The 1025814-nt window shown below is 42.9% G+C and overlaps 2 protein-coding genes, 2 non-coding genes and 2 pseudogenes across 7 annotated transcripts; 3 read left to right on the forward strand and 3 right to left on the reverse strand.

Annotated features, from left to right (window-relative positions):
• Positions 1-158128: 158128 nt before the first annotated feature.
• Positions 158129-851412, forward strand: LOC126094912 (myogenesis-regulating glycosidase). 3 transcript variants are annotated; one of them, XM_049909552.1, is made up of 12 exons: positions 158129-158202; positions 627686-628057; positions 740038-740171; positions 755408-755561; positions 758377-758514; positions 768351-768619; positions 781807-781968; positions 787686-788116; positions 800271-800521; positions 812646-812846; positions 830873-831184; positions 849531-851411. In XM_049909552.1, exons 1-12 carry the CDS (start codon positions 158173-158175, stop codon positions 849846-849848), a joined length of 2772 nt encoding a protein of 923 aa, XP_049765509.1. In that variant the 5' UTR covers positions 158129-158172; the 3' UTR covers positions 849849-851411. The 3 variants fall into 3 exon arrangements, with proteins under 3 accessions (XP_049765509.1, XP_049765508.1, XP_049765511.1); XM_049909551.1 differs by lacking the exon at positions 158129-158202 and adding an exon at positions 555299-555418 and having other exon boundaries at positions 849531-851412; XM_049909554.1 differs by lacking the exons at positions 158129-158202; positions 627686-628057 and adding an exon at positions 693559-693700 and having other exon boundaries at positions 849531-851408.
• Positions 398556-398672, reverse strand: LOC126096114 (5S ribosomal RNA; annotated as a pseudogene).
• Positions 548891-549008, reverse strand: LOC126095860 (5S ribosomal RNA; annotated as a pseudogene).
• Positions 851413-870893: 19481 nt separating the features above from the next.
• On the reverse strand, positions 870894-870968 carry Trnat-ugu (transfer RNA threonine (anticodon UGU)). Its single transcript has one exon. It is a non-coding gene; the product is annotated as a tRNA-Thr (tRNA).
• An 899-nt stretch (positions 870969-871867) lies between these two features.
• On the forward strand, positions 871868-871942 carry Trnat-ugu (transfer RNA threonine (anticodon UGU)). The gene has a single exon. It is a non-coding gene; the product is annotated as a tRNA-Thr (tRNA).
• Positions 871943-939184: 67242 nt separating this feature from the next.
• Positions 939185-990435, forward strand: LOC126095050 (amphoterin-induced protein 1-like). 2 transcript variants are annotated; one of them, XM_049909730.1, is made up of 5 exons: positions 939185-939247; positions 968593-968951; positions 977454-979032; positions 979143-979219; positions 990351-990435. In XM_049909730.1, the coding sequence occupies exons 1-3, from the start codon at positions 939209-939211 to the stop codon at positions 977992-977994; spliced, it is 939 nt and encodes a 312-aa protein (XP_049765687.1). In that variant the 5' UTR covers positions 939185-939208; the 3' UTR covers positions 977995-979032; positions 979143-979219; positions 990351-990435. The 2 variants fall into 2 exon arrangements, with proteins under 2 accessions (XP_049765687.1, XP_049765686.1); XM_049909729.1 differs by lacking the exon at positions 979143-979219.
• The last annotated feature ends 35379 nt before the right edge of the window (positions 990436-1025814 follow it).

Below are 1025814 nucleotides of genomic sequence, written 5' to 3' on the forward strand. Positions count from 1 at the left end.
GAGTTCAAGGCATCCACAGGATGCCTGGACAGTTTCACAGCTAGCCATTGCATCATGCGGAATGAAGTGTGCAAGGAAGATAAGGATGTGTGGAAAAATGCATCAGCACAATCTGTCTGTTAACAATCACCCAAATGATGTGTTCAGTGTCAATGAAATAGCATGATGTTAGGAAGAACTCCTCTTACAGCCAGTTATAGTAAGTACTGATGATATTCTCTGAGTGGAAAATTTTGCCTAGGAATGATGGGTATGCCTATGATCTTTTAACATTGTTCACCTGATGGTGTGGTTTAAAGCTTCAGAACCAGTGATGTTTTAATAAACAACAATTTTAACAATCAGAGTTCTTCCTACCATCATGCCTTTCAGCAGCTGTGGTTGCCTGGAGTATAAAATAGTTTTCAATGAAATAGGACTGTTTTATCACACACTGCCTTCAAAATCTCCAGCAGTTCAAGGTGAAAGGGCATTGGCGGAAAACTGTCGAAGCTTATACTCGCTGTACTGCTGTGTGGAAACATCTTAGATGAAATCGAGAAGCCACTGGTGATTGGAAAGTTGGCAAAACCCCATTGTTTTAAAAATGTAGATGTCAGTAAGCTTCTAGTCACATGGCAAAGCAATAAAAAGACATGGATGGTGAGTGGTCTTACAGAAGAGTGGCTGGGCTCTTTCAACCCAAAATTAAAAAAGGAAATTGGCAAGTTCTCTTTTTTTTCTAGAAAATGCAACCTGCCACCCAAAAGTCAAGTTATCAAACATGAAATCGGCTTGGTTCCCATCAGGTTCAACCAGCCTCACACAAACAAAAGACCAGGACCAGACTGGTTATTTACACATTCAAGTCCCGTTATAAGTGGTTGCGATGGAGTATCATATTCTTAGTGCTGCAGAAGCTGAAAGCTAATTTGCTGTTGCACAGTCAGTTTCTGTCCTGGATGCAGGAAATTGGATTGACAGTAAGGGAAATAAAGCTCAAAACTTTCACCGAGTGCTACAACGAAGTGGGGTTCGGAGGTGGTGAACTTCTGTCCTCATCAAAGCTCAAGAAAATGCTGCTGCTGAATTAATTGAAATGCAGAATATTTCATGTAGTCCAGATGACTACATTTAAAGTGATGACTTCCTGTCACCTCATCCCACTTTTACTTTGGCAATCTAATAGAAATATGCAAGACATGAGGAGGAGGAGGAGGAGGAGGAGGAGGAGGAAACAGAATGATGATTATTACTCCTGAAGAAACTATTGCATGCATAAACAATGTTACACAATTTGCAACACGCACTAATTCTTCCAAGTTGTTGAAACTGTTGTATAGTGCAAAAAATTATCTAGAAAAGCAATTTTGAAGAGGAAGTTCAAATAGGTTTTCCTCCTTCATATGGGGCAAAAAAGTAAAATGTTAAACGTATAAATACAGGCGTAATATTTACGTAAACAACACAGGAATTTAAGTTCCAGTAAAAATACAGACGTGCTGTATTAGGTACCAATAAGTGTAATAATCTAATGTTCTGTTGTACAATGAACAGTAAATAAACATCTACTGTACAGGAGTACAGGTATATGTGCATAATTATAGATTTATCCAAAAACAAAGATGATGAGACTTACCAAACAAAAGCGCTGGCAGGTCGATAGACACACAAACATACACACAAAATTCAAGCTTTCGCAACAAACAGTTGCTTCGTCAGTAAAGAGGGAAGGAGAGGGAAAGACGAAAGGATGTGGGTTTTAAGGGAGAGGGTAAGGAGTCATTCCAATCCCGGGAGTGGAAAGACTTACCTTAGGGGGGAAAAAGGACAGGTATACACTCGCGCGCGCGCGCACACACACACACACACACACACACACATATATATATATATATATATATATATATATATATATATATATATATATATATATATATATATATATATATATATATATATATATATATATATATAAAAAGAAAGATGATGAGACTTACCAAACAGAAGCGCTGGCAGGTCGATAGACACACAAACATACACACAAAATCTAGCTTTCGCAACCAACGGTTGCCTCGTCAGGAAAGAGGGAAGGAGAAGGAAAGACAAAAGGATATGGGTTTTAAGGGAGAGGGTAAGGAGTCATTCCAATCCCGGGAGCGGAAAGACTTACCTTAAGGGGAAAAAAGGACAGGTATACACTCGCACACACACACATATCCATCCATACATACAAGACACAAGCAGACATTTGTAAAGGCAAAGAGTTTGAGCAGAGATGTCAGTCGGGACGGAAGTACAGAGGCAAAGATGATGTTGAAAGACAGGTGAGGTATGAGCGGCGGCAGATTGAAATTAGGAATTAGCGGAGATTGAGGCCTGGCGGATAGCGAGAAGAGAGGATATGCTGAAGGGCAAATTCCCATCTCCGGAGTTCTGACAGGTTGGTGTTAGTGGGAAGTATCCAGATAACCCGGACGGTGTAACACTGTGCCAAGATGTGCTGGCCGTGCACCAAGGCATGTTTAGCTACAGGGTGATCCTCATTACCAACAAACACTGTCTGTCTGTGAACATTCATGCGAATGGACAGTTTGTTGCTGGTCATTCCCACATAGAACGCTTCACAGTGTAGGCAGGTCAGTTGGTAAATCACGTGGGTGCTTTCACACGTGGCTCTGCCTTTGATCGTGTACACCTTCCGGGTTACAGGACTGGAATAGGTGGTGGTGGGAGGGTGCATGGGACAGGTTTTACACCGGGGACGGTTACAGGGGTAGGAGCCAGAGGGTAGGGAAGGTGGTTTGGGGATTTCATAGGGATGAACTAAGAGGTTACGAAGGTTGGGTGGACGGCGGAAAGACACTCTTGGTGGAGTGGGGAGGATTTCATGAAGGATGGATCTCATTTCAGGGCAGGATTTGAGGAAGTCGTATCCCTGCTGGAGAGCCACATTCAGAGTCTGATCCAGTCCCGGAAAGTATCCTGTCACAAGTGGGGCACTTTTGGGGTTCTTCTGTGGAGGGTTCCGGGTTTGAGGAGATGAGGAAGTGGCTCTGGTTATTTGCTTCTGTACAAGGTCGGGAGGGTAGTTACGGGATGCAAAAGCTGTTTTCAGGTTGTTGGTGTAATGGTTCAAGGATTCCGGACTGGAGCAGATTCGTTTGCCACGAAGACCTAGGCTGTAGGGAAGGGACCGTTTGATGTGGAATGGGTGGCAGCTGTCATAATGGAGGTACTGTTGCTTGTTGGTGGGTTTGATGTGGACGGACGTGTGAAGCTGGCCATTGGACAGGTGGAGGTCAACGTCAAGGAAAGTGGCATGGGATTTAGAGTAGGACCAGGTGAATCCGATGGAACCAAAGGAGTTGAGGTTGGAGAGGAAATTCTGGAGTTCTTCTTCACTGTGAGACCAGATCATGAAAATGTCATCAATAAATCTGTACCAAACTTTGGGTTGGCAGACCTGGGTAACCAAGAAGGCTTCCTCTAAGCGACCCATGAATAGGTTGGCGTACGAGGGGGCCATCCTGGTACCCATGGCTGTTCCCTTTAATTGTTGGTATGTCTGGCCTTCAAAAGTGAAGAAGTTGTGGGTTAGGATGAAGCTGGCTAAGGTAATGAGGAAAGAGGTTTTAGGTAGGGCGGCAGGTGATCGGCGTGAAAGGAAGTGCTCCATCGCAGCGAGGCCCTGGACATGCGGAATATTTGTGTATAAGGAAGTGGCATCAATGGTTACAAGGATGGTTTCCGGGGGTAACAGACTGGGTAGGGATTCCAGGCGTTCGAGAAAGTGGTTGGTGTCTTTGATGAAGGATGGGAGACTGCATGTAATGGGTTGAAGGTGTTGATCTATGTAGGCAGAGATGCGTTCTGTGGGGGCTTGGTAACCAGCTACAATGGGACGGCCGGGATGATTGGGTTTGTGAATTTTGGGAAGAAGGTAGAAGGTAGGGGTGCGGGGTGTTGGTGGGGTCAGGAGGTTGATGGAGTCAGGTGAAAGGTTTTGTAGGGGGCCTAAGGTTCTGAGGATTCCTTGAAGCTCCGCCTGGACATCAGGAATGGGATTACCATGGCAAACTTTGTAAGTGGTGTTGTCTGAAAGCTGACGCAGTCCCTCAGCCACATACTCCCGACGATCAAGTACCACAGTCGTGGAACCCTTGTCCGCTGGAAGAATGACGATGGATTGGTCAGCCTTCAGATCACGCATAGCTTGGGCTTCAGCAGTGGTGATGTTGGGAGTAGGATTAAGGTTTTTTAAGAAGGATTGAGAGGCAAGGCTGGAAGTCAGAAATAGCCCTTGTCAAAGATTTACTGTCCTACACCCGTACTCTCTGCTGGAAATATCACTTTGCCACGAAGAAAAATGATCCTAATCCTACTCCGAATGATCCAACTCCCCAAGATACTATCCAAATTGAACCATGCCTGGAACAGTTCCGTCCTCCGTCACAGCGGGACCCACCTCCTCTTCCTCAAAATCACCCTCTCCTAACCTTCCAGGAATTTCTGACTTCCAGCCTTGCCTCTCAATCCTTCTTAAAAAACCTTAATCCTACTCCCAACATCACCACTGCTGAAGCCCAAGCTATGCGTGATCTGAAGGCTGACCAATCCATCGTCATTCTTCCGGCGGACAAGGGTTCCACGACTGTGGTACTTGATCGTCGGGAGTATGTGGCTGAGGGACTGCGTCAGCTTTCAGACAACACCACTTACAAAGTTTGCCATGGTAATCCCATTCCTGATGTCCAGGCGGAGCTTCAAGGAATCCTCAGAACCTTAGGCCCCCTACAAAACCTTTCACCTGACTCCATCAACCTCCTGACCCCACCAACACCCCGCACCCCTACCTTCTACCTTCTTCCCAAAATTCACAAACCCAATCATCCCGGCCGTCCCATTGTAGCTGGTTACCAAGCCCCCACAGAACGCATCTCTGCCTACATAGATCAACACCTTCAACCCATTACATGCAGTCTCCCATCCTTCATCAAAGACACCAACCACTTTCTCGAACGCCTGGAATCCCTACCCAGTCTGTTACCCCCGGAAACCATCCTTGTAACCATTGATGCCACTTCCTTATACACAAATATTCCGCATGTCCAGGGCCTCGCTGCGATGGAGCACTTCCTTTCACGCCGATCACCTGCCGCCCTACCTAAAACCTCTTTCCTCATTACCTTAGCCAGCTTCATCCTAACCCACAACTTCTTCACTTTTGAAGGCCAGACATACCAACAATTAAAGGGAACAGCCATGGGTACCAGGATGGCCCCCTCGTACGCCAACCTATTCATGGGTCGCTTAGAGGAAGCCTTCTTGGTTACCCAGGCCTGCCAACCCAAAGTTTGGTACAGATTTATTGATGACATTTTCATGATCTGGTCTCACAGTGAAGAAGAACTCCAGAATTTCCTCTCCAACCTCAACTCCTTTGGTTCCATCGGATTCACCTGGTCCTACTCTAAATCCCATGCCACTTTCCTTGACGTTGACCTCCACCTGTCCAATGGCCAGCTTCACACGTCCGTCCACATCAAACCCACCAACAAGCAACAGTACCTCCATTATGACAGCTGCCACCCATTCCACATCAAACGGTCCCTTCCCTACAGCCTAGGTCTTCGTGGCAAACGAATCTGCTCCAGTCCGGAATCCTTGAACCATTACACCAACAACCTGAAAACAGCTTTTGCATCCCGTAACTACCCTCCCGACCTTGTACAGAAGCAAATAACCAGAGCCACTTCCTCATCTCCTCAAACCCGGAACCCTCCACAGAAGAACCCCAAAAGTGCCCCACTTGTGACAGGATACTTTCCGGGACTGGATCAGATTCTGAATGTGGCTCTCCAGCAGGGATACGACTTCCTCAAATCCTGCCCTGAAATGAGATCCATCCTTCATGAAATCCTCCCCACTCCACCAAGAGTGTCTTTCCGCCGTCCACCCAACCTTCGTAACCTCTTAGTTCATCCCTATGAAATCCCCAAACCACCTTCCCTACCCTCTGGCTCCTACCCCTGTAACCGTCCCCGGTGTAAAACCTGTCCCATGCACCCTCCCACCACCACCTATTCCAGTCCTGTAACCCGGAAGGTGTACACGATCAAAGGCAGAGCCACGTGTGAAAGCACCCACGTGATTTACCAACTGACCTGCCTACACTGTGAAGCGTTCTATGTGGGAATGACCAGCAACAAACTGTCCATTCGCATGAATGTTCACAGACAGACAGTGTTTGTTGGTAATGAGGATCACCCTGTGGCTAAACATGCCTTGGTGCACGGCCAGCACTTCTTGGCACAGTGTTACACCGTCCGGGTTATCTGGATACTTCCCACTAACACCAACCTGTCAGAACTCCGGAGATGGGAACTTGCCCTTCAGCATATCCTCTCTTCTCGCTATCCGCCAGGCCTCAATCTCCGCTAATTCCTAATTTCAATCTGCCGCCGATATATATATATATATATATATATATATATATATATATATATATATATCCGCACATACACAGACACAAGCAGACATTTGTAAAGGCAAAGAGTTTGGACAGAGATGTCAGTCGAGGCGGAAGTACAGAGGCAAAGATGTTGTTGAAAGACAGGTGAGGTATGAGCGCCGGCAAATTGAAATTAGAAATTAGCGGAGATTGAGGCCTGGCGGACAGCGAGAAGAGAGGATATGCTGAATGGCAAGTTCCCATCTCCGGAGCTCTGACTGGTTGGTGCTAGTGGGAAGTATCCAGATAACCCGGACGGTGTAACACTGTGCCAAGATGTGCTGGCCGTGCACCAAGGCATGTTTAGCTACAGGGTGATCCTCATTACCAACAAACACTGTCTGCCTGTGTCCATTCATGCGAATGGACAGTTTGTTGCTGGTCATTCCCACATAGAAGGCTTCACAGTGTAGGCAGGTCAGTTGGTAAATCACGTGGGTGCTTTCACACGTGGCTCTGCCTTTGATCGTGTACACCTTCCTGGTTACAGGACTGGAATAGGTGGTGGTGGGAGGGTGCATGGGACAGGTTTTACACCGGGGGCGGTTACAAGGGTAGGAGCCAGAGGGTAGGGAAGGTGGTTTGGGGATTTCATAGGGATGAACTAAGAGGTTACGAAGGTTAGGTGGACGGCGGAAATACACTCTTGGTGGAGTGGGGAGGATTTCATGAAGGATGGATCTCATTTCAGGGCAGGATTTGAGGAAGTCGTATCCCTGCTGGAGAGCCACATTCAGAGTCTGATCCAGTCCCGGAAAGTATCCTGTCACAAGTGGGGCACTTTTGGGGTTCTTCTGTGGGAGGTTCCGGGTTTGAGGAGATGAGGAAGTGGCTCTGGTTATTTGCTTCTGTACCAGGTTTGGAGGGTACTTGCGGGATGCGAAAGCTGTTTTCAGGTTGTTGGTGTAATGGTTCAAGGATTCCGGACTGGAGCAGATTCGTTTGCCACGAAGACCTAGGCTGTAGGGAAGGGACCGTTTGATGTGGAATGGGTGGCAGCTGTCATAATGGAGGTACTGTTGCTTGTTGGTGGGTTTGATGTGGACGGACGTGTGAAGCTGGCCATTGGACAGGTGGAGGTCAACGTCAAGGAAAGTGGCATGGGATTTAGAGTAGGACCAGGTGACTCTGATGGAACCAAAGGAGTTGAGGTTGGAGAGGAAATTCTGGAGTTTTTCTTCACTGTGAGTCCAGATCATGAAAACGTCATCAATAAATCTGTACCAAACTTTGGGTTGGCAGGCCTGGGTAACCAAGAAGGCTTCCTCTAAGCGACCCATGAATAGGTTGGCATACGAGGGGGCCATCCTGGTACCCATGGCTGTTCCCTTTAATTGTTGGTATGTCTGGCCTTCGAAAGTGAAGAAGTTGTGGGTCAGGATGAAGGTAATGAGGAAAGAGGTTTTAGGTAGGGTGGCAGGATGTGCAGAAATTTAACGAGCTAATAAAGGAATCAAAATACAACTACTTTGTAATAGGAATTTATGGTCTTGAAAGTAATCCTGAGCTAGTGAAAGGTTTGGAGTATCAGGAACAACAAGGGTAATCAGTTCATTTGCACCTTAAGATCAACAGAGATAATGTACTGTTTGCTCAACAATGTTGTTACAGAAAGTGTTCAAAATGGCGACCACCACTTGCATAACATCATAATAGAAAATTCTTGTATTAGGTCCACCAGGCATCGCGTGAACCTCATCAACTGCTGCAGGTATCCTATTGAGAAGTGTTTCTTTGTCAGAAACAATGTCACATTCACGAGTCTTTTGATATGCTTCTAAAAAATGAAAAGAAATAAAAAAGGTACCTCCCCTTCCAATCCAGTGTGTAGGTGATCCGGCATTGTGTGGTCACTTTGCTCCCCTGAAGTGACACTGTTGGTATTCCGTTTTTTCTTTTTTTTTTTAATTTTTATTTATTTATTTATTTATTATGTGAAGGTGGAGGCATAACACAAGATCATGTGCGTGCTACCAGTTTTCGACGAAGATACACTTCTTGCTAGGATATTTGCAGTATCTGATGAGGTTTTGTGTGATGTCTGATGTACTTGGTAGAGTGCACTACGAAGATGTTATGCTTGTATTGAAAGTGGTGGTTGGCATTGTTAATGTTGTCTGTAATGAACAATGTTGCTGAGTGAACAGTAAATTAAGGCATTGTTAACATTGTCTGTAATGAATAATGTTGCTGAGTGGACAGTAAACTATCTTTAGTGAACTTGAGTACATAGCAATGGTTATCCTTGTTGTTCCCGACGTTCCAAAGCTTTCTCTGACTTATTATTACTTCCAAGACCATGAGTTCCTGTTCCAGAGTTTCTGGAACCTGAATACCCTGTCAGCTCCTTCAATTTTAAGTTACAAAGTTTATTGAAGTAACTCTTTCAAGCTAAATCACGTACTTTGCTTAGCTCAGAAAAAATAAGCCACTTACTTAATTTGTTCAATATTGAGCATGAAATGGTGTGAACGTTTTTAGTAGTAATGTGCACAAATGGTGTGGCTCTGTAAATATAAGTGCCAGAGTGGAAAACCAGAGGTATGGGGGTTCAGTTTCTATTTGGTCTAAGGATTTTTTTCTGTCACTTATCATTTCTTTCACCACTGACAACAATTTGTTAAACTAAAAAAATGCTGAGCTGCACCGTGGTTCGGAGTCTTCTTTAAATTTCAGGTCATCCTATTAATGGTTGGGTAGGTCAGTAAAGGTTAGAGGGAGGTAAGACGTGGAGATTAGAAATGGAGTGAGTACAAGCTCAGTATTGAGGGCTGCCTACATTACAATTAAAGGCACTGCTGTTACATCATTGCTATACTGGCTTCCATTTTTCTCGCTGTAGCTTCCATGAGTATGATATGTCTGAGAACGGTGGCACTGCAGTCGCTCCCTACTCACCTACTGGTTCCCTCTTACTAAAATGTGCAAGAGTGTAAAGCTGAGACATAGCATGAAAGTTGCATGCACACTCTTGCTGTTTTTGTGTAGTGCTGTAAAATGCCACCTTTAATTGTACAAGAGGAGGAAATTACCACTGACGCTGAGTGAGAATAAAATATACAGCTTCTGTAGTTCTGTTTATAATTGGACAGTGGTAATAGTGAATTCTCAATCATACTATCGGAGCAACTTAATAGTTTGGGGCCTCACCATTCACAAGTATGAAGACAAGTGAAAACTAAAATGTTAATGAACATTCACACAGTAACTTAGCTGTACCTTACAATGAGATACTCAACTTTGGTCTCCTCGGGGATGGTTGCTTCAGAAAGTCCCAGCATTCAACATTGCTGATGTACTACTATTTCAATAAAAAACAAAACAGAGTACATCACTTTTCTTGATTTTTAGTGTGACCAATTAGGATGTACAGTGATGATACGTACTTTTCTGACAGCCTCCGAAAGACTGTGACACAAATGGCTTCCAAAAGATGATAATGCAGGCTCATTGACTGACTGACTGACTCCCTCACTGCCTCTGACTGTCTCTTACTCTGCCTGACTACCGCAGCTCTGGTGCCACTTCCTTTTATATAAAACTAGACAGTTGAATACATTGTTAAATGTAAAATTTACAAAATAAAGCCATGAGATGATTTTACTTCCATCAAAAACTGGGCCACATATTGCCCTACATGTTCTGATACCGAGCGAGGTGGCGCAGTGGTTAGACACTGGACTCGCATTCGGGAGGACGACGGTTCAATCCCGCGTCCGGCCATCCTGATTTAGGTTTTCCGTGATTTCCCTAAATCGCTCCAGGCAAATGCCGGGATGGTTCCTTTCAAAGGGCACGGCAGACTTCCTTCCCCGTCCTTCCCTAATCCGATGAGACCGATGACCTCGCTGTCTGGTCTCCTTCCCCAAACCAACCAACCAACCATGTTCTGATATTCTGTTTGGAAAAGTTTACTTAATTTAATGCACAGTTTCAATGAATTTCACAGTACAATAATTTAAATTACAAATTCAGTTAATTATAAACAAATTACTGTGAATAAAATATTGTTAACGGTAATTTCGTTTGCTCTCAAGTAGAGCCGTAATTTTAAATAATCATAATGAATAAATGTTGTAGCTTTCCAGAAACAGGGAAGTAGTAAATTTTCAAGAATATGAGATGCAGCACGGTTGCATAGTTCATATCACGAAGTTTCTAAGTTGGATTATTAACAAATGGCTTATTCCCCTTACTTGCTAATAAAAATTGGCTAACATATTAATGTGAAATTTAATCTGAGATAATAAACTCATTTGTACTAATTCTTTAAAGGGCAGTTTACTACTGGAAATGGGTGTAGACATAACAGTATAAAGTCCAGGAAGTTAAAAATTCGAGCTAAATTGACATCTTCAGAGAATGTTGATATGAGGAAGGAATTTCAGATAGGGATGGGAAGGTAGTCACATTTCAGATGACAGGGTGAAAATGAGTGACTCTGAGGATCAAATATTCTCCACAAAGTTGTCTTTAGTGAGACTGTGAAGGGTGTAAGGCGCAAGTTAATTGATGCACTGTATAGAACTGCAGATTTGCTCCATAAGAGGAAACATGATGCATGTAAAAAGTTCAAGGTTACAGTCCACACTTGAGACAGAAAACATCAAACTCAAATGGGCAAAGATGGAGATTGGTGAGTTGAGTCTCAGAGTGCAGACGGCAAGTTTGAAATTGATGTTGTAGGACCTGCTGGTGAGTTTTAAGGAAGTATACAGACATTATATCTGATCCGAAGTAAGGGTATATCTCCTCTCATATACACTACTATTTAAACAAAACTTCAGGCTCAGGTCAACTTTACACTTTTTATGTGCACAAATACATATGATAGTTGTATACATTATTGCAGTTTGTGTTGTGTCATGCTATTCTTGACCTGATATTTGAAGAGATGTGATGCTGATTGAAGACAGACAGGGATGGACATGCAGCAATTTCCTCCCCAGTGCGCTTCAACAGTCAGTATAAGTGAGCTGTGGAGGCTGATGAAAACAACCTGGATATTCACTTATAAATACAGCCAATGCTTCTTTGGTCTGAAGGACGGTTGGCTCATAATTAAAAGGTCTGAGGTGGAGCCACTCCAAAATAGATATTAGAATGTATTTCTCACTAATGTACTACAGAATTTAAATTATCAGGGTGCATTTTGAATATTTCCCACACTGATAATGGCAGTTAACATTTTTGGAACTGTAGATGTCAAGTGAACTTTTCTGAACAGGTAGTAGCTAGTCTTAGACTGTACTCGAAATGCCTGTTCTATGAAGTAGGGACTCAGAGGCACAGAGAGTGGCTTCTGCAGATTACAGATTCATGGGCCTCCCGAAGGTTCAGCTAACAGAGCCTAAGGGTGTCCTCCGAGCTTCCACACGACTTTCACATTCCACTGCTTGCTTAAACAGGAAATGAACAGAGTGGCTGAAACTTCACTTTCGAATCCCTGTTTCTGTATATCATTATTATGCCCTGATACATCATTAATCAGTGTTTAATATTAAGGTTTCAGATAGTTTTTTTGTTTCTGGCATTGGCAATTTATCCATTGTAGGAGTATGTTTGTAAGTTTTTCATCATAGTGCAGTACAGTATGATAACATAAGCGTCACCAATTAATGAGACACTCAGTATGAATACAGGAAATTCGAGCAGGGAAAAAAGTTCTGTTACTGTTCTAGCAAGTTTCTTGTTGTGAGTGTATTGTGAACAATTTCTAGTGAGTTTTCTTTTTTTCGTAAAGAATTGCAGCATACTGTGAGACTGAAAACAGCATGATATGAATTCAGTGTGCAATTTATAAGACAAAAATTTGTAACATGAGAATGAAAAAAATTTCATGAAATGGCCATAGACTATTTTGCAGGGCAAAAGTGGAGATGAGCTGATTTCTTCTATAAACAAATAAATTAAAGTAAGTAAAACATACATCAATAAGTGACAAGAGCCAATACCTTTGTTGTAACTGTCTGTTTTGTGTATTAAATGAAGTGCTTCAATATGGGTGGTAACATGCTATTATACTGACGTAACATTTTACAATAGTTCAGCACAACAAACCATACTAAAAATGACATGTTTTGGAGAGATTTTTAAATGTGATGTATCACATATTTTCATAATACACAAATGTAAAAGTGAAAAACAAAAAATGCAGTATGTTAGTTTCACAAACACAATATGGGGGTCATTGGTTTGCTTATGCGTGCCAATCACAGTACAAGACCTGTCACATCATGTTTGGTTTTGTGAGCTCATAAACTCCACATATTGAACACACACTAAGTGTTAAATGTCTCTGGCTTAGAACTGAAAATGCAAAAAAACCTTAAGCATTCAGCAAAGCCAACATTAACTGCATTAAAAATCTCTGCAGAAAATACAACTTTTAGTATCATTTGTTCTGATAAAGTGTTGGAAAATGATGTTGGTGGATAAATATGCTAGCTATCTTGAAGTTAGCTTTTGCTGTTTTTTAGTAGTTGATTATGAAACTGAAAGGAGATACACTGTGCAAACTTTTGCCCAGAGTGTGTTACTGCTTCCCCCACCCCAGAAATCTTCAGTTTGGTGAGAGACTACATAGTGTAGCCCGAGATGTAGGTTAGTTCTGATTGGTAAATGTCGCAGCCTTCCTCAGCATGGAAACTATGAGCTGCTTCTAGTCTGAGTGAATTGAAAGTAGAAGCTGTTTGTTATCACTGTTTATGTTTTCACAAAATACTGTATTCTTCCAGTAAAGCATTCAGAAATTTTGTTCGTCTGAGTCACTGTGAGTAGTTTGTGAACGTTTCTCTGCCAGACACTGTTTGTATAAAACTCAATTATGCAGGAAAATAGTTAAAGGGAAAAAGAAATTATAATTCTTAAGACATGAGCTTATGAAAGTTTAGTGGCATTATTGTGATACAAATGAAACAACAGAGATTTACTTTTAAATGCTGTACATATTCTGTAAAGAAGTGTGATATGCATGGCAGAGGGTACATAGCATGGCACCACATGTTAGAATTTCTTCCCCTTCCAATTGCATGTGGAGTGCAGGAAGAGCTACAGCTTAAATGCCTGTGTGCTTGGTGTATTAGTATAGTTTTGTCTTCATGGTTCCTATAGCAGTGAGAAGTGAGCTGCAGAGTATCTCTGACTCTCCATTTCTCACTGTTTCAAGAAAACATTTTGTAAGTAGTGTTATGCAAAATAACTTGCCCGTGTCTCAAAGTATCTGCCAATTCTGGCTTCTTAACATTTTCTTGGTGCACACTTGTGAGTAAAACAGAGTTTTGTGAAAATTATAATTTTACCGTCTTCAACTTTAGAAGTCCTGATGTCCTCAGTTACATGTAATATTACAGTATGTTGATACTGATTAGTTGATTACTTTAGAACCATCCAGGCACAACTGAACAACACACAATGTTTGTGCCATATGCATTTCACCTTTATTCTTTGTAAGGCATCTTCAGTGTTCTGGAAAATGTACATATTTTTATTTATACTGTTTAGTTTGCATGTAGGATGTTGTTTATATAGGTTATAAACACTTTTGGCACTTTTTGTTTTTCTGTGATGTAGCAATAATATAAAGTTCTACTCGCAGTTTTCTGGAATGTTGATCTACATGCTGTATTTTGTTCCTTTGTTACAGTTGTTCTTCATATGATATTGCCATTTGAAATTTCAGTTTTTACACTTCACTGTATTAGCAATTGATTACACATTTTGTTGATACGTTTTGGATGCTCTTGCCAGTAGTCAAATGTTACTGCCAACTATTGAAAGTGTAAGTCTAATAAGTTGTCAGTCTTCATACCCAGTTGAAATTGTATGAAGATCTGACTGAATATATCTGCTTCTTTCTTTCTTTCTTTTTTTTTATTTTAAGGCAGCACTTCATTATAGATAACTGTATCATCTTCAAAAAGTCTTCCAGGTTGTTAATAAGCAAAGAGGGACAAGAAGGGTGCCAATACATTTCCCTGGGGTACACTGGAAATTACTTCTACTTCTGTTGATGACTCTCCATTCAAGATGTTAAGTCCCATAGTGCTTAGAGCCATTTGAACCATTTGAATCCATTCAACACAACATGTGGTATCCTGCCTACAAGAAATCCTCAACTCAACTTAATTTTGTACCCAATATAATCACTAGTGTGGTACTGAGTCAAATGCTTTTTGAAAGTCAAGAAATACTGCATCTGTCTGATCTCCTTGATCCATGATTGTAGGGATACTGTGCTAGAAAACCACAAGAAATACAACAGTGAATTGCAAGGTGGCTAGTATTCAGTGCCCCTGCATATATTAATGACCTAAAATTGTTACAGTGTCCATTAACTGCAGAGATAACTTTGGGAATATCTCAGTCCTTTTAAGGGAAATGGAATTTACACAATTGAAACGGTATCTCAAGTAGGTATGCATTCACAGTAGCAAACTGATAGAACAGTTAAAGTGGTGGTTCATTACATGATAAGTCTGCTATGAAGATGTGTATTTTACAAAATCTGCTAAATTGGCACCTATATTAATGGTACAATTGTGAAAGACTGTAAACCAACATTTATTTATTTAGGAAAACACAACATAAATTTCAGTTTGTTCTCTGAATTTTTGCCAGCGAAATGGAAGTTTATTGATGCTGTGCTCTAAATATTACTGGAATATGTACACAATCAACAGCACACCAACTGTTCCGCCTGTATATAGATGAAATTGGAACTGCTATCCTCCCAAGGACTTACAATGTAGAAACTACATGGTGAGAGAGCTTCAGTATAGTGAAGGTAATCTAAAACAGTACAACTTTACTGTATCACATCATGAGGCCTGATGTTACAGAGGAGCAATACTGCTCAGATGCAGAATTGCTGCCTTTTAGGTTAACAGCTCCCCCCCCCCCTTTTTTTTATTTTATTATTATTTAAAAAAGTACAGGATGCCCCTAAAAATCTGTCTTTGAGAAGATGAAGAATCTAAAAATAACATGTTACTATCAATATTAACTGGACAATGCTCCATCTTCATTTACTATTGGGTTGCCTCTTTGCTCCCACAAAATGACTTTGGTATGTAGCTGTGTGCCTAAGTTCGTAACACATAACAATGGATTGCATTAACTTGTCACCTGTTTGATGGTGTGGAAGGGGACTTCGACAAACAAGACATGCTGATTTTTGACATTCACTAGCATTTTGTGTTATGCAGTGAGCAGCAGTTTTTTTTTTTTATTGTGGGCAGTACTTGGTACTTTTACTTACGTGGAAGAATTCATGGGGGCACTTCGAAAAGTAACCACTGTTTTAGCAAGGTGTTAGTACTTGTGTGTGGAGTGCCACCATTGTTGTATCTGCATTTTCTCTGATTCAGTAATCATCTAGCTGTGTAAATATGAACCTTGTTATTTTGCGCATTCACTTGTAATCTCAAACCATGAGTGCTGTAATAAAAATGGCACAAAATGCAAAGTGCCAGAAGTAATAATATTTATTTCTGTGCTAAACATTTCAGCAACAGACATTAGTCACCAGTCTTGTACTGTATATGGTCCATGCATTATGAGTAAAGCTGCTGTGTGGCAATGGGTCCAATTTTTAAAAATTGGTAGAACAGACAGTCATGATGAAGAGAGGAATGGTAGGCCTTCTGTTGTGCCTGAGAAACTCCTATGAGGTTTTGAAGCAATCCAAATAGGATGTGTTTGATCACCACCCATACAGCCCAGCCTTGACATGAAGTGATATTTAGCTCTTTGCTCACATGCAAAAATGGCTTGTGTCACAGCAATTGGATGACAATGAACTTCAAAATGCTGTGAAAGATTGGTTATGCATCCAGGCAGTAGAATTTTAAGAAGAATGAATTTGTGATTTGGTGAAACACTATGACAGATGCTTAAATGTAAATGGTGATTGTGCTGAAAAATAGCAAAATGCTGTAGTTAAGAGACGTATATAATATTTTTTTCTGTGCATGTTTTTTGTGTACAGTCAAATGGGGGTTACTTTTTCAAATCATCCTCATTAGAAACAATATTTTTCAAATCATCCTCATTAGAAACAATATTGTCCAAATGACACCAGACACCATTTTCTTATATTTTTCCTACTTTCATTCTTAGTACTCAACAATTTTTGGTTGAATGTTGTGGTCATGTAGTTTGGTCTCTTATTGTAGTCCCTCCCCCTCCCCCCCCTCCTCTCTCTCTCTCTCTCTCTCTAGTTTTTTAACTGTTGGTTGTTATGTGATCGTGTCAGTGGAAGATGACTTTGGACTGAGTTTGTTGTATGGAGGCGAAGGGGGAATTGAGCGCTGTTGAAAAGCAGCTAGACGCTTTGTTGACTGCAGCTGTCAGGTTACAGAATGTTGCCCTTGCCTGCTGCACCTATGCTTCACCTGATCCAGGGGCTGTGGCACTTCTGGTGCCGCCTCTTTCCCCTGGCCACTGTGCCTTCCAATGCTAATGACCTGGCTAGTTCACTTCATCTAAGAGCACATGCAAACAACAGTTTGTTTGAAAATTTCTATGTTGAAACAGGATGTGAGTACTGGATGCCCAAAGTCGCCTTACACATCAGCAAGAGTTACGAAGGCGGTACCCATTGTCGAGAGACAGACAACGTAGCAAGCCTCATCAATTGGAACTGTGCTGTGCGCATAACACAGAGGTCTGTGAATCATAACCATGCTCTGCTACCTCTTCCCAACTCGCCACGCCACCACACACCCCATCCCTATCAACAACCTCGAGCAAAGATCGTAGTGGCCTCAAATTGGAGGGACAGCACGTGACAGATTGAGCTAGTGGCACCAGAAATTCAAAAGGCGATGCCAGCAACCATGCCATTTCTCAACTTCTTTTGTATTTTATGAAATAGCTCTTAATTTAACTAAAGGGGAACAGGCAGGTCTTCAGTAATAACAGCTTCAGTTTAGTCAAATTACCAAATTGGAAGGAGGCAGGCCTCCAATCATAACAGCTTCAGTTAAGTGAAATTACCAAATAGAAAACAGGCAGGCCTTTGGTGATAACAGCTTCAGTTAAGTAAAACTACCAAGTTGAACCATGGCAGGGTTGATGGCATCACCTTTCAAATTCCTGTTGCCAGTAGCTCGATCTACCATGTGATATCCCTCTGGTTTGAGGCCACTAAGATCTTTGCTCAAGGTTGTTGATGGGGATGGGGCGTTTGGTGGCTTGGCAAGTTGGGCAGTACTTTTTGTTTTTAACAACGGCGACGCAGTTGATTGGCAGCAACGGAGCTTCCCGTTGCTGACAGTATGTACGTGTCTGCAGCCACCACATCTTCTTGACCATGGCATACCAGACATCAGAATACAACAATCATCAGACACTGAGACCTACAGCTACAGGATGGTGGTGAGCTCGTCACCTGGTGGCTGGCTATGCCACCACAGCCACGGCTCCATTGGAGACCTGCCCGCAGCCTCTCCCCTTTCACCACAGGGGGCTCGGGCTCTGATCTCCGTAGCTGCCCATTAACTGTGTTGCCATTGTTAAAAATAAAAAAAAGCTCCCAAACTTGGCACACCTCATCCCCATCAACATCCTTGAGCAAATATCTTAGTGGCCTCAAACCAGAACGGCATCACATGACAGATTGAGCCACAAATTCAAAATGCGATGCGAGCAACCCCGCTATGGCTCTCTCTGTGGCTGATCTCTCTAGCAGGTCTTGACTGTCACAGAGGATGGGTGTGATAGGAAGCTCTAGAGTGAGGTGTGAAATGTAACCTTCAGGAAATTATCTGGCAGCTTTAGAATGGAATTAGCTGGCAAGCAGGGAAGGAAGACAAGTATAGACTTGGTGTGCTTGTTGGTGGTGAAGATGGCTAAGGTTATCCCTCTTAAATGCAGTGAATGCAGAGGGCTGTAATTGTAGCTCATGCCACCATGTCCCTGATGTCTGGGTTTAGAGGTCATACTCAGTACGTTTACATGACCGGCAGAATTGGTGATGACACATAGCCTTGCAAGCTGGGTGAAATCATGGTTCAGAATTTATAGCTTTGTTCTCAGAAACGATAGTAGTCCTAAGATTTAAATCAGTTTCTTAAAAAAATTCTGTGATGGTCTCGAATATGGATTTATTGACCCTCGCTAATTGGTGGAGAATTGTAGAGCCCTCTTCAAAAGTTCAGGCTTTATATACTCAATTTGACACTGCTGAAACAACATTCCAGTTAAGCTATATTTATTGCCACAGAACACTTTATCAATCATGATCGTGCCAATGAAAAGGTTCAGTATTGCTACAAAATAGGTCAGTGATCTACAAAGATTTAGGGTCTAAACTGCATATACAGGTAGGAATATTATTTAATCAGAATAGTTACTGTAGAACCCTCACTCAGTAACTGCTTAAGCCTTAAATAGTTGCATGATATTTTAATATGCAAACACTTGTGTTGGGTCTATGTGACTTAAAACTAAAACAATAATTATTTAAAATATTCCTTTTTATTCCCTTTGAATAGGAGAATAACAATAGTCATACTTTGATTCATCTTTTTTTTACAATTGATTTTTAAACATGAAGTTTCAGTAACTTTTCAGAGGAGGCGTAACATCGTTCACATTATGTGGTAGAAAATGTTAATGGCTTGTTGTCATCTTTACAAGACATGCAGATTACTTCAGAATGCTTTTTACATGGACGTTTGGAACAAATCGCACACAGTGTGGAGTGCTTGCTGTCATTCATACCAGGGCTAGAGCAACACCACCTTCTTTCACTAGGCAGTGGTACATGGTCTTGTTCTTCACATCCTTGTGTGCTAGCACCATTCCATTTCTCTACTAGATAAAGCTTTATTTTTTGTCATAGATTTCAATTTGTATAAGAACTGTTCATCCTTTGGACAATATAGTCGATAAGTAAGTCCTTATCCATCTTCTTCAAAAATTCACATCTTGTAACTTCATGACCAGAGCTTAGTTTGTAAAGTATATATGAAGCCAGAGCAGACATACTTACTCTCCCCCCCCTCCCCCCCCCCCCCCCCCAAAAAAAAGAAAAAAGCCACTGGTTGTCTACTCCACCTTTTGTGTGGGTGTATAACATCATAGCTTTTGATATTTTCTGAGAGCCTGTGTCTTCATTGACCTTTCCATCAGTGTGTAACATGGAGAAGAGTTCTACAGATTGTGATTTTGCTGGAACGTATGACACCACTGTTAAATCTTGTGTAAAAGCAAAAAGGCTTGAAGCTACAGTTCTTTGTTTATTGGGCAAAAATTGTGGGGGAATATCTTGTTTGTTCTTTCCTAATGTTCATGCTAATGTCAACCTTTTTCTACTAGAATTGTTGCAAGAGGCACTCCTGTGAATCAGTTGTCAGTAGTTATATTTCTGCCAGTACCTTCTAGAGGAATAACAAGGCATTGCACTGTTTCTCAAGTCTTATTTGGTTTGTTGAAAAGACCATGTGGCTGTGTGCCTAAATATGATTCAATGTTACAAGATAAAGTGTTCTGGAGTCTACTAAAGTAGAAAACGTTCGTGTCATATTTCTTTTGTTTTCTTGGCAGATATTGTCGGAAAGAATATCATCCTCAAAATTCAAGTAATTGCACGTAAGTTGTCACATATTCTCCAGGGATATACAGCTTCAAATAATTAATGTTGCAATGCTGTGACACGTTCACACTTAGCAGCCAACTTGTCAGTCTCTTTCCTCTCATTTCTAGTCTCTCTTTTTTTTCCATTGAAATGAGTACACAAAAGTAAAAGCAGTATCTTCTATAAGGCTTAGTAACTGCAAATACATTAGGCCAACCTATATCCCAAATCTCTTTGAAATGGATACGGAAAGCTTTTTAAGTTCCTGCACGCTACAGCAGACCCAGAAATGCACTCATCTCCACAACGTGTTATCTTGAGCATCACAGGATCTGTCAAGCTGGCCACGAATCCTCATTAAGTGCATATTAGTGTACATAACACTGTCATCCATCAGTTTATAACCAAAATAAAGAGAGAAGATCCCGATTGCTTCTAGAGCCATTGCTAAAGTGCCTGGCTTTGAGAAGCAATGAAGCAATGCTTTGGCTTTTGGGTCTTTCTCTATGACTAAATGGTTTTGTATGCCATTTAGTCTGCCCTTCTGTCCCCACATACCAATCTTTGCTAACAAATTAACTTTATCTACATCTTCACGGGTATTCTGCAAATGACACTTAAGTGCATGGCAGAGGGTTCATCGAACCACCTTCACAATAATTCTCCATTATTCTACTCTTGAACAACATGTGGCAGGAATGAATGCCTATATCTTTCTGTGTGAGCTCTGATTTCCTGTATTCTATTATGATGATAATTCCTCCCCATGTAGGTCGGCATCAACAAAAATATTTCTGCATTTGTAGCAGAAAATTGGTGAGTGAAATTTCTTGAGAAGGTCATGCTGCAACAAGGAACGCCTTTGTTTTAATGATATCTGCCCCAAATCCTGTATCATGTCCAGGACACTCTCTCCCCTATTTCTCAATAATAAAAAAACAAGCTGCCTTTCTTTGAACTTCCTCGATGTACTCTGTTAATCCTATCTAGTAAGGATTCCACACTGCACAGCAGTACTCCAAAAGAGGATGGTGAAGCCTAGTGTAGGCAGTCTCTTTAGCAGATCTGTTTCATCTTCTAAGCATTCTGCCACTAAAACACAGCCTTTGGTTTCGCTTCCTCCACAACATTTTCTGTGTGTTCTTTCCAATTTTAGTTATTCTTAATTGGAATTCCTAGCTATTTAGGAACTTCTCATCCCATTTTCTTAGCAAGCACGGAGACAACAAGAAAAACTGCACCACAAGATGATTATCCTAGCTATTTAGTTGAATTTACAGCCTTCAGATTTGATTTATTTACTGTGTAACGGAAGATTAATGGATTCCATTTAACACTCATGGATGATCTTACACTTTTCATTCTGTAGCGTCGATTGCCAGTTTTCTCACCATACAGATATCTTTCCTTAATCTTTTTGCTATTTATTTTGATCTTCTAATGACTTCACTAGATGATAGCATCATCTGCAAACAACCTAAGATGGCTGCCCAGATTGTCTCCTACATTGTTTATATAGATAAGGAACAACAGAGGGCCTATAACACTACCTGCAGAACACGGAATTTGTCACTTGAAGAGGCAACCCCATTTGACTCAATATCCCTCTCACTTATTTCAACATTGTCCTCTCCATATTCCGAACTTTTCTGAGAGAGAGAGAGAGAGAGAGAGAGAGAGAGAGAGAGAGAGAGAGAGAGATTGTTCAGCATCAGTATCAGTTTGTAGCAGCTCTGACATAATTTCCTCATCTGCGACATCTTCTGAAAGGACGTGTGAACCAAATTTGGAACCTTTTGCGTATTCAATGAATACTTCCTAAAGCATGTAACGGGTGAGAAAAGTGATAATAAATTAAGAGTTGATGTATACAAAAGACAATGATGGTAATCAAAAGCAAATGCTCATGTCGGGTCACTTCAATGAAATGGTAAATTAGCACAGGTGTTCACACTGGGCCACGTGGCTGACATATGGAGAAACACAGTTAAAATCAAACACTGGAAAATCCAGGATGGAATGTAACAATATAATCAAAAGGATAGCTAAAACTCATCATATAGCGGAGATGCTGAGTCACAGGAAGGCACAACAAAAAGACTGTTGGAAAGTTAGTTTTCAGCTAACAAGTTCTTTATCAAAAATAGAAATGACATGACATGACATCACACACACACACACACACACACACACACACACACACACACACACACACACACACAACCACAGGCTATGCCAGCTGGAGCCAGACTGCGAGCAGCAGCGCATTATGGGAGAGGCAACCGGGTGGGGGTGGGGAGGGATAGCAGGGTAGAGGTGGGGAATGGTAAAGTGCTGCTGGGAGCATGTAGAGACGAGGTGGAGAGTAGGGCAGCTATGTGCAGTCAGGAGGTTAGACAGAGGGCAGGGGAGATGGTGGGGGGGGGGGGGGGAGATAGTGGAAAAGAAGAGAAGCAAAAAGACTGGGCGTGTTGGTGGAATAGATGGCTGTGTAGTGCTGGAATGGAAACAGGGATGGGCTAGATCGGTAAGGACACTGACTAAGGAAGGTTGAAGCCAGGAGGGTTGAGCAGGATCCAGATGGCACAGACTGTGAAGTAATCATTGAAATGAAGAATGCGTTGTTGGGCAGTGTGCTCTGCAACAGGGTGGTCCAATTGTTTCTTGGCCGCAGTTGTCTATGGCTATTCATGCGGACAGACAGCTTGTTGGTTGTCATGCACAACACCACCTCAAAAAACTCTCCAACTTGCTCACTTCCTATTACCACACTGGACTTCTGCTGTGCACCATCTCTACAACAACTTCCAAACGTGCCCCACATCCTCTCACAGCTGACAAACCCTGTCTCGTATACCTACTTTATTTAGCCCTCCCTCCAAAATTCCCTCCCACCACCACACAGAATCAGAACCTAAACAGACCTCAAACATGGTCATGAACCTTTCCTCCAAAAGCCGTAGCCCTGCAGAAGTATCAGTCCTTTCCAAAGGCCTCATTTTTTGCTCACCCCCAAATTTAGTCATGCAGGGCTTGTTAATTACCTTCTCTCCTTCTCCCAGTACCTACAGTGAAAACACTTTATCGCAATCAACCCTACCAATCTGACTCAACCAAAGACCTATGTTGAATGCTGCGTGACTCAGTTGACTCCTCCATCCAAGCTTGATCCACCCCCACTGCCTCCATATCACCCTGTTGCCTTTCCAGAATTTCTCAACCTCTAACCTTGCCTCACCATCATTCCCCAAATTCCTAAACATGCAAACTAACCTTACATCCACAGAAAGATCCACAGCCCACCACCTAAAAACTGGTCCTGAGCTTATAATCCTACCTGCTGACAAAGGCTCTGCCACTGTTGTTTTGAACTGCAAGGATTACCCGACAGACTGACTCTGCCAGCTATCAGATTCATCCACCTACGTACCCTGCCACAGTGACCCCATTCCAGAAATCCACTCCTACCTTCTAAATGCTTCCTAAAGTCCATAAACCCAACCAACCAAGAACGCTGCATTGTGGCCAGTTACTGTGTCCTCACTGATAGAATCTCTACTGTCATAGCCCAACACCTTCAGCCTATTACCGACAACCTACCCCCTATATAAAAGATACCAACCGTTTCCTCCACCGACTCGCCACAGTTCCTGTTCCTTTACCACATGGTACCCTGCTCATCACTACTGATGCCACCTTTCTTTTCACGAACGCCTGTAATGGTTGGTTTAAAAGAGAGGGGAAGGGGCCAAATGACAAGGTCATTGGTCCCATCCCTAATGCCCAAGACCCTACAGCTATTGAAAACTACCTTTCCCAATGCCCGACGGATTTCAAACCAACCACCTCGATCTTAGTTGCCATGACCAGCTATATGCTCACCCACAATTACTTGTCCTTTGAAGGCATTACTTACAAACAAATCTGGGGTATGACTGGGCATCTGCATGGCACCATTCTATGCCAACCTATTCATGGGCCATCTAGAGGAATCCTTCCTAAACACTCAGAATCCCAAACCCCTCATTTGGTTCAGAGTCATTGATGACATCTTCATGATCTGGATTGAGTGTGAGGACACCCTATCCACATGTCTCCAGAACCCCAACACCTTCCCCATTCGCTTCACCTGGTCCTACTCAAGCCATCTTCCTCAATGTTGACCCCGCAAAGTCCCACTGTCCAGCCAAAGATGAGCATTCCCCTCGTGACTCAGTGTAACCCAGGACTGGAGCTACTGAATTACATTCTCCTCCAGGGTTCTGACTACCTCTTGTTGTGCCCTGAAATGAGGAATATCCTACCCACTGTCTCACAGTGGTATTCTGCCACCCACCAAACATACAGAATATCCTCGTACGTCAACACAACCCTTGTCTCCAACCCTTTGACTCATGGCTCATATCACTGTAATAGAGGCAAGACCTGTCCCACACATCTTCCCACCACAACCTGTTCCAGTCCATTCACAAACATCACCTACCTCATCAAAGGCAGGGCTATCTATGAAACCAGTCATGTGATTTACAAGCAAAGCTGCAGCCATTGTGCTGCATTGTACATGGGCATGACAACCAGCAAGCTGTCTGTTCGGATGCATGGCCACTGACAAACTGTGGCAAGAAACAGGTGGACCACCCTGTTGCTGAGCAAGCTGCCCAACAAGGCATTAATTTCAATGACTGCTTTATAGCCGGTGCCATCTGAATCCTTCCCACCAACGCCAGATTTTCTGAATTACAATATATCGTATGTTTCTGTAACCCTCTTGGCCTCAGCCATCGTTAGTCATTGTCATTCCCCATCTAGCCTCTTCCTTGTTCCTATCCAGCACTACACTGCCCTCTATTCCACCAATGTACCCAGTTCTTTTACTTCTCCTTTTCTGCTACCCCTCCTCTCTCCACTGCCCTCTGTCTAACCTCCCGACTGCACCTAGCTGCCCTACTCTCCAACTCATCCCAGCAGCACTTTACTGTCCTCCAGCCCTACCCTGCTATCCCTCCCACTCCCTACCCCCAGCTTCCTCCTAACCCCCTCCCATTTACCTCTCCCATAAAGTGCTGCTGCTCACAGTCTGGCTCCAGCTGCCAGGCACTATGGTTGTGGATTTTGTGTGTTTGTGTGTGTGTGTGTGTGTGTGTGTGTGTGTGTGTGTGTGTGTGTGTCTTTTTTACTTTAGCTCGAAAAAGGATTACTCTGAAAACTAGCAAGTTTTGTTTCTCATTCCATTTATATTTCTTTATATAATAATTATACAATTGTTACCAACTATGTGAGGAACAACCTATCCACAATCACTCCCACCATTCCTAAATCTGGTATCCTGCTTCCCACAAAATCTATGCAATATCTTATTCCATCATTATGCCAATTTACTTCTAACCCATGCTACCTCACATTCGTCTGCAGCTCGTGGTCTAGTGGCTAGCATTGCTGCCTCTGGATCACGGGGTCCCAGGTTCCATTCCCGGGCGGGTAGGGGATTTTTCTCTGCCCGGGGTCTGGGTGTTTGTGTTGTCATCATCATCATCATCATCATCATCACCCCCATCATCATCATCATCATCATCATCATCATAATTTGTGACAATGGCTACAATGTATTGTGAAAAAAATTGGGCTGTGTGAAAATTGGGACTTCATACAGGCACTGATGATTGCGCAGTTGAGTGCCATGAATGACATAGTTTCAAATCACGAAAATCTGCTGTACGAAGACCAAAAAAACCGACACAAGAAGCTATGGAGAAACTGAAACCAACGAATGTGTGGATACATGATCGATTCCAGTTTCTGCTAACATGAAAGGAGAAGCAGTTGCATCAGAACGTGGGACGAAGAACACAGAGTACTGACGGCAATGTCTAGAAAAGTCATTTTTAACCCTTTGTTACTGTGGTCCGATAATTTAACGTAGTTAGTGATAGAGAAGCCCCAAAATAAATTTATTACTTAGAAATAATAAGAACATTTATTGTGCCTAATATTGGTGAAAACATGTTTAATGGGCCTTAAAAACACATAGGAGGTCTGTACAAAGAATTTGGGACATTTGTCCACAAAATTTTTCCGCGCTTATCTTTTACCCATTACGCATGGTCTCCATCGAAATACTGTCTTCTACAATTGATACACCGCTCCCAACGCCGTTTCCACTTGTGGAAGCAGATTTGGTACGCCTTGCTGGGAAAGCGCTCTCTACGAATTTTCTTTTATCTCGTCTATCGTTGCAAATCTGTCATTTCCACGGTGTTTTCAGCGTTGGAAATAAAAAAAAAAAAATGTCCGCAGGGGCCAGGTCTGAAGAGTACGGAGTATGAGGCAGCATCAGTGATTTCGTTTTTGGGGCAACAGTCACGCACCAACTGGGGTGAATGTGCGGGTTGCATTACCTTGATGCAAAAGCCAGAATTGTCTCGCCACATTTCAGGTGGGTGACCATACGTCCCGATTAATCGGGATTGTCCCGTTTTTTGAGGCTCAAAAATTTGTCTCGACCTTTTTTTAAAAACAAGCAATTTGTCCCGATTTTCAAGGATTATTTTCAGACATTTACAAAGTGGTTAAAATATTTTCTGAGTGTCGATTTTATAAACTATCAATTGAAACTGACATTCCGTACCTTGGTACCCCCCTGATAATGTACAGCTTAAGCACTATAGTTGTTGCGTACTCTTATTTTCTTTGCTTTTGCTTGCCATTGTTGTCAGCACTCAGTTTAGCGAAGTGCTAGCACGTCGTGGCGATGCCGAAACAAAAATCAAAGTTTTCGGAAGAGCTTCAGAGGAAATTTCCTTGCTTCACTGCTACGGACAGTGACTGTTCAGCAAAATGTAACGTATATAACTGTGCTGTATCCGTGCCTCATGGTGGTGCTGCAGATCTCAAGCATCACATGGAATCAGAGAAACACAGGAAGAATCTTCGATCGGCAGGTTCCTCGCAAAAAAATGACGAGATACGTTGTAACTTTGAATACACAGGAACAGAAAAACGTAGCTTTAACAGAAGGAACCTTGTCATTCCATGTTGTTAAACACCACCAAAGCTATCTTTCTAATGACTGCAGTGTTCAACTAAACAAAAAATTTTTTCCTGATTCTAAGATTGCAGAAATGTTTCGTGCGGAAGAACAAAGTGTGAAGCAATTATCAACAATGTTATAGCTCCGCATTCCCAGAAACAGGTAATAGCTGCTGTAAACAGTGAAAAATACTTTTCAATATCTACTGATGCTAGCAACCATGGGCATCAGAAAATTTTTCCTGTGATGGTTTAGTATTTTTCTGTAAGTGAGGGTGGACTGCAGACTAAATTGCTTGATCTTGATGAATTGCAGAACGAAAAGTCCGAAACGATTTCCAATTATCTTTCTCATGTTATACAGTCATTCAGTATCATCTCAAAGTGTGTTACATTTGGTGCAGACAATACTAACTGTAATTTTCGGGGATTAACGAAGAAAGAGGGTAATAATGTTTTCACACATCTGAAAGAAAAATTAAAAAACTCTAACATTGTTGGCATAGGTTGTCCAGCACATGTTGTTCATAACACATTTCAAAGTGCTTGTGATGTTTTACCTGTTGACATTGACTGCATTGTCATGAAGTTGTACAACCAATTTCATATTTTTTCTATTCGTGTTGCAGAACTCACTGAATTCTGTGAATATGTTGGTGTCACTTACAAAAATTTACTTTCCTTTTCCAAAACAAGGTGGCTTTCATTGTTGCCAGCCATAGAAAGGATCTTGAAAGTGTATGAACCTTTGAAATCTTACTTTTTGTCATAGTCTAACTCAAAGTGCCCTGCAATCTTGGAGTTTTTTCAATGATCCAATAAATGAATGTTATTTACTTTTTGTTCATTCACAAATGAGTGTTTTCCAACAATCCATTCTGAGCATTGAGAAACAGAATAATTCCATATGTGAAGTACACTCCTGGAAATGGAAAAAAGAACACATTGACACCGGTGTGTCAGACCCACCATACTTGCTCCGGACACTGCGAGAGGGCTGTACAAGCAATAATCACACGCACGGCACAGCGGACACACCAGGAACCGCGGTGTTGGCCGTCGAATGGCGCTAGCTGCGCAGCATTTGTGCACCGCCGCCGTCAGTGTCAGCCAGTTTGCCGTGGCATACGGAGCTCCATCGCAGTCTTTAACACTGGTAGCATGCCGCGACAGCGTGGACGTGAACCGTATGTGCAGTTGACGGACTTTGAGCGAGGGCGTATAGTGGGCATGCGGGAGGCCGGGTGGACGTACCGCCGAATTGCTCAACACGTGGGGCGTGAGGTCTCCACAGTACATCGATGTTGTCGCCAGTGGTCGGCGGAAGGTGCACGTGCCCGTCGACCTGAGACCGGACCGCAGCGACGCACGGATGCACGCTAAGACCGTAGGATCCTACGCAGTGCCGTAGGGGACCGCACCGCCACTTCCCAGCAAATTAGGGAGGTATCGGCGAGGACCATTCGCAACCGTCTCCATGAAGCTGGGCTACGGTCCCGCACACCGTTAGGCCGTCTTCCGCTCACGCCCCAACATCGTGCAGCCCGCCTCCAGTGGTGTCGCGACAGGCGTGAATGGAGGGACGAATGGAGACGTGTCGTCTTCAGCGATGAGAGTCGCTTCTGCCTTGGTGCCAATGATGGTCGTATGCGTGTTTGGCGCCGTGCAGGTGAGCGCCACAATCAGGACTGCATACGACCGAGGCACACAGGGCCAACACCCGGCATCATGGTGTGGGGAGCGATCTCCTACACTGGCCGTACACCACTGGTGATCGTCGAGGGGACACTGAATAGTGCACGGTACATCCAAACCGTCACCGAACCCATCGTTCTACCATTCCTAGACCGGCAAGGGAGCTTGCTGTTCCTACAGGACAATGCACGTCCGCATGTATCCCGTGCCACCCAACGTGCTCTAGAAGGTGTAAGTCAACTATCCTGGCCAGCAAGATCTCCGGATCTGTCCCCCATTGAGCATGTTTGGGACTGTATGAAGCGCCGTCTCACGCGGTCTGCACGTCCAGCACGAACGCTGGTCCAACTGAGGCGCCAGGTGGAAATGGCATGGCAAGCCGTTCCACAGGACTACATCCAGCATCTCTACGATCGTCTCCATGGGAGAATAGCAGCCTGCATTGCTGCGAAAGGTGGATATACACTGTACTAGTGCCGACATTGTGCATGCTCTGTTGCCTGTGTCTATGTGCCTGTGGTTCTGTCAGTGTGATCATGTGATGTATCTGACCCCAGGAATGTGTCAATAAAGTTTCTCCTTCCTGGGACAATGAATTCACGGTGTTCTTATTTCAATTTCCAGGAGTGTATTAGCAGTCTTTGAAAGTCTAAATTCAAGGAAACATGAACATTTTGTACCACTAAGTGTAAAAAAAACTGCTGAATGATTGTGATGACCAGTCTGTTAAGAAATTTGACATAGCAGTATCAACGTTTTATGATGCTTCAGTAGACTATTTATCCTCATGGTTACAGGGAACAGCTGAGTTTTTTGTATTCTCATGGATCATGCTCACAAAACCACCAGAATGGTCAGTAGTTGAAAATGCTTTAATGTGGCTAAATGAAAAGGGCATTCTAGTAAATGACAGCCTCTTATTTGATGAAATAGTTCTTATACAGTCATTTGTAAAACAACAAGTGGAAACAGACTGTGAATAATGGAATCAGTTGATGGCACGTGAAAAATGGTGTAGGTTTTTCAGATCTTGCCAGTGTAATGAACAGTTCAGAGAATCGCATAATATAGCGCAGTACTTCTTTTCTCTCCCTGCCAACAATGCAAATGTTGAAAGAGTTTTCTGCTTACTATCGTCACAGTGGACAGATGAGAGGAATAGATTTACGGTGAGGAGCGTTAAATGTATTTTACTGACCTGTTTAAACTTCAGTAAATACAGTTGCACTGACTTCTATTCATACCTATTAGGCAAACCTGAGTTGCTGGATGAAATTTCATCTTCAAAGAAATATGATTGCAGTGTGGAATCCACAAAACCATAAATTCCTTGTGTTCACTAAGAACTTTTTTGTAGTAATTTTTACTGTATGTCTTTCTACATTCTGTGTTATAAATATTACATTTCTTAATAAGTAAATTTCTGAATACTTGAAATGTACTTCTTTCCAGGGGAAGAAGAAATGTTAGCATTAAAAGTGATATTTAACGAGAAATAAAAATTGTTCCACTCTTTGGCCAAGAAAATGTATGAAAGTCCCACTTTTGTCCGAAGAAAATATGGTCACCCTAATTTCAGGCCGTTTCTTCCCACATTTCCACACAGGCGTCTTAAAACGTCCCGATAGTACCATAGATTAACAGTTTGTCCCTGTGGTACTAACTCACGATCCAATCCTTCCATAGACGCAAAGGGCATCCTGAAGGAGCATCATCTTTAACTTCCGTCCGGCCATTTTAAAACATGTTACCCATTGGTAACACCGAGTATAGCTTAAGCATTCATCACTTTGCCGTGCGTCTGTTAAGGTTTTCTTGAGTTTCATGCAAAATTTAATGCAGACGCGTTGCTCCTCTAACTCTGCCGTCTCGAAATTTGCAAAAATGCGACTCAACGTTCTACTCAATACAGCGCTGAACAATAATAATTAACAGACCTACTACAATGAAACTTCCCGCAGTTATGCATTAAACTCGGGCATGTGCTGGGATGTCAACCGCATTTCGCCCCAACACACCATTGGCCTGAAATTACGAATGTTCCGGATTTTTTTTTCTACAGATCTCATATAAAATACAAACTAGCTTTGATTTATCTGTAAGAACATTATTGTCTTAAAGTTTTGAAAAGTTTTGTTATTTTCAATCGTAATGGAGAAATTTTCAGGAAGAAGAGAAAGAATAAGTATTTTCATATTGTCCTAATGTTATTAGTAATTTATAGTTGATTGTAATATCAGGAGCAAACAATGTTCATTCAATGTCTTCTTCATTGCTGCTGAAACAGACTACATATGTTGGAACAATGTGTTGTGAGCACAAAAATTTACTGCACATACGGCAGCAGTGTTTAATTTCCCTGTCTTCGGATCTAGAACAAGCCATTCAACTGCACTGTGATGATGTTTTCTCAGGGCAGTTTCATTGGATCATCCTCCACCCCCTGCAGTAGTTTTCTGAGACGTTCTTCTCGTTCTTCGTGTGACATCTCTTAGTAAAACCACAGAAAATTAAAAATATGAATTTGAAAATGAGATAAAATTTTAGATGAAAATTGCGTACATCTGGGAAACTTCCAGTAGGCCTATATCGCAACTTTCCCTGAGATCTACTTTGACAGTTGACAACTAATGTTTTAACAGCTGAGTAATAAAAAATTCATAGACTACATATAGAACAGTTTCTATTGCAATTTCAGGTTACCACAATTGTGAAACCAGAGAGACCCCTGTACTGTCGTGGGATTTGAGAACCCTCAGCAACCAAAACCCGTTTATCTCCCTCTACAAACGAAGGGAAACTCCTAGATCACAGATCAGATTACATATTAATTATGTGGTCTGAGTTAAACTCTCGTGAAGTACAAAACGCCATCAATAGAGTGTAAAGGTAAGCTACCGAAACGTTGAAAGCGAAGTTAAGTGCTATATCGTGGAAAAATTGAGGTGCGTGAAATTCCAGCGCAGTAACGAAGGGTTAAGAAAAACTGTCATTTGGTCTATAAATACTGAAGGAACGGAAAGAATCATCTAATCGTAATTACTGCAATGTAACAGGGTTGATACTGTGCCAATAAAAACGTGAGACGCTAATGTTGAACAGCTTCTCGACTTGCAGTCTAAGAAAAGACCTTCGAAAAATAAATAATCCCCGCTTATATCCATTTCAGCACTGTTCTACCGCTGTAGAGCTTCTGGTACTACGTTTGTAGCCTGGCTGCCGTTGTTCGAAAGAAGTGGTTGAAAACTGCGTTCATCATAAGAATAAACGTGATTTAAACATTACACTAAGGGACTTATGACCTAAGATGTTGAGTCCCATAGTGCTTAGAGCCATTTTTCCTCAGTTTTTCTGGAATCTTATTGGGTTTCATTTCACGTGGACTGGAAGCCAAGCTGTCTGAGTACAGTCAAGTACGATGATAAGGATACGTTTTACGCTGTGCATTACACGCATATCAACTCAGCGTTAATACTGAACAACAGTTTTTACAGCGCACTTAACTTGGATAACACTGTAGCTGCAGTGATGTGAACAGCTGCAGTTAAGGAGTAAGAAGCGACGAGCAGAGCAACAGTACAGCATCAAATGTCATTTAATTTGTAAACAGAATCAAATAATATACTGCAAAACACCAGCAGTACGCTTCTTAGGAGACCAGACGGAAAACATAACATGCTCTCCTTCATAGCTAACACAATATTGCAATTAAAAACAAGAGTGATGAAAATTCTTAACTTAAACATAGGTAGCTACCCTGTTTGAGGTATGTGTGACGTGAAAGGGATTTCATCGTACAGTCAAATACCGAAGCCACAGAAGATATTGCCGGCAGGTGTGGCCGAGCGGTTCTAGGCTCTACACTCTACTGTCTGGAACCGCGCGACCGCTACGGTCGCAGGTTGGAATCCTGCCTCGGGCATGGATGTGTGTCATGTCCTTTGGTTAGTTAGGTTTAAGTAGTTCTAAGTTCTAGGGGACTGATGACCTCAGAAGTTAAGTCCCATAGTGCTCAGAGCCATTTTCGAACAGAAGATATTACACTATTACACTCGTCCGGTAATGTCTATACTCCAGCCGTATCCGAATTCGAGGAATACATTTCTGTACTGGAGGAACTGTTATCTGCTACGTTGATAACGAATCGATCAACAACATAATCCACGAAGCCACCAAAGCGACACATTTTCTCCTCTTCTTTTAAAACGTAAACATTCTGTGTTAAAGATGGGCAAACTCGTTCATCCTTGGGAACTAGTTCACTGGTGATCGCTCTTTTTTTGGGAACAGTTCATTTTTACTTGTTCACCGTTCATTTATGCTTGTTATATGGTTCTTGTGAAAAAATTGAAAATTAGTGGCATAGGACGCCAAGAGAGGGGCACGTGCCTCCCGCCTGGAGTACAGAGTTTTTATTCATAACAGAATTCTCACACGCTTGTAATTTTCGTGATTCTTGAAACCCTCTCGTTTAGCCAACTAATATAAGGTGGCGCACGAGAAACCGGCCCCGAGTGCAGACTGCTCGCCAGTTACACACGATTTGTTAACCGCTACAAGCAGAATAGATAAACATGTAGTAGGCAGTGAAGAAATAACAAATAAGCTAATGCAAACAACTTCGAAACTTTAGATGACGACTGGTAAGCGACAAGGAGCAGTCTAGTACTCGGGGCCGATTTTTCGTGCGCCACCCTGTACCACTGAAATAATATTGTAGGAGTTACCATATTCTCTTTACAAAATTGACATCAGACACTCGATTATGAAGCACGGGCTTCATTCGGTTGTAAGTCGGTCTGCCTTCCATAACAATGAACACGCTCTTTTACCTTGGATAAAAAAAAGACGGAAAATGGTCACTCGTTTGTGCCGTGCTGACTTCCTTTGCATGTCTAATAACAAAAAAATCTTGCCTTTTTACAAGTATATTTTCTGCTGTTTATCGTAATAGTGAAGTAAGCCGATCCGCTGTTTTGTTACCTGAAAAGATGTATGTATTACATATCACGTAATTTTTATGTAATTTACGTAATTGTAAAATACATTTTAACTGCCGGTCATGGACGCTGAATGGAATACGAAATTGAGAGTTCAAAAAAGGTTTGAAATAGATCTAGAATGGGCGTGCGCAGCGAAAGAAACTAACAAGAAGTCGATAGTCGATACTGAACTATGAGCAGTCGGCAGTGGAACGGCGACGAGTGGCCACGCGAAGGACGAGACCGAGACCGGGATAGATGGGAATGGGAACTATGGTGGAACAAGCCTGGCCGACGTGCTGTTGCGAGAACGAGATCGACCGTTTCTCGTTCCCGGGAACTACAAGTAAAAAGCTGCGACCGAAGTGAGCTATGAAAGACCGTTCCTTAGCATTCGTTCCTCGCTCACTCCGTTCATCTTGATGAACCGTTCCTCTGTACCCGTTAGTTCTCGAACGACCCATCTCTATTCTGTATCCCGCCTGTTTTCTACAGTAAGTACACTTCCTACATTAGTTCCAGTACGTCTGGCAGCAATAAATGTCTATTATTTCTCGCGACAAAGCCCTTAAGTTGGGTCCAGATCAGCTCCATTGGGTTCACACTGCAGTTGTAGGTTAGCAAATGTAAAAATTCAGCACCTGTACGTGTATTCGACGCCTCGAAATTTTTTTCCCATGTTTTTACGATGATCATCACTCTGGCTCGTATGAGACCACATCTGTAGTATAAAACAGTGGACACCGTCCAAATAAAGAGTATCTAATTTGTCATTTTCATTCCAGAAATTTGACCTATAAGGTAGAGGAAGGCAGAATTTGGAATACATCCAGCAAATCAGTGAGGACAGACTGCAGTTACCACTACGAGATGAAAAGGTTTGCACAGGAGAGTAATTCCGTCAGAAGACTGTAATAATAATAATAATAATAATAATAATAAAAAGCTTCATTTAAGCAGTCGCAACTATTAATTTATATTTGCAGTGGAAGCTGGAATTTTCTTATGATACATAATTAGAAAAAAAGAATACGTGCATTTTAATAAAAAAATTATGATTAGATGCGTGTTACTTAGCATATGTTTGATGAATTTTTATGTAAGATGGTTAAGGTATTCGAACTGAACGAAAAAAAAATCGAAAACGAAGCAGACACCACAGCAAGATTCGAGTCAGTGACAAGTGGGATACCTAAGTATAGTTCTTCAACACTACCGACTAACCCACGCACTCGCCTGACATGAACTGCTAAACGAATGTACTAACGTTCCCCGGAAAATTTCAAAGCCGATTTTCTTAGCAGACTTGTGATAAACATAAGAACAACCCGTTTCTTGCCATTTTTTAACGGTGTATAACGCGCGTGTTCCACGGAGCAGGAAGCAGCGTCAGCTGTCTTCCCTGTACCCATTAACAGCGCAACGATCAGAAAGAAAAGAGAGAGAGAGAGAGAGAGAGAGAGAGAGAGAACAAAGCAGAACTAGCGTTTACAGAGACTGCGACGGTATACGATTTTTGGAATGGAAACTACATACTCTAAAGTACGATCATGCTAAACGTTGATGGCATACAATGTCTTAAAACTTCATTTACATCATGTATTAATACGATATGTAATACGTAAGGACCCATTTCCAGGAGCTTAACATCATCAGCGTACGTGTGCTGCGGCTACTGACCAATCACCGCATTTGTGCTTCTTTACATCGTGTTTATTCTTATGATGAAGTGTAGATATTGTCTTGACTGTATGCAGCTTTGGATACGCGTCAATAAAACACGCACATTCAGACTTTCTCTTGTATTTTTGTTTGAGTAATGCATTCAGAAATGGGTAACTACAGTGATCCTGAGTTTGTCATTTAATTTAGCAGCTCAGAAAGTGAAGAAGAATGTGGTATTACTTCATTAGAGACTGAAAATGACAAAATTTGTCAAGTGCTCGCCAGTGGTACGAGAAAAAATATCCATTGCGCTCCAGCTAGCTCCTCCAGTTTCCATGTTCACAGGAAACTGTAGTGAAACACATGCTTATACTTCATAGCTGTACAGAAATTGAAAAATAACTTAATGTTTCAGGATATTTTAGTCAAAATCTAGAGCATGATTATAATCGGGAATTTATTACTGGTGATTTTCAAAATTCTGTAACTCGTTATTTTGAACTTTAAAAGCCATCTTTATATGTCTATACATAATGTCATTCATTACAGGATTTTTGCATTAATAAAAAAATATTTTTTTTGAACATCATTTGAAAAAAAATCGTAAAGGGGTTAACATAATCGACGCCATGACGTCTTTGAAAAATCTTGTTTGCTGATGGATGGGCTGGTTATTAACAATATACTCTTAAATATCATTGTGAAGTACAAGGCTTGCTGGCCGGGATGGCCGAGTGGTTCTAGGCGCTACAGTCTGGAACCGCGCGACCGCTACGGTCGCAGGTTCGAATCCTGCCACGGGCATGGATGTGTGTGATGTCCTTAGGTTAGTTAGGTTTAAGTAGTTCTAACTTCTAGGGGACTGATGACCTCAGAAGTTAAGTCCCATAGTGCTCAGAGCCATTTTGAAGTACAAGGCAGATTGGAAAAGGTCGGTGCAGGGTTTCAGAAAATAAAAGAAACAAGAGTTACGAGCAAAATACCTTTACTGGCCTTCAAAGTAATCACGATTACCTAAATGTTCCAGGTGCACCCTGTATTTTAATCTAGCAGCCAGTTAAAAAATTGATTTTAACTCTGCTCGTGCCCTCCATATGAAGTTTATTAAATATTTGACATATTTCGTCTGTAACGTATCTAGTACAGACAGAATACTCTTGAGGTACTGTAAGGATGAAGCCAGGATTTTATCAATCATGGGGCCCAATTTGTTAAAGATGACCTTAAAGGGGCTCATGTTTTTCGTTATTCTATAAAATATTTATTTATTTTTTTAAATTTTATGTATGTATATAATTTGCTTTCCGGAGACTTTCTTACAAATAGCAAGTAAAGCTTTTCTTAAAACAGTGTAACAAAATATATTCTCAACAGTATTATTTATATGAAACCAAGTTAGAATGTCTTCAGCACATCAGAGCATCAAAAGTTCCCCAATATAGTCTCAAATAATATTAAAGTATCTTTCATTTCATAACAATTCAGTTTCCTTAAGTGATCAAGACCTTTTTACAATTTTTTATTTCAACAGTCAGCTTGAAACTACAGCAACAAAATTTATTTATAAAAAAGGAGAATACACAAGAACTGTGAACTATAGTTTTGGGATTCTAACACTGATTCACATAATGATTTCAATTACACTTGTAACACATGCAACCTCATAAATGAGTTTCTGTTTATCCATGATAATATCGTTATACAGACTTTGATGCTAATAAGATCCTCTACAATATATAACATAAGTTGTTGTTTGTATGACTTTTATTTGCAAATGAGTTAGAGCTGTGACAGTTGAGCTCACTTTTCCAAGGATATAACGAATGAGACATTACACAGTAGAACATGGTTCTTGAGGACATGATAAAACGCAGTTCCACAAGTGAGCCATCTTTACGCACAAATACATAGAACAAAATGTCGATCCCTAGCCACCTTCCAATTTAAATATCGCTGAACTACGCAAATCGCCGAAACCTTACTCAGAAAAACTTTGTAGTTAAATACTGTCTTTCTGAGAGATAAATAACTTCTCCGCAAATCAAGATAAATACAGTTACAAAATTAACGAAAAAATTCTTTTTTGTATCATTGCTTCTACAACTTAAAAACATTGCAGTTTTAGGATAATAATAGAACATCCGAAAAAGTATAAAAATTACTAAACAAAAGTATATGGGTAAAAATAATTAATTTGAATGATTTTAAATAGATTAAAGCAATGTTTAATCCATAGTTCAGTCACACCAGTCGTTGTATGAATATCTTATATATCGCTTATCTTAACTTTATAGGAGTGGGCAAATTATAAATTGAGTTAACCAATTTAACTAAAAATATTTTAGTATAGAACAACAAAATGAAAAAAATATTTCCTTATGCTACCTCTGTGATCAGGATGGTTTGATAACTGGGGTAAAAGTCTTCGTTTCGCCTGTCTTGCCAACAAGTTTAAGAAATCTTGATTATTGCTGATATTGTTGTTGGAATAAACAGATGTGATGTTGTTCTGCCGTTCGAGACATTAGAACAATTTTTGGTAGGGAAAATGCAAAAGACCTGGAATTATTCAAGATTACACTTTCCAAAATATCCTCAATTTAACATTCATCTGTCATTTCTGCCAATGTAGAAAGATCATTTTCTGCATCAAAGAATGTACTCGCAGTTAAATACATGAGAGTAAATAAGAAGAACTGGAATTACTATTTATTTTTAATATGGCTTCTAGTGCCACAATTCTCTGAAGAGGTGGTTTGACTTGCCTTCGATGCGGCTCTTTTCATTTAAGCAGAGAGGCTGCATCTTTAAAGGGAACTGGAATCTGTCAGGAAAGAAAGGATTTCGGAAGGTGTAGACTGTGGCCATAGTAAGGTACTGTGGCGTGCCGTATCGTGGTTTGATTGCGTGTTGTACAATTTCAGCAAGATTACAATAAAACTAGTTACTTATTATTAATGTAACCTGAGGTTTTATTTAATCACTGCTTTTCCCGGCTAATGATAGATATTTGTTAAAGAAATCTTCACTTGGGAACGTGTAGCAATGTTGTCTGTCAAGCAGTGTAAATGACACTAAGTTCATGCACAAAATTAATATACAGGGTGTTACAAAAACGTACGGCCAAACTTTCAGGAAACATTCCTCACACACAAATAAAGAAAAGATGTTATGTGGACATGTGTCCGGAAACGCCTAATTTCCATGTTAGAGCTCATTTTAGACTCGTCCACCTACGCTCAATGGAGCACGTTATCGTGGTTTCATACGGGATACTCTACCTGTGCTGCTAGAACATGTGCCTTTACAAGCACGACACAACATGTGGTTCATGCACGATGGAGCTTCTGCACATTTCAGTCGAAGTGTTCGTACGCTTCTCAAAAACAGATTCGGTGACCGATGGACTGGTAGAGGCGGACCAATTCTATGGCCTCCACGCTCTCCTGACTTCAACCCTCTTGACTTTCATTTATGGGGGCATTTGAAAGCTCTTGTCTACGCAACCCCGGCACCAAATGTAGAGACTCTTTGTGCTCGTATTGTTGACGGCTGTGATACAATACGCCATTCTCCAGGGCTGCATCAGCGCATCAGGGATTCCATGCGACGGAGGGTGGATGCATGTATCCTCGCTAACGGAGGACATTTTGAACATTTCCTGTAACAAAGTGTTGGAAGTCACGCTGGTACGTTCCGTTGCTGTGTGTTTCCATTCCGTGATTAATGTGATTTGAAGAGAAGTAATAAAATGAGCTCTAACCACGAAAGTAAGCGTTTCCAGACACATGTCCACATAACATATTTTCTTTCTTTGTGTGTGAGGAATGTTTCCTGAAAGTTTGGCCATACCTTTTTGTAACACCCTGTATATAACCAGCAAACAAGCTGAATGTATGATAATTAATTTGAACTAAGCAAGATTAATGATTTTTAGTAATTTTCAGTGTTGTTGCATAATAGTTTCTTTACTAGTTGCAGATCGTTTATTGAATTTAACTCTATTGTTATTCGAGGTGACAACACTTTTCTTTAAGCAAAATGAACAGTTTTGTCACACAGTACGACACGCACACAACATTAATGTTTTTGTTCCTGACAAAATATTTCATAAAAGTTTTTACGAAATAACAAGGCTTCATACATCAGCATATAAGGATTTGTATCACGTAAGATGCTGTTTGCATTCATAGAATTTCGCTATATTTAGAGATTATTCACAGTCTAACTGGAATTTATTACCCCAAAGTGAGTTCTAGACCACCAATACACAATTATCGTCGCACTTATGACCAACAACATTTATGTCTGTATAGAAAATCAATTTAAAACTGCTGCTCAATATTCCACTAAGATAGCGGCTAACATAAGACAAACACTTATCGATTCTCCCTCAGGCACCTTTATACTACTAACACATAATATTTATTAAATCTTTTTGTGCCTTCACTATGTGCATTAATTAATCGCTTATTATTCAGCATTTACCAATAAACCGCGCTGTAAATCAATAGCACTAATTGCTCCGCGCCTTTGTAGCTGGTCAGAAAACTTAACATTTATATAGGCCGAGAATTACAATGAAATAAAACTCCAAACAAAGTAGATTCATTTCAGTGACACATAAACTCTACTTTTTAAATATTAAATTAGTAACGTAATATAGTTTTTTACAGACCGTTGTGTTATGAGTCATAAGTCGCATCCTATCAGTACAACAGTTCGAACAAGAAGAAGGATTATTCTAGAAGAATCATAGATAACAAATGATTGAGATTTTCATTATCTTTTTCCATGGGTACTGTCTGAGATATTATTTTTTACACAATATTAAATTATGTCATTGACAATAATTATTATTTTATTAACTATAAAGTCGTTTTTATTAATATCACGAGAATGTTCATTCACATTCCACACAAAGTGCTGTCATGAATATTATTCTGAATAAAATATAGGTGTTGATATTACAGTACCAACACTAGCATTTGCCTAAACTGAAAGTGGGAAACCAAGTTGTAGAATTTTGGAACACGTATTGTGTTCGAGTATAATGACTTTTCTGGAGACTAGAAATCTACTCTGTAGGAATCAGCATGGGTTTCGAAAAAGACGGTCATGTGAAACCCAGCTCGCGCTATTCGTCCACGAGACTCAGAGGGCCATAGACACGGGTTCACAGGTAGATGCCGTGTTTCTTGACTTCCGCAAGGCGTTCGATACAGTTCCCCACAGTCGTTTATTGAACAAAGTAAGAGCATATGGACTATCAGACCAATTGTGTGATTGGATTGAGGAGTTCCTAGATAACAGGACGCAGCATGTTATTCTCAATGGAGAGAAGTCTTCCGAAGTAAGAGTAATTTCAGGTGTGCCGCAGGGGAGTGTCATAGGACCGTTGCTATTCACAATATACATAAATGACCTGGTGGATGACATCGGAAGTTCACTGAGGCTTTTTGCAGATGATGCTGTGGTGTATCGAGAGGTTGTAACAATGGAAAATTGTACTGAAATGCAGGAGGATCTGCAGCGAATTGACGCATGGTGCAGGGAATGGCAACTGAATCTCAATGTAGACAAGTGTAATGTGCTGCGAATACACAGAAAGATAGATCCTTTATCATTTAGCTACAAAATAGCAGGTCAGCAACTGGAAGCAGTTAATACCATAAATTATCTGGGAGTACGCATTAGGAGTGATTTAAAATGGAATGATCATATAATGTTGATTGTCGGTAAAACAGATGCCAGACTGAGATTCATTGGAAGAATCCTAAGGAAATGCAATCCGAAAACAAAGGAAGTAGGTTACAGTACGCTTGTTCGCCCACTGCTTGAATACTGCTCAGCAGTGTGGGATCCGTACCAGATACGGTTGATACAAGACATAGAGAAGATCCAACGGAGAGCAGCGCGTTTCGTTACAGGATCATTTAGTAATCGCGAAAGCGTTACGGAGATGATAGATAAACTCCAGTGGAAGACTCTGCAGGAGAGACGCTCATTAGCTCGGTACGGGCTTGTGTCAAAGTTTCGAGAACATACCTTCACCGAAGAGTCAATCAGTATATTGCTCCCTCCTACGTATATCTCGCGAAGAGACCACGAGGATAAAATCAGAGAGATTAGAGCCCACACAGAGGCATACCGACAATCCTTCTTCCCACGAACAATACGAGACTGGAATAGAAGGGAGAACCGATAGAGGTACTGAAGGTACCCTCCGCCACACACCGTCAGGTGGCTTGCGGAGTATGGATGTAGATGTAGATGTAGATAGAAAACCATTTTCAAGGTTGCTGGTAGATGGATTCGAACCACCTCGCTTCCGAAATTTATGGCGGAGAATTTGGAGAACCTGGTTGCTGTACATCGTTTTAAAAATAAAATAAAATGTTTCACAACAAAATATGGAATTCTGATAGTGCATGATTTTACTTTAATTGTGCATGTCTGGTGATTTGATAGTGCATGAATGCACACCTATTCTAAGATTTAATTGTGCATAGGATTCCTGGCTTCAGTTATTACACTATAACAAGAGCGTAAACAGATTCTGGGCGAGAAGTGGAGAGCGAGTGGGGATGTAGGGCGCCATCAACTAGGACGAATTCAAGCAAACCACTGAATTTTTTTACACGCGAACTATAGTGTGTTTTGTCATCAAATACCCCTTCTGCTCTCCACAAATCCCTCCCCATCGTTACATAACTGAACTGATTTTCATAATAGAGCTTCACCCAGTTTGACCAGATTGGGAGATATTTTGCTGTTTGGGCTACTAATGATAGAATAATGAACAAGTTTTTTTTTAGAGAAATGCAACCATCGCCGTTTGGGCGATATTTTTGTGGATCAACGCTGGCAAATCGGAGTGTATTTTTATACGCTGATTTTAATTTAACGTAATTTGTAAAGATGTTTATAGCTCCGCTGCCTTGTGAAATACTGAAATACTGGAACTTCAGAAAATTCTGCCAGTCTGCAGACAAGACTCTAGTGCTAACATTTAACTGTTATAGATAGGTGCTACTATAGTAGTGTGTACATTTTTTAAATCTTGTTACACTGTCACAACAGCACGTGGCACAAAAATAATAAACAACAGTACTTACAATAAATTCAACTGCAAATAAGAACTGAACTGATTAACGAAACAACAACCAAGCTCAATTAAGGCCAACAACGCTCAGTAGTTGGTCTTAGTTAAGGTTGGGGAGGGGTGATAGTCAACAGCTTTCTCGATATATCGATAGTTTAAATCTATCGATAACCAACTTGAATATCGATAGTGCATATCTCTTTTACGTCGCATCATTGAAAATCGAAATGTCTTTCACTGTCACTACGTGGCAAATAGGTCGTGTGTAATTTCATTCAGGTGATAGGTGAGATCCGCCGGACCCCCTGGATTCCTCCCTCATTGGCTACGTTCTTGGGTCGTGACTCATTAAGTGACGCGATGAACAGTACACAGTGCTGGCGAGGTTTGCTTGAGGACCATTGTGGCAGATGCCAATGAAAGGCTACAACTTGGCTCTGAATGCAGTGTGCATTATCTGCATGTTCTTTGAGTAGCCAGAGCGAGGCTCAGTTCATAGATTCGATGGAACAAGTGGAGCAATATCGTGTCATTAATCATCAGAAAATAAACCAGCGATACACTCTGCCCTGCATTTGGATCCAAAGAAAAAAAGAATCCTCTCACAGAAGCAATATCAAAATTTATTCGATATACAAAGAATTATTAAGGAACTTACCTGTAATTGAAAGTAGCACATAAATAAATATAACTTCTGAGGGGCTTATAGTTCATTTCCCGTTCTTATGCCATAGCAATTGTTTTAGTATGAAGTGAGACCACAGCATTTCAGGATCCCGCAGCACTGATATGAGATTATCATCGTTGTCCCCAGTGGAAAGGTTCTAAAAAGTTGAGAGCGCTCCATGCTTCTGCCCAACAGTCTGATACTGTTTCTGTTGCTCCCAGATTCTTATTTAAGTACTTGCTGAGGTTGAGTTTTTCAGCACGTCGAGCCCTACGTTATTTTACTGATTATGGCATGGGGAACATGCAACTAAGAAGGGTTACCCCCACAGTAGTAAAGATGTTTGTACTACATGTCTGCATTCAGCAGTGACTGCCAGCTGTCACGACATTTCACAGCATTCATGAGGAAGGCAACACAACTGTCAGAGCAGTTTGAAAATCCTTCAGTAATGGTCAGGAAGAGAACTAAAAGTGAAATTAACTGAGATGCATTCGATTTATGGCGCGGCCAACTGCAATGGACGAGAAGCTACGACTTAATCGTGCGAAATATTCTCATAGAAATACACTCCTGGAAATGGAAAAAAGAACACATTGACACCGGTGTGTCAGACCCACCATACTTGCTCCGGACACTGCGAGAGGGCTGTACAAGCAATGATCACACGCACGGCACAGCGGACACACCAGGAACCGCGGTGTTGGCCGTCGAATGGCGCTAGCTGCGCAGTATTTGTGCACCGCCGCCGTCAGTGTCAGCCAGTTTGCCGTGGCATACGGAGCTCCATCGCAGTCTTTAACACTGGTAGCATGCCGCGACAGCGTGGACGTGAACCGTATGTGCAGTTGACGGACTTTGAGCGAGGGCGTATAGTGGGCATGCGGGAGGCCGGGTGGACGTACCGCCGAATTGCTCAACACGTGGGGCGTGAGGTCTCCACAGTACATCGATGTTGTCGCCAGTGGTCGGCGGAAGGTGCACGTGCCCGTCGACCTGGGACCGGACCGCAGTGACGCACGGATGCACGCCAAGACCGTAGGATCCTACGCAGTGCCGTAGGGGACCGCACCGCCACTTCCCAGCAAATTAGGGACGCTGTTGCTCCTGGGGTATCGGCGAGGACGATTCGCAACCGTCTCCATGAAGCTGGGCTACGGTCCCGCACACCGTTAGGCCGTCTTCCGCTCACGCCCCAACATCGTGCAGCCCGCCTCCAGTGGTGTCGCGACAGGCGTGAATGGAGGGACGAAAGGAGACGTGTCGTCTTCAGCGATGAGAGTCGCTTCTGCCTTGGTGCCAATGATGGTCGTATGCGTGTTTGGCGCCGTGCAGGTGAGCGCCACAATCAGGACTGCATACGACCGAGGCACACAGGGCCAACACCCGGCATCATGGTGTGGGGAGCGATATCCTACACTGGCCGTACACCACTGGTGATCGTCGAGGGGACACTGAATAGTGCACGGTACATCCAAACCGTCATCGAACCCATCGTTCTACCATTCCTAGACCGGCAAGGGAACTTGCTGTTCCAACAGGACAATGCACGTCCGCATGTATCCCGTGCCACCCAACGTGCTCTAGAAGGTGTAAGTCAACTACCCTGGCCAGCAAAATCTCCGGATCTGTCCCCCATTGAGCATGTTTGGGACTGGATGAAGCGTCGTCTCACGCGGTCTGCACGTCCAGCACGAACGCTGGTTCAACTGAGGCGCCAGGTGGAAATGGCATGGCAAGCCGTTCCACAGGACTACATCCAGCATCTCTACGATCGTCTCCATGGGAGAATAGCAGCCTGCATTGCTGCGAAAGGTGGATATACACTGTACTAGTGCCGACATTGTGCATGCTCTGTTGCCTGTGTCTATGTGCCTGTGGTTCTGTCAGTGTGATCATGTGATGTATCTGACCCCAGGAATGTGTCAATAAAGTTTCCCCTTCCTGGGACAATGAATTCACGGTGTTCTTATTTCAATTTCCAGGAGTGTAGTATTCACCACCCTGCATCGCCGATTGTGCGACACCGGCTCATTCCACATACACAAGCGGGATGCTGGTCGCCTGCGAACATCACAGACAGTTTCGGCGGAAGAAAGCGTTGTCGAGAGCGTGCAGCATACACCTTCACCACGCACACGAGATGTACCCCACCCTTCCGTCTGGAACATTGTACACGTTGAAGGACTGCACCCGTTTTATTCGTGGGGGAGGGGGCTACAACGAGCGCATTGGATCTGTGCCACGGTTTCTGCTGCAATCTTCTGCAGACACAAGCTTCACAGCGAGTATTTCTTCTCCACCTGCCCAGTTAGCCGAGCTGCCCAACGCATGGCTTTCCGGAGCGGTAGGAGCGCCTGGTCCCCGGCTCGAATCCGCCCGGCGGACCAGCGTCGAGGTCCGGTGAGCCGGCCAGTCTGTGGATGATTTTTAGGCGGTTTTCCATCTGCCACGGCAAATGCGGGCTGGTTCCCCTTATTCCGCCTCAGCTACACTATATCGGCGATTGCTGCGCAAACAAGTTCTTCACGTAAGCGTACACCACCATTACGCTGCCACGCAAACATAGGGGCTACACTCGTTTGGTGTGAGAGGTTCCCTGAAAGGGGGGGGGGGGGTCACCGCGGGCAGAACGGCACAGTAATCCTAGGTTCGGTGTGGGGCGGCGGAGGGGTGAAGTGGTGAAGTGGACTGCGGTAGTCGTCATGGGGTTGTGGACCACTGCAGCTGCAGTGGGGACCGAACCTCTTCGTCGTTTCTAGGTCCCCGGTTAACAAACAACATACATCCTCATCTCCGATGAGGCTGTGTTCTCACTCGAGGGTTTGATGAACATTCACAATCTGCATACGCGGGCGGATGTAAACCCACGTGTTACACATACGCATAGCTCACAACGCAAATTTACCATTAACATGTGGGCTGGCATAGTCAGAGACGTTTAATAGGGTCACATTCTCCCGGATCGACGAGATGGTCGCACGTATCTCGTGTTCCTGCGAGAGGTCGTGCGGGACATGCTGAATAATGATCCAACGCCTGTTCGTTGCCGCATTCGATTCCGGCAACATGGAGCCTCTGCGCATTTCAGCAAACAAGTGGGGGCACATCTGCAGGCAATATTTTCCAGCCGCTGGATTTTTCGCGGTGGACCAGTCGCATGGCCACCACGATTACCCGATTTGTCTCCAATAGTATCTGAAGGACCTTATGTATGAAACACCTAGTACATCGCCGGAGAACCTAGCGGACATGATTGTTACGGCAGTAGAATGTTTCCGAGATACATCAGGTGTCTTTCAGAGGGTGCAGCGTTCAATGCAGCGTCGATGTCAAGCGTGTCTCGATGCATCTGGACAAAACTTTTATCATCTCCTCTAGGAGTCGTTCATGTGGAGCATATGACTAAATAACTGCAACGCCATTTAGTAGTCCTGGGTGTCCTTTGCGACTTCCAGTTCCTGTGTGATTACTAATCCTTTTTGTTTGCCTGATATGTCATGTCAGTTAGTAAACGTTTTTTTGAATCAGCTGTGAGTGTGTGGGTGCTATTTTGTCATTCTGCGCAACGGATTAATCTGAGATGTACCCTTTACCCTGTGGCTCCTGCAAGATGCAATTTCCACCCCCACACTACTACAGAAGTCAGACAGACGCTCCTAACGTTCTAAAGAGAAATGACAGAAAAACTTTCATCAGTAAATATATTCTGGAGTGGCCCCCTGTAAGGAATGTTGTTGTTGTGGTCTTCAGTCCTGAGACTGGTTTGAACCAGCCCTCCATGCTACTCTATCCTGTACAAGCTTCTTCATCTCCCAGTACCTACTGCAACCTACATTCTTCTGAATCTGCTTAGTGTATTCATCTCTTGGTCTCCCTCTACGATTTTTACCCTCCACGCTGCCCTCCAATACTAAATTGGTGATCCCTTGATGCCTCAGAACATGTCCTACCAACCGATGCCTTCTTCTAGTCAAGTTGTGCCACAAAAGTCTCTTCTCCCCAATCCTATTCATTACTTCCTCATTAGTTATGTGATCTACCCATCTAATCTTCAGCATTCTTCTGTAGCACCACATTTCAAAAGCTTCTATTCTCTTCTTGTCCAAACCATTTATCGTCCATGTTTCACTTCCATGCATGGCTACACTCCATACAAATACTTTCAGAAACGACTTCCTGACACCTAAATCTATATTCGATGTTAACAAATTTCTCTTCTTCAGAAATGCTTTCCTTGCCATTGCCTGTCTACATTTTATATCCTCTCTACTTCGACCATCATCAGTTATTTTGCTACCCAAATAGCGAAACTCCTTTACTACTTTAAGTGTCTCATTTCCTCATCTAATTCCTTCAGCATCACCTGACTTAATTCGACTACATTCCATTATCCTTGTTTTGCTTTTGTTGATGTTCATCGTATACCCTCCTTTGAAGACACTGTCCATTCCGTTCAACTGCTCTTCCAAGTCCATTGCTGTCTCTGACAGAATTACAATGTCATCGGCGAACCTCAAAGTTTTAATTTCTTCTCCATGGATTTTAATACCTATTCCGAATTTTTCTTTTGTTTCCTTCACTGCTTGCTCAATATAGAGATTGAATAACATCGGGGAAAGGCTACAACCCTGTCTCACTCCCTTCCCAACCACTGCTTCCCTTTCATGTCCCTCGACTCTTATAACTTCCATCTGGTTTCTGTACAAATTGTAAATAGCTTTTCGCTCCCTGTATTTTACCCCTGCCATCTTCAGAATTTGAACGAGAATATTCCAGTCAACATTGTCAAAAGCTTTCTCTAAGTCTGCAAATGCTAGAAACGTAGGTTTGCCTTTCCTTAATCTAGCTTCTAAGATAAGTCATAGAGTCAGTATTGCCTCACGTGTTCCAACATTTCTACGGAATCCAAACTGATCTTCCCCGAGGTCGGCTGTAAGGAAATGATACAGAAATTCACAAAATTTCTTACATAACTAGTGGGATACTTGGGTACTGGAGTAGTGATAGTTAGTGTAAGAAAAACATGAAACTAACGAAAGTTATTATTTATTTTGCAAAAATTATGAGAAATTACAATGGCACTTTTAGTTATGAACTGAACAATTATTTTCCGGGCTCTTTTCGAAATGTGAAGTTACCTCTTAAGGATAGGATTCGCTAATGAAATTTCTGTAAAAAGTTTAAGATTGTTATTGACTTGGCAGAATGGCTGAGAGCTGCACCTACTCAACTTGAATAATTATCTGTTAGAATGTTGCTAGGTACGGTCGAGGCTGTCACGTGTGAAATGCAGTGAAGTGTACTGTTGTGGAGGAAATATGGGGCTTGCAAGAGCTGTAGCGCACAATACCGTAAGCTGTGATGACTGCTGTCTGCGCCACTCGCTGCTGACAAATAAGATAACTCTCATTCTATCTGGATTGATCTTCGCCAATCAAACTCTCCCTATGCCTTGATAAAGTCAAGGACTCCTATTCGCCCCTAGTCTAACTATTGGCGTGCTACACCGGTCCGATAACCAGTCCACCATGATGCCACTCAAAAATTCGCTCGCAGGCATTTAACTATAACTCTGTCACACGATGCCACTCAAAAATTCACTCGTAGGCGTTTAACTATGACTCTGTCCATTCACACCGCACAATAAGTGTGGTGGACAACACAAGGACTCAATATAGAGTCGCACTCTGATTTGCTCTTGACAGAGGTGCTCTCCCAGTGAAGTACTGAGGAGAGACTTGTTCCTCGCTCTGTGAGTACATGTACAAGCGCACATGCTCTCGTTACGTGCTTTCACTCCAAGAGCGACAACGGAATGGCCCCTCTCCATGCCAGAGATGAAGGGGTATATCTTTCGGTCTCTTCCATTACTCCTTCAGCTCAAGGCGTCAGGAATATCATCTGCCAATCAGCATTGCTCTTCTAAAACGGGAGAACGACGTTTCATTTAAGGCGACCAATCCAAAAATCTGTAGCATTGGCGTTTGGCGTTTGCTGTCTCCCTGTGAAAACCTCTGAAACTGCTTGCCATGTTTGTAAAGAATGCATAGGCTGGGCGCTCCCACACAATGTAGCGGAATTTGCTTTTAAGCCGAACACGGGGTCGTTCTCTCCTTTCACTCAGGCAAATGCTGTCCGCTTCACGGGCGGTCGCCGTCCGACGTAGATAGGCTGAATCGTCCTCTGAAGGGACCGGCCTCTTGGCGTGTGGTCCACCTCTCCCGAACTAAAAGCTCTTGTGGCCGTCGTGTCTTGAATGTGTGTGTGTATGCCAGCCTTGAGTATCTCAACCCCGGTGCGCACTTGTTATTTGCTTATCATTTACATGAATTCATACAACATTGACTTTATCTTATCGAGTTTGGGTTCGAATGAAGCGTCTTGATGTGCGGAATATGATTGTGAGGGCGGAATATGTATGCAATGAAGGCCATGAGACCACGACGTATTACACAGCCTGTAGAGTGTTCCAGCAAAAGCACTTCGATAACTCCCGAACAGATAATCTGATGGTCTAAAGGAACTGTTAGTGTGAAACTATCAGGAACTAAATAAAGATCAAACTGTAAGAACTCGAGGAGTTTGGTGGAACTATTACTGTTATTTTGAATCTTTTCTGTCTTAAGCATATTGCGAATAGAAAAAAATCATTGTTTTTCTGGGCAAAGTATCAACAGCAATTATATTGTCATCACTGTGAGAAGAAAATACTACTAACTATTTGATCAGAACGGTGCGAGTGTCTTTGAATGAGGTGGTGTTACACCAGTGTTGCCAGATTAAAGCGACATTTGCCATGGATGAGGGAAAAACAAGCAAAAAATTTCGTCTTTTGGGGAAAAGGGAAAAATAATGAATAATTCCAGAAAATGTGGGAATTTTAGAAATGCTTAACCAAACAGGTAAAATGCGAAAAACATGTACCTATATTACAAACAAATGCAATGGTTTTCGATATTTCCTGCAACGTGAAGCAGCAATTCCTTCACTTACGGGTTGTTTATCTTTCCATATCATCTGAGGAGGATGTTAATAAAACTTCAGTATCTTCTAAACCATGTGAAAAGAGTATCTTCAGTGCGTTCGTTCCTCCGTGCAACTGCGTTTTTTCAATCTGAGTGAAAGAGTATCTACGTAGTAAAATCGGCCTATATTAACATTTCAGTATATAGTGTACGTGTAAGAAGTGTGTAAAACGAATGGCAAACGACGTACTCCTAAAAAGAAAAAAAACCTGAGGTAATTAATACCAGGAGTCAGTGAGAAAGTTATGAGAAAGAAGAAATTTTAAGACCAATGACTAAGTGATCATACTTTTAAGTGGTGGTTAAGACAGCTTCCTAGTAATGAATTCAAATGCAGAAGTGCTGTATATAACGTGGAAATTCTTGGAGAAAGTGAACTGTAAAAGCATATTCGAAGTCAGAAGCACATAAAGTTCGTCACTACCTTCATGGCCACTCCATTCGTAAGTGGATACATGTTTCAAATAGAAATAATGAAAGTGTGAGTAACAGATCAGTCGAAGAAGCAGATATTAAACTGCCAACAAGTAACGAAAGAGTTTTAGGAACAGGGAGAACCAATTGAAGGGAAATGGTAATTAATGTAAAGGGATGATGATTTTTATAATTGGAAAACATGAGTCTGTTCAGTGACGAGATCACCAGATAAATTCGTTAATGATGTGCATCCGCGTGTTCTGCTGTTTTGCTGTGCAATTTTATACACACTATTTCGACGACCGACACAGCCATCTTCTTCAGGTGCTGCGAGTTTTACTGTTACGTGTACTCGCTGCCTGCCCGACTGCAACCAGACTGTGAACTATTGTTGGTCTCACGTCACTATTTACAACCGAGTTCGACTCCCGACGCTCACTACGGCCTTTGATGCTCTTTTGTTAGGTACAACTTGTTTATCTCGACACCTTGTTAGGAAGGCAAGTCTACTGAGAAGTCAACCTTTCTTCCGGCGGAGCTTATCCAAAATGTGTAGTTTATGAAATACACTCCTGGAAATTGAAATAAGAACACCGTGAATTCATTGTCCCAGGAAGGGGAAACTTTATTGACACATTCCTGGGGTCAGATACATCACATGATCACACTGACAGAACCACAGGCACATAGACACAGGCAACAGAGCATGCACAATGTCGGCACTAGTACAGTGTATATCCACCTTTCGCAGCAATGCAGGCTGCTATTCTCCCATGGAGACGATCGTAGAAATGCTGGATGTAGTCCTGTGGAACGGCTTGCCATGCCATTTCCACCTGGCGCCTCAGTTGGACCAGCGTTCGTGCTGGACGTGCAGACCGCGTGAGACGACGCTTCATCCAGTCCCAAACATGCTCAATGGGGGACAGATCCGGAGATCTTGCTGGCCAGGGTAGTTGACTTACACCTTCTAGAGCACGTTGGGTGGTACGGGATACATGCGGACGTGCATTGTCCTGTTGGAACAGCAAGTTCCCTTGCCGGTCTAGGAATGGTAGAACGATGGGTTCGATGACGGTTTGGATGTACCGTGCACTATTCAGTGTCCCCTCGACGATCACCAGTGGTGTACGGCCAGTGTAGGAGATCGCTCCCCACACCATGATGCCGGGTGTTGGCCCTGTGTGCCTCGGTCGTATGCAGTCCTGATTGTGGCGCTCACCTGCACGGCGCCAAACACGCATACGACCATCAATGGCACTAAGGCAGAAGCGACTCTCATCGCTGAAGACGACACGTCTCCATTCGTCCCTCCATTCACGCCTGTCGCGACACCACTGGAGGCGGGCTGCACGATGTTGGGGCGTGAGCGGAAGACGGACTAACGGTGTGCGGGACCGTAGCCCAGCTTCATGGAGACGGTTGCGAATGGTCCTCGCCGATACCCCAGGAGCAACAGTGTCCCTAATTTGTTGGGAAGTGGCGGTGCGGTCCCCTACGGCACTGCGTAGGATCCTACGGTCTTGGCGTGCATCCGTGCGTCGCTGCGGTCCGGTCCCAGGTCGACGGGCACGTGCACCTTCCGCCGACCACTGGCGACAACATCGATGTACTGTGGAGACCTCACGCCCCACGTGTTGAGCAATTCGGCGGTACGTCCACCCGGCCTCCCGCATGCCCACTATACGCCCTCGCTCAAAGTCCGTCAACTGCACATACGGTTCACGTCCACGCTGTCGCGGCATGCTACCAGTGTTAAAGACTGTGATGGAGCTCTGTATGCCACGGCAAACTGGCTGACACTGACGGTGGCGGTGCACAAATGCTGCGCAGCTAGCGCCATTCGACGGCCAACACCGCGGTTCCTGGTGTGTCCGCTGTGCCGTGCGTGTGATCATTGCTTGTACAGCCCTCTCGCAGTGTCCGGAGCAAGTATGGTGGGTCTGACACACCGGTGTCAATGTGTTCTTTTTTCCATTTCCAGGAGTGTATTTACACCCTGTAGAGCACCTGACGAAGACGGCCGTGTCGGTCGTCGAAATATCGTGCATGAAATGGAAACAGTACCTCGGCAGAACATGCGGAAGCTTACCATGAATCAGTCACGCCGAGAATATCAGAGAGATCAGATAAATTCGTGTCTCTGCTTTGCAGTCGTGTTTAAATCTTGCCCAAAGGTAGCGGTTGGCGGCTGGCCGAATTTTATATGAGGCGCGTCTTGAATATTAATCAGGAGCGCCGCATAATTAATTAGAGTAGGACCAAGCGGTCAAAAACGACTAAACTGAAATCCATTTATACAGTAATACCTAGAGTGCTGGTGTGTAGCAGGTTTTGCCAAACTTTCCCTCTGGCGGATCACTCTGAGAGTTTTGGTGTTTTTTGATGGCACACCTTGTTTATTTCGAAGGTTAATATTTTTTAAATGGGAAAAACTTGTTTTATTCAGTTATAAGTTCAATTTTAATTCATGACTAATAACGCAGAAATCATAATAAAATAAAAAAAGACAATTAGTGTCGTCCATACGACGAATAATAAAAATGCAGTGGTATTAATAGTCTTTCGCGGATCACTTATTCACTTCCCACGGAGCACCAGTGTTCTGCGGAACGCAGTTTGGGAAACCGTGGTGTATGGCCACCATAAACTTCCCCAAAAGTAGTTTGCATCTGGATTGCAGACCTCGATTTGAAATAAACACGCTTTTTCAGGACGGGATAGTTGTCTTCATTCATTTACACGAAACGTGAGACACGAGTCACGAAAGGTAGCTTGTTGCCCTATGAAACGAGTTCTTTTGTTGGCTCGCCACTGAGTGTCGGCTAACTGCTCGTCTTCTTACATCAGGTTTCTGAAAGAAACGCCAGGTTATCTCAGACTACCCATTCGAGTTTGCTGTTGGATACAAGAATAGCCGGGCTTATTCCCTGAATAAGCATGCTTGGTTCTTCCTCATTACATGCAAATGTTGATTAGTAAGAGGCAACACAGTAACGTAAAAGGGCGTGGAGGATACATAGTGTCAGAAACAAGAAATAAATCTGAGAGTCCCTTTCGACAATCACTTGTACTCTAAGCACAGGAAGTGCATACAAGTTTATGGCACGATTTAAGGTGTGCACAGAAATGGCGGTAAAGAATGCAAATAATTCAAATTAAAACCAAAACAAAACGGACAACATTTCGTAAAGCAATGCTGAATGGAAGCAAGGCAGGAAATAACTAAAGTAGATTGAATCTGTCACGTGGTCGAAAGTGTCTGGGTACTTGGGGATGTTCCGATACAAGTAAATATAAATTAAGTATTCTATACTTTTGTTTCGATACCGATTACTTTTAGAATCGAATCATTCTTCCGATAGTTACTCGCTAAAAACGAATCGATTTTACGCGCATACCTTTCCACGTCGTTGTTCTCTGCAATCGTGCAGTACGTGCTTCTTGTCAAGAGTTCGTTAGCTTTTTTTGTGTCATGGCACCGCTGCAATCTAAAGTATGAACATATCTTACTAAAATGGGTGACACCATGGCAAAGTGCAAGCACAATTTGTGGCATTGTGTCCAATTTATTTGAACACGCCAAGAGTCACGGAACTGTTGTAGAAAGAAAACAACGAAGTTTGCGGTGCCTCTGAGCCTGATGAAACAAGTGAAGAGTATGCATGAATTTAATTCTAATTCTCTTATGATATTCTCTGATACATAAGCGTTATATCTGTGCAGGCTTATTTTTTTTAGGTTACGAGTCATTTTTTAAATGTTTATCAATAATTTAATTCCATTCAGTATGTAGTTATGAGTAACGATCATTTCGAGTTTCGGAGTTGCAAGATGTTTTGAGAAAATAGTGTGTTGAAAACAAAATGAAAACTTATAGTGCAGGGAATTGTCGTTTTCGACAAATACAGTGAAGCTTTTATTTAATATATATTCTAAGAATAAAAAGCGAAGCATCACGAAGCAATTATTGCAGTGGGACGAAAGTCAATAGATGTGATGTTCATGCACAGGTCAAGAAAATGATTACAATTTCAGAAAAATTGGATGAATTAGTCAAGATAAAGAGCTTCACATATTGAGCAAGTCAATAAAGCACTGGTCCACCTCTGGCCGTTATGCAAGCAGTTATTCGGCCTGGTATTTGTTGACAGAATTATTGGATGTCCTACTGATGGATGTCGTGCCAAGTTCTGTCCAATGGGCGAGGTAGATCGTCAAATGTCGGCCTGGATGGAGAGCCCTGTCCATAATGCTCCAAACGTTCTCAACTGGGGAGAGACCCAGCGATTTTTTTGGGCAGTGTGGAGTTTGGCAAGTACGCAGAAAAGCAGTAGAAACTCTCGTCGTTTTCTGGCACGCATTTTATGGCTGAAATCTAAGCCCAGGATAGCTTGCCATGAAGGGCTACAAAGCAGGGCATAGAAAATCGTCGACGTACCGCTGTACTGCAAAGGTGTCCCGGATGACAAACAAAGGCGTCTTGCTATGAAACGAAATGGCATCCCAGATCATCACTCCTGGTTGTCAGGCCGTATGGTGGGCGTTAGTCAAGGTGGTATCCAACCACTGTCCATTACGTCTCCAGAAACTTCTTCGGCCTTGAAACTTACTGACTGGAGTAGTATCGTCTTCAGTGATGGGTTCCAGTCGAACTGAGCCCTTATGACCAGAGGAGGTGGTATTAGAGTTTGGGGGCGACGTTGTCGTTAGGGTGTGGTCTAATTATTGGGCTTAGAGAAAAGGTTAAACACGGGTGGATATCAACACGTTTTACAGCATTGTACACTGCGTTCAGTAGGGCATCAGTTCGGAGACGATGAATGTATCGTCATTGTACAAAATACCCTACCACAAACTAGCATCCATAAGGCAACGGTTTGTGAACAATAACGTTCCTACAGTGGACTGTTCTGCCCAGGGTTCCGAAATGAACCCGATGAAGTACCTTCGGGATGAAGCAGAAGGTCAACTTAGTACCAGACCTCTGTGGCCAACATCACTATGGTTTGGACTCTTGAGGAAGAATGGGCTGCTATTGCTCCACACAAATTCATTCAGCTCACTGAAAGTGTCCCCAGCACAGTTCAAGCTGTCATAAAGACGAAAGGTGGACACTTCCCATATAAACGTCCGCGATAAGGCTCTAGATATTTTTGATCAGATAGTGTATGAAAGAGGGTTGTATTATTTGACGTGGGAGTGGATGAAGTCTGAGATCAGAGACTAGACACAATGTTGAAAAGACTGCTGGGTAACGCTTGCAGGTTCGGCATTGTGCTGTGCAGAAATGAAACAAATGAGAGCCGACATTCATAGGCATTCAAAAGGGTGAGAGTGGGGGCGGCATTCCCCCAAACCATGGAATCTGGAGTACAGCGATTTTATTTTCATACATTTGCGCTAAACCTCTCGTTAAGCCAATTGTAACATGCGACTGATGACAGTGAGAAGTTTCAAAAACTGACCGAATAATTTATCTCAGAAACGGCAATTTTATTCCCCTCCTGATAAATCTCACTGGACACCCATGCTAACTAGGTTGTCGTGACTTTTTACACGAATTTGAGGAGACCGCTGGTCGACAACGTTGCCGCTCATCTGAGACATATTTGGCTTTACACCCGACCCCATTCACGAGAGTAATTATAAAAGACTGTCATGTGACTGAAATAAAAGGACAGGATGAGGAGGAGACGACCTCGCTGGTTCTGTAAATCACCCCGATGCCAACAAAACACAAAGGCAGGTGGGGCCAAGTTCCACCCTCTGTATTCAACCCAACATTTTTTTCTTTGAGTCATCAATCATCTGTCTTGTTTGATGCGGCCCACTACGAATTCCTCTCCTGTGCCCTACTTTTTATTTCAGAGTAGCACTTGCAACCTACGTCCTCATTATTTGCTGGATGCATTCCAATCTCTGTCTTCCTCTACTGTTTTTACCCTGTAAAGCTACCTCCGTTACCGTGGTAGTTACTCTCTGCTGTCTTAACACATTTCCTGTTATCCTATCCCTTTCTTTGTGTCAGAGTTTTCCGTGTGTTCCTTTCCTAGCCGATTCTGCGAAAAACCTCCTCATTCCTTGCTTTATCTGTCCACCTAATTTTCAACGTTCTTCTGTAACATTACATCTCAAATGCTCCGATTCTCTTCTGTTCTGGTTTTTCCACAGTCCATGTTTCACTATCATACAATGCTGTGGCACAAACATAAATTCTCATTAATTTCTTCCTCAAATTAAAGCCTATGATTGATGCTAGTAGACTTCTCTTGGCTGGCAGTGCCCTTTGATACGTCCGCTAAACCAGCTGGGAAGAACAGGTAATTAGGATTGTGGAAAGGGCCAAATAAAGTTGGGGTCAGATTCACCTTCTAACTGTAATTTATTGTAATTTAATAACACTTTTACAACCCAATGAAGTACCTTCGGATGAAGTAGAAGGTACCGAATGCAACTCTTTCACGGCTGAAGACCTCCAAACAAGAAATCTTAACAAATCAACAAGATAAAATCCAATTAAGATAGCAATAAAATAATTAAAAAACCATCACAGCAAAGTAGATAGAACAAACATATTCAAGGTGCAATACCAATGGCTGAAGGCCACAATTAAGGTTCAAAATTTAAAAATATATTACTGTAATCATTTAAAGACAGAAGGCCACAATGTTTAAGCTTGAAAGATAAATTTAAGAATTAATTTTGCAAAATTTTTAGAAAAAAGGAAAATAACCATAAGCCTTAAATTTTAAGTAGCTGAAAACAGATAATTAAACACCAGTGGCACTCAGAAGTCTCCAGGGAGGTCAGTCTGCCCTCGTTCACTTAGGCGAGACAGGTGGTGAGCCAAACTACACTTGATCCGTTGGAACCCAACAAGGGGACAGCCACGGACCGACCGACACAACGACTTGCTTCCCATCAATCAGTACATAACTCAAACAGAAAATGTTACGGACGCAATTATCGATAATCCCGATATGTTGGTCACAGGAAAACCTCCCCAACAGCGAACCACCGAAAAGAACCACAACATGAATGGACGAGGCTTGGGTACTTAAAACGACACTCAACTTTGACGTCCTGGGTCGGCGAACGGCGAAGCTCGTAACGACCGGAGATCTCCACACACGCTGCGACACTGCGCAGGGACCAGCAGCGGACCCAGCGACTGCACCACGCTGAGATATCTTCCCTGGTCCGCAGCAACCGACCGACTGTCTGCTGGTCCGTCGCGACTGCTGCTCCGTCGCGACTGCACTGCTGGTGCGTCTCCCACTCACTTCCAGACACACTACGGCGGAAATACTGGCTCGGACCCAACCATGCAGAAGAAACACGACCACTGGCTAAACGACATCCCTGCACCAGGTATGGGCCGACCCAAGTTCCACAAGATGATAATAGAAGCGGCCCAGAAGCGCTCTGAGAACCAGTAACGTGTCGTCCGATGAGACGACCGACCTCTCAGAGATAACTTGTCAAGGAAATAACGCCAACTACACACACAACCTGACAAACACTTGCACGAAGACTTGAACGATACCCAACAGTAACTAAGCACGCACGAAGACAAATCGGTAGTCGATGCGCACACACACACACACACACACACAGCCGACTCATGAACGATCGGCGAGCCAAAACGCGTCGTCCGGTTGAACGACCGACTGACGATTCACCAAGACCATGACCCGGCTCAAGTGATGCGTGGCGGCAATAGTCGGGCGAGCCATATCGACACAGACCTCACTGCTGCTCCAACCCGACTGCACTAAGGCCGCATTGCAACTCCCGACAGGCAGGTTCGGACTGCGCACCAGACACGTTCCAACTAATTGGCAGCCCGAACTCGCAACCCGAACTGGCTACGACAGACAACGACCGGGAAGTAATAGCAGTCGAGCAAAGATACTACGCGAGGGGATATATCGATACGCGCTGCTAGCGCCAGTCACGGTTAGGCAACTCAGTGACAGTAGTAATTTAAATTAACATGATGAGATGGAAGTACGTTAAGAACAGAGTGGTGGGAAGATGAGCCACGCACAGCTCACCCTTTTTGTCCACGGCTAGGCTGCTTTTTATGTCCTCTTCATCCCTTCCAACATGGGTTATTTTGCTGCCTGAATAGCAGACCACCTTAACTTCATCTACTACGTGACCACCAATTCTTATGTTAAGTTTCTCGCTGTTCTCATTTCTGGTACTTCTCGCTACTTTCGTCTTCCTTCGTCTTACTCTCAGTCCACATTCTGTTCATTCTATTCATCCACATTTACATCTACATACATACTCCGCAAGTCACCGTACGGTGCGTGGCGGAGGGTACCCTGTACGATAACTAGTTGTTTCCTTTCCTGGTCCACTTGCATATAGAGCGAGGGAAAAACGACTGTCTATATGTCTCCGTATGAGCCCTAATTTCCTGTATCTCATCTCCGTGGTCCCTACGCGAAATGTATGTCGGCAGCAGAAGGATCATTCTGCAGTTAGCTTCAGATGCCAGTTCTCTAAACTTTCTCAGCAGTATTCTTCGAAGTGAATGTCTTCTTCCTTCCGCGGATTCCCACTTGAGCTTCTGCAGCATATCCGTAACATTTGCATGCTGATCGAACCTACCGGTAAAAAATCTGGCAGCTCGCCTCTGAATTGCTCCGATGTCTTCTTTCAACCCGACATGGAACGGATCCCAAACACTCGAGCAGTACTCAAGAATGTAACACTAGCTTCCTATATGTGGTCCACAATCCTCACTTGCTCCGTCCATTTCATACCGCTTCGCAACGTTGCGCCCAGATATTTAAACGACGTGACTGTGTCAAGCAGGACACGACTAATGCCGTATCCGAACATTAAAAGTTTAGTTTTCCTACTCATACGCATTAACTTACATTTTTTCTACACTTAGCAGATCCTGCTTGTAATTCTTCTTCACTTTCAATTACAACAATGTCATCAGCGAGTCTCCGACATTCTTTCGCTTTAAATTTTAATCACACTCTCAAACATTTCTTTATTTCCGACATTGCTTCTTCGATGTATAGACTGAACAGTAGGGGCGAAAGACTGCATCCCTGTCTTACATCCTTTTTAATCCGAGCACTTCGTTATTGGTCTTCCACTCTTATTGTTCCCTCTCGGTTCTTGTACATATTGTGTGTTATCCGCCTTTCCCTACAACTTACCCCTATCTTTCTCAGACTTTCGAATTTCTTGCACCTTTTAACACTGCCGATCGCTTTTTCTAGATCAGTAAATCCCACGAGCGTATCTTTTATTCAAGTGCAACGTCAGAACTGTTTCTCTAGTGCCTTTACCTTCCTAAATCCAAACTGATTGGCATCTAACAGATCCTCAATTTTATTTTTTAGTCTTCAGCATATTATTCGTGTCAGAAACTTGAAATCATGAGCTGTTAAGTCGATAGTGCGATAATTCTCGCTCATGTCGGCTCTTGCTATCTTCGGAATTGTGTGGATGATGTTTTGCATAGAGTCTGGTGGCATACTGCAGTCTCGTAGATTCTGCACTACAACGTGAACAGCCATTTGGTTGTCACTTCCCTCAATGAGTTTAGAATTTCCGATGGAATGTTATCTGTCCATCGTGGCTTCTTTGAACTCAAGTCTTCCAGAAGTCTTTTAAATTCTGATTATTATACAGGATTCTCTATCTCTTCCCTGTCGATTGCTGTTTCTTCTTGTATCACATTATCAAACAAGTCCTCCCCATTACAGAGACCATCAACGTACTGTTTCCACATATTCTCCGTCCCCTCTGCGTTTAATTAACGTTACCACCCTTGCTTTTGATTTCACCGAAAATTGTTTTGATATGCTGAATCATTCTTTCCGACAACCATTTTTTTATCTATTTCTTCACATTTTTCATGCAGCCACTTCGCCTCAGCTTTCCTGCACTTCCTATTTATTTCATTCCTAAGTAAGTCCTATTTCTGTATTCCTCAGTTACCTTGAACATTTTTGTAAGTGCTTCTTTCATCTATCAACTGAAGTATTTTTTCTATTACCAATTGTTTCTTCGCTGTTACCTTCTTTGTATCAATTACCTTCTCTGTACCAACGGCTTTCTTTCCAACTTCTGTGACTGCCCTCTTTAGAGATGCCCATTAATCTTCAACTGAACTGCCTACTGAGCTATTCCTTATCGCAGTATCTATAACCTCATAGAACTCTCTCCATTCCTTAGCACTTCCGTATCCAGCTTCTTTGCGTACTAATTCTTCCTGACTTATCTCTTAAACTTCAGCCGTACCTAAGCGTGCCAAAAACCAGCTGTCCCTGTCAAACAAGGGACTCCACAAAAAAGGCAACAGAAAATCAAATTGTTACCTGCTGTTATTTTCACCCTGAAAAAGTGTCTAGTAAGCTCACCAACCCCAACCCTCTTTCAAATTCTGAAGGTGGCAGAGGTAAAATACAGGGAGCGAAAGGGTATTTACAATTTGTACAGAAAGCGGATGGTAGTTATAAGAGTCGAGGGACATGAAAGGGAAGCAGTGGTTTGGAAGGGAGTGAGACAGGGTTGTAGCTTCTCCCCCATGTTATTCAATCTGTATATTGAGCAAGCAGTAAAGGAAACAAAAGAGAAATTCGGAGTAGGTCTTAAAATCCATGGAGAAGAAATCAAACAAGTTTTTCTCAATTTTCAAAGTTATATTATCCTTCGAAATGAACAACGTGTTCCATCAGAGTACCAAAATTTGCAAAGTTTTCCGTCCGAGGAAAAGTGTGGGAACCCCTGGTTTAGAGGGCCAGTAGAGATGCAGCAGGGTACCTAAGTGTTTGTCAAACAAGGAAATTTTGTGCGCAGCCCTCTGAACACGGTGGTGTCCACACAACACATCTGTAGCCAGCTACTCTCCGATACCTGCGTTGTTTGGCCCATTGGATGCGTGCAGTTTTTTTGGGTCTCTGTGATGGATATTCTGCCGCGCGGGATTAGCCGAGCGGTCTGAGGTGCTGCAGTCATGGACTGTGCGGCTGGTCCCGGCGGAGGTTCGAGTCCTCCCTCGGGCATGGGTGTATGTGTTTGTCCTTAGGATAATTTAGGTTAAGTAGTATGTAAGCTTAGGGATTGATGACCTTAGCAGTTAAGTCCTATAAGATTTCACACACATTTGAACATTTTGATGGATATTCTGCCTTATTAGCAAGGTACCCGTCTCCGAACATCCTTTCCATGCAAGACCCTTCCTAAAGTTCGCTCGGAAACTGGTTAAGATGGACCTACATTAGTTGACAACAGTTACTGTCGAGTCTGAAACAGACTGTCATTGGTGTCGTGTCGTCTCACCTCCAGGCCCTGTCGTTTATGACGTTTTTACGAACATGGCACACTATTCCTCGTAGACACGTTGGACAGTCCACGTTGATACGCTAACAAATAGGACATCTTCATTCACGGTATATCTCCTTCCTGCTGTTCTCTTACGTTTCCACGTCGACCTATCTTACCAGGCTGAGCAACTGATCGGTTCGGACATACTCTTCATTTCCATGATTTACCTCACCAGCTGAGGGTCACTTGGATGCCTGGTAACAGTTGTGCACCATCTGCTGCGGTCCAAAGAGACTAATGTACTCTTACCAGTGTTACTAATACAAGGTTATTATACACTGTCCAGTCACTTTAATGTAATCACTTGTCAAAAGCCTGAATAGCCACCCTTTGCAGGATGGAACCACTACGAGACGTGCAGGAAGAGAGTCAGTGAGCTTCTGGAAGGTCCGACAGGGATATGGAGACCAACCGAAAAAAATGGTTCAAATGGCTCTGAGCACTATGGGACTTAACTGCTATGGTCATCAGTCCCCTGGAACTTAGAACTACTTAAACCTAACTAACCTAAGGACATCACACACATCCATGCCCGAGGCAGGATTCGAACCTGCGACCGTAGCGGGCGCGCGGTTCCAGACTGTAGCGCCTAGAACCGCTCGGCCACTCCGGCCGGCGGAGGCCTACCGACTCCAGTGTCTTGGCCAGCTGCACAAGGTTTCTTGGTTGGGAATCCAATGGCGCGAAGATCCCGATGGAAATGCCCCCAAAGATTCTGTATTGGGTTTAAGTTTGGGTTGTTTGTAGCCAAGGGAATACCATAAACTCATCCTGGTGCTCTTATAGTCACGTACGCACACTGTGAGCTGCGTGAGACGTTACATTGTCCTGCTTGTAGATGGTAGATGGTGCTGAGAAAAAACAAGTTCCATGTAGGGATCGACATGGTCCTCAAAGATAGATGCATACTTGTGTTGATCTATTGTGCCTTCCAGAATGACGAGATGATCCAAACCACAACCCTCCTTGCTGTGGCCTGGACCCATCTGAGGATTGCTATAGGATGTTTGCTTTCAGGCGTTGCACACGGATGCAGCATATAACGTGGTTCATCTGAAAGGCCACCGGTTGCCACCCAGTGGACGTCCAGTTGCGGTGATGCCTCGCATAGTCCAGCTTTCGTCGCCAGTGAACAACAGTCAGCATCAGTGCATGAACCAGGCGCCTGCTGCAGAGGCCCATGTGTAAATATGTTCCCTAAACTATCGTTGAGCAGACACTATTGGAGGACCAATGGTTCGTCTGGGCGTTCAGTTGCTCAAAAGTTGCACGTCTCTGTTCACCCATACACGTCTCCGCAGCTGTCGTTTACATCTGTTATCTACGGCCCGTGGTGCACAGTAGTTGCTTCAGTTGGATAGGACCATTTTGCCACGCATGATATACTTTAACTACGGCTGCATTCTGCACTTGTAATACATCAAAAATACTTTTTGAGTTTTCTATGTGTGTTTGTGCAAAACCTTGTGACGATATGTCAAGTAATATAGCTACAGCAAATCTATTAAATCGGTTCAGTCATTTATGATAAACCTATGTAGAGTGTCGATTACAGAATTTTCCAGTTTCAATGGTATATTTCAAGTCATACATCAGACTCGAGGTAAGCTGACCTAATTTCTGTCACACATGTTCAGTACGGTTACCATCAGTCATACGTCACACATCCAACCTGAAACTCAATTCTTCCCACACTTCAGTTGGCCGATGTGGCCGAGCGGTTGTAGGCGCTTCAGTCTGGAACCGCGCGACCGCTACGACCGCAGATTCGAATCCTGCCTCGGGCATGAATGCGTGTGATTATCTCAGGTTACTTAGGTTTAAGTAATTCTAAGTGCTAGGGGACTGATGACCTCAGATGTTAAGTCCCATAGTGCTGAGAGCCATTTGAACAATTTGAACCCACACTTTCGTTTACAAGTCTGGAGTGATGGAAACAATAGCGTCTTCAGTTCTGTGTCTCAAATCTGGCAATAAGTACTGGCGGAACATGGACAAGATCTTTTGTATAGCTCCAAAGAGAAAAATCGCGTGGCATGTGGTCTCGTAAACGTGGAGGCCAGCGGAAAAGAGCCCTGTCTCATTGACCATTATGACCAATCAAACAGCCAGGGACTTCGACATTCAACCACTCTCGTACAAGGAGATACTAATGGCGAAAGACGCCATCTCGATGCCAAAATAAAGCTTTCAAGTTTATCTTCTAATTGGGGAAAGAGCCACTCTTACAACGTATCCAGATAGGCCATCCTTATTATAATAGGTTCAGCGAAAAAACATGGTCCTTACTCTTGACTTCGGGACACAGTGCGGAAAAAGTTTAATTTTGGATGATCTCTTTGATATTGTACTGGTTCATGAGGATGTTCTGACCCCCTGATACGAACATTATGGCCGGCCGGAGTGGCTGAGCGGTTCTAGGAGCCACGTGACCGCTACGGTCGCAGGTTCGAATCCTGCCGCGGGCATGGATGTGTGTGATGTCCTTAGGTTGGTTAGGTTTATGTAGTTCTGAGTTCTAGGGGACTGATGACCTCAGGAGTTAAGTCCGATAGTGCTCAGAGCCATCTGAAGCATTTCAACGAACATTATGGGTACTTTCCTCCACACTTAGATGAAAAGTTGCCTTATCACTGAACACCACACGATCAAGAAAGTCATCTTCCTGCTGCAACACTTGACTTGCGAAGTTATAGCACTGTATATACCTTAGTCATGTAACTTTAACGCACATACCATTTGTAAGAGTTTGGAGGCTGTGTAAAGCTCTTTTCAAACCTTCCACACTGTCATATTTAGGAACTGAAGTTAAAGACTCGCTTTCCGAAAAGACTTCTTAAGACTACGAAGCTAAGGATGTTCTGACACAGTCAGTGGCCTCTTCAGACTCTTTTGGTCGTCCCATGCTTTTCCTTTTATATACACATCCTACCGTTTCGAATTGACCATACCATCCGTAGATGTCTTTGCCACATGGGCTATCATAATCAAAATTTAAATGAAATGTCCGTTGAACTGAAATTACGGATTCACTCTTTGCAAACTGCAGAATACTAAACGCTTTACGCTCAGGAGTCACCATTTTGTGTATGTGGCGCTACAGGGGTGAAAACAACAAAGCAGTACTGGTGCATGCACTTATCTAAAGCTGTTTGAGTGACTTTTAATTGTGAACTTGAGCCACCGCACTACGACGCTTAAAGTTGATATTACGAGGCGTGTTTTTTAAGTAGGGTCCGTTTTGTTGTAGACACGAGTAGTTCGCGCGCATACCGCAACGAGCACGTGCGTCGTGTACCGGCATGCCTCGGGAACAACTGTGCTCAGTTTCAGCTCTGTAGCTAACCTGTACCGTTCTGTTCTGTGCTTTCAAAATGTTTAAGACTATCAGCTCGCCCGCCGCGTGTGAGGTTCGCTCAGTGATACGATTTTTGTCAGCAAGGAACCTGTCTGCTGCGGAAATTCATCGACAGATTTGCGAAGTGTACAGTGATACTATCATGAGTGACAGCAAAGTGTGTAAGTGGGTACGAGAATTCAAATATGAACGTGACAACGTCTATGATGATGACGTTCTGGTCGCCCTTTTTTGATTACAGACGATTTGGTGGCTTCATTCGAAGTGAGGATTCGTGACAACAGGCATTTCACAATAACAGGTCTCTCAAACGAATTTCCTGACGTATCGAGATCAGTACTTTACAACACTGTTTCTAAACACCTATAGTTTAGGAAACTGTGCTCCCGTTGGGTCCTGAAACTCCTAACAGAGGACCACAAAAACCAAAGATTTGAGTGTGCAATGAAGTTCTTGACTCGTTATCACGAAGAAGGTGACGGCTTCTTGAGTCAGATCGTAACTGGAGTCGAAACATGGGTTTCGCATATCACACCCGAATCGAAGCAACATAGCATGGAATGCAGGCACACACACTCGCCTGTAAAGGTGAAGGCCAAACAGTCTCTGTCCCAGAACAAAATCATGGCGTCTGTGTTTTGGGATAGGCGTGGTGTTTTGTTGATCGACTTGATGCAATCAGTGCAGAAGCATATTGCCAAACCCTGAGAAAGCTACGCAGAGCGGTTCAAAACAAAAGACGCGGCATGCTGACAAAGGAAATTGTCCTTCTCCATGACAACGCAAGACCTCACACTGCAGGTCAGACCTGCGATTTATTGGACAGTTTTGGCTTGAAAGTTACAGTCCTGATCTTGCGCCGAGCGATTACCATCTATTCCTCCACCTCAAACAACACCTCAGTGGCAACCATTACAATGATGATGACGACGTGAAAACGGCAGTGAACTCTTGGTTACCGGAGCAGGCGGCAAGTTTTTATGAAGAGGGTATTTTAAAGTTGGTTGAGAGGTATGATATGTATTTGAACAAAATTGGCAACTATGTCGAAAAACAGAGTGAAGTATGTAATTCCTGAAAATATTTTTTTTTAAATAACCTTTCGTTGTGTACTTGTGTTCAAACGGACCTTACTTAAAAAACACACCTCGTATTAAAATTTACATCTGGGACATTCTTTTATGGACTCACTGTATTTTGTCCAGTGAACTTATTGCTCTGTGTGTGAGAAGAACTGTGAGTGCTCAGTGGAAGTTCACGTGATACTATATTTACACCATCTACGGCGCTCCAAAGTCACCAGTGTGGTCTTTTAAATGGGGGACAGGAGTATTATTTAGTAAGACGAACGAATAGTGCGTTCCTGCACTGGATAGGAATGACATTCAAAAGTCTTAGTTGTTACACAAATTTCCCAAAACACGGATAATACCACAGAAAAAAGGGATACAGTATTCACGAAGCAAATGGGATAGCTTTCCACCATCGTTTTAAGTGGCAAGACACACAATAGCATCTTAAAAGTTAGAGGACTAATGGAAAATTAACATTGGTTATCTAATTTCCGCGCGTTATACTAATAAATTATCTTTCTGAAAAAACATGTACATCTTAAAGCAATCAGTCTTTCGGATGTAATACAGGATGTCTACACTGTAATGCTCTAGTTTAAATATGTTTCCAACACAAAATTAAGTGAAATGAATTTATTTCGTTCTCCAAAATAAGTTTATGCCAAGATGATTTAAAAAAGAATTACGGCGTCAAATGAAAACACTTCCACGTGAGCCCCTGTGGTGGTGCAAATAATATGTAGTCTGTATTCAATAACCATCCAGGTCCGCTGCAACACATCCAGAGGAATGGTACTGATGACTTCCACAGTCCGAGTGCGGAGGTGTTAAAGGTCCCTTGCTGCATTGGAAAACACCCTGTCCTTCACGTAGCCACAGAGAAAAAATGCAGTTCACAGGTCCATCTCATTCAATCCCCTGTAATGTCCCCACAGAAAATACCCCCTACCACGCACCAATTAATCATTTTCAATCAAACCATCCACATTCATTCACTTTGGAAAAGTTATCTGATCTGATTTTCTCGTAATATATGCGGCGACAGCTCGACGACGCCAAAGTATTTTCTAGTGCGTTTATTCTTTGAAATAACAGAGATGCATATATGCATTCTCCATGGTTGTTAGAGTGGTAACTAGAGCAGCTTCTGGAGTACCTGTTGAGGGATTGACGTGTTTCTGAGAGATACATATTTTGCTTTTCTTCTTGCTAAAGCGAGCCAATTAACATTTGTGCCGCTAGCGGTTTGTTTGAAGAGAAAGAGACTGTAAACGGAAAATAATTAACGTGTGGAATCACCGGAGATCTGGACATGTAATGGAGATCCTCCATAAATAAGGTTTGTGACTTTTTTGCTCTGGAGTGAATGAACGAATGAGTTTTTTCTGAATCATTTGATGATCACGTTGGCCCTGTAATTAGTGGGGAAGTTTCAGCTGTGTCGAAGAGAGCCTGCAATTACTGAGTCTGTGTTAAATCGTCCAAAAAGGCTTCGTACACATCTGGAATTCGCAATCTTTCGTAAAAGGAAGAAGTTGTCCAAACGATTGATTCTCCCGACTGACTGCAGTGTTTAACAGTAATAATAAATGTAAAGATCTCTTACAGCTAGCCAGCCGCTGATTACCAAGACGAAGGACTCCACCAAAGATCCTATTTGGCTGATTTCACGTAATGAAATATTATATTAAAAACTGCACATAGATAAAGGAGAGAAAGAGAGAGAGCGAATGAAAATAGAGATAATACTAATAATCCTCCATTAGTCTAATTTTTCGCCTGTCTTATCACGGATCAGCCAAGAACGGGGAGGGCCTTACTTTACTGTATATATTTATGTGCGAAGGTGAAGAGATCTTAAAGGCAACAGATACACGTCTATACAGACAAGACATTACACAGAGATAGCGGCTAGCTGCATTCATCATCTGTTCTTAGATAAAGAGACGGCAACTTATTATCCGAACATTTAAAAAGGTTAAACACTGTCCTGGAAATGTTCGATTCACTGTTGTCCAAACATCCAATCACCAGTGAGGTGGAGCACCATCTTGATGAAACTAAAGGTTTGGTTGCTGGTCTTGAAGCTGGGAAAAAGCAAGGATTCTCCATCATATCTAGGTACATTGTTCCTGCTCAGCAAATAAGTATGATCCAATCATCTTGTCACACAATGGGCTGAAACAAACATTCATTTTCAGGCTGTCTTGTACCTTCACCCTGATACTGTGTGGGTTCCATATGCGAACGTTATGATTGTTCAGAGTTCCAGAGACATAGAATGTGGCCTCATAGGAAAACATTACACTTGACAAAAAAAAAGAAGAAAAAAAAAGGATTCTGATACATTCGGGTAAACGGTTATACATGGAATCCAAATGGGCTTTATGGTCTACAGAATCTGCACCTTGTATGAAAACAGACGCATCCGCTTTTTGAGGGCTTTATGAGTGGTTCCGCGTGACGCATGAAATTTCTGTGTAGCCTGAGGAATTGATTTGCGGGGACTTTGTTGGAATGTTTGGCGGACATTCTAAACTTGTTCTTCAGAGACGTGCCGACTCCCTGCACGCCGCTTCAGAATGCTTCCGTTATCAGGAAACAGTCAACGCCATGCTTTTATCTTTATTCGCGTCTGGTGCTACTTTCTTGTAAAAAGAACGAAACTGCCTTTGCACCATAACAATGGATTTCAATTCTGCCTAGCAAAGCACAGTTTGTGCCTGCTCCTGAACTGACGCCATTTTCGCTTGGACAGACAACCATGAAAATATTAAAGTGCTCTAAATGTTCACAATAGTCAAGCAGCAACTTTAGGGTCTTCTGGACCCAACGGACCAGTCAACTCAGTCCTGAAGTAAAGAAAGATTCACTATCATAAACCACGTGAAAAAAACAGGACATTTCGGTGTAGACACCCTGTATTATGATCGACGTGGGTGACATAGAGAGTATGAGATACGATTTCTATTCAACAGGATGATGGTTCAAATCACCATCTGGTCATACGGATTCACAGCGGCGGCCGGTTATAATTTTCAAATGTGCTAGAGCACACTGTAAATATCGCACTAAAGTTATATCATTTCTTTTCAAATATGAGCTGAAAATAACACTAAAATTACGCCATTTCCCTTCGAATGCAAGCTGGAAATTGCTCTAAAATTACGGCGTTTCTCTTCGAATGTATGCTGGTGTGCAAATAAAACAAAAAAAAAAAAGTTTATTAGCACTCTGTCTGCGACAACTGGGAATTGACGTCGAGTGCTGAAATGATAGACAAGCCATGATCAACTCAGAGAAGGGATGTGCTGTCTGTTTTCGACTGCGCATGCTCTGATGTGACATCGTCTCTTCCAGCACTATGAGCCTACATTGCTTACAGCACCACATGAGCATTTTTCTTAAAAAGTGTGTGTAACATATTGCTCAAATGTAGAGTATAAGGGATTTTTGATGTAAAAGCGTTGTGGCTGAGTGGGCAGCCTGCCTTTGACACCCAAGTGCCCAAGGCTCAGTTACCATGTCACTCTCTGTGCACAGATCTTGCCACAATTGTCAATAACCTTCAGCTTGTGGACTTGTGGGAACACATTAAAGGCGATTGGTCTTGTTTTATGTACTATACTAGCCCTTCATCTACCTGCATCGATCGGGTTTATATCTCAAGCTCCATTACCAGGGGGGACGAGAGTTACTTAAATTTGGCCAGTAGCGTTTTATGACCATGCAGCTTACATCTATGCTGTCACCCTTAGCTCTCAGTGAGTATGGCTCAGCTGTGGTCCATGGAAGTTGAATGTGGCCAGTCTCGCTTTTCTGGAATGTCAGCAACTCATGGAGGACACAGGGTACTCCTGTACTCAACAGTGCGATGCCTATGAGTCTGCCTTTTCGTCCTCGTTACTCTGCACCAGAAGACTCTGCCTCCAGAAGACCTTGATTCACTATGATAAAGATGTGGCAGCATGGGGGCGACATTCTACAGACTTCTATTAGAGCATTCTATGGGAACGTTCCACATGGCTGCACTCGTGTGCATGGCAGATGATGGTGAGATGTGCCAAGACCCAGATCACCACACTCACATGCCGCCACCTTAAGAGTGGCTCAGGAGGGACTGTCCATGTATCACATTATTGCAGAAAGACAAGGCCAGTGAAGGGCCTTGATCCATGTAGTCACCATGGAGTTGGACGATGCCTAGATGCTCAGCGTAATGTGGGAAATGCCCTTCATAGCCACTAAACAAGGACTCTTCTTGGAGCATCATCGCCCCTTGGAGGTGATTGTGAAGGTCTCACAGCTCACTTTTGGCATGATCCCCCTGGCTGCAGCAACGGATTTGACTGAAGGTGTGACGCAGGCGAAGGTCGTTGAAGCAATAGAGACTTGAACTGCTCGTAAGCCGCTGGGACCTGACAGCTTCCCTCTGGAATCCTATTAGGCTTTCCACCAACTGCTGGTGCCAGCCTGGACAGACGTCTGCCATGATCTACTGCCTCCCATGGTACAGTTCGTGGGAGCTTCTTTGAAAGACTGACGTACCCATTCATAAATCACAAGGGGGATCCAGGATCTGCAGTTATCACCCCTTGACATTACTCAACAGTGACATGAAAATTTTCTCTCAACTGGTGGTGGTGCGTCTCAAGCCGCCGCTCCGTTATGTCTTTTCATGGGAACAGGCATCGTTAGTGGGAGATCATAACATCGGCACTGCACTCTGTCAGTATCACGACATGATTGCACTTACCCAGGCGCGCCAAATACGTGGGATCTTGGCCTCTCTTGACTTCAGCCGAGCCTTTGATAGGGTTCAGCACGCGTTTTTGACGGTGGTACTACGACTCATCGGTACCCACACACAATCGTAGAGATAGTGATGTGTCTCTTTTACGGTGCGGCGTCCAGGGTTTTGTAGAACGGCAGTCTCACCACGCCGATCCTCATCCTGCGGTGGGTGAGACAGAGCTGCCCTCTCTCAGCGATATTGTACTCCTTTGCTTTGGAACCGCTGCTCTCTGGCCTCAGTCAACGCCTGGCCATACTTTTTACTGCATTGCTTATGGCAACGATCTGGTACTGCGCAGCATTTGCATGGGTGGCGACCTACAGTGCGGCTTTGGCAGTAGTATTTATGTCCAAAAATCGCATGCTCTGTCTATAGGTAAGAGACTGCCCAACAGGTGCGCCACCCCCTCACGGGTGCCTATACATTGCTTTCGGGATTGATTTCATAACTGACCGGTGGCACTCGGTTGTCTTCAACTGCTGGGGTGTATTAAACCAGATCAGATCAGGTCTAACCGATCACCGTCTTAGAGCTCTAGGCATCCTGCAATGGACGCAATACACCAATGTCTATTTGGTGTGTCCCACGCCCGGGTTCCCGGGTTCGATTCCCGGCGGGGTCAGGGAGTTTCTCTGCCTCGTGATGGCTGGGTGTTGCGTGCTGTCCTTAGGTTAGTTAGGTTTAAGTAGTTCTAAGTTCTAGGGGACTGATGACCACAGATGTTAAGTCCCATAGTGCTCAGAGCCATTTGAACCATCTTTTTCTATTTGGTGTCGCGCATTGTTCATGTAGCGCAGATGCTTCCAAGCCCGCCATCTGTGGCCCATTACATGCTGGTGGCTTTGGGACCCTTTGTTAGCATGGGCATGCTGTTTTAAGATCCGCTATGAGTCTTTCACCCTCGCAAGGGACAGAGGGCGGAGGGGGGGGGTGAGGTCTTATTTCATTTTGTTCTTGCTTTCGAGTACATTAATTGAAATTCCGACACCAAGCTTGCTTATAAATTATGTAAACTTGCATATAATAGAGGTCAGAATTCCGTAGGCAAGCCAACGAAATAAGATTATATAAAGAGAATAAAATACTGGCCTTGCGTTTATTGTTTGTTGGTGGGTTTCACTTTTATCATACAAACAATTTAAATGCTTTAATATTCTTTCGTTCGTAGTGAAGGCCAGAGCTGCTGTAGCTAACTTGAATCCAAAATATTGTAAATACTGACAGTGTAATAAAATAAACTCTTTGATATGCAAGCTATTATAATGCTTTAAACTGCTTTGCAGCTGCTGCTGTGGAAAGAGACATGAAATACGAGGGGATACCCCCCCCCCCCCAAAAAAAAATAAAACACCGGAATAACATTGCCATGGGCGGAGCTTGTGTAGTACGCATTCCTGTTGCTAGGCATGCATAGCGCAACTCGTTGGCAGCTCAGTGACGCCTCTGTTGTCAACCACGCCTGTTCCGCTCATCTGCAATGACTATTTTTGCTAGCGCTGTTTTGTTCTTGTTTCATTTTTTATGATGGCAACTTTAAGTGAACAACGTACAGCTGTGAAATTTTGCTTTCTACTAGGTAAAAGTGCTGTTGTAACTATTTTAATATTGAAAACAGCTTACGAAGATGACGCTGTGGAAAAAGCTCAGGTGTGCAAGTGCTTTGCCAGATTTAAAAATGGCGACATGTTGATTGATGACAAATCGCGTTCTGGACGTCCATCGACTGATGGAATCGACGAAAATATTGAAACAATTCGAGAGCTTGGGCGCATAGACCGTTGACCAACAATGCATCAACTGTCGGAAATTAATGGGTTATCTTAGAGCTCGGTTCAGCGAACGGAAGATCTGGGATTGGAAATAGTTGATGCCAAGTTTGTTCCTCGGGTTCTGACTGATAATCAAAAGGAACATCGAGCTGAACCATGCCAACAGCTTGAAACTCATCCGATTTCCGGTCAAAGGTCATTACAGGTGATGAATCTTGACGCTATGGTTACGACCCAGAAACAAAGCAACAGTCAAGTCAATGGAAGACGTCATCGTCACCCCATCCAAAAAAATGACTTCAAGCCAAATCAAAGATCAAAATAATGCTGATTTGCTTTTTTGATGCCAAAGGCGTAATTCATTCAGAGTTTGTTGCCTCAGTTCAGACAGTCAATCAGACATTTATTTGGAAGTTTTAAGAAGATTGCACAACAGTGTTCCTCAAAAAAGATCCCATTTCTTGCAGACATGAGACTGGATGTTCCACCATGACAATGCACCTTCACACACAGCGATTTCTGTTAGTTTTTGGCTAGAAATGGCATGGTTCCGGTGACCTACGCACCTTACTCACCTGACCTGGTTCCGTGCGACGTTTTCTTGTTTTCAAGCATGAAGAGTGGCGTGTAAGGACACCTATTTGACAACATTTATGAAGTCAAGAAAAAAACGATGAAGGAGCTCTCAGCCATTTCTAAAGATGACTACTAGAAATGTTTATAACAGTGGGAGCACCGGTGGGACAAATGTATTCGTTGTAATGGAGAGTATTTTGAAGGGGATAAGATGCTAAGGACAACACACACATCCATGCCCGAGGGAGGACTCGAACCTCCGACGGGGGAAGCCGCTCGAACCGTGGCAAGGTGCCCTCAGACCATGTGGTTACCCCGCGCGCCTGGATAAGATGGGTTTGTAAACAGCTACTACAATGAATAATGCAAAAGATATCATCTCTACATCACATGATATTACATGGCACATGACAAAAAAGTTTTCGGTTTACAATGTTAAGATTTCATTTTTCTTTATTTTTGTTTTTGTTTTGGGCAGAAATGTGATCACTATATTTCCAAATTAAAGGTTTTTTATTGTTATTTCTTTTCAAAAGTTCGTGTATGGTGAAAGAGTCCAATTTTGTCTGTGAGCTTCTGCACAGTAGCGTATTTAAATATTTTCTTGAATGCCGTTGCCTTGATGCGTCGTTGCAGTCAGAAGTCATATGTCTACGCCGAATGGAGTGGCCGTGCGTCGGCTGGAAACCGACCGATGTCGTCGGTGAGATCAACTCTCGGCCGGAAGACGCGTTCAGGTCTCGAATTCCGAACCCGCAGACATGCTGCTGCTGTTCTGGAAAGTCGCCGGTCGGGGTCGTGTAGAACCACGCCCTCCGCTCCGATACTCAACGTGACAGATCGACTCGCCACGAACAGTTTTATAAAAATAAATTTAAACATAGTACAGAATTCTGACTACACGCATATGTTATTTTGATGCAGGATATAATTTGATTAACTTGCTATTTATTGTTCCGTACAGGCCCATTTTCTGTCAGTGTCTCTTACACTACATTCGCGTGAGCATTTACTGCCTTCATTTTCTAAAACACGGTTGCTTTAATTCTTACGACATTATAATGGCATCCGTCCATCCTTGAGCGATGATGGTGTAGCATGCTTGGTTTAGAGTCTGCAGCGTCTGCTGTGGCTAAAAAGTCCCACTCGAGAGTGGCAGTCCAAAAAAATGGTTCAAATGGGTCTGAGCACTATGGGACTTAACTGCTGTGGTCATCAGTCCCCTAGAACTTAGAACTACTAAAACCTAACTAACCTAAGGACATCACACACATCCATGCCCGAGGCAGGATAGTGGCAGTCCCTACTACAGTTTGGACATGTGAAATTTGAGGGACTTCAGAAGCCGCTCTGTCTCTTCGCTTTGTTCTCTTCCTGATATGTTCCTGTGTGCGTTCGTCCTCTGAGAGCTTGACGCCGTTGCGCAGTTACTCGGCACTTGACACGGTCATCTGCAATGCTTTCCCAGCGACTTAGATTGATTCTGGTCTTGGTCAAGTCTCTCTTGCAGACATCCTTGAAACTAAGATGCGGTCGTCCCACTGGCCTCACACCTTCCTGAAGTTCGCCGTACAGGAGCTGTTTCAGTATCCGTTCAGGATCCATGCGCCTGACATGTCCCAACCATCTTAGACGTCGATGACTCAGGAGTGCAAAGATGCTGGTTGTGCTTGCACGATGAAAGACTTCGGTGTTGGGTACTCTATCTCTCCAAGAGATCTGAAGGATCTTCCGGAGACAGTGGAGATGGAAGCTGTTGAGTCGAGATTCACGCCTAGAAAGATTTGTCCATGTCTCACAGCTATAGAGAAGGGTGCTTATAACACAAGCGTTGTAGACTTTTAATTTAGTTTTTGTGGTAAGCAGTCCGTTGTTCCATACTCTGTTTTTCAATCTAGCCATGACAGATGATGCCTTTGCGATTCTGTTAGTAATTTCAGTGTCCATGGACAAATTGCTACATATTGTAGATCCCAAGTAGGTAAAGTCATCAACTATCTGGAAAGGATTGCCATCAATGCTAATGGATGGAAGGTTGGTAGTGCCCTGCGCCATTGTCTTAGTCTTTTGAAGGCTGATGAGTAGACCAAACTTTTCACAGGCATTTGATAATTAGTTGATTATATACTGCAGCTCATCTTCTGTGTTCGCTACTAGAGCTGCATCGTCCGCATATAACAACTCACGGATAACAACTGTGTTTACTTTGGTCTTGGCCTTGAGGCGAGCAATTTTGAAAAGATTTCCATCAGACCTCGTATGTAGATACACTCCCTCCTCACACTCTTCAAAGGCAAATCTGAGCAGAAAGGAAAAGAAAATCCCAAATAATGTAGGAGCTAACACACACCCCTGTTTCACACCGCTGTTAACAGGGAATGCTTCTGATGTTTTACCGTTGAAGCAGATTGTTGCTTGTGTTTTCTCATGGAAAGAGACAATTATCTGTAGTAGTTTAGGTGGGCATCCAATCTTCTGCAACAGTTTGAAAATCCCATTTCTGCTCACTAAATCAAACGCTTTAACAAGGTCAATGAAAGCAATATAAAGTGCCTCTGCTGCTCACGACATTTCTCTTGTAGCTGTCTTAAGGAGAAGATCATATCTACGGTTGATCGGCCGGGCCTGAAGCCACACTGAGATTCTGGGTAGATTCTGGAAGCTAAGATCTGTAATCGCATTAGGATGACTCTTGCATAAGCTTTCCCGGCTACACTTAGTAATGAAATGCCTCGGTAATTGTTACAGTCACTTCTGTTCCCTTTCTGTTTATATAGAGTAACTATCGTCGAATTCCTCATACTCATCGGGACATAACCTTCTTCCCAGCTGGTTGTGATAAGTGAATATAAATGTTTGAGAAGAACAGAGTTGTTATACTTAATAACTTCTGCAGGGATCCCATCTTCACCTGGGGCCTTTCCGTTAGCAAGAGAATCTATTTCTCTACTAAGTTCTTTCATAGTAGGCATTACATCTAGTTCTTCCATAACTGGCATTTGTTTGATGGCGTCACATGCATCCTTGCTAGCTTCATTCTCGGCTGCATACAACTCGAGGTAGTGTTCAACCCAGCGTTCCATTTGTTTGCCTTCATCAGTAATGACTTCACCCGTCTTGGACTTCAGAGGAGCTGTTTTTCTAACAGTTGGTCCAATTGCTTTCTTAATACCATCGTACATTGCCTTAGCATTCCCAGAGTCGGCCGCTTTCTGTATACCTGCACATAAATTCAACCAGTAGTTATTTGCGCATTACGACATTAGCTGTAGCCGAGCGGTTCTAGGCGCTTCAGTCCGGAAACGCGCTGCTGCTACGGTCGCAGGTTCGAATCCTGCCTCGGGTATGGATGTGTGTGATGTCCTGAGGTTAGTTAGGTTTAGGTAGTTCTAAGTCTAGGGGACTGATGACCTCAGATGTTAAGTCCCATAGTGCTTAGAGCCATTTGAACCACAAATGATTCACAAATAGTTTGTAAAACAAATATTAATTCGTCTGGTTTGTGAAATTATGTTGCACCTCACTACGGAGGTACTTAATAAGCGTTCCTCTACTTTGACAATTTGCATCCTACACACAGTTCCACGAACATTTCCACTCGCACCTGCTCGCCATTCACTTCAGCCAAATTCCGCAGCGAAGCAGAAAATTCTATTGTTGATGCGCTTCAACTCCCGTCCATTCCAAACGCATTGACGTCAATGTTTTTGTTCTGCACTCATATCAGCGTCTTAACGTATCGCTTTTTTCCGTGCATACTGACGACTTGCCACTGTTTTACATAGTACAGCTAATCTTTAATATTATACTCCCTTGTCACTAACAATTCACAGTCACCGTTACCACAAATGTTCGTTTTTTAACTTTTTTCAGCAACATACTTTGTTTTAATGTTCATGTCAGCTTAGATGGTTTGATTGCAATGACTTAGCAACGCTATGTTCCTTTGTGTGCCACAGTTCAAATTTTTAGTACATTTTGTTCGTGAACATAGGTACATATTTATTTGTATTTTCTTTTTATTATTTATAGCACCCCATGTGAAGGTTTTGTGATCAATTGACCAATAAGACTGGTAAAAAGTCTCTGGTCTGAGTTTACAATATTTCTAATTTATTTTCAAACCAGGTAATATTTTTATGATTACATTTATCTTCGTAGGACCGCCAAGCATGTTCTTGTTTTGTGCTCAAGTAGCGAACTGCGGATCCTATTGTGGAGTTAAATTTAGATCACAGGGCCAAAACTTAGCAAATACATGTTCTCAAATGGCATGAGACGACTAAAACGGATAATCCTACGTGTTTTACTATGATAGCATCATAGATGGTTGATGGTGTTTGCTATTTCCACTGCACTGCACACATGATCATTTCATCCACTGATTTCATTAAAGACTCTTTCATGATTGCAACGCAAATACTTATAACTACAAGCAATGAAAATCTGATGTACCTCCTTTATCTGTTGTTTCAAAGAACTAGAATCACATTTGAAATTGAAATTTATCTATTTATCTTGTCAAAAGAACAGAAATACAATATATATATATATATATATATATATATATATATATATATATATAAGTGTTGACATAATTTTACACAAAAGAAGACCAAAAACTGGACACTTGAAGTGCATTTGATGTAGCTCTCATAAAGTCTTGCATGGTTCAGTTGGTTGGTGATGAGGAACACTGGAGGAAATGGCTGTTAGTCTGCTCAACGCCATACTGGCGAAGAACTGTGTCCACAGAAAAATCCCAAGTCCGCAGATTAGTCTTGCATCTCGTTGTGTTTGATCGTAATCTATTGAGAGACCTCCATATTGACCACTTCCCCGAATGTCCAGGAGGAAGTTCTTCCGTTGGAGTCATCCATTCTCCCAAATACTGACATTTCTCCCGCCATCGCGAGATCCTTGCCACATGTGGATTCTCGATGAGAGCCTCAGTAGTTGTCAAGAAGCTCTTTCTTGGTTTCAGCGTAGGATGTGCGGGCTGACGACCATATAGTGGTGGGGTTTCCTTCGTTGTGGCCTTACTTTTTCATATCTCGCAGCTACCTCACGTCTGATTTCAGGAGGAGCTATGCCAGCGAGGCAATGGAGTTTGTCCACAGGAACAGGTCTTAAGCAACCCGTGATAATCCGGCAAGACTCATTTAGAGCCACATCGACGTTCCTGGCATGACTGGACTTGTACCATACCGAACACGCATATTCAGCTGTGGAATAACATAGAGCAAGCGCGCTTGAGCGCACAATGCATGGATTAGCACCCATGATGTACCTGTCAATTTTCGCTCTATGTTATTTCTGTCTGCCACTTTCTGTTTGGTGTTTAGGCAATCCTTTTTATATGTTAGCGCGCGATCCCGAGTCACTCCAAGATATTCATGAACTGGAAATAATAAGCAAAGAAACTTTAGGACAAACATGAGATCCCTTTCACTCAACGACTTATTAATCCTCAATAATAACTACTACTCTCGAAGGTAATATGCGAGTAATTCTCTAAAAATGATTAGGCCTTATGCCCAGCTCTCCATTGCCAACTTATCTGCACAAATACAGTAGACAGCCACGCGGGATTAGCCGAGCGGTCTTAGGCGCTGCAGTCATAGACTGTGCGGCTGGTCCCGGCTGAGGTTCGAGTCCTCCCTCGGGCATGGGTGTTTGTGTGTGTTTGTCCTTAGGATGATTTAGGTTAAGTAGTGTGTAGGCTTAGGGACTGATGACCTTAGAGCCGGCCGGAGTGGCCGAGCGGTTCTAGGCGCTACAGTCTGGAACCGCGCCCGCTACGGTCGCAGGTTTGAATCCTGCCTCGGGCATGGATGTGTGTGATGTCCTTAGGTTAGTTAGGTTGAAGTAGTTCTAAGTTCTAGGGGACTTATGACCTCAGTAGTTGAGTCCCATAGTGCTCAGAGCCATTTGATTACCTTAGCGGTTAAGTCCCATAAGATTTCACACACACAATACAGTAGACAATTGGCACAAAGCAGTTCATGAATGTAATACTGAAAAAGAACTCATAAGTGCAGTCAAATGACGAAGTTTCATTGTATACATATGTACTAACACATAAAAAGAGAAAAATTTTCTAAATCTACTGTACAAATTTCATTGTATATACATTTTAAGATCCTTATACGGATCCAAGCCCTTGCCCATCTCCACATTTGCTAGCCCATAGCTACAGTTGTGTGGCATCTGTACGATTTTGTACGGTATTGCACTTCTTATTTCTCTTACTTGTTAAGGACGACTTAGGGTAGCTTCTAAGTAAGAGTAAGCCGCCTGCTTGGTAATTAATAGTCTTTTTCGCAGTCTTATCATATTTTGCTTACCTCTGTTGAGCACAACTAGTCAAACTGACTAGAGCTTTCTCAATTTTTCATCTCTTAGTTTGTTTGCTCTTGGTAATTCTGGTAATGGCCTTAGCCAATCATTTGATTGAATTACATTAAACATAATCTCATTGGGTGTGCAACCCGTCAATGGGTGTGCTATTATATTGTTTATGCTTTCGAATACAGACACCAATTCAGACCACCTGGTATGTTGTTTAGAAGCATAAGTGCGTACAGAGCGATTGAATTCAGGAATATTCGTTCCACCAGGTTTGCTTCTAGGTGGAATCTGGCAACTGGAATGTGCTTGATGCCTTATTCATCAAGGAAAGATTTCCATTTGAAACCAGTAACGTATTTGGCATTCTCAGATAAAATGGAACGAGGTTTACCCACTTTTAGGATATAATCTCTCGAGATTACCTTAATTATTGGGTTCGCTGTGGTGGTTTTCATGGGATAAACTTTCAGGTACTTGGTGAAAGTATTATAGACGGCCAATATTACTTTAAACAAACACGCCCCTAAGCCATAGAAAGGCGCGTCTGTTGCAAGACAAAAGTCCTCTTCCATATCACGCGGGTACATTATGTTTGAATTTATCAATGCCTGTTAAATACACGCAAAAACTTCTTCGCATTCCTCCGACCAAAACCATGATGTATTTTTACGTGACATGTTCAGTAGAGCATCGCTGTTAAATAATTTGTTTGGCACGAATCTTCTAAAAAATGATACAAGACCAACTTTAGTTGTTTCTTAGTTCGCGGCCTTGGGAGTTCCTCAATTGTTCGTATTTTCTTACCATCGGGAAATATTCCTAAGGAAGAGATTTAATAACAGTGTGGGCAGTCTGAAAATTTTGTACAGCCCTCACAAGGTTACTAACCAAATCTGGTAACTAGCTAGACGCTTTTTTCATTTCAGATTCCTCTGAATGAACTTATTCAAACTCCTTGTTAATCTGTTTGGCAAGTTCCTTATCTCTCTCTTCATCTCGTTCCTTTTCTCTTTCGGCTCTTCCTTTTTCTCTCTCTGCTAATTTTTGTTCTAATCGGGTTCTCCTTTTGATCTCTCTGCTAATTTTTGTTCTAATAGTCTATCTCTTTCTTCGAGCTTTTGAAAAAAATTTAGCAAAAGAATCTGGCAGTGGTGAACACTTCGGTGCCGCTGTCGTTCTATGCACTTGCAGCCTGCTACTCATTGGTGTGTGTGTACTGGCTGACCCGTTTGATCTACATCCTGGTTAGTCATCGGTAGAGTGATACGCAACTGACTATCGTCACTAGCTCTCCGCATGTTACTGGCTGCTATAGGGGCTACACTCTCGTTTCCTACATTGCTCAGTTCTTGAATGTTTTCATGCATCACTAAATCTGAACTAGACTGCGTGAGCCGTCAGGTATCGTTGAGATCGACTGTGGTTGAGGTAAGCTATCTTTGTTTTTCGCATGTCTTATCTTGCGGCTTGGCAGGCGAAGCGAATTGGTTGTTAGCATTCGACGGATAATCCTCGAGATCTGGTGACATCCGTGGGGAGACGAGGGTCTACGGCTGCCGAACGAGCGTGATGACCGTTACGCGTTGTGGTGTGAAATTGGTTGGGCGTTTTGCCGACATGGGCAGCTTGGAGATACAAGTTCTGTGACCGCTGGGAACAAAATCTGAAGGGAAGTGGTGAAGCTGTGGAACCCGCACCCTCGTATTGTGTACCTGATATGGAGTAAGTCGCCGTAATTGTGTTTGTTCACCGACTCACTCAGAGATTTTAAACTTTATTATTATGGTGAGACTTTCATAGTCGAACCTTAAGACGGTGTGGACGGTGGCCTAGTTAAATGGTGGACGTTATTTGAAAATTTTCTCAGACGTTTTACTAGTGATTTGTGTCTCTTGCAATCAAATGATTTTATGTTGCCACTTTTAAAGGTTGTCGTCCATGTGTACGTGAGTCGAAGCTTCTGCCGAGTGTTTATATGTTTCAGAGTTATTGAAATGTCTTTGTGACTTGGGCAAAAACTTTTGATTGTGCCAGCGCCTTGGCGGGGAGTGAAATGTCATCCGAGGTCTAGGCCTGGCAGTGTTTAAGAACCTGGCCACTACGGGAGTTGTTCACATATCGCCATCCAAAGTTTAGTATTTATCTCCCTTCCGTCAAGGCGGTGTTACAAAAAGGTAGGGCCAAACTTTCAGGAAACATTCCTCCACACAAAGAAAGAAAATATGTTATGTGGGCATGTGTCCGGAAACGCTTACTTTCCATATTAGAGCTCATTTTATTACTTTTCTTCAAATCACATTAATCATGGAATGGAAACACACAGCAACAGAACGTACCAGCGTGACTTCAAACACTTTGTTACAGGAAATGTGCAAAATATCCTCCGTTAGCGAGGATACATGCATCCACCCTCCGTCGCATGGAATCCCTGATGCGCTGATGCAGCCCTGGAGAATGGCGTATTGTATCACAGCCGTCCACAATACGAGCACGAAGAGTTTCTACATTTCGTACCGGGGTTGCGTAGACAAGAGCTTTCAAATGCCCCCATAAATGAAAGTCAAGAGGGTTGAGGTCAGGAGAGCGTAGAGGCCTTGGAATTGGTCCACCTCTACCAAACCATCGGTCACCGAATCTGTTGTTGAGAAGCGTACGAACACTTCGCCTGAAATGTGCAGGAGCTTGATGCTAGTACTGTAGAGCAATGAGTCGCATGTCAACACAAGCACCGAAGTCAACATTACCTTCCTTCAATTGGGCCAACTGGCGGTGAATCGAGGAAGTACAGTACATACTGACGAAACTAAAATGAGCTCTAAATCAAATGGCTCTGAGCACTATGGGACTTAACTTCTGAGGTCATCAGTCCCCTAGAACTTAGAACTACTTAAACCTAAGGACATCACACACATCCATGCCCGAGGCAGGATTCGAACCAGCGACCGTAGCGATCGCTCGGTTCCAGACTGTAGTGCCTAGAACCGCTCGGCCACCCCGGCCGACAAAATGAGCTCTAACATGGAAATTAAGCGTTTCCGGACCCATGTCCACAAAAAATATTTTCTTTATTTGTGTGTGAGGAATGTTTCCTGAAAGTTTGGCCGTACCTTTTACCTGTTTGTGTATGAACTTGTTTTGTTAAATATTAGGGACTGGCAACTGGCGAAACCTTAAACTGCATAGCATCTACTGAGTTCCTTGTGTAGCTTTTTCTAGTAATTTTTTTACTAATACGTCTGATCACGTAAACATTTATTTTTTAAAGATCAGTTTTTCTGTTGCAGTTTTTTAAGTGGTTCTATCATGTTATGTAATGGCATCTTAGCTTGGCACTGAAACGTCCCCTTAGAAAAATTGTACAAGACTGTGCTTAAACTGACACACAATATTTTTTAGCGCAACGCAATCTGACTTTCAGAAATCCCTACAAAGGAATGGCCCTGACTAACATTAACCTGTACCTTTCACAAATCACTTACCTCACCAAAAATCTTCGTTACTCGAACTACTGCAATACAGCGAGCGCCACTACTGCCAGCTAAATAAAAGATTCAAACTACTGAAGGCACTAACTACTGATAGGCATAGTTAGCAAATGAAAGATTTTAATAGAGAACAAACAATGTATTTACCTTAATAGTCATCAAAAGTCATAATATATACAGCAGTTCATGATATCCAGTATTGCAAATTTCAAAACTCCGCCATCTCTGTCCTCATATCCACCACTGCTGGCGGCTCACCTCCAACTGCGCAACGCTACGCGCTGTTCACATCCAGCTGCCGCTGCCCAACACTACAATGGCAGACAACAATGCAAACTAGCTACAGACTGCACACAGCACAGCCAGTGATTTTCATACCGAGCGCTACGTAACGTTGCCGATAAGAAAACATAAACAGCCTACTTACATAGCCCCCATGCTCCCCACAAAAAATTTTACAAACTGTTTTGGGCAGTGGCCAATAATGATTTGATAAAATTTTTCATAATTACAATAACAAAGATATCAAATGCACACACTTATTGATATAATGTTGGTCAAAAGCTAAAATTTTCTCACAGTCCATAAAGATAGTCCTGATCATTCATCATAATAGTAATTACAGTTTTTTCACAAAGTCTCATTAGTAAAAGAAATTGCACACAGAAGTAGTGGATTTCCATGCAGTCTTGAAGAAGTAGTGTTGTCCTTCCAACGGAAAGACACTGCTGACTCTTGACATGCTGACAGGTAATGGCCTACAACAGAGCAAACCCACAGCAGAGTCAGTCGAAGTTTTGAACAGTATTGGTAGGTAGGTCATCACAGAGTAGACCCCACTGTAGTCCTGGTAGAGATTGTGATATTGGTGGGCCACCAGAGGTGCAGTCCCACTGCAGTCCTTGTAGAAATAATGGTACTGGTGAGTCAGCAAAGGTGTAGACCCACTGTAGTCCTTGTAGAAATAATGGTATTGGTGAGTCAGCAAAGGTGTAGACCCACTGTAGTCCTTGTAGAAATAATGGTATTGGTGAGTCAGCAAAGGTGTAGACCCACTGTAGTCCTTGTAGAGATGGCCAGCAGCCATCTGCTGCGACTGTGCAGGTGCACAATCACCATCGAAGAGTCTTGCAGAGAAGATAGCAAGTCAATAAACCACCACTTGTGTACGCACAAAGTTTTTGGAATTGTCCTTAGAACCAGCAATGCTGTTATCCAGTCCCTTGCTGAATTAGTAACACACGTGCAAACACTAGCAGTCCCTACTTCTCACATATTGTGCATTACTATGACCAACAGAAATGTGTGCAGTGAAATGATGCTTACAAGTTACTTAATTTGATGAACTGGTGTCAATTACAATATTATAACATGAGAATACAATTACAAAGGTACAAAATACATCATTAAAAACATAACAATACAGATAACATTTGTAGTACAGGCTTTAAAATAGGATCGAAATAACATATACATCAGTGTTACAGGAATTATGACATGAGTACATACATAAAAGATCAGAATAACTTGTGAAACATCAACTTCACACATGAGCATTAAAACAAAACAGAATAAATAATGTCTAAGCATATTTACAAGGTAAATAACGTATTATATTTGAGGATAACAGTATTCCTCATCATAGTGAATATAGCTTAGTATTAGAATAAGAAAAAATTCTATGAAACTACACAGAGACAGGAAGAAAACAAATACACAAGGGTACACAAAAACATAGTGGGATAACACAAAAGGAAAGGACGGGCTTTGTTTTCAGTGTAACATTTGGTACTGCAGTCCAACCCAAAACTTCATTCCATAGATCTTTCGTCTTATTTCAACCTTTGCTTCCACCAAAAAAAATCCTATCCAAGCACTATTTCTGGATTTATTTCACATATTTCTTACCTCATTATTTATTTCCAAGAAAATCCTACCTATACCTGTACTTTGTTTGTATAACTTCTCAGTGCATTTCTTCAAATTCATTGCAACTCATTCTCTTATAGGCTACCCCCTCTTAAGCTAACTTAAATCTACTGAGCTCAAATGCTAAACTAAGGGACGAGGCAATGCAGCAGCACAAAACAATTAACACGAACAGCAATGACAAAAAAATTCAAATTGGCAAAGTAAGCAACAATATTACAACTAATATAAGGCAATGAGCAGCAAACAAGAAAAATAAATCAGTAATAAACTGGCTTAGCAAAGTAACACAAAGTCAAATTCAGTAACACAATGCCTGGCAAACAGCAGCAGCAAAAGCTATAACTTATACCTAAACATGACATAGCTCAAGAAGAAAAAATATTACAGTAAAAATGGCCATGTTTAATACCTATGTCACATCTTAACACTAGAGTGATGCATCACAATTTATTCTACAAAAGAAATTACCAAGTACTTGAAAAGAAAATTCTGTATGCAATTCCTGTGAAGGGAAATGTCTTTGTGCTCCCCCATTTTTGGGAAATGTATTACAAAATTAGTATTTACTGGATCTGTAGACAGAAAATATTTATATTAGTACATCTATAAAATTCTATTTTAACCAATGCTGCAGTGCAGCTAGAAACTAGATATTAAAAAAAATGAAAATATGTACAAAGGAAGTCATGAAACATCATTCATTAGCCATATGGCATTTCACAAGGTAGTAAAAAATCTCTCAACTATAAAGACAGTAGTCATAATCAGGTGTATAGACATAAAATATTTCTTGTCATTTCATTAGGCATTTCAGTAAATCATAAATTAAGAGCTCCACAGTGTAATCATATGTTTTGAAGTTTGAGCATGTCGTATTCGGGATGCTTTCTACAAAAGAATGTCAATAGCGAGGATAAGGGCCTCCCTTTTTTTCTCTACCTGTGCCTCTGAAAACGCACACACTAATGGCTTTTTCTCCAGGCGTCTGACACAGCTGGGTGCCCATGACGCATTACGTGCAGGTGGTCACTTAACTTTCTTACGGAAATATTTACGACAGCAGTTTCCGCTACAGTGACAGTCTCATATACAAAATTTCACGGGTCGAGAATTTGCGTTGCAAATCTGTAGAAACAAAATGCTATTGATATAACAGTGTCCAAAAAATTTTCGTCAGCATTGTAATACATTCACTCATTTACATACATTTCATAACTCTTAAAGTACGATTCTTGCTTTCCAACAACCTTTTTCACAAACCAGAGTCCCTAACCACTACTCATTATTCCTTACCTTATTCGTCGACACTTCTTCAATATTTTATCATAACAGATACGTAGCATAATCAAATAACTCATACAGCATCAGCTTATTAATCATAAACATACCGCAACAGCATAATACACATAGTCATCGTAATAATATCATAACACCTCAGTCAACTCTCAAAATCGTCGTAGCTTCCTCCAATAATTTCAAAACCTAAAAAAAATTCTCTGCTCATGTCAAAAGTGTCATCTGCCTCAAACGTACTTTAAAAATCGTGATCCCATACCAAATATATCATTCAAAGCTCTCATAAAATCACAATGGGTCCGAAAAAATATGAACAGTTCACAAAGTACAGACAAAATACAATTTCGTAAGTGTGAAGTTATCCAACGGTGTAATTGAGTAAACATGTGTCACTGACGTAGTAAAAAAGTTTGTCTCTCTCAGTTAAATGATCAGATAACTGTGTAATTATGTGTTAGAGAAATATGGTACCGATGTGTAAAGTTGTGTAAGCAAATACCATATTAGCTAGGGCTCCTTGTGCTTGCCAAACACATGATACACAAAGTAAGCGTGTACCCCCCTGAGGATTAATGTAATTATACCCTCAGGTGTTACAGATTACAGCAATGGAATGAAATGTATCACGGAAAACTTTCTTTGTAATTCAAAAATCTTTAAAAATAAATGTTTTAAGTACAAAATTAATCACTGAAATGCGTGTCCTGTAGCGCTAAATGTGCATCTTGTTGTAAGATAATCTCTGTGGAAGTGTCGTAGTTATTTTCCTCTGAAAGCTAAGTTCTGCAGAAGCCAATGTACTTACCTCATGATAAACAAAAGTGAAATGCTTTGCGTAGAGATATCTTAGTTATTACGCTTATTGTTGTGATGATGAAAATACTGTGCTGTAACGTATTGTTGTGCTATGGAAAAGGCTGTCTCCTTGTAGCTATACCACAAAAGTTACTACTAAAACATGTTTTACTTTCCAGAATAATACAGAAAAACTGTGCAGATATAAAACAGATACACCGCAATAGCAACACTGTAAATTGTCACTCATTAGTAACGTCGTGATATAATCGTGTAGCTGTCACATAAACTAACCACTGTGTCATCTGGTATCTCTCAAAAAGTACTGTAATTCAGAATGTATTTTCAAGTAAACCAAAATGTTGCATTAAAATCTCATTAGCAGTACTGGTAAATGTTCTAAGTATGTGAGCCTTATAGTCGTTACGTAATCGTGCAACTAACAAGCAAGAATGTACACACACAATAACACTGTGTCGTCTGTTCGCAATAACAATGCATTCGTAATTTCTGTTTAAATAAGTTCTCTTGGTTCTTGACTGGATATTTAACTTCAAACATTGTTGCATGGTAACAGTTTCTAAAGCATACTAGTAACGTGAAGTGAAACGTTTTATGGCAAAGACAAAGTTAAAAAGCAGATTATCTTTCAATAAACGGTTTTACATGTGAAATGTGGTGTAAACCTTTACTCTTCCTAGTACGCAGAGTTTCAACTTCAACGCAATTATCATGTGGTATACGTCGGATTCTGTAAGGTCCATTGTAAACTAGAAAGAATTTGTGACTCAAGTGTTTCTTCTTATGTGACAATGAATGAGCTTTAATGAGAACTTTCTGACCAATATATAATTTCTTTGCATTTGCTTTACTGTGTATTTTTCTCCTTTTATCTGCTGCAGATTTGATATTTTTAAGAGCCAAATCAATTATGTCTTTGTGTTGAAGTTTACGTGTATTCGGGAAAGGTACAAGCTCTCTGATTCTGTTCGGTGGTTCTTCATTCTTCAGTACAAGAGTAGGTGGTAAAGCAGTGGAATCATGAGGCATTTAATTCAGCACATTTTGAAATAAGTGTAAATATCTGTCCCAATGCTGATGCTTTCTGTGACAATAAAGTCTGCAAAGCTTATTGATTTCTTTCATAATCCTTTCAGACAGCTTCCAATGTGGTGAGTACAATGAAATAAAAACAGGTTTGATTTTATGGTTCCGATGCATGCGTGACCAAACAGCAGATCTGAATTGCGGCCCGTTATCTGAAATGACTTTACTGACGTGTCCAACTTCACGTAAGAAATTTTTAACAAAGGTGTTGGATACAGACCGTCCAGTGGCATTACGTAACGGTGTGAAAGAAACAAATTTTGAAGTAAGTTCAACAGTGACTAGAACGTACGAAAATCCATTAGATGTTCTGACAAGCGGTCCCAAGAGATCAACAGCAGAAAATTCTTTTAATTTAGAAGGAATAATAGGAAACAACGGAGCACGATGTGAGATAGTAGATGGTTTCGCCTTTTGACAAAGTTTACAAATAGACAAGACTCTTCGAATTCGCTTTTCCATATTGTTAAAATAACAAGTCGTTCGAAGAATATGATAACATTTTCGTGGGCCAAAATGTGCGTAGCTGAAATGAATGTACCAAATGACCTTATTAACAAAATCGTCTGGAATGCAAAGTACCCATAGCTTGTCATCAACAGTGAAGCGTTTGAAGAGTATGTTGTTTCTAACCAGGTAATAATGCCGAATCTGAGTGTGTGTCTTTTCATGCCATTTACTTTTGATGTCTTTCCAGATCGGATCTTTAGAGATGTGGTGATGAAGTTATCAAAGGCGACTTTCTGAATGTAAAGAATACTGAAATTTTTCTCAAGGTTGCCTTCTATGTTACTTTTCTCAAGCCCCGCCGATGCGCGTGACAGCGCGTCCGCAACAATGTTCTCCTTGCCGGGAATGTAGACTATTGTGAAGCGGAATTCTTGCAGAAACAATGCCCAACGTTTTAACCTGTCATGATTTAATTTTGAAGACATAAGAAATTGTAATGCACGATGATCACTGTATACTTTTACGTGCTTGCCAGAAAGAAAGAAACGGAATTTGTTAAATGCCCAAACGATAGCTAAAGCTTCTAATTCAGTAACGGAATAATTTTTTTCAGATTTTGTTAGCACTCGGCTAGCAAAAGCAATGGTTTTCTGAATGGTAGTGTTATTTTCTGTGGCTTCTTGAAATAAATGGGCACCAAGACCGACTTTAGAAGAATCCGTGCTAAGGCAGAAATCTTGTGACAGATCTGGATGAGCTAGTATTGGCGCGTTAAGTAGCGATTCTTTCAAAGAATTGAATTCCAACTGTGCTTGTTCGTCCCAGTTCCAAATAGTATTTTTTCCAGTGAGAGAACAAAGTTTTGGTGTAACAAGAGTTTGCATATTCAGAAAACGACGGTAAAAATTTACGAGACCTAGAAAACTGCGGACTTGTTTTTTTGTGGATGGAACTGGAATGACTCTGATTGCTTCTAACTTTTCAGGATCCAGCTGAATGCCTTCAGAAGAAATAATATGTCGCAAAAACCTCACCTTTGACCTACCGAATTCAGACTTTTCCAAGTTAACTGTAATTCCAGATTCTGCAAAAATACGTAACAAACTGTTGAGGATGCGGTTATGTTGTTCCCATGAAGCTTCTGCTATTAGAATATCGTCCACATATAAGGTGATGTGACGTTTTAAGAACTCAGGTAACATGGAATTCAGTCCGCGAATGAATGCTGCCGAAGAAATGTTCAAACCAAAAGGAAGTTTCCGAAACTGATAACAAACGCCGAAACAAAGGAAAGCTGTGTATTTTCTACATTCTGGATGAAGTTCGATCTGATAAAAGCTGGATCTGAGATCAATGGAAGGCAACACTTTTACACCATTAAAATTTTGAAGAAGTTCTTCCATCGTCTGCGGCCTGTCTGTTTCAGGAATATCGATAGTACTGATTTGTCTCGAATCTAAGACAAGCCTGATCGATCCATTTTTCTTCTCAACAACATGTAACGGATTGTTGTATGAGCTTACTGCAGGCTCAATAATGCCCTCGTCAAGCATAGATTGTATTTCTGTTCTAACATGCTCCCTATAATGTGCTGGAATTACGTATGGTCTAACACAAAATTTAGTATGCTCACGAACACGAAATTGGTATTGAAATCCCTTGATTGTTCCTGTTTTGTGAGTAAAAACTGTGGAATGTGCTTGTAAAATCTCAAAAAGGTCCTGCCTATCAGTGTCATTACAATTCTCAATTGTTTGAATTTTATTCTGAATTAACTCATTAGTTTCAAATATGCCATCGATATCATCCCTGTCAGTACTTGCAGAGTGATTGTTAGTGTCTAGTTCCGTAGAAAATTCCGAACTGTTGTCTAACAGAAGATAAAGCCGATTAATTTCCTCATCATGGTTTGAGAGCCAGTCTTGAAATTTCAAAGCTATTGACTTACCTTCTTTCTCTAAACTTATTTCAGCATCGTGAAAGCTTAAGATTGCTTTGTATTCATTCAAAAAGTCAACTCCCAGTATAATTTCCGTCGACAATAATGGAACAATAAGAAAGTTCATAGAGAAGCTGTGGCTTTGGCAAAAGAATTCTAAATTGGTTTGTTGGCGTACATCTACATTTTTTCCAAAGATTGCACCTTGTAATTTAATCTTACATAACGGAAGTGTGGGACAATCATTCGATTTGTTGCATTTGCTAAAAGCTGTTTCACTAATTACTGAAATGGGACTGCCAGAGTCAAGTACTGCCGTAAATTTTACGTCATTTACAGTAATGTGAATCACAGGATATGCAATGTTGTTATGTTTTACGTCGTGTTCCTGGAGTAAGATGTCCCTAATGTCTTCCATTTTTACGTAATTACTAGCTACGGCAGCTGCGTCGTCAGTTTCATAAGTACGTTTTGTGGCTGCCAGCGGTGTGAGTCATTGCCTATTATCTCTTTGTTGGCACGCGTCGTTATTGGGATTTGGAGACCTAACTTCTACAAATTCACCGTGACGAGAGGGCCCTGCCCTGTTTAAATCCCGCCAGTTCTGATGCAGTTCAGGTCTGTCGTTACGATCATATCGTCTGTCGTCATGTTGGTAGATTCCATAGTTTCTTTCTTGTCGGTCACGTGGTGGAGAATTTCTCCCTGAGTCGTAACTGCGCGCTGGACCGTTGCATCTAAAGTTATTCTGTCTCCCTTGTTAATAATTATTTTGGTTCCCATATTGTCTGTTTCTCTGATTGTCTCTGTGATAGTCATTACCACGGAGAGGTGATCTTTCCCTGTAATTATTACTACTCTGCCAATGGTTGTCATACGGGTGGTGTCTGTTTCGATCACGATTTACATTGAAAGAATAGCCTTGTCGTATATTATTTCTGTCATCGCGGAATTGTGACGGATGTGATCTGTAATTGTTGTGCTCCTGTTTTCGCGTTCCGCGATTGTCAGTGTCAATTTCCAGTTCTTGTAACAGTCCCTGAAAAGCTTCAATGTCGTCTTTGCAACGTCCTGCCAAAATAATATGTCATAAATGTTCAGGTAATTTGATTAAGTAAATGCGTATGAGTTCTGAGGGGCTGTATGGGTTTGACAGGTACTGATTCCTGTGCAACATGTCTTCAAAATATTTCACAAGACTGGAAAATACAGATTGTTCGAAATGTTTCATCATTATGATGCTATGTTTTACTCGGTCTTGTGTAGCTTGAGACCAATATGCTGAGAGGAACGCATGGTAAAATTCTCCTTCACTGTGACAATCGTGAATGACCGATCGCATTCTTACAGCTGGTTCATTCTCCAAGTAGCCACACATAAATTCTAACCTGTGCTCCAATGACAAGTTGGGAGGAAAACAATGAGAGAATTGATGGAGCCACGCTTGTGGATGAATGTCGTTGGCAGAATTCTTAAACGTTTTGAATTTACGTGTAGTAATGAACAGCTTATAGTCAAAATCATTGTGTCGGCGAGTAGCATATCGGTCATTGTTACGTCGTGTCGGCGGTTCCATCTCAAAATTCGGTGTACCTTGCCAATTTCTTTCATAATTTCCAAAGTGCCCTGAGTTATTATTTTGTGGCTGTTCCGTATTTCTATGTCCCTCTTCCCGTATTGGAGCTTGAGTGGCCTCTGAAATACGTAATTCTTGTATTACCTGTGTCAGCTGATCTTGTACTTCTTGGATTTCTCTTTGGTGTTGCGTATTAATTTGATTCTGATTTTGTTTGAATTTCCTAATTTGTTCACACTCTTCTGTGTCAGTGATGGCTACAGGTCTTGTGTCATTCAGATCATCATCTACCTTTGCAGATAAGTTAGTGAACTGATCCGAAAGTTCGGCTACTTTCTCCGATAGTGTACTTATTTCCTCAGTGTGTTTTTCTGAACCAAGTTTCAGAGTGTCCATTTGTGTTGAAATCGTATCTACTGTGTCCTTTAAGTTTTCTTGAGTTTTTGCAAGTTGCATAACCGAATTGGCAGATGCAACTGAGTCAATTTTAGCTTGCAAGGTGTCGTGATTTTCATGAACAATAGTTTGGAGTTCTTTTATGGCTGCTTCGTGATTCTGAAATGCATTTTCATGCCGCGGAAAATAGGTTGAAAATGCTCACAAATTTGTGTTTTTACATCATTACAGACTTTTTGACATTTCGATTCAATGTTATGTAACTCAGTAGTTAAATCTTCACGTGTTTGTTCAAGCTTATGTTCCACTGAGTCTAACTTTTGAAGCTTTTGTTCCATTGTGTCTAACTGTTGCTGTGTTTGCCTCTGGTGTTGTTCCATTGTCTCTAACTTTTGAAGATTTTGTTCCATTGTGTCTAACTTTTGAAGCTTTTGCTGTGTTTGTCTCTGATTTTGTTCCATTGTGTCTAACTTTTGAAGCTTTTGTCCCATTTGTTGCATTAATTGTAATAACAATGCACTGGTGTCTGAAACATGTTCCTCAGTGCTATTCGGCAATACATTTGAACCGGCAATATTCGCAGTTTGAAAAGCAGAAAATGTGTCTTGACTTATTTGAGAAAAGGGTGAGGACGCAAAACCTGAATCTACAGTATTTGCAAGATTGTGTCCTGTCATTTCGGATTCCTGAGGCAAGCTGTTGCCGACCGATCGATCGATAATGCTTCCCTGTTCACTAATTGTTTCACTGTCTACACCATTGTTTGCAGCCCGCTCCATTTCCCTATGTACAATTACCAAATTACTACTTTGAACATTAGTTAATTCATTACTCGGTGGCGCTAACACACTGCTTTCGTCTTCACTGTCATTTCTCAGTTTACTTTGTAGCCTAGTATTACGTTTTTCACACGCCATTATTGTCACAATATTTCACACAATAACACAGAAAAACACAATTTGAAGAGCAACAATAAGAGAACACATTAACATAGCACTGAAAATAATATCTCGTTAATTGCAAGCGCAGCTGCGAAATACTTGGTGCAAATCTACATGCATGCCACAACTGTTTTACTGTACAACAATGAAAGGCGGCAACTATAAAGGAGATTCTCTCTACAATTACGCAATAGCAATAAACAAAATCTACACTAATTACACAAACTACAAGAAAAAATCAGAAGTGTACAGTGAGGTATCCTCGGCTAAGGGTCGACATATGAAACGTCCCCTTAGAAAAATTGTACAAGACTGTGCTTAAACTGACACACAATATTTTTTAGCGCAACGCAATCTGACTTTCAGAAATCCCTACAAAGGAATGGCCCTGACTAACATTAACCTGTACCTTTCACAAATCACTTACCTCACCAAAAATCTTCGTTACTCGAACTACTGCAATACAGCGAGCGCCACTACTGCCAGCTAAATAAAAGATTCAAACTACTGAAGGCACTAACTACTGATAGGCATAGTTAGCAAATGAAAGATTTTAATAGAGAACAAACAATGTATTTACCTTAATAGTCATCAAAAGTCATAATATATACAGCAGTTCATGATATCCAGTATTGCAAATTTCAAAACTCCGCCATCTCTGTCCTCACATCCACCACTGCTGGCGGCTCACCTCCAACTGCGCAACGCTACGCGCTGTTCACATCCAGCTGCCGCTGCCCAACACTACAATGGCAGACAACAATGCAAACTAGCTACAGACTGCACACAGCACACCCAGTGATTTTCATACCGAGCGCTACGTAGCGCTGCCGATAAGAAAACATAAACAGCCTACTTACAGCACTAGTGTTATAAGTCATCCTTTACCCGTAATTGTTTTCATTATATCTATTTTGAGGGAAGTCCTATATGGTAGTTTGAAGTTCTCAAGTTTGTCAGTAATCCTTTTTTCTTAACTTGGAGTTGTTTGTTACAGTACTGAGTATGTTGGGTTTCTAACTGTATTTGCAAAGTTTTATCTAGTGGCCCATCCACAATTTGTAATTGTCAATTTTTTGTTAAAAGGGGTAATGTTAATAAACTGTCTTAATTATATGTTGTAACTACCTATCATGATTCCATCCCGCTTCCTCTTTTATGGTATTTAAGATATGGTGTGTAAGTGTGGTACGATTAAGAAAACACATATCACTGTGAATTCACATTCAGTCCAGCCCTAACCATAACTGATGAAAAATTACGCACTAACTTCACACGAGTTACATACATATAATCACTTGCAATACATTAACATTAAATAGTATCAGTGACCAGTACACAGAAATTCATCAGCAGACATGCACTTTTATGTTTCCAAAAGAAGACTAGAGTTTGGGAAAAACTGAACTACTTACTTAATTGCTTATTATTTTGAGTGTAAAACTGCTCTGGAATATTGCTACACACAATGACTCGTTTACTGTACTATGTAACTTGAAAAACTCCTTCGAAAACAATAGTCCATGCGCAGAGGTCCTTAACTTATGCGTTTCTTTATTCGTGTTTGTCTGTAAAATATTTCGTCACTCTCTCTCTCCTCTCAGGGTAATTTATGAAGTTTTTATATTCTTGTTCTCAATTTAATTGAGCACGAAGGAAAAATATACATAAATACATTTATATATCTATATTTGTTTATATTTGCTTATCAGTTGGTTCTGGTCCCATTAAAAGGGTGCCAGTCATTGCATTTTATTCTTGCTTATGGGTCTGTTAATTGTTATTCCGACACCAAGCCTGCCCATAAATTACGTGAATTTGCATGTAATAGAGGTCAGACTTCCGTAGGCAAGCCAATGAAATAAGAACATATAAAGAGAATAAACTACTGTATTTGCGTTTACTTTTTGTTGGTGTGTTCACTTTCATCATAGAAGGCGCCTAAACAATTTATGTATTTTAAGATTCTTTCGTTCGTAATCAAGGACAAAGCTGTTGTATCCAGCTTGGATCGTCGCGCGGGGTAGCCGCGCGGTCTTGGGCGTCTTGTCACGGTCCGTGCAGCTCCCCCAGTCGGAGGTTCGAGTCCTCTCTCGAGCATGGGTGTCTGTGTGTGTGTGTGTGTGTGTGTGTGTGTGTTGTCCTTAGCATAAGTTGGTTTAAGTTAGATTAAGTAGTGAGTAGACTTAGGGACCGATGACCTCTGCAGTTTGGTCCTATAAGACCATACCACAAATTTCCAAATTTTTCCAACTTGGATCTAAAATATTGTAAATACTGACACTGTAATAAAATAAACTCTTTGCTATGCAAGCTTTTATTAACTGAAATGCTTTAAATAGCTTTGTGGCTACTGCTGTGAAAAAAAGACATGAAATATTTCGTAATATTTGAAATTGTCATGTAATGGCCTCTGATTGTTGCACAGTAGCGATATTCTGTTTCCTGTCAGCGCGGCAGCTATAAATTCCTAGTAATTGTTAAAATGTTCAAACAATGACATGAGGGATCGGAAGGTTTCTTTAAGTAATAACAAGGCTAACATTTCATACATATATTAACAATTACAACGTACACACCTCCTCGACGTAAATGACTCTTCCTCCAAGAACAGCGAAAACAAAAGTAAGAAAGAGAGAAGACGCAGTGGCTATGACCGCTTCTTTTATAGTATAAGAAAAAAATATTTTTATGTATAATTGCAGTTGTCTGGGATGGTAGCTATATTGTTCAGACTATGTATCTGATGAAAAATAATCACCGCATACAGATATTTTAGTATTAAGTTACAAAAATCACGTATTCTTACGCTTAGAAGGTGCAACAGGTCTACCAAAGAGACTGCTTACACCACGCTTGTCCACCCTATTCTGGAATACTGCTGTGCGGTGTGGGATCCGCATCAGGTGGGACTAACGGATGACTTCGAAAAAGTACAAAGAAGGGCGGCTTGTTTTGTATTATCGCGAAATAGGGGAGATAGTGTCGCAAACATGTTACGTGAATTGGAGTGGCAATCATTAAAACAAAGGCGTTTTTCGTTGCAACAGGATATTCTCATGAAATTTCAATCACCAGTTTTCTCCACCGATTGCACCCTCCTACATAGGGAGAAATGATCAAACGATAAAATAAGAGAAATCAGGGCTCACACAGAAAAACTTAGGTGCTCGTTTTTCCCGCGTGCCGTTTGAGAGTGGAGCGGTAGAGAGATAACTTGAAGTGGTTCATTGAACCCTCTGCCAGGCACTTTATTGTGAATAGCAGAGTAATCACGTAGATGTAGATGCAGTCTTTAATGTCCAGATCTGGAGTCGTTATGTATAGCCTTTACATGTTCCGGACGGAGGGAAGGTCCTATTTCTAAGCTCCGACAAGATGTGACGACGTTGTCCGACATTTCTTACAAGCCTGGTGCTGGAGGCCTTGGTGCCGATCTCTCTCTGTCCCGTGCTGTTATCGGACATCCCAGCACCTTTGTTCTACACTGCTCGATTCTTCCTTCAACGAAGTTGCATTCACGCCGCAATATTGGCCACATGCTTGACATCGGCGAGGGTGATATACACCGTTCTGCAACTAAGGAGTGCGACGAAGGTGACTGAAAGGAAATGCCCCTATATAGAGAACGGGTTGAGTGACGGGCAGTGACCGCCGCCACTCTTGATGCGGACGTTCAGTCCGCTTGGTACATAACGGTTATCGGGAAGCAGTCTCGCCTACATCATATTCACCTCGCCGGCTCTCCAATGTGTGTCACCTGCGCAATGATGGGTAAGGATAAACATCGCCTTACCTGCGGATTGGCGAAGGATGTTTGTCATTTGGTATGGCAGATGTTGGATTTCCTCACATGCGTGACTCGTGACCGGATAACTGTACAATCGCTCCTTTTCCCGGATGAGGTATATTTTTCGAGGGCAAAAACGAATTCTGTGACATGTATACAGCTCCCTACGATATTTCCGAACCGGGGAAAAAGCTTTATAGTGACCCCCCCCCAGTCAAGCATTTCAGATAGGACGACAACAATTTAAAACGTTTGATTTTTCAAAAATATGTTCATTTTGTAGCACACATCTTTCTAAATAGTTTGGTACTATAAACATATATGTTCGATGAATTGTAAGATATGTTACCTGGTCTTAAGTGTGCCAAGGTGCAGCGCCACGCCTCTTCACACGGCATACTTCTGTCCCACGTCACTGTACGCTCTGTGGAATTCAAACGTGTATATTTTGTAATGGGAGCCATCAAAAATATATTCAGGGCAGTGGAAATTAAAATGTACTGTGGTGCCTCTCCTGCTCCAAGTCGGTCGGTTTGAGATCCTATCCCCCTTAAAAAAAAAAAAAAAACCTCGAAATTAATACTGGGTAGGAAGTGTGGTATGATTATTTGTAACCGGGAGAATAAGAACTCTTCAGAAAATTTGTATTCTTTAATGCCTATTGGCTAATATCTTTCTCTTTTGTACGACGTAAAATTGAATATGGGAAACATAAAACCAATAAAGACAAGAGACAAGCAAGACAGTACACATTTCTTCAATCCTTATGTCCCAGCATTTTTTCTCTTGAATCTTGCTGCAGCTTTACATGGCGTGCTTTCCTTTCCGCGAAAGGAATTAGCTCATCAAAGTTCGTCAAACATTTTGATGCAAGAAAAATCAAAATGCCGTACTGATAACGCTGTAAATGCGAATAGTATCCAAGACTGATGTGGTTTCTCAATTTGATTACGTCTATTTTGTCACTGTCTGCTAGATAAAACGAAATAGGCCTTTCTAGTATTGCAGCAATTGTAACACACGTCAAATAAGCCAGACTGCTTTGGGACAAATTGTCATTTTTGTCTACCTCATTTACATAAATAACACGACAGCACATAATTCACGAAGTACCAATATCAAATGCCTACTAAAAACTAAACTAAACTCCGTCCGAACAGGCCATGAAGGCCCAATGGTGCCGACCGGCCGCCGTGTCATTCTCAGCCCACAGGTGTCACCATATGCGGATATGGAGGGGCATGTGGTCAGCACACCTCTCTCCCGTCCGTATGTCAGTTTCCGAGATCGGAGCGGCTACTTCTCAATCAAGTAGCCCCTCAGTTTGCCTCACAAGGGCTGAGTGCACCCCGCTTGCCAACAGCGCTCGGCAGACCGGATGGTCACCCATCCAAGTGCTAGCCCAGCCCGACAGCGCTACTAGGCCTACTACAAGGAAAAAAAATTATGTTAGGAGATAGTTGCATATTTCATTCACACGCTCCAGTTTCTCAAGGAAGAGATCGAAAATAAGTAGTACGAAATTTTTATACAAATTTGGAATCGCATATTTTTCCACATAATTTGTGCGATGTCCCCATTTCTTCTCTTTCCTCGTTCCAACAAAAAATCTTGTCATTACTAATTCTGTAACAACTCCTGCCATTGTCAAAATTTATTCTCCGGTTACCTTCACTAACCCTGCCAGAATCACCAGTTTAGTTATCCCTCCTTTATTCTCCGGTTAGGCGTTATTACGTGTTCGTACAACGCGTTTCCCCGCTATTCTAAGAACAGAACTAAAGCGGCTGCTAAGCGGGGACTGAACAACTGGCTCTTGGTAGTCTAGCGATCTGGCAAATATTTTCTGCCAAAATTTCACCACGATAAAATAAGGGATATCAGAGCTCGTACGGAAGTTCGTTCTTTCCGCGCGCTATACGGGATTGGAATAATAGAGATCTGTGAAGGTGGTTCTATTAACCCTCTGCCAGGGACTTAACTGTGATTTGCAGTGTATCCATATAGATGTCGATGTAGAAAGTTTCATTATATTGGATACACCGAGACGATTAATATGTAATCTTTCTTGCATGTTATTCTTGTTAGTCTTTTATTTCCACACTGGTAGTCTGAATCTACGGATTTCGCTAATAAACACTGATCATTCGCACACCCAGTCAACCACATAAATAAACAGCGATTGGCGTTAACTCCTTCGGGTTTATTTGGCTCAGCTCGTATAGCCCTGTCCTCTTTCGACTGCAGGAAAATTTTTTATTTCTAGATGCGACGGGGATTCCCTTGTCAGAGATCTCACGTACACTGTGCTCACATTCAAAAATTATCTTATGATTCATATGTCTTCAAAAATGTTCAAAAACCAACAGGGATGCGTTTCAAAATCATATGAATAATCTATAGACAACGTGCGCTGGATTCTAGGCGCTTTTTTCTTCAAGAATGTGCATTTGGCGCCCCCTGAAATCCCGCCCCCCCCCTCGCCCCGTCCCCCACAACCCCCGCCGCCTATAGATCCGGGCCTGTCATTCACTACTTGTTGGGTGACGGTGAGAAGACAGTTCTCGATTTTTGGCACTACTTCAACCAACGACACTGTGCGATCGTACGGAAGTACAAGTGTTAACAATTCATTTCTCAAGTTTTCTGAGGATCGCGTTCCATAATCCATCTCACAGCTGGATTATACTTCACAGGAGAAGTCGAATCACGAATCCCTTTCTTTGTTAGGACTGAACTACCAACGGTGACAACATTGCTACGGGAAGACGTGCATCGATAATTCCGCGTCGTGACGAGACGATATTTTTTGTTATTCTCCCTGTTTGATAACTGACGAAGACCGGCTTTCATTTGCATTGCCTTCGGTATTATGAGGCATGCCATAGAGCTTTCGCAACACATTGTTGATGGTATAAAAAAAGTTCTTTTCAACTTTTCCTTGATGTATTTAAGCCCACTTGGATCCTATGCCCTCCGTCCTTCTTAGTTCTGAGGGGCAGTGTGGGACATCTTGGCCAATGACTCGGGTTGCAACCTTTGCCAAGATCCCCGCCCCCCCTCCCCCCTTCGAACCCCTTTATCGATGAAGACAAAAAAACAAGCGAGTAAGCGCGTGGTTTCATAAGCGCTAGATCTGTGGCTCGAAACTCGCTGCTGGTTCCGTCTTTCATTCACACATAATTCCAATATCAGATTTATTATTTAAAAAAAATTAAAAATTAAAAAAAGTGGACAAGGGCAGTGACTACTAATTCAGTGGCTCGGGTTCAATTCCTGCTGTTAATATCAGTTTTTTCAATTTTATTTTATTCCTTGCAATTTTAAACGATTAACTATACAATTTAAATATGTTTTAACAGTTCAGTTTAAATATGTTGAATTAATATAGTCAATTAAGTTACGATTACTACTCTTGTGATTAAAACGGGCCATAGGGTGCCACATTGTCGCACATTGGTAAAATTTTGCACTAACGGCCACTGCAGACTCAGTTTTTTTTTTTTAGTTTTCTTAAATCGCTTAAAGGAAATGCTGAAGTACTTTGTAGTAATGACCTCAATGTCGACGGACTGTTAAATCATGATAGTCCGTTTGTAGTGTAACGATTCTGACAACTAACAGTTGCTAGTGTCATCTGCTTTAAAGTCTGAACATTTGCCTTTATAAACACTAAGTAAACTTTTCTGCTGTGTTGCAGAAATTCACAAATTGCTATCGCACATCTTACAATATTTTTTCGTAATACATCTTTTGTGTTATACAAGCAGACCTAAAACAAGTAAATGAAACAGTTGTTCGAGCCAAGAGTTAGCAGTGACACGTGCAGAGTCAGAATGTGTCGAAGTGGATGAAAGAACCTAGCGACTGAACAGTTGGGGAATTACGGGCATGATGGTCAGTGCGGGCATAGCAGCGATTTGAATTTTTGAGTTCGTACAGGACTGCAACCGTACGGTAACTGCGTAAAGGTGCCACTTGAAACAACTTTTGTTACACGTAATAAGTTGCAGGAGCCAGGATGTCACGTTCTCTCGCAGTCACCTTTTGTATCTTTTTGTATCACCTTCTGATCTAATGTAAGTTCCCATTTCATGTAATTATGACAAGTTTACACTAGAAGTTAGGCTTTTCTGAAATAATTGTCTAGCAAGATAGGGTACCTAATGACAAATTCCCACATCGACCACTGCTTAATCAGGGGCTGTCGCCGACTAACAGCTTCTGTGGAATGCCTTCTAGGTTGGCACAATTACCACTCAATGCTTAGTATGTCCACCCTGTTTCTATAATAAACTAAGAATATATAACAATAATAGCAATAGTAGTAATAATAATAATAAATAGTAAATACAATAATTACCTAACAATAAGATTTAGTGATTACTATTGAATAATAAAAATATTTTATTGATGCTGTACAGATATAATCACCAAGGAGAGATTCAGTCGTGGCATGCACCTGACACTTAAATAGAGAAGGAGGGCATGATTTTCAATACTGCTGTAACCAGCTATTGAATTCCAAGGAATACGATGACGAGGAGAGTTTTGAAGCCGCTGCAACAAGACGATGTTGAAGGTTGTCAGTCCGTTTTTACCTCAAAACAAGAAAAGATATCGCTTGTTGTTGGACAGAAGAATTTTCGTTTTGAGAGTTAAAGACCTGCGAAGCGCTGCATTTGAACTGTGCAAGAGAAATAGTTCTCTTCATAATTTTAATAAGGAAACCGGAACTACTGGAAACGGGCGGATTACTGGTTTCCGAAAAATGTTTCCAAATTAAGGTTGAGGTCAAGTGCCCAGGATATACGATGTGGGCCTACAAACAGTGCACGGCTGGAAGTGAGGACGAAAACGACTATTTGTGCGAAAACTGTGTCTAAATTATTTTGAATCATTTCACGTTAGTTTCTATTGGACGTAATAATACACTTTCCTTGAAAAAATGATATAGCATGTAATTCATATTTTACTTTCAACAAGTAGTTTGTTCTGTAAATAAGCTCTTTTCTTCTTTCAATATACTTTTTCAACGTTAAACGTGATTATTTTTCTCAATTTTTGAGCTGTTTGACCATATCCCTTGGCCCGTCGGGAACAATGATCACATGGATAATTTTCACGTTATTGAATAGTTAATTGTTGTCGTTTTGTACAATGAGAGTGAAAAAAATGAGTCAGGTAGAAGGAGAACCTGACTATGCACCCTTTGATTTTGAACTTTTTAGATCGATTGCTATTTATATAACAAATCGTCAAGTCTTAGGGTAGCCGTTATGTCCGTCTTTCCTCAACGAGAAACATTGGCAGTGGAGACAAGGATGCCTGGGATGTGGGCCGTGAACGCAACCAGAAATGCTCAGGACAACTTAGTAGAGAACAGAGTCCGGCACCTGCTACTATGCAGTTAATTTTGCCATTGCAGACCTACAGTAGTCTCTTTGAACTGGATGCAACAGACTACGGAGACAGATAGGTGAATCTACAAGGGATCTGATAGTGACCATCCCACAACTTTGTTCTGTGCTTCTTGCAATTGAGCATCCTTTTGTCATGTACTTGTATTTCTCTCTTGTTTTTCGGTTGATCATTATGAGAAATGGGAGTTGGCTGTTCCTTCTCTTGAACTGTAGTATTTTTGTCAGGAGAAACTAGACAGGACTGACTGTGACACAAAAAGGAGTCATGTTCTTAATTAATTTCCAATAAAATTGTGTGCAACGTTTTATCTGAGGTGGAAATATTCTTCCAAGCAATTAGGCGCTCTTAATGCTACAGTTGTGACGAGCGGGCTGCTCCAGTTCTGGAATCGCTCTTTTTCCTGGACTGCCGTAATGAAATCTCGCGCGTGTCTTCGGACGGGTCATTACCAGCCACTCCATCTTCCTCTCTTGTAGACTCGTGTTCGGGGCAGGAAATGCCAACTATTTGGCTTCGTGCCCGATCATAAAATCGAACGACCGTCTTCGGGACGGCTATAAACAAGAATTTGCGAATTAATTAACTGGTGCTGCTTTTTTCTTTAGAACTCAAATGAGAAGTTGTTGCCTATATGCACGAGGAGACGCGTCAATTAACTCTTGAAATGTTTATAAAACATTCAGTTGCTAATGAACTCTAGGTGTATAGGGTAAGGCAGTAAGACAGGCCATCCCATATGTAATCAGCACGAGTTAATGTATGCAGGTGCGGTTCTCGCTAAGTTTATCGAAAAATGTGATGAATTTTCTGACCTACACAAGCTACTTTCACGTTCATAGCTGCCAAATTACGACGTCGGCTCTGTTTTGGTTTTTAATTACACTGCATATTTTCCCTGTGGTATTGGAAAGAGCCTTCGAAGAGGACTTCAGCGACATAATATGTGTGGAACTTCATTAAATAATAATAAACAGCACTGCAATACGCTGACATGTCGCAGGGAAAGGTCCCATAAACCTCTGCTTCAATGTAGTAAATGTAAACAAATGACTAACTCGGATACGGTTCATGGCTGTCATACCAAGGCCTCAAAATGTTAGCCTTCAGCACCGACAGGTGCTGTGAAGCGATTCTGGACAGACAATATGCGGCGGCGCGGTTCTTTCCGTCCCTTTACGACGAACCTGCACCTACCTGTGAACATTGTCTCAGCAGATCATCAGTAGGAAAGCCGAGCGAAACCTACTGTACTTCGACGTGAACCAGTCTGCAATTAAAGTCACTAAATCTACGTTTCGGGAGAAAGTTTTCACACTAAATGAAAGGTTGGAAATTTTTTCCTTAATTAATATATTCTGAAACTTAGGTGAACAAGTATCACTGCCAAGCCCGTGCTAGTCTTAACGCAGTCACTCACTATCCCTTTCACTCACGTTAACAAGTTGATGGCGTTGCATTTCCCGAAAACGTAATAGCTACAAAAATACGTATTGTTTTTGGTTGAGAATGCTCGCCAAATATTAAGTCTGTCGGTACCTAATGCAGTCACAGTTTTAGCCACCGACCTACACAATACGCCACGCGGAATATATGTCTTTTTCTCGTCACAAAATTCACTTAAAAATTCCGAAATTTCTACACACCCATCGGAATAATTATGTCGTCACTTTACCACACTTTGAATGTATGAAACACAGCTAGATCCGGCAACTTATCATTTCCATCGGAACTACTACTACACATGTCCGAACTGTTTCATGGCTAGGCTCCGACTCTTCTCTAGAATACTCTAACTCTTCTCTACCAGCAGAGAAAGGCGCGCGAAGAATATTGCTGTACCATTGGTCAGTTTACTCAACAGCCAATAGCAAAACAACATTCTCCTGCGTCAGTCAGCGGTTTTCATCAGTAACCAATCGCAAAATAGTAAACCTAACGACTGCACTTTTTACCGACGTAATTATCTAACATGCTGAAGTTTTGTTTATGCATAAAGTTATTTACTATTGTTATTTATACCTGAATTAACTTTCCCTTTATCATAAACTTACTTTACAAATCTATTCTACAAAAATCCTCTTTGTCCACATCCATACTTCTTCGAAATGTTCCCATACTAAACCCCACAACATAACTCGTTAAATAATTATCTTCATATTAACCTTAAACCACACTCACGCGTCATTCATACTGCTAAAACACATTTTACATACACAAAAAGACATAACAACACTTTATGAAAATACTAGAACATTTTATGAAAAACATTTTATTACTTTAGTGCACTCTACTGGGAACAATCGAAACTAAATCAGTTCCCTCTCCAATATTGTCCTCTATCAGCTGATACATAAACTATGTGCGCGTCCAATCTCTCGTCACCATCTGTCACTATCCAGCTCTGAGAGACATCTCCCACTTAACCGCCTCCAAGGCAGGATCGGTATACGGCGCTACGCCTCAAATACAGCTTGTTGAAATTCATTTGCACTTATCGCAGTGCAGGTGTGCCACAGGAGCCGGTCCTGGGCTCACTATTATCTTCTTGTGCATCAGTTATTATCTCGTTGGCTCTGTCTTCCTGTAAATGTCGTTTTTATGCTGACGTCCTCCCGGTATACTTAAGTCCCAGACCTGAAGATATCAGTACTGAAATCGTCCAGATGAGTGATGATCTCTCTTCAATGGCAGGATGAGCGCGAAATCTGAGACTCAAAATACGAATAAATGTGGAACAGTCCCAAGTAATTTTAGTATCACATCAGTAATTGTGAATTCCGCAAACAATTGCCTCCTATTCTCCTCGACAGTATTCCAAAGCCATATCAGAAATCATTCAAGAACTTCCGCTTAGTTCTATGCATTTGAAAAGTTTGGGAACATTCGCTGATGACCCAAAACATTATGACTACCAGCTTAATAGCGTGTTGGTCCCACCCTGGAACGCAACGGAGCAGCGATTCTGGGTGGCATGGATGTGACAAATCCTAGGCATGTTTCTGGAGGTATGAGTCACCAGGTGTCTACACCATTCCTGTGCATTACGGGCCTGTAGCTTGTGGGCACAGGACTCTGACGCACAATAGTGTCACAGATGTGTTTCATTGGGTTCAGTTCAGACGAGGGCATCAAGGTGAGTTGGCTATCACGTTGAAACTACCTGGCAGATTAAAACTGTGTGCCAGACCGAGACTCGAACTCGGGACCTTTGCCTTTCGCTGGCAAGTGCTCTACCAACTGAGCAACCCGAGCACGACTCACGCTCCGTCCTCACAGCTTTAATTCCGCCAGTACCTCGTCTCCCACCTTCCAAACTTCACAGAAGCTCTCCTGCGAACCTTGCAGAACTAGCACTCCTGGAAGAAAGGATATTGCAGAGACATGGCTTAACCACATATCAGCGCACACTCCGCTATAGAGTGAAAATTTCATTCTAGAAACATCCCTTAGGCTGTGGCTAAGCCATATCTCCGCAATATCCTTTCTTCCAGGAGTGCTAGTTCTGCAAGGTTCGCAGGAGAGCTTCTGTGAAGTTTGGAAGGTAGGAGACGAGGTACTGGCGGAATTAAAGCTGTGAGGACGGAGCGTGAGTCGTGCTTGGGTAGCTCAGTTGCTAGAACACTTGCCCGCGAAAGGCAAAGGTCCCGAGTTCGAGTCTCGGTCCGGCACACAGTTTTAATCTGCCAGGAAGTTTCATATCAGCGCACACTCCGCTGTAGAGTGAAAATTTGATTCTAGACACTATCATGTTGCTCAAACCACTGTAGCACGCTTATGGCCTTGTGAGACGGACAGTTATCTTACTGGTAATTGCCAACGCCCCTGCAGAAGACATCAAGCACGAAGAGTGCAGGTGGTCTGCATTAATGTTCATGTAGTCGACAGCTAACATGGCGACTTCGATTACCACCGGAGGTTCCATGCAATTCCAGGTAAATGTCCCCCAGAATGCGTTCACCAGCCCACGTCAGTGGCGCGGTGAATATTTCGAGCAGCTGTTCAGCTGGATGATGGCGCATTTGGAGTGATCACCAACTGAATTGACAGGTAACATGATTCATTCGACCAGGTGACACATTTCCATTGATCCGCAGTAAAATCTCGGTGATCCCGTGAGCGCTGCAGTCGTAATTGACGATTCAACACGAGAACATGTAGCAGTCGTCTGCTGCGATGGTACGGGTACAATAATGTGTGCTAAACGGTGTTCTAACAAAAACTATTGTCTGAACCGTCTCTGTACTCTGTTGCCAGACCTGACACAAATTGCCGGACTATCCGTAATTCAGACCTGACAAGCGTCCGACCTCCACCTTCTGTGATGAAACGTAGACATCCATCACCTTGTTGCCTGCTAGTGGTCTTACCATACTTCAACTGCTTTCCATAACTGCTCACGACAGTAGCACGCTTAGGTGGCCAGTTTTTCGGTTTCTGCGATGATCATTTGCAGGCGCTGGGTCATGATAATCTGCCTTTTCTCAAATGTCGCTGACGTCAATGGATTTTCCCGGCATTAGTCTCTACTCTATTTACATATATTCCTTACCATATAACATGCCCACAGCGTCACCAGGCAATTTTAATCTCGTGTTGGGTGGTGATAATAAGGTGTAACTGAACTGGGCACTCCAGCCACGTGCGGGAACCTCTATGCCGGAACGTTTTTTCACAGGATGTGAAACGTAAATTTGTGCAATCACTCGTTGTACTGAACCTCCACTATCGCGATGTAATCCGGCATGGCACGATTAGAGAGAACACCAGATGGTTAGAGCTAACCATGAGCACTTGTGTACATTCCAGTTGTAAATTCTGTTTATTTGACCAAGTCACTGCACGTCATGCCAGTTGTGGCTAGTTTGTGTGTTCATTTTTATGTCTTTATTTTGCAAAGAAGCAACTTATTTTGTAATACTTCCCTTAAAACAATTTGCTATTATTATCATTTGGCTTCTTTGGCTTACTTTTAATACTAAATAAAAAAATTTCTGTTCAATTTCATACTTCCAATGCCAATATAATTCGTTATATCACTATTACTGCTCTATCCTCAAAAGATTCTGATTCAGATGATTAATTTATTGCCGAGAATTCTTCCGGGTTGTATGGCCGTGATCCACGGAACTCTTCTGTCCCTGATGTTTCGTCCAAAGCTACGTTGGACATCTTCGAAGGTGCTCCTGGTTGTGCTGAGTCTTGCACAGGAGCACCTCCGAAGATGTCCAACGTAGCTTTGGACGAAACATCAGGGACAGAAGAGATCCGTGGATCACGGCCGTACAACCCGGAAGAATTCTCTGCAGCTGAAACATCCGGTCGTGAAAGCCTTCATTGTATGATTAATTGCCTGCCTTACTTCCATTTTTGTTTAGCAGTTGTTATAATATTATTTATTTTACTCTTCATTAGAATCATTACTAGTACACTCGGTTTTCATTCCGCTTATTTTGGTTTCAGTTGCACATAGATTATTCTAGCTCTGGTTAGTGAGTTCCTCTCGCTGTCGCCAATCGGCTGTTTACCGACCGCTGAAAAGCCTGCTGGCCTTGTCCACAAAACCTCCCTTCTCCCTGAAAATAGCTGCCGCTTTCACTTCCGGGAATCCTCACCCCCCTTCCTCAGTGTGCTCTGTTCATCAGCAGCATCCTGATGAACTTAGACCCGAACGCACTAAGCTTCACATTGCACACGCAAACGTCCAATCTCTGCCAGCTCATCACGACCAGTTCCGTCACATATTTCAAGACATAGACATTCATCTACACTTCTGTCGGAGACCTGGCTCAAACCAGGCATTCTCACACTTTCGGTAAATCTAGATGGGTATCTCTTTCTGAGACACGACAGATGTAACTGACGAGGGGATGGAGTAGGGGCGTACATATGCTCTCATTTATCACCTGCTTCACTACACACATCTAACAATAATGAAAATAAACAAGTGAAATATATACTCCGAGATATCGAATCCCTTGACAGAAAGTGTCTGGTATGTGTCCTCTACAAACCTCCGAAAGTTTCGGTATACGAGCATATAATTGTAGGTGGAGACACTAACATACATTTTCCATGCAACATGATAGTCAAGTGGATAACTTCTTCTTCTTCAGAAGGGTCGCTACTTCAGCTTGCTCCCATCCATCATACGAACAATAGTCACACTCTCATAGATATATTTGCAGCGGAGTACCCGAACAGAGTAATTCGTACCTCTCAAATCTCAGCACCTTGTACATCTGCTCGTGACATAATTTTCGTGAGGTACATACGAGAGAGTCCCAGAAATAAACCGCAGCTGACTATATACCCAGGCCGCGCGGGATTAGCCGAGCGGTCTTAGGCGCTGCAGTCATGGACTGTGCGGCTGGTCCCGGCGGAGGTTCGAGTCCTCCTTCGGGCATGGGTGTATGTGTGTGTGTGTGTGTGTGTGTGTGTGTGTGTGTGTGTGTGTGTGTTTGTCCTTAGGATAATTTAGGTTAAGTAGTGTGTAAGCTTAGGGACTGATGACCTTAGCAGTTAAATCCCATAAGATTTCACACATATATACCCAGACTTCTAACTCATCAGTTTACCTAAACTTGCAACTGAGGCTCAGGAAATGGTTAGGGGAACGTCTTCTATTCCCTTATCGAACATAAACGAAAAAATTCATGGATTTACTAACAAGCTTACTCAGCTATGTGACAAATATGCACCCCTAAAGACCACAAAAGCAGGAAGAAAACATGCGCCTTGGGTAACTGAAGAATTAAAACAGCTTATGAATCTCAGAGACGCTGCGCATCGGTCATACAAACAATGCCCTATGCCTGAAAATCGTATTTCTTACAAGCTGAAACGGAACAGTCAGTCAAGCACTGAGAAATGCGAAACTCAGACGTGCCCATACATTAACCCGCAACAGAAACAGAGCAGCTGTCATGTGGAAAAACCTGCATGGTCTTGGTACAGGTTAGCCGCGTGGTCTAACGCGCTGCTTCCCGAGCGGGAAGGCGTGCCCGTCCCTGGCACGAATCCGCCCGGCTGATTTGTGTCGAGGTCCGGTGTGCCGGCCAGCCTGTGGATGGTTTTTAAGGCGGTTTTCCATCTGCCTCGGTGAATGCGGGCTGGTTCCCCTTATTGCGCCTCAGGCCTCAGTTACACTACGTCGGTGATTGCTGCACAAGCACTGTCTCCATGTAAACGCACACGATAATTGCTCTGCGACGCAAACATTTAAGGTTACACTCGTCTGTTATGAGACGTTCTCCGGGGGCGAGGGGTCCACTGGCGGCCGAACGGCACAAAAACCTTGCGTTCAGTGTGGGGCGGCAGTGGGGTGGGTGGACTACTGTGGCCTGTTGTGGGGTCGTGAACCACTGAGGGCTACGGCGGGACGAAGCCTTTCTGTCCTTTCTTGGTCCCCGGTTCAATACACAACAAACACACACACAAAAGCTGCAACTGATCCTATATCCCAGCCAAAGAACTGAACCCGTAACTCACGTTACCAACAATCACAACTTAACCTCAAACGAAACAGACTCATTGATAGTTTCATGGGGGTAAACGACGCCAGCCATGAAAAATTCTATTTAAAGCATGTTGCTTGCAATACCGTCAAAAAGCTATCGTGCATATCAGATCAGCATATACTGGACATTAAGACATCACAGTCCAAATGATGAAGCTTATTTTTGACCCACTACTGCCTACCACAAAAGATATATTCAACCACGTCTTAACCACAAGTGTTTTCTCTGAGGCCTGGAAACATGGACTAGTTAAGCCGCTATCGAAAAAGTACGTTGCCACAGCACCCTCTGATTACCGATATATTTGCATTCTTCCTGCACTGTCCATGGTCTTAGAATATAGAGCCCACGAGCTGCTAACGAACTAAACAATTACAAACAACCTACTGAACGGATAAAAGTCAGGTTTCCGTAAACATCAGAGAACCATATGTTCCTTAGCAAAGGTAACAGATGACCTGAAACTTGCCATGGATGCACAATAGGCAACTGTCATGTGCTTCTTATAGTTTAGCAAAGCCTTTCACAATGTCGACTTCAACATTTTACTTGCAAATTAGCAGCCTACATTTCCCACCAAATGCAGTGCAATGGTTTTGCTCATATCTGACGTGTCACCAGCAATGTGTCAAGTCCGGCACCATAAAGTCATAATGGAGGCAGCTAATGTCAGGGGTCCCCAGCGGTCGGTATTAGGTCTGATACTCTTTTCACCGTATGTCAACGATGTTTTATCAATTTTGTACAACTGCAAATACCACCTGTAAGCTGATGACCCCCAGTTGTATCTAAGTGTAAGTGTAAAATAAATAAACCTGAAGACAGCTATTGAGAATCTCAATACCACCCTGCATGCGCTATCAAATGGGTGCAGGATATAGGGTTAAAGCTCAGTCCATCCAGCCAAAGCCATACTATTTGTTCAATCTAGGCTCATTAGCCCTAAATATTGGGAATCCCTAACATGTTTGTTCTTAAATGTCACAAATATCAACTTCTCTCCTTCAGCAAAGAGTCTAGCAGTAGATGAAAAATCTAAATTGGACTGAGCACAAAATTGTAATGTGCAAGAAGGCATCAGCATCTCTTCATGCCCTACAAAAATATAAAAAACACTTCCCTCTTGACCTGAAAAAGAAACTTGTACAAACACTTAAACCAATTACTGATTACAGCGATCCTATTCTCCGAGGCATTTCTTAAAAAACGCTCGGCGCCTGGAACTGTTTATAAATGCCTGTGTTCTTTACATCTGTAATGTTCGTCTCTTTGATCACGGTTCATCATCATATGAACAGCTATCCTGTCTGCGCGCAGACAAGCACAGAGTTTTCTATACCCCCTCTCTTCTCTACTGTTTTACCAACGAAAAAATTCCCTCTTATGTCTCCTCGACTTTAACGTTCTTGTCTGAAGAACATGACAGGACCACCGGTTCCCATCAGAGCAAAATCCGTGCCTCGCTCCACTGTTCAGCCACTTTCTCGACGTCCTTCTCAGAAGCAGGTGCCCGATTTTAGAACAACCTCCTGCATTATAAAAAAAAAAAAAATGTTCAAATGTGTGTGAAATCTTATGGGACTTAACTGCTAAGGTCATCAGTCACTAAGCTTACACACTACCGAGCGGGGTGGCGCAGTGGTTACACACTGGACTCGCATTCGGGAGGACGACGGTTCAATCCCGCGTCCGACCATCCTGATTTAGGTTTTCCGTGATTTCCCTAAATCACTCCAGGCAAATGCCGGGATGGTTCCTCTGAAAGGGCACGGCCGACTTCCTTCCCAATCCTTCCCTACTCCGATGAGACAGATGACCACGCTGTCTGGTCTCCTTCCCCAAACCAACCTAACACACTACGTAACCTAAATTATCCTAAGGACAAATACACACACCCATGGCCGAGGAAGGACTCGAACCTCCGCCAGGACCAGCCGTATAGTCCATGACTGCAGCGTCTAAGACCGCTCGGCTAATCCCGCGCGGCTCCTGCATTATATTAGAGGACTGAATAACATCTGCGGTTTGAGAAGACAGTTAGTCACATATCTACTAAAGCAACGATAAGGATTACCGTTGTGTCCGTATGCACTCGTTACTCTTGTATAGCTTTCTTTCCAACCGCATTTTCATTTCCCAGCATTCTTAGCTGGTGCAATCTTCTTAAACGTACTCTCCCCAGAACTCGCTGCATCAGAAAACATCTATTTTGGACACCTATAAACTCTTTTTATGTTTGCCACTACCATTATTGATATTATTGTCGTTACTATTATCGCTATTAGTGGAAGCAGCAGTGGTAGTACGAGTACTGCCAATATTATCTTTATGAGTTCATAGTCAGTATTATGTACCGTAATCAGAATGTCACCGTAGACGTTAAAATCGTTCTAATACTACAAAACTGTTAAGGCTTTCGTGGACACTTGTTGGAAAACTGCCTGCTGGCTTCTGTGTCGGGTTCTTTCGCCGACGTTCGTCTGATGATTCTTCTGACGTTTCGCTTGCACGAGTGGCTGGTATTGTCAAAGTTTCACCCTCCATTGTTGGTGGTGGACTGGAGCCGAGTTCGCGGCCGCAAACTATACGTACTAGAGATGGGTAAACTGAAACACGTAAATGTTTCGAAAAAATGAAACAGTACAATGTAATGTTTCGATACGGTGTTTCGAAACAGTGAAACAGTTTGTGTTTTGTAATCTAATAAACCTACACATTTTATCATCTTGAATGTCTACTGTATAAGTATGTCCATATAAACACAAATGAGGTGCGAGAGCGCTAATCATAACGCAGAAAGTATGAAACTATCACTTAGGCGTCTTGGCAGTTTCGTATTTCCTGCAGCAAATGCGCTGCTTTTGTGTCATGTGACTTTCATACTTTTCAATTGGCTGAGGAAAGCCTTAGCTGAAGACAGAAGAACCACCACGAACGGAACTGGAGGTGGGAGCAAACTGCAGAAACAACAGATATGCTACTGGGATTCCCACATTCCATTAGTATGGCTATTATACTCATCCTGCTAATTTCCATGCACACAAAGGGAATCATTGTGGATAATAGACACAGTGACTATAGACTCACAAATAACGCCAAATAATTTGAATAAATAACAAAATATAACAGAAAAAAATTTTGTGTTTCAAGGTGTTTCGAACCGTTACTATAAATTTACGATGCTTCCCGTTCACCATTACACTATCAGTGAAATGTCAAACAGATTGCTTGCAATTATACCTACATCAAATTTATGTACATGTCTAATAACTGTCACTCTACGCCTTTTTTTATTTAAAATGTTGTAGTCTTACTTGCGTTTCTTAATATGATTACTGTACATGAACAGAGAAGCGTATGTTATAAAAAAAGTGTAATTTAACTGAATGATTTTCACATATTTATTATTTTGAATGCGAATAGTATGCGTTGTTTTATTGTTTGGTTAGTGTTTATAAAGCAGATGTTACGCCATTTGGGAATAGGACAGTCAGCTAGAAACGAAGCTTTATTTTCGGATATCTTAAGCTTCATGCTATTGCTTATCAAAAGATTTCGACACCCTTGAAAGTGTTTCATGAAGTGGTATGTTGTGTTTCAGTACCTGTGCCGAGCCCGAATCTCGTCCGACACAGAGCGGAATGAAACATCACTGTTTCGATACAATTAGTCCGTTCCAGGCGCAGGTGGACTGAAACAGTCTTATTTTGAAACAACGATACAGTTTCTGTGTCTGGCTCGAGATCCGAGACAGGGGCGGAATGAAACACCACTGTTTCGAAACAGTGAACCATAGCCGTTCCGAAACACTGAAACAGTTCCAGGTATCGATACACTGTATCGAAACATAGAAACAGTGGCCAAGTCTAATACGTACCTGGCGCGCCAACGTCCAAGGGCTTCTCTGCGATCATTTCCGGTGCGGTTCTCCTCTTGCTACCTGCAACGGTCGTTCGCTGCAGCACGCGAAGCCAGAATCTGGTTACCTTGAGGCTTCCTTCTTGTTGAAGCTATTCTCGGTGAACTAGCGGGTGTGGTAGCTCTTCTCTACAGCCAGAACTTCCGTGTCAGCGTGTTTTTTTACGTGGTCGGTCTCAGACAGCGTGTGCTCTGCCACGACCGATTTTTTCACCTGCCGCAGCCTGCAGTGTCGCTATGTTCTATGATCCTGGCGTATAAACTGGCAAAACACTTGACCTCTCTGCTCCAGCCGCATGCGTGCAAGACTGACACATAGATAATGGACTCAGGATATTTGATTGAGAAGCTGAAGAAACTAAAACTTGCACCAAACGACATCCTAGTCAGCTTTGATGTTGTTTCTTTGTTTACAAAAGTGCCACTTAGTGACTCTGGAGCTCATTGGTTCCATTTTCCCGCCAGACATCACAAAGCTTTTTCATGGATGTCTCACCACGAACTATTCCACGTGGAATGGCAAATTATACGAATAGCTGGAAGGCGTCGCCTTGGGCAGTCCTCTTAGGCTCGTCGTGGATAACTTCTTCATGGAACATTTCGAAGCACAGGCACTGGACCTGGTGTGTACCGATACGTCGATGATATCTTCGTTCTGTGGAGCCATTGTGAGAACCAGCTCGATGACTTCCTAAAACACTTGAAGAGCCTCCATGACAGCATTAAATTTACCATGGAAGCAGAAAAGGACAAAAATTACCATTTCTAGATGTGCTGGTCACAAGGTATGGTGAAAACCTGGGACACAGCCTGTGTAGAAAGCCGACACAAACTATCAAATCACCACCCGAGCCAGAAAAGAGGCACGATTAATACGCTCGTAACGCGAGCAAGACGAATATGTGAGCTGTTGCACCTCAGAAGCGAAATGCAGCACCTGGAAAGTGTTATGAGGGGCAATGGATACTCCATAAGTTCTATTAGAAGTATACCAGATTCATACACTTGGCGAAATGACAGATCAGGAAAAGAAATGTCCGGTACGGCCTTTCTGCCATACATTTCCAGAGTGACGCACAGAATTGGCCATATATTGTGCAAACACGGCGTAAAGACTATTTACAAACCGACAAAGAGGATCTTTGTTTTCGTCAAGTAAACAGTCCAAAGTTATTTTATTTAGAAACTTTCGAACTAGTCTTTCTTTTTCATACAGTGTAAGTACTCAAGGCTGTACCAAAATGTGTTTAGGACAAGTACTTCGACGATTGGAAGAAGCGTTGGGACAAGTGTATTGTATCTGAGGGAGTTTACTTTGAAAGAGACAACAAGAACACTGATGAACAAACAAATATTTTTTCATAAAAATACACACATCAAAAAAAATTTTGCATCACCTCGATTCTGAGAGTTCCGGAACCTGCACAGAAAATTGGAATAGAGATCAATAACACATCATTTCTGCTCCTTTTTTTTTATTGCTGTATACACCGGTACCTCTAATGCCCAGTAGCGCGTCCTCTTGCACTGATGCGTGCCCGTATTTGTCGCGGCATACTATCCACAAGTTCATCAAGGCACTGTTAATCCAGATTGTCCCACTCCTGAACTACGATTGGGCGTACACCCCTCAGAGTGGTTGGTGGGTCACGTTGTCCATAAACAGACCTTTTCAATCTACCCAAGGCATGTTCGACAGGTTTCATGTCTGGAGAACATGCTGGTCAATCTAGTCGAGCGGTGTCGTTATCCTGAAGAAAGTCATTCAGAAGATGTGCACGATGGGGCGCGAATTGTCGTCCATGAAGACGAATGCCTCGCCAATTTGCTGCCGATATGGTTGCACTATCGGCCGGAGGATGGCGTTCACGTGTCGTACAGCCGTTACGGCGCCTTTCATGACCACCAGCGGCGTACGTCGGCCCCACATAATGCCACCCCAAAACAGCAGGTGGTGGTTACTTTGCTGCACTCTCTGGACTGTGTGCCTAAGACGTTCAGCCTGATCGGGTTGCCTCCAAACACGTCTCCGACGATTCTCTGGTTGAAGGCATATACGACACTCATCCGTGAAGAGAAAGTGATGCCAATCCTCAGTTGTCCATTCGGCATGTTGTTGGACCCATCTGTACCGCTCTTCATGGTGTCTTGGTTGCAAAGATGCCCCTGCCATCGACGTCGGGAGTGAAGTTGCGCATTATGCAGCCTAGTGTGCACAGTTTGAGTAGTAACACGACGTCCTGTGACAGAACGAAAAGAATTATTCAACGTGGTGGCGTTGCTGTCAGAGTTCCTCTGAGCCATAATCCGTAGACAGCGGTCATCCACTGCAGTACTAGCCCTTGGGCGGCCTGAGCGAGGCATGTCACCGACAGCTCCTGTCTTTCTGTATCTTCTCCATGTCCAAACAACATCGCTTTAGTTCACTCCGAGACGCCTGGACACTTCCCTTGTTGAGAGACCTTCCTGGCATAAAGTAACAATGTGGACGCGATCTAACCGCGGCATTGACCGTCTAGGCATGGTTGGACCACAGACAACAAGTGCCGTGTACTTCCTTCCTGGTGGAATGACTGGAACTGGTCGGCTGTCGGGCCCCCTCCGTCTAATAGGCGCTGCTCATGCTTGGTTGTTTACATCTTTGGGCGAGTTTAGTGACATCTCTGAACAGTGAAAGGGACTGTGTCTGTGATACAATATCCACAGTCAACGTCTGTCTTCAGGAGTTCTGGGAACTGGGGTGGTGCAAAACTTTTTTTGATGTGTGTATATTGTCACCATACTTTTTGAACACATCTCGTATAGAACATTTCACTGTCTTCCCTTGAAGATATGTGCAAGATAGACTGTAAATGAAATGTGGAACACATAAATGCCTTGTCTGCTTTACATTTTTCTTTATCAGCCGTTTTTGATGGTTGCATTAATTTTTTCTTGCAATATGCTCATTATAGTCTGTTTCCAATATTTAATTTCTTCATATTTCTTTGCGTACTCGTAACTCACACATGTTTGACATTGACCACTTTTAGGTTTGTGGAAGGCGAAGTCGTAGGTCTGACAAAATATTCTTCTATAAGTTAGTTTGCTGAGTGGCTTGAAATCTTTAAGTTCTTCCTTGAACAGATTGCCTCTCTTATCACCTCGTATGAGAAGTCCATTAACACCTTTCCCTTTATGTGCAGTATATAGTATACAGACATCAGCCGAAATATATAAAGTTTTAATAAAGAAGATGTTACAGACTCTGACTCTTTTATTGTCTTTATTTACGTAGTAAACCTTAGAATCCTCACGTTATTTCAATGCCTGATCAGTATTTTCTCTTTGGGCTGGAGTTAGACTCACTGTGTTACCAAAAATGAAATCTTTCTGCCTTGTATAATCGCAATCCGAGAAGGCTGATAAGATTCTACAAAAGGACTACCTCATTTCAACTGAAATTTTTTTGTTGCAGTTATCTCTACATTTTTCACAACTAACTGGCTTTAGTATTTTAGATTCAATTTTGTACCCTTCTTCCATCTCTTTGGATCACTTTTATTCAATCTTGACAGTTTAGTACTGTTACTCTCTTTTACAGCATTGATTTCTTTAATCAGGTGATGTGTATCACTGGAACCTGGTTCCTAGTCAGGATCCTTGACGAAACGAGACCATTTCACTAAAAGTACTTCCCCCAGGCCCATCTGATACTGCTTTGGTTTAACTTGTGCTGTTGTCTGTGTGGGGCTTCATCGTATAATCTGCTTGCATCATCTGCTCTGCTACCACCTGATGCCTTTGTAGATTAAAATTCATTTCCTTAAAATAAAAATACGAAAATTATTTCATGCATTTTAAAATGTCAGTGAATTGCAAGAATTAAGTATGGACGTTTATCTGTTCGTGCTCGTCAGTTACAATAATCTACAATAATACAGACGTCATATTGTTGAGGTAATGTGATATTATTAGAATGAATTACCTGCATTGTCGCTGGCTGTTGATAATAATACGAAACACAGATCTATCACACAGTCTGCAAACAAAAATTATCTTCGATATCTTTCAAATAACGAACAATAATATTTCTGTCACACGATTTACGTAATGTAATATTATTGTACACCAACTTCAGACCACTTTTGTGGAAGCTGAAGCTAATAAATAAAGCATACCACAATCTACTTATAAAATTTATCTCCGTTACATCGTGTACCTTTTTCTGCTGAAATTCATTGAGTGATGTTGATAGGTTGTTGTTTTTCAAATAATTTCACCAAGCCTATCGATAAAGTGCAGGAAAAATCATATGGGAACACCTAAGTGATTTTTGCTGTACAGAATATTCATCTATGCACTAAACAGATTTTTATCACATCTGTTTAACTTCTTAGACTAAGAGCTACACTGAACTGCATTCTCCAGACGAAATATATTTATTTTCTGTTACGGAATGCATACATAGCACAAAGATGACAAAATTTGCACTTAAGGCGCTTTATGATGATGGAGTGAAAGATACCGTGCCTCAGTACAGTGTGGTTATAATTAAACTTGCGCTACTTGAGAGTGTCCCCATGTAAAACGAGTGGGCGTAGCATAATGAAACTTCGTGCAAACATTTGTAAGGACATGCGGAAATTCGAACCATGTTCTTCAACACCGGTGGAGAAAGAGGATCTCTCCGTATTCCTCTAAACCTGCAAAGAACAGCAGCACTATTCCTGTTGTTTTGATAAAACTGTTTTACGAGTAACATCCTGCTCACCTTGTCCAGACTGATGTTGACTGTCTGCGACTGCAGTGAACGCTGATGCTTGCGTTTAAACCTGTGTCGCTGTATCACTTCTGGCGCCTAACGGCAAGTCATGACACTAACATTATTAACAACGCAAATGCTGCAGCACACAGCAGGGTGACAGCTGCAAAACTAACCACAGAACTGAATGTCGCACTCTCTAATCTGTTAACAACAAAACAACAGGAATGGAGCTTAATGAACAGGGAACTGCAGAGCGACGTGGAATTCCAAAACCACTCATCAGTGACGCAAATGCCTGTAAGAGGAAAACGTAAACTGGGCTGTGGGGAAACAGAAGAAAGTCATTTGGGCGAATCAGTCTTGTTTCACACTGTTTTCAACATCTGAATCCTCTTACGTCTGACGTACACCGTTCCAAACCTGCGATACAGACTGCTTGCTGCCAAGAGTGAAACTTGCGACCGCCCCGGAACGCCAGCCGAAAACGAGGCAGAGGAAGCCTGCGATACAGACTGCTTGCTGCCAAGAGTGAAACTTGCGACCACCCCGGAACGGCAACCGAAAACGAGGCGGAGGACACACTTCTGCATCCAAAAATGGAACGTAGTCTTCAAGGTGTTGACCCACAACGGCGCCGTGATGTGCGATGGCGGTCCCTTCGTAGGCAGTGGCTTGTAGTGGACCATGCCCGGAAGATGTCGTCCACTCGGTGCTGGCTGAGCAGTCGGGTCCAGGTCCATGGATTTGGGGCCTGTAGTGGTGATGCAGAAACCCAGGCCACTGGATGGAGTACAGGCTGCAGACAATGAATCTCTAAACAAAGACTTAGCGGCAGGATCACGCAAAGTACAATGGCGAAGTTGGTTCTGGTGCTGCCACTGCAAGCCTTCTTGACACTGTGGAAGACACTTGGGCGCTATGCCACGAAATGCGCGGCCTCTCCCGCCGGGTGTTGGAGTCCTCCCTCAGGCATGGGTGTGTGTGTTGTTCTTAGCATAAGTAGTGTTTAAGTCTAGGGACCGATGACCTCAGCAGTTTGGTCCCTTAGGAATTCACACACATTTGAACATTTTTTGAAGAAACCTGGATCTACCTAATGAATTTACGATACTGCCGTGCTCCCAAGTCTTCAGTCTGCCATACAATCTCTAAAAAGTGTGTAGATTAGCTTTGTACAATGCCTGAAAGGGGGAGTAGGCGCCGGCCACTGTGGTGGGTGCAGCAGTTGAAGCAATGCGTCCGTGGAGCAACTCTGCTGGTGAAGAGCAGTTGCGGGAGCTTTAAAACGAGAGGAAGAGCAGCAAAGCTTGTTCCCAAGTGTGGTGGGTCGTTGTTTGTCCATCTGCTATTTGAAAGTGAACACGAAGCACGCCGCTTCTCCATTTGCTTGAGGGTGGAAAAGTGCACCGGTGATGTGATGGATGCCATTGTTCGCACAAAAATCCTCAAATTCTGCCGATACAAAATGAGGTCCTTGTCGGTCACTAGTAACTCCGTAAGACCTCCAGTGTCATTGTCAGTCACTAGCAACTCCGGAAGACCTTCAGTGCAAAATATGGACTGCAAAGACTGGAGTGTGGAACGTGTCGATGTTGTATTAAAGGGGACGACAAAAGGAAACTTGCTGTATGCATCGATGACAATCAGCCAACAAATATTTCTGTAGGATCCAGCGAAGTAAAAATGAATGCGCTGCCAAGGCGCTTCTGTTTCTGGTCAGTCAAAGAAATGTTGAGGAGAGGCTTTCTGGTGTTACGCACAAGTATGGCAACGTACCATTATCGGTTCTATTTGAGTGTCCTTCCTGAACCAAAAGTAGTGTCTGCAAGATAATTGTTTTGTGCAGACCCTTCCCCAGTGATACTGGTGGAGCAAGCTGTGTACATGTCTGTGGAGAGCTTTTGGGATCACCACAAGCAATTGTTCTGATTCAGTGCATAGCAAAATAACACCTTGAAGTACTGACAAGTCATGTCGGCATGCAAAGTATCAGCGGATCACCGGCTAATGATTTGTTTCACTGAGCGAGGACAACGCATGCAGACGTAGCACAACAAAATCTGCAAGTCCAAGTCAGCTTCCATTGCCTGGCCGACCTTCTGGTGATCTAAGGGGAATTGTTCCAGAGCATCTAACTCCTGGGCATCAACGTGACAATATGATGCTTCCAATGTCAAAATCTGTATCCAGTCCCATGGCAAGACGCGAGACTGTCTCTGCATTGGCACGCTTGGATGTGGGCCTGTAAATTATCTAATACTGATAATGCAAGAGAATAAGAGCCCATCACTGCAATTTATGTGAAATATGGTTTTGAACAGGATTGGCTGGGTTGAAAAGTGACTGCAGCGGTTTTTGGTCAATAACGAAGTATTGTTTCCTTCCATACAGGTATTGGGGAAATTTAGTCATTCCATAAATGATTGCAAGAGCCTCCTTCTCTATCTGCGAATAATTGGTCTGAGCCTTGTTGAGAAGGTTGAAGGCAAAAGCTATTGGTCTATCTGACAGCTGATTTGCCAGGATCGAAATGGATCAGACAACGACTGCTGAGCAAAGCTTCTTTCAGTTTGAAAAGCAATGTCACGTTTGTGGGACCTCACGAAAGGTACATTCTCACGTCCAAAACAATGTAAGGGCATTAGCGATTTGAGCTGCTTGAGGTATGAAGCGGTTGTAGTAGGTCAGCTTCCCTAGCACGGATTGCAATTCAGAGAGATTTCTTGGAGGACTGAGCTCATGAATATCCTGCAAGTGCGACCCCGTCGGATGAAAGCCTTGGGAATCGATCGTATGACCCAAGTACTCAATTTCAGTCTGGAAGAACACACACTGGTCTTTGTTACATTTGAAACCTGTCTCTGACAACACTTTGAACAGGGTTCGCAAATTACTAGGTGCTCTTCTGCTGTGCGGCCTGATACCAGAATGTCATTCAAGTAATTTGAACATGAAGGCACAGTTGCAGTTAGTTGTTCCAGAGAGCATTGAAAGATCGCTAGTGCGGATGCGCTACCGAGAGGCAAGCGAAGAAATTTGTAGAGTTCCATGTGTGTGTTAATCACAAACGCTTCGTTTGATTGTTCATTCAATGTAATCTGTAGATGTGCATCGTGTAAATCTATCTTGGAGAAGTAGCGACCTGCTCCTAAGCGGTCCATAAGCTCATCAGGTCATGGCAGTGGTAATGAAATAACTGGTGCCTCAGGGTTCATTGTCGCCTTAAGTCTGCGCAGATTCTCAATTTGCGTGGAGCTTTCTTCTCGAAAACTAAGAGGGGATGCCCGCAAACTGGCTGTGATGGGCGCAGTGACACCTTTTTCCTGTCACTGCTCAAGTTCCTTTGCAACTTGTCCATGGAGCGCCTATGGTACCGCTCTGCAAAAGCATTTCTGTGCGTTGTCTTTCATCGTCACATGAGCAACAAAACTGGTATCTTTACCTGAGCCCTCAGCAAACAAACTTTAAATTCGTCACACGACTGAGTAACACTGTCTCTAGAATCAAACGAAGTTACTGTTTGCACATTGTCTACAACACGCAATCCAAACAAGTCAAACACATCAAGGTCAAATACGAGGCGCGACAATAAAGTAATGAGACTGATTTTCCTTGCAAGATGTGGCAACCCTGCAGGCTTGCATAGGCACAATATCTTTGACCTTGGTCTATAAGCCGCTTCTAGTCCAAGCGGCATATCGATGCAACTGCTCAGTCTTGAGTTGTGCTGTAATATGTTAACATGTGTTTGGGACTCGCGTCACGGAAATGGAACTACTTAATATTGCGCAACTGTATGTCATTTCTTTTTGCGTTAAATTAGGTGAAAACGCGACGACAACTTACAGTAAGCTTCAGAAGGCTTTTGGAGAAGAGGTTATGTCAAAAGCTCAAGTTTTTCGTTGGCATAAAATGTTTAGTGAAGGTAGAACGAATGTTGAAGACGAAAACCTTAGTGGACGACCGTCAACCTCATGGACGGATGTCAACTTGGCCAGAGTGGATGAACTCGTACGATCTGATCGAAGATTATCCGTAAAAATGATTGCAGAAGAACTGAACATCAATCGAGAAATGGTTCATCTAATAATAACTAAAGATCTTGGTATGAGAAAGATTTGTGCAGAAATGGTTCCCAAAAATCTCACAAAACAGCGAGAAACATGGAAAAATGTGGCAGCCAATCTGTTAGAGCAAACGGAAATCAATCCAGAATTGTTGAACCGTGTTATCACTGGTGATGAAAGTTGGTTTCTTCAGTGCAATCCAGAGACAAAACGCCAAAGTTCGCAGTGGTGCTCAAAGGGATCACCCAGACCAGAAAAAGCTCGCATGTCAAAGTTAAAAGTGAAATGCATGCTTGTGTGCTTCTTTGATTCCAAGGGAATTGTTCATAAAGAGAGGGTGCCTCCTGGACAAACAGTTAACCAATATTACTACAAAGAAATTTTAGAAAGACTTCTTCGTGTCCGTGCCAACATTGCTGATAATTGGATTCTGCATCACGATCATGTGCCATCCCATACTGCTCTGTCAGTACAGCAATTTTGAACCTCAAAATAATTTTAGTTCTACCGCAGCCTTATTCACCAGATATCGCTCTGTGCGACTTTTTTCTATTTCCAAGAGTCAAAACGGTGGTCAAGGGACACAATTTTCAAACAACACAAGATATTCAAAAAGCTGTGACGAGGGTCTTGGAGGATATTACAGAAGATGAGTTCCAGAAATGTTACCATCAATGGCAGAAGCGCTGGAAAAGGTGTGTGCAATCAGAAGGGAACTACTTTGAAGGAGACAACCCTATACTTGACTAAAACGGTAAGCAAAATTTTTTTCACTTCAGTCTCATTACTTTATTGTCGCACCTCGTATATTAGCACTTTCCCGTGAATGCAAAACTTGGAAGGACACAGTCTTTTGCAAATTTTGATGGACGACAGGAAGGCTACAACATTCTAGTACTGGAATACCCTGTCCATTATACGCTGTCAGCGTAGCTGCTGACTTCTATAACTAGGGTTTGCCAAGCAGATCATGAGTATTACGATTTAACAGTGACATTCTAGCACTCGTATCTAACTGAAGCGGAGCACTCCGGCCAGCAGTGACAAGTCACAAAAAGTTTGTTTGAGTGGCATTACGCTGAAGAAACTACTGATTCTTTGTGTTGCACAATTTCACTGTTATGTTCTGCACTAGCATCACAGCTCGGCTCAGAATGAACAACGAGCGCTCGAAAGTTCTAGTTACATGTGCGTTTGTTCTGAGCGGAAGTCTTTGTCACCTGCAGGTAAACACCTTGAATGTGCCCGTTCTTACCACATGCGAAACAAGTCGTGTAACGCGAAGAGCACCGTTCTCGTGTGTGAGATTTGAAACAGCGCGAGCAAGATTTCACGCCGGTAGATGTTTACATGGCGAGCTGTAGCGTACCAAACTGGGCCGCTGTGTGTTTGCCTTCGAAGTGGGCTGCTTACGTCGCCGCGCAATGTTACCTCTTGGGGCTACGCTCGAAAACTATCAAGTTCACTGTCACGCGAATCTTGAAAGTCAATAATCTGCAAAATATATTGCAACATAGGATCGGGCTATTTTAAGGATTGTTCACGGATTCTACTGTCTGCCACGATTTGAATAATAGCGTCACGAATCATCAAATCACTACAGTATTTTCCACATTCACACTTTAATTTGCACTGTCTCGAAAGCCCTTGCAAATATATCACCCATTGCCTGTACGTTTGATCTGGTTGTTTCTTGAGCCTAAGGAATTTAAATCGGCAGTCGCCACATTGATCTTATCGTCGTAATATGTTGTTAATGCTTGAATAAGCTCCTCATAGCTAACTGGTTCGGGCCTCGTAGTAGGGAATAACTTCGAACGACTGCTTCACAGTACCTTGAATTTGGTGAGAGGCCAGGTGGGCTTAAAATTGTGGCAAATACACTACTGGCCTTTAAAATAGCTACACCAAGAAGAAATGCAGATGATAAACGGGTATTGATTGGACAGATATATTATACTAGAACTAGCATGTCATTACATTTTCACGCAATTTGGGTGCATAGATCCTGAGAAATCAGTACCCAGAACAACCACATCTGGCCGTAATAACGGCCATGATACGCCTGGGCATTGAGTCAAACAGAGCTTGGATGGCGTGTACAGTTACAGCTGCCCATGCAGCTTCAACACGATACCACAGTTCATCAAGAGTAGTGACTGGCGTATTGTGACGAGTCAGTTGCTCGGACACTATTGACCTGACGTTTTCAATTGGTGAGAGATCTGGAGAATGTGCTGGCCAGGGCAGCAGACGAACATTCTCTGTATCCAGAAAGGCCCGTACAGGACCTGCAACAAGCAGTCGTGCATTATCCAGCTGAAATGTAGGGTTTCGCAGGGATCGAATGAAGGGTAGAGCCACGGGTCGTAACACATCTGAAAAGTAACGTCCACTGTTCAAAGTGCCGTCAATGCGAACAAGAGGTGACCAGGACGTGTAACCAATGGCACCCCATACCTACACGCCGGGTGATACGCCAGTATGGCGATGACGAATACACGCTTCCAATGTGCGTTCACCACGATGTCGCCAAACACGGATGCGACCATTATGATTCTGTAAACAGAACCTGGATTCATCCGAAAAAATGACGATTTGCCATTCGTGCACACAGGTTCGTCGTTGAGTACACCATCGCAGGCGCTCCTGTCTGTGAAGCAGCGTCAAGGGTAACCGCAGCCATGGTCTCCGAGCTGATAGTGCATGCTGCTGCAAACGTCGTCGAACTGTTCGTGCAGATGGTTGTTGTCTTGCAAACGTCCCCATCTGATGACTCAGAGATCGAGACGTGGCTGCACGATCCGTTACAGCGATGCGGATAAGATGCCTGTCATCTCGACTGCTAGTGATACGTGGCCGTTGGGATCCTGCACGGCGTTCCGTATTACCCTCCTGAACCCAACGATTCCATATTCTGCTAACAGTCATTGGATCTCGACCAACGCGAGCAGCAATGTCGCGATACCATAAACTGAAATCGCGATAGGCTACAATCTGACTTTTTATCAAAGTCGGAAACGTGATGATACGCATTTGTCCTCCTTACACGAGGCATAACAACAGCGTTTCACCAGGCAACGCCGGTCAACTGCTGTTTGTGTATGAGAAATAGGTTGGAAGCCTTCCTCATGTCAGCACGTTGTAGGTGTCGCCACCTGCGCCAACCTTGTGTGAATGCTCTGAAAAGCTAATCATTTGCTTATCACAGCATCTTCTTCCTGTTGTTTAAATTGCGCGTCTGTATCACGTCATCTTCGTGGTGTAGCAATTTTAATGGCCAGTAGTGTATTACAGCTTGGAACGGTGGGTTTGACATGGTAAACAAATGCTAATACAAATATACAAGGAATTTTAAAGTTAACTTATGAACTATGGCAGCACGGCAAATAAACAGCAAAAACGAGGAGCACCAGTCTAACGGAAAATTTCCACAAGCACGAGAAGTTAACGAATAAGCAAGCAACGAATAGTAAAGCGACACAGAAAATGACGCTGTGCAGTTAGCTCGGAACTCTCATCGCCAGATGAAGTGTATGAGTCGCCTGAGTGGAATCGCTCGCACACGTCCTGTTAGGCTTAGGTGCTCCGAGATGGACGGAGGAACTGTGACTGTGCAAACAAATTAATGACACACAAATATATATTTTATTTCGCTGCGATACTTAAATTGTACAGCAGCTCGTTGCATGTGCTTGCGCACAGATCCAATTAAGCAGTGGTCTCTCAATGGCGTGCGTCGCTGAATGCCGTGTCAATAACGTCACACTGTCAACCACTGTAGTAAACACTTGACGCTATGCGGAGACTGTAGGCGACTCGACTTGTGGATTAAGTCTCCCAGGCTGGTCTCCACTACGAACTGTAGTTACAAACAGTAACCCTGGGACTCCGTAGTAGAACCGTTGTGCTCCAACGCCCAACATGAATCGTCACTGCCTGCGGCCGTCATTTATCACAGGGCGGAAGTCCATCTCACTGGCGGCAGCGCGGAGTTTGCTGGTTGGACCGTATTTGTGGTTGGCGGCGAACTTCAAACTGTCTCAGAATACCAGCTCCGGTTGCGTCCACTGACGAGGACACAACACTTTCTTCTATATCTACATCCATACTCCGCAAGCCACCTGAGGTGTGTGGCGGAGGGTACCTTGAGTACCTCTATCGGTTCTCCTTTCTATTCCAGTCTCGCATTGTTCGTGGAAAGAAGGATTGTCGGTATGCCCCTGTGTGGGCTCTAATCTCTCCGATTTTATCCTCATGGTCTCTTCGCGAGATATACGTAGGAGGGAGCAATATACTGATTGAATCCTCGGTGAAGGTATGTTCTCGAAACTTCAACAAAACCCCGTACCGAGCTACTGAGCCTCTCTCCTGCAGAGTCTTCCACTGGACTTTATCTATCATCTCCGTAACGCTTTCGCATTCCGTTGGATCTCCTCTATCTCTTCTATCAACCCTATCTGGTACGGATCCCACACTGCTTAGCAGTATTCAAGCAGTGGGCGAACAAGCGTACTGTAACCTACTTCCTTTGTTTTCGGATTGTATTTCCTTAGGATTCTTCCAATGAATCTCAGTCTGGCATCTGCTTTACCGACCATCAACTTTATATGGTCATTCCATTTTAAATCACTCCTAATGCCTACTCCCAGATAATTTATGGAATTAACTGCTTCCACTTGCTGACCTGCTATGTTGTAGCTAAATGATAAGGGATCTTTCTTTCTATGTATTCGCAGCACATTACACTTGTCTACATTGAGATTCAATTGTCATTCCCTGCACCATGCGTCAATTCGCTGGAGATCCTCCTGCATTTCAGTACAATTTTCCATTGTTACAACCTCTCGATATACCACAGCATCATCCGCAAAAAGCCTCAGTGAACTTCCGATGTTATCCACAAGGTCATTTATGTATATTGTGAATAGCAACGGTCCTATGACACTCCCCTGCGGCATACCTGAAATCACTCTTACTTCGGAAGACTTCTCTCCATTGAGAATGACATGCTGCGTTCTGTTATCTAGGAACTCTTCAATCCAATCACACAATTGGTCTGATAGTCCATATGCTCTTAACCCGTGTCTATGGCCCTCTGAGTCTCGTGGACGAATAGCGCGAGCTGGGTTTCACACGATCGCCTTTTTCGAAACCGATGCTGATTCCTACAGAGCAGATTTCTAGTCTCCAGAAAAGTCATTATACTCGAACATAATACATGTTAAAAAAATCTACAACTGATAGACGTTAGAGATATAGGTCTATAGTTCTGCACATCTGTTCGACATCCGTTCTTGGAAACGGGGATGACCTGTGCCCTTTTCCAATCCTTTGGAACGCAACGCTCTTCTAGAGACCTACGGTACACTGCTCCAAGAAGGGGGGCAATTTCCTTCGCGTACTCTGTGTAAAATCGAACTGGTATCCCATCAGGTCCAGCGGCCTTTCCTGTTTTGAGCCTCTTCTGTCTGCCTCTCTAAATAGTTGCCACTCCAACTTAGACATTTGTCGTGTCGTTGTACAAACTTCCTAGTACTCTTGTCACAGAAATCAACCACCTGTGCTTTCTGCCAATTCCCTACGTTGGTCTGCCTTTCGTTGTTTGTGCCAAAATGTTATCTTCGCAGCCAGCGGTTCATGTGAGCAGAGATGAACAACAGAGGGAGCCAATTAAGGGCTGTATTGTGGGTGATCAAACACTTCCCATCGAAAACGCTAGGGCAGGAGTTTCTTTATTGCCCCTGCAGAATGCGGCTGAAAATGGTCTTGAAGAAAGAAACGCATGACATTTATGTTATGTAGGCTGCAGAGCTTCAGGCGAAATCTCTTACCAGATCCACATGCTTGGCGGGAGACACTGTTGTTTTAGCCATTTCTACGTGATCACTTTGCGCTCTGAACTGGTAAGAGCGACGTAAAGCGATCGACAGACACGCTAAATACACTGCCCAGCACATCTGTGCAAAGTTCGAGCAGATTTTCACAGTGGTTTTCATTTCGCGCCTAATCGGACCTTACTTTCCGAATATGCATCGTACTTTAGTAGTTCTTGAATAATAACTTATTTTCGAGACAAAACTTTCACCCAATATTTCACCCCCATAGAAGTTAAATTTTCAACAATGTTGAAATATGTATTTCTTTGTTCCTACCCAAGAAATCAAAAACCAATTTTCGTAGGTCTGTCTTCAAAATTGCCATAATAACGACATATTTTTATAAAACTTTACAGCCTCTATTTAACCCCCTTAGGGATGGAATATTGAAAAATCCCTAAGGTATAAGATCAACAACCTCTGCAAATTTGAAGTTTATATCCTTAGGTGTTTGGTCTGGACAATGATGAGTCAGCGAGTCAGTGAGTCAGTCAGGACATAGCCTTTTATATACAGGGAGTACAAACATGTTTGCACGAATTTGTTGTAAATAAAAATTTAGGTATTACTCCTGTGTTTAAAAATTGAGCAAATGTTCCTTTTTTGCTAGTAGTAAAGAGAAATTGTTTAGTTATGATTTAAGAAATCATTTTTTTGTGATTGTTGATGACCAAGTAATGTAACCATTGAAGGCTAAATAAAAAAAGCTGTTTTTCTTCTTTCTGAGCTATAGTAATTCCTAAATGCTTTATTCTGCATTTAACTTATAAGACGCTTATTGTAATGAATGTTATGTAAAATATGTAGAATGTATAGAATCCCTGGTTAAATATAATGGAGAGTCTGATGACCGTAATCTTGCGAAGATAAATGAATCAATAAATTAAAAAAAGCAGTTCATGTCTTCGGGGTCGACAGCACATTGAATTTCCTTCCTTTTTCAAGAGATGTATTGCCTGGTGTTGGCATGTTAGAGGAATACAGAAATTTCAGAACAGCGTCACTGAACTAAGCGATTGACGAAATATTGTACGGATGTCGGTTCTTTATGTTTTCAAGATCTACAATGTGTCCATTTTACTGTGTAGCTAGGAACTTCGTCGAGGTATCGCGGGAGGAATAGAGTTGGGATACCGAGTAAAGCCGAGTTTAATGGGACACTACGGAGATTAGTGTGTCTTTACTCTGTAGTGGAAGCTTTCGAAGTGGGAGATACTGCTCCGAACAAATATTCAAATATTCGTTCTGCGAAACGCAGTGAACAATACATATAATTCAACTGTTCACTGCATTAAAAAATACTTTATGCAGATTGGAGTTCTGTATAAGAACAGAACATGGGAAAACCCCTTTCTTTAGAATTCTGGCAGGCGCCAGACGTGGATGCATTTGGCACCATTCTTTTTCATATTAATCGTAGATTTCATAATGAGAGAAACTGTGGGCAACTCCAACATGGGCATACGTTTGAATGAGCAACGTAGGCTTACGGATCTGGATTTTGCTGAGAGCAGAAACACCACAAAGTTTATAACTTATGACTTCTAAGCTGAATGGAAAGATGGAATGGCCAGTCCTATAGGGCTAAAAATAAAGTGACAAAAAAAAGTGGAGATGTATCTACTCAAACTAGAGCGCAACAGTAGGCAGTAAGGGATGTTGATCGGTTTCCACATCTGGGCAGCCTTATGTGTAATAACGGGGACATCGATGAAGGCATCACCAGCAGAATTTAGAAAACGTATACAGTCTTCCAACGAATGTGGTCCGTATGACAATTAGATTTCATCTGTACTCCTCTGTCATCCTACGGATGCCCTTATAACGCTTGTGAGACCTGGAGATGTCAGCAAAGTCGGCACAAAAGCTCAGTGTTTTTCATAAACGATGGCTGAGGAGAATTTTGAATATCAGCTATCGCGACCACGTTTCACATGATGAAAGTCTGAGAATAAATTGCTGAGAATTGGTGCTGAAAGAAAACTGAAGCTTGCATGGCATCTTCTACGCACTAGAGATGGAAGAATCCTCTACTCAGCACTGTTGTGGAAACTAACAGATGGATGCAGAAGTAGAGGAAGATCTCGTAACACCTGGAAACGAACTTTTCCAAAGGATCTTCAGTGCGTGGACTTGAACTGGGAAGAAACTGTAAACCTGGCAGTTCATAGAGTTCGTTGGAGGCAATATATTGTCCGAAGTGCTACCTAACATTGGAGGAACTAAGTGTTCAAATGGCTCTGAGCACTATGGGACTTAACATCTGAGGTCATCAGTCCCCTAGAATTTAGAACTACTTAAATGTAACTAACCTAAGGACATCACACACATCTATGCCCGAGGCAGGATTCCAACCTGCGACCGTAGCGGTCACACGGTTCCAGACTGAAGCGCCTAGAACCGCTCGGCCACAGCGGCCGGCAAACTAAGTGAAAGTGCAGTATAAGTTGCAATGACTATTTCTGACGAGTTAAGACTGTGCTAGGTGGGTGTTAAGAAGCTTGTTCCTTGACTCTGAATTCTGTGAAAAGATCTAGTGGACCAAATCATAGCCCCTTCTGGCTATTATTTCCTCTCCATACCTTTCAAGGTCCAAATAGCATCTTTCACTAATACTTCACGATGTAAATGCCTCCAAGAAGTAAAAACACGTAATCTTAAAAATACCATGTCCCTTTCCCAATCGGTGCTAAATCCTCATCGTCATCCGATGGTTCTGTGGATCTTAACACAGAAAAATCAGCTATTTTAGTATCGCCGAGATCAGGTTTCCCTTCACAAATGCTGCCATAGAATCATTACAAACATAATAAATTGAGAAAGTCAAGGAAAACAATGAACAGAGTGGATAAAATATCCACTGCAAGGTAAATGTTACAAGAAGGAAACTGATAAAACAGGAAGATCAGCCATACAAGTGATCTGATCAAAAGTGTCTGGACATCCTTACATAATGCAGAATTGTGTGCTGGTGTAAGCACAGTGGTCGTGAAAAATGAATTGCAAAGATCGATTAATAGGCGCTGAATCAAGCGCGCCAATCACGAGAGAGGCCAGAGACACCCACAAGCAACTTGTCGCAAACGCCCTCTCGACAGCATGTATTTAGGCCGCCGCCGCTGACCAGAGGGCCTCACTCAGTCATCCAGTTCGGCGTCTGTCAGTTACAATCTTTTTAAGGCTGCCAAAATCGTGTGTTGGAGATGTGATTGTGAAGAGGAAACGTGAAGGAACAACTGCGGCTAAACGAAGACCAGGAAAATCTCATTGACTGATGGACAGCTACCTTCGAACATTTCGGAGGAAGATTGGAAAAAATCGCATGAAATCAGCAGAGTGAGCTACAAACTCCTACCAGGAGTCCAACTAGTACAGTGACTGAGTGTAGGCAGTTAAAAAGAATGAGATGCAATTGTCGAGCAGCTCCTCATAAGCCACACATTTCTCTAGTCAGTTCTAAGCGATACTAGAGCTGGTGTAAAGACCGACGCTGCTGGACAGTGGATGACTGGAAACGAGTGATTTAGAGTGGTGAATCACGCTATACCCTGTGGCAATCCGATGGAAGTGTTTGTGTTCGACGAAGCCTGGAGTACATTACATGCAACCATGTCTAGTGCCAACAGTGAGGTAAGGAGGAAGTGGTGTTACTGAATGCTGGTATTTTTTGTCGTTAGTGTGTCGTCTCAGTATCGCACTTTAGAAAAGGCTAAATATCGAAAGATATGGGCATATTTGATAGCACTGAGCATTGCGTACAATAGAGGAACAGTTCGGAATCGATCAGCATGACAATGCAGCCTGTCATTAAGCAGCAAATGTGAGACAGTGATTTGTGGATAATACCAGTCCTGAAATGGAATGGTCTGTCACAGAAAGGCGAAAGGTGGGCACATTCCGTGTTAATGTCCCCCAACTTTTGTTCAGATAGTCCAGACTGTGTCAAACAGTCAATAAACGATTGAAATCGTCGCCATAGCACGATGACGCAAACTGATGTGACTTACATTTAACGTCCTTCTTACTTGTAAGTAACAATCAAAATCTGGCACGATTTTGCACGGATTTCACGATAATCTACTGTTCTGTTCTACCTGAATGAAAGTTTTTCTAGCTATTTCAGTACATAAGAAAACTACAGAGTTGTTCCAATGCGATGGAGACATCCAGTAATATTCTTGTAGCGCAGACCTATGTGCTTTTACATTAGGTAATTTGCCAAAGCATTTCTACCGTATTAGTCGATGTACATAAACTATGTGATCAAAAGTATCCGGACACCCCCAAAAAATTACGTTTTTCGTATTAGGTGCATTGTGCTGCCACCTACTGCCAGGTACACCATATCAGCGACCTCAGTAGTCATTAGACATCGTAAGAGATCAGAATGGGGCGCTCCGCGGAACTCACGGACTTCGAATATGCTCAGGTGATTGGGTGTCACTTGTGTCATACGTCTGTAAGCAAGATTTCCACACTCCTAAACATCCATAGGTCCCCTGTTCCCGATGTGATAGTGAAATGGAAACGTGAAGGGACGCGTACAGTACAAAAGCGTACAGGCTGACCTCGTCTGTTGAATGACAGAAATCGCCGACAGTTAAGAGGGTCGTAATGTATAACAGCCAGACATCTATCCAGACTATCACACAGGAATTTCAAACTGCATCAGGAGTGGCTGCTCAGAAGCCACACATCTCGCCGGTAAATCCCAAACGACGAATCGCTTAGTGTAAGGAGCGTAAACATTGGACGATTGAACATCGGAAAAACGTTGCGTAGAGTGACGAATCACGGTACACAATGTGGCGATACGATGGCAGGATGTGGCTATGGCGAATGCCTGGTTAACGTCATTTGCCACCTCGTGTAGAGCCAACAGTAAAATTCGGAGGCAGTGGTGTTATGGTGTGATTGTGTTTTTCATAGAGGGGGCTTGCACCCCTTGTTTTGCGTGTCACTATCACAGCACAGGCCTACACTGATGTATTAAGCACCTTCTTGCTTCCCACTGTTGAAGAGGATTTCGGTGATGGCGATTGCATCTTTCAACACGATCGAGCACCTATTCATAATGCACGGCCTGTGGCGGAGTGGTTACACTACAATAACATCCCTGTAATGGACTGGCCTGCGCAGAGTCCTGACCTGAATCCTATAGAACACGTTTGGGATGTTTTGGAACGCCGACTACGTACCAGGGCTCACCGACCGACATCGATACGTCTCTTCAGTGCAGCACTCCGTGAAGAATGGGCTGCCATACCCCAAGAAACCTTCCAGCACCTGAATGAACGTATGACTGCGAGAAGGGAAGTTGTCATCAAGGCTAAGGGTGGGCCAACACCATATCGAATTCCAGCATTACCGAAGGAGGGCTGGGCTTCACGTACTTGTAAGTCATTTTCAGCCAGGTGTCCGGATACTTTTGATCACATAGTGTATAACCTTAAGCACGTTAATGTCTTCTGGCGTTTAGACTGTGACACGGATCACCAGAAGTAAAAGCCCTCTTGTAATAACTCTCAAGAATAATTTTTCCAGTGAAGCTGTATGTTTATGTCGTGAATCGGATCGTGTGGGAAGAGAAAGATGAGGTGTCAGACAAGCTGAAGTACTCATATTAGTTGGCAAGAGTAACATAATTATCTCCCCAGTAAAAGTGGAGGAAGCAAGTTACTTCAGGGGGAAACATGACTGACATACGAGGGCGTACTGAAAAGGAATGCCTCTGACTTCTTCATGTGAAAACGCCTATAGCTTTTTAAATAGAACAAACGTTATCAACATTCTACATCTTTATTCCTCACGTTTGCATATTTGCAGTCCTCTGCCCCTAGAGGGCTCCGACCTGTAGAGTGTAACACGGTGGTGAGTAACGCAACTACGCCGGTGCATGAGAAACAGGGTGCTATAACCGAGTATCGAATTCTAAGTTTACTCCACACATGAAGCACCCTCTCCTTCACCTTGACAATGTCAGACCACACAAGAGCATTGCACCATCAGCAGCAGTCCGACGCCTTGAGTTCCCTGTCATCGATCATCCCCCATATATTTCCGAGTTAGCCCCATTCGATTTTCATCTGTTTCCAAAACTTAAAGAACCCTTTCGAGGGCTTCCCTTTGACAGTGATCAAGCGGTACAAGAAGAGGTGAGGTTGTGACTCCTCCAACAAAGCCAAACATTCTAGAGTAGCGGTATCAACAAACTGGTCTGGGAGAAATGTGTTCGTCGTCAGGGTTACTACGCTGAGAAATAAATATGTAGACAAGAGGAACAAAGATGTAGAATGTTAACAACGTTTGTTTTAATTAAAACACTTTTCACATAAAAAATTCGGCCGCATAAGTATTCAGTACGTCCACTAAGATGATGCCATGCAAAATGATGCTTCTTCTATGATTGAATGTACAGAGTAGATATAACTTTCAATGTAGCTGTTCAACGTCACAAGGATCTCAACAACACAAATTGCATAGTGTTGTCATTCGATAAAATAGGTGCGGCTGTTGCTTTTATACATATCTACACACCCAAATAAAATACGTTCTTCAAAATCTGAGCACCCAGCGTTGTTCGAGTGTGTATTTATTCTATTAGTCCATCTCCTCCTTCACCACCTGTTCATTTCCTCCAATCCCTGTCCACCCCCTCCACCTCTCTTCCACTCACTGTCCATATATTCGTGTCCTCTCATAGTCAGTCTCCCCCTCCCCCTCTGTCTGTCCATCTGCTCCTTTCCTCTCTGTCATCTCCTCCTCTCCTAATTATGTCTCATCTTCTCTCCTCTCTTTGTCCATCTTTTCCTCCTTTTATCTGTGTCCATCTCCTCCTTTCATCTGTCTGTCCATCTCCTCCTCCCCTTCTCCCTGCTCATTTCTGTCGTATCGGCCGCCGCACAGCAGCCGTCAACTCGGCGCGGCGTGCTACAACACGCGCGGCACACAGCGAGTACCGCTGGCGCCGCACACGATGTCAACAACTGGCGCAAGTGAACGCGTCGTCGCGGGGCTAGCGGCAGCGTACACACCACTATCGATGCGGATTACCCTGGCGGCGCTGCCCTTGCCACCAGAGTGAGCAACCGTATAAGGGCGCCATCTACCAACACTCTGATTGGCCGGACCTGCGGATGTAAGCGAGCTCCCTGAGCCCGTTCAACCAGTTCAATCTTCGCCGATGACTGTGTTACAACCCGGGTTCACGACGACCGACCCGTACTGTGGCCTCCCTGGCTGGAAACTTGCGACGCGTCGCTATCGACTGGTTGGCAGTGGTCTGGACTTGTATTCTCTACTAGTGACTCTGATTTCTCCTTGGCACTACAGCCAGCGAAGTGTTGTGTAGTCGAACTTAAGTTTTGTGTTGAGTGACAGAAGGTCAAATAAATTTATTACGGAATATTTGTTGTGTTATAGTGCTGACATAACAATTTCCTACTCTTTCCTTCCTTTGTACATCTCCTCCTCTCCTCTCTCTCTGTTCATCTCCTCCTCCTCTCTCTGTTCATCTCTTCCTCCCCCTCCCTGTCCACCTCCTGCTCTTTCCTTTCTCTGTCCATCTCCTCCTCTCTCCTTTCTCTTCCCATTTCTTCCTCATCCCACCTCTGTCCATCTCTTCCCCTCCCTGCCTCATCCGTCTCCTACTTCCCCTCGTTTCCTGTTCGTCTGCTTTTGCCCCCTTCTCTCTCCATGTTATCATGTCACCTCAATAGGAGGCAGATAATTCTTATCCCTATAGTAGTTCTTTCCAGATCGTAAGTAATATGTGTACTAAATTTAATTGAAATCGTTTGAGGGGTTTAGGATGAGCGTTTTAGGTGTGGCTTTCCGGAGGCAGTTTTTCACGCATCTCAGTGTTTATGAACTAGGTGTCGCATAATGATACATTTTTGTAATTACATTCAGCGGCATATTTGAGTACTTCCTACGAAATGTGTTGAGAACAGAGTTACTAGTAACGGAGTAATAAATTTAAACGTCTTGCATGATGCGGCATTTTTCCACACATCTCAGTGTTTATGACGTCATATCTCCTGAACTATGTGTAATACAATAACAGAAATATGTTGTTATATCCAATGGCGTATGTGAATACAGTCTGCAAAACGTGTTGCGAATATAGTTAGTAGTAAAGAAATAACAAGTTAAAATGTTTTGCTTTATGCGGCAGATTTACTGCATGAACAGCGAAAAAGTAGTAAGCGATTAACTATTTTCCTTTCAGCATTTTGTGTGGGTTGTCAGCAAGAATAAGTTTCGCCAGGTTTGAACTTACGTGCACAGCTTGTTACAAGTCGCCAAGTGCTCTCATTCTCAAATATTGGATGAATATAGTCTGGCTATTTGCACGTTGTGAAGTACACTAGTTTTTCACCTTCACACCTTTGATAGCAAGGTGGTTCTTACACCTACAGCGATTCTTTTCAGGCAATAAGTGATATGTGCACCAAGTTTGGGTGAATCGGTCCAGTGGTTTAGGAGGAGATGTGGAAAGCCATTAGTTTCCCGATTTGTACAAATAGTACATTTGTACATATAGATAGGAGAATGATTTCTCTAAATCGTCAGGGTGATTCCTCTGGTCTCATCCATTCCGAGCTAATGCTTTGTTCGAAATCCTCGTTTTGGACGAGGCATTATATTCTCATCTTCATTTCTTGCTGCTGTGAATAGGCTTCATTTCAACAAAACTTTGCAAGAAAAACTTTGTAGAGTGCGAATCGCAGTGACAGAATATTGCCAGCGTCGGCTATTTAATGTCTACTGCTGGATGGGGGTCTCCTCTGGACATTTACTAGCAGGGTTAACTGCATGCATGTTGTTCCTTGATGTTTTCCATTATCATCGGTCCTCCTGCTGCTATGACGGCGTCGTAGTATTTTTTTACCTATCGACTCTAGAGGAATGGGACCGTCTTTTGTTTAACACTGGATGTGAAAGGCTTGTGCTTTGGCTCGAACGCCTTTCACACAGCATATTCTTGCGGATTGCAACAGTCACTTATTGTAATGTGAATACATAAAACTGCAACCAGTTACTTTTTTTGAATAGTTATTTATTATTCCATGAACCGGTTTTCGAACCTTTTAACGTTCATCTTCACATGGTTTTCTGGAAGCTACATCACCATTTCTAGCATAGTAATGTAACTTCCAGAAAATCATTTTAAGATGAACCTGAAAACCGGTTCATAATTAATAAATAACTATTCAAAAAGGTGACTGGATGCAGTTTTATGTATATACATTCAATTAACAGTCAGGGTTCTAAAATATCCGTAATGGTTAAGCTTCATCAGTGACGTATTGGTCTCAAAGATCTGCAGCCACCTATCTGTCTGCTGGCGGGGTACATCTCTGGCTTCTCTTGACAGGACGAGTGACTTTTAACTGGCTCTAGCCAATCAGAATTGTGGGCAGCATAACTGGTTACAGCATAAAGCGACACTTCAAATCCTGCTGCCGCGACGACTTCCCGTGCCGATGTTCCCCCGTAGTAGAGACACTTCGTCTTGTGATATAAAGTTCAGAATTCTGGTGAGATTCGAGCTGCATTTGCTCAATTGTAAATTAAATGGACTGTCAAATGACGGAGACCTATTAAACTCGTATTTGGCGCAAGTAGTTATCGGAACAATCGAATGCAAGCAATCGATTCGGAGGTGGCGCAGTGGTTAGACACTGGACTCACATTCGGGAGGACGACGGTTCAATCCCGCGTCCGGCCATCCTGATTTAGGTTTTCCATGATTTCCCTAAATCGCTCCAGGCAAATGCCGGGATGGTTCCTTTCAAAGGGCACGGCCGACTTTCTTCCCCGTCCTTCCATAATCCGATGAGACCGATGACCTCGCTGTCTGGTCTCCTCCCCGAAACAACCAACCAACCAACCAATCGATTCGGTCGGTTGCAGTTTCACGTATCGCTGGGCTTATTATTCATTCATTTGTTTCACGTGCAAATTTTCACTGGTGGCCACCGCATGAAAACAGTTGACACAGTGCGTTGTAATTTTGCATACTGAAAACCGGTCGGTAGTCTTTCTGTCGGGTGAGTCATGTATTCGTTCTTTTAACTCAAACTACTCTTTATTTTTTAAGTTGACTAAGTTGTCCATTTGAGGCGTGGAGAAAAATGCTGTTTTTAAAAGCGTGCCGTAGCGCGTAGTGTGAAGCAGCCGCCCTCCGTTTCTAGTGGTGGCGCCGCTGTGGCAATCGCAGCTTTGGTGTCTCCCTCTGGTGGGAAAGGGGAAAGGTAGCCTGTTCACGTGCATTTAAGGGGCGGATGAGCTCGCCAGTTGGCGAGTCTGGTCAGTTGGTGAGTCGGAGTGAGTCTGGGTCAGTCACTCGTCACCAGTTGCTGGTCTCTCTCTCGTCCGCATTTGTGCAGCAGTTAGTGTCTATCTGTCGTCTGGAGTGTCAGTATGTCCGTCGTTCGGATCGACCTTTAAGGCCGAATGCATCGATCGGTTGGTCGGTCGCGCACTGAGACACAAGATTGCTTGTCCGCCTTGAGCGTCGACGCATGTGAGGTCGCCACGTGAGTCCAGTGGGCCGCGCCGTATAGCGAGGGGTAGTGGCTTCGCGGCCTACACGAGAGCTACAGGAGTCAACCCACGACATCAGTATGGCCGGTGCGAGCTGCGACGCCATGGGAAGGGAGATCGGCGCGCCTTCCTGCGTCCGTTGAAGCGGCTGGCAGCGGACGGTTCGGGAGAGCGTTTTGGGGATGCTGCGCCAGGTCTTCGCCAGAAATCGCGGTTTATTAGAAGTTAAGTGATTGCTGATATGTTGTTTCATTTACTTGTTAAATTCCATTTGTTTTCTTGGTCAGTCTCTCGTCCCCAGTTTGCTCGTATGTCTCTGTCCGCATTTGTTAGGCAGTTAGTGTCCGTCTGTCTGTCTGTCGGTCTGCCATACGTTAGTAGCTGCCTCTGTCATGTTTGTCGGATTCGGTGTTAACGGATTTATTGCTTGCAGTGTAACGGCCGGATTCTTGAAATATGATTTTATCTTGCCTGTCATCTTGAGAGGCGGTATATGTGTAATGTAGAGCATGTTTGGCCAACGTTGTATATTTTATGTAAGACTGCGTTTCATGAGTTTTTATTTAAATGGTCATTTTAGTATATAAAGTTACCACCCTTCCACCGTAAGAGTTTTTTTTTTTTTTAAATCAAGTCGCGCCTTCGGTGGCAAGTTAATCTTTTAATGTTAGTGTTTTGTACCATTTCCATCCCTCCTACGGAGTGCACAGTTTATGTGCTTGTGTGACTTGTTGAAATTTTTAATTTAAAGTGATCTGGTGTGTTGCAGATTTGCACCAGTGTAGTCTTTCAGAGATTGTTGTGAGCGGTTGTGACTACGGCCGTATCAAAAGGGAGCGGCAAGGTTCTCAGCCCGAAAGCTCATACAGACAAAAGAAAAAAAAAATTCTTTCTGCCTCTGAATAAATTGTAACTTGATATTCAGAGGGTGCTTTCTGATTATAATTTTAACTCTGTTTCTAAAAAAAGGAAAAAAGGCCTTTTAGGAATAAAATTTCCATTTGTTGAAAGAAATTTGATTTGTTTTCGTCAGTTACCCACTGGCAACTACTCCCACGCTCACATAGTGTGATTGTGTTAATGCCCACATCTCGTGGTCGTGCGGTAGCGTTCTCGCTTCTCACGCCCGGGTTCCCGGGTTCGATTCCCGGCGGGGTCAGGGATTTTCTCTGCCTCATGATGGCTGGGTGTTGTGTGCTGTCCTTAGGTTAGTTAGATTTAAGTAGTTCTAAGTTCTAGGGGACTTATGACCACAGCAGTTGAGTCCCATAGTGCTCAGAGCCATTTTTTGATTGTGTTAATGTTCTTGATGAATCGCCAGTAAATAAAGTAAATTCTTAAGAAACGTTCTGAAAGTAAATTCACGGTTCACCATTCATTCTTCTGAGTGAAACTAATCTCTCATACTTTCATAAATTGAACTAAAGCAATGGTATAAAATTGGGATACCCAGAGGGTAGCACTACCTCCGGGGATGTATGAATGCATCTCAGGGTGTACACAAAAGTTACATTAAATGTAATATATATTCATTTAATTACGTAGTGAACAGTCTAATTCGCCTTTTCATCATTTAAATCTGATTAATATATTGCCGCAAATTAAGTTATTCTACATGCAACTAACATGAAACTCTATTAAGGTGTGTATCGTTGGAGAACAAAGTTAAGCATAAAAGTTCCCACAGGGGAAAGCGAAGAAACTTGCCAAATTTTAGCGACTGCGTTCCGTTTGTACTGAAACAGTGTGATAATGTCCATTAACTAAAAATCACTTGAATCCAATCCTTAAACACTTATTCAGTCATTTATCTATGTAGAAGCTAAATATATACGCAACTGAATTAGTTAATCTGTGAGAAATGCAAAACGCTGGTATGCCCACTCGCTAAATGAGGACTTTCACAGACTCGCCGTCCTGGGGAAAAATCTGCGAGGTCTAAGAATAGGCAAACCTAGATCTGCAGCTGAACCTCTACTTCCTATTGAGGACCTAAGTGACTGTTTCACCATGCCGACATCTTTACTTACCAACACACTTGGGCGCAAATGATCGATTCCCTTGAAGTATCAATATTTAGTGCAGATGAAAAAATTTTTATGCAATCCCTACCACGATCAGAAGTCCATTACGTGAATTCCTTCGGCAGCTGCAGGATACTATAGTACAGCAGTGCAAATGCTCAGTTTTCTCGCCGATCCACTATTGTCCAATATAACGTACATGTTTACACTTTCTCTAACCTACAGTATCTTACCAACAGCGTGGAAGCAGGGACTCACAAAACCTTACTCAGGAAGGACTCTGCCAAATAGTGTTCTGACTACAAGCCCATTTGCTTTCTACCAGCAGCATTCAAGGCTTTGGAATACATAGTCCTCGAACAGCTTAATAATTATTTAACATCAAATAACCTTTTACATGAATAACAACCAGATTTACGGCTAAATCGCAGCACGACGACTGTTTTTATAAAAGTGACTCACGAACTGAAACAAGCTACGGCCAAACAACAGGCGACTAATTTGCGCTTTATGGATTTCTGTCGACTTTGTCATTCTACTTGCGAAACTCACAAGTCAAAATTTTCTTCAACAGCTGTACACTGACTCCACGCATATCCTACATCCCGCCACCAATGTGTAATGATTAGAACTAAATATCAACGTGCAAATATGTAGCATCAGAGGTCCCATAAGGATAAGTACTGTGTGCATTACTTTTCTCATGTTAACTATTCTCTCCCATTGCAAACATCACCTACACGCTGACGAGCCTCCGTTACGTTTAAGTGCAAGTCCAACAAACTTGTGTACAGCCATCAGGCATGTAAATGCTGATTTGCTTGTGGGGATGGCCAATTGCATAATTTCAGATCATGGCCGATCGTCGAAATTTTTACCATTCGTACCTAAAAGATATTGTCGGGGAAGTCTGAAACTTTCTATGTCATTATCCGTTACGGAGATCCAGAGTTTCAGATTTACCACACTTACGCAGAATACAGAAAAAAAAGTTTTCAGCCGTTTTTTCACCATGGGCCGCATTTATATAGATAAATAAACATAGAAAACAGCTCTCTTTAGACTTCCTAGAAACGCCATTTTTCCATATCTATATCTTTTACAAATACACACCCAAAAAAACATGATTTTTGGGTATCAAAAGTATCAGTTGTGGGGATGGTCACTTCTTTGATTTATATTTATGGTAAATCGTAGAAATTTTTACCATATGTTCTTAAGATGATGTTATCTCTGAAGCTTGAAACTTTTTTTCTTCATCATTATGAATTACCGAACTCCAAAGGTTCAAAGTTATCGAATTTACGGACATAAAATAGACATGCAATATCCGGTCAGAGACGTAAATTTAGTTTTGACTGATGTATTGAACACATGACAAGGATTCTAGGGTTATCGTAAGGATTCTTAAGTAGCCAAGCTATGTTTCTAGTCAGTACTTCTTCACCAATAAAATTTCAAAGCGCTGTCTCTGTATAATGGGCGCTTCTCGCCTATGTACATATACCCAAAGCGGTGTTGCCGTGACAATGAATCGGCTGTGTAGGACCTAAACATGCCTGAAAAGAAGTTAAATGACTGCCAAAAATTATGCGTAATTGGAAAGACTGAAAATTCAGTAAAATATTTCTAATAACATTTTTACTCTTTTAAGATCGGAATCATAAGTCGGGCGCTTTCGATTAATTGGTTTCAATGAGCAAAATATCCAGAAAAAATGTAAACAAACTATTTTGTGCTAACCTTATGTTATGCGTACTTATTTGCTGTTTATATGTGTCAAAGCATATAAATCTACCCAAGTATATATGTAAACTGTACTGATCTATAGAAGTCCTGTGATATAAGCAGCAAACTCTGCTGTAGCAAGGAAAACAATGGAACTAGCGGAAAAATGTTCCCGTCGGAGCACAAAAAAGGCCAATATGATCCTCTTTAAAAGCCTCTGACAGAGAAATGGGAAACCAGCGGCGTCAGTCCTCTTTCCGCCTTCCTCACCAAAAATGTTGGAATGTGAACATATTCGCGCTTTTTTCTGTTGAAAGAGAATAGGAGAGTGACGGAGGAAGAGGGGGAAGAAAGTGCCGGTGAGAGAAAATTATAGGGGAGACAGTGATGGTAGGAGGTAAAAAGTGGCAGTGATAGAGAAAGAGACAAGGATTAAGACTATAGCAGTTGTAGCCAAAGAGAGAGGAGACATTGATGATAGTGTGGGATAGTGGCAGTAAAAGGGAAAGATGGACTGGGATAGAAGCAGTGGGAGCAAAAGAGAGAGGGGGCAGTGGAAATGAAAAATACAGGTAAGTGGAGACCGTATATATGTTTGGGAGAACTGGACCCTCCCACATTGGCGAACTTTGACACGTAGGTGTAGGGGAGGGTGCATTTTAGACCGAAATTGTGAACTCTTGGGTACAGGGGAAAAGTAAGAGGAACATATTCACCTTTTTTGTTCTCAGGTAGGAGAATTTCTCCGCTGGTTATTGTTCTACGAAACAGGGATTTATTTACGCTAGGTTCCTACTTTTCTGGTGTCGCCGGCTACAGTTGGGTGCTGCATTATCCTTCTGCTGGTGGAAGAGATCATCACAATCGGCGACAAGTGGCTGCCCTCGGCGTCCAGTATGAATAAATTTCGATGAAAATTTGTGCAACCAGAACCTTGCTATGGAAATTAGTCCATTCAAAACGATATAAATAAAAGTCTTAAGAAAAAAGGGCGAAAACTTCTGGATGGTATTTGACGGGCATGTTAGCGAAAACACGATGTCTTACAAGTAAAGAGTACACGACCAATTATGTTTAATTTATTCACTTCACACAAAATTCGTGCTGCTAGCCTTCAGCTATTTATTTCCATTCTAATGTTCCTAAGCCCAACATGTTCACGTAAAATTTGATGTTTCCGGCATAAGACATTCACATGAGACAGTCTGTACACGCGTTTGCTCTTTCTCCAGTAAGATTACCAACCCTTGACAGTAAGTTTTTCTGTATTCTTCCACCCGTACGACTTAATTCAGTGTTCAACTGCCACTGACCTTGTCGTATTTAACGCAGACAACATCGGTCACTACACATTTCCAAAATACCATCGGCTCTTCCCTTCTTGCTCGTGGATGCTCACCAGTAAACGCCTCTGGCTACTCTTAAAGCTATTTAGTTCTCTTCTTTGACTTCCTTCTATGAATCCACAGTTCTTTATACATTAAATACACGATAATTCGATGTAAAGTCCACCAAATGGCTCTAACGCATCGTCATTATGCAATGATAAAACATTCCGCTGTATCTCTCAAATCCAATTCCTATTTATTCTACACAGGTAAAGTATTTCTTTCAACAGTCTTTTCAAAATACCACTTCATAACATTGCCTCCTTAGAACTGTTCATAAAAATGTTGAAAGAGAAATACAGACATCAGGCCCACGATGGTCCTGACAGAATCCAATAGCGACAAGGGAAAATTTGTGCCGAACTAGAACTCAGATTCAGATTTTTCGCTTTACGCAAGCGATTCCCTTAACTGCTTCTGCTATCCGAGCACGCTTCTGTCCAACCCAAAATCCCAACGTGTTGCACACTACTTCTGTAGCGCCCCTCTGACCATGATCCTTTTCAGCAGTATGTCGGACCTATGGTGCTCCCACGCTAAAGATGTCATGAAATGTCGTCAAGGCGTATTTATTACCATTATATGGGTGCTGGTTGTTCTCTCGGACACGTCAGAAAGAACAGACACCAAACATACAAACATATTCGCCTTGACAGTAATTAACGATCATTCGGTGCGGATGTACTATTCGTCGGGCCTCTTGCAGCAATAAGTGTGAGGCTGCGAGCAACGAGGGTAAGAGGCAGGGGATGCTATCTACACTATGTGATCAAAAGTATCCGGACACCTGGCTCAAAATGACTTAAAAGTTTGTGGCGCTCTCCATCGGAAATGCTGGAATTCAGTATGCTGTCGCCCCACCCTTAGCATTGATGACAGCTTCCACTCTCTCAGGTATACGTTCAGTCAGATGCTGGAAGGTTTCTTGCGAAATGACAGCCCATTCTTCACAGAGTGCTGCACTGAGGAGAGGTATCGATGTCGGTCGGTGAAGCCGGGCACGAAGTCGGCGTTCCAAAACATCCCAAAGGTGTAGTATAGGACTCAAGTCGGGACTCTCTACAGGACAGTCCATTACAGAGATGTTATTGTTCTTTATTTTATTTACACGTCAAGTTCCGTAGGACCAAATTGAGGACCAAATCTCCAACGTCATGGAACATGTTAGTAAATGAAATTATAACATAACAGTAATAACAGAAAAAAATAAAACGGTTTGAACCCGAAAAAATTCAATCCATAAGTTTAAGTAAACACAATCAACAGTACAACAAGAAACAGCTTAATTTTTCAAGGAACTCCTCACAGCATAGAAGGAGTGACCCATGAGGAAACTCTTCAGTTTCGATTTGAGAGCGCGTGGATTACTGCTAAGATTTTTGAATTCGAGCGGTAGCTTATGGAAAATGGATGCAGCAGTATAATGCACACCTTTCTGCACAAGAGTTAAGGAAGTGCGATCCAAATGCAGGTTTGATTTCTGCCGAGTATTAACTGAGTGAAAGGTGCTTGTTCGTGGGAATAAGCTAATACTGTTAACAAGAAATGACAGTAAGGAATATATATATTGAGAGACCAATGTCAAAATACCAGACTCGTGAATAGGTTTCGACAAGAGGTTCGTGAACTTACACCACTTACTGCCCGAACTGCCCGTTTCTGAGCCAAAAATATCCTTCTAGAATGGGAAGAGTTACCCCAAAATATAATACCATACGACATAAGCGAATGAAAATAAGCAAAGTAGACTAATTTTCGTGTCGAACGATCACTCACTTCAGATACCTTTCGAATGGTAAAAATGGCAGCATTAAGTCTTTGAACATGATCCTGAACGTTTGCTATCCACGGCAGTTTACTATCTATCTGAACACCTAGAAATCTGAACTGTTCAGTTTCACTAATCATACGACCATTCTGTGAAATTAAAACGTCAGGTTTTGTTGAATTGTGTGTTAGAAACAGTAAAAACTGAGTCTTACTGTGATTTAGCATTAGTTTATTTTCTACAAGTCATGAACTTGTCATGAACTGCACTATTTGAAACCGAGCCAATGTTGCACACAACATCCTTTACTACCAAGTTAGTGGCGTCCGCAAACAGAAATGGTTTAGACTTACCTGTAATACTAGAGGGCATATTATTAATATAAATAAAGAACAGGAGTGGCCCGAACACTGATCCCTGGGGAATCCCCCACTTGACTGTAACCCACTCAGACCCCACATCATAGCCATTCTCAACAGTATGAATAATGACGTTTTGTTGTCTGTTGCTAAAGTAAGAGGTGAAACAATTGTGAGCTACTCCCCATATTCCGGAATGGTCCAATTTCTGGAGCAATATTTTGTGATGAACACAATCAAATGCCTTAGTTAAATAAAAAAATGCCTAGCGTTTGAAACGTATTGTTTAACCCATCCAGTACCTCAGAGAGAAAATAGAATATAGCATTTTTAGTTGTTAAACGACTTGTAAAGCCAAACTGTATATTTGATAACAAATCGTGTGATATAAAATGATCAATTATCCTTCCATACACAGCCTGTTCAATAACTTTAGCAAACACTGGTGGCATAGAAACAGATCTAAAATTGTCTACATTATCCTTTTCTCCCTTTTTATAGAGCAGCTTTCCTACTGAGTACTTTAATCGTTCAGGAAACTGACCATTCGCCGGCCGTAGTGGCCGAGCGGTTCTAGGCGCTACAGTCTGGAACCGCGCGACCGCTGCGGTAGTTCTAAGTTCTAGGGGACTGATGACCACAGCAGTTAAGTCCCATAGTGCTCAGAGCCATTTGAACCATTTTTTGAAACTGATCATTCCTAAAGGAAAAGTTACAAATACGGCAATTTTCATTGAATTAATTCAGTGCTCTGATGCAGCTGACGTCAGTGTTTCTCTTTGATTATATATATACAGGGTGTTACAAAAAGGTACGGCCAAACTTTCAGGAAACGTTCCTCACACACAAAGAAAGAAAATATGTTATGTGGACATGTGTCCGGAAACGCTTACTTTCCATGTTAGAGCTCATTTTATTGCTTCTCTTTAAATCACATTAATCATGGAATGAAAACACACAGCAACAGAACGTACCAGCGTGACTTCAAAAACTTTGTTACAGGAAACGTTCAAAATGTCCTCCGATAGCGAGGATACATGCATCCACTCTCTGTCGCATGGAATCCCTGATGCGCTGATGCAGCCCTGGAGAATGGCGTATTGTATCACAGCCGTCCACAATACGAGCACGAAGAGTGTCTACATTTGGTACCGGGGTTGCGTAGACAGGAGCTTTCAAATGCCCCCATAAATGGAAGTCAAGAGGGTTGAGGTCAGGAGAGCGTGGAGGCCATGGAATTGGTCCGCCTCTACCAATACATCGGTCACCGAATCTGTTGTTGAGAAGCGTACGAACCCTTCGACTGAAATGTGCAGGAGCTCCATCGTGCATGAACCACATGTTGTGTCGTACTTGTAAAGGTACATGTTCTAGCAGCACAGGTAGAGTATCCCGTATGAAATCATGATAACATGCTCCATTGAGCGTAGGAGGACGACGAAACTAAAATGAGCTCTAATATGGAAATTAAGCGTTTCCGGACACATGTCCACATAACATTTTTTCTTTATTTGTGTGTCCGCAGCTCGTGGTCGTGCGATAGCGTTCTCGCTTCCCACGCCCGGGATCCCGGGTTCGATTCCCGGCGGGATTTTCTCTGCCTCGTGATGACTGGGTGTTGTGTGCAGTCCTTAGGTTAGTTAGGTTTAACTAGTTCTAAGTTCTAGGGGACTGATGACCATAGATGTTAAGTCCCATAGTGCTCAGAGCCATTCTTTATTTGTGTGTGAGGAATGTTTCCTGAAAGTTTGGCCGTACCTTTTTTGTAACACGCTGTATATATATACCCGTGGAATCATGAACGTGTTGTGACTGTTCTTTCATACATGTCCGGATGAACAGCCACCACAAATACAATAGTTAATAAACAGCTCACGGGAGCGTCCTTCAGTTACAGCTATTGTAAAAGAATTTCGATACACGCACAGTTATCCCCTTAGACAGCCTGTTAACATCTCCGTAAAACATTTTCGGAAATGAAAAGTGTTTCTCCATGCCCGATATTTATCAAACTTTGTGGAGATGTTGATCATATAAAATGTATACTGCGTCAGTTCATGAACATAGTTGGCTGGAGGCTGGCTTGGATATTACATCTTCCTATCGCATCCCAGAATTCTATGAGTGACATTACAGGGGAACACGCAGGCCATTAAACGATCCATACACCCTTAAGGTATTCGTGGTGTTGACTGCAGTCTGGGGTCTTGCTTAGTTTGCTGGGACTTGCCATTTGATAACCTGTTCATGAAGGATATAACAACGGGATTTACTACTCTTACCACATACTGACGGCAATCACCCCTCCTTCGACAACTTCCAAATCAGGACTGTTTTCATGTCAAACTCCGTCCCGCATCATGATTCGTAGTGTTGGAGAAGTATGGCTCTCGAGAATCTCGTAATCAAATGGCTCTAAGCACTATGCGACTTAACTTCTGAGATCATCAGTCGCCTAGAACTTAGAACTAATTAAACCTAACTAACCTAAGGACATCACACACATCCATGCCCGAGGCAGGATTCGAACCTGCGACCGTAGCGGTCGCTCGGTTTCAGACTGTAGCGCCTAGAAGCGCACGGCCACTCCGGCCGGCAATCTCGTAATCCTGCGTCATTTCACCAGGTCGTCTACGAGCACGGTAGCATCGACCTGACCGCCTAATCGGAAGGGAGAGTCATCGCTGAACACCACAGAACGCCACTCAGTGTCCCTTTTGTATTTGGCTCTACATCAGGCAAGACTCTGTTTCCTGTGGCATGGCGTCAGCGTGAATGACGTACGCAACCCCAAATCTCAAACTTGCTTTCAGTAAAGTTCCGTACAGCTGTTTCCTCCGGAAGGTTTGAGACCCAGCTATATGCAGAATTGCACCGAGCTGTCTGAGACCCAGGTGCAATTGAGTTAAGGTTAGCCTCCACATAGGGCGTCAAGCAGCAAAGACTATTTGCTGCCTCCGTTGTATGTCACTCAGATAGTTCTTGAGTAGACATTGATCCGCCAAGCTCGGATATAAGACAACACTTGGCTCCACTCAAGACAGTATAGCGCATTATAAACAGAACCTTGAGATATCATCACTACCAAGGACCAAGACTACAGTCACCGCGAAGAAGAGCCAAACTGAACATTCCAGACGTGATGGTGACTATCGTTCACTGGGTTCAAGACTTGAGCTGAGTTAAAGACAAATCAGTGGTAGGGAACATTGAACTATTGTGACATACCGGTCTTGTGAAAACCAATCTGTGGTGGAATTAACTCTGAGACAGGTCCACACTTAAGAATCAGTGAAGGACTGAATGAGCGCAACGGGTTAAATTAACATTTTAGAAGTTTTTGGCCATACCAGTGAAACTTAAGTTGGGGTATTCACAATTCTTTTCGTCAAAAACATAGACCACGATAGAGTGTTTGATAACTGTATTGTGTGACTCTGCATTCATTATCAAAATTTAAATGCACATTAATAACTGTGACTGTGTGGCCCGAAAGGGATACTGAAGTTATTCATGCAAGTGTTGCGCTCTGTTAAGGTTCGGTAGTTTTGGTACAGGACATAAATGACGTAGTAAGTGGTAGGATTACTTGTTGAATTGGTAGCTTTAGTGGGGAAAGAAACATGAATGAATGTGTTAGAGACATAATGGGAGCCGATGACTTCAATTTGTTTTCTTGTTTGTTTGTTATGCATATAATTAGAGCCGCATATTATTCAGTATTTCTCCAGTGTGTATTTTATGTCTTTCCAAAATGTAAAATGGTTCAAATGGCTCTGAGCACTATGGGACTTAACATCTGAGGTCATCAGTCCCCTAGAACTTAGAAGTACTTAAACATAACTAACCTAAGGACATTACACACATTCATGCCCGAGGCAGGATTCGAACCTGGGACCGTATCGCTCGCGCGGTTCCAGACTGAAGAGCCTAGAACCGCTCGGACACACCGGCCGGCTCCAAAATGTAAATTGCATTTTATAGGCACGGTACAAAAATTAACTTATCCTGAAACTTCTGCGCTTTTATGTAACCAAAGCAGTTACTTTTGATGCAAGTGCAGTTTGCACGCACAAACATAAACAAGTGTACATATAAATAATTATTGTTGGTTTTTGTAAACAATTCAAAGTTTTTCATCATGATAAAAGGCAATAGTTTCTTGTTTTTATTGATAAATGTGAGGCTGTTTATGAATAACGGAAACATGTTTTATGTAAGCTTGACGATGTACATACTGAAGCAATTTTTTTTTTTTTTAAACTTTACTTCTTCTTAGGAAATTCCGTTCTCTAGCACTGTATGATACATCAATATTGTTTTTTGTTTTTGCTACACCATCCGTTTCACGTTGCAAATCAACGATTTCGAATAACTGAAATATTGACATTGTCGAGTTTGCCATAAAAACTCTTTATTTTTAAGTAACAGACAGGAAGAGATATATGTGGAACAAAACGTTCCACAGGTTACGTGGCGTTATACGTATTCTCGCTCAATTTCTAGACAGTCGACCGCCTCTGGTTTCTAGGGGTATCTAGTAAGACACTGATCACGTGCACAAACAAAGCGATTGAAATGAGGCGACGCCCAGAAGGTATGCAACACACTTAACGTACAGGTAACGTGGTTAAGATTGTAACTGATCAAGGCTACCAGGGAAACTACCTCAGTCTACACTTACTTGTTATAGTCTACGGTAGCTTACGATAGTTTTACAACTCTAGACTGTACGGTCGACCATGGGAAGTCTAGATCGAAAATGATATTGAATTCCTAAGTTCCCTTTGACCTAAGGTGCCAGTACAGCGAGTTGCTTTCACCATGCTCTTTGATGCAACGTGAGTGAATCGCTGATGGCGTGTCTGGCTGCCATCAAGTGTGCACCTCTAAGTGCCCTGCTATGAAATCGCTCACTGGATTCTGTCAGTCTCCGCCGCCGAGGAGAGCTGCCTTCAAAACCTGCCGACCCGGATGGGAGCGATGCGAACCGTGCTGTACTGCCTCGTAAGGCGAAGTTCTCCTCCTCGATGTGCGTCCCAAGCCTGAGTGTCTTTCGTTTTAGAAGTTAGAACGAAAGTCTCCTGCGTTTTGCACCTAGAAAATTTCGTCTTCCAGTGCTTACAAAGCTACATTTTCTGCGCCAATGGCATAATGATTTTGTTGTTAAAAATCTCCCACCACAATCCGGCTAAAACGTCAATTCGAATAAGCTCCCTTCACCCCCCTCTATTGTTGCAAATCTCAACTCTAATTCCACGACATTAGCCGCACTGTCCTAACAAATAAGTTCGTCTTACGTCCGATGTTGATTTGTTGGTGGTGGTGGTAAGTTCTTACGGGACCAAACTACCGAGGTCATCGGTCCCTAGGCTTACACGCTACTTAATCTGACTTAAACTAAACTTACGTTAAGGACAACACACACACACACTCATGCACGAAGAAGGACTCGAACCTCCGACGGGCGAGCCGCGCGAACCGTGGCAAGGCGCCCGAGACCACGCGGCTAACCCACGTGGGGACATTGATTTCTACGGTTATTTCAAGCAGTGTTGCTTGTCTGTTAGCACTAACAACTCTACGCAAACGCCCTACTCTCGGTCGTTAAGTGATGGCCGTTGTCCACTGCGTTCTCCGCGGTGAGAGGTAAGACCTGAAATTTGGTAATCTTGACACGCTTTTGACATTGTGGATCTCGGAATACTGAATTCCCTAACGATTTCCAAAATGGAATGTTCAACTACTATTCCGGATTCAAAGTCTGTTAATTCCCGTCGTGCAGCCATAATCACGTCTGAAACATTTTCATACGAATCACCTGAGTGCAAATGAAAGCTCCGCCAACGCATTGCCCTTTTATACCTAGCGCATGCGATTTTGTCTCCATTTGTATACGTGCATCTCGCCATCCCATGAGTATTGTCACCTCAGTGTATGGGCATACCCTGACAGCAACCTTACTGGTACGCTACCTGGACCGATGACTTGCCCTTATTAAGTGCTTTAAGCTGCTTCACTACACCGAGGATAGTTATTTCTAAGTTATTCATGTAATTTCTGTAGACTCTTGCCGGTATTTCTGGTTCCTTCACAATCCCACGACCACCTATCTCAATACCTTGCAGGAATTGCTCCGCCTCCTGTTCGAACAGAAATAGCAGCAAACAGGGAAAGAACGAAGCTGGAGCAGAAAAAACGCATCCCATACGAGGGCGACAACCCTACCCACAACGACTAAGGTCAAGGAAAAGTTCTCTCAGAATATCGGAGAAACTAACAACCGCTGCGAAGAAGCCAGGCTGCAACTATGGGGGGCTGAGACATCCCACCCTCCTGATTGAAAAAGATTCAGAATCTTTACCTCCTGATCATAATGAGAATTTTCCTCGAATATGCTGAGTGTACAGAACATGGGTTAACCTGGTAAAATGGGGATACGTTGAAAAAACCTAACCCAGTGTGACTGCGGGGAAGAGCAGACTTTTCAAGATACGGTTCAGTGTCGACTGTGTCCAGCCCCCTGCACAGAAGACGACCTTCACCAGACAGCGGAAAATGCATTGGAAGTGGCCAAATTCTGGTCAAAGATTATGCCCTAAAGAGCCAAAGAAACTGGTGCATTTGCCTAATATGGTGTAGGCCCCACGCGAGCACGCAGTGCCGCAACAAGACGTGGCATGGACTAGAGTATATCTGAAGTAGTGATGAAGGGAATTGGCGCCATGACTGCTGCAGGGCTGTCAGTAAATCTGTAAGGGTACGAGGGGGGGGGGGGAGATCTCTTCTAAACAGCACGTTATAAGGCATCCCACATATGCTCAATAATGTTCATGTCTGAGGAGTTTGGTGGCCAGCGGAAGTGTTTAAATTCAGGAGTGTTCCTGAAGTCACTCTGTAGCAGTTCTCGACGTGTGGGCTGTCTCATTGTCTTGCTGAATTGTCGACGTCCATCGGAATGCGCAATGGACATGAATGGATGCAGGTGATCAGACAGGATGCTTATGTACGTGTTACCTTTCAGAGTCGTATCTAGACGTATCAGGGGTCCCATATCGCTCCAACAGCACACGCCTCACACCGTTACAGAGCCTCCACAGCTTGAACAGTCCCCTGTTGACTTGCAGGGTCCATGGACTCATGAGGTTGTCTCCATACCTGTACATCTACATCTACATCATATCCCCCCCTCTGTTGCACTCGCGGATCGCGCGAGGGACAAACGACTGTCTGGACGCCTCACTACGAGCTCTTATTTCCCTTATCTTTGACTGGTGATAATTGTGCGATTTGAAAGTTGGTGGTAATAATATATGATCTACATCATCTGTGAAGATCGGATTTCGGAATTTAGTGAGCAGCCCCTTCCGTTTAGCGCGCCGTCTATCTTCAGGAGTGTCCCACTTCAAACTTTCTATGAGATCTGTAACGCTCTCGCGATGGCTAAATGAACCTGTCACGAATCTTGCCGCTCTTCTTTGGACCTTCTCAGTCTCCTGAATCAGACCCAACTGGTAAGGGTCCCATACAGACGAACAATACTCCAAGACTGGAAGAACTAACGTATTGTAAGTTATTTCCTTTGTTAAAGGAATGCATCGCTTTAGGATTCTACCAATAAACCGCAATCTAGAGTTCGCCTTACCCGTTACTTGTGTAATCTGATCATTCCATTTCAGATCATTTCTAATAGTCACACCCCGAATACTTGACGGACGTTACCGCTTCCAAAGACTGGGCATTTATTTTGTACTCGTAAATTAATGAGGATTTTCGCCTTGTTATACGCATTAGGTTACACTTACTAATATTGAAAGATAACTGCCAGTCATTACACCACGCATTAATTTTATGCAAATCCTCATTAATTTGTTCACAACTTTCGTGTGATACTACTTTCCTGTAGACTACAGCATCATCGACAAACAGTCTAAGACTGCTGTCAATACCATCAAGCAGATCGTTTATGTACAGGTCTTCCGCTCGATACAATGTAAAACGAGACTCGTCTGACCAGGTAACATGTTTCTAGTCATCAACAGTCCAAAAATGGTGGTGACGGGCTCAGGTGAGACGTAAAGCTTTGCGTCGTGCAGTCATTAAGGGTCCACGAGCGGGCCTTCGGCTCCGAAAGCCCATTTCGATTGTGTTTTGTGGAATGATTCGGACGCTGACACTTGTTGGTGGCGCAGCACTCAAATCTGCAGAAATTTGCGGAAGGATTGCACTTCTGTCACATTGAACGATTCTCTTCAGTCGTCGTTGGTCCCGTTCTTACAGGATCTTTTTCAGGCCGCAGCGATGTCGATTTGATATTTTACCGGATTCCTGATACACACGGTACACTCACGAAATGCTCTTGCGGGAAAATCCCCATCTAATCGCTACCTCGGACATAATGTGTCCCATCGCTCGTGCGCCGACTATAACACCACGTTACTTCTGATAACCTGCCATTGGAGCAGCAGTAACAGATCTAAGAACTGCGCCAGACTGTTGTCTTGTATAGGGGTTGCCGACCGCAGCGACGTGTTCTGCCTGTTTACATATCTCTGTATTTGAATTCGGATGCAGTATCTTTGGCGCTTCAGTGTACCGGGTGATCAAAAAGTCAGTATACATTTGAAAACTTAATAAACCACGGAATAATGTAGATAGAGACGTAAAAATTGACACACATGCTTGGAATGACATGGGGTTTGATTAGAAACAAAAAAAAGTTCACAAAATGTCGTTTGGTGATGATCGTGTGCTCAGCCGCCACTTTCGTCATGCTTGGGCTCCCAGGTCCCCAGACCTCAGTCCATGCGATTATTGGCTTTGGGGTTACCTGAAGTCGCAAGTGTATCGTGATCGACCGACATCTCTAGGGATGCTAAAAGTCAGCATCCGACGCCAGTGCCTCACCATAGCTCCGGACATGCTTTACAGTGCTGTTCACAACATTATTCCTCGACTACAGCTATTGTTGAGGAATGATGGTGGACATATTGAGCATTTCCTGTAAAGAACATCATCTTTGCTTTGTCTTACTTTGTTATGCTAATTATTGCTATTCTAATCAGATGAAGCGCCATCTGTCGGACATTTTTTGAACGTTTGTATTTTTTTGGTTCTAATAAAACCCCGTGTCATTCCAAGCATGTGTGTCAATTTGTACCTCTCTATCTACATTATTGCGTGATTTATTCAGTTTTCAAATTTATACAAAGGCAATGTAGTTAAGGACAATATTATGGAAATGGAAGAGGATGTAGATGAAGATGAAATGGGAGATATGATACTGCGTGAAGAGTTTGACAGAGCACTGAAAGCCCTGAGTCGAAACAAGGCCCCCGGAGTAGACAACATTCCATTGGAACTACTGACGGCCTTGGGAGAGCCAGTCCTGACAAAACTCTACCATCTGGCGAGCAAGATGTATGAGACAGGCGAAATACTCTGACTTCAAGAAGAATATAATAATTCCGATCCCAAGGAAAGTGCTGACAGATGTGAAAATTACCGAACAATCAGTTTAATAAGTCACGGATGCAAAATATTAACGCATATTCTCTACAGACAAATGGAAAAACTGGTAGAAGCTGACCTCGGGGAAGATCAGTTTGGATTCCGTAGAAATATTGGAACACGTGAGGCAATACTGACCCTACGACTTATCTTAGAAGCTAGATTAACAAAAGGCAAACCTACGTTTCTAGGATTTGTAGACTTAGAGAAAGCTTTTGACAATGTTGACTGCAATACTCTCTTTCAAATTCTGAAGGTGGCAGGGGTAAAATACAGGGAGCGTAAGGCTATTTACAATTTGTACAGAAACCAGATGGAAGTTATAAGAGTCGACGGACATGAAAAGGAAGCAGTGGTTGGGAAGGGAGTGAGACAGGGTCGTAGCCTATCCCCGATGTTATTCAATCTGTATATTGAGCAAGGAGTGAAGGAAACAAAAGAAAAATTCGGCGTAGGTATTAAAATCCATAAGAAGAAATAAAAACTTTGAGGTTCGCCGATGACATTGTAATTCTGTCGGAGACAGCAAAGGACTTGGAAGAGCAGTTGAACGGAATGGACAGTGTCATGAAAGGAGGGTATAAGATGAACATCAACAAAAGCAAAACGAGGATAATGGAATGTAGTCGAATTAAGTCTGGTGATGCTAAGGGAATTAGATTAGGAAATGAGACACTTAAAGTAGTAAAGGAGTTTTGCTATTTGGTGAGCAAAATAACTGATGATGGTCGAAGTAGAGAGGATATAAAATGTAGACTGGCAATGGCAAGGAAAGCGTTTCTGAAGAAGAGAAATTTGTTAACATCGAGTATTGATTTTAGTGTCAAGAATTCGTTTGTGAAAGTATTTGTATGGAGCGTAGCCATGTATGGAAGTGAAACATGGACGATAACTAGTTTGGACAAGAAGAGAATAGAAGCTTTCGAAATGTGGTGCTACAGACGAATGCTGAAGATTAGATGGGTAGATTATATAACTAATGAGGAGGTATTGAATAGGATTGGGGAGAAGAGAAGTTTGTGGCACAACTTGACAATAAGGAGGGACCGGTTGGTAGGACATGTTCTGAGGCATCAAGGGATCACCAATTTAGTATTGGAGGTCAGCGTGGAGGGTAAAAGTCGTAGGGGGAGACCAAGAGATGAATACACTAAGCAGATTCAGAAGGATGTAGGTTGCAGTAGGTACTGAGAGATGAAGAAGCTTGCACAGGATAGAGTAGCATGGAGAGCTGCATCAAACCAGTCTCAGGACTGAAGACCGCAACAACAAACAACAACAACTGACTTCTTCATCACCCGGTATATGTCTGCCGCCTCTGTGGTGTGGTGCCCCTATATGGTGGAAAGTGATCCGGAGCGTGGGACGGCGCCGCGAGCGGAGTGCGCGCTCGCGGCGGGCGTCGCTTGTTTATCAGTGGCGGCCGGCGCCCTCCCCACCACCGGGCCGGCCCGCAGCCACGCGACCAGCACCAGACGCCCGGCGTGACGTCGGCCTCCTCAGTCGCCGGCGACGCTCAGCGCGTCGCGTACAGCCGCTGTACGCTCCCGCTCGTGGTCCCACTACCGGTCTCCGCTCGCCTGTCGGCGTCGCGACATACTGCTTCCGTCTGTGCGGCGACGCCGCCTCCGCCAGCATGGCCGCAGCGCTGATGATGGAGGCACAGGTGAGAGGTGGCAGTTCAGTCGGTGCTCGCCAGCGGCGAATAGTGACGCTCAAATCCGATAAATCGCTACTGACAGCTTCGGCGGGTGATTACATATACATACAGGGTGAACATTAAGAAAACCTACAAATTGAAGGGACGAATTGTTGACGGGAAATGGAGGAAAAAAGACCCTATGAACGTGTGTCCCTAAATGCATTGTTGCCACTATAGATGGCACCGACGAATGAAATTTTCTCTGACCTGATGCCGTGTGTTCCTTGTGTGCTACAGGCTGTATCACTGGCGTATCGTACTGTAACCAGAAGGATAGTCCTGCGTTGAATTCGGGAACAACCTGAGATTATATTTGTGAACGGCCAAGCAGATGGAAACGGTCGAGAGGCGCCACGGTTATACCACAAGAAGTACCCTCACGGACCCCAACCACATCACAAAACATTTAAAGCCTTTTCTATGAGTTTGTATGATCGTGGGTCCTTTCAGACAGAGGAATGTGCAAGGAAGCGACGGACTGTCCATACACCAGATATGAAGCACCACGTTCTATAGGAAACTGAGACGAACCCTAGTACATGCTCCAGGCAAGTGGGCCACCAGCATGGTGTAAGTCATAGTATGATTATGTGTAGCCGGAGCGATTTTGCATCCCTGGAGGGCACTTTGAACATCTGTTGTGATGTGGATGCGATGTAGCTCTGTATTCTGTCCCGGGACGGTGTGTTGTTGCATGTATATCGTCCATTTCTGGACATAGATTTACAGGACCTCTTTTTCCTCCGTCTCCAGCCAGGGATGCGTCCCTGCAGTTTGTTGGTTTTATTAATGTTCCCCCTGTATATATATATATATATATATATATATATATATATATATATATATATATATATATATATATATATATATATATATAGCTTGAAGAGGGAAACCAGATGGCGCTGTGGTTGGCCCGCTAGATGGCGCTGCCATAGGTCAAGCGCATATCAACTGCGTTTTTTCTTTAAATAGGATCCCCCATTTTTTATTGCATATTCTTGTAGTATGTAAAGAAATATGAATGTTTTAGTTGGACCACTTTTTTCGCTTTGTGATAGATGGCGCAGTAATAGTCACAAACATATGGCTCACAATTTTAGACGAACAGTGGGTAACAGGTAGATTTTTCAAATTAAAATTTAGAACGTAGGTACGTTTGAACATTTTCTTTCGGTTGTTCCAATGTGATACACGTACCTTTGTGAACTTATCATTTCTGAGAACGCATGCTGTTACAACGTGATTACCTGTAAATACCACATCAATGCAATAAATGCTCAAAATGATGTCCGTCAACCTCAATGCATTTGGCAATACGTGTAACGACATTTCTCTCAATAGCAAGTAGTTCGTCTTCCGTAATGTTCGCACATGCATTGACAATGCGCTGACGCATTTTGTCAGGCGTTGTCGGTGGATCACGATAGCAAATATCCTTCAACTTCCCCCACAGAAAGAAATCCGGGGACGTCAGATCCGGCGAACGTGCGGGCCGTGGTATGGTGTTTCGACGACCAATCCACCTGTCATGTTATTCAATACCGCTTCAACTGCACGCGAGCTATGTGCTGGACATCCAACATGTTGGAAGTACATCGCCATTCTGTCATGCAGTGAAACATCTTGTAGTAACATCGGAAGAACATTACGTAGGAAATCGGCATACATTGCACCATTTAGATTGTCATCGACAAAATGGGGGCCAATTATCCTTCCTCCCATAATGCTGCACCATACATTAACCCGCCAAGGTCGCTGATGTTCCACTTGTCGCAGCCATCGTGGATTATCCGTTGCCCAATAGTGCATATTATGCCGGTTTACGTTACCGCTGTTGGTGAATGACGCTTCGTCGCTAAATAGAACGCGTGCAAAAAATCTGTCATCGTCCCGTAATTTCTCTTGTGCCCAGTGGCAGAGCTGTACACGATGTTCTAAGTCGTCGCCATGCAATTCCTGGTGCATAGAAATATGGTACGGGTGCAATCGATGTTAATGTAGCATTCTCAACACCGACGTTTTTGAGATTCCCGATTCTCGCGCAATTTGTCTGCTACTGATGTGCTCCAATTCAGATAATACAGTTGTTGAAGGGTTCAAAGAAAACTTGACTTAAATTTCAAACATGTACCCGACTCATACATTTATAGTTGGTGGTGACTTAAATTTACCCTCGATATGTTGGCAAAAATAAATTTTTAAATCCGGAGGTACGCATAACACATCATCCGAAATTGTGCTAAATGCATTCTCTGAAAATTATTTAGACGATTTAGTTCATGAGCCCCCACGAATAGCAAACGGTTATGAAAACACACTTGACCTCTTAGCAACAAATAACCTGAGCTAATAACAAGCATCAAAACGGATACAGGGATTAATGAACAAAGGGTTGTCGCAGCGAGACTGAGTACTGTAACCCTCAAACCCCCGAAAAATAGAGCAAAAATATACCTATTTAAAAAAGCAGATAAAAATTCACTTGACTCATTCCTGAAGACAATCTCCACTCCTTACAAATTAACAATGTAAGTGTAGACGAGATATTGTTTGAATTCAGAGAAATAGTATAGACAGTAATTGAGAGATTTATACCAAATAAAATAACAAACGACGGAGCTGATCCTCGTCAGTACACAAAAGGCGTCATAACACTGTTGCAGAAACAACGGAAAAAATGCCAGATTTAAACGGACGCAAAATCTTCAGAATTTGCGATGTTTTACATAAGCTCGAAATTTTGCGCGGACTTCAATGCGGGATGCTTATAATAGTTTCCACAACGAAACTTTGTCTCGAAACCTGGCAGAAAATCCAGAGAGATTCTGGTCGTATGTGAAGTATGCTAGCTGCAAGACACAGTCATTGCCTTCTTTGCGCTGTAGCAAAGGAAATACTATCGACAACAGTGCTGCCAAAGCAGGGTTACTACACACAGTCTTCCGAAATTTCTTCACCGAAGAAGACGAAGTAAGCATTCCATAATTCGAATCAAGAACAGTTGCAAACATAGTAAGGTAGAAGTAGATAACCTACGAGTAGTGAAGCAACTTAAACCACTTAACAAAAGTAAGTCTTACGGTCTAGACTTTATACTAGTTAGGTACCTTTCAGAATATGCTGATGCAATAACTCCATACTTAACAATCAAACACAACCATTCACGAAAGATCCGTACCATAAGACTTGAAAGTTACACAGATCAACTAACGTGCAAGAAAGGTTGTAGGAATAATCCACGAAATTACAAGTCCATATCATTAACGTCGATATGCTGCAGGATTTTGGGACATATATTGTGTTCGAACATTGTCAATTATCTCGAAGAGAACGGCTATCGACACACAGTCAACAAGGATTTAGAAAACATCGTTGTTGTGAAACACAAGTAGCTCTTTACTCACACGAAGTGTTGAGTACTATTGAAAAGGTATTTCAAATTGATTCCGTATTTTTAGATTTCGAGTAGGCTTTTGACAGTGTACCACACAAGCGGCTTGTAGTGAAATTGCGTGCTTATGGAATATCGTCTCAGTGATGTGACTGGATGCGTGATTTCCTGTCAGAGAGATCACAGCTCAGTAATTGACGGAAAGTCATCGAGTAAAACAGAAGCTGTGTCTCGTGTTCCCCAAGGTAGTGTTATCGGTCCTTTGCTGTTCCTCATCTATATAAACGATTTAGGAGACAATCTGAGCAGCCGTCTTAGGTTGTTTGTAGATGACTCTGTCGTTTATCGACTAGTAAAGTCATCAAAGGATCAAAAGAAATTGCAAAACGATTTAGAAAAGATATCTGTATTGCGCTAAAATTGTCAATTGACCCTAAATAGCGAAAAGTATGAGGTCATCTGCATGAGCGCTAAAAGGAATCCGTTAAACTTCAATTACACGATAAACCAGTAAAAGCCAAAGGCCGTAAATTCAACTGCATACCTACGAATTAAAATTGGAGACAACTTAAGTTGGAAGGAACACATAGAAAATCTTGTGGGGAAGGCAAACCAAACACTGCGTTTTTTTGGCAGGACACTTATAAAATGTAACAGATCTACTACAAAGACTGCCTACACTAAGCTTCTCCGTCCCCTTTTAGAATACTGCTGCGCGGTGTGGGATCCTTACCAGATAGGACTGACGGAGTACATGGAGAAAGTTCAAAGAAGGGCAGTACGTTTTGTATTATCGCGAAATAGGGGAGAGAGAGTCACTGGAATGATACAGGATTTGGGGTGTACTTGATAAAAGCAAAGGCGTTTTTCGTTGCGGCGGAATCTTCTCAGGAAATCTGAATCACCAATTTTTTCCTCCGAATCCGAAAATATTTTCTTGGCGCCGACTTATACAGGGAGGAAAGATCATCATAATAAAATAAGGGAAATCAGAGTTCGCACGGAAAGATATAGGTGTTCGTTTTTTCAGCGCGCTGTACTTGATTGGAATTACAGAGAATTATTCTTAAGGTGGTTCAATGAACCCTGTGCCAGGCAGTTAAATGTGATTTTGCAGAGTACCCCTCAGAAGAAATTGCAACATTCACTCAGCGAACATTAGAAGGAAAAACGATATGGACATGGATAAGACTTCCTTAAGCATTGTACTGGAAAATGTACACTTACAATTTGTCCATTATATTTGGACTGTTGAGCTCCGTGGCCGTGGATAATGATATTTCATATAAAAATACAGCAACCAGCCACTTTTTAATGCCTTTTTATTTATCCCAATATGCATTTCGGGTTTGCACCCATCTTCGGCTGGCAAATTACATGGATTTTCAGTTACTACAGTAGTACAATCTCGACAGCAGTTTGGATGCTGCAGCAGGCATTCTCCTCTCCTTGTTTTTTCTTGGCTTTTCTTCTTTCTTGCAACAACGCAAGCACTTTTTTATCACATATTTTACACAGGCGCACTGCGTTATCCGCCATGTTGTCGACTATAACGCAGTGCGCCTGTGTAAAATATGTGATAAAAAAGTGCTTGTGTTGTTGCAAGAAAGAAGAAAAGCCAAGAAAAAACAAGGAGAGGAGAATGCCTGCTGCAGCATCCAAACTGCTGTCGAGATTGTACTACTGTAGTAACTGAAGATCCATGTAATTTGCCAGCCGAAGATGGGTGCAAACCCGAAATGCATATTGGCATAAATAAAACGCATTAAAAAGTGGCTGGTTGCTGTATTTTTATATGAAATGTACACTTCCTTAAGCATTGTACTGGAAAATGTACACTGTTCAGCAGCTTTTTTTTTTTAATAGGCTTCCAGCAGAACTGAAAAAAATTGAATGATAAACCCCAAGTACTGAAATCCAATTTGAAAAGTTTCTTTGTGACTCCGTCCTTTTCTGTATAGGGGTTCCTAACAGTGGTTGAGGATTTTTCTCTGCAGGGTTATCTATTGATACGAGTATGCTCTCCGTTTATTCGTGTTTTACAATGTTTTTAATCTTTTTGTTTACAACGTTGCTAAACAGAACTCTGTGATGTAACGACTCGTCCCATGATGAAGTAGCTTTGGCTCGTATAGTTCTGGGAGCGAGCATCTCGAAAATGGTTAAGCTGATCGGCTGTTTGCGTTCTTCTACGGAAAATGAAGGAAGGACGGTAAAACAACTTGTAGGCGATAAGTTGTTGGTTGCCCGTCGCTCATCTCAGTAGTCGGAGGCTTGCGCGCTTATAGAGCAGGACAGGGCGAAGTGCGGCGTTTCTCACGACAGGGTGCAATGCTAGTGCAGGCACGACTGTTTCGAGCAGACCGTTCAGCGCACACTGTTGAACTCCTAGGGCTTCCCATGTTGACCCAGCATCTCACCCTTTTGGCTGAGCTCACTCACACAGTCAACTGCTTCGTAGTGACCTATGGAGTGTGTGCTACCACTGCTAAAGCATTAATAGTATTCCTCTGTTCTTTATCGTTGGTTTTTTTTATTCTTCACACTTTTAGTTCGTTGAAATTATATTTTATAAAGTTTGCAAAGCCAGATCGTGAGGGCTTGGGTCTATCAGGATGTACAGGGTGTATCAAAAAAGAATCGTCCGATTTGGCACGTCTATATTTCTGAAACTAATAAACATATACAATAAATTTTGTTTTTTGGTGAACTAGAAACTCAAAAAGTTTTTTTTCCGTACGTTTTCATAGGTGTTCAATATGCTCCCCTTAGGTGCACGCCATATGTCAAAGTGGTATTTATGTTGTTCCCACATTACAGCGAGCATATGTTGAGTTAAAGCTTCCACAGCTGCTGTTACGCGATGTCCCGGTTCACTCATTGTTGTTGGTAAAGGAGGCACGTAGAGTCTTTAATAAGCCCCTACAAGAAATAATCACATACAGTCAGGTCCATCTGCCTCAATTAAACTGTGTCGGTTGTTGCTGCGCAAACAGTTTCCACGTACTCGTACACCATCATTACTCTACCAAGCAAACATTTGAGGCTATACTTGTCCCGTATGAGACGTTCCCGGGGGCTCCATTGGGGGCCGAACCGCACAATAACCCTGGGTTCGGTGTGGAGCGGCGGTGGGGTGGTTGGACTGTTTTGGCCTGTTGTAGGTTGTGAACCACTGAGGGCTACGGCGGGACGAAGTCTCTCCGTCGTTTCCAGGTCCCGGTTTAATAGATACATATATACATACAAAGTTCAACAGAAAAGCATTTGAGATATCTGTGTCGTCATTCCCTATGGTTTGGATGCGACAGGCAAGTGCCATGTAAGATGGGCGGTCACGATATTTGCCTACCCCCGTATGCTGCATTCATAACACTTTTTTTTTTTTTTTTTTTTTTTTTTGCTTTCGGTACGCGCTCTTACAGCTATCCCAAACACTAGAATGTCAATTATGACGATACGAACGTCAGTCTCCGCGCAGAGAAAAGTTCCGACCCGGCCGGGAATCGAATGCTGGCCCCTTTGGTTAGTATTCACAGCGGATTACGACGGACCAGTACTTCGAACTGTCCAAAACGGGGACGGTACAGGCATTCGCATGTTATGACGTCATTAGTTGTTGAATTTCGTTGCAGTTTTCCTTAAGTACAGAAATTCAAACATAGAACAACAGTATCAAATGAATTTTGCAGCTCGTGTTGACACGCCGTGTTCTAAATCGCAGCTAGTGTCTGCCTTCTTCTGCAGCGTCTGCTGTGAGTGGCTAAGAAAAGTGTTCAGTATGTACCTACAAAAATCTTTGATATTTTCCCTATAATATAAAATGTCTGATCGGTAGAAAAGCAAATTTTAAATCTAACAACACATTTTTTCTTCTAGACCTCTCAAATTCTATAGATGGATAGTTAATTAACATTGGTGACATGTTTGGTAAAGTAGACAAATAATTTTTCTAGGTGCTTTTCTTGTTTATTCTCTCGCGCAAAAAGGTCATAAAGTTGCAGGAATTCATCAGTGTTTGTATTTTGAACACAGGAGTTGAGACTTTTAAATACTGCGAAAGTGGGCTGCAACAGCAGGAATGAACAGACAGAACTACGAATCAAGTATGAGTGACACCAGTTGCAGGGGCGAATGGAGAGGCAGCAAAAACACACACAAATTAAAGCAGTCCATGACGCCAGCTGCTGCTTTCGACAGCTCAGCGAGGATATTTACGAGACGCTACGCGCAGCGATTTATATAGCGACCTTCTGTTTATTAAATGAATGAATCAGTTGAACATTGCCGAAAATAGCTCTATGAGAACTATCTGCGACTGCGCCCTGATTTTCCTGGGCAAAACTTCGAACCATTCAGTTTCGAGATATACTTACAGATAATATACTTACCATGTGACGATATGAAGTACATTCACTGAAGTATTTTAGCTAACTTCGTGATGTTCGAAGTGATTAACTATTTTTTTAAAAATCAATATCTGTACAATGCTTTGTTGTGGATTTTGTCACATCTGAAAAGGGGAATTGTTTGTGGAATCGGTAATGTGAATATTTTATATATTTTTAAGCGACTGTTCGCGTAGTAAATTATTATACAAACATGTACAAAGGTAGCATACTTTAATTGACAATACGTCAAATTTCAATAAACTCTGCACTCAGCTCTATATGCATCTGCTAGCTTCACGACGTATGTTTGTTGTCTTCGTCATCGTATCTATCAGTCTGGGCATTGTGTGTGTGTGTGTGTGTGTCTGTGTGAATCGGCAAAGAAACTCATATAGGCATGCTTATTCAAATAAAGAGATACGTAAATAGGCAGAATACGGCGCTGCGGTCGGGGATGCCTATATAAGACAAGTGTCTGGCGCAGTTGTTAGAACGGTTACTGCCGCTCACGAGCGGTTGGACACAGCATCACCGAGGTAGCGATGAAGTGGGGATTTTCCCGTACGACCATTTCACGAGCGTACCGTGAATATCAGGAATCCGGTAAAAATCAAATATTCGGCATCGCTGTGGCCGGAAAAAGATCCTGGAAGAACGGGACCAACGATGACTGAAGAGATTCGTTCAACGTGACAGATGTGCAGCCTTTCCGAAAATTGCTGTAGATTTCAATGCTGGGCTATCAACAAGTGTCAACGTGCGAACCATTCAACGAAACATCATGGATATGAGCTTTCGGAGCCGAAAGCCCAATCGTGTGCCCTTGATGACTACATGACACAAAGCTTTACGCCTCGTCTGAGCCAGTGAATGCCGACATTGGACTGTTGATGGTTGGAAACATGTTGCCTGGTCGGGCGAATCTTGTTCCAATTGTATCGAGCGGATGGACGTGTACAAGTGTGGAGACAACCTCATGAATCCATGGAACCTGCATGTCAGCAGGGTACTGTTCAATCAGGTGGAGGCTCTGTAATGGTGTGGAGCGTGCGCAAAAATGGTTCAAATGGCTCTGAGCACTAAGAGACTTAACATCTGAGGTCATCAGTCCCCCAGAACTTAGAACTACTTAAACCTAACTAACCTAAGGACACCACACACATCCATGCCCGAGGCAGGATTCGAACCTGCGACCGTAGCGCTCGCGCGGTTCCAGACTGAAGCGCCTAGAGTCGCTCGGCCACTTCGGCCGGCGGGCGTGTGCAGTTAGTGATATGTGACCCCTGATACGTCTAGATACGACTCTGACAGGTGGCACATACGTAAGCATCCTGTTTGGTCATCTTCATCCATTCGTGTCATTTGTGCATTACGACGGACTTGGGCAATTCCAGCAGGACAGAGCGACACCCCACACGTCCAGAACTGGTACAGAGTGGCTTCAAGAACACTCTTCTGAGTTTAGCACTTCTGTTGGCCACCAAACTCCGCAGACATGAGCATTATTGAGCATGTTCAGGGTGCCTATCAATGTGCTGTTCAGAAGGGATCTCCACCCAGTCGTACTCTTACGAAATTGTGGACAGCCCTGCAGGATTCATGGTGTCAGTTCCCTCCAGCCCTACTTCAGACATTAACTGAGTCCGTACCACGTCGTGTTGCGGCGCTTCTGAGTGCTCGCGGGGTCCTACAAGGTATTATGCAGGTGTACCAACGTCTTTGGCGCCTCAGTGTACATAGAAAAGGAAATCAGACAAAATACCTTTTTATTTGTTCAAAAGTTTGTGTAATTGACTGATTCTTGAGTGTTACAGAATGCAACACTACGTATGACGCAATCGTACTGTGAGAGAAAATTGCCACTCCACACTTTTCAGCTTGTGAACCAATATTGCGTAGATCTTTTCCTTATTACCAGATTTTGGTAGAGTCTGTATTTTTTTATGACATGGCAATTATTTATTCTGCTTGATATAGCAATTATTTAGTGTGCTTGTTTATGATATGAGAAGTACTTAGTCTGCTTTTTCATGATATGGAAATCATTTGATTCTGTGTTGCTGGATACCACTCCTGCCGCAACATTGTTCAGCTATACCAGTCCTGGCCATGATTAGGGCTCCTGGAGCACGCTTGCGCTCCGTGAGCGCAGCTGAATTTGCGTAACACTGTGGCTCCCTCCCTTCACTGCGTTATTCCGAGAGGGGGTGCATGTGATATGGCTATATGCTGAATGGTGGATGCCCGGGAAACTTAAAAAGAAGTGTTTGCAACGCAGTGAAACTACTTCTAAGAGGCGAATACTGCAGCATAGTGTTTGTTATAAACCTTTTATTTTACTGCCAAAACAATACATTTCATTATTTGATTAAATAAGTACATTAGATAGTGCTAATACAGTGAACAGAACTACAAAGAGCTTTTCATACAGAACTTAACATTAATTGCCATGTTTATAAATTTATACATATTTAGATTTAGGTGTGTCACAAACCTGGAATTATGGTTCTTGAAATAGTCAAATACATGGACCTATACAGATTAAAATCTGTTAAACCTGAACTTTAGTGGAAATTCGTCGATTTCATAATGGAAAATAAATAGTTCGCGCACATGTATTGAGACAATCATTGAAATAACTAAATGGCTTTTGTGAGGAGTCAAGGATATTGCTCTCGGGGTAACATTTTATAAACGTCTTGCAAATTCTTGGATTGGACAGTTAGTTCGATGAGCTGGGTGCTATACTGTACGTCGGTCAGCTCAAGTTAGAAGTAGTGAGGTGCATCATCAGCAGCCGAAAGCAAGAACGGTCTGACAAATAAATAGAAATCAGTCTTCGGTCGTGCAAAATCTTCGAATTTCTTTGAGAACTCATGATGAAATGTTTGAATTGCTGAGATGTAGTTAGTCATGCCTAGGCCACAGATTATTGCCTTCAGTTATGGTAAATGTTCCATGTCACCAACTGCAGCTTATTTTTCCATAGGTTTGATTTCAGTTTGACAGCATCAATTTTATTCTCCTTTTATGTTACCAAGCTACTCTTCCCTTGCACTGAGACAAAAAATTCAAATAACTGGTGGCGTCGGCCATAAAAGGTTTTGCCACCTCAGTTTTTTCTCCAATGGTCGTCTTCCGTTTAGCCAGCATTCACTGTCGCTCGTTAGAAGACAAGTGTATCATATCACCCCGTTCCTCCTCACCACTCAGCCCTACACGCCACTGCGCTCGGAATGCTAGGCAGGCGGCCGGAGCGCTGTTTGGCCAGGTCTGAGCTAAACAAAGAGAGGATAGTCATGTCCACCACCTACCAGTGAACTGTGTTATCTTTGATTGCTGTGTTACCATAGTTCAATTGTTTATATGCTGTATTTCCGAAGACGGAGATTAGCAAGCAGTGGTTTCCTAAAAGAGTGTCGGAAATCACTTAACAGTTAAGGCCGGGCTGCCCGATGGCTAGTTTGCTTAACTCTCCGGCTTCCCCCCATCACTGCGCTATTCCGAGAGGGTGTGCGCGCATTCGACAGGCGTCTCGTTCTCGTCCCTGTCTCCTAAGTTAGCGTACTGTGCATTAAGTTATACAATAGTTGTTAAGCCAAACAGTAGCTACGAAACTTCCTGGTAGATTAAAACTGTGTGCCGGACCGTGACTTGAACTAGGGACCTTTGCCTACCGCGGGCAAGTGCTCTACCTCTGAGCTACTCAAGCACGACTTACGCCCCGTCCTCACAGCTTTAATTCTGCTAGTATCTCGTCTCGTCTCGGTAGAGCACTTGCCCGCGAAAAGCAAAGGTCCCGAGTTCGAGTCTCAGTCCGGCACATAGATTTAATCTGCTAGGAAGTTTCATATCACACACTGGACTCGCATTCGGGAGGACGACGGTTCAATCCCGTCTCCGGCCATCCTGATTTAGGTTTTCCGTGATTTCCCTAAATCGCTTCAGGCAAATGCTGGGATGATTCCTTTGAATGGGCACGGCCGATTTCCTTCCCCATCCTTCCCTCACCCGAGCTTGCGCTCCGTCTCTAATGACCTCGTTGTCGACGGGACGTTAAACACTAATCTCCTCCTCCTCCTCCTCCTAGTTTCATATCAGCGCACACTCGGCTGCAGAGTGAAAATTTCATTCTGCATACCTAAGTTCTTTACTAATATTGTGTGTATATTCTTTCGAAAATTGTACGGCGCTATTTGTATTTCATTTTAAGTACCGATCATTGATTTATGACGTACACGTAACAACTGGGAAGTACTGTCGCACAGTAGCGTTTAATCGAAGGTTTCTGACTTTTTTTTTTTACAGCAAAGAGTGATTTGTGACGGCATCCTAAACGTATATTTTCAACAATCTGTGTTTCGTAGTAATAAACATCTTCGCAATTACAAAACAGAATGAAACGTCAGACAGTGGACAGAGACAAGTTCCATGTGCGGCAGAGCACTGTCCGGTGGAAGAATGGCAGCAAGATACTGTCGCATTAGAGATAACATATGAGGATGGAAGATGTCTGTGACATACAGTTATGCCTTGAGAGTTCCCTGAATCTCTATTAGCCGTGGCCTGAAGTTATACCTGATGGTTTCCCAAAGCAACACCGCTGTGCCTTTCCAAAACATTGAAGGATGGCGCCTACTCCCTCTGGGACGGAATTTGTACACACCATCTGTCTGCGTCTACAGTAAATCTCAACTTCAAGGGTGAGAACTAGAGTTGTAAAACTGCTGTAGACTATCATTAGTAAGTGTAGACTACGGTAGTTTTCCTAGTAGGTTTGTGTACCTACATGGATACTCTGCAAATCACGTTTAAGTGCCTGGCAGAGGGTTCATCGAACCACCTTCACAAATCTCTATTATTCCAATCTCGTAAAGAGCGCGGAGAAAACGAACACCTATATCTTTCCGTGCGAGCTCTGATTTCCCTTATTTTATTACGGTGATAGTTTCTCCCCAAGGAAGGTCTCCATATGTAGCTTTGGTCATTTAAGATCGTGTCAGCATTATCTGTGCGTTACACGTTCGGTGTGTTGCATACCTATCGGGCGTTACATAATAACGATCGCTCTCTTTACGCATGCGATCAGTGTCTTACTAGATTCCCCTAAAAATCGGAAGTAGTATTCGGTCTAGAAACTGAGTGAGGGCTTATAAAGGGCCAGGTAACCTATGGGACATTTTTGTCCCACATACTTATCTTTATGTCTGTTACTAAAAAATAAACAGTATTTATAGCAAAATTGAAAATATCAATGATTAATTCAGGTATTATTGTAACACTTGTGACATGTTACTTGGAACAGAAGGATGTTGTAGCAGAAATAAAGAAAACAAAACAAATTTATCATACAGCGCTAGAAAACGCTATTTCCTCAACAAAAAAGTGAGATAAAAAAATTGCAAAACAAAAATATATCGAATATAGCTTCAATACTTCGTCGAACTTATACAAAGGGCGTTCAAAAAGTTTTGGACAGTCGTCTCTAATTTTTTTATTTTTTTCAGGAGGAGAATGAAATTATTTGCGAACATACTTGGAACATTTAGCTATACATTGAGCCTACTCAATGTAGCCTCCACCAGCTTTGACGCATCTGGCCCAACGTTCTTTCCATAATGTAAATGCACTTTGGTAAAGTTCTGGGGATTGAATTTTACACCATCGCTTGACACAGGAAATAGGGTCTTTCTCACTATCAAATGTTTTACCGCGCAGGTGGGCCTTCAGACGACCAAAGAGGTAAAAATCAGACGGTGCGAAGTCCGGACTGTAGGGAGGATGAGGAACAATTTTCCAACCCATTTTCCTGATTTTCTCCTGCGTCATAAGGGCTGTATGGGGTTTGCCATTGTCATGGTGTAGTCTGATAAGCTGACGCAGAAGCTGTGGTCTGTAGGTCTTGATGGCACGTCGCAGCTTGTCCAATGACAAACAGTAAAGGCCCCGGTTAATTGTGGAGTCAGGTTCCAACAAGTCAATGAAAATGACATCACACTGATCCCAGAAGAAGGAGGCCATCACCTTTCAGTCTGCTGTTCGTGAAAGTCTTGATTTCTTCTTCCGAGCGGACCCCGGATGATACCCTTCATGGATTGGGTTTTGCTCTCAGGTTCGGACAAAAACAACCGTGTTTCATCCTGGGTAATGACGCCGTCAAAACACTGTTTCCACTCTTCAGTAAAGGTCTTCATGAGACCCTCGCACATATTCTTCCTCATCGTTTCCATTTCTCTTGCCAATAATCTAGGCACCGAACGTGCACAGATTTTTCAGTATCCTAGTGACTGTACCAGTGATACCACACTATTCAATGACAAACGAGTCATTTCAGCAAGCTGTCGTGTCGTCACACATCTATTATTTTGGATGATTTGATCAATGGTCTCCTTATGCACATCACTCACTGCCGTCGATGGTCTAATGCATCGTGGATTGTCCAGTAGAGAGAAATCACCTTCTTTAAACCTCTGTAACCACCGCTGGATACTGCTGCGATCAACTGTGTCCTCCGCCTAAACAGGGAGCAGCTTCCTGTAAATCCATGTAGTAGAGTCATCGCCGGTCTTGAAGAGGAACTCCATCGCCGACCGTTGTCGCAACCTGACATCTGCTACTTCACGGTCATTATGGCTCATCTGTTAATAAACGAAAATACTTTTATATACCAACTTATAGCTAAATGTTCCAAGTATGTTCACAAAAAATTTCATTCTCGTCTTGAAAAAAAAAAAAAATATTTGCTGACTGTGCAAAACTTTTTGAACGCCCTTTGTATAAAATATATTTCTGTTATTCATAAACAACTTTCAAATTTATGAATAATAGTAGAAATCTCTTGCCTTTGATCATGACGAACAACAATAATTATTATATACTTTTTTACGTCTATGCATGTAAACTGTATTTGCATCAAGAGTAATTGCTTCGATTACATTAAAGCGGAGAAATTGTGCCATCAATGAATTTTTGTTACTTTTAAACTTACTGGAGCGATATAAAGTACACAAAAGACTAACTCTGAATGAAATGAAGTTTTAATTACACTTAAAACAAATAAAAACCAAAGCGATGTCGTCGGCTCCCATTTTCTCTTACACATTCATTTACACTTCTTTCCCTACCAGTGCTACCAATACTAACGTTAATCCTATCATTTACTACCTCATTTATGAAGTGTACCAAAAGTTCTGAACCGTAGTTTTGGTAGAGTGCAACTTCAGTGAGAACTTTTTCACAATGTTTACGTAACTTGTATCTGAAACAAAACATCGGTCCAGGCCGATATTTACTTATTTGGATGTGGGAAACCGCCTAAAAGCCACACAGAGACTGGCCGGCTCACCAGCCCTCGTCGTTAAACCCCGACGTGTATGCCATCCGAGGCAGGTTCAGCGAATCACAGAGTGGCGCGTTAACGCAGTCAGCTATCCGGGTTCGTTGCCGAGTGCCACTGACTGCCGAACAAAACGTAGCCACATACGTCTACAGAGAGTTTCGTCGTATGTTATTATAATTTTTTCTCTTTAAATACGCCTTCTGCACCATAGACGAATTTCTCAATGCAAATAAAATCGTTAAAAGTACTGAAAGACCAGTGTTGGCTTTGTTCTTTTTTTTAATGTGGAACTTTAGTTTAAAAGGGAAATTGTGTATTACAACATTTAGCATATGTGTGATGTATGGAACAGGCAATCAATTAACTTCCAGTTAGCCATGACGTAATGAAGTGCAGCACCAGCTGTGCTGTTAGTTGAGTATTTCCGTGCTGGTTCACTGTGGCTTTTTCGATTCTTAATCTCTTACTTTCTCCCTCCTCCCCCTTACCGCCCCTGTTTCTTTTCATTCGTCACATTTTCTTCTTTGCTTGATGCAAGACATTAAATTATTTTACAAGTCTGCAGTGCAGTCACCGATTAGTCCGCAGACCTGCTCAAATGTTTCAATTCGTGACGTTGGGCATCGTTTGTACAAAACGAACGCATTCAAATTATAAGTTCCGACTGTGATTGATTTTAGTGTTTGGTAGCATAGAACGATTTGCTGATAACCTAGTGATCTTAATCTATATTTCTGGCTGAAATTAAGCAAAAATGTTACAGTAATCCGTTAATCACTGATTTCTGTTGTTCTTTTAACACATCCATTAATGATGGTGTCGCGTCCTGCAATGGCCACACTGTGGTTAATTAAAGCAGGAGAAATTTCTGCACTGTAAACCATGTAAAACAATTTCTTTGACCTAATGCAACGGAAACAAGCAGCATAGTATGGCCTTATGGAGATAAACACAATGTGTAGCTGTAACTCATATATTTGTGACTCTGTTGCTTGATGCATCTGAAAATGACCTGAGGGCTCGAAATAAAAGATTAATTTCAAACATTTTTTGGCTTTCTTATCAGTTGCTTCTACATGAAAGAAATTTGAATTGGATAACAAGCAATGTTCTTAAATGTTACTGTCCCTTACGAAATGAAGACTTGACAATAACTTAGCAAACAAAATGGGCAGCCTGGAGGGGAAGGGGGTGTCTCTATGTGTACAAAGCAAAGGATTTTAGAAGCTTGTGCATGATCCAATGTGCTGCAACAAAGATAAGCGTTGATGAGGGTAAAGAACAAAAGAGAAACTTGCTATTACTCGTTCACAGAGATTCGCGTGACTGAAAAACTTTCAGTTTCGTTAATAGACTTGCATGAGACGAGAGCAGAGTGAGAGAAAAATGGATATGATTTACAGTAATTGAAGGAAGAGAACGAAGATACTAGTCAATCTAAAACGCGACGGTGTAAAGAGTTTCATATACGACACATGTGGCAAAGATTTCTGCAATTCGGAAAGATTTTGGAAAAAATTGTGACAACTTACAAGCTCTGATCGCTACGAAATCCAGCAGTACGCCAGCAAGCAGCGCCTGGCCGTCATTGCCTCGTGGTTCCGTTGCTCAGCGTGTTCCACCGCCTCAAAGAATCTCTGAAGTCCAGATTGTAGATCGACCCGTCTTCAAAGGCCCACCGTTCGTTCCTCAGCATCCCCGCACCTTTTTGACACACATTCTGGCCAATCACGAGCCTAGCTTCCAGGCGCAACACAGCGCCCCAATCGGCTCGCATAAAAAAAAAAATGGTTCAAGTGGCTCTGAGCGCTATGGGACTTAGCATCTGAGGTCATCAGTCCCCTAGAACTTAGAACTACTTAAACCTAACTAACCTAAGGACATCACACACATCCATGCCCGAGGCAGGATTCGAAACTACGACCGTAGCGGTCGCGCGGTTCCAGGCTGATGCGCCTAGAACCGCTCGGCCACACAGGCCGGTCGCATCAAAATGCGAGGCCTTCGCATCCCTTGTTCAACCGTTTGAACTGACAGATTTTCTAGAAAGAGCTCGAAGCTTCTACTGCGAACTTCCAGCAACCAATGGAAACACACGCCCACGTTTGGTGTTTTCTGGTGAAATAACTTCAGAAGAACCTTTTGGGGACTGTTTTCAGTTTCGTTACTGTGTCATTAGACGTTTGATTCTCTTTCTGTATTAGTCTTTTGTTATATTCTCATTTGTTGTTGATTAATACTGTTAATAATAGTAGTTACTTCCCTTGTAGAGTAAGTTTGTGATTATTGTAGTCAGGTTTTTAACATCTTCTTATTGTAGGAACTTAGATAAAGTAGTTTTCTTGTTTCAATAAGTGTAAAATTTAACCATGAGTGAGAAGTGTGGGCTTTGCCGTAGGTTCGTGAGTAGTGGATTGCGGTATGATACTTGTTTGAAGTATTTTCACTGGGGGGAATGCAGTGGGGAAGCCAGTGGGCATTCTGGTGAGATCCTCTCCTGGAACTGCAGGTTATGTAGCAAGAGTAAGTTGATAAAGGAGCAGGAGCGTAAGATCTGTGCCCTTCAGGTGCAGTTGAAAAACGCACAGGAGGAGCTAGATAGGATGAGGAGGGGGAAGGGGGTTGGGGAATGGGAGCTGGCTGTTGGCAAGAGATCTGCTAGGAGAAGAAGATTTTCAGATAGTTTTACTATTGGTGTTTGCAATAGATAGGACGAACTGTCACAGTCTAGTGGAGAGGAATCTCTAGTAGCTGTAGATGTAGGAAGTATGCTGTAGATGTAGGAAGTATGCAGCAGACCTCAGCAGTTACGGTGGCTAGGACAGTTGAAAAGTCGAAGAAGAAGGTTCTGCTGTTAATCAGATGAAAAACAGCCGACCAGTTGCAAAGGATAAAGTAATCTTTACCTAGGTTTCAACCTATCTTCTTCAGAAGACGGCCTGAGGAAAATGAACATCATGTTTTATATGAAAGGTATACACATAGGTCAAGTTTAGAGTTTAACATATATTAGGAGGCACTTGTGTTACAAAATATGAGATAAATTTCTTGTACTTACAGTATTACATTAACATGGCATGATACGTCGTTGCAATTTTTACAAACATCTCCATAGCTCCATTAGTTCAAATACAATATAGCCCTACGAGTAGGGTTCGTCAAATTAATAAAATTAAGTACATGGAGGTCGGAGCGCGTATAAGCAACTGAGTAAAATCGGCCTGCGTGGTAGCAATGCGGCCAGGGCAGGTGGCGCTCAGGTCGCGTACTATGTGCCGATTGGCGTACTGAAGCAACATGTAAAATATAAATATTAGTTGCGTCTTTAGAAGAAGTGACAGTGAACAAAATGAAAGCGTTTAACATTCCCATTATAACAATGTGGGAGCCTTAGAAATAGTAACGTAGAAACATACATCAAAAAGGCAGGTGGCGCATACGCCATGAGTTACATGCAGTGGCATATACAGCCAAAATAAAATTATATTACCATATTAGTGAAGCACACAGAACGCATATAAGTCAAAACTTTAAGCATAAACAGTAATGGCATCTTAAGACATAAATTACGAAACCTGGTGCACAATTTAGTTATTATACATTCACTGGGATCCGAGGCTTTAAGATAAGCGAGAATTACATGAGGGCCGGTGTAGTGGCAGCCATACATCATGAGTAAATCACATTGCATAAAAGGTAGTGAGCTTAGAGATATAAAAGTGCATTATAGCTTCCTGAGGAAAAAGACTACTGAGGTTATCAACATTAATGTTATGAATTAAATAATACGGGTTTAAAGCCTTCCAAAAATTGTCTACAGGCAAGGTTCAACTGATCGTTGAGTATATTGCCGTCTTTTAGCTCTAGATGTTTAAAAATAAATAGCTCTTCCCACAGATCTAATCTCCGTCCTTTAACTTGTCTGTGTAGGATAACCGTGTCTTCTAACTGTTTAGGCGTATGGCCGGCTATCCAGAGGTGTACAGCAAAAGTAGAGTTGTGAACATTAGCTCCTTTTTTTCCTAATAGATGTTCTTTATATCGTGTTTTAACAGCTCTGCCTGTTTGACCAATATAATATGAGGGGCAGTTACTACAGGTTATTTTGTATACACCTGAATTAGAAAACCAATCGTTAGCAATTTCTACTGAATGTATAAGATTTCTTTTTAAACTGTTGTCTGTAGAAAAGGAGACGTTACAGTTATATTTTTTAGTTAGAAGACGTTTAATCCTATATGATATGTTACCCAAGAAAGGGATGGAAATAAATTTTTTAGTTTCTGTGGTATCAGTGGGGAGGTTATTACTCAAAGTCGAACAATTTTGGGAAATTTTCTTATTAAGCAGGTGATCGATCATGTTCTGGTTGTATCCATTATTAACAGCGATCGTTTTGATGACATTCAATTCTTTTTGTTGATCCGCAGGTGATAAAGGCGTGGTTACCATTCGGTGAATGGCGGAATGAAAAAATGCCAATTTGTGCGCTTTAGGATGAGTCGAGTCAGCAGGAATGACATTATCTGAATATGTTTCCTTGCGGAAGATATTGAAATGGAAGGTATTATCTTGTATAGAAATTGTTAAATCTAAAAAATTAAGTGCACGTTTATCATTTTGAAGTTCTTTTGTGAAGGAAATTTTTTCCATGCAGACCATTGAAAGTGTTGAAGAGCTGCTCTAACTCATAGTCAGTGCCATCAAAAGCAATGAGAATGTCGTCCACATAACGTGTATAATAGCGGATTTTTTGTTGTAATTCTGAACTAGACTTGAAAAATGCAGTTTCCAGGGCGTTAATGAAAATCTCTGCTAGAATACCGGCAAGGGGGCTGCCCATAGCTAGACCATCTGGCTGTATATACATTTTCCCATTAAATGTAAAATAATTGTATTTTAATATGACCTTAAGCAAACCAATAAGTTCAGCAATCTGAGTTTCACTTAGTTTTTTATGCTTAAAAAGATTTTCTTTTACAAGGCCTATGGTTTCATCAACCGGGACATTTGTATAGAGGCTGACGATGTCGAAGGACACCAGTCTAGTATCAGGTGTACATCTTACAGATTGAATATTGTTAATTAATTCCTTACTATTTTTTATAGAAAAATTATTTTCAAATGTGAAAGCATCTTTAATTTTAAAATGGAGGTGCCTAGCAAGCGTGTGATGTGGACTACCTATACCATTCACTACAGGGCGGATCGGATGATTTTGTTTGCGCAGTTTAAACTGGCTTCTGAGCACAGGTGGTTTCGGGTTCATATTTATAAGCCTTTTCTTTTGAAACTTATTAAACAGGCTGACGGAATTAGAGTACGCCGGATTTCATTTTGCAGTTCAGCAGTTGGATCTACGGTAACCTCAGTGATGTCGTTTTCCTCAAAAAACTTTACAGTTTTCTCTATATATTCATTTTTATAAGCCACGACAACGGTGTTACCTTTGTCGCTCTTAGTGGCTAAAGCGTCATGCTCTCTAAGTTTATGATTAATGCTTTTTACTATACTATATTCACGCGACTGACAATTAGGAGATAATTTAATTTCTTTCTCTATTATGTTATTACATTCGTAAGCACATTTAACTTGCTCCGTTTTCTCTAATTTCAGAGATTCTAAACCAGTTTTTAGATCTACAATGAGGTTACAAATAACTGGATATTTATCGAGTTTAGAAGGCAAGTTATATTTAAGGCCTTTACACAATAAGTCATTCTCAGCCTGCGTAAAAGTAATATTAGTTTTATTTAGTACTCTTTCGTAAAATAGGTGCTTGCCACTATTATCTGCTGTATTAACACTTTTACTTGTGGTCCTGTTACTAAACTTCAAAAGCTTTCTTTCATGTCTAGCCTTGATTTCTTCTTTACGATTAGAGAGCCATTCAGTAATGCTATTTAATATATAGTCAATTTGAAAATTACAATGATCTTTAAAAGCTTTAGTTAAAAATAGGTATATACAGTAGGCTTCACTATTAAGAACATCATTTTTCTTGTACAGATTCACTATGCTATCTGAAATGACTAGATGCACTAACTTCTTTTTAATAGAAGGCACTCTGTTACACTGTTTAAAGTTTATGTACGCCTTTAGGCTAGACATGAAAGAAAGCTTTTGAAGTTTAGTAACAGGACCACAAGTAAAAGTGTTAATACAGCAGATAATAGTGGCAAGCACCTATTTTACGAAAGAGTACTAAATAAAACTAATATTACTTTTACGCAGGCTGAGAATGACTTATTGTGTAAAGGCCTTAAATATAATTTGCCTGCTCAACTCGATAAATATCCAGTTATCTGTAATCTCATTGTAGATCTTAAAATCGGTTTGGTGTCCCTGAAATTAGAGAAAACCGAGCAAGTCAAATGTGCCTATGAATGTAATAACATCATAGAAAAAGAAGTTAAATTACTTTCTAATGGGCAGTTGGGCGAATATAGTTTAGTAAAAAGCATTAATCGTAAGCTTAGAGAACACGACGCCTTAGTCACTAAGAGTGACATAGGGAACACCGCTGTCGTGGCTTATAAAAATGAAAATATAGAAAAGACTGTAAAGTTTTTTGAGGAAAATGACATCACTGAGGTTACCGTAGATCCAACTGCGGAATTGCAAAATGAAATCCGGCGTACTTTAGCTAGTTCTGTCAGCCTTTTCAATAACTTCCAAAAGAAAGGGCTTATAAATATGAACCCGAAACCACCCGTGCTCAGAAGTCAGTTTAAATTGCACAAACAAAATCACCCTATTCGCCCTGTAGTGAATGGATTAGGTAGTCCACATCACACACTTGCTAGGCGTCTCCATTTTAAAATTAAAGATGCTTTCACATTTGAAAATAATTTTTCTATAAAAAATAGTAAGGAATTAATTAACAATATTCAATCTGTAAGATGTACACCTGATACTAGACTGGTGTCCTTCGACATCGTCAGCCTCTATACAAATGTCCCGGTTGATGAAACCATAGGCCTTGTAAAAGAAAATTTTTTTAAGCATAAAAAACTAAGTGAAACTCAGATTGCTGAACTTATTGGTTTGCTTAAGGTCATATTAAAATACAATTATTTTACATTTAATGGGAAAATGTATATACAGCCAGATGGTCTAGCTATGGGCAGCCCCCTTGCCGGTATTCTAGCAGAGATTTTCATTAACGCCCTGGAAACTGCATTTTTCAAGTCTAGTTCAGAATTACAACAAAAAATCCGCTATTATACACGTTATGTGGACGACATTCTCATTGCTTTTGATGGCACTGACTATGAGTTAGAGCAGCTCTTCAACACTTTCAATGGTCTACATGGAAAAAATTTCCTTCACAAAAGAACTTCAAAATGATAAACGTGCACTTAATTTTTTAGATTTAACAATTTCTATACAAGATAATAAATTCCATTTCAATATCTTCCGCAAGGAAACATATTCAGATAATGTCATTCCTGCTGACTCGACTCATCCTAAAGCGCACAAATTGGCATTTTTTCATTCCGCCATTCACCGAATGGTAACCACGCCTTTATCACCTGCGGATCAACAAAAAGAATTGAATGTCATCAAAACGATCGCTGTTAATAATGGATACAACCAGAACATGATCGATCACCTGCTTAATAAGAAAATTTCCCAAAATTGTTCGACTTTGAGTAATAACCTCCCCACTGATACCACAGAAACTAAAAAATTTATTTCCATCCCTTTCTTGGGTAACATATCATATAGGATTAAACGTCTTCTAACTAAAAAATATAACTGTAACGTCTCCTTTTCTACAGACAACAGTTTAAAAAGAAATCTTATACATTCAGTAGAAATTGCTAACGATTGGTTTTCTAATTCAGGTGTATACAAAATAACCTGTAGTAACTGCCCCTCATATTATATTGGTCAAACAGGCAGAGCTGTTAAAACACGATATAAAGAACATCTATTAGGAAAAAAAGGAGCTAATGTTCACAACTCTACTTTTGCTGAACACCTCTGGATAGCCGGCCATACGCCTAAACAGTTAGAAGACACGGTTATCCTACACAGACAAGTTAAAGGACGGAGATTAGATCTGTGGGAAGAGCTATTTATTTTTAAACATCTAGAGCTAAAAGACGGCAATATACTCAACGATCAGTTGAACCTTGCCTGTAGACAATTTTTGGAAGGCTTTAAACCCGTATTATTTAATTCATAACATTAATGTTGATAACCTCAGTAGTCTTTTTCCTCAGGAAGCTATAATGCACTTTTATATCTCTAAGCTCACTATCTTTTATGCAATGTGATTTACTCATGATGTATGGCTGCCACTACACCGGCCCTCATGTAATTCTCGCTTATCTTAAAGCCTCGGATCCCAGTGAATGTATAATAACTAAATTGTGCACCAGGTTTCGTAATTTATGTCTTAAGATGCCATTACTGTTTATGCTTAAAGTTTTGACTTATATGCGTTCTGTGTGCTTCACTAATATGGTAATATAATTTTATTTTGGCTGTATATGCCACTGCATGTAACTCATGGCGTATGCGCCACCTGCCTTTTTGATGTATGTTTCTACGTTACTATTTCTAAGGCTCCCACATTGTTATAATGGGAATGTTAAACGCTTTCATTTTGTTCACTGTCACTTCTTCTAAAGACGCAACTAATATTTATATTTTACATGTTGCTTCAGTACGCCAATCGGCACATAGTACGCGACCTGAGCGCCACCTGCCCTGGCCGCATTGCTACCACGCAGGCCGATTTTACTCAGTTGCTTATACGCGCTCCGACCTCCATGTACTTAATTTTATTTATTTGACGAACCCTACTCGTAGGGCTATATTGTATTTGAACTAATGGAGCTATGGAGATGTTTGTAAAAATTGCAACGACGTATCATGCCATGTTAATGTAATACTGTAAGTACAAGAAATTTATCTCATATTTTGTAACACAAGTGCCTCCTAATATATGTTAAACTCTAAACTTGACCTATGTGTATACCTTTCATATAAAACATGATGTTCATTTTCCTCAGGCCGTCTTCTGAAGAAGATAGGTTGAAACCTAGGTAAAGATTACTTTATCCTTTGCAACTGGTCGGCTGTTTTTCATCTGATTACGTGGAACCGTTGCTGTTACGCAGCTATGTTTAAAATAATGAAGTTCTGCTGTTACATAGTTCTCATGGCAGAGGTGTAGGCCAGCAGTTGCAGGAAGTGTTGGCGAGTGAGTACCAGGTCATCAGCATTGTGAAGCCTAATGCAGGATTGGGTCAGGTGACTGTTAACATAGGGGGGTTATGTAGGGAATTTAGGATCAGGTAGTGATTGTGGGTGGGGCTTGTAGTAGTATTGATGGGGATGGGGAGTGTGACATAGATGGTGACCTGGAAAAGATAGCCACTCAGACTGGCAACACGAATGTGCATTTCGTGGAACTGTTTCAGCGTCACGATCGGCCTCATCTTAATACAGCCGTCAGGCGTAATAACATGAGACTTGGGGATGCGCTGATGACAGAAAGCATGGGTCACATTTCAGTGGTGTCGGTGGAGTCTATCAGCAGGACAGGGTTCAATAGACATGGCCTGCACCTCAAGAGGTATGGGAAGGGGAGGTTGCCAAAGCTTATAGGTGACAGCATAGGTGGGGGTTGTGGGATCACTCATGGGAAAATTCCTGTACTAGTGGGTGTTAGAGCTGCACCTTTTTTAGATTGAAGTCAGCTGATAGGTATTCCTGCTTAAGGGAAGTCTCTCTAACAAAGGAACAACTTTTGACAAACCTTAGGTATCCGAGTAATGAGGGAATTCCCGTATTTCATCAAAATATACAAGGTATATTACTGTTGAACTGCTTATAGATGTTGACTCTGAAATTATTGGTGTATCTGAACACTTCTTAAATAAGGAGATAATTCAGAGGCTTCCTTTACCAGGATACAGGTTGGCTGGCAGCTTTTCTAGGAGCTCTTTGCGGTGTTGGGGAGTAGCCATGTATGTAAAAAACGGCATCCGATTTGAGTCAATTGATGTTTCAAAGTACTGCACTGAAAAGGTGTTTGAATGTTGTGCAGGTGTGGTTAAATTTAATGGAGCTAAACTTCTAACTGTTGTTATTTATAGATCCCCAGACTCCGATTTAACAACATTTTTGCTAAAGCTAGAGGAGCTTCTTGGTTCACTTTATAGGAAATACAAAAAGTTAGTTATATGTGGTGACTTCAACATTAATTGTATAAGTGATTGTGCAAGGAAAAAGATGCTGGTAGACCTCCTTAATTCATATAATCTTATGCAAACCGTATTCTTTCCAACGAGAGTGCAAGGGAACAGTAGAACAACCATAGACAACATTTTAGTTCATTCCTCATTACTAGAAGGGCATTCTGTTAGCAAAAAGGCGAATGGCCTTTCAGATCATGATGCACAAATTTTAACTCTATAAAGATTTTTGTGCTGCAGCAAATGTTAAATATAGTTATCAACTGTTTAGGAAAGCTGATCCAGTTGCTGTAGAGACCTTTGTAAACCTTATCAAGGAACAAGAGTGGCAAGATGTTTATAGCGCTGATACAGTAGATGACAAATATAATGCTTTTCTCAAGACTTTTCTCGTGCTCTTTGAAAGTTGCTTTCCGTTAAAACGTTCAAAACAGGGTACTAGCACAAATAGACAGCCAGGGTGGCTGACTAGAGGGATAAGAATATCTTGTGGAACAAAGTGGCAGTTATATCAAAACGTTAGAAACAGGCAAAATCTAAATGCAGTAGCCCATTACAAACAGTAATGTAAGGTGCTTAAAATGTTATTACGAAGGCAAAAAGTATGTGGTATGCAGATAGAATAGCTAAGTCTCAGGATAAAATTAAAACCATATGGTCAGTCGTAAAGGAAGTGGCTGGTCTGCAGAGACAGGTCGAAGATATAGAATCAGTGCGTAGTGGGAATGTCCGTGTTACTGATAAGTCGCATATATGTACAGTAGTCAATAATCACTTTCTGAATATAGCAGGTGAACTAAATAGAAACCTAGTCCCAACAGGGAATCATATAGCGCTCTTAGAAAAAAGTGTTCCGAGACTGTTACCTGAAATGCTCCTCCATGATACTGACAAGAGGGAAATTGAGTTAATAATTAAATCACTAAAGACCAAGAACTCTCATGGATATGACGGGGTATCTAGCAGAATAATGAAGTATTGTTCTATGTATGTTAGCGCAGTACTTAGCCACATCTATAACTTTTCCTTTAGGAGTGGTCGGTTTCGTGACCGATTAAAGTACTCGGTAGTGAAGCCACTTTATAAAAAGGGAGTCAGGTATAATGTTGACAATTATAGACCTATTTCTATGCCATCGGTGTTTGCTAAAGTTATCGAGAAGGTTGTATATACAAGGTTACTGGAGCATTTAAATTCACATAATTTGCTGTCAAATGTACAGTTTGGTTTTAGAAATGGTTTAACAATTGAAAATGCTATATTCTTTTCTCTGTGAGGTTTTGGACGGATTAAATAAAAGGTTGCGAACGCTAGGTGTTTTCTTTGATTTAACGAAGGCTTTTGACTATGTTGACCACAAAATATTACTTCAGAAGTTGGACCATTATGGAGTAAGGGGAGTAGTTTACAGTTGGTTCGCCTCTTACTTTAAGAACAGAAAGCAGAAGGTAATTCTCCGCAATATTGAGAGTGGTAGTGATGTTCAGTCCCAATGGGGCACTGTTAAGTGGGGCGTTCCCCAAGGGTCGGTGCTGGGGCCACTGCTGTTTCTTATTTATATAAATGATATGCCTTCTAGTATTAAAGGTGATTCAAAAATATTTCTGTTTGCTGATGACACCAGTTTTGTAGTGAAGGATCTTGTGTGTAATATTGAAACAGAATCAAATAATGTAGTTCATGAAATAAGTTCATGGCCTGTGGAAAATAATTTGATGCTAAATCACAGTAAGACTCAGTTTTTACTGTTTCTAACTCACAATTCAACAAGAACCGATATTTTGATCAGACAGAATGGGCATATTATAAGCGAGACGGAACAGTTCAAATTCCTAGGCGTTCGGATAGATAGTAAGCTGTTGTGGAAAGCCCATGTCCAGGATCTTGTTCAGAAACTAAATGCTGCTTTATTTACCATCAGAACAGTATCTGAAATAAATGACAGTTCAACACGAAAAGTAGTCTACTTCGCATATTTTCATTCGCTTATGTCATATGGTATTATTTTTTGGGGTAAATTCTTCTGATTCAAAAAGGGTATTTTTGGCTCAAAAACGAGCTGTTCGAGCTATATGTGGTGTAAGTTCGAGAACCTCTTGTCGACCCCTATTCAATAGTCTGGGAATTCTGACATTGCCCTCACAGTATATATTTTCTTTAATGTCGTTTGTTGTTAGCAATATTAGCCTATTCCCAAGAGTTAGTAGCTTTCACTCAGTTAATACTTGGCAGAAATCAAATCTGCATGTGGAATGCACTTCCTTGACTCTTGTGCAGAAAGGAGTGCAGTATTCTGCTGCATCCATTTTCAATAAGCTACCACAAGAACTCAAAAATCTTAGCAGTAGCCCAAACTCTTTTAAGTCTAAACTAAAGAGTTTCCTCATGGCTCACTCCTTCTATTCTGTCGAGGAGCTCTTGGAAGACCTAAAAAATGAATCAAATTCCAGTGTTACATTGTTGATTTTCTTTATTTAAACTTACGACTTGTCGCCTGAATATGTTTTTTATATTTCATTATATCTGTTTCTACTATCGTGTTATAATGTCATGTATTGACTCGTTCCATGACCATGGAGACTTCTCCTTAATTTGGCCCCACGGAACAATAAATAAATAAACGAATTCACTGTGAAATATCGTCCCACCTACGCGCTCCAAGTCACATACGCCAAGATAGAAATTGTTGGGATCCTCTTCCACTATTTCTCTCCTTGTTCTTCGATCGCCCCCCCCCCCCCCCCCCTCTGCTCTTCTCCTGTGCATTCCGACGGTTCAGCCCTCCAAGCTTTGAGGCACCAAAAAGATCGCCTTAGCCCACAGCCAAACTAACTGGATTTCATACAAAACAGAGAGTGTTCATGAAATAGAAGCTGCTGATCATAAAGTGAAAGTTAGGCTTAAAGGAAACACATCCCACACAGTTCGCTTCCTGAAGGAATTGGTCCGAGTAGAATTTGGTAAAGATGGCCTATGAAAATGATAAAATACCGTACCTAGTTAACAGGATAAACTCTAATGAAAGATTTACTAAAATAAACTTACGTCTTTCAAAATAAAGTTGATAAACTTATTATTGAATGTGTTGATACGTTTATTCGTCTTCTTCTTAGTCTGAACTCCGGGTAGTCTGCATTTTCTGTTACTCCGTCCATCTCTCACTTCGTTCTCCCAGACCTATTCGGTTTATTGGATGATAATTTCTGACTTTGCAAGGTAGTCTGCCTCTGTTAAATTTGTAGAGATGTTCACTTTAATTTCTTCTCTTCAGATTTGTTTCTTACGTTAAATATGTTTATTTCCTCCTGATGTCGCCGTTTCTTCATTTGTCTACTCTGGTACGCTCTTTCACGGCCATAAGATGGTTCATTTCAACTGCGTGTATTTTACTTTCTTGTCGTTTGTAAACTACCTACGAATCACTTCCGTCACACGATTCACTGTGGGGACGGCTATTAGTTAATCAAACTTCATACGTGTGATTTATGTCTCTTATTTCTAAAAGGCTTATGTATTGTATCACACATGCTGCCAAATTGTGCTACTTAATTGTCTATATCTCTGTGGTACCCGTATGTGATGCCACATCCCGGATAATTAAAATGACTGACAGGTTCTACTAACGTACTGTTCACAATTAAGTTTGATGTTATTGGGTTAAAAGCTACTGTCGTTGTGTTTTTTTGTGGGTGCAGTAGTATTGTAATCTTTGATGAATCTGCCTCTTTTGTGGAAACAAGTCCCTCAAGGGAAATTTGATCGTATCTGATCAACAACTTGCTCTAATTGATTAGGAGGGATGGAAATAACCTAGTATTCGACTACACAAAATGCTGAAATGTGTGTGAAATCTTATGGGACTTAACTGCTAAGTTCATCAGTCCCTAAGCTTACACACTGCTTAACCTAAATTATCCTAAGGACAAACACACACATCCATGCCCGAGGGAGGACTCGAATCTCCTCCGGGACCAGTCGCACAGTCCATGACTGCAGCGCCTCAGAGGGCACGGCTAATCCCGCTCGGCGACTACACAGAGTTGGGAAATTCATAAACCGTGTAAATCACAACAATTGGACAGAACATTAAATGGCAAGTGTTCTCAAATTATAACTCCATCTAACTGTTCGATTACCGTATTTGTTGAGTTACGTCAAGGGTATTACGTTGTTGCTAAGACGAATAGCAGAGAGATATTTATGGTCAGACAAAATTTAAAGACTAATTCACTACCATAATCTTTCATATCTAAGTGCCGTAAATTAGCAAAGGATGTGAGTCTCTGAGAGTTTGGTGAATGCAGCGTCATTGCGAGGCTAGAAGCTGTGTGTAGCCAGAGGGGATGGAGTGTGGAGTGTGGAACTGAAGCGCTGACTTCAACTTGGATCCAGCGCTGCCTCATCATGGGCAGCGGCTGACAAGTCTTTCGGCGTGTCGCCGGGGCCATGCATGGTGTGCCATCCGACCTTGTTTGAGCATCAGCGTGGCTGGACCACCGAGTTCTGGTGTCAGAGCGGTCCCTTGCAGACGGAAGACGGGCGGGCTCTGTTACCATCGGAGACAGACAGCCGCAGTGGGTAAGAGCGAGCTGGAATTGGCCATCGAAAGCATAAACAGCCAGCCAGTTTGGGCTAGGCTAAAGACGGAGCTGGTAGAGCAGCACTGCAGTTGGGCTGACAGCGGGCCAATCTTGGTACGGCTTGCTGTGAACGCGAGGCATCGATCCAGCTGGAGCAATGTTTGGTGTTTACCTTCGTCCTTCTAGAGAACGCAACACTGTTAGGCGTGAGGAAGTGCTAACTGAAGTGTGGTTTCCGTTATGTGGCACTATGTATTGATGCCATGAGCTATCTTATCGTACAAACCGTTGAGATTGTACGGGCATAATTAAGTAACCAAAAGTTTATGTTGGTGGAACATGGTGAGGCCATTGTTAGGCCTGTAATTCGTAGAGTAGTGCTTTACCTGAATGAATCGTGTTTTAGAGATAAGTTTGCCTGTTACTGATGTGCGTTTCCTTTGTGTCGTTGCTATAGCATATACTTTTGGTTAATGTGTTTCGGTATACTGTATCTGTCTGTCTGGCTATGTTGTCTGTTTGGTGCTTGCTTAAGGTGTCGGCCTTGGTTAGATACATTTTATGATTAGTTTCTGTAAAAAGTTCTGTGATTGGGTGTCTTGCATCTGACGATATGTCTGTTATTTTACATCGTAATTCATACCACCTTCATTGTACGGTTTTGATCTCAGTGGGTGAAATACCGATACCTAATGCTGCGTGTTAAGTTAAGGCTTTCTGATTTTGTATGTTTGTTTGTGACCCTTTGCTGATTATTCCAGTGGGCCAAGTGTTTTGTATTATTTTATTGCAACAGAAGTCAATGTCATTTGGTAAACTGAGAGTTAGTTCGTGGTTTGCATTTTCTCGTGCAAGAGTTATGATTTATTACACTGAAGCGCCAAAGAAAGTGGTATGGGCATACATATTCAAATACAGAGATATGTAAACAGGCAGAATACGGTGCTGCTGTTGGCAACGCCTATATGACAACAAGTGTCTAGCGCAGTTATAAGATCGGTTACTGCAGCTACAGTGGCAGGTTATCAAGATTTAAGTGAGTTTGAACGCGGTGTTACAGTCGTCGCCCGAGCGATGGGACACAGCATCTCCGAGGCAATCATGAGGTGGGGATTTTCCTGTAAGTTAAACATATCTTCTACTTTTCCGATTTCAACCGAATTTTAAAATAATGTCCATCGCGTAAACGTATAGTAATATGCAAACTTTGAAGTCCACACCTTAATTTTCGGGTTTTGAAGTTTTACTACGATTTCTGTTGGTATTTTTGAAAACCAACTTTTGGTACTAAGATCCAAATTTTTACATTCCAGAGTTTTGAGGTACATCAAGACATTCTTTAACAGTTCTATGTATTTATTTGATGAGAAATGTTATTAATTTTCTTTCAGTACCTTTTTCAAGTTTCAGACTTAAATTTTCTTTAATTATAGTTACAAAAATGTGATAATAAAATAGAAATACTAGCTTTTCGATCATTTTAATGCGTAGACGTATGCTGAAATGTCAATACTACTTCCCGCATAAATTTCCTTGAGATTGGCTAATATTTAGGATTAAAAAGCTGACATTGAAATTAGAAAACGTACTCAGAGGAAAACGAATTGTAAAATTTTATAAACAATGAAAGCTAATATAAGACATATCCATTAAAATTCTCCAGCACAGTACGTTTCCCCGTCTTGGACCTCTAGGTTTTCTTCCTGTTGTAATTTCAAGACAAGGATAGCCTTTTTCTTGAATTTTTCGTTCTAATGGCAGCATTTTGTGATCTGCTTGATACGTCACTGATCTCTAGATAGGCATATATTCTTCTAGGACGGTGATAAAGGAGTATTGGGAGTCCTTCTTTCTTGAACCTTCAGACATCTTATAATGGACTGAGAAACAGAACTTTTACAAGACTGAAAAATATATATTTGTTTTCTTTGGGACACTTGGACCAAATGACGCTATGCAGACTTCCATTTGCATGTTGTGTGTCTTGCCATCAGTGCAGTTTGCCAGTAGTGCATCAGATGCAAGTCTCTTATAATCAGGTACTATCTCGATCCTGCCACGGCTCCCCGCGCCGTCCTTATTTCAAATATTTCTTATACGTACTTGTAATTCGAATACAGCCAAGCCGTTTTGGGACCTAAGAGTAAATACTCCTAAGATGTGAAATAGCAATTAAAATGTTTTGAAACAAATTGAAGTTTTAGGGTGGCGTCTCCCCCTAACAGATTGAGAACTGAAGGTAAAGTTAAGCATACGCCATTCAAAACAAGTAAAAAGTTTCTCCAAGCCAATCAGAGTTCTTTCAAAATACTACGCATGGCAAGTTGCTTTCTGATATGAAGTTCCTCACTTATTTCGTTCCTACAACACTACTCTCGTGTTTCGCTCCTAGACAATAATCGTGGATGTAGCTGTTTAATTTGCGACGCCGTTCTTATTGCCTCAGTATCACCTAAGCATAAAATGAGACGGAAAATACTATATTTTATTGACTTGTAGATAGTATACATACACTACAGGCCATTAAAATTTTGACATAATAAACACAGGATACAAGAAACGTCAAACTGTCATGAAGTGTAATACCTGCTTGGATATGCAGATGATCAGCATTACAGCTCAGTCACACTACGTATACATGTGTAACGCCAGGGCGTTTCAGTAGGAATGGTAAATATTTTAGGAGGTGGTACAATGCCGCGCTGAGTGGCCGCGCGGTTTGAGGCTTCATGTCACGGATTGCGTGGCCCCTACCGCCGAAGGTAAAGAGTCCTCCCTCAGGCATTGGTGTGTGTTGTTCTTAGCGTAAGTTAGTCTGAATAGTGTGTAAGTCTAGGCACCGGTGACCTCAGCAATTTGATCCCTTAGGAATTCACACACTCAGGTGGTACAATACAGTAATTCGAATTTCTATCGGTTACAGAGATACAGCTCGTTACAGAGATAAATTTTCATTTCGCTTGTTGGTACTCCAGTTGCTATGGGTTTATTTATCGGTTGTCATTATTGTTTTGAAGATCAAGATGTGACGTTGTGCTTGGATTTACGTAGTTGAAATTTTCAATTATAACTGTGATTTTTTTGCCTAAATCTACTTTATCGTTTAAGTATGCCCCACTTACAGACGATGAGTATGCCGACATGTTACTTGTGTACAGCTTTTGTAATAAAAACGTTGCTGTTGCTTGTAGGGAATACTGAAGGCGATTTCCTAACCGCAGAGAACCAGGTTCAAGAGGGCTTACTCGTGTTTACACTAAACTGCGTGGGGCTGGCACAGTGCCCAGCAGGCTTATCTCATCTGTACGTGCAAATGAACAGAGTGTGAATGTAGCAGAAGACGTTATTCAGCTGGTAAAACGCAGTCCTGGCAAAATCTCTGCACATATAGGTATTCCATATAAGAGAATATGAGGGACAGCACGTACGCAAAGGCTCTGGCCTTGTCGTTTACAGCTTATTCAGGATCTTTCGAGAAAAAGATGAAACTAGACAACTGGGATTTTGTCGCTGGAAAGTCGCAAATCGTCAAGTAATTCCATTAATATTATTAGCCGATGAAATTTTCATTCGTGACGGTAGGAGCTAGTCTCGTAACTTACATCGGAGGTTCGACGAAAATTCACAAGCCTTTATGGAGACACAGTACCAACACTTCTCCGTAAATACATAGAGTGGTATTATAGACAGTCAGTTCACTGGACCTGTTACCACATCATCTTCCCGGGTCCCCTTACCTACATTTTCTTGGAAAAGGGCTTCCAGCATTACTGGAAAATTTTCCTTTGGCCACAAGGATGGATATGTCCTTCCAGCATGACGGGACCCCTACAAATTATAGTCATCAGGTGACACATCATGTAAATGAAACATTCCTTGTAAGATGGATCGATAGAAATGTAAAGTTTCTTCCACCGAGGTCCGCAGACCTTATCCCTTTACATCTTTGACAATGGGAATTGCTGAAAGCCTAAAGTCTACAAGAAATAGTATACACAAGAGACAAATTGATCTTTCGGAATATGAATAGCGCTTTCTTAATAAAAGAACGCCATGTCGACGTCAAAAGATCTCATCTAGTGTTGTAAAAGAAAGTGAAATCAGAGATGAAATTTACGAAAATCAATTTCGAATTTAATCATTTGCTATTGTTGAAGACCTTCTGTGAATTTAAGACCTTCTGTGAATTTAAGACCTTCTGTGAATTTAAGACCTTCTGTGAATTTAAGACCTTCTGTGAATTTAAGACCTTCTGTGAATTTAAGACCTTCTGTGAATTTAAGACCTTCTGTGAATTTAAGACCTTCTGTGAATTTAAGACCTTCTGTGAATATTCTAACAGCTGCGTCTCTGTATGAGTAAAAACTGGACATATATTATACGGAATATTTTAGTCGAATTAGTCTCCAATAACACCTCCTAAAACACACTCTAAGACTATAAAGAAAAAAGAAGAAACGACGCACCACAAAGGAATAATCCGAATGGATGGGAAATCGGTAGATGTGATGTGCATATACAAAATAATAAATGATTACAATTTAAAAAAAAATGGTTGATTTATTCGGGAGAAAGAGCTTCACAAATTGAGCAAGTCAATAATGAGTATGGCCATTATGCAAGCAGTTTTTCGGCTTGTCACTGATTGATAGAATTGATGGCTGTCCTCCTGAGGGATAGCTTGCCAAATTCTGCCCAAATGGCGCGTTAGATGGTCAAAATCCCGAGCTGGTTGGACAGCGCTGTCCGAAATGTTCCAAACGTTCTGTAGAGGAGTCAGATCCGGCGACCTTTCCCTTAGGGTGGAAGCAGAGTGGGGTGTGCGGATATTGATACATGCAATTACAAAACTAGACACAGGAATGGAATAATTTCGTCTTTTCCAACGAATCCCATTTCAGCATACAGCATCTGTTTGCAGAGGCCATGAGGAGAAACGGTTTGACAGACCCTTTTTGTCATACGGACATTGCCCCTACTGTGATGATATGGAGTGCCATTGGGTACTTATCTGGACAGCAGATGTTACATTTCTGATGTCATATTTGTGAGGTGTCCGTGATGTCATCTTCCCACAAGGTATCGCAAGACCACGTGTTGCCTATGGTGCTCTGACCTCTTCGACACAGAGCGTATACGACTATTGCTCTGGCCAGCACATTACCCATATCGCTCACTCACTGAAAACATCTGGTCATGAGTTGACAAGAGACTGGCACTCCGGCACTCGCCAGCCACTATGACTAACGGACTCTGGCATAAAGTCGAAGCTGGATGAAATGAAGTGCCTGTATCTGTCATCCAAGCTCAGTTTCACTTGATGCCCATCTGGGAGGAAGCCGTGTTTGTTACGAGTGATAACTCTGTGTATTAAATTTCGCACCCCACATAACCTCAAATCACGTACAAATTTAATCGTGCGTTCTTCCTGCAGGTTTCTTTGTTTTCTGGTTGTCGTGATGTTGCAATTGTAATGTCCAATAGTGTATTGTTGTCTGCGTCTTTGCTGTTTGTATGTTGTAATTCTGAAGCGCAGACTCCGAACCTGCATGGCATCTACACTCCTGGAAATTGGAATAAGAACACCGTGAATTCATTGTCCCAGGAAGGGGAAACTTTATTGACACATTCCTGGGGTCAGATACATCACATGATCACACTGACAGAACCACAGGCACATAGACACAGGCAACAGAGCATGCACAATGTCGGCACTAGTACAGTGTATATCCACCTTTCGCAGCAATGCAGGCTGCTATTCTCCCATGGAGACGATCGTAGAGATGCTGGATGTAGTCCTGTGGAACGGCTTGCCATGCCATTTCCACCTGGCGCCTCAGTTGGACCAGCGTTCGTGCTGGACGTGCAGACCGCGTGAGACGACGCTTCATCCAGTCCCAAACATGCTCAATGGGGGACAGATCCGGAGATCTTGCTGGCCAGGGTAGTTGACTTACACCTTCTAGAGCACGTTGGGTGGCACGGGATACATGCGGACGTGCATTGTCCTGTTGGAACAGCAAGTTCCCTTGCCGGTCTAGGAATGGTAGAACGATGGGTTCGATGACGGTTTGGATGTACCGTGCACTATTCAGTGTCCCCTCGACGATCACCAGTGGTGTACGGCCAGTGTAGGAGATCGCTCCCCACACCATGATGCCGGGTGTTGGCCCTGTGTGCCTCGGTCGTATGCAGTCCTGATTGTGGCGCTCACCTGCACGGCGCCAAACACGCATACGACCATCATTGGCACCAAGGCAGAAGCGACTCTCATCGCTGAAGACGACACGTCTCCATTCGTCCCTCCATTCACGCCTGTCGCGACACCACTGGAGGCGGGCTGCACGATGTTGGGGCGTGAGCGGAAGACGGCCTAACGGTGTGCGGGACCGTAGCCCAGCTTCATGGAGACGGTTGCGAATGGTCCTCGCCGATACCCCAGGAGCAACAGTGTCCCTAATTTGCTGGGAAGTGGCGGTGCGGTCCCCTACGGCACTGCGTAGGATCCTACGGTCTTGGCGTGCATCCGTGCGTCGCTGCGGTCCGGTCCCAGGTCGACGGGCACGTGCACCTTCCGCCGACCACTGGCGACAACATCGATGTACTGTGGAGACCTCACGCCCCACGTGTTGAGCAATTCGGCGGTACGTCCACCCGGCCTCCCGCATGCCCACTATACGCCCTCGCTCAAAGTCCGTCAACTGCACATACGGTTCACGTCCACGCTGTCGCGGCATGCTACCAGTGTTAAAGACTGCGATGGAGCTCCGTATGCCACGGCAAACTGGCTGACACTGACGGCGGCGGTGCACAAATGCTGCGCAGCTAGCGCCATTCGACGGCCAACACCGCGGTTCCTGGTGTGTCCGCTGTGCCGTGCGTGTGATCATTGCTTGTACAGCCCTCTCGCAGTGTCCGGAGCAAGTATGGTGGGTCTGACACACCGGTGTCAATGTGTTCTTTTTTCCATTTCCAGGAGTGTATTTAGACATGCGTGGGAAAAGCCTTAGATCCATCTGCACACTGGGGCCAGGTTCATGTGTGTCGCTTGTATATGTGTTTCACATTCCCGTGCTCTGCAACATCTTTGCATTTGTTTGAATGTCTGTGTATGTATATGTATATTATAGCGCCCTCTGATCTGGATGGGGTGGCTATGAGCCAGGTTAGTGCGAGCACGTGGTGAAGGCGCGTTGGGAGCCCAGGTGGCTCCAGAGAAAGGCAGTCGCAAATGTAACAAGTTCTTTTATCGACGCATCAGCAGTGCTTGATCACACTGCGGCAGTGGCTGGCTGGCCGCTTAATTCTACTGTGCTAGCTGCCCGCTCACCCCACAGTAGTACGCCAAACCAGTGATCACATAATGGTAAGCTGGCTGAGCGAACCACGCGCCAGTGGTATCTGATCTCGATGCTGCTGTGGCCGCTACAGCCGACGGCATCGTCTGGTGGCATCAGAAACACACGGCACTGAGGCGCCCATCTGACAATGGTGGATGGCACGGAATATGACCAACTGTCCCCTGGGCAGGAGTTGGGCCTGCTACTGGAGATGGTCTCGTGTGGCCAGCTGCACGTTGGCACTAACTCTCTGTATGGACTTGGTGCACAGAGCTGTTGCCCTGCCGTGGTCTCGAACCAGTTACTTCCACTGGCAGGTCCATGTGGTGTCCTCGTCCAACACAACCCTGTCCTCCTGGTTGGGCTGCGAGGCGCTGGATAATTCTTTTACAAAAATGTCCAGAACTTATAGTTGACAGTGGCGCACTTGTGAATATGCGCCACTACCAGTCATGTACCTTAAAACACTACTGCCACTATCAGTATGGAAATCTGACTCGCCCCTTGCTGCACTGCTCAGTGCTGTACCACTGAGTTCACAGTTTTCAACAAGCTAACCTGCCTCGCACCACTGCACTGGCCTGGGTGAATTTTTTAAATGCCAAAATCCCACACTCACTTGCCATCAGTGCTGTTAAAATACACTGTCCAAATTCCACTAACATACCCATACGATATGTGATCAAAAAGTAACGAGAATCTTTGTTTTTCTTAAGAGTCTTTATTTATTCATCAACGTCAACTTTTTCGCCTTCACAGTAATCCCCTTCAGATATAAAACTTCTGTGCCAGCGGTTTTTCCAATCTTGGAAGCACTTCTAGAACTTATTTTTCAATTAAGACGATTCTCATTTATTCTTCCGTCTCAGTTGCACATTTTTAGTTAGGTTACACGTTTAGATCAATGTGGATCATTTTCACATCTAAGCAATTTGTAAGCTTCTCCCTACTATATGTTTCTTTATGAAACTTAGCCCAAATTTAGCTCCCACTCTATAAAAACTCTACGCATTACCAACACTACGCACCCAAAACTGTTATTATCCAATTTAATCTCGTCTACTAACCTTTGGCTAAACAGAACCTAATTTGAATTGAACTGTAACTGACCCGAACACAACTTGCCTCTACATTAAATGCGCAACTCAAGTAAAATAATTGTCTGGCCCTAATCGTAACTTCCACTTACATCGCGTATTCACAACATTGTTGAGGACTTTTCGAATGCGCAACAGCAAACAGCAAGCAGGCAGCGGCTAAGCCAGATTTCTATTTTTAAATAAAAGTTCCAAACAATATTCAAACTGTCGCATACCAAATGGTACAATGTGGTAATGCATAATGCTAAACCTTCTTTAAACAGTAGGATAGGGAGTGTAACTATTCCTATGAAATTAGACTCCAAGTTGACAGTTTAGAATTAATTATGTGTTCAAAAAGACAGAGTAAAATTTCGAGTGATGTTCACATACGAGGGCTGTCCCGAAAGTAAGTTCCGATTGATCGCGATATGGAAACCACAGTGAAAATCAGAAATGTTTTATTTGTAACAGTTAGCTACACCTTCCAGCTACTTCTCTACGTAGTCGCCGTTCTGACTTAGACATTTGTCGTAGCGTTGTACCAACTTCCCAATACGCTCATCATACATGGCAGCCGCCAGTGCTTTCCGCCATTTCTCAACGCTGGCCTACAGCTCGTTGTCTGTGCCAAAATGTTGTCTTCATAGCCAGCGGTTCATGTGAGCAGAGATGAAATTCAGAGAGAGACAGTTACGGGCTGTTTTGTGGGTAGTCAAACATTTCCAACTGAAAACGATGCAGGAGCATCTTCATTGCCCCTGCAGAATGCGGCTGAGAATTGTCTTGAAGAAGAAACCGCACGATAGTTATGGAACATTAGCTGCATAGCTTCAGGCGAAATTTCTCACCAGACCCTCGTACTTGGCGGGAGGTACTATTTTCTATACATCTTTATGCGCTCACTGTGAGCCCAGAAATGAGAAGAGCGATGTGATGCTATCTAGGGTCATACTAAAGACACTGCCCAACACATCTGTGCAAAGCTTTATCCGATTTTCATAGTCGTTTCCATTTCGCAAGCGATCGGAACTTACTTTCTGAACACCTCTTCTATAACATTGATCTGAACAATATTATGCTTAACAAAGTGAACAATCGTATGAAAAGGGTACAATGTTAACAGAGAATTTCTGTAAAAACCAAACATCTTAATTAGTTGATATCTTAACTCATGACTCAGGGAAGTGGCGGTGGTCTTTGTCTCAGCTCTGAGGAAGTTAACCAAGTTAATCATTCCGACAAACTAGCTGCGCAGTGCTGCAGTCATACTTCAAATTTCTCCTCTTCAAAAATAATAACATTATTCAAAATTTACATTCTTTCACCTTCCAATATAGACATCACATTCATCCTTGTTGTCCTATACAATGAGTCTTTCTTCATCTAAGAAATACAATCACAAGTTAACGGAGCGACACTGAATACGTCCGTCACCTACCACACTTCAACTAAGAATGTCTCAGACTGCGCAGAGGCAAACTCTGTGCCGCAGCAAGACCAAAGATTATTTGACAGTAACATAACTTGCTCGCTCTCTAACGTGCACATCGATAATTTACAAAAACCAAAATGACATGCACACCTTACAACTTGCATCAGCAACCCATCTTGTCTACTAAGAACCATATACCTAAGCAGTTGTTGAATCTCTCAAAACTATTATGTCTAGTATAGTGAACTCACTTTTAGTTAAGATGTCCAGCTCCTTCAGCGATTCTGTTTTTATCTCATCAATGGTGGCAAAACGACATTATTTCACGGTTCTCTTCAGCCTCAGGAATAAAAAGAAGTCACAGAGGGCCTTATCCGATGAATACGGTCGCTGAGGCAACATAAGGTTTTCGTTTTTTGCCAAAATATCATGCACAAGCGTTGAGGTGTGAGCGGGAGCATTATCGTGATGCAATTCCCACCAGTGGCTTTGCCACTATTTTGATCGTTTCCTTCGAATTGCTTCATTCAAACGGCGCGTAACTTCTGATAGTATTCCTCATTGACCATACGAGCATAAGGCAGGAACTCAAAAAAATGGCTCTCAGCACTATGGGACTTAACATCTGAGGTCATCAGTCCCCCAGAACTTAGAACTACTTAAACCTAACTAACCTAAGGACATCACACACATCCATGCCCGAGGCAGGATTCGAACCTGCGACCGTAGCGGTCGCGCTGTTCCAGACTGAAGCGCCTAGAACCGAAGGCAGGAACTCATGATGCCATATCCATTGTAATCGAAGAAAAGAGTGAGGAGAACCTTCGCATGTAATAGGACTTGCCGAATTTTTTCCGGCCTTGGCTCTTTAGGCAGTTCCCACTGGGACGAGTGTGCGTTTGTTTTCTGAGCGATGACTACACGACGTCGATTTTGGTCGAAATTGAACAGTTTCTGAGAAAACTTTGCTGCTGTACGTTTCATGCCAAAAACATCCTAAAATATAGCTTTGCATGACCTAAAGGACATACCAGTATCATCATCGACCTCTCTGATGGTGATTTGACAATTTTCCAGAACCGTTTTCTTTACTTCTTGCACATCAGTAATTGATGTGCTAGGGTCCCTTCTTCAATCTCTTATGGACCTTCTTTGAAACTTTTATACCACTCGAGAACTCTTGTGTTACTCATAGTAGATTCGTCAAACTCACAATCAACAGTTCTAATGCGGTGCTGCACTTTATTCCATTTTAAAACAAAAGTTAATGGAAATTTTGTGATTCATCTTTTTCGCAAGTAAAAATTTGCTCAGCACTTCAATATCCATATAACCATTTCGACTATCAATAATAAAGTAAAGTTCAAAACAGGTGAAAATGCAAACATGCATCAGGAAAGGTGGACTAACAAGTTTAAAAAAATTGAAAATCGGCTGTATAAAGTCCGCGAAATTAAAAAGTTGCCATTAGTTTTTAATCACAGCTCCAACATGGTGACAATTATTGAACTATATGAAATAAAATCCTCATAGCTTCTGAACGGTTTGCGTTGAGACATTCAAACTGCACGATTGGCCGCGGGGCATGATGGGAATCAGTGTGCGCTGTATGGTTTTGTATAGCGACGAACTCCTCTTCCATTCGGATGTGTTCGTCAGTAAGCAAAATTGGTGCATTTGTGGAACTGAGAATCCGTATTTTGCGACTGAGAAGTCTCTTCACCCTCAACGGGTGACTGTATGGGGTGCCGCATCCAGTCATGGTGAGGCATGCTGCGGCTCGCGTTGGTGCTGTTTGTAGGTTTCCGCCCTCTGTTGGAGGCCAGACCGTATCCTTTAGTTGGCATGGTTGCGGTTGTTTGTCGTTTTCTCGTCTTGACTGGCGCCACTCGTTTCGCAAGCGTTGCCTGTCCGCTAGTGGCAGCAGCGGCGGTTATCGATATGTAGTAACTGTTTCCCTATCTTTGGAGCGACGTTGTTGTTTTTCCGGGCCGCGTGAGTGAATGAGTTCGGTTGGGGACTCAGGAGGAGCCAGGTCCGCACAGTGCGGTAACACGCCGGGACTGCTGGCGGCAAGCATGGACTACCGGATGGAAGGGCTGTGGTCATGAGGGTGCTCGACCTCGTCGTAAATCGGATACTGGAGGCTTTAAGATGAGTACATTTCAATTCAAGTAGAGAAACCTCCACCATTGTGATATCTCGCGATTCTCCAGTGACTCGGGTTCGTGTTGCTGTTTGTAGTGTCGTCGAGGCGAAGAGCAGCGAGTGGAGTGCTTGGGGAAGGCGGATCTGATTAGCTTTCCTCGACTTCTTATTACTATTTACTGCTTTCATCTTGTTACAATTTGTTAAGTTCAACCAGCGGTTATTTTTCCTCCCTGGTGGCTGCTAACGCCCCAGTTACCTGCCCTGGGGGTTGGTGTATGTAACGACAGTGTACTTTTCCTCGACTTGCCGATGCTGTCCGGTAAGGCGTGTAGTTTTAACAAGTTCCTTGATTGTAGGCCGGTTGGCGATTTTTTTCTACTCTGGTGGTAGTGATTCCTTTCTCGTTCTGGGCGCTCTAAACACTGTATTCTGGGGACGTGGTGTAGACCACCGGTTCCGGCTTTGGCGTATTGTTCCATCGTTGTATTTGGTTTGATGGACGTCAGGTAGCTTCAGCAAGTTATCATTCGTCATTCGTTAGACTGCCACTAGTCTGTGTTACCATCTTACAAAGTGAATGCTACTCTTGGCTGCCTGTCTCATCACTCGCAAAAGTGTTTGTTGCCGGACCTTCTCAGAGGTCGATTCCTGGAGCACCGTCTGGATTAGTTTTCTAAAATTAACTTTTGTTATTGTATTTGCTGTTTTACAGAAGGTTTTAAATTTTTTAATATCGTTACCGTTCCTTGAGTGTAAGGCCTTCACCCGCGATTGTGGTCATTTGCCTTGAAATTCTAATATGTATTTGTGTTTTAGCACATTCCTGGCGTCTGATATCTTCTGCTGTGTTTGCGGCCACTTACCCTTTAATATTTCAATACCTGTAAGTTGTAATTGCAGCGAGTTCTTAAACATTCTTAATTTATTGCCATTCTTGGGGCGTAAGGCCTTCAGCCGTGATCACAGTGACTTGTTTTCTTTTTTTTAATTATCTGTATCTGTATTTTATGGTGATTTTCTAAATTGTAACGCACTGAAAACACCATTATTTACATAGTTGTTTATTCCTTCATTAATAACGTGTGGGATATTTTTATTTATTGTTGAGTCTGGAATTACTGTTTTGAAAAATAAATGTAACTGAAAAAGAAAACCGATAGCAACTGATTACGGCCCCGTCCACAATCGTAACCGAATCCTGCCTTCCTTTTGAACCAGGTTTCACACGGAATAATCGGTGCGATATTCCTTGATGGCGCGGTGACTATCAAACGGTACATGAAGGTTTTTGATGATGATTTGACCCCCATTATCCAAAGATATCCTGATTTCGGCAAGATGGGGTTCATGCAAGACGGAGCTAGACTTCATCGAAACAGGAGAGTTATTGATGTCCTGGAGGAGCACTCTGTGGGCCGCATTCTGGCTCTGGTGTACCCAGGACACTGGCATGGGGCTCGATTGGCCGACATATTCTCCGGTTCTGAACACTTGCGACTCCTTTTTGTGGGGCTATATTAAAGATAAGGTGTACAGCAATAACTCCAATACCATTTATGAGCTGAAAACAGCCATTCAGAAGGTCATCGACAGCATCGATGTTCCGACACTTCAGCGGATCATGCAGAACTTCGCTATTCGTCAGCACCACATCATCGCCAATAATGGCAGGCATATAGAACATGTCGTAACCTAAATCCAAATATCTGTAGTGACGTTTAGATGCTGAATAAAGTGTGTGTACGACGTAGTTTGTAACTATATTAGTTTTCTATACATTACTCATTTATATGTGAAAAACACTGTGGGAGCAAGGTACCACTACCTCTAGGGGTGGTTGTGGGAACGAGAAGAAGTGGCACATAAAAATGTGCGAAAATGATTTGTTGATATTTCGTCTCCGAATTTCGAAAAGTAGAAACCGCAGTTTATGTCTTATTTGCATTGTTTAGTCTCTCAGTCTGGTCGTGAGAAAGAGCACTGCAGTAAGCCAATAATTTCTTCGGTGTCTTTTGCAGTCTAAGACGATGGCACACGAGGAATATCATACATACATTTCCTCAGGATTCAGATGAAACTTTAGGGTGAAATACACTACAGATACAGACGATCATTACATAAGTATTTATTTATTACATCAGTATTTACTTGATTTGCAGACTAATAATTATAGCTGTTACAAATTGTATATTCTTAGGTTGGTTAATACCACCAAGTACATGTGGCAAGAGCAAGCCATTAATGCTCATTTTTCCCCTGGACAGCAGGTCATGTGTTGAAGTGTAAAGCATGGAAGCAAAACGGTTAGTCTATAGTGACAGGCATAGTCTACTTAGTGGTGCAGTTAAGACAGTACAGAAAACGTCAAATAGTAAATTATGTGATGTGTTTGTGGGAAGACTGTTAGACACAGGAAAAAACAACTAACACACTGAAGTGGGTACATAAAAAGTACCACTGTTCACATCTGCACTTACGCCCCTAGCACCCTGTGTGTTTGGGCTTCAGTCCAGAGACTGGTTTGATGCAGCCCTCCATGCTACTGTACCCTGCGCAAGCTTCTTCATCTCAAAGTACGTGTTGCAACCTACACCCTTCTGAATCTGCTCAGTGTATTCATATCTAGGTCTCCCTCTAAGATTTTTACCATCCACGCTTCCCTCCAATACTAATTTGATGATCCCTTGATGCCTCAGGACATGTCCTACCGACCGATTCCTTCTTCTAGTCTCGTTGTGCCACAAATTCCTCTTCTCCCCAACTCTATTCAGTACCTCCTTGTTAGTTACGTGATCTACCCATCTAATATTCAGCATTCTTTTGTAGCACCACATTTCGAAAGCTTCTATTCTATTCTTGTCTAAACTAGTTATCGTCCACGTTTCACATCCACACATGGCTACACTCCATACAAATACTTTCAGAGAAGACACTTAAATCTATACTAGATGTTAACAAATTTCTCTTCTTCAAAAACGCTTTCCCTGTCATTACCTGTCTACATTTTATATCGTCTCTACTTCGACCATCATCAGTTAATTTGCTCCCTAAATAACAAAACTGCTACTTTAAGGGTCTTATTTCCTAATCCCCTCAGCATTACCTGATTTAATTACACTACATTCCGTTATCCTCTTTTTGCTTTTGTTGATGTTCATCTTATATCCTCCTTTCAGGACACGGTCCGTTCCGTTCAACTGCTCTTCCGGGTCCTCTGCTGCCTGACGGAACTACAATGTCATCGACAAACCTCAAAGTTTTTATTTCTTTTCCTTGGATTTTAATTCCTACTCCAAATTTTTCTTTTCTTTCCGTTACTGTTTGCTGAATATACATATTGAATAACATCGGGGATAGGCTACAACCCTGTCTCACTCCTTTCCCAACCACTGCTTCCCTTTCATGCCCCTCGATTCTTATAACTGCCATCTGGTTTCTGTACAAATTGTAAATAGCCTTTAGCTCTCTGCATTTAATCCCTGCCACCTTCAGAATTTGAAAGAGAGTATTTCAATCAACATTGTCAAATGGTTCAAATGGCTCTGAGCACTATGGGACTTAACATCTATGGTCATCAGTCCCCAAGAACTTAGAACTACTTAAACCTAACTAGCCTAAGGACATAACACAACACCCAGTCATCACGAGGCAGAGAAATCAACATTGTCAAAAGCCTTCTCTAAGTCTACAAATGCTAGAAACGTAGGTTTGCCTTTCCTTAATCTATCTTCTAAGATAAGTCGTAGGGTCAGTATTGCCTTGCGTGTTTCAACATTTCTACGGAAACCAAACTGATCCTCTCCGAGGTCGGCTTCTACCAGTTTTTCCATTCGTCTGTAAAGAATTCGTGTTAGTATTTTGCAACCGTGACTTATTAAACTGTTAGTTCGGTAATATTCTTCTTGAAGTCTGGGGGTATTTCGCCAGTCTCATACATCTTTCTCTCCAGATGGTAGAGTTTTGTCAGGACTGGCTCTCCCAAAGCTATCAGTAGATCTAATAGAATGTTGTCTACTCCTAGGCCCCTGTTTCGACTTACGTCTTTCAGTGCTCTGTCAAATTCTTCACGCAGTATCATATCTCTCATTTCATCTTTATCTACGTTCAAATGGTTCACATGGCTCTGAACACTATGCGACTTAACATCTATGGTCATCAGTCCCCTAGAACGTAGAACTACTTAAACCTAACTAACCTAAGGACATCACACAACACCCAGTCATCACGAGGCAGAGAAAATCCCTGAACCCGCCGGGAATCGAACCCGGGAATCCGGGCGCGGGAAGCGAGAACGCTACCGCACGACCACGAGCTGCGGACTCATCTACGTCCTCTTCGATTTGCATAATATTGCCCTCAAGTACATCGCCCTTCTATAGACTCTCTATATACTCCTTCCAGCTTTCTGCTTTCCCTTCTATGCTTAGAACTGGTTCTCCATCTGAGCTCTTGATATTCATACAGGTGGTTTTCTCCAAAGGTCTCTTTAATTTTCCTGTAGGCACTGTCTATCTTACCCCCTAGTGATATATGCATCTACATCCTTACATTGGTCCTCTAGCCATCCCTGTTTAACCATTTTGCACTTCCTGTCGTTCTCATTTTTGAGACGTTTATACTCCTTTTTGCCTCTTCATCAATTAGGTTCAATATCCCTTTTGTTACCCAAGGATTTCTACTAGCCCTCGTCTTTTTACCTACTTGATCCTCTGCTGTCTTTACAATTTCATTTCTCAAAGCTACCCATTCTTCTCCTACCGTATTCCTTTCCCCCGTTCGTGTCAATCATTCCCTAATGCTCTCTCTGAAACTCTCTACAGCCTCTGGTTCTTTCAGTTTATCCAGATCTCATCTCCTTAAATTCCCACCTTTTCGCAGTTTCTTCAGTTTTAATCTACACCATGTAAATATGCGAAATATGTGCAATAGGCCTATTTGCGTATGCGGGCAAAGCTGCTGGAAAATAAGCTACTTTCTGATGCGAATAATACGGATTAAAAAATAGTTTGCTACAACTGTAGTGGAATCTTGGAGAAGTAATACAGCGTCAGTTCTTTTGAACTTAAAATACACGTAAGAGAAAGAGTAATGCAACTATTATGAGAAAAAACAACAATGTTAGTATCAACAAGTACAGTATTCTGTAGCGAACATGGAAAAATAAGTCCATTGCACTCCTACGCATTAAGCAACAAGCTGAATCGCCGCCTGGAAGAGAAGTATGTACGCAAAAATATGTAATAGTTAATGCGTCTCATCAGAGTGCTGTACTCTGAGACGCTGCTACCACTACAGTGAGACCGGGGTCATATAAGTCAGGTGGAAGCTATATCGCTCAAAGTGAGTTTGGGGTAAGGCTGTAACATGAGCAAGGTACTATGGATTGCAAGAATTTGAAAGCAGTGTCCACCAGAAATGGAATGCATCCGCAAAATGCATTTAGAAATGTTTAGCTTGAGAATGTACAAAAGGCTGAAATTTGATTTCATCCACCTTATAATAGATTAACACGTTAATAAAGGCAGTATCATTGAAGAAAGGGCTTATACTTCCTTAGATCCTTCAAAAACATTTCAAGGAATTACTGATTCATCTGCATCCTTCGTAACAAAGTTTAGTCAATGAAAAAGTGCGCAATGACTAGTGTATGATACGGAGATGCGTTCTTTCGAACAGGCTTTTCTTTAGAGGTGGTACAACCAGCAGACTTGTCAATCGGAATTTGAATCAGAACTTGTCGAATTAACGTAGTGGAGCTGCTTCCCGTCTCGCTAAAACTTGTTTGCTCGAATACCTTGCCCTACCGGTCCACCCATCAGGATCTTTGGAAGGCGAGCATCTTATCTGGGAAGTTCTACTCAATACTTAATCAGCACCTGCTGTTCCGAACGCTTTAGTGTGCATCTTCCACATTTCTTTCGCCAACTAAAATTTACAAAACCTGTACTTCGTAAGAGCACATTTTAGTATGGATGTTCAATTCCATTTTCGGATTACACCTACTCGAGTATCAATACATTCAAGGTTTCCCAAAAGGATTGACACTTATCCACCTTTCGCCATTGTCTAGCAAAGCGAATGATTAAGTTCGAATCTGATTTTCATAATTTCAACCTCCGACTTCAAAGCACTTTCAATTTCTCTTTACAGTACCAAGTGTAATCTTCTGTGATCGTCTTGTTGGCGCTCTTTTATTTTTTCAGCATTACGGAGCCCCCACACATTTTGTTCGTCAGGTGGCACATCATTTAGACCTAACATTCTCCGGAAGATGGATCGGAAGAAATGGCCAGCAAGGTGTCGGGGTCCTACACCTTCAGATTTTCGCCTGCGAGTATGGTTGAAAGATAAAGTTTGCAAAGAAAATATAAACACAAGAGACTAATTGATCGCATTGTGAATAGGTCTGCCCCTCATAAAAGATGGCCAAGACGATGGCAGAAGACCTCTTGTGAATACTTTGTTTGGGTTACAGCTTTATCTCTGTAAACAATAACAAATACACTCCTGGAAATTGAAATAAGAACACCGTGAATTCATTGTCCCAGGAAGGGGAAACTTTATTGACACATTCCTGGGGTCAGATACATCACATGATCACACTGACAGAACCACAAGCACATAGACACAGGCAACAGAGCATGCACAATGTCGGCACTAGTACAGTGTATATCCACCTTTCGCAGCAATGCAGGCTGCTATTCTCCCATGGAGACGATTGTAGAGATGCTGGATGTAGTCCTGTGGAACGCCTTGCCATGCCATTTCCACCTGGCGCCTCAGTTGGGCCAGCGTTCGTGCTGGACGTGCAGACCGCGTGAGACGACGCTTCATCCAGTCCCAAACATGCTCAATGGGGGACAGATCCGGAGATCTTGCTGGCCAGGGTAGTTGACTTACACCTTCTAGAGCACGTTGGGTGGCACGGGATACATGCGGACGTGCATTGTCCTGTTGGAACAGCAAGTTCCCTTGCCGGTCTAGGAATGGTAGAACGATGGGTTCGATGACGGTTTGGATGTACCGTGCACTATTCAGTGTCCCCTCGACGATCACCAGTGGTGTACGGCCAGTGTAGGAGATCGCTCCCCACACCATGATGCCGGGTGTTGGCCCTGTGTGCCTCGGTCGTATGGAGTCCTGATTGTGGCGCTCACCTGCACGGCGCCAAACACGCATACGACCATCATTGGCACCAAGGCAGAAGCGACTCTCATCGCTGAAGACGACACGTCTCCATTCGTCCCTCCATTCACGCCTGTCGCGACACCACTGGAGGCGGGCTGCACGATGTTGGGGCGTGAGCGGAAGACGGCCTAACGATGTGCGGGACCGTAGCCCAGCTTCATGGAGACGGATGCGAATGGTCCTCGCCGATTCCCCAGGAGCAACAGTGTCCCTAATTTGCTGGGAAGTGGCGGTGCGGTCCCCTACGGCACTGCGTAGGATCCTACGGTCTTGGCGTGCATCCGTGCGTCGCTGCGGTCCGGTCACAGGTCGACGGGCACGTGCACCTTCCGCCGACCACTGGCGACAACATCGATGTACTGTGGAGACCTCACGCCCCACGTGTTGAGCAATTCGACGGTACGTCCACCCGGCCTCCCGCATGCCCACTATACGCCGTCGCTCAAAATCCGTCAACTGCACATACGGTTCACGTCCACGCTGTCGCGGCATGCTACCAGTGTTAAAGACTGCGATGGAGCTCCGTATGCCACGGCAAACTGGCTGACACTGACGGCGGCGGTGCACAAATGCTGCGCAGCTAGCGCCATTCGACGGCCAACACCGCGGTTCCTGGTGTGTCCGCTGTGCCATGCGTGTGATCATTGCTTGTACAGCCCTCTCGTAGTGTCCGGAGCAAGTATGGTGTGTCTGACACACCGGTGTCAATGTGTTCTTTTTTCCATTTCCAGGAGTGTAGATACACGTTAGACGGAATGTTTCATTCGTACGAGCCTATACTGTATAGTATTACCTGCCCAGATACCTCTGCCTTTAAAGCTCCGCTTTTGGGTTCAGGAGGCGTGCCGACCTCGAATCGAATCCATCCGGCCTCTTAATGGCGAGTGTCGTTGTGCAGGCCATCCTGGGTGTGGCCTTTTGCGCTGCGTCTCACAACTCACTAGTTGAATGCCGGGCTGGTACTCAAGATCAGCCTAAGTTACACGATTCGCAAACTTTTAAAACTGTCGCTCGCTTTCACATGAATAACGCTTTACATAGACAGCTGGAGTAGTAGAGCGATCTAAGGCGCTGCAGTCATGGACTGTGCGGCTGGTCCCGGCGGAGGTTCGAGTCCTCCCTCGGGCATTGGTGTGTGTGTTTGTCCTTAGGATAATTTAGGTTAAGTAGTGCGTAAGCTTAGGGGCTGATGACCCTAGCAGTTAAGTCCCATAAGATTTCACACACATTTGAACAGTTGGAGTACACATATTCGGCGCTGGGAGCAACGGGGTGGTGACAAGGGCATCCGGCGATCCCTTAAATTATTCATGCAAAACCGATGAGGGATTAAGGCACGGGGAAGAAAATGGTTCAAATGGCTCTGAGCACTATGGGACTTAACAACTGAGGTCATCAGTCCCCTAGAACTTAGAACTACTTAAACCTAACTAACCTGAGGACATCACACACATCCATGCCCGAGGCAGGATTTGAACCTGAGACCGTAGCATTCACGCGGTTCTGGACTGAAGTGCCTAGAACCGCTCGGCCACAGCGGCCGGCCACGGCGAGAAGAAGAAGAATTAGTCTATAGTGGTAAAAATCTGAACTCTGTCCGAACAGGCCTCGGAAGGCCTAACGGTAGCGACCGACCGTCGTGTCATCCTCAGACGATAGGGGTCACTGGAGGGGCACGTGGTAAGCACACCGCTCTCACGGCCGTTTTCGTGACCAGCTTGACTCAGTCAAGTAGCTCCTCAATTGGCCTCACAAGAACTGAGTGCATATTTTTTGCCAACAGCACTTGGCAGACCAGACGCCATCACAAACAGAGCTCGGCAGACTGGACGGTCACATATTCAAATGCTAGCGAAGTCCGACAGCTCTTAACTTCAATGATCTGATGGAGACCGGTGTTACCACTGCGTCAAGGCCGTTGGCAGTATATACACTCCTGGAAATGGAAAAAAGAACACATTGACACCGGTGTGTCAGACCCACCATACTTGCTCCGGACACTGCGAGAGGGCTGTAGAAGCAATGATCACACGCACGGCACAGCGGACACACCAGGAACCGCGGGGTTGGCCGTCGAATGGCGCTAGCTGCGCAGCATTTGTGCACCGCCGCCGTCAGTGTCAGCCAGTTTGCCGTGGCATACGGAGCTCCATCGCAGTCTTTAACACTGGTAGCATGCCGCGACAGCGTGGACGTGAACCGTATGTGCAGTTGACGGACTTTGAGCGAGGGCGTATAGTGGGCATGCGGGAGGCCGGGTGGACGTACCGCCGAATTGCTCAACACGTGGGGCGTGAGGTCTCCACAGTACATCGATGTTGTCGCCAGTGGTCGGCGGAAGGTGCACGTGCCCGTCGACCTGTGACCGGACCGCAGCGACGCACGGGTGCACGCCAAGACCGTAGGATCCTACGCAGTGCCGTAGGGGACCGCACCGCCACTTCCCAGCAAATTAGGGACACTGTTGCTCCTGGGGTATCGGCGAGGACCATTCGCAACCGTCTCCATGAAGCTGGGCTACGGTCCCGCACACCGTTAGGCCGTCTTCCGCTCACGCCCCAACATCGTGCAGCCCGCCTCCAGTGGTGTCGCGACAGGCGTGAATGGAGGGACGAATGGAGACGTGTCGTCTTCAGCGATGAGAGTCGCTTCTGCCTTGGTGCCAATGATGGTCGTATGCGTGTTTGGCGCCGTGCAGGTGAGCGCCACAATCAGGACTGCATACGACCGAGGCACACAGGGCCAACACCCGGCATCATGGTGTGGGGAGCGATCTCCTACACTGGCCGTACACCACTGCTGATCGTCGAGGGGACACTGAATAGTGCACGGTACATCCAAACCGTCATCGAACCCATCGTTCTACCATTCCTAGACCGGCAAGGGAACTTGCTGTTCCAACAGGACAATGCACGTCCGCATGTATCCCGTGCCACCCAACGTGCTCTAGAAGGTGTAAGTCAACTACCCTGGCCAGCAAGATCTCCCTATCTGTCCCCCATTGAGCATGTTTGGGACTGGATGAACCGTCGTCTCACGCGGTCTGCACGTCCAGCACGAACGCTGGCCCAACTGAGGCGCCAGGTGGAAATGGCATGGCAAGCCGTTCCACAGGACTACATCCAGCATCTCCACGATCGTCTCCATGGGAGAATAGCAGTCTGCGTTGCTGCGAAAGGTGGATATACACTGTACTAGTGCCGACATTGTGCATGCTCTGTTGCCTGTGTCTATGTGCCTGTGGTTCTGTCAGTGTGATCATGTGATGTATCTGACCCCAGGAATGTGTCAATAACGTTTCCCCTTCCTGGGACAATGAATTCACGGTGTTCTTATTTCAATTTCCAGGAGTGTAGTACTAACTCCTCTCCATAACGACGTCCAGTTGCGGTACTGAAGTAGAAAGTCGAGCCTTCGTCAGCATGGGAGTAGGAACCAGGAGGCCGTCGCTCGCTCCTGTCATCTATGGCCCACGGTGCACCACAATTGACCTGGCGAATGAATTTGTCAGCGCCATTTTTCTATGCAAGGTATAATTTAATCACGGTACATTTTAACCACCGCGACACGTGAACGTTTTATAAACTTACTCATTTCGGAAATGCTTCCACCCTTTGCCCGAAACCCAATGACCACGCCCTTCCATGTCACATAAACTGCTCCGTTTTCGCATTACGACAACGACCGCACTGTTGTTCTGCGTCCCCCCCTCCCCGCGACACGCTTTATGCACCCTGCACCCTCCACAGTCCGTGCTGGCGCCTGCCGTATGCGAGTGGTTATTGCAAGTTGTCGTCGAACATTTTTGGATCCATAAAAGTGTTTAGAATCCACCCCTGAAACGGTTTTTCCGAATACGGAACGGAAACGTTTGTTATTCGCGGTTGAACAAAAAAATGCACCTGCCTGAAATCGGCCATTTTCACGCACCAGTTTTTTTTTTCTTTCGGAGGACGAGTTATTGTATCGGTGCTTGGGAGGAAACACACAAAATTCAAATGAGAGTTTGAACGCGTGTGCTTGGAAGTTAGCCCCTAAGCATTTGCCGTGGGACTCTATTCGACGCAGTTCGCTAAGCATTCGGACGACCACCGGATTCAAGCGGCCGAAAACAGCTTGTCTCCGGCCGTACGAGCGACTCTGGAGCAGCGCAGGATGGCCCAGATCGAGCAGAACGCCCTCTATGAGGAAGAGGAAGGACTAGTATGGACCCGCAATAGCAGATTCAACGTAAGTTGCATAATATTGCATTTATAGGTAGTCAAAACTTCAAACGCGTTTTTTTCGAAATGACATTTTTTTTATTGCGCAGTATGGTAACTTCAAATCTACTGAACCGATTGGCATGATTATTTGTTTCAGACGAAGCTAACTAAATTGTCTAGGAGTTGTGCCACTTTTATTCCGATCCATCAACTATAAATATTTTTACTTGGTCGACGAAGTCGAAACATCGATGAAAAAACCCTATTCTTTTTCAAATGGTCGCCATTTTGTTTCCTATGGTACAAATAACTTAAACGAGGTACAACTCCTAAATAATCTTATATACTTTGCTAACGTCAACTTAATTTTGATTTCAGACGAGCCGGCTGACCTGTGACATACCGCGCGTGGAGGTCTACATTGAAATTTTGTTTCGTCCCGACGGCACTTCTGCCTTTGATCTTCGACATTTCCGGTCGAAAAAATTCCATTTCGTAGAGGAAATATCAATAAACATTTTGACCAAATTTGACACTGTTATCTATTACAGATCCCGAGAAAAAAATTCTCAAAGAATTGCTTTTTTCGGGACAGAGACAGTAAACCTGCCCTTAATGTGACTGGACCGTGTAGTTTACCAAATCTGTCTTACTGCAGTGTAAATGTTTGATACAGCAGCTATCTACGTCTGCTACATATACATCCATACTCTTCAGACCGCTTTGAAGTCCTAGGCAGAGAGCACGTCCCTTTGTACCCGTATATTAAGACTTTTTCCTGTTCCATTCGCTAATGCATCGCAGGAACAATCGATTTTACACACTCTATCCACGCTGTTATGGGACTAAATGTTGTCTTTACGTTCCCTGTAGGAGTGCTATGTAGGGGCCTTAGTACATTGCTAGATTTTTCTGTTCTTGTAGTTTTCTAAGTATGCTATTGATGTGTTGGCAGAAGTGCCAACATCTTGTATTTACAGGAGGAGGCCGAAATGTACGCTAAGCTCACGCAGGATGGCGTGAGGTCTGGAACAGGTCAATGTAATTTAATGTAGCAAATAAAGTACGGAGTTGAAGTAATACTTAACTTTATTCCATAATTGGAATACATCGGTCTGATTGTTCATGCTTCATTAGATACATAGCAAAGGATAAATGGCGCTTGCTAGGTCGTAGCAATTGACGTAGCTGAAGGCTATGCTAACTATCGTCTCGGCAAATGAGAGCGTATTTGTCAGTGAACCATTGCTCGCTAAGTCGGCTATACAACTGGGCGAGTGCTAGTACGTCTCTCTAGACCTGCCGTGTTGCGGCGCTCTGTCTGCAATTACTGACAGTGGCGACACGCGGGTCCGACGTATACTAGCGGACCGCGGCCGATTTAAAAGCTACCACCTTGCAAGTGTGGTGTCTGGCGGTGACACCACAGCTATTGCGGGATAGTTGGAGTATTCCTTCAAACATCTGACACTTCAAGTTATTTTCGGCATCTCAGCTCTCCCAGAGGTCAAACAAACCTGTGGCCGTTTAGGTCGCCCTTCTTTTTGTCCGCTCAGTATCCCCTGTTAATCCTGTTTGGTTTGTGTACCACAGACGTGAACAGTGTTGTGGGAAGGGTCGGATGAGTGTTTTTTAAGCAATCTTTTTTGTAGGCTCATCTTCTGTTTTAGATATACAGGTGTCCCAAGAAGAATGGTCAATGTTCAGGGATATGACAGGAACGCTCATTTGAAGTAAAAACTTCATTTGGACATGTGCCGTATTCCAAATAATTTCGGGGGCAGAACACACTTACTTTACTCGTATATATGTTTTTGGGCTAGTGGTGCGCTCATTTGTGTCTTACCCACCCAACCTTTTTGATCTTTTATTGTAGCCGAACCTCATTCCTGTCAGCCTCTTTGCTCGGATGTCTTTCTGCCATTAAACTAACCCGTTGAGCGCAGAGTCGTCCACAGTGTGTTGTATTGTAATGCGAGGGACTCGTAGCGTATCAGCGACAAGTGTCGGTTAACTGTTTTTATACACGCTGTGGCTAAAACGCCACACATCAACACTAATGAAGTATATGAAGAGATGGTGTACGTTTACGGTTCCTGCGATGTTCGTGCTCCTGCTACTGTTGAAGAATGCCGCCGATGCTTTCCGAGGTGTCGAATTACCGATCGTAGAGTCTTTACCAGAGTTTTCCGCACACTGTGTGAAACAAGTATTCTTCCAAGTTCCCATTTTTCTTCTGAACGTGTAGTTCAACAACGTGTGCAGGAACAGCAACATATTATTGAAAAGATGCAGGGTAGTACTACTACAGGCACACGGCGAATTTCTGCACGTAATACTGATTCACCGAGACGTGTATGGCGTACACTGCTTGCGGGAAAATTGTACCTCTTTTGCATAAAGCGTGTCCACAATCTTCGCATTGGCGACACTGCCGCACTAATTGATTTTGTCCCTAATTAAATGGATATTGATTGACGAAGCGTTTACAATGAATGCATTCAACACACACGTAATAATCATCGACAGACGCACGAAAATCCACTCGCTACAGTGGAAATCAATCTCCAAGTTCGTTTTTCGATCAGTGGATGGCGCAGCATGATTAGTAACATGTTGATAGCTGCAGTCATTTTAAAAGAGCGAATGACGGGACAGAATTACTTCTCTTTTTTGAAAAATTCGTCCGTTGTACAACTCGAGGACGTTCCTTTGGCCACGCGGGCTGTAATGTATTTCCAGTATGACGGTGCCCCTTCACATTTTACTAGACGTGTGAGGAAACATCTCAACGCATTTACCCTCTTAGCTGGATTGCTCGTGGTAGTAAAGTTAACTGGCCATCAAGATCACCATTAGATTTTTGTTTATAGGGTTGCTTATTCGCATCATGGATGCTGCAGCCTTCATCAGGGAAGGTGCAGAGGCACTCAGTCAAGTAACACAACATGTTTTCCTAAGATTGCACAAATGCACTAAAGTTGAAGGTGAGATATTGGATCATTTATTGTGAATTGTGCAACTGCTGTAAAGTCATGTGCACGGTAATGCGTAAATGAATATGTTAAAAATACGTATTTTTCATTCGATACTTTGTAAAAATTATTTTGTGATGTTTACTAACTGTTGTTTATGTATACATGAGCAAACCTATCAATGTATATAATAACAGAAAAAATAATTAACGATATACATTAAATATTTCTATTTCGGAAACCATTTGAAATATGGTTTACGTCCATATGAATTTTTTTTCACATGGTGGTCCCTGTTATATCCCTGAATATTCGCCATTCCTTCTGGGATACCCTGTATACAGGTCCATATGGTTTAAGACGTAGAATTATTTGTCAGCACAGACACAAATGGTTACCCGCATTTTGTATGTTTTCTGAGCTTCAAGTGCTATAGTAATTTGAAGCAAATCAAATCCATAAACAACTTACTTTTGAATTCATCAAGTAATTCATTATTAAGTTTTTTATGTACATATTTCCTCAGGGTAAAGCAATCCCACGCACTCTATAATTAAAACTTTTCTAGACATATCTACCATGTTACTGCATTATCTTATCAAATACTGTAAGACGTACAGCCTGTTTTAATATTTCATTTACTACTTTACAATAATTCTCTGATTTCGAAATAAATATGTTGTGTAGGTTGTAAATATATGTAGTTACAGAATGAATACTAACGACGACATTGATTTATTTCCTTCTTATTTTTGCATACCGCAAGCACCCTATAGTTAAAATTTGCATATGTAGATTAACTTAGCCGCATCAACAATGTTGCTGCATAATCCTGCCAAAAAAGGTTACAGTCTATAGTAATCTTTCATTTACTATTCCCTGATTTCGAAATAAATATACTGTGTAGGTAGAAAATACGAACATAATTACTGAATGAACATGAAGCATGAAATGGATTAATTTCCTTGTTATTTTTGCAGACCAAATCCAACATAAATTCACGTTCTTAATCATTCATCAACTTTCCACTGTTTGTAGCTCATACGACAAAATAACCGGCCACAAAGCATTATTATTATGCATTCAGTATCATCAAAACTTACTATATTTTTACAAATATCCATCATAAACTTCTGCATCATTATTATTTCACTACATGACTTAGTAACATCATCAGTACTACAATACTTTTTCACTATTTCAGTCTACATATATCGTCACAAAGTAAAGATATAATATCTTCAATTGTCCTCTGCTTGCTACATCAACCAGTTCATTATCTACTACCTCACCATCATGTCTTTAATTAATAACAGTATATGGAGTGCACAGAGTCCTTTAACTTCTTTAAGCAAACATCCAATCTCCTATAAATCTTTTTCGTTGCCAAAACTGTACATCACGTTTCACTTTAAATAGTTTACAATTCTATGTTCTCAGTAATAATATTTTCCCAGATTTATGCTGTGGAAATGCCATGCATGTTATTCTTCAGGCATTGCATATTAGTGTAAAAAGTTTACTCTTCAGTTTTTGGTGGATACAATGTGCTATTTTATATACAAGTATATATGGTGATTCAGCAGCCCCTACTCACGGGCTTATGCAACATGCAACGCCTTCAAATACCACATGCAAGATTTTGATATTCTCTCATTTGCTAAGTTCAAACTATTAACCTTCAGAAAAAACGAAGAAGATTTTCTTGATAAGAAATTTAATGTAGTTAAATTTTGTACTGAGATACGTTTTCGCTAGAGGCCACAGTTTTCGAATTATTCAAGAGAAACCCACCGAAGTGACCTTCAGACGCGTTTTTGTTGAATAGCTCGAAAAGATATCGGAGCACAAAATTTAACTAAATTAAATTTCCTACAAAAAGGACCTGTTAATTTTTTCTGTCTGACTAATAGTTTGCGCACTGCGAGCAAACGAATATGAAAATGTTGCGCATGGTTTCTGAAGGTCTTGCGGGTTGCGTAAAACCAATAGGTAGGGGTACCTGAATCACCCTTTTTGTCATTCTCTTTGTGCTGACTGTACGGTATACATATAAGAAGAAAAAGATGGAAAACGAATAATAACGACATTGATAGAATCGAAGGTTGTAAATCAACTGCAATAGCAAGTGCCAAAAAGATAATAGCCAACATATTCAAGTCATACACTGATGAACCCAAACATTACGTCCACCTGCTTGTAATGCTTTGGGCTGCATTTGCTTAAGGACTTACAACAGTGAATATGCATAGCATGAATTCTAAAAGTCCTTGAACGGTTTCTGGAGGTAAGTGGTACCAGATGTTTATGCAAACTTCACACTATTCTTGCAAATTACGAGCTGTGCGTTTGTGGGCTCAGAGCTGCAGTTTGATAACATTCCAGAAGTGTTCCATAGGGTACATTTCAAGAGAATTTGACGAGCACATCAACGCGACTTAACAGTCATGCTCCTTGAAGTACTGTAGAACCATTTTGGCCTTATGATATGCACAGCTAAAGTGCTGGAGGATGTCATCGCCGTCGGGGAAGAAATTAAACATAAAAGGATGCAGGTGATCCGCAACAATCTCCATGCAGTCCACAGCTGTCACTGTGCATTTGATTACTACCATGGGTCTCCCATGGCATAATACTGCCCCCACTGGGCAGTATCCTTGGTGTAGTATGCATATTCAGCAGCCTTTCGCGAGAATGATAGCGTATCTAGACATGACCACCGATCTGGCGTACCAAGAAACGTGGTTAACGAATACTGAGCCATTTCCATATGCATCACTTTCCTATTTTCGAATTCCAGCAGCTTGAAGCGATGCGGCTGCGGCTTTGTTGGTACTGATTTGATTCCTTTTCTTAATATTTTTTTCTTATATACACACATCAAAAAAAGTTTTGCATCACCCCGGTTCCCAGTACTCCTGAAGACAGACGTCGGCTGTGGATATTTTATCACAGACACAGTCCCTTTGACTGTTCAGAGATGTCAGTAAAGCCGGCGGGTGTGGCCGAGCGGTTCTAGACGCTACACTCTGGAACCGCGCGACCGCTACGGTCGCAGGTTCGAATCCTGCCTCGGGCATGGATGTGTGTGATGTCCTTAGGTTAGTTAGGTTTAAGTAGTTCTAGGTTCTAGGAGACTGATGATCTCAGAAGTTAAGTCCCATAGTGCTCAGAACCATTTGAACCATTTTTTTTTGTCAGTAAACCCGTCCAAAGATGTAAACAACCATGCGTGAGCAGCGCCTATTAGATGGTGGGGGTCCGCGATAGCCGATCAGTTCCAGTCATTCCACTAGGAAGGAGGTACACGGCTTGTGTTGTATGTTGTTCAACCATGCCTAGACGGTCAATACCGCGGTTCGATCGCGCCCGCATTGTTACTTTGTGCCAGGAGGGGCTCTCAACAAGGGAAGTGTTCAGGCGCCTCGGAGTGAACGAAAGCTACGTTGTTCGGACACGGAGGAGATACAGAGAGACAGGAACTGTCAATTATATGTCTCGCTCAGGCTGCCCAAGGGCTACTGACTATTACCTACAGATTATGGCTCGGAGGAATCCCGACAGCAACGCCACCATGTTGAATAATGCTTTTCGTGCAGCCACAGGACGTCGTGTTACGACACGAACTGTGCGCAATAGGCTGTATGATGCGCAACTTCACTCCCGATGTCTATGGCGAGATCCATCTTTGCAACCACGGCACCATGCAGCGCGGTACAGATGGGCCCAGCAGCATGCCGAATGGACCGCTCTGGATTGGCATCACGTTCTATTCACCGATGAGTGTCGCATTTGCCGCCGGAGACGTGTTTGGGGACAACCCGGTCACGCTGAAGCCTTAGACACACTGCCCAGCGAGTGTAGCAAGTTGGAGGTTCCATGCTGGTTTGGGGTGGCATTATGTGGGGCCGACATACGCCGCTGGTGGTCATGGAAGGCGCCGTAACGGCTGGACGGTACGTGAATGCCATCCTCCGATCGATAGTGCAACCATATTGGCAGCATATTGGCGAGGCATTCGTCTTAATGGGCGACAATTCGCGGCCCCATCATGCACATCTTGTGAACGGCTTCCTTCAGGACAATCACATCGCTCAACTAGAGTGGTCAGCATGTCCTCCAAACATGAACCCTATCGTACATGCCAGGGATAGATTGAGAAGGGTTGTTTATGGACGACGTGACCCACCAACCATTCTGAGGGATCTACGCCGAATCGCCGTTGAGGAGTGGAACAATTTGGACCAACAGTGCCTTGATGAACTTGTGGATAGTATGGCACGGCGAATACAGGCATGCATCAATGCAAGGGGACGTGCTACTGGGTATTAGGGGGACCGGTGTGTACAGCAATCTGGACCAACATCTCTGAAGGTCTTTCTGTATGGTGGTACAACATGCAATGTGTGGTTTTCATGAGCAATAAAAAGGTCGGCTATGGTGTTTATGTTGATCTCTATTCCAGTTTTCTGTATAGAATCCTGAACTCTCGGAACCGAGGTGATGCAAAACTTTTTTGATGTGTGGATAAAATCTAAATTATACGGGGTGTTGGAGGTGTAAGTGCAGTAATTTTTGTTGATTTCTGAGGACAGTGTACTGAACAATCTTACATCAGCATTGTGTAAACCAACAATGAAGCCATAGAACGAGTAATGTGTCTGTAGTTATGGCAGCTGAAGACAACGACTGTATGACAACAGGTAAACAGAAAAACGAGAGCTTGGAAAGTTTACAATCAGTGCGAGTTATCGCTTTTGGATTATTGTAGTGTGGCATGGGTTTTAAACCATTCAAAAATTGTGATTTCCTCACTGAATATTAGAGATACACTTCTCCAGAATAGCTAGGAGATCAGGTAACCCAACAAACGGAGGTGTGCGGGACGAGCAACCCTCAGAGTGGATGGTACATGGACTAAGGAAAATCTTCACAGGTTTATAAGACATGGTACAAGTCAGGTGTGATAACTTACTAGACAGAAAACGCGTTGATGTCATTGGAAAAACTGGATGAGAAGATGGATACGTACAGCTGCAAAGAAGTCTAGACGAGGTCTCTATACGGCAGTCGATGTCAAATGGCTGGTAATGAATGCAGCGTCTTTGTAAAGCGCGTTAAATACTGATATAACGCAGGGCCGTAACAGTGGGGGTCGACATTATGCCTAACGGTAACGAGTATATATTTCAATATGAAGAATGCACAGATTAAAGTCCCACTCATACCCTCGAACTGGCGTTCCTCTCTTTTGTATCCCGCCTGGAAGGCGGCGCGTGGTTCTGCTCCTGTAAACTGAGGGGTAGACCGAATGTAGGAAGCACATTTAATAGAGAATATTAGTCAATGACTTAAAAGTAACTTTTGGTAAAGATGAGCACGTAGGTGCGAAGCTGGATGTATCAAAGCTAACACAGGCAAAATCTGTATTGGCTCGCCCACGAGGAAGATGAAACTATATTGGTTGGTCGTCAGCTCGCGAACAGATTGGCTGAATCTGGAGCGGCGCTCGTAGAGCTGCACAGCTCCGGCTAGAGGGCGCTGTCGTCGGTGTCTGTGTCGTAGTGCCAACCTAAGAACTTGTACCTACACCGTGGCACCGTAGCTATCGATACCACACTCTCAGTTGCCGGTTATTCATATTAGACAGCGTCATTAACAGAATGAATAACACAGTTCTCCGAAAATGCAAATTATGTTGATAAACTCCTCGAGTTATTCTCGTTGTCTAGTAGCTTCCGCAGTTATTAATGCCTAATTCGAAATGTTTCACTCTTCCTGCATTTGTAAGTAGGTATTTGCATATGGTAATCCCTGGGGTTACTGTACTCGATCCCGAGGAAACGCTGTCGAATTATAAGTAATACTCGGTACACTTTCCATAAGTCAGTGCTGCCATCTTGTACCTGCGTACGCTAAATACTCCTGTAGTTGACAAATGTTTGGAATAAGCACTTTTTAACATAGACTTCAATTATCTAGAGTTTAGTTTCGCTCGCTTCTGCCTGCGAAATCCGAAACTCAATTCCCGCGCCTTCGATGTTTGTAAGTTTGACAGTTCTGGAGCGGAGCCCACTGTGTTTCCTGAGGCCAATGAAGACCTGGCACACTAAATGAATAGGGAAATAGATACACAATCCGTTGGAATAACGTCATATAAAACGTATTACACCAAGCTGGAAGTGAGATGATATTTACTTATCCAGATTGTACGCTAATTAGGCTCCTTTGTAGTATGTTGGTGAAATAGCTCAGTTTTAAGCAGTCTTATACAACCGCTCGCTGGTCGAAAGATTCGTGCCTAAACACTGGAAAGTTGCACTGGTCACACCAATACACAAAAAAAGGAAACAGAAGTAATCCGTTGAATAATAGAGCCTTATAATTGCCACCGATTTGCTGTAAGATTTTATGTTCCAACATTATGAAATTTCTAAAAAAAAAAAAAAAAGATATACCGACACGTAATCACCAAGGATTCAGACGATATCGTTATTGTGAAACATAATTGGCTTTTTATTCACGCGAAATATTGCTTGCTATCGGCAGGGATCTCAAATTTCACCTCTATTTCTAGATTTACAGGCCGGCCGATGTGGCCGTTCGGTTCTAGGCGCTTTAGTCTGGAACCGCGTGACCGCTACGGTCGCAGGTTCGAATCCTGCCTCGGGCATGGATGTGTGTGATGTCCTTAGGTTGGTTAGGTTTAAGTAGTTCTAAAGTCTAGGGGACTGATGACCACAGATGCTAAGTCCCACAGTGCTCAGAGCCATTTGAACCATTTTGAACCTAGATTTACAGGAGACGTTTGACACCATTTATCAGAAGCGGTTGCTAATCAAACTGCGTGCCTTTGGCGTACCGTTTCAGTCGTGTGACTGGATTCGTGATTTCCAGACAGAAAGGTCACACATTTGATAATAACTGGCGAGAAGTCATCGAGTGATCGAATGAAACGAAAGTGATATCTGACACTCCCAAAGGAGTGCGCTACTGTTCATAATCTATGCAATCAGTTTAGACAGCCAGAACAGCCTTCTTAGATTATTCGCAGATGATGCTGTCGTTTTCCGCCTAGCAGTAAGAAGATCAGAACAAATGGCAAATTAATTTAGACAAGATATCTGCATGTTGTGAAAAGTGGAAACTGATATTGAGACACCCCACACGTTCACAATTGCTACAGGGTGGCTCCAGGAACACTCTTCTGACTTTAAACACTGCCGCTCGCCACCAAACTCCCCAGACATGAACATTATTGGGCACAACTGGGTTGCCTTCAGAAGAAATCTCCACCGCCCGTACTCTTACGGATAGTCTTGCAGGATTCATGGTGTCAGTTCCCTCCAGCACTGCTTCAGACATTAGTCGAGTCCATGCCAAGTCGTGTTGCGCCCGCCTCTTCTGCGTGCTCGCGGAGGCCCTACACGATATTAGGCAGGTGTACCAGTTTCTTCGAATCTTCAGTGGTTCAAATGGCTCAGAGCACTATGGGACTTAACATCTGAGATCATCAGTCCGCTAGAACTTAAAACTACTTAAACCTAACCAACCTAAGGACATCACACATATCCATGCCCGAGGCAGGATTCGAACCTGCGACCGTAGCAGCCGCGCGGTTCCGAACTGAAGCGCCTAGAACCGCTCGGCCACCGCGGCCGGCGCTCTTCAGTATATAATACAACTACCAACAAGGAGACGCTATCCAGGCTCATTCTTTCAGGAATTGACGTAAGCAAACAGCTAAGTCTTAAGTCATGGTTTGTAACTAGGATCAAGGTTCGTGTCCAGGATCACAGCACTACAGCCACTCCACCAGATCTACATCTACATCTACATGATTACTCTGCAATTCACATTTAAGTGCTTGGCAGAGGGTTCATCGAACCGCAATCATACTATCTCTCTACCATTCCACTCCCGAACAGGGCACGGGAAAAACAAACACCTAAACCTTTCTGTTCGAGCTCTGATTTCTCTTATTTTATTTTGATGATCATTCCTACCTATGTAGGTTGGGCTCAACAAAATATTTTCGTATTCGGAAGAGAAAGTTGGTGACTGAAATTTCGTAAATAGATCTCGCCGCGACGAAAAACGTCTTTGCATGAATGACTTCCATCCCAACTCGCGTATCATATCTGCCACACTCTCTCCCCTATTACGTGATAATACAAAACGAGCTACCCTTTTTTGCACCCTTTCGATGTGGTCCGTCAATCCCACCTGGTTAGGATCGCACACCGCGCAGCAATATTCTAACAGAGGACGAACGAGTGTAATGTAAGCTGTCTCTTTAGTGGACTTGTTGCATCTTCTAAGTGTCCTGCCAATGAAACGTAACCTTTGGCTCGCCTTCCCCTCAATATTATCTATGTGGACTTTCCAACTGAAGTTGTTCGTAATTTTAACACCCAGGTACTGAGTTGAATTGACAGCCTTGAGAATTGTACTACTTATCGAGTAATCGAATTTCAACGGATTTCTTTTGGAACTCATGTGGATCGCCTCACACTTTTCGTTATTTAGCGTCAACTGCCACCTGCCACACCATACAGCAATCTTTTCTAAATCGCTTTGCAACTGATACTGGTCTTCGGATGACCTTACTAGACGGTAAATTACAGCATCACCTGCGAACAGCCTAAGAGAACTGCTCAGATTGTCACCCAGGTCATTTATATAGATCAGGAACAGCAGAGGTCCCAGGGCGCTTCCCTGGTGAACACCTGATATCACTTCAGTTTTACTCGGTGATTTGCCGTCTATTACTACGAACTGCGACCTTCCTGACAGGAAATCACGAATCCAGTCGCACAACTGAGACGATACCCCATAGGCCCGCAGCTTGATTAGAAGTCGCTTGTGAGAAACGGTGTCAAAAGCTTTCCGGAAATCTAGAAATACGGAAACAACTTGAGATCCCGTGTCGATAGCGGCCATTACTTCGTGCGAATAAAGAGCTGGCTGCGTTGCACAAGAACGATGTTTTCTGAAACCATGCTGATTACGTATCAATAGATCGTTCCCTTCGAGTTGATTCATAATGTTTGAATACAGTATATGCTCCAAAATCCAACTGCAGACCGACGTCACTGATATAGGTCTGTAGTTCGATGGATTACTCCTACTACCCTTCTTAAACACTGGTGCGACCTGCGCAATTTTCCAGTCTGTAGGTACAGATCTACCGGTGAGCGAGCGGTTGTATATGATTGCTAAGTAGGGAGCTACTGCATCAGCGTAATCTGAAAGGAACCTAATCGGTATACAATCTGGACCTGAAGACTTGCCCGTATCAAGCGATTTGAGTCGCTTCGCAACCCCTAAGGTATCTACTTCTAAGAAACTCATGCTAGCAGCTGTTCGTGTTTCAAATTCTGGAATATTCCATTCGTCTTCCCTGGTGAAGGAATTTTGGAAAACTGCGTTAAGATAAGTGAAGTTAAAGAAGATCACTTAGTAGGGGTAAGATGACCAGTGTGGGCAATGATCCCTTTCAACCGGACGAAAACATCTGCGGACCTATCTTTCTGAAAAACGATGGGGCCGTTTCCTGTCTGTTCTGGCAGTCACGTCCTGACTCCTGCTTGGCTACCTCCGTTTGGCCGGAGCCACCCCGCCCGACTGCCCTGCATCGATTGCTCCATCCGCCACACTGCCGATCGCGTCCTCTCCACCATCGCTGAAATCGAGCTGTGGTCGCGAGACGAGCGCCTCCACCGGTACAAGGACGTCTCAGAAGCGAACAAACAAAGGACAGACGGACCCCGGGGAATTCGAAGGAAGCTGAGCTGCGCGGCTCACCCAGTATTTTGTATTGCCAGGTTCACAATGGCGACAGCTGACAACTGGTTCAGTGATGTCACACCTTGTCAACACAATACTTCTGTGTCCTATGTGGGAACTTTGAAACAGAACAAATGGCAAATTCCAAAAGAAATGAAAGATCTGAGAAAAAGAGAGGCATTATCCAGCGTTTCTGCTTTCAATAAAGAATGCACCATGGTTTCATATGTGCTACACAACAAAAAGAATAAAACGAATGTGCTCATGATTTCAAGTACGCACTTGGATGGAGCAGTTGACGAAGGAAGTGGAGAGAAAATAAAACCAGAAATGGTTACGTATTATGATAAACATAAGCTTAGTGAGGACTTGGGTGACAAAATGTGTTCTGCCTACAATGTCCCAAGAGGCACGAAAAGGTGGCCAATAGCAGTGTTTCCCACCATTGTGAACGAAGCTGGTATCAACAGCCAAGTCATTTGCCTGGGGAACGGACAAAACGTGCCACCACGCCGAGTTTTCCTTCGTGAGCTGGGTAAAGAACTCATATAGGATCACTGGATTAGGCGATGATACCTCCCACGTTCTATGGCCTCACATCTTCGAGAAATTCTTCGTCAACGCCAAATACCACAAACTTCAAGAAATTCTACAACTGATACTGAAGCCCGTAAACGAAAACTCTGCCAACGCTGCCGGGACGATGAAAATAAAACGACAAGACTCACCAAATGTACACACGAAGGATGCGGCCAATATTTCTGCCTTCAACAATGCAGCTATTTTTGTGTCGATGGTTGTAAAATCGATCTTGTCCGTCCTCTTTTAGAATACTGCTGCGCGGTGTGGAGTCCTTACCAGGTAGGACTGAGGGAGTACATATAGAATGGTCAATGAAGGGCAGCACTTTTTGTATTATCTCGAAATAGGTGAACGAGTGTCACTGAAATGATACAGTATTTGGGTTGCACATTATTGAAACAAAGGCGTTTTTCGATGCGGCGGAATCTTCTCACGAAATTACAAACACCAATTTTCTCCTACGAATGCGAAAATACTTCGTTGACGCCGACCTACACGGACAAAAACGTTCATGGTAATAAAATAAGGGAAATCAGAGCTCTCACAGAAAGATAAAGCTGTTCTTTTTCCCGCGTGCTGTACGAGGTTGGAGTAATAGAGAATTATTGTGAAGCTGGTTCGATGAACCCTCTGCCAGGCACTTGAATGTGGTTTACAGAGTATTCAGTACATGTGGATGTAGGTCCAGGTTTCAACGTCCAATGTTAATCAGTAGTAAAACATCATGCGAATGTTACTTTCGTCCTTTTGTTTAGGAGACCAGTGTATATTACCCATTCCTCAAGTACAGGATGCTTACGATTCAACGTGAAAGTATCTTGTAATTAGCGGTGGAGAAAGAGACCTACAATTACTTCCAACAGAATGGGGCAACTACCTGTACAGCTGGCCGAAACTTGGAGCACATTTACACAGTCTTCACGTTTGACAGACTTGTTACCAGAGGACACTTCAATCGGGGGCCTAGCTGACTACTTCCACATCTACATCGTACTCCGTAAGCCACCTAATGATGTATGGCGGAGGGTACTTTTTGTACTGCTAACTGAGCCCTCCAACACTGTTCCACTTGCGAATAATGCGTGGGAAGAATGATTGTCGGTAATCCTCTGTATTGGCTCTAATTTCTCGAATTTTCTCCTCGTGGTCATTACGTGAGAAGTATGTGGAGGGAATTAATATGTTGCCCGACTCTTCCCAGAAGTGCTCTCTTGAAATTTCAATCGTAAATCTCTCCGTGATGCACAACACCTGTCTTGTAACGGCTGCCAATGCAGTCTGTTGAGCACCTCCGCAACGATCTATCGTCGGCAAAACGAATCCGTGAGGCTCGCCGGTCTTCGTTGGATTTTCCCTCTGTTTCTTCTATTCGTCCTACCTGGTGGGGATTCCAGACAGATGAACAACACTCAAGAACCGGTCGAACAAGCGCCTTATAAGCCACTTCCTTCGTGGATAAGTCTCATTTCCTTAAGACTCTTCCTATGAATCTGAGTCTGGTGTCTGCTTTCCCAACTATCTGTTTTATATGGTCCTTACACTTAGGGTCGCTCTGGATAGTAACTCAGATATATTTTAGGGTAGATACTGCTTCCAGAGGTTTGTCGTCAACAGTGTAGCTGTATGCGCAGTATGTTACATTTATTTACGTTCATGGCCAACTGCCAGAGTCTGCACCATTCATCAGTTCTCTAGAGGTCATTCTGCAATTCGTTATTATCTTCTGGCGTTGCTACATTGTTATAGACAGCCGGATCATCTACGAACAGCCTTAAAGAGCATCCGGCGCTTTCTGCTAGATCATTTGCATACAGGGTGATGCGAAATTCGCGCATTCGGGCTTCGTAGCGCGACTTCTCACATGCCAGCGCTAAAAAAATGCCTGTCACAAAATTTCGTCTGGCGAGTACATCCGGCAGAAAAAGGACGTTAAAGAGTGGCAATCTGGCAACACTGTAAGAACACATATTGTAACTACCTCTGACAGCACACTTTAATTGTGCTGCGCAATTGGCGCAGTGGATGCACGAGGTCAAGGGTTCAATCCTGGGTTGGGGGTACATTTTTTTTTTGTTTGCTAATTACATTCTAACATTTCATACTGTAATATACACCGTTTCTTATGTCAAATGTATCCTAAATTTACAACATTTTGTACCGCTGAACACAACAAATACATGGTTAGACAAATAAGAAACAGACAGTTGAAACAGTTAATGGGACCACAGTGATAACACATACAAATAGTAACCGAGTTTGGACATTATTCGCAAAGCACGTTGCTAGTCCTACTGGTAACGTAAGGCCCTAACGAAAAGTAATGGACCTGCCGGCCGGGGTGGCCGAGCGGTTCTAGGCGATAGAGTCTGGAACCGCGCGACCGCTACGGTCGTAGGTTCGAATCCTGCCTCGGGCATGGATGTGTGTGATGTCCTTAGGTTAGTTCGGTTTACGTAGTTCTAGGGGACTGAGGACCTCAGAATTTAAGTTCCATAGTGCTCACAAGGGAACCTCCCCATCGCACCCCCCTCAGATTTAGTTATAAGTTGGCACAATGGATAGGCCTTGAAAAACTGAACACAGATCAATCGAGAAAATAGGAAGAAGTTGTGTGGCACTATGAAAAAATAAGCAAAATATACAAACTGAGTAGTCCATGCGCATCATAGGCAACATGAAGGATACTTCAAACGTAGGAGCGCAGTGGTCCCGTGGTTAGCGTGTGCAGCTGCGGAACGAGAGGTCCTCGGTTCAAGTCTTCCCTCGAGTGAAAAGTCTAATTTTTTTTTATTTATGATCTGTCCGTTTGATCATTGACGTCTCTGTTCACTGTAATAAGTTTAGTAAGTTTAGTGTCTGTGTTTTGCGACCGTACCGCAAAACCGTGCGATTAGTAAACGAAAGGACGTGCCTCTCCAATGGGAACCGAAAACATTTGATCGCAAGGTCACAGATCAACCGATTCCTCCACAGGAAAACACGTCTGATATATTCTATACGATACTAGTGACGGCATATGCGTCACATGATAGGAATATGTTGCCGACCCACCTAACATGTAAACTTGGCGAATGGGTAAAAAGATTCTTCTACCTTGCCCGATACTATGGCGCAGTTACCTCGCACAGACGGACGGACGGACAGATAATAATTGTCTGAAAATAAAAAATTAAACTTCTCACTTGAAGGAAGACTTGAACCAAGGGCCTCTCGTTCCGCAGCTGCTCACGCTAACCACGGGACCACGTTGCTCCTGAGCTCACACTCTCCTTGATGTTGCCTATCTTGCGCATGGACTACTCAGTTTGTATATTTTGTTTATTTTTTTCCTAGTTCCACAAAACTTCTTCCTGTTTTCTCGATTGATCTGTGTTCAGTTTTTCAAGGCCTATCCACTGCACCTACTATACAGCACAACTAGTGTGTGTTCACAGAGGTAGTTACTATACACGTGGTTACGGTGTTGCCAGATTGCCGCTCTTTAACGTCATTTTTCTGCTGGACGAAATTTTGTGACAGACATTTTTTTTATCGCTGGCATGTGAGGAGTCGCGCTGCGAAGCCCGAGTGCGCGAATTTCGCTTCACCTTGTATATTGTAAACACTAACGTTCCTATCACATTTCCTTGGAGTGCTTCGGAAAATACATCTGTCGATTTCGTACCATTAAGAGCGATGTGTTGAGTTCTACTGCGAGGAAGTGCTGAATCCAGTCGCAGATCTGCTCCGATACTCGATAAGCTCGTATTTTTTCACTAAGCGGCAGTGCGGGATCGTGTCGAGTTGCGTTCCTAAAGTCGAGGAACATGACATCAACCTGAAAGTAGTTGTCTACGGCACTGTGGATCTCATGGAGGAACAGAGCGAGCTGGGTTTCGCGGGATCTCTGTTTGCGGAATCCATGTTGAGTTTTGTAGAGGAGATATTCATTCTCCAAAAACGTCATAATTCTTCAGCATAAAACATATTCCATAGTTATACAACAGATTGACGTCAACGATGTAGGGCTACAATTGTGTAATCTGTGTGCGGCACTTCTTAAATGTAGGAATGACCTGCGATTTCTTACAGTCGCTAGATACTCTTTGTTGCTAAAGCGATCTACGATAAACTACTGCTAGAAGAAGAACAAGTTCTTCCGCATAATCTTTGTAGAATCTTATAGGTATCTCATCTCGTCCTGACGCCGAAGCGATTGTAGCTGCTTTTTTATTCCGCGATCGATCATCACAATATCTGCCATTTCGACGTTCGTACGACGATTGGAAGAGGGACAGTGTCACGATCTTCCACGGTGAAACAATGTCAGAAGATCGAATTCAGTATTTCGGCACTCTTTCTGTTATCTTCCGTTTCGGTGCAAGAATGGTCACTGAGTGAATGAATAGATAATTTTGACCCACTTACTGATTTTACATACGACCAGAACCTCTTAGGACTTTACTCAGATCGGTTGACAAATTTTTACTTTTAAAGTCATTGAACGCCTTTAATGCAGGTCACCTGATCTCTCAGCGTGCGATTTCTTTCTGCGGAGAGCCTTCAAGTCTAAGGCTTATCACAACAGCCCTCATAGTCTTCAAGAACTGCTGCAGAACGTTTCAGATGAGACTGCAGCAATGCCAGCAGTCCATCTTCGATCCGCCTTCAGCAACTTGCTGACCAGGACCCAAAACTGGCAAGAGATGAATGGTGGTCACCTTCAACGTCTGCTGTAGTCAGGCTAGTACTGTATTTTCTTTCCTCTGCTGTGTTCCCGGGCCATATTTATTTGCCTCACCCTGTATACCCAAAATCATTCCCTTAGGTGCTACATGTAAAATTTCCGTTGTATATTGGATACTACCTGGTACACCATTTGTACTTCGTAAATGATGTCCAAAAGCAGTCTTATTGTTTGGCCTGATATGTACCTTAAAGCTACTCTTTTATCTGCTTTGGCAACTACTGGTTTTACATGTCCCATCTTTTTCATGTTGCACAGTACTGTTATGTAAATGATGAAACTAACTCCAGGCGTTTTCCACAATGCTGTAATAAGATATTACTGCTCTCTTTCTCATGCTTTTAGGCGTATTGTCTTGTATTTATCGACATTTAAAGAGAGGTGCTATCCTTTACACAGATTTGAAACACTACCCAATAGTTCTGCTTCTTCTCACAACCACATAACGACACTACTTTTTGTGGGCAACAGTCTCGTTTGCGAATAATCTCTGTTGTTAGATGTACATCAGACATAGCTTCTGTACATAATACACAAGATTGCAAGAAGATCTCGATAGGAAGATGGAGCACTAATTTTCCGGTATCTGGTCTTCCATGTAATCGTGTAAAGCACTTCACATTGCCCGAAAAGATAAAAGCCCAAGTTTATAGCATATACGAGTGATAGCTAACATCAACCAAATCATACAAATGTGAGGGACTAGGAGTCTTGGTACCAGCAACAATCCTTCGTTGCGGCACGGGAATCCTGGATCCGTTAACTCTGAGGCTTTCTTTCTTCTTGTTAAAAATATTAGTATGTTTATCAATGCAATGGCTTCCCTGAACAAACTGGCCTGGTAGCTTTTTTCCACAGCAAGAACCTCTATGTCACGAATTTTATTATGTGGTCGGTCGCACACAGCACGAGATCCGCTGCAGCCGATTTCTCCACCTGTCCCAACCTGCAGTACTGTTTATGTTCTGTGAACCTGGCATTGATGGATCGATCCCAGCTTACAGTTTTCCACACGTACACGGTATGCAATATACTCCCGACATCGCCGATGTGACAAGGGCAGGTCACAACGTTCAGATCACGGATTTACTTCAGACTCTGTACACTTTTTGTAGTCCATTAGTCCAACATAATGAGCAAGTAACAAGGAATACTACTTAGGCAGTATCGAGGGGATCACAAGAAAAGTTTTACGCGTCGAATATGTACCGGTGCGTTGCGATTCTAAGCACGAGATGGCAGCGGTAAAGTGTTTAGGGTTCTAACTCTCTAGTCGGTAGATTGCTGGATCAGGTACTGCTGAATTTGTTTTTAAATGTGTTTCAACACTGATCATATTATTTGATATATGTATGTCATTTGATAGGTAACGTAATGAAGAAACACATGTACTTTTGGTGAATTACCAATGTTATTTGGCTCTTTACTAATTTTAATTATTAGAACGGATGATATAATTATCGACAAGTGAAAGACCAAACTCATGAAGTGCTCCTGAAAATGTAAAAAACAGCCAAAAAACGTCGGAAACCCAATAAAAGTTCACGCAAATAAGCGTGGTTTTTCGTTATAATACCTTTCAAACGTCATATATACGAAACGATATGACCTGTGTTGAAAGATATACTTTTGAATGACAAAACTAAAAATATAAGTGCGAGGTGAATCACCTAAAACTTGCACCGCAAATACTGCGGAAATGGAAAGTGGTACTGATGTGCGATTTTCACAGAATGGATTGATAGTCAATGGCTCGTATCGTTATCCAGTCAACAGATTGTAATAATACGTAGAAAGCGTATTTTTTGTGCAGACATATACTTTTTTAAAAGTAGGGTAAGTTGGAATGTCAGTGGTGTCTGTTGCAATTTTCTAGTGAGAGATATCGTATTTTAACTTGTCTGTGCCATTCAACCTGCGTAGTTGCTAGCTACGATGTTGTTAAGTTTGCTTACAGTGTGCTTGTGTCTCCCCTGTTAGCACTACGACTTGCTAGCCTGTTGGTGTGTGACAGTCCAAGCAGTAGGTCGTGAGTGGACGATGTCTGCACAAAGTTATTACACTCTGTTTATTGGCTAACAGTACGAGCCCCTGACCACCAATCTATGCTGTGAAAACTATGCATCAACAGCACTTTCCATTTCCGCAATGTCTGCGGTGCAACTTTATGTGATTCACCCTATACAGGGTGTTACAAAAAGGTACGGGCAAACTTTCAGGAAACATTCCTCACACACAAAGAAAGAAAATATGTTATGTGGACATGAGTCCGGAAACGCTTACTTTCCATGTTAGCGCTCATTTTATTACTTCTCTTCAAATCACATTAATCATGGAATGGAAACACACAGCAACAGAACGTACCGACGTGACTTCAAACACTTTGTTACAGGAAATGTTCAAAATGTCCTCCGTTAGCGAGGATACATGCATCCAACCTCCATCGCATGGAATCTCTGATGCGCTGATGCAGTCCTGGAGAATGGCGTATTGTATCACAGCCGTCCACATTACGAGCACGAAGAGTCTCTACATTTGGTACCGGGGTTGCTAGACAAGAGCTTTCAAATGCCCCCATAAATGAAAGTCAAGAGGGTTGAGGTCAGGAGAGCGTGGAGGCCATGGAATTGGTCCGCGTCTGCCAATCCATCGGTCACCGAATCTGTTGTTGAGAAGCGTACGAACACTTCGAGTGAAATGTGCAGGAGCTCCACCGTGCATGAACCACATGTTGTGTCGTACTTGTAAAGGCACATGCTCTAGCAGCACGGGTAGAGAATCCCGTATGAAATCATGATAACGTGCTCCATTGAGCGTAGGTGGAAGAACATGGGGCCCAATCAAGACATCACCAACAATGCCTGCCCAAACGTTCACAGAAAATCTGTGTTGATGACGTGATTGCACAATTGCGTGCGGATTCTCGTCAGCCCACACATGTTGATTGTGAAAATTTACAATTTGATCACGTTGGAATGAACCCTCATCCGTAAAGAGAACATTTGCACTGAGATGAGGATTGACACATTGTTGGATGAACCATTCGCAGAAGTGTACCCGTGGAGGCCAATCAGCTGTTGATAGTGCCTGCACATGCTTTACATGGTACGGAAACAACTGGTTCTCCCGTAGCACTCTCCATACTGTGACGTGGTCAACGTTACCTTGTACAGCAGCAACTTCTCTGACGCTGACATTAGGGTTATCGTCAACTGCACGAAGAATTGCCTCGTCCATTGCAGGTGTCCTCGTCGTTCTAGGTGTTCCCCAGTCGCGAGTCATAGGCTGGAATGTTCCGTGCTCCCTAAGACGCCGATCAATTGCTTCGAACGTCTTCCTGTCGGGACACCTTCGTTCTGGAAATCTGTCTCGATACAAACGTACCACGCCACGGCTATTGTCCCGTGCTAATCCATACATCAAATGGGCATCTGCCAACTCCGCATTTGTAAACATTGCACTGACTGCAAAACCACGTTCGTGATGAACACTAACCTGCTGATGCTACGTACTGATGTGCTTGATGCAAGTACTGTAGAGAAATGAGTCACATGTCAACACAAGCACCGAAGTCAACATTACCTTCCTTCAATTGGGCCAACTGGCGGTGAATCGAGGAAGTACAGTACATACTGACGAAACTAAAATCAGCTCTAACATGGAAATTAAGCGTTTCCGGACACATGTCCACATAACATATTTTCTTTATTTGTGTGTGAGGAATGTTTCCTGAAAGTTTGGCAGTACCTTTTTGTAACACCCTGTATATGAGAGGGAGGGGAGAAGAGAAACAGTCGGGGCCATACATTCGTCCGTCAGCGGAACCCGAGGGCAAGGAGGGCGTTGTCGTAATTGAGGCTTGGCCACGGTGCCCCAGGATTTGTCCATTGTCGGATGCATAGGAGGGGAGTGCATGTTGCAAGACACAGTTGAAGTCGCCTCCAAATACGCAATTAGGATAACGCCCTAAGAGCAACTGGGAGTCGAATGTGGCTTTCTCCTGCCAGCGAGTGGAATCAGCCAGGGCTTGGATGTTGATGATACACATGTCCATAATGATGAAGCCCATACCTCATGCTGTTGGGAGAATGATAAGATTCATAACAGATTCCTTCATGAATGTATGCAGTCACGCCCCTGCCAAGAGGTTCACTGGTAGAGGTGTAAGGTGTATATCGGGCAAAGTGAAGCAGAGCTGCCAGTTGTGCTTTCTGCAAGACTGTAATGGCTGGTCGGAGTAGCCGAGCGGTTCTAGGCGCTACAGTCTGGAACCAACGACCGATACGGTCGCAGGTTCGGATCCTGCCTTGGGCATGGATGTGTGTGATGTCCTTAAATTAGTTAGTTCTAAGTTCTAGGGGACTGATGACCTCAGAAGTTAAGTCCCATAGTGCTCAGAGCCACTTGAACCAAGACTGTAATGACAGCTTCAGATGCCAAGATGATCTCTTGTAACAGAGCTAATTTCGGGGACGAACTGATGTGGCTGGTATTGATCATTACAGTCCTGTATGATTGGCGACGCGTTAAGGGGAGCTTCGGTATCATGTTGCGCGTAATTGAAGGTGAACAAAGAAATCATAGACTGTCCCGTCCAACCCCCAAAGTTGCAGCCTAGGTACGCTGTTCGTGGCCACTGGTGGCGTCGCTGCCGACCGGGGGGCTGGGTCAATTTCGATGTCGTCGCTCGACGCGGAAGTGTGGAGTCCCAGCAAAACATCTGTTCGCTCTGGTGGTATAGAGTACTTGACTGATGAAGAACTATCCAAAAGGACGGACGTGTCCTCCGATTCTACAACCCTTGGACTTCCTCTCCGGGCAGGTGGCTGTTTGTTTGTGGGAGTCAGGGCTACATTGGTGTCCTCAAATTCAGTTGAATCGTGGTCGTCGTCCATGGAACTGCAAGCAAGGCGTCATCGAGAAGCGGGGTATCCCGATCTGAGACCGTGCAACGCCTTTGTTTATGACGGTTGAATGACCGCTGCTTCCGTGACTGGTCTTCCACATCAGAAGACGGGAGTGAATCGTGTCCTTCCGGCACAAAGGCTGACACCAGTATTATCGTTGATGTGATGTCCATCGGGTCTTCTGAGATACGATTGGCTTCCGCAGGTGATGGTGCTAGTGGTGTCGATGTGGCCGTTTCAAGCCTTGGAGGTTATGCAACGACTGTATCGGTGGCGTTTGATAAGGCGCCGATACAGGATCCAGGCGGTAGTGTGAAGTTGCAGGGGCAACGTCGCTTAGGAGACTGGAAGTATCATCGCTTGTGGTGCGGACGTCACGTCAGAGGCCGGCAGTTATGGTTCAAAAAATGGCTCTGAGCACTATGGGGCTTAACTTCTGAGGTCATCAGTCCCCTAGAACTTAGAACTATATCAACCTAACTAACCTAAGGATATCACACACATCCATGACCGAGGCAGGATTCGAACCTACGACCGTAGCGGTCGCGCGGTTCCAGACTGTAGAACCGCTCGGCCACACCGGCCGGAGGCAGTTATGTGATGCGACGCTGGAGACAGTCTAATCGAATGTTCCGCTCCTTGTCGCATTCCGAAATAGACCGCAGTGGGCCGTCGTAAATGGCAGACTGTGCGTCAACTGCATATCTGGAGGTAGGATTGCATACGACGATAGAGACCTATTGTTATCTGGTGAGCGCAATAGAGAACTGGGTATGTTCGAAATTTTGCCCATCGTTCAGCTACATGTCCATGAACAGTGTCATAAGGATGCAAGGCGTCCATTACATCAGCAGCCGGGAGTTCGAACGGCAGTTGAAAGACCCGAATGGTCCACAAGGAGTCCTGCTTTGAAGACGTCACGGGCCCAATATCACCGTCAGTGTGGCAGAAACGAAGTCCCTGCTGCGTGTTCCGCAGGGCCTTATTGCAAGTTGCGTCATTGATGAGTTTAACATACATCGTGCTATTCAGTTTAGATAAGTGGATGCCTGCTATGTCGTATGCCCTGATGTTAGCTACATCACGAACAAAGTGCTCTACTTGGAGCGCCTTTGGTCTTGCGTAGCCATTGCAAAACGTGAAACGGAGTGTTGAGTTACGGAATCTTTTCGCCATTGGTCTGGAGTACTAGACGGCACGTAAGTAAAGGCGGCAGTAAAGAAAACTGTCACGCGCGCTCTGCAGGCGGAAATTCGGGACGTCCGCACTGCTCAGCTACCAAAGCCACACTGTTTGACTGCTGCCATCTCGTGCTCAGAGTCACAATAATCGAAAAACGTCTCTTACGATTTTCTTGAAATTACCAAAGTAGTATGCCTTACTACTTGCATCTTACATTTTCCTAAAGAAACACTAAAACTGCATAAAGTTTGAAGCAAATCTGTGATCTGAACGCCTAGGCCTCTCCTGTGAAACACGCTTTGATCTATTTCGTTGGCTTGTAAATACTCTCTGTGCCGTGCAATTTACGGCCGAATCAGACCCTCACCCTGGGGTGACACTTCGTATCCAACTGATGGACTACCCATTGTCTCTCAGTACGCATTACAGGTGTTACACCTCGCATCTGACGTGCTGTGGTCCCCATATTTGTCTCGAGTGCGTTACGAGTAAATTAATCATACATCTTTTCCGGCACGGGAGATGATTTGAAAGTTTGTCCAAGTATCGGTCTGCGTGAGTCCGTTTTCGATACACTCTGTGGCCAAGGTTCTTACCATTCCTCGTAAACAGTACATCTAGAAAGGGGGATTGTTTATTTTGCCTTCCTCCATAGTAAATTTAATGTTGCTATGCAGGCTGTTCATATATCTTGGGATGTCAAGGAACTGTTCCTCACCATGGCTCCACACGACGATGTCCTCGACGTATCTGTATCACATTTGAATGTACTAGGTACCAAGACCAGCGCCTGTCTTTCGAAATCCTCCACGAAAAAATTGGAAGACACCGGGTTAAATGAACTGCCCACGGCGATGGCTTCCAGCTGTTCGTAGAAGTCGCGATTCTACGTAAAGTAGCTCGTGGTAAAACATGTACGAAACGGCTTGGTGATGTCCTGCGAGAAAATGGAACAGATATATTCCAGAGAGTTACTGACTGACACTTCAGTAAACAAAGAAACAACTTCAAAGATGACCAAGTTGTCGTTTGGCCCAAGTTCAAGTAACATGAACCTCTCAATGAAATGTCCCGAGTCCCTGAAGTATGTACGGTCGGCTACTGCAAGCAATAAGTTCTTGTCAGCGCTAACAAATGGGCACGATACCAGCAATCTGTTTGCACGTCTGTTGCAACCTGCTCGCACATTGGCACTGAAATGACCGATTATGACGAACCTAGTCGCAGGGGCACAAAGAAGCCGCATCTAATACTTCCTCATTAATGAGAGCAGTTCGTATATCTTGTGTCGAGGTTGTAGTGCTTCAATCTCGCCTCAGCAATAATAGAAAATATAAATGTATGAGATATCTGATGTTGAGTCCGTAATGTGGAGTGTAAGCGAGAAACCCTTCATGCTTTACTTGAAGAAGCTGAAATTCGAGGAGTTCTGTGATGAGCGTTGTCAGAAAGCAAGAAGGAAATGCTACGTTTCGACGTCCCGTTCACAAAAAAGGTTCACATCTCTTTAAGCACTATGGGACTCAACATATGAGGTCATCAGTCCCCTGAACTTAGAACTACCTAAACCTAACTAACCTAAGGATATCACATACATTCACGCCTGAGGCAGGGTTCGAACCTGCGACCGTAGCAGCAGCGCGGTTCCAGACTGATGCGCCTAGAACCGCTGGGCCACAGCGGCCGGCTCCCGTTCACACTGAGGCAATTACAGACGAAGTATTCGATCAGCTAGCTTAGCGCCCACTGTTTCGCTAGCGTTTGCGTAGCATTTACAACAAAATAATTTTACAAACATATATTTGGCCAACAATTTTACAAACATATATTAGGCCAACAATGAAATTAATATATTAAAGAGTTGGTGCTTTTTTCTGTGCAATTCTGACAAATAGCGCTCTCTGATTCAGTTCACTAATTGCAATATCTAAAATTTTCGACTAATTAGGTCCGCAGAAACATGGTCGTTTCCGAATTTATCTCCGATCGAAAATCAATTCTGGTAGCTGGAGTCGGAGGTTTTTATTATTTCTACCTTTTGAGTTCTTGTGGTAATATTTCTATAGAAACTTTTATATCCTGACACATATTTCCGTATTTCTAACGAGAAGTCAAATACCAATTTTCATAGATGTAACTTAAAAATGCTACAGTAGTTCTGTAACAATGGTTTATCTTAAAAAAAAATCCTTCACCCACTATTTCAGCCTCTTAGGTGTTGAATCTCCAAAAATGGTGAAAAACGAGTCTTTTTTTGATTTTGACCGAGAAAACAAAAACAAATTTTCGTAATTCTAGCTTCAAAATTGTCTTAATTGCGGCATATTTTTTAAAAAAAAAAACTCTTCACCCCCATTTCACCCTCCTACGGACAGAACTTCGAAAAATGCCTTCATAAACGACGCCTACAGGATAAGACCAACACCCTCTCCAAATTTCAAGTTTCTGTCCTTTGCTGTTCGGTCTGCGCGACGATGAGTCACCCAGTCAGTTCCTTTATATATAGAGCTTGGAAATAGAACAGGCACGGAAAGTAACTGCGACCTTGGTGAAGCAAACTGTGCGCCATTCGCAGATGCCGTTTAGGAAATCGCTGAAATTGTCAATGGCCAGATGGAAATCTAAACGTCTCTTCTCGCGAATACGAGTTCAGGGTCTTAACCACTGCGTCGCCTCACGTATCGGTGAATACTGAGACAGAAGGCGAGCATTTGACGTGGTGCCCTTTCCCAGTGCTCTGTTGCTGTGCTTATTCCGTCCGTCTGCCTTGCCGCGCGTAGCTTTTATTGACGGCGGCCACCGTAGACCGTGATCCCTGAGCAGCTGAGCTTGCATCATCCCTGGCAGTCGTAATCTCGACGCCTGCAGATACACTCACAACTCACACAATGACAGTCGATCGGCCTGTTGACGCTTCGGAAGACCTTCTGCCGGAGTCAGTGATCCACAAGGACGACGTGTATTTGACTGCATGCAACGTCTCCGCTCTTTCAGACTCATTATAATACGTGATCAATTACGAGGAGCGTTGTGTCCAAGAGTTCCGAAACGCTACTGAATTTACTGAAGTATTAGGTCTACAACTTTGTTTTACAATAGACGGCAATAGCGTCAAGTGGGGTTCAGGTGGTTGGTCATAGGTGTAATACAATAAGCTTAGGCATCTGTAAACATAATGCCATAAAAATATTAGTCTATTTGTGAGTGCATCATAAGGTTATTGTCGATTTAGTAGGCCAACTTACGTACCCATTTCTCGCCATTTGCGGAAAGTTTAAATATTCTGCTTTAATATCAAGAAATCTGCTGCTGTGGCTCTTAAAGTGCTGGGTAAGACCAATGGTGAGGGAGCTATTAGTGGAAGAAAGTGCAGAGAATGTTTTCAACGCCTTATGAACGTTGATTTTAATGTCGCAGACCGGCATGGCGGTGGAAGACAGAACGTTATCGTAGCTACTAGAAACAGACGAAGACAGTCACAGGACGTCATTATCGAAAGCAATTGATGCATTCGAGCCCAACACTGAAACACAAACGGCCACAATACAGCGATAGACACGGAAAGGTAATTTTGCAGCAAGTCAGTGCTCGACCCCATGTCGCAAAACCCGTCAAAATATACATGGAAACGTTGAAATGAGAAGTCCTATCCCTCCCGCCGTATTCTCCTCACGTTGCTCTCTCTGACTACCACCTTTTTCGACCAGTGGCGTACAGTCTAACTGACAAGCACTTCAGATCACATGAACGAGTGCACAATTGAATCGAGTCATGGATCCCCACAATAGACGTCCAGTTCTTCCGCTACGGAATTCGTACGCTATCCGAAAGATGGGAGAATGTAGCGGCCAGCGATGGACAATACTATGAATCCAAATTTTTTTTCAAGTTTTTCGTCGGCCGCGGTGGCCGAGCGGTTCTAGGCGCTTCAGTCCGGAACCACGCGACTGCTACGGTCGCAGGTTCGAAACCTGCCTCAGGCATGGATGTTTGTGATGTCCTTAGGTTAGATAGGCTTAAGTAGTTTTAAGTTCTAGAGGACTGATGACCTCAGATGTTAAGTCCCATAGTGCTCAGAGCAATTTGAACCATTTGTAAGTTTTTCACAATAAAGCCCCGAACTTCGAGAAAAAACTGCCTAAGCAAAGTTGTAGACCTAGTATCTTTTGTATTTTTGACATTTATGAGACAGGTAAAAATTTGTGTACTTTCAACATTGCAGCATTGTAGTCCAGAGACGACTTCATCCTTGTCCATTTATGGCATGCACACGGGCAAATTAGTAGCTATATTTTATTTCTTTTTAATTCTTCCCTGTGAAGAACATGCCGTTTTCCCACTTCAAGTGTCCATAAAATTTTTCTATGTGTCTTTTCGGGTCAAGCACGTTTTATCATATCTATTTAACAATAGCCTTTAATATACGAGGCGATAATTCTCTTTTGAAGCGCGTAGTAAAATTGACCTCTGTCGGTCGATGGTGTATAAGGGCGATGAAAGGGCGTTGCACGTCCGTTCACGCAATTACCATATTTTTTACATGTAAAACATAATTTGACCTTTGCTGGTCATTTGCTATTACATGGCGATGAAGTGGCGTTGTTCGTTCACTCACGCATTATTTTTAGTAATAACATAAAAAATTAATCTTGATGATATTCTTCATTCAGTGCGTCTCAGCAATAAGAAGTATACCTACATCAACTGATAAAAACACCTACTCGACCGTCTGTGTACAGGTTAACCGAGAGTATTGCATTATGGCCTTTACATATTACAGTTTCGCTGTTTTATGTCCTATGTCATTTTTCATTAATAACGATAGGTGATCAAAAAGAGCTCTGAGCACTATGGGACTTAACATCTGAGGTCATCAGTCCCCTGGAACTTAGAACTACTTAAACCTAACTAGCCTAAGGACATCACACACATCCATGCCCGAGGCAGGATTCGAACCTGCTACCGTAGCGGTCGCGCGGTTCCAGACTGAAGCGCCTAGAACCGCTCGGCCACTGCGGCCGGCAACGATGGGTGCGTTATGTAGCATTTGTTGTGAAAGGGCCGATATATTCTAACAGTATAAGTTGGGGTAGTTTGTTCGAACTTATATAAATGCATAGTTTGTTACATTTTAGTCATAACCTGGTGCAGAGGCTTTATCTTTAAGATTTTCAACCTTTCTGTAAGTTACAAATCAGATATAACTGAGACCGTCATGGTCTCAGTTAGACATGCGCAATGTTCCCCGCCATGTTGATTTGCAGCGCGTTATCTAGTCCTACTTAGTCTCACATGAGCTCCCGAGGCCCACCGCACGGCGTCCATGGAGAGGTGCCCGCCAGAACTTAAGTCAAGTCTTGGTGTTGACTTAGTACTTATGTATCGCATTTTTAAAATGTGACTACACCTATTCAGGCTGTTTTAGTTTTAGTTATAGACCATGTCCTCTTAGACAAATTATGGATTCGGGTATATCTTCTGAAGAACGCTCAATTGTTTGTGCTGAAACCTAGGTAAAGGTTGGTTTCGTTACCACAGTCGAGGCTGATAGTTTCTTATATATTATTTATGAGACATATTTACTTTTTATTACATTATAATTATTAGACAACTATCACCCAAAAATATTTTGACTACTCGCATCGTTGTTCGTGAAGTTGATATTTTACGCCCTGCAATTAAATATTTGACTCACTTATTCAACAGAGCCTAGTCAACAACCCAGCTTAATAATCGCGTCCGGTAAATTGCATCGTTGATGATCCGTGACAATCGTCGCGTATCAAGTGGAGGTATGCAGAACTACCATACCAGATGTCAGGAAGGGATAAATATATTATATTTTTTACTTTTTACAGATATTGGCCTTCACTCATCTCAGTGATTTACGATTTTTTAAGGATTTTACAAAGTAAGGGTACATTAATTAAAAATTCAGAGTTTGGATGAAGGAGAGCTGGTAATGGTTGTTGAGAAATGATTAACGGCTGTGTAAGATCAATTGGTAGTTAACACACATATTACATTCGAATAAATGTGATTTATACACTCTAGAAAAAATAAGCTACGCTCTACGAAGGAATTATCCGAATAGGACGGAAATCGTTGGACGTAATGTACACGTACAGACAAAGAATTGGTTACAATTTCAGAAAAATTGGATGGTTTATTCAAGAGAAAGAGATTCACAAATTGAGCAAGTCAATAACGCGTTGGTCCACCTCTGGCCCTCATGTAAGTAATTGTTCGGCTTGGTACTGAGTGACAGACTCATTGGGTCTACTGAGGGATTTCGTGCCACATTCTGTCCAGCTGGCGCGTTAGATAGTCCAAATCCGGAGCCGGTAGGGCCCTGCCAATAACGTAGTCAGGCGAGTCTATTTCTACATCATCTGCCGCTGATTGTACGAGGGCAAGAGTGCAGATGAACTATGTGATCTAAAATATGTAGACACCCCTATGTAATCTGAAATCGACCACTAGATGTCACGAGAGGCAGACCCGCAATAGAGAGCCTATATAGGGAGAGAATGGCCAGTCGGTCCGTAGCCGCCATGTTTTTACCAGATCGCGCGCGGGACGTGCAATTAGGTAGCTACGTAAGCAGAAAGCTAACCACTTCACGAGTAAAATAAGGTATGTGTTTGACGCATGAGACCAAAGCAGCTCTTCTAGCTTAATACTCGGTACATGATTAAAAAAATGCCGTTCGTCTATGTTTAAAAAAAAATGGTTCAAATGGCTCTGAGCACTATGGGACTCAACTTCTGACGTCATTAGTCCCCTAGAACTTAGAACTAGTTAAACCTAACTAACCTAAGGACATCACACGCATCCATGCCCGAGGCAGGATTCGAACCTGCGACCGTATCGGTCTCGCGGTTCCAGACTGCAGCGCCCAGAACCGCACGGCCACTTCGGCCGGCAGTCTATGTTCATATAGGCCTAATAAATATGTGAGCAAATGGAAGTATCGTGAAGCAGTGTGTATGTCTGCCAGGTTTCAACAGTTGTATTTTATAATGATATATAAACATTGACAACTGATTAATGAGAAAAAGAAGTTTCATTTAATGTATCCCAGAGTACATGATGATATTTCAGTTTTTTTCCGTGCGGATATTCATCGCTGAAATTGGTAAACTCTTGTCTCTTTCCGTCCCCTCATAATGCGCTTTAAGTGTGTGTCGATCTTATAACATTTTCTTGTGCTGGCAGAAGTAAAGCTGTGAGTACCGGGCGTGAGTCGTGCTTCGGTAGCTCAGTTGGTAGAGCACTTGCCCGCGAAAGGCAAAGGTCCCGAGTTCGAGTCTCGGTCGGGCACACAGTTTTAATCTGCCAGGAAGTTTCATGTCATTCTGTTCACACTTTTAGGAACTCTATACCACAGAAAATCGGAAAAATATCAATACTTAGGTACTCTACTGAAACAGGAGAAAGTAATTCAAAATAGGTAACTGAATATCCACACGATAATTATAATTTACAGGAATGTGAGTAGCCAAGACTACAGAGCCAAGTGCGAGTCGCCAGTAGGAAGTACGTAGACTTATGGTTCCGTATAGATGTTAAAACACATTGAGTAGCATGAATTGTCACTCTAGAACCATTAAAAGTCTAGAAAATAACGTTGAAAAAAACCTGGATTGAGCAGGATTCGAACTCACGACCTTTGGATTACTAACTTCAAACTCTACCCTTTTTTAAATTCATTGTTGATCTCATTTATGTTCTATTTTGTTCGTTGTATATGATTGGGGCGGACGCCTCGTGACACCCGTTCAGGTTGTTCGTTGATCCGTTTACTCAGGTTTTTTATTACAGAGGGTAACTAAAACCGGTGACCGAACACGCTGAGCTACGCCCCTCTGCTACAACGCCACGTTAGAAGTACTGCAGTAAAAAGGTTGTTCTCTAACTTTTTAATTTCGTTTTGTAGGCATAGTAAGCATATAGAAAGAAATTGATTGTTCGATACACAAAGAAACCAAACGAGCTTTCTAACAGTTTTTTCATTTCTTGGGAAAACGAGCATCTTCACTCCGGTTTTTGCACACAACAGCGGAGCCACCAGGCATTCCTCTTAACTGTTCTTGATGATTTTGTAATTCATATTATCAGTGACGCTCAGTAAACCAATTTAAATAAAAATTTTGCTTTTAAAATTGCTGTGAAATTCTGAGAGTATCGTCATAGGTCCGATCAACAGAGTGACTGTAAGGTAATTTACGTAAATAGAACCGACAGAGAACATGCAAAAGTCCTTCAATATTACCGTATTACAACCTGTACATAATTGTACAATTGATGTGGCGTTCGAAACGTTGAAGAGAACCAATGGTACAGAGTCACACACAGTATTTACTTATACTCGTACCAAGTCAGCGTAAGTTTGGTAAAAAACATGGCGTCCTCGGCTGTTAGCCAATCAGCGACGCTATCACCATTGGCCACTCTCTCCCTCTGAATAGGCCCTCTAACCCGAAGTATTAAAGTAGACGGGGAGTGTTCGGTAGTCCGTAGACAAACAGTAACAACAGGATGAGGTTAGTCGGGAGAGCACTGTGACTTGGAAAGTGGATTAGTAGCTGGCTGACACCTGGATGATAAATCTATCGCCGGCCGGAGTGGCCGAGCGCTTCTAGGCGCTACAGTCTGGAACCGCGCGACCGCTACGGTCGCAGTTTCTAATACTGCCTCGGGCATAGATGGCCATTAGGTTAGTTAGGTTTAAGTAGTTCTAAGTTCTATGGGACTGATGACCTCAGAAATTAAGTCCCATAGTGCTCAGAGCCAATAAATCTATCCATAACATTTCGACCCTTCTAGAGGCGCCCAAGTCGGCTGTTGGTGATGTGACGATGAAGTGGAAACGCAAAGGAATAACCACAGCTAAACGAAGACCACGCAGACAATACGTACTGATGGTCAGGGACCGTCTAACATTGCGGAGGGTGGTTGTAAAAAATCGAATGAAATCAGCTGAGTGTCAAGGTGCTACCAGCACTCCCTCCAACTAGCATTATAATTGTGAGTTATGAACGAAAGAGAATGGGGTACGATGACTGCAGCTCCTCGTAAGTCTTACGTGCCTGTAGTCAACGCTAACAACGTTTGACGTTGTGTGAAGAGTGATTCCACAGGACAGTGGATGACGGGAAAGGCCTACAACCGTCCTTATGATTTTATGTTGAAGGTTAGAGTGCTGACACCTAAGTTTTCATATTATCTGCGTATCCAGTTACGTAGGCCACTGGTGAGATATACACTACTAGCCATTAAACTTGCTACACCAAGAAGAAATGCAGATGATAAACGGGTATTCATTGGACAAATATATTATACTAGATCTGACATGTGATAACATTTTCACGCAATTTAGGTGCATAGATCCTGAGAAATCAGTACCCAGAACAACCACCTCTACCCGTAATAACGGCCTTGATACGCCTGAGCATTGAGTCAAACAGATCTCGGATGGCGTGTACAGGTACAGCTGCCCATGCAGCTTCAACACGATACCACAGTTCATTAAGAGTAGTGACTGGCGTATTGTGAAGAGCCAGTTGCTCGGCCACCATTGACCAGACGTTTTCAGTTGGTGAGAGTTCTGGAGAATGTGCTGACCAGGGCAGCAGTCGTACATTTTCTGTATCCAGAGAGGCCCGTACAGGACCTGCAACATGCGGTCTTGCATTATCCTGTTGAAATGTAGGGTTTCGCAAGGATCGAATGAAGGGTAGAGCCACGGGTCGTAACACATCTGAAATGTAACGTCCCCTATTCAAAATGCCGTCAATGTGAAGAAGAGGTAACCGAGATCTATAACCAATGGCACCCCATACCATCACGCTGGGTGATACGCCAGTATGGAGATGACGAATACATGCTTCCGATGTGCGTTCACCGCGATGTCGCCAAACACGGATGCGACCATCATGATGCTGTAAACAGAACCTGGATTCATCCGAAAAAATGTTTTGTCATTCGTGCACCCAGGTTCGTCGTTGAGTACACCATCGCAGGCGCTCCTGTCTGTGATGCAGCGTCAAGGGTAACCGCAGGTATGGTCTCCGAGCTGATAGTCCATGCTGCTGCAAACGTCGTCTAACTGCTCGTGCAGGTGGTTCTTGTCTTGCAAACGTCCCCATCTGTTGGCTCAGGGATCGAGACGTGGCTGCACGATCCGTTACAGCGATGCGGATGAGATGCCTGTCATCTCGACTGCTAGCGATACGAGGCCGTTGGGTTCCAGCACGGTGTTCCGTATGACCCTCCTGAACCCACCGATTCCATATTCTACTAACAGTCATTGGATATCGACCAACGCGAGCATTAGTGTCGCGATGCGATAAACCGCAATCGCGATAGGCTACAATCCGACCTTTATCAAAGTTGGAAACGTGATGATACGCATTTCTCCTCCTTACACGAGGCATCACACCAACGTTTCGCGAGGCAACGCTGGTCAACTGCTGTTTGTGTATGAGAAATCGGTTGGAAACTTTCCTCATGTCAACACGTTTTAGGTGTCACCACCGGCGCCAACGTTGTGTGAATGCTCTGAAAAGCTAATCATTTGCATATCACAGCATCTTCTTCCTGTCGGTTAAATTTCGCGTCTGTAGCACGTCATCTTCGTGGTGTAGCAATTTTAATGGCCAGTAGTGTATATAGGAATCTATCAAGCCATTCCGCATTAACTACAGCCTGAAGGTGGCGCACTGAAGCGCTGAAACTGGTTGCAATAAAATAAATAAAATCATACTGACGACTCTAGGCGTTATATTTTCTCACAAGAGATAATGATATGGTATGGGAGTGTTTTCGTGGTTAGGATGTGGTCGCCTTATTGAGCTTAAGGAAAGGCTAAGTCCCAAGGGACTACAGCTTTGGGTACTGCATATAGTAGAGGAACAATTCAGAGACGACAATTCTGTCAGCATGACAATGCTCCCTGGTATAGAGCAGTATTTGTGAGCCAGTGGCCTGTGCACAATAACAGTCCTGAAATGAAATGACCTGCCCAGTGTCCCGAACACTTTTGGGACGAGTTAGAACGTCCACTTCCCTCCAGATTCCAGCGTCCAACATTACTACCTCCTCTGATTTCGGCTCTTGAAGAAGAATCTATTGCCATTCATTCACAAACGTTGACACACATTTGAAAGTGACCACAGCAGAGTTCGAGCTAAAATAAAGGTAAATGGTTGACACTCACAGAAATTAACGTCTACTAATAAGTGTCAGGATGGCTAAGATCAGATAGTGCATCTTTCGCCTGTAAGAAGCTAATTTTGTAATGGTTTGGGAGTCTATATTCCGGTTTCCAGTGGATCCTTAATTGGCGTCAAAGTTAGAATATATGAAATTATGTTTCGTGAGAATGTTCGTTCAGTGATGCAGAATCTGTTTGAAACTGGCTAATATTTGTCCACAGATCAAAATAATCCAGAAGACGCGGCTGGAAAGGTTAAAAACTGGTTCATTATTTGCAAGCATGACAATAAAATAATTATTCTCCTGGACTTCTAGAACCATCGTGTTTCGGTGTTATCGAACCAGTGAGGTCTATACTGGGCGCAACCCTCAAGGAATTGGCAAACTTTATTTTTGAGTAAACTGTTTGGAGTTTCGCTGACTCTAATTCAGGACTACAATAACACTTCAGTTATATACACACATAAAAAAAATTATTGCATCACCTCAGTTCCGATAGTGCCGGTGCATGTACAGAAAATTGAAATAGTGATCAACATAAACATCATTTCAGTCCTTTTTACTGCTCATGAAAACCACACATTGCATGTTGTACTACCATACAGGAGACTTACAGGTGGTGGTCCAGATTGCTGTATACACCGGTACCTCTAATACCATACCCAGTAGCATGTCCTCTTGCATTGATGCATGCCTCTATTCGTCGTGGCATACTATCCACAAGTTGATCAGGCGCTGTTGGTCCAGATTGTCCCACTCCTCAACGGCCATTCGGTTTAGATCCCTCAGAGTGGTTGATGGCTCACGTCGCCCATAAACAGCCCTTTTCAATTCATCCCAGGCATGTTCGATAGTGTTCATGTCTGGAGAATATGCTGGCCACTCTAGTCGAGCAATGTCGTTATCCTGAAGGAGGCCATTCACAAGATGTGCATGATGGGGCCGTAAATTGTCGCCCATTAAGACGAAAGCCTCGCCAATATGCTGCCAATATGGTTGCAGTATCGCTCGGAGGTTGGCATTCAGGTATCGTACAGTCGTTACGGCGCCTTCCATGACCACGAGCGGCGTACGTCGGCCCCACATAATGCCACCCCAAAACACCAGGGAACCTCCATCTCGCTGGACAGTGTGTGTAAGGCGTTCAACCTGACCGGGTTGCCTCCACACGGGTCTCCGACGATTGTCTGGTTGAAGGCATATGCGACACTCATCGGTGAAAACAACGTGATGCTAAACCCGTGCGGTCCATTCGGGATGTTGTTGGGCCCATCTGTATAATGCTGCATGGTGTCATGATTGCAGAGATGGACCTCGCCATGGACGTAGGGAGTGAAGTTGCGCATCATGCAGCTTATTGCGCATAGTTTGAGTCGTAACAACGTCCTGTGGCTGCACGAAAAGCATTATTCAACATGATGGCGTTGCTGTCAGGGTTCCTCCGAGCCATAATCCGTAGGCAGCGGTCACCCACTGCAGTAGTAGCCCTTGGGTGGCCTGAGCGAGGCATGTCATCTAACGTTCCTGCCTCTCTGTATCTCCTCCACGTCCGAACAACATCGCTTTGGTTCACTCCGAGAAGCCGGGACGCTTCTCTTGTTGAGAGCCTTTCCTGGCACAAAGTAACAGTGCGGACGCGATCGAACCGCGGTACTGACCGTCTAGGCATGGTTGAACTACAAACAACACGAACCGTGTACCTCCATGCTGTTTGAATGACTGGAACTGACCGGCTGTCTGACCCGCTCCGTCTAATAGGCGTTACTCATGCATGGTTGTTTACATCTTTGGGTGGGTTTAGTGACTTCTCTGAACAGTCAAAGGGACTGTGTCTGTGATACAATATTCACAGTCTATCTTCAGGAGATCTGGGAACTGGGGTGATGCAAAACCTTTTTTGATGTGTGTATATAGAGAAATATGGAACTTCTATTCCAATAAATGTATTATATCATTGTCTTTTGTTATCTAATCTTTAATTTCTATTAATAACAAAGAAACTTTAAATAATTAACAGATTTCACAATATAGAAAAAATATTTTAATAAAATTACTTTTATATCAAGTTAATTTAAATATTAACCAATCTAATTGATATAAATATAACTTATATAATTATAATAATTAATTTATTAAAATAATGATATTATTAATTAGAAAATTTTATATGTTATATCCTGCAATTATTATATAAAATATTTGGCTACATATAATTAAATATTTTAGTATATAATAAGTTGTTTCTCTCTGAAAACATGAGTAGGTATCGATTACCAGCAGAATTCAGGTGTGCGCTCCCAACTCACAGCAGTTTGTGCTGCTGACGGTGCCGAGTGGAGTTTTAAACCTCTTCGTGTACCCTCTGGGCAATATCTGAAGATACTTCGATGGCCAAAGCTAATAATAAATCAAGTAACAAGCGGCCTGTGGCGGTTACTGCAATAAATTGAATCACATCAGCAGTGAGTAATAGTCCTAACGACAGTTAGTATCGCTGTAAAGTTCGACCAAGTTCGAGGCTGTGACTGCTGGTTTCTACTTTCCTTGCTGCAGTATTGTCTTTTGCCCTTACAGAGGTCAACAAGAGCAGCCATTCAAGACTGTGAAAATAGCTGTAAAAATCGCGCTACCGAGAAGGTTGGGTTGCAACCTCTCGACCGACAACGACTTCTTACTCTGCATTTGAGATCACTGGACTGCGGTGCTAGAGTTGCCTTGGAGTAGCGTGGCGGTTTTCTGCATGATTAACTTTGTCATCCAATAATACTACACAAGAATCTTACTGCTATATGAGTGATGTGTGTTCTTTCGGACATGTCTGGAAGAACGGACACTAGACAGTCATGATTCTACGGCCCTATATATATATATATATATATATATATATATATATATATATATATATATATATATATATATATATACGATGAAACAGAAATACCGATGTCAGTCTCGTGAGGGAACTGAAGTAATGCAATGGCAACAAGTGAAAATTTGTGCCGGAGCGGGACTCGAACCCGGATACCCCGATACAACTCAGCATCTCGTTTGGTTTCCGCAAGAGATCGGACCTAGGGTGCACCACACTGAAGATATCATAAACTGCCGTCAGGGCTTAGAAACGACTATTAGTGTTTCACTTGTCGCCAGTGAATTATTTCAATGCCCTCATGTGGCTGACGTCGGCATTTCACTTTCATCATACCGTGAAACCACTTGTTTTATAAGGACACTGACCCTCCGGGAGTGAGTTTGAACTTGTTGTTATATTCAACGCATGAGGATGGGACACTGCATCTCCGACGTAGCAACACCACATTTGATAAAGGTCCAGCCCGGCAGGGAAGACTCTCAGCGAGTTTCTTCAGGTGTGCCGTATTTCGGTGAAGCCATACATTGACGATTACATCCCGTAGAGCTACCAAATTATGGAGTTGTTGGCTGCTACACTATGTGATCAAAAGTATCCGGACACCTGGCTGGAAATGACTTACGCAGACGTAACGTTGCAAAGCGATGTGGAATGGAACGAGCAAGGAAGGCGAATGATCGACTTCGGTTTATTCAGAGAATTTTACGGATGCGTGTTTCATTTGTAAGGAGCCCAAACATAGGACACTAGTGCGACCGATTTTTGAGTTCGAAGGTATGGGATCCGCATCAGGTCGAATTAAAGGAAGGCATTGAAGCAATTCAGAGTCGGGCTGCCAGATTTGTTACCGGTAGGTTCGAACAACACGCAACAATTACGGAGATGTTTCAAGAACTCAAGTGGGAAGAAGGTAAAGTTCTTTTCGAGGAGCACTACTGAAAAAATTTAGAGAACTGGCGTTTGAGGCTGACTGCATAACGATTCTACTGCCATCCGCTTACATTTTGTATGTTGACAACGACGATAAGGTAAATTAGGGCTGGTACGGGGGCATATACACTGAAGCGCCAAAGAAACTGTTTAGGCAAGCGTTTCTAACACAGAGATACGTAAACAGGCAGAATATGGCGCTGCGGTCGTCATCGCCTGTATATGAGAACAACTGTCTGGCGCAGTTGTTTGATCGGTTACTGCTGCTACAGTGGCGGTTCATCAAGATTTAAGTGAGTTTGAACTTGTTGTTATATTCAACGCATGAGGATGGGACACTGCATCTCCGACGTAGCAATGAAATGGGGATTTTCCGTTACGACCAGTTCACGAGTATACTGTATCAGGAATCCGGTAAAACATCAAATCTTCGACATCGCTGCGACCGGAAAAAGATCATGCAACAATTGGACCAATGACGACTGAAGAGAATCGTTCAATGTGGCGGAAGTGCAACCCTTTCACCAATTGATGCAGATTTCAATGCTGGGCCATGAACAAGTGTCAGAGTGCGAACCATTCGACGAAACATTATCCATATGGGCCTCCACAGCCGAAGACCCACTTGTGTACCCTTGATGTCTGCACGATACAAAGCTTTACGCCTTGCCTGTGCTGTCAGCACCGAAACTGGACTGTTGACGATTGGAAACATGTTACCTGCTCGGACGAGTCTCGTTTCAAATTGCATAGAGCGGATGGACGTGTACGGGTATGGAGAAAACCTCGTGAATCCATGGATCCTGCATTGCAGCAGGGGCTGTTAAAGCTGGTGGAGGCCCTGTAATGGTGTGAGGCGTCTGCAGTTGGAGAGATCTGGGACCCCTGATACGTCTATATATGACTCTGACAGGTGACACGTACGTTAGCATCTTGTCTGGTCACCTGTATCCATTCATGTCCATTGTGTATTCCGACGGACTTCGGCAACTCCAGCAACACAATAAGACACCAGACACGTCCAGAATTGCTACAGAGTGGCTCCAGGGACACTCTTCTGAGTTTGAACACTTCCCCTGGCCACCAAATTCCCAAGACATGGACATGATTGAGGATATCTGTGATGTCTTGCAACGTGCTGTTCAGAAGAGATCTCCACCCCCTCATGCTCTTAGAGATTTATGGACAGTCCTGCAGGATTCATGGTGTCAACTGCCTTCAGCACTACTTCAGATATCAGTCGAGTCCATGCCATGTCGTGCTGCGGCACTTTTGCCTGCTCGCGGGGGCCCTACATGATATTAGGCAGGTGTACCAGTTTCTTTGGCCCTGTGATGTAGAGAAACGTTTTCCTCTCGCTCAGTTTGCGGATGGAACAGGAAAGGGAATGACTGGTAGTGGTAGAGGGAAAGCAAATGGCTAGTTGTGGTATAGTGTACACTCTGCCGCACGCCTTACGGTGGCTTGCAGAGTAGTATTAGTTGTAGAACACTAGTGCACTCTGGTGGTCTTTCTATGTATCGTAGAGAACTGAAACTCTAATCAGTGACCTACCGGCAAGTATGTGTACGATGTTATATTGACATCCGACCATGTCTCCGTGGTGCTTCGATTTGTTTGTCGGGCAGTTTGTTTTGGTTGCCGATCTCACTGCCTGAGTGTGTGAGGAGAGCCGTTAGCGCTCCGCGACCAGAAGATTGCGACGGCGGCAAGCGTGCGCCTTTCGCCACTCCCCTGGACGGCCGTTGCCAGGCGCGGACGCAACAGGTCTCCGGCGCTGGGGCGCCGCCAAGTCACGCCGCCTCCACCTGCTGCGCCTCACCTTCACCTGCCGCTGGCCGGACCGTGGGTGTGCCACCACCTCGTCTCAGCTGCGATATTTCCACAGAAAGCAAGATCAAGGTTTAGCGTTACGTTGATGGTGAAAGACGAGGTCGGGAAAGGGAATCGGCCGTGTTATTCTTGATGAAACCGGCATTCGACTCATTTAATTTCGGAAAACCATACAATGTTAGTAGGATATACCTAGAGAGTAGAACATCGCTTTTATTAGTAACAACTACACTGAAGCGCCGAAGAATCTGGTATAGGCATGCCTATTCAAATACACAGATATGTAAACAGGCAGAAGACGACGCTGCGCTCGGCACCGCCTATACAGGATGGTCCATTGATAGTGACCGGGCCAAATATTTCACGAAATAAGCATTAAACGAAAAAACTACAAAGAACGAAACTCGTCTAGCTTGAAGGGGGAAACCAGATGGCGCTATGGTTGGCCCGCTAGATGGCGCTGCCATAGGTCAAACGGATATCAACTACTTTTATTTTTAAATAGGAACCCTCATTTTGATTACATATTTCTGTAGTACGTAAAGAAATATGAACGTTTTAGTTGTACCACTTTTTTCGCTTTGTGATAGATGGTGCTGTAATAGTCACAAACGTATAAGTACGTGTTATCACGTAACAATCCGCCACTGCGGACGGTACTTGCTTAGTGCTTAGTGATAAGTTACCCGTGTTAAAATGGACCGTTTACCAGTTGCGGAAAACCACCCTATATAAGACAACAAGTTACTGGCGCATTTGTTAGATCGGTTACTGCTGCTACAATGGCAGGTTATCAAATAAGTGAGTTTGAAAGGGGTGTTATACTCGGAGACCGAGCGAAGGGACACAGCGTCTCCGAGATAGCGATGAATTGGGGTTTCCCCGTACGACAATTTCACGAGCGTATCGTGAATATTAGGAATACTGTAAAACATCAAATCTCCGACATCGCTTCGGTCGGAAAAGATCCTGCAAGAACGGCACCTACGACGTCTGAAGAGAGTCGTTCAACGTGACAGAAGTGCAACACGTCCGCAAATTGCTGCAGATTTCAGTGCTGGACCATCAACAAGTGTCAGCGTGCGAACCATTTAACGAAACATCATCAATATGGGCTTTCCATCTGAAGGCCCACTCGTGTACCCTTGATGACTGCACGACACAAAGCTTTACGCCCTGCCTGGGCCCGTCAACACCGACATTGGACTGTTGATGACTAGAAACATGTTGCCTGGTCGGACTAGTTTCGTTTAAAATTGTATCGAGCGGATGGACGTGTACGGGTATGGAGACAACCTCAATTTTATTTATTTATTTACACTCCAAGTTCCGTAGGATTAAATTGAGGAGCATATCTCCAAAGTCATGGAACGTCTCAGTACATGAAATTACAACATAAAAGTAATAGCAGATAAAAATAAAATGTTTATCAACCCCAAAAGAGTCAATCCGTAAGTTGAAGTGAACGCAATCAACAATACAACAAGAATAAGCTTACTTTTTTCAGAACTCCTCGACAGAATAGGAGTGATCCATGTGGAAACTCTTCAGTTTCGATTTGAGAGCGCGTGGATTACTGCTAAGATTTTTGAATTCGAGTGGAAGCTTATTTAAAATGGATGCAGCAGTATACTGCACACCTTTCTGCACAAGGGTTAAGGAAGTCCAATCCAAACGTAGGTTTGATTTCTGCAGAATATTAGCTGAGTGAAGGCTGCTTATACTTGGAAATAAGATAATACTGTTAACAAGAAATGACAGTAAGGAATATATATATATATATAACGCTAGACATATTTTTTGATTTAACTACGGCGTCTGACTGTGTTGATCACAATATATATATATATATATATATATATATATATATATATATATATATATATATATATATATATATATATAATATATTGAGAGGCCAATGTCAAATTTCCCAGACTTGTGAACAAGGGGTCGACAAGAGGTTCGTGATCTTACACCACTCATTGCCCGAACCGTCCGTTTCTGAGCCAAAAGTATCCTTTTAGAATGGGAAGAGTTGCCCCAAAATATAATACCATACGACATAAACGAATGAAAACAAGCAAAGTAGACAAATTTTCGTGTCGAACGATCACTCACTTCAGATACCGTTCGAATGGTAAAAATGACTCTGTGAAATTAAAACGTCAGGTTTTGTTGAATTGTGTGTTAGAAACTGTAAAAACTGAGTCTTACTGTAATTTAGCATTAGTTTATTTTCTACAAGCCATGAACTTAGGTCGTGAACTGCACTTTTGGAAACCGAGCCAATGTCGACACAACATCCTTTACTACCAAGCTAGTATCATCAGCAAACAGAAATATTTTAGAGTCACCCGTAATACTAGAGGGCATATCATTTATATAAATAAGGTACAGGAGTGGCCCCAACACTGATCCTTGGGGCACTCCCGACATGACCGTACCCGCACTCAGTCCCTACATCACAGCCATCCTCAACATTGTGAATAAAGACATTTTACTGTCTGTTGCTAAAGTAAGAAGTGAACCAACTGTGAGCTACTCACCACATTCTGTAATGGTTCAACGTATGGAGCAATATTTTGTGATCAACACAGTCAGACGCCGTAGTTAAATCAAAAAATATGTCTAGCGTTCCAAACTTTTTGTTTAACCCATCCAGTACCCCACAGAGAAAATAATATAGTATTTTCAGTTGATAAACGGCCTCTAAAGCCGAACTGTACATTTGACAGAAAATTGTGCGATATAAAATGATCAATTATCCTTACATACTCAGCCTTTTCAATAACTTTAGTAAACACTGATGGCATAGAAATAGGTCTAAAATTATCTATATTATCCCTTTCTCTCTTTTTATAAAGCGACTTTACTACTGAGTACCTTAATCGTTCAGGAAACCGACCATTCCTAAAGGAAAAATTACAAATATGGCTAAATACAGGGCTAATATGTACAGCACAGTACTTTAAAATTTTGGTCAGCACTCCATCATAACCACGAGAGTCCTTAGTCTGCAGTGATTTAATTATTGACTCAATCTCCCTCTTGTCTGTATCACAGAGGAGTATTTCAGTCATCAATCTCGGAAAGGCGTTTGCCAAGAAAGTTATATGATTCCCTGTAGAAACTAAATTTTTATTTAATTCTCCAGCAATGCTCGTAAAATGATTGTTAAACACTCCACATGTAACTGATTTATTTTTTCTATTAACTGACTTTATATTGTCGACCTTGTGCTGCTGAACAGACACTTCCTTCACAACTGACCACATGGTTTTAATTTCATCCTGTGAATTAGATATTCTATTTGCATACCACATATTTTTTACCTTCCTGATAGCATTTTTAAGCACTTCACAATACTGTTTGTAATGGGCTACTGTAGCTTGATTGTGACTACTTCTAACATTTTGATATAATTGCTGCTTTGTTCTACATGAAATCCTTATTCCACTAGTTAGCCACTCAGGCTGCCTATTACTGTTAGTACCCCGTTTATAACGTTCTAATGGAAAGCAACTCTCAAAGAGCATGAAAAATGTCTTAAGGAAAGCGTTATATTTATCATCTATGTTATTGGCACTATAAATATCCTGCCACTCCTTGACGAGGTTTAAAAAACCCTCTATTGCTTTTGGATTAAGTTTCTTATATAGTTTGTAATTATATGTGCCATTTGTTTGAGTACAAAAGTCTTTTAGTATTAAAATTTGTGCATCATCGTCTGAAAGGCCATTCACCCTTTTACTGACAGAATGCCTATCTAGTAATGAAGAATGAATAAAAATATTGTCTATAGCTGTGCTACTGTTCCCCTGCACCCTAGTTGAAAAAAAAACACAGTCAGCACCAGATCATATGAATGTAAGAGATCTACCAACATTCTTTTTCTAGTACCATTATATACAAAATTTATATTGAAATCACCACATATAACTAATTCCTGCTACTTCCTACAAAGTAAATCAAGAACCCTCTCTAGCTTGAGCAGAAATGCTCTGAATTTAGAGTTAGGGGACCTATAAACAACAACAATTGGAAGTTTAGTTTCACTAAATTCAACTGCCTCTGTCAACATTCAAATATCTGTTCAGTGCAGTGCCGTGATACGTCTTTGGACTCAAATGGAATACAGTTTTTTACGTACATAGCCATTCCCTCACCCTGCAAGGAACTCCTTGAAAAACAGGCAGCTAACCTGTATCCTGGTAAAGGAAGCCTCTGAATTGTCAAATTATTTAAGTGTTGATCCGACATACCAATAATTTCAGAGTCAACATCTATAAGCAGTTCACTAACTTTATCTCTAATACCTCTTATATTTTGATTAAATATGCTAATTCCTTTTCTGCTTGGAAATATGACGTCCTCTGAAGGTGAGATCTTAGTTAGAGGGACTTCCTTTAAGCAGGTGTACCTATCAGCTGACTTCAGTCTAGAAAACGTGCAGCTCTAACACCAACTACTACACGAATTTTTCCGTGAGTGATCCTCCCACCAACCACTACACTGTCACTATGAGCTTAACCAGCCTCCCCTTCCCACACCTATTGAGGTGCAGGCCATGCCTAGCGAAACCCGATCTACTGATGGAACCAACTGGAACCACTGAAATGTGACCCATGCCCTCTGCCATCAGCGCCCTCCACAGCCCCATGTTAATGCGCCTAACAGTCGCATGAAGATGAGCGCGATCATGACGCTGATACAGTTTCACATTAGTGCCACCAGTTTGAGTAGCTATGGACCCTGCATGTCAGCAGGGGACTGTTCAAGCTGGTGGAGGCTCTGTAATGGTTTGGGGCGTGTGCAGTTGGAGTGATACGATGATGATGATGATGTTTGGTTTGTGGGGCGCTCAACTGCGTGGTTATCAGCGCCCGTACAATTTCCCAACCTTTGCTCAGTCCAATTTCGCCACTTTCCTGGATGATGATGAAATGATGAGGACAACACAAACACCCAGTCATCTCGAGGCAGGTGAAAATCCCTGACCCCGCCGGGAATCGAACCCGGGACCCCGTGCTCGGGAAGCGAGAACGCTACCGCGAGACGGAGTGATACGGGACCTCTCATACGTCTAGATACGACTCTGACAGGTGATACATACGTAAGCACCCTGTCTGATCACCTGCATTCATTCATGTCTATTGTGCATTTCGAGGTATTTGGGCAATTCCGGCAGGACAACGGATTTAGTTCTTAAAGACAAAACAATTTTTTAAAATGTAAAATTTTAAATATTTAGATTCTGTTACATGTGGCGAAAAAAGTGAAATGTGAAGCAAATAAACATGGGAATAATATTTACGTACATACAGTAATAAACGAATTTAAAGTTCGAGTAAAAGTACAGAAGTGCTGTGTTATTTATCAAGTATTGTATTAGTCCAGTGTTCTATTGTCCAATATACATTTAATGAACATCTACTGTGCAGGAGTGAAGGAAGGTAAATACAGCATAATTAAACGAATTTACTTTATTTTTGTGTATGATACTTGACAAATTTTACGTAGCCCAGTGAGTTTGGTGTAATCAGGTAAATTGTCCAATTTGGAAAATTATTTTAGTCCCAGGCGATTCCGTTTTCAGCAAGTTTCACTGTGTATGTGTACCATAGCTCACATAGATATGATGAGAAAGGGTTCCATCAATCTATGGAATGAAACTAAAGATCATAATAAAATGTTATTTATTACAAAGATGCATTAACTTGATTCCAATCATTGAATACGCAGTACAAATAATTATTAAGTGCACAAAGGTTCAAATGAATTCTTAAAGATGTACGATAACACCTTGGCACAGGTGGGTGGAAATGGATACAGTCAGCTATGTGTGTGTGAACTGCCAATAATTGCTGAATCACCTAACAGATTAAAGGAAAGAGACAAAAATACATATAAGCACCAGCTCCAAAGCTCAACTAGCCGAATGACTAAATTAATTCAAAAAAAGCAAAACTCTAACTCGAAACAAACGACTTCGTGGTTCCCTCGTCACATTGTGCACAAATGCAGCTCGTGATTACCATCGTTCTAAAAGTCAGGTGCAGAGGTAGCTGAGAGATCAAAATTCAGCCCCAGCATCTATGACCAGCTGTAGGACGAAGTCCTCCCTCTCTGCGGTCCTAAGACGAAGATATCTCTCCTTCTGACGATCCAAGACGAAGTGTCCATCTGCTCTCCCTCTCATAATGTTGCTGGTCCTGCAAAAAACTCTCATTAGTCAGTCACTGTAGACCTTCCAAGTTCAGACCAATGAAAAATTTATAACAGTGACACCAATCTCCATTCTTCTAAAGAATCTGCTGTGATTCATATACATTTCTCACTTCGAGAGGGACAGGAAGCAGAAATTCTCTCCCACTACGAGGGTGGTTTCACGTTTCGGTCAATAATTACGGATGCATATATGCGCTCGCTAGTCATCATCCCCACTACTAAAATAATTTTGGTGACCCAAACTGGGGCTCCCTCACATAATTTAAACGCCAGTTACTGCCGGCTTCCTTTGGGTTCAACAGATTCTTCACGTTCTGAGTACCTCGTGTTTTCCCGTCCCCTTCCAGATTTCTAACCTTTTAGAAAGCATTCTTTACGCTGTTTCTCACAATAGGAGTTTGCAACCTGCCGAATATCCCCTCCTGCCATGTGCGAAGTTCTTTTCGGAACCTGGAAAGCCGTCTCGATAGCACTCATCCATTCAATGTGTACCTGGTTGGCCTTTCATCGAGGAACAGTTTTGTGAATCACTTGCAGCTGTACCCCTGAGTTCCTCACTCTCCCACAGCCAACCAGCGGATCCAGCTTACAGAAAAATATTACACGTATTCTTCACCATGTCGAAATGAAATGAAGTAGTACTTATTAGACTCACAATCACTGGTGTTTGCTTTAATTACATCCCTTCTTTCACGGATCGCTAGAAATATGAACTTATTTGGTAATGTAACTTGAATAGTAGGTTATTAATTGTCAGTTTTGGGAGAAACTGCACAATAACAAACCATGAAGATATATAAATGATTTAACTAAAATAATTTTTTTGAAGATTTATGACCCCTACGAAGTGCAACACAATTTATTTGCCAATGTAGCAAACCTAGTCATGTCTGTTTTACTTGAGTAATTCCTGCCTACTTTTTAAAAAATATTTACTGCAATACCCTCTACTTTTTTCTAAACAATGAAACTAATACATGAATGCTGCCACTTACTGGTTAAATTTTAATTATGTCCCTTGAATACCTCCCTTCCACTTTCCACGCCTACAGGACGACTACAAACAGTAACTACGCATCTTAACTGCATCTCCGCAGTTTCTCCTGCAACACACTTTCGCCTTCAAAATTATCTATTGCAGGACACTGATACAACCTTTCCTTGCCCGATAGTACGCCATATCTCTCTGTTTCACTTTACTGGCAAAGGAACATTGTTCAAAACTATGCTTGTCAGCTAATCGGCAACACAATAAAGGGAACTGTCGTTTTTGCTGCCTTCTCTCCCACTTATTTAACTTCTGTACTTTATGTTGTTTTTTTGGCAGGTCCTTCCTGGGCCTTAATCATATATAAATGCTCGTAAAAGTTTTCATTGGTATATTGATAAAACAAATGCCATTTAAGTTTCATCAAAAGATCCTGCAAAAAAAGGACGTTACTATTACTGGACCTTTCCTAAAGTCCTCACATAATTACGGATAGCTGCGAAACCCCGTACATAAAAGTAAATTAGTGTGTATAAACGGCCAATCAGTCACTGAAATGAGTCCTAACTGTATAACATCTTCTGTGTTACTTAGACTTCCCATGCAGTTAATGTAACTTTCTGTTTTCTCTCTCTTCCTCTCTTTGCTTGCAAAACAAACAACATATATACTGCTAGCTCATATGTGCTACTATAATGAGTCGGATGAAGACTCCCAATCCCGTGTTTCGTTACTGGATTGTATGGCATTTCAATACCTCAGACACAGTAATCGTAACAGCTCGTTAGGAAATGAACGATCCCGTGTTTCTAGCGAGAATCAGTCTGGCATTCACCGAAGTGTCTTGGTAAACCACATAAAAAGCCGAAACTAAGTTATGTAGAATAAAGTTTGGCTCACGATCTACCGGGAGAGTGTCTTGGCTCTCTGTGACGAGCAGCTGGTTAGTGTGTCCCGGAAGCTTTTCCTCTACCAAGTCCCGCGAAGGCCACATAATTTCTTCTTCGTCTGTCATGGGCGACTGCTATCCCGTTTTTTGTGTTTTCAGACCGTTCTCTAACGACCTTACTGCTTCTACAGACGGAAATTAAATTGTTTTCAGAGCCTACTCAGAACTTGATTGAAATACGTCTGTAGTGTCCGCAGTAGGCGTAAAACCCAGTATTCATGAGTATCAGAAAGTACGTTGCTTCTGAGCACTTGCCATGGACATGAAACTGACATTATCTGAAAAACGTAAGTTAAAGGAATTGAACCCAGTTTCCGTGAGTTAAATAATGTGGTGTAAAGTCTATCATATTTGTAAGTACAATTCTTCATAGAACTACGTGACTGTCATCAGAAGGCAATTTATGGCGAATGCTACACCGAGGAATGTGGCAGACAATTTTCATTTCATTTTAATCCATCGCCATTTTTAATTAAAATGTAACTGGCTCCAAACTAAACCCGCCACAGTATGTCGCAATACTTAAGAAGGAAAGAGATAAACGGCAATTAATGCGAGAATAAGAGAAATAATAAACCTGCGAAGAAACAGAATATAAAGGAGAATAAGGAATCAATCGATAATCGTGTAAATTATTCTGAATTTGTCTTTACCCACACAAAACTCACCTCAACTATGAGATTGTCAACGGATGTCTACTTACTTTTTTTGAAAGTATAGGTACAGAGAATGTGTGAATTTGGAATCTGTAGACACTAGGGTTACCAATATTATTTATGTTATTCTTTTGTCTATCACGAACTAACTTACACAACGAATGTCCCTTGTGTCTGTCAATCTATTTAAGCCTCAGTTCTAAACTAAACGTTTTATTCCACAAGTGCTTAGACAGTGTCTTCATCGGAAGTCAGGCCCAAACCGTAACCTCGAAAAATATATTTCAAATTAAGAAGTGACAGTTACTTTTCCTATAGCGCGCTAGATTTGACCATGTTGTTAGATGGCTGTTTGCAGTTTTGTGATGAATTATCCCAACTATTATACTTCGGCGATTTGTGGAAGTAATGAACATCGTTTTTGTAGATCGCTGAGAAAATCAAAGTTCATCATGATGACTTAGATGTGCAGCTTTCGTAGAGCTCTAGCGGCGATCAGTTATTTTTTTACGATTTTAGCTGTTCCAAGGTTGACGTACGATTTTTAAACCCGCTTCACTGCAGTTTGCGTTAGTACTGATCAACTGACAGCCTTTTGTTCGGCCATTTCGTTTGCGATCGTCGCCCGGCTTTTAGTACGTGTGTGTGTGTGTGTGTGTGTGTGTGTGTGTGTGTGTGTGTGTGAGAGAGAGAGAGAGAGAGAGAGAGAGAGAGAGAGAGAGAGAGAGAGAGGGGGGGGGGGCGGGGGGAAGTGAACTGGAAGCGGTGTGTGTGTCTGGATATGTGAAAACTCGCGCTATGTGCTGTTCGTTAACTCACTTAGGATGTTGAACAGCCGTTTATGGCAACGTTTTGTCTAGGCATTGATACGCTTTTTGTCCATTTATTTTATGTTCCTGGGTAATTATCGGATATAGCATAAACGAATGTTATCTTGGGACTGCTTAGGATGGGGTAGAGTTGGATGTGGGCCGTACGCAACTGTTTGTCACAATCTGCAGGACAGGTCGAACTGAGACAGCCGGTCAGTGAGTCCTCTATTGGTACCTTCCATTCTATCCAGATGCTTCAGAAATCGCCTTAACCAAACGCTGCACAGCTTTCCGTACCGGTTAACTGCTTAAACAGCGATTCATCCGCCAGCCAGCTGCGATAACAGCTTATCAAGTAACCTTTGCAAACCTCTTACTCATTTTTAAATCCCAGGTCTTTAAGTGTACGGCTTAACTTTGCCAAGGTTTAGTCTGTGTTTTTCTCGATTAATGCTCGCAGCGAGTTTTTCGGAACTGCTTTAATTTTATTTATTAATTTCAACTAGCTGGTCGTCACTGTGTCTACCCACAGCCGCTGCTCCCTCTCTTCCTGTTACCACATTTTTCAGTTCAGATTTCCAATATTACGACACTTAAATGGGGTATCATTTTTTCCTGTTTGATTCACAGCAAACTGGCGTACCGATTGACAAACTACATTTACAATTAGTTGGCTTGAGATTTATATGCATTGTCTGTCGTCTTTATTTTATATTTCAACAGTTCTTCTAAATTATTTCATGTGATTGTCGGAGTGGTTTATTAAAAGGCAACAAAAGTGTCATTGTGCCTATCGTTGTCCAAATGCGCAAGTACAGGGTGGCACATGGGAGACGGACGGTTTTGAACTGTGTGGTACTGAGGGCGCGGTGGTGGGAGGTGGTCGTGGTGGGGATAGTTCTGATCCACACAAGACGCCATTTCATTTACTCAGTCACTATGGAGCAGTGGGACTTGCAACGTCGAGTGTTTGTCTATGACAGTTTCGTGAAAAGTGGTGAGTCTATTATTACTACGCAGCGATTCTTTCGTGTGCGGTTTAATGTCGGTCGACATGGAGCTGTTCCGAGCCGCAACACAATCCTGAGAGGGGTGGAAAACTTCAGATCGACTGGAAACATACTGGATAAGAAGCATCCTGGCCTGAGACGCAGAGTAATGACACCAGAAAATGTTGAAAGGATAAGGCAAGTGGCAGTCAGAAGCCCAGGACGGTGAGCTAGACGTCATGCTATTGAGTTACGAATCAATCGTGAATCGGTCAGACGAATTTTGCATAAAGAATTAAAATTCCATCCCTACAAAATGCTCATTGTCCAACAACTTAAAGAAATTGATTTTGCTGTACGAGAAGACTTCACTTACAGAATGCAAGTGATTTTGGGATCGAATGAAAATGAAATTTTATTGATGAACGATGAAGCTCATTTTCATTTAAACGGAACCGTGAATGAGCAAAACCTACGTTACTGGGCTCCAGAGCATCCACACCTTATCCACCAGCGTCCTCTACACTCAGAAAAAGTAACAGTCTGGTGAGCTCTTGGCTTTGTTGGCATTATTGGACCTTATTTTTTTTTAAGATAACGGGGCCACAGTTACTGTTAATTTGGTTCGTTACATACGTATGCTTGAAACATTCTTGAAACCAGAACTAAGAAGACGACGAATCCCTTTAAAACGCGTTTGGTTTCAGCAGGATGGGGCAACATTGCACACCGCAAACACTTCAATGACAGTTCTTAGACGCATGTTTCCTGGCCGGATTATCTCACCTTTTGGCAAAGTTCCTTGGCCTCCCAGGTCTCCCGACTTTCACTATGTGACTTTTTTCTGTTGGGGGTACCTTAAGAACTGTGTCTATAACCACAAACCATGAAATTTGGACGAGTTGAAGAATGCAATCATTCAAGAAATTGCTGTCATCCCTGCAGAGATTTTAGTCCGTGTGATGGAGGATTCTGAGAAGAGACTTGAGTCCTGCATTCCAAATGATGTACATCACATTGACGACATTATTTTTCACAAATAACTTTGTTAACTAAAATGAAAAATAATGAGCTTTGATTTTGTGTAAATAAACATGCATCAATTTTAAAGTTGGCTGAGTATTATTTCATTAAAAACCATCCGTCTCCCGTGTGTCACCCTGTACTTTGCCCAATGGCATAAGCGTTGATATGTCGAGAGACTGTTACCTTAATTTCCTCCCTCGAGACTGTGTACACCAATAAATGTTGAAGCTTCCATCTAAATGACACAATATGTTTCCAGCCCACGTCATCGTCGTGATGGGCCTTTACCTTAAAATTGTAAATAAGTGAGGAACGCTGTAACTACAAGTGCTGCAAAGCCGCTTGATAGTAACGGCGAACCCTAGAAAAGGGCTGTACCACTCAAATGATTTACTTGCACGGAATAACCATTCATCACTCAGCTGAATAAACAGGCTCGTCAGCTAAGACGTTCACTACAAATATTTCCAAAACCATTTTAGATATCGTAATTCTGTTCAAAAATGTTCAAATGTGTATGAAATCTTATGGGACTTAACTGCTAAGGTCATCAGTCCCTAAGCTTACACACTACTTAACCTAAATTATCCTAAGGACAAACACACACACCCATGCCCGAGGGAGGACTCGAACTTCCGCCGGGATCAGCCGCACAGTCCATGACTGCAGCGCCTTAGAGCACTCGGCTAATCCTGGGCAGTGGTAATTCTGTTTTCACCCAGGTGAGTTGTATGAAATCCCTCACTAAACGATGTATAGTCTCTTTACATAACTGTATTACCTATTGAAATATCGATCTCAACTTCGGTTTTTCTACTGGAACTATAACAATTTCTGAAACTTGTGTACACGGATTATGACCACCCGCATAATAGCTTGTTTGTCCGATTTGGAACGAAATGCGGCACTGATTCTACGTATCATGGTTTCGACAGCCTGTTTGTAGGTTTGTGGAGGCATGTGGCATTAGATGTCTATGCACAGGTCATGTAATTCGAGTAAATAACGGGCCGCTAATTTGCGTACGCGGTGATGGCGCCCGATAACGACCCAGATGGGTTCCATGGAATTTAAATCAGGCGAATTTTGTTGCCGAGACATCGAAGGAGTTCACTATAACGCTCTTCAAACCACTATAACACGTTTCTGGCTCCGAGACACGAACACTTGTGCTTCTGGTGGTGGCGATGATGATGATGATGATGATGATGTTTGGTTTGTGGAGCGCTCAACTGCGCGGTCATCAGCGCCCGTACAAAGTCCCAATTTCTACACACTCCAACTTTTTTTCACAATCCAATCTAGTCACTGTCACTAATGATGATGATGGTGGTGATAATGATGAAATGTTGAGGACAACACAAACACCCAGTCCCCGGGCAGAGAAAGTCCCCAACCCGGCCGGGAATCGAACCCGAGACTCCCGGATCCAGAGGCGTACTGCTGAAAGATGATACGGGCGTTAGGGAAGACATCAAGCATGAAGGGATGCAAATCGTTCGCAGATGTCAGCGTGTATTCATTTACTACCACAGGTCCGATGCAAGCGCAGGAGAATGTCTCCCATAGAACAATACTTCTCCCACTATCCTGTGTCCATGGGGCGTTGCACGTTTTGTGCGCTGTTCACCTAGATGACGGCGTTTTTGGAGACGACCGTCGACCTAGTGTGGCAAAAATGTGATACAACCGAAGAACCGATACGTGTCCGTTAATCGACGGTCGAATCCCGATCGTCCCGTGCCCATTGCAATCGCAGTTGCCGGTGCCGTTGGGTCAACATGTGAACACGTAGGGGTGGTCTGCTGCGGACCTCCATGTTCAAGAATAAACAATGAACGGTGAGCTTCGAAACACTTGTACTTGCACCAACATTGTGCTCTTTCGCCAGAGATGCCACAGGTCACCACCTACCCTTCTTTACGGAGCAGACAAGCCTCCTAACCCGACGTTATGTGAAGAGTTTTGGACGTCCAACCATTTAGCGCCTAGTGGTAGTTTTACTGTCCTACCTCTTCCCGTAGATGCTCACGACAGTAGCACTCGAACATTCGACTAACTTCGCCGTTTTCAGATACTCGTTCGCAGCTTCTATGTAATAATAAATTGCACTTTGTCAAAGTCACTTGTCTGAATGAGTTTCCCCATTTGCGGCCCGTAGCTTTGCTAGGGTGATCCCTCAACCGTGTCTGCTGCTCTTAGATACCTTTGTTACCGCGTCACGTGGCCGCCACGCCACCAGGCGGTGTCCAACGTCGCGGTGGGCAGTGGTCATAATGTTTATGAAACGTCCCCTTAGAACAATTTATACAAGACTGTGCTTAAACTGACACACAATATTTTTAGCGCAACGCAATCTGACTTTCAGAAATCCCTACAAAAGAATGGCCCTGAGTAACATTAAACTATACCTTTCACAAATCACTTACCTCACAAAAATCTTCATTACTCGAACTACTGCAATACAGCGAGCGCCACTACTGCCAGCTAAATAAAAGAATCAAACTACGGAAGGCACTAACTACTGATAGGGATAATTAGCAAATGAAAGATATTAATAGAGAACAAACAATGTATTTACATTAATAGTCATAATATATATAGCAGTTCATGACAAATTACAAAACTCCGCCATCTCTCTCCCCACATCCACCACTGCTGGCGGCTCACCTCCAACTGCGCAACGCTACGCGCTGTTCACATCCAGCTGCCGCTGCCAAACACTACAATGGCAGACAACAATGCAACCTAGCCACAGACTGCACACAGCACAGCCAGTGATTTTCACATAGAGCGCTACGTAACGTTGCCAATAAGAAAATATTAACAGCCTACTTACATGTTTTGGCTTTTCAGACTATGAGACTTAAGAGAGACGAATTCCACGGCGTTTCGCACTAAGAATCCGATTATTAGTTTCATAGTATTTACTGTAGTGGCAGGAGTCGGAAAGAACTGTCTTGTTTCTCCAGTGATGTCTGTGTGTTTGAAATAAAATATGACTGTCAGTATTCTCAGACAAATTGGTTATACAGTTGTGGATAATTTCGATACGGCTTAGCTTCAAAAGAATATGGGATGTTTTCAACTAATCTATTGTACCCTACATGCAGGATGATGGTTAATAACCGAAACCGATAGATGACTAATGGAATCCGGCCTCTGTGGCTGAGCGGTTCTAGGCGCCTTAGTCTGTAACCGCGCTGCTGCTGCGGTCGCAGGTTCGAATCCTGCCTCGGGAATGGATGTGTGTGATGTCATTAGGTTAGTCAGGTTTAAGTATTTCTAAGTCTAGGGGACTGATGACCTCAGAAGTTAAGTCCCATAGTGCTTAAGGCCATTTGAACCATTTTTTGACTAATGGGACAATAAACAGCTGATGATTAATTTTTTTATATAAAAAATAAAGTACTTAAGAGCTTGGCTCCAAATAAAAATAACACGCAAGTACAAGCCCCCCGGTCAGATGACTGCTTCTTTGTTTTTTAAAAAAAATATATGTCATCAAGGTGGCTTTTAAACTGCGGTAAGAAATAAGGGCACACCTGAAACATAGATTTGTTACAAAAGTAAACAACACAACTAAAACGTAAGGGATGGCTCTTATTGACTTTTTACGTGCAGTAGCTAAACAAGCTTTGACATGAGAGTAAACATAAGTTGGCTTTCAGATGCAACCAGGACGCGGAACAGTCATAGAAGTACAACAATTTTCACCGTTTTCTAGAAGTCTCGGTAGAAGGGAACCACCGGTCCATAGCGTAGCTCTCTATATCAGCGAGAATTAACATGGTGGCGACGGGATACTAAGGTATGGATAATTGACAACACTCCCACAATAGTCTGCCACAGTGTCACCAGTTCATTGGAGACTCCCCAAAAGCCCGCTCCACAGAATTCCAAAATAGCACACAGCCTCCTGTTCTGCTCTTCAGACCGCTAATAGAGCCCTTCGAGACACACGTGCCTCTACAATGAGGAGCCGGACCACACTACTATACAAGTTAACAGCTACCTTAGACAGCCGACTGCCCCGGCGCCTGTCGTCGCCATCCGCGTCACTCGCTACACCTCGCGAATGGCCACGACATAATACACGGCGCTACTCTCGAAGACAATTCCACAGCAACGCGCACGAACCCAAACAGCCTCCATCTCACTGCGCAGGAAACCCTCTGACGGAAAAATTTCGTGAGAACAATCGAATTATCCAAGAAGTTAGAAGGTTACATCAAGCCGGATGACTAAATTACAATTCTTACAATTTATCTGTTTCGAACATGATAGCAATTGTTATCTTATGCTGCAGCTAGTGATTTCATTCCCAAATAAGGAAATACATCACTGCGGATAATGAGGAAACACTGTGTGGCACTGCCGCGATATCTGTATAAAAGGGACACAGAAGCTTTCTTTATGCCAAATCCTTAATCCGTCCCATCCTCTGTTATGCCAGTCCCGCCTGGATATCCGCCACCCCTCCCCAAATTCTATAAGTCCCTCCAGATCCTCAAGCGCCATGCACTCCACCTCGCCTTCTGTATACGCCTCCCGTCCCCCACGCGGATCCTCTACGACCTGATCCCTTTCCCCCATCTGCTCCTATTCCTCGAACATATCCACATACTCTGCACCTTCTGCCGCCTTGATACCCCTCAACCGCCGGTTGCTCCTCTCCTCTCCAACCCCCGCCCTCTGCCGCGCCTTCACTGTTGTGTCCTCCCTACCCTCCATCTCTACACCCTTCATTGCCTTTCCCAAGTTGGCTTCCGTCAACACCCCCTCCAAGATGATGCCTTCTGTCCCTCCATTTATCCCTCCTATCAACTCTGATCCTCACCTCCCCCTCCTATCCTCTGCCCTTTCCCTGGGCTCCCGCTTCCCCCCCTTCCATCCTGTTTTTTCCCATCTACCCTCTTTCTGCCTCCCTTCTCTCCCCTATGTCTTTTCTGCTCTCTCCTCCACTGCCTTTCCCACTCCTTCTTGTGTCTGCCCAGTCCCCCATTTTCTTTGTCCCTTCCCTCCATCGGCTCCCCCATTTTTTCTTTTCCTCTCCTTCCCCCTTTTCCCCTTCATAGGTCCGGATCCTCCCCCCCCCTCCCCATCTGCCCCCATGTCACCTGTAAAGTGCTCTTATAAGTGAGTGTTCAGTGTTGTGCAGACAGCCGCCATACTGTCGCTAGTTGTGTTTTTATCTCGTGCGAACAGGAACCAGACTATCGCCGTGTTTAAGTGTGCCTGTCTACTTCTTGTGTGTCTTCATCTGCATCGTCACAGCAGTGTTTTTAAATTTTAAATTCCACACCTTACCGCCATTTTACAGTTTTTTTACAATGTCACCGTTTTATCGCCTGTTTTTCTTGTTTGTTTCTATTCTCATTATGTTTTTTAATGTTTCTGTAGGCTGTTGGTTGGTTGTTTGCGGAAGGAGACCAGACAGCGTGGTCATCGGTCTCATCGAATTAGGGAAGGATGGGGAAGGAAGTCGGCCGTGCCCTTTCAGAGGAACCATCCCGGCATTTGCCTGGAGTGATTTAGGGAAATCACGGAAAACCTAAATCAGGATGGCCGGACGCGGGATTGAACCGTCGTCCTCCCGAACGCGAGTCCAGTGTCTAACCACTGCGCCACCTCGCTCGGTGTTTCTGTAGGCTGTAGAGCAGCATATTACGCTGCTGCCAGCCCGACTCCCTCCCCCACTCTGGGGGGGATTGAAATCCAATAAAGAAACAAAAATTCTTTATGCCTGTGTCGTTCACGCATGTCGAGTGCTGGTTAGACAAATGTTGATGCTAACCACGTCTGAAGATTGCACTATTGTATATTTTATCACAACAGCAACTTTAGAATGTTCTCAATACTTTGCAAATGTCAGTCATGGTCAGAACTTTGTTGTGTGGAGTGAATTCGAACGTGAGCAACTTGTTGGTGTTTATATGGCGGGTGCCTTCGTAACCATGGTAGCTTCTGGCGTTTCGAGAGGTACCGCATCGAAGATTTACGAGGGTGGTTTGAAAAGTTGTCGGAATCACCACGAGAGGTCAGCGCTAGCACAACGATTTGTTCACGTGATATTCATTGGACTGTTGCCTGTAAACACGTACCACGTCATTGCTTTTAGAAGAGAGATGGGACGGTGACGTGGCTCTGTTGTTGTTCCCGCGTAGTGGTTTGCGAAGATGGAAAAAATTGAGATTCGAGCAGTGATTAAGTACTTCGTAAAGAAAAGTATGAAAGCAAAGGACATTCGTGCCGATTTCCAGAATACACTGGGGCACTCTGCTTCTTCATATTCAGCTGTTGCCAAGTGCACAAATGAATTTAAATTTGGCCGGGAGAGCTTAGGTGATGATCCACGCAGCTGTCGGCCAAGATGTGTCACTACTCCCGGAATCATTGCAAAAGTGCACAAAATCGTCATGGAGGATCACCGACTTAAAGTGCATGAAATTGCTCACGCTTGCCAGATGTCATCACATTTTAACTGAAGCATTAGAAATGAAAATAAAAATCTGCAAGATGGGTTCTGCAACTCTTGACGCTGGATCAAAAATGCATGAGAATGGAAATGTCGGAACAATGTTTGGCTCGTTTTAGGAGAAACGAACAAGATTTTTTGTGCTGGTTTGTGACAACAAATGAAACTTGGGTGCACTGCTATACCCCAGAGAGAAAACAACAGTCAAAGCAGAGGAAAAATGCTTTTTCTCCACCACCAAAGAAAGCAAAGACAATTCATTTGGCGGGAAAAGTTATGGCATTAGTGTTCTGGGATGCGAAGGGGATTCTGTCTCTCTCCACTGGGCAAACAATTACTGGAGAATACTATGGTAACCTCCTGGACAAGTTGCAACAAAAGATACGTGAAAAAAGGCCAGGTTTAGCAAGGAAGAGAGTCATCTTCCATCAACTAAGGTACGAATTGTTGCCACACCCGCCTTATTCTCCTGATATGGCTCCGTCAGACTTCCATCTTTTCCCAAAACAGAATTTTTTTTTTTTTTTTTGGTGGACGAAGAGCCACTTCAAACGAAGAATTGATAGCCGGAGTTGACAACTATTCTGCAGGCCTGGAGGGAACTCATTTTCGAGATGGGATCAAGGCACTGGAACATCATGGACCAACCGCATAAATCTACAAGGAGACTACATTGAAAAGTAAAAACAGTTTCAGTGATGTAAGTTCTTTTTTTTCTATTCCGTTCCGAGAACTTTTCAAACCATCCTCGTATACTGCCTAGAGGGAAACGGAAAAACATTGTCCGATAAGTCACAATGCGGACGGAAGTATTTGTTGAGTGATCGTGACGAACTGTCATTGTAGAAGATTATGACGAAAGATAAGAGGGCGACAGCCACAAAAATCACTGCAGAACTGAATGTCGCACTCACGAACCCCTTCAGCGCGGAAACAATTCGAAGGGAACTCCATAAGAGGGGAACTGCAGGGACTGTTCTCTTCAGAAGTGCTGTTGTTTATTTGGTTGTGTAACTGTTGCTCCATCTTGCGTAAGAATAGCATTGTCTGGATTTCAAAGAAGACCGTTGTGGTCCGCTTGAGCGTAGATAAAGACAGGAACAATTCTTTCCCGATAATAATCACCACTGAATGTGCTTTACGCATTGTCTTTTCCAGTTTTTCCATAGCCACAGACGCCGCCAGCAACCATTATCTTCGATCCTTGCTTTTGTCTGTGGACTGGGGAAAGTACGGTTTCGGGGCTTTTGTTTGTTGGGCTCTACCGAGAGTCCGTAGACAAAATGTGCATCCCTTTCCTCTTTCCTTCAGGGTCGGTATCGCAGAAACCTGCACACATTATTCTTTCAAAATGCCGCACGATCAACAATATTCTTTTTTGACAGCATGGGTTTCGTTGGCTGGACATAAGCCCGTTTTCCGCAGGGTTTTCTGCGAATAAAGATTGTAAAAGTTGCCCTGCTGTCTTCTGTCTCTGCTGGTAATCATCCGAGAAATTAAGACGTTTGGCAACTGTAAGAGTACCGACGCCAATTTAATCCTTTGCTACACATCTGGTTTTGTTTTTCGTTTTTGGTGTGAGTTTTGTCGGTCGTCGAACTCTGTTGCTGCCACTGACATTACTATCATCTCTATTAGCCCATAGCCTAACGGTTTTCGGAATCAACATCCAATGTTCGAGCAGTTTTGGCATTAGACATTCCAGTGGCTTGGAAGTCTTGAATCTGGGAACGAGCACGTTCACATTTCGATCCCATGGATCGGCGACACCTTTAAAAAAGATAGAAAACGCAAATAACCCAAGAGCAGTAAACAGACAAAGTTAAAAATTAAGTAAGAAATGTGGAAACCTTTAAACTGAAGAAATTTAAACTTTAACAAGACTGTCTTTTTTATCTCCGTAATTAAAATTTAGACATAAAATTAATTATTTTGATGTTCTTTCACTAGGTGAAAACATAAGTATATGCAAGATTTCTAGAATGATAAATTTTTATTAGCTTACGAAGTACAGGTGAGTTAAATTTATGAAAATAAGCTGATTGAATGCCGCAGAAAGTTCACCAGTACTCTTCCCTTGATTCTAATTTTTTGAAACTCTCCTCAAAAATCATTTAATTTGGGATCATACCACAAATTGGTCATTACGATAATCTACACCTACATCTACATATATACTCCGATAACCACCAAGCGGTGTGTGGCGGAGGGCACAATTCGCCACAAAGTAATACTCCCCCCCACTGTTCCACTCGCGGATCGCGCAAGGGAAAAACGACTGTCTTAACGGCTCATTACGAGCCCTAATTTCCCTTATCTTTGAATGGTGACCATTGCGTGATTTGAAAGTTGATGGTAATAATCTATGCTCTACATCCTCGGTGAAGATCGGATTTCGGAACTTAGTGAGCAGCCCCTTTCGTTTAGCGCGCCTTCTATCTGCAAGTGTGTCCCACTTCAAACTTTCTATGAGATTTGTAATGCTCTTGCAATGGTTAAATGTACCAGTCACGAATCTTGCCGCTCTTCTTTGGACCTTCTCAATCTCTTGAATCAGATCCAACAGGTAAGGGTCCCATACAGACGAACAGTACTCTAAGACTGGACCAACTAACGTATTGTAACCATCAACCAGATCGTTTATGTAAATCGTAAAAATCAGCGGACCTATTACGCTGACCTGGCACACACCTGAAGTTACGCTTGTTTCTGTTGAAGTCACCCCGTTCAGGTCGACATACTGCTTCCTGTCTGTTAGAAAACTTTCTGTCCAACCGCATATGTCATCGGGCGCGCTTTCTGGAGCAAACGACAGTGCGGAACTGAGTCGAACGCCTTTCGAAAGTCGAGCCTATTGTATATCATGCACAAAGAGGGCCAGCTGTGTCTTGCATGACTGCTGCTTCCTAAAACCGTGCTGGTTTCTGCAGATGAGCTTCTCAGAGTCTAGAAAGGTCATTATGTCTGAACACAGAATATGTTCCCTGATTCTACAACAAATCGATCTCAATGAAATTGGCCGGTGATTTTGTGCATCCAATTTTCTACCCTTTTTATAGATTGCTACGACCTGGGCCTTCTTCCAGTCCCGTGGAACTTCCCGCTGTTCCAATGATCTCTGATAGATGATGGTTAAGAATGGTGCTATATTTGTAGCATAGTCAACATACACTCCTGGAAATTGAAATAAGAACACCGTGAATTCATAGTCCCAGGAAGGGGAAACTTTATTGACACATTCCTGGGGTCAGATACATCACATGATCACACTGACCGAACCACAGGCACATAGACACAGGCAACAGAGCATGCACAATGTCGGCACTAGTACAGTGTATATCCACCTTTCGCAGCAATGCAGGCTGCTATTCTCCCATGGAGACGATCGTAGAGATGCTGGATGTAGTCCTGTGGAACGGCTTGCCATGCCATTTCCACCTGGCGCCTCAGTTGGACCAGCGTTCGTGCTGGACGTGCAGACCGCGTGAGACGACGCTTCATCCAGTCCCAAACATGCTCAATGGGGGACAGATCCGGAGATCTTGCCGGCCAGAGTAGTTGACTTACACCTTCTAGAGCACGTTGGGTGGCACGGGATACATGCGGACGTGCATTGTCCTGTTGGAACAGCAAGTTCCCTTGCCGGTCTAGGAATGGTAGAACGATGGGTTCGATGACGGTTTGGATGTACCGTGCACTATTCAGTGTCCCCTCGACGATCACCAGTGGTGTACGGCCAGTGTAGGAGATCGCTCCCCACACCATGATGCCGGATGTTGGCCCTGTGTGCCTCGGTCGTATGCGGTCCTGATTGTGGCGCTCACCTGCACGGCGCCAAACACGCATACGACCATCATTGGCACCAAGGAAGAAGCGACTCTCATCGCTGAAGACGACACGTCTCCATTCGTCCCTCCATTCACGCCTGTCGCGACACCACTGGAGGCGGGCTGCACGATGTTGGGGCGTGAGCGGAAGACGGCCTAACGGTGTGCGGGACCGTAGCCCAGCTTCATGGAGACGGTTGCGAATGGTTCTCGCCGATACCCCAGGAGCAACAGTGTCCCTAATTTGCTGGGAAGTGGCGGTGCGGTCCACTACGGCACTGCGTAGGATCCTACGGTCTTGGCGTGCATCCGTGCGTCGCTGCGGTCCGGTCCCAGGTCGACGGGCACGTGCACCTTCCGCCGACCACTGGCGGCAACATCGAAGTACTGTGGAGACCTCACGCCCCACGTGTTGAGCAATTCGGCGGTACGTCCACCCGGCCTCCCGCATGCCCACTATACGCCCTCGCTCAAAGTCCGTCAACTGCACATACGGTTCACGTCCACGCTGTCGCGGCATGCTACCAGTGTTAAAGACTGCGATGGAGCTCCGTATGCCACGGCAAACTGGCTGACACTGACGGCGGCGGTGCACAAATGCTGCGCAGCTAGCGCCATTCGACGGCCAACACCGCGGTTCCTGGTGTGTCCGCTGTGCCGTGCGTGTGATCATTGCTTGTACAGCCCTCTCGCAGTGTCCGGAGCAAGTATGGTGGGTCTGACACACCGGTGTCAATGTGTTCTTTTTTCCATTTCCAGGAGTGTATAATCTTACAGGGACACCGTCTGGGCCAGATACCTTCCTGGCGTCTAAGGATCTTAACTGTTTTACAATCCCAGATACACTAAACACTATGTCAGCCATCCTTGCGTTTGTTCGATAATTGAAAGGGGGAATGGTGATGCAGTCCTCTACCGTAAACGAGTTTTTGAAAGCTAGGTTTAGAATTTCGGCCTTCTGTTTATCTTCATCAGTTACATTACCCGTACTGTCAGCAAGAGAAGGTATTGAATTATTTGTATCGTTCATAGATTTTCCGTACGAACAAAATTTTTGGGGTTATTTTTAGAATTTGCAGATAAAATATTGCTTTCAAATTCATTAAAAGAATCTCTCATTGTCCTTCTGATAGCTGCTTTCACTTCGTACAATTTCTGTTTGTCAGCGGGGCAGTGACTACGTTTGAGATGACTGCAAAATTCTCTGCTTTCTCAGCAACTTCCTAATGTGTTGCTAAAGGGTGGAAATGAGGTCGAAGAACTCCATTTTTCGTGTTTATTTGTCCATTTTCAAGGGCTACAGCAATTGAACAGAATGAAGAGTGTTTTGAACGGAGGATATAAGATGGACATAAACAAAAGCAAAACGAGGATAATGGAATGTAGTCGAATTAAATCGGGTGATGCTGAGGGAATTAGATCAGGAAATGAGACACTTACAGTAGTGAATGAATTTTGCTATTTGGGGAGCAAAATAACTGATGATGGTCCAAGTAGAGAGGACATAAAATGTAGACTAGCAATGGCAGGAGAAGCATTTCTGAAGAAGAGAAATTTTTTAACATCGAGTATAGATTTAAATGTCAGGAAGTCGTTTCTTAAAGTATTTGAATGGAGTGTAGCCATGTATGAAAGTGAAACATGGACGATAAACAGTTTAGACAAGAAGAGAATAGAAGCTTTAGAAATGTGGTGCTAAAGAAGAATGCTGAAACTTCCTGGCGGATTAAAACTGTGTGCCCGACCAAGACTCGAACTCGGGACCTTTGCCTTTCGCGGGCAAGTTCTCTACTAACTGAGCTACCGAAGCACGATTCACGCCCGGTCTCACAGCTTTACTTCTGCCAGTATCTCGTCTCCTACGTTCCAAACTTTACAGAAGCTCTTCTGCGAACCTTGCAGAACTAGCACTCCTGAAAGAAAGGATATTGCGGAGACATGGCTTAGCCACAGCCTGGGGGATGTTTCCAGAATGAGATTTTCACTCTGCAGCGGAGTGTGCGCTGATATGAAACTTCCTTGCAGATTAAAACTGTGTGCCCGACCAAGACTCGAACTCGGGACCTTTGCCTTTCGCGGGCAAGTGCTCTACCAACTGCCCGCGAAAGGCAAAGGTCCCGAGTTCGAGTCTTGGTCGGGCACACAGTTTTAATCTGCCAGGAAGTTTAATATCAGCGCACACTCCGCTGCAGAGTGAAAATCTCATTCTGGAAAGATCCCCCAGGCTGTGGCTAAGCCATGTCTCCGCAATATCCTTTCTTTCAGGAGTGCTAGTTCTGCAAGGTTCGCAGAAGAGCTTCTGTAAAGTTTGGAAGGTAGGAGACGAGATACTGGCAGAAGTAAAGCTGTGAGACAGGGCGTGAATCGCGCTTCGGTAGCTCAGTTGGTAGAGCACTTGCCCGCGAAAGGCAAAGGTCCCGAGTTCGAGTCTTGGTCGGGCACACAGTTTTAATCTGCCAGGAAGTTTCATATCAGCGCACACTCCGCTGCAGAGTGAAAATCTCATTCTGGAAACATCCCCCAGGCTGTGGCTAAGCCATGTCTCCGCAATATCCTTTCTTTCAGGAGTGCTAGTTCTGCAAGGTTCGCAGAAGAGCTTCTGTAAAGTTTGGAAGGTAGGAGACGAGATACTGGCAGAAGTAAAGCTGTGAGACCAGGCGTGAATCGTGCTTCGGTAGCTCAGTTGGTAGAGCACTTGCCCGCGAAAGGCAAAGGTCCCGAGTTCGAGTCTTGGTCGGGCACACAGTTTTAATCTGCCAGGAAGTTTCATATCAGCGCACACTCCGCTGCAGAGTGAAAATCTCATTCTGGAAAGATCCCCCAGGCTGTGGCTAAGCCATGTCTCCGCAATATCCTTTCTTTCAGGAGTGCTAGTTCTGCAAGGTTCGCAGAAGAGCTTCTGTAAAGTTTGGAAGGTAGGAGACGAGATACTGGCAGAAGTAAAGCTGTGAGACCGGGCGTGAATCGTGCTTCGGTAGCTCAGTTGGTAGAGCACTTGCCCGCGAAAGGCAAAGGTCCCGAGTTCGAGTCTTGGTCGGGCACACAGTTTTAATCTGCCAGGAAGTTTCACATCAGCGCACACTCCGCTGCAGAGTGAAAATCTCATTCTGAAGAATGCTGAAGATTAGATGGGTAGACCACGTAACTAATGAGGAAGTATTGAATTGAATTGGGGAGAAGAGAAATTTGTGGCTCAACTTGACTAGAAGAAGGGATCGGTTGGTAGGACATGTTCTGAGGCATCAAGGGATCACCAATTTAGTATTGGAGGACAGCGTGGAGGGTAAAAATCGTAGAGGGGGGCCAATAGATACACTAAGCAGATTCAGAAGGATGTAGGTTGCAGTAGGTACTGGGAGATGAAGAAGCTTGCATAGGAGAGAGTAGCATGGAGAGTTGCATCAAACCAGTCTCAGGACTGAAGACCACGACAACAACAGGCAGATAAAGGCGTATTATGACGACAGGCAGCAGGTCAGCTACTTTCTATTCTTATTGTATACCATGAAGGAAGTGTTAAGTTTTCAATTTCTTACTGTGACCATAATTTCGACCCACTTTTATTATTTCATATAAATAGAAGACTAGTCTTTAATCTTTTAGAGCAAATGAAGCTTTGTTCTTTATTGCTACATCACTTCGTAGAAATATTTCCTCACTAGGATTGATGCCATTCCGCTATACAACAGATGTCCGGCGACGACAGCGAGGAACTACCGTATAGACCAGATGGTGCCAAGTCTCTCACTCTGCACGTACATTCGTACCTCAAGCCGCGGCGCGCGGCAACAGGAATATTATTGTCTCAGCAATGCTGTACCAATTCTCTGACAACTGTGTCTGCACAACATGTTAGTGCGTAAACTCCGCTGTATTTTGGCAAAAAAAGCAAATTTTAACATGGCAACAAGAGAAGTGTGTGAGTTTTATAATTCGCCACTCATTAAGCTTCTCTGAAAGATACAAATGGTTAACAAGCCAGGAATTCTTTTTAGATATTAACCAGAGCTAAAATGACAGATCTTTTTGAGCGGTCACCACGCAAGTGTGGGTGTGGTGGAGCATCACTTATTATTTATAAAACATGTGAGCATAGGCGTCAATTTAGAATGGCACCTCCCCTCCAGCGCTCAGCATTTCGCATACAACGCCACTTGTAACCCTCACCATTACTGCTCTCACAACACGTGCCCTGCCGAATACACATCTAACGGGCACGTTATTCTGTGCAGACTGTACCTCTGCAGTAAGTCAGACCATTGTTGTTTGCATTTTGCACGAGAACAGCTCCCATCTGTATCATGTGTTGCTTCACCAGCAGTTAACCAGCGGGCACTACAGAAGGCACATGGAATTCTTCCGCTTGTTTTTGCTGTGACATCAGGACAACAGGTTCTTCCTTCAAAGAATTATCTTCACTGACGAAGCTACCTTTACAAATAATGCAAAGCTGAATGTAAGAAATATGCGTTGTTGTGCCGCAAAGAATCCACACTGGCTGAGACAGGTTGATCATCAGAGACAGTGAATTGTGAAAGCTTGCTGCGCGATTATTGGAAACAGCGTGATGGCCCCTACTTCATTGAAGAAACCATAATGTGTACAGTTTTTTACTGAAGAGTAATCGGTTCACCTAGATCAAGTATCGTTTGAACTTTGTAGACGTCATGGGTGCCCAGTCCATTGCTCACTTGTGACTAGGAAAACGCTCACCTAGCTCTTCCTAGATCGCTGTGTAGAACTTGAAGGGGTTGTCAGTTGACCTGAATGTTCACCTGATTTGACGCCACTGGACTCTATTCTCTGGGGTAGATAAAAAGATGAAGTCAAAGCACAAGTTCCAACGACCCCAGAGGATTTAAAACGCTGTTGGACGTTGCAGAGTTCTGACAGACACAGCTTAATACTTCCCATCTTCTAAACGTCACTTAGTCCTCTCAGTTTTTCATTTCATCCCACACTCTCTGCTCCTTCACAGTCCCCCTTTTTCCTGTACTCGTTTAATTCTTTTATTTTATTGAAATTGCCAATGTAATCCACATACTTTGTAGTTACAATTTTTGTCTTTCTTTTAATTCGTACTTGTATTACTTTCCATATTTAATAGCGCTTAAAGTTGTCTCGTAAAGTACTGTTTTTATTTTTCTTACTTCATTTATTTATTGTAAATTGTTAAATAGGCACATTTTTTAGTGTAGTGTTAATGTCTTTCCTGTTTGATTCCTTTGTATTTGTATTCTTCAACTTTTTACAAATTAAAAAGCAGCAACACCACACACTCAAAGATAGCATTTACTGTATGTTCCATCACATTTCTCCATTTTTCTGCATTTATTCATTTCTTTTTGTCTTATTGATATTGCTTAAGTTTTTCATATATCGTATATCTGTGTTTACAATTGATAATTCTTTCCTTTAATTGGTTTGTGTATCACTCTCCATGTGTTATAACTCTCGCAATAGCCTTGTCAAATACTAATTTTATTTATTTTTTTGGTTTTGTTTATTAATTTAAACTGTTATGTAGGTATGATTTTTCAGTATTTGTTCAATTATTTTCCTGTTTACTCCCTTTACATTTATTGTTCAACTTCTTACTTTTTTTCATTGCATTACCACAACACAGTCAAAGATGTCATTTACTGTGCGTTTGAGCTTCAATCTAGATGTGTAACTTCTTTTCCATTGTCGTTTACAAATATTGTAACTTCTTTGGCAACAATAGTCAATAAATGTCTGATGATGGCTTTGTAAGCCGAAAACCGGTTAACAGATTATTACTACTATAGAACGAAAGCAAACTAGCCCTTTTCGTTTATTATATTGTTGTTCTATCATGAGCTGACGGAAGATTCAGTTAACAGGATTTAAAACGTCTGACTGTTACAGCCTATGTACAGATATCTAAGGAATGTATTCTGTCTGACCAGAAGTTATTGCATCAACGACTGCAAACGCGTATTGCGGTACATCGTGGCATTTCGAGCACTTGATGACATAAATGGAATTTCAACAGATAATAACGGTAGACCACACCGCGATTGCACAACGCCTCTCTGGCAGTGTCTGCCACTGGGGTTAAAAGAGCATCTCCTTAACGGTTTCGAGCTTACTAATTGAACCTGTGGTGAAACGTGCTGCTCTTCCTTGGGTAATCTCTATTTCCGTTATCAATCCTATCTGCTAGAGGCCCAGGACTGAACAGCAGTATTGAAGTAACGGTCGAACGATGGTTTTATCCGCTTCCTCCTTTGTGAACTACATTTCCTGAGGATACTTTCAGTGAATCTACATTTCCTGCAACTACTTTTATGTGGTCATTTCGCTTAAAATTGCACCGTTCGTATACCGCTAGATATTTAATTGATGTAACTCCACTCAGGCACTGTTTTGAAATCGTCTAATGATACACTAATGTGTCTTACTTTCTATTTATGCGAAATGTATTTTATTTCATTATGTCTGCATCTACTCCGCAATCACAATTAAGTACCCCGAAGAGGGTTCATCTATCCACCTTCAAGCTGTTTCTAAACCGTTCCACTTTCGAACAGCGCGATGGAAGAACGACCACTGAAATATTCCCGTGCGAGCTCTGATTTCTCTTATTTTATTACGATGATCATTTGTAGGTGGGCACCAACAAAATATTGTCACACTCTGAGGAGAAAGTTAGTGTGATGATTGAAACTTTCCCGGCGTATTGATTGTTCCATAAAAACACGGGAGAACTGCCGTAAGTCAGTAACATCTTGCCACGATATTTCGTCACGAAGTCTTTTGCCATATTCAGGTGAGTGCAGCTGTAGAAGTACTTCTTTTTTTAGTAGCAATTTCTAAGTGTTTTACCAATAAATCGCAGTGTACTTCTACAGCTGTACTCACCTGAAGATGGCCTAAAGACTTCGTGCAGAAATATCGTGGCAAGATGTTACTGACTTACGGCAGTTCTCCCGTGTTTTTATGGAACGAGAAAGTTAGTGCATGCAAACTGCATGAGAAGATTCTGCAGCAGCGAAAAATGCCTTGGTTTAAAGATTTTCGTATCAAATCCGTGGCTCTCTCTCCTTTATTCCTCGATAACATAAAACGAGTTGCCTATCTTTGAATTTTTTCAATGTGCTCCGTCAATCCTGTCTTATGCGGATCCCGTACGGCACAGCAATACTCCAGGAGAGGATAGGCGATCATAATGTAACCATTATATTTAGTAGCGTTTTCTAAGTGTTCTATCAATAAATCGCAGTGTTTGGTTTGTTTTCCCCAAAACGTTACCTATGCGATCGTTACAATTTAAATTATTCGTAACTGTAATCCCTAAATATTTAATTGAACTTACAGCCTTTAGATTTGTGTGTTTTATCCTGTAACCAGATATCTTTCAGCATTCATGTGGATGACTTCACACTTTCCAGCATTTAGAGTCAATTGCCACTTTTCACACTATACAGCTATCTTGACTAGACAAAGTTGCAATGTGGTTTGATCATCTGATGACTTTACAGGAAGACAAATGACAGCAGCCTCATCTACGAACAATCTAAGATAGCTGCTCAGATAATCTCGTAAATCGTTTATTTGGAGCAGGAACAGGAGGGGGGCTGTAACATTTCCTTGGGGACGCCAGATATCACTTCTGTTTGACTCGATGAATTTCCGTCAACTAATACGAACCGTGACTTTCCTGACAGGAAATCACGAATCCAGTCGCACAACTAAAACGATACTCCATAGACACGCAGTGATTAGAAGTCACTTGTGAGGAACAGTGTCAATAGCCTACTGGAAATCTAAAAATATTGAATCAATTTGACATCCCCACGTCGAGTGTCATCTGTCAATTCCTGCTCCGAATGTTCATCCTTGCAGGTCTTCCTGCATTTCGCTAAAAATTTATAGCGATGCAATTTCTCAGTATACAACAGCATTGTCCGCGAAAAGCTTCGTGGTGTTTCCGACTTATTTTTACTATGTCATTTCTATTGCTTTTTATTGTAGGTACAGACGAACGGGGCGACATGAGAGCATAAAGAAAGTAAACATAGGTCCGGAAACCGATAGTTTCGTTGGTAGCACGTATTCCGACTGGGTATATGAACACCTTATAACAAGGTCCCCGAGGATCCAAACTCTCTTGAGGACAAGCACATTGCGACAAATGTTCTACGTGGCTACCATTCATGTGGAGGCAGGCTTCAGCACGGCTCTTCTTCGATTCTCGTACACATTACAAAATTCCAGGCGCGTTCCAAATGCATTGACAACAATCCACAATGCGATTCTAGCGTTCATCTAGACTGACGCTATTAAGAGGTCTTGAACACACAAAAGCTTTTAAATATCGCAAAAATAAACAAAAACAAAATATCCAACGGGTTCGAGTCAGGGAACCTGTGAGGCGAGCCGCGACAGATACACTTGTTGTCGAAGATTCGTGCTATATATTTCCGAACAGCCACATGAAACTGCGCCGGTACACCTGAAATGAGTGTGTCTGTACTTAAATTGCAGAATGACTGAGAAAATGAAACTTCTATGTTATTTGATTCTGAAACAGCTGAGTAATACTTAACGTACTGAGCCTACTTTCTCTACTATTTCTTATCATGTCAACACTGGCCCACAATATTCCAGCGCAAGGCAATCTGATTGCTCAAAAAAATTACAATATGACTTCAAATAATTAATTCAAAAGAATGGCCCTGACTAAAAAGAAATCTTAACAATAACCTACACATTTCATTAAGCACTTATTTCACAAAAATCTTTAATACGCGAACTACTGCAATACAGCGAACGTCAATACTGCCAGCTAAATAAAAGATTATAACTATTAAAGTCACTAACTACTAACAGGCATGTGTTTAGCAAAGGAAAGATTTTGTTGCAAACCAAATAATGTATTTTTTACCTTAACAGTGTGACATCCAGTTCTAACAAGAATATAAATCGTGAGTGACATGTAGTACAAATGTATATAATCATGAATAATATTCAGTCTCCAAGTCGAACATGTACAGATCGTTAGCCTACGCTAACACTTCAGACCTCTACCCCCCATCAATGCTAACTTCTCACATCTAACATCCATCACTGCTGGCTGTTCGCCTCCAACTGCCCAACAGTACTTCCATCATTGCTTGCGACTTGACTTCCAACTGCCCAACACTACTGGCGATTAACTTCCAAGTACAACAAGCCACAGAGTCTCTTACAAAGAAAGCGCAGTCAGAGATCCAATGCAAAGCGCAACACAGCGCTACCAACATAGTAGCAGGCCACTTACACACCATCATGCATGTACCACACACGCACCATAAGGAACATCATCCAAGCAGTAGATTAGCTTGTGCGTGACTGTACCTGTGCACCTGCCGTATAGGGGCAACTATTGGTTTCCGAACCAATGTTTGTTACGGTTATTTGCTTGTTTTATTCACCTTTACTCGTCCCCTTCGTTTCTACCTCTAACATCCCGTTGGGATACGCCTGAAGAACTTCTTTATCCGAAGTTTTCTCTCAGTTAAGAGAGACATCCGGCGTTCCATTGTTAGCAGCTCTTCAATTCAGTCGCAAAACTGGACTGATATTCCGTATATCGACTTGTGTTCATCACACAACAGTGCAGAACGGTATCGAGCGCCTTCCGGAAGTAAAGGAAGACGGCATCAACATAGGCGCCAGTATCTATAGCTAGAGAGAAATGTGTTTCACACGATAGTTGATAGCTAAATCTCTGCTGAGTCGAACAGAGGAGACTTTCCAACACGATAAGAGTCATAACACTCGAGCATAAAACGTGTTCCAAAATCTTTTGACAGACTGACATTAGCGAAATAGGGGTATATTAATACATCTACGTACGTACTCCGCAGACCACAATGTAGTGCGTGGCGGGATGTACCCTGTAACGCTACTAGACATTTCCGTCCCTGTTCCACTTGTAAAGAGAGCGAGGAAAAACGGCTGTCTGTATGTCTCCGTACGAGTCCTAACCTCTCTAATCTTATCTTCTACACCTATATCTACATGGTTACTCTACAATTCACACTTAAATGCCTGGCAGAGGGTTCATCGAACCATTTTCATACTACTTCTCTACCATTCCACTCTCGAATGGCGCGTGGGAAAAAGGAACACCTAAATCTTTCCGTTCGAGCTCTTATTTCTCTTATTTTATTTTGATGATCATTTCTCCCTACGTAGGTGGGTGTCAACAAAATATTTTCGCATTCGGAAGAGAAAGCTGGTGATTGAAATTTCGTAAATAGATCTCGCCGCAAAGAAAACCGTCTTTGTTTCATTGACTGCCACTCCAACTCTCGTATCACATCAATGACACTCTCACCCCTATTGCACGATAACACGAAACGAGCTGCCCTTCTTTGCACTTTTTCTATGTCATCCGTCAGTCCTACTTGGTGAGGATCCCATACCACGCAGCAATATTCCAGCAGAGGACGGACAAGTGTAATGTAGGCTGTCTCTTTAATGGGTTTGTCGCATCTTCTAAGTGTTCTCCAACAAAGCGCACTCTTTGTTTCGCCTTCCCCTCAATATTATCTATTTGGTCTTTCCAATTTAAGTTGCTCGTAATTGTAATTCCTAGGTATTTAGTCGAATTGACAGCCCTTAGATTTGTGCGATTTATCTTATACCCAAAATTTATCGGATTTCTTTTAGTACCCATGTGGATGACCTCGGACTTTTCTTTGTTTAGTTCCAATTGCCACTTTTCGCACAATACATAAATTCTCCCAAGATCATTTTGCAATTGGAATTGATCGTCTGATGATTTTATTAGACGGTAAATTACAGTATCACCTGCAAACAATGTAAGGGGTCTGCTCAGATTATCACCTAGATCATTTATGTAAATCAGGAAGAGCAGAGGGCCTATGACACTACCTTGCGGAACGCCAGATGTCACTTCTGTTCTACTCGCTGATTTACCGTCTATCACTACGAACTGTAACCTCTCTGAGAGGAAATCACGAATCCAGTCACACAACTGAGACGATACTCCATATGCACGCAATTTGATTAATAGTCCCTTGTGAGGAACGGTATCAAAAGTCTTCTGGAACTCTAGGAATATGGAATCGATCTTAGATCCCTTGTCGACAGCACTCATTACTCCATGGGAATAAAGAGCTAGCTGTGTTGCACAAGAAAGATATTTTCTGAATCCGTGATGGTTATGTAACAATAAGTCATTTTCTTCAAGGTGATTCATAATGTTCGAGTACAGTATATGCTCCAAAATACTACTGTAAATTGAGGTCAGAGATATGGGGTCTGTAATTCAATGGGTTACTCCTATTTCCTTTCTTGAATATTGGTGTGACGTGTGCTACTTTGCAGCCTTTAGGAACAGACCTTTCGTCAGGTGAGCGGTTGTATATGATTGCTAAGAAAGGCGTTATTGTGTCTGCATACTCTGAAAGGAACCTGATTGGTATACCGTCTGGACCTTAAGACTTTCCTTTCTTAAGTGATTTGAGTTGTTTCGCAACACCTAAGGTATCTATTTTTATGTCACTCATGCTAACAGCTGTTCTGGTATCCTTACGCGCAATGTATGTTGGCGGCACTAGAATCTTTCTGCAGTCAGCCTCAAATGCCGGTTTTCTAAATATTCTCGATAGTGTGCCTCGGAAAGAGCGCTACCTTCCGTCCAGTGATTCCCATTTGAGTTCCCGAAGCATCTCCGTAATACCTGCTTGTTGTTCGAACCTTACCGGTAACAAATCTAGCAGCCCGCCTTTGAACTGTTTTAATGTCCTCTTTTAATCCGACCTGATGTAGATCCCAAACGCTGGAACAGTACTCAATAATGGGTCACACTGGTGTCCTATATGCGGTCTCTTTTACAGGAGAACCGCGCTTTCCAAAAATCTCCCAATAAACTGAAGTCGATATTCGTCTTCCCTACTACAGTCATTCCATGCTCATTCCATTTCATATTGCTTTGCAAAGTTACGCATAGATATTTAATCGACATGACTGCACTCTGAGCACTATGGGACTTAACATCTGAGGTCATCAGCCCCCTAGACTTAGAACTACTTAAACCTACCTAACCTAAGGACATCAAACACATCCAGGCCCAAGGCAGAATTCGAACCTGCGACCGTAGCAGCAGCGCAGTTGCGTACTGAAGCGCCTAGAACCGCTCGGCCACAGCAGCCGGACATGGCAGTGTCAAGCAGCACACTTCTAATGCTGTATTCGAACATTGTGGGTTTGTTTTTCCTACTCATCTGCATCAACTTACATTTTTCTACGTTTAAGGCTAGCTGTTATTCATCAAAAAACTAGAAATCTTGTCATCTTGTATCCTCCTACTGTCACTCAACGTCGGCCGGTGTGACCGAGCGGCTCTAGGCGCTTCAGTTTGGAACTGCCCGACCGCTACGGTTGCAGGTTCGAATCCTGCGCCGGACTTGGCTGTGTGTGATGTCCTTAGGTTAGTTAGGTTTAAGTAGTTGTAAGTTCTAGGGGACTTATTACCTCAGAAGTTAAGTCCCATAGTGCTCAGAGCCGTTTGAACCATTTTGAACAGTCACTCAACGGGTCGACACCTTCTCACACACCACAGCTTCATCAGCAAACAGCTGCAACTGCTGTCTACCTTATCTGCCAGATGATTTATGTACATAGAAAATAATAGCAGTCCTGCATGGAAAATAACAGCCTCGCTGTGGCACTTCTGACGCCTGTGATGAACACTCGACGTCGAGTACAATGTTCTGGCTTCTGTTACCTAAAAAGTGGCCGCGCGGGATTAGCCGAGCGGTCTTAGGCGCTGCAGTCATGGACTGTGTGGCTGGTCCCGGCGGAGGTGCGAGTCCTCCCTCGGGCATGGGTGTGTGTCTGTTTGTCCTTAGGATAATTTAAGTTAAGTAGTGTGTAAGCTTAGGGACTGATGACCTTAGCAGTCAAGTCCCATAAGATTTCACACACATTTGAACATTTTTACCTAAAAAGTCTTCGAGCCACTCACTTATCTGGGAACCTATTCCGCATGCTTGTACCTACTCTAACAGTCTACAGTGGGGCACCGTATCAAATGCTTTGCGGAAATATACGAATATGGGATCCGTCTTTTGCCCTTCACCCATAGTTTGGAAGATATCATGTGATATCAAGCAGACTTCAGCACGGTCTGTGCTTTCTAAAACCGTGCTGATTTGTGGACAGGAGCTTTTCCCTCTCAAGGAAATTTATTGCATTCGAACTGAGGATATGTTAAAGGATTCTGCAACAAACTGATGTTAAGGATGTGCGACTCTGTTTGACGATCCTTCTTGAAAACTGGAAAGCCCTGCGCATTATCAAAGTATCGGTTCTCCTTTATCAGCCTACGGTATAGTAAGTTCCGGTAGAAGAGGAACAAGTTCATTGCAATACTCTCCGTCAAGTCGTATAGGGACCGCAACCAGGTCCAGTCTGCCTTTCCTCTGCCGGCGTCGGGTAGCAGAGATTGCGGAAGCTGTGAGCGTCTGGAAGAGATCAGCCGGCGCCAGTGGCAGCGCGCGACCCTGAAGCGTTCGATGAAACAGTGAGTGACGCAAGCGAAGGCTGACGGATCGCACCTCCGTCGACAATTAGAGACGGTAGGGCGAGCGAGAGATGCGTAGCAACGCGCCACTGCGGGCAGCGTGCGGTCGCCGGGGCGCCATGGAGAAGCAGCGACTGCTCGGAAAGGTAAAGTCTGTCTCTCTGCGCTTCTCTCTGCTCTGTCTGCTGTTTAGTGTCAGTGTCGTAGCATGCGGGGAGGACGCTGGTCCAGTTCGTAAACAGAGTAAAGTACCCGGAAGCCTGTGCTGCATCTGACCTTTAGTCATTGCTCTCTGCATTGAGAACATTGGAGCCATAAATGTCTAAAGTATCCGGGGCTTTTCCTTTGCGTGCTGGTGTTGCAATTGGTTGTCGTTTGACGCAACCAATAGGATGACAGCATACGGTACGTTACACAACGACATTCGCTGAATCTAACGATTTCTTTCGGCGGAAGATAATCGATTCCTTTTGTTTTCGATATGGAGAGGGCGAGATTAACTGTTATTGTCTATCTGTTACGAATTTTAAGGTTGGTTTCTAATTTTCGTCTCTATTTGTTTTATTGTACAACACTCGCTAAATGATGGGATTTACTGGGATATTGTTGCCTGTTCGGTTCATTTCCTAGCAGAAAGGTCACAGTTCTTAGTAATTGACGGAAAATCATCGAGTAAAACAGAAGTGATATCTGGAGTTGGCGAAGGAACTGTTAGAGACCCTTCGCTGCTCCTAATTCGTATAATGCAATGAAGTGATCGTATGGCATTGTTGGCCAGGAGGCCCCATGCGGGGGAGTTCGGCCGCCGTATTGAAAGTGCTTTTTAGTTGACGCCACTTCATCGACTTGCGAGTCAATGATGATGGACACACAACACCCAATCATCTCGCTGGCCGGAGTGGCCGAGCGGTTCTAGGCTCTACAGTCTGGAACCGCGCGACCGCTACGGTCGCAGGTTCGAATCATGCCTCGGGCATGAATGTGTGTGATGTCCTTAGGTTAGTTAGGTTTAAGTAGTTCTAAGTTCTAGGGGACTGATGACCTCAGCAGTTAAGTCCCACAGTGCTCAGAGCCTTTTGAACCATTTGAACCCAATCATCTCGAGGCCTGCCGGGAATCGAACCCGTGACCTCGTGCGCGGGAAGCGAGAACGCTACCGCAATACCACGAGCTGATTCGTATAAATACGAGGGTTGGAGCTTAAATAGTGGCAACTATTTATTCACAACCGATACAAAAGAGTTACATGTTTGCACCTCTTACTGTCCTTCAAAGCCGGCCGGAGTGGCCGTGCGGTTCTAGGGGCTACAGTCTGGAACCGCGAGACCGCTGCGGTCGCAGGTTCGAATCCTGCTTCGGGCATGGATCTGTTTGGTGTCCTTAGGTAAGTTAGGTTTAAGTAGTTCTAAGTTCTAGGGGACTTATGACCTCAGCAGTTGAGTCCCCTTAGTTGCTCAGAGCCATTTGAACCATTTTTGTCCTTCAAAGTAGTCACCAGCGTTGTGCACAACCCGTTGCCAGCGATGTGGAAGGCGTAGTATACCGTTTGCAGAGCATTTTCTGTTGATGGTGCGAATGGAGCGGTCTACTGCCTGTCGAATATCTGGAACAGTTCTGAAGCGAATGCCACGGAGTGGTTCCTTCATCTTCGGAATCAAATCAAAGTCACAAGGACTAAAGTCCGGGGAGTATGGTGGGTGCTACAGTGCTTCCCAGTCCCACTGACCGAACAGAGCAGCCACAGCTTGCGCTGTATGCGCTCGCGCATTGTCGTGCAAAATGATGGGTGGATTGCGCAGAAAGTGTCGCCGCTTCTTTCGCAAAGCTGGTCGCAGGTGATGTTGCAAAAACGAACAGTAATACTGTGCACTGACGGTCTGCCGCGGAGGAACGTAATGCATTAGGATAACCCCATCACAGTCGTACACGAGAATCACTATTAACTTTAGACCGCTCCATTCGCACCATCAACAGAACAGGCTCTGCTAACGTCTTCCACATCGCTGGCAACGGGTTCTACACAACGCTGGTGACTTACTTTGAAGGACAGTAACAGGTGCAAACATGTAACTCTTTTGTAACAGTTGTGAATAAATAGTTGCCACTATTTAAGTTCCAACGCTCGTAATTTAGGAGACAAATTGAGCAGCCATTTTAGATGGTTTGCGAATGATGCTGTCATTTACCGTCTAGTAAAGTCATCAGAAGATCAATCCCAATTGCAAAATGATTTAGACAAGTTTGCGAAGTTTGCACAGTGAAGTTCGCCTTTTTGTTGCATTTTGTCCTTTTTTACTAGTACAGTAAAATCTTTTTACGTAATTTTTTTATATTTACAATCACCTTTTTTTTCGAAATATCTCGATTTTCGAGGTTGTGGTTAGGATGGGACCTGATAGAACAGCTTTACTGGCTGCGAGTGAAACGAGCAACAATCCCATTTGAAGCCATGACTGTCAGCTAGAGTGCAGTACTGCTCCTCTGAAAACTTCGTTGTGGTGACAGGTAAATCTGTAGCTCAGCCTGAGTATGGCTTGAGTTGGCATGCGATAAACTGGTTATGGGTTGACGAGACCACTGAATGTGAATACCAGAATATGACCGTGCAAACAGACTGATACGCATCTTAGCCCGAAATCTTCGTTTGGTGTTGCAATCTGCTATTTGCATGTGTTAGGAATTTGCCGCTTTTTCCGAGGATGTATTAAACTTGCGACCTAATGGCAAACAAATACCAGGTAATCATTTACGAAGCACTGGAAGTCACTAACGTACAATGTGATTGGCTACCCACATCCAACTCGTGATCTGTAACATCGAGGACACAGCAAGTATACTTGAACCGTAATGTGCATAACACTAAAGGAAACTCTTGAAAGCAGCAAAAACGAAAAATGAAGAAAGGGCCGTCTATGCAAGGCGAATAATTCTTGTCATTTTGTCACAACAAGCAAGAGTCATATTTCAGAGGAAATGGTTTATAATATTTCAGCATAAAAGATGCAGATGTACTACGTATATTGTAACCTCCCCACAAAATTTTACGTGACAATGTTATATAGAAATGGAGCCAAGAAGCAATATCGTCCCCACAGAAATATTTAATTAAAATAATATAATAATAAATGGGAGCCAAGCGTAACCTCCCTAGCAATTAAATATAATGACAATAAAAATGTGAATCGCAATCTGACTGAAAGTATAAGCTGTCACGAAAGTGATGAAAAACAATTCAGTGCTAATGAAAATCTCAGTGATAATGAAAATTCGATTAAACCGAAATATCGGTCTTTGGCCCTGTGCAAATCAGAATTAAATTCTTACCTCATTGTACCTGCTAGTCACATTTCTGCTCTTATTCTTGCGCACAGCTTGGAGGAACTGCATTGCAAATAATAATATTCCTTTTTTTTTTTTAATTTAACTGAGACTTTTGTTTAAGGGAAGTGGAACTTCAATTAAATAAATTTTTTTTTGTAAAATTGCTTTTGAAATCAAAATTATTATTGGGGCCTTTGTTGGAAATTAATTACAATAAATAAACTTTACATTATCTGATGATTACCTTAATTAGCAATGTACCTCATTCAGCATCTTGACCAGTGTTGCCGACAGACCACATCACACAACCGCACTGGGCTGCTACTACTGACCGACTGCTCTGCATGACGACTACTCCATAACTGCTCTCAACGACAACTAACTGAGTACTGCTCTCAACTAGACAGAGCTACAGACTCGCAACGACTGACTGACAGACTGAGAACCGCTCGCAACACTCGCGCGGTCAAACGCATACTCTCTGGTCACAGATGCTACAATGCCTCGCCATCGCTGCTATGTTACATACGTGTTTCATAACCCTCCACTGGGGGGGCAAAAATTTGGCAGCGATGGTGAGTCATTTGGACTTGCCAAGCGCGGCAAAATTTTTCTTTAACTAACAAACTTCTACAACTTACAGAATATTTAGATGTAGTACATGAATTAAATGTTGTGCACACGCACAAAGTACAAAATATATCAGACAAAGACAAAATGTGAGTACAAAACATAGTAGTAAATCAGAAAACTGTATATACAAATTATTTGACAGATAACAAAGTGCACAGGCACTGAAAAAATTCTTTAGCATATTCAGAACAAATAAACAGACTGGCAAAAAATATTATGTTGACAAGTGACATGAGTGTACATGCACTGCAGTTGAGAACATATCAGTAAATGATGAAATGTATATACAATTAGTAACAAATGACATAAGTGCATACGCATTGAAGTATTGAATATACAGAATAGTACAAATCATATTGAAAAATGAGAAAAGTGCACAGGCACTGGAGTTCAGTAGAAAACATATTAACACACAACATAAGTGCACATGCACTGTAGTTCAGAACATCATTAAAATAAAATACTAAAAAATTGTATATACAATATAAAAGACAAGAGTGCACATACTGTACTTGAGAACAAATTGAAAAAATGTCTTAGGTATTTTTGCAATAAATAAACATAATGGCAAAAATCATATCGACAAGTGACATAAGTGTACTCGCACTGGAGTTCAGCGAATCAAAAAAAAATGTATAACCCATGAACATAAATAATGTTAGCAAAAAAATGATTTTCACTGTGTGACAAGAATTAGGATAGGAAAGGGAAGGATTGCATCATGGTTGTAGCACTTTAGATTGCACACAGCTGTTCTGAAAGTCCATATCTTTCCACAGAAGTACAACACCAAGTGACACAATTTGCAGTTCTTTTCCCATCAGAATCCATCAGTGTAGCCAAGACACTGAACTCTCGTAGTAATATTTCATGTTCTCATTTTGGCAATACATTAGGTACACCAAACAGTGGAACCATAATAACGACTTCATCGCTCATGGTGGTGGACAGCATGTCGTGTCAACACCACGCTTTTACAAGACACACCAACGTAGAAGTAGTGCAAACCCAAAGGTAGTGCCCCATGATCACTAGGATAGACAGGACAAATGGACATTGCAGTAATTCAGGGTAGTTGGCTCATGAGGTGAAGGACATTAAGTCACATAATATTGACAATTACAGTTTTCATTTGGGGCATTCATAGCCCAGTGTTGAACATTTCTGTACCATGAATGTAGTATTACAGAAAAATGTTCACAAAATTAAATTATTGGCATCATGGGTAATCGTATTACAATAAACAGTGGCAGTCCTTGGACGGTTACAAAGCCTATTTAGTATGACAGAATAATGTTAATTATTGGCACTCAGTGGCCAGCAAGTATTGAATAGTACAGAACATTACACTAATTCTTGGCACTCAGTGGCCAGCAAATACTGAATAGTACAAAACATTACACTCAATCATTGGCACTCAGTGGCCCAGCAATTACTGAATAGTACAAAACATTACACTCAATCATTGGCACTCAGTGGCCAGCAATTACTGAATAGTACAAAACATTACACTCATCATTGGCACTCAGTGGCCCAGCAATTACTGAATAGTACAAAACATTACACTCAATCATTGGCACTCAGTGGCCCAGCAATTACTGAATAGTACAAAACATTACACTCAATCATTGGCACTCAGTGGCCCAGCAAATATTGAATAGTATAAAACATTGTTCCTCATTCAGTATTATTCAGATCATTAAGAAGTAATAACAATTCATTGAGTCACATTCAGATCATTACGAAGTCATTATTAAAAAATCAGCTAATTACAGTCATATCATTAATAATCATGGGCATTATAAGTAGTCTCATTACAATAAACAGTGGCAGTTATTAGCCAGTTACAAGGCATTATTTTATATATATATATTTTTTTTTGTATCATTACGAAGTCATCACTGAAGTGACATACTATTCAGAGTTGATCAGTATTATTCAGAACTTTCTCCAACTGGTATCACTATTTGGGAGTGGTAATACATTTTTTTGTTAGCAATGCATTGCGTTTGGTAATTATAAGAGAAAGCCAGAAGAGAAAAAGAGAGAAAAAAAATAATTGGTAGTGGGTTGTTCCTGTAAATGAAAAATGTGTAACGTCATTCGTCATGAGTCAGCTGTAGCAAGATTGTGAAACAAGGCAGTAATGTGATCACATGTATAAATGATAGACACAAATGGGTAAAAATAAATGCAAGTACTAGAACAGGTATAATAAGTAATAGGTTTAGTATGTATCATGAAAAACTTCTCCTGGAAAAAATACAAAATGGATTATTGACCTGAAAGAAGAAACGCACACTATGCTGAAAAGTAGTGAACTTCGAATTAACAGGTAGTGAAATGTGTATAAAATGTGTTCCATAGCTGTCCTTTCCAAAACTTTCCGTCATCCTACTATGCAATATAACACCTGCTGTCAAAACAAACTGCAACACATACTTAAATAACTACGTAGCATAAATACATGACTTCAACATTATCCTCATCTGTAAAGAAAAAACTTCATTATTCATAACAGCATTATCCATATTATCATAACTTCTTTATTATCATCACCTGTAAAGAAAAACTTCATTATTCATAGTAGCATATTCTTCATCATTATTCATCATCACTCATTATCATCTGCAAAAAATCACTTCATTACTCATTACACTACTATTCCTTATCTCTAGCATATTTCATCACTAAAACTAAGTGTGTAGTTCTGTCTGACAGCCTGCATCAATCGCCTTGTATTCTGAAAGAAAAAATTAGTTAAGACTGCTATTCTGCGATGTGTATTGTATATTCTTGTTAATGCTTGTTAATCCTGATCCATTTACTCTTCCTCATAAAGTTATTGCATCTTCTATCGTTTATTCCGTAGGTGAAATTCCCATTTCCGTTTAATTTATTTTCTTTACACGTTATTTCTTTCTGAAAATGATGAACAGAAATTAACGTCTTGCATTTAAATCATATACCCACTAAATAATTACTGATTAACGGTAACATACTTAAGCATACAGCCTAACATGACAGAAAACGTAATATGTCAAAAGCATAGACAGTGTTCAAAGGCAAAAAAAAATGTACACGGAATATCACAATGCAGCAGCAAAAAAAAAGTAAAGTAGTCATGATGTTGAGATTTCATAAGGCAAAAATGTCAAAGTCAACTGGTGTGTGTTATATCTTAACTATTTCATAATGCATATAGACAAAACCGGAATACAATCGTACATAAAAAAGTGGAAAATGTGCATGGTCTGATGTGTAACGACAAGAAAAGCGACCTGCTAACCTTACCTTGCCGGGCACTTGCCAAGAAAAAATACGATAATCATCAGTAAGTATTCATGAGAGTATAATTGCATACGTGATCATAAAATTAGCAAATGGCATTATAGCTTGTTAAATCATTAAGTGATTTCATTCAATAAACGGTTTAATGTTTGAGATATGGTGATTGCCTTTCGATTTTCTGGTTCTCAAAGTTTCGACGTGTACAACATTGGGGTGAGGGATGCTGCGAATCCGATATGGACCTGCGTATAGAAGTTCAAATTTACTGCACTTACCTTTTAATTTACTGGATAAATGGTATGTACGTACTAATATCTTCTGTCCAACGTGAAAGTCTCGACGTGTACAAACCTGTTTTTGCTGTCTTCTCCGGCGCTCTGCGGCACGTTTGATGTTGTTCAGCGCAATGTCAATTATTTCGTGGTGTCGTAAGCGACGAGATGTGGGAAAATTTACAAATTCTTTAATTTTGTTTGGTGGTTCAACATTTTTCAGTATAACAGACGGAGATAGCATAGTGGATTCATTTGGAATGGAATTAATTACATCTTGGAATGAGAGTATGTGTGTATCCCAATCAATATGTCTTTTGTGGCAGTATATTCGGCACAGCTTACCAATTTCTTTCATTAACCGTTCACAGGGGTTCGAAGAAGCGTGGTACTTGGATATATAGATCGGAGAAATGTTTCTGGCTCGTAACATGCGTGTCCATATGCTACTACGAAATTGAGATCCATTGTCAGAAATTACTTTCATCACATGCCCTACATGAAATAGAAAATGTTTTACAAATGCTTTCGAAACAGTTTTAGCAGTAGCTTTGCGTAACGGAGTGAAAGTAACAAATTTTGAAGTGAGCTCAACAGCGACAAAGATGTAGCAAAAACCTCTGTTAGTTCTGGGAATCGGACCAAAAATATCTACTGCGGCCATGTGTCTTAATTTAAGAGGTACAATGGGATATAATGGAGGAATATGTGAAGTGGTGTCTGATTTAGCTTTCTGGCAAATTTTACAAGACGCTAAAACTCGTCGTATACGTTTCTCCATGTTGTTAAAATAACAGTTCTGTCTCAGTATAAGAAAACATTTTCGTGCTCCGTAATGTGCGTAACTTAAATGAGTGTACCAGATCAATTTGTTAACAAGTTCGTCAGGGATACATAATAACCAATTGTTGCTGTCAGGGTGAGAGCGGCGAAACAAAATGTCATTGCGTACAGTGTAATGGTTTCTAATCGTAACATTATTCTTATCTTGCCAAAGCCGTTTAATTTCTTTCCACACGTTGTCTTTACTTTGCTCTTTTGCTATGTCCTGTAATGACGACGAAATAAAATTTTCAAATGCAACTTGTTGGATGTACATTACGCTGAAATTTGCTTTACAGAAGTTGGTTGCTACGTCTTGCTGATTGTTGCCGAGAGAACGCGATAGTGCGTCTGCTATAACATTTTGCGTACCGGGAATATGAACTATTGTAAAATTAAATTCCTGTAAATAAAGTTTCCATCTGCTTAATCTGTCGTGCGTGAATTTGGCCGAAAGTAAAAATTGTATCGCTCTGTGGTCTGTGTACACGGTGGTATGTCTGCCATAAAGAAAGTGCCGAAATCTTGTAAAAGCCCATACAACACATAATGTTTCCAATTCTGTAACGGAATAATTTCGTTCAGCAGGTGACAGAATGCGGCTTGCAAATGCGATGTTTTTAATTACTATTGAACCATCTTCTTCAATTTCCTGAAAAATATGTACGCCTAAAGCTGTGTTGGAACTGTCGGTGGCAATGGAAAAATTTCTGGTAAGATCTGGGTGCGATAAAAGTGGAGCATTCAACAAAGCATGTTTCAGGTTCACAAATTCAGAATGTGCTTGCTTATCCCAAGACCAAATACTGTTTTTACCTGTCAGTTGACATAATCTAGGTGTGTCTAAAGCAGAGTGATGAATAAATTTACGAAAAAAGTTAATTAAGCCCAAAAAACTGCGTAGTTGCTTTTTTGTCGTAGGAACAGTAATGTCACGTAGAGCTTGAAGTTTTTCCGGATCAGGTGCAATACCTTCCGCTGAAATTACGTGTCCAAGAAATTTTATAGAAGTTTTGCCAAAATGCGATTTACTGAGGTTAACTGTGAGTCCTTGCGCATGAAAAGTTTGCAACAGTCGTTCTAGAATCAGATTGTGTTCAGTCCAGTTAGCTTCTGCGATAAGAATGTCATCTACGTACGTCGTAATTCTGTCTTTAAGTTCTGTCGGAAGTATTGTGTTCAAACCGCGAATAAAAGCTGCAGAAGAAATAGTTAACCCGAATGGTAATTTGCAAAACTGATAAGTCCCCGAAACAGAGAAAAGCTGTATATTTTCTGCAATTTGGATGAAGTTGAATTTGCCAAAATCCCGATTTCAAATCTAATGTAGAATAAATAGCAGTACCGTGAAATTTCTGTAGAAGTTCCTCTAGTGTCTGTGGTCGATCTGTTTCATTAATAATAATGTCATTAATGTGACGTGAATCAAGTACGAGGCGAAGTGAGCCATCTTTTTTCTTAACAATATGTAGCGGGTTTATGTACGGACTAACTGCCGGTTCAATAATTCCTTGGTCAAGCATATCCTGCAATTCTTTTTTAACCTGCTCTCTGTGAATATATGGAATGGGATAATGCTTTGCTTTAAATGTGTCGTGCTGTTTGACTTGAAATTCATACATAAAGCCGGACATAGTACCAGGAACATTGTCGAAAACTGGAGCTTGCTGTAAAAGAATTTTGTGTAGTTGCGTTCGTTCGTCGTCTGTAGTTGCACTGCTCTCTTTAACCTTATCAGAAATCATCTGTATAACGTCGTAGTCAGCTTCGTCTGGAGTATTGTAGTTGTGTACGTACGTATCCGTGAACAATGTGGGATTACAGTCTATGTTACGTGACACGGAAATGACCTCTGTGCGGTTAATTGTTTGTTCTTCCGCAGATAATGAGTGCTGAAATTCTAAAGCCAATTGTGCATCCTCATCCTTTAACATTAAAAAGGAATTTTGAAAATCAATAATAGCGTCGTGTTGTACCAGAAAATTATTACCTAAAATTACGTCTGTTGTCAGTAAAGGAACAATCCAAAAATTAGAGTGGAAAGTATGACCTCCAATACAAAATGATAAATGTGTCTGCAATTTAACGTCTACTCCTTTACTCGATACTGCTCCTTTCACTTTTGTTTTGCCTAAAGGTAATGTCGGATAAGTATTCTCTTTGTTGCACACGTTAAAAGTCTCCTCATTTATTACTGATATAGGTGATCCGGAATCAATTACTGCTGAGAATTTTGATGAACCAATTTTAATTTCGATGACAGGATGTGAAATAGTTTTCTGAACAAATGGTCTTTCCTGCAAGAGAGTGTCTCTGATATCGTCAAAAGTAATTACATTTTCGTGAACAACATTTTGCTTGTCAAAGGTAGTGCTTGTGTTATTGGAAGATGCGATCTGTACATTATCTAGTCAGATTCTATCTGACGTGTTATTATTATTAGGAGGATTTTGTGGCATTTCTACTATTTGAACAGTTCTATTACTTCTTCCAGACGTGTTACGCTCTGGATGATACCTACTGTCGGGTTCATTCATGAGAATAGGTTCTCGTGCATAATTTTGCTGTTGGTATGACCGACTGTTGTTAGATGTACGCTGAAAATTGTTCTCATTATTTTTACGTCTGTCGTAATAGTCGTTCCTATACGGTGTATTGCGATGGGAATTGAAATACTGTCTTCTTTGTACATAGTTGTTTCCTTGCTCCCGTGCGTTACTATTTGTTGGATCTTGAACTATACGTGCACGCGGCGGAACATTAAAGCCTGGTTGACCTTGTGCATTCCATTGTTGGTTAGGTGTGCTAACCGGCTGGTTTTGATGTTGTTGTTGTGAAATACCTCTATTGTTACTAAAGTGTGGTTCCTGTTGCTGAAAATTTTGACGATATTGATAATTAGAATTTTGGCTGTTACCAAAGTTCTGGTAGTTGTCGTTTCTAAAGCGTCTGTTATCTTTTCTATTGAAACTACGTGTCTGATCATAATTCCTGTACTTTTGTTGACCTTGATTATTATACGAAAAATTTTTGTTTACAAAAGAATAATCAGATTGTTGTACTTCCAAGAGCTGTAAAAGATCTCTGAATGCTGAAATGTTTTCCTTTTGCTGCCCCGTTAGAAGTGACACTCGTAATGACCGTGGTAATTTAGAGATGCATAATTGTATAAGTGCTGATTCACTGTACGGTTCACTTAGGTACTGGTTCTGTTGCACCATGTGTTCAAAAAATTGAGTGACACTAGGAAAGTTTGAGTTCTCATAATTTGGTAAACTAATTAATTGATCTTTAATTCCGCGTTGCGTCGTCTTCGACCAATACGCTGACAGAAATGCATTCTGAAATTCTTCTACTGAATAACATTGCCTCGCGATCGGTCTCATACGAGTTGCCGGCTCGCCTTCCAAAAAACTGCAAATAAATTCAAGTTTGTGTGTTACAGGCCAAGTCGGTGGAAGAGCAAAGCTAAATTGTTGAATCCAATCCAGTAGGTGAATCTGCGTTCTATCGTTTTTAAAAATTTTAAACTTTCTCACTGACAGAAAATGTTTGTAATCGAAATTATCATCTCTGTGTGATGGAACATGTTCAGGATCGTAAGAGTATCTATTAAACTGTGGTTGTTCGGAATCTAAGTCCCGTACTCTCTGCAGATTGCCCAAATTATACGCGCTGCGTGAGTCTGACAAATGTTCATTAACTGAAATATTTTTAATCTCTGTTACCTCTTGTTGTAAACTCGACAATTTTCTACGTAACGTGTTGTTAGATGAATCGATCTCATTAATTGTCTGCTGTAAATTCTGAAATTCTGGTGTTTGGTTAAAGGAAACCGGTGCAGTATCGTCTGATTTATTGTCATTACTACTTTCAATAGCATCAATACGACTGGCTAATTCATCATATTTTTCAGTCAGTATTTTTGCCTGTTCATCGGTTTTAGAATCGGATGCATTAATCTGTTTTTGCAACTTACGCGTAGTTTCGCTCAGTTTTTTAACATCAGCTTTGAAGACATCGCAATCCTGTGTTAGTTCTAATTGTTCGAATCTGTCTGTCACTGTTTGAATATTTACTGTGTGTGTATCTGTTTTTGATTTAAGATCAGAAATTTCATCCCGTAATTCCGCGTTCAACTGTTCTATGGTATTAATTTTGTCGGACACTGTAGTAATGTTATTGTCTACATACGTCTTCGCTTTCGCGAACATTTTACGTTTGTCTTCTTGTCTCTGAGCCGTGATTGTTTCCATGACTTGACGTTTTACTTTGTTTTGATCTTGAATAAATTTGCGAAAACGCGTATCACTGTTCTGTATGTGCTGATTAAAGCGTTCGTCAATCTGAGTGTTCTGTTGTTCGAATTTCGCGTCGATCTTTTCATCCATTGTGCGCGAAAGTTCTGCTGTCATTGCTTTAAACTCGTCGCGTAATTGTGTAGCTTTTTCAGAGCATTGTTTAGCGACTGTACTAATTTCCGCTCTAAGTGTTTCTGTTGCAGCTGTTTGCAATTCCCTTAATTCCTGAGCAACAGACTTAATTTCTTCGCTACTTTTTTTTGAACAAGCCTCAATTTCCACGCGCAACTGTTCCTTAGTGTCATGGCACTGCGCGGCAACGGCTCTAATTTGTTCACTAAGCTGTCTGGAATTGTCGTCTAATTTTTCATTCTGTTGTCTGACCTGTTCACTAAGTTGTTTGAAATTTTCATCAATTTTATTAAATTTTTTGTCCTGTTTTTCATTCTGTTGTTTAAATTCTTCCCTAAATTGTAGCAGTATTGCCAAAATTGGATCCGAGCCTAAATTAGCATTTCTATTATCTGTGCTGTTTAATGGTGGATCTGAAATTGTTTCGCTTTCAGTAACCATTTGGTTATTCTGAGACTTATAAAAAGGTTTGCCAGTCAAATGTACACTGTCGGACACTATTTCGGAATTAAATAGATCCGTCGTACTTTGAGTATCCTGTTCATTTTCATTAGACAAATTTGTCTGTACGTTACTTGAATTTTCCAAATCGGGTATATTAAGCTGGGCAGCGCTCATTACAATAGGGCGCTCCGCATCATCGATTGTCGTCAAATCAACAGAAGACACAATCGAGTTCGTTCGTTCATCATTAAGGTAAAAGTCATCATTAGTGGTTGGAATACACTGATTGTTAGTGAACGCAGGATTGTCATCACTACACTGCGTGTCACATGTCCTATCGGTCACGTTGTTTAAGTCGGTAATTTCGTTCATAATACCTCGCGATACACTATTCACAGTCTTTCGCGGCATTTTTACAATAGTCACAACTATTCACAAAACAATAAACACAAATGCAAAAACAACACACAAATACAACAGAGCAACGAATTGCCGTTGACCTGTAGAAAGAAAGTCACAAGATTAGTAAAAGCGTAGCGCTAAATCCTAATTATATCTAAGCAAATAAGAGCAGATATCTGACTGTTGTTCAAAAGATTCTCAACGAAATACGATCCTGGACTGGGTGTCGCCAAGTGTAACCTCCCCACAAAATTTTACGTGACAATGTTATATAGAAATGGAGCCAAGAAGCAATATCGTCCCCACAGAAATATTTAATTAAAATAATATAATAATAAATGGGAGCCAAGCGTAACCTCCCTAGCAATTAAATATAATGACAATAAAAATGTGAATCGCAATCTGACTGAAAGTATAAGCTGTCACGAAAGTGATGAAAAACAATTCAGTGCTAATGAAAATCTCAGTGATAATGAAAATTCGATTAAACCGAAATATCGGTCTTTGGCCCTGTGCAAATCAGAATTAAATTCTTACCTCATTGTACCTGCTAGTCACATTTCTGCTCTTATTCTTGCGCACAGCTTGGAGGAACTGCATTGCAAATAATAATATTCCTTTTTTTTTTTAATTTAACTGAGACTTTTGTTTAAGGGAAGTGGAACTTCAATTAAATAAATTTTTTTTTTGTAAAATTGCTTTTGAAATCAAAATTATTATTGGGGCCTTTGTTGGAAATTAATTACAATAAATAAACTTTACATTATCTGATGATTACCTTAATTAGCAATAGTGTAACCTCCCCACAAAATTTTACGTGACAATGTTATATAGAAATGGAGCCAAGAAGCAATATCGTCCCCACAGAAATATTTAATTAAAATAATATAATAATAAATGGGAGCCAAGCGTAACCTCCCTAGCAATTAAATATAATGACAATAAAAATGTGAATCGCAATCTGACTGAAAGTATAAGCTGTCACGAAAGTGATGAAAAACAATTCAGTGCTAATGAAAATCTCAGTGATAATGAAAATTCGATTAAACCGAAATATCGGTCTTTGGCCCTGTGCAAATCAGAATTAAATTCTTACCTCATTGTACCTGCTAGTCACATTTCTGCTCTTATTCTTGCGCACAGCTTGGAGGAACTGCATTGCAAATAATAATATTCCTTTTTTTTTTTTTAATTTAACTGAGACTTTTGTTTAAGGGAAGTGGAACTTCAATTAAATAAATTTTTTTTTTGTAAAATTGCTTTTGAAATCAAAATTATTATTGGGGCCTTTGTTGGAAATTAATTACAATAAATAAACTTTACATTATCTGATGATTACCTTAATTAGCAATGTACCTCATTCAGCATCTTGACCAGTGTTGCCGACAGACCACATCACACAACCGCACTGGGCTGCTACTACTGACCGACTGCTCTGCATGACGACTACTCCATAACTGCTCTCAACGACAACTAACTGAGTACTGCTCTCAACTAGACAGAGCTACAGACTCGCAACGACTGACTGACAGACTGAGAACCGCTCGCAACACTCGCGCGGTCAAACGCATACTCTCTGGTCACAGATGCTACAATGCCTCGCCATCGCTGCTATGTTACATACGTGTTTCAATATGTATATACATATACGTAATTCGAGAGTGGAATAATAGAGAATTAGTGTGAAGGTGGTTCGATGAAACCTCTGCCAGGCACTTAAGCGTGATTTGCAGAATAGTCATGCAGACGTAGATGTTTTTGGTTTGTGAGGTTTTGTGCTTTTCATTTCATGTGTGCTATCTTTTTGCAGTGTGTATAATGTGTTATCTGGTATATTATGATTCGTATCTTTTGGTTTTTGATGGATATTTACTGCGTCATTTATTATAATCTTCGGCATGTCGAAGGAATATATGTTTAATAAATTCAACCTGCGACTTCCATGCAGTTTTGAATTCTCTTAACAACGCGTGTAGCTGTTCTGGCTTCGTCTTGTTTTTCTTTTATGGGGGCATTATAATCCAAACGATCAATAGTCTCTTCTGTTTACTTTTTCTTTGTAGACGATACTATTTAATCACCCCACAGGCAAAAGTCTAAAGGGGCGGTATCCGGGGTCCATGATGGCTAAGAAACGTGAACAGAACTGCCGATTCGTCATTTTGGGAATCTTAGATTTAGAAGCATATGTCACCTCACGACTACAACGTACAGAGGCCGGAAAAAGCTGGAAGAACACACCCACCTTTTTAGTCGAAGGAACCACCTCCAGTAATGCTGGAATCTCGTTTTCGAGGCAGTTTGTCTAACAAGGCGCTGTAAGACGATGCGGTAAGACAACAGGCTCAATCACAAGATTGTCTGTCATACTACTCTACACATTTTCAGAAAAGCGTTCTTGAAAATGTACACAAAGCATTGTAGGGTTTCGTAGCACCACCGATATGAGTTAAGAGTGGTATTGACAGCGTTACGAGTGAAAGTAGCTTCATCAGTGACAATGTTAATGGAATTATTCGCAGATCTGCAGTTGGCCAACGACAAAGCTCCAATCGCCTGTATTGAATCCCTTCTCCAAGGTTGTGAATCCGCTGTAAATGACCAGGATGGGGGCCGCGCATACGTAATGTTTGCAATATTCTTTTATGATTAACAACGATATGTATGTAAATTCTTCTTGTGCTTGTCAAATGGCGGCGTGTTTCCACCAGAATAATCTCGTCTACTTCATCCACACTGTGTTCATTCGCACTTGCGGTAGAGAAACAACTGCTGGGCATTGCAATGGTCTCACACACTTAGTGAAAACATTAATAAACAGTCCCGAATGTGGAACTCAACAAGAAACAACAGTTTTGTAAAGGCCTCGTCGTTATTGCTGTGGAGGCCGAGGTGACACTGTTGTTAAGATAGGCCGATTTTGTGAGTTCGTGAAAAGGCTACTGGTGCAGTACACCGCTAAGACAATTTCTCCCTGCCACTGTTACACAGATATGCCCTGGGGTCAGGTAACAGAATAGGAGAACTAATGTTCTGCAATACTTCAACAAATTAGTAACAAAGTCACACAAATGAGTTAAATCATTTACTTATCTTTCTGTCTTGGCGAATAACAAGTCTACAACACAACTTCAAACATTATACAAAAAAGGCCCTCAATGGCTAAGTGCAAATAATCGTAGGTAGACTTCACATTACAAAGTAAATGCAATTTTACAACAACTGTCTGCTCACTTCTAAGAGTTCGCTAAGCGACGTTCCCCGTCTAAGTCAGCCCTCGACGACGATCTATAACCAAGTGGGAGAGAGCTGCTCTTCTACCTTCCGAGTAGGCTTCTGCCCGTTGTCGTCCCGTCATGAGGGGATTGTACTCCGCCGGCAATTGGCAGAGGCGAAGTCGATATCTTCGTCGTCAGCGTCGCCCGTGGCACTGGTGGAACTCTCGCAAGTGACGAGTCTCTATGGCACTGCCACCAGCTCGCACCTTTGCACCTGTGGTGCTTTTTCCCTGGCTGTGTCTTATTCGGATGATACAGCGTATCTACACTACTGGCCATTAAAATTGCTACACCAAGAAGAAATGCAAATGATAAACGGGTATTCATTGGACAAATAAATGATACTAGAACTGACATGTGATTACATTTTCACGCAATTTGGGTGCATAGATCCTGAGAAATCAGTACCCAGAACAACCACCTCTGGCCGTAATAACGGCCTTGATATGCCAGGGCATTGAGTCAAACAGAGATTGGATGTCGTGTACAGATACAGCTGCCCATGCAGCTTCAACACGATACCACAGTTCATCAAGAGTAGTGACTGGCGTATTGTGATGAGCCAGTTGCTCGGCCACTATTGACCAGACGTTTTCAGTTGGTGAGAGATCTGTAGAATGTGCTGGCCAGGGCAGCAGTCGAACATTTTCTGTATCCAGAAAGGCCCGTACAGGACTTGCAACATGCGGTCGTGCATTATCCTGCTGAAATGTAGGGTTTCGCAGGGATCGAATGAAGGGTAGAGCCACAGGTCGTAACACATCTAAAATGTAACGTCCACTGTTCAAAGTGCCGTCAATGCGAACAATAGGTGACCGAGAAGTGTAACCAATGGCACCCCATATCATCACGCCGGCTGATACGAAAGTGTGGCGATGACGAATACACGCTTCCAATGTGCGTTCACCGCGATGACGCCAAACACGGATGCGACCATCATGATGCTGTAAACAGAACATGGATTCATCGTAAAAAATGACGTTTTGCCATTCGTGCACCCAGGTTCGTCGTTGAGTACGCCATCGCAGACGCTCCTGTCTGTGATGCAGCGTCAAGGGTAACCGCAGCCATGGTCTCCGAGCTGATAGTCCATGCTGATGCAAACGTCGTCGAACCGTTCGTGCAGATGGTTGTTGTCTTGTAAAAGTCCCCATCTGTTGACTCAGGGATCGAGACGTGGCTGCACGATCCGTTACAGCCATGGGGATAAGATGCCTGCCATCTCGATTGCTAGTGATACGAGGCCGTTGGGATCCAGCACGGCGTTCCGTATTGCCCTCCTGAACCCACCGATTCCATATTCTGCTAACAGTCACTTGATCTCGACAGACGCGAGCGATACGATAAACCGCAATCGCGATAGACTACAATCCGACCTTTATCAATGTCGGAAACGTGATGGTACGCATTTGTCCTCCTTACACGAGGCATCACAACCACATTTCACCAGGCAACGCCAGTCAACTGCTGTTTGTGTATGAGAAATCGGTGGTAAACTTTGCTCATGTCGGCACGTTGTAGGTGTCGCCATCGGCGCCAACCTTGTGTGAATGCTCTGAAAAGCTAATCATTTCGTATCACAGCATCTTATTCCTGTCGGTTAAATTTCGCGTCTGTAGCACGTCATCTTCGTGGTGTAGCAATTTGAATGGCCAGTGGTGTATTTCAAAGCCCGCGCGCAAATATTATATCAGCGTACTGAGAATCGGTAAATAGTTGCGGCTTGTTTGAACGGCACAGTTAAATCGACCGACAAATCAGAATTAAAATCGCATTTGAAAGATTCAATTACGTTAACTCAAAGACGTCACAACTTGAACTTCAAAACAAAAATGAAAATCGATAAATAAACCCATAGCAGCTGGTGTACCAACACGCGAAATGAAAACTTATCTCTGTAACCAACTGTATCTCTACACGCCGATAAAAAAAATGGATACGTATTGTACGCAACGTTTTATTTGAAATGATTTATGTTACCAGTTCCTAAAATATTCACTGCTGCTGTCGAAACATTCCGTACAAAAGAAGTCGAACGCCAAACGTTCGGACCTGTAAGGTCTGAAGTATTGAGCCAGACTCGCGGCTACAGAAGAGAGACTTGCCTTGCTGGAGGGGTCGCTTTATTGTCAAACGTGGAGAGCTTCGGTCAGTTGACCGGGATGGTTACAGCTTGCGAGATGAGCTTAGCGCCGGTGACTTCACTAGCATTAATACGTGACGTCGTAGCCCGAAACGTAACCTGCCATTGGAGGCTCACGGTGCCGTGTCGTTCCGTAGCGCAAACCGTGAATTGCCTCTCAGCGAGCGTCATAAACGCAAATAGAGACAGCTTGAGAATGGGGACGGGCAGGGCGACTCACACGCTGTCTGCAGCCAGAGGCACGTCTGACGCAGACGACGTCAACCAGCTGAGGGTAATTTATGTCATCGGCTCCAGACAACGACGCTGAGATTCTCTAGGAGAAAGACTGTATAGAAATGTTGAATAAATTTCTTTTCTTTCGGTCTACGATCACAAAATTATTAGAGACTTAGACTACCGGTTTCGGTCAGCGATGACCGTCTTCAGAATTGTAACAAAACATGGGAAGAAACACAAATACGACTGGTGGATTGTCCACATCTTAAAACAATAAAATGCACCATAAGGAAAAGTGTTGCTAACATACATGTGGAAAACATGCGCTTTAAATATAAAGAGGCGTACCTGTTTTAAAACACGCCCTATTACAATGAAACCATAGTGGTATCGTTAAAAGATAAACACAAAATCAGCTGAGCATCGTCTCACATGGTTAAAATACGGTCTATACTAGGCCACAGTGTCGACGCAGTCATCTTGTTGACAGCGGTAGTTTGTTTTCATCCATTAGGCGTCTTTCCCTATTTATTTTGCCATTTTTATATTATTATTTTAGTTCGGTAAGATTCTTTTTATGAATGTCAACATATTTTTATCTAAAATCTCCACAAGAGCGTATTAGATTTATTGTCACTTAACCACATCTTTTCTAACAAAAAATGGCTCTGAGCACTATGGGACTCAACTGCTGAGGTCATTAGTCCCCTAGAACTTAGAACTAGTTAAACCTAAGGACATCACAAACATCCACGCCCGAAGCAGTATTCGAACCTGCGACCGTAGCGGTCTTGCGGTTCCAGACTGCAGCGCCTTTAACCGCACAGCCACTTCGGCCGGCTCTTTTCTAACAATCTAAGTTTAACTTTAGTCGCGTTTTTAATTGATTGCACTTTTTTGCTGTAATAACGTATACACCTGGTAAGCCCACTATAGGCTTTACCTATAGTATTTTTTTTATACCATATCGCAGAGCCACTTTACAGTGGCAAGTTCTAACGACCTTACGACACAAACATTTTATATCTTCATATAGTTACGGCTAACCGGCCATTGACCTCCTTCTGTGCATATGCATACGTATTTTCCGAACTCTTACGGGACTCGGTAAGATTGTTTGCAGTGAGTAATGAGTGTAATGGTCAGGGGCCCTACGAATGTTGTGTGTGGACATTAAGTTGGGAATGAGGGTCTCACGGGGACCGTGCAAGGGAATAATCCCTGCAGTCGCACTATCCTCTGTGCCCTCGGTGGCTTAATTGGATAGAGCGTTTGCCATGTAAGCAGGGGATCCCGGGTTCGAGTCCCGGTCGGGACACACATTTTCAACTGTCCCCGTTGATGTATATTCAACGCCTGTCGACAGCGTAGGGTCTTGATTTAATTATCATTTCAATCTACCTAATACGGTAGTGTAACGACTTAACAAATTTGTGATCATAGAAGGAAATAAAAGAGATTTATTCTACACTTCCTGGATCACTATTCTATTCGCGACCATGTTGCAGCTGTGAAAGTGTATAGAAAACACATATTCGTATTTAGATATCGTTTTACATTGCTTCCAGCCCAGAAGCAAGCAGTAATCAACACTCCATCTTTGCGTGTCTTCCATTTAACAGCTTGGAATCTGAGTTGAATTTCTTAAGGGAAACAGTCAAAGGCAGCTGTTATGATGGTTTGTCCACACATAGGGCTTCCAAAGGAAATATTAGGAAATGTCACTGTGTCAGATACTGAAACAAGTAACCGTTGGATACAAAGGCAGCTTAAATCGCCAAGCAAAGGAAAGGCCACAGCTGAAAGTATACCAGTACGTGGAGGTGCAAAATAGGTTGTTCCTCTTGCAACAATCGTATACCATAGGTCGTTGGAGAAGCAGTCGCAAAAAAGAACAGGTCATATCCTTTTTCAAGAAGGGTCCTGAAACAGACGCACAAAACTAGAGTCCTATGTCTCTAACGTCTCTCTATTGTAAAACGTTGCAACATGTTTTGTGTTCGCGTATTTGACATTCCTGGAAACCGAGAATCTCCTCTGTAGAAATCAACACGAGTTCCAAGGACAACTACCATGTGAAACCCTGCTCACTTGCTGCAGCACTCCTTGACTTCCGGAAGGCATTACATGCAGTTCCGCATTGCTGCCTAAAAACGAAACACGTATTTAGGGAATATCGAACCGGCTGTGTGAATGAGTTGAAGAGTTTCTAGCAAACAGAAAACAGCATGTCATTCTCAGCGGGGAGAAATCTCCCGACGTAAAAGTTACTACTGGTGTACCCCAAGGAGGATTATAGGATCATTATTTTTCACAATGTACATAAATGACCAAGAGGATAACTTCGGCCGGCCGAGGTGGCCGAGAGGTTCTAGGCGCTACAGTCTGGAACCGCGCGACCGCTACGGTCGCAGGTTCGAAACCTGCCTCGGGCATGGATGTTTGTGATGTCCTTAGGTTAGTTAGGTTTAATTAGTTCTAAGTTCTAGGGGACTAATGACCTTAGAAGTTAAGTCCCATAGTGCTCAGAGCCATTTGATAACTTCGTAAGTTCCATGAGACTTTTCGCGGATGATGCTATTATATACAGAGAAGTCGCTACACTAGAAAATTGTACCGAAATGTAGAAAGACGCGCAGCGGATCGCCGCCTGATGCAGGGAGTGATAACTGACCCTCAGCGTAAACAAATGTAACGTACTGCTCGTAAATAGGCAGAAAAACCGATTACTGTATGATTACATGTCTGTAAAACAATCGCCAGAAGCAGCCACATCCATTAGATATCCATGAGGTGCATGGAGCAGTTTAAAGTGGAACGATCACATAAAACTAAGCAAAGGTGATGCTGATGCCAGACTGACAGTTCGTTGGATGAATGTTCAGGAAACGTAGTCCGCCCTCTAAGGAGGCAGCTGACGACATCATCTTGCAACGAATACTTGAATACTGCTCGTCAGTCTGAGATTCGTGCGGGAGAGAATTGATAGAGGAAATGGAGAAGATCCAAAGAAGAGCAGCGCGTTTTGTTACAGGTCCATTTAGTAAGCAAGAAAGCATCGAGCCAACTTCAGTGGCAGACGATGCAGGAGAGACTTTAACAGTAAAGTTCCGAGAGGGTACGTTCGTAGAAGAGACAACCAATATATCGCTTCCTCCCACGTATATCTGGCAAAAAGGTAAAACCAGAGAGATTAGAGACCACACGCAGGTGTATAGGCAGTCTTTCTTCCCGCGAACCATTCACGACCTGAACAGGAAAAGTGGGAAGTGACACCGCCACACAGAGTACCCTCCAGCATACACCGTAAGGTGGCTTGCGAAGAACAGACGATATTAGCTAACCTAATAAAGACCCCTCAAGAATCATGGTCCTTGACGTTGGTGGGGAGGTTTGCGCGTCTCAGCGATAGAGAACGGTACCGTAGGTGTAATCACAACGGAGGGGTATCTTTTGAGAGGCCAGACAAACGTGTGGTTCCTGAAGAGGGGCAGCGGCCTTTTCAGTAGTTTCAGGGCAACAATCTAGGTGATTGACTGATCTGGCGTTGTAACATCACCAAAATGGCCTTTCTGTGCTGTTACTGCGAAAGGCTGAAAGCAAGGGCAAACTACAGACGTAATTTTTCCCGAGGGCGTACAGCTCTACTGCATGATTAAAAGATGGTGGCTTCCTCTTGGGTAAAATATTCCGGAGGTAAAATAGTCCCCCATTCGGATCTCCGGGTGGCGACTACTCAGGAGGAGGCCGTTATCAGGAGAAAGAGAATGCGTTCCACGGATCGGAGCGTGTAATGTTAGAGCCCTTAACCGTGCAGGTAGGTTAGGAAATTTAAAAAGGGAAATGGATAGGTTAAAGTTAGATATAGTGGCAATTAGTGAAGTTCTGAGGTAAGAGGAAAAGGACTTCTGGCCAGGTGAATACAGGGTTTGTAAATACAAAATGAAATAGAGGTAACGCAGGAGTAGATTTAATAATGAGTAAAAAATAGGAACGCGGATAAGCTACTATCAACAGCATAGTGAGCGCATTATTGTAGCCAAGATAGACACGAAGCTCACAACCACCATTGTAGTACAAGTACATATGCCAACTAGCTCCGCAGATGAGGAGGAAATTGAGGAAATATATCACGAGATAAAAGAAATTATTCAGATGGTTAAGGGAGCTGAAAATTTAATAGTCATGGGAGACTGGAAATCGATAGTAGTAAAAGGAAGAGAAGGAAAAATAGTAGATGAATATTGGCTCTGTGAAAGGACTGAAAGAGGAAGCCACCTGGTATAGTTTTGCACAGAACATAATTTAATCATCGGTAACACTTAGTTTAAGAATCATAAAAGAAGGTTGTATACATGGAAGACACCTGGAGACATACGAAGGTTTCAGATTGATTATATAGTGGTAAGACAGAGATTTAGAAACCAGGTTTTAAGTCGTAAAACATATCCAGCGGCAGATGTGGACTCCGACCACAATGGAACTGTAGATGAAAACTGAAGAAACTGGTAAACGGTAGGAAATTAAGGAGACGGGATGTGGATGAGTTGAAAGAACCAGTGGTTGTTGAGAGTTTTAGAGGGAGCATTAGACAACGTTTCACTAGAACACGGGAACGCAATACAGTAGAAAACGAATGGGTAGTTTTAAAAGATGAAATAGTGAAACTGATGAAAGGAGAAAATATAAAAATCCAGCAAAATGAAGCAGGCGAAAGGAATACAAACGTGTAAAAAATCAGATTGACAGGAAGTGTAAAATTGCTACGCAGGAATAGCTAGAGGACAAACGTAAAGATTTAGAAGCATATTTCCATATGGGAAAGACAGATACCACGTACAGGAAATACAGGAAAACTGAAGAGGCCTATGGGGGAAAGTGGAACAGCTGCATGAATTTCAAGAGTTCAGATGGGAAATCAGTCCTAAGCAAAGAAGGGAAAGCTGAAAGGTTGAAGGAGAATATAACGCAACCTTGGGGAGCGCCAGAAATCACTTGTTTCAGTCGGTGACTTTCTGTCAATTACTGAACTGTGATCTTTCTGACAGGAAATCGCGAATCCAGTCGCATAACTGAGACGATATTCCATGAGCATTCAGTTTTACTAAAAGGGGCTTGTGTGGTACAGTGTCAAAAGCATTTTGGAAATCCAGAAATACGGAGTGAATTTGAAATCCCTTGTTTATAGCACTTAGCATTTCGTGTTTGTGAAGAGCTAGTTTTGTTTCACAAGAACGATGTTAAATCAATATTGTCTGTAGGTCAATAGATCGTTGTCTTTGAGGTAATTTATAATGTTCAAACACAATAAATGTTCCAAAATCCTGTTGCACATCCACGCTAATGGTATGGGTCTGTAATTTAGTGGATTACTCGTATTACCTTTCTTGAATGTTGGTGTGATCTGTGCAACTTTCCTGTCTTAGGGTACGGATCTTTCTTAGAGGGAGCGGTTGTTCAAAATGTTCAGATGTGTGTGAAATCCTATGGTACTTAACTGCTAAGGTCATCAGTCCCTAAGCTTACACACTACTTAACCTAAATTATCCTAAGGACAAACACACACACCCTTGCCCGAGGGAGGACTCGAACCTCCGCCGGGACCAGCCGGGAGCGGTTGTGTATGAGTGTTAAGTAAGGAGCTATTGTTTCAGCATAATCTGAAAGGACATTGCTTTGGAGGAAACAGAATCTTGTTTTGTGAAAGGCATTTTCACTCTGTAGCGGAGTGTGCACTGCTATGTGTCTTCCTACAGATTAAAACTGTGTGCCGGACTGAGACTCGAAAACGGGACCACTGCCTTTCGCGGGCAAAGCGACTGAGCTACCCAAGCACGACTCAGGACCCGTCCTTACAGGTTTACTTCCGTCAGAACCTATCTGCTATTTTTCAAACTTCACAGAAACTCTCGCGCAAAATTTAAGAATTAGCACTCCTGGAAGAAGGAATACTACGGAGACATGGCTTAGACCTAGCCAGGGCGTCTTTCCCAGAAAGAAATTGACAATCTGCAGCGGGGTGTGTCCTGATAAAGTGAAGCTGTAAGGACATGTGGATAGCTCAGTCGGTTGAGCACATGCCCGCTAAAGGCAGACGTCCCGATTTCGAGTCTCGGTCCGGCACAGAATTTCAGAATCTTGATTTCTTTTTCGTATCTTGCATCCTTAGCAACTCCACATCAGACTGCACTTTTATGTTGTTGATTGTTACTGAGTTTCCACTTATAATTTTCGACGGTTTTTACTCACAGTTCTCTTCAGGGATTTCTTGCACGTGCTATCGAACGAGACGGTGAGATGGTTAGCACGCTGGTGTAGTGTTGAAGAGGGGTAGGTACCAAATCCTTGACCAGCCATTACGGTTTAGGTTTTTCGTGCTTTCCCTTAATCTGTTAACGCGAATTCAGGAAGGATCCACCACCGATTTCTTGCTCCGTCTTTGACCCATTCGAGCTCGTCGTCAGACTGTAATGACTTCGCATTTTTTCGAAAACATTTTGATAAAAACAGCGGTCGATTTTCACAATCGTACTCAGACAAACAGTTTAGATCGCATAAATCACAATTATTGGTGACCAGTTTCAGTTCAAAGGTAGTGACAAGTTTCTTCAGACCGTATACCAAAATACAGAGTACTATAAATATATAGGGAAATACAGAGAATATATGTCCTATATTTATAGTTCAGAGTACGGTCTAGGGATAGTGCGTCTTTGGACCGAAACTGGTCACCAGTAAAAGTAATTCGTTTGATATAGGTTGTTTTTATAAGTATAATTGTAATGACTGCGATATCGTTGCAACTTTAATCCGTAATATTCCTTCCTTGACGATGTTCATAGGACTATCATTACTTGCTGACAAGTTTTGCCTTCTTCGTTGGATGTTTTACTTTATATTCAGTTATGTTTTCTGCTTGCGATCTCTCTCTTTCCTAGGTTGTAAGCCATCGTACAAGATCTGTCGTCATCATGACCTGTCAAATTTATTTTAACTTTGTGCGCAGATGCCTTCACTGTCGTCCCAGCAGCCAATTAACCGTTGGAAGGGAAGTTGTGTGCACCATCTGTTTTTGAATCTCCTATCAAAATGTGTGTAATAAAATAATTTTGTTTATATTATAGACTACTGTGGATGCCTAGCACGAATGGGCGAAACGTTTTTGGTAAATACAAATAAAACATTCAGTTACAAAATATGAAATTTTTTAAATTACAATGAAATTAATACCCCTAGCTCCATACAGGCGTTGATATAAGTCAACGGGGATAGTTGAAAATGTGTGCCCCCACCGGGACTCGAACCCGGGATCTCTTTCTTACATGGCAGACGCTCTATCCATCCTGTTTTAATCTCATTTTGTTCGTTAATGTTCGTTGTATTTGTTCGGGGCGGACGTCCCATGACGCTGGTTCAAGGTCATCGTTGATCCATTAGCTCAGTTTTTTTTTAATTACAGAGTGCAGCGAACCCTCTGAATCCATCTGAGCCACTGAGGATACAGAGGACAGTGCGATTGCATGGACTTATCTCTGGCTCGCCTCCCGTGAGACCCACTTTCCCAACTTATAGTCCCGCACTATATTCATAGTGCCCCTGCCCATTATACTCATTACTCGCTGCTTTTTGCCGATTCCCGTAAGATTTCGGGCACTGTTTGTGCATCCACACGGAAGAAGATGGTCAAATGGCCGGTGAGCCTTAACTCTCTCTCTCTCTCTCTCTCTCTCTCTCTCTCTCTCTCTCTATATATATATATATATATATATATATATATATATATATATATATATATGAAGAAGGTATCTGTTCTTTCGGACATCATACCACCTTCAAATATATATGAAATGTTTGCTTGTCTATACTGATGGAAACAAAAATCGCAATGCCAAAAAATACGAGTAATTAATATAGACTAATGAAATTTTGGGATTGCACTTGTCTAGGTAACGTATTGAAGTGATTAACATTTCAAGATCACAGGCTAAAATGAGCACGACATAAGCCATTGAAAGTGTGAAATTCTGGTACATCAATAACTGGTGTAAACGCCAGAATATTGAATACAAGTTTGCAGGCGTGCATGTATTCTGTTGTATAGTGCTGGGGATGTCAGTTTGCTGGGGGGGAGTTCCATGCCAGTTGTCGGCCACTACAGGGACGGTTAGTCCTGCTTCTGGATGACACTAGAGTTGTCGTCCAGTGATGTCCCATATGTATTCGATTACAGACAGATCTGGCGATCGAGCAGGCCAAGGCAACGTGTCGACACTCTGTAGAGCATGTTGGGCCACAACAGTGGTATGTGGGCGAGCGTTATCTTGTTGGAAAACGCCCCCTGAAATGCTGTTGCTGGATTGCAGCATGACAGGTCGAATCACCAGATTTTTTTTTGCACTCAGGATAACACGTGAGGGTTCTTACTGTCATATGAAATTGCACACTAGACAGTAACACCAGGTGTAGATCCAGTGTGTCTAGCACGCAGACAGATTGGTTACAGGCCCTCAAGTAGCCTCCTTCTAACCAACACGCGACCATCACTGGTACCGAGGCAGAAAACACAACAGACCTCCATCGTGCCCTCCAATGAGCTCTCGCTTGACACAACTGAAGTCGCAATGGTGATGGTTTGGGGTCGGTGGTATGCACGCCACAAGGCGTCTGGCTCGGAGGTACGGGGTGTTCAAAAAGTCTCTCCGCAGTGCCGTATGATTGTTAGCCGCAGTGAATATACCGAAATGAAACTCAGTAAAATACAAGTTATTAATTTATTGAATATTCATTTTTACTTACAGCTTTTCACATTAAATGTTGAAAGTGTCCCCCCTGTTGTTGAGTACACAATTCAATATTTCACATACAAGAATTTTGCGAGTTCATGTACGCGGATATATGAAACCACGCCTCATCAGTGAGAAACGTTTCATTAAGAACATCCCTTCCATTTTGTTGAACGAAATTTTTGAACGATGGACAATAATGCAGTCTCCTGCCATTATTTTTCATTTCTTGCACGACTGTCACTTTGTATGGGAATAGTTCTATTTTTTTCCGACAATAACATCGATTTCCTGGGCGAGTTTTCTTACTGACTTGTTCGGACTCATGGACACTTTATCGAAAATATCGAGTAGTTTATCCTCAGACAAAACGCTAGGACGACCACTTCTCGGTGCATCTGTCACTGAACCCGCACTTCGAAAATCGTTATTGAAATCTCGCAGAGTATGGCGATGTGGGAGTGTTGTCTCCTGGAAAACTGAATTAAATGTTTAACGAACTGAAACTGTGTATTTACCGCCAGCTTTGAACACTTGTTCGACTGAAGACACACGTTCTGCAATGGTTAGCATTTTAACAGTGACAAAAACCGCAACAAACGAACAAAGGAACTAAACTTAAACGTTCACGTCAATACGTAACGACACACACCAACGATACTACTGACGCTGGCTGAGATAAACGAAACAGTGGAAGGTTGGGAGAGTCCACTTGAAGGGAAGTAACTCAGGCAGGGGAACAATCATACGGCACGCGCGGCTAACAATCTTACGGCTCTGCGGAGAGACTTTTTGAACACCCCGTATTATTAAGTACCGATTTGTAACAGTTCGCCGCGTCGCTGTGGTGTCAACTGCTGCTCACATTGCTGCTGCAGATCCAGTCCGTTGCGCCAGGGCTATACACTGAACGTGATGGTCTTCCGTCTCGGTAGTGCCACGTGAAGGTCCGGAGCCCGGTCTTCTTGCGACCGTACGTTTCCGTGACCACTGCTGTCATCAGTCACGTACAGTGGTTACATGCCTGTCAAGTCCTTCTGCAATACAGCAGAAGGAGCATTCAGCTTCTCATAGCATTATTACACGACCTCGTTCAAACTCAGCGAAATGTTGATAATGGCATCTTTATCCCCTTCAACTTCAACTCACTCCTAGCAATCTCAAAGGTAACTAACGCTCACGACCGTTACAGCATGTATATAAAGCCACTAGCGCCACTCTTACGCCATTTGCATGAAATTTGAACAGACATCATCTTTCAAAAAAATGGTTCAAATGGCTCTGAGCACTCTGGGACTTAACTTCTGAGGTCATCAGTCCCCTGGAACTTAGAACTACTTAAACCTAACTAGCCAAAGGACATCACACACATCCATGCCCGAGGCAGGATTCGAACCTGCGACCGTAGCGGTCGCGCGGTTCCAGACTGTAGCGCCTAGAACCGCTCGGCCACCGCGGCCGGCCATCATCTTTCAGATGTAGAAACACGCTTACCAACTTTCGTTTATGTCGCTCAACTCCTTCTTGGTGCTGCGAATTTTTTTGTCAGTGTATATGATAAAGCATACTTGCTTGCATATTGTACTTTCTGAGGGGAAGGATGGGCGACAGTCAACATCTCCCCTCATTGAACGTGGAAAGCCACCTAAAAATGGCATACAGGCAGTGTGCTGTTCGGGACGACGGTCGTTAATCCATTGCGCAGATTCTATACGGATAATGATCACCTCCGTGTTTCGCAAGATAACGCTCTGCGGGTTGAGCCAAACGAGCGTCTGTTGATGATCTGTCGTGATAACCTGATATTGTGCCGTGGCTGTCGTTTGCCTGCTGCTGTATAGTTTTTGTTCTTTTTAACTGCTAATTTAAATATATGTGTTTTTATGCGATCCATGTTACACTAATCTACATTTTTCTTGTTCGTGTCCAGAATAGAGCATCCAAAGCCCATCTTGTATTTTTCTTTTGTGTAACTTAGGTTTTGCTGATATTAGTTTTAGTAGAGTTTCGAGATTGCGGAGCCGTATACACCAGGCGCTTTGCATAGTACAATTTTAGTTATAGCGTCCAGCTATTTACCAATGAATTAAAGGTTTAGTGATTTAAGCATCGTCGTAGCTAGCGTCCTTTTTATCCATTCCACGGTGTCACATCGAGGCCATGCTATGAGTTTCAATACTGTACACAGTAATGACGTTTTCCTTGTGAAGTAACGTGTGCTTATATACTGAGCATTAAGGACCATCAAATTCTGAAGCCAGTTGTCCGTACATCATCGGGGGCCGCATAGTCCAGCGCCGGGGTCAGAGCCGTGTGTGGGCAGATGTTTGTGTCGGAGTGTTCCTGGCACGCTTGTCGCAGCAATTAAAACGCCTCCTCCCCACTCCTCTCAACTGGCACCCGCTGCCTGTGCAGAAAGAAGACAAAACAACCACGTGGCTGTGGAGAAGGGCAACGCCGGATGGGCCATGTGTCACCAGAGAAACGAAAGCAGCAGCGAACGAATTTACGGTAGCCTGTTGCACAGAGAGGACTGTTTTTATGTTATTGGTGCTGATGTAATCCCAATAGCTATTAGACCGACGTCAGTGCACGATTAAGCTAGCTGGACAGCTGGTACTACTTTGGAGCTCACGAGTGATCTCTTCTGATGATTCGTGCGATTTCTTACAGTCACTATCCGCTATGCTAGACGGCCCTGTTCGTCTCTACATGATGTCTGCTTGGTCTTGCTTCAGCTGCGGGTGTTCCTTCGCATTTCCACATCACATTCACATCACTAACGGTCTACTTGGGCTGGTTTAGAACAGTTGAAATGTTCATGATGAGTTTGTTACTCAGGTGATATCCAACGACTAATCAATGTTGGAGGAACTGAGTTCTCCTGTCCGATCCGTTTTGTCGTTCCTGCTTCTCTACCGACGACACAACGCTCCCCACCTCCTTTTAAACTGGCAGATCCGCTTCTCGTGACATCTAGCGGTAAATACCGCGTTACATAAAGGTGTCCAAATACTTCGATCGCATAGGGTATGAAGTGTTTTTCGCATATGTTATCAGCAAACTCATAGGGCGACGTACGCAGAACTGCTGTGACATAATATAAAATGTAACTGAAAGAAATTCCTAATGAGACGAACTGATATGACACTTTTATTAAAAGACAAGCATTACACTGAAGTCACCACGATGTACACTGAAGAGCCAAAGAAACTGTTACACCTGCCTATTATCGTGTAGGGCCCACGCGAGCACGCAGCAGTGCCGCAACACGACGTGGCACGGACTCGACTAATGTCTGAAGTAGTGCTGGAGGGAAATAACACCATGAACCCTGCAGGGCTGTCCATAAATCCGCAAGTGTGCGACGGGGTGGGGACCTCGTCTGAACAGCACGTTGCAAGGCATCCAAGATACGCCCAGGAATGTTCATGTGTGGGTAGTTCGATGGCCAGCGGAAGTGTTTAAACTCAGAAGGGTGTTCCTGGAGCCACTCTGTAGCAGCTCTGGACGTGTGGGGTGTAGCATTGTCCTGCTGGAATTTCCCATGTCCGTTGGAATGCACAATGGTCGTGAATGGATGCAGGTGATGAGACAGGATGCTTAACTACGTGTCACCCGTGAGAGTCGTATCCAGACGTATCGGGTGTCCCATATCACTCCAACTGAACACGCCACACAACATTACAGAGCCTCCACCAGCTTGAACAGTCCCCTGCTACATGCAGGGTCCATGGATTCATGAGGTTGTCTCCATCCATGTCTGCACACGTCCATTCGCTCGACACGATTTGAAACGAGACTCGTCAGACCAGGCAGCATGTTTCCAGTAATCAACATTCTAATGTCGTTGTTGACGGACCCAGGCAAGGCGTAAAGCTTCGTGTCGTGCAGTCATCGAGGGTACACGAGTGGGCCTTCGGCTCCAAAAGCCTACATCAATAATGTTTCGTTCAATGGTTCGCACGCTCACACTTGTTGGTGGCCCAGCATTGAAATCTGCAGCAGTTTGCAGAAGGGTTGCACTTCTGTCACATTGAACGATTCTTTTCAGTCGTCGTTGGTCACGATCTTGCAGGATCTTTCTCCGGCCGCAGCGACATCGGAGATTTGATGTTTTGGCTCAAATGGTTCAAATGGCTCTGAGCACTATGGGACTTAACATCTGAGGTCATTAGTCCCCTAGAATTTAGAACTACTTAAACCTAACTAACCTAAGGACATCACACACATCCATACCGTAGGCAGAATTCGAACCTGCGACCGTAGCGGTCACACGGCACCAGACTGAAGCGCCTAGAACCGCTCGGTCACACCGATTTGATGTTTTATCGGAGTCCTGATATTCAAGGTGAAATGGTCGTACGGGAAAATGCCCACTTCATCTATCGCTGCCTCGGGGATGTTGGGTCTCGTCACTCGTGCACCGAATATAACACCAAACTCACTTAAATATTGATAACCTGCCATTGTAGCAGCAATAACCGATCTAACAACTGCGCCAGACACTTGCTGTCTTACACAGGCGGTGACGACCGCAGCGCCGTATTCTGTCTGTTTATATACCTCTGTATTTGAATACGCATGCATATACCAGTTTCTTTGTCGCTGCAGTGTATGACACCCCAGACAACACAAAAGGTTGGACATGGTTGTTAATACGGTGTGTTATCACATCAGACGGCACTGCATGCTCTTCAGGGTGCTCACATTCTGGCCACAAGTCTGGTAAACAATTCTTGGGGTACGGCCTTCCATTTCTCCATCAGTGCGTATGATAATTGCTGGTTGGTCGTTAGTGCAAGTGGACTAGCCGCAATACGTCTTTCCAACGCGTCCCACACATGCTACATGGGATTTAAATCGGGGGAACGGCCAGGCATGTTCATCTGCTGATAACCCTCTCGTCCAACAGCGTCTTCAACTGTGCTGTTCGATGCGCTCGTGCATTCTCATCCACACCAAACGCACCCCTGAAAAAACTCACATGTGCGAGGAGTACCGCGTCACAGTAACGTTGACCGGTGTGTGTACCGTGTCCAGAGATTGGATTGGATTGTTTGGGGAGGAGACCAAACAGCGAGGTCATCTGTCTCATCGGATTAGGGAAGGACGGGGAAGGAAGTCGGCCGTGCCCTTTCAAGGAACCATCCCGGCATTTGCCTGGAGCGATTTAGGGAAATCACGGAAAACCTAAATCAGGAGGGCCGGACGTGGGATTGAACCGTCGTCCTTCCGAATGCGAGTCCAGTGTCCGTGTCCAGAGTTTTAAATAAATACGCTCATGTAACGTTATGCCTCCCCAAACCGTAACACCTGGACCGCCAAATTGATCATGTTCTACAACGTTCCTAGGTGGATTACGTGTTTCCATCTTTCGTTATAGGACGGCACGTTCAGTATCGTCTTCAAGGCTTATGTTGATGGTGTAGGCTTCCTAAGCGATGGGCTTAGACATTATAAAGAAATACAAGATAGCTCGCGGTGCAAAACTGAACAGCAACTAAAGGGAAATAAGCACCTTGGATCCAGAATCACAGCATCAGAAAACTCAGCGAATTACAAATAATATACCTGGTGGATGTGTATCTAAAATCCAAAGTTAACTACGTAGCGCAAGTTCTGCCACCACCTTGCGACATCATCAATAAAATTATGTCTGCGCTATGTCATTGCAAAAGCCGTGGTCATTTTTGTAAAATCTAGTACAACGCTAGCAACCGAGAATGTCGATCTCAACGTCAGCTAAGTTTCCAACAAAATGCTGAACTTGTATGTCAGCAACACACTTAAGCAGTAGAGCGACATGCCTTCTAGTCTCACCGCATACAGAGTGTGTTCCATAAGTAATGCGACCAATTTTTTTCTGACGCAACGGCACACCACAGCGTGTTGTAACGGGCTGGGCTAAGTGGAGGGGGGTCTTAGCTTCAAAACGCTCTTTGTCTCATTCGGCTGCGAGCTGACGGAGACTCAGGACGTGCGTTTCCGTCATCCCCGTTTTGAGTTTATGTAACACGGCACAATGGATCATTCTGTAGAGCAAGGTTACGCTATCACATTGGCGTTAAACTTGGGAAGTCCGCCACCGAAACATTTCCATTACTTGAGCAAGCCTTTGGAAATGATTGCGTGTCTAAATCACAAGTTTTCCGATGGCACAAGTCGTTCATGGAGGGCCGAGAGGGAATCGCCGACGAGCCTCGCAGTGGACCGCCGCCAGCCGCACGATTCGACGAAAAGTGACGCGTGTGGGCGAATGTTTGAACTCTGACAGACGGCTGAGCCATCAATTGACAGCACAAACTCTAAATATGTCAAAAACAACCGTTTTCCTCATTGTGACCGAAGATTTGAACATGAGAAAGGTGTGTGCCAAACTCGTCCCAAAAGTGTTGACCGACGAATGCAAGCACATGCGAGTGCTTCAGTGCCTAGAAATGTTGGAAAGGTGTGAAAATGATCCTCACTTTTTAAACTCAGTTATCACTGGTGATGAGCCGTGGATTTTTGAGGACCACCCTGAGACAAAAAGGCAGAGTTCAGAGTGGCATACCCCAACGTCGCCCCATCCCAAGAAGGCACGCATGAGCAAGTCCAGGATGAAAACCATGCTCACTGTCTTCTTTGACGTCAGAGGCATTGTCCACCACGAATTTATACCTACCAGGACTACAGTGAACTCAGCTTTCTACTTGGAAGTATTCAAAAGACCGAAAAGGAGGGTCTCACGCTGCCGAAGCGACATCAAGGACGGGTGGAAAGTTCACCACGACAATGCGCCGAGTCACAGCGCCTTCATTGTCAACGACTTCCTGGCCAGGACGAAGACCCCATTGGTTCTGCAGCCTCCCTACAGTCCTGACCTGGCTCCTGCTGACTTTTTTCTGTTTCCTCGGTTTGAAGGAGTCATGAAAGGAGAACATTGGGACACGATTGAAAGCATCCAAGCGCATGTTACATCAGCACTAAGGGACATACCGGAAAAGGCATTCCAGGATGCCTTCCAGGCATGGAAACACCGCCTCCAGAAGTGTATAGATTTATGATTATTTGTACGAATATATTAAATAAATGATTTTTAAGAATTTTGTCACATTACTCACGGAACGCACCTTGTATTTATTAAGCGAAATAGCACCTTTCATTTCACCCGCCAAAGTCAACCATATACCGAATGGACTCCGTCATTTAAAGCAATTTTTTTCGTTGGGTACAGTTATATGGAAGTGATAACACCCGAGAACAAATTTTCAGACGTAAAGCAATTACAGCGTAAATTAATGGAACACAAAGCTGGAAACATTATAAAAGAGAAATACGAGGGCACAAACTGGCAAGCAATATGGAACAACAATCATGACCGACACTCACCAACGTGTGTGACGGCCCAGTGGTACGCCGCCATCAGTCAGAAACTTTCAACAATTCCAAACGATACACCATATAGCTCGCTGTCTCACCCTTGTGCTGCACATGTACTCTTATCGGCAGTGAGGATCATAGATTTATATGTACAAAATTGAGAGCAGTGTGGGCCACAGTTAGAACAATGCTGGCGAGTACCAAGAGGACTGCACACCATGACATAACAACAGCGCACTTTCTCAACCCAGACGATGTGCCTCTTCCCAAAAATGAAGAGAAACGCATATTAGACTCTAGCGAATGAAGCAAAGAGTGAGAAAGACTTTTGTGCGTACCTCATGACGGAGCACCATAAACTTCCATGGTCGAGAAAGTATAAAGAAAAAATTGCCAATTTTTGCTTATTCTCTTGCTTATTATTATGACTATTATTTTAATGGCGCCCGCCTTACTGGCATTCACTATATTGCTTGCCAAAACAATGTTGCTGGTCTGAATTACAATCACTTACTTTTGTACACTCTTTTAAATGTTCTTTGTTCATGACCGAACCAATCTTATAGCACAGAACACATAATGGAGACGGCAGGATGGAGATCCTACGCGGATGGACTGCCAGTAATGTCCAATAGTCAAGCGGAATGTGGCTAATGCTTCTCTTCTTGTTCCATCTGGTAGTACCGAGTCGCGCATGACGTTTTTCCAGAAATTTCCCTCACGTAAAATTTTATTGGATCGTTTTAATTCTTGTTAAATGTGTTGTTAATAATGTGTTTTACAGCAAAATAAGAAGTGTTAGCTCTTCCAGTCTGTTTAATTTTTGTGCAATTTTTGACTACAAAATCTACTTTGTCATTACCATGTGACCACAGTGAGATGGCATTTACTGAATTGCAGTTGTCTGGTTGTTCTATTGTAGACATTTAATACCAGCTAAACATAATGTATAATTACTAAAGAAGTGAAACAGATAAATTAATAATGAGAGCTACAGCATTGCAAACAATAAATCTGAGATATCCTGAAGAAGAACGGCTCCACATCTATACTGATGGTTAATTAATGGAAAACAAAACAAAACGTTGGCTTAGGAATATACAGGGAAATGTTCTCTTTCGATTAAACTTTAGGACAGCACCACTCAAATTTTGATGGTGAAGTTGAAGCCATCACAACTGCAACAAGTCAGCTAGACAACTATGTACACAAAATCGACAAAGCATCTATATTCTGTGATTCCAGAACAGCAATGTCGGCTGTTTTCAACATTCACAACCCAAAAAATCGTTGAAATTGAAAGAAAAGTTTTATGTAACAAAAATATTAAAGACAACTATTTTGTATGCTAGATAATAATAATACGCATTTCCTGTAATATTAGTGTGTTCTTAATGGCAGTAAAGTTTGTTCCACTGTTCGTCACGTGATGAAAGCAACGTACCGAAGTTGCATATGTAAGCTAACGTATGTGCTTGTGAAACAAGAAGTGTAGAATTTCAAATGTATTATCAATAAAGTTATTTAAAAAAATATGGTAGAAAACTTGCCCGCCAAAGACAAAGGTCCCAGCTTCGAGTCCCGATCCGGAACACAGTTTTAGTCTGTCAGGAAGTTTATAGACAGCACACACTCAGCTGCAAAGTGAAAATTCATTTTTTTGTAACAGGAAGCTTGAAGTGAAGAGGCGGAACGACTGATTGAGCGTTAGAAGACCTTTACTTTTCATATAAATCTATTTGAAAAAACAAAGACACTCCAAAAATTTATAAAACACGCAACAGCATCTGGAATCATTCATTATTTTAGAAGAACACAACAGTAAACACTTCTCTATTAAACAATAGACTTGCAGCCGTCAGCCTCCTCAACATACGCAAACGTTAAATGAGAAAATATTCCAGCTGTTAAGTATAAACTGGTACCTCATGAAAGATCGCCAGCTGGCAATTGGAAAATTATTTAAGTCCTCCTCGAAATGACTTGGCAACTTCTGTATAACCAGACATAATAACAGTACAAAAAGTGACAGAGGAACGGGTCCCCTATGCTAATGTCACACAATCAGTAGGTCCGTTCAATGATACCATTAACAGCACTGCATAAAAGACAGAATAGCATTCAATTATGGTGGGTTAAAATCAGCTCTTCGAGAGGAACAGTATCATTAGCATTGAACAAAAAGAAATCTTGCAGATAGGCACATCTAAAAAAAAAAACAGTATACGTCTATTATTGATTAAATAAAGCAACGTGTCTTCCCTTCTAGCCGTGTACTGCTGCGGAGTCAAATACTTCCACACGACGTCAATCTTCCTTCTCGGTTCTTGCTTCTCCCGCTAGTAATAACACTCTGATACACACCCGCTTTAGTGCTTGCGGAACAATACAATGCAATAAAACGCCACCTGTAACAAACTCGAGTTAATAACGTGCAGGGACATAACTGAAAGGCAGTTTTTCCACAGTAATCCACAAGGCCACTTCGTCGGAAGCGAGATAAGCATTATGAGTGGTTTACTATGACACTGCGACCGGTCACAATCTCCGATATCAGAGATACTTAGCATCCTCGGCGACAATGCCTATCCTCTTGGACATAATGACAGCTTGGATAGGTAATCCACAATGCATGTTCCAACCTAGTTGCCGTCAAACGTGAACAGTCCCGAGTTCGTCGAGGCGCCACAGTAACTGAGGTCGGAGCGCACCGTCTCGCCGCCCTCCTCGCCTTGTGGCATGCCTCGAGAGCACCAGGTAGTCAGTCTCCTGGCAGCGAATAGTCGAGTCGGACACGAACCAGATGCCCACCGGAGGTGAAGCCGCTAGCGGCAAGCGGCACCAGTGCCGACACGGCACACATTTTACACTACGGGACATTAAAATTCCTGCACCAATAAGAAATGCAGATGATAAACGGGTATTCATTACACAAATATATTATACTAGAACTGACATATGATTACATTTTCACGCAATTTTGGTGCATAGATCCTGCGAAATCAGTACCCAGAACAACCACCTCTGGCCGTAATAACGGCCTCGATACGCCTGGGCAGTGAGTCCCAGAGCTTGGATCGCGTGTACAGGTACATCTGCCCATGCAGCTTCAGCATCATACCACAGTTCACGAAGAGTAGTGACTGGCGTATTGTGACGAGCCAGTTGCTCGGCCACCATTGACGGACGTTTTCAATTGGTGAGAGATCTGGAGGATGTGCTGGCCAGGGCAGCAGTCGAACATTTTCTGTATCCAGAAAGGCCCCTACAGAACCTGCAACATGCTGTCGTGCATTATCCTGCTGAAATGTAGGGTTTCGCAGGGATCGAATGAGGGGTAGAGCAACGGGTCGTAACACATCTGAAATGTAACGTCCACTGTTCAAAGTGCCCTCAATGCGAACAAGAGGCGACCGAGACGTGTAACCAATGGCACCCCATACCATCACGCCGGATGATACGCCAGTATGGCGATGACGAATACACGCTTCCAATGTGCTTTCACCGCGATGTCACCAAACACGGATGCGACCATCATGATGCTCTAAACAGAACCTGGATTCATCCGAAAAAATGACGTTTTGCCATTCGTGCTCCCAGGTTCGTCGTTGAGTACACTACCGCAGGCGCTCCTGTCTGTGATGCATCGTCAAGGGTAACCGCAGCCATGGTCTTCGAGCTGATAGTCCATGCTGCTACAAACGTCGTCGAATTGTTCGTGCAGATCGTTGTTGTCTTGCAAACGTCCCCATCTGTTGACTCAGGGATCGAGACGTGGCTGCACGATCCGTTACAGCCATCCGGATAAGATGCTCGTCATCTCAACTGCTAGTGATACGAGGCCGTTGGGATCCAGAACGGGGTTCCGTATTACCCACCTGAACGCACCGATTCCATTTTCTGCTAACGGTCATTGGATCTCGACGAACGCGAGCATCCATGTCGCGATACGATAAACCGCAATCGCGATAGTCTACAATCCGACCTTTATCGAAGTCGGAAACGTGATGGTACGCATTTGTCCTCCTTACACGAGGCATCACAACAACGTTTCACCAGGCAACGCCGGTCAACTGATGTTTGTGTATGAGAAATCGGTTGGAAACTTTCCTCATGTCAGCACGTTGTAGGTGTCGCCACCGGCGCCAACCTTGTGTGAATGCTCTGAAAAGCTAATCATCTGCATATCACACCATCTTCTTCCTGTCAGTTAAATTTCGCGTCTGTAGCGCGTCATCTTCGTGGTGTAGCAATTTTAATGGCCAGTAGTGTACTTACGATTGCAAGACGTAGGATTTGCATATTGTTATTAAGACTAAAGAATGAATTTTGTTATTACAAGGGTATTTCAAAAAGTAAGTTACGCACTATTACGGCAGGCCAAGTAAGCTTTATTGAACGCTGCACTACACTCCAAAGTGACACGGATACTTGGCTCTATGTTTCAACGTAGTCGCCAAGTTTCTGTAAACAATGGTCGGAACGTTCTTTTAACTGTCGTTCAATTCCTTGACGATAGAAAGTCCCCCCTTGGTTACGGGACCATGCGAGGACCGTCGTGTGAACATCCTCATCGTTGGGAACTCTCTTTCCGCTCTAGATATTCTTTCAGCCTGTCAGAAAGATGGAAATCACATGGTGTATGATCTGGACTTCCCAATCAGCCTAACACAGGTCTGTGCGGCCTTGGTGAAATTGAAGGCACAATTTCAATACGACTGGACGCATCACTGCATTTGGTTCAATTGGGCGGTGCATCTGTTTGCAATGTAGACGTATTGTCAACAAGAATCGTACTGCCCCAGTGTACGACTTTGGAGCGCATTGCCAGCTACCGCATCATTTCAGTCGCTCGCTGTGATGCATTGTTACCAGTACCGGGGCAAAACTGTATCTGCAGGAAACCCGGAACGTGTACTCCCCTTTGATAATGCAGCACTCTTTTCGCTCAGTGGTCTTAGCGTGGACGACATGCATAGCTTATTGTTTGAAGTCCCTCTTAGCTTCACGCATAACAAATGCAGACATTTTAGATATCGTAGTCTTTGGGCACCTAAACATTCTTTGCCTCCAATGTAGAAGATGTACTGATGTACAGGGTGGCGCTGGTAAACGATAATCTTGAACTGCAGTACCTCTGTAATAGTCCGTTTGTTTGTATAATTTACGGTCGCCGTAGGTTACAAAGTTTATCTTTTTGCCCTTGGAGGTAGTTGCAGACGTACTGTGGTCGAGATATCTTGGCTTCCGACTCCGTACTCTCCGTTCCGATGCCTGCGTCAGTCTGGAAAGTTACTTAAGAGACCATCTATTGCTGAATGATTTCGAACTCTGCTTCTTCACAAAACGTGCATTCACTTTCACTATTTGTGTTTCGTAGAGAGTTCAGCGAACCTGTTTTGGACGCCAATTTCTTTAACAAGGTATAGATGTCAGTCGAAGCCCACTAATATCTTAACGGATATGTTAACGACCAGATGTTCCCTTACTGGGCACAGCAAAATCCTTGCGAAGTTTACGAGCGCCAGTTACATTTGCGTCTGCTTTACAATATGGTATGATACATAGTGACGTGGTGTCATTTCATGCAGGTGGGGATGACATTGTAACAAAAAATTTACTCCGAGATTGCACGATCATAACATCGAAAACGTGTTTTCACCAGGACTTATTGTCAGTCACGCCATATACTGCTCGAAAATGAATGGAAGCCCTTCGCCAATTATTTGGATGGCACGTCATTTCAGGTAACGGTGACATTCCATGGTCTGTGAAATCCAATAATTTTAATGCGTGCGATTTTAAAATCAGTGTGTACTGCACGCGTCCTGCAACTATCGCTGAAACAGGAGATTGAAGACGAAATCACCGTGGCATTTTATAGTGAAAAGATAAATGGATTTCCAATATGCTGAGTTAATGACGGGATAGCAACTTTAACCATTTTTGACAGAGAAACAACGAAAGTTGCTAATTCAGTTCTTCTATTTACTTGACGACTAGTTTCGCGTTACCTGAACCCATTTTCAAAACATATTTTCAAAACAGCCAGACAGGCAAAACAGTATTTTACCTATTATCATGCAAACGATGTTAAATTGTACATATGACTGTATCAAAGTCAAGTTGTTTTATGAAGAGTGAAAGGACAGACATACATAGTATGATTTAAAAATGGGTTCAAGTAACCAGAAACTAGTCATCAATTAAATTAAAAAAGCTGAATTTGCAACTTTGGCTGCTTCTGTACAAAAATTGAAAACATAAATGGCCTACTGTATATATGCAATTCCGTGAGCAAAAAATGTTTTTCCCTTGTTTGTTCAAGCAAATTACGTCACTTCAAAAGTTTGTTTCCCTGCGACAACCTGCATCTGTTTGTTAAACATGGTACCATGAGCATTTGTAACATTTCAGTTTAAGAACGCCCTAACCGCTGATTTCAAATGTAACAATTATTCGTCATACTCCCCTGTACAAATTGATGGAGGAAGAGTTTACATCCCTTAAGGTTACGAAAGCGACGTCATTCTACATTCCGTACGCGTTTATCGCAGACAAGCACTCAAAGTTCCAGCAACAATAAGAAATTCCAGTTCTCTTCAGTTATTGTCCCGTGATATGTAAAGACAGAGGTTCCAACACCAAAAGGTACTTGCTGTGTGTTAAAATCGGATATAAGATTCCCATTAGGCATAGCATACGAGGATAAATAGACTGCATTGATTTAAAACTGAAAACAATGGACGTTTATTTAGTAAAGGACAGCCAATGTAAATATACGTGGGAGAACATGAAAGTAGGTAGAAGATATGTGAAAGTGTGAAAGGATAACGAACATCTGGAAACACGCCACTGAAAGTTGCTTGTGGAAGGAATATAAAAACTCTGACGAGGTAAACGACTTGTCTCAAAATAGAATCACTCTAAGAGGTGGCGTAGTGGCAAGATACACATTAGGGAGAGTGGCCTTTCAGATCCCCTTCCGGTCACACAGGGTCAGGTTTTGCGTGGTTACTTTACACAGTTGTTTCACAATTCGTGTTTTGCATACGAATCCATGTCTGGAAAAGTAATCCAACGACGCTGCAGAGCGTCATAGGCACCGGCACCTGTAAACGTATCTACATGCTGGGTGATTCCGTGATGATGTTACAAGCTTTCTAGAATGATGGAGAATGATATATTTATCGAAGTGAGGTTAAGCGTCGCTGTACCGGAAACGAACGAGTCAAAAGTTACAAGCAAGAACCATTCTGATACCTCTGACAGTGGAATGCATATGCTGGTGCTGTTATTGCTAAGATTGTAGGGTAAGCAACATCCCAGAGGTGGTTGTATGGACCAAGACAAGGAAAAAAGTCAAGTAAACATCGGACTTAAAATACATACCTGAGGAGCTATGAGCACTTACTCATCTTCGCTACTGTGAAACACATCTCATCTACTGAACAAGTGCTCTTAACTCGTAAGGTGAGCATTTTGGAGCCCATGTTTACGAGACATTTTTTCTTCAAAAAAAAAAAAAAAGGTTCAAATGGCTCTGAGCACTATAGGACTTTACATCTGAGGTCATCAGTCCCCTAGAACTTAGAACTACTTAAACATAACTTACCTAAGGACATCACACACATCCATGCCCGAGGCAGGATTCGAACCTGCGACCGTAGCGGTCGCACGGTCCGAGACTGAAGTGCGTAGAACCGCTCGGTCACACAGGCCGGCGACATTTTTTTCTTGTTTTGGTCCATACTACCACCTCTGAAACTTGACAACCCTACGATTTAGCACCGGTACATGTATTCCGGTGTCAGAGCTATCAGAACGGTTTTCGCTTCAAATTTTCGACTCGTTCATTTCCGTTAGAGGGACCCTTACATCAAATTGATACATTTATCCTTCTCCATCATCCTTGAGAGTTTGTAACATAATCATGGAATCACACTGTACATACAGATATTTACAGGCGTCGGCGCCTGTAACTGTGAAGCTCTGTAGCGTCATTTGATGACTTTTCCGGACATGGATTCCTATGTGGAACTTGATCTACTAAGTCCCCACTAAAACCTCCAGAAGTCTGTAGTATGAATTGTGAAACAGCGCGTGTAACATAAGGAAAATGCCAGGATGCTTCCTTTGAAGAGGGCATTGTTGATTTCCTCCCAAATGCACGTCAGCCCATGATGGTACTCCACCTCTGATAACCTGATCATTGACTGAAGTTTAAGCCGTAATCTCCCCTGCTTCCTTCTGAAAATAGAAGAAGCAAAAAGAATTTCGTGTACGTCCAGTGTTTCGGCATATTCTACAGAAGCTGATGATCACGATGCTAACCTTAAGACAACCGAGATCTGCTGTGAACTTGTACTGGGACAGTGAATAGCACACGATGTCTGGAGATGTTTTGTTCAGATCGCATTGACTTAGTGCAACAGTCACGAAGTTTCTCCATGAAAAAAATTCATGAATTCGTAAGCAACTCGTTTCGTCGTTAAACGGCTGTCTTCGACAAACTGACAGCCTGTGCGGATAACTTTATGAAACGTGCTAAGCGCACTTACGACCTTTCTTATCTTCTTACTTGCGTGCCATATACTCATTAATTCGAATCTTAATCGCACGCATACATGAGTCGTTAATCCTTTACAGATGGCGCAGCGATCGAGTCACGTGTTCAACCGCGCGCACTGCCTCTGCATGAGCATAAGGCGGTAGCGGTCAGTGAGACATTAATGTTTCAAGCGGAGATTGTAGATAAACATGGGTAAAATATGAAGATGTGATCGGGTGGCAAAATAGCAAAAAGGGACAATCTTGTCTGGCCGTGCCCGGGTCCATGCGGTATGTGAAGTTGCTGGATTCGTTGGTATTTTGCGGCGGACTGCTCCACATGTCTGCAAGCAGTGGTGTAACACACGTGGCCACGAAACAAAACGTCAGAATTGTGGTCGGGGAAAGACAGTGACTAAGAGGTCATCCTCATGAATGAGAAAAGGAATCCGTTAAAACTTCGGTTACACGATAAATCACTCAAATCTAAGGGCCGTAAATTCAAGTAAATACCTAGGTATTACAATTACGAACAACTTAAATTGGAAGGAACACACAGAAAATCTTGTGGGGAAGGCAAACCAAAGACTGCGTTTTCTTCGCAGGACACTTAGAAAATGTAACATATCTACTAAAGAGACTGCCTGCATTACGCTTGTCCGTCCTTTTTTAGAATACCGCTGCTTCCGGTTGACACAGTACATCGAGAAACTTCAAAGATGGGCAGAACGTTTTGTATTAGCGCTAAATAGGGGAGAAAGTGTCACTGAAACGATGCAGGATTTGGGGTGGACATCATTAAAACAAAGGCGTTTCTCTTTGCGGCGGAATCTTCTCACGAAATTTCAGTCACCAACTTTCTCCTTCGAATGCGAAAATATTTTGTTGACGCCGACTTACATAGGGAGAAACTATCATCATAATAGAATAAGGGCAATCAGAGCTCGCACGGAAAGATAAAGGTGTTGGAATGATAGAGAATTATTGTGAAGGTGGTTCGATGAACCGTCTGTCAGGTACTTAAATGTGATTTTGCAGAGTATTCATGTAGATATAAATGTAGAAGAGTGGTCGGAGACGCGTTTCGCGGCTTGTGAATCAAAATCGCTTGCAAGCCCGAAAGTAACTGCTGAATGAAGTCTATCCCAACCCGTTAGTGATAGAACATTTCGACATCGACTGCATGAAATGAACATTCGGAGTCGTCCACCTCGCTAGAGGCCATTGCTCACACAGGAACATAAAGCTGCGCGTCTTCAATGGGCTTAAAGACATCGAACGTCGATAGCAGCTAACTGGTGGAACGTAATGCGGTCTGACGAATCATGGTTTTGACTGTATTCAAATGAAGCACGTCGTCAAGTGCACCGAAGATCAAATAAAGCATTTCATCCTGAGTTTGTGCAAGGTCAGGCGCAAGCCGGAGGCGTATCTGTGACGTTTTGGAGGTGTTTTTCTTACCATGAATTGGGCTCGCTCACTGAAGCGACCACTATCACGAACCACCATGTTTATCTAAACATGCTGAATGATCAGGTGTTGCCTATGTGACTGGTTTTCTGAACATTCTCCCACTCTATTACTTCTCGACTGACCTGCAGAATCACCTGACTTGAATTCTGTAGAAAGTCTGTGGGACCTGTTGGAACAGCGGGTAAAACACCGTCAATATATCTCCCCCCCCCCCTCCGTCACCCCCTCCACCCTGCAATTTTGTGGAACTGCCCGATCAAATAGTCAGCGAGAGCTTTAACCTAGATGCAACATACCTTGTGAACTCATTTCGTATTCGAATCCAGGCGGTTATCAAGTCTAGGGGCAGAATGGCACGGGGTTAAATTGTGCTTGTAATGATTTCTGAGGCGGTGTCTAATTTTTTGTGTGGTGAGTTTATGATAAGTGCTTGCAGAGTGGCGTATTGTTAGATTCAGGATTCGGAAAGGAGAGGACGGAAGTGGTGTCTGCAAATAGTCTACCCATCGAGTAACTCATGGAGTTCGTACGCATTAGCGTCAACAGTGTCACGTGCTCTTACTTCAGTGTGCCTGTGAGGAAAGATTTTTCATACAACCTGGTACATGTGTGCAAGGTCTGGTGATCAAAAACCTTATAACGCTACCATACCTCACGTTGCCGTAGCTACTATAAGAAATTTTCACAGAGCAAAAGTGCCATAACGTAAATATTCAAAACGGTAACAAACTGCGTTATGACAACAAACTGCTCGTATATCGTAACACGCAACACGCTGGACTGCTAGCCAAGATGGTGAGCCATGCTGGGGTCGAAATCATGTTGTAATTAAAAACCGTTGCTGGTGCTCCGACCAGCCCGAATGTGGTTTACAGGCGGTTTCTCACGCTTGTTCAGCTAAATGCTGGTCTAGTCCACACTTTCCGTTTCAGAAAACATAATACACAAACAGTTAAAATTCGATGACTCACAAAAATAAAAATTATTTGCCGGGAGAACCCATCTGGCGTTGTTCGGCCACCTGGTGCAAATCTTACTATTTGACGCCACTTCGGCGATGAAAATGAGATCACATGATCGGGGCAACACAAACAACCAACCTCCGAGCCAAAAAAAAGAACCTTCGACCCAGCTCGGAATCGAACCCGGCACACCATAATTCGAGGCAGCAACGCTTGACCGTGAGCGGCAGACAATTACACACAGAACAAAGTTTACAAAATTAACAGCAGAGTCACTCGTGACTTGCCTTCCTTATAGCCCTGAACATTCAGTGCTTACCCTCTCTTTGGTAAGTGTCGACTGCGGCGATAGGAAGTGCATCTACCTGCGGAGTTAAATATAAATATATTTGTCACACTTTGAGTACAGTGGAGTCCGCATTATATGGGGAAAACCGCTTATGGAAAGAAGAAGAAGAAGAAGAAGAAGAAGAAGAAGGAGGAGGAGGAGAATTAAGTTATGACAACGATGAGCCATGTCTTAGGAGAATCAGCAGGTCTGCAAATGAAGTAGCTTACGGAGGACCGTTAAATGGATCAAAAGGTAATAACAAAAACGAATTATCAAGGGTTGTCCTTAAGGTTCGATATATGCACCAGTGATATATGACAGGGGTCTTTGAGGTTTGCAGGCGGAAGTCAGATGAAAATGGAAGCAATGTCAAGTCACATTAATGGGACCGCCCGTAAAACGCCTGAATAACAATTTTTTGCAGTTCGGACAACAGCGACACGTGTAGGAAGAGAGTCAGCGAGGTTATGGAAGGCACCGATAGGGATGTGGAGACATACCGACATTGGTGCCGTGGCAGACAGCGCTAGGTTTCTGGAGTGATGATCCACGACGCGTACAGTTCGATCGAGATGTTCCCATAGATGTTTGACTGAGTTTAAATTTAGAGGGTCTGGTGGTCAGGGTAGTACAGTAAACTCATCCTGGTGCTCTTCGAACCACGTGTGTACGCTGTAAACTGTGTGACACATTGCACTGTCGTGCTGGTGCCGGCGGCGGTAGTCTAGTGGTTCTAGGCGCGCAGTCCGGAACCGCGGGACTGCTACGGTCGCAGGTTCGAATCCTGCCTCGGGCATGGATGTGTGTGATGTCCTTAGGTTAGTTAGGTTTAAGTAGTTCTAAGTTCTAGGGGACTGATGACCGCAGAAGTTAAGTCCCATAGTGCTCAGAGCCATTGTCGTGCTGGTAGCTGCCATTGTGCCGGGGAAGAAGAAACTGCAGTAGCGGTGGACAGGGTCTCCAAGGGTTGATGTATGGCTGTGATGATCCATTGTTCCTTCCTGACGAGAACCGTCAGGGATGCCACGAAAACATCTCTTTCGACGACTGCTGCAGAGTATTTGCTTTCACAAGTTTCACTCCTCATACGCCAGCGGCCGTCTGTCCGATGGATCATAAAATGTTATTCATCCGAAAAACCCACCTGTCGCCACTCAGTGGCCTGCAAATTCCAACTTTCGGCACCAATGAACAGCAGTCAGCATGGATGCACGGACCAGGTGCATGCTGCAGAGGCCCATACGCAGCAACGTTCGCTGAATGGTTGTTGAGGAGATGATGTTGGTAGACCCTTGGTTGCTCAATGGTTGCACGCCTATATGTCCGTACACATCTCTGTAGCCGCTGTTCGCCCCTGTCATCTATGGCCTATGGTGCATCACAATTATTTCGGCGCCGTGTTGCGATAGGGCCTTTCTTGCCATGCACCTGTATACTTTAACCAAGGCGGTGCGTGAACAGCCTTTTCGGAAATGCTTCCACCGTTGGCCCGAAAGCCAATGATCAAGCCCTTTTGCATGTCGGATAAATCGTCCCGTTTTCGTATTACAACACAGCGCTGTTTCTGCGTGCACGTCCAATCATTTAGCGTCTAGTGGTAGTTTCACTGTCGCTTTCCGTAGATGCTCACGACAGTAGCACGTGAACATTGGACCAGCTTAGCCGTTTTCGAGATACTCGTTCACAGGCTCTGTGCAGTAACAATCTGCCCTTTGCCAAAGTCGCTTATCTCAATGGATTTCCCTATTTTCAGTCCATATCTTCGGTAGGGTCATCCCCCCGTCCCTGTCTGCTCCGCTTACATACTTTAGTTACCGCGTCAGGTGCCCGAAACGCCACCAAGTGGCATCCAAAGTAGCGGTCGGCAGTGGTCATAATGTTTTGGCGGATCAGTGTATATATATATATATATACACGTCTCCATAACAAATGAAATCTAAGCTGACCTTTACCTGACGTGAACGTGATAACAATTTAGAAATGCAACATATGAAGGTGAAAGACTTACCTGAAATTTTAAATTGGCCCTAGCAAATTTATGTCGCTTACCGGTGGTAACTGAAAATCGGTATTGCTCGAAAGAGATGGACAGGAAAAAAAATAGCGTATCAGAAAACCAGCTAAATAAAAACAACCCTTGAACAGTGAAATGCAACTATTATAAGCAAATTAAGCTTTGACTTTAGCCACTGTTTGCCGCTCAGTGCAGTGCTGTGACCACATATTCAGAAAATAAAATTCGCGTGGAATGGTCTTTGATACTGCATTTACTGTCTGATGCAAAAGAGACTAGCATTCAGAAACTATACTGAATTACTGACTCCTTCCTTGACAATTACAGTCATTTTTATAAAATTTGCTTCTTATTGTAAATATGACTCTGCCATGAAATTATGGTAACTCTGTAATTATGAGTGCAAGCCATATGGACAGATAATTCTACTTATTCGCAACTGAACAATGAAATTAAGTAACCCGAACTAGTAAAGAATCGTTCCATTAAAACCTCCCGTCTTCCTAACCTAAATTAAGTGCAGGCATTCAATGCGGTAACAAGATTACCTGAAAATCTTCACACTTCTCAGTTAATCTTTACCAAATCATATTTCTCGAGATTCATCGTTCTTTGTATCTTTATCTCTATGGTCTACAATCTATTTCCAGACCGCTGAGTAGTGTGACCAGCGCCACACATATTGACTATTGTAGACTACTATTTTTAATGTCCAAAGTACAGATAAGAAGTTGGACACATCGGATGAAAATATACTTGTAGAATTCACACCACATCCCTTGAATACTAAAAATAAACTAGAAGCCTTACACTGGATACTGTTCAAATTTCTAGGTGTTCGGACAGATAGAAAACTGTCGTTGAAAGCCCATGTTCAGGATCTTGTTCAAAGACTTAATGCTGCGGTTTTTACTATTAGAAAAGTATCTGAAGTAAGTGATAGTTCGACACTAAAAGTGGTCTACTTTGCTTATTTTCATTCGATTATGACGTATGGTGTTGTATTTTGGGGTAACTCTTCCCATTCTCAAAGGGTATTTTTGACTCAGACGCGAGCGGTTCGGGCAATGAGTAGTGTGAATTCGCGGACCTCTTGCCGACCCCTGTTCATGAGTCTGTGTGTTCTGACACTGGCCCCTCAATACACAGAATGTTTCTGTAAGAGCGTGCAAAAATGTAACAGAACAAAGAGAACGCTACACTGAATAATTTGAAGTAGAGAACCTGGGGTCGAGATTTTTTTTAAAATCTCGTTTTGTTCACTTTTGCTCGTTACAACTGCTCGGGGCGGACGTCGTAAGACATCCGTTTATGTTCGTTGTTGATCGATTAACTCAGTTTTTTTTGTTACAGAGGGCACGTAACCCTCTGACCGAACACGCTGAGCTACCGTGCCGGCAAAGACTCGAACTCGGAACCTTTGCCTTTCGCGGGCATGCGTCACCCAAGCATGCGCCACCCAAGCATGCGCCACCCAAACACGACTCACGCCGCGTCCTCACAGCCTTACTTCTGCCAGTACCTCGTCTCCTACCTTCCAAACTTTACAGAAGCTCTCCGGCGAACCTGGTTCGCAGGAGAGCTTCTGTAAAGTTTGCAGTGAGGCTGATGGCCGTCAGTTTCAGTACATTTTGTAAGATACGTACAAACATTACGTTCATTGTGCTCGCGTTGGTAGAGATCCAATGACTATTAGCAGAATATCGAATCGGTGGGTTCAGGAGGGTAATACGGAACGCCGTGCTGGATCCCAACGGCCTCGCATCACTAGCAGTCGAAATGACAGGCATCTTATCCGCATGGCTGTAACGGATCGTGAAGCCACGTCTCGATCCCTGAGTCAACAGATGAGGACGTTTGCAAGACAACAACCATCTGCACGAACAGTTCCACGAAATTTGCAGCAGCATGGACTATCAGCTAGGAGACCATGGCTGCGGTTACCCTTGACGCTGCATCACAGACAGGAGCGCCTGCGATGGTGTGTGTATTCAACGACGAACCTGAGTGCGCGAATGGTAAAACGTCATTTTTTGGGATGAATCCTGTTTGCATCATCATGATGGTCGCATCTGTGTTTGGCAAAGTCGCAGTGAACGCACATTGGAAGCGTGCATTCGTCATCGCCATTGGTTACTCGTCTCGGTCACCTCTTGTTCGCAATGACGGAACTTTGAACACATTTCAGATGTGTTACGACCCGTGGCTCTACCCTTCATTCGATCCTTGCGAAACCCTACATTTCAGCAGGATAATGCACGATCGTATGTTTTTCCTGTACGGGCGTTTCTGGATACAGAAAATGTTTGACTGCTGCCCTGGCCAGCACATTCTCCAGATCTCTCACCAATTGAAAAGTCTGGTCAATGGTGGCCGAGCAACTGGCTCATCACAAAACGCCAGTCACTACTCTTGATGAACTGTGGTATCGTGTTAAAGCTGCATGGGCAGCTGTACCTGTACGCGCCATCCCAGCTCTGTTGACTCAATGCCGAGGCGTATCAAGGCCGTCATTACGGCCAGAGGTGGTTGTTCTGGGTACTGATTTCTCAGGATCTATGCACCCAAATTGCGTGAAAATCTAATCACATGTCAGTTCTAGTATAATATATTTGTCCAATGAATACCCGTTTGTCATCTGCATTTCTTCTTGGTGTAGCAATTTTAATGGCCAGTAGTGTATCCCCCCCCCCTCCCCCGCATCTCTCTCTCTATCTCTCTCTCTCATGGGAACTTGTCAACTGAACAAGCCAAGGGAGGCGCTGACAGTCTGATCATACTGTGCAAATAACACGGTACTACCCATTGCGTAAACAAAAGATGCCACACCAAACACCTGCCTTTTAAGTGACTTCAGCTGGATACCGAGAGGACGACAGGAGTCGGTGGTGCGCTGGACGATCGGCGTCCTGGACGCGTGCGTGTCTGCCAGGCGCCATTAGCCTGTCTGGAGGCTGGTTCCATAAGTGGGCGAGGCGCCTGCGTCGTGACTGGGGCCGCCACTATCTCCATCAGGCGCAGCCGTGAGCCGCTCTCGTCCTGCCCTCAGCTACGGCTGTTCGCTGGCACGAACCGCATCCTTGTCAGGGCGGAGCCGGTGCACACCGTGAGGAAATAGTGGTAGATTAGGAGGCGAAATAAACCACGCGGTAATGACGTTGCGTCTAACGCTTACACTGTGGCGGTCAGTAAACTACGTCAATTGACAAAAATTTGTCACAATTCATGAGGCAAATGCTGTAGAAGAAAGAAGAAGTTGACACAAACAACAAATGATGAAGCAGTGTGATAATTACAACCTCTGGCCAATTGTACGAAATACTCTATCTGATAAAAAGTACCAGCGTTCAATAAGGAAAGCAGCAGATTTTTTCTTGGCTAGTTGCGGTTGAGAAAATGGGGAATTTTTTGTGGAACTTAGTGGAATATTCCCGCTTCAGCCCTATAGTTTCATGAAATTCCGATAGGTATATATACATAACTTTCAGAATGGCATCTATAGCGGAGGAGCAGTCCAAACAGAGAGCTGTCATTGAATTTCTTTTGTTGGAAAAGCAGAGAATCACAAGTATTCATATGTGATAGGAGAACGTCTACGGAGATCTGGTGGTGAACAAAAGCATGGTGAATCGTTGGGCGAGGTGTCTATCATCATCGCAACAAGGGCCTAGCGGTTCTAGGCGCTTCAGTCCGGAACCACGCTGCTGGTACGGTCGCAGGTTCGAATCCTGCCTCAGGTATGGATGTGTGTAATGTCCTTAGATTAGTTAGGTTTAAGTGGTTCTAATTCTAGGGGACTCAGATGTCAAGTCCCATAGTGCTTGGAGCCATTTGATTTTCGATCTCCCTCATGCCAGCCGGATGCACACAGGTATGAGCTCGCTGCTCAGTTGCCCAGTTGGAACGTCTCTGTTGGCAGCGACCAGTTGGGGTACTCAAAGGTGGGCGCCGACTGGGTTCCTCTACGGCTAACGGAGGACCATAAAAGAGCTTTCGTCTGTTTGGCCTAATGAAGGATGCACTCTGCGAGGAGCAGTACGTGAATGATGGGGTGATTATTGATGCAGCAAGTCGTTGTCTCTGACATCGACCAGTAGAGTGGTACCATGCTCGCATACAGGTCCTCCCAGTAAGGTGGCGTAATGCCGTCGCATTGACTGAGATTGTGTTGAAAAATAAGATTTTGTAGCCAAAACAAAGGGGAAAATATGACGCATTCCTGAATAAAACTAACCTGCTTTCAGAAAAAAGACGTGTTGCAGTACCTACTGAACTCCCCTCGTTTCTGGACACCGCTAAATGATGCGGAATTGACAACTAGATGTGAAGCGGGGCAGTCGCCCTCTCATAAATGCAGGCGGGGAATACCGGGTTTCCGGTAGAGAAGTAATAACAGCAGAGAGAGACGGTCAGGAGGGCTCAGTGATATCGTACATCGACTGATCATTGGACGTCATTGGACTGATCAAGGACATTCCAACACATCTAAAGCTGTCCAAGTCGACTGTTGGTGATGTGACTGTAAACTGAAAACGGGAAGGAGCAACCACATCTAAACTAAGACCAGGCAGACCTCGTATACTGACGGACAGGGAACGTCCAGCGTTGCGGAGAGTGACTGTCAAGAAGTTTCATGATATCAGCGGAAAAAATCACTCGCCAATTCCAAAGTGCTCCCGGCAATCAAACTGGCACAGTGACTGTATCTAGGGAGGAAAACGATTTATTGATACATAGTCAGCACGGTTTCAGAAAATATCGTTCTTGTGAAACACAACTAACTCTTTATACTCATGAAATAATAAGTGCTATCGACAGGGGATATCAAATGGATTCCATATTTTTAGATTTCCAGAAGGCTCTACACCGTTCCTCACAAGCGTCTTCTAACCAAACTGCGTGCCTACGGAGTATCGCCTCAGTTGTGTGGGTGGATTCGTGATTTCCTGTCAGAAAGGTTACAGTTCGTAGTAATATACGGAAAATCATCGAGTAAAAAAGAAGTAACATCCGGCGTTCCCTAAGGAAGTGTTATAGGCCCTCAATTGTTTCTGATCTTTATTAACGACGTAGGAGACAATCTGAGTAGGCGTCTTAGATTGTTTACAGATGATGCTGTCATTTACCGTCCTGTAAAGTCATCAAATGACCAAAACGAATTGTAAAATGAATTAGATAAGATATCTGAGTGGTGCGAAAAGTGGCAATTGACCCTGAATAAAGAAAAGTGAGAAGTTATTCACATGAGTACTAAAAGAAATCAGCTAAATTTCGATTACGCGATAAGTTACACAAATCTGAAGGCTGTAAATTCAACTAAATACTTAGGGATTATAATTACAAATAACTTAAATTGGAACGATCACATAGAAAATATTGAGGGTACAGCAAACCAAAGACTGCGATTCATTGGCAAAACACTTAGAAGGTGCAAAAGGTCTATTAAAGAGACTGCTTACACCACGCTTGTCCGCCCTGTTCTGGAGTATTGCTGTGCGGTGTGGGATCCGCATCAGGTGTGACTGACGGATGACATCGAAAAAGTACAAAGAAGGGCAGCTCGTTTTGTATTATCGCGAATTAGAGGAGATAGTGTCACAGACATAATATGAGAATTGAAGTCGCAATCATTAAAACAAAGCCGTTCTACGTTGCGACGGGATCTTCTCATGAAATTTCAATCACCGGTTTTCTCCTCAGATTGCGAAAAAATTCTGTAGGCACCTGCCTACATAGGGAGAAATGATCATCACGATAAAATAAGAGAAATCAGGGTTCGTACAGAAAAATTTAGTTTATCGTTTTCCCCGAGTGCCGTTCGAGAGTGGAACGATAGAGAGACAGCTTGAAGGTGGTTCATTGAACCCTCTGCCAGGCACTTTATTGTGAATAGCAGAGTAATCACGTAGATGTAGAACAAAAAATAATGGGGTACAACGGTCGAGCAGCTCCTCATCAGCCACACAATTCTGTGTCGTTGCTAAACAACTCGTGAGGTGGCGTAAAGAGCGACGCTACTAGAGAATGGATGATTGGAAACGAGTGATTTAGAACGACGACTCGTGCTGAAACTTGTAGGAATCCGACGGAGAGATTTGGTTGTGGCGGTTATCTGGAAAACATTACCTGCCATCAAGTGAAGTGTCAGCAGGGAACTACAGAGGAGGAAGTGTCATAGTACTGGGTGTTTTTCGTGGTTGGGGATGTGGTACCCTTATTGCGCTCGACAAAACGCTAAATGGCGAGGGATATGAGCAAGTTTTACAGCACTGTACGCCGCGAGCAGTAGTGTGTGTGAATTCCTAAGGGAACAAACTGCTTAGGTCGTCGGTCCCTAGAGTTGCACACTACTTAAACTAACTTATGCTAAGAACAACACACACGCCCATGCCCGAGGGAAGACTCGAACCTCCGGCGGGAGGGGCCTCGCAGTCCGTGACAGGACGCCTCAAACCGCGCGCCCACTCCGCGCGGCGAGCAGTAGTGGAACAGTTCGGAGACCATGATTTTTTGTATCAGCATGGCCATGAACCGTGTCCTAAAGCCTTATCTGTGAGGCAGTGGTTTATGGAAAATAACAGTCCTGAAATGAACTGGCCTGTTTAGAGTCCCGAAATGAACCTAACGGAACACATCTGGGATGAGTTAGAGGCTCGACTTTACTCCAGATACCAGTTTCCAGCATCACTACCCTCCCTGGTTTCGGCTGTTGAAGAAGAATGGGCAGCCATTCCTCCACAGAAATTGAGGCACCTCATTGAAATTATCCGTAGCAGAGAATCAGCTGTCATAAAGGCGAATGATGGACACACCCAATATTATTGCCACCTAGTAGGTGTCCATATACGAGGGTGAGTCAAATGAAAACCTTAAATTTATAATAACAAATCGAAATTTCGCGCCGTTATCCTGTACGGCGATAAGCGTGCTACAAACAGCGTGCAGAATGGCAGCATAGTGCAGATGCACACATACCGTCGCAGTATCAGTTTAAAGATGGCCGCCCCACTTGCGACTTGTACCAGGGAAGAATAGCGTTCTGTTATTCAGTTTTTGCGTAGTGAAGGTGTGAAACCTATTGAAATTCATAGCGGAATGAAGGTTCAGTACGGTGATGCATGTTTGTCACAGCAGCAAGTCTACGAATGGAGTAGGAAGTTCGCAAATGGCGTGACTTCAGTGGAAGATGCTCCTCGTCCAGATCAGGCACAACGAGTTGTGACTCCACAGAACATTGCAGCAGTTGAAGCCATAGTGAAGGAAAACCGCCAAGTGACACTGAATGACATTGCAGCATGTTTACAGATTAGTCATGGGTCAGCACCCCACGTTGTGTGATGTGCTCCAGGTTTCACAAAGTGTCTGCAAGATAGGTGCCACGGCAGCTGACTCCTGAAATGAACGAACGACGTGTAGATGCTTGTGAAGAACTTCTTAGGCGCTTCGAACGAGAAGGTGATGGCTTCCTTGCAAGAATCGTTACTGGGGACGAAACCTGGGTTCACTTCCACCAACAGGAAACGGAAAACCACCATACTCACCAGACCTTGCCCCAAGTGATTTCCATATGTCTGGACCACTCAAAGACGCAATGGGAGGAAAGAAGTTCCGTTCTGATCAAGAGGTACGCCACGCGCTGCATGAGTGGTTGCGCGGACTACTAAAAGAATTTTTTTCTAAAGGAATTTATACACTTTGTAAGCGTTGGAGTACTTGCATTGAGCGTGGGGGAGATTATGTTGAAAAGTGATACAGCTTTGTACCTCTTCTGCACAATAAATAATATTAAAAAAAATTAAGGTTTTCATTTGACTCACCCTCGTACAGTTGATTAGGGAGCGTAAATACACTCCTGGAAATTGAAATAAGAACACCGTGAATTCATTGTCCCAGGAAGGGGAAACTTTATTGACACATTCCTGGGGTCAGATACATCACATGATCACACTGACAGAGCCACAGGCACATAGACACAGGCAACAGAGCAAGCACAATGTCGGCACTAGTACAGTGTATATCCACCTTTCGCAGCAATGCAGGCTGCTATTCTCCCATGGAGACGATCGTAGAGATGCTGGATGTAGTCCTGTGGAACGGCTTGCCATGCCATTTCCACCTGGCGCCTCAGTTGGACCAGCGTTCGTGCTGGACGTGCAGACCGCGTGAGACGACGCTTCATCCAGTCCCAAACATGCTCAATGGGGGACAGATCCGGAGATCTTGCTGGCCAGGGTAGTTGACTTACACCTTCTAGAGCACGTTGGGTGGCACGGGATACATGCGGACGTGCATTGTCCTGTTGGAACAGCAAGTTCCCTTGCCGGTCTAGGAATGGTAGAACGATGGGTTCGATGACGGTTTGGATGTACCGTGCACTATTCAGTGTCCCCTCGGCGATCACCACTGGTGTACGGCCAGTGTAGGAGATCGCTCCCCACACCATGATGCCGGGTGTTGGCCCTGTGTGCCTCGGTCGTATGCAGTCCTGATTGTGGCGCTCACCTGCACGGCGCCAAACACGCATACGACCATCATTGGCACCAAGGCAGAAGCGACTCTCATCGCTGAAGACGACACGTCTCCATTCGTCCCTCCATTCACGCCTGTCGCGACACCACTGGAGGCGGGCTGCACGATGTTGGGGCGTGAGCGGATGACGGCCTAACGGTGTGCGGGACCGTAGCCCAGCTTCATGGAGACGGTTGCGAATGGTCCTCGCCGATACCCCAGGAGCAACAGTGTCCCTAATTTCCTGGGAAGTGGCGGTGCGGTCCCCTACGGCACTGCGTAGGATCCTACGGTCTTGGCGTGCATCCGTGCGTCGCTGCGGTCCGGTCCCAGGTTGACGGGCACGTGCACCTTCCGCCGACCACTGGCGACAACATCGATGTACTGTGGAGACCTCACGCCCCACGTGTTGAGCAATTCGGCGGTACGTCCACCCGGCCTCCCGCATGCCCACTATACGCCCTCGCTCAAAGTCCGTCAACTGCACATACGGTTCACGTCCACGCTGTCGCGGCATGCTACCAGTGTTAAAGACTGCGATGGAGCTCCGTATGCCACGGCAAACTGGCTGACACTGACGGCGGCGGTGCACAAATGCTGTGCAGCTAGCGCCATTCGACGGCCAACACCGCGGTTCCTGGTGTGTCCGCTGTGCCGTGCGTGTGATCATTGCTTGTACAGCCCTCTCGCAGTGTCCGGAGCAAGTATGGTGGGTCTGACACACCGGTGTCAATGTGTTCGTTTTTCCATTTCCAGGAGTGTATTAGTCAACATGCTAATAGCAATTATGCACTGTTGGTCGTTTTCACAAGATTGTATTTTCGGCAACAATGAAAGTAAATACACGATCTTACCAATATCTCACAGTCGTAAGTTCGATTGTTTTCACCTCTTCATTTCATCATATACTCGATGTAAACTGTTCAAACTAAGTTGTGCGCCATCAACATGACTTGCATACTACTCGTGCAAACTAAGTTGACATCGGCGCGGTGTCTGACAGTGAATGGGAAATGCCTTTACGACCCCACCCATCAGCCACAACGCCGAAAGTCGACTTATTCTGCGCGAATAGTAATTTGTGTCTTTTTATCTTCATATTGACCAATTTGTAACTCTCAACTGCTTCAGTTCGTCCTATTTCGTGTTGTTTCCTATTTTTATAGGACTCATTTTCTTCCTACGTTGTCTTCCCCTTTCTTCTGTCCAAGTTATTCGTAGTTTATTATTTCTTCTGCATTGATAGCATTCTATATTTAATATTTTCTGCTAAAAAAGTATCCACTTTGTTATTTCTGATTCATTGATGTTGTGTTTTCTAGCTTTTTCTTATTTCTGCAGTCCATGCTACTGTCTTTTTTTTTTCAGAAATACAGGAATATATGTTTCGTCAGCCTGTTCTCATTCATTTGGTGGAGATGTCCAAAAAGCATTAACCTTGGCGTTGTCGTTGCTTTTGATGTTTTCTGTGTATTTTGCTAGATCTCCTCATTACCTCTCATGTTTCCACCGTCTGTAGTTTGTATTGCATCCAATATTTTTCTAATAATCCACCTTTCTAATTTCGCTATTCTGTCCATGTTATAGTTCATCGCTAAGCATTCACATGCAGATATAAATTCTAGCATTTGCATTTTATTTTATTTAGTTTTTGATCAGAAACCTCTTCTTCCATACGCTTTCCACGACAGTAATCCACTACGTGCAGCAGCCTGCGTAATGGGGCTACAAAATACGTCTATTCTCACAAGGGAAGTGCGTGACCTCAAACGCTCAGCACCGCACGAATATGTGCTTGGAACATAAATAGCTCCTCCCAAAATAGTGGCATGAGCCATTCACATGCAAAACGGGACATCTATTCAAGGTCGAAGAGAGGAATTTAGGTAACGCGAAGAAACTAAATATCCATATAATAGGACTAAAACCACACTGAAGGCAACAAGATATTGCCAAACTCTTGGTGTCTGTTTCTTTATACAATATAAGTTCTACATAAGAAGAAGAGTTGATTTTGTAAGATTGTAAAGTTATACGTTCGTCATTTCATCATGAGACTTCACTCTGCGGTGCACAGTGTACTTTCTGCACCGAAATACAAGCCGATGTTACAACATATTTGCCAAAAGGCATGTTATGACACTGACATACCAGTATCATAGCTTGAAAATGTAATTTGGAGTTCGATATTGGACTGTTTCAATGCAAAAGTTACGCTGGATTTGAAAAAATAGCTTTGGTCGTATGTGCATATTTTTCTTTTCCATTTTGCTTTGACCACTTTGCTGAAGTCTCACTCATGCTCTTTGAAGACTGAACAGCTTTGCAACACTACCAGGTCAATAGGAAACGTTTGCTGTCCAACGAGCATACTTATTCCAAGCAGAGGAAAATATAGCAATAAGTCACGACGTAGAAATACATTTGTTTTTGGTACTGTTACATGGATATTTTGCTTCGTCATGTTACCAAAGCAGCTGTCTTAGATTTTGAATACGCGATCATTCAAAAGCCTGTCGTGATACGTTGCGCAGTTTTGCATGTGAATGGGTCGTATAACTGTAGTCCGCCGCTCGTGGTCTCGCGGTAGCGTTCTCGCTTCCCGAGCACGGGGTCCCGGGTTCGATTCCCGGCGGGGTCAGGGATTTTCACCTGCCTCGAGATGACTGGGTGTTTGTGTTGTCCTCATCATTTCATCATCATCCAGGACAGTGGCGAAATTGGACTGAGCAAAGGTTGGGAATTTGTACGGGCGCTGATAACCACGCAGTTGAGCGCCCCACAAACCAAACATCATCATCATCATCATCATCGTATAACTGTTTTGGGATACCATCTTCATATGGCTCTGAGCACTATGGGACTTATCATCTGTGGTCATCAGTCCCCTAGAACTTAGAACTACTTAAACCTAACTAACCTAAGGACATCACACACATCCATGCCCGAGGCAGGATTCGAACCTGCGACCGTAGCGGTCACGCGGTTCCAGACTAAAGCGCCAAGAACCGCACGGCCACACAGGCCGGCCATGTCCATATACTTCCAGTTGTTGCTCATCAGCCACCGTGTGATGAGCTGACCCTCCAAAATCGGAGTCGGTCTTCTGCCGCGTCTCCAAAGTGAGAGTGTCCTCTTCCGGCCTCAATCCAGGATTTCCATCCCTCCACGTCTCCAAAACTCGAGTGTCCCAAAAAATCTATCTTTCCTCCCCGCTCCGAACAAAAAGCCACAGAAAAGATACCTCATCAATGAGGAGGCCCTGTTAAACATTGGTCAATGATATTATTTTAAAACAGTGATCCAGTACTCCACCTAGCAAATTTTTTATAACTTAAACAATGAGCTGTCTTCCCGCGTACGTAATTCTGAGGAAACATAGTTCCTAACTCCCACTTCTCACATAAATTCTAATGTCACCCAATGAGCTGCCTTCTAGAAAACAACGTCCTACACTCTCTCTTACAGATTGTTTCTAGTGAAACATCCCCTTAGAACAATTATACATGACTGTGTTTAAACTGACACACAATATTTTTAGCGCAACGCAATCTGACTTTCAAAAATCCCTACAAAAGAATGGCCCTGACTAACATTAACCTATACCTTTCACAAATCACTTACCTCACCAAAAATCTTCGTTACTCGAACCACTGCAATACAGCGAGCGCCACTACTGCCAGCTAAATAAAAGATTCAAACTGCTGAAGGCACTAACTACTAATAGGCATAGTTAGCAAATGAAAGATTTTGATAGAGAACAAACAATGTATTTACCTTAGTAGTCATAATACATATAGCAGTTCATGACATCCAGTCTTACAAATTTCAAAACTCCGCCATCTCTCTCCCCACATCCACCACTGCTGGCGGCTCACCTCCAACTGCGCAACGCTACGCGCTGTTCACATCCAGCTGCCCAACACTACAATGGCAGACAACAATGCAAACTAGCCACAGACTGCACACAGCACAGCCAGTGATTTTCATACAAAGCGCTACGTGGCGTTACCAATATAAAAACCTAAACAGCCTACTTATATAGCCCCCATGCTCCCCACAAAAAAAATTTCAATTTTTTTTGGGCACTGGCCAATACATATTTGTTAAAATTTTTTTCACAATTACAATAACAAAGAAATCAAATGCACACACTTATTGATACAATGTTGGTCAAAAGCTAAAATTTTCTCACAGTCCATAAAGACAGTCTTGATCATCCATCACAGTAAAATTGCAGTGTTTTTTTTCTCAAAGTCTGAGCAGTAAAAGAAAATGCACACGGAAGTAGTGGATTTCCATACAATCTTGAAGATGTAGTGTTGTCCTTACAATGGAAAGACAGTGCTGACTCTTGACATGCAGACAGGTATTGGTCCACAACAGAGCAAACCCACAGCAGAGTCATTCGAAGTTTTGAAGAATATTGGTAGGTAGGTCATCACAGAGTAGACCCACTGTAGTCGTGGTAGAGATTACGGTATTGATGGGCCACCAGAGATGCAGACCCACTGCAGTCCTTGTAGAAATAATGGTATTGTTGAGTCATCAAAGGTGTAGTCCCACTGTAGTCCTTGTAGAGACGGCCAGCAGCCATCTGTTGCGACTGTGCAGGTGCACAATCACCATCGACGAGTCTTGCGGACAATATAGCAAGTCCATAAACCAACACTTATGCACTCACAAAGTTTTATTTCTAATTGTCCTTAGAACCAGCAATGCTGTTAACCAGTCCTCTGCTGAAATATTAACACACATGCAAATACTATCAGTTCCTACTTCTCACATATTGTCCATATACTATGACCAACAGAAACGTGTGCAGTGAAATGTAACTTACAAGTTACTTAATTTGATGAACTGGTGTCAATTACAATTTCATAACATAAGAATACAATAATAATGGTACAAAAAACATCATTAAAAACATAACAGTACAGATAACTTTTGTAGTAACACAGACTTAACAAAAGAATAGAAATAAACATATACATCTGTGTTACAAGAATTATGACATAAGTAAATAAATAAAACAATGAGAATAGTTTTCGAAACATTCATTTCACACATGAGAATGGAAACAGAACAGAATTAATAATGTCTAACATCTTTACAAAGTAAATAACATATTATTATTGGAAATTATATTTGGGGATAACAGTATTCCTCATCATAGTCATGTAGCTAAGTATTAGAAAACTTCTACAACATAAGTCTTAACAGATAAACATATAAAGACAGGAAGAACGTAAATATACAAGGGTACACAAACACATAGTGGTGTTTTGTTCACGATTTGCGTTGTAAGAATAGCCTTGTCGTGTCCAGTTATTATTTCTTTCATGGCGGAATTGTGACGGATGTGATCTGTAATTGTTGTGTTCCTGTTTTCGCGTTCCGCGATTGTCAGTGTCAATTTCCAGTTCTTGTAACAGTCCCTGAAAAGCTTCAATGTCGTCTTTGCAACGTCCTGCTAAAATAATATGTCGTAAATGTTCAGGCAGTTTGATTAAGCAAATGCGGATGAGTTCTGAGGGGCTGTATGGGTTTGACAGGTACTGATTCTTGTGTGACATGTCTTCAAAATATTTCACAAGACTGGAAAATTCAGATTGTTCGAAATGTTTCATCATTATGATGCCATGTTTTACTCGGTCTTGTGTAGCTTGAGACCAATATGCTGAGAGGAAGGCATGATAAAATTCTCCTTCACTGTGACAATAGTGAATGACCGATCGCATTCTTACAGCTGGTTCATTCTCCAAGTAGTCACACATAAATTCTAATCTGTGCTGTAATGACCAGTTGGGAGGAAAACAATGAGAGAATTGATGAAGCCACACTTGTGGATGAATGTCGTTGGCAGAATTCTTAAATGTTTTGAATTTACATGTAGTAATGAACAGCTTATAGTCAAAATCATCGTGTCGGCGAGTAGCATATCGGTCATTGTTACGTCGTGTCGGCGGTTCCATCTCAAAATTCGGTGCACCTTGCCAATTTCTTTCATAATTTCTGAAATGCCCTGTGTTATTATTTTGTGGCTTTCCTGTATTTCTAAGTTCCTCTTCCCGTGTTGGAGCGCAAGTGTCCTCTGAAATATGAAATTTTTGTATTACTTGTGCCAACTGATCTTGTACTTCCCGGATTTCTCTTTTGTATTGCGTATTAATTTGATTCTGATTTTGTTTGAATTTCTTAATTTGTTCATACTCTTCTGTGTCAGTGATGGCTACAGGTCTTGTGTCATTCAGATCATCATCTACCTTTGCAGATAAGTTAGTGAACTGATCCGAAAGTTCGGCTACTTTCTCCGATAGTGTACTTATTTCCTCAGTGTGTTTCTCTGAACCAAGTTTCAGAGTGTCCATTTGTGTCGAAATCGTATCTACTGTGTCCTTTAAGTTTTCTTTAGTTTTTGCAAGTTGCGTAACCGAATCGGTAGATGCAACTGAGTCAATTTTAGCTTGCAAGGTGTCGTGATTTTCATGAACAATAGTTTGCAGTTGTTTTATGGCTGCTTCGTGATTCTGTAATGCATTTTCATGACGCGAAAAAATAGTTTGGAAATGCTCAAAAATTTGTGTTTTTACGTCTTTACAGACTTTTTGACATTTCGATTCGATGTTATGTAACTCAGTAGTTAAATCTTCACGTGTTTGTTCAAGCGTGGTGTCTAACTTTTGAAGATTTTGTTCCATTGTGTCTAACTTTTTAAGATTTTGTTCCACTGTGTCTAACTTTTGAATATTTTGTTCCATTGTGTCTATCTGTTGCTGTGTTTGTCTCTGGTGTTGTTCCATTGTGTCTAACTTTTGAAGCCGTTGTCCCATTTGTTGCATTAACTGTAATAACAGTGCACTGGTGTCTGAAACATGTTGCTCAGTGCTTTTCGCCAGTGAATTTGCACCGGCAACATTCACATTTTGACAAGCAGAAAATGTGTCTTGATTTATTTGAGAAAACGGTGAGGACCCAAAACCTGAATCTACAGTATTTACGAAATTGTGTCCTGTCATTTCGGATTCCTGAGGCGAGCTATTGCCGACCGATCGATCGATAATGCTTCCCCGTTCACTAATTGTTTCACTGCCTACACCATTATTTGCAGCCTGCTCCATTTCCTTTGCACAATTACCAAATTACTACTTTGAACATTAGTTAATTCATAACACGGTGGCGCTAACACACTGCTTACGTCTTCACTGTCATTTCTCAGTTTACTTTGGAGCCTAGTATTACGTTTTTCACACGCCATTATTGTCACAATATTTCACACGACAACACAGAAAAACACAATTTGAAGAGCAAAAATAAGAGAACACATTAACATAGCACAGAAAATAATATCTAGTTAATTGCAAGCGTAGCTGCGAAATACTTGGTGCAAATCTACATGCATGCCACAACTGTTTTACTGTACAACAATGAAAGACTGCAACTACAAAGGAGATTCTCTCTACAATTATGCGCTAGCAATAAACAAAAGCTACACTAATTACACAAACTACAAGAAAAAATCAGAAGATTCCAGTGAGGTATCCTGGCAGGGTCGCCATATGAAACGTCCCCTTAGAACAATTATACATGACTGTGTTTAAACTGACACACAATATTTTTAGCGCAACGCAATCTGACTTTCAAAAATCCCTACAAAAGAATGGCCCTGACTAACATTAACCTATACCTTTCACAAATCACATACCTCACCAAAAATCTTCGTTACTCGAACTACTGCAATACAGCGAGCGCCACTACTGCCAGCTAAATAAAAGATTCAAACTACTGAAGGCACTAACTACTAATAGGCATAGTTAGCAAATGAAAGATTTTGATAGAGAACAAACAATGTATTTACCTTAGTAGTTATAATACATATAGCAGTTCATGACATCCAGTCTTACAAATTTCAAAACTCCGCCATCTCTCTCCCCACATCCACCACTCCTGGCGGCTCACCTCCAACTGCGCAACGCTACGCGCTGTTAACATCCAGCTGCCCAACACTACAATGGCAAACAACAATGCAAACTAGCCACAGACTGCACACAGCACAGCCAGTGATTTTCATACAGAGCACTACATAACGTTGCCAATAAGATAACATAAACAGCCTACTTACACTAGTTCAACCAAAGACCTACCTTTCCATCTTGCAAAAGAGAGAGAGAGAGAGAGAGAGAAATTCTCACTCCACATGGAGTGGCACCTGGGCTGTGGGAATTCTACTAACGCAAGGGCAGAAGAAAAATTTTTTAGCAATAAACAGCCACCGAACTTCCCACGGGAAAGCAAAGATGAATAGCTCTTGATGAGCGTAGCATGCCCCAGTTTTCTAGGGAAAGCATGCCAGCGAAAACAACATTCCACCACACTGTTCTTTGAGCAGAATGGTCGACTTGTAAAAATAGTTTATCTGCACTAGATAGCCGAACGACACAGTTCATTATACTGGCCTTTTTTATCGAGACTCTCAGACCGTACAGCACATGAGCCGCAGTTTTTTGAAATCCTGACGATCGCGCCTTGCCAGCGCTGTGGCAGACAATACGAGACTCGTAAATTCCTACTTGGTGGTCAGTGCCTGTGTAACTGTCTCTAGCGACGTGTGGCCTTATCTTTAGAAATCGAATATTCACTCCAGAGAGCTCCAGGGGCTACTTAACATCAGCTCTAGTTGCTCCTGACGTGTGGCCTATTCATATTCCATCAGATTTGTACAACACAACAAATACTGGACATGCAGTTAGCTACAAACGCAGAAACAAATTAATATATGCATTACCAATGACTTATGTCACCCATGTTATTAGCATCAGATGTTTATCAGTCGGTAGAAACATGATACAGATTGTGTTAAATTGAAGCAATAGCAATGATACATGAGATGTGTCGGTCCACCATTTGACTGATGCGTTTCAAGGGTTGTCAATTAAAAAGTTGCCTGCTGCATTGGCGTACACTGCAGTGACGTCATTCGAACATTCTACTGTCATAAGGGTACACAAGACACTGGAGTCAGCGTAGTGTTAATCTTTACACATTTTCACAAGCTGCGACGTGGGCGCGATTTGCACAGTGGCCCGAATATAGAATAAATTTCTTTAAGTTGACGTCTATGGTCACAAGCTTTTTGGCATCCGACTACCGGTTTTGGTCTATAATGATGATCTTCAGATCTGTTTTATAAAAACATGTCCTAATGTACTGGAGCCATAATGCCGTCGTAAAATTCTAAATACAAAATCAGCGCCAGCATCGTCAAATATACGAGGGTTGGAACTTAAATAGTGGCAACTATTTATTCACAACCGATACAAAAGAGTTACATGTTTGCACCTGTTACTGTCCTTCAAAGTAGTCACCAGCGTTGTGTAGAACCCGTTGCCAGCGATGTGGAAGGCGTAGTATACCGTTGGACTGGAGGCGTGCTTGGCTAGCCGAACGGCCAGCGTATCCACTCGTGATAAATCCGTACTATATACGGATGTTATTCGCCTCTCGTTGTTGTCGAGAACAATTTGACGGTTGTGCTAGATTGAGACAGCACCGTGCAATCGATCGTCCATCCTTACAGCCGATGGGTTCGTCTTAGAAGGCGATATAGTACGAGAAGTCTTCCACCACCACGTGGACTCCTTCCACCATGGGCAGGAATCAACACGAGTGGAATTGCATGTGACATCTGCTGACGAGGAACCCTCTTCACGCACTAATCGTCTCAGGAGCGCCACCGAAAGGACTGAAGACATTGTAGAAAGCATTCCAAGGAGGATCCAAGAATGTTGCAATGCAACACGATATTGAATGTTACCAAAGAGCCGATTTTGATTTCACAGATGATCAGTAGCTTGTGTATATGAAATTGGCACAAAACTCTTTTTTGCAGCATTTAATACTTATATACACTCCTGGAAATTGAAATAAGAACACCGTGAATTCATTGTCCCAGGAAGGGGAAACTTTATTGACACATTCCTGGGGTCAGATACATCACATGATCACACTGACAGAACCACAGGAACATAGACACAGGCAACAGAGCATGCACAATGTCGGCACTAGTACAGTGTATATCCACCTGTCGCAGCAATGCAGGCTGCTATTCTCCCATGGAGACGATCGTAGAGATGCTGGATGTAGTCCCGTGGAACGGCTTGCCATGCCATTTCCACCTGGCGCCTCAGTTGGACCAGCGTTCGTGCTGGACGTGCAGACCGCGTGAGACGACGCTTCATCCAGTCCCAAACATGCTCAATGGGGGACAGATCCGGAGATCTTGCTGGCCAGGGTAGTTGACTTACACCTTCTAGAGCAGGTTGGGTGGCACGGGATACATGTGGACGTGCAGTGTCCTGTTGGAACAGCAAGTTCCCTTGCCAGTCTAGGAATGGTAGAACGATGGGTTCGATGACGGTTTGGATGTACCGTGCACTATTCAGTGTCCCCTCGACGATCACCAGTGGTGTACGGCCAGTGTAGGAGATCGCTCCCCACACCAAGATGCCGGGTGTTGGCCCTGTGTGCCTCGGTCGTATGCAGTCCTGATTGTGGCGCTCACCTGCACGGCGCCAAACACGCATACGACCATCATTGGCACCAAGGCAGAAGCGACTCTCATCGCTGAAGACGACACGTCTCCATTCGTCCCTCCATTCACGCCTGTCGCGACACCACTGGAGGCGGGCTGCACGATGTTGGGGCGTGAGCGGAAGACGGCCTAACGGTGTGCGGGACCGTAGCCCAGCTTCATGGAGACGGTTGCGAATGGTCCTCGCCGATACCCCAGGAGCAACAGTGTCCCTAATTTGCTGGGAAGTGGCGGTGCGGTCCCCTACGGCACTGCGTAGGATCCTACGGTCTTGGCGTGCATCCGTGCGCCGTTGCGGTCCGGTCCCAGGTCGACGGGCACGTGCACCTTCCGCCGACCACTGGCGACAACATCGATGTACTGTGGAGACCTCACGCCCCACGTGTTGAGCAATTCGGCGGTACGTCCACCCGGCCTCCCGCATGCCCACTATACGCCCTCGCTCAAAGTTCGTCAACTGCACATACGGTTCACGCCCACGCTGTCGCGGCATGCTACCAGTGTTAAAGACTGCGATGGAGCTCCATATGCCACGGCAAACTGGCTGACACTGACGGCGGCGGTGCACAAATGCTGCGCAGCTAACGCCATTCGACGGCTAACACCGCGGTTCCTGGTGTGTCCGCTGTGCCGTGCGTGTGATCATTTCTTGTACAGCCCTCTCGCAGTGTCCGGAGCAAGTATGGTGGGTCTGACACACCGGTGTCAATGTGTTCTTTTTTCCATTTCCAGGAGTATATATATATATATATATATATATATTCATGTTGCAATTCACCGCTTCAGTTCTGACATCATGGCTGGAAGTATTAAGCTGTAAGCTTTGACCTTAAGAAAGCCCCATGTAGTAACTACGCTCTGTGAGACAGAGCGGTGATATGCAGAAGAAATGGAGGAAGAAAGGAGAAGCAAGGAAGATAATTAGAGTGTAAAGACTCGTTGACGACATGGTCATTAAAAACAGATCACAAGCTCGGGTCGAACAAGGGCGGGAATAGATGCCGACCGCGTATTTTTCAAAGGAACCACGTGGAGTTCGGCTTACTTCATTTCGGAAAACCATAAATAAACTCCATCTTTTTTGTAGACCGTAATTTGAACACCGCCACTCCATTCTACCTTCGCTCGCCCCCGTCCCTTCCCTAAAAAGGCGTGTTTAGAGTCTTGACGTTTGTGCAGCTGTGCTACGTAATGTGAAGACATCAGTGTGTGCAATGGAATGGAGACCAGTGTACGGCGCTGTGTGTGGTAATTGCTGGGACTGCCGTCGTGAAACTGGAGACTCAGGAATGCTGAGATGGCTGTTGGCTGACTAGTCGTACTAAACCGTAGCTGATTCTTACATGGGCCATACTCTTCACCTACTGGGATGTTAATTTATTAGGTGAGACACGCTATCCGATTAATGGGTATGATGCCAGAAGTTTGGGCGTTGAGTAACTGGAAAAGGCAGTGTTCTACTAGCATTAAAAATTCGGAGCCCCTAATAGACTTAATCACAACCAGTTTGTCAAGTCTTCCCCAAAATGGTATTCTGTTGTATTATATTGTGTTTTGTATGTTAACTGGGGGCCTATAAACGACGAAGAGGCTCCATTCCTGCCGCAGCCGCAGTGGTCCACAACCCCACGACGACTATTGCAGTCCACTTCACCCCTCCGCCGCCCCACACCAAACCACTCTTTCAGGGTTATTGTGCGGTTCGCCCCCCCCCCTCCCCAGGGAACGTCTCACACCAGACGAGTGTAACCCCTATGTTTATGTGCTAGAGTAATGGTGGTGTACGCGTACATGGAGAACTTGTTTGCGCTGCAATCGCTGACATAGTGTAGCTGAGGCGGAATAAGGGGAACCAGCCTGCATTCACCGACCCAGATGGTAAACCACCTAAAAACCATCCACAGACTGGCCGGCTCACTGGACCTCGACACAAGTCCGCCGGGTGTATTAGTACTGGGGACCAGGAGCTCCTTCCCAATCCAGAAAGCCATGCGTTAGACCGCATGGCTAACCGGGCAGGCCCCAAAATTAAATTACACAGTTGGACAACTATTTGAATGTCAACAGACTAATTAACACAGCTCTCTTGATGTTTAGAAATAACACGGATACAAGTGCTTGGGAACTCGCTCAGCCACATGGTTGGCAGGCGTGAGCAGTACCAGATTACTGTGGAACAGTAAAACATAGTTTCTGCAAAGGAGAACGTTTAATAAGCGAGGAGGGGGAGGGAGGGAGTGACGGGGAGAGAGAAAGAGAGAGAGAGAGAGAGAGAGAGAGAGAGAGAGATCTTTGTTGTACGTGTCGGCTCGATTATCTGTTGACAGTTTGTTGTACCAGTTGCTGACATGTTCCTCCCTTAATGTCCATGACAGTAATCACGGTTGAGGCATTTCATTACATTGATAAACATTTATAGATGACTGAACTACCCCTTTGGCTGGTCTCGGCTCGTGAGTATCGGTAAAGTCCAACATAGGTCAAACATGGAGCCTTTGTAGAGGCCATTGTGAGTGCCACATATCTGCACGTCATTCACATTTGAATTGGGCATTTTCAAACGATTATGCAATAGTGACTGAAGTGAATGAAGTGAGCGGGATCTACAAAATGATACGAAGCATGTTTGATGGACCCATTAAAAAGATACATCACCAGCACTAAATAAGAGACAAGCACAGATTGCAACGTTTTTTGTAAACATCCTAACTTTATTTATTTATATTCCTTCTTATGTAACATTTACCGTATAGTGACTGTGGCAAACCGTGCAACTACAACATGAAAAAGAAAGGTATACCAGAACATCATAGTATAGCAACTACTCTTACATAATATTGGTGTTACGAAACCATAGTGACAAACTTCCTGGGGGTGTCGTGAAGAACAAACTGAGGACAGGAACCAGAGTCCAGAAACGTCACCTAACGACGCTGCAAAGCATTGAAGTTGTAGGCGCCGGCGCCTGTCGCTAGGCCACCACTTTGGCAGCAAAAGTGACTTTGTATGCTGACGGACCATTGGCGGAACTTCCCGCAATGTGATCGCGACTGATTGCCACGATCGTCAATGGAGAAGATGAAACTAGCTGCAGCTTACAAAGGCCTTGTCTCTTATGAATCTTGTGGAATCGATAGCTACGATGCCACAACGTAGGTGCGCTCTGCTAGGCTGGCACTACGACAGACACCGACGACAGCGTACTTTAGTCAGCGCTGTGGAGCTCGTAAGAGCTCCACAGCAAAGTTATGTATTCAGTCAATATTGTGATATAGTAAAACCATTTCTAAGAGCAGTACCGAGAAATTTTCACCTTTTCCTGCTCCTACTCACTTCCTGCATTCGGCCAACCTTTCAGTTTTCAGGAGCAGACCCACGCGCCGCCTTCAAGGCGGGATGCAAAAAATCTGATGCTATATTAACTTGGTGGATAACGGCTTTGAACACAGGTTGCCATCCGCGTTTTTTTTCTCCTGGAACCCCCTAAAATCCGCAGTATTGCTAGGTATCGTTTTGTAACACAGTGTATATTTCTGACTTACAGGATATTCCGAAACTATTCCTCCAAATAAATACAGGACGTACAAATCATTAAAAGAAATAGTATATTTAGTAATGGTAAATATGGTCCCTGGCGACAATTTCTGATGCAAGTGGCGATTTACAGAGGAGGTAGTTTAGCATGCTAATTAAAGCAGTGGCATTCACAGGAACTGTTCGTCTGCGTAATCAATGGCTATGTGCACGCAGAACATCGTCGGTCCTCTGACTGCCATGTCCGCAGTGGTACAAGCAGCGACGGCAATTCTAGCGACGAAGTCTTATGTTCCCACAACGATTTCACACAGCAGCTGCTGCAAATGCCACCAGAGGAAGAAATCCAAACGCGTGAGGTGAGGTGACCTGGGTGTCCAAGCCAGAGGGTCACCTCTGCCGTCCTTCGACACCCGAAGGTGGCTCTCAGATGATGCCGATGTGCACTGGCGCCCCATCGTGTTGGAAATGCATCCTTTGAATCGGTGTGTTTCAAAGCAGACCTCAGAGCCAACCGTCCGTACACAGAACAGGTTTGTATCCCAGTACACATTCCCAGTCAGCGACAGCGACACAACAGCTTACCCGTCAGCACCACTAACAAAATGTTCCCTAAAATTACAGATTGATTTCAGAGGCTATGTTACTTACCGAAATATATTTGTTTGATGTTCTCTACCCCCTGTGCTTATTTGAATGAACAGTTTCAGAACACCCTGTATTTCAAGATATGCATTACAAATTTTTTGTTAGAAGTTGAATTAAAATTACATACCAGATGTAGAAGTATGAAACCGGACTTTCTCTATAGATCGAACTAGCCGTCAGGGTAGGGCCCACGAGACCGCGTCTGCATCGCCATCTGCTTCCCATAACGGCTGACGAGGAATGTCAACACAAAGTAACCCAAGTTCCGTGCATCGGTATCTGTTTCAAACCTGTAAACATGTCGAGTTTCGCGCCTACGAACTACGATTTGCGGACAGCATTGGTTTTCTGTTATTATTTGGAGAAAACTGCTGCAGAATCGCATCTAGTGCTTGTCGAAGCTTTCGGCGAACATGCGCTTGGGAAAACACATTGTTTCGAGTAGTTTAAGAAATTGAGAAGTGGTTATTCTGACGCGAGAAAGATGAGCGCGGGAAACCACCGAAAAAGTTCGAAAACAACGAACTGCAGGCCTTATTGAATGAAGATGACACTCAAACTCAACAGGAACTCTCGGAACAATTGAATGTGACACAGAAAGCCGTTTCTATTCGGTTGAAAGCTATGGGAAAGGTGCAGAAAGTCGGAAATTGAGTTTCGCGTGAACTGAATGAAAGACACCAAGCAAATCGAAAGACTAATTGTGAAATGCTGCTCGCCAGATACAAAATAAAGTCATTTCTCCATCGAATACTGACAGATGACGAGAAATGGATATATTTTGAGGATCCTAAGCGTCGTAAATCAGTAGTGAATCCAAGCAAACCATCGACATCGTTCGAAAATCCTAGGAAGTTCTGGTCTTACGTTAAATCAGTAAGTGGATCGAAACAGCATATCCAGACACTCCGGGATGATGAAGGCATTGAAACAGAGGATGACACGCGTAAAGCTGAAATACTAAACACCTTTTTCCAAAGCTGTTTCACAGAGGAAGACCGCACTGCAGTTCTTTCTCTAAATCCTCGCACAAACGAAAAAATGGCTGACATCGAAATAAGTGTCCAAGGAATAGAAAAGCAACTGGAATCACTCAACAGAGGAAGGTCCACTGGACCTGACGGGATACCAATTCGATTCTACACAGAGTATGCGAAAGAACTTGCCCCCCTTCTAACAGCCGTGTACCGCAAGTCTCTAGAGGAACGGAAGGTTCCAAATGATTGGAAAAGAGCACAGGTAGTCCCAGTCTTCAAGAAGGGTCGTCGAGCAGATGCGCAAAACTATAGACCTATATCCCTGACATCGATCTGTTGTAGAATTTTAGAACATGTTTCTTGCTCGCGTATCATGTCATTTCTGGAAACCCAGAATCTACTATGTAGGAATCAACATGGATTCCGGAAACAGCGATCGTGTGAGACCCTACTCGCTTTATTTGTTCATGAGACCCGGAAAATATTAGATACAGGCTCCCAGGTAGATGCTATTTTCCTTGACTTCCGGAAGGCGTTCGATACAGTTCCGCACTGTCGCCTGATAAACAAAGTAAGAGCCTACGGAATATCAGACGAGCTGTGTGGCTGGATTGAAGAATTTTTAGCAAACAGAACACAGCATGTTGTTATCAATGGAGAGACGTCTACAGACGTTAAAGTAACCTCTGGCGTGCCACAGTGGAGAGTTATGGGACCATTGCTTTTCACAATATATATAAATGATCTAGTAGATAGTGTCGGAAGTTCCATGCGGCTTTTCGCGGATGATGCCGTAATATACAGAGAAGTTGCAGCATTAGAAAATTGTAGCGAAATGCAGGAAGATCTGCAGCGGATAGGCACTTGGTGCAGGGAGTGGTAACTGACCCTTAACATAGACAAATGTAATGTATTGCGAATACATAGAAAGAAGGATCCTTTATTGTATGATTATATGATAGTGGAACAAACCATGGTAGCAGTTACGTCTGTAAAATATCTGGGAGTATGCGTGCGGAACGATTTGAAGTGGAATGATCATATAAAATTAATTGTTGGTAAGGCGGGTACCAGGTTGAGATTCATTGGGAGAGTCCTTAGAAAATGTAGTCTATCAACAAAGGAGGTGGCTTACAAAACACTAGTTCGACCTATACTTGAGTATAGCGCATCAGTGTGGGATCCGTACCAGATCGGGTTGACGGAGGAGATAGAGAAGATCCAAAGAAGAGCGGCGCGTTTCGTCACAGGGTTATTTGGTAACCGTGATAGCGTTACGGAGATGTTTAACAAACTCAAGTGGCAGACTCTGCAAGAGAGGCGCTCTGCATCGCGGTGTAGCTTGCTCGCCAGGTTTCGAGAGGGTGCGTTTCTGGATGAGGTATCGAATATATTGCTTCCCTCTACTTATACCTCCCGAGGAGATCACGAATGTAAAATTAGAGAGATCAGAGCGCGCACGGAGGCTTTCAGACAGTCGTTCTTCCCGCGAACCATACGCGACTGGAACATGAAAGGGAGGTAATGACAGTGGCACGTAAAGTTTCCTCCGCCACACACCGTTTGGTGGCTTCCGGAGTATAAATGTAGATGTAGATGTGGAAATCGCTTTGAAAAGAAGACCTGCTAAAACCTAGTGAAACAGTTAACACTGATGGATGCAAAATGCAAATGACAGGTTTAAATCGAATATTACGTGAAAAACGGCCGGAATATGGAAAAAGGCAGCACGAAGTCATATTGTTCCATGATAATGTCCCATCACACACTGCTGACGGGTCAGAGAAACGATCGGGGCGCTCAGTTTAAGTAGTTCAAATTTCTAGGGGACTGATGACCTCAGAAGTTAAGTCCCATAGTGCTCAGAGCCATTTGAACCATTTTTGAACTTGTATGAATATCAAGAGCTCAGATGTAAAACCAGTTCTAAGCAAAGAAGGGGAGCGGAAAGGTGGAGGGAGTACATAGAGGGTCTATACAAGAGAAATGTACTGGAGAGCAATATTGTGGTAATGGAAAAGGACGTAAATGAAGATGAAATGGGAGATATGATACTGCGTGACGAGTTTGACAGAGTACTGAAAGACCTAAATTGAACCAAGGCCCCGGAAGTAGACAACATTCCATTAGAACAACTGGTAGCCATGGGAGAGCCAGCCCTGACAAAAATCTACCATCTGGTGAGCAAAATGTATGAGACAGATGAAATACCCTCAGACTTCAAGAAGAATATAATAATTCCAGTCCCAAAGAAAGCAGGTGTTGACAGGTGTGAAAAATACTGAACTATCAGTTTAATAAGTTACAGGGCATGAGGCTTATTCTCCAGACTTGATTCCGTCCGAGTATCATCTATTTGCATCCCTGGAACACGCTCTCGCTGAACAACGCTTCAGTTCGTATGAAAATGTCCGAAAATGGCTCGCTGACTGGTTCGCTTCAAAAGAAGAACTGTTTTTTTGGTGTTGCATTAGTAGCCTGCCGGAGAGGTGGGAGAGATGTATAAATGGCAATGGAGATTATTTTGAATAAAATATTTTTTACCAGTTTCAAACAACAGCCGTGTAATTATTGCAACCAAATTCCGGGTTCATACTTCTACACCTGGTATAACTGACGAAATCTTCTCGGGCTTATATTCTGGTGGTTGCGTTGAAATCCCGCTGACACGAATGTCTCAACGAAACGTCGCGAAATTTCAATCCAGCCTCCCAAATGGAAGTCCGAGAAGATCTTGTAAGCAATATAGGCTGGGAAAGTCTATCTTCATGCATAAACTACATCTAGTTTCCAATTACACTTCTTATCTCTAATACGTCTCGTATCAGCAGACTCTGATGTGTGCGTCCAGAGCAGACATAGTTGAATTACTCTGTTGACCGCATCGTCCATCACTCCTTCCATGACATGCAAAAAAATCCTAACGTGTATTGCCTAGTAGTATCTAATAGCCAATTCTTAATAACAGATATAAAATTTGTCTCATAGGCTGATCTGCCCTCTTTTTTTAGCCTCATTTATAAATGTAGCTTTGCAGCGGTAAATTACTTCTATATCTTGATCACTAAAGCATAATTTTTTCACAGTACCTTATGAGTACCACATCATGGTATGAGCGTAAGAAACGTGTAAACCAAGAGCAAACCTATACGAGCACTCCACTCTGCTTATCTCCTACGCTCTGCTTCCTCGATGTGACACTACCTGGAATTATCTGTTAGGTTACTGACAGTTTACAGAACAAAGGATTGGTGGATCAATTTTTTGGGGACGTGCAGTCAGAGTCAGACCAGAAAATCTCATAGAAATACACTACTGCTGAGATACGGGTAGAAATAACGGTAAAAAATTAGGTTACTATCTCCAAAAAGCTCCAATCAGCGTATCATTTCGGTTAGGAACGAAGGCAGTCTTACAAACACAAACGTTCATTGATCAACCACCATTTTAATAAAATATGGAATGCAAGGAATGTGAACGATGCACAAAGAACTCCCGTGTCTCACTCTTTTTGAGGAAACTCCATAAAACAGACCTTAAAGTTTATGTCTTGGTAATTTTTAAGCTACAATAACATATAACCTAACTATTACAGACAGTTCATCCTTATTTAATCTCTGAAAAAGAGTATAGTCTTGAACGATATCTGTCTCTTTTGGACAAAGTTCTGTAACTATTGACCAGAATGACACGCGGAATAACCTTTCTTTGCAGAATCTTTAAATATTAAGGTGCGATCTACAAGACTTTTTCCACAAATTTAAGACTGTGTACGAACTTTAGTGAGTCCAGGCAACAGTCAAAACCTTAGGCGGAGAGGTTTGTGAAAGTTCATCAAATGGTTCAAATGGCTCTGAGCACTATGGGACTTAACATCTGAGGTCATCAGTCCACTAGAACTTAGAACTACTTAATCCTGACTAACCTAAGGACATCACACACATCCAAGCCCGAGGCAGGATTCGAACCTGCGACCGTAGCGGTCGCGCGGTTCCAGATTGTAGCGCCTAGAACCGCTCGGCGACCCCGGCCGGCGAAAGTTCATCGATGAAGATGTGGATCATTTTCTTTTTCGAGTAGGAATGTGATGGCATCTGCTTTTTGAATTACCATGATGTAAATCTCGAACAAAATAGAACCATAAATGATTCTTATTCTTAAATCTTTTGAAAAGAGAGTTGCTGAAAAACAGCGGGGGGTGATGCACAATAATGAGATGTTTCACTAGCACACCGTTCCAGCCAATAATGAAACAAACACAAAGGGGAAAATGCAACGGATGGTGCGCGAATTTATTCCTTTTGTGCCATACGCTTAAAGCGTGATTCCATCATATTCCCTAACTCGAGACTTTGGTTTGCTTGGAGGCAAGTTTCATAAAACTAAAAAGTGATCGCTTCCTGAATGGAGTATTCCGAAGAGTTTGTCTAAACGTAGTTCTCCAATGGGATGAAATTGGAATCTGTCTGAATCAAGTAATTTTAGGATCGTTGGAGAGGACTAAAACGTATCATTTTAAAGGCTCTATAGATTATAAAATTATTGAGGATTTCGTGGCCACTCATTTGTTGGTTTCTGTCTCGGGTTCGTCGGCCGACGTTCTTTTAACGTTGCATTTAGCTAAATGGATTTTGAATATACGTGCCTACTCCTACATTGTGTTGTTTGATTTTTCCTGTTAAATTCATGGCTGTAGTGCGAGAAGAAGCATAGCTACGTGCAACTTATTAATAGGCTTTTGTCACCGTGTTATCGTCAGGTTTTTTAATCTGGTCTTCTTAAATATAATTATTTCCTGGCAACAGAGCAGAAGCTATACTGCGTTGTAGTTTCGTAGCCCTATGTTAATAACACGTGGCTTCGGTTTGTCCTGAAGCAAAATACCACATATACTCGTACATGTCATTGACTATCTACGTCTGACTATACTGTAGATCCTCCTTTCTAATTCCTTTATGGTAACAATCTGTAGAGGCAGTGTTATAATCAAGTATTGCTGGTCGCATTGTGACGTGAAATGCGGGCTTCGTAATCAGTCGGTTCCACAGCTCATAGGACGCTACCGATACTGTTCTTCCCAACATAATTGGTAATTTTATGATACTGTTTCTCTAGTTTTTGCATTAAAAACTTAAATATAAATACATAGTTTTGATGTTCTACAACAATATTTTATAGTTCGTTATCATCTGGCTTTCGGTTTTCACGTCATCCCTAGGTAACTTAAAAACTAGATAGTCCACACAATATCAGAGGGGGTTTACAGCCGTACAAAGTTATCTGAGGATGGCTCATAAGGTCGACAGCCGGTTCATAACGAACTATGAAATTAATATCATTACGGAACATTAATGCTGAGTATTTAAGTTTTTAACATGTCTATGTTCCTACAAGTACTGTGAGAAAATTCTTTTAAATATGTTTTTCTTGAAAATACCACCATCACTGCGCGCGGAGGAGAGAGTGAGTGGAACCAGTCTTGTTTTCGGTATATCAAACGGTCTTAAAAATAGTAAACCATTGCTTGAACGAACATGTGTAATATTATTTTGCTTTGGGTTGTACGGCTTCTTTGGGTAAACTGTTTTTGAATCCCTGCAGAATAATATAAACGAAATATTGTTTGGGGTTTACATATTTTGATGTAAAAAGTCCCAGTGAACTATATTAACAATAAATTTGTTTGTTTTTATTTCAGGTAAGCTGGCTAAAAGTTCGAGCACTGCTAACACTGATGTTCTGGTAAGTGTAAGTGCGTTACTAGTTTCGAGTGAAACTTGCGTTTTTGTATCTATTGCCTCCAACTCAACGTAAAGGCATAAAATGGGGAACACTGCAAGAAAACCAGCCTGGGTTTCAAAGATGGAGGATTGGTGTAATGTTTCAAAAGTAGTAATCGATTTCATACAAGATTCTTATGAATTTGTAGTAATCCTTACCGAAATAATGGCACAGGGAAAAGTTACTGCAGCCACATAGAAAATTACTTGTTTCGTTGCTTTATTCTAATTTCTGTTTTAAGAGGGTGTATACTTTTCGTAAATCAGTAACACGTTTGCTGCTGAATCACTGCGTGTGTGAATATTCAGATTGTTGAGTCCACCACTCTGAAACGTGTTTAGCGCTGTTGTCTTGGTGTCAGCTGTACGGTCTCATTCGTACATATACACTGAACAGCCTAAGAAGCTGGTACACCTGCCTAATATTGGGTAGGGCCCCCGCGAGCACGCAGAAGTGTCGCAACACGACGTGGCATGGACTCGACTGATGTCTGAAGTAGTGGTGGAGGGAACTGATACCATGTACCCTGCAAATCCGTAAGAGTACGAGGGGGTGGAGATCTCTTCTGAACAGCACGTTGCAAGGCATCCAAGATATACTTAATAGTGTTCATGTGTGGGGAGTCTGGTAGCCATCGGCAGCGTTTAAACTCAAAAGAGTGATCCTGGAGCCACTCTGTAGCAATTCAGGACGTGTGGGGTGTCGCATTGTCCTGCTGGAATTGCCCAAGTCCGTTGGAATGCACAATGGACATGAATAGGGTTGGGTTGATTTGGGGAGGAGACTAAACTGCGGGTTCATCGGACTCCTCTGCCTTTTTAAAGGAACCATCCCGGCACTTGCCTGAAGCGATTTAGGGAAATCACTAAAACCTAAATCAGGATGGCCGGACACGGGATTGAACCGTTGTCCTCTCGAATGCGAGTCCAGTGTGCTAACCACTGCTCCACCTCGCTCGGTGATATGAATGGATACAGGTGATCAGACAGGATGCTTACGATGGTGTCACCTGTCAGAGTCGTATCTAGACGTATCAGGGTCCCATATCACTCCAATTGCATATTCCCCACACCTTTACAAAACCTCCACCAGCTTCAACAGTCCCCTGCTGACTTGCAGGGTCCATCCATTCATGAGGTTGTGTTCAAACGGTACACGTCCATGCGCTCGATACAATTTGAAACGAGACTCGCCGACCAGGCAACATGATTCCAGATATCAATAGTTGTGATGTTACAAAATAAAAATGATGTTATTCAATTGAAAAGTTGGAGTTTGAGATTTCGCTTACTGTTTTATCAATCACAATTGGCGTAAGAATCATGGATTGACCATTGTCATAAAATATTGCATTATGAAATGTGAATAGTTTTTACTTGCAGTTTCGCGTGGCTGGTAGCAGTCACAGCTAGCGTGCTATTGATTAAGAAATTGCATTATCGTCTTTCAAATTACTTCATGATCATAGGAACGATCATACCCGGTTGTGAAGTTATTGTTATGACAAAACAATTTCCTAAGGGACCAGAAAGTTCTTAAGGGCGCAAAAAACAACTGTAACATCACACAAAAGGGAAATACAATATTAGAGCTGATGCAAGATGACGATAAAACAGTTTTCTTTTTATCAATGTAACACGCACATTGGACTGCTGATCTTGGTGTCTGTAATCTTAGCAAAATGCATAATTAAAATGAAAATAATACTGAGGAGATGATAGGAATGAGCACTGCTAAATGATTCAGTATTCCCAGAACAAATATTTATTATAACTAAAACATATATCGTACCTTAAGCTTAGTACTACATTGACGGTAGATTTTTATGTCCGTTTCATATCCATTGAGCGCTCTTTTATATAACCATTGTCCTCTTTGAGTCGCTCGTGCGTCGTCACGATAAGTTATAACAGTTCTTCGTTTTACACTTCACTCAAACTTAGACATAACACGTTTTTATACATTTAGTAAAAATTATATCGGACTGCCACAAATCTGCGTCCGTCTTACTTGAGAAAAACAGTACAAGTCTTTAGCGCTCAAGGCTTCATTTGTTCTCCAGCGAACAAAATAGTGAAGGATCGCATATCTATCCGTATTCTTCTGTTTATATTGCCGTCAAAAGACGACGAATTACATTGTTTAGGAAATTCCACCCACGCCTCATTATACATTAATCATTCTTTATAAACAAGTATTTGCCTTCTGGCTGAAAGTATTATCTATTTGCTGTTTTAATGAAGTCAAAAATAGCGAATATCACATTGCCTCCCATGAGGAGAGAGGGAATGGTGAAGGATTACCTGCCGGTCGCGGTGGTCTAGCGGTTCTATGCGCTCAGTCCGGAACCGCGCGACTGCTACGGTCGCAGGTTCGAATCCTGCCTCGGGCATGGAGGTGTGTGGTGTCCTTAGGTTAGGTAGGTGTAAGTAGTTCTAAGTTCTAGGGGACTGATGACCACAGATGTTAAGTCCCATAGCGCTCAGAGCCATTTGAACCATTTTTTTTGAAGGATTACCTCGATCCTCATGTCCTCATGAGATATTCGTGATTTTTGGTGTGACATTTACATAATGTTACTGGCGTACGAAGTACATAAATTGAAATTACATTTATAAAAAATATATCAGATATTTATCATTTTTCAAAATAAAGTTTTTCACTCTTTGTTCATCAGTCACTTCATTCCATAGTACCAAGATTAACATTTATGTGCATATTTAAGTTTGGTCCATATTTGCTTATAACAATAAGTGAACGTTCATTTCACACTTCAGGGGATAGAATTGAGAAATTACATTCTCTTGAGCTTAACAACTAATACATGAGTACAATGAGTGCTTATTTTTACTAAACTAGAGTGGACAATGTTCGAGCTTCTGTTAACTCATTGTGGTTCAATTACAGCTTAATAACATAGCACTACACTTCGTGATGCTTTCACTTTCTGTGTTAGCTGTCTACGGCATTCATCATGCAGTATATCTGTCCTTTCCACCGTGGTGCTAGGAATTCAAACCTTTTCTTTTGTGCTTTCCTTTGTGCTTGCATAAATTTTTATACTTGTGGGCAGACAGGATAACAATAGGTCTCTCTCTTCGCTTCATGTACTCAGCAACCGTTCTCTGTAAAAAAAAAAAAAAAAGAAAAAAAAAGAAAGAAAGAAAAAGGGTAACTCGTGTCTACTATTTTTCGCATGAATCGAATTACCCACATTTCACTGGATTTACGCAACCTGTCCATAACAAGCATTACCAAAGCTAGCGAAGTTCATCGCGCTAAGTGTATCATTTCTCATAAGCACTGCTTTGCCTCCAAGCACACGTGCCTTTTACAAGTCGACCCTTGGTCTGGGTTAATGAACCAGGATCAAAAGGAACGGGCACAATGGAAATGGATTTCATAAGAGGAGTGTCTTAGGAGACATTTTTACAATAAAATCTGCATGTAAATAACATTATCATTATAAACATAGACACATATATAAATTTTTAACCTCTTTCATTACAGTATGCTTTGCTACTTCTACGTCTTACTCTCGTTATAGTCAGTATTAAGTTTAAACATCACTGCATTGCTTTTTCTTTAGAGTAGCCTTCAATTAGAGTATTGAATGGTTGCTAGATTACACTACAAAACTTCTGAAGATCTTTACTTGGACTTATTTATGATACAGGGGGCTTGCTGTGTGGTTACTTAGTACCTTGATTCTACTGAAATCAATTCGTCAGCTAATATTCCTCATATACTCTTTAAGATTGGGCTCAGATCACAAGGAAACAGTTTACTTTCATAGCAATTAATGGCCTCGTGGAGTACTTACGCTACATTATTCATACTTCATGGTTTGCCTCTCTTTTTGTACTGTACTTCAACTATCATAGTTTACTACAGCTTATTGTCTCCTTGCGTGAACACATGTGGGTTACCACTTGTTTTCTCATTTAACATTACGCTTTAACTGAACTTTAAGCTATTTCCTCCACTCCTGTTCACTGTCTGGACGTTTTGAACATGGTTTTTTTTCTTTTTTTTTTTTTTAAGCAGGTAATTTGGACCTTTACAAAAGAACTTCAAATACTTACATTACTAAATATAAATCTACAAATCTTCTTGTACCTTGAGAGAAGTGCTTATTTACGCATCTTCCTCCATTTCTCACCTTTACATATTTTATTTATATAGCTCCGGTCAATCACCTCGCAACATTCTTTTTTTTTTTTTGTACACTAACTTAAAGTTAAATTGAAATTCTTGCTGCAACCTTAATTTCCTGCTTCAGCTTGTTGAAGATGTCCATCACTATGAACAATTTCTCCATACTTAACATTTAATACTTAAAGTTTACATGTAATAGCCGTTACCATGTAGTCAGTGCGCTGTTCAACACAATACTTATCATTAACAGTTCACAGAAGGAAATTTCCAGTACGCAAGAGGCAAGAAACCAAAACAGATTCTATTTGCAGTTGAGGCTGTGTCTGTAAACTAACTCTCTGTTTCAATGGACCAATCGCTCCCGATATGGAGCAGCCCTGAATCGGCAATGATAAAACTTTTGAAACAGAAGACACCTGTCTGAAGAGACATGATGACATGACATTGATGTTTGCTCTTGTATCAACAATGGCTGTGACAGGAATGTTGGCAATGGAAATCATAATCGAAGCCTGGTCCTGTTCATCATAAATGTCATTAATGTCTTGAGCTTCTATGTCAGGTGCAAGGTCATCTCGTAAGTCGGTCTCATGGTCGTACCATATCGCATTGACATACTCAGAATCAGAGTATTCGTTAGTACCCCCACTCGAACCGGCAGCGACCTCTAGGAGGCTGAAAGGCGCTGCCTCTAATTTTCCGCAGGATGTTTAGTCTGTTTGTCATTCATGGCCTTAAGCCTTTGTTCCGTTTCATATTGGTGCTGGTTATGTGGTACAAATGCCGGTGTAAAGGCGTAAAATCCACTGGGTGCATTCACTTGTGAATAGAATACTTGAGACGGCTGCTGTCGTCCGATCTTTTGGTTGCCGGCAAAACCATTTCCTTGTGAAGGAAAGTTCGCATTTGGTGCCGTTTGAAAATTGTTCCGCGGTCCTCCATCCTGTGAAAAGTTGTTCTGATGTTGTGTTGGGTGGCCTCCGCCTTGCGCCGGCCAGGGTGGCCGAGCGGTTCTAGGCGCTACAGTCTGGAACCGCGCGACCGCTACGGTCGCAGGTTCGAATCCTGACTCAGGCATGGATGTGTGTGATGTCCTTAGGTTAGTTAGCTTTGAGTAGTTCTAAGTTCTAGGGGACTGATGACCTCAGATGTTAAGTCCCATAGTGCTCAGAGCCATTTGAACCATTTTTGGCCTTCGCCTTGCCCATGCCACTTGCTATTTTTCGACCTATAACTTCGATTGTACACTGGCCCATTTGAAAAATTACCAATCGTTTGTGGAGAATTTCCATACTACTCAGGCGCAGAATTAAAGGGTGGGTTTCCGTACTGATGTTGTACCTGGTGGTTGTAAATTGGGTGGTATCTCTGTTGATTACTGTAATTGGTTTTCTGCTTCCGTTTAAAGTTATTGCCGTTTGTGTTTTCATAACGGCTGGCAGGTTGGTAACAGCGATCGCAGTAGTGCGCTCTCTCCTTCGGCTCATTGTTGTCCGCGTGCGATGCGTTCTGCTGGCTGCCAGGGAAAAATTTGCCGCTGCCAACCTTGGAACGCACATCCTCGCTAATTAAATCTAAGGAATCCAGCACAGAAAGGAATGCATTCGTGTCTTTTTCGGACAAATTTACTAGTTTCTCTCTAATAGACACAGGGAGTTTGCTTTTGAGGATCATAATTACATCCTTGGAAGAAATCGGAGAATCCCAGAATTTAATTTTCGCTAGATACTTCTCAAAGTATCGCCGGAGACTTCCATGCTTCTCATTGAAAACTTCCGCACCATACACCTCCTTCCTTAATCTTTGCTGTACCCCATTACTCCAAAATTTTGCCAAGAACATTTTCTCAGACTCTTTATAATTCCTACACGTGTCTACCATTTCCGTTCTCCATAATGCTGCATCACCGGAAATAAATCCAGTGACGAAATGAATACGCTGTCTGTCTGTCCAGCTCCTGGTAAATATGCCGTAAAAATTCTTTAGGAACACGATGGGGTGTATTTCTCGCTTCTGCGGATGAAAAACAGGAAAAGTGCGATGCTTAATCACACTTTCCTCTTGCATTAAACTCACAATTGTGGCCGGATCATTTATTTTCCCCACTCGGGGCTCAACAGGACTGTTGGTTTGGATGTAATCAGGCGGTGAACGATAAGGAGTTGACTGACATTCGTCACCGTCTAAAGAGTTGTTCCCCATAGTTTGCGTCGGGAAGATCCCGTGTAAGTGTCCTCCGAATCTGTCCCAATTCAGAAACCACTGTGTCTCCCGACTTACCAGGAGCAGCTAAGATTTCATATGTTACCTCCTTGACAGTCTTCCTAAGCTCCTCCCTGACCTTTTCGATAAAAATATCTTTACCCTTTATCCATTCACCGTAGTGTTCCGACAATGCCTCCGCGTGTGCTTTCACGGTGCTCTTAACCTGTTCTTCAATATTGATTGAGTCTATCTGGCTCGACAGATCCTCTACTACACCTTCAATTTCAGATATCGCATTTCTAACTGAGTTTATTTCTTTGGTAGCCGCCTGAATTTTTGTGTTTAATGTTCCAGATACTTCAGCTATTTCACTTTTCACCTGTTTCTGCATTTTCTGAATTTGATCACTGATCTTAGTTTGCACCTCACCAAATGGGCATTTAATTCAGCCGTAATTTCTTTATGCAGATCTGTTTTAATTGTGCCTACCGGTGTTTTTACTGATTCGCTTACAGCATCTAATCGGGCGTTAACAGCCTCAATTTGTGTTTTTACTGATTCGCTTACAGCATCGAATCGGGCGTTAACAGTCTCATTTTGTGTTTTTACTGATTCGCTTACAGCATCTAATCGGGCGTTAACAGTCTCATTTTGTGTTTTTATAGTCTCATTTACTGCGTCAAACTGTTGTTTCAGCATTTCCATTAACGCACCGAGATCATTTGTAGCTGCAGCGGGAAGAGTTTGGACTTTAGGGTCACTTTCCCCTGTTACAGACATGGTTAGTTCAGTTTCCACATGGGAACCTACTGTTCGCGATCGTAAAGGGTGTGGAATACTGTTAACGCTTCACTCCCGTCTCCTGTTGTCACCTGTCTCTGTTTACTATTTGCCATTTTCGTCAGTAAATCACGTGCTACGCAAAGCTTTCGTCTATTGTCAGTGACATCGTGAGTCCGCTAAGAGCACCGCACTCGCGTGAGGAACAAATGAAATTATATCTGGCGAGAAGACAAGATCTAACCGTTTCAGACAAATGAATGAAGATGCTCTTCACTGCAAATTGCACAAAATATCAACCCTGTTGAAAATGTAATACAGCTACACTAACAATGAAAAAAATTTCCATTATCAGACTACGAAGAATTTTACTTTGAAAGATAAAATAAAGCAGATTTTCTATAGCGGGAAGGAGATAGAAAGGATATGGATCGACTTGGAAAAGCAACGTTGCTACTGAAGCACTACACTGCGTATGCAAAATTCTGACTTGCTTTCTGATGGCTTGATTACCGCTATTTTGTCTCAGCAAATTCGCGTCTCTTTTCTTTTCCTTTCTCTCGATAATTAAACTGCTTTATCGACCAGCGTATTTTCCGTCATTCTCACAGAGAGATGATGTGTACATGAAACGACAGAACATTTATTAACAAAAGCACATAGAAACTTTTCCAAGAATTTGAACTAATTTTTGGTCAGGTCCCTGTCCGGGCGCCAAGTGTGATGTTACAAAATAAAAATGATGTTATTCAATTGAAAAGTTGGAGTTTGAGATTTCGCTTACTGTTTTATCAATCACAATTGGCGTAAGAATCATGGATTGACCATTGTCATAAAATATTGCATTATGAAATGTGAATAGTTTTTACTTGCAGTTTCGCGTGGCTGGTAGCAGTCACAGCTAGCGTGCTATTGATTAAGAAATTGCATTATCGTCTTTCTAATTACTTCATGATCGTAGGTACGATCATACCCGGTTGTGAAGTTATTGTTATGACAAAACAATTTCCTAAGGGACCAGAAAGTTCTTAAGGGCGCAAAAAACAACTGTAACATCACACAAAAGGGAAATTCAATATTAGAGCTGATGCAAGATGATGATAAAACAGTTTTCTTTTTATCAATGTAACACGCACATTGGACTGCTGATCTTGGTGTCTGTAATCTTAGCAAAATGCATAATTAAAATGAAAACAAATATTTATTATAACTAAAACATATATCGTACCTTAAGCTTAGTACTACATTGACGGTAGATTTTTATGTCCGTTTCATGTCCATTGAGCGCTCTTTTATATAGCCGTTGTCCTCTTTAAGTCGCTCGTGCGTCGTCACGATAAGTTATAACAGTTCTTCTTTTTACACTTCACTCAAACTTAGACATAACACGTTTTTATACATTTAGTAAAAATTATATCGGACTGCCACAAATCTGCGTCCGTCTTACTTGAGAAAAACAGTACAAGTCTTTAGCGCTCAAGGCTTCATTTGTTCTCCAGCGAACAAAATAGTGAATGATCCTTCGACCATAAATATAATAGACTGGCCCTGACGTCATTTTCGTGGCTCCAACATCTCTGGGCTGAAGTCACGTGAATGTTGGCAAAACATGGTTTTTTCGTGTTGCGCTTATGGCTGCATTGAGCGTTTTGTCGGGGGAAATGGCATTACATTTCACGTGTAAGTGTTTCTGTGATAGTGCAGATCCATTTATTGAAACCTGCTAAAGTGACTTTTATATGTTTTTTACGCTTGAAATAGAGTATCAGGTAAATTAAAGTGTTGAAAGTGATGCCTGTAAAGTCAGACTCATATTACATTTTGGAAAGTATCTGTGATAATTCGGTTACAGAAGTAAGTATAATTGTTTCTCGTTCCTACTCATAGTTCAAATGGCTCTGAGCACTATGGGACTCAACATCTTAGGTCATAAGTCCCCTAGAACTTAGAACTACTTAAACCTAACTAACCTAAGGACATCACACACACCCATGCCCGAGGCAGGATTCGAACCTGCGACCGTAGCAGTCCCGCGGCTCCGGACTGCAGCGCCAGAACCGCTAGACCACCGCGGCCGGCACTCATAGTTCCCTAAGGATGAAAACCGAAGGCAGCTTTGGATACAGGCACTGAAACGGAAAAACTTTCAGCCATCTTCACATACGCGCCTTTGCTCGAAGCAAAGGTTAGTTATTATTTACAATGTATATTTATAATTTATATTTACAGTTTCTGTCATTTTTGGACCTAGGATCCAAAATTATTTTCTGAAACTTCAAAGTCTCACCTTTCATCTAAAATATCATTTTTTTAAACTGATAGTTTAAACTCTTGTAAAAATAGTGGGAACTGAACCTTTGAAGTGCATCTAAAATTGACACTCTAAAATGGACCTGCTCCTAAAGTCGACAATTTTGGCACCTGTAGTAGACATAATTCCCATATCCCATTTTCCTTTATAAGTGACTAGAGCTCATAACGCGGCGTGTCCAATGTTTAAAGTTTCCACACGAGCCCACTCTTACTGTTTAAAAGAATGTTAACGACATTTTACTTCAATTGATAGTTTACAGTAATTTCGTCCCGCTGCCCACCAGAGTGGCGTTCGCTGTATTTGTTAGATTTTATAAATTGTACTGCGAACAAATCCAGATCAACTGTAGTTCTGGCATAATTTTTCGCAAATTAAAAAGAAATTTTCGTTGGAAGCGTTTGGCAGTCAGTTGAGAAATGTGGGAAAAATACGATACAAACATAGGATGGCAGACCGCTGATTTGAAATCCCGCCACGTTTTGCCAACAGTCACGTGGTTTACGTTGGAACCACACCAGCCCTATAGCTTCTGCACAGCAAGGCCAGTCTACTAGTATCTATGGTCGAAGTAAGGATCGCATATCTATCCGTATTCTTCTGTTTATATTGCCGCCCAAAGACGACGAATTACATTATTTAGGAAATTCCACCCACGCCTTATTATACATTAATCATTCTTTATAAACAAGTATTTGCCTTCTGGCTGAAAGTATTATCTATTTGCTGTTTTAATGAAATCAAAAATAGCGATTATCACATAGTCCAATCTCGGTGTCGAAGGGCCAAGCGAGGTGTAAAGCTTTTTGTCGTGCAGTCATCAAGGGTACACGACTGGGCTTTTGGCTCCGAAGACCTATATCGATGATATTTCGTTGAACTGTTCGCACGCCGACACTCGTTGAAGGCCCAGCATTGAAATCTGCATCAATTTGCCGAAGCGTTGCACTTCCGTCACGTTGAACGAGTCGTCGTTGTTCTCGTTCTGGCTGGATCTTCTCACCTCGCCGACCGTGCTGACAGAAACGGAGAGTGGCACCGACAACGCCGTCCGTAGACTGGCCGCCAGTCCCTCCACCGTTCCCTGAACATTTTGTTGCCTAATACTTAGTTCATACACGAGCTGATTTTAGGTACGAAATACCGGGACACTGACGTGGCTCCATGGTGCGGCTACGGACAAAAGGGAATAATTAGACAACGTCCCTAAAGAATAAGGTACAAAATTTAAACTGCAGCAACTTGCATGAAATGAAATTCGTGAGAGCCCCCCGCTAACGGATCGATAACCACGCTCTGCTACCAGCCGCCGTATGGGAAAATCCCCACCTCATTGTTACCTCGGAGATGCTGTGTTCCATCGTTTGTGCGCCGACTGTAACACCACGTTAAAACTCACTTAAATCTTGATAACCTGTCATTGTAGCGGCAGTAACCGATCTAACAACTGCGCCAGACAGTTGTTGTCTTATATAGGCGTCGCCGACCGCAGCGCCGTATTCTGCCTGTTTACATATCTCTGTATTTGGATACGTACGCTTATACCAGTTTCTTTGGCGCTTAAATGTAGTTTTCGAAGCAACTCCGTACGACTAAGGCATTGACGCACGCGAATTTCAAGATTGTTCAGGTGACGAAAGGTGGAGTGCGTTAGTTGCTGCAGATTCTCGCAGTCTGTTTTGGTTTCAGATATTTTGCAAGTGATTGTTCAGTGGCGGACCTGTGCCATTCATATAAAATTGAAAATGTGCAAAGATTTAAAGAGACTGTGATGCTAACAACACATGAATAAAAATTGATTGAAATATGTCGAGGATTTGAGCAGCACGCAGTGTTTCCAAATCATTGCATCGTAGCTCTCGATGGGCAACATCTCAAAATACTGATCCAGAACATTCTTCGTATACTTCAGTTACAAATATATTTCCGTAGTGCTGTTGATGGTGTGTGGCTGACTGTCGCTTTATTTGGATAGGCATTCGCGCTCATGTAAAAGACTGCGACTCAGGTATTTTTAGAGATTCTGTTCTATATGAAAAACTCACTGGGAAATTCTTAGGACCTACCGAAACAAAAACCGTTAGTGGAGAACAACGACATGGCCCTTGCTTATGTGAGCGAATGGGACTCCACGACGTAAAGCAGCTGACTTATGAACGGACTACTGTTTAACTATGGGTCAACTTAAGCATGTTGAGTGTACTTTTGGTATAGTGTGTGATAAATGAGGAAAACTGCATCACCTGTTGGATATCAGTGTGGATTGTTCCACACACATTGTAAAAGTGATTGCAATACCTTCTAACTATGTTGAAATGAGAGATGGAAATCTCAGAAGTATAAATGATATCAGCAATGGACGACCCACTTCATCAGCCTATAACGCTTGGGCTAAATTTACCAATTATTTTGTTAATGAAAGTGGACTTGAACATGCAGACCTTAAGGCATGAACGGAAGGGTGTTTGTCGACTACAAAGTTTTTCCTGTATATACTTTTTTTCCTTGTGTCATTTTGTCACAGAAGATCAAAACCGATTTGTTCCCAAGCTCGCCGTCGAGGAATTTTATTTTTATACGATTCCGGCGCTGTATTGCAAGTTGCTGGTCCTCTTTCTGCTTCGTCAAGCTCCATGTTAGTATTCTCGCCATCAGTTTAACTCAATTATTGCAACGTCCAAGTAAAGGTATCTTGACACAGAAAACCAGCTCCAACAAACTTGGTTGACAACTGTTTCCAACTCTGAGTTTGATTTAGTTTTTAACTGTTTTCAGCGGTTGCTGGAAATGGCGAATTTGATAAAAAAAAGTCAGGGGAAGTTTTGTCTCGAGTTTCTAGTTTATGGTCAGTGAACAAAAACACGGCAGAGATGCGTAACTGGCGTATACGCATTGCCGTGTCATCTACTTTGTTTCTTTCTTGTGTTTATACAATGGTGACTCTCGAGTTGTCCACAGAACTAACGATTCAGTTTTTATTAGAAATTAAGGTGAGGAAACCTCTGTGGGATGCTTATGAATCAATAATTTTGTGTATAAATTTATTTCAATTCAACAATTTTTTCATTTTACGACAGTGATATCTACCACGTTCATTTTGAGTCGCCGCGCGGGATTAGCCGAGCGGTCTCAGGCGTTACAGTCATGGACTGTGCGGCTGGTCCCGGCGGAGGTTCGAGTCCTCCCTCGGGCATGGGTGTGTGTGTTTGTCCTTAGGTTAATTTAGGTTAAGTAGTGTGTAAGTTTATGGACTAATGACCTTAGCGGTTAAGTCCCATAAGATTTAACACACATTTGAACATTTTTGAACATTTTGGGTCTTGAAATATATTTTGGTTGCTTCCTTTCAGAGGAAAATGCTGGCGGATTATTGTGTATTTGAGTGTAGGTGCTTGTATTTAAAGTACTTCCAGCAACTTATATTTTTTACTCAAAGGTTGAAGTAGCCGCTGACGAGTATGGTAATTTGAGACTTTAACAATAACTTTCTGTTCCTTGCCTTCAGATAGTGGGATAATAGTAAGAAACTGAATATGTAGTATGTGCCGATAAGCGCATGTATTAAGGTTTTAAGAACACATATAAAGTAAAATAGTAATACTTACTTGTACAAAATCCTTGAGTACATTCACGATAACCAGCACGCTCTAGACACGGTTTCATTAATATTAACCGGTGATATTCGATGAGAGTACACTGAACTTGTATAAATGTTACCTGTTGGTAAAAATCGAAGGTTAACAAGAAGTTGATCTCTTGGTGATATGGCAGCTCTAAAATTTGCGTCTTTCAGTTCAATATAAGGAGTTCTTCAAACTGTCCACACATCATTCTGTGAAAATTCTTGAAACCTTGCCTGTCTTCAAAACAGAGCCCCATAAATACAGGATCATAAGTACTGTGGGTTTCCCTTTGTAGCATGGATCCTATTTGGAATGATTTTCTTAAATCAGTTATAACTTCACAGTCAGAATCAATTTTTTTTCTCTGAAAAAAAAAAGAAGAATAGAAAAAGAAAGAAAAAACGGCGAAGAGTTTGAAACTGTTGTCGCGCATTTTGCAACAGTTGTAAGCTTGCCGAACCCACAACAGTTGTATGTTTGCCAAACTCCTATAGTTGTGTGTTTTTGTTTTTTGGAGATGGTTTTCAACGCAAAGGTACGCCTTAGCATAAACACACACAAAATGGTGTGATTACGACGGAAACGTTCCAAAGCGAACGTCACACTTCGGTCGTGTAAACATAGTCCTACGGTCCATGACTTAGTACCGTGTACGTAAATATATCTATGAGTTATGATTACGATTATTATTATTATTAGATGAATGGAAGCATTTTGTAAAGCAGTCTTTTCTCTTGACTGCATTTATTTCTTTGTCAGCACATGATGCATTACCAAACGAGACTGCAACAGCATCGCCAACCATACTAGACTTCTTTGAGATTGAATACGAAGGCCTGTATTTAACATGACAATGGCCTACTATAATTCAATGTGTACAGTAGGCTGTAAATGACCACTTTCACATCGCCGAACGAGTATTCACTCTCTTTTCCGATTTTATTTACGGTTTCCAGTCATGCAATCCAAAGTCTATTTTGACATGATATTGGTGTTTAACAGACATTTGCTACTGAAGCAGGCCCTGCAACTCCGAAACAACAAAAACTGGTACCAGAATGGTATATCCGTGTAGGTGGTCGTGGTGAAATACTGGAAAATCCAAAGATTGGATGCATCCAGTTCCATCCATTGAGGAAAGAATAAGTTGAAACTATGTAACGTAATAATTCCACTAAAGAAAAGAAAAGAAAACGAGGCACCACTAAGGAATCATCCGTATGGGATTGGAAACGGTATGTGTGATGTACATTTACAGACAAACGAATGATTACAATTCCTGAAAAATTGGATGATTTAAACAACAAAAGAAATAGATTAACAATATTGGCAAGTCAATAACGTATTGGTCCACCTCTGGCTCTTATGCAAGTAATTACTTGGCTTGGCATTGGTTCATGGAGTTGCTGGACGCCCTCTTGAGGAATAGCGTGCCAAATTCTGGCCAACTGGTGCGTTAGATCGTCAAACTTCCCAGCTGATCGGAGGGCCCTGCCCATAATGCTCCAACGTTCTCAACTGGGGAGAGATCCGGTGACCTTGCGGGCCAAGGTAGGGTTTAGCAAGCACGAAAACAACCAATATAAACTTTCTCCATGTAGGGGCGGGTATTATCTTGCTGAAGCGTGTGCCCAGGATGGCTTGCCATGAAGGATAACAAAACTGAGCGTAGAATATCGTCGACATGCCGCGCTACTGTAAGGCTGATGCGGATGATAACCAAAGGGGTTCCACTGTGAAAAGAAATGGTACCCCAGATCATCACTCCTGCTTGTCGGGCTGTATGGAAAGCGACAGTCAGGTTGTTAACCCATCAGTGCCGGGGAGTCTCCAGACACGTCTATGTTGGTCATCGGGGCTGAATTCGAAGCGGGACTCATTGCTGAAGACAACTCTGTTCCAATCAATGCGATTCCTGGCAGAAAAGAAAGAAATAGTAGTATGCTCAAGGCTGAAACAGAAGCAGTTTTAGCTCACACACTGGTTATCAAGTATTTCAAGTAGCACACATTACATAACACTTACGTGTACTCAAGTCGATGTCCGGAAAGGGAAGGGCAGACAATTACACGACTGGCCATTAACATTGCTACACCAAGAAGAAATGCAGATGATAAACGGATATTCATTGGACAACTAGAACTGATATGTGATTACGTTTTCACACAGTTTGGGTGCATAGATCCTGAGAAATCAGTACCAAGAACAACCACCTCTGGCCGTAATAACGGCCTTGATACGCCTGGGCATTAAGTCAAACAGAGCTTGGATGGCGTGTACAGGTACAGCTACTCATGCAGCTTCAACACGATACCACAGTTCATCAACACTAGTGACTGGCATATGGTGACGAGCCAGTTGCTCGGCCACCATTGACCAGACGTTTTCAATTGGTGAGAGATCTGGAGAATGTGCTGGCCAGGGCAGCAGTCGGACATTTTCTGCATCCAGAAAGGCCCGTACAGGACCTGCAACATGCGGTTGTGCATTATCCTGCTGGAATGTAGGGTTTCGCAGGGATCGAAGATATGATGATAGATAAAGTCCAGTGGAAGACTCTGCAGGAGAGACGCTCAGTAGCTTGGTACGGGCTTTTGTCAAAGTTTCGAGAACATACCTTCACCGAAGAGTCAAGCAGTATATTGCTCTCTCCTACGTATATCTCGCGAAGAGACCATGAGGATAAAACCAGAGAGATTAGAGCCCACACAGAGGCATACCGACAATCCTTCTTTCCACGAACAATACGAGACTGGAATAGAAGGGAGAACCGATAGAGGTACTCAAGGTACCCTCCGCCACACACCGTCAGGTGGCTTGTGGAGTATGGATGTAGATGTAGATGTAGATGTAGATGTAGATGTAGATCGAATGAAGGCTAGGGCCACGGGTCGTAACACATCTGAAATGTAACGTCCACTGTTCAAAGTGCCGTCAATCCGAATAAGAGGAGACCGGGACGGGTAACCAGTGGCACCCGATACTACACTCCTGGAAATGGAAAAAAGAACACATTGACACCGGTGTGTCAGACCCACCATACTTGCTCCGGACACTGCGAGAGGGCTGTACAAGCAATGATCACACGCACGGCACAGCGGACACACCAGGAACCGCGGTGTTGGCCGTCGAATGGCGCTAGCTGCGCAGCATTTGTGCACCGTCGCCGTCAGTGTCAGCCAGTTTGCCGTGGCATACGGAGCTCCATCGCAGTCTTTAACACTGGTAGCATGCCGCGACAGCGTTGACGTGAACCGTATGTGCAGCTGACGGACTTTGAGCGAGGGCGTATAGTGGGCATGCGGGAGGCCGGGTGGACGTACCGCCGAATTGCTCAACACGTGGGGCGTGAGGTCTCCACAGTACATCGATGTTGTCGCCAGTGGTCGGCGGAAGGTGCACGTGCCCGTCGACCTGGGACCGGACCGCAGCGACGCACGGATGCACGCCAAGACCGTAGGATCCTACGCAGTGCCGTAGGGGACCGCACCGCCACTTCCCAGCAAATTAGGGACACTGTTGCTCCTGGGGTATCGGTGAGGACCATTCGCAACCGTCTCCATGAAGCTGGGCTACGGTCCCGCACACCGTTAGGCCGTCTTCCGCTCACGCCCCAACATCGTGCAGCCCGCCTCCAGTGGTGTCGCAACAGGCGTGAATGGAGGGACGAATGGAGACGTGTCGTCTTCAGCGATGAGAGTCGCTTCTGCCTTGGTGCCAATGATGGTCGTATGCGTGTTTGGCGCCGTGCAGGTGAGCGCCACAATCAGGACTGCATACGACCGAGGCACACAGGGCCAACACCCGGCATCATGGTGTGGGGAGCGATCTCCTACACTGGCCGTACACCACTGGTGATCGTCGAGGGGACACTGAATAGTGCACGGTACATCCAAACCGTCATCGAACCCATCGTTCTACCATTCCTAGACCGGCAAGGGAACTTGCTGTTCCAACAGGACAATGCACGTCCGCATGTATCCCGTGCCACCCAGCGTGCTCTAGAAGGTGTAAGTCAACTAACCTGGCCAGCAAGATCTCCGGATCTGTCCCCCATTGAGCATGTTTAGGACTGGATGAAGCGTCGTCTCACGCGGTCTGCACGTCCAGCACGAACGCTGGTCCAACTGAGGCGCCAGGTGGAAATGGCATGGCAAGCCGTTCCACAGGACTACATCCAGCATCTCTACCATCGTCTCCATGGGAGAATAGCAGCCTGCATTGCTGCGAAAGGTGGATATACACTGTACTAGTGCCGACATTGTGCATGCTCTGTTGCCTGTGTCTATGTGATCATGTGATGTATGTGATCATGTGATGTATCTGACCCCAGGAATGTGTCAATAAAGTTTCCCCTTCCTGGGACAATGAATTCACGGTGTTCTTATTTCAATTTCCAGGAGTGTATCACGCAGGGTGATACGCCAGTAAGGCGATGACGAATACACGCTTCCAATGTGCGTTCACCGCGATGTCGCCAAATACGGATGCGACCATCAAGATGCAGTAAACAGAACCTGGATTCATCCGAAAAAATGACGTTTTGCCATTCGTGCACCCAGGTTCGTCGTTGAGTACACCATCGCAGGCGCTCCTGTCTGTGATGCAGCGTCAAGGGTAACCGCAGCCATGGTCTCCGAGCTGATAGTCCATGCTGCTGCAAACGTCGTCGAACTGCTCGTGCAGATGGTTGTTGTCTTCCAAACGTCCCCATCTGTTGACTCAGGGATCGAGACGTGGCTGCACGATCCGTTACAGCCATGCGGATAAGATGCCTGTCATCTCGACTGCTAGTGATACGAGGCCGTTGGGACCTAGCTCGGCGTTCCGTATTACCCTCCTGAACCCACCGATTCCATATTCTGCTAACAGTCATTGGATATCGACCAACGCGTGCAACAATGTCGCGATAATATAAACCGCTATCGCGATAGGCTACAATCCGACTTTTATCAAAGTCGGAAACGTGATGGTACGCATTTCTCCTCTTTACACGAGGCATTACAACAACGTTTCACCAGGCAACGCCGGTCAACTGCTGTTTGTGTATGAGAAATCGGTTGGAAATTTCCCTCATGTCACCACGTTGTAGGTGTCGCCACCGGCGCCAACCTTGTGTGAATGCTCTGAAAAGCTAATCATTTGCATATCACAGCATCTTCTTCCTGTCGGTTAAATTTCGCGGCTGTAGCGCGTCATCTTCGTCGTGTAGCAATTTTAATGGCCAGTAGTGTACAAAACAATCTCGGTGCGGCAATGATTACCCCAGATACATTTTACATGGCAGATGGTTTCTATTGTATCACTTTAGCACTTGCTCGGCGTCGAAAGCATGACATTGCAATATGCATATATTATTTCGTAATAAATAAAGAGTGGTTTTCAGTAACATGTTACACGTGAGATTCGTTCTTAATTTATATTCTTTTTTGGCGCCAGGAGGATTTTACATAAAAATAACGCTATATAGCCCCCTTGAATTCTGGAAGCAGTAAACATTCGGTTATCTCACAATATTCAACTGCATTCGTATTTATTTTGATTGTCGTTAACAGCTATTTGAATACCCAGTACATCATAAACATTTAGTTTGCCCTGAATGTTTGTAATGATTTAAATAGATTACTGTAGTTTACGAAATGTTACTCCATCATAGCTTCATGGAGGTCCTTGTGCATTATGTAAGCTTGGCTGCACATTTTTACTTTAAACGTTTATGACAAGCTTGGACTTTTTTACATTAGACAATGAGAGCTTGTACAGCTTCCTTCAAGTCTGGATGCAAGGGGGTAGCCCTCCCCTCCCCCGAGGAAAACCTGAGTCCAAAACCCAGAAGGGACCTTCAGATATTATATTATTTATGTTTGTAAGCTTAAATAAGATTTTACCGTCAATATGTTGCACGTGTGATTTTTGATTTGCTTGTACATTACTATCATCACATTTTTATTTTGGTACTGTCCTTTTCTTGTTTTACGCATTTCATAACCTATTGTAGATTACCAGGGTACAAATGCAGTTCTGATCACAGAGTTTATTTGATTTTGAATACGTTCATCACTAGCATCATATGATTGTTATTTAGAAACCTAATTCATGGTTAATATTTAAACCCGTTCCTGTGGAAAAAATTATTCCTGTGGATAAACAACACAAAAATATCTCGTTTTGTCTGCTGTTCTGCTGTCCTATGCTTTAAAACTGGAAAATTTGTATACTACACCTGTAGTAATATTTATTAACATTTTGGATACAGCAAGAGTTTTGATAGTCATCTTATGAAAATTGACTGGGTAATAGGGGTCTGGTGGATGATATCTGTGGACTTCGTTTTGCTGCTGCAGTGAAGTGAGCTGGAACTCTTACGCCCAGAGCCTTGGTAGGAATCCGGATGAGCAGACTGGTGGTTTGGCAGACGATTCCAGTTTTCAGAGCAGGATGGTTGTGTTCCAAAGGGATGTCGTGCAACTCATCAAATTGAGATACGTGGAACAGTTGTAGAATTGGATTAGTGGTGTAGAATACAAAACTTACATACACCTTCCTGGAAAAAAACATTGTCATTGCATACATAGCTTTATATTGCATGTAACAAATCAATTCATCAACTATATATGCATATTATTTACACATACAAATCCGTGTTTATGGTGGGGACTATGATTTATTTTTGGTATTTGTTAGTACTTTTTACTGTTCACTGATGTATGTTCGTTTAGCAGTCTAACCTAGTTTCACAGTTTATTATCTCTAGCACATTATCATTGTCACTACAGCCACTGCATTAGCGCTCTTGTAGGAAAAGTTTTAAATGTAACACAACATACAGTACTTTCAACCTTTCGTATTGACGCTTATGTCATCCTGGCTCTACAATCAGGCGGAGAACTGTCAGCATTGTTGTGTGCTTGAAATACAATGGCCACTATCATTCCTCTGTTTCACAGAGAACTCGCGTGCGTGTATTTGTGCTAGCAGTTCTTCCAGCTCCTCTCCGTTTTGAGTCTTTCACTGGAGCCTTTACACAGGTCGAGAAAAGGCAACTGGAAAATTACTATCCACTGCTTGAATAGAAGTTTTGCCATCGCTATCGGTTTGGTAGAAACACTTGCAGGAGTGCTTTAAACGTTCATCTTACTGGACACAAGTCTAGTACCTTTACACAAGGTCCATGATAGCCTTGCCATGCATTTCGTTTGTTTTGAAGAGGAACACTGTTCTGTCGGTTCCCCACGGATCTGTTTCGATATATTACAACCGAATTGTTCACAGTATTTATATGGTACATAATGAACAAGAGTTCTCACATATTGTGATTTGTGTATGTTTGGTCTGTACTGCACAGAAATGCTCATAATTTCGCGCATCATTTATGTAGAAATTCAAGATTCAGAGCATCGTTGTTTTTACTTAGAATTATGAATTGCGTGTATTATTCCAGTAAACAATCAGGAAAACAACTCCCAACAAGTAGAGACACGTGGAGCTGTAGAAGATGACTGGCCTAGCTAAACTTTCATTGTACAGTATATGTGAGCGTCAGTAGCATAGCAGATGGTTCATGTCTGCGAGCTTCCTATTCTGTGGCACAGAACCATCTGCTAGTAATATCTAAAGGGATCACTTAATACTACTGCTCAAAACTGTTATTCACACTCGAATACACATATGTAAAGTGTCAAAGATCTTGAAATGTGTGTCATTCTGCGATTAGGTTTCATACACTTTTCATTCTATATTTGCTTAAATTTTTGTGACAGAAATCTTGCTGTAACTGGAGGCTGCTGACTACATAATGCAGCTTATTAGCTATCATAGGTCATTCAGTTAATAGAAAATTGTTTACATATGGCATCGCTTTTAGTGTATTACATTTCTGATTGCCATAAACTGAATTTTATAGTACCCATTTATTACTCCATAAACGTATCTAACACGTAAGTTAGCTATATTTGTGCTATCTCTATTTGTGTTACTGTTTCTAGTTACTGTCATCTGACTGGTAAGAGACACATGAAGGGCTTATTTCAGTAGCGCTTCTGAAATTAATGATCCAAACAAACAGAAAGGATTGTTCATCTCTAACAAGAAGCTATATTCTTGAATATTTTTGGTATCTCAATTGCAGATTTTTAGCGCTAATTTAACTTCAGGACTCTGTATATCAAAATGAATAAAAATGGACTTGTATCACTATTGAAATAAGCCCTTCACATATGGTTTATGTTTCTCTCTAGACTTGAGTTCCAATTATGAGGATGCGAATGACATCTTATATAATATATACTAACTTAAACCTTTTACGTTCTATTATTTTCACACCAACATTCCCTTTCGGAACTATGGCAGTGTAACTTTTGTCCAGATTGTCCATAAAGGAATAGCTCTAGTCCAAAATAAAAACTTACACATCTAAGTGGATAACAGTACAAACTATAGAGGAACGCTAGATATCATTAGTCTGTGTACTTCTGTGACTGCCTCTTTGTTTGACCATGGGATGGAGTAAATCGTACGTCAATATATTTCATGAGGTATTACCTCCGAGTGATATGGATGTCATTTAATAATGCCTGGTTGTTCAGCAAATACACTCATGTATTTGGCTAACAAACGAACTATTGCTGCATGCTGTGACAAACTTAGACACCGGGTTTGAGAAACCTTTTCTTTAATAAGAGCTTTCATCATTATTTGCGTTCCACTGCAACGAAACTGTCGACTTGTTTCTGTTGAATGAGACGATTAGCTGCTAATTTACAGTACGTTACTTCCAATAACTTTGACTTTCTTGTATATTTTCCAGTTTTTTGTTCTTACTGGGTCCAATACGGTTTTCTTACCATTAGTGCACAAATAGCATTTGCCAAACAAGAAATCGATTGTTGAGTTCCTCTCTCGCAAGAAATCAAAACCGAGAATGCAATTCAGAGTTAAAGTTTTTTATCAGGAACCTACAGCTCATGTCTCTATTTCCCGTATTTATACCAACTTGTGCTTGAGTCCGAACACTTTGTGTTTTGTTACCAATGGCACTCACAATTCTACAGTTTTGGACAGGAGAGCGCATGGATTCTTGTAAATAAGCAAGTTGGTATTATAGTGATTGAATCAGTGTCTGAATCAACAGTAGTGGCGATATCTCCGACCACTGCGTAGATAGCAGATTGTACTGGATCCACACATAACTCCCCTCTGATGGCCGTACCTTCGTTGTACCATAACAGATGATGATGTACTTTTCTGTTACCCTCTCCCCATCCCACTATTGATATTCGAGGGATAAATGGGGTCGCATATAGTTATCGAATCTGACCATTCTCAGCTACTTCATTTACTCTCATGGCTTGATTCTGAGTACGACAATTTGACTTGGTTCTACCTGTTCGCATTTTCTGATTGCTTTGATTGCCTAAATACATATTAGGCAGTGGGGATTGACCTATATTAGGGTTCCATTGAATGTGATGGTAATGGCCCCACACACATAATATGATCCTGCACATTGTTTGGCACATATCCAGTATTGTATCTATTATCCTGGCACCTTACCAAAATGGGGTGAACTGTGACCATCTTCTACACAGTTATTTGCCAGAATTTCTACCGGCGGCGGCACGCATTTAGCAAGCTGATCGTTATTTTAATCATTCCTGTTGTAATGGTTGCCTGACTGAGCTGGCTGACAATTGCCATTCCCATTACCCATCTCTGACTCCTCGCGCATCAGTCAACTGAATCCAGTACTGACATGAAATGTTCCCGATTATTTTCTAGGACATGTAGGAGTTTCTCTCTAATATTAAATGGTAATTTGGCTTTAAGAATTCTTAATATCTCACAGAATGAAACTGGCTTGTCCCAATATCGAGTTTTGTTCAAATAACGCTCAAAATATTTACAAAAACTGCTCTTCTTGCCATTATATGGCTCAGCCTTTTCTCAGTCCTTTTTGCATGCACGTTGGCCACTATTTTGCTAAGAAAATTCTCACAAACTGCTCGTACGTTTTATAACACTCAGCGGTTTCAGTCACCCATAATGATGCGTCTCGTTGAATGTAATCTATCATGAATTTTATTTTCTGTACATGGTCCAGATTCTGGATAGTATCCGTTTAAATGACTTTGTGAGGACTACGGGGTGTGTTGTCTTGTTATCAAGCGAAAAAAATCTGAAACTGTCTGCGTTTGGGCAAACTTTCATCTGGTAAGATTGACAATAAGGTCAGAGCAGCTGCTGTCCCATATGATGTATGGTTCAGTCATCAACTGTTGCGATCCACTTCTTCTCTGTTTGTTTGTTTGTTGAAACTGATTAGGAAAATTGTAAGTGTCACCTACCCACCTCATGAACGACCTTTTGCACTGTAGATAACGCGTTTCTTGTTTCATTAATCTGTGTGGTCACTTTACTAGCTAATTCAGGGATATTCTTACTGAGTGTCTTTTTTCTCTGTTTTAATTCCATTTGATTTATTTTTTTCTAAGGCTCCTCCGTCTGATAAAGGTTCAGCACCTGCTTGCTATACTGCAACCTCCAATTCAGAGTTGACTTGCGTATCTTTTGATCAATCCACTTCGAAAAATCATCGGAAAATTTCTAGTTATGTATTTCGAAATTTTCTTTTGATTTCTGTTCCTGCTCAGATGCCAAGTTACTAAGCTGCTCTGTTAGCTGCTGTACAGTTCCTTTCAAAGTAGTTTTTCTAAACGCAACGCACCCTTGTTATCGATTAACTTTTTAGTTACATCCAGAATGGCATTCAATTTAGAACCTAATGCACTCTACCTGGACTGATTATTGTCAAGTTTGGACTTAAAAAATCGTCTTGGTTTTAAGCCTCGAATTGGCCCTTTTTGTCGATATGACATTGAAATGTGATTACAGTTTTCATTTCATCATTGTTTCTAATCGCTGGTATCATTCCACAAACGGATTCGCATTACAGCTCATTTACGGAATCATTCCGTCACCTTCGGCTTCTGGTTCCATTTCGCTAGCTAAGGGTTCCAGATTGATCATCGCTGGATCAACAAATTCGCTGCCGGCAGCTTGTGAATCGTGACACTACGCTCTCTTAGCTCAGTGGCAGCTGGCCGTCAGCGACAGAGTGGCGAAGCGTCCCGTCGGTTTAGCGGCGTAAGAGAGGTTGCGAGTCGCTTTCTACAAGTTCACTGAAGTAACATGGCGAACTGCTATAGCAAGAACACTTTCGAGACTAAGTTCCAAGCCGAATATCCACGACAACGAGCATATGAAGTGGAAAACTTCTTGCATGATGAAGTACATCTAGATCCACAGGACATCGTTTGTATTCACTTTTAGATCACGACTAGTGTCGTCACTGTTAAGATGATAAACGAGAAGACGTACACGATGGTGGTTACCGGTGCAGCCAGCAAACTCCAGTTTAGGCACTCAGATGGACATATCTTCGCTCTTACCGTTGAAGATGCAGTCCTCGGATGAGGACGCTCCGGGTTTTCGAGGTACATTTTGAGCCGATTCCGTTACTTCGGCTCTTAAGCCGTAGGGGACTTTTACAACGCATCCCGTACTCAGTGGAGTAAGACCGGTCAAAATCGAGCTGACGGAGCATGTTCCTTCATACCTAAACATTGCCGGACGTCGTGCAGTTATCATGCACGATGAACAACCGCGCACATGATAAGGATGTGGACAAGATGGTCTTGTTCGCTCTGATTGTTTGCAGCGGCAGATCACCCGGATTCCATCGGGCGAAGTGGTACAACTTGTTCCTCCTCCGAGCCTACGAATTACTTATGCACGAGTGACGGAACCAGCGACTTCTGGCGCGCAAGTGACGGCGGTGGGCGCCGGGACAGGTTACCACTGCAGACAGACCTACACTTTATTGGCGAGGCAGTTACCAGATAGCCCCGGACAGCAAGTGTCACTGCTCAACGAGTGGATGAATCGTGCCAACCCTAGCTTTCCACCCGGAAGGCGCAGAGGATTCGGATCTACACTCGCATTCTGACACGGAGACGCACGTCCGGAAAAAGCGTTCGCACCGCGAGCACAAGGAACGGCTACGGACGCCGTCTGACCACTGCCTCTTGCGGACAGGTTCACGTGATCGTACTGATTTCGATCACGTCGTGGCTGCACCTGCTACGGAGGCTTCAATCGACACTGCTGCCCCTTTAGCAACTGAGAAGACGGGTTCTTCTCCTCCTGGGCACCGTTTGGAGATGGAGGGGACGATGGAGCACCATCGCAGCCACGAGGAACCACGACAAGGACCAGAAATTAAAAGAAAGTTTCGGAATACGGAGCCTGAAATTTTCCGATGATTTGTCGAAGTGGAGTGATCAAACCACAGTGTAACATACTGGCAACCTCTTTCCAGTGACTCGTGGGCGGACGACTTGGGAGACAACTATTGGTGGGCACAGCACATGTAGAAGAGGGGAGGTAACCTCCCCGTATCTCCTGCAGTCAGCGTGACAACAGAGACAGCAGGGTGGCGTTGGGGTGACCAAACTCGTCGCCACTGCTTACACTGATAACTGCCACTGCTTTAGAGAGCGAACGACAGTCATATCGATTCGCGACTGTCAAAATCAACGCCATCTGGTCGCGCGCGAAGCTGTCATTGTTATGCGACACAATTAATGCGGCTGACACTGACATGGCGTATTGCAAGAGGTATACGAGGTGTTACCCAAAATTTTCGGGACTGGTGCTGCCATCTGTTGAAAACCTTACCTTTGGACTAATGGTCACTAATGGTCACCATCACCTTCGAAGTAGTTCCCATCCGCACGTACACACTGGTCCCAGCGCTCCTGCCACTTGTCAGACGTGTTCTGGAAGTCCTGTTCTTTGAGGGTGTTTATCACCGCCATCGATGCTTCTTGAATCCTCTCTACTGTGTCGAGCCGACAGCCCTTCAACCTGAGTCTCAGTTTTGGGAATAGCGCGAAGTCACAAGGTGCCAAATCTGGCGAGTACGGTGGATGGGCTACAACCGCCATGTTGTTTTTTGCAAAGAAGGTCCTGGTGAGCAAGGACTTGTGACGGGGCGCGTTGTCGTTTCCTTGACGCCAAAGTCCGGGCCGTCGTCGTCGCACATTTTCCAGATGGCAGCACCAGTCCAGAAAATTTTCGATTCCACCTCGTACGTTCTTGGCTTCCTGGACATTCCTTGATTTACGGCATGCATATCACATGCGTCAGATACGGGCATTTGCGTCGCAGTACGTCTCAAAGAAGGTTTATTAGCCACTGGCGAATGTCACCTGCCAAATGCCAGAGGCATGGCGCTTACGGTCCAAGGGATACACCTCGTCAGTGTTGACACACTGTCCAGTGCCAGTAAGAGGCGTGAACGTTCGCTATTATTCACTGAGGAATTAATTCAATTATGCCAAGCCAGGATAGATGATATGGTGGAGGCGATTTTAATTGTACACAATCTCCCAAGGACAAAATTCCTCACCATTCACGTTGCCCAGCGCTCAGCGCTATCATTCTTGAGCTCGTATTGGTAGGTACCTGGGACATCATCTATGCCGATAAACCTTTCACGCACTTTACGAAACATTCGTCCAACTGACAGGGTATATACCTCCTGCTTTCTCAGGGATGCGGTCACGGCAGCCGAGCTGTGGCCAGCAGCATTTATTGACCACACTGCTTACGTCTGTACCATCAGGCTTGGACGCCAACGGGTATGGAGCAGTCGTAGCCAATGGAAATTTATCACCTTTACCTGACTCCACCAGAATGTCAAGCAGCGGTGGGAGGCAGGTGGAGACTGTGCCTACGACAACGGGGAGCGTATAAGTCTGCTTTACAGTGGTGACTGGACTGTGCCAAGCCGAGCCTTCGACGAACCTTGAACACGTTTAATAACACATGGAGGTGCAGCACTACAGAGCTCTACTACGCCATTCTCAGGGGGTGTTTCGTTATGCCACCCTCCCTGTACGTCTAGATGACTGACAACCGCGCAACAGCGAAGAGTGTGACTTTGACACGTCAATACTTGGAAGGGACCATCGTTAATATACGTCAAACGGTCGGAATCGCCAACGAACGGCCCTCTATGTGTCATAATAGCCATCGAACGGAAGCGCAGACACAGGACTTGCATGGGGGCTAAATTAAAATTAAATATGAATGCAAATATTTTTAGTAGCTGTAAGTCCGATTACGCAAGTCTCGTAAACGGCTGGCCCTGACTAGTATTAGTACGCAATCTGACTGCTTAGAATGACAACAAAGAATGTAAGAAAATTTTCGTTAACACAGTTAATTAATTAAGTCCCCAGCAACTATAAAATCTACGAAGCCAACAAAGCACAAGTGTAGCTGTTCTGTGTGTGGTAGTGTGACTCAACGCACATCTGGCACGGTTCTTCTTCAACAAAACAAGAATTTATAAATACCAATTATACTGACGTGATAAAAGAAAATTAGAAATACTATAATTGCGTAAGGAAAGCAGAATTATACTCTAATACAAGAACACAAGCCAGATGCTTTGTTGACTGAACCTGTAATGGCACATTATTCAGGACACACAAATAATAAAAGAATAAAAGAAAATACCTCCATATATATTGACGAAATGCACTCTGACCATTACAATATCTCCATTAGAACAACATCTGCTATCTCTCCCATCAAACGACTGCATAAAACATGGAACAACACTCTGCACTACCACATCTCACTCTAACTTCAGCTACAAGCAGTGTCCACCTCAACTTCTCGGCGAGAACTGCTTGCCGCTACGTCTCAATAATCACTGCCAGTGGAGGCGGCGGAACAATACTCTCTGGCGCGATTTTTGGCGCTGTGGCTCAGTGTAGCCACCTTTCAGACTTTCACCCATGGGTGACGACGAAAGATGGCAACGGTCACATCACGTAAAGACACATAAGCAATGCATTTACCCATTATTCTCACCTGTATGCGGGGGAGAGATCCGATCATTGCTGCTTTCGCTGATTTTACGCACACCGTGGTTAGTCCGGAACATCATTAGGAACTGCTAGAACCGGTGACTGAACAAGTATTGTTGGATGCCATAGGAAAAGGGGCATCCAATAAGACATTAGGAGTGGATGGCTTACCCCTGGAGTTTTATAGGACGTTCCAACGGCTATTGGTAACCTATTGGACTACTATATGTCAAGAGCTCAAGACTCCAGACGGGCAACATCCAGCTGCCTTTGTGGAAACATCGTCATCCCAATCCGCAGACCTCGCGGAGAATCACGTATTAACTTTGTTGAACTGTCATATAAAAATCTTCACACGTCTACTGGCAGCTCGAATTTCGCGTACGAGTCTCGTGTCCCATCAATGTATCAGGCATCGATACGTGGGATCCATAATATCCGCCCCACACTATGCCGCTACAGAAACCTGAATGCCCTCGCTAAGGTGCGTCGCGTACCGGGAGCTGCAATAGACCTTAGTCAAACATCTGATCGCGCCAACTTCTGTTCTTCGGAATATGCATTACCGGGGCGCTTTCGCCGAAGTGGTGCTCCGTCTACTACGCTGCGCAACATCGGAAGTGCATGTCAACGGCAGACTGTCGAACATCTTGGAGATCCGCCGCTCTGTTAGACAGGGATGCCCCTTTTCGATGACACTCTGCGCTTTAGCAGTAGAACCACTGTTGTGCTGTCTGCGACACCGCCTCACGGGATTGTCTAGTAGTGGTATCGTTTTTAGGTGCACTACATATGGAGACGATCTGATGTAAACTCTTCGTGACGAACATAACGTCCGAAGAGTCATGCATTGGTTAGCCACATATGGTGAAACTTTGGGGAGCCGTATAAATATACATAAATCGGTGGCCTTGAATATTGGCGCAGGGATGACACCTGCAAGCGTCGCCCCACTCAGACTGTGGGATAAAATCCGCTGTGTCGATATCGACTTCACGGACGACATCTCACACACGACAAGCCTGAATTATCGGAACTTCTTGCAACATATCCGCGATGGACCATCGTTTCCATGCTTTGGACCTTCATCAACGGACTTAATTTATTAATGTCTATCAGGCACCACGGATTCCGCATGTAGCGCAAACGCTACCGATGGATAAACACATAGCTCGAAGCATCAAGGCTTCATTCGGTTCATTTGTCAGCGCTGGAATGATACTGTTCGATACGAATCCCTCACTCTTCCTAAAGAACGCGGCGGTCTTGCCCTTGTCAGTGCTCACGATCGGGCCGTGTCTCTCTCTATACGTTGGTATGCACCTCAAGCTTTGGCGGCGATGCACGTCCAGCCTCACGGGGTTACTGATGGAGACTCTGGGACCATTTTCCCTTGATCCTCCGGTGGTGTTATTTTGTGTATGTTCATTTTTTTCGCGCATGTAGTACGTATCCATCCTCAGTTCAAAATCTTGGTGATAAGAGACAAGTTATGTAATGCAAGATTTATTTTTTATCAGTAAATAAATGAATATTGTGGTCATTAACCCCTTCCATATGTTCCTGTTTGGCGACGGAGACATCGTGATCAGGTCTCATGGGACCACCCTCCTTAAAAAATAAGAAAAGAAATGGTCAGCGCCGCTGACTGCCATGCAGTGGGCAAGGGTTTGATTCCCACCCGGGTCGGAGATTTTCTTCTCTAGGGGGCTTGATGTTGAGTCATTCTCATCATCATTTCATCATCATCGACACACAAGACACCCATTGTGGCGTCAACTGAAAAGATTTGTAACATCGCCAGCTGTGGACTCCCACCCATCAGTGCCATATGATCTTTTCACTATGCTCGTATGGGTCTATGGTGGATATTTTTCCTACTTTTAACATACCATAATTGGGTGGTATTAATATGTCATTAACTCAGTGGGAGTATATGTAATGAAAATACACGTTTCACAAAAACAAACTAACAGCATGGCTCTACGCTGCTCAGGTAACACATGAAATCAGCCATCTTATAGTTAGTAAATCAATAACTAACATAATTACTGATCACAATTTACCTATGAACTACTTGTAAATTATCACGGGCCATGAACCACCTACTATCTTGACATGAGATTACAACATGCAAAGGTAAGCACACAAATAATGATATTCTTACTTCCGGTATTGTAACAGAGATTCATTTACAAACTCTCAAAAAATAATTTTCATAATATTTTCTCTTTTCTTCTCTTTCGTAGGTATTACGTTTGTATGTTGTTATTTATTTCCGCTTTACCATTCCCATACAGCTCATCTCAGTAGAGACCAATAGAACTGAAAACAGAAAGCACAATTTATTTTCCCTCAACATAAAATTCTTTTACATACATATAATACAGTGGTTTGTCCTTAACCGTGTCCTGGAAACCAGGTCGATAATTAGTTTCTTTCATGCTTCAGTTAGCGTTCCATATAGTTTTGAAATTTAAAATATTCAGTGAAAGGAAACACTTAATGAATTCTATAGTACTGCATTTCTTTGCTTTTTGATCTATTAGCTCTATGTAAGACGACAGGCCAAAATGCGATGTTGGTCGGCGGTGTGTTTGATGATGCTTGACCGTGTAAGTTAACTAATATTACTACACACATGTAAAAATACCTTGCGAAATAGTTATTGGACTTCCTAAGAAAATGCAGGTTCAACTTAAGTAATGGAATATTAAACGTTTGAACGTTGAAGGCTCCCGACCGTTGCGTCACCAAATGTACCGTTTCTAGCTCAGTTAAAATTGTCGGATACTATATTTTCATATTGCATTTATCAGCACACGAATAGTAGTGTGCTTAGGTTAGAAAGACAAGCAATTTATCTCACACACTGGTTATAATTTCAAATAGCAACAGACTACATAACACTTATGTGTACTCTAGTCGACATCCAAAAGGGGAAGGAAAGACATTACCCCAGGCACATTTTACGTGAAAGCTTGTGTCTGTTGTCATTGCTGTATCATATGCTTGGCGTCGATAGCGTGATATTACAAATTCATATATTATTTTGTAATGGGTAGATAGTGGTTCACAGTTAATATGTTACATGTGAGAATCGTTCTGAACTTATACTCTTGTTTGGCGTAAGGATGATTACACATCTTTCTCAGACAAGTCGAGACTTCTTGAATGCTTCAGTACCATAACTGGAAGTGATGTCATGATTGTGTAAAGAGGGACTGTATAAGATGCATATCTATGCTCGATCAGCAGAATTTAGGACAAGTTAAAACATATCAGCCGTAATTTCTTACCTGTATAGATGTGCTTTAAAGTTAGATGTTAAAACTACTGTTAAGTTCGCTATTTCATCAAAGTGTCACGTAGTTTTCACTGTGTGACGGCGTAAATCAGTCAGTCGTCACCAAGTGTATCTTAACCTGTAAGTTAAACTAGTACTTCCAATAAGCGACCTACATGTATTTTGTAGTGTTATAGAAGCGTCCGAACAGGTCCCGGAAGACTCCAACGGTACTGACCGACCGCCGTGTCCTCCTCATCCTATAGGCGTCACTGGATGCGGATAAGGAGGGGCGTGCAGTCAGCACACCGCTCTTGCGGTCGTTGTCAGATTTCGTGACCGGAGCCGCTACTTCTCAGTCAAGCAGCTCCTCGATTTGCGTCACAAGGGCTGCCAACAGCACTCGGCAGACCGGATGGTCACCCATCCAAGAGCAGCCAAGCCCGACAGCGCTTAACTTCGGTGATCTGACGGAAACCAGTGCTACCACTGTGGCAAAGCCGTTGGCAGCTATACGTATATTGATAAACGATTCCGAGAAATTTAGGTTCCCTTAAAGTGGGGGTACAAAGATCGAACTATTGCCATTAAGTGAACCTTAATGTGCAAGTTATTGACACTTCAATAATTGATTGATCTGTGTTGTGTAGTGTTCTTTACGTCTTTTGAAAATATTGCAGACAATATTAAGTCCTGCTTTATTTTGGGTCATCGATCAAATTTTCGTTCAGAATCAGCGATTGAATTTTCCTCCATGTGGAATTTCACCAATAACAAAAAGGAGACACCATAAAATCGGCATTCTTCAGGTTGCCTATGCGTCTTTAGGGATATGAAAAAGTACAGCACAGTTCGGTGATGGTTCTTTTGTAACCTACAAACATTTAGTGAAGATTAATATTCCCATTTCAGGAGCAAGAAATGGTTAATAAGCTGTACAAAAGAAGACGTTTCGCTGAAAGATTTCATGTACCCACAAAATAAGTGGCGTTTTGTTCACTACATTTTGAGCCAAAGCAATTTTTTTAATGTGGAAAATAAAAAGAATAACTGACATGGAATGCAGCGCCTTACATACTAGATTCAAGTAATAGAGAAAGACGAAGGTGGCTCATATGGATCTCTAACTTATTAGGTTCAAATGGCTCTGAACACTATGGGACTTAACTTCTGAGGTCATCAGTCCCCTAGAACTTAGAACTACTGAAACCTAACTAACCTAAGGACATCACACACATCAATGCCCGAGTCAGGATTCGAACCTGCGACCGTAGCGGTCGCACGGTTCCAGACTGTAGCGCCTAGAACCGCTCGGCCACTCCGGCCGGCTAACTTATTAGGTACACATTTAATCTGTTTCGGCAAATTGATGGAGGATAGGCGAACAGAGGAAAGGAATGTGAGGGGACACTGCTGTCAGCTATATTGGAACATCACGCATATCCGGAGCGATGAGTGAAGGTAAGGTAACCACTGCGCCATACGGGACTATCTCGGTACGTCCACGGCCGATTCACACTCCCATCGAGTACCTCCTATCCGCATTCATGTAATAATCTGTTTCTGTTGCTGGTGCCTTTCCCTTTTGCAGATGATACTCGTTCAATTTTTGCTGGTCATCACACAATGACTGAGAATCATTATTATTACTATAATACGTACGTTTATGTAAGTTAACAAAGTTTGTATCATAGTTTACCTGTTATTGTCAGAACTTCATATTACGCAGAATAATACGACGAAAATTGTATTTTGCTAACGGGTGCTTCGTGGGTGAGCCGTGGCTCCAGCACCCACATACATAATGTTGTGGGTTTCATAAAAACAAAATAAAATAAATATTTCTCACTTGCCTTTATCAGAAAGTAATGAACTATTAAAACACTGAGATGGAAGTTAAATTGTCTGACCTCTAAAATACATGGTGTTTATAAATGAATATCGGGGTTTTAACGCTTTATAATATTTATTGCATTAAACTTATAATTATAAATGATATGTCAAATGAAAGAGCAACTCAAACAGTTTTACCAAGAACATTATAAATGTTCAATATGAGCACTATTTGTCACACGGCTTATATCCGATTTCTTCCCAAACTTGATAAGTGTGTCTTCAGTGATTGTAGCAACAGCTACCTCAATCCGGTTTCTTAATTCAGGAAGTTCTGCTGGTAGCGCAGGTACGTACACACGATCCTTGATGAAGCCCCCAAAGGAAAAAATCGCAGGGCGTTAGGTCGGGGTGAACGTGGAGACCATGCAAAGCAAGCCCTGTCATTGGGCCCCTTGCGGCCTATCCAGCGCTTGGGCTATAGACTTGATGTGTGCCGTGTGACAAATGGTGCTCACATTGAACATTTATAAGGTTCTTGGTATGATTATTTGAGTTGCTCTTTTATTTGACATATCATTTACAACCGTAAGTTTAATGTAAAAAATATTATGAAGTGTTAAAACTCCGATATTCATTTACAAACACCCTGTAAATCTGTTTCAGAGGTATTTGTGCAAAAGCCAATCGAGCAACACACTCCCCCGTTCCTTGTCTTTTCTGGCCAAGTCAAAGACATTCCTCAGAATAACATTCGCACTATGCTGTGAAAGGAATCCAGTCTCTTCGGCTTACTTTCATGTTTCCTTACAAATGAAGCGTTAAGGTGTGTCCACTCAATTCGTCAACAATTGTTTTAAAATATTTGCTTGCCAGTATTGAACAATTATAAAGAATAAACTGAGATACAAGCAAGCCGACTGTTACAGACTACCTCAACAATTATTTTTTAACGTACCAGCGGTGTGGCTTAAGATTTCAGTGAAATTTTTTCAGGTAATCTGGATTGTTTTCGTTTTGTTTGTTGAGACAATGGCTTTGAAGGACGCGGGAACCTATATTCAAAAAGTCTCTCCGCAGTTCCGTATGATTGTTCGCCTGCCTGGGTTACTCCCACTTCAAGTGGACTCTCCCAACATTCCACTGTTTCGTTTATCTCAGCCAGCGTCAGTAGTATCGTCGATGTGTGTCGTTACGTGTTGGCGTGAACGTTTAAGTTTAGTTCCTTTGTCGTGTGTTTCGTTTTTGTCAGTGTTAAAATGCTAACCATTGAAGAATGTGTGTTTTTAGTCGAACAAGTGTTCAAAGCGGGCGGTAAATACACAATTGCAGTTCGTCAAACATTTAATTCAGTTTTCTCGGAGACAACACCCCCACATCGCGATACTGTGCAAGATCTGACTAACAAATTTCGAAGTATGGGTTCATTGACAGATGCACCGAGAAGTGCAGCGTTTTGTCTGAGGATAAACTACTCGATATTTCCGATAAAATGTCCATTAGTCCGAACAAGTCAGTAAGAAAACTCGCCCAGGAAATCCATGTTAGTGTCGGAATGGCCCACACAGCTGTAAGGAAAAAATTACAACTTTTCCCATACAAAGTGACAGTCGTGCAAGAACTGAAAAATACTGATCATGGCAACAGACTGCGTTATTGTCAATAGTCGAAACTTTCATTCAACAAAACGGAAGGGATATTCTTAATGAAACGTTTTTCACTGATGAGACGTGGTTTCATTTATCCGGGTACATGAACTCTCAAAATTCTCGTATGTGGAGTACTGCAAATCCATTGTGTATTCAGGAGGAACCACTTCATTCTGTGAAAATAGGAGTTTGGATTGCAATTTCTAGACGTAGGATTGTGCGTCTCATATTTTTCAACGAAACATTAAACGCACAACGATAGTGCAGTGAGTTTGATTTCGGTATATTCACTGCGGCGTACGGCACGCGTGGCTAACAATCATACGGCACTGAGGAGAGACTTCTTGAACACCCCGTAGTAGACTGAAGGAGTGTTACGCAATAATAGCCAGTACAAAGAAGAGGGTCTACTGACGGAATGCGTGTAGCAAAACCTCTTCGTCGGGCAAGAATTTTCGCAGTTTTCAAACGTCCGTCTTCGTGATACCAGTCTGTAGAAGCCCTACGTTATGCTTGTGTCTTTTAGGCTACTTAAGGCTACGTAAAAAATAATACTGACATCTAAGTAAATGGAAGAAAGCGAATAAGCTGTTGTTTTGAAAAACTAATAAGAGAAATGTGATTCAGTTTTTCAGGCAGCGCTGCAATCCAGCTTTGCAATTTAGGATCTCAAATTATGCAATCGGAAAATGTAGCGCTTGATAAAGCGTGTTCTCTTGTTCAGAAGCAGCTGATAATTTATTATGCTGTCGACTCAGTTTTTAAGAAGCAACGCAATCGGCTGCATCTTTGGCAAAGAAATGGGACATTTTAATTTCTGTTTCGGCATTGCTGTAACCAAGTAAATGACCAAATTTGAGGGTATGCGTAATGTTAACTATTTATTCAAAATTATTTTCCCAAAATTAATTAATTCTGTTTCCGACAAAAGGATTCACAATGCTGTAGTAACTCTTCAGAATAAATATGAGGAGGATTTATCCAGTAAATTCTCAGTCTAAAAAAGAAATAGCCTCATTAACCTCTCGGTAGTTGATTAACAAAAATATTACTAACAGAGAATTCAATGACTGAAAACATTTTGCCTGCTCGGACGACTCTCGTTTCAAATTGTATCGAGCTGATGGACGTGTACGGATATGGAGAGAACCTCATGAATCCATGGACCCTGCCTGTCAAGCTGGTGGAGGCTCTGTAATTGTGTGGGGCGTGTGCAATTGGAGTGATATGGGACCGCTGATACGTCTAGATACCAACTGAACAGATGAGAAGTACGTAAGCACCGTGTCTGATCACCTGCATCGACTTATGTCCAGTGTGCATTCCTAAGGACTTGGGCAATTCCAGCAGGACAATGCGACACCCCTGACGTCCAAAATTGCTACAGAGTGGCTCCAGGAACAGTCTACTGAGTTTAAATACTTCCGCTGGCCACCAAACTCCCCAACGTTAACATTATTGAGCATATCTGGAATGCCTTGCAAAGTGCTGTTCATAAGAGATCTCCACCCCATCGTACTGGTACGGATTTATGGATAGCCGTGCAGCATTCGTGGAGTCAGTTTTGCAGCATTCGTGGAGTCAGTTTCCTGCAGCACTACTTCAGACATTAGTCGATGTCCATGTCACGTCGTGTTTAGGCACTTCTGCGTGCTCGAAGGGGCGCTGCGGGCTATTAGGCAGGTGTACCAATTTCTTGCATTACTAACTGCATTACTAACTGAGCGGCCGTCCTAGATCAGACACAGTAATTTGATTTAAAAATACTTGCTTTTACATTGCTAGCGAGAGGTTTTAGGACACGTACAGTTTCCAGTTACTAAGAGTACAAGCATATACGTTTCGCAGTCGTCATCAGGCTTTCTTACTGGTAGGTCCGTTAGTGTCGCTCAGACTGCTAGATGGCAACAGCTTGCCGGCCAGTGTGGCTGAGCGGTCCTTGGCGCTTCAGTCTGGAACCGCGCGACCGCTACGATCGCAGGTTCGAATCCTGCCTCGGGCATGGATGTGTGTGATGTCTATGGTTAGTTGGGTTTTTAAGTCCTAGGGGACTGATGATCTCAGATGTTAAGTCCCATAGTGCTCGGAGCCATTTGAACCATTTGGCAACAACTTTCACACGAGTGAATGTCTCGACTGCTAGACAGTGACTGTATCGTGGGTGCCCGCTACCCCGCGTCGCTCGCCGCGGCCCGCGCGCCCGGCACAGCGGCTGCCGGCTGCAGGTTCGCAGCCCGCCTAGCCCGCTCCGCTCGCCTGACCGCCACACTTGCACCGCCGCGAGCCCGATTAATAATGCAGACCGCGCCCCGGATCCTCCCATTACGGCCTCGTCCGGTCTCCGGTTCAGGTTTTCGTTTTTACGGCGTCGCTGCCGAGATTCGCCGCCCACGTTTCGTGCGGGAACGCAGTTTTCGATTAAGACTGCGTAAAGGGAAAAAAAAAAAAGCGTTCTGAGGAGTCGGGAGGTGGCAGGGAGGAGGAGGGGGTGAGGTGGGGGGGGGGGGGAGAAGACCGGGGAACTGCTGATGGACCGCAATGATTGGAGAATCCCGTTCCGACAGCTCTGGTCGCCGGCTTGACAGCGCGTGCCGCGGGCAGTCTGAGACGTAACAAATGTATTCCTCCATCTGTACCCACTTTTATGCTTTATTGATGTTTGTATGCCTCGGTTGTGAGTGGGAAGAGTCATAACACAACAGTTAATTAGACCAGCCTGCATTTCTAAAATTTTTGTCAGATTATTTCTTCGCATTCTTCGAATGCGAAAATATTTTGTTGACACCTACCTAAATGAAACAAGTTTACTGTTACCAGTCACCGTTTTATTTATTTCCACGACGCGTTTCAAAGGCTTAAACTTCCATCACCGGGTGGATTTACTTTAGTTAATATGACATTTGTGTGTGTGTTGTGTCACAATTTTTTAGAGGAACTTGTGGCGCTGCCTCCATTGGTCACGGGTTCCTTTCGCTGTGGTAACACCTCACATGTATACTGTCACAGCGAGAGGAACCCGTGACCAATGGAGGCAGTGCCACAAGTTCCTCTAAAAAATTGTGACACAACACACACACAAATGTCAAACTAACTAATGGAAATCCACCCGATGATGGAGGCTTAAACCTTTGAAACGCGTCGTGGAAATAATAAAAAGGTGACTGGTAACAGTAAACTTGTTGTTTCATTTAATGTCAATAACAGTCACGGTAAAGCCTAACCTAAAATGTTCGCATTTAAAGACACACACCTACATAGGGCGGAACGACCACCACGATAAAACAAGGGATATCAGAGCTCGTACGGAACGATATAGGTGTTCATTCTTTCTGCGCGCTATACGAGATTGGAATAATAGAGAATTGTGAAAGTGTTTCGATGAACCCTCTGCCAGCCACTTAAATGTGATTTGCAGAGTATCCATGTAGACGTAGATGTAGATGTTGTTCTGCAATCCTTTGTAATGCTGATTCCGAAAATTACTTTTATTACGTAGAAGTACGTCACGATTTTTCGCAATAAGATCTCATATGCATTTGTCTTTTGTTTTTAGACATCTTTTCCGCAGTCGCAGCTTAGGACGTGAACCTTTACACTTACACTTTAACATAACGTTGTGAAATTTTCCAACATGGTTTTGAGAACTTTCATTTAATTCGGATGTTTTTTATTCGTTAGAAAGTTTTCGGCAACAGACCTGAAGGCATCTCCTTCTGCATCTGCATTTTTTCTCTAACACACAATGTACTCTCAGATTCGTGATTCTTCACCAATTCGTGAATCTGAGGGCCAACAAAAATTCCAGCTGTCAGTTTTTCTTGGCAGATGAAGACAAATTTAATAGAAAGTTGTAAGCAATTTTTCTTTTGGTCTAATAGCGGTTGATGCAAGATGCTTTTAGTGTCAAGCTCAAAAGCGTCCGATTTGGTCAAACCTTTACATACCAGTGCTTTTGCTTTACCCAGCTGCACCTCTGACATTAAAAGCGGGGCATTTTCGTGTACCGAGGGTTGCTATCCTTGAAAATTTCCTATTACTAAAAGTAAAATGATTTTCATTCAATTTTGAAAACACGGAACTAATGACAGTTCTGAAATTAGCATATAAAACTTAACGAAAAACACGTGTTCATTTTCAATTATCTGACGTCATGTAGACTGCTGTTACCCTAACTTTGTGATAGTAGCTTGCAGTAGCACTTCGACACAACAGGAGTAATAAAAATACCAGAAAGACAGAAACAGAGCGGAAATTATATAAGCGACATAATAACACAAAGTCCGAGATACATAGCCAGAGGCTGGTCCCGGCGGAGGTTCGAGTCCTCCCTCGGGCATGGGTGTGTGTGTTTGTCCTTAAGATAATTTATGTTAAGTAGTGTGTAATTTTAGGGACTGATGACCTTGGCAGTTAAGTCCCATAAGATTTCACACACATACATAGCCAGACAAAGAGTGTGTGTGTGTGTGTGTGTGTGGGCATAAATGTGCTAACATAACGCGAGCTGACCGATTTTGTTGGTATACCAACGCTGCTGCTTGCAAAGATTCAACATGACATATCAACAATCGTCGTAGTCTTCTGAAAATCTAGAAATACTGAATCATCCCCTGTCGGCAGCACCCATTACTTCGCCTGCTTATAATGCTTGTAACTCATAGTGTAAAGAAAATCTAATGATTGTATTTGAAATTGTTAGCTTTTAATGTGCTGCAATTGGAACAGCTGCTTTAAAACGGAAGTTTCGTGTTGTAGAGTACTATAGTAGAAGATGCTTATAACTTCCCATTAGGAGAATTAATTAATCGATTCTGTTGTTGTAATCAATAAAATAAACTTATCTAGTAAAATTTGTCTCTTCGTGGTCTTGAGTGAAACATTTTCACCGCCCAAACGAACTAAAAGGTAGTGCACTCTCACCTATACAAAACAAAAACAAATGGCCGTAAAAATGCAAATCAAAATCTGTGAGGGCATTTTATCTTAGGCAATGAAAACCCACGGGAACACTAACTGAAAGAGTAAGTCATGGAATGAAATAAATTTATCTCTCAAAAGGTTTAAAACCCAAGCTCATTGAAAACTTGTAATATTTCATGTCCAGACATATTCGTAGCACATGAATGAGTTTCAGACACTGTCGTACGTAGCCAAATGTCGTATTACATTTACTCTTATAATACTGTACGTATTTGCACAGATTTATAATGCTGAATTATTGATATTTCTTATATCAAGAATTGTCCGCCCCCGGTAGCTGAGTGGTCAGCGCGACAGACTGTCAATTCAAAGGGCCCGGGTTCGATTCCCGGCTGGGTCGGAGATTTTCTTCGCTCAGGGACTGGGTGTTGTGTTGTCCTAATCATCATCATTTCATCCCCATCGACGAGCAAGTCGCCGAAGTGGCGTCAACTCGAAAGTCTTGCACCAGGCGAACGGCCTACCCGACGGGAGGCCCTCGTCACACGTTTTAAAAAAAATATCAAGAATTATAGTTTAAATACATCTTCAATAAGGTGTGACAGCCATTTAACCGTCCACAACAAAGTATTCCATTCGCTACACCAGTGCAGTTCGAACTACCTTCATCAGCCATTCGATATACTTTGCTGGGCACACACATTGTGCAGATCTCTCTTGAGCTACGCTTACCGGTGTTGTTTCGTTCTATTTCGTAATATAATCTGCCCATCTGTATAGTATCTGTGTTTCCTCACATGACGGACAGTCAAATGAAAACTGAACACTCGCCACAATGGGTCCGTGGAATCGTTCCATTCAAAAGAAGTCATCACACGCGTTATCCCGCTGGGACTACGCGATCAATTCGTGGTTCGCGGAATGCGTTCGCCAGCTGACGGTCTCACAACCACACCCACTCTTGCACTTCCTCGTCCGACAGAAATCGGCGTCCACGCATGCTTTTCTTCAGGTCGCCAAAGGCGTGAAAACCGGTGGAAGATCCGGGCTATACGGAGGATGTTGCAGTGCTTACCAATCAAATCACTGGAGCGTAGCCTTCGTCCGGTTGACAGTGTGGGCGTGGGCGTTGTCGTGCAACAGAATGGTCCCCTCCGCCAGAATTCTGACAGCCAGAGAGCAAACGGCAAAGCCAGCAGTGGGAACATGCCACATCTTCCCTGCCAAGGAAATCCAAAGCTGTTCAAATAAGATCCGGTAAGACCTTCTTCTTCAACTGCAGGGGCCCTCCGTACGTCGACTTTCTCGAGACTGGAAGCACCATCAATACGGAGCGCTATGGAGACACTTTGCAGAAACTGCCACGCGCCATAAAGTCATAACGCCTGGAAATGCTAAGCCATTTTTCAGCAATACAACGCCCGTCCACATGTGGCGCATTTCTGTATGAATTGTCTGCTTTATGATACCTTTCCCAACCGAATCAATGCATACATGCAGGCCAGCGGAAGGTGAAATGTGGTACTGGTAAGGCGGTTCGTACTGCCAAGTTGTTTGAAATTTTGATTCGATTTTGCTATCACTGAAATAACATCACGTTCGCCCCTGGTAGGTGAGTGGTCAGCGCGACAGAACATCAATCCTAAGGGCCCGGGTTCGATTCCCGGCTGGGTCGGAGATTTTCTCCGCTCAGGGACTAAAAAAATGGTTCAAATGGCTCTGAGCGCTATGGGACTCAACATCTTAGGTCATAAGTCCCCTAGAACTTAGAACTACTTAAACCTAACTAACCTAAGGACATCACACACACCCATGCCCGAGGCAGGATTCGAACCTGCGACCGTAGCAGTCCCGCGGTTCCGGACTGCAGCGCCAGAACCGCTAGACCACCGCGGCCGGCCGCTCAGGGACTGGGTGTTGTGTTGTCCTAATCATCATCACTTCATCCCTATCGACGCGCAAGTCACTGAAGTGGCGTCAAATCGAAAGACTTGCACCCGGCGAACGGTCTACCCGACGGGAGGCCCTAGTCACACATTTTTATTTTACACCCTCTGAGCCATTAAAATTTTGTTTCGTTTCTTCCTCCTCTTTTGGGTGCTTTACTTTCTTTTATCGGACAGTGTATATTTCTTTTTCTGTTTAACATTGCACAGCAGACAAGTGCAGCGAACCTGTGGACTGGCCATCGGCTTGTACGTTTTTCGCGAACACTGCTAACCACACTCTTTAGAAAGGAAGCGTTCGACGCTACTCTCCTTTGCTTTCACTTGATGACAGGCAATAGACAAAATAAACACAATTATGAAGTTACAATTTTTACTTGAACCTTAGTGCTTTAAAAATAATACAAACTCACCTTACATATATCAGTTCTCGAAGTACGTAGCGCGCCGAAAAGTGTAGCACACAACACAATAATATCGGATAGAATTTGAAGGAAAATCAGCATTGGCCGTATTTTGTTGTTTTATTGCCAGCAAAATCGATTTTCGGTCAAAAATGGTTCAAATGGCTCTGAGCACTATGGGACTCAACTGCTGTGGTCTTAAGTCCCCTAGAACTTAGAACTACTTAAACCTAACTAACCTAAGGACATCACACACATCCATGCCCGAGGCAGGATTCGAACCTGCGACCGTAGCGGTCGTGCGGTTCCAGACTGTAGCGCCTTTAACCGCTCGGCCACTCGGCCGGCGATTTTCGGTCACTTAGTGACCATCCTCAGTGCTGCAATATGCAATTAAAATTGGTATGCACTGATATCAAGCTGTAACCACAAGCTCAGAGCGATCACATAAACTCCATGGAGTCGCCAGTCAACAATAATATCGGTCATATAACAATGCCCCATACGGTAAAAAAAACTGCATTTGCATTGTGTTTTACCTTGCAGGGCGAATGATGCAAGAGCGAAATATTACACTTTTAATCACCTTTGCGTGTACAGCGGGCAACGCGTTTGTCCTCATTCTTACGTGTGTGAACCTGTTCTCCGGCCATATGTGGACGGACAATACCAGTATAACTCACTTGCTGCGGAATGACTCAGCGGGTTTATAAAAATTCAACGTTTCCTTACCCAGTGTTGCTGGCTCAAAGCCTTCTCCGAGCAGGCAGGGGCTTAAATTTCACTGCTTATCGTTTATAAAATTTACTGTGCTGGCCGCTTGCCACAGTTTAATATCAGGTGGGAAATACCTCCGACGAAAGCCATAACGATAGAAATGGACGCGACGCAGTCCTTATAAAGTCTTCTTTATGTTGTTACAGATGTTCCCGTAGTCATATAAACACCGTCTTCAATTTTACTTGGACTTTTGACCTTCACGTTAGAGACTAAACCCAGAATGCTCTGTACGGACACAGACTTTCCCTATGTTTCGCATACATATTACACTTCTTTTCTTTATGTGCACCATTCTGTGTTTTAAAATTGACCTGCTGTTTGGAACAAGTCAATCTGCACCATAGTACAGCTCTGTTTCTCTAACCTTTCGAAGTAAGAGGTGTAGTTAGACTTGATCATATATTATTTAAATATTCCATTCGCCATTACGCAGAGAAGTTTATAAAAAATAGAAACAGGACACATTAGCAGCCATTATAAAATAGGTAGATAATCTTAATACGGGCTTCCATATTCTAGTTATTTGTCGTAGCCTGACGTTAAGCTATGCAGTTCACTATTGTTAGCCCTAGAAAACTAAAGGGGGGAAAATGTGCATTGGCACTAAATCATTGTAAATTGTACTGCTACATATTTCATTCAAAGGACATCATAATTTATAGTTTATGCGCTAGTTAATTACATTTATAAAGTCTCCGATAGAACGTCCCATACAAAATAACTACAAGATGTACTGTTTTATACCCTATAGCGACGATACCATATTGGTACAAGCAGCATGTGTCCGAATCAGTACTGATGACTGAAACCCAGAACCATCTTACACAAGAACACACACAGCAACAGAATTCCAAAATCAGGTTAAGGATCCAAAAAACAAGGTAATTGCCGATTCGAGAGTCGGCGAAAGCATGGCTCCCATAAAGAAATACGACCTGCCCTACGAAATACGAACTGTAATAATGGTACAAAGCTAATGGCTATACTCACATACCCACGTAACGTGTTTTCCGCGGCCCCTGTCGGTACATCGCAGGAGCGGCTGGATATTAGAGGATGGTCACATTTACTTCGAACGAGCCTCATACGATGTTTCAGTCAAATAAACTCTGCTGTTGTTTCTCCAGCACCGTCTCGTCAACAGCTGTCATACTGAATTTACCATATAGCGGATTTTAGTGATTATTGTGAACCAACAACTTTTTTTTTTAGGTATGTGAGGGAATCGCATAGTAATATGGATGCACAATACATTACACCATCTATTACTATGATCTATTTCGTTCATCATATTTATTTTTAAATTTTGTCTTGGACTTGTAATGCGTTTCACGAAACCGTAAAGTTATGGAAAACACACTGCACGAACTGGCGGGTCAGCAAACAGTAATAGCTGCAGTCCAGTAGCAGAACAAAAGTTGTCAAACTGTCTACGACGATGGAGAATAATTGTTCAAGCAGTGAAAGCTTAAAAAATAACATTTAAAACACGGGAGGCGATCTTTAGATGTATTACATTAAGTTTATAAAGAGTATTTCAATGAAAAATCGTCGTGATAGCTTATAGTAGCCTATTTTTATTTCAACAATGCAGGTGATTTTGACAACTTGTAAGTGCAAGTAGTCAATATACTTGAATCAAAATTATTCCACCAGAACATAGCCACACATTCGAAACAACAAATTTTAGGCAGCTGGATTGTGGCAGTAACGTTTGAGGGAATATTTCTTTTTGTTGCGTTAAATTCCTTCGTGGAAATTCATTCTACGGTTGTACTACCGAATACTGGTAAGGCCTCGAAGTCTTATTTACTCGAAGGCAATAAGCATACTGCCCATGCCACCGAGCGAGGTGGCGCAGTGGTTAGCACACTGGACTCGCATTCGGGAGGACGACGGTTCAATCCCGTCTCCAACCATCCTGATTTAGGTTTTCCGTGATTTCCCTAAATCGTTTCAGGCAAATGCCGGGATGGTTCCTTTGAAAGGGCTCGGCCGATTTCCTTCCCTAACCCGAGCTTGGGCTCCGTCTCTAATGACCTCGTTTTCGATGGGACGTTAAACACTAACCACCTACCACCATACTGCCCATGGGATACGAATCTTCTGTTACGGCGACGATATCTTGCGCTTTGTCGAGAACAAAGGAATTTCTTCAGCTGCAAATAAATATTCTTTGTAATTGTTGAAGTGGAAATACGTTCGAGTTTATTTCTGTTTCACAGGTCAACAAACACTGGCGTGTCTTCCGCACTCGTAAATAAACTGTCCTCGCTTAGACAATATGGCTTGAAGGCGAATACAATCTTTGTTTTTTTTTAAACAGTGATTGAACATTGCTAATGAAGTTTCCATCACTAATCTTTGCTGAATTAACGTAGAAATACATAAATTGTCTCTATGGAAGCGCGCTATAACGAATATATGAAACGAGTTGAGCAGTAAGGGACATTTGCTTGCATGGCATAATGAAAATGAGATAAATGTTTTCTACTCGTGTACATAACACATGCCGCATTGAAAATATGTGAAAAATTATAACTGTGTGTTTGACTCTGTGTCTAATCCGGAAACTTTCCAAAAAATGGGTCAAAAGGTTGTAAGCACTATGGGACTTAACATCTGAAGTCATTAGTCCCCTAGACTTAGAACTACTTAAACCTAACTAACCTAAGGACGTCACACACATCCATGCCCGAGGCAGATTTAGAACCTGCGACTGTAGCAGCAGCGCGGTTCCGGACTGAAGCGTCTAGAACCTCTCGGTCACAGCGGCCGGCGGAAACTTTCCATTCGTGGGCTGTGCGCTTCTAATTGAGACGTCGTTGGATGTCATACAGTTTCTAAAACTACACACATCAGCACTGATGTTTGTCACTTCCGCTTCCGATGGAATTATTACTCGTCAGGCTACGGATTAGACACTGCAAATTTCTCGCAGAGACGATATTTTTCAACTATATTACAGAGCATTATACTGTACTTTGAGGTGACCAAAGTCGTAAGATATCTCTTAATATCGTGTCGGTGTAATGTTACAACTCGACGTGGCAAGGACTCAACAAGGTTTGGAAGTCCCTTGCAGAAATATTGAGCCATGTTGCCCCTAAAGCCATCCATTATTATGAACGTGTCTACGGTGTAGGATTTTGTGCGAGAAGTGACCTCTCATAAATGCTCCATGGGATTCAAGTTCCGGCGATCTGGGTGGGCAAATTATTCGCTCGAACTGTCCAGAATGTTCTTCACCAATGGCGAACAGTTGTGGAGCGGTGACGTGGTTGGGAACATGAAGTCCATGAGTGCCTTTAAATGGTTTCCAAATAGCTTAACATAACCATTTCCAGTCAATGAGCGGTTCACTTGCACCAGAGGACCCAATCCCTTCCAAGTACAAACAGTCCACATCGTTTAGATCCGCCACCAGCTTGTACAGTGTCTTGCTGACAAACTGGGTCCATGAAATGACAATTAAATCAAGAACCTAAGCTGTCGACAGGCGTTGATACACATCAACTGGGACAGTTGAAAATGTGTGCCCCGGCTGCGACTCGAACCCGGGATATCCTGCTTGCATGGCAGACGCTCCATCCATCTGAGCCACCGAGGCCACAGAGGATAGTGCGACTGCAGGGATTTATCCCTTGCACGCTCCCCGTGAGACCCACATTCCCAACTTGATGTCCACACACTACATTCGTAGTGCTCTGCCCATTATACTCATTACACAGACAATCTTACCGAGTCCTGTAAGAGTTCGGGCAATGCGTGTGCATTCAGCACATAACAAGAAGGTCAATGGCTGGTTAGCCTTAACTATATGAAGATGGTATCTGTTCTTTCGGACATGTCAGAACTCTTCTGACCAGACCACGATTTTCCAGTAGTCTAGGGTTCAACCGATATGGTCATGAGTCCAGGAGAGACGCACCAGGCGCTGTCGTCCTGTTAGCAAAGGCAATCGCGTCTGTCGCTTGCTGCCATAGCCCGTTAACAGCACATTTCATCGCGGTATCCTAACGGATAAGTTTGTCGTCTGTCCCACATTAATTTCTGCGGTTGTTTGACGCAGTTTGCTCGTCTGTTAGCACTGACAACTCAATTCAAAGGCCGCTGCTCTCGGTCGTTAAGTGAAGGCCGTCGACGTTGTCCGTGGTGAGAGGTAATGCCTGAAATTTCGCATTCTCCGCACACTTTTGACACTGTGGATCTCAGAATATTGAATTACCTAACGATTTCCGAAATCGAATGTCTCAAGCGTCTAGCTCCAACTACCATTCCGGATGCAAAGTCTGTTAATTCCTATCGTGAGGCCATAATTACGTCGGACACAATTTCGCATGAATCAGCTGAGTACAATGACAGCTCCGCCAATGCACTGGCCTTTTACACCTTGTGCACGAGATACTACGCCATCTGTATATGCGTATATCGCTATGCTATGACTATTGCCTCCTTATTCCTGTGTGTCAGTAAATGGACGTGTCACATATACAACGCACCTTCTCCAGCAAGCTATTGCTTCATTCGTTATCTCGCACTTCCATTTACATTCTGAAAGTGTTGTCACAGAAATAAAATTATAATAGGTTCGCTTCGTCTTTGTGGAAGAGGTTTTTGGTCGGAAAATAAATACAATGCTGGTCATTAATATTGCAACACCATGAATGTGTCATGCAGGAGAAGATCGAACTGGCATAAAGTATACCGGGTGATCAAAAAGTCAGTATAAACTTGAAAACTGAATAAATCACGGAATAATGTAGATAGAAAGGAACAAATTGACACACATGCTTGGAATGACATGGGGTTTTATTAGAACTAAAAAAAATACAAAAGTTCAAAAAATGTCCGACAGATGGCGCTTCATCTGATGAGAATAGCAATAATTAGCATAACAAAGTAAGACAAAGCAAAGATGATGTTCTTTACAGGAAATGCTCAATATGTCCACCATCATTCCTCAACAATAGCTGTAGTCAAGGAATAATGTTGTGAACAGCACTGTAAAGCATGTCCGGAGTTATGGTGAGGCATTGGCGTCGGAAGTTGTCTTTCAGCATCCCTAGAGATGTCGGTCGATCACGATACACTTGCGACTTCATGTAACCCCAAAGCCAATAATCGCACGGACTGAGGTCTAGGGACGTGGGAGGCCAAGCATGACGAAAGTGGCGGCTGAGCACACGATCATCACCAAACGACTCGCTTAAGAGATCTTTCACGTGTCTAGCAATATGAGGTGGTTCCAATAAAACCCCATGTCATTCCAAGCATGTGTGTCAATTTTTACATCTCTATCTACATTATTCCGTGGTTTATTAAGTTTTCAAATTTATACTCACTTTTTGATCACCCGGTCTTACATGCTTGAATACACAGATGTAAGCAGTTCAGCACAAATCCACAAAGTAGGGAGTAAATATATCTACGTTGCTTATATACCGTGAGAGAGCTAAGGCAGACTACCCCAAATATATACAGAATGAATAAATATATCGAGTTGTGGTTCTCGCCATGTTATGGCGGACAATATGGCGAATTTTATGACGTTCACAGATAATTTTTATCGTTAATAGTTGCCGAATTACTACGCCTAGTTTGTTTCACTAACTTTTTTTTCTAACGGGACTGTTTACTTTTTTCTGTATCATTTGAAAGAAGCTTGTAAACGAACTTCAACAATATATCACGTATAAGACATGATCAAATAGTATCAAAATAACACCGCCACAAACCACTGTCCCGTCGTCAGGAGAAAAGCCCCATTATACCAAATGTAACCAGACACGTAAATCAGGTATGGTTCTCGTGTTTACCTGTGCTCCTGAAGTCCATCGGTCTGTGTTCTTCTGTTGTAGCAGTCAGTTAACTTGCTCGTAAAGCTACTGAGACATTCACAATGTATATGGCAGTCGAAAAAGTGAATATCGTTTATGGCGAATGTTGCCGAAGTATTAGAGCAGCGGTGTGGTTGTATGCTGATCGTGCCATGCATTCACGATCTGATCGTGCCATGCATTCACGATCTATCTTTGCGGACATTATAAAAAGAAGTTCTATAACCTGGAAGTGTGGACAATAAAATAAGCCAAGGAGTCAATCTTCGCAATATGCACTAGTCTTCAGTAGAAGATACACGCTGATTCGAAGACGTGGATAAAAACAACGCTTGTGGTCTACGAAAGTTTTGGTGGGCGCTTCTCAAGATACGCACCATTGGCCTCTGTTTTATTGTTAGGAATCTAAGTACACTCAAGTATCCCGAGTTCCTAAGATATGCAGCTTGGACTATTATTGGAAAACATCCTACTGGACATAACATGACGGAAATCACTCGCATTCCACACGTATTATGACTGAACATCTTGAGAGAACATTTGGAGAGCATTGGAACGGTCGTTAAGGAAACGCAACATGGTGTGTACACTCCCAAGTTTAAAACTTCTAAAATTTTGTCTGTGGCAAAAATTAAAGCAAGAGGTCTATTTGGAAATACTGACGACTGCCGCATGCGTAATGTGTCTTACAACAAGGGCTTGTGCTGCCGTTAACTCCATATGAAATTTAACGTGCAGTATTGTTTCTCCAGAATCGCTTTAGAGCGTTTAAGAATGTTCAAGGTCAACATTTTGAGCATTTGATAGACAGCCCTGCTAATAAACACACTAACCTTGCCTGTGTTCGTGCTTGCTTACATGTGATATAATAGGGCAGACGTTTGTGGAACCTCTTCTCCTGACTACGGAACAGTGGCTTGTGGTGCTGTAATCTTAAAACTATTTGATCAAGTCTCATACATGTCATGTCGGTTCCTGTCTCATCGAGATTGCAGTTTAGTGTGAGGTGGTATTGCTACATCGCGTTGGTGGGTTCCCACAACTGTCTTGCGTACATGAAGACATGCGCGGAAAGACGGGCTACCCCTCAAATGTAAAAGCTTAGAGATAGGTGCTGCCATCTGTTGCTGGCTACAGGAACTATCAAAATTGACATAGGTCTCACCCCTAAATATCACATTAGGATGTAGTACGATGCAGAGAATTTATTGCGTTCCGCTAGATATGATTTCTGTAATGTCAAAAACGGGCTGGCGTCCCTCTACACTCCGGTTTCCTTCCACTGGAAAGCAGCTGAATAGTTTAGTAGCAGAACAGCCAATACCGTGCCTTATGATAAACAGACAACAGATAATTAACTGCAATTTGGAAAGGTTTGGGGGCAGACGTAGATAACACTGGAATTAATAAAAGTGCAAGCACGAAATATAATCCTTGTGTAATACATAATATTAATCACTTTATGAACCTAGTTTAGTGTGTTTGAAGTGTACAGTTAGCACATTCAGTACAGAATACAAATAGTGAACATGGCGGATGTAGAAATGGGAGATGTTGACGAAAGTGTGAAAAATCAGTGCAATTTATCGAAAGAGTAAGCGTAATCCACAGAATTGGTGCAAAGAAGTTGACAAGAAGAAGCAAACAGTGGTGAAGAGTACAGTAGGGAGTAGTTAAAATGGTGGAATCACAAGGTTCAGATTGAGCCTATGTGAGAAAATGCTTCGATTTTGTACCTGCAAGTACACGGGAGAAATTGTTTCGTGATTTCCGAAATCTAAGTAACAATGATCTTCAAAATTCTTATCTGTTTGGATGTGTGAATATGAATCCTGCCAAGCCAAGGTATACTAACGATCCAGATAGGAGTAGACGGCAGACAACCAACATCTATAACGTTACAGTAGGTGAAGTAGACATTCAGATTTATGAGAAAGATTGTATAGCAATCTTCGGTATAAGTAATGGACGCCTATGCCGTGCGAAAAATAAAAAAAAAATTTTTAACTCCTGAAGTTAGTTTCTGTGTTTCGTTAGGCAACAAAACCCTAGACGTACATTCACAATGATAAATTTATGTGTAACATGATATATTTTATTTAACGCGGATAAGCGGGGGGGGGGGGGGGGCGGCATGTTAAAGAGGCGAGTACTGCCTATGAAAATCTGAAAACGGACTCAGAATTTTCAGAAACTCATAATTCTGCTGCGGTCAATACTTTCATCAATGGATGCATTGTTTTGAGACATCAGACCACGATAGCAGTCACTGGCTCGATGTACCTGAGCCACATGTGAGCGTTATCACGAATTTTCCGTTTTACGGCACTTTTTACTACAGTTAATGATAATTTTTGGTTGTGGGCGTTTGATAATGTGCAAAACAAATCTTCAAATATTATTGTTCGTCTTTATTAATGATTATTTTTCATGTTACGTTCCAATATAAAGGATATGACAGGTCAGAAACAATAAATGGTCCATACTGTATGGCCGGCGGCTGTGACCGAGCGGTTCTAGGCACTTCAGTCCGGAACCGCGCTGCTGATATGGTCGCAGGTTCGAATCCTGCCTCGGGTATGGATGTGTGTGATGTTCTTAAGTTAGTTAGGTTTAAGTAGATCTAAGTCTAGGGGACTGATGACCTCAGATGTTAAGTCCCATAGTGCTTAGAGCCATCTTAACCATACTGTATGGATTTGCGTTAAAAATAACAATAAAATAGTTCGATATATTTTTTGCAGTCTCATTTATACAACCCTATTTTTCTCCATTTCTAAACACTGTGCGTAAGCCAGTTTTTTTTCGCGCATGTCTTCAAATGAAATCAGTGGGTTCAGCATGGCCAAACTGAACGCCATGCAGGATCCCAACGGCCCCATGCGTCCAGTGCTCGACAGAAATTACAGAGCTGTTTGGGTCCCTCACTGTTGGCTAATAATAATAATAATAATAATAATAATAATAATAATAATAATAATAATTAAGCGAGCTGTAAATCAACCGGTTTTCCACAGTAAAGATCTCATGCACTGTCAGAATTTGCTGACAGAAAATCTGACGAAATTTAGTGATTACTTCCAGAAATAGAGAGATTTTTTCCTAACCCAGATAAAACAGGTTTCTACGTTCAATCTAAATAACAGAGATGCTCAGGAAGTTATACGTTACCGTAGACGGAATCGAAATGGCATATAACTGCAACCTAATATATCTAGGAAACACTCTGGATTGGCCCCTGACATTCAAACAACAGTGCATCAAGTTTATTAAAAAGCTTGACTCAAGAGTGAGTCTACTTCGCAAGATTGCTGGAAGCAGTTAGGATGCTGACATCAGTAAAATACGCACTGCTGGTCTTACTCTTGTGTGTCACACTGCTGAATTCTGCGCTCTTGTGTGAGAAAACAGCACCCATACAACGAACATTGATGTGCAGCTTAATGAAGCTATAAGAGTTTGGAACTTTTAAATCTACCCTCATTCAGTGATTACCCGTCCTAGCTAATACTGTTATGCAAGATCTAAGGAGGGAAGCAGTAAAGATTAACTAGTCCAATAAGATCAGATCTCGTAAGAAGTCTCACTTGTGCGATGCCCTGCAAGATTTACCAAAAACTTGTCTGAAATCACGTAAACTACTTTAGGTAGATTCAGAAATTATCAGTATTTTCGATGTGGCCTGGAATGAACATCCACCCAGCAACTCTCACCTAGCTTAAGATCCAACAAAGAAGGTCGAGGGGAACCTAACCTAACCTAACCTAACATGCTGCAGGGCAAAATCTGGTCGAAGCTGAACTGCATTAGGAAGGGTGAAAGGAGCAACGTTTACGCCTAGAGGAAGTGAGTTTCCCGTTCATCTGGTGCCCGCGACTGCGGAGTGGAGGAAAAAACAATAGTATACATTATTAACGGTTTCCAACTGCGAGCATTTGACGGTGATCTGAGGACTCTAAACTGACTCCAGAGTGCTTTTGACTGGTTATCACATCTGGACTTTTTCATTTGGTTGTAGATACTTTTATGTATTAATAAAACCACATGGTAAGTAAATAAAAGTGGAAAATTATTTGTAGAGTGAATATTTCACGCTGCAGCCGATTGTGCGGTTTTCTACCATGAAGTCTGGCCCGTGGGAAAATTTAAATAATGAGTGATGGATACCTATGGTGGGACGACTTCGCTTCTTCCACTGTTCGTTTAACGTGAGAAGAGGTAAGATGGAGTAGTGTGCGCACTGAGGTACATCGTCGTTCACGTTTTTCTGGCTCTGTTCTTGAGTGGTAGAGGACAGGAAATGACGAGCAGAATGCGAAGTACAGTAATAATGTTCATACATTTCACTGTGTCTTATAAACAACATTCGTAGATTTTGCACCTTACAGTCTTATCTGACTGATATCACACGCTATCACCAGTCATCAAATCCGCGAGTTTCATGTCCTCGCCGGCCGGAGTGGCCGAGCGGTTCTAGGCGCTACAGTCTGAAACCGGCGACCGCTACGGTCGCAGGTTCGAATCCTGCCTCGGGCATGGATGTGTGTGTTGTCCTTAGGTTAGTTAGGTTTAAGTAGTTCTAAATTCTAGGCGACTGATGACCTCCGAAGTTAAGTCCCATAGTGCTCAGAGCCATTTGAACCTTTTTTCATGTCCTCGTTACATTCAAATGTATGAAGGGTTGCGGGTAATATGACGAATATTCAGAATACTTTTGTCTTTTCGTTACTACATTTCAACGTAACGTGTTTTCACAAGCAAACTGCAACAGCACTGAACTATCACTTCCTTAAAACGTTTTAACTTTGCGGAACTATTTATGCGTAAGCTTAACACATCAGTTTATGTATTACAAAGAAGCAGTTACCAGCTGTTATAAATAGCCAGTGGATGAACTCATCAATAAAATATCTCAGATGTTAGCTGAATCCATAAATCAATAACGACTTTTTAAATTTCGTTAATCTTAGCGAGTAGCAGACTTGGTACTGACGGACTTGCAGCGTATTTATGACCGCGCACTAAGAGTACGCGAAAACAAAATTGAAAACGTGTTTTCACAAACGCCGACACGGAACTCCCTACTGGTCCTTTTTCTGAAGCATGATATGTTACGTAGTATCCCGACGGCTTCAGTTTTATTTTGTTTTAGTCTGATTACCGCTAGTTGTCGGCAAAATGCTCCCAGAACAAGTTTGCTCGCATCAGCTGAGTAACTACTGCTGGAGCAGGTGACTTTACGTAAACAACAAATTGTATTTATTTTCACTGAAGGTGAACGGTACAGATGTTACCAACGACGTGGACACGGTTTCGCACATCTGTGGAAGTATATCTTTTATGTTTCGTACCGCTGTCCTGCATGTGGGACTACAGCTATTCTGCTCTCTCTATCAGCTTGCCTCCAGGTGCAACCACGAATCCTTAAACTATAACCTTTCCAAAACCTTGGCAATGGGGCGACCTACACACAGTTTCCGTTCCTCGTGACCTCTACCTGACAATTTACAACCAACACACCAAGTTAAACTCTAAGGCAAAAAATAAATAAATAAAATAATAATAATAATAATAATAATAATAATAATAAAGAAAAGAAGACTCGTTAAATTGTGTAAAGCTTTTAACCTAGTCATGAAATCAATAGCATTCAAACACTTGCGAAGAAAACAGAAAACTTGGTCATGCGCAAATCCGAATCTTGGAGAATATCAAATTGATCACGTTGTCATCACGCGAAAAGCACAACGAGAGATCCAGAATGTTCAAGTTCTGAAGAATGCCAATCTGGATTTATATCAATGTCTTTCAAAGATTAAAAATTAAGCTAATCCAAGAATTACAGAAACACAGGCAAAGAAGATAGATTTGACGCGGAAAAGCTGATGTCTAATCGAGAATTCACTCGTAAACATGAATCCTTAGATCCAGAGTGCTGGGAAGAATTGCAACAAGGCCTGGTCAGAACAGCAAAGGAAACTGTTCCGCTTCTGAAACTGAAGAAGCATGCTTGGTTGAACAGTGATTGTGAGGCAGCAGTGAAGCAAAGACAGCATGCGTGGCAGAGATGGAATGACAAGAGGACTGAAGCTAACAAAACTAACTTCCTGATGCTACACTACTGGACATTAAAACTGCTACACCAAGAAGAAATGTAGATGATAAACGGGTATTCATTGGACAAATATATTATACTAGAACTGACATATGATTACATTTTCACGCAATTTGGGTGCATAGATCCTGAGAAATCAGTATCCAGAACAACCACCTCTGGCCGTAATAAAGGCCTTGATACGCCTGGGCATTGAGTCAAACAGAGCTTGGATGGCGTGTACAGGTACAGCTGCCCATGCACCTTCAACACGATACCACAGTTCATCAAGAGTAGTGACTGGGTATTGTGACGAGCCAGTTGCTCGGCCACCATTGACCAGACGTTTTCAGTTGGTGAGAGATCTGGAGAATGTGCTGGCCAGGGCAGCAGTCGAACATTTCCTGTATCCAGAAAGGCCCGTACAGGACCTGCAACATGCGGTCGTGCATTATCCTGCTGAAATGTAGGGTTTCGCAGGGATCGAATGAAGGGTAGAGCCTCGGGGTAACACATCTGAAATGTAACGTCCACTGTTCAAAGTGCCGTCAATGCGAACAAGAGGTGACCGAGACGTGTAACCAATGGCACCCCAAACCATCACGCCGGGTGATACGCCAGTGTGGCGATGACGATTACATGCTTCCAATGTGCGTTCACCTCGATGTCGCCAAACACGGATGCGACCATCATGATGCTGTAAACAGAACCTGGATTCATCCGAAAAAATGACTTTTTGCCATTCGTGCACCAGGTTCGTCGTTGAGTACGCCATCGCAAAAGCTCCTGTCTGTGATGCAGCGTCAAGGGTAACCGCAGCCATGGTCTCCGAGCTGATAGTCCATCCTCATGTAAACGTCGTCGAACCGTTCGTGCAGATGGTTGTTGTCTTGCGAACGTCCCCATCTGTTGACTCAGGGATCGAGACGTGGCTGCACGATCCGTTACAGCCATGCGGATAAGATGCCTGTCATCTCGATTGCTAGTGATACGAGGCCGTTGGGATCCAGCACGGCGTTCACTATTACCCACCTGAACCCACCGATTCCATATTCTGCTAACAGTCATGGGATCTCGACCGACGCGAGCAGCAATGTCGCGATACGATAAACCGCAATCGCGATAGGCTACAATCCGACCTTTATCAAAGTCGGAAACGTGATGGTACGCATTTCTCCTCCTCACACGAGGCATCACAACAACGTTTTACCAAACAACGCTGGTCAACTGCTGTTTGTGTATGAGAAATCAGTTGGAAACTTTCCTCATGTCAGCACGTTGTAGGTGTCACCACCGGCGTCAACCTTGTGTGAATGCCCTGAAAAGCTAATCATTTGCATATCACAGCATCTTCTTCCTGTCGGTTAAATTTCGCGTCTGTAGCAAGTCATCTTCGTGGTGTAGCAATTTTAATGGCCAGTAGTGTAGAAAACACGCTACAAAGATCATACGGGGAGTGAAGCGTACATTTGAGAAAACGCAGTTGGCACAAATTGAACACGACTTACAGAAGAAAAATACACGAAACTCCTATAGAAGTTTTAAGGCTAATCTCACCAGGTACAATCCTCCAAGCCAACACTTCAAAGCTCCAAAGGGAAGCTAGTTTACAATGATAAAGACAACTATCAGATATTGGCGAATTACTTTACAGCTCTTCTGAATTGGGAACCTCCAAACTCCACATTTCCCTTTACCGATTACGTAGAAGTACACCCAAATTCATCACCACCCACGAAAGAAAAAATCAAGCTAATTATTCAATCGCTTAAAAACAACAAAGCACCGGGGAAAGATTCTATAATTGCTGAGCTTTGGAAGTATGCAGGGGATAACGCAGTAGATAAACTAACAGAAATTATCAGCCAGGTTTGGGAAACTGAAGGACTCCCACATGGCTGGAATTCTGCTCTAATTTATCCTCTTCATAAGAAACATAACAGATGTAAATAACTATCATGATATCTCTCACATATCAACAACCTATAAAATGCAGTCGAAAGCTCTGCAAACTAGGGCAGAAGAACAGCTAGACCCACAGCCGGGAGAGTATCAAGGAGGTTTCAGGAAGGGGCGATCATGCGTCGAACAGATAATGGACCCGAGATCCATCCTTTCGTACCTGAAGCTCAGGAAGAAAAATTTTGTTGTTAACTTTGTGGATTTCAAAAAAGCATACGACTCGTTTGATTGTAAAGCCCTGATCAGAATTCTAGAAGAACTTGCCTAGACAAGAAGACCAAAGCGATAATCCAGCAAACGCTAACCAACACAACCTCGAAAGTGAAATTTAGAGGAGGAACATCAAAAGCTTTTGAAATAAAGACTGGAGTGAGGCAAGGAGGTGGGCTCTCACCCTCTCCTCTTCAATTGTTCCCTGGAGAAGGTGATCCGTGGGTGGCGCAAAGACCTGGAAAACCAAGGATTTAAAAATGGTGTCAGGATGGGTTACAAGAAACAAAATCTTGAAATCGATTGTCTCGCTTTTGCAGATGATGTTGCAATTTTTTCTGATTCCATGAAAACAGCTGAGAGACAGATTAATGAGCTTAACGTAAAAGCAAAGAAGACTGGCCTCCAAATTTCATTTGAGGAAACTGATTTTATAACGAACATTTATTCACCACCGAGGGAGGTTGTAATGGGTAAAGGCAAAATTAAGCGAGTTGAAAAGTTTAAATATGTCGGAGAATGGATAACAGCCACCTTATCAGAGAAAGAATCCTTCATATCACGCATGAACAAAATGGAAATGGCATTCCATTTAACCAAAACATCTACAACAGAAGATCAGTATCACTCAATGCAAAGTTAAGGCATTACTGCAGTGTTATCCGTCCGGAGGTCTTGTGCGCTTCTGAATGCCTAGTAATAAACAAAAAAGGCCAAGGAAAGGAAGATTTTGAGAAAGATCTTAGGGAATATAGAAGACTTCATACTCATGAGCCGTATTCCCACATAGAGAAGATAACCGATACCATCCGGAAAAGAAGGATTATGCTTTATGGACATATGACCCGAATGAGCCCTGGAAGACTCACCAATCGTATGATCACCTACTTTCAGGAGAAGAAAACAAAATGAGCCTAAATCACAGAGGTGGAGAAAGATCTTAAAGAAGTGGGGATGACCCATGATGACATCTTGGAGCGTGTCCCACTCAAGGAGAAACTTATGGCGTGGCAGGGTTTCCAAGAAAAGCCAAAACTAAAAACAGGAAAGGCTTGGACCCAGGAGAGGAAGAACAGCACCGAGAACGAATGCTGGAGCACTGGGAAAACATCAGAACACGTGATGTGCATGTACAGACAACCAAATTATTACAATTTCAGAATAGCCTTGATTGATAGAGTTGATGGATGTTCTCCTAAGGGATATCGTGTCAAGTTCTGTCCAACTGTCGCGTTAGATCGTCAAACTCCACAGGTGGTTAAAAGGCTCTGCCCATAATGTTCCAAACGTTCTCAACTGGGGAGAGAACTGGCGACCTTGCTGGCCAAAGTAGGGTTTGGCAAGCTCGAAGACAAGCAGTAGTAACTCTCGCCGTGTTCGGTACGGCATTATCTTGCTGAAATATAGCCCAGGATGGCTTGCAACGATGGGCAACCAAACGGGCGTAGAATTTCGTCGACTTAGCGCTTCGCTGTGTTCATCTCTGTCTCCCCCTACGATTTTTACCTCCCAAATTTCCTTCCAATACTAAACTGACAATCCCTTAATGTCTCAGAATGTGTCGTGTCAACCGATCCTTTCTTTGGTCAAGTTGTGCCACAAAATTTCTTGTCTCCCCAATTCTATTCCTTACCTCCTCTTTACTTACGTGATCTAACCATCTAATCTTCACCATTCTTCTGTATCACCGCATTTCAAAGCTTCCATTCTCTTCTTGTCTACACTGTTTACCGTCCGTGTTTCACTTTCGTGCATGGCTACACTTCAGACGAACACAATAATTTCAGAAAAGATTTCCTAGTACTTAAAGCTATACTCGATATTAACAAATTTCCCTCCTTCAGCAATGGCTTTCTTGCCATGGGCATTCTACATTTTATATCTTTTATACCTTGGCCATCATCAGTTACTTTGCTACCAAAATAGCTGAACTCATCTATTACTTTCAGTGTCTCGTTTCCTAATCTAATTGCTTCAGCATCACCTGATTCAATTCGACTACATTCCAATATCCTTATTTTGCTTTTGTTGGTGTTCATCTTATATTCTCCTTTAAAAACAATTTCCATTCCATTCAGCTGCTCTTCCATTTCCTTAGTTGTATCTAACAGAATTACAATGTCGTCGGCAAACTATAAAGCTTTTATTTCATCTCCCTGAACTTCAACTCCAACTACTGGTTGTTTAATGTACAGACTGAGTAATATCGGGGATAGGCTACAAACCCGTCTCACTCCCTTCTCAACCACTGCTTTCCTTTCCTGACCCTCGACTCTTATTTCTGCCGTCTGGTTTCTGTACAAGTTGTAAATAGTCTTTTGCTCCCTGTATTTTATCTCTGCTACCTTCAGAGCTTCAAAGAGAGTACTCCAGTCAACATCGTCAAAAGCTTTCTCTAAGTTCACAAATGCCATAAACGTAGGTTTGCCTTTCCTTAACCAACAGCATCTTCTAAGACTAAACGAGGGGTCAGTATTGTCTCGCGTGTTACTACATTTCGAAATGTTCAAATGGTTCTGAGCGCTATGGCACTTAACAAATGGTTCATATGGCTCTAAACACTATGGGACTTAACATCTGAGGTCATCAGTCCCCTAGAACTTAGAACTACTTAAACCTAACTAACCTAAGGAAATCACACACATCCATGCCCGAGGCAGGATTCGAACCTGCGACCGCAGCAGCAGCGCGGTTTGGGACTGAAGCGCCTAGTACCACTCGGCCACAACGGCCTGCTGCTATATTTCTCCGGAATCCAAATTGATCTTTCTCGAGGTCGGCTTCTACCAGTTTTTTCATTCTTACGTAAAGAATTTGTGTTAGTATTTTGCAAAGGTGACTTTTAAACTGATAATTCAGTAATTTTCACACCTGCAAGTATCTGCTTTCTTCGGAATTGCATTTATTACATTCTTCTTTAAGTATGAGGGTATTTCACCTGGCTCATACATCTTGCCCACCAGATGGAAAAATTTTGTCATGGCTGGCTCTCCCAAGACTATCAGTAGTTCTGGCGGAATATCGACTACTCCCGGGGCCGTGTTATAACTTAGATCTTTCAGAGCTCTCTCTCAAATTCTTCTCGCAATATCGTGTATGCCAACTCATCTACATCCACTTCACTTTTATAATACTGCCATCAAGTTTATCTCCCTTGTTTAGACCGTCTACACAGTCCTTCCGTTTTTCAGCTTTCCCTTCTTTGCTTAAGACTCGTTTTCCTTTTCCTGTAGTCCGTATCTATGTTTACTCTGGTGAAATATGCTTCTAAATCGTTACATCTGCTCTCGAGTCAGTCCTGGTTAGCCATTTTACTTCCTGTCAATCTCATTTTTACACGTTTGTATTCCCTTTCACGTGCTTCATTCGATACATTTTTATATTTTCTTTTCATCAATTAAATTCAATTTCTCTTGCGTTATCCAAGGATTTCTTTTTACCTATTTGATCCTCTGCTGTCTTCACTATTTCATCTTTTAAAGCTAACCATTCGTCTTTTACTATATTCCTGCCCCTGTTTTAGTCCCCCTGAAACTCTCAGGAACCTCTGGTTCTTTCAGTTTGTCAAAATCCCAGCTCCTTAACTTCGTACCATTTTCCAATTTCTTCAGTTTTAATCTACAGTTGCCAGCCTTTGTGGCCGAGCGGTTCTAGGCGCTTCAGTCTGGACCCGCGCGACTGCTAAAGTCGCAGGTTCGAATCCTTCCTCGGGCATGGATGTGTGTGATGTCCTTAGGTTAGTTATGTTTAAGTAGTTCTATGTTCTAGGGGATTGATGACCTCAGATGTTAAGTCCCATAGTGCTCAGAGCCATTTGAACCATTTAAACTACAGTTCATAACCAATAAATTGTGATCAGAGTCCACATCTGTCCTTGGAAATGTGCTACAATTTAAAATCTGGTTCCTAAATGTCTATGTTACCATTACATAATCAATCTAAGACCTTCCAGTGTCTCCAGATCTCTTCCACATATTCAACCTTCTTTTATGATTCTTAAACGAATTGTTAGCGATGAATAAATCATGTTCTGTACAAAATTATATCATCCTGCTTCCTCTTTCATTTCTTTCCTCTAGTCCATATTCACTTACTATTTTTTCTTCTCTTTCTTTTACTACCTTCGAATTCCAGTCTCCCATCACAATCATTAATTATCTGAATACCGAGCGAGGTGGCGCAGTGGTTAGCACACTGGACTCGCATTCGGGAGGACGACGGTTCAATCCCGCGTCCGGCCATCCTGATTTAGGTTTTCCGTGATTTCCCTAAATCGCTCCAGGCAAATGCCGGGATGGTTCCTTTCAAAGGGCACGGCCGAATTCCTTCCCCGTCCTACCCTAATCCGATGAGACCGATGACCTCGTAGTTTGGTCTCTTCCGCCAAACCAACCAACCAACCAACCAACTATCTGAATAATTTGTTTTATCTCATCATACATTTCTTCAATATCTTCATTATCTGTGGAGCTAATTGGCATATAATCTTGTACTACTGTGGAAGGGGTGGGCTTCGTGTCTGTTTTCGCGATGATAAAGCGATCACTGTTCTGTTCGTAGTAGCTTACCCGCTTTCCTATTTTCTTGTTCTTCCTTAACCCCACTTCTGCGTTACCCCTGTTTGATTCTGTATTTATAAAGCTGTATTCACCTGGCCACCGAACTTTATTAATTCCCACTATATGTAACTTCAGCTTATACATTTTCCTAATCGTTATCATTCTTAATTGCTCCCTTATTTTAAAGTCATCATTAATGTTACTGTTATTATTCTTATTGTCAATTATTATTTTTGTTTATAACTAAAATTATTGTTATTGAGATTGCTGGCCCTAAGACCCTAATCAGGTCAGGCTAAGTAAGCAATACATAAATAAAATACTCTCCTTCCCTCCTTTCCTTTTCTCAGCGGAAAAGGAAGCCATGAGCCGTCGCATAATTCTCATTTTGAAGCCGTGTTGGAGCAATTACAGTTTCTCTTGGTGAAGTAGACACGCAGTAGTGCACAGGGTGTTCGGAAATTCCGGTTACAAACTTCCAGAAGTTATAGAGGGAACTGACAGGTGAGTGCATAAACCGTTTCTGTAGTATAACCATGTTAAATAAGGTTTAAATCAAACATTTCTCTTTCAGATATTTCATTAGTCGGGACTCTTAACATAACATTTCGAAAAACAAAACTTAATCAGGTAATGATGTAAACTGAGAGTGGAGGGGAGAGAAAAGAAAGGAAAGAGAAGGGACTATAGGTATCAGCTGCGTCGGGACTTTAAGCGGGAGCAGCGGCGACAAGTGAAAATGTGTGCCGAACCGGGACTTGAACCCTGTATCTCCTGCCTACTAAGCGAATGCGTCAACCAGTGCTGTACCTGGACACACTGCTTATAGCAAATGCCCGGACTATCTCGGCACACATGTCCGAAAGAACGGACACCACACATTCGTATAACTTAATTAGGTAACGTTTCCAACAGAAAAAATAAAGAAACTTACCCATTTATCAGTTTAACACTTTTTATCTGTAGCAGAAATTGATTTTTTTTAACATTACTCCAAAGGAAAAAAGAAACAAATACACAGTGGCTAGCATGCGGTCATATACTGCAACAGATGCGCTATGTGGCGACTGCCAACGTCGGCACACGTTGTACTAACGAACATGATCTCTCTGTCGCATCTGATGTCTCATCGATGTGACGTGCAGTGATGAGCACTCGTGTCAGCGGATCATCCTCGCTCTTTACAGGAGCATCGTAAGTAAACGCTTCATAAGAGTCCGCAGGAAAAAGTCCAACTGAGCTAAATACGGCGATGGTATCAGCCACGCAGTTGGGACTCCTCGACAGAATAACCAACACTGTTGCTGTGTATACAAAAACATCATGTGAGGTCAGCAATCGTCTGACCTCGTACCCTTCACCTTGTCTACCTAATTGTGTACCATAACAGAGAATTCCGAAACAATGCTCTTTTCCTCAGCAGAAGTGGATGAGTGATCCGGAATGACTGGAAAATGGGAACGGTGCATTTCTGGATATGAGTTCCTTTCCACTCAGTTCCATCTTCAAGCCCTAGAATTTCGTAAAAGGAATTTCCGGGAACTTAGTCTTCTCCTTTCCTTTTCCATAGTGTTTATTACATTTAGTACGGGGTCTGCTTTTTCAGCTTCTGCCAAATCTGTTATTACTATGTTACACTGTGGCAGTATACCCTTCTTGTACCCACAATCGTGAAGATAACCAAATGGTTCGCACTATGTCTGTGAATCATGATAACTTTGGACCAGCCCAGGTTGGCCCAAATGAGTATGGGAAAACGCCTAAAAACCACACTGAAACTGGTGAGTGTAGCGGTCCACAGCTGTTGACCCGCCACGTGGATTCAACACATGCCTGGTTATCCTGGCAGCTTCGACTGCTATCTACTTGCGCACTGCGCTAGCTATGCTTGCACACAATTGCCAAACACTCTGTTTGGGAATGAAAAGTGTATGACAGAACAGAAAGATATGGTGCACGGCGGGAAACTAGTCGAAACACTGACTGCACACAAAAACAGTAAAACGGCACAGATAGACTAGAGAAATATTTTTCCAAATCGGTTATTTTTACTACATCTTTTACTGAACTGAATAAGAATTACAAGGTTTTACAAAAGTTTATGAATATGCAGAACATATAATTTCCTTCTCTTAGTCTGAAGCAATAAACTTTTTTTTTTTTAAAAAAAAAAGGGAATAACGAAGGCATAGATACACCAAACAAAGATTTGTCTCTGTTGCGTTCTCAATGTGGTCTTAGGACAGTCTGCAATTTTATTCTTTTTCTTTGTAAACATAAAATCATTTTCTCAAACGTGTTATTCCATCAGGTGATTACGCTACTGAATAACCCATTCTCTTCACTGGCGTTTTCATTTCTTAACCAGTCTCGAGAGTGACTCTCAGGTGAAGGTTCACTAACGGTCTATGTCTGGTACGTAGGTGAGATTTAAGGCTCGAGTATTGCAGTGACAAATGGTCGGTAAATTTCTGCATATCAGTGCCCTTGAGTCTGGAGAGGAAACAAAAATGGCTCTGAGCACAATGGGACTTAACTTCTGAGGTCATCAGTCGCCTAGAACTTAGAACTACTTAAACATAACTAACCTAAGGACATCACACACATCCATGCCCGAGGCAGGATTCGAACCTGCGACCGTAGCGGTCGCGCGGTTCCAGACTGTAGCGCGTAGAACCGTTCGGCCACACCGGCCGGCGGAGAGGAAACGCAATGCGTTTGACATTAGGGAAAAATTTCCAATCTGGTAGCAAAATTTGGTCGACATTTAACTTATTTATGACGGTTCTCGTAATAATACAGAGCTTTTTACTTACGCAGTTCTAGGCGCTCAGTCCGGAACCGCGCGACTGCTACGGTCGCAGGTTCGAATCCTGCCTGTGTGATGTCCTTAGGTTAGTTAGATTTAAGTAGTTCTGAGTTCTAGGGGACTGATGACCCCCGATGTTAAGTCTCATAGTGCTCAGAGCCATTTGAACCATTTTGAACTTACGCAGTTCAAAATACTGACCGTTTGTTGCATAGATATATGTGTTCCATGTTCTCTTCAACACTGTCTTCGAGTAAAACAGAAGTGATTTCTGGCGTTCCCCAAGGTAGTGTTATAGGCCCTTTGTTGTTCCTTATGTATATAAACGATTTTGGAGACAATCTGAGCAGCCGTCTTAGGTTGTTTGCAGATGACGCTGTCGTTTATCGACTAATAAAGTCATCAGAAGATCAAAACAAACTGCAAAACGATTTAGAAAAGATATCTGAATGGTGTGAAAAGTGGCACTTGGCCCTAAATAACGAAAAGTGTGAGGTCATCCACATGAGTGCTAAAAGGAACTCGTTAAGCTTCGGTTACACGATAAATCAGTCTAATCTAAAAGCCATAAATTCAGCTAAATACTTAGGTATTACAATTACGAACAACTTAAATTGGAAGGAACACATAGAAAATGTTGTGGGGAAGGCTAACTAAAGACTGCGTTTTATTGGCAGGACACTTAGAAAATATAACAGATCTACTAAGGAGACTGCCTACACGATGCTTGTCCGTCCTCTTTTAGAATACTGCTGCGCGGTGTGGGATCGTTACAAGATAGGACTGACGAAGTACATTGAAAAAGTTCAAAGAAAGTCAGCACGTGTTGTATTATCACGAAATATGGGAGAGAGTGTGAGAGAAATTATACAGGATTTGGGCTGGAAATCATTAAAAGAGAGGCGGTTCTCGTTGCGGCGGAATCATCTCACGGATTCCAATCACCAACTTTCTCCTCCGAATGTGAAAATATTTTGTTGACGCCGACCTACATAGGGAGGAACGACCACCACGATAAAATAAGGGGCGGCCGAAGTGGCCGTGCGGTTAAAGGCGCTGCAGTCTGGAACCGCAAGACCGCTACGGTCGCAGGTTCGAATCCTGCCTCGGGCATGGATGTATGTGATGACCTTAGGTTAGTTAGGTTTAACTAATTCTAAGTTCTAGGGGACTAATGACCTCAGCAGTTGAGTCCCATAGTGCTCAGAGCCATTTGAACGATTTTTTTTTTTTTATAAAATAAGGGAAATCAGAGCTCGTACGGAAAGATATAGGTGTTCATTCTTACCGCGCGCTATAGGAGACTAGAATAATAGAGAATTGTGAAGGTGGTTCGATGAACCTTCTTCAAATGGTTCAAATTGCTCTGAGCACTATGGGACTTAACTTCTGAGGTCATCAGTCCCCTAGAACTTAGAACTACTTAGGATTCGAACCTGCGACCGTAGCGGTCCGGCGGTTCAGAACTGTAGCGCTAGGATGAACCCTCTACCAGGCACTTGAATGTGATTTGCAGAGTATCCATGTAGATGTAGATGTAGATGTAGATGTAGAACACTACACACTTCGCATAAGGCTGAAGGGTCAGTTTGATTTTATATTCCACAGCAAGAGTCTGGTAGGTTCCGGCTATGACATCTGGTAATTTCTTCTTAGTTGTGGCCTATTTGGGTGAGGCTTTTGAATTGCCATAGGATGCTTAGGAGCGTGTTGGATTAGCTGTTGGTAGACTCTTGCTGAGGACTGTTTCATTGTGTCCTCTCCTAAGAAACTTCTTTCTGTGTACTACAGGTGTTGTTGTGGTCTTCAGTCTTGAGACTGGTTTGATGCAGCTCTCCATGCTACTCTATCCTGTGCAAGCCTCTTCATCTCCCAGTACCTGCTGCAGCCTACATCCTTCTGAATCTGTTTAGTGTATTCATCTCTTGGTCTCCCTCCACGATTTTTACCCTCCATGCTGCCCTCCAGTACTAAATTGGTGATCCCTTGATGCCTCAGAACATGTCCTACCAACCGATCCCTTCTTCTAGTCAAGTTGTGCCACAAACTCCTCTTCTCCCCAATTCTATTCAATACCTCCTCATTAGTTATGTGAGCTACCCATCTAATCTTCAGCATTCTTCTGTAGCACCACATTTTGAAAGCTTCTATTCTCTTCTTGTCTAAACTACTTACCGTCCATGTTTCACTTCCATACATGGCTACACTCCATACAAATACTTTCAGAAACGACTTCCTGACACTTAAATCAATACTCGTTGTTAACAAATTTCTCTTCTTCAGAAAAGCTTTCCTTGCCATTACCAGTCTACATTTTATATCCTCTCTACTTCGACCATCATCAGTTATTTTGCTCCCCAAATAGCAAAACTCCTTTACTACTTTAAGTGTCTCATTTCCTAACCTAATTCCCGCAGCATCACCCGACTTAATTTGACTACATTCCCTTATCCTCGTTTTGCTTTTGTTGATGTTCATCTTATACCCTCCTTTCAAGACATTGTCCATTCCGTTCAACTGTTCTTCCAAGTCCTTTGCTGTCTCTGACAGAATTACAATGTCATCGGCGAACCTCAAAGTTTTTATTTCTTCTCCATGGATTTTAATACCTACGCCGAACTTTTCTTTCGTTTCCTTTACTGCTTGCTCAATATACAGATTGAATAGCATCGGGGAGAGGCTACAACCCTGTCTCACTCCCTTCCCAACCACTGCTTCCCTTTCATGTCTCTCGATTCTTATAACTGCCATCTGGTTTCTGTACAAATTGTAAATAGCATTTCGCTTCCTGTATTTTACCCCTGCCACCCTCAGGATTTGAAAGAGAGTATTCTAGTCAACATTGTCAAAAGCTTTCTCTATACAAATGCTAGAAACGTAGGTTTGCCTTTCCTTAATCTTTCTTCTAAGATACGTCGTAGGGTCAGTATTGCCTCACGTGTTCCATCATTTCTACGGAATCCAAACTAATCTTCTCCGAGGTTGGCTTCTACCAGTTTTTCCATTCGTCTGTAAAGAATTCGCGTTAGTATTTTGCAGCTGTGATTCATTAAACTGATAGTTCGGTAATTTTCACATTTGTCAACACCTGCTTTCTTTGGGATTGGAATTATTATGTTCTTCTTGAAGTCCGAGGGAATTTCGCTTGTTTCATACATCTTGCTCACCAGATGGTAGAGTTTTGTTAGTACTGGCTCTCTCAAGGCCGTCAGTAGTTCTAATGGAATGTTGTCTACTCCCGGGGCGTTGTTACGGCTCAGGTCTTTCAGTGCGCTGTCAAACTCTTCACGCAGTATCATATCTCCCATTTCATCTTCATCTACATTCTCTTTCATTTCTATAATATTGTCCTCAAGTAAGTCGCCCTTGTATAGACCCTCCACCTTTCTGCTTTCCCTTCTTTGCTTAGAACTGGGTTTCCATCTGAGCTCTTGATATTCATGTAAGTGGTTCTCTTTTCTCCAAAGGTCTCTTTAATTTTCCTGTAGGCTTTATCTATCTTACCCCTCGTGAGATAAGCCTCTACATCCTTATATTTGCCCTCTAGCCATCCCTGCTTAGCCGTTTTGCACTTCCTGTCGATCTCATTTTTGAGACGTTTGTATTCCTTTTTGCCTGCTTCACTGGCTGCATTTTTGTATTTTCTCCTTTCATCAATTAAATTCAGTATCTCTTATGTTACCCAAGGATTTCTACTATCCCTCGCCTTTTTACCTACTTGATCCTCTGCTGCCTTCACTATTTCATCCCTCAAAGCTACCCATTCTTCTTCTACTGTATTTCTTTCCCCCATTCCTGTCAATTGTTCCCTTATGCTCTCCCTGAAACTCTGTACAACCTCTGGTTTAGTCAGTTGATCCAGGTCCCATCTACTTAAATTCCCACCTTTTTGCAGTTTCTTCAGTTTTAATCTACAGTTCATAACCAATAGATTGTGGTCAGAGTCCACATCTGCCCCCGGAAATGTCTTTCAGTTTAAAACCTGGTTCCTAAATCTCTGTCTTACCATTATATAATCCATCTGAAACCTTTTAGTATCTCCAGGTTCTTCCATGTATACAACCTTCTTTCATGATTCTTGAACCAAGTGTTAGCTATGATTAAGTTACGCTCTGTGCAAAATTCTACCAGGCGGCTTCCTCTTTCATTTCTTAACCCCAATCCATATTCACCTACTACGTTTCCTTCTCTTCCTTTTCCTACTGTCGAATTCCAGTCACCCATGACTATTAAATTTTCATCTCCCTTCACTACCTGAATAATTTCTTTTATGTCATCATACATTTCATCAATTTCTTCATCATCTGCAGAGCTAGTTGGCATATAAACTTGTATTACTGTAGTAGGCGTAGGCGTCGTGTCTATCTTGGCCACAATAATGCGCTCACTATGCTGTTTGTAGTAGCTTACCCGCACTCCTATTTTTTATTCATTATTAAACCTACTCCTGCATTACCCCTATTTGATTTTGTATTTATAACCCTGTATTAACCTGACCAAAAGTCTTGTTCCTCCTGCCCACTATATCTAACTTTAATCTATCCATTTCCCTTTTTAAATTTTCTAACCTACCTGCCCAATTAAGGGATCTGACATTCCACGCTCCGATTCGTAGAACGCTAGTTTTCTTTCTCCTGATAACGATGTCCTCTTGAGTAGTCCCCGTCCGGAGATCCGAATGGGGGACTATTTTACCTCCGGAATATTTGATCCAAAAGGACACCATCATCATTTAATCATACAGTAAAGCTGCATGCCCTCGGGAAAAATTACGGCTGTAGTTTCCCCTTGCTTTTAGCCGTTCGCAGTACCAAAATAGGAAGGCCGTTTTGGTTAGTGTTACAGGGCCAGATCAGTCAATCATCCAGATTGTTGCCCCTGCAACTACTGAAAAGGCTGCTTCCCCTCTTCAGGAACCACACGTTTGTCTGGCCTCTCAACAGATACCCCTCCATTGTGGTTGCACCTACGGTACGGCTATCTGTATCGTTGAGGCACGCAAGCTTCCCCACCAAATGCAAGGGCCATGGTTCATGGGGGGGGGGGGGGGGGGGGGGAGGTACTAGAGGTAGATATGTAAGTTTTGCACTCTGGTTCAGTATAAATCGGAGGCTTTGAAGTGCTCAGAGCCATTTGAAACATTTGACCAAACTGAACTTTGCCACGCCGCCACAAGAAGTATCCATCTGGTCTTTTTTTTTTTTTTTCAGGTATAGGCAGCTACATGATTAAGTTTGGATAATGCATGAGAATTAGTGTAATGACTCATTTGCATTCTTTCTAGACATAGAACGCTCTGGTTACTTAATGCCCTTTTGATTTATTGCACCTTCTGCTACCGTTTGAATTGTAACATGTGCGTGGGATTCACCGTCATAATCATGCCGAAATGGTGTTTATATGTCAAACGTATATTGTGCTGTCGATTTTGAGAATTGGTTGGCAAGTCAATGCAAACTAATTTATCGTTATTGATTCCGATCCCGCTGGCTCTTTGATATTCTTTTAGTATATCAGCTGCGCTGGTCTTATCTTGCTCATAGTTTAAAAATAGGATGAGGTAACACGCGTACGCGTTTCCTGCATTCGTCACGCCATACGTACAGCATCCATACTGATCTGGCTGATAAATCGTGTCACTGACTTTTGGTGGGATCGGCAGAGCTCGGCTTGCAGCCAGCCCTAGGCAGCAGCACGGGTGCACAGAGGCCACAAGAGTGGTTAGGAGGAGACCGCTAAGTGGCGAACACACTTGTTTGTCCCACTCTCGCCTCGGCCAATATTTGCAGGGCTTAGAGCAGCTTCCGCTGTCTGCTTGCGTCATTAACGCCGCTAATGCCCCCGTATCCCCAGTAATCTGGAGGCGGCAGCTCCGGCGCGGCGAGGAAGACACGCTGGGTTCGTTTTTCTTTCACTCTCTATCTCTTTTTCTTCTACCCCACTGGAAGCTTGTCGTATCAACAGATCTTGCGGGGTTCTATTGTTGCTCGCTCACAAAGCTGCCTTCGAAGAGGTTACGCCCGAAAGAAACGGAAAAGCGCTTGAGCTCGTTTCTATGTGTGAAAACGGAGTTTGTTTTGTTGTGTGAAAACGGAGTTTGTTTTGTTCTGTTTTACTTTAGGGCGCAAAAAGCAACTGGGGTCACACGCGCCCAAGTCAAAACTATAGAACACGAACACAGGGAGGAGTTAAACGACTATACGTCAGTCCCAGTAGACAGAATAGGAGACAGCTAAAAACAGTGCTATACATTTTATATATTTTGGTATGAACATTACACATTGTTTCATTAATATCAGGTACTAACATGTCGACGAACAGGAATTGTACAAACATACTAAACTATAGACAAAAAGAGAAATTTAAAATTAAGAAAAAGTGGAAATACACTACTGGACATTAAAATTGTTATACCATGAAGATGACGTGCTACAGACGCGAAATTTAACCGAGAGGAAGAGCATGCTGTGATATGAAAATGATTAGCTTTTCAGACCATTCACACAAAATGGCGACGGTGGCGACACCTACAACGTGCTGACATGAGGAAAGTTTCCAACCGATTTCTCATACACAAACAGCACTTGACCGCCGTTGCCTGGTGATACGTTGGAAGAGAAATGCGTACCATCACGTTGCCGACTTTGATAAAGGTCCGATTGTTGCCTATCGCGATTGCGGTTTATCGTATCGCGACATTGCCGCTCGCGTTGGTCGAGATCCAATGACTGTTAGCAGAATATGGAATCGGTGGGTTCAGGAGGGTAATACGGAACGCCGTACTAGATCCCAACGGCCTCGTATCACTAGCAGTCGAGATGACAGGCATCTATCCACATGGCTGTAACGGATCGTGCAGCCAAGTCTCGATCCCTGAGTCAACAGATGGGGACGTTTGCAAGACAACAACCATCTGCACGAACAGTTCGACGATGTTTGCAGCAGCACGGACTATCAGCTCGGAGACCATGGCTGCGGTTACCCTTGACGCTGTATCACAGACAGGAGCGCCTGCTATGGTGCACTCAACGGCGAACCTGGGTGCGCGAATGGCAAAACGTCATTTTTTCGGATGAATCCAGGTTCTGCTTACAGCATCATGATGGTCGCATCCGTGTTTGGCGACATCGCGGTGAACGCACATTGGAAGCGTATATTCGTCATCGCTATACTGGCGTATCACCCGGCGTGATGGTATGGGGTGCCATTGGTTACACGTCTCGGTCACCTCTTGTTCGCATTGACGACACTTTGAACAGTGGACGTTACATTTCAGATGTGGTACTCCCCGTGGCTCTACCCTTCATTCGATCCCTGCGAAACCCTACATTTCAGCAGGATAATGCACGACCGCATGTTGCAGGTCCTGTACGGGCCTTTCTGGATACAGAAAATGTTCGACTGCTGCCCTGGCCAGCACATTCTGTAGATCCCTCACCAACTGGAAACGTCTGGTCAATGGTGGCCGAGCAACTGGCTCGTCACACTACGCCAGTCACTACTCTTGATGAACTGTGGTATCATGTTGAAGCTGCATGGGCAGCTGTACCTGTACAAGCCATCAAATCTCTGTTTGACTCATGCCCAGGCGTATCAAGGCCGTTATTACGAACAGAGATGGTTGTTCTGGGTACTGATTTCCCAGGATCTACGCACCCAAACTGCGTGAAAATGTAATCACATGTCAGTTCTAGTATATTTGTCCAATGAATACCCGTTTATCATCTGCATTTCTTCTTGGTGTAGCACTTTTAATGGACAGTAGTGTATGTAACAGACACAGGTCTCAGTTTTTCAGTAAGTAACACATAAACGAACACGAATTATACAGACTTGATAAAATATGGACAAAAAGAGAAGTTTAAAATTTTTAAAAAATTTCAAATATATCAGAAACAGGTTGCAATTTTTCAGCCACTCGATTGTTGCAGTCGTAAGGTCGTGGACTTCGTGTAGCGACCCTTCAACGCCGTTTGTTCTTTGGCTTCACACATTTCACATGAAGGATTGGCGGCCATTTCCCGTTGGAACAGTGATCCTGCATATTCCCAATTCCGTGAGGATTCTGTTGAGTTTGGTCCATACCCTTTTAATCTGGTCGAAACCGGCGACTTGGTAATCGGGTCTTTTATGACGTTAAAGTTTCTGATTTCTCATCTCCGTAGTGATCGCCGATAGAGATGGGTCGTTCGCAAACCTACGGGTCCAAAGGAACGGTTCACCAAGATGAGCGGAACGAGTGAGGAACGAATTCTAAGGAACGGTCTTTCATAATTCACTTCGGTCGCGGCTTTCTACTTATAGTTCCCGAGAACGAGAAACGGTCGGTCTCGTTCCCGAACGGCACGTCGGCCGGTCTCGTGCCAGGGTCGGTCCCGTTCCCGTCTGTCTCGGTCTCGGTCTCGCTCGGCCGGACTCGTCCTTCTCCGCGTGGCCACTCGTCGCAGTTCCACTGCCGACTGCTCATAGTTCAGTATCGAGTTGTTGTTGTTCGTTTCGTTCGCTTCTCACGCCCATTCTAGATCTGTTTCAAATGTTTTCTGAACTCTGAACTTCTAGTTCTTTTCGTAGTCTATTCAGCGTCCACGACCGGTATTTAAAATGTATTTTATGATTACGTAAATTACACAAAAATTACATGGAATGTAATACATACATCTTTTCAGGTAACAAAACGGCGTATCAGCTTACTTCACTATTTCGATAAACAGCAGAAGAAATACTTGTAAAAAGGCAAGATTTTTTGTTATCAGACATGCAAAGGACGTCGACACGGCACACACGAGTGATCATTTTCCGTCTTTTTTTGATCCAAGGTACAAGAGTATGTTCATTGTTATGGAAGGCAGACCGACTCACAACCGAATGAAGCCCGCGCTTCGTAATTGAGTGTATGGTGTCACATTTTGTAAAGAGAATATCGTAACTCCTACAATATTATTTCAGTGGTACAGGGTGGCGCACGAAAAATCGGCCCCGAGTACTAGACTGCTCATTGTCGCTTACCAGTCGTCATCTATTGTTTTGAAGTTGTTTGCATTAGCTTATTTGTTATTTCTTCAATGCCTAATTGTTACATGTTTATCTATTCTGCTCGTAGCGGTCAACAAATCGTGCGTAATTGGCGAGCAGTCTGTATTCGGGACCGGGTTTTTCGTGTGCCACCTTATATCATTTCACTGCGATCAGACACATAACGTTACAGGTGGCTAAACGAGAGGTCTTGCAGAATCATGAAAATTATAAGTGTGTGAGAATTCTGTAATGAATAAAACCTCTGTACTCCAGGGGGTAGGTAAGTGCCCCGTCTTGGCGCCTTCCATCTTCAGTCACCTATGCTACTAATTTTCAGTTTTTCATAAGAACCATATACCAAGCACAATGAACGGTGAACGAGTAAAAATGATCGGTTCCCAAAAAAGAGCGATCACCAGTGAACTAGTTCCCAAGGATGAACGACTTTTCCCATCGCTAATCGCCAGTGCACGTCTGTAGTTAAGTTCCAAAGTTCTGCTGCTGTTCTCAGTGCAGAATTTCTTGCTTTCAGTCTTAATTCTAAATATTCGTCGGTAGGTTTGATAGAATTGGCGTGAAATATAATTCTGGCATTTTAGACCACTTCTAATTTTGAGATGTTAGAGCAGCAAGACGTCTGGTCTGGAGCGCTCTGTGACACTCTGCAGGGGTAGCCACTGAGTGCAGACTGTCCTGACTGTTCCCTTAAATAATGTCATTGCTTGGTTGAGCTGGACATGAACGAGATATGTGACTTGGCTGTTGGTCCAAACCAACCCAACAATCAGACTTGACAATACCACCATACAACGAAAACTTACGACAAGATACCTCGGAGTACATGTTGACGGAAAACTTCCATTCAAAGACGACGCAAAACTCGCGACGGACAAAGCGACGAAACTGATGTATTAACTAGCCAGACGCAACACTGCACGGTTTAGACTACCACTACAGATGATAAGAACCTACCATATCGCCTTATTTGAGTCCATTCTGAGCTTTGCAGCCAGCGCAGGGGCCCATCGTCTCTGCCTCACATCACACAAAACCATTGTACGACGCGGACAGAGAAGTAGTCTTTTCAGAATGTCAGGAGCGTTTAGGACAATCTCCATAGAGCCATCATGCGTCATCCTGGGTGTGTATCCAATAGACATTACAGTACGTTTCAGGGACAAAGTTGAGGAAATTACAGGAAATCAAATGACTGACAAGAAACAACTTCATGAATGGCGGAATTATACTTGGCAGACTGAATGGGACACAACAGAACAACGACGCAGAGTACACACATTCTTCCCGAACATGCGAAAACGAATGAGCATGAAATATATAGATTCGACACGTGGTATAGTCCGCTCTATTACGGGACATGGACCGTACCCACATTCATCTCCATCGCGTTGGACTAAGTGACACAGACATATGCACATGCGGAGAAATCGGCACAGCGGAACACATCACATTATATTGCGACTTGTTTAGACACGTACAACCGCAACAGCACGACAATGGCATACGACAGCGAACAAGACAGCCAGATGACTGGTTAGAACTAAACGCCATCACCGACAAAATTTCAAAAGCACTCCACACAGCATACAGACAGGAACGACCATACATGAGACGGAGAATAGGGAGTCACCTCACAAGACAACACAACACATGGAACGATTCCGACAATAACACAACCACTGACGCGGGTGCCTTAACAAACTTAGAACAAGACAATATGGATTCATAGAATAATATAAAAGATCAGAAGAATAATAATGTAAAAAATATATACTGAACATTATTCAAAGACAGAAAATGTATAAAAGTGTGTAAAATGTATAAGGATTTCAGCTATAGATGAGTAAAATGTAAATAATTGCTAAGTTTAACTTCATAACGGCGTACATACAGAAATACACTGAGCTCATACTTCCTGAGAAAGTGAGGCTCGACGAACTTCCGAGGCTCCCCTCCCACTTGAAAAGCCATGACATTGCCAATAATCAACAGTAAAATTAATATGAGATATTATTATATTTAATGAAAAATTGTAAGTAACATATTAATATCATTTGTACTTAGACCTAAGAAAATTGCTGCTCCATCTGGGACTGGCTCGAAGTCGTTCCGACGTCCTCCCACCTGGAACACTCAGGTAGTGCGACACTTTCTACCATTAAAAACCTCTCCTATCATCTAATAGCTTCCTAAATTTAAATTTTTTCTGTTTTCTTTTCCTCAATATATGTTCGTTTTATTCCAGTACCAACTCATTATTGTTACTCTTGTTTTATTGCTCAAGAAAAAACAAAGAAATGTTAAAAACGTGGAACATTATATTGTAACATGCATGCCTGACGCAGCATGTAAGGGCTGCGTTGTGTGGACGGGTCACTCCTGTAACCGAAATTGCAGATCTGAAGATGGTTCTAGAGGAACCGAAACCGATCATGTGAATAAACATTTTATGCAATCAAGACGGATTATAAGTAACATTGTAAAACCACTGATTGCGGTATCCCATCAGACATTGTGTCTGTTTTTGCAAACTTCTTTGGCACTGCTTTACACCAAAATATAGCTACCTGTTTAGTCACACTTTACTGCAACTATACTTGATTCAAAATTTCACTGCGCCAGATGATGTTAATATAATTGTTCATGTCATATTATTCGTTTTAACTCACCTCTATGTTGCTCCCTGTATATAGCACAGTATTTAAATAATACCATGTAAGTAGCATTCACACAAGCTGGTTACTACATCTGTCAACTTCATCAGTAATATTATATGCTCATAATGTAAGGTTTATCTTTGTGTATCATTATGTTATGTCTATTCTTTAAAAACAGTCATACTGTGAAATCAAAGCAATCTGTATATTGTAATATCTTTGAGAGAGAACATCTCTAGCACTGTAGTATTTGTAAAACTGCAATTTTTCTGTCAACTTCAGATGTGGCAAATACTTTTTGGTGTGTGTGTGTGTGGTGCTTTGCACAATATGGTGATGTGCAAGTCATATAAGCGCGGGACATATTCTGGAATATTTGAAAAATACAATCCTGCAACTTCGCAACAAAATTGCGCGGAATTTTCGATGTAAGTACCACAACCGCTTAACCTCACATACTTGTTTACTCTGTATTTCATCGTTTGGAGGTTAGTTATGTTCACATAGGACGCTTCTAACACTGTTTTCTACCGTAGGGCACTAACACACCAAGAACATTTTGCCACAGTGGAAGAATAAAAATCGAAAACTGACGATTATGTAAAGTGCATCTTGTAAATATTGTGAACAGCCGTCTGATGATGAACTTGTCAGTCAGAAACCGGTTACGGCGCTATTTATTTAAGTAAATAGCAATATTAATAGTGGCTCGTCGCTGTCTTCTTCTTTGTAAGAATCAACCTACATTAAACTAATTTATATTCAAATTATGTGTGTTTTGCTAATTCTCTGGTTTAAGAGAAGTCCATTGTAACAAAACCGTATGTAATAGAAAAGAAGTCCTGAGGTCAGTTAGGGTTACAGCGCCCATAAACTCATGACATGAAGCTATTGCCTAACAAAAAGTAACAAAAAATATTTATTTAATTGTTAAGTGTTGTGTTATAGAATGACATGTCAAGACTTAACTGGGAACAAAAATATTTGTTGAAGTGTTGCACGGTTCTTAAGTTTTCCAGATCAGTATTCTCTATTTTTCCCAAAACTATGTACTGATCGGCATCAGTTCCTGTGCATCTTAGTTGGCGTCCTCCACTCCAGCAGAACATAGACCATCTGTACTGGTCCGTCCAGAGCCAGAACCCTAACATAACGTTGACTCTGAACGAGATCATAAAATAAAACCTCTTAAATATGCTCAACGCGAGGCAATGAATTTAATTGACCAGCTAAACCGTTCTTCCTTCGTCCTTCGATAAATTATCCAGGCAGACGACGGCTTAGTAAATCAACTACAATTTACGTAATTGGCGACGGTGTACCGATTGTTAATGTCACTCCACATGTGTTACAGTTTCAATACTTGTAGCAAATGGTGAAAGACTGACTGCTTTTTAGACTCTAACATGATGAAATATAGTATTTCTTCCCACTGGTTTTTACGCTCCATACAGAAATAGTAGATAGTTTTTCGACAAGTGTTTTAATTCTTCAGCATGTCAGGCTTGCTTGAAAAGCTAGATTCATAAATATATAGGCATCTACAGCGAGCTCTTACATGATGCAAAGAGAAAAAAAAATCCACTTCTCTCGTAGTGTATCACTTAATTCTTCCTAATTACTCATAGAACTACTTTTTTGCCAAGGCTCTTCAGGGCATTGAGCATATTCATTTTTTCGTGCGTGCAGAACATCTGCATCCACAGAAAATTAACTAAATATCCCTTCGTGGAAACAAAGGTTAGTCGTATAGTGAAGGCTACAAGGACGCTGCACAACAACTCTGAAATCTAATGTATCCATAGAGCCATTGTAAATTGTTGACTGATATTCTTCAGCGTTTTCGTACGAATGGATTGTCAGTCTGTATCTTGCATTGGTGGCTTTAAGAGCATCTGCGAGATGGGTGATATAGTTTCACGTACCATTTTACTGTCTCGGTTCGAGTGCCGAACGCCGGAAGTTTCGACACTCACTTTACGGCGATAGGCAGACATCATTCTATTCTTAACAGACAATGATTATCAGATTGCAACAAAAGCACACGCACATTAATATAACAACTTTTACTGTTCTGCAACTTTGAAGGCTCACCGTTATGAAAAACACAGATGGTGAAACACAAACTGCGATGAAGCTCTAGGCCGTGGGATGCTGGCACGGAAAAACTGTACAACAATAAATTCCAAGTAAGTTATAAAAACTTGAAAGTAAACAGAAGTCAATAGGTGAAATATTAAGAAATACCAGAAGAACATTCAGTCGAAGGAGTTAGAATCTATTGAAAATCCTTTCAGGAAAAAGACAACATAATTTTCCAAAACTTATGAATAAGAGCTACACAAATATTGATCTCCATGTTTATGCTGCAGGACACAAAATAAAAAATTAGCACTGCACAACTCAGAGAACTCTGAACTGTTAGCTGACTGCTTTGAAAAACAGATTAACCGCTAAAAACCAAGGGAAAGATTGATCTACCTACAGTCTGAAATCAAAAATATATTTTCTCACCCTATAGTTCAGAAGAAATATAAAAAACTAAAAATTATAAAGCATGTGGCAGAAAGGTGGAACACGTCTTCTTCAAACGTAAAAAAGATATTAATCAACATAATTCTAAAGATCTGGAATTCCGGCAGAGTGGAAATGGGTACTAACCCATCCCCTTAAAAAAAGAAAATAAAACTCATGCCAATAATTACAGGGAAACTTCGTTCCTCCCAATAACATACAAAATTCTTTGTGGACCAATACTAACAAGGATAGAAAAGCAAGTCGATAAACATACAGGAGAATATCAAGGTGGTTTCCGCGGAGGAACATCACATTTTGAATATATTTCCAACCTATGTTCAATAATAAGACATTAGACAATGACGAGACAAAAGTATTTCACCACCTTTGTCGATTTTAAAAAAGCTTACGATTCTATCGCCAGATCAAACATATTCCCTACAATATAAGAATTTGGAGTAGATAGTAAACTACAAGTTTCATTAAACAGTCTCTAACGAGCACAAAACCAAAAATTATATTCCAAGGCGAAATTTGTGAACCATTTGAAATCAGAGCAAGAGTCCAACAAAAAGATGGATTTCCCTCCGTACTCTTTGTTGTGGGTTGGCAGGAGAGCCAACACCGTTTTATTAGAGGAAGCCGAAAGGCACGCGTTTTAGCTCACGCAGGCTGGCGTGAGGTCTGGAACAGGTCAAGGAAATTAGAATTTAGAAAAACGGACGTAGCTGGTGGAATACTTAACTTTAATCCATTAATGATGAGCGTCGCTCTTGACTGTACATGATTCATAATATCAATAGCAACTGGTAATGGCGCCTTGCTAGGTCGTAGCAAATGACGTAGCTGAAGGCTATGCTAACTATCGTCTCGGCAAATGAGAGCGTATTTTGTCAGTGAACCATCGCTAGCAAAGTCGGTTGTACAACTGGGGCGAGTGCTAGAAAGTCTCTCTAGATCTTCCGTGTGGCGGCGCTCGGTCTGCAATCACTGATAGTGGCGACACGCGGGTCCGACGTATACTAACGGACCGCGGCCGATTTAAAGGCTACCACCTAGCAAGTGTGGTGTCTGGCGGTGACACCACACTCTTTAATTGCGTTTTGGGAAAAATCATTATAGAATGAGAACATGCACTACCAAAATCTGGGCCGGCCGAAGTGGCCGCGCGGTTCTGGCGCTGCAGTCTGGAGCCGCGAGACCGCTACGGTCGCAGGTTCGAATCCTGCCTCGGGCATGGATGTATGTGATGTCCTTAGGTTAGTTAGGTTTAACTAGTTCTACGTTCTAGGGGACTAATGACCTCAGCAGTTGAGTCCCATAGTGCTCAGAGCCATTTGAACCATTTGAACCAAAATCTGGAATAAAGTAGTAAATAAAACTAGGAACGAAACACAAAGAAATCAAAATCAGCTCACTGGCCTTTGGAGATGACCTCGCAGTTTTTGATAAAGATATAAAATATCGATATGCAAAACAGAATGCACATCTAATGCCACAGGTGCCCCCCCAATCGACAACAGGGTTTGAAAAAATTAAAGAAGTTCAAAAATTTAAATACCTCGAAGTAATAATTAAAACCAATGCAACAAAAGTAGCAAACCAAGCGAGACCGCAGAAGATAGAGCTGGCGTGTCAATTCTTCATGGATACCTACAATTTAAGTTCCATCACTGCGAGAATCAGCGACTGTAAAACGGTAACACAAGCGGGATGTATACAACACTGTGGATTGTTAGACGTGTAGTCGGAGAAATAGAAAAAAAATGGAGAAAAGAGGAAGGAGGGTTTTTCGAAAAGGTAGACGAAAATGACAACTATAAATTTAGAAGCAACGAACAACTCTATACAAAAATCAGGTTCTTTTGGCATATGAAAATAATGGACAATAGATTAAGAACAGAACGTTGCAATATTTTAATAACAATAAGAACAAAAATCAATGGATCAGTGATATCCAAAAGACTCGTAAGATATGAATACTACTGAATGTGACACACAAAACAGGTAAAAATACCGAAGAAAATAAAAAAAGTCAAGCATTTTAAAGAAAGAGAGAGGAAACGTGGAAGAATTTTCGCCCAGGAGAGAAGAAAACAGCAAAGAGGATCAAAAGTACTAGGAGAACAGAAAGAAGAATCTCGTTTGAAAGAACAGTTCCTCCAACTGGTTGTTTTACTTGGTCCACAGTCGACCGGATTCAACACAAGGAGAAGAAAACAAGACTTCTACGCTGTAACAATGCTGTTCATGGAATGAGATTTTATGTAAACTCTCTGACAGCTTTCGGGACGAGCGTGTTATTGGCAATTATTCTTGTCGTTGGACATGTGACGCTCTTAGCAGTACAGGCAGATCAGATGTCTTCGTTTGTCACAGCTACTGACGTCATGCGGGCCAGCGAAAGAGACACAACGAGTTTGTCTATGGCTCTGCTTTCTGGCGTGAACGTGTCGTAATCAACTCTGCTCAGGCAGATTATAGTGCACTCATTGGACATCAGATATCGAGCATCTAGATAGGTTTCAGCAGTCCGTCTAGTCTGACCGTTGTTAACATCATGTGTCTGACAACTGCATCTTGCGTTGCAAGCGTCTGACTTTAAACTCTCTGTTGTCGCATTGAACGAATGCCATAATATTCCGTCGAACGTTACCGTACTGGGTTGTGTGAAACGGTTGTATTGACAATAAGGTCGACATTAAAGGCACAAAATTTGATGACGACTGCTGTTTTCAATTTTCAAGAATGAGTGCCTATCGAAGTCGCGGGGTCCAAACGATATATATCGAACGTGCGATCTAATGATGGTCATTATAGACCGAAACCGGTAATCTGTTAACAAAAAGTTTGAGACCATAGACGTAAATTAAAGGAAACTTATTGTATATACGTGTCACTGTTTTATTCTCGACAATGTCGCACCTTGTGCCACAAACAATTGATCACAACGCCCACCACCGGAGCCGCAAGATCGATTTACGACCGCACGTTCGGTATGTATCGCTTATACCCAGTGACTTCGATAGGCTATCATTCTTGGAAATTACCACAGTTTCAATTAGTTGAGATGATATGGCTGACTGTAGCTAATTTGAGGACCGGTTATGTGAACAAATTGCCGGCCGCGGTGGTCTCGCGGTTCTAGGCGCGCAGTCCGGAACCGCGCGACTGTTACGGTCGCAGGTTCGAATCCTGCCTCGGGCATGGATGTGTGTGATGTCCTTAGGTTAGTTAGGTTTAAGTAGTTCTAAGTTCTAGGGGACTGATGACCACAGCTGTTAAGTCCCATAGTGCTCAGAGCCATTTGAACCATTTTATGCGAACAAATCGACCTATGACCAAAAGTGGGTACCTCCTTAAGCTTCTACGTTTATTTTCTACAGCAAAAATGGAAGACTTTACCTCATGTAGTTCATTACAGTTGTCGACGGCGCGTTTTATCTGCTAATGTCGAACAGGGGCTGTACCTTGCTCCGGTGACGGTGACAGGCGAATACTGTATAGGTGTAGTCCACTATTTGCCAAGACGTATTCGTTTCTTATCTTTGGATTCCTTCTTGAACCTTGGACGTGATGTCTTGGTGTATTAACTTAGGACGTTTCCGTTTTAATGACTGTACATTCTCCATCCTTATGTATTTCTAGACGTCGCATGAAAGTGAGCCGTTGCTAGGTAACTGAGGCCTTTTGTTGTTTCATAATAGCCCACCAAGAGCCGCTATGTCTTTTCATTCTCCGAGAAAACAAACTGTGGTGCAAGTACGTTAAAGCAGACTGATGTGAAATGGGACCAAAAGATTGCAACATCTCTTTCGGTAAGCGATGCCCAATACTGGACAAAGTGGAGAATACCTTGGGGAATATTTCTGGTGTAACATAAGCAGGCCTTATTTTCCTCCGAAATACAAATGGCATAAACTTGTCAGTCGAGCTGTTCCAATCAACATGAAGCTAAATACATTAATCTTATCCCCTAGAATACTGCAATCTACACTCCTGGAAATTGAAATAAGAACACCGTGAATTCATTGTCCCAGGAAGGGGAAACTTTATTGACACATTCCTGGGGTCAGATACATCACATGATCACACTGACAGAACCACAGGCACATAGACACAGGCAACAGAGCATGCACAATGTCGGCACTAGTACAGTGTATATCCACCTTTCGCAGCAATGCAGCCTGCTATTCTCCCATGGAGACGATCGTAGAGATGCTGGATGTAGTCCTGTGGAACGGCTTGCCATGCCATTTCCACCTGGCGCCTCAGTTGGACCAGCGTTCGTGCTGGACGTGCAGACCGCGTGAGACGACGCTTCATCCAGTCCCAAACATGCTCAATAGGGGACAGATCCGGAGATCTTGCTGGCCAGGGTAGTTGACTTACACCTTCTAGAGCACGTTGGGTGGCACGGGATACATGCGGACGTGCATTGTCCTGTTGGAACAGCAAGTTCCCTTGCCGGTCTAGGAATGGTAGAACAATGGGTTCGATGACGGTTTGGATGTACCGTGCACTATTCAGTGTCCCCTCGACGATCACCAGTGGTGTACGGCCAGTGTAGGAGATCGCTCCCCACACCATGATGCCGGGTGTTGGCCCTGTGTGCCTCGGTCGTATGCAGTCCTGATTGTGGCGCTCACCTGCACGGCGCCAAACACGCATACGACCATCATTGGCACCAAGGCAGAAGCGACTCTCATCGCTGAAGACGACACGTCTCCATTCGTCCCTCCATTCACGCCTGTCGCGACACCACTGGAGGCGGGCTGCACGATGTTGGGGCATGAGCGGAAGACGGCCTAACGGTGTGCGGGACCGTAGCCCAGCTTCATGGAGACGGTTGCGAATGGTCCTCGCCGATACCCCAGGAGCAACAGTGTCCCTAATTTGCTGGGAAGTGGCGGTGCGGTCCCCTACGGCACTGCGTAGGATCCTACGGTCTTGGCGTGCATCCGTGCGTCGCTGCGGTCCGGTCCCAGGTCGACGGGCACGTGCACCTTCCGCCGACCACTGGCGACAACATCGATGTACTGTGGAGACCTCACGCCCCACGTGTCGAGCAATTCGGCGGTACGTCCACCCGGCCTCCCGCATGCCCACAATATGCCCTCGCTCAAAGTCCGTCAACTGCACATACGGTTCACGTCCACGCTGTCGCGGCATGCTACCAGTGTTAAAGACTGCGATGGAGCTCCGTATGCCACGGCAAACTGGCTGACACTGACGGCGGCGGTGCACAAATGCTGCGCAGCTAGCGCCATTCGACGGCCAACACCGCGGTTCCTGGTATGTCCGCTGTGCCGTGCGTGTGATCATTGCTTGTACAGCCCTCTCGCAGTGTCCGGAGCAAGTATGGTGGGTCTGACACACCGGTGTCAATGTGTTCTTTTTTCCATTTCCAGGAGTGTAGGTTTGTCAAAGGACGCGTTTGAAAATCGTTTTGCGTGCTGCATGTTCATATTTGTATAGGTTATTACAAGAGGTGCGGTCCGTCTGATCAACAGAATCTCATGGGACTGGGCTCACACCATCACAATAACAGCCACGGGGTCTGATTTCCAGTTCTAGATGCCTAACAAGAGGATAGCAATAGTGTAATCGCCAGTACAACCAGTTCCATTACTGCGCGTCGCTCAGCTTACAGACTTCATTTCTCTGAGGGAGCAACGTCAACAGTTTTATACAACCCTTAACTACAGCACAACTTTCACGTGCTTTTTGAGGACAACCATAGGTGAGAACCATATCGTGGTTTGACTTCAAGTGAACTATGACATTGTAACTGACCGGCATTTCGGGTAAGATTTAAGAACTAGCGGAAAAATGCTCCTGTCGGACCACAAAAAGGCGAACTGTTACTCTTTAAAAGACTTTGACACAAAAGTGGGGAACCAATTGCCTCAGTGGTCATTCCACCTTCCTAACCAAAATTTTGACGTGCAAACATATTCGCGCTCTTTTAACACAGTAAGTTCTGTATCCTTTAAGCCGACTCTCTTTGCAGTTAAACCTTCATACTCAGCACCTCCCTCTCGCTGCTACTGTCTGTATATGTCCATCTTCCAGTGTCTCTCTTTTTTTCTGCTATTCATTTACCGTATATTCCACTACCAGTTTCTGCTCTCTTGCTTACACTGTCTCCTTTTGCCTCGGAAGCTTAAAAATTCTCGGGGAGGGTCCAACTTCTTTCTTTCATCTACATCCACGTGTTTAAAATTTCGGCCCAAATTCGCCTTGCCCTGCATCTATGTGTTAAACTTCACTGGTCTGGGAGGTTCCAGATCCCCTAAATCTATGTATGCTCTCCAATAATCTGAATTTTATATTTTCACTGCCTCCTCTCTCTTTCACTGCCGCTGCTTCTATCTCCACCCATCTTACTGTCACTACCTCTCACTGACCAACAATATCTCCTTTCTCTTTGGCTCGCGGTGCTACTGTCTTCATCCACCTCTCTTTTTCTTTCACTGTCACTTTCTTTGTCCCACTAGCACTGTCTCTTCTCTTTTTCTCTCTTATTGGCACTTTTCGCTCTCTCTTCCACCGTCATTGCCTCTCTGCTACGCTCTTTCAGCATAAAAAAATCGAACATGCAAAAAATTTTTGATGAGGAAGGCGGAATGTTGTTGATGCTACTTGTTCCACACTTTTCTGCCAGAGTCTTTTAATAAGGAACATAGTGACCTTTTTGTGCTCCGACAGGAGCATGTTTGAGCTGGTTCTGTTCTTTTTCCTGTTACAGCACGGTGTGCTGCCAATATAAAACGAATTCTGTAGTACAGTATATTTTTGAAAGTTTATTTATAAGCTTCGACACACTTATATACATTGACACATACACTGAGGAGCCAAAGAACCTGGTACACCTGCCTGATATCGTGTACGGCCCCCGCGAGCACGCATAAGTGCCGCAACACGACTTGGCGTGGACCCGAGTAATGTCTGAAGTACTGCTGAGGGGAAATGACACCATGAATCCTGCAGGGCTGTTCATAAATCCGTAAGAGTACGAGGGGGTGGAGATCTCTTCTGAACAGCACGTTGCAAGGCATCCCAGGATTGCTCAATAATGTTCATGTCTGGGGAGTGTTGAAACTTAGAAGAGTGTTTGGAATTACCCAAGTCCCTCGGAATGCACAACGGACATAAATGGATGCAGGTGATCAGACAGGTTGCTTACGTACGTGTCACCTGTCATAGTAGTACCTAGACGTATCAGGGGTCCCATATCACTAAAACTGCACACGCCCCACAGCATTACACAGCCTCCACCAGCTTGTACAGTTCCCTACCGACATGCAGAGTCCATAGATACATGAGGTGCTCTCCATACCCGTAAACGTCCATCCGGTCGATACAATTTGAAACCAGGCAACAGTTTTCCAGTCATCAACAGTCTAATGTCGGTGTTGACGGGCCCAGGCGAGGCCTAAAGCTTTGTATCGTGCAGTCATCAAGGGTTGCACTTTTGCCACGTTGAACGATTCTCTTCAGTCGTCGTTGGTCCCGTTGTTGCATGATCTTTTTCCGTCCGCAGCGATGTCGGAGATCTGATGTTTTACTGGATTCCTGATATTCACAGTACACTCGTGAAATGGTCGCATTGGAAAATCCCTACTTCATCGCTACCTTGAAGATGCTGTGTCCTATCGCCCGTGCGCCGACTATAATACCACGCTGAAACTCATTTAAATCTTGATAACCTGTCTTTGTAGCAGCAGTGACCGATATAATAACTGCGCCAGACTGTTGTTTTCTTATGTAGGCGTTGCCGACCGTAGTGGCATATTCTGCCTGTTTACATACCTCTGTATTTGAATACTCACGCCTTTACCACTTTCTTTGGCACTTCCGTGTATAAACAACAAATAATGAGGCTAATATAAGATCAACATGAAATCATTTCTTTTAAATTTTTTGGGTACTTTGCTCATCGATCGTAGTTCATCGAAAACGTCTGGCTACTGATTTGTATCTTAAAAGAGTAAGAGTGTTATTTTACTGAATTTTCAGTCTTTCCAGTTTTTCACAATTTTTGGCAGTCATTTTAAGTTCTTTTAGTCACGTTAATACCTATCTTTGACTCTGCAGTAACAATTTGGGCGTATTGGTTTGGGCGTAAAGTGCTCATTATACAGAGACGGCGTGTCGTAAAGTTTTACGGGCGGAAAAATGCCTACGAAAAACAAAGTTTGCTGACCTCAAATCCGTTTCTAACTACCTAGAATTCTTGCCATGTGTTCACCACGTCAGTTAAAGCTACATTTATGCTTTGGACGGGTCATTACCTGTGGTTTTTAGGCGCGTAAGTGCTACAATTTTGAATCTCTGATATCGAAAAACGTTTCGCGGTTCCCTGTGAACATCATCTGAAGATCATACGGTAAACATTTAGGCAATTTGCCATGAATGTAAATTATAGAAATAGCATCCCCACAATCGGTTTATCCAGAGATAATGGTATTTCTTGTGTATTTTAATAACGGATACAGATTTCCGAAAATGGAATAATGGTGTTTTTAGATGAATGTCTGAAGAATAAACGATTAAAATTTGGGCCTTTTGCTATAGTTACTTATTTAGATAAATGTGACTCACGGTGCAAAAACAGTTAAAAGCCGGGTTTTGCTCTTTACTGCGTTAAGTACAGTAATTTTAAGTTTCTGGATCTCAGTAACGGATAATGATATCGAAAGAAACTTCGATGTTCCCCGATAAAAAAATATATCGTAAAAATTTCGACGATCTGCCATAAACAGGAGTTATAGAATTGGCCATCCGCACAATTAGTACTGTTCGTACCCAAAAAATCGTGTTTTTTTCTATATTCGTCCAAGAACAAATGTTGCTGTTATAAGCCGCCTAGGTCGCGCACCCTAAACCAGAGTTAATGCAAAAGAACCGACCAATTTGCTCAATTTTCCTGAGCTGGAGCGTAATGTTTAAATTTTGACTCTGTACTGTATGACAGCTACAGTATGCCCGTGCTCCCGATATGTATGCAAATGGTCGCTAGGCCAAACGCTATCCAAAACACTTGACTCCTTGTCTTTGAGATGAATAGAATCCGAGATTCGACCTGCTGAAAAGTTGTACTTTCGCACGCAGATCTTTGGAACACATTGGTAGTGGATAAAAATTTTATTTTCTTGTTGAATCATTTATTATGCAGCAACCACTGAAAAGAACCTCCGCTGATTTTCCATGGGCCAAAGCTTCTTACAGATCTTTTACACTGAAGACTGAAGTGTGAGTGCTTTTCATTGTAAAAATTTTATCCACTGAATTCATTCTTATATTGTGATGTAGAACAGAAACAAGTGTTGATTTTGAAAAAAAATTGAATAGCAACTTTGTACATGTTAAGCTATTTTGCTCTGTTGTCAGAGACATCATATATCGATCCAGAAATGAAGGTGCAATCGACTTGAAGCCATAAAGTGTCAAACATTCAATGTTAGAGATTCCGTCTCATCCAAAGTAAAGTAGTCGTCATTTGAAGACACCTGAAATATGTGTTGGACTTGTTGATAATGAGAATGAAATTCGTCCAGACACGAGAATGATGCATATTCAATGCTACAATAGGAAAGTACATATAGAAGAACAATCTAAAGTCTAAATACAACGGGAGATCTCATAGACCAGAGAAACGATGGAAATAAGACAGGAACCATAAAAAAGTAATAATAGTAAGAGGATAACAAATGAAATATCAGTAACTGTTTTATTCATGGAAGATGGAATTATTATGCTATGTCGTCGATTATTTACATGATGAGTCAGTGACGTATTGATACAGGTTAATTATCACACAAAGTAAAAACAGAAACCAGCCACTGTTAAATATGTTACTTATTAATAGCAAATAGCGTTATTATCCGTTTCGAAACGAGACGTTTATCGTAAGGCTATCAGAACATGATCAACCCTCTGACAGTGAACCTATCTGTTCAGAACTTGCCGGCCGCTGTGACCGAGCGGTTCTAGGCGCTGCAGTCCGGAACCGCTCTGCTGTTACGGTCGCAGGTTCGAGCCCTGCCTCGGGTATAGATGTGTGTGATGTCCTTAGGTTAGTTAAGTTTAAGTAGTTCTAAGTCAAGGGGACTGATGACCTCAGATGTTAAGTCCCATAGTGCTCAGAGCCATTTGAACCATTTTGTTCAGAACCGGTACTGGCGCTGTTTCCGCTTGATAAACAGCAGTATTACACTGCTGCTTGCTGTTTTTATTGTTTGTGAGAAATAACCTGGAATTTTAATTTTGTTCGTAGCATGGTAACCAAATAATAAGATTATTATTTATGTTTTTTTTTTGCGAAAGATATTCGTTTTATAATCAGATATTCACTTTATAATAATTTTTTACGAATTTCATAAGTAGACAGAAACAGAAGTGAAGTCGTGAAATGCAATTATTTCGTTATATTGGTAAGAACGTAATTAATAGCTTTAAAACGTCCGCGTCCTTGGGCTGGCCGAATATTAAGGAGCCTTACATCTATCAACCGCGTACTCGATGACTGAACACGCCACGTGTGGTGTACTGCAAATCTAACAAGGTTTGGTCGAACAGAACTTAGCTGTAAGCTCATAAAACCAGTCATTTCGAAATACAGTGGCACACATTCTCAACCTCGCAACAGTTAGGGATGATACACACACACGCATCTTTAAAGATATTATGCTATAGGGAACGGGAAACCGGTGTTTATTTGTATAATGAACGGACTCAGGCAGTTTGTTGGGAGAAGTACCATATGAAAAAGTGCATGAATGCGCACAGGTTTCGCGGTTTAGTATTGCTAAAAGGAGGCATTCTACTGAGGATAGTAGTACACAATTCAGGCGCCAATTTCAAGTCTGATCGTGCCACACCTCGTGCGGAGACGAGAGAGCCAGTACCCTACACCATAAAACTCAGCGTTTATAGTCATAAAAAAGTCTTTGTTGTCAGGAATCGTGCTTCAGAACCGCTTTAGCTGGTGAGTACTTGTTTTGTTTAACGGTTTCCAAAGAGGATCGTTAGCAGAGCAGATGGCTGTCAGCGATTTCTGTCACGTTCCGTGGTGCGGCCGTGCTTAGCCCGCTAAGCTGAGGCGTGGCCCACATCACCCACGTATTTACGGAATACTTGACTGCTGAATGATGCTACTGCATCTCTTAAATCACCAACTTCAGATATGCAGTAAACAGAATTCCACATCTGCCAAAATCTCTTATTAATAATCAGTAAATTCTCGTATCCAATTACACTACTGGCCATTGAATTTGCTACAGCAAGAAGAAATGCAGATGATAAGCGGGCATTCATTGGACAAATATATTCTACTAGAACTGACATGTGATTACCATTTTCCCGCAATTTGAGTGCATAGATCCTGAGAAATCAGTACCCAGAACAACCACCTCTAGCCGTAATAACGGCCTTCATAGGCCTGGGCTTTGAGTCAAACAGAGCTTGGATGGCGTGTACAGGTACAGCTGTCCATGTAGCTTCAACAGGATACCACAGTTCATCAAGAGTAGTAACTGGCGTATTGTGACGAGCCCGTTGCTCGGCCACCATTGACCAGACGTTTTCAGTTGCTGAGAGATCTGGAGAATGTGCTGGCCAGGGCAGCAGTCGAATATTTTCTGGATCCAGGAAGGCCCTTACAGGACCTGCAACATGCGGTCGTGCATTATCCTGCTGAAATGTAGGGTTTCACAGGGATCAAATGTAGGGTAGAGCCACGGGTCGTAACACATCTGAAATGTAACGTCCACTGTTCAAAGTGCCGTCATTGCGAACAAGAAGTGACCGAGACGTGTAACCAATGGCACCCGTACCATCACGCCGGCGGATACGTCAGTATGGCGATGACGAATACACGCTGGCCAAACGCGGATGCGACCACCATGCTGCTTTACACAGAACCTGGATTCATCCGAAAAAATGACTTTTTGCCATTCGTGCACCCAGGTTCGTCGCTGAGTACACCATCGCAGGCGCTCCTGTCTGTGATGCAGCGTCAAGGGTAACCGCAGCCATGGTCTCCGAGCTGATAGTCCATGCAGCTGCAAACGTCGTCGAACTGTTCGTGCAGACGATTGTTGTCTTGCAAACGTCCCCATCTGTTGACTCAGGGATCGAGACATGGCTGCACGATCCGTTACAGCCATGCAGATAAGATGCCTGTCATCTCGACTGCTAGTGATACGAGGCCGTTGGGATCCAGCACGGCGTTCCGTATTACCCTCCTGAACCCACCGATTCCATATTCTGCTAACAGTCATTGGATCTCGACCGACGCGGGCAGCAATGTCGCGATACGATAAACCGCAATCGCGATAGGCTACAAACCGACCTTTATCAAAGTCGGAAACGTGATGGTACGCATTTCTCCTCCTTATACGAGGTATCACAACAACGTTTCACCAGGCAACGCCGGTCAACTGCTGTTTGTGTATGAGAAATCGGTTGGAAACTTTCCTCATGTCAGCACGTTGTAGGTGTCACCACCGCCGCCAACCTTGTGTGAATGCTCTGAAAAGCTAATCATTTTCATATCACAGCATCTTCTTCCTGTCGGTTAAATTTTGCATCTGTAGCACGTCATCTTCGTGGTGTAGCAATTTTAATGGCCAGTATTGTATTTAAAGAATCGAATTCCCATGTACGGAAAGTCGTATCCCCCGAACTATGTGTCGTACAGCTATATCATTTTGCAGGTACATTCAATACTACATTTGGATACTGTCTGCAAAATCGTTTGCGAATATGCAGCATGAACATTACTAAAACCAACGTACTGCAGGGTGCGACGACGCTGAAAATAAGTGCGGTTGAAGAGTTCACACGAATGTGTATGATTTCGACACTTGGTGCATTAGTACACTGTTCCACACCTGCGGATTAGTTATAGTTGTTGAATTAATATTCACTCAGACATGATTACAGTTTACGCTAGGGAACAAAAATTAGACGATTATTATAGCAAAATCATTTTTCACGACACAGTTCAATTAAGTTTTTATCATCACCATTTATTGGCGTCGTGTTTTTCTTTCACACAATGAAATTAGCACTGGTGAGACGATTTGCAGTTTTACTTTAATAATAATTTGACTCCGAGCCCCCAATAGCAGGCTGCTATAATCGAACGTTAATCAATCAACTCGAACAGAACCACAAGTCCCATTGTCCTCTTTGTTCTAGCAGTTTTGGCGCGAAAGCACAGATCGCCACATGTTCACTTACACCGAAGTACACCTCGTAATTCGTACTCGCACAAATAATCGTAGCACTTCCAGTTCACCAAATATATGCTTGCACACTTGCCCTATTAAACAATACTCTTTGTCGAAATGAATCGGAGCAAAAAATTCTTACTGAAACGACCACATGGGCCACCCACAAGTGGAGCTCGGTTGCCACCCACACGCTCACCGACTGCCGAACGCCCGACCCCCGGCCAAGATGGCCACTCGCTTTTATCGGCTCAGATGTCTAGCCTCCCCCCCCCCCGGTTGTGCAAGTACCAATTTCACCAGTTAAGGTTACAAAATTTGACACATACATCCCTCAACAGAAATGAGTACACCATCGGAACGACGCTAAAAAGTGCATCTTATTTACTATGTTCCATTAATTTCTTGGATTATTCTATTGCCCGTAAATCAAGTTTTAGTTTTTTGCAAAATTTCGCCACTTAGCGCAAATTTGTTTGTTTACATATGTGCTGCAAAGTCTTAACAGAGAACTGCATATAGCACTGTTTTTAGACGCAATCTATAGCGATCTACACATTGCGCTGCTCAAAATCTTCATATCTATAATACTTAATTAATTATGGGCGATAAATGTTAATAATAATTTGCAATCAATGAAAACTATTGCAAGTTAAGTGTGTAGTATAACTTAACTAGTTTAAAATACTTGTGATGCCACCCAAAAAATATATATGTATAGTGCCGTTCTTTACGTCATGAATTTGCTATTGAATTTTATAAATAATTGTCGATCAAACTTTGTTTATTGCTTTTTACAAGCTTAATTATTCATGAGTCTTAACATATGACTACGATATTCGATCTGCTATGACGAGAAGTTTTTAATGAGCGCTCTCTCATCTCTGTAAGTTGTTATTTACTATTTTTATTAATTTTTCAGTATTCGTGATGTTAAAAAATGTTCAAGTTAGTATAATTTTTGAGTCTCGTGACTTAAAATAAAGATCGATCTTTCAGAAGGTGCATATTGCTGACCACAATCCACTGCCAAATCGGTCTTCACCGTGAGTTACATAGTTTTCGCGTAATGCGCGAAAAACCAAACAATGCCCCAAGTTGCGGGCCACGTGGCCGCCCGGCGGCGGAGGCATGCCGCCAACCGTTGCATATCTCGCTTCCCTTGAAATAACTGTAATCTTTGTTGCGCCCATTCTGATGTGCAGAACGTAGTAGGTCACTATCACGCACATCCGGTGAATTGTATCGAGTATCCTTGAAATGTGCAAACATCAGTTTTTGTAACAAGTGCGCCTTGTCCTCCCTTGAATATCCATAGTTTTTCTTATGCACTACAAGGTCATATTGCTGCGGAGTTAATCGAAATCTGTTCATAACTGGCTCTTTACTATGTTACGGATGATCTCCCATATACTTAATTACGTTTAGTACATGCTCCTTGGACAACGATTGTCCTTTACTACATTCATTGGAACTGAATTGGTGGCTCCCTGTCCGACTGAGATGATGAACAATATGGTTAGACATCTGTTTCAACATCACATTCACTTGTTAAGCACATATCGTCATCACTATTCTCCTCATGTACACTGTGCGTACAGTCGAGCATATACGACGCCATACATTTTGCTGACTCATCCTGCAGAAACGCTAATACTTCATCTGCCATTTCTTTCACACTCTGCAAAATTCTGAATAAATATCAGCTTTAGCAACTTACTGTTATGGTAGATATAATGCCATGTTTACTCTGTTTATCGTTGCCATTGTTCTGCTTTGTATCAATACCTCTAGCACTGTTCTGAGTTACTCGTCAACTAAGCAGTTCAACTAGGCTTCGTAGCATCGTGCTGTGCTCACCACTGGATACCCGCAGTTCCGCCCCCTGTTGCCGTTAGCAGCCAATATTTTGGTTGCATGGTAGACAATATATGGGTCGTCGAGTGTCATGAATGTCATTGACCTTTTGCGACCTCGTATTCAAGGGGTTCCATATCAGCAATCTATAAAGTATAAAACAAAATTTACAAGCTAATTATTTTGGGAAACTTCTGTTCCAGACAAGTACGCCTTCAGTTAAAGTACATATGCAGACGAAATATATTCTGGCAGTGGTAAAGGGAAGTTCTTGTTCCTGCTGTTGTTTCTTCACGTTGTTTCTTGTTTCAGTGACTTTCAAGCGCAGACGTTAGAAGCTTACTTTTCTCACAATGAATTTGAAATTTTCGCCCAATTTAGAACATATATGATAGAAGCAGCATATTTATTCACCTTTCGAGGAGCTTATCGTTAAGTACTTTTCGTAATACATATGTAAATAAAGAGTATGAAGTGGCAGGTTCTCACTTTTAAAGGAAGTAAATGTAGCAATATGTTCCAAAAGCGCAGTGATTGTACCATCTGAAGATGGGATGAGCTGCCTTCGTCTTTTGCCTTCCCTTTCTAAAAGAGTATTTGACAGTTTTCGAGAAGTGGTGTTACATGATTAATTATTTCAATCAATATGTGGCATACAGCAAACCAGTGCTTAACAGCAATGGTTAAAAACAGTCTTGGTTGCAATTTTAATTTTTTTTAAATTAGTGTAGTTGAAAAATAAAAAATTAAAATTGCAACCAAGACTGTTTTAACTATTGCTATGATTAATTATCTCATTTTATGCTCTTCTTCCTCTTGAATTTCAGTATTCGTTTATAAAAACGAAAACGAAATTAAAATAATTTGAAAGCCCGCTAAAACGCTCCATTAGAGTCATGTGACGTCACTGGCTAGCACGTGCTCCTACAGCCATAACGATAATGCACAGTGATGTCTTGTTTTGGAATTTACTTTTCGGAAAATGGTTTACAAATGGTGTGTAATACCATATTGCACAAATACATCTGTACAAGCGCCTGAAAAGTTATTCTGGGTGTTCCAGAGAATGAGAAGATGTGTTAAATGTGAAGGCACTGTACCGGAAAATTGCCACCACGTCGACACACAAGTTCACTAACTTAATTAAAAATGTGCTGCAACGCGAAGTTAACATTTTCTTGCCTCAGAGGTATGCTCTCCCACTGTTACAATGAAGGCTTGCGTCGTTCAACGAAATTAAATTTTAGCGAACATTGTCGTTTTACCCAAGTACGTCTTCATAATTCAGTAACTCAGTTGACAGAACTGTAGACCTTCGAATTTTATAAGATGATGTCCGTGGATCGCTGGTTCGACTGTAATGCGAAAGAACATTTTAACTTATTTGTAAAACGACTCGACAGTCCTCTCCTATGAAAACCAAATCACAATTACCTAACTTCACTACACCGATGAGAAAGAGAATATTATTGCGGTTTCCTTGCTGTTTACATGCTTTTACATTTGCAGTCACTGTTCACACACTTCACATTCAAAAAGATATTTTGTAGTTAATGTGACTACACTTTTTCTTTATTAGAAACCATGTTTTTATCTTCGTACTGTCCAGCTTCGATCCTTATTATTCAAGGTTTTGCAGTTTCATCAACTTACATAAATATGAAGTAAGTCTGTTTCAGAGGTTAACGTTAGTTTACACTTACAGACATCACAGCCCTAACGTTTGTGTCACCTGCGTGTTGTACATGCTTTATATCTCTCCTTATAACCTCGTCGACCTACACCTCGTTGTACTGTGGGCGTAAGGTGATATCTTCATTACTAGCAGTGCTTTCCAAAAAAGTTAATTGTTTGTCCACAAAGTAAATTCATTTATCGTCTGTCTTCCATTTCTCAGACTAAGACTAATGTGAAGCTATATACAATACATACCACAATCAAAACACCTGCTACAATCAGTTCTTGGTAACTCTATTTCCGTATTTCGTGTAAAGTTTTTAAAAATCTATGACTTTTACGGGATTCGAGTATATTACCTCCATCTCTGCAGTCGGAAACGCTGTCCGTTGTGCCACCGAACGACTTCTGAATGTATAATCTCTGCTTAGTGGTTTCTACAGTGAAAATCAGCACTACGTTTTGCCGTTTTGCCAAGAATAATTTTACTGTGCTTTGGTTCGTAGCCCATGACTGATAGTCAGTAATCTAGTTATAATACACGGATCCAATTGCAAATTTTCCTTAGTTTTGTGCAAGTTTTACGAAGGAGCATGGAGCAGGACCAGGAAAAGAATGCCCGTCGTTGAATACATCGCCGCTCTAAATGAGTAGAGCATAAACGCATCAACTTTCGAAAGGCTTCCACTATCAGTGTTCACAAAATTCCTTTCTGTTGTAACGTAAAAGCTGTAATTTCGTTTTCCATCACTAAATAGCTAAACTGTTTGCAGAAAACTTCGGCTAACGCTACTGCAACAGCTTCGTGTTACTTTAAACTGTGACGTCACTAGAGCATCAGCCAGTAATAGAGTATTTTCGATCACGTGACCAGATCTTAATATTTAATGATTTTTAAGCTTTAATTACATAAAACAATATGTATTTTGTGAGAATATTGACTGTAAACGCTATTTAAATATTATAATCAATCAGAATAAGAGCAATCCGATCCATATTTTAACATAGGAAAATAGCCTATTATAGACCAAATCCTGAAACTAATTTTCAGAGTTTCTAAAAATAGTTTACGTTGTGGAGAAACCTTAATTAACCGCGTTGAATGTAAACGCTATTGAATTCAATGCTAATTGACGTCAGCTCGTTTATTGATTGTAAATCAGCAAGCGTCTCACTTTATGGGTTGACCAAGGCGTGTTAGAAAAAATAGTTAGTACAACATTTACAGTGTGTTTCGGAACTATTCTCCGAAACACGTTAATCTCTCCGTTAACCACGGCCCTCCCCACGTGAATGCAGAGCTTAACACATTTATAAAAATGTAACTTCGAGATTAACGTACCTTGCGGTAAAGAAAAAAAGAATAAGCTCCACCTCACTTTAACTGAGGCGATTATTTTAAATATCCGCGTTCGCTTCTCGCGTTGAGTACGGAACGATCACGGAAGTCCATAGACAGCTCTTATATCTCCGATACAGCGTGTGCCTTCAAAATTACATCACATATGCCTTAGTTGTTGTGAATTTAGTGTTACCCAGGAGCATACAGGTCAGACACCATTACCCTCGCTGTGTGCGTACCGTGTAGCGGGAGATTTGAAAGTGATCCGATCTTATTTTACATCCATACGGTTGGTTTCATTATATGGGTTCCTTATCGAAACTTTAATTACTAAACCTTCCCTACAACCCCTAGAAGCCTGTAATGGGAACTGTAGAACACCCTGTAGTATACAAATTGCGAGGTTTGCTCACTAAAGTTGTCTGGTTAGATGCAGGAAGGGAACCTGAAGGCCTAAGGTTGCCAGGTAAAACAAATGCGTAAATATATATATATAAATCCGTCATTCATACGTTAAAAATCCTTGGAAGACCATTGCGTAACCGTGCAAATGTGTCACGGACGTTCGCTCCTCTCTACTTTTATCGCTTCCTTAAAATCCTAAAAGATATGCACTCGGCCTCGCTTTCTGTACACAGCTACCTTCTCGCACTCGCATCGTGTACCAGCTCGAAAAGCTCCCATGTTACGTCAAAAACTTAGAATACTGTTGTTTGCCCTACATTCCCAGTAAGGTCGAACCCCAACGCCAAATCGCCATTCCCACCATCGGGAAACGTGATCTAGTGCTGCGTCTCTGCGAAAATGTCTCACCTTACCTCCACCTCAAAAGACTACAACTGTTTTTTCCAGCCTATTTTTTGACTGTCTTCCATCCGAGACTGTAAAATCTTCCCCGAAATCTATCCTCTCCTATCAGCCATAGCTACCCTACGCCTTCCACTTCAAACCAAGGCATCAACTCGCCATTTCTCTTCCTTCCAGCAATACTATCCACATTCCAATATTTGGACTCCTTCCATTATTTCCCTCACGTAGTATGCTCTCCGGTTATGCACCCTACCCAACCAGGAGCCCCCCCCCTCCCCCTCTTATTTAACCGCAGTTGTCTTTATTAAGTTTATGTATTTTCACCATATTTAAACAAAAGGCTTTAGGCTAGTGGACAAGTTACTGTGAGCCCAGTCCCATTAAGGAGAAAGTAAATGACAATTACACAACTAAAGAAAAGATTTCGTAGTGTATCTTTAGGCTGTGAAAGGTGGCTACACTGTATGAAAGGTGGCTACACTGAGCCACAGCGCCAAAAATCGCGCCAGAGAGAGTATTGTTCCGCCGCCTCCACTGGCAGTGTTCATTGAGAGGTAGTGGCAGGCAGTCCTTGCCGAGCAGTTGTGGTGGACACTGCTTGTATCTGAAGTTGGAATGAGATGGGGTAGTAGTGAGTGTTTGTTCGATGTTTTATGCAGCTATGTGATGGGAGAGATAGTAGATGTTGTTCCAATGGAGATATTGTAATGACCTGAGTGCTTTTCGTCAATATAAATTAAGGTAACTAACTACTGTTCTTTATTTTCTTATTATTTGTGTGTCCTGAATAATGCTTCATTACAGGTTCAGTCAACAAAGCATCTGGCGTGTGTTCTTGTATTAGAGTGTAATTCTGGGTTTCTTGCACAATTATAGTATTTCCAATTTTCTTTTATCACGTCAGTATAAATGATATTTAAAAATTCTTGTCTTGTTGAAGAAGAACCGTGCCAGATGTGCGTTGAGTCACACTCGCACACACAGAACAGTTATACTTGTGCTTTGGTTTCGTAGGTTTTATAGTTGCTGGGGACTTAATTAATTAATTGTGTTAACGAAAATTTTCATTTCATTCTTTGTTGTCATTCTATGCAGTCAGATAGCGTAACAATTAGTTGTCAGGGCCAGCCGTTTACGAGACTTGCGTAATCGGACATACAGCGACAGAAAATTAAAAAGTATTTGCATTTCATTTAATTAAGCCCCCATGCACGTGGCGACCGCTGCTTCGGATCGTCCCTTGGAATCTTCTGATTGTAAAAATAGTAGACAGTATTGTTGTAGTAATTTGTAGCTTAATAGTTGTAGTCTGTATTGCATGTGTAGATTTGGTGATTGTCATTCTTCTATTGTTCGTTTATCGTGTTTGAAGGAAGCATTTCGTGTGATTGATATTGTTGGTGATAAAGTGTCATTGTGTATAAATTTCATATAGTGACGAGTTTTGTACATTTTGTAAATGATTACGCGATCGATGAAAAAGGCGAAAATGATGGATAGTGAGAATAATGAAATTGTTGACATGGCGAACTCGCCAACACAGGACAACAGTATGATGAATAATGGAGTTGAAAACAATTTAATAAGTCGGGAAAATAGTCCGGAATCATTTCAAAATTTTTCACAATCAAAAAATTTTCAGAATACGAGATTAACGACAGAAGATTCTGTAATAGTATCGAACAAAGATAGCTTTACAGCTATGACGAAAGAAGTCGATTTCGCGGGAAACGTTAGGGGTGAAAAGAGTTTCGAACCAGTTACTATGGAGCAGTTGATGAGTGCAATATTAAATTTAGGATCTGAATTAAGTGCAATGATAAGAGAGTTAGGCTCACAAACAGGAACAAGTAAAACCGAGATGGAAACAATGGAAACACAGTTAGACTCACGAACAGGGACATGTTTCAAAAACATGCAAGATGAATCAAAGAAAGAAATCAGAGAAGAAGTACAACCGATTTCGAATGCTCACAACAATAGTTTAATTGCAGTAGAGATTAGGCAAGAGGAACAGGACAGAGAACAGGAAGATAAAGATCGCGTGATAGTACAAAAATTTGCAGAATTAAATTTACAACGTGCAATCGATAAGGAAGAAATACTTGAGAGAATCGAGGAATCCGTGCCAAATGACAGATTAAATAACTTAACGCAACAGTGTGAACAGTTAACTACTAAAGGTGACAATACTGAAACGCGAGTCGCGACACTTACGGAAGACGTAAATAAACAGAAAGAACAAATTGGCGACTTATCGGAAAGAGTGGAGGAGATTTCAGATAAATTGACAAATCTTAGTTTAAATGGGGACAGATTCAGATGACACAGCTCCATTGCCATTTTCAGAAACCGAAGAGTACCAGAGCATAAGTAAACATGTTGAAAATCAGGGAAAATTTAATGAACGCGTTAAAAGGGAAGTTGAGGCATTACGAAAGCAAGTGAAACAAATTGAAGGCGAAATTGTAGGTAAAGACAGTAGAAGAAATTTAGAATCACAGATAGCAGAGGGGTTTGAAGAAAATAATTTGTTTCATTTACGGGATGCAACAAGAGATCGGCAGGCGCGCGAACTTGACAATAATCGACCTTGGGACTGGGACAGACGCGGTAGGTCTTTGTCGCCACGAGGCGAAAACTTTGACTATAAACACTTTTTGACTGTTCGGAAATTTAAGATCTTCCGCAATTCTAAGAATGACATACATCCATGTTCATGGTTAGATCAATTTACGTACGCACTCCCACCAAATTGGCCACTATGTCACAAACTGAAATTTATGTGCAGCTATTAACGTCCTCAGGGGATTCACTACTCTTAAGTGAATATGTGCCGTAGCGAGCATAGGGCCCCGAGCTGTAGTGGTGCTATTTCTCTTTTAGTTTTCTGTACCGCTGCCTACTCTTTTACTATTCTTTGCATCTGTCAAAACAACTCTTCGACTATCAATCTATCTAGTGAGTAAGTAAACAATAACCGGATATGACTACTTACGTAAATGTGATTTCGTAAATTACCGTTTGGACTTTACCTTCAGCAGCATTCATTTGTAGCTTAAATGAAATTTTACCAATTTATCTTCGTAACAATAGTACTTCATATGTTGACGACATTCTTATTGCTAAACGTTCTTGGAGTGAGCACAACAAAATTTTGGATTCATTATTACGTATTTTTGCAAGAATTGGCATTAAGTGAACTTAGAAAAATCTGAATTTGGTCGTTCTCAGGTGAGATTTCTCGGTCACATTATTTCTACAGAAGGTATTCTTCCTGATCCAGAAAAATTAGACGCTATTCGTAATTATGCTGTTCCTACTACAAAACGTGATGTTCGTAGTTTCCTTGGTGTCTGTAATTTTCTTAGACGCTTTGCTAAATTGGACGATTTGGCCACACCTCGTTTTTACGATCTATCTGGAAAGTTCTTTTTACACGTAAATCGGTCGACAACTCTGTTTGGTTAGTTTGTATTCCTGATGAGTGGGTTAATAAGCTGATTTGGTATACGCATTTCAGTTATGCACACTTTGGTCCCAGAAAATGCTTTCATAAATTACGAGAAAAATGCTACTTCAATAATATGGAAAAACGTATTCGATTTGTTCTTGCCAAATGCAAATTATGTCAAAAGGCTAAACCGCCAACAGTATCTCACAGAGCACCGTTGTTTCCTATCATTCCAGCGAAATTAAAGGACATGGCTGCAGTTGATTTGTTCGGTCCAGTGGTTCGATCTACTAATGGTTTTGCGTACATTTTCGTAGCAGTGGAGTTGACATCAAAATATGTGTGTTTTACACCTTTACGCAAAGCAACAGCTCGTTCAGTATCTAATGCTTTCGTCAAACATTTTCTTAAAGAAGTGGGTCATGTTGATAAGGTTATATCAGATAATGGATCACAGTTTCGTTCTAAAATTTGGCTTCGTACTCTACGGCGTCGTAAAATTAAACCAATTTTCATTTCACTTTTTCACCCTCAATCTAACGCTTCAGAGAGATGGATGAAGGAAATCAATAAATTGTGTCGTCTTTATTGTCATCAGAATCACAGAACGTGGGATCAGTATCTTCATATTTTTCAAAACATTCTGAATGAACTTCCTAATGATTCAACTTCTTTACCGCCTATACTGATATTAAAAAACAAAGCACCGACAAATCGCATTTCTGAAATCGTTCCTTTTCCGCCTTCACGGAAACTGCGGCATTCTGAAGTTGTCAACCTGGCTCTACAAAATATTGCATCTGCGGCTGCTAGAAGAGTGAAATCAGCAAAGCGTCCTGGTCGTTTAAAAATCTTGTCAGTTGGTCAGAAGGTGTTAATTAAGTCTCATCGATTGTCTCACAAAGGAAAGGGCTTGTGTCGCAAATTTTTTCTGCTTTATAACGGTCCATATAGAATTCGCAAAATTATTCATGATAACACTGTCGAAGTAGAAACTCTTAAATCACGACGCTCTAAAGGAATACATCATATATCTAACGTAAAAATTTTTGTAGAATGACATACTTGTGAGAAACTAACAGCTACATGTAAACATGCGGAGAGTACAAGGACACCGCGCTGTGCTTTGGCGGCGGCGTATACTCAAAGCAACAGTCAAGTCTGCGCGCCGCACAGGGCAGTCGTTGACCGCAATCACTTCCTACGTCACGCGCCTACAGCTGATCGAGCGCTCAGTGCGAATGCACTGACAGCCGTAAATAAATACACAGTCTAATTTCTCCGACTAAATTCAGTATAAAGCTATAGTGACTTGATGAATTCTGTTATTAACATTCAGTATTTTTCAGGATACGGTTCTCTAAAATATTTAAGAACTTCAGGTAAATTCTGTGCGTGTCCGACGTTAAGACGACTTGCTATCGAGAAAATTTCAGGAAAAATGTCATTTAGAAGAAGAAAGTAATAAACTAAAAAGGTAATTATTAATTGAGTTTATTTTTCAGGTAACATATTTCCACTTAGGTACGTACCTTAGACGTAATTTGCTGCGCGATTACGTGATTCATACTTTGTGCTAATTACATGTTCTATGAATTTGCTGGTGAAGCGACGTGCTTGCGTACGTTAACTGATTTTGACAATGATTATCCATGAATTGAGTTGTAACTTGTGTATATTATGCATCGCTTGGCTGCACTGCTTTTTCACTGATGTCATATTTTTTAATTATGTGCCTGCTGTGCTTATTTATTTAAATTATAATTGTCACCTGATTAATTGTGCTGATGTGGTTAGGTATGTAAGTTATACTTTGTGATTTATCTGCTTGCGCCTTCATGTTTACTTATTAAGATACGATGCTAATGACCTGTTTAGTACTTAAGATATATGTTTACTGCTATGCGTATGGATTGCACATTTACACATTTCTGCTTGTTGTCATAACTATACTTCAATTTGGTATATAGCAATGCTGATGTACAGTGTACAAACATAGAGTTTAGGTTACACTATGGTACTATTTACAGATTGTTCGTTTGGCAGAGCCTCGTTGTAAGATTTGTGCTGCATCCACTTGTTGACATTCTGTTCTCTACTGGTATATTTACTCGCTGTTGCTTGTTTTGCTTACGATCAGTGCTTTATATTTTAACATAAGAAAATGAACTGCAATAATTCGACGAACGACATTAGTACAAGAAACATCATAGAAGTCACATGAGCTGGAGGTTTTATGAAAGCTGTATAAATGTATGCCAATAGGAAGGAAGCTAACGACATGACATACCAACACAGTTATTACACTGCATTTTTCGTGAGCAATTGAAATAGGAAGTGACACTTGACACAAGAAATACTCCACATGTTTGCTTCTGTTTGCCATAATTCTTGAAGTGGTGTACACACTGTGAAATATTAGGATCATTCACACTCCGTAATCGTACTTAATTACTGAGAGTTATTCGAACTAAGTCTGTTAGAGGTCATGTATGCATTCTTTGTTTATAATTCATAATGAGTAGAAGATTTTGGTGAGATGGATTACACAGAGGTTGTGTGTTGACAGTGTGTCTTCGGATTGTATGGGATGAGGAGGTTTGCATTAGGATTTTATCTGTACTTCTTCGAGGAGACTGACTTGAGGAAAGAGTTGTTATGGAAGTGAAATGATATTGGTAATAAGGTTTATATGTATTGATGATTGAAGAGGTATTATTGAGGTATTGAGATTATATGAAGTTGATTGGAGCTTTGGTGGATAAGAGGTAAAGTAAGTGAGGTGCATATTTTTTTGTTGTTGTTGGTCTATATGGAACAAGGAGGATGAAGATAGCAGACTAGAGCACTAAAATGGAAGGAAGATTGTCTACACACACTTTGTTAAATCACTAAGCAGTAGGTAATTTTTTTTGGAGAGAGGAAGTTGCACATCTTGGCACACTGACAGTTGTTCAGTAACAGTACATTTTGATCTGGCTTGGCAAACATTGGTCTTGACATGATGACTATGACGTTGACTTAACTATTATTGACTGTTATACATTGCTACCACTACTACTTGATACACATGATGAACATGAAATTTGACAGAAGTGGATTCAGATAGTTAACACTATACAATTACACAGTAGTACTTAATGTGGATGAAAGATGAGTGAGTGTGTTTTGTGTGTTTTCCTTTCCTAATCCTACCCACCTATCTCCTAAATATTATTTTATTTGTTTGTAGTGGCTTGCACTGACACCCATAAATATTATAGGTTTACTGATGTTTGTGTATTTGTAATAGTAATATGACAATTATCTGATATCATTTGTGTGTTTGTTATGATTTGTATGTTTAGTGTAAGAACATTGTAAAAGCATTTGTATGTGCATTCAAACTATTGTTCATGCTTGAACTGTCTAATTAGTGATGATGAAATTATGGACTGTTACTTGTACTTTTTCTACATGATTGGTGCCACTAGGACATGTTTAATTTGTGCTGAGGAACAGTGTGATCAGTGATAGTTGTTTAATGTCATTTGTCGGTGTCTGCACCTACTCAACATTGCTGGGTGCCACTGATGGACTGCTTCTACTGCAATGATGTTACTTCTTGCTGTCTGCACCTACTCAACTTTGCTGGGTGCCACTGATGGACTGCATCTATTGAAATAATGTCACTTGTTGGTGTCTGCACCTGTTCAACATTGCTGGGTGCCACTGATGGAACTGCTTCTACTGAACTGGTGTCAGTTGTTGCTGTAGCACCTGTTCAACATTGCTGGGTGCCACTGATGGACTGCTTCTACTGAAATGAAGTCACTTCTTGGTGTCTGCACCTACTCAACATTGCTGGGTGCCACTGATGAACTGCTTCTACTGAAATGATGTCACCTGTTGGAGTCAGCACCTGTTCCACAATGCTGGGTGCCATTGATGGACTGCTTCTACTGAAATGATGTCGCCTGTTGGAGTCTGAACCTACTCCACAATGCTGGGTGCCACTGATGAACTGCTTCTACTGACATAATGTCACTTGATGGTGTCTGCACCTACTCAACATTGCTGGGTGCCATTGATGGACTGCTTCTACTGAAATGATGTCACCTGATGGTGTCTGCACCTACTCAACATTGCTGGGTGCCACTGATGGACTGCTTCTAATGAAATGATGTCACCTGTTGGAGTCTGCACATGTTCCACAATGCTGGGTGCCACTGATGGACTGCTTCTACTGAGATGATGTCACTTATTGCTGTCAGCACCTATTCAACAGTGCTGGGTGCTACTGCTGGAACTGTGAACTACTTGTTGTGAATATTTGTATTAACTGATTTTTTTGTGTATTACTGTTTGTGAAAAGTTATAAGACTCTTTCCTGCTCATATTCGTCATTGCTGACGTTATCTATTGAATTGTTTAACCACATGATATTTCTGTAAACTATTATGTAAAGTCACATGTATGAAAGAATTTGTATTGCTTAGTGTATTTTATATATTAGGCTATTGAAAGGTCAGTGCAAAGCCAAAATTTTATCTAGTTATATGATATTTACTTATTAATATTATCTTTTATTTTTGTCTGTATTTTTTTTGACGAATTTGGTGGTATTTTCACCACCAATGCTGGCAAAAATACCATCAAATTCTAGCCCGTGGAGGAAGGGCATATGAAAGGTGGCTACACTGTATGAAAGGTGGCTACACTGAGCCACAGCGCCAAAAATCGCGCCAGAGAGAGTATTGTTCCGCCGCCTCCACTGGCAGTGTTCATTGAGAGGTAGTGGCAGGCAGTCCTTGCCGAGCAGTTGTGGTGGACACTGCTTGTATCTGAAGTTGGAATGAGATGGGGTAGTAGTGAGTGTTTGTTCGATGTTTTATGCAGCTATGTGATGGGAGAGATAGTAGATGTTGTTCCAATGGAGATATTGTAATGACCTGAGTGCTTTTCGTCAATATAAATTAAGGTAACTAACTACTGTTCTTTATTTTCTTATTATTTGTGTGTCCTGAATAATGCTTCATTACAGGTTCAGTCAACAAAGCATCTGGCGTGTGTTCTTGTATTAGAGTGTAATTCTGGGTTTCTTGCACAATTATAGTATTTCCAATTTTCTTTTATCACGTCAGTATAAATGATATTTAAAAATTCTTGTCTTGTTGAAGAAGAACCGTGCCAGATGTGCGTTGAGTCACACTCGCACACACAGAACAGTTATACTTGTGCTTTGGTTTCGTAGGTTTTATAGTTGCTGGGGACTTAATTAATTAATTGTGTTAACGAAAATTTTCATTTCATTCTTTGTTGTCATTCTATGCAGTCAGATAGCGTAACAATTAGTTGTCAGGGCCAGCCGTTTACGAGACTTGCGTAATCGGACATACAGCAACTAAAATTATTGGCATTTTAATTTTTTTATTTAATTAAGCCCCCATGCAGCTGTTAGCCAAAAAATATCGGGAGGGTCTAGGTGGAGACCAACGCAAGAAGGAATGGGGGACAATGTTGAAAAAGAAACAAAGCAGCTGCTTTATCTACTACGGCAAACGCAAGCAGCCGACGCTCTGCAACACTTAGAACGGTCGCGGTTGTGTACACAGAGTCAGCTGGGTTACGTGAACACCCATGTGCGATAGCGGAGTGCTTGTTCTGCTGTTAGCAAGCGTTACACACTCTGCTTCGAAACGCGTACACCGCAGAGAGTGTGATGTGAAGGGTGGCTGACGTTGGCAATCAGTCCACAGGGTACAATATTGTCTCTTCTAACTCTGGCGTGCTGACAGTTCGCAACCGAACTCCCTCACCTTGTCTTGGGTACCGTTACTCCAGTTTCGCGCAGCAAATATCTATCAGCTGTGAGAAACGACGTTCATGAAGTATCAAACTGGTATATAAACACAGTCGCCAGTTTTGACGCGAAAACATTCGAACATATTGCCCGAAAATACGAGGCTTGGCTATAAAATATGGAGCTGATGCTGTCGCAGCGTAAGTTGGCATCCTTCCAAGACGAACGAGCAATAGCTGAGATGAGTGAAGTCTTCTCACTCGAGTGCGGCTTCTCTGGTGTCTGTAGATAAATCATTGTGGCCGTCGCCTTCGTTTGTGTAAGAGCTGTTATTTTGTTTTGCCCGAAAAAATGATAAGAGAGCAACAAATTATCGTGAAGTTTGGCATGAAACATGGTAAAACTGCTGCTGAAACGTATATATTACTGTGGTGTGCGTACTGTAAGACCTTCGGTACACACACCATCAGATTATTTGACTTGTCGCTCTAACGAACTGGCGAGTGTCAGCAATATGTCTCGTGGTCTTATCGTGGCGTGTTTATCTTCTGCCGTTAGGTCAGACGATAGAAATGCCACTTGCACGCTTAGAGTAGCAGATTGACGGTAACCAACTTTAAACAGAACTTGATTAATTTTCACACACATTTATTAAAATAATAAAAATCATAGATATTACGTAATTGATTCTGGATGCTGTTTACAATTGACAATCTGAAGTTCCTTTGGTCTTGATACGTTGATCTTATTCTCACATATCTCTGATACTTGACAAAGTGTCTACACATTCCTCTTCATGGCTATGTACAGGAATGTGGTAATCTTATTAGGCACAGACTGAAACTTGACTATAGACTGGTACAGACAAATGCAGACTGATGCAGACTGATACGGACTAATGCAGACTAGTGCAGACTGACTAATCGGAGGTCTGTACACTCGTTATAACACCTCGCGCGTTCAGGTATCACTGCGCGAGTGTGATCCGCGAGGAGAAAAGGTTCTACGTTAGCAGCAATCTCATTGGCTGCGTTACATATTAATACACGGATCGGCGGAAGCAGAATTCGCTCCGTCTCTATGACAGCGCCATCTCGTAGTGCGGAGACGAACGAGCGCTGCGCCTGCGCTGTTGTGCTTAGCGGGGCGCGCTCTACTGGGAAAGTTGTGTACGCGCTGACTACGCGGAACTATGTACACAACAATTACAAAACGAAGTGTATGGCGAAGACTGTTTATCACGTACGCTAGTTTCTGAGTATCTAAAGCTTTTCCGAGATGGTAGTGAAGACGTTGTAGGTGACCCACGCCCAGGACGCCCTTCAACATCAAAAACGGATGAAAATGTCGGAAAGGTCGGCAATCTGATTTGATCTGTCTCTCTGCTGAGTATTCGATCGATAGCTGGAACTGTAGGAATAGACGAAGAATGCGTAACGCAAATTTTACGTAACAAATTTAACATGTCAGTAATGTGTGTGAATCTGGTGCTGAAAGCTCTTACGACTGAACAAAAAGAAGCCCGTGAAAATGTCTATATTGACACTTTGGATCTTCTTCTGCCACGTGATCAGGCCCAGTGGACCGCACGCTTCTACAAGTTCCCTCCTCCACTGTATTCTGTTCATTGCTGCTATCCGCCATCCGTCCACATCTATTAATGCTTGGTTTAAATCTTCATGGAGGCCATCCCTCCAGCGCTTCTTGGGTCTCCGTGGGGGGTATCTTTCCTGTAGGTGTGAAATCCAGGAGCTTCCGAGACCATCTGTGATTTTCCATGCGGGCCACATGGCCGGCCCACTGCATTCGTTTGGCTTTGACAGTTCCTGCTATGTTGGGCTGCTGAAAGTTATCCTACCTTCCTGGAAAGAGGTTCAAATGGCTCTGAGCGCTATGGGACTTAACATCTGAGGTCATCACTCCCCTAGAATATAGAACTACTTAAACCTAACTAATCTAAGGACATCACACACATCCATGCCCGAGGCAGGATTCGAACCTGCGACCGTAACAGTCGCGCGGTTCCGGACTGAAGCGCCTAGAACCGTTCGGCCACCGCGGCCGTCCGTGGAAAAAGGGGTAACATGTAACGAATCTCGGTTTTTCACTTACGATCTAGAAACTAAGCACCAGTCTACACAGTGGAAGGACTAAACTTCATCGAGAGCGAAGATAGCTCGAATTAGCAGGTCAAGATCCAAAGCGAAGACGATTTTTTTTTTCGACATCCATGGAAATGTGTATCGCCACTGGTTTCCTGAAGGTCAGACCACTGATCAGCATTGCTATGAGGGTTGGAACTTTAATAGCGGTAACTATTTATTTACAAATCGTACAAAACAGATACGTGTTTCAAAGTTTAACTGACCTTCAAAGGTCGATGTAGAAAATTATTCGTACATTGTAGCGCTTGTGCTGCACCCAGTCAGTAAAGTAAATGCTATTTCACAGCGAAGAGAAATTGCTGTTTCAGCTAAAGTGCCGTTCGTAATTTAATGTTGAGCATTTTTCAAATGTATCATGTGCTATTATTTTTCGTGAAACTGGCATCGCCAAACTGCTTGTTGTTAGTTAGCGAAATCATTCCGAACTTTTCAGGGATGCATCTATAATGAAACAGCGATTTGTCTTGAGTAGGCTATGTGTTTTATCGAACCTGCCAACAAATAGCATTACGGTGAGTAATGTAATTCATTACATGTCATGACGTGTCAATAGTTAGTACATATTACGGCTTTTTATTAATTGCAAGTGATTTTAGCACACTGCCAATCGATTATAAACTATTCACTTTACACAAGGCTTCACGATTAAACTCGTGCGTGTGCAATTTTGTCCTGCTACTGCCTCTTTACACTTGTAATTATTACAGTCATTAATCAATCTTATATTTTGCTCGTCTTTGGTCTGGCATTAGTAATTAATTATCTGCAATCTAAACTTCATACTGTTTCGTTTACCTATTCAGAAATATTGCTAGCTGCAGTAATTCATTTAAATTTACAAACTTTTTTCGATCGTTGTTGTTCTTGATAAAAATCCGTGCGGTAGCGATCAGGTTACGACCATATTTCGGTTACTATTATTCTTCGGAATCGATGCCAGTTCCTATCAAATGAGGAACTTTAGGTACATGAGTCATTAAAATCATGTATATACCGAAGAGTATAAGTACACTATCACGTCTTCGCCAGATTGAAGTCGTTATCATGGCAAGACGCCGTATTGGACGGTATGTGCGTGAAGTCTGCTGGGGTGAGTAATGTTGTGTTCAATGCGCCTATAGTATTCATCATTCACAGTGTTCTCTATCAAAATACCTGTGTTATAGGTGTGAGTGCTGAGTATGCTGGTTGAATGAAGGCGCAATGGGTGTTTTGCTCCTCTAAGCACACAAAATCGAGCACTTCCCGAGGACTTACAGAGATGTGGGAGTTCGATCATGCGGCCACCAACCAAAACTACCAGCAAAACAGAGATGCGGATTGTCGCCCTCTTCTACAACAGAGCAGTTTCTGCGTTCACGACTTTGGCCGCCTCCTGTACTTCCATCACTTTACTTCTGCGCTTTCCATTTGGCAGAAACCTTCCTTCTGTAATTCAACACAGGATTCGGCGCTCCTTGCCGGTGTTTGTGATTCTAGCTATTCCTGGCACTGCAGTTAAATTTGCTCGTTTATAATTCTCATCGCCCTGTTCCCCAGGATTCACGAGGCTGGCTCATAGTGTCTGGTTCTTCCTTTGACAGCATGTAATTATACATTTGCGGATTCAATAAATAAGTTTTTACCTATAATACGTGATATTTCATTTATCTACTCAACATATCCAATGATATCCGTTCAGTTCAACCAGTATATATGTTTGGAAAGAGCTCTGTGTAGGTTTGTTGATATTTAGCTCTAGTTTGCTTCCTGATCGCTTGTTTTGCTTTTCTTTCTGTTTCTCATAGTAATTCTCACGTGGTAGATCAATAATATAAATATGTTGGAACTTCGATTTGACAGTCTGTCTGTTCGACCGAATTTTGTACCCGGAATAACACAGTTCTCGATTTAGAAAAGAAAATTCATTGCTATCCATTAAAATTACAACTCCTTGTACACGGAATGCAACAAAAGTCAGACTGACACGAAGTATAAAGGATGTTTCAAAAAGGACTTTACAGCTTTGAAAAGCCATATAAATTAATTCATAGTACTTACAGAGGTGATTTTAATCTCAATTTGTAGGGAAGTACATCAAGTTTTGTCACGCGTGGTTCGCTAGAGCCGAATCGCACCGTGAGGAGCGCTTGTGGCAGTTGCGTTAAAGATGGCTGCCTTCACTAGACCCGAGCGTGCTAGCTGTGTGTTTTGGTTTGAAGAATCGAAGTCGGTGACAACGGTTCAGTATAATTTCCGTACCAAGTACGCTAAAGTTCCTCCAAGTACGCCTACAGTTTATGAGTGGCATAAGTGTTTTGTAGAAACAGGGTACTCAGTAAGACATGGGAGATCATCAGGTCGTCCAAGCACATCTGACGACGTCGTTGAGCAAGTGAGACAGTGAGACAGTGTTTTGTCTACAGCTGTCGAAACCGACCCGGCGTGCATTTCGCGAACTGCAAATCTGACATACGACTGCTTGGCGTGTGTTGAGAAACCGCATGCATTTGAAACCGTACAGGTTGACGATCGTACAAGCAATAAAAGACACTGATAAAATTGCTTGCAAGAACTTCTGTGCAGATATGTTAAATCGATTACAGGAGGATGAACATTTCTCGGACAAAATCATCTTTCGTGACAAATTCACTTTTCACTTAAGTGGCAAGGTTAACATACATAACTGTAGAATTTGGAGCAGTGAAAATACAAATGAAACATTGAAACATGTTCATGATATCCCTAAACTGAACGTTTTTTGTGCATTGAACAAGAACAAAATGTACAGCCCCTTTTTTTCCGTGGGAGAACCATCAATGGGATAGTGTACCTGGATATGTTGCAACAATTTTTGATACCACAGATCAATGAGGATGACCAAGAACGAAATGTTTACTTCAAGTAAGTTGGTGCAACACATCACTACATGGCTGACATCCGGGATTTTCTCAGTGACCGCTTTCCAGATCAATGGATTGGCTGTGATGCGCCAATTGCATGGCTCTCACATTCCCCAGACCTGACACAACTCGATTTTTTAAATCAGGATTCATCAAGGATATCGTGTTGGTACCTCCTGTGCCGGCTTCTCTACCTGAACTCAGAGCAAGAATTTACGGCGCCACTGAGCAAGTTACACCTGCAATGCTATAGCGAGGTTAGGAAGAAACTGACTTCCGATGGGAGGTGTGCAGAATAACCAATGGATGCCACATACAACACCTTCAGTTTAAGGTAAAAAACACTTGATGTGTTTCCCTACAAAATAATACTAAACCCAACTCTATATCTCATTTCAATAAATTTATATGAATTTTTAAAGTTGTAAAGCCATTTTTGAATCACCTTGTACTAAAGGGAGTGGAAAAGTAATATGAACACCATGCAATATACATTGAGGTGACAAAAATCATCCGATACCTCCTAATATCTTGTCGGACCGCCTTCCGCCCGACGTAGTGCAAAACTCGACATGGCATGGTCTGAACAAGTCGCAGGAAGTCGCCTGCAGAAATATGAACTGTGCTGCCTCTATAGCTGTCCATATTTGCAAAAAATGTTGCCGGAGAAAGATTTTGTGCACGATCTGTCTTCTGGGCAATGTCACATAAATATTCGAAGGGAATCATGTCGAGCGATCTGAGTGTCCAAACAATTCGCTCGAATTGTCCCGAATGTTTTTCAAACCAGTGACATGGCGCATTGTAATCCATCAAAATTCCATTGTTTGGGAACATGAAGTCCATGAATGGGTGCAAATGGTCTCCAAGTAGCCAAACATAACCATTTCCAGCCAATAATCGGCTCAGTTGGACCAGAGAACCCAGCTCACACCATAATGGAGCCAACACCAGCTTGCACAGTGCCTTGTTGATAACTTGGAAGCCGGCTGCTATGGCCGAGCCGTTCTAGACGCTTCAGTCCGGAACCGCGCTGCTGCTGCTGTCGCAGATTCGAATCCTACCTCGGGGATGGATGTGTATGATGTCCTTAGGTTAGTTGGGTTTAAGTAGTTCTAAGTTTAGAGGACTGATGACCTCAGATGTTAAGTCCCATAGTGCTTAGAGCCATTTGAACGATTTTTTGATAACTTGGATCCATGGCTTCGTGGGTTCCACACCACAGTCGAAGCCTACCATCAGCTTTTATCAACTGAAATGGGGACTCATCTGTACAGGCCACTGTTTTACAGTCGTCTAGGCTCAACCGGTATGGTCACTAGCCGAGGAGAGGAGCTACAGGCGATGTAGTTCGATTAACAAAGGCACTCAAGTCGATCGTCTGCTGGGAGAGCCCATTGCCGCCGCAGTATCCTAACGGTTAGGTTCATCGTAAGTACCTCATTAATTTCTGCGGCTATTTCACCTAGTTTTGCTTGTCTGTTAGCACTGACAACTCTGCGCACTCGCGCTACTCTCGGTCTTTAAGTGAGGGCCGTCGACCACTGTGTTGTCCGTGGTGAGAAGTAACGCCTGAAATTTTGTATTCTAACAACACTCTTGGCACTGTGGGTCTCGGAATATTTAATTCCCTAATGATTTCCGCCCCCCCCCACCCCCCATGAACCATGGACCTTGCCGTTGGTGGGGAGGCTTGTGTGCCTCAGCGATACAGATAGCCGTACCGTAGGTACAACCACAACGGAGGGGTATCTGTTGAGAGGCCAGACAAACGTGTGGTTCCTGAAGAGGGGCAGCAGCATTTTCAGTAGTTGCAAGGGCAACAGTCTGGATGATTGACTGATCTGGCCTTGTAACAATGACCAAAAAGGCCTTGCTGTGCTGGTACTGCGAACGGCTGAAAGCAAGGGGAAACTACGGCCGTAATTTTTCCCGAGGGCATGCAGCTTTACTGTATGATTAAAAGATGATGGCGTCCTCTTGGGTAAAATATTCCGAGGGTAAAATAGTCCCCCATTCGGATCTCCGGGCGGGGACTACTCAAGAGGATGTCGTTATCAGGAGAAAGAAAACTGGCGTTCTACGGATCGGAGCGTGGAATGTCAGATCCCTTAATCGGGCAGGTAGGTTAGAAAATTTAAAAAGGGAAATGAATAGGTTAAAGTTAGATATAGTGGGAATTAGTGAAGTTTGCTGGCAGGAGGAACAAGACTTCTGGTCAGGTGACTACAGGGTTATAAACACAAAGTCAAATAGGGGTAATGCAGGAGTAGGTTTAATAATGAATAGGAAAATAGGAATGCGGGTAAGCTACTACAAACAGCATAGTGAACGCATTATTGTGGCCAAGATAGATACGAAGCCCACACCTACTACAGTAGTACAAGTTTATATGCCAACTAGCTCTGCAGATGACGAAGAAATTGATGAAATGTATGATGAAATAAAAGAAATTATTCAGATAGTGAAGGGAGACGAAAATTTAATAGTCATGGGTGACTGGAATTCGAGTGTAGGAAAAGGGAGAGAAGGAAACGTAGTAGGTGAATATGGATTGGGGCTAAGAAATGAAAGAGGAAGCCGCCTGGTAGAATTTTGCACAGAGCACAACTTCATCATAGCTAACACTTGGTTTAAGAATCATGATAGAAGGTTGTATACATGGAAGAGCCCTGGAGATACTAAAAGGTATCAGATAGATTGTATAATGGTAAGACAGAGATTTAGGAACCAGGTTTTAAATTGTAAGACATTTCCAGGGGCAGATGTGGACTCTGACCACAATTTATTGGTTATGACCTGTAGATTAAAACTGAAGAAACTGCAAAAAGGTGGGAATTTAAGGAGATGGGACCTGGATAAACTGAAAGAACCAGAGGTTGTAGAGAGTTTCAGAGAGAGCATAAGGGAAAAATTGACAGGAATGGGGGAAAGAAATACAGTAGAAGAAGAATGGGTAGCTTTGAGGGATGAAGTAGTGAAGGCAGCAGAGGATCAAGTAGGTAAAAAGAAGAGGGCTAGTAGAAATCCTTGGGTAACAGAAGAAATATTGAATTTAATTGATGAAAGGAGAAAATATAAAAATACAGTAAGTGAAGCAGGCAAAAAGGAATACAAACGTCTCAAAAATGAGATCGATAGGAAGTGCAAAATGGCTAAGCAGGCATGGCTAGAGGACAAATGTAAGGATGTAGAGGCTTATCTCACTAGGGGTAAGATAGATACTGCCTACAGGAAAATTAAAGAGACCTTTGGAGAAAAGGGAACCACTTGTATGAATATCAAGAGCTCACATGGAAACCCTGTTCTAAGCAAAGAAGGGAAAGCAGAAATGTGGAAGAAATATAGAGAGGGTCTCTACAAGGGCGATGCACTTGAGGACAATATTATGGAAATGGAAGAGGATGTAGATGAAGATGAAATGGGAGATACGATACTGCGTGAAGAGTCTGACAGAGCACTGAAAGACCTGAGTCGAAACAAGGCCCCCGGAGTAGACAACATTCCATTGGAACTACTGACGGCCTTGGGAGAGCCAGTCCTGACAAAACTCTACCATCTGGTGAGCAAGATGTATGAAACAGGCGAAATACCCTCAGACTTCAAGAAGAATATAATAATTCCAATCCCAAAGAAAGCAGGTGTGGACAGATGTGAAAATTACCGAACAATCAGTTTAATAAGCCACAGCTGCAAAATACTAACACGAATTCTTTACAGACGAATGGAAAAACTAGTAGAAGCCGACCTCGGGGAAGATCAGTTTGGATTCCGTAGAAATACTGGAACACGTGAGGCAATACTGACCTTACGACTTATCTTAGAAGAAAGATTAAGGAAAGGCAAACCTACGTTCCTAGCATTTGTAGACTTAGAGAAAGCTTTTGACAATGTTGACTAGAATTCTCTCTTTCAAATTCTAAAGGTGGCAGGGGTAAAATACAGGGAGCGAAAGGCTATTTATAATTTGTATAGGAACCAGATGGCAGTTATAAGAGTCGAGGGGCATGAAAGAGAAGCAGTGGTTGGGAAGGGAGTAAGACAGGGTTGTAGCCTCTCCCCGATGCTATTCAATCTGTATATTGAGCAAGCAGTAAAGGAAACAAAAGAAAAATTCGGAGTAGGTATTAAAATCCATGGAGAAGAAATAAAAACTTTGAGGTTCGCCGATGACATTGTAATTCTGTCAGAGACAGCAAAGGACTTGGAAGAGCAGTTGAACGGAATGGATAGTGTCTTGGAGGGAGGATACAAGATGAACATCAACAAAAGCAAAACGAGGATAATGGAATGTAGTCGAATTAAGTCGGGTGATGTTGAGGGTATTAGATTAGGAAATGAGACACTTAAAGTAGTAAAGGAGTTTTGCTATTTGGGGAGCAAAATAACTGATGATGGTCGAAGTAGAGAGGATATAAAATGTAGACTGGCAATGGCAAGGAAAGCGTTTCTGAAGACGAGAAATTTGTAAACATCGAGTATAGATTTAAGTGTCAGGAAGTCATTTCTGAAAGTATTTGTATGGAGTGTAGCCATGTATGGAAGTGAAACATGGACGGTAAATAGTTTGGACAAGAAGAGAATAGAAGCTTTCGAAATGTGGTGCTACAGAAGAATGCTGAAGATTAGATGGGTAGATCACATAACTAATGAGGAAGTATTGAATAGGATTGGGGAGAAGAGAAGTTTGTGGCGCAACTTGACCAGAAGAAGGGATCGGTTGGTAGGACATGTTCTGAGGCATCAAGGGATCACCAATTTAGTATTGGAGGGCAGCGTGGAGGGTAAAAATCGTAGGGGGAGACCAAGAGATGAATACACTAAGCAGATTCAGAAAGATGTAGGTTGCAGTAGGTACTGGGAGATGAAGAAGCTTGCACAGGATAGAGTAGCATGGAGAGCTGCATCAAACCAGTCTCAGGACTGAAGACCACAACAACAACAATGATTTCCGAAATGGATTGTCTCATGCGTCTAGCTTCAACTAACATTCCGCATTCAGAGTCTTAATTCCCGTGGGAAACCTTTTCCATGAATCACTTGAGTACAAACGACAGCTCCGCCGATGCACTGCCCTTGTACACCTTGTGTACGTGATACTACCGCCATCTGTGTATGTGCATATCGCTGTCCCTCGACTTTTGTCTCTTCTGGTAGTACATCTTGTTGACACCACTGTGTACGTGTGAAAACAACGACGTGACAGGTCTTGGATGTTACGTTTCAGACTTCAGAAATGGGCAAGTCGTTGGTACGCGGTTAGCGGAAGCCTCTGTGACGAAAACTTTGAACTGTTTAACGTTTTACGAGCGACAGTATCCATTGTAACGATAGCATACACAAAACACGGTAAAACATCTCAGGCGAAAGCCGGAGTTAACTGACAGAGACCGACGAGTATCAAAAAGGTTTGTGATCAGACAAAACTACCGTGGCAAGAGGTGACTGACTTGAGTGATACTGTCGACAAAAACAGTACGGGAGGGGGGGGGGGAGCTTCATAAAGCTAACATTCTAGGAAGGGCTGTAATTGCGAAACCCTTAATAATGGAAGTCAACCCAAAGCTGAGAAATAAGTGGTGCCACTACCATAAAACCCGGATACTTGATGACTGGAAGAATGTGGTATAGCCTATAGTTTATGTACGGACGAGCCCAAAAGAAACTCACGAATCGGCCTGCCTGCTTCCTGCAGTAAAGCACGGGGGAGGTTCTGTTATAATTTGGACGGCTATATCGTGGTATTCATTTGGTGTCTCGTTTCCTAATCTAATTTCCTTAACATCACCTGATTTAATTCGACTTCATTCCTTTATACTTGTTTTGCTTTTGTTGATATTCGCCTTATGTCCTCGTTTTAAGACAATGACCATTCCGTTCAACTGCTCTTCCGTATCCTTTGCTGTCTCTGACACAATTACAATGTCAGCGCCAAACCTCAGCAATTTTATTCCTACTCCAAATTTTTCTTTGGTTTCCTTTACTGCTTGTCTAATATACAGATTAAATAACGTCGGTAATAGGCGTCAGCCCTGTCTCACTCCCTTCTCAATCACTGTTTTCCTTTCATGCCCCGCGCCTCTTTTTACTTCCGTCTGGTTTCTGTACAAGTTGCAAAAGGCATATCTTTCCCTGTATTTTAAAGGATATTCCAGTCAATATCGTTAAAAACGTTCTCTAACTCTACAAATGATACAAATGTACGTTTGCCTTTCCTGAACCTATCTTCTATGAGAAGTAGTAGAGTCAGTATTGCGTCGCGTTTTCATACATTTATCCGGAATCCAAACTGATCTTCTCCAGAGTCGGCTTCAGCCAGTTTTTCCCTTCTTCTGCAAATAATTCGTGTTAGTATTTTGCAATTATGACTTCCAAGCGATAGTTCGGTAATTTATGACGAAATGTCGTCTACTCCTGAGGCTTGTGTCGACTTAGGTCTTTCTGTGCTCTGTCAGATTCTTCTGGCAGTATAATATCTCCCATCCCATCTTCATCTACTTCATTTCTGTAATACTCCTGTATAAACCCTCTATATCGTCCTCCCTTCTTTCAGCTTTCCCTACTCTGCTTAGGATTGGTTTTCCATCTGAGCTCTTGATGTGTATACAGCTGTTTCTGTTTTCTCCAAAGGCCTCTTTATTTTTCCTGTAGACGGTAACTATCTTTTCGCTAGTGAAATATGCTTCTAAATCCTTACATTTTTCCTGTAGTCATTCCTGTTCAGCCATTTTGCTTTTCCTGTCTAGCTCATTTTTTAGACGTTTGTATTTCCATTCGGCTTCTTACTATGACTACCATATTTATGCCAAACAGTGCTATATTCCAAGATTATAATGCACCATACACACAACATGTTTCAGGCGTGGTTTGTGGAGCATTAGAATATCATCAAGCATCTTCCGTGGCCAGTACAATCGCAAGACCCCAACATCAGTAAACCGCCACGAGGAGTTTTCGAGATGAGAGTGAGTAGCATATTTCCAGCACCAACATCGTTGATGCAATTGGAGGATGTTCTTGTACAACAATCGGAGAATAATCCGTTGGAAACAATTCAGACGCTGTATGAATACGTTCCTCGAAGAATTGCAGCTGTTCTCAAAGCCAATGGTGGCGCAACTGCTTATTAATAAATGAATATTGTGAATATTACAGATGATCATATTTTTTTGTCGACTCCCTGTCCATGCTTCGATATGTGATTAATTAGTATTCCAGCGCAAGCACACAAAGCAGGTAGCAGAACGCAATTTACGTTCTGGTTATAAGTAAAGATAATGTAGTTTATTGCTCATTCAGACATGGCATTTGAATGTTGTTTGTTTGTGAGACGATAGTGTTAAGCTCGTGCAACATTTAAAAGATCCAGTCACATTAATGTGACCACCGACTATGTTCGACGTCATGTTGCAATAACCACTCACAGACAGCACGTGACAGCAGCAGCAGTGGAGATTATTCACTGAAGAGTCAAAGAAACTGGTACACCTGCCTAATATCGTGTAGGGCACCCGCGAGCATGCAAAAGTGCCGAAACACGACGTGGCATCGACTCGACTTATGTCTGAAGTAGTTCTGGAGGGAACTGACACCTTGAATCTCGCAGGGCTGTCCATAAATTCGTAAGAGTACGAGGGGGTGGAGATCTCTTCTGAATAGCACGTTGCAAGGCATCCCAGGTTTGACCAATAATGTTCATGTCTGTGTGGGTTGGTGGCCAGCTGAAGTGTTTAAACTCAGGAGAATGTTTCTGGAGCCACTCTGTAGCAATTCTGGAAGTGTGGGGTGTCGCATTGTCCTATTGGAATGACCCAAGTCCGTCGGAATGCACAAAGAACATGAAGGCAGGTTATCAGACGGGATGATTACGTACGTGTCACCTGGCAGAGTCGTGTCTAGACGTATCAGGCGTCCCATTACACTCCAACTGCACACGCCCCAGACCATTACAGAGCCTCCACCAGCTTGAACAGTCCCCTACTGACAAGCAGGGTCTATGGATTCATGAGGTTGTCTCCATACCCGTGCACGTCCATCCGCTCGATAGAATTTGAAACGAGACTCATCCGATCAGGCAACATGTTTCCATCCATCAACAGTCCAGCTCCGGTGTTGACGGGTCGAGGCATGGCGTAAAGCTTTGTGTCGTGCAGTCAGTAAGGGTACACGAGTGGGCCTGCGGTTCCGAAAACTCATATCGATGATGTTTTGTTGAATGGTTCGCACGCTGACACTTGTTGATGGCCCAGCATTGAAATCTGCAGCAATTTGCGGAAGAGTTGCACTTCTGTCACGTTGAACGATTCTCTTAAGTCGTCGTTGGTCCCATTCTTGCGTGATTGTTTTTCGGCCGCAGCGATGTCGGAGATCTGATGTTTTACCGGATTCCTGAGATTCACGGTACACTCGTGAAATGGTCGTACGGGATAATCCCCACTTGATCGCTACCTCGGAGAACCTGTGTCCCATCACCCGTGCGCCGACTGTAACACCACGTTGAAATTCACTTAAATCTTGATAACCTGTCGTTGTAGCAGCAGTAAGAGATCTAACAACTGCGCCAGACACTTGTTGTCCCACATAGGCGTTGCAGCCTGCAGCGCCGTATTCTGCCTGTTTACATATCTTTGTGATCGAATACGCATGCCTATACCAGTTTCTTTGGCGCTTCAGTGTATAAAGCGTGTCGGGGTGGGGGTGGGAGGGGGTGGGGGGGGGGCGCAGGGAACGGTACCGTCGTTGCCATTATGCGTAAACGGAGCGAATTGTCCGGCTTTCGTGCCAAGGGTTGAAGCATTTCCGAAACGGCTACAGTGTTCGCATGCCGCTGTGGTTAAAGTATACCGTGCATGGAAAAATGGCACTATCCAAAACTAGCGCAAAGGCAGTTGTTATGCACCAATGGCCATAGCTGTCAGGCGAGAAAGACGGCTGCGGAGATGTGTATGGGCGAATAGAAGTGCAAGTGTTGAGCAACTGACGACCCAGATGAACCGAGGTTTTACCAACAGTGTCTCCTCAACGACCGTTCAGCGAACGTTGCTGCTTGTGGGTTTCTGCAGCAGAGCCGTGCTGACTGCAGTTCCCCGGCGACGAAGGTTGTTGTAACTTGTACGCCAGTACCGTCACTGGTGGCCCATTTAGTGGTGACAGATGAATCAAGTCTTATGCCCCATAGGACAGAAACGCCTGAAAACAAAAACCACGCGACAAACGTCGGATGCATCGATCCTTGGGGACCAGGTCCACTCCGACATGCAATGCAGTAGCATTTACCAGCATGACAATGTAATGTGTTACACAGTTAGCTGTGTATGCGCGTGATTCGAAGAGCACCAGGATGAGTTTGCCGTACTACTCTAGATTCAAGCCCAACCGACGATCTGTGCGACTACCTCGATCGCTGGTCTGCGCCATGAATCCTCAACAGAGAAATCTAGCACAGCTAGCTACGGCACTGGTGTCAGCATGGTTCCACATCGCCGTCAATACCTTCCAGAACCTCACTGGCTCTCATCCTGCTCCACGTCTCGCGGCGGCCCGTGCTGCAGACTGTGGTTACTCAGGCTTTTGACAGGTGGCCACATTAATGTGACTGAACATTTTAGAAACTTACGTTAGCATGTGTCGAGTTCCACAGTAGTAGGATCGTGCCCAGTCGAGACTGCGGTTTATCGTTTCACGATGTCGCTGCTATTGTTGTCCGGATACTCATGACTGTCGTGAGAAAATATAATCTGTGGGTCCAGGAGAATCATACTCAACGCCGTGTAGGATCACAGCGGATCATGTGCGAGCTGCACCGTAGCGGACATGCTTACTGATCACACGGCCAAGCAGCACCGTTCAGCCACATCACATGCCCTGAGTCAGGAAACGGACTTGTTAGTAAAAAAGCAAGTATCCATACGGATAGTGCGAAGACCTGCAGAGCACCTCTGACTGCCAGCACGGCTACAATATTGTTACAGCTCCGCTTGATTCGGCAGCAATTAGAGAGGCGCCGACAGAGTTGTATTCAACGACCACAGCGGGCATAGGAGTGCCACGTTTCTGGTGACTTTCCGTTCTGCATACTGCAACACATCGGACATATCCTGTGTGGAGACTACGAGACGGACGAATGTTGCCAGATTCTATTCACCATTGTCATACGGACCAAGTATCTGGTCATTCGGCATACAACATGATCACCTCTGGTTCACGGAGCTTGTAATTTGACTAGAGGCGTTACATTTCTGACGTGTTAAGGGTGATGGTTATGGCCTGTTTTCTATGTCTCCAGGACGTTATTTTCGAACGAGATAACACAACACAGCACACTTAGGTGACAAAAGTCATAGGATAGCGGTATACCCGTATACAGATGGCAGTAGTATCGCGTACAAAAGGTGTAAAAGGGCAGTGTATTGGCTGAGCTGTCATTTGTACTTCGGTAATTCATATGAAAAAGTTTCCGAAGTGATTATGGCCGCACGACGGGAATTAATAGACTTTGAAAGCGGATTGGTAGTTGGAGCTAGATACATGGGACATACCAATTCGAAAATCGTTAGGGAATTCAGTATTCTGAGATCCACAGCACAAAGGGTGTGCCAAGAATACGAGTCTTCAGGCGTTGAGTGTCACCACGGACAACGCAGTGGTCAACCTTTACTTGATGACCGAGAGCAGCGGCTTTTGAGTAGAGTTGTCAGTGGTAACAGTCAAGCACCTCTGCTTGAAATAATTGTAGAAATCTATGTGGGACTTACGACGGACGTATCCGTTAGGACAGCGCGGCAAAATTTTGCATTACTGTGCCTTTGCTAACAGCATCTCCTCCGCTCAGTGGCCGTGCGGTTCTAGGCGCTGCAGTCTGGAACCGCGAGACTGCTACGGTCGCAGGTTCGAATCCTGCCTCGGGCATGGATGTGTGTGATGTCATTAGGTTAGTTAGGTTTAACTAGTTCTAAGTTCTAGGGGACTAATGACCACAGAAGTTGAGTCCCATAGTGCTCAGAGCCATTTGAACCATTTTTTCCTCCACTCATGACGATATCGGTTGGACCCCAGACGACTGGGAAACCGAGGCCTGGTCAGATTAGTCCCGCTTTCAGTTGGTAAGAGCTACTGGTAACGTTGGAGTGTGGCGCAGACCCCACGAAACCATGGACCCAAGTTGATGTTCACTCTACAACGGTTGGGCTGTGTCTGCATGAAACGGACTGGGTCCTAGTTATGTTCGGATACTTGGCGACAATTTTCAGCCGTTCGTAGACTTCATGTTTTCAAACAACGACGGAATTTTTCTGGACGACAATGCTCCATGTCAGCGGGCCATAAATGTTCGTGATTTGTTTGAAGAACATTCTGGACAAATCGAGTTAATGGTTTGGTCATCTAGATAGCCCGACATGAATCCCATCGAACATTTGTGGCACTTAATCGAGAGGTCAGTTCGTGCGCAGAATGCTGCACCGGCAACACTTTCACAATTATGGACTGCTATGGAGACAGCATGGTTGGAGCAGAATTCCAACGACTTGTTGAGTCCACGGCACGTCGAGCTGCTGCACTACACCGGGCAAAAGGATGTCCGACACGACAGAAGGAGGTATCCTATGACTTTTTTCACCTCTTTGTGTGTGACGCGTGCTTTCTCTAGATCTCACACCCATTAAAATCTGGTCATGGGTTGCCGTGAGACAGATGGCACTACCGTTCGCCAGCCACTAAATTTGATGTAATCTGACATGGAGTTGAGACCACGTCATGGAATGACATTCCCAGAGTTGTTATTCAAGCATGCAGCTGCTCGATGATTAGGGCCCTCATTTGCTGTCAAATTTGGTACCCTATGTGATAAATTTCTCACGCTGTTTATCCTCAAATCACCCACAAATTTAATCATACTTTAACGTATATGCACGATAAGTAAAACTTCGATGTACGCTTTCCTTCTTGGTGTTGCAATTTTAATGGTCAGCAGTCTAGCTTGGTCACCACAACCAACTGATTTTGTTACATCAAATAACATACCAACGATCACCAACTTCCCGTTTAGTCCCATACACATCAAAAAATGTGTTTTATGTTGGTGCTCCTGAAACCGAAGTATGAGCCTGAGAAAAAAGATTTTTTATTAAAAAGACGTGTTATCACTCTTCTGTACGCACGCTTCTGAAAAGTCGTTCCAACTACTTAATCCATGTTACTTCCTCATGTTCTCTTCTCATCACTCATCAGTACTGTTGGAGAGTTGTGACAGCTAAACGGTAATGAGAATCTTGCGTAACGCTGTTAGCACTGACATGCAACTGAAAGGATACAGTGTTTTCCTTCCTCATCACCCCATATTCTGTTGCTCTATACTCACGCAGCTGCTTTCTTTATCAACATTATTTGCCAACGATTTTTGTTATGTGTTATACAAGCCATGATATTTCAACGCTGCAGACTAAACAATGCTAAACCACTTTGCTCTTTTCTTACAGATAATTGTCCAGTCTCTGATCTGTTCTAATTTTTCCAAATCACTGTGAATATTGTCCAGGTGTCTCAGATGTGGACATCCAAAACGTCCTCTACCAGTGGAACATTATTCTTTCTTTCCCGTGGTAGACCCGTTTGTATGTGCTCTGATGTTTGCCCTATCCATCGCCGTGGCCTCTAATTCTGTATACTATATGTGGTGCTTTGTATCAGTTTTAAAATTCATTGTTATTTAATATTGTCTAATCATTATTAGCGCTGTGTTTTACGGATCTAAATATTTTGCCTAGCCGGCCGAAGTGGCTGAGCGGTTCTAGGCGCTACAGTCTGGAACCGCGCGACCGCTACGGCCGCAGGTTCGAATCCTGCGTCGGGCATGGATGTGTGTGATGTCCTTAGGTTAGTTAGGTTTAAGTAGTTCTAAGTTCTAGGGGACTGATGACCTCAGAAGTTGAGTCCCATAGTGCTCAGAACCATTTGAACCATTATTTTGCCTAAGATTTTTTAAATATGAATCTAGGTTCCATATCCGATGGTTAACACCGATACTGGTTTGTATGCAATTTCGATTTTGCAGAAACTAATCTACTTAGGAAAGCTGCTAAAAGACCATAGCAACATCCACTGTTCTTCATCCTTGACCTATTTCAACTTTTACCTAAGCGTCCGAGTAGGAGAAAGCAGATATTATTAAATTCTTCAGTCTTTGTAAAACGTGTTTTCCTGTTTTTGGATGACGAGACATGATGAAATAAACCCTTCTGCCTGTAAGGACCACTTCGTCACCAGTACTCGTCGTACTTTCAGCAAAATGGAAGACATCTATATTGTTCTGTCGATAAATTTCAGTTTATGTCCATCTGCGGAAATTGAGGGAAACGAGTTTTATCACGCCATACGCTTTTCATCTTTATTTTTGAAAAGGCATCATTAGTGGCACATATACGTACATACCATTTTGGTTTACATGCTAGTCTGCGTAATTTCGGTTTAAAAACAGTTCTCGCTCTTTCTGCCGTTGTACAACCCAATGACGGTTCAAATTTGAAGATGCTGATCTACGTGGGTACTTCCTCTGCTGGTTTTAAAGCTATGATTCTGCTAGCAGTACTGCGAAATTTCATTAACACAGAACTGAGAATATTAACCCACGTCTTCTTTATGTTCAGAGCAGTGGTGACAATTTGAGTAGGGCTAGAGATGTTGCTGATCCACACCTAATCCAGCGGCCTACGAAATATTAGTAAGAATCTCACTCATCTTGATAGTAAAGCGCGCTGGATCATCGTCCTACCGTAAACACACGTGACCCACAATTCCCTTACCTTCGAGCGGAGGTATAATCACTTTTGCAAGATCTACAGATAGAAATTTCCATTCTCTTACCTTTCATACATATGATCCGAACAGGTATCCTGATGACATCCCAGCCCACATCATAACATGAGGCGTCTTCCTTTCCAGTTCCTGCACATACAGAGGATGATCTTCAGAGCAGAAAACCGCATTCCTCTTGTGTGAACTGCGAAATATCGCACATTCGTCAGAAAATCTCACTTTTCAGTGAGACACGAGATTTGGTAAGTGTGTCAACGAAGCATAGTAAGCTGCTACTTGCTTCTCCACGTCGTTATCAGATAAACCACTGCCAACCATCGGTGAAAATCCTTTCATTTCCAAATCTTTTTTAAACATGCTCGTGCGTTTTGGACTGCACTACTTGAACTTGAACTGTTATTTTTAGAGTTAATTTGATTTGAAACCACTTAATTGGTTGAGCGACGACAGAATACGTTTCTGCTAATCAAGCAGGGTTGCTTTATGGGTTGGGCTTTGTTTTAAACGCACTCATTGTCTCTGTCAATGTTTTCACTGTCTGTGGACTTTCGTGCACGCACCTACATGTCACTAATTACTCTTTAGTAGTCTAATTCTCTCCGCTCACGCCAGCCTTAGCTTCATTAGGCAAACAAAAAAATACAATACTAACACCAATGCTTATCGTCAGCTAGACCTATGAACCAAATATATTTCTCTAATAGGGTATTTGACTGTTCTTTGGAAATTGTCTTAAATGATTAATTATGTAGTTTAATGGTTCTAACATGCTTTTTTTCCTCTTCAATTTCAGTATTCTTTTATAGAAACAGAAATGAAATTCAAATAATTTGAAAGCTCGCTAAAAAGCTCCATTCGAGGCATGTGATGCCTGTGATGTCACTGGCTAGCTCGCTGCCAATACTGTCAAAATGCTAATCCACAGTGATGTCTCGTTTTGGAATTTACCTTTCGGAAAATGATTGTGTAATACGATGCTACACCAACACATCTATAAAAACTCCTGAAAAGTTATTCTGGGTGTTCCAAAGAATGAGAATATGTGTAAAATGTGGTTGCACTGTACCGGCAAATCGTCACGCACAAGTTCACTAACTTCATTAAAAATGTGTTGCACAGAGAAGCTAACATTAATTTACCTCCGACATATACTTTCCCGCTGTCACAAGGAAGTATAGCGTCAGTCAACGAAATTAAACTCTTTGTGAAAATGGTCATTTTACCTAATTTCAAATAAATTATTTGGTAGCTCAGTTGTTAGTTTGGTAGATCGTCGATGTTTGTAAAATAATATCCATAGACTGTTGGTTCGAATCCAACACGATGGAGTATTTAAACTTATTTGTAAAACGACTCGACAGTCCACTCATATGGAAACCAAACCAGAATTACAAAACTTCACCACACTGATCCGAAACAGGATATTATTGTCCAGAATGAGATTTTCACTCTGCAGCGGAGTGTGCGCTGATATGAAACTTCCTGGCAGATTAAAACTGTGTGCCCGACCGAGACTCGAACTCGGGACCTTTGCCTTTCGCGGGCAAGTGCTCTACCATCTGAGCTACCGAAGCACGACTCACGCCCGGTACTCACAGCTTTACTTCTGCCAGTATCTCGTCTCCTACCTTCCAAACTTTACAGAAGCTCTCCTGCGAACCTTGCAGAGCTTCTGTAAAGTTTGGAAGGTAGGAGACGAGATACTGGCAGAAGTAAAGCTGTGAGTACCGGGCGTGAGTCGTGCTTCGGTAGCTCAGATGGTAGAGCACTTGCCCGCGAAAGGCAAAGGTCCCGAGTTCGAGTCTCGGTCGGGCACACAGTTTTAATCTGCCAGGAAGTTTCATATCAGCGCACACTCCGCTGCAGAGTGAAAATCTCATTCTGGAAACATCCCCCAGGCTGTGGCTAAGCCATGTCTCCGCTATATCCTTTCTTTCAGGAGTGCTAGTTCTGCAAGGTTCGCAGGAGAGCTTCTGTAAAGTTTGGAAGGTAGGAGACGAGATACTGGCAGAAGTAAAGCTGTGAGTACCGGGCGTGAGTCGTGCTTCGGTAGCTCAGATGGTAGAGCACTTGCCCGCGAAAGGCAAAGGTCCCGAGTTCGAGTCTCGGTCGGGCACACAGTTTTAATCTGCCAGGAAGTTTCAGGATATTATTGTGTTTTCCTTGCTGTTTAGATGCACTTTGATTTGCAATCACTGTTCACACATGTCATGTTCGAAAAGATATTTTATAGTTGCTGTGACCAGAAACTTTCTACCTTATTAGAAACATTTTTTGTCTTCGTGCTGTCCAGCCAGGATTCTTATTGTTTAAACTTTTGAAGTTTCATCATCTTACATAAAGATGAAGCAAGTCTGAGTCAGACACTGGCGTTGGTTTACCGTCACGAACATCACAGACCTTACGTTTGTGTTACCTGCATGTTGGATACGCTTTATATCTCTCCGAACAGAAATCCTCACAGTCAGGCACCTCGTTGTACTGAGGGGAGTGTGTTGATATCTTCACTACTAACAATGCTTTTCAAAAAAGTGAATTTTTTGTTCGCACAGTTAATGCATTTATCCTATGTTGTCCATTTCTAAGAATAAGATTAATTTGAAGGTATAGATAACACATCCTTACATTGTAACAACTGCTATAATCTGTTCTTGCTAACGCTACTGTCGTATTTCGTGTGCAACTTTAAAAAATGTATGACCCTTCGAGGATACGAACATGTGATCTCATTATCGACAGTCAGATGCGCTATCCGTTCACCACCGAGCTCTGACTAGAGAAATCTCCCTGCAGAGTGTCATCTATATGGGAAACCACCGCTAAGATTTGCCAAGAATAATATTATTGTGCTTTCGATCGCAGCTCATGGCTGACAGTCGAAAATCTAGTTATAATATACTGAATATTTGCAAAAGTTCTTCAATTCCTTAGTTCTAAGCGAGTTTAATGATGTTGCAGGGAGTAGGGAAAATAATGACTGTCCTTGCAGGTGTCGCCGTTCTAAATGAGTGGAGCGTAAACGCATGAATCTATTTTCGCAAGGTTTCCACTGTCAGCGATCACAAAATTCCTTTCTATTGCTACTTAAAATTGTAATTGTGGTTTCCATCACTAAACAGCTAAATGGTTTGCAGAAAAAGTACGCAAAATCCTCGTAACTTCAGCTAACACTCCTATAATACACATAGAGCTTCGTCTTACTCTTAGTCTGTGACATCACCAGAGTATGAGCCTATAATAGTGTGGTTTCGATTACCTGACCAAATATTGATATTTAATGATTTTTAAGCTTTAATTACATAAAAACAACAGATATTTTGTGAGAATATTAACCGTAAATGCTATCTGAATGTTATAATCAATCAGAAAACTACATTCGGAACCATATTTTTAACACAGGGAAATAGTGTATTGTGTAGAGTTATTAAGAGGGGTAGGGAACTTCTCTGACCTCGTGTGTCAAACGTTGGGAATGTGTACACTGCCTGACGAGAAAACTGAAGCACCCAAAATACATAGTCAGATGTCAATGTACCTTGACACACATACACACCTTCGGCGGGCACATAAATGGTTAAAGTTGCAATTCTCTGTGACAGGTGGAGCGGACAAGAGTGCATTACTGTTGTTCTTGTTTAATGTCGTTACCACGCAGTGTAGGGCACATAAGGGGCCGTGAACAGCGTCAGATGTAGACTGATCATTGAGAAGGACCAAAAAAAAAAAATGCCAGGTACTCATGTGAGACAGAGTTATCAACACCTGACATAGTTTGCAAAGGGACCTAATTGTGGGTCTGCATTTCGCCGACTGGTCCAATCGTGTAATATCCCGATTTGTTGGGCATTCAGTTGTGACAGTGGTCTGAGGTCGGACTGCGTCGGAACGTGAGGCCAGGCATACTGGTCGTCAAGGTTCCGATCGACCACGTGTGACCACAGCAAGGGATGAGTACCATGGTGTGCGCCAAGCACATCTTCACCCGCTGACTTCCGTGCCCGCCACTCGAGAATAAGTAATGGACTGCCTTCAACATTCTGTACCGTCTTGTACCTCTGATCGGAGGCCAGCAGCAGCCGCACTAGGGAATGACTGTCCCATGTGGAGACTGCTGTTAACATCACGACACAAACGTCTGCGTTTAAAGTGGTGTAGTGACCGAAATGCATGGACTGGTGATAGGCGGTATCAGGCTGTGTTCAGCGATGAATTGCGGTTCTGCGCTGTCCTGGATGACCGTCGACGAGTTTGGCGGCGACCAGAGGAATATGGCCATTCTTCCAGTATTTTGGAGAGGCGTCCCTGTGTTACTGCTGGAGTCACTGTGTGGAGAACCATAGGCTATGTCTTGACGTTACGACTGGTGAGGGAGCTCTGATTGCACAGTGGTACGTCACGGTCACCGTGCATCCTCATGTGTTATCTCTCATGTGACGGATGGTGGTGTCATTTTTTAACAGGACATTGCTCGTCTACACACAGCACGTGTCTTTATGAACTGTGTGCGTGATGTTGAGGTACTTCCGTAGCCACCATGATCCCTAAATCTGTCTCCAATATAATATAAATGCGACCAGATCGGACGTCAACTCCGCTCATTCTGCCAAGTTCCTTCTAAATCTGACTAAATTTTCTAATCACTGAAATAATATCACGTATCTTCTCAATCTGAAGTTTCATTCCGTTTCTCCCTTCCCTTCTGGGTGCTTCACTTCTTTTTGTACATGCCAATGCTTATTAGAAAGATAGTGCATATGAGGGTTAAAAGCTGTATAAAGACACAGATAACACATGTTGTGGAAAAAATGTGAAGAATCCTCAGAATGATTTTACGTAACCCCTCAGTCCGTGGGAATACACAGTCGAATAGATGTGCAGGTTACAACGTTTTTAAAAGATCGTAATTATTAAATAATTTTGTGTATTTTTTGATGCGAGGATCGTGGTGATAGCAACGTAAAACTGATGTTCGAACTTTCTTTATCTTTTGCATGAAGCGACTTGATGATTGCCAGGCGACTCACAAAAAAAAAAAAAAGTGGCTGAACTCCTCTTCTGATGCTGAGTGGCTAAAGACTCCAGGTATTCACGGTAGCTCCTTCCAAGTATCTCAGTCACATACGGAACTACCACCGTACCAATCCACAAGGCCTATGTGAATCCCGTAATCAGAGTTAACCAATATCTGTGCAAACAGCAGTACACCAGACAAAGTGATCTCTCTTGTGTCGTCATAACCTAAGTGACTCCACACATGAATTACAGTCCTTTCTCGTGAGTAGTGTGCAAGAAATGTGAAGGTAAAGTTTCTTATATATGTCGTTAGTTCCCCGTCTCGGATATAATCAAAGAGGGCTATGCAGCTGCCTCACATATGTAATTTTAATCAACATGGTAATGAGGTAACAGTGGTCTGTTTTTGATGACCAATTAGAAAAAATAGTAAAGACTGCAGAATCGCCGGCCGGTGTGGCCGAGCGGTTCTAGGCGCTTCAGTGTGGAACCGCGCGACCGCTACGGTCGCAGGTTCGAATCCTGCCTCGGGCATGAATGTGTGTGGTGTCCTTAGGTTAGTTAGGTTGAAGTAGTTCTAAGTTCTAGGGGACTGATGACCTCAGAAGTTAAGTCCCATAGTGCTCAGGGCCATTTGAACCATTTGAACAGCAGAATCATTTATTAAAATGATCGGTTTCGGTACATTTAAACGGCCGTCTTCAGATTATGAACACTGTAGAGATGTGGAAGTTCTTGTTAATAGGGAATTCAGCCTTTACATAACATATAGAAAGATCAGATATGCTGTGGCGTGATGTTTGGCTAGAGGTTTGCATAAAAGTGTATACAGTATCAGAAATACTACAGCGTGTAGTTTACCAATTTGGCTGGAGCTGTACGCGTAGTAAATGCTGCGGGTTGTGTCCATCTATATATCACATAAAGACTGACTTCCCTAATCAACAACCACTTTCGTATCTTTACAGTGCTCATAAGCTGAAGATGGCCGTTTAAACGCGCTGAAATCGGTCGTTTTCACAGATTATTATGCTATCTTGAGTATCGGTTCTAACTGATATGTCACATATCGTTTTCTATTTAAATTTATTGAATACAGTGGTGCAGCTTCATCTTTCATCTAAATAAGGAAAATACGACGCCATTGCACTCAGTTGAAAGCTAAAAAAGAAGACGGTTAGGGTTTAACCTGCCATCGAAGCGTTTTAGGTAAATCACCGGAAACATAAATCTGGCAGGCTAGACCGAGATTTAACCCGCTACACTCCCGAACACGAGTCCAGTGTCTTACCGCTGCGCAGTCTTGCTCAGCTTGAAAGCGGTGTCACTGTCAGCATACAGGATGAGTCTGCTGAGAAACTTAGGAAGAAGTATTTAACGCTTAGTTTCAAATTCTAGCAACCGGTAGCTAAGCAACGGAAGGCACGGGCAGAGAGAGACTTATGTAATTACGAGCACAGGTTGTCTGTTACTATGCCCCTACTATTTATGCAAAATCTGTTACATACTTCTAAGAATGTATACTGGCTATAACAAGATCAATGGCGAAAAATGACACGTGTGTGTTATGTATATATTTATACATATAAACAATGCTAACTCGTGTTTTTATTAATTCATCGATTGGATTTAACTTTAATTCCGAACTTCAGCAGTAACATAATGTGGCGTACACCTTTCGCCGTCAGATGGACTTGGTGGAGCTGTCGTGCTTCTTATCAACAGCAAGCGTGAGCCTCTCTGTTGGTAAATTCCACTGAGTGCAATATAGTCCGAAGTCGGAAAGAGAACACGATCTATTGGAAAATGTGCAACTCAATCTGGCCAAATGGCTTCAGTACGAGTAATCAGATAATTATTTCATTGATAATTTGAAACAATATTTCTCAAGCGAGAACACCTATTCTCATTAATCACAGCGGTGGGAAGCATGTAGGCAGAAAGACCAGCGGATCATTCTCTATGAAAAGGACGTTTATTAAAACGCGGTATTCCATCCTCGAAGTTTAACAATCGTTTAAGAGACAAGGTTCGTTTTAACGTTATTGTTTCTTACGGGGTGTGATATCCGAATAAATTCTGTGGACATTATTCTGTCAGCGAAGGATCGTGCAATCATAGTGACTGGACACGGTTGCTCTTGCGAACACACTAAAAATTCAAGCACTCACTACAGCAGTGGAGGGAAAACACTAGAATATAATGATGTTAGGGAGAACTCCGCTTAGAGGTGGTAAAATTGTTGTTTATTAAAACATGACCAGTTGTACCTTTATGCCGCATCATCAGGTGAACCTACATGGTAAAAAGCAAAGCACTGTACTTTGCGATTTACCATGTACGTTCACCTGATGATGCAGCTTAAAGCCAGGAAACCGGTCGTGTTTTAATAAACAACAATTTTACCATGAATTTACTTAGATAGTATCTGCTTTTTCGGACATGTCCGAAAGAACAGATACCATCGGTGACCAAGCAGCTCGTTAGAATTAAATTACAATGAAATGAACACCCTTAGCTGCTTACAGGCGCTGACATACGTCAACGGGGACAGATGAAGATGTGTGCCCCGACCGGGACTCGAACCCGGTATCTCCTGCTTACATGGCAAACGCTCTATCCATCTGAGCCACCGACGACACAGAGCATAGCCCCCCCCCCCCGCGAAACCCACATTCTCAACGTATTGTCCCGCACTACATTCGTAGTGCTCCCGCCCATTATAATCATTACTCGCGGAGCGTTGCCGATTCCCGTAAGAGTTCGGGCACTGTTTGTGCATTCGCACAGAAGAAGAAGATCGTCAAGTGCCCGGTGAGCCTTAACTATATATTTACTAAGATGTTATCGATACCACAGCGTCAGACCCCGACTTACTGTGTCCAACTACCTTCTAAAACATCCCAGACGCTGAACTCTGGTACAACGTCCCCAAATGGGAATAGACGCCACCCAATCGTCACACGAAACGACCCCGCGGCTCCAAACGCTTTGCCCTATAGGATGGAAGGCAAAAATGTCAGCGCCCGTTACTCAGCTTCCCACCAGTTTTTCAAATAAAATTTCGAACGAGAGTTCGGTGGAAAATTTCACTGTCCGCACCTCGGTCAGCCTGACCAGTCTCAAGATGAACTTTTAAAAAGAGCGGGTCAAACTGTCTACTGTCTACGGTCCGGTCACGTCACGAACAGGCTTTGAAAGCTAAAATTCAGCGGATGTTACCACGGTTCTACAACAAGAACCAAGAAATCTATACTACCTTCACGGTCCCCCATTACACTGTCAGTACCTACCTAACCATGATTAGGTCGTAGATGAATCAGTCGTGAGACGTGAATTTCAAAGTGAGGGAAGCGTCACATAATATAAAACAGTAATTTTCACTTCGCATACTACATGTATTTCACGTGACGATGTCTTTCAACGCTTCCTTAACGTTACGTACAGGTCGCCGTTGCTTTCGGAAACCTACGAGATACTTATACACTCCTGGAAATTGTAATAAGAACACCGTGAATTCATTGTCCCAGGAAGGGGAAACTTTATTGACACATTCCTGGGGTCAGATACATCACATGATCACACTGACAGAACCACAGGCACATAGACACAGGCAACAGAGCATGCACAATGTCGGCACTAGTACAGTGTATATCCACCTTTCGCAGCAATGCAGGCTGCTATTCTCCCATGGAGACGATCGTAGAGATGCTGGATGTAGTCCTGTGGAACGGCTTGCCATGCCATTTCCACCTGGCGCCTCAGTTGGACCAGCGTTCGTGCTGGACTTGCAGACCGCGTGAGACGACGCTTCATCCAGTCCCAAACATGCTCAATGTGGGACAGATCCGGAGATCTTGCTGGCCAGGGTAGTTGACTTACACCTTCTAGAGCACGTTGGGTGGCACGGGATACATGCGGACGTGCATTGTCCTGTTGGAACAGCAAGTTCCCTTGCCGGTCTAGGAATGGTAGAACGATGGGTTCGATGACGGTTTGGATGTACCGTGCACTATTCAGTGTCCCCTCGACGATCACCAGTGGTGTACGGCCAGTGTAGGAGATCGCTCCCCACACCATGATGCCGGGTGTTGGCCCTGTGTGCCTCGGTCGTATGCAGTCCTGATTGTGGCGCTCACCTGCACGGCGCCAAACACGCATACGACCGTCATTGGCACCAAGGCAGAAGCGACTCTCATCGCTGAAGACGACACGTCTCCATTCGTCCATCCATTCACGCCTGTCGCGACACCACTGGAGGCGGGCTGCACGATGTTGGGGCGTGAGCGGAAGACGGCCTAACGGTGTGCGGGACCGTAGCCCAGCTTCATGGAGACGGTTGCGAATGGTCCTCGCCGATACCCCAGGAGCAACAGTGTCCCTAATTTGCTGGGAAGTGGCGGTGCGGTCCCCTACGGCACTGCGTAGGATCCTACGGTCTTGGCGTGCATCCGTGCGTCGCTGCGGTCCGGTCCCAGGTCGACGGGCACGTGCACCTTCCGCCGACCACTGGCGACAACATCGATGTACTGTGGAGACCTCACGCCCCACGTGTTGAGCAATTCGGCGGTACGTCCACCCGGCCTCCCGCATGCCCACTATACGCCCTCGCTCAAAGTCCGTCAACTGCACATACGGTTCACGTCCACGCTGTCGCGGCATGCTACAAGTGTTAAAGACTGCGATGGAGCTCCGTATGCCACGGCAAACTGGCTGACAGTGACGGCGGCGGTGCACAAATGCTGCGCAGCTAGCGCCATTCGACGGCCAACACCGCGGTTCCTGGTGTGTCCGCTGTGCCGTGCGTGTGATCATTGCTTGTACAGCCCTCTCGCAGTGTCCGGAGCAAGTATGGTGGGTCTGACACACCGGTGTCAATGTGTTCTTTTTTCCATTTCCAGGAGTGTATAAGAGGTTACAAATGCGTGAATACTGAAAACGTCCAGTAAGGTTCAGTACTGAATGAGCCAGCGGCGCTGGTCACTCGAGCCTTGGTAGCTGACCAACTGTCCGGAGCCCGGCGAACTTAAAAAAATGCATCTAAAGTAAATAAAATCTTGTTTCGCATGAGTTCAATTTTTCTTCTTCTTCTGAAATTTTTGGGAAAGCGAGGCTTTCAGCACAATGCACGCTTCGCTATTGAGCTGAAGTGTGATATGGGATGCAGATACGACATAAAAGGGAATAAAACCAATAAAGTTGGTTCCCCACAGAGTCCTTCTCCCAGGCATGGTAATATGATAAGCAAATAGCAAGAAAGCTATTTGCTGGACTAGGTGAAACCAAGTTAACATTCCAAAGAAAACTTTCACGAAACGTGGTTGAGACACATACCTCTCGCAGCGTGATCGAAAAGTTGCGCACATGAAACCGAAGAAGCGAAATAAATTATCTTTGTGCATAACACGGTTCACTGGAGTTTCAAAGAAAACAGAGTTCAAAATTCAACGACACAATTCGGCCCACCGCACTTCAGGTTTCTGAAGATGCAATGTGTTTTTATGAAATACATATGGATTTTCTGTTAGCCAAATTCTCGTGTTTGGAGCATTTACGTATCCAGTATGGTAAAACGACGCATAATCAGTGAAGACAACACGATGCAGTACTGCAGTTCAATGGACGTCAAAAAATGACCGAGACTGTATGCGGTACGGTAGACGCTTTTCTGACGGATGATTTTAGTTCCTCCACACTACGAACATGATATGCACGAGATGTTAACTTTTGCCGGCCGCGGTGGTCTAGCGGTTCTGGCGCTGCAGTTCGGAACCGCGGGACTGCTCCGGTCGCAGGTTCGAATCCTGCCTCGGGCATGGGTGTGTGTGCTATCCTTAGGTTAGTTAGGTTTAAGTTGTTCTAAGTTCTAGGGGACTTATGACCTAAGATGTTGAGTCCCATAGTGCTCAGAGCCATTTGAACCATTTTTTTGTTAACTTTTGCATCGCTGTCTGAGCGGTATCTTACGAAATCCGAGACTGGATAGATGGTCTTCTAAAACTTTTCGTGAGCGAATGCAGAACCACATTCCTCACCTCACAAGGAAACTTCATCAACTTGATCTTATATTTTAAGGAGAAAAAAGCTCACTTGCAACATATCAGCCCCAGCAATCGGTCCTGCGTAAAACTTTGGGCCATAATGTGGACACTACAGAGCTATACCCTTCTGAAAGTAGAGATTTTAAACTTTGTCGCTTACCAGTTGTTTGTCAGTGGCTCAGCCTCACTGCAGCCTCCTAATGCCCGAGAGAGAAGTAGTGTAAAGTGGGGTGAGTAGCGGGTTTGTGAATTACTATTTTATTGTTAACGCGGTGTGTTCATTGTGTCAAAGTGAGCGGTTTCAAAACCTTTCGACCACATTTGATCGTGAACCGATGCAGCAAAGATGTTTTATGCTTTTTCAGCGCTTTTGTTTCTCGTTTTCCTGTGACGTGATCACTGGGAGGTATTACATTATCATTCGCGCGCATAAAACCGCAAAATGTCCCTCTAAGAACCCCCAGTTCGGCAACACCCTCGGTGCCAAATATACACCTTTGTTCAGCTCTTTAAGAATGTACACTCCTGGAAATTGAAATAAGAACACCGTGAATTCATTGTCCCAGGAAGGGGAAACTTTATTGACACATTCCTGGGGTCAGATACATCACATGATCTCACTGACAGAACCACAGGCACATAGACACAGGCAACAGAGCATGCACAATGTCGGCACTAGTACAGTGTATATCCACCTTTCGCAGCAATGCAGGCTGCTATTCTCCCATGGACACGATCGTAGAGATGCTGGATGTAGTCCTGTGGAACGGCTTGCCATGCCATTTCCACCTGGCGCCTCAGTTGGACCAGCGTTCGTGCTGGACGTGCAGACCACGTGAGACGACGCTTCATCCAGTCCCAAACATGCTCAATGGGGGACAGATCCGGAGATCTTGCTGGCCAGGGTAGTTGACTTACACCTTCTAGAGCACGTTGGGTGGCACGGGATACATGCGGACGTGCATTGTCCTGTTGGAACAGCAGGTTCCCTTGCCGGTCTAGGAATGGTAGAACGATGGGTTCGATGACGGTTTGGATGTACCGTGCACTATTCAGTGTCCCCTCGACGATCACCAGTGGTGTACGGCCAGTGTAGGAGATCGCTCCCCACACCATGATGCCGGGTGTTGGCCCTGTGTGCCTCGGTCGTATGCAGTCCTGATTGTGGCGCTCACCTGCACGGCGCCAAACACGCATACGACCATCATTGGCACCAAGGCAGAAGCGACTCTCATCGCTGAAGACGACACGACTCCATTCGTCCCTCCATTCACGCCTGTCGCGACACCACTGGAGGCGGGCTGCACGATGTTGGGGCGTGAGCGGAAGACGGCCTAACGGTGTGCGGGACCGTAGCCCAGCTTCATGGAGACGGTTGCGAATGGTCCTCGCCGATACCCCAGGAGCAACAGTGTCCCTAATTTGCTGGGAAGTGGCGGTGCGGTCCCCTACGGCACTGCGTAGGATCCTACGGTCTTGGCGTGCATCCGTGCGTCGCTGCGGTCCGGTCCCAGGTCGACGGGCACGTGCACCTTCCGCCGACCACTGGCGACAACATCGATGTACTGTGGAGACCTCACGCCCCACGTGTTGAGCAATTCGGCGGTACGTCCACCCGGCCTCCCGCATGCCCACTATACGCCCTCGCTCAAAGTCCGTCAACTGCACATACGGTTCACGTCCACGCTGTCGCGGCTTGCTACCAGTGTTAAGACTGCGATGGAGCTCCGTATGCCACGGCAAACTGGCTGACAGTGACGGCGGCGGTGCACAAATGCTGCGCAGCTAGCGCCATTCGACGGCCAACACCGCGGTTCCTGGTGTGTCCGCTGTGCCGTGCGTGTGATCATTGCTTGTACAGCCCTCTCGCAGTGTCCGGAGCAAGTATGGTGGGTCTGACACACCGGTGTCAATGTGTTCTTTTTTCCATTTCCAGGAGTGTATAAGAGGTTACAAATGCGTGAATACTGAAAACGTCCAGTAAGGTTCAGTACTGAATGAGCCAGCGGCGCTGGTCACTCGAGCCTTGGTAGCTGACCAACTGTCCGGAGCCCGGCGAACTTAAAAAAATGCATCTAAAGTAAATAAAATCTTGTTTCGCATGAGTTCAATTTTTCTTCTTCTTCTGAAATTTTTGGGAAAGCGAGGCTTTCAGCACAATGCACGCTTCGCTATTGAGCTGAAGTGTGATATGGGATGCAGATACGACATAAAAGGGAATAAAACCAATAAAGTTGGTTCCCCACAGAGTCCTTCTCCCAGGCATGGTAATATGATAAGCAAATAGCAGGAAAGCTATTTGCTGGACTAGGTGAAACCAAGTTAACATTCCAAAGAAAACTTTCACGAAACGTGGTTGAGACACATACCTCTCGCAGCGTGATCGAAAAGTTGCGCACATGAAACCGAAGAAGCGAAATAAATTATCTTTGTGCATAACACGGTTCACTGGAGTTTCAAAGAAAACAGAGTTCAAAATTCAACGACACAATTCGGCCCACCGCACTTCAGGTTTCTGAAGATGCAATGTGTTTTTATGAAATACATATGGATTTTCTGTTAGCCAAATTCTCGTGTTTGGAGCATTTACGTATCCAGTATGGTAAAACGACGCATAATCAGTGAAGACAACACGATGCAGTACTACAGTTCAATGGACGTCAAAAAATGACCGAGACTGTATGCGGTACGGTAGACGCTTTTCTGACGGATGATTTTAGTTCCTCCACACTACGAACATGATATGCACGAGATGTTAACTTTTGCCGGCCGCGGTGGTCTAGCGGTTCTGGCGCTGCAGTTCGGAACCGCGGGACTGCTCCGGTCGCAGGTTCGAATCCTGCCTCGGGCATGGGTGTGTGTGCTATCCTTAGGTTAGTTAGGTTTAAGTTGTTCTAAGTTCTAGGGGACTTATGACCTAAGATGTTGAGTCCCATAGTGCTCAGAGCCATTTGAACCATTTTTTTGTTAACTTTTGCATCGCTGTCTGAGCGGTATCTTACGAAATCCGAGACTGGATAGATGGTCTTCTAAAACTTTTCGTGAGCGAATGCAGAACCACATTCCTCACCTCACAAGGAAACTTCATCAACTTGATCTTATATTTTAAGGAGAAAAAAGCTCACTTGCAACATATCAGCCCCAGCAATCGGTCCTGCGTAAAACTTTGGGCCATAATGTGGACACTACAGAGCTATACTCTTCTGAAAGTAGAGATTTTAAACTTTGTCGCTTACCAGTTGTTTGTCAGTGGCTCAGCCTCACTGCAGCCTCCTAATGCCCGAGAGAGAAGTAGTGTAAAGTGGGGTGAGTAGCGGGTTTGTGAATTACTATTTTATTGTTAACGCGGTGTGTTCATTGTGTCAAAGTGAGCGGTTTCAAAACCTTTCGACCACATTTGATCGTGAACCGATGCAGCAAAGATGTTTTATGCTTTTTCAGCGCTTTTGTTTCTCGTTTTCCTGTGACGTGATCACTGGGAGGTATTACATTATCATTCGCGCGCATAAAACCGCAAAATGTCCCTCTAAGAACCCCCAGTTCGGCAACACCCTCGGTGCCAAATATACACCTTTGTTCAGCTCTTTAAGAATGTACACTCCTGGAAATTGAAATAAGAACACCGTGAATTCATTGTCCCAGGAAGGGGAAACTTTATTGACACATTCCTGGGGTCAGATACATCACATGATCTCACTGACAGAACCACAGGCACATAGACACAGGCAACAGAGCATGCACAATGTCGGCACTAGTACAGTGTATATCCACCTTTCGCAGCAATGCAGGCTGCTATTCTCCCATGGACACGATCGTAGAGATGCTGGATGTAGTCCTGTGGAACGGCTTGCCATGCCATTTCCACCTGGCGCCTCAGTTGGACCAGCGTTCGTGCTGGACGTGCAGACCACGTGAGACGACGCTTCATCCAGTCCCAAACATGCTCAATGGGGGACAGATCCGGAGATCTTGCTGGCCAGGGTAGTTGACATACACCTTCTAGAGCACGTTGGGTGGCACGGGATACATGCGGACGTGCATTGTCCTGTTGGAACAGCAGGTTCCCTTGCCGGTCTAGGAATGGTAGAACGATGGGTTCGATGACGGTTTGGATGTACCGTGCACTATTCAGTGTCCCCTCGACGATCACCAGTGGTGTACGGCCAGTGTAGGAGATCGCTCCCCACACCATGATGCCGGGTGTTGGCCCTGTGTGCCTCGGTCGTATGCAGTCCTGATTGTGGCGCTCACCTGCACGGCGCCAAACACGCTTACGACCATCATTGGCACCAAGGCAGAAGCGACTCTCATCGCTGAAGACGACACGACTCCATTCGTCCCTCCATTCACGCCTGTCGCGACACCACTGGAGGCGGGCTGCACGATGTTGGGGCGTGAGCGGAAGACGGCCTAACGGTGTGCGGGACCGTAGCCCAGCTTCATGGAGACGGTTGCGAATGGTCCTCGCCGATACCCCAGGAGCAACAGTGTCCCTAATTTGCTGGGAAGTGGCGGTGCGGTCCCCTACGGCACTGCGTAGGATCCTACGGTCTTGGCGTGCATCCGTGCGTCGCTGCGGTCCGGTCCCAGGTCGACGGGCACGTGCACCTTCCGCCGACCACTGGCGACAACATCGATGTACTGTGGAGACCTCACGCCCCACGTGTTGAGCAATTCGGCGGTACGTCCACCCGGCCTCCCGCATGCCCACTATACGCCCTCGCTCAAAGTCCGTCAACTGCACATACGGTTCACGTCCACGCTGTCGCGGCATGCTACAAGTGTTAAAGACTGCGATGGAGCTCCGTATGCCACGGCAAACTGGCTGACACTGACGGCGGCGGTGCACAAATGCTGCGCAGCTAGCGCCATTCGACGGCCAACACCGCGGTTCCTGGTGTGTCCGCTGTGCCGTGCGTGTAATCATTGCTTGTACAGCCCTCTCGCAGTGTCCGGAGCAAGTATGGTGGGTCTGACACACCGGTGTCAATGTGTTCTTTTTTCCATTTCCAGGAGTGTATCTTTCAGAAAGTTTAACACCTAGTCTCGTGGCTGCTCTAGCGCCTGAAGGTAGGCAAACCCCAGCTAAAGTGTGTCGAATGGGATGCCTGTGATAGACATTGGGGCTCAGTTCGAAGCGGGACTCTTTACTGCAGACAATTCTACTCCAATCAATGAGATTCCAGGGCGAAGACGTGTCTGGAGACGCCCCAGGCAGCGGTGGCATACCAGCCAGACAGCCAGGAATGCCGGTCTCGGCTGCGATTTTCTTTTCACAGCAGGATCTCTTCTTTTGTCATCCACGAGACCCTTACAGCATAGCAATAACTCGACGATATTCTACGGCCCGTTTTATTGCCGTTCATAGAAAGCAAAGCTGGGTTTACATTTCAGCAAGATAACGACCAACCAAATAAGGCGAAAGTTTCTACTGCTTGTCTTCGTGCTTGCCAAACCCTACCTCGGCCAGCAAGGGTGCAAGACCTCTCCCCAATTGAGAACGTGTGGAGCATTATAGATAGCGCCCTCCAATCAGCTCGGGATTTTGACAATCTAAAGCACCAATTAGACAGAATTTGGCGCGATATCCGTTAGAAGGACAACAACTCTGTCAGCCAATATCAGGCCATAACTGCTTGTGCAAGGGTAGGAGGTGGACCAACACGCTGTTGACTTGCGGAACTTGTGAGGCTCTTTCTGTTGAAGAAAGCATCCAATTCTTCTGAAATTGTAATCATTTGTTTGTCTGTACATTTGAATCAACTATTCGTATTTCCGTCCCATTTAGATAATTCCTTCGTGGTGCTTCGTTTTTTTTATTAGAACTATATATAATTAAACTATAATTTTGGTTCTTTCCCATACATTACTCTGTAAGTATAGCGAAGGTCACATAATATCAATAAGAACACGTACAAGAACCCGTAGAGTGTCAATTTGCTTCACCTGTGAACGGGAAGAAAAGAAACTTGGTTGCGTGTTAGTATAAAACTGATTTCTACCGCACAGCTACAGATGATGCTTTATAATACGCCTACATTTTCAGTAGTGCAGAACGTTATTAAGACTTCAACTGTTTTGTTGATTACGTCAAAAAATTAAAAAAAGGTCGAGAAAAGAAAAAAGTGTTATAAAAAAATGTTTCAAATGGCTCTGAGCACTATGGGACTTAACATCTGAGGTCATCAGTCCCCTAGAACTTAGAACTACTTAAACCTAACTAACCTAAGGACATCACACACATCCATGCCCGAGGCAGGATTCGAACCTGCGACCGTAGCAGCAGAGCAGTTCCGGACTGAAGCGCCTAGAACCGCTCCACCACAGCGGCCGGCAAAAGTGTTATTCATTCGTCTACAAAAAATAAACTTGCTGTATGACTTACCTTCGTAATCCACATGGTAATTCTATATGCCTTCTTAGACCTCTTTTCAGCAAGGACGAATATATTCTTAAACGTATACGATGCTTCATGTACAAAGACAAATCTAAAAGTAACTTACAATCAATTGTAGCTGTTAACAGCAAGACTAGGAAAATAGAAGTTGTTGTCGAATATATTGGTCCTGTACTACCTATGCTATAACAGATTTTTATTTCATTTTGTTTCAGGTAAGCATCATGGATGCTTGGCGTGGAGCCCTCCTGCGTCAACGTGCAGTGGTAGGATTCCGTTACAAGTCCGTGGGGACCATCGTTACTTCGATCCACAGTGAGTAGCTGCCAGAGAGTAGCGACAACACAATGAATGAAAGTGGTGTCTTTTGACGGTTCCCCGAGTTTGTAGCGTGTCAACTACCGAATCCAGAAACAATCCAGTTAGACCCTCAGCCATTGCAACCGATAAACATATCAGCCATTGACCGACTCAACCAAAATGAAATATGCATCGCAACGGGACATATCATAGAGCATTTGGACATTGTAAAATTTTTGTTTTAATGTTACTCGAGTGAATGGATCATAGAAAAGATCGTGCTCGCCGGATTGCACTGCTTCGCCCGATAGCACTGCTACTGAGAAGAGAGTGATGGTGCATCCAGAATAGCGTGTGCAAAGGTCTACTGCGCAACTACTGCAGTGATTGTCCAGAAATATTTTCTGGAGTTTATGCTCGTCCATTGCGGATGTTTTAGAACCCGTTACTCTGAATTCAATATAAATGCACAAAACTGCAGTCAGTAACTAATTTGAAACAGTCGTTTATTTCGTTAACTAGTTTTCGGACCTCTTCAGTCTCAACTTCAGGTGAGGAACATGGAAGTTCCATGTTTAATTCCATAGTGTGATGCTGGGTAATGGCCCTGTGACGAGATGATAAAGAAAAAGACTTTAATGCGTCGCCATGAGAATTGTTTATACGACGAGTTGTATCGAAAAATGAATGCCGTTCCTTGCTGAGACCTTGTGGACGGCTTTATAATTGGTATCCACCTAGTGGCGTTCTTGTGTTTGCCAGTTCGCCATAAATCACTCCCTTTTCATTACCAATATCAATATATACTGACTGTGACGATAAAAAACTAGCATCCAGCATGTGCCTGGTGCAGGGCACTAAGATCTTCACTCAGAGATATGTCCTACTTCGTTCAGACACGTGTGCATGTAATACAGTTGGTGTGGGCAAATACTCTGATCTGAACTGATGTCGACATGAATGCTGAAACATAGTTTATGAACATTAATTTTTCCAAACGAAATTTTATACTCTAATGTTAATAAAGTCTTCAATTATTAGCTGATGGTATATTGCAGCTAACAAGATGATATGTACGTGAGTATTAAGTTCTTTGAAAAGTAGTAGGCTTAGATATTTAGCCCCATGATAACAACGTTTATTCTCTGGTTGATTATTGGCATGGATAAAAATGTAGTTACGATGGAAAGTAGTTGGGGTAGAGTGGGGGGGTGGGGGTGGGGCATGGTAATGGTGGTTAGCCGATTAGCTGTTTCGGGCTAGTAAGTCTTCAAAGCTGTGGAGAAAAAATTTGGTTCTCATTTCAGTCTGTCATTGAGCCAATGATCTGGTGCTAAATTTGTTGGAATAAATATTTCAAATTCTTCAAGAATATCAAGTAATGGAATAATGAATATTTTAAATGTGTTACTTGCTGTTTCCCCTGTCTGTATTTTCTGTAGTTATCGCCCCAGAGCATGGCTCTTTCATTTAGTTGTTGAGAGAAACGGGTAATCGATAGAGATATTCACTATATTCTTTTTGAATGAAGCCTACACTTGCCGTTTCGTACAACTAAAAGTTAGTCGCATGTTTCTTGGGATCACAAGGGGGCAATTTTCATCTATTTCCTCAAATATAGAAGTATCATCACCGAAGAAAGACAGTGTTCATCCTTGCACAAGCTGCAGTGTATCTTACTATCAAAGAGGCTAAGCCAAGAGATACCAGATTTACGTATTCATTGCTCTTACACACGCCAATCTTAAAGAACAGGTAATTAATTTCGCTTAAAAACCTTGATACAAACGCTTTTATACTAGTTCCAGTCAACATATGTAAGTGTGGTTAGCTGTTTGCGTTAGAACAGCGTTTGGTTTAGAAGATGGCAATCACAGCTCGAAATAAATTACCTGTTATGAAGACTGTGGTCCGTAACTGTAACGAAGACATAAACTCTTTCGTGGTTTACAGTGGATTTTACTACGGCTATGTAGCAACTCTTTAGATACCAAGTTATATAACCACGGTAGCGCAACATCACAGGAAGCAGACAAGGCACCTTAGGAGATTGGCCAACTGGGACGGACGGCAGTGGCACGACCTACACCCTGTCGTGACCTCGCGGCATAGAATTTCTATCAGCGCTCGAAACAGTTTAGGAATAGCAACGAGTTCTCTGTGTATCTGAAAGTGGCGTAATGATCAACCTCAAGACCTTTACGAACTTACATTTATAGCAAGGAAATAGATAGGCTGAATGGGAGTGAATCAAATGGTTCTTAATTCAGTAACATTTCTAAATGACCAATGCTTCCGTCTGAAAAAAAGGAATCAGTTCCTATGTGCTTACGGTTATCTATTACCAATGAGCTACAATCTTTTTGCCGACCTTCGCGTATTTTTAGTATGCTTCAGTTCGTATATTATGATTCCCTAAGTTTCACATAAACTTTCAGAGGTGGTGGAGGACAAACATATCTTGAGACAACGATTCGAAAATTACGTAACAAAATGTTTTTTAGACATTTCAGCCATAAGAGATGGGTGACGTACGAATAGTTATTTTTTGCTATGTAATAAATTTACTTCTATGAACGGAGCTGCAATCCCGACCAGTATGTAGGCATACAGTATGAGGAGTGGGGCAGGATGTGCCAATAATGCACAGGAGGTTGATTACTTGGATGAGGAAACTTCAATCGACACTCGATCAGCTGTACGTCAAATCCGTGTCGTACACAGTGCTCTGAGGGAAGTGATACTGGGGCTATGCCCCTAACATTCACAGCCAGTGAAAGCTTTAATTCCTGTTCCCTTCGGGCCTCGCGTAGTGTTGAAGCGATGAGTACTGCAGCGCTTTCAGAACTGTACTTTGCTCGGACGAAGCCTGTTACACTAGAGAAGAAATTCTCAACAGTCGCAATAGCCACTGAGAAGCCCCATGCTACAGCTATAAACAGTCACCAGCACCCATTTACAGTGAATTTACTGGCAGACGTAGTCAGTTACTGATTAGTAGGCCAATATTAGAGTCAGAGTTTAACAGCGCACTGGAAGAGCTGCGATCAAACAAAGCAGTGAGGGCAGATAACATTCCTTCGGAATTTATAAAATCACCTTGGAAAGGGGCAACCAAGCGATTATTCACCCTGATGTGTAGCTTCTATGAGTCTGGAGACACACCACCAGCCTTTCGGAGAAACGTCATCCACGCATTTACGAAGATAGCAAGGGAAGATAGGTGCGGGAACTACTGTACAACCAGCTTAACGGCTCATGCATCCAATTTTATGACGACGATTATATGCAGAACAATGGAAAAGGAAATTGAAGATCTGTTAGATCACGATCAATTTGGGTTCAGGAAGCGTATTGGGACCAGAGAGACTGTTCTGTCGTTGTGACTGATAATAGAAGCAAGGCTGATGAAAAATCAAGACTCGTGCATTGGATTTGTTGACCTAGAACGTGGTGCATGATGTTACAGATTCTGAGAAAAATAGGGGCACGCTAGAGGAAAAGACAGGTAATATGCAGTGCGTAAAAGAACTAATAGGGAACAATAATACCGGAAGACGAAAAACGAAGTGCTCGATCAAATAGTGTGTAAGGTAGGGACGTAGTCTTTCGCCCCTAGTGTTTGATCTATACATCGAAGAAGCAGTGAGGGAAATAAAAGAATGGTTCAAGAGTGGGATTAATATTCAGGGTGTAAGGATATGAATGATAAGATTCGCTGATGACCTTCTTATCCTTAGTGAAAGTGACGAAGAATTACAGGACGTGCTGAAAATGGAAATTTGTGCTAAGGTCTTATGGAACCAAACTGCTGAGGTCTTCGGTCCCTAACATTACACACTACTTAATCTAACTTAAACTAACTTACGCTAAGGGCTACACACACACACCCATGCCCGAGGAAGGACTCGAACCTCCGACAGGGAGAGCCGAGGACGTGCTGAATGTAGTGAACAATCTAATGAGCACAGATTATGGACCGAGAGTAAACCGAAGAAAGACAAAAGTAATGAGAAGTAGCAGAAATGAGATGAATGATAAAATTAACGTCAACACTGGGGACCATGAGGTAGACGAAGTTAGACAACTCTGCTTTCTTGGAAGCAAAATAGCATATGACGGACGAGGCATGGAGGATATAAAAAAGACTAGCACAGACTTGGCAAAGAAATCAAACAACGGCCTTAATCTGAGAAAGAAATTTCTGATAATTTACTTTCGGAGCAGAGCATCGAAGCCGGCCGCGGTGGTCTCGCGGTTCTAGGCGCTCAGTCCGGAGCCGCGCAACTGCTACGGTCGCAGGTTCGAATCCTGCCTCGGACATGGATGTGTGTGATGTCCTTAGGTTAGTTAGGTTTAAGTAGTTCTAAGTTCTAGGGGACTGATGACCACAGATGTTAAGTCCCATAGTGCTCAGAGCCATTTTGAACCAAGAGCATCGAATTTAAGTGAATTATGGACTGTGTGTAAAGCCTGACAGGAAGAGAATGTCTTTGAGATGTGATGGTACAGAAGAACGTTGGAAATAGGTAGACAGATAAGATAGACAAGTAGCAGGTTCTCTGCAAAATCGGCGAAGAAACGAACGTATGAAAAATACTGACAAGAAGAAGGGACATGATGATGTGACATAGGTTAAGACAACAGGGAATAGAATCAAATTTTTACTCACAGCGGACTGTGATCTGCTAGGAAACTTCCTGGCAGATTAAAACTGTTTGCATCACCCAGATTCAATTTCAGGACCTTTGCCTTTCGGGGGCAAGTGCTCTACCGTTTGAGCAAGACTCACAAACCGCCCTCACAGCAGTACTTCCGCCAGTACCTCATCTCCTACCTTCCACAGGTCCCGAGTTCGAGTCTCGGTTCGACACACAGTTATAATGGGCAGGAAGTTTCACGTCAGGGAATAGCTTCCATAGTACTTTTAATGTGACAGTAAGTTTCACATAAGGGAATAGCTTCCATAGTACTAGGGGGACCTGTAGAGGGTAAAAACTGTAGAGGAGTTGGAATACATTCAACAAATAATTAAGGACTTAGGTTGAAATGTTACTCTGCGATGAATAGGTTGACATGGAAACAGAAGACAGAAATACGGAGCAAGTTCCGGAGGCAGACTACAGCAACAGAGAAGGCACCGCCAAGCGAGGTGTGGAGCCAGCACACGTAAACATGAAGCAGATTACGCACGTTGACGGCAATAATATGGAGGGCACCTCCAGCCTGGCGTTATTTCTCGCACTATCGGAACAAGCTAAGAGTAGACTGGGTAGATAGCGCCACTTGGGCGCTAGCCGATTGGACTGAACAGCAAGCCAAGGTTCGTCAAATGGCAAAATACGATCGACTCGAAGCCCGAACGCAAGAAAACATGCCACGATGACGCACCGTGTTTAATCTCACGGAAAAGACGCTGGACGACGCTGCAGTTTCGGTGCTAGAGAAAGGTCTGAATTTTGCTCCTACACCTGGGACCATTCCTATCCGAGATGTGATTAGTGGAATAGGACAGGCTGTTTTGAAACTTCCTAAGGAAGCTGCCGAAGAGATTAGGCGTGATTCATGCCGCATCCTGACTCGGGCGCCACCTAAGAAGACCAGCTTTAACATTACCGCAGCTGAAAGAACTACACTACAAGATCTGAGAAGAGACCAAGACATCGTCATTTTACCTGCTGACAAAGGAAACGCTACTGTTCTCCTCTCACGCACAAAATATAACAGCAAGATGCACAAACTGCTCGGCGATCCTGCATACAGTAAACTAAAGTGATCCGACGGGTAGGATCCAGAGGAAGACTTTGGAACTTATCAGGAGGAGCTCGATCCCAGCGCAAGTTGCTAAGGGTTTACGTCAACAAGCTGCAGTTTCTCCTAGACTCTATGGCCTACCCAAGATCCATAAGAATGGGGTGCCTCTGCGCCCTATCGTGAGCAACGTTGGAGCACCTACTTATTTTGTTGCCAAATATCTGACGTCACTATTGGGACCTCTCGTAGGCAAGTGCGTCCATCATATTCGCAACTCTGAGGATTTCATAGGTCGCTTGAAAACTCTTAGACTGCAATCATAGGATCTCTTAGTAAGTTTCGATGTTGTGTCTTTATTTACAAAGTTGCCCTTGCAGGACTCTTTAGAGCTCATTAGTAACAAGTTTGAGGAGGACATAGTGACACTATTTAACCATGTGCTTACTTTAACATACTTCTTATTTCAAGACCAATATTTTGAACAAGTGGACGGTGTCGCCATGGGGAGCCCTCTTTCTCCTGTGGTGGCCAATTATTTTATGGAGGACTTTGAAGATAAACCACTACAATCAGCTACTTTCAAACCCTCTTGTTTTCTGCGGTATGTTGACGATACGTTTGTGGTGTGGCCACACGGACTGGATACTCTACCTGCGTTTCTTCAACATTTAAATTCGCTCCATCCGAATATTAACTTCACTATGGAAGTGGAAAAAGATGGCACTTTACCTTTTCTTGATGTTTTGGTACGAAGGATGCCAGCGTAATAGCTGCGCGCTTCCGCTTGCTTTGATCGAACCCTCTCTCCCCCTCTCATTCCCTCCCCTCCGTCCAGGTCTATCTTTTTCTCCATTATTCTGTGACGCAGCAAACAAGTATTTATCTCAACGTACGACGTTGGATACAAGTGCACGAATCATTTGGCTGTGATGTTTTTTGAGTCTTATTAACGACTTAAAACCCCAGAAGCGACGTAGATGAGGCTGAGACTAGTAGTTTAATATTAAGACACATGAGGCCGCAAATGTCGGGACGCGCCAGGTTAGCCGAGAGCGCTAATGCGCTGCTTCCTGAACTCGGGTAGGCGCGCCGGCTCCTACTTGAACCCGCCCTGCGGATTAACGACGAGGATGTGGTTTTTAGGCGGTTTTCCACATCCCACTAGGTGAATACTGGGCTGATCCCCACGTCCCGCACAGTTACACGACTCTCAGACCTTTGAAAAACGTTCGCACTATTTCATGATTTACACTAGATGCAGACAGCTGGGGTACACGATTCCATCCCGGGAGGTACGAGGTGGTGGCAGGAAGAGCATCTGGCCACCTCTTCAAATTGGCCTTGCCAACTCCGATTGTAACCACGCTGACCCTACGAAAACTGCGAGATAAAGATGTAAGCAAAAGAAGAAAAAAAGAGGCCGCAAATGTCAGGAAATACCTCAAAGGTGGATGAGAAACGTTGAACATGTGGCGTCACCAGATGGCGTACCTCGCCGCCCGTGCAGCCGTTGTGTCTGTCGATCCTACCCTCACCATTACAGGGCAGTGCAAGACATTGTTCCTCTAGGCTACTCTGTTCTTTTGCTTGCACTATCCGTTATGATACAGTAGTGTTCACAGATGAAGACAATTTAGGAAGCATTTCATATGTCAGATTTTGTCAGCTTATTAACCATGATTACAGAACACAGCATGTCTGGTCACTGTGTTGCCTTCCTTCAATATATACTGGGTGGTCCATTGATAGTGACTGGGCCAAATATCTCACGAAACAAGCATCAAACGAAAATACTACAAAGACCGAAACTCGTCTAGCTTGTAGGGGGAAACCAGATTGCGCTATGGTTGGCCCACTAGATGGCGCTGCCATAGGTAAAACAAATATCAACTGCTTTTTTTTAAAATAGGAACCCCGCTTTGTTATTACATATTCGTGTTGTACGTAAAGAAATATGAATGTTTCAGTTGGACCACTTTTTTCGCTTCGTGATAGATGGCGCTGTAATAGTCACAAACGTATAAGTACGTGGTATCACGTAACATTCCGCCAGTGCGGACGGTATTTGCTTCGTGATACATTACCCGTGTTAAAATGGACCGTTTACCAATTGCGGAAAAGGTCGATATCGTGTTGATGTATGGCTATTGTGATCAAAAAGCCCAACGGACGTGTGCTATGTATGCTGCTCGGTATCCTGGACGATCATCCAAGTGTCCGGACCGTTCGCTGGATAGTTACATTTTTTAAGGAAACAGGAAGTGTTCAGCCACATATGAAACGTCAAACACGACCTGCAACAAATGCCCAAGTAGATGTTTTAGCTGCTGTCGCGGCTAATCAGCACATCAGTAGCAGACAAATTGCGATAGAATCGGGAATCTCAAAAACATCGGTGTTGAGAATGCTACATCAACATCGATTGCACCCGTAGCATATTTCTATGCACCAGGACTTGCGAGTTTGAACGTCGTGTACAGTTCTGCCACTGGGCACAAGAGAAATTACGGGACGATGACAGATTTCTTGCACGCGTTCTATTTAGCGACGAAGCGTCATTCACCAACAGCGATAAAGTTACCCGCCTTAATATGCACTATTGGGCAACGGAAAATCCACGATGTTTGCGACAAGTGGAACATCAGCGACCTTGGCGGGTTAATGTATGGCGCGGCATTATGGGAGGAAGGATAATTGGCCCCCATTTCATCGATGGCAATCTAAATGGTGCAGTGTATGCTGATTTCCTACGTAATGTCTACCGATGTTACTGCAAGATGTTTCACTGCATGACAGAATGGCGATGTACTTCCAACATGATGGATGTCAGCACATAGCTCGCGTGCAGTTGAAGCAGTATCGAATAGCATATTTCATGACAGGTGGATTGGTCGTCGAAGCACTATACCATGGCCCGCACGTTCACCGGATCTGACGTCCCAGGATTTCTTTCTGTGGGGAAAGTTGGAGGATATTTGCTATCGTGATCCAACGACAACGCCTGACAACGTGCGTCAGCGCATTGTCAATGCATGTGCCAACATAATGGAAAGCGAACTACTCGCTGTTGAGAGGAATATCGTTACACGTATTGCCTAATGCACTGAGGTAGACGGATATCATTTTGAGCGTTTATTGCATTAATGTGGTATTTACAGGTAATCACGCTGTAACAGCATGCGTTCTTAGAAATGTTAAAAGTTCACAAAGGTACATGTATCACATTGGAACAACAGAAAACAAATGTTCAAACGTACCTACGGTCTGTATTTTAATTTAAAAACCTACCTGTTACCAAGAGTTCGTATAATATTGTGAGCCATATGTTTGTGACTATTAAATCGCCATGTGTCACAAAGGGAAAAAAGTCGTCCAACTAAAACATAGATGTATCTTTACGTACTACACGAATATGTAATAAAAAATGGAGGTTCCTATTTAAAAAAACGCAGCTGATATTCGTTTGACCTATGGCAGCGCCATCTAGCGCGCCAACCATATCGCCATCTGGTTTTCCCCTTCAAGCTAGACGAGTTTCGTTCTTTGCAGTTTCTTCGTTTGATGCTTATTTCGTGAGATATTTGGCCCCGTCACGATCAATGGACCACCCTATATATACACTCCTGGAAATTGAAATAAGAACACCGTGAATTCATTGTCCCAGGAAGGGGAAACTTTATTGACACATTCCTGGGGTGAGATACATCACATGATCACACTGACAGAACCACAGGCACATAGACACAGGCAACAGAGCATGCACAATGTCGGCACTAGTACAGTGTATATCCACCTTTCGCAGCAATGCAGGCTGCTATTCTCCCATGGAGACGATCGTAGAGATGCTGGATGTAGTCCTGTGGAACGGCTTGCCATGCCATTTCCACCTGGCGCCTCAGTTGGACCAGCGTTCGTGCTGGACGTGCAGACCGCGTGAGACGACGCTTCATCCAGTCCCAAACATGCTCAATGGGGGACAGATCCGGAGATCTTGCTGGCCAGGGTAGTTCTAGAGCACGTTGGGTGGCACGGGATACATGCGGACGTGCATTGTCCTGTTAGAACAGCAAGTTCCCTTGCCGGTCTAGGAATGGTAGAACGATGGGTTCGATGACGGTTTGGATGTACCGTGCACTATTCAGTGTCCCCTCGACGATCACCAGTGGTGTACGGCCAGTGTAGGAGATCGCTCCCCACACCATGATGCCGGGTGTTGGCCCTGTGTGCCTCGGTCGTATGCAGTCCTGATTGTGGCGCTCACCTGCACGGCGCCAAACACGCATACGACCATCATTGGCACCAAGGCAGAAGCGACTCTCATCGCTGAAGACGACACGTCTCCATTCGTCCCTCCATTCACGCCTGTCGCGACACCACTGGAGGCGGGCTGCACGATGTTGGGGCGTGAGCGGAAGACGGCCTAACGGTGTGCGGGACCGTAGCCCAGCTTCATGGAGACGGTTGCGAATGGTCCTCGCCGATACCCCAGGAGCAACAGTGTCCCTAATTTGCTGGGAAGTGGCGGTGCGGTCCCCTACGGCACTGCGTAGGATCCTACGGTCTTGGCGTGCATCCGTGCGTCGCTGCGGTCCGGTCCCAGGTCGACGGGCACGTGCACCTTCCGCCGACCACTGGCGACAACATCGATGTACTGTGGAGACCTCACGCCCCACGTGTTGAGCAGTTCGGCGGTACGTCCACCCGGCCGCCCGCATGCCCACTATACGCCCTCGCTCAAAGTCCGTCAACTGCACATACGGTTCACGTCCACGCTGTCGCGGCATGCTACCAGTGTTAAAGACTGCGATGGAGCTCCGTATGCCACGGCAAACTGGCTGACACTGACGGCGGCGGTGCACAAATGCTGCGTAGCTAGCGCCATTCGACGGCCAACACCGCGGTTCCTGGTGTGTCCGCTGTGCCGTGCGTGTGATCATTGCTTGTACAGCCCTCTCGCAGTGTCCGGGGCAAGTATGGTGGGTCTGACACACCGGTGTCAATGTGTTCTTTTTTCCATTTCCAGGAGTGTAGTTCCGTCATAACTTTGGCAGCATGCTAGTAAACACAGCGTTAGCGCACGCGCAGAACGGCCGCTCTGCGTTTCCCGGCAGAGGGCGTTTGAGTTTGGCGCCATCTATCTGCAAATTTTTGCGCATGCCTGGTTCCCGCGCCTGAGCAATCTTCACGCGCGTGCTCTATATACAGCGGCGTCGACATGCGGATCTTGTCAGTCGTACCTAGCCACCAGCGAGGTTCAACTACCTGATGATGTCGGACAGTTGCTCCGAGGAACTATTGTGGGATTTGCACAACGTCATCCGGCGGCACACCCGTGAAATCTATTTACAAGCTAAGAGGGCACCGCCGATTGTCATGTGATCTCCAAGTCACGCCAATGGCAACATTTGACGTTGGCGCACACTCCCATCCAGGGACAGAAATAGCTACAAGCACTATCGACCTATCTGCCTCCTCGATAAAATTCTGGAGCGTATTGTTCTACAATCACTCCAGGAATTCCTTATTGATCACCATATCATCCTCCCTGAACAATCTGTATTCCGCGTCGAACACTCTACTGTTCACCAATTCCTGTGTTTGGTTGAGAACATTTGTATTTCTAGACATCAAGGACTTCACACTGAAAAAATTTTTAGCTACGTCTGGCATGATGGCCTATTTTACAAGCTATATGCTATGGGACGCCAAGGACACACGCACAAAATGACCGATGCACTCCAATCTCAAACTCCCTAACGCCAATTAACAATTTATGGCGTGGACTTGACTTGTTATGACTTAGCTACCTACTTTGGTCTTACTATAGACAAAAGGTTGACTTGGAGATCATTACTATTGCGGCAAATACAATTTGCGGCTTATTATGTCACGTTTATCCGCTTCTCCACAGTGGCGCACTTTCTACCGACGAGAAACTATCTGAAGTCGTCGTACTTCCTCCCGTTTTATATGATTTGGAAGTGTGGTCTACGGCAGCCGACAGACAGGTACAACGCTCGCAGGTGTTAGAGATTAAATTGTTTAGAGTCATCACGAACGCTCTTCGTTACTGTCGCAGCACTGCCATTAGGAGACGCTTAGGGCAACCATCCATCACTCACGATACCCAACAGAAATCTATCACATTTTATTGGAAATGTAATCATTCTCCTCTTCAGCATATCGAATTATCGGGCCAAGAACGCCCAAATTCACTTCATAAAAGACCAAAAATGACCCTCACACGACACCCCGAGCACACTTATAGGCTATGCAGACAGTTACAATCTGGACAGCCACACCTCCTCATTTTTCTGTTCGTGCCGGCCGTTGTGGCCGAGTGGTTCTAGGCGCTTCAGTCCGGAACCGCGCTGCTGCTACGGTCGCAGGTTCGAATCCGGCCTCGGGCATGGATCTGTGTGATGTCCTTAGGTTACTTAGGTTTAAGTAGTTCTAATTCTAGGAGACTGATGACCTCAGATGTTAAGTCCCATAGTGCTCAGAGCCATTTGAACCACCTTCTGTTCGTCTCCATCACGTCGGAAGTCGGACGGGAGAAGGGCCTTGTGGCACTTCTAATTTTTTTTTATGCACGAGCAGTCAGGCTTCGCTACAAGCGCTTCCTGTTTGAGTCGTGCTATGCTTCATCTGCCTCAAGTTTCACACACTGTTGTCGGTATCGTTATGACTTGGACACTGTCTACGGATTAACCTTACTAACGAGTAGTTGCAGCACATCGAACTCTCCCACGGATTGCCTTACGAACTCTGATTTCTAACGGACTGTCTTAACTGATGTGAGGGTGCTGTCCCTGGACTCTGCTCCAGATCACCACCACACTTGTATACGGCCATGCTGTGCACTGCGGCGAGGTTATAATAAAGACATGTTGAATCAGAAAATTCTTCTTCACCTTGTCGGCGAGTCAGCGACATAACTACAATGCACGTATTGAGAAAGTCATCGACTTTCCTTTGTACTCATACACGAATATACCTTCACATACACTATATTTTTTTGTCGGAGGCATATCATCCCAGAATAAAATGAACAACACAGTTTACACCCCAATATTCTGATCAAGTTTGTCAGCTCTAGGTTGTAAGACTTTCGCAATTGGGACTCCCTTTGCCCCAATAACAGCTTGTCTGGTAACTAGCTGAAACATTCCTGCTGTACCATAGATTATTATTCGGACAGCCTTCTCTACCTATAGAATGAATAAAAATATCTTTACCATTGAACTCCAACAGTTAATACTTTGTTTAAAAGAGGCTTACTCCCACGTTTTTGGAAGATATCTCAGTTCTTTGTGTATTTATGTCGTTCCATCATGATGGAACAACAGATCACATTTTTCCGCTGTACGAGGGGCGTTTGAAAAGTCCGTGCAAAATCCGAGAGAGGGCACCGCCGGCTCGTATAGATGCGTGTTCATTTAGTAGCATCTATGGAAAGAACGCACACCAATTTTCAGCCATATTGGTCTATTTCTTTATTTTTGGCATTCATATCAATCAAGGAAGTCGAGTGATTGTCAAAAATGGACGAAAAAGTATTTGGTGTGGTGACTAAACATTACTTTATGAAAAGTAAAACGCCTCAGGAGACTAAAGAGAAGCTTGATAAAGATTATGGTGACTCTGCACTTTCGATTAGAACAGTTTATAAGTACAGTTTATAAGTAAAGTCCTTTTCCATCAGGACAATGCACTAGCACACACCTCAGCAGTTGTGGTCGCAAAATTAACGGAAATAGGATTCCAACTCGTTTCACATCCCCTCTATTCTCCTGACTTGGCTCCCTCGGACTACTATTTGTTCCCTAATTTGAAGAAATCCCTGGCGGGGCAAAGATTTTATTCACACGAGGAGGTGATTGCAGCAACTAATAGCTATTTTGCAGACTTAGACAATTCCTATTATTCGGAAGGGATCAACAAATTATAAAAGCGTTGGACGAAGTGTATAAGTCTAAAAGGAGACTCTGTCGAAAAATAAAAAAGGTTTACCCCAAACACGTAAGTAGTTTTTCTTTTTGCACGGTTGCAAAGTCCCTCGTAGTTTATTCCCAAGCGGTTCCGTAATCTGTTTTATAACTGAACATACAAATTCCAATAGTGAGTCTAGTCAAATCACTAACGCTGCATGAAAACTGCATATTCATTACTACCAATGGTTGTATTTCTAATTATTTCTGTATGTCATTTCGTCTTGACACTCTGGCGGAACCTTGTTATTTTCGTAGTCTTGGAGCTTTTAGCTGGCTCATGAAAAGAAATTTTTCACTTAATGGGTACAGGATAATAGCTGTTTTGTGCTGAAAGCGCAGGATGCCATCCAATCCCAGAAGGAGTATCGGGGAAGCTGGGGGCGTGTCATAAAACTGCATTGGGCGAGGAAGATTCCTTTTTAGGTAAGATAACAATCTGAAGGGCAGGTGAAAACTTGATCCTATAAAGAGCGAGAGCAGCCATTAAACCCGAGCGTGGCACGCTGGAATATTTGTTCAGTTCTAGTAATGGATTCTTTGGTTGGCTTATAGTAATTACTTCAGTAGCGGGGGCAATTTCCCGTGCTTGCATACGTTCACAGCTTTTGGTTGGCCAGTAATTAAAACCTATCATGTAGTGGGAGAGATACTCTGTCTTCTTCCTGCACTACAGGTTATTTGTTAAATTACGGTAGGTTGAAGCTCGCAGGGTTTGTTGCAATTGGCCAATAAGATTACGACGCTGGCAGAACGAGCGAAGTTTCGTAGAGAAAAATTTGACTCGTTATATGGATGGTGTCGAGTACACTTGCTTTGAGGCAGCAGAAGATACGTGCTCCAGGGCATTGTGGAGAGCGATATCTCCATCTTAGAGTGGAGTACTGAAAGTGAGCTGAAATTAGAATTTTCAGCCACTATTGAAGTCGTTTTCTGCCCTCGCACAACTTAAGAGTGGTAAGCATGCGCCTTAGTTGCAGCTACCGAGAAGAGGTGAGCGCGAAGTAAGTTAATTTGCATCGTGGTTTCATTTTGCGGATTTAGTTTTCACTGCCAGCCAGTTGCATCCATTATGTGCTTAGACGAGATTATTGGTGTTCATTTGCTTTTTCTGGGGATCTTTAATCAAATCGCTAACCTTTCTCGCAGTCATTGGCTGTATTTGTGATATAGTTTCATAGTATTCTTTGCCATTTGTCTATACTTCATGTTTCCAGTCTCTTATCCAGTTGTTAAATATTTATAGTCTTGATTCAGTGGGTAAATCATCTTAATGTCTTTGACAATAAATCAGATTGTTATAGTGACCATTAGTTTCCTTTCATAGTTTGATTGATCGCTTCACTAATATTCGTATGTCCGTGTGCGGTGCGGCACCCTTTTTCTCACGGTTAATTGGGACACCACTAGTAGTTTTCACTTAACTAGACGTTGTTCGTTGTGCGACTTTGTTTCTTTGAAATCTTCGTGATCTTACGGGGAGCTTCCATTCCCTTTTTGTTAACAGGGGTTTGCCAGATGGCTTGGCAGTTACCTCACAACATCATATTTGTGAACACCTGAGCAAGACGTGCAGCTTCATGTTTTCGACGCGTAGTAACTGATCCACTAAATTTCGAAGCTCAAAAAATGGTTCAAGTGTCTCTAAGCACTATGGGGCTTAACATCTGATGTCATCAGTCCCCTAGACTTAGAACTACTTAAACCTAACTAACCTAAAGACATCACACACAGCCATGCCCGAGGCAGGATTCGAACCTGCGACCATATCAGCAGCGCGGTTCCGGACAGAATGGCCTAGAACCGCTCGGCCACAGCGACCGGCAAATTTCGAAGTAAACGGGTATTCTTCATGACAGATACATAAGGTCCTACGAATAAAACTTATGATGAACATAAGCAACTAGGACGAAGACATAGAGAGACTTGAATCCAAGGCCAACCTTTCGTATGTGGGAAACCTGTCGCTAAGTCGAATACCGACCAAACACAAAGTTGAAGTGATCTTTTGCCACCACCGAAGACAGCTGCGCTCTTTGGTTTCTTAAAAGGTGATTTGAGGCTCCACAAGCCTGGGGTATAAAAATCACCTCTTAGTGTGACGTTTCTTATATCAGGCAGAGGACTAGTAGAATCCACGAAATATGCGCGGAGCATGGAGCACCTTAGGAACAGCCCCCTCTCACAGACCAATAAATCGTTGTGTAAGACTGTATGAAACTGTCGAAATACCACCAGGAAGAGTTTTGTGAGGAATATGGAGTCGGGTCGAGAACTGTGACGCTGTCACCATATTTGACTTGAGGAGAACACTGAACTGAGAGTATCGGTAAAAGAAGATGTACGACATGCACAAGTGAAGGTAGAGCAGAGGGAGGAACTACACGTGTGGAAGTTCCCCCGGGACTATAGCTGAGGTGGCAGCATTTGTACCCCAAGACTCCCGTTCACCCTCTTCACCGACGACAAGAGAGGATACCATGAAAAAGGAAAGTGGGCACTCAGTTTGTGACAATGACACATAATTCTTTGACAGATGTAATCTGTTTGGAGTTAATGTCTAGGTGGAGTTGATGGTGATCGGACAACAACACTTCCCCTCTCCCCCAGAACAGAAAAAAAAGCTCTCGTGGAGTCGTGTGAAAAGTATTCTGTTTGGGATACCTATCGAGACTGAAGACGATCTACTTCCAAGAATCTCGTTGCCTGTAACATTACACCTATAGCACGAATAAAATAAGTTTGTGCTTGATAGACTACAAACGTATGTTTGCCTTTCTTCCGGAGATCTAAGATATGTAGTAGGAATAGTATTTACTCGCATGTTCCTATATTTCTTCAGAATCCAAATACATCTTCCGCGAGGTCATCTTCTACCAGTATTTCCATTCTTCTTTTAGTAACTCTTGTCAGTAATTTGCAACTATGAATTATGAAACTGATTTTTCGCTAATATTCACAACACTTGCGTACATTAAAATAAGAATTAGCACACTCTCCGTGGAATCTAAGGGCTTTTCGCCTGTCACATACATTTTGAATAACATATAGAATTGCTTTGTTACGACTGGCTCTCCTAAGACCCAATAATTGCGAAGGAGTGTCGTCTACCTCACGGTCCTTGCTTCGAACAACTCTTTCAGTGCTCTGTCAAATTCTTCTCGCAGAGTCATATCTCTCATCTCACACTCACCAACTTCCTCTGCCATTTCCGTAATGTTGGCTTCAAGACTGTTCTGAGAATTTTTTTGGGTGGAGGGGGGGGGGATGTCAGTTAGTAAAACTCACGCAGACTAAATGTTTGATACGTGCGTTTTGAAGAGAGGTTGTGTCTGAAGGTGCGATATCTTCTGCTTCATCTTTTGTTTGCTTTGTACGAAATCCGCCTGACACACTGCTGCCTCATTTCCTTTCCGCTTCACAGAAGATACTGTGTAGGATGCGTTGTGTTCCCTTCCCGGAACTTAACTTCCGCCGCTTCGTAAGTTGTCTTGGCTTCTGCAACACATCATCAAACGCGATCGTGCAGTAACGTACTGAAACGGCTGAACGTTGCATTACTTTTTGACACAGTCGTCTTGAAACTTTTTTATTTAAATGAGTGTCTTTGTATTTATATTGCAGAATGACTGAGAAGATCAAAGTTCTACGTTATTTAATTCTCAAACAGCTGAGTAAACTGAACGTACTGAGCCTACTTTCTATTTAATTTTTCTTATCATGCCAACACTGACACACAATATTGTAGCGCAACGCAATCTGACTGCTCAAAAAATTACAACCTGACTTCAAGTAATTAATCCATTAATTCCAAAGAATGGTCCTGACTAAAAAGAAATCTTAACAATAACCTATACATTTCATTAAGCACTTACCTCACAAAAATCTTCATTTCGCGAACTACTGCAATACAGCGAGCGTCAATACTGCCAGCTAAATAAAAGATTCTAACTACTAAAGCCACTAACTACTAATGGGCATGTGGTTAGCGAAGGAAAGATGTTGTTGCAAATCAAATAATGTATTTTTTTACCTTAATAATGTGACATCCATTTCAAACACGAATATAAATCGTCATTGACATCTAATACAAAGGTATATAATCATGAATAATATTCAGTCTCCAAGACAAACATGTACAGATCGTTAGCCTAAGCCAACACTTCAGACCTCTACTCTCCATCAATGTTAACTTCTCACATCTAACACCCATCACTGCTGGCTGTTCACCTCCAACTGCCCAACAGTACTTCCACCACTGCTGGCGACTAGCTTCAAACTGCCTAACAGTGCGGGTGATTAACTTCCAACAACGAGTCCGACCAGCCACAGGGTCTCTTACAAAGAAAGCGCAGTTAGAGATCCAATGCAAAGCGAAACAATAAACTGGTAGCCAAGATCGCAGGAATTCTTTTTATTTCATGATTACCGGTTTCGGTGAAACTAAAGCCGCCATCATCGGATCTTAGGACACATACAGGTGTGTCTTAGGACACATACAGGTGTAACCTGTATGTGTCCTAAGATCTGATGATGGCGGCTTTAGTTTCACCGAAACCGATAATCATGGAATAAAAAGAATTCCTGCGATCTTGGCTACCAGTTTATTGTTTTACAAGCATCTAGATCGCTCCCACATGAGCGCAATGTGCTCCCTACTCAGTGCAAAGCGCTACACAGCGCTGCCAACACCGAAGAAGCCCACTTACAATCTGTACTTCTGATCAAGCGACTCTCATATTTGACGATAAGAACTGAGAACTGAGGACAAAGCAAGAGTCCCAAATTACTAAACTGAACAATGTTTTAGCGGAAATGGTTAACTGTTCGCTCCATCCAATCTGCAACGAAGTGTCATCTGCGATTCACCCGTCCTCATAGCCCGGGTGCTTCGCCGACCATCGATTTGGAACTAATCCTTAACTTGCGCCATAGGGTGGCGGGGTTTCGGGTTCCGCTGAATAGGTCAGGAGTTCACTACACTCAGCTGGCGGCTACACTGGTAGCGGAGGCTGTGTGGCGTGGACTAGGCGGTTTTTTAGGTTAGAAGGCCTCGGGTAAGTACGGGTGGGCTGCAATCTCAAAGTGTGCATGGCAAATACAGGACGTGCTTGGATCAAGGAACAGTCGGAATTGTAGTTGTAAATTGTTGTAGTTGTGCTGGGGAAGTCCCTGAGCTTCAAGAGCTAATAGAAAGCACAGAAGCTGAAATCGTTATAGGTACAGAAAGCTGGCTGAAGCCTGAAATAAGTTCTGCAGAAATTTTTACGAAGTCTCAGACGGTGTTCAGGAAAGATAGATTAGGCAGAATTGGTGGTGGAGTGTTTGTGTCTGTCAGTAGTGGTTTATCTTGTAGTGAAGTCGAAGTAGATACTCCATGCGAATTGTTATGGGTGGAGGTTGTACTTAACAGCCGAACTAAGTTAATAATTGGCTCCTTCTACCGACCCCCAGACTCCGATGATATAGTTGCTGAACAGTTCAGAGAAAATTTGAGTCTCGTAACAAATAAATACCCCACTCATACGGTTATGGTTGGTGGGGACTTCAACCTTCCCTCGATGTGTTGGCAAAAATACTTGTTCAAAACCGGTGGTAAGCAGAAAACATCTTCCGAGATTGTCCTAAATGCTTTCTCTGAAAATTATTTCGAGCAGTTAGTCCACGAACCCACGCGAATTGTAAATGGTTGCGAAAACACACTTGACCTCTTAGCCACACACAATCCAGAGCTGATAGAGAGCATCATGACTGATACAGGGATTAGTGATGACAAGGTCGTTGTAGCTAGGCTCAATACCGTTTCTTCCAAATCCACCAGAAACAAACGCAAAATAATTTTATTTAAAAAAGAGGATAAAGTGTCACTAGAAGCCTTCCTAAGTGACAATCTCCATTCCTTCCGAACTGACTACGCAAATGTAGACGAGATGTGGCTCAAATTCAAAGATATAGTAGCAACAGCAATTGAGAGATTCATACCTCATAAATTGGTAAGAGATGGAACTGATCCCCCGTGGTACACAAAACAGGTCCGAACGCTGTTTCAGAGGCAACGGAAAAAAGCATGCGAAGTTCAGAAGAAGAATGCGAAATCCCGAAGATTGGCTAAAATTTACAGACGCGCGAAGTTTGGCACGGACTTCAGTGAGAGATGCCTTTAATAGGTTCCACAACGAAACATTGTCTCGAAATTTGGTAGAAAATCCGAAGAAATTCTGGTCGTATGTAAAGTACACAAGCGGCAAGACGCAGTCTATACCTTCGCTGCGCAGTGCCGATGGTACTGTTACCGACGACTGTGCCGCTAAAGCGGAGTTATTGAACGCAGTTTTCCGAAATTCCTTCACCAGGGAAGATGAATGGAATATTCCAGAATTTGAAACACGAACAGCTGCTAGCATGAGTTTCTTAGAAGTAGATACCTTAGGGGTTGCGAAGCAACTCAAATCGCTTGATACGGGCAAGTCTTCAGGTACAGATTGTATACCGATTAGGTTCCTTTCAGATTACGCTGATACAATAGCTCCCTACTTAGCACTCATTTACAACCGCTCGCTCACCGATAGATCTGTACCTACAGATTGAAAAATTGCGCAGGTCGCACCAGTGTTTAAGAAGGGTAGTAGGAGTAATCCATCTAACTACAGACCTATATCATTGACGTCGGTTTGCAGTAGGGTTTTGGAGCATATACTGTATTCAAACATTATGAATCACCTCGAAGGGAACGATCTATTGATACGTAATCAGCATGGTTTCAGAAAACATCGTTCTTGTGCAACGCAGCTAGCTCTTTATTCGCACGAAGTAATGGCCGCTATCGACAGGGGATCTCAAGTTGATTCCGTATTTCTAGATTTCCGGAAAGCTTTTGACACCGTTCCTCGCAAGCGACTTCTAATCAAGCTGCGGGCCTATGGGGTATCGTCTCAGTTGTGCGACTGGATTCGTGATTTCCTGTCAGGAAGGTCGCAGTTCGTAGTAATAGACGGCAAATCATCGAGTAAAACTGAAGTGATATCAGGTGTTCCCCAGGGAAGCGTCCCGGGACCTCTGCTGTTCCTGATCTGTATAAATGACCTGGGTGACAATCTGAGCAGTTCTCTTAGGTTGTTCGCAGATGATGCTGTAATTTACCGTCTAGTAAGGTCATCCGAAGACCAGTATCAGTTGCAAAGCGGTTTAGAAAAGATTGCTGTATGGTGTGGCAGGTGGCAGTTGACGCTAAATAACGAAAAGTGTGAGGTGACCCACATGAGTTCCAAAAGAAATCCGTTGGAATTCGATTACTCGATAAATAGTACAATTCTCAAGGCTGTCAATCCAACTAAGTACCTGGGTGTTAAAATTACGAACAACTTCAGTTGGAAAGACCATGTAGGTAATATTGTGGGGAAGGCGAGCCAAAGGTTGCGTTTCATTGGCAGTGCACTTAGAAGATGCAACAAGTCCACTAAAGAGACAGCTTACGCTACACTCGTTCGTCCTCTGTTAGAATATTGCTGCGCGGTGTGGGGTCCTTACCAGGTGGGATTGACGGAGGACATCGAAAGGGTGCAAAAAAGGGCAGCTCGTTTTGTATTATCACGTAGTAAGGGAGAGAGTGTGGCAGATATGATACGCGAATTGGGATGGAAGTCATTACAGCAAAGACGTTTTTCGTCGCGGCGAGATCTATTTACGAAATTTCAGTCACCAACTTTCTCTTCCGAATGCGAAAATATTTTGTTGAGCCCAACCTACATAGGTAGGAATGATCATCAAAATAAAATAGAAGAAATCAGAGCTCGAACAGGAAGGTTTAGGTGTTCGTTTTTCCCGCGCGCTGTTCGGGAGTGGAATGGTAGAGAGATAGTATGATTGTGGTTCGACGAACCCTCTGCCAAGCACTTAAATGTGAATTGCAGAGTAGTCATGTAGATGTAGATGTAGAATCTGTCAGGATCCTCAGGTCAACTGTGTATGACTGGTGATGTCGTAGAGCAAGTGCGGCATAGCTTCGTTAATAGTCCTCCAAAATCGACCCGATGTGCTTTCCACGAGCTGGGCATCCCACATGCGACTGTTTTGGTGTATTATGAAGACATTTGCATCTCAGACCGTACAAACTAGTTCTAGTATAACAACTAAAAGATACTGATAGAATGTCTCGTAAGGACTTCTGTGAGGAAATTCTACATTGGTTATATGAAGGCGATTTCGTTGGAAGCATTATCTTCAGTGATGTCTCGACTTCTCCCTTAAGTGGTAAAGTTGATAAATACGACTGTAGAATATGAGCTGATAGAAATCCTCTACAATCCTTGAACCACGGTTGTGATAGCCCAAAAGTTAACGTATTTAGTGTATTGAGCAAGAGTGAAGTTTCGAACTCGACCAGCGGATTAACGACTGTGAGTGGTACACCAGCCAGCCTGCTTGTGGTTTTTAGGCGGTTTTCCACGCTCGTTTCTGCAAATACTGTGTTGGTCCCCACTTTCTGCCTCAGACATGCGATTCGCAAACAGTTAAAATACAGAAGGATACGAGCAAAGCCGTCGCAATCTCACTGGTTCTTTATTATTCTTGTATATCCAGATTTCCGCTATAAATAGTCATCTTCAGTGCTGAAACACAAGGAAAATATGGAATCAGAACTGATTTACGTAAAACAACAAGTGAAACACCACGTTATCTAGTGGCGGTGATCCATTCTATAGTCCGATTAAAATTACTTGATGCTTCACACTTCACAAGCTGGAGCTGGTTTCCTCCAATCAGAGCGCTCAGCGTCTCTCCCGAACCGTCGCCGTTGCCATATAACAACTGGTCAGTTCATCTTGTCAGGCTTTCTTTCGTGTTGCGTTTGGATCCCGAATTCTGGATCTGGCTCTTTAATCGTGATAACGACAAAACACACACAAACACACACACACACACACACACACACACACACACACACACGTCGCTAACGATATGCACGCGCTTCAGACACAACACTAACGAAACACTACCGGATACTTCCACACTAGACGCGATTCAGGGTCGCATACACAGTTATTATGGTTTCAGAGATCGATTCAGATTAGGAAAGTTTCGCACGATATTACGTGAAGCCAAACTTATGAAGACTGCAATTGATCGTTGGTATTGGAATATCACAGTAATAAATGTAACAGCATTAAGCATCGTTGTGTGGTAGTGCAGTGGTTAGCGCGGTAGAAGGACATCGGTAGAAACTCGTGAAACATCGTAATTTTTTTATTTCTAAGTCTAATCAAAAGATTTTCATTATTATTTTGATTCAATTAATACATTTAAATGTATTTTTTTAAATTTATAGTATTGTGCTGCGTCATTTTCATTATCGTATTGACCTTTTATTTGCCCAAATTTTTCTTAATCATTGGTTGGTAAAACAGCAATTCGTGTAGCCAGTGCTTGGATGGTTTCAGGTAACCAATGAATGATAGCGAGCAATTACCATTAGTTTTTTAGCGCTGAAACTGAAATTTTTATGTGCTGAGTTTGCTCGTAAAGCTTGACTTCAATCGCCGCGAACAAAGCGATCGTGATTTTAGTTCTGCCGCAGACTGTTGATCGCCGTTTGTGTCCGATACGTTGCACATAACACGGGTATTATTAGGTTAGGACATGAGTTTAAATTCGAGGCTACAAAACACGTCGTCTGTCGCAGTTCAGTCATTGGTCAGTTAAAAATAGCTGCCGACAGAGCATCTCGCATTTCCATCAAGCCTTGCGGCGGCCGCTTCCAACACTGCTCCGCGTTGCGCATACTAGTAGACCTACACAGCATTTCCAAAGTGATCCTCCGTGTTCGTGTATTACCTATAATCGAGCGGTAGCCAGCAGCCAATGTGACAATATTGTAGTGGCAAGTGACAGAAGTCAATTATCAAGTAATATTAATCGAGCTGGCCGGCCGGAGTGGCCGTGCGGTTCTAGGCGCTACAGTCTGGAACTGAGCGACCGCTACGTTCGCAGGTTCGAATCCTGCCTCGGGCATGAATGTGTGTGATGTCCTTAGGTTAGTTAGGTTTAATTAGTTCTACGTTCTAGGCTACTGATGACCTCAGAAGTTAAATCGCATAGTGCTCAGAGCCATTTGAACCATTTAATCGAGCTATGGTCAATATACCACTCTGCCACCCTGATATCTGGTGTTCGCCTGCTCACTGGGCAGGTGTCGGAAATAGTAGTCGGTTTTGACAGCTCTTCGAGACGTTACAACCCAGGAGGCTACAAATATTTCCCCTGCCTTTAATATGATGACATTGGGCTTGATGGTATTTGAGAACATAAATTATCATTATCAATGGATCGTTTTGTGTTCTAGTAGGTTGGTACTACCCAATGTTCTATCGGTTTATCAACCAACAAGTAAAACACTGTTCAGCTATCAGCCTTATGGGCTAGATGTTGTTGTTGTTGTTGTGGTCTTCAGTCCAGAGACTGGTTTGATGCAGCTCTCCATGCTACTCTACACTGTGCAAACTTCATCTCCCAGTACCTACTGCAACCTACATCCTTCTGAATCTGTTTAGTGTATTCATCTCTTTGGTCTCCCTCTACGATTTTTACCCTCCGTGCTTCCCTCTAATACTAAATTGGTGATCCCTTGATGCCTCAGAATATGCCCTGCCAACCGATCCCTTCTTCTAGTCAAGTTGTGCCACAAATTTCTCTTCGTTCCAATTCTGTTCAATACCTCCTCATTAGTTATGTGACCTACTCATCTAATCTTCAGCATTCTTCTGTAGCACCACATTTCGAAAGCTTCTATTCTCTTCTTGTCTAAACTATTTATCGTCAACGTTTCACTTCCATACATGGCTACGCTCCATACAAATACTTTCAGAAACGACCCCCTGACACTTAAATCTATACTCGATGTTAACAAATTTTTCTTCTTCAGAAACGCTTTCCGTGCCATTGCCAGTCTACATTTTATATCCTCTCTACTTCGACCATCATCAGTTATTTTGCTCCCGAAATAGCAAAACTGATTTACTACTTTCAGCGTCTCATTTCCTACTCTAATTCCCACAGCATCACCCGATTTAATTCAACTACATTCCATTATCCTCGTTTTGCTTTTGTTGATGTTCATCTTATATCCTCCTTTCAAGACACTGTCCATCCCGTTCAGCTGCTCTTCCAAGGCCTTTGTTGTCTCTGACAGAATTACAATGTCATCGGCGAACCTCAAAGTTTTTACTTCTTCTCCATGGATTTTAATACCTACTCCAAATTTTTCTTTTGTTTCCTTCACTGCTTGCTCAATATACAGATTGAATAACATCGCGGATAGGCTACAACCCTGTCTCACTCCCTTCCCAACCACTGCTTCCCTTTCATGTCCCTCGACTCTTATAACTGTCTTCTGGTTTCTGTACAAATTGTAAATGACCTTTCGCTCCCTATATTTGCCCCTGCCACCTTCAGAATTTGAAAGAGAGTATTCCAGTCAACATTGTCAAAAGCTATCTCTAAGTCTACAAATGCTAGAAACGTACATTTCTATTTTCTAAGATAAGTCGTAGGGTCAGTTTTGCCTCACGTGTTCCAACATTTGTACGGAATCCAAACTGATCTTCCCCGAGGTCTTCTTCTACCAGTTTTTCCATTCGTCTGTAAAGAATTCGCGTTAGTATTTTGCAGCTGTGACTTATTAAACTGATAGTTCGGTAATTTTCACATCTTTCAACACCTGCTTTCTTTGGGATTGGAATTATTATATCCTTCTTGAAATCTGAGGGTATTTCACCTGTCTCATACATCTTGCTCCCTGGATGGTAGATTTTTGTCAGGACTGGCTCTCCTAAGGCTGTCAGTAGTTCTAATGGAATTTTTTCTACTCCCGGGGCCTTGTTTCGACTTAGGTCTAGGGCTAGATACAAGACACATTCTCGTGTACCGTTCTTTGCAAGGAGCGTATCGCAGTTTCACAAATACTTATCTCAGATATACAGAGTTTTTTTTTTTTAATCTTGTAGGTATTACTGATTATGCGGCACACGTCCTATCTGAAGTCGAATTCATGCCAGAGTCATTACAACATGCCAGGCATAACATGTTCAATTGCGGCGTAGATTCCTGTTCTCAGCTCTGTCTGAGAAACCGGTAAAGAGGTACAAATATGGTATCCTTGACGAATCCCCGCAAAAAAAAAGTCCAAATGTTTCAGGCCGGCTGAACACGTGGGTCATGTAGTCGAAGCATCTCGGCCAATATATTTACTGGGAAAAGAATTATTGAGGAAACCCCAGACTTCGATGAGGTAGTGCAGCAATGCACCAGCAGCAATGCACCATCTTACATGAAGTGTACGCTGCGTTCTTCAGTGTGCTCAGTCAACGAGACCAAATGTTTATTAGCGTACCTAATTATATTAGTGATTGATTCTTTTCTCTTGGGACAAGAAAGGGACTTAAACTTTGGTCTTGTGTACTCTTCTTTTCGTTGCTGTTCATCCCGCCTAGTACGGGCTCCGATAAACGCAAGTTTTGGCAAATTTATTTAATTTAATTTTGTTGCCAGATTCCCTTCCTCTCGCCGTAGCCGTCAGTTAACTATGGGAAGGAACTTGTATGGCCTCTTGTCTTGAAATGTGTAAACTGTGTTCTGTGTGTGACCATATTTGAATTCAACCAGCTTTGACTCCGTAAGGAACCGTCGTGAACAACGACCGCAGAATAATTAACGAAGGTTAAGAACACAACAATCAGTCGTCAGTCGCAGTCCCACAGGTTTTTGAATATTCTTCCATATCCAAGTTTCAGCTTTAAATAGCCACCTTCTGTGCTAAAATACTAAGGAAAATACAGAATCACAAATGATACACAAAACAATAAGTAAAACACCGTGTTATCCAGTGGCAACGATCCATTTTAGTCAACATATCACTCTAGTGAGTTACCATCAAACAAACTCGCAGCAGTACATCTCACCATATGACTTCACTGGTGTATAGGCAGACGGAAACTAAGGTGGTTGTTTACAACAAGTACAGCAGCCTCAGTTTGCGTCATATAGTATAAGTAACGCCCCCCACATTACGCAAATAATTAGCCCAGTCTCATTGCAGTACATTAGTTTAAAAACCTCTTTTTAATAAATAAAATCGACAAGTATATTTGCATATCACCTTTTAAGTTCACACATCAAAAAATGTTTTGCATCACCTCGGTTCCGAGAGCTCCGGAACCTATACAGAAAATTGGAATAGAGAGCAACATAAACATCGTTTCCGCCCTTGTTATTGCTAATGAAAACCACGCATTGCATGTTGTACCACCACACAGCGACACTTTCAGAGATGTTGGTCCAGATTGCTGCACGCACCGGTAGCTCTAATAACCAGTAGTACGTCCTCTTGCATTGATGCATGCTTGTATTCGTCGGGGCATTGTAGGTCCAGATTGTCCCACTCCTCAACGGCGATTCGGCGTAGATCCCTCAGAGTGGTTAGCGGGTCACGTCATCCATAAACAGCCCCTTTCAGCCTCTCCCAGGCATGATCAACAGGGTTCGTGTCTGGAGAACATGCTGGCCACTCTATTCGAGCGATGTCGTTATCCTGAAGGAAGTCATTCACAAGATTTGCATGATGGAGGCGCGAATTGTCGTCCATGAAGGCAAATGCCTCGCCAATATGTTGCCGATATGGTTGCTCTATTGGTCATAGGATGACATTCACGTGTCCTGCAGCCGTTACGGCGCCTTACATGACCACCAGCGGTGTACGTCGGTCCCACATAATCCCACCCCAAAACAGCAGGGAACTTCCACATTGCTGCACTCGCTGGACAGTGTGTCTAAGACGTTCAGCCTGACCGGGTTGCCTCCAAATGCGTCTCCGACGATTGTCTGATTGAAGGCATATGGGACACTCATCGGTGAGGAAAATGTGATGCCAATCCTGAGCGATCCATTCGGCATGTTGTTGGGCCCGTGTGTACCGCACTGCATGGCGTCGTGGTTACAAAGATGGACCTCATCATGGACGTCGGGTGTAAAGTTGCGCATCATGCAGCCTAATGTGCACAGTTTGAGTCGTAACACGACGCCCTGTGGCTGCACGAAAAGCATCATTCAACACGGCGGCGTTGGTGTCAGGGTTCCTCCGGGCCATAATCCGTAGGTAGCGGTCATCCACTGCAGTAGTAGCTCTTGGGCGGCCTGAGCGAGGCATGATATCAAAAGTTCCTGACTCTTGTTGAGAGCTCTTCCTGGCACAATTTAACAGTGCGGACGCAATCGAATCGTGGTATTGACCGTCTAGGCATGGTTGAACTACAGACAACACGAGCCGTGTACCTCCTTTCTGGTGGAATGACTGGAACTGATCGGCTGTCGGACCCCCTACGTCTAACAGGCGCTACTCATGCGTGGTTGTGTACATCTTTGGGCGGGTTTAGTGACGTCTCTGAACAGTCAAAGGGACTGTGCCTGTGATACAATATCCACAGTCAACGTCTATCTTCAGGAGTTCTGGAAACTGGGGTGATGCAAAACTTTATTTTTTGCTGTGTGTACATCAGGAAATGCCGATTTACAGTGCGTTTGTTCGTATATTAATGGTGAAGCGATCCACCAAATTTTATGCCAAAGATCCTTAATAGGTTCATACAATTATCCTACACAGAATTGTTACATCACATTAGAACTAAAAAATAAAAAAAATTGAAGATCTTCTTGACAAAGTACAGTTCCATACCAATTTGAGATTCGTCAAAAGCTAAAATCTAGCGTACTCGCTCATATCACAGTGGCTAAGTGCTCCACGAAATAATTAATATGAAAGAAAATTCATACAAATCGTTTTTACAAAGATCTGTTAATATCATAGTAAAATACTGAAGATCAACATGACAGAGTTAAATTTGTCATTTAATAGAAACGTACAAACGAACTCTACTGACGTAAATTTCATACTTGTGGAACTTCTAAGAACATGTCTCTTCTCTCCTGTGAAGCTTCAGCCAAAATCTCGTTGGTCTGATCCCTTCCACCCCCCCCCCCTCTCCCCCCACCCCTTCCCCCGCTATCTCGTCGAGCGGCTATCGCCGGCGCTCGACGCCACGCAAGTCGCAGCTTAGTTAGAAGGTCCTAGCTGCACTGAGCTGCATCGATGACGTCTATTATGTAACGACACCTATTTAGCATCCAAAAGACGCTTCTCTGACGGGCAAACGCAGACCGAATAAATCTGAGGGATGTATGTAGGACGACGCGGCTTAGTCACACAACTACTACCTTAACTGTTCCCCAGTTCAGTTCTTTAAGAAATCCTTGTCGACGAGCAGTAAATTGTAAGTTGAGAAACAGCGCATTTTATTATGAAAATTCATTTGTTAACAGCCAAGTGAACTCCGTGATCTGAATGCTTGCTTTTCACAGATTGCGCGGCCAAGTGGTAATGTTTTCGAATGTGGCTTACGACACCCCAGTCGCTACGACTCGCGTAGTCTAGCGGCAAAAGAAAAGTGTGTAATCAGTTAGTAACTCTAATAAAAAAAGGGAAAAATTGCAAAGAACTATCAATTATCCACTAGTGACTTTAAATGTGATTGCTACAAACGTCACTAACAATCATAATTTGCTTTTATCCATGAGATTCAGCAGTTCTCAGGTTCTCATTGGCTGCTATGTATCGCCCAACTGGTTGCAGCCAATGATAACGAATTGCCAAGATCAAGCTACGCGCAACGCAATATCCTTAGTTCATGTTAGGGAGCAGCGTGGTTCAAACCACTCTTTATTCAACCTGTTCACGTTACCTGTTGCTCTACATTGCTGGCATGCCTGAAGCCTCCACTCCGTCTCCTCTAGCAAGCCGACACTGCCTTCCCAGCCCTCTAAAACCCCAACGATACCTTCAGCTCCATCTCAACGCGTTTTCCTCCTGGTGCACTCGGTGGTTGCTCAAAATCAGCGCTTTCCAAGACCCAGGAAATAATTATAGGACGAGCCACCTGCAGGTTCACCCTCCATGAGTTTCCCATTTACTACCATCCCATCCATTTAACTAACACACTAAAATATCTGAGACTAGCCCTCCACTGTAAAGCAAGATGGAGACCGTATTTATTAGCCAACAACAAAAAGCTCAGAGTGGACTAATTCGCCGAATATGGGTATTCTTCCATCATACACCATATCTACAGGGTGTTACAAAAAGGTACGGCCAAACTTTCAGGAAACATTCCTCACACACAAATAAAGAAAAGATGTTATGTGGACATGTGTCCGGAAACGCTTAATTTCCATGTTAGAGCTCATTTTAGTTTCGTCAGTATGTAGTTCCACTTACGCTCAATGGAGCACGTTATCATGATTTCATACGGGATACTCTACCTGTGCTGCTAGAACATGTGCCTGTACAAATACGACACAACATGTGGTTCATGCACGATGGAGCTCCTGCACATTTCAGTCGAAGTGTTCGTACGCTTCTCAACAACAGATTCGGTGACCGATGGATTGGTAGAGGCGGACCAATTCCATGGCCTCCACGCTCTCCTGACCTCAACCCTCTTGACTTTCATTTATGGGGGCATTTGAAAGCTCTTGTGTACGCAGCCCAGGTACCAAATGTAGAGACTCTTCGTGCTCGTATTGTCGACGGCTGTGATACAATATGCCATTCTCCAGGGCTGCATCAGTGCATCAGGGATTCCATGCGACGGATGGTGGATGCATGTATCCTCGCTAACGGAGGACATTTTGAACATTTCCTGTAACAAAGTGTTTGAAGTCCCGCTGGTACGTTCTGTTGCTGTGTGTTTCCATTCCATGATTAATGTGATTTGAAGAGAAGTAATAAAATTAGCTCTAACATGGAAAGTAAGCGTTTCCGGACACATGTCCACGTAACATATTTTCTTTCTTTGTGTGTGAGGAATGTTTCCTGAAAGTTTGGCCGTACCTTTTTGTAACACCCTGTATAATGTTTTTATCTCACCAACACTGTATTATGGCAATGTTGCTGGATTTCTGCTCCACCAAAATTCTACCACTACGTCCAAACCCTCGATCGTTATGTAGTCCGTATCCGCCTACACTCGCTCAATCGAATCCTGCTTGAACTTATACATTTTACCTATCTCATCACGCACACTGAACACGTTAGGATTTTCTACAGTTACCGCAAAACTTGACACCGAACATGGCTGCTTCCCTGACTATCAAACCTTGTTTGCCGCGCGGTGTAGCCGCGCGGTTTAGTGCGCCTTGTCACGGTTCGCGCGGCTGCCCCCGTCGGAGTTTCGAGTCTTCCCTCGGGCATGGGTATGTGTGTTGTCCTTAGCGTAAGTTAGTTTAAGCTAGATTAAGTAGTGTGTAAGTTTAGGGACCGATGACGTCAGTAGTTTGGTCTCACAGAACATACCACCGACCCTCGTGATCCGCCGCGGTTGTACCAACACCTACGCCCAACCGTAAACTTAAACGCACTGTACATCCTGTCCCAACGAACAGTTAACTACTTCCGCCTACCTGACCATGAAACTCGCCGAGCGACCTACTCTTCCACCCAGCATGAGGAAAGGGTTTAGAACAGTTGTGCAGCGTGACACTTCTGCGGAGAGACATTTCTGTGGAGCCTGGGGATTTTTCTGGGATGAGTGACTTCTTGCAGGTATAATATAGGCACAGTAAGAATCTGTTTGCTCTCTGACAGTGTAGTACCGCTTGTAGTAGTTTATCACACATGTACCAGGAATTAGTTTATTCTATGCTGAAAGTTGAAAAACTGCTCCCAGGCACGTTCTTTATGATAATTTACTTCGGCTTTACCAGTTTACGTCTGGGTTGATCGTGTTCATATGAGGCTTAGCTTAGCTGGGAATGTGACAGTTTAGTTACGAATTGGCAAAGCCAACGAAAATGAAAGCAAAACAACTGGTTGTGGTGGCAGAATAATCTCTATCTTATCCCGAGGTCTAAACTAGGTCGGAAGGTGATAGACTGGTTGTGAGTTGGCGAAGACAACGAATGAGGAAGGAAAAAAACCTGGTTGTGGTGACAGACTAATCTGTAGCTTAGCTCGAGGTCTAGACTAGGTAGGAAGGATTTTGGCTGAGAGTTTCCAAAGCCAATGAATGTGAAAGACAGAAACCTGGTTTTGGTGAAAGATAGAACTGTAGCTTAGCCTGAGGTCTGCGATAGGTTGGAAGGTGACAGTCTGGTTGTGAGTTGGCGAAGCCATCGAATGAGGAAGCAACAAACAAGTGCAAACTAATTCTTGAAGTTGCATGTGGTCTTAAGTGTAGTCGGCTACGAGGGTACGCTAGGGTAGCAATACGTCTACCATTTACATATTGTGATTTTACAGACAGGTATAATAAATTACATAAAGAATAAAAATGAAATAATAGTAGAACTGCTGAAGTGTCACCTTGCATTTGTCGAAACAATTAATCGCGCAGCTAAACGCATATATGCAATACGTAACGGTAAGACAGATGAACATAATTTTTTTCCGTCGGAGATACATGTCATTCTATGCGAGAAACGGTTTCGGCCTGGGATGGGAGAAGATGGCAGCATTTACTTCACTGTTTGTCGGACCAGCCCCACAACTGAGTGCCACCAGTTGAAGGTGACAGTGAAGCTGCCTCTTGAATGGACGATGTTGTTAAATTTTTTTTCCATGTGATTCTTTTGAAGGCTGAATTCATACCTTTTTCTGTGAATGCTGTATTTATGACTGTAATTATTTATTTCATTTCATTGTAAAATAGTCATTTTTGTTACTCGTTCTGTGGAATTAAAAAAAGTGGTCAGAGCGTCTGACTGCGATGCAGAGGGCCCGGGTTCGATTTCCGACCGCGTCGGAGATTTTCTCCGCTCATGGACAGAGTGTTGTATTGTCCTCATCACCCTTTCATCGACACGTAACTCATCCTATGAGGCGTCAACTGAAAAGACCTGCAACTAGGCGGCCAAAATTCACCAGGTGGGGACTTCCGGCCATCAATTGGTGGTGGTGGTGGGTAGTGTTTAACGTCCCGTCGACAACGAGGTCATTAGAGACGGAGCGCAAGCTCGGGTTAGGGAAGGATTGGGAAGGAAATCGGCCGTGCCCTTTCAAAGGAACCATCCCGGCATTTGCCTGAAACGGTTTAGGGAAATCACGGAAAACCTAAATCAGGATGGCCGGAGACGGGATTGAACCGTCGTCCTCCCGAATGCGAGTCCAGTGGGCCATCAATGCCGTATTATCTTTTCATTTCATTTCACTCTTTGACAGAGGGAAAACTGGCCGCACGTATACGTTGATTTTTGGGGAAATGTTATGAGAGTGACAGAATGAAGTGAGTCATCATTTTCTTAAAACCAACAGGGCATTTAATTGTGCACACAGCCCAGAGTTCCAAAGCCTGACGGCGGCAACAGGAGGAGTGGTTTGGGGATGTTTTTGTTTCATTAATTGGTGCAGCTGAGATATTAGATAAGTGGGACCTTTTGAGGTGGCAGGTACTTTGTCTCTGATGCGAGATACCGGGTAGCATGGGCACTGAGGAGCCGATGTAAATACAGCGTATGGTAGTTGTCTAACTTATTTGGCCGCAGCCACTCTAACTGGGCGTATATGAATGCTGACATGGCCACACAGACGAATGTTACTGATGTAACGCACGCAAACATTCTTGGCATCTCCAACCGTCCTGTAATTTCACTTCTCGTGCCGTAGTGGGTAAGACCTCAGAAACAATCGGAAGTCTTCCATCTTATGGCGATTGCTATTTCCGCCTGTTTGAGATGCTCATCCAAAATTGGGCTCAACTTCTTCAGTTTTTCTGGTAAAATTCTGGAGGATAGCCCCATGAATCCTGCAGGGCTGTCCATAAATCCGTAAGAGTACGAGAGGTTGGAGATCTCTTCAGAACAGCAAGTTGCAAGGCATCACAGATGCTCAATCATGTTCATGTCCGGGGAGTTTGGTGACTAGCGAAAGTGTTAAAACTCAGAAGAGTGTTCGTGGAGCCACTCTGTAGCAATCATGGACTTGTGGGGTGTCACATTGTCCTGCTGGAATTAGCAAGTGCGTTGGAAAGCACAATGAACATGAATGGAAGCAGGTTGTGAAACAGGATGCTTACGTACGTGTCAGCTATCAGAGTCGTATCTACATATATCAGGGGTCCTATATCACTCAAACTGCACACGCCACACACCATTACAGAGCCTCCACCAGCTTGAATAGTCCCCTACTGAAATCCAGTGCCCATTAATTCATGAGGTTGTCTCCATACTCGTACACGTCCATCCGCTCGATACAATACGAAACGAGATGCGTCCGACGAGGCAACATGCTTCCAGTCATCAACGGTCCAGTGTCGGCGCTGACGGGCTCAGGCGAAGCATAAGGTTTTTTTTTGTGCAGTCATCAAGCTTACACGAGTGGGCCTTCGGCTCCGAAAGCCCATATCGATGATGTTAAGTGGGATGTTTCGCACGCTGACACCTGTTGATGATTCAGCATTGAAATCTGCAATTTGCGAAAGGTTTGCACTTCCGTCAAGTTGAACGATTCTCTTTCAGTCGTCGTTGGTCCCGTTCTTGAACGATCTTTTCCCGGCAGCAGCGACGTCGTAGAATTGATGTTTTACCGTATTCCTGATATTCACGGTACACTCGTGAAATGGTTGTCCGGGAAAATTCCCACTTCATCGCTACCTCGGAGATGCTGTGTCCCATCGCTCGTGCGCCGACTATAACACTACGTTCAAACTCACTTGTATTTTGATAACCTGCCATTGTAGCAACGGTAACCGATGTAACAGCTGCGCCAGACACTTGTTGTCTTACAGAGACGTTGCCGACCGCAGCGCCGTGTTCGCCTTATACAGATTTCTGTATTTGAACACGCATGCCTGTACCAGTTTCTTTGGCGCTTGAGTGAATATATTAGTGGAAAACGGAATAGGCTTGGATATTTGTAGGAAAAATAGCAATGTCTGTTGGAGTAGTTGTGCACAGTGTATATGCATTAGTATGAGATCGATTATACCGACAAACGCAGTCAAATGGCATTGATTTGAAGTCAGTAGTGCAGTATATATGTATGAAGACATCAACAGTTAAGGTGGTAGAGGGCGGAACTCGGTACAAAGGCAATCGGCTCTGTGTGGTTTTAGTGTGTGCATATGTGCCTTTACTACAGACAGGAAACAGACACCATTAGTGCTGTGCATTTCGTCTACATAAACCACAAGCGTAACAATGACACACGAAAAATAATTATAATGTGATGAAAAACCAAAAATCGGTGCATACAAGGAATTGTGACTGTCTAATCGTCAAATCGGCAAGAAGTTGGACCGTTCAAGTAGAGTGACTGATAATTTCATTAGGTTGGGTGCACGATATTGGCTGAACGATAAATATCGGCAAAGTAGGAAATTTTCTGAGACATCGATACAGTTACTTTTGCGCATAGCAAGGGCCACAAACCGTTTTTCTTCTCAACTTGTTGCTGATTTACAGTTGCCATAAATTTGCAGACGGGTACGAAAAAAGACAGCTAAAGTGCATTCAAGAAACAACTGCAGAGACCTGCTCTAACAACAACAACAAAACAACAAAAGCAGTCTACATTGAAGTTTGGTGCAAACATCGTGGACTTCAGAATGGTATAAAGTGAGCTTCAATAACGAGAAGAAGCTTAATTAGATTGGCCGGATGAATTTCAATACTATTGGAATGATCTCAGTACAGAGTAGCAGGTAAGAATGAGGAGAAATTTTAGGGGTGGAAGTGTTATGTTTCGGGCAGATTTCTGCGCTAAAGGTAAAGCAAGCATTGCTTGGCTGAACGCTAGAATGAACTCTGACCGGTACGGTAAGATGTTAGAGACAGAGTTGATTAGAATGTATGACGACCTAGGGGACGAAAGTCTAATGTTTCAACAAGTTAATGCATAAGTACATGTTTCTGCTACAAGGAAAAAGTGGTTTGAACCAAAAGATATTGTGTCTGTTCCTGGCCTGCACGTAACCCGGATGTAAACCCCGTGGAAAGCCTTTGGAGAACACTTGCAAGACGTAATGTATCGCAGTGGAAGCAATTTGAGGCCGTATCTGAGCGGAAAAGAACGATACGAGAAGCGTAAGCGACAGTTTGGCAGCAAGAACTACAAACCCTTACAAAATCGATGTCGAAGAGAATTTTTGACGTAATTAGAAAGAATGGAGATTGGAAAAGTATTAATACTGCAGTAACACAACAGAACAGAGAGTACCTCTATACAAATTTCCAATACTAGCGCCTTATTTTGTTACTCGTGTTGTGAATGAAACTATGTAATCGGTCATTGTTGTTTATGTCTTATGCATCCGTTATTTTCAAACTAAATTCGGTATATTTATGCTTCAGACAATGCTCTATTACTTTTGTAAGCACCCTGCCTTTATACTGATTTCCACTACTATATACATATACGTTTATCATCAACAACACACATTCTTCGCCCGCATCTCGTGGTCGTGCGGTAGCGTTCTCGCTTCCCACGCCCGGGTTCCCGGGTTCGATTCCCGGCGGGGTCAGGGATTTTCTCTGCCTCGTGATGGATGGGTGTTGTGTGCTGTCCTTAGGTTAGTTAGGTTTAAGTAGTTCTAAGTTCTAGGGGACTGATGTTAAGTCCCATAGTGCTCAGAGCCATTTTTGAATACACATTCTTCACGCCCCGCCTTCGCCATTCCCTCCCCCCCCCCCCCCCCCCCCCAAACGCAGTCGTAAACTTCGAGGAAGGCCTCGAAGAGGTAGCTCATTGTTTCCAAAACAATGCTGTTTCTAGCACACACATGGGTTAATTATCGCCACGTACAGCACTGAGCTAACTCATTTGCTTCGACAAAGAACGCCTATGGAAGAAAATCTTGTTAGTGTTTGCGTATAAGTCATCTAAAGGTGGTGACAACAGTCTCATAAAAAAACCTAGCTGGTGGGTAAGAGAGTTGACTGTAAGTACCGTTTACGCTGTAGCCAGCGAATATGCACAAAAAATTGCGCTTATAGGAGAAATCACTTTCATACCTCCACTTAAGTGTCATTAGGGCGCGCACCGTACATATTGACTGATTTCTGTGACAGTATCTTGTAAAATAATAGAAGTAATAAATTACCACACCTACAGGGTGCACAACGAGTGATTACAAAATAGCTGCATACCTAAAATGCGTACTCTTGAAAAAAGTCAGTAATAGATAATCTTCTGCCTAGACTCATTCTATGGAACTGGTTTTCTGCCATGTGTGTGGTCGTAGAACTCTACAGACGTTCACTTTCAAGTTATAATTTGTTTTCAGTATGTGGCGTGACTTGCAGAATATTTGTAATAGTTAGAGAACTTACAGAAGTTTTCGATAGTCGTATTCGTGAATTGCATCTCTGAAGATGGCGTTGCTAAAAGATATTTAAAATTTCAGTGTAGGCTCGTGGACTTTCATTTTTTTTTAACTGGCTCTCTGGACATGCCCATACAGCCATCTCAAGAGCGGAATGCCAGTTATGACGACAAGAACTTAAGGACAACACGACACTCAGTCACCAAGCGGAGAAAATCTCCGAACAGGCCGGGAATCGAACTTTGGATCCTTTGGTTAGTAATCCGCCACCCTGACCGCGCAGCTACCCCTTTTTATTTATTTATTTTTAAAACAAAAATATTTGGATGTGGTGAAGTGCGAATCTACATAATTTTTTTTAAATTGCCAATCTGTGGTATAAAGGAGTGGTCAGGGGTAGAGCGGGCAGGGAGCGCAACCCGAGGTCTGCCCACTGTGGCCCCGTGACATCTCTTGAATAAAAGCGAGAGAAGGGAAAGCATGCGGCAAACCAAAACAAAGATGCACTCAAGTTTTTAGTCACCTATCTGCCCAATATGCCACGTGGAATTACTGTCTTTTCTCATACACAAAACTATTTAAAAAATCCCTACTTTCTAAAAACACACCAGAATAAATATGCCTCCACTTTAAAACGCTTTTAAAAAATGTAGCATAACTAAAACCGGCAAATTATAACTTCCTTCGGAGCTCATACTACTCACCACCTTACCACTGAAAGGCTGGGCTCCGACTCCCTTAGCCTGCTGTATTGTTGTTGTGGTCTTCAGTCCTGAGGCTGGTTTGATGCAGCTCTCCATGCTGTAAGCATTCTGTATCTTCAACATCGCAGCGCGTCAGCATTCGTTGGTTAATATATTAAAAAACTAAAAACCCGCCTCGATTGCGAAAAAAAGCACCTAGTGTTGAGTGTTAACCCAGATTTCGGCGTAGGTCTTCATAGGCACTTGTGTGTTTTATTGTTGTTCTGAAGAAGGTGTAGTTATCTACGCCGAAACCTGGGTTAACACTTAACACTAGGTGCTTTTTTCGCAATCGAGGCGGGTTTTAGTTTTTTAATACATTCTGTATCTCCAAGAGAAAAGATGCGCGATGGATATACCATTCTGATTGGTCAGTTTTATTTAAGGCCATTAGAAAAACATTAATCCTCGCGCTTTAGTCCGCGCTTTTCATGACTAACCAATCAACAAATAACACACTTTCGAACTGTACTTTTTCCCGAAATAAATACTGAACATTGTGATATTTTGTTAATTGCTTTATTAACTATTTTCATTTGCACTCGAATTAGCTTTCCTTTCACCATAAACTTACTTAAAATATTATGATACAAAATTCCCCATGGTGTGCATTCACACTGTCTTAAAACTTTCTCACGCTAGTTCGTACAGCGTTCATCAATAGAATAATGATCTACATATTTACTTTAGACCACATTCACGCATCATTCACACGAGTGGCCTACCGGGACCATCCGACCGCCGTGTCATCCTCAGAGAAGGATGCTGATAGGAGGGGCGTGGGGTCAGCACACTATTCTCCCGGTCGTTATTATGGTATTCTTGACTGAAGCCGCTACTGTTCGGTCGAGTAGCTCCTCAATTGGCGTCACGAGGCTGAGTGCACCCCGAAAAATGGCAACAGCGCATGGCGGCCTGGATGGTCACCCAACCAAGTGCCGACCACGCCCGACAGCGCTTAACTTCGGTGATCTCACGGGAACCGGTGTATCCACTGCGGGAAGGCCGTTGCCTACTACTGTCCTCTAGCAGATGAAAATTAGAACTACGTACTCGACTGAATCCGCTTCAGACCATCTGTCACTGAGCACGCACGAGTCATCCTCCAGAGAGACAGGCTCTAGACAGGAGCGATACAAGGCACCATGCCTCAAGATGGCGTATAGAACGTTAGTGTGACTCATTCTTGAGTACTGATCGAGAGTTTGGGATCCCCACCAGATCGGATTAAAGGAAGACATTGACGCAATTCATAGGCATGCTGCTAGATTTGATACCAGTAGGTTCGATCATTTCGCAGTTATTATGGAGATGCTTCGTGAACTCAGATTGGGGTCCCTAGAGGGAAGATAACGCTCTTTTTCATGGGACAATGTTGAGAACTGGCTTTTGATGCCGACTGCAGAACGATTTTACTACCGCCAACGTACATTTCGCGTAAGTACCATGGAGATAAGAAGCGAGAAATTAAAGGTCTTACGGAGGCTTTTAGACAGTCGTTTTTCCCTCGCTCTTTTTGTGAGTGACACAGAAAAGGAATTGTCCTTTAGTGGTACATGGTACCCTCCACTACGCAGCGTACGGTGGTTTGCGGAGTATGTATTTAGATGTACGTAGTAGAATTTTACAGCACTGTGCACTGTGAAAAGGAAAGGAACAGTTTCGACACAATGATTGTTTGTATCAGCATGGGGGTGCAATGGAAATTGTTTGTGCACAATAATATTTTTGAAATAGTCTGCTCAGAGAACTGACCTGAACACAAAAATGGAACACCTGGGTGATGAGTTAGAAAGTCAACTTTCAGACCCCAGCGTCCAACATTACTACCTTCTCCGGTTTCGGCTCTTGAGGAAGAATAGGCTGTCATTCGGCCACAGACACTTCACCGAAACTGTCCACAGCAGAGTACAAGCCGACATAAAGGCGAAGGACGGACACAGCCCAAATTAACGCCTACTAACGGGTTTCTGGATACTTTTGATCAGATAGTGTACCTTTAACAATATCAAGGTTAGACTTCGTTTGTCTGCATTTCTTCACGAATGTACTGAATCCCACGTTGTTGTCACGTGGGCGCATCCGGAGGCCAGATGCAAACACATGTCTGTGTAATACACAGAGTGATCCTTATCAACGTTTAAAAACCGCAGAAGCGACTTACATGATGCTGAGACAATTAATTCAGTATAAGACACATGAGGCTGCAGATATCGAGAAATACCCCAAAAGTGGATAAATGTTAATCATGTGACTTTGCCAGATGACGTATCACGTACGTGCAGCGGTTGTTCCTGTCGTTGCTACCCTCACTGGCAGAGGACACGCAACACATCGCTCTGCAAGGCCACTCTGTTATCGTTCTTTCATTATCCGATGTGATACTGTAATGCTAGAGGTAGTCGTAATACTAGCATACAATGAATCAATTTACATTTAACAAACGTGCAGACATGCATCTGTGTTATGATGCTGCTAATTCCAACACGCTTACAGCACGATGTTTTTGCACACAACGTTTCCCATAGTGTGTTTTACCTTCTCACGTATCGTCTGTGACTGTGGATTGTCGAATCCTACAAACAGCATGCGCGTTAATGAACAATGAAGGTAAAATAACACACACACACACACACACACACACACACACATATATATATATATATATATATATATATATATATAGCGTGGTCCATTGATCGTGACGGGGCCAAGTATCTCACGAAATAAGCATCAAACGAAGAAACTGCAAAGAACGAAACTCGTCTAGCTTGAAGGGGAAAACCAGATGGCGCTATGGTTGGCCCGCTAGATGGCGCTGCCATAGGTCAAACGGATATCAGCTGCCTTTTTTTAAATAGGAACCCCCATTTTTATTACATATTCGTGTAGTACGTAAAGAGATATCAATGTTTTAGTTGGACGACTTTTTTCCCTTCGTGACAGATGGCGTTTTAATAGTCACAAACATATGGCTCACAATTTTAGACGAACTCTTGGTAACAGGTAGGTTTTTTAAATTAAAATACAGACCGTAGGTACGTTTGAACATTTGTTTTCGGTTGTTCCAATGTGACACATGTACCTTTGTGAACTTAATATTTCTAAGAACGCATGCTGTTACAGCGTGATTATCTGTAAATACCACATTAATGGAATAAATGCTCAAAATGATGTCTGTCTACCTCAATGCATTAGGCAATACGTGTAACGACATTCCTCTCAACAACGAGTAGTTCGCCTTCCATTATGTTGGCACATGCATTGACAATGCGCTGACGCATGTTGTCAGGCGTTGTCGTTGGATCACGATAGCAAATATCCTCCAATTTTCCCCACAGAAAGAAATCCTGGGACGTCAGATCCGGTGAACGTGCGGGCCATGGTATAGTGCTTCGACGACCAATCCACCTGTCATGAAATATGCTATTCAATACTGCTTCAACTGCACGCGAGCTATGTGCTGGACATCCATCATGTTGGAAGTACATCGCCATTCTGTCATGCAGTGAAACATCTTGTAGTAACATCGGTAGAACATTACGTAGGAAATCAGCATACATTGCACCATTTAGATTGTCATCGATAAAATGGGGGCCAATTATCCTTCCTCTCATAATGCCGCTCCATACGTTAACCCGTCAAGGTCGCTGATGTTGCACTTGTCGCAGTCATCGTGGATTTTCCGTTGCCCAATAGTGCATATTAAGCCGGGTAATGTTATCGCTGTTGGTGAATGACGCTTCGTCGCTAAATAGAACGCGTGCATGAAATCTGTCATCGTCCCGTAATTTCTCTTGTGCCCAGTGGCAGAACTGTACACGACATTCAAACTCGTCGCCATGCAAGTCCTGGTGCATAGAAATACGCTACGGGTGCAATCGATGTTGATGTAGCATACTCAACACCGATGTTTTTGAGATTCCCGATTCTATCGCAATTTGTCTGCTACTGATGTGCTGATTAGCCGCGACAGCAGCTAAAACACCTACTTGGGCATTCGTTGCAGGTCGTGTTTGACGTTTCATATGTGGCTGAACACTTCCTGTTTCCTTAAAAAATGTAACTATCCGGCGAACGGTCCGGACACTTGGATGATCGTCCAGGATACCGAGCAGCATACATAGCACACGCCCGTTGGGCATTTTGATCACAATAGCCATACATCAACACGATATCGACCTTTTCCGCAATTGGTAAACGGTCCATTTTAACACGGGTAATGTATCGCGAAGCAAATACCGTCCACACTGGCGGAATGTTACGTGATACCACGTACTTATACGTTTGTGACTATTACAGCGCCATCTATCACGAAGCGAAAAAAGTGGTCCAACTAAAACATTCATATTTCTTTACGTACAACATGAATATGTAATAACAAAGCAGGGTTCCTATTTTTAAAAAAAAGCAGTTGATATCCGTTTGACCTATGGCAGCGCCATCTAGCGGGCCAACCATAGCGCCATCTGGTTTCCCCCTACAAGCTAGACGAGTTTCGTTCTTTGTAGTTTTTTCGTTTGATGCTTGTTTCGTGAGATATTTGGCCCGGTCACTATCAATGGACCACCCTGTATATATTGAAGGAAGGCAACACAGTGATCAGATATGCTGTGTTCTGTAATCAAGGTTAATAAGCTGACAAAATCTGACATATGAAATGATTCCTAAATTGTCGTCATCTGTGAACACTACTGTATCATAACGGATAATGCAAGCAAAAGAACAGAGTAGCGTAGAGGAACAATGTCTTGCACTGCCCTATAGTGGCGAGGGTAGGATCGACAGACACAACGGCTGCACAGGCGGCGAGGTACGCCATCTGGTGACGCCACATGTTCAACGTTTCTCATTCACCTTTGAGGTATTTCCTGACATTTGCGACCTCTTTTTTTCTTCTTTTGCTTACACCTTTATCTCGCAGTTTTCGTAGGGTCAGCGTGGTTACAATCGGAATTGGCAAGGCAAATTTGAAGAGGTGTCCAGATGCCCTTCCTGCCACCACCCCGTACCTCCCGGGATGGAATCGTGTACCCCAGCTGTCTGCATCTAGTGTAAATCATGAAATAGTGCGAACATGTTTCAAAGGTCTGAGAGTCGTGTAACTGTGGGGGACGTGGGGATCAGCCCAGTATTCACCTAGTGGGATGTGGAAAACCGCCTAAAAACCACATCCTCGTCGTTAATCCGCAGGGCGGGTTCAAGTAGGAGCCGGCGCGCCTACCCGAGTCCAGGAAGCAGCGCATTAGCGCTCTCGGCTAAAGGCCTGGCCAGGCAGAATGCGGCCTGGCCGTCCGGCCTGTGGCCTTGAGCCGCAGCCGGCAGGCCGCACTGTTGAATCGCTCGTTACTGTATGGCGGCGGTCACACAGAGTGCGGCTTTGACGCACCGGCATACGGCCTGCCGCACCGGCCGCCGCCGGGTTGTCACAGATTACAGATTCGCCGCAAACCGGAGCGGCTGCTTGCCTCTGTTGGCCCACTCAACCGCTCTGCTGTCACACTGGAGGCAGCGGCTTGAGAAGGTTTTTGTCTTGCAGCTCGTAGTGTATGCATCATGGACACAGAAAGACTTACAGAGGAGGTGAGAGAATACAACTTTTTGTCTGATACACGCGATCCTGATTTGGAGGTAGAATACTTTTGCCCTCGATATACTCTTGATAGAAAGCTGAATTCTCAGAAATAGTGTTGTCACTGTGACGTCCAAACTTCCAATATCAACTACGGTAAACACCGTAGTATGGATCAACGATCGCCAGGAGAACTAGCTAAAAGAACTGTTTGTAACAGAAGAACTGGGATCCACTATCCTTCGGGCATTTCAACCTGGATAGGCTTTCCGTCTATGCTTCCAAGGCAGTCCGGAAACCCCCAAAGATCTAGAAATCCTCCTTCAGATTTCTTCCACATCTCTGTTGTAGGAGTATGTAAATACTTGGGCTGTAGAACAGTCCATATTGCCTGGCATACTTATTTCACAATATCTGAGACTGTTGAACGTCCTAACCGACTGTCGCCTGTAGTCAAGTATCTGGAAAAGATTAATATCTGTTATGCCGATAGAACGAATGGATAAGTTAGCGACCAAAGATATGTTTGTTTAAATTCAATGACAATGGTATGAATACAATGAAACAAAACAATCTATTAAGTAGAAAGTTCTCTCTAGCGGGACATGCGTAACTAGATGTTACTATCGTTTGCTGTATTCGTAAACACTGCAAATAAATTTATCACTCCACTCGTAACTACGTTGTGGGATAGCACTTTCTTCCGCCGAACCTTTCATATGATACAGCAAAACTGAAATGGAATAATTTATGTGACTTCTGTTTGAAGCACAAAGAGGCCACAAACGGTAAAACTTACCTCAAACAAATGGTTAGCCTGTGCCTTGTATTAATTGGCTTTCTCCAGTTCGTTGTGCACTTCTCGGTGCTACCTTTTTATCAGGCGATGCATTTCCTCGAAACATTCTCACGACATACGAAAATATTTGAAGAACCTATCTTCGTCAGACTCTTAGATCAATACACAGACGATGGTATTCTCCTAAGCTTTCTCTCTTGCTATTAATGTCGTGCAACCATCTTCTCTTCTTAGTGCCATTTCGTATCGCTAGTGCGACCTACTCATTTCTGCAATTAAAAAAAAAAATAAACTCGCACAAAGATAACGCGTCCCGTGTGAGGATTCCAAATCGTCTAACGCCAAGACAATCGCGCTACGCATGCAAGCTTAATAATGGGTTTCGGCCCCTTCCACAGTGTAACAGCTGACGCATCAAGAGTCGCTGCGGCCGGCCGTTGCCTGTGTGGCGTCCCTGGCCGCTGACGCGCCCGGCCCACTGCTGCGCCGTCCGTCGCAGCGGCAGGCCGGATTCTGTCTGGCCAGCCCTTAACCTGGCGCGTCCCGACATTTGCGGCCTCATGTGTCTTAATATTAAACTACTAGTCTCAGCCTCATCTACGTCGCTTCTGGGGTTTTAAGTCGTTAATAAGACTCAAAAAACATCGCAGCCAAATCATTCGTGTACTTCTATCCAACGTCGTACGTTGAGATAAATACTTCTTTGCTGCGTCACAGAATAATGGAGAAAAAGATAGACCTGGACGGAGGGGAGGCAATGAGAGAGGGAGAGAGGGTTCGATCAAAGCAAGCGGAAGCGCGCAGCTATTACGCTGGCATCGGCCGTTGGAGAGCGCAGCATAGGTGCTGCTCTTCATCGCACGGGGGACCTGCCTGCTATTTCAAGCGGCCAGACGGTTCGCCGCTGCCAAACGCGCGCGTGTGTGTGCCGACAGACACACACTAGCGGCAGTAGCAGTGCGCGGAAGACGGCGATCTGTGGAGGCCGACGCATGCTGACGGGACTTCCCACTGACAACGTGCGACGCAGGAAGCGCTCAGTGGGCTCGCAGGTAAATCATCAGCTGCACCATGGCGCCTGCAGTGAACACATTAGGACTGCTTTCGTTGTAGGATAACGATTCGAGGTACCGCTTCGTTACTGCTTGGAACGTTTCGTTACGCGCATGTTTTCTTTCCCGCACGTAGAGATCGTGACCGAATCGGGCAAAAGTTGTCAGTTTTCGTATTGCTTGTAACATTACACTCTGAGTGATGGAAACGTGTCGTTACTCGCCTACCATCTCTTCCGCACTTTCGTTCCGACTCCATTTCACTTCAATATTTTGCCACCAATTTTCGACCTGTTATCTGGAAACTAAAAACAGGCCGCGCATATTTAATAATCATACCGATGTACAATATTTTATATAATGCATACAACTATAAGTTGTGCTAAGAGCAGCCACTGGTAAAATTAATGTAGAAATAAAACAGAATATTGAAAATAAGACTCAAATAAAAATAACCTAAAATAAAAGACATTAACAAACGTTCCAAGCGAGTAACTTCCGAGTTAACATCTTGTTTATGCCCTGGTCAACAGCATGTACGAATTTTACAAAATGCTCTGCTGTCTGTGATAGTGATATTTATTCTGCTACCGATTTCATCAACGGCAGAAAACTTATAGCAGATTTAACACATGTCATACATGCTGTGACCTACGTTGCTTCTGAAAACCTTAATTGCCAGTAGAAATGGAAAATCGTAGCACGATTACAGTACTTCTAAACCTATTGCTACAACACTTTTCTACGTTGCCAACGCTGGTTTGTGCCTCGATAATCCTTGAACATCAACAAAAGCAAAACGAGGATAATGGAACGTAGTCGAGTTAACTCGGGTGATGCTGAGGGAATTAGATTAGGGAATGAGACACTTAAAGCAGTAAAGGAGATTTGCTATTTGGGGAGAAAAATAACTGATGATGGTCGAAGTAGAGAGGATATAAAATGTAGACTGGCAATGGCAAGGAAAGCGTTTCTGAAGAAGAGAAATTTGTTAACATCGAGTATAGATTTAAGTGTCAGGAAGTCGTTTCTGAGAGTATTTGTGTGGTGCTACAGAAGAATGCTGAAGATTAGATGGGTAGATAACACAACTAATGAGGAGTTATTGAATAGAATGGGGAGAAGAGGAGTTTGTGGCACAACTTGACGAGAAGAAGGGATCGGTTGGTAGGACATATTCTGAAGCATCAAGGGATCACCAATTTAGTATTGGAGGGCAGCGTTGAGCGTAAAAATCGTAGAGGGAGAGCAAGAGATGAATACACTAACCAGATTCAGAAGGATGTAGGCTGCAGTACGTACTGGGAGAGGAAGCAGCTTGCACAGGATAGAGTAGCATGGAGAGCTGCATCAAACCAGTCTCAGGACTGAAGACCACCACCACAACAACAACAACAACAACAACAATAAAAAAATGGTTCAAATGGCTCTGAGCACTATGGGACTTGAAATCTTAGGTCATCAGTCCCCTAGAACTGAGAACTACTTAAACCTAACTAACCTAAGGACATCACACACATCAATGCTCGAGGCAGGATTCGAACCTGAGACCGTAGCAGTCCCGCGGTTCCGGACTGAAGCGCCTAGAACCGCACGGCCACCGCTGCCGGCAACAACAACAACAACAACAACAATCCTTGAACCTACACGTAACTGTGTGAGTCACCGTAACATTATATATTTTAAAGTTTCTCTTAATTAAATTTCTATGTGCTCATCATTATCTGTAATGAAGAAAATGCTTCTTTTCATCTGTTGACGTTATTTTGATATTCAGAGCGTCCACTTAATCTTATAGACTAAAAGTTAAGCAGCTGTCTTTTAGATATTCGATGAACAGTCATATAATAGTAGTACACAAGTTTTGGTCACTTACAATTGTCTGCAGACCGCAGTCTAGTTGCCTGCAATCTCTCTCTACAATGAAAAGGTGGCAACTGAAAACGACTTGAACAGCGGAACCTTCCTCTCAACATTCACAGGTTGGTGTTTTATTACATCCCATTCGATGCAAATGTCTGGGACGTGGACCGCGACCTGTTAATAAGTGGACCACACCTCAAGTAGTAGCAATTTTGCACAGTTTGAGCTTGTTCATAGTGCTTGTGAATATTCTTACCCTCAGTGATAGTATCCTAGTCAGACTGCCATTCATCTAATTTCCAGGTTTGTAAATGTATTTTATCAGTAATATGAGTTCCTGTAACCTCATACACGCGGTCGTATTGTTCATGCCCCATCAAACACAGCTCTGCCCCGTAACGTACCACGATATTCATCGGACATTTCCCGAGAATCACCAGGTGCCGAATCAGTACTTTTCGTACATACCTCCAATTTCTTATTTTCAGTGGAGCAAGTCGTTAGCGACACGGAGTACTGAATACACTTCGTCACTCGTCATGTTATCTATACCCACATGCAATTTGTGCCGGAACCTAGCGGAGTCGGCAGCATTCCCAACACTCCAGTTCTTTCGTTTCATGGGCTACCGCCTCTACGGTACGGCAAATCGTCGGCTTTTCGATAGTCCGCAGCGTTCACCTATTAAGTGATGCTGGTAACTTATTAAGTGACAAATGGTCTCAGATGGTGTTTACTACTCTATTTACTACAAACAATAAATTTTTATTGCTATTAATAAATCTACAGTTTGGTCCCTGACAAGTGTGAATACCATTTCTATGTTTCTAAGTTGGTACGCTTGCGGTATCTGCGGAAAAGTAATTAATGGCATAAATATTTACCAATGGCTTTTGGGACATTCAATGTCATAGCTGGTTTTGTTTTCAGCTTGCTTTTGTCACCTGTGGATCTGTTCTTCTGGTATCATCTGATATAATCACCGCTCAGTTCAATTCACAGTAACATTGCCTACGTTATAAAATATCAAATCCATACTGGAGTCCTTTGTAAGCTTAAATACAACTCGTTTTCTTCCACGCCGTACATGTAAACAAACAGATTATCAGAATTCAGTTCCTAGTTACATTTAATTTTTCTGATAATCTGTTGTAAAATACTTCTTGTAATGAAGAGTGAACATTGCAGATAATATTGTTTTACAATTTTTTTCAAAAATGTTAGCCGTTGAGGTAATACACTGAAGCGCCAAGGAAACTGTGTAGGCATGCGTATTCACATACAGAGATATGGAAACAGGCAGAATAGGGCGCTGCGGACGGCAACGCCTATGTAAAATAATAAGTGTCTGACGCAGTTGTTAGATCGGTTCCTGTTGCTACAATGGCAGATTATCAAGATTTGAGTGAGTTTGAAAGTCCTTTTATAGTCGGCGCACGAGAAATGGGACACAGAATCTGATAGGTAGCGATGAAGTGGGGATTCTCCCGTACGGCCATTTCACGACTGTACCGTGAATCTCAGGAATCCGGTAAAACATTAAATCTCCGACGTCGCTGCGGCTGGAAAAAGGTGCTGCAAGAATGGGACCAACGACAACTGAACAGAATCGTTCAACGTGACGGAAGTGCAATCTTTCCGCAAATTGCTGCTGATTTCAATGCTGGGCCATCAACAAGTATCAGCGTGAGAACTGTTCAAAGAAACATCGTCGATATGGGTTTTCGGAGCCGAAGGCCCACTCGTGTATCCTTGGTGACAGCACGACACAAAGCTTTACGCATCGCCTGGGCCCGTCAACACCGACATTGGACTGTTGATGACTGGAAACATGTTGCCTGGTCGGACGAGTCTCGTTTCAAATTGTATCGAGCGGATGGACGTGTACAGGTATGGAAACAACCTCATGAATCCATGGACCCTGCATGTCAACAGGGGACAATTCAAGTTGGTGAAGGCTCTGTGATGGTGTGGAGCGTGTGCAGTTGGAGTGATATGGATCCCTGATACATCTAGATACGACTTTGATAGGTGACACGTACATAAGCATCCTGTCTGATCACCTGCATCCATTCATGTCCGTTGTGTATTCCGACGGACTTGGGCAGTTCCAGCAGGACAATGCGACACTTCACACGTCCAGAATTGCTACAGAGTTGCTCCAGGAACACTCTTCGGAGTTTAAACACTCCCGCTCGTCACCAAACTCGACAGACATGAACATTATTGAGAACATCTGGGATGCCTTGCAACGTGCTGTTCAGAGGAGATCTCCACCCCCTCGTACTCTTATGGATTTATGAACAGCCTTGCATGATTCATGGTGTCAGTTCCCTCCAGCACTGCGTCAGACATTAGTCGAGTCCACACCACGTTGTGTTACGGCGCTTCTGCGTGCTCGCAGGGTCCCTACACGATATTAGACAGGGGTACCAGTTTATTTGGCTCTTCTGTGTACAAAATATTTCCGCTGACAATATAAATGTAGAACGATTACTGAAAGTATGCATCACGACGAAAACAGTTTACGTACACATCTGAATATAATAGGCGAATTATGTACTCATTTTTGGCCCGTTTTTGTTGTTAGAGGGATCATACTAACTTTCGGGAACATATCTGTTAGATCAATAATAATGATTTAATGGAGGAGGCATATGAAGTTCTGGCTGATCATGTAATGAACTGCTGGGAAGAGGTTACTGAAGAGCACTCAGAAGATTCAGGATATGGAGGAGACGCTGATGCAGACGATGTACCTACTATTTGTACAGTTTCAAACACAACCACAGCAACTGCTGGTAGTCTGGATTACACTGTGCCAAGTGGACCAGTGGGTGAAACGTCTAGTACACTTGCCGTAGGTAGGATAGAGTGTTGGCCTGTCCTCGAACAAGCATTTCTATAAAGTTATGGGGATGGCCGCTATGGCCGTGCGGTTCTAGGCGCTTCAGTCCGGAACCGCACTGCTGCTACGGTCGCAGGTTCGAATCCTGCCTCAGGCATGGGTGTGTGTGATGTCCTTAGGTTAGTTAAATTTAAGTAGTTCTAAGTTGTAGGGGACTGATGACCTCAGAAGTTACGTCCCATAGTGCTCAGAGCCATTTGAACCATTTATAAAGTTATGGAACTGACTCTGATACTGAGGTGACTGCATATGTGGACTTATATAGGGCGATTCAGCTGCCCCTACATCTGGATTTTATGCAGCACTCAGTGTGTTCAGACACCACACAAGATTTTCATTTTCTGTGCTTGCGAAGCCCAGATTATTTGTCCTACAGAAAAATGTGAGAACCTTTTCTTAGGAGATTTAATTTGGTAAATTTTTAATGAGATGCGTAGTTTTCGAATTATTCAAGAAAAACGTACGAAAGTGAGCTTCAAACACGTTTTCTTGAATAACTGGAAAACCGTCACCTCCAGTGAAAACGTATCCTAGCAGAAAATTTAACTACATTAAAATTGCTACAAAAGGATCACGTGTTTGTGTTTCCGTAGAGCCAGTAGTTTGCATGCAGAGAGCGAGAGAATATGAAAATATTGCGCGTAGTATTTGAAAGCATTGTGGGCTGCATGAAACCCAGTGGTATGGGCAGCTCATACATCCTGTACAAGTGATCTAAAGTTGGTTGTGAACGCCAGTTCTTTGGGAAATGTGTTCCTCCTTAGGGCACATGTTTACTAACAGAAATTGACATTGTTAATTTGCTATAGATTTTTTCAGACAGTTTCAGCACAGATTTAGTGCTCCTGCTTCTTTGGTGTGGATATTTACTACCCTACAACTTAAGGTGTATTAGACGTACGTAATGAATTGAGCAGTTTTATTGATTACTACTCGCAAAGAGTATTTCATTATTAGGCTGGATGGAACATTTTGTCACTTAGGTGGTTAGACAGTGGCTTTAACTGTATAACAGGAATGCCCACAACACAATTATAACCGTCCGGCGAGAGTGTACACTGGCGTACATGAGACAGTGGCGTGGCGACTCAGTTTCGAACTATTTTGATATGACAACGAGTTGAGCTCTTACAACTTCAGCTCTTAGCATTAATGCCAGTGTAGCCACGGCTATTGTTAACCAGTACGAAGAAGAGAAAAATTTGTTTACGAAAGAGACCCGAGTGAAATGGTGCAGTCAAGTGGACAGTTATGCCCGTAACTTCATAGGTTAGTAGAAAAGTGCATGTGTATAATGGCTACATCAGCATTGACGTTCAGTAACTAAATTAGCGAGTAATGAATACTTTGTAACAGTTGTGTGTCTTGATAATACCGAATATATACAATACACACTTATTTAAACGTTACCGTTACAGCCTTATTTTAAATTTCCCTGCTACCAGGGGTCCTCTAAAGCTTTAATTATCCACTAAAAGAATCCAGTTGACGCTATGGAAATTTTTGACGATATTAGTTCTTCTACACATGTTCATCCTTCAGAGCGACATGTTTTTCCCAATGATGGATGAATTGACGGAGACCCTGGTTGTAGAAGTTTGTATTTTGACTGTTCGAGTCCCAGCTTGAAAATCACCTCGTCGTCAATCTAGAAATGCTTGACATACAACGGTTTCTTCATCTGAGGATAGAGGAAAAAATTTAGAGAATACTGGGGTTGGGGAGATAAGGCAAAATTTGATACTCCAAAGAAACAACATGCATGACAAGAGAACACAGGAGCTGGGGCGTAGGGCAAAATTTGATACCGCAAATAAACAGCATGTGTGACAAGGGAATACAGGGGTGGAGGAGGTACGGCAAAATTTGATACGCCAAGGAAAAAGCGTGTGTGACAAGATAGTACAGGAGCGGGGAAGGTAAGGCAAAATTTGATACCCTAAGAAACATCATGTGTGACAAGAGAATACAGGGGCTGAGGAGGTAAAGCAAAATTTGATACTCCAAAGAAACAGCATGTGTGACAAGAGAATACAGGGGCTGGGGAGTTAAGGCAAAATTTAATACTCCAAAAAATAACATGTGTGACAGTGTCGCATGCAGAACGACCTGGGCAACTGTCGTGGAGCAAAAAGTCCCAACTGGCCAGCTTTCTAGAACGCTTAAACCGCCTTCACTAGGGACGTGTTTCTCATTGCGAAGCACGCCAGATTTTGTGTCCGTCGTGATTGCTGCAGGCTCTGAAACGACGTGCTACATCTAACGCAACGTGCTCCTCACCGTGATTTGCGACCTTGGAGCTTTCCTGCAGCAGTCCCCATCTATAGCTGGCACGTAAATAACCCAGTTTTATTACGAAAATGGACGAGCATAAAATACTCGTAGCTGCTTTAGCTCTGTTAACGATTGTCAAACACGAGCCAGAAAATCGCGAAAAGGATTCTGGAATCGACGATATCTTGAACAGCGAATTGCTGGTAGAGGAACACTACTTAACAGTGTGCAGCGATCCGAGATACGTACTAACAGAAGTTCTTCGTTAACTACTTTGAGCCGGCCGAAGTGGCCGTGCGGTTAAAGGCGCTGCAGTCTGGAACCGCAAGACCGCTACGGTCGCAGGTTCGAATCCTGCCTGGGGCATGGATGTTTGTGATGTCCTTAGGTTATTTAGGTTTAACTAGTTCTAAGTTCTAGGGGACTAATGACCTCAGCAGTTGAGTTCCATAGTGCTCAGAGCCATTTGAACCATTTTTTGAACTACTTTGAATCTGCATCTCATCCTCTGCTTTTAATTGAAAATAGCTATAGTGTAGTGTAATTTCTGTCTGCGCCAGCATAATATCCATATTCCCGATATTGCACTAGCTACCATAACTGCGAAATAATCTACTTCATCACATACACTACTGGCCATTAAAACTGCTACACCAAGAAGAAATGCAGATGATAAACGGGTATCCATTGGATAATTTTGTTATACTAGAACTGACATGTGATTACATTTTCACGCAATTTGGATGCATAGATCCTGAGAAATCACTACTCAGAACAACCACCTCTGGCCGTAATAACGACCTTGATACGCATGGGCATTGAGTCAAACAGAGCTTGGACGGCGTATACAGGTACAGCTGCCCATGCAGCTTCAACACGATACCACAGTTCATCAAGAGTAGTGAATGGCTGTTGTGACAAGCCAGTTGCTCGGCCACCATTGACTAGACGTTTTCAGTTGGTGAGAGATCTGGAGAATGTGCTGGCCAGGGCAGCAGTCGAACATTTCCTGTATCCAGAAAGGCCCATACAGGACCTGCAACATGCGGTCGTGCATTATCCTGCTGAAATGTAGGGTTTCGCAGGGATCAAATGAAGGGTAGAGCGACGGGTCGTAACACATCTGAAATGTAACGTCCACTGTTCAAAGTGCCGTCAATGCGAACAAGAGGTGACCTACACGTGTAACCAATGGCACCCCATACCATCACGTCGGGTGATACTCCAGTATGACGATGACGAATACACGATTCCAATGTGCGTTCACCGCGATGTCGCCAATCACGGGTGCGAACATCATGACGCTGTAAACAGAACCTGGATTCATCAGAAAAAATGACGTTTTACCATTCGTGCATCCACATTCGTCGTTGAGTACACCATCGCAGACGCTCCTGTCTGTGATGCAGCGTCAAGGGTAACCGCAGCCATGGTCTCCGAGCTGATAGTCCATGCTGCTGCAAACGTCGTCGAACTGTTCGTACAGATGGTTGTTGTCTTGCAAACGTCCCCGTCTTTTGACTCAGGCATCGAGACGTGGCTGCACGATCCGTTAAAGCCATGCGGATAAGATGCCTGTCATCTCGACTGCTGGTGATACGAGGCCGTTGGGATGCAGCACGGCGTTCCGTATTACCCTCCTGAACCCACCGATTCCATATTCTGCTAACAGTCATTGGATCTCGACCAACGCGAGCAGGAATGTCACGATACGATAAACCGCAATCGCGATAGGCTACAATCCGACCTTTACCAAAGTCGTAAACGTGATGGTACGCATTTCTCCTCCTTACACGAGACATCACAGCAATGTTTCACCAGGCAACACCGTTCAACTGCTGTTTGTGTATAAGAAATCCGTTGGAAACTTTCCTCATGTCAGCACGTTGTAGATGTCGCCACCGGCGCCAACCTTGCGTGAATGCTCTGAAAAACTAATCATTTGCATATCACAGGATGTTCTTCCTTTCGGTTAAATTTCGCGTCTGTAGCTCGTCATCTTCGTGGTGTAGCAATTTTAATGGCCATTAGTGTATATTTCACGATCGGGACTATAGTGCGTTTTGACGTTTGGCTGACCGGAGGGGGACGAGAAGCCGTTGCCCAGGTAACACCAATGGCGAGCCAGCTTTCCCTTCCACGCCGCCAGCGGTTCGGCTGGTAAAGCGCCCCTGTTACCACACCATGACTAAACATTAGCACTTCGTGACACGCATCAACGTTTGTCAGTTCTCAAAAATGGCTCTGAGCACTACGAGACTTTACTTCTGAGGTCATCAGTCGCCTAGAACTTAGAACTAATTAAAAGCACACACATCCATGCCCGACGCAGGATTCGAACCTGCGACCGTAGCTGTCAGTTCTCATTGTGAAGTCATATTTTCTCGCTTTAAAATGCTCCGTAGTCATCAGGTATTGTGCACAAGTGTTCCAATTTTGGCGATGCATTAATAACAACAGTGCAGTACATCTGAATACGAGATTTGCAATAAAAGTGTCATCCAAGAACACGTGCACCGTATGACAAGACGATGTTCTGCTGCAAAACATTCCTCGCAATTCGACAGTAGTAATGCACCAAGCTTCAACAGTGCAGTGGACGAAAGCTGATATTTTGCTCTGGGTACAAAGAAATGTTCCATTTTATAAAGTTTAACGTAGTGTGTATAAGGCGAAGTTAATGGAAGTTGTAGTATTGTACAAGTCAAAACTCCACGCTACCAGGTTGACGAAATGGCTACCGGTAAAGGGCATAGTTTAATCAGGCTTCCTCCGTATCAAGCTCATTTCAGTCCGACTGACATTATATGGGCGTAGGTGAACACTACTGTGGCAAAAAACAGCAATAACTTTACGATCATTGATGTTGAAATGCTGACAAAATGTTACACGACACGATTGGAGTTGTCAGCCGTATCAAGAAGGTAGTTGAAGCGCTGGGACGAGTTCTGAGGAATACGTAACTTCTCTTGTTGCTATGTTAAGATCTGCTTTTTTTTCAGAACACAGCAGAGTTTAGAAATATTCATCTCACTAACATTGTAATGCAATTGAAATTGCGACAGAATACTGAAACAATATGTTGTTAAACTAACTACTGGGTGCAAGTCAGGTCAATAGTTTACAAAACAGATCATTCTCAGTATAGAAATAAACGTGTAACTTCATCTCTTATATTATTACAAAACCCACAGCAGTTCTAGTTTCACCAGCTACCGATGTCCCTCATTAATTACATTATTTGATTGAAAAAATCTGTAGTCTCCTGAAAATCGCGGTAGGTATGATAGTTTCGCATATTAATCATATGCCAAAAAACTCTCGTATTTGCGCGCTATCATTTGCGAAGATCTGGTTTCGATATCTCATAACATTTATAAGATACGAAGAATTTATGAGTATTTCATTCTAGCTTCTTCACTGAAGCACGAGTTCATGACGGAGCGCTTTACATACATTCCATTTTCTCGAGATTGGAAACAGACAGCTGGATCCTTCCAAATTTATAGAATAATTCAATATATTACCTACATTTAATCCATAGGATCATCTGACCTAACACGCACCACACACAAATTCATAGCGACACCTGTTTTTCACTGCAGACTAAGAATTTCTTGCATTAGTGTATGTATTGTTGACACATCGCAACGGCTATGACCATTAACGGAATGATAGGTGGTTCATCACGAACCTGACGAATTAAACTATAAATTGTGCGAGAATGAGAGTTTACTACTGAATAGTTTCTTGAAAATCGTTTCAGAAAGATCGCTGATCGGACGCCCTGCCGTCACGCAGTCAAACGTGCCTGCCACATTCAGCGCCAAATAGGACTGGAATCACAGAACAAGAAAAAAGAGAAACGCAACTCCCATGTTAAAAGTGGGAAACACAGACCGACAGCAGGGCCTCAAGTGGTATGGAGATGAACTAAAATATGATAACATTGCGGGTTGCATCCCCCCTAGTTAACTTACGTTGTAGGTTTTTATTTTTTTTTTAATTCTAGTACCTTATTTTTCTGGGCGTGCTATGTAATTATTTTGGCTGGCATCATAATAAAATAATTGAAACACAGCACTGTACTACAGCAGAGAGAAACATATTCAGTAATAGTTTCAGTCTATTTTTGACATTTGTGTCTGACATACAAGATAGGAGCAGCGACTGTGAGGCGCAAACGTCAAAAATAGACTTTTAAACCGACATGCTTATATTGTTATCTATCAACATGTAAAAGCTCCAGCATGTTTTATGGTTCATAAGAACTAGATGAAACACTTGAAACTGAGAGTAAGTCAAAACAAGCTTGCAGTGTAAATAATTGAAGCAAAAGAAAAATAACATTGTAGCAGCTAAACTGGACTACAAATATTCCTGAATAATGTCATAATTTTTACGTCATACAAGCCGCTAGATCAGTGGAGAAAAATAGCCTATTATTAAAAGAATAAGCAGCAGTTAAAGAGGTTCAATTAATAAATATTTATCACAGTATTAATTAATGCAGAATTCTAAAATTTTTTTACAACTTTCTTTCAGGACTATAAGTTCTGAGTAACTGCCCAGCAAACTTGCACTACTGACCATTAATTTAATAAAGAGGTTCCTACATCTTTCTACTGTAAATGCTTCAACACAAAAAAAACATTAATATCAAGTACCAAAAGCAGGAAAGGTGGATAAAAACAGTGAAATGAAAACAGTGAAATGAAAACAAAACTTACTCTTTATTTCTCAAGCATACAAGAAAATTTTTCTTTTAACTGTTATAAAACTTTAAACTGTTTACTGAATTTGTCTTTAACAATATCAAGTCTTTTATTACTGATGGTATGTTTCCAATCTTTCACATACTTGCAAAGCAATAGAGGTACACATTGTCTTAAAATATACTATTCTGAAAAATGGGCCTTGCAAAATGTTATTTCCTCTGGAAACTTAAACAGTGAATAGAATGTATTCTTCAATTGTTCCTGGTGTCCACATTTATCTAAGAATGCATACAACTGACTATGAACATTTGCTACAAAGGACATTAAGCTGTCACTAGCATACAATAATTTTGGGTTTAAAGCATCATATTATTTGAAACTTGTAAATAAATGATGCTCTGTGGGTGTTGGTGAGAACAGAGTTGTTTTACAGTCACTACAGTTGGTTTCAGGTGTTACACCCATATTTTGTGGAATGTAACCAGCTACATATGCTAGTGCTTGTCTGTCATTTCTTACATCAGCCCCACCACCACCACCACCAGCTTCATTATCAGCAAGGACACAATATAAAGCACTTTGATCCATAATGGAAAGGTCTGTTGTGGAGTCAAGAAAGTTGTCATCACTAGCTCCCAAAAATTACCTTAAATTGCTTAATGGCATGCATCTATCATCATCGCAATTACCTAGTGAATTTGTAGGTAAGGACATGTTATTGACTATAACTGTTTTCAATGCTGCTTTGAACTGAAAGCAAGTTGGGTTGGTGTTTGCAACACCATGCTGCTTCACACAACAAAAATACATTTTCCACTGGGTCTTGATTGAGAGCCCTCATGCTTAAAAAATTAAAGCCATTTTTTAAAATCTGTTCCAAATGAACATCGGTGATCTTATGAAACTGAACATATTTGTCTTATCTCTCCCTGTGCCTAGCTCCAACACTTTCCCATTTTCCATTTCCTTTAACAGACTGTACCACATTTAAATATGTGGGGACTCTGCAGAGAGGGCACACTTATAAGACTTGCCATCTTGTGGATAACAATAGGAACTGTTCAGTGAATCAAATAAACAATCCATCTTTTCAACAAATTCTGCAGTGCATATTGCCTCAGCAGGTAAGATATTAAATGCCACATAAGTTTCAATAACTGCAGCAACTGTATGACTAAGCTGGGCTGCAGCTACCTTGACTTTCATTTTAGTAAAAGAATCCTTTAATTCAAAATGATTCCTATGTAGTTTTGGCAATGTCTTAAACATCTTCTACTGATCCAGAAGAAAAGCTCTGTGAATATATTCAAAACTGGCCTCTTTTTTAAACCCAAGCTTTATTTCCTAGCAGAGTATTCCTAGTATTTTTAATAGATGTGGGATATCATAAATGACTGCAATAGGTTCATCTCTCACTACAAAATGAAATGGACTGGACTCAGTAGATTTCTCACAGCAGAGTTCCTTCAGTGCTCTCTGGTTGGTTGCACACTGGTCACAAACTGTACAAACTACCTCTAGCTCTATTTCTTGCAATTGCCTTATGACATAGGTAATAAGACTTTTTAAAATGATACTTGAAACTGAGTTGTGAGTGAAATAATAAGCAACAACCTGCTTCCAGCTTTTATGTATGCCTCTAACCATGAAAACTAATGCATGATTTGCATGAATATTTGACCTCCCTAAATGTCATAAATCTTGAAACCCTGAAATTTCTTGTTTGCTTGCATTATAATACAACCCTCTTTCTAAAGACATTTCATCAAACAACAAAGCACCATATTTGTCACTGCTGTTCGTTACTTCAACTTCTGCTTTCATTATATTCATGACCAAAGTATTCAATCCTGGTTCAAAAGGTATAGAAGACAACATACATTTCACATACCTCACAGAAGGAAGATAAAAATGAACTGACAAACATTTGTATAGGCGGGGACTTCGTTTGTATGATGATAAAGCAAATAATTTGTCCTCGGGTGTCCATCGCCTTCCATTTGCTGATCGATGAGCATTTCGTAATTGGCTGTTTATGAAATCTTTGGCAACAGAGTTTAAATTAGATTCTATGAAAGAGAAAGTATTGCTGTAATATAAATCTTTAAATTCTTTCAGTTCTGATTTTTCATGATGTTGCTTTGCTTTCAGTTTTGATAGCCTTGTTAGAGTATTCCTATGAATCTTGTACATTTTTGATTTTGTTGGAGTTAAGTCTGCTTTTGAAACCCCTGTACCTAAAACTCCACTTTCCACATTACAAAATGTTTCAGATAAGAATGTGTACTCACTATCTGCAGATGCATTTTGAGGGGAGATAAAAAATTTAAGAGGTGCATCACTCAATGAATTACGCTGCTCAGCACAACTAGTGCCAGGTAATTCTCTAACACCAGTTTCACCTCTGGTACTGGCACCTGTATAATAAAGATTTTCCATGGTACCACTAGTGCTTGGTAAGTCTAATTCACTATTAACACCAGTTTCACCTGATCCACTTCTGGTACAAGCACCTACATGAGAACTACTTGCCACAGTACAACTACGGCTTTGTAGTTCATTAACACCAGTTTCACTTCTGGTATTAGCAGCTGTAAAATGAACAGTTGCCATAGCACCACTAGAGCTTGGTAGGCCCAATTCACTATTAGCAACAGTGTCGCCTGATTCACTACCGATTTTGGCAATTTCACAAGGAACACCTGTCACACGTTTTGGAAACACACCCCTGTTTAGCCTATGCCTACTTTAATTCATAAAATTTTCTTTGAAAAAATGATATTCACAACCAAATAAGAAGCGCAGTTCACATCTGGTGACAGTTTGCAAACACTCTTCCACTTTAGAAGCAACTCTTGAGGTTGTTTTGGAAACCTGTAGAAATGCTTGTTGCAAATTTCCTCTGATGAACCCACGTCATAGCCAGATGAACAGTTGTTATTTAAATAAACAAGCGGAAACCACACTGCTTGATTCACGATAGAAGAGAATACATTTCATTTATAGGCTACGAGATTATTTAATGAAAAATTAAATGTCTTACCTTACAATTAATTGTGGACATTTTTCAGCAGGTAATCTCTTCAATTCCACGGTGAACTTTATGAATTTAAAGTAAAAAATCTGTATATAATGAAGTTGAGTGGTATGTAAATATGAAACAAATACAAAGACGATTGTAACCGAGGACAACAGACTTCAGTGCAGAGCAAGACGATAGAATATTTCAAAACAACCACCACTGGAGTTTAGACAGCTCTCATTGGTCAATTCAAGGTTCGTTTAACCCCTAGCGCCTCTAGTGGTCTGGAATGGAACTACGTGGCTTGTTGCCTCTTCGCCCATATAGATAGCTTTCAGAGGCAGTTCATAAAACCAAGAGATAGGTATATATATTTCACACAAAGTTACATAATACCAAAAACTTCCAAGGTGTAACTTGTAGTTACTATCGGACATAGACTGACGATGGACATTATGGGAATGGATTTGCTGTGGATATCATGATGCAGTGCACTGTAAGAACCTAACACATATCACTTCCGTTCCGTAAACGTTTCGTTACCTGTTACTAAATTTTCGCCAGCCCCATCACCACAGCGTCTAGCTACACTTGGTTAACGATATAAAATTCCTGCAACACCTCCATCTGATGATGAGGCTACAGTGGCTCGAAAAATAGTTATGGAACAATAAACCGTATCTAAAATCCAAGAAAGCGACTGGTTGCATATTTATACCCAGATAAATCTCAGTTGTAATAATACAGTATCTTACATGCAGTTTCAGTTAAAATCTCACTCCGTTCCTTGAGAACACCAAATACTGTTTTGCAAGTATATGTCGGTGAACTATTTTAAAACCAGAGATATCCTTTGTCACTTTTAGTACTTCTTATAATTTTAAGACTTTTTTCAACTAATGTATGAAGTCGAAAATAACTTCTACAACAAGTACATTCGAAAACAAATTTCTTCATAGACGCATCAACAAGTATAGATAACGCATTAATTAAACTTTATTTTCACATTCACTTCAGTTGAGTTTATTTTCTGCCAGAGATTACAATATTATACTATGTATTAAAAGCATAGGGGCGTAGTAGGGCCTGCCGCCCTGAAACATTAGCAGACTACTGTTAGCGTAATTTCTGTCGTGTGCACGCAACATTTCCTTTAAACAGAAAATGCTGCAGTGATTTCTTGAAAACCGCAGCTTCAGGAAGGCATTTTCAGACGTTTTCGCCGGCCGGTGTGAATGAGCGGTTATAGACGCTTCAGTCTGGAACCGCGCGACCGCTACGGTCGCAGCTTCGAATCCTGCCACGGGCATGTATGTGTGTGATGTCCTTAGGTTAGTTAGGTTTGAGTAGTTCTAAGTTCTAGGGGACTGATGACCTCAGAAGTTAAGTCCCATAGCGCTCAGAGCCATTTGAACCATTTGTAAAGTCCCAAAGTGCTCAGAGCCATTGGTCTTAAATGCGTATTTGATCCAGTAATACGACGCATTTTTCCTCGTTAATGTGATGTTCTTTTTGTTATACCTTTCGCATAACTAAGAAAGCAGTATGTGATATTGTCAGCGCGACGGATTGTCAATCCTAAGGGCCCGGGTTCGATTCCCGGCTGGGTCGGGGATTTTCTCCGCTCAGGGACTGGGTGTTGTGTTGTCCTCATCCTCATCATTTCATCCCCATCGACGCGCAAGTCGCCGAAGTGAAGTCAAATCGAAAGACTTGCACCAGGCGAGCGGTCTACCCGACGGGAGGCCCTCGTCACACGCCATTAAAATATGTGATATGAAAAACTGCTTTCGTTATCCAACATTTTCGCTAAACGAACTAACGAAACTGACTTTCGGTCTATGTCCTGTTCGCAAAAATGTTGAGAACATAGTTTGCTATATTTAATCGATTTCTAACCCTTCCTTCTCACATCGTTAACCCACAGATTATTTCGAGCTGAACTGATAGAAAATCTAAATTCATATGAGAGAAATACAGCAAATACAGAAAAAGTAAACACGGGATCAAAAATTTACGCATAAAAAAGGAAATATCGCTTGAGTGACTCCACTTACGAATATACTGTTTTTCCTTTACTCTTATTCCTTTAGATGGTTCAAATAGCTCTGAGCCCTATGGGGCTTAACATCTCAGGTCATCAGTCCCCTAGAACTTAGAACTACTTAAACCTAACTAACCTAAGGACATCACATCCATCCATGCCCGAGGCAGGATTCGAAGCTGCGACCGTAACAGTCGCGCGGTTCCGGACTGAAGCGCCTAGAACCGCTCGGCCACCGCTCCCGGCTTTAGATGTTAATAAGAATGATTAGTACACCCGTAAGTGACGCAACCTGGAATTTTTCGTCAAAACACTTCCACCAGAGAATAATGTTTGGAGTAACTAACATGGCAACGTCGGCTTCACGTTTGTGACGCATGGCGGCTCTTTGATTAAAAATCTTGTCACCCGTCAGCCTGAGCATAATTCTGCTCTAGATATGACGTCAGCTGACTACGACAAGTTCTACTTGTAAATTCGAGCTCCATACTATTGCTGTGTATTCGATAGTAGTTTCTAAATAGTGCCACAATATTCTCGGTAACTTGTAGATTTCTCTCACTTACACTCAAAATATGAGCTGATAAAATCCGTTTTTCGTCAGGTATGGCACCCAAATATTTGAATATTTGGTCTCTTCGAATGGATCACCGTCTAACTTTAAAGTGGGAATTAGTAACAATTTGTCTTTAAGTAGAATAATTGTGTCTCGGATAGTCAAAGTGAACACAAAAGGTAGGAGGTATTAGATTATGTATGAGAGACGTATTATAAGAGCAGCTGCGGTCTGCAATGGGCTGTCTGTTAAGCGGAGGAGCGGCGTAGAGGAATTTGTCATCTTCGTATTAAGTATTCAGGACTCGCCCGTAGGTGCTGGCGCGCATCTGCTTACTGGTTCCTTCTGCACTATGTTGGCAACACCGAGTGACGTCATGCTGAGCTTAACACACCGTATTCGCTTTCAAAAGAAGAGGGCCTTAAATTCCAATCAGGCGGTTCGGACCCAACTTTTGTTCAATTTCCATAAATCATTACAGCAAAGTGATTGGATACTTTCGTCAGGAAGGGCACCATCGATTCTTTCTATAAGAGAGGTGTTGTTCCTCTACTGGTAAACGACATCTGCTGCATCTACATCTATACTCCGCAATCCACGTTATGGTGTATGGAGAAGAGTACTTTTTCCATCTAATTTTTTGTTCTCGGTCTTTTCAAGAGGTATTCATTGTAGGATGCAATATACGTGCATCTTAAGCGTTGTCTTTTCGTTGTCTAGGAAAGTACGCTCACGAAATTTTAATGTAAGCCCCACTGTGTTGTACATCGCGTCTCTTGTAATGTCTGCCACCAGTTTGGCTGAGTGTCCCATCGACGCTGGTGCCCTCAGGAAACGAACCTGTGACCAAACGCACTGCTCTTCACCGACTCTACTCTGTGTTCTCTTATCATTAGTCGGATACAGGGATTGGACAAAAATATTATGAAACGCCGCGAGAAATACGTGCTTAAACACAAATGCAGATTCGAAAACGGTTCAAATGGCTCTGAGCACTTCGGGACTTAACATCTGTGGTCATCGGTCCCCTAGACTTAGAACTACTTAAACCTAACTAACTTACTGACATCGCACACATCCATGCCGGAGGCAGGATTCGAACCTGCGACCGTAGCGGTCGCGCGGTTCCAGACTGAAGCGCCTAGAACCTCTCGGCACACTGGCCGGCAAAAGCAGATTCGATTCAAGACTGCAGGTTCCAGTGTTGTATTTGACAACAAACGGCACCTTGCGAAGTTCTCGATGCAAGTGTCATTGGTGATCAAAACAGTGTTCTGTGTAGTTGTGAGTGCATGAAGCAGGAGATCAGTGAATTCTAACGTAGGCAAATCGCTGGAGCTAGTATGGTGGTTTCTTCAGTGACTAATGGAGCTGAAGTGCATCGTGTTTCAAGAGGCGACGTACCAAAGATTTATACCGCATATAGGGAAAACGAGAAAACATCATCCGCTAAGTCACAACGCGGGCGATACTGTGTGTTAAGTGACCATGAAAGACGGTCATTGAACAGGATTGTAACGAAAAATAAGAGAACGACAGCTGTAAAAGTCATTGCAGGACTGAATGTCGCACTCACGAACCTTGTCAGCACCAAAGCAATGCGAAGGGAGCTCCGTAAACATCGAAACAGGGCGATCTGAAATTCGAAAACCACTCATCATCGATGCAAATGCCAGTAACAGGAAAACGTGGTGCGGAAGTTACAGGGTGGCGCACGAAATGTGTTACCATTTGTTTCTTTCACGATTTGCGACGCACATTAGATATCCCACGGGGATCTCTACAGCAGTTCCAGCAGAGCTAGGAAAAACAAATGAGTTCCGACATGACGTGTAATGCACGATACTGCCGCAAGGAGACTAGTAAGCAGCAATGGCTGACAATGGAAGACTGACGACACAGCAACGATCGGCAATTGTGTTACTTTTTCATGAAACGAAAAGCCTAGTTGTGACTCAGAGGCCTTTTCGACAACAGTTTAACACATGATGGGTCCCTTGCAAGAAGACCATCCACAGGTTGTACGATAAATTTGTACAGGAAGGAACAGTATTGGAAGCGAAGCGACCTCGGCCTAAGCCTGTTTGTTCGCCGGAGAATATTGAAGCGGTACGAGTTGCTGTACAGAGAAGTCCCGGGAAATCGTGTAGAAAGGCAGCAGTGCAACTGGGAATATCTAGACGCTCCGTTCAACGCATTCTTAAAAGTGACCTCCATATGTGGCACAGAAGCTCACTGAAGAACACAAGCAGCAGAGACTACTGTTTGCTCAGTGGGCGGAGGATAGGGAAGAAACTCACAACAACGTTTGGTTTTCAGACGAGGCGCATTTTCATGTAGACGGTGTGGTTAACAAACAAAATGTACGCTTTTGGGCCACTGAAAACCCACAACTGCTTCATGAACGACAACATTATGCTCCGAGGGTTACAGCTTGGGCAGCAATTTCCAGCCACGGACTTATTGAACCTTTTTTTTTTTAAGAAACTGTGAACAGCGAGCGTTATTTGAGCATGCTTCGCAATAGCTTCACTTCACAGCTTCTTGCTACTGCCTTGCCCTTCAACACGCAGTGGTTCATGCAAGATGGAGCAAGGCCACATACTGCAAACACTGTGTTGGAGTTTTTACACGAGCATTTCGACACGCAGATCATTTCATTCAGGTTTCCAGGTCGCTTCAATGACGGACAAAATTGACTCCCCAGTAGTCCAGACCTCAACCCATGTGACTTTTTTCTTTAGAGGTACCTAAAGGAAAAAATTTTCCCGAAACGTCCACGTGATTTAATGAGGCTCAGAAGACTTATTCTTCAAGCTTGCAGTGAAATTACGGAAGACATGTGCCGTAGGGTAACCACTAACTTCAGTGTTCGTTTGAAGGAAGTTAGGAAAGGAAATGGTGGGCATATTGAGCATATGCTGAGTTAGAACAAATCTCCATGGACGGCTCTTCATTGTAGTATATGTTCCTTTCAGATTGTATTGACAATAAAGTTTATATTCAAAAACAAAATGGTAACACATTTCGCGTGTCACCCTGTATAAAACCTGGAGTATAGAACAATTGAGGAATGTCATTTGGTCGTATGAATCTTGTTTCGCACTGTTTCCAACTTCTGGCCGAGTTTACGTCCCAATAATGAAACATGGCGGGGGTTCGGTAGTGATTTGGGCAGCCATATCGTGGTACTCCATGGATCTCCTCGTTACTCTGCAAGGTAGCATTACTGTCGTGGATTATGTAACCGTCTTCGCTAACCAGGCCCATCGATGGTCCAGTATTTGTTTCCCAGTGGTGATGCTGTGTTCAGGACCCCTCAGTTTGCATCGCCCAGTCCTCGTTTTGTGAGCACTAGGATGAATTCTCACATCTGCCCTGCCCTTCATAGTCACCAGATCTCAATATTATTGAGCCTTTGTGGTCTACTTCGTAGAGAAGTGTGCGTCATCGCTATCCACCTCCATCACTGCTACCAGAACTTGCAACTATTTTGCCGTAAGATTGGTATAAGATTCCCTTGAAAACTACACAGGATCTGCATTTATCCATTCCGAGACGAGTGGAGGTGTTTTGAATGCCAAGGGCTTTTCTACACCGTGTTAGGCATGGTAATGAGTTGCCTTTTTGGTGTTTTGATATTTTTGTCCAATCCCTATAGTTTGGGGCTCGTGGTACACCTGTAGGGGCTCCATGGGTTATTCTGGAAACCTGCCTCATCTGAATTCAAGTTGTTGTTGTGGTCTTCAGTCCGAAGATTGGTTTGATGCACTCCTCCATGCTACTCTCTCCTGTGCGAACCGCTTCGTCTCCGAAATGCAACCTACATACTTCTGAACCTGTGACTCTTGGTCACCCTCTACGATTTTTACTCCCCCTCACATTCCCTCCAGTACTAAATTGGTGATCACTTGACGTCTCAGAATGTGCCCTGTCAACCGATCCCTTCTTTCGGTCAAGTTATGCCACAGATTTCTTGTCTCCCCAATTCTAAAAAAAAAATGGCTCTGAGCACTATGGGACTCAACTTCTGAGGTCATCAGTCCCCTAGAACTTAGAACTACTTAAACCTAACTAACCTAAGGACATCACACACATCCATGCCCGAGGCAGAATTCGAACCTGGACCGTAGCGGTCGCACGAATCCAGACTGTAGCGCCTAGAACCGCTCGGCCACTTCGGCCGGCCCCCAGTTCTATTCAGTACCTCCTCTTTACTAACGTCGTTTACCCATCTAATCTTCAACACTCTTCTGTAGCACCACATTTCAAAAGCTTCTGTTTTCTTCTTGCCTAAATTGTTTATCGTCCATGTGTCACTTCCGTACACGGGTACGCTTCAGACAAATACTTCCTAACATTTAAATCTGTACTAAATTTTTTTTCTCCATACATGGCTTTGTTGTCATTGCCATTCTACAATAAAATGTATACTTGGGTCACCATCAGTTAATTTGCTACCCAAATAGAAAAACTCATCTACTACTTTCAGGGTCCCGTTTCTTTATCTAACTGCCTCAGCATCACCTGATTTAATTCGACTACATTCCATTATCTTTATTTTGCTTTTGCTAATGTTCATCTTATATCCTCCTTTCAAGACACTGTCCCTTTTTTCAACTGTTCTTCCAAGTCCTTTGCTGTCTCTGACAGAATTACAATGTCGTCGGCAAAGCTCAAAGTTTTTACTTTTTCTCCCTGAATTTCAATTTCTACTCCAAATTTTTCTTTGGTTTCCTTTACTCCTTATTCAATATACAGATTAAATGACACTGGGGGTAGGCTATAATCCTGTCTCACTCCCTTCTCAACCACTGCTTCCTTTTGATGCCCTTCAACTCTTATAACTGGCGTCTGATTTCTGTACAAGTTGCAAATAACTTTTCTTTCCGTGTATTTTACCCTTGCTACTTTCTACTATCTTCGTAAGTCAAGGAGAGTATTCCAGACAATATTGCCAAAAACATTCTCTACGGCTGCGATTGCTATAAACGTAGGTTTGCCTTTCTTTAACCTATCTTCTATGATAAGTCGTAGGGTCAGTATTGTCTCATGTGTTTCTACATTTCTCCAGAAACCAAACTGATCTTCCCTGAGGCGGACTTCTCACAATTTTTCAATTCTTCTGTACAGAATCCGTGTTAATATTTTGCAATTGTGACTTACTAAACTGATAGCTCCATTAATGCCCACACCTTTCAGATCCTACCTCCTCTGGAGGGTAGTTTGCCTGTCTTGTACGTCTTACACACTAGATGGAAGGGTTTTGTCATGGCTGACTCTCACAAGGCTACCAGTAGTTCTGACAGAACATCGGCTACTCCCGTGACCTTGTTCCCGTTTAGATCTTTCAGAGCTCTGTCAAATTCAGCCCGCAGAATGAAATCTTCCATCCCATCTTCATTATACATCATCTTCCATTTCTATAACATTGCCTTCAGATTCGTCTGCTTGTATAGACCCTCCATATACTCCTTCCACCTGTCAGCTTTCTCTTCTTTACTTAGGATTGGTTTTCCATCTGAGCTCTTGATATTCACACAGCAGCTTCTGTTTTCCCTAAAGGCTTCTTCAATTTTCCTGTAGGCGGTATCTATCTTTCTCCTGTGAAGTATGTTTCTAAACCCTTACATTTGTCCTCTAGTTATTCCTGCTGAGCCATTTTGCACCATATGTCAATCTTATTTTTTAAATGTTTGTATACCATTTCGCTCGCTTCAGTTTTATATTTTATCTTTCTATCAGTTAAATTCAATATCTCTTGTGTTATGCAAGGTTTTGTAGTAGATCTTGTCTTTTTACCTATTTGGTCCTCCTCTGCATTCACTATTTCATCTCCTAAAACTATTTGCTCGTCTTCTACTGTACTCCTTTCCTGTTCTAGTCAACCGTTGCCTAGTAGTGTGGTGTAGAGAAGTGCGCTGCTGGTTAAGCCTAGGCGAACTCAACCAAGTGCGAGTGGTAGCGGGGCTAAATATCAATAACAAAATTCAACTCCGGGCATGGAGAATAGGAGAATGGCAGCGCGACTGGAACGAAACGACTACCGGTAGGCGTGTGTGTAGGTTTTTCACAAGCGTTGAAGACAGCCTATCACCACACCTAGATGATCCAACTAACGGAATGGTAAACTTCATCTCTAGTCGTGGTCCTTAACTCAGCCCATCTACACAAAAGAGGGAGATGACAACAGCTCTCTGCGACTGTAGAGACGTAGGGTCGCTTGGACGTGTGGTGCTTTATTGGAATTTACACCAACTAGAAAGGTGGATCGGACTGGATGATTTGAACTTGAACAGAATAGACCAAGACACGGAAGGGTGGAAGTTACTTAACTCTGTTGCCAATAGAATATCAGATGCACTTTAGTACAAGTTTTGGACTGCGGTGACGATCGACGTTGTTTAGAATGTATGCTTACAAGAAGAGCAGCAGCAGCAAAATAATCACGGAAAGGAGTTCAACAGTGGAACAGTAAAGAGGACAGCTCATCGGACATCATAAATTCGGAATAAGACAATCATGAGTCGTAATAGGATGTTGATGAGTAGGATAATGATAGAAGTAGTGTTCATTTAGTGGGCACGACTGTTCAACTTTCACAAAAAAAAAATAAATAAATAAAATAAAATAAATTAAATTAAAATTTCTAGTCTCAGGGACACAAATGGCAATGAGAAATCTCGAGTGCTGCCGAACCACACAGGTTCATTTGGCAGTAGTTTAATACAGGAATAAACTTAGAACAAGAGAACTGTGTGATTAGCAATCTTGAGCAGCGGCAAAATTGGTGATTACCATTATCACTGCGACCAAGTTTTGGAACTGCTTAGGCCTTAATATTTCACGAACTAATGCACTTAGAACTAAATGTAATACATCGATTTGGACTAGAATTTTAGTGCGCATCTAATAGCGCATTTGGAATGACAGTGTTACCTCTGTATCAAAAAGTGTAAACTAGGCTGGTGGAATTGCAAAACTCATTAATAACATGTGGGATTTTCGGTGGAGGGGTGTACCGAGGATATTTAAGGGCGACGGGCATCTTGATTGAGGGCAATGTTTGGTGCGAACTGGTTGAGGCAGGACCTGTGGTGGTCGGAGAGTGTTCGAAACGAGTTGATGTGTTTGATGGGTCATCACTAGCGGCGCCAGCCTGGATTCTGAATGTTTTTCTGCTAGCAGATGGGTAAAACTTGTGATTTTCGTGCGAAGTCGACCTGTGACTACGATTCTGTACGTTGAGGTTTGACTTTGACTCAGTTTGCCTGAATTTTAGTCGTAATATTTCGGTTAGACTCAGTTTAGGTGTAAGTTGGTACGCGATTTATTTCAATTTGACGCTTAGCTGAGGGAATAGTCTGCTTTTTTTCAGCTTTTTTAATTTAATTAACGTTTACATAGCAAGTTAATTAACCGCTGATTTGAGGGCTCGAGTCACTTTCTCAATCACTTAACAGTGTAGTTGGTTTCACCAGTCATCGAATTAAAGAATATTTCGAAGAGAATAAATTTTATTTAGTGAAAATTTAAATATTTTGTCACGGATCGTTGTTTTACATATTTTTCACGGAAAGTACGAGGAAGTATCATCCTCAGGAATACACAGTAAGAGATCGTTTGCACGAAGGTTGCGCAGAAAGTAACGCACCCAATTTTTTTCTTCGACAGTTCTTTATTGAACATAATGAGAAATACACAGACGAAAGAATCGTGTTTTATTTACACACCCTATTTTTCCACTTAATCTCCATCACGTTCTATGGCCTTCCTCCAGCGCGAAACAAGGGCGTGTATGCCCTGTCGGTATCAATCCTCGTCCTGGTGGCGGAGCCAGTGCTTCACTGTGTCAATCACCTCTTCATCGTCCTCAAAACGTCTCCCACAAATGAAGGAACTGCCAAGTCGTATCGCGACTGTCCTCGCGAATGACAGCTCGCTGCAACATGTCAGGTGTGACAGCAGTGGATGGTATCCCCGACCGCTGCTAATCGTGGAACTCCGCCAAACTGCCTTGTGCTGACCTCACCCTCCGTGTCCAGCGGCTAACTGTACTTCTCTCGACAGCAGACTTTGCACCAGCGTTTTTGAGCAAGTATAGGTCGAACGAGTGTTTTGTAAGCCACCTCCTTTGTTGATGGACTACATTTTCTAAGGACTCTCCCAATGAATCTCAACGTGGCACCCGCCTTACCAACAACTAATTTTATATGGTCATTCCACTTCAAATCATGCCGTACGCATACTCCCCCATATTTTACAGAAGTAACTGCTACCAGTGTTTATTCTGCTATCATATAATCATTCAATAAAGGATCCTTCTTTCTATGTATTCGCAATACATTACATCTGTCTATGTTAAGAGTCAGTTGCCACTCCCTGCACCAAGTGACTATCCGCTGCAGATCTTCCTGCATTTCGCTGCAATTTTCTAATGCTGCAACTTCTCTGTATATTACAGCATCATCCGCGAAAAGCCGCATGGAACTTCCGACACTATCTACCAGATCATTTATATATATTGTGAAAAGCAGTGGTCTCATAACACTCCACTGTGGCACGCCAGAGCGAATGATGTGTCCACCCCGATCGCCCGGCGTGAACCCCATCGACCATTTGTGGGACATAATCGAGAGGTCAGTTCGTGTTGCTGCTCCGGGAACTTATGAACGACTGTAGAGACAGCATGGCTCAATACTTGCAGGAAGTTTCCAACAACTTGTTGAGTTCATGCCACGTCGATCTGCTGTACTACACCGAGCAAAAGAAGGTATGTCACGATATTAGGAGGTATCCCATGGCTTTTGTCACCTCGGTATGTAGCCGGATAGCAAGACGCACATTTGAACTTCGCTCCTCCCTTACGCGTTACAGCTTTTTTAACCGCAGTGCCACCTAGCTGTGATCTGCAGTAGGAGGACCTACCGCGCGCAGTTTCGTGAAAGCCATAAGATGGCAGCACCTGCCGCGCACTGGCAACCCGCGACGTAACCATACTGCAGCGCTGTCTGTCGTCCAAACAAACAACCGCCAGTTCAATTTCATCTTACGAGTTGGATAGGATAGCACTCCAGGCAAAAGCCAGGCGCAACGTAATAACAGGTTGGATAGTTGTAGCTGATACTTATAGCCCCACACTGCGCGGATTCCGAAAGCGTTAATAACCACAAAGCGAAGTCATGCTCTTTTCGGATGATGCACTTAAAAGTGGTAACCAGATAAATTCGGAAATTATTAAATAAGGAACTGTAGTTCGGTTCGGCAACAATCTGTGTCCAGAGACTTCTGAAAAAAGAAAGCTGTTAGTGCAATATGTGGGGGTGAATGACTTGATAAACCGTACACGAAAGACGTCTTTAGTCCAGCTCATGTTCTGCATGTAACATGGGCAATGATGCATACCCCTGTGCTGTAATGTATAAAGGAAAATCTACCCTCAAAAGAAAAATGTGAAATTTGTATTAGAAATCCTCGTTGCCATCTGACGGTGGGCCCAGACCTATAGCTACGAGCAGTTACAGTGAAACAAATTACCCATCCAAAAAGTGTGGCGGAATGCATTTTTTCTCCTTTTGATATTTACGAAAACATCCACGGTGTGCCGGCCGGAGTGGCAGAGCGGTCCTAGGCGCTACAGTCTGGAACCGTGCGACCGTAGATCCTGCCTCGGGCATGGATGTGTGTGATGTCCTTAGGTTAGTTAGGTTTAAGTAGTTCTAAGTTCTAGGGGACTGATGACCCCAGAAGTTAAGTCCCATAGTGCTCAGAGCCATTTGAACCATTTGAGCCATCCACGGTGTTCTCATGGATAAAATAACTTCCGTGATTTCTGGAAAGATTCAGCACTAAACTGTCAGAAAGAGTCGTGAGTCACGTCTGGATAGATGGCCTCTTTTTGTTTTTAATTACTAATCGCATGAAAGTGCCAGTATTTACTCTCAATTGAGGTTTGTAACACTGTTAGCCATATTACTTAACCTCGTCCTAGAAAACTTTCTACTTGAAATGAAAAGAGTAGGAAAGGACATCAAACTGAATGGAAATCTGCAAATCATAGCGTACACAGATGATATCACAGCTATACTAGAATCAAGAGAAGAAATGATGAATACAGCAGAGGATCTGAGCAAGTGCAGGGAAGTGGGGTTTGAGAATCAACCCAGAAAAGACAGAAATGATTCAACTACGTAAAAATATGAACCACAAGGTTCCTGGGGATTTAAATCTGGGAGAGGTGACAGTGAAGATAGTTGAGAACATTATACACTTGCCTTCTTACTCCAGTCAGAGGAAAATGTCCAGTTAGAAGTAAACCAAAGAATCGCTTATGCTTCCACAGCATATAACGTCGTAAAACCAATCATTAAATCAAGGGTAATCTCAATGAAAGTTGAAATGAAGGAATAGAATACAATAACTACGCCGGTACTGTTACAATGCACGCATACATTGAGTGCCACCAAGAGCGACAGTAAAAAACTGACGGTGTTTGAGAGAAAGATAGTGAGTAAGATTTTTGAGCCACAGAATGAAGAAAATGGATGGAGAAGGTTCGGAAATGAAGAAATATACTCTATGATGAATGAATCTGATATAGTACAAAAAGCAACGGTGAAGCTACTACATGTTGCGAGGATAACAAATGATGTTGCCCCAAAAGTAGTGCTGGTAGGAATGCCAGAGTGAACGTGCCTCTATGGAAGACCAAGAACAAGTTTCGATGACGGTCTACGGAAAGACGTGCAACAACTAGGATAGAAAGGAAACTGCATGGAACTTGCACGGGACAGGAAATGATGAATGCAGTTTTTAAGATCGGTGCGTGATATGAGAGGTTCTTGACAGCCAATCAAGGTATTTAATTTGCATAAACGCTGAACGCCACATATAAAATACAGTACTTTATATTTTTGTAGATTGAACAGTACTGTACATGAACATAACTTTTTTTTTAAATTTGTTAGTTAGGCATTTTGCATGTCTCTACGAAATTTTAAATTTTGTACGACCGTTAAGTAAAAATAGGAGGACGTTGTCTCTGTTTAAAAAACGATTCACTGTTTGTAAACTAACATCGATATTTGTTGAAGGGAGTGAAATTTAAATACAGGTGGAGAATGGTACTGCTGCTCGCAAGATTGGAACCACCAACTTTACGATTGTAGGATATTTGATAATATACTCTCCTACCCTTCTTGAATATAACGTAAACAAAATGAAGTCATCTTCTTGGAATATAATTCAACTGCTACTGGAGAAAAAGGATAGCTCATTTGCAACAGCATTGCCCGCAAGGGCAAGGTCTGAGGTTCGAGTCTCGGTGTGCCAAAAAGTTGCAAAACAATGCACACAATGCTGGAAGCACTAGCACAGATCTCCTAGCCATGATTAACGAGATACAGCTGTAAACAGGTGAAGACTGATTTCAGCTATAACATAGAAGTGATTCGGTGTAACGAAATATTACAAAGAAGCAGAGCAGTTTTATATTTAAAATACAATAAAACGGAGAAGCTATAAACAATATTTATGTACATTTGACAATGAAATAATTTGTCTGTTGGCTGTGATTTCTTTCAATAATATTTATATTGTGTTCTACGTTTACTGTTCAAGCTGTTAATTTCTTTTGCGTTTACTAATAGAGATCACCAACACAGTACCGGAAACAGTTTCTTATAATCAAAGTACGTCGGGAACTAACATGTTTTCCCAGTAATAATATGCCTTTTCATTAACAGTAAAATGAGGGCTTCAAAACGACACTACCGAATTTTTGAATGATTTACACTCTAAAATTTTAACGTTCGGATATTTCGTAAGACAGCAACATTAAGGCATAAGAGTATTTCCAAAACTAAAAAATATTGAAAAAAGGCAAACTGTTTTTGCATAGAAGAAAAATAGGGCGTTCAAATGAAATGTATCGGCATTGGAAACCTCACATATTAACACGCTCGGATTTTTTCAATGCACGTGTTTTTACAGCATCCTAAAAATCGAATACTTCCTCCAGTAAAATGTTTTTATGCAGAATGTATGTAAGAGGGACATTCAGTAAGTAATGCAACACATTTTTTTCTTGGACAAATTCAGTTGAAAAAATCCTGAATTTGTTTTGGGACATTGTGGAATATTTCCACTTCAGCCCCTATAGTTTCATGAAGCTTCGATAGCTGGCTGCACTATACGTAGTCTTCAAAATGGAGTCTGTAACGGAGATGCGTTCCAAGCAGAGAGCTGTTATTGTGTTTCTATCGGTGAAAAACCTGAACATCGCAGATATTCATAGGCGGTTGCAGAATGTCTTGAGACGCATGGTAGTGAACAAAAGCACGGCGCGTCGTTGGGCGAGGCGTTGGTAATCATCTCAACAAGGTCGCACAAACTTATGCGATCTCCAGCATGAAGGCCGGTCACACACAGCTGTGACTTCTGCAGTGTTGGAACGTACGAACACTATCATTCGAGGTGACTGGCGGATCACAGTCAGATGCTTTTAATAGTTTCCACAAAGAAACTCTGTCTCTAAATCTAGCAGAAAACCCAAAGAGATTCTGTTCGTTTGTAAAGTACACGAGTGGCAAGACGCTATCAGTATTTCACTACGCGATAATTATGGTGATGTTATTGACGACAGTGCCACTGAAGCAGAGTTGCTAAACACGGTTTTCCGAAATTCCTTCACAATAGAGGACGAAGCAAATATTCCAGAATTCGAATCAAGAACAACTGCCAATTTGGCCAACTTAGAAGTAAATATCCTTGGTGTAGCGAAGCAGTCTAAAACACTTAAGAAAGACAGATTGTATAGGAGACAGGTTCCATTCAGAGTGTGCTGATACAGTAACTCCGTACTTCGCAGTCACACATAACCGCTCGCTCGTAGAAAGATCTGCACCCAGAGACTGGAAAGTTGCAAAAGTCATACCAATCCCAAAGAAAAAGAAATAAAAGTAATCCGCTGAATTAAAGACCCATATCAGTAACGCCAATATGCAGTAGGATTTTGGAACATTTCCTGTGCTCGAACGCTATGAATCACCTCGAACAAAACGGTTTATTGACAAATAGCCAGGACGGATTCAGAAACTATCGTTCTTGTGTAACACAGTTACACCTTTATTCTCATGAAGTAATGTGTGCTATCAACATGGGACGTCAAATTTCTTCCATATTTTTTGATTTCCAGAAGGCTTTTGACACCGTTCCTCACAAGCCACTTTTAATTAAAATGCGTGCCTGTGGTGTGTCAGCTCAGTTGTGTGACGGGATTCGTGACTTCCTGTCAGAAAGATCATATTTCGTAAGAACTGGGGGAAATTCATCGAGTAAAATATAAATAACATCTGGCGTTTCCTCAGGAAGTGTAAAAGGCCCTCTGTTGCTCCTGATCCACATAAACGATTTAGGTGATAATCTGAGCCGTCATCTTGGATTGTTTTCAGATGATGCTATCATTTATCGTTGTGTAGTGTCATCAGATGACCAAAACGAATTGCAAAGTGATTTAGACAAGATATCTGTATGCTGCAAAAAGTGGCAGTTGATTGTAAAGCATGAAAAATGTGACGTCATACACATGAGCACAGTTACATGATAAATCACATGGAGCATCTAAAGGCTGTAAACTCAACTAAATACTCAGGGATTACAATTACGAATAACTTAAATTGACACAATTACATAGATGTTGTGTGGAAAGCAGACCAAAGACTGCGACTCACTGGCACCACACTTAGAAAATGTAGCGAGGCTACTGACGAGATTGCTTACACTATGCATGTCCGGCCCCTACTGGAGTATAACTGTGCGGTATGGGATCCACATCAGACAGGATTGTCGGAGGATATCGAAAAGATCAAAGAAGGGCAGGTCGTTTTGGAACAGGGGTGAGAGTCCCACGGATGTGGCACACGAATTGCGGTGGCGGTCATTAAAAGAAAGGCATTTTTCGCTGCGTCAGGACCTTCCCATGAAATATCAATCACCAACTTTCTCCTCAGAGTGTGAAAGTATTTTGTTGCCGTCCAGCTACATAGCGATAAATGATCATCATAATAAAATTAGAGAAAGAGGAGCTCGCACAGAAAGATTTAAGTGTTCGTTTTTCCCGTGCGCTGTTCGAAAGTGGAACGGTAGACAAGTAGCTTAAAGGTAGTCCAATGAACCATGCACACATGTAGATGTAGATGTGCCAGCCCTGTATTCAACTAGCTGGATGTCGAAAACCGCCTAAAAACTACATTCAGGCTGGTGGCTCTCCTGCCCTCGTCGTTGACCCGTGACGCAGATTCGAATGAGAGCTGATTCGCCTCCCGCGTCCCGGAAGCGGGCGCGTTAAAGCCCCCGGCTCTCCGGGAGGGTCTTTCCCATGCCTGTGGAATATTCTGATTAAAACAGTTCCTGATGTGAGCTTCTTTTCAGTATTTTCATTGTAGAGAAAAGCCATTCCTACAGATGTGAAGATAGCAGCTGACGTGCACCTTTCGCTATCTTTCGGACACAGAGAGGTCGAATCATTGGTGCGAAGGACATAAGAAATCATGCCAGCAGATACGACAGACAGTTGGCAGTAGTGCTATGTGCTGCGGAACGAGTGGTGACGATATGCACTCAGGGAAGCAGTGCAACAACATGAGTAGGCATAGGGCTGTTGAAGAAATATCGATTCATCGATACATCGTTGTCCACTTCAAAAATGACAATAAATATACGCATACCTTTTACACTGATATATCGAAATGGCAATATTGCGTACCGATATTTTGATTTTATATTTTTTCACAATTATCGGTAAATATTTAAAGTTGTTCTTTTGAATCAGTAGTAGAACATAATTTTACTTTCACTCTGTGAAGGAGTCTTATTACTTTTTGTGTACTCCGATTGCATAGAGAGCGGGGAAGGAGGGTGGAGAGGGCGGTGTGAATGGAATAACAAGATTTCCGATGAGACGGAATAGTACACTACTTGCGTTAAAACACGATTTTTAACGCAGCTAGTGTGCTGCTTCTTCACATCGGCATTCTTCAAAAACAGCTTCTGAAAACGATGAACAGAAATCTAAATGACAAGATTTGTCTTTGCAGTGGTCGGAGACCTGTGAGGGAAATGCTGACGTAATCGGCGCTCGGTGCTACCAACAGAAACTGCAACGTTTAGCTCCACCACACTATTTTGGTACTACGACTTCTAGTCCACTGGCGTTTGCAGAAATGAAAAAATGGGGAAGTTAACATGAAGTGTTCCAGACAAATCCTATATGTGACAAAATCGGACGACAGACCCATCGGACACCTTTTATTATTTTGCCACTTACATGCAGTTGCCATTGTTAGCGAAATGGTTATCGCCAAGCATGAAAAAGCATCGTTTTCCTTTCAGTTCTTGCTCTAAGGGGAATAAGCTGGCTGCTAGCTTGCTCATGTACAGATTATGTAACAATAAACCAATACATACATGTACAGCTTTAAAAGTGGGAGTACATTAACAATGTGAAGCCGGTGTTTTTTTGCCCGATACGTCGATATATTTACCGGCGACATATCGATTTATCGATAATTTTTTCGATATACCGAATACCTAAGATAATACTTTCTTTAAATATCGATATATCGGATGCTCGATATGTTTAAAAATATCAACAGCCCCAGCTGGCACGGGTGCTTCCAGAAAATGACTGTTCGACTGGGGCTGACGAATAGACGGATGACAACAGTTTAAACTGGACATTAGTTGTGTGTCACCACGATCGGGAACACATTATTGGTAGCTCAGTTGATATCGAGAGTTGTCATGCGTCGTTTACCACTGAAACCATTCCGTAGACAACACATGCACTGCACACAGCCACATTGACCTTCGACGCTGAATTCCATTCTGTGGTGTTGAGCGTTGAATCTCGCATCTGACTGTGGCGGTCAGATCGATACCAACGCGTCCGTAGACGACTGGTGAAAGGTCACAAGGACGCAGCGATTCTCGAGGCCGCCTCTCCAGCACATTGAATTTCTGACTTCAGAGCAACTGGATGGTACGAGGGGCGTTCAGTATGTAACGTAACACGTTTTTTTCTCGGCAAATTTGAAAAGATGTACTATTTGCTGTGGGACATCGTGGAATCCCATACAGTTTCCTGAAGTTCCGATAGGAGGCGGCACTGTAGGTAGCTTTCAAAGTGGAGCCTGTAACTGAAGTGCATTCCAAACAGAGGGCTCTGATTGACTTTCTTTTGGTGGAAAACCAGAGCATTGCAGATATTCATAGGCGCTCGCAGAATGTCTACCGAGACCTGACAATGAACAAAAGCACGGTGAGTCGTTGGCTGAGACGTTCCTCATCGGTGCAACAAGCTCGCGCAAACCCTTCCGATCTCTAGCTCGCCGGATGCCTGCACACAGTTGTGACTCCTGCATTGTTGAGATGTGCGGAGACTCTCATTAGAGTTGATCAACGGATCGTAATCAAACACTTTGCTGGTCGACTGGACGTCTCTGTTGGATGCGCTGCCACAGTCGTCACTTGGTTCCTCACGACCTAACAGAAGATCGTAAAAGGAAACGAAGGGCCGTCTGTGCGGAACTGGTTCCGCGTTACGAGGCAGATCGCGACAGTTCATTTGTTGAACATCGTCAGAGGCCATGAAATATGGGCTCATCATTTCGAACCGGAAACAAAACGGCAATCCAGGATTGGCGCCAAACCACCTCTCCTCCGAGGAAAAAGTTCAAAGCCACATACTCAGCCGTTGAAGTCATAGCACGTTTATCTGGACACTGAAGGGGGTTATTCTGTTTGACAACTGCCCTCATGTTGCAACGGTCAGTTCTGAAGTGTACCGTGCTACTCTCGAGATACTGAACAAGCAATTTCAGGCTGTTCGTCGCCACCAAAATGCAAAAGAACTTCTCCTTCTTCATGACAACACGAGGCACGCACTGCAAGTCTACAAACCCGAGAGGAGCTCACAAAACTTCACGTTCATCCTTACCCACACTACAGCATGGATGTCTTCCCCTTCGACTTCCATCTGTCAGACCCATTGAAGGATACATTCTGTGGGAAGCAGTAGATTGATGATGGGGAGATTATCGATGCAGCAAGACATTGGCTCTGACTTTGACCAGCAGTGTGGTACCATGTGGGCATATGGCCTCTTACAGAAAGATAGTGTAAGCCCGCCGCACTGAACGAAGATGCTGTTGAAGAGTAGGGTTTTGTAGGTAGAAAACTGAGGAATTGTACCAGGTGCGACAATAAAGTAATGAGACTGATTTTCTTTGCAAGATGTGGCAACCCTGCAGGCTTGTGTAGGCACAATATCTTTGACCTTGGTCTATAAGCTGCTTCTAGTCCAAGCAGCACATCGATGCAACTGCTCAGTTGTGAATTGTGCTGCAATATGTTAACACGTGTTTGTGTTTCTCGTCACAGAAATGGAACCGCATAATATTGTGCAATGGTATGCTATTTCTTTTTGCGTTAAATTGGGTGAAAACGCGACGACAACTTATGGTTAGCTTCAGAAGGCTTTTGGAGAGGAGGTTATGTCAAGAGCTTAAGTGTTTCGTTGGCATAAAATGTTTAGTGAAGGCAGAACGAATGTTGGAGATGAAGACCGGAGTGGACGAGCATCAACATCACGGACGGATGTCAACTTGGCCAGGGTGCGTGAACTCGTACGATCTGATCGAAGATTATCCGTGAAAATTATTGCAGAAGAACTGAACATCAATCGAGAAACGGTTCGTCCATTAATAACTGAAGATCTTGGTATGAGAAAGATTTGTGCAAAAATGGTTCTCAAAAATCTGACAGCACAACAGCGAGAAACACGGAAAAAAGTGGCAGCCGATCTGTTAGAGCAAACGGAAATCAAAGTTCGCAATGGTGCCCAAACGAAAAGAAGCCCTCATGTCAAAGTCAAAAGTGAAATGCATGCTTGTGTGCTTCTTGGATTCCAAGGAAATTGTTCATAAAGAGTGGGTGCCTCCTGGACAAACATTAACCAATATTACTAGAAAGAAATTTTAGAAATACTTCGTAGAAGTGTTCTTTGTGTCTGTGCCAACATTGCTGATAATTGGATTCTGCATCACGATAATGCGCCATCCCACACTGCTCTGTCAGTACAGCAATTTTTAACCTCAAAACAAGTTTTAGTACTACCACAGCCACCTTATTCACCTGATATCGCTCCGTGCGACTTTTTTCTATTTCCAAGAGTCAACACGGCGGTCAAGGGCCACTATTTTCAAGCAACACAAGATGTCGAAAAAGCTCTGACGAGGGTCTTGGAGGATATTACAGAGGAAGAGTTCCAGAAATGTCACCATCAATGACAGAAGCGCTGGAAAAAGTGTGTGCAATCAGAAGTGAACTACTTTGAAGGAGACAACACTTAACTTGACTAAAACGGTAAGCAACATTTTTTTCACATCAGTCTCATTTCTTTATTGTCGCACCTCTTATGGTGTATTGGAATCCTGAATAAAGCCAGCATTTCAGAAAAAAATGTGTTGCATTACTTACTGAACGTCCCTCATATGGCGGGAAATGCTCGCCAGTATGGTCAAGAATGGTAGACCCTATTGTCATACCCTTCACTACCACGACATCAAATAGCATATTCTAACAGGATAATGCAACACCTGACAGTGCTGTCATGTCACAGATATTTGGAAAAAATCTACTGGTGCTAGTATGGCGTGCCTGACATCCTGGTTTATCATCCTCAGAGCATGTCTGTGATGCGACGGAAGGAAGTACACTTTTATATCAACCTCCAGCCAGCAAGCTTCGTGAACTGAAGCAGCAAGTGTTTCAAGCATGGCAAGAAATTCCCCAGAATAACGCTTGAAGACTGTTTATTTCAATGAATAAAACACTGGATGTTTTCCCATAGACGGTTACACTGCCTGCGGTATTGATGACGAGTATCACTTCCGAGTAGAATGAAAATTTAATGATTTAAAACCCGTTATGTGATGAATACCTCCACAAATGTTGAGAAATATCGGACAGGTGTTTCATGGTGTAACACTTCCAATTACCGTCAGTGTATATTCGGCCAACAAACCGCAAACCAAAAGTAATCTGTTGCGTCACAATAAAATTTTTACTGCATTTACGTACTACTTGATAGGCGCCAGCTGTTATTCGCTACCGGTTACGTACCTGCGCTATTCTGCTGCAAAGCGTATCATCTGCCTCCGATCTGTCGCCTGTACCGAGAATAACGTGATGGAAAATAATTTGCCCACCATTGAATGAAAGTCAGAAGCCACTTAGCCGCCTACTCACCGAGGACAACCCATACTAACTGTAGCTGGAGCTGCATAGCCTGAACTCTCTTTTTGTGTGTTGATAGCGTGGATCATTAAGTGTATGTGTAGGCTGACTGAGATGTCGCTCAGCTAGTACATGACGCTCTGTGAACGGCACATCCTGTGTCCCCACATGAAACCCTTTCACCGTAGACGAAATTAGAATTAAATTAACACCTTCAGCTGCTGACGGGCGTTGATATATATCAACGGGGACAGGTGAAAATGTGTGCCCCGACCGGGACTCGAACCGGGGATCTCCTGCTTACATGGCAGACGCTCTACCCATCTGAGCCACCGAGCCACAGACGATAATGAGACTGCAGGGAGTATCTCGCGCACGCCTCCCGCGAAACCCACATTCTCAACCTGTATGTCCACACACCACATTCGTAGTGTCCGAAAGAACAGACCCTATATCCATGTAAGTTTCACTTTAGAAGTTACAAGATCGTATGAAAACTTCTCCCCTCCAGTCACAATGTCGGAAGATACACATTTTGTGCTGGTGTCCCTAATTCGTCTGTAGAATCCACCTTTGCCCCGAAAGCCGCGGCTGATATCAATTCATAGTCCATGGCTCACTGGTTACTTCGACCATCTAGAATAGCTTCAAAGACCTAATTTCAATACAATTGAAGTAATGTATTGAATATCTGACGTTAAGCACATGAAACATTTTTGGTTGAAGACACAAAGCCGTAATTAATGTTGGTTTGATTATTTCACATTATTCAAAACCAAATATATGAGTCGTGCAGTGACAGAATTTTATAGGTATCCTCAATGCTTGATGTGCATGCTATCCGAAAAATGGGCAGGAAACAGAATTAGTAGTAAAGAAATAAAAAAATTATGCCGTCATACTTGACCCTAAAGTTTTACCGCATGCAAAATGAAAATGTAATAAGCAATCAACTTTTTCTCTTCCATTATTTTGAGGAGAATGTCAGCGATAAAACGTTTCGAAAAGGTTTGAAATAATGCGTAAAGTTTGCTGGACGTCGCTAAGTACTCCTCAAATTCTCTGTATAATTTGAGCAACATGAGTCCTATTGCCTCAAGATATACAGGGTGGTCCATTGATCGTGACCGGGCCAGATATCTCACGAAATAAGCGTCAAACGAAAAAACTACAAAGAGCAGAACTTGTCTAGCTTGAAGAGGGAAACCAGATGGCGCTATGGTCAAACGGATATCAACTGCTTTTTTAAAAAATAGGAACCCCCATGTTTTATTACATATTCGTGTAGTACGTAAAGAAATATGAATGTTTTAGTTGAACCACTTCTTTCGCATAGTGATAGATGGCGCTGTAATAGTCACAAAGATATGGCTCACAATTTCAGACGAACAGTTGGTAACAGGTAGGTTTTTTAAATTAAAATACAGAACGTAGGTACGTTTGAACATTTTATTTCAGTTGTTCCAATGTGATACATGTACCTTTGTGAACTTACCATTTCTGAGAACGCATGCTGTTACAGTGTGATTACCTGTAAATACCACATTAATGCAATAATTGCTCAAAATGATGTCCGTCAATCTCAATGCATTTGGCAATACGTGTAACGACATTCCTCTGAACAGCGAGTAGTTCACCTTCCGTAATGTTCGCACATGCATTGACAATGCGCTGACGCATGTTGTCAGCCGTTGTCGGCTTTCCCCATAGAAAGAAATCCGGGGACGTCACGTCCGGTGAACGTGCTTCGACGACCAATCCACCTGTCATGAAATATGCTATTCAGTATCGCTTCAATCGCACGCGAGCTATGTGCCGGACATCCATCATGTTGGAAGTACATCGCCATTCTGTCATGCAGTGAAACATCTTGTAGTAACATCGGTGGAACATTACGTAGTAGAAGCCGGCCGAAGTGGCCGAGCGGTTCTAGGCGCTACAGTCTGGAACCGCGCGACAGCTACGGTCGCAGGTTCGAATCCTGCCTTGGGCATGAATGTGTGTCACGTCCTTGGTTTAGTTAGGTATAAGTAGTTCTAAGTTCCAGGGGACTGATGACCTCAGAAGTTAAGTCCCATAGTGCTCACAGCCATTTGAACCATTTGAACATTACGTAGGAAATCAGCATACATTGTACCATTTAGACTGCCATCGATAAAATGGGGGCCTATTATCCTTCCTCCCATAATGCCGCACCATACATTAACCCGCCAGAGTCGCTGATGTTCCACTTGTCGCAGCCATCGTGGATTTTCGGTTGCCCAATAGTGCATATTATGCCGGTTTACTTTACCGCTGTTGGTGAATGACGCTTCGTCGCTAAATAGAACGCGTGCAAAAAATCTGTCATCGTCCTGTAATTTCTCTTGTGCCCAGTGGCAGAGCTGTACACGACGTTCAAAGTCATCGCCATGCAATTTCTGGTGCACAGAAATATGGTACGGGTGCAATCGATATTGATGTAGCATTCTCAACACCGACGTTTTTGAGATTCCCGATTCTCTCGCAATTTGTCTGCTACTGATGTGCGGATTAGCTGCGACAGCAGCTAAAACAACTGCTTTGGCATCATCATTTGTTGCAGGTCGTGGTTGACGTTTCATATGTGGCTGAACACTTCCTGTCTCCTTAAATAACGTAACTATCCGGCGAACGGTCCGGACACTTGGATGATGGCGTCCAGGATACCGAGCAACATACATAGCACACGCCCGTTGGGCATTTTGATCACAATATCCATACATCAACACGATATCGACTTTTTCCGTAATTGGTAAACGGTGCATTTTAACACGGGTAATGTATCACGAAGCAAATTCCGTCCGCACTGGCGGAATGTTACGTGATACCACGTACTTACACGTTTGTGACTATTACAGCGCCATCTGTCAGTATGCGAAAAAAGTGGTCCAACTAAAACATTCATATCTCTTTACGTACTACACGGATATGTAATAAAAATGGGGGTTCCTATTTACAAAAAAAAAAAGAACGCAGTTGAAATCCGTTTGACGTATGGCAGCGCCATCTAGCGGGCCAACCATAGCGCCATCTGGTTTTCGCCTTCAAGCTAGACGAGTTTCGTTCTTTGTAGTTTTTTCGTACGATACTTATTTCGTGAGATATTTGGCCCGGTCACTATCATTGGACCACCCTGTATACAGTTTCTAACTTTAATACTTTGACTTGTTAAATCTTTGAGGTAAGATTCTGCCTCTCTATGAGCAGATTCTGATAGCGTTTAAAATACTTAAATTCGGTCAATAATTAATTGAAGTACTGAAATTCAAGTGTTGTTGCTTCTGGAAACTTAGTTAGGCAATTTGCAACTGTAAGTGAGTGACAGTTTTTGGCGTTTCGTACGAGGGTTTATTGAAAAGTAATGCCGCCGAATTTTTTATGTGAAAAAGCTTAAGACTTTTTGTATAGAACAAACGAGAATAAATTTCTACATCTTTATACTTCATCTCTACGTATCAGAAAGCCTCTGCCGGTAGGGGGCTCTGAGTTCTAGAGTGGAACATGGCGATGTGTAACGTAACTATGTCGGTGCGTGAGAAACGGCGTGTTGTAATCGAGTTTCGAATTCGAGAAGTTCGTCACACACGTAGAGTAACCTCTCCTTCAGCATGACATACCAAAACAACGCATGAGTGTTGCGTCATCTGCAACAAATCGACGCCTAGCGTTCACTGTCGTCGATCATCCTGTATAAACTCCCGACTTGGCCCCATCTGATTTTCATCTGTTTCCAAAACTTAAAGAACACCTTAGAGGAAGCCACTTTGGTAGTAATGACGTGGTGCAAGCAGAAGTGTGGTTGCGGCTCCGTCAACATAGTCAGACATTCTTCAGTGACGGTGTCAACACACTGGTTTCTTGTTGGGAGAATTGCATTCGCCAAACATTGTTGAACATGGAGCTCCGCAGCAGACCACCATTAAATGTTCTCATGTTGACCCAGCGACATCGTCAGTTACGATTGCGGTGGGTACGGGACCATCGGGATTCGACTGTCGATCAATGGGGAAGTGTCGTATTCGGGTGAATCGCATTTTTGCCACGCTAGGGCAGTGGTCGTCACCACAAACGCCGCCATCGAGGTGAACGGCGGCTCGAAACGTACAGCGCGCAACGAACGCAGGCTGGTGGGAGCAGTATTACGTTATGGGAGACGTTCTCCTGCGCTTGCATGGGACCTGTGGTAGTACTCGAAGACACGCTGACAGCCGCGAATCACCTGCATCCCCTCATTATTGATGTTTTCCTCGACGGCGATGTTATCTTTCAGCAGTGTAACTGTCCGTGTCTCGGAGCCAAAACCGTGCTACAGTGGTCTGAGGAGCGCCATAGTGAACTCACGTTGATGTCTCGGCTACCAAATTCGCCTGATGTAAATTCTATGGAACCCATCTGGGTCGCTGTCGGGCGCCATCACCGCTTACGCAAATCGGACGCCCGTTTTTTGCGTGAATTACATGACCTGTGGGTAGACATCTAATGCCACATACCTCCACAGACCCACAACATGACACGCAGAATCAGTTATGTATTTCGTTCCAAAAACGGACAAACAAGCTATTAAGTAGGTGGTCATAATGTTTTGGCTCACTATTGTATGTAGACATGAAGAATAAAGACGTAGAATGTTCTTTTATTTAAACCACTTTAAGAGTTTTCAAATTAAAAATTCGGAGGCTTTACTTTTCAGCACGCCGTAGTGTATTTATAAATAGATAACATTGTCGCATTCGTACACGCCCGGCTGTGTGGTAACGATTCATAATCTGCTACAACGAAATTATACTACACTTTCTGTAGTCGAACTGTGTCAAGTTCCTGTTAAGTATTAGACAACATGTTTCCGAAGTACGAGGGCTATCCACAAAGTACATTACGTTTTGGAATTAAAAATAAATGAAGTATTGGGATTTTTTTATTATATACAGATGAAAGCCGCACTTAAATACTACTTTTCTACATAGTTGCCATTTAAATTAAGGCACTTATCGTAGCGATGGACGAGCTTGGAAATTTCTTCGTCGTAAGATTCGGCCGCCTGCGCCTTCAACCACGTGGCGACTGCCTTTTGGGACAGAAAAGGTGTGATTTTTGTGGATTTCCTACAAAGAGGAACTACAATAAACTCACAAAGGTATTGCCAAACTCTGCACAACCTCAGAAGAGCAATACAAAACAAGCGCAGGGGAAAGTTGGACTCAAAGATCTTGCTGATTCACGACAACGCCCGGGCCCACACGGCAAATGCCACTCGTGAAGTTCTCGAATCTTTTAAGTGGGAGTTGTTTCTTCATCCGCCGTACAGTCCCGACCTGGCGCCGAGCGACTTCCACTTATTCCCAGCAATGAAGAAGTGGTTGGCTATGCAGCGTTTTGATGACGACGCACAGCTTCAAGAGAGGTAACCACGTGGTTGAAGGCGCAGGCGGCCGAATTTTACGACGAAGGAATTTCCAAGCTCGTTCATCGCTACGATAAGTGCTTTAATTTAAATGGCAACTATGTAGAAAAGTAGTATATAAGTGTGGCTTTCATCTGTGTATAATTAAAAAAATTTCCAATACTTTATTTATTTTTAATTCCAAAATGTAATGTACTTTGTGGATAGCCCTCGTATAACACCTAGATGCAGCCATATGCAGTCTCCACAACAAGTGGGAAATCAGGCGGTTACGGCGTATCCACCTCGAGTCAGATTTTTCTGTTGAAGCAGGAGCTCTCACAGGTGCTGCAGGGATCGGTGACGAAACATCTCGGAAACGTTTGATAGTGCCAGATCTAAGGTGAGAGGCAAATTACTCTTCGACGAAGTAAGGATTATTTCCTGAGTCAGTAAGACCGCTCCCTAGAATTTACTGACATGTCTTTAAGGCATGCTGCTACAGAATATAATGCCCGGAAAACCAAATGAATCAATCCGGAACAAATTATGAACAGGCACCATCCTAATGAGAATGAGTCTTATCGCCATGGACAGAGGCTCATAAGAAAGGAGTCACAGGAAGATAGCACAGTAGAATCTTATGAGATGCAGTGGCATTCTTGTAGGAGAAGGTTCATCAAAAGGCACACATCGACTTCCCCGTGAAGTACAGGGTGATTCTAAAGTCACTATACATTTTGTATTTAAACAAATTTTATTAACCAATATTTAATGGCACTGCAACTTATGTTACAGTAGGACATAATTTCAGTACATTTCAATGTGACCAACTTGCTTGTATAGGCACACCCCCTAGCGCTCCACTGTAGACCGAAAAACGTGCCCAAGCATATCTTAGCAGCTGCGGCTCGAATCCGCTGTGTTAAGTGTTCAGTGCTGCGAATCTTCACGTGGTATACCTTAGACTTGATAAACTCCCATGCGAAAATGTCTAAGGGTGTCAAGTCAGGAGAGCGGGGTGCCCAGATCCGTGGAGAGGCACGACCAATCCATCTGCCGGGTAATGCTTGATTCAGATAATCCCGAACAACGAGGGCAAAATGGGATGGTGCACCATCCTGTTGAAAAACAACGGTATCCATAATCCCATCAGATATCAACTGGGGCTCCAAAAACTGTTCCAACGTACCTAGGTATGTGGTTCTAGTAACGGTCAGTTCTGCGAAGAAGAAGGGCCCGTACACTGTTGACCTCGTTATCCCTAACCCCACGTTCACTTTTGCTGTGCCCCGTTGCCACTCCTGCAGCACACTTGGTTGTTCGTCTGCCCAGATCCTGCAGTTGTGTCTGTTCACATATCCACAGGTATGAAATGTAGCTTCATCACTCAACAAGAGAGTTTGCATCAAATTATCATTTTCCATAGGTTGTAGCAGGTCATGACACATAGCTTGTCTGGCTGCGTAGTCCTCCGCTTCAAGCTTCTGTACGACATGGATATGGTACGCACGTTTGTGCAGCTTGTAACGAAGAACTCTCCATACAGTGGTTTGAGGAATACCAAGCTCCCTACAAAGTCTCCTGGTAGATGCGGAAGGGCTACGTGTCATCACATCCTGCACGCTTTGCGCGGTGTCTGGCGTTATGGTCGGCCTCCCTGGACGTTCTTCATCTGCAACACTACCAGTGCACTGGAATTTATTAAAGAGGGTCTTGGTAGCAAGCCTGGTGGGGTCTGTTTTCCGGAATGGACGGGCAAAGACTGTCCGCACCTGTTCATACGTCATTCCACGAAGACGAGCAGAAACAACAGCGATTCGTTCTTCTTTGGTTAGCATTTTGTCCTAGTACCTGCAAGAAACAAATATTCCGTTACTATAACACTGAAATGTATAGTGACTTACTGTCTCACTGAAATGTATAGTGACTTTAGAATCACCCTGTACACTGCCCGACGAAGAAAATGAAGCATCTAGAAAGCTTGGTCAGGTGTGAACGTAAGTTCGTACACGTACACACCATTCGCGCGTAGGTAAATGATTAGGAGTTTCAATTCTGTGTGACGGAGCACATTTCTGTTGTTCGTGCTCAGTGTTCTTTCGAGGCTTGGTACGGTATAAAGAGGCGTGAACGGCGTCAGATGTTGAGTGACCACTGTGATGGAGACTGTGATGTCTCGTACTCATGTGAGACAGCGTTCTCAGTGCCTGACAGAATTTGAAGGAGACCTCATTGTGGATCTCCATTTGGCCAGCTGGTCGAATCGAGCAGGAATCGGATTTGCGGGGCGCTCGGATGTGAGAGTGACTCGGCACTGGGCTGCGTGGGAACGTGAGGGTAGTCAGCTCGTTTTATTCAAAAAGATTTGAGTTTTCACACTGCTTTCCAGGTCGCCCGCTGCTTTGTCAGAGGCGTCGAGAGACTTGGAAGAGAAACTGCCCGGAATCAATAGGGTCTTGAAAATAGTTTATGAGATGTACATCAACAAAATAAAACAGGAGTAATGGAGTGTAGTCAAATTAAGTCAGGCAATGTCAAGAAAATAAGGTTACTAAAAGTAGTACAAGATTTTTGCTTTTTGGCCACGGAAATAACAGATGGTGAACGAAGCAGAGACGATACAAAATGCAGGCCGTTAATAGCAAGAAAACCATTTCTGGAAAACAAAAAATTGTTAACATTGAATCTAAAGGTAAGCGTTACAAAATCAGTCAGATAAGAAGAGAATAGTAGATTTTGAAGTGTTATACTACAGAAGACTGCTGAAAATCAGCGGGGTACGAATAATTACTAACGAGTAGGTACAGAACTGAACTGAGTAGACAAGGAATTTATGACACAACTTGTCTAAAAGAAGGGGTCGGTTGATGCGACACATACTGATGCACGAGTGGACCTTCAGTATGGTAATGGAGGGAAGTGCTGAGGGGTAAAATTGTAGGGGTGACCAAGGTTTGACCACAGGAACGGGGTTCAGATGACTGTACACTGATCAGCCAAAACATTATGATCATCACCCATTGCGACGCTGGATGCTGCCTCGTGGCGTTATCATCACGTGGCGCGATAATAAAACTGTGTAAACGGAGCAGACACGGATTGGGGTTCACCCTAGCGAAGATATGGGCTGTAAATGGGGAAATCATTTGAGATAAGCGACTCTGACAAAGGGAAGACTATTAGTACGCAGAGCCTGCGAACGAGTATCTCGAAAACGGCGAAGCTAGTCGCACGATCTCGTGTTACTGTCGTCAGAATCTACTGAAAGAGATAGAAGGATAGTGGAACTATCACTAGACGCTAAATGGTTGGATGTCCACGACTCTTCACAGAACGTGAGGTTCGGAGACTTATCTGCTCTGTAAAGTAGGACAGATGGTGATCTGTGGCATCTCAGCCGACAGAGCACAAAGTTGGTGCACGTAAAAGTGTTTCGGAGCGCACCGTTCATCGTACCCTGCTGAACTTGGAGCTCTGCAGCAGGCGACCTGTACATGTTCACTTGTTTACCCGATGACACTTTCAGTTACGATTGCAGTGAGCACGGGACTATCGGGTTTCGACTATCGGTCAATGGAAATAGTGTCGTCTCTTGAGACGAATCACATTTTTGCTAAACAAGAAAGATGGTCGGCTCCACAAACGCCGTCATGGAGGTGAACGGCGGCTAGAAACGTGCGGCGCACCACGGACGCAGGCTGGTGCGAGCAGTATTACGCTATGGGAGATATTCTCCGACGCTTGCATGGTACCTGTGGTAGTACGCGAAGGCAAGCTAACAGCTACGGGTCACCTGCATCTATACATGCCTGATGTCTCCTAAGACGTTGATGTTATCTTTGTGCAGTATAATTGTCCATTTATTGGGGCCAGAACCGTGCTACAGTATTTTGAGGAGCATTATAGTGAAATCACGTTGATGTATTGGCTACGAAATTCGCCTGATGTAAATTCTATGATACCCATCATGGGTGGTTTATGTAGTCATGTCCTAGTTCATGAACCACGGGCAACGTATGAGTGGCCAAGTAAGTGGTCCCGACAGTCGGGATACCAGTTACTTTGGAATAAGGCTGGGCATCTCGGACATTTGTGAGTCGTGGTCACCTTTGTGCTCATACGGCAAAGACTACCAAATCCACCGGTTAGTCCCTCAGCCGTTAGGGGTAAAACCCAATGGGACTCGGGGCAAGTAAGGCTAGCAACCTGCTTCCCTGGTACTTTAAATATGATGCTGGCAATAATCAGAGCAAAATGCCTCGGACCTTTGGAGGTGACGGAGTCCCACCTCTAACTGACAAACGAGGGACTCCTAAGGTACGACTTGGCAAACAAACGGTAATGTGATGGGGAGCTATTAATATCAATGGGGGCTACTCTGGGAAGAAGGTAGAGCTGGCAGAGGCTGCAAGTAAGATGGGGCTGGACGTTTTAGCTGTTAGTGACATTCGGGTAAGGGGTGAGAAAGAAGAGGAAGTGGGAGAATACAAGGTCTACCTGTCAGGAGTCAAAGCAGGAATAGCACAATGGGGTGTAGGGCTTTACATCAGGAAAGAAATGGAACCCAGCGTAGTTGCAATAAGGTATGTAAACGAACGACTGATGATGATAGATTTGACAGTGTCTAGCAAGAAAATTAGGATTGTGTCAGTATATTCGCATTGTGAAGGGACAGACCAAGATAAGATGGATAGTTTTTATGAGGCACTCAGTGATGTAGTTGTTAGAGTAAAGGACAAGGACAGTGTTCTGCTCATGGGTGATTTTAACGCTAGGATTGGAAATCGAACAGAAGGGTGTGAAAAGGCTATGGGTAAATTTGGAGAGGATATGGAGGCCAACAGGAACGGGAAACAACTCTTGGATTTCTGTGCCAGTATGGGCTTAGTAATCACAAACTCCTTTTTTAAACATAAGAACATTCACCGGTATACTTGGGAAGGCAGGGGAACCAGATCTGTCATTGGCTATATAATAACAGATCAGGAATTCAGGAAGGCTGTGAGGGACACACGTGTATTCAGGGGATTCTTTGATGACACTGATCATTATTTAATCTGCAGTGAAATTGGGATTGTGAGGCCGAAAGTGCAGGAGGTCAGGTCCATATGTAGGAGGATAAGAGTGGAGAAACTTCAGGATAAGGAAATCAGGCACAAGTACATAACAGCGATCTCAGAAAGGTACCAGTTAGTTGAATGTAGCCAATTACAGTCATTGGAAAAGGAATGGACAAGGTACAGGGACACAGTACTAGAAGTGGCTAAAGAATGTCTTGGAACAGTAGTGTGTAAAAGTAGGATGAAGCAAACAGCTTGGTGGAATGATACAGTCAAGGCAGCCTGTAAAAGGAAAAAGAAGGCGTTTCAAAAATGGCTACATACCAGAACCCAGGTAGACAGAGAAAGTTATGTTGAAGAAAGAAACAAAGCCAGACAGATAATTGCAGCATCGAAGAAGAAATCGTGGGAAGACTTTGGAAACAGGTTGGAGACTATGGGTCAAGCTGCTGGAAAATCATTCTGGAGTGTAATTAGCAGTCTTCGAAAGGGAGGTAAGAAGGAAATGACAAGTATTTTGGACAGGTCAGGAAAACTGCTGGTGAATCCTGTGGATGCCTTGGGCAGATGGAGGGAATATTTTGAAGAGTTGCTCAATGTAGGTGAAAATGCGATCAGTAATGTTTCAGATTTCGAGGTAGAATGGGATAGGAATGATGATGGAAATAGGATCACATTTGAAGAAGTGGAAAAAATGGTCAATAGATTGCAGTGCAATAAAGCGGCTGGGGTGGATGAAATTAAGTCGGAACTCATCAAATACAGTGGAATGTCAGGTCTTAAATGGCTACACAGGATAATTGAAGTGGCCTGGGAGTTGGGACAGGTTCCATCAGACTGGACAAAAGCAGTAATCACACCACTCTTTAAACATGGAAACAGAAAAGATTGTAACAACTACAGAGGTATCTCTTTAATCAGCGTTGTGGGTAAAATCGTCTCAGGTATTGTTGAAAGGAAAGTGCGAGTATTAGTTGAGGACCAATTGGATGAAAATCAGTGTGGGTTTAGGCCTCTTAGAGGTTGTCAGGACCAGATCTTTAGCTTACGGCAAATAATGGAGAAGTGTTATGAGTGGAACAGGGAATTGTATCTATGCTTTATAGATCTAGGAAAGGCATATGACCGGGTTCCTAGGAGGAAGTTATTGTCTGTTCTACAAGATTATGGAATAGGAGGCAAACTTTTGCAAGCAATTAAAGGTCTTTACATGGATAGTCAGGTAGCAGTTAGAGTTGACGGTAAATTGAGTTCATGGTTCAGAGTAGTTTCAGGGGTAAGACAAGGCTGCAACCTGTCTCCACTATTGTTCATATTATTTATGGATCATATGTTGAAAACAATAGACTGGAGTGGTGAGATTAAGATATGTGAACACAAAATAAGCAGTCTTGCATATGCGGATGACTTAGTTGTGATGGCAGATTCGATTGAAAGTTTGCAAAGTAATATTTCAGAGCTAGATCAGAAATGTAAGGACTATGGTATGAAGATTAGCATCTCCAAAACGAAAGTAATGTCAGTGTGAAAGAAATATAAACGGATTGAGTGCCAAATAGGAGGAACAAAGTTAGAACAGGTGGACGGTTTCAAGTACTTAGGATGCATATTCTCACAGGATGGCAACATAGTGAAAGAACTGGAAGCGAGGTGTAGCAAAGCTAATGCAGTGAGCGCTCAGCTACGATCTACTCTCTTCTGCAAGAAGGAAGTCAGTACCAAGACTAAGTTATCTGTGCACCGTTCAATCTTTCGACCAACTTTGTTGTATGGGAGCGAAAGCTGGGTGAATTCAGGTTACCTTATCAACAAGGTTGAGGTTACGGATATGAAAGTAGCTAGGATGATTGCAGGTACTAGTAGATGGGAACAATGGCAGGAGGGTGTCCACAATGAGGAAATCAAAGAAAAACTGGGAATGAACTCTATAGATGTAGCAGTCAGGGCGAACAGGCTTAGATGGTGGGGTCATGTTACACGCATGGGAGAAGCAAGGTTACCCAAGAGACTCATGGATTCAGCAGTAGAGGGTAGGAGGAGTCGGGGCAGACCGAGGAGAAGGTACCTGGATTCGGTTAAGAATGATCTTGAAGTAATAGGTTTAACATCAGAAGAGGCACCAATGTTAGCACTGAATAGGGGATCATGGAGGAACTGTATAAGGGGGGCTATGCTCCAGACTGAACGCTGAAAGGCATAATCAGTCTTAAATGATGATGACGATGATGACCCATCTTGGGTCGGTATCGGGCGCCGTCACTGCGAACGCAAATCAGCGGCGCGTTATTTACGTTGATTACGTATCCTGTGCGTAGAAATCTAATGCCACATACCTCTAGAAACGTACCAACAAATGTCGGATACCTGATATGTAGAATCAGTGATGTATTTCGTTCTAAAGAGGGACAAACATGCTATTAAGTAGGTGGTCATAATGTTCTGGCTCATCAGTGTGAGTATTTATTGAGAGATGAAGAGGCTTGCACAGGAGAGACTAGCATGAAGGGCTGCGTCAAAGCAGTATTCGGAGAGGAAGAGCCGACAGAGCGTCCAGCGCGGCGCAGTGCGCCGGAAACACGGTGGACGCCGAAATTGCGGAAGTGACGCGCGGTCCGCCGTCCGCTCCACTCGCCGAAGGGAATCGCCTGAAGCTATTAGCCGAGTTCATATACGACGTTTTTCCTTGCTTTTTTGTTGTTCGTGGTGTTATACACTGGTGTGCAAAACCTAGGCACGAAAGTATCTTTCACGCGATCGGTCACTGTCAAGTATTAGCTGGATGAATCTGGGCCCACAGATAGAAGGAACTGGTACAGTATAGTACAGAAAGTAACTTAAGAAATACGCAATGAAACGAACAGAAATCACACTTTTAATCAGAGACTATAATTACACTGAAGGCAACGCGATTGTCCGTCCTCGGTAGCTGAGTGGTCAGCGCGACAAATGTCAGTCCTAAGGGCCCGGGTTCGATTCTCGGTTGGACCGGAGATTTTCTCCACTCAGAGACTTGGTGTTGTGTTGTCCTAATCATAATCATTTCACCCCCATCGACGCGCAAGTCTCCGAAGTGGCGTCAAATCGAAAGACTTGCACCCGGCGAACGGTGTACCCGACGGGAGGCCCTAGTCACTCGACATTCACATTCAAGGCACCGCGATTCGTGATGATACCATGGTCGTTACATATGGTAGGACACGGCTCCTAATAGGGTAAGTGATCAGCACGGCCGACCGTGAATGCTCTGTAACTTGCTCCCGTCCTGGTCTAATGAATTCTCTTACTACTTTGGTTTTGATGAAAGTCTATGTGTGTGTTAATGCAGCTAGCCGCTAACTTGGTGTAATGTTTTGTCTGTACAGAAGTGTATCTGTCGCCTTTATCGCTCTCTCACCCTCACACACAATTCTGTGCAATAAAGTCAAGGGCTTAGGTTTTCTTATCAGGCTTATCCGTGCAAAGACAGACAAAACATTATACTAATGGGAGGATTCTGTGTAACTTCTAGAATTCCATTCGCTCTCTCTCTCTCTCTGTCCTTTATCTGTGTACAGTTCAAATATAAGTTACATGAAATCAGCCTAGTAGAATCTCTGGTGGAGCCCTCCTTCTTAATATTCAGCGGCTGGCTTGCTAGAAAAGATCTTTACATACGTTATTATTATTAAGTGCTGCATTCAGTTGGGAAAATCGATCGTTTGAACACTTCGTTCAGTTTACGACAGATCTAAAATTTCAGATGTGGACGAAGCCTTTTTGGACGATTTCAATAAAACTCAGAGATTGCAGGCTCTCTTCGTCACAGCTGAAACTTCCCAATTAAGTACAGGGCCCAGACAATCATCAACGATTCAGACAGAGAACGCATTCGTCATTCACTCTAAAATAAAATGGTCACAAACCTTATTTCTGAGGAAAATTGTATATTGAATCCATTTCCGTACATGTTCCGTTTCCGTAGATTTTACGTCTCATGCAATTTACTTTTACAAGTCCTTCTTTCTCTTTATCTACCACGCTAGCGGCACAAACTTTCCTGTCTCGCTTTAGCGCGAAGAAGAGTAAATAAATCTCCTTTAGCAATCCGAAAATCTTCCAACCGATACTTTCCGAAGCTGTTCCTTTCTCTCTCTATATATATATAATGACCATGGAGCATACATCTCTGTACCTCTGTTGTTCCAAAGAATAAACGTACTAGAAAAATACCTTGGCGTCGACGAGCTGTCGGCGCATATATTACTAGAAAATCTGCTCAGATACTTTTCAAACGTAAATAAATGTGGATGATTTGATTGACCATTATTAATTATTGCGGGGTAGAGGGTAATTTTCCGTGGGGAGATTACACTGGCCACGAAGTTGGTAAGGAGTTCTTGTCGCAGGACGTTCCATTCCTCGACCAGTGCTGTTGGCAACTGTTGCATGGTCGTTGGTATGTGCACGTACTGTAATACGTCTCCCTAACTCATCTCCCACGTGTTCGATCGAAGAAAATACTCTCGTTCGAAGAGCTCCTTCACGTGCGATGTTCCATGCGGTCGCGTATTGTCATCCATAAAAATGGAGTCAGAGGCGAATGCACCCCTGAAAAGACGCACATGGGGGAGGGTACAGCGTCACAAAACTGTTGTCACATGAGGGTACCGTGTTCGAAGATCTGAAGGTCAGTACGCGCGTGCAACATGCCTCCCTTCACCGTAACACCTGGACCACCAAAACTACCATCTTCGACAAAGTTCCTCGGTGCATTGTGCGTTCCCATCCTTCGCCGTATGAGTGTACGTCTGACTTTGTAGAACACGATCGTTTCGTTGGTCCAGGTGTTAGGGTGTGGGGAGGTGTAATGATTGAGCGTACTGACCTCCAAACCTTCAACGTTATTGTGACGCTACTCCATTTCTTCCGCAGGTGCGTCTTTTCAGAGGGGAATTCAACCATTACTTCATTTTTACGGATACAATGCCTGACCGCATCTATCTGCGCAGATGGAGGATCTCTTCAAACGAGGGGATATTCGCTGAATGGAGTGGTCTGCCCACTACTCCGTCTTAATTCTTATGAGCAACTATAGGATGCTTTGGTGTGACGTACTGTAGCACATCCACTTACGCCCACAACCATCCAGAATTTGTCAACAGCTCTGGTAGAGGAATGGAAGCCACTGCGACAAAAACTCATCAGTGACATTCAGGGAAGTACGTTGTAGAGCATAAATTGGCGTCCATGGTGATCACGCACCCTATTAGGAACCAGTCTCCCCTTCTCTAATGTCCAGGGTACCATCGCAAATTGGGGAGACTTAAGTGTAATTATCGTGTTTGCATAAAAGTGTCATAACTTTTTGTCTAATTGTATTTTTCTTTTAGTTACCTTCTGTACTAAGACGTAGTAGTCCCTTCTACGTATGGTCCAAGTTTCATCCAGCTATGTGAGACATTATGTGAGAGTTCGTCCTTAAGTTTTGCAACCAGTGTGTTTTTGCAACCAGTGTGTGTATGCACATTTTCCCACTCGAGCGAAACTCAAAAACCGACGCAACTATCAAGTTACCTTGGGAGTTTGTTAAGGGCCCTTAACTATCTTCACGTAAGAAACGTGGAGTTTTATAGAGTATCGTTATGTTTCTGGAAAAGAAATGTCTCTTAACGTCATGTGAGACAACTGCACTCCTGCAGTTTGACTGGCGAATACACTGACAACTGCAAGTGCTGAGTCTGTGTTAAATAGCGTGGCAAACGGGTAAACTCTCTGCCTTAATTTTATTGTGATCTTCTTTGAAATAACGGTACATTTTCTGTCGCTTATGCACCATAAGGCCTGTAGAGTGTGTAACGTCCCCTTAGAAAAATTATGAATGACTGTGTTAGTAAACCTCTTACGTTATTTGATTTTCAAACAGCTGAGAAAAACTGAACGTACTCAGACATTTCTCTCTTTACTTATTCTGATCATCACTAAACTGACGCGCAGTATTTTCCTAGCGCAACACAATCTGACTTTCAATAATCCCTACAAAAGAATGGCCCTGACTAACAATAACCTATACCTTTCATGAATCAGTTACCTCACAAAAATCTTCGTTACTCGAACTACTGCAATAACACGAGCACCAATACTGCCAGCTAAATAAAATATTCTAACTATTGAAGGGACTAACTACTGATAGGCATAGTTAGCAAATGAAAGATTTCGATAGAGAACAAACAATGTATTTACCTTAATAATGTTCAGAAGTCATTATATATGTATCTATCAATTCATGACATCAATCTTTACAAATTTCCTTTTTTGGCGGACACACGCCTAGGTCGTCCGCTTATAGCAACCTCTCAAAACTTTGGCATCTCTCTCTCCACATCCACCATTGCTGGCGGCTCACCTCCAACTGCACAACGCTACGCGCTGTTCACATCCCACCGCCCAACACTACAATAGCGAATATTTCAACAACACTAACCAGCCACAGACTGCACGCAGCACAGTCAGTGATTTTCATACAGAGTGCCACGTGGTGTTACGAACATAAAAACCTGAACAGCCCACTTACAAGTGAATACCCTTAATCGTGATGGGTTTGTTCCGTTTGCCTTCAAGTGGGACGACGCGGTTGTGGAGCGACCGTATTGAGGACTCCGGCACTAGCTCTTGTGTTTAGAGCGGCTGACTATTTTTCGCCAATCTGCATGAGAGGTGCACACGTAGCTGAAGTGGGCTTCCAACTGAAGGAGAAAATCTCTGGAAACCTCGGGGCCACCGCATGTGCTTATTCCCCATCCTAGAACACATAGAGCCCCCTGAAATTAGGCGATGACACTTAGCCGCAAGAGCATACAGAAAAGCCCTAGATAACCCTCAGGACTGCCCTTACACCAGGATCTGACACCTACAAACAGATGTAAATCTAGTTCTCTTTTACGGAAAATTGGCGAAGAAATGCAAGGTTTCGACTCAGATGCAGCTTGGAAGGAACTACTGGCTATAAATGGACATAACAACCTAATTTTGGTGGATGATCCCAAGAAGAAGATCGAACGATTCGACTACCCTTGGAAATGGTGGACAGTTTTTAATCGTGTAAGAGCGAGTGTTGCTGGGTGTAAGCAACTGATGAAAAAACGGAGCGTATCGAACAGTTCTGATTGTGAGTGCGGGGAAATCCAATCAGTGGTTCATTTACTTGTGCACATGGCTATGTGGATAAACTCAGAGACACACACAGACCCTCTGATTTAGCCATTAATATAATACAGAGTTATCAGAACATTTATGTAGGGTATTGTAATTCAGTACAAAGCTATCTATAAGGGTATTGTAGTTAATTGTACATGTGCTACAAACAAATTGTTACATTTCCTTCAAGAGAAAGACCTTCACAAATTCAGCAAGTCTATAACACGTTGGTCCATCTTTCACCCTTATGCAAGGGCTATTCGGCTTGACACTGACTGACAGAACTTTGATATCCTCCTGAGGGAAATCGTGCCAGACTCTCCGACTGGAGCGTTAGATCGCCAAAATATAGAGCTGATATGAGGACCCAGCCCCTAATGCTGCAAACTATCTCAATTGGGGAGTGATCCAGATACCTTGTTGACCAAGGTGGTGTATGCTACGAAGGGTGCCGCAGATGAAAACCTTAGGAGTCCTGCGACGAAATGAAACGGCACCCCAGTCCATGACGCGTGCGTGTTAGGCCGTATCGCGGGCAAAAATCAGATTGGTATCCCACCGCTATCCAGAGTGTCTCCAAACGCTTTTTCACTCGCAATTGAAGCTCATTTCGAAGCAGGGCTCATCACAAGACAATTCTACAGCGGTCAATGAGATTCCAGGTCGAACGCGGGTGTGGGGACGCCCCAGCCAGCGGTGGGGTACCAAGCTCACTGTTGCCCGACAACCTGGAATGATATGAAGATGGCGTCTGTTCCTTCGGACATGTTCATATCTTTAAGGCTAACCGGCTGATGACCTTCAGTGCGGATGCACACGAATTGCCTGAAGTCTTACGGGACTCGGTGGTTCAAAAGTGGTTCAAATGGCTGTGAGCACTATGGGACTTAACTTGTGAGGTCATCAGTCCCCTAGAACTTAGAACTACTTAAACCTAACTAACCTAAGGACATCATACACATCCATGCCCGAGGCAGGATTCGAACCTGCAACCGTAGCGGTCGCGCGGTTCCAGACAGTAGCTCCTAGAACCGCTCGGGCATTCCGGCCGGCGGACTCGGTGGATTGTATGCCGCGAGTAAAGGGTATAATGGCAGGGGCACTACGAATGTAGTGTGTGGACTATAAGGTGAGAATGTGGGTCTCACGGGGAGCGTGCCGGCGATAAATCCCTGCAGTCGCACGCTCCTTCGTGCCCTCGGTTGCTCAGATGGAGCCGGCACCGTAGCTCAGCGTGTTCGGTCGGGGGGCTACTCGCCGTCTGTAATAAAATAACTGGGTAAATGAATCGACGATCAACTTGAACGGATGTCTTGTAACGTCCGCCCAGACCAAACGCAACGAACAATACCGAAAAAAAAGATGGATAGAGCGTCTGCCATGTAAGCAGGACACCTCAGGTTCGAGTCCCGGTCGCGGCACACATTTTCAGCTGCCCCCGTTGATGTATATCAACGCCTCTCAGCAGCTAAAGGTATTGATTTCATTGTAATTTCAACGTGGAATGATGTCCCGGAGTGTCATTGCTTTTCATAACATGATCCATTCAGTAGTTATATGCTCTATGTCATATGCGCCATCAACGTTTACTTACTTATTATTCGACGAAATATGCACTCCTTTGAAAGCAGGCAACAGGATTATCAAAGACGTAAGTAAACGAATTTAACTCAGCCCTTACCTTTGAAAGCTGTTTACATTAAATTTTTCTCTCTGCTAGGTCTAATTTCAATGAAGTTTTCCTTACATCGTTTTCTGCTGGCGGGCAATGGAAATCACCCAACAAATGTGTACAGTGTAAGCTATACGCATTTTTAAAAGTGAACAGCCTGTGGTGATGAACTTATCGGTTAGAAACTAGTAACAGCACTATTTCTTCTTAGTTGACAGCATTTTTGACACTGGCTGGTAGCTATTTTTAGCTAACTACAAGAATTACCCCCTCCCCCCATGAACCATGGACCTTGCCGTTGGTGGGGAGGCTTGCGTGCCTCAGCGATACAGATAGCCGTACCGTAGGTGCAACCACAATGGAGGGGTATCTGTTGAGAGGCCAGACAAACGTGTGGTTCCTGAAGAGGGGCAGCAGCCTTTTCAGTAGTTGCAGGGGCAACAGTCTGGATGATTGACTGACCTGGCCTTGCAACATTGACCAAAACGGCCTTGCTGTGCTGGTACTGCGAACGGCTGAAAGCAAGGGGAAACTACGGCCGTAATTTTTCCCGAGGGCATGCAGCTTTACTGTATGGTTAAATGATGATGGCGTCCTCTTAGGTAAAATATTCCGGAGGTAAAATAGTCCCCCATTCGGATATCCGAGCGGGGACTACTCAGGAGGACATTGTTATCAGGAGAAAGAAAACTGGTGTTCTACGGATCGGAGCGTGGAATGTCAGATCCCTTAATCGGGCAGGTAGGTTAGAAAATTTAAAAAGGGAAATTGATAGGTTAAAGTTAGATATAGTGGGAATTAGTGAAGTTCAGTGGCAGAAGAAACAAGACTTTTGGTCAGGCGAATTCAGGGTTATAAATACAAAATCAAATAGGGGTAATGCTGGAGTAGGTTTAATAATGAATAAAAAAATAGGAATGCGGGTAAGCTACTACAAATAGCATAGTGAACGCATTATTGTGGCCAAGATAGACACGAAGCCCACGCCTACCACAGTAGTACAAGTTTATATGCCAACTAGAGCTGCAGATGACGAAGAAATTGAAGAAATGTATGATGAACTAAAGGAAATTATTCAGATAGTGAAGAGAGACGAAAATTTAATAGTCATGGGTGACTGTAATTCGGTAGTAGGAAAAGGGAGAGAAGGAAACGTAGTAGGTGAATATGGATTGGGGGGAAGAAATGAAAGAGGAAGCCGCCTGGTAGAATTTAGCACAGAGCACAACTTAATCATAGCTAACACTTGGTTCAAGAATCATAAAAGAAGGTTGTATACATGGAAGAAGCCTGGAGATACTGACAGGTTTCAGATAGATTATATAATGATAAGACAGAGATTTAGGAACTAGGTTTTAAATTGTAAGACATTTCCAGGGACAGATGTGGACTCTGACCACAATCTATTGGTTATGAAATGTAGATTAAAACAGAAGAAACTGCAAAAAGGTCGGAATTTGAGGAGATGGGACCTTGGATGAACTGAAAGAACCAGAGGTTGTACAGAGTTTCAAGGAGAGCATAAGGGAACAATTGACAGGAATGGGGGAAAGAAATACAGTAGAAGAGGAATGGGTAGCTTTGAGGGATGAAGTAGTGAATGCAGCAGAGAATAAAATAGGTAAAAAGACGAGTACTGCCAGAAATCCTTGGGTAACAGAAGAAATATTGAACTTAATTGATGAAAGGAGAAAATATAAAAATGCAGTAAATGAAGCAGGCAAAAAGGAATACAAACGTCTCAAAAGTGAGATCGACAGGAAGTGCAAAATGGCTAAGCAGGGATGGCTAGAGGACAAATGTAAGGATGTAGAGGCTTGTCTCACCAGGGGTAAGATAGATACTGCGTACAGGAAAATTAAAGAGACCTTTGGAGAAAAGAGAACCACTTGTATGAATATCAAGAGCTCAGATGGAAACCCAGTTCTAACAGAAGAAATATTGAACTTAATTGATGAAAGGAGAAAATATAAAAATGCAGTCAATGAAGCAGGCAAAAAGGAATACAAACGTCTCAAAAGTGAGATCGACAGGAAGTGCAAAATGGCTAAGCAGGGATGGCTAGAGGACAAATGTAAGGATGTAGAGGCTTGTCTCACCAGGGGTAAGATAGATACTGCGTACAGGAAAATTAAAGAGACCTTTGGAGAAAAGAGAACCACTTGTATGAATATCAAGAGCTCAGATGGAAACCCAGTTCTAAGCAAAGAAGGGAAAGCAGAAAGGTGGAAGGAGTATATTGAGGGTCTATACAAGGGCGATGTACTTGAAGACAATATTATGGAAATGGAAGAGGAGATAGATGAAGATGAAATGGGAGATATGATACTGCGTGAAGAGTTTGACAGAGCACTGAAAGACCTGAGTCGAAACAAGGCCACGGGAGCAGATAACATTCCATTAGAACTACTGGCAGCCTTGGGAGAGCCAGTCCTGACAAAACTCTACCATCTGGTGAGCAAGATATTTGAGACAGGCGAAATACCCTCAGACTTCAAGAAGAATATAATAATTCCAATCCCAAAAAAGCAGGTGTTGGCAGATGTGAGAATTACCGAACTATCAGTTTAATAAGTCACGGCTGCAAAATACTAACGCGAATTCTTTACAGACGAATGGAAAAACTAGTAGAAGCCGACCTCGTTGAATATCAGTTTGGATTCCGTAGAAATGTTGGAACACGTGAGGCAATACTGACCCTACGACTTATCTTAGAAGCTAGATTAAGGAAAGGCAAACCTACGTTTCTAGCAGTTGTAGACTTAGTGAAAGCTTTTGAGAATGTTGACTGGAATACTCTCTTTCAAATTCTGAAGGTGGCAGGGGTAAAATACAGGGAGCGAATGGCTATTTACAATTTGTACAGAAACCAGATGGCAGTTATAAGAGTCGAGGGACACGAAAGGGAAGCAGTGATTGGGAAGGGAGTGAGACAGGGTTGTAGCCTCTCCCCGATGTTATTCAATCTGTATATTGAGCAAGCAGTGAAGGAAACAAAAGAAAAATTCGGAGTAGGTATTAAATCCACGGAGAAGAAATAAAAACTTTGAGGTTTGCCGATGACATTGTAATTCTGTCAGAGACAGCAAAGGACTTGGAAGAGCAGTTGAATGGAATGGATAGTGTCCTGAAAGGAGTATATAAGATGAACATCAACAAAAGCAAAACAAGGATAATGGAATGTAGTCGAATTAAGTTGGGTGATGCTGAGGGAATTAGATTAGGAAATGAGACACTTAAAGTAGTAAAGGACTTCTACTATTTGGGGAGCAAAATAACTGATGATGGTCGAAGTAGAGAGGATATAAAATGTAGACTTGCAATGGCAAGGAATGCGTTTCTGAAGAAGAGAAATTTGTTAACATCGAGTATAGATTTCAGTGGCAGGAAGTCTTTTCTGAAAGTATTTGTATGGAGGGTAGCCATGTATGGAAGTGAAACATGGACGATAAATAGTTTGGACAAGAAGAGAATAGAAGCTTTTGAAATGTGGTGCTACAAAAGAATGCTGAAGATTAGATGGGTAGATCACGTAACTAAAGAGGAGGTATTGAATAGGATTGGGGAGAAGAGAAATATGTGGCACAACTTGACTAGAAGTCTCGTTGGTAGGACACGTTCTGAGGCATCAAGGGATCGCCAATTTGGTATTGGAGGGCAGCGTGGAGGGTAAAATTCGTAGAGGGAGACCAAGAGATGAATACACTAAGCAGATTCAGAAGGATGTAGGTTGCAGTACTGGGAGATGAAGAAGCTTGCACAGGATAGAGTAGCATGGAGAGCTGCATCAAACCATTCTCAGGACTGAAGACCACAACAACATCAAGAATTACCCTGCAGTCATCATCATCATCTTGGACAGTTTCCAGCCACTGGCTGGGTCTGTCGGGAACACAAGCCTCTCCATCGTGTTCTGTCTTTCCACCATTCCCCCTCTTCCACCTTCGTCCAGTTCTCTCCTCTTCTCATCACACATTCCTTCACTCCCTTCACCCAACTATCCCTTGGTCTTCCTCTGGGCCTCTTCCCCTCCAGTTGCAGATCAAACATCCTCTTTGGAATTCTTCCCTCATCCATTCTCTTCATGTGTCCATACCACTGCAGTCTTGATTTTCCTATCCTGTCCTGTCCTGTACTGGTTCCTCCTTTAGTCTTTCCCTCACATACACATTTCGCAATCTGTCTCGTCTTGTTACACCCAACCTGCTCCTGTGGAACTTCATTTCACTAGCCTGTATTCTACTTTTGTCGCTTTTGTGCATTACCCATGTCTCACTTCCGTATGCCAATATGGGGACAAAGTAGGTTCGGTATATAATTCCCTTGGATTTCTGTGGCACCTTCTTGCTCCAAATAAGCCCCCTAATACATTTGTAGAACTGCCCTGCTTTTCTGCACCTTTCATTTATTTCCATTGCGTTTCCCCCCTTACTTTCAATCACGCTTCCCAGGTACTTGAAGTTCTCTACCACTTGTAGTTTTTTCCCTCCACAAGTTATATCCACATTTGGCCTATTCTTCTTCCTTGTTGTGACGATTATTTCACTTTTCTTTGCAGAGAAATGCATTCCATATTGTGCTGCCGTTGCCTCCCATGCATCTAACTGCTCTTGCACCTCCTTCTCGCAATTTCCCCATAACATCAGGTCATCGGCAAAAAGCACTGCTTTCATTTTATGTTCTCCAATTGCATCTGATACTTGCTGTAGGATTTCATCCATAACAATAATAAACAATAAAGGCGAAAGTGCACTTCCCTGTCGCAGCCCATTTTCCAGCTTGAACCATGCAGTACGTTCCCTCCCCACTTTCACACAACTCTCACTTCCCTCATACATTTTTCTGACGTTTCGTGTTATCTCTTCATCTATCCCTTTTGCGTTCAGCACATCCCAGAGCTTGTCCCTACAGATACAGTCATACGCCTTCTCAATATCGAAAAAGGCCATGATTAAGTCCTTCCCGTACTCATAGTGCCTCTCCTGCAGTTGCCTTACCGCAAATATGAGGTCCGTTGTTGATCTTCCCGGTCTGAAACCGTACTGCTCCTCTTGCAGTCTACGTTCAATACTGCTTCTTATTCTCTTCTCCAGGATCTTTTCATAGATTTTTCCACAGTGGCATAGCAGGGTGATTCCTCTGTAGTTCTCACATCTCCTTTTATCCCCTTTCTTGAAGATCGGGACTATAATTCCTTTCTTCCAATCCTCAGGAATTCTGTTTTCCTTCCACACCACCCTCAGCACTCTGTATAGCCACTGGGTTCCTACTACTCCTGCTGCTCGTATCATATCCACTGTTACTTCGTCCCAACCTGGTGCCTTGCCCCCTTTCATCCTCTTTATGGCTTCTTCCACTTCATTCCAAGTTAGATCATCAATTTCCCCACTATTATAATCGTCTGCTGCCTTAGGCTCTTCATCGCTGTTAGTTACCCGCTTGGCGGCATTCAACAGATCTTCAAAGTACTCCTCCCAAATCTTTTTGAGCTCATGCATTTCCTCCATAACTCTTCCATTATTATCCATGATCCTCAGGCACTCGCTTCTGTCGTTCCTCTTATTTCTTACCATGGTGTAAAGTACTTTTTTGTTCCCTTCACTGTCCTCTTCTAACATTCTTGTCCATTTTTCCAACCACTTCTTCTTCTCCGCCCTTACTATGGTCTGTGCCGCTTTCTTGCTTTCCTTATATTTTACCCTAGCTTCCTCTGTTCGGGTCTGGAACCATTCTCTGAAGGCTTTGTTCTTTCGAAGTACTGCCTCTTTACATATGTTGTTCCACCATGGGGTTTCCCTACTGCTCCTCTTTGTGCTAGTTCTTCCGCACACAGTCTCAGCTGCCTCAACTAGAGCCCTCTTAAAATCTCCCCATTCTTCTTCCACTGTTCTCTGATCTTCCTTTGGCAGCTTCTTCCTGATCAGTGTCTGGTACTGGGTCCTCCGTTCATCCTCTTTCAGCATCCATGTCTTCAACCTTTTCTCCTGTATTTCTGTTGTCCTCCTATCTTTTTTCTCTCTCATGGTGGCTACCAACAGCCGATGGTCACTGTCTAAGGCCTCAGATGGAATGACCTTAACATCTGTGAGGCTGCTCATCATCTGCCTATCCACTAGTATATAGTCTACTACTGAAGTTTGGGACCAGTCCCAACTGTACCAAGTTATTTTGTGACTACTTATCTTCTTGTACCAGGAATTTGCGATCGCCAGCCCATTCCTCTTGCAGAATTCCAGCAACAATTTTCCTTCTCTGTTTCGGTTCCCCCAACCCTCTGGTCCCATTATCTCCTCGAATCCTTTCCTGTCTGTGCCAACATGTGCATTGAGGTCCCCTATTATAATCTGATTTCCTCCATTTAGCTGCTTTTGCATGTCATCTTCAAATTCCTCCTTCTCCTTTTTTGTACACCCCACCTGTGGGGCATATGCTTGGATGATTTCAACGCTTTTTCCTTTCACCCGTACTCTGGCTTTTATCATTCGATCATTGATACCTTCCACCTCCTCCTGCAGACCCTCTCTAACCACTATTGCCACTCCATTTCTTCCCCTCTCATTCCCTATCCAGTACAGTTTACATCCTTTACTTAGTGGTTTTTCACCAACTCCGCTCCACCTAGTCTCAGCAAGTCCCAAGATGTCCAATTTCCTCCTTTCCATCATTTCTACAATTTCTTCTAACTTCCCAGTTAGAGTCCTTACGTTTAGGGTGCCCAGTTGTAAACCATCTCGTAATCCTTTTCCATTGCTTGGTCGGTTTCCTTTAGATCCGTTCCGTGATCCGAGGCATGTTCCCTTTTTAAAAGCAGTTGATTTATCCACTACTGGCTTGCTAGGCCTATCGCAGCTTCACCAGAGCCCCGTTAGCCGTCACGTTTCACCCTGCAGTAAAGAGTCAAAACATTACGACCGCTGCCCCATGAGAGAGTGAATGCCATCTGGTGGCGTTATAGGAATGTGACCGGTAAGGAAAGTATACCAGCAAAGCACAGACAAATAGGGAATCATTCTAACGACGATACGGTTCACAAATTGAAAGGTCCACTGATGCGCTGACCGTTCAGATTAACGTGACCTTCTATCAGAAGCCTGAATAACGACCTTTCCAGTGCCGTGGTCAGGTGCGCTACGTTTCTCGGCTGAGGATCCATGGCATGGCGAGCACAGTCCGATCGAGGTGGTCCCACAGATACTCGATAACATCTGAATCCGGGGAGTTTGGTGCCTACGGGAGTACTGTAAACTCCTACTGGTGCTTCACGCAAGTACCCTGCGAGCAGTGTGACACATCGCATTGTCCTGCTGATAGATGCCATAGTGTCAAGGAAACACAAACAGCATGCAGCAGTGAACACGGTCCCCTAGGGTAGATGCATACTTGTGCTGATCCATTGCGTCTTCCAGAATTACGTGATCACCCACGGAATGCCACAAAACATTCCGCAGACCATAATGCTCCCTCCTCCGGCCTGGACCCTACCGACGATGGTTCCAGGGTGTATGTTTCCAGACGTTTCATGCCGTACGCACCAACGACCATCTGTCCGACGGAGCATAAAACGTGATTCATCTGAAAAGGGCGCCTGTCGCCACACAGTGGACGTCAGGCTGGAGTGCTGGCGCACGAATTCCAGCCTTCGTCGCTGAGGAACAGCAGTCAGCATGGATACATTAACCAGGCGCCCACTGTGGAGGCCCATACGCAGCAATGTTCGCTGAACGGCCATTGAGAAAACACTGTTGGTAGCCCCTTGATTCTCTGGGAGGTCAGTTCCTCAACAGCTGTACTCGTATTTCCCCGTGCACTTCTCTGCAAGCCTCATTCACCCGTGTAGTCTATGGTCTGTGGTGCATCACAGTTGCCTTGGCGCCGATTTTGGATAGCTCCATTTTTCCATGCACGGTATACCATAACCAAGGCGGGGTGCGAGCCATTTCAGGAATGCTTCCATCGTTTGCCCGAAACCCCACGATCATGCCTTTCGGACGTCAAACAAATCGCTCCGTTTCCGCATTACGATGACTGCACTTTTGTCCAGGTCCCCTCACTAGCCCCGCTCACCCCCCCCCCCCCCCCCCCTCCCAACCGCTCACCATCGCGCCATCAGACACGGTTTATATACCCTGCAATGCAGTGCTAGGGCTGCCACCTGCTGTCTGGGAGTGTTTATTGTACGTTGACAGCGAACACAGGCGGTTGTCACAACGTTAATATGACTGGACTGTGTGTAAGCGGCTAACGCTAAGGGTAGATAGTTAGCTATCAGCTTCTCAGAATCAGAGAAGTTGGTCGGCTGTTCTCGTGGTATTGTCATGAGAGGTTCCAAATGACTGGAAAAAGAGCACAGGTAGTCCCAGTCTTCAAGAAGGGTCGTCGAGCAGATGCGCAAAACTATAGACCTATATCTCTGACATCGATCTGTTGTAGAATTTTGGAACACGTTTTTTGCTCGCGTATCATGTCATTTCTGGAAACCCAGAATCTACTCTGTAGGAATCAACATGGATTCCGGAAACAGCGATCGTGTGACACCCAACTCGCTTTATTTGTTCATGGGACCCAGAAAATATTAGATACAGGCTCCCAGGTAGATGCCATTTTCCTTGACTTCCGGAAGGCGTTCGATACAGTTCCGCACTGTCGCCTGATAAATAAAGTAAGAGTCTACGGAATATCAGACCAGCTGTGTGGCTGGATTGAAGAGTTTTTAGCAAACATAACACAGCATGTTGTTCTCAACGGAGAGACGTCTACAGGCTTAAAGTAACTGCTGGCGTGCCACAGGGGAGTGTTATGGGAGCATTGCTTTTCACAATATATACAAATGACCTAGTAGATAGTGTCGGAAGTTCCATGCGGCTTTTCGCGGATAATGCTGTACTATACAGAGAAGTTGCAGCATTAGAAAATTGTAGCGAAATGCAGGAAGATCTGCAGCGGATAGGCCCTTGGTGCAGGGAGTGGCAACTGACCCTTAACATAGACAAATGTAATGTATTGCGAATACATAGAAAGAAGGATCCTTTATTGTATGATTATATGATAGCGGAACAAACACTGATAGCAGTTACTTCTGTAAAATATCTGGGAGTATGCGTGCGGAACGATTTGAAGTGGAATGATCATATAAAATTAATTGTTGGTAAGGCGGGTACCAGGTTGAGATTCATTGGTAGAGTCCTTAGAAAATGTAGTCCATCAACAAAGGAGGTGGCTTACAAAACACTCGTTCGACCTATACTTGAGTATTGCTCATCAGTGTGGGATCCGTACCAGGTCGGGTTGACGGAGGAGATAGAGAAGATCCAAAGAAGAGCGGCGGGTTTCGTCACAGGGTTATTTGGTAAGCGTGATAGCGTTACGGAGATGTTTGGCAAAGTGGGAGACTCTGCAAGGGAGGAGCTCTGCATCGCGGTGTAGCTTGCTGTCCAGGTTTCGAGAGGGTGCGTTTCTGGATGAGGTATCGAATATATTGCTTCCCCCTACTTATACCTCCCGAGGAGATCACGAATGTAAAATTAGAGAGATTCGAGCGCGCACGGAGGCTTTCCGGCAATCGTTCTTCCCGCGAACCATACGCGACTGGAACAGGAAAGGGAGGTAATGACAGTGGCAGGTAAAGTGCCCTCCGCCACACACCGTTGGGTAGCTTGCGGTGTATAAATGTAGATGTAGATGTAGAGTCTATGGGAACTGGTTGAAGGATGATAAAGCCACGAGTAAGCGAAAGAAACGACCCCCATGCTTCATCAAAGAGCATGGAGGTCGCTCTGCACAGCAGGATATGCGACGACCTGTAGCAGATCAGACGACACAGTACATCGCCGGTGGAGGCACAAGTGATCCGGAGTACACCCTTCACTGCACTGAACTTTGCGCTTCGCAGCAATGACCCCCCTATGTCCCCATATTGACCCAACGATATCTTCAGTTGTGACTGTGGTGTGAATCGATCATAGAGACTGCAGCCTGGACGAATGGAAACGTGTCACATAGTACGATGAGTCACGTTTATTGTTGAACGAGATCAATGGTCGTCTCCAGATGCGCCGTCATCCATGCGGGCGGTTGCTAGAAGCAGGCCAGAGGGTAGCGCCGCCATGGGAACCGTTCTAGTAGTCAAATGCGCCGAAAGAGCTGTGGAATACATGAGAACTGTTGGAGACCACCTGTGTTCTTTCATAGATGACGTATTCCCCGACGGTAGTGATAGAATGAAGCGTCAAAGAAGCTGATACAGGCATGCGTATTTAAATACAGAGATATGTAAACAGGCAGAATTCGGCACTGCGGTCGGCAATACCTATATAACACAACAAGTTGTTGGCGCAGTTGTCGGTTACTGCTGCTACAATGGCTGTTTATCAGGATTTAAGTAAGTTTGAATGTGGTGTTATAGGCGGCGTACGAGCGATAGGACACACCATGTCCGAGGTAGCGATGAAGTGAGGATTTTCCCGTACGACCATTTCACGACTGTACCGTGAATATCATGAATCCGGTAAAACATAAAATCTCCGACAACGCTGCGACCAGAAAAAAATCCTGCAAAAAAAAGTTCAAATGTGTGTGAAATCTTATGGGACTTAACTGCTAAGGTCATCAGTCCCTAAGCTTACACACTACTTAACCTAAATTATCCTAAGGACAAACACATACACCCATGCCCGAGGCAGGACTCGAACCTCCGGCGGGACCAGCGGCACATTCCATGACTGCAGCGCCTTAGACCGAATCCTGCAAGAACGGGACCAACGTCGACTGAACAGAATCGTTGAACGTGACAGAAGTGCAACCCTTCTGCACATTGCTACAGATTTCAATGCTCGGCCGTCAAGAAGTGTCAGCTTGCGAACCATTCAACGAAACGTCATCAGTATGGGCTTTCGGAGCCGAAGACCCACTCGTGTACCCTTGATGGCTGGGCAACAAAACGCCTTACGCCTCGCCTGAGCCCGTCCGCACCGACATTGGACTGTTGATGACAGGAAACATGTTGCCTGATCGGGCGACTCTCGTTTCGAACTGTATTGAGCGGATGGGCGTGTACGCGTATGGAGACAACCTCATGAATCCTTGGACCCTGCATGTCAGCAGCGGACTATTCAAGCTGGTGGTGGCTCTGTAATGGTGTGGGGCGTGCGCCGTTGGAGAGATATGGGACCTCTGATACGTCTACATACGACTCTGACAGGTGAAAAGTACATAAGCGTTCCGTCTGATCTCCTGCATCCATTCATGTCCATTGTGCATTCCGAATGACTTGGGCAATTCCAGCAGGAGAATGCGACACTCCATAGGTCCAGAATTGCTTCAGAGTGGTTCCAGGAACTCTTTTCTGAGTTTAAATACTCCGCTGGCCACCAATCTCACAAGACATCAACATTATTGAGCATATGTGGGATGTCTTGCAACGGGCTGTTCAGAAGAGATCTCCAACCCCGCGTACTCTTAAGATTTATGGTCAGGTCTGTAGGAGTCATGGTGTAAATTCCCTCCAGGACTATTTCAGACATTAGTCGAGTCCATGCCACGTCGTGTTGCGGCATTTCTGCGAGCTCGGGGAGGGGGGGAGGGGGGGGGGGTTGGAGGTCGTACACGATAATGGCAAGTGTATCAGTTTCTTTGGGTCTTCAGTCTATATTCCATCAGGATAACTGTCCATGTTGCAAGACCAGGATCATGTTACAGTGGTTTCACTACCATTATGATAAATCACTCTGTTGTCTTGACAACCAAATTCTCTTGAACGTAACTTAATGGAAGACATCCAGAACGCTATCGGACGCCAGTTTCGCAGCCATACATCACCGGCCAGTAATTTACGAGAAATACGTGACCCCCTTAAGTAAACATTTGGTGGTGTATGTGTGTGTGTTTTTGCGGTTTATGGCCGCTGAACGACCCTGTTAATGCCGCCTGTAGGAAAATTAGTGTGTGCGAAGGTGGTTAAAATGTGTAAAACGTCACAAAACAAGAAGGCGAGACTATAGCAAGTAAGCAAAGGAATTTCAAACCTCGGTTTGCAGAATAATTTCAGGAGGCTAAAACACACCTACCCACCCACCCACCCACCCACACACACACACACACACACACACACACACACTGTAAACACTGGCGGCAACACAACCAAAGATGGTCGACGTCAACAGTGTCAACAGGATAAATTACTGTCTAATGGGCGGAGTAACATTAATTTTGCCCCTTCGTATTTTGACAAGGGGGACTGCAGGACTCTGCGCAGGATTTAAGGAAAAACCTCCCTCTCTATTTACAAGGTTACTTGCTACTTTCATTTCAATTGCTTTCTTAATAGCACTATCTCAATAGATGGAAGTGAATGCCAAAATCTCTGTGTTCTTAAATTCCGTAGGATGAACTGTGCCAAGAAAAGGCTCTGCAGTGGCGGATTTGCTCCGCTGTGTGTCGCTTATGCTTAGTACACCGGTTCCACAATCCTGATAGTCTGGCCAATATACGAGATACCACAACTGCAAGGAATACAATAGACACTTGCCAAACCAAGACCATCCTTAACGGAACCTAAAAGGACTCTAATCTTAAATGGCCATCGGAAAACACATTTCACATCATATTTCCGCAAAGTAGAACTAATCTTGCTGGAAACGTTCCGTGCGTAAGGGAAAACGGCCATAGAACTTGGTGCCAAATCCGTATTATCGTCACACCCCCTGTGCATGGTAGGTGGATAGCGAAACTCACGTCTGATCTGTCTTTCACTGTAAACATTCTGACGAAAGGTGTCCTCAAGATGAGGTAATTCAGCTGACAATCACTCAGCGTCTGAAATAACGTGGGCCTTGCGAACCAAGGAACGAAGCACCCCTTCCCGCTGAGCCTGATGGTGACGACTATTTGCCTGTAGATACAAGTCAGTGTGAGTAGACTTTCTGTACAAAGCATGTCCCAACGTACCCTCAACCTACCTCATGATCAACACATCAGGGAACAGAAAGCAACTGCCCTTTCCATCTCCATCGTCGATTGAATTCAAATGTTCTAAAAAGTCGTCCAACTTTTCAGTTGTGTGTGTGTGTGTGTGTTACTTTTCTGGAACTGCTCTACAAACTACAAACAGTTCCAATATAGTCCGTCCCCTTTTGGAGTACTGCTCCGCTGTCCGGGATCCTTACCAGATAGGATTAACGGAGATCAAAGAAGGGCAGCACGTTCTGTATTATCGCGAAATAGAGGAGAGAGTGTCACGGACATGATTGAGGATTTGGGACGGACACCATTAAAACAAAGGCGTTTTTCGTTGCGCCGGAATCTTCTCACGAAATTTTAATCATCAACTTTCTCCTCCGAATGTGAAAGTATTTTGCTGATGCCGACCTACATAGGGAGAAAGTATCATCTTCATTAAACAAGGGAAATCTGATCTCGCACGGAAAGATATAGGTGTTCGTTTTTTCCGCGCATTGTACTAGGCTGGAATAATAGAGAATTGTTGTGAAGGTGGTTCGATGAAACCTGTATCAGGCACTTAAGTTTGATTTGCAGAGCATCGATGTAGATGCAGATGTTTAAGTCCCTTGCACAGCGATTACTTGCTGCAGTTTTGTCTTGAGAATGACAGGGTGGTCACCTGTCTAAATACTGGCGGTCGTGTGACTAGGACCTCCCGTCGGGTAGACCGTTCGCCGGGTGCAAGTCTTTCGATTTGACGCCAGTTCGACGACTTGCGCGTCTATGGGGATGAAATGACGATGATTAGGACAACACAACACCCAGTCCCTGAGCGGAGAAAATCTCCGATCCAGCCGAAAATCGAAGCCGGGCCCTTAGTAGTGACATTCTGTCGCGCTGACCACTCAGCTACTCGGGGCGGACCAATAACGGCGGTTGTCGACGACGTTAGCCTGCTGCATTCCCGTAAGTTATAGTACTGGCCAGTAAAATTGCCACACCCCGAAGATGACGTGCTACAGACGCGAAATTTAACCGACAGGAGGAAGATGCTGTGATATGCAAATGATTGCTTTTCAGATGATTCACAGATGGTTGGCGCCGGTGACGACACCTACAACGTGCTGACACGAGGAAAGTTTCCAACCGATTTCTCATACACAAACAGCAGTTGACCGGCGTTGCCTGGTGAAACGTTGTTGTGATGCCTCGTTTAAAGAGGAGAAATGCGTACCACCACGTTTCCGACTTTGATAAAAGTCGGATTGTAGCCTATCGCGATTGCGGTTTATGGTATTGCGACATTGCTGCTCGCGTTGGTCGAGTTCCAATGACTGTTACCAGAATATGGAATCTGTGGGTTCAGGAGGGTAATACGGAACGCCGTGCTGGATCCCAACGGCCTCGAATCACTAGCAGTCGAGATGACAGGCATCTTATCCGCATGACTGTAACGGATCGTGCAGCCACGTCTCGATGCCTGAGTCAACAGATGGGGACGTTTGAAAGACAACAACCATCTACACGAACATTTGGACGACATTTGCACCAGTATGGACTATCAGTTCGGAGACCATGGCTGCGGTTACCCTTGACGCTGCATCACAGACAGGAGCGACTGCGATGGTGTACTCAACGACGAACCTGGGTTCACGAATGGCAAAACGTCATTTTTTTGGATGAATCCAGGTTCTGTTTACAGCATCATGATGGTCGCATCCGTGTTTGGCGACATCGCGGTGAACGCACATTGAAAGCGTGTATTGGTCATCGCCATACTGGCGTGTCACCCAGAATGATGGAATGGGGTGCCATTGGTTACACGTCTCGATCACCTCTTGTTCGCATTGACGGCACTTTAAACAGCGGACGTTACATTTCAGATGTGTTACGACCCGTGGCTCTACCCTCCATTCGATCCCTGCGAAACCCTACATTTCATCAAGATAATGCACGACCGCATTAGCAGGTCCTGTACGGGCCTTTCTGGATGCAGAAAATGTTCGACTGCTGTTCTGGACAGCACATTCTCCAGATCTCTCACCAATTGAAGACGACAATACACCAGTCCCTACTCATGATGAACCGTGGTATCGTGTTGAAGCTGCAAGGGCAGCTGTACCTATACACGCCATCCAAGCGCTGTTTCACTCAATGCCCACTCGTATCAAGGCCGTTATTACGGCCAGACGTGGTTGTTCTGGGTAATGATTTCTCAGGATTTATGCACCCAGATTGCTTGAAAATGTAATCAGATGTCAGTTCTAGTATAATATATTTGTCCAATGAATACCCGTTTATCATCTGCATTTCTTCTTGGTGTAGCAATTTTAGTGGCCAGTAGTGTATATGAACTTTGAACATTGGATGCGCTGGGAGAAACTCAGGGCTCCAGGAATGAGTAAGTCCGGCACAATGAAATTCAGTGAGTCTTAACCTCACTTACTGGTACACATACAGTGACACTTCTGGAAATTTTCTGTTGGCTTATTGAATCGATGCCAACACAATCTCTGCTGTGTTCCATTCCAAAGGTGGACCAACACGCTGTTAAGCTGGTGGTCAAGGTGTTTTGGATCACCGACGTGTGTGTGTGTGTGTGTGTGTGTGTGTGTGTGCAGAGTGCAACAAGTGCGGAGCCGGCTGTGATTTAGCGCGGCGCTCGTGTGTGTGTGTGTGTGTGTGTGTGTGTGTGTGTGTGTGTGTGTGTGTGTTTGTGTGCAGTCGGCAGTGATTTAACACGGCGCTCGTGTGTGTCTGTGTGTAAGTGTGTGTGTGTGTGTGTGTGTGCTGAGTGCAACAAGCGCGCAGCCGGCAGTGATTTAACACAGCGCTCGTGTGTCTGTGTGTGTTTGTGTTTGTGTGCAGAGTCGGCAGTGATTTAACGCGGCGCTCGTGTGTGTCTGTGTGTATGTGTGTGTGTCTGCAGAGTGCAACAATCACGGAGCAGTGATTTAACGCAGTGCTCGTGTGTTTCTGTGTGTGTGTGTGTGTGTGTGTGTGTGTGTGTGTGTGTGTGTGTATGTGTGTGTGTGTGTGTGTGTTTGTGTGCAGAGTCGGCAGTAATTTATCGTGGCGCTCATGTGTGTCTGTGTGTAAGTGTGTGTGTGTGTGTGTGTGTGTGTGTGTAGAGTGCAACAATCGCGAAGCCAGCAGTGATTTAACGCAATGCTAGTGTATGTGTGTGGGTGTGTTTGTGTGCAGTCGGCAGTGATTTAACGCGGCGCTTGTGTGTGTCTGTGTGTAAGTGTGTGTATGTTATGTGTGTGTGTGAGTGTGTGTGCAGAGTGCCTCAAGCGCGGAGCCGGCAGTGCTTTAACGCGGCGCTCGTGTGCCCACAGGACGGCATCCCGTGGGCGGACGCGGACGCGGACGATGTCGGGGAGGGGGAGCAGTTCCCGGCGCTGGCGGTGGCGCTGCCCCCGACGCCGACGCCCCCCACGGCGTCCACCGCGTCGCTGGCCGCCAGCTCGCTGGGCAGCGCGCCCGCCCCTTCGCCGCCGCCCTCGGCAGAGCAGCCGCAGCCGCAGCAGCAGCCGGAGCAGCAGCTCGACGAGTCGCTGCGGCCGTCCGCCTCGTACGAGACGGTGGTCACGCTGCACGTGCCGCCGCGGCCAGCGCGAGCTACCGGCGCCGTGCCCAAGAGGCGCTCCAGGAGGACCTCCGTGTCGCTGCCCGCCGGGCTCGACGTCATGGACTCTCCCGACCTGCAGGTACGTCGACAGACACATCAACACGAATTATGCCTGTACTGTGCAACCTTGCACTTCTCTCGTTTGTCGTGCAGCATCCGATTGTTCCACCGTGCATTGTACACTTAAATACACTTATGAGCCAAACCACTATCACCACCTCCTTACAAGGGAACCTCCCCATCGCACCCTCCTCAGATTTAGTTATAAGTTGGCACAGTGGATAGGCCTTGAAAAACTGAACACAGATCTATCGAGAAAACAGGAAGAAGTTGTGTGGAACTATGAAAAACATAAGCAAAATATACAAACTGAGAAGTCCATGCGCAAGATAGGAAACATCAAGGATAGTGTGAGCGCAGGAGCGCCGTGTTCCCGTGGTTAGTGTGAGCAGCTGCGGAACGAGAGGTCCTTGGTTCAATCTTCCCTCGAGTGATGCCGGCACGGTTCGGTCAGAGGGTTAGCTGCCATATGTAATAAAAAAACTGAGTTAATCGAGCAATAACGAACATAAACGGGTGTGTCGCGACGTCCGCACCGAGCAAATACAACGAACGAAAGAGAACAAAATGAATTTAAAAAAAAGAGTGAAAAAGTTTAATTTTTTATTTTCAGACAATTATTATCTGTCCGTCCGATGCGAGGTAACTGCGCCGTAGTATGGGGACGCTACACCTAAACAAACATCGAAACACAGGACGTCAGTCGACTACAGCGCACGGAAGAGAGAGTATTCCTGCTAACGAGGCTCCCTGGCTGGCAGTTGACTGTTCGCTACTTTGGACGAGAGTGCATTAAATACGTGAGATGTATTCCGTGGGCAATATGTTTTCGGTTCCCATTGGAGACGCACGTCCTTTCGTCTACTAATCACACGGTTTTGCGGTGCGGTCGCAAAACACAGACACTAAACTTATTACAGTGAACAGAGACGTCAATGAACGAACGGACGGATCATAACTTTGCGAAAATAAAGAAAGTAAACTTTTCACACGAGGGAAGACTTCAACCAATGACCTCTCGTTCCGCAGCTGCTTACACTAACTACGGGACCACGGCGCTCCTGAGCTCAGACTCTCCTTGATGTTGACTATGTTGCGCATGGACTACTCAGTTTGTATATTTTGCTTATTTTTTTCATAGTTCCACACAACTTCTTCCTGTTTTCTCGATTGATCTGTGTTCAGTTTTTCAAGGCCTATCCACTGTGCCAACTTATAACTAAATCTGAGGGGGGTGCGATGGGGAGGTTCCCTTGTTAGTAGCTCGTTTGCCTGTCTTTGGAACGAAGTGCATTACTGATTCTACATACCAGGAATCCCACATCTGTTGATAGATTGGTGGAGGTATGTGGCGTTAGATGTCTACGACAGGTCATGTAATAGCCACAGATAACGAGAGGATGATTCGCGTTCCCGGTGATGGTGCCCGATAGCGACCCAGATGGGTTCCATAAGATTTACGTTAAGCGAATTTGGTCGCGGAGTCATCAAATTGAGTTCACTCTAATACTCCTCAAGCCACTGTAAAACGGTAGACAAGGATAGCTATACTGCTCAAAGGCGACATCGCCGTTAGGGAAGACATAAAGCATGAAAGTATGCAGGTGGTTTGCAGCTGTCTGCGTGTTTACGAGTTCTACCACTGGGCCGGCCGCTGGTGGCCGAGCGGTTCTAGGCGCTTCAGTCTGGAACCGCGAGACCGCTACGGTCGCAGGTTCGAATCCTGCCTCGGGCATGGATGTGTGTGATGTCCTTAGGTTAGTTAGGTTTAAGTAGTTCTAAGTTCTAGGGGACTGATGACCTGAGATGTTAAGTCCCATAGTGCTCAGAGCCATTTGAACCATTTTCTACCACTGGTGCTACGCAAGCGCAGGAGAATGTTTCCTACGGCATAATACTGCTCCCACTAGCCTGCTTCCGTCATGCACTGCAGTTCGGAGTCCCCGTTCACCTCGATGACAGCGTTTGTGGAGACGACAAAAAATGTGATTCGACCGAAGAGCCGACACGTTTTCATTGATCTACGGTAGAATCATCACGGTCACTTGCCCACTTGCATTCGAAACTGACAATTTCGTTGGTTCAACATGTGAGCACGTAGGAGTGGTCTGCTGCGGAAGTCAGTGTTCAGTAATGTACGATGAACGGTGTATTCCGAAGCACTTGTGCGTGTACCAGCATTGTGCTCTTCCGGCAGAGACGCCACAGACCACCATCTATCTTACGTTACAGAGCAGACAAGCCTCCGAACCCCACGTTCTGTGAAGAGTCGTTGACATCCAACCATTTAGCACCTAGAGATAGTTTCAGTCTTTTTCTAGCTCTTTCCGTAGATGTTCACGATAGCAGCACGTGAAAATTCGATAATCTTCGAAGTTTTGGAAACACTTGTTCATAGAACCTGCGTAGTAATAAATTGCTCTTTGTCAAAGCTGCTTATCTCAATGGATTTGGATTTCCCCATTTTCAGCTCATATCTTTGCTAGGATGTTCCCTAGCCCATGTCTGCTCCGCTTACATACTTTTGTTACCGCGTCACGTGATCATAACGCCAACAGGCAGCATCCAACGTTACGATAGGCAGTAGTCATAATGTTTTCGCTTATCGGTGTAGGAGGATCATTTAATAATTAATCACCTACATCCATATCCTAAATACCGCTGTGAATTGCATAGCAGAGCGTACGTTCTATTGCACCAGTTATTAGTGTTCAAAAATGGTTCAAATGGCTCTGAGCACTATGGGACTTAACATCGGAGGTCATCAGTCCCCTAGAACTTACAACTACTTAAACCTATCTAACATAAGGACATCACACACATCCATGCCCGAGGCAGGATTCGAACCTGCGACCGTAGCAGTCGCGCGGTTCCGGACTGAAGCGCCTAGAACCGCTCGGTCACCGCGGCCGGCTATTAGAGTTCCTTCCTATTCCAGTAACGTATGTAGCGAGAGAAGAATTTGTGTTTAGATGCCTCTGTGGGTGCTGCAATTAATCTAATCTTTTCCTCACGATACCTACGACAGCTACTACTAGGGGGTTGTAGTATAATTCCTAAAACCATCATTTACAGCCGATTCTTGAAACTTTGTACTTAGGCTTTCTAGAAATACAGGAAATGTATTCGCAATTACGGCTGTGAACCACCATCGGCTGTATATTGGAATGAAGACAATGAATATTTGTGCTCGACCGAGACTCGAACCCGGATTTCCCATTTTATTCGGGCAGTGCCTTAATCGCTTCCGCTATCCGTTCAGGAATCACAACCAGACCTAAACTTCCATATGTCGTCAGTTTTACATTTCTGAATACATTTATTCAGAGTCGAAGGCCTGGTATTGGCGAATGAATACGAAATAGCAGTGCCTGTATGTCTGAAGAAGCATTGTATCGTACTTCTTAAGAACACAGGTATTGCTGTTTCGTATTCATTCGCCAATACCAGACCCTCGATTTCCAATAAATAAGTCCTTCCTGGGCGGGATATACGTAACACACGAATGCATATTGTAACACATGAATAGCGACATGTGGAAGGGTGGGTCTGGCTATGATTCGTGCGCGGGAATGGGTCCTACGCTCTAGAGCAATATTCTAGGGTGGGTCACACGAGTGTTTCACAAGCAATCTCCTTTGTAGACTGTCTGCGTTGCCCCAGTGTTCTACCACTAAACTGAAGTCTGCTACGTGCTTTATCCTCGACTGAGCCTGTGCGATCGTTCCATTTCATATCCCTGCAAAGTGTTATACCCAGTTATTTGTATTAGTTTATCGATTCCGAGTGTAGCTCATCGATGTTGTAGCCATAGCATACAAGGTTTTTTTCGTTTTGTAAAGTGCACAGTTTTACATTTGTGAACGTTTAAAACGACTTCCCAATCTTTGCACCACGTTGAAATCTTATCACGATCTAACTGAATATTTGTGGAGCTTCTTTCAGACTGTAGTTTGTCGTAGCTAAATGCATCATCAGCGAAAAATGTGAAGCTACTACAGTCAGTTAAACCCAGCACAAAAGACCTACACTATGCTAGAACACAGGCAGGTCCAGCAAAATAAAACACTAGCTCTTAACAACAATACACTAGTGTGCAAAACTTCAGAACGAAAGTGACTCTCGCGTGTTGTGCAACTGCCGAGAAACATTGCTCTATGAAACTTGGGTCTTAGTAATAACTACTACAGTATAATACAGAAGATAACTGAAAGAAATATGCAGTGAGACGAACAGAAGCGACACTTTTATTCAAACATAGTTATTGCACGGAAGTCACCACGATTCAAGACGATCCCCTTGCCATTAACAAAAGCCGCGACGTGGTTCTTAATAGGGTGGGTGAGGTGATCACCAGCGATGCTCTGGAACGCGTTCCCCTGCTGGCCACAATGTTCATGTTAGTAAGAAGTTCTTGCGGCAGTCGAAGATAGCAGAACGAAAGCTGAAGTTTTAATTTCTCGTTCAGGAAGTCGTTCACACAGGAGAATCGTACAAACCTACCGTCATCTGACAGACTCTCGTATGGCCGACATAATAATAAGAATATCTTGCGTAGAGAAACAACTGAAAGATTCGAAAGAAAATAAATCACTATAATCCCAGTTTGATTTTACAAAGTGTACTCTATGGCATCGGATCCTGATCTAGCTTGCATTTATCGTGAATCTGTCGCCCAACACGAAGTCCCAAGCCGCTGGAAAAAGGCGCAGGTGCCTCCAGTAAATAAGAAGGGTAAAAGAATGGACACGCAAAATTACAGACCAATATCTCTAACTCGGTTTGCTGCAGAATCCTTGAACATATTCTCAGTTTTAATATAGCAAACTTTCTTGAGACTGAGAAGCTTATGTCCACGAATCAACGTGGTTTTAGGGTTTTAGAAAGCCTCGCTCGTGCAAATCTCAATTTGCCCTTTTCACACGTGATATACTGCGAACTATGGGTGAAGGGCAGCAGGTATATTGTAAATTTCTAGATTTCCCGAAAGCATTTAACATGGTACCCCACTGCAGGCTGTTAACAAAGGTCGGAGCATGGGGAATAAGTTGACAGATATGTCAGTGGCTCGAAGGCTTTTTAAAAAATTGAACCCAATGTGTTGTCCTCGATGGTGAGTGTTCATCAGAGACGAGGGTATCGTCAGGAGTGCCGCAGGGAAGTGTGATAGGACCGCAGTTGTTCTCTATATAAATGATTTGGCGGATAGAGCGCGCAGTAATTTGCGGTTGCTTGATGATGATGCCGTGGTGCACGGTAAGGTGACGAAGTTGAGTGACTGTAGAAAGATACAAGACGACTTAGACAAAATTTGCAGTTCGTGTGATGAATGGCAGCTAGCCAAAGTGGAAAAAAGTAAATTAATGTGGATGAGTAAGAAGATTAAACGTGTATATTCGGATACAGTGTTGCTAGTGTCCTGCTTGACGCAATCAAGGCGTTTAAATATCTGGGTGTAACGTTGCAAAGCAAAGCGATATGCGATGGAACGTGCATGTGAGAACTGTGGTGGGGAAGACGAATGATCGATTTCGCTTTCTTGCGAGAATTTTAGGTAAGAGTATTTCACCTGTACAGGAATTCGCATATAGGACGCTGGTGCGACCTATTCTTTAGTACTGCTGGGGTGTCTGGGATCCTTACCAGGTCGGATTGAAGGAAGACATCGAAGCAATTCAGAGGCGGACTGCTCCATTTGTTACCAGTAAGTTCGAACAACACATAAGTGTTAGGGAGATGCTTCAGGAATTCAAATGGGAATCCCTGGAGAGAAGGTGACGTTCTTTTTGCGAAACACTATTGAGAAAATTTAGAGAATCGGCATTTGAAGCTGACTGCCGAACGATTCTATTGTCGTCAATATACACTGCGCGTAAGGACCACAAAGATAAGGTAGGAGAAATTAGGGCTCATACGGAGGCATATAGATAGCCGTTTTTCTCTCGCTCTAACAGGAAAGGAATGATAACTAGTGGTACAGGGTACACTGCGCCACGCTCTGTACAGTGGTTTCCGGAGTATCTGTGTAGACGTACGAGAGTGCGTCAAATGAAAACTTGAAATTTGTAGTAACAAATCGAATTTCGCGCCGTTATCCTGTCAGTTGGTAAGCGTGCTACAAATAGTGTGCAGAATGGCGTGTAGGTGGCAGCATAGTGCAGATACACACCTACTGTCGCAGTATCAGTATAAAGATGGACGCCCCACTTGCGACATGCACCAGGGAAGAACAGCGTTCTGTTATTCGGTTTTTTCGTAGTGAAGGTGTGAAACCTATTGAAATTCGTCGACGAATGAAGGTTCAGTACGGAAATGCGTGTTTGTCATAGCAGCATGTCTACGAATGGAGTAGGACGTTCGCAAATGGTGTGACTTCATTGGAAGATGCTCCTCGTCCAGGTCAGGCACAACGAGTTGTCACTCCACAGAACACTGCAACTGTTGAAGCCATAGTGAAGGAAAACCGCCGAGTGACACTGAATGACACTGCAGCATGTTTACAGATTAGTCATGGGTCAGCACACCACATTGTGCATGATGTGCTCCACTTTCACAAAGCATCTGCGAGATGGGAGCCACGGCAGCTGACTCCTGAAATGAGAGAACGACGTGTTGATGCTTGTGAAGAACTTCTTCGGCGCTTTGAACGAGAAGGTGATGGGTTCCTTGCAAGAATAGTTACTGGGGACGAAACCTGGGTTGACTTCCACCAACTGGAAACGAAGAGAGCGAGCAAGGAATGGCGCCATTCCTCATTACCAAAACCAAAGAAGTTTTGGACAGAACCATCGGCAGGGAAGGTTATGCTGACTCTCTTTTGGGATGAAAAAGGCGTCATTTTGGAGCATTACGTGCCTAGAGGGACCACTGTCACCAGTGCATCACACACAGATCTGCTAAAAAAATCATCTGCGGCCTGCAATAAAATCAAACCGACGTGGATTGCTGTCAGCAGGTGTCCTTTTGCAACATGACAATGTAAGGCCTCACACTGCCCGTACAACAGTTGCAACAATCACAGACTTGCATTTGGAGTGTCTTCCTCATCCACCATACTCACCAGACCTAGGTCCAAGTGATTTCCATATGTTTGGACCACTCAAAGACGCAATGGGAGGAAAGAAGTTCCGTTCTGATGAAGAGGTACGCCATGCGGTGCATGAGTGGTTGCGCGGTCTACCAAAAGAATTTTTTTCTAAAGGAATTTATGCACTTTGTAAGCGCTGGAGGACTTTCATTGAGCGTGGGGGAGATTATGTTGAGAAGTGATACAGCTTTTTACCACTTCTGCACAATAAATAATATTTAAAAAAAATTTAAGGTTTTCATTTTACTCACCCTCGTAGATGTAGAAGGGCGTTCATTCCTCCACCAACGTGGTTGACAGTTGCTGGATGGTCGTTGGTGCATGTGAACGCGCTGCAGTATGTCTCCCTATCGCATCCTTCACGTTCTCGGTCGGATTTATGTCGGGGGGAATGGGCATGCCAGTCCATACGCCGAATACCCCCTCATTCCAAGAGTTGCTCCGTCTGCTTTGTACGATGCGGTCATCGATAAAAATGAAGGCAGCGTCGGATGTAGCCATAAAACGACGCGTCTGAGGAAGGAGCAAAGTGCCACAATGACGTTGACCAGTGAGCGTACCGTGTTCAAAATTTGGAGGTCAGCACGCCCATGTAACATTATGCTTTTCCACACAACATTACCTGGACCACTAAAACGACAATGCTGGACATTGTTCCCGGGAGCGTAACGTGTTCCCACCTCTCGCCGTATGAGTGTACGTCCAGCATTGTTGAACGTGATCGTTTTGGTGGTCCAGGTGTTACAGCGTGGGGAGGTACGGGGTTTGATGGGCATCCTGACCTCCAAATCTTTGAACACAGGACACTCTGACGCTGTACTCCTTCCCCACAGCTTGAATGTGAATCTCAGCCAGAATGCTAGCGACTGGACAACTAATGTTTTCATCAAACACCATTGGCACGACGCTCTTCTTGTGTACCGCTGCTCAAGAGCACACTCCACGGGAAGTATCCGCTAGGCTGCTCCACCGCTGGCCACGTTAATTTGCTGTGCTACCTGTAGTGCTCACACCGTCTCTGTCACTCCCTTGTCCTTCATCGGTAGCTCACCATAGACGGACTCAACATACTGACTGACATCCCTGCTCGAGCGTTGTGGCGCTGTCTACGCGCCGTCCACCTCAGGGGACCTCTAGGACTCCAGCGACATGCATCCGCTGCACATGCTCAATGCAGCGGACGCAAATTCAGTGTACTGTGTTTCGTGTCACAATCTGTTCTGCCGAAACCTTTCACCAGCCGTACAAACATCAAAGTTCCGAGAACCACTACAAATTTTACTGTTACTCAAGGATCACGCAAAAGACAATTTCAAGATAAACCAACAAGTGGGATTCTCTTACCGTGGTCACAAAGTGTCCAAATGATCATACTCCGTTTCATGGCTCCAGAAGATCGGCTATAAAAGGAGTTTAAGTTATGAGAAATTTTCCGACTAGTAGTATTTGACGAAGACTGGTTACCTTCAGGCGTTGGTGCTACAAACACCCAACAAATTATTTTAACATACGCGCCGACACTAACTTTGCAAGAGCAATACAGCCTCTCACTGCGCTTCTCAATCAAATATTCGGCAGTTGTCACTCGCAAATATTCGTGCATTAAGACTTTAATGTGGCACTTGAGCTATTCCTCTCCTTTATGCAAAATGATAATGACAAAGCTTTCAACAGTACCTTCAGCCAAAGCTCCTATGTCAATAACATTCTCACTGGCACAAAAGGGCACCATATTTTTGAGTGTACTGCAGATCATTACCAAAGTGACACAGACTGGACCAGCATGGCTGCAAGGAACCATACAGGCAAAAAATGGTCTGAAGATGCATGAGATATCCGTGATTCATCCCTGCAAGCTGGTCAAACAAGCGCAATAGACCAAACAAAACTTTCTCGTAGACACTGCCAAATGGAACAAATTTCATCTTCTGGAGGAGATTTACAATCTACCAAGTATATACGAGTTCCACATGGTTACTACCTCTTCTACGAACACTGAAACGCTGAATTTTCCATACTTCGCATTTTCACCAGATCACAGGAAAAATCTTGCATCTCTTTTCCTCTCTCACTCCAGTCAATCATTTTGCAACCTACAGGTTACTTATAGTTGGCAGCATGACTGTGAATGGAGTAATACACGTTGTAGATGTCTAACATTAGACAAAATCAAGCTACACAATTTATATATAACTTTCGTTGCAGTTAAAGCCATAAGAAAATGCAAAGAATCAATCTTCTACTTTTCTACCTTATGTCTGTTTTTCTTTATTGAGATTCGATTCCTCCCGAAGGGGGCGGCCTGGCAGCAGCTTAGTACGCCACTCTTTAGCCTATAGAATTTTTTTAAAAGAATGAAGATAATAAATAATAAAAGCAGGCGATAAAATCTTTGACTTAAATGGTAAAATGGTGGGAAAATTGTGGAACTTAAAACATAAAACAAAGGTTTGGCGATGCTAATAAAATTCACAGTAAGCAGACAGGTAAAATAATAGACAGACAATTAAAAAACATGGCGACAGTTTGGTTTTTTTCGTAAGAGATATAAAAATCACACCCAGCGACAGCAGGATTTCTGTTCACAACACTTTGGAAAAGACGCACAACACTGAACACTCACTTAAAACACTGCACTAAAAAGTTGGCACAAAGATGACACACCACAGCCGAGGGCAGATGGGGGGAACCTGGACAGATGATGGGAAAGAAAGAGGGGAAGGAGAGGTAAAGCAAAGTGGGGGGAGGGGGGCAAGGAGCCAATGGAGGACGAGGACTCATAAGAGGAGGGGGGCTGGGCTTGATGTGAGAGGGAGTGGGGAAAGGCAGAGGTGGGGAATACAAGAGGACTCGGGGGGGGGGGAGAAGGGAGTCAGAGAGAGGGAGAGGGAGCCCAGGAAAAGGACAGAGGAAGGGAGGGGGAAGTGAGGATCAGAGTTGATAGGAGGGATAAATGGAAGGAGAGAGGGCATCATCTGGCAGGGGGATCTGACGGAAGTCACCTTGGGAAAGGAGAGGAAGGGTGTAGAGATGGAGGGTAGGAGGGACACAACAGTGAGGCGCGGCAGAGGGTGGGGGTTGGAGAGGAGAGGAGCAACCTGGGGATGAAGGGGATCAAGGCGGCGGGAGGTGTAGAATATGGGGATATGTTCGAGGAATAAGAGCAGATGGGGGAAAGGAATCAAGTTGTAGAGGATCAGTGTGGGGGACGGGAGGCGTATACAGTAGGCGAGGTGGAGTGCATGGCGCTCGATGATCTGGAGGGACTTATAGAATGTGGTGGGCGGATATCCAGGCAGTACTAGCATAATAGAGGATGGGATGGATTAAGGATTTATGGGTGTGGAGGATGGTAGAGGAGTTAAACCCCCATGTCCGGCCAGAGAGGAGTTGAGGAGTCATAGGTGGTTGTGGGCTTTGGATTGGATAGAGCGGAGATGAGGGATCCAGGTGATCAAGTAGCCGGAAGGAGCGAGTTGTACAACCTACGATGATTGCCTGGGTCTTGGAAGGATTGATTTTCAGGAGCTACTGATTACACCATGTGGCAAAAAGGTCAAGGTGATTCTGGAGTCTATCTTCTTTTATAGTCTATAAATTAATGTTCACTGCCGTAATTCTGTCTGTAGGTTCGATATAATGTTAGGAACTATTGTAGGGATTTAGGTACGGTTTTCACTTATAGATCGACTGATTTATGAGGAAGTTTTGTGTGCGTAGTTTATAATTATTTCGTGCAATCTGGGCTACGACGAACTGAAGTCTTCTGCCACTGTGAAAACGATGCCATTGTCATCAGGCGGTGAATGGTAGAACTCAACTGAATCACAGCAGCTCGTTAGTGTTCTATATTAGTGTTATATGCCAAACGGTTCTTGCACCAATGTTACGTGGCAGAGGGTGCTTTGTACTAATGTTACATAGCAGAGGATGCTTTACACCAACAGTAGGTGCGAAGGATGTTTCGTCCCGATGTTCTGTGGGAGAGGAAGCTTTGTACCAGTGTTGTATGGTGTAGTGAGGGGACTTTGTATCAATGTCATGTGGCAGAGAGTGTTTCGTGCTGATGTCGTACGGCAGAGGGTGGTTTGCGTTGATTTCCTGTGGCGAGGGTGGTTCGTACCAATGCCAAGTGGAAGAGGGTGCTACATATCAATGTTGAACAGCAAAGAGTGCACCCTACTGATGTTGCGTGACAGAGGCTACTTTGTACCGATGCTATTTGGCAGAGGGTGTTTTATAGTAATGTTATATTGTAGAGCGTGCTTTGTGCCAGTGTTGCATGGTAGAGGGTACTTTGTAGCAATGTTGTGTGGCTGAGAGTACTTCATACCAATGTTGTGTGGCAAAGCATGCTTCGTACCATGCTGCATGGTGGAGGTTGCTTTGTACTAGAACTGCGTGGTGGAAGGTGCATATATCAATACTGTGTGCCAGAGGGTGCGTCCTGCCAATGTTACATGGTAGAAGGTGCTTCATACTATTGTTGCATGGGAGACGGTGCTTTGTATTGAGGCTGGTTGCAGACGGTACTTCGTACCAATGTTACTTGGCAGAGGACAATTCATAACGAGACTCTGTGATGGGACGTACTTAGTAGTGATGTTGTGGAGCAGAGGGCGGTTTGTGTCAATGTTTCTTGGCAGAGAATGCATTCTATCGATACTGAATGGCAGGGAGTGCTTCATAGCGTTGTTACATTGCGAAATGCAGGAAAAGTTCATGCAGAAAAGTTGCTTGTGCCGGAGTGGTGCTGCGGTCAGGTGACCCCAGGAGCGTCGTAGCTCAGAGTTCCCACCACTGCCACGAGATGTCACTCCAAATTCCAGCTGAATATGGAACAGATAACATTCATCCATCTGAGAACCTTCCTGCCTTGGACTGCTCAAATCCTTTAAGTTACATGAACGTATTGGTTCTCAGTTATCTAATAGTGTTCTCTTTTTTTTTGTATCATGAATCTATGCATTGGCCCGTCAACAAAATTACTGCTGCACCAGACAGATCTTTCACGAAAAGATACTTAGTGCTACGCATACGAAGATGAGACAGGTCGCTAGTTCACTACTAAACATCACACGTCACTCGGCTTTAACAGACACAGTTATTCCTCATGACACTTGTTGTAATATATATGTCACATAAAGCTTCATAACTCTGACAGAAATAGTCCTCTTTACAATATATACACAAATTTATCCCGAAAGATCTATTGACAAGCCTTCCTCTTTTAACCATAACAAGTTAGATGCTGTTTACAGCAAAACCCTCACAGCATCACAGCAGATAATGATACCATTGGCTATAATGAACAGTAAACAGAATCAGTTTGTTCACACAACTTCACTGACACTGACACATATCCCGATAACATGATATTCTTTCTCCTTCATGTGCACCATCTCGTATCATTAGAAGGCAGAAATATTATGCAGTTGAAAAACTTATACACACAACATTATAAAATATTCTCTTTGTCACGGCAGTCGTAACAGAACGTTAATGGAAGTCTTACACTGACATTCTGCTCAATCTCCTTAGGTAATTTGAAACACAGACTATCCACATCAATTTTTAGCTGTTGTCTCAACTATTCTCATGTACATGCATATTTTTTGACAATTTCTCGTACATTTGCGTTCGGTACTGCATCTCCAAAGACTGTACATTATAACGCATACTTCCATAATAACCACTGTCAAAGGACCCGAAAATAAATGAACAAAGATACTGTTACCCACGTAAAAGGTCATATATTATAGGATAAAAACTAACATCCTTTCATCTCTTAAAAATTCAGTGATAACACAAGAAAAAGTACCCATTCCGTAAGGCGCTTGTATCATAACTACACTCCCTTCCACCCTCTGCTACCAACTATGGCACAGAGAATGTTGGGAGTGGTAACTGACAGAGTCATGAGGGCGTAAATAATTCTCAAGTTTAAGAACATTTTCGTAACACAATCCAGCACATCAGAGAACATATGCATAACAAAAAGAAACAAAAATATTATTTTCATCCAAATACAACAAATCCACATGAATTTAATGTCCTACTGTCCTGGCCCTTAAAAGAAATGTAACTTATCACGAACAGGACAGCAGAAAGAAAATAAAGAAGCCTACAACTAATGAACTATACGTGTTGGAAAGAAACAATGCAGCTGGTCACAAGTGGGAGATACAGTTCACAAATCAAATACAAATAGAACTGGCACAAAACACCTGAAACTAATATTAATATGCCAATCAATTAAAGGTAGTATGAAACATACAACTTAAACAACACAGAAAAAGGGCTACATTGTGCTGGAATACAAACAAAATAGACAGCAAAATCAAGCACTACACCAACCGTGAGATGTAAGAAGATTACCGATTTAAACACAATTTAGCAACAACATAAAATCACACCCCCAGAGTTTCATTCACGTCTTTAAAAAATGAAACTTAGTTCAGCCGACACACTTAAAATTGCAGCAGCCCCACTGTCAGGACAGTAGTAAACAGGAAAACATGGAACTGTCCAGTTGCTAGCACAGCTTGAAACCGTATCACAACCAGAGCGCACGTAATTGCACAGCTGATACTTTCATCAAGCACCATCATCACGACACTTTTCTTATTGACTGCTGCTCCAGAGCACACACCACAGGTAGCATTCACTTCTGTATCATCAGCAAAATCTCACCAAGGGACCAGCCAGCACCCACCCACCCAGAACAGATACCGTTGCCTGCGTGTTGATAAGTTCCGATGGCTACAGCCCAGGGTGGGACTTCACTCCACCATGGCGAACTTGCGGCAGTGTCCTTAGTGCTCGTATTCAGCTCTGTTGCTGCCTTTATGTCCTTCTTCGGTTGCTCAACACAGACTGACAGATATCTCTGGCCAAGGCTCATCGCATCTCGACTGTACCAGCGCTCTCGTCAGACTGCCGTGCTACTGGCGATCTCCGGCCAACCAGCAACAAGGAACTGCTGGACATGCTCAACTTAGCGGGTGGGAATACAACACGCTGTAATTGATGGCACACGAGAAACACACTTCCTGCTGAGATTTTGCAAGAGTTGGATGCAACGTGCGACCAGTCCACGTGGTACCTGGCACAAGTATTGTGCGCTGTCGGAGGGATGAGGGGCATGATCAGAGGAAAGTGTCCTGTGTGCATGCACAACGCGAGTACCATGTCTCGTGTGGGAAACATGGGAGAAACTATTCACGCACTCAGCTTACTCAAAAGTGACCTGAAAATGATGTGTACTTGCCAAGCAGCACATTTCAAGTAAGCTGAGTGTGGCACTGACACTGACTTATCCCATGGATAAGTGGTGCCTCGGAAATCACAGAAATAATACGTAAATATTTCACTTGTAGAGATATAAGCTGCCCATTACGTTCCTGCCAAAGGACGGCCTAGGAAATCGTGACATATTAGGAAAAACAGTCAAATATTTGTGATAAGTAAGGAATATAAATGTCATTGCTGGTCGTTTTACTCGTTGTAGTTTCATTCTTCGTTTTGTAAACAGATAGAAGTCACAAAATCGAAGAAGCTCATGCATGAAGAGACTGCTGTTATGTATGAATAACATAGAATATTTCAGAATATACTTATACGCGTTCATAAGAAAGTCCTACAATTTGTTAAAAAGGCTAAGATGAAAGAAAAAGTATTAACATATAGTAAGATTCGAATCTACTTCCTTCGACTCTGTGATCCACATCCTTAATTATTACATTACAGCATAGAACTCTCAGATACAGTGTTGTGCAGCTTAGTATCTGCTGAAGGGCATTACCACCGATGCATAATTAACTGACACTTAATTATACGACATATCATCCAGACTGACATACACTACTGGCCATTCAAATTGCTACACCACGAAGATGACGTGCTACAGACGTGAAATTTAACCGACGGAAGAAGATGCTGTGATATGCCAATGATTAGCTTTTCAGAGCATTCACACAAGGTTGGCGCCGGTGGCGACACCTACAACGTGCTGACATGAGGAAAGTTTCCAACCGATTTCTCATACACAAACAGCAGTTGACCGGCCTTGCCTGGTGAAACGATGTTGTGATGCCTCGTGTAAGGAGGGGAAATGTGTACCATCACCGATTCCGACTTTGATAGAGGTTGGATTGTAGCCTATCGCGATTGCGGTTTATCGTATCGCGACATTGCTGCTCGCATTGGTCGAGATCCAATGACTTTAGTAGAATATGGAATCGGTGGGTTCAGGAGGGTAATACGGAACGCCGTGCTGGATCCCAACGGCCTCGTATAACTAGCAGTCGAGATGACAGGCATCTTATCCGCATGACTCTAACGGATCGTGCAGCCACCTCTCGATCCCGGAGTCAACAGATGGAGACGTTTACAAGACAACGACCACCTGCACGAACAATTCGACGACGTTTGCAGCAGCATGGAGTATCAGCTCGGAGACCTTGGCTGCGGTTACCCTTAACGCTGCATCACAGACAGGAGCGCCTGCGATGGTGTACTCAACGACGAACCTGGGTGCACGAATAGCAAAACGTCATGTTTTCGGACGAATCCACGTTCTGTTTAAAGCATCACGATGGTCACATCCGTGTTTGGTGACATCGCGGTGAACGCACATTGGAAGCGCGTATTCGTCATCGCCATACTGGCGTATCACCCGGTGTGATGGTATGGGGTGCCATTGGTTACACGTCTCGGTCACCTCTTGTTCGTATTGACGGTACTTTGAACAGTGGACGCTACATTTCAGATGTGTTACGACCCGTGGCTCTAGCCCTCATTCGATCGCTGCGAAGCCCTACATTTGAACAGGATAATGCACGGCCACATGTTGCAGGTCCTGTACGGGTCTTTCTGGATACAGAAAATGTTCGACTGCTGCCCTGGCCAGTTCATTCTCCAGATCTCTCACCAATTGAAAACGTCTGTCAATAGCGGCCGAGCAACTGGCTCGTCACAATACGCCAGTCACTACTCTTGATGAACTGTGGTATCGCGTTGAAGCTGCATGGGCAGCTGTACATGGACACGCCATCCAAGCTCTGTTTGACTCAATGCCCAAGCGTGTCAAGGCCGTTATTACGGCCTCAGGTGGTTGTTCTGGGTACTGATTTCTCAGGATCTATGCACTGAAATTGCTTGAAAATGCAATAACATGTCAGTTCTAGTATAATATATTTGTCCAATGAATACCCGTTTATCATCTGCATTTCTTCTTGGTGTAGCAATTTTAATGGCCAGTAGTGTATTTCTGATAAACCTGTAATGCGCTGTTGCCTCGAAGTGGCATACCGCAAGTTATAATAAAAAACAGCGATATACGAAAAATCAGTATGTCATCTGACGCATCGAGTGATACGTCAGTTTCATATCACTTCTCAGTAAGCCGATCGTGAATCTTAATTTCTCGCAGCAATTGTCGGCCATCTCACTGTTAGCGTAACGTTGACTGTTCAGGTGGTAGCGACATCGCCATGTGGCACGCCTCCAAGCTGCTGCGGATTCTCCTGCATTGTGCACAGTAATCTGCGCACATCTTACTTGATCAGTTTCGAATGCTTCAGATCATGTGGTCATTCACATAGTAAGACTACTGTATCCCAACAGTCAGTGATATTGAATTTCTGTTACTTTTCTTATGCTTATACGAGAAAATAAATTAGCTGAAGGAAAACGCTAATATTTTTCTTTTGTGCGCCTTCGCCTAACATGCCTTTGACAATACCATGAGCTCATGAAAAAGTGTAATAAATGAGTAGCAGTAACATGCAAGCGATTTTGAACCTGCAGGTATGTTCCAATACCAGATTCGAAACAATATCTGGTATCGATAGCATTACCTAAAGCTTTATCGGTACCTCGATATCAAGGGTACAAAACTATTTATACTGACATTATTGCCACATATTGATTGCTTATGCACTTTTAAACTTTTCTATGTTTACATCCATACTCTGCAAACTGCTGTGAAATACGTGGCGGAAGATACTGGCCATTGTACCACATATTAGGGCTCCCTCTCGCTCCATTCAGATATCGGGCGTGGAAAGAATGCTTGCTTCAATACCTCTATCCATGCTTTAATTAATGAAATCTCGTTTTTGTATCCCCTAAGGAAACGATAACTCTAAATCCCTCTCCTAACAGTGAGTTCTGATACGTTGTAAGTTGACTTTCGCGGGATGATTGACTTCAGTCTTGAAGTCACTTCAGTTTTCACCATTTTCATGACGCTCCTCCGTGAGTGAAACAAACGTATAGCAATTTCTGATACTTTTCTTTGTAAACGTTCATTATCCCCCCTTGTTCCTATTCAGTATGGAAACCCCACACTTCAGCATTACTCTGGCTATTGATTGTTTAAGTTTTTAAGCTCCTTTCCATTTTGCATGAAAAGGTTTTAGGTTTGGAAACTTGCTTTGAATACTCCATCATAAAAAAGTACACTTCACAAATCGAAAACATGTAGTATCCTATCACTGCAGTGGCATTCAGGTACGTTTGGAATCAGTCAACTTATACCAATACTGGTGCGTAACAATTTTTAGAGAAACTTCCTGCCAGATTAAAACAGTGTGCCGGACCGAGACTCGAACCCGGGAACTTTGCTTTCGCAGGCAAGTGCTTTACCAACTTTTTTTGTTGTTGAAACTTCCTGGCAGATTAAAACTGTGTGCCGGACCGAGACTCGAACTCGGGACCTTTACCTTTCGCGGGCAAGTGCTCTACCAACTGAGCTACCCAAGCACGACTCACGCCCTGTCCTCACAGCTTTACTTCTGCCAGTACCTCGTCTCCTACCTTCCAAACTTTACAGAAGCTCTCCTGCGAACCTTGCAGAACTAGCACTCCTCAAAGAAAGGATATTTGTTGTTGATCTCATTTTGTTCCCATGACCCTTGTTCAAGTTCATCATTGATCCAACCAACTGAGCAACCAAAGCACGACCCACTACTCATCCGCACAATTCTACTCCCGCCAGTACCTCGTCTCCTACCTTCCAAACCTCACAGAAGTTCTCCTGCGAAACTTGCAGGACTAGCACTACTGGAAGAAAGGTTATTGCGGAGTCACAGCCTGGGGGATGTTTCCAGAGTGAACTTCTTGAGGTTTGGAAAGTACGAGACGAGGTACTGGCGAAGCTCAATTGTGAGGAGCGCGTGTGAGTCGTGCTTGGGTAGCTCAGTTGGTAGAGCACTTGCCCACGAAAGGCAAGGGTCCCGATTTCGAGTCTCGGTCTGGCACACAGTTCTAATCTGCCAGGAACGTTGAAATCAACGCACACTTCGCTGCAGAGTGAAAATTTCATTCTGGAATTTGTAGAGATTTGAAATGGATCGATCACTGGGGATCAGGTGTAGGTAAAGCTGGTGGAAGACTTTGGTTCATTGGTAGGATACCGGGAAAATAGTTTGGTCTGCAAAGGAGGGTATTTACAAGACAATTTCTCAAGTGTGCGTAACCCTTACCAAACAGGATTAATAGTGAATGTTTAACTTATACAAAGAAGGGCAGCACGTACGGTCAGAGTTTTTTGTGGCCCATTAGATAGCGTCACAGGTAGGTATGGGTAAATTTTAAAAATATCGGTATGTTGCATCGATAGATATAAGATATCGATGTCCGTGAGTTTAAAATATCGATATTCCTCTGTATCGATCTATATATTCAAAGTTTACAGGGATTTTTAAATAAATTAATCGAAGTCACAGAAGTGATTAACAATCATTTAAAAACTGACAATTACTTTTTTTACATCCAACGTCAAGCAATAAACGACATACAGTGTACTATAAAATCATTTATTTACAAAAACTAATGAAACCAATAATCATCACAGATAGACATTAACAGACGTCTGTTTAACATGTGCCCCTGTCAGTCTGTTTCTCTTCTCTTTCCAGAACCAAGTTTACTAAAAAAAGCCACTCTTTCGGAAAAAACGGAAGAGGATTGACATTTTAAATATTTCTGAGTAATTTCTGAAAAATAGTATGAAATGACAGCTAAACAATTCAGACAACACAATCTATTTTCCATTGAATACCAGTGCAGTAATGTGGGTGATTTTTACTTTTACAGTGCGTCTATCTTTCCTTGATCCAGGCAGTCAGGGAGTAAAAGAATTGCACATTCTTTCTCATAGCTGTGAGCAGGGAGTGATGATTCCCACCGTACTCATACAGTGATGTCACCAAATAAGTGAATTTTGTACCTTGTACCTATCATTTGCAATGGTAGAAATTACACGTGGAAGTAACAAGCTTTCAAGAATATGCAGTATAGAAACATTCATGTTGAAATATGGTGCTCATTTGTAATACTAAATACGAAATTAAAGTATGCCCATTGTAAGACATTTACTTTCAGACTGCAAAAATTGGTATTACTTGGAATGGCTAAGAAATCTGCTGATAAGAACTATAGTGCCTACGAATCAAGAAAGAACAGACAAAAATATCGCTTTCAGTGTTAAATGTCGTTTTCCGATATACCGATAACTTAAATTGTTCAAATGGCTCTGAGCACTATGGGACTTAACTTCTGAGGCCATCAGTCCCCTAGAACTTAGAACTACTTAAACCTAACTAACCTAAGGACATCACACACATCCATGCCCGAGGCAGGATTCGAACCTGCCACCGTAGCGGTCGCGCGGTTCCAGATTGTAGCGCCTAGAACCACTCGGCCACCCTGGCCGGCGATAACTTAAATATCTAAGATGCATATGCCGATACCATTTTGAAGTAACGTCGATATTCTGATATACCGATATACTTCTCCCATCCTAGGCACAAAGATCCTACACATAGCGTTTTCAAGGAAATTCGGAAGTGTATTGAAGTCGGAGGTGGAATTTGTGAAAATCGACTTTCAACTTAGTGACGCTAGTAATGCATTGCGGCCGAAAGTTAATAACACCCAGAATCGTCGCCGGAACTTTGGCATAATGTAGGATGGAAACCACCTCAATTGCTGGTGATACACACCCGTTGCGGAGGATCTAGATTCCCCTGTTTTACTTTGCTTACTTTTCAAAGTTCCTGTTCCTCGTGAGTACAGTAAGAAAAATTTTGTACTACGCTCTTCAGCGGCCACTCCGGATGACACTCGTGCTGCTGGGTCAAGCAGCTACTGAGAGGGTGGGCAGTGATTCACCCACGGCCACTTGTGTAGACACGACTGGCGGGGATGAGCTGTCTGTCTCCGATGCCGCTTGCGCAGTCAGGAAACCACGCTTTGAGCTGGGCTAAGCAGCACCATGCAATACGAACACCTTCTCTATTTCTATTATTACTGTAGAACATCGACAAATCGATAAGCACGACGGATGCACTTATTGTGTTAATTTATCGTTTGTTCTTTTGTTTTAGGCAACTATATTGTTTGGTTTTCACTGTCGTAACATCGTGAACAGATTGAAGTATGGAAACGATGAAAATAAAGATCGTATCTGACTAAGAATATAAGCGAATATCTATGGCCACTGAGGTTTATACACTGTAAATGTTTCCGCACTTCACTTTGCCTACGATATATCTGGAGCTTGAACCAAACAACCTCGACAATTTTCACCATGCGTGCCTTGAGTGAACATTAGTAACCCTGACTATTGAGCTTTCGCTGCATTCGAAAATAATAATAATAGAAAAACATTCGACGAAGTTTTATTATTGAAATATGTAATTCGTATACGTATTCCGATCAAAAGTATCCGGGCAGCCCTGTCTAACGCGGATTTGTACACTAAATGTCGTGAGAGGCGGGTCCGTCAGTACAAAAGGAAACGGAGAGTATTGAAAGACCAATAGTAAGGCAGCAACAGCAGCATGGCTCAGTCAGGAGAACTCAGTGACTTAGAACGTGGACTTGTCATTGGCTGTCACCTGAGTAACAAATCCATCAGAGACATTTAACCCTTCTACAGCTGCACAGGTCGATGGCTGGCGATGTGACTATGAAGTGGAAAGGAGAAGGAACAACCAATGCTAAACCAAGACCAGGCAGACCTCATGTACTGACATGCACGAACCGTTGAACACTCCGTAGGGTCGTTGTAAAATACCGCATGAAACCAGCGGAAGGACTCACCAGCGAGTTGCATAATGCTACCAGACATTCACCTAGCGCAGTGTATGTGTGTAGCGAGTTCAAAATAATGGTCGTGTACTCATCGTAATTTACACATTTCTGTACTCGATGCCAAGCGACACTTGAAGTGGTGTAATGAGGACGCCACTGGACAGCGGATGACTCGAAACGAGTGATTTTGAGTGTCGAGTCGCGCTGTACCTGGTGAGAATCGATTGGGAGGGTTTCGATTTGGTGAATGCTTTCGGAACCTTACCTGACATCACGTGTAGCGCCAGTTGTGAAGTACGGAGGATGTAGTGTTAAGACGTGGAGTGTTTCCAGGGTTAGGATGCGATCCCCTTATCCTACTTAGGAAACACTAAATATGAGCACATTTTACATCATTATGTACTGCGTACAGTAGAGAAACAGTTTGATGACAATGATTTTTTTATATTAGCATGACAACACATCCTGTCAGCATACGTGAGGCAGTGGGTTGTGGACAATAACATTCCTGAAATGGGTAGGCCTCCTCAGAGTCTCGATCTGAACCCAATGGAACACCTCTGGAAATAATAAGAACGTCGACGTCACTCCGTATCCCAGCGTCCAAACATCACTATCTCCTTTGGTTTCGGTTCTTGATGAAAAACGGTCTATTAACAGTTCTTTATTGTATTCCATCGAGGTTGCGTTTTAATATGTTGACGACTAGTTTCGAACTGCAGAGTAATTTTCAAGCCAGACCTGTTAAAACTGTCCTAACAGTGCTTGGTTGGGCGACAGTCACGTAGGAATTATACATACACTACACAGTCACATGAAATGTCAGAGCAATTTCACAGCGTTGATGTGTTCAAAAAGTGCAGTTGAACTAGACTGTCATTCTTGCACAGACACTCAGACGCCTCGCTGAAAGTGTCTTCAGCAAACTTCAAGCCGTTATGGAGGCGAAGGATGGACACACTCCATATTAATGTCCAGTAATAGGTGTTTGGATACTTATGGTCAGATAGTGTACATTAGTTGTTACCATTTAGGAAGTCCTAAGAGGAGTCATACGCTCGTAATTCACAAATGGGAGGTTAAAATCAGTATGATCTTTCCAGAAATACGAAGTTCCTTGTGTGATCTTTCAATCTTTTTAAGTTCGTGTAGTCTAAGCGCCCGCCGCGCGGTTTTGGGCGCCATGTCACGGACTGCGCGGCCCCTCCCGCCGGAGGTTCGAGTCCTTCTTCGGGCACGGGTGTGTGTGTTGTTCTTAGCATAAGTTAGTTTAAGAAGTGTGTAAGTCTAGGGACCGATGACCTAAGCAGTTTGGTCCCTTAGGAATTCACACACATTTGAACATTTTTAGCGCCCAGTATGCATTAAACAATATTCCACGGGTGGTTTGATGCTAAATTCTGTATGTCAAACGATTTTGTTCATCTTCTTCTTCATCATTCAAAAATCTTCAGTTATTTTTGGCAAGTATCTGTAGACTATATGGGCTCCCATAACTTGCCCATGCTAACCACCACAACATAGGAAGGAAAGAAAATTGAAGTTCAACATTATTCTGACAACACAATCATTATTGACAGAGCAAAAACTTGGATAGGACCTGGATGAGAACGTATATCAGCTGCACGTTCTTCGATGAAACCAGTTTGGTATGTGCGTCAGTTGGTTTGGGGGAAATCAAGGAAAACCTAAGTTGGATGGCCAGACGAGGATCTGAATCCTGACCGTTTAGAATGCGAGTCCACTGTGCTGTCTACCAGAGGCAGCAGAGTTTGAGCTGCAGCGACTGGCCCGTGGAGGCGGCCGGCCGGCATTAGCCCATCAAGGCTGGTTCCTCCTCATCAGCCGCGCCAGGGCTGTCCATACCGCCACGTGCTGCGCTGCCGACTGTCTCTGACTCACGCTACTGCCGCCCGTGGCTCCTCCCTCTGGTCATTTCTCACCTTCTGGTTTCCCTCATACACCTCTCGTGTTATCCTAAGATCTGAATTTCAGGGACTGTGCTTTATACTGGGTCTTCTTCTTGATGTGTTGATGATAACCATCTAGGTGACATTTAGATGAAGTGCAGCACCTCAGGAAGTTGTACAGGTGCTGGGTTTGCTGATCCCAGATCCTTTTGTGTCACGAGACGGTGTAGACACTGAAGGAAATGGATCATCCTCTGCTTAACACCACGCCCACAGGACACTTTTTGGTTTCGCGGAGTCCCCATTGTAATACGGCAGTTTTATTTCGACCAGTTCCCACAGGAAACCGGTTAAGTGATCTCCATGTCAACAAAGAGAATCTGTTTCTTGGGGTAGGTCCTCTTTCGGTGGTATCCAATCACATTTAACTGTATCCTGCCAGCACTGAATCCTCTCTTCTGCCTTTGATTTCAACAGCGGAGTGGTAGTTGAGACGAAACTTTTCTTGTTGCGAAGACGTTGTGCAACATTTATAGTTCGTGACGTAGGTGCCTCTCATCAGCGTTAACTTTGCTCCTTTCGGATTGGGCTGTTACTATCTGCCTGATGTCGAGCGATGCTGTTCCGGCCAGTACTTGAATCTTCTCGATTGGAGTTGGTATCAACCATCCTTTCACCTCGTGGCAAGTTTCCAGTGTCAAGATGGGTACCACACAGGGGAAGCATGTTACAACATAAGGGTGAAGCCGACATTGAAACACATAAAACCTGTGTGCTTGCTCCTCAACTTGTGTCTTTGAGTTTTCGTAAGAAATTAGTTCGTGCTGCGATCTTCATTCTGACACTGTTGCATTGCTCCTTGAATGTCAGGCTTCTGTCAAAAATATCCCAGAGGTATTTAAGAATAGAGCTGTAACAGAGGAATTTCCAACCATGAGACTTTGTAATTGTTTTATCAGTTCTTTATAAGGGTCTCTTATTCTTCATTTTCGTGTGTGTATGTATTTCAATGTCAACGGTGTTTCACTTGAACAATGCTAGTGGTATGCTTACGTAAACGCTATCTGATGAAGGGAGTCACCAAACCCATTTGAAACTGCATAACTGTATTCCAGTTGACTTTTACTAAAAACAATTAAAACATCTAAAACTATATACTGAAGAATCTATCACGTGAAACTCTGTACTAGCAGTGCAATAAACAGGACTACACTGCGCGACGCCACAGGATGTATTTTTAAATCGTAATATTCAAAACTAATAGAATAAATTCCCAAAACGCTTCTTTTAAAATGCTCTGAAAATGTACGTACCAAAACTAAGTAAAATTCCGAATGTTGAATAACACAGCACTGTAAGAGTAAGAATGTCTGACAAAAAAATAAATAAAAACTAAAAGAAAGAAGGGAGATCTGAACTAAACTTTAATTGAACTCTGAACAGACCCTGATGATAGCTTGCAATTCTGTGCTTGACTGTAAATAATCCTACTGTGTTCTAAAAGTGATGTTAAAATGGCCACAACAGACTTTCGTCACTTACCTGCTCGAAAGTGGTGAATGTTAGAATGCAGGTCAACATCAAACCAGCTACAGAAAACCTTGCCCAAGTGCAATGCAAGTAAAAGCATATAAGCAAGTCGTACTTTAAAATTTAAATAACTGTGTTCCGCTAAGTGCAATGCGGTGCCACTCAGTTACAAAATAAAACTTTAGTAAGAGGGCAGTGACAGCAACTGAACATACTGAATGATATGGAAGAAACTAAGACTGAAACAGCTATATTGTGAAATTGACTTTTAACGATTTCAACATCTTTTACAAAACTCATTGTATCTCGTTAGTGAAATGGATAAGGAGTGGTGAATTTATGACTAAGTCCAAGCTATGTGAGCAGATAATTTTGCTTAATCTCTTCTCGATAGACAAACTAATCGACCCGAATCAGTGAAGAGATTGTAAGTAGGCTGTTTAGGTTTTTATGTTGGTAACGCCACGTAGCGCTCTGTATGAAAATCACTGAGTGTGCTGTGTGCAGTCTGTGGCTGGTTTGCATTGTTGGAATATTTGCTATTGTAGTGTTGGGCAGTTGGATGTGAACAGCGCTTAGCGTTGCGCAGTTGGAGGTGAGCCGCCAGCAGTGGTGGATGTTGGGAGAGAGATGTCAGAGTTTTGAGAGCGGACGATCGGAACGTTTGTCCGTCAGAAAAAGGAAATTTGTAAGACTGGATTTCATGAACTGATATATATTATGACTTTTGAACACTATTAAGGTAAATACATTGTTTGTTCTCCATCAAAATCTTTCATTTGCTAACTATGCCTATCAGTGGTTAGTGCCTTCAGTAGTTAGAATCTTTTATTAGCTGGCAGTATTGGCGCTCGCTGTATTGCAGTAGTTCGAGTAACGAAGATTTTTGTGAGGTAAGTGATTCGTGAAAGGTATAGCTTATTGTTAGTCAGGCCCATTCTTTTGTAGGGATTATTGAAAGACAGATTGCGTTGCGCTAAAAGAAATATTGTGTGTCAGTTTAGTGTTGATCAGAATAAGTAAAGAGAGAAATGTCTGAGTACGTTGAGTTTTGCTCATCTGCTTGAAAATCAAATGACGTAGATGTTTTCCAGCACTGTCATCTATAAAAATTTTCTAAGGGGACATTTCTAGATATCATACCTTAAATTTGTCTTTCTAAAATTAATCATAAACTAGGCAAGAGCAAGGAATGCAGTGACAAAATTATCTGAATATTTTCACGCTTCTAAAAATCAGTCTTTACAAAACCATATTTCCAAAAACCAATAAATAGAGCGGGAGGAAGAACGCTTCGCTGAGGAAGACCATTTCTTCTTTATTGTGTTACAAGGTGTTGAAAAACTGTAAGACATTTGAAGAAGTGGAAGCACTTACATAAACATGAAATACAATTCTGATAACCACTTATTGATAACGAGGGGCTCAACGTGACATCAATAAATGACACGTCCTATGAAGCCGCCCATCGTGACGTCCATCTATAGCAATGCATACCTGTCTCCTTAGGTGCAAAGAATTTCAGTCTCCTTCAGTCACAACAAGTACCATTCACCCAAACCATAGGATGACTCGCGTCTTCTGCCGCTACTAATGGTCTGACATTCGTTCAAGAACTCTCGCCCATATTATCTGTTCGTCTATGAGACCAAGAAGGTAGAAGATATCTGCGCTCAGTGTGATGCCGTGTTCCTTGACTTCCAGGAGGTGCTAGATGTAGTTCTGCAGTGTCGCCATTGAACAGAATACGTGGGTACGAAATGTCAGACCAGCTGTATGACAGGAGTGAAGAGTTCCAAACAAACAGAACACAGAATGTCATTTTTATCGGGGATAAATTTTCAGATGCAAAAGTAATTTCGGGCGTGTTCCAATGGAGCATTATAGGACCGTCACTTTTCGTAGAACCTGGTGGATAACGTCGGAAGTTTCATGAGGCTTTTCGTGGATGATGCTGTTATATACAGAGAAGTCGCAGCGCCAGAAAATTGCAGCGGAACGCAGGAAGACCTTCAGGGGATCGACGCTTGTTGCAATGAGTGGCAGTTCACCTTCAGCATAAATTAATGTAACGTAGACCTCATAAATATCCGGAAAGAACTTTTATTGTATGGTTATACGATTACAGAACGATCACTGGAAGCATTGAAATATGTTAAATAGCTGGCAGTACTTGCATATAGTGAATTATAGTGGAACGACCATTTACACGGTCCAGTGAAATTAATGTCACCGGCGCATATGTTGGATGTCAACGTGCAATAATCACACAGACTCGGCAGGTGACAGCGCTAGTAGTGGAGGGTATACAAAAAGCATTGGGGCGCGGAAAACAGTGCAGTCTCATTGGTCATTGGCTGTCGGGCCAAGGGTGGAAGTATTTCCGAAACTGCTAAGTTTGTAAATGGTTCGTGTGCTGCCATAGTTTAAGTATACCGTGCATGTCAAAATGACGCTATCCAAAACTGGCGCCGAGGCAAACGTGGTGCACCACGGGAAATAGATAACAGGTATGAATAACGGCTGCAGAGATTTATGCAGGCGAATAGAAGTGCAACTGTTTCCTTTCCCAAGGCACCTTCCACCATCTACCCCTCCCAGATGATGAGCTTCGCCCTGACATCTACCCTTCCTACCAACTCTAACCCCATCTTCCTCCTGCCTCCTTCTCAGGGCTCCCTCTCCTCCCCCCTTCTCGTGAGCGGCTTTCCCCTGCTACTCCCCCTCCCTCTCTTGTGCTCCCCTTCAGTGTCTCTGCACTCCTTCCAGCCCTGTCTTCCCTCTCCATCTCCTGCCCCACCAGTCTCCTGCCACTTGGTGCACTCACTGACACCCCTACTCTTTTCATCCTGCCCCCTTCCCTTCTGCACCCTGCTCTCCCCTCCTTTTCCATCCTCTCTGGTCTCTCCCTCGGCAGGTCCCACCTGGCAATTTTATTCTTCATCATGTGTGCTCCAAGTGGGTTTAAAGTGTGTTGTTCTGGAGTGTTTTTAGTACTGTGGCTGACTTTTAACCTGTATGTGTGGCTTCAGGGTCTTCTTTGTGTTTTAAGAATCGCCAACAGTGTTTTTTAACTTTATGTCGACTTTTTTAATTGTCCCCCAATGAACGTTTCCATGTCAGCGTATTTTTACCTCCATTATCTCCCCTTACTCTGTTTTATGTCCCCCTATTTTATCGCCTTACATGTAACATTTTATTCTTGTATTAGTTGTCATGTCACTTGGCTGAATAGTGGCGGATTGTGCCGCTGACAGCCCTCCCCTGCCCATAAGAGGCAGGGGAATGAAATCACAATAAAGGAAAAAAGAGTGCAACTGTTGAGCAACTGACAGTCCAGGTAAACCAAGGGGCTCCTAATATTGTCTCCTCAACTGCAATTCAGCGAACATTGTTTGTGTATAGGCCTCCTTAGTGGGTGCCTGGTTTATGCATCCATGTTGACTGCCATTCATCGCCAACGAAGGCTGGAATTTCCATGCCAACATAGCAGACAGACGTTCACTGAGTGCCGACAGACGGCCTCTTCAGATGAATCACATTTTACAATCCATTGGCCACATGCCCAGTGGTGTGATACGTCTGAAAGAAAAAAAACCCTGCAACATCTGTCGGAGCGTTATGTTCTCGGGAATGTTTTCATGGCTGGAAGGCACAACAGATCAACACAAGCATGCATCTATCCTTGGGGACCATGTTCACCCAACCATGCATTTTATTTTCCCTCAGCGTGACGACATCCTTCAGCAGGATAGTGCAACGTGTTCACACAGTCCGCAGTGTATGTGGATGGCTCTAGGAGCACCAGGATGCGTTTACAGTTGGCCACAAAAATCCTTGGATTAAAATCCGATCGAGACTATGTGAGACCGCGCCGATCGCGCCATGCATTATCGACCGAGAAATCTAGTGGAGCCGACCACGGCACTGAAATCGCCATGGCTCCACATCCTTGTTGATATCTTAGAGAACATCACTGACTTTTCCTGCAAGTCTCGCAACAGTCCGTGCTGCAAAGGTGGTTATTCAGGCGTTTGGCAGGTGGTCACATTAATATGACTGGACAGTGCAAAACTAATTGTAGGAGAGGCAGACTGCAAACAGATTCATTGGATGAATACTCATGAAGTGTAGTCCACCCACAAATGCGGTAGGGTTGATAGAGGAAATAGTAAGAATCCAACAAAGAGCAGTGCGGGTTATTCACAGGTTCATTTAGTAAGCACGAAACCGTCACCACCTAAAACATTTGCAATTTCTCCTGAGATATCGTGTGTATCGAAGTGTAGGGTCCATTAAGCTGTTGCGGACAATTTGGTGAATTTTCTGCCCTATGTAAGTCATTTTTAACGTTAATGACTGCTAAATTTTTAAAAAGAAAATAATTTAGGAAGTGTCTTTCAACAACATAATACACTGAAGAGCCAAAGAAACTGTTATACCTTCATAATACCGTGCAGGGCTCCCACAAATGCACAGAAGTGGCGCAACATGACGTAGCGTGGACTTGACTAACGTCTGAAGTGCTGGAGGGAATTGACACCATTAATCCTGCAGGGTTCTCCAGAAATTAGTGAGAGTACGAGGAGATGGAGATTTCTTCTGAATAACACGTTCCAAGGCATCCCAGATGTGCTCAATAATGTTCATGTCTGGGGAGTGTGGTGGCCAGTGGAAGTCAGAAGGGTGTTCCTGGAGCCAGTCTGTAGCAATTCGGGACATGTGGGGTGTTGCATTGTCCTGCTGGAATTCTCCAAGTCCGTCGGTATGCACACTGAACATGAATGGATGCAGGTGATCAGACAAGATGCTTACGTACGTGTCACCTGTCAGAGTCGTATCTAGACGTATCAGGGGGCTCATATCACTCCAACTGCACACGCCCCACACCATTACAGAGCCTCCACCAGCTTGAACAGTCCCCTGCTTACATGCAGGGTCCATGGATTCGCGATCCTGTCTCCACACCTGTACACGTCCATCCATTCGATACAATTTGAAACAAAACTCTTCCGACAAGGCAACATGTTTCCAGTCATCAACGGTCTAATACCGGTACTGACGGGCCCAGGCGAGGCGTAAAGCTTTGTGTTGTGCAGTCATCAAGGGTACACGAGTGGGCCTTCGGCTCCGTACGCCCATATGGATGATGTTTCGTAGAATAGTTTGCACGCTAGCACTTGTTGATGGTCCAGCATTGAAATCTGTAGCAATTTACGGAAGGATTGCACATCTGTCACGTTGAGCGATTCTGTTAAGGCGTCGTTGACCCCGTTGTCGTAGGATCTTTTTCCGGCCTCACCAATGTCGGAGATTTGATGTTTTTCCGAGTTTCTGATATTCGCGGTACACTCGTGAAATGGTCATACAGGAAAATCCCCACTGCATCGCTGACTCGGAGATGCTGTGTCCCAACGCTCGTGCTCCGACTATAACACCACGTTCAAACGTACTTAAATCTTGAAAACCTGCCATTGTAGCAGTAGTAGCCGACCTAACGACTGCACCAGGCACTTGTCTTATACAGGCGCTGCCAACCGCAGTGCCGTATTCTGCTTGTTTACGTATCTCTCTATTTGAATCTATGCACATAATAAGTAATTTCGGGCTTTTGCCACACTGTTGCGGCCCGTCGATGGTCGGACCCTGGACTCCTCTTGGGAGAGTTGAAGCCGGGGCTCACCTCGCCATTTCTCGTCAGGAGGCCGAGCAAGTTCAATAGCATCAAGGGGCAGTGCGGAGTTATACAGCGGTATTCGGAAGTATTCCTTTATTCAGCTAGTTTACACAAGTGTAATCTCGGTACGCTGCCCACGCGCTGTTCTGCGAGTCTGGCCATCTTAGCACCCCTGAACTGCCGACACCGCTGCTGCGGTCATCAAGGCCACCCGACAATGGAAGTCAGCCGCGCTCGCCTGGTCGCCGCCCACCAAAGCGTAGTAACAGGCACCGCTCCACTGCCCGCGATTCCCGAGACTGTTACAGTCCCTGGTCCCCACCACCCTCCACCCCATGTGGCTTGCTCCGTCCGACCATGGGACGTAGCTGGCTGTACTGGTCACCTGTGGCCCTCGGCCGCTGCTGGTCCCTGGACAGGACCGGACTCGAACCTGCGCCCTCCTGGACGCCGTGCCGCAACTTGCTGCTAGTGGTGCTCGCCGGATGGCAACACGTGCCACCGTCCCTAACGCCATTTAAGCGCTGCTGCACCCCCCCCCCCCCCCCCCCAGCCCCACAGCGTACGCCTCGCCCGAACCCTGGTACGGCAGGTGGGAAGCGAACGTGGCCCGTCCTGGACCCGCTGCAGACGGCTGTCACTGTCCTCCAGACTGTGCAATCTCCCAGTACCCAGCTGCTGTTCTGTCCCGCCCCAGTGTTGTGTCCCCAGAGGCGGAATACAGCCCGAACAAGTACATAGAAACAAAGTACAGGTTTATACAGAATATTTACAACATCCCTGCCTGACTGGCTTCTATAAGCGTAGATCAGCATAGGTCCGACCCGACTCACGACTGACCTGGCCCACCACTCAAACTAAAAGTGCCTGACTATTTAAACTGCTTTTCACCTCGCTTCTGACGTTGAGTCAGAGAGAGACAGAAACTATGGCAGGGGTAAATTCCCATACATCAGCCACTTACACATCGCCACTCCCTGCTCTGGTCTACTGCCTCGCCTCATACATCGCAATAACTTAAAGCAATGCTGCAGTTCCCTGCCTCGCTGTTGCTCCACTCCAAACAAATCGTACGTGTAACACGCCACTGCAGCTCCGCGCCATGTTTATCCTGCCTAGCCTACTGGCTGCCGACTATTACCACGCACTGCCAGCGGCCGCAGACTTCATCGCCCAACCACGCCTTTACTGAATTTTAACAAAATTCCCCTTTCCTACGACTAAGACTAATACTAGCGCAACAACACTGTGATGAAGTCGTAGGTTTCACCAGTTACTTCTAGGATTTATCAATCTTCTTACTTTTACAGTAACATATATACAAGCAAGGCTGCTGCATTATTTTGAGAGTTTTAAAAAGGGGTCTACAGGAGTCATTGCATTTACCTTTCTTTATCACCCTGATAATCTTTTCTGTATTTTAAATATTTTTGTAGAATTTGTGGAATTCCCCCCAAAATTTTTTCTGTGCATAAGTAGTGACTGTATACCACAATGGTACATTGACAGCACTGATAAGTAGTTTGTATTCTGAGTGATGATCCTGACAACATATGCTGGTGAATTCAGTCTCATATTTAAATTGTTTAGGTGCACCTCCCACTTCAGATATTCTTGAACATGAACGCCTAGAAATTTTATGTGACTGACATTCAACACATTTTTTCCTTCGGTAGCGAAAACAGGGTTTGCAGGATGAAGGTTTCGTGTGGTGTGAAAGTTAACTGCCACAGTTTTTTCAGAATTTATGATGAGCCTGTTGGTCCTGAATGAGTGCATTAAGGTATGCATAACTGGTATTTCAGCCTCCTGCAGATTTTCCTCATTCTGTGATTTAATTAGAATATTAACGTCATCTGCGAAGATTACAGTGGTTACATCATGTATATTATTAGCCAAGTCTTTTATATACAACAGAAATTGGAAAGGACCTAGAACTGACCTGTAAGGGACACCACACTTGATTTTCTCATCATCTCTGTAAAAACTAGAAATTTTTGTGTTTCACTATCTTTGTGTTTTACTTCTGTAATCTGCTGACGATTACTGAAGTATGACTGGAGGCACATTTCTGACAGGCCTCTAATTATATAATTACTTAATTTACGCAAGAGAATGCCATGATCAATAACATTGAAGGCTTTGCTTGGATCCAGAAACATCCCCTCATCCATTGCTTTAATACTTCATTTAAGAAGGCAAAATTTGCTGTCTGAGTTAACTTTCCAGCTCTGAACCCATGTTGGGAGTCACTTATCAGCTTCTCTTTATTTAAGAAAACTGTTAATCTTCTAAGGAAAATTTTTTCCATATTTTTCCTGAAGCCTGACAATACAGAAACTGGTCTATAATTAGCAATATTATTTTTTGCAGCCTTCTTATGCAAAGGCGATACTTTTGCAGGTTTTAGATCGTTTGGAAACACGCCACTCTCAAAAGATGAATTTACTACGTCCGTTAGTGATTCCACAATAAATGTTGCGCTAGCTTTGATAATATCATCTGCTATCTCATCAACACCCACTGACTATTTATAAGTAATTCTTTTAGGATTCTTGGCAGTTTCTCAGGTGTTGCTGGATACATGACTAATGCGTTTTGATGAATTTTTTGATCTGAATGACTGGCTAGCTGTTTGTCAAGATGTGTATCTATTAACTGCTGTGCTATGTTAGAGAAGCTATTGAAAGCACTACACTCATGTTTGGGGTCAGTTAGTTTATTTTTATTCATAATCTGCTCTATATTTCTGTGATTAACTGGCCTGGTGCCCTATCACTCCACAAAGCTCTCCTAATCGTGAATTGCTCACACCCGTTAGTCCGTCGGTGTAAGTCGCTCATACCCACCCACTCCCACTAACTCATTGTGACTCATTCATTCAGTTTGACTCGTTGTCATTAGCTCTTTGTGTCTCTACAACTGTCACTGTCTCATGTCTCACAGCCACAATCTCCTTCGTTCTGTCCTAGTGTTGCTGTCCCCTCTCACTTTCACTCTCTGTCTCTCTCTCTCTCTCGCTCTCTCTTCCTGCTGTTATGCCATTCATTCCCTCCCACTGCTGCTATTTCTTCTCACTGCCACTATTTCTCTCTTCCTCGTTCTCATTGTTATAGGCTCTGTCTCTCATCATCACTGGCTCTCACGCATTTCCACTTCCTCCGTCTCTTTATTTCTCTCATCTACATTTATATCTAGAAAGATACTCTGCAAGCCACCTTAGGTTGCCCTGTACCACTACTAGGCGTTTCCTTTCCTGTTCAAATCGCAAATACAGCGGGGAAAATCAACTATCTATATGCCTCCGTATGAGTCCTAATTTCTCGTATCTTATCTTCGTGGTCCTTACGCACAATGTGTGTTGGCGGCAGTGGAATCGTTAGGCAGTCACCTTCAAATGCCAGTTCTCCACATTTTCTCAATAGTGTTTCTAGAAAAGAACGTCTCCTTCCCTCCAGGTTTTCCCATTTGAGGTCCCAAAGCATCTATGTAACAACTGCATGTAGTTCAAACCTACTGGTAACAAATCTAGCATCCCGTCTCTGAATTGCTTCTATGTCTTCCTTCCTTCTGACCTGGTACGGATCCCAAACACTCGAGCAGTACTCAAGAATAGGTCAAACCAGCGTCCTATATGCGGTATCCTTTACAGGTGAACCACTCTTTCCTAAAAGTCTCCCAATAAAGTGAAGTCGACTATTCGCCTTCTCTATCACAGTTATCAAATGCTCGTTCAATTTCATATCGCTCTACAACGTTACACCGAGGTATTTAAACGATTTGACTGTGTCAAGCAGGAAGCTAGTAGTATTGTATTCGAACATTACGTGTCTGTTCTTCCTACTCATCCGTATTAACTTACATTTTTCTACATTTGGAGCTAGCTTCGCACCAACAGCAAATTTTGTCTAAGTCGTCTTGTATCTTCCTACAGTCACTGAACTTCGGTAGCTTATCGTACACCACAGCATCATCAGCAAACAGCCGCAGATTGCAGCCCACCTTGTCCACCAAATCATTTGTGTATACAGAAAGCAACAGCGGTCCTGTCACACTTCCCTGGGCACTCTTGACGACACCCTTGTCTCTGATGAGCACTCGCCGTCGAGGACAACGTACTGGGTTCTATTACTTATCAAGTATCCCACTGGCATTGTCTCCTTTACTCTTTTCCTAGTACAGTTCTGTCACTGTCAAGTGTGTTCCAAAGACACTGTATCCCTCTCTTTCTCTCACAATTGTCTCTTTTGCTCTTTCTACACCTTAACCGCTGTCTACTATCTTCCAGTATTTATTACTTCTGCGTCTCTTTCGCACTGCCACTGTCTCCTACTCCCTCAGCATAAAAAAGGGCGAATATGTACGGATGCCCAAATTTTTGGGAAACTTCTTAAAGGTGCTGAGGAAGGTGGAATGAGGCAGCTGGTACATCACTTTCCAGTCAGCATCTTTTAAACAGGAGCTTATTTGCCTTTTTTGTGCTCCGATAGGAGCATTTTTCCGCTTGTTACCTTCTTTCCCTGCCACAACAGGGCATGTCACTTATATGAAAAGAACTTCATGGGTCAGTAAAATGTTGGTGCTTTGGTGATGTGAAACTGAAATAACACAAAACTACTTTTACATCTCACACCGAATTTTACGTGCGTATTTCGCGTGCACAAGTGTAACTTTGAATCTCTGTATCTCGGAAATGGATAAAAATATCAATAAAAGTTTGGATGTTGTTCGAGATCGGGACCTTAGGAACATATCGTAAAAATTTCAGCCGTGTGCTGTTCATAGCCATCTTGTCATCGTCGGATGAGATTTGGTCCGCTAGTAATGGCGGAAATGTAGTATAAAACACTTTTCTGAAGCACTTATGAACTAATGGTGCCTCCAGACTTCCCATCGGGCCCACGGTAGACCACATCTAACAACCTGTTTGCTCCATTTGCCTAAGCTGGAGGGAAGTTTGACCCGTACGGTAGGATAGTGACAGTAAGACGATTATTCTGTTTGGTATAGAAATGGCCCCTAACGCAAAGTCTGTCCAAAACATCTGATCCTGACAATGTATCACCAATAGAACCCCATGTATGAGCCCCGGAAGAATCCCGCTTTTAAGCGCAGTACTTTGGAACATATTTGGGAGCACATGCTGCCACATGCGAGCCAATCAACTCTGGTTCTCATAGTGGGTGATTTCGACAGCAGTTTTTACACTGTGCCTTATCTTCGCGGCGGCCGTGATGTTACCTTTAAACAAGATATCGCGAGACAGCATGTGGGCCGTACTGTCTTGACACACCTCGATACAGACGGAGTTTCACTGTTTTTCTAGCCTGCATTTCTCCGAACCTCTCACCATTTCAAAACATCTGGTCGGTAGCTGTTGAAGAGCTATCTCGCCAACACTTGCATTTCACTACCATTGGTGGACTCTGGCGTAGAGTACAAGCACTATGGCATGACATCTAAATCACTACTCTGCAGTTCACACTTAAGTGCCGAAGGGTTCGATAACCCACCTTATTTCTCTACTGTTCCAGTCTCGAATAGCGCCCGTCTATAATGATCTCGATGTCGACGCAACGTTAATTTCGAACAGCCCGCGGGAAAAAGGAACACTTAAATCGTCCCTTGGGATCTCTGATTTCTCTTATTTTATTATGACGATCATTTCTCCCAATATAGATGGTTGCCAACAAAATAATCTCGCATTTGGAGGAGAAAGTTGATGTCTGAAAGCTCGTGAAAGATTCTGCCACGGTGAGAAATACCTTTGTTTTAATGACTGCCACCCGTACTCGCATTTCATATCCGTGACGTTCTCTCTCTCCTTTTTCTTGATAGTACAAAACCGGACTGACCATCTTTGAACTTTTCCGATATACTCTGTCAATCCTATTTGATAATGATCCCATACGGCGCAGCAATACTCCGGAAGAGGACGGACAAGCGTAATCTTGGCAGTCTCTGCACCTTTTGCATCTTCTAAGCGTACTGCCAACAAAACGCAGTCTGGTTCGTTTTCCCCACAGCGTTATGCTTGTGATCCTTCCAATTTAAGTTGTTCGTACTTGTAATCTTTAGGCATTTAATTGAACAGACGGCCTTTAGATTTGAGTGATTTATCTTGTAACTGTATTTTAGCGGATTACCTTTAGTACTCCTGTGGATGATATTCCACATTTGCTCATTCAGAGACACCTGCGACATATCGCACCATACAGATATCTTGTCTAAATCATTTTGCAATTGGTTTTGATCTTCGGATGGCTTTACTAGCAGGTAAATAACAGCATCATCGGTAAACACCCTGCAAGGGCTGCTCAATTGCCCCCTAAATCGTTTATGTAGATCAGGAACAGCATAGGCCCTATAATACTCCCTTGGAAAACGCCAGATATTAATTCTGTTTCACTCGATGACAGACACCTCTAAAGCACGCCATTGCGGTTGCGTTGCGCTCTCAGGTAAGCCGGTTCGTAATCTGGCAGTCACCTGTTCGGACTAAGTTTAGTTTAATTTTTTTTAAGTGTATAGTATTTCACACCCTGTATCTTATACATTACAACTTCAGATTTGCAAACAGAGTGTTAAAAATCAACGTTACCAAAATTTTCTCTAAATCTACAAATGCTATAAACGTAGGTTTTTCTGTCGTCGGCCTCTCTTCTAAGATACTCGCATGTCACAGGATCAGTATTGCCTCGCGTTCTCCTACATTTCTCTAGAAACCATACAGCTCATCCCCAAGATCAATAGCTATCAGTTGTATAATTCTTCTGTAGCTAATTAGATTTTTAACTTTGTTGCCATGACTTACGAAACTGATGTTTCCGTGATACAGGTTGATTATAATTAAACGAGAGATCGGAGAACAATGAAACATTGTGGAAACATTTGTAAGGACATGCGGAAGAGAAAAAAGAATAAACCATTGGAAGACACGCATTTTAATTTCCACACGAAAAGGTAACATTTGTTAATTGTGCACCATGTTTACGTTCCAGGTGGGAGGTTCCTACCCCATTCTGTGGCATCTAATAATTAGGTCTACTAGATGAATGGCTTGGCAAGCGAGTACAATTATTCGTACATCAGAAATATTTTCATGGTTATCATACTCACTACAACTATGCTTGAAATATGAGCCCTAGTGCCTATCAGTTAAGCTATAATTTATTATCGTCCTTACTTTTTACTGCAACAGAATGAATAACGCATCTGACTAGTAGCTGATGGACTCATTCCACCCTGACAAGGCCACATTTCCTTCCAGTGGTGCATATTTTATCCAAAGCTTGGAAATCCCAGCAAGAAAATGGAGGTTATGTTAAAATACCTCAACAAAATGGCTAGCCACAACTCAATAATCAAGACCACTATTAGTCTCATATATCTCCTCTTTTATTACAATAAATTCTTTCATGCTAATGTTGCAAAATTTCTAGCATTACACTTAAACACAATAGTAAAACAAGTGATTCTCCACCCAATGGGCAAGATATAACATAAGCATTTTACTATTCTATGGTCTAGTAATGTTTCAGTCTATTGCTACTGTGCGCTTTCTGGATTGGTAAGGAATATTTTGCTACTTCATTCTCTCCCACACTCTCGTAATCTCATTAATTAGCAACATAACGAATTTACTGACTTTCGTGCTGTACTGGGAAAAATCATGCTTGACCCACTAAATTCGCTACTGTCTCATGCAAATCACACAGGTTAAATACACATAATAAATCACACTGATGGTATAAAACACATCTCTAAAAACGAAATGTTTGATTTTCTACTCGTTCTGCTTTCCCACATCAAACAATAGTCATCCCAGATTCACAGGTCACTCACCCATGTAATAATTTTCCTATCGCAAACTCTGGAGGATTTCTGCACATCTCCCTGTGCAATGCAACCCTCATGGAGTTGCTGGGTAGATGGCTGACTCATCTTAATTCACTCTCAGAGTATCTGAATATCAAGCTGGCGTCACACGAATGTATCTCATAGTGGAAGTTTTGGTATCTTATTTATTTCACACACGGATCCTCAACTGAATGCTAGGACAAGCACTTCTAATTCTGTTTATTGTCTCATAGTCAGGTTGAGACTCACACTGTACTCACCACGTGGAAGTGCTTGTCTCTACTTCAAGTTCTGCACACGGAAATATTAATTAGTTTCAACTTAGATTTACACATCCAAATATTTCATCTTAATACTACCACACGCTAGTATTTCGTCTTATGATTATGAGCTCGGAGACCGTGGCTGCGGTTACCCTTGACGCTGCATCACAGACAGGAGCGCCTGCGATAGTGTACTCAACGACGAACCTGGGTGCACGAATGGCAAAACGTCATTTTTTCGGACGAATCCATGTTCTGTTTAAAGCATCATGATGGTCGCATCTGTGTTTGGCGACATCGCGGTGAACGAATATTGGAAGCGTGTATTTGTCTTCGCCATACTGGCGTATCTCCCGGCGTGATGGTATGGGGTGTCATTGGTTACACGTCTCAGTCACCTCTTGTTCGCATTGACGGCACTTTAAACAGTGGACGTTACATTTCAGATGTGTTACGACCCGTGGCTCTACCCTTCATTCGATCCCTGCGAAACCCTACATTTCAACAGGATAATGCACATCCGCATGTTGCAGGTCCTGTACGGGCCTTTCTGGATACAGAAAATGTTCGACTGCTGCCCTGCCCAGCACATTCTCAGCATCTCTCACCCATTGAAAACGTCTGGTCAATGGTGGCCAAGCAACTGGCTCGTCACAATACGCCAGTCACTACTCTTGCTGAACCGTGGTATCATGTTGAAGCTGCATAGGCAGCTGTATCTGTACACGCCACCCAAGCTCTGTTTTACTCAATTCCCAGGCGTATCAAGGCCGTTATTACGGCCAGAGGTGGTCGTTCTGGGTACTGATTTCTCAGGATGTATGCACCCAAACTGCGTGAAAATGTAATCACATGTCAGTTCTAGTATAATATATTTGTCCAATGAATACCCGTTTATCATCTGTATTTCTTCTTGGTTTAGCAATTTTAATGGCTAGTAGTGTAGCTTTGTGTCTGTATTGCACTAAAAATACTGCACAACAGTGCAAATGTCGACGGTGTGCGCTGTGTGCCCTGTTTCCATTTGCTCGCGGTCCCTGCTCTTGACGACAGCAATGCCTTCTTTAGTTCGCTGCCCTCAAGTTTACATTGATTTACCGCTCGGTTCTGTCTAGGGTTCTGTTTTCCGGCAGTGTTCGTTACGCGTTAACAGCAGTGTGGATGGCCTTGCCGACGAAGAGCTGGTCGACACGCACGTCGTGTATTGGTTCACTGAAAGCAATGGCAGAGCGCATGACGACGCAAAGTTGAGCTGCTCGCAGCAACGACAGCAACGGTAGCTGTAAATATTCGCCTACGAAAAACCAAATCCTTTATTTCGTGCTTTGCGTGTTAGCGATTACGTATTACAAGCTTTCCCACTGTTGTGAAGATATCTTCTCAGAAACAAAGGTGAATGAGGAAACAAATTGAATAAATCAAAAGTACATTATTATTCTGTTACGAGCTCCCAGACGCTATGGGTCCTTTATACCAGAATACCCAGAAAGTATGACTAAACAACCTCTGAATGCTTATCGGTAGATGTTTCTAGAATGAGAGCTGGAAAGCACTTCCCGGGAAAGGCAAAGGCCCCGAGTTCGAGTCTCGGTCAAGCACACAGTTTTAATCTGCCAGGATGCTGTGATCTACTGTGAATTGCTTTGCTGGTATACTTAACGACTTTGTCGCTCGTGGGTGTTTATTACATAGATATTTTCACGATGTTCATCAATATTTTAGTAATAGAAACGTAAGTACATAAACTCAAGTAATAGTGCAAGAAATTAGCCACAACAGCTGTCGAAATTTTTCAAACAAAAAAGATACTTTTTCCACTTTCCTCTTCACTGTACTTCAGTAGACTACTATCACAGTTGCAGAAAGCGCTGAAGATACACTACATAATCTTTTCACTGGCATATATTCTCTGTAATGCATTTCTTCCAATATGATTAATGTTTCCGCCGTCATTTTATAACAGTCGCAGATGTAAGTTTATTCACGACTTGACGTTCCGGAACATTATGCTATCTGCTAAAATTGAAATAGTGTACCAAGAACAAAAAACCAGAAACTGATTAAATTTAGTCTGCCTGTATCATTTATCGTAAAACAATTTTTTGTATCATCAGTCTTCTGACTTGTTTGATGCGGCCCGCCACGAATTTCTCTCTAGTGCTAACCTCTTCATCTCAGAGTAGCAAGCACTTGCACCTACGTCCTCAATTATTTGCTGGATTTATTCCAATCTCTGTCTTCCTCTACAGTTTGAAACGTCCCCTTAGAAAAATTATTGAATTACTGTGCTGATAAACCTCTTAAGTTATTTGATTTTCAAACAGCTGAGCAGAACTGAATGTGCTCCGACATTTCGCTCTTTACGTATTCTCATCATCACTATACTGACACACAATATTTTTAGCGCAACGCAATCTGACTTTCAATAATCCCTACAAAAGAATGGCCCTGACTATCAATAACCTATACCATTCATGAATCACTTACCTCACAAAAATCTTCGTTACTCGAACTACTGCAATAGAGCGAGCGCCAATACTGCCAGCTAAATAAAGGATTCTAACTACTGAAGGCACTAACTACTGATAGCCATAGTTAGCAAATGAGATTTTGATAGAGAACAAACAATGTATTTACCTTAATAGTGTTCAAAAGTCATAATATATATATCAGTTCATCACATCCAGTCTTACAAATTTACTGTCTCTGATGGACACACGTCCAGATCACCCGCTCTCAAAACTCCACCATCTCTCTCCCCACATCCACCACTGCTGCGGCTCACCTCCAACTGCGCAACGCTACGTGCTGTTAACAGCCAACTGCCCAACACTACAATAGCAAATTCCAACCATGCAAACCAGCCACAGACTGCACACAGCACAGTCAGTGATTTTCATACAGAGTGCTACGTGGCGTTACCAACATAAAAACCTAAATAGCCTACTTGCAAGTTTTGCCCCCTACAGCTCCCTCTAGTACCATGGAAGTCATTCCCTCACGTCTGCTCTTTATCAGTGTTTTCCACATATTCCTTTCCTCTCCAATTCTGCGCAGAACCTCCTCATTCCTTACCTTATCAGTCCACCTAATTTTCAACATACGTCTGTAGCACCACATCTCAAATGCTTCGATTCTCTTCTGTTCCGGTTTTCCCACAGTCCACGTTGTACTACCATACAATGCTGTACTCCAGACGTCCATTCTCAGAAATTTCTTCCTCAAATTAACGCCGATATTTGACATTAGTAGACTTCTCTTGGCCAGGAATGACCTTTTTGGCCGGCCGCGGTGGTCTAGCGGTTCTGGCGCTGCAGTCCGGAACCGCGGGACGGCTACGGTCGCAGGTTCGAATCCTGCCTCGGGCATGGGTGTGTGTGATGTCCTTAGGTTAGTTAGGTGTAAGTAGTTCTGAGTTCTAGGGGACTTATGACCTAAGATGTTGAGTCCCATAGTGCTCAGAGCCATTTTTTGACCTTTTTGCCATTGCTAGTCTGCTATTGATGTCCTCCTTGCTCCGTCCGCCATTGGTTATTTTACTGCCTAGGTATCAGTAATTCCTTAACTTCATCTACTTCGTGACCATCAATCCTAATGTTAAGTTGCTCGCTGTTCTCATTTCTACTACTTCTCATTACCTTCGTCTTTCTTCGATTTACTCTCAATCCATACTCTGTCTCATTAGACTGTTCACTACGAGTACATTCATCAGATCATGTAATTCTTCCTCACCTTTACTCAGGATAGCAATGTCATCAGCGAATAGTATCATTAATATCCTTTCACCTTGAATTTTAATTCCACTCCTGAACCTTTCTTTTATTTCCATCATTGCTTCCTCGATGTACAGATTGAACAGTAAGGGCGAAAGACTTAATCCTTGTCTTACACCCTTTTTAATACGAGCACTTCGTTCCTGGTCGTCCACTCTTATTATTCCCGCTTGGCTGTTTTACATATTGTATATGACCCGTCTCTCCCTATAGCTTACCCTACTTTTCCCAGAATTTCGAACATCTTGCACCATTTTACATTGTCGAACGCTTTTTCCAGGTCGACAAATCCGATGAACGTGTTTTGATTTTTCTTTAGTCTTGCTTTCATTATTAACCGCAACGTCAGAATTGCCTCTCTCGTGCCTTTACCTTTCCTAAAGCCAAACTGATCGTCATCCGGCGCATTCTCAATTTTCTTTTGCATTCTTCTGTATATTATTCTTGTAAGCAACTTGGATGCGAGAGCTGTTAAGCTGATTGTGCGATAATTCTCGCACTTGTCAGCTCTTGCTGTCTTCGGAATTGTGTGGATGATGCTTTTCCGAAAGTCAGATGGTATGTCGCCAGACTCACACATTCTACATACCAACGTGAATAGTCGTTTTGTTACCTCTTCCCCCCATGATTTTAGAAATTCTGATGGAATGTTATCTATCCCTTCTGCCTTATTTGATATTAAATCCTCCAAAGTTCTTTTAAATTCTGATTCTAATACTGCATCCCCTATTTTTTCTAAATCCACTCCTGTTTCTTCTTCTATCGCATCAGACAAATCTTCCCCCTCATAGAGGCTTTCAATGCATTCTTTCCACCTATCCGCTCTATCCTCTGCATTTAGCAGTGGAATTCCCGTTGCACTCTTAATGTTAGCACCCTTGCTTTTAATGTCCCCGAAGGTTGTTTTGACTTTCCTGTATGCTGAGTCTGTCTTCCCAACAATCATTTCTTTTTCGATGTCTTCACGTTTTTCCTGCAGCCATTTCGTCATAGCTTCCCTGCACTTCCTATTTATTTCATCCCTCAGCGACTTGTCTTTCTCTATTTCTGAGTTTCTCGAAACATTTTTGTACTTCCTCCTTACATCGATCAACTGAAGTATTTCTTCTGTTACCCATGGTTTCTTCGCAGTACCTTCTTTGTACCTATGTTTTCCTTCCCAACTACTGTGATGTTTCTTTTTAGAGATGTCCATTCCTCTTCAGCTGTACTGCCTACTGAGCTACTCCTCATTGCTATATCTATAGCCTTAGAGAACTTCAAACGTATCTCGTCATTCCTTAGCACATCCGTATCTCACTTCTTTGCGTATTGATTCTTCCTGACTAATGTCTTAAACTTCAGCCTACTCTTCATCACTACTATGTTGTGATTTGAGTCTACATCTGCTCCAGGGTACGCCTTACAATCCAGTATCCGATTTCGGAATCTCTGTATGACCATGTTGTAATCTAACTGAATATTTTCCGTATCACCCGGCCTTTTCCACGTATACCTCCTTCTCTTGTGATTCCTGAACGGAGTATTCGCTATTATTAGCTGAAGTTTATTACATAACTCAATTAATCTTTCTCCTCTCTCATTCCTTCTCCCAAGCCCACATTCTCTTGTAACCTTTCCTTCTACTCCTTCCCCTACAACTGCATTCCAGTTCCCCATGACTATTAGATTTTCATCTCCCTTTACATGCTGTATTACCCTTTCAATATCGTCATACATTTTCTTTATTTTTTCATCTTCAGCTTGCGACGTCGGCATGTATACCTGAACTATCGTTGACGGTGTTGGTTAGCTGTCGACTCTGATAAGGCTAACCCTATCACTGAACTGTTCACAGTAACACACTCTCTACCCTACTTTCCTCTTCATAACTGAGCCTTTGCATTTCCGTTTTCAGATTTTCTAGCTTCACTAACAAGTTCAAGCTTCTGACATTCCATGCCCCGACTTACAGAACGTTATCCTTCCGTTGATTATTCGATCTTTTTCTTATGGTAACCTCCGCCTTGGCAGTCCCCTCCCTGAGATACGAATGAGGGACTAGTCCGGAATCTTTTACCCGTCGATTGATCATCATGACACTTCTTCAATTACAGGCCACATGTCCTGTGGATACACGTTACGTGTCTTTAATGCAGTGGTTTCCATTGCCTTCTGGATCCTCATGCCGTTGATCATTGCTGATTCTTCCGCCTTTAGGGACAGTTTCTAACCCCTAGGACAAGAGAGTGCCCTGAACTTCTGTCCGCTTTCCTGCCCTCTTTGACAAGGCCGTTGGCAGGGTGAGGGGTGACTTCTTATGCCGGAAGTCTTCGGCCGCCAATGCTGATGGTTAATCAAAATTTAAGCAGCGGCGGTATTCGAACCCGGGACCGAAGGCGTTTTGATTATGAATGAAAGACGCTACCCCTTCTTTTATCTCATTTTGTATTATATATTGTTCGTTGAATTCGTTCGCGGAGGACGTCCGATGACACCCGTTCAGGTTCTTCGTTGATCCGTTCACTCAGACTTTTTGTTACAGAGGGCACACAGCCCTCTAACGAACATGCTGAATTACCGTTCAGGCATTTACATCACAAATTTGCAGTTGCAACTGCAGGAGGAGATGCATCCTAGAGGAAGCTTTGTGAAGGTCTGGGGGATGTTATAGTCATTCAGATATTATGTACTAATATCATTTCAAGAAAAAACGTGACACCACCAGCTTTACCTTCGAAATAAAAATACTCTCGTGCCCTGAGCCCTCAAGCGGCGATTGGTTGTCATCATGAATGTTTGGGGGCAGTGAAAATTGTGCACTGGCACCCAAAGTCCTTGTGTTGTGCCCCAATGAAAATCGCTGTTATGTCAGTAACAACTCGTCAAGCGTCGCAGACAATACGGACGCAACAGTGGAGAAATAACACAACCAACCGATTGCAAATAATGTATTAAACAATTATATGCAATCAGTTGGTTGTATTATTTTGCCATTGAAACTCATATACGATTGCTGAAAGACAGCCATGTTCAAAACTGAAACGATACGCACGAAATCTGGGTGGTCTGAGGTATTTGTACACTGAGGTCTACTGCGTCTGGAATCTTTTCGAGGCAAGTTCTGGAGTTTACTGCATATATTATCAGGCTCAAGTTGGTTTTAGGACAAGTGCTTCAGCCGAGTCCCCATCATTACTAAATTGTGATACGAGTCTGTATTTGATCCTGGTTATTCCTTACAATCTATTATCTGATTTCGGAATCTCAGTCTGACCATGATGTAATTCAGCTGGAACCTTCCTCCATCTCCAGGACTTTTCCAAATATACACGCTCTTCTTGTAACGGTTGAACAGTCTATTTGCTATCATTAGCTGAAATTTATTGCAGAGCTCAAAGAAACTTCCTCCTCTCCCATTCCTACCACCGAGCCCATATTCTCTCGTTACTTGGTATCACTGTGAATTTAATACAGGCCATTCGATATCTATTCAGTCACAAGCGACGCCCCGAATGCAGGCTTTCACATGACAAGTAGTTTTAACTCCAACTGTCTGTACCTGCTCTGGTGAGTGTGTGTTAAATGTCTGCAATAAGACGAGGCTTGCAGTGCTAAAGTGCGGCAACCTGATCCTGCTGAGCGGATCGGATTCCAAGCTCTGTCCGGCATTCGTTCCGCACACATGTGACAACGCGAACTTAAACATCCGCAGGAGCTGTTCATTTAGTTGTGATAAACCATATGTTTCACACACTGCAGGCACATTCTGGGTCATTAAGAGCAAATTCAGTGTTTATAGACGTTTAAAAATATGTTCAGTTAATAATATGTATTATGCACGGAAGAAAGATCGTAGACAACGAGGGCACGGAGGGAGAGCTGTGTCCCCCCCCCCCCCTTCCCCTGCTCCGCTTCCTCCACTAGAACTGACGTCAAATGGTGCAAATGGCTCTGAGCACTATGGAACTTAACATCTGAGGTCATCAGTCCCCTAGAAATACCTCTGAGCACTATGGGACTTAACATCTGAGGTCATCAGTCCCCTAGGACTTAGAACTACTTAAACCTAACTAACCTAAGGACATCACACAACACCCAGTCATCACGAGGCAGAGAAAAACTGGACGTCCTCCGACTGGCGACAGGTGGCCTTTTCATATGAAACACGTTTTATGTTCCATCGGGTAGATGGTTGTTGTTGTGTACGCTATGAAACTTCCGAAACCAAACAGCCTACAACAATCTTCGCCAGCGTCCAGACCTTAGGAGGGAGTGTTACGGTCTGGGAAAAATTTTCGTGACATTTCCTGGGTGAGGCCATTATTCTGGAGGACACAATGGACCATCACATGTATGCATCTATCCCTGGGACCACATCCACCCTATATGCAGTTTGCTTTTCCTCGGCACGGTGCCATCTACCAGCAGGACAGTGCAACGTGCCACGCAGCTTGCGGTGTACGTGTGCGGTTTGAAGAGGGTCAGGAAGAGTTTACCGTGTGCCGCTCGCTACCAAACTATCCAGGTTTAAACCCACCAGCTCAGTCGGGTTGTTCGCGCCATGGACCCTCAACCGAGAATCCTAGCGCAGGCGGCCACTGCATTGGAGGTACCTTCCAGAACCTCACAGACTCTCTTTCAACACATCTCGCAGCAATCTGCGTCGCAAAAGGTGGTTACTCGGGTTTTTGACAGGAGGTTACATTAATGTGACTGGACAGGTGTATTTTGTCTGTGCACCCTCGTATACATTGATCTACACTCCTGGAAATGGAAAAAAGAACACATTGACACCGGTGTGTCAGACCCACCATACTTGCTCCGGACACTGCGAGAGGGCTGTACAAGCAATGATCACACGCACGGCACAGCGGACACACCAGGAACCGCGGTGTTGGCCGTCGAATGGCGCTAGCTGCGCAGCATTTGTGCACCGCCGCCGTCAGTGTCAGCCAGTTTGCCGTGGCATACGGAGCTCCATCGCAGTCTTTAACACTGGTAGCATGCCGCGACAGCGTGGACGTGAACCGTATGTGCAGTTGACGGACTTTGAGCGAGGGCGTATAGTGGGCATGCGGGAGGCCGGGTGGACGTACCGCCGAATTGCTCAACACGTGGGGCGTGAGGTCTCCACAGTACATCGATGTTGTCGCCAGTGGTCGGCGGAAGGTGCACGTGCCCGTCGACCTGGGACCGGACCGCAGCGACGCACGGATGCACGCCAAGACCGTAGGATCCTACGCAGTGCCGTAGGGGACCGCACCGCCACTTCCCAGCAAATTAGGGACACTGTTGCTCCTGGGGTATCGGCGAGGACCATTCGCAACCGTCTCCATCAAGCTGGGCTACGGTCCCGCACACCGTTAGGCCGTCTTCCGCTCACGCCCCAACATCGTGCAGCCCGCCTCCAGTGGTGTCGCGACAGGCGTGAATGGAGGGACGAATGGAGACGTGTCGTCTTCAGCGATGAGAGTCGCTTCTGCCTTGGTGCCAATGATGGTCGTATGCGTGTTTGGCGCCGTGCAGGTGAGCGCCACAATCAGGACTGCATACGACCGAGGCACACAGGGCCAACACCCGGCATCATGGTGTGGGGAGCGATCTCCTACACTGGCCGTACACCACTGGTGATCGTCGAGGGGACACTGAATAGTGCACGGTACATCCAAACCGTCATCGAACCCATCGTTCTACCATTCCTAGACCGGCAAGGGAACTTGCTGTTCCAACAGGACAATGCACTTCTGCATGTATCCCGTGCCACCCAACGTGCTCTAGAAGGTGTAAGTCAACTACCCTGGCCAGCAAGATCTCCGGATCTGTCCCCCATTGAGCATGTTTGGGACTGGATGAAGCGTCGTCTCACGCGGTCTGCACGTCCAGCACGAACGCTGGTCCAACTGAGGCGCCAGGTGGAAATGGCATGGCAAGCCGTTCCACAGGACTACATCCAGCATCTCTACGATCGTCTCCATGGGAGAATAGCAGCCTGCATTGCTGCGAAAGGTGGATATACACTGTACTAGTGCCGACATTGTGCATGCTCTGTTGCCTGTGTCTATGTGCCTGTGGTTCTGTCAGTGTGATCATGTGATGTATCTGACCCCAGGAATGTGTCAATAAAGTTTCCCCTTCCTGGGACAATGAATTCACGGTGTTCTTATTTCAATTTCCAGGAGTGTATAATCAAGTGTGCCGGCCGCGGTGGTCTAGCGGTTCTGGCGCTGCAGTCCGGAACCGCGGGACTGCTACGGTCGCAGGTTCGAATCCTGCCTCGGGCATGGGTGTGTGTGATGTCCTTAGGTTAGTTAGGTTTAAGTAGTTCTAAGTTCTAGGGGACTTATGACCTAAGATGTTGAGTCCCATAGTGCTCAGAGCCATTTGCACCATTTGCCATATAATCAAGTGTAATTTGACTCTAATTAGCCCTCTTGCTTTTGAGGATGAAGAAGGTGTACAAGCCGGGCGCTGTGGCCGAGCGGTTCTAGGCGCTTCAGTCCGGAACAACGCGGCTGCTACGGTCGCAGGTTCCAATCCTGCCTCGGGCATCGATGTATGTGATGTCCTTAGGTCGGTTAGGTTTAAGTAGTTCTAAGTCTAGGGGACTGATGACCTCAGATGTTAGCCGCGCGGGATTAGCCGAGCGGTCTATGGCGCTGCAGTCATGGACTGTGCGGATGTTCCCGGTGAAGGTTCGTGTCCTCCCTCGGGCATGGGTGTGTGTGTTTGTCCTCAGGATAATTTAGGTTAAGTAGTGTGTAAGCTTAGGGACTGATGACCTTAGCAGTTAAGTCTCATAAGATTTCACACACATTACACACCTCAGATGTTAAGTCCCCTAGTGCTTAGAGCCATTTGAACCATTTGAAGGCGTTCGAAAGTGAATTCCAGATGAATTGGGAGGAATCACTGACATTATATTCTCGTTCAATGACTAGGCTGAACTGTGCACCAATTTACTCAAGGCACGCATGTTTATGAATAACTATATCTGCTTCTCTACTCTGCAACCCACCTTTCGATACGTGGCGGAGAGCACTTCGCGTACCACAGTGATTTACAGCTTTTCCTGTTCCAGAGGTGCGCAGAAAAAACGACTCTATACAAACCTCCGCCTGAGCTCGAATTGCTCAGACCATGTTGTTCCGACCGTCTCAGCCTTTCTGACAGGCAAACTGTCCAATCGTGAATTTTCTACCTAAAAATTTTCTGTGTGGTATATCAGATTCTGTTATTCCTGCCTTCTTCGGGTCTTCTCTTACTACACCTATAACACTTCCGTCTGCCACTACTATACCATAACCTTAAAGCCGAAGGCAGTTCGTATAGTGAAATTATTCTTATTCAAGTAATTATAGTATGAAGAAGCAGAGCAGTGTTGCCCTCTGAGAGGAATTTTGTTATATTGACCGTGTTGTACCTAACGGAGGTGGCTTATCGGAAGCGAAAGTCAGAATTACGTAAATATTCAAAGAGTAACAAATAATATTTTACCTAGCTACACTGTTTAAAGAATAAAGAAAACGGTCGCCAGCCTAATTAGGCAAGAGAATGAATATCATTCTTGTTCAAGAAAATAGGTATGAGTAACTTTAACGGACAAACACAACCTATATTTTGCCACACGCGAGTGCAATGAACTCTGGCACCTGAATACAATATGTTCAGGTTAAGGTTGGAGCTAACAGATCAGGACAAACTACTGGCATAAATATAACAGATAACAATACACACTGTTACTTTCATGGCTTATTCAAACTGAATGGTCTTTATAACATTACTATTAATATTCACTGTAGAATCATAAATTGGACATAGGTTCAGTATTACTTTTCACACATTTTCCTAGCAGACATAAAATTTTAAATGTAGTTCACTGCAAAATTATGAACTGATCACAGGTTAAGTCTCTCTCAACTAAATATTATTCTATTTAGAATGAAAGTTAATTGGAATTCACTTACAGTTTACTTCTCAGTGTCTTTTGAATAAAGAAATTATTGTTTCATAAATAGTGGTCTTTCTATTAATTGTTATTTATCATGAGCACAAAGGATAAACTGTGGATCCTATTACACTATTAATACACTTTCAGTACCCAAAAGAAACAAGTGCTTAGCAAGCATGAGTATATAACTTTCCACAACTGCAGTTTTCCACTTTTACTACAGTGAGGCAGAAAATTAACATATTTGTAAAATACCGACTCACCTCCTGCGAGTTACAACAGGCAGCAATGTGGTCATTTATTAAGCAAAACTTTATAAGCCTCAGTCTTAAGAACTTTTAATGTTGAGGTTGGCAACAACATATTAATAAGCAGTTTTAATAGGAAAATTATTTTCAGCAAGCATCATTTACTTTAACTCAATCTCTTGCCACATTAACTTTAACTTTCTTTTTACTATGTTCAAGAGGCATTAATTAGCAAAACACTGGGCTTTAATGCTCTTTCAGTAAGGACACTCGGTAATCACTTTAGTTCATACAGAGAGGAACCTGAGAGGTGTTATGATAAGGAAAAAAATCAAGGTAGGTACATAAATTCAGTTATAAATTACCTTATATTTGAGCACACTAACATATCCAATAAGCTGATCCTTCACTGTACATTATTATAGTGTTCCAATGTGGTGGCGATTGCATTTTAGTAGGTGGATTTGCAGGTATAATTGCTGGACTCTGTCATTTATTGGTGGCGATGATAATTCCAGAATAATTCCAGCTCTTCATCCATCCATCCGAGGCATTAGAAAGCGTCAAGAAAAGCCTCTCTCGGAACCAGCACAATATACAACTTTTACATGGGGTGTTCGCAGTTTGGTAGCTCGTCCCCGACTGTCTCTTGTTCCACTTTTTCCACCTAGGCCAACCACCATTTGCGCGCGCTACTAAGTTCCGTTCCCGAGGGGAACCACTACACCTTTTACGTACAAACTAACTAAGAACCCTAAGTGAAGGTCAGCAGTTTACATAACAGCAAACAAACATTTTAAATAAAACATAACATTTGCATATATTGGTAGTTCTACACAAAATTATTTAAATAAAATTATTTCATTTTAAAGGTAACCAAAGAGATTATACGAGGAAGACAAAAGATCATGACAGAGATTGTACTTCATTACAGTAGCGAATTAATCGTACACTAATTACAGAAGTTCAACGATGGGATGTGGAACAAAATAGAAAGCTAAATGAATCAGCAAAAGGTATGTAGTGTCTAAGCTATGGTGTTACACACCGATCAGTTTTATTTTTGTAATTTTAATTTTACTGCGAATTTCGTAGAAATTCACAATGTTACTGTTTAATCTGGTTTGTTCTATTGTATTATACCGTCCACTCACATTATTGCGACCACAAGTCAAATGCCTGAATAACCACCTTCTGCAGGGCAGACTGCTGCCACACGTGCAGGAAAAGGGTCAGTGAGGTTCTGGACAGTACCGACAGAGATATGGAGCCATGCTACTTCCGCGTTGCGCTGGGTTTCTCGGTTGAGGATCCATGGCGCGAACAGCCCAATCGATGTAGTCCCACAGATACTCAATTGTGTTTTCATCTGGAGAGTTTGGTGGGCAGAGGTGTACGGTAAACTCCTCCTGACGCTCTTCAAATCACGCAGCGTCAAGGAAAAACATACTGCATGTAGCGATGAACATGGTCCCCAGAGGTAGATGCATACTTGTGCTGATCCATTGCGTCTTCTAGAAAGACGAGGTCACCCGCGGAATGCCACAAAAACATTTCCCAGACCATAACGCCCCATCCTCCGTCCTAGACCCTTCCGACGTTTGTTGCAGTGTGTTTTAACACGTTTCGCGCCCTACACTCCGACGGCCATCTGTCCAATGGGCATGAAACGTGATTCACCTGAAAAGGTCACGTGTCGCTATATTGAGTGAAAATTCCAGCTTTCGTCGCCAGTCAACTGCAGTCAGCATGGGTGACAAAAGTCACTAGGAGCCAGGTCAGGTGAGTAGGGAGCATGAGGAATCACTTCAAAGTTGTTATCATGAAGAAACTGTTGCGTAACGTTAGCTCGATGTGCGGGTGCGTTGTCTTGGTGAAACAGCACACGCACAGCCCTTCCCGGACGTTTTTTTTTTTCTTTTTTTTTTTTTTTGCAGTGCAGGAAGGAATTTGTTCTTCAAAACATTTTCGTAGGATGCACCTGTTACCGTAGTGCCCCTTGGAACGCAATGGGTAAGGATTACGCCCTCGCTGTCCCAGAACATGGTCACCATCATTTTTTCAGCACTGGCGGTTACCCGAAATTTTTTTGGTGGCGGTGAATCTGTGTGCTTCCATTGAGCTGACTGGCGCTTTGTTTCTGGATTGAAAAATGGCATCCACGTCTCATCCATTGTCACAACCAACAAAAAGATAGTCCCATTCATGCTGTCGTTGTGCGTCAACATTGCTTGGCAACATGCCACACGGGCAGCCGTGTGGTCGTCCGTCAGCATTCGTGGCACCCACCTGGATCACCGCCGCTGGCTGCTGCGGAGGCACATGAGCAGCAACTTCTGCTGAACGGTCACCGAGGAGACACTGCAGGTAGCACCTTGCTTCATCTGGGCGGTCAGATGCTCAACAGTTGAACGTCTATTCTCCCGCACACATTCCCACAGCCGTCGTTCAACCCTGTCATCTATGGCTCGTCGTGTACCAAAGTTACCTCGGCACCGGTTTTGAATAGCATTGTTTTGCCACGCGCAGTATACTTTCATCACGGTGTCACGCAAACAGTTTACAAACTTAGTCGTTCCGGATATGCTTCCGCCCTTCGTGCGAAAGCCAATGATCTTGCACTTTTGGACGTCAGATAAATCGCTTCGCTTGAACGTTACGACAGCGACCGCACCGTTTTCCGCGTCCCCCGACATGCTTTATATACCCTCCGCTGCTAGTGCTGCAACCTGCCGTCTGTGAGTAGTTATTAAACTTTGACGTCGAACAAAGGTGGTGGCTGTGTTAATGTGACTCGACCGTGCAATATGCCCGCAGAATTTTAGCCTCTACTTCTTAGTTTTAGAACAAATTTATTTTAAATGAAGTCACGTTCGCGTTTACATGTAACCGTTCTTCTTTTCCGCAGTTAAAATTTCAGGATTTTTGCCATTTCCAAGCATCTAAAAAGTCACGATACAACATGTTAAGAAAAATGTAATATGAGATTAGTAGTATGTAGTCCGCAGCTCGTGGCTTCCGGTAGCGTTCTCGCTTCCCGCGCACGTGATCGGGGATTTTCTCTGCCTCGAGATGACTGGGTGTTGTGTGTCTTTCATCATAATTTCATCCTCATTCACCCGCAAGTCGCCGTAGTGGCGTTAAAGAACTTGTGGAGCGGCGGCCGAACCGCCCCGCGAGGGGTCTCCCGGCCACCAATGCCATACGCTCATATATACGAGGTGCATTCAAGTTCTAAGGCCTCCGATTTTTTTTCTAATTAACTACTCACCCGAAATCGATGAAACTGGCGTTACTTCTCGACGTAATCGCCCCGCAGACGTACACATTTTTCACAACGCTGACGCCATGATTCCATGGCAACGGCGAAGGCTTCTTTAAGAGTCTGTTTTGACCACTGGAAAAATCGCCGAGGCAATAGCAGCACGGCTGGTGAATGTGCGGCCACGGAGAGTGTCTTTCATTGTTGTAAAAAGACAAAAGTCACTAGGAGCGAGGTCAGGTGAGTACGGAGCATGAGGAATCACTTCAAAGTTGTTATCATGAAGAAACTGTTGCGTAACGTTAGCTCGATGTGCGGGTGCGTTGTCTTGGTGAAACAGCACACACGCAGCCCTCCCCGGACGTTTTTTTTTTTGCAGTGCAGGAAGGAATTTGTTCTTCAAAACATTTTTGTAGGATGCACCTGTTACCGTAGTGCCCTTTGGAACGCAATGGGTAAGGATTACGCCCTTGCTGTCCCAGAACATGGTCACCATCATTTTTTCAGCACTGGCGGTTACCCGAAATTTTTTTGGTGGTGGTGAATCTGTGTGCTTCCATTGAGATGACTGGCGCTTTGTTTCTGGATTGAAAAATGGCATCCACGTCTCATCCATTGTCCTATTCATGCTGTCGTTGCGCGTCAACATTGCTTGGCAACATGCCACACAGACAGCCATGTGGTCGTCCGTCAACATTCGTGACACCCACCTGGATGACACTTTTCGCATTTTCAGGTCGTCGTGCAGGATTGTGTGCACAGAACCCACAGAAGTGCCAACTCTGGAGGCGATCCGTTCAACAGTCATTCGGCGATTCCCCAAAACAATTCTCTCCACTTTCTCGATCATGTCGTCAGACCGGCTTGTGCGAGACCGAGGTTGTTTCGGTTTGTTGTCACACGATGTTCTGCCTTCATTAAACTGTCGCACCCACGAACGCACTTTCGACACATCCGTAACTCCATCACCACATGTCTCCTTCAACTTTCGATGAATTTCTATTGGTTTCACACCACGAAAATTCAGAAAACGAATGATTGCACGCTGTTCAAGTAAGGAAAACGTCGCCATTTTAAGTATTTAAAACAGTTCTCATTCTCGCCGCTGGCGGTAAAATTACATCTGCCGTACTGTGCTGCCATCTCTGGGACGTATTGACAATGAACGCGGCCTCATTTTAAAACAATGCGCATGTTTCTATCTCTTTCCTGTCCGGAGAAAAAAAATCGGAGGCCTTAGAACTTGAATGCACCTCGTATATAGTAGTATGTACAATCATTTTTTGCAGTTTGTTAACATTCACGTACGTACAGTATTTGATGTTATATTACATCATAGAAATAGGTTATGAGGCATCTTTGAAGGTACTGCGTAGCTTGGAGAAGGGCTATAAGAAAAATTTAGATTTATACCACCTGCAAAAAGTGCAAGAAACGTACCGTAGAAATAATTTTGTTTATATTGCTTTACGTGATCAATCTAAGGTAGTCTTATTATAAGTAAGCACTTTTAAATATATCAGCCTCTCCCGTGATGTACTGGGTTCACTCAAGTTTTCAATACGTGAAACAGAGAATTGTGATCGATAATTTGCCCTACTGCTGACTATGCATGTGTCTTACGTTGTTAATTCTGCCCCACGCTAAGTGACTTCAGTCTGCATGTCAATAACAAACTTATTCATGTCATGAATAACAAACAACCACTATGTTGCAATCAAGAACAACACAGTGATACAAGAACGTTATTCTTTCATCTATTTCAATGACTTCTTTTAACATCAAGTCTTGTAAGTATGTGAATGTTAACAATCTACGAAAATTGGTTGTAGTTGCTTTTGATCTCATATTATGTTTTTCTTAATTTCTTGTAGATGCCTGAAAATAGCAAAAAATACCGGAACTGCAATAGCGAAATAGCAGTTACAGCTAAAAGCGAAACTGATGTCACTTAAAAATGTATAGAAATTGGGGACCCATATTGCAATAAGCTAATGGCGTAAATGTTAGTATACTTTTCAATTTCTTTAATAGCTTTTCGTCTGTATGTTCCTTCTTCAGTGTACTTTCGACTTAAAATTTGCCTAATTAATTTCTATATCTCTTTTGGATTTTGTTATATTCAGTAATCATCTTTGCTCTCCTGCTCTTGTCAGTACCTACTCGTCCTGTACCCTAATCATCCAACTTGTTTTTTCCATCGCTACCACTTCCACATCTGAGAAGCACCCATCTTGCTCTCTATTTCGTCAGTCTATATAAAACACTTTGTCAGTTTTTTTTCAAATCTTTGTACATATTTCTGCAGTAAAGTCTCCTTTTGTTACGAAATGCTTCTTTTACCGTTACTATATTGGTTTAAATTTGTGTGCTGCAAATCCAGCAGAAGCTTTCTATTCTGCTTCCTAGGCATTTAAAGTTTTGTCCATTCCACACCATCTTTAATGTTTTGTTTCCTCCTAGTGTTAATACTTTTGTTTTCTTTGGATTGATGTTCATTCCACATCTCTTTCTTTCGCTTCAATGACATCGACAATTTCCTGCAACTCTTTTTCATCTCTTACATGAAGTACCATGACATCTACAAACATTCTTCCTCTTCTTCCTCCAGCATTTACCCCATCGTCATCCAGTGGACGGAGCTCAGACATATTCTCTACGTACAAATTGAAATGGGTAGATGACAGATAGGATCCTTACTATATTCCTTTCGCAGTTCATTTCGTTTGGTACTTTCTCCTGGCACTCTTACTGTCACTTTTTGATTGAAATGTAATGATTTTACAAGTTGCCTGCTTTCCCAGTTTATTCTTTTACCTCATCTTAGCTGGTAATGGACCAGAATGACATATGCCTTTTCCAGTACTATAAAGACCCGTATATTAGTTCATTCCCTTCTCAATAGACTACTCCATCAAAATTCGCAAGGGTCACATTGGATTCTTGCTCCCGTTTTCCTTCTGCAACCAAACTGCTTGTTACCCCAATTCTCCTGAATTACCTTTTGCGGTGTGTTCCCCTTGTATTTTTATTACTGTTCTGGAAATTATTTAAATTTACTTCGTTGCTTGTCCTGCACAGAAGGCACGCAACAGATTCAATATGCTGCAGGTCCCTTTTACACAACTCTCAATACAATTTCGTCTTATAGCATTTTGAACTTTTAATCCATCTTTTATAGATCATTGTAGATAACTCATTTCAGTCTGTTTTTCTTGCGCCCCTTTCTTTTGAAATATTTATTCATTTCTATAAACTAGTTTTCGAGTCTTATGAAGCTCGTCTTCAGATGGGACGTGCAGAAATTACGTATTTACTTTTGTAGCGTAATGCTGGACACAGGCTTGCGGCGTTGTTGATATTCATCAGGCAGCATCCACCTTCATTGCCTGTTGGTTACAGAATTAATCACTGTTTACTATAAATGCTGAGTGTCACCACAAATCCGCCAGAATCTAGCATACGTTGACACATTATGTATACTGCAGCGAGTTCTGGACACTCATTGTATACGGTGATGAGACATTAATTCTATTGCCATTAGGAAATGAAAACTGAAGGTTCCAGCTGGGTATTAACATCAATACTGCTCATACTGCGGCCAACGAGTATCCAGCACCACCCTACAAAAATAAAAGATGTACCATGCGGTGTATCTATACAGTTAGTGACGGCTTAGCTAAAAGGAAAGGAAAGATGGAAAGAGAATTAACGGAATTTAGCGACTGACTAAGAGAAAACGGTTTGAACATATCACCGAGCGAATCGGCGCTGCATTTTCGCAAAATACGGACAACAAGAGCAGCAAAAATAAATAAATAAATAAATAAATAAATAAAAAATAAATAAATAAATAAACTGAGTTCTTATCAATTTATCTGTCTGCTACGACAAAGGTGGTAAAATACACATTTTAGACACACAGTAAGCAGATTAGAGAAAGTAGTGAGTATAACACGGCCGGTAGCTGGCATTATAAATGGGGAGCAGGTCAAAGTATATATCTGAACAAATATCGAGAATTGGTACGCCTACACTTAATTACAGGATGCTTCTGTTTTGGGTTCACAGCAGACAGTCTATGAGAAAAATTAAATAAGTGCTAATATAAAGCTGTTGGATTTCACACTGGAGCCATGGAGACTCCACCAACTAACGCATTTTCCGTTAAAGCGAACGAACCCCAAATACATATAAGACGGAAATATATAAGTTATAAATTTCTTATCAAACCTGCGCGGTTTTCTCAGGACATAATGATGGAAGACTTATACGACCTAACAGGTTTCTGACGGAAATATTTTGAGTTAATCAAAACATGTTGCTAATTACATCTACATACATATGGAAAGTATGAACAATGTGAGAAAAACTATTTCGTCAACAAAACTACTCTGTCACGACTGAAACTTAACAGGCCTATCATTGGGACGAGCACTAGCATATAATTTCGACATACGAAAACTTGTGTATAGCTTTGATAGTACGACCATCATTTATGCAGATGGATCGAAGAATGAAGATGACGCAAATAGAGGATATTGGGACAATACAAGGAAATATGGTAGAAAATTTAAGCATCACGTTGAAGGTAATGGAACAAATTGCAATCCTGGAAGCTCATCTTCCTGTTCAGTGTACTACTGAGAGTAACAACATTATTCTACCAGATTCCAAATCAGCCCTCGTCTTGCTAAAGAACAACGCCGGAAAAATTAAATCATCCCATATCACACAGAATAGTTATAGATAAATCACAAACAATAAACGACCATCCATATATTCTACCGAAGAAAAACATCCTGTAGTACTGGCAGACGTCTTCCTACAAAAATATAGACGACTAACAAGAAATGAATGGCATAAAGTACGGACGCAACTCATGAAAACATGAGGCACACAGTATGCTAGTGTATCATCGGTCATATCAAGAACATCTTGCTACACGAAGAGCAGCTATGCCAGAAAGTTTGTATCCATTAAAGCAAGATTCATTTTCAACCATACACGCTTACGACAGCATCTACATAGCATTCGTGCGGCTGAGTCACCGCTCTGTGAATGTTGAGTAACGGAGGATGTAAACCATCTATTCTTTGGATCCGACAATCGAAAAAAACAATCCTCAACATTGGTTTGGCATCTGGTGCCATTAATATGTGCTCTTCCAACATCTGCTGACTCTCCTGGCCACAAGAGACTACAGGGTTCACAAAGATCTCTTTCTCTTCCTGTGTGCAGGAAAATTAAATATGTAATATACACTGAAGAGCCAAAGAAACTGGTACACCGCCTTACTGTTGTTGTTGTTGTTGTTGTTGTTGTTGTTGTGGTCTTCAGTCCTGAACCTGGTTTGATGCAGCTCTCCGTGCTACTCTATCCTGTGCAAGCTTCTTCATCTCCCAGTACCTACTGCACCCTATATCCTTCTGAATCTGTTTAGTGTATTCATCTCTTGGTCTCCCTCTACGATATTTACCCTCCACGCTGCCCTCCAATACTAAATTGGTGATCCTCGATGTCTCAGAAAATGTCCTACCAACCGATCCCTTCTTGTAGTCAAGTTGTGCCACAAGCTCCTCTTCTCCTCAATTCTATTCAATACCTCCTCATTAGTTATGTGATCTACCCATCTAGTCTTCAGCATTCTTCTGTAGCACCACATTTCGAAAGCTTCTATTCTCTTCTTGTCCAAACTATTTATCGTTCACGTTTCACTTCCATACATGGCTACACTTCATACAAATACTTTCAGAAACGACTTCCTGGCATTTAAATATATACTCGATGTTAACAAATTTTTCTTCTTCAGAAACGCTTTCCTTGCCATTGCCAGTCTACATTTTATATCTTCTCTACTTCGACCATCATCAGTTATTTTGCTCCCCAAATAGCAAAACTCCTTTACTACTTTAAGTGTCTCATTTCCTAATCTAATTCCCTCAGCATCGCCTGACTTAATTCGACCACATTCCATTATCCTTGTTTTGCTTTCGTTGATGTTCATCTTATACCCTCCTTTCAAGACATTGTCCATTCCGTTCAACTGCTCTTCCAAGTCCTTTGCTGTCTCTGACAGAATTACAATGTCATCGGCGAACCTCAAAGTTTTTATTTCTTCTCCATGGATTTTAATACCTACTCCGAACTTTTCTTTTGTTTCCTTTATTGCTTGCTCAATATACAGATTGAATAACATCGGGGAGAAGCTACAACCCTGTCTCACTCCCTTCCCAACCATTGCTTCCCTTTCATACCCCTCGACTCTTATAACTGCCATCTGGTTTCTGTACATATTGTAAATAGCCTTTCGCTCCCTGTATTTTACCGATGCTACCTTCAGAATTTGAAAGAGAGTGTTCCTATCAACAATTTCAAAAGGCTTTCTCTAAGTCTACAAAAGCTAGAAAAGTAGGTTTGCCTTTCCTTAATCTTTCTTGTAAGATAAGTCGTAGGGTCAGTATTGCCTCACGTGTTCCAACATTCTACGGAATCCAAACTGATCTTCCCCGAGGTCGGCTTCTATCAGTTTTTCCATTCGTCTGTAAAGAATTCGTGTTAGTACTTTGCAGCTGTGACTTATTAAACTGATAGTTGGGTAATTTTCACATCTGTCAACACCTCCTTTCTTTGGGATTGGAATTATTATATTCTTCTTGAAGTCTGAGGGTATTTCGCCTGTCTCATACATCTTGCTCACCTGATGGTAGAGTTTCGTCAGGACTGACTCTCCCAAGGCTGTCAGTAGTTCTAATGGAATGTTGTCTACTCCCGGGGCCTTGTTTCGACTCAGGTCTTTCAGTGATCTGTCAAATTCTTCACGCACTATCGTATCTCCCATTTCATCTTCATCTACATCTTCTTCCATTTCCATAATATTGTCCTCAAGTACATCGCCCTTGTATAGACCCTCTATATACTCCTTCCACCTTCCTGCTTTCCCTTCTTTGCTTAGAACTGGGTTTCCATCTGAGCTCTTGATATTCATACAAGTGGTTCTCTTCTCTGCGAAGGTCTCTTTAATTTTCTTGTAGGCAGAATCTATCTTACCCCTAGTGGGATAAGCCTCTACATCCTTACATCTGTCCTCTAGCCATGTCTGCTTAGCCACTTTGCACTTCCTGTCGATCTCCTTTTTGAGACGTTTGTATTCCTTTTTGCCTGCTTCATTTACTGCATTTTTATATTTTCTCCTTTCACCAATTAAATTCAATATTTCTTCTGTTACCCAAGTATTTCTACTAGCCCTCGCCTTTTTACCTACTTGATCCTCTGCTGCCTTCACTATTTCATTCCTCAAAGCTACCCAATCTGCTTCTACTGTATTTCTTTCCCCCATTGCTGCCAATTGTTCCCTTATGCTCTCCCTGAAACTCTGTACAACCTCTGGTTCTTTCAGTTTATCCAGGTCCCATCTCCTTAAATTCCCACCTTTTTGCAGTTTCTTCAGTTTTAATCTACAGTTCATAACCAATAGATTGTGGTCAGAGTCCACATTTGCCCCTGGAAATGTCTTACAATTTAAAACCTGGTTCCTAAATCTCTGTCTTACCATTATATAATCTATCTGATACCTTTTAGTATCTCCAGGGTTCTTCCATGTATACAACCTTCTTTCATGATTCTTAAACCAAGTGTTAGCTATGATTAAGTTATGCTCTGCACAAAATTCTACCAGGCGGCTTCCTCTTTCATTTCTTAGCCCCAGTCCATATTCACCTACTATGATTCCTTCTCTCACTTTTCCTAACACCGAATTCGTCACCCATGACTATTAAATTTTCGTCTCCCTTCACTACCTGAATAATTTCTTTTATGTCATCATACATTTCATCAATTTCTTCGTCATCTGCAGAGCTAGTGGGCATATAAACTTGTACTACTGTAGTAGGCGTGGGCTTCGTGTCTATCTTGGCCACAATAATGCGTTCACTATGCTGTTTGTAGTAGCTTACCCGTACTCCTATTTTTTTATTCATTATTAAACCTACTCCTGCATTACCCCTATTTGATTTTGTATTTATAACCCTGTATTCACCTGACCAGAAGTCTTGTTCCTCCTGCCACCGAACTTCACTAATTCCCACTATATCTAACTTTAACCTATCCATTTCCCTTTTTAAATTTTCTAAGCTACCTACCCAATTAAGGGATCTGACATTCCACGCTCCGATCCGTAAAACGCCAGTTTTCTTTCTCCTGATAACAACGTCCTCTTGAGTAGTCCCCGCCCGGAGATCCGAGTGGGGGACTATTTTACCTCCGGAATATTTTACCCAAGAGGACGCCATCATCATTTAATCATACAGTAAAGCTGCATGCCCTCGGGAAAAGTTACGGCAGTAGTTTCCCCTTGCTTTCAGCCGTTCGCAGTACCAGAACAGGCAGGCCATTTTGGTTAGTGTTACAAGGCCAGATCAGTCAATCATCCAGACTGTTGCCCCTGCAACTACTGAAAAGGCTGCTGCCCCTCTTCAGGAACCACACGTTTGTCTGGCCTCTCAACAAATACCCCTCCGTTGTGGTTGCACCTACGGTACGGCTATCTGTATCGTTGAGTCACACAAGCCTCCCCACCAACGGCAAGGTGCATGGTCCATGTGGGGGGACCGCCTTAATATCGACCATGAAATGCTCAATAATGTTCATGTCTGAGGAATTTGGTGGCTAACGAAAGTGTTTAAACACAGAAGAGTCACTCTGCAGCAATTCTGGATGTGTGAGGTGTCGCATTGTCCTTCTGGAATATCCCAGGTCCGCAGGAATGCACAATGGACATGAATGGATGATGCAGGTGATCAGACAGGATCCTTACGTACGTGTCACCAGTTAGAGACGTATGAGGGTCCCATATCACTCAAACTGTACAGGCCCCACAGCATTACAGAGCCTCCACCAGCTTGAACAGTTCCCAACTGACATGCAGGATCCATCGATTCATGAGGTTGACTCCATACCCTACACGTCTATCCGCTCGATAAAACTTGAAAAGAAACTCGTTCAACCAGCCAACATACTTCCAGACATTAACAGTCCAATATTGGTGTTGACGGATGCAGACAAGGCGTAAAGCTTTGTGTCGTGCAGTCATCAAGGGTACACGAGTTGACCTTCGGCTCCGAAAGCCCGTATCGATAATTTTTCGTAGAATGGTTCTCACGCTGACACTTGTTGATGGCCCAGCATTGAAATCTGCAGCAATTTGCGGAAGGGTTGCCCTTCTGTCACGGTGAACAATTCTCTTCAGTGGTCATTGGTCCCGTTCTTGCAGGATCTTTTTCTGGCCTCACCGATGTCGGAGATTTGATGTTTTACCGGATTCCTGATATTCACGGTACACTCTTGAAATGGTCGTACGGGTAAAGCCCCATTCATCGCTACCTCGGAGATACTGTGTCCCATCACTCGTGCGCCGACTATAACACTATGTTCAAACTCATTTTAATGTTAATAACCTGCCACTGTAGCAGCAGTAACTGATCTGTCAACTGCTCCAGACACTTGTTGTCTTATATAGGCATTGATGACCGTAGTGCCGTACTCCGCCTGTTTACAACTCTTTGTATTTGAATACGTATGTCTATACGAGTTCCTTTGGCGCTTCAGTTTACATAGTTCTCAGTGCATTGTGCCGGAGCTAAGTCAATTACAACGTGTGCATATTGTTAATGTTCGTATGGTAGGAGCTTCGGTAACCAAGGTAATCGAAGTGTTTGGTGTTGCAAGAGGCACCGAATCGAACACGCCGCATACAGCGAAAGCGAGAAAACATCATACGCTAAGTGTGTGCCGTGACTCCTATTGAAAAGGAGTGTGACGAAAGATAAGGAGATAACAGCTGCAAAAGTCACTGCAGAACCGAATGTGGCACTCGCGAACGCTGTCAGCCCATAACCAGGCGATTGCAAGGCGAAATGGAATTTCAGAAGCACTCATCAGTGATGTAAATGTCCATAACAGGACAGCGTGGTGCCGAAACAATAAAACTTGGACTACGGAGCAGTTGAAGAAAGTCATTTGCTCGGATCGGTCTTGTTTCACACTGTTTTCTACTTCTGTCCGAGTTTACATTCCAAGAGTGAAACAAGACGGGATTCGGTGATGATATGGGAAATCATATCGTGGTATTTCATGGGGTCCATAGTTTCTCTGCAAGGACGCATTACTGCCAAGGTTTATGTAACCATTTTGGGTGAGCAGGTTCATCCTACGATACAAAATTGTTCCCCAGTGGTGATGCTGCGTTCCAAGAAGACACGGCCCTGTTCACACTGATCGCATCGTCCAGGACAGGTTTTGTGAGAACGAAGTTGAGCTGTCACTTCTCTCGTGGCCAACACACTCACCACATGTCACTGTTATTGAGCCTTTGTGGTTTACTTTGGAGAGAAAAGTGTGTGAACGCTGTCTACCTCCTTCATCGTTGCCTCAACTTGCCACTACTTAGCAGGAAGAATGGTATAAGATTCCCTTCAAAACCGTACAGATCCTACATTTATCCATTCCGAAATGATTGCGATCTGTTTTAAAATGCAAACGGGTCTCCTACACTGAATTAGGCATGGTAACATGTTGTGTTCTTGGTCTTTCCATATTTCTTTGCACACCTTGTGTATTGGTAGTACTTCTGCCTGCTAATTATCTAGTTATGCAGTGTGTACCTTTCATTATGGTTTCATCTCTCTCTATTTTATTGTCACTGACCTAACGCAACACATCATACTATTTAATTCTGAACCTTCATTCATTCTAAATAGCTTTAACTCTCCATGTACTTAAGCAAAAATATTGAATCTGACCTCCCTAAACCACTTGAAAACAGGGTAAGAAATTATAAGAATTAAGTACTAAAGATATAAAAAATCATATGTAGATGGCTGTATCAGTAGAGGCCTAAAAGGCAATCACAAAACTTCTGCATGCCGCTACGCATCAAAAGATAATCCGATAAGATTCGATAATCATTTTTATACTTAATTTAATGGCTGCCGGTACGTGCTCATACACCATCTCAACAGACATAGGCTTCTCGAATTTGTTTTGACAGTTCATGGTATAAAAATGGTTCATATGGCTCTAAGCACTATGGGACTTAACATCTGAGGTCATCAGTCCCCTAGACTTAGAACTGCGTAAACCTTACTAAACTAAGGACATCACACACATCCATGCCCTAGGCAACATTAGAACATGCGACCGCAGCAGATTTCATTGTATACATTAGTTTAAGTCGTATCCTCGTCGAAGATACATAGGCTTAATAAACGACATATTCCGACATAAATCGAATTTTACATCCAAAGTATAATGAAACGAGTAAACATGACAAAAATATAACACAGGAAACACAGAAGTAGTATGCTATAAAAATTCTGCTGGTGACACAATAAAGAATGATAAAACGGCGTCGGTACACGTTTGTTATATTCCCAATACAATTCATGTTAATGACTATGTATATAAATTAATAATAAAAATTTATTTTCTACCCCCTGTAAGAATTGTTTCAAAAGCTGAATGTTTGTGCAGGTCTATTTGTAACTTGTAGACAGAACATGAGAGGCTCGATAACTAGTTGATGGAAATAAACTGAAGTTTCGTAAGTGACTGATCGCGGTTATCTCTGTTTGTAGTCAGGTTAGACGTCCTCTAAGATGAGTCTTGTCGTCCTCGACAGTTCGCTAACCTAAGCGCGTTCTCAGTGCACTGCGCGCCGTGCACAGTGACAGACAAAATCAGATGAACGGCTGAACCCGTCTGCTGAGTGAGTCCCGCGAAAGCGACAGGCCGCCGGCAGGCAGGCAGAGCGTCTTATGACGTCAGTGGGACGCTGGGTGGGGGGCACCGGATCGTCTGCCGCGCGAAGCACGCCGGGAGTCGAGACAGAGGCATGGCGGCGACGGGGCAGGGCGACGAAAACAACAACAGCACCAAAGACGCCGACGTCGGCGCCGCGCGGGCGTGCGTCACCTTTCTGCAGGCGACGCGGCCCAAGCGCAGCAGGGGCAAGAGGGTCAGGGTACGTATTCTCTTCCGGAGGCAGCCATTTTCTCTAAATCTCCGTGACTTTCCAGAGATGCTGCAGCATGGAGTACATTCTCGTGACACAAGCAGTATTGCTCCAGTGGGAGTCTGAGTGTTTGTCTCTGCTACTTGTTGATTAGCTGCACGCTACTTGCAAAATATTTGTCTGATGAGTGATGATCAAACCTGCAAGTGAATGGAGAGGGAAGGCATGAGTTTTTCACACGCCAGAAGAGTACGTTAAGAGTGTAACACATGTGTGTAATGTATTCTCTCGTTGTAAATAGAACGATTCTGTTAAGAATGTGGAATATGACAGTCCATGCGCCGTTATGTCGATCTGACGGTAGCAAATAATGCTTTTTCGCTTCTCGTTTTCTTTCCCCGGCTAGTAAGCGCTCTGAGATATCAGTAACGACGACTTTATTGTTCCAATTAAGGTCACTTCTTTCTCGACGGAACGAGGAAAAGAAGTAAGAATCGACTGCTCTGCATCCACATACATACTTTGCAAAGTGAAGTGACAGAGGATAATTTCCATTCTATTATAGACCCACATTAATATTCCTACCTGTTCCGAAAACGGATGTGCCTCTTTTTTTCCCCACGGACTCGGAGGGCGACTGCAAAGAGGATGACGAATATTTGCAGATACCATATTGAATAACTTTTCTAGAAATATCGTAAAGCTCACTTCATGAAAAATTAACATCTTTCATCGAATGTCAGTCAGTGTTTCTCAGAATATCTGTTACACTGTCCCACATTTTACTTATGTTCCTTTGCAGGTGTTAGAAATGTTATATATCCGTATATAAATCTACATCAAAACTCTGCAAACCACTGTTCAGTGTGTGGCAAAGGGTACTTCTTACTGTATCAGTTATTAGCGTTTTACCCAGTTCCTTTCAGCTATGGAGCGGAGAGAAATGGCTGCTTCATCACCTCTGTGTAAGCTGTAGCTATCTTTTCTTCGCGATCCCTGTGGAACCGATACGCAGGGGTTGTAGTGTATTCCTAGATTCATCACTTATAGTCGTTTATAGAAACATACTAAATAGACTTTCACGGGATACTGTGTGTCTGTCTTCTAGCGCTTGCTAGTTCAGTTCTTTCGGCATCTCTGTGACAATCTCTCATCGATCAAACAAACCTGTGACCACTCGTGCACCCCTTCTCTGTATATGTTTAGTGCCCCCTGTTAGTCCTATTTGGTATTAGCCACACAGACATCAGCAGTCTTCTGGGATGGGTCATATCCGTGTTTTTGCAAGCTATCTCCTTTGTAGACCGATTGTCTTTCCCTAATACTCTGCTAATGAATCGAATTCCGCCACCTGCTTCACCTGTGACTGAGTCTAGGTAACCGTTCTATTTCACATCTCTACAAATTGTACTATCGGGTATTTGTATTAGTTGATTAATCTCTTTCGTTACCAAAAGGCACTTTCACTATACTATACTGCCACATCGAAGCATGCCTTTTTTTCTAACTTAACAGCCGAACCTGAGCGGCTATTCTACATAATACGAATATTATTACTTCCAACTACATGTATGACCTGATAGAGTCCTTTCCATACTCACAAATTGTGTTTTCTGAGACAGTTACTTTTTTGTTTAATGAAGTCTAAGACACGACATTCCTCTTTATTGTCCACCTTTGAAGACGACTGTTAAAAAGAGACTGCGTATATCTAAGATTTTATACCGGAGTGCACTTTTTCATAGATTACTGTATTTACAGGAAACTCTATGATTTCAACTAAAACTGTCTGCTAAGTGGTGAATGTGCAACATGAATGGTCTTGTTAGGCTTGCTTGAGGAACATTACACGGGACGTGTCAGGAGGAAGAGTAAGTATTTTGGAAGGACTGATTCGAGTAAAAAATTCCATACCACATGCTTACGGAGATAAGGACAAGTTTTCATTTCGCCTGTTAGTATTCCACTTGCTATAGATTTATTCATCGAGTGTTAGTTTCGCTTTGACTTTAGTCTTATAAAGTTTTACTTAAATTTACATAGTTGAGTGTTTCAGCTGTGAATGTGACTTATTGGATAATTCTACTGTATCGTTCAAGCACGCCGCAAGTGTTTACAAATGAAACAAGTTTGTTTGGCTACAAGGATATGTATGTTATTACAGAACAATGGGACTCTGCACATTCTAGTTCTCAGGCGACACATCATCTAAACCTAATATACCCCGGAACGTGGATCGTCAGATTAGTCACGTTTTCTTTTCCGTCGAGATCCCTGAAGCTTGCTCCATTAGGTTTTTGCTTGTGGGGATGGCTGAAAGGCGAAGTCGAGAATGAAAAAGTAAACACAAGAGACGAACTGATCTTTCGGATTCTGTGTAATTACACCCCGATAAAAAAGAACCAAAACGAACTCAGAAAAATCACGGGCGGTGTTGCCGAGAGAATTCCAAAGTGCATTGAAATCGGAGATAGAATTCATGGAAACGAACTTTGAATGAAATCAGTTGCCTTCGCTTAAAAGCTTCTGTCAGTATTTGGGTTGGATTCTAACAGCTGTATCTCTCTAACCAATGAAAAATGAACTCAGGTTGTATGGAATGTTTTATTCGAATATTTGCTGTTCCTCCTGACACACCCTTTATACTAACTCTTTGTGTTACATGACTCTGCATCCAGGATGGCATTCTGTAGCGGAAAAATACTCCTATAACAGCACAAAAAAGGCGAATATGCTCCTCTTTATTAAAAGACTCTGACTGAAAAGTGGTTTACCATCTGCCTCATTCTACCTCCGTCAGAACTTTTAAAAATTTTCGCAAAGATATTTGCGCTCTTTTTGACGTATAACTCGCCTCTCATTCCCATAAGCTGGAGTAACTGCAACTCGCTCAGACCTAGTAGTCCATCATTGTTTAGTCTCTCATGCTCGTCCAGTCCGTTACCCATTCTCACTCACTCATTCTTCCAAAACTGATTGTCTTTATCTCTTTGAGGCTCTCCAAGTGTCACTGTCGCCTGTCTCACAGCCACAGCCTCCTTCGTTCTGTCCTGTTACTAACTGCCTCCTCTCACTCTCATTGTCTCCATCTTATTCTCTCTGGCTGCTACTGTCTCATTCATTCTTTCCCCTACCTGCGAAATTTTTAAGAGTGCTGATGAAGGCAGAATGAGACAGCTGGTACCCTGCTTTTCCAGTTATAGTCTTTTCATAAAGAGGAGCGTATTCGCCTTTTTTGTGCTTCGATAAGAGCATTTTTTCATCGATTCCCTTCTTTTTCCTGCCACAGCAGGGCATGTCAGTCATATGAAAAGAAATTGATGGGTCAGTAAGATTTTGATACTTTATTGATGCGAAAGTGAAATAATGCAAAACTAATTTTACACCTCACACCGCATTTTACGTGCGTATTTTACGTGAACAAGTACGGTATCTTTGAATCTCTGTATCTGGGAAACGGATAAAGATACCATGAAAATTTTGAGGTGTTTTCCAGATCGGGATCTTAAGAATGGATCGGAAAAGTATCAGCCATTTGTTGTGCATAACTATCTCGGACTCCTCAGATGGGGTTTTTGTCCGCTGCTCAAGGCGAAAAAAATACTAAAAATACCCTTTTTTGGGTTTTCCGAGGAAGCACCTATGAACTAATGGTACCCCCATAAATCACATCGAGCCCACCATAGACCACATCAAATACATAAAGAGACAAACGATTTGCTCCATTTTCCTAAGCAGGAGAAAGTATGCAGGGTGGCCCATTGATCGTGACCGGGCCAAATATCTCACGAAATAAGCGTCAAACGAAAAATCTAAAAATCTACAAAGAACGAAACTAGTCTAGCTTGAAGGGGGAAACCAGATGGCACTATTGGCCCTCTAGATAGCGCTGTCATAGGTCTAACGGATATCAACTGCGTTTTTTTTAAAAAATAGGAAGCTCCATTTCTGTTACATATTCGTGTAGTACGTAAAGAAATATGAATGTTTTAGTTGTACCAGTTTTTTCGCTTTGTGATAGATGACGCTGTAATAGTCACAAACATATGGCTCACAATTTTAGAACAGTTGGTAACAGGTAGGTTTTTAAATTAAAATACAGAACGTAGGTACGTTTGAACATTTTATTTCGGCTGTTCCAATGTGATACATGTACCTTTGTGAACTTATCATTTCTGAGAACGCATGCTGTTACAGCGTGATTACCTGTAAATACCACATTAATGCAATAAATGCGCAAAATTATGTCCGTCAACCTCAATGCATTTGGCAATACGTGTAATGACATTCCTCTCATCAGCGAGTAGTTCGCCTTGCGTAGTGTTCGCACATGCATTGACAATGCGCTGACGCGTGTTGTCAGGCGTTGTCGGTGGATCACGATAGCCAATATCCTTCAACTTTCCCCACAGAAGGAAATCCGGGGACGTCAGACCCGGTGAACGAGCGGACCATGGTATGGTGCTTCGACGACCAATCCACCTGTCATGAATTATGCTATTCAATACCGCTTCAACCGCACGCGAGCTGTGTGCCGAACATCCATCATGTTGGAAGTACATCGCCATTCTGTCACGCAGTGAAACATCTTGTAGTAACATCGGTAGAACATTACGTAGGAAATGAGCATACATTGCGCCATTTAGATTGCCATCGATAAAATGTGGGCCAATTATCCTTCCTCCCATAATGCCGCTCCATACATTAACCCGCCAAGGGCGCTGATGTCCCACTCGTCGCAGTCATCGTGGATTTTCCGGTCCCCAATAGTGCATATTATGCCGGTTTACGTTACCGCTGTTGGTGAATGACGCTTCGGCGCTAAATAGAACGCGTGCAAAAAATCTGTCATCGTCCCGTAATTTCTCTTGTGCCCAGTGGCAGAACTGTACACGACGTTCAAAGTCGTCGCCATGCATTTCCTGGTGCATAGAAATATGGTACGCTTGCAATCGATGTTGATGTAGCATTCTCAACACCGACGTTTTCGAGATTCCCGATTCTTGCGCAATTTGTCTGCTACTGATGAGCGGAGTAGCCGCGACAGCAGCTAAAACACCTACTTGGGCATCATCATTTGTTGCAGGTCGTGGTTGACGTTTCACATGTGGCTGCACACTTCCTGTTTCGTTAAATAACGTAACTATCCGGCGAACGGTCCGGACATTTGGATGATGCTGTCCAGGTTACCGAGCAGCATACATAGCACACGCCAGAGGGGCATTTTGATCACAATAGCCATACATCAACACGATATCGACCTTTTCCGCAATTGGTAAACGATCCATTTTAACACGGGTAATGAATCACGAGGCAAATACCGTCCACACTGGCGGAATGTTACGTGATACCACGTACTTAAACGTTTGTGACTATTACAGCGCCATCTGTCAGAAAGCGAAAAAAGTGGTCCAACTAAAACATTCATATTTCTTTACGTACTACACGAATATGTAATAAAAAATTGGGGTCCCTATTTTTAAAAAAACGCAGTTGATATCTGTTTGACCTATGGCAGCGCCATCTAGCGGGCCAGCCATAGCGCCATCTGGTTTCCTCCTTCAAGCTACACGAGTTTCGTTCTTTGTAGTTTTTTCGTTTGATGCTTATTTCGTGAGATATTTGGCCCCGTCACTATCAATGGACCACCCTGTATAATATTCATATTTTGACGCTATACTGTAGGCAGTGACACTAAGGGACCAAACTGCTGAGGTCATCGGTCCCTTGTCTTACACACTACTTAAACTAATGTAAAGTAGCTTATGCCGAGAACAACACACCCACCCATGACCGAGGGAGGACCCGAACCTTCGGCAGGAGGGACCCCGCAGTCCGTGACATAGCGCCTCTAACCGCGCGGTCACTACGTGCGGCAGTGACACTAAGACGATCCTTCTGTTGGCTTTATAAATGGTCCCTAGTCCAAGGGCTACCCAAAACTCTTGACCCTGCCTTTTTATCACCAATAGAACCCGCGCTATGAGCACTGAATAAAACCGTTTTATGTGCGGCGTTTTGGAATATGTCGGTACGCATGTTGTCGCATGTATACCGATGACATGAGTTGTAATGATCCTATTACATTTGTCATTCGGAAGGGGCAGTAATAAAACACTGCACTAGCATTATGACGCTGGTATCTGTATAGATATCATTGGTGATCTTGCTACTCTCGAAGAATGAAGTTATAATGAAATCTAGACCTTTACTGCTTACAAGCGTTGATAAATATCAACGGGGAAAGTTGCATTGAGTTGAACGGTAGACCACAGCTCCATCAGGGCATGTAAGTTTAGGGTTCGTGGGTTCGCTAGATCGCTAAAGGCAAATGCGCTCGATTCACCCTCCCCCCCCCCCCCCCGCTGTCCCTTCTCCCCCCCAATGTCCTTTCTCACTCCGAACCCGTTCCCTGTGTCTAACGACCTCGTCGTCGAGGAGACGTTAAGCCTTATTTTCCCACGTTGATTACACTTCCTTGAGGCACGGCAAATAATACATATGTACTTGCAGATTATATCAGACCCAGGTAAACATGCTACGTTCTACCTGTTGGGAAAGATTAATCCAGTCGTAAACTTGACTGAATACGCCTTACGGACGTTGTTTCCTTAATACTACAGTGGAATCTCTTTTATCTAGACTAGTTGAGACCGCGGGTCAAACGGATTATCGAAAATCAGGTTAATACTTAGCAAGCCACCTTATGGTATGTGGCGAAGAGTACTTTGTGCACCACTCTCGCTTCCCCCTTTCCCTATGCCAGTCGATAATGACTCACGGTAAGAACGATTGCTGCTACCATCCTTGTGAACTCAAATCTGATTTTACCTTCATGTTATTTTCACGAAATATACGCAGGAGGAAGGAATATATTGATTGACTTTTCTAGGAACGCATGCTCTCGGAAACAGTAGGCCACACCGTACTGCAGATCTCCGTGTCGCTTTCGTGCTTGCTAAATGAATCTGTAACGAAGCGTGCTACTCTTCTTTGGATCTTCTCTATTTCCTCTATCAATCCTATATGGTACGGATACCAGCGTGACGTGCAGTATTCCAGTATTGGTCGAACGAGGTATTCGTAAGCTGCCTCCTCCGTGGGCGGACTAAATTTCCGGAGGATTCTTCAGATCAACCTGTCTGGCACCTTTCTGATCTGCGATTAGTTTGACGTCGTCGTTACACTTTTAAAAAATGGTTCAAATGGCTCTGAGCACTATGGGACTCAACTGCTGGGGTCATAAGTCCCCTAGAACTTAGAACTACTTAAACCTAACTAACCTAAGGACAGCACACAACACCCAGCCATCACGAGGTAGAGAAAATCCCTGACCCCACCGGGAATCGAACCCGGGAACCCGGGCGTGGGAAGCGAGAACGCTACCGCACGACCACGAGATGCGGGCGTTACACTTTAAATCGCTCCGTACGCATACGTCTGGATATTTTAAGGGCGTGACTGCTTCCAGTGATTATTCTGCAATCGAGTAATCATGCAATAGAGGGCCTTTCTGTCTATGTATTCGCAATGCTTTACATTTGTTTGTGTTGAGGGTCCACTGCCAAACCCGGCAACAAACGTCGATCCTCTGCAGTTTTCCTGTGTTTCGTTACAATTATATAGGTTTGCGCTTTCTTTGTATGCAACAGCATCATCCGTATGAAGCCTAATGGAGCTTCCGACGTCATCCATTAGGCCGTTTCATTGATCAGGCAGAACATTATGACCACCTACTTGATAGCCGGTATGCCCAGCTTTGGCTCGGATAACAGCGGCGATGCGTCGTGGTATGGAAGGCCCTCGTAGGTCACTGGAGGGAGTTGGCGCCACCTCTGCACACACAAGTCACGTAATTGCCGTAAGTTCCGGGCAGTATACAGTGTGTCTCAAACCTTTTGAGTCAAATTGAAACAGGTGATAGTAGGTCCACAACTGGTTATATTGAGATAGGGAACAAACAATCCGAAACCCATATTTGTTGTGGCTTATTGACATACACAGCGTTCACCGCATAACAACAACGTTGCTCATAGTATGTGTGCAAACTGACGACCACCAGTCTCAAAGAATGAATGGTAACGGCGCATGAAGTTCTTCCACACTCTCTCAAAGATCCCAAGGTGTATGTTGTATCAGGAGACAGGGCCCTAGAAAGTAGATTCCCATCTGTTTCTACGTGGGTTTCATACACCAACATCTTGACGTAACCCCAAAGGAAAACGTTTGAAGGCGTGGAAATCCAGCGATCGCACTGGCTATGGAACAGGACCTCGCATTCCAATCCAACGATGAGGATACGTGTTTACGTGGTCGCGGTCAAACGGGGAGGCAGCAAATAAAGTCCTATTGGGTGATCTTGAATAATGCCCGCCGTACGTTGACAGAGAACCGTTGTTGGTGGCCACCGATGTTGATGGCTTGCGGTTGTTCCTCATTCCAGACATGGCTGTTGCAGCTGTTGAAGACACCGCCACGAGAGAATGAGACCTCATCCGACAACGATAAAAATTATACGAAGATCGGCAATACAGCTCTGCGGTGGAAAATCCATTGGCAGGAGTGAACGCGGGGCTCAAAATCCATTGGTCCTGGTGCTTGCACACTTTGTTTATAATAAGGGTGTAATGCATGTTCCACCAGTACTCTCTACACTGTATCCTTCGAAATGTGCGTTTCACGGGCCAGCTGACAAGTGCTTATTGCTGGCCACACGATCCAACACCATCTCCTCAAAGTCTGGTGTTTCGACTTGTCTTTGCGGGATCATTGGCTGGCTCTCTATGACGTGAACGATCCCTTCTCTCGTAAGTTGCTGTGCACGGGGATAAACTCCTCCAGTTAGGATGACACCTGAAGGGAAAGCGTTCTCTGTACATCCTGCTGTACCGTACATTAAATGCCTGTCTGCCAACGTTCCTGACGAGTAACGTTCCATCTCTGACAAGACGTCATGCACTGTACACAGTAACACACTTCGCCATGGACACACCACAAGCTGTCTGATGCAATGGACAAATGACACCAGGGACAGTGATTTGCGTGTGACACAAGTTATTGTGCGGGTGCGTTGCATGCAGTCGTCACATACACACTTGTTATTAGCTAAGTTGTGTACAGTATGTCTGTTTGGTGGTGAGGGGCGTACGCCATTTACCACCTGCTGTCTGTTCCTGTGTGCAACAGAGACCTGGGATATTTGCGACAGTGCGACAGAATTGAATGCGCCGTTGCAGTACATGTAATGAGACTAGCGAGCGTCGCTTAGAATAATTACTATGAGCTTTCGTTGCTGTTACGCTGTGTACTCTTTGTACGTCTACAACACAATTAATGTGCATTTCCTACCATTGATACCCTGTCTCCATTCACTCGGCAGTGGAACCAAAGTCACCTGTTTCAATCTGACTCAAAAGGTTTGAGACACCCTATCTATTCCACACCTCCTGTACAGTCCATAGTGGAGGGCACTTCGTACCAATATTGTCGATATTGTGCCCTGTTCCACTGACATATTCAGCGAGGGAATAAAGACTCCTCTGTATTCGTCTGTACGCGCCCTAATCTCTATCATCTTCTCATGATTCCTAAAAAGAGATATACGATCAAGGCAGCACGACTTGTGGCGGTTCACCTTGCCTGCGTCCCCTTCACCCCCCCCCCCCAGCCCCCCACCCTCCGGACCCTTTTTCTCTAACAAGTGGACAAGTGGATCCAACTTACAGATATGAATCAAGCAGTCAGTTTGAATAACGATCAATCAGGACTTAGCATGGGATGTAGGTAAGCTGGAAGGTCTGTACCATAATCGTTACCGTGGGAGGACCCTAAATTTGACGAACTGAGATACACTCTAAATCAAAGAAAACGACTCACCACGAGGGAATCAGCCGTATGGGACGGAAATTGGTAGGTGTGATCTGCATATACAGACAAATGAACGATTACAATTTCAGAAAAAATTGGATGATTTATTCAAGACAAGAAGCTTCATATACTCAGCAAATCAGTAAAGAGTTGATCCGCCCCTGGCCCTTACGCAAGCAGTTATTGGGTTTGGCATTCATTTATAGAGTTATTGGATATCCTCCTGCCTCTAATTGGCGCGTTATGTCGTCAAAATCCCTAGATGGTTGCAGGGCCCTACCCATAATGCCCCAGACGTTTCAGTCGGTGACCAACGTAGGGTTTGGTAAGCACAAAGACAAGCTGTAGAAACTCTCAATGTGTGCAGGTGGGCATTTGCTTGCTGAAATGTAAGCGCAAGGTGGCTTGCCTTTAAGGGCAACAAAATGGAGCACAGAATATCGCCGGCGTCCGATGTGCTGTAACGGTGCAACAAATGATAACCAAAGAGGTCCTACTATGAAAAGAAACGGCACCCCATACCATCACTATTGGTGGTCTGGCCGTATGGCGGGCGACAGTCAAGTTGGTTTCCGACCGCTGTCCGGAGCAGCTCCAGACAAGTCTTCTGCCTGGAATCTCACTGACTGGGGAAGAATTGTCTTCAGTGATTAGTCCCGCTTCGAGCTGAGCCTCGGCGGCCAGCGACGATGTCTCTGGACACGCTGCGGAGAGCGGTATGATACCAGGCCGACTGTCGCGCCGGCCCCTGGCGGCCGAGCGGTTCTAGGCGCTTCAGTTTGGGACCGCGCAACCGCTACGGTCGCAGGTTCGAATCCTGCCTCGGGCATGGATGTGTATGATGTCCTTAGGTTAGTTAGGTTTAAGTAGTTCTAAGTTCTAAGGGACTTTTATTTATTTAGCGTATGGCTAACACAGACATATCATGAAATTACATATACATATGTACATATTGACACACAAGAAACTTAAGTTTGTCTTTACAACTGAATATCCAGACCTTCAATCCAGCGCACTGCATCTGGAGTTGGTAGCAGGAAGTCCTCTTTGGCGCCGTGATAGGCTCGAATCCTGCATTCACTGACAATGTGGTGAACAGTCTGGTATGGAGCCCTGCAGTCACAAGCTGCGTCAGGCAGCTTCTTCCACTTAAAGAGAGCATCCCCGCATCGCCCATGACTGGTACGGATTCTGTTGAGAGTAGACCAGGTCTTGCGTGGTAAGTCGAATCCACTTGGAAGTTTAGCACTTGAGAAGATGTTATGCAGGTGCACATCTGTCACTGCTTCCCACCGACCTTTCCATTCTTCAAGAGGTTTGAAATTCTTAGCAACCATTTCAGCAGCATCGCACAGAGTTGGATGACGTGATTTCAGTCTCTTGCGATTTAAAAGTGGCAAGTCGCTATGCACGGGTAGGTTAGAATTCCTGGAGATCTTATGGAACTCTCTCATAAGGGCAGTACATCTGCGTAGATCAGGAGGCATTATACCGGTTAACAGTGGAAGCCAATAAACTGGAGTAGATCTGATTGTGCCAGATATTATGCGCATTGTCGTATTCAGCTGGGTACCAACAAGCCTTGTATGATGACTATTCATCCAAACAGGTGCACAATACTCAGCACTTGAGTATACCAAGCCCAGAGCTGAAGTTCGCAGGGTGGTTGCTGAAGATCCCCAGGTAGTTCCGCATAGCTTATGGAGGATACCAAGCCCAGAGCTGAAGTTCGCAGGGTGGTTGCTGAAGATCCCCAGGTAGTTCCGCATAGCTTATGGAGGATACCAAGCCCAGAGCTGAAGTTCGCAGGGTGGTTGCTGAAGATCCCCAGGTAGTTCCGCATAGCTTATGGAGGATGTTGTTTCGAGTCCTCAGCTTTTGAGATAAGTTAAGAAGGTGTTGTTTGAAGCATAGTGTACGATCCAGGATGACACCAAGGGGACTGATGACCTCAGATGTTAAGTCCCATAGTGCTCAGAGCCATTTGAACCATTTTTTGAACCGACTGTCGATCCCATGCTCCGCGACAGCTAGAAGTGGCGCCATTTCTTTTCATAACGGGATCTCTTTGGTTGTCATCCGCGGCACCCTTACAGCACTGCAGTACATCGACGATATTCTACGACCCGTTTTGTTGCCGTATGTGGCAAGCATACTTTCAGCAGGATAATACCCGCCCGCGCCGCGCGGGGTAGTCGCGCGGTCTTAGGCGCCTTGCCACGGTTCGCGCGGCTTCCTCCGTTGGAAGTTCGAGTTCTCCCTCAGGCATGGGTGTGTGTGTTGTCCTTAGCGCAAAGTAGTTTAAATTAGATTAAGTAGTGTGTGAGCCTACGGACCGAAGACCTCAGCAGTTTGGTCCCGCAGAAACTTACCATCAATTTCAATTTTTACCCGCCCGCACACGACGCGAGTTTGTCTTCGTGCTTGCCAAATCCTACGTTGGTCAACAAGTTCGCAAGGTCTCTCCCCAACTGAGAAAGATCGGAGCATTGTGGGCGCGACCCTCCAACCATCTCGGGATTTTGACCATCTAAGACACCAGTTGGACAGAATTTGGTACGATATCGCTCAGGAGGATTCCAACAACTCCATCAACCAGTGCCAAGCCCTTCAACTGCTTGCATAACGCCCAGACGGCGACCAACGGGTTATTGACTTGCTCAATTTGTGAAGCCCTTTCTCATGCAAATATCATCCAATGTTTCTGAAATTGTAATCACTTGTTTGTCTGTAAATGTACAGACCTATGCCCATTCCATTCGGATAATTCATTCGTAGTGTGTCGTTTTTTCTTGTAGTGAATATTCTTCATTTCAAATTTACCAGCAAACAGGAAAACGAATACTAAGCACTTTAAACGGAGGAATGAGTGCACTAGAATTCAATATTAAGTTTTACAAGTGATAAAGCGGCAATTAAAAATAACAAAATGGTATCAAGGAAGCCACTGCGTGGCTGAGACGGCCGGCCGTTGTGGCCGAGCGGTTTTAGGCGCTTCAGGTTGGAACCGCGCGACCGCTACGGTACAGGTTCGAATCCTGCCTCGGGTATGGATGTGTGTGATGTCCTTAGGTCAGTTAGGTTTAAGTAGTTCTAAGTTGTAGGGGACTGATGACCTCAGATGTTAAGTCTCATAGTGCTCAGAGCCATTTGAACCATTTTTTTGGCTGAGACGAGACAGAGAGAGAGATACTAGAAATGTGGAGCAACGGCAATACGTAACGGCGTGTTAGCCAGCCTGTAGGCCACGATATCTGACCGTATTATACAGACGGAGGCCAGTGGTTGTCTTCCGATCGCGTGAATCACGTAATCATTTATGCCTCGTGAACGCAGACCTCCTACTGGATTTTCAAGCGCTCCCACAACTCCTATTAAGTGTGTGAGCCCTTGCAGCCCCACTGTCACCAACATGGCGGCTACCACGAGGTCTTCCGTGATGAACACTGACTACGAAGACGCTACGTGTTGACTGCTCCAGGACACCGGAAAAATTGAGCAACAGACTGTAAGGATAAGCAGCATTTTCTGTTGCCAACATAAACTCCCACTTCTACAAAAACCTGTGTTTATCTTAGTAGCAAGTTCTTGAGGAACTCTCCGTATCTTTTATGTTGCCATTACCTGGTTGGTAATAACAGCCAACTACCTCCCAAGAAGGCATTCCTTCGCTCCTGGCGTCCTTTTCCAAACCAAGGAGTCTCTCCAACAGTCAGCGCCAACTTGGTGGCCCCCAGTAATTACAGTTTGAAAGAAGATGCATTAAAACTAACCTGGCCGAAAGTTACTGCTGTACAGAGAGAATGTTGGCACATTAATTATCAGAATTATCAGGACACGTATTAGAGGATATTAAACGGCTTGATCTTTGCTAAGGTCATTTTCAGTGAGATGTCTGGATGTCTGTGGAGGAATGCCAGCCCATTATTCCTCAAGAGCTGGAACCAGAGAAGGTAGTGCTGTGTGGAGAGAAGTCGCCGTGTAACTCATCCGAAAAGTATTCCATGGAGTGTAGGTCGGAACTCTTAACAGGCCAATCCATTTCGGGGATCGGGTTGACCACAGATCATTGCCTCATAGATGCTGCTTTTTGATAGTGTGCTTTGACATGCTGATAAGAATATTCTTCGCCTCCGAACCCTCCCTCTATTATACGCAGTACACACTTATCTAAAACGTGTTCAGATGCGTCCGCATGTATCGTTTTCTTAAGCGCAATAAGGAGACTACAATAGAACCACGAAAAACACAGCAATACCGTAACATCACTTCCTTCGTACTTCATTATTGGCACTACACATGATGGCAGGTACCGTTCTGCACGTATTTACCAAACACAAACCATTGCATCGGATTTCCACTGCATGTAGCGTGATTCATCACTTCAAATCACTGGCTTCTATTCATCCACTGCCAGCCGGCCGCTGTGGCCGAGCGGTTCTAGGCGCTTCAGTCCGGAACCGCGCTGCTGCTACGGTCGCAGGTTCCAATCCTGCCTCGGGCATGGATGTGTGTGATGTCCTTAGGTTAGTTAGGTTTAAGTAGTTCTACGTCCAGGGGACTGATGAAGTCAGATGTTAAGTCCCTTAGTGTTTAGAGCCATTTGAACCATCCACTGCCCAGTGACGTCGCTTTTTACACCACCTCCAGCGTCGCTTATTGTTGACTTCAGATATGTATGGTTTTTAAGGAAATCATCGACCATTGTACCCCATTCTTTCCAACTCGCTGCGTAAAGTCGTTGTGCTACTGGACCGCTGGTTGCACGTCGGAACTCATGACTGATCCCTTCTTCTGATTTCATGCGTATTTTACAACCACCCTCCTCAGTGCCCGACGGCTTCTGTCCGATAGCTTACTTAAGGGGAGCCGGAGGTGCCTATGCTGCCCATGTTAAAATCACTAAATTTGAGAAACATTTATGAATAAACTACCAAATAGAAAAATTTGAATTTTTTTCTTACTTATAGAGTGGTTTAGTATTGCAGTTATGACAGAGGGATTTTGGAGTATCTTTTCTAGTTTCCTTCCAATTATTTTTTTTATTAATGACCCAAATTTTTTTACAAATAATTGATTTATAATTAAACTGAACTGAAACTACTGAACATATTGCCAAATGGCTGTGTTACAATGTAAGTTTGACCACTAGGAGTGCTGTATAAAAATTTCATCTCTCTAGCTTGAGTGGATTTTGAGAAAATTTTCCTTATATTCGAAAAATTCTAATTTACGGGAAATGGCTATCACAGTTTCTCAGTACATTCCTGCACTGTAGGATGGATTATCAGGGTCTTCTTCTTCATCCTCAAAAAGCTTCCTTTTCAGGCCTGTTGTTCCATCATACGTCATATGCCTTTCTCTTCTTTCTGCTCCTCTTATCCTTTCTCTGTCAATATTTCTTAGTGCTCGTACAATGTTCACCCCAGCTGTAAATCCTAATGCCTTCAGAACTTCACACTTCACACTGTTCCCTTGGCTGTAGGTTGCTATTGCATCATCAATGCCAAAGTGCAGTGTTTTTATGCTTACAAACGCCCTTTTAGGAATCACTTTCCAAATCAAATTGTTTACGCTCTCATTAGGATTCTGCGTCTTTCCGTGTAGACATTTGTGTGACAATTCTGGCTGTGCTAAGTCTTGAAAAATTGGTTTTATTGTTCCCTCCTGATTCTTGTACATACTGCATATTACCCGCTTTACACAAGAAGTATAATACTACCAACAACAGGCGCAACACTGAGCTATTTCGAAACGGTAAACAGCAAAGAGACGATGTTCCGCGCTCTTATTCATTGTAGTATCGCAACTTGGTATTAGTGTTAATTTTCTTTTCCCTACGTTCTTCCTCTTCTTATATACACGGTTACTAAAACGTGGCATTGTAACCAGAACAAAAGTGTACGACAATATTAAATGGAGCAAGATGTTCGAAATTCTGAGGAAAATAGGAGTAAGCTGTAAAGAAATACGGGTAATATTTGTCACAGAAAACAATGTAGCCAACCCTAGCACACTCGCTGTATGCGTAACATAAGGCGCTGTATGCGTAACAGGCCGAGAAAATCCCAAGCAGTTCACCAGGAAGTCACGAGAGAGTGTTAGATGCATTCAGCGGCCGCCCATTTCCTCTGCAGGCGTGGGGGAAAATGGTAATAACTCCACTTCTAGGGCGTGTAGAACAATAATTCAAAGTTTACATTAAAGAGGAATGTTCCAATTAATTTTCGGTAGCAAAAAAAAAAATCGTAATTTTTTGGATTTGACCACCTCCGACTCCCCTTAAAATGTGTGTAGCTGAATAATGGAAACCTTTCTGGATTGCACTAAATGACATTTAGTCTTTGTAATGATTATTTATTTCTAGTAGTGATCCCTTGAACTGTGCTGTTGATTTGAAAAAGAGAAATTTATGACAAGTGTCATTAAGGAATAAATATATTGGGAAGCAATAGTTAATATAGAATGAGATTTTCACTCTGCAGCGGTGTAAGCGCTGATATGAAACTTCCTGGCAGACACTGTTTTACTCTGCCAGGAAGTTTCAATAGGTAATATCATCATATCCTTGAAAAGCCTGTGCACGATGTTTGTCAGTTAACGAGCATTGTGCTCTCATTTAAATATATGGTCAAAAGAGTCAGCGTACAGGAATTGTGAAACGAACCCTGTCGTCCAGGACTGCGTGCCACGAAGGGCGCTTATTCACCACAAGATGGGGAAACTCACAGACATCTATTGTCTATTGAGGCCTAAGCAATGTTGTGTGCGAGTGAGACACATGAGAACCTACGTTATAGGGAACACCCAGTAGAAGCAGTTTGTGGTCAAGGAGACGTAGCAGTGTTAAATAAGGCGGAACTAAGATCCACCATAAAAGGAAACATTTATGAAAACTATTTAATTCTGTAGTAATGCAGGGAATAAAGCCACAGTAACTTTACTCTGTCATTCTCCACAAATTTTCATGGTGAACCCAATAGAACTTGAATATTGGTCATATCTATAACAGTTTAGGATTTACTGTTAAAGTGAAATTAACAAGTTTTGTAACAAAGTCCAGGAGGCTAAAATCTAAACGCTTTCATATAGAAGCGCATCATTAAAACGACAAACGTTCTAAATGTCAACTATGTAACTTTGTTTGTTTAAAACATACAGTAAATTTAAATTATCAGTATTTTCATTGAAGCATCATATGATCATTTCCTCCACACAAAACACATTGAACGCTGAAAGCATGACACCGTATTGAATCATTAGGCACTAGAATATTTGTTATAAAGTTTAGTGCATAAAAGTTACTTTTGCTCTTTATTTATTTATCAGAAACCACATGGATTCAAGGCTACTGGCCATGGCATTCAAAGCTAAGAAGGAAATTATATTGTTTTTATGTAAAAGAATTTAACAAAATGGTTCAAATGGCTCTGAGCACTTTGGAACTCAACTGCTGTAGTCATAAGTCCCCTAGAACTTAGAACTACTTAAACCTAACTAACCTAAGGACATCAAACACATCCATGCCCGAGGCAGGATTCGAACCTGCGACCGTAGCGGTTGTGCGGTTCCAGACTGTAGCGCCTTTAACCGCTCGGCCACTCCGGCCGGCAGAATTTAACATTTCTTATGTGATGGATACTATTGTCACTTAATTTAGAACGTGAAAGTGGTCAAGCCTTGATTATTTAAATATGTTAAAATATAAAATAATGTAGAACAATCTGTAGCCAGTCAGATGGACGACTTCAGGAAAGGGAACTGCTGCAGTCAGTTGAGCGTGGATGTTCGGGAAACGAGGCCGATCTCGGGCGGAGGAGCAATTCGGCTGGAGATACCAAAGTTTACCGTTCGGATTGAGACACGAAAGTGGACAGTCGGTCCTTAGGCAGCTAGGAAGTGAAACGACTTAGAAAATTTCGCGCAGTGTGGTATCGCGGGACTTAGTCTCTGAGCGGTGAACCTCCGCGCGCCTGGTGTGAACTAACTTCTCGCATAGATTACTTGTATTTCGCGATGAGATTGTGAATCATCGCGCTGTGTCAAATTGATATGCTCTCTAGTATAACAATAACTCTAAATACGACCACTTTCGCTACTAGTTTGCTTTCTGAATAAACATTATTCTAACCAAATCGCAACTGTGCGGCCTACATTATTCATGCGTCGTTAATTTAGTTCCCGATATTATTATTACTGTTATTATATGTCACATTAACCTTGTATTTCGCAAACTTGCCATCAGCCAGACAATTTAACCAATGGGTCACAAGCGTCTAATTTAGGTCGTGTAATGCGACACGTGCGGTTCAACCCCTAGACGAGTTTCAGCCACACATACCGACGAAGCGGAACCACAGGTGAGCCCGAACATCTTTGGGATGTTAGCTCGCATGTTCTTGAATTAACCCACAAATGATTCATATCGCACAATTTTTGACTTAGGTAGCTTTACCTTGGCTTGAGGAATTATCCCAAAAAATGATCCCGTGTGGCATTATGCAAAAAACGTAAGCGGCTGTATTGCTCAAAAAAAATGCACAACCCTCATGACTCTGATAGTTTTTTTTATCGGAAATATCTTTCTCAACCATATTTTCGCCTCAGGAAATTGGTACAAGCAGCCTCCTATGTAATGGAGGTAAAAGTAGTGCATATTCTAAGAAAGAAAAAACCGACGCACCACGAATGAATTATCCGGATGAGAAGGAAACCAGTAGATGTGACGTACATGTACAAATTATTACAATTCCAGTGAAATTGAATGATTTATTCAAGAGAAAGAACTTCACAAATTGAGTAGGTCAACAACGCATTGATCCACCTATGGCCCTTATGCTAGCAGTTATTCCGCTTGGCATTGATTGATAGTGTTACTGGAAGTCCTCCTGTGGAACATCGTACCAAATTTTGTCCAACTGGCGCTTTTGATCGTCAGAATCCCGGGCTGGTTGGAGGGCCGTTCCTATTACGTTGTCAGTTTTTGGACGGATCCGGTGAGCTTGCTGGCCGAGGTAGGGTTTGGCGGGCACGAAGACAGATAGTAGAAACGCTCGCCGGGTGCGGGCGGACATTTTATTGCTGAAATGTAAGCCCAGGATGGCAAAACGGGACGTAGAATATCGTCGACCTAATGCTGTGCTGTATGACTGCCTTCGACGACGACCAAAGGGATCCTGCTAAGAAATAAAATGGCACCCCGGACCATTACTCTTGGTCGGGCCATATGGAGGGCGACAAGCAGATTGGTACCCAGTCGGTGTTCGGCGCGTCTCCAGACAAAGTTACGCACGTCATCCGGGGCTCAATTCGAAGTGGGACTCGTCACTGAAGACAATTCTACTCCAGTAAATGACATTCCAGGCCGAATGTGCCCGACGCCACCTCAAATGTGCCGGTTGGTGTACTGAAGTCAATGGTAGTCGGCGCACCGTGAATGTCACCCCTCATATGGCCAGACAACCGGGAGTGAAGTCCGGGATGCCATTTGATTTCATAGCAGGATCTATTTGGTTGTCGTCCGCGGTACCCATCCAGCACAATGATATGACGACGACACTCTGCACTCCTTTCTGTTGCAAGCCATTCTGGGCTTACATTCTATCAAGGTAACGCTCACTCGCACACGGCGAGACTTTCTACTACTTGCCTGCCAAATTCTGCCTTAGACAGCAAAATTTGCCGGAGAACGTTTGGAGCATTTTGGGCAGAGCCCTCTGATCAGCTCGGGTTTTTGACGATATAACGCGCCAATTGGAGGCAATTTCGTGCGAAAACGCTCACGACAGTGTCAAGGCGAATAAGTTCTTGCATGAGGGCTAGAGGTTGATCAACGCGTTATTGACTTGCTCAATTTGTGAAGCTCTCTATCTTGAATAAATCGTCCAGTTTTTCTGAAACTGTAATCATTAGTTTGTTTGTACATTTACGTCAGATCTACCGATTTCCGTCCCATTCGGACAATTCCTACATGATTTTTTTTGTAGGTATGGATGAGTAGATTTAATAATGAATAAAAAAAATAGGAGTGCGGGTAAGCTACTACCAACAGCATAGTGAACGCATTATTGTGGCCAAGATAGACACGAAGCCCACGCCTACTACAGTAGTACAGGTCTATATGCCAACTAGCTCTGCAGATGATGAAGAAATTGATGAAATGTATGATGAGATAAAAGAAATTATTCAGGTAGTAAAGGCAGACGAAAATTTAATAGTCATGGGTGACTGGAATTCGAGAGTAGGAAACTGGAGAGAATGGAACATAGTGGGTGAATATGGATTGGGGGAGAGAAATGAAAGAGGAAGCCGTCTGGTAGAATTTTGCACTTAATCATAGCTAACACTTGGTTCAAGAATCATAAAAGAAGGTTGTATGCATGGAAGAACCCTGGAGATACTAGAAGGTATCAGATAGATTATATAATGGTAAGACAGAGATTTAGGAACCAGGTTTTAAATTGTAAGACATTTCCAGGGGCAAATATGGAATCTGACCACAATCTATTGGTTATGAACTGTAGATTAGAACTGAAGAAACTGCAAAAAGGTGGGAATTTAAGGAGATGGGACCTGGATAAACTGAAAGAACCAGAAGTTGTACAGAGTTTCAGGGAGAGCATAAGGGAACAATTGACAGGAATGGGGGAAAGAAATACAGTAGAAGAAGAATGGGTAGCTCTGAAGGATGAAGTAGTGAAGGCAGCAGAGGTTCAAGTAGGTAAAAAGACGAGGGCTAGTAGAAATTCTTGGGTAACAGAAGAAATATTGAATTTAATTGATGAAAGGAGAAAATATAAAAACGCAATAAATGAAGCAGGCAAAAAGGAATACAAACATCTCAAAAATGAGATCGACAGGAAGTGCAAAATGGCTAAGCAGGGATGGCTAGAGGACAAATCTAAGGATGTAGAGGCTTATCTCACTAGAGGTAAGATAGATACTGCCTACAGGAAAATTAAAGAGACCTTTGCAGAAAAGAGAACCACTTGTATGAATATCAAGAGCTCAGATGGAAACCCAGTTCTAAGCAAAGAAGGGAAAGCAGAAAGGTGAAAGGAGTATATAGAGGGTCTATACAAGGGCGATGTACTTGAGGACAATATTATGGAAATGGAAGAGGATGTAGATGAAGATGGAATGGGAGATACGATACTGCGTGAAGAGTTTGACAGAGCACTGAAAGACGTGAGTCGAAACAAGGCTCCGGGAGTAGACAACATTTCATTAGAACTACTGACAGCCTCGGGAGAGCCAGTCCTGACAAAACTCTACCATCTGGTGAGCAAGATGTATGAGACAGGCGAAATACCCTCAGACTTCAAGAAGAATATAATAATTCCAATCCCAAAGAAAGGAGGTGTTGACAGATGTGAAAATTACCGAACTATCAGTTTAATAAGTCACAGCTGCAAAATACTAACCAGTATTCTTTACAGGCGAATGGAAAAACTGGTAGAAGCTGACCTCGGCGAAGATCAGTTTGGATTCCGCAGAAATTTTGGAACACGTGAGGCAATACTGACCCTACGACTTATCTTAGAAAATAGATTAAAGAAAGGCAAACCAACATGTCTAGCATTTGTAGACTTAGAGAAAGCTTTTGACAATGTTGACTGAAATACTCTCTTTCAAATTCTAAACGTGGCAGGGGTAAAATAGAGGGAGCGAAAGGCTATTTACAATTTGTACAGAAACCAGATGGCAGTTATAAGAGTCGAGGGGCATGAAAGGGAAGCAGCGGTTGGGAAGGGAGTGAGACAGGGTTGTAACCTGTCCCCGATGTTATTCAATCTGTATATTGAGCAAGCAATAAAGGAAACAAAAGAAAAATTCGGAGTAGGTATTAAAGTCCACGGAGAAGAAATAAAAACTTTGAGGTTCGCCGATGACATTGTAATTCTGTCAGAGACAGCAAAGGACTTGGAAGAGCAGTTGAACGGAATGGACAGTCTCTTGAAAGGAGGATATAAGATGAACATCAACAAAAGCAAAACGAGGATAATGGAATGCAGTCGAATTAAGTCGGGTGATGCTGAGGGAATTAGATTAGGAAATGAGACACTTAAAGTAGTAAAGGAGTTTTGCTATTTGGGGAGCAAAATAACTGATGATGTTCGAAGTAGAGAGGATATAAAGTGTAGACTGGGAATGATAAGGAAAGCGTTTCTGAAGAAGAGAAATTTGTTAACAACGAGTATAGATTTAAGTGTCAGGAAGTCGTTTCTGAAAGTATTTGTATGGAGTGTAGCCATATATGGAAGTGAAACATGGACGATAAATAGTTTATACAAGAAGAGAATAGAAGCTTTCGAAATGTGGTGCTACAGAAGAATGCTGAAGATTAGATGGGTAGATCACATAACTAATGAGGAGGTATTGTATAGAATTGGGGAGAAGAGGAGTTTGTGGCACAACTTGACAATAACAGGGGACCGGTTGGTTGAACATGTTCTGAGGCATCAAGGGACCACAAATTTAGCATTGGAGGGCAGCTTGGAGGGTAAAAATCGTAGAGGGAGATCAAGAGATGAATACACTAAGCAGATTTAGAAGGATGTAGGTTGCAGTAGTTACTGGGAGATGAAGCAGCTTGCACAGGATAGAGTAGCATGGAGAGCTGCATCAAACCAGTCTCTGAACTGAAGACAGCAACAACATGGGTCAGAAGAGATCGCTTCGCCAGTAATCACGCTCCTTACACTGATTTGCGAAGTGTACAGGTAGATGGACCAGTAGAAGCTACTGTGAACCTGTAATTTAGTTTTTGGATCTCAGCATGTGCATGGCAAAGGCAAAAGATTCCTGTTATATTATGTTAACCGGAGACCTAGAAACGACGGAGAGGATCCGTCCCCGCCGCAGCCGCAGTGGTCCACAACCCCACGACGACTACCGCAGTCCGCCGCCCCACACCGAACCCAGGATTATTGTGCGGTTCGGCCCCCGGTGGACCCACCAGGGAACGTCTCACACCATAGGAGTGTAACGTCTATGTTTTCGTGGTAGAGTAATGGTGGTGTACGCGTATGTGGAGAACTTGTTTGCGCATCAATCGCCGACATAGTATAGCTGAGGCGGAATAAGGGGAACCAGCCCGCATTTGCCGAGGCAGATGGAAAATCGCATAAAAGCCATCCACAGACTGGACGGCTCAGCAGACCTCGACACAAATCCGCCGGGTGGATTCGTGCCGGGGACCAGGCGCTCCTTCCCGCCTGGAAAGCCGTGCGGTCTAACGCATGGCCGAGATTCCTGACTATAGTTTGCGTCAGCGCGTCTTATAATGAGCGATAGTTCTCTATTGATCTACAGTTAAGATGCAAAAAAATTCTGCTAGTGTATCATTTCGTTTTCTGTCTTTTCCTGAACTTTTTTTGCCACTGCCTGTTTGTTATCAACTAAGACAATATCTACCTGACCCGTACCTAGCTAATGTGACAGAGATAAGATATCAGAGGCCTCGGTATCAGTGTTGCATCGGATATCTTAATTCTACTGGTGCGACTTTCTGCAAATGATTCGAGGAAGTGAGCTCTCCAAACACACCGCCGAAGTTACTAAGGAGTGGCGTACCCACATAATATGTACCTTCAGGAACATACTCGCATAAATTGTATCTTTAAGTGCTTACCCACATATAGTGTATCTTCAGTTACACTTGGGTAACAGCGCTATCGCAAGGGAGCGGGAAAAAAAGATAAGGATATCCGTTCCCATGACCGTTTGAGTGGAAATTATGATTACAGAAGATGTTCTGAGACAGCTGACTTACAAATTCTCCTTCAAGAAACTCAGTTCACGTACAGAGAATTTGTCTGCAGTAACTCTTAGAGTGCATACAGAAGAATTCACCTGTCTCACAAGGTGTGACATAGTCGCGAATAAAAACAGTGAGTCAGGAAGTTTGGAACGTGTATCTATGTCAATGATCACAAATTTCGTATGTTCAGACTGTCGATTTCGGTAAATGACGACCATCCGCAGATCTGTTTGAAACATATCTTAATATAACGAAGCGAGCAAAGTTGCCTACTTCCCATCATATTTTCAATTATGTTCGATGACGCCTGACTGTGTTTGTGTTTTTGAACTAAGCCACTCGGGCGTTACAATATTACGATGTGGTTTAAACATATCTGAAGCTGATCACCGTTGACGGTCAAAAAATTTTATGATTGTAGGCTAGAATAAAACAAACGCATTCTGAACTCACTGGTAATGGATATTATGAAAGCGACCAAAGTAAACGAAAATCTCTGGAAGAGTGTAAACCTTACGTGGATCACGAGACATGACAAGATTAGATATACTGAAATAGTGGGTGACTTAGCGAAGAGTGCCATTCAATACGGCACATGTGAAACAAATTATCGCCGTCATCAGACCTGAGAAGAGCCATCGATACCCAGGAAAGGCAAATGTTTCAAACAAATACAGCCAAAGATTCCCTCGAACCACTAATTCCATACAGCGTAGGCAAATTAAAAGTTTCACAATGCGCATGCGATTTAGCCATGGATTCTTCCCCAGCTTTCTTTACCGAACACATGTTAAAGGAAATCCTTACAGTTGTCTCAGAACAATAAACTGTACACATACCAGCAAACTCATTTGATACAATAGTTAATACGATCTCACCAACAATAACCAATTAATACAGCAGTTTTGCTTCATTAAAATAACATTTTAATTTTAAAACTAATTAATTTTTTATGAAATGTAATCTTGTAAAAACCTGGAAAATTACTAAAACACTAAGAGATGTATGGAAAAAGAACGTCATGATGTTTACGACTATAACAAGCTTGTCTCTCTATACATACGAAATCTTCTTGGACTATCAACCGTCATGATGTTTACGACTATAACAAGCTTGTCTCTCTATACATACGAAATCTTCTTGGACTATCAACCGAGTGGCAGCGTCGTCTTGTAGCAACATTGCGCGCCATCTTTACGGCGAAGAGAACATTAAAACGTGTGACGCCATTTGCGCAAGAAGGGTTTTCCGCTTTAATGAACAGAAATAGTAAATACAGGTATGCCTAAAAAATGTTGAAGACATTCTCAGGATACAGCTGTCAGGAATTCAGCCTGATATTAACAAGCTTCTAAAAGAGATCCAACATTAAGGTTTCCACTAATTTCTTACTAATTTAGTTTTCAGTTACATGGTTCCTGCTGCAACTTAGTTCATTATTAATTGATACGCTTTTTGTGGAACACTTCTGTGTGATTACCTGTCTGTAAATTATCACGGATAGTTTAACTATTTATTATATTTGTACATTAGACGTGCTAAGGAACTTTTTTGAAAGATTTTTAGGGGGTTCTGCGTTTCAAAATTTAGTCGAAGGTGGTCCTCCTTTGAAAATATTTAAGAAACGCTGGCCTGTATTCTGAGCTCTTTAAAGTAACACTTGTGTCTACCACAAGAAGCTATCTAGACAAAAGCTGCCAGCAACACCCGATCATTTTCAGGAAGACTGCAGAGGGGCGACAGTTCGGGCAGGGACTGGAAGTGCGACGGAGGGTGGATGCGTGTATCCTCGCTAACGGAGGACATTTTGAACATGTCCTGTAACAAAGTGTTTGAAGTCACGCTGGTACGTTCTGTTGCTGTGTGTTTCCATTCCATGATTAATGTGATTTGAAGAGAAGTAAGTGCTAAGGAACTTTTTTGAAAGATTTTTAGGGGGTTCTGCGTTTCAAAATTTAGTCGAAAGTGGTCCTCCTTTGAAAATATTTAAGAAACGCTGGCCTGTATTCTGAGCTCTTTAAAGTAACACTTGTGTCTACCACAAGAAGCTATCTAGACAAAAGCTGCCAGCAACACCCGATCATTTTCAGGAAGACTGCAGAGGGTCGACAGTTCGGGCAGGGACTGGAAGTCGACCCCATATATGGTAACGGACTGCTCTTACAGACAAAGAGACTGCGCTATTGGTGACGAATCACTGGTAACAGTAACTTCCGTAAACTACCAGTAACCATCCGGAGCGACTTAAAGTGGGGTGACCACAGAAAGGAAATTATAGTAGACAGATTCATCGAGATAATTTTAAGGAATGTAATCAATTCACGAAAGAAGTGACTTACAAAACACTTGTACGAGTAGTATAAATAGAGGAGACAGAGAGACTGCCAAAGAGAGAGAGAGAGAAAGAGAGAGAGAGAGAGAAGTTTCAACGAAGAAGGACGCATTTTTCACCACGGAATCGTTTGTTCGGTACTAGAACCTTGGTGTCTTTTCTTCTTTGTAACTCTATATGTGTAGTGTAGAGTGTAAGTGCACGAAACTAATTACTAATAAATGTGATTACTTAAGCCCCGTATTGCCCAATCGAGAGAACAGTGACGTGTTGCCTGACGTCACAGTGGAAAGTTTTCAACATCTCAAAAAATACGCCAACATAGAAACAACAAAATTGCACATCAAATGAAATGCTAAATTTCATATGAATAAATTATCCAAATTACTAGAATAAAAGTAGACTGCTGATTTACATGGCTAACAGGTGAAGCAAAACTCAGAATAAGAAAACTGTTTCACACATGGATATATCACACTGTTCTTCAAATGTACCTTGCATAACAAGCAAATAACTTCCAAACTCAATGTAAACTGACATAATCATTGTTGCAATTTTGTCATATGATGACATGGTTGGAGATCGTGGCTGTTATTTGAAGACAAATGTTGATGGTGTTGGGACAGCAACCAGCCACAAATTTACTTTCAGTTCCTTTATTCAAAGGTTACCTTTACCGGTTTCGAATCGTTATGATTCATCTTCAGACGGTTTACATGCTTTCCTTATAATAAGTGGTGCGTTTTTTTACAGATTAATTGTCTTGAAATGTCAGTTTAGAGTGTTTGTTTTCATAACATTCGTCCAACAGATGTGAATACATTCCCACTGCATTCTTATCGTTGCACACGTAAATTTTTCTCACTGAACACTTTAGATTTGTCACTGAAAAGATTTCTACCGCGCACCACATGTTTTGATACATACAAAGAGCTTACAAACATATGTACCCTTTGAATAAAGGAACTGAAAGTAAATTTGTGGCTGATTGCTGTCCCAACACCATCAACATTTGACATAATCATTGATTAATTTTGTAATGACATTGTTCTGTATGTACAGTGTAACTGTATGACTCTGGCCCTTAACTATTCTTGCACTTACCTCAGTACAGTAAAAGTTCTTTCGAAAGTGGAGCCGGCAGCAATGGCCGAGCAGTTCTAGGCGCTTCAGTCTGGAACCGCGCGACTGCTACGGTCCAGGGTCGAATCCTGCCTCGGGCATGGATGTGTGTGATGTCCTTAGGTTAATTAGGTTTAAGTAGTTCTAAGTTCTAGGGGACTGATGACCTCAGATGTTAAGTCCCATAATGCTCAGAGCCATTTGAACCATTTCGAAAGTGGAGCACAGCAAGCAGAGCCGCAACAAAGCTAAATTAAAGCGGTAAATTGAAATTAACATTCAAGCCACTTACAATGCGGACATAAGCAACACAGAATTTCTTGCATGGTAATAACTTTGGATGCTAATGTTCTACAAATTGATTTTCTTAAAACAGTGTTATAGCAAAGAATCGCTTAATAGCTTCAATGTCAAGATCGTGAACGGCACTGACCTGATACAAAAATGGCGGGTCTTAAAAACAGTTGTCACAACGTGATAATTCAAAAATTTTACCTTACACAAAAGATTAATCTACCCAAAATGATCTTTAGTATTTCACAAAATGTACGTCTGGGGAGGAGAACTGACTTCCACAGCTCTGAGCAGTCCATGAGATGTTTCAACCAAATCTCTGTACAACAATAAATTTTACAACAGAGTGCAACCTAGGTGCAAGATTAAATTAAAGCTGCAAATTTACCTTTACTCAGTACTAGGCAAAACTCTTTTTAGAATCCATAAATACTCTCATCATTATCTTATTTAATAGTTTCCATCAAATTTGTATTCAACATTTAGCAACTGCTGACTATTCAGTTCCACGTCTGCTTCCCAACATATCTGGACTAATACACTGAAGCGCCAAAGAAACTGGTATAGGCATGCGTATTCAAATACAGAGATATCCAAACAGGCAGAATACGGCGCTGCGATCGACTAAGCCTAGGTAAGACAACTGGCTGGCGCAGTTGTTAGATCGGTTACTGCTGCTACAACGGCAGGTTATCAAGATCTGAATGAATTTGAAAGTGCTGTTATAGTCGGCGCACGAGCAATAGAATACGGCATCTCCGAGGTAGCGATGAAGTGGGGATTCTCTCGTACGATCATTGCAGGAGCGTACCGTGAATATCAGGAATTCGGTAAAACATCAAATCTCCGACATCGCTGCGGACGGGAAAAGATCCTGCAAGAACGGGACCGACGACGACTGAAGAGAATCGTTCAACGTGATAGAAGTGCAACCCTTCCGCAAATTGCTGCAGCTTTCAATGCTGGGCCATCAACAAGTCTCAGCGTGCGAACCATTCAACGAAACATCATCGATATGGGCTTTCGGAGCCGAAGGTCCACTCAAGTACTCGTGGTGACGGCAAAGCTTTGCTTTATGCCTTGGCTGAGCCCTTCAAGACCTATATTGGACTGTTGATGACTGGAAACATGTTGCCTTTTCGGACGCGTCTCCTTTCAAATTCTGTCGAGCGGATGGACATGTACGAGCATGGAAACAGTCTTATGAATCCATGGACTCTGCATGTCAGCAGGGGACTGTTCACTCTGGAGGAGACTCTGTTGGTGTGAGGCGTTTGCACTTGGAGTGGTATGGGACCCGTGATACGTCTGGATATGACCCTGACGGGTGACACGTATGTAGCATCCTGTCTAATCACCTGCATCCGTTAGTATCGATTGTGCATTCCAGCAGGACAATGCGACACCTCACACGTCCAGAACTGCTACAGGATGGCTCCAGGAACAATCTTCTGAGTTTAAACACTTCCGCTTGTCACCAGACTCCCCAGACATGAACGCTATTGAGCATACCTGGGATGCCTTGCAACATGCTGTTTAGAAGAGATCTCCACTCTCTCGTACTCTTACGGATTTATGGACAGCCCAGCATGATTCGTGGTGTCAGTTCCCTCCAGCACTACTTCAGATATTAGTCGAGTCCATGCCACGTCGTGTTGCGGCACTTCTGCTGTAAGTAGACTGTTTAGATTTTTATATTGGTAATGCCACGTAGCGCTCTGTATGAAAATCACTGGCTGTGCTGTGTGCAGCCTGTGGCTAGTTTGCATTGTTGTCTGCCATTGTAGTGTTGGGCAGCGGCAGCTGGATGTGAACAGCGCGTAGCGTTGCGCTAAAAATATTGTGTGTCAGTTTAAGCACAGTCGTGTATAAATTGCTCTAAGGGGACGTTTCATATGGCGACCCTGCCAGGATTCGAACCTGGAATCCAATCTCTACAAGGACTACAGTGGGCCTGTCCACAATTTCTACAAGGACTGCAGTGGGTTTGCACCTCTGGTGGCCCACCAATACCATACTCTCTACAAGGACTACAGTGGGTCTACTCTGTGATGACCTACCTACCAATCTTCTTCAAAACGTCGTATGACTCTGCTGTGGGTTTGCTCTGTTGTGGCCCATTACCTGTCAGCATGTAAGAGTCAGCACTGTCTTTCCGTTGGAAGGACAACACCACTTCTCCTTCTTCAAGACTACATGGTAATCCACTACTTCCGTGTGCATTGTCTTTTACTGCTCAGACTTTGAAAAGAAAACCACTGAAATTCTACTGTGATGAACAATCTGGACTGTCTTTATGGACTGTGAGAAAATTTTAGCTTTTGACCAACATTGTAAAAATAAGTGTGTGCATTTGATTTCTTTGTTATTGTAATTATGAAAAATTTTATCAAATCATTATTGGCCACTGGCCAAAAAAATTTGTAAAATTTTTTGTGGGGAGCATGCGGGCTATGTAAGTAGACTGTTTAGATTTTTATATTGGTAATGCCACGTAGCGCTCTGTATGAAAATCACTGGCTGTGCTGTGTGCAGCCTGTGGCTAGTTTGCATTGTTGTCTGCCATTGTAGTGTTGGGCAGCGGCAGCTGGATGTGAACAGCGCGTAGCGTTGCGCTAAAAATATTGTGTGTCAGTTTAAGCACAGTCGTGTATAAATTGTTCTAAGGGGACGTTTCACTGCGTGTTCGCTGGGGCCCCCACACGATATTAGGCAGGTGAACAAGTTTCTTTGGCTCTTCAGTTTAATAATGGTCTTTCCGTCAGCGCCCTCAGGCAGAGACAGTGTAACAATAAAACCAAAGATCGAGAATCGACATGGCATGCTCTCAGATGTGTGCATGTCAGTATATGAAAATAATAAGTTAACAGTTCCGTAATGACCAAGACGACACACACACACTTCACACGTTGCAGAGATACTCAAGAAACTCCCGTGGCAGACGTTACGAGAGATGTGTTGTGCATCACTGAGAGATTTATTGTTGATATTTCGAGAGGTTGGTTTCCATATTACTATCTCCCACATACGTCTCGCGAAATGATGGCGTCAAGGAAATCAAAGTCATTAGATGTCATACGGAGCTCTAACGAAAGTCGTTGTCCCCGTGCACCATTTGTGAAAGGAATAGGAAAGGACAGTGGGACCAGAAGTGCCCTCCGCTACACACCGTAAACTGGCTTGCGGAGTACAAATGTAGACGTACATGTTTTATGACTCGATCGTAACCTAGACAAAATTTTTCTTAGTTCGAACTTTCTCGAGGAAACTTACACTCGGATAAACGAGAAACTTTATTCAGTTAGGAAGCAGACGAGAGGTAACTTGTTTGCGCACCGTACGCCATATTCGCGGAACTGTTATGAGCTGCTTCACTGACCTTGATGCGTGCATGCGGTGTCCTGCAGGGCCTTGCGGAGCCGAGGCAGTTCCAGAAGCTGTGGACGTTGCCGATAACTCTTGCTTAGGTAAACTGTATGTAGTGTGTATCTCAGCACCTTGTGTAAAGAAACTAGTATCATTTCTGAGCCGTGTTAGTTCTGTGCTATTTCTTTAACATTAAACAACGCAAAAATTCAAAGAAATTTGAATTACACATCGCGTAGCTTCGCCTGCATACAAATCAACTGGTATTTCTAACTGAAGAGCTGAACTTCAAAGTAATATAAGTTCTTGCACGCAAACTCGTATGGACGTAGTAGGCAGAGGACAGCGGGAAAGGTACAACATTCCAGATTCAATAAATCAAATGAGAATATCTACTAGGTACTAACTTTACGTACAGTCTTGCTAACAACTTTCCCACCACAACGTGAAGGTTTGAATGTATATCATATACACAGAGTACTAAGTGGAAGGCGTTTTGTCACTGCGTCGAAGTGATCTCTCATTTTCCCATTGTTTCCCCTTTTCCGACGTCCGTGCGTCTGAGTATTTGCCTATCCACTAGTTAAAGTGGTTAAATTTCTGTGGCGCTTGTGGTTCTTTGCTCTCCGTTAAGCTTAAATAATAGATGTTTGAGTCTATTTACGTAATTCTTCGCAAAATACTTGTATGCGCAGTTACAGATGGAAACGTCGTAAACCGAGTAAGTAGAATCTCTATCGAATAAAACGAAAATACTGAAATAATAATTTATTTATTTACGCCCACAATGGAGCACTAAAATTAAACTTAATACAACAGAGTCTCAAATAATTAAGTTTAGGTGTTAGCAGTCAGCAATTTCTTCGTTTTCCAAAATTTCTTCATTCGCTGTGATCTGGCTGCTGGTTCTTCTGCAGATACGACATACTTCTTCCGTTCTGATGGTTTGAATGTCAGCTGTGTGTTTTTGTTCTTCAGAAGCAGTTTCTCTTCTCTCTGTTGAATTTGGTGTGTGGTGATGTTCAATCCATCCATATCACTCTGTACTTTTTTAAACCAGATGTTTTTGGTTTTACTGTTCCAGAAGTAGTCTAAAAGTTGCTTCAGGATTCTAGTATTTGGCTGGCGAGATATGTGGCTGAAAATGAAATCCTTCTTTTCCACATTGTATCAATAATGGATTCTCTTTCTTTATACACTACTGAATTGGGCAAAAGTCTCCACTGCCCATTACCTTGATGTTTTTTTCTGATAATTGTTCAGAGTATTCTTCTATCAACTGTCTGCAGTTTGTCAGTTGATGCTTGAGTATTTAGTTTGAATAGTGTTTCACTTGCATATGTTGCTTCCGGTTTAACGACGGAGGAGTAATGTCGAAATTTAGCATTTATTGAAAGAGATCGTTTTTCGTAGGTTGGCCATGTGGTTCTCTGCGCTTGCTTTAGTTTTAATGTTCTACTCTCTATTGATGCTCTTTCATTAGCATTACAGGTAATAATCTCACCAAGATATTTAAACTTTTTTATTACTTTAATTTTTTGATCGTTATGGAGTTTGGTATGGGATGTGTCAACTAGGAAACTGGGTATCATTTCTGTTTTTTCATACGAAATTTGCAATTCAGCATTTGACGCTAATCGTTCTAGATGTTCTATCTGAACCTTTGCTTCATCAGTATTGTTTGTGTGTGTGTGTGTGTGTGTGAAATCTTAAGGGACTTAACTGCTAAGGTCATCAGTCCCTAAGCGTACACACTACTTAACCTAAATTATCCTAAGGACAAACACACACACCCGTGCCCGAGGGAGGACTCGAACCTCCGCCGGGACCAGCCGCACAGTCCATGACTGCAACGCCTCAGACTGCTCGGCTAATCCCACGCGGCCAATATTGTTTCTGACAGCGTCAAATCATCTGCAAATGCAAGGCAGTTAAGTCGAATCTTTCTTCCAATCTTAACAGATGGTGAGTATATCTTGTTCCAGTCACGCATGATTTTCTCCAGGACACAACTGAACAGTAATGGAGACAATCCATCGCCTTGTTGAAGGCCAGTATGAATCTCAAAACGTTCAGAGAATTCATTTCTGAACCTTACTCTAGCTTTGGTATTTCGAAGAGTGTCTGCAACGAGGTTGACAAGTTTCTGATGTAAACCAAATTCTTTAAGAATTGACAGTAGAGATTCACCATGGATACTATCGTAGGCTTTTTTAAAATAGACAAAGGTGATCACTAGCTTCTTGTTCCTGACCCCCTATAATAATTTGGATCCAAGCTTTTTGTGTAGTGGATGCTTATTGGAACATTCCATTCCTCTGGTAACTTCTCAGTATTCCAAATGTCAGTGAGGTGTTTGTGTAAGTTCCAAATAGTTTGTACACTTGCATATTTTCAAAATTCTGCCAGTAGTTGGTTCTCACCTGCTGCTTTATAATTCCGAAGTGAGTTAATCGCTGCTTGAACATCATCTGGATGTGGTGATATAACTCTTTCAAAATGCGTTTTGTTCCTTGGATAGGGGTCAAATTCCAAATGATGTCCAGGTTCCGCGACATTTAGTAACTGTTTGAAATATTTAGCCAATATCATTGACGTGTCATAACTGTTATGTGCTACCTTTCCGTTTGTATCCTTCATCATAAGAGTAGGTGGAGTGTATTTCGACTGGTACTGTTTGAATGTCCGATAGTAATCTCTTGTCTTGAAGCGATTGAAAGCATCCTCGTTAGATTTTAGCGAGTCGTTATGAAATTGCCTTTTGACCCTTCTAATTTCATTGGCGGTTGATCGTCTAGCATTTATTAATTCCTCCCTGGAGCTTTCAGTTCTCTTTTGTTGGTCATTTAACCAGGCCTTATGTCTATGTTGAATCGCTACATCGCTAAAATAATAATAATAATAATAATAATAATAATAATAATAATAAAACAGAAAATACTGAGTTTACGATTAACTGAACTTAGCGTTAAACTCGTTCAATCCGCAACAACCACAAACTCCTAGTAGCTAATTAACTCAACAGAGTGGCAAATGCGGAAATTCCAACTTGCCACAATGCTTCGGCGCGCCGGACCCTAACGTCACAGTGATGTGACGTTCCTCTTCACAGCCGGAAGTGACGTCACTTCCTGCACTACATATGCAGAACGTCAAGCTGCCAAAGGTTGGAAATAATACTTCAAAGCTCCAATGTTCATGCGACGAAACGCTTCATTTAGTCAATGCCGTTACCCCGCAGCTGTAATATTTACATTCATGTGAGCGGAACCCTGTTAATAATAAAGAAAGTCGTACGGTCTTACGACACTGGCATTTACGTAATATTTTATACAGCTTCACATGGTAACATTGTTTGCGTCGTTTTTGTATTGTGATATTGAGTCCGAAGACGGGTTTGCTGCAGCTCTCCTTGCCACTCTACCCTGTGCAAGCTTCATCATCTCCGAATTATTACTGCAACCTACATCCTTTTGAATCGGCTTACTGCAATTATCTCTTGGTCTCCCTCTAAGGTTTTGACCCGCCCCCTCCTCCCCCATTTCCTTCCAATATTAAACTGGTGATCCGTTGACGTCTCAGAATGTGTCCTATCAACCGATTCCTTCCCTCCGCCACACACCGTCAGGTGGCTTGCGGAGTATGGATGTAGATGTAGATGTAGTCAAGTTATGTCTCAAATTCCTTGTCTCCCCGATACCACTCAGTACCTCCTCATTCGTTACTCGATCTACCCAGACAGTCTTCAGTATTCTTCTGTAGCACCACATTTCAGAAGTCTCTATTCTCTTCTTCTCTAAACTGTTCGTCGCTCGTACTTCACTTCCAAATATGGCTACACTCTAGATAAATACCTTCAAAAAAGACTTCCTAACACTTAAATCTATATTCGAAGTTAAATTTCTCTCCATCAGAAACTCTTTTCTGTCCATTGCCTGTCTATATTTTACATCCTTTCTAATTCGGCCATCATCAGTTATTTTGGTGCCCAAATAGCAAATCTCTACTTCTTCTTTTGGTGTCTTGTTTCCTAATCCTGTTCCCTCAGATCATCTGATTTAATTCGACTACATTACATTATCGTTTTTTTTGTTTTGTTGATGTTCATCTTATACCCTGTTTTCAAGACGCTGTCCACTTTCTCCCAGAACTTTAATTACTACTCCAAAATTTCCTTTGGTTTCCTTAACTGTACGCTCACTGTACACATTGAATAACATTGCGGATAGCCTACAGCCCTGTCTCAATTCTTTCTCAACCAGAGCTTCCCCTTCATGCCCCTCGATTCTCATAACTACCGTCTGGTTTGTGTACAAGTTGTAAGTTGCCTTTCCGTCCCTGTAGTTTGCCCTTGGTACCCTCAGACTTTCAAAGCGAATATTCCAGTCAACATTGTCAAAAGATTTCTCAAGTCTACAAATTATAAACGAAGGTTTGCCTTTCCTTAACCTATCTTCCAACAGAAGTATAGGGTCAGTATTGCCCCGCATACTCCTGTATTTCTCCGGAATGCGAACTGATCTTCCCCGGAGTCGGTATCTACAAGTTTTTCCATTCTTCTCTAAGCACTTCATGTCAATGCTTAGCAACAGTGAGTTATTAAACTGATAGTTCGGTAATATAGACACATGTCAACACCTGCTGGATTTGAAATCGGAATTATTACATTCTTCTTGAAGTCCGAGCTATTTCACGTGCCTCAAACATCTTGCAAACGAAGTGGGATAATTTTGCTCAAAATGGTTCAAATGGCTCTAAAGACTATGGGACTTAACATCTGAGGTCATCAGTCCCCTAGACTTAGAACTATTTAAACCTAACTAACCTAAGCACATCACACACATCCATGCCCGAGGCAGGATTCGAACCAGCGACCGCAGCAGCAGTGCGGTTCCGGACTGAAGCGCCTAGAATCGCTTGGCCACAGCGACCGGCCGATAATTTTGCCATGGCTGACTCTCCCAAGACTATTAGTGGTTACGACGAAAAGTCGTCTACTCCAGGAGCCTTGTTTGGGCCTAGGTCTTTCAGTGCTTCGTCAAATTGTTCTCGCAGAATCATACTTCCCATCTCATCTTCATCTACTGCACTCACCTTTCTGTAATGTTGCCTTCAGTTTCATCTCCTGTGAATAGACCGTCCTTACTTCTTCCAACTTTACACTTTTCCTCCTTTGCTTAGTTCTCGTTTCCCATTCACACGGCTGTTTCTATTTTTTCAATTTTTTAATTTTGCTGTAGGCGGTATTTATCTTCCCCCTAGTGAAATACGCTTCGAAGTCCTTGCATTTGCCCACTACCCTTTCCTTTTTAGCCATTTTTCGCTTTCAGCCATTCTCACGTTTTTACGGTTGTATTCCCTTTCACTTGTTTCATTTGCTACACTTTCATATTTTTTCCTTCCATCAATTAACTTCAATATCTCATCTGACATCCAAGGATTTCTGCTTGGCGTTGTCTTTGTACCTGTTTGATCCTCAGATGCCTTCACTATTTCGTCTCTCAAAGGTACCCATCCTTCTCAGCTGCCTTCACTCTCTCAAAGTTACCCAGCCTGCTTCTAGTGTATTGCTTTCTGCTGTTCTAATCAATTGTTGCCTAACGCTCCCTCTGAAACCCTCAACAATATTTCGTTCTTTCAACTTACCCAGGTCCCGTCTCCCTAATTTCCTACCTTTTTGAAATTTCTTCAGTTTTAATCTAGAGTTCATAACCAATAAATTGTGATCAGAATCCACATTGGCTCATGGAAATGTCTTACAATTTAAAATCTGGTTTCGAAATCTCTGTCTTATCATTATACAATCAATCTGAAACATTTCTGTGTCTCAAGCTCTCTTCCAAGTATACCTCCTTTCATGATCCTTAAACCAAGCGTTATCGATAATTAAATTATGCTTTGTGCAAAATCCTAACAGGCGGCTTCCTCTTCATTCCTTTCGCTCAGTCCACATTCACCTAATTTTTTTCTTTCTCTTCATTTTCCTACTATCGAGTTCCAGTCCCTAATCACAATTAAAATTTTCGTCTCCCTTCAGTACCTTAATTAACAACGAATAAAACCACTCGCCACATGCCATATCAGACAATACTTGCACAGAATTTCCATCCTCCCCTTGTTCACTTTCTTGTTGCCTGCCTCTGCAAACCGATCTTTTCACTAAGTATATACACTATTGGCCATTAAAATTACTACAACAAGAAGAAATGCAGATGACAAACGGGTATTCATTGGACAAATATGTTGTACTAGAACTGGCCAGACGTTTTCAATTGGTGAGAGATCTGGAGAATGTGCTGGCCAAGGCAGCAGTCGAACATTTTCTGTATCCAGAAAGGCCCGTACAGGACCTGCAACATGCGGTCGTGCAGTATCCTGCTGAAATGTAGGGTTTCGCAGGGATGGAATGAAGGGTAGAGCCACGGGTCGTAACACATCTGAAATGTAACGTCCACTGTTCAAAGTGCCGTCAATGTGAACAAGAGGTGACCGAGACGTGTAACCAATGGCACCCCATACCATCACGCCAGGTGATACGCCAGTATGGCGATGACGAATACACGCTTCCAATGTGCGTTCACCGCGATGTCGCCAAACATGGATGCGACCATCATGATGCTGTAAACAGAACCTGGATTCATCCGAAAAAATGACGTTTTGCCGTTCGTGCACCCACGTTCGTCGTTGAGTACACCATCGCAGGCACTCCTGTCTGTGATGCAGCGTCAAGGGTAAACGAGTTGATAGTCCGTGCTGCTGCAAGCGTCGTCGAACTGTTCGTGCAGATGGTTGTTGTCTTGCAAACATCCCCATCTGTTGACTCAGGGATCGAGACGTGGCTGCACGATCCGTTACAGCCATGCGGATAAGATGCCTGTCATCTCGACTGCTAGTGATACGAGGCCATTGGGATCTAGCACGGCGTTCCTTATTACCCTCCTGAACCCACCGATTCCATATTCTGCTAACAGTCATTGGATCTCGACCATGCGAGCAGCAATGTCGCGATACGATAAACCGCAATCGCGACAGGCTACAATCCGACCTTTATCAAAGTCGGAAACATGATGGTATGCGTTTCTCCTCGTTACACGAGGCATCACAACAACGTTTCACCAGGCAACGCCAGTCAACTGCTGTTTGTGTATGAGAAATCGGTTGGAAATTTTCCTCATGTCAGCACGTTGTAGGTGTCGCCACCGGTGCCAACCTTGTGTGAATGCTCTGAAAAGCTAATCATTTGCCTATCACAGGATCTTCTTCCTTTCGGTTAAATTTCCGTCTGTAGCACGTCATCTTCGTGGTGTAGCAATTTTAATGGCCAGTAGTGTAGAAAGCTTGAAGGCAAAACCGTGTTTCAATTTTCCGTAAGATAAGTCGCAACAGTGGTTGATGTAAACGTTCCATCAAACTGCTCTGCCTCTTGATTCATCTATGTAATGGGCGTTTTGTGGCAATAACGATGTCACACGAGCCACTATATGGGGTAGTCAAATGTAAACGAGACAGATGGAAAAATTTGAGTAAACTGTTTATTATTTCAAAGGTAATCACAATAATTCTTAATTCATTTTTCCCACTGTGAAACAAGACAGTCAACTGCTTGATGGAAAAATGTATGCGGTTGTCTACAGAGCAGCGAATGTACCGCCGCGTACACGTCTTCGAAGCAGATCGACGGCCACGAATGTTTTTCTCCTGAACTCCAAAAATGCGGAACTCCCGATTCAAATATTAGTGCTTGGGCAGATTAATTCTGCATTTCCAAAGCGTGCAGCTAACACGACGATGAGGACCGTATAAGAAATCTATGACAAAATTGTACTTTTCAAGGTTCAGCTCTTTTATCAAGTATCAATCTGTTTCTTGTTCGTAGTTTCTTATTGCAGTACCATCTTGCCGCAAGAGCTTGTCCATTGAGTAATCAGTATCCGGGTCGTCGAATCGTTTGTTGATTCTATATCTCAATGCATGCATCACGTAGTACGGTGTACAGTAATTAAATATGGATCTGAAGATACATGTAACAAAAGACGGAACCGAGTAAACTTAAAAGTGACCCACACGATGTCTGGTTTTCTTCGGAATATTAAATAGTATTCTAATTATGATGCCTTCTCGCAATGCCGTAACTAACCTTCATGTCAATAAAATGAAGCACCCAGAAGACGGGGTCGGAGGGTAATGTTGTTTCGTATGTAAATGATGACAGTTGCAGTTCTATCTAAGTAGGACGGCCACCAGTGTGTATTAGCGTTTTTTATGTTTAGTGTTGATACAAGGCCTGGTAGGGTATGTAAGGAGCGTGAACAGTGTCGGATGTTGAGCGATTATTGTGAAGGACACGGAGATGTCACGCACTCGCCTGAGATACCGTTATCGGTACCTGGCAGAGTTTGAAAGGGGCCTATTGAGAGCCTCTGTTTGGCGGGCTATTCGAATCGTGCAGTATTCAGTTTCGTGCGGCATTCAGGTGTGGCAGTGACACGATGTTGGACCGCGTGGCAACGTTAAGGCAAGCACGCTTGTCGTCAAGTATCTGGTGACGACATCTGATCAGAAGGAAGGATCGCTAAACTGTGCACCAAGCACATCGTAACCCTTCCACACCTGCGCCTGCCATCCGAGAACAAGTAATGAAATGTCTTCAACACTTTGTGTCATGGCGCACCCTTGCTCGGAGCCTGGCAGCAACTGGACTAGAGAATCTCCGTCGTATGCGTAGATTGTCGTGGACACCACAACATAAACGTCAGTGTTTAGATTGGTACCGTGACGGGGAGTCGTGGACTGTTGGTGAGTGGCTTCGCATTGTCTTCAACGACGAATTTCGCTTCTACACTACGTCCGATGACCATCATTGCAAGTCTGGCGGTAACCTCGAATGTTTTGGAGAGGCAAAGCGGTGTTACTGTGTGTGAGAAGCCGTCAGGAATGACTTGAGTTGACGGCTAGTGGTGATTAGGACCGTTGATAATTTTAAAAATATCGGGAATCCGATATATCGTTAACTTGAAATAAATATCGACGTCTTCTCTCGATACATCGAAAAAATTTCACCACATCGATATGCTGACGCAAAAAATATCGACGTACCGGCCTAGAAAAATATCAAAATGGTTCAAATGGCTCTGAGCACTATGGGACTCAACTTCTGAGGTCATTAGTCCCCTAGAACTTAGAACTAGTTAAACCTAACTAACCTAAGGACAGCACACACATCCATGCCCGAGGCAGGATTCGAACCTGCGACCGTAGCGGTCTCGCGGTTCCAGACTCCAGCGCCTAGAACCACACGGCCACTTCGACGGCAGAAAAATATCAGCTGCACATTGTAATCATACTGCCGGTTGTAAAGCTGTATATTTAGGTATTCATTTATTATTAGATAGTCTGTCCATCGACAAGCTAGCAGCCTGCCTATCCCCCATAGAGCAAGAATTGAGAGGAAAACGATACACGTTACCGCTTGGCTTGGTTCAAATGGCTCTGAGCGCTATGGGACTTAACTGCTGAGGTCATCAGCCCCCTAGAACTTAGAACTACTTAAATCTAACTAACCTAAGGACATCACACACATCCATGCCCAAGGCAGGATTCGAACCTGCGACCGTAGCGGTCGCGCGGTTCCAGATTGTAGCGCCTAGAACCGCTCGGCCACTCCGGTCGGCCCCGCTTGGCGATAACCGCTTTACCAACATTGGTAACTGCATGCATGTGACACAATGAAAGGTGTCCCCGATGGGTCCGTCGTTCGGTTTCGTCACAGATCAGATTTGTCCAGAACACTTCCTGTTGACTTCCCAGGTTTTTCATTTTTGCGAGCGCCAGTGACTTAGCAGTTGCAGTGCCATAATTGCGTGGTGAAGCTCAACTTTTTCAGTTTCTGAAGGTAGCGCTGAGCGCCGGTTACGTCAGCATTTCCTCGCGCACGTCTCCTTCCACTGCAAAGACCAATCCTGTCGTTTAGATTTTTGTTCATTATTTGCAGTAATGTTTTTCGAAGAATGCCCATGTGAAGAAATAGCACACTAGTTGCGTTAAAAATTGGTTTTTAACGCAACTGGTAACTGTTGTGGTACTTCTTTACGTCGGAAATCTTGTTATTACATTCATATCGCCACCCCCCCCCCTCCCCACCAGTGCAATCGAACTTTTTTTGCCACCTATAATTGCTTCACACAGTCAAAGAGGACTGGATGTGATGAAAGCTAGTAAGATTCCATCACACAATGAAAATATGTTCTACTACAATTTCAAAAGAACAACTTCAAGTATTTACCGAAAAATCTGAAAAAAAATAAAAATATCAGCACTCGATATTGCCATTTTGATATCGATATATCGGGGAGAATTATGTAGCCGGTATATAACGATATGTTTTGGAAAACTGTCGATACATCGAAATTTTCAAACATACCGAGTAGTGGTTGGAGAACACTGACGACACAACGGTACGTGACGGACTTCCTGCATCTTACGCTGGGAAAGTGCGGTACAGGTGTAAGAGAAACCGAATACCTGTAGAATACGCGCCATGGTTTCAAATCCCTGTGGTGTGGGTATCACAGTAGATACTAACGAATCCAGAAATGCATTGCTAGGATCGTAACCGGGTCGGTACATACGTAACACAGTTTACAGTTAAGTTTTGATAGAAAGGATATAATTAATACTTGAACGAAGTAATTGCCCCATTTAGCTTTTGCACAGGATCGTTCGGAACGGAAACAGAATCGAAACAACAAAGACTACCACACAAATTACTGCTCTTTTACGAAAACAACACACGCCATACATCAGTGATCATAGCAGTACAGCATTAGTGAATTTAGGCAGCGATCGCACTTGAGACCACTACTCGTCACACGTGAAGATTAGTTTAGTCGGTGCAAAACTGAACAGCCAAGTGGTTTTCCGACATTACTTCACCAAAGTAGATGAAGTCAATATTGCAGGATTCGAATCAAGAACAACTGCCAGCATCAGTAACTTAGAAGTAGATATTCTCGATGTAGCGAACCAGGTTGAAGCACTTAATCAGGGTAAGTCTTCTTGTCCAGCTATCATACCAGTTAGGTTTCTTTCAGAGAATGGCGATCCGATATCGTAGTCCCATACTTAGCAATCATACACGCCGATTCGCTCGTTGAAATATCCGTACCAAAAGAATGGCGAGTTGCACAGTTCACAGCAGTACTCTAAAAAGGAAATAGGAGTAATCCCCTGAATTACACACCCGTGTCACTGATGTCGATTTGCAGTAGGGTTCTGGAACGTATACTGTATTCGAACATTACCAATTACTTCGAAGATATGGTCTATTGACACAAAGTCAGCACGGATTAGAAAATATCGTTCTTATGAAACACAACTAGTGAAGTAATGAGTGCTATCGAAAGGGGATCTCAAACTGATTTCCTATTTCTAGGTTTTCGGAAGGCTTTTGACGCCGTTCCTCACAGTAGACTTACAATCAAACTGTGTGACGATGGAGTATCGCTCCAGCGGTAAGAGTAGATTCGTGATTTCCTGTCAGAAAGGTCATAGTACTTAGTAATAGACGGGAAATCGTCGAGTAAAACAGTAGTGATATCCGGCGTTCCCCAAGGAAGTGTTACACGCCCTCTGCTGTTCGTAATCCATGTAAACGGTTTAGAAGCCAATATGAGCAGCCCTCTTAGATTGTTTGCAGATAATGTTGTCATTTACCGACAAGTAAAGTCATCTGAAGATCAAAACCAATTGCAAAATGCCGTAGAAGCGATATTTGTATAGTGCCAAAAGTGGCTGTAGTCTCTTAATAATGAAAACTATGACGCCAACCCTATGAGTAGGAAAATAAATCCGCTTAATTTAGGATACACGATAAAGCACAGAAATTTAAAGGCTGTCGTTTCAATTTAATACCTAGGAATTATAATTACGAACAACTTCAATTAGAACGATCACATACATAACTTTGTGGGGAAGGCAAACCAAAGAGTACGTTTTATTGGCAGAAACTTACAAGACGCAACAGGTCTACTAAAGATGCTGCCTACACTACGGTTGTCCGTCCTCTGCTAGAGTATAGTGCGCTTTGAGATCCTTACCAGATTGGACTGATGGAGGACATCGAATAAGTTCGAAGTAGGACAACTCGTCTTGTATTATCACGAAATTTGGGAGAATGTGCTAGGGACATGATACTCGAGTTGGGGTGGCATTTTTTAAAACAAAGGTGTTTTGCGTTGCAGCGAGATCCTTTCACGAAATTTCAGTCAGCGTTTTTCTGCTCTGAATGTGAATGATTTTATTATTGCCAACCTTCATAGGGCTAATAATTACCATAGTAAAATAAATCATAGATCCTACGAAAAGATTGTTTAAGTGCTCATTTCTCCCACTCGCTCTTAGAGACTGGAAGGGAAGAGAAATTGTCCGGAGTTGGTACGAAAAACTCTATGCCACGCATGTAAGCGTAAATTTCAGGGTAATGACATACACTGAAGCGCCGAAGAAACTGGTATAGGCATGAGTATTCAGATATTGAGATACGTAGACAGGCAGAATACGACGCTGCCCTCGGCAAAGCCTATATAAGACAAAAAGTGTCTTGTGCAGTTGTTAGATGGGTTGCTGCTGCTACAATGGCAGGTTTTCAAGATTTAAGTGAGTTTGAACGTGGTGTTATAGTCAGCGCAGGAACGATGGGACACAGAGTCTGCGAGGTAGCGATGAAGTGGCTATTTTCCCGTACGACCTTTTCACGAATGTACCGTGAACATCAGGAATCCAGTAAAACATCAAATCTCCGTCATCACTGCGGTCGGAAAAAGATCCTACAAGCAGGGAACCAACGACCAATGAGGAAGACGTGACAGAAGTGCATGGAGACAACCTCATGAAGCCAAGGACCCTGCATGTCAGCAGGGGACTGTTCAAGCTGTGGAGGCTCTGTAATGATGTGGGGCGTGTGCAGTTTGAGTCATGTAAGACCCTTGATACGTCTACAGACGACTCTGACAGGTGACACGTACATAATCATCGTGTCCATACATGTCCACTGTGCATTCCGACGGACTTTGTCAATTCCAGCAGGACAATCCGACACCCCACACCTCCAGAATTGCTAAAGAGTGGCTCCAGGAACACCCTTCTGAGTTTAAACACTTCCGCTGGCCACCAAACTCCCCGGAGATGAACATTATTGAGCATATCTGGGATGTGTTGCAACGTGCTGTTTAGAAGAGATCTCCACCCCCTCGTACTCTTAAGGATTTATAGAGAGCCATGCAGGATTCATGGTGTCAGTTCCCTCTAGCACTACTTCAGACATTAATCGAGTCCTTGCCACGTCGTGTTGCGGCACTTCTGCATGCTTGCAGAGACCCTACACTATATTAGGCAGATGTACGAGTTTCTTTGCCTCTTCAGTATGGATGTAGATGGGCTAGAATCCCAAAAAAGTACCATCAAAAATAAGTTACTTACCGTCTATCTCCTGCGTACCACTGACCAACTGCTGCCTGAGGAAAATTCTATACTGAAAGCAATGGTTGTACGAGGTGCATTCAAGTTCTAAGGCCTCCGATTTTTTTCTCCGGACTGGAAAGAGATAGAAACATGTGCATTGTTTTAAAATGAGGCCACGTTCATTGTCAATACGTCCCAGAGATGGCAGCACCGTACGGCAGATGGAATTTTACCGCCAGCGGCGAGAATGAGAACTGTTTTAAATACTTCAAATGGCGACTTTTCCTTACTTGAACAGCGTGCAATCATTCGTTTTTTTGTGGTGATGGAGTTATGGATGTGTCGAAAGTGCGTTCATGGGTGCGACAGTTTAATGAAGGCAGAACATCGTGTGACAACAAACCGAATCAACCTCGGGCTCGCACAAGCCGGTCTGACGACATGATCGAGAAAGTGGAGAGAATTGTTTTGGGGGATCGCCGAATGACTGTTGAACAGATCGCCTCCAGAGTTGGCATTTCTGTGGGTTCTGTGCACACAATCCTGCATGACGACCTGAAAATGCGAAAAGTGTCATCCAGGTGGGTGCCACGAATGCTGACGGACGACCACACGGCTGCCCGTGTGGCATGTTGCCAAGCAATGTTGACGCGCAACGACAGCATGAATGGGACTTTCTTTTCGTCGGTTGTGACAATGGATGAGACGTGGATGCCATTTTTCAATCCAGAAACAAAGCGCCAGTCAGCTCAATGGAAGCACACAGATTCACCGCCACCAAAAAAATTTCGGGTAACTGCCAGTGCTGAAAAAATGATGGTGTCCATGTTCTGGGACAGCGAGGGCGTAATCCTTACCCATTGCGTTCCAAAGGGCACTACGGTAACAGGTGCATCCTACGAAAATGTTTCGAAGAACAAATTCCTTCCTGCACTGCAACAAAAAAAAAAAAAGTCTGGGAAGGGCTGCACGTGTGCTGTTTCACCAAGACAACGCACCCGCACATCGAGCTAACGTTACGCAACAGTTTCTTCGTGATAACAACTTTGAAGTTATAAAATAAATAAAATAAAAAATATTTATTTAAATATTAATTTTTCTATCTGTATGATGGTGATTGTGATTGTAATTGTAATAAATATTGGTTATCTGGAACGTGGACGTTTAATTATTCGGTATCAGACGCTTGACAATGGCTTTCTCGTAAAGGCAATGTTACTCGTAGTTGACCGTGAAATAAAACTGAAATAATCGGACTTCGTAAATAAATCGTTTCCAAAGACTGCTGCGGTAGGTGCGAACTCATAATCTAAATCTCAATATTTCAATAATTTGCCAGCCATGCCAATACGTCGTACAGAGGTGATTGTCTACTAAACATAAAAAAGTTACACAGTTAGTTAAATCAGATATATTCAATGAATAAGCCTACAGTTCATAATCCTACTTACTTTTATAAATATAAATTCTTTACAGAATCGAGTGCCTAGTCTGGTTGCAACTCGCAGTATTCTTCTATAACATGAAATATGGCGGTGTGCCAGACAATAGAATAAAATACGTGCTTCTCGCACCACTTCTACCAGAGCTCTCCCTTTCTTTAATCAAACATAAGAGTAACGTAATTGTGCTTTTGTTTTATCAGCGACACAGCGCTGCAGTTGTGTGCCATAGGCTTTATTTATTTGTCACTGATTATTTATTTAATTAATATTTCGCGTTTCCGAGGAAACTCACGCTCGGCATGCAAATGTGCCTTTATGAAGTGATTCCTCATGCTCCCTACTCACCTGACTTGGCTCCTAGTGACTTTTGGCTTTTTCCAACAATGAAAGACACTCTCCGAGGCCCCACAGCCGTGCTGCTATTGCCTCAGCGATTTTCCAGTGGTCAAAACAGACTCCTAAAGAAGCCTTCGCCGCTGCCATGGAATCATGACCTCAGCGTTGTGAAAAATGTGTAGGTCTGCAGGGCGATTACGTCGAGAAGTAACGCCAGTTTCATCGATTTCGGGTGAGTAGTTAATTAGAAAAAAAAATCGGAGGCCTTAGAACTTGAATGCACCTCGTACTGTCGTGTTTGCCTGTGTTTCGCTAGTGATACTGTCCTGCAATTGGTTTGACGCCGTGTCGTGGTATGTTGCAGCTGACACCCACCACGTCGCATGACGGCGACCTGAGCGACAGCTCCTTCACGGACGGCGACCTGACGCCCGGCAATGGCGGCACAGCCACGGGTACCGGCACCGAGGACTCAGACACCGACACCGACTCCGCCAAGTAGGTACCGCAGCCAGGCCTGGCGCAGGCTGGTGCCGGCGGCACGACTGTTGTTCCCTCGCTGCCACAACAAGTGATGAATCTAGGCTGCACAAGTGCCACTTGCTATCTAGGGATTCTGAAGGGGAGGGAAGAGAGAGAGAGAGAGAGAGAGAGAAAAGTAGCAGTAGTACGAATCTGGTGATAAATGTTTTCATCGCTCTTGTTTTACCAGCAAAGGAGGTGGGGAAACTGTTGACGCAACACAAAATTAATGAAAAAACAGTCGAGATCGCGTTGGTTATTTTATTTAAAATGACCGGTTTCGGCCTAGTCTTAGACCACCTTGAGAACAGCACTATGAGAGATAGGACAATTGCTAGTTACATTAAAAAATCAGTGACCTAAAATTAAGTAATTTATGCTTATTAAAACTGAAGAGTCATTACCCATCAGCTGAAGTTGACGATGTCCAGGAGAGTCAGTAGACCTCAGTCGCTGGAACTACTGCTGTTGGCTGGGCAGCATTGCGTAGATCTGGTGAGGGTGTGTTTGTGCTCTACGAGGTGCGACAATAAAGTTATGAGACTGATGTGAAAAAAATGTTGCTTACCGCTTTAGTCAAGTTTAGTGTTGTCTCCTTCAAAATAGTTCCCTTCTGATTGCACACACTTCTTCCAGCGTTTCTGCCATTGATGGTAATACACTCCTGGAAATGGAAAAAAGAACACATTGACACCGGTGTGTCAGACCCACCATACTTGCTCCGGACACTGCGAGAGGGCTGTACAAGCAATGATCACACGCACGGCACAGCGGACACACCAGGAACCGCGGTGTTGGCCGTCGAATGGCGCTAGCTGCGCAGCATTTGTGCACCGCCGCCGTCAGTGTCAGCCAGTTTGCCGTGGCATACGGAGCTCCATCGCAGTCTTTAACACTGGTAGCATGCCGCGACAGCGTGGACGTGAACCGTATGTGCAGTTGACGGACTTTGAGCGAGGGCGTATAGTGGGCATGCTGGAGGCCGGGTGGACGTACCGCCGAATTGCTCAACACGTGGGGCGTGAGGTCTCCACAGTACATCGATGTTGTCGCCAGTGGTCGGCGGAAGGTGCAAGTGCCCGTCGACCTGGGACCGGACCGCAGCGACGCACGGATGCACACCAAGACCGTAGGATCCTACGCAGTGCCGTAGGGGACCGCACCGCCACTTCCCAGCAAATTAGGGACACTGTTGCTCCTGGGGTATCGGCGAGGACCATTCGCAACCGTCTCCATGAAGCTGGGCTACGGTCCCGCACACCGTTAGGCCGTCTTCCGCTCACGCCCCAACATCGTGCAGCCCGCCTCCAGTGGTGTCGCGACAGGCGTGAATGGAGGGACGAATGGAGACGGTCGTCTTCAGCGATGAGAGTCGCTTCTGCCTTGGTGCCAATGATGGTCGTATGCGTGTTTGGCGCCGTGCAGGTGAGCGCCACAATCAGGACTGCATACGACCGAGGCACACAGGGCCAACACCCGGCATCATGGTGTGGGGAGCGATCTCCTACACTGGCCGTACACCACTGGTGATCGTCGAGGGGACACTGAATAGTGCACGGTACATCCAAACCGTCATCGAACCCATCGTTCTACCATTCCTAGACCGGCAAGGGAACTTGCTGTTCCAACAGGACAGTGCACGTCCGCATGTATCCCGTGCCACCCAACGTGCTCTAGAAGGTGTAAGTCAACTACCATGGCCAGCAAGATCTCCGGATCTGTCCCCCATTGAGCATGTTTGGGGCTGGATGAAGCGTCGTCTCACGCGGTCTGCACGTCCAGCACGAACGCTGGTCCAACTGAGGCGCCAGGTGGAAATGGCATGGCAAGCCGTTCCACAGGACTACATCCAGCATCTCTACGATCGTCTCCATGGGAGAATAGCAGCCTGCATTGCTGCGAAAGGTGGATATACACTGTACTAGTGCCGACATTGTGCATGCTCTGTTGCCTGTGTCTATGTGCCTGTGGTTCTGTCAGTGTGATCATGTGATGTATCTGACCCCAGGAATGTGTCAATAAAGTTTCCCCTTCCTGGGACAATGAATTCACGGTGTTCTTATTTCAATTTCCAGGAGTGTATTTATGGAGCTCATCTTCTGTAATATCCTCCAAGACCCTCGTCATAGCTTTTTGGACATCTTGTGTTGTTTGAAAATGGTGTCCCTTGACAATCAAAATGTAGGTCTGTGATTGTTGCAGCTGTTGTACGGGCAGTGTGGGGCCTTGCATTGGCATGTTGCATAAGGACACCTGCTGACAGCAATCCACGTCGCTTTGATTTGATTGCAGGCCGCAGATGGCAGTTATGAGTCGAGGGACATGAAAGGAAAGCAGTGGTTGGGAAGGGAGTGAGACAGGGTAGCTCAAAAATGTTCAAATGTGTGTGAAATCCTACGGGACTTAACTGCTAAGGTCATCAGTCCCTAAGCTTACACACTACTTAACCTAAATTATCCCAAGGACAACCACACACAGCCATGCCCGAGGGAGGACTTGAACCTCCGCCGGGACCAGCCGCACAGTCAATGACAGAAGCGCCTTAGACCGCTCGGCTAATCCCGCACGGCCGTGTTCTTCAGATGGCATATGTTTGTTCGGGACATCTCCCTAAAGTTTAATATTTAACACTTCATTTACTGTAATTATTGCATTTTTTGTTCGACAGATAGTATGCACAAAGTCAGTGCTCTTTACATGAACCAGAAACATACATTTGCAGAACCAAAGAGCGTGTGGTGTTCATGGATCAACTTTTTCAAGCCAATGCTTCAAACCACCACCACAATAAAATAAAACATACTGCTTCATCGCCATTATCGGTGCAAACGTACCCCGCTTCACTTACCTCATCTGGTCGCTGCTTAGTAAGACGAGACCACTCATCAGATGTTGCTAATCTAGACCACACTGGTCCTGGTATTAATTTTGCTGAACTGTATTGAGGTATTGGTTCTGTAAAGCAATTTGACGTATTTCTATTCTGTGCAGGTCTACCTCCTGCACTTATATAAATAATGAGTACGGTTACATGACTATTATCGAACTGCAACTGACGTGAACTGGAATCATAATGCACACTGCTGCGTCATGTGCTGCTGCAGTGGAATTGGAGAAGTGACGACGACTCAGCACAGCAATACCACGCCCTCTGCGACTGCTGCTGCAACCTGAGGGACAGGTCAGGTCTGCAATTGCTCTTCTTGGTATCAAGAACCGACGACTTGGTATCCTCCTGTTAGGACTTGCTGTTGCAGGAGACGGGTCTCCCAATTAGCAGCAAAAGTTGTACCGCTTGCAGTCTATTCCAACTGTCTTATCGTTGTCCACAAGCACATTACTGTTTACGTGGCAGTCTCCTTCGATGCAGAAGTTGTAGTCTCATGTTAGGTAGTCGCATATGTATACTCTGTTAAAAAATCCCAGCAAAATCTTGCGTTATGTCCAAATCCAAATGGTAATCGTCGTCGACATTAAGCTGCTCCAGTATTGTTGGCATTTTAACGTCGGCTAATTCCACTTTACGTGGTATAGCTACAGAACGTATATATTTCCCTAAGATGGTTTGAAGTGCTTCTTACCGATTTTTTCCAGTATTTCTCTTGATGTGAAACTGTCATTCCTCTGTAACAGAAATGGTATCTTTACCTTGACATCACATCTCGCATTGATAGACTTAGAGAAACTGCGACGTAGATAACAGATAAGATGAAGAGCTTGGGACAGGAGAGGAATTCGTGGCGGGCCGCATCATGCCAGTCAGAAGACTGATAACTTAAAAAAAAAGATAAGTTGACTAATCCACACATCTCCCTCTTTAACACTACAGACTGCCCCTTCTCTAGTTGCTCCTGGCAGTCCACTTGATCACATGTTTTAACAACCTTAATGTTATTGCAAAACGGTTCCGTAAGGAGTATAAGCACACTTTCCTCCTGCTAAGAAGCGTGCCATGGTTGGTGTAATTCATACTATCAGTATCAGTAACAAGGTTGTGGCCAGCGAGGTGGCCGAGCAGTTCTAGGTGCTTCAGTCCGGAACCGCGAGACTGCTACGGTCGCAGGTTCGAATCCTGCCTCGGGCATGGATGTGTGTGATGTCCTTAGGTTATGTGATCTTAGGCTATCCCGCCGAATTAACTTTTTTTACTGTTCTCGGGTCGCAAGCAGGGTGCAGTCGTTTTCAAACCACGATATTTGGACAGCGTTCCTTGCCGTCATGTTCAGGTGATACCTGCAGAATGAGCATCTCCGCTGAATCTCCTCCCCTTTATACTCTGATCGGTTCTACCACCTGTCACCGGTGGTAGTAAACTTATTTATGGAGGACTTCGAAGAGAAAGCACTGGAAAATGTAGCACTGAAGCCTATGAGATTTTACAGATATGTTAATGACACATTTGTGATATGGCCACATGGAAGAGAAAAACTTCAAGAGTTTCTCCAACGTCTGAATTCTCTGCATCCTAACATAAAATTCAACATGGAGGTGGAAGAGAATGGTGAACTCCCGTTTCTGGACGTCCTAGTCAAGCACAAAGTGGATGGCACCTTGGGACACAGTGTATACATGAAAGAAACCCACACTGATCTGTATCTCCACGCTACCAGCTGCCATCATCCTTCACAGCGTGAGGGTGTACTGCGAACACTGGTACACAGGGTCCGCGCAATATCGGATGAGGAAAGCCTGCAAGAGAACTTAACCACCTTAAGGACATTTTCAAGAAGAACGGATATAACGAGAGTAAAATTCGACGTGGTTTCAGGCAGAATGCACAAGCCCAGCAGAGAGAGAGAGAGAGAGAGAGAGAGAGAGAACGAAGAGGACGAGAAGACAATGGCGTATCTGCCTTACGCCGGCAAAGTATCCAACAAAATCGGCAGAATTCTGGCTCGGTGTAACTTCAAATGTGTCTTCCCGCCCAACTCCGAAAACGCGTGCCCTGCTAGGTACAGTAAAAGATGACCTGGGGCTCCGCAAACCGGGTGTTTACCGTATTCCGTGTAAATACGGTAATGCATACATCGGGCAAACTGTACGGACAATCGAAGAAAGATGCCAGGAACACAGAAGGCACACTGAACTGAAGCAGCCTACAAAATCTGCGGTTGCGGAACATTACATGGATACTAGAGATACTATGGAGTACTCGAAAACGGAAGTTTTTCGGTACGCCTCGTCTTTTTGGAACTGTGTTCTGAAGGAGGCGATTGAAATACGTGTAGCTGATGGGCTGATCAACAGAGACGCCAGGTTCAACCTCAGCAAAGCCTGGGAGCCAGCACTCAGCGAACTAAAAGCACAGCGCTGACCCAAAGCGACTTCCGCGCTCGATGGAGGCCACAGGACATCTGATGGTCCACAGTTCGCATCCAGCAGCCAGCGGCCCGCCCCTCCCCAACACCACCCCACGCAGCGCCGCGTGCGGCAGGACGATGGGGAAGGGGTGGGGAGCGATCAGAGTATAAAGGGGAAGAGATTCAGCGGAGACGCTCATTCTGCAGGTATCACCTGAAGATGACGGCAAGGAACGCTGTCGATATATCGTGGTTTGAAAACGACTGCATCCGGCTGGAGACCCGACAACAGTACAAACAGTCCATAGGTTAGTTAAGGTTTAAGTAGTTCTAGGTGACTGATGACCTCATATGTTAAGTCCCATAGTGCTCAGAGCCATTCGAACCATTTTGAGTAACAAGGTTGTCCATGTTCTCCAGTAATGACAACAAACCAGAGCGTTCGTAAGTTGGTCTTTTCTCCCTCCCTAATAGCTGAGTAATGTTTAGCACATTGTAGGAAGACGTATTAATACATTCCACTACCACAGAAACCTCCTTTTTCACTGTAAAGATGAAAGATGGCAATACTTCTGATCACATTATCTTCCTTCTAAATTTGCTTGCACTTATAGTCTGATTGTAAACTCCTAGTTCAGTTGCACTTCTGTGTATACCCATCTGTTAGTTTCTCACAGGGCTGTCAGGAGTTGGACGTTGGTCGTCATGTGTCAGACATTAGCTGTCACACATCTGGAATCAGGTGTCAGCCGTCGTGCATCGTGTGTCAGGCATCATGGAACCAGAAGCTGGGCGTCAGGCGATAGGCATGAGGCAACCACTTCGGTTAAGGTAGATAATAAGGTAGCACCTTATCTTGGCATGCTGGTACAACTCATTATAACCAATGATGCAGCAGAATTGGCGTAAAACGGGCAGAGAAGCAAAGCATCTGATGTCACTCACAGGTGGGCAGAACCATCTACGGAATTTCAGTTTAATGATTACGTGATCAATGCAGTAGCAGATAAACTGCAGTTTGTAAAAGTAGATATATAGATGCAGGACTCTATCTGTATCATATGTTTACACGAATATAGCCCGTAGTTCTCTCGATGAGTGTGGAGGTGGGAGTACTTTGACACTCCCTCCATCGATGCCGGAAGCGTCGTAGGCGGTACAGGCGGTCGCGTGTTCTGAGAGACGTAAATTCGTGCAGTGAAACGCGTGTCCAAGTCACAGCAACATAACAGGACGCAATATTTATAAACGGACAGGAAAAAACTGTTAGCTCAACTACACACAAAAAAAAAACGCGTTTGATACACAAACGAACTCGTCACAGCTCAGGACTAGCAAAATACACAATGATGGCACGACGTACTAAGCTAGAGCTGAGGCTGATTTTGGTTGGTAGCCACAGGACACACACAGTGGAGGAAAATAATAAAAAATCCAGTGAGAATGCCACAGTCATGGTGAAACATGTTTGGAAAAAGGCGGACCCATCCTTAATTCGTTGTAAAAAGAAAAGTAATTTAATATCTCCCCCACTTACTGGTTTATGATGTTTTTTAAATAAGGAAGTTCCCGCGCTGCACCCTGTAGTAGCAGTAGCAGAGAATAGAGTCTGTGCAGTATCCAGTGACCGGTGCGCAGTGACGAGTTTTCGTCGCAGGTGATGGGTGAGTTCATTCGTTTGTTCGGCAGGGAAGGTCGCCATTATTTGCCCGCTTTTGACCGCCTGGCAACTCAGTGTTCTGACAGTATCGAGGTGCACTCCCTGCAATCTTTCTAAAACTATTTGATAAAAAAATTCAGTTTTCCATTACTTATAACTTCATATGTCGGCTTCATGATGAAGTGCTCATCACTTCGATAATAGTTCTAGGAATTGTGACATTTGTATTTAACTAAGACACTGCACGAAATTCGAAAAATTTTGCAATGAAAAATAGGGGTTTTTATAATTTGGCATTTGATACTTATTACATCATCTACATCTACATCTACATCTATATGGATACTCTGCAAATCACATTTAAGTGCCTGGCAGAGGGTTCATCGAACCACCTTCACAATTCTCTACTATTACAATCTCGTATAGCGCGCGGAAAGAATGAACACCTATATCTTTCCATACGAGCTCTGATTTCCCTTATTTTATCGTGGTGATCGTTTCTCCCTATGTAGGTCGGTGTCAACAAAATGTTTTCGCATTCGGAGGAGAAATTTGGTGATTGGAACTTCGTGAGGAGATTCCGTCGCAACGTAAAACGCCTTTTTTTATGATTTCCAGCCGAAATCCTGTATTATTTCTGTGACACTGTCTCCCATATTTCGCTATAATACAAAACGTGCCGCCTTACTTTGAACTTTTTCGATGTACTCCGTCAGTCCTATCTGGTAAGGATCCCACACCTCGCAGCAGTATTCTAAAGGAGGATGGACAAGCGTAGTGTAGCCGGTCTCCTTAGTAGGTCCGTTACATTTTCTAAGTGTCCTGCCAATAAACGCTGTCTTTGGGTAGCCTTCCCCACAACATTTTCTATGTATTCCTTCGAATTTAAGTTTTTCGTAATTGTAATACCTAGGTATTTAGTTGAATTTACCGCTTTTAGATTAGACTGATTTATCGTGTAACCCAAGTTTAACGAGTTCCTTTCAGCACTCATGTTGATGACCTCACGCTTTTCGTTATTCAGGGTCAACTGCCACTTTCCGCACCATTTAGATATTTTTTTCTAAATCGTTTTGCAGTTTGTTTTGATCTTCTTATGACTTTATTAGTCGATAAACGACAGCGTCATCTGCGAACATCCTAAGAGAGCTGCTCAGATCGTCTCCCAAATCGTTTATATAGATAAGGAACAGCAAAGGGCCTTTAACACTACCTTGGGGAACGCCAGAAGTCACTTCTGTTTTACTCGATGACTTTCCGTCAATTACTACGAACTGTGACCTTTCTGACAGGAAATCACAAATCCAGTCACATAACTGAGACGATATTCCATAAGCATGCAATTTCACTACAAGCCGCTTGTGTGGTACAGTGTCAAAAGCCTTCCGGAAATCCAGAAATACGGAATCGATCTGAAGTCCCTTGTCAATAGCACTCAACACTTCATGTGAATAAAGAGCTAGTTGTGTTTCACAGGAACTATGTTTTCTAAACCCATGTTGGCAGTGTCTCAATAGACCGTCTTCTTCGAGGTAATTCTTAATGTTCAAACACAATATATGTTCCAAAATTAACGTTAACGACATGGGCCTGTAATTTAGTGGATTACTCCTACAACCTTTCTTGAATATTGGTGTGACCTGTGCAACTTTCCAGTCTTTGGGTGCGTATCTTTCGTCGAGCGATCGGTATATGGTTGTTAAGTATGGAGCTAATGCATCAGCATACTCCGAAAGGAACCTAATTGGTATACAGGCTGGAATAGAAGACTTGCTTTTATTAAGTGATTTAAATTGCTTCACTACTCCGAGGATATTTATTTCTACGTTACTCATGTTACATATGTCACTGTGTATGAAATTTATGTAACATACTGAAATTTTTAGACTTGGGTGGAGGGCTCTATCTCTCACCAGTCTTGAGAAAATTTATTTTATGGAGCACACTCATGAGTGATCACGGGCATCAGTGATATAAAGCCAGAATGAAATGTCCGTAACATTTCTCATCTCTCATAAGATGTTTGAAATATTGAAATGAGATTTTGGCAAATGATAGCACGCAAAGGTGAGAGCGTTTCTCCATGTGGTTAATGTGCGAAACTTCACTATCCTCTGTGTTATTCAACTAACTACAAACTTCTTCTATGAAACAATGTAATTTTTAAGCGCCATCTATATGTGGTAAAACGTGAAGTACTGTGATTTTGGAACAAAATAAGTGAAGACAATACACGTTTATTTTTGTACAGAGGATGTGATTTTTCATAAGTTGTTGACCTTACTTTTCCTTAGTTCCTCACTTAATAAACTAAATTAACCACTGTTTCGGGATTCCATCGCAGGTGCTTTTGCATAGTACGTTAGTGAGGTGACAGTGTGTAAATTCCACTGTATTTTAGCAAAATAGGCTAATTTCCCCATGAAAACAAGATAAATGTATGTTTTACTCGAAATTCGCCATGCATGACGCTTCTCTGCATGTTCAAGTCGTTAACAAGTCAGGCGAAAATAAATTGCAATTTCAGAGGAATACCTTTTAGATATTAATCAAAGCAGGGGAGATAGTAAGTCTTTTTTTATGTTCAACTTGAAAGTGTGGGCATGGAGATACTCCACTTAATGTTTCCAGTATATGAGGTTAAGCGTCAGTTTGGCATTTCACCTGCAGTGGATTGACGGCCCGTCCGCAACGCCCACCATTACCCCTCTGCCCATGCTTGCCTACCCGATTGTGCGTCTGTCAGCCACTTTACTCTGCATGCACTTTTTCTTGTTGTTGTTGTTATTGTTGTTGTACATCCTGTAATAGAACTAATAGTAGCAGACAAGTAAGGTAATTAAGATTAGTGAATACACACTGAAAATGACCAAAACCTATGATTCTTACTTTGTGACAGTATAAAGGCACTGAACTATAAATTATAATAAAGTCATAGGAGAACTGCAATTACAGATGCTTCTAGATAATCACAGAAACAAAGTAACAGTATTATATATTTTTTCATTTATTTATCGTATGGTAAATATCATAAAATATGTGATGTAAATTAACAATACGACACCACAGAGATGTAGGACTCTAAAGCATACATACATAAAATTTAGAAATGTAACAAAATTAACAATTTAATATAATGAAGAATCAATCACATAATTCACAACTGGACATCTGGATTTTTAATGTAATGAATCACACTTCGTATCGACGTCAGAAATTCGTTTATATGTTTGCCATATGTCTGTCATATAATAACGATTTATTGACTTGTACCTTGTTAAGCTAAAGGCCTTTGGAAGCCCGCTTGGACAATCCAAGACAGGAAATCACAGACAATGCAGAGAGCCAAAGTGGTAGCATTTAAGTTGCCGGAGATAAGCCGTAGCGCTAGATACTATGAACTGCAGACGCTCTGGGCAGCTGTCCCATGGGAGAAGTTTCATCTCAGAGAGTTAACTGGTAACTACATCCACCACCTAGACGCTGTCGCAAGACATTGTGGTGTCACCGCCAGACACCACACTTGCTAGGTGGTAGCTTTAAATCGGCCGCGGTCCATTAGTACATGTGGGACCCGCGTGTCGCCACTGTCAGTGATCGCAGACCGACCGCCACCACACGGCAGGTCTAGAGAGACGTACTAGCACTCGCCCCAGTTGTACGGACGACTTTGCTAACGACTACACTGACGAAGCCTTTCTCTCATTAGCCGAGAGATAGTTAGAATAGCCTTCAGCTAAGTCCATGGCTACGACCTAGGAAGGCGCCATTAACCATTTTCTAGAGAAAGTCTCACTTGTATCATGCAGAATGCTGTATACAAATGATGGATTAAAGTTAAGTATTCCAGCAGCTACGTACTTTTCTTTATAGCATTCATTACGTATCCTGTTTCAGACCTAACGCCAGCCGGCGTGTGTAAACGCGTCCCTTTCGGTTACCCGTCACTGTGGACTGGCTGTCTTGTCAGTCCACTACAGACATCACAGTAGGAGATGGTCACAAAAAGGCACGTTTTATCAGAGGTAGCAATCTTGATACTTGCCCATAAGAACCGCAACGTCAGTGGGTTTACAAAGGTTAGGGCTGTACAACAGCGGTCTGCACTTGCGAAAGGCCTCAGGGCAGGTCCAAGTGACGTGAAACACTATAAAGGATGGGGCCCCTCCAGGCCCACACCTACGTGGTGACCAAACCAAAAGTTCTACTGTCACCTCCGTACAACATGTTAGTTTTTGAATCAGGAGTCACAGAATGCGGGCTGTGATGTTATCTATGCGTCTGGGCAAGATTACTCATTTACATGGTCCATCAGGCGATAGAAGTGGTCGAAAACGATCGAAGGGTAGCGGTTGTAAGGGCTGAGGAAGAAAAAGTGCCAAGGCAAGCGCCAAGGGAAAAAAACCTCTGCGACAGTAGGACGGGTAGTAAGGGCAGTAGCGGCTTGCTAGCTGCGACAGAGCATGCAAGGTGAGGTAAAGTTAGTGTGAGGTATCGTGCATCGTTACCTATGTGCTGCGTGTTCGTTAACTGGGTCAGTCCGGGTGCTGCGGCTGAGCTCGTGTGGAGTTTCCTTGGCCTGCTGCAGTGGCTTCCTCCATGTAACAAAGGAATTCAGTGCGGCAACGCATGCGTTGCTGTTATGCCTCTGCTGTTATGCCTCTGCACCTGAACCTCGAGCAGCTCCGCTTGTTCTGAGAGCTGCGCCGCTTCAGCGTCGGAGAAATGCAGGCCGTTCGCTCGCGCTCGTGCGATGAAGGCTGCCCTTTTGGTTTCCCGGTGCCTTGCGGGGGCCGTCCCAATGTCGCCGCCGGTGCCTCTGGGGCGGTGGTTGTCTTCTTTGCACCTTCCACCTGCGGTACTGCTGGGGCAGCCGCTGGGACAGGCACGCGAACGTCCTTCTGCGAGGTCGCGGGAGTGTTCGCAGGTACGACTACGCTGAGGCCTTGGGCGAAGACTGCTCGCAGTTGCCTCAAGGCCTCTTCCTTCTCTGCAGCCACGGCGGCTGCGAAGGCAGCCCTCTCTGCCGCCATGACGGCCCTCACTGTTGTTGATAGCTTAATAGGAGGGACAGCGACGTTTAGCTTTCGGCCGAACGCTGTTGCTACCAAACAAGTAATTTTTTAACGTACCAGCTAGAAACGTTCCTACCTACAGAGCAGGAGAAAGGGGAGGAATGTGAATGTGGTTGACCAGAGGCGCCCTGAAGGTGCAGAGCCACTCGTCAGACGGGCCAAAGCCTGTAAAGTGCCAACGGATCGGTGGGCCGACTGTAGTAAGGGAGAGATAGTGCGGCGCCACAATCCTTTAAAAACCCAAGCTTTCGTATTCTGACAAAGTTCTCAGTCAGATCGTTGGGATGCCAACTGAGGGTCGCTCATCGCCAGACTCGTGTAAGTTGTGATAAGGCTGTTTCTCTCATTTGGAATGCTGCTGTCAATGTTCGTACGATGCTGCTAGTGATTGCTGTTTCTGTTAGCTCTGTCCCCACGAACTCAGGCACAGACTTCTATTGTGCAACCATAGGCTTTCTTAGCTTTTTCTAATGTTTAGATTTAGCATTTAATGTATTAGATAGCCTGATTGCAAATGAATCGTGTTAATCATACCCTTGAGTATCCTTGAGCCTCCTGCTGCGAGCATCCTATCGACCCCCAAAAGCCATGCCTCTCGTAGATACCCAGTGACAGGGTTTGGCGTTGATCCATGAAATCTACTTGGCTTCACTGGAAGCCTGCCTTTCTGCATTTGGTCTTAGCCGCTTGGATATTACAGACGACCTGCATCCCCCGTCTTCCCTATATGCCACGTCCTCGGGTTGCGGTGTCGTTTGATGTGACCGTTCATCTGTCTTTTGGCACCGTTGTCACACTTTGAGGAAGTAATTATATTGTACTTGCGAAGTGCATCAGCTGACATGGCATGGTTGGTCCTGATCCGGTTAATGGTTGACCATGTCGTATGTGGTAGTTCTCAGCCGGCTAGGGTAGTTGTTATGCACAACTTGTTGTGAAGTTCCGACTACGCTGCATAGGTCGATATCTCCTTCCACTAGTAATATGGTAATATAACGAATATTCTAAATTCACATTACTATTTAATGGAGAAGGAAATGCACACTAAAGATAAGCCATAATTATTTACATAAATGTAAATCTGAGTCGTAATGGACTATTATTGTTACTAATATACTTGACTGTAAAAAATAAATAAATGTCTAGTGGAGTTCATGACATGCTGCGTTCTCATCAGTGCAAACAGATCTGCTCGTGATAAGGCGGATGGTGGGGCCATGCGCAGTGATAGGGCAGTATACCACGTGACACTCCAGCCAATAGCGTCATTCGACCGAGTAAGACTGTAGAGTGCGCTTCGGAGTGCTAGTACAGCACATGGTGTTGATTTCCACTTAGTTTACATACAATGAAAGTACTTAGCCACTGGTGTGTTCAATACGCCCGAAATAAAGCTAACATGACACGTATTACTTTGAGAAGTGACAGCGATACTTTTCTGATAATGTAAATTTTTCTATGGTGAATCAGCAGCGGAAGAGATGGCTCAATGTGGCGCTTTCCCCAACATTGCCAGTTACCAGGGTAGGCAACGGTTGGAGCGGTTGGCGTGGGACAGAGATAGAGAACACAATGGCCACACTGCCAAGTATTCTCTCTCTCTCTCTTTCTCTGCCCAGAACGCACCATGCACCCGCGTTCCTTCTTGAACACCGCTATCACCAATTCAATTGGCAATGGACACCTGTGCATGTGTTACCTCGCGGATTACTGTTCCATTAAAATGGGGATTTCACAATATTTGCGAAGTCGTTATACTCTTTATAGGACATCTGAAAGGATGACTCCGAAGTTTGATGAAGACGATAATGTATTTTTCGTCTGTAAGCAGCAATGTTCTTTAGCGAAAGACTTTCAATGCCAATGTTGAGACAATAAGTTTATTTGTAGATAGCGTTTTGACGAAAATACCATATACTGGTGATTTCTGTTTTTCCTAGTTTTCAGACGTGCTGCTGTTTTCGCAGCATCCCACATCACTTTCTTTCTATATGTGTATCAGAAGTTTCCCCATCTGTAGCTCGAAAATTCACATGTTTTATTCCTGCTTCACGAAAATTACATTCACCTCCCTGTTAGCAGCGCCAGTTTTACTTCAATCATATATTCTTGAATTTCCACTTTTATAAAACAATATTCGGGCAATAGCAGTTCTATCGTGGATCTCTCTACCACAAATCTCCACTTTGAGATATAGGTGGAGGGACAACTTTACCGCAAAAAGTTCGTTTCAGAGGACAGCATACAATGTGGTTACACTTTCATGTTCTTGATGAGGCAGTTTCTGACGATTCAGCGTCCCTGTGCCGTTAGCCATTGCTGATTTTTGTCTTTTTGTACTGTACCAGTTTCCCATCCTTATGGCAAGAGGATGAGCTGAATTTCAGCCCGCTAAAACTCGCTGATTAACGTTACGCAATACGGAATGGTTTAGAAAAAATCACAAGATACACTGTAACTAATATTCATATAAAAGACGGTTAATGTGCGTTCGTAGGAGAGGACAGAATACTGTAATATTCGATTAAAACCTTGGTGAAAAACTTGTGAGATCTGTCACACATCATTAAATATCTATAGATAACCCTACAAAGCTGCTTGAACTGAAAGTGATACAGAATCAATTCGATTTCTTGAGAAAAATCTGGGAAGTACCATGCGTCTATAAACGAGACAGCATAGCAGAGTGTTGTGCGGCTTTATGTTGAGTACTGCTTGAGCTTTTGAGACCGTCGTATCTTGACCCAAACGAAGAAGTCTGTAGAGTTCATACACGGGCTGTGTTTAAGGAGGTGATCAGGTACGTCGATGAGAGTTGTTGCAAGAAAGTCGATATTCTTTTTCCCTCACGAAATGGTATTGGATGCAATCTTTATTGAGATGGACTACAGAACAGTTTGTCTCTGCCCTTCGACTTTTTCGTCTAGGACCGAAGAGACACACTCAGAGAGGTTAGTGCAGTATCCTTTCAATCTTTTGGAAACAACTGACGAAAACGCCAGCTACCGTCCAAAGTGACCTGTTTCGGTAAGTTGTTAAGCTTTAGGGTCAAAGCGTGCAGGTCATACACTAGCTACCAGTCCGAAAACATTGCGTCCTTCGAATTACTGTTACATCTTTGTCCATCTGGGGACTGGATATGCTGTTAATTTGGCTCTGTCCGTTTCTCACTTCCAGGTCGCCGGTTCGACGCGTGCGACGAAAGTCTGCGGCGCCGCCCTCGGACGTCCGAGTCGACGACATCGACTACTTGGATGTGCCGGAGCTGTCGCCGGGAAACTCCATCACCAGCAACACGAGTATTGCTAGCCTGCTCAAGGAGAAGATCGCGGTAAGTTCGTCGCTGTCGCTGATTGCATACTCCTAGGTCAAGGCGCCAGGCGATACTCTTAACTTGATGGTGTTCCGAGCCGCTGATCAAAGCCCTACGACAAACGGCGACAGTGGGCACAGCAGTGGCACCACGTCGTATTTTCAGACGATCCACGATCCTGCATACAGCATCACGATGGAGGTGTAGATGTCTGGAGGCTCTGAGTGGAATGGACGTTACCAATTTCTATTCATCATAGTCATATGGTCCCAGCACCTAAAATGGGGTGCTATTGGTTTCATAACTCGATCAGCTCTGGTTAGCACAGCTGATACTTTTAACAGTGGACTTGTACATTTCGAACATGCCAAGGCCAGTCTCTGTGCTCGGTTTTCAAGGTCTTTCAACAAGAACCGCATGTTATCTGGGCCGTCTTCACCTACCTCGACACAGAAGGTGTTCGCCAGTTGATCTTGCCGGGAGTTTCCATAGATCTCTCACTCTTTCAAAACGGGTGGATATTGCTAAGAGACGGCACACCACTCGCCAGCCACCACGATTAATGAAGGGTGACCATACGCCCAATATCCAATCTCACTTCGACTTGATATCCGACTCTGTTAGGGACATTGTTGTTTCCAGAAGTGGCAGCTCTGTGTACTAAACTTCGAAGCATGTACACACAAATTCATCTATAAATTTAATCATGTATTCTTTCTACTATACTGTATATACTTTCTACTATACTGTATATTACACTACTGGCCATTAAGATTGCTACACCAAGAAGAAATGCAGATGATAAACGGGTATTCATTGGACAAATATATTATACAAAAACTGACATGTGATTACATTTTCATCACAATTTGAGTGCATAGATCCTGAGAAATAAGTACCCAGAACAACCACCTCTTGCCGTAATAACGGCCTTGATACGCCTGGGCATTGAGTTAAATAGAGCTTGGATGGCGTGTACAGGTACAGTTGCCCATGCAGCTTCAACACGATACCACAGTTCATCAAGAGTAGTGACTGGCGTATTGTGACGAGCCAGTTGCTCGGCCACCATTGGCCAGACGTTTTCAATTGGTGAGATATCTGGAGAATGTGCTGGCCAGGGCAGCAGTCGAACATTTTCTGTATCCAGAAAGGCCCGTACAGGACCTGCAACATGCGGTCGTGCATTATTCTGTTGAAATGTAGGGTTTCACAGGGATCGAATGAAGGGTAGAGTGACGGGTCGTAACACATCTGAAATGTAACGTCCACTGTTCAAAGTGCCGTCAATGCGAACGAATGGTGACCGAGTCGTGTAACCAATAGCACCCCATACCATCACCCCGGGTGATACGCCAGTGTGGCGATGACGAATACACGCTTCCAATGTGCATTCACCGTGATGTCGCCAAACGTGGATGCGACCGTCATGATAGTGTAAAAAGAATCTGGATTCGTCCGAAAAAATGACGTTTTGCCATTCGTGCACCCACGTTCGTTGTTGAGTACACCATCGCAGGCGCTCCTGTCTGTGATGCAGCGTCAAGGGTAACCGCGGCCATGGTTTCCGAGCTGATAGTCCATGCTGCTTCAAACGTCGTCGAACTGTTCGTACAGATGGTTGTTGTCTTGCAAACGTCCCCATCTGTTGACTCAGGGATCGAGACGTGGCTGCACGATCCGCTATAGCCATGCGGATAAGATGCCTGTCATCTCGAGTGCTAGTGATACGAGGCCATTGGGATCCAGCTCGGCGTTCCGTATTACCCTCCTGAACCCACCGATTCCATATTCTGCTAAAGTCATTGGATCTCGACCAACGCGAGCAGCAATGTCGCGATAAGATAAACCGCAATCATTTTTCCTCCTTACACGAGGCGCCGGTCGGAGCGACCGTGCAGTTCTAGGCGCTACAGTCTGAAGCCGAGCGACCGCTACGGTCGCGGGTTCGAATCCTGCCTCGGGCAAGGATGTGTGTGATGTCCTTAGGTTAGTTAGGTTTAATTAGTTCTAAGTTCTAGGCGACTGATGACCTCCGAAGTTAAGTCGCATAGTGCTCAGAGCCATTTGAACCATTTTTACACGAGGCATCACAACAACGTTTTGCCAGGCAACGCCGGTCAACTGCTGTTTGTGTATGAGAAATCGGTTGGAAACTTTCCTCATTTCAGCACGTTGTAGATGTCGCCACCGGCGCCAACCTTGTGTGAATGCTCTGAAAAGCTAATCTTTTGCATATCACAGCATTTTCTTCCTGTCGGTTAAATTGCGCGTCTGTAGCACGTCTTCTTCGTGGTGTAGCAATTTTAATGCCCAGTAGTGTAGTTCATCTTGTCCCGTGACAGGCTTCTCAACTTTCCATTTAACTATTGTATTTCTTTTATTTTCAGAGCTATTAATTCGTGTCAGAACGTGCAATCTGCATTAATTTTGGTAATTCTTATCAGTGAAGAACAACACCGTTTGTAATATGGCATGATTTGCAGATCTATTATTATCGTGCCCACTGTCCATTTTGAACAGATTTCTTTCCCTGCTGCAGTGCCCTTGATATCCATGATTTCTTGGATCCACAACAGTGCACTATGAGCTACCAACCGCTCTAAAATTTAAAAGAACACAATCTAATGGGAACATATAGTTCGTGCAGTTGACGATATAGTATTCGTGAGACTTGGTTATTTTTTATTTTGCTGCTTCTTTTTATAACCTGATATTGTCAAATGAACTGTATTACATAAACTTAATTACAGGAATTGCATGATCCAAGATGTTTCACTAACTTAAACAGCCTTGTGCAGGTGATATTCCAGAACTGGGCATTTATTTACAGCTGTCGTTCCCCGCCTACCTAAAGAAAAGGAAGCCGCCACGCGAGTACAAACTGAAGGCGTTCGTCAGTTTCTTGTTCCTGTGCATCGTTTTCCTGGTCGGTTTCGCATATGTAATGTACGACAAGCACGTTCTCCAGGTAAGTCCAGTTTAAACTGCATCCTATTGTCCGTAAAATATGCACTATGTATTGAGCACATGTTATATCAGTGATGGAGTTTGAGATAATGAATAAGAAAAAATAACATTCGTTAAACACCATTTGAGTTCAGCTGCACTATCTTTGTGATGAGCTTATTTACTCACCATGTACGTGACACTCATTTGACGGCTAGAAAGAGACCGTGAACCACTAGTAATACTCTTACAGTGTACTGGCGGAAATGGAAACTGTTTCACCATGAAGCATCAGTCCGTTATTTACCAACATTTGTGAACATGTTCAACACATAATAAGTGCTGAATGATTAAACTTTCATTGAATTCAAACTGATTTTCATCATCAGCATTAGCATCAGGCGTGTTTCCCACGGCAGCGAAAGTACTCTGGTATTTGTAGTGCTAATAGAGCATACTTCCCCCGAAAGCAATCTTACCGAATTTCTTGCCTTATGTAACATATATAAATAATATAAAATATTTAATTGCATTAATATAAATACTTGATTATACGGGGTGGTCAGAAACAGTCTGAAAAGCTTCTAAGGGTGTTGCAAAATAGGTTGTCTTGAGAAAAAACTGTGAAGAACAAAATTCGATACGTTGCTCCATTTCCGAGTTAATTAGCTTTGAAGTTAGCCAATCGGGCCGTCCGCGCGGAGCTTCAAGCGGCCCGCCAGAGACGGTGTTGGCAAACGTGTTCTTCATTCGGTTTTCTAAAAACGGAAAAAGGGAGAGATACGAGAACTGGATATGGGACTGTAGTAAGGATCGGGCCCGAGCCAGAAGCTGGGCAGTCTCCTCCGCTATCATCTAACCTGTGAGAACAACTGACACTAACTGAACCTGGCGATCCGCTAGAATTTGCGAGCACAGTTATTTGTCAGCACAACCTACCCTACAACAACCCTTACAAGTTTTTCACACTGTTTGCGACCATCCTCTGTAATATCCCCCCCCCCCCTAAGAACATAGGTAGCTACAAATTTTGAGAAATACAAGTATTTAGAATAATCAATTAACATTAGTTAAATGAAATGTATAATTAAGTATTCAGCTAAATTTAGTGTATTACATTAATATATTCGCATTAAAAAAATGAAACAAGAAAGATTTCGATTTTGAACTCCAAAAATTAAATAACTTCAAAGAAAAATATACACAAAAAATTTAAAAAAGCTTTTAATATACCAGGTGATCAAAAAGTCAGTATAAATTTGAAAACTTAATAAACCACGGAATAATGTAGATAGAGAGGTAAAAATTGACACACATGCTTGGAATGACAAGGGTTTTTATTAGAACATAAAAAAAAAAAACTTCACAAAATGGCGCTGGACAGCAAAACGTCAGTGACTGCTACCGTGACGGGTGAGAGGTACGCCCACATGTTACAGAATCGCATCATCCCCAGCCTGGCTGATTAACACCTGCTGGAACGTACGATGTTTATGCAGGATGACGCTCCACCCCATATCGCTAGACGCGTGAAAGGTCTCTTGTGCGCGTCGTTTGATGATGATCGTGTGCTCAGCCGCCACTTTCGTCATGCTTGGCCTCCCAGGTCCCCAGACCTCAGTCTGTTCGATTATTGGGGTTACCTGAAGTCGCAAATGTATCGTGATCGACCGACATCTCTAGGGATGCTGAAAGACAACATCCGACGCCAATGCCTCACCATAACTCCGGACATGCTTTACAGTGCTGTTCACGACATTATTCCTCGACTACAGCTATTGTTGAGGAATGATGATGGACATATTGAGCATTTCCTGTAAAGAACATCATCTTTGCTTTGTCTTACTTTGTTACGTTAATTATTGCTATTCTGATCAGATGAAGCGCCATCTGTCGGACATTTTTTTGAACTTTTGTATTTTTTTGGTTCTGATAAAACCCCATGTCATTCCAAGCATGTGTGTCAATTTGTACCTCTCTATCTACTTTATTCCGTGATTTATTCAGTTTTCAAATTTATACTGACTTTTTGATCACCTGGTATGTATACACTGATAGGCCAAACATTATGACCACTGCCCTCCGCGAAGTTGAATGCCTCCTGGTGCTGGAATTTAAGCGGAATAGCGACGAATGGGCAGTCATTATAGAGAAGATACGGGCTGCAAATGCGGAAATCCACTTATATAAGCGGTTTTCACGAAGGGCTCATTGTTGTGGCGCTGCGGCTGGAAAAGAGAATCTCTAAAACGGTGAAGCCGGTTTACCTGTTGGCGTGCTACTGTCGTGAGCACCCATGGAAAGTGATTGAAGGATGGTGAAATAACGACTAGGCCGTATGGTATTGGGCGACCACGTCTCATCACAAAACGTAGAGGTCGGAGAATGCCCCCCCCCCCCCCCCCCCCCGCTTTTCTCCACCGTGTAATCCAGGCATGGAAAGTGATTGAAGGATGGTGAAATAACGACTAGGCCGTATGGTATTGGGCGACCACGTCTCATCACAAAACGTAGAGGTCGGAGAATGCCCCCCCCCCCCCCCCCCGCTTTTCTCCACCGTGTAATCCAGGCATGGAAAGTGATTGAAGGATGGTGAAATAACGACTAGGCCGTATGGTATTGGGCGACCACGTCTCATCACAAAACGTAGAGGTCGGAGAATGCCCCCCCCCCCCCCCCCGCTTTTCTCCACCGTGTAATCCAGGCATGGAAAGTGATTGAAGGATGGTGAAATAACGACTAGGCCGTATGGTATTGGGCGACCACGTCTCATCACAAAACGTAGAGGTCGGAGAATGCCCCCCCCCCCCCCCCCCCGCTTTTCTCCACCGTGTAATCCAGGCATGGAAAGTGATTGAAGGATGGTGAAATAACGACTAGGCCGTATGGTATTGGGCGACCACGTCTCATCACAAAACGTAGAGGTCGGAGAATGCCCCCCCCCCCCCCCCCCCCGCTTTTCTCCACCGTGTAATCCAGGACAGGTAGCGATCTGTGGCAGATCTGACGACAGGGTACAATGCTGGTGCAGGCACAGTTTTTTGGGCGCACACTGTTCAAAGGCTGGAGCTTTACATCTCACGACCACTACTACGTGTTCCTGTGTTAACCCAACGACATCGTCAGTTATGACTGCAGTGGCCGCAGCATCACTTAGGTTTCATCTATTTCTTGTTACATCAGGTCGATGGTTAGGTCCTTAAACGCCCTCATCCAGGCGAATGGCTGCAGTCCGCTGAGGGCAGAATTGTGCTATGGGGTACACTTGAGTTGGGCTTCCATGGGATCTGTGGTGGGAATCGAAAGCGTCATGGAAGCAGTGAACTACGTGAACATTGTTGCAGACCACCTGCGTCGCTACATGCCTGAAGTGTCCCCCTATAGCGATGACTCCTTCCAGCAGCATAACTGTCCGTGTTGCAAAGTTAGAATCGTGCTACAGTGGTTTGAGAGGCATTATCGTGAACTCACACTGACGTCTTGGCCAGCAAATCTCTAGCCATTGAACCACATGTCGGGCGCCAGCTGCGTGCCCGTAAACCACCATCCCGTAATTTGCAGGAATTGCTTGACCTGTGCCTAGACATCTGGTGCCACATACTTCTGGAATCCTGTCTAGGACTTCTGGAATCCATACCAAGCAGAATCTCTGTTATACTGTTTTTGATAAGTGGAACAATAATGTTCTGGCTCCTCGGTGTATATGTATAGCAAACAATAATGGAGTGCCTGATCAAAGGGTTATCAAATCATGAAGATTGCTGACTGGAGGCTGGTGTTAGAGTACACGTCTTCCTGTCCCATTCCAGGCACGGTATATGGTTGACAAATCACGGAACTAGGAAGGCCAGTGTAGGATCCATTCATTCCTCAAGACATTCCTGATGTGAACTTCAGGGTGCATTATCCTACTGGAATATGTCTTTTGGGAGCCTGGTCATGAACGGTACGACAACAGACCTTACTGTTCTTGCCACATATTGGTGAGCTTTCAGCCTCCCTTCGACAAGTATCATATAAGGCCTTTTACCATATCCAAGGCTCCCCTCACCATTTTTCCAAGAGTTGGAGAGATGTGGGTCTCGAGAATCTCTACTTCCTGTGACCTTTCACCAGGCCATCTTCAGACTCGTTGGTGTCCATCCGAACGCAAGAAACAGAAGGGATACTGCTCATTTTACACTAATGAATGCCGTTCAGAGTCTCATTTGACTCTGGCTCTACATCATACCAATCTCTGTTCTCTGTGGTGCAGTGTCAGCCGTTAAAGACCCGTGGCAAAAGAAGAGCTCAGTCCAGCTTACAGCAATCTATTTCCGATAGTTCGTGGTGACACTCTAGCTGTGACTGCAGCACGGATTTCAACTGTTCTCGTCCTCCTATTCGTCATAGCCAGTCGAAGAATCCTGTTATCTTTTCGTAGTGTAGTCCTTTTGGAAAGAACCGCGCCAACTCTACTTGCCACACTGTTCTCCTGAGTCCATCTCATCACCACTCAGCCTGCAGTTACTGCACTATAGGCAACTGTTTGTGCGACCTGTCAGTACGATGCTCCCCATGTACTTCAGGCCAATGACTCGACCGTTCTCAAAGTCCAGAAAATGGCGGAAAGCTGCACTTGCACATTCTTTGGGCATATTTGTTCAGATCCGCACCTGAAACATACGAGTAACATTAGACACTTCCAATAGCCATCATGTACGCGTACTGTTTATTTTTTATCTGTAGCAATGGAATTTTTCTGTTCTGAAAATATGCTCACATCTAGATGAAATTTTAATCAGTATATCCCACACCTATGGAAATACTGGAGTACCAGTTTGGTTGGAGTTGGTAGAGGTGTTCATTGTGCAACGCCTTCCATTTCAGTGAATTGGAAAACAGTATGCTGCTTGATTTTTTTATTTTAGTATATAAGCTTATGTTCGCTGTATTGCCTTCATCAGCACATGTTCTGACGTTGTAGATGCACATATGTTAACTTTGAGTAAACCATTATTGCCGTCTGCAGTTGTTAGCCGTAATATTATTTTCAGCAACATTTTAAAGTTGTTCGATAATTTGCGGGTGCTTGTATATTATAATACGTCTTTTTTACCATCCGACAGTTGTAGAAATTCGAGTTTGACAGCTGGCTGTTTATATAACAAATATGTTTGAGTAAATAATTAGCTGTCAGAATTGGAATTTTTCTGCCCAAATATGTCAATGGTTCTGTTTCATCAAGACGCTGAAAAAAATGAAAAATTCCTCAAAATTTCTTATAACGTTAGTTTTTATTTTTCTTCGTAACAACTGGAAATAATTTTCTTTTAGAAAGTAGTGCATCATGTTTTAGACTAGAAATAGAGATAGAGGGAGGGAGAGTTGGATGGATAGATGGATGGAGAAGGCGATGAATTTACTGTTTACTGACTGTTCTGTTGCCCACAGCCGGTGTACTTCGAGCAGATGCGCTACAACCGAGGCCCATGAGAAAGACAGTCGCTCGCTCAGCTCAGCAGACAAAGTCCGTTTCTAAACCTGTTAACTCGCAGCTGGGAGTGTACGTACTAACGAGAATTGTGTGTTCTACTGGAATTGGATATTATGAAGTCTTACTGACTAACAGTACTACAACAAAATTTAAGAGTAATACTTGATGTAAATAGTATAACGGCCTGTTTGTAGCATTTAGTCTCTTCTGCTTAACAGTCATCATTTCATACAAGAAATGGTGTCTTATGCAACTGGTAATTATTTTGGCATGAATTTAATTTTATTGTACCCCAGTACAGACATAACAAATTATAAGTAGGCCTATGGACTTCCGATCATTGTAGGACTAATAACAGTAAAACTCCATAATAGCGAATTCCAGTAAAAGATTCAGTTCTCGTTTGTGCGTATACACCTTGTTACGAGTTAACAGGTGTGAAACGTAGTTTGTCTGCTGATTTGTGCGAGCGAGCGAGCGCAGGACAACCTTCGTGACGTATGGCCCGCTGCGTGTCTTTCTCGTAGGCCTCGGCTACAACAAGGAGCGGGAGATGCGCATGTTAGATCACATATCGTACATGTTATGTGTGAGGGGGAGGGAGGGAGGGAGAGAAGGAGGGTGGGTTGGAAGTATGTACGAGGGGCGTTTGAAAATTCCGTGCAAAAATAAAAACTACTAATGTGTTTGGGGTAAACCTTTTTTATTTTTCGACATAGTCTCCTTTTAGACTTATACACTTGGTCCAACGTTATTCTAATTTGTTGGTCCCTTCTGAATAATAGGAATTGTCCAAGTCTGCAATATAGCTATTAGTTGCTGCAATCACCTCCTCGTTTGACTAAACTCTTTCTCCCGCCAGCCATTTCTTCAAATTGGGGAACAAACAGTAGCCAGAGGGAGGGATTTGAAACGAGTTGGAATCGTATTTCCATTAATTTTGCGACCACAACTATTGAGGTGTGTGCTGGTGCATTGTCGTGATGGAAAAGGACTTTTTTGCGGTCCAATCGCCTGCGTTTTTCTTGCAGCTCGGTTTTCAAACGGTCCAACAACGAAAATAATATTCACCTGTAATAGTTTTACCCTTTTCCAGATAGTCGACGAGGATTATCCCTTGCGAATCCCAAAAGACAGTCGCCATAACCTTCCCGGCCGAAGGAATGGTCTTCGCCTTTCTTGGTGCAGATTCTCCGTTGGTAACGCATTGTTTAGATTGTTGTTTGGTCTCAGGAGTATAGTAATTTATTCATGGTTCATCCGCAGTGACGAAACGACGCTTAAAGTCCTGTGGATTATTCGTGAACAGCTGCAAACCAGCCTTGCAACACTTCACACGATTCCAAATTGGTCAAGCGTGAGCAATCGCGGAACACATCTTGCGGATAGCTTTCTCATGTCCAAATGTTTATGCAAAATATTATGTACCCGTTCATTCGAGATGCCCACAGCCCTAGCAATCTAACACACCTTAACTCTTCTATCATCCATCACTATATCACGGATTCTATCAATCATTTCTGGAGTCGTAACCTCCAAAGGGCGTCCACAACGTTCAGCATCAGTTGTGCCCATACGGCCACTCCGAAAATTTTGAAACCACTTATAAACAGTTCTTATCGAAGGTGCAGAGTCACCGTAATGTTTATCAAGCTTCTCTTTAGTGTCCTGAGGCGTTTTGGCTTTCATAAAGTAATGTTTAATCACCACACGAAATTATTTCTCGTCTATTTTTGAGAATCACTCGACTTCTTTGATTCGCACGAATGCCAAACACAAAGAAATAGATCAATTTGGCTGAGACTTGGTGTGAGTTCTTTCCAAAGATGCTACTAACTAAACATGACCTCGATACTCGCCGATGGTGCCATCTCTCGGTCTTTGCATAGACTTTTCAAACGCTCCTCGTATGTATGTATGGATGAAAAGGGCGATGCATACACAGTTTACTGACAGGTCTGTGTGCCCACAGTGGGTGTACTTCAAGTAGATATGCTACAACAACGAGCAGTAGGTGCACGTCTCTGATCACACCTCGCACAGGTTATGTGTGAGTCAGAGGGAGAGGAGAAGGACAGGAGCGAGGGTTGGACGGATGGATGGATGGATGGATGGATGGATGGATGGATGCAGTTGGCGATGGATTTACTGTTCAGTGATTGGTTTGTGTGCCCGCAACAAGTGTACTTTGAGCGGATGTTCTAAAACAGCGGTTCCCAACAAAATTTTCTCGAGGAGCTCCTCCCAAATTTTCTCGAGGAGCTCCTCATCGAGCATGATTGGTACCTTGTCATATGACAGTATCAGATACCTAAAGAAGCCAAATTAAGAGTCTTTTTATACGCTTTCTATTTTTGGTACTTAGAAAAAACATTGACATATTCATTATTGAAAATATATTGAGCTTAAAACTTTTTCAATTTAGCCATCATTGTTATTGCTAAATTTGTAAGTAGGCTGTTTAGGTTTTTATGTTGGTAACGCCACGTAGCGCTCCATATGAAAATCACTGACTGTGCTGTGTGAAGGCTGTGGTTGGTTTGCATTGTTGGAATTTGCTACTGTAGTGTTGGGCAGTTGGCTGTTAACAACACGTAGCGTTGCACAGTTGGAGGTGAGCCGCCAGCACTATTGGATGTGGGGAGTGAGATGGTGAAGTTTTGAGAGAGGATGATCTGGACGTGTGTCCATCAGAGATAGTAAATTTGTAAGACTGGATGTCATGAACTGATATATATATATATGATGACTTTTGAATATTATTAAGGTAAATACATTGTTTGTTGTCTATCACAATCTTCCATTTGCTGACTATGCCTATCAGTAGTTAGTGCCTTCAGTAGTTAGAATGTTATATTTAGCTGGCAGTAGTGGCGCTCGCTGTATTGCAGTAGTTCGAGTAACGAAGATTTTTGTGAGGTAAGTGATTCATGAAAGGTATAGGTTATTGTTAGTCAGGGTCATTCTTTTGTACGGATTTTTGAGAGTCAGATTGCGTTGCGCTAAAAATATTGTGTGGCACTTCAGTGTTGATCAAAATAGGTAAAGAGCGAAATGCCTGAGTACGTTCAGTTCTGCTCAGCTGTTTGAAAATCAAATATTGTAAGTGTTGTGTACATAGTTCCGCGTAGTCAGCGCGAACACAACTTTCCCACTATAGCGCGCCCCGCTAAGCACAACAGCGCAGGCGCAGCGCTCGTCCGTCTCCGCACTACGAGATGGCACTGTCTTAGAGACGGACCAAATTCTGCTTCCGCCGATACGCGTATTAATATGTAACGCAGCCAATGAGATTGCTGCTAACGTAGAACCTTTTCTCCTTGCAGATCACACTCGCGCAGTGATACATGAGCGTGCGAGTTATTATAACGAGTGTACAGACCTCCGATTAGGTAGTCTGCATTTATCTGCATTAGTTTGCATTAGTCTGCATTAGTCTATAGTCAAGTTTCAGTCTGCGCCTTATACAATTATCATATTCCTGTACATACCCATGAAGATAAATGTATAGACACTTTGTCAAGTATCAGAGATATGTGAGAATAAGATTAACGTACCAAGACCAAAGGAACTTCAGATTGTCAATTGTAAATAGCATCCAGAATCAAGTTAAGTAAGATTTATGATTGTTATTATTTTAATAAATGTGTGTAAAAATTAATCAAGTTCTGTTTAAAGTTGGTCACCGTCAATCTGCTACTCTCAGCGTGCAAGTGGAATTTCTATCGTCTGACCTAACGGCAGAAGATAAACTCGCCACGATAAGACCACGAGACATATTGCTGACACTCGCCTACTTCGTTAGAGCGACAAGTCAAATAATCTGATGGTGTGTGTACCGAAGGTCTTACAGTACGCACACCACAGTCAGAGGTTTATCAGCACAGTACTTCATTAATTTTTTTAAGGGGACGTTTCAAATTGTCGATTATTGCTCAAAATCTTTGTCTTCAAATCTGGATGTTTACTATAACAAACTCTTTAAAAAATATAAATTGAGTATGAACTGAAAATGACAGGAAAAAATTAAAACTGAGTGTATTGGTCTTTCAATTGTAATACACTTGAGATTGCATTGAGTAGACATGTGTGAAAAATAATAGCATCTTGCGGACCCCTCTGGAATAGCTCGCGGACCCCTGGGGTTCCACAGACCACCTGTTGGGAACCACTGCTCTAAAACGAGGAGGAATGGTCAGGTGCGCATCTTGTTCACACCTCGTACAGGTTGTGTCTAAGATAGATAGATAGAGAGAGAGAGAGAGAGAGAGAGAGAGAGAGAGAGAAAGAAAGAGGGAGGGAGAGGGAGGGTTGGATGGATGGATGGGTGGATGAAGAGGGCCATACGTTTGCTGCTTAGTGACTGCTCTGTGTGCCCGCAGCGGGCGTACTTCGAGCGGATGCGCTACAACAAGGAGGAGCGGCAGGTGCGCATCTTCGACGAGTCGGAGCGCGAGCTGGTGGTGGGCCGGCTGGGGCTGGAGCTGGGGCTCGGCCCGGCCTACGAGTGCCTGGAGAGGGACCGCCGCGACGCCGCCGCCGTCTGCATGGAGTGGCCGCGCCGCGCGCGCCTCCACTGGCGCTACAGCGAACCACAGCAGGAGCCCAACGCCGTGCGCTGCTACCGCCTCTCCTGGCAGGCCCTCAACACGTCAGTACCGCAGGCGTCAGCCACGCGTCTGCATCTACAGGTTGGTCCATTGATCGTCACCGGGCAAATATCTCACGAAATAAGCGTCAAACGAAAAAACTACAAACAACGAAACTTGTCTAGCTTGAAGGGGGAAACCAGATGGCGCTATGGTTGGCCGGCTAGATGGCGCTACCATAGGTCAAACGGATATCATCTGCGTTTTTTTTAAATAGGAACCCCCATTTTTATTACATATTCGGGTAGTACTATAAAGAAATATGAATGTTTTAGTTGGACCACTTTTTTCGCTTTGTGATAGACGCCGCTGTAATAGTCACAAACATATGCCTCACAATTTTAGACGAACAGTTGGTAACAGGTAGGTTCTTTAAATTTAAATACTGAACGTAGGTACGTTTGAACATTTTACTTCTGTTGTTCCAATGTGATACATGTACCTTTGTGAGCTTATCATTTCTGAGAACGCATGCTGTTACAGCGTGTTTATGTGTAAATATCACATTAATGCAATAAATGCTCAAAATAATGTCCATCAACCACAACGCAATACGTGTAACGACATTCCTCTCAAGAGCGAGTAGTTCGCTTTCCGTAATGTTCGCACATGCATTTAAAATGCACCGACACATGTTGTCAAGTGTTGTCGTTGGATCACGATAGGAAATATCCTTCAACTTTCCCCACAGAAAGAAATCCGGGGACGTCAGATCCGATGAACGTGCGGATGCGCTACAACAAGGAGGTGCTTCGACGACCGATCCACCTATCATGAAATGTGCTATTCAATACCGCTTCAACCGCACGCAACCTATGTGCCGGACATCCATCATGTTGGAAGTACATCGCCATTCTGTCATGCACTGAAACATCTTGTAGTAACATCGGTAGAACATTAAGTACGGTCGCCCGGGGTGGCCGAGCGGTTCTAGGCGCTACAGTCGTAGGTTCGAATCCTGCCTCGGGCATGGATCTGTGTGATGTCCTTAGGTTGTTAGGTTTAAGTAGTTCTAAGTTCTAGGGGACTGATGACCATAGCAGTTAAGTCCCATAGTGCTCAGAGCCATTTGAACCAACCATTACGTACTAAATCAGCATACACTGCACCATTTAGAATGCCATCGATAAAATGGGTGCCAATTATCCTTCCTCCCATAATGCCGCACCTTACATTAACCCGCCAAGTTCGCTGATGTTGCACTTGTCGCAGCCATCGTGGATTTTCCGTTGCCCAATAGTGCATATTATGCCGGTTTACGTTACCGCTGTTGGTGAATGACGCTTCGTCGCTAAATAGAACGTGTGCAAAAAATCTGTCTTCGTCCCATAATTTCTCTTGTGCCCAGTGGCAGAACTGTACACAATGTTCAAAGTCGTCGCCATGCAATTCCTGGTGCATAGAAATACGTTACGGGTGCAATCGATGTTGATGTAGCATTCTCAACACCGACGTTTTAGAGATTCTCGATTCTCGCGCAATTAGTCTGCTACTCATGTGCGGATTAGCCGCGACAGCAGCTAAAACACCTACTTGGGCATCATCATTTGTTGCAGGTCGTGGTTGACGTTTCACATGTGGCTGAACACTTCCTGTTTCCTTAACTAACGTAACTAACCGGCGAACGGTCCGGACACTTGGATGATGTCGTCCAGGATCCCGAGCAGCATACATAGCACACGCCCGTTGAGCATTTTGATCACAATAGCCATACATCATCACGATATCTATCTTTTCCGCCATTGGTAAACGGTCCATTTTAACAAGGGTAATGTATCACGAAGCAAATACCGTCCGCACTGGCGGAATGTTACGTGATGCCACGTACTTTTACGTTTGTGACTATTACAGCGGCATCTATCACAAAGCGAAAAAAGTGGTCCAACTAAAACATTCATATTTCTTTACGTACTACAGGAATTTGTAATAAAAATGGGGGTTCCTATTTTTTAAAAAAAAAAGCAGTTGATATCTGTTTGACCTATGGCAGCAAAATCTAGATGGCCAAGCATAGCGCCATCTGGTTTCCCCCTTCAAGCTAGAAGAGTTTCGTTCTTTTTTCGTTTGATGCTTATTTCGTCAGGTATTTGGCCCGATCACTATCAATGGACCACCCCGTATACCACTACCCCACGATTGTAGACTGGAAATGAGAAACTCTGAAGAACGTAGCAATAAACTGTCACAAATCCGCATTACAAATCGTTTTATTTGAAGGAATGCGAATTTCGATACAAGATCTAGTCGCATTGATGTGACCTCCAGTCAGAAGCTTGAATAGTTACCTCTTGCAGTGCGTACTGGTGCGAGAAATGCAGGAATAGAGTCAGTGAGGTTCTGGAAGGCACCGTTAGGGACGTGGAGGCTTAGAGACTCCAGTGCCGTGCCGAGCTGCGCTAAGTTCCCTGGCTGAAGATCCATGGCGCGAGCAGCCCGATCGAGGTGGTCCCACTGATTCTCGAATGGGTGTAAAACAGGGGAGACTGGTGCCCAGGAGAGTAGGGTAACCTCACCCCGGTGCGACCTGTGTGACACGTAGTAGTGTTCTGCTCGTAGATGCTATCGTGCCGAGAGAAAAAAAGCTGCAGGTAAGGGAGCACATGGTCCATAAAGGCTAGATGCATATTAGTGTTGATCCGTTGTGTCTTCCAGAATGACGATTTAACCTAGGGAATGCCACGACAACATGCTCGAGACCATAACGTTCCCTCCTGCTTGCATGGTCTTTGCTTTCGGACGTGTCACGTTGTACACTCCAAAAGTCCATCCGTCCCATGGAGCATAAATCCGATTGATCTGTAAAGACCACATGTCATCACTCAGACGACGTGCAGTTACGGTATTGGCATGGAAATTCCAGCCTTCATCGCCGGTGAACAGCAGTCAGCATGAATGCATAAACCGTGCGGCTGCTGCGGAGACCCGTGCAGAGCAACCTTCGCTATGCAGTTCGCTAAATGGTCGTAAAGAAGACTGTTGGTTGCCCCTTGGATCATCTTGGCAGTCAGTTACTCAACAGTTGCACATCTATTCGCTCCCACTGTGGCGGTTTTTGTGTATTATCAACATGGACAAGTGCAATGAATATGGATGATACGATACTCTATGGTATTCTGCGGTTTGAATTCACTCTGTTTTTTTTTTTTAGCAGTTGCATTGATTTGATTTTGTAAATGATACTGACAATGTTATACACATGTATAATGCATTGTTCAAACTACAACTTCTCCCGGATAATTATTTGGTTCAAATTGCACAAGAATTCCACCTGACGTAGTGTAATAATGTTGTCTGTAAGCAGTGTTCATATCACTAAAATTACATATCGTACATCAGAGCTTTTATAATTTTTGTCTTCAATGGATTTAATTATTCTTAGCAAATTGATCATGAAAAGGAACCACAGAATACCACCCGCACACAACACTGACGTATGCTACCAAAAAATATTTTTCTCCGTGATTCGTCCGTAGTTTAATTTTGGCCACATACATTAGCAATGAAATATTGTTCAACAATAAATACCATCAGCACTGTTCCTAGAAAATGTACTCTGATTCGATTAATTTTTTTTCTTTTATAAATAAAATTCATTACCACCGGTGCACATTTATTTCTTACACATCGTAATATTGTTTGCAGTTTCGAGTAATTTAAATTTGCCGCTGTAATAAAAGTTAAGATGGCGGCCAACAAATGATAGAGGATTTCTTTTTTGATTAAGATTTTCCTTTTCCCAATAAATAGTTAATCATTTAAATTGATGCCGCCAATAAAAAAATTAATAATTTTTTTGCAAATTAGTTTAACACAAACCCATGCTATTTTCAACTAGAAGTACAGACGAAGTTGCTATATAATCGCAACTAACAATGACTGCGCTTCTTGCAGCTATGATAAAACAATTAATACAAAATTTTAATTAAAAGAGGAAGTGAATTTTCAATAATTAATCGCAAATAGTTTTAATGCATTTGGCTCTATTTGTTTTTACGGGCAAATGAACATAAAGGCACAATAATTTTACATTAAATGTTTTTCATTTAACAGATCTCAAATCGATTCGCGTCTTGCGTCGGCGATGTACGTCAGAAGAAGATGACCAAAGGGCACGAAACAAAACAAAAGAATGACATAGATTAACACAGAATGTGAGACAAATATTGTCTCCGTTTTACATAATTATCATCTTTTTAAGAAATAATTACATAATTGAATGAATATTATCCACACGTTCATATTCCACTCGTAATAATATATATATATATATATATATATATATATATATATATATCGTGGATGTTATACCACACGGGCAGCTGTCATTCATCTCTGTCATCTATGACCCAGGGTGCACCACATTTGTCGTGGGGCTCGTTTTGGTTAGCGCCATTTTGCAATGTACGGTACACTTTAACCACTGTGTCATGGCCAATAGTTTGGAAACTTTGTCGTTTCGGAAATGCTTCCACCCTTGGCGAAAGCCAATGACCGTGCCCTTTTGGACCTCACATAAATCGCCTGGTTTGAGCATTACGACAACGACTGCACTGTTTTACCTGAACCCCCCCCCCCCCCTCCCGAAGGCGGTGGTCACGTTAACGTGACTGCACAGTGTAGTTTCAGACAGGAATGTCTCGTGGTTTCACACAAGTGAGGGCTGATACATTTATCATTCGGAACTAACCTAAACCACGGACAATGCTACACATCAGTGCTTCACCAAAACCAAGATTTCAGGAGGGGGAGGTGTTTATAACCGACTATTAAATAACACCAAGAGCTAACTCCAAGATGAGATTTGTAGGTATCATATCTTCCTACCGACATTACATTTCCCGACACTTTGTCACATGAGGTCTTACTAAAAGGCGCCTTTTGGGGAGGTCTTAAATGCCATGGTGGTAGGTTCGTGGTGTGCTTAATGCTTTTCGTGTTTTCAATTCTAAACTCGAGACGTTTAATGTTTTGTGTGTATTCTATGTGCGGTGTTCATGAATTCCCGCTACGAAAGAGTAATAAATTTCCGTGACGTCGCGGGTCTTTTGCTGCGATGATTTTTGGACCAAGGAAGAAATACTGAATAACTACTGTCGAATCAGGTAGTAACTTAGAAAACAGTCTTGCAGTTTGTTAGCCCATCAAAAATGGTTCAGATGGCTCTGAGCACTATGGGACTTAACTTCTTACTTCATCAGTCCCCTAGAACTTAGAACTACTTAAACCTAACTAGCATAAGAACATCACACACATCCATATCCGAGGCAGGATTCGAACCTGCGACCGTAGCAGTCGCGCGGTTCCAGACTGTAGCGCTCAGAACCGCTCGGCCACTCCGGCCGGCTGTTAGCCCCTCCTGTCAAGCATGTTCACACAGTGGAATAAACTCACCTCTAAGAGTGAGAGGGAAAGAGAACTCTTATACGTACATAACATCTAATATTACAGAAGTACGTTCCTATTAAATTAATAAGAAAGTCCGAAAATCTTTTAGAAAACGTGACAGTGGAGGAAATAATGAGGATAAAATGGTACGTGAACAGACAAACATGAACGCAATAAGTCTGCGCCTGTATCCACTAAACTATTGTAATCTGTGACACTTATGTTTCTTATATTATCCCCTAATCTCTGACGTGCCATTAACTGACATTTAATTATAATACAAGTGCTATTCGGAAAGTAATTTCCAATCGGTCGCGAAATAGAAACTACTGTGAAAATCAAAACTGTTTTATTTGCAATAGTTAGCAACACCTTTGAGCTACTTCTCTACATGGTCGCCACTCCGACTTATACGCTTTTCGTAGCGTTGTACCAACTTTCCAACACCCTTGCCATAGAAGACAGCCTCTAGTGCTTCCCGCCAATTCTCTGCGCTTGTCTACAGCTAGTTGTCTGTGCCCAAATTGTTGTCTCCACAGCCAGAGGCTCATGTGAGCAGTGACGATACTCAGGACGAGACAATTACGGGCTGTGTTGTGGGTGATCAAACACTTCCCATCGAAAACGCTGCAGGAGCATCTTCATTGTTCCTGCAAAGTGCGGCCGAGAATTGTGATGGAGAACGAAACGCATGATAGTTATGTTATGTGGACTGCTAAATCTTTCACCAGGCCTTCATTTTTCGCTGGAGACATTATTTTCTGTGTGTCTTTACGTGCTCACTGTGCGCTCAGAATTGAAAAGAGCGACGTGCCGCGGTCGACGGGGATACTAGAGACACTACGTAACACATCTGTGCAAAATTCATCGGATTTTCACGGTGGTTTCCATTTCGGGACCGATCGGAAGTTGCTTTCCGAATAGTCCTCGTAGACCGTACCAAGAACGACACTATATATATATATATATATATATATATATAGGGCTATTACAAATGATTGAAGCGATTTCATAAAGTCACTGTAGCTCCATTCATTGACATATGGTCACGACACACTACAGATACGTAGAAAAAGTTTTGTTCGGCTGAAGCCGCACTTCAGGTTTCTGCCGCCAGAGCGCTCGAGAGCGCAGTGAGACAAAATGGCGACAAGAGCCGAGAAAGCGTATGTCGTGCTTGAAATGCACTCACATCAGTCAGTCATAACAGTGCAACGACACTTCAGGACGAAGTTCAAAAAAGATCAACGAACTGATAACTCCATTCGGCGATGGTATGCGCAGTTTAAAGCTTCTGGATGCCTCTGTAAGGGGAAATCAACGGGTCGGCCTGCAGTGAGCGAAGAAACGGTTGAATGCGTGTGGGTAAGTTTCACGCGTAGCCCGCGGAAGTCGACGAATAAAGCAAGCAGGGAGATAAACGTACCACAGCCGACGGTTTTGGAAAATCTTACGGAAAAGGCTAAAGCAGAAGCCTTACCGTTTACAATTGCTACAAGCCCTGACACCCGATGACAAAGTCAAACGCTTTGAATTTTCGGCGCGGTTGCAACAGCTCAAAAAATGGTTCAAATGGCTCTGAGCACTATGGGACTTAACATCTTAGGTCATCAGTCCCCTAGAACTTAGAACTACTTAAACTTAACTAACCCAAGGACATCACACACATCCATGCCCGAGGCAGGATTCGAACCTGCGACCGTAGCAGTCCCGCGGTTCCGGACTGCAGCGCCTAGAACCGCAAGACCACCGCGGCCGGCACAACAGCTCATGGAAGAGGATGCGTTCAGTGCGAAATTTGTTTTCAGTGTTGAAGCAACATTTTTTCTTAATGGTGAAGTGAACAGGAGGGCGGTAGAGAATCTTCACGCATTCGTGCAGCAAATTCGCAATTCACCAAAAGTTAACGTGTTTTGTGCAATCTCACGGTTTAAAGTTTACGGCCCCTTTTTCTTCTGCGCAAAAAAACGTTACAGGACACGTGTATCTGGACATGCTGGAAAATTGGCTCATGCCACAACTGGAGACCGACAGCGCCGACTTCATCTTTCAACAGGATGGTGCTCCACTGCACTACCATCATGATGTTCGGCATTTCTTAAACAGGAGATTGGAAAACCGATGGATCGGTCGTGGTGGAGATCATGATCAGCAATTCATGTCATGGCCTCCACGCTCTCCCGACTTAACCCCATGCGATTTCTTTCTACCTAGAAACGTGCCAGAACTGCGAGCTCGCATCAACGATGCTTTCGAACTCATTGATGGGGACATGCTGCGCCGAGTGTGGGAGGAACTTGATTATCGGCTTGATGTCTGCCGAATAACTAAAGGGGCACATATCGAACATTTGTGAATGCCTAAAAAAACTTTTTGAGTTTTTGTATGTGTGTGCAAAGCATTGTGAAAATATCTCAAATAATAAAGTTATTGTAGAGCTGTGAAATCGCTTCAATCATTTGTAATAACCATATATATATATATATATATATATATATATATATATATATATATATATATATATATATATATATATATATGCGTGTGCCATTGCCTTGAAAGGGCACGGTTTCATAACACATAACTTATAATACGAAATACATAAACTGTTTACCAACAATATGACGCTTCCCGTCACTTTCTTACACCAGATCGCACCAAAATCGAAGCACAAGATATCCTCAGTGTGCTGATGCTTTGAAACAGCATAATATATTCATAGGACATAAGTTATACTATAAAATCCGCCAAATATGGGCTTCAACAGATTAGGACGAAATCCAACATGGTGTCCCCCAAGTCCTGCTTGTTAAATAGACACGAGGTATACGTGATGTAGGACAGCTAGCCGCGAGGGATTATCCGAACGGTCTGGGGCGCTGCAGTCATGGACTATGCGGCTGGTCCCGGCGGAGGTTCGAGTCCTCCCTCGGGCATGGGTGTGTTTGTTTGTCCTTACGATAATTTAGGTTAAGTAGTGTGTAAGCTCAGGGACTAATGACCTTAGCAGTGAAGTTCCATAAGATTTCACACACGTTTCCTAGGACAGCTAGGCTGATGCTACTTTGCTTTCGTTAGAATTACAAGAACTTTATCCTGTAACAGGCACTCAAATACTCAGCTACATACAGCTTAGCCGGCGTTTCAAGGCGCAGTTTTATTACTGCCTTTTCGAAAACTATCTGTCAATATCACCAGTTCTAAAAACGTTGACATCATATACACTTTGGAGCGACTCCGTCCCATAGCTTATAACTACAAACTGTGTATATTTTATGTCATTCATAACGTGTGACAGAAAATGCAATTTACAGAGAAATACGAGAACATCCAATTTCGGCTTTCTTAGCGTTCCCATTTCCAGTCTTCAATTAAAACCTAATTGTTTAGCAGAGGGTGCAGTGAATTCACTTCCAGACTATTTCTCTACCACTGCATTAACGAATAGTGCGTTCGAAAGGCAATCATTTAAACTTTCCGAGCGAGCTCTGATTATCTCTTATTTGGTCATGACGGCCATGTCTTCGTAAGTAGAGTCCAGGGCTCAGTGGTCGCCACATCTCACAGGAACTCGCGGTCATCTGTACCTTATTTACGTTTAGGCTGTTGCAAATGTGGAAACGTGTTCCAAGGCACGACATGGTCATGTAACTATTGAAATTTAAAAGCGTTGCAATAGAGAAAATCTTGTCAGTACGGTATTTAGTCGTCTACTGTTTCATTATTACGGTACTACATAACAATAACCAGTAAGTGAAATCAAATTAAGCAAAAGTGTTATCAGGGAGTTAAATACATTTTCAAACTGAAGCTACGAACTGCCGTTTTCAAGACAAGTAAAATTGTTTCGACATTAACGAAACTCAGTCATTTTGCAAGTATTCCAAGTTCCGCTGTAGAAGACGTTCTTCTTTTTCAAGATAGCAGATGGTAACGACCCAAGTCTTTATCGGCCACAAGTTACTTAACAAGTTTTGAAAGTATATAGATTTTTACTTGCCATAAAATTTTGTAACTGAAGAATTAACAATACACTCCAAATAGCTTGAATACGTTACACAACAATAAAATATATACGAATCGAAATGATACACAAGTCACAACTTCATATCTAGCAACAATAAAAGCTGTAGGAAATGGCGGAAACTGTTTCCGGCGGCCTCTAGTACGCATTCATTCATCCGATTCTAAAATCAGTCACTAGACTGAAGTACCGACCAGAAACATGTGTTCCTAGGTACACTAACCTCTAGGTACAGCACTCTCTCCTGTCTGAAAGTAAAAACGGAAGAATTTCGTCCTTATAGTAATTTCACAGTGTCGTAAATCACTCATAAGGCGCATGGCATTACTCCAAATTCCATATTTTTACGTACACACTCACTTTTGCGTACTCGGAAGCCATTTTATGGCGCCATCATAACGCAGTTAATTGAAACAGAGACTCGGCAGCACCATCGAGTGCAGCAGAAAACCTGAAACATGGCAGTGGCTTCATCTTTCCTTATAAAAATGAATAAATAAATAAGAAAATAATAAAAAATTGAATAGGAGCGACATGCGGGGTGTGAAACTTGTCAGAAGCACGCAATATGCATTTGAATTTATCCCATCAAAGCGTAAGTTCATTCCAAGTACCAAATGTGAATTATTACGATGCCTATGAAACCTTTGTAGTGTTGACGGTACTATTGAACGGGGTCTGTCTATAAAAGCGATGTAATAATGTTGAAAGTCAGCAGAAAGCTCTCGGACAAACCTTACGTCGTCCCATAGTCATGTGATTTTTGAGGTCAGTGTACGTTAACTACAAAAATTCTGTTCTGGTCACCTGAATGCACGCTCCATAGATGCCTCGACTCTTTCGTTGCTACACAAGTTTACAGTGTAGCAGGAAGTTTAACGGGTGACTCCATGTTTCACTGCATTGCGAGCAACTGCTGCACTGGTGTGTGCGCCCCCTCAGATTTAGTGCTAAAATGGCCCAGTGAATAGCCCTTCAAGAACTGAAAACAGATCAAGCATGAAAAGAGGAATAAGATGTACTGAAGTGTGAAAAAAAAAGCAAAGTAGGAACAGTGAGCGGAACAAGCTTAACAAATGCAATATTGAGGGAAGACAGACAGCCACGGCGTCATGGTTAAGTGGTCACGGTGTTGGACTGTGAAGCGAACAAGCCGTGTTCAAAACTCTCTCGTACTACTTACTTTCTTCGCCCCAACATTACGAACTTTCCTTCCAGTCATTGAAATGTCCGCCCCCGGTAGCTGAGTGGTCAGCGCAACAGAATGTTAGTCGTAAGAGCCCGGGTTCGATTCCCGGCTGGGTCGGAGATTTTCTCCGACCAGGGACTGCGTGTTGTGTTGTTCTAGTCATCATCATTTCAGCCCCATCGACGCGCAAGTCCCCGAAGTGGCGTCAAATCGAAATACTTGCACCCAGCGAACGGTCTACCCAACAGGAGGCCCTAGTCACACGACATTTATTTATTGAAATGTTTGATCTGTTCCTGTAGTTTTGGCAGTTGTAGAGTGGTTGTAGAGCATGATTCTTTGGTAAGAATACGTTACCGACGCAAGTAAACGTGATGAATAATGAGAGCGCGTGAGATACCATGTAGACGTCTCACAGATGGCTCTGACCACTGTGCGACTTAACTTCTGAGGTCATCAGTCGCCTGCAACTTAGAACTAATTAAACCTAACTAACCTAAGGACATCACACACATCCATGCCCGAGGCAGGATTCGAACCTGCGACCGTAGCGGTCGCTCGGCTCCAGACTGTAGCGCCTAGAACCGCACGGCCACTCCGGCCGGCCGTCTCACAGAAATGAAAACAATATATAAACGGGTATGAACTATGTTAAAACTTCCGAAACGGAACGGAACTCCACAAACGTTAACAAGACATGTTTTGAGAGAGCACAGAGAAACTGTCAGATGGTGAAAATGTTGCGTTCATTTGCTGCAGCGTATGTGACAAACTATTATGTTTTCATCATTTCCTTGGGCGTGATCACATTCACATCCATACGAACACGCAAATCGGGCAAGGAGGCATATCGCACTTACTTACCAGGCGTACAAATTAGGTCCTATCATATGACACACGCACTGTCACTAATGCCGTGAATGACGCGCCACACGTGTTTTCCTGTGTATTCAGTTGACTTGTCGCGTTGTCATCAAACGTTTGCAGTTGCCATTCGGAAGCAACTTTCCTTCGGCTGCCAATAGGATAGTACAGAATCAACTTTCATTATAGGTCTCTTACTTACACCTCGCTGTTGCAAACGGACGCTACACCACGACACAGACATAAATTTGAATACAACGAACAGTCGCGTCAGTGACTGGACGGACAGTTAGCAATTTTGTGAAAAAAAAAAAAAAATCGGCACGATCGAGCTTTGAACACGGGCTCGTCCGCTTTGCAGTCCAACAGCGTCACCGCTTAACCACTTGGACCGTTCACTGTCATTTATTCGCACGAAGTAATGGCCGCTATCGACAGGGATCTCAAGTTGATTCCGTATTTCTAGATTTCCGGAAAGCTTTTGACACCGTTCCTCACAAGCGACTTCTAATCAAGCTGCGGGCCTATGGGGTATCGTCTCAGTTGTGCGACTGGATCCGTGATTTCCTGTCAGGAAGGTCGCAGTTCGTAGACGGCAAATCATCGAGTAAAACTGAAGTGATATCAGGTGTTCCCCAGGAAAACGTCCTGGGACCTCTGCTGTTCCTGATCTATATAAATGACCTGGGTGACAATCTGAGCAGTTCTCTTAGGTTGTTAGCAGATGATGCTGTAATTTACCGTCTAGTAAGGTCATCCGAAGACCAGTATCAGTTGCAAATTGATTTAGAAAAGATTGCTGTGTAGTGTGGCAGGTGGCAGTTGACGCTAAATAACGAAAAGTGTGAGGTGATCCACATGAGTTCCAAAAGAAATCCGTTGGAATTCGATTACTCGATCAATAGTACAATTCTCAAGGCTGTCAATTCAACTAAGTACCTGGGTGTTAAAATTACGAACAGCTTCAGTTGGAAAGACCACATAGATAATATTGTGGGAAAGGCGAGCCAAAGGTTGCGTTTCATTGGCAGGACACTTACAAGATGCAACAAGTCTACTAAAGAGACAGCTTAGACTACACTCGTTCGTCCTTTGTTAGAATATTGCTGCGCGGTGTGGGATCCTTACCAGGTGGGATTGACGGAGGACATGGAAAGGGTACAAAAAAGGGCAGCTCGTTTTGTATTATCACGTAATAGGGGAGAGAGTATGGCAGATATGATACGCGAGTTGGGATGGAAGTCATTAAAGCAAAGACGTTTTTCGTCACGGCGAGATCTATTTACGAGATTTCAGTCACCAACTTTCTCTTCCGAATGCGAAAATATTTTGTTGAGCCCAACCTACATAGGTAGGAATGATCATCAAAATAAAATAAGAGAAATCAGAGCTCGAACAGAAAGGTTTAGGTGTTCGTTTTTCCCGCGCGCTGTTCGGGAGTGGAATGTTAGAGAGATAGTATGATTGTGGTTCGATGAACCCTCTGCCAAGCACTTAAATGTGAATTGCAGAGTAATCATGTAGATGTAGATGTAGATGTAGATGTTTATATTTTGCTGTTTTTTCAACGTTCAGCACACCTTTTTCTTGTTTTCATGCTTGCTACGTGATCAGGTATGACCGGATGTCCGTTGGGCCCTTTTACCACTAAATCTGACGGGGATGCGACGTGGAGTTTTCCTTGTTCGTAAGCCTGCCAGATGACGTGGTGCTGCGTTGTGTTCCAGGCAGCCCGTCCCGCGTGACTGCTACCAGTTGGGGGACGCCAACTGGTATGGCGCAGGGCACGTGGCGGGGAAGCTGTGGCCGCTGCCCCAAGGGCTGTCCCTCAACTGCTCGCCCTTCGTCACTGGAGGCGGGCCTCATCCGTGGGGGAATGTGCTCAGCAGGTACGTGTCCTCTACCGGTAGAAATTAACTACGTTTATGTCATGTGCTGCCAGGTCTAAAACTGCTATTATTATACTCTGATTTCCTAAATAACGAACATATAACAAATGAGGAATCACTCGGCGAAATATAGTGAAATTAACGCAACGTAAGCTCACCAGACGAAATATCAGACAGCCTCCTGAGAGAGCACTCTGGTCACTTCTTACAAGGGAACCTCCCCATCGCACCCCCCCCCCCCCCCCCTCAGATTTAGTTATAAGCTAGCACAGTGGATAGGCCTTGAAAAACTGAACACACACCAATCGAGAAAACAGGAAGAAGTTGTGTGGAACTATGAAAAAAATAAGCAAAATATACAAACTGAGTAGTCCATGAGGAAGATATGCAACATCAAGGAGGATGTAAGCTCAAGAGCGCCGTGGTCCCGTGGTTAGCGTGAGCAGGTGCAGAACAAGAGGTCCTTGGTTCACGTCTTCCCTCAAGTGAAAAGTTGATTTTTTCATCTTCAGACAATTATCAAAGTTCAGGCACTCACACATAATCAACTTCGCTCTCCAAAATTCCAGGACATGTTCAGATTTGCTTGGACATATGCAGGATTTGACGGTCTACACACGGAAAAATTTGAAAACGTTAAAAACATATGTTTTGACAGAGCACAGGGAAAACTGTGCGACTGTGAAACTGTTGAATTCATTTGTTGCAGTTTATGTGGCAAACTCTTATGTTTTCATCACTTTTTTGGGAGTGATTATCACATCCACAAGAAAACCTAAATCGGGCAAGGTAGAAGAATCTTTTTACCCATTCGCCAAGTGTACAAGTTAGGTGGGTCGACAACATATTCCTGTCATGTGACGCACATGCCGTCACCAGTGTCGTATAGAATATATCAGACGTGTTTTCCTGTGGAGGAATCGGTTGACCTATGACCTTGCGATCAAATCTTTTCGGTTCCCAATGGAGAGGCACGTCCTTTCGTCTACTAATCGCACGGTTTTTCGGTGCGGTCGTAAAACACAGACACTAAACTTATTACAGTGAACAGAGACGTCAATGAACGAACGGACAGATAATAACTTTGCGAAAATAAAGAGAGTAAACTTCTCGCTTGAGGGAGGACTTGAGGAGGAGGAGATTAGTGTTTAACGTCCCGTCGACAACGAGGTCATTAGAGACGGAGCGCAAGCTCGGGTGAGGGAAGGATGGGGAAGGAAATCGGCCGTGCCCTTTCAAAGGAACCATCCCGGCATTTGCCTGAAGCGATTTAGGGAAATCACGGAAAACCTAAATCAGGATGGCCGGAGACGGGATTGAACCGTCGTCCTCCCGAATGCGAGTCCAGTGTGCTAACCACTGCGCCACCTCGCTCGGTGGGAGGACTTGAACCAAGGACCTCTCGTTCCACAGCTGCTCATGCTAACCACGGGACCACGGCGCTCCTGAGCTCACACTATCCTTGATGTTGCCTATCTTGCTCATGCACTACTCAGTTTGAATATTTTGCTTATTTTTTTTCATAGTGCCACACAACTTCTTCCTGTTTTCTCGATTGATCTGTGTTCAGTTTTTCAAGGCCTATCCACTGTGCCAACTTATATCCAAATCTGAGGGGGGTGCGATGGGGAGGTTCCCTTGTTAGAGGACTTGATAGCAGGGCTGTTGATAAATTATTGGTACAGGGTGCGGCAGTCAAACCTGCATCTTTTAAATGAGTGTAAAATAAAGTTGGATGCAGATATCAACATTTTATTCATACAATATTATTCTACGTTAAAAAGCATTTAAGAAACATCAACAAATTTTTTACATTGTTTCAAAATGACATCAGCAAGATGGCGTCCTCCTCGATCACAGCATTCTCGCAGGCGATTTACGAAGCTGTCCATAACACAACAGAGCATACCCTGAGGAATTCTCTCGATTTCCATCCGGATTCTTTCTTTGAGATCACCAACGTTATGAGGTCTTTCTTCACACACTTTGCTTTCTTAAGGTAGCCCCATGGAAAAAAAAAAACAGCCGGCCGCGGTGGTCTAGCGGTTCTAGGCGCTCAGTCCGAAGCCGCGCGACTGCTACGGTCGCAGGTTCGAATCCTGCCTCGGGCATGGATGTGTGTGATGTCCTTAGGTTAGTTAGGTTTAAGTAGTTCTAAGTTCTAGGGGACTGATGACCACAGATGTTAAGTCCCATAGTGCTCAGAGCCATTTGAACCATTTGAAAAAAACACAGGCTGTAACGTCGGGTAACCGGGGGGGAGGGGGGGGGGGGGGGGCGCAAGCAATCGCTCCATTCTTGGAAATCACCCGGTTAGTAAAAACTTCATTGAGAACATTAATGCTCACGCAGGCCATGTGACTTGTTGCTCCCATCTTGTTGAAATAATATTTCATCATTAACTGCATACTGACGAAGCTGAGGTATGAAGATTGTCCTTAACATTCTTGAATAGCGCTCAGCATTCACGGTAACAGACTGCCCTCTTTCGTTCTCAAAAAAAATAAGGGCCTATCATTCCTGATGAGGACATTGCACACGAAACTGTTAGCTCGGTTGAGTGCAGGTGTTTTTCATGGAGTTAAACTAACTTACGCTAAGGACGACACACAAGTCCATACCCGAGAGAGGGCGGACCATGACAAGACGCCTCAGACCGCAAGGCTACAGGGGGAGGGGGAGGGGGGAAGAGAGGAGGCCGGAGGGACGGGGTGTGAATGGAATAGCAAGATATCTGATGTGAAGAAATAGCACGGCAGTTGCGTTACAAAACCATTTTCAACGCTACTAATGCGGTATTTCTTCACATCCGCGCTGGTCAGTGTGGCCGAGCGGTTCTAGGCGCTCCAGTCTGGAACCGCGCGACCGCTACGGTCGCAGGTTCGAATCCTGCCTCGGGCATGGATGTGTGCGATGTCCTTAGGTTAGTTAGGTTTAAGTAGTTCTAAGTTCTAGGGGACTGATGACCTCCGATGTTAAGTACCATAGTGCTCAGAGCCATTTGAACCATTTTTCACATCGGCATCCTCCAAAAAACAGTTGCTGAAACTGATGAACCAAAATGTAAATGGCAAGATTGGTCTTTACGATGGGCGGAGGCGTGAGGGGAAATGCTGACGTAATCGGCGCTCGGCCCTACCAACAGAAACTTCAACGTTTAAACTTGACAACGCAAATTTAACACTACAACTGCCAGGTCGCTGGCGTTTGCAGAAACGAAAATGGAGGGAAGTCGACATGAAGTGTTCCAGACAAATCCGATATGTGACGAAACCGAACAACGGATCCATCGTACACCTTTTACTGTGCCACTTACCTGCAGTTACCATTGTTAGCAAAGTGGTTATCGCCAAGCATGAACGAGCATCGTTTTCCTTTCAGTTCTTGCTCTAAGGGGGATAAGCAGGCTGCTAGCTTGTTGATATACAGAATATCTAATATTATTGTTTACTGAATTGGGGACCTAGAAATGGCGGAGAGGTTTCGTTCCTGTCGTAGTCCTCAGTGGTTCACAACCCCACAACAGGCCACAGCAGTCCACTCACCCCACCGCCGCCCTACACCGAACCCAGGGTTATGGTGCGGTTCGGCCCCCAGTGGCACCCCCCCCCCCCCCGGATGTTTGCGTGATAGAGTAATTATGGTGTACGTGTACGTGGTGACAGTGTTTATGCAGCAATCGCCGACATAGTGTAACTGAGGCGGAATAAGGGGAACCAGCCCGCATTCGTCGCGGCAGATGGAAAACCGTCTTAAAAACCATCCACAGGGTGGTCGGCACACCGGACCTCGACACTAATACGCCTGGTGGATTCGTGCCGGGGACCGGCACGCCTTCCCGCTCAGGAAGCAGCGAGTTAGACCACGCGGCTAGCCGGGCGAGCATCTAATAGTAAATCAGTACTTCAATATACAGCTCTAAAACTAGTAGTATAATTCAGGCGATATTATTTTGGCCGGTACATCGATGTTTCTTCCTGCAATATATCGATAGTCTTTCCGACATATTGATGGTCGAATATTATACAGGGTGAGTCACCTAACGTTACCGCTGGATATATTTCGTAAACCACATCAAATACTGACGAATCGATTCCACAGACCGAACGTCAGGAGAGGGGCTAGTGTAATTGGTTAATACAAACCATAAAAAAATGCACCGAAGTATGTTTTTTAACACAAACCTACGTATTTTTAAATGGAACCCCGTTAGTTTTGTTAGCACAACTGAACATATAAACAAATACGTAATCAGTGCCGTTTGTTGCATTGTTAAATGTTAATTACATCCGGAGATATTGTAACCTAAAGCTGACGCTTGAGTACCACTCCTCCGCTGTTCGATCGTGTGTATCGGAGAGCACCGAATTACGTAAGGATCCAAAGGGACCGGTGATGGACCTTAGGTACAGAAGAGACAGGAACAGCACATTACGTTCACATGCTAACACCTTTTTCTTGGTCTTTTTCACTGACGCCCATGTACATTACCATGAGGGGTGAGGTACACGTACACACGTGGTTTCCGTTTTCAATTGCGGAGTGGAATAGAGCGTGTCCCGACATGTCAGGCCAATAGATGTTCAATGTGGTGGCCATCACTTGCTGCACACAATTGCAATCTCTGGCGTAATGAATGTCGTACACGCCGCAGTACATCTGGTGTAATGTCGCCGCATGCTGCCACAATACGTTTCATATCCTCTGGGGTTGTAGGCACATGACGGTACACATTATCCTTTAACGTACCCCACAGAAAGAAGTCCAGAGGTGTAAGATCAGGAGAACGGGCTGGCCAATTTATGCGTCCTCCACGTCCTATGAAACGCCCGTCGAACGTGTACCTCACCCCTCAGGAGTGGTACTCAAGCGTCAACTTTAGGTTACAATATCTCCGGATGTAATTAACATTTTTCAATGCAACAAACGGCACTGATTACGTATTTGCTCATATGTTCAGATGTGCTAACAAAGCTAACGGGGTTCCATTTAAAAAAACGTAGGTTTGTGTTAAAAAACATACTTCCGTGCATTTTTTTATGGATTGTATTAACCAATTACACTAGCCCCTCTCCTCACGTTCGGTCTGTAGAATCGATTCGTCAGTATTTGATGTGGTTTACGAAATATATCCAGCGGTAATGTTAGGTGACTCACCCTGTATATTTTTAATTACGATGTATCGGGGTCTTATGACCTAAGATGTTGAGTTCCATAGTGCTCAGAGCCATTTTATGATGTATCGGATTCCCAATATTTAAAAAAAAATATCGATAGTAGCACTATTAGCAGGTGCACAAGTGACCTTGACAGCTGACGTACAGAGTACGGCATTAGGAGAACAATGTGTGGAAACCTATCTGCTAGGAAGCTCATACTCTGGTGACAATACTGGTCCGATAATCACGAAGGTCCTATCTTACCCACTAAACACATTACATAATGAATTTTTCACTCTGCAGTGGAGTGTGCGATGATATGAAACTTCCTGTTAGCTTACAACTGTGTGTGGAACCGAGACTCGGACTCGTGACGTTTGCCTTTTGTGGGCAAGTGCTTCACCGACCGAGCTACCCAGGCACGACTCACGATCCACCCTCGCAGCTGTACTTCTAAGGAGTTGGAGTCTCGGTCCGACACACAGTTTTAATCTGCCAGTAAGCTGCACGCAACACAGTCGATTAGCGGTTGTCGAGCAGAGAGCTGCGTGCCGGCAGGTACTTCCTGAGCTCTGCCGGCGTGAGCATCTCCGTGGACGCGGGCACGCCGCTGTACGTGTCGCTCAACGCCAGCGGCGACGGCGCCCTCTGCCTGGAGGGCCAGCACGACAAGTTCGCGTACCACCGCGCAGGCGCGGCGGGGTCGGAGGCGCCGCCGCCGGCGCAGCTCAACTACACGGTGTGCACGGCTGCCAACATGCGCGACCTGCACTCCTTCCTGGCCGACAAGAACATGTGGGACGGAATGCGCGACCAGGACCGCGAGCTGGTCGACGCGCTCATCTCGGAGCCCGTGTGGCAGATCGCGCCGCCCGCCGCAGACCTGCTCACCGAGGCCGCCGTCTACAACTACACCGAGGAGGTGATCGCGCTGCCCTTCCTGCGCCAGGGACACGTCATGCTCAACTCGCTCTGGCAGGCGCACGCCGGTAAGGCACGCGCAGTCCCACATTAACCATTTGAGTTCCAACAATAAGAAAAAATATGTAATTTTAAAATTTTTTACAAAATTAACCTTTATTGTCATCGTAAGTAATGAATACAAAACTGAAGACTGGAAGTGGGAAACGCTGAATGTGCCAAAAATAAATATTTATGAAAATGGGAAGGTTTTCTTTTTAAAATTCAGTCTTGATCACACCACGTATGTTACAAGAACATAGGTGACCGGTTTCGGTCATATCACATGACCATCATCAGACCTGTAATTTAATTTAGAAAGTAATACAAACCTTACTAGATTCACAATAAAATATGACAAAATGGTTATAAGGATAAAATACAATAAGACGTGTTATACCCATGGCATTCTTCGAAGGTGGTAGGTGGAGTACTCTTCTCAGCTGCTGTGCACCTTATACAAGGTGGGCTGTCAGCGGCAATTGTACGCCGCTCTTCAGCTTCAGGCAGTACAAATAGAGATAAACAATGAAGACACATAAGTAACAGAACATAACGGCGGTTAAAATAACAGTAGACACCGTAATTAACAAAAAAAAAAAAAAACACGAAGCCGTTCACACGCGAAGAAAACGAAAGACTGTCAGCACTGTGCACGAACACTGATGATGGTGACGATACACGTGAACGATGGAGCGTGGGCGCGAACAACACTAAAGCACAAACACGACAGCACACACAAATCTGATGGTGACGATCTCCGGCGCGCTAATGTCTACGACGCGTGCGCGAGTCCGGAGACCTGCCAAAAGAGGAGAAGAAGGTGGGGGAGAGAGCAGAAGGGAGAGTTTAGATGCCAGGGGCAGAGGAGATGGGGAGAGGAAAGAAGGTATGGGGGGTAGGGGAAGCCCAGCGGGAGGAGTGGGGAGGAGGGAGAGAAGGGAGGGAGGGTGCCCTGAGGGAAAAACACAGGAAGTAGGAGAGGAGGATCAAAGGTGATAGGAGGGGTAGATGGAGGGGATGAGGGCATCATCAGGGAGGGGGTGCCAGCAAGTGACGAGCATACGCTACCTCTTCCCCCTCCACCTCACGTCAACCAATCAGTATAAAATGGGTTCACATAATCGTCAAAACGTAAAAAAACAAAGTACAATAATAATATAAAAATAGTTATGTATAAAATATCTCTTTACAACCATGGAATTACTTAAATATTGTATAAAATATCAATTAAAAGCTTTAAAATAACTGCACAGACGATGTATACTCAGTGTGCCCTCTATGGGCTAAGGTGGTACTACCACAATGGTTTCAAAGTCAACAATGTTGTGGAGGTCTTTGGCATTGCGGCATCATATCGATATGTGAGTTGTGACTCGATTGCAAGTATACATCTATGCCAGATTCAGTCTGCCTGTCTCACATTAACTTTATTTGGCACTGGAGATATATGTAATTATGGAATGATCAGCTGCAGAGTGGTATGATTTCATAGATTTTTTAAAATGTCATATAACTGATTTATTAAAAATGAAGTCATATTTCGTAACATTTCTAGTTGGAAGTTTAAAATTGTGATATTAATACTAATGTACTGTTCTAAGGTACATTTCTGCCATGGATGCAACTGGGTCTTAGGATTTTCTGAACAAAAGAGTACATACGTGTTCATAAAATTTCGTCATGGTTGTAAAGAGATATTTTATACATAACTATTTTTATGTTATTATTGTACTTCGTTTTTTTTACGTTTTGACGATTATGTGAACCCATTTTATACTGATTGGTTGACGTGAGGTGGAGGGAGAAGAGGTAGGCGGAGCATCTTCGTACTTAAGCGTATGCTCGTCACTTGCTGGCACCAGCTGACATCACAGCAGCTGAGAAGAGTGCTCCACCTACCATCTTAGAAGGATGCCATGGGTATAACACTTCTTATTGTATTTTATCCTTATAAGCATTTTGTCATATTTTATTGTCAATCTAGTAAGGTTTCTATTACTTTCTAAATTAAATTACAGATCTGAGGATGGTCATGTGATATAACCGAAACCAGTCACCTATGTTCTTGTAACATAAATGGTGTGATCAAGACTGAATTTTTAAAAAGAAAAATTTTTGATCACTGTTCCAAAAATGTTTATTAAAAATGGGAAGTACCTTATGAAAGTTATATTACAAATAATTTGTATTTAATGAAATATAAATTCCGATATTTGACATTACTGCTAATACTTCACCCAAACCCGTTTTGAAAAGAAACGTTTATATTGAGCAGAGACTACCTGTAAAACTTAACGTATTGAGGCTGAATGTGTCACGCACGCAACGTAGCCAAGGAAACGCCGAATGTCCACTCATTTACACAAAGATTCATAAGCGCTCTAATTTCACATCATGAAACGGAAGCATAGCAAGTAGGTCCCATAGCAAATAGATCCTTTTTCTCTCTTCACTTAGTTTTCTTAACTGTGAAAGTTGGGTCACATTTCATAAGGACGGCTCATCATTGAAGTTCTCTCCCTTTTTGAACACAGACAACTCAGTCCAGTCTTTTTCATCAAAACTAGTTTCCATTAGAAGCTTGCCTTTCTTGTCTGAAGTGTAACGCATCACTTGAAGCTTTGGTTGTCCTTAGTCTGCTGCTGTTAAGATACGTATTAGCTAAGGAAGCCAGATCCAAGAAACCACCTTCACCCATGTTGATAATCATAAAATGTTTTCCTTACTCTACCTGGGACCACCACACTTTCCAGTTCCTCAGGCACCACTGCGTTTAACATTCTTTTTCCTTTTCTCTATAATACCAAAGTCTCTATCGGAAGGCATGTAACTACGAGTGGACACTAAAAACTTGATTTCAACACTTTAAAAGATACGTACTGGAACAAGCAACACTGAAGCTACCAACATCGTATGACACAGTTATCACACCATAGAATGACTTTACACAACATTCAAAGAGCTACAACGCTGGAGCTTACAGCAGACACAGGTTACTACAATCACTGCCTTTAGGCGAATGGCACATTCAGCGTTCACCGTGCCGCTGCCGATGGAACACTCATTCTCCTATATTTATCGGCCGTATTGTGAACTAAAAGGAAACCTTTGTGGTATTTTCAGTGTTTTGGCATTTTCAGTGTTTCCCATTTCCAGTCTTCAATTGTCCAAAAGTAAAAAACCGATTGTTTTATGGAGGTAGTCTCATTTTGGAACCACTGGGACTTACAGTTATCAGTCTGCCATCATTTCCCGTTGGAAAAAAGCTCAAAAACACTTCTATGGGAGATTGACAGCTTACATCAACATTTGTCCGACCACTTCAAGGAAATCATGCCCAGCTGCTAATTTGTACCGGGTAAACCATCATATTTGTGAGTTTATCATGGCAGGCTCATCTGCTCTGTCGTCTTCACCGTCGTCATGAACAGCATTTTCAATGAGTAGTTCAGGATCTGGCAAGGAGATGAAGTTTCTGCTGTACTTGCCTGTTGGAGAACATATACAGAAGCATCCTCAGGACAGTTTCTGCCTCACATGTCTGTGAATCCAAATCACTCTGAATTTCTTCTTCTAAAAGAAAGACGTTTAGATCATGGGTGACTTCTGGAAACTTCCATGAACATATAATGCCTAAAACAAATTATAGTTCCAAATAACAACAAAAATGGGCTTAAAAATTAATAAATTTACACGCAATTAGATATGAAAGTAGGAGACGAGGTACTGGCAGAAGTAAAGCTGTGAGTACCGGGCGTGAGTCGTGCTTCGGTAGCTCAGTTGGTAGAGCACTTGCCCGCGAAAGGCAAAGGTCCCGAGTTCGAGTCTCGGTCGGGCACACAGTTTTAATCTGCCAGGAAGTTTCATATCAGCGCACACTCCGCTGCAGAGTGAAAATCTCATTCATAATGAGTTAGTTGGGTTCGGTAGATGTCGGCAGAAGTTAATATACTTCATGCCAATAAATTTCAGTAAAAAAAGGATCCTACTGTTGTTAAGCGGCGCTGCCCTGTGTATCATGAGGGCCGGGAAAGAAATTAAAATATTTTTTCAATGCGCTAAATCGTACATAAAAAAATATGACAATTGCAAGGGTGCGGATAAATTGGTAAATATTTCAGAGATTTTGAGAAACGTCTCTGCCCTTATCGGTTAGTATGATTGAGTAATCGTTCGTAATTGATGTTCAGCTAAGCTTAAGCAGCATTACTGTTGTTAGTTAAGCCGTTGAGACGATTCTGGGTTGGTTGGGCCGCTCTTGGGGCGTCGCGCGGCGCGAAAGACACTCTTTTGACGAGTTTCGGTCACAGCAAGTAGTCGCTCAGTCTGCAGCGCCGTGCGTCGCACCATAGAGCTTCTCCTTGCGACGTTCCACGGTCAGGACCCAACCGATATGGTGACGAGCCCTGGAGAGGCGCTGCAGGCGATGCCGTGCTGTTAGCTAAGGCAAGTCGCTTTGGTCGTCTGCTGCCATACTCCATTAACGCCAAATTTCGCAGCACTGCCCTAATGGACACGTTCTTCATACGTCCCACATTGATTTCTGCGGTCATTTCGCGCAGTGTTGCTTTTCTATTAGCACTAACGACTGTACGCAGACGTTGCTGCTCTCGGTCGCTAAGTGAAGGCCGTCGGTCACTGCGTTTTCCGTGGTGAGAGGTAATGCCTGAAATTTGGTAGTCTCGAAACGTTCTTGGCACTGTGACTGTCGAAATATTGAATTCCCTAACGATTTCCGAAAATGAATATCCCCTGCATCTATCGCCAACTACCACGCCAAACAAGGGTATGTACATTTCTCAGGATGCGGGGGCATTGTGGCGACTTGCATTATCCTGCTAGAATATACCATTTGGTACCTTGGTTATGAAGAGGATGCCAGCAGGGTTTATATCATTCTTTCCAAACACTGACGAGCATTTAGCTTCGGCCGGCCGCAGTGGCCGAGCGGTTCTAGGCGCCTCAGTCCGGAACCACGCGGCTGCTACGGTCGAAGGTTCGAATCCTGCCTCGGGCATCGATGTGTGTGATGTCCTTAGGTTTGTTAGGTTTAAGTAGTTCCAAGTCTAGGGGACTGATGACCTCAGATGTTAAGTCCCACAGTGCTTAGAGGCATTTGAACTATTTGAATTTAGCTTCCCTTCAGCAATTGCTAAACGACTGTTGGTACGTGCTATTGCTCTCCACATTGTGATTCCTGAAGTGGGAGATGTATGAGTCTCAAGAACCGCTGCTGCCTGTGACCTTTCAATCTGTGGTATGGTATTAGCAATAAAAAACGGATGGCGGTTCGAAGTCTTACCTCAAGTTCCTAGAAATCTTTTGCCCACAGACCATGCTGCTACTCTGTCTGTAACCTCTGCCCAGATTGCAACTGTTGTCATCGGCCTGTTTCTCAGAGCCAGTCGAGTAATACCTCAACTTTCTCGTGGTGTAGTCGTTCTGGAAGGACCTGAGGCTACTCTTCATGTCAGACTGCGGCGGCGCGGTTCTTACCGTCCCTTTACGACGAACCCGCACCTACCTGTGAACATTGTCTCAGCATATCATCAGTAGGGAAGCCGAGCGAAACCTACTGTACTTCGATGTGAACTAGGCTGCAATTAAAGTCACTAATCTACGTTTCGGGAGAAAGTTTTCGCACGAAATGAAAGGTTGGAAATTTTGTCCTCAATTAATATATTCTGACACTTAGGTGAACAAGAATCACTGCCAAGCCCATGCTAGTCTTAACGCAGTCACTCACTATCCCTTTCACTCACGTTAGCAAGTTTATGGTGTTGCATTTCCTGAAAACGTAATAGCTACAAAAATACGCATGGTTTTTGATTGAGAATGCTCGCCAAATATTAAGTCTGTCGGTACCTAATGCAGTCACAGTTTTTAGCCACCGACCTGCTCAATACGCCACGTGGAATTTATGTCTTTTTTCGTCACAAAATTCACTTAAAATTCCGAAATTTCTACACACCCATCGGAATAACTATGCCGTCACTTTACAACACTTTTGTTGTATGAAACACTCTCGGATCCGGAAACTTATCATTTCCATCGGAACTACTACTACACACGTCCGAACTGTTTCATGGCTAGGCTCCGACTCCTCTCTAGAATACTCTAAGTCTTCTCTACCAGCAGAGAAAGGCGCGCGAAGAATATTGCTTTAACATTGGTCAGTTTACTCAACAGCCAATAGCAAAACAACAATCTCCCGCGTCAGCCCGCGCTTTTCATCAATAACCAATCGCAAAATAGTAAACCTAACAACTGCACTTTTTACCTATTATTTAATATGCTGAAGTTTTGTTTATGCATAAAGTTATTTACTATTGTTTCCCTTTACTATAAACTTACTTTACAAATCTATTCTACAAAAATCCCCTTTGTCCACATCCATACTTCGAAATGTTCCCACACTAAATCCCACTACATAACTCGTTAAACAATTATCTTCATTTTAACCTTAAACCGCACTCTCGCATCATTGATACTGCTAAAACTCATTTATAACATTTTACATACACAAAAAGACATAATAACACTTTATGAAAATACTAGAAAAGTTTATGAAAAACATTCTATTACTTTAGTGCACTCTAGTGGGCACAATCGAAACTAAATCACAGTCCCCTATCCAATACTGTCCTCTATCGGCTGATACATAAACTACGTGCGCGTCCAGTCTCGCGTCACCATCTGTCACTATCCAGCTCTGAGACACATCTCCCACTCGCCTCCGAAGCAGGATCGGTATATGGCGCTACGCCTCATGTTGTCCGTAGTGCTTCTCTTCACCATTCTTCCTACTGTCTGCGCGATTTGTCGGCACGATGTTCCCACGTCGCTCATGCCAATGATTCGATCTTTCACAAAACCCCAAAGATGGAGACAGGTTGTGCGCGCATGTCCTCTGTATATGCTGTGTTACGACCTCCTCTAAAAAGTAAATACACAGCTAATAGCCAGTTTATACCCACACTATTCTTTTCCTGCAACCGTAATGTTTTTTCTGTAGTGGAAACCCTTAAAAGTAAGATCGCACAGGGATATAATACTGTTCAGTGTGAAATGGAACTTGCTGTACCGTTCCAATGTTTTATTAAATTGCTAGCACGCAGAAATTATTAGTAAGAGTTTCTTCTCTTGCAGGTAATACCTCAGCTGGTGTCCAAAAGGAGAGAATGGACTAAACAGTGTTGTTTATTGAATTTTTTTCTGTTGTGTACCACGTTTCCCATTTTCCTTTCCTTTGTGCGGCCTGGACGGTATAAATAAGGGGTGTGTGAACTATCAGAAAGGTTTAGGCACAGATTGTAACACTGCATGAATGGTCGTTCTGGGGTAGGGTAGTACCAACCCCCAAGCGTGAACAAGTTTAGCAGAGACCAAGTTTGCAGGTCAGGGCAAAGATGACACGTAGGCGCGCGAATTGGCTCTGTCAGGTTGGCGCGCCACCCCCACCACGTTTTGTAAGCGGAACGGTTAGGCGAATTCGGTTGGAGGAGCACTTGTTCCTGGGTCGTGGTGCTGGACAGACATGGAGACGCAGCTCTCGTTTTGGTAATGCTAACATAGGTATTAGATTGTCTGAAATATGCTCTGTAATGAAGTCCAGATGTCGAAATCAGGTGCGAAATTACCACTGAATCCCATACGGGAATTTATTTTCTTAATTTACTCGAATTTCAGTAGACCTTGCGTTAGTGCCTTGTTCAGGCAACGCACCATGCGCCTTAAGCTCACGGTCACGTTATTGCTCTGTGCTTAACGGAAATTCACTCATTCAATGTATTTTAATCTGCTCTTCCATTTACAGTAATATTTTGGGGATTTTTATTTATTTTCCATATGTTTTCTTTGTGAACTTGCATTCGCGCCACGTGGTCGGTTGTAGCAACCGCCGCATTGATAAATTGTAGTTTTGGTGTGAAAATATATTGTACACGGTGAATAAACATACAATAGTGAGCGAGAGTAAAATAGGGAAGGAATAATCGTGTGTGTCCATATTTTTCTGGGTTTCTGTTGGCTACTGAAACTTGGCCATGTGGGTTGAACAGCATTGAAGTGATGTCTCTTGTGCACCCCCATAACGATTTGATATGTTGGCGATGTTGTGCGTTAAGTAAAATACTCGTGCCACTAGGAAAAGTATCGGATTTAATGCCCACTGATTTGATAAAGATTTGCGAAATACTCTTTCACGCTGACCTAGTTTTGCTTGTATTGTCTTTGAGGAACTTGTTTTGAGTAATCTATAGTAACTGAATGTAATAACCGAGGGTTTAGGTATAATTGTGCGGTTGTATAAAATTACATTGAAGCCAGGTCTGCGCTCCTCTGTCCCATTCCATAATTACGTGGCGAAACTGAACCATGTTAACTAGAGACCGGTTTTTATGATGTACATTGCAAGAGAAACACGACTAGTTGTTGAAATCCCATCGGTACTGAATAAATATCAATTAATCTCTACCCTCAACTGATTATTTACTCCTTCCATCATAAAGAATAGGTGGCAGTCAATACCACAGTCGAATTCTGGGTCACGAAATCAAATAAAAGCTATATACTGCCTATTAAGCCCTGTATAGGTGCCTTCTGTAATCGTTAAAAAAAATGCGTTATCCGTTGCGTTCAAATTTCTACCGGTTCGTTAAAACCTTCCGCTAGAAATTATTAATACCCAGCAATAACTCGCAGGGGCCAATAATTTCGTGGACCACACGAATTTAAGAAACCATTCACTACAGACGGTAGCTTGCAGGAGCGGTAGGACATGTCAAAACGACGGTAATCTACCTACATAGGTAGACTTTTACCACCACCAGTACTGGTAGGCTACGCTGCAAGTGTATCCCAGAGGTACGGAAATACTGGAGTATCAGTGGGGTAGTGTAACGTGAGACGTGTCAGTGTGGCCGGCCGGAGTGGCCGAGAGGTTCTAGGCGCTTCAGTCCGGAACCACGCGGCTGCTACGGTCGCAGGTTCGAATCCTGCCTCGGGCATGGATGTGTGTGATTTCCTTAGGTTATTGAACGCAGTTTTCCGAAATTCCTTCACCAGGGAAGGCGAATGGAATATTCCAGAATTTGAAACACGAACAGCTGCTAGCATGAGTTTCTTAGAAGTAGATACCTTAGGGGTTGCGAAGCAACTCAAATCGCTTGATACGGGCAAGTCCTCAGGTCCAGATTGTATACCGATTAGGTTCCTTTCAGATTACGCTGATACAATAGCTCCCTAGTTAACAATCATATACAACCGCTCGATAGATCTGTACCTACAGATTGGAAAATTGCGCAGGTCGCACCAGTGTTTAAGAAGGGTAGTAGGAGTAATCCATCGAACTACAGAACTATATCATTGACGTCGGTCTGCAGTAGGGTTTTGGAGCATATATTGTATTCAAACATTATGAATCACCTCGAAGGGAACGTTCTATTGAGACGTAATCAGCATGGTTTCAGAAAACATCTTTCTTGTGGAACGCAGCTAGCTCTTTATTCGCACGAAGTAATGGCCGCTAGCGACAGGGGATCTCAAGTTGATTCCGTATTTCTAGATTTCCAGAAAGCTTTTGACACCGTTCCTCACAAGCGACTTCTAATCAAGCTGCGGGTCTATGGGGTATCGTCTCAGTTGTGCGACTGGATTCGTGATTTCCTGTCAGGAAGGTCGCAGTTCGTAGTAATAGATGGCAAATCATCGATTAAAATTGGAGTGATATCAGGTGTTCCCCAGGGAAGCGTCCTGGGACCTCTGCTGTTCCTGATCTATATAAATGACCTGGGTGACAATCTGAACAGTTCTCCTAGGTTGTTCGCAGATGATGCTGTAATTTACCGTCTAGTAAGGTCATCCGAAGACCAGTATCAGTTGCAAAGCGATTTAGAAAAGATTGATGTATGGTGTGTCAGGCGGCAGTTGACGCTAAATAACGAAAAGTGTGAGGTGATCCACATGAGTTGCAAAAGAAATCCGTTGGAATTCAATTACTCGATAAATAGTACAATTCTCAAGGCTGTCATCTCAACTAAGTACCTGGGTGTTAAAATTACGAACAACTTCAGTTGGAAAGACCATGTAGGTAATATTGTGGGGAAGGCGAGCCCAAGGTTGCGTTTCATTGGCAGGACACTTAGAAGATGCAACAAGTCCACTACAGAGACAGCTTACACTACACTCGTTTGTCCTCTGTTAGAAAATTGCTGCGCGGTGTGGGATCCTTACCAGGTGGGATTGACGGAGAACATCGAAAGGGTGCAAAAACGGGCAGCTCGTTTTGTATTATCACGTAATAGGGGAGAAAGTGTGGCAGATATGATACGCGAGTTGAGATGGAAGTCATTAAAGCAAAGACGTTTTTCGTCGCGGCGAGATCTACACTCCTGGAAATTGAAATAAGAACACCGTGAATTCATTGTCCCAGGAAGGGGAAACTTTATTGACACATTCCTGGGGTCAGATACATCACGTGATCACACTGACAGAACCACAGGCACATAGACACAGGCAACAGAGCACGCACAATGTCGGCACTAGTACAGTGTATATCCACCTTTCGCAGCAATGCAGGCTGCTATTCTCCCATGGAGACTATCGTAGAGATGCTGGATGTAGTCCTGTGGAACGGCTTGCCATGCCATTTCCACCTGGCGCCTCAGTTGGACCAGCGTTCGTGCTGGACGTGCAGACCGCGTGAGACGACGCTTCATCCAGTCCCAAACATGCTCAATGGGGGACAGATCCGGAGATCTTGCTGGCCAGGGTAGTTGACTTACACCTTCTAGAGCACGTTGGGTGGCACGGGATACATGCGGACGTGCATTGTCCTGTTGGAACAGCAAGTTCCCTTGCCGGTCTAGGAATGGTAGAACGATGGGTTCGATGACGGTTTGGATGTACCGTGCACTATTCAGTGTCCCCTCGACGATCACCAGTGGTGTACGGCCAGTGTAGGAGATCGCTCCCCACACCATGATGCCGGGTGTTGGCCCTGTGTGCCTCGGTCGTATGCAGTCCTGATTGTGGCGCTCAACTGCACGGCGCCAAACACGCATACGACCATCATTGGCACCAAGGCAGAAGCGACTCTCATCGCTGAAGACGACACGTCTCCATTCGTCCCTCCATTCACGCCTGTCGCGACACCACTGGAGGCGGGCTGCACGATGTTGGGGCGTGAGCGGAAGACGGCCTAACGGTGTGCGGGACCGTAGCCCAGCTTCATGGAGACGGTTGCGAATGGTCCTCGCCGATACCCCAGGAGCAACAGTGTCCCTAATTTGCTGGGAAGTGGCGGTGCGGTCCCCTACGGCACTGCGTAGGATCCTACGGTCTTGGCGTGCATCCGTGCGTCGCTGCGGTCCGGTCCCAGGTCGACGGGCACGTGCACCTTCCGCCGACCACTGGCGACAACATCGATGTACTGTGGAGACCTCACGCCCCACGTGTTGAGCAATTCGGCGGTACGTCCACCCGGCCTCCCGCATGCCCACTATACGCCCTCGCTCAAAGTCCGTCAACTGCACATACGGTTCACGTCCACGCTGTCGCGGCATGCTACCAGTGTTAAAGACTGCGATGGAGCTCCGTATGCCACGGCAAACTGGCTGACACTGACGGCGGCGGCGCACAAATGCTGCGCAGCTAGCGCCATTCGACGGCCAACACCGCGGTTCCTGGTGTGTCCGCTGTGCCGTGCGTGTGATCATTGCTTGTACAGCCCTCTCGCAGTGTCCGGAGCAAGTATGGTGGGTCTGACACACCGGTGTCAATGTGTTCTTTTTTCCATTTCCAGGAGTGTATTTACGAGATTTCAGTCACCAACTTTCTCTTCCGAATGCGAAAATATTTTGTTGAGCCCAACCTACATAGGTAGGAATGATCATCAAAATAAAATAAGAGAAATCAGAGCTCGAACAGAAAGGTTTAGGTGTTCGATTTTCCCGCGCGCTGTTCGGGAGTAGAATGGTAGAGAGATAGTATGATTGTGGTTCGATGAACCCTCTGCCAAGCACTTAAATGTGAATTGCAAAGTAATAATGTAGATGTAGATGTAGGTTAGTTAGGTTTAAGTAGTTGTAAGTTCTAGGGGACTGATGACCTCATAAGTTTAAGTGCCATAGTGCTCAGAGCCTTTTGTCAGCGTGTTGAGACGTCGGGTGCGGTGGTCAGGTGACCTGGAGCTGGACGCGGAGCGGTTCGCGACGTGGGAGGAGACGTTCGACATCCTGCAGCGGCGCGGCTTCGGCCTGGTGCTGGGCGTGCAGCCGTTCGTCAGCACGGAGTCGGCGCACTTCGCGGAGGCGGTGAGGGCGCGCCTGCTGGTGGCCCAGAGGGACACGCCCTACTACGTGCCCGCGCTCGTCGCCCGCGGCCCGGGCCTGCTCAGCGCCGGCGTGCTCGACGTCACCAACAACCACACCGTGAGTCCGCACCTCGACCGCCACTACTTCATCTACATCTACATTTATACTCCGCAAGCCACCCAACGGTGTGTGGCGGAGGGCACTTTACGTGCCACTGTAACTACCTCCCTTTCCGGTTCCAGTCGCGTATGGTTCGCGGGAAGAACGACTGCCGGAAAGCCTCCGTGAGCGCTCGAATCTCTCTAATTTTACATTCGTGATCTCCTCGGGAGGTATAAGTAAGGGGAAGCAATATATTCGATACCTCATCCAGAAACGCATCCTCTCGAAACCTGGCGAGCAAGCTACACCGCGATGCAGGGCGCCTCTCTTGCAGACTCTGCCACTGGAGTTTGCTAAACGTCTCCGTAACGCTATCACGCTTACCAAATAACCCTATGACGAAACGCGCCGCTCTTCTTTGGATCTTCTCTATCTCCTCCGTCAACCCGACCTGGTAACGATCCCACACTGATGAGTAATACTCAAGTATAGGTCGAACGAGTGTTTTGTAAGCCGCATCCTTTGTTGATGGACTATATTTTCTAAGGACACTCCCAATAAATCTCAACCTGATACCCGCCTTACCAACAATTAATTCTATATGATCATTCCACTTCAAATCGTCCCACACGCATACTCCCAGATATTTTACAGAAGTAACTGCTACCAGTGTTTGTTCCGCTATCATATAATCATACAATAAAGGATCCTTCTATCTATGTATTCGCAATACATTACATTTGTCTACGTTAAGGGTCAGTTGCCACTCCCTGCACCAAGTTCCTATCCGCTGCAGATCTTCCTGCATTTCGCTGCAATTTTCTAATGCTGCAACCTCTCTGTATACTACAGCATCATCCGCGAAAAGCCGCATGAAACTTCCGACACTATCTTCTAGGTCATTTATATATATTGTGAAAAGCAATGGACCCATAACACTTCCCCTGTGGTGCGCCAAAGGTTACTTTAACGTCTGCAGACGTCTCTCCATTGAGAACAACATGCTGTGTTCTGTTTGCTAAAAACTCTTCAATACAGCCACACAGCTGGTCTGATATTCCGTATGCTCTTACTCTGTTTATCAGACGACTGTGCGGAACTCTATCGAACGCCTTCCGGAAGTCAAGGAAAATAGCATTTACCTGGGAGCCTGTATCTAATATGTTCTGGGTCTCACGAACAAATAAAGCGAGTTGGGTCTCACACTATCGCTGTTTCCCGAATCCATGTTGGTTCCTACAGAGTAGATTCTGTGTTTCCAGAAATGACATGATACTCGAGCAAAAAACATGTTCTAAAATTCTACAACAAATCGACGTCAGAGATATAAGTCTATAGTTTTCCGCATCTGCTCGACAACCCTTCTTGAAGACTGGGACTAACTGTGCTCTTTTCCAATCATTTGGAACTTTCCGTTCGTCTAGAGACTTCCGGTAGAATGAGGTATTCGACACCGGATTTGACGAATGCATTGATTCACTCAAAGCAATCAGTTTCATGTCCCATGCGTCATTTGTACAGTGAGTTAATCATAATCATGTGGAACGCCTCATTTTACATTCATATTACATTTTGATATGTAAATACAAACCTACGTTTCTAGCATTTGTAGACTTAGAGAAAGCTTTTGACAACGTTGACTCGAATACTCTCTTTTAAATTCTGAAGGTGGCAGGGGTAAAATACAGGGAGCAAAAGGCTATTTACAATTTGTACAGAAACCACATGGCAGCTATAAGAGTCGAGGGACATCAAAGGGAAGCAGTGGTTGGGAAGGGAGTGAGACAGGGTTGTAGCCTCTCCCCGATGTTATTCAGTCTCTATATTGAGCAAGCAGTAAAGGATACAAAAGAAAAATTCGAAGTAGGTATTAAAATCCATGGAGAAGAAATAAAAACTTTGAGGTTCGTCGATGACATTGTAATTCTGTCAGAGACAGCAAAGGACTTGGAAGAGCAGATGAACGGAATGGACAGTGTCTTGAAAGGAGGGTATAAGAAGAACACCAACAAAAGCAAAACGAGGATAATGGAATGTAGTCGAATTAAGTCGGGTGATGCTGCGGGAATTACATTAGGAAATGAGACACTTAAAGTAGTAAAGGAGTTTTGCTGTTTGGGGAGCAAAATAACTGATGATGGTCGAAGTAGAGAGGATATAAAATGTAGACTGGCAATGGCAAGGAAAGCGTTTCTGAAGAAGAGAAATTTGTTAAGATCGAGTATAGATTTAAATGTCAGGAAGTCGTTTCTGAAAGTATTTGTATGGAGTGTAGCCATTTATGGAAGTGAAACATGGACGATAAATTGTTTAGACAAGAAGAGAATAAAAGCTTTCGAAATGTGGTGCTACAGAAGAATGCTGAAGATTAGATGGGTAGATCACATAACTAATCAGGAGATATTGAATAGAATTGGGGAGAAGAGGAGCTGGTGGCACAACTTGACTAGAAGAAGGGATCGGTTGGTAGGACATGTTCTGAGACATCGAGGGATCACCAATTTAGTATTGTAGGGCAGCGTGGAGGGTAAAAATCGAAAGGGAGACAAAGAGATGAATACACTAAGCAGATTCAGAAGGATGTAGGTTGCAGTAGGTACTGGGAGATGAAGAAGCTTGCACAGGATAGAGTAGCATGGAGAGCTGCATCAAACCAGTCTCAGGACTGAAGACCACAACAACAACAACATGTAAATACAGAGTGAACTACACTGTAGATCCAAAGAAACTGGTATAGGCATGCGTATTCAAATACAGAGATATGTAAATAGGCAGAATACTGCGCTGCAGTCGGCAACGCTTGTATAAGACAACAAGTGTATGGGGCTGTTGTTACGTCGGTTACTGCTGCTAACAATGGCAAGTTATCGAGATTTAACTGAGTTTGAACTTAGTGTTATAGTCAGGTGCAGGAGCGATGGGACACAGCATCTCGGAGGTAGCGATGAAGTGGAGATTTCCCCGTGAAACCATTTCACGAGTAAACCGTGAATATCAGGAATCCGGTAAAACATCAAATCTCCGACATCGCTGCGGCCGGAGAAAGATCCTGCAAGAACGGGACCAACGACGACTGAAGAGAATCATTCAGCGTGACAGAAGTGCAACCCTTCCGCAAATTGCTGCAGATTTCAGTGCTTGGCCATCAACAAGTGTTGGTGTGCGAACCATTCAACGAAACATCATCGATATGGGCATTCGGAGCCAAAGGCCCATTCCTGTACCCTTGATGACTGCACGACACAAATCTTTACGCCTCACCTGGGCTCGTCAACACCAACACTGGACTGTTGATGACTGGAAACATGTTGCCTCGTCGGACGAGTCTCGTTCCAGTTTGTACCGAGCGGTTGGACGTGTACGGATATGGAGACAACCTCATGAATCCATGGATCCTGAATGTCAATAGGAGACTGTTTAAACTGGTGGAAGCTTTGTAATGGTGTGGGGCGCGTGCTATTGGAGTGACATGGGACCCCTAGATACGTCTAGATATGACTCTGACAGGTGACACGCACGTAAGCATCTTGTCTGATCACCTGCACCCATTCATGTGCATTGTGTGTTCCGAGGATATTGGAGAATTCCAGCAGGGCAATGCGACACCCCACACGCCCAGAATTGCTACAGAGTGGCTCCAGGAACACTTCTGAATTTAGCCGCTTAAGCTGGCCACCAAACTCCCCAGACATGAACGTTGTAGAGGATATTTGGGATGCCTTGAAACGCGCTGTTCACAAGAGATCTCCACCCCCTCGTACTCTTACGGATTTATGGACAGCTATGCACAATTCATGTTGTCAATTCCCTCCAGCACTACTTCAGATTTAGTCGAGTACATGCCACTTCTGAACGGTTTGCGTTAGGACATTCAAACTGCGTGGTTGGCCGCAGGGCGTGATGGGAATTAGTATGTGAATATGGTTTGGTTTAGCGAAGAAGCCCAATTTTTTTGGGATGGGTTCGTCAATAAGCAAAATTGGCGCATTTAATGGACTGAGAATCCGCTTTTCGCGAGCAAGAAGACTCTTCACCCGCTACGGGTGACTATGTGGTGTGCAGTGCCCAGTCACGGAATAATCGGTGCGATATTCCTTGACGGCACAGTGACCACCGAATGGTACGTGAAGGTTCTGGAAGATGATTTCATCCCATTATCCAAAATGACCCTGATTTCGACAAAATGTGGTTCATGCAAATGGAGCTCGACCCCATCGAAACAGCAGAGTATTTGATGCCCTGGAGGAGCACTTTGGGTATCGCATTCTGGCTCTGGAATACCGAGAGGCCACTGGCATAGGCCTCGATTGGCCGCCATATTCTTCGGATCTGAACACATGCGACTCATTTTTTGGGGGGTTTATTAAAGATAGGGTGTACAGCAGTAAACCCAAAACCATTGCCGAGCTGAAAACAACCATTCAGGATGTCATCGGAGCATCGATCTTCCGACACTTCAGCCGGCCATGCAGAATTTCGCTTTTCGTCTGCGCCGCATCAACTCCAATGATAGCAGGCATATCATACATGTCATAGCCTAAATCCGAATATCTGTAGCTACGTTTACATGTTGAATAAAGTCTGTGCACGCCGTAGTTTGTAACTAATTCACTTTTTTTTCATATAGTTCAATAATTGTCATTCTGTATGAGTACGTGCTGACCAGTTACATTAAAAAAAAATACTGTACTGTGTTACTAATTTCTAACATGCACTTTTTACACTTTACAAAAATAGAAATGCTTCTATGGAAAAGAAGGAATTGTGAAGGAGAAATTTTGTCTATAAATGACAAAAATAATTGTACAAGTCTGCGATCATTATCCCTGGTCAGTATAATTGTCTGTGTTAATTGCTATTTATATTTATTTTTTAAAAAAATACACATGTTAATGCGTTTCGGTTATGACCACCGCCTGAATCTGTCAGATAAATAGTACAAATGGGAAGTAATATTCCCGCAAGAAATGCTGTTATACATTGTACAGAACAAAACGAAGACATGCCACATTTAAAAGCTCAATTTACTCTATATTGCCGATACACGTGTACACTTGTACCCTGACTAGAGCTCTTTAGCGAGGCAGACTATGTTCAGTATCAATCTGTGGACTTCAGCTGGCGTTAAATGCAACTCGACCTGTCAACTAAAACAAAATTAACATCTACAAATCAATCATACAGTCATTTCATAAAATAAACTATAGAAATTATGAACTGCAAATTTCATGCTAAAATTAATATAACGTCTACAGATTGGACAAACTCATTTCATAGAAAACAGCGTAAGTCATTTTACAAAAAGTAACCTATAAAAATACGTGATTGTAGTTAAAAACAATTTGTCTTATGGCTTCAAATTCTACAAGGCAGAGCTTGATGTATCTCTATTGAAACCTCCTTCTCTTTTCATAAGTTGAGAATATAAGACATGATGACTTTATTATTGAAGTAAATAGTAAGAGGATTGACATGTTAATATAGAAATAACTGTCTGTCCTGCTATCGTCACCATCTCGCACCTGTTGAGTTTATTTGTAGAGTTGACACCTGCCTAATATCGTGAGAAGTGTTGCGGAAGTGCCGCAGCACCACTTGTCATGGACTCGACTAGTGTCTGAAGTAGTGCTGGAGGGAACTGACACCATGAATCCTGCAGGGCTCTCCATAAATCCTTAAGAGCAAAAGGGGTGGAGATCTCTTCTGAACATCACGTTGGAAGGCATCCCAGATATGCTCAATAATGTTCATGTCTGGAGAGTTTGGTGACCAGCGGAAGTGTTTAAGCTCAGAGGAGCAATTATGGACGCGTGGAGTGTCACATTGTTGTGCTGGAATTGCCCAAGTCTGTCGAACGCTCAATGGACATGAATCGATGCAGTTGATCAAACAGGATGCTTACGTACGCGTCACCTGTCAGAGTCATATATAGACGTATCAGGCGTCCCATATGGCTCCAACTGCACATTCCCCACACCATTACAAAGGCTCCACCAGCTTGAACAGACCCTTGCTGACATGCAGGGTCCATGGATTCATGAGGTTGTCTCCGTACCCGCACAAGTCCATCCGCTCGATACAATGTGAAACGAGACTCGTCCGACCAGGCAACATGTTTCCAGTCATCAACAGCCCAGTGTCGGTGTTGACGGGCCCAGGCGAGGCGTAACTCTTTGTGTCGTGCAGTCATCAAGGGTACACGAGTGGGCCTTCGGCTCCGAAAGCCCATATCGGTGATGTTTCGTTGAATGGTTCGCACGCTGACAGTTTTTGATGGCCCAGCATTGGAATTTGCAGCAATTTGCGGAAGGGTTGAACTTCTGTCATGTTGAACGATTCCCTTCAGTCGTCGTTGGTCCCGTTCTTGTAGAATGTTTTTACGGCCGCACCGATGTCGCAGATCTGATGTTTTTCTATATTCCTGAGATAAATGGTACACTCGTGAAATGGTCGTACTGGAAAATTCACACTTCATCGCTACCTCGGAGATGCTGCGTCCCATCGCTCGTGCGACAACTGCAACACAACGTTCAAACTCACTTAAACCTTTATAGTCTCCCACTGTAGCAGCAGTAACCCAAGTAACAACAGCACCAGACACCTGTTGTCTTACATGGGCGTTGCCGACCGAAGCGCCGTATTCGGTCTGTTTACATATATCTGTATATGAATACGCATGCCTGTACCAGTTTCTTTGGCGCGTCAGTGTATTTTAGTAGTAATGTCTTTGTCTATATCTATTCTACTATATACAGACAAGTCGCTGTTTAACGTTGTTAGCAAAAGTCTCGGCAAGTTCTTGACTGATTTGCTTCAGATTTTTACACCCTACTCTAATGAGCATTCTGAAGGTCAGAGGCTATGTATTTTATTATACATAATACATAAGGACTTAAGCGATATATAAATGCGATATGCTACTACCAGAAACCTCGAAAACTTCTTGACCTGTTTACTTCACAATTTTACATGTTACTCTAACGAGCTTTCAGATGGACGTAGGCTGTATATTTTTTTTAATATACACTCTAAGGCAAAAAAAGACGCCCCACGAAGGAGTTATGCAAATTTGTCACAAATCGATAATTACACAGGTATTGTAAACTCTGGCGGCAGATGGATGAACATGTGACGCTGCGGTACAGTTTCACCGTACAGCTGGCAAGCCTAATAAACAAGCGCATATCGATACTAGGGCATAAAATGCTCGCGAATTTCATTCTGTCTACTCAGATGGACAGTAATTATATCTCGCAGACAGGCGAGTGAGCAGTTTGTGCAGGTCTCGGTATCTGAGTGAAGACACATAGTTGGGCTATAAGAAGCCAGTTGGGATAGTCGACGAATCACTCGGGATTTGAGTAGGAGAGCTGCCACTGTTCGACGGTGTTGCCAGGAATGGGAGGACCGCAACAGAGCACAGCGTCCAGAAGGAAGCGGTCGATCTAGAGAGACGACAGACCGTGAGGACCGAACAGTCGTCAGAGACACACTCAGAGCCGCTCATTCGTCATCATCATCGATCCGACGTGCATCTGGTGCTTCGGTGACCACAGGGACCATTAATAGGCAGCTCACAGAAAGGGGACTGAGCTCACGGCATTCCTTGCACCGACTGTCATTGACCTCCGCCCACCAACAACCTCTTTGCAGTGATGTCTGGAGCATTCGGCCTGGAATCTGACTGACGAGCAGAATTGTCTTCAGTGATGAGTCCTGCTTCCATGTGACTCCCAGTCACCAGCGAAGCCGTGTCTGGAGACGCCACAGACAGCGGTCGGATAACAACATGAATATCGCCCATCACACGGCCCAACAACCAGGCGAGATGGTCTGGGGTGCCATTTCATTTCATAGTAAGACTCCTTTGGTTGTCATCCGCAGCATCCTTACTGAAAAGGATGCACCGTGTTGACTTGCTCAATTTGTGAAGGCCTTTCTCTCGAACAAATCATCGAATTTTTCTGAAACTCTAATCATTTGTTTGTCTGCACATGTACATCACATCCACGATTTCCTTCCCATTCGCATAATTCCTTCATGGTGGGTTGCTTTTTTGTCTTAGAGTGTACATAGCATATCAATATACAGTATACGTAACATTTAAAGGGGAAGGTAGTTAGCAAAATCTCTAAAAGTTCTTGACCGAACTATCTCAGTTTTCTACATGATTCAGATGCACTTAGACTATCTATTTTTTTAATATAGTCATACATATTATACAGTAAAAAAGTATGTATGTATATATGTGTTCCACATGTCCTCTTAAACTACTAGATCGATTTCAACCAAACTAGGTATGCACATGACTTACCGTCTGTGAAGAACCACTGAGGGGTAAGAACCATCATTGTCTTAAAGGGGTAGGGTGGGGGTTAAAAATAAGTCTAGATCACGACGCACAAATAGCCATATTAGTGACTTGCAAACAAACTTTACACATAATTTCAAAAGTTTACGAGACTTTCTCTCGCTTACAATTCCTCCTACACCACCCCCCGCTCCCTGAAAACACACAATATGCTTGAAAACACACAATCTGGTGAAGAGAAAGTTCATCGCTTAGTACATTTCCGCTGTTCATGCAGTAAAAGTGACACATCAGACAAGACATTTTTATGTATTACTTCTTTACTACTAACTGTATTCCGAAAAATATTGTATTCAGTGTCCACATTTGCTACAGTGTGTATCTTCAAAATTATATCACTGTACCACACGTAGTTCAGAATATATGACATAAACACTGAGCAGCGAAATTCGTTAGAGATACAGGTGAAATACGTCCGTATTTTTATGTAACTGCTGTTCTGAAATAAATGAAAAACAAGTAGACTTTTCTTAGCTATTTTATTTTCACGCGAAAACATATACCTAAATCCACTTTCCTACATAATTCCAGCCAACATTTCGACACTTATCATATCGTTAAACCAGATTTTGAATACCGTCCTCATAGCAATCTGCCACTCGATTAGGCAACAACTACACAAAGCGCACTTCTTGACGATTGAGGAAGCTCATCACGCAACATCTAAATCGTAAAACGTCTGTTATCTACCACTTTTTCATCAACGTCCGGCACCAAATCGTCAGTAACGACTTAAAGTCACCCACCTCGTTCCTTGTGATGCACATTCGTATGGCCATCGTTAAAAGCTGTCACGCATTTCCTTACCATCGTTCAAAATGTTTTCTCCATACACCTCATCGATCTGAAAGCTCAGAAAGTGCTGAAACACGTTCAGGTAATTGTGTCTTTTATAAATCAGAATTTCTCTCCAGGACCCCATTTTTACGGTTTGAAGTACGGGACCATTACAGGATCACTTGTCCACCTGTCTGTCTGACTGCTAAAAACCCTTTTTCTCATGAATGGGTAGACGTATAAAGTTGAAATGTATGTCGCATACTAAGGTCTGTAGTCCTTTGTCGGTGTAAGTAGTGTAAGATTCTCAGTCAGCGCAACCAAAAGATACGGCCGTTTATGTCAAATTACTCGAAACTCACTCACCAGAGCCTGTAGGGTACTTCCCTTCGAACTAGAACCATGAAATTTGGCAGGAAGCAAGGTGTCACAGTACAAGTAGAGGAAAAAAGTCTACAAGGGATCATTTATGATAGAATCACACGAAAAATAATTTTTTGTTGTTGTCAGACTGTATGGCTGTCCGTCTGTTAAGACCCCATTTTCTCAGCAACGGGTAGACGGATCAAGTTGATAATTATGTCGCATGCTGAGGCATATGGTCCCTTGACGGTGGAAAAAAGTTAAGCTTCTAAGTCCATACAATCAAAAGATACAAACTTTTATGTCAAAATATTTTGATACTCGCAAACTCACTCATTGAAATTCATAAGGTACTTCTGGTTGATCTATAATCTACGAAATATGGCAAGAAACGAGGTTTTATGGTAGAAGTAAAAGAAAAAAGTCACATAATTGTTAACCTGTAATTACTTCACACGAAAAAAAAATTTTTTTTTTGTTATCCAACATCAGATTTAAAATTTTAATCATGGAAGGCTTGGAATTCCTAGGACTGATATCTTCGCAGTATGAACGTTGATAACAGGCTAAAATCATTGAGATTCTCGATTCTCGGAATGGATAAACTGCCTATACAGAGTGGTCCATTGATAGTGATCGGGCCAAATATCTCACGAAATATGCGTCAAACGAAAAATCTACAAAGAACGAAACTCGTCTAGCTTGAAGGGGGAAACCAGAGGGCGCTATGGTTGGCCCGCTAGATGGCGCTGTCATAGGTCAAACGGATATCAACGGCGGTTTTTAAATAGGAACCCCTATTTTTTATTACATATTCGTGTAGTACGTAAGAAATATGAATGGTTTAGTTGGACCACTTTTTTCGCTTTGTGATAGATGGCGCTGTGATAGTCACAAACGTGTAAGTACATGGTATCACGTAACATTCCGCCAGTGCAGACGGTGTTTGCTTCCTGATACATAACCCGTGTTAAAATGGATCGTTTACGAATTGCGGAAAAGGTCGATATCGTGTTGACGTATGGCTCTTGTGATCAAAATGCCCAACGGGCGTGTGCTGTGTATGGTGCTCGGTATCCTGGACGACATCATCCAAGTGTCCGGACCGTTCGCCGGATAGTTAAGTTATTTAAGGAAACAGAAAGTGTTCAGCCACATGAGAAACGTCAATCACGACCTGCAACAAATGATGAGGCCCAAGGTGTTTTAGCTACTGTCGCGGCTAATCCGCACATCATTAGAAGACAAACTGCACGAGAATCGGAATCTCAAAAACGTCGGCATTGAGAAAGCTACATCAACATCGTTTGCACCCGTACCATATTTCTATGCACCGGGAATTGCATGGCGACGACTTTGAACGTCGTGTACAGTTCTGCCACTGGGCACAATTGAAATTACGGGACGATGACAGATTTTTTGCACGCGTTCTATTTAGCGATGAAGCGTCATTCACCAACAGCGGTAAAGTAAACCGGCATAATATGCACTATTGGGCAACGGTTTCCACGATGGCTGCGACAAGTGGAACATCAGCGACCTTGGTGGGTTAATGTATGGTGCGGCATTATGGGAGGAAGGATAATTGGCCCCCATTTTATCGATGGCAATTTAAATGGTGCAATGTATGCTGATTTCCTACGTAATGTCCTACCGATGTTAGTACAAGATGTTTCACTGCATGACAGAATGCCGTTGTACTTCCAACATGATGGATGTCCGGCAGATAGCTCGCGTGCGGTTGAAGCGATATTGAATAGCATATTTCATGACAGGTGGATTGGTCGTCGAAGCACCACACCATGGCCCCCACGTTCACCGGATCTGACGTCCCCGGATTTCTTTCTGTGGGGAAAGTAGAAGGATATTTGCTATCGTGAGCCACCGACAACGCCTGACAACATGCGTCAGCGCATTGTCAATGCATGTGCGAACATTACGGAAGGCGAACTACTCGCAGTTGAGAGGAATGTCGTTAGACGTATTGCCAAATGCATTGAGGTTGACAGACATCATTTTGAGCTTTTATTGCATTAATGTGTTATTTACAGGTAATCACGCTGTAACAGCATGCGTTCTCAGAAATGATACGTTCACAAAGGTACATGTATCACATTGGAACAACCGAAATAAAATGTTCAAACGTACCTACGTTCTGTATTTTAATTTAAAAAACTTACCTGCTACCAAGTGTTCGTCTAAAATTGTGAGCCATATTTTTGTGACTATTACAGCGCCATCTATCACAAAGCGAAAAAAGTGATCCAACTAAAGCATTCATATTTCTTTACGTACTACACGAATATGTAATAAAAACGGGGGTTCCTATATTAAAAAACGCAGTTGATATCTATTTGACCTATAGCAGTGCCATCTAGCGGGCCAACCATAGCGCCATCTGGTTTCCCGCTTCAAGCCAGACAAGTTTCGTTGTTTGTAGTTTTTTCGTTTGATGCTTATTTCGTGAGACATTCGGCCCGGTCATCATCAATGGACCACCCTGTATACATAATTAAGTTTGTTCGTAACCCGCAGAGCGTGAGTCTTAAGCGGACCTGGCCAATTTTTCTTTTTTTTTTTTTTATTAATCAGCTCGTTTGATAGTAGTCCGTCCGAACTCGTGTGCAGGTGGCGTGGCTGCAGCAGCGGCTGCGGGGCGTGCAGGAGCGCTACCACGTGACGGCTTTCTACCTGGAGGTGGGCACCGCCACGGACCAGCCGCAGTTCTACCAGTACTCGCGGCCGCTCTACTCGCCCGACGAGTACAAGACCGTCTTCACCGAGAGCGTGCTGCGCGCCGGCTGTCCCGTCGTCGGCGTCACCGGCGCCGTAAGTTCTCAGAGCCCTGCGGTCGTCTCAGGCCGCTACTGGCGAGCATGCCTGCGCCTTCACTTCTACTGTCTTTACTAATACACTACTGGCCATTCAAGTTTGTACCCCACGAAGATGACGTGCTACAGACGCGTAATTTAACCGACAGGAAGAAGATGCTGTGATATGAAAATGATTAGCTTTTCAGAGCATTCACACAAGGTTGGCGCCGGTGGCGACACCTACAACGTGCTGACATGAGGAAAGTTTCCAACCGATTTCTCATACACAAACAGCAGTTGACCGGCGTTGCCTGGCGAAACGTTGTTGTGATGCCTCGTGTAAGGAGGAGAATTGCGTACCATCACGTTTCCGACTTTGATAAAGTTCGGATTGTAGCCTATCGCTATTGCAGTTTATCGTATCGCGACATTGCTGCTCGCGTTGGTCGAGATCCAATGACTGTTAGCAGAATATGGAATCGGTGGGTTCCGGAGGGTAATACGGAACGCCGCGCTGGATCCCAACGGCCCCGTATCACTAGCAGTCGAGATGACAGGCATCTTATCCGCATGGCTGTAACGGATCGTGCAGCCACGTCTCGATCCCTGAGTCAACACATGGGGACGTTTGCAAGACAACAACCATCTGCATGAACAGTTCGACGAAGTTTGCAGCAGCATGAACTATCAGCTCGGAGACCATTGCTGCGGCTACCCTTGACGCTTCATCACAGACAGGAGCGCCTGCGATGGTGTACTCAACGACGAACCTGCGTGCACGAATGACATAACTTCATTTTTTCGGATGAATCTAGGTTCTGTTTACAGCATCGTGATGGTCGCATCCGTGTTTGGCGACAGCGCGGTGACCGCACGTTGGATGCGTGTATTCGTCATCGCCATACTGGCGTATCACCCGGCGTGATAGTATGGGGTGCCATTGGTTACACGTCTCGGACACCTCTTGTTCGCAATGACTGCACTTTGAACAGTGGACGTTACATTTCAGATGTGTTACGACCAGTAGGTCTACCCTTCATTCGATCCCTGCGAAACCCTACATTTCAGCAGGATGGTACACGACCGCATGTTGCAGGTCCTGTACGGGCCTTTCTGGATACAGAAAATGTTCGACTGCTGCCGTGGCCAGCACATTCTCCAGATCTCTCACCAATTTAAAACTTCTGGTCAATGGTGGGCGTGCAACTGTCTTGTCACAATACGCCAGTCACTACTCTTGATGAACTGTGGTATCGTGTTGAAGCTGCATGGGCAGCTGCACCTGTACACGCCATCCAAGCTCTGTTTGACTCAATGCCCAGGCGTATCAAGGCCGATATTACGGGCAGAGGTGGTTGTTCTGGGTACTGATTTCTCAGGATCTATGCACCCAAATTCTGTGAAAATGTAATCACATGTCAGTTCTAGTATAATATATTTGTCCAAGGAATACCCGTTTATCATCTGCATTTCTTCTTGATGTAGCAATTTTAATGGCCAGTAGGATATTTTAATTTTTTGCAGGACTGACGAGGGAAACTCCCATCGCAAGCACCTCAGTTTTAATGGTACGATGGCCTAGTGGATAGCCCGTCAAAAAGTGAACACAGATCAAGCACGAAAACAGGAAGAAAGTATACTGAACTGTGAAAAAACAGACAAAATAGAAACAGTGAATGGTCCAAGCATGAGACACGCAACATGAAGCGAACTGGTAGATCCAAGGCGCCGTGGTGATGTGCTCACGGTGTCGGACTGAAAAAGCGGAGATCCATGTTTAAATCTCCCTCGTGCCTTTTTTTTTCACAAAATTTTGAACTGTCCGTCTGGTCATTGACGTGTCTGTTCGCTGTATCCACATTTGTGGCCGTGTCCAATGACAGGACGGACACTTAATAATTTTGTGAAAAAGAAGGTATTTTGCTACGAGGGAGATTTGAACACTGATCTCCTGTTTTGCATACCAACACGGTGACCACCTAACCACGACGTCTTGGCTCTGCCATTTCGCTTGATGTTGCATGTCTTGAGCTTGGAAAGTTCACTGTTTGTATTCTTCTTCTTTTTTCGTGCATCAGTACACCACTTTCCAGTTTTTATGCTTCGTCTGTATTCAGTTTTTGACGGCTATCCATTGGGTATGCGATGAGGAGATTCCCTTGTGAGTAGTGCGTTTGTCTGAGATATCTCAAGGTTCTGCGACACGTGGCCTGTTACCTCGAAAGATACCAAGCTGCTATCATGAAACTTGGTGATGGTGTCAGTACTTCTCTATGTATTCGCCCTTCAATGCAACACATTTTTCCCAACCTCGAATGTCGAATGACGCGGAGGAAATATTAGTTGTATAACCTTGAAAGCGGCACAGGGGAGGGGGTGGGAAGGAGGGCGGAACTTTCATTCTCTCTCAAATGCAGCTAATGATACATTACTCAACACAAGCACATAAATACGAATATTAATTGACTGCTTGTATAGACCACACGTACCTGTTTATCGTCGGCACTTGTCTTCTCGATGCTGCACCACCGACTAAAACTTAATCGTGTAACTGTTTATTTAATTGGTTGTATGTTGGGGGAGCACACACATAATGAGAACCACAAGTATCTGATAAAGATTACATACAGGGTGTTTCAAAAATGACCGGTATATTTGAAACGGCAATAAAAACTAAACGAGCAGCGATAGAAATACACCGTTTGTTGCAATATGCTTGGGACAACAGTTCATTTTCAGGCAGACAAACTTTCGAAATTACAGTAGTTACAATTTTCAACAACAGATGGCGCTGCGGTCTGGGAAACACTATAGTACGATATTTTCCACATATCCACCATGCGTAGCAATAATATGGCGTAGTCTCTGAATGAAATTACCCGAAACCTTTGACAACGTGTCTGGCGGAATGGCTTCACATGCAGATGAGATGTACTGCTTCAGCTGTTCAATTGTTTCTGGATTCTGGCGGTACACCTGGTCTTTCAAGTGTCCCCACAGAAAGAAGTCACAGGGGTTCATGTCTGGCGAATAGGGAGGCCAATCCACGCCGCCTCCTGTATGTTTCGGATAGCCCAAAGCAATCACACGATCATCGAAATATTCATTCAGGAAATTAAAGACGTCGGCCGTGCGATGTGGCCGGGCACCATCTTGCATAAACCACGAGGTGTTCGCAGTGTCGTCTAAGGCAGTTTGTACCGCCACAAATTCACGAAGAATGTCCAGATAGCGTGATGCAGTAATCGTTTCGGATCTGAAAAATGGGCCAATGATTCCTTTGGAAGAAATGGTGGCCCAGACCAGTACTTTTAGAGGATGCAGGGACGATGGGACTGCAACATGGGGCTTTTCGGTTCCCCATATGCGCCAGTTCTGTTTATTGACGAAGCCGTCCAGGTAAAAATAAGCTTCGTCAGTAAACCAAATGCTGCCCACACGCATATCGCCGTCATCAATCCTGTGCACTATATCGTTAGCAAATGTCTCTCGTGCAGCAATGGTAGTGGCGCTGAGGGGTTGCCGCGTTTGAATTTTGTATGGATAGAGGTGTAAACTCTGGCGCATGAGACGATACGTGGACTTTGGCGTCATTTGGACCGCAGCTGCAACACGGCGAACGGAAACCCGAGGCCACTGTTGGATCACCTGCTGCACTAGCTGCGCGTTGCCCTCTGTGGTTGCCGTACTCGGTCGCCCTACCTTTCCAGCAGGTTCATCCGTCACGTTCCCAGTCCGTTGAAATTTTTCAAACAGATCCTTTATTATATCGCTTTTCGTCCTTTGGTTACATTAAACCTCCATTGAAAACTTCGTCTTGTTGCAACAACACTGTGTTCTAGGCGGTGGAATTCCAACACCAGAAAAATCCTCTGTTCTAAGGAATAAACCATGTTGTTTACAGCACACTTGCACGTTGTGAACAGCACACGCTTACAGCAGAAAGACGACGTACAGAATGGCGCACCCACAGACTGCGTTGTCTTCTATATCTTTCACATCACTTGCAGCGCCATCTGTTGTTGAAAATTGTAACTACTGTAATTTCGAAAGTTTGTCCGCCTGAAAATGTACTGTCGTCCCAAGCATATTGCAACAAACGGTGTATTTCTATCGCTGCTCGTTTAGTTTTTATTGCCGTTTCAAATATACCGGCCATTTTTGAAACACCCTGTATATTCTACCAGTAAAACACGTTAATGTGGGTCGCACTGTTCGTACACTGTTTAAGTCATGCAACAGACGTAAGTTTTAATTAGTACTTCGGCCACTAAGGTCTACAACATGCGTGAAAAGTTTGGTGAATGGTCTCAGAAAGTTAATAAAGCAGCAGTTACAAACAAAATGTATTTACTGACCTTCAAAGTAATCATCATTAGCTACAACATACTTCTGACATTGGTTGTAAATTTGATGAAAAATCACGAGACGTGGCCCTATCAGTATGATCCGCAGACCAAGTGACGGTCAGTCGGATGGTGTTCATCGTCTTCTCTGCCTCCCTATGGGGGAAATTCATGATGGATCAAGGTGATCAGCATCGTCTTAATGTCGGATTTTGTCAGCCAACTTTTTTCAGGAGGCGAGGAAGTTGATGAACATCACACCATTGACTATCGCTTGGTCTCCGGATCATTGTTGTAGCATTAGGTCTCATACCTGTAATGATGCGGATGTCCAACAAAACGTGCCAGTTGTGCTTGAAGCTATTCCACATGAAGGGTTTTGCTGACAGTTTGCAACAGCTTTACAACCGATGTCAGAAGTGTGTTGTAGCTAATGGTCACTACTTTGAAGGCCAATAACGGTATTTTGTTTGTAACTGTTGTTTCCTTTATTTTCGGAGACCATTCACCGAAGTTTTCAGGTGCATCTTGTCTTTGCAGTCCATTGAAACCTACTGCCCCGATGTCTAGTCACACTGTTCGTCTACTAGTACCTCAATCACTCAAAAACCACTTTTCAGAGAATTAGCTATGTTTCTGATAGTAGGCACAATTTCTTGTAATTAACATTACTTCACCCTGACACTGCCACAAATCACCTTCGCGAGTTTCTACGCACCGTATATTTCGGCGGATAAGATATAAATCTTCGTCAGAGACATTTAGTTTTACCATATCCCCACTCTATAAGATGCCCCCCAAACTATCAACGGCCAACGGGCTGTAAATTCAGTTTAGAACATTGATCATCTGGGTAATAATATGCGCACTGATTCGGGTAATGACCATGAGTATATTAATAAAAGCGTCGTATTGATTATTCAGTTTTGGGGACATACCCGATCAGTACTACTAAACAGTTGGTACGATTGCACACGTCATAAACCAAGAAACTCCTTCAGCAGCATTTTAGGTTTTGGCTGTATAAACACGTGCCGAATAACGAACTCATATGTACAGCTAACAAGTATTGTTGATTTTTGTGTTCTGTGTTCAAACAGTTTGTACTTTAAGTGAAATCGGCATCAAATTTGTGAAATGCGTGCCTAATGATGGAACCAAAAAAAAAAAGAAGGCATTACGAAGCAAGATTCAAGTTAAAGGTCATAAATCAGAGTAAAGAATGGAACATATGTGCTGCAGCAAGGGCTTTCGATATAACAGAGAAGATGGTAAAAGATTGGTGAAAGAATGTAGACGCTATTAAAATAAAATAATGCAATGAAGAAGTGTTCTTACTCGCTGGCCAGACTTAGAAAAAAGCGTTGCAGAATGAGTATAATAACAGGGGTAGAATTGTTACGCTATGTGATAAAAAGTATCTCGACTCTCCCAAAAACATACGTTATTCATATTAGGTGTATTGTGCTGCCACCTACTGCCAGGTACTCCACATCAGCGGTCTCAGGAGTCATTAGTCATCATGAGAGAGCAGATTGGGGCGCCCCGCGGAACTCACGGACTTCGAACGTGGTCAGATGGTTGGATGTAACTTGTGTCATATGTCTGTACGCGAGATTTCCGCGCTCCTAAACATCCCTAGACCCACTGTTTCCGATGTGATAGTGAAGTGGAAACGTGAAGGGACACGTGCAGCACAAAAGCGTACATGCCCACCTCATCTGTTGACTGACAAAGACCGCCGACATTTGAAGAGAGTCGCAATGTGTATTAGGCAGACATCTACCCACACCATCAAACAGGAATTCCAAACCGCATCTGGATCCACTGCAAGTACTATGGCAGTTAGGTGGGAGGTGAGAAAACTTTGGATTTCATGGTCGAGCGGCTGCCCATAAGCACACATCACCCCAGTAAATGCCAAACGACGCCTCGCTTGGTGAAAGTAGCGTAAACATTGGACGAATCAGCAGTGGAAAAACATTGTGTGGGGTGACGAATCGCGGTACGCTATGTGGCTATCCGATGGCAGGATGGGGGGGTATAGCGAATGCCCGGTGATCGTCATCTGCTAGTGTAGTGCCAACAGTAAAATTCGGAGGTTCAAAAAGGTTCAAATGGCTCTGAGCACTATGGGACTTAACATCTATGGTCATCAGTCCCCTAGAACTTAGAACTACTTAAACCTAACTAACCTAAGGACAGCACACAACACCCAGCCATCACGAGGCAGAGAAAATCCCTGACCCGCCGGGAATCGAACCCGGGAACTCGGGCGTGGGAAGCGAGAACGCTACCGCACGACCACGAGATGCGGGCAAAATTCGGAGGCGGTGGTGTTGTGGTGTGATGTGTTTTTCATGGAGGGGGCTTGCACCCATTGTAGTTTTGCGTGGCACTATCACAACACACTGATGTTTCAAGCACCATTTTGCTTCCCACTGGTTGAAGAGCGATTCGGGGATGGCGATTGCACCTTTCAAAACGATCGAGCAACTGTTCATAATGCACGGCCTGTGGAGGAGTTGTTACACGACAATAACATGCCTGTAATGGACTGGCCTGTACAGAATCCTGACCTGAATCCTATAGAACACCTTTGGGATATTTTGGAACGCCGACTTCGTGCCAGGCCTCACCGACCGACATCGATGCATCTCCTCAGTGCAGCGCTCCGTGAAGAATGGGCTGTCATTCCCCAAGAAACCTTCCAGCAACTGGCTGAACGTACGCCTGCGAGAGTGGATGCTTTCATTAAGGGTAAGGGTAGGCTAACACCATATTGAATACTTGCATTACTAATGGAGGGTGCCACGAACTTTTAAGTCATTTACAGCCAGGTGTCCGGATACTTTTGATCACATCGTGTATGTTGTTACAAGTGATATGACTAGGGATTATACATTGAAGTGGGCACGAGCCAGTCGAGAGCACGGCAAAGAATTTAAACCAACAGTAGGTAGGTGCAGTCGTTTCATGAACAGAAAAAATCTGGTAATGTGCCAGAAAAGAAAATTTGCTCAGAAATTACCGAAAGATCTTGACCATAAAGTTACGGGTTTTTATACATTTCTTATTCATATGAGGAAAAAATACAACTTTCCACTATCTCATATTGGAAATACGGATGAAACACTGATGAACTCCGATGTGATAAACAAAATAACTGTGGAAACGAAAGGCGTAATAACTGTTCAGGTCAGAAATATAGGCCACGAAAAGACCAGGTTTGCAGCAGTATTAACATGCATGGCAGATGGAAAAAAATTAAAACTTATGGTCATTTGAAAGCGGTTAACGTTTCCTAGAATAAAATTTTCACCAAGCATTTCTGTAAATTTTCTCGAATGCGGGAGGATGGACGGTAATAGTGTAAAATTGTGGCTGGATAATGTGTGGCAGAGGTGACAAGGTGCTCTACGAAATCAACCACGTTTCCTGGTATGGGATATGTTTCGCAGTCACATAACTGACAATACCGATAATCACATCACACGAAGAAATACTAAGATTGCTGTTATACCCGGTGGTTTATCTTTGATGCTACATCTTTTAGACGTCTCTCTGAATAAAAGCATTCAAAGACCACATGCGCGAACAATGGAATAATAGGATGATGAGTGGCGAAAAGTCGTATGCGAAAGATGGAGCTATGCGCGCTGCACCGCTTGACATTATATGTGATTTCGTGATCAACTCAGTGGAAAAAGTGGAGTGGAAACACTGATCAAATCCATCAAGAAGTGTGGGATTGCCAATGCTATGAACGGTACTGAGGACGGTTTATTATGGGATACTGATGACGAAGCAGAAATCGATTCACAACGTGCATATGACGACCCTGTCAACAACAAAAGTGAGAGCTGTGGGATTTCCAATGCTATGAACGGTACTGAGGACGGTTTGTTATGGGATACTGATGACGAAGCAGAAATCGATTCACAACGTGCATGTGACCACCCTGTCAACAACGAAAGTGAGAATGTACTTGAAGAGCTGCTTTCCTTAGATGATGATTGTGAGGATTTTGCAGCGTTTCAAATGTATAGATGTGTGCTTTATTTTATTTTATAAAGGTTTTAATTTGTACAAATTTCAAACTATGTTTTACATCTGTCGTATAAGACGACCCCGATTTTGGGTGCCTTTTTTTTATGCTACAACTATCGTCTTATCTGCCAAAATATACGGTAATTGTTTCGCGACGCTACTGAATATTGATCTCGCGACACGAGGTACGAACGACAGTATTTCCACTCATAAATTTTACCTGCACATGGTTTATAGACCTCACTCTCTCAATTACAGTGTTCACTGAATTAGGTCAAGTCCACACTTGTTGATTCAGCAAGCATCACGGCGGGGCTGGTTGTTACCTCGACGACAAGACACACGAATGCAGAAAGTACGCTTTTCACAATAATTTACTAATAGTTTACCAATGAACTCAGATATACAATATACAACCTCTATGGTGAACGCTTTAAGTGTTCCTGGCAACGTGAAACAGCCGGCGGTTTGTAGGGCACACATCCAGTAATACTCGTGGCTCGCACAATGAAATCTCAAGCACAATTCACTCAATTATTAGGCGAGCAGTGATGACTACAATTCGCTTACAAGCGCCATTTTGGCTGTACGCTAAACGGTTCACCTCCAAAGTCGCTTGTCACTCGATGGTTTCTTCATCCGAGGAAAGCGGAAGCAGTCACGGGTGCAGTGTAGAGAGAGTACAAGGGATGAGGCAAAATTCGATGGCTCAGAATGGCTCTGAGCACTATGGGACTTAACGGCTGAGGTCATCAGTCCACTAGAACTTAGAACTACTTAAACCTAACTAACCTAAGGACATCACACGCATCCATGCCCGAGGCAGGATTCGAACCTGCGACCGTAGCGGTCGCTCGGTTCCAGACTGTAGCGCCTAGAACCGCTCGGCCACTCCGGCCGGCTCGATGGCTCAGAGATGCAGCATGTGTCCTGTATAGTACGAATTAAGGTTGTGCCGTGGAGCAAAAACACACCTCTGTCTCGAAATCTGGCAGGAAGTCCAAAGAAATTCTGATGCTATGTGAAGTACGCCAGCGGCAAGACGCAAGCAATACCTTCAATACATAATAGCGGTGGTAAAGTTGCCAATGACAGTGCCACTTAAGCGGAGTTAATTAAACACGGTTTTCCGAAATTCCTTCACAAATACGACGAAGTACGAGTACAATATAGACTGGAGGACTTGGCTTTATTAAGTGATTTATGCTGCCTCGCTACACGGACGATATCTACTTCTAAGTTTCTCATGTAGGAAGCTGATCTTGACTCTTAATTCTGGAATATTTATTTCGTATTGTTTGGCGAAAGATTGTCGAAAAACTGCGTTTAGTAACTTTGATTTAGTGGCACTGTGATCAGTAACATCAGCATGGTTATCGTCCAGTGAAGGTATTTACTGCGTCTTGCCGCTTGTGTATATTGCATACCACCAGAATCTCTCTACGTTTTGTGCCAGATTTCGAGAGAGAGTTTAGTTGTGGAAATTATTAAAAGCATCTCGCATTGAAATTAGTGCAGAATTTCGAGCTTCTGTAAAACTTCGCCAACCTTTGAAATTGTAAGTTCTTTTAAATTTGGCAAGCTTTTTTAGTTGCTTCTGCAACAGTGCTCTGACCTCAATTGCCGTCGATACTATATTTTTGAATTTAAATCATATAAGGTTTTTTCTTACATAGTCAGTCAAAAAATTTCTCGGCTGGTCCCGGCGGAGGTTCGAGCCCTCCCTCGGGCATGGGTGTGTGTGTTTGTCCTTAGGATAATTTAGATTAAGTAGTGTGTAAGCTTAGGGACTGATGACCTTAGCATTTAAGTCCTACAGGGTTTACACTGGACTCGCATTCGGGAGGACGACGGTTCAATCCCGCGTCCGGCCATCCTGATTTAGGTTTTCCGTGATTTCCCTAAATCACTCCAGTCAATTGCCGGGATGGTTCCTTTCAAAGGGCGCGGCCGACTTCTTTCCCCTTCCTTCCCTAATCCGATGACCTCACTGTCTGGTCTCTCCCCCCCCCCCCCCAAAAGAAACAACAACAACCCATAGGGTTTCACACACAATTGAACACTTTTTGAAAAAAATTCTGTGTAAGCTTGTTGTTTTTTTTCCTTTATTGTGATTTTAAAACCCGTAGAACAGGTAGGCTGGCAGCAGCACAATACGCCGCTCTTCAGCCAAAGATAGTACAATGATAAAAACAGAGAAGACACATGAGTTGGAACAAAACGGCGGGGAAAAAACAGTAGACACGTGAACATAAAAAAAACATGAAGCCGTTCACACTCGATGACAATCCACACTACAAACTGTTGACACGAAGCACAAACACTGAAGATGTCGATGGCACTGGTGAACGATGGAGTGTGACGGTGAACACTGAACACTAAACACGACGGCACACACGAGACACTGATGGCGATGATCTCCGGCGCGCGAAGGTCCACTTAGCGTGTGCGAGTCCGGGGACCTGCCAAGAGGGGAATAAGGGTGAGGTGGGGGAGAGGGGAGAACATCTTGTTTTAAATTTCCCAGACTTTTATGAAATAATAATGTCTACTTATCCACCAAATTTTACTTTGCCTTTTCTTTTCATGCCTTTTATAAAATATGAATAAATTCCATACAGAGTGTATGTACTTAAAGTTCCATTTTAAGAACGCTGCAGGAAGAGAATCTTTGATCATAATAACTTCAAATTTAAGCAGCATAATATTGATACAGGGGGAAGCATCGTGGATCAAAACATAATGAACGAAAATTTTACCGACAGATGGCGCTGCAAACTTGTTAACGTAAATGGTGTGGCTGCAAATGAAAGATGAATCGCAATATGACAGCTTTGGTTTGAGTTGCATATTACACCATCTGAACTGTTCAAAGTGCTTGACTGCACAAGCTGGCGGCCGACATCTGTGACACTGTTTGTTAGGTGATATCATTCACTACGGCAAGGTCGTACCACCTCGTATGGGAAAAATCGGTTTTTAATTGTCCTGAGGCATAAACAGCATAAAAACTATAATGACATCGATTTTTAATTGTAGTGAGACCAAAAAACCGCATAAAAAGTAAAATTACATCGGTTTTTACGAGTATTTGTTCTGGGGCCAAGAACTGCATAAAAACAAAATGACATCGGTTTTTAATTGTCATGAAAATGACACAAGACATGTTCAGTATGCTGTCCACTGTTTTTTGCCATAAGATGAAATCACGAAACAGCCTGTACCACAACCTACTGGAGTGTCTCGGGGATCACGTTCAGAATGCGTTGGACAGTGCCTGCCTTCACTTCAGCTACGTTCGCAACTGGAGCACTGATCACAAAATCTTTCAGATAACACCATAGCCAGAATTCACACGGATTAATATCGGTAATCTGGATGGCCGGGCTGTAGGGAAATGACGGCTGATATTTCTAGCATTTCAGAAATGCCTCTGCAGTAGCCGCTTCACTGGCTGTGCGATACACAGAGGAGCGCCATCTTGGACCAAAATGATCTACCCACACATGCACGCTGTTGTAGGGTTAGAAGACTTTGATGTGCAAAAGACTCTCACAGCGTTTACCAGTGACAGCTCAGATAACAGGACCCGGAGGGCTCATCTCGAAAAAATGCGGACCTACGATAAAAGACGCCGTCAACTCGCACCACACAGTGATCTTTGCAAAATGAAGTGGTATCGGTTGAGGGGTGCGCACATTTTCCGTTGTCCTTATTCAGCAGCTCTGCGTATTGACATGTTCTTGTAGATGGAAAGCTATATGGCAAGCTGGATAGAGGGATTGCAGAGGAGCAGTTCGGATTTAGAAGGGGAAAAGGAACAAGAGATGCTATTGGCCTGTTAAGAACTATAGGGGAAAGACATATATACAAAGGTACAGAAAGCTTTGCTGTATTTATAGGTTTAGAAAAGGCTTTTAACAGAGTTCAGTGGAACAAGCTGATGGATATTTTGAAGAGGAAAGGAGTAGATTGGAAAGAGAGGCGACTGATACAGAATCCATATTTACACCAGAAAGTAAGGATGATTGGAAATGAAATGTCAGAAGGAAGCAGCATTGGACGAGGTGTTAGACAACGATGTTGCCTTTCCCCACTGTTGTTTAACGCATACCTTGAAGAGATTATTGCGAAAGGCTTAGATGGGAAAAGAGAAATTTGTATTGGTGGAAAGAGAATAGAAGGTATAAGATTTGCTGATGACGTGGTATTAGTGGCAGAAAGTGAGCGGACAGTGAATAACATGCTGAAAGATCTGAATGAAGCTTGTGTGGAATATGGGATGCAAATAAACTCAGCAAAAACAAAGAGTATGGTCATCAGTACAAGACGCAGACTGTCCAATATTAAAATAGGACAATCTACCATTAGCCATGTAAGTGCATTTAAACATCTTGGAAGCACAATAACTTCAGGCTTGAGATGTCACCAGGAGGTGAAAACTAAAATTGCAGTAGCGAAGGAGGTATTCAACAGAAAGAGGAGACTCTTATGTGGCAAATTAGATAAAGGCCTAAGGAAAAGGCTTGGCTAATGTTTTGTCTGGTGTGTCGCACTACATGGGGCAGAAAAATGGACGCTGAGACGAGAGGATGAAAAAAGGTTACAGGCAATTGAGATGTGGATGTGGAGGAGATTGGAGAGAATAAGCAGGATGGAAAAAATGAGTAATGAAAGACTATTGGAAAGGATTGGTGAGAGAAGATGTCTGCTGAAGGTTGTAAGAGAAGGGAAAAAGAACTGGTTGGGACATTCATTGTGAAGGGAGTGCTTGCTAGCAGATGCTTTGGAAGGATTGGTTTGTGGGAGAAGACTGAGAGGAAGAAGGAGATACAAGATGATAGACGACATATAGGGAAGAGGAAATTATGCACACCTGAAGAGGATGGCAGAAGACCGGACAGCCTCGAGAACTACCATGTGAAAACCTGCCTTTTGGCAGAACACTGATGATGATGGTAGATGGAAATGTGTTTCATCTGTCCACAGAATAGAATGTTCCATAGCCGTTCATTGTCCGCTTCCATGCGAGCAAGAAGTTCCAGGAAGGTCGGCAGGAAACAACTCCTGAACGTGGGTGATTTTGTATTTTCGTAGGATTTTATGCACCGTGCTAACAGGCGGGTCCAATGTTCGAGCAATTCCCCGTGCACTGCCTGTTTGCACACCACCGCCCGACTCTTCCTGCAATGTTCTGGTCATATCTTCGACAGACTTTGGATCAACTGCTTTCCTCCCTCTCCCGTTTTACGCTTCAAAAGAACTTACCGTTTCGAATTTTGTAATCATTTTCAGCAGACCCTTAGTAGACGTTGGAGCAGTGTCATACCTTAAGTGTGTCCAGAACTTCTGCACAGTTACCGTCCTTGTAAAAGAGCCTTACCACATCGTGCGATCCTTCACACAGTCAATCATGTTGGGGATCTCGGAAACAAACTGAGGAACAGCCGTGTGGCACACGCCTCTTGGTGGGCATTTCTGACGCTTACAGCACCATCTATTGATCAAAGTTTTTTTACATTGTTTTGCTCCATGACGTTTCCCCCTGCGTCAATAATATGCTGTTCAAATTTGACGTCATTCTGAGCCATGGTTCTCTTTCTACAGCGTTACGAAACTGGAACTCTAATTATGGTCACCCTATACCGTCAGCATAATTTCGGTTTGTTTGCAGTTTAATTAACGCAAAAACTCAAAACAAGAAAAAGAAGAAAAGTTATCGCAGAAGGAGTCGGCCTTTCAGTACGGTTCAGAGGCAGCTGCGGTAACCGCCGCCCACAATTTACGTTAACATAAAAGGCTCATACCTCCGGGAAACACGCTAGATATGCTATTTTTTCTAAACACTTGGTCATCTGGAGTCCCTTCCACTTCTGTCGCTTTCATTTCTGGCCAAGCTCCGCATATTCCGTAAATCTGGATGAAATCAGTCACCTCGCCGAGTGTCAACTTAGTTTGCGGGGACGGTAAAGGGCCCTACACTCGCACCGACCGAACGACCATCGTATCGGACTTGTGTAGGCGTTTTGGCCAGCCGACCGACTGTCACGTATTTCTTCTTCCGATAAACTGTGCCCTGTGTAGCATTGTCGTCCCAACTGCCCTACAAAAGTTCGTCTTTTGCCACTGCGCATGGGATTAAATAGTGCAGATCCCGTCTGCCTTTCGTATTTCGAGATTTAAGTTTTAGTTCCGATATTTAACGGAAACCAAAACTAAAAACCGAAATACAGATAGATTAAATCTTAAATTTCATTTCCGCTATGGCTCATAAATCAAACCTAGAAACGGAAATATAGATAGTCGACGGAACTTATTCAGGAATTAATAAATTGGCGTCATTGTTACAAGTGTTAACAAAATCCAGCAGATATCGAAGCCTTCCGCGATGAATAGCGAAGAGTAGGACTTTTCTTTTTACATTTCTCACAGTTGCTAAATGCTTCATTTCTAATGCATCTGTTGTATTTACTAGATAATGTGCACCACCACCATTCGTAGTCCTCTAATTTGAAATGAACTTGCTAAACTTTAAGGGGATATCTTGTACTCTACATACATACATAAATTAATAACTTTTACATGAATATCTTTTCTTCTATTACTTTGCTTTTTTAGGATGTTTTTCCCAGGCAACTATAAAACACGTTGCAGGTAACATTTTATATTATAATTATGAAGATACAATTACACTTTACTTGTGTTCCTCAGAGCTTCTGCCAGTGGCTAGAAACTGTAATGTCGCTAACAGCCTCTCCTCCCAGCTTGCAGCCTTTCATTACTGTACCGTATTCTTGTTTGTTGAGAATGTGCTGACGATGTTCAGCAACTGCTGAATTACGAAACCACCTCCTTAAGTAACACAGCATCAGTGAGTTAATTTCTTTCTTTGCGTTAGCCATTTCTTTATCCACAGCTTTCTTTCGGCTTTTATTGGCCTTGTTACCTTTAAAACAGCCAAGACAAATAGCAATTTTTTGTTATTGTATAAAACCAAGCAGCATCTCATTGAAAATAATCTCATGGATTTGTTAAAGTATGATAAAAAATTACTTGATAGTTGACGCCTGTCGCTTGCCGCTACAGTATTACCATATCGGCTGCTCGCTACTTCTCAGTTATAGGTGACACACACATTTGATGCGGATCACTTCACAGATGTTGTTAATGTATGACGCGGAGCGATGTTGGAAGCGACCGCCGTGAGGCACGGCAGAAATGGCTTACTTTAAGTGGCCAAAGGCTACGGTAGACGACGTGTTTTGCAGCCCAGAATTTAAACTCATGTACCAAGCTAACCACAACCACGTTACGTGCAGTGCATCCAACAGAACGGCGGACAAAAATCTGTGGCAGAATTAAAATCAAGATCTCATTGTTCACAGCGACTAAAGCTAACCTCTAGGGGGAAATTTAAGATAGAAAAAATTTCAGTTTCAACCTTGAAAGCTAACTGTAATTGCTCGCTGTCATTGGTTACCTGTAACCATCCTCACGCTGGCTACACGAGCTGCCATGTTACCAAGGATGAGCAGTCCTCGCTGGCACTTGGTCGCATATTATACGCAACACACAGATTCCAAATTAAAAAAAGATTGATAGGAAGAAAAAATAAGTACAAATAAAAAAGTCAATACGACGATGAAAATGACGCAGCGCGATATTAAAAATAAAAAATTGCATTTAAACTAATTAATTGAATAAAAATAATGATCAAATTTCTTTGTTTGGATTTAGAAACAAAAAAATTCGTTACGTGTGATGATATTCGAGCTGACGAAGTACACTTCGGGTGTATCCGTTAACCATTACGCTATGACACAACATTCGGTTAAGAAGTGATAACCTAGTCGCATCGATGAATTAGTCTTAAAAAACTCAGGTTCACACAATGTCGTGCGAAGCTTATTTAATGTAAGCCAACCGCTGTGCTTGTAACCGTTAATGTGACAATGAATCGCATCGTGTGTGGAAGTAGCCAGTAGTGTGGTTAGTGCTGCGTATGGAATGTGTGTATTTAATTAGCTTCGTTGTGTGTGTGTGTGTGTCTGCTGGTTTTGCTGTTGTCATTATGTGTGCTGAAACACAAAATAAAACGTGGCAGACCTGTGATTGGGAATCCAGAAATATCAAGAAAGAATATCGGACAAGGAATAGGAAATGAAATGACCAATTGTTCTGGCAGTCTGGGAACAGTGGACGGTTCTGGCGTGCATTGAGAGCTTTGAAGGAAGGAAACCAGCGCTAACGCGTGAAGTGTCAACCATCAAGTACATCTACATCTACGTGATTACTCTGCTATTCATAATAAAGTGCCTGTCAGAGGGTTCAGTGGACCACCTTCAAGCTGTCTCTCTACCGTTCCGCCGGCCGGAGTGACCGAGTGGTTCTAGGCGCAACAGTCTGGAACCGCGTCACCGCTACGGTCGCAGGTTCGAATCCTGCCTCGGGCATGGATATGTGTGATGTCCTTAGGTTAGTTAGGTTTAAGTAGTTTTAAGTTCTAGGGGACTGATGACCTCAGAAGTTGAGTCCCATAGTGCTCAGAGCCAGTTGAACCATTTTTTTCTACCGTTCCACTCTAGAACGGTGCACGGGAAAATCGAGCATTTAAAATTTTCTGTGCGAACCCTGATTTCTCTTATTTTAGCGTGATGATGATTTCTCCCTATGTATGTGGGCGCCAACAGAATGTTTTCGCAATCGGAGAAGAAAACTGGTGATTGAAATTTCATGAGAAAATCCCGCTGCAACGAAAAACGCCACAGCCGGCCGCAGTGGCCGAGCGATTTTAGGAGCTTCAGTCTGGAACCGCGCGACCGCTACGGTCGCAGGTTCGAATCCTGTCTCGGGCATGGATGTGTGTGATGTCCTTAGGTTAGTTAGATTTAAGTAGTTCTAAGTTCTAGGGGACCGATAACCTCAGCTGTTAAGTCCCATAGTGCTCGGAGCCATTTGAACCATTTTGAAAAAGGCCTTTGTTTTAATGATTGCCACACCAATTCACATATCATGTCTGTGGCACTACCTTTCCTATTTCGCGATAACACTAAACGAGCTGCCCTTCTTTGAACTTTTTCGATGTCATCCATCAGTCTCACCTGACGCGGATCCCACACTGCACAGCAATACTCCAGAATAGGGTGGACAAGTGTGGTGTAAGAATTCTCATTAGTAGACCTGTTGCAAGTTCTAAGTGTTCTGCCAATGAATCGCAGCCTTTGGTTTGCTCTACCCACAACATTATCTATGTGGTCATTCCAATTTACGTTATTTGTAATTGTAATTCCTAAGTATTTAGTTGAATTTACAGCCTTCAGATTTGTGTGACTTATCGCGTAATCGAAATTTAGCAGATTTCTTTTAGTACTCGTGTGAATAACTTCACACTTTTCTTTATTCAGGGTCAGTTGCCACTTTTCGCACCATGCAGATATCTGATCTAAATCATTTTGCAATTCGTTTTGGGCATTTTAATAGAACTGTATAAATAACTCGCTGTCAGCGATACGAATGGGGCGGCGCTGTATTCGCTGAGTTCAGTCAGTCACGACGTGTGTAGGCTGCCACGAAATCGATCGGTCAATCGACCGATAAAACTGGTGCCTGTGAGTGAGCCGTGTGACAAGTGAAACACGGGACGCAGGTGCGGCGGCCGCGGGCGCCGGTGTTCGTGTCGCTGCCGCTGGCCGCAGGCACGTGGGCGGCGCTGCAGTCGGTGATCCCGGCCATGCTGGCGTACGGCGTGGCGGGCTACCCGCTGGTGATGCCGGGGGCGGCGGGCGGAGACCTGCAGGCAGAGGGCGCGGACGGCGGCGAGCCCGACCGCGAGCTGTACGCCCGCTGGCTGCAGCTGGTGCACTTCCTGCCCGTGGTGCGCTACCGCCTGCTGCCCAGCGCCTACGACGAGCAGCTCGTCGACGTCGCCAAGGAGCTGACCGCACTGCGCGCCAAGACGGTCAGTGCTTGTACTAAGTCGCCAATTCAAGAGTCGTCGTGCTGCCCTCTCTCCCATCCCACAAACAACACTTTTTTTAAAAAAAGAGTCGTGTTACCAACTTAACCTGCTGGTACAGTACTTTATTTATACAACCAGCTTCTGTCATCTGACCATTATCAGGTTCTCACACAGAACTATGAGGGTCACTCCAAAAGAAATGCACACTATTTTTGTAAAAGTACAGTTTTCATTCTGCATGTGTGAAAGTATTACTGTGTGTAGAAACATCCTTCCCGCTTGTTTTCAAACTTAGTTCAACCTGTTCCCGTGAGTGGCGCCGTCACAGCATGTCTTCAAAATGGCTGCTACACTTGACGTTCGTCACAAGCAACGTGCTGTCATAGAATTCCTGTGCTGTGAAAACGAGACAGTGGGAAACATCCACAAGAGGTTTAAAAAAGTGTACGGAGATGCAGCTGTCGATTGCAGTAAAGCTAGTCGGTGGGCAAGCAGGTTACGTGATGAAAGCGGGCACAGCAATATTGAGGATTGTCCTCGCAGCGGCAGGCCCCGTACTGCACACACTCCAGGCAATGTTCAGAGAGTTAAAAAACTGATGACTGCTGACAGACGCATCACAGTGAACGAATTGTCACGCTACGTTGGGATAGGGGAAGAAAGTGTTTGCAGAATACTAAAAGTGTCGGCGTTAAAAAAGGTTTGTGCCAGGTGGATTCCCAGGATGTTGACAGTGGTTCACAAAGAAACAAGCAAAACGGTATGCAGCGAACTTTTGGAACAGTACAAGAATGGTGGAGACGAATTTCTTGGAAGAACTGTGACACGTGATGAAACATGGCTCCATCAGTTTTCACCAGAGACGAAGAGGCAATCAATGGAGTGGCATCATGCAAATTCACCCAATAAAAAAAAATTCAAAACCACACCTTCTGCTGGAAAAGTTATGGCTACGGTGTTTTTTGATTCCAAAAGACTCTTGCTTGTGGACATCATGCCAAGTGGAACCACCATAAAATCTGATGCATATGTGACGCCACTGAAGAAACTTCAAGCTAGACTTAGTCGTATTCGACCACATCGGCAAAAGCAGGATGTTTTACTGTTGCACGACACTGCACGGCTACAAGTCAGTCAAAAAACCATGGAAGCGATCACAAAACTCAGATGGACAACACTGAAACACCCGCCTTACAGTCCTGACCTGGCTCCATGTAGCTATCATCTCTTTGGGAAACTGAAAGACTCTCTTCGTGGAACAAGATTTGAAGATGACGACTCCCTTGTGCACGCTGCCAAACAGTGGCTCCAACAGGTTGGTCCACAATTTTACCGTGCGGGTATATAGGCGCTGGTTCCAAGATGGCGTAAGGCAGTTGAGAGGGATGGAAATTATGTGGAGAAATGAAAATATTGTTCCTAAAAGATGTATCTACACACTGTAAAACTTTCAAACATGTAGATTAAAACATGGATTTAAAAAAAAAATAGTGTGCATTTCCTTTGGAGTGACCCTTGTATTAGGCGAAATACACTGAAGCGCCAAAGAAACTGGTATAGGCATGCGTATTCAAATACATAGATATGTAAACAGACAGAATACGACGCTGCGGTCGGCAACACTTACATAAGACAACAAGTGTCTGGTGCAGTTGTCAGGTAGGTTACTGCTGCTACAATAGCAGGTTGTCAAGATTTATGTGAGTTTGAACGTGGCGCACGAGCTGTGGGACACAGCATCTCCGAGGTAGCGATTAAGTGGGAATTTTTCCGTATGACCAATTCACGAGTGTACCGTGAATATCAAGGATTCGGGAAAACATCAAATCTTCGACATAGCTGTGCCCGGAGAAAGATCCTGCAAGGTTGGGACTAACGACGACTGAAGAGAATCGTTCAACGTGACAGAAGTGCAACCCTTCCGCAAATTGCGGCAGATTTAAATTCTGGGCCATCAACAAGTGTGGCGTGTGAACCATTCAACAAAGCAATCATCGATATGGGCATTCGAAGCCGAAGGCCCACTCATGTACCATTGACGACTGTACAACACAAAGCTTTATGCCCGCTTGGGCCCTGTCAACACCGGTATTGAACTGTCGATGTCTGGAAACATGTTGCCTGGTCGTACGAGCGTCATTTCAAATGGTATAAAGCAGATGGACGTGTATGGATATGGAGACAACCTCATGAACCCACAGACCCTGCATGTCAGCAGGGGCCTGTTCAGGATGGTGGAGACTCTGTAATGGTGTGGGTCGTGTATACTGCAGGACCCCCGATAGTCTAAACATGACCCTGACGGGTGACATGTACGTAAGCATCCTGTCTGATCACTTGCATCCAAGCATGTGCATTGTACATTATAACGGAGTTGGATGATTCCAGCAGGAAAATACGACAACCCACACATACAGAATTACTGCAGAGTGACTTCAGGAACGCTCTTCTGAGTTTAAACACTTTCGCTGGCCGCCAAACTTCCCAGGCATGAACATTATTGAGGATATCTGGGATGATTTGCGAAGTGCTGTTCGGAAGAGATCTCCACCCGCTCATACTCTTGCGGATTTATGGACAGCCAGCAGGATTCATGGTGTCAATTCCCTCCAGCATTACTTCAAACATTAGTCCAGTCCATGCGACGTCGTGTTGCAGCACTTCTCTGTGCTCGCAGGGGCCCTACACGATACCGGTGTACCAGTTTCTTCAGCTCTTCAGTGTATAAAATAGTTATTGACAGGTATAAAACCATGAATAATAGACTGTTATCACAGTGTAATATCAGTGTAAATGTGTGGCGTGAATCTGTTCAGCCGGCCGCGGTGGTCTAGCGGTTCTAGGCGCTCAGTCCGGAACCGCGCGACTGCTACGGTCGCAGGTTCGAATCCTGCCTCGGGCATGGATGTGTGTGATGTCCTTAGGTTAGTTAGGTTTAAGTAGTTCTAAGTTCTAGAGGACTGATGACCACAGATGTTTAGTCCCGTAGTACTCAGAGCCATTTGAACCATTTGAATCTGTTCACAGTGTTAACACTGATGTGACAACAATCATGGATTAGCAATATGCACATATACAGATGACAGTAGTATCACGTAAACAAAGGTGTAAAAGGGCGGTTCTAGGCACTACAGTCTGGAACCGCGCGACCGCTACGGTCGCAGGTTCGAATCCTGCCTCGGGCATGGATGTGTGTGATGTCCTTAGGTTAGTTAGGTTTAAGTAGTTCTAAGTTCTAGGGGACTGATGATCTCAGAAGTTAAGTCCCATAGAGCTCAGAGCCATTTGAATCATTTGTAAAAGGGCACTGGATTGGTGGAGCTGTCATTTGTACTCAGCCTATTCAGGTGAAAAGGTGTCCAACATGACTGGAATTAACATTCTTCGAACGCAGAATGGTAGTTTGTGCTAGACACATGGGACATTGCATTTCAGAAATCATTAGGAAATTCAATATTCCGATCTACAGCATCAAGAGTGTGCCGAGAATACCAGATTTCGGGCATTGCCTCTTACCACAGACACACGGTGGCTTACGGCCTTCACTTAACGACCGAGAGCAGCGGTGTTTGCGTAGAGCTGTCAGTGCTAACAGACAAGCAACATTGCATGAAATAACCGCAGCAATCAATGTGGGCCGACGACGAATGTATCCTTTAAAACAATGTAGCGAATTTTTGTGTTAATGGGCTACGGCAGCAGGCGACAGATGCGAGTACCTTTGCTAACAGCACGACATCGCCTGCAGCGTCTCTTCTAGGTTTGTGACCATATCAGTTGGATCCTAGACGAATGGAACAACGTGGCCCGGCCAGATGAGTCCTCATTTCAGTTGCTAAGTGCCAATGGAAGGGATCGAGTGTCCAGAGGCACTACGAAACCAAGGACCTAAGTCGTCAACGAGGCACTGTGCAAGCTGGTGGTGGCTCCATAATGGTGTAGACTGTGTTTACATGGAATGGACTCAGTCTTCTGGTCCAACTAATTCAACATTGACTGGAAATGGTTAAGTTCGGTAGCTTGGAGACCATGTGCAGCCATTTACGGACTACGTGTTCCCAAACAACGATGTCATGTCACTGCGCCAGAAATGTTCGCAACTGGTTTAAAGAACATTCTGGACAATTCGAGCAAATGATCTACCCACCCGGATCGCCTGACATGGCTCCCATCGAATATTTATGGAATGTAATTGAGTGGTCAGTTCGCGCACAACATACTGCCATGTCGAAGTTGCTGCATTACAACAGGCAGGAGGCGGCTCGACACGGCGTTTGGAGGTGTCCCATGACTTTCGTCACCTCAGTGTAGTTTTAACAGGACTAAGTACACTCCATAACACAGTTTTTATACGTGGTGATCCGTTGATAGTGACCGGCCAAATATCTCACGAAATAAGCATCAAACGAAAAAACTACAAAGAACGAAACTCGTCTAGCTTGAAGGGGGAATCCAGATGGCGCTATGGTTGGCCCGCTAGATGGCGCTGCCATAGGTCAAATGGATATCAACTGCGTTTTTCTATATAGGAACCCCCATTTTTACTACATAATTGTGTAGTACGTGAAGAAATATGAATGTTTTAGCTGGACCACTTTTTTCGCTTTGTGATAGATGGCGCTGTAATAGTCACAAACGTATAAGTACGTGGTATCACGTAACATTCCGCCAGTGCGGACGGTATTTGTTTCGTGATACATTACCCGTGTTAAAATGGACCGTTTACCAATTGCGGAAAAGTTCGATATGGTGTTGATGTATGGCTATTGTGATCAAAATGCCCAACGGGCGTGTGCTATGTATACTGCTCGGTATCCTGCACGACATCATCCAAGTGTCCGGACGTTTCGCCGGATACTTACGTTATTTAAGGAAACAGGAACTGTTCAGCCACATGTGAAAAGTCAACCACGACCTGCAACAAATGATGATGCCCAAGTATGCGTTTTAGGTGCTGTCGCGGCTAATCCGCACATCAGTAGTAGACAAATTGCGCGAGAATCGGGAATATCAAAAACGTCGGTATTGAGAATGCTACATCAACATCGATTGCACCCGTACCATATTTCTATGCACCAGGAATTGCATGGCGACGACTTTGAACATCGTGTACTGTTCTGCCACTGGCCACAAGAGAAATTACGGGACGATGACAGATTTTTTGCACGCATTCTATTTAGCGACGAAGCGTCATTCGCCAACAGCGGTAACGTAAACCGACATAATATGCACTATTGGGCAACGGAAAATTCACGATGGCTGGGAAAAGTGGAACATCAGCGACCTTGGTGGATAATGTATGGTGCGGCATTATGAGAGGAAGGATAATTGGCCCCCATTTTATCGATGGCAATCTAAATGGTGCACTGTATGCTGATTTCTTACGTAATGTCCTACCGTTGTTACTACAAGATATTTCACTGCATGACAGAATGGCGATGTACTTCCAACATGATGGATGTCCGGCACATAGCTCACTTGCGGTTGAAGCGATATTTAATAGCATATTTCATGACAGGTGGATTGGTCGTCGAAGCACCATGCTATGGCTTGCACGTTCACCGTATCTGACGTCACCGGATTTCTTTCTGTGGGGAAAGTTGAAGGATATTTGCTGTCGGGATCCACCAAGAACGCCTGACAACATGCGTCAGCGTATTGTCAATGCATGTGCGAACATTACGGAAGGCGAACTACTCGCTGTTGAGAGGAATGTCGTTACACGTATTGCCAAATGCATTGAGGTTGACGGATATCATTTTCAGAATTTATTGCATTAATGTGTTATTTACAGGCAATCACGCTGTAACAGCATGCGTTCTCAGAAATGATAAGTTCACAAAGATGCATGCATCATATTGGAACAACCGAAATAAAATGTTCAAACATACCTGCGCTCTGTATTTTAATTTAAAAAACCTACCTGTTACCAACTGTTGATCTAAAATTGTGACCCATATGTTTGTGACTATTACAGCACCATGTGTCAAAAGGGAAAAAAGTGGTCCAACTAAAACATTCATATTTCTTTACGTACTACACGAATATTTAATAAAAACGGGGGTTCCTAATTTAAAAAAAAAACGCAGTTGATATCCGTTTGATCTATGGCAGCGCCATCTAGCGGGCCAACCATAGCGCCATCCGGTTTCCGCCTTCAAGCTAGACACGTTTCGTTCTTTGTAGTTTTTTCGTTTGACGCTTATTTCGTGAGATATTTGGCCCAGCCACGATCAGTGGATCACCCTGTAGATGTCGACATCATTTTCTTATGATATGATAGCAATGTATTATTCAAATTTTATCACCTGACGGTAACGATTTTATATTTCTCCTAAGACAGTACTGTGAATACTTTTATGTGAGAACCTGATTATAGTCAGACGACTGAAACTGGTTTTATGACAGGGATACACTCCAACGCCACCGGCAAATACAGCGACACGTACGGAGCCTTATTACAGCAACGAAACGCCAAGACTGGCGCCTGACCTGCACACGACTCAACGTCACCCTCTCTATCAACTCCTCCAAGTACTGGTCCGCCTTCCATCGCCTTACTGGTTCCCTTTCTGCTCCCCACTACCCCCTTCTCCATAACGATCGTCTCTTCCTGACCACCTCAGTAAGGCCAACCACTTCGCTTCCCACCTTTCCGAGGTCTTCTCCATCCCAGATGATCCCCACTTTGATTATTCTCTTTTCCCCACCATCATGGAACGTGCCGATACCTCGGTCACTCCCCTTGCTCCTAGTCTCCAGTACTTAGGGTAGTTGCCCCCCTCCGACATAAACACTCCCATCACAGCACAAGACATTAAACTTATCCTCCGGTCCAAACACAACACTGCCCCTGGTCACGACTGTGTCATCTACCGCCATCTTCGAGAAAGACCCTATTCCTTCCTGACTGTCCTCCCCATCTCAATAACGTCATCCTCTCTACTGGCTTCTACCCTGACCTGTGGAAGACTTCCCACGTCCTCTTATTCCTCGCCGGCCGCGGTGGTCTAGCGGTTCTAGGCGCGCAGTCCAGAACCGCACATACTGCTACGGTCGCAGGTTCGAATCCTGCCTTGGGCATGGATGTGTGTGATGTCCTTAGGTTAGTTAGGTTTAAGTAGTTCTAAGTTCTACGGGACTGATGACCACAGATGTTAAGTCCCATAGTGCTCAGAGCCATTTGAACCATTTGAGCCATCTTATTCCTCAAACCCAACAAGCCCCCTTCTGCTGCCTCTTCCTATCATCCCATCTGCCTCACCTCCGTCTTCGGTAAGGTCTTTGAATCCATCCTCTGCCACCGTATCCATCAGCACCTTACTCAACACCACCTCCTCTCACTTACCCAGTGTGGCTTCCGACCCTCCTTCTCCACTGAAGACCAACTCCTTAACCTCGTTCATCTTCTGTCCCTCCAGCTCAACTCTCGTCGCTCTGCCATTTTTGTTTTCCTTGACCTCCAAAATGCCTATGACCGTGTATGGCATCCTGGTCTCCTCTTTAAACTCCGAACCTACACCCTGCCTATCAATTTTGTCCATCTGGTCGCCTCCTTCCTCTTGCACTGTCCTTCCTATGTCACCCTCCACAACACCATCTCCCGTCTCTTTTATCCCACTGCTGGTGTCCCCCAGGGCTCTGTCCTCTCCCCTCTCCTTTATCTCTTGTATACGGCTGATATTCCCAAGCCACCCCCACCAGTCCACCTTCTCCAGTATGCTGATGACACCGCCTTCCTGGCTCTCTATCCTACCCTTTAACAGTCCCAACATACCCTCCAAACCAACCTAACCGGTTCACCACTTGGTGTACCCAGTGGTTCCTCCATCACAACCCCTCCAAAACCCAGGCAATCATCATAGGCCGCACCACCTGCTCCTTTCGTCTCCATGATTTCTACATCACCCTTTATGGTTGTCCCATCCAGCTCACCCCCACCCTGAGATACCTTGGCCTCACCCTTCACCGACACCTCCCCTGGACCCCTCATCACCAGTCCATCCGCCTCCGCCTTCTGAAACTCCTGTCTGGCAGGACATTGGGATTGCATCCTTCTACCATCCTCCACACCTACAAATCCTGCATCCGTCCTATCCTCTGTTATGCCAGCATTGCCTGGATCTCCACACCCACCCGCTTTTACAAGGCCCTCCAAATGCTCGAATGCCATGTACTCTGCCTTGCCTTCCGTATCCGCCTTCCTTCCCCCACACAGATCCTGTATGATCTGATCCCCTTCCCCCACCTCCTCCTGTTCCGCCAACATCTCCACATCCTTTACATTGTCCGTAGGCATGATCCCCCCACCCCCTGGTTTCCTCCTTCCTCTCCACCCCCCACCTGTTGCCGCGCCTCTATCACTGTATCCCTCCCTCTCTCCACCACACCCTCCACCTCCTTCATCAGGGCAGTTTCCAGCGCCTCCCCCTCCCGGATGTTGAACTTCGCCATGACATCTACCCTTCCTTCCAACTATAACCTGGCCTTGTCCCCCCCCCCTCCCCAGGGCCCCCTTTTTCCTCTCCCCTCCTTCTCCCAGGGAGGATTTTCCTCCTCTCCCCTCCCCCCCCCCGAGACCCTGCACCCCATCCTTGCCTCTTTCCTTCCCACATCCCTCCCTACCTGGCCCTCTTCAGCGTGCCCCCTGCCCATCTCCCCCCTCCCTTCCCCACTCTCCCTTCTTCTGGTCTCCCTCATCTCCTTGCACCTGGCAGATCCTCTGTTTTGATCATCATCAGTGTGCCACGTCAGTGTTGTGTTTAGTGCTGTTTCTCCTGTGCGTCAAGAAGTGTGATTTTAATTGTGTGCTGCCTTGAGGGTCGCTGTCAGTGTTTGTTACGTGCTACGCCATCCGCCGATACTTTTATGCTCCAATCATACTGTGCCTTGTGTTCTTTTAATTGTCGCAGTGTGTGGTTTTTTTGTGTGCGCTACTTTTTTACGGTTTTTATCTCCATTTTACAGTCGCCCCTTTTTTTGTCTATTGCCTCCCTCTTTTTAATATCTATGTTCACCATATTCTCTCCTTTGTATATTTTTAACTGTCTTCTATTGTTTGTTCTATGTCTTTCAGCTGAAGAGCAGCGCATATGCTGCTGCCAGCCCGCCCCGATGGGGAATTGAAATACAATAAAGAAAAAAAAACTGGTTTTATAAGTAAAAGTACTTTACCAGCAGCTCAAGATGGTAATAAGAAAATTTTCAAATGTATGAGAGCTGTGAGGAACCGTCTCCTAAAAATGTATTGGAAACTTTTTTATTTATCTTCATATGGACTATCCAGGATCAATTAACGACAGTTCTTTGTCTTCCTCTGTCGTTTGCTATTTTTCCAGTACTTCTCTTCATGTTAATGTTTCCTTTCTTTTGTCCATGTTGTTCCTGATTTCTTATTTATTCTGCCTAGAAAGTCATCTAAATTTAGTATTTTACTGTCGGTTTATGTAGGTATGATATGCAGCCAGTCCCTTTTTATGCTTCCGTACCTCAATCAGTAAAAATGGAACCCTTATGGGATCACTTTGTTGTCCGTCTATCGGTCTGTCTGTCTGTTTGTGTGTACGACTTTTCCGCACAACCATTTCTCTCAGGAACGGGTGGATGTATCAAGTGGAAATTTGTCACATATTAGGGTCTACTGTTCCTTGCCGATGTAAAAAAGGGGTTGTTCTAGGTCAATGCAATCAAAAGATACGGCCATTGATGTCACATACTCGTATTTTGATACTCGCAACCTCGCTCACCAAAACATATAGGGTACTTCCCGTTCACCTCCAATCAAGAAATATGGCAAGAACCAAGGTAACACAATATTAACAAGGAAAAAAAATCCGAAAACTGTTAATTTATAATTATATCATAGGAAAAAATATTTCTTTTGTGACTTGTTCGTTTTCAAGCTTGAAACTGAAACATTCTCGAAAGTCTTTTAATCCCTTGGGTCGGTATCTTGCCGGTATAAACGTAGATAAGAGGCAAAAACTGTCGAGATCCTCGATTCTCGGAACTCATCGACTGTCCATACACATAAACAAGTTTGTACGGAATCCTAAGAGCACGAAACTTACTCCAAACCCGCCAATTTCTCTATTTAATACCGTTTATTTTACGATTAATTTTTGAGGCACTTTGGGACCGTCGTCGGATGACGGTATTACAGGAACATGATTTTCTAGACCAAATGCAGTTTGACGCTAAGGTTGTTGCGCTGGCGAAAATATCAGAAATTTAGGCTTAAGTTAACAAAATGTTTACGAAAAAGGTTTTATAGCAAATGGACACCGAACGTAAATACAAGTTTGCGGATGCTAGTCATTCCATTTTTCCGCATCGTTATCTTTGACAAGAGATGCATTATATCATAGAACAACATATTTACAAGCATTGAGACAGACTCATGGGCGTCCATATCATGGTTTGCGGGAGGTGGGGTCCTAGACGTGAGGGTATGAAACATTTTTAAGATCTTTGAAGGCGAATGGCGTCATAAAAGAACTCCAGTTCTGACCCTGTTAAAAATATTTGTAATATCAACTTTTATTCTTTCTTCTCCCGAGAGCTAGGATGTGTACCTGAATTGAACTTTTGTCTTAGAAACATGGCAATATACTACTACTACTACTACTACTAATAATAATAATAATAATTAAGAATAAAGGTAACAGTAAACTACCAGAGTGAATGGTTGCAAAGTGTGAAACAATTAAAAGCATGGTACCATACTTCCAACTGATGATGAGCCTGCAGTGGCTCGAAAACTAGCTAATGGTACGATACATCATATTTAATTGAAAAGGCAACTGTGTGCATACCATGCCTACATAAACTGCTAAGTCAAGTCAAAGTTGCATAACGGCTATAATAAATTAGTACTTTATTCTTAAAAGAGCTTCTTTCTGGTATTTGTAAGTCTTTGATGTGGTTTGTTTTTAGTTCTTTGACACATACTGTCTTTTCCCATTCCTTCAACTACCTTGTATTACAGGGGCACTCCAATTTGGCACTATAGTCGTGCTGACCCAATGCCATGTGACATCCAATTTTCTGTGCACAACTGGAAAACCTCCAGCAACATGACCTCACACTTTAATGTATTCCCATTGAGTAGTTAATGTTCCGTACATTACTTTATCTAGCTCGTTCTTAAGTTTTTCAGGGCAGTGTTCTATAATTAGAAAGCATATTCGCATTTAGAATACAAATTTTTGCTTGTGAAGGCACAGATGATGAAAATATCCAGAGTGCCTATGAAGCATTAGCTGGGCAGCCAAGTGATGTGGATAAACTGAATGAAGTGTTTTGGGTAGTGGGAGAGAGTGAAGCTGAGGAGATCAAGGAATCCCTTTATCATGCATGGCATGATTTTCTTATTATAATTACACTTTATAGTTAATCATTCTCTAAAATTTTGCCAGTTTTTGTCAACAATGAGAAGTTGTCAACTCAGTAAAATACTTATAACTGTATGAAATTGCAAGCTGTACATATCATCTCTAATCAAAGAGAAGTATAGTCTGGAGGTGACGTTTCAACTAGGGTTACCATATGGAAAATTTTTAAAGTAGGGTGTTTATTAAAGGAAAGGAGGATAACTTTTAAAAAGGAAAGAACTCTCAGAAAGGTATTTACTAAGTGAAATCTCATAAGCACCTCTACAACTTGAACTTTCTTCTGAACAGGTGAACTGTTTTCTACAAACAATGACATTGTATTTAATGAAGTATTACTTGGTCCAACAAATTTTCTGTTCTTTCTGCTACTCAAGTTTCTCTCAAGATCCCCAGACCTTTAGTTTCCAATAACCATAAAAGCTGTTACACATTTTACATTTTGCCTCACTGTCACAACACCCTTCTTTAAAATAAGGATATTTTTGCTTTTGTTAACCTGAAATTTACGCTTCCTCTTCTTATGCCTGTTACAAACACTATCCAGTGGTTCTTTCACTGGTCCCTGCCAATGTGCTAACTGCAAGTTTTTCTCAAGAAATTAGTATTACAGAAAATAATAGCCAATAGAAAGAGACATGACAGTGATATTTTTTCTTCTTACTCACACCACAGTCTAACTCCAACTTTCCAACCATGACCCAGATATTTGAGGTTAATACTGAACCACTTGGAACTATTTCTTTCACACTTCATGGACTCATATAATACTATACTTGTTTCAAATTTAAGGATTTTTCATTGTTAAATTACACTACCTGACAACAAAGGTGAAGCACCAAGAAGGCATTGCTGGATGTCAATGTAACTTCTTACACATACACACCAATGGTAGATAAGTAAATGACTGTAATTGCAATTTTCTGTGAAAGATGCACTATGTGATCAAAAGTATCTGGACACCTGGCTGAAAATGACTTACAAGTTCATGGCACCCTCCATCAGTAATGCTGGAATTCAATATGGTGTTGGCCCACCCTTAGCCTTGATGACAGCTTCCACAGGCTGGAAGGTTTCTTAGGGAATGATTGCCCATTCTTCAAAGAGTGCTGCACTGAGGAGAGGTATTGACATCAGTTAGTGAGGCCTGGCACGAAGTCGACATTCCAAAGCATCCCAGAGGTGTTATATAGGATTCAGGTCAGGACTCTGTGCAGACCAGTCCATTACAGGCATGTTATTGTTGTGTACCCATTCCGCCACAGGCCGTGCATTATGAACAGGTGCTCAGTCATGTTGAAAGATGCAGTCGCCATCCCCAAATTGCTCTTCAGCAGTGGGAAGCAAGAAGGTGCTTAAAACATCAATGTAGGCCTGTGCTGTGATAGTGCCACGTGAAACAGTAAGGGGTGCACGCCCCCTCCATGAAAACACGACCACATCATAACACCAATGCCTCTGAATTTTACTGTTGGCACTACACACACTGGCAGATGATACACACTGGCAGATGATATTCACCGGGCATTCACCATAATCACACCCTGCCATTGGATCACCAGATTGTGTACCATGATTCATCACTCCACACAACATTTTTCCACTGTTCAATCATCCGATGTTTACACTTCTTACACCAAGCGAGGCGTTGTTTGGCATTTACCCGTGTGATGTGTGGTTTATGAGAAGCTGCTCGAACAAGAAATCCAAGTTTTCTCACCTCCCACCTAACTGTCATAATATTCGCAGCGGATCTCTGCCTATTACACATTACAAGCTTCTTCAACTGTTGGCAGTATCTGTCAGTCAATAGACGAGGTCAGCCTGTACGCTTTTGTGCTGTACATGTCCCTTCACATTTCCACTTCACTATCACATTGGAAACAGTGGAGCTAGAGATGTTTAGGACTTTGGAAATCTCTTGTACAGATGTATGACACAAGTGACACCCAATCACCTGACCACGTTCGAAGTCCACGAGTTCTGTGGAGTACCCCATTCTGCTCTCTCACGATGTCTAATGACTAATGAGGTCGCTGACATGGAGTAGGTGGCAGCACAATGCATCTAATAGGAAAAACGTATGTTTTTGGTGGTGCCCTGATACTTTTGAACACATAATGTGCAACTTCCATCAGAGTGCATTAGCTTTGTTGATGTTTAGTGTTGTTCCCCAGACTGGTAGAATATATAAAATATGTGAACAGCATCAGATGTTGAGTTTTCATATACTCATGTGAGACAGTGTTATCATCAGCTGACAGAGTTTGAATGGTGCCTTATGTGGGTCTCCATTTGGTAGGCTGCTTGAACCAAGCAATATTCAGATGGCATTCAGACATGACTTAGGACTGCATGAGAATGTGAGGGCAAGCATACTCATAATCAAGGTTCCAGTTTACAAAGTCTGACCAGGGAGGATCACTATATTGAGTGCCAAGCATATCATAACCCATTCACATCAGTGCTTGCCATCTGAGAGCAAGTAATGTTCTCCCTGGAACATTCTGTGTCATCCCAGACCTTTGGTCAGAGACTACTAGCAGTTGGACTAGTGAATTGCTGTCCCATGCAAAGACTGCCATTGACATGACAACTCAAACTGCCACATTTTGAGTGGTAGCATGACCAGGAAACATGGACTGCTGATGAATGGCATTGCATTGTGTTCAGTGAAGGATTGTGGTTATTTACTGTGCCAAATGACCACTGTCAGTAAGAAGGTGGTGACCTGGGGAGGTGTCCCATTCTTCAAATGATTTGAAGAGGCATAGTGGTAACACTCTTTGTGTCATGGTGTGGGGAGCCATTGGCTATATCCAACTCACAGCTGGTAGTGACTGAGGGAACTCTAACAGCACAATGGTATATCATGGATATGCTGCATCCTCGTGCATTATCTCTCATTGACTCTATCATAGGGCCATTTTACAGAAGAACTGTCATTGTGGACAATGTTGAGATACTCCCATGGCCAGAAAGATCCACACATCTGTCCCAAGTAGAACATTTCTGGAATGAGCATTAATGTTATCTCTGACCCATTACCAGTATCCAGGATATCAAGAACCAGAGAAAATAGTTGTGGGCTAGCTTGCCTTATGGGAGGAAACAACAGCATTATGACACCCTTCCCAACCAAATTAGTGCATGCATCCAGGTCAGAGGGGGTGCAACACCATACTGATATGTTAGCTTGTACTGCCAAGTTCTCTGTAAATTTGACTCAGTTTTGTAATTGCTACACTAAGATCACATACCCTCTCAGTCCATAAGGTTTCATTTTGTTTCCTCCCCCTCTTCTGGGCATTTCAGTTTTTTTTTTTTTTTTTTTTTTTTTTTTTTTTTTTTTTTTTTTTTTTTTTTTTGTCGGGCCGTGGCATTAGAAATGTACACTTGGAACAAGGGAGAAATTAAATAAAACAAATAAAAAATCGTTCAAAACATTTTAAATGTTAGATTCATATAGAATAAAATTCAAACATTTGATGAGATATGCAAATGGCTGCTGGATACGACCAGCATACAAAAAAAAAAGAGTACATGTCGTCCTTTTGCTGGATGAGGGTAACTCTAGTTTCAATAAGTTTCCAGCTTCTCAATTATCCCCTGAAAAGGTTATGTCATTAATAAATTTGTATGAACTGCAGGAAGACTTGAATATAATCAGCATTTGGTGAAATGACTGACAGCTGACCTTCAACTTGTAATACATGTTGACAGACAGTATAACTTTGTCAGTCACTCCAAAGATAGTATCACAGTCTTAAGAGAAGTCTAAGTTTTATTGACAGATTGACTGACATTAATTGAAAAAAGTCAAAATGAGCATAAGGAAAGGATGTAGAGCAATTTAACAAATAAAAAACTCCACCTGAACAGGCCATGAAGGCCCAATGTTACCAAATGGCTGCCATGCCATCCTCATCTTACGGACATCACTGGATGTGGGTATGGAGGCGCATGTAAACACCACACACTCTCTTGGCCGTTGTCAGTTTCTGTGACTGGAACACTACTTCTCAGTCAAGTAGCTCCTCATTTTGCGTCATGAGGGCTGAATGTGCCCTGCTTTGCAACAGCGCACAGCAGACAAGGACAATCTCCAATCCAAGTGTTGGCCAAGCCGACAGCACTTAACTTTGGTGATCTGATGCAAATCAGTGTTCCCACTGCAGCAAGGCCAAGGACAATTTAAGAAATGTGCACTATTGGGACAGGGTCCTCCAACCTACTGTTGATTTGTATAGTCAGTATTTTGACAATGGGTTTGTTGTTAGAGTTGATTATGCATTAACACACCTTGTGAAGAACTTCCTCCATGGAATAACCTGCAATATCTGCCATTGTGAACTGGACTGGACATGCATGAGACCATTTGAAACTTTCAATGCATGATCATTTAAATCTGCCTCATACTCTGGATGTTCTTAGTTAGTTAGTTAGTTATATAGTGGAGATGCTGAATCGCATAGGCACAATAAAAAGATTCACACAATCATAGCTTTCAGCCATTAAGCCTTTGTCAGCAGTGCGAGTGTATACCCGTCCTTTTTTCCCCCTAAGGTAAGTCTTTCCGCTCCCGGGACTGGAATGACTCCTTACCCTCTCCCTTAAAACCCACATCCTTTCGTCTTTCCCTCTCCTTCCCTCTTTCCTGATGAGGCAACAGTTTGTTGCGAAAGCTTGGATTTTGTGTGTATGTTTGTGTTCGTTTGTGTGTCTGTCGACCTGCCAGCACTTTCATTTGGTAAGTCACATCATCTTTGTTTTTAGGTATATTTTTCCTTCGTGGAATGTTTCCTTCTATTATAACCATATATATATATATATATATATATATATGCAAACGAAACTTACACACACGTCTGCAGTCTCAGAGAGCTACTTAATGGCTGAAAGCTGTGAGTGTGTGAATCTTTTTATTGTGCCTGTTGCGACTCAGCAAATCTGCTATATGGTAGTGGCAACTTTCCTTCTCTGGTATTGTTACATTCCATCCTGGATTTTCCATTGTTTGATTAGTTAGTTATATAGTTAGTTAGTTTCATGCTCCATGGATTATTTTGCATGTCAATGAGTCATTTTACATTCACATCACAAATTAATTTTTAAATATAGCTACATGCTGAACATATAGATGTGAGTTAGTAATTCCTATGCACCACATTTTACACATTGCAATAACAGAAATTATTCTATGGAATAGAAGGAATAATCACAGAGAAGCTTTTTCAGTTTGTTTCCAAATTTTACTTCGCTGTCTGTCAGACATTTTTATATCACTAGGTAAGTGATAAAAAATTTTAGTTGCAGTGTTGTGCACCCCTTTTTGTGATAAAGACAACCTTATTATGGAATAATGAATGTATATTGCTTCCTGGTACAGTAATTACATTCATTGTCATTCCTTTTGAACTGCAGTGGATTCTTTACAATGAACTTCATGAGGGAATAAATATACTGTGAAGCAGTATTCAGAATGCCTAACTCTTTAAACAGTTGTCTGCAAGATGATCATGGATGAGTACCACATGTTATCTCACAGCATGATTTTGACATAGAAAATTTTCTTTCTTAAAGGTGAGTTACTAGAGAACATATTACATTATTGAATGAAAATATACAAAATGTGTCAACTTACTGATTTATATCTCCCCAAGTTTTGCAGTGATTGTAAGAGCAAATGTTGGGGAACTGTGTTGTTTTATGGGTTCCAAAATGTGCTTTTTCCAGTTTAAATTCCCATTAAAATGTACAACTACGAATTCTGGAGTTTGTCTTATTTGTTATTTACTCACCATGTGTTACACTTATCATTACTGTAGCACCCCTAGTTGTTCAGGACTGAATATGTTGTGTCCTTATAAAATTGAGTGTGAGACTATTTGCAGAAAATCAGTCAATGATCCTTTTAAGAACATTGTTTACCATTTTTTTCTGTTTCTGTATGTATCCTTGATTTATTATAATACTAGTGTCATCCACAAAAAGAACTAATTCTGCTTTTTATGTAGTAGATGAAAGATTCTTTACGTAATGAGGGACAGCGGTGGACCTCAGATTGAGCCCCTTTACTATATTAGCTGCATTACTAAGTACAACTTGTTAGATATGACATTATCCATTCATTGGCTATACTATCAATTCCTTAAAATGCCCATTTATGTAGTAGAATATCGTGATTCACACAGTAAAATGCCTTAGATAGGTCACAGAAAATATCTACCATCACTATTTTATTATTTAATGCTTGTAAAATTTGGTGAGGGGTCATGTAAATACATTCTCAGTGAGTAACTCTTCTGACACCCAATCTGTAATTTGCTGAGGATATTATTTTTTGAAAGGTAAGATACCACTCTAGAACACATCACCTTCTCAAAAATTGTATAATGAGCTCAGCAATGAAATAGATTGGTTGTTATTGGCGTCTTTCGTACCATCTTTCTCAACCAGGGGTTTGGCAATGGCATATTTCAGTCTCTCTGAAGAAAATGCCTTCAGTTAGTGATCCATTACATATTTCTCATGAGACTGGTCTTATTATATTTTTCCTACTGAGGAGGGAAGCTACCAAATAGTGTAACAAGCTTGATCAGAAATGTCTTGACACTCTGTGGACAGCATACTGAGGACAATTCACACATTTGACAATGCACAGGGCAGAGCAATGTGTGTTGAATGTTATCAGGCAGAACACTTTGCTTTCATACATGTGCATTTTTGAACAGACTATTTTTATTTTATTTCATAGTGAAGTAATTTGTGCTTAGTTTTTTATGATTTATTCATATATACTATTCTCTCTATGAATCTAGCCCCATACACATTCACAGGTATGAAGATAAACTAATTTTTATTTTATTTAAGCAGTTTAATTTGGTCTCTTTGTCCTTGGTTTGTTTCCCACGGTCTTCTTCCCATTGCTCAGCATGTAATATTTCTTCTTGTAGGTTACTCCAGTGTTGAAGAAGTTCACAGAAATGGCCTTGGTGTCAGGCCTGCCAGTCATCCGACCTCTGTGGATGTTGGATCCAGCAGATCACACCTGTCATCGTGTGCTAGATCAGTTCTCTGTTGGTGATGAGATACTTGTGGCACCAGTACTGGAGCCTGGTGCTGTGCATCGAGAAGTCTACCTTCCTGCAGGTGTCTGGAGAGATGGAATTGATGGAAGCCTGCGCAAGGGCAGTCGCTGGCTGCACCATTACCATGTTAGCCCTGACCACATTGCCTACTTCATGAAGATGCCAGACAACACTCGGTTTTAATGTTCTCATATCATTTTACCATGATGATTGATAAAGAACTTCATAAAAATGGTCTCCTTACTTGGAAGAGTACAAATGAATAAAAAGCATGAAGTAAAAATATTACTCAGAATGTAATGAGAGGAGTTCTCAGACTTCTCAGAGTGATTTCATTTCTTTCACAAGTTAAGGGGAAATATATCAAAAGCATGAAGTGCCTTCTATATGAATGCTCTAAACAGTTTTTGATAGTGTAACAATTTTGTCTGGTGTCATGTTATATGGTAGTGTTTTACATAGCATCTCAAGACTTCAAATGTTTGTTAGAAACATAAAGCATTCCATATTATGTACCTGAAATAGTGGTGTGCTACTCAGGAATATGTGTGTCTTCATCTCTCCTGTCTCTTAGATTATGTTGATATATGTAATTTTAAGTATGTCTTTTGTAGAAAATTCCAGAGCATGAATATTAGATGTACACTGAGAGATGTCATCAACCCTCTTTCACAGAAGCAAAGAAAATAAATGAGACAACAGAATCTCATGAACTGACATGAAGTTTTGTTATTAAGCTCTCACTAGGCATTGGTTCAAATATGAGAACAGATAACAGAAGATTCTTCTATGAAGCATGCAAAAAGTGTTCATGCTAACAATTACAGTGACCACATTAAAAGTTCACTGTTAGGTTTCTGCTTGGACTGTTGGTCTAGCTTTCATGAAACACTGATGAAGCAATTACATAATATTTTTACACTTTAAAGTCATTAGTATTTTTAAGAAGTTTTACTATAATGAGAGTGGCATTGTTTTTATTATGATCAAGAGACTGGGACTGGAAAATACTTATGTGCTTGTTACATATCTGTGATAGTTGATGTTTCATTGGTGACATGAATTGTTTTCATAATTATTGTTACATATGATAAAATATAAATGCAAAAGACAACTACATAGAAAGTGTAGTTTCATATTTGCTATCAGAAGTCAGACAAGTGAGAAAATTTGCTGTAGTGTTTAAACCTTCCATCAGATATATGCACAGAATATTTAAACTATAATACCTTGTTATTTTTAAATGCTAAACATTACTCAAAGTAAAATGACTTAGTGAAATAAGAACCTTGTAAGAGATGTAACTGAAGAGTCTTATAATCCTTAGAAAATGAACTGTGAAAGTTGGCATATTCACAAATATATTTTTTAAAAATTAGAGAAAATGTTCTAAAAGACACAGCAATTATATTACATGTATATGTTAATCATTTTGATGTAGCTTCAAGTTTTAATTTCATCTATCACTGAAGAGTCTTAATTTTTGAACACTGTGACCCAGTATTATAAATATATTGAAAGTCATAGGCAAATATATGACAATTTTGTTCCTCTAATTGTTTTATATTTTTTAATCCTTTTCTGTGAGGTGTAATACATACATTCATTTTTGTTAGGATTTTGAGTTGTTTCCAATTGTTAAGTGTAACTTGGAAAAAAATAAAATGGAATCAGAAACTGTGAACAATGACTGGGAAAGACTGTCAAGAAGTTCCCACAAAACCAGAGTGATGAAACCTTTATAATAAAGGAGTAGTCTCTATTTTGAATAGGTGCATACCTTTTTTTAAGAAAAGTAGAAAGCATAGAATTGTTCTCACATTGCATCAGTCATATTAGTACTTTTACTGCAAGGAGAATATAGTCTCTTAGTGAAATTTAAAGCATAGTTCCATGAAGATGCCATTGGGAACTTTATTGGCAGCATGTGAACTTTAGATAGGTTGTAGTGGGTCAGGCAGTGACTATAGTTTCAGCAGTGTTGAAAGTGTTGCTAAATGTTGAAAGATGCGTATAAATGTAGTTATCCCACAACAAAGCTGATATCTGGCCTTAATTAAACAGTAAAATCCAGTGATACATATAAGAGAATGTGGTATGTGGTGTACAAGGGTAGTTTAGTAATTAAACAGAGAAATAGCTGTACAGCAAATGTGATTCATTAAACTAGCACAATTTTTATCTACCTTTCCAGATAGTCCCCACCAACTTCTATGCACTTGCCCTGTCATCTTGTGAGTCTTCTTATCTCTCAGTGGAGAAGTCATTACCTTGGTCTTGATACCAGATTTGTAATTTTTTTCTTTACCTTTTCACTGCTGCTGAACTTGATGCCACAAAAGCTCCTTTAATGTGGAAAAAACAGATAAAAATCTGAAGTGGCAAGAAAAGGGCTCCCACCAACTTCTATGCACTTGCCCTGTCTTCTTATGAGTCTTCTTATCTCTCAGTGGAGAAGTCTTTACCTTGGTCTTGATACCAGATATGTAATTTTTTTCTTTACCTTTTCACTGCTGCTGAACTTGATGCCACAAAAGCTCCTTCAATGGGGCAAAAACAGACAAAAATCTGAAGTGGCAAGATAAGGGGTATGCTGAGGATGAGGTAGGAACTCCCAACCCACTTTACTAATAGCTCCTGGATCAGTTATGCTGTACAAGGTTGAGCATTGTCTGGAAGAAGATTTCCTTTCATCTGCCATCGTGGAAATTTCCTTTACAGTATGAGGCTGACTTTGTTTTCAGTCATGCCTGAGTAGTATAGGCTGTTGAGAGTGCATTTCACCTCCAGGAGTCAAAGAAAACTGGACTGTGGACATTCAAAAGAAGGTTAATTATTGCATTTTGAATTTCTTATGAACAGTGATTGAGGGTGTTTCTGCTGTGTGGTTCGATGATTGGATTCAGTCTCAGGATAATGTATCAAAGTTTCATCACACATGAAAATCCTGTCCAAAAATGCCTCACCTGTGTTACTGAGATGACATTTTAGCTCGACACAGATATAAAATCTCTGTTCTTTGTGATGAATGGTAAGCTATCTGGGAACCCATCTTGCAGTAATTCAGTTTGTTATGAACTATGGAATGAGTTGTCTAACTAAAGCTGTCTTCTTGTATAAATGAATCAATATGAGCTTGCAACGCCAAGATCAATACTGCTATCAGATATTTGTAGAGGTGGCCACCAGTTACATGTCTGCAGCTATGCACAAAACCCCACATTGTTCGCATAACTACTGTCCTCGTATTTGTTCAGCTGAGAGAATATTACTGACAGTTATACACTTTCTGAGACTAAAACACAGGTCACAGAACACTGTTCTTCAAAAGTACTTTCTTCTGGCAGGCATGCCTTATAACTAAAATTTAACATATTATGTTTACATAAATATTAATCACATAGATGACTAATGCACTCTGTAAGGTTGCTACTAACACATAAAAAAGTTTCAGTTCTGTGCATTAGACATTGCCTACACTATATATGTTTGACTGTTTGATTACTGAACGACCCTCATATGTCACACTCTTGGCATTGCAGAGAGATATCTTTTTGCAGTAGAGCTAGCAACTCTGGAATTTGGCCTGAATGAAGGAATGTGCTATTCACAGATGAATCCTAGGGAATGAGTCCCATTTCATGTCTACCTACTGGGGAACTACCATATTTGGCTGTTGCTGTCACATGGACATTGTGGAAGGAGACAAGTTTGGTGGTGGTTGCCTTGGTATTGAAGGCCTTATGTAGGGCAGGTGTACAAAGCTTAACATTTTCATTAGTGATTAAAGAAATGCATGTAATCCACAGAGATACACATGTGCAAGAACCATAAGGACATGTGTGACTTTTTGAAAGTGAAATTAGCTCAGACAACATGTTCAAGAACAATAAGGGCTGTCTACATTAAGCTGTTCTCATGGGTGAATTTTTCAGACATGACTATATTGTCCACTTTGATTGGCTAACAAAGTATCTGAAGCTGAGTTCTGTGGACAAAGAATGGGTAAGTTTCAGCTTATCAAGTGCCACAGAGGAGTATTACAGCTCTTCACTCATGTCTGTCTTGGGAATGGGATTAACTGTCAAAGAAATCTTGACCTATCTCACAGTGAGCAAGCCATGTTGCTGCCAAACATGGGCTGCAACTAGGGTGACCGTATTACCTATTAACTGTTTTAGTACATAATAATTTTTCAGTTTTGATATTTTACATTTTGAAATATGCACCTCCAACTAATTACATTGTTGAGATTGTTGTGTGGCAGACATCTTGTCATTAAGCTTTACCATGTTCTGTAACCCATCCAAAAACCTGTTCAGCAAATATTTTCTCATTTCATAATAATGGACACCTTTTGGATATCAGTCTAATCAGTGACATAATTAGAAAATCGACACTTTTTCAGTAAGTCATGGTCTCATTGTAGAAAGCATCCAGGTGCAATTCAGGTAACTTTTGAAGAAGTAAATTTGGGAGCAGTAAAATAAGACTGCACATACTGTCTGCATACAAACTACAGTACTCTATGACTTGGCAGCAGGAAACTTTGATAGTCATGACATTGTGGAATTAATAGCTAGAACTGATGTAGAGGAAGAATGAGAAGTGCTGAAGCAAGAGTAAAATCCTGTGTGTTGTAGAGCAGACCTGAGATCTATGAGTAAGGAATGCATGAGTGAAAAAAGGTAATTTAAAATAAATAAATCTTCAGGACTACAAAAATAAGATCAAAAAATCTAATAATGAAATATCTCTCATGATTTGGAAGTAACATCAGTTAATGAATCGTACAGAGAAAGTAACCTACTGATATAAAAAATTCCATACTTTGTTGTCAAAATATATCTATGCATTTGTGATGCATAGCACTTTACAAAAAATCAGTACAGCAAATATCAGTTGTAGTTTGTGTAAACATAGCAGTTTCTTTATGAAACTGTGATTTATTGGTGTTGAAGTATGTCCCTGTAATGATATTTGGAGTTCAGTTTTAATACACATCTTCTTTTAGCAACTTATCCATTTTAGTAAATCACTGATGATAACAGCTTTTATCTGTGAGACAACTCTTAATTGACTGTCACATGCTAGGTGAAGGAACCGTGATAGGATCTAGTAAATAACTATGAATGTTGGATTTCTCTCCTGGCTGGGAACATGTATGTACCCTGGTACATAACATGTCCACTGGCTTGACAGCCTTCCTATCCTGTGTAAAATGTTTTTGCTGTCACTAATATAAACTGCATTTCCTTATCGCCTGCCTTTGAATATGGAAGTATGTGAACTGCAAATCCATTTAACTTCTTTTAATCCTTTAAAAGTGTTGATAAAGTAGTATAATGCAAAAAGTCATGCATAAATTCTAGACAGTAACTTGTTAAGGATGGCCACAGCTTTTTTTGACTCATGGGAGAGTATCACGAAACTGTTGAAATCCTGAACTGGCACACTTTTGAAGATAGATTTAAATTATCTTGTGAAAGCCTACTTACAGTATCTCAAGAATCAGCATTAAGTGAAGAATCTAGAGATAATCTTCAGCCCTCTATGTATTACTCCCATAGGGATTGTGAAGAGAAAATTAAACTAATTACAGCATGCACAGAAACATTTAACAAGTCATTCTACCCACAATATGTACATGATTGGAGTGAGAAGAAACTGTAACATGTGGCAGCATGTTAAGTGTCCCCTGCCATGAACTTCTCAGTGGGTTGCATAGTATTTATGTAGATGTAGGTGCTAAGATCTGTTCAGTGAAAGTCATATTTGAATAAAACATTCTTGGTTTTCCAGCAGCGTCAATTCGAATAAAATCCTTGAGCTTTCGATGGCCATCTCCGCCATCGTCGTCAGGAATTCACTGACTGCTGGGGCTGTTACAGTCTCTCGCTTATACAGACATGATGACATCATTAGCAGCCAATCAGATCAAGCCAATGTGGTGCACGCGCCTAAGTCGACCTGGGCAGCTAGCGGAGCTATTGCCCATGGCAGCACCGGTGACGTCAGGTGGCACCAGGGGCAGGCGCATGTTTGAAACTGCCGCTCCAGCATTGCGCATCTGTCTCTGCTTTCTTTCAATGTCCAATGCCCGTCCCCATGCCCTGCTGAGTGTGTATCCCTGGTCTCTGTTGAAATTGTTGTTGTTTAAGCGAATCTCGGCCTCTTCCTTTATAATGGAGTCCCAATATGTCGACGCATGAGCCACCGTGGTTCTGAACTCTGCAGCCTACCACCTGAAGATGCTACATTTATTAGAAGACCCCATGTACCACAAGCTTAGTCGTGATCCCACACAGGCTATTGTCAGAAAGACAGGGAAGTTATTGAAGGATTCTGGCTTACCAGATGAAGTGGTGAAGAAATTAATGCCTCGTGCCGCCAGACCTCCCAGGCAGATACCGTATTTACTCGAGTCTAAGCCGCACTCGAATCTAAGCCGCACCTGAAAAATGAGACTCGAAATCAAGGAAAAAAAATTTTCCCGAATCTAAGCCGCACCTGAAATATGAGACTCGAAATTCAAGGGGAGAGTAAAGTTTTAGGCCGCACCTCCAAATCGAAACAAAGTTGGTCCATTGTAATATGAGACACAAATTAGGTCGAATGAATGACGATACAGCTACAGTAGTTTGGTTCGCGTAGTAAGCTAAGCAGTTAGGCTTTACCAGGTAGCCATAGCTATGCGTCAGGCGCTCCGTCCATAATTATACGGGTACCCTTCCTTTTTCACGTGCTTCGTCTGGTTTGGATCGATTGCTTATTTTTCTTTGATCTTATAAGTGCCGTTCTCTTTGTTATAGGTGTTTACGTCACTCTAAGCTGAAAATGCATTACTGTACTGTGTCATGCACTGTTTGTCGCATTCTGATAATCAGTGTTTACGGCCTGTCGCCGCTCGCGGCATGGCTTGCTTTTGTGCGCACTACCGCCGCTTACAATTAAAAAAAGAAAAAGAGAGAAATCGTCTCATTAGCGAAACAATGGCAAGAGACTGCTATTTGTTGTTACTAACACTGCTGCTTTCTTTGACGATCAACAAGAACCAAATAATAGACTGCGTATGATAGAAGATGTTCTGAACGAGAGTTTAGCGAAAATTTTTCTGTTTGAAAATCTTTGCAGACGTCTCTTTAGTACATAACATTCTGCACAGAAATTAGTCATCTTAGATTTAAAAATCTAGTCAATTGACGTGCTTCATTTCTGACTATCACTATTAGGCATAAGAATAATACGAATATAAACATGAAATGATATGTATATTCTTCGGCGTTTGCTGTTGTCTCACTCTAGTTTCGTAGTTTATTAAGCGGACAGGATTTAAATGAGATAGCAGCAAACACGAAAGAATACATGGCAAAATGTTTATATACGTATTATTCTTATGGTGAAGAGAATACTGCATGTGATTCACAATTCATAAAAGTTCCTATTAGTAACCATCTCTTCTCATAGGTAGAAAAAATTCAGAACGTAGAGTTGGCCATATTGACAAACATCCCAAACAGTATTGCCAGTCGGATTTTCATAGTACAGTACATTGAAATGTTGCTACATTCGAAGACTAACAATACGGAATTTGTGTTTACTTCGTTGGATAATGTATGAAAATGCAGTGGTCGAAACTCGGGGTGGAGAAAAAATTTCGTCTTCCATCGTTTTTTTTTTTATTTATTTACTGACGCAGAGGTTTTGGCGCCAGTATTTATCTTTGTGCCTGAAAAGCATGCATGTGAATCGCTACATATATTCGACGGCAGAAGTTAGTTGTGGCGGCACCTACCAACATTTTTCACAACTTCCGCTTACTTTGCACTCGATTCTAAGCCGCAGGCGGTTTTTTGGATTACAAAAACCGGAAAAAAAGTGCGGCTTAGATTCGAGTAAATACGGTACACAAGGAAAGTGTTACCCTGAGGCCCATTGTTAGTGCAACCAGTCTGCCCACCTACAGACTTGCTAAACATCTGGCAGGATTATTAGCACCAAAATTGGGACATTGCGAACACCATGTTGTAAACTTGCCGAAATTTGTTGAGACACTCAAGAGAATGAAGATAGGCCCAAACGACCTAATGGTTAGCCTGGATGTTGTGTCACTGTTTATGAAGGTGCCAATACAAGACACGCTGGATCTTTTGGCCCAACATTTTCCATCTGGAATCATTAAGTCGTTCCGTCATGTCCAAACGACAACGTACTTTTTGTACTGCGATGAATATTATGAGATGACTGACAGCACAGCCATGAGATCACCACTGTCTCCAGCAGTCAAATTTCTTCATGGAGCACTTTGAGGAGCAGGCTCTGCAAACTGTGACATTATGGCCATCTTGCTTTCGACTATACTTTGAAGACACTTTCCTGATGTGGCCTCATGGTGAAGATACACTACAGCAGTTCGTCGATCATATGAATGGTGTCCATTCCAACATTAAATTTACTGTTGAGATGGAGAAGCATGGCAAGCTACCATTCTTGGATGTTTTGGTTGAGCGGAAGGCAGGCCAGCCTGGTCATTCAGTGTACTGGAAACCAAAACACACTGATCGGTACTTGAATGCCAATAGTTTCCACCACCTTGTACACAAGAAAGCTGTCCTGAACACGTTGGTTCATAGAGTCAAGATTATCTCTGACAACGACCACCTACAGTCTGAACTGTATAACTTAAAACGTGTTTTCGGGGAAAATGGATACAGCAAAAGAGACATCGCAAACGCTTTCAAGGGCCGCTGATGAAAGAAACCTGTGAATCAGTAGAAGAGGCCAAACAGACTGTATTCCTGCCATACTGTGGAGCAACTAGCAGTAAGTTAGGACGTCTGCTGCAGAAACATGGGCTAAGACCAGTGTTCTGGCCTGCCCCCAAGATACGAGATATGTTGCACCCTGTTAAAGATGACATTGCTCTTTGAGTGTCCGGTGTGTACGGTGTACCCTGTGAATGTGGCAGCATGTACATTGGACAGACAATTCGCAGGTTGCAGAGTGTTGTACTGAGCACAAGTGCCATATAAAACAAAGGGAGCTTGACAAGTCGGCCATAGTGGAACATTGCCTAAAAAACAGACATAAGATACAGTTCGAAAATACAAAGTGTTGGCTCATGCATCAACATATTGGGATTCCGTTATAAAGGAAGCAGCCAAGATTCGCTTAAACAACAACAATTTCAACAGAGATCAGGGATACACACTCAGCAGGGCATGGGGACAGGAGTTGGACGTCGAAAGAAGGCAGAGACAGATGCGCGATGTGGGAGCGGCAGTTTCAAACATGGCGCCTGCCCCTGGCACCACCTGATGTCACCGGTGCTGCCATGGGCAATAGCTGGCTGGGTCGACTTACGTGCGCACCGCATTGGATTGATCTGATTGGCTGCTGATGATGTTATCATGCCTATGTAAGCAAGAGACCGTAACAGCCCCGGCACTCAGTGAACTCTTGACAATGATGGCAGAGATGGCCATCGAAAGCTTGAGGATTTTATTTGAATTGACGCGGTTGGGAAACCGAGAATGTTTTATTCATGTATGCCGTCGCAAAAGACTCCAAGGACACAAAGTCATATTTGATTTCAGCTTTGAAGTTCAGATTATGTAAAACACAATATTTTTTAATCAACATAGTGTGGCATGGTATTAATGACATGCACTTGTAGTACTGGAGTTTTATATCGAGTAACTAAGAATCACAGTAATAGGGTTCAACTAAAGAATAAAAGTAAAGTCAGGAAGGAGGAATATCAGCTATTGGCTGCTCCTCCTGTTAAAATCACATCAAAAAATATGATATTTGACATGCATCTGTTCCCTACTGTATTACAGGATTTTAATTGGGAGCAGTACCACAGTAAGATATTTACATTAGAAATGATCTGTGAGAATACTGTGTAAATACAATGGAAATATATTACACAAAGGCATTTCCAAGGCTCTAACACTTACATGATGGTATTTGTTCTCTTTGACTGCATCAGTTGCTATTAATTTTAGAATAAATTTATTTGCTCATCCATGATGTGACATAAACCAAATTTTCATGAAGTATTGCCTGTTGTGCATTGTGAGTGGGAAGTTTTATTACAATGCCAATATCCCAACAAGCTTTCTACAGCTGTAATGAAGAACTTAGTCAGTTTTATTTTACTTTTATTTTATATAATTATTCTCATTTTATTTAGTTTCAGGCTAATTAAGAACCATGTCAAGATAATTATTTAATTCTCTTTTTCTAGGCCTTTCTCCAAAACTTTCATTTTCTCAGAATGAGTTTTTTCTTCTCATCTGACTCCAGCTGTTTTCCTGTTTGTTTTATCTTCTGAAAATCTATGAATTTCTTGACTTCCAGTCTGAATTTGTCTCTGCTGAATGAGATCCTTTTTTCTGTCTATCTCATTTTCAAGGGACCAATGACCTCCACAGTTTGTTCCCATAGTCCTTATCACAAATTTTCAAATTTTTTTCTCATTTCCATTTGACTGCCCCTGAGATGTAAAATGACAATTGAGATCTGTCTTTTGGACTTACCAAACCTTTGCAATGTAATGCGTGTAAGTTGTAGAACCTCTGCCAGAGACTTTCACAGTCACATAATTTCCTGAAGAATATACCATGTTCTCATCATCTGAAGACAGACTCATTGCTGAAATTGAAACTTTATTGGTAACAGATCCTTCAGACCCTTCAGATACCTCCAGTAATGATAACAATAATAACAATAATAACAATAATAATAATAATAATAATAATAATAATTGTTATTATTATTATTATTATTATTATTGTTTGTCCATAATAACTTTACAGTCTTGGGCATCATTAGCTTTTGTACATTTCCAAAGATATAATGCCGTAACAATAAGTACACTGTATACTGTTATATAAACACTTGCCACATTAATGTATTAATGGACACAAAACTAGATTGTCAATAATGGAGCTCAGAAATCTTTGAGCGAGTATAAACATTTTTTCAACTAACAGCTGTTTCAATTTTCTTTTAAAATATTTCCATGAAGCTGCTTTATATTATTTGACAACCTATTATATAATTATCTTCCAGCTTCAAGTGGACTTTGATCTGTAGCTCTTCTATTAATGAAAATAAGGTAATTAGATAGATAAAAAATCTATTCACCACGCAGTGGCAGACCTCAGCAAGTGACACCAGGAAGTCTGCCTTATAAGCCATGCTGATTCCTAACATGACCCAGGGAAGGGTGTTGAACCAATCACCATCATGGCACATGAGGGCCACTTTCAAAAAATTCATAAGGGGCCAAAGGGGGTGATCAAGTCTATTTTTGGCATGCCTCTCTGTTCTGTATATATTCATAAATATGGCTTGTGGCAGTCCAAAACACTGAAAATGTGTGGTGTTTTAAGTAGTTAGGTGAAGTCTTGAATTTGTGGGACAGGATAATTGTCTGTTATGGTATGTACATTGAGATGAGGATAGTCACTGCAGAGGTGCACTGTGCTGTCCTTCTTGGGGACTAACTGTATGAGGGAAGAACAATTACTGTATGATGGGTGAACAAGGCCTGCTTCATCCACTGGAGTCTTAGTGAGGCATAGTTTGTGTGGAGGGAGGCTGCACGCTTTATGATGCACTGAGAGGCCAATTTTATGTGTCATTCCATTCATAATAGTGTTCAGTTGGACCAACAAACATAACAAGAGGATATCTCAAGCAGGAGTTGGTAGCACAAAAGAGTCACTAACCTGACATGCCATCAGTGAGGGTGAAGGCAGGTACACTGGAGTAGTAGAGCAACACCACTGGTAGCGAGATGTGGCAGTGTCGACAGGTAGTGTATGAGGCATCACACATCAGTGTGAGCCTGCATAGCCATGAATATGGTGTGGTACAGTTCTGCATCATGAGCATGAAGGTCGTTGGCCTCAGAGTGCTCGGGTTGAAGCCAAGCGAAGGATGCGGCGAGGCTGTTCGCTAGAAAAGAGCACTTGATGAGAACCGTGTCAATATCATTGGGGGATTGGGGGGGGGGGGGAGAGGGGAGCTAAGGGAGTGACTGAACATTCAATATATGTAACCAAAGCATGGTGAAATAAAGTAGATGACAGGAGATCAGGCAACATGCTGAGTGAATCAGAAAGTCAGTTCCAAGTAATTAATGAGTCTTTGATGTCAGCCATGTGGAAGGACCACTTGAATGGTTCACCAGGAATGAGTTTAATATGCAACATGGCAAGCTGTTGACACGAAGAACAATTTTATTTGCTGCTCGAAGGAAAAGTTTGGCTGGTATCATGTCCACTACAGTGAATGAGAGTGGAACAAAACCTACGTCAGCTTCAGTGTTGACAAGGAAATGACAATCCAAGGTGTACAGATGGCCTCAAGGACTAGAGGATCAAATAGACTGCAATATCTGCAGATGTCCTTTGTCATCCTCGTGTACCTTGGCACCTACTGCGGCCCACTTGAAGCACTTGTGAATGTGCAGGGAGGTCAGCAGTCATGGTCAGAATACCCAAAAGTTGTGTGGAACTAGCATAGAGGATATACTGGGTGGGGTGCTGTGTGTGGGTCAGCTGGGACCACAACACCCTCTGTGGTGACAGGAGAGGGGAGTGCAAGGAGGGCATGCTCTAGCAAGACGTCCCCTTGTTATGTTTGCTGGATGCAGCTGGTGGTTCAGATTGCCGGACACTAGGTGACTTGTGTGGCACAGTAGGTTGGATAGATGCAGGGATAGCTGGGTGTGATTGACTTGACTGTCCCATTAGCCAGTGTGGAAGTGGGCACATTAAACAGCAGGGCATTATTGGGGAGAAAGTCAGTGTAAAAGACGTGCAATGCTTGTAATTGCTGACCACTCTGTGGATAAGGAAGCTGTGCATGTGGACCTTGATATTGTACAGCTGAGTCATCTGTAGTGGAGTGAAGTAGAAATTTCAGAGAGAGGAAACCAGAATCTTGTGCTGAAGAAACTTTCTGGTTAACATAGAATCTTGTAGCAGATGTTAGCACAGGTGGGTGCTGCACCCAGTGTGGTATCACAAAGGAGATTATAGTCATCTGTTCTGGCATAGTAGCCACTGGAGAAATAAGCATTCATGTTGTAGTGGTAGCACCTGTGTAAGAAAGTTGTTTTTTACAATCAAAAGTCAGTTCTGTGGTGGTGACATCCTGTACCATCAGGAAGGTTGGAGGTTGAGTCATTGTTTGAGATGGCGCAAAACTGGTAATAAGTAATGCACAAACCGAAGCATATTCACATAAGTCAGGGTCACTAATGTGGATTTCGTATGGATGCTGATGAATTCCACAAAGAGAAATAACCAACTCTTTACACTCAAACATACTTTATTAATGCATGATCACATGAAACGTAGCACAACATTTGAAACAACAATAAGAATCACACTGGTTCCAATGCTCTCTAACTCTGAAGATAGAGATTTTTAGATAGATTTTTTAGACTAGTTTTTCATTCCATAGATCCATGCTGAAGAGATCCTCGTGGATGTCGAACATGTAATTTTTTTTTTTTAAGCTGAAATAACAGTACTAATAGTATGAACACGTCATTTGTTTCTATTAAAAAATTCGTCAATGGAGTGGAAGGAGTTGGCCACTAGTAAGTCTTTCAGGCTCCTTTTAAACTGATCTTTATTTGTAACTAAATTTTTTATGTTTGCTGGCAATTTATTGAAGATGAGTGTTCCTGAGTAGTGGATCCCTTTTTGAACTAAAGTAAGTGCTTTTAAGTCCTTGTGCAGATCATTTTTGTTCCTGCTATTGTATGCATGAACTGATCTGTTTGTTGGAAAAGAGATATATTATTTAGGACAAATTTCATTAAGGAGTAAATATACTGAGAGGCAGTAGTTAGTATACCCAGTTCTTTGAAGAGGTTTCTACAGGATGTAAGTGAATTTACTCCACAAATAAAACGTATTACACGCTTTTGGACTCTGAAAACTTTTGTTTGACTTGAAGAGTTACCCCAAAATATTATACCATATGACATTATGGAATGAAAGTAGGCAAAGTATGCAAGCTTTTTCATTTTTATGTTGCCTATGTCAGCTAACACTCAAATTGCAAATACAGATTTGTTAAGGTGTTTCTGCTGTTCTGTGGTGGGCTCCTCCCAACTGAATTTATTATCAAGTTGTAATCCCAAGAATTTAAGACTGTCAACCTCTTCTATCTGCTCTTCTTCATACTTTATGCACATGCTGGGTGGAAACCTCTTACAGGTTCTGAATTGCATATAGTGAGCCTTTTTGAAGTTTAATGTCAGTGAGTTGGCTTTAAACCATTTATTAATATCCATGAAAATATCATTAGCAGATCTTTCTAGAACTACACAAGACATACTGTTTATTGCAATACTTATGTCATCTGCAAACAAAACGAACTCTGCTTCTGCCAGTGTAACTGATGAGAGTCATTAATGTACACAAGAAAAAGCAATGGCCCTAAGATGGATCCTTGTGGGACACCACATGTAATTTCTTCCCATTCTGATGATGACTGATGACTTAATTCACTAGTCACTTGCACTGACATCCTTTGTTTCCTGTTAGCGAGGTATGAGTTGAACCATTTTGCAGCACTGCCCGTGACACCATAGAATTCTAATTTATTTAAAAGGATGTTGTGGTTCACACAATCAAATGCCTTTGACAACTCACAGAAAATACCTGCTGCTTGTAATCTGTTATTTAATGAATTAAGTACATTTTCACTGTAGGTGTAAATAGCCTTTTCGATATCAGAACCCTTCAGAAATCCAAACTGTGTTCTTGATAATATGTTATTTGGGGTCAGATGGTTGAGAAGCTGCCTGTACATTACTTTTTCTAAAATTTTTGAGAATGCTGGCAAAAGTGAAATCAGTCTGTAGTTTGATGGTATCTCTTTATCCCCTTTCTTGAATAGAGGCTTATCATCTGCGTATTTTAGCCAGTCAGGAAATGTCCCAGTTATAATTGACTGCTTACACAAGTAACTTAGAATTGTACTAAACTCACAAGAACATGCCTTAATTAACTTTGTTGATATTTCATCATAACCACTAGAATGCTTTGTTTTTAAAGATTTTATTATGGAAGTTATTTCTTTTGGTGAAGTGAGTGACATATTCATGTACCTGAACCTATTTGTAAAGGCTAGTTTCAGATATTCAAGGACATTATTTACTGATCTTGACAATCCCATTTTATCAGTAATGGATATAAAGTACTTGTTAAATAGATTTGCCACACTATGCCTATTGGTTACTAATGTGTCATCTACCCTTAATGCTATTTGCTCCTGTTCCTTTCTGGTTCTACCAGTCTCCTCTTTCACTATATCTCATATTGTTCTTACTTTGTTCCCTGACATTGCTATCATTTCTATAGATGTCTGAATTACTCTTTTTAATATTTTACGGGATTCCTTGCATTTAGCTAAATCATCAGCATTGGAGCTATTCTTGGTTGACAGATTCATTTTCCTTTTTGTCTTACAGGAAATCTTCATTCCTTGTGTAATCCATGGTTTTATTATAGACATCTGTTTAATTTGAGTAACTTTTAGAGGGAAACAGTTTTCAAACATAGTACTGACATTGTTCATGAATGTGTTATATTTTTCATTCATGTCATGAGCACTATAAACATCTTTCCAGTTCATATCTTTGAGCAGTTTTCTAAAACACTCAATTTTTGTTGATTGATTACTCTCCTGTACTCAGATTTAGCAGTTTTGATAATCTGCTTAGAATTTACATCTAAAACAAGGAGCTGCATGTCATGATCTGATAGTTCATTTATTACAGGTTTTATTATATGATTTTGTTCCTTTGATTTGTCTATAAAAATGTTATCGATGGCTGTCCTTGAGGATTTAGTGATCCTAGTTGGAAAGTTTGCAGTGTGAGTTAGATTGAAAGACAACATTACTAACTGCAGTAAATGTTTACTGAAGATTGCATTAGAAAATCTGTATTGAAATCACCAGCAATCAAAATTTCTTTGTTTCTTCCTGTTAAATAACCCAAAAGAGCTTCTAGATGATTTATAAATAGATTATAATTTCCTGCAGGTGCTCGATTAGTTACTATTATATAGGATCTGTTATGGAACTCTACTTCTGTTGCACATGCTTCTAGATGCTGCTCTAAACAGAAGTTACTAATGACAATATTCTTGAATTTATGGCAGCTTTAATAAATGTGGCAATTCCTCCTCCATCCATATCTACTCTGCAGAAGTAGGAAGCTAGCTTAAATCCTGAAATGTCTAACATATCTATACCAGTGGTCACTTGATGTTCAGAGAGGCAGATTATGTCAATTTGGTTAGATGTATTCATTTCATCAATACAAATGAGTAGTTCATCAGTTTTATTTCTGAGTCCCAGAATGTTCTGGTGTAATAAAGATAACTGATACTGCATACTAATGGGATTATAACTGCTTTGGGGAAGATGAACTGGCAGTTTCTGATTACTTTCTCTTAAACATTGTTTAAATGGAGGCTGTACGCTAAAATCTGACTCCTGTTCATCTGTATTCTCAAACTGAGTGTGTCTGCCAATCTCTCTTAAAACTCGTTTTCTATCCCCCTTCCCTATCCTAAAAAAGGCACCCTCTGACACCTGTGACCACTGGTATTTTAACACTTGTGACAGTGTCTCCCCTTAAGTTTTGTGCAATCAACCCAGACAGTTTTCCCTTGCCTTTCCTATTGAGGTGAAGGCCACACCTAGTGTAGTCCCACCTATCGATACCATCCACAGGAATCAAACCAATATGGGACCCTATATCCATCCTAAGCAGCCACTCCAACTTCAAGTTCACCCTCCAACGGAAGAGTTCAAATGAGGCCGATCATGGCGTCTCAACACAAACGCAAATCCCACACTCGTATGCTACGTTGCTGATGCTATCTTCACTAGGTTACTCTCTATGGAATATTCAGAGTCTCTGTCAATGCTATTTCCCAGACCACCCACTATAATCACGGCATCCTCCTTTGCAAAATCCTTGCATAAAGAACCTACATCCTCTGTTGCCTGACCCAGATCTGCACTAGGCTTGAAAAAGTTTGTGACCTGGTACTCTGGACCTAGATTTTCCTGCAGTAGTTGGCCAACACCTCTACCATGGGAGCTACCTAACAACATAACTTTCTTTCTCTTTACAAATTTCCCTACCTTTTTCAAGTCCTTGAAAGCTTGTTGTGCCCTTTCTACAGCTTCAGCTACCTGAGGCTCATCGGATTCTGACTGAGGCAACAGGTCAAATCTAATTTCAAGATTTATGACAAAGCTGTCTGATGCTCTCCTTTGCCTGTTCCCCACATTACCTGCTGCCACTTCCCACCTCTGTTCACCCTTCTCCCTCTTTAACCTGTCCAGATCCTCCCTTGCTTTCAGTTTGAAGAGCTACAATTTCCCCTTTCTGTTTCAGTATTTTCCTATCTCTACTGCAGATCCTACAATACCACTGGTGAGCCTCATTTATATCCCCGTTTCCCACACCACTATATTCGCCCCAATGAAGGAAACTACAGCACCCATCACACCACACCCCGGAACTAACGATCCTATGGCAAGTCACACACTTCTCACTCATAAATAAATTGAAAGAGTACTGAAAAAAAAACTGGTGATTACATATAAGTTTAAGTCACTGTTTACTTATGATACGCGCATGTGAAATTAAGTCTAAATCCATGCTATAGGTGTGAGAAGGAAACTAAACTTCTTACCCCATTCAATCTTCTTTAACACTTCAATAACTTGCTAATGTTAGATTGTGTAGTTGTTACAGTTAATGCAAAAATTTAGCTTTGCATGAAAATAGTAATAATGACTGAACTTCATCAAAATTATAAACTGCTTGTTCAAATTATGCACATTATAATTTGGGAACAATAGTGTGCTTTAGGCATGCAATCATTGTATCACCAAACTGACTGTTTTCAAGTAATTTAAAAAGCTGAAAGATACATTGATTAGTGTCCATCTACTAAATAAAATGTGATGCATTTTAAGCATCACATTATTATTTCACTATAAAATTATGCTAACAAAATGTACAGGACCTTCTTGTGCAGAACCCCAAAAAGGAAGCAGGATACTAGAGTGTTACACATCATTTTCAGATTTTTCAAAACATTTGGAAAACGGAGCTCCTACAGATGGTAGAATATGCACAACAGGTAAACATTCTGCAGTGCAATTTAGTCCTTGGTGTTGAATCATAATAAAACAAAAACTGGATGTCATTATCTGTAGGTGCCCTCGTACAGAACTATTTGAGATAAAATCTGTATTCAAATCTCTGTGTACAATCATCTCCCATTTATTGTTATTAATTCATATTAGTACTCCCTTCAGCCACTTAATGAAGTTTGAAACATTTCCTGTTGATGGTCTACATACATACTATCAGAACTGCTGTCTTGTATGTATTGAAGTCCACTACCGAAGTACAGCATTCAGATAGGTATTCAGTGCAGTATTCACTAAGGCCTTTGGGCTGGGACTTTATTCAATTTTTTGTGTTTATAGCTTCTCCCTTTAATAATATTATGCTTACTACAGTAATGTGATACTCACTTTTGTCCATCTAGATGCATCTGTCCAATCTCTTTGACTTCCAAATGAATAAAATGTTCCATTGTGCATAGCACATCTCTAGAAACACCTTTAAATTTTTCGATGTCTTATATTGACAATGTGCCATTTTTTGTTTCTCCAGGTATTTCTGCAACTGTTTCTATAGCAGCTCTGTGTTTTGGAAATGTTTACCCTGGTGCCGAAAATATTGGAAATCACATATGTTACACAGATACTGTTTTGGTTACATTGAATGCGTGGGAATGCTGCTACATGAGGCATCATTGCTTGTCGTCGTCTCAGATCTGGCACAACAGACTTTTTGTCCAGCAGTTGGTCTAGTGACTTGAAAGTGTTTGGATGCTTATGCATGTATTCTCTTATCTGTAATAAATATTGTTCTAGAGTGCATTATGACAGTGTGGTTATTCAATGTGATCATGCCCTGTACCCTGTGGATTTACAAAAGTGACTCCCAATGATCACAATCATGCAGAAAAGTGCTTCTTTTGCAAACTATCCACAATTTTTTTCGGAAAATGGGAAGGAGGGAGCTATGTCTATAAGTAGAGGTCACTTACTTGTGTCTATTTTTATAAATATGTGTTATAATGCACACTTCACTCTTTTGGGAAACATATATTAACTAATCAACTGGTTACAAAAGTAAGTCAAGGACCACACTGAGAAGCCAGCACCAGATTTTAGTACTTATGCTGAAATACCATCATAACTAGAAGTGTTACTAATTTCTGGTGTGCTAATGATTTTTGTGATCTCTCTAGCAGTCAGTTTAACAAAACTGGTGTCTGTAATTTGTAATTTATTTGCGTGAAACATGTAATTACATGCATAGCAATTGGTAGTACAATACCACAGTATACAATCTAATTTTACTTTATAATAGGAACTTAAGAATGTAGTCCAAATTATTTGACATAATATACTTTAGATTTTAGTTTCTACAGTAGGCTATAGAAGCACTCCTCAATGAGCCACAATTTTAGATGTTTTTTGAATGTCTCTCCAGTTATTACCTTCAGTTCATTTGGCAGTGCATTGAAGTATTTTGCTCCATTAATATATGGACTGTTTGCAGTTTTTCTCAGTCTTCTGTGTATCATGTGGTAATTTTGTACTTGCCTAGTATTGTGATAATGAATTTCTGCATTATGACAGGTATATTTCTTATCTTCTACAGTTAATACTATTGTTTCAAACATATACATTGAATAGATAGTCAGAATTCTAAATTCTATAAACAATTCCTTACATGATGTTCAAGCATCTTTTTTGCCTAATATTCTCAAAGCTCTTTTCTGGAGTTTAAATACTCGGTCTACATGAGTTTTGGAGGCCCCACACCACTGTGCAAGACCATATGCTAGAAATGGATGTATTAAACCAAAATACATCAGTTTGGGTATTGACATATGGAGCTATTCTTCCTGAAACATACAGGCTAGATGATAGCTTTGCACCTACATTGTCAATTTGTTGTGTCCATAGTAGTTTGTTATCTATGCATATACCTAGGAATTTATGCTCACTGCAGATTTTCCCTATGATATTGCTATCTTGAGAATCAATACAAGTTTGCAAATCACCAACTTTGAAGGGGATTACATTTGTTTTTTGTAAGTTGACTTTTAGATTGTCATTTTCAAACTTTTCCTTTGCAATATCTATCAATTTTTTCACCTCTATGCTGAGATTAAGATTATCATTTCCCCAACAAAGGCCTGAAGTGTCATCTGAATACATTGTAATGAAGGTATCATTTTTTACTATCTTTGGGAAGTCATTGACATAATATATAAAAAGGAAGAGACCAATTATCGATCCCAGAGGCACACCAAATTTATTACTCCTGACCCTTGATGTATAATTTTTTAATGTTTCTCCACTATTGTGTGAGATTGAGGTACACTGTCTTCTGTTTTTTAAATATGATGTGATGAGGTGCAATAATTTTTCACTTATGCCATCTCTGGCCAGTCTTGACAGAAGTACCTTATAATCAACCCTATGAAAAGCTATATATGGCGGTAGTATCTGTTCCCAAAAGAACAGTTACCGTGGATGACCATGCAACTTTGCTAGAAATGAAATGATAATTAAATGGACACCCTAGCTGCAAACAGGCATTGATGTACTTCATTGGGGACATGTTGAAAATGTGTGTTCCGACTGGGACTCGAACCTGGGATCGCCTGCTTACATGGCAGACGCTCTATCCATCTGAGCCACCATGGGCACAGAGTATACTGTGTCTGCAGGGACTTATCCCTTGCTCGCTCCCCATGAGATCCACATTCCCAACATGTCCACACCACTACATTCGTAGTGCACCTAATAGATGTTTGCCCATCATACTCATTACTCATGGCAGATTAATCTACCAAGTCCCGCACAAGTTCAGGCATAGCGTGTGCATTCGCACAAGAAGGTCAATGGCTGGGAAGCCATATTTTAACTATATATGGCGGTAGTATCTGTTCCCGAAAGAACAGTTACCGTGGATGACCATGCAGCTTTGCTAGAAATGAAATGATAATTAAACGGACACCCTAGCTGCAAACAGGCATTGATGTACTTCATTGGGGACACGTTGAAAATGTGTGCCCTGACCGGGACTCGAACCCGGGATCTCCTGCTTACATGGCAGACGCTCTATCCATCTGAGCCACCGTGGGCACAGAGGATAGTGCGTCTGCAGGGACTTATCCCTTGCACGCTCCTCGTGAGATCCACATTCCCAACATGTCCACACCACTACATTTGCAGTGCACCTAATAGATGTTTACCCATCATACTCAGTACATCAACACCTGTTTGCAGCTAGGGTGTCCATTTAATTATCATTTCATTTCTAGCAAAGCTGCATGGTGATCCACAGTAACTGTTCTTTCGGGAACAGATACTACTTCCATATATAGTTAAAATATGGCTTCCTAGCCATTGACCTTGTGCAAATGCACACACTATGCCCGAACTCGTACGGGACTTGGTAGATTAATCTGCCATGAGTAATGAGTATGATGGGCAAATATCTATTAGGTGCACTACAAATGTAGTGGTGTGGACATGTTGGGAATGTGGATCTCACGGGGAGTGTGCAAGGGATAAGTCCCTGCAGACGCACTATCCTCTGTGCCCACGGTGGCTCAGATGGATAGAGCGTCTGCCATGTAAGCAGGAGATCCTGGGTTCAAGTCCCGGTCAGGGCACACATTTTCAACATGTCACCAATGAAGTACATCAACGCCTGTTTGCAGCTGGAGTGTCCATTTAATTATCATTTCAGTTCTAGCAAAGCTGCATGGTCATCCACACTAACTGTTCATTTGGGAATAGATACTAGCGCCATATATAGTTAAAAATATGGCTTCCCGGCCATTGACCTTCTTGTGCAAACGCACACGCTATGCCCGAACTGGTACGGGACTTGGTAGATTAATCTGCCATGAGTAATGAGTATGATGGGCAAACATCTATTAGGTGCACTACGAATATAGTGGTGTGGACATGTTGGGAATGTGGATCTCACAGGGAGCGTGCAAGGGATAAGTCCCTGCAGATGCACTATCCTCTGTGCCCATGGTGGCTCAGATGGATAGAGCGTCTGCCATGTAAGCAGGAGATCCTGGGTTCAAGTCCCGGTCAGGGCACACATTTTCAACATGTCCCCAATGAAGTACATCAACGCCTGTTTGCAGCTAGGGTGTCCATTTAATTATCATTTCATTCCTATGAAAAGCCTTTGATAGGTCTAGGAAAACTCCAGCTACTTCCATGCCTTCATCAATTTTGTCAAGAGCTTTCAGCATAAATTGAAGTGTTGCAGTCATGGTGCTACGACCACTTCTGAAACCATGCTGAAAATCTCCCAGGATGTTGTGCTTATTATAATGCTCTAAAATATATTTCAGAATTATTTTTCAATTAACTTGCTAGAAACGGAAGTTAAGGTGAATGGTCTGTAATTTTCTACTAGTTGTTAATCACCTTTTTTGTAGAGAGGTTTAACAGTGGCTAATTTCAGTATGTCAGGGGACATTCCTTCTTTTAAGACACTATTTATTAGATGCACCAAGGGATATGCTAGATTGTTTTCGCACTGTTTAAGTAAAAATGGAGAAATTTCATCCCATCCAGTGGATTTTTAGTTTTTACATTCTCTGATGAGCTGCAAAATATCCTTGATTTCAAGTTCATGGAGTTGATTAGCTTCAGACTTGTCCTCAGCAAGACTTCCAACAGGTACTTTATCAGTGGTACAAAAGTCAGATTCTATGATATCTATGAAATAGTCATTAAAAATGTTACTGATCTCTTGAGGATTGGTGACATCAATATTGTTATTAGATAACTGTATGTTGATATTACCTTTTAGTTTTGTTTTACTGTCTCTTATTTCACTTACTATTGACCAGCAGGTCTTGGAGATACAATCTGAATTTTGTATTTTCGAGTTAATCTTTTCAGCCTTCAATGTTTTGACTTGCTTGCAAAACTGGTACTTGTGTTGTTTGTATTTATCCCTGTGCTCATTGTTTTTTCTCTCTTTGTATCATATACATTTCTTCCATTTTTTCTTTCAGTTCTTTGGTAGTATTATCAAATTCCATGGGCCTTGACTGTCTTGCCTTATTCTTATTAATATTTATCTTTCTGATGGGAATAGTATTATTTAGATGATAAGATAACGTATCTAGAAAGGCATCCCATTTATTATTCACTCCTTCGGCTTGAAATACTAGATGCCAAGATTCATCACCAAGGCTCTCTCTCAGTGTGGCAATGTTGATAACAGAGAGATTCCTTTTGTATTTATAAATTTTCTTTGGTTTTATACAAGGATCTCCCTTTAGCACTAATAGGTGGCCTAGATGGTCAGAGATGTGACCATTTACAACAGCAGCTGTGGCAATATTTTCACAATTAGTAATAACATGGTCTACAGAGCTTATACTAGTTGGAGTGATTCTAGTGGGTATGTCTCCCAACAGATCTTTTGCGCTATAAGAATTGACACAGTCTTTGAAGCGTTTGCTTTCTTGTGAATCTTGTAATATGTTGACATTAATATCCGCTAATAATATAACATTTATATGCCCTTGCTTGGACATTAATTTACATAATACTGTATCAAGGGAATTAAGAAATAACTCAAAATTTTCATTTGGTGATCTATACAATGCTAAGATAAAGTACACAACAGACAAGAACTTTAACTTAATTGCTACAATTTCACAGTGCAAATCAGTGGAATACTTCTTTTACCCAAGCGATAATTTTGTAAGATTCTACTGGGTTATTTGTTCTCAGGTAGATATCCACTCCTTCACCTTTGTGGTTAGAACAACAGTAATAATCAGTTAATGAATAATTTTGGATTTTAAACAGGTCTATGTTATCTGCAGATTTTTGGTGTTCACTGACAACTAGTATGTGGCGGTGTAATATCTGAAAGATAGTGGTCGAAAACATCAATCTTATTGCCTAATCCCTCTACATTATAATGAAGGAAACAAATATTGCTTTCTTCAGGCACATTTTGTGCATGATCATTCCCTCTTCTGCTTTTTAGTTTCCCTTACTATTTATAATGTTGCAAATATCAGTAATCATCTTAGTGAAGATCTTGGAGCCTAACCTGTTTTTTGGATGTGGAACATGCAATGTCTGCCAGAGTAAGTCTAGTAAATCTCCTTTTGATCATCCATTTTATTTGTACCTGTGTTTTAGCTATATTTTGGAAGAATTAATTCCATTTAGGGCCAATGAAATTAATTTAGTATAAAATGTCTCACTGATACTATCCGCTGCAAGTTGAATGTGTTTTGCTTTGCTCAATTCATTAATTTCTTGCCTAAAACTCCAAATTGCCATTCCTTGGTTCTTGTAATTTTGAACTTTTTGTGAACATTGCATGAGTTTTGCATTTTTGATGACACAGTGAAACATTAATTCTTGATTGGAGCTAGTGGTTGTATACTACTGAAACAAAAAATTATATTTATTGGGCCAGTTATATATTTTCCAAAGAAAACACAATTTATCTACCTAGTAATTCAAGCTGACTTTTGGTGTTCCTTTATTTTTATCTGATGAATCAGAGTTCCAAGAGTTTTTGGAATTCACAATATCTTGAAGTTCTTTCAAAGAATACATCTTTTGTTGAGCCATTTCTTGTGAAATGCAATTTACAAAATATTTGATAAAATTCTAGACCTTAACAGACATGATCACCAGAGTGGGATTTCTTTATTTGGGTCCATTGTACAAATTCAAATTATATTGATATGAAAACAAGAACTGTCACTGTAATCAGCACTCACCAAAAATTAAGACAGAAACACAATGACTGAAACAAGCCTCAATCTGCAATGTCTGATCTGCCTTCAAATCTCATATTTCACATTTGTGATTAGAAGAGGTGAGTGGAGTGGGTAAATGAGTGAGTGTGCTCAGCACTAAGCATGCACCTGGTCACTTTAGATTTGCTGCTACACACACCATCCTGTGCAAAAAGTGCATGTCCTAGTTTCCTCCTAGATAAACAGATGGCATTACTAGGTATATTAAAGCTTTTTAACTCCTAATGGGGACTATAACAGCTACTGAGTTGAGAGAAAATCTGTCAAGTCAGCACAAAATTTCAAGGTTCTCCTAGAAACACTATCATAACTAGTACAATTATCATGTTCAATGACCTGATGAATTCTGTAACTGCTTTACGGGTTATATTTTTGAAACTGCCAGTTGCAGGTCATGTGAACAGTATCTGAACAATAAATCTGCATTTTAATGTTTATTAGTGGGTGCAATGTTTACTCCTAATTTGAGGAAGTAATCATTGAGTTTATTGGCCAATTTCTCACAGAGCAATTTTATTGGGATCTAATTTCATTTGGACCACTGTTTTTGTTTGATTCTCAATTAATAAATACACTATCTGTTCTTCCCATAATTTCATCTTAAATACTATGACCAGTATTTTTTCTTTTTCAAAGAGTCTTTGACGCATTACATTTCTTCTATGATCTATACCCAACTGATCATTACATTTTATTGTCAACAGTGACTGTCATCCTCAGGCAGACCATGGCTATTGGTTTTATATTTAAATCTGAAGGTTACAATATTGTGAAAAGGAAAGTTACTACTCACCACATAGTGGAGATGCTGAGTCACAGGTAGGCACATCAAAAAGACTCCCTCAAATAAAGCTTTTGGCCAGTAAGGCCTTAGTAAAAACTAGATGACAAACACATGCATACATGCTGACGCAAATCCAGCTCATGCACACATGACTGCAGGCTCAGGCAAATGAGGGCACACTGCAAGCAGCAGTACTAGTACATGATCGGAGTGGCAACTAGGGGGGTGGGGGGGGGGGGTAAGGAGAAGGCTGAGGTAGGGAGGGGAGGGGAGGGGTAGGGATAGTAGAAATTGAGTGGCAGACAGTGACGTGCTGGTGGGGAGTTCACAAGGCCGAAGTGGAAAGAGGGTAGGTCAGCTATGTGCAGTTGGGAGTTTGGATGGGGGGCAGCGGAGAAGTGGGGAGGGGGGCCAGCACTACACAGCCCTCATTACTTTATTATACCCAGTCTTTTTACTTCTCTCCTTTTCTGCTATCTCCCCTTCCCCCCCCCCCCCCCCCTCCCCACCTCTCCACTGCCATCCGTCTAAACTCCCAACTGCACGTAGCTGCCCTACCCTCTCTCCACCATGTCCCTGCATGCTCCCCAACAGAATGCCACCCCTTCCCTACTATCCCTCCCCCTCCCTGCCCAGCCTTCTCCTTACCACCACTCCCATCATGCACTGGTGCTACTGCTTGCAGTGTGGCATCACTTGCCTGAGACTGGAGTTGTGTGTGTAAGCTGTGTTTGTCTGAGTGAGTATTTGTGTGTTTGTTGTCTCATTTTGACAAAGGCCTTACTGACCAAAAGCTTTATTTGTGCCGGTCCTTATGTCGTGCCTATCTGTGACTCAGCATCTCTGCTATATGGTGAGTAGCAAATTTACTTTTCACAATATTGTTACATTCCATCCTGGATTTTTCCATTGTTTAAATCTGAAGGTTGCTGGGTTTAAAAAGATATTATCAGTGACTGCTACATTATGTCTTTCAATGCTTGTAGGGAATTTTATTGTGGTAAAAACTGCAAATGTGGACAAGTGACAGAAAATCAGCATCAATTTTTCCACAAATAATGGTTCTCCACTTAAAGAGTGCATAACATTATTGAAACTGCATGCACTGTTTAATGAAGCTTAAAGTATGGTATTACCTGCTTGTGGTCTGTGAACTACCAGTACTACAAGGTTATATGTTTTCGTACTCAATATTTTGGCACAGCAGTAGTGCAATACTATCAATCAAAACGACTCTGTTCAGTTACAGTGGTTTATATGTGGTGTTCTGATACACACAGCATATGAGTATCCAATGACATTCCACTTGCCCTTTCATTTTCATTTATGCACATGAGAAGTTCATCATTGTCATTAATGGTTTCATTGTTATTCATAGGTTTGTCCTGGTTTGAGCTGTTTCACCTATAACTATGTTTTTCCTGTCTTTGAGACAGGATACAATTGACTATTGTGCTCATGCTTCAAAGCTTTTACTGAACCCAGTACAAAGAATAAAATTCAATGCTTTTATTTGCTGGGGCTAAACCAAGCAGATTATAAAAGATTACATGCCAGAGAAATTCAAAAGGCTCATAATTTTTTGGCAGCTTGAATCTGGTTAACAAACACAAGACAAAGCCTACAGCTTATGTAACTTATGGTAGCTTTGATTAATTTAATAAGTAGTTTGTAAGAGTAATGAAAAAAATTGTGAGTGATATTTGCCACTGGGTATAGACCCTGCAAACAATATGATGTAAAACAGCTGATGAATAATGAGTAAGTGAAACAAGTTACATCCAAATGAGATGTAAAGCATCACAAGAGTGTTCATGCACCAGAGCCCAGATGCCTGTAATGGGCTATCATAAAGAAAATTAATTTAGAAGTGGAAATAATAAACAAATTTTTCTACCGTGGTGCTCTTTCACCCTTCTTCTAAAAATAACCCAATCAATGGCAATCCAGAAGAAAGTAGTCCTAGGGAAGTATCTTGCACTGGGATAATAATGATAATTCTTCTGTTGGCCAAAATCATGGAATCTGCAATGAACAATCATCTTCTCATATATTTTGAACATAACATCTTCCACATTGTACAACATGGATTTCAAGAGGATACTCCTTCATTATGTCAGTGTCTACTCTTTTACGTTACTTACTTAACAAGAAAAATATGTAAAGGATACATTGTTACTCACCACATATAGGAGATGCTGATTCATAGACAGGCACAAATATTGTTAAAAAATTTAAGCTTCCAAACAAACTTCCTCTCCAGAAACAGAAAAAACACATACATTCTCATATAACACACATTCACACAAGCACAACTCTCACACACATGCCCATTGTCTCTGGGTACTGGGACCCGACGAACGCTATGTCTGACATGAGCAGCAATCTGCTGGAGTGGGTGGAGTAAGGAGGCAGTATGATGTGGGGAGTGGGAGGTATAGGTATAGCAGGGTAGGGGTCAGGGAAGATGCCATGCTGCCTGTGTGTGTGTGTGTGTGTGTGTGTGTGTGTGTGTGTGTGTGTGTGTGTGCGGAGACACAGTGTGGATAATGGGGATAAGCTAGATGAAGCATCAGAAGGCTGTGCTGGAGTATTGGGGGGGGGGGATGAGATGAGAGAAATAGAGAAGGGGGGGAAGAGGAGGAAAGGGAGAGGAGAGAAGCAGAGATGGGGAAAGGGGAAAAGGGAGAGCAGAGAGTGGAGGAGCAGAAATGGGGGAAGACTAGTAGGTTTGCTGGTTGAGTAGAGGGTGTGTATAGTGCTGGAGTGGGAGCAGGGAAGGGGATAGGCAAGTAGAGGACAGGGAGTAGCAAAAGTCGAGCCCATCAGTGGAGTACCACTGTGGGGGGAGTGGCAAGGATACTAGAGAGGTTATTCCTCATTTCAGGGCATGAGCTAGTCAAAACCCTGACAGAGGATGTGATTCAGTTCATCCAGTCTTGGTGGTACTGAGTCATGAGACGTGCACTCCTTTGTGATTGGACAGTGGATATGTCAGAGGTGATAGCTGACTGGAGACACAAGGCACAGTAAATCTGTTTCTGGACAACGATGGGTAGGTAATTTTGGTCTGTGGAGGCCTCAAAGAGATCTAAACCATGGTGGCTTCCTCAGAGTTGATCTTCCACCTAAAGCAGGATCTTCGGTTGGCTGCCCTACAATGAAGGAAGGTGGCTCTTGGGGAGCAAGGTGAGGTGGGTCATGAGAGGTGAAAGTAAACAGAGCCATTGTAGTCAAGCTGGGGTCTGTGAGAGAGTTTGTGAAGGCTTGTGCTGCAGTATGCAGCTTGGCAGTTGTGGTCCATGGCCTGGCAGTGCATTGCTTTCATTATCGCCCTTAAAGTGGAGCCACAAATCTGTCACACAACGCCTTACTTGGAATATTTTATTTTCTTCAGCCTTTCCTCTTGGTGGTGTCAGACTGAACTTGAAAGGAATGAAGGTTATTGTTTTGGAAGCTGAGTTATTACATGTTCTGGCAGTGCACTACTATCGTCATTATCTTTAACCTGGAGCCATGAAATTGTCACATGTTGCCTTATTTGGAAGATTTTATTTTCTTCAGCCCTTCCTCTTGGTATCTCAGACTGAACTTGAAAGGAATGAAGATTATTGTTTCGGTAGCTGAGTTATTGTAAGTTCTTCCACCCACAGTCCATACTTTGTGACCGCTTTGTCCTGATTTTTTACTTCTTGGTGGTGTGAGAGATAGATAACCTCTCAGTTATAATTAGGGCCTTGCCTCACCAAATTTGTAATATTTATATGTATGGTGTGCTGCTGTTCCTAAGACGACATGTGAGTGACTTAATTTAATCTCTTGGAGTGCTTTGCTCACATAAGGAATTGATGTGCATTTTAGTATGCTTTAGTGTTGCCCACAGAGCTCACTAAGTCTAAGGTATGTCCCATGTCACCATGTGGTTGTGCTGGTTGATTTCCAGGGCATATTATTGACCTGTCTGCTTGTTGGCAGGAGAGATGCAAACTGTAAGCTGGTAGAGCTTTTCACTTTCCCTACTTCCTAAATTTTGCTGAATCAGTGGAGGATGCTCCTCAGGCCTCTGAGTTTTTTGTGGTAATCCATTTAATGAATTTGGGCTAATAATTTTGTTGTAAGAGAATACCCATTGTAAATTATTCATACATGTTGTATCACCTAGGGTGAAAATTGTTTAATGAGTCTTGTTGCCCTGTATTTGATAATGGGCCCTTGCTACTAATGTGGCTGTATTTTGGTCAATAATGTATGACTTTGTCAGTCTTAAATGTAAATATTAAGATGAAGATTGCTTAACATTATTGTACCCAGACTGTAGTTCAGTACATTGTTTTTCTGCAGTGTGTGGGTCACATGAAGCTTTAGTATTTGTATCTTAACTAACAAGATTTTCTGTATCTCAGATGCACCTGTCACATTTGTTCTTTAAGTCAGCTGGGCCCTTCCAGCTGTGAGAGCAAGCTTGGCTTCCTTCAGAGCGTTCAGTCAGTGCTGTCAGCTTCCTGGTTCCCACAAAGGTAACATACACATTGGAAATGCTAGCCTGTGTGTTTAAAGGTGACAAGGGGTTCTCAGTCTGTACACAAAACCTGCTACTCTCAATGTGCAGATCCTATAGACAATTTACGTTTACTGTCAGAAATTATTGTTTACGCTTTTGACTCCACGACCTTAAGATTTGATCTAATAGCTGTATGTGCTATCTTACAGATTCCGATGTGTCTCCTGTTAGAGTGTATGAGAGAGAGAATTTGCCCAATTTACCAATTTCTTTAAAAGTAAAATTCTAATACTGAATATTTTTAAAATGTTTTTCTTGTTGTCAAGTTTGTACCGATTAATTATTCTTATGGCCTCTTCATATTTTCTCTATTTAGTTACTTTTTTGAAGGGGGGGGGGGGTGATTCTTATTTCCTGAAGTAATATAGAATGCATAAGAAGCAACAACATCAGTGTGAAAACAAGGACGTATCATGAAAGCTTTCATTTAGAGTGTGGCCCTATATGGATGTGAAACTTGGACAGTGGGAAGACAAGAGAGAAGATGGCTAGAGGCCTTGGAAATGTGGTGCTATTGAAGGATGATGAAGATCAGCTGGAGAGCCCAAAGTAACAAATGACGAGGTGCTTAGAAGAGTACGGAAACCAAATCTCTGTGGAGGCACATCCAAACAAGAAGAGGCAAACTTGTAGGGCACATCCTAAGACACAACATCATTGGAACAATGGAAGAAGGGGCTATTGGTGGAAGGAATCAGTGGTGGCAACCCAGGATATCATACACGCAACAGATCATAAATGATGTTGGATGTAACACATATGTGAAATTGAAGAGGAAGGCAGACAGAACAGAGGAATGGCACTTTGTTGCAAACTAAACTTAGGGTTGAACACTAAAATAAGAAGAAGAAGAATTTGTGTAAGTAAATGCTCTTCATGTTAGTGTCCTGATAATAGCAATAATTTCATGAGTATGTAGGTCAGAAGTCAAACCCACATATACTTAGAGACATTTATTTACTTGGAGTAACAGCAGAATTACAGCTCAAATAAATAAATAAATAAATAAAAAGAAAAGAAAGGAAAAAACCACCAAACCATGAGAATCAGCTACTCGTCCCATGACAAACAATGAACTTCACTGGTTGGTCTCTTGTTCCCACAAGTATTATCACATTTATCATATTATACTATACATTGGTTTGAAATGCTTCTGAGACATGTTGTGCCATAGTTAGAAGTTTCTTCTTAGTTTTATGGAACAATATTGTGTGGCTTTGAATTTTTTCTTGTTGTCAGACTCTGTTAACAATTTTAGTGGGCCTTTTCAATTTTTTTTATTAATCATCTGCTCTTCTTGATGGCTGCCACTTGTTATTTATATAATAAAGATATGTTTGTATTTTCATCAAACTGTGAATGTTGTTGAATGAAGAGAAAACTCCTGTGGTCAAGTCCTCCCATTTGGTTCATTTCCTCAAAATCCTTTGGGCATCAAGGCCTGCATCAAGACCCTTGTTGTGTAGAAGCAAATGGGGGTGAATGTGAAGGAATGTGGGTACAGTGTCATCACCCTTAGTTTAGATTATGAAGATGTCACAATGAAACTGAACCAGGCGAAGGGCTTGGATTTTTGGGTGGTTAGAAAGGATTTCTCTAGATGGTCAATGAATAAGTTGGCATAGGATTTTGTATTGTAGGTGCCCATTATTGTACCATGGATTCAGTTATATATGATGCCATCAAAGGAGAAGTACTTATGGGTGAGGATATAAATCAAGGTGGCCAGGAAGAGATTGTAGGTTCACACTCAGTTGGTCATTGGGAAAAGTTATGTTCAGTAGCAGCAAGGCCATGTGTGTTGGAAATGCTAGTGTAGAGGGCTGTGGTATAATAATTGGTGAAGGGAGTGCCTGCTTGCAAGGGAACAGGTACTGTGGAGAGTTGATGGAGGAAATGGTTGTTGTATTTTATGTAGGGGGGTAGGTTATGGGTAATAGGCAGAAGGTATTGCTCAATGACAGCAGAGATTCTCTCTGTGGGGTTACAGTAATAGGCCACAACTGGGCATCCTGGTTGGCTGACTTTATGGAGTTTAGGAGTGTGGGTGTGGTAGGGTTGAGAAGAGAGAGAGAGAGAGAGAGGCACATGGGAGAGGTTCTGGGATGGACCTTAGGATTCGAGGGGAAACTTATTAGTTTCATGTTCCACGAGTCATTTCACATGGTAAAATATGATGAAGTGAAATAAGTCAGTAAAAAGAGTATTAAGCTATTTGGTGTTTAACTATGTTGATCATTTAAAGATGAATTCACGTAACAGGAAAAAGCTACTAGTTCCTAAGTAAATATTTTTCTATGCAAGGGCAGGAGTTGTCCAGAAGGAACTCTTTAGCTTACTTTGAAATTTAACTTTGCTATCTGTCTGATATTTAATGTCATTAGGTATGATACATGATCAAAGAATTTGACAGCAGCAGTGTCACTTTTTCCTGTGCTAAGATATATTTTAATGAAGAATTATGAAGGTCATTTTTGTAAGAAAGATAATGTAGGCTTAAGAACAGATGAAATTCACAGCATTACCAGTTTCTGATCTGAGTAAAGCATTTGACTGAATGCTATGAATTTTCTTGTGTTCTCACAAGAAAATTAAAAACATATCTCATGAGCCACTCTTTTTTGAAATTATCTGAACATCTAGAGTCTGGTATCTAAAATTTCTGTTAGAGCTGCATTGAAAATTGCAGTGTTCATTATAAAATTGTATAAGAGCAATAATAAACAGGGTTCACTGTTTTTTGATGTAAGAATATTTTATTTCAAAATTTCCTTTGTAAACAAGTAAATACGACACATGATTTTTAAGTAAGTGCCATTTTAAAACAAAAATAAAAGAAGTAGATTTTTTTTGGCAGTTTTATTTTTATATGATGTACTGTATTTTAATCTACTATTCTACATAACAACGTCCAATATTAAGGCATATATCATATCATACAACCAGCTATCCAATAACATGCTCATAAAAAGCTGATACCTTATTAGGCAACAGCTGCGCACAACACACTTCTTGACACCTCAGGAAACTCATCTCATAACATAAAAATCATAAAGTATTTCTTCTATCAACTTTCTACATCATCAGTACTGACTGGAGATTGTGTATTTCATTCCTCATCACATACAGCTGTATGGCCATTTTTAAAAGCTCTCAGCCATTTCCTTACCATCCAATCAATCACCATACACTTCGCTGATGTGACAATGCATTTCTGTTGCTTTCATGCCTTCAGCAATAAGAAAATGAATCACAACAGTACTTCACAGCCAGTGGGGTTCTCAATTGGAGGAGGTATTCCAAATACTCAAAAACAAATGTTAACATACCAAATACTATTAAGAATTTTGTAGAAAACTATGGTGAAGTATAGGCCTTCAAGTAAAAATAAAAATGCTAAGAAAAGTCTTCTTGTTTTATTTTTATTTCAAAATGGTGCTTACTTAGAAAACATGCCTTGTGCTGAGCTACCAATAGCAGATAAACAATAGCTGTATAGTAAAACCAAGGAGACAGCAGCTTTTTTTTTTTTTTTTTCAAAGTGGTAGCTTTATTACTAATTTATATATTTTACTTGATTAAGAGAAGTTAACAAGATAGAGTGGCTGAGGACTTTGTGCCTTGGGCTCTTAAGTTTTTAATTTTTGTAAATGATTTACAGTCCGTGGCCAATTATTAGATGCGCTACACATTTTTAATGTTATTTGTAATAATTATGTGTTGAGTACTATACTTAATTTGATTAATTGGAATATTTATGACAGTCATTCAGGGCACTTACGACATTGTTGAATTTTTTATCTATTGTTGCTACATGGCATTGGATTGTTGACTTATTGTAGGTATGAATGTGCAGAGTACAGCATACAGGAAAGGACCTGTTCAGTGACGTTCTTGCGTGTAATTGGTGTAATACTTTGTTTCCTTTGATTATCAATTTCATAACATTGACATCCCTATTTATTGTTTAAGAGCCAGATATTACTAATTGTGACATTTAAAAATGGCTAAAAGAGGGGACATTTCACCATGTAAAAAAGCTGAGGTCAAAGTCCTCGTTAATATCGAAAATGTATTCCAGCTGGGAAATTTCACAAAGATTGGAAATGTCAGAAGCTAGTATGAGGCACATAAATAAGAAAATTGATTCAGGTGAAGAACTGAGCCCCAGAAGGAAGAATAAATATGGAAGAAAATCAATTTTCACCCTGAAGTCAGAAAGATTTCTCAAAACAGGTTGTCTAGAAAACAGATTTGCAACAACGAAACAGATAAAATCTCAACTGGAAGAGGCTAATGTGAATGCATCTTAATGCACTGTTCACAGAAAGTTGAAGGATATTGATTTCAAGGCCTGTTGACTCACTAGAAAACCAAAGTTAACAGCCACAATGAAAGCAAAGCGTCTGAAGTGGGCTAAACAGTGGTGTGATAAGGATGTGGACTTCTGGAGATTGGTAATGTAACTTTAAAATTATTATTTGTGATATGATATAACCTATGTACATTTATTCATAGTATATTAATTATATTTCTTGATTTTACAAGTATACTTCAGTGATGAAAGCATTTTTGAAATTTTAACTAACAAATCTCAATATTTGCGCTGTTGAACAGGAGAAAATTTTAATCCCAAATGCATTATTCAGACCGTAAAACATGCAATTAAGGTGGCGGTTGGTCTGTCATCTGTGGCGAGGGTACAGGATGTCTTAATGTGGTTAAAGGCATAATGAGGCAAGACCAGTACAAGGAAGTCCTGCAAAAACAGTTAATACCACAGATCAGAGAATGGTTCCCAAATAGGGAACCATTAATTTTTATGCAGGATGGACCTCCCTGTCACACAGCCAGGTCAGTTAAATCCTTTCTGAAGAAACAAGATATCCCTCTATTAGAATGGTCAGGTAATAGTCCCGACATGTACCCCATAGAAAATGTATGGGAACTAATGAATAAGGAGGTGGAAAAAGATGTCATCACAACAAAAGACCATCTATGTGTGGTATCCTCAGCCACAAATGGAGGACACAGTACAGTCCTGCATCAACAGCATACCACGTCGTATCAAGGCTGTCATAGCTGCAAAAGGTGGCTCAACAAGATATTAAAACTAATGTTTTCACTTTCACAATATTTTAATTTTTGTTGTAATTATTGAAATAAAATATTTTCAACAAATACTACATTTTGTTTATTTGTTACAGCACCTTAGTTTTGAAGTAGACTACATACAATCATTTTAACACAATTTGTACATTAAAAAAAATTCGTTAGACATATATCAAAATTAGCTTAAAAACTGTAGTGCATCAAATAAATTGGCCAGGGACTGTACATTGCAGTACTCAGATCTTACTGTTCACAGATGACAAGACAGTATCTAGCCGATTTCCACTCAGGCAATTCATGAAACAAATGGAGTATTCTGTATGATTGAGGAGTGGTGCATAATAAACCAAATGAGAACAACATGCAGCCAGTATATCCAAAATGAAATTCAGAAAGCCTTTAGTGTGAACTTAAAATCCACATTGCATTACTTGTAAAATGAAAAACACAGAAATTGTGAACTTCAGATTGTAAATTAGTGGCAAAAAATGTTAAGTATTGTTTGATGAAGTGCAATTCTTGCCACTGGAAATGTTCAGAATGAAAATTCAGATTACTGTAGTGATGTTCAAAATGGTTCAAATGGCTCTGAGCACTGTGGGACTTAACATCTGAGATCATCAGTCCCCTAGAACTTAGAACTACTTAAACCTAACTAACCTAAGGACATCACACACATCCATGCCCGAGGCAGGATTCAAACCTGCGACCACAGCAGTGGCATGGTTCCGGACTGCAGCGGCTAGAACTGCATGGCCACCGTGGTTGGCTGTAGTGATGTGTCACTGGATTAAATTACTGAAGTTTTTGATACTGGTGCGGAATGGCTAAAAGTGAAGCTAAATCACATACTGGCTTTAAGTTATGAGTAACATAGTTATTTCTTAATTTAAGTGGCTACCAATTTTAAAAGAGTACAATAGAGTCTATTTTCTGTTACTGAGCTAAATACAGATGCATACTAACATTAACAATATCATTAAAAGAATAGATTGCTACTCACTGCAAATTTGACACATTGAGTTGCAGACAGGCACAACAAAAAGATTGTTACAAATTGGGCTTTGGCTGAAGTCTTCTTCAGAAAAGAAAACAAACACACATTCACATGAACAAACACACCTCATGCACACATGACTGCTATCTCTGGCTGCTACAGTCAGAATGCAACAGTCATATTGAATTAACACAGCAATCTTTGTTGGGTTGTACAAGGGAAGCGACAGCAAGATAGGTGTTGACGATGAGAAGAGCACTGTGTGCCAGAGCATGCACAGACTAGATGGCAGCAGGTCAAGGCTGCTAGGCACAGCATCAGGAGGCTGAGGAGGATGGAGGGGCGACAACAGGGAGTGGAAAAGGAGAGGAGCAGAGAAGGGGAAAAGACTGATGGGTGCACTGGCAGAGAGCAGTGCACAGTGAGGATGAGGGGATGTGAATTAGGAGGAGAAGACAGGACAAAGGGAGCAGAAACTGTTGGGTGGAGGGTGCGGGAACAGTAGATTACCTTAGGTGGGCTACCACCCCTCTGTGCAGTTCAAAATAGCTGGTGGTGGAGGGTACGATCCAGATGGCACAGGTTGTGAAGCAGCCGTTGAAATCAAACATGTTGTGATCAGTTGCGTGTTGTGCCACAGGGTGGTCCAATTTGCTCTTGGCCACAGTTTCATGGTGGCCAATCATCCTGGTGGACAGCTAGTTAGTATAAAAAGTTGTGCACTGACTGCAGCAGAGCTGGTATATGATACAGCTGCTTTCGCAGGTGGTCTGGCCGCTGATGGAGTGTGATAAGTCTGTGACAGGACTGGAATAGGAACTGATGGGTGGGTTTATTGGCAGGTCTTGCACCTAGGTTTTCCATAGGGATATGATCCCTGTGTCTGGGGACTGGGATTTGGAGTGATATAGGGATAAATTAGGATGTTATGAATGTTGGCTGGGTGATGGAACACCACTTTAGGAGGGCTGGGAGGGTTCTTGAGTAAGATTCCCCTCATTTAAGGGTATGATGATAATAATCAAAGCCCTGACAAAGGATGTGGTTCATTTGTTCCAGATGAGTGTGGTACTGGGTGATGAAGGGGGCACTCCTTTGCAGCTGGTTTTTGAGGGTGGTGAGAGGATTTTGTGTGTGTATGGGGGGGGGGGGGGGGGCGATATTGCATAGGAAATCTGTTTGCAGGCTAGGTCTGAAGGATAGTGCATGTCTGTGAAAGTCTTTGTGAGACCTTCAAAATTCTGGGCAACAGAGTTCTTGTCACTGCAGATATGCCATCTCTGTGTGGCCAGGCAGTGCGGGAGAGATTTTTTGGTGTGGAAGGGATAGCAGCCTTCAAAATGCAGGTACTGTTGGTGGTTGGTGAGTTTAATGTGGGCAGATGTGAGGGTGGAGCAATCAGAAAGGAGGAGGTCAACATTCAGGAAGGTGGCATGTTGGGTTGAGGACAGGTGAAGCAGATGGGGAAACAGGTGTTGAGGTGTAAAGGAATGAGCACAGAGTGTCTTGACCCTATCATGAAAATATCATCAGTGAACCTGAACAACACCTGTCATATGGTGTTTTGGGAGACTAGGGAGGTCTCCTCTTGATGGCCCGTAAATGGGTTGGCTGTGCTGTGGATTTGTTTGTATACCTTCCCTTCAAAGTAGAAATAGTTGTATGTTCGAATAAAATTAGTAGCATGTATGGGAAGATAGGTAGTGGGTTTGGAGTCTGAAGGATGTTGGGAGAAGTAGTGTTCAATAGTCACAAGACCATAGATATGGAAGATGTTGGTGTATAGAGAAGTGGCATGAGTACTGACTTGTAGCAATCCAGGGGGTAAAGCAGTGGGGTTGGCGTAGAGTTGCTCAAGAAGTGGTTGGTTTCTTTGATGTGGAAGCCTAGATTTTGGGCAATTAATTCTCCTACCACCCCAAAGAACCAGCTATAAAGGTACCACTCCTTCATCATCCAACAACACTCTGAACTGAAACAACTGAACCACATCCTTCATCAGAACTTTGATTATCTGTCATCATGCTCTGAAATAAGGGACATCTTACCCAAGATCCTTCCCACTCCTCTTAAAGTGGTGTTCCATCACACACCATCCCTATGCCATTCCCAATTCTAACCCCTTGCCGCAGGGATCCTATCCCTTTGGAAGACCCAGGTACAAGATCTGCCCAATTCACCACCCAGGACTTCCTATTCCAGTTCTGTCACTTGCTTATCCAATCCTACCCCATTGCCAGGTCACCTGTGAAAGCAGCCATGTCATATACCAGCTCTGCTGTGATCATTGCACGACTTTTTATATTGGTATGACTACTAACCAGCTGTTCATTAGGATAAATGATAATTACCAAATTGTGGCTAACAGCAAAGTGGAACACCCTGTAGCACAAGCTGTAGATGAACATAACATGCTCAATTTCAGTGACTACTTCACAACCCATGCCATATGGATCCTCCCATCCCAGCTTTTCTGAACATTGTCTGTTCCCAAGACTATACCGCTCTCATTATTTGGTAACCTGCTGTCCCCACACTCTTCACTTAACAGTTTCTGCCCATTTTATCCTATCTCCTCCTGCCAATTCAAGTCCACTCACCCTCACTGTGTACCACCCTCTGTCAATGCACCCAGTGGTCTTTTCTCCTTCTCTTCTACTCTCTTTTTCCACTCACTGTCCTTGCCCTCCCCCATAGCCTCCCAACTATGCAACTGGCAGCCTTATCCTGCTACCACCTAGGCCCTGCATGCTCCACCCACCCACACACCAGGCTAATCCTCCCATTCCTTGCTGCACTTCAAGTTTCTGCTTTTGTTCAATGCAACAGCTACATTCTGGCCATAGCAGCTGCAGATAGCAGTCATGTGTTTGATTTGTGCCCTCTTGTGTGAATGTGTAAATGTGTGTACGTTTTCTTTTCTGAAGAAGGCTTTGACCAGAAGCTCAATGAGTGATGGTCTTTTTTGTGGCTGTCTACAACTTAACATGTCATCTTTATGGTTAGTTGCTATCTATCCTTTTCATAATATTACTGATATTCCAATCTAGAGTTTCCATTGTGTATATATTAACATTATATCTTTTGTTAATGCATTAATGTATAGTTTTTTCTAATTGTGAGTATTCTTGAATTTAATACTGGGCAAAGGAGTTCTCATCTGAAGATCTCATAAGGGCCTTCACAGACAGGCACTGGCTCCCCCCCCCCTCCCTCCCCCATCCAATCATTCTGAAACCTAGTCTGCAAACAGGTTACCTGTGTGATGTTCTCAGACATCTGTAATCCTCCCAAGAACCCCAAGATTCAGCTACAAGGAATTTAATTTCCCCCTTGTTACACAATATGACCCTAGATTGGAGCAACTGAACCATATCATTTACCAGGGCTTTGACTATCTATCGTTATCAGGCCTAGCAATGAGAGATCACATCCCTGTGGAAAACCAAGTTGCAAGACCCACCCAATCCACCTACGCAGCACTTCCTACTCAAGTCCGGCCAGAGGCTCATCAGAGGCAGGCTTACCTGTGAAAGCAGTCATGTCATAAGCTGTCAGCCAGAATGAATGACAATTGCCAAACTGTGGCCAAGAACAAAGTTTACCAGCCAATGGCACACTTTACAGCTGAGCACAACATTCTCCAGTCCATCTGGGTCATCTAAATCCTTCCCTCTATCACAAGCTTTTCCAAACTATGCAGTAGGACTTATCCTAGCAACACATCCTCCAGTAAACCTCCTGGCCTCAATCTCCATTAACCAATGTCTCCACACCCTCTACCCAACAGTTTCCCCTTTCTCTGCCCCGCTGCCTCCTCCCATGTTACCTTCATCATCTGCTGCACCCCATTGGCTCCAATACTTATGTATCCCATGCCTACTCTATGCACCTTGAAATGAAGCTTTGCCTTTGTGACTTCTGTGTAGTGGTAGGTGGCAATGTAGATGTGTGATTAGAACCTCTCAAAACAATTTCTATTTCTGCCTGAAGAAGGAGCCACTGGCTCTGAAAGCTTGCCACTCACAACAGTCTTTTATGTGAGTTTTCTGCTGCCGCTTTGTGAGTAGATTTTTTTTAACTATCCAATTAAATAATTTTATCTATTTTATATTTGTATGACTTACATTCAGAAAGGCAGTTTTCATGTATGTTATGATACTTCACAAATACCAATTGAATTTCTATCTATATTATTATTTTATATTCATGTTTGCCTATATTTTCCATATTTTAACTCTGAAAATGTTGAGTATTATACACAATGAAATTTGTTACCATATGTTTTGACAGATAATATAAATTTTTGACAATGCATAAGTTATAAAAATATTTACCTAAGCTTTTGTATTTTCCAAAAGGTATTCATGATTCAAATTTTGTCATTTACATAAATGTTATCATAGACTGATATTTCCATCAAGTTCTAAACTCTATACAGCTTTTATCTTGCTACAGTGGTAACACTGGTTCCTGTCAGATCACCAAAGTTAAGTGCTGTTGAGTTTGGCTAGCACTTTGATGGGTGACTATCCTGGTCTGCCAAGTGTTGTTGGCAAACTGGTGGACTCAGCCCTTATCAAGCCAATTGAGAAGCTACTTGATTGGGAAACAGTGGCTCCAGTCATGAAAACTGACTATGGCCAGGGCAGCAGTGTACTGATCACATGCTCCTTCATATCTGCATCCAGTGATGCCTAACATCTGAGGATGACTTGGTGGCTGGTCAGTACCATTGGGCCTTCTAAGACCTTTTCAGACACAACACGAGCATCGAACTCTTTGCTCTTTTGTAATGTATTATCATTGTTTTGGCAACATGTGAAGTTATGAGTTAGTTGAAGAAGGTCAGTATGTGTGTGTTTAGTACTGTGAGAAGTCAGTTGGGATCTGAAATGGCAAAAAATGGCATCCATTAATGTAAAAGTGAACTTTATCTTGTGAATAGGAGTTTTTATTATATGTGTGTTAGCCATCAGTTTTGTAGAAGAGATTTTATGAGATGGAAAGCAAGAGCCTAAATTCTGGTTAACATCATTTTTATCTTAACGTTAATTATCAACATTTAAGCTTATGTTGATAATGATTATTTTTGACAAATAAGCACCTTCACAGAAAAGTGATAAAAAATCTGGAACTCTCTGTGAATCATCCCCTAGAACACAAACTGAATGAAGAGCTAGCTACTGTTTCAACATAAAATTAAGGTGAGTATATACAGTATCTGAAACTTCATGTAGCACCAGTATACAGACAGTCTACCACTTTGGTGCCAACCAAAAATCATTATACTTTTATACGTCAAATTACTCTGACACAAAAGTGGTTAAGAATTTAAACTACAATTTTTTTTTCTTATTAAAGAACATTTTTATCTGGGAGGAGATGGGTTGATTAGAACCTGCCACCCCTCCCTCCTGCATTCCTAGCTGGCTAACTGGCTGACTCCCTCCAAGCTGCTACCTATTTCCAACCCCTCTTCCTCTCTTGCACCTCTCTCTCTTTCTACCAACTGACAAAACCACCACCTCATCCTAGCCTGCATGTTGAAATGCATCTCGACATTGTGTATCCAGGCAGCACAATTTAGGGGTTCAGGTGTGTGTGTGTGTAATGCTCCTGCTTTTTGGTGAATGGTCATCGTTACTTCTTGAGTCGCAAATATACAGGGTGATTCAAAAAGAACACCACAACTTTAGGAATTTAAAACTCTGCAACGACAAAAGGCAGAGCTAAGCACTATCTGTCGGTGAATTAAGGGAGCTATAAAGTTTCATTTAGTTGTACATTTGTTCGCTTGAGGCGCTGTTGACTAGGCGTCAGCGTCAGTTGATGCTAAGATGGTGACCGCTCAACAGAAAGCCTTTTGTGTTATTGAGTACGGCAGAAGTGAATCGACGACAGTTGTTCAGCGTGCATTTCGAACGAAGTATGGTGTTAAACCTCCTGACAGGTGGTGTATTAAACGTTGGTATAAACAGTTTACAGAGAATGGGTGTTTGTGCAAAGGGAAAAGTTCTGGACGGCCGAGAACGAGTGATGAAAATGTAGCACGCATCCAGAAAGCATTTGTCCACAGCCCAGGAAAATCGACTCGCAGAGCTATCAGAGAGATGCAAATTCCACAATCAACTGTATGGAGAGTCCTACGGAAAAGGTTAGTTATGAAACCTGAACGTCAACTACCCGAGGCGATGGATCAGCCGCCAGGCAGCCCGTGACAGAGCACTTCATCACTGGCCTCCAAGAAGCCCTGATCTTACCCCCTGCGATTTTTTCTTATGGGGGTATGTTAAGGATATGGTGTTTCGGCCACCTCTCCCAGCCACCATTGATGATTTGAAACAAGAAATAACAGCAGCTATCCAAACTGTTACGCCTGATATGCTACAGAGAGTGTGGAATGAGTTGGAGTATCGGGTTGATATTGCTCGAGTGTCTGGAGGGGGCCATATTGAACATCTCTGAACTTGTTTTTGAGTGAAAAAAAACCTTTTTAAATACTCTTTGTAATGATGTATAACAGAAGGTTATATTATGTTTCTTTCATTAAATACACATTTTTAAAGTTGTGGTATTCTTTTTGAATCACCCTGTATTTCTACAAGCCAATCCTTCATCATATAAAATTTTTATGATATATGTTCACCAAATTTCATAAATGTATATGCAGTGGGGGGGGGGGGGGGAGAATTTAAATGGAAGACACTGTCAATAGAATTAGAGCACACTAGCAGTGAGAATAGAATGATGGTTTCAGTCCTACTGGAACCAAACAATTATTTTTGAGATTAAAATTGATTGGAACTGCTCAATAAGACAGAGCAGCATAGAATAAGTGCCCTGGGTGGCTATATCATGAAACAAGAGTTGTTTCCATGAGAGAGCATTACTAACACTGACCACTGTTCATTTTCCCACAAGACTGACAAAGCCTAATTGACAATATTTTTGCTTCTTAATGGATGAAAATTTTAAGCACACATCAAAGAAGTGTGATGAAGCATAATATTGTGTGGAATTGTCATTAGCATTCATCTGAACAAGAAGTTCTCATTTACAGTCACTAAGAGAGTTTTTAAGATAAGATAAGATAAGATACTTTATTGTCACATAACATGTTTTTATACATTCATTCGATTGAGAACATTTGTGACTTGTCAGTCTTTAACCTAAGTTGTTACAGTATTTTATATACTACAGGAAATGCATCATACATACATTGCTTATTATAATAAAAATACAACATTTAATTTTAAATCTTTTTGTAACTCATCGAATCATTACTATAGCCTTCACACTCCTATATGAAGTATGGATGTACTGAACGGGATACAAACAGCTATATAATTCTATATATAAACATGAATATACAGTGAATGTGTATACTTTGTCTCTATATGGCTTCAAAAGTATACCATTTGTACTTGCATCTTTACTCCTTATTCCTATTTATAAATTCTTCTAGACTATAATAACATTTGCTTTTTAGGTATGTGCCAATGGTCTCCAATGTGGATTCCCCAAATATTGGCCTTATCTTATTTCTGATCTTCAGAGCCATGTAATATAGAGTATTTTCATATACTGTGAGTCGGTGACAAGGTAGCATGTATTTCAATTTATGTCTAGTTTCATAGGCATGTGTGAATGTATTTCCTTCAAACAGATGTGAGTTTTTCTGTTCAAAGAGAAGTATTTCGTATATGAAGATGGAAGGGATTGCCATGAAGTCCAGGCTTTTGAATAGTGGTTTGTATGAATGTCTACTATTGGTTCCTGTCATTGCTCTGATTTTTTTTTCTTTTTTGTAGTTTGAAGATTCGAAGGAAGTTTGTCTTTTCAGCACCCCAAAATATTATTCCGTATCTTATAAGTGTTATGAAATACGCATGGTATACAGTTTTCTTCACTGTTAAATCCATTACTTTGTGTAGTACCCTCATTGCATAAACTAAACTATTTAATCTCTTCAGTAAACTGTCCACATGGTCGGTCCATTGCAAGTTTTTATTTAAAGTTATCCCAAGAATTTTACAGAATCAACTGTGATCAGTTCTTTACCTGAATATTCTATTTGTGATATACATTCAGTAGTTTGTTTGGTCCTGAAGTGTATGATTTGGGTTTTTTCCAAGATTTAATTTCATAGCATTATCTTTTATCCATTGTTCAAGTTCTCGTAGAGTTTGTTTCGTGGTCCTTACTAATTTGTTAGTGTTTTTGCAGCAGACTACAGCAGTTGAGTCATCTGCATAAAGTATCGTATCTGTATTTACTTTGCTAGGCATGTCATTTATGTAATATAAGAACAGAAGTGGTCCTAATATCGAGCCCTGGGGCACGTCTGCTTGAATTTCTTTCCAGCTAGAGCAAGTTTTCTCTCCCTTTTGATGTATCACCACCCTTTGGTATCTGTTTTTGAGATAAGATGAAAACCATCTTATAGATTTTCCATGGAAGCCATAGGTACCCAATTTTTGGAGCAGTAGCTTATGGTTTACTGTGTCAAACGCCTTTGAGAGGTCACAAAAAATACCAAATACACTTTGTTTGTTGTCAAGGCATTTACTTACTCTTGAGATTAGTTCATTTACAGCTTGTAAAGTGTTTTGTCCCGTCCTAAACCCATATTGGTTATTGGGAATAATATTACCTTCCTTATTGTACTTTTCTAATTGATTACATACTATTCGTTCAACTATTTTAGAGAAAACTGGGAGTACAGACACTGGGCAGAAATTTACTAAATCATCTTGTTTTCCCTTTTTGTAGACTGGACAGACTTCAGCATATTTCAGTCTGTCTGGAAAACAGCCCTCTTCAAATGATTGGTTTATTATTTTACAGAGTTGAGGTGCAATGCTGTCACTTCCTGCCTTTATGATATTTGTTGGAATTTCATCCCAGCCCACAGATTTAAGATTTTTTAGGGATTGTATGATATTAGCTACTTCATGACATGATACTGCAGTAAATTTAAAGTCTCTTGATTCCTGCAGTACTGCATCAGGTCTTATTTGTGGAAGTAAGAAGTTATGAATTTTGTTTGTGGTTATGAAGTACTTATCAAATTCTTCACAGATGTGCCTAGTGTTAGTAACAGTTCCACTTACAGAAATGATTGCCCAACAATAAAAAGAAACATGATTTATCATTTATTTATTACTTCCTTTCAAAGAAAGATAAGTTAATCTGTACAGAGATACCAGCTATTTGTGAAGAAATCAGAGATAACAAGCAATCATCTGCCACCACGTCATCTGCACTGAAAGCATCAATGCCAAACATGGCCATTTGTGACTTAATGACCCATTGATGATGAGATCTTTTATACAACAAGTACACTCTCCATGCTGTTTCAAGTGAAGAAGTGAGCAATCTATGAACCTGACAACAGCCGTTTGCCATCCAGAGACTGCTGGCCATATAGCCTGAAAAAAAAAGTCATAGACTGAGACAGAACATGGAAAAATTCTGAAAATATCATGATTTTGTCACAGCAAATACTGCTGTATTTGTAAGAAATTGTAATCAGTTTAATGACTAACTGGAGGATTTATTGATAGACAGAATGCATCTCAATAACCAGGTTAGAGAATCATCCGTAGGAACTGAAGTTAGTTAAGGTACGCTGACTTGACAGATTCTGTTACTTGATTCCTCATACTTATTGTAGACAAAGCATTTACGCATTAATATCCTGTGAGGTTGTGCATTTCACAAACTTTTAATTGTGTTATGTATGAATATGCTATTAATTAATTAAACACACTTGAAGTCATTCACATCATACAAATAATCAAGAAGAACAAAGCAATTAGAATCACTTTTGACTTGCCTGTTCTCAAAAAACCACAAAGATTATATTAATGCAAATTTTCTTACCTGTAATAATGATAGACAGATTTTGAGAGTGTAATGAGCTGCTTTACTCTGGAGACAGGTGTTGACTTTCCTACAAAAGCGACAAAGAACTGCATGAGCCTGATTGTCAATATTTTTGTAGATAATAACAGAATTGATAACAGATGTGTAAGGAAATGGTCTTTCTGATGATGATAAGTAGCTGTTGAAAATGTATGATGCATTTCCTGCTAACAGGGGTACATTAATCATTAGATCCATTAGGTTAGTTGACAGTGAAAATCTGCAAAGCTTCATCAGATATTTGCAGCAATTGAAAAGGGACATAATATAAAGGGTGACTAAAAAAATTCCATTTGAGGGCATTGCAGCAGTGTACATGCAACACAGTGTGACTCCAGTGTAGGCAAGGGATAAGTAAATGTGAAAAAGTGAATTATGGCAATGTTATTACCAAATGCAACCAAACAGGAACAACACACTGTTAATCTTTTGTTGGCTGCTGAAGAACAGACATTGGTAGACGTTCATCGGAGAATGAAGAATGTTTATGGGGCATCATTCTGTCAAAAACCACCATTGCACAATGAATGGTCAAGTTCTGTGCTGATCATCATTTGACACAAAATGCCTGTTGCTATGGGAGGCCAGCCTAATCCATTATGCACAAATGGGAGACACTCAAGCACCAACTCTATATTCTAGATCTCTCCCTATGCAATTATCATGCCTCTGGTCCTTTACAAAAGACCTTGAATGGTTGACAATTCCTGTCGGATGAGAATGTGCAGCAGGCAATTATGAACTTCTTCATTCAACAGCACATAGTGTTTTGCCAAAAAGGTATCTTGAATCTGATGCTTGAGTGGGTGCCTCAATGGTAATGGTGATTTTGCTGATTAGCATACCAATTCAGGAATGTATGGCTTTTGAATGGAAACATTTTGATCATCCCTTATATATCAGGCTAAAAATGTAAGTGATAAATTAAACTTATTCCTGAATGAATTTGGCACCTGTTTGAAGCTGTATTTCAAAAGAGAGTATTGAAAAGTACCAAACCTGAGTTACTGGAGGAGATAGCGGCTAACTAATGGAATCAAACAAAATTTTGTAAAACAAAGGGAATTTACTATTTTATCTGTATCTATTCATCAAAGAATCATCTCACAATGATATAGGATTTGTCAACATAATACAGTGCAAGTCAGTAGATCAAAAGACACTACACACAGCATATATAAAATGCTTTATGAGAATGAAGGAAGTGGACTATGAGGACAGGATGCTTTATAGTTCATTCAGAACTTCCCATAAATCTCAGGATACTGAGCACTACACATTATGCTGTAGCATTCGAAAGAATGTGAATAAAAAATCCATTTGCATGTTTATTAAATCTTAAAATAACAGTTCAAGTAATAAAATGAAAACAGCTTGGAAGGTGGTAGAGAAAGGAGACAGTCAAAAAGTTCAGAGGATACAACTAGTATTGAAGTGTGTCACAATGGCAACATGGTAGATGAAGAGGCAACAGTTGCCAGTATCTACACTAACCATATCTTGACTGCAGCTTATGACATTGGTTGTGAAGTGTCTCAGGCTGAAGCCATGAACCTTCTACATAATCAATGCAGAAAAAAAGTAGCCAGATGGTGAGATTTGTTATATGTAAAGCAACTTCTCCACTTTCATACAATTAAGGAAGTGAATAAAATATATGACTGAGAAGGTGATAAGACAAATGAAAATCAAAACTACCACTGGTGTAGACAATATATCAAAGTACTAAAGCATACTATAAATTTTTTCCTTAAGCTCTGTGTCACATATTTAATGAGTCTCTAAATCAAGATACTACATCACTCTTCAATAGATAATAAAGAGTAAAGATGAAGTTTCCAGTTACTGGACAATTTCATTGCTAAAAAGTTTTTCTGAAATCCTGAAGAAGTGTAAGTACATAATAATAAACATCAGTTTGTATTCTAAAAGTCTATTTCAACTGAACATGCCATTTTGTCATTTGTTAACCAGTCCCTAGCATCCATAAACAACAAAATATCACAGGTTGTAATCTTTAGTAATTTGTCTAAAACATTCAACTGTGTAGATCAGAAAATTCTACTTATGACAGCTGAGCACTATAGCTTGAATAGTAAAGTAGGGACATAGCTCAAATCATATCTAGGTGATGGGAAGCAGAACATGTGTGGAATAATTCTGCAATTCTGCATGCCTGCTGTGATTGGGGCAAAATGAAAGGTGGAGTCTCACAGAGCTCAATGCTTGGTCCCTTACCATTCTTAATCTTCACCAATGACCTGCCACACTGTATGAGACACTTCATCCTTTTTGCAAATGACATTATCATTATGGCTGACAAAGGACCCAACATCAGTCTAAACAAAACTGCTGCCATGTATTCATAGAAGCTCTAAACTGGTTGACTTCAAATGGTCTGTTCCTCAATATTTCATTTCATTAAGTTTCACACAGCACATAAAAAAGGAAGATGTTGCTTTAAAATGTGGTGTAAAATTAAAGTTAACATCCCTTAGCTTCAAAATGAGGTATGACTCCCAAAATATGTTTTTTACATACATGACTGATATGATCCTCCTAGTGGAGTTTGGACTCAATGTAAATACCTCAAAGTTTTACTGACTTATTTTCTATTTCATTAGACATTCCTGTTAGGACTTGTTGGGTAATATTGGGATTACCCAGATCTTCATTAGCTGCAAAGCAATCGAAGGCTGTATCAAAAGTATCCTTTGTTACCCTATTCAGATCTGAGATTCTCTGATATGTGATAAGTTGCATTGTATCATCTATGTAATGTATGACAGAATGAACTATGTTATTAGCCACATCATTGATTGCTACAATGAAGAAGAAGGGTTCCAGAATAGAGAATAGATTCTTATAGGACACTTGCTCTGATTTCCATTAAGGAGGGATTTACATTCCTGACTAAGACAGACTGTTTTCTGTTACTTAAATGAGAATATATCACAGCTAATGTGTTCCCACACACACCATAAAACTCCAGTTTCCTTATTAGTGTATCAACAAGAATGGAATCAAATGCTTTGATTAGGTCAGATAATAACAGTGATACCATGTTTTTGCCTTCAATTGCTGTTATCGTTTGATCCACAATTTCCTGAATGGTTGCTGTTGTGTTTCTCCCCTTGCAAAAATAAAACTGATTGTTTTATAGAAGATAGTGTTTTTCAAAGTATTTGTGTGTGTAGCAGTGCCTCAAATATCTTTGAAAATATTGGCACAATTTGAGCCTACCCTATGGCCATGTGGAAGCTGTTTGTCCCCTTTTTTAAACACTGGTGTAACTTTAGGAATCTTGAGTGATTCTGGAAATACACCAAATTCTATACATTTATTAAAAATAAAAGCTACTGGTGCAGAGACTGTTAAACAACCAATATCAGTCCATACTTAAAGAATTTGAAAATTGGGAAACAGCTTTTATAATATCAGCAGATGTGATACTACTCCATTGAAATACCTGATTGCCTGGCAGTGGGGCTCCAACCAGGTCCATTGCTGATGAACTTGTTGCTTTAATATTGTTTCTCATTTCTTTAATCAAGCTAAAAAAGTAGTGATTTAATTCCTCAGGATCTAGCGTAGATGCTTTTGTGTATTTTGTTATGTGCCCTTGTTTCATTATTCGCCATACTGTTTTGTATTTATTGGAGGCCCTTTCTATATCTTTCTATATAGTTTTCCACTGCTAGTTTTTTGCCATGAGGGGCTTAGCTTGGTACAAGTTTTTGCATTTAAGATAATGACAAAATGGCAGCAAAGTGAGAAGAGAGTTTTAGTGTGTTAGAATATGTGAGATAGTATCTGTTATAATAGTTCAGTGTGCACTCAGAAGGAATTATGGAAAAGGACTGCCATGTAAACAGGGCATTGTGCATTGGTATAAAAAATGCACACATTGGCTCTGTTAACAGAAAAGTATGACAAAACAATGAACTTCCCCATTGTTGAAGTGTTAGTACTGGTGAGCTGTTGGCAACACTGCGCCGACGCGGACTCTTCAAGTATTTGCTGCACTAAATAATTATAAAAATCGTTGTTATTAAGCTATTTTTAAACGTCTACAGGTGTTATAAATATAAGTGTTGTTAAATTAGTGTAAGTGTTAGTGAAGTATAACATAAGATTAAACGGTGTAAGAAGCGTACTTTTCTTCTCGCGCCTGTAGCACGAATTCTAGGCCTAACTTCATGCGTGCGAATCGTAAGTAAGCAGTGAATTAAACTTATAGGTAAGCGTTTCCAGTTGGTATAAATATATTATAAGTGTTGTTACATTAGTGGAAGTGTTAGTGAAGTGTTAAATAAGATTAAACGGGGTAAGAAGTTTATTTTCCTTCTCGCGCCTATAGCACTGATTTTAGGCTTAATTTCACGCACGCGTATCATAGGTAAACAGTGTCTTAAACTTATATGTAAACACCAATTTTTTTATTCATTACTCTTTCAATTTATTTATATCTGCCTGAATAGTTTCTAGGGTCCTTTGTTGACGAATCAGTCAGTACTTAAATCAGTTTATACGATTTTTGTTTTTGCCATGAGTGAGAAGAGTGTGACATGCTGTAGGATCGTTAGTTCCGGGGTGTGGTGTGATGGGTGTTGTAGTTTCTTACATTGGGGCGAATGTAGTGATGTGGGAAATGGGGACATAAATGAGGCTCACCAGAGGTATTGTAGGATCTGCAGTAGAGATAGGAAAATACTGGAACAGGAAGGGAAAATTGCAGCTCTTCAAGCTGACCTAGACAAGGCAAGGGAGGATCTGGACAGGTTAAAGAGGGAGAAGGGTGAACAGAGGTGGAAAGTGGCAACATATAATAGGGGGAACAGGCAAGGGAGAGCATCAAACAGCTTTGTGATAAATCTTAAAAATAGATTTGACCTGTTGTCTCAGTCAGAATCGGATGAGCCTCATGTAGCTGAAGCTGTAGGAAGGGCACAACAAGCTTTGAAGGACTTGAAAAAGGTAGGGAAATTTGTAAAGAGAAAGAAAGTTATGTTGTTAGGTAGTTCCCATGGTAGAGGTGTTGGCCAACTACTGCAGGAAAATCTAGGTCCAGAGTACCAGGTCACAAACTTTTTCAAGCCTAGTGCAGATCTGGGTCAGGTAACAGAGGATATAGGTTCTTTATGCAAGGATTTCGCAAAGGAGGATGCCATGGTTTTAGTGGGTGGTCCGGGAAACAGCATTGACAGAGACTCTGAATATTCCATAGAGAGTGACCTGGTAAAGATGGCATCAGCAACAAAGCATACGAGTGTGGGATTTGTGTCTGTGTTGAGACGCCATGATCGGCCTCATTTGAACTCTTCTGTAGGGAGGGTGAACTTGGAGTTGAAGTGGCTGCTTAGGACGGATATAGGGTCCCATATTGGTTTGATTCCTGTGGATGGTATCGATAGGTGGGACTACACTAGACGTGGCCTTCACCTCAATAGGAAAGGCAAGGGAAAACTGTCTGGGTTGATTGCAGAAAACTTAAGGGGGCACTGTCACAAGTGGTAAAATACCAGTGGTCACAGGTGTCAGAGGGATGCCTTTTTTAGGATAGGGAAGGGGGATAGAAAACGAGTTTTAAGAGAGACTGGCAGACACACTCAGTTTGAGAAAACAGATGAACAGGATTCAGATTTTAGCATACAGCCTCCATTTAAACAATGTTTAACAGAAAGTAATCAGATACTGCCAGTTCATCTTCACCAAAGCAGTTATAATCCCATTAGTATGCAGTATCATTTATCATTATTACACCAGAACATTCCGGGACTCAGAAATAAAGTTGATGAACTACTCATTTGTATCGATGAAATGAATTCCATCTAACCAAATTGACATAATCTGCCTCTCTGAACATCAAGTGACCACTGGTATAGATATGTTAGACATTTCAGGATTTAAGCTAGCTTCCTACTTCCACAGAGTAGATATGGATGGAGGAGGAGTTGCCACATTTATTAAAGCTGCCATAAATTCGAGAAAATTGACATTAATAACTTCCGTTTAGAGCAGCATCTAGAAGCATGTGCAACAGGAGTAGAGTTCCATAACAGATCCTATATAATAGTAACTATTTATCGAGCACCTGCAGGAAATTATAATCTATTCATAAATCATCTAGAAGCTCTTTTGGGTTATTTAACAGGAAGAAACAAAGAAATTTTGATTGCTGGTGATTTCAATACAGATTTTCTAATACAATCTTCCAGTAAACATTTACTGCAGTTAGTAATGTTGTCTTTCAATCTAACTCACACTGTAAACTTTCCAACTAGGATCACTAAATCCTCAAGGACAGCCATCGATAACATTTTTATAGACAAATCAAAGGAACAAAATCATATCATAAAACCTGTAATAAATGGACTATCAGATTAAGACATGCAGCTCCTTGTTTTAGATGTAAATTCTAAGCAGATTATCAAGACTGCTAAATTTGAGTTCAGGAGAATATTCAATCAACCAAAAATTGAGTGTTTTAGAAAACTGCTCAAAGATATGAACTGGAAAGATGTTTATAGTGCTCATGACATGAATGAAAAATATAACACATTCATGAACAATGTCAGTACCATGTTTGAAAACTGTTTTCCTCTAAAAGTTACTCAAATTAAACAGAACCATGGATCACACAACGAATAAAGATTTCCTGTAAAACAAAAAGGAAAATGTATCTGTTGACCAAGGATAGCTACAATGCTGATGATTTAGCTAAATACAAGGAATACTGCAAAATATTAAAAAAAGTAATTCAGACATCTAAACAAATGCACTACGAGAAGAAGATAGCAATGTCAGGGAACAAAATAAAAACAATATGGGATATAGTGAAAGAGGAGACTGGTAGAACCAGAAAGGAACAGGAGCAAATAGCACTAAGGGTAGATGACACATTAGTAACCGATGGGCATAGTGTGGCAAATCTATTTAACAAGTACTTTATATCCATTACTGATAAAATGGGATTGTCAGGATCAGTAAATAATGCCCTTGAATATCTGAAACTAGCCTTTACAAATATGTTCAGGTACATGAATATGTCACTCACTTCACCAAAAGAAATAACTTCCATAATAAAATCTTTAAAAACAAAGCATTCTAGTGGTTATGATGAAATACCAACAAAGTTAATTAAGGCATGTTCTTGTGAGTTTAGTACAATTCTAAGTTACTTGTGTAAGCAGTCAATTATAACTGGGACATTTCCTGACTGGCTGAAATATGCAGATGTTAAGCCTCTATTCAAGAAAGGGGATAAAGAGATGCCATCAAACTACAGACCGATTTCACTTTTACCAGCATTCTGAAAAATTTTAGAAAAAGTAATGTACAGGCAGCTTTTTAACCATCTGACCACAAATAACATATTATCAAGAACACAGTTTGGATTTCTGAAGGGTTCTGCTATCGAAAAGGCTATTTACACTTACAGTGAAAATATACTTAATTTATTAAATAACAAGTTACAAGCAGCAGGTATTTTCTGTGATTTGTCAAAGGCATTTGATTGTGTCAACCACAACATCCTTCTAAATAAATTAGAATTCTACAGTGTCACGGGCAGTGCTGCAAAATGGTTCAAGTCATACCTCGCTAACAGGAAACAAAGGGTGTCAGTGCAAGAGACTAGTGAATTAAGTCATCAGTCATCATCAGAATGGGAAGAAATTACATGTGGTGTCCCACAAGGATCCATCTTAGGGCCATTGCTTTTTCTTGTGTACATTAATGATCTCTCATCAGTTACACTGCCAGAAGCAGAGTTCGTTTTGTTTGCAGATGACACAAGTATTGCAATAAATAGTAAGTCGAGTGTCGTTCTAGAAAGATCTGCTAATGATATTTTCATGGATATTAATAAATGGTTTAAAGCCAACTCACTGACACTAAACTTCGAAAAGACTCACTATATGCAATTCAGAACCTGTAAGAGGTTTCCACCCAGCATATGCATAAAGTATGAAGAAGAGCAGGTAGAAGAGGTTGACAGTCTTAAATTCCTGGGATTACAACTTGATAATAAATTCAGTTAGGAGGAGCACACCACAAAACTGCAGAAACGCCTTAACAAATCTGTATTTGCAATTCGAGTGTTAGCAGACATAGGCGACATAAAAGTGAAAAAGCTTGCATACCATACCTACTTTCATTCCATAATGTCATATGGTATAATATTTTGGGGTAACTCTTCAAGTCAAACAAAAGTTTTCAGAGTCCAAAAGTGTGTAATACGTATTATTTGTGGAGTAAACTCACGGACGGCTTGTAGAAACCTCTTCAAAGAAGTGGGTATACTAACTACTGCCTCCCAGTATATTTACTCCTTAATGAAATTTGTCCTAAATAATATATCTCTTTTTCCAACAAACATCTCAGTTCATAGATAAAATACCAGGAACAAAAATGATCTGCACAAGGACTTAAAAACACTTACTTTAGTTCAAAAAGGGGTCCACTACTCAGGAACACTCATCTTCTATAATTTGCCAGCAAACATAAAAAATTTAGTTACAAATAAAGATCAGTTTAAAAGGATCCTGAAAGACTTACTAGTGGCCAACTACTTCTACTCCATTGACGAATTTTATAATAGAAACAAATGATGTATTGTATATATTCATAGTATTAGTATTGTTATTTCAGCTTTTTTTTTTAAAAAAAAAAAAAGAAGTGACATGTTCCACATCCACGAGGATCTCCTCAACACGGATCTATGGAACGAAAAACCGATCTAATATAATCTAATCTAAGAAGATGATGTGGCTCGTTTCCCTTGGCTGCCCAGAATGCCTGACCTAATGTATTGTAAGTTTCTTCTTTGGGGCTGTATCAAGCACGATGTTTGGGGGTATGTCAAGAACTGCCAGGAACGCTGAAATAACGCAGGAAAAGTGTCAGTGCTTTTGTGATGATGACTGACAGGATGTTGGTACATAAGGTATGTAATGAATTTGTCTACTGTACCACTTGGACATGTGTTATGTGACTAGTACAAAATGCAAACTTGGTGAGTGTATGGCTCTCTTCGTGCATCAATCATGTTTGTACATGTAATACTTTGGAAAACATAGAGCTCTGATAACGAATGAATCACTGTTAGTAGCTTTGCATTTTTAGATCGTTAATGTTGGCAGCGAATACAAAATACTTCGAACTCGAAGACTTCCACGCCTTCAGCCAATCTAGAACTACATTGGGAGCTCTCGTTTAGAATAACTATAACGAAATAGCGGCTTTCAAGTTCCACGTGAAAGAGCAGACGAAGAGCATTGAGGCCATTTCCCAACTGTACATTTAGAAGAGTTTTTTAAGGTATGAGTTAACAGGTGTTTATCCAAAAATTGAAACAGCTTTGACGATATTTATGTAAATGCCAGCGACTACAGCATCTTGTTAACGTAGTTTCAGTAAACTGAAGATGGAAAAAAAAAGAACTGCTTGAAATCGAGTATAGATGAAAGGATACTGCCAAGTGTAGCTGTCTTGTCGAAAGAATACGACGCAGCTGCTATCTTGGCCTCACTGACATATTCAGTGAGTTTTTTTCTATTGTTATTATTCAAAGCGTTCTTGAGGGCAATATTATAGAACTGGAAGAGAAAGTAGATGAAGATGGAATAGGAAATATGATACTGCGTGATGAGTTTGACAGAGCACTGAAAGACCTAAGTCGAAACAAGACTCCAGGAGTGGGAAAGCCAGCCATGACAAAAACTCTCCCATTTGGTGAGCAAGATGTATGAGACAGGCGAAATACCCCCAGACTTCAAGAAGAATATAATAATTCCAATGCCAAAGAAGGCAGGTGTTGACAGATGTGAAAATTACTGAACTATCAGTTTAATAAGCCACGACTGCAAAATACTAACACGAATTCTTTACAAACGAATGGAAAAACTGGTAGAAGCCGACCTCGGGGAAGATCAGTTTGGATTCCGTAGAAATGTTGGAACACGTGAGGCGATACTGACCCTACGACTTATCTTAGAAAATAGATTAAGGAAAGGCAAACCTACGTTTCTAGCATTTGTAGAATTAGAGAAAGCTTTTGACACTGTTGACCTGAATACTCTCTTTCAAATTCTGAAGGTGACAGGGGTAAAATACAGGGAGCGAGAGACTATTTATAATTTGTACAGAAACCAGAAGGAAGTTATAAGAATCGAAGGGCATGAAAGGGAAGCAGTGGTTGGGAAGGGAGTGAGACAAGGTTGTAGCCTATCCCCACGGTTATTCAATCTGTATATTGAGCAAGCAGTAAAGGAAACAAAAGAAAAATTCGGAGTAGGAATTAAAATCCATATAGAAGAAATAAAACCTTTGAGGTTCACCGATGACTTTGTAATTATGTCAGAGACAGCAAAGGACCTGGAAGAGCAGTTGAACGGAATGGACAGTGTCTTGAAAGGAGGATATAAGATGAACATCTACAAAAGCAAAACGAGGATATTGGAATGTAGTCGAATTAAATCGGATGAGGCTGCGGGAATTAGATTAGGAAATGAGATACTTAAAGTAGTAGACGAGTTTTGCTATTTGGGGAGCAAAATAAGTGATAATGGCCGACGTAGAGAGGATGTAAAATGTAGACTGGCAATGGGAAGGAAAGCGCTTCTGAAGAAGAGAAATTTGTAAACATCGAGTATAGATTTAAGTGTCAGGAATTCGTTTCTGAAAGTATTTGTATGGAAGTGAAACGTGGACGATAAGTAGTTTCGACAAGAAGAGAATAGAAGCTTTCGAAATGTGGTGCTACGGAAGAATGCTGAAGATTAGATGGGTATATCACATAACTAATGAGGAGGTATTGAATAGAATTGGAGAAAAGAGAAATTTGTGGCACAACTTGACTAGAAGAAGGGATCGGTTGGTAGGGCATATTCTGAGGCATCAAGGGATCACCAATTTGGTATTGGAGGGCAGCGTGGAGGGAAAAATCCTTGAGGGAGACCAAGAGATGAATACACTAAACAGATTCAGAAGGATGCAGGCTGCAGTAGATACTGGGAGATAAAGAAGTTTGCACAGAATAGATTAACATGGAGAGCTGCATCAAACCAGTCTCTGGACTGAAGACCACAACAACAACAATTCAAAGCAAAATGATCTGATAGTAAAAACGTAATTCCTGGAAACGGACGTTTTCTCAACTTCTAATTATGGTCCACTTTCCTTTATTTATGATTATTAAATTATGATAAACAAACAAAATCTATTCTTTATTATACACTCTAAGACAAAAAACGACGCATCATGAAGGAATTATCCAAATGAGACGACAGTCAGTAGAAGCGATGTACATCTGCAGACCAACATATGATTACAATTTCAGAAAAATTGGATGATTTATTCAAGGGAAATATCTTCACAAATTAGCAAATCAATAAAGCCCTTATACAAGCAATTATTCGGCTTAGTATTGATTGACAGTATTGTTGAGAGTCCTCCAGAGAGCTATCGTGCCAAATTCTGTCCAATTGGCGCGTTAGATCGTCGAAATCCCCTGCTGGTTGGAGGAATAATGCTCCAAACTTTTTCAGTTGGGAAGAATTCCGGCGACGTTGTTGGCCAAGTTAGGTTAGGACAAGCATGAAGACAAGCTGTAGAATCTCATGCCGTGTGCGGACTGTACAGTAATGTAAGTCCAGGATGGCTTATAATGAAGGCCAACAAAATAGGAAGTAGAATATCGTCGACGTACCGCCGTGCTGTAAGGGTGAAGCCGCCGACAACCAAAGAGGTCGTGCTTTTAAATGAAATGGCATCCCAGACCAACACTCTTGGTTGTCGGGCTGTATGGCGAGCGACAGTCAGATTTGTACTCCAGGTCTATCCAGGGCGTCTCCAGACATGTCTTTAGCCTGAGTAGAATTGTCTCCAGTAACAGTCCTGTTTCAAACTTTTATTTATTTATTTACTTAGCATCCTTGTATCTCATCACTATAAAAATGATATAAGATTTGTCGTACATTGCCTTACATAGAAAATAGGACATGAAAATATTTGCAGTTATAAGTCCATAAATAAAATATTATTACATATAATATGAAACCATATGCGTAACAACATTCATAATATGCTAAATTAGAATAATAGATGAATACAATTTAGTTTTCAATGAGCATTTGGGTCATTACAATGAAGGAAATAAGCTACTGCATATTGAATGCTGGTGATTTAAGTATTCCTTGACACTATAAAAACTCTTGCTAATTAACGTTTTTTAAGTTCTTTTTTGATTATGTGGAATTTTGGTATACTTTTAATTTCCCTTGGTAGTGCACTAAATAAGATTTTTGGATGATAAAGAACACTTTTTTGATACATAGCTTTCGGTGACTTTCTCTATGAAAGTCGTCTCTATCTCTCGTTTTGTAGATATTAACTTGACTGTTTAACAATGAATGTTCCTGGTGATCCTTCATAAAACATATACTTTCATAAATAAAGATACATGATAGATTCATGATTTGTAGTTCCTTGTGCCATACCTCTGATTATCCTTATTGCCCTCTTTTGAAGCACAAACGAGTGCTTGGCCAAACTGGTATTCCCCCAAAATATGGTACCATATCTTAGTGTGCTATGTATGAGTGCAAAGTATGAACATAACACTGCATCAACACTACAGGAATCATTTAGTATTCTAAGAACATAACAATACTGACTTAATTTTTTGTTTAACATTTCTGTGTGTCTCAATGACCAACGAAAATATGACTGGAGACGCCTCAGTAAGCAATATTTTTCAATAATCATTCATTTTCATTAAGCTTTCTTACAAAGTTATAAAATTTGATAATCTGAATAGAGGACTTTCAGAATGAAGGACTTTACGTAGGGATTGGGGTGGGGAATCGCAGCTTTGGCGCTGGATCAACACGCTAAAACTCTGGTCACAATATGATTACTGTGTACATGTATTCAGAAGTCTCAGATTCGCAAGTCTCAGAAACTTCGAAGTCAGCTCCCACGGGGAGAAACGACAGTTGAATTCGTCACTGATACTGGTACAGAAATCTCAGCTGTCTTTCATTACTCTCTGCTAGTGGTGGAAATTTCGAGACAGCATATAAGATCTGTGCTTAGCGGCACATCGACGACCAGGTCATTAGGGATGGAGCAGAAGCTTTGGTTCGGGAATGAGGGGGAAAGAATTCGTCTGTATCCCTCTCAAAGGAGTCATTGTACTGGCATTTGCCTTTGTCTAAATCTGGATGGCTGGATGGGGATTTGAACGCATTCGATGGAGATCTGGATCCTTTCACTTTCGTGGAGACAACTGAAAGGGAAAAGTCTGCTATTATCGTCACAATTTTTCAGGAATTTCTTATATGAATATATGTTTTGGCAGTCTGTAATGTCGACTTAAAATCCTCCTAATGGCTTCCATTCTTACGTAGATCTAATAGAATGGCGTACCTAGGTTAGGAATACCTGATAATATTTCTTACTCTCTTCGATTATCTTCACGAACTGGAAGCTGGAAGGTTCTCAGCGGTTGATCGCCGGAGCCACACATCTGCCCCTGATTACAGTACAACACTGTTCTTTTCATCATAGGGTAGACTGAGATCTTCGTGACTAATGTTCAGCTAACACGGCGGATCACGGTTGTAACGTTATTCACCCAGTAGTGGATCCTGTATTGATGTTCAAAAACAGTTACACCTACATACTTACTCCTCAAGCAACTATATGGTGCATGACGAAGGGTAACTTGTACGACTGCTACTTATTGCATTTCCTGGAGGGAGGTAAAAACGACTGCCTGCATGCTCCCGTAGAAGCCCCGATTACCCTTATTTTCGCGATCCTCACAAGAGGTGTACGTTGGTGTCAGTACAATCGTTGTGTACTCTGTCGCAAATGCTGGTTCTCTAAACTTTCTCAACAGTGTTTAGCGAAAAGAACGTTTTATTCCCTCTGGGGATTCTCATTTGAGTTCACGGAGCATTTACGTAATACTCGCGTGTTGGTCGAATCTACGGGTAACAGATCAAACAGCACGCCTCTGAATTGCTTCGATGTGTTCCTTTTGCCCGACCTCGTTTGGACCCAAACTCTCGAGAAGTATTCAAGAATGGGTCGTACAAGTGTTCTGTTAGCGATCTCGTTTATAGATGAGGTACATTTTCCTAGAATTTTCCCATTAACCTGAAGTCATCCATTCGCTTTCCCTAGAATCCACTTTACGTTGCCAGTCGATTCCGTGTCACTTTGCAATGTTACACTTTGATATCGACGTGACTATGTCAAGCAGTACACCATCGATTCTGTGTCCGAACATTACAGGATTGTTTTTCCTGCTCAGCCGTATTAACTTACATTTTTTCCACATTTAGAGCAAGTTTTCATTCATAGCACCAAACACAAATTCTGTCCAAGTTATCTGTATCCTCTTACAGTAACCAACGACAACGCTTTCCTGGACACATGTCATCAGCAAACCGTCGCAAACTGCTGCTCAACTATCCGTCAGATCGTTTAAGTGTGTCTACCTAAAGAGGGCATGTCACAGTTTCCTGGGGCATTCCTGATGATGCTTTTGTCTCCGATGAATATTTTCCGACTTTCTGTTACTTAACCTTCAAACCACTCACGTATCAGAGAACCTATTCCGTATGCTCGGACCTTAGTTAACTGTCTGTCTTGTGGGTAGAAGCTTTTCTCTCTCAAGGAATTTTTTTTTATATTCAAACGTAGAACAGTCTCAAGACTTCTGCAGCAAACCGATATTAAGAATATTGGTCCGTAATTCTGCGGCTACTAGATGGCTGTGCAACGTCCAATTAGCTCTGTTGAGCTAACCCAGGCAATTACCTTTCGAAAACTGCTTTATTTGCTTGTTAGAAGCAAATATAATGTGCGTTACGAGTACATTCAAAGCCACTAGATTGCAACAGCCAAAACTAAAAAAAAATAATAATAATAATAAAAGAGATATAATGTATTTTAATAGCAGTTGGGACGTGACAGTAAATGCATCGCCTAGTGCTATCTTTTTTTGTTATCGAAGGAGGAAAAAGTCAAAGTCGACAGTCTTATCTCAAACCAATACCTAAGTAGATATCGCTGCTCTCCACATGTAGCATGATGAAACCACTTCTTGGAACATCTCCACTTGCAGTAAAATGCCGTAGAATGATTTTCTCGGCGCTCACTCTTGTCTGAGTGCCAATGCGAACTACCGACGTAGAGCACCTTTGAGATATCTTTATATGTGAATTTACTTGAGTTACTTTACCCTTCAACGCCCACCCGTTCTTCCGAAGAAAATTGACAGACACGAATGTCTTCATTTAAAGCTCCAAAAATTTGGAAATCGAATGGGTAGAGATCGGAACTGTCACGTTATTCAGGATGTGTATGAGTTTCCCAGCGATAGTTCTATAGTGCAGACGAAACAACCCTGACAGTATGTGGGCCCGTATCCTCTATACAGCCCGGATCTCTCCCCATGCCGTTTCCGTAAGTTTGGAGCCCAGAAGAAAGACAATAGTGGTCGTCGGTTTGCTTCGGACGAAGAGGTGTGCGGCTTGGTACAATCATGGTTCCGCAGAGTAATAGGACTATGTTATAGGGTAGTTAATGAATGCTTCGACGCCAGTGAAAGTTTATCAGATTGTATACTACCCGATCTATGATACAAAATGTACAAAAGTTAGTAAGTGCGGTTTTTCTTAATTTCTATCATCAAATTAAAAAAAAAAAAAATGGTTCAAATGGCTCTGAGCACTATGGGACTTAACTTCTGAGGTCATCAGTCCCCTAGAACTTAGAACTACTTAAACCTAAGTAACCTAAGGACATCAAACACGTCCATGCCCGAGGCAGGATTCGAACCTGCGACCGTAGCGGTCACGCGGTTCCAGACTGTAGCGCCTAGAACCGCTCGGCGACTCCGGCCGGCCATCAAATTAAACTGCTTGGTTAATCTATATACCGAATCAACATCATTAACATTATTTCACATCATTTAGCTGTAATTAACAGCCGGTCGAGGTGGCCGAGCGGTTCTAGGCGCTACAGCCTGGAACCGCGGGACCGCTACGGTCGCAGGTTCGAATCCTGCCTCGGGCATGGATATGTGTGATGTCCTTAGGTTAGTTAGGTTTAAGTAGTTCTAAGGTCTAAGGGACTGATGACCTCAGAAGTTAATCCCATAGTGCTCAGAGCCATTTTTTTGTAATTAAAAGAAAGTTACAATTAGTTAGAAAACCTGATGTTATGAATTAATATACGGTCGTAAATCTCAACAAAATTTATATTTCCGTTCCCTTGATTGCATTATTACATTCCCATAAAAATGTTAGGAGAAATATTTATGTTGTAATTGAACCAATATTTAATTAGCGAAATTCGTAAATTTCAGCTTACCTATAAACATTTATCAGTCATCTGATGTACTTACCGTGGCTTGTGCACTTTATGTAGCATGTCATTAACGAAAAACCAATTAGTTCAGTTATAATTAACTTTTTCATTGACGATTCTCGAACATTCTGATGTAAACACTATTGATTTTCAGTCATTTTGATATTACCTTAAAAATTCTTACTGTGCCCGAGCTTATGTTCGCCTTACACCAGATGTGTCACCAATGCGGCAATCAGCGCATCTCTGCGTCGACTCGAATAGTGAGCCTCCATTTCGTTCTCTGCGCCCAAGTCCTGAATCCTCGCATTAATGTCTACCAAAACCCTTGGCTGACAACCCGATCCGACAGCTTCTGCGGCCGAGGTCCGAAACTCCCTTGAACCGTAACCTCCACCCGAATATCCCCTCCATCTTTTCAATATTATTTTCCAAAAACACTCCAGATGGAGTACTCACAAAAAAACTAAAATGACCAATAATAACGCAGGGGTGGCCGATCGGTTCTAGGCACTACAGTCTGGAACCGCGTGACCGCTACGGTCGCAGGTTCGAATCCTGCCTCGGGCATGGATGTGTATGATGTCTTTAGGTTAGTTAGGTTTAAGTAGTTCTAAGTTCTAGGGGACTGATGACCTCAGATGTTAAGTCCCTTAGTGCTCAGAGCCATTTGAACCATTTGAACAAAACGAGCTGCCCTTTTTTGAATTTTTTCGATGCCCTCCGTCAGTCCTATCTGATGCGGATCCCACACTGCACAGTAGTGCTCCAGAAGAGAGCGGTCAAGCTCTTTAGTAAAGATGTAACCTTTTCTAAATGTTTGTCCAATAAATCGTAGTCTTTGGTTTGCTTTCCCCATAACATGATCTATGTGATCGTTCCAAGTTATACGTAGCTGTAATCCCTAAGTATGTAGGTGAGTTTACAGCTTTCAGATGTGTGTGATTTATCGCGTAGCAGAACTTTAACTGATTCTTTCTAGTGCTCAGATGGATGACTTTAAACTTTTCATGATTTAGAGTCAATTGCGACTTGTTACACAATACAGATTTCTTGTCTGTACCATTTTGCTTATGTTTTGATCATCTGATTACATGACAGCATCATCATTACTGAACTGTGACCTGAGTCTGTATATTAATCTGGGTTACGCCTTAAAATCCAATATCAGATTTCGGAGTCTCGGCTTGACCATGACTTAATCTAACTGAAATCTTCCTGTATCTCCCGGATTTTACCAAGTATGACAGCATCACCTGCAAACAATCCGTGAAGACTGTTCAGATTATCTCCTGAAGCGTTTATGCAGATCAGGAACAATAGAGGGCCTATAACACTTTATGGGGAACGCCGGATATTACTTCCGTTTTACTCGACGACTTTCCGTTAGTTATTACGAACTGTGACCTTTCTGACAGGAAATCACGAATTCAGTCAAACAACTGAGACGATACTCCATAGGCACGCAATTTAATTCGATGTCACTTATTAGGGACAGTGTCAAAAGCCTACTGGAGATCTAAAATATGGAATGAATTTGACATCCTCCATCTAAAGCACTCATTACTTCCTAAGAATAAAGAACGATATTTCCTGAATCCGTGTTGGTTGGTTGTCAACAAATTGTTTCCTTTAAGGTGATTCATAACGTTCGAGAAGAATGTATGTTCCAAAATCCTAGGCAAATCGACGTAAGTGATATGCAAATTTTCTGTCTTGAGCAATGGTGTGCAACTTTCCAGTCTCTGGGTACGGATCTTTCTACGAGTTAGCGCTTGTATATCATTGCGAAGTATGGAGCTACTGTATCAGCACATACTGAAAGGAACCTTACCGGTATACAATCTGGACCGCAAACCTTGCCTTTCTCGAGTGTTTTAAGCTCTTCGCCCCTCCAAGGATACTTACTTCGAAGCTACTCATGCTGGCAATTGCTTTTGATTTGAATTATGGTATATTTACTTGTCTTCTTTTGTGAAGGAATTTCGGAAAACCGAGTTCAGTAATTATGCTTTACTGGCACTCTCATCAATAACATCACCATCGTTACGGCGCAGAGCGTCTTGCCACTGGTGTACTCTACATACGATCAAAATCTCATTAGGTCTTTTGCCAGATTTCGTGACAGAGTTTCGTTGTGGAAACTATTTGGTACATATTACTCGACTGCCGTCGATACTATTTCTTTTAATTTAAACCACATCTGGGGTTCCCCATTTATCTTGACCACCCTAAATAACTGTCCAAATGCAAATTACGAAATGTTTCAAGTAAATGTTCTTTAGCCGTCAGGGGGACATCAATCAGCATGATTGCTTATGTTGTAGATTTGTTTTTTACAAAGATATGAACAGCGGTATGATTTTTTTAAATGGCACCCCGTATTTTTATTGGGTAATTCATTTCCTCTCCTAAAGACCTATTCAAAAATGTATCACAGTGTACCATTTACTGAAACCCAACGTTATTAATTACATAACACAACACTGACTTTAAGCCGGGGATCACAATCTCGTCCACTTGCTCGAGTTGTCAGAAAACAAATGAAAACCAAGTAAAATCATAACACAAAATTGACTTTGACTCTCCTGTACCAATGTACAGGAGTAGAATATTCAAAGGAGCTCAAAGTGGTGACCTGGACACCGATACACTGGTGCACTCGTTGAATGTAAGAATTATTTACTGCTTCCAGTGTTGCCTGCTGAAGGGAATTACAAGCAAGCACGATACGTTCCTGCATGTCTTCTGGAGTTATTAAAATATCGCGATAGACAATGCCTTTAATGCATCCCCAAAGGAAGAAGTCTAGAGGGTTTAAGTCAGAAGACCTAGCAGGCCAAGTAACTGTTCCTCCTCGACCAATCCATCTGGCAGGATACCTTCGGTTCAGAACTGGACGTGCACGCAAGGGATTATGTGCTGGACATCCATCGTGTTGATAGCACATAAGCATTCTGGTTCTTAGCGGCACTTCATCCAGAAGAGCAGGAAGAATTTGTCTGAGGAAGTTGGCATACGCTGTGCCGTTTAGACTACCGTTAATGAAATAAGAGCGAATAATTGTAGTACCAAGCATCAAATGGTTCAAATGGTTCTGAGCACTATGGGACCCAACATCTTAGGTCATAAGTCCTCTAGAACTTAGAACTACTTAAACCTAACTAACCTAAGGACATCACACACACCCATGCCCGAGGCAGGATTCGAACCTGCGACCGTAGCAGTCCCGCGGTTCCGGACTGCAGCGCCAGAACCGCTAGACCACCGCGGCCGGCACCAAGCATCCCACACAAGACGTTAACTCTCCTTTGACGCTAATGTTCCATCTGTCTAAGCCATCGTGGGTTGTCGCTGGACCAATAATGCATGTTCCTTGTATTTAGCTGTCCTTTGTTTGAGAAGGAACATTCATCGGTAAACAGAACTCTGGAGAAGAAGTTCGGGTTGGCGAGGATTTTCTGTTGTACCCACTGGCAGAACTGTACGCGATTCTGGAAATCATTCCCATGCAATTCTTGATGTAGGTGTACAATTTAAGGATGGAACCGGTGACGTGTAAGAATACGATGTACACTGGTTTTAGGAATGCCAATCTCGTGTTCGAGCTGTCGTGTGTTCACATGTGGATTCATAGCAATACGGAAGCGAGAACAGCAACTTCGGCAGCTTCGTCTGTGCGAGTGCCACAACGAGATATCGCTCTCTGTACAGTTTCGCTGCCTGCGTAGCATTTAGCCTACCTTCATCAACAACAATAAAAGAAACGTTATGACGACGCAGTTTGTAGGAAGGACAACCTTTACTGTATGCCTACTCCACACAACAGTATTTAAAAGGACTAAACTACTGTGCTAAATGTACACGAACAAAAGAAAACAGTATTGCAATTACTGTTCTGCTAACTTACATTTTCCATAGATGAGTAGTATTTCTACCTTCTCTTCTTTGGTGTGCATTCTACTTACACATCTCTTCAACTGATGATTGTTGACGGAATGATGGATGTGCATTCTACTTATGTTTACATTTGTCCTCTGTCGACGTCAGACGTGGATGTATTCCATTACCCGGAGTGGCTGCACGAAGCGCTGAGAGCGTAAACGTCAATATTGTGTTACGTAATTAATAACGTTGTGTTTCAGCGAATGGTACACCGTGATACATTTTTGAATAAGTATTTACAAGAGGAAATGAATTACCGAATAAAAAAATACAGGATGCCATTTAAAAAAGTCATACCGCTGTTCATATCTTTGTAAAAAACAAAGCTACAACAAAGGCAATCATGTTGATTGATGTCCATCTGACGGATAAAGAACATTTGCTTGAAACATTTTGTAATGTGCATCTGGACTAACAGTTATTTAGTGTGGCTCTGAGCACTATGGGACTTAGCATCTGAGGTCAACAGTCCCCTAGAACGTAGAACTATTTAAACCTAACTAACATAAGTACATCACACACATCCATGCCCGATGCAGGATTCGAACCTGCGACCGTAGCGGTCGCGCGGTTCCAGACTGAAGCGCCTAGAACCACTCGGCCACACCGGCAGGCTTTATTTAGTGTGGTCAAGATAAATGGGACAATATATATATATATATATATATATATATATATATATATATATATATATATATATATATATCGTTTTTTTGATGGGATTAGATGTTACGGTACTCAGTATGGTAATAACAATCTTACTGTAAACAATAAACAAAGTGAACAAGTACACGCTGTAAATTATGGTGTTTATGTGGACCGAAAATGATATACTGATAAATTCAAGTAGAAAGTTATCTAAGGGACATTTATGAAATGTGGCATGTATAAACAGTATACTACAGCGTCCAGTTGCAGATTACAAAGTATGAATCACAGTGTTTGGAACAAAAGCGAACATGACCATACAAATAAATGCAAATAGATAATTACGGGAGAAACGGGTGCGAAATGTAACATGTGTAAGCAAAAAATGGGTTCAAATGGCTCTGAGCACTATGGGACTTAACTTCTAAGGTCATCAGTCCCCTAGAACTTAGAATTACTTAAACCTAACTAATCTATGGACATCACACATATCCATACCTGAGGCAGGATTCGAATCTGCGACCGTAGTGGTCGCACGGTTCCAGACTGTAGCTCCTAGAAACGCTCGGCCACCCCGGCCGGCCATATGTAAGCAATACACTATACTGCTCAGGTACTCGTGTACAATGTGTAAAAAATGAATAAGACCATTCAAACAACATTCAGACAAACAGTTATGTGGGCAATACGTATGAAATATCCATTGTGTCACATACCAAAACATTAGAACTGTCCATAGCAAATGCAAGTAGCAGCACGAGTGTTACACATATTATCCAAAAATAAATTAAGAATTTCACATTAGTGAATCAGCAGCAGTGTCACGCCTGTGCATGTACAGTGAACAACTGAAATCAAAAATATGGGGTGTCAGATGTGATCAGCATAAATCTGAGTCTAGTAATCGTGTAAATTGTACTACAAAAAATCAAGAGAAAAAACATAAAATAGCAGATGATCAAAAATGCAAGAATAGTACAAATAAATTGTTTACGGTTGTCAGTCTGGAATGTCATGTTCATGGCAGGTGAGATATCGCTCGAATTTTGTGACAACAATAAGACCTAGTCACTAACACATTAAATCGTCACATAACTTCACCACAATCATTCCCTCACTTCATTTCTCGCATCGCTTTCACGTAAATGAAGTGGTGAAGTTGTGCTGGAATTACTGGGCAGACGTATAGTTCCGAGTTTGTGGGTAGTGGGCAAGGACCTCCGCGCCGTTGTACCTCTGGGTACAGGACAGCAGTGGTCCGTATCGGACGTCCTTCCTTCGTGTCAGGGGGTAGCATGGACTGGGCGTATCTGCTCTGGCCGAAAAAATGCCAGCTCAAAGTCTTGGAGTTGCAGTAATGGCAGACTGACAGACAGTGGTATCGGCTCATTACAGCAATTCTCTGACAGCAATCTGTGTATGCTGTATTTCTTCACATTGACCCTCTTGTTTGTGCTTCGCTCATTTGATTGTCAGTTAAATGTTTCTGGCTCCTGATGAGCAAAGTGTAAGCAGGAAAGCGGAGTAGCACAACAGGTGTGTTGTACGGGTAGCTATCCAATTGTGATTTGATAGTTGGTTGTTCCTGATCGGTTCCATTCTCAGTCGATAGCAGACGAAGATTCTCGCAAGGAGAAGAAATAGAAGTATTTGTACAGCTCATGTCGTAGCACAGAACTGCGTTTGGCAACAGTCTGGCTGAATGGAAATAATTCAGTTAGTAAGAAGGTAACGATATGGAGTGTGGGATGACACCACAGAGCAAAGTCGTTGTAGTGTCAACGTAGAAAGCAGGTCAAAGAGATGTTAAGTCTCCCAGGCTGTGCCGAAGGGGAACCCACTTCAATCATGCCACCTGAGGTGCCAGGCTGTCTCCTCCGTCTGGTGTTTGCCACCATTGGGCTGTCCCTCTAGGACGTGGGTCGCCACTCTGATTTCCCCTCCTGAGGACCCCACAGGTATGCAACACTACGTGCCTCAGGAGTCCTGCTCTCCCATCCAGCCTGCGCCCCGTAAGAGTCTGACATACAACACATCGTCTTTTTTTTTTCATTAGTCTTCTCACCGGTTTGCTACGGCCGGCCACGAATTCCTCTCCTCTGCCAACCTCTCCATCCCAGAGCGGCACTTGCAACCTACGTCCTCAGTTATTTGCTGAATGTGTTCCAATCTCTGTCTCCCTCTGCAATTTTTACCCTCTACAGCTCCCTCTATTACCATGGAAGTTATTCCCTGACGTCGTAACAGATGTCCTGTCATCCTGTCACTTCTTCATGCCATTGTTTTCCATATACTTCTTTCCTCGTCGATTCTGCGGAGAACCTCCTCATTCCTTACCTTATCAGTCCACCTAATTTTCAACATTCTTATGCAGCACCATATCTCAGATGCTTCTATTCTATTCTGTTGCGGTTTTCCCACAGTCCATGTCTCACTGCCAAATATTGCTATGCTCCAAACATATATTCTCATAAATTTCTTCCTCAAATTAAGATCTACACTGGAGTCCAAAATTAAAGCAACAAACCGCTGTTTCCCCGTCCTGCATCTAATCCTCAATATAATCATACCGTCAACCAGATATCCGTACGGTAGTCTTCTGCACGGAAGATGACATTCCAGTCAACGGATAATTTTTATTTTGTGGTAAGTTCCTATGGGAACAAATTGCTAAGGTCATCGGTCTCTAGGCTTAAACACTACTTAACCTGACTTAAACTAACTTACGCTAAGGACAGCACATATACCGATGCCCGAGGGAGGACACGAACCTCCGACGGAGGTAGCCGCGCGAACCTTGGCAAGGCGCCCGAGACCACGCGGCTACCTCGCGCGGCAACGGATAACCATGCCAACGATGATGTCCAGGCACGTATGAAACGAAGCAGTGTTTGCCAGGTAGCTCCACATCCACAATCACTGTGTACACGGTCACAGACGGTGCAGTATGGTACAGAGAAGATTCCTACCAGACTCTCAGCGATGGAGGTCCATAAAAAGAAAGGAAGCAGGACAGTCGCTAACTGATTTGGCCCGATGGCTCAACGTGAATCGTTCTGTTGTTGCATCGGTGTGGTGATAGTTTATTGAGTCCGAAACTGTATCCCGAAGACCAGGGCACGGCAGACCACGTGCGACTTCAGGATTGCTATTTGGCAATATGCACACGACATTACCGCCTTAATACTGCTCAGCAACTGGCATGTGAGCTCGTTGTATCCGCTGTACGTATTGTACAGAGGCATACGGTGTGCAGAAGGCTTCAGCAGAGTGAGCCTTTATTGTCGGAGACATGCTGTATGTCTACCTATGATGCGTCTTCACAGAAGGACATGTCTAGAGTGCAGTCATCAACACGCCACCTGGACGGTCGAACAGTGGGCCAATGTTATTTTCACAGATGAGTTCCGATTTAGTCTGGAGAGTGATTCTCGGTAGGTTCACATCCGTAGGGAACGTAGAACACGATTTCTGGACCCAGGCATGGTGGAAAGAGGCGGAGATCGAGGAGGGCCCCTAATATTGTGGCCAGGGATTATGTTAAAAACACGAAGCCCTCTTCATGAAACTGTATGGGTGAATCGGCAAGATTTAACTGCTGGCAGGTATCGTGACGAGATCTTGGAGCCTCATTTGCAGTTGTTACTGTTTTGCTGGAAACGGAAGATATTGCAAGCATGGCGTGGCCTTCTCGCTCTCCCAATTTGAACCCCATAGAGCATGTCTGGGATGCAATAGGGAGACGGGTTGCATCACGCCAGCGTCCACCAACCACTCTCCAACACTGCGAGCAGCTCTGCAGGAAGAATGGACATTACCGTCTCAACATGGAACTGGTGACATCATTCACAGCATCCCCCGACATTATCAGGCCTGCACTGCTGCCAGAGGTGGTCACGTTCCATACTGAGCACATTAACCTGTTGTCGGAATGTGTGTGCAAATCCGTTAAATTGGGAAGAACGAAGAACATTTTTGTCTACCGTTATGCATGATGTAGTTGTCTGCGTTTTGTATTCATTACATTGTTTCTACTTTACCATCACCTGTTTGTACAGTTTTGTGACAAAATAAACGCAACCTTGCAAAATTTCCTTTTGTCGCTTTAATTTTGGACGCCAGTGTATGTTTTATAGTAACAGTCTTCTCTTGGCCAGGACTGCCCTTTTCCCAGTGCTTGTGTGCTCTTAATGTCCTCCTTGTTCCGTCGTCGTGGGTTATTTTTCTACCCAGCTAGCAGAATTACTTAATTTCATCTACTTCGTGATCACCAATTCGAATGTTAAGTTTATCGCTGTTCTAATTTCTGATACTTCTCGTCACTTTTTCCTTACTTCAGCTTAATTCTACATTCATTAGACTATTAATTCCCTTCAGCAGGTCCCGTAATTCTTCTTTGCTTCCACTCAGAACAGCGATGTAATCAACGAATCTTTACGTTGATATCCTTTCACCTTGAATTTTATCCCACTCTTGAACCTTTCTTTTAGTTTAGTCATCGCTTCTTCGACGTATAAGTCGAACAGCAGGGGCGAAAGACTACATCTCTGCCTTACATACTTTTTGACCCGTCAACTCCGTTCTTGGTCTTCCACTCTTATTGTTTCCTTTTGGTTCTTGTATCTTTCTTTTCTTCTTCCTTCTTTTGCTACCGCCTTTATCCCACATTGTGCGCAGGGTCGGCAGGGTTAAGTATGGAATTGGCATGGTTAATTTGAAGGGATGGCCGGATGCCTTTCCTGCCGCATACTCCCCGGGACGGAATCAGTGTACCCCAGCTGTCTGCGTCTAGTGTAAATCGTGAAATAGTGTGAATGTGTTTCAAATGTCTGCGAGTCGTGTAACTGAGGCGGGACATTGGGACCAGCCCGGTATTCACCTAGTAGGATGTGAAAAACCGCCTAAAAACCATATCCAGACTGGCCGACACACCGGCCCTCGTCGTTAATCCGTCGGGCGGATTCGATCCGGGGCCGTCGCGCCTACCCAAGTCTAGGAAGTAGCGCGTTATCGCTCTCGGCTAGCCTGGCGGGTCCCCTCTTGGTTCTTGTATATATTGTGTATAACGCCACTCCCACACATTCTACACACCAACGTGAATAATCGTTTTGTTGCCACTTCCCACAACTATTTCAGATTTCACTGGAATGTTACCTATTCCTTCTGCCTTATTTGATTTTAAGTCTTCCAAAGCTCTTCTACATTCTGATACTAATACTGGATTCCCTACCTCTCCCCTGTCGAACTCCTCTTTCTTCTTTTATCATGTCATCAGATAAGTCCCCACCCCCCTCATAGAGACCATCAATGTACCTTTTCCACCTATCCACTCTTTCCTCTGCATTTGATGGTGGAACTCCCATTGCAGTCCCTAATGTTACCGCCCCTGCTTTTAATTTCGCCGAAGGCTGTTTTCAGTTTTCTGTATACTGAGCCAGTTCTTCCGACAATCATTCCTTTTTCGATTTCTTCACATTTTTCATGTAGCCGTTTCGCCTTAGCATATCTCTTCGTTCCTTAGTATTTCCGTATCCCACTTCTTCGCCAATAGAGTATTCCTATCTCGTTTCTTGAGCTTCAACCTACTCTTCATCATTGTCAAATTGTGATCTGAGTCTATATTTGCCTCTGGGTACGCCGTAAAATCCAATATCTGATTTCGAAATCTCTGCCTGACCACCATGTAATATAACTGAAAACTTCCTGTGACTCCCGGCCTTTTCCAAGTATTCCTCCTTCTCTTGTATTTCTTGAGCAGAATATTCGCTACTATCATTTGCAGTTTATTGCAGAAATCAGTTAGTCTTTCTTCTCTTTCATTCCTAGTACCAAGCCCATATCCTCCTGTAACGCATTCTCCTTTCTTCTACTCCTTTGCCTACAACTGCTCTCCAACCCTCAAGACTACTAGATTTTCAGCTCCTTTTACGTACTGAGTTACCCATTCAATATCTCCTATACTTTCTCTACCTGGAGCTGGATTGCTGTCGATTATAACGAGAACCACCCTATCACTAAGCTGATCACAGTAACTCGCTCGTTGTCCTACATTCCTATTCATAACAAATCCTGCTTTTGTTGTACCATTTTCTGCAGCTGTTGATATTAACCTGTACTCGACTGACCAGAAATCCTTGTCTTCCTTTCATTTCACTTTGCTGACGCTCACTGTCTATACTGGGCGTTAGTATTTCTCTTGTTAGATTTTCTAGCTCCCTTCCCATGTTTAAACTTGTGAATTCCACGCCCTGATTTGCCGGACATTACCCTTTCATTGGTTATTCAATTTTTTTCTCATGGTCAGCTCACTCTTGGCAGTCCCCTCCCAGAGATTCAAATGGCGGACTAGTCCGGAGAGATCACCATGACACTTTTTCAATCATGAGACACATGTCCTGCGGATATGTGTTATGTGTCTTTAATGCAGTGGTTTCCATTTCCTTCTGCTTCCTCATGCCGTGGATCGTTGCTGATTCTTCCGCCATTTAGGGTCAGTTTCCCACTCCAAGGGCAAGAGAGTGCCCTGAATCTCTGTGCGCTCCTCCGCCCTCTTTACCTTTTACATCATTCTAAAATACAAAGAAAACAATGAATATCACAAATACAAATATGAAACCACATAGATGTAGTAAAAATGTTTAAAAATATGAAAGATTATAAACTATTTAGGACAGGTCAACAATGCTCCACAATTATACATTATGGTTTCATGTGTATGAAGGGCGAAATTCAGTGGTGGATAGTTTCTGTGAAACTACCGAACCCCACTATTCACCACGATGCAATGTACGAGTACATTCATGCAACGAAAAAAAAGAAAAAAAAAGAAAACTTCACTCACATATTTACCATAACCTTTCACATAAAAGATCCCAATATACGTAAAATGTGTAATGTTGTATTAATATGTACAAAAATTGTAAGACTATTGTCTACTACCTTCGAATAAAGTATACTTATGGTTTCTTTAGGATAAATTACGCTGGCGACAAAATGCTCAGTTTGTTAACAAATCTCCCGTCCCAACATAATTGTGGCAGTGTGGCATACAAGCTTTTCAGTAAATTTCCTCTCTAAATCTCATCCTTCCTGAAACTCATATTTGTGCATTAATATTAAGAATACAGACTCTCTCAACTACAAATTCTATTTGATATACTCTGGTCGTTAATGACAGCTGATATAATAATAACAGAAAAAGATTCTGCCGTTCAGTGCGAGTGGTCTACAATATCCCTCCACCTGGGCTATCAAACTCTTTGATGCTGTAAGAAGAGCTGTCATTCAAAATGACTCAGGCTGTGCGTTCTACCAATTTCAATACTCCACAAAACAGGAACCTATTGCCTCTCTCACGTAGTGCGACATGGAGCGCTCTCCAGAAACACTCTACAAAAGGGCGCCCTATGCTACCCTGGCATAAGCCAAGATCTCACTTGGGATCGCGTCAGATACGGGTCCACGACGTTGACACAACATGAACTCCACCGAAAACACAACTCTGACAAACACACATCACAGGCATGGCCAGCAACACAGAAAAACATCAAAACTGCTAAGTAAGTGTGACAGGACGACTAAAACTTAGAATAGACAAAATGTACACTCTGAACTACGAGTGAGATGTCAAAAAACAAAGAGCAAACCTTGATCTGACCGGGTCACTTAGATTTGTTACAGAAGTTATTCTGGGAAGTTTGCCGCACATTCTCTCATTTTCACCAACAATAGTACTAAGAAGCAGATATGGAAATTGTACACCACCTACCCTAAAGAATTCACAATGGATTAATTAGCACAACCCTAGGATGACACAAGTAATCAGACAAAAACAGCCAAGTACTAAGTCTACATGCCTACTAAATATCAACAAGTTCACTTAAATAAAATAATCCTAGCTCGATTGAAATCTTACCCACATTCTCTATTCAGCAAAAGGCTTGATGTGACAAACGTGACGAATTACCTTAGACTTATTAGTCTTAATGGACTCCAGATTTTCTACATTCGGCTGGGCAGTCTGTCAGAAATGTATTAGTCCAGTGTAAACTGAGAAAAATTTATGGCAAACGTGGTTTTGTTTATGCGAGAGCCTGAAAGACTTCACAAGGACTTTCTGTCGAACGTGGAATTCACATACAGTCAGTTTCTCGTCAGACAGCTCTTTCCATCTCCTTCCAGCTACCTGCATCTTGCATTGCCTGCACCACTATATTTCTATATTGTTCCTGTATTCTTGGCAGAAAATGAACTACTTCTCTGATAAGATCTTTTGGCTGACGGTTCCATAAAACGGTGACTGGCGCCAGCATTGTAATACCATGGGGCACATCTTGGAAACCATATAGGAAATTATCCCAAGTGGTGTGCTTTTAGCGCAGTAGATTGTACACAAGTTCCTTAAGTCTTTCATCACTCATTATGAAGGGCCTGTGGCCGGGTGCTGTGATGAGATATACGTAGGTCCATCACGGCTCTCTTCAATTTAGCCTTCTACTTTTCTGATCGAAACTGACGGCTATTGTCAGAAATTATCTTGTCAATGTGTCCTACCTGTAGCAAGTAAACGTTGCACATGCTCTAGACACCGTCAAGGCTATAGCCGTCTTCAGTGATGTGAGTGTCCCGAATTTTGAAGATAACTCCTCAATAATAATTATGTAACAAAACACTCTTCGGTATGTAGGAGAGTCTCATCAAGTCTTTGCTACTACTCGTTTCAGTTTCTGAGGCACGATGGAGTACAACGATGCCTGCACAATTATTGTGGAATGTCTTACCTTTTGGCAAGACTTACAGATCGCCATGACTCTTTAATTCGCCTTCCCACGTTCTTGAAATAGCCAAGGGTCCTCAGCTTTAAGAAAAACTTTCTGGGGCCACAGAGGCCGTAAGTAAGATGTGTATAGCATATAACTTTGTTGATGAGTTCCTCGGCGATACACAACTGCCACAATGTATCTCCTGCACTATAGAGCGGAACAGAATTCCCTTGCATAAAAGATAAATCAGTCTAACAGCTGCTTGCGTCCGATCTTTCCGTCTCCTTTTCAGAGCTAGAAGCATATGGCCCCTGTCTTGTTATTTTCCTGTATCCTTCATGATGGTAGTTACGTAATTCTGGAATGCAACTATACACATGTAAAAAAGGTAGAAGTGGTTTTCTTCTGGCTCCTTGTTAACATCTTCAATCAAGCCAACGGGCGAGCATTATATTGGTACACTCATAATGAGAAAGTCAAATTCTTACGGACAAACATCTCGCAAATCTCTTGTGGGTAACTTTTGCAGTTAACAAGAATTCAAGTGTTTTGTGGTCGGTGAAGGCTCTAGTTTGGCTTCCAAGCAAGAAAAATCTGAAATTCGGAATTCCCCAAACGACAGCTAAAGCATCTAACTCGGTTACAGTGCAGTTCACATTTTGATAAGACACCGCTCCTAAACGCGATTGTATTGTGGACCATGTTCCCTTGTTCTCCATATTATTGAAATTTAGTGACATACAGTTCCATATCGGCAATGTCCGTGGCCATAAAGAATTCCTCTGACAAATCTGGACATGACAATATTGGTACTCTTATCAAAGCTGACTTTAAGGACTGAAATTCTCGTTCTGTTTCAGCATCCCAAGACCATCAAGTCATCTTGCCAGTAATATAGCAGAGCCACGGTGGTGCTAATGTTACATGTTGATTAATCTTTTATAGAAATTGATTAACCCAAGGAATCCTCTGAGTTCTTTCTCCATTGTTGGTGTCACAAATTTCTCAATGGCCTCTATCTTTTCAGCGTTCGCAGATATTCCTTCTGGTATGACAATGTGTCCAAACAATTTGAACTCAGAAGTTTTGAAACGTGACTTGTTGATGTTCGCTGTTACACCATGCTCTTTGAATGTTCTAAATTTTACTGTGTGCATCCCGGGATGCTTCTGTTATCAAGAGATCGTCCAAATAGCTAGTGTGACAAGCTGTTTAAGAGAATCGCTCACAATGCTACCCGGCTCACGTATGAAGGCAGCCGAAGATAATTTAATCTGAAACGTAGTCGGTTATAAACTAATGTTGTACTTCCGTGTATTTCCAAAATAATGCACCTTTAATTTTCATCTTGATTGACGACAGATCAGGCCAGCAATGGCACGTGGGGTATGCTGATTCTGACATAGTGGTGATGTGGCTGTTGCTATCAAAAATCCGTTTCAACCTAACACTGCGTATGCTAAGCTCTATAATGGGCAGCAAATCCTGTTTTGCCACTTCCTCTTTCTCTTCTAACAGGAGCTGGCCTATGTCTTCATATTCGAGCAGATTTATCCAGCTTGTTCCGACGGTCGGGGTGAGCCTTGAGCCTGTCCTCTGTCTGCATTTTGTCAGTTATGTGATGGGTTTCGATCACGGTGCTCGTCTGATGGATTCGGCGAGCGCACCTCTATAATTTCTACCTGCTGAGGTCTCCTATCTGGTTCTCTCCAGTTTCGCTCAAGACGCCGATTGTTATTTCCTCACGAAAATTGTTCCAAGTTTTTTCTTCTCTCGGAAGGTGGTGCTTCTGCTTGTGGTCATCAATAACCGTGACCTCCTGACGATCCACTTCTGTAGTTGTGCCTGATATCATTATTTCTATTTGACAGCTCACAGAAGTTCCCCTCGTGATAACCCCCCTCCTCTCGCGCTTTATCTGTTGTGAAGACGCTTTTGAATGGCTCAGGGTTATCTCCAAATCTTCCTGCAAGCACCTGTTGGTTGTTGCACAGTAATTTAATGTGGCAGGAGTGGATTATTTTGCTCCCACGGTTCGTGTTTTTCACTAACGACTCATAGAGTTTCACAGGACTTCTGAACCCCAGTGACTGCAGGTGGTCTCTCTCTGTTTTTTTTGGGGGGGGGGGGGGAGGGGGTTCTGTCCTGCACCTCTCGTGATCAGTACCTAGAGTAGCTGGTGAGGAAAGTATCCACGAATTCCAGAATGAGATTTTCACTCTGCAGCGGAGTGTGAGCTGATATGAAACTTCCTGGCAGATTAAAACTGTGTGCCGGACCGAGACCCGAACTCGGGACCCTGCAAATTAGTGTATGCTTCATTATCTTCTTTCCCTGTTCCTGTAACACAGCCAGAACCTTCTGCATTTGGCTGACTTCATTTTTGGCCGTCTGCTTCTCTGTTCGCTACTAGAGCCTCTTTCCTTGCTCCTAATGCTTCGTTTCTGGCTACTCTTGCGTATTTCCTCACGTCTTCTGCTAACTGTTTCACCTCTACTGACATTTTCGTAATTGTCGACACCTCACCTTTGGTCTTGATTATGTCTTTCTTCAATTCGTTCTCGAATTCCTTTCTTTCTTTACTTTCTTTCCGCCTTATCTCTTCTGCCTTCTTTAAATCTTTTATGCCTCTCTTCTATTTGCTTTCAAAATTCTGAGATTGTATCCCTATGCTTATTCTTACCTGTAGATATATCTGGAGTAGACAGTCGTGAACTCATTGCGCTACACCTCTTCTGTGGCGAAGCACACCAATCACTATACCTTGCTGAAACATTTATTATTGTGATTACAGTGTCAACATGGCTGGAGTCAGCTCCCCTTTATCCTTACTATGACGGAATGTCAGGTCCCTCACAACCAGAAGCTGTCTTGTCCATATTGTCAGCGCATCTATCTGATTATTTCGCACGAAAATTTCACAGATTATCACTGGACTCGATTACCTTTGTACATTGCTCCTGATACATATCACCAAAATTTATATTTATAATCTTATCGCCCTCTATTCGTGCTCTGATTCTTGTAAGCATTCACGCGATCCTCTATGAACTGAATCAATTAGCTCCTATTCTTGCAAAATAACAACATAAGAATAGAAAAGCCTACACTGTCTCGACAAAATATATCTCAAGGAATAACTCCTCTGAAAGTGAACAAGCTGTTATCTACGCTGTCAACGACAGACAAACCACAGACCAAAATGCAGACACAAAATTCCGTTAGAAAAGGAACACCTGGTTTAGTAAACTTACACACCAGCAACTACAAGTACCAGATATCTAAAGTTTCACAATCCTATCACATGAAAAACATTAACTGGTAATTAAACTGAAATTAAATGACTGTAGACCAGTTTAGAGGAAGGTGGGGTAAAGCGACCAGGGCGCTAAAAGCGACAATTCTATATTTTTTGCCCTGAATAGTGCTGCGGCCTACCGAGAAGAGGTCAGGTTAGTTGTAATGTATACCATCACTGTTGTCCGTGAGTCTGACATAGGAAGTTTGTTCCGTTATATTCCAGTAAAAAATGTTTTGATTTTCAGTCGTCTGATGTAATGGGAGAAAGTTATATTAGTCTCTTTATATCGCTTATATTTAGAGTAATACTTTTTTTTACCGTATCAATGATTCAACAAAGTCTTTTGGACTCCAAGTGTAGTTCCTTGTTGTTTGTTGATAGTTTCATCTGTGAACCACTAATACCGGCATGGCGTCCGATCGGGAAAAGTGGCCAAATTGTTTACCCTGGTAAGGGTTAGTTACTTCTGTAAGTAGGCTGTTTATGTTTTCTTTATGTAAGTAGGCTGTTTATGTTTTCTTATTGGCAACGTTACGTAGCGCTCTGTACGAAAATCACTGGCTGTGCTGTGTGCAGTCTGTGGCTAGTTTGCATTGTTGTCTGCCATTGTAGAGGGGCAGCTGGATGTGAACAGCGCGTAGCGTTGCGCAGTTGGAGGTGAGCCGCCAGCAGTGGTAGATGTGGGGAGAGAGATGGCGGAGTTTTGATAATTTGTAATACTGGATGTCAATTATGAATATTAAGGTAAATACATTGTTTGTTCTCTATTAATATCTTTCATTTGCTAACTATCCCTATAAGTGGTTAGTGCCTTCAGTAGTTTGAATCTTTTATTTAGCTGGCAGTAGTGGCGCTCGCTGTATTGCAGTAGTTCGAGTAACGAAGATTTTTGTGAGGTAAGTGATTTCTGAAAGGTATAGTTTAATGTTACTCAGGGCCATTCTTTTGCAGGGATTTTTGATAGTCAGATTGCTTTGCGCTAAAATTATTGTGTGTCAGGTTAAGCACAGTCTTGTATAAATTATTCTAAGGGGATGTTTCACTTCCATATATCAATCATAATACTTCAGATCAGGTTTACTTCCACCCCTTTTGTATAAAAAGCTATCGTCTGTCACTCTATCCCCTGCATTAATTTATATTATTTTAAACGGTCTCCGTTCTATTATATGTGTCCTAGATAACAAATCCGATTGAAAATGATCTAGCCAAGGGGCTTGGTATTGTTTCAGATACTAGGACATCAAGATTCTTTGAAAGTATGTCCGAAAATCACAACAACAACCACGGGATTCCACTGTGATGGAACTGATCACGTTACCCCCCTAGGTAGGGAAAAATGGACTCTTCGTAAGCCTTCAGAAAAATGCGTATAGCTCCTACACACTATTTTCGTTTATACTTACAAATATTTGTTGTAATACCTTGTAATATGTATATTAAAAAGTGTAGGCGGTAAGCTGCAATCGAAATGACAGTTTGATGAAAATTCATTCAGTTTCTCTTAGAGTGACCACTTTACCCCACCTTCCCCTGCCGGCCGGAGTGGCCGAGCGCTTCTAGGCGCTACAGTCTAGAACCGCGCGACTGCTACGGTCGCAGGTTCGAATCCTGCCTCGGGCATGGATGTGTATCATGTCCTTAGGTTAGTTAGGTTTAAGTAGTTCTAAGTTCTAGGGAACTGATGACCTCAGACGTTAAGTCCCATAGTGCTCAGAGCCATTTGAACCACTTGAACCACTTTCCCCTACGTAGCAAAACCCAGTCCTGCCAGGCGTTGGTTCATAAACGATATTAATTCAACAATATTGGCCTGAGTGCACCACAAAATGTTCCAACAATTCTGAATCCTGAGTGGAAACGACAATTTATATAATGCGTCCATTTTGGTGGAAGGTAAGTGGAGTACCTCTGCTTCTACCCTAGAATATTCTACAGCACATAACTACCCTTCAGTTACAGTACTATAGAATTACGCAACGGGAAGTTTATGAGCAAATGACTAACTGTGGCCCTTAGCAGTGAAGCTGCAGTTCACGCGATGTATAATATTCCAAAATAATTCCTGCCAAGTCCCTCTCAAACGAATGAAATGAATAAATGAATAGAGTAAAATTATGTTCTGAAATATCAGATGAGATTTTAAGTGAATATAAATTTATTACACCAAAAGGGAATGAGACTGGACGTAAATTGACAGACACAACATCGATTACGTTCATGTTCTTGTATAACGCAATGGCTGCGGGGATAATTGGCGACTGTCCTAAACAGCTGGAAGCTGTGTTGACTACTGTCGACAGGCTTCAGACTGCAGCTCTGAGCTGTGGTGGCGTTGGGGCAGCTGCGGAGAATGCTTTGGCATATCTTTAGCCGACAGTATCGCCTTGGATCCCCAATGCCACTGTGCCTCCCGATTCGCAATTCGTGGTCGGTCGACAATTACCTGATGGCGATTGGCGCACAGTGACAGGGTTACGATCTCTGAGTGGAAGGTGAAAGTAGGTACTGGTCGCACCGATGCCCCCTTACGTCTTAAAAACAGTTTCAAGGTGTTACCTGCTGCTGAAAGTACGTCTGAGCCAATATGGAACTCCTGACTGTTGGGACTGGGGCTGATCTTCCTGAGAAGTCCGGACAAGGGTCTACGATAGTATTGCTTATCACTGGGAGCTCCCAGTGTTAGGCAGGCGACGGAGTCCCTCAGGAAAGTAATTGGCAGGGTGAAAAAGAAGGCCAGTTTCCACTCTGTTTGGGCGCACTGGGTGAACCTGGCTGCACATCATGGCTCATGTAGGCACGAATTACTCTGCCGCCGGGATTCAGAGATCATCTTCTGTTTCTACAGGCAGCTAGTTGATTTGGTGAAGCCAGCTAGCCTCGCCCATGGGTTGGAGGCAGAGCTATCGTTTTGCGGTTCGTTCCCAGAACCGATCACAGTCGTCTGGTTTGGAGCAGAGTGGAAGATCTAAACCAGAGGCTCACGCAGTTCCGCGATGGATGGGAAGCAACTTTCTCGACTTCCACTATCGAGAAATATCTCCACAGGCTCGATAAGATGCCGCCTTCTGGATAGAGTAACATTCTTCATAGCAGATCGGAGAAAGAAAATGTTAATATAGTAATAGTTAACTGCAGGAACATACATAGAAGGGCCCCAGAACTAATCTAAAAAGTAACAATGCCCACATAGTCCTTGGGGCAGAAAGCTGGCTGAAACCAGTGGTTAACAGCAATGAGGTTCGAAATTCCGACTGGAATCTTTACTGCTATCGCTTTGATCGCTAGTGGTGGTGTCGTGTTTATAGCAATAAAAAACACGATGATTTTCAGTGAGGTTAGTACACACTGAGAATGTGAAATAATTTGGGTGAAGGTAAGTATTAAGGGTGGATCAAATGTGGTCATCGAACGCTTTTGTTGACCTCCTGCGTCAGCAGTAGTTGCTGCGGGGCAGTTGAGAGGAAACTTGGAGAATATTTCGCGTAAATTTCCAGGTCATGCTATAGTTGTAGGTGGAGACTTTAACTTATCAGCTATAGACTGGTAGACTCAAGTTATTAAGACGGGTGGAAGGCACAGAGAATTACGTGAAATTGTTCTAAGCTCCTTGTCCTAAAATAACCTTGAGAAGTTAATATTCGTGAAGGTAATATCTTAGAAATGTTGGTGACGAACAGCTCTGAACTTTTCGACTCAGCGTAGAAGAGGGAACCAATGATCGTAAGACCGTTACAGCGTAACTGAATACGACTGTAAATAGTAACACAAAAAAGGCAGGAAGATCTTTCTGTATAGCAAAAGAAAGAATAGACAGTTTTCAGATTAGCTGATAGGTCACCATGAAAATTTCATTTCCAGCACTGACGTTGAACCTCAATGAACAAAGTTGAAGAACATTTTTAAATACGCTTTAGACACGTATGTCCCTAGCAAAACTGTGAGGGGTGGAAAAGACACACCGTGGTTCGACAACCGTGTCAGGAAGCTGCTACCAAAGCAAAGAGAGTTTCACTGCGAATTTAAACGTAGCCACAGCCTCACAGACAAATAAAAACTAGACGAAGCCAAAATTTGCATAAGGAGGGCTACAGATGAAGTGTTCAGCTTATACGAAAGTAGAACTCTATCTATCAACTTGACAGGAACTCCTAAGAATTTCTAGTCTCATGTTAAATCAAGAAACGGATCGAAACTATCTATACAGACACTCTGTCACCACAACGGCACTGCCGCAGAGAGTGACACAGAAAGGAATATTGAACGCCTTTTTCCAAAACAGCCGAACATCACACTGTAGTCCCGCCTTTAAATCATCGTACGGATGACGAAATGGCAGTAATCGAAATAAAACAAAAGCAACTGAAATCGCTTAGCAGAGGAAGAGCCACTGGACCTGATGGGATACCAGTTCGATTCCAAACAGGGTATGCGAAATAACTTGCCCCTCTTCTAGCAGCAGTCTATTTTATGTCTCTTCAGGACCGAAGCGTTCCCAATGATTGGAAAAAGACATAGGTCATTCCCGTTTTCAAGAAGGGCCTATACCTCTGACGTAGGTGAGTTGTAGAATTTTAGAACGTGTTTTATGCTACCTAGTTAGTAACTGGTAGTAAGTAAGCTAGTAAGTTACCTGTTCCATGGATCATTTTGCACGACGGATAATAATGATATGGAAAGAGCATTGTGGCATTTCTGGTGACCGAAAATTTCCTCCGTTGGAATCGAAATGGGTTTCGAAAACAACGATCGTGTGAGGATGAGCTCACTTTGTTCGTCCACGAGACCCAGAAGGCGGTAAACACCGGCGCCCCGAAAGATGCTGGTTCCTCGACTTCCGCAAGGCATTCGATACGGTTCCGGACGGCCAGCTACAGAAGAAAAAACGAGCGCATTGAATATCAAACCGACTGAAGAGTTTCTAGCAAACAGAACACAGCATGTCATACTGAACGGAGAGAAGTCTTCAGACGTAAAAGTGACTGCGGTTGTACCCCAGGTGAATGTTATAAGACCATTAATTTTCACATTATTTATAAATGACCTAGCAGATAATGTCGGAAGTTTCACGAAGCCTTTCTCGGATACTGCTGTTCTGTATAGGGAATTCGCAGTGTTAGAAAATTGCAGCGAAATGCAGAGGATCGTCACCTGGTGCAGGGTGCGGAAAATGGCCCCCACCGTACACAAATGTGAATTATTACTGACAAATAGAAAGTAAGCCCCTTTATCGTATGTCTACATAACTGCAGAAGCATCTACTTCCATAAGATTATGAGTATGGTTACGGAGCGATTTCAAGTGGAACCATCTTACAAAATTAACTGCGAGTAAAGAAGATGCCAGACTGAGACTCACTGGAAGAATCCTCAGGAAATGCATTCCATCAACGGAGGAGGTAGCTTACAAAGCACTCGTTCGAACGACATTTGGATAATGCTCGTCGGCATGGAAACCGTACCAGATACGACTGATAGAGGACACAGAGGAGGTCGAAAGAAGAGCAGCACTTTTTGTCACAGGTTCATCTGGTAAGTGCGAAGGCGACACGGAGATGCTCAGCCAACTTCAGTCGCAGTCGCTGTAAGAGAGGCACTCCACATCACGTTACAGTCTACTGGTAACGTTCAGAGAGTGTACATTCTTGGAAGAGTCAACCACAATACTGATTCCTCCTACGTATTCTTGCGAGAAGACCATGAAGATAAAATTAGAGAGAATCGAGCTCACACGGAGGATTATCAGCAAACGTTCTTCTTGCGAACCGCATGGAACTGGAACAGAAAAAGGGGACTGTGACACCGGTACACGAAGTACACTCGGCCACACACCGTAAGGTGTGTTGGGGACATATATATATATATATATATATGGCCGAGTGTACTTCGTGTACCGGTGTCACAGTCCCCTTTTTCTGTTCCAGTCCCATACGGTTATATATATATATATATATATATATATATATATATATATATATATATATATATACACTCCTGGAAATTGAAATAAGAACACCGTGAATTCATTGTCCCAGGAAGGGGAAACTTCATGGGGTTCCTGGGGTTAGATACATCACATGATCACACTGACAGAACCACAGGCACATAGACACAGGCAACAGAGCATGCACAATGTCGGCACTAGTACAGTGTATATCCACCTTTCGCAGCAATGCAGGCTGCTATTCTCCCATGGAGACGATCGTAGAGATGCTGGATGTAGTCCTGTGGAACGGCTTGCCATGCCATTTCCACCTGGCGCCTCAGTTGGACCAGCGTTCGTGCTGGACGTGCAGACCGCGTGAGACGACGCTTCATCCAGTCCCAAACATGCTCAATGGGGTACAGATCCGGAGATCTTGCTGGCCAGGGTAGTTGACTTACACCTTCTAGAGCACGTTGGGTGGCACGGGATACATGCGGACGTGCATTGTCCTGTTGGAACAGCAAGTTCCCTTGACGGTCTAGGAATGGTAGAACGATGGGTTCGATGACGGTTTGGATGTACTGTGCACTATTCAGTGTCCCCTCGACGATCACCAGTGGTGTACGGCCAGTGTAGGAGATCGCTCCCCACACCATGATGCCGGGTGTTGGCCCTGTGTGCCTCGGTCGTATGCAGTCCTGATTGTGGCGCTCACCTGCACGGCGCCAAACACGCATACGACCATCATTGGCACCAAGGCAGAAGCGACTCTCATCGCTGAAGACGACACGTCTCCATTCGTCCCTCCATTCACGCCTGTCGCGACACCACTGGAGGCGGGCTGCACGATGTTGGGGCGTGAGCGGAAGACGGCCTAACGGTGTGCGGGACCGTAGCCCAGCTTCATGGAGACGGTTGCGAATGGTCCTCGCCGATACCCCAGGAGCAACAGTGTCCCTAATTTGCTGGGAAGTGGCGGTGCGGTCCCCTACGGCACTGCGTAGGATCCTACGGTCTTGGCGTGCATCCGTGCGTCGCTTTGGTCCGGTCCCAGGTCGACGGGCACGTGCACCTTCCGCCGACCACTGGCGGCAACATCGATGTACTGTGGAGACCTCACGCCTCACGTGTTGAGCAATTCGGCGGTACGTCCACCCGGCCTCCCGCATGCCCACTATACGCCCTCGCTCAAAGTCCGTCAACTGCACATACGGTTCACGTCCACGCTGTCGCGGCATGCTACCAGTGTTAAAGACTGCGATGGAGCTCCGTATGCCACGGCAAACTGGCTGACACTGACGGCGGCGGTGCACAAATGCTGCGCAGCTAGCGCCATTCGACGGCCAACACCGCGGTTCCTGGTGTGTCCGCTGTGCCGTGCGTATGATCATTGCTTGTACAGCCCTCTCGCAGTGTCCGGAGCAAGTATGGTGGGTCTGACACACCGGTGTCAATGTGTTCTTTTTTCCATTTCCAGGAGTGTATATATATCCTCCTCTGTGTCCTCTATCAGTCGTATCTGGTACGGTTTCAGCGACCTCAGTAGTCATTAAACATCATAAGAGAGCTGAATGTGGCGCTCCGCGGAACACACGGAATTCGAGCGTGATCAGGTGATTAGCTGTCACTTGTGTCATACATCTGTACGCGAGATTTCCACACTCCTAAACATCCCTAGCTCCACAGTTCCCGATGTGATAGTGAAGTGGAAACGTGAAGGGACACGTACAGCACAAAAGCGTACAGGTCGACCTCGTCTGTTGACTTACAGCGACTGCCGACAGTTGAAGAGGGTCGTAATGTTTAATAGGCAGACATCTATCCAGACCATCACACAGGAATTCAAAACTGCATCAGGATCCACTGCAATTGCTATGACAGTTAGGCGGTAGATGAGAAAACTTGGATTTCATGGTCGAGCGGCTGCTCTAAGCTACACATGACGCCGGTAAATGCCAAACGACGCCTCGCTAGGTGTAAGGAGCGGAAACATTGGACGATTGAACAGTGTGAAAACGTTGTGTGGAGTGATGAATCAAGGCACACAATGTGGCGATCCGATGGCAGGGTGTGGGTATGCCAGCTGGAGTGGCCGAGCGGTTCTAGGCGCTTCAATCTGGAACCGCGCGACCGCAATCCTGCCTCGGGCATGAATGTGTGTGATGTCCTTAGGTAAGTTAGGTTTAAGTAGTTCTAAGTTCTAGGAGACTGATGACCTAAGATATTAAGTCCCATAGTGCTCAGAGCCATTTGAACCATTTGGTGTGGGCATGGCGAATGCCCGGTGAACGTCAACTGCCAGCGTGTGTAGTGCCAACAGTAAAATTCGGAGGTGGTGGTGTTATGGTGTGGTCGTGTGTTTCATGGAGAGGGCTTCCACCCCTTGTTGTTTTGTGTGGCACTACCACAGCACAGGTTTACATTGATATTTTAGGCACCTTCTTGCTTCCCACTGTTGAAGAGCAATTCTGGGATGGTGATTGCATCTTTCAACATGATCGAGCACCGATTCAAAATGCACGACCTGTGGCGGAGTGGTTACACGACAGTGATGATGATGATGTCGTGTGACGAGGGCCTCCTGTCGGGTAGACCGTTCGCCTGGTGAAAGTCTTTGGATTTGACGCCACTTCGGCGACTTGCGCGTCGATGGGGATGAAATGATGATGATTAGGACAACACAACACCCAGTCCCTGAGCGGAGAAAATCTCCGACCCAGCCGGGAATCGAACCCGGGCCCTTTGGATAGACATTCCGTGCCGGCCGCGGTGGTCTAGCGGTTGTAGGCGCTCAGTCCGGTGGCAGGTTCGAATCCTGCCTCGGGCATGGATGTGTGTGATGTCCTTAGGTTAGTTAGGTTTAAGTAGTTCTAAGTTCTAGGGGACTGATGACCACAGATGTTAAGTCCCGTAGTGCTCAGAGCCCTTTGAACCATTTTTTTGACATTCCGTCGCGCTGACCACTCAGCTACCGGGGGCGGACTGTTACACGACAGTAACATCGCTTTAATGGACTGGCCTGCAAGAGTTTTGACCTGAATGTTATAAAACACCTTTGGGATGTTTTGCAGCGCCGACTTCGTGCCAGGCTTCACTGACTGACATCGATACCTCTCCTCAGTGCAGCACTCCGTGAAGAATGGGCTGCTATTCCACAAGAAACCTTCCAGCACCTGATTGAAAGCAAGCCTGCGACAGTGGAAGCTGCGATCAAGGCTAAAGGTGGGCCAACACCTTATTGAATTCCAGCATCACCGTTGGAGGGCGCCACGAACTTGTAAGTCATTTTTCAGCCAGCTGTCCGGATACTTTTGATCACATAGTGTATATGTAGATGTGAATGTGGATTAACAGATCGGCTGCTTCCCTATTATGGCGATAAACGATTCTGCAACAAAAAAAACAAAACAGAGTTGTATCACGTTTCAAACTCTGAGACCTTGTGCGGTCTCTGTACTTTTGAAAATTATTGTTCCGAACACCGTTATAAATAGCAAAACCAAATATTCAGAAGCCAGAAGTAACATCACACTATCTCCGATGTACGCTGACTATATTTCCCTTAAATTATTCCAGGGTCTACTGAGCACGTGTTAGAGGTTACTTCTAAGAGAAAACTATCTCTAATCTGCAATTGCACGGCACCCCCACGGACTCAGGTCCACAGATGTTTGTACATTTCCAGTACAAATCGTCAAATCATTTCGTTACACAAAATTATTCTGAAACGTCGATACAAATACTGGAATCTCGCCACGTTTGTAAGTAGTAGTCTAGCAAGTTACTTTTTGAAAAGAAATTTCTTTCAGCAACGAACTTCTTTCCAAGTTGCCGTGGTAAGATTCGGTGCTAGAAAGAGCACTTAAACTGAGATACAATACGAATCGTATTTTGTGCGTTATGCATGTCTTCCTAAATACGTAAATATATCAGAAAATTAAGGCTGTCCGTTTACTATTACTTGGGACGACTTTATAATTATTTTGCAATAATCTCAATGTACAGTATATTCCCCGTAAAATGTTTTTTCGACGGTTGAAATAGGTTTTTCCTGTTCGTTTCTTTGAAGCACCTTAGTGTCGGAGAAACAGACATTATCAACGCTATTGCTGAGATAACTTTCGTGTTATCTTTTTACTCGATAAGGCACCCTATAAGTGAAGGGATTTTGCGAGGCTACGTGATTAGTACGGAACCTCTCGTATGCACATGTATTTTGGTAGCCCCTCAGCTACGGAAATGGTAAGTTCCTACAAGATTGTTTTTTACCCTTATAGAGTAGCCAGTCATATGTGGACGTTATCTAACTGTCGTATGAGCTTTCATAAAACAATAAACGTGGTGCTCAATGAATTGCAACCACTGAAGAAGAAGAAGAAATATCTCGACTTCTGTGCTTAGAGGCCTTCTGTCGGTCATACTTTCTCTCGATCTCTAACATCACGACGATAGTTGAGTTCTTCAGTCTGGAACCGCGCTACAGCTACGGTCGCAGGTTCGAATTCTGCTTCGGGCATGGATGTGCGTAATGTCCTTAGCTTAATTCTAAGTCCAGGGGAATGATGACCTCAGATGTTAAGTCATATAGTGCTTAGAGCCATTTTTGATAGCTGAGTTGAGGATTTGGTTAATTAAAGAGCAGATCAGATAGCTGACGTCAGTCGTATCCCAGGATTAACTTTAAAAGCTGCCCGGTCTGCTGGCAGTCCGCTAAAGTCAGTAGTTACATGTGTCTTCGGCTGCTGAACTGAAAATGTAGCACCTGATGCTGAGCCAATGTGGAGCAACCGTTATACGTTGAAACTGCTCGACAGATCTTGACTGGAGTGTTCATATTTCTAGCTCCTTCAGTATTCTACACTTGTTTTTTTGTTATTGGGTACTCCATCCACCAATTATTGTGAAACCTGAAATCCGGTATTTTCCACATCTATATCGTACTTTGCAAACCACATAACGGTGCGTGGCGGAGGTTACTTCTGGTACCACTAACTAACACCCCTTCCTGTTATACTTGCAAATAGTGCGTGGGAAGAATGATTATCGGTAAGCGTCTGTATCAGCTCTAATTTCTCGAATTTTCTCGTCCTGATCACTTCGCAAGGCGTCTGTGGGAGGAAATAATGTGTTACCCGATTCTTCCCGGAAAGGGTTCTCTCGAAATTTCAATAGTAAACATCTCCGTAAAGCACAAATCCTCTATTGTAATATCCGACACTTGAGCTAGTTAAGCATCTCTTTAACGCTGTCTCCCTGACTAGGCGATCCCGTGACCAAACGAGCCACTCTTCCTTGGGTATTCCCCCTCTCTCTTCTATCAGTCCTACCTGGTAATGGTCCCATACTGATGAAGAGTACTCAAGAAACTATGGAACAACACGCTGTAAGCCGCTTCCTTCGTGGACGATTTACTTTTTCTTAAGGTTCTTCCTACGAATCTTAGTCTGGTGTTTGCTTTTCCCATTATTTGTTTTATGTGCTCATCCCATTTAAGGTCGCTCTAGATAGTTACTCCCAGATATTTTACGGTAGACACTGTTTCCGATAGTTTGTCATCAATACTGTAGTTGTACAGTAGTGGCTTTCTTTTCCTATGCATGTGAGACATGTTATATTTATTCACGTTCAGGGTCAACTACTAGACTGCACCATTCATCAATTCTCTGCAGGTCATTCTACAAATCGATACCGTTTTCTGCCGTTGCTACTTTCCTATAGACTACTGCCTTATCTGCGAACAGTCTTAAGGAGCTTACGACGCTTTGTACTAGATCATTTATATACATTATAAACACCAATGATTCCACAATACTTGCTTGGGGTACTCCAAAAATTACCTTCGCATCTATCGATTTTGTTCCGTTAAGTGCGAATTGTTAAGTTCCGTCCGCAAGAGAGTCCTGAAACCAGTCGTTAATATGGCGTGATACTCGATAAGCTCGTTTTTTTTTCACTAAACGGCAGTACGGGACGGTGTCAAATGCCTTCCTGAAATGAAGGAACACGGTATCAACCGGAGCGCCATTGTCTTCAGCGCTGTGGATCTCACGGAGGAAAAGAGCGAACTGCGTTTCCCAACATCTCTGTTTGCGGAATCCATGTTGATTTTTATAGAGGAGATTTTCGTTCTCCAAGAACCTCATAGATCTGGGAAAGCCGTAGAAGCAACGAAAAAAATCAAAATTTCTGAACTTTCTGCAAGTAGCCCGGTGTAGTTTCCGCATAAAGTACCGAAAGATACATATCTCTTCTCTGTGAAGACTAGCAGCTAACGGAAACAGCCTTCAGACCCGGTACTATATACAGAGGAGTGGAGCTGGTGTTCCTCACACACGAAAGCAAATACCTCCTTCCATTATGGCCAATGGTGGCGGACGTCATCTCTATCTACCCCTGTTTCTTCCCGGTGCCACGTGACCATGAGCTACGAGCTCGTCGTCGATTCACGCGGGAAAAAGTGACTGACTGCCGATCGCAGCACATTCTGGATGGAAAGGGAGATGTGCTGGGCACTGCACCCAGCATAAATGTTCACTATGAAGTCGTTTACCGTCTGGAAAATACAATTGCATCACATTTGTCATGTGCAGAAGCTTGCGCGTTGTTATCCTGTTCTAGATCGTGCTCAATTACGACAGATTTTTGGGCCTCTGGCTTTTTGTATGTACTGCCAAAGCTATCCATCGCAACTACCAACGAGCGACGAGACATGAGTCCATCTACATTTCTAATGACCCGTATTGAATTACACCTGGGCTAAACTGCAGGTACACGTTTGAAGTTCTCATAAGAACAATTTTATCGAACTCGCTTTGTTTCATTAGGTACACATATAGAACTTCAGCTCAGCGTCTACCTCCAGCTAGAAGCGTTCACTGCAGAAAGATTAATATCGCTGTGCAGTACGACGGAAAGTCACGTAGCACCAAAGTGTCATTGCTCAACCTTTTCAAAACACATCGAGAGAAAATTTTACACCATACAGCAATAGTTCTATATTTATCGTATTTTGTAGAAATGTTCATCACACAGCAAGTATGAAATGATTCAACTTTTATTCCATTCCGAACTCATGTCAACCTCCATACGTAATTAGTTACATGTTCCATAGATCATTTGGACGATTCTTCTTTCGAAATGTCGTGGAAAGAGTCAGTTTACAAGGTATGTATACATGGCTAACGTTAACATTAATGAACACATTATTTTACAGTCCCACATACAGAAAGGAATCTTTTTATAGGCTGTTAGTTTTTATATAGAAATTCGTTCGTAGAATAGAAGGCGTAGACCAGGAAAAAGAATTTGTGGGTTACATTTAAAACTAGTATATATAAATTCGTTCGTAGAATAGAGGGCGTAGACCAGGAAAGAGGATTTGTAGCTTACATTTAAAACTAGCTTTCCTACCTGTCAGACATTTTGTGTTCCTGGTGAAACGATAAAAAAGTTTTGTTGCTGTATATTGAACTTCTTTCTGGGCCAATGGTCAATAGAGGTTATGTTTTTCCTCTAGTGTTGTGCTGGGTTACTTATGACGAATTTCATTAGCGAATATATTTATTGCGACGATGCAGTTAAAATATATAACTCTAGGAAGAGGTATCTGCATTAATGCCGCGGGTGAACACTACATATTGCCGGCCGGGGTTGCCGAGTGGTTCTAGGCGCTATAGTCTGGAACCGCTCAACCGCTACGGTCATAGGTTCGAATCCTGCCTCGTTCATGGATGTGTGTGATGTCCTTATGTCAGTTAGGTTTAAATAGTTCTAAGTTCTAGGGACTGATGACCTCAGTAGTTAAGTCCCATAGTGCTCAGAGCTATTTGAACACTACATATTATTCTTACTGCTCGCTTTTGTGCAATTTGTACCTTCTTTCTAAGTGGTGACTTATCCCAGAAAATTATTCAGTAATACATTATTGGGCGGAAATATGCAAAATATGCCATAACGGTAATTCGTCTGTTTCCAAGACCAGCGCCAAGTGGGGTAGCCGCGCGGTCTAGGACACTTTGCCACGGTTCGCGTGGCTCGCCCAGTTCGAATCCTCCCACGGGCATGGGTGCGTGTGTTGTCCTTGGAGTAAGTTAGTTTAAGTTATATTAAGTAGTGTGCAAGCCTAGGGACCGATGACCTCAGCAGTTTGGTTCCATAGGAGCGTACCACAGAATTCGAAGACTAGCAATTATACGAAGAGCAAAAGCAACAGAACTTAATTGTCTGACGATTTCAGTAATATGCTTCTCTTAGTTCAAATTTCACCAATAAGTACACCCAAAAATTTGGACCATTCTACTGCATTTACTGTTCATGGGCTACATCAATACTGTTGGTATAATTTTTTGTTGTACAGAACTGTGTATAGTGCGTTTTCTTTTTCAAAATTAAGGCGGTGTTCATTTTCAGGGAACCAATTAATAATATTTTGAAAAACATCATTAACAATGTCTTCTGTGACTTTCTCTCTAGTGGGGTTTATTATAATGCTAGAATCGTTTGCAAAATATTTCAGGTAAGTGCGAGGTGTGGCCCCCGAGACCACCAATACACTGATGTATATTAAAAAATGACGATCATTCCACTTGGGACCTGTGGAATGGTACATTAGCTTATTTGTTTTAGTTGTAAATATTTGTCATGTATTGTTGTTTTTCTGACATGTTCCACATCCTGGAGGACCTCCTCACTACGGATCAGTTGGAATGAAAGTAAATCTAATCTAATCTAATCTAAAAAATTCGTTGTGGCGTAGAAGGAAATGGACTCAGAATGTCAGTTTGAGGAATTTTTTGTCATGGTTGATTAGAGGCTGATAAGGAAGTACACGTCTACCCATCGCATCCCAGAAATGTTCTGTAGGTGATAAATAAGGGAAACGGACAGGTCAGTAAAAGATGCATACATTTCTTAAGGCGTACGTGGTGTGAACTGCAATGTCGGGTCTTGCAATGTCCTGCTAAAATATGCCATTTTGTACCCTATTCACGGAGGGTGCGACAAAACGGTACACCTTTCTTGCTACACACTGGAGATCACTCAACCACGCTTCAGCAATTTCTATATCAATACTGCTGTTGTTTTCAGTAGCTTCTCACTCCATGATTCCAGGAGTTGAGGAAGTACCGGTCTCGAGAGTCATTGTTTCAAGTGACCTTTGCCCATGACGTCTACCGATAAGACACCACTCAATGTCACAGTTGATTCTGGCTCTACACCACCCATGTTTCTTTTGTCTATGCTATGGTCCCGATGGTAAAACACGCCTGCCAACTAGAAATCTCAAATCAGCTGCCAGTAATCTGCCACCAATGGTGCGTGGTGACATTCCGCCTGTAACCTTCGCCCGGATTTCAGCCATTGACATCTGTCAATTCGTCAGCGCCAGCCAAACAACCTTAAGATTTTCCTGCTGTGTTCTTTCCCATGAGTACTCTTTTGGCCACACAGTTACACACACGCCAACTGTCTGTGTGATACGTCGACCTGAAGCTCCCACGTGCCGCATAACAATAATTCGACATTTCCCGAAGTCCAAAAGATGGCAATAAGCTGCACTTGCACGTGGTCTGGAAATGCTGTATTGCGATCTCCACCTGAGAAGATCAAATAGGTTAGACTCACCCTAGTAGATAGAGAAAGGAAAATTTCTCAAAAACGGTAACACGAAAGTAGCGGTTTTAAGCGAAATAACGCAAAATCGGTGGTTTTTACGGGATTTCGTGAAATTTGTAATTTTGTCATATAAAATAGTTTACTAATATTCGTAACTTATAGTTACTGAGTATTAAACTGCATTTCCGCTTCTACGAGTAATTTTCTTAAGGCTGAGGTTCATGTATAATTTCAAACTGATGTTCATTTCCCGCGTAACGAACTTTGATGTGACGATGAAAATAGCATCGGAAGTAGCAAAAACAACACGGAATGTAGCAGAAAACACAGAATCTGACGAAAAAAAACATCAAATTTGACAAACGACACTGAATTGGGCAAAAAAGCTAACAACGAATTTGGCAAAAAATAACACCGGATCTGGTAAAAAGTAACACCGAATTTTGCCCTAAATAAAAACCATTCTTTTCTGTCTCCACGAACGCGTACCACGTACTCACCCCGTTCTCCGGCTATAGGAAGGGCTTTTAATCTATACTGAAAATAAAATCGCATAAGAATGAAAGTTTAGTTTAGGCATGGAAATACTGAATCATGAGTTTGGTAACGTTCGGTCAAGGTATTCATGGAGTAACACTTCCCATTCCCGTCACTGCAAGTACTTTATAATAGGGGTACATGCTATAGGACTGCTACGGCGCCGCCTATTAGTGAAAAATTTAACAGCAAATGTTTTATCAGGAATAGAATTCCTTATCTGCATATTTAAGGAAGCCGCGTTGTACTATACAGAAATATAATCTTCCAGGGACTTTCTCCCTATCACTAATTAACGCTATATTTTTTAAATGAAATAATCATTGGGTCTTTAAAGGTCCGTACACAGATACTCGTCGTTATAACGTTGCTTTGGTGTCGCTGGCACACTTTTCTGTGGCTTCGATAAACCACTCTGTGCCAATGCTTGCTGGGAGAATCCCGGAATAAATGATTCGCTCCTTGTGACATAAAGCTGGTGGGACATTAACCACAACTAAAGAAAAATCTTCTCTGAATACCACACGCAAAACGTATGAAGACAGATTGACAAATTTAGTTTGCATTAATTTATACATGGTACCGATGGTTTAAGTCCGTGCTGTGGACTGGGTTACTTGAAGAAGTGCAACAACAAATAAATCACCGGAAAAAAAATTCTACGGAATTGCGTTGATGAGCTTTGGGAAGCGTAATTATCTTGCCATGTTTTCTTGAAACTGATCCGATGCCCATTTCTTTGTTGGTCTTAAGTGATGTGTGTCACGCGCTCTATAAAAAAAAACTGATAAAAACGAATGTCGAGCAGTGATAAAACATTTTTATCTTATAAAGCCAACTGCGGTCAAAGTACAATATACGTTCCAGCAAGTACTTGCAGTGAAGATCGAGTATTACAGAAAATAACATAAAATAAAATAAAAACTCTGTCGTACGATAGTTGCACGTTTAAAATGTAAGAGACTCCAGATTATTTTTTCCGAAGGCATTGTCCATAGATCTTACGTGATCATGGTAAACAACCGACATATCAGAATTTCATGAGACTGTTCAGGTTTCTGACATTTCATGGTAGTTAATAATCTGAAGGAATCTCTGCGCGTCTGTTCTAGTGTACGACAATTGTTGCGTTTTGTTGACTATATCTACAACTAAATCAGTATTCTGCAAGCCACCTGACGGTGTATGGCGGAGGGTACTTCTGGTGCCACTATCTGATCTCCCACCCCCCCTTTCTTGTTCCATTCGCGAATAGCGCTTGAGGAGAATCATTGTCGGTAAACCTCAGTATTAGATCTAATTTCTCGAATATTCTCGTCGAGATCATTTTGCGAGACGCATGTGGGGGAAAGTAATACGTTGGCCGACTCTTCCCGGGACATACTTTTCTCGGAATTTCAATAGTATGCCTAAACCAATCCGTGGCGCACACCGCTCCTCTTTTAGCGCCCACGAGTGGAGTTTGCCGAGCGCCTCTGTAACGCTTTCACGCAGGTAAAGGACCCTGTGACGAAACGCACTGCTCTTGGTCGGGGCTTCTCTGTCTCTAGTGTTAGTCCTACCTGGTAAGGGTCCCAGAGAGATGAGAAATACTCAAGGAGAGGTCGGATAAGCACCTTATAAGCCACTTTCTTCGTGGATGAGTTACATTTCCTTAACCTTCTTTCCATGGATCTCACTCTAGCATATACCTCTCCTGATGTTTGTTTTAGTGGTTATTCCAGTTGAGGTCGCTCCGTATGGTTACTCCTAGATATTTTACGGGAGATACTGTCTCCAGAAATTTGAGATCAATGGTGTAATTATACAGTAGAGGACTCCTTCTCTTATACATGTGCATTATATTACATTTATCTGCGTTAAGGGACAACTGCCAGAGCTAATCAGCCCTCTGCAGGTCCTTTTGCAAATGGCTACAGCCTTCTGGTATTGCTGCCTTCTCGCAGACAACCGCAAAATCTGCGAACAGCGTTACGGAGCTTCCAACACTTTCTACTAGATCATTTATATGCACAGGGTGTTTATTTTAACTCGAGACAACTAGATATCTCGAAAATGAAGCATCGTGCGAAAACGATGTTCTAGGTCACACGTTAACACAAGTAAAGTGGGCATCGTTTGTGCTGCAACTGGCCCACTCCTAACCACCCCTCCCGCCAGGGAGGTCAGTTTCGTATTTTCAAATCGACTCATCCCCCCTCCCTCCCTCCCCCTTACCCATTCTTATTGCATATTCGCATTCTACGCCAAAAATACGTACGGTTTACTCAAACTACTGTTTTCCGTTCGTGGTAAACGGCGATGTAGTCGACAAATATCAAGTGTGCCTGTTTCTGCAATTAAGAACCGACGTATTTGATCCTACATTTCATTGAGGATGTAAATGTTACCCTTTGTATTCTGACGGTTGCTATTAATGTTGAAACGTCTCTTGAATGTTGCAAATGTGATTATATAATACAAATAATATGGCTAGACATTTCTGGCAAATAAGCTTCTCGTATGGTAACGTAGCTTTCTGTTTCCTGCGGTGCTGATCTTGGTGCGTCTTCAAACCATTGGAATGCTTGATTTCGGTGGCCGCCCCCGAATCCTGCCACCGGGGTGACTGATTTCGGTGTTTGTTTCCAGCCAACCGTCATAACTCTCGCGCGGTTTCTACGCGGCTGCCTGTGAAATACAAACCACAACCATTGTAATAAGGTATTAGTCGATCACTATATTATTGCGTCTGGGGCTGAGGGCGCTTCGGTCAGCCAATCGCGAGCTGCCATCGTGATATCTTACGAGGACATGTGCTAAACCTCTTGATAGTTGGTGCACAAGTGTCCTGAAAGCAATCAGAGCGCAATGCGTTTTCCTTAGTCACCACCGTACTCGTTTACTGTAACGTCCCCGCATATTTCCGATGAGTGCCAAGGGAGGCCAAGTGCGGTAATATCGTGGTCGAGTAGTAATATGTCTATGAATTGATATTGACGGACCCACCTGCCATGGATACACACCTATCGTGTAAAACACTCTCTCGCTCGGCCCATCGCTCACCCTCCACGCACGCGGAACACCCCACTGCCTCGGCACCACTCATCTCTGGAGCCTGTTCTGTCACGGGTTCACATTTACATCGTAAATGAAAAGTAGAGCCGTTTATTAATCGCAAAAACAAGTACATTTCATATTTGTCGGTTACAGCGCCATCTACCACTAACGGAAAACAATAGTTTGAGTAAACTGTATGTATTTTTTGGCGCAGAGCCAGAATATGCAGCAAAAATGGGGTATTATGGTGGTTACGAGGTGGCAGATTGTGGTACAAACAACGCCCACTTTACTTATATTAACTTTTCACCTAGAACATATTTTTTGTACGGTGCGTCGTTTTCGAGATGTTTGGTTGTCTCAAGTCACAACAAAACACACTATATATTTCACAGTTTTATTGGTTTAATACACTAGGACATCAAGGACTACAACTTTAGTCGGGCTGTGTTATCTGGTTATGGATCTAACCAGGTAGATCAGTTTCCTCAGCTGTAAGTAATTTTAAGTGTATCTTACTTCTCATACGCGAAACTGATAATATTTTCTGCCTCTTTTATTGGATTGTTATTTATCACTGAGATCCATTTTGTTACTGCGATTTCCAGGGTCCAGTCGGCGTGTCCTTTTAATTTGGTTTCTACTGCTAGATGTCGCAATCTTCAACCCGCGATGGGGTGACGCGTGGTTGACTTCACAGTATTCAGTGTGTAGCTAGCGCTGTAACATGCATTTCTATCTGACGACTGCCCATATACACTGAAGAGACAAAGAAACGTTCACCTGCCTAATACCGTGTAGGGCCCCCGCGACCACGCACAAGTGCCGCAGCACGACGTGGCATGAACTCGACTAACGTCTGAAATACTGCTGGAGGGAACGGACACCACGAACCCTGCAGGGCTGTCCATAAATCCGTAAGAGAACGAGTGGGTGGAAATCTCTTCTGAACAGTAGGTTGCAAGGCAGCCCAGATATGGTCAATAATGTTCATGTTTGGGAAGTTTGGTGGCCTGCGGAAGCGTTGAAACTCAGAAGAGCGTTCCTGGACCAACTTTGTAACAATTCGGGATGTGTGGCGTGTCGCATTCTCCTGATGGTATTGCCCAAGTCCGTTGGACTGCACAATGGAGATGAATGGATGCAGGTGATCAGACAGGATGCTTACGTACATGTCACCTGTCAGAGTCGTATCTACATCTACATCTACATCTACATCTATACTCCGCGAGCCACCTTACGGTGTGTGGCGGAGGGTACTTATTGTACCACTATCTGATCCCCCCTTCCCTGTTCCATTCACGAATTGTGCGTGGGAAGAACGACTGCTTGTAAGTCTCCGTATTTGCTCTAATTTCTCGGATCTTTTCGTTGTGATCATTACGCGAGATATATGTGGGCGGTAGTAATATGTTGCCCATATCTTCCCGTAATGTGCTCTCTCGTAATTTCGATAATAAACCTCTCCGTATTGCGTAACGCCTTTCTTGAAGTGTCCGCCACTGGAGCTTGTTCAGCATCTCCGTAACGCTCTCGCGCTGACTAAATGTCCCCATGACGAATCGCGCTGCTTTTCGCTGGATCATGTCTATCTCTTCTATTAATCCAACCTGGTAAGGGTCCCATACTGATGAGCAATACTCAAGAATCGGACGAACAAGCGTTTTGTAAGCTACTTCTTTCGTCGATGAGTCACATTTTCTTAGAATTCTTCCTATGAATCTCAACCTGGCGCCTGCTTTTCCCACTATTTGTTTTATGTGATCATTCCACTTCAGATCGCTCCGGATAGTAACTCCTAAGTATTTTACGGTCGTTACCGCTTCCAGTGATTTACCACCTATGGCATAATCGTACTGGAATGGATTTCTGCCCCTATGTATGCGCATTATATTACATTTATCTACGTTTAGGGAAAGCTGCCAGCTGTCGCACCATGCATTAATCCTCTGCAGGTCTTCCTGGAGTACGTACGAGTCTTCTGATGTTGCTACTTTCTTGTAGACAACCGTGTCATCTGCAAATAGCCTCACGGAGCTACCGATGTTGTCAACTAAGTCATTTATGTATATTGTAAACAATAAAGGTCCTATCACGCTTCCTTGCGGTACTCCCGAAATTACCTCTACATCTGCAGATTTTGAACCGTTAAGAATGACATGTTGTGTTCTTTCTTCTAGGAAATCCTGAATCCAATCACAAACCTGGTCCGATATTCCGTAAGCTCGTATTTTTTTCATTAAACGTAAGTGCGGAACCGTATCAAATGCCTTCCTGAAGTCCAGGAATACGGCATCAATCTGCTCGCCAGTGTCTACGGCACTGTGAATTTCTTGGGCAAATAGGGCGAGCTGAGTTTCACATGATCTCTGTTTGCGGAATCCATGTTGGTTATGATGAAGGAGATTTGTATTATCTAAGAACGTCATAATACGAGAACACAAAACATGTTCCATTATTCTACAACAGATTGACGTAAGCGAAATAGGCCTATAATTATTCGCATCTGATTTATGACCCTTCTTGAAAATGGGAACGACCTGCGCTTTCTTCCAGTCGCTAGGTACTTTACGTTCTTCCAGCGATCTACGATAAATTGCTGATAGAAAGGGGGCAAGTTCTTTAGCATAATCACTGTAGAATCTTAAGGGTATCTCGTCTGGTCCGGATGCTTTTCCGCTACTAAGTGATAGCAGTTGTTTTTCAATTCCGATATCGTTTATTTCAATATTTTCCATTTTGGCGTCCGTGCGACGGCTGAAGTCAGGGACCGTGTTACGATTTTCCGCAGTGAAACAGTTTCGGAACACTGAATTCAGTATTTCTGCCTTTCTTCGGTCGTCCTCTGTTTCGGTGCCATCGTGGTCAACGAGTGACTGAATAGGGGATTTAGATCCGCTTACCGATTTTACATATGACCAAAACTTTTTAGGGTTCTTGTTTAGATTGTTTGCCAATGTTTTATGTTCGAATTCGTTGAATGCTTCTCTCGTTGCTCTCTTTACGCTCTTTTTCGCTTCGTTCAGCTTTTCCTTATCAGCTATGATTCGACTACTCTTAAACCTATGATGAAGCTTTCTTTGTTTCCGTAGTACCTTTCGTACATGATTGTTATACCACGGTGGATCTTTCCCCTCGCTTTGGACCTTAGTCGGTACGAACTTATCTAAGGCGTACTGGACGATGTTTCTGAATTTTTTCCATTTTTGTTCCACATCCTCTTCCTCAGAAATGAACGTTTGATGGTGGTCACTCAGATATTCTGCGATTTGTGCCCTATCACTCTTGTTAAGCAAATATATTTTCCTTCCTTTCTTGGCATTTCTTATTACACTTGTAGTCATTGATGCAACCACTGACTTATGATCACTGATACCCTCTTCTACATTCACGGAGTCGAAAAGTTCCGGTCTATTTGTTGCTATGAGGTCTAAAACGTTATCTTCACGAGTTGGTTCTCTAACTATCTGCTCGAAGTAATTCTCGGACAAGGCAGTCAGGATAATGTCACAAGAGTCTCTGTCCCTGGCTCCAGTTCTGATTGTGTGACTATCCCATTCTATACCTGGTAGATTGAAGTCTCCCCCTATTACAATAGTATGATCACGAAACTTCTTCACGACGTCCTGCAGGTTCTCTCTGAGGCGCTCAACTACTACGGTTGCTGATGCAGGTGGTCTATAGAAGCATCCGACTATCATATCTGACCCACCTTTGATACTTAGCTTAACCCAGATTATTTCACATTCGCATTCGCTAATAACTTCACTGGATATTATTGAATTCTTTACTGCTATAAATACTCCTCCACCATTGGCGTTTATCCTATCCTTGCGGTATATATTCCATTCTGTGTCTAGGATTTCGTTACTGTTCACTTCCGGTTTTAACCAACTTTCCGTTCCTAATACTATATGCGCACTATTTCCTTCAATAAGAGATACTAATTCAGGAACCTTGCCCTGGATACTCCTGCAGTTTACCAATATTACGTTAACTTTTCCTGTTTTTGGTCTCTGAGGACGGACGTTCTTTATCAACGATGATAATGTCCTCTCTGGTAAGCCGTCAGGTATTTTATCGTTTCGCCCAAGGGGGGGGGGGGGGGTCCCTCTAACCTAAAAAACCCCCGTGTGCACGCCACACGTACTCTGCTACCCTAGTAGCTGCTTCCGGTGTGTAGTGCACGCCTGACCTGTCTAGGGGGGCCCTACAGTTCTCCACCCAATAACGGAGGTCGATGAATTTGCAACCATTATAGTCGCAGAGTCGTCTGAGCCTCTGGTTTAGACCCTCCACACGGCTCCAAACCAGAGGACCGCGATCGACTCTGGGCACTATGCTGCAGATATTAAGCTCAGCTTGCACTCCGCGTGCGATGCTGGTTGTCTTCACCAAATCAGCCAGCCGCCGGAAGGAACCAAGGATGGCCTCAGAACCCAAGCGGCAGGCGTCATTCGTTCCGACATGTGCTACTATCTGCAGCCGGTCACACCCAGTGCGTTCAATAGCTGCCGGAAGGGCCTCCTCCACATTACGGACGAGACCCCCCGGCAAGCACACCGAGTGCACACTGGCATTCTTCCCCGACCTACCCACTATTTTCCTGAGGGGCTCCATAACCCGCCTAACGTTGGAGCTCCCTATAACTAATAGGCCCGCCCTCTGTGACTGTCGGGACCCTGCCGGAGAATCGGCCACTGGCCCAACAGGCGAGGCATCCTGTGGTGGCTCGGAAACGATGTCATCACCACTAGGAAGCACCCCGTACCTGTTGGAAAGGGGTAAGGCAGCTGCCACGCGGCCAGATCCCACCTTCGCCTTTCGGCCAGGCACGCGAGAGCCCACCACTGTCCGCCATTCACCCTGGAGTGATGGCTGACCGGTAAGATGCTCACTGCCGGAAGACGCAGCGACATCAGGGGTTCCATGTGATTCCAAGGCCACCGAAGTAGGCATAGGTCTCACCACAGTTGCCCCAACGCCACTACGAGCCGACGCCTGCGCCTCGAGCTCGATGAGCCTAACAGACAAAGCCTCCACCTGCCCCCGAAGAGTGGCCAATTCTCCTTGCGTCCGCTCACAACAACCACAGTCCCTACACATGACTATGTTTACCCTACCCTATACGGTGACAAATTCCCAAGATAATCTTCTGATGAGCTACTCTGATAATCAAGAAACACTCACTGAAATACGAGACGCGAAAACTACGCTAGGTTTTGCCAGAAAAACTATTTAAAAGCTAAGCGCAGCAAATAAGTACAAAAACGCTTTATACAAACAGTACTCGCTGCTGCTGGTGCTCTCGCTCTGGCTGTCACAAGACAACTGCTGATTCAAGTGACTAGTGGCTAACGGCCGCGAAACAAACAAAGACGGTTTTAGGGCGCTTTCTGTTCTAAACGATCAAGAAAACACTAAGAAATCTAACACGAAAACTACGTAAAGTTTTATCAAGAACTGTTAGTTACTATGCAGAGCAGATAAACACAAATAGAATCCCTTCCTTAGTGGAAGGTCGTAAACAAAATGCAAAATAAACGCTTTATACAAACAGTACTGTGCTGCTGCTGGTGCTCTCGCTCTCGCTGTCACAAGACAACTGCTGATTCAAGTGACTAGTGGCTAACGGCCGCGAAACAAACAAATGACGGTTTTAGGGCGCTTTCTGTTCTAAACGATCAAGAAAACACTAAGAAATCTAACACGAAAACTACGTAAAGTTTTATCAAGAACTGTTAGTTACTATGCAGAGCAGATAAACACAAATATAATCCCTTCCTTAGTGGAAGGTCGTAAACAAAATGCAAAATAAACGCTTTATACAAACAGTACTGTGCTGCTGCTGGTGCTCTCGCTCTCGCTGTCACAAGACAACTGCTGATTCAAGTGACTAGTGGCTAACGGCCGCGAAACAAACAAATGACGGTTTTAGGGCGCTTTCTGTTCTAAACGATCAAGAAAACACTAAGAAATCTAACACGAAAACTACGTAAAGTTTTATCAAGAACTGTTAGTTACTATGCAGAGCAGATAAACACAAATAGAATCCCTTCCTTAGTGGAAGGTCGTAAACAAAATGCAAAATAAACGCTTTATACAAACAGTACTGTGCTGCTGCTGGTGCTCTCGCTCTCGCTGTCACAAGACAAGACGTATCATGGGTCCCATATAACACCAACTGCACAAGCCCCACTCCATTACAGAGCTTCCACGAGCTTGAACATTCCCCTGCTAACATGCAGGATCCATGGAGTGTCTCCATAACTGTACAAGTCCATCCGCTCGATACAATTTGAAACGAGACTTGTCCCACCGGGCAATATGTTTCTACGAGCTTGAACAGTCCCCTGCTAACATTCAGGATCCATGGATTCATGAAGTTGTCTCCATAACCGTACAAGTCTATCCGCTCGATACAAGTTGAAACGAGGCTAGTTCAACCAGGCAACATGTTTCGTCATCGACAGTCCAATGTCGGTGTTGATGGGCCCAGACGAAGGATAAAGCTTTGTGCCGTGCACTCATCAAGGGTACACGAATGGGCCTACGGCTCCGAAAGCTCATATCGATGGTGTTTCGTTGAATCGTTCGCACACTGACACTTGTTGATGGCCCAGCAGTGAAATCTGCAGCAATTTGCTGGAGGGTTCCACTTCTGTCACGTTCAACGATTCGATTCAGTCGTCGTTGGTCACGTTCTTGCAGCATATTTGTTTCTTTCGGGATCTTTTTCCGGCCACAGCGATGTCGGAGATTTGATGATTCCCGGATTCCTGATATTCACGGTTCAATCGTGAAATGGTCGTACGTGAAAATCCCCACTTTATCGCTCGTGCGCCGATTATAACACCAAGTTCAAGCTCACTTAAATCATGATGACCTGCCACTACAGCAGCAGTAACCGATCTAACAACTGCGCCAGACATTTGTTGTGTTATATAGACGTCGCCGATCGCAGCGTCGTATTCTGCCTTTTTACATATCTCTGTATTCTAATACGCATGCATATACCAATTTTTTTGGCGCTTTTATTTTAGTACGTTGACGACTCCCTAGGATTGTGTGTCTTTTAATTCCTTGTTTCTCCCGGGTATTCTGACTATTGTTTTATCATGTCACACGTAGATTGTCATGTGCTATCCGGGCTCGTCTTTTGACACTGTTTTGGAGATATATTACTGATAATGCATGGTTTGGATTAGATGCCCTCCTGCCGCTTCATCCAAGGTTTTACTGAAGAGTGACATGTTCCTAGGTGCACTTGGAAGTCGTGGCAAATGAAGTATTAGTTTTATATGATCTGGAGATATACCTCCAGGGTATGAAACAGGTCGTCAAACAGTGAAAAATAATAAACAGCAATTGTGGATTTGGAATTTCTCTCAGTTTAATATAGACTATTTTACCATCTCCGAATTAAACTGTTTGATTGCCCTTCACATTATGTACAAGTTTTTTTTAGCTATGGTTGCGCGACCTATAAGGTTATTTGTACACTGTACATTGTGAACAGTAACAATTCTTTCGCATTTCCTTGGGGTACTCCTAAAATTTCTTTTACGTCTGTCGATTTTGTTCCTTTAAGAAAGACGTGCTGAGTTCTCTGTGCAAGGAAGTCATGAATCCAGTCGCAAATCCATCTACAAATGAAAATCGCACCAGGAAGGAACTTCCAAAATTGTGTTTGGACAAGTTGAATCAAAATATAGCCGGCCGGAGTGGCCGAGCTGTTCTAGGCGCTACAGTCTGGAACTGCGCGACCGCTATGGTCGCAGGTTCGAATCCTGCCTCGGGCATGGCTGTGCGTGATGTCCTTAGGATAGTTAAGTTTAAGTTGTTCTAAGTTCTAGGGGACTGATGACCTCAGAAGTTAAGTCCCATAGTGCGCAGTGCCATTTGAACCAATCAAAATGTAAGTTAGTTTACGGCAATATGTGATATAAGATGTAAACATCGACAACTTTTTTTTTCTGTGATCAGTCTTGTGACTGGCTTGATGCGACCCGCCACGCCTTCCTCGCCTGTGCCAAACATCTCAGAGTAGCACTTGCAACTTACGTCTTCAATTACTTGTATAATATACTCCAATTTCTGCCATCCCTTACCGGTTTCTTCCTCTACAGTTTCCTCTAGTGCCATGGAAGTTGCTGTTGCACAGAGATGTCTTCCCGTATGTCCTATATCCTGTGCTTCATATTGGCAATGTTTGGAAATTTGGAAATTTGTGGTAAGTTCCTATGGGACCAAACTGCTGAGGTCATCGGTCCCTAGGCTTACACACTACTTAAACTAACTTACGCTAAGGACGACACACCCATGCCCGAGGGAGGACTCGAACCTCCGTCGGGGACAGCCGCACGAACCGTAGCAAGGCGCCTCAGACCGCACGGCGTCCCCGCGCGGCCTGCAATGTTTCCCAAACGTTCCTCCCCTTACTGTTTCTGCGGGGAACCTCCTCATTTCTTATGTTATTACTCCACCTAATTTCCAACATTCTTGTGCAGCACCAATTCTCAAACGCTTAATCTGAGCGCTTCATTCTTGGTCTTTCATTGTTATTTTTCCCTCTTCTTTCTTGTACGTGCTATATATCAACCACTTTTCCGTACAGAACAGACCTAAGCTTCCTGAGAATTTCTAATATCTTGTACGATTTTACATCGTCGAAAGTCTTTTGCGGGTCAACAAATCCTATGAACGTGTCTTGATTTCTTTCAATCTTGCTTCCATAATCAACTTCAACGTCAGAACCGCACTTATGTTGCCTTTTCTTTTCCTAAAAGCAAATTGATCGTCATCTAACGGAGCCTCAATTTTCATTCCCAGTCTTATGTATATCATTCCTGTCACCAATTAGGATGAATGAATTGTTAAGCAGATTGCGCGATAGTTCTCGTACCTATCTGCCCTTGGTATCTTCAGGATTGTGTGGATGACATTTTTTCGAAAGTAGGACGGTATATCTACAGATTCATATTCCCTACAAACCAACCCGAATAGTCGTTTGGCTGCCACTGTGAACTTGAGACGTATGCTTCACTTGCAACTTAAGTGCTATTACCCTGTCATCAGTTCTCTGGTCACTAGACAACTGTTCATTAAGTTGCACGAGTTTTCTGTTACGGCAGAGATTACGACGGCTACTCGACACCCCAATACAACATGTAAAACCAGCGTCGTGCGAATCTCTTTTGTTTGCAGACAAAGATATTTTGCCAAAGTGGAAGAGATGAATAAGTTTTCATCGACGCCCCGCAGTAAAATATTTTGTACCATCTCACTGAACTTCCAGTAGTCCTCTTACAATCTTCAAGAGACTTTTGCTTAATTTCAAAACGCTAAGGATATTGTGTAGAAGGAGCAGCTTCCAGTGCGGCTGAAATTGCAAATGAGTCACTCCAAATAAATTCTAGAGTATCTGTTTGTTTTGTGATATCGTGTTGCTGTAGACAAACATCACGAGCCATTAAATGATAAGTCTGAAACGGATTTTCCTTATGAGATTAAGAATAACCACGTTTGTAATCGATTCCCGGCATTGCAAATTATCACGCTTCTTAATGGATCTAATCATACAAGGACAAACCGTACTAAGCCAATCGTTTAATGTTTCTTGGCGATGAGAGTTGTCTCTACTGCTAGGAAAAAATGTTATCATATAGATTTCTTATAATGCTTTTTACGTGACATTTAAAGGGTATTTTAAGTGCCTTATGATTTTACAAATGGCCTCATTGGAGTTTTAGTGGCAAAATTAGATTTTTTTGTGGTTGCGAAAAGGTTTTCGGCTTCTTAGGCCATCTTCGGGTGACAACAGAATGTCGTAGACACAGATAAAGTTATGTGCGACTTACACATACTTTATTTGTACAGAAGGGTAAAATGGCGAGGGAAATATCATTTTTTGTTACACAGAAATAATTAGGTTTTTTATGTACAGATATATTTAATAACCGCTGAGAAATAAGTTGAATCCACAATTTGTATGTAGCATTTGTAACAAAAACTTAATTTGACGTAGGTGAAAAAGAAAATTGAGTCTTATCATTTAAAACTAAGCTGGCATTTTGTGACAAATGTTTCTTGATTTCCAGTATTTACAAGAGGGTGAAAGGTCATCTTTCTGCTTTCCTGAACAGAATGTAAAACTTTCATTCTTCATCAAATGAATCGTTTACTGTTAAAATATGATCGGCAAAGATTGAAACTTTCTTTAATGTTCAGATAACCTAATTGCCACAGTTCTGCCTGAGTGACCAATATATAAACTTTCCCACATTGCCTGCATGTTATTTTATACACACCACACTGTGCCAAGGCTTGCAGTTTGTTTTTGCAATTAAATGAAAATTTTGATATGCGGTTGGTACTATAAAATTCAGATCTGTAGTTGAGAGACATTAGATTTTCTGCAAGATTATCAGAAATGCTGCCAATATTGGGGAGTTTACACCAGTTTTTGTAACTATTGACTGACTGCCGTTGGACATCCTACGAAATTGGTGTAATGTTACGTATTTTCTTTTTTCGTAGTATATTATCAATCAAAACAGAGTGATAGGCAATGCCGGAAGCGATATGTTTCATGGTCTGTAGTTCTGTCTGAAAGGCTGATTCAGATAATGGAACGGATGTGAGTGACCCACCATCGAATGGAAAGCTGCATGTTTGTGGCTGTCTAGATTACCGTATCTGTACCTATGTTTTTTCTGTAATGTCTAATTAAGTGTCTCCTTGTGCTAATGTCTATATCAAACACCAAGAAGTTTATAGGAGAGTCTCCAGCTCCATATTAAACTGAATTTTCTTATGTTGAGAGTTTAAATATTTTAGTAACTTACCTACTTTCTACATCTACATCTACATTTATACTCCGCAAGCCACCAATCAGTGTGTGGCGGAGGGCAATTTACGTGCCACTGTCATTACCTCCCTTTCCTGTTCCAGTCGTGTATGGTTCGCGGGAATAACGACTGCCGGAAAGCCTCCGTGCGCGCTCGAATCTCTCTAATTTTACATTCGTGATATCCTCGGGAGGTATAAGTAGGGGGAAGCAATATATTCGATACCTCATCCAGAAACGCACCCTCTCGGAACCTGGACAGCAAGCTACACCGCGATGCAGAGCGCCTCTCTTGCAGAGTCTGCCACTTCAGTTTGCTAAACATCTCCGTAACGCTATCACGCTTACCAAATAACCCTGTGACGAAACGCGTCGCTCTTCTTTGGATCTTCTCTATCTCCTCCGTCAACCCGATCTGGTACGGATCCCACACTGATGAGCAATACTCAAGTATAGGTCGAACGAGTGTTTTGTAAGCCACCTCCTTTGTTAATGGACTACATTTTTTAAGGACTCTCCCAATGAATCTCAACCTGGTACCCGCCTTACCAACAATTAATTTTATTAGACATTCCACTTCAAATCGTTCCGCACGCATACTCCCAGATATTTTACAGAAGTAACTGCTACCAGTGTTTGTTCCGCTGTCATATAATCATACAATAAAGGATCCTTCTTTCTATGTATTCGCAATACATTACATTTGTCTATGTTAAGGATCAGTTGCCACTCCCTGCACCAAGTGCCTATTCGCTGCAGATCTTCCTGCATTTCGCTACAATTTTCTAATGCTGCAACTTTCCTGGTGGTACTGGTCCATAAATGCAGCACACCATCCACTTTCCTGAACCAGTGCTTAACTTTGGTCTTCAGTGGTTCTTTCTGTTAGGAAATTTGTTCGGAACTGTCCATGAGAATTCCAGATAGTAGAGAACTTAGGGGTGAATTCATATGTAGGCCGTCAGACTGACTATAATACTTGTTCTGAAACAGGAAATAATTCTGTTTACACACTTTTGATTACCAACAATTATGTCATGTAATTATTATTTACTAGCGTTTTTTTTTTCAAGGGTCTATCGGTCACAAAATTAAACCCACTGTGAAAATCCACCGAAACTTTGCGCAGGTGTATTGCGCAGTGTCTCTAGTATGTCAGTCGATCGCGTTACGTCGCACTTTTTAGTTCTGAGCACACAGTGAGCACGCAGATATGCCCAGAACAATAGTAAACATGTGAGTGGTGCCGGTTCTGTGGGGCCTATCAGGCAGAACAGGCGCCACACGTGATGACGCAGCTGGCGAATATTTTTTTGTGAAATATGGGAATGGGAAATAATGGGGGAAAGGATGGGTAGAAAACTCATGACATTCAGCCGCACAGTGCACTATAGTAATGCAATGGCGAAAGCTGAAAATCTGTGTTGTATCGAGACTCGAACCGGATTTACCGCCTTTCGTGAGCGCTTGCCTTAACCGCTTCGGCCATCTGGACACGGTCCATGCCGACCCAAATTTCCAAATTATCAGACGCTGCAATGCAGCGTCCCTCGTCCATCAACTCAATACTTGCGAATTATTGATTCCATTACGAGTTTTGTCGATATTAGGGCATCCGCACTGAAACAAACTTCAAAGAGTCGTCACACTCTTACAGAAATGTACACTACTGGCCACTAAAATTGCTGCAGCACGAAGGTGACGTGCTACAGATGCGAAATTTAACCGACAGCAAGAAGATGCTGTGATATGCAAATGATTAGCTTTTCAGAGCATTCACACAAGGTTGGCGCCGGTGGCGACACCTACAACGTGCTGACATGAGGGAAGTTTCCAACCGATTTCTCATACACAAACAGCAGTTGACCGGCGTTGCCTGGTGAAACGTTGTAAGGAGGAGAAATGCGTACCATCAAGTTTCCGACTTTGATAAAGTTCGGATTGTAGCCTATCGCTATTGCAGTTTATCGTATCGCGACATTGCTGCTCGCGTTGGTCGAGATCCAATGACTGTTAGCAGAATATGGAACCGGTGGGTTCAGGAAGGTAATACGGAACGCAGTGCTGGATCCCAAAGGCCTCGTATTACTAGCAGTCGAGATGACAGGCATCTTATCTACATGGCTGTAACGCATCGTGCAGCCACGTCTCGATCCCTGAGTCAACAGATGGGGACGTTTGCAAGACAACAACCAACTGCACGGACAGTTCGACGACGTTTGCAGCAGCATGGACTGTCAGCTCGGAGACCATGGCTGCGGTTACCCTTGACGCTTCATCACAGACAGATGTGCCTGTGATGGTGTACTCAATGACGCACCTGGGTGCACGAAATGCAAAACGTCATTTTTTCGGATGTATCCAGGTTCTTTTTACAGCATCATGATGGTCGCATCCGTGTTTGGCGACATCGCGGTGAACGCACATTGGAAGCGTGTATTCGTCATCGCCATACTGGCGTATCACCGGGTGTAATGGTATGGGGTGCCACTGGTTACACGTTTCGGTCTCCTCTTCTTCGCATTGACGGCACTTTGAACAGTGGACGTTACATTTCAGATGTGTTACGACCCGTGGCTCTACCATTCATTCGATCCCAGGGGAAACCCTACATTTCAGCAGGATAATGCACGACCGCATGTTGCAGGTCCTGTACGGGCCTTTCTGGATACAGAAAATGTTCGACTGCTGCCCTGGCCAGCACATTCTCCAGATCTCTCACCAATTGAAAACGTGTGATCAATGGTGACCGAGCAACTGGCTCGTCACAATACGCCATTCACTACTCTTGATGAACTGTGGTATCGTGTTGAAGCTGCATGGGCAGCTGTACCTGTACACGCCATCCAAGCTCTGTTTGACTCAATGCCCAGGCGTATCAAGGCCGTTATTACGGCCAGAGGTGGTTGTGCAGGGTACTGACTTCTCAGGATCTACGCACCCAAATTGCGTGAAAATGTAATCACATATCAGTTCAAGTATAATACGAGGGCTATCCACAAAGTACATTACGTTTTGGAATTAAAAATAAATAAAGTATTGGAAATTTTTTTAATTATATACAGATGAAAGCCACACTTAAATACTACTTTTCTACATAGTTGCCATTTAAATTAAGGCACTTATCGTAGCGATGGACGAGCTTGGAAATTCCTTCGTCGTAAAATTCGGCCACCTGCGCCTTCAACCACGTGGTTACCTCTTCTTTTGGGACAGAAAAGGTGTGATTTTTGTGGATTTTCTGGAAAGAGGCACTACAATAAACTTTCAAAGGTATTGCCAAACTCTGCACAACCTCAAAAGGGCAATACAAAACAAGCGCAGGGGAAAGTTGGGCTCAAAGATCTTGCTGATTCACGACAACGCCCGGGCCCACATGGCAAATGCCACTCGTGAAGTTCTCGAATCTTTTAAGTGGGAGTTGTTGCCTCATCCGCCGTACAGTCCCGATCTGGCACTGAGCGACTTCCACTTATTCCCAGCAATGAAGAAGTGGTTGGCTATGCAGCGTTTTGATGGCGACGCACAGTTTCAAGAAGAGGTAACCACGTGGTTGAAGGCGCAGGCGGCCGAATTTTACGACGAAGGAATTTCCAAGCTCGTCCATCGCTACGATAAGTGCCTTAATTTAAATGGCGACTATGTATAAAAGTAGTATTTAAGTGTGGCATTCATCTGTATATAATAAAAAAATTTCCAATACTTTATTTATTTTTAATTCCAAAACGTAATGTACTTTGTGGATAGCCCTCATATATTTGTCCAATGAATACCCGTTTATCATCTGCATTTCTTCTTGGTGTAGCAATTTTAATGGCCAGTAGTGTGTATATTTGTCCGACAGAACAGACCCAAATCGTGATGACGCGGCTGGTGCCGAAGCGGTTATGACAACCGCTGATATGAAGCGGTAAATCCGGTCTCGAGTCCCGGTGCGGCATAAATTTTCAAGTTTCACCATTGCATTACCATACTGCCCTGTGCGGATGGAAGTCGCTAGTTTCCCACCCATCCTTCCCCTTCTTTCCCCACGCTCTCTTTCACATAAATAAAACAATAGTGGCTCCTGCTCAGTATGAAGTGAATGCTGTTATTCGATTTCTTCATGGTGAGGAGTTCCGCATGATTACATGCAAGCCACATAACGTACCTGTCATGTGTGACAGCAAAGTGTGGTAGTGATGCAGGAATTTTGAAGCAGGACGTACAGACGTTGATGGGACATGCAAGTATTTGATCGCCTGCTATACAGCCGGTACTGGGCTCCATCAGATTTTCATCTCTTTGCTCCCATTAACCAATGACAGCATTTTGGCGCAGTCAACGAGCAGCGGACCAAAACGGAGAATTAGAAGTTAGCACAGGTGGTCGTCTATGACGAGGGTGTACTATAAATGCGTAAAACAGACTGGCGATTTTCACTACAGTTTCGATTTCACAACCGACCGGACCTACAAAAATATAAAATATAAAAGACTCGTATTTGTAAAATGCAAAATCAGTGAAACAAAATTGTATAAGACGTTTCCTTTACGTTTCATGTCTAAGTAAAATAATATTACCTTGCTGCATAAGTTCCTAGAGTTTTTGTTTTACACGTTGGTATTTCAACTGCTTTGGGTTCGTTTATCGATTGTCATTTTTCATTTGTACTTCACTGTAGCTAAGTTTACGTATTGCCATTTTTTTCGTCTGGAGACAGTGAGTGGAGCTGTGGACACTAGAAAATGGATTGCGAAGTGTAGAAATTAGAACATTCCCGATACAAAAAAATTCTTCTTTTTGAGTTCAATAGGGGAGTGACAGGAGCGGAAGCACCCAGAAACATTTTCGCGGCGTATGAGGATAATGCCTTTCGATGGAACACGGCAGAAAAATGGTTATCTCGTTATCACGAGGGTCTTTTTGACATTAGTGAGTTCAGGAAGACCTTTGGGGTTCGATGAAGATCCTCTAAACGCATTAACACACAACGATCCGCGTCAGTGTACTCGAGGACAGCCAAATGTGATGAACTGTGATTATTCCTCCGTCGTATGACATTTACATGTAAGTTCTAGTTCAAATGTGTGTGATATCTTATGGGACTTAACTGCTAAAGGCCGCGCGGGAATAGCCGAGCTGTCTAAGGCGCTGCAGTCAGGGACTGTGCCGCTGGTCCCGGCGGAAGTTCGAGTCCTCCCTCGGGCATGGGTGTGTGTGTTTGTCCTTAGGATAATTTAGGTTAAGTAGTGTGTAAGCTTAGAGACAGATGACCTTAGCTGTTGAGACCCATAAGATTTAAAAAAAAAAAAAAAGAAAAACTGCTAAGGTCATCAGTCCCTAAGCTTACACACTACTTAACCTAAATTATCCTAAGGACAAACACACACACCCATTCCCGAGAGAGGGCTCAAACCTCCGTCGGGACCAGCCGCACAGAGTACGACTGCAGCGCCCAAGACCGCTCGGCTAATCCCACGCGGCATTTACATGCAACGGGTACGGTTCAAAAATCAGGTGTATGGGTGCTGAATACTATAACCCAAAATCGCTCAAATCGGCGGGTGGTCATATGTGCACCTATGCTTGTTCGTCATCAATTGGCTCGTGAGCAACACCAATCATTCCCATACTGTATCGTTACTGCTGACGAGGAATAGTGCCTTTATGCTAACACAAAGAAAAGAAAGTAATGGCCGAGCCGAGACAAAGCATCAACTTCCTACACAAAGACCTCCGTGCATCCACAAAAAAATAATGTTTTTTGTCTGGTAGAACGGTGACGGTGTGTTGCACTACGCATTGCTTCCCCGAGTTGTAACCACCTCTGTTGACATTTATTGTCAACAACTGAGACGTCTTGCAGACGCAGTCCAAGAACAACGACCAGGAAGACTGCGTGAAGCGACGCTGCTCAACGATCACGCCCGACCGTATTCTGCTAGACTGACGAAAAACAATATGCAGGAGTTGGGAAGTCATTCCGCACCCACCTTATCAACTCTCTATCAAGCAACTCTCAAGGAATTACCTTTCTGGATGAAAATGCGCCCCGAACATGGCTCGACGAGTTCTTCGCCTCAAAACCACGTGACCTCTACAGTCGCGGAATCGAAAAGTTACCCCTGCGTTGGGAGACAGTTGTAAATAGTGAAAGATAATGTAGGGGAACTCGGGGCAGAACGGGATAGCGAGGCACAATGGGAAATTGCTCTTTTCTAGACTGGGCAGTGTTGCAACCTGTTGTATGGGCATGTAACTATTTCTCCGAATGGAAGGGAAGTGAGGGCAGCCATTCTGATTTAGTTTGAAGTGCGAGATCTAAGTGAATTGTTGTCCGTCACGTTACCGCTTGCGTTGTTCTAACGTTTGGTGAATTTCAACGCCAGGTAAGTTGTTAATTGTTAATTGTATAAAAATGGTTCAAATGGCACTGAGCACCATGGGACTCAACATCTGTGGTCATCAGTCCCCTAGAACTTAGAACTACTTAAACCTAACTAACCTAAAGACATCACACACATCCATGCCCGAGGCAGGATTCGAACCTGCGACCGTAACGGTCACGCGGTTCCAGACTGACGCGCCTGGAACCGCACGGCCACACCGGCCGGCTGTTAATTGTATACCCTAAAATGACACATTCCCTTAACGTGCATGGCATTTGTTAGACTTTAGTTATTTCATGCGTTTAAATACGTCAGTTATTACACTCCATAAAAGTTGTTAACATGAAAAGTGCTCTTAGGGCGGAACGGGACGGGGCAGAATGGGATAGTGTCCCGTTCTGCACCGTCATATTTTGATGCAAGTAGAAAACAAACCCAGCCTGGATGTTCATGAATGCCCAACCAGCTATGTTCACCGAACAACTCAGCTTTCCAGGTATCGCCCGAGGCTGTCATTCCAATCCCACTAATCTGTCAAAATACTCGGCTGACTACAAGAAGAAAAGGAACAACCGTCGTATTAAAAGATTCTCCTTATAAGAAGGAACTGCAGAATGCTGTCGCACGTAAAGTAGGCCTACAGGAAGGAAAAGGGTGCACAAATATGAACAATGTCAGGACAGAGACGTCAGGTGCAATGCAACTTAAGGCAAAAATATCAAACTGTACACCCAAGAAAACCAAATCAGAGGACATCAAAGACCTTAAGAAAAATAAAAGGAAGAAGATGATGGAGAAGAGAGAATCAGAGAGAGAGGATGCTGAGTGTCTCTACTGTGGGGACTTCTACTCCGTTTCTAATGAGGGCTGGGTCGCATGCCAAGGTGGGCACACAGTTCATGTGCTGGCATAGACAATGAAGATGAAGAGGAAATACTGATTTGTGACTATTGTCGAAAGGGCTAGTAGTTAGTGGTTTGGTGGTTATTAAGCATTGTACATTTTTCAGAATGACATTAAAATATTTTCTTATTTTGAAGAATTACTTTTTAATTGTTTAAATTACACATTCCTTATTCTGAATTGCCTGTTATACATTTTGTCATAGTTTAATACGATATTAATAATTCAAATTCAACTTTTATGCAATAATTTAACAAAAAATACTCTTATCCCATTCTGCCCCGTGGGTTGGGCGGAGCGGGAAATATGCAAGACTTTCTTTGAAAAATTGTGAAAAAATGCAAAATGTATTGTTTTAAGTGATTTTAAAATAAGGTACATTAGGTTACACTACAAGGTGTTTTCTTATAACTTTAAGAAGTGTTTCCTTGTGTTCCCTTATTTTATAGAAATCGTTAAACATTAAGTATCCCGTTCCGCCCCGAGTTCCCCTATTATTGATGAGTAAAGTCTCTGTTACATGTATCTGTTATGTTTATTAAACGTGTATAAAACGGTATGAACTTATGCACCAACATTGTAAGTTTAAAAATAAAGGGTATACAGGGTGTTACAAAAAGGTACGGCCAAACTTTCAGGAAACATTCCTCACACACAAGTAAAGAAAAGATGTTATGTGGACATGTGTCCGGAAACGCTTAATTTCCATGTTAGAGCTCATTTTAGTTTCGTCAGTATGTACTGTACTTCCTCGATTCACCGCCAGTTGGCCCAATTGAAGGAAGGTAATGTTGACTTCGGTGCTTGTGTTGACATGCAACTCATTGCTCTTCAGTACTAGCATCAAGCACATCAGTACGTAGCATCAACACGAACGTGGTTTTGCAGTCAGTGCAGTGTTTACAAATGCGGAGTTGGCAGATGCCCATTTGATATATGGATTAGCACGGGGCAATAGCCGTGGCGCGGTACGTTTTTATCGAGACAGATTTCCAGAACGAAGGTGTCCCGACAGGAAGACGTTCGAAGCAATTGATCGGCGTCTTAGGGAGCACGGAACATTCTAGCCTATGACTCGCGACTGGGGAGGACCTAGAACGACGAGGACACCTGCAATGGACGAGGCAATTCTTCGTGCAGTTGACGATAACCCTAATGTCAGCGTCAGAGAAGTTGCTGCTGTACAAGGTAACGTTGACCACGTCACTGTATGGAGAGTGCTACGGGAGAACCAGTAGTTTCCGTACCATGTACAGCGTGTGCAGGCACTATCAGCAGCTGATTGGCCTCCACGGGTACACTTCTGCGAATGGTTCATCCAACAATGTGTCAATCCTCATTTCAGTGCAAATGTTTTCTTAACGGATGAGGCTTCATTCCAACGTGATCAAATTGTAAATTTTCACAATCAACATGTGCGGGCTGACGAGAATCCGCACGCAATTGTGCAATCACGTCATCAACAGAGATTTTCTGTGAAGGTTTGGGCAGGCATTGTTGGTGATGTCTTGATTAGGCCCCATGTTCTTCCACCTACGCTCAATGGAGCACGTTATCGTGATTTCATACGGGATACTCTACCTGTGCTGCTAGAACATGTGCCTTTACAAGTACGACACAACATGTGGTTCATGCACGATTGAGCTCCTGCACATTTCAGTCGAAGTGTTCGTACGCTTCTCAACAACAGATTCGGTGACCGATGGATTGGTAGAGGCGGGCCAATTCCATGGATTCCACGCTCTCCTGACCTCAACCCTCTTGACTTTCATTTATGGGGTCATTTGAAAGCTCTTGTCTACGCAACCCCGATACCAAATGTAGAGACTCTTCAGGCTCGTATTGTGGACGACTGTGATACAATACGCCATTCTCCAGGGTTGCATCAGCTCATCAGGGATTCCATGCGACGGAGGGTGGATGCATGTATCCTCGCTAACGGAGGACATTTTGAACATTTCCTGCAACAAAGTGTTTGAAGTCACGCTGGTACGTTCTGTTGCTGTGTGTTTCCATTCCACGATTAATGTGATTTGAAGAGAAGTAATAAAATGAGCTCTAACACGGAAAGTAAGCGTTTACGGACACATGTCCACATAACATTTTTTTCTTTCTTTGTGTGTGAGGAATGTTTCCTGAAAGTTTGGCCGTACCTTTTTGTAACACCCTGTATATTGCTGATTACGGGGCTCTGCAGGTCATCAGTGATACGGGCCCGCGCGTCTTGAAGCCGGTCCTGGCAGTAGCCACAGCTCCTTCTCTGTTTTTTGCAGACAATGGATCTGCTCTTTGATGTCCCATCTGTGGTGGCCCGGTCGCAGTGTTGGCGGCTGCTGTTGGCAGTCTGGCTGTTGGCCAGTGTGTCGGCGTCCAGTCCGATGCAGTGCAAGTGCTGGAACGTAGAAGGCCACACGTACCGCTGCGTTGGCTGCTCACGCCTGCCACTGAACGTACCGACGGGCGTGACCTCTCTCAGAATGGCCGGAAACCGCGTCTCTAACATCCACTTCGTCTCGTCCAGACTGGCCAACCTCAAGACCATCTACCTGAACAACAACAGCATCACGTCTCTCTACACTTCGGACCTCTGTCCCCTGAAGAGTCTGATGGTGCTGGATCTATCAGCCAACAAGTGAGTACCTCTGATTCATCTTACTTAAGATCACCGGAGTAGATACCTGTCATGCCCCTCGATTTTTTTTTTTTTTTAGTAAGAATATGGATGATATTCTTTGCTAAGTTGTGAGTCCTCAATTTGAAAAGTAAATCAATTTTTAGCTGTCGCGCTCAGTTTTCTCCTTGCGTACCACCTTCTGTCTGTGGAACTACTTGAAAAAGCTGCAAATTCTTCTGGGGCCCATCTTGGAAGAGGCGGTTAGAAGAAAAGAGTTGTAGGTGGCAAAATCATGATCTGCGAAAATGGTCTCCAAAGTCTGTATAAGATTTAAATTTCTATGTTCATTTTTTTACATTGCCTGCAATAGCCACAAAATACAGTGGTTATTAATTATGCAATGTCAGTGAATTAAATTGAGAATGATGTAGTCAGTACTGTTTATACGACTAATCTGCTTGCCACTTACACCCTTCTGCCTCTAACGATGTCACTTACATAGCTTTTACTCTCATTAACGTCAGGTTTGGAATGAACCATAACAACATAATGTAATATTTTGTCCCATTTTCATCTATTACATTAACCCATACACAAAACTTTTATTGAGAATATGTACAATGAAGTGAAAAGGCAAATGAATAAACAGTGTTGCATCCATACAAATTACAAAAAAGAAGTATATGTATGTGTATATTTATATATGTATGTTCCAAGTCTCCTCCTAAACCACTGCACCGATTTCAGTCAAACTTGGTACAAACATCACTTACTGTGTGTTAAGAATCACTGTGGGGGGTGAAGAAGCAGTGTACTCAACGACGTTCAAATACACACTGTGTATTGTGTATTAAACGGGGAACCTAGAAACGACGGAGAGATTTCGTCCCGCCATAGCTCTCAGTGGTTTACAACCCCACAACAGGCCACAGTAGTCTACCCACCCCACCGCCGCCTCCCCAGTACGCATCCAGCAAGCTAATCACTCAACAATCTACCTTTCCTCTGGTCCTCAGAAACGTACTCACACAGGCAAATTCCACTTTCTCTTCATCTCCATATCCTCAAACCACACCCCTTAGAAATGTCAACATGTTACCTGTGCCAGATGCCAGAATCCACGGCGAAGTTTGAACTATACCGGATATACAGGGTGCTCCGTAACAAGTGGTGCAAGTTGATATGATACTAGCAGAAAGAAAGTCTCTCAAGGGGAACCAACCATAGGTCGCTCTCTGATACAGTCTAAACTTCTCAGGGTGAAAGTACGGCGAAAATAAAGAGAAATTTATTTTGGCCTAGGTGCCAACTCTCAGTAGCTTGCATGAAAATGACGGTCAAAGTTTCGACGCGATATCGTCAACCCGCCCGATCGCTGTAAAATCAAGTGAAGCGCTGGCGCAGTGTAAAAGGGCGCGAGGTCTCATTGTAGTACCTGTGTTCAAATCCATTCATATGTTTCTTTCTTTTTTTTTTCTTTTGCTGTCCTGGAAGTATGTGACCTTAATTTTGTTTTGTTTTGTCATGAAATGCAACGAAATTATTGGCCAATCGGTCGACAAGTGAAAATTTGTGTCAGAGAAGGATCTCGAGCACTGGTTTACCGCTTTACACGAGCGGTCGCCTTAACCGCTTCGGGTATCCGAGCACCATAAGGCCTAGGGTTTGATCGCACTAAGAGACAGCGCTCACCAGGCCGAGGTCGAACGTTCAAACGACAATCACTTGTGTGCAGGCAGAATATGCTCTCAACGCTGAAGATCAGTGCGCACCATTCCCTCTTCCAAGTGATATTCTGATGGCAGCAGTCGCGCCGTGCACGTCGATGCTGCAGCGTGAGTGGAAGACGGGGTAGAGGTGTGCGTGCCGGTACTCCCACTGCTAGCAAGTAGTTCACAGTAGTTAGAGTTGACATGTCTGGGCTCACAAGCCCTCTTACCTGTGCTGTGGCAGCTGTACGATCTGCTGCTGCTGACCGGCCGCTGTGGCCGAGCGGTTCTAGGTGCTTCAGTCCGGAACCGCGATGCTGCTACAGTGGCAGGTTCGAATCCTGCCTCGGGCATGGATGTGTGTGATGTCCTTAGGTTAGTCAGGTTTAAGTAGTTCTAAGTCTAGGGGACTGATGACCTCAGATGTTAAGTCCCATAGTGCTTAGAGCCATTTGAAGCTTTTTTTTTTTTTGCTTCTACTGCTGCCCTTGCAATACGACGATCGTGGCGGGCGTTGTCTTGCGCGAATGTCTGGAATCTCGCCTAGGGGTGTGAGAATATTCACTCGATCACTGATACCAGCATCGTCGCACAACTGACGAAGCACGTCCTAGGTGTGTGGCAATTCTCCGAAAGGACCGTCCCGTCACTCAGTAAGCCACTATTTGACCCCTTTCAAACTCACTCGCTTGGTACGGTTGACTTCTTGCTTCGCATGTGAACCATCAATTAGGGCGGTTCACAAACAACAACTCAAGTACACATGTTATTCGAAAAACGATATCGTGGAAGTAGGGGCCAGGAGGTGCTGGTGAAATAACACACGCCGCTACGGTTATCCTTTTATTGTAAAGGCTTTCTCAATAAAAAAAATTAAGTCTGGCATTTTAACACAAAAAACAATTTCAAAAACAATTTCGAATAGCTGACAAATTTTCTTTATGAAAAGAAGATTCCCAGGTATGACGTTAACAACTTCTCAATAGTAGGATTTTAACTTTATATATATAAGACAACAATTGAAAAAACTCTTTTAAATAGCTGGCAAATTGTCTCTATGTAAAGGATATTGCAAGGCATGACGTTAACAACTTCCCAATCATAAGATTTTAAACTTGTTATATCTATAAGAGAACAATTCCTTTAAAAAACGCCTTTAAGAAGCTAGTTTGTACTAAAGCTAAAATAGTTGCTTCTCGCCAGTTAAATAATTTATATTACACCTGTCAGTTGTTACAAGATAAATGTGAATAAGCCAGCACACAAACCTTCACATTAAAGGCAGTTCCCAAAAAGATTTTCCTTAGCTCGGTGAGGGAGTGACGCGTGTAAAGGGGCCCAAATCACAATAGGCGGGATAGTTACTGGTGGTCTACAGGGCCATAGCAGATCAGCCCCAAAATTTCCATTACAAGCCACCACCTCCCCGAGTTACCCAAAACCAGAAGATGTAGCAAGGGCGGTGCCTGCACAGACTACGAACCACAGAGACACGCGACACCGACCCTACATCACCCAATCTAGGTGTGAATGAAACGGCCCGGCCAAGAAGCAATTACCACGTTCCCACGGACAGCCAAACGAAAACTGTGGTGGGAAGACCCCAACAAAACCACTGGTGAAGAAACTCATACACTTCACTAGAACTTGAAAAACCCCCTTCTCACTACGGCTCAATACGTTTGCATCACAATTAGCCTTCTTTCTGTGAGCATTCCCTATTAAAGCGCAGACACAGATGGCGCTCTCGTAGCTATCTGTTAGCGGACGACGTTGAAATCATTATCAGCACATCTACTATCCCCCAGGTGGAATATGCCGTCATCAGATGAAAATCGACGTCGTCTTTCCAGGTGTATATCATGAATTACTGTGCTGGGAAAGCGTATCCGTGTATTCATCCTGGAGATGACTACCAAACTTATAAAATTGAAAAACTGTCTTATACAGACATACACCCCCCCATGAACCATGGACCTTGCCGTTGGTGGGGAGGCTTGCATGCCTCAGCGATACAGATAGCCGTACCGTAGGTGCAACCACAATGGAGGGGTATCTGTTGAGAGGCCAGACAAACGTGTGGTTCTTGAAGAGGGGCAGCAGCCTTTTCAGTAGTTGCAAGGGCAACAGTCTGGATGATTGACTGATATGGCCTTGTAACAATAACCAAAACGGCCTTGCTGTGCTGGTACTGCGAACGGCTGAAAGCAAGGGGAAACTACGGCCGTAATTTTTCCCGAGGGCATGCAGCTTTACTGTATGATTAAATGATGATGGCGTCCTCTTGTGTAAAATATTCCGGAGGTAAAATAGTCCCCCATTCGGATCTCCGGGCGGGGACTACTCAAGAGGATTTCGTTATCAGGAGAAAGAAAACTGGCGTTCTACGGATCGAGCGTGGAATGTCAGATCCCTTAATCGGGCAGGTAGGTTAGAAAATTTAAAAAAGGAAATGGATAGGTTAAAGTTAGATATAGTGGGAATTAGTGAAGTTCGGTGGCAGGAGGAACAAGACTTCTGGTCAGGTGACTACAGGGTTATAAACACAAAGTCAAATAGGGGTAATGCAGGAGTAGGTTTAATAATGAATAGGAAAATAGGAATGCGGGTAAGCTACTACAAACAGCATAGTGAACGCATTATTGTGGCCAAGATAGATACGAAGCCTACACCTACTACAGTAGTACAAGTTTATATGCCAACTAGCTCTGCAGATGACGAAGAAATTGAAGAAATGTATGATGAAATAAAAGAAATTATTCACATAGTGAAGGGAGACGAAAATTTAATAGTCATGGGTGACTGGAATTCGAGTGTAGGAAAAGGGAGAGAAGGAAACTTAGTAGGCGAATATGGATTGGGGCTAAGAAATGAAAGAGGAAGCCGCCTGGTAGAATTTTGCACAGAGCACAACTTAATCATAGCTAACACTTGGTTTAAGAATCATGATAGAAGGTTGTATACATGGAAGAACCCTGAAGATACTAAAAGGTATCAGATAGATTATATAATTGTAAGACAGAGATTTAGGAATCAGGTTTTAAATTGTGAGACATTTCCAGGAGCAGATGTGGACTCTGATCACAATCTGTTGGTTATGACCTGTAGATTAAAACTGAAGAAACTGCAAAAAGGTGGGAATTTAAGGAGATGGGACCTGGATAAACTGAAAGAACCAGAGGTTGTACAGAGTTTCAGGGAGAGAATAAGGGAACAATTGACAGGAATGGGGGAAAGAAATACAGTAGAAGAAGAATGGGTAGCTTTGAGGGATGAAGTAGTGAAGACAGCAGAGGATCAAGTAGGTAAAAAGACGAGGGCTAGTAGAAATCCTTGGGTAACAGAAGAAATATTGAATTTAATTGATGAAAGGAGGAAATATAAAAATGCAGGCAAGAAGGAATACAAACGTCTCAAAAATGAGATCGACAGGAAGTGCAAAATGGCTAAGCAGGCATGGCTAGAGGACAAATGTAAGGATGTAGAGGCTTATCTCACGAGGGGTAAGATAGACACTGCCTACAGGAAAATTAAAGAGACCTTTGGAGATAAGAGAAACACTTGTATGAACATCAAGAGCTCAGATGGAAACCCAGTTCTAAGCAAAGAAGGGAAAGCAGAAAGGTGGAAGGAGTATATAGAGGGTCTATACAAGGGCGATGTACTTGAGGACAATATTATGGAAATGGAAGAGGATGTAGATGAAGATGAAATGGGAGATACGATACTGCGTGAAGAGTTTGACAGAGCACTGAAAGACCTGAGTCGAAACAAGGCCCCCGGAGTAGACAACATTCCATTGGAACTACTGACGGCCTTGGGAGAGCCATTCCTGACAAAACTCTACCATCTGGTGAGCAAGATGTATGAGGCGGAATAACCTCAGACTTCAAGAAGAATATAATAATTCCAATCCCAAAGAAAGCAGGTGTTGACAGATGTGAAAATTACCGAACAATTAGTTTAATAAGCCACAGCTGCAAAATATTAACACGAATTCTTTACAGACGAATGGAAAAACTAGTAGAAGCCGACCTCGGGTAAGATCAGTTTGGATTCCGTAGAAACACTGGAACACGTGAGGCAATACTGACCTTACGACTTATCCTAGAAGAAAGATTAAGGAAAGGCAAACCTACGTTACTAGCATTTGTAGACTTAGAGAAAGCTTTTGACAATGTTGACTGCAATATTCTCTTTCAAATTCTAAAGGTGGCAGGGGTAAAATAAAGGGAGCGAAAGGCTATTTACAATTTGTACAGAAACCAGATGGCAGTTATAAGAGTCGAGGGACATGAAAGGGAAGCAGTGGTTGGGAATGGAATAAGACAGGGTTGTAGCCTCTCCCCGATGTTATTCAATCTGTATATTGAGCAAGCAATAACGGAAACAAAACAAAAATTCGGAGTAGGTATTAAAATCCATGGAGAAGAAATAAAAACTTTGAGGTTCGCCGATGACATTGTAATTATGTCAGAGACAGCAAAGGACTCGGAAGAGCAGTTGAACGGAATGGATGGTGTCTTGAAGGGAGGATATAAGATGAACATCAACAAATGTAAACGAGGATAATGGAATGTAGTCGAATTAAGTCGGGTGATCTTGAGGGTATCAGATTAGGAAATGAGACACTTAAAGTAGTAAAGGAGTTTTGCTATTTGGGGAGCAAAATAACTGATGATGGTCGAAGTAGAGAGGATATAAAATGTAGACTGGCAATGGCAAGGAAAGCGTTTCTGAAGAAGAGAAATTTGTTAACATCGAGTATAGATTTAAGTGTCAGGAAGTCATTTCTGAAAGTATTTGTATGGAGTGTAGCCATGTATGGAAGTGAAACATGGACGGTAAATAGTTTGGACAAGAAGAGAATAGAAGCTTTCGAAATGTGGTGCTACAGAAGAATGCTGAAGATTAGATGGGTAGATCACATAACTAATGAGGAAGTATTGAATAGGATTGTGGAGAAGAGAAGTTTGTGGCACAACTTGACCAGAGGAAGGGATCGGTTGGTAGGACATGTTCTGAGGCATCAAGGGATCACCAATTTAGTATTGGAGGGCAGTGTGGAGGGTAAAAATCGTAGGGGGAGACCAAGAGATGAATACACTAAGCAGATTCAGAAGGATGTAGGTTGCAGTAGGTACTGGGAGATGAAGAAGCTTGCACAGGATAGAGTAGCATGGAGAGCTGCATCAAACCAGTCTCAGGACTGAAGACCACAACAACAACAACAGACATACAGAGAGACTCAATAAGTGCCAGAGGAAAACTGGGCAGGCCAGCCCATTTTCTGGCAAAGCGCAGGACCGTGACTGTTTCGCTATCTAAACGCACGATACCGTTCCAAAAGTGGTATCAGGAGCCTACATTTCGATAGTTAAAGGACGAATGAAGCTAGCATTGTCAAATGTTACGAGCAACTTTGGTACCGCATGTACTGTCTACCTTCGCATTATATGAGTATTATTCGTGGATTAACCTACGATCGACTCTTTAAAGAACAGGTAACTTTTTTGTAAGCAATCTGCACTTACATGTTCACATTACCTCTCCACACAGTTGCCATCCAAATTCAAACATTTGTCGTACCGTGACACCAGCTTCGTTATACCTCCATCAAAGGATGGTGCCGTCCGGTGCTTCAGCCAGTTCTTTACAGCATCCTTGACCTCACAGTCGATCGTGAAGTACTGAGTAGCATGCCGCGTCTTCATATTGGGGAGGAGATGAAAGTCCCTTTGCGCTATGTCAGGGCAACAGAACAGATGTTGGAAAGTATCCCAGCCAAGAAGTCTGAGATTTCCTTTAATTTGGTTCGCAGTAAGGGTCGCACATTGTCGTGAAGCAGCTTAATTCCTTCGGCAATCATCGTACGCCTCTTGTTTTGGTTTGACCTAAGGCGTTTCGCAAGTATGTCGCAACAAACCTTTGACGACACAGTATTCTCACGCGTTACTTTCACGAAATCTGTTGCCAAAGTTACTTTACGATAAAAAAAACTGTAACCCTTTTTTCGGTTGGCAGCGTCTCCTTGAATTTTTTGGGCTTATCGGGAGAAAGAGTTCACATACTGCATCCACGACTCATCGCTAGTCCCGATTCTGCTATGAAATTCCTGCTGCCCTTCCTCGTAGAGTTAAAAGAATATCAAAGCCGAACCCATTCTTTTAGTTTTGCGACCATCGCTTAGTCATTTTGGTACCCACCGTGCTGAAAACTTGTGTTAACCTAATCTCTCTGTGATACTGTTGAAAAAGATTTTCCTCGAAATCTAAGGCACATCTTGATAAACTTCGGAAATTGTTAATCTTAGCCTCGCATGCACAATTTCGTCAGTATGTTCATTAGTCACCCGTAAATGCCTTTCTCGACTACTTTCATCAAGCAGATCTGTGCGATGAGCCTTGAATTTTTTGCAGTGCTCTCTCATGGAACCATCAAACGCCGGCGCCCTACACACTACAAAACTGACGACGAATCTCGGTAGCATTGACTCTTTCTGCAGCGGGAAGCGAATGACGGAACATACCTCGCAACTGTCGGGACAAGTGTTAAAACCGTCCACTTCAATCATTGGCAGCTTACACACTGGCGAATGCCACAGCGAACTGAATGAAGCAACTTGAATCTTCAAAGTCACCTTTTCCATCTACGCTAATATGATGAAGCTATGAGTATATTTAACACGCAATCGGAGGTTAATTTATAAATAGCCTTCGTACGAAATCTCACGCTTTTGACTACTTCCGGAATATCCTAGACTGCTCTCTTTCATTGTCAGCTAAAACAAACTCTTTCTTTCCTTTTGCAGCCTGGAATCTTTTGATGAAGATAGCATCGCTTGCAACGACCAACTGAAGAAGCTGGTCCTGGACGATAATCCACAAATCCAGCTGGTTGTCCTCCGCAGCCAGTCGCTGGAACGCCTCTCCCTGCGGAACTGTGGGCTCACTAGTTTCGACCCACAACTGCTGAGGCGTCTTCGGAAGCTGCGTGAGTTGGATCTAAGCGGCAATGACGCTCTGCCTTGTGGTCAAGTTACCCAGGACCTCCACAAATACTGGCCGCGTCTCAGAGTACTCTGCGACGTTCAAACAAGTGCCACAAAAAATACCAGCACCGCCGCCACCACCACTACCACCACTGCTAGCAGTGCAGGCCTTCCACCACACTCACAAGATGATATCGTTCAAAAGATCCAGTTAGTTGCCCCCATTCCAGTAGTACCCCTCGTTGTAATACTGGCGGTTGTATTAGCAGCTGTCCTCTTCAGTTTATGTAAGAGGTCTGGCCATGACTTTCGGCCAGGCGTCGAGTCTGGAGACGGAAAGCTGCTCGAAGAACCTTGTTGAAAGCTGTCGACCTGTTCGACATTCGAGCTACCTCCCCTAAGAATGCCTTTGTGGTCCTGATCGGCCATAGAGACGAGTTGTCCTCTCCTCGCACTCGATCATCCAGTGTCACCTCGAACGCAGTGCCGCACGCGCTACAGGAGAGTACACTGTGCTGGAAGGGAGAGCCAGTGCGGTTTCCTGTGCTCTCAGTCCGGCTCCCGGGTACCGCCGGGTGGGGTTTTCCGTGGTTTTACTCACCAACAAATACATCAGAACGCACTTCGCCCAGTCCACGGACGTCCTCTCCCACATGTCGCTCCGAACACCGAGCAAACGAAGTGCAAACCACGCGGTATCCGTACCAACATGCTCCAAAAACTCCTGCTCCCACTCCTACTCCTTTCAAGGCCCTGCAGTCTCGGTCGGTCTGACCACATCAGCTCGGTTGAGATCTCGTACGTCCCGGTGCGAAGGTCTGCCCAGTTATATGGCCAACGAGATCTCGGTCATAGTGGAAATATTGTCAAGGGTGGGTGAGGGGACAGGCAGACCTGCATCGCACTCGGTGCTCAGTCTGTAGACATGACGCGTCGCGGTATGCGTGTAGTGCATGCCGATCCTTGCACCGTGGTGGAAGAGAAACGTCGTGTCAACACCAGCCGCGACTGTCTCGCCTTCAGCTGGCACCCACTGACAGGCTACACTTTCAGAAACCGCTAGTTAAGTCCTACACAGTCCCGAACCATTCCCTGGCCTGCAGTGCTGACTGTGGTGGTGCACATGTAACCAAATCGTAGCTGAGGGGCTAACCGGCCGACCATCTGCCATCAACTGAAATGTGCATCGAGGGATTCCTGACTAATCCGAAGACCGCTTGCCGCTGCGGCTCCAACAACTAAAGCGAATAAGGGTATCCAGTATGTAGACTAGCGTGTCGTGGTGCACGCAGAACCTTGCACCGTGGTGGAAGAGCAAATCCGTGTCAACACAACCACGACTGTCTCGCCTACAGCTGGCTACACTTCTCAAGACCGGGTCTTCAGCAACAGTTCACAAGTAAGTTATATCGAAGATTTCTCCACTGACGCAACTATCCACTCCCCTGTCCCACAGAAAGACCACTGACACGTTCTGCACCAGTTGACTTGGTTTTTTTCTTCTTGCAGTGATTGCCTTCAGTCCCAAGAGTGATTTTGTGCTGCCCCCACACTTGTCTATCGTACATAACTCTCTTCATATCTGGGTAATTATCGCAGCTTAAATCCTTTTGAACCTGCTTACAGCAGTACAGCCTTGGTTCCATCTATAATTTTTACTTCAACCCCCCGTCCCCCACCCTCAACCCTCCACCCCCAGCTTCCACCCATATTTCCCTCAGATACCCTACTGACTGTTCCTAGACACCTCAGGTTGTGTCCAGTCAACTCATCCCTTCTTTTAGTCGCCGGCCGGGGTGGCCGAGCGGTTCTAGGCGCTACAGTCTGGAACCGCGCGACCGATACGGTCGCAGGTTCTAATCCTGCCTCGGGCACGTATGTGTGTGATGTCCTTAGGTTAGTTAGGTTTAAGTAGTTCTAAGTTCTAGGGGACTGATGACCTGAGAAGTTAAGTCCCATAGTGCTCAGAGCCATTTGAACCATTTGAACCTTCCTTTAGTCAAGTCAAGCAATATATTCCTTTTCGCCATATTCTAACTATTCCTCTTCATTAATTATTCGACCTACTCATCTAATCTTCAACATTCTTCTGCAGCGTTACATTCATACAGCTACTATTTTCATCTTGTCTATAACGATATTATACACATTTTAATTCTGCACAGGGCTGCAGTCCAGACAAGTTCTTCCAGAAAAGGCTTCTCAACATTCAAATTTACATTGAGGTGAAAAAGTCATGGGATACTTTTTATTTCTTGTTGGACCTCCTTTTACCCTGTGTAGTCCAACAATTCGACATGGCATGGACTCAACAAGTCGATGGAAGTTCAAAAATGGCTCTGAGCACTATGGCACTTAACATCTGAGATCATCAGTCCCCTAGACTTAGAACTACTTAAACCTAACTAACCTAAGGACGTCACACACATCCATGCCCGAGGCAGGATTCGAACCTGCGACCGTAGCAGCAGCGCGGTTCCGGACTGAAGCGCCTAGAACCGCTCGGCCACAACGGACGGCTCTATGGAAGTTCCCTGCAGAAATATTGAACCATGCTGCAGCTGTAGCAGTCTATAATTGTGAAAGTGTTGAAGGAGCAGGATTTTGTCAACGAACTGACCTCTCGATTATGTCCCAGAAATTTTCGATGGGGTTCATGTCAGTCGATCAGGATGACCAAATAATTCTCTTGAATTGTACAGATTATTCTTCAAACCAATCTACATCTACATCTACATCCATACTCCGCAAGCCACCTGATGGTGTGTGGCGGAGGGTACCTTGAGTACCTCTATCGGTTCTCCCTTCTATTCCAGTCTCGTATTGTTCTTGGAAAGAAAGATTGTCGGTATGCCTCTGTGTGGGCTCTAATCTCCCTGATTTTAACCTCTAGGTCTCTTCGCGAGATGTACGCAGGAGGGAGCAGTATGCTGCTTGACTCCTCGGTGAAGGTATGTTTCGAAACTTCAACAAAAGCCCGAACCGAGCTACTGAGCGTCTCTCTTGCAGAGTCTTCCAGTGGAGTTTATCTATCATATCTTTCGCGATTACTAAATGATCCTGTAACGAAACGCGCTGCTCTCCGTTGGATCTTCTCTATCAACCCTATCTGGTACGGATCTCGCACCGGTGAGCAGTATTCAAGCAGTGGGCGAACAAGTGTACCGTAACCTACTGCGGCCCTGTGACATTACGGATTGCCATCCACAAAAGTTCTATCACTGTATGGGAACAGGAAGTCCATGAATGAACGCGGATATTCTCCAAGTAGCCGAACATAACTATTTCCAGTGAATGATCGGTTCAGTCTGACAGAGAACCCAGTCCATTCCATGTAAATACAACCATTATGGTGCCACAACCAGCTTGCACAGTGCCTTGTTGACAGCTTGTATCCATGGGCGCGTGGGGTTTGTGCACACTCGAACTCTGCTATCAGCTCTTACCAACGGAAATCGGGACGCTTATGACCAAGCCACGGTTTTTCAGTCGTCTAGGGTCCCACCGATATGGTCTCAAACCCAGGAGAGGCGCTGCAGTCGATGCTGTGCAGTTAGCGAAGGCACTCGCGTCGGTCGTCTGTTGCCATAGCAAATTAACGCCAAATTTGACCGTATTGCCCTAACGGATGAGTTCGTCATGCGTCCCACTATGATTTCTGCGGTTATTTCACGCTGTCTGTTAGGACTGACAACTCTACGCAAACACCGCTGCTCTCGGTCACTAAGTGAAGACCGCCGGCCACTGCGATGTCCCTGGTGAGAGGCAGTGGCTAAAATTTGATATTCTCCCAGACACACTTGACACTGTCAACCACGAAACATTGAACTCCCTGACGACTTCAGAAAATGAATTTCCCGTGCGTCTAGCTGCAACTACCATTCCGCGTTCAAAGTCTGCTAATTCCCAGTTTGTTGCAATAATCATTTCGGAAACCTTTCCACAAGACTCATCTGAGTACAAATTATAGCTCCAGCACTGCCCTTTCATACCTCTTGTGCGAGATACTACCGCCATCTGTATAAGTGCATACCGCTGTCCCATGATTTTTGTCACCTCATTGTACACTCCTGGAAATTGAAATAAGAACACCGTGAATTCATTGTCCCAGGAAGGGAAAACTTTATCGACACATTCCTGGGGTCAGATACATCACATGATCACACTGACAGAACCACAGGCACATAGACACAGGCAATAGAGCATGCACAATGTCGGCACTAGTACAGTGTATATCCACCTTTCGCAGCAATGCAGGCTGCTATTCTCCCATGGAGACGATCGTAGAGATGCTGGATGTAGTCCTGTGGAACGGCTTGCCATGCCATTTCCACCTGGCGCCTCAGTTGGACCAGCGTTCGTGCTGGACGTGCAGACCGCGTGAGACGACGCTTCATCAAGTCCCAAACATGCTCATTGGGGGACAGATCCGGAGATCTTGCTGGCCAGGGTAGTTGACTTACACCTTCTAGAGCACGTTGGGTGGCACGGGATACATGCGGACGTGCATTGTCCTGTTGGAACAGCAAGTTCCCTTGCCGGTCTAGGAATGGTAGAACGATGGGTTCGATGACGGTTTGGACGTACCGTGCACTATTCAGTGTCCCCTCGACGATCACCAGTGGTGTACGGCCAGTGTAGGAGATCGCTCCCCACACCATGATGCCGGGTGTTGGCCCTGTGTGCCTCGGTCGTATGCAGTCCTGATTGTGGCGCTCACCTGCACGGCGCCAAACACGCATACGACCATCATTGGCACCAAGGCAGAAGCGACTCTCATCGCTGAAGACGACACGTCTCCATTCGTCCCTCCATTCACGCCTGTCGCGACACCACTGGAGGCGGGCTGCACGATGTTGGGGCGTGAGCGGAAGACGGCCTAACGGTGTGCGGGACCGTAGCACAGCTTCATGGAGACGGTTGCGAATGGTCCTCGCCGATACCCCAGGAGCAACAGTGTCCCTAATTTGCTGGGAAGTGGCGGTGCGGTCCCCTACGGCACTGCGTAGGATCCTACGGTCTTGGCGTGCATCCGTGCGTCGCTGCGGTCCGGTCCCAGGTCGACGGGCACGTGCACCTTCCGCCGACCACTGGCGACAACATCGATGTACTGTGGAGACCTCACGCCCCACGTGTTGAGCAATTCGGCGGTACGTCCACCCGGCCTCCCGCATGCCCACTATACGCCCTCGCTCAAAGTCCGTCAACTGCACATACGGTTCACGTCCACGCTGTCGTGGCATGCTACCAGTGTTAAAGACTGCGATGGAGCTCCGTATGCCACGGCAAACTGGCTGACACTGACGGCGGCGGTGCACAAATGCTGCGCAGCTAGCGCCATTCGACGGCCAACACCACGGTTCCTGGTGTGTCCGCTGTGCCGTGCGTGTGATCATTGCTTGTACAGCCCTCTCGCAGTGTCCGGAGCAAGTATGGTGGGTCTGACACACCGGTGTCAATGTGTTCTTTTTTCCATTTCCATGAGTGTATGTCCAATGTTAAGAAATTCTTGTTTTCCAGAAATGTCTTTTGTGGTTCAGTCAATCTGCATGCTATATCCTCGTTACTTCAGCCATCATCACTTTTAGTGTCTCACTTCCTAATCTAATTCCCTCAGCATTGCCTCATCTAATCTGTTTACATTCCATTAGTGTTATTGTAGTTTTGATGATGCTCATCTTATAATCTCTTTTCAGTACACTATCCATTCCATTCAACTGTTCTTCCAAGAACTTTCTGCCTCAGATAATTAAACGTCAAAGTTTTCAACTCTTCTCCTTGAAGCATTATGCCTTTTCCAAATTTACCTTAGCCTTGCTTCAAATTTTGGAAACACACAATTCATTCACATTTGCACGAGTAGAGCTCGAGGCGTCGAATCGAGTGCAGCCCTCAGTTGCCTCAGAAGTATCTGTTTTTATACAGCATTTAGTTTATCCTTCGTTGTCACATGCTTCTGTGAAGTAGTGAAGAGTACATTTGTGTTTAACTGTGATGACTAGTGTTTAGCAACTTTTCTGTATTGCGTGAGCTGACGTTGTAGCATAGTGATACCAGACTGCATCAGGCGCCCGCTTGGTTTAGGATTATATTTATTTATTTATTGTTTATTTAGCCTGAACACATTAGGTCCTCAAGACACTGTCTTGCATCTGACCAGGAACAACACATACAAAAAATACTACAGAACAATCACAGTAATAATAATTTGCCTTGTTAATAGAAATAATAATAATAATGATAAAATAATGATGGCATTAAGCATTATATTATTAGTTTAGCACTTTTGGAGCCTTGTTTGTTACTAGAAGTGTAAGAGATGATGGAAGAGGAGAATACTGAAGTGAACGTGACAGTGGTTGCTAGAAAAGGAGAGAATTTCAATAGAGAACTCTGTAGACAAGTGGAGAGAAAAGTGATGGGGGACGGAGGTTTGACGAGAGTGAGCTGCAAGAAGAGATAGCTATTGTAGTAGAAGGTGGGTCATTAACTGAATTTTGAAGTCTGAATCAATTTTAATGTCTCTAATATTTTGAGGAAGATTGTTCCAAACTCGGGTTCCTTATACAGAAAATGATTTAGATAACAAGGCAATGTGTGTAGTGGTACAGAGGGGATTTTACTTTGTTGGAAACAAATATTTCGGCTGTGTTGTTCAGCTAGTATTGTAAAGGTTGAAGATAAATAGAAAGTAGTGCAATGATTGAGAATTCAATGAAGCAAACGCTGGGTACGATAATTTCTACGCTTATCAGTACATAGCCATGATGACCGTTGATAGGCAGAGGTAATTAGTCGAAATAGCGTGCATCACAAATGTATCATACACAAGTCCTTGCCGAAGTGAGATCTCGTATGAAAGTCCTTGGTGGATAGGATCACCATAATCAACGATGCAGAGTATTTGCGATTCTACGAGTTTCTTTTTTAAGCTCGAGAGGAAATACATTATGTACTCTCTGTAAATAAGAACGTAGATTAAAGATGGAGGGGGTCTGTGAGTCTTGTGGACGGATGCAACTGAAACTGCCGATTGTCCAGGAACTGTTGGAAACTGTGCTGGACATGTTTGACGGGCTTGAGATAGCTGTGGCTTCGAGACACCCGAGACGAAACTTTTGGTACTTCTCGTGCTTATATCGTTTGCTGATAACGCAGTGCCTTCCGATATGGTCGACATGGCCAATATGCGTTCACCTGAGTGTGGATGACGGACAGTGGTGGGGTCATGAATCTCTGGCCAGAAGACGAAAGTGGACAGTGGCCACACGGCTGTCCCTTACACCTTAAAAATAGGTCTGAGGTCTTGTCCACTGCTGAAACTACATCTCACCCTCTGGACGCCTCGTCTGTTGTGACTGGGGCTGATCGTTGTGAAGGCCTGGACAAGAGAAGAGGTTGGGTGTCATGGTCACTGTTGGGTGTCATGGTCACTGAGAACTCCAACGTTATGCGGGAGAAGGAGCCTCATTGGGAAATAGGTGGCAGTTCGGGAGGAAGGTCAGTGTCCATTCCGTTTGCCCTCCAGGGGATCTCGTCCAAGGCTACTGTCAACAGCTATTGAGCGTAACTGGTGCAGCTGGCTGCAGGTAACAGCAAATGTTGGCAGGGATGATGCCTACCGCTTGAGCTTAGATGCTATCCTCTGTACCTGTAGATGGCGAACTGCATTGGTCAACTTAGCTAGCCTTGCACCTGCGATGGAAGTAGAGCTAGGATATCTCAGCATCGTTCCCAGATCCAACTGCAGTCCTCTGTTTTGGAGCCGAATCAGGCGCTCAAATAACAGATGCAGGCAACTCAGTGGCGATCTGCGGTGAGGAGTTCTCGACCTCTGCTATGTGGTGGAGAAACGTATTACCCCTTTTAATAGGTCATGCGTACAATACGTGTAGGAAGCAGCTACTAGGGTAACAGAGTAAGTGTGTTGGAAAGAACGGGCCTTTTAAGATAGAGAAAACCCTCCAGAGACCTGATAATATGCTCCGATTTTCGAGAGGAAAAATATGAACTCTATTAATTACAAAGAATAGTATTCGTATTGGCAGATAGAAGAAAAAGAATGTTAATAGAGTATTAGTTAACTGAAGAGCCTCCTTGGTAAGGTCCTTATAAACGCCAGTAATGGAAACCTCCTATAAGCAGCTGTTAATAGCAATGAAATTTTAAATTACAATTGCAGTTATATCGGAAGCGTAAGGTGGACGCCGAAGATGTGGGTGTATTTGTAACTGTATTTTTAACAACACGGTAGTATTTGACGAGGTTAGCACAGAACCCGACTGCGAAACTGTTTGGAAGAAGATAACATGATGCCAAGCTCGCGTAGTTTTGTTCAACGTAGATGAAGATATAGAGCCATATTAAAACGGTCAATAATTTCTAATCATGTTGTACATTACAATGAATACAGGTGGTACAGGAGCAGAAAGTAATAAACAAGGCAAATAATTGAATTTTTGGCGATAAATATTGATTAGACTTAAAAAGGTAAGAAACTTTGTTCTAAGCTTTTTTGCTCTAAGAATAGTTGTTAACTTTGAGAATATGGAGCTAATTAAGTTAAGTGCCTTTGCTCATTTTCTTTCACTGGTCTTATGTGCGATAATACTTTGGGTAAATTTTCTGTTACACAGGCAGTATATGCAGTAAAGAAGAAAGTAATTATAACAATGGGACATGCATTATACGAGGGTTGTCCAGAAAGTAAGTTACGATTGATCGCGAAATGAAAATCACAGTGAAAATCAGAAATGTTTCATTTGTAACAGTTAGCTACACCTTTCAGCTACTTCTCTACGTAGTCGCCGTTCTGACTCAGACATTCGTCGTAGCGTTGTACCAACTTTCCAATACCCTCATCATAGAAGGCAGCCGCCAGTGCTTTCCGCCAATTCTCTACACTGTCCTAAAGCTCGTTGTCTGTGCCAAAATATTGTCTTCATCGCCAGCGGTTCGTTTGAGCAGAGATGAAACTCAGTGGGAGACAATTACGGGCTGTATTGTGGGTAACCAAACATTTCCAATTGAAACGATGCAGGAACATCTTCATTGCCCCTGCAGAATGAGGCTGAGAATTATCTTGAAGAAGAAACCGCACGACAGTTGTGTAATGTTGGTTGCATAGCTTCGGGGGAAAATTCTCACCAGGCCCTCGTACTTGGCGGGAGACACTAGTTTCTATAACATCTTTCCGTGCTCACTAAGAGCTCAGGAATGAAAAGAGCGACATAATTCTACCTAGAGTCATACTAGAGACACTGCCCAACACATCTTTGCAAAGCTTTATCGGATTTTCATAGTCATTTCCATTTCACGACCGATCGTAACTTACTTTCTGGACAGCCCTCGTAAATATTTATTCAGGCAATAGTAAATGCTCGCAATAGCCTCGCAGTAGATCTATTCTCAAACAAAAGTTAATACTAACAATACATTCCTTTATAAAAACAGTTTATTTTAAGGAAATTTGCCATTCAGAGAATTTGGCATGTAACTGCACTTCACTTGATGAAATTCGACGTGAGTAATCCATCTCAATTTGAGAAGAATTGCGATATTCCCAACTACAACAGCAGAAGTTACTTGCCATATATATCAAGTTTCTGATATGTATTAACGCAAATTTAATCATAAAATTATTTCTTCTGGACAACTCCTTCTATTCCATGGACGAAGTTTTATTTAAAAACTGATTGCCTCTAAGAAAACCAGTTTTATTGTAGATACATTAGTATGTCTAAAATATGTTGATTAACGTTGAATTAGTGCAGTATGCCATTTAGAAACTTGAAAACTGCTAGTATGTAGCCACCTACTGAAACTAATCATGTATGCGTATCCTGTGAACTGATTAACATCGTTCAGTGATATATGAAACATGTAACTAACAAGCACAAGTAGAATATTAGAAAATTAAGAAATTGAAAAAATCGGTCAAATGTTTGTGAAATGATTAGTCTAAAAGTAAGAAAGAAAATAGAATAGAGAAACATTTGACACACCTCGTTTGCTGTACAGGATTTCGGTCATTATTCAAAAGCACTTCGAACGTTTTATTTATTACTTCTAGGCAAACCATGTCACAGAAAATTTGACCGCTTTTCCAAGCATTCCTTTTTTCCAAGATTTGTTTGCAAAGCGTTTTCTTATTGACACCTTATTTGCTTTCCTAGCGTCTTTTGTTATCTAAACGGCCTGGATTTAGTACTTGATTATCAGGAAGCAAATTTTGGCAGTTAAGTAACACACCAATGTAACTTTCTATGCCCAAAATAGACAGGCCTTGAAAAGATAAACTGTTTGACATCTCATTTGTCTTCCTAGTGTCTGCTGTTCTCGAAATGTCCCAAATTTAGTACCTGATTCGAAGGAAACTGTTTTAGAAATCAAATATCACACTGATACACTGATGCAACTTTTGTTACACAAAATACTACACCTTGAAGATATGACCTTTTTGTCTCCTCATTTACGTAGCGCCGGGCGGTGTGACCGAGCGGTTCTAGGCGCTTCAGTCCGCAACCGCGCTGCTGCTACGGTCGCAGGTTCGAATCGTCCCTCGGGCATGGATGTGTGTGATGTTCTTAGGTTAGTTAGGTTTAAGTATTTCTAAGTCTAGGGGTTGATGACCTCAGACGTTAAGTCCAATAGTGCTTAGAGCCATTTACGTAGCTGTTCGTCAAGTATTTCAATTTTCCGACGTATTACAAGTTAACTTTTTCTTAGTTACACTGATTACTTTCAAGCAATTAAAAATGTTTTCAAGTCAAGACCTCGCACTGGGTAATTTGATATTCCGTTTGTCCATTTCCCACTCTTCATTTGGCTGGTAAAATTCGAACGGAATCTTGTTTTCGCTTCGCTCAAACATCCGAAAAAAAGTATGATTTCCACTATTCTCTCTCTTAAATTTGGTTAGAAAAGACATTAATTACGCTGCTTGATAGTCAATACACACAAAAATAGGTTTAAAGGATAGCAGAGTGTACTATGGTATCAAACTGAACTCATCCTTTCTTGATAGTGACTTCGACAACGTAGCAGAGATAACTAACCGTTACGTAGCACAAGTATTTTATATTTTGTAAATATGCGTCCGTATCAAATAAGAACTGCTCTTGGGGCATGACATGCTATAGGCCTTTATGATGGAGCCGTGATAACAACGCGGTTCCACATTGAAGCCGATTTGTGACGCTACAGTGGACTTTTTTTGTGTTTTCCTGTCACCGTGAGTAAATATCATTGGACGGAGTGTCCTGCCAGACGAATTTGAGGCTTCTCGATTTAGTGGGCACATAAAAATACATTTTAGACAATATTTTGTTTGAAGTATTTATCCGTTTCCCTTTCACACTGAACATCGTGTAAGACGTTCCATCATTAGGTCGATTCCAGCCATACATCGTAAATAAAAATTGGATGTATCTCTAGATACAACAGAGAAATGGCACCAGAGGACTCTATAGAGAAATTTTACGTGCATGGTGAATACCAACACAACCATTCTGAAAAATAAATTGATGGAGAAGGGCAAATGAGTTTTCAGGTCGGAAACTCTGGTCTGGAATTGAATGAGTAAAACTTCGCAAGCGAATATTAGGAAAGATTATGTTAAATGACGCTTTATTGGAGGTCTGCTTGTGTGATTGGATACAACATACGACAACGTTTTGGGTGGGGGGGATATGTATGCACTGAATCTATTTAGAAAGTGCGATGTTTCGTAGAAATAGCATGCAGGTGTTGTACATGGAATATAATATTAATAAACAGCGAAGAGGTGAAGAGAAAAAATGTTTATAATTGTGTACTAAAAATGATTCGGTCAAGAGGACTGATTCAAGTCGAGTGGGAATAATGTATTTCACGATGGATTCCAAAATTTGGGAGAGGGAGTCTGCTGATGTTGCCCTGAATTAAGGTGTGGAGGGTACAGAGTCAGAATGGGGGGAGGGGGGCTATATGTTGGTTAGGCAGCACCACACCATACAGAGCCACACTTAGCACTTGTTGATATCTCAGAAACGAATCCATTCCAGGGAAAAAACGCTAGCTGCCACAAGAAACGAGATGATATAATCAGAATAGGATTATAGAATAAGGTAAAGTGTTATCACAAGACATGTTACGTAAAACAGTATCCAAAATATGTAACTAGGAAAAGTTCTGAAAACCAACTTACACGTTTAAAATAGTAACAAAACTGGTAACTTTATTCCCTTAACACAAACCAGTTGTTAAGAGACTGGTTGTTTTTAATATCACAGCTAGATGTAAGACTTAAACTCATTGTGACCATAAGGGAAATGGTCTACAAAAATCACTGCATGACAAATACAAACAATGGTTCTACTTTGCCGCAAAATTCGATATTCTTCATATTTTCAGACTGTCACACTTGTTGATTCCCATTAGAGTTTCAGTTTCAGTTGACAGTAAGAATGTCAAACATCTGACAAAATAACGACATATTTCAGCATTCTCCATTCTCTGTCTCTTTCAGAGGTCACTAAAAGGCCTTCAGTATTTTCTCATCTGAACGTATTCTCATCTAGTTGCATTTACTGCATTTTGTATGCAACATTGTCTTGTACTGGAGAGGAATGAAGTCGCACTTGGTTATAGAACCGACTCACAGGTGTTACGTGCAATGTAAGAGAACAGTATAGTTCTCCGAACTACAGACATATTCTTTGGTATTTTGTGTTTCAGGTGGACTGTCGATCCATGGTCTCTCTCCGGCCGCGGTCTTCGCAGCGCGTGCGTCACTGCAAATAAACAAAAAATTCAAAAAATTTCTAGCCTTTACTTTTTTACTTAATTTTCCCTTCCATCTCTAATTATCTGTTATTTCCCTCTCCATTGACCTCCATGCGTCTTGTATTTCTTAACACGTGTTTGAAATCAACAGAACAGACGAGAATATGCAAAAACCTCGCTAATTCACAGTTACCCGCAAATGAATGTGATCCGCAGGCAGAGAACGGTAAATCTGTCCAGTGATTGCAGCTGTAGGAAGGAATGTTTTATTCTAAAATACTTATCAACTATATGACCACTGAGGACGCTGAATGTAGCTGCAGTTCTGAGATGAAGAGACAGAAGCGGACATCGTGGCGGGTCACAACAAACCTGAGTGAAGACTGATGAAAAACAGTAAATAAAACAAGAACCCATATAATAGTATATATATATATATATATATATATATATATATATATATATATATATATATATATATATATATATATATAGGGTGTTACAAAAAGGTACGGCCAAACTTTCAGGAAACATTCCTCACACACAAATAAAGAAAAGATGTTATGTGGACATGTGTCCGGAAACGCTTAATTTCCATGTTAGAGCTCATTTTAGTTTCGTCCACCTACGCTCAATGGAGCACGTTATCGTGATTTCATACGGGATACTCTACTTCGCTGCTAGAACATGTGCCTTTAAAAGTACGACACAACATGTGGTTCATGCACGATGGAGCTCCTGCACATTTCAGTCGAAGTGTTCTTACGCTTCCCAACAACAGATTCGGTGACCGATGGATTGGTAGAGGCGGACCAATTCCAAGGCCTCCACGTTCTCCTGACCTCAACCCTCTTGACTTTCATTTATGGGGGCATTTGAAAGCTCTTGTCTACGTAACCCCGGTACCAAATGTAGAGACTCTTCGTGTTCGTATTGTGGACGGCTGTGATATAATACGCCATTCTCCAGGGCAGCATCAGCGCATCAGGGATTCCATGCGACAGAGGCTGGATGCATGTATCTTCGCTAACGGAGGACATTTTTAACATTTCCTGTAACAAAGTGTTTGAAGTCACGCTGGTACGTTCTGTTGCTGTATGTTTCCATTCCATGATTAATGTGATTTGAAGAGAAGTAATAAAATGAGCTCTAACATGGAAAGTAAGCGTTTCCGGACACATGTCCACATAACATATTTTCTTTCTTTGTGTGTGAGGAATGTTTCCTGAAAGTCTGACTGTACCTTTTTGTAACACCCTGTATATATACCCATATACAGGGTGTCCCAGCTATCTTGGCCACCCAAAATATCTCTGGAACAATAACAGCTATTGGAAAACGACTTTCACCGGTATCAATTCCCTGAAATGATTCTTCAAAACTGCCACAGTCCAAAATACCTCACCGTTATACACTTATCTTCAACAAAAGAGACACAAACAGAAATATCACATTGCAGTCTGTGACTTCAATGCTGAAAAACTACACAACTCAAAATAATACGCTTTTTGAAGTTCTTAACCATGATCTGTTCGCTATGGGATTCACTGATCAGATAACAATGCAACGCTCTTGTTGTTATGAGCACGTTCCTACTCAAATGAGTTAAAGTGACGTAAATTTAATTGACTTTTTCGGAATCATAAACATTTTGTTTTATCTGTTATTACTTTTATGTTGTAATTTCATGTTCTGACACGTTCCATGACCCTGGAGATATGCTCCTCAATTTGGTCCTACGGATCTAGACGTGTGAATAAAAAATTAAAAAAAGTCCCAATAAAGACCAGAAACACACTTTCAATGACTGGACAAGTATCGTTTCTTCAACTCTGTCATAGTAAGAACTCAAAAATGAATAACTGTACAGTGAAAGATAGAGGGTAATATAAAGGGTGTAAATTTTAAATTAACAAACCAGAATAATTCGAAAAATAAGCTTCACACGAAAAAATGTGTAGAATCAAAGTCTGAGGAAAAGACGAACCAATTCCCGTTTAAAATTTGGTGATCCTGAAAAGAAACGATTTGATTCGTTTCATTGTTGATCATTTTCAAATACTTGCAAGTGAATGAATTTCAGGGTGCTTGTTTCCAGTGAGTCCCCTCACCTCTCACTTTCGGCCGGCTTGTTGACCGTAAATCCCTTGCATCTCCCCGTTTTATGAAATCAAATGTTCAAAGTGATGCCTCCAACTTCCATGCATTTATTGACTCGTACTGTCATTCCCTGCACACATCTTGATAACGTATCTGGTGTAACTGCAGCGCAACCTTTTGTTATTCTTTGCATCATGTTTTCGCGAGTGGTAGGCGTTTGCTGATAAACGATATCTTTTAGATAAGCCCATAAGAAAAAATCTGGCGAGGTAAGGTCAGGCGATCTGGCTGGCCAATTCACAGGACCTGCCCCGCCGATCCTGCGACCATGGATTTAAGTCAATAAATTTATGAATGTCGTTTTCTACGTTTTTCCACCCGAAACTAAAAGACTCAAACCAAGCAAGCACCCCAGTTGTGAGACTTCTCGACAAACAAGAGCGATTACTCCGAATCTAATAAGAAATTAGGTTCGTGGGTCAGTTAGTCTTTTAGTTAATGAGTTCACTCGTTAGTAAGTAGGATGTTTGGTTAGTTAGTTAGATTGTCAGCTGATTTGTTTGATAATTAAAAGTTGTGTGGCCTCATGACCACTCAACAAACAAAACTTATCCGAATGTGCGTAAAAAATTAATATTTGGGTCAACATTTGAAGAACTATAATTCCTCTCTCTCAAATCCCACTCTATGGGGAGAGAGGGAGAGTTTTAGTTTTAGCGAATAAAAATTTACGAAGTAAATAAGTATTTTTTATTTATCTGTAACCGTTTTTCATGCAAAAAGGAAAACATGGTTTTTCTTGAATTACAGCACCAACTACCAAGAATAAAAAAAAATGTTTAAGACAAAATGCATGTAGTTTTTTATGTAGAATCTGATTCTGCAATAAAAAAATGGGGGTTCCCATTCGAAATTTTTCGAGTTATTCTGGTTTGGCAACTTAAAATTTACACCCTGTATAATGATTATCTACCCTGTTCAATGTGCATGTGCAATATGAGCGAGGGAAAAAAATAAATATCTACATACCTCTGTAAGTGTCCTATTTCTCAGCTATTATTCTAATGCTCCCTACAAGAGATATGTGATGTTTACAGCATAATGGTCGCATAGTATTCTTTGAATACCGCTTCTCTAAATTTATCCAACATGAGAGAACTACCGTCGTCTTTCTACCAAGGGTTACTAATTTAAGTTCCCTGAGCCCTTCTACTACATTTTTGTGTGGCCTATAGCTTAATATTACGATGCTAATAGTGTCCCTTAAATCTTTCCATGTCTGCAGTGACGCCTACTTAATAAGCATTGCCGACCGTTGTGGCCGAGCTATTCTAGGCGCTTCAGTCCGGAACCGCGCTGCTGCTACAGTCGCAGGTTCGAATCCTGCCTCAGGCGTGGATGTGTGTGATGTACTTAGGTTAGTTGGGTTTAAGTAGTTCTAAGTTAAAGGGGACTGATGACCACAGCAGTTAAGTCCCATAGTGCTCAGAGCCATTTGAACCATTTAATAAGCATTCCAAAAGCTGGAACTGTGCTATTGAACTGGTCGCGCTTTCCTTTACAGATGCACTTCACTTTTCAGCAACGCTTCCTACAAATGTATTACGGGTTTTAAGCGTTCACTCCAACTTCTACAGTTCCTTAGTATTACCAATAAATACACCGACGGAAAAAAAATGGTAGCAACAAAAAGCAGCTGTGTGACATAAACGAAAGGTCATAGGCATGTTTTTACATCTGAAAGATGATGTCTGTTTGTACTTCGCACCAGTCGTATAAAAATTGTAGTCGTAGCGTCAATATGAGCACGGAATACAGGTCTGCTTAAAATAAACGGAGTAACGGTCACGAGCGTTAGTTACCTTTGAGACTGGACGTGCTGAGTTGATTTAGTCAAGAATGCCGTAAGGCGACAAAGACGCACTGAACACGGACCTTCAAGCAACACCTATGAACCTAGCTCGGATATCCCTTAGCAGTTACGTGGAACTACCTGGGGATTCTCAGTAACCATCATGTGCTATTCAGCTTGGGCGTTGTGTGAGGCGTAGCGCCGTATACCCATCCTGCTTTGGAAGCGGTTAAATGGGAGATGGTCTCACAGCTGGATAGTGACAGATGGTGATGCGAGACTGGACGCGCACGTAGTTTATGTATCAGCCGATAGAGGACAGTATTGGATAGGGGACTGTGATTTAGTTTCGATTGCGCCCACTAGAGTGCACAAAAGTAATAGAATGTTTTTCATAAACTGTTCTAGTATTTTCATAAAATGTTATTATGTCTTTTTGTGTATGTAAAATGTTATAAATGTGTTTTAGCAGTATGAATGGTGCGTGAGTGTGGTTTAAGGTTAATATGAAGATAATTGTCAAGAGAGGTCGTGTAATAGGGCTACGAGAAGCTGCATCTTGCTTCTGCAGTGTTTCAGAAAGACTTGGCTGGAATGTAGCCACTGTACATGATTGCTGGCAACGATGGTCATTAGAAAGTGCGGTCGCAGGAAGACCGGGCTGCAGACGGCCATGTGGCACTCCTGATAGGGAAGACCATCATGTCTGGTGTACGGCTGTGGTGCATCGTACTGCATCTGCAGCATCAATCTGGGCAGCAGTTTGCACCACAGTGACACAACGAACTGTTACGAATGGGTTATTTCAAGGACAGCTCCGAGCCAGACGCCCTGTAGCGTAGATCCCACTCATCTAAAAACCACCGCCGTTTGCGACTTCAGTAGTGTCAAGAGAGAGGTTATTGGAGGGCAGGGTAGACGTCTGTTATATCTTTATGATGAAATCTGGTTCTGCCTCGGTGCCAGTGACGACCGTGTGTTTGTCAGAAGGAGGCCAGGTGAGGGCTTGCAACTAACCTATCTGCGTGCTAGACACACGGGTCCTACACCTGGTATTATGGTACACGATGCGATTTCGTACGACAGCAGAAGCTCTCTTTTGGTTATCCCACACACTGCAAAATTGTACGTCAGTCTGGTGATTCGGCCTGTTGTGTTGCCATTGAAGAACTGCATTCCAGAGGACGTTTTCCAACAGGATAACGCTCGCCGAGTTGCCGCTGCTGTAACCCCACATGCTCTACAGAGTGTTGGCATGTTGCCTTGGCCCTCTCGATCGCCAGATATGTCTCAAATCGAGCACATGTGGAGCATTATCGGACGACAATTTCAGCATCATTTACAATCAGGATTAACCGTCATTATATCCACAGACCAAGTGCGACAGGCATGGAACTCCATCCCACAAACTGAGATCCGGAACCTGTACAATACAATGCATGCACATTTGAATGCTTTCATTCAACATTCTGCCTGTTGAATAGGATATTCATGTACCAGAATTTCACATTTCCTGTGGCTTATCTTGCAATGTGAATCACTTGAAAGTGTTGTCTAGGCAAATGCATTCGCTAAATTTCATTACTCGACATTAATTAGCTTTTGGTGTAGCAGTTTTTCCGTTAGTGTGCTTCAGTTATCAGCTCGTCTACAAAACTACAAATAAACACGATTTTGAAATGTTATGTAAGAGTATTCTGCTACTCACTTAGGGATCAACAGATGCGTCCCTCTATGTACATTCAACTTCTTCATAGAACTTCATGCAGGTTAATATGACAGGTTTGCGCGATATTCACATCGAATTACTGCTCCCACATGTTAACAGAGCTCTTCTGTTACGAATATCATAATTGCCAAAGAATTCTTCTCCAGAGAAAAACACAGTACTGAGTAATTCACTGACATTTATTGTTATCCCATCAAGAAAGATAGCCTTTAGAGATGTAGAACGAGCAATATGTTAATCAATTAGTGGTTCTGCATTCAAGCTGAGAGGATCACAGAGGTTAAAGTCAGGCATCAGGGAAGGAGTAACCTTATGTGACGCGTTTCGGAATTTACCCACCATCAGAGTTCTCCAAAACATCAAATACAAAAATATTTTATAAAAAACGGTAATGGATAGCTATAGAACTCCACTTGACAGAAATCGATACTGATTTTGATACTTTCCCCTTCGTGTACTGTATCGTACCATATATGATTTTGATAAACACTTCTGTTTCCGCTTAATTTTATATAATACATCTCTCCTGTCTCTACCTTTCGTCCCTACCCTCTCACTCCAAACAGTTTCTACCGTCCGTGTTTTATATTTTATGGTTTGAGATGTACGACTACGCTCTGTATTTCATACTCTGAATTTATAGCCTTTGTAAAGAGTCACAAGACGTTACGATTTTAACGTTTGATGGTGCGTCGCAGCAAGTAATATTTCTTACGTATTTTTATATGGACGTATCTCCCATAACAGATTTTTGTTTATACTAAAATATGTCCTATATTTTATAAAAAAGAACTGGGTGTATTAATTAAGAATAAATGGTTCTACAACTGATGTAAGCGCAGTGGAACATGTTGGATACTTTCTGCTACCGAATTTGGGTTTGACAAACGTTCTGTTAAGAGTTTCAACGAAAATATTGCATTGCCCTTCCCTTGTTTTATTGCCTTCGTTTAACTTTGAGGCATATGTCTTTACTGCTATTTTATGTTTTGATTTTATATCACTTGTCAAATCGCACAGGTTTTGTCATCGTAGCTTTTGACGATGTGTAGCGCCACGTCATATTTTGTGTAACCGTTTATCACTATAATATCGTTTTTACCATTTTTGTAAAGAAAACATTCCTTTCATGTATCTTACAATAAGTGGTTCACAGCCAATAGGAACATGGTATGATAAATGTTAATGCACCTTGGTGCCACTATACATTTTATAATGCCTCTTGGTGGCAAGAATATCTTCCTGGTCCACAGAATGGAACTGTGTCTGTAGCCTGCGAATGTTTGTTTCCCATGCAACTTGAAACGCCATAACAGCGTGCAGCAGTCGCTTCTGGGTAGGTGTAGCACAGTTTGTACTCAATGATTTGAAGTGGAGTTCTATTGCTATCATATAAAGTGTTTTTTTTTTCTTTTTTAGTAGAACCTACGTCCTCAATTATTTGCACAACCTTCTCATTCCTTATCTTATCATCCCCCCCCCCCCTAATTTTCAGTATTCGTCTGTAGTACCACATCTCAAATGCTTCGGTTATCTTCTTTTCCGGTTTCCCAGCTTTCCATGTTTCATTACCATGCAATACTGTGCTCCAAACGTACTTTCTCAGGAATTTCTTCCTCAAATTAGGGCCTATATGTTTCAAACTAGTAGACTTCTCTTGTCCAAGAATGCACCTTTTGCCACTGCCAGTCTGCTTTACATGTCGCCCTTACTCCATCCGTCATTGGTTATTTTTCTGCCTAGGTAGTAGAATTCCTTAACTTCATCTACTTCGTGACCATCGGTCCTGATGTTAAATTTATCGCTTTTCTCATTTCTGCTACTTCTCATTACCTCCGGCTTTCTTCGATTTACTCTCAGTCCATACTCTGTACTCATTATACTGTTTATTCCATCCAGCTGATCAGGTAATTATTTTTCACTTTCACTCAGAATAGCATTGTTATCAGCGAATCTTATCATTGATGTTCTTTCACCTTGAATTTTAATTCCACTCCTGAATCTTTCTTTTTTATCTCCACCATTGCTCCTTCGATGTACAGATTGAACAATAAGGGCGAAAGACTACAGCCCTGTCTTACACCATTTTTAATCCAAGCGCTTCGTTCTTGGTCGTTCACTCTTATTATTCCCTCTTGGCTGTTGTACATACTGTGTATTACGCGTCTCTCCCTATAGCTTATCTCCATTTTCCTCAGAATTTCAAGCATCTTGCACTGTTTGACATTTTCAAACGCTTTTTCCAGGTCGACAAATCCTTATGAGCGTGTCTCGATTTTTCTTTAGTCTTGCTTCTATTATCAACCTCAACGTCAGAATTGCCTCCCTGATGCCTCTACCTTCCCTAAAACCAAACTGATCGTCATCTAGCACATTCCCAATTTTCTTTGCTATACTTCTCCATATATATTGGATGCATGAGCTGTTATGCTGACTGTGCGATAATTCTCGTAAATTTTTCCGAAAGTCAGATGGCATGTCTCTAGACTCATAAATTCTACACACAAACGTGAATAGTCATTTCGTTGCCACTTATCCCAATGATTTTAGAAATTCTGATGGAATGTTATCTATCCCTTCTGACTTATTTGATCTTAAGTCTTCCAAAGCTCATTTAAATTCTAATTCTATTGCTGGATACCCTGTCCTTCTAAACGGACTCTTGTTTTTTCTTCTATCACTTCAAACAGATCTTCCCCCTCACAGAGGCCTTCAGTGTATTCTTTCCATCTATCCGCTCTCTCTCCTCTACATTTAACTGTGGAATTCATGTTGCACTCTTAATGTTACCACCCTTGCTTTTAATTTCACCGAAGATTGTTTTGACTTTCTTCCATGCTGAGTGAGTCCTTCCGCCAATCATTTCTTTTTCGATGTCTTCACATTTTTTATGCAGCCATTTCATCTTAGCTTCCCTGCACTTCCTATTTATTTCATTCCTCAGCGACTTGTATTTCTGTATTCACGAATCTCACTGAACATTTTTATACTTTCTTCTTTCATCGACCAGCTGGAATATTTCAGCTGTTACCCATGGTTTCTTCGTAGTTATCTTCTTTGTACCATGTTTATCTGTCCAACTTCTGTGATTGTCCATTCCTCTTCAACTGTACTGCCTACTGAGCTATTCCTTATTGACGAATCTACTGCCTTAGAGAACTTCAAGCGTATCTTGTCATTCCTTAATACTTCCATTCCCATTTCTTTGCATATTGATTCTTCCTGACTAATCTCTTAAACTTCAGCCTATTCTTCATTACTACTGTATAACAGTTTTCATAGTTTAAAAATACTTCAGAAGTTCTATAAGTTCCCCACTATGTGTTTCTCTATGAAATGTAGCCCAAATTTACTTCCCACTCTACAAACAGTCTATGTATTATCAAAATTATGTACCCACAAAATCTTAACCAACTTAAACTCCTATACTAACCTTTGACTAAATAGAACCTAAATTGAACTGAACTGTAACTCATCTAAAAACAACTTGTCTTTATGTTAAATGCGCAACTGAAGTAAAACAATTATCTGGCCCTATGCACTGTTTCCACTTACCTCACGTCTTGACAACATTGTTGCAGAGTTCTCATAATCACAACAGCAAACAGCAAGCAGGCAGTGGCTAAGCCAGATTTCTATTTCTAAACAAAACTTCCAAACAGTATTCAAACTGTTGCAAACTACATGGTACAATGTAGAAATGTATAATGATAAACCTTTAAACAGTGTCCTGGGGATCGTAAGTATTCCTATGAAATGATGTTCCAAAACAAGAATTTTAGAATGAAGAGCGTAAAAAAAAGTAAAACCTCATGTTCATTTGAACAATACTACATTTAACAAAGTAAACAATGATTTAAAAAGGGTACAATATTAACAGTGAATTTCTATAAAAACCAAACAACTTTATCAGTTGATATGTTAATTCATGACTCAGGAAAGTGAGATGGTCTCTCTCTGAGCTCTGAGCAAGTGCACAAAGTTACGTAGCTGACAAAAATCATTCTAAAAACTAGCTGCTCGGTGTTGCAGTCTTACCTCAGACTTCTTCTCTTTAAAACAATTAACATTATACAAAATGTGTATTATTTTCATCTTTCAATACATACATCATATTTCTCCTTGTTGTCCTTTAGAATAAATCTTTTCTCATCCAATGGATACAATCAAAAGGCAACACAGTACTACTGAATAAATCCATCCTCTCCACACTTCAACTAAGAAAGAAACAGACTGCACAGAGGCAAAGACTGTGCCACAAAAAGATAAAAGATCGTTTAACAGTAACACAACTTGCTCTCCCTGAAGTGTGCATCGATAACTTACAAAAATCAAAATGACATGCCCACCTTACATATCGTCCACTTTCCCTGAGTAGAATTTTGTATGATGGTCATTTCAGACAGTAATGGGATGAGGACAGAATTCTAAAAATTATATATAGGAACATATAAAACATATTACAAATACAAAGAGAAAAATAGTTTTGCAAGGATATGAGTTAAAGAACTATAAGTAAAAAATATTTGTAAAATTCAATAACAGGTGAATAAAGTAATCAATAGAAAGAGACACATAAAGATAGTGCTCACACACAAGAAATAAACAAATGAGGATAGTGGTCACACACACACAGATGAAGAGAACACAATTATATACCTAGGTAAACATGGATTAGGGAGTAAGAAAGGTTCACATCAAAGAATACTTTATGCAGTCAGTCAAACATCAGTTTGTTATTATACTTAATATTGTCAGTAATTAGCATGTTATCTAGTTTATTTTATCCCTTAGTTTGTGCACCTCTTAATCATTTTACCTGTAATTGCAACAAATACAATTTTTTACCCTATCTCTCAGATTCTTTTTATCACATATTTTATACATTCTTATAAATTCACGTTATTTAGCTTCATTGCCCTACATAACCATTTGTAATATTTGCCCTACCTGATTATTTCTCCTATTTGCCCTGCGTAATCATATTTCATCTGATAATTACCCTACCTAATCATTTCATCTCAAATTCATCTTTGCAACCATTTGTTTGCTAGTGCATATAGTGTACAACTTCCTTTCTTACCTTTTTCTCTTTGCTTCTGCCTGAAGTATCTTTCATAACTTCTTACATATCTTTCATGATTTATGAGAGCTCACACAGTACTACACATCACTTAATTATTATACTAATGGCTTCACATCCTACAGTAACAATTTTTTACAGAGAATATGCATTATAAAGAAACTCAATAAATGACAGAGGCAAATTCATCATGAAAATTCCTTAAGCTAACCCATTGCTTGTTATTATGTCATATCACATGTAAATACAAGGAGATAGTTAAACTGAAATGTCACTCATGCTACAGAAAAATATATACAAAAGAATCTTATACCATGGCAAAAATAATAAAGCTGAAAAAAAAGAACAAAAAAAATCATTAGTCTCCCACATACTTCCTGCATCTCATTTCTCTTATTGATTTTTTCTCATTCTAAGAATATTGTTTATTCATGTCACACCTCATGGGTCATGAATTTCATCTTCACTTCCAAAATTTCCCAAACATCTATACTGATGGACAATCTTGTTATGAAATAATTTCATACATATGTAAAGTTTATCTGTTAGACAAAGAAAAGGCAGATTAGTTCAACAGAATTCAATAGAAGTTAAATTTTGAGTACACACAGCTATATACAAATTAGACGAAAAATTTTGTTCATTAGTATAAACAAGAAAATAGACGCTAGCACAACTATAAGTCACAAAAAGTTAAATGAGGTACCATATGCTAAAAGAGAGTGTCACAGCATAGAGTAGCAATCACAGCTGACTCAAATCTTTGCAAAAGAATTTTCGTGAGCAAATGGAGACAATAACGTACACTTCTCGAATTACTGTAAAATTTGCATAACTGTAACATGTTGTCTTGTTCTGCTGAAAAAACTGACGCTATATATTTAGAAAAAGACTGAATAATTTGCAACAGATAATCATAAACTCCACATCAAAGAAATAACTGCGTTGTCTCAAGCCACATTGCCTTCATTCACTATTGTAATCTAGCCACATCTTTTATAAAACTGACCTTTTATGTTTGTAAACACGAAATGCATCCTCATGGCTATAAGCTGACTACAACAAGGAACAGGGACCCTATGCTCTAACCATTCCTCAATCACTGTTTCTCTACATTAATCGTGATAGTACTTGCCTCATTCTAGAGCAGTATGCATCATAAATCTCATAATTATCATCTCATGTACCTAACAAACATAAATATCATTATTTTATTACAATATTAATTACATTCACTGCCTTCTTCTCAATACAGACTACAAGTAACAATTCCCTGCTCTGTTACTGTCTACTTATTTCCACATAAACAACATCACATAGTTATAATTTTAAATATTTAATATCAATAAACACAACTTCACTACCTCGCACATAGATCCTAAATAACTTTTTTCATGAAAACACCTATTGCTCTCTTTCCAGACTACACAGTTTTCATCGTAACAACCTGTATATTTCATCAAAAGAGGTAGAAAATGTTATAAGTCTTTGATTCTCATAACTGTGTACAAAAATATTTCTCAAGTGAACAACACATTGCTCATAACCTGTCCATTCACTCAGAAGTGATTTAAAACAATACTATCAGTGTTCATTTTATTAGAAATTATTTGTTCTTATTCGGATTCTAGACGAAATTTCGAAGTTCTTGGACAGTTTGTTTAGCATATGCATCGTGAAGCAAATCATCAATTGGTTGCGCGATAAATGAAGTTTGTTGCTCGACGAAGGTCGCCTGAGTCTTACAAAAGTTTCCTGCCTCGTGTGTGGTGCAATAGCATTAGTTCCCGCGCGATGTGTAAAAACAGTGGAATGTGTGCGCAAAATGTCCAGAAGATACTTTCTGTCAGTTACAGTAAATTCCTTTACTCTATCCACTTTCTCCTAAATGAGACTCTGTGTATTGATTTCCTGATCCATTTCATCATAAATAGTATATGCATAGCTTGGGACTTTACGAAAGTACTCTGATGGAAATTATGATGCATTATTTATAAAAAAAACACAAATAATTTATTTCTTTTTCTTGTTTGTGATCCAGTCTTGAAATGTTAATGAAACTGACTTACCTTCCACTTCCACTCCTACTTCCTCGTCATTGAAATTCAAAACGGCTTTGTATTTGTTTAGAAAATGTACTCCTAATATCCTTCAACACTTTTTCCACATTTCACTCCTTTTATTTTAATCTTACGTAAAGGTAAAGTCGAACAATCCATTGTTGTCGTACATCTGTAGTTGCCATACATTTGTAGAATACAGTGTCACTACTGACCACAGAAATAGAGCTACCTGAATCAAGAAAGGCGGAAAGAATAGTGCCTACTGAAATGTTTGTTTGTCATCAGTCTCTTCCAGTAAAAAGTCTGTAATGTCTACAAAACGCAGCAAAGTCGCAGTTTCGGCAGCGGCGTGTTTCGTGTGATCCACAGCATTGTTTGCTGCCGTAGTCGCGAGTCATTGTTATGTATTGCTTCCTTGTTGTTGATTAACTCGTGGATTTGGTGAGCTGACTACAGTAATTTCTATCTGTCGTACTTGGCTTGCCCTTCCAGAATTTACCAGTGTTGAATTATGTCGTAGATTACTGTGACTGTGTTGGCTTTGATTGTTTGGGTTGCTGTTTGCATAATTGTTGTTGTGTCACATGTTTTAAGAATTTGATCTACCTGAACCGTGCCCATGAGAATTTTCATGATTACAATGTGAGTTAGAGTATTACCTGTGATTATTTTGATTGTTATGATAATTGTGATTACATCAGTTCTCATTAGCGTAATTGCTGTGACGAGTGTTATTATACTTATAGTCAGGCCTTCGGAAGTTACTTCTGTCACAATAGGGAAATTACTTGTGTTACAATTGTCACTAAACTGCGAGAATTGTTTGTCATATGGACCATGTCAGTTATTCCGTCTGTGAATGTTTCTGTGGTTGTAATTCCCGAAAACTTCGAATTCACGTAGTGCCAAAAAATCTTTGTTAAATTTTTGCGTGGAACAGATTGTTCTCTATTGCATCACGTCGGCGATCCATTGTCTTATCTGGAAGTTTGGTGCTGTTCTCGTGGAAAATCACCTAAACGCCATAAATTTGTATGGACCCAAAGTTCTCTGAATATGAATGTAAACGGTCAAATTCGTCCATTTCGTCTTCGCGGTTAAGCTTTCTTTCAATACTCTCGACTTTTTCATTTATAGTATTCCTGCAACGCTTATTTTCCCAGTTGATTTTCTCCTGGATGACTTTAAAATTTATTAACGTGTCATATTATGCTGTGTGTGATAACTGTACTGGACTGTGTCATTTGTATCTCTGTCTGCATGGGTTGGTGAATTTGCGAGTTTTGTGGTCACGGCATCCATCCTTTCCTTAACGGTATTTAACTTTTCCTTTTGTTCTCCACAATTAAATGTTAAGGTTTCCATACGTTCGCTGATTTCACTGAATTTTGTGTCAAGCTGTTTGCACTGTTCGCACACGTGTGTCACAATCGCACTCGGAATAACAGTATTAATTTTAGCCAACAATTCGTCCCTGTCATTTTGCTGATTTTTTTCAAGTTTTCACATTCAGCTTCCAGGTTACGTAATCCATCATCAAAGCTGCAAAGAATTGGCTGAATGTCGTTTTTAATGTCTTCTCTATGTGGTAATCTGTTCTCTTTCTGTAATTTCCTATTTTCGTTCTGGGATTTTTTATTTCTCTCCTAAGTAATTTACAATTTTCTTCCTTAAATTCTTCAGATCGTTCCCATTTCATTTTGTGATTTTTCAAACCTCAGACAAATTCATTCTGATAACTTACCAGGTTCACATTGTGTGATACCGTATTATTACTCACCGAGAGCGCCCCGTGTTCAAAACAAATTGACACAAAACTGACTTTTGTAAGCGTGTGCTAGACTGTGGCGACTTAAGCTCCGACCGACTCAGCTTCAGAATTTGCATGTTCACTACCACCGTTTGTTCTGTTTCATTATTGTTCGCTAAGTTGGTTAATAACTGTGGATCAGCGCAATTTCCTGTGGTCTCACGTAAACTATTGGTAGTAGCAAATTGCTCGAGGTGGTTCATCTCATCCTGTGCGGACTCGTTATTTTGTAACATCCTCTGTTGTCTTGTGCTACGACGGTCTTTCATATTTTCTTCTGTTGTACGAAACACGATGAAATACTGTTTCTTGGAAAAACAAAATTGCTACCATGACCAAACAAAACTGCACTATCATGCACCCATATACACAACAATAAATGAAATCAACACATAACTTGTACTTTTATGCGAACTCTTTATGTGATAAAGTAATCGATAGTCATCACATGACATAAAATTTCACAAAGTGAACAGAAAATATTAAACTAATTGCATGAAAAAGAAGTACGACACTAGTAAAATTAGTCCAGCTTATTTTTTTTTTTGCTTTCGTGAAATGCGACACTATCTGACTACCTGTTTCAAAAATAACCAACGAACTATCCTGTCAGAAAAGGTCGACATATGTTCCCCAATAAGTGTTTCTCTATTAAATTTAGCCCAAATTTACCGCACACTCTATAAAAGTCTACTATTACGAAAACTATACGTATACGCAATTACCCACAAACTCTTACTCAACTTAAACGCAAATGCTAAACAATGACTAAACAGAACATAATTTGATTGGAAGCAGAACTAGCCTGAATACAACTTGTCTTTATATTAAATTCGCAACTGAAGTAAAATTGTCGTATTCTGCCCACTCGTCCAACATAGGCTGCCTAGGAAAGTGCTTTCTCCGATAACCAGACAACAATACAAGCAAATCTTATTACTGGAATTTATTACAGTAAATTAAATTGACAATACTTAACTTTGCAAATTTACAAAGATGGGTCGCAAGCAAATGGCGACAGACCAATAATCAATGTCCTTCGAGATATATATGATTTTCATACAAGCAAATAATACAGTTCATAAGTCACTGTTGTTGTTGTGGTTGTGGTCTTCAGTCCAGAGACTAGTTTGATGCAGCTCTGCTTGCTACTCTATCCTGTGCGAGCTTCTTCATCTCCAAGTACGTATTGCAGCCCAAATCCTTTCGCATCTGCTTAGTGTATTCATCTCTTGGTCTCCCTCTACGATTTTTACCCTCCACACTGCCCTCCAGTGCTAAATTGGTGATCCCTTGATGCCTCCGAACATGTCCTACCAACGGATCCCTTCTTCTAGTCAAACTGTAATAGGAATTCCTCTACTGTCCACTTCTATTCAGTACCTCCTCATTAGTAACGTGATCTACCCATCTAATATTCAGCATTCTTCTGGAGCATCATATTTCGAAAGCTTCTATTCTTTTCTTGTCTAAACTATTTACCGTCCATGTTTCACATCCATACATTGCTACAGTCCGTAAAAATACTCTGAGAAAAGACTTCCTGACACTTAAATCTATATTCGAAGTTAACAAACTTCTCTTCTTCAGAAAGGCTTTCCTTGTCATTGCCAGTCTACATTTCATATCCTCTCTACGTCGACCATTATCACTTATTTTGCTCCCCAAATAGCAAAACTCATCTATTACTTGAAGTATCTCATTTCCTAACCTAATTCCCTCAGCATCACCCGATTTAATTCGACTACATTCCATCATTATCGTTTTGCTTTTGGTGATCTTCATCTTATATCCTCCTTTCAAGACGCTATCCATTCCGTTCAACTGCTCTCCCAGGTCCTTTGCTGTCTCTGATACAATTACAGTGTCATCGGCAAACCTCAAAGTTTTTATTTCTTCTCCATGGATTTTAATTCCTACTCCAAATTTTTCTTTTGTTTCCTTTACTTGTAGCCCAATATATAGATTGAATAACATCGAGAATAGGCTACAACACTGTCTCACTCCCTTCCCGACCAATGCTTCCCTTTCATGCCCCTCGACTATTATAACTGCTATCTTGTTTCTGTGCAAATTGTAAATATCCTTGCGCTCCCTGTATTTGACCCTTGCCACCTTGAGAATTTGAAAGATAGTATTCGAACCTTTCACTAAGTCTACAAATGCAAGATACGCAGGTTTTCCTTTCCTTAATCTATCTTCTAAGATAAGTCTTAGGGTCAGTATAGCCTCACGTGTTCCGCTATTTCTACAGAATCCAAACTGATCTTCCCGAGGTCGGCTTCTACCAGTTTTTCCATTCGTCTGTAAAGGATTCGTGTTAGTATTTTGGAGCCGTGACTTACTAAACTGATAGTTCGGTAATTTTCACACCTGCCAACAACTGTTTTCTTTGGTTCAAATGGCTCTGAGCACTATGAGACTTAACATCTGAGGTCATCAGTCCCCTAGAAGTTAGAACTACTTAAACCTAACTAACCTAAGGACATCACGCACATCCATGCCCGAGGCAGGATTAGAAACTGCGACCGTATCAGTCGCGCGGTTCCGGACTGAAGCGCCTAGAACCGCTTGGCCGCCGCGGCCGGCTGTTTTCTTTGGGATTGGAATTATTATATTCTTCTTGAAGTCTGAGGGTATTTCACCTGTCTCATACATCTTGCTCACCAGATGGTAGAGTTTGGTCGTGGCTGGCTTTCCCAAGGCTATCAGTAGTTCTAATGAAATGATGTCTACTCCTGGAGCCTTGTTTCGACTCTTTCAGTGCTCTGTCAAACTCTTCAAGCATTTGCGTATCTCCCATTTCATCTTTATCTACATCCTCTTTCGTCTCTGCTTTTACATCACTGCTCGTCTTCTAGTGTGGCCGCGGCTAGGCGGAGCGATGCTTTTATTCTCTTCGTATAGGGGCTACTCGTGTCGTTGTGTCATCCTCGTCAGCGTACTATTGGCTGACGTCGTCTCACAGCCATCTCTGCTGTAACGTTCCAGGGCGACGTTCCTGCGCTTGATGTTACGCCGGAACATTCCTCCGCCCTCCACCCCCTCCACCCCCCCCCGCCCCCAAGCGCCGGATCGTCGTCGTTTAGGGAGCACGACAACGGCGGGGGAGGCTGGAGGGTGGACGCTGCACTGGACCGGAAGCTGTGGTTGCAGGGTACGTCAAGCTTCCGGTCGTACCCCGCCATCGGGCCTTCGGTTTGGCAGAAACGTCCCCAGGAAAACGACCAGAAGGGTAGGCATCCACCATCGGAGGCCAATAACCATATGTGGAAGGCGTCGGCAGCTGCGGTGTGGGCTGGTCCAGCTCCATCGTTAGGACGAGAGGAGATGAAGGCTCCGTCTCCATGGGGTCGTCCCCCGGTGTCGTGATGACACCCTCTGGCGGCTACTATGGACGCGCAGTCCTCTGGATCCGTGAATCTGGGGGAAAAGACATTGAAAGATCGTCGTGCACATGACAAAGCGAAGTTGATTTTGATGTCGGCGCTGCAAGTCGTCTGGCCTGAAAGAAGATATATGCAAGCGTCAAGTCGATGGACGATCTCGCCTCGCGCCCACCGCCTACTGCCGTTAAAAACTCTGTAAAAGACAAAATCATACGGCGCAAAGCGATACTTGGGGCCTTTGTTCGGCGCCGGATGCTGAGGAGTGTGGAGCAGATGGAGCAGTGTCCGATGGCGGCGGTGATGGTACATCTCGTGGGTGCGAACGATAGGAGGCAGGAAACAGTTGCAATGCTTGACCCAAAATGGCTCTAAGCACTATGGGACTTAACATCTGAGGTCATCAGTCCCCTAGACTTAGAAATACTTAAACCTAACTAACCTAAGGGCATCACACACATCCACGCTTGAGGCAGGATTCGAACGTGCGATCTTAGCAGCAGCGCGGTTCCAGACTAAAGCACCTAGAACCGCTCGGTCACAGCTGCCGGCATGCTTGATCCCTGGTGCGTGCGTAGCGAAGTTTGGCCATCTGCTGCTTTAAGGCACTGACAAAACGTTCCGCTTTGCCGTTTGACTGTGGATGCAACGGTGCGCTAGTTAGATGCTGTATGCCATTGCGTTCACAGAATGTTTCAAATTCATTTGACATGAACTGAGGGCCGCTGTCCCACACTATGACTTCAGGTAAACCTTCGAGGCAAAAAATAGAGTATTAGAGCTGAATTTTGCTATTTGACGTTGTCGAGTTCATTGGCACAGCAAAAGGAGTCAACGACGATCAACCAAAGAGTGTTCCAAAAAGGTCCTGCAAAGCCTATAGTGCACACGTTGCCATAGTGATTTCGACATAGGCCAAGCAGAGAATTTTTGCAGCGGAGCGCACTGATTTTTCGCACATGCGTGACACAGTGACGTCATCTGTTCTGTTTGGGTGTCCATACCCTGTCAAGTACAGTGTCGACGCGCGAACTGTTTCGTACGAACAATCCCCCAGTGGCTTTGGTGAAGTAACTGCAACACGTCTTTTTGCAAGGCTTTAGGGATCAACACACGTGACTGTCCATTGTCATTAAGAACAAGAGCCACTCCTGTCTGCATAGCGAGGCTATGCCGACGTGCAAAGTATCGGTGCACTACAGAGTTCTTTGCGCTGTGCAAGGAACGAGGCCAAGATGTGCGAATGTATGTTACCAAAATGTTCAAATATGAAGTAGCTTCCGTGGCCTGTGCAATTTTCCTATAGTTCAGTGGAAAAGATTGAAACAATTCAGAATACTGAGCATCGATGTGACAACAAGTTGCAGCAGAAGCGTCAAAGTCTGTATCAGGACCAATCGGAAGACGTGAAAGTGCGTCCGTATTACCATGTTGAGCTGTCGGACGTTACACAATCTCGTACTGGTATTGAGACAACAACAAAGCCCATCTTTTCAATATTTGGCAGGTCCTACAGGAACCGCTTTCTTCGGATGACACAAGGTCTGCAAATGCTTGTGATCCATTACTAAATAGAATTTTCTGCCATACAAATAGTGGTGGAATTTGGTAACGCCATACACAATAGCCAAAGCCTCTTTCTCAATTTGGGAATAGTTACACTCAGCTTTGGCCAACACTTCTGATGCGAAAGCAATAGGCCTGTCTTTGTCACCAGTTCTGTGAGAAAGCACTGCACCGATTCCGTAAGAGGAAGTGCCAGCTCGCAATACATCTGGTTTGTCAGGATCAAAGCGAATTAAACATTGATCACTGAGCAATGCGTCTTTAAGTTTTTGAAAAGCTACTTGGCACTCATCTGTCCAAACAAAGGGGACATCCTTGGGACGCAAGCGATGCAATGGAGCCGCGATTTGTGCAGCACTCGGTATGAATCGAATACAGTAATTCATTTTCGCTAAGACTGAGTGAAATTCTGTGTCATTGCGAGTAACTGGCAAATCTCGTATGGCTGCCAAATGCGACTGAAGAGGATGTACACCACGATGCTGCAACTGAGGATTAAAAATTACACTTGTCCAGTCTACACTTAAGTCCTGCATCATACAACACACGAAACGAAATTTGCAATATCTTCTTCAGGTGCTACGACAATATCGTCCAAATAGTTTGAACAGTCTGGCACTTGTCCAGTCAGCTGTTCCAAATACCGTTGTAAAATGGCGAGTGTAGAAGCACTGCCAAAAGGCAAACGCAAATATTTAAACAAACCCAAATGAATATTTACTACACATACTCTTTGAGATTTTTCATCGAGTGGTAATTGAAGATATGCATCACGCAAAGGAATTTTTGAAAAGTAGCGACCAGCGCCTAATCTTTCCATGAGATCCTCTGGGCGTGGCAATAGATAAGTATCAATCACAGTTTGTGAATTGAGTGTAGACTTAAAGTCAACACAGAGGCGAATGCGACCTAAAGGTTTGGGGAGCAAAAGCAGTGGACTTGCTCATTGACTAGGTTGTATGGGCACAATAGCTCCCATCTCTTGCAATTATTTAAGTTCAGCAGCGACTTTGTCCCGTAATGTAATGGTAACAGTTCTGGCCCAGCAAAATTTTGGCTGAGAATGGTCTTTGAGAGTAATATGTACAACAAAATTGTTAGCCTTGTCTAAACCTTCAGAAAAGAGTGCTGGGAATTCTCTTGGCAAACTAGCTACACCGTCTTGTGCATGGAATGCAGACACTGACAACACATTGTGATGAATGTTAAAGCTAAACAAATCAGATGAATCAAGACAAATATGTTCTCCCCATCGCATGACTGTAGCAGCGTAAAAGTCTTTGCGTATGTGAACGATACATGGCAGGCAAAGTACATTTTCCGAGAATGGGAATGTTTTGTCCCTTATAAGCCGTCAGATGCATGCTAGTTTTAGACAGGTGTGGGGAGACTAAAAGTTTATATGTGTGGCGATTTAGCAATGTGACACAGGCACCCATGCCCAACTGAAATTTCACATGTTTCCTAAAAAGAAGCAAATTAACAAAAAGTTTGTTGGACTGGCATATCACTGAAGAAACTACTGACGTGCCAGTTTTGCGAATGCCTGTTGCAGACTTTGAATATACTGTTTTAATGACATGGGTCTTGTGACTAGATTTTTGTGAGTGGGCCGAATTCTTATGATTGTTCCATTGCAAACACACAGATTGTGCAAGCCCTTTCTTGCCACAAGCATAACACTGAGTTTGTCAGGAGGGGCAGTTTTGGCGGTCGTGCCGTGAATAACACCGAGGGCAAGAATTAATTCTGTTCGTCTGTTTAGTGAGCTGCTTATGAAGTGTGCAGCGCTGTTTGCTAAGCATGGCGAGCGAAAGCTGCTGCTGCCGAATGGGCCAGTTGCAAACAAGGATCTCAACCTGACAAATTGCTGGCTGCTCAAATTTATCAGCCGACAGGACACCTGAATCGTATTGATCTAGTATTTGCACTACCTGCTGAAATGATGAATCGGACTGATTCAAAATGTGTTCTCGCAGTTTAACATCAGGTACATTGTACATGGTCGCATCGTGCAACATAACATCGGAATATAAAGCACCACAAGCACATTTGAATTAGCATTTCCTCATAATATTCTGCAAATCTGTTACTTCTCACGATAAGTTTGATCTTATCATTTTCTAAAATTAAAGAACTGATATCTAGCCGCTACCACATTCACTTGTTGGTCATAATAGATAGTTAGCGAATCTACAACCTGATCATACGAAAGTTCACTCGGAGTGGGCTTAGGATATAACTTTTGGATGAGTCTGAACATTGTACCTCCTACTCATCATCATCATTATTTAAGACTGATTATGCCTTTCAGCGTTCAGTCTGGACTCTACAGCATAGTCCCCCTTATAAAATTCCTCCATGATCCCCTATTCAGTGCTAACATTGGTGCCTCTTCTGATGTTAAGCCTATTACTTCAAAATCATTCTTAACCGAATCCAGGTACCTTCTCCTTGGTCTACCCCGACTCCTCCTACCCTCTACTGCTGAACCCATGAGTCTCTTGGGTAACCTTGCTTCTCCCATGCATGTAACATGACCCTACCATCTAAGCCTGTTTTCCTTGACTGCTACATCTATAGAGTTCATTCCCAGTTTTTCTTTGATTTCCTCATTGTGGACACCCCCCTGCCATTGTTCCCATCTACTAGTACCTGCAATCATCCTAGCTACTTTCATATCAGTAACCTCAACCTTATTGATAAGGTAACCTGAATCCACCCAGCTTTCGCTCCCATACAACAAAGTTGGTCGTAAGATTGAACGGTGCACATATAACTTAGTCTTGGTACTGACTTCCTTCTTGCAGAAGAGAGTAGATCGTAGCTAAGCGCTCACTGCATTAGCTTTGCTACACCTCGCTTCCAGTTCTTTCACTATGTTGCCATTGTGTGAGAATATGCATCCTAAGTACTTGAAACTTTGTTCCTCCTATTTGGCACTGAATCTGTTTATATCTCCTTCCCACTGACATTACTTTCGTTTTGGAGATGCTAATCTTCATACCATAGTCCTTACATTTCTGATCTAGCTCTGAAATATTACTTTGCAAACTTTCAATCGAATCTGCCATCACAACTAAGTCATCCGCATATGCGAGACTGCTTATTTTGTGTTCACATATCTTAATCTCACCCAGCCAGTCTATTGTTTTCAACATATGATCCATAAATAATATGAACAACAGTGGAGACAGGTTGCAGCCTTATCTTACCCCTGAAACTACTCTGAACCATGTACTCAATTTACCGTCAACTCTAACTGCTGCCTGACTATCTATGTAAAGACCTTTAACTGCTTGCAAAAGTTTGCCTCCTATTCCATAATCTCGTAGAACAGACAATAACTTCCTCATAGGAACCCGGTCATATGCCTTTTCTAGATCTATAAAGCATAGATACAATTCACTGTTCCACTCGTAACACTTCTCCATTATTTGCCGTAAGCTAAAGATCTGGTCCTGACAACCTCTAAGAGGCCTAAACCCACACTGATTTTCATCCAATTTGTCCTCAACTCATATTCGCACTTTCCTTTCAACAATACCTGAGAAGATTTTACCGACAACGCTGATTAAAGAGATACCTCTATAGTTGTTACAATCTTTTCTGTTTCCATGTTTAAAGATTGGTGTGATTACTGCTTTCGTCCAGTCTGATGGAACATGTCCCGACTCCCACGCCATTTCAGTTATCCTGTGTAGCCATTTAAGACCTGACATTCCACTGTATTTGATGAGTTCCGACTTAATTTCATCCACCCCAGCCGCTTTATCGCACTGCAATCTATTGACCATATTCTCTACTTCCTCAAATGTAATCCTAATTCCATCATCATTCCTATCCCATTGTACACCGAAATCTGAAACATTACTGATCGTATTTTCACCTACGTTGAGCAACTCTTCAAAATATTCCCTCCATCTGCCCAAGGCATCAACAGGATTCACCAGAAGTTTTCCTGATCTGTCCAAAATACTTGTCATTTACTTCTTACCTCCCTTTCGAAGACTGCTAATTACACTCGAGAATGGTTTTCCAGCAGCTTCACCCAAAGTCTCCAACCTGTTTCCAAAGTCTTCCCAAGATTTCTTCTTGGATGCTCCAATTATCTGTTTGGCATTGTTTCTTTCTTCAACATAAGTTTCTCTGTTTACCTGAGTTCTAGTATGTAGCCATTTTTGATACGCCTTCTTTTTCCTTTTACAGGATGCCTTGACTGTGTCATTCCACCAAGTTGTTTGCTTCATCCTACCTTTACACACTACTGTTCCAAGACATTCTTTGGCCACTTCCAGTACTGTGTCCCTGTACCTTGTCCATTCCTTTTCCAATGACTGTAATTGACTACATTCAACTAACTGGTACCTTTCTGAGATCACTGTTATGTACTTGTGCCTGATTTCCTTATCCGGAAGTTTCTCCACTCTTATCCTCCTACATATGGACCTGACCTCCTGCACTTTCGGCCTCACAATACCAATTTCACTGCAGATTAAATAGTGATCAGTGTCAACAAAGAATCCCCTGAATACACGTGTGTCCCTCATAGCCTTCCTGAATTCCTGATCTGTTATTATATAGTCAATAACAGATCTGGTTCCCCTGCCTTCCCAAGTATACCGGTGAATTTTATTATGTTTAAAAAAGGAGTTTGTGATTACTAAGCCCATACTGGCACAGAAATCCAAGAGTTGTTTCCCGTTCCTGTTGGCCTCCATTCCTCTCCAAATTTATCCATAACTTTTTCATATCCTTCTGTTCGATTCAAATCCTGGCATTAAAATCACCCATGAGCAGAACACTGTCCTTGTCCTTTACTCTAACAACTTCATCACTGAGTGCGTCATAAAAACTATCCATCTTATCTTGATCTGTCCCTTCACAATGCGAATATACTGACACAATCCTAATTTTCTTGCTAGACACTGTCAAATCTATCCACATCAGTCGTTCGTTTACTTACCTTATTGCAACTACGCTGGGTTCCATTTCTTTCCTGATGTAAAGCCCTACACCCCATTGTGCTATTTCTGCTTTGACTCCTGACAGGTAGACCTTGTATTCTCCCACTTCCTTTTCTTTCTCACCCCTTACCCGAATGTTACTAACAGCTAAAACGTCCAACCCCATCTTACTTGCAGCCTCTGCCAGCTCCACCTTCTCCCCAGAGTAGCCCCCGTTGATATTAATAGCTCCCCATCTGGTTACCATTCGTTTGCCGAGTCGTATTTTAGGAGTCCTTGGTTTGTCGATTAGAGGTGGGACTCCGTCACCTCCAAAGGTCCGAGGCATTTTCTCTGATTGCTGTCAGCATCATATTTAAAGTACAAGGGAAGCAGGTTGCTAGCCTTACTTGCCCCAGGTCCCATTGAGTTTTACCCCTACTGTGGACAAGAAATAGGGTAGATTCACAGTACTTGGTACGTTTTGAGCAAAGTACGTGGGCTTCAAATTGTTGCAACCACTCGGGCCATTCCTCTTCTTCCTCATGACACTGGCGAAAAGGCGGTATAGCTGCTGTAGGCGATGCTTCTTCCATCGGGTGTGCAGTGTTGGCCAGCAGCTGCTCATCGTGTTGAGCAGTGTACGTATTTGCTGAGTCTGGAGCTGAAACATCTGCATTAGCTGTGTTGCATCTTACACTGACAGCTGTGGCGAATTTCTGCATCGTCCACCTGAAAACACTGCTTAGCAAAAACACAATAAAAGATGGTTAAAGCAAGTAAACACCCCCGCAAAGTAAAGACAAGAGAGAATTAAGGCGCCAGCAAAAGACGAAAGAAAATTCTGTGGTCTTGAGGCGTGGGGTTTGTTTGTGAATCCTCGTCGTCGAATGTCGTATCCTGCCCACTCGTCCAATACAGGGTGCCTAGGAAGCCGCTCTCTCGGATAGCCAGACAACAATTCAAGCAAATCTTATTAGTGGAGTTTATTGCAGTAAATTAAATTGATAATACTTAACTTTGCGCATTTACAAAGACGGGTCCCAAGCAAATGGCGACATGCAAATAATCAATGTCCTTCAATGAATACAATTCCCAATAAGCAAATAATAATTAAGTTACTGTTATAGCATTTATATCACGGCTCGTATTGCGGCCGCGGCTAGGTGGAGCGGAGCTTTTATTCTCTTCGTGTAGAGGCCGCTCATGTCTTGGTGTCATCATAGTCGGCTTACTACTGGTTGACGTCGTCTCACAGTCCTCTCTGCTGTAACGTTCCAGGCCGACGTGCCAGTGCTTGATGTTACGCCGCAACAAAAACAATTATCCAGCTCTAATCAGACTTCCCACATACCTAGCGTTTTGACAACTTTGTTGCAGATTTCTCGAAAGCACATCACCAAACAGCAAGCAGGCAGCGGCAAATCCAGATTTCTATTTCTAAACAAAACTTCCCAACAATCTTCAGACTGTTGCATACCATATGGTGGAATGTGGTAATGCGTAATGATAGACCTTATGTAAACAGTGGGATGGGAAGGGCAACTATTCCTACGAAATAATATTCCAAGACAACGATTTTAGAACGAAATACGAGGGGTGATTGAAAAGTCCGTGCAAAGTCCGAGAGATGGCTCCACCGGCGCGTATCGAGGTAATGTTTAGTTAGTAGCATCTTTGGAAAGAGCGCACACCATGTTTCAGCCATATTGGTCTATTTCTCTGTGTTTGGCTTTCGTGTGAATCAAGGAAGACGAGGGATAATCAAAAAATGGACGAAAAGAATTTCGTGTGGTGATTAAACATTACGTTATGAAAGGCAAAACGCCTCAGTAGACTAAAGAGAAGCTTGATAAACATTATGGTGACTCTGAACCTTCGATTAGAGCAGTTTATAAGTGGTTTCCAAATTTTCGGAGTGGTCATATGGGCACAAGCGAAGCTAAACGTTCTGGACGCTCTGTGGAGGTTACGGCTCCAGAAATCATTGATAAAATCCGTGATATGGTGATGGATGACAGAAGAGTTAATGTGCGTGAGATTGCTAGTGCTGTGGTCATCTGGAATGAACGGATAAATAATATTTTGCATAAACATTTGGACATGAGAAAGCTATCTGGAAGATGGGTTCCGTGATTGCTCACCTTTGACGAAAAACGGAATAGTGTCAAGTGCTGCAAGGATGATTTGCAACTGTTCAGGAACGATCCGGAGGACTTTAAGCGACGTTTCGTCACTGTGGGTGAAAGATGAATACATTACTATACTCCTGAGACCAAAGAACAATCTAAACAATGGGTTACCAAGGGAGAATCTGCACCGAAAAAGGCGAAGACCATTCCTTCTGCCAGAAAGGTTATGGCGACTGTCTTTTGGAATTTGCAAGGGATAAGCCTCACCGACTATCTGGAAATGGGTAAAACTATTACAGGTGCATCTTATTCATCGTTATTGGACCGTTTGAAAATCGAGCTGCAAGAAAAACACCAGCGATTAGACCACAAAAAGTCCTTTTCCATCACGACAATGCACCCGCACGCACCTCGGCAGTTGTGGTAGCTAAATTAATGGAAATAGGATTCCAACTCGTTTCACATTCCCCCTATTCTCCAGACTTGGGTCCCTCGAACTGCTATTTGTTCCCCAATTTGAAGAAATGTCTGGCGGGACAAAGATTTTATTCAAAGGGGGAGGTGATTGCAGCAACTAATAGCTATTTTGCAAACTTGGACAATTCCTATTATTCGGAAGGGATCAACAAATTAGAACAGCGTTGAACGAAATGTATAATTCTAAAAGGAGACTATATCAAAAAATAAAAATGGTTTACCCCATACACGTAAGTAGTTGTTCTTTTCGCACGGACTTTTCAAATCCCCCTCGTATGTATTCAAAAAGACAGAGTAAAACTTCGTGTTGTATGCTTAACAAAGTGAACAATGATTTAAAAAGGGTACAATGTTAACAGAGAATTCTACAAAAACCAAACAACATAAAAAGTTGATATGTTAATGCATGAATCAGGGAAGTCGAGTGGTCTTTCGCCTCTGAGCAAGTGAACAAAGTAAAGTAGCTGACAATAATGATTCTGACAAACTAGCTGCTCAGTGCTGCGGTCTTATCTCAAACTTCTCTTAAAAGAAAATAACATTATTCAAAATGAGTATTCTTTTTGCCTTTCGGTACACACTGCATATTCATCCTTGCTGTCCTTTACTATGCATCTTTCTTCATCTAACAGACACTATCACAAGTTAACACAGCACTACTGAATATGAAACTTCCTGGCAGATTAAAACTGTGTGCCCGACCGAGACTCGAACTCGGGACCTTTGCCTTTCGCGGGCAAGTGCTCTACCAACTGACCTACCGAAGCACGACTCACGCCCGGTACTCACAGCTTTACTTCTGCCAGTACCTCGTCTCCTACCTTCCAAACTTTACAGAAGCTCTCCTGTGAACCTTGCAGAACTAGCACTCCTGAAAGAAAGGTCCCGAGTTCGAGTCTCGGTCGGGCACACAGTTTGAATCTGCCAGGAAGTTTCATATCAGCGCACACTCCGCTGCAGAGTGAAAATCTCATTCTGGAAACATCCCCCAGGCTGTGGCTAAGCCATGTCTCCGCCATATCCTTTCTTTCAGGAGTGCTAGTTCTGCAAGGTTCGCAGGAGAGCTTCTGTAAAGTTTGGAAGGTAGGAGACGAGGTACTGGCAGAAGTAAAGCTGTGAGTACCGGGCGTGAGTCGTGCTTCGGTAGCTCAGTTGGTAGAGCACTTGCACGCGAAAGGCAAAGGTCCCGAGTTCGAGTCTCGGTCGTGAAAAAAAAAAAAGTTGGTAGAGCACTTGCCCGCGAAAGGCAAAGGTCCCGAGTTCGAGTCTCGGTCGGGCACACAGTTTTAATCTGCCAGGAAGTTTCATATCAGCGCACACTCCGCTGCAGAGTGAAAATCTCATTCTGACTACTGAATATGTCCATCACCTACCACACTTCAACTAAGAGCGTATCAAACAGTGCAGAGGTAAAGTCTGTGTCACGACAAGAGCACAGATTGTTTAGTAGTAACGTAACTTTCTCTCTCTGTCTCTGATGTGCACATCAGTAACTTACAATAATAAAAACGATATGCCTACCCTACATTTATTTAATAATAATTTAGTTAAAAAAGCCCTTCACCAACTATTTCACTCTCATAAGGGTTAACTCTCCAAAAATACTTAAACATGTATTTCTTAATTTATGATCTAGAAACCGAACACCAATTTTCGTAAGCCTGTCTTCAGAGTACTCTTAATAGTCCGAATATTTTCAAAAAACCTTTCATCCCCTATTTTTATTTAAAGGAGGCCAACTGTGTAAGATCAACACCCTCTCTAAATCTCAAGTTTCTTTTCTTATCAGTTTGGGCTGGGCAGTGATGAGTCAGTCAGTCGCGACAGTACTTTTTATTTACTTAGATAATTATAGACTGTATACTTCGCCTCTACTACTTCAGAAAGGCCCAGAAGTGGTGATTTTGCTCTGATTGCGAGTGTGGATTCAAGTAAACAGGAATGTATGTGAACGCCGTTAAAACAATAACAAGAATTGCATTTATGTGACTTGCCTTCCGATGAGCAGTGGCTGTAGCTTGGTGACACGACGGAGGGGTTGATAGCACAGAGTAGCCACTGGTGGACAAGTGAAGATGACCTGAACCTCGTACGACTCATATGAGCAAACTGATTGAGGAATTACAGGGAGGGCTCTAGAACGCCATAGTAAAAGTTGCAAATTCACTTTTATATGGGCAGTTGTAACAGAAAAGTTAATTTTACAGTAATTACTCCAGATTCTACTTCTTTTTGCTTTGAGAACATTACCATGCTGAGAATAGTAACGAGAAATTCTAAGTTAATTAAATCATATATCTTTCTGGGAATGGTGAAAAATGGTCTGAACTAAATCTATGTGTCTCACCATAATGTGACACATTAGGTCATCTAACTAGCTACATACTATAAGTGTCTTAGCACTTTCAAAACGGACTGTTCCAGAAAAGTCTAGGAAGATAAACAGGAACTCGACTACGTAAGTCTGCAAGCTTTCGTGGTCGTTGTCACTGAAATTAAAATCTTGTGGGTTATTAGGCCGCGTCATGTTTGTTCTAAAATGATCGATGTTTGACGCCTCTGCTGGGATCTTCCTCAGGATCTTCTGGTGTCCACTACTGCTAGAACACTGTGTTCTAGCAGTGATTTTAGAAGAAACGTGAAGCGGCCTAAAAACCCAGAAGATTTTAACTTCGGCAACTCGACTGATATCTTTCGCATGTCTAAGGACTGGTTAAGCAAAACAATAATAATTTTTATCAGTGCGGCTTAACTGATAAAAATGGAGAGCAATTTCCTTCTATAATTGTTATAACAGCCACAACATAGTTCTCTCGTTACTCATACACACAATAATCAATCACGAGACAACAGAAAAAAATGCGTAAAAATGGTATTTTCAGCAAAGAGGCGCTGTAGAGAAGCACATGGACGTAGAAATAGAAGTCTGCAACTAGACCAACATTAACGTGAAAATAAAATTGGTAAAATATTCCGAGGTGCCCGTAAAAAAGAACTAGATGAGTACCAGGTATTGCCCAGGCATGTATCTATTAGTCCACCTCCTCCTTCTCCCTCTCCCTGGCTATCTCCTCCACACCCCTCTGTTATTCGATCTGCTCCTCCCACCTCTGCCTGTTCATTTCCTTTTCTTTCCGTCTCTGTCCATCTTCTCCTTTACCCTCACTCTGTCCATTTCCTCGTTTTCCTTTTTTCTCTGTCCGTTTGCCCCTCCCTCTCTGTCCATGTCCTCTTCCCCCTATCTATGTCCATCTGCTTCTTCCCCCTCGCTGTCTGTCCATCTCCTCCTCCATCACCTGTTTCCACATTATCACGTGCACCCCAGTAGAATGCTGGTGGCTCTTACCCCCACAGTATTTTTTTCCAGATCGTAACTAATATATGTACCAAATTTGCTTTAAATAGTTCCAGGGGTTTAGGATGAACTTTTTACCTCTGGCTTTGCACACGTACGCACATGTCAAATATGTTTTACACGTATGCAAAATATTTCACACGTATTTGTACAAATACACACATCAAAAAAGTTTTGAATCATCTCGGTTCCCAGAACTCCTAAGGATAGACGTTGACTGTGGATATTGTATCACATACAAAGTCCCTTTGACTGTTCAGAGATGTCACTACACCCGCCCAAAGATGTAGACAACCACGCATGAGCAGCACCTATTAGACGGAGGGGATCCGGCAGCCAATCAGTTCCAGTCATTCCACCAGGAAGGAGGTACACGACTCGTGTTGTCTGTAATCAAAACCGCGATTCGATGGCGTTCGCATTGTTATTTGGTGCCAGGCAGGGCTCTCAACAAGGGAAGTGTCTAGGTGTCTCGGAGTGAAACAAAACGATGTTGTTCTGACATGGAGGAGATACAGAGAGACAGGAACTGTCTATGACATGCCTCCCTAAGGCTGCCCATGGGCTACTACTGCATTGGATGACCGCTACCTACTGTTTATGGATCGGAGGAACAGTGACAGCAACGCCACCATGTTGAATAATGCTTTTCGTGCAGCCACAGGACCTCGTGTTACGACTCAAACTATGAACAATAGGCTGCATGTTGCGCAACTTCACTCCCGACGTCGATGAAGAGGTCCATCTTTGCAACCACGACACCATGCAGCACGGTACAGATTGGCCCAACAACATGCCGAATGGACCGCTTAGGATTGACATCACGTTCTCTTCACTGATGAGTGTTGCATGTGCCTTCAACCAGACAATCGTCGGAGACGGGTTTCGAGGCAACCTGGTCAGGCTGAACGCCTTAGACACACTGTACAGCGAGTGCAGCAAGGTGGAGGTTCCCTGCCGATTCGGGCTGGCATTATGTGGGGCTGACGTATGCCACTGGTGGTCATGGAAGTCGCTGTAATGGCTGTACGATACGTGAATGTCATCCTCCGACCGATAGTGCAACCATATCGGCAGCATATTGGCGAGTTCAGGAGATGACCACAGCATTTACAAAAAGACTATGTAACGTGAGTATGGACTTATTGTAAAGTTGTTTTTGTAATTCCATTTAGCCTGAAGATGATGTATTACCTCCAAACATGTCGCTAAATAAATAAGTAATACAATGGTTGACAAAGTTTGTCACTGGTAGCGGTAATTTAAAAAAAAACCTTTACATATTGCTTTAATTTGTGTTTGCTACTCAAGCATCTGATGGGATATTTTGTAGAAATGAAACAAATCATCAACGCAAATCTTGAAGTAATTATGGTATGAAGTGCAATGGATAATAACTCATAGATTCAGAGATGAGGGTGAGACCGAAGAGAATAAAAATCCTGCTGCACAAATGAATGTGGTAAATCCCTGGTTTTTCTATAACTGATGAAAAAGTTGAAATATTTTTTAGGTATTGAATGCTGGTATTGAGCTCCCATTAACTTTCGATTCATGGATACTGTTTGAATATCCAATACCATTGATAAATGCCAAACATGTGCTGTTAAAACAGCTGTTCAATTAGAAGTGCCTTATTCATTGTACTAGTGCTACAGACTGACAGCAAGGGGAGCCCAAAATGGAATTCAAGGACATTCAGCAACTGTCAGTTAACCTGCACTAAAGTATACTTTAATTCAGAGCTATACCCAAATGATAATTTACAACTGGACTGATGTAATAAGATCTCCATCTGGTTCTTTTGACATTTATACAACATTTTGACATTCTTACTATGTGGATGTTAAGGAAGATAAATTAAGATCCTTGCTCAGCCCACATAAATTTACAGAATTAGCACTCATCGTCATGATATATTACTCAAAGCAGAACGAAACAGTGAAATCAGGGCCAACAGATATTCATATAGAATTTGAATTTCTCAAAGATACTGCAGCATATGTATTAACATTAGATGACTGTGAGATTTATTATCCATTGCTCACAGGAATAGTGCAACGAGTTGTATAAATGAAGAGGCCTTGCATCACATACAAAGCACTTCATGATGACATGTCAGAGTGCAGCACTGCAAATGGACCTCATTTCTCAGTTTCTGATCTCACACACACTTTGAGCTTCTTTGTCAGTTTGTAGTCTTTACGCCCTTTTCACGCTGTATAAGGGCGATTCTGTCTGTAACTCTGCGAATGCATGGCAGAGAGGCCATACCCATCATGTTTTCTTCTAAAGTGTAACTTTACCGAGTGTTTGATTCCATGACACCTTTTATGTAACTGGTGGAGTACCCATTGTTCCTGAAAATACTTTTTAGGTGTTGCATCTCACGTCTCAGACGCTGCGGTTCAAATACTCGTCTTGCAGGTGATATGGGTGTACCAGTCATGCCTCCTTCCTGGCTTGTGTGGTGATTTGACAGAAAAGAGGCATCGTTAATATGCCTGTAACGTCCGCAAGACGACTATGAGAGGCACAGCACCTCAGACTGTAGATGCAGAACCTACACTATGTGATCAAAAGTGTCCGGACACAGGGCTGAAAATGATTTACAAGTCTGTGCTGTAATGCTGGAATTGAATATGGTGTTGGCCAACCCTTAGCCTTGATGATAGCTTCCCTTCTCGCAGGCATACGTTCAGTCAAGTGCTGGAAGGTTTCTTGGGGAATGGCAGACCATACTTCACGGAGTGCTGCGGTGAGGAGAGGTATCGATGTCGGTCGGTAAGGCCTGGCACGAAGTCGGCGTTCCAAAACGTCCCAAAGGTGCTCCGTAGGATTCAGGTCAGGACTCTGTGCAGGCCAGTCCATGACAGGGATGTTATTGAGTGCAACCACTCCGCCACAGGCCGTGCCTTATGAACAAGTGTTAGATCGTGTTGAAAGATGCAATCGCCACCCCGAATTGCTCTTCAACGGTGGGAAGCAAGAGGGTGCTTAAAACATCAATGTAGGCCTGTTCTGTGATAGTGCCACGCAAAACAACACGGGGTGCCAGCCTCCTCCATAAAAATACGACCACACCATAACACCACCGCCTCCGAATTTTACTGTTGGCGCTACACACGCTGGCAGATGACGTTCACTGGGCATTCGCCATACTCACACCCTGCCATCGGATCGCCACATTGCGTACCGTGATTCGTCACTGCACACATTTTCCACTGTTGAGTCCTCCAATGATTACGCTCCTTACACCAAGCGACACATCGTGTGGCATTTACCAGCGTGATGTGTGGCTTATGAGCAGCCGCTCGACCATGAAATCCAAGTTTTCGCACTTCCCACCTAACTGTCATAGTACTTACAGTGGATCCTGATGCAGTCTGGATTTCCTGTATGATGATCTGGATAGATGTCTGCCTGTTACACATTACGACCCTCTTCAACTTTCAGTGGTCTCTGTCAGTCAACAGACGAGGTAGGCTTGTACGCTTTTGTGCTGTACATGTCGCTCCACGTTTCCACTTCACTATCACATTGGAAACAGTGGTGCTAGAGATGTTTAGGAGTGTGGAAATCTCGTGTACAGAGGATGACACAAGTCACACCCAATCACCTGACGACGTTCAAAGTCCGTGAGTTCCACGGGGCACTCCGTTCTGCTCTTTCACGATGTCTAATGACTACTGAGGTCGCTGATATGGAGTATCTGGCAGTAGGAGGCAGCACTATTCACCTAATATGAAAAACATATGTTTTTGGGGGTGTCCGGATACTTTTGATCATATAGGAGCAGTGAGCACTATCAGATACATAAAGTGTCACGGGATCAAACAATCAGAAAAGTGACACATTGGAAGAAGAAATGTCAGTAATGCCAGATACGGCGTTTCTGCCTCTGGTTAAATGGGGGCTACAGTGAAATGATGTCGGACTTTCAATCCCCTGTTTTGGACATCTCGTCTTCAGCGTCAGGTCATTCTTTCTGTAATACCAATCCCAACAGAATATTAGTCTTACTAGTTACAAGTAAACTCTACTGATGGACCATATATACTGCTTGCTGCCTGTTTGTAGACTGCAGTTACGAGACTGCAGGCTGCTGGCAATGGCTGGATTTCATCACTCTTTCCTTCTACTACCGATGGGTCACAACTGTGGCCGATGAAGGATGTGGTCCTACTGGATCACCCTCTGGCGAAGGGCCAAACCAACTGGCTGTAAGCAACCATCTTCTGCTTGCTCTGAGACTATGCATGTACTGCTTTCTGGCTGTACACTTTATGTGTTGTAGAACTCTTGGGCTTCCGATTTCATGACAAACACCATCTAGATGATGCTGTGGTTACAGGTCTAAGCATGAATCCATCTTCAAGTATGCTGAGACCCATCTTATCCATGTCCACAGGCCACCTTGCTGGCTCTTGGTGCCACATTCCATGCTTTCGTGCTGTCAGGCAGTGTGCCTAACTTGCAGCAAGCAACTCGTATGTGAGTTGCCAGAGTGCTACGTCTAGCATTCCTTGCTGATACCTGATTCAGCAGCCTGTCCCATTTCCTGTGCATCAGTATTCATTCTAGCAATTATGTTAAGGGGCTCCGGAACGCCCTATACTTGCAATGTTAAAATAACGCTTATAAATTACATCTTTCCTCACAAAGTATTTGAGGTACGAAGTTGAACTTTTTACAGATTATTTATTGGAATATGGGCTACAACTTAGCACAGGGATTTTACAAAATTTTAGTTCAGTTATTAAAGATGATTTTTTTTCAATTGTAATGAAAGTTCACAACATTTTTTTGCAATTTTTTATTTATATATTAAAAAATATACAGTTTTTTGGAAAAAGGCTGTGTTAAATTATGCAGAAGGTACTGTGTAACATTTACTGAAAGTTTGAAACAAATATG

This window comes from Schistocerca cancellata, chromosome 8 (genome assembly GCF_023864275.1).
Source record: "Schistocerca cancellata isolate TAMUIC-IGC-003103 chromosome 8, iqSchCanc2.1, whole genome shotgun sequence".
NCBI classification, from domain to species: Eukaryota; Metazoa; Arthropoda; class Insecta; order Orthoptera; family Acrididae; genus Schistocerca; species Schistocerca cancellata.

Coding starts and splice junctions, on each gene's coding strand:
- LOC126094912 (XM_049909551.1), top strand. CDS start 555,359: ATGCTGACGGGACTTCCCACTGACAACGTGCGACGCAGGAAGCGCTCA. Junction 800,522..812,645: donor ACGTCACCAACAACCACACC/GTGAGTCCGCAC, acceptor ACTCGTGTGCAG/GTGGCGTGGCTGCAGCAGCG. Junction 831,185..849,530: donor CCGCACTGCGCGCCAAGACG/GTCAGTGCTTGT, acceptor TTCTTCTTGTAG/GTTACTCCAGTGTTGAAGAA.
- LOC126095050 (XM_049909730.1), top strand. CDS start 939,209: ATGCACATGTATTTTGGTAGCCCCTCAGCTACGGAAATG. Junction 939,248..968,592: donor GCCCCTCAGCTACGGAAATG/GTAAGTTCCTAC, acceptor TGTTTTTTGCAG/ACAATGGATCTGCTCTTTGA. Junction 968,952..977,453: donor CTGGATCTATCAGCCAACAA/GTGAGTACCTCT, acceptor TTCCTTTTGCAG/CCTGGAATCTTTTGATGAAG.